This window comes from Triturus cristatus, chromosome 8, assembly GCF_964204655.1.
Source record: "Triturus cristatus chromosome 8, aTriCri1.1, whole genome shotgun sequence".
NCBI lineage: Eukaryota > Metazoa > Chordata > Amphibia > Caudata > Salamandridae > Triturus > Triturus cristatus.
Window position 1 is genome coordinate 1,133,476,001 of NC_140591.1, and position 1,153,433 is coordinate 1,134,629,433.

The 1,153,433-nt window shown below is 46.2% G+C and overlaps 2 protein-coding genes across 6 annotated transcripts in view; one reads left to right on the forward strand and one right to left on the reverse strand.

Moving 5' to 3' along the window:
* Positions 1–191,836: 191,836 nt before the first annotated feature.
* Positions 191,837–681,620, forward strand: REV1 (REV1 DNA directed polymerase). 4 transcript variants are annotated; one of them, XM_085622772.1, is made up of 23 exons: positions 191,837–191,970; positions 282,369–282,435; positions 293,920–294,055; positions 317,528–317,696; positions 341,037–341,189; positions 346,989–347,638; positions 379,886–379,999; positions 383,187–383,303; positions 385,034–385,157; positions 389,533–389,661; positions 391,045–391,199; positions 440,277–440,396; positions 503,964–504,184; positions 521,404–521,576; positions 545,012–545,114; positions 571,643–571,802; positions 590,832–590,953; positions 615,230–615,472; positions 623,333–623,450; positions 649,040–649,260; positions 653,693–653,849; positions 670,695–670,797; positions 681,193–681,620. In XM_085622772.1, the coding sequence occupies exons 2-23, from the start codon at positions 282,379–282,381 to the stop codon at positions 681,299–681,301; spliced, it is 3,654 nt and encodes a 1,217-aa protein (XP_085478898.1). In that variant the 5' UTR covers positions 191,837–191,970; positions 282,369–282,378; the 3' UTR covers positions 681,302–681,620. The 4 variants fall into 4 exon arrangements, with proteins under 4 accessions (XP_085478898.1, XP_085478900.1, XP_085478899.1 ...); XM_085622774.1 differs by having other exon boundaries at positions 385,037–385,157; XM_085622773.1 differs by having other exon boundaries at positions 191,847–191,970; positions 282,366–282,435.
* Positions 681,621–871,918: 190,298 nt separating this feature from the next.
* The window catches only part of EIF5B (eukaryotic translation initiation factor 5B), a 461,059-nt gene continuing 179,544 nt past the window's right edge, over positions 871,919–1,153,433 (reverse strand). For both annotated transcript variants that reach the window (XM_085622776.1, XM_085622777.1), the window contains exons 8-24: positions 1,152,292–1,152,393; positions 1,126,605–1,126,679; positions 1,091,762–1,092,054; positions 1,073,874–1,073,981; positions 1,025,512–1,025,622; positions 1,025,246–1,025,313; positions 997,456–997,597; positions 985,618–985,749; positions 961,045–961,227; positions 960,718–960,879; positions 949,247–949,378; positions 946,003–946,134; positions 945,833–945,909; positions 945,525–945,689; positions 930,860–930,998; positions 895,834–895,995; positions 871,919–872,680 (exon numbers count right to left, since the gene is read on the reverse strand). In XM_085622776.1, coding sequence (XP_085478902.1) covers positions 872,573–872,680; positions 895,834–895,995; positions 930,860–930,998; positions 945,525–945,689; positions 945,833–945,909; positions 946,003–946,134; positions 949,247–949,378; positions 960,718–960,879; positions 961,045–961,227; positions 985,618–985,749; positions 997,456–997,597; positions 1,025,246–1,025,313; positions 1,025,512–1,025,622; positions 1,073,874–1,073,981; positions 1,091,762–1,092,054; positions 1,126,605–1,126,679; positions 1,152,292–1,152,393 — 2,291 coding nt within the window. In that variant the 3' untranslated portion in view covers positions 871,919–872,572. The remainder of the gene's footprint in view (positions 872,681–895,833; positions 895,996–930,859; positions 930,999–945,524; positions 945,690–945,832; positions 945,910–946,002; positions 946,135–949,246; positions 949,379–960,717; positions 960,880–961,044; positions 961,228–985,617; positions 985,750–997,455; positions 997,598–1,025,245; positions 1,025,314–1,025,511; positions 1,025,623–1,073,873; positions 1,073,982–1,091,761; positions 1,092,055–1,126,604; positions 1,126,680–1,152,291; positions 1,152,394–1,153,433) is intronic.

The following is a 1,153,433-nucleotide window of genomic DNA, read 5'->3' on the forward strand; positions in this document are numbered from 1 at the left end:
ATAGTTAGGAATTAGCATTTAAAAAACCTTAGAAATTCACTGAAAAAACCATAGGTTTCAGCGACGTTATAGTTAGTTGGACATTTGACTCATATAAAACCAGAGAAATTTGCCTATTATAGTTAGTTGAGCTAACTATAACTCGCGCGCCCGCAATGCACTGCTGTTGATGTCACATATTGCATCACTCATGACATGGTCAGTGACATCACTGATGACATCTCAAATTACATCACTGATGACATCATCCATGTGACAATCTGATGCACATACTGATGCTCTAATATAAACTTTGATACACCCATTGTAAAATGCTGACTACTATTTTTGCAACCATACACAGAAGAATGCCATATACTACATAGCACTCACTATTTCCTAGGTCTACACACACATCCAGTCACTCATACATGTAGTTACACGTCAATCGAGGACTATAATATGCACTCATACATCTATACATGCAGTCACACACTGCCACTCATCCATAGAGTTACTCACACGCCTAGTCAGTAATACAAAGAATGAATCACATACCCATTAAATCATGTATCCGGTTATACACACCAACTTCATTATTTTTAGACATACCAATTCACTTATTTATACAGCCACTAACACATATTTACTGTCTTATACAATCACTGATAGAAGCAGACACTTATTTATACACCCACTCTTGAAATAACTTAGTCTCACGTATACTCATTTATATACTCCAACATTCACATATAGTGGCTTAAAACATATGTAGTTAGTCACAGATATACCACTGAGACATTTATTCACTCACCAACACACCCATAGACACTTTTTAATCCATACAACCACTGAATCACCCACTCAGACCTCTATGCACAGACTCATACACCCACCCACCCACACAGACACTCAGGGACCCATGCAGATACTCAGACAACAAATCAACAACCTATATAGACACTCATGTAGGTATTCAGCAACCCATGCAGTTGCTTACACACCAATGGAGAGACTAATACAGATTTTTACACAGTTTAGTCACTAACCCATGCATTCAGTAAGATACGTTCAATCACTCACTTATACAGTCAGTCACACACATACGAAATAATTCCTCTAGGCACTTGTAATTGCATTCATTCTTCAATACACCTTGGCATATATATATATATAAAACATATTTACATTTTATAGAAACACACATTCACTGGAGGATGTCATGAGTGATGTCATGAGTGATGTCATTTGAGATGTCATCAGTGATGTCATCAGTGATGTCACTGACCATGTCATGAGTGATGTAATATGTGACATCATCAGCAGTGCATTGCGGGCGCGCGAGTTATAGTTAGCTCAACTAACTATAACAGGCGAATTTCTCTGGTTTTATATGAGTCAAATGTCCAACTAACTATAACGTCCCTGAAACCTATGGTTTTTTCAGTGAATTTCTAAGGTTTTTTAAATGCTACTTCCTAACTATAACGTCTGTAAAACCTATGGTTTTTTCAGTGAATATATATATAAAATAAAAATAATATTTTATGTATGTATATATATATTTCTTTTACCAACCCCCACCCCTTACCCCAATCCCACCCTAAACCCTAAAAATGCCCTTACCATCCAAAACCCAAAACGCTAAAAATTCCCTTACCACCCCAAAACCCAAACTCACCCTAAATCATGAAATTCCCTTGCCACCCAAAACCCTAAAAATTCCCTTACCACCCTTAACTCTACAAATACCCTTACCACCCATAAACCTAAAACCAACCTTTCACAAATTCCTTTGCCACTCAAAAACCCTAAACCATAAAAATTCCATTGTCACCCAAAACACCAAACCCACCCTAAACCTTAAAAATTTGTTTAACCCAAACCCACCCTAAACCCTGAAAATCCCCTTACCAACTAAAAACCCAAACCCACCCTAAACCCTCAAAATGCCCTTACCACCCAAAACCCAAACCCACCCTAAACTCTCAAAATGTCCTTGTCATCCAAAAACCCATACCCACCAGAAACCCTAAAAATACCCTTGCCAACCAAAATTCCATACCCACCTTAAACCCTAAAAAAATCAGTTTCCATCCAAAACCCCAATCTCACCCTTAACCCTACAAATCCCCTTGCCACCCTAAAACCCATACCCACCCTGAAGCCTAAAAACACCCTCAAAATCCTATACCCACCATAAGCCCTAAAAATTCCCTTGCCACCCAAAATCCCATACCCAGCCTAAACCCTAAAAATACCATTGCCACCCAAAAAATCCATACCACCCTAAACCCTGAAAATACCCTTGTCACCCAAAAACCCACATCCACCCTAAACCCTAACAATACCCTTGTCACCCAAAAACCCACCCCCAACCTAAACACACACACATATGTTTTGGACTTATATGCGAAATACAATTTTCGTGGTAAAGGTGCGTGGTAAAGGCATATGCTTGGTAAAGGCATCTGTGTGGTAAAGATGTGCATGGTAACGCTTGCATTGTAATAACATGCATTGTTCCAGCCGCGTTATAAATGTTGTTTCCCGTATTTCGCATCCCCTTGTGGTACCCCAAGGCTGCCCAATGTCAGGACCAATGCCTAGCCAGGCGGGAAGGCTCCATTTGATCTCTTCCAGACATCTCTTGATGGCTTCTTTAAACTCTTAAATGCTGCACTTAGGATTGCACCTCTACCTTACCCTTTCTTTGTGTTTCAAAGGTGGGGGTACACCTATTGATATGTACTGAATAGTTGTTAAAGGCCGAAACTTGGATGGTACTAGTGGACATTGCCTGGAGTGAAGCTCTTTTCGGATGTTTAGGGGCGCTCTTGAACCTGATTCTTTTTACTGCTGGCATGCGGGTCCACTCAAATATTTTATGGTCCTCTACGATAGGGCACTTACTTATCTGTAAGCTGCACATGAAAGTGATTTCTCCCCTGCAAGACTTCTGTGCACATAGTGTGGCAGCTTTCCCTTGAGTGCTGTAGGCTTGTCCCTATCCTAATCGGATGGTCTATATAGACCCGCTCATGGGGCAAAGCAAGCCATTCCTGAACTATAAGCAGCCCCACTACCATAGATATCAATGCTGCACTCTTGATTGCTGCTCGCTCAAATAATCCACACCAACTGGAAGAAATAAGTCCCCATGTAAGCTCTCCTGCACAGGTGGTTGGGAAGAAAGGACCCTTGAAACATTAATGGCCTGCCCTTCTAAGTCAAACAATGGAATATCTACAAAGATGACACCATCCTATAATAAAATAGACATAATACACCAAGCCATCACAGATTTTAGAAATGCTCTGAAGTTTAAAATCAATTCAGTCACTGTAGATCTGGGCATATTAGGAGAAGAAACTTTCAGAGAGGGTAAAAAATAAGTAATACATGCTGCAAGAGCTCTAACAACTAACTATAGCCCTCAAACAACAGATGGCAGAATTGCTTTAGCAATACACTTCCTACTAGAGCTGAAGATGCAGTGGAACCATCCTGCCACAGCAACCTACAAATAGTGGGAATGCCCGGAGGAGTGAAGGGGAATGACTCGACCAGATTCAATGAAACTTGGCTACTTATAACAATAGCCCTGAACGCTTCATATTACTTTTTTAGTGAAAAGGGTGCATCATGTTCCTGCTAAGCATTCCCCGTAAGTGTGGAGCCTTACACCAATTGGGGCTAAAATCATCAACTTCTGTGACAAAGACCAAATACTGAAAGCCGTCCAGAAGGCAGGATACTATGCGGTGTAAGTAGGTAGAGCGCTGGTATTTCCTGACCGCACTCTGGCAGTGCAGCATCACTGCCCTTTATTCATGGTTGTGAAGCATAAGCCCAGAGACCTTGGCCTGAAATATGCCTTATTATTCCTAGCAAAGCTCACAAATATTGGATACCAACAGGTAAATAACACCCATCCCCACTACTGGCACCAGCTGAAAAAGTTTAAATATTGACACCAGTACTATTACACTCCAGAAAGCATTGCCAAATTTGGTGGGAACTGCTGTGGCATATGTGAAAGATGTGGAAGTATGCCAGCTGACATTTTACACATGGCATGGACATGTACTGCACTTACAGTATAGTGGCAAGGCGTTTTTACTACCACTGCTGAGATACTGGGGATCCCGCTCGACCCCCTCTCCTGAGATGGTCTCATTGGAGTACACTTCTGGCATACCTGCTGGACAGTGATGACTTGCCTCTTTCCTTCTCATACTGGCTAAAAGACAGGTCACCATGGTTTGGACACAGAGTTGTATGCCATTGATTATGCAATGCATTCAGGATGCAGCCTCCTGCCAAGAAATGTCCGAACAGCAGGCTGACAATATACCCCCCACAGCTCGCCCCACAGATGTCTGGTCTCCCTGCTGCACCTTCCTATGTCCCCACTGGCGGACGCTACCTATCTAAAGTGGTAAGGTGGCCACGGGGGTAGGGGGTTGGAGAGAAATAATATAAAAATAAAGACTTACCTGCTGCTCCGCTCCCGGCCACCTCGCTGCTCCTCTCATTGGCCAGAAGGGGATAGGGGCGCTAGGTGGCGCACTGGCAAGATGGTCGCCAGTGCGTGAGGCTCCTGCCGCTTGGTGCCATCATCCTGAGAATTCTCCTGACTGCAGTGCGAGCTGAAGTTGCTGACACCGCCAGCCGCAGTATAAACGCTTCCCGCGGCCCCACGGAGAAATTTGGGACCGGAGACAGCCCGCTGCTTCGGATATGGCCCGCTGTATCTGGAGCCAGTGAGGAGAGAGGAACAGGCTGTGGGCCGCGGCCGGCCGCGAGGGGCACTCCAGCCCGCGGCTTACCACGAGGCGACTAGGCCGCACGGGCCGCGACTCCCGCGGCGGAAGCGGGCTGGCGGCTAACTACTGCGACACGGAGGCCGGCAACAGTGAAGGCGAGGAGAGGCGGAGCCGGTGACCGGCCGGTCTGAGGCGCTGAACGGGTGAAGCACTGGGTACGCGGCTGGCACTGTGGTGATCGCTGTCTGCGGGAGGTGCTGCGGACCACGTGTCGGCGTGGCACTGCTGTGAAGAGAACCTGTGGCGACCTCCCCGGGGAGTGGCAGGATACTTTGGTCCGGATTGGCCCCCAGCGAGACCTGGTCAATTGCCCGTCGGAGCTGCCTGGGTGAGTCGTATGGGGCCGGCTCCCGACGCAATAGTGGGATTGAAAGACACAGCGGGGATGCCTGGGAAGAAAGGCGGGCCTCCTCGTGCGCTGCGGCGAAGCGGTGGGCCTGGCGGAGATCACTTCGTACTGCTGGAGTGTGACGGGCCGCCCCAGCGCTGTTGAGCGCGAACTTGTGACCCAGGAACTGTGCGCTTGGTGGCCGAGGGCCCGATGGACGGACATGGACACTGAGGCGGGCGGCCGCAGAGGAGAGGGGAACTGCCTTCGCCCCGCGGTGGGGAGAGCACCTGGAGTTGACGAGTGCCCCTGGGGTTCCGACTGGATGTGGTGCGGCTCCCGTCTCCATATACTTGGCACGAACCGGAGGAGGTGAGAGAACTGAGTGTTGGATGGTGGGAGCTGGCAGCGACAGGTCGGTGGGAGCTCCGTGCACAGGGGACGTCCCGACTGGTGGTGGCAGAGTGGTGGGCTGCAGACCCGGGAACTTCAAAGCGAGCACCGTCCTCGCTACGGAGATTCAGCTGATCCTTTTTCAGATCTTCTACTAATTGGCTGATTACGGTTGGCATTCCGCCGTCCGGCCCCCCGGTAATACTGGTCGGCGAGATTTATCGCGAACACTCCGCTTTCTTCCTTGACCGGGACGGTCCTATAAGCATATTGTCATTATTCCCAGATAATTCCGCTGTGCTGAGGACTCTTATCGCTCCCTCCCTTCTACCAGAACTGCACATTGCTTACGCACGCAATCACGTGCTACCTACAGTCCGGCTGGTTCTGACTATCGTATCTGAGCAGAGTGATTCTCGCTCATCTTCTCCCCTTCCTGCTGTCCAATTACAGCATACTTTCCTAGGCATTCCATCCATCGGTTAGTCCTGAAGAGATCCCACCACTTCCTTGGGGATCTAAACGTGGTCGACTCACATCTCTAATCTCTTGATGATACATTGTAATTATTATTTGAGTACGAGATGCTGATCAATTGTGACTTTCAATAATCTTTATTTCACAAACACAAGAAGTCACATTTTAAGTCACTTGCCTGCGGTTAGGAAATCGGCTGATTTCCTTTTTACAACTCACGGGCTGCTCACTTATTTCACCACGTATATATTTTTGTTTCGTAGTAATTGTATTATATCCAAATCATTTTTGAATTGAATAAAGCATATAATCCAATTCTTGATTGGAAAATTGTGATACTATACCTATCCTTAATTGAATGGGACCTTGTTTCTTATAAATAGGAGTGGTGGGCCCAGGCATAGCCGAGACTGTGGAGCCGCTCGGGCTGCGATGCGGTCGCTGCCAAGCTGGTGGTGACACCACTTGCTAGCAGCCCAGGAGCGGTGAGCGCCAGTAGCGGAGGTGGATCATTGTTGGACCTGGTTGATGCGAGGCACAAGTGTCAGGGCTGAGGAGAGACGCCTGGCGGGGGGCACTGACATATTGTGAGAACAATACGAGGCGGTTTGATGGCCTCGGGCGCCTGGAGGCATCGGACAGAAGACATTTGTTAGACGGTGGCCGCGGCAGCTATCGAGAGGATTCCGTGACCCCCTCCCTCCTCACTCCCCCTCCCCCACACCGGTGGTGGGAGGGTGGTGTTGACTCTCCTATACCCCGGCGAGACGGGGCCGGGGGTTGAGATTGCCTGACAAGTGCTTTGGGTGGTCAGCGAATGCCGTCAGCACAACAGTTGGCTATGGGTCGGTTGCGGAACAAGCCGAATGAGGGTCGGTCGCGGGCGGAGGGCCCCGGTTCTGCGCCGGGACGTCCTGGCGGAGGCATGGACTCACCGGCGACAACACTTGAGGCCAAAATGGACACCATGCTGGCGGCAGTGGACCGGCTGGGCACCACCTTGGAGCAGACTAGGGCTTCCTTGGAGTCTCGAATCGATAAAGTCACAGTTGATTTCACCCTCCTCCACGCGGACCACCGCAAGTTAGTGAACTCCATTGCTCAACAACGCCAAACGCTCCAGGACGACCAGCCTGTGGTGCGCAACCACACTATAACCTTACAGGACCTGATCGACCGTGTCCATACCCTGGAGGATCGGGCCGAGGACGCGGAAGGCTGCTCTCGGCGCCACAATGTTCGAGTGGTGGGCCTCCCGGAAGGCGAGGAGGGGCGGAAACCGGAACAGTTTGTCGAGGGATGGCTGCGGGACATTCTTCTTCGGGGGTGCTTTCCCCACAGTTCGTAGTGGAGCGGGCGCACAGGGTCCCGGCGCGGAGACCTATTCCCGGGGCTCGGCCGCGACCCTTCCTTTTCAGACTCCTCAATTATCGAGACAGGGACGTGGTGCTTCGTGAGGCCAGGAAGCTGGACGCCATCGCGGTGGGCGGTGGTCAAGTGATGTTTTTTCTGGACTACACGGCGACGGTCCAGAAGTGGAGGAGCAACTATCTGGCAGTGAAGCGCCAGCTGCGCGAGCTGAAGATTCCATATTCACTGCTGTTCCCGTCGCGCCTCAGGGTGGTCACAAAGGAGGGGACCCGATTCTTCGACGCCCCATCAGACGTTTGGGACTGGCTGGAGGAAACGAGGCTGCACAGAGGCCAGAGGCCCCCAGACCTGAGAGCTGGCGGACAGCAGGAGAGAAGGCCGCGGCGGCGGAGGGAGACCCGCAGGGATGTGGGGTTGGGCCCTGCTTTGGCACCCAGTCCGGAGAAGATGCGCCTGGAGCGTCAGCTGAACCCTGGAGGCGGTGGCAACCTTGGGGTCTGCGAGCAGCCAGGGGGACGTGGCAGTTCGTAAGTATAGTGAACCTGAGACTAGTAGATCGTCTTCCCCATCTACCATGCTCTCGGACGATCAAATACTGCCAGTGGTGACACCCCAAACTGCCGACCACATTGTGTGAGCTTAGTGTGTTGGGGTGGCGGCGCGTACTGGCGCGTGGGGTGACATGAGTGGGACTGTGTACCGTGGTGTCTGTTGGTCTTCTTATTCCTCTGTTTGACGTGGTGTAGTGCCGTGTGTTGGCATACACAAGCCAGTTGGGATGCCTCAGGTCAATGGGGTGGCGGGAAGCGCAGCTCACGGGGGGGGCTCACAAGTTACGCGAGGTCAGTGGCGAGCGGTGTAGGTAGGCACAGTTCAACCGCTCGCACATGCTCAGCACTATCCGCATCATAGAAGGCACATATGGCGAATGTAGGGGTAACGCAGTGAAACAGCAGTTTGCGTTAGTTACAGCCGCACCGCGCACCCGTTAGCCATCACCTGGTTTAGTTTTATTCCATAAGCGTTTGGCTTGTAGTTTGGACGAATGCCCATTTGGGGGTTTGCCCTGACAGTCACACAGTTCTTGATTTTTATTAGGTGCGCCCAGCAGCACACCAAAGTTATTTTGTTAGACTTTTCGTTGCAACATATCGGCATGACACTCAGAACCTGGGTCTTCCCCCTTGACCGATCCGACCCTGGCCCCGAGGCCCATACAGTCCTTGATTGCTCTAGATGGCTGATACTGACGTAATCACATGGAACATACGGGGTATGCACACGCCAGAGCGTCGGTATTCTGTTTTTGCCTATCTGCAGCGGCATAAGGCAGCCATCGCCCTCCTTCAAGAGACCCATATGACACAGCCTGAGCTCGATCGGATTCACACTCGTTGGAGGGGCCAGCTCTTTGGGACCATATACTCCGCACACGCCCGCGGCACACTGATTTGGGTGAGGGCGGGCACGCCGTTTACATGCACAGAAGTAGTGGTTGACCCCACGGGGCGATACACCTTGGTCCGTGGGAGGCTTAATGGCCAGCACATACTACTAGGCTCTCTGTACGCCCCAAACGTTGAGCAGCCGTCATTCTTGGATCATCTGTCCGCGGTACTGGCACCATATGCGGGCCTTCTCTGGCTACTGGGTGGGGACTTTAACTCAGTCCTTGATACACACCTAGATAGGTCCTTCCCGCCTCTCCGAAACACGCAGGCGGTTTCGAATGCGAGGAGCCTTACCGACTGGCTGTCGCGCTGGGCATTGTTTGATATGTGGCGCAGCGTGCATCCCGGTGACCGCATCTATTCGTACTATTCGGTGGTGCATGACCTTCACGTCCGTCTTGACAGGGTGGTGGGCTCCCACTCCCTGACTTCCCTGATAGACCAGGCAGAATATTTGGTCCGGACCCACTCGGATCATAATCCTCTTAGATTGCATCTTTGAAGGGACCCCGGTCGGCCCCCCGACCCTACGTGGCGACTTCAGTCGCCAGCCCTGGAGGATGCCGAATTTTGCGCTTCCCTAGGCACGGCGATCGAGCAGTTCTTTGAACTGAACGAGGGGTTGGCGAGTCGCGAGCTGACGGAGTGGGACGCGCATAAATCCACCATTAGGGGACACTGTTTGGGCGCGTCGTGGAATATCCGTAGGCGGCTTGCACTGTCGCTCACTGACCTGGAGTCTCGCCTCCACTCGTGCGAACGCCATGGCGAGGGTGGGGGCCGGGACTCGGTCCGGCTGGCGCGGCTCCGGTCACGCCATGCTGAGCTACTTGAACGCTTGCTATTTCACAATTATGTGGCTCATTCGGCCCGGGTTCATGCCACGTCCGACAGGGCAGGACGGTTACTGGCCTGGCTGCTTAGGCAGGAGACAGCGCATGCCCTGATAGACTCTATTCGTGGGCCCAACGGGGTGCTTGTGTACACGCAGTGGGAGGTACTGACGGCACACTATGCGGCTCTGTATTGTTCGACGGGGCGCCGGCAGGCGCAGGATCTGGATCGGTTTCTGGAGGCTGCCCTTCTACCCACAGTCCCAGCTGAGCACCAGGAGTCACTTGAATGCCCCCTCACAGTGGAGGAGATAGGAGACGCGGTGGCCTCTCTGGCTTCTGGAAAGGCGCCGGGGCCGGACGGGCTTCCGGCGGAGTACTATAAGGCCTATCGGGAGTCACTAGTGCCCAAGCTACATGCTCTCTATCTTGCGGCCCTTGAAGAGTGCACCTTGCCCGCTTCCATGCGAGAGGCCTACTTGGTTTCCCTGCTTAAGCCTGGACGAGACCCTACCAGTTTAGGGTCATACCGCCCCTTGCCCTGCTTAACGCGGACTATAAAATCCTGGCCAAGGTATTGGCGGAATGGCTGGCTCCAACGGTGTCGGTGTTGGTGCACGGAGACCAAAACGGTTTTGTACCTAAGCGTAGCACCTCTCTTAATTTGCGGCGGTTTTTCCGGGTGGCCACTGATGGTGTGCAGCACTGGCCTAGGGCGGGCTTTTTGGTCCTAGATCTTGAAAAGGCCTTTGACTGCCTAGAGTGGGGGTACCTGGTGGCGACGCTGTCACACTATGGGTTGGGCCTCAGGTTCCTTCAGATGGCGGCCCTCCTCTACAAGAATCCTGTGGTGAGGGTGAGAACCGGGCCATACATCTCCGACGCCATCCCGATCGGCCGTGGTACCAGGCAGGGGTGCCCACTCTCACCCCTCCTGTTTGTGCTTCCAATAGAGCCTCTTGCTGCCACGCTCTGCAGGGTACTGACGGATGGCATCCCCCTGGGTGATGCGACACACCGGGTATCGCTTTATGCGGACGACCTTCTGGTCTTTGTCAGAGATGTGACGCACATCCCGATAGAACTGGAGCGCACCTTGTCCGACTTTGCCGTTCTTTCAGGTCTCCGTGTGAATGCTGCTAAGTCTTGCCTCTATGCGTTCCGAGCCGAAACCCGTGACCCGCACTTCCATCTTGGGGGCGTGCCGGTCAAATGGCAGCCAGATACCTTCCGTTATCTGGGTATCCAGATATATCGGCAACCGGCGGATCTCGTGGAGGGCAATCTGGGCAAAACGGTGACAGCGGTCAGGACTCAGATGCGGTTTTGGGGCACCCTTCCCCTCACGGTCACGGGGCAAATCGCCTTAATCAAAATGGTGATCTTGCCCCGGCTTTTGTACTACTTCGCAAATTTGCCCATTTATATACCGGCATCCTTCTTCGCAGCCCTTGAGCGATCACTTCGGGACTTTATATGGGGCAATGTTGCGCTACCCAAGCTATACCTCCCTACTGACCAGCGGGGACTTGCGATGCTGTGCTTTGCACATTATTACCTAGCGGCGCAGTTGCAGTGGGTAGCCCGGTGGTTAGCGGATAGAGGGCGAGATGACACGGCGACTACAGCACCCCCCTCCCCCTTGGCTGACATCATCAAACTGTTCCACCCGGCCGCGAAGGTGACGAGGCCAGTACCCCTCCTCGTGATGGTGGCTTACAAATGCTATCGCCGTTCTCTCTATCTCACTCGGACCCAAACCCCTAATGCCCCGGCTATACCGATAGAGGGTTCTCCTAGCGGGGATAGGGGGCTATGTACCGCTGAACTTGCAGACTGGCGTACGGCAGATATCCACACACTGGGGGATCTTTACCGGGACAGTGTCCTCCTCCCATTCGCCTCCTTGGCGGAGGAGACAGGGTTACCACCCGGCCACTTTCTTCGTCACCGGTCACTGATAACGACGCTAACGAGTCGATGGGGTGATCTTAGAGAGGAACCGGAACAACATCTCACTATGCAATATTTCCATGTAATGGGACGCGGGAGACACATGATTCGGTGGTTCGCAGCCTCCCTACGTACACATGCAGCGATTAGTTTGGCCCCGCTGCATCGTAAGTGGGAAGCGGACTTGGCCCGGCCCATGACCGACAAGGAGTGGGACAGAGTACTGCAGGGCCCGGAATATGCGCTTTCGCCAAATACAATTCTTTATTCTACACAGAGCGTATCTCACGCCCGATTCCGTCAACACATATTTCCATCGTACGGATGCAGGCTGCCCCCGCTGTGGGGAGCTGGATGCCGGACTGGTCCACATGCTGTGGAGCTGTCCCGCACTGGGTTCGTACTGGCGAATGGTGCATAGGGTGCCAGATCCCGTTCGAATGGCCGGTCTATTTGTTACACCTCTTTCACAGAACTCCCTCCACGTAAGTCACCTCTCGGTTTATCGACCTGGGGCTAGTGGTGGCAAAGCGACTGCTCAATAAACGCTGGAAGGCAACTGATCTGCCCCACACGCGGGCATGGCGGGATTCACTGCTAGTGTGGGCAAAGGCGGAGGGCACGGCCCTCTTGAGGGAAGAAACACTAGGCCTTAGGAAGACGCCAATGGAGAGTCAGTGGGAGGCACTCTTACAGGCCATGGTGCGATTCGACGGGGATCCCGCAGTGATCTGTCGGGAGCGCAATGGGGGCACCCCCCGAGAGGGGCCAGACACCAGCCAGCCTAGGGGTGAGGCATGAAGTATTGTACTGAGGGCCTAGCTGTTCAGGTGGGACGCAAAGTAAAGGTGACAATGTTGATCAAACAGTCTGTATAAGGGACACCAGGGTGGGGGGTCGGAACAGGGGACAGAATCAGGGGTTACTAGATCATAAGCCGGACTTTGCTGTTGTTGTTTTACCTGGGAATTTGATGTTCTGCCCCATTATTCCATGGTTTGCTAACTGTTTATGGAAACACACTTGGGGTGAGTGGGTGGAATACTAGCGCCTTTCCACGGGGAGGCCTCTCAGTGACATAATATCGAAGGGGACTTTGTGGTCACAGTTTCAGTTGAAAGGCCCTCAATGCTGATAAGAGATTAGGTGATGTACCCGCTCCTATTAACTAATATACACCTGGCTAGATACATACCAATGATTCTATTACTTATGTAAGTTACTCTGGTCTCAAAGTGTACTGTGAATTTTGTTAAAATAAATGCCAATAAACAGATTTTATAAATAAATTGGGCCAGAAGGGGATAGGCCCTCAAGGCACAGGTTCCTCACTCAATCCAGATGCTGCTCTCATGCTATGAAAGCAGTACCAGGATTTTTCTGAGCTGCCTCGTTTGCCACTCAAGACAGTGCATTGGGGCCTGTGGCATTTCTCCAACCAGGCTGTGCAACACAGCCTTTGGTTTTGCGTGGAAACATAAGGGTGCATGTCTGTTGGGCCGATCTAAGACGGCTGGCCGAACCGACATGCGCACATAAGGGCACACTACACCTCCTCCCTGCCATGCCTGGCCCCACCCCGCTCAATTCATATAGTAAAGCTCAGACAGCATAAATAAAATGATAATGACATTGTGTTATTATCATTGTATTTATCATCTGCTGGCGCTGGGCTGTGAGACAATGCTCCTCCGCCGTTAAGGAGGAGCCGCCCCTGTTTGTCATACTGAAACTTCCACTCCACCCCTGTTGCAGCCATTGGTTTCTCCGACATTTGCCCATCAACCTTAGCATGTACCTGCAATGTCTAAGTTTTGCATTTGGTTGCTAGAATATATGCTGGTCTTGATAGTAATACCGGTCCCTGCTGCACAACATATTTGCTGTCTGATGTTATAATGTGAAACGTAATAAACAAATCTATATTAAAAAAAAAGCTTATTGCAAACCAACGCTCCTTTTTTTTCACTGACACCGAGGATGCCTGGCTTACCAAGTACTGCAAAGGCCGGACCTGACACCCTGCCCACCCATCACAATAATCTGGGTAGGGAGCATCAGTGCCCTGGGGTGCAGCAATCTGGGTCAGGTGCCGCCCTGTCACCGGGACAGTCACATGGACAGGAGAGCTGCACTGGCTGCTGCGTCATGTCTTTGTGCCCACCTCACGTCAGCTCTGCAGCAGATTGACTTAAGCTCATGAGATGGTGACACTGAAACCTCTTTAAAAAGTAAGGAGTCAGACCACCTGCCACACGTAACCCCCAAAATTGAGGATGATTTTGTGTAGTATTGCCATAAGTTTTTCATTATCAGTAAAGCTGTGTGACATACTTATGACACAGTCATAACAGTGGGTTGGAAGACCTCCAGCATGAACCCCATAATAAAATGCATGACAAGACTGATTTTTAATGAGTGAAATCTATACAGCACTTGAATAACATAAGGCAACCCTAAAACCATTGAGATTATTTTGTTATACAAATTGCTTTTAATTCTTACAGGTGTGATATATGCTTGCTTCATCAATACTGGTTACTGGTCGGGGGTTTCTTAATTCTGACTAGTTGTATAGTTCACAGCATTACTGACTTGCTGCACCTTGATGGGTAACCTCTTACAAACACATTCACCTGGGCTGTGAGTGATTGTTCTTGCAGGCTTCTTCGGCATTCCAGAGACTCCTAGATACACATGAGGTTTGACATAGAGCAATGCATGATTGTGAACTCCACCCACCACCCCCAACACTTAACTCCTGGTTACTGATTGTAGCCAGGGGGTGCATGACATTTATTAAGATAACAATTCAGTTAGAGCTTTTGGGTGTTGACATCTGGCACTGGGGAGGGGAGATGTGTAGTTTACAGAGTCAGACGCAGCTGCAAGTTAGAATTGTAAGCACAATACAGGGTCCCTGTAATATGGCTGAATACCATCATTCTGGTACCTACAAAGCAGTTCACTTGGATTCCATGGTACTCCCACTCACACTGGGATAGTTCCAACAAACAACATGGCCTGGAAAAGCCAGGGAATTGACACAATGTACAAAAGAATACACAGTATATATGCTTTTATTAGACTTTGAGGAGGTCACATTACATTTATAGGGTCAGAGGAGTCATGAGTACTAAAGAGATGGAGAGATCGTGCTTGTACACTCCACCTATGCCAGAGGTTTACACATCAGGGGGAGACCAGGTACCCCTTTCCAGCAAATTTCAACTGAAGGGGACAAGGCAGGGAGACTCATCCTAATATAGGGTTTCTTGTATGGCAAGTAAGAAATCCAGCCTGGAAAAAATATTCCTATTGCTCACCCTCACAAACTGCACATCATATTACATTGCATGCTAGTCTCTTCATAGAAGAAAGCTTTACCACCAACGTTGAAACAAATGCGGGTACTACAATCTCTTCTTTATTTGGATGGGAGGCATTTAAAACCGTAACAACAGGAAAATGTATACAGAATACCATGGGTGCCTGCAAATCACTAGGATTCTTTAACAGTGGGTCTTGGCATTCACCAGAATGCCTGTTATCACCTCTCTTTTTTGCCCTAGTTATAGAACCAGAAGCTGCAAAATATTGTATGATGGAAGGCACCTGAGGTATCCCTTCAGACGAAATGAACCATGTTGTTTCACTGTATTCAGAAATTGTGTGTTTGTAGGCCCAAAGGTCGTGCGTCATGACCTCTGTACAATCCTAGAACTCCTGAATAACATTAAGTCGGCATCGGGCCTAAGTCGCTCCTTTTCCCAATTCACCTTTATGGTACCAATCTCACCACTATCTAAGTTACTCTTCATTGGATTCCTTTCATTCGGGTGCACGCTGTCAATTGATTAGCTCATACATATAATTTTTACTGTCATTGATTTGAGCTCCATAGCCAAGTCGTGTGGGTACTGTCTGTGAACTACACAAAAATTATAATTATATATTTAGCAACCTTCATTCATGGGCACCATCATCTAATTTTGTATATGGTCTATTTTGTTTGATTATTGTACAGGTGTCCTAAGCCACCATGTCCTAATGAGATCTCATAATTGATGTAGAAGTTGAAAAACCATCAACAACATAACACTCAGACCTAGTTCTTTTAATAAATTAATTGTACGTAACTGTTGATTCAAAGTTTTTAGGTTGTTGCGGGGTGACAAAACTCCCAATACTGGAATAAAAACACAGACTCTTCTTGACAATGCAAAGGCAGTATTCACTAACTGTTGTGTCAGGGAGAAAAACACTACGGGATGCACTTCAGCCCTGCTCATGCTACCTCTGGGGTTTTTCTCAAATGCCCGTTCGTAGACAGGCATTTTATACAAATCAGTACAATACTTTATTACACATAGTAAATAATATTTTACTTGCAAGTTACAGATTTAAGATGATAAAAAAACACCCAAACACATGTGACCTTATAACCCTGAATTCCTGAACTAAAGAATTACAATCCAATCCAAACAGCTTTATTCGACAAAAGTCATAAAAGCGAGACAAAACAAGTACAGGTACAAAATACACAGATAATATTACAAGAAAACAATGTAAAAAGAATTACACATTCTCCATTATACTTCTGACAATGCTTACTGACAGAGCATTCTTTGGCCTATGAATGTGTGCGTCATGGTAGATGCAATTTACTTGAAGTGTGTGCTAGCAGCATTTTGTGCCTGAGACCTTCGTGTGCTCAGAGCTTAGATTCGTCCCTGCACTCATTGTTTAATCAAGCACCTGTTTGCTGTAGGCTAATTTGATTTTGAACCCATTGTCTAATCAGGTCACAATCAGTTTGAAGGCACGGTGTGTGCCGGGGGACTTGTGTGCTGATGTCCTAAATGCTTTCAAGTTTGATAAACATGAGTTTGCTTTTAACTGAGAGCCCTTTCAAGTTTCCTATTCCGCTACATTCTTAAGTAGACATTGCACCTTGCTTGGGTCAGTGTGGGAGTTGGGCCTAAACTGGTTGTTAACCACAAACAGCTGGGTGGTTTCTGCTTGGGCTTGATGTTGCGCAATATATTCATGTTTCATATTTTCTACAGCGTGTTCATTTTTTATTATTTCCTATAACATTCCTCCCCTCTAGTTGATATTTCAACTACTTCATTTAGATCTTGGTCTGTCCTCTGCACCAAATAATACATGTTGGCCTGGTAATCTACTGCTTGTGTTGGTGTCCTAACTGAAACCATCTCTCCCAACTTGGCTCCTATTCTCCTAACAAATCCTAGACTTACTTGCATCATACAGTAAATTAGTTGTAAGATCACAGTTGTGGGCAACAAGGTCCCCACATCCAAGATAGCAGCGATCCAAACCAACCACTGAATCAACTATCTGGGGCACCTCAGTCATCTATCATTTTAGTATGTAAATTATGCATGTATGTATCGCCTCTGACAAAGTTCCATTTTCTGCATCATTTGCTGGAATGAACATGCAGCACGCAGTTCTTATTTTCGTGCACACCCCTCCCTGCATGGCCATCATAAGGTCAAGTACATAACAGTGTTGTAGCACCATCATTCTTATGGCACGCAGTTATTCTTTTATCCCATTGAGCATCTAATTGTGTATATGGTCTATTTTGTTTCATTATTGTACAGGTGTCCTAAGCCACCATGTCCTAATGAGATCTCATAATTGATGTAGAAGTTGAAACACCATCAACAACATAACACTCAGACCTAGTTCTTTTAATAAATTAATTGTACTTAACTGTTGATTCAATGTTTTTAGGTTGTTGTGGGGTGACAAAACTCCCAATACTGGAATAAAAACACAGACTCTTCTTGACAATGCAAAGGCAGTATTCACTAACTGTTGTGTCAGGGAGAAAAACACTATGGGATGCACCTCAGCCCTGCTCAAGCTACCTCTGGGGTTTTTCTCAAATGCTCGTTCGTAGACAGGCCTTTTATACAAATCCATACACCCAAATACATGTGACCTCATAACCCTGAATTCCTGAACTAAAGAATTACACATTCTCCATTATACTTCTGACAATGCTTACTGACAGAGCATTCTTTGACCTATGAATGTGTGCATGTTTCATGGCAGATGCAATTTACTTGAAGTGTGTGCTGGCAGCATTTTGTGCCTGAGACCTTTGTGTGCTCAGAACTTAGATTCTTCCCTGCACTCGTTGTTTAATCAAGCACCTGTTTGCTGTGGGCTAATTTGATTTTGAACACATTGTCTAATCAGGTCACAATCAGTTTGTTTTCAAGTCTGATAAACATGAGTTTGCTTTTAACTGAGAGCCCTTTCAAGTTTCCTATTCCGCTACATTCTTAAGTAAACATTTCACCTTGCTTGTGTCAGTGTGGGAGTTGGGCCTAAACTGGTTGTTAACCACAAACAGCTGTGTGGTTTCTGCTTGGGCTTGATGTTGCGCAATATTTTCATGTTTCATATTTTCTACTTCATTTAGATCTTGGTCTGTCTTCAGCACCAGATAATACATGTTGGTCTGGTAATCTACTGCTTGTGTTGGTGTCCTAACTGAAACCATCTCTCCCGACTTGGCTCCTATTATCCTAGCACATCCTAGACTTACTTGTATCATACAGTAAATTAGTTGTAAGATCACAGTTGTGGGCAACAAGGTCCCTGTGGTAAATAAATCTATATTTACGCCAGGCAGAATTTCTATAATGATCAAATAATGAGTCGGGGAGTCCGTGGCGTTCGTGTTAAAACAAGGACTTTAATACAATAACTCGAGTCAAGGGAGAACAAACTCTATCACTGTGCAAGGTTCAGGAGTGGTCTGATTCTTTATTCACAGAGTACAATATATATACATTGTCTGCACAAACTCTGGGTGGGCCCCTCCTTTACAGAGTTAAAAAAAACACATAGCGTAGGATCCTTCGTTGCTGAAGAGACAAGATTAACAGCACATTCTTGCGCGAGGGCAGAAAGCAACCTTATCTACAACAAACATGTCTGGTTTCTGTTTCCTTGGCAGTTTCCTGAGCCGGAGCAAGGTCAGGGGACCCTTATCTGTATGCAACATGTCTGGAAATAGTTCCTGTCTCTTTAGCTCGAGTGTCTGTCTATTCACCTCCCAAGGCCTGGAGTTCTGATAATCTCGAGCTGTTGGACTCACCATGAGAAAGGAATTAATGTGTTAAGAACGTGGAAGTAGCTGACTAAACAAACTAGATGCAGCTTGAAGTCCGTGAACTGGCTAACCCTGGGCAAGCTGAAATGAATTCTAAAATGGATGCTGTATAGAAAAATGTCAGAAGAGGCAAGAGAAAAGAAATTGCAGGATGTAGGGGCCACGGTCCAAAAAGAACAACAAGACCGACACCAGAATGCTCTTATCACGGGAATTTATCCCGTGCTAACAGACTTACCCACGGAGAGGGATTTTACCAACACATCAAAGATGGCAGCAATCCAAACCAACCACTGAACTAACTATCTGGGGCACCTCAGTCATCTATCATTTTAGTATGTATATTATGAAATGTCTGTATTGCCTCTGACAAAGTTCCATTTTCTGCATCATTTGCTGGAATGAACATGCAGCACACACTTTTTATTTTCGTGCACACCCCTCCCTGCATGGCCATCATAAGGTCAAGTACATAACAGTGTTGTAGCACCATCATTCTTATGACACGCAGTACTTCTTTTATCACATTGAAGCCATCATTGATAGTGTTGATGACTTTGAGGAACTCCCACCTTTTAATCTGGAGCAAACGAGCTGTTGCTTTAGTTTGAACAAACGGTAAGATGCTACCAGAGAAAAGTTCAGCTTTGTTGAGCAGGCGATACTCCTGGGGAACTTTATTCCAAATGCTTGTGCCGTAATATTCTCCAGTTCCCTTCCTTCGGCTGTGGTGTAGCAAGGTCATTGGACAGCTCATGGGGTGTTTATGCAAATTGGATATGTTTATTCCAGGAATTACAAAGACTGGAGCATGCAGAGTCACAATGGAACAAATCACTCTCAGTTTGGTAGTAACTGGGCATACAGTAGGTCGCCACACTGCCAGAACAAATCCATGAGGCTGGAGGTGCCCCCCCCCCCGCATGTTGGTGTAGAATACTGTGATCCTTATAGCAAGTAGGGTCTGAGAAAATACCTCAGAGACCTATAGAGGGTGGAGAGATCCTTTCTAATTGAAAGGCGAGGGGATACGTACTCCCACTGAAATAATCCTAACTCAAAAAACATATCCTCTCTCCTGGGAGTTCACCCCTTCTACGCCCAGGACATAATGGTTACGTCCTCTGCTGCGGTGCTGCTGTGCCAAGGACAAAACCATGACGCCCTTGGCACAACAGTAAGAAATCCCTCTGCTGTGAACAGCAGAAGGATTTCTTTTTTTACTTTGGCCCACGGGAGCTGGGGAAGAGTTTCTCCAGCTGCCTGAGGATTTCTTTTTGTTTCAGTGTAGTGGCGATCGGCACGCATGGTGCGCCAATGTCATTACACTGAAACCGAAACTGAAATGTGACGATGGGTTCATTTCAGTTTAATTGCCTATGTGCTCAGGGGGCTGTCTCAGCCCCCCGAGCACGTAGACAAATGGGAGAGGTATCAGTGGAGAGGGTAGAATCTCCTAGTTTCTAGTGGATCCCTTGAGGATTGCCGCAGGACGGCGATCCCCAAGCAGAAACCACCCACTAGGCACCACGGAGTGGGGAGCGGCCATTTGGGCAAGGGTATTTGCTCCCCCCATTAACTTTTGGGAAAGATCAGTCTTTCTGCCCCCAAGGGGGACTGATGGGGGCAGAAGCCCCCAATCTGCCCCCACCGGATGGCCAGAAAGCACATTAGACATCAGGGATTGTTTTGTGTGCGCACATTTAGGGGTGGGGGCTGTCTTAAATGGGCATTACAATGCCTCCACCCCTCCAAAATATTGGCACAGTCTTCTTGCCCTCCCCGGGGCGCAGATAGGGGCAGTAGCTCCCAATCAGCCGCCCCCCCGGGGAGCAGAAAGCACACTAGACACGAGGGATTGTTTGTGCGCACATCTAGGGGTGCCCTAAATTGGCATTATGGTATTTATATTTTTGTAATTTCTGTCTGTATTTATCAATATTTATTTTTTGCTAATTTTACCTGTATTTATCCATATCTATTTTAGGTTTTGTGAAAAAATTAAGCTGAAACGTGTATATTTCTGCCTTTATTTAACTACTTAATGTGCACTCATGCCTGAATGCCTGATAGGTTTCAATTATATATATACACTCAGATGGTAAAATATACACTTGTAAGAAAAGATGTAAATTTTAGTATCAAGGTTGTGCAAATCTACTGCTGTTTGAAGCTCTTTACTAAAATCACATTGCCTGTCAATCTGCACAGCTATTGGCCGGTCTGTAATGATTGACAGCATTTAGAATCACTCAAAAACAACCCAATTTCGTTTTTTAAAAATAAATGGTTTTCTGTCTGTATTTACCTGTAAAAATAAGTGAAAACGGAAAACAGGAAGCCTTGATTATAATGCCCCCACCCTCTGAAATATTGGCACCTGTCTTTCGTCCCCCCCCTCCCCCCCGGGGGAGCAGAAAGCACACTAGACACCAGGGATTTTTAGTGTGCAAATTTAGGGGTGGGGCTGCCCTAAATGGGCACTATAATACCCCTGATCCCTACAAAATATTGGCACAGTCTTTCTGCCCCCCTGGGGTGCAGATGGGTGCAATGACCCCCAAAGCACACTAGACACCAGGGATTTGTTTTGTGTGCGCACACTTATGGGTGGGGGCTGCCCTAAATGGGCATTAGAATGCCCCCACACATCCGAAAATATTGGCACAGTCTTTGAGCCCCCCCTGGGGTGCAGATGGGGCAATAGCCCTAAATCTGCCCCCAGGTGTGGCAGAAAGCACACTTGACAGCAGGGATTTTTTTTTGTGCAAACTTAGGGTCTTTTTTTTTTTTTTTTTTTTTTTTGAAACCTTTATTCTTGAAAACATGGACACAGCTATTCAGCCGACATCCCGGAGGTTCGGCAGCTTTGAGAAAGCAGAACAAAGAAACGTCCACAGTGCATAGAGGAGAAGCAAAAAAGGTTCTATTTTAAATAAACACAAACTCACACAAAACCCCAGCAAGGCGAAGGACACTGAATACCACTGGTGATTGCCCCTCAGGGGAGAGCAGACCCCCCTCGTCTAACAGTCACAGCACTGTGTTAAGAGGAAAAAGGGGGAAAAGCAGAGGCCCAAAAAGTCAATTAACAATCAGATACATATACAAAAGCTGGAAAGAATGTTAAGGAGAGAGCTGTTCATCGGGGGATCCAAATCAGGGGCAAGACATATGCCCCCCCTATACTGGTTCCACCTCCCCCAAATGGCGTGCCACTTCCGGGGGCGCCCTCTAGCACAATATACTGTCTTTTCCCTTAGCATACTCCAGTCCATGTTTTCTTTCCACGCAGTCAATGTGGGGGGACCCGCAGAGCCCCACAGGCGCGCAATGTCTCGCTTAGCCACCATATTACCCAGGGTCACCCACTGGGTCTGTCCCTCATCGTGATCGGTAGGCCCCCAAACATTCAGGAGACAGCACCGCGCCTCCGGCTGCATAACAATGCCCGTCACCTCCCCCATCACCGTATGGACTCTCCTCCAGAATTCCATGATAACGCCACATTCCCAAATGATATGCATAAAGGTACCCACCATACCGCAGCCCCTCCCACATAAACCCTCCTCAGAGAATCCCATATGAACCAGCCTAGGCCCCGTAACATAGGTTCTGTGGAGTATTTTGAGCTGCACCAGCCTCAGACGTGATGGGATCGCGACCTCCTTAGGAGAGGAGACCGCAGACTGCCAATCCTCGTCATCCAGTTCGAGCCCGTCCCTAGTCCACTGGTCCCTCAGCCCCAACAGCAGGTCAGCCCGAACATTTATCAATTTCTTATATATGAGAGAAATCGTACTCTCTGGCATATGGCCGTCGAGGATCCGATCCTCCAAGGGAGAGGACTCAGGCACCTTCTCACCATCTACAAGAACTGATCTCAGGGCATGACGCACCTGAACATAGCGGAAGAACTCGGATTTCCCCAACTCATACTCCTGCTGCAGCTCTTCAAAGGACTTCACCCTCCCCTTAATCAGCAAATCTCCAACCCTGGAGATTCCAATCAAGTCCCATTTATCAAAACCTTTCGTATGCCAGAGCCTCCCCAATTTTTCAGATTCAAACAACGGGGTAGCTAGGGTGAGCCTATCCTTCCAGCCCAACGAGTCAGTCGCCAACCTCCACACGTGCACCGCCACCCCAGTGGGCCCCGTGAGGGACGAGTCCAGCGCCCGAGAGTACAACGCTCTATGATAATTACCGCCGCGCAGCAACCATCGGTCCATGGCATAGCCGGGGCTTAGAGCCGGACCATAGAAACCATGATTAATCGCGCTCAACTGGGTGGCCCAATAATAGCGTCGAATGTCCGGAAGCGCAATACCCCCGTCGTACCACGGAAGCGTCAACTTAACAATCGCTATGCGCGGCCTTCCATCCCACAACAACGATCGTTGGAGGCTTTCAACCTCCCGAAAGTAACTGGCCGGTACCCAATCAAGGGTATTCTGCAAGGCATAGAGGAACCGGGGGAGAGACATCATTTTAAACAAGGCGGCGCGCCCGACGAGGGAGAGCGGCAGCTTCCGCCAGCCCGCAACATCCCGCCGCAAGCGCGCCAGTGGGGGGAGCAGGTTTCTCTCATACCGCAGGGTGGAGTCAGTGGAGATAAAAATCCCCAGGTACACAAAGCCCTGCTGGGCGATCTGGATCGAACACGTTCGCGGGACAGGCGGAACCTCGCCGCTCAGAACATACAAATACGATTTACTCCAATTGATGACGAGACCCGAGTTCCTGCCAAAGGACGTCAGAACGTCACAAACCACTATAAGCGAATTCTTGGGCGAGGCGAGATATAACAGGATGTCATCGGCATAGAGCGATATACGGTCCTCGTGCTCGGGCGACCACCTAAGTCCACGTATATCCGGATGCCAGCGTATCCACGCCGCCAGCGGCTCGAGGGCAAGGGCGAACAACAAAGGCGACAAGGGGCACCCCTGCCGAGTTCCCCTCCCAAGCTGGAACGGAGTCGACGCCCGCCCGTTTACCACAACACTCGCAAGGGGACCCTCATAAAGCAACCTCACCCAGCTCAAAAAACCAGGGCCAAAGCCGAACTTGGCAAGCACTGCCCACAGATATGCCCATTCCACCGTATCAAAAGCCATCGTGGCATCAAGAGATGCCACAATAGCTGGTTCTCGGATCGTGCCCGCCCTGGCAATCACTCCATGGAGGCGCCGAAGGTTCAACGCAGTGTTACGGTGCGGGATAAAGCCGGATTGATCCGGATGGATCAAGTCTCCGAGCACCCTGACCAAGCGGCCTGCCAGAATTTTAGCCAGAATTTTCGGCTCAGCATTAAGAAGTGATATTGGCCGATAGGAGGAACACTTATCTCGGGGTTTACCCTCCTTGTGTATTCCAACAATCGTCGCCAGTCTCTGGTCCAACGGAAGGGACCCGCCCCCCCGCGCCTCCACAAACATGGCGCGCAGGTGAGGGGCAACCCTATCTGGGAACAGCTTATACAAGTCAATCGGCAAACCATTAGGGCCTGAGGCCTTACCCGAGTTCAGCGCACGGATGGCACCCGCCACCTCATCGACCGTTATGTCTCCATCGAGGTCATCCCTATCTACATCAGAAAGGCAGGGCAGATCGATGTCCCGCAGGAGGTCAAGCGAGTCCTCGATCGGCCTATCCGAAACTGAGGCATAAACCATACGGAAATAATCCGAAAAACACTGTACTATCCCCTCAGGGTCAACAACTACCTCTCCCCCCTCTCTCGTCAGTTCCGGCACCACTCTATTAACCCGCTCTTTTTTGTCCAGCCAAGCTAGGAGCTTCCCGGCCTTATCCCCAACATCATACAAGCGGCCCTGCTGTTCCCTACTGAGGGTCTTGGTGGCATTCGTCACCAGGTCCTTATATTCGGCTTGCTTCAGGCTCAGCTCATGCAGTGAGGCCTCTGTAACCTCCTCCTCCAGGGCCACCTCTAAAGCCGCGATCTCCTCCTAGACCTGCATAACCTCGCCATCTCTCCGCCGCTTGGCTGCCACTACCAAGGAGAGGGCCTCTCCCCTCAGCACGGTCCTAAATGCTTCCCACAACGACACGGCCGAGTCAACGGACCCCTGGTTGTCCTTAAAAAAGTGATCTACTGTCTTCAACAGCGCACTGCGCATCTTGGGGTCACGAAAGTACCAGGGGTTAATAGGAGCAACCCTGCCCCCTCCCTCGCGCCCGACATCCAGCCGGACCCACACTGGCGAATGATCCGATATGCCCCGCGCCATATGCCTGGCCTCAGATACCAATGAGGCATGCGCAGCCAGAGTGAGCAGGTAATCAATCCTAGAGAGGCTACCATGCGCCCTGGAGTGGAAGGTGTATTGGCTCTGTGTGGGGTGCCGGAGCCTCCAACAGTCTACCAGGCCGAGTGTGTCTAGAAAGTCTGGAAGCCACTTCTGAGCCCCCCCGGTGTCCCTGGGCGGGTACCTATCCAGCAGCCCAGAGCCAACAGCATTGAAATCACCCCCCACCACTAGCATACCCTCCGGGAGGTCCAACAAGGCCCTACCCAGATCTGTAAACGTGGAGGCCTGCAGGGCAGGAGGGACATAGACCGAAACCAAAACCAAAGTTCTTCCTTCCCACCTCCCCGCCACCGCCACAAACCTCCCCCTATCATCAACAATGGTGGAGTTGACCTCAAACGGTAGTGAAGCTCTAACTACGATGCCCACACCCCTGGATCCGGAGGAGAATCCCGAGTAAGCTATGAATTTGTAACCTTTCCTATTAAGAGCATGGCAAGTATTACCTATAAGGTGTGTCTCCTGCAGTAGGACGACATCCGGCAAAGGCCGTTTCAAGAACTGCAGGACTATCCCCCGCTTAATGCGATCCCCCAAACCATTAACATTCCAGCTAATAACATTTAAACCCCTACCCCCCATCCCCACACCACAAGAGACCCACCCCACACCCGAAGAGCCACCATGGAAAAATCCTGACAATGATTACTGCGCCTTGCAAAAACAAACCCCCCAACAACAAACCCAAAATCCCAACTATCCCCCCCACCCTGCACCCCTGCTGCAACTTACAAAGCCCCCCCAACTTGCAGTGTGCCTGTCGCCCTACCAAAACCCAAATCTACAAAAAGTACCCTGAGGGAGGAAAGAGCTCCCATCGTCCTCCCGCAACCCTCCGTATTGTACTGCAATCAGTTCAAGTCATCATCCGGAACCAAATCATAGTCAGTCCGGCTCCAAAGGCATCAACCCTGCCCATCCCGGCCACTGTCCCCGTCTGCGGCGGCATCCTCACCAGTCCGTCGTCGGGGCAAAGCGTCCAGCCATTCACCGGCCATAGCAGGCGACTCAAAGAAGAAAGTTCGGTCTTCATACACCACACGTAATCTGGCAGGGAAAAGCATGGCATACTTCAAGTCCCTCTCCCGAAGCCGTCTCTTCACCCCCAGGAAGCTCTGCCTTTGCCTTTGCACCAGCTGGGTGAAGTCAGGATAGAAACTCACCGACGCGTTCTGAAAAGGGATCGGGCCCGTCACCCGAGATGCTTGCAGGATAGCGTCCTGATCTCGGAAGTGAAAGAGCCTGGCGACAATCGGTCTCGGTGGGGCTCCCACCTTGGACCTCCCACCCGGCACTCTGTGAGCTCGCTCAACTGCGAAGAACTTCCCAAGGCCCTTAGGCTTCAGATGGTTAAGCACCAAGTCCTCCACGAGAAGGTCTACAGAAACCTCGTCCGAGGACTCCGGGACCCCGATAATGCGCACGTTGTTGCGCCTGGCCCGGCTCTCAAAGTCCTCGAGCCTACGGGCGGAGAGGTCACTCTCGGCCCGCAGCTTACGAACCTCAGTCTGAAGTTCCGAGACATCGTCAGCGAGGCCCGTGGTCTTGAAATCAAGGGTTTTTACCCGTTCATTAGTTTTGCCCAAGTCCGCGCGGATCAGGTTAACGTCCACCAAGATGGTATCCACTTTGTGCGCCAGGGCATCAAACTGTCTCCCAATCGAGGCCTGCATCCCTTCGAGCGCGCCCATGACGTCCTGCAACGAGAGCTCCGAGGCCGGGGGTGAGGCAGTCTTCTGTCCATCCAGCGACTGGCTCGATCCACCAGGCGACCCCTTCTGCTGGGCATACCGATCCATATTATTGGCTTGAGTATAGGCTCCCCGCCTGGTAGCCTTGGGTTTCAGCCGATCCACCTCTGCTTTACCCGACATGTCTGGCTCCAAGCAGTCCGGTGCAAAACGACGGCCCTCTCTCAGGTAGAGGGAGCAGGAGAAGTCAGAGCTGCAATAGCCAGCCAGGGTAGGGCGCAGAGCGTCCAGAGGATAATAAAGCAGCCGAAAGCACTCCCGGGCCAAGGCAGACAAAGGGCGAGAAAGTGAAAGTGAAAGGACGAGATCCTCCGTCCGACAGTTCACACCTCGCCTGGCCGCTGTTGTTCAATTAGAGGTCGGGCATCCTGCCAACGCCAGCCCCTGGCATCCCTCGGAGACAGGCCTCAATCTTCCGCCGTGCACAACTCCGGTTCCCGGTGGGCGATCCGAACTCGGGCGGCATCAATCGCCTCCATAACGAGTCATCTGCAAGATGCCGTGCATAGAAAACAGGATTGAAGACAGGATAGTCGACGGAGGGCGCGTGGGTCTCGGGAGCTCAAAGCTCACGCGGCCATCTTGGTCCGGCGCTAGGCTCCTCCCAGGGGTCTTTTTTTAATAATAGAGGGGTGGGGGTTCCCCAAAATGGGCATGCCAATTTCCCCAACACAAAAGGGACAGTCTTTCTGCCCCCCGAGGCAGATGGGAGTTATTACCCCTGATTTGCCCCATGGGGGGCAGAACCCCCACTAGACACCAGGGATTTTTTTCTATCTAATAGAGGGGTATGGGCTGCCCAGAATAGACATCCAAATGCCCCCAACCCCCAAACAAAAAAGGGACAGTCTTTCTGCCTGCCTTGAGGGAGCAGATGAGGGTTATTGCCCCCGATGTCCCACCGGGGGGGGGGCAGAAAGCACACTAGACACCATGGGATTTTTTTTAATAAAAGAGAGGTGTGGGCTGCCCATAATGGGTGATGCCAATGCCCCCTCGCTTAAAAAATAGCCCCAGTCTTTCTGCCATACAAGTGAGTTACAATTTTTATCTGGAGACCTGGAGGAACACTGAGCTGTAGGAAATGTTTGTCGGCCCAGTGATCCCAAAACTTTCCCAAATAGAAATGTGAGAAAAATGTAATTTTATTTAGTAAAATTGGAGGTTTGTAGGGGATTCTGGGTAAGAAAATGTTTGGGGATCCATGCAATCTACCCCTCCCTGGACTCCCCCGGGTGTCTAGTTTTCAGAAAGGTCAGGGTTTGGTAGGTTTCCCTAGATGGCCACCAAGCCCGGAACCAAAAGCGCAGGTGACTCTCTCGCAAAACCATGGGCCAGATGTTCGACCATTCCAAATTGCAACTCGCAATTTGTGCTCAATTGCAAGTCGCAAATTGCTAGTCACAATTTGGAATGTACATCAGTGTCAGAGACACTGATTGCGATTCCCAATAGGGTCGCAAAATGCGAGGCTCATAAATATTAATGAGCCACTCGCAATTTGCGTCCCCATTTGGAATGGCTGGCCCTCCTAGGGATGGTGGCCTGGTGGCCTCAGCAGACCTCCATGTCTAGGACTGCTTTCTCAATAAAGCATTTTTTTTTTACATGCAGCCGTATTCTTTAAAGGAAAACGGGATGCATTTAAAAACAAAAATGAAACATTTTCATTTCATTTTTTTAAGGGCAGGTAGTGGTCCCTCGGACCACTTCCGGCCCTTAAAAAATGTTTTTATAGCAAGTCACAAAGGGTAAGGGGTCCCCTGGGGACCCTTTCCCATTTGCGACCCCCCTTTCCACCCTCTTGAAGAGAACGGTAAATTGTGAGTGTTTTGCAACTGCAATTGCCGTCGCAAAACATTCATACATGACTACAGAGTCGCTATTAGGAAGGGAACGCCCCTTCCTAATAGAGAGTCGCAAAACATTATTTTGCAAGTCACAATTTTTTGCGACTCGCAAAATAGTGCTTGTACATGGCCAGGTATGTTTTTGCATGCGCAAACGGGTCGCAAACCAGTTTGCGCACACAAAAACTGGTTGTACATCCGGCCCCATGTCTTTTTGTGATCGATAATTTTGAAATCTCCACAGTACATTTTGGGGCATTTCTTGTTGTGGGCACTTGGCCCACCCATATAAGAGAGGTACCATTTTTATCAGGAGACCGGGGGAAATACTGAGTGGTAGGAAAATTGTGTCGACCCAGTGTGCCCACAACTTTCCTACAAAGAAATGTGAGGAAAATGTAAGACAATGTTGGGAGATCCACACAAGCCACACCTCCCTGGACTCCCCCAGGTGTCTAGTTTTCATAAATGTCTGGGTTTGGTAGGTTTCCCTAGATGGCGCCAAGCCTGGGACCAAAGGCGCAGGTGACTCCCTCACAAAACCATGTATTTTTGTGATCAATAATTTTAAAGTCGCCACAGTACATTTTTGGCCATTTCCTGTCGCAGGCACTTGGCCCACCCATACAAGTGAGGTACCATTTTTATTGGGAGACTTGGCGGAGTGCTGGGTTGTTGGAATTTTGTGGCTCCCCACAGTTTCCAGAAATTTCCATCACAGAAATATGATGAAAATGTTTTTTTACAAAGTTTGATGTTTGTAAGGGATTCTGGGTAACAGAACCTGGTGAGAGCCACACAAGTCACACCATCCTGGATTCCCCTGGGTGTCTAGCTTTTAAAAATGTACAGGTTTGCTAGGTTTCCTGCGTGTTGGCTGAGCTAGGGTCCAAAATCTGCAGCTAGGCACATTGTGAAAAATGGGTCCGTTTTCACTGGAAAAATTATGTGTCCACATTGTGCTTTGGGCCGTTTCCTGTCACAGACACTAGGCCTACCCACACAATTGATGAACCATTTTTATCTGAAAACATGGGGGAATGCTGGGTGGGAGGAGATTTGTGGGTTCCCACAGATTCTAGAACTTTTCATCACAGAAATGTGAGGAAAATGTTGTTTTTTTACAGTTTGAGGTTTGCAGGGGATTCTGGGTAACATAACCTGGTGACAGCCACACAAGTCACCCCATCCTGGATTCCCCTGGGTGTCTATTGCAAGGGATTCTGGGTAACAGAACCTGCTGAGAGCCATACAAGTCACCCCATCCTGGAGTCCCCTGAGTATCTAGTTTTAAAACATTTACAGGTTTGCTAGGTTTCCCTAGGTGCCACCTGAGCTAGGGCACAAAATCCACAGCTAAGCACATTGTAAAAAATGATCAGTTTTCTGTGGAAAAATGAGATTTGCACAAGTTGCGTTTTGGGCCATTTCCTGGGGCAGGCACTAGTCTACCCACACAAGTGAGGTACAATTTTTATTGAGCGACTTGAGGGAATGCTGGGTGAGTGGAAGTTTGTGGCTCCCAGCAGATTCCAGAACTTCCATCACAGATACTTTAGGAAAATATGGGCTGTTTTTACAAAATTTGATGTCTGCAAGGGATTCTGGTTAACAGAGCCAACTGAGAGCCATACAAGTCACCCCATCCTGGATTCCCCTGAGTATTTAGTTTTAAAAAGTGTTCAGGTTTGCTAGGTTTCCCTAGGTGCCGCCTGTCTAGGGCCCAAATCCCACAACTCAGCACATTGTAAAAAAGGGTCCGTTTTCTGTGGAAAAATGTGATGTGTCCATGTTGCATTTTGGGCTGTTTCCTGTCACAGGCACTAGGCCAACCCACACAAGTGAGGTAACATTTTTAACAGGAGACTTGGAGGAATGCTGGGTGGGTTGAAGTTTGTGGCTCCATGCAGATTCCAGAACTTTCCATCACAGAAATATGAGGAAAATTAGTTTTTTATTTACACATTTTGAGGTTTGCAAGAGATTTTGAGTAACAGACCCTGGTGAGAGCCACACAAGTCACCCTATACTGGATTCCCCTGAGTATCTAGTGTTAAAAAATATACAGGTTTGCTAGGTTTCTCTAGGTGCCGGCTGAGCCAGGTCTCAAAATACACAGCTAGGCACATTGCAAAAAAGGGTTTGCTTTTAGAGGAAAAATCTGTGGTGTCTATGTTGTGTTTTGACCCATATCCTGTCGCAGGCACTAGGCCTACCCACACAAGTGAGGTAGCGTTTTTATTGGGAGACTTAGGGGAGCACATAATAGTAGAACAAGTGTTATTACCAGTTGTCTTTCTATGTATTTCTGGCTTCCAAATGTAAAACAGTGTGCAAAAAAAAATACATTTTTGAAAAATGCCCCCTAATTCAGATGCTAGTATGGCTACCCACAAATTCAGAGATGTGCAAATACCCACTGCTTCTAAATGCCATGGGATATATTCACAAGAACATGTGATAACTACCGCAAGAGTAGCGTGACAACTTTCAATATCGCAGCCTATCGTGGGAAAATAACCCCGGGACAACGTGGGATTCACAACAAGGCGGTAGCATGCGATAGTCACCAGATAACGCGCCATATGTCCGCGTCAAAATCAACACAACGCTGCATAAATGCGATACGCAAACACAAAAAAACATGCGATGAGGCCAACCACGGTACAAAAAGTAGTGAAAACCAACCACAGGCCTGCAAATCCCACCCGTCTGGCATCATAGAGACGCAATTTTAAACCTAACAGTGACCGTAGAACGCTCTGCCGAGTGGCACAAGTACGGTGCTTTTTATTTTTGGTGTTGTTTTATGCTAATTTCCATGTGACTGACCAGCTTTTGGGATAATCTTAAAAAACACTGCGGTATTGTGTATTTCTTCTGTGCCCACTTACCCGCACTTTAAAAAAATTCCATGACTTCGCCATTTGCGAGATTCCTCCATTGTAGGGACATCCTCCGGGCTCTAGCGGCCAACAGTATTTAAATGAGGGAAACGCAAGTGCGCAGCGCGCGCGCGCATTGGGCGCGCCAATGGCGCGCCGGAGGCGTGCCAGAGGCAAGCCCGTCTGCGCCTGTCCGCGCTTTGGCCGTGCCTTGCGCCAGGAACGCTACCCCAAACTGTATAGACAGACTCTGTTATTCCAGAGACACTCTTTTGCAACTAGGTAATAGGCTGCAGGAGGAACAGCGCCAGGTCCTGACTTGTGGCTTGATTAACAGCAGGTCTCTTATTAAGCACCATCAAGACGTTTATAACCTGCTGGAAGATTTAGATCTTGACCTGCTGTTTATAACCGAGACTTGGGTAAACCCGAATTCCTCAGTCGAACTAGGACTGATTTGCCCCGCTGGCTACAAGATCCTCCAGAAGCCACGTTTCACGGGGAGAGGAGGTGGGGTAGGGCTAATCTTTAAGAAGCAGTGGGACTGTGCCTCACTGCCGATTAAAGACATAGCAGGATATGAGATCATGGGCTTTACCCTACAGGAGGTTAAAGGGAGAATGCTGACGGGTATGGTCTGTTACAGGCCTCCAGGTATGGGGCTAACCATCAGGCGCTATTGGACACCATCGTTGCCTTGGCTTCCACACACTCTAGATTGCTGCTTCTGGGAGATTTCAATCTCTGGGAGACAGGGAGTCTTGGGAATCATTTACAAGCCCTGAACCATACTTGTGAGAACTGTGGCCTCCACCAGCTTATCCAACAACCTACATATGAAGGAGGCCATACACTCGACTTAGTATTCGCTAAACCCTCTGAAACTGAGGTAATCAGCATCTCCCCATTAAACTGGACTGACCACTTTTTAATACAGTTCAGGATGAGTGTACAAGGTGATAAACCGGTTGGGAACAAACAAGCTAACTTCAGGTGGAGAAGGGACTGGGCTAAGCTTTCCAAGAGGGGCACAACCCCTCTTTTCTCAAGACTTAACTTGTTTGATACAGAAGAGGCTCCGGGAGAGAACTATATCAGATACAGTAACTCTATTTATCAAGTACTGGAGGGATACATACCAAATAAAAAGCTTAGAGTGCGCAGTACTCCATCAGCCCCCTGGTTCAGTGAGGAGCTCAAAGCGCTACGCTTAGCGCGTCGACAGGCCGAAAGAAGCTGGCGTAGGCGGTATTTAGAAGCAGACAGAAAAGCCCTAAAAATAATACAACACCAATATAAGGTAGCTATCAGGGAGGCCAAGTCGCAATTCTATGCCAGCTCCATTCTGCAGGCATCTAATGGAACCAGGGCTCTCTTTAACATCGTTAGAGACCTTGGTAACCCGGGATGCCTGGCCAGCACTGTTCAGCCATCACAAAATCTGTGCAATAAAATTGCCACGTTCTTCATTGACAAGGTCAATAATATCGTGGGTGGGTTTGATCAGAATGTTACCGAGATTCCCTCGACTATCGCAGACATCAGGAGAGATATCTCTCTTAGCTACTTCAAACCCCCTTCGGAGGACTCCTTTAATAGGATAGCGTGGGAGATTTCATCTGGGTCACCTCTTGACCCCTTTCCTCATAAGATCTGGAAGGAACTTGGCTCCGACCTATTTCCGGACTTGTGGCAAATCTGCTGTCAATCCCTGAATGAAGGTATTGTACCAAGTGGGTGGAAACAAGCGATAGTCACCCCACTATTGAAAAAACCTTCTCTTGATCCATCACAGCCAGCTAATTTCCGTCCAATATCCCTTCTACCATTTCCAGTCAAAATCTTGGAAAAACTGGTCAGCAAGTCCCTGTCTAATTTTCTGGAAGAACATCTGATCCTAGATAGGGACCAGTTTGGCTTTCGGCCTGGGCATGGGACGGAAACCGCGCTGATAACTGTCCTGGACAAACTCCGAATGCGAGCCGACAGTGGCAGCTCCTCAGTGTTGGTGCTGCTGGACATGTCGGCCGCTTTCGATACGGTCAGTCACTCGGTGCTGCTGGCAAAGCTAGAGGGTCTGGGGGTGACGGGCCACGCCTTGGAATGGCTACGGTCATATTTGACTGACCGTCAACAGGCAGTGACCTTGACGCCTTTTGTTTCCCCTTGGTCCCCGGTATCCCATGGAGTACCTCAGGGCTCAGCTATCAGCCCCATACTTTTTAATGTTTACTTAGGGCCCCTGATCCCTTTAATAAAATCTTATGGGATCGAGGTGGTCAACTATGCGGATGATATTCAGCTAATGTTCTCCATGGAAGGAGAGCATGCAGTTCCTCTGAGCTCTTTCCAGGCTTGTATGAGGAAAGTCTCCGACTGGCTGAGAGCCAACTCACTGCAGCTGAATACTGGGAAAACGGAGCTACTGCATTGCTGTGCAGCTAAAATGACTAAACATCTCCTGGGCGAGTTCCGGCTTTGGCCAGAGGATGCCCCAATAGCGGCAGCAAAAACAGTCCGTAACCTGGGGGTTATGATGGACGAAGACCTCCAGCTGTAATCTCAGGCGAATAAAACTATCGGTACCTGTATTGCTTTGCTGAGAGCTCTTCGTCAAATTCTCCCGCTTCTCCCTAATGAGGCAAGGCCCCTGGTGGTCCAGAGTGTGATCCTGAGTAGACTGGACTATTGTAATTCACTGTACCTGGGTGCTCCCCTCTATATTGTACAGGGATTGCAAAGAATACAGTCTACTGCAGCCAAACTGGCCCTCAGGAGACAGCGTGATTCATCTGTAACGTTGGCATTAAGGGACCTCCATTGGCTTCCTGTCAAAAAAAGGATTAAGTTTAAGTCATTGGTCACGGTTTATAAAGCCCTATATAACACTGGCCCGCTACCACAGCGTGAAAGATTTTCTTGGTATGAACCAAAAAGACCCCTCCGGTCCACCAGTCAAAGCCTGGCAGTTGTTGCCAGAGTAAAACTTACCAAGATGGGAGGCAGGGCTTTTGGCACGGCAGCAGCCCGCCTCTGGAATCAGATTCCCCAAGAGCTGCGTCAGGCTAAAACGCTGCTGAGCTTTAGGAAAGATCTCAAGACATGGCTTTTTGGCCTAGAATAGATGGCATCCATCTTGACCACCAGCTATTCGTTTTGTACTGTCCCATGTTATCATAGTCTCTCAGCGCCAGGATACCCGTAGGGTGGCAGACTGCTCTATACAAAAGATTATACAATACAATACAATACAACTATGCACTATAAAAACCAAGAAAAAATACACCAAAAACAATCCAAAGTGCGTAGCAACATGGATACACCCTGACACAGCGCAGGGGCCAACCTGAACCCCACAACCCCCACAGACTACCAGCAAGGAACAACGGTGCCGGGGAAGGCCAAGGAGAAGAGGGAGTGGAAGAGGGGGTGCAGACCACAGGAAAACATGACCAGCGTCACAGAGGTGACAGAACACTACCAGCAACTGAACCACAAGCAGACCACCTGGATTGCAGGCAGAGTGCCGAGGAGGCCAATCCAGGATGCCAATAGGCGCCGGCATTACTTGACTACCTAAACCAGGCACAAACCCGCTGCCAACAGGAAGGCAGAAACGGCGACAGGAGGTGGCAGTCCAGCGCCACCGGAGGGGCTGAAGGGAACCCAGGCCACAGTCATCAGTGTGAAGACGGTGCAAGGAGTAGGGAGTACAGACACAGCTCGAGAGGACCTGACACAACATCAACAGGGAGAGCAACAAACAGGGACTGGGGGATGGGGGAGTGGGCACAATGGCATACATGCACAACGAGGTGTACCACACTGCATACCCACAATCATACAGGTCCAGATCTCCTTGGCACACTGCAGCACACACACATAGCACGAACAGCACACCCACCTTGACGACAACGAGGAACAACGCGCATAGCTGACACTGCAGAACAGAGGACACAACTGGCTCCGTACATGCACAGAAACATGCCTACTACATCTGACGGAGCTGGAAACTGTGAAATGGAAATGTACGCGTACGACATCATATCCGTCATGTAGACCAAATGTACACTGTCCCGCAGAAGAATCCTGCAACCCCCAAACAGTCACAATGTACATTGCCATACAGTCTGCATGCAAACCTGCAAAATGGGCCAACATATGTGTCAACACAAAGTCAATAGGCACCTCCCCTTCACATCGCAGAGGGGCACACAACACATTCAGCAGAGCACAGAATACAACACATCAGTGATGCCTGAGAGGACCACCACACCGTCGACACCGTCGCCCTACAACAGCACATGGATATCCCACGCAACCCCCCACCAGGACCCGGACAGCCAAGATCCTCAGAGAACACCGAGCCTGCAACAGACCACAGAGCAGGAAGCACCCGCAAGGACAGCTGGCTCACAACACTTCACCCACCCACACATCACACGTAGGTGTCTATCACCCTTCAGGGCCCACCAACACCCTACTAAGGAGACCCACACTGTCATAGAGACACATGCAGATGCACATTCACAATACAGAACCACGGGCAGGGGCACTCAAATAGGAGTCACACACCCATGTTGGCTCTGAGTATGACGGCCCTGGACACTCCCCTTACGAATTGAGTGGGGTACGACAAAGCTACATGTTCAAGCTACAACCCGCTGCCTGCGGTGACACGTCTGCACCCGATGTACACAGCACAATGTAATGTCATAGGGCCCAGGGCCCTCATGCACACAACAAGACCACAGGGACACACGCGGATATCATGTTGAACTGGCTACGGGCACATGCGCTCTGCCCCTTTATTGGCGGGGCCACATGTACATTGACACCTGTGCTGGGACGTGTGTGGGATGAGTGTAAGCCAGCCCACACGGAATGCTTGGTGCTGGCAACAACTTGAACATTGGACACCAGTGCAACGGAAACAGCAAATACATGCATAACAGAGTCAACTGCACAGCAACATGGAGGAAGCCGGAGTAAGGACAGAGGTCACCCAAAATTCAGTCAGGAGGTTCCGTGAGTTGCAGTGCACTGAGGTAGGGGCACTAGAGATGAGCGCGCTCATGTGAAGTAAATGCTAGGATTGTGCCTCTTCATGTTAGTCCTGATGCAGATGCAGTGGGGTGTGTTACACCTGCATCAACTTCCTCATTAACGTCCTAGGTCTCCCACAATGTCTGATGTGACAGTTGCATGCAGAGTCCACAGCGCAATACCCAGGAATGGTTCCAGGTGTGTAGCTTGACTACCACCTCCAGTCTGCATTCCTGCCTTGGGGATGTTGCCCCCTGCCCTCCCATTGTCTGTGCCATCTCCCGTCCGCACACTTGACACATCTTCCTTATCATAGTCCCAGGTCTTCCAGACTGCATGAGGTGACATTGCTGCGCAACATCTCCACAGCACAAAAGTCAATCAGTAATGGACAATGGCTTGCGGTGCACTGAGTCACTGGCACCTGGAGTACTGAGCAGGGTATCAGGCCAATGATGGCATCCACGACAGGTCTGAGCAACTCCGTAAGTCTGTCAGGGCCATCGTGTCGACTGTGGCAGATGGCTGTTGAAGGTGGCCCTTGCGGTGGTGGCGTGTGCCTCCTGCGGTGATGCCACGTCCAGGCCGGTCAGGACTCGATTTGGTGTGAGAGCCCTGGTGGGACGCAGTTGGGGCCGGAGGCTGCGTACAGCACTGGGCCACAGAGACATGGCGTTGATGACCCCAAGGGCAACGCTGCAGTGGCCATCCTATTTCTCAGAAGGGGTCCCAGACCAGACCAGCACAGAGTTAGTGGCCCCGGATACACTGCGGCCGGCACAGGCACCCAGCCACGGGACGTTGACTTGCGGTGCAGTCAGTTGGGCCATGCAACCTGAGCAGGTCCTCATCAATGTCCCAGGTGTATGTTGCAGAGTGTTTTGGGGGACAGTGGAAGTTGTCCTCCAGGGCATGATGCGGAAGGTCTGATGTGATCGGGAAGCAGCAAATGGAGGAGTGGAAAGCGCAAACCCCATTCACACCAACAACTCGGTATCAGCTACAGGTGGATGAAAACTAGCCCCTAGTCCATAGACTCAAACGCCACAAATGTACGACCAGTGAGTGTCCATGAATGTCGGGGAACAGACTTAGTGGCACAGGTGCTGAGAGGGTGTGCAGACTGCGATGCTTACGGTACACTGATATGAACTACATCATTGCCAAATCAAGACTCTGTGACCTACTGGCCCGCAGTGTAGGCCGGAGCCAGCGCTCAGTAGTGGCCCACAGCCACAAGTTGTGGGCTCTCGAGGCACAGAGTTAGTGACACAAGAGCAGTTGTCGGTAGTGTTCGCTCACCTATGTAACGATGATCCTGTTCCCTTCGTACTGCAACGCGCGATCCTCTTACGCATCTCCGTGCGTACGATAAAATGCATTCTGCCTTGGACTGACCGATGTTCCGTACCAAATGTGTGACCTAGTTGGCCGTGTGTTCTGCTCGATTTTCCCGGCCTTCTTGTGAGGAAAAGATGATTAAATGTGACTTCAGTCTCTTACCATTCAAGTCTAAGGGTTAGAGTAGTGAATGGAGCCTATTTACTAGGCACTTCGACATGATTCTGTGCTCTTCCCCATAGATCAGGGCTTGCACACATAGCCTAGGGGATAGATTCGTTAGTATTAGGGATAACCTGTCCTGTAGTGAGGGTATTTCACGGAGCTGTGCTGAATTCAGGCCTGGTAGGCCTCAAACGGGAGAGACTCCATCTTTCTTTCTGCTCCGGCAGCTTGGGATGCTTCTAGGTCAAACGTAATGTTTTAGTTATGAGGTGTTATTCGCTTGGAGAGAACCGGTTCAGGCCGGCCCTTATCGAAGGATTGTATTTTTCTTCATGCCGAAGACACTACATCAGGCCGGCCGGCTGGGAACGTGTCCTTGGTACGGGGGGGTACAAGAATTTGGTGGGCGGCAGGTTACAGGCCGGAATTTTCCATGAGGAAACGCACCTTTATATTAGTGAAAGTCTGAGGCAGTTACATGTTCAGTCCGTAGGCGGCATCTAGCCGTTAGCAGTAAAGCTACTACTTATTCCAGGGAAGACAGACGCCATCTTGAAGGCGGAGAAGAACCGAGAGACAGATGCTTTCCTAGCAGAATAGCCAGAGAGGAGAGAGTAGCCGATAAGGAAGAGGTCCCAGTGACTCGGAGAAGGGTGATTCCAGGCGAGCCGAGGCACAGACGAGAAGGGAACCTAGATGACCACTGAGTGCAGGCTACATACTACTAAGGTGATGTCGACCCTTTCTTATTAGAGTGTACAACTTAATCTTTCACTTTTCTTTGCAGGTTATGTGTTATATCGTAATGTTATGTGATTGTGTATGTAATGAGTAATAAAGTATCCAGTTTGTAGTGAACCAACATGTGCTGCGTGTTCTTGTATAAGAGGGTAGCCTATTCTTCTAGTCAGCTGCGGCTACATGAACAGATGTTAACCCTGATCAGGTAAGTGGTAACTGAATAAGGGAAAGAGGAGCCCCTCGAACCTGAGAACAGGCTATGCTCGAACTGGCAATCCTTGTGTGATCTGATGAATAGTGAGACTGATTCCCTTTTTGTATGTTATGGTGATCATAGGATGAACTGTCGTATGAGACTGCCGTCTAGGTAGAGAGGTCTGGATTCAAATAGGATCGCGAGGCCGCCACTTGTGATACTGTCGTATGGGCAGAGAGGTCTGGATTCGTAGGGGATCGCGAGGCCGCCGATTGTGCTGAGACTGCCGTCTGGGTAGAGAGGTCTGGGTTCGTATGGGACCGCGAGGCCGCCACTTGTGATACTGTCATATGGGCAGAGAGGTCTGGATCCGGATGGGATCGCGAGGCCGCCACTTGTGATACTGTCGTATGGGCAGAGAGGTCTGGATTCGTAGGGGATCGCGAGGCCGCCGATTGTGCTGAGACTGCCGTCTGGGTAGAGAGGTCTGGGTTCGTATGGGACCGCGAGGCCGCCACTTGTGATACTGTCGTATGGGCAGAGAGGTCTGGATCCGTATGGGATCGCGAGGCCGCCGATTGTAAGAGGTCTTGGTATGTATAGTAGGAATCCCCTGTCCTTAGGTGGTAGATATATGTGGTTGCAGGATTGTACATAGGTTCTAGGGAGGGGGTAACGTTCTGGCTGGGTTAGTGAGGCTCTGATGAGCGGGTTCTATCTGATCCGAAAACCCAAGCAGAACATTTGGCGTCACGAACCGTTTACGAAACCTGTGTGCGTTGTGGTTGTATCGTGTTTGCCTTCGGCGCGTGCGTGGTTTTGTTTGTGTATTATTTGTATATACCTGCGTGTAGTTTTCTTTTCTCTTTCTTCTTTTTCTTTTTCTCTTTTTCTTTCTTTTCAAAGATGTTTTCTAGAAAGTCGAAATCTACTTTTAAGTTACCCGTTGATATTCCCGGCTGGGATTCGACGCCTTATGAAGCCTTAGCCCGTGAGTGGGCTGATTCTACTGGTTTGAGTGAGAATTGGAATTCTTTTTTGGAGCTGGCGGAGCCGGCTAATGTGATTACTTGTTTACAGAAGGCGCCGGTATCTAAGGGTGATGAGCTTCCCGTTTTGGGGCGCAGAGGTTGGATTGTTCTGTCTGCGTATAGAATTCTGCATGAGAGGTTGTTGAAGTTACAGAACTTGCATAAGGATTTGGAAGCGAACTTTGTTGAGATTCAGAATGCTCATACTTTGTTGCGGTGTCAAAATAAGTTGCTTGCTGACAAACTTGAGACGTACCAAACTATTGCCGAAAGGGCGGCTGTGCGAATTGCTCGTTATAAATACAAGAATCGGCGTGGTCGGGTTTCGACGCGAAAGGAGCGTCTGGTCGTGGCGAAAGCCGGACTGGATTGGAATCCTGATGAATGGGATGGTAATATCTGGAACTCGAGTGATTCTCCTTCCTCGGGTGAGGAGTCTGCCAAGCGCGAGTCCTCTCGCTCCGGCCGTGCTTGTAAATCTGCTTCTTGCGCCTCTGATGGTGCACCCCGTGATTGCGCTCGTCCTTCGAGTGGGGTCGATGCTTCTTCCACTGATTGTTCCTCTACGTGTACTGGTCGAGCTCCTTGTGATGCTCGTCCCGCGGTCTCGGTGCATCCAGTTTTTCGGCGGAAGGTGCAGCAGGCTCCCGGTGCTCCGAATGGTATTGCTTTAGACTCTTTGGAGGATTTTACTCAACAAGAAATTAGTGATATTTTGCAGCGCTTTCGGCAGCGAGCTGGTGAGACCTTACTCACATGGATGGTGCGCCTTTATGAACTGGGCGCTGCTGGCATTATGTTGGATGCTGGCGATTGTTTGAAGTTTTGTTCCTTGAGTTCGGATTCTACTGTACAGGATCATTTTCGTAACTTTAATGCTGGTGGTCAAATTTCTTTGCTTCAATTGGCGACTGAGGGTTGTAATCACAAATATCCTACTGAGTCTGACTGGCCTGTGAATGACAAACCGTGGTATACTTTGCGCGATGTTGCACAACGTCTCAAAGAGGAGGTGATGAAAACGGCGATTTTTCTAAATACTGCTGACAGGTTGCTTGATGGTTTCTTGACATCTTCTGTGCGGAATCGTATTATTCGTTCTTCCCCTGTTGCTTATAAGCAGGTCATGATGACTTTATTGATTAATCAGACTGGTAACATGTTATCTGTGGTGCTGGAATCGGTACGCCAACTCGGTGAGTTGGGTGAGTGGTTTAAACCTGAACGGCAGTCCCGGCCTGACACTCGTACTCCTGGTGACAATAAACTTACTAGACGTGATATGTTTTTTGGTCTTATGGCCGATGGTGTGCGGAAGGAGGACATTGATGGTGAGACTACTTCTCGTTTGTGGGAAATGTTTCGCAAACGTGGCTTGGATCGAAAGGAGGGTGCCCGGCGTGTTCGGACAACTGAGTGTGATCGTGGTTTTTCTGACGGTAGCGGTGATGACGAACGCCGTGGGCGCTCTGATCGTCGTGATGATCGACGTTATGTACGTGATTTGTCCCCCCGTCGTGAGAGAGACAGGGAGAGGGAGGGGGAAAGAGAGAGGGGGAGAGATGATTATGTTAACAGCAGACGTAGAGATGATAGGGATCAATCCCCTGAGTTGAGAAGGAGAGAGGATCGACACATATTGGCCGATCGAAACCCGCAGTACAATGCAGAGAACAGTAATCCATTTCGTAATGGAGATGGATATGAACAGGAGGTATCGATACCTAGGAAACGTGAGAGTCTTTATCCTGATTTATCTTGGTACACAGAACACAGTAAAAAGGACTAGGAAATAGGTCAAGCTCCAGTACACAGATGGGCTCACAGAGATAATAGACCCTATGTAGATATTGATATTTATTGGAGACATCGTAATATCCAAAGGGCCCGAGCATTGGTAGATACAGGAGCGGAGGCCACTCTTATTCATGGAAAATCAAAGAAGTTTAAAGGTCAGCCTTTTACAATTACCGGATTAGGTGGAAAGGAAACTCCCGCAGTTCAAACTTTACTTGAAATGAGAATAGGTAGAATTCCTAGAAAAGAATACTCTGTATTAGTGGTGCCACTCTTAGAATTCATAATTGGAATTGATATTTTGAAAGGAATGACTTTGCACTTAGATGATGGATGTTACCAATTTGGAACTAAACATTATATATCGTCCAGGCCTGTACGGGTTGGTCGTTTAAGAATGCCCCCCATAAAAGTTCCCCAGGCGACAAAAGTGGTTCGTCAGAAGCAGTATCGTATTCCAGGTGGTCATGAAGAGATTAGTACCACTATTCAGGAGTTGGTGGATGCAGGAGTTATAACCCCAGTTACTTCTGCTTGGAATAATCCTGTTTGGCCTGTACGTAAGAGTGATAATTCTTGGCGCATGACTGTTGATTATCGAGAATTGAATAGACACACACCCTCTTTGACTGTTGCAGTACCGGATGTTATTACCCTAATTGAAAGAATCCAAAAACATCCAGGTACATGATATGCGTCCATTGATATTGCTAATGCTTTCTTTTCGATTCCGATTGCCCCTGAGTGTCAGGAACAATTCAGTTTTACGTGGAACGGGCGTCAGATGACGTTTAGAAGTCTTCCCCAGGGCTATGTGCATAGTCCTACGATATGTCACCGGCTGGTGGCAGAGCATTTGGCCGAGGTACCGGTTCATCCGCAAATTCAGATATGTCATTATATTGATGATATTTTGATCCAAGGCGAATCACAAGAGGAAGTTCAGACCCAATTGGATAGAGTCATTGAGTGCTTGCGTGAGAAAGGTTGGGAAATCAACCCGGATAAATTACAAGGTCCGTCCCAGGCTGTGAAATTTTTGGGCATTAATTGGCATGAGGGGCACCGAGAAGTGATCCCTCAGGTTAAACAGAAAATTCTTGATTTTGCAGTTCCGAGGAATAGGAAAGAAGCCCAAAGCTTCATTGGTTTATTTGGCTTTTGGCGCCAGCATATTCCTCATTTGAGTCAAATATTGGCCCCTTTGTACCAGGTCACTCGTAAAAAGAATGCATTTGAATGGGGTAAACCACAGCAAGATGCGTTCAGTCTGGCAAAAGAAGCAATTCAGCATGCTCTGGATTTATGGCCTGTATGTGATGGTGATGTGGATTTGAATGTGTCTGTACAAGGCCTTTATGCGAATTGGAGTTTGTGGCAGAAACAAGGCAAGAGTAGAGTACCGTTAGGTTTCTGGACTAAAAAGTTACCTGATGCTGGTGAGCGTTATACACCTTTTGAGAAACAGTTACTTGCATGTTATTGGGCTCTGGTGGATACCGAGCAATTGACTTTGGGACATGATATAGTTTTGCGACCTGAGATTCCTATCATGCAGTGGGTTATGAGTTCGCCGAAAACTCACCGAATTGGACACGCTCAAGAGGCGAGTGTGATTAAATGGAAATGGTATATACAAGACAGGGCACGTGTGGGACAAAAAGGAGTTGCATCTTTGCATGAGCAGGTGGCACGGGCGCCATCAACTGAGACTGAGAGTGAATGTTCCGTACCTTTAGTACAGGAGTCTCCTGTTAAGTGGGGTAGACCTTTTGATGATTTGTCCGCAGAGGACAGAAACCATGTCTGGTTTACGGATGGTTCAGCAAGGTTCATAGGGACGAAACGACATTGGAAGGCAGTGTCCTATAATCCGATCACACAAAAATTGCTGAGTACAACTGGTGAGGGTAAGAGCAGTCAATTTGCTGAACTCTATGCTGTTTATCAAGTTCTGAAACAAGAGTTACCTGGCACATGTCATATTTTTACCGATTCTTGGTCTACTGCCAATGGACTGGCAGTTTGGTTACCGACTTGGCATTCCCATAGTTGGAGAATCCATTCAAAAGAACTGTGGGGAAAAGAATTATGGCAGGAGATTTGGGAAATGCTCCCACAGAGTACTGTTACAATCTTCCATGTGGATGCTCATACCCCGATAGACTCTCTTGACAAATTCTTTCATAAAATTGCAGATGAGAAATCTAAAATTGCTGAGGCAGTGGTGGACACGCAAGATTCTGATATTGCGGGATTGGCGAAATGGGCCCACCAGAAAGCAGGACACTTTGGAGAGAAAGCCACTAGCAGGTGGGCTGCTGATCGAGGAATTTATATTCCCCTAGATTTAATCAAAAATGTTATTCTACATTGTCCCATTTGTCAGCATATCAGGCAGCGCAAAGTGCCCCAAATTGTTAAAGGTCATTTACATCGCGGGAAATTGCCCGCTCAAATTTGGCAGATTGATTACATCGGTCCACTTCCTATGAGTAGGAATTGTCAATATGTTTGCACTATTGTTGATACATACAGTGGCCTGTTGGTGGCCCTTCCCTGTAAGCAAGCTACCCAATTGAATACTATTAAAACATTGGAATTGATTATGATGTATTATGGTGTGCCATTCCAAATTCAATCTGATAATGCATCCCATTTTCGTGGAAGATTGGTACAGGAATTCTGTGTGGAAAACAATATTGAATGGGTGTTTCATATACCATATTATCCACAGGCCTCGGGTCTTGTGGAGAGGTTGAATGGCCTGCTGAAAGACCAATTGCGCAAATTAACAGATGACAAGTATAAGAATTGGCGAGACTTTTTGCCTCAAGCGCTATTGATTTTGAATAACCGTCCTTTTCTAAATGCTGAATCCCCACTTATGCGTTTGTTTCCTCCGAATGTTGATGCTAAGCCCAATGAGATCAGAGAGACTGTGATGTACTGGGAGATTACTCCCGGAGCTTTGGCTCCATGTAGAGCGACCCCAGGGTCGGCAGGTTTAGACTTGCATGCCATGAATGACACCGTTATAAAAAGTAAGGATCGAGTCATCATTGAAACCGGTGTTGGTGTTCATATACCAACTGGAAATTTCGGATTAATCGCCCCTAGATCGGGGCTGGCTCTAAAAGGCATTCAGGTGCTTGGAGGAATCATTGATAGTGATTATCAGGGAGAGATTAAGGTGCTCCTGCTGAATAGCAGTGAGGTTGACTTACTGATACATCAAACTGACCGAGTGGCTCAATTGCTAATAATGCCTGTTTTCAGTGGTGAGATGATAAAAGGCACTGCCCCAACGTTGCTAACTGTACGAGGCCAGAAAGGTTTTGGCTCCACAGATAATCCTGGGGCCAGAGTTTGGGTGCAGTCGCCTAAGAATCCCCCTGAACAAGCAGAAGTCATTGCAACCGGTCAAGACAATACCATTTTAGTTATGAGACCAGGGAAAGATAGCTGGGAAGCAGTCCCGGCTGACAAATGTTACTTACGAGAATGAATAATGCCTGTATTTGATTCTCTTTCAGATCATTCTTTGGACTGTTGCTGTAGGATGTGTCGGCGTTGGACTCCTTTTGGGCTGGTACGACGAGAAAGGAGGGATCCCATCAACCCGGGCTGAGTTGAGAACCCGAGTGTCGCGTTCCTTCGCTGCGTGGGATTCGTCGCCGAACTTTTGGATTACATTGGCCAAGCAAGTGACTAAAGCCCCTCATTTCTGCTTGACACCGATGAGATCGGTGACGGACATTCTGGCAACTTGTTTAGTTGCTGTCCCTGCTTCATTGGAGACTTTGACTCATATTTTTAATATATCAAATGCTCGCCCCAATGTTCTTCTGGGCGATTTCGCTGCCCATGAGTATTGCCCCTTGTGTACTGTACTGTCAGACCCGATACCCCCCATCCAGTCCCAAATAGTTACCTATAATATCACACAGGGTGATTTATGTTTTTTCCTTACTTGTGATCCTAGTGCGATTTCTGAATGTATGCGTTTAAAATTGAAAGGTGCCACTTCATTCACCGCTCATGAACGGACTTTGTGCCTTCAAAGGACACCGAAAACATGTACTTCTGTTCAGAATAACATGACTTGCAAGAGTATGGTAGTTACCCCCAGATGGCCCCGGATGGCTTTTCTCATGTAGTAATACTTCCTGGCCATATATCCCCGCAAATATTTCTGGAGGCCCTTGTGCCATTACTAGACTGAGCTTACTAATGTTTTCGTCACATCCGAATGCCAACTCTCGTGTGATTCGAGATACAGTGAGGTTACAGGAGGATTGTGACTCATCTTTGCATCTATATTCCAAGTCTGAATACCTTAGCCTGGCTGTTTCAATTGTTGGTGTTCCTGCTTTGGCAGTTTATAATGCCAAATCTATTGGGAAAATGGCCTGCTGGATGGTAAAATCCATCAATCATACTTCTACAGTCCTGTCTGACATGCTATTAGACGCCCAGGGTGAACGTAGGGCTATCTTGCAAAATCGAGCGGCCATTGATTATCTTTTGCTTAAACATGGACACGATTGTTCTGATTTTGAGGGTCTTTGTTGTTTTAACTTGTCGGATCATAAAAAATCCATTCAAGCTCACATTGATAAACTACATGACTTGACAGAAGAAGTTAGAAAACACATTGACCAGGGCTGGTTTGACTGGCTCTTTAATTGGTTACCTGATTTCCATATGTTACGTCAAATATTAGGAGGTATTCTGATTACTATCGGCATTTTGATTTCTATCTGTTGCTTTATTCAGTGTATTCCTTCACTACTTCAATTCTGCACACCTGGTACTAGACATAGATCAGTTAGTCTTGTTTCATATTATTCTTCCACAGATATTAGTTCCGTTTAATGAATGTATAATAGACTGAAATCAAGGGTGAAATGTTCTGCTCGATTTTCCCGGCCTTCTTGTGAGGAAAAGATGATTAAATGTGACTTCAGTCTCTTACCATTCAAGTCTAAGGGTTAGAGTAGTGAATGGAGCCTATTTACTAGGCACTTCGACATGATTCTGTGCTCTTCCTCATAGATCAGGGCTTGCACACATAGCCTAGGGGATAGATTCGTTAGTATTAGGGATAACCTGTCCTGTAGTGAGGGTATTTCACGGAGCTGTGCTGAATTCAGGCCTGGTAGGCCTCAAACGGGAGAGACTCCATCTTTCTTTCTGCTCCGGCAGCTTGGGATGCTTCTAGGTCAAACGTAATGTTTTAGTTATGAGGTGTTATTCGCTTGGAGAGAACCGGTTCAGGCCGGCCCTTATCGAAGGATTGTATTTTTCTTCATGCCGAAGACACTACATCAGGCCAGCCGGCTGGGAACGTGTCCTTGGTACGGGGAGGTACAAGAATTTGGTGGGCGGCAGGTTACAGGCCGGAATTTTCCATGAGGAAACGCACCTTTATATTAGTGAAAGTCTGAGGCAGTTACATGTTCAGTCCGTAGGCAGCATCTAGCCGTTAGCAGTAAAGCTACTACTTATTCCAGGGAAGACAGATGCCATCTTGAAGGCGGAGAAGAACCGAGAGACAGATGCTTTCCTAGCAGAATAGCCAGAGAGGAGAGAGTAGCCGATAAGGAAGAGGTCCCAGTGACTCGGAGAAGGGTGATTCCAGGCGAGCCGAGGCACAGACGAGAAGGGAACCTAGATGACCACTGAGTGCAGGCTACATACTACTAAGGTGACGTCGACCCTTTCTTATTAGAGTGTACAACTTAATCTTTCACTTTTCTTTGCAGGTTATGTGTTATATCGTAATGTTATGTGATTGTGTATGTAATGATTAATAAAGTATCCAGTTTGTAGTGAACCAACATGTGCTGCGTGTTCTTGTATAAGAGGGTAGCCTATTCTTCTAGTCAGCTGCGGCTACATGAACAGATGTTAACCCTGATCAGGTAAGTGGTAACTGAATAAGGGAAAGAGGAGCCCCTCGAACCTGAGAACAGGCTATGCTCGAACTGGCAATCCTTGTGTGATCTGATGAATAGTGAGACTGATTCCCTTTTTGTATGTTATGGTGATCATAGGATGAACTGTCGTATGAGAGGTCTGGATTCGTATAGGATCGCGAGGCCGCCACTTGTGATACTGTCGTATGGGCAGAGAGGTCTGGATTCGTAGGGGATCGCGAGGCCGCCGATTGTGCTGAGACTGCCGTCTGGGTAGAGAGGTCTGGGTTCGTATGGGACCGCGAGGCCGCCACTTGTGATACTGTCGTATGGGCAGAGAGGTCTGGATCCGGATGGGATCGCGAGGCCGCCACTTGTGATACTGTCGTATGGGCAGAGAGGTCTGGATTCGTAGGGGATCGCGAGGCCGCCGATTGTGCTGAGACTGCCGTCTGGGTAGAGAGGTCTGGGTTCGTATGGGACCGCGAGGCCGCCACTTGTGATACTGTCGTATGGGCAGAGAGGTCTGGATCCGTATGAGATCGCGAGGCCGCCGACTGTGCTGAGACTGCCGTCTGGGTAGAGAGTTCTTGGTTCGTATGGGACCGCGAGGCCGCCACTTGTGATACTGTCGTATGGGCAGAGAGGTCTGGATCCGTATGGGATCGCGAGGCCGCCGATTGTAAGAGGTCTTGGTATGTATAGTAGGAATCCCCTGTCCTTAGGTGGTAGATATATGTGGTTGCAGGATTGTAAATAGGTTCTAGGGAGGGGGTAACGTTCTGGCTGGGTTAGTGAGGCTCTGATGAGCGGGTTCTATCTGATCCGAAAACCCAAGCAGAACACCGTGGCATCGGCCTGAGGCAGCGGTCAGCACAGGCCATTCACCGAGTGTCGCCGGGATAGGTCGGATGACCCCACCGGCCTACGTAGTTCAGGTTCAGTGGCACCACGTGTTCGGTCACCTCCATGACTGTGACCCGGCTTTCGTCTGGACTGAGCCACATCTTCCTCTTACTCCTCTCCGTGCGACCACTGGTGTGGACTCTGCCATTCATAATTTGCAACTAGGTGCTGGATGTGGGACCTACTGGTCCGCAAGGTATTCCTGGTCCCCCATCCACGTATTGCTGGCTGGCGTTGTACAGGGTTAGTGGCACCACGTATCGCTGGCTGGCGTTGAACTGGGTTAGTGGCACCACATGTCGCCGGCTGGCATTGAACAGGGTTAGGGGCATCCTGTGTTGCTAGATGCTCATATGGAAATATGCATCACTGATCGGGGTAGGTCTGGTGCTGTGGCCGCTGGCCCTGAATTGGGGTCACCGCCATTCATGAATCTGGACACATTTTCACACATGTGACCAACTGGGCCGAAGACTAGTCCGAAGGCGGCAGTAGAGTACGTCAACGAGAAAGGAGTAAAGCGGGCCTGTGTTGTGGAGGCCGTGATGGACTAAGGAGGCCGCCAAGGTCACGGCCCTCGGACTTGGAGCTTGCATCGGCACGTGGTGGGCCCTCCTTGACACACGCCAGTGTCTGCAGGTGATCAGTGTGGCCTAGCTGCTCAGGGGCGGGCCTGTCGGGTTTGTGGTCCAGCGTGACGGGGTCCGGCAGGCGCACAGCATCGCAGGCAACTCCGCTCTCAAGGACAGGGACGGTGTCGGCCTCGTGGCGGGGTGGGAGGTGCTGCCCTGGCAGAGATGTTGTGCTTTCCGGAAGAGGACCACGCCCAGGGCTACGTGCTTTTTATTCACACCCCTACACTGGCATGGTGTACGCCGGGCCATTCCACTCTGGTCACGCTTGGGGGGGCGTAACAGGCAACATTTCCACAAGGTCCCCCACTGGCTGGGGTGAAATGGTTGCGTCCACTGTCCACTGAACGCGATACATCAGAGGTGTGAGTCGCCATGGATATGGGTGTGTTCTGCATACTGTGGTCTGTCCAGCACATCTCCGGCACTCTTGGCATTGTGTACTTTCCCAATCATGGTTCTACTGCATCCTTCACACATGCCTGGTTGCCACCTCTTCCCACGTTCGGATGTTGTGTGGCTGAGGTGCCATGCCGTTGATGGGACATGTACAGGGCTTGCCCAGGTTAGCATTGTTAGTTGTTCTGTCGTGTCTGGTGGGCGGGCATGTTGTTGTGCATGTTAGTAGTGATTTTGTGACATGTGCATTGCCAGAGTTGTAAGTTGCTTGGTTGTGGAGTTGAGGTGAGTATGGTGTCCATTTGAAACTTGGCAAGGGGCTGTGCATTTCGACTGTTGCCATCCTGGATAGGCTGGTTGATGATGGACTGTCGGAGGGTGAAGGAATCATGCACACTGGCTGTGTTTTTGGAGGCGACATTGTTGGAGGTTCCACAGTGTTCTGATGTTGCCTGCACATTGATGTGAGACGTGTGCTTCCTGTTGCGGTGATTTTGTGCTATGTCACCAGAGGGCACAGTTGGGACATGTGTGCTGTGGATTGCCCCCAACACGTGCGTGCATCCTGCTATGGCGTATGGTCCTTGCTTGGTCTCCAGCGGATGCTACGCATTGTGTTGGACGTATGGTGACTGGGGTACCAGGGTGATGGTGATGTCCAGGACAGGTGTAGGGGACTTGGATGTGGCTGGCTGTGAGACTCCTCCGATTCTGGCAGGTGTTGTTTGGGGGGTGCCAGGGACCAACAGGTGCAGCCAATCCAGCAGCTTGGTGTGGGGTGGGATGTTGGTTGTCTGCTATGTTGGTGCCGTAGGCCTGTTAGGCGATGATGGTCAGGATGCGTAGGATGGTTGTCCCTTTCAGCCTGTAGTGGACGGTGACATTATCAGATGTTGGGTCTGTGAGGCTGGTGCGTTTCCTGGGGGTCCGCTATCTTTGTCTGCGCTGCCTCTGTGGTTGTCCGGGGGGGTTCTGGGTGTGGGGTGGGGTCCTGGGGTGGTGTCGGTTGGTGTTGTGGCCCTCTTGGGTGTCCGGGCCGCATGATGAGTGGCTCCTTGACATCTGTTGCACTTCTGATGTGGCCCTGGGCTGTGCTCCCTTTTGTGGTGCTGGCTGCCATCAGACTTAGCACCAGGTCAGAGCAGGTGTAGATTTCCTGGTGCTAACGCGCCTTATCGCCTGTTATGTGTTTTTATCGCCGATCTGTCTGGTCATTGAGAATGGTGAGGTGTGGTTTGGTCGCGGCTTTTGGCATGGGAACGCCCACTCTGCATCTCATTAGCTATAGTTGCGGGGGTCCTCTGTGGCGATGTTTTTTGCGGCTGCTATCGCGGGTAAACTCGTGCTGTGGGCTGTTAGCACCAGCTTGTGAATGGGGAGGTACATTTATCACGACTTTGGCTGCGATAAGGTGCAGTTAATTCGGCGATAGCTCCTTGTGAATATGGCTCCATATCTTTTTCTTATTTCAGAAATACATAGGTTTCCTTGATACCTATTTTTCACTCTTTATATTTTACCAAATTAATTGCTGTATGCTCGTTACACAATAAAAAACCATTGCAAGGTGCAGCACAGTTATAGGCTCCGGGTACCTCGGATTCTTCATGAACCTACAATCCCCACAGCCAGAAGGGTCCCACGGATGTAACTTATATTGCTTTAAAAAATCTAGCAAACTTAGAAGAAGTTCAATATTTTTGTATTTTTACTTTCTATAGGAAAACCTTGAAGGATCTACACAAATAACCCCTTGCTAGATTCTGATTTTTTTTCAGAAATGCATAGTTTTCCATGTTCCTTTATTGGTTTTACACCCATTTCTACCACTAACTGGACGGAGGTTGAAAGTACAAAAAAATAGGAAAAATAGGCTATGTCCCACTAAAATGTCAAAACTGTGTAGAACATTTTGGTTTTCTGACAAAAGTCTGCCTGTTCCTGAAACCTGAGAAGATGGTGATTTCAGCACCACAAAACCTTTGTTGATACCATTTGCAGGGAAAGGAACCAGATGCTGTCTTCTGCAGCACTTTTTCCCATTTTTCCCAAAAAAGCCAACATTTTGCTGTATTTCGCCTACTTTCATGATCCCCTCCAGGGAAATCCACAAACCCTGGGTACCTTTAGAATCCTCAGGATGTTATAAGAAAAGAACACAAATTTGGCATGCATACCTTATGTGGACAAAACATTATGGGGGCCTAGGTGCGAACTACCCCAAAGAGTCAAAAATAGGTGTGGCACCAGGGGGGGAAAGTATTGGCAGCAAAAGTGTTAATAACTAAGGGGAAAGAGGAAAGGAAAACATATACTTCCACCGCACTCAGAGGTGGGAAGAGAAGAAACCTATTTTTATATATAATCCTCACCCACTCCAATAGTGGCATGCTTCATCATCGGGTTCACCCTAACTCCTAAAGGTGGGTTCAATCATGTTCCAGGGAGCACTCTGGAGAAAACTAGATTTTAATGTTTGGAGGTTTTGTACATTTATTAAACATCTCTAAACTCACCCCCAGATATCCCTTTATTAGTGAGGTGAGCGGGGAAGGTTACAAACTAAGGGAAGGAGCAATAAGGATATTGTGGTCCTATGACCCTAAGGTAAAAACACCAACATGTTTCTGCCCTATTCTCTTTACCCATGTGGGTCCACGGCATTCATCAGGGCAGTACTAGAGAAGAGATCCCCCAGTAACATCACCTTGGCAATTGTTACAAATGTGAACGTGTGATGTCGAAGAATTACTTCAGCATGCAAGCAAAAATAAAAATAAAAGGAAGAACCTGCTGTGTTCGAGGAATTTCCCAGAGCTGTAAACAAGAAATACTTATCAGTGGGCGGTGGGGGTAGGCCCTGTAGTCACACTTGCTCCAAGGGTCCTAACCCACAGGCAAACCTGTAAGTCCATACCGCTCTCTCTGCTGGGCCTACCCTCACTGCCCCCTGATAGTATTTCTTGTTTACAGCTGGGGTAAATTCCTAAAACACAGCAAGTACTTCCTTTTAATTAAATTTTTGTTTGCATGCTGAAGTAATTCTTTTTTTTAGAGAATATCTTTATATTTTCATTTTCACTGTTGAATACATGCGAATTGCAATACTGACCAACATTTAAAAATGTGAACAAACTTCGTAGCCATTCCACCCCCACCCTCCCAGTACAGTTATTAATACAATGCTACCATTGTCTAAAGGTCTCCAGTAACACAGGTTATGTGCTGCATATAGTTAATATATCAGATTTCAACATCTTAAGTTCCGGGGTCTTCCCCAGCCGAAGTACATCTTTCCTCGTCAGATCCTGAGTCCCCCAATTTCCTGCCCTCCCACCGCTGCTTCAGACTCCACTATGACTTCTCTCTATGTCGGCAAATCTTCCTCTGCATGTTCATCTACTCTACACCCGCGTAGCCTAACCTCCTTTGCTTCTGTCCATTCTTTTGTGTCTCTACCCCATCTGTGCAGGATGGGTTTCCCTGTGCCCATCCATGTCATGACCACTTGCCTTTTCTACAGTAAGAGAGCCAGTTGTATAAATCTCCATTGCATTTTCCCCTCCTTGCGTTGTTTGAGTATCCTCAATAAACAGGTAGTGGGTTCTAGCCTCAGTGTCGCACCTCCCACATTCTGTAGCTTTTTGACCACCCGTTTTCTCAGGACATAGCCAAGTCAGGTGTAGAAATGTTGTCGGTGTGGTTCGACATTGGGGCATGTATTTGTTTTTTTGTGGGGACACTGCAGTGCAACAGCACTGGGATGACATATGTATGATGCAAAAAATTGAAATGGGCCAGCTTAAACCGTGAGTTACACAAGCCCCTTTTTACTAGTTAGAAGTCTTCTTTCCACTCTGTATCTGTCATTAGTGTTCCCAGATCCTCCTCCTAGGCTTTTGTCGCTTTTTGGATTGGTCTCAGCAGGTCCATAATCATAGCGTTAAATAAGTGGGAGATCAACCTCTAGCACCATCTTGAACAGGGCAGAGGATTCTGGGGCGACCGGGCACGTAGGCTAAATGACTCAGACTATATCAACAATGCTTGCGTAAATAAAAAACTGACCCTTTCCTACCCCAAAACTCTCCCGCACTGCCTCAAAGGAGATCGGTGTGTCATTGGGGAATAGGTCTGCTAATGTCAAGCATCCCCCTTCTTTCCAGCAACAACATCCAACTCCGACGCCAGATGGAGGAACGCCGGGAGGTCCTAGAACTTGAACTCCCTGGCAAAGGGGGCGCGTCTCAGTACCACCCTCACTGTTATTTCCCAGAGTGCCACTGTGTGTTTAATCAAGTAAGCGGCTGTACCCTGCCCCCTCCCACCTTCGTGCAATAGCTAGGGCAAGGTATTTTCCCGTGTGTCATCTGGCTTCCAATCGGTCTTCTCCGTCAGCCAGTGTGCTGCATGCTGGAGCTAGGACGCTAAATAATATAGTTCAATATTGGGGAGTGCCAACCCTCCCTCGTCCTGCAGTAGCTGCAGCATCTCTCCGCTCACCTTAGTTCAGCCATTTGCCCATTTGCCCACACTAGATGTAATAGCAGGGAGTGAACACTGACGGCGGAAGCGTGTCCAACGAGTGCTGAAGGGTATAAAGGCATAGCGGCCGGCAACCAATTTTGGTTACCGCCACTCGCCCCATGAAGGACAAGAGGAGCGCTTTCCAGAAGGTGACCGATCAGGCCAATCCCTCTATCACTCGGTCTATATTACATGTTTTCCGTCTCTGGGCCGTGTGTGCTACTGTAATGCCCAGATTTCAGAACTGGTCTGTTTCCCAACGTAAAAGGAGCGGGAGAAGCGTGGCAGGGTCCCAGTAGTGCAAGGCGCCAAGCGGAAAAATCCAGGACTTGGTCATATTTATACACAATCCGGAAACGTCCCCGAAGGCCTTAAAATGCTCCAGCAAACATGGCACCGAAACTGCTGGTGCCGTCAGATAAAATAAAGTTTTGTTAGTATATAAGGAGATCAGATGTTCTCTTGTCCCAATCCGTATCCCATAATGATCCATGTCCCTCCTAATTCTGATAGCTAGATGTTCCAGCGCCAATGCAAATAGTAGGGGCGACAGTGGGCACCCCTGCCTGGTACCTCCTTGGACCTCAAAGTTTCCCCAGCTTAACCCTGGTGGATGGCTCGGTATAGAGCAGGCGTACCCAGGACCGAAATCGGGGTCTAAACCACATTCTTAACAGAACCGCCTGGAGATCGTTCCAATTGACTGTGTCAAACACCTTGTCTATATCACTAGATGCCAAGGCAAGATCCTGGTCACTATCTTCAACTTCATGAATGACATACATGAGCCTCCTAATGGTCATCGTGGTATTTCCACCAGGTATGAACCCACATTGGTCTGGGTTGACTAGTCCGCCTAGGGCCTGCCCCAATCTCTGGGCCAACGTCCTTCACAAACTTTTCATATTTAAGTTTATCATTGTGATTGGGCGCTAGGAGGCCGGATCCGAGGGTTCTTCGCCCGGTTTTGGGATCACAGTTATAATGCCTTCTCTGAATGTAGGGGGAAGGACCATCCTGTCCAGGGCCTCTGCATAAACCTCATGGAGGAGCGGGGTCACATCCGCCGAGAACATCCAATAAAATTCTGCTGTAAACCCGTCCCTACCCGGCGCCTTCCTGGATGGGAGTGTATTAATGGCCATCTGTATCTCTTCTATCAATAGTGGTACATCCAGGTCTCTTCTGCCTTCCTACCTCAATTGTGGGAGCAAGAGATCTTCTAAATGCTCAGTTAATTGCTCTGGCTAAGGTTACCTGAGTTTGCGTAAGCCTGTTTGAGGTGACCCCTGAATACCTCCACTATTGCACGATGGGTGCATGCCTCAGTTCCTTTGGGATCTATCAGATTGAGCACCTCAACATAAGGTGCTTCTCGCTTAAGAATCCAGGCTAGGCATCTTCCTAATTTGTACCCCTGTCGATGTAACAACTGACGGTATGACTTTAGTGTATATCTTTCTAATCTGTCCCTTGCCTCGATAAGTTGTCTTAATAATTTTGTTTCAGTTTCCTGTCTTCCCTCTGCTTCCATCTCCCCCAGCAGGTATGGTAAGGTGCATTCCTTCTCAGTGAGGGTATCCTGAAGAATGTGTCACACACCACATGTGAGACTCACGCCACTACCCCTCAGGACAGTTTTTAGCGCTTCCCACTCTATTGCGCGGCCTCCTGACGTTGTCCAGTTTAGTTCAAGGTGGTTTTCCAAAGCTTTTGCAATTTCCTCTTTCCCTACCTGGTCTTGGAATATGTCTGAGCTGAACCTCCATCAGTATATGGTTCTGGTCCCCCTCCCCCACTGAAAACCATGTGTCACCGGTGCATGGTCAGACAAGTATCTTAGCAAGTACTTGACCTCCAGCAATTTATGAGCCGTCTGGCGAGGCGCCAAGACCCTATTGAGTCTACTGTAAGTTCCATGTGTGGCCGAGTAGCAGGTGTACTCCTGTCTCGTAGGGTGCATGTCCCATCAGACATCCCCAATCCCCATTTGCGACATCACTTCCGATAGACTCGCTGTCATTCTGGGTTTAGTAAGCTGTCGGGTTGGGCAGCATTCCAGTCTTCCGTCCAGCACACAATTGAAGTCCCCCACCCACAAGGAATCTATGCCCAATTGTCGTGTAGTTCCTATATTACCCATACAGGACCTGCACATTTGTATAACATAAACTGTAGGATTGGTGGCAGACTGACTCTGAGCACCCCCACCAAGAAAGTTAGCCTTCCTGTTTTAGCTAGCTCACAGTGCCACTAGAATCTTCTCTTATCGGGGAGAGAATAGTTTTTGGCAACCTAGGAACATGACAACCCTGATCCCCCAGGATCGTGGAAACAATATACTACTTTTCGCTCAGTCACTCATGATCACTTAGTCGGTCTCAGAGAGTTACACAGAAGAAACAGTTGGGCGTGTTACAATAAGAATTTATTGCACAGTGGTTCTTCTAGTGTTAAATAGATGTGCTGCAACAACCGTTATACAGTAGCAGATATATATGATTAGCAGTACAGTGAAAATAAAAGGATAGTACAGTTCTACCATCTTGCAATAATCATGAATACATACATGAATATAAAATGCATGATAAAATTGTGCATACTCCTACGATGCCTATCTAGATGTACCTAAGTGGAATGTATGACGTTACTACGCCATCTATTACCCCGCAGTAGGTTACAACGCGGTTGTTACAACGACCGCGTTGGTACCACGCATGGCTTTACATCGCAAATCGTTTCTACGACTTGCGCTAGATGGCGCACTGGACTTAAGAATTGTATAAATTACTATTCCTACTCCAGTTAGCGCAACAGCAGGGAATGTGTTGGATTTAAAATCCAACACATTCCCTGGTGTTGCACGCCACCTAGCGCAAGTCATAGAAACGACTTGCGTTGTAAAGTCACGCGTGGCAACAACGCGGCGTTGTAACAACTGTGTTGTTACCTACCTGCGTGGTAACAACAGCTTTGTAAATGCCTTTTCCCCCCTAAGTGTACCTAGCATGTGAGTAGGTGTGAAGCCAAGAATCCCTCTAGGATTTAGTCTAACCTCATTACCTGAAGTGAGAGAGTGCGGGACCCCGTCCTGGTCTCGAGTTGGACACCCCGCGAGAGATGTGTTAGACCACTGTCAGCTGGAGGGTCAGCCTGGAAGTCACGGTTCCCTCCACCAACCCTAGCAAGATGTGCTGTATTTATACAAAAAGTATCTAGGGTTTCTTTGTCCCTTGTTCCATGTATTAGCCATTGTTGTATTTGAGGATGACGTATTGAATGAACCTTGTACGTAGATATGGTGGGATAGGTGGTGTAGCTCCTGCCTGGTGTCCAAGAACCCTCATGAATATTCATTCATACGGTATGAGTCCATTGATGAAGTTATAGGACGCAATTGTTCAGGAAAAACCCTCCTTCTGCACCCAGGACTAAAACTAGGTAAAGGTTCAATCCTAAAGGCTCATTACTGTGTAGTATAAGGGAGATAATGTAGGTGAAGGTGTATGACATTACCTGGGCCAATATTAGGGTACCTATATGAAACATAACACCCACTCCTCTTCGGAACAGTCAATAATAATAAAAATGCTAGCGAAATACACTTTTACTAGGTAGCAGAGCAAAATATCAGTGAGCTTCTTAAAATATTGTTGCTAAAAACATTTAAAAACAGTTTATTTTTGAGAGTTAGTATTTAGAAATGTCACTCTAAGCCAAAGTCCTAGCCGAGTTTGTTTATAAAAGTCGAAACACTACAAGCGTCAGAAGGCCATGCTTTTCCAGCGAAAGTGTCAATTTTAGAGAAATGTTCCAAATTTAGTTGAGTTTTCGAAAAAAACGAATTCTTTCCTAGCACACAATGAGCCAATTGTAGATTAAGTGTCCTGGCTAGGAGACGCAACATCGCTGTTGCTTGGCGCTGCAGAGGACGGTCCCTGTAACACCTCGCAGAGTACATCAATGGAGCACAGATGATATTCAGAACTGGCAATAGCTGGTGTAGAGGCAACTGGCGCTGTAGTCGATACCTGAGTGCTTGTGGTGGAGCTGATGCTCAACCCAGTTGTAGTGAAAGGCACCTGCGGGTTCTCAAGGAATACAGTCATCAATATAGGAATACGCTGGGGAAACTGCCGAGCATGGGACCTCAAGGGCTCCAGCCTGGTATTGCAGTCCGCAGGCGTGTCCGATGCAAGTGTCAGACAGAAATCCAACACGCATTCTTCACCGCAAAACAGGCATCGAAGAACAGGTAAGATGCAGTCCATCCAGACTGGTTTAAATAATAGGAACCAAGAGGCGCTCAGTTCCCGTAGGCGAGGTGTGCCCAGATGCTGTACCATGCATTCACAGTATTTACGCTCCAGGAGAGCTTTTGACATCTCGTTGGTGATTGTCATTTTTCTGCTTCGCAATGGATGGCCCAATCAGGATTCCTGCTATAGAGAACAGGATCAGCAGAAGACCTCAGAAAATGAGGATTATCTGAAAGGTGCTTAGAAATCCTGACCCTATGGTCTTAAATAAGTGTACAATATCACTCGTATCAGACATATTAAAGATACGACCCACCATTTCTGCGAAATAAAAGGGACATTTTGCACGTGTAAGTGCCTGTATCTCAGTCGAGGTCCTTGCAATTTGAAGATCAAAGGTCTCTTCTGTGGAGGTTAAGGGTACGGTTTGCTGTAAAAGCCTGGCTTTACGTCTGCTCAAAGTATCAAACTGTATAAAGGAAACATTCAACGAAGGCCATAACGGCGCCTTCCTGACTGTAATTGTTGGGGTAAATAATACTTGCATACAGCAAGTAACCCTGGAGTCCACAGTGACCAGATAGGCAATGCCCGGAAGCATCCAACTGCAACCTTGATCGTTCAGCATCAAGTAACTCCCATTCGAGAGCAGCTCAAATACCGGTGTAATCACAGCTGTTGGAGTCCCATTCACGTGGCAGGACAAGTTTGCCACCGAACCATTACAAGCTCCATGCAGGGAAATATTCTGGCACATGAGAGAACTGCTTAAAGCGAACTTGCAGTTTGTACCGCTTAGAAACACTTCTCGATCCCCACTCCGGCATCGAAATCTGTATGGTAACTCCCAAGATTCCTTAATGTATTCCTTACCCATCTTTTCATATGTGCCTGCCTGCCTTTGCACGAGGCAATATTGAAACTGAAAAGTAGTGACCGGTAGAGTTATGTGGCCATGGATTAGCCATTCCGTTGATGGTGATTCTGCTACCGTAAATGGGAATCTATCCAGTTTTTCAATATGCAACATGGTGTATTTTGCTCCCCTTTGTGCCATTTCTACCTGTTTATCTGTTACATTGTATTTTGTAAACAGAGACGTACTGGTGATAAAACGCCAAGGCACTTAGCCTGCAGGCAAAGATTGCAGCGTCCAGTGTAATAACATAGTAGAACGTAACTGAATTTGCCCGTGATGTAATATGGCCAAATCTTGTTCCAGCATGTCTATCGCAGAAGATACAATGTTGCTTAAGGAATATATTCTGAAGGTCAAAGTTGGTAACCCATTGTCCACTACCGCGAATGCCTTTTCTAAGTTAATACGGTCTATTTCACGTATTCTCTCAGCGGCCTCTTGTTGGGATATTTTCCAAATTTCATTGTAGGCAGCATAAATGCGGTTTCCGGGGGCCTAGTAAGAAATGCCTAAGATCCATGTCTTGTGTGAGTAAGGATAAGTGTTGTTTCGCTTCTGTGAATGTTGAGGTTTCTAGCCAATCAAGGCACAACTTCCCAACACTGTAGGATGTCACTACCCCTCGGTGTTCTCTTTGTACATAGCGTGGATTTGGCCTATGTGGATACCGAACCCTTCGGTGGTACCCCAGAATCTTTGTTGACATCTGTTTGTGTCTATGGGCCAAACCAACCATCCTTTCCAATCAGGATCTGATCTGTTGTACTGTAAAATGTAATCTATTTCTACCCCTTCCTGTGAAGTGGAATTTTGCCCCCCTCCATCTGTGATGGTATTGGTAACCGAGGTGTGTTCATGTCCTTGTTCTTGAATAGTCCAAGACAGGATGTCTGTTGCACAGTGTCATTTAGAAATATCATCTGCTGTGGAATGAGGCATGCTCTAAATAGTGCTTCTGTTCCCTAGAACCCCAGACTGATTTTAAGTCTATTGTGTCCTTCCATAGGTCAAAACCCTGTTCAGACAATTGGGAAATAAAGAAAGCAGAGTAAATCTGTTTGGTGTTTGTCAGCATAATTTTCAGTGCCGATGTCGGTGTAACTTTGTAATAAAATGACGTCGGGTCAGAAGTGTTAACCCTGAAAAATATGAGAATTTCTGTGCAAATGTTTACGAACTACCTTTAGGTGGTGTAGGGCAATGTTCCCGCTGGTGGTACTCAAAAACATTTCTAGATGAGATAGATTTGTGCAAGAAATGATGACCATAATGTTGGTAACAGTACAAAGTGTCATAGTCTGAATTACCTTCTAACATTTCATTGTTCGGAAATGCAGCAGTATTCTTTAAATCAGACAACATGTTATTAACAGTTTCAGAGTCCCAATCATCAGAAAATATACTGGAGGTAATTATATCACTTAATGAAATTTTAAACACATGAGAAAGTTTTAAAAGTCCAGTCGGACCGAATATATCGAAATCAACCTTGTCCCAAACTATACCGTCCGGTATAGGAATTGCTGTGATGTTCACTGATGACAAGTCTCTTTGCTCATGATGAGACGATTGATGTGGTTTCAGAATCAAATTAACTTTTTGGGCTGTAGGTTTTTTTTAAGGTATCGTCCATTAATAAGCATGCTAAAGGTTATAACTAAGCCTAGCCAGAAAAGAAAGAACAGTATCCCAGTAATTACCCAGAGTTCTACCCAAGGAGATACCCGGTAAGTCTTTTTGAGAAAGTTCAGAAAGTTCTTGACTTGTTGCTTGCATGTTTGTTGGGCTGGCGTCATTTCTGGTTCACTTGGATCCAAGGAAAACGTATCAAAGTTTACGAAGTAGCCAGAAGCAGTTCGATCAATTGTAGGAATTGGATCGAGATTTGTTGAAATCGTAGATTGCTCTTGTCGAGGTATGTTGATGTAAACATCAGTATTTGGCCATATTGCCACTTGTGTGTTACTTTGAGTTTGATTTTGAAGTTGCACTTCTGGTTCAAGGGGAACGAGTTCCATAACATTGTTGCATAGTCCTTCATTCCGTACAGGAGGCTCTTCAAACGTGATGAGTCTTTCTGTTTAAACTTCTTGGATTGTAGCTAGAGGAGAACGTCTGCTATTGTGGAGTCCTTTGAGGCCTACTGTTCAGTATCAGCCACATAGTGTGGTTTGATTAAGTCAATTGAGACAAATCGTTTCTCCTTTTTTCCGGCCAGAGGCGGCAAAAGTACAGTTCTTGTTCCTTGAATTGCTAGGACAAGTACAGGCTTTATGTATGATGGTCCAAATTCTTTTTTATCCGCTATTTTCTCTCTGACCAGATTCCCGACTTTTGGGATCCAGACAGGTCTTGCCTTAACTGCCTTTATATCCCCAGTGGCAGTCTGTTTCAGGAGGACGTACTTTGTTATGTCCTGGATACATTTAGATCCTGTAAAACAGCCAAATGATTATGGATATCAAAAGGTTTCTCATCCGCCACTGTGCCTTCACAATCAAGATCAGGTACCCACATTCTCGTCCCAAATAGGACCTCATATGGAGTGACACCCCATAGAGAACTTCTTGGCTGGTTATTGAGTGCTCGCTGTACCCCGTATAGGTGATTGACCCAACTACCGCCCTTGCCTAATACCCTAGCTGTTAAAGATTGCTTTAGGTCCTGGTTGTTTCTCTCCACAACCGAATTTCCCTCAGGATGGTACGGAGAGGAGTACCGTAATGCTACGCCCATACTATCCATGGCCTCTTTGCAAGTCCGAGAGCAAAACGCCGGGTAACGGTCGGAATGTAACGTGCCGACTGTGTATATCCCTATAAAGACTCGTAAATCTTTGATAACATTTCGAGCGTCAGCTGAGCGCTGAGGCCAAATCCATAAGAATCTTGAGCATGAATCCACTGCAACCATGATATACTTGTAAGCCTCATCAGATTGTAAGGGGCCGCAGTGGTCCAGATATACACAAGCAAGAGGTTTGTCTAATTTTAATAACGGTGTCTGTGCCGGGAGTGTTATGGTGGAGCCTTTCATCTGCTGGCAGATGTCACATTTCAAGACATAGGGCCATATGTAGGTGGCATACACTTTACCGATTCTAAAATACCGAATCATACCGATTCGGTATTTAAGAATCGGTAAAGTGTATGTAGGTAATAATTCGGTAAATGTTACCGAATCGGAGTAAGTCGGTAATTACCGAATCGGTATTTACCGATTCGGTAATGAGGCATACCTTCCCATTGATTGAATCAATGGGAAGGTATGCCTCATTACCAAATCGGTAAATACCGATTCGGTAATGGGGGGAGCACATTCAAGGGTGGCAGGGTGTCACATTGACACCCTGTTGCACCCCTGATTCGTCCATGTGTGCACATGTGGCGCACATACATGCCCTAGGGGCATGTATGTCTGCCACATTGCACACCTCACAGTGCACAAAAATGCATTTTCACACATATTCGTCATTTACCACCAACTATTAGTTGGTGGTAAATAACGAATCCCCACACCCACCACACAGTCCCCCTACATCTAATTTCTGTATTCGGTATTTACCGAATCGGTAAAATTACCGATTCGGTAATTTTACCGATTCGGTAAATTACCGAATACAGAAATGATCCCCCTACGGGCCTCATGTAGGTAGCCCAATACCGGTCGGTAACGGCCGATTTTCGGTAAATATACCGTTACCGACCGGTATTTAGGCTTTAGAGATGTAGGGGGATCATTTCTGTATTCGGTAATTTACCGAATCGGTAAAATTACCGAATCGGTAATTTTACCCATTCGGTAAATACCGAATACAGAAATGAGATGTAGGGGGACTGTGTGGTGGGTGTGGGGATTCGTTATTTACCACCAACTAATAGTTGGTGGTAAATGACGAATATGTGTGAAAATCCATTTTTGTGCACTGTGAGGTGTGCAATGTGGCAGACATACATGCCCCTAGGGCATGTATGTGCGCCACATGTGCACACATGGACGAATCAGGGGTGCAACAGGGTGTCAATGTGACACCCTGCCACCCTTGAATGTGCTCCCCCCATTACCGAATCGGTATTTACCGATTCGGTAATGAGGCATACCTTCCCATTGATTCAATCAATGGGAAGGTATGCCTCATTACCGAATCGGTAAATACCGATTCGGTAATTACCGACTTACTCCGATTCGGTAACATTTACCGAATTATTACCTACATACACTTTACCGATTCTTAAATACCGAATCGGTATGATTCGGTATTTTAGAATCGGTAAAGTGTATGCCACCTACATATGGCCCTACATCTCTAAAGCCTAAATACCGGTCGGTAACGGTATATTTACCGAAAATCGGCCGTTACCGACCGGTATTGGGCTACCTACATGAGGCCCATAGTCTTTAGTTTGCTTTTTTAGACCTGGCCACCAGTAGCATTGTTTCAACAATGAAATAGTCGCTGTAACACCTGTGTGCGCAGAACCCAAACCCTTGTGTGCTGCAATACTCAAACCGTGCCTATGATCCATACTTGGTATTACTCTGTCCCCCACTCCAGGAATCTAAGCATATGGAATGTTGTTTGCATCTAACTGGTAGGAGTACTTGAGTGGGAACTTCGTTGGTACTGCTGAGCTGCCTTTGCGTGAAGCAATGACAGCAACCATTATCTCACTGTCTATCCTGGTTTTTGAATGAGTGATTGCAGCTACAGAAGCTGTGCATACAGCCCCCTTCGCGGCTTTATCAGCCAATGAATTCCCTTCAATGTGAACGCCATCGCGTTGATGACTCAGTGTGTATATCACGTGAGTCCTTGGTAGTTCATTTCTCAACTCAACTACCTGTTCCCATAGCATTTTATGCCTAATTGTGCCACCTTTTGCGTCTTTAAACTCGTTTTGTTCCCAATGGTGTAAATATTAATTGTATGACTACACAAAGTAAAAAGAATCACACACTATCAGTGTGGGGTATTTGTGATCCGTGTTTACCAGTGCCAGTATCAGTGCTTTCAACTCTGACAATTGTGCCCTGCAGTCTCCTAGAGAATGCGTTTTGGTGCAACTGGGATGGAATTTTCCATCCCGCATGCGATCTTTAACGATAGCACATGGCCAACTGAGCAGATCCGTCACTATAAATTATATATTCATACTGATCTAGAGGCAAGAGTTCATTTGGTAGAGGATATTCTTGTTCATATTGCAGAAATGCTTGTGTTTTTAGACTCGGATCAAATCTGTATTCAAAATCCGTTGCAGTAAGAGAATGAGCCCATTGTATCCGTTTCGGATGTAAGGCTTTTGCATTTGGAATGCTAGACTTTGTAACAGCTTCTAAAACTGCTACCGGTGTTATGACATTTATGAGTTTCCCCTGTGCGAGTGCTCTTTCTCTTGCTACAGCGGTCTGATTCTTTCTGTTGAAGTGAAACGCATTTCTGCGTTTGTGTACAGGTGTAATTTGTAAGCGATTGGTACTGTTTCGCCTTCATTGAAGGTTAAGTAAGTGTACCCACATTGACCCACTATTACACAGATCACTAAGTTGCGTATGTTTACTCTCGTCTGTAAGTGTTTTAAAGCTATCATGTCTTCTTGTAGTCAGCGTAGGATGTTAGTATGTTCCTGTGTCCAATCTCTAACTGAAAAGTCAGGTTTTATTAAGTGCAGAAAGGTTTTACTCTTTCTGCGTAATCCAAAATGTATGTTCTGCTGAAATTTAGGAATCCCAATATTGATTGTAAATGTTTTAATGATTATGGAGGTTGGAGCAGCGCACACTTTTCTAAAATGTTAGCTGCCAGACTTTTCCCTTCACTTGAAAGCACATGTCCTAAAAACAAGACATTGAGGTGGGTGATTATAGATTTTGTAAAGTAAAATTTGTAGCACTCAGAGGCGAATCCCATAATTATGGTGTTCACTCTGGTCAAGTGCCTCTTTAAGTCATCGTCCGTCAGATAAATATCATCCACATAGTACAATGCTTCCTCTTCAAAATTTTGGAGTAACTCAGTTACTCTTGCTGAAAATTCCCCCGGGCTGTTCTTATACCCCTGGGGGAGATGACAAAATTGTCGCTGAGACCCCAACGCTGAGAATGCAATCAAAGACCTGCTTTCAGGCGCCATATCTTGGCAGAAAATCCATTTAAGATATCAAGTGGTGTTTTTTTTTTCTGCGCAATGTTATTCATTTATGCGGCACTGTGTGCATTTGGACAGCCAATGTCTTTGTGCAAGTGTTTAAATGTCTGTAATCTAAAACTAGACAATATGTATTGTCAGGTTTCATGACAGGAAACAAAGGATTGTTCATTGGTGAGGTACATGTTTCAATGACCCCTTGATATTCAAGTTGATTTAAGATCTCCCTGTCCTGTTTTTTAGCTTCCTGCTTTATTGGATATTGTCTCCGTGCATTTGGTGAAACTTTTAACGGGATCACGTGGTGGGTTTAATTCTCATCCTATCCAGCATGATTTTTGTACAATGCTGGAGCTAGGGCAACTGCCCACTCCCGTGCATATGTGTGTTTAAGATGAATGGGAACGAGGTCGAAAAATGCTGGAAAAATGACCATTTCTCCCCTAGGGCACTTCATAACGAATGCTGGCGGCCAATCTTGTTCAGCTAATAGGATGTCATAACCAGATGACAGGCTCTCCCAAAAGAGACCTTCAACTTTCCTGGGCTTGTCTCCCTCCATTTGGAGTGTTATTTCATGTAACTTAAGTGGGACGCTCACCGTCGTATCTGGTGTTTCCACCGTGATGTAATCATTCAATTCCGCTGTCACCAGAAATTCCATCAGGTTCTGGCGAGCTATTGTTACTTCTGCCGCACTGTCTAGCATCATCTGAGCCTATTCCCTGTTCAGAAGATGTGTCCTCAGAATTCTGGGCATGGCTGATTTTCAGGCATGCAACTTTCTTCTTTTTAAACTGAGGTTTTGATTCTGGCTTTTCTTCTTTTTTGGAAGTATAGTCTTGAGCGTGCTGATTGTCTCTTGATTTTGTATGCTCTTCTTTGTGTTCTGACTGTAGGAGAGTAGGGTCTGCTATCCTATGGTCACCCCAAATTTTTGCTTTTTGCTTCACTGGTTTTTGACATATTGAGGCTGTGGGCCTGCCAATCAGACCCCCAGCCTGCTGTTCTCTCTACTAAATTAAAACTATGCACCCTAGGTGCATAACCAATTGGAAGTGGATCACCCTGTCAGCCCCTGTACCAGTGTACACTAGGTACCCAGGGCATTGGTGTACCCAAGGCCTGCCAAGGGCTGCAGCATGTATTATGCCACCCCAGGCTTGGCCTAACAATTTGACACAACTGGCTGATCACTCAGCTGGGGTAAGTTGGTGTAATCACCTCTTACTTAGGTGTAGTATACCTATACCTAACCTTAAATGGGACACCTGGTAACCTATAAGTCACTCCTATGGCAGGCCTTAACAATCCTGAAGGCAGAGTGCTTGGTTCCATGTGAGATGGTGCTCTGGCATGAGCTGAGCCTGTCTGCAGTGGTCGGAACAACTTCCTTCTACTGTTTCCAGATATCGTCATACCATATACTCTTAAGTGCATTATGAACCTCGCGGTTAAATGCTATCTTTGGTTTGGCTTTATCAAAACATGTCGAGTAAGGTGTCATACGAATTGGAATACTAACCCCTCGCCAATTCTGGCGACGGGGTTAGCATTCCACCCTTCTAGAGGGACACGACATGTACAGTACCTGAAACCCGGGTAAAATCAGACATAGCCTCAGCTCCACAAAATGGATGCTGCCACCACAGACACAAGTCTGCCCTCCTGCTGCTGGGAGTCCTTCCAGCTTGGGAGGTGTGGACAAAGGGTTTCCTGCCAGGGGAGGTGCGTGCACCACCCCAGACAGGATTTTGTGTATTGGTCAGGTAGGGCTTGAAAGAAACCAGACATGCCTGTGGCTCACAAGGAGCCTCGGTGCATATGCCAGTTCAAACCGGTCCTGGGGCACACCAGTCCCGGGCCTGGGGCGAGCTGGACAAAGGATTGGGGGTGTAACCACCCCCCTTCCTGGTCCCACCCATAGGGAGGGACCTAGCAGGTAGTCCGGCCCCTAGAATCCGCTTAAAGGTAGGAGCTGTGTCCTAAGACTTCAGACATCCTGGAATCAACTTAAAACTAAGAAGAAGACGGGAACTTCGACGCTCTGCTGCACAGAGGACTGAAGCCAATCTCCCCTGTGGTCAGGGAGTGACCACCTTGCTAACGCAAGCACCATCCAGCGAATCAACGTCTGCTTTGCCGCCGCCTCCCGCCGGAGCCCGAGCCCAGAGACTGACAAGACCTGGACCTCCAGACCTCTCACCGCCCGATCCACAGTCCCTGCAAAGAGGAGACCCGTGGAGGCACCGAGACACGTGGAGCCAGCCATCTTGAAACGACTACGACAAGCTGACCAGTGCAACAACCGAGGCTCCCTCCAAGTTGTGCTTTGGGTCCTGAGAAGCCCAACCCTCGAGCAGCATCTGCACCAAAGGTGAGCCCTCCAGCATCTCCACGATCTGCGTGGGGCCCTTCTGCATTTTGCCACTCGACGCGCCTAACCGGTTGCTGGCCGCTGGCTAGTGGCCATCTTGGCGACGAAATCTACGACAAACACCGCTGGTCTGGTTGCTCCAGACTGGCCCTTGCTCCCCTCCAAAGGAGCAGTTCCTCTGACCTTGCTGGTCAGAACCATCAGCTTAAACTCTTTGCCCACAACAATTGCTTTTGCCAAGGCTTGTTTGCTTCGATCAAGTCGCCGACACCGCCGACAGCGAGAGCCGGCGTGGGACAGCTCGTGACTCGACTCCTGGACGTCGTCGACCTTCAGGGACCACGTGGCTGCGGAGTCAAGCTACACCTTCCTTCCTGTTTGCACCCGACATTGCCTGGTACCCACCTGGTGCCACGCTGGTCACTGGCTAGTGACTGTGAACACTGTCCCCTCTGCTTACAGGTCTTCAACATCTCCGATCCACTCTTGGATCCACTGCATCTCTTCCCGACCGACCGCCTGCAGCACTTTTGTCTACAGGCCCCACGGAACCGATAGAAGAAACCCGACGCACTTCGAGGCCTATGCACCCGCTTCCTGTGGGTGAGGTAAAGCTGGCACTCCTGTGCCCAAGTGTAGTATTACATCTCTAGTGCCTGTGTTCCAAATCTTAAGTTCCTAGGTCATCCGGAAGATTCCTTTTGCAGTAACTTTGTACTTTTTACGCACCCATTGAAACCTATGGGAGCACGCGTGTGACTATTTGCTCTGCACACGCCACCCGTGGACCTCCTGGTCACTAACTAATGTTAGCTCCTTGTAGGCCCAGCGATTCTAGAGGCCCTAGGCCTTTTCCCTTTTCTGTTCGTGGTACTTATACCACTATTTTAGTATATGGTTCGAGTGGCCACCAGGGCCTATCCATATAAAGTGCAACTTCTGTGTATTCTGTGATAATCTTGTTTGACGATTTGTGCTCCTGTGCTCATAAAGAGACTAGGGGTTACTTTGAGAAATAAATACATATATATTTTGAATATATATCTGTGTGGTGTCCTTTCATTGGTATAAAAGGGGGTTACTATTGGTAAAACAGCTTGCTTAACATGCTTCACGAGTTTAGCCTCAAAGACTGCTTAGCCTACGCTACCACTAGGGCAGCTAGTCCAAAAAGGTTGACTTACAACCACACCATAAGGGTTGCTTGGCATGGTACAAGGTGGTCACTAGAACTAGTGAACAGCATATACCAGGCCAACTTCTCACATTGGTGAGCAGCGGTTGGATTTGAGCTTGCTGTGTTTTACCATTGTAATCTCTTGGTTACCAATTGAAAGATCACATAGGTACCTGTAGGTACATATAAAACAAGATTAGATATACTTAAGTTCTACTGAACTTAGTTGTTGTAGAGCAAAGGGAGTAGCACACCCTGACTACAACTACTAGATAGGTTTAGTAGGTAAACCCAAGTGTAGGTAGATTGCAACACATCCACCCACACTTAAGAGCAATGGCTGGGGCAGAGGGGTCCACTGTACCCATCTCTGTTGAGAGTGACCCCCCGAGGGCACCATCCATCTTTGCTACCCTTAATCAGAATGAGCTCAGGCAGTTGGCAACTCTTAGAGGCCTTAAACAGCCCAAGAACCCTACCTCTGCTGTGCTCAGAGCACTCTTGCAAGATGATGAGAATCAAAGAGAGCTCAAGAGAGCTTCCCAGTTAGCCCCCTTAGGGACAGGAACAGGAGGCCCCCCTTCTGAAGATGCCACTGAGGTACCCCTTTCCAATAGCCATCCCTTAGATGAAAACCATACTACAGAGGAGGAAAGTGAGGGGGATACAGACAGTGGTGAGGATGAAGGGAGAACTAGCCCAGTGCCAAGTGTTATACTTGGCCCAGCTAAACCAAGGCTATTGGGGACTGACAGTGGGTTCACCCCACTGGATCTCCCCAGTGGACTTAACACAGGGCTTGGAAGGCAAAGGAATCGCTCAGGTGACTCCAATGCTTCCCATGGCTCTAGAGGCTCTCAAGGTCACTCCAGGAGAAGGATGACCACCCCTCAGAGGAGGGAACATGAGGCCAAGATGCAAGAAGCCCAGCTGAGGATCAGGAAGCAGGAGCTAGAAGTAGCCCTGATGGAAGAGAAACTGAGCAAGGCTAGACAGCATAAAGAGAGTGGGTCTATACCCACTGGTGGCAGCATTGTCCCTAAGGACAAAGATAGGGTTTTCGATAATAGAAACCTGTCTAAGGTTGTGCCCCCCTACAAAAGTGGGGATGACATCCACAAGTGGATAACTGCTCTTGAGAGAGCCTGCAAGGTACAGCAGGTTCCTGAAGACCAGTGGGCAGCAATCCTCTGGCTCTCCTTTGAGGGAAGAGGCAGAGACAGACTCCTCACTGTTAGAGAAGAGGATGTCAGAAACTACAGAGTCCTGAAGAGTGTTCTAGTTGATGGGTTAGGCTTAACCACTGAACAGTACAGGTTAATGTTCAGAGACACCCAAAAGACACAGACTCAGGACTGGTCTGAATACATTGAATGTGCCACTAAGGCTTTGGAGGGTTGGTTGCTGGGAAGTAAGGTATCTGATTTTACAGGGTTGTATAATTTGATGATGAGAGAACAGATTTTAAATAACTGTCAAAACCAGCAACTGCATCAACACTTGGTTGACTCTGATCTGACCTCTCCCCAAGAATTGGGAAAGAAGGCAGACAAATGGGTCAGAACCAGGGTTAAGCAAAAGAACCAGAACCAGGGCCAAGGGGGTGATCAGAAGAAAACAGACCAAAAGGGTGGAGATCAGAAATCTAAAGACCAGAAGTCTTCAACAGGGCCCCAAACTACTGCTAAGGAGGGTGGGTCCCAACAACAGTCCAAAAAGAAGAAAGAAGGTCAAAAGAAACCCTGGTGCAATCATTGCAAAAATACAACTCACTGGACTAGTGATTGCAAAAAGGGTGGAGCCCCCAACACTGTTGCCCCTAAGGCACCTGCTCCCAGTACTACTGTTAGCAGTGTTGGTCCCCAGACAAAGGGTGTAGTGGGAATCACTATGGGAACTGAAGGAGATTCTGACTTAGACAGAACCCTGACACAGGCAGTCTTGATCTGTGATGGGGACATTGATTTGTCCCTGACTGTGAGCCCCAGTAACCTGGGCAAGTACAGACAGACTCCTTTAATTAATGACAAAGTGGCTCAAGCCTACAGGGACACATGTGCCAGTGTCACTATGGTGACACCAGGCTTTGTGGACCCTGGACAGTACATACCAGGTGAGAACTACCTGGTGACCAATGCCAGCAATGCCACTACTTCACATAGTGTGGCAGTTGTTAACTTCTCATGGGGAGGGGTAACTGGCCTCAAAAGGGTTGTGGTTAGTGCAGACCTCCCAGTAGAATGTTTGTTGGGCAATGACCTAGAGAGTTCTCTATGGTCAGAAGTGGAGTACAGGACTCATGCAGAGATGTTAGGTATATCATCACATGTCCTTGCTGTGACCAGGTCACAGGCCAAAAAGTGCCTCACTGAACCACAGGTCTTGGATCCTGGAACAATGGACCAAGCACCTACCAAGAAGAAGAACAGGAGGGTCAAGGCTGTGCCTTCTCCCCTGCCTCAGAGTGATGATCAGCCTTCCCAGGAAGCTGATCTAGAGGACCCTGAAGGAACTGTCCCTGAAGAGCTTGAACCTGACCAGGTTGAGTTTCTGGGGACAGGGGGACCTTCAAGGGCTGACTTGAGGCAGGCTCAGTTATCCTGTCCCTCTCTTGAACCCCTCAGACAGCTGGCTGCTGCTGAGGCTGCTGGGAATGCTCAAGGTACCCATAAAGTGTATTGGGATGAAGGGCTCCTTTATTCAGAGGCTAGAGACCCCAAGCCTGGTGCAACCAGGAGGTTGGTTATACCTCTGCAATTTAGGGGCTTCCTTCTTACCTTGGCCCATGATATTCCTTTAGCAGGACACCTAGGCCAGAACAAGACCTGGGACAGACTTGTCCCTCACTTTCACTGGCCTCATATGAATGAAGATACAAAGGAGTTTTGTCGCTCCTGTGTTACCTGCCAAGCCAGTGGCAAATCAGGTGGCACAACAAAGGCCCCCCTGATACCACTACCTGTGGTGGGGGTTCCCTTTGAAAGAGTGGGAATAGACATAGTGGGTCCCATGGATCCTCCCACTGCATCTGGGCACAGATTTATACTGGTGGTAGTGGATCATGCCACCAGGTATCCAGAGGCAATTCCCCTTAGGACCACTACAGCACCTGTTGTGGCCAGGGCCCTGCTGGGAGTATTCTCCAGAGTGGGGTTTCCTAAGGAGGTAGTATCTGACAGAGGTACCAACTTTATGTCAGGATACTTAACAGCTATGTGGAAGGAATGTGGTGTCAACTACAAGTTCACCACCCCTTATCACCCACAATGCAATGGGCTTGTTGAGAGATTCAACAAGACCCTAAAGGGTATGATCAAAGGATTACCTGAAAAGCTCAGGCGAAGATGGGACATCCTTCTACCCTGCCTTCTGTTTGCTTACAGAGAGGTCCCACAAAAAGGAGTTGGCTACAGCCCCTTTGAATTGTTGTTTGGGCACCCTGTGAGAGGCCCACTGTGTTTGGTGAAGGAAGGCTGGGAGTTACCTCTCAAAAAGCCTAAGCTAGACATAGTGGACTATGTACTTGGTCTCCGCTCCCGGATGGCTGAGTATATGGAGAAGGCATCCAAAAACCTTGAGGCAAGCCAGACCTTACAGAAAGCTTGGCATGACCAAAAGGCTGTCTTGGTTGAGTTTCAGCCAGGACAGAAGGTATGGGTGTTGGAGCCAGTGGCCCCAGCAGCACTCCAAGACAAATGGTCTGGACCCCATACAATCCTGGAAAAGAAGGGAGAGGTCACCTACTTGGTCGACCTAGGAACTCCCAGGAGTCCCCACAGGGTACTCCATGTTAACAGGCTTAAAGCATATGTTGACAGGGCAGACATGGGCTTGCTCATGGCTACAGATGAGGGACAGGAGGAAGGGAGTGACCCTCTCCCAGACCTGTTGTCTCAGAACCCTGAAGATGGCTCAGTTGAAGGAGTGACCCTTGGAGGCAACCTCACTGCCCATCAGCAGACTGAATGTAGACAGGTTCTACAATCATTTTCACATATGTTTTCCTTGATACCTAGTCAAACTGACTGGTGTACCCATGTGGTGGACACTGGTGACAGTCTGCCTGTAAAGAACAAACTTTACAGACAACCTGACCACGTCAGGGACTGTATAAAGGCTGAGGTACATAAAATGCTGGAATTAGGTGTCATTGAACCCTCAGAGAGCCCCTGGGCTAGCCCAGTGGTTCTGGTCCCCAAACCTCGCACCAAAGATGGCAAGAGAGAGATGAGGTTCTGTGTGGATTACAGAGGACTCAATGCTGTCACCAGGACAGATGCACACCCTATTCCAAGGGCAGATGAGCTCATAGACAAACTAGCTTCTGCAAAGTTTTTGAGCACATTTGACTTAACAGCTGGCTATTGGCAAATCAGATTAGCTGAGGAGTCTAAGGCCAAAACAGCATTCTCAACCCCAGGTGGGCACTACCAGTTTGTGGTGATGCCCTTTGGTCTGAAGAATGCACCTGCCACCTTCCAAAGGCTGGTGAACCAAGTCCTTACTGGGTTGGATGACTTTTGCGCAGCATATCTTGATGACATTGCTGTCTTTAGCTCCACCTGGGAGGATCACCTGATCCACCTGAAGAAGGCTCTTGAGGCTCTGCAAAGGGCAGGCCTCACTATCAAGGCTACACAGTGCCAGATAGGGCAGAGTAAGGTTGTATATTTGGGCCACCTTGTAGGTGGAGGCCAAGTTCAACCACTGGAGAGTAAGATACAATCCATCAAGGACTGGTCCCCTCCAACCACCCAGACTCAAGTTCGAGCTTTCTTGGGCTTGACTGGGTACTACAGGAAGTTTGTTAAGAACTATGGGTCCATTGTGACTCCTCTTAATGATCTGACATCCAAGAAGATGCCCAAAAAGGTTCAGTGGACAGTAAGCTGTCAAAAGGCATTTGATGACCTGAAGGAGGCCATGTGCTCTGCACCTATCCTGAAAAGTCCTGACTACTCCAAAGAGTTTATTGTCCAAACAGATGCTTCTGAGTTGGGTGTGGGAGCTGTGCTGTCACAACTTAATGTAGATGGTCAAGACCAACCCATTGCTTTTATTAGCAGAAGGTTGACCCCCAGAGAGAAGAATTGGTCAGCTATTGAGAGGGAGGCCTTTGCTGTGGTGTGGGCCCTGAAGAAGCTGAGGCCATACTTGTTTGGCACTCACTTCAAGATTCAGACCGACCATAAGCCCCTCTTGTGGCTAAATCAGATGAAGGGTGAAAATCCCAAACTGCTTAGGTGGTCCATTTCCCTACAGGGGATGGACTTTACAGTGGAGCACCGGCCAGGTACTGACCATGGGAATGCAGATGGTCTCTCCAGGTACTTCCACTTAGGACATGAAGACGAGACTGGTCAAGGCTAGTTTAATGTCCCAGCGTTTGGGGGGGGGTTGTGTAGGAGAGTAGGGTCTGCTATCCTATGGTCACCCCAAATTTTTGCTTTTTGCTTCACTGGTTTTTGACATATTGAGGCTGTGGGCCTGCCAATCAGACCCCCAGCCTGTTGTTCTCTCTACTAAATTAAAACTATGCACCCTAGGTGCATAACCAATTGGAAGTGGATCACCCTGTCAGCCCCTGTACCAGTGTACACTAGGTACCCAGGGCATTGGTGTACCCAAGGCCTGCCAAGGGCTGCAGCATGTATTATGCCACCCCAGGCTTGGCCTAACAATTTGACACAACTGGCTGATCACTCAGCTGGGGTAAGTTGGTGTAATCACCTCTTACTTAGGTGTAGTATACCTATACCTAACCTTAAATGGGACACCTGGTAACCTATAAGTCACTCCTATGGCAGGCCTTAACAATCCTGAAGGCAGAGTGCTTGGTTCCATGTGAGATGGTGCTCTGGCATGAGCTGAGCCTGTCTGCAGTGGTCGGAACAACTTCCTTCTACTGTTTCCAGATATCATCATACCATATACTCTTAAGTGCATTATGAACCTCGCGGTTAAATGCTATCTTTGGTTTGGCTTTATCAAAACATGTCGAGTAAGGTGTCATACGAATTGGAATACTAACCCCTCGCCAATTCTGGCGACGGGGTTAGCATTCCACCCTTCTAGAGGGACACGACATGTACAGTACCTGAAACCCGGGTAAAATCAGACATAGCCTCAGCTCCACAAAATGGATGCTGCCACCACAGACACAAGTCTGCCCTCCTGCTGCTGGGAGTCCTTCCAGCTTGGGAGGTGTGGACAAAGGGTTTCCTGCCAGGGGAGGTGCGTGCACCACCCCAGACAGGATTTTGTGTATTGGTCAGGTAGGGCTTGAAAGAAACCAGACATGCCTGTGGCTCACAAGGAGCCTCGGTGCATATGCCAGTTCAAACCGGTCCTGGGGCACACCAGTCCCGGGCCTGGGGCGAGCTGGACAAAGGATTGGGGGTGTAACCACCCCCCTTCCTGGTCCCACCCATAGGGAGGGACCTAGCAGGTAGTCCGGCCCCTAGAATCCGCTTAAAGGTAGGAGCTGTGTCCTAAGACTTCAGACATCCTGGAATCAACTTAAAACTAAGAAGAAGACGGGAACTTCGACGCTCTGCTGCACAGAGGACTGAAGCCAATCTCCCCTGTGGTCAGGGAGTGACCACCTTGCTAACGCAAGCACCATCCAGCGAATCAATGTCTGCTTTGCCGCCGCCTCCCGCCGGAGCCCGAGCCCAGAGACTGACAAGACCTGGACCTCCAGACCTCTCACCGCCCGATCCACAGTCCCTGCAAAGAGGAGACCCGTGGAGGCACCGAGACACGTGGAGCCAGCCATCTTGAAACGACTACGACAAGCTGACCAGTGCAACAACCGAGGCTCCCTCCAAGTTGTGCTTTGGGTCCTGAGAAGCCCAACCCTCGAGCAGCATCTGCACCAAAGGTGAGCCCTCCAGCATCTCCACGATCTGCGTGGGGCCCTTCTGCATTTTGCCACTCGACGCGCCTAACCGGTTGCTGGCCGCTGGCTAGTGGCCATCTTGGCGACGAAATCTACGACAAACACCGCTGGTCTGGTTGCTCCAGACTGGCCCTTGCTCCCCTCCAAAGGAGCAGTTCCTCTGACCTTGCTGGTCAGAACCATCAGCTTAAACTCCTTGCCCACAACAATTGCTTTTGCCAAGGCTTGTTTGCTTCGATCAAGTCGCCGACACCGCCGACAGCGAGAGCCGGCGTGGGACAGCTCGTGACTCGACTCCTGGACGTCGTCGACCTTCAGGGACCACGTGGCTGCGGAGTCAAGCTACACCTTCCTTCCTGTTTGCACCCGACATTGCCTGGTACCCACCTGGTGCCACGCTGGTCACTGGCTAGTGACTGTGAACACTGTCCCCTCTGCTTACAGGTCTTCAACATCTCCGATCCACTCTTGGATCCACTGCATCTCTTCCCGACCGACCGCCTGCAGCACTTTTGTCTACAGGCCCCACGGAACCGATAGAAGAAACCCGACGCACTTCGAGGCCTATGCACCCGCTTCCTGTGGGTGAGGTAAAGCTGGCACTCCTGTGCCCAAGTGTAGTATTACATCTCTAGTGCCTGTGTTCCAAATCTTAAGTTCCTAGGTCATCCGGAAGATTCCTTTTGCAGTAACTTTGTACTTTTTACGCACCCATTGAAACCTATGGGAGCACGCGTGTGACTATTTGCTCTGCACACGCCACCCGTGGACCTCCTGGTCACTAACTAACGTTAGCTCCTTGTAGGCCCAGCGATTCTAGAGGCCCTAGGCCTTTTCCCTTTTCTGTTCGTGGTACTTATACCACTATTTTAGTATATGGTTCGAGTGGCCACCAGGGCCTATCCATATAAAGTGCAACTTCTGTGTATTCTGTGATAATCTTGTTTGACGATTTGTGCTCCTGTGCTCATAAAGAGACTAGGGGTTACTTTGAGAAATAAATACATATATATTTTGAATATATATCTGTGTGGTGTCCTTTCATTGGTATAAAAGGGGGTTACTATTGGTAAAACAGCTTGCTTAACACGCTTCACGAGTTTAGCCTCAAAGACTGCTTAGCCTACGCTACCACTAGGGCAGCTAGTCCAAAAAGGTTGACTTACAACCACACCATAAGGGTTGCTTGGCATGGTACAAGGTGGTCACTAGAACTAGTGAACAGCATATACCAGGCCAACTTCTCACACTGACCATCCCTCTCTCTGAGTTTTTCGTCGAGCCCTGAAAGGAACAAGAGGAATGTGTATCAATATTCTAAGGTTGTACCTCTTTTCAGAGGGCTCCTGTAGAGGAGATCTACCTCAGGATTGAGATCTGTTTCCTTTACAGTTTTGTTATTTTTTATTATCCCACTTCTTTTTAGAAGAAGTGGGTGTCTGCTTAGAAGTGTCCTTTTCAGGACTTGCCATCAGTTGTGGTTTTAAAGCTGTCCCACCCAAACTCTCTCTGCCTAATTCTGCACACGCAGTTTCAATTACTTTGGGTAGTTCGTGTTGTTGATCTAACGGACTGATCTCCCTTAGGTGTTGGCGGATTGCCACTGAAGCTGCTACCCCTTTAATATTGGCTAGTATTATGGCTGATACCTGGTCATAGTTATTTAGTAACTTCATCTCTAAGTTCAGAGCAGGCTCTGCTCCGTACTTGTTCTGTATTTGTCTTAATACATCCGGTATCACCGCTAATGAAGGAATACCATGAGTCCTGGTATATATGGCAGCAAAGACTGTACCACAAGTGGTACAATCTTCTACTTGTGGTGTTATCCCCATGGGAAAGCAGAATGTTAGCATTCTGTGTTTTTCATACGGGGTAGTATTTGGGAATACTGCCTCGAGCTGAGTTATTTTTTGAGCTACCCAGAATGGCATTTGTTCACGTTTAGGCGGCACTTTGCCCATTACCGCATGTAACGTTTGTGGTGTGATTTTAGTTGCTGTACCCTGAGATTGAGTTCCATTTTTTGCAACTGTTGCTGGTTGGACTGTGAAAGTCCTCATGACGAATTGCGTCAGGTTTCTGTAAATTTTGATTAAATCTTTATGTTTTATGAGTAAGTCTGCCTGTGGCCTTGTTTCAATATCAGGATGTGGCGTGTAGGCCGCTAATATCGGCCATGTTGCCCCCTCTTCTCCAAGCGGGCCTAATCTTACTCTACTTCTTATGTGGGGTAGGGCGCCTTTAAACCAGAATAAGTGTTCCTGGTACGTGAGTGGAACCTGTATGTCCTCGAATGGACCATATTCCACTGGTGCATCTCCTTCTGTATAGTAGTGAAATGTCTGTGTTCTTGCATCTGCTGCTGGGAATGTAACCCACAAATAAAATACCACTGTTTTGTTTGATTCTTGTGCCTCAATCACAAAAGCTACAATGCCACCCCTAGCTTGTTAACCATTTTCGAATAGTTTTAGAGTGATTGTATGTCTGAATTTAGGTGCAATTTGAATTGCGTCTTCATCCTCTTCTTCTTTCGCCTACTCAGCTGCGGATTGTGCCCACCCACTACAGACGTCCCTGGTGTTTTGTGAGTAGGGGTCTCTGAGAATAGCACGACTAAACTACTAAGAATCTATAGTTAAATAAGTACCCAACCAACGTTGGTGGCGCCATGTCGTGTAGTTCCTATATTACCCATACAGGACCTGCACGTTTGGATAACATAAACTGTAGAATTGGTGGCAGACTGGCTCTGAGCACCCCCACCGAAAATTTTAGCCTTTCTGTTTTAGCTAGCTCACAGTGCCCCTAGACTCTCCTCTTATCAGGGAGAGAATAGTTTCTGGCAACCTCAGAACATGACAACCCTGATCCACCAGTATTGTGGAAACAATATACTACTTTTCGCTCAGTCACTCGTGCTCATTTATTCGGTCTCAGAGAGTTACACAGAAGAAACAGTTGGGCGTGTTACAATAAGAATGTATTGCACAGTGGTTCTTCTAGTGTAAAATAGATGTGCTGCAACAACCGTTAGACAGTAGCAGATATATATGAGTAACAGTACAGTGAAAATAAAGAATAGTACAGTTCTACCATCTTGCAATAATCATGAATACATACATCAATATAAAATGCATGATAAAAGTGTGAATACTCCTACGATGCCTATCTAGATGTACCTAAGTGTACCTAGCATGTGAGTAGGTGTGAAGCCAAGAATCCCTCTAGGATTTAGTCAAACCCCATTACCTGAAGTGAGAGAATGCAGAACCCGTCCTGGTCTCGAGTTGGACACCCCACAAGGGATGTGTTAGACCACTGTCAGCTGGAGCGTCTGCATGCAGGAGCCTCAGCATCTCTGGTCAGTGTGTCGGCCTGGAAGTCTCTGTTCCCTCTACCAACCCTAGCAAGATGTGCTGTATTTAAACAAAAAAGTATCTAGGGCTGCTTTGTCCCTTGTTCCATGTATTAGCCATTGTTGGATTTGAGGATGATGTATGGGATGAACCTTGTACATAGATATGGTGGGGTAGGTGGTGTAGCCCCTGCCTGGTTTCCAAGAACTCTCATGAATATTCATTCTTACTGTATGAGTCCATTGATGAAGTTATGGGATGCTATTGTTCAGGAAAAACCCTCCTTCTGCACCCAGGACTAGAACTAGGTAAAGGTTCAATCCTAAAGGCTTGTTGCTGTGTAGTGATGGAGCAATGACTCGCTCAAAAGAGACTTGTTCGGAAGCAATACTCTCATATAACTCCTAATGTCATACTAACCTTGTTTTGTAAATCTAATATGCACCACAAAATTCACATTTAGTAAGAAGAAGCTTGCCTATGTGTTTTACTAACAAATAACCCGAGTGGAACTTAAAATGGCTGCTAAACTCGGGAAATTGTATTGCGCATGCGTCAACTGCATCTACGTAGAATGACGCTCTTTTGCTTGGAGGGAAATTTCTGCACCTACGCAATCGCATCTGATATGGCCACTTGAAAGCTCACATGCTAAGCATCTGCTATGCTGAAACTAAACAAGCTATCTACTACGTGCTAATGCGTGGGGAGTTAAAATAAGTAAATGGGATTAGAGTAGAGATAGGTGAAATCATTTTAGTTTGATTTTAATATGTTTCTCTTTGACCTCTCTATTAGTTCGTATTTGGGCCTCCGACTGGAAATGGAGCCTGTACCCCACGTGACTTTCACGCAAGCGCAGTAATAACAAGCTAGAAGCCATGAGGCCGTTTCTTGAAATTCTTCCAAGGTCGTCTTCACAACATATCCTGGGAACCTGATGGACATCCGCACGTTGGACAGAGACAATTGACATATGTATACTTTTCCCCTTATAAAGATGTGAATGTGTGTGGGAAAATAAAGCATGGGAAAAGAATTAATGGGCGGGAACGTTAAACAAAAGAACTAAAGAGAATTATTAAAACTTAGTATGGTGTGATGATGATCCCCCCTTGCCCTGTCCAATCAAAATTAGGGGTTTCATAAAGTTGAAACATTTAGGGGTGGTACATGAGGATAGAAAGGTATAATTGAGGTAGTTTAGTTAGTCACACAGAGCTTGTGATGCTGAGATGCTGAGAGACTGGGTTGCTGTCCGAGAGCTGAGCGAATACTGAAGATGAATCGATTTGCAGACTTAGAATTTAAGCCAAATTAATTAGAAGAAGTTCGCGGAAGAATCAAGGAGGCACATAATTAGACGAAGACCGCAGAAGAATCGAGGAGGAAGATAGTGTCAGAGAGGGGTACGACGCGGGCGTCACATCTAGAAGAGGTCACCTATCCTGTCCTGAATCCTGTCCTGAACCTGTCTTGAAGTCTTTGTCACCTGAGCTGTCCCAGGGGGCCCTTCTAATTCCTTGGCCGAGGGGTTGGTTTCCACACCATTCTAGGTAAATATATTTCTGTGTAGTATGCCATTGTTCTGCTTTCTATATCCTCTCCTTTCCAAGGTACTGTCATGGTAAAACTTCCTTCTAAATAGGTGATTGTTTTTTTTTATTTTTCTTTCCTTGCAGAAAAAGAAAATAAGGCTATCTTTTGGTTTTAGTTAAACAGACAGAGTAGCGAATGTTTTAAGTTGTTATTAATGGAAAATTCCGCGAGGTAGCAGCCTGGTATATAGTGGAATTAGCACTGGGTCCCTTTCGTTCTAAGGCTCATGATGCCATTAGCTTCGAAACAGCAAATTGAAATTAAGGAAGTGCATTTTTGTAGCTTTTACAATCTGTCTATACATAACATTTAACCTGTTGATATCTGTCACACTATTCATGTGAGTAGGGTAGGGATCTGTGTACCCGTACTGAAGAAGAAGCAGCACGCTTTGAATCATGTTGACACACTCAGGAGGTCTTGTACATTAATACAACATACCTCCACCTCACACTTTTTAATAATACCGGCACCAAGGTATATTAAAAAATGTTCTACTCCTATGATGCTAGGTATTTTTTAACATTCACCTATCACTCACTCCTGACCCTACCTCTCTCACCCCCACTCACACTACACATAGTGATAACATCAGTGCTCCCACATATCCGCTGGTAGTAGCACGCCGCGTTCCGTAGAGGGATGCGAAGACCCCTATGATGAAGCATGACACCAAGGGCCCTTTTGGTGTGTGAGGGGTATTTAAAAAACATGATGTGCTTCCCACCAATGTAGAAATCACACTTGACCTATCATTAAAAACATCATCCATTGCAATCTCACTTGGGTGGATCCTTTTGTTTGTAAGTAATAAAGAAATACCACCAGGTGATCACTTTCTTGAAAGGAAAAATTCCCCCAAAAGAAACAGATTGGATAAAAATAGATAGAACAACCCAAGAAATAAATGAGTGTGTACATGGTTATTATGAACGCCTCTTACAGGTATTCAAGCAGTATAGCGGAATTGAGAACATCGGAGATAAAAGTATGGGTCATTTTGTGCATCGGTTTGTGTCCTGTTTAAGACCAGAAATTTCCCAAATGTTTCAGCAGCACATATTGTGCTGGCAGGGAAAACCTGTTGATGAAATTTTAAAATATGCTAAGTATTGTGGAGACGACATTGAGAATAGACGTAAAAAGTTGGAGGAAAAGGTGATGTGGGCACAAGTAAATTAGCAGAGCATCAAGAGCTTAAATGAAACAAACAGACTGATGATCAAGTGAAAGGACAGGGTCAGAATGATAATGGGGGAAAACCAAGAGGACCAATGAGTAGAGAGGAAGCAAAGAAGAAATTTCCTTGTCATGGGTGCAGAAAATTGGGACATTGGAAAAACGATTGTGAAAATATTCAGAATAATAATGGCCCAAATCAAAATTTAAATCCACAGACGCAGAATGAGGTGATAATGAGTCAACCGCAGCAGATTGTTAATCAGCAGAATCAGTTGCCACCTGCCCCTATGCCACATTTTGTGAAAAGAGCAAAGTACAGTGCGGACACCAGATTTCCAGGAGAGAGAGGTAAGAAAAATTCTGTAACTTCACAGTTTCTTTTGCTGAATCATTACACTCATGATGTTGATCAATGACGGTACTTGGGGGGGGAAGAAGAGGAGTGCGTACTTGGTGCATCCTTGCCGGTATATCAGTCAGGTCCATATATTGATGGAAAGGTAGAAGGAAAAGATATGACCTTTTTGCTGGACACTGGCGCTACCCGTTCTATTGTAAGAACAGCAGACATCCCAAACCTACCCCTCTCGGGAGAGGCCATCCAAGTAGTAGGCGTTTCTAATAAACAGATTAGAACACCAATTGCAGAACCCATGGAGGTACGAATTGGTAATTTCAGAGAGATACACAAATTTGTGGTGTGCGACTCGAGTCCCGTAAACTTGCTAGGAAGAGATTTATTGTGCAAGATGAATTGCACAATTTATTGCACACTGGATGGTGTTACGATACAGAACCCTGATGAAGATAGTGTCTGCAAAATTATGCTAGCAAAACAGGGCACTGAAGTAGATGAAATGTACTCAATAATGACCAAGGATGATTTACCAGATGAGTTAAAATTAACTGTAAATCCAGAGGTGTGGGATTTCACCGGAAAAGAAGTAGGTTTAATGACAAATGTAGATCCAGTAAAGGTGACTGTAAAGGAAGGTGATATCTACCCAAATACTAGGCAATACAAAATGAGTCCTGAAGTTAAAGCAGGTGTTGCATCAAAAATTAATCGAATGATTAAACAAGGCATTTTGAAAGAAATAATGAGCAGCTCTTCTAATTCACCTATAATTGGCATTAAGAAACTTAGCGGAAAATACCGGATAGTGCAAGATTTACGGAAAATTATTAAGATTGTTGTTCCTTGTTGTCCTATAGTACCGAATCCAGCAGTGATTCTGTATCAAATACCATGGAATGCAGGATGGTTCACTGTAATTTATTTATGCCAAGCATTTTTCTCCATTCCTTTACACCCAGATAGTCAGTATCTCTTTTCATTTAAGTTTGAGGACCGTATTTTAGTATGGAATTGAGTTCCTCAATGGTATACAGAAAGTCCTTCAATTTTCAACCCGATTTTGAAAAAGTGTCTAGAGACACTAGTGACGTCCAGAAATTCAGTTCCAGTCCAGTATATCGACGACTTGCTAATTGCATCAAAGTCACAAGATGATTGTGTTACTGATTCAATTGCTTTGTTGAATCATTTGGCTGATGGTGGACACAAAGTGTCTCCGGAAAAATTACAATTTTGTCAAACTGGAGTAAATTATTTGTGACACCAAATAGAAAGGGGAGTGAGGAAAGTGACCCCTGAGAGAATAAAGATAATAAAACAAATGCAGTTACCTCAAGCCCAGAGGGAAATCAGAATGTTTCTCGGTGTAGTGGGATATTGTAGGCAGTGAATTATAGGTTTCTCTATGTTAGCCAAACCAGTGATACAGATGACCCGGAAATGAGCAAAGGATCCCATAGTTTGGGATGATGAAAGCGTAGGAGCTTTAGTGAAATTGAGAAATTGTCTGTGTGAAGCTCCAGCTCTAGGAATGCCAGATTATACAAAGGAATTTGCACTTTTCTGTTGTGAGAGAGACAATGGTGCCCTTTTAGTGTTAACACAACGACATGGTTTGATGCGATGTCCAGTAGTGTACTTTTCTGCTACTTTGGACCCTGTAGCATCAGCATTACCTGGCTGTTTAAAATCAGTAGCTGCTACCTGTATGAGTCTTGAACAAAGTGAGTCCATTGTGATGGGACATCCTGTAAAAGTATTTGTTCCACATTAACTGGAAATTCTTTTGACTAGAACACAGTACCTTACTCCTAGTCGTATAACTAAGTGCGAGAGAATCATTTTAGGAGCAGAAAACGTGACAGTGGTCAGATGTACTGTGTTAAAACCTGCTACTTTATTGCCAGATGTACATGGGGAAGAAGTGAAAGATGAGATTGAGCATGACTGTTTGGATGTCACTGAATTGTATACTAAGCCTCGTCCAGACATACAAGATGAACCCCTGACAGAATCGGAACATGAGCTGTTTGTAGACGGCTCATGTATGCAACATGAGGAAGGAGGATTAAGTGCTGCTTATGCTGTGTGCGCATTGGCTGGAATAGTTGAAGCATCCTATTTACCAGGAGTCAAGTCTGCACAAGTAGCTGAATTGATAGTTTTGATTAAAGCGTGCAAAATTGAGAAAAATTGGAAAGTAACCATTTACACTGATAGCCAGTATGGTTACGAGGTTGTGCATGACTTGGGCCAGCTCTGGATGCAGAGGGATTTCATGACTTCTTCAGGATCCCCAATTAAAAATAGAAATTTTGTGAAAGAACTGTTGGAAGCAATTCAATTGGCAAAAGAAGTGGCAGTGGTCAAGTGTGCTGCACAGCAGTCAGGAAATGACTATGTAGTTGCTGGTAATAGATATGCTGACCAGGTTACACGCTATTGTGCCAAAAATAAAGTGAGTGGCAATAAACAAGAAAATTGAAACGAGTGGGCTCAGATGTCAACTTATGCTACTCAGCACTAGAAACATGGGATGAAGTGAGACAATTACAGGATGAGGCGGAAGTGAGTTAAAAGGAGGAATGGATAAAAACAGGGTGTCAAAGGAGAATAGAGGATGATGTGTGGATCTACCCAGATGGCAGACCAGTGATGCCAAATTGTTTGCTCTCTCAAATGGCCCGAATGTATCACGGAGACACACATGTAGGCAGGGACGCCATGATCAGGCTCTTTAGACAGGATTGGTACAATCTGAGGTTTAGGGTTGTCGCAGAAAGTCTTTGCCAGAGATGTTTAACTTGTCAACAAATAACTCAAGGCAAGAAAACTGTGGTCAGTTGGGGATGAATTGGAAAGGCAGAAGGACCATTTGTGAGATTGCACATAGATTTTATCCAGTTACCACCATTCAGGCGATTGAAGTACGTCCTTGTCATTGTTTGTTTACTTTCACGGTGGGTGGAGGTATACCCTACTACAAAAAATGACAGCATAACAGTTGCCAGGCTACTGTTGAGGGAGATAATTCCACGTTTTGGTTTTCCAGTAACTGTGGAATCAGATAGAGGATCTCACATTAATAATGAAATAATTTGGTTAATCTGGAGTGGTAGAACAATTGAATGGCACAATCAAGATGAGGTTGGCAAAGGTGTGTGACTCCACATCCCTGTGCTGGCCGGATGCATTGCCTCTTGTTCTGATGGGACTCAGAAATATTCCTGACGGAAACACAGGACTGAGATCCCATTAAATCATCATGGGAAGAGCAATGAGGCTAGCATTTATACCAGGACATAAACTGTTGAGTATAACTGATGATCTGGTACTAGATTATTGCAAAGGATTGGCTGACCTAGTGCGTTCTGTCTCTCACCAGGTTGGAGAAGACGCAGTTGCCAGGCAGCCGGATCAAGCGCATGATCTAAATCCCAGAGACTGGGTGTTAGTGAAGAATCAAACCCGAGAGTCGTGCCGAGCACCCAGGTGGGAAAAGCCACGACAAGTAATTCTAGTCACAACAACAGCAGTGAAATGTGCAGGTTTGCCTAACTGAATACATGCCAGTCACATCAAACGAGTACCAGCTCCTGAAGGGAGTGAACCTCAGATGACACAAGCAGTTGAGGGTGCTGAAGGTTATACAGCTGAGGAATCTAGAATAACAGATTCTGAAGTAGCTAATCTTGAACAACTGAGCAATAGTCAGGAAGACTGGATACCAGTGGTTGACATACCTGAAGTGACTATCAAAACGAGAAGCAGAACCAGATTAGATAGACAAGAACTCAGAGAGGACCAGACAGGTATAGAAGAACAAGCTCAGGAAAGGGTAGATAAAACTGTTGAAGACCCTGAGCAGGATCAGACAAGGAGAGAAAAATACACTCAGACAGAGGTGAACCAAAACATTCACGGATCTGAGGAGGGACAGATAGGTTTAGAAGAACACGTTCAGGCTGCAGACACCAAAAGTGCAATAAGACCTGAGCAGGACCAGCTAGGAGAAGAAGAACAAGTTCAGGAAGAAAAGGAGCAATTTGAAGTAACACCTAAACAGGATCAGATAAGGAAAGTGGAACATGTTCAGGCAGATGAAACTACTATAATAAGCCCTGAACAAGGACAGACAGAGAGGGACTTTGAAGACGAAGATAATCAAATTGTGCCACAATATAACAAAAATAAAAGAGTTCTCGAAAGAGACGAGGACAGCGAAAGTGAAGTACAAGCTAAAAAGGTCAGAAAAGGTGATAATTGGCCAGGTGGTATCAAAAGATTAAAATATCTTTAAAGACCATAAGTGAAGAACCTGAACAAGTAAATGTTATTTCTAGTCAGTCTGGGTAATCGTCTGAGAAGACTAGGCGAAGAAGTCAAAGACTGAGAATACTGAACTATAAGTTCAAAGGTCTCGAATGGACCTATGTGATTCTTGAAGAATTTGAGAATCTAGACTTGAATGAGGATAGTGACGAATAATTGATTGACAAACAGATTGACGAAGGAGAAGTGAGGTCTCCTTGAAGATCCAAAACATAGAATTTTCAAGGTAAAAGCCAGAAAAAAGAAGAGAAATCTTCTTAAGTTAAAATGGCTGATGATAGGGTTACTGGAAGACAAAAACAAAATTGTATAAGGAAGTGTTGTAGAATATGTATATGTAGTATATTTTTAGTACTCATAATTTGGTTATTACTAACCATAGCAATTCCTTACTTGATGGTGACAAAAAGGGAAAATAACACAGATACTAAAGAAAGAATGGCTAACCTAAAGGGAAGTAGAGTAGAATTAGAAGCACCAGATGAGTCATCACACAGTAAAAAATAATGACACTGCTTTAAATGTCTTCACAAAGTTATTGGTTCAGCACGTAGACACAATGGAGGTTAGTGATTGTTATGTATGTATGAAATTACCAGCATCAGTAGCAGAAGGTGTCACTTATCACCATTTACCATTAACATATGGTATCTCATGTGGTGTTTTGGCTAGTTTATTTTATAGAACAGGGAAATAACAATATTATTAATCAAATGTAGATGTTATATTCCCTGAAGTTCCTATGCGCAAGAGTATGAATCCAGTTCTTAGTACTAAAGATGCACAATTTATGGGTGAATATTTTCTAATCATGAAAACAATAGATATAGCAGAAGCACACAAACACAATTTAACATGTTTATTACACGAGGAAGAGAAAATATTTTTGAATTCAGTAGAAGAAAGGATACAGGACTTCCAAAGAAAGGCTTCTGAAAAGAAACTTCAGATTCCTGAATGGGCTAAAAAAGAGGAAATGTATACAGTTGGCAAAACTTATGCTGTGGTGGCCCTAGATTTTGAAAAGAAAGGGAAGATCTGCCTCCATAGATTAAAAACTGACTATAACAATGTATTTATTGGTTCAAGTGAATGTGAACACAATTTTCTGGCTATTGGAGGATGGGGCCTAAAAGGAGGAACAGATCCAGTATTTCCTGGAATTTATTATGTATGCGGGAATAAAGCTTATTTCAGGCTGCCTGCAAGATGGTACGGGAGTTGCTATTTTGGAATAGTATTCCCTAAAGTCTATAATGTGAAAAGAATCACTGGAAACAATGAAAACAATAATGGACTAACCCGTAGCAAAAGAGCTCGTTTTTCGGAGATAGTAGGTGATATATTTAGTGCATTGATACCTTCAGTGGGAGTCATTCTGAAATCACTGAAAATTTGTCAATTATCCACAGTAGTGATCGTCTATCGACTGATAATGCTGGAGGGTTCTTAATGATCAATACAGAAATGGTTGCAATTAGATCAATGGTTTTACAAAATCGACTTGCTCTTGATATATTATTGGCTAAAGAGGGCGGAGTCTGTAAAATGCTGAAAGCACAGCATTGTTGCACTTATATTCCTGATAAAAGTGTTGACATTGGAGGATATATTACAAATATTTTGAAACTTGAAGAAGACTTGAAACCACTGGAAGTTGACAGTGTATGGAAGAGACTAACAAATAGTATTACTTCAATAGGGACCTGGTTTGCTAATATATGCAAAGGTATTGTAGGCCAAATAATACTACCTATACTTGGAATAATAATATTAGTGTTAGCATTAATGGCATGGTACAAATGTTGTAGAAGGAGAAAGCGATATTAAGTAAATGGAAAGGGAAAGAAAAGAAAATATGAAGAAATCCTACTAGAAGAAATAAAAGGAGAATTATATAAAAAGATGAAAAATGTCAAAGATGAAAATGAAGAAGGAAATGAAAAGGATGAAAAGGGAATTGAGATATGCTAAAGTTGACATCTGGTCAGGTGATGGGTACATTTGTGATGGCACAAATGCCATCAGAGAGGGGATTGATGGAGCAAGGACTCGTTCAAAAGAGACTTGTTCGGAAGCAATACTCTCATATGACTCCTAATGTCATACTAACCTTGTTTTGTAAATCTAATATGCACCACAAAATTTACATTTAGTCAGAAGAAGCTTGCCTATGTGTTTTACTAACAAATAACCCGAGTGGAACTTAAAATGGCTGCTAAACGCGGAAAATGGTATTGCTCATGCGTCAACTGCATCTACGTAGAATGACGCTCTTTTGCTTGGAGGAACATTTCTACACCTGCGCAATCGCATCTAATATGGCCCATTGAAAGCTCACATGCTAAGCATCTGCTGTGCTGAAACTAAACAAGTTATTTACTAAGCGCTAATGCGAGGGAAATTAAAATAAGTAAATGTGATTAGAGTAGAGATAGGTGGTATACAGTGAAATCATTTTATTTTGATTTTAATATGTTTCTCTTTGACCTCTCTATTAGTTCGTATTTGTGCCTCCGAGTGGAAATGGAGCCTGTACCCCATGTGACTTTCACGCAAGCGCAGTAATAACAAGCTAGAAGCCGTGAGGTCATTACTTGAAATTCGTCCAAGGTCGTCTTCGCAACATATCCTGGGAACCTGATGGACATCCGCACGTTGGACAGAGACAATTGACATATGTATACTTTTCCCCTGATAAAAATGTGAATGCGGGTGGGAAAATAAAGCATGGGAAAAGAATTAATGGACGGGAACGTTAAACAAAAGAACTAAAGAGAATTATTAAAACTTAGTATGGTGTGATGATCATTCCCCCTTGCCCTGTCCAATCAGAATTAGGGGTTTCATAAAGTTGTAACATTTAGGGGTGGAACATGAGCATAGAAAGGTATAATTGAGGTAGTTTAGTTAGTCACACAGAGCCCGTGATGCTGAGATGCTGAGAGACTGGGATGCTGTCCAAGAGCTGAGCAAATACGGAAGAAGAATCTATTTGCAGACTTAGAATTTAAGCCAAATTAATTAGAAGAAGATCACAGAAGAATTGAGGAGGCACATAATTAGATGAAGACCGCTGAAGAATTGAGGAGGAAGATAGTGTAAGAGAGGGATACGACGCGGGCGTCGCATGTAGAAGAGGTCACCTATCCTGTCCTGAATCCTGCCCTCAACCTGTCTTGAAGTCTTTGTCACCTGAGCTGTCCCAGGGGCCCCTTCCAATTCCTTGGCCTAGGGGTTGGTTTCCACACCATTCTAGGTAAATATATTTCTGTGTAGTATGTCATTGTACTGCTCTCTCTATCCTCTCCTTTCCAGGGTACTGTCATGGTAAAACTTCATTCTAAATTGGTGATTGGTTATTTTGATTTTTCTTTCCTTGGTGAAACGGAGTTCATACTGTATTGGCTCACATGATTTCAACTAGATAAAACATTTAAATCTTTCCTGAGTCTGTGGTTATTTCAAGGGCAAGAAATATAAACTCATGTCATATCACCATAACTGCCACTAACAGGTTCATTGAAAGTTTGTCCCCCAGCGGTGTTTCCTAGCCTAAATTGAATGCGTGTTCATGGGCCCAGGTGAGTATTTGGTGCATGAGTGTCAAAGGTTGTTAACCCGCTGGATCAGTAATATAAGGGAGATAATGTAGGTGAAGCTGTATGATATTATCCGGGCCTATATTAGGGTACCTATATGAAACATAACACAATTTGTGGGTCATAAGTCCCTCATTGTGGGATAAAAAAAACACATTGTCTATATTCGGGCCATAGGAAATCAGGATGACTATCTCTTGTCCATCTGGTGTACCTTGGACTAGTATGTACCTGCCCCCCACATCAGCTTCCATGTATTTCAGTGCAAAAGGAACCCCCTAGAGAAGGATGAATAAGTGGCATGATAGGTCTGTCCTTTCCATTTCTTCACTAGTTTTTCTCCTTCAGCATCTGCCAAATGTGGCTCCTGGAGACACGCTATACTAGTTTTGTGTCTTTTAAGGAAGGACAGTACTCTATATTTCTTTCTGGCTGTCCAAAGCCCCCGTACATTCCACGTAGTTATCTTGTATTCCCTAGAGACCTCCATCATATTGAGTAGTGTGGTTTTTCGTCCCCGCACAATCCCATTAAGTAAAATGGCTACTTTCCTTCAAGAAGAACCCCTCAACCATGCAAATATAATCGTTTAACATTGAACTCCCTGTTCCTCTCCCTCCTACGGACAACCATAGTAACAGCCTCCGCCCACGGAAGCCCACCCCCTGTTACGTGAAGACAGTTGCAACTTCCCTGCTGACCCAACATGGACCGTCCAAAAACAAGGAAAAATCCCTCTAACCATGCTCTCCCCCCTCCCCCCGGGTCCCCCGTAGATCCCCCATACTAGCTTATTCTTTTGCACGGGAACCCCTGTTTGGGAAATCTGCCCCTATTCTACATAACACCAATGCCCGCTTTTTTATAGTCATTAATGTGTAAACATAGCAGGCATATCTGTCAACTGCATAGTGTCTCAACATTTAAAGTACCCCTCTACCTGGTTTATCAAATCTTCATCTGCATTGGTTTTTGTCCCCTTCTTACCCATCTTTACCCCCCTCCTCATTCATAACCGTATCTGGAATAATTTCCGCTGTAGGACTTGATGCCCTCGGCGTACGGTCCCCTCCAGACATTGCCATTGCGTCCGTCTCTGGTGATCCCGGTCCGGACAGCTGCATCGTCCCATCCTCCACAATATGAATCCATTCAGGAATTTCAAGGGACCCGCCCACCACCCTGGGGCCAATAGCCTTCTTCACAGGTGGTCTCAGAGAGCATCTGCCCCATGTTTCTCGGCCAGATGGGCCCCCGGCCAGGGCACCCCCAGGGTTTTGGATCTCCAGCCATTCCCACACCTCCTGCGGTTGTTCGAAGAAGTAGGCCGTATCCTTGTACAGTACCTTTAATTTAGCAGGGTATAGTAGCATATACTTGAGTCCCATTCGTCTGAGTTTTTGTTTAACTGGCAAAAAGGACTTTTGTTGCTCCAGGAACAATTTTGTTTAATCCAGGTAAATGCTGATACCGCAGTTCTTTAAACCATGGTATTTCCTGCTCAGTGCCGCTCTCAGGATACAGTCCCTATTTCTATAGTTAAGGAGTTTTGCACATATTGCTCTTGAGAGGGGCCCTGGTGGCAGCAGGGGAGGCAGGGCTCTGTGTGCTCTTTCAATGGTGAATACTAGGGAGAGTCCCTTTGTTTTCTAGACTTTCCGGATCCAATCTTCAAGAAACCGTTCGGCAGACACTTCTTCTGCCCGTTCTGGAAAACCCAACACCCTAATATTGCTGCAGCGAGAGCGGCTTTCCATGTCCTCTGCTCTCCTACCCAGCTCCACCACTGTGGTAGACATTGTAGCTACCTGTCGTTTCAGTGTGGTGACCTCTCCCTGCAGTGCCTCAATGTTAGATTCCGCAATCACTACCTTTTCGGTGACTTTACACAAGTCAGCTCTTAGGAGGTTCACTTCAATGGAGACTGTTTCTATCTGACGCTCCAGCACTGAACGGGATCCCTACATAGCTGCCAGGAGCTCAGCCCTGGACGGTTCCGAAGCTGGAGGCCACTCTGTGTCCCCCTACTCTGTCAGGCCTGCCTGCCTTGTCAGTCTATGTGGGGGCTGTTTGGGGGTGGTATACTGAGTAATAGTGTTGGTCACCCGGGACCAAGCTGCTCTGTCCTTGCCCATATTGGAACTGTTTGCGGTGTGCAGGGAGGTCGCCCAGGCAGCACAGTTGCGGAAGCCGTGCCTTTAATTGGCCCAACAGATTAAACCACCTGGCCACTTATGCCCACCCTCTGGGATTTCTCCAGGATGCACACAGTTGCCTGCCAGAGATACACTCCTGCTATACTCACTACGTGGTCTGTTTGTTTTGAACTTCTCACTGGCCAAGGGTCCTCACTGTTTGTCTTTTTTTTGTTCCCCCGGTTCCTGCCTACCTCCTTGTTATTTCGTATTCTGTATTTTTTTCCTTCTGTCTTTCCTTTTTTTGTGTGTGTTTCCCCACTTTTTCTTCAAATCCTTTGTGTTTTCCTTTTTTTAAAATTATTCTTTCTTTCTCTCTTTTCTTTTGTAGTATTTGTCCTTTTACCCCTTCCTGGGGTGGTTGCATCAGTTTCTTAACAGCCTCAATGCCGCCAGCCTCTATTTTTTTTTTTGCTCAGTTCCTCCGCCACCCGCAGATCTTCTCTCCAGACCAGCTTTGCTCACCAGCAGGGCAGCTGCCCTCCCCCTACACGCCCCACCGGCTGCATCTACCTCATGAACCCAGCCGACAATGAGGGTACTCACCAGGCCGCACTCGATCTTTCTTCTCCTCGATACTGCGATCCCGGGCTCGTGGGCAGGGCCACTCTCCTTCTCATTTCTGGCTCCCGTAGGCTACGGCAACTTCTCCGTGGGCCCTTTGACTCTGCTGGCACAGCCAATGTTCCACAGGAGCGATCCCCAGGTCAGTCATTCCGTCGCCTATCTGCTTTCCCGGCCAGGACTAGGCCATGTCCCCGGACTCCCCAAGCCGGGCTGTCGCTACCGGCCCACCCCACACGAGCAATGCAAGCCCACCCTTTTCCTGATGGTGTTGGCTCACCGGTGACTGCCCTCCATCATGTCCTCGATTCGGTCGGGCCTCCTACAAGTGCACGGCCCGGTATGCTCCAGTCCCTTGTTGGAGTGAGGCGCAGGTCCTCAGCAATGTAAGGCACCCAAAGAAGGCTGCAGGCCCCAAGTCTTCACAGTTCCAAAAAACACAAATACAGGACTCAAACAGGTCCCTTGCTACGTTGCATTATTGCCCCACTTTTGTATAACCTAGGATCACTCTCTGGGAAAGGATTTTACAGTATTGCGGGGCCCCCTGAGACCCGGTCAGGAGAGAGCTCGGTAGAGTGCTCGGCAGCTCATGTCTTCTCTGCCATGTTGCCAGGCCACGCCCCCACTGAAATAATTCTTTGGCACCACATGTTCCCATTTGTAACAATTGCAAGGTGACGTTACTTGGGGATCTCTTCTCAAGTACCACCCTAATGAATGCCCCGGACCCACATGGGCCAATAAAATAGGGCAGAAACATGTTGGCGTTTTTACCTTAGGGTCATAGGACCACAATATCCTATTGCCCCTTCCCATGGTTGTTGACCTTCCCCACTCACCCCACTGATAAAGGGATACCTGGGAGTGAGTTAGGGATTTTCATTACATGTAAAAAAAAAAAAAACAATAACATCACGTTTTCTCCAAAGTGCTTCCTGGAACATGGTTGAGCCCACCCTGACCTTTAGAAGTTGGGGTGAACCCAATGATGAAGCATGCCACTATTAGAGTGGGTGAGGGTTATATATAAAATGAGGTTTCTCCTCTTCCCACCTATGAGTGCTGTGGAAGTATATGTTTTACTTTCCTCTTTCCCCTTGATCAGTAACTCCCGGTAGAGAGGATACTTTTTTGGGAGTTAGAAATACAGTGATCCTACAACCAATATTCAGACAAACGCTGATGGTACCATTTCCTTTGAAACATAAGGAGGCAGAAGTTCGTTTCATGACAGTCTGGGGACTTACAGTATTATCTACCCAAGTGTAACGCAAGATATTTTTGTCCCAGGTAGGTGTACATTTCCTTATTGCATCCTGGCTGACATCAGTGACATTCCATAAAGACATGGCCCTATAGGAAAATGCAATATTGGGATGCCACTGATTGTGGCCAAAGACTGACCCTATTACTTTAGACCCTGGCCTTCAAACACAATAGTTGCTACACTCAGTTAGTGGGCATGTTACTCCTAGAATGCCTAGATCTAGGACCATCTGGGTCTAATCTACAGTGGTGGGGCGTCCTATCTTTCTCATACATGATAGTTCTTTTCTGATGTCCTGCCTATCTGTGAGAATGTATATTATTTCTGGTAAAGCGTCATATTTTGTGGCATTATCTAGGAAGTGTGCTACTTTGGCACGTGTTAACTACATTTGGGCCTTAATTCTATACAAGTACAGATGTAATAAATATTGAGCTATTTCTGGGGGTACCTATTTCGTGGAGTGCAGTCAATCTGAACCAGTAGCATGAGGAATTAGGGAGCACAAGAAGCACAACTCATTTGTGGTCTCTGCACTTATTTCTGACATGTGCTGATACCATGTTATCTGACAACTTAGCATGGGCATTATGGGTCACATTGTTACAAGAGAGCTCTCTCCAGACGTGGAAGACATTCAAATTTTAGGGTACTTTGCTAACAAAGAGAAGAAAGGATACAATTGAGAGACAAAAAAGAAGCATAAAAACAAAAATACATATCTTTTGCGCTGTCCTTTGAAAAAATAGTCCAAACGCATAGTTGTAGGGGGGTGCTTTCATTACAACAATCTTCGTCCTCCCTCTTGTTCCATTTGCATTGTTCATTATTTTTGGTAAGAAGCTGGGTTGAGACGCTCATGGCTGTGATGAATTCAGGATTTCCTGCCTTCCACTTTGAGAGCTGTTGGTGTGACCATGGTGACTGTATATGGGCCCTAAAAACTATTCTCCCTCCGTTTTCGGACCCAATTGCATACAAACACTTTATCTCCTACTTGCACTGCTCAGAGGTTGACCTTGGCATTGGTGCATTCTTCTTTTTCCTTGGTTACCTGTTTGGAGATGGACCTTGCACACTTCATCAGTTCACACAAACCCATATGTATTTTATCATTCAGTGATTGTGACAAACTTTCTCCCCGAATTTTACTTCTAGTGGCAAGGACCTGAACATTGATAGACCTTCCTGTCACTATTTAATGGGGTGTTAAATGATGGTCTGAACTTGGTGTATTCCTCAGGGAGATCAGTGCTATTGTCAAGCAGTAAAACCATTTTTCGTTTAAAGTAGCACATAAGTGGCTGATCTTGCTCTTCAAGAGGCCATTCATGCACTCAACAATATCAATACTTTGGGAATAGTACACGGAGGACAATTCAGGCCTCATTACAAGTTTGGCTGTGTGGGAGTGGGGCGGTACACCACAGCCTGCTTCCACAACACCAAACCTGATTACCACCTGCCCACCAGATTAAGAGTGAAATCGTGGTCTGGCAGGTGGGCTGCATGGCGGTCCAGCAGCAGTGTGGTTAAAAGACTCAAATGTGAACCTTAATGCTGCACTGCCGAGGGACCGCCACAGCGCATTCCGGCACGGCTTGGACTGTGAAGTCCATGCCATGCTGGAACTGGGGCGCATGCACACAGGGGTCACATATTGTGCTCCCCTGCATGCACCAACATGCATGGGGCAAAGGGGGCCCTGTAGGGTCTCCTTTGTTTACTGACCGCCAGCAGTTTCATGGAGTAAGAACCTTTATGAGACCGCTGGCGATCAGGAAACTCGTACTATGCATGGTAGTGATGCAGTGGCACCGCCAGCATATTGTGAGTCCCTGACCACCTTGCCACTGACAGGCGGCGGTTGCGGCGGTCCAGTAGTGGTCCGATCGCCAAAGTTGTAATACAGCGGACAAACCACCGGTGTGGCTGTAGCCGGACCACCACCACTGCGCCACCGTGAGTTTGGTGATCCATGGACCGACAAACTCATAAAAAGGTCCTTTGTTCTTTATCCCTAACAGTGTTGTAATATGTTCAAATATTGTATTGGAAAAATGAGTGCCATTGTCGGATCTTATCCCTTCTGGGATTCCCCATTGTGGAATGACTTCCTGAACTAGGAATGTGGCTGCCAACTTGGCATCACTATGGATGCATGGAACTGTTTCGCTCCATCAGGAAAATGGGCAGACCATCAAGATAAGGTGCCTGTAGTTACTGCACCTATCAATAATATCCACAGAGACCAGATGAAGGGCTTTAAAGGGACCTTGTGGTCAGGGAATGGTGAAATATATCACTTTTAGAGTGGATTAGACAAATCATACAGCTGTGCAGATACATGGTAATTATGTCATGCTAATTGGGGACAAACCAGTCTTGTTCTATTTGTGTTGCCAAATAGTCCCCGAAGGTGTGGGCTGGCAAATGGATCTGATCCAGGGCTATTGTGAGCAAAGCCTGTGGCATTACAGTGTATCAGAGAAACCGTGCTGTTGAGCCATGACTACTGCTGCGCCTGTGTGTCTAATTGCTGTCTCCTGGTCAATCGCGGAGGAACTGTCAACAAAGCAAACAATGCTACCGGGTATAGGGTCCACTGTGGCTTGAATGCATTCATTGGGACTATATGTTGCAGAGCTGTGCGCATTCTACTCAGCGTCTAATATTGAGTGGGCAAAGAATGTTGCAGGGTTCACCGTATGACAATTTGCAAGCTTCAAAGATGGTAGTGCCAGTATCACCTCGTATCCGGACACTCTCTGAGTAGTCAGATTGATTTTCCCCTTTTGAATTATCGCAAATACTGAATGTTCTGCATAGAGAGTCAAGGGTGCTCCCATGACTATGGGGGTGCTCTTCTGCACTGCGAAGGCTGCAGTTGCCAGAGCCTGCTCACATGGATGGTGTCCATTTATGACTGAGTCCAGCAGCCCACTGAAGTATGCGATCAGTTTGTGCCCTGGCGGATACTTCTGCGTGCGGACAGCTGTCATCACCTGACTGTTGCAATGGCAGAATAAATAAAACTCCTTGGTGTAATCCGGAGTTCCCAAGGCTGGAGTATTTGTTATTTCACTTTTCAGTTTCTGAAAAGTCTCTTTCATCTCTAGTGTCTATGTTATCTGTCCTCTCTGTCTCTTGCCTGTTTGCTAGAAGTTAACAAGGGGGCTATTAGAGTGCTATAGTCAAACACCCACTGTCTCACATAATTACAGAGACACAGAAACTTCTGCATTCCTTTGACAGTTTCTGGTTCTGTCATTTGGCGGATAAGGGGTGCGCCCTTTCAGGTGTTATACGCCTACCAGATGCTGAGAGCAGTTGTCCTAAATATCGGACTCCCTCCAGACAGAACTGAATCTTCTGTCTCTCTACCTTGTATCCTCTGTGGGCAAGAGTGGTTAGAAGTAGAAGAGATGTAGAGTCTCTTCTGCACTGTTGCTCAGCTGGAATACAAATGAATATGTCATAGACATATTGCAACAGAGTACTGTCACATTGAAAATAAGACACGTCATCGTTTATCACTCAGTTGAACATGCTGAGTGACTTGCAATACCTTTGGGGTAAACGAGATTACAAGTACTGAATCCCTCAATATGAGAACGCTGTCAGAAAGTGTGAGTGAAGAGGAATGCTGAAGCAGGCATTCTTTAAATCAATAGCTTGGCATCCTAGGAATATTTGTCAAGATGATGGAGGGGTCAGGGAAAATTGGGAATTCTGGTACCACTATGTTATTCAGAGGGCGCAGGTCTTGAATCATGCGCCAAGTATTACCCTTAGCTTTCTTGACTGGGTAATTCGTGGTGTTGAAAGGATACACTCCAGGGTAAATCACTTCCTGCTTCAGCAACACTTGTAGAGTAGGGGTGATGTGCTCATCTGCTTCCTTGAACAGGGTATATTGCTTCACTCTGGGTAAGAGGGCACCTTCCTTCAATGTAACCCAGAAAGGTGCAACAGTGTGGATGAGACCAACATCGTGAGGAACCTTAGTCCACAAGGTGTCTTGTATTTGGGACAGATCTGCTTCCTCTACTGAATCAAACATTCTGCTTAGTGACTTCTATCAGTGATCTCAGTGGTATGTCCTCTTGAAAAACCACAACTGTTTACTTGGGGTCATCATCAAACAGTTGTTCATCCAGTATCTACCTAACCTTTATTCCTGGCTCAAGGAAGATGGTCATATGCCCACAAAAAAATATTATAGTTGCTGGCCATTAGAGCGCCATAGGTTGGTGTTGATTCCAAAGTTTCTATCTGCAATATCAACTCAGCATTTGATGGCTCAGAGTTCTGTCCTCTTTGTTTTACAAGGTATTCTTTGAGCAATTGAACCTCCTTTCCCAGTAATTCTGGTGTCTCTGCTATGATGGTGTTTACCGCTGTAGTAAATGCCTCCATATCAGTGGATCATGCTCTAATTTTGTCTCTGGTGGAGGAATCTGCTGTTAGAGCCATGATTTTGGAAGGTGGGACTTCAGGTGTGGAACAAATCATGGTACCATCTGGTTCAAAATGAATGGTCATATTTTATTTGGCCATCAATTCTCTTCCTAACAAATTAGCTGGGGCAGCTGGAAAGAACAGTAGACAGTCATCAATGTGTCTCCCTCCTACTTCCATCTCCACTGGTTTGGTAAAAGGAGCACTTATAACTTCCACAGAGACTTCCTGTGTGTCCATTGATCTGTTGGAAATCGGAAGGCTTCCCTTGCTAATACTTGATTTGGTTGCTCCTGTATCTATGAGGAATGCAAACCTTTTGTCATTGACAGCTACCGTTACAGGGGTTCGTCATCTGGCCTGTGCATTACTGACAAGACTAGACACATAGAAATACTCTGCAGGGACCCTCCCACAGGATTTGCATGGGAAGGATATTCTCCACTCATATCTACACCTCCTTGTCTACTTTGGAGTGGAGTCCCTGTGGGGGGTGCTTGGTAGTTCTGCTGAGGCAGTCCCTGCTCCGCTTGAGGCATTGCTGGGGTGTGAACATTTTGCAAGGGTGTCTGGGGCACATATATTAATTGTTGATTTTGATGTGGCTGTACTGTCATTTTACCTGGTTTACTATAAATTACCATTCTTCGATTTTGCTGATCCCATCTTTGTGTTACTGTCTTTAATCAAATGCATGAATAAATACATGAATATAAAATGTAGGATAAAAGTGCTCGTACTCCTACAAAGCCTATCTAGATGTACCTAAGTGTACCTAGCATGTGAGTAGGTACGAAGCCAAGAATCCCTCTAGGATTTAGTTGAACCCCATTACCTTAAGTGTGAGAATGTAGGAGCCCGTGCTGGTCTCGAGTTGGACAGCCCTCTAGGGATGTTCAGACCACTGTCAGCTGGAGCGTCTGCATGCATTAGCCTCAGCGTCTCTGGTCAGTGTGTCGGCTGGAAGTCTCAGTTACCTCTGCCTAATTCTAGCAAAATGTGCTGTATTCATGCAGAAAGTATCTAGGGCTTCTTTGTCCCTTGTGTTAGCCATTGTTGGATGTGAGGATGACGTATGGGAGGAACCGTGTACGTAGATATGGTGGGGTAGGTGGTGTAGCCCCTGCCTGGTTTCCAAAAACCCTTATGAATATTCATTCCTACTGTGTGAGTCTATTGATGAAGTTATAGGACTCTATTGTTTAGGAGAAACAGACTTAGACCAATTCATTGTAAACCCAGAGTACCTGCGGAAGGTCACAAAGATATTCAGAATCCTGGCCAAGGAGGATCTGGGAGATGACACATATAGCAGGATACCATCTGGGTATAATGATCTCCTGTCTTCCCAGTCATTCATCCATCAGAAGTTTTCGAATCAATGGATCCCACCGAATCCATACTGCCAGAGGCTCCAATGTCAAGGCGATAATGAGGGAGACAGTGGGCATCCCTGACTTGTTCCCCGCTGCAGGGGGAAGACTCAAGACAGCTCTCCATTCACCGCCACTTGCGCTAGGGGCTCCGTATATAAGAGGCGAAGCTAGGCTACAAATCGCAGCCCACGCGTTTTAGCACCACAAAGAGATATGCCCACTCAATGGTGTCAAAAGCCATGCACGCATCTAAGGATAATAATTAATGCGTCTTCTTGAATCCTATGAGTTTTTCCTAGTATACCATGAAGGCATCTTAAATTCAGAGCTGTGCTATGCCCTGGCATAAAGCCAGATTGGTCTGGGTGGACAATGCCCAATATTATCGGGAGAAGGCGTAGAGCTAGTATTTTCTGTTCCACATTAAGTGACGAAATGGGCCGATAGGAAGTGCATTGTTCTACTGGCTTCCCATCTTTATGAATAAAACCTATGGCTGCAATAGTTGAAGTGCCATCAAGGGAATTGTAAGCTTGTAGAGTTCTACTGGGATACCATTGGGCCCCCATGCTTTGCCCGAGTTAAGAACTCTGACCACCTGGGTCACCTCATGTTCTGTGAGGTCACTCTCCAGTAGTTTTGTATCTTCTGGGGTCATGGACAGGAGTGGAATATCTGATGAGAATTCTCCTGAGTCCTGTTCCGAATATGTAGACTCTGAGGAGTAGATTTGGGTATAGTAATCTGTGAAGACCGCTGCTATTGTGTGGGGCTATTGAAGGAGGTCCCCCTCTCTTGAACATAAATTCACGACCCAAAGTTTTGCTTTTTCTCGTTGGTCGAGCCATGCAAGATGTTTCCCCGTTTTATCACCTCGCTCGTATACTCTGTGGAGCGTTGCTGTAGTAGCGGTTTGGGCCACCATTGTCAATAATTCATTATGTTCTCTTTGTCTCAGTTAATATATGTATGGTATTCTCATTGTCATTTGCATCTAATTGGATTTCCAGGTCTAATATCTCATGTTCAAGTCCCGCGACTTGTGCTTTCTTGTTCCTTCTGTGACCTGTTATTAAAGAGAGGGCCAGGGCCCTGACAACTGTTTTATATGCCTCCCAGAGAGATACGGATGATGTAACTGAGTGTATATTCTCTTGAAAGTAGTGTTTAGGTGCATCAACAAGTCCTTTTCTCATGGCTGGCACTTTAAGATTAAAGGGATTGCTAGAGATCAGTCCAGTGTATCGTGGGTTGCCCGCCCTATAGCGTGCCCAAAGTGGGGAGTGATCAGAGATACCTCTTGCCAGGTGTCTCAGCTCTGTATATTTTGGAAGAAGTTGCGCCAGAAATAGTATGGAGTCAATTCTTGAGGGACTTCCATGCGCTCCAGAGTGGAACGTGTACTCCTGTGAATTTGGATTTAGGGCTGTCCATCTATCTAGTAGGTCCAGCGCTGAGAGGAACTCTGCAAGATGGGTCTGGGAGGGACATGGGATCCTAGGGGGCCACCTATCCAGATGGTCACATAGTGCCATATTAAAATCCCCTCCCATCATTAGGCGGCTCATCAGGAGTGTAAGTACAAGGGTTCCTTGGTCGGCCAACGTTTAGTTTTTAAAGTCGGGGAACATAGACCAACATAATATTGATTATTTCTTCTACCCATGTCCCGGAAAGAGCTGCATATCTACCCAGTCTATCATTCCACACCTTTTCAACTATAAGGGGAAATCGTTTTCACATAAGGATCCTAGTGCCCCTTGAAGCTGATGCATTTACTGCTTGCACTCACATCTCATAGCCATAACTATCTAGAGCTTTGCATTTATTGTCCATTAAATGGGTTTCCTGCAGTAGTTCAATGTCAGGGGAGTATTTCTTTTGAAAGTGAAGAACTATTTTGCGTTTAATCTTGTCCCCCAACATGTTTACATTCCAGGTCATTATTCGGATCTCGGGGAGAGAGTGCCCAGTCATTGGGGGATAGAAGAGCACATGCTGCGATTTTTGGTATCAGTCATATAGGGCTCCACTCCCTATAGGTCCGTGTAATAAAAGCGATGAAGATCATGATGAGAGAGGTGTACGGGTGTGCGATTACTGCCTGAGTGTGAAAGCATAGAGAAAAACCTTTCAAATAAATAAATAACATTAGAAAGTAACCAACTTTGTCCCACCTTACACTTAATAAATCTATCCCCCACCCCGCATCCCTGCCTGACATACCCTCAACTGCCCGCCCCCAACTCAGCCGAATGCCTGTCGACCCCACCTAATTTAACAAACAAGGGGAGTGTAGCTTCCACTCAACTCTTCCTCCCTCCCTCCCTCCCTTTGAAAAAAGGGGGCCCAAACTTTTATTAATTATAAATTTGGTAAGCGACCTGAGTAGGGGTGAATCTTTAGGTCTATATTGACCTCAGCCTCCGATAATATGCTCTGTTTAAGAGAGTGTGTTAGTGTACACATTTTGCTGTGATGTGACAATGCCAGGGTCCATCCCAGAAAGGTTGTGGCACTCCGTCTCCAGGGTTTCTATAGCAAGTTCCAAGAAGGTGAGATGACCCTTTCCATCCTCTCCCATCAGTTTCAATAATAACATTTTAGAGATGGCGATGCAACCCATGGGCGAGAGAAGTAGCTCTGTCCAAAACAGTAGGGAGGATCTAGCTCTGGTCAGTGCCCTACCCAGGTTCCCGTCTAACAAATCTGTGGGCGAGTGGCACACCTGGACCCCTGAATACTTAAAAGAATCATAAGACCAGGGATGGAAAGCAACGTGACTGGGAGTACCCCTCTTTGGTCAGGAGTTAAGTATGTCATTGGGAACAGAAGCGACTTGTCCCAATTAACCTTCAGCCCTGATACCCTTCAAGATTGCTCCAAAAGCAACATCAGCTCTGGTAGGTCTGCTTCACTGCTGCATAGGTATATCTAATATACAATAGGGCAACCCAATAATCCCCTTGGGACTGGGTATAATCAATCACAAAATACAAATGTCCCTAGAGGAATCATTCAAGTATTATTTCTTATTTCAAAACATGTCACAAAAGTGAACATAATTTCTCACAGTCAGGGAATTTCTCAAAACACAATGTTATACAAATGGTTACTTTAATCCAGTTTTAAAAAAAAGATTTATATATAAAATTCAACATGTACGGTAACTACACTAAACCTACGGCGTGGAATACATTGTTAAAGTACAACAGCCATCATCCACGCAATTTGCAGTTTTTGCGTATTAAACACAGCTGTACCAAAAGGGAAGATTATTTTAAAGAAGCCAAAGTGTTGCAATCCAAGTTGGTGATGAGGAGTTATCCGTAGAGACTAGTGAAGCATGCAATGAAACGCGCATGGTATGATGACCGACAGGTGCTACTTTACAAAGATGATGAAAAAATACACCTAGACAATCAACATGACTTAATCACTTGTGTTACTACATTTGGAACCAAGTCGAATATAATCAAAAAGGTTATTTAAAATAACTGGCATCTTATTCAGAAAGTGGAACCACATTATAAACAACCACGTCTTGCTTTTAAAAGGGCCAGAAATTTGAGAGGTCATCTGGTTAGAGCTTACAATGAACCAACCCCAGCCACAATACAAATCATGTGGGGTTTAATGCCGGTAATGGGACATCACCCTTGCGGGAATTGTGCAGCTTGCGCAACCACAAGGGTGACAAAAACATGTATCTTAAATGGAAAGGAATGGAAACTACGACAACATTCAAATTGTTTAACAAAGAATGTCATTTATTGCATACAATGTCCGTGTTCTCTATTTTATATTGGAAAGACTACACAAGAGGTTAAGAAGCGCATTAGGCAGCATCAGTCAAGAATACGCTGTAATGGAACAACTGCACCATTGGTTGAGCATTATTTAAAAAAGTCACATACTCCATCTGATATGAAATGGTTTGTGCTAGAGACTGTAAAAAGTTCAAAGAGACGACATAACGTCAATCGGTTGCTCACACTCAAAGAGAACAGATGGATTTGGGCATATAAAACTGTCGAAAAGGGATTGAATTCTTTTATTGAATGGCACACACTAGAAACTTTGTAGTTTACTTTGGCATTACATGTCTATAGAATGAAACAGTACACAGGGACAGGATAGATGGTGGAGCATTATAACTCAAGTGTTTTATACGCTTTGGGTAGAATTACACTTTTGGTCTAATCTAGAATATTGGAGTTTCTTTTGTGACTTTTTTTTCCTAAGGGGCTAGAATGAGGACATACAGGTATTCCAAGCCCGTGCTACTTTGAATTCTATTATACACACATAAGATGGTCGACGCTAAGGGTGACTTTCTAACTTAGTGAAATAGGTCTTCTGGACTGGGGTTGAAACAGATATGAGATTCTTTAATGGAATGGAATATACATTTTGTGTGGTCCCTTTGTGATGGAATATATTATTTCACGAGAGCACCAAATTAGATCAGTTTTTGCAGATTCAATAACCCTTTTAGAGTTGGAGCATAGGCATTGGTGAATCCATATACATATATATAAATTTGGAGGATTGTTAATACATATGAAAAGAATATATAAAGAGTTTTTAATGATTGTTGATGTAAGACGTTATTCGTATTTTGATCGTTCAAAAACAGAAGAATACATTGCATTTTCATGAGGGTACTCATTTAATATGGCCACCATGGATACGACGTCTCAGACGTCATCTTAGCGCTAAGGGTTATAGGTCGTTCTGACGTTGCCACCGTACTCGGTCCTTTGAGTCGGGTAGAAAACTGAGCAACGCCAGTTTTAAACTAAGTAAGTCCATGCGATTTTGAAATAGAATTGTTCTTGTTTGTCTGCAAAGGTCTAATTAGGTCTGAACTGACGATGACTTTTTATTTTTAGGCCCCACTTGATTTATTCGTACGGCTTACTCGTGAGTATTATGCTTTGTGCCACAATAGTAGGTGGATTAAATATGGTGAGAACTGGGCTGATATTGATAGTGATGCATTTGTATTATCATTATTTTTCTTCAGATTCAGAGATTTACTGAAAGGTAAGAAGGAGTTTCCTGAGAAGTCTGTAAGTGTTTAGGTTAGTTTTAATTTGGTTGTGGGAACAGCGTTTACAAGTGTTCACTGATAGTGATGTTGTTTAGAAGGATTCCTTTCAATACCTGAATATCGATATGTGAATTTAGGTTTTGGTGGCACTGACGGGTGTGACACTTAGAACTAAATAGCATGCACATTGGTGTGCGGTGGCACTTTATTGATTCATCGAGTTATGGCACTTGCTATTGGTTTTAAGCACACACTATAGATGACCAGTCCTGGTGTTTTCTGAGTGTTGAGCAGACGATACCTTTGAACTCAGGGTTTCCTCCATACATGTGTTTTTTATTATTTTTCTATTACATTAGATTGATTGTGCAACTTTACCGTCCCGAAGATGGTCTCGGGGATCTTCTAGACCGTTAGAGAGACCGAAACGTCGACGCTCTTGCACCTTTTTGTTTGTATTTATGTTCTTAACAGGCATAATGAAAGCAATATGAAAGAATCTGTTTAACTCTGACATATGGTGTTTCTCATCCATATGCATATAAAAGCAAAAGGTGTTGGATTACTACTGTGAAACAAATAGATAATATCAGCAGTACTTTAGTTGCCGTACATGTTGAATTGAATATATATATATTTTTTTAAACTGGATTAAAGTAACCATTTGTATAACATTGTGTTTTGGAGATTCCCTAACTGTGAGAAATTATGTTCACATTTGTGACGCGTAGGTATATCAGCGCATTGTCTGCGTATAATGAGACTACATGCCATTGGTCGTATGCTCTTATTCCCAAGTCCAATGCTCACCAGCGTAACGCACATGCGAGTGGCTCCATTGCCAATGCAAATATGATTGGTAAGAGGGGGCCTACTTGATGGGTGCCCCCTCAATTTTAAACGGTTCGGATATGAAGGCACCAGCCCGTACTCTTTCAGTAGGAGCACTATAGAATAAGGTTTGATATGAATATAGCTGGGTCTGAACTGGGGTGGCAAAGTGAGCTGAAGAACGACGATGATGGATTCAACCCAGATCTGTGACTGGGGATGAGTGTCTGAAAAGTTTCACTCCTCCGTCCATCATCTCCTTGTGTTTGCTTTGTTTGCCCTAAGTTGGCAGGGTATGCCCAGACGTGAGTCCCTTGCTCATTTTGCCTCTGGATTCATGCTAGCCTGGCTGATATGGGGTGTTACCCCCAAAACTGATCCCAGGATGCTTATTTCTGGTCCAGGGCAGACCTGGCTTTGCTGTTCGGGCTAGACTATTGCCATAAGGAACAGTTTCAAGACTGATTTGCATATAGCTGGGTCTGAACTGGAGTGGCAAAGTGAGCTAAAGAACGATGATGGATTCAACCCAGATCTGTGATTGGAGCTGAATGTCTGAAAAGTTTCACTCCTCCGTCCATCATCTCCTTGTGTTTGCTTTGTTCATCCTAAGTTGGCAGGGAAATGCCCAGACGTGGGTCCCTTGCTCACTTTGCCACTGGATTCAAGCTAGCCTGGCTGATAAAGGGTGTTACCCCGAAACCGGTCCCCAGATGCTTGTTTCCGGTCCAGGGAAAACCTGGCTTGGCAGTTCGGGCTGGACTGTTCCCATAAGGAACAGGGTCAAGACTGATTTACATATAGCTGGGTCTGAACTGGGAACTGGGGTGGCGAAGTGAGATAAGGAACGATAATGGATTCAACCCAGATCTGTGACTGGGGATGAGTGTCTGAAAAGTTTCACTGCTCGTTCATCATCTCCTTGTGTTTGCTTTGTTCACCCTAAGTTGGCAGGGTATGCCCAGACGTAGGTCCCTTGCTCACTTTGCCACTGGATTCAAGCTAGCCTGGCTGATGAGTGGTGTTACCCCGAAACCGGTCCCAGGATGCTTGTTTCTGGTTGTGCAAGTGTCGAGGGCAAAGGGTCTGTGGCTTTCATCATATCTAGAGATACTATCCAACATTGTGCTTCACTTGTTTTTGCCCAATCCATCAGCATGACTAGCCTACGCAAATTCAAAAAAGGGTTCCTATTTGGTATGAAGCCATTTTGGTCAGAATGCACTAGCAATTGGGACATCTCTATTAGTCTATTTGCTAATATTTTCTCCAGGATCTTATAGTCAGCATTTAATAGGGATAAAGGACGATACAATCCAAGTAGTAATGGGTTTTTGCCCAGTTTAGGGAGCACCACCAATATTGCTTCTTGAAATGAGGTGGGCAGCGTCCCTACATTAGATGCACCTGTGTACACTCGGTGCAGCTGGGGTGCAAGTCTGGATCGGAAGGTCGCATAGAACTCAAGGGGCCAACCATCTACACCCGGAGTTTTACCTTCGCCATTTGTTGGATGGCATCCTCTACCTCAGTTACCGTAATAGGGGATTCCAGGTCTGTTAGCATTGCTGGTGGGATCTGAGAAAGTGTAATGTCCTCCAATAAGGAGTGCAAGTCAGAGGTGTTGTTAACCTGCAGGGCACTGTAAAAGGTGGCATAGTTTGTGTATAAAGCATTATTTTTCTCAAGCTGTGTGCTGACTATACGTCCAGCGCCATCTTTAATAGACATGATTGGACTTCTTGATGTGTTTGTGTGCAGCAACCATGCTAGCACCCTGCCAACTTTATCTCCTTCCGCCTGCCACCTGGCCATGTGTTGCCTATAGTCTATGACTCCCAGGCGGTCTAACACCTCCCTGTAGTTATTTTTGGTCTTTGCTAGAAGTGCTGCTGTTGATAGAGTATCAGGAGTCCCTTGCTCCAACCGTCTGTTCGATGACTCCAGCTGCTCTATTTCTTTGCGGAGGGTCATTTTAGTGCCATAACCTGCCTTGATCATATGTCCCCTTAATACAACCTTAAATGCATCCCACTTGATCCCTGCGTTTGAGGCAGTTCCTTCATTGTCTTGGAAACAGGAAACAATGCATTCGGAGAGAGAGGTACATAGCAATGTATCTTTAAGCGCTTCTACGGGGAACCGCCATGACGGAATTCTTGGTCTGCACGCTTCCCATGCCAATCGCAGATGAAGAGTACTGTGGGCCGATAACGTGCGACCCAAATACTCTCCATTGGTCACCCTGTAAGGGCCTCATGGGAACCATATATCATATCGATGTGGGTATGTAAATCATGTAACCAGAATAATGTGAGTGCTCCCTGGTATCGGAATGTAATCCCCTCCAGGCCTCAAATATCTGTAAATTAGTGGACCACTGCTGTAGGCCCTGTGCTAGCATTATCAATTGCGACCCAGGGTGTGGGGGACGTGAGCGATCCTTATTAAGTGAGTACAGTTAAAATCTCCTTCCCAATAAACCAGGGCTAATGTGTCTTGTAGAAATGTGGGTGTTAAGGAGTGTAAAAAAGAAGTCTGGTTAGCATTAGAAGCATAGAGTGACACCAATGATATTGGATGACCATCTAATCGCCCCCCAAAACCACATAGTAGCCCTCTGTGTCAATGCATGAGTACTGAATCTCCAGAGGGGTCCCAGGGGCAACCCAAATCAGACACCCCCTGGTGTAACTACAGTATATAGTTCGTATAAGGGTACCCTCCAACAACTATGCATGGCTTCCACTGTGTGAGATGTGAGATGAGTCCCCTGTAAGAGAGCTATATGAACTTTGCGTCTCAGGATATATTGGTATACTCTGTAACATTTAGCGTACCCAGCCAGCCCGCGGACATTCCAGCTCAATAACACTATTTCAGGATTCAAAGTACATGTCTGTGGCTGCATATCAGTATAAAAGCAAAACCAAAGGGGATGATGGACGGAGTGTTGAACATTGCAAGCACTCACCCCCAGTCAACTGATCTGAGTTTAATCCATCATCATTCTTTAGCTCACTCCGCCATCCCAGTTCAGACATGGCCATATGCAAATCAGTCTGACCCTGTGCCTCATGGGAACAGTCCAGCCCGAACTGCCAAGCCATGTCTTCCCTGGACCGGAAACAAGCATCCTGGGACCGGTTTCTGGCTAATCAGCCGTCATCAGCCAGGCTAGCTCGAATCCAGTGGCAAAGTGAGCAAGGGACCCACGTCTGGGCATACCTGCCAACTTAGGGCGAACAAAGCAAAACCCAAGGGGATGATGGACGGAGTGTTGAACATTGCAAGCACTCACCCCCAGTTAACTGATCTGGGTTTAATCCATCATCATTCTTTAGCTCACTCCGCCACCCCAGTTCAGACATGGCCATATGCAAATCAGTCTGACCCTGTGTCTCATGGGAACAGTCCAGCCCGAACTGCCAAGCCATGTCTTCCCTGGACCGGAAACAAGCATCCTGGGACCGATTTCTGGCTAATCAGCCGTCATCAGCCAGGCTAGCTCGAATCCAGTGGCAAAGTGAGCAAGGGACCCACGTCTGGGCATACCTGCCAACTTAGGGCGAACAAAGCAAAACCCAAGGGGATGATGGACGGAGTGTTGAACATTGCAAGCACTCACCCCCAGTTAACTGATCTGGGTTTAATCCATCATCATTCTTTAGCTCACTCCGCCACCCCAGTTCAGACATGGCCATATGCAAATCAGTCTGACCCTGTGCCTCATGGGAACAGTCCAGCCCGAACTGCCAAGCCATGTCTTCCCTGGACCGGAAACAAGCATCCTGGGACTGGTTTCTGGCTAATCAGCCGTCATCAGCCAGACTAGCTGGAATCCAGTGGCAAAGTGAGCAAGGTAACCATGTCTGGGCATACTCTGCCAACTTAGGGAAAACAAAGCAAGATTAGCCAGAAACCGGTCCCAGGATGCTTGTTTCCGGTCCCAGAAACTGAGTCAACTCTAGCTGCTATAATACCCATGGTAAAAGAATCAGACCAGCGTTTACAAGCCCTACAGACCGAAGTGAAACATCTAAGAAACAGACTTGATGATCAGGAAGGGCAGTCTTGACGTAATAATGTGCGCATAGTTGGCCTCTTAAAATGAGCGGAAGGCCCCAACACGGAGCTCTTTTTGGAGGCCTGGTTTGTAGGTACATTATTACACGGCAAGCAGTCAACCTTGTTTTCTGTGGAGAGAGCACACAGAGCCGCGGGAGGCCCACCATGCCCCGGCAACACACCAGGCACGGTAGTGACGCGCCTACTCAATTATAGGGACAGGGATCACATCGTCCAAGTGTTGAGGGCAAAGGGTCCGTGGACTGTCGTAACGAAACTTGAGGGGGCCCCCCTGCAAGGCACTTGGAGGGGGGCCCTGCTCCGTATTTAAACAGGAGCTCTCGGGCAGAGTACTGTGCTGAGGGGGCCCCCTAGAGCTCAGGCCCCCCACACACCGTGGGGGTCTGTGTTACGCCACTGGTCAACTGCATCAGAGTGGCCCAACTGGACTAGCAGTCACTCTGCCACTTTTACAAAATGACAGCAAATTAACTAGAAAGTTTCAATACACCGCCTCGGCGCTGTTTGCTGGAGAATCCTCAGAAGCACCCATTGTACAATGTTACTCTCTTCATTGCCCCTCAATGGGGTTTAGTACTGCCACTCTCGCTGCCAAATCCTGCCTGTGTCCCATGTTTCCCCCAATGTCCTGTTCTGCCTCTGACTGTGAAGCTCCTTGCTCTAAGCTTCTTCCCTCACCCCCTGCCTGTCTCCTGTTCTGCCCCCGCATGTCAGAGTCCAGCCTTCCTCTGATGTAGCTCAATTTTGTTTGTTGTACCTCATTTTGCCTCGCAAATGTCTACAGTTGTGGAGTTGTATGACCTCAACATGATCAAAATGCGGGAAAGCAGTTATTAATCTCAAGATACAACTATCAAATTCACAGTAAGAGATAGCAGTTGAAATGCAGTCTGGCTTCCTCTCTTTGAACCGTGCAGCGGATGAGCCTATCAGTATTCATCTATTAGTACTGCCAGCGCATTCCTGTCTTCCCCCCACCCTCAGAGGTTCCTGTTCAAGCATCCTCAGAACCGTTCACTGCAAAAAGTGCCCACAAAACTGCTTTGGGAGCAATGCATGGGGAGCACTAGTACATTTAATCTACACATAGTGCTCAAGCAGCTGGCACTCATAATCCACCTAAGAGAATACCTACGCCCACTGGTGTTAGGAAACTGGCACCCCTGTGGACCTCCCAAAAATCCGTAGTGTCACAAGCAATTACAAGAATTTTTGGTGGCCCATCAACTTCTGGAATCTGAAGATCTAACACTCAAATTGTCCATGATCCAGTGCAGAACATCGTCCTTGCCTAGAGCAACACCAGTTCGGTTACAGAGATCAGGCTCTTAAAGGGCCAACGCGTGTACTGGAAAAAACTGTTCTCTTTATCCAGTCATGCATGTCTACAAATAACCAACAATAGGCATTTCAGAATGAACTTTTGTTTAATGATGTCTGTTTGGGTATTTAGACCTATTGTGCCATCATTCACAGGATGGCCTCTAACATTCTGCCTCTTCAGCCACATTCTATTACCACACTTCAAGGACTGGGCAACTCAAACTACTGCGCCAACTCTCCAATTTATAAGATCGTTTGGAAGTGATTGAGAACAGCCAGTAAATCATGCCTAGATAAAGGTATAATTGTTCCAACCTTTAGTGAAACATTTGCTTGGACAATTAAGTTGTCCTTGAATCTTGACAGTCACAACATCTGAAACCCAAAAGTGAGACAGGGTCAGCAATCTCATTTGTGCAACCATTAACAAATATAGCACAGAAACAAATATTGTGCCATAAGCACTGTAAAACAAATACCATCAATAGCTTTGGGGTATACAGACATTTTGCTCACTATTTACTTAATACTTTGAATATAAACAGCTGACTGACTACAAGTGAAATGTAAAAGTAGTTCTATTCATGTAGTTTGCAAAGTCCGTGGATCAGAATGGGCGGAGGTTGTCACCTACATAGCAGTTGTGAAGATGACTTCTTGTGATTTCTTGGGGTGGCTGGTCCAAGTGGACATGAAGGTGCCACCTCTATATTATTTTTTAACAGGCACTTAGGGGGTCAGGTGTGGTTCTCACTCTACAGTACAGCCCCAGACATTCAGAATGACAGTGAAAAATATGTGTAGTGGTGTCTCCTCTTGGATCTGAGGGCACTAAACAAGTTCTAAAGAAGCAAGGCTTCGGAATGAGCTCTTGCCTAGACATTCTTCTGTCAATTGTTCGTCTGGAATATTTACATCACCAGATCTACAGGATGCTTATTTTCGCCTTGCCATACACGAATGGCATCAAAAGTACCTGCGATTTATGGTGGTTGGTCGGCACTACCTATTCAAAGTAGTTGCTTTGGCTGTGGACAGGAGCAGATACATGAGATGGGACTGCACGGTAAAATTCTCTAACAAGTTGTGAACATTTAACTGGCCCTATACGAGGTCTGTGAGTCAAGTATATAGAGACAGACTCTTGCATAAACGTGGTGAGCAGCATACAGAGAAGAGACCTTTGTGGACCAGTGTAAGAAGAAGCATTCATGAACGGGATTTGGGAGAGGGTTTTTCATGCGCCAATCATGGTTTTTTGATTTCATATTACACCAGGTCAAACTCTCAGATCAAAATGTGTCTGCCTGTGAATATAATAATAATAATATATTTGACAGTATATTAGAGAGAGGTTTTGGATGATGTAGGCAAAAGGAGGAGAGGAGAGTGCAGTGATCCTTGTGGTCCTGCACACCCTACATTCAGGGTAACAAGCTATAGTCAGTGCTTTAAATGCGCCGGTACTCACCAGTACTGAGTACTGGCCCTTTTCAATTTCCTTCCTTATTGTACAGGAACTTCTCCTTGGCCAAAGAGAGTACCGGTACCAATGATGTTTAAGCAAGGGCCGGGCCAGGTTCAAGTGACGGTGTGATGCTATTCTGATGATGAGGCTGTCACAGCCTGAGTGTCAGTGAGCAAGCCTGGGTCATTTCATATGGTGACAAGATGGGCCTTGCATCACACTGTGGTTAACAGCCCAGGGACCAATCAAACCCCACGGTGTTAATCACCCTATACAAGTGATGTAGGGTGTGCCATCTTCTTTGCTCCTGGGCACACAGGATATACTACAAAGGAATGTTAACTGGCCGAGAGCTTTTCTCTCTCTGTGCTGAATGCTGTGAGTGTGTGGGAGTGTGTGTCTGCCTGTGCGCATGTGGGAGTGCCAGTGTTGGTGTACAAGTGTTCAAGTGTGTTGTGCCTGATTTCCACCCCTGGTAATATTCTGAGAAAGGTTGAGTACATCGCAGCACTGAGTACCTTCCTCAGAATACAGAAGCACAGCATGCCAGAGTGCATACACTCACCAAGGTCTGTTGTTTGCATAAGGCCTTCATCTGCGGGATCTTGCCATTAATAGCCATCCATAGTGTTAAGGAGCAGGTTAAATATTCCAGGGCCTCCACTACTCATTAAACCACCATATGGAGGGGGCAGTGGAGGGGAGGGAGAGGGCAGTGGAGGGGAGGGAGAGGGGATGAACGTAGATAACAAAATTGCAGGGGTTTGAGAGTAGAAGCAGAACAGTCATTCCAAACCATCAGACAGTGCACTCCCTGGACAGATCAAGAAAAACAACTGCTCAGGCGCCCATCAGCATCCAAGCAGGCTTCATACACTGGACACATCAGCAGGAGCATCGAGCCAGGGGAGGGTGAAGTCTACCACTGACTCTGAGTGATCTAACAAAGGCTTCACAACCTCATGTATCCACCTCCTGACACTAGCTCTCTTACTCCTTGTGAGTGCCTGACTCAGCCACTGCCTCTAGGGGTTACTTGAGCAGTGCACATTCACTGCTGTGATTTAACTCCTAACTGAGTCACTTACTCTGGGTGACCTGAGGAAAGACAGCTCACTATCCTATCTCCAGCTCTTGGCTCTGACACTGAGACTGTGTTTACCTGTTGAAGATCATTCACCATCCTGAGTATCCAACTCTCGACTCAAACACTGACTCCCTGTGTGACCATACGATTACCTACTCACCACCAGCGTGCGCCTGACTCAGCCACTGACTCCTAACGGGTATTACACCCTACCGCTTTCAAAGATCACCAGGCGCTGTGGATGCACACCTAGAAAATCCCAATCCCACTCAATGCCATCATCTTGGCCATGCTCTAAGCCCTGCCCCCAAACCTTACCCGTGCGCTTCCCCCACATCTTACTCTGTGATGCCCTTGTGTGCTCACACCACTCCACATTGCCTTTTCACCCATATGCTGCTCTCCTTACCACTTTGTTGTGTTCTCTCTCATCCATGTGCTCCCACATGTTCCTCTTTCTCTCCATTTGCTTCCCCTACCATTGGTGCTCCTTCTCTACGCCCTCTGTGTTGCTTCACGCCACCAAGTTGCTTTGCACACCCCTTCCTGTTGCTCCCCCTCAGTGTTGCTCAGTCCTTGTTCCTCCCTGCATCCAGTTAATTCCCTTTCCCCTGTGTAGCTTCCCCTACCCATGCTACTTTTTTTTGTTTACAGATCCAACTCGGACCGGCAAACAAAAAAAAGCAAAAGGAACATTTTGTAGGTGTGTGCCTACAAAAAAACATGGCTGGGCTGGGTGTTGCTTTTTTCTCTTTTTAAAGATACATGCTGCATAGCTTCAGGTATTATGTACATCATGGCTAGAACCATCGATGAAGGTTCTCATAGGCACTACCTATTGGATTTGCCAATGTTTGTTTAGATATTGCCTTTACTGTGCTTCTTGCTGATCGCTCACTAATTTCTGCTCTAGGCAAACAAGTCCTGAATGGTCCAGGATGGCAAGATAGCCCTGGCAGGCTGGCTGAAGGCGCGGTTGGAGTGATGAGCAGGGAATAGTAACAATGATGGCATGGGAGTGGCACTGCTCTCCTAAAGCAACTTTCATAGTAGTATACCCAGTGTGAGACCCACTCATCTACATTCATCTGCACATCTGGGTGGGAATCTCTATACCTATGCCTGCTCAGTACCACAAACTTTAAACAACATATCTCAGAATGGACAATCACGTATAGTAACCAGCTAAGCGGACTATAATCATAACAAAATACAATAAAAGGACCTACAGAGCTGCCAGATTACTGAAAACCATAAACTGTGCGCCTCTGTCTCACAATTCTTCATCCATCACACTGTTAAGGGCTGCGTCCCATATCACGATAACTGTACCTCATGCACGACACTGAAACACTTCCTACATTGGATCAAAGCAAAGACAACATACTTCCAGCCACACACCCCACATGGTGTATCATGCTACTCTTCCAGACAAGTGCTTTAGCACCCAACATAAGGGTAGTAAGCGCTATATAAACATTGCAATACAATACTAAACTCTTCTGGGTGCGCTAATGCAAGTTTCTTCCTAAGGAGACTGAATTCAGGTTGCCTGCTGTCATTGGGCCACGCAGGAACCACCAACCACCTGCACCATAGGCAAACATTGACATAAGAAAATTCTGCATTCATGGAACAAGGTTTCTTTTTCTCAAGTCTGAAGACAAATCAGTAAAAGAGGTGAGAGCAGAGCGGCGAAGAGACTCGTATGCGCCACTGTGGCTATGACGTACCTAGCCTTGCCTACTAGGACCGGTAGATCTGCCGGGGATATAGCATTACCGCGCAGTAATATCCAGGGTGGGTTTATCAGCTGCCTCTGTTTTCTTTGTAAGAATGGGAAATAATATGCCGTTTCTGCCTTCCTGGCTGATAGAAGCACACAGTATGCCACTGTATGCTTTGCTTTTCTCAAACAAATTCCTCAGAGTGTTACCAGAGGAGCATTTTCGCAGGAACTCAAGCACAATCTCTCCTAACCTCAGAAAACAGAATCAAGTGCCACAAACACAGATTCTGCTCACCTTCAGCTTTGTTGCAGTACTTGGAATGAGACGGCTGGAGTGGGATGATTTTTAGTGGAAGACTTTAGACCTAGCTGTTATGATACATGTTGGCGTGAGTAAAAATGTAAAGTAAAATCAGTATTTTTTTTATTTATTTTTTTAAATAAAAAGGGTAGTAAATTAACGACCCACGTGCCGATGACGAATCGAGACATGGGCTGGAAAAGACCAAGACAGAAAGGTGCAGTTGCGGAAATAAACCTGTGGAATGTTAAACGAGAATTTTATGGCTTTTAAGCCTTCAAATATGTGCAAGTGTGTACTATATTAGGCACCACTTCATCTATCTGCCGCCTTTGACATGGTGCCTCATTCTAATAATCTTTCCACGCTTTAAACTTGGAGTTTGCAATTGTGTGCGTAAATGTCTCCGCTCCTGTCTTACATCTAGAACTTAATTGGTCTCTTTCCCCTCCTTTTCACTTGGGTTCTTCCACAATTAACTGCTAGGCCCTGGCCTGCGGCGCTCCTTCCAGAGCCCCAATGTATTCAGTGTCTGTCTGTCTTCACTCTAAATGCTGAAGTTGCCCACAATATATATGCATTACAGTCAAGCAGATATTGCAGATTTAAAAAGCACACGTTCAGCGCAGTGCTCCCACGGAGCCGAATCCCCACTTTATTGTAAGTCATGAACAGCGCTTTAATAATGAACTCTGAACTCAGTGAACTGACTTAATGTTTCTAAGAATAAACTTTCAACAAACTACACTGTTCGACAATAAACGCCTTCACACCCTGATAAAGTTGTCCTATTGCTTGTAACTTTCCCCTTCAGGAAGATGATTTTTTACTACAAGTGAAGGCGAGCTCCATCCTGTGCCTTTCTATTGTTTCTGTGGGGATAGCGGCTGATGGGCCCGGGGCGTAAGTTAAATGGCCTCCTTCTCTTTGCATAAAGACGCAACATCACAAATTTAATTCATTAAGAGTCCGGGCATGCCGTGCCCACTGCGCACCATTTTATTCATGATGAAGTGAGGGCTGCCCCTGGAACACGGGCCACCCCCCCCCCCCGCAACGCAGGGCCTGCGGGGGACCTGTGTTATGCCCCTGGCTCAGAGCCTGTGTTTTGTGGATGTTGACTTTGAATCCCGAGGCTCGACTGAACCACTCCAGTTCCACCATTAGGGGAGGTAATGAAGTTGCCCGCTGAGTTACAAACAAGACCACGTCATCCAAATAGAGTGAAATTTTATGCTCCCTATCACCCATTCTGATCCCTGAGATAGTCGGGATTTGGCGTACTCTCTCAGCGAACGGCTCCATATACAATGCAAAGAGCAGGGGCGATAATGGGCAGCCTGGTCACGTACCTCTTCGAATGCGAAATGGTCGGGAGGTCACTCTATTGACCCTAATCCGCGCCTGTGGGTCCGTATATATGCAGTCCACCTATCTCAAAGATCAGTCACCCGCTCCAAATCTACACAAGACCTTTTGCAAATATGGCCAGTGAACCCGGTCGAATGCCTTCTCGGCATCGATCGAAAGAAGCACCATGGGTCGCTGAGTACGTTGAGTTTTATCCAACAGATGACACACCCGACGAGCTCTATCGCTGCAATTGCGTTCCGGGATGAATCCCGACTGATGGGGGTCAATTAGAACTTGTATGTGTGGCACCAGATGGGCAGCCAGGAGGCTCGTAAAGATCTTAAGGTCGATATTTAATATAGAGATAGGGCGGTATGATGCACAGTCCAGTGGATCTTTAACCAGCTTAGGAATCACAACGACCTCAGCCATGGTCATAGTCGGGTTCAGCCTACCGGTGTCACTAAAATAATTAAATAAGGGGCTAATTCTTGGGCAAAGGACTTAAAAAAATGAATCAAAAATCCGTCCTCCCCAGGAGCCTTCCCTGACGTAAGGCCATCTATGGCCTTAAGGACCTCTTCTATATGGGCGTCCGCATCCAGATTTGTCGCCTCCAGTTGGGGGAGGGACACCACTGGTACCTCCCGCACATAATGCTTGGCCACTTCTGGGTCTAAATCGTCAGCCCTATAGAGCTCAGTATAAAAGGACTCAAACCTGCCCGCTATGTCGCAGTCCGTGCGCAAAACTTCGTCATGGTCGCTTCTAATTGCCCCAATACGCCGAGAGGTCGTATGTGCCCATAGTAAATTTGCAAGGAGTTTCCTGGCTTTGTTACCTCTAGCGTAATAACGCTGTTTGGTCCGCATGAGAGAATATTCAGCCCAATCATAGTCAACGGGTTTTCAGCTGCGTCTAGCAGCAGTAAGTTGTCTCCTAACCTGTACGGCTCCCGTCGGACGATGCACCACCTCTAATTCTTTCACTTGTGATTCGAGGTGTTCCTTTTATCCTTTCTATCTTTATTGACCACCTGCCGCTATCGCGATAAAAACGCCCTCGAATGACGGCTTTAAAAGCATCTCACAATAGGGCAACCGAGGACGCTCCGTCATCATTAATCTCAAAGTATGATTTCCTTAATATTAGTGTCATATGCGAGCAGTTTGTGATTAAGCCTCCACTGTTTGTGACCAGGGGAGTCCCCTTGGATGTACAGTTCCAGTCTGATTGGAGAGTGATCCGAAAGGGCAGCAGCCCCTATCGAGCTCCCCTTGTGGCTCTTGTGACTCTCGGGGAGGTTAAAAACCAGTCGATACCCGAGGAGGACCCATGAGTGGCATCCCTCCGATCCCTGACGTGTATCACCCCATGCTCTGTTGTTCGGCTGTAATATCACTTTGCTGGGATGAATGTTTTTGAATCTGCTGAATCATGTGCTGTATCTTGGAGAATGACCACTGTCTGCATAATGTTTGTATTATTGTTTTACCTGCATGTTCGGCAGGGATTGTTTATTATCATGGAAATGGTTATCGATACAACTATTATCTATATGCTCATACGTGTCATTGTAGGGCTTACGCCCATTATATCGCAAAATAACCAAATACATTCTGTTTAAGAAAAAAAAACAGTCGATGTGGGCATAAGTTTGGCAAGCCGCTGAAAAGCATGTGTACTCCTTAGCTGTTGGATACTTCATTCTCCTCACATCCGTCAACCCCAAATCTTTCAGGTTTTGCCGCATAGTGTCTGATAGTGCCCCTGTGTGTCCCTGTCTTTGTACAGATCGATCTAACTGAGTGTCGGGTACTATATTAAAATCCCCGCCTATGACGAGGTCTTCGTCTGGTGACTCCGGGATAGCATACAAGGTGTTATTGAGAAACACCTCCAGGCGTTCATTAGGACCAAATATGGATGCAATGGTGTAAGTGTGGTTCCCAACTAAAACCCTCACAGCCAAAGCTCTGCCCGGCACTTCTGTGTGTATACCTATCACCTTGCCCAGAAAATGTGGAGCAAACAGGACCACTACTCCAGCCTTCTTGTCCCCGGGTGAAGAGAAATATTGTGTATCAAACCATTTGGAATGAAGGCATTTCCAGTCTGATCTCAGTAAGTTGGTCTCCTGTAAGATGCAGACATCACATCCAGACTCTCTCAAGAGTGCCAATAGCGCCCGTCTCTTCAGTGGTGAGTTAAGGCCTCTGACATTGAAGCTTAAGACGCTTACTTTAGGTGTCGGCATAAGGACTATGGGTTGGCTCTAAGCCTGTGATGGGCCCGGGCATCAACTGTGGCCTCCAACCCTCCCGAATCTCTCCCACCCCCTCGCCCTGCCAGTCCCGTATCCCGCCCCCATCCCGAACAGCCCCCCAGCACACACTCTAGCCTGAGGTTTCACCTTACCCATTTGAAGGCCTACCTCTAACCCTACAAGGAAGAGCAACAGAAGGTCAGAAGAAGAGTATAGAAAAGAGAAGAAATATAGCAAAACAGTAAACCAAAAAGTCGAGAGCATAAAAGGTGCCCTCCAACAGGATCTAAGCACATCAGCGTGCATGGGTCCGTACGACTGATGATTGGTCTTCATGTCTCATAGGATGGGCTTCCAGCCGTGGCTGATTTCTATGAGATTGGGACCCTACCGGAGGTTAACAGAGTCTTAGCTGAATTATCCGTGGGGCGTGTTTTGGCCAATCGCTCTTGGGGTTGCCAGAGTCATTCCTGTTCTGTAGCTGGCGGAGCAAGGCCTCTCTCTCCTGCTGCCTTTCAAGCTCCATGGGTTTTGTGTGCTTCCCCCTCCTCCACCTCTGGCGTCTTCTCATATTGGTCTGCCTCAGGGACATTGCAGTCGAGTGTTGGCTACTTTCAAGCTCTTCCTCACTATTCGCAGCTCCTTTTCCCACGTGCTGGACAGGCTAAATGGGTGACCCCACCAATACCGTATTCCTTTTCCCCTCAAGAGAGAAGTGATTGGCTCAGGGCCCTTCGTCGCTGGAGAGTGAGAGGTGAGAGGTTCTGATACACGCCAACCTGGAGACCTTCAAAAGTGATGGTTGCCTTGTCCCAGGTTGCGTTCATGATGAGTTCCTTTTGTCTGTATGAGTGGAGACAGGTGAGGATGTCTTGCTGTTGACCCGGGCTTGCCGCCGGCCATCCCGCCCGATGCGTATGATCAAGGATAATTTCCCTATCTCCGAGCTCCGGGGCTACATGCTGGAAGATGCGCACCACCCACTCTTTCAGCTTCCCTCCGTCTTCCTGCAATGGCACCCCTTTGATGCATATGTTAGATCTCCGGGAACGGTTCTCCAGGTCTTCCAGGCGGAGATGTAGCTCTTTGTTACGATCTCTGAGCTCCAACAGCTCACGGACCTGTTCTGTAATCTCCTCGTCTCTGCAGTCTCCTGCTCACTCAATGGAGTCGACGCAACCACCAATCTCCTGGACGTCAGCCGTGAGCTGTTTGACGTCTGAGGCCATCTCCTAGCGGAGGGCCGCAAAGTGCTCTCTGAGGGAGCCAAAAAGTTGTTCCAAGAAGCCCCTTGTTATGGGTTTTGCTGCCGAATTGTGCCCGGACTCCATCTCCTTCTCCGAGTTAGGCTGTTCCAGCAGGTGCGACTCTGTCTTTTTGGAATTTGACTTTTGTAGGAGGTCTTTGATTGTGGAATCCATCTTTGATCTAAGGGAGGACATCTCGGAGGCTGAGCATGACGGAGGGCGATGCGCGAGGGCCAGGCCAGACTCCGCTCCCTACTTATGGCTAGTTCAGGTCAATGTCAATGCACCCCACTCCTCTCGCCTCCTGCCTTCTCTTATCCCTTAGACTGACTGATGTCCCAACATGTCACCTTGGCCACCTCCGCGTTTCGTGGTAGGCCGGTATCAAATGCTCAGCAGTCCTGTCAAGCAACAAATTCCCAGGTTCAAAAACCCCCTTTCGTTGCTGGGCAGCAGGCCTCGTTCACCCACCTCGATTCGGAGGGCACTCCAATGATACCCAGCAATCAACAGCGCTGTCCTTGTGTACTAGGCCTCCACACGCCGCTCGCTGGCACCTCCACCTTCAATGCTATGCCTGTGCCTTCTGGACCCGTCCTCTTTCCAAAGGCCCAGCGCGCTACTGGGTGAGGCCAGACTCCGCAGCTCATCACCGGGTCCTCGCCTGAGAGCCACTGAAACCTAACCAGACCGCCAATGGTGCCAGCCCACTCTGCTTAAGATAGCGCACCTGGGCTGCCGCCGGCTCCGCTTGTCACCCCACTATCAGCAGGCAAATGCACAGTGGGGGGGTCTGCTGCTTTACGCACTCACCTCACGCACCGGATACTGAGTCTGCTCTGCTGCAAGCGGCGTCTACTGTCCATTGATTTCAGGCCTCCTCAAGGGAGCAGGCTCACTGTGATCCACGTCAGGGGAGCCAATGCACCTCAACACTCTGCCGTTGCACCGCGCGGGCTGGGCCTGCAAATCCACCTCAACCAGGCAGGGCCTCAGCAGGGATTTCTCACTGTTGGGCACGGCAGCCTGGGAACACCGCCGCACCAGCGCTAGGAACTTCTCCCCGCTCCTTCGGCGTTGATCTCACTGGAGCAGGGGCAGTTGCATCCCGGCTGCGCCTCTTCACCACAGGCCAAAGCCCAGGCCCAGCACAGACCTCAGCGCTGCTCCGCCTCCGACGACCTCCTCCTGGACGCCGCGTCTCGATGGGCCTCTGCTACAGTGCCCCAGGGAGTCTCCGGGGTCCCAATCTCGAACGGAGCCATCACCGGAGCCCACGTGACTCTTCCCAAGCCTCCGGGGTCACCAACGAACGGTATAGACGCTATTTTCCGGCCACGGCAAGTGGAGTTCCTTAGGTTTGTTGTTGCTCCGCCGACATCTTGGTCACGCCCCCCCCCCCCGAAGTGTTTACGAAGAGTTTTTACAATTACCTGTGAGTATTTGTCAACATTTGGACATATAAAAATACTTTGAACTATCTAAAAACTACCATCAGATTCAGTACAAAAAAATGTGGTGTTCAATTTTGGGCTGGGGTATATCAGGCTGAAATGTGTTGATCACTGCTTCTTACAATGTAAACTATTGTGGTACATAATAATCAATCAGGGGGGGATGATTTGTGTACGTCACTGGTTATATGAAGGCTTCTAAAATAGTAAATAAAGTATTCCAAAGATGCTAAATTTCAAAGCTAATTCCAAAACACTCTGACTTAACATCCTCTCATACCCCATGCGTTTCTAAAGTGCCAAAGATCTTGTTCTTCATGGTGTCTTCTCACTACACAAGACTGGTATATCTCTAAGTCCAATTTCATGGAATCTGATATATATAACCAGCACCTGTGTTAAAGTGCAAAGACCTTAGTTCACTATCACATTTTGAAATTAATATCAGCAACCATCTATCAAATAGACAATTCCTGCATTCTCCAAAAGAAGAACCCCTATAACCAATCTTCTATCTCATACCGATTTGAAGAAGTCCACAAAAGTCATTGTGGTCAATAGATGAAGTGCAAGATGTTAAAATTGAATAAAGTGCAAGTTATTGTGATTGAATAAATATAGCTCAGATATACAATGCTTGTTTATTGAGAGACTAAAGGTAGAACACTTTCTTTGCGTACTTAGAATCACATAGGATGCTTGGAACTCAAAGGAAATTGTGTAGTTCTGCATCCATGTTGAGTCCTCATGGTATTTCTGTTCCCTTTGTTACGATCCATTTGGATTCTGTTTTTCTTAGTAACAGTTCACGATCTCTTCCTCCTATCTTCCATGGCACATGTTCGATACCATAAAACGATAGTTTGTTCAAATCTCCTTCATGATCCCTCCAAATATGTTTCGCCATAGCATATGTAAAGTCTTTATTGTTCGTTGCTCTTATCTGTTGGAGGATTCTCAACTTCAGTTTATTGATAGTACTGCCGATATATTTCTTTCCGCACTGGCATTCCAGGTGTGTTGTTTCAAAGACATTCATTCTCTGATTTTTCTTTTTCTTTTCTCCCCGGTAAAGTAGCTGTGTGTTATCAGGTCACCTAGAGAAATATAATGTGAATAACTTAGAAATGTGCTGTTGATTACCTAATGTGACATAATGAAAAGAATGCTTACATAGTGAATCAAAATGAATACGATTAAAATGTTTAGCTTAAAGATGATTAACAGTAAACGTGTTGCTGCATTTTATTCAACTACTTGAAATATAATCGTGAATAACAAAAGTGACACATATATTATTCTGCTCAGAAACTAAAACGTGAGAAGTGTTTTGTTTAGTAGTGCCTAATATTGACATGTAACGTTTGAAGAAAAAGAATAATGAGTGAATATACTAAGAAAACTGAATCATACATGTTAATGTGTGTTTTATATTAATCTTAGTGTGGTAATAATTTTAAAAAGTTTTTATGTAGGCCTCGAATGCTTCTTTTTCCTCGTTCAGAAAAGCAGAGTCTAGCTGAAGGTTTCATTACAGACGCTATGAGAACTTTTATGAGAATTTATTTTCTTGCTGAGGAACAATAGGTCCTTTTTTTGATTTAGCAACAGTTTTGATAAAAATGTATCTATACAATTGTAAACCCAGAGAGAGCATCTGGGAATGGACAGACAGTGAACAAAATGAATTTCCTTACTTCCGAGGAGAGGATCCAAATTATAAAATTGTTGAAATTGATGATTTGATGACAGGATTACTTAATGCTTCCGGATTATTTTAGTGAGGTGTTGATCACACCATGAGCAGCCTACTGTGGATAACCAATGGAAAAAATAACATACGACAGAACTGATACGTTGTAGGCGTAAACTGAGAAAGTATAATTGCCCCCCATGGAGGAGGAGTCGGGCTGGCTATCATTTTCAATTTCCCTGCCTGGCATGCTGTCGAATTGAACTATGATTTCTTATGCCTATCACATGTTGAACTGAACTTTCAAACTGACTCAACCTGTACTCTACCAGCTGGTAAAGTGTGCAGGTATAACTCTTCGGCTGGAGAGTTATTGACTCAAACCTGTGACTCCTTATGTTTCATCTCTGCATATTTGGTTGGTATAACCTAAATGCTAAATTTGATTTTGCTCTCTGTCTATCTTTCTTTTTTTATATGATCAACAAATGTTTGTTTGCCTATACTGTATGGTATTGTGTGACTATTTGTACTAAATGGTTCCTATAACCAAAAAGATTCCATATGATTTATGTTTCTTGACCATTCAAATTGAGGCTTAGATAAATGATATACATGAGCTATTTTATCGTGTTAAGTCATTCTTGGTGTGAAATACTTTGTCGATAATTTGCTTATGTGACTTATAGGAGATATCGATTGATGTCTGCATGCTTTTGGAATTTTCTTATTCCAGGTCCTCATAAGGATTTGGCCCATGTTCTCTTAATATCCAAGTCCCTGTTAGCTCACATAAAAGATTAATCGGAGGATCTATGGTTGTATGTAAAAATTTGATAATGGGGCCCGAGAGGAAATTATTTGAACACTATGAGATGATTGTAAGTACAGGTGTGTAATAATTTATTTGGCAGTGCTTCCCTTAAACAAGAGCTGCCAGTCTTGTTGCATTTACCCACTAATTAACTCTTCCATGGGTGTCAGGTCACTTATACACCAATGTTGGGGGTCAGCAGTATTGAGCATGTCCTTCCATTCTCTGCCTCGGCATCGGAGCGGTCTCCTGTGCCAATCCCTCCAAGGGCAGATAGCTAGCATGTGGCACCACTGTAAATATGTTTAATTGCCGGAGAGGGAAAGGAGCCGCACGCAACTCAGCGCAGCAGGTCCAGCCGGCGTGGTCTATATCACACCGCCCACATGACCGAGTCTACGCTTCAGGTCTCAATGCCACCTCACCCCCCTTCTCCTTCTGCCAAGGGGAAGTACTGTCTTCAGTTCTTCTGTGCTCCTGCTCCCTTTCTTGAGATATTGGCTGTTGTGTCCCATCTACAGTTCTATGCACATAGTCACTCCACCCTGCATTCCCTACGTCCCTCTGTGGGGTGGACACTTGTTCTCTAATTACTCTACCTGTAGTATCCCTTTTCTGAAACAACCTTGATGTTGCTGATGATATATGTCACTGGTCATCATTCTTCCCTGAACTCTGTTCTTTGCACTTATCCTGCTGGGCAAAGGCTGTATCTATATGCAGAACGAACTGCGCCTCTAATTACCCTGAAAATAGGGGGTCCCCTACACTAGTTTGCTGCCTAGAAATGCTTGCCCTCTATGGCTTTGGTATTTGTAGGGTTACCTTAGGGGTCGCTGTTGGAGAGTGTGGAGGAGTTCCAATTTCAGGGTTCTCAAACCCTACTGCGGCTTCCTGCAGCTGCACTAGTGCATAGATGCTAGGCACTGTGGGCGTGGTGCTCATAGGGTCATATGGGGGTGTGGAACAGACAGGGTATTAGGGGTATCTCCTTTTGAGCAATCATTTGACTTTTCACAAAATATTCTCCATAAGAATATGGTGACTTCCCTTTTCTTTAATTTGACTCCTGCATATTTACTTCAGAGGTATGTCACAACATGCTCAATTATCCTATCGTTGAATGTTCCACCAAGGATACATATGCTTTTTTGTGGCTTTAAACCACTCCAGGCTATATTTTTGTAATTTCGTCTTGTCACTGGGGAATACCTTGTGCATATGCTCTAAAGGGGTCGCTATGATTAGGGATATTTAATACGTTAACTTTTACCTATTTTCTTACCAGAATAAATAGTTTTAAAGTAGACTTGCACAAATCTTTATACTGGGAAAATGTTGTCTATTTTTCTACTTATTGTTTCACAATATACATTCAACTTTTAATTTGTTTTACTGATTCTATGGGGCACATTTCAATAATATATTTTTATTTCATGCAATGTATATTCAAAACAACCCTTTGCACATTAGACAATATCACACAACAACATCATATTGGGGCCGCATTTCATGGGGGCGTGGCCAAGATGGCCGCCACGACGGACGCGTCCTGCTAGAGCTCCGGGACCGGGCTTTACCCTCGCCCGTTCTCAGCAAGCCTGGGGGCGCCACATGACATCCTGAGGCTGTCCGGCGGAGCGGGGAAAACCGGCGCTGCAGACCCGGTAGCGAAGCGGCCCCCGGGCGCCGGACCCTTGATGCGGGAGCTGGCCGGGTGCGGAGGAGCCGGCCGCAAAATGGCGCCCGCCTGGTGCTGCCGCGGTCACTGACGATCGGCGGTCAGGGCATTGGCGTTGATTGATCCCGCTCCCCGGCTGCATCTCACGGGAGCAGAGTGCCGGGAGCGGAGGCGGGGCTGCAGAGAACTTCGGGCTCCGGAGCTACAGAGGTGCTGGTGGGCTGCCCGTGAGTCCCCCCCCCCCTCCCCCCCGAGTGGCAGACATTGCTGGCGACACGGAGCGCGGACGGCGCTGATGAGAGGAGTAATTCCCCGGGGGGTGCGGAGATTGTAGACGCCGACCAACGAGGACTGCCTTCGCTGTCACCCAGTGCGGCGGAGTGAAGACCAGAGAGGGACCGGTGGTGCCTGCCTGGCCTTAAGATGGCGGCCAGTGGCGCCCCGGCCTATTGACTTGGAGGGCAGATCGGCGAGGGAGGTGAGCGCCATCTGCTGAGGCCCGAGGGTGCTGCCCGGATCCCGCCCTGACGGCGGAGGAGATACCGAGAGGTGCCTGGACTGCCGGGCCCCACTGACCCGGCGGCGACATTTGGCCCGGGGACACGCAGCGCAGAGCACTGGCCGCAGGAGACAAGGGACTGGTTGCGACGCCGTGTAAGGGGGCCTCCACTGCCCGGGCGATTGATCTGCCCTCCGTGGCCCCGCTTGCCACACGAGTGACACGGCCCGAAGGAACTAATAGTTGGAGGTAGGCAGAAGCGGAGTGCCGGGGGGTCCGGTACCGGCCGCGGCCACATCTCGCTCAGACACTGCAATCGGCCTGCACCTGCAGCGGCCTTCCGGGTGGGCGCCATGGGCAAGTCCAGGACAGGGCAGTCGGCCCCGGGGACGGCGTCGGGGGTCCAGGCTGGCGCACGTGGAGGGGCCCCGGCAGCGGCCGGATCAAGCGGAGAGCCCTCTTTGTCGATCAAGCTGGATCAGGTCCTGATGGCGATTGAACAGTCACGACTCTCATTGGAGCAACAATTGGGCACCCTAACCACGGACGTCAGTCTCCTCCGAGATGACCACCGGAAGCTAGCCGATAGAGTTGCAGACAACGCCAAAGCAGTCACTGACATCCAACCTATGGTGGACGCACACCGGGACTCGATGCAAGCTTTGATGACTCGCATGTCCACCATGGAAGAACGCGTTGATGACTTGGAGGGGCGGTCTCGGCGCTGCAACATCCGAGTCCTTGGGCTGCCGGAAGGAATCGAACGGGCCGATGCGGTGGAGTACATCGAGACCTGGACGAAATCATTCACCCCTGATGACGACCGCACGGCCTACTTCTCGGTTGAGCGGGCGCATCGCCCCACCTCGCCCGATGCTGGCCAAGTTCCTCCATTTCAGGGACCGAGATGCGGTACTACGAGCGGCCAGACAGGCGGGCCCGCTACGCATCGAGAATAAAACAGTCATGATCTTTCCCGACTACTCCCGGGCGGTCCAACGCCAACGCGCATCCTTCCTGGAGGTGAAACGGCGCCTACGAGCTGAAAACGTACAGTACTCTCTCCTCTTCCCGGCCCGTCTGAAGATTATCCACGGCGGTGTCACACACTTCTTTACGGCGCCGGAGGAGGCGCACGACTGGGCAGACCAGAACTGCACCGGGGCCCAGAGGGCTGGGCGCCCTGTCGAACAACGAGCAGATGCGGGAGGACGCAGGAGGCAGCGCTCACGGAAGAGACACCGCCCTGGTACCCCCGGGGGGCCGGCACGCACTCTGGGGTCACCGGACTTGGAGCAGATCATCCAGGAACGGCGCCAGGCCCTCAAAGCGGCGGCGGGCCTCTGCCCGGCCTCCCCGGCAACGGACTTGGAGCGGGCTCCTCACGTCTTCACGTCAGAAGAAGAGGAGGACAGTGAGGCGACACAGTCCGGGGTGGACTCGGGAGCCCTGCCCTCAGTCACCCCGCGGACGGCGGACGACCTGATATGACTGGCTCCGTGCGGAGGGCCGCACGTCTGCGGCCCGAGGTGATGCTCCCCGCCCCATGCAATTGCAAGCCCGGCGCCTCTGGCGTTGTCCCTGCTGCCCGGGGCACTCTCTCCCCCCCTGAAGTGCTCACTTTTTCCCCCACTGGCTAGCCATAGATCCTGCGCATAGCCCGCTTGTAGAGCTCAGGACGGACGCCAGCCGACCCCCCCCCTTTCTTAATAGGTTCATGCTCCCCTGCAACATGGGAGTTAGTTTGGACGTGTCGCGCTTGACGATAGGTCCCGTGTGTTGGGGCACGTTATGTTCGCCTCACCCTTGTTTCCCTTTCCCCTTAAACACACCCCTTCTGCACTGTGTCCCTGCCCGCGCGCCGATGAAAGGTCATGCTGCTGCGCTGGATCCGTGGGGGTGGGATGGAGGGATTGGCACTGGGGGGGCCCTTGGGGGTCCCGGGGGACCAGTCCTGAGACGCACGCTAGGCACATGTCCTGATGGCGCAAGCTGGTAGAATAACATTCCTTACACTAAACGTGCGCGGCATGCACACAGCGCGCAAGCGGTACTCCGTCTACGCATATCTCAAACGTCACCAGGCACAGATTGCACTCCTGCAAGAGACACACCTAGCGGCGGGGGAGGTGACAAAGCTGCGCAGGCGTTGGCGGGGGACCCTTTATGCCACGACTTACTCTGCATTCGCGCGTGGTGCCCTCATATGGGTGCGCCCGGGAGTCCCCCTCCAGGAATTGTCCCACGTAATAGATCCGGAGGGTCGTTATGTATTGTTGCTTGGCCGGTTAGACGGCCAGACGATCTTGCTGGGCAGTATCTATGGGCCAAATGTCGACCAATCCAAATTCTGGGACGCGCTCTCCCATCCCTTAAGCGCATACACGCAGGCACCATGGCTCCTGGGGGGCGATTATAATTGCGTACAAGACGTGAACCTGGACAGATCTCATCCGCCCCTCCCCTCTTCCCCCGTTGTAACGCAGGCGAAACGGTTTACCACATGGATGCGTCATTGGTCCCTGGCGGATGCTTGGCGGCTTCGGAACCCCACCGCTAAACTTTACTCGTTCCACTCCAGGCCGCATGACCTTAGGGTGCGCCTGGATTGTTTCCTTGGTTCTCCCACCATCCTCCCTGCTGTTCTGGACGCGGATTACCTGGGCAGAACTATCTCCGACCATGACGCCCACACGATCACACTGCAATGGCGCCCGCCGCACCCCCCCGTCCCCGCCTGGCGCCTCCCCAGGGACAGTCTCGAGGACCCGGTCTTCCGGCAAACCTTGGCGGACCACATCAGTCACTATTTTAGGGAAAATACTGGCACTGCCAACACCCGAGCTTCAGAATGGGATGCTTTTAAGGTAGTAATGCGTGGCAATTGTATTCGTCATATTGCAGGGGTCCGGCGGGTTCTGGAGGGGGACATACAGCGGACGGAGGGGGCGCTGGCCGCACTCACCAAGGAGACGGACCCTGCGAGGGCCGCGCCGGCTGTGTTGGCTAATGCTGAGACCGCATACGCCACAGCGCTGGCAAGCATGCGTCGGTTTAACTTCGCGGCGTACGCGGTTAGGGCCCATACGGAGGGTGAGCGGGCGGGCGCTCTGCTGGCGTGGCTCATAAAGCGGGATTCATGCCTCCCGACCATCACGGCCATCCGGGACGTCCAGGGCACCCTGGTGTATTCGCAGGGGCAGATACTCAAGGCCTTCCAGGAGCACTACATGCGCCTGTACGCTAGCCCCCGCCCCTCGGGGTCGGATGCCGCCCCGGCGGCCTTCCTGGATCGTATTCAGCTTCCCCGCATAGACAGGGATACGCGGCTGGACCTCGACCGCCCTCTCAAAGCGGCAGAGATTCGGGGCGCCATGAAGGCGCTAGCCACCCACAAGGCCCCGGGTCTGGATGGCTTCCCCCTGGAGTTTTATCAGACGTTTGCGTCCCAGCTGGTTTCCCAGCTGGAATTGCAGTTCCAAGCGGCTCTGGACGTGGGAGTCCTGCCACACTCCATGCGCGAGTCCGTCATAGTATCCCTCCTCAAACCAGATAGAGACCCGCAGCAGCTAGGCTCTTACCGACCCATAACCCTATTGTCGGCGGATTATAAAATCTACGGGAAGGCCCTGGCGGACAGGTATGCCACGATCCTCCCGCGGCTTGTCCACCCCGATCAGAATGGATTTGTGCCTGGCAGGCACACATCTTCAAACATCCGACGGCTGTTCCACGTGCAGGACCGGGTGCGGGAGCGGTTCCCCCGGGCAGCGTGTCTGGTGCTGGACCTCGAAAAAGCATTCGACACGCTCTCTTGGGCTTACCTATTTCAGGTCTTGCTCCGAGTGGGCGTCGGACCCCAACTGCTGGCCTACACACGGCTCAGCTACACCTCGCCCAGTTCCAGGGTGCGTATAGGCCCTCTCATCTCGGACTCCTTCCCGATCCGGCGCGGTACTCGACAGGGGTGCCCCCTCTCCCCCCTCCTATTCGCGTTGGCAATGGAGCCGCTGGCGGCCATGCTGCGGGGTGCGGGCGAAGAGTGGGGCATCCCGATCGGCAATTATACCCACGCAGTATCACTGTATGCCGACGACGTACTCATATACGTCCGGGACATCACGACCGACCTGACCCCAATATCAAGCATCCTGCACGATTTCGCAGAGGCGACGGGCCTCAGGGTGAATTGGGCCAAGTCCACTGTTTATCCCTTGACACCCACCGTGCCCCAGGGTCCGATACGAATCGGAGGCATAGCAGTCTCGTGGAGCCCCCAGGCGGTTCGATATCTCGGCGTTAAACTATATCATACGCCGCAAGATATCTATGAGGGGAATTACCGCACGCTGATGGGTAGTATTCGATCCTTAGTCCATTTCTGGAAGGATCTCCACTTGGCTGTTCCGGGAAAGATAGCCGTTGCAAAGATGATTTTGGTGCCGCGCCTGCTCTATCTCTTCTCCAATCTCCCAGTGGTACCCCCGAGATCCCTGTTCCGGGAATTGGATACCCTGCTCGGGACCCTTATCTGGGGAAACGGCCGCCGGCGGATAGCCCTGGCAAAACTACAGCTACCCCTTGATCAGGGCGGGTTGGCGGCTCCCTCATTCGAGGCGTATTTCCTCGCTGCCCAACTACAATGGGTGTCGCGTTGGACGGCAGGCAGGGCACAAGAGGAGTTGTGCACGGAGACGGGGCGGATCCCGACCCCAGCGGTCCACCGTATGTTGCTGCCGGGTGCAGCGCCGCCGGCATCCCGGCCCCTCCAAGTCATGACGGCGCGTGCCTGCTTGGCGCGTGTTCATCGACTCAGCCGGGGTATTCCCCTGTACTCCCCGCTGTTACCGCTGGTGGGGCTACCTAGGGGTCGGGCGTACTACACGGAGCAAATGATGCGAGTGTGGACGGATTACGCGATCACAGAGGTGGGGATGTTGTTCTCTGGGGAGGGCCTGCAGCCCTTCGAGGCACTGGTCGAGGACTTCGAGCTCCCTGGGGGCCAATTCCTGCGACATAGGCAGCTTCTATTAGATTGCCGGAGGCAGTGGGGAGGGATTGAAGTGGAGCCCCCTACACACCCGGTCATCCATGCGATGCTGCAGATGGGGCCCGGTCGCCATCTAGTCACGTGGATATATAAAGCGGTGAGGGCCCTGCGGAGCCCTACGTTGGCGACCCTTAGAGAACACTGGGAAGATGACTTTCAACGGCCTCTGCACGATAGGGAGTGGACAAGGGCTTTGGAGTATACCAAGAAAGTGTCCCGTAACTACCGGTTTAAGAACATCCAGCTACATATCCTGCATAGGGCGTATCTAACCCCAGAAAAGTTGCAGAAATATTTCCCCGACGGGGTATTTGGATGCCCTAGATGCCTGGAGCCTGCTGCTTCGTTCAGGCACATGTTCTGGGACTGTCCGACACTCCACAGTTACTGGCACACGATTCACGCTACCCTAAAAACGGTCACAGGATTCCGGGACATGGACACATGGGAGGCGTGCGCGCTGGGAATTCATGACCGGCATAAGCAGCAGAAAGTGGAGAGAAGGTTTGCCTTCCTCATCTTGATCCTCGCTAAACGATGCATTGCTATGCATTGGAAGGCGCCGGGAGGGCCCCCTCTAGCGGCATGGGTGGGGGCTGTCAGGAAGAGGGGCAGAGCGGAGGAAACCACACTCAGAACGGAGGAAGTCCGTGGGATGCGCAAACACCCGATCTCAATGCCCTGGGCCATGTTAATGCACACATTCACGCAGGAGACGGAGGCCGCGGCGCACCCGAGACTGATAGACCCTCTGGGGGCACCCGCGACGCCGGAGTCCATCCCGGGTAGTGCGCAGGTGGGCCGGGCTCCTGGGGTCTCGCAGAGGTTGTCCCCCCGGGCCCCACGACCAGAGCCCTCATAGGCCATTTTGGATGCTCCCGCCCCCCCCCTGCCCCCCTCCTCACCTCCGCGTGCGCGACTACCCCGGTCCTTTCCCACACGATGGTCCAGCGTATGAGCGCGCAGCTCCCAGTACTCCCGAAAGGCGACACAGTGCACCCTCCCCTTTCCCCGGTTTCTCCGCCCCCAGTTAGTTCATGGTTACTTAATGGCTGCACTTCCATAGCCCCTGCGACGCCCCCCACAGGGGGGGCAGTCCCACTGCATGGCACCCCTGCGGCGAGGCGATTATGGCGTGCTCCAGTAGGGTGCACCCAGAGGCTGGCCCGGGCACACATCTGCAGCCCCACTCAGGACAGCGACGAATGGCTTGAAGGGCCAGAAGGCTGCACGATTGTATGGACTGTGCACGGGTGCACTTGAAATGTAAACCTATGTGATAATGCCGATATCGCCTGTGCCCGTGTGTTATACTATCTATAAATGCCAATAAAGAAAGTTTTCAAAAAAATTGGGGCCGCATTTCATGCAAACATGCACGTGCTCACCTTCAGTCACACAAAAAATTTAGGACAAAATTCTATTCTATGGTGATAATCACATCTCTAATCTACTCTCGGGTAAATGCATCTAGCAACCCCTGACCACCTTCCTCCACACCCGGGAGGAGATTCTTTTCAAACCATCCGTTTTAGAAACCATGGAGAGACTGCCGGACGTTAGGTCCAGGATTTGGAATTTGAGTGTTCAGATTTTAACTGGCGGTAAAGTTTAGCGACACCAGCCTTTTAGCTGTCCCTCGGTGTCAAATGGAACACATATTGGAACCTTCCAATTTCAGATTACCCACGTAGGCCATTTCCAACTCGTTGTTGGGAATCACAGTTTAGCTAGTTATGTAGGCGCCTTACTGATTGAGCAACACATGTACACAATTCATCAACACAAAAAGATGTTTGCGGCACCCTCCTGTCTCTTATAACCTTACATTTTATATTTACATCATATTTACATTACATCTGTGCTTAGTTTTGCCAAGGGCAACACGCTAATGCATAACCAAGGATCCACTTTGTCCTCACCTTAAAAAGACGGCAGTCCCCAGATCCTTCCCTACCCCCTTGCACAGGGAGAATTTTGGCTTAAACACGGCATCTGCTTACCTCCTCAAATAATACACACTGGTCTCTGCAGCAGGGGGAAAGCGGTGTTCCGGTGCCAGCCATCAGGTGGGGGACAAAAGGAATCTCCTATCGCTGGCTGTAATAAGCATGGATGTAGTCGATGTATGATGATTAAAGTAGGTTTATTAGATCTCTTGTTCAGGTTTACAGAAGAATCAGCTCTTAAGTATAATAATAATGAAAGCCCCACCAGGAGCAGCTCCCTTGCTGCTCAGCCCAATCTCCCAACTGACATCCATCCACAAGCATCCCCAACATTCTCACATTGCATCACACACACCAACATTCTATTATTCATCCACATTGGCTGAGCAGCAAGACAGGTAAGTGAGGAAGATACATAGCACCCAAACCAGGATACCACACACCTTCCCCCTTAAAGGAACGCAACAAATAAAAATACAAGGATAGAGCATGGTCATTATAAAATTGAAACATACAGTAAAACCATAAATCAATTCAATTCAAATAAACAAAGAATGTCGCATCACATGACCACCTCTTCCCCCTTTAAATATCATATTGACAATAAATAAATCTTGCGCCAGTATTTTTAAACAATAACAATAATTGATTTCTATGTCACCAACAGAACACACTAGTTGGCCAGACCAGTATGGTGATGGTAACAGAGAAACGAAAAAATGAAATTTAAAAGCACAAGAAATTACTCACATTAAAATCAATCCATAGGTAGTAAATAAATAGGTGTGAAGTCACTCACAGGTACCATGTGAAAGTGAAAAACACCTATAGAAAATTATAGCTAATAGCTACTACCACATACCAAACTTAATCACAATTCCCATGAAGGAACATGTGAACATACATGTTAGAAACATGTAGGTGACTAATCCACGAGCAGAATTTTAAGTAAAAGTGGAAAGTCACATGCAAAGTACTATATAAAAAAAATCACTTGTAGACAACAAGTGGGTGACGAATCCACAGGCACTAAATTAAAGAAAGGTGGAAGGTCACATGCAAAGTACTTATAGAAAAAATAATAATAATCACTTGTAGACCACAAGTGGGTGACGAATCCACAGGCACTAAATGAAAGAAAGGTGGAAGGTCACATGCAAAGTACTTATAGAAAAAAATAATCACTTGTATAAAACAAGTGGGTGACGAATCCACGGGCACTAAATTAAAGAAAGGTGGACGGTCACATGCTCATATGCACGCGCATAGCACTGTACATTAAATACATTTAATATCATGCGCTAAAGATCACATAGTCAGAAGACTATTAAAAAGTATTCTAAATCCATAACACTGTCCTTACTAAACTTGCGAAACCAAAATGCTGTAAGGAAATCCATTAAAACAGAATAGGTGACAAATCCACGTAAAGGTGGCATGTCACATAGCCATGAAGCTAATACAATCTAACCAATCCACGCACTAGAAATATGCATAAGTGCACAAGTGGAAACAATCAAATACATGTTACACCTGTAACTCTAAACAGAAACAGTGAATAAAATTCCACGTACAAATATTCACACGATGGTGCGAATGCAAACAATTAAATTACAACTGGGAATTCGCATGAACAAAATATGCATGTCGTTTTAGATCACCCATGTTTAACGAATAAACATTTAAAACAGTACCCGGATTGAAATACGAAGTTCAAATGAGGGATAGTGATTGCTAAATGAATAAAATCAGGCATTCCGGGGACCTTGCAGTACATCCACACTGCCGAATAATCACAGAAATTGATGAAGGGACATCCGAGGAGTGCGTGAGTGAGGCTTCTAACTGAAAAGCATGAAGGGTGAGAATATTTTCCGAAGCAAAGATGGCAGCACGCTTTCCACGTCGTGCGGGGAGGTTGAAGGCAAAGACGATGCATCCATAGCAACTGCGCATCTTTGATGACGTCGTAGAAGCGTCACAGCAAGCGATGAAACAACTCAGAAATGTCCTGTTCATGCAAGGCTGCACGCGCAAAAGGAACGTGCTGGCTGTAAGCACGAGACACATTTGAATGAACTGGTGGCGGTTCAACTGCCTCGATGGTAAGAAAAATATTAATATCATACCTAACATCCAAGTTGAATATAGCCAAGCAGGGTCAGCCAAGGTTGAAAGCCTCCAGCGCAAAGTTGAATAAATAAAGCAGAGAATCTAAAAAATACTGACTAAATGAAACTTGCTTCAGAGCAGCGAACCGGGAAATATGTGACAAGTTAGATAACCGCTGCAGGCGTGAAAACCTTTGCTTTTGAAGTGAATTTAAAATTAATAACGTTAAGGAATGAAAGTACTTTAATCATGACAACAAAATCGTAGACCTGTAGCAATTAAAACACTGCAGTCGAGGAAATCCATTGCTGCTGATAATTAAAGTTGTAGGGCTTAGCTACAGTTTTAGCTCACCGTGTTGGTAAATCCTCACGTCTGTAGCTGCTGGTAAACCATTGCAGCGCTGGGGAATCCTTTTCCCTGATGACCGTTATGAGAAAGTAAAACGAGAAAGTTAATTCCCTTGAACATAACTCCTCCATTAGGTGGCAGCACACAACTCTTACTCCGATTTCATCACTCTGATGCAGATCAGGACTCATTGACCCGGTAGGCATTTCTTGTCCTGGTTTTGATTTCCTTCGTCAGTTCTGTCTCTCTGACGGATGAAGGAAGGCAGCAAAACAGGATCAGTGGGCAGGAAATTTCAGTAGTCCCTGACGCTTTTCCACATTGAACAGGTAGTGGTCTCACTGGCAAGAAGAGACAGGCAGAAAGAAGCGTGACGCTGTGAACAGTCAGGGACAGGCACACTTAAATTGTATGCAGGCAGTAACTGGCACATCTACCGCTGAGGGCGACCGGTGGAAGGTCACTGGTGGGGCTTAGTCGGGGTGCCAGTAAGCTTGAGTTGCTTTTTAAAGAATTCTTTTATCTTGCTTGTAGATCTTGGAGTTTCATGAAGTTTCTTCAGGTGTAGGTTCAATCCAATCGTCGCCAAATGTAATAAGCATGGATGTAGTCGATGTATGATGATTAAAGTAGGTTTATTAGATCTCTTGTTCAGGTTTACAGAAGAATCAGCTCTTAAGTATAATAATAATGAAAGCCCCACCAGGAGCAGCTCCCTTGCTGCTCAGCCCAATCTCCCAACTGACATCCATCCACAAGCATCCCCAACATTCTCACATTGCATCACACACACCAACATTCTATTATTCATCCACATTGGCTGAGCAGCAAGACAGGTAAGTGAGGAAGATACATAGCACCCACACCAGGATACCACACTGGCTCACTAACTATTGCAGGGTGATAAAACTCCCAGTACCGGAATAAAAACACAAACTCTTCTTGGCAATGCAAAGATGGTATTTACTGTCACAACAGGGAGAAACACACTACGAACTGCACCTCTGCCCTGCCCAAGCTACCTCTGGGGTTTTTCTCAAATGTCGGTTCGCAGACAGGCCTTTTTAAACAAATCAATACAATACTTTATTACACATAGTAAATAATAGTTGACTTACAGATTTAAGATAGGAAAAACACTCAAAGATATGTGACCTCAAAACCCTGAATTCCTAAACTAAGCTATTACACATTTTTCATTATACTTCTGAGAATGCTTAATGACAGAGCATTCTTTGGTCTATGAATGCGCGTGTTTTATGGTAGACGCAATTTACTTGAACTGTGTGCTGGTAGCATTGTGTGTCTGAGACCTTTGTGTGCTCAGAACTTAGTTTCTTCCCTGCCCTCATTGTTTAATCAAGCACTTGTGTGCTTAGGTGGACTAATTCAATGATGAACCTATTGTCTAATCAGGCCACAATCTGTTTGAAGGCACAGTGTGTGCCAGGGGACTTGTGTTCTGATGTTGTAAATGCTTGGACATCAGTTAGCCTTTAACTGAAACCCCTTTCAAGTTTCCTATTCCACTAAATTCTTAAGTGAACTTTTCACCTTGCTTGTGTCAGTGTGGGAGTTGGTTTTAAATAGGTTTTTAACCATGACAGCTGTGTGGTTTCTGCTTGGGCTTGATGTTTCATGATATTTGTATGTTTTATATGCCGGGCATGCTCTAAGGTGATAGATAAAAGGAAGGAGTAGCCGTTTGAGGCCACTCTGATTACAGCAGCATACCTAATCTGTGTCTAGTCATTAGTGCCGCCATACCTGCGCCTAGCAGCCTGTTCGCCGCAGCGGGCACCATATTGGCGAATAGGATGGTCACACCCTGCTGGTGCTATCTTTGCAGCCCCATCCATGGCAGTTATAAGGCAGTTTGGGCCATCTGCAGTGCGGCACCCAGAGCGGAGTCATTGGCCCTCCAATCTTGCCGCCGCATCGGCCCTATGATCGGGCTTCTGCATTGGCCCTTGCTGCTGCTTCTGTGGGGCTCATTAGGAGGGCCTCCCACTGAAGTTTGCTGCCAGGTCCTAGTGGCACCCAACGCATTTCTGCGGCCCGTGAAGACAGGGCTCTTATGGGCCCCTGCACCGCCAAGAGGTGCACAGCAGCACCACCTGCTGATGCATGTGTGCACTGTGCTGCCTCTTTTGAATTTCAAGGTCAGCACATGTCCTGAGTGCGTGTTTAGAGACAGGCCAGCCGTGTGTGCTCCTGTGGTGGCAGAAGGTGGTTATCCCTTAGTGTGCAAGGTTGGGGAGGCGCGTCCTCAGTATCTTACCTGTATAAGATAGCGTATTGGTGACCGCCTGACCAGTGAACTGGAAAGCAGTGTTCTGGACGTCCCTCTTGCTGAGATGAAAGTGCCATCAGGGGAGACGCTGCTATCAACCCCAGCATAGCGATACTCTGCACAGTGGCCCAGGCCCCTGAGGCTTGGGGAGGCCTCCTGCCCATGGGGCAAAGTTTGCATGATGTCTGAGCAGCAGCAGAACCCTGCCCCACCCAGGCCGGACTGGAAACTGAAAGCAGCCCTGGCAAATCTTGCCAGACCAGCCCCCATCTGGCGCGTAGCGAGCGAGCCCGACTGCTACTAGGGGGTTCCCCCCAAGAAAATTTTGGAAAACAACAGACCAAAATGGTGAATTTTACAGCACATTTTTCCTTACATATTCAATTGTATCAACTTTCAAAGCACAGTAAATACTAGATGAGGACCTTAAAGAGCACCAGGTTACCAAGTGGGGGAAAAAAAGTAGGGGAACTGTGCGCGGAGAATCAGAGGGCGGGAATAACCCACGGATAGGATCAGTGGGCAGAGCCAGAGGTGTGGCAATTTTTAGTATTTGTTTGGCATTTCACTGCCCAGTTTAATCAACCAATGGATAGACATGATTATTTAAGGTTATAATGAGTTATTGACATTAAAATACATTCACAAAGTGGGATATGATTCTAATCACAGAATGTCCCAAATATGATAAAATGTGGAAGCACAAGCCATTTGTCGCCGAGCTATGGAGTTTCTGTCATCAGCACTTCTCCCTTTTTCCACAACAGCAGTTCAAACATGAATGGCAAAATATCCTAGTTTGCAAATGTTTTCTATATAATTATGGCTCTGCTGTATTTGCCTCATAATGCAAGATCTGCTGCATGATCTAACCGTTTAAACTAATAAATTGTTTATAGCTCAAACGTATCAAAAGTTAATAAAAAATGTGACTTGTGTTGCTGCGGAGTGGATGACTTATTGCAAAGGTTGACTGGTCACCTTTTTCACTGCTGCATTTGTATGTTCCACTGGTACTAATGAGGCAAAATCTTTCCAGAGACTGTTAGCATGTGTACAAATGTCAAAAATAATAAAATATCAGAAAACATACTGCATTACGCCGCAGCCTTTTTTTAATGCATAATTTAGTCAACACTGCGGCATCATTTTGTCATCCTTTGCTGCAAGATTCCAGTGGTCCCAAAGCAGGAGCACATGTTAAAGTGCTTTTGCATGAAGCAGAGAGACTGTGAAGTTTGCAAACTTAGTCTGGTGTGCGTGCAAATCCTGCATTGCCGATCCCTGATGAGTTGCAGTAACTACTTCTGAAACAAGGCCAATGGAGGTACCTATGGGTGAGGCAGACTGCCCTCAAGGGCAGGGCCGGCCTTAGCACTGGTGGTGCCCTGTGCATTAATGTTTGTTATTGCCCCCCAATGACCACCTCCGCCATTGATTCTCCCACTACCACCCTTTAGCAGTGCCCCTCAAGTCACCATAACCACACTCTCAGATGCATTTAATTTGATTTACAGTGCCACTCATAACAGTGTAGGGTGTCAGAGCACTTTACATCACACACATTACACAGAGACAATCCAACGTATAATACTTTATTACAGAATCAAGTTCATTGCACCTTAATAATGCATTTTATCGTCACTAGTGAAATGTGTTCCTTGTTACACAACTCTGCTTACAGTTGAACATGTGGAGATGCATTGCTTGTTAATGTAACAGACAAACCTAGTAGAAAAGAATTGCTGTACAACAATAGCTAATAATTTAAATAGTTTCAGTTTCTCAAAATCAAGAATCGAACATTAAATGATATGACCTTGCCTTTTACCCTCATATACAAATAAATTATCATACAAAGAATTTTAGCTTAATTTAAAATTAAATTGCACCTATAAAGGCATGGGATTATGTGTACCTTTTACAAAACCTGTTAAAATCAAGGGCTGCTACAAAGAATGAGGTATACTGAAGACTCCCTTTACTACGCGGCCTTCAGAGTAATGGCTTTTTCTATTGAGTTCTAGTTTTGCACACCACAGTGTTTTTGCTGGCAAAGCATTAGAAGTTCTCTTCCAGGAACCGTTTGTATGTACACTGTATACTGCATCAGCAAAAAATATAGATTTATATAAATATAACGAACCGCCTCGACCCCCACCCACCTCACCCCCAGCTGTTCCCGCTACACCTACACCCACCCCTGGCCCCACCAAACCATGAACGGTCTAGAATGGGAAGGTTCCTACAGCGGAACAGAAAGGAAAAACAAGCGTAGTGTTATTTTACATTACAGGTTTTGATCTATAGGCTTATTTATGCAGTAAATGCAAGGTCCATCAGTTTTGGTAGCAAATGGCATTCAATTCTTGAAGTCACAAAATACACAATTCTTATTCAGTGAGGCCAGCCCCACTTGGACTTGCTTTGCAACCCTCGGCTACCCAAGTCCAGAAACGCCTGACCTTTTCAAATGAATGGTTAGAAGTTATAAACAGGAGTAGGTGCAATACTGAAGGGACATTTAGGCTGCTCAGTGTAAAGCATTCTTCGTCACAAGCTCCTCACAGTGCAGACCTGACTGCATTAATATGCGCAGGAGATAAGTCAATGTTGTCTGTATTTGGTAGGGAAAAAGGCTCTCCTTTTTGTATCCAAAGTGCATAGTAAAAACCATTCAAAGCGCTCCTCCTCGGAGACAGTTCAGTAGTCCCATCTCGAGCATCCTTCGGAGAATGCAGAATGCTTTGAGGTCTTGCTTTCCTCCAGAAAAAGCCAGAAAATGATATTAAAAAATGTCACGCACGCTCAAAGTAGAAGCTTCAAGTGTAACACAAGAGGGAAACACATTATTAGGCGGCAAGATGGCGGCCAGCACCCTGGACGAGTGAGCTGGTACCAGCACTCTCTCCCTCCTGGATGACCTGCTAATCCCTTATCTCTCATAGCGCGGGGTAAAGCGCCAACATTGATTATATTATATAATGGAAAGGGAGATGCTTTGGTGGCTCGGCTGCTATCACCGTAACCTATTGCACCGGATTCTACTAGCGCGACTCTAACCGGTGGACGGCTTGTTGCCTGCACTTCGCTTCCAGCACTGTCGGTGTCGTTTCAGCTACAGCGGCGCTGTGATGCCTCCAACGGCCCAAACAAAGAATCTGCCTCGGGCCTCAGCGAAAGCCGCAACTCTGACCTCGGCATCGGCATCGGCGCCTTCGGCAGCCCAAAGGTCATCGCCATCAGCAGAGATCCCTAAACGGAGTCAGACAGAGAATAAGGCCGGTAAAATATCCAAGTTAGTCTCGGCCCCGGTGCCTGCAATGTTCGAAACTCGAGCGAGCGCTATCAACAACAAAAGCTTGCAGAGCCCTGTTGCCGGCGGATCCTCCTGCCCTGGTCAAAAAGGAAGATCATCCTGGAGCCATTCTGAAGTCATTCGATGACTTCAGCCAGGCTATTCCTGCAATTATCTGGGGACGTCATCCCAAACCATCCTGAAGTATGCCTATAGGGGGAAATATTTAAATGGGATGACTCTTACTGTAATCACAAAAACTACTCTAGGATGGTGTTCTGATGACTTCCACTGGCAGGGAGTGATTACCTTTTACAACTCCACGAATACTAATTGACAACTTTGGGATGAGTGTGAATTACTCCAGGATGGGTTCCAGACAATTTAAGGATGATTGTGGATTATTCCTGGATGATCCTATTACCGCTTTAGGATGGAAGTTGATTACTTTGAAATGATCCCATGATAATTTCAGGATGAGTGTGGATTACTCCAGGATGATTTAATGAGAACTCAAAAATTAGCATAGATTATTTAGGATTATATTAGGACAACTACAGAATGAGCGTGGATTACTAGACAATGACTACATAAGGTCTTTAAGATGGTTATGAAATACTCTTGCAGGATTTTATGCCAACGGCAGGCCAAGTGTAGATAGCTCTCAGGTGATTTAATGGATAAATCAGAGTGGCTGTGGATCACTAATAAATCATTACGGGCTGGATTACACCTTAAAATTTCCATGTTACAAGCACATTAGCTGACTGTCAGTATTTCCTTGCAGGGTCCCACTATTAGTTTAGGAATATGGATGTGCTGGTAGGGAAATATTTAGAGGATCACCTCCTCAATGAACCTTCCTGTCAAAAACAAGCCTCTTGAATGCAATATGCCTCCTTTATACAATACCATGAATTATTTGCAATTCCATAAGTTCTAAAGTAAGACCTAGATTTATAAAAGTGTCACTTAATGCAGCTCAACACCCAAATTTGCTGAGTTGCATCACAGGGTGAGAGCAGGAAAGTGCCATGTCTACCCCTCTCCCTTGCAACACTGCACCATTAGGCAGTCGAGCACCATGCACACACATTTGCACTATGGTGCAAAGGTGTCTGCGAGAGTCTAGCTTTGGTTTTGTACTGGAAGGGCCCCCTTGCAGTACAAAAAAATGCTATGCCTAGAAAAACCTGAAAATGTTTCCCATTGTGGATGAGTGTTGTAACAAATACCAATTTGCTCTGGTTTATAAATCCTGAAAATATTTTGCGTCAAGTCCGCATTATAAAACTTAATCAAACCAAAAAAAACTTCCATAAATCTGGTCCCAATAATAAGATGAATATTCTCCTACTCTGGAAAGATTACTTTTTAAACTCTGCCGTGAGATGCAGGCACTGTACAAAATAAATCTCAGAAACATTCCTTTTGGCTAGCTTTGTGCTGTAGAAATACCATATGCATACAAAAGTAGTGGCTTCAACAATGTTATACTTTGCATTCAGATAAGATTAACAACTTGTCCAGCTACTCCCATACTCCTGACTCACTGGGACTTGCCTTACTTTGAGGTACAGAGCATTATCTGGAGCTGTTTAATGTAGTGACCAGTGGCAAAAGACTGAAAAAAAGTAATAGTTAAATGAAAAAGCACCAAAGGGGATGCGTTAACATGTAATTTTATTGATCTAAAACACACCTTTGGCCCCATAGAAGACAGGATACTGAACAAGAGAACATAAAGAAAGTCCAGGACACTCTTTAAGATGGGAAAAAAAATGCCAGAATACTACAACAAGAACAAAAAGGCTTAATGAAAGCCAACAACTTCAATGTTTGTTTTTAGATTCAGAGTTTTCTTTAGTCCTCCTCCAGTATGGCAAATCTTTATAGCCAGCTTCCTTCTCATAGTTCTGTTGTCCAGTGATGGCCAGCCTTCATCCCTGCACATATACTTCATAGAGTCTGGAGGAAAAAGAAATTAACATACATCAGTATCATGTTAACACCATTATTTTAGGTTTTTAGTAGGACTGGGTTGCCTTTAAAATGTTCCAATCCTTTTATTTCATATAGTGTACCCGATGAGATATGGTTACAAGGGCTCATAAGTTTAACATTAAGGTTACTTGGTCAAAGGGGTAATGGTGAGAGCAAGGCATTGATGAAGAGGTGGGCAGGAGGTTAAGAAAGAAGACTCACCTGTCCAAGTGAAAAAACCGCCGCTGTTCACCAGACGCTGTCACGCTTCCTCTGCAAACAGAAAGCAATCAATACCAGATTTCATTTACAAAACCATCATGGAGGCAGCCATGTTGAGCCTGAACTCTACCTACAGTATTCTTATTTGGAAAACAGGCTAAAAAATTACCATACTGACCAGGGTTCAAACATTTTTGTCAAACTGAATCTCAATGCACAGCCACGGTTTCAGTGGCTTTCACATGGCCAAGTGTTGGTGCAGGTCAGAAACAGACGTCTAAGACATCCTGAGACAGGACAGAGATATCCTGTGTGTTCTTTTCCAGCTTGGGGAAGTGACAAGTTTGGCATTTAACAGTTGACTGATTCAATGTTGTCCCTTTACAGTTGCATGACTGTGGCACCAAGCCCCTTAACCACCCATTCAAACAAATATGCCTCTGGAAATACTATCAGGGCAGAGTGATAGCTTTCCAGGATACCAGTGATCTATCTGTTCCATAACTATCAAAGCATTTCAAATTCGTTGAACCAGGATCCATTCTCCATCCTCCTTTCAGCATCTAAAACAGGTAATACTGAAGATGGCCATAATCTATGACACAAAAGCTAGTTCACAAAAAACAAGGCCCTAAACACCCAGCATTAGACAGAACAAGGCTCAAGGAGAGCAAGGTGGGGGCATTCTCAGTCACGCTCGCTACTATTGCAGACAGGGAGCTGGGTGTAGTCAAGTGCGGATAAATTGGTCGGTCCGTGACAAGAACGTGGTTCGCGTTCAGTCACAGATCTGCCTAGCATTTCCTGCACTACCTTGGTGTTGTCAACTTACCTGCTCAGTTCCTGTTGTCCTGCAGTCGGGGATTTGTGGTACCTTGATTGGACGTCTCTGACATGTTACGGCTCCGACACGCGGGTCTTCCTCTTACAGGTCGTTGATCTCTTCTTCCGGGTACCTGTCCGCATCCATGTTCCCTCGCCGGAGGTACCTGCTTGTGTAGCTCTGTTTCTTCGCGCCGGAGTTTCTTCAGCCTCTCGTCCTGTACAGAATACAATTAGAGAAGAAAGATATATTTAACCAAAGAATCCTCTTCAATCAGGTATATGGTAGGATGATGATGTTATATATGGTTAGAAGGACATCGTTACTTATCTGATTTATCTGATCCACGGAGAGTGGAAAAACGGTTATTCTTTTGTTTCCCTTATTTAACACGGGCTGGATATAAAGAGAAAATAGATGCAAGTTAGTTTCCTGATTTCTTAAGGAGACGCCATATTCTTATCTGACCCAGCAACTTGTGTAGATTTTTCATATTACATCCCATCGAGGAAAATATGTGTTTTGCCTAGTATTATCTAGGATGTATATTTTTGGGGTCTAATTGAGTGCTACAGTGGCATTTGTTAAGGTTAGTCCCTCTCATTGTTTTTGGCAATTATACATATAACTTCTTTTACCATAAGGTGAATAACTAAGTTCACAAAAAAGGGCCACTGCCCACTCGGCAGAACCAGGCAAACAAAGATGTGGGCTCTCAGCCATGCTGCAAAAGCAGGGCCCTGGTCGAAGGTGCATAACATAGGCTCAAATACAATATACCAGTGCTTAGCTGCATAGAACACATTTAATTCATGCTACATACACTAGATGTGGAGCACTGATCTGTGCCAGACACAAGAGCTCACATTTATAAGGGGTCACTGGTCCGTGCTTCATACTCTGGATTCACCCACAGAACTAGCCTATGTTACACAGTAGCGTTTAGGGGGACAGTTGTAGAGTGAAGTGGTATATAGTAGAGTGGCGTAGAATACATTGGCATGGAGTCCAGGGGCCTAGAGTGGGGAGTTGAGGGGTGTTGAGAGCAGTAGTAGCAGAGTGGTGGTGTAATGGATTAGTGGTGTCCAGTGGTAAAACAGAGGAGTGGTGAAGTGAAGAGGACTGGCATAGAGTTGTAGAGCAAACTTAATCTACCCTCCTTCTGAGACTGGTACATGGAGAAATATGAAAGAGTGTAATAGTAACAAATGTAAGATATAGCGCTTAAAAGAAGGAAGTAAAGTGTAAAAAGTAATTTATACTTTGGTGATAGCAGACCTTTAATGTAAGAATGAAGAAAAATCACCATATGGTACCCTAACTTAACTGCAGAATCATTTGCAATGAGAACGGCGCCCGTGAAATAATAGGTCTCCTTGCCACCAAATGTGATTTAAATACAAGACAAGGAGCCTACCTGACTCATAGCTTTATTGTAAGTCTTGTATTTTATATACACACACATATACATATATATATATATATATATATATATATATATATTCACACACACGCGCATATATACACACACGCATATATACACACACACACTTAGATATATACAACTTTGGCACCGTTTAATAAATATTCGCAAACTTTTTCCAAAAAAGGTGTTTCAGTGATTCTTTGTTGCACATGGAAAGTTTCGGGGGATTTGTAAAGAGGGGGCTGAAAAAATGGGGTTGGATTATAGGGGGCGTTTGCAATGTTAAGTCCCATCGGAACCTGTCAATACTACTACAGCCCAAACTGAAAAGAATTACACCAAACTTGGTAGATGTTGTTATGCAAATTGTGCTTTTTTTTATTTGGTGCTACCAACCACCTGCTCGAGGCTCATTACAATAATATAGGGGGGCTATGAAGACCCCCCAGCCACCCATACAGGTACTCAGACAACCTATCAATCACTCATGTACCCACTCACACACACATACAACCACTTAGACACCAACTGATAGACTGATACAGACATTCACACAACCAGTCACTCACCCCTACATTCTTTGAGACAGCTAATCACTCACTTATACAGTCAATCACCCATCCACTGAATCATACAGACAGGCACTCATACACCCAGCGATTCACCAAAACACCTTGGAATATATATTTAACACTCAAACTCTATAAAACAGTCAGTCACTGGATGATGTCATGAGTGATGTCATTAGAGATGTCATGAGTGATGTAATATGTGAGGTCATAAGCAGTGCATTGCGGGGGGGCGTGAGTTATAGTGAGCTCAGCTAACTATAACTGCTGAATTTCACAAGTTTAATATTAGTGAAACCTTAGCCTAACTATAATGGCCCTGGAAACATTTGTTTTTTTCAGTCAATATATATATATATATATATATATATATATATATATATATATACACACACACACACATATATATATTACACACACACTTATCTATAGAGGCTTTCAGCCAACCCTCTCATCAGTTGGTCCATTATCGTGTCATTCTCATTTTTATCCATCCACTGCAGCGCGTACAGCTTTGGACAGGACAGTGAGCCAAGCTATTGGCTAACTTTACTGCGAGTGATGCCATTTTTTCCCTTCACAAGTAGTAAATCCATACACAAAGTAGTCCCCCTTAAGAGACAGGGACTACTATGGCAAAGTGTTCTTTTGAGATCAGAAATATAGTTGCTTTTAGACAATTTTTTTAAAAATATTGATGTGTGGCCGATAGGTTCCACATCAATAAAGTTTAGCAAAAACTGTGAGAAAACAAACCATAACAAAGCCAAAAGGCCTATTAGCTTTGCCATTGTTTGTTTCATATTCTAGAACATTCAAACCCAGTCAAGATCACGAAATGTACTCAAACAGCTAAATACATGTCAATTTTTCAAGAACAAAATGAGGGTGACGTCAGTATACAACTGGAAACATTATCAGCATGTCGCACAGTTGAGAGGGAGTCAGGCAGTGATGGTAGGTCTGGCAAGCTTTTATTTTTTTTGTAAAGTAAATTTCAAGAGATGGTGCCAGTGCAAGGCACACAAGATTCTGCCCAGCCTTTCACTTTGTGGCCTCACTGTGACCATTGCTGAGCAGTAGCGTCATCATAAGAGATTGATCCTACATTTTGTGGTCTATGCTGGCTGGGTGAGGAAGGCAAGATGAAATTGTTTTCAGTTACTGTGTTCACTGTCTGGAGAAGACGGTTTGCCAGGAGTGAGAGCTGGACTGGGCAGCTGAATCTTGAACAAACAGTACAGGGTGATACCAGTACTGCACACAAATTTTAAAGGTATCTCCACAGTGAATAAGCCATTGTTGTACTAGTGTACCAGATTACAGTATGCAAAAACTCTGTAAAATGGAGGTGCAGGGAACAGCAGAAACAGAAGTGGAAACCATGAAAGGTAGTCGCAAGATTGACAAGCATTTGCAATGTAATAGGTCTCACATTTACAACAGTTTGAGCTATTGGCATTATAAATGACAATGTCTTTATTTATGTGTTCAGAAAACCTGGAAAGCACAAAGTGCATAATAAAACAAAACACATAACTAAAAGGCAAGACGTATTGCATTGCAAATGCTTCTTTTGGAAGTTTCTCGATTTGTTTGCTTTCTTTGTAAACGGATGCCGTGACTTGGTACTCTTTACTTTTGGCAATCATTCTAACCCTGCACAGGCCCTCATACACCTATGTCAGGGAGAGTGCTGTACCCTACTGCTGCTGAGTCTGTCACAGAGGGTAGGACAGCAGAGAAACAGTGCAAATGAGAATAAGTAACAGGGAGAGACAGTGAGGGAGACATGATGGAGGAATAGGCGAGGGAGGCAGAGAAGAGGAGAAGTGCATCAGGTGGTAATGGGAAATGAGAGGTGGCATAAGGGAGAGAGGGGGCATAAACTGCAGAGTGTGAGAGAAAGGAAGGATGAGGTAGGCATGTGGGTGTAACAGTAAGAGATATGGGAAGGGGATACACATCTGGGAGGGTGGTGAAATTGGAAGAAAGAAAATAACATAGTGCAGGAGACTGAAAAAAGGCTGTATGGCTCTGCTTTTATATAGATGTCTAGAATTAAAATATGTAAAGTTCAGGGAGAACAGGCCTGTATCATTGATGGGTTCACCTAATGCATAGCTCTGCTGCCCAGACAAACAATAGTGATTCTTTCGAAGTGACAGGGTTTTCTGACATGAATATGTTTTGCTTTATTAGTTAATTGGCTCAGGGAAAACATATGAAAACCTCCACCAGAAAAGGCAAAATAGGCAGAGAGAATTATATTTGTTATCATAATTGTCTCTGCCTATTTTTCCTTTCCTGTTGATGTTTTTCATAAAATACAATAAAATCCAGATGAATGGCTGTGGAATGGGGGGGTTACAGGTAGATTAAGGCTCTTGACATGCTTTGCAAAGTTTTTATGTTGGGAGCCATTACCTACTTAAAGCCCAGAGGGCCCCGTGGAAAATAATTCTCTGAAGCCATCTGCTTCCTGTTATCAAACTTCAGTGACCTACGCGGTGACACTGCACGCATGTGGCAGGCAGCAAATTAAAAAAAAAACGTAGCCATGAACAATTAGGTTTTTACTAGGCTACTGAAACAGCTTATCATATCATCAGAACTTTTTTCCCCCGACCCGACCCTAAACCAAAATACACTACAAAAACACAACTACACTACTCTAAATCCAAATAGACTACCCCCTGCACGACCCTCCCCCATACCCTTAAATACTACACAGCCCCTCTTTGCCTCTCTCTCCTCTGTTCCTCTCTTCTCCTTCAGCCGTGGTTCCTTTTCTCTGGGCTTCCAGCGTCAGTGGTGCACGTCATTGTGGGGAAATGGAAGCACGTCCGTTTTCACACAACGATGTTGATAGCCTTTGCTTCGCAAGTGTTACAACGCATGCGATGTTACAACTTGCGTAGTAAAGGCTACGCGTTGTAACATCGCATGCGTTGCAACGCTTGCAAAGTAATGGTACGCCGACTAAAATCCGCCTACTAATGGCTGTTTACCATTACTCCCTCTTCAAGAGGGTGGTAATTGAGTCGCAAATGGGAAGGGATCCCCAGGGGACCCCTTACCCTTTGTGACTGGCCCCAAAAATATTTTTTACGAGCAGGCAGTGGTCACAGGGACCACTACCTGCCCTTAAAAAATGAAATGAAAATGTTTTTTTTTTTTAAAATACATCCCGTTTTCCTTTACGGCAAACTGGCTGTATTAAAAGAAACTGCTTTATTTCAACAAATCAGTCCCAGATATGGAGGTCTGCGGAGCCCAGCAGGCCACCATCCCTGGGAGTGCCTGCCATTCCCAAAGGGGTTGCAAATTGCGAGTGGTTCATGAATATTCATGAGCTTCTCAATTTGCAACGCCATTGAGAATCGCAAACAGTGTCTCATTGGCGGGTCGTACATCTGGCCGTGGGAATTTAAGAATTCTACATTTTCTCCACACAGATGATAATGGCCACAAAAAAAAAAAACGTGCAAATAACTGCTTCATGGGCCGTCCCTAAATAATCGAGCATTAGCAAAACCAATAGGTCTTGCCTATGAAAGAGCTATTGGCTTTGCCAATATGTTTTATCCATGTTGCACACCAACGTGACTACTGTTCAGCATGGTTAAAGGTTAGTGGGCTAAAGAGCGGCATGGAGTGGAGTGTCGTAAAGTGAAGTAGAATGGAGAGTCATGGAGTGGCGTGGAATGGCATGGAGGAAGTAGTGTTGTATAGTGGAAATGAGGTGAGTGGCGTAGAGTGTCAGAGAGGAGTGGAGTCATGTAGAGTGGAGTGACAGAGGGTGTTGTGTAGAGTGGTGTAGAGTAGATGGTTGTAGAGTGGAGAAGTGTAGGAGAGCGGAATGGCATAGAGTGGAGAAATGTGTCAGAGTGGAGCAAAGTGGGACAGAGGGAGTTGTGTAAAGAGTCGTGGAGTAGTTTTGTAGAGTGGCATTGAGTGGAGTAGGGTGTCAGAGTGGAGTAAAGTTTAACATAATAGACCGTCTTAGAGTGGAGTGTTGTAGAGTGGCCTAGAGTGAAGTGGCGTAAAGGACAGTGGTGCAGAGTAGACTGGTGGAGTGCATTGGGTTTGAGTGAAGTAGTGTAGAATCAATTAGCATAGAGTAGATTGTTTCAGAGTAGAGTGAAGTGGTGTAGAGTGGAGTGGTTCAGGGTAGAGTGGAGTGGTTCGGGGTAGAGTGGAGTGGCGTAGAGTGCAGTGGTGTGGAGTCAGTGGTACAGAATAGATTAGAGTGGCATGGAGTGATGCAGTGTAGTGGCGTAGAGTGCCATATATTTATGTGTTGCAGAGTAGAGTGCAGTGACAGTAGAGTGGTGCAGAGAGCAGTGTTATAGAGTAGAATAGAGTGGCATAGATTGCAGCGAAATAGAGCGCAATGGTGTGGAGTATAGAGGTGCAGATGAGGAATGAAAGAAGGCAAAAAAGGAAGAAGGAAGTGGCAGACTCAAAAAAAAGATTCAGAAAAGATCAGAGAAATAGCAAAAGGCATTTTATCTGAGAAACGTCACAAACAAAGCCCTCTAACTTCACTGCAGGATCATTTGCATTCATGAAAGCATCCTAGACTCAACTGGACTCCCTGCATATCACAATATGATCTCAGTATACTTAGGAGAGTCTCCATGACACATAGCTGTAGTTGTATGTGTAATAGACTTACTTGAAGAAGCTTTCCCTCATACCTCTACATCTATAGGTCTGTCCTTTTCAATAAATCCACTACAGCATGGAGCAGCACACTTCACACATTGGCTAACTTCGCTTTCAGTGACGGCAATCTTTCCTTTCACCAGAAACACATTCACACACAAAGTATTTTCCTTAAAGGCCAGAGGCTAATATGCCACGGTGTGCTTTTAAAGACACATTTTTGTTTTCAACCAATTGTTTTAGATTGATGTGGGCCTGACAGGTTTCCTAACCATGTTTCGCAACATAAATGATAAAACAAAAACTGACAAATCGAAAAGGCATGCTGTCAATGCCAGCCCTTTTAGCTTAGCCACTGCGTTTTCTATATTTTTGAACATTCAACCCCAGTCCTGTCACTTTGTTGCCTAACTGTGACCATTGCCAAGCAGTAGCATCATCGTAAGAGAGTGATTCTGAGTTTTTGGCCTATGCTGGCTGAGACCTGCAATTTAGTGATCAAGCAACCCCAGGAAAGAGGGCTGGGGAATGGGGCAATTTGGTACCTTTCAGTTCCTGTGTGCACTACACAGAGAAGAGTGCATGGTGCTGTTTGCGAAGAATCCAAGTAAAAATTGGGCTGGTCAGATGAGTCCTGAACAAGCAGTTCTGGTGATAGCAGTACTGCACAAAATGTAGCAGTTAACTGCACAGTGCATGAACTATCATTGTGCTAATGTACCAGGTCTGGATTGCGACGTGTAAACACTTTCTGAAGTGGGGGGTATGGAGGAAGAGTAGAGAAAAGGAAGCAGGCAGGTGGAAGTCATGAAAGAGATGTAAAATAAGGAAAATCATAAAAGGGAGAGTGAGGAAGGAGGAGAGATCGGAATGCAAAGGAAGACACATAATTTGAAGAGAACTGGGGAGAGCACAGATAGGAGTACAAGATTGGAGTGGAACATGAAGAGCGTGAAAAGGAGTAGACAAGAGCAAGAAGCAGCGGTAGAAGAGCAGTCCTAGAAGAGGGCGTGAAGGGAGAGAGTGATGGAAAGACGTGAAGCTGAACAACAAAAAGCAGTTAGCGAGAGGAGTACCGAGAGAAGGTGGAAACTCGAACATAGGGAAGAGCATGAGTGGGGAGAAAGAAAAAAGGTGAGAAGAGGAGGAAGAAAAGCTGATAGTGAAGGAGAGAAAAACAGTGTAGCTATTCATTATTAAACAGAAAGTAATGTAATATGTACGGCTGAGGGATTGGCAGGGCTGGAGTTTCCACGGCCTGCTTCAATAGTGGCTAGTTCTGCTGTCGAAGACATGCAATAAAAATTCTTTAACTGTGTTAAGGTCTGCTGATGTTAAAAGGAATTTCTGTAGCATCACCATTGGTACAAGTTAATAAGGTTTCAGTAATGCCATCAGGATCAAACTTTGGTGGAGATCGGGCTCTGTAGCTTCAAGGAGTTATATTACATGATCAGGCTGTAAGACACAAATCCTACTGCCACCTCTTTCAAAACGAAGTCAGACACACATTAGGACAGGCTTTCACGCGCACCTTTGACATAATTAAGCACTAAATTCAGCTGAGTCTGCTCCATGGTTGTTGTTGAGATGTGAGCATAACCCCTCCCCCTCCCCCACATACAACATATTTGCTCGGTGTCTCAAACAAAGCCCCAAGCACATTCATACAATCTAACTCATATGTGGTTCGATTCTCCCATTTTCAAGAGACAAAATAATTAAAGCTCAGAGGAGCGGACTCCTGCATTCACCACTTCTCCCATACAAAGCACTACATGTTAGCGCGGCATATTAAAGAGTGGCGGGTTCCCGCCTTAAAGCGCTGCGTTTCCCTACAAAAGTGCGAGTAGAGGCGGCAAAAATCAAACCCATCGCACTCTCTGCCTCTTTCCCCGAGCCAAAATACCAACGAAACGGAGCAAATCTCTCTTCTTTCCCCCTCTAGTAGTCTCCCCGAATCGGTACACTTTCGACGAAGAACTTTCTCTGCTTCCCAGCGGGTTCCCCTGCACCTCAACTTCCGCTTCCGTCCAATGCAGAGTAGGCACTACGGTGGGATTCAGGAAATAGAGGATGGACTAGAAAGACTTATCTAGTCATCAAGCACTGGTAATGACAACCAATGTCCTAACTTGCTAACATACAATGTAAAGGTAGCGGTGACCCTACAAACTAATTGCAAGACCTGAGCTCAGGCTGTAAAATGCTGGTTTATGATCAGAGTTTGAAAATATGTTGTATGTTAGCATGCAACATAGATCATGTTACAATAAAATAAGGTGTCTTTAAAGTTCAAGCAAGTGTATATCTTTATGCGCTGATGCCATTCGCCTTAGCAAATCATATTATGTGCTAACTTTTAAAAGTGAACGTTTTAAAATATAAACCCGAGAAACAATTCTGGCCCCGCTCTGATGACATTTCTGAACTAAGAGGCAGTCAGAGCATGCATATCCCTGTATTTCCACAAGGACATTTATGCAAACCCTCCCGATTCAGGTGGGAGACTACAGATTTCGAGCCTAATCTCCCGATTCATGATTGTAAACATCCGATTTTGAGACTGCTGCTGACAGGCGATTAGTTGTCAGCCTGGTTTCCTAAACCTGCCCTGACTGTTATTGATTTAAATGTAGGGCGTGGAGTGGGTCATGGGCAGGGACTGAAGAAAGGTATTCAGTGCAGCCAAGGTGCAGTCTGTGCCTCCGTTAAATGGCACTGCAGTGACAGGCAGTGAGTGGTCCGATGCCTTGAAGTGTGGTGCAAGTAACCTGCTGCTTAAGCCTACCAACTCCCTGCAGCACTCTAATGCGCCATGACAATCAAACATGTGTCCCTCTGAGCCACAGAGCTGTCTGTACTCTTGCCACAGTTAAGGTCAAACAAAGTATTGATCCGATAGGATAGTGGGTGCCAGTCCATAGTAACACACTGTATGTACTGCGGGGGGGGGGGTCGCTCAGTAGCAATATCAGCTTTTTCTAAGCCTGACGCACGCTCATAGTCATGAGCAATGCCAATAGCTCTAACTTTAACAATGCCGAGACCATTGCATTGTAAATGCTTGTTCTCCTTGTAATTTGCACCGTACCTCAATAGCACATGATTTTCACTTTTGCCTCTTGCAAGTGTGTTTGCTTTTGTAACTTGTTCATTGTTCATATCGCTCTGACACTTCGGGTAAAGTCCGCGTATATATAAAAACGCATAAATAAATAAATAAATAAATAAATAAATAAATAAGAAGTGGCAGCTGCTCTCCAGGACCTGGTTCGAGGCCCATCCAGCAAACTGATCTGAGAAAAACAAGCATGCAGGGGGAAAAAAAAGTTCAGACCTTTAACGCTGCATACATTTTGCTATTCATGCACAGCACCATTTCTGCCCTTTTTGTTTATTAAAAATTGCAAAGCAATTTTTCACCTTTGTATAAAAATGCACAACCACGCGATATAATCACCCCGCAAACTTTTACTCCTCATATGCCTTTACCACGCATGCCATGACAACGCAAAGGCGTGCACGGTGAATGCATAAACTTTGTAAAAGTGTTTATGGTAAATATATATATATATTTTAATATGATATGTATATATATATTTAATTTTAATAATTATTTTTTAAAAACTAAAAACCAAAAAAGTCCTTTTTTATCCCAATAACTAAACACCCCTAACATTGTTAAATTACCCATACCACCCCAATACCCATGCCCACTAAAATCTTAAATTACCCTTGGCACCCCAAATCCACCCTGAACCCTAAAACACACCCTGACCACTAACAATACCCCTACACCCCCAATCCCACCCTGAACCCTTAAACTACCCTAGCACCCCAAAACCTAAACTGAACCCTGTACACTAAAATTACCCTGAGCACCCCAAAAACAAAACACACCCTGATCCCTAAATTTTCTACTACACCCCAAACCTAAAGCCACCCTGAACACTAAAAATCCCCCAGCACCTCTAAACCCAAACACACCAGGAAACCTAAAAATTCCCCTACACCCCAAAACCCTAACCCACCATGCCACTTAAAAATACCCCAGCACCCCAAAAACTAAACCCACCCTGAACCCTAAAAATACCCCAGCACCCCAAAACCCAAACATACCCTTAACCCTAAAATTACCCATAACCACTAAAAATAAACCTGCACCCCAAAACTTAAAATGACCCTGAACCCTAAAAATACCCCTGCACCCCAAAACCTAAACCCACCCTGAACCCCAAAAATACCCTGGGCACCTCAAAACCCAAACATGTCCTTAACCCTAAAACTACCCCGGACCACTAAAAATAAACCTGCACCCCAAAACTTAAACCTTAAATATACCCCTGCACCCCAAAAACTAAACCCACCCTGAACCCTAAAAATACCCCAGCACCCAAAAACCCAAACATACCCTTAACCCTAAAATTAGCCATGACCACTAAAAATAAACCTGCACCCCAAAACCTAAAATGACCCTGAACCCTAAAAATACCCCTGCACCCCAAAACCTAAACCCACCCTGAACCCCAAAAATACCCTGGGCACCCCAAAACCCAAACATGTCCTTAACCCTAAAACTACCCCAGACTACTAAAAATAAACATGCACCCCAAAACCTAAACCTTAAAAATACCCCTGCACCCCAAAAACGAAACCCACCCTGAACCCTAAAAATACCCCAGCACCCCAAAACCCAAACATACCCTTAACCCTAAAATTAGCCATGACCACTAAAAATAAACCTGCACCCCAAAACCTACTACGACCCTGAACCCTAAAAATAACCCTGCACCCCAAAACCTAAACCCACCCTGAACCCCAAAAATACCCTGGGCACCCCAAAACCCAAACATGCCCTTAACCCTAAAACTACCCCTGACAACTACAAATAAACCTGCACCCCAAAACCTAAACCCTAAAAATACCCCTGCACCCTAAAACCTAAACCCACCCTGAACCCTAAAAATACCCCAGCATCCCAAAACCCAAACATGCCCTTAACCCTAAAATTACTCCTGACCACTAAAAATAAACCTGCACCCCAAAACCTAAACCCACCTTGAACCCTAAAAATACCCCTGCACCCCAAAATCTAAACCCACCCTGAACCCTAAAAATACCCAGACACCCCAAAACCTAAACCCACCCTGAACCCTATAAATACCCCAGCACCCCAAACGCCTTAACCCCAAAATTACCCCTGAACCCCAAAACATATAACCCTACACTCCAAAACCCAAACCCTATACATACCTTATACTTACATATAAATCACATATGCTTCTACCATTCATGCATTTACAACAAATTTCGATGTAAAAGCATGTGTGGTAAATGCATATGCATTGTAATGCCATGCGTTGTAATGGCTTTGCCGAGTACTGGTAGTTGCATTGTGATGGTATGCGGGGTGATGGTAGTAGTGGTAAAAGATTAGTTGTAATGGGTGTTTACCTCTTGCACTAGAAGTATAATCATTCTCAAAACATAAGGAGCAATTTCATCATGTTAAGAAGAAATGATGCTTGTGGAGATTTGGATGTTTATTTTCAAATCATCAAGCACAATTGAATCTTATGAAGTAATCACATACTCATTCTTAAATCCTCCTGAAGTCATCAGGAATAGTCACACCTTGTGAAGTCATCGCATACTCATTCTTAAGTCTTCCCGAAGTCATCAGGAATAGTCACACCTTGTGAAGTCATCGCATACTCATTCTTAAGTCTTCCCGAAGTCATCAGGAATTGTCACACCTTGTGAAGTCATCAGATGCTCATTTTCAAGTCATCCACAAGTCATCGAGCTCAAGTTTCTAAACTCTGCTGATGACTTCAAGAGCTTGATGATGTCTGATGATGTGAAAATGACTTCTAGAGTAGTTGGATGATCATCCAATGACTCTGGGATTGCTTCTAAAGTAATCCTGTTTGACCTGGGTGTCTCCTCCCCAGTCCTCACACGGATATTGCAGTCTCCATAATCGGTAAGGTAAATACCGCCTCTACAACAGCCTCCTCTGCAGTTTTGTCGGAAAGCACTGAGAGGGGCACTTCTGTAAGCTCAATGGCACAATCGGAGGTGGGGCTGTCTGTAGAGAGTACGATGAAGGTTGCTCAATGTACAGAATCCGCTCTGTTTCCAGGTGTACAATCTAGTGGAATGCTGGGAGATTTAGTTCCTTTAGACTTACCACTCAGTACACAATCAGTAGCAGCAGCCCATCTCTCCTCCACAAATTTATTGCAAGCTTCTTTACCTTTTGTTTGGTTAAACACTGATGGCGATACCGATGGAGACAACTTTTATTTGCTATCTGATCATATGGGGCCCTCTGTGGATGACGATGGGTTAGACAAGGATTGGTCCGATAACGAGAGAAGCGAGGTGGGCGATTGGCGCACCAACGATGCTTTGAACCCTACTGATTTCTCGAGTGGTCCTCCTACAGTTCGTAAGGTATCTCATGATCCTGGCATAAACTATGGCTCCCTAGCTTGGGACTATTCATTTTCCGCACAGCCTGGTCCGCAAGTCAATTGTAAAGATCCAGTTGCTAATGATCTTGACCCTAAGACAGGCCCCCCTACTGGCCGAATGACACTAGCAATAATATATCAAAGATAATGGCACACCGTGAGGAGACCCGACAGGAGAGTGCTCGAGCACAGGGGGCGTGTCGTAGGGTCCAAAATTCACTGCGAAGAGTAATCAAGACCTGTACAGACATTGCATCTAGGGTCGCTGAAGCTGAGACCCGGATCTCTACTTTGGAAAATGATTTAGTGACTCAAAAATCCACTATAGATGCAATTTAATCTCAGCGGGAGGATATCCAATGGAAGCTCGTGGACATGGAAAATCGGGCCCGAAGAAATAATTTAAGAATTTTGGGGGTTCCGAGGGCACCGAGGGATCCGATAACAGGCAATTTGTGGCCGATTTATTCACTGAAGCATTCCCAGAGGTTAAGGAATGGGACTGGCAGTTGGAAATCCAACGTGCCCACCGCTTTCCCTTTAAGCCCAAACATCGTCCGGGCCAAACAGTCAATAGACCCCGTGCTATTCTAATTTGTTTACATAACTTTTTAGCCAGAGAAAGGATCTATGATCTAGCCAGGCCTGACAGGCAAAGGTCGGGGAAGGGTTGTCAGTTTTTTGTTAGGCCGTACTTTTGTCCAGATACGGTTGAACGGAGGTGGCAGCTCCGTCAGCAAATTGCCCCTTTTCAGTCTAAAGGGGCACAGGTCTTCTTACTCTTCCCTGCCAAACTTAAAAGCTCAGACAAAAAATTTTGAGTCCGAAATTCTGGCTAAGACCTTTTTTGATTCAATTTAGCAAGCAGACTTAGTCTGGATCTAAGTTTTTAGCTTTTTCTGTCTTGTAAGATTGGTAGCTCCTCCACCCCAGCGCCTTGAGACCCTAGCGGGTGAGTAGCACGCTTTATAAATTGTTTGATTGATTTGATTGATTGATTGGTAGCGGGGACAATGCTCAATTGCGGGGATGATATTTTTCTTTGAGCATATTATGCTAAGGTTTTTTTTTTTAATCTCCTCGGGCATGTCCTACATTATACCCTTAAGTCAGCAGCGACTCCAGGGGGGTGGGTGGCTCGGCTTATACCAGCACCTCCATCACTCGGACTTCGGTCCTATTGCCTAGGTTGGGCGGTGGGGGTGTGAGGGGGATGTTGTGGGGTGGGTGGGCTGAGGGTCAGGGGTGTCAAGGGTGGGCGGCTCAATGGGGAGGGGGGTGGGGGTGGGGGTGGGCCAACGGTGCATTTAAAAATGAAAAAAAGCTTGAAAAATTGAACAGTTTTCATCATGGTATCGTTTTTATTATTATAGTCATTGCTCTGACTTTTAAAAGACTCAATGGCGTTGGGTAAAATTCGCATAGCATCATGGAATATTTGTGGCCTTAACAATGGGAAGAAGAGAGCTTTATTTTCGAGTGTTGTTCAGGCTCTACATTTAGAGGTATTATGCTTGCAGGAAACCCATGTGCCCTGGAACAACCACGATTATTTAAAAATCCCCGGATTTGATTTAATAGGTTGTTCCCGACAGTCCTCAATGATAAGAGGGGTGGCAATCTTAGCAAGGCGGGGGTTAGGTTCCTGTGTTAGAACCTGTCAAGATAATGGGGGGGCGGTGGGTTATCTCCAAGCTTTTGATTAATGGTAGATCATTGACTATTTGTACTGTATATAGCTCAAATGTCGATGACCCTGCAGTCTTACATTATTTAAATGTAGAATTAGCTTCATGGTCCCATCCCATCTGCCTCTGTGGTGACTTTAATATTAATCTTTCGGCTGATTTTAATCTTATAGGAGGGCAAAAATATGTGGGCAAGAAACCCAGAGTATTTAGAGCGTTACAAGCGCTGGTTCAGGAACATTCAATGACCGATCTTTGGTTTCATAATTTTAAGCACTTGGATGGCTATACATACTTTTCGGCCCCCCACAAAAAAATGGTACGCTTGGATTATGTTTTTTTGTCCGACCAGTTCGCAGACAATACATCAATTTCGATTTCACCTCGTATAATATCTGACCATAACCCGCTGGTTATCGGTTTTATTTTAAATTGTAATTTGAAGCCTCCTAGATCATGGACCTTTGAGAGAAAACTTTTATCAGAACAGCTTTATTTAGATCATATGAGGCCCTAGGTATCTGAATTTTTGAACTTCAATAGGGTATCAGCTCCCAGTAACATTGTTTGGGATGCATTCAAGGCAGCAATCCGGGGCGAAACAAAAAGCTTTTCACATTTTCTTCAGAAGCAAATCCAAGAGCAGACTAATGTGCGGGTTGACGCACTAAGGCGTGCAGAGGTTCTGCTCACTGACGCAATCAGGGAGGGCCGTGATATAACCCATAGTCAAATCCAGGTTGCGCGTATAAGGGCTTCTCTGCTTGAGTTTTTTGGACAGGACCTTGCAGCTAAATATCTTCAGTATCGTCTGATGATGTTTGAGTTTGGCGAACAATCCGGCAGGGTTCTAGCTAAACGACTTCAGTAGCGAGCCCAGGCCAACCGTATTGTTAAGATTCAAGATACTCAGGGGCACATTCATGATACTCCTGAAGGAGTCCTGACTGTTTTTTCTGAGTTCTATGGTTCTTTATACACGGAGGAAGCTAAGGATCTTAATATAGATTATGAGTTCGGTACTTTTGTAAATGATCTTAATACCTCAAAAGTAACAGATCAGCAGAATACTATCTTGGCGGCTCCTATAGAATGGGAAGAGGTGGAATTGGCATTGAATTCATTGGCTAAGGGTAAGGCGGCTGGTCCGGACTCTATTTCTTTGGAGTTTTATACCATATTTCGGTCTGAGATACGGGAGGATTTTCTAACAATTCTTAGAGATGCGCAATTAGGCCGTATTCCAGACTCTTGGCGCTTTACAACTATCATTCTTTTTAAAAAGAAGGATAAGCCGGAGCTGGACCTTGCATCATTCCGCCCGATATAAACTGATCAATACTGATAATAAGATTTTTGCAAAGATTTTGGCTACAAGGTTAGCGTCAGTAATATCGCCATTAGTTTCTATCCGCCAACATGGTTTTATCCCCGGCAGAGACACAGCGGATCATGTCCGCCGTGTTATAGCATTGGTGGACTGGGCTCAAGTCACGGGATCCCCCCTTGGTGCAATCCTGTTAGACGCCGAAAAGGCGTTTGACAGGGTTGCCTGGGGGTTCCTGTGGAAAGTTTTGCACTGGAAGGGGTTCTGCTTAGATTTCATCTATGCGCTGCAGTCACTGTATATTACACCTCATGCAACTTTATCCATATCAGGGTTGGCCTCAAGACCTTTTGACATCAGCAGAGGCATTAGGCAGGGTTGGCCCTGCTCGCCCCTGCTATTTGCATTGTATATAGATCCGTTTTTGTGTAAATTTGAGCTCTCCCTAAATATACCTCCGGTTAGGATTAATACATTTGAATTTAAAATCCTGGCATATGCCGATGATATTATAGTGTTAACCAGTGATGTGTCAACTTCATTTCCAGCAATTAAAAACCTAGCAGAACAGTATGGCCATTGCTCGGGCTATAAACTTAATGCTCAGAAAACTCAGGTGGTCCAATCTACTGAAATGGGCCCTTCTGATGCACCAGTGGTTCAAAGTGCAGTGCACCTAGGGATAATAATTACAGCTTTGGTTGATAAGTTAAGTATGAATATCCTACCTATCATAGATACAGTCAGCCTTACCCTACAAAGATTAGACAATTTACATCTATCCTTGTTTGGAAGAAGGAATGTGCTAAAGATGCTGATATTGCCGAAATTTCTTTATTTATTTAGAACCATTCCGTTAGAATTTGCTCAGTCAAGCCTTGCCCGTGCAGAGAGATGCTGTAGTAGGTTTTTATGGGGTTACCGCCAGCCCCGAAGGGCAGCGAAATGGATGCAGCTACCACTGGATAGGGGTGGGTGGTCTGTTCCTAATTTACTGCTATACAGCTGGACAGCTTTACTTCAGCATTTGGCTATTCCACTTTTTGGGGACAGAGCAATACTTCCTTTATTTCGTGCACCATCGATTTTTGAGATAGGTTTAGGAGAGGAGGCCAAGGGAATTTTAGTGTCAGTCCTTGTACCTAGTTACTATAAAAAAACTAAGTTTAAAGTAATCATGTCAATGTATTCAGTTTGGAGGAAGGTACGGCGTAGATGGTCCATCGCCAATATTAACTTTTACACCCCCCCTGTCAGCAGCTAGACTGCTACCTTCCATTTTTCAAGATCAAATTACAATTCGGTGGAGGCTGCACGGCATCACTACTTTGGGGGATTTAGCACATGAGGGGAGCATGGCTTCTTTTATTTTCTTAAAAAATAAGTTCAGCGTGGACAAGCACGAAGATTCCAAATATTTACAGCTTTGAAGCCATTTAGTTAAACTTTCACATAACACCCCTACTTTGTTTGTTAAGAATACCCTTATGGACTTGATTTTGAAGAACTTACGAATTGGGCTGCTCTATCAAAAATTATTGTCAGGCCTTCCTGATGATCTATCGCTTTACAATGCTAAATGGGAATCTAAGTTAGGTAAGGCGAGTATGGATATTACTCACGCATTAGAGCTATCTAGTACGGTGTTAATCTCAGGGAGCTTACGCTCCCAAAGCTATATGGCCCTATATGATCTTTACTATACTCCAGCCAAAATATCTAAATGGGGAGGTAGGGGTGGGCACAGCTGCCCGAGATGTGGCTCAGTAGCAGCTAATGACATTCATATGTTTTTCACCTGTTCCAAATTGGTTCAGTTCCTCCAAGATGTTCAAACATTCATTAATATAAGCCTTAAAAGCCCTGTGGCATTATCTCCGCAATTAGTAATGTTAGGCTGCGAGGCTGATGCTCTGTCAGTTAGAGCGAGTCATATTACAGCCCTAATATTTATTGCTGTGCCTTTAATACGAATATGTATTACATCAGAATGGATTAGTCCTACCCCCCCCCCCCCCCCCACTTTTGTGAACTGGAGAGCAAGGATTTTAGCTCTCCACAATTTGGAATCATCTGTGTTCATGAGGGGAGGTAGGAGGAGACGTGAAAGGGGGGTACAAATATGGGCACCATTCACACAATGGCTGAACAGCTGAAGGGTAACAACTAGTTTCGTTAATGGCTAATTGTATTTGCTTTGTGGGGATATAGGGGTTTGCCGCACTCTACCGGTATTTCTTTTTTGCTTTTTGTAAAGATGTCAGATGCTATATAGGAAATGTATAATTTATAATGATTTCCATGATGAACTCATATGGTATGAGCTATTGTATTATTTTCAAGCTGAATAAAAAAAATGTTTAAATAAAAAAATGTCACACAGTTCAGACATTTATCAGCCAGGTAAACAAACTTTGCCAGCAAACAGTAGTCCAACTATAGTAAAGAAAATGGATAAGACAAACAGTACGTATGACGAGCCAACTACTGTGTTATGAGGCAATTTATATGGCTGCCCGCCAACTTCATTGATGTAAAATCCTATCGGAAATATCAGGGCGGCCATACAGAACAGGATCACTGCAGACTCGCCGGTGTTGATCCAGTCGGGGTTGGCGATGCTCGCGATGGCGAAGATGTCGGCGGCTAAAAAGAGACATCCTGAGATGATGGTCAGTTTATCCATATCTCGCTCACCGCACCCTCAGCTCGCCCCGCCACCGCCGCCACTGGGCCTCAGAGCGGGGAGCAGGCAGCGCCGGAGGGGAGCGTCCCCTCCAAGGGCCGCGTACGGGAGCCAGCGGCAGAAAGGTGGCCGGAGAGCGCCGGGACGCCGTGCCGGAAGTACAAGTCTAGCTCCAGTACTTCCCGGAACTTAGTACAGAGACAATCAATATGTGTGTAAATCACTGTATAGAAAATGTTACATAAGACTAAGGACTACAAGGTGTCGGAGTCACATGAAAACTATACTAGTAGGCCGTATAGTTTAATAGTGATTGGTCTGGAGAAACACAAACTCAGAATTTAAAACGTAATACCATGGTTGGGGGTTCTCTTTAATAATCAGAATTGATTTTTATCCAAATTAACACTTTTTGCAACATTAGGATAATCAAAGACGGGGGGAAAAATAATGCTCTAATTTATACCTTGCAGTTTATATGCAGCTCTTACATGACAGCTAATAGCTCACTGTTCTATGTTAGGATTTTAACTTATTAACTGCAAGTAACAATAGGGTCTCTCTGACAAAAGCAGTAGCCCATTTACATTATGTGCACTTTGTGATCTGCATAGTACATGTTCTTTGCAGCAAGCACATTAACCCTCTGAGCTACCTTTCCATGAGTCAAAAAATCCACTAGACAAAATTCCGATTTCTCTCTAGGAAAAACATAAAACACCATAGTCATCAATACATTTTTAATGATGCCAAAAATTGCTGGAGGCCAGGAAGGAGGCAGAAAGCGCTTTTAAAACCTTAATATATTTGCAAACATAATGCATCCACCCAAAGTCAGCACCCGATGCCGTCACACCAGTTGCACTGCCCAAGAGCTGGCCCTTCTCAAGGGTCCTGTGACCTCAGTGACAGAGTCACTGTTGTTCTAGGGTGTGCTGCTTCATAGGCCTGCCCGCAAGACTGGAGGTGAACTTCAGTTTGGATTGTGGTGGACAAGCCTTGAAGGTTAAACCACACTTGCCACTGCTAGGGTCCACCTGCTGGTGCTAAGACACCAGGGCTTCTAAGGTCTTGCGAAGCCTTCAAAGATCTAGCATGGGATTGTGCTATCTCAGGAGAGTGGTCTGATGGACTGGTTATTAAGGCTGAACCTGGTTCCCCAGTTCCAAATTTAGCAGCTCTGGCCATAGTGCCACATCCTCTCCCCTACTGAACACCATACTGCCCCACTGAGAAAAACTCACACTGCCTTCAATTACAACTCAAATGTTGCCCGCTATAAACACCTGGATGCGGCTCAATTTAAATGATGCACTAGACAAGAGCAATATGTGGCCTACAAAAAAAAAAAGTAACAACATCCTGGAAAAAGCAAACACTCATAGTTAGTAAACCATGTGAAATGTAAGCAGGAACAACATGGTTAGCTTAGCGCTTTTACACTCACTATTCAGAAATCAGTGAGTGCTTTTGACCGAAAAGGTGAGGACATGACTACAGGGCCCTGAATGGACCCATTTTAATGTCCAATGCTTATATCCTTACAAAATGTAAGCAGTATGGTAAAAAAAGACCACATCCCTGGATGCAGAGGTGCAGTACACATTTTGTTTTCCAATCCACACATTGCAGTACCTCCAGGATTGGTGTACTAGTTGCAAGCCCAGGGAAAACAAAGACAAGAAAACAAAAATTGTGTTTCACTGGCAAACTCTGTAGAAGTGACGCTAATGTGTTTGGGTGTAAATAAAGTCAATCTGGCCAGTTTGCTACCACTCTGTCTAACTTTATTTAGTTATTTTATCATATTTTTAAGCTTTTATTCCCGATGCTGCACCTTGGAATTAAAATAACAGAAAAATACGACATTTCCAGCAAAAGTGTTTTTCTTTTTTGGATCCATTTCACAGGGGAGCAAATAAAAGAAAGGAGAAGAAAAAGACAGGGGACGCACATAGCACCGTGAAGTAGACTGTCTATCAGAGCTGCACAGTCAGTCCTGCGGCTTTCATTGTCAGGGCCGGGCTCCGCGTCGCGTGTCAGGCAGTAGGCAATAATCATAAACCCATGCTGCAGACAGTGCCAGGCTGAGCCTGAGGCCAGCCACCACCTCGCTCCCGGCTCACATTCAAATTAAGCAACAACAAACAAAAGCCAGTGCAGTGCCACTGCACTGCGGAACCGGTCCGGGGCCTAGTAGCCCCCTGGCCCCTTCCTTCCTTAGGCCCCTTTTGCTTTTAATTCTGGCCCGCCCAGCCCGGTCACGAGTCGAGCCCCCCCCCAGCCCCAGGCCCACCACGCCACCCATAAATCATCAGTTCAGGCAAGGAAGGTACAAATACCACTCACCTGTGGGGTGACCTGGTGCAGGCCACACGTGCAGGGCTCCGGACACAAAGGACCACAGGTACTCAGTATGCTGGTTTACCGGAAAGACCCCGAGCGGTCTTCCGTATCTTTATTTATACCCCCGAGGCGAGCCCGCCTCGAGGGGTGGGGGGATGTATGTACAGTGTGTACATTGTAGAGTAGAGGCCGAGTGGCTCTCTACATCCCTCCAACATTTTAGATGATGTCAACCTTGAAAATGTTCCTTTAAGGCGAAGGGCACATAAAGTCTCTGAGTCTTTGACTTGGAGCGGGATTACCTCGCAACCGGGAGCCTGCCCCTCTGCTGGAACCACCCCTGTCCTCCAGGCTCCGGGAAACGGGCTCTTCTCTTTGAGCACGGTTTTCCTGGTGGCTGCCTGCGGTTTTCTCTGGTCCTCTCTGTTGTATGCCTTCACTTCGCCTTGGGGATCCTCTTTCCGGAGCGGCCGACCAGTCTGGGAAGTCGTCATACTCCATTCCTACTACTTCACTGTCCTGTTCTCCTGCTAGTTCCCCATCAACCTTCTTGAAGTACGAGGCATTTCTCGTCCCTCTCACATCACCCCTTCTAGCCGTGATCATAGTCCCTTTTGTTGCCAGCACTGTCCACACCTCTGGTTCGAAAGGCGTACGGAACTTCCAGCCAGGGTGCCGATCTTTTACTACCACCCTGTCGTCAGCCACTAGGTGGTTCTCTCGGGCTCTTCGGTATTCGCTGGCCTTGTTGTTCGTCTTCTCCCTTCGACCTTGCACCGCTTCATCGTCATGTGCCGGTGGGCTTCAGGACGGATCGGTCGGTATCCCGTCTCACGGGGCTTCTTTGAAGAGGAGATGGGCTGGCGCACACTTTGTCGTGCAGTGAGGCGTGTGTCGATATGCGTCGAGGAACTTGGTCAAAGCTATCTCCACATCTTGTCCTTGTTCTACTGCAATGCGCAGGGCTCTGTTCAGAGTGTGCATCAGCCTCTCCACGTCCCCATTCGCCTGCGGCCACAGTGGGGTTATCCGCCTGTGTTTGATCGCTCGCCTCGCCAGGTATTCTCTGAATTCGTGGCCGTGGTAGGGCAGCCCATTGTCCGATCGGATCACCTTGGGGTTCCCTAGCAAGGCGAAAGTCTTTTCCAGAGCCATTCGTATGTGCTGGAACGACGTGGACTCCACCACCTCTACTACCGGGAATTTTGTGTAGGCATCCACAAGTACTAGCATCTGTCTTCTATCCGGAAAAATGGCGAAGTCTACACTCACGTTGGCCCACAGGTGATGAAATGGCTCCTCGGTGATGACCGGTGCCGTTGGTGGGTCACCTCCTGTGATCGTGCATGCTCGGCATCGCCGTACTAGCTCCTCTACCTTTGTGTCCATGGTTGGAAACCAGACCTTATTCCTGAGACGTGCCTTGGTTTTCGCCATGCCCTGATGGCCTTCGTGTGCCAGTTGCAGGAAACGCCCTTGCAGTGTTCTTGGGACAACCAGGAGATGACCTCTTAGAACTGCGCCACACTCCCCTATGCTCAGCTCATGACGAACTTGCCACAGCTGTTGCTGCGCGTGCTTTTCTTCTTCCGTGAGCGCCTGGTTACCTTCCAGGAACCTCTTCGAGTCGTGAGATGCCAGGGCCTTCTTGACTTTGGTCAGGGTCTCGTCAATGTTCGTGGCTTGGCCAACTTCTTCCAGGGTCACCACATCTGGACACACATCACAGCCTATCATGTGCACGTAGGCATCGGAATATTTCACGTCCATGGGGACGCATGCCAGGGGAAGGTCCTCCGGGTGTCGGGATAAGTAGTCCGCAGGTTTGTGTGCCCCCGGGCGAAAAAGTACCGTGAACCGGTATTGTTGTAGCTGCACTGCCCATCGTTCAATGCGGGGAGGCGCTAGCCGTGTGGTGCCTCCGAATAGTGGGACCAAAGGTTTGTGGTCCGTGATCACGTTGAAGTCTTGTCCAAACAAGTATAAGTGAAAATGTTGGCATGCCCACTTTATTGCTAAGGCTTCTCTTTCAATTTGTGTGTACCTCGTCTCCGTATCGGATAGCGCACGACTGGCATAGGCGACCGGTTTCCAGGTGCTTCTTTCGTGTTCCTGTAACAGCACGGCTCCAAGACCCACCGGACTTGCGCCCACAACGAGTTCAGTCAGCCTTCCGGGGCGGAAGTACGCCATGACAGTCTTATCTTGCAATACCGCCTTGATTTTTGCAAACGCTGCGTTAGCCTCCACCGTCCATATCCAGGGCTGGTCACTTCGCGTGAGGACGCGAAGGGGTTCAGACAGGGCAGCCAGGTTAGGGATGAACCTCCCACAGTACGTTGCCATCCCGAGGAAACTCCTCACTTCGGTGGGTGACTTGGGGATGCTTGCCGACCGTAGGGCCAGCGCCTTTTTCGGATCCACCTTAAGGCCTTCTCGCATGAACATGTAGCCGAAGAAATCGATTGATTCTTGATAGAACACGCACTTCTCCTTGTGTAGTGTTAGGCCATGGTCTCTGAGCCGTTGGAGTGTTGCTCTCAACTGGGCATGATGGTCTTCTAGTGTACACGAAAATACCAGGATATCGTCGCTTAGATTGATTACCCCTGTCAGGCCTGACAGGGTTTCCTTGATGGCGTTTTGAAATACCTCCGCCGCCGAAGATACTCCAAAACTGAGTCACTTATACCTTCTGAGACCCACATGTGTAGCGAAAGTCGTGATGTACCTGCTGTTTGGTTCTAGCTCCCGCTGGTGGTACCCTGCGTTGAGATCCAGTTTTGAAAACCATTTAGCCTCGTTTAGGTCTGCTACGATGTCATCCATGGTTGGTGTTACATGGCGCTCTCTCTTGACAGCAGCATTGGGTAGCCTCATATCGACGCACAGTCGAATCGCTCCCGGTTGTTTTGGCTAAGGAGCGACCACTAGTGGGGATACCCAGGGCGTGGGACCAGTGACTTTCTCGATTACGTCCAGCGCTTCGAGCTTAGCCAACTCCGCCTCGACCTGGGGCCTCAAGTTGTACGGTACCCGTCGGTGTTGCAGGGCTACCGTTTTGACTGTGAGATCTATGTGGAGCCGAAATTGTTTACCTTTCAGCTTTCCCAACCCTGTGAAAAGTTCGGGGAACTCCTTCATAATGTCTTCAGCGTGTGCTTCATGTACTTCGTTTGTGAAGAATACAAGCCCCAAGTCTTCAGCTGTGTGGCAGCTTAGGAGTGTGCCTTTCCTTCCTTCTGTCACATGGAATCTGGCCGTGGTGGTGAGAGGACCGCTGGTGACCGTTGTCTCAAAGGTGCCTCTCAAGGGAAGGGGGTCGACGCCTCCATATGCGTATATTCTCGCTTTGGTTGGTAGCAGAGGGGGTCGGTGCGCCAGTGCCTCGAACTGCTGGGAGTCCATGACGTTCACCGTTGCCCCAGTGTCTATGAGTGCCCGGAGGTCGGAACCAAATACCCTGACTGAGCACATGGGCGGCAGCCTGCGCCGGCTCCCTGATTGTCCTACAAAAGAGACATAGTATATCTCATCGTCCTCGTCTTCCAGGTCGAGATTCGGGTGGTGCGTTGCCCCCTTTTCCACTTCCTCCGGGTCAGCTACCGACAGTTGCCGGACTCTTTGTGTGAACCCTCTCGGTCTCCTTGGGGCGAACCGTGGTTGGCCACTGCGGCACACTTTGGCATAATGGTTCAATTTCCCGCAGCTGGAGCACTCTCACCCTTTTGCTCCGCACGTGGCCGTGGGAGGATGATCTTCTCCGCAATTCCCGCAGGTGCCTCTGGGTGGCGGTCTTGCCTTGACTGGTGCGGGCGCCGGTCGCCTGCGGATCACGTCGACGCGTTCCTCTTTGATCTGAGGAGGTCGCGTGGTGCTCTGTGCCGGGGGCGGTTTGTGGAGGGCTGCGGCCATCTCTTCCGCCCTGACGTCCGAGAGTTCATGTGACCTGGCTAGCACCAGGATCTGGTCCAGCGTGATGCCTGGCTGGCGCAGTATCAGCTTCCTGAGCAGTATTGACTTGCATCCCAGTATGATCTGGCTTCTTATCTCCTCCCTTTGGTCGGCAAACCCACATGTGGCCGCCAGCTTCCTCAGCCACGCATGAAACGTGTCCACGGACTCATCCTCCAACTGAAGGGAGCGCCCAAATTTGAATTTCTCAAAATCCGGGTTAAGTTGCGGATCAAAGTGTTGATTGAGCGCCGCGACCGCTGCGTTGTAGTCGTTTGCTTGGCCAGTGTTTGGGAGGGTCTCAAACAGATCATATATTTCTGGTCCCCCATAGAAGATTAGCAGGGAGCGCTTCACCATGTCGTCCGTTTCGCGGGTCCCCGTGAAATAATTGTTGAGCTGGCCGACCCACGCTCTCCATCGGGGGCTGCGGTGGCTGGATCCGCCATTTCACTGAAAGGTGGAAGTGGGTTGGCCGTTGCAAGATTGTGGCGCGGTTTGTTCGCCCTTCCCCCTCCTCCTTGGGCCGCCTGCTGGGCTGGTGGGGCGTTCAAGTCTGCTGGCGGGTCACGTCGGCGTGCCTGTCGCCGTGCACGGGAGGAGCAGCGGGGCCGGGGAAGGTGGGAGGCCTACGGCCGTGGTGCGAGCAGGGCGGTGCACTCACCCTACCGTAGAACAGTCTGAAGCCCCCTTCGCAGTCGGCTCCTGGCAGCAGGTGGGGCGAGGACGGCACAATCACACCCGGGCGGTGCAGTCCGTCCAACCAGATGGATCCCCCAGCAGCAGATGGGGGACTTGCCAATGCCAATGCTTGTTAGGATCAGTGGTGCTTGAGCCGTTGCCAATGCTTGTTAACTGCTTGTGTCATGCTGTTGCCAATGCTTGTTGATTGGGGGGAGACACACACTCCCTTCCCGGCGGAATTGGCAGCCAGCCAGGTAGTTGTTCCCCAGCGCTCTGGGACACTGTTTCCGCTCTGCTTACAATGAGGGCGGGGCGCCTAGGCATCCACGTGGAGGGGCCGACCCCTGCAGGCGAGGTTTTCCCAGGCACACCAACAGCAGCCATTGGCGCTGATTCAGCGCGCACAGCGCTCACCGTGCGGCCTTGGCCAGGACGCGCCCAGCCCCAGGAGCATGCCTCCGACGGAGAGGGAGACACGCGGGCAGGCGCGGAAGAGCCGGGCGGCTGGTGCGCTGCTGTCGGGAAGCACAGTCAGGCACCGGATGGTCGCCGGCAGCGAAGGGGCGTCGCGGGTGGGCTCCGCTGATGCCGCGGCAACAGCGGCCACTCGCTGAAGGCACGCAGCGGGACTTCCGGCCTCGTCGCCAGTGTGGTGACCTGGTGCAGACCACACGTGCAGGGCTCCGGACACAAAAGACCACAGGTACTCAGTATGCTGGTTAACCGGAAAAACCCAGAGCGGTCTTCTGTATCTTTATTTATACCCCTGAGGCGAGCCCGCCTCGAGGGGTGGGGGATGTATGTACAGTGTGTACATTGTAGAGTAGAGGCCGAGTGGCTCTCTACAACCTGCGGGCGGCACTGGCAGACAGGAGGAATTAAATTATGGGGTGCCGCTGAGCCGCTCTCTTTCCTCTGAGATGCCTCAGCCTGCCTCGACTTCGCCTAGGCTCAGAGTCAGTGGTCACGCGCACTTTTTCCCAATACGCATGAGCCCTGCCTCCTGATCATCACTACCAGGCAGCAGACCCTCACCCCACACTTAAATGGAGGCGCGCGGACGCGGAGGCGGTGACACCTGTGCTGCGTTAAATGAAAATCGGCAGACACGCGTCGGAGCACCAGCAATCATTTTTGTGCTCACAGTCACCAGGCCTCAGTCAGACAGCCAGGCGGCTTGATTTGAGCATAATGTAAGTCGATGGTGGTCACTGTGTTCTGTTGTTGGGGCCGATTTGGACCGACCGTGGTCCAAATCGGCCCCAACAACAGAATCGGCCCCCTGTCACAAAACCGGCCCCCACCCCATCCAGCCCACTGGTGGATTGCCCGGTGCCCGGAATGACCAGCCCGGCCCTGTGCCCCACCGTCGCCTGCTCCCTATGCCTACTCGTTGGTCAGTTTTACTGCTGTTCAGTGAGCTAGTGACCCTGGCGACAGCTGCACCAGGGTTGCGTTCCTAGGTTGGGCGGCTGTAACATTACTTTCGCACCACTTGCAAAGCGGATGGCACGGAGAAGAGGTCATTGTTGCTTCGCTTTGGAGGGGCAAAACTGTATGATCTCTTTGAAAACATACCCAAAACGGTGGTGATGCAGATTTTGATGCTGCTGTTGACCCAGCATTTCGACCCTCAGTGCCACCCAGACTATGAGCAGTTTAAGCTGTGAAAAGCTTGACAAACAGAGGAGGGGTCTGTAGACATGTTCTACGCATGCCTCAGGAAACTAGCGGAGATTGAAGCCACGTTTGGGAGGGCCCTGATAGACACTGGAGCCTAAGTCACTGTCATGGACACCCTCCAGCTCGACAGGATAACAGCACGCCTCAACTTTGCTCCCACCTAAGCCAGGATATACACTGATAGGGGCACAAAACTGTTCCCGCTGAAAGGTGTAGTCGAAGTGGTGGTGGTAAGTAAAGAAAGGTCAACACAGGCCTCTTCCATTTCACAAAAGTCGACACTGGCACGCTCCTACGCTGCCAAATGGCGCAAGACCTGGGGCTAATTTTCTTTGTGAGGCAAATCCATGAGTCCCAGTCCGCCACCATCATGCAGAAGTTTCCTCTGCACTTCGAAGGTCTAGGACGGCTTAAGAACACCTATGTGCAGCTGCACATCAATGATACCGTGAGGCCCACGGCTCTCCGACACTGGACGGTGGCCTTCCACCTGCGGCTGTTGGTGGAAAAGGAGCTGCGGAATCTTGAACAACAAGGTGTGATTGAGAAGGTCACTGGCCCCACACTCTGGGTCTTGCTCCTCGTAATTGCATCAAAGCCCAAGCAACCTGAGACCATTTGGTTCTGAGTGGACATGTGACTTCCAAATAAAGCCATTCTACACAAATGGCATATCACCCCTACATTGTGGCGGACCTGAATGAAGCAAAGTGGTTTTGTAAACTTGACCTCAATGTCAGCTACCACCAGCTTAAACTGGAACCAGCTAGTCGCTACATAAAGACATTTTCGACCCACATAGGCCTCCAGAGGTTAAATTCTGGCATATCCTATGCAGCAGAGAAGTTTCAAAACACCATCCGTGAAACACTCTCTGGCTGGTAGGAGTGTTGAACATCAGTGATGACATCCTGATATTCTCGGACACTCTTGAGGAACATCACATGAGGTTCAGGGCAACACTGAAGTGTTTGGCGGAGTGTGGATTGACGCTACACAAGCAGAAAAGTTTGTTCTATGAGGACTCAATCGAATTCTTTGGGTACATGTTCTCAAGAGAAGGGCTGCATGTGGACCCAAGAATAGTGGAAGCAATACATGCATCTACCCCTGAACTGCCACAGAGGTGAGGAGCTTCCTCGGGATAGCAACCTACTTTGGTGGTTTCATTCCAAATTTGGCCAGCCTATTGAACCCCTGAGAGCCATGACAAGGACCAACGCCTCATGAGAGTGTAATGCATGCACGCCACATGGGAGAGGAATGAATGCACTGACATAGTTTTGCCAAGTGAAAGACTGCCTGCTGGCAGAAGACACCATGGCCCACTACAATCCAAGACACAAGAAGAACTCATGGTGGATGATAGCCCCGTAGGGCTTGGGGCAGTTCTCTTGTAGTGGAAGGGTGAGGGGTGTGGGTCCCAGTCATATATGCCAGCAGAGCTTTGTCAGACATTGACGCTTGATACGCTCAGATAGAACAAGAGGTGCTGGCAATCAGATGGGCTTGCCGTGATTTCCTTCTCTATTTGTGCAGACAGCAATAAAGGCTTATCACGGATCACAAGCCACTCATCCCGCTCTTCGTGGGGATGTCTCGACTTGCCCCTCCCCACATCAAGCAGTGGGTGGTGCGACTACAGCCCTATCAGTTGATGTGGTATATTGCCCAGGAATTAACAATCCAGGGGATTATCTGTCTCGTCAGCACAGCCCAGCAATGGTGAGGGGGAGAAAGATGAAGGGGCTGAAGAATTTGTACCCATGGTGGTGCATGGAGCATGCCTCTGGGCCCTGTCAGTCGGGGAGGTGACTTGACACATACTAGCCTGTCCAAGGCCAAAGAGGCACTCCTCAGGAAGCAGTGGTGGAACTTCCTAGATGGTGCTAAGTTGCTACTGCTCATCGAACAAACAACAGTGACCCAGCACTGGAGGGTAAGCGATGAACTGAGCACCACTGCAGCTAAGAGGGAGATGCATCATGATACTCCAAGGTCTCTGAGCGAGAGTCATCAACCTGGCTCATCAAGGCCACCAAGGTGTGGTGAATAACAATGCAAGACAACAAGATAATGTCTGGTTCCCAGGAATGAGCACAATGGTGGATGAAAAGGTGCGTGGCTGCCACTCATGCATAATCACCAGCGGGGAACAATGATCTGCACCGGTACTCACAGAAGAGCCTTGTTTACAACCTTGGTCTGTGTCAGCATGGTCTTTGAGAGATTTCCAGATTCTTCAGTGGGTCCTGATGTCTTAGTTTTTGAGCAGCTGGTACATGAAGAGATCACTGCCCTTGAACAGAAAGAAAGACAAGGTACTTTTAACAATATGAGTTGTGACAACTGGCAGGTGATTGTGAGCCTACAAAATAACCAGGCAATAACTATAGAGTCTGCCGATAAGGGGGGAATGGTCATTGTAATGACTGCTTGCCCGTGATCCTGTGAATGAACTTCAGGAGATTATCAAAACAATGGTCGGACAGGCTAAAGAGAAAAAATGGATCACTGTCAAAGAGGCAGAGTTTTTAATAAATCTGAAACCCAGGACTCCGGCATTTTATATACTGCCGAAAATACACAAGGCCCAACGGCCACCACCAGGATGTCCAATAGTATCGGGAATACAATCTGTCCTGGAACCTTTATCTCAATTTTCAGTTTTTTTCTTAAGAGAGTCAGTGCTTAAACAACTTTCCTATGTCCAGGACACTATGGACATTTTAAACATCTTGGAACAGCTGGATTTTGACCCTGATCAAGAATTTCTTGTGACTATAGATATCGAGTCACTGTACACCTGCATACCCCAAGATGCCAAGCTGGTGGCAGCAGCGCGTGGTCTTGGGGAGCAGGAATGGTTTTACGACACTCCATAATCATTTGTGCTACAGTGTATTGAGTTGGCGTTAACACACAACTATTTTAGCTACAAGAATGATCTTTTTTACAAGGATCAGGGACTTCTATGGGCGCAAATTTTGCGCCCAGCCTGGCCTGCATTTATGTGGGCCAGGTTGAAGAGAATTAACTTAACCATCCATCTAACCTCTTCCAAATGAATATCTGCTTCTGGAATAGGTATATAGATGATACGCTGTGTATTTGGTCTGGAGTTGAGAGGAGGCTCATTGCATTCTTGAATCGGCTCAATGGGTTAGATACTAGCCTTAGGTTTACATGGACTTTCAGCAATCTTAAGGCAGTATATTTGGGCTTGGATATTGCGGTGGTTGATAAAAAACTATGTACCACTGTACACCAAAAGATCACTGACAAGTATTCATTGCTTCACTATCAATAATTCCACCCACGGGCTTTACGTGACAATCTGCCCGTGGGGCAGTTCTTGCGATATTGCAGGAACTGTTCCTCCACTGAATCCTTTATGCAGCAATCTGAAAATCTCAAAGACCAGCTGATACAGAGTGCCTATCCTAGAAGGATAGCTAATAATGCCAGGAAAAGAGCACTTAACACTCCACGGAGTGCCTTACTTGAAAAGGATGAGAGAAAGAACAATGATTGTCTGCCAGTTGTCATGACGTTTGATCCATTAGCAACTAAAATTTGCCAGTCCATTCTTAAACATTGGTCTTTACTGTCTTCAGCGGAATTTAAGATGCCCGAACCCAGGTTTGCTTTTAGACGAGCAGGCAATTTAAAGGACAAACTGGTTCATACCCGACCAGTAATACAGAATAGAGAGTCAACAATTCCATCTGACCATTATCCATGTGGGGGTTGTTCTGTCTGCAATTTGACTGGGAAAACCAAAAATATACAATTACTGAATGGTAAAACTTGGCATATGACAAAATTCAGCAATTGTAATATGGCCAACGATATTTATCGACTCACTTGCCAATGTGGGCTTCACTACATAGGCCTTACTTCACGTAAGGTGAAAATTCGCATTCAGGAACATCTTAGTACCATTAAGTCAGGGAAACTAACCACGAGGCTGGTACAACATTTCAAAGAACAGAATGATGATGTGAAAACACTTAAATGGCTTGTCTTGGAACGAGTAGTGGATGAGACGTGCAATATTGAGAGAATATTAACGAAAAAGAACCTCGTTGGATTTTTATGGAGAAGGCAGACCAGATTGGATTGAACGATTTCATTGAATGGAACAAGATCAGTGGATAATAGGTCGTAGTAAGTAACTGTCCCTGATCTGGTTCAAAGGGTGATACACGTTACTTTCACATGACTAAGGTTTAAGACGAATATTGGGCTCAATAGACATGTCTTACCTTCTTATATAATATTGGCAGACGTTTGTCTAACATCACGTTTTTTATGGGTGTGTATATGAGAGACACGAGTGGTATTCATTCTGTGTCGATTTAAATGGTTCAGTTCTCTGCTTGATATTAAGTGTTTTATTTGGATATGGAAGTTATGAATATTGAAAGGGAGAATGTTATCTTACATCCACGTGTTTATGGATATGTGCTGGATGTGAGTTAACGAATTTTGGCTTACACATGTATGCAGTTTTTCTGAGCAAAGGGTCCCAATTATAAACAACATCGATAACCGACACTTTTGTGTATTGGACTGTTTTTATGATCCAGGTTTTAAGTGGGGGTGACATTGCACTTTGCATTTCTAAGAATCATTCTATGTGAGGTTGCTGGAAAGGGGGATCTCTAGTGGGCAGTGGCTGGCGCCAATCTCCAAATAGGGACCCTTCTCCAATCTCCAAATAGGGACCCTTCTTCCTAAGTCAGAGTAAGGGGCTACACCCCTTGATAACCCTCGCTCAACCCTGTGGTAACGTCAGGGCCGGACTGGGAACTGAAACCAGCCCTGGAAAATTTTCCCAGACCAGCCCCCATCCGGCGCGTAGGGAACGAGTGCAACGTGCGGGGGGGGTGTTATTGCCGTATGTTATTTGAGATTTCAGTGAGGAGGCCAGGTGTTTCTAAATTCCTTTTTGTGAGGGTGCTTTCGCAAGATTTCCCTCTCCCCCCTTCCCCCCACCACAACTACCTGATAAATACAACAGTGAGCTCCTGCGATCATATTTCCTTATCTTGGAGCTAGTGAGCCCATAGCAGAAGCTGCTGCACCAAAAAACCCATCGTCCTCACAACACTTGACTGCAGTACTTCCGAAGTGGCTGCCGGCTGCAGGCCGCCTCTATATCTTTTGTTTTAATCCCGGCCCGGCCCACAGACTAGTGCCAATGCCATGATGAAAATTAAATTTGCAAAAATGCACTAACCTGCGGGCGGAGGGGCGGCGGCAGTCTGCAGACAGTTGGCAGCAGCAGCAAGGAGCAGAAAGGGACAGTGGGACACGCAAGCAGGGGCAGGGGCTACTACAAATAAATAAAATTATGGGGTGCGTGCAGCGTGCCTCTCAGTCTCTGGCTGGCTTAGTTGTTCTGGAATGCTCTGGCCTCACGGGTCACGCGCACTTTTTATTGCGCGAACACCAATACGCATGTCATGTCACCACCAATGCCGCGCGCCCCTCCCACACCCTACGGTGGGCGAACTGAGACAGCGTAGACGCGGCGGCGGAGACATCTGCGCCGCACGCGACCCACTCCCTATTTCCCTATTTTAAATAATGATCTCGATTGCATTTGCACAGCACTAGTACAGAAAAAGAAATCAGGAGATTTATTGATGGTGTGATTTTTTTTTTGCCCCCGCACGGATCAGCGAGGAGAGACGTAGACTACTACTAGCAGGTCTCTAGTCGGTCTGTACTACTTCTCTATTTATTGATTAATGCGGCACGCTGGACAAAAAACCGGCCCAACAACAAAACCGGCCCCCTGCTAAAAAACCGGCCCCCACCCCTGGCAGCCTACCGGGGGATTGCCCGGTGCCCGGCATTGCCAGTCCGGGCCTGGGTAACGTAGCACAAGCAGACAGGCCTATCTCAGAGGCAGTGTGTGAAGCATTTATGACCATACACAATAACGCAGTGAAGACACGACAAAGGGACACCACACAAGTAGTTATCGAAAAATAAGAATCTTTATATAGGCTTAAAAACGGTTCAAAAGCGACCAAGGAGCCACAATGCACTTAAATATGGAATCACTTAAAAAAAGCAATCACAGCAATCACAAGCAGGTAAAACAAACTTAGTTCGAGGCCGGGGTGTATGCGACCCGGTGATGCACAATGTACCTGAAGTTGAAAGGGCCGCGGCACGCAGCTTCGGGAGGAAGCCGCGATGATGACAGGTGGACTCGCAGCAGCCACAGCCCCCAGCTGCGGAGGTCTGCGGCGTGCACTCATGATGATCCTGAGGCGGGGATTAAAGGCGGGCACTCAGCGGCACAGCTCTTCAGCTGCAGCGGCCCACAATAGCGATAGCGATGATTCTCGAGGCACAGACAGATGCGGGCTCTCAGCGGCAACAGCTCCTCTGCTGCAGTGGCCCACAATAGTGATAGCGATGATTCTTGTAGCACAGACAGATGCAGGCTCTCAGCGGCAACAGCTCCTCAGCTGCAGAGGCCCACAATAGCGATAGCGATGATTCTCGTAGCACAGGCAAATGCGGGCTGATGGGTGAAGTCTAATGTCCCTGAGACTTCGGCAGGAGGCAAGCTCAAATCAGGCCCTTGGGTAGTTGCTTCAGCAAGATAGATAAAAGTTTCAAAGTCCTTTTCCTCTAGTTACACGGACAGAGGTTCGTCTTGACATCCCGAAGTAACACACTGTGTAGGAGTTTTAGCACAGATATTTATACCCCAAAAGTCTTTGTTCTCAAAAGTCACAAGTCGCTGAACCCAGCCAGAACCAGTTTGGGGTCGTCCTGGAGCACGTTGTTAATGAGGCGGCATCCTGCCTTTCAGGAAGAGGGGGTCTGCCATCAGATGCACAGTGGGAGGTGGAGCCATCATTCACCTTGCCAGGCACAGCCCTGCTCAGATCAAAGGGTCACCCCTCCCCATACCCCAACTGCAGATCTCTGTTCAATCCAGGTTGGGCTCAGCCTGCCCTGTCCCTCCAAAACCAGACAACCAATACACATAACAGCAGAGCACATGGGAAGATAGAGGCAAGAAAATACCAACTTCTCAAAAGTGGCACTCCCTCACACAGAATATAAAAATGATCCCCACCAAAAGACGCACTCAAATATTCTGAACTCAGGCATACAAAATTCGATTCTTCAAACATGTTCCCTGGGTCAGCAAGGGTTAGGGGAATACCAATTCAGACAGTCCTTTTACACTAGGGAGCATTTGCGCTGTGGCACTGAATGGCAGTGGCACAGCGCCCAGAGCATCTAACAACAGCAAACACAGAGGAGACAAAAGCGAAAGATGGAAGGGAGACCCACGCCAATGGTGTCAGGTCTAACAGAGGTGAATAACCAGTTTAAGATGGCACTGGTAGTTTCGAGAGAAACGCCCACTTATTATGAGAAAGTCTGTGCACTTCCGGGCTCCTGGACGTGCTCTTAAATAGAGTTTTGTGTCTGCGATAGTGCACCGGAATGCCGCTGCCCGCGTCCCACGCAGAGGGACATCAGCAGGGCAGCCTTCTAGTGGCCGCCCGTCGGAGCCTCCCCCCCCCCTGCTCCGCCTCGCTAGCGAGGCCGCGCCCCGGGGAGGGGAGGCCCCCAATGGGTTCGTCTTTGGGAGGCGTGCCAATAGGGTGGGCGAGGTTAGACCCCCCTTTTTAGGCACCTCACCCCCTCAGATCTTCCTCTGCTTCCTGCGCCGCTCCTCCTGGCCACGCGGATTTCTTCTCCACCAGCGACGTGCCATCCGGACCACGCGGTTGCGATCGGGCCCCCCCCTACGTCGTCGTGCGTTTCGTACTACAAGCAACGGTGAGTCTTGTTACCCCCCTCCCACCCCGGCCCTGTCCCTGGGCATGACCAGGTTGACGGGGCCCTGTGGCTCAGATGGCCACGGGTGGGGGGGGCACAAGTGGGGCCACGCGCCTCTGAGGGACTATGCGACGGGGTTATAGGCCATATTCGTGGTGCGACTTCGAGTGCTGCCAGGCCGCAGGGCGGCCATGAGTGCGGGATGGGCTGCCTGTTTAGGGGGAACATCGCCCGGCTGCGCCGGCCGCACAACCGTCCTTCCCGCCGAAACCCCGCAATAACCCCCCCGCTCGCGACCCACCCCCGCTGGCCATCATATGCCCCGGCTTGGTGACTTTTAGTGGCAATTTGTTTGAGCGATCACAGCTCCGTGATACCGTGAATGTCTCCGGTCTTACCAATGCACCCCACGTCAATCCCAGCCTCATGCTTATGCCGCGAATGCAACTCCAGGTCACTCGCCACAGCATCGTTAACAATGGCCTGGAGGTCAGCCGGGGGCATGGTAATCGAAGCGCGCGTTGGTCGCTTAGCTCAGCTGGTTAGAGCGTTGTGCTAATAATGGTTAGGTCGCGGGTTTGATCTCCGTACGGGCCAATGTTCCTACAGGACCTGAGTATCAGCCGCCGGGTACAACGTGGCTGGCTCCCGCAGGAAGAGGACAGATCTGGCACATAGGTGTCGGGATAGGTTGCAAGTTTCGGCGCTGGACGAGAATCGCCATGCAGCAGCGCGGGTATCAGCCAGCTCCCCCCCCCCCCCGTGCGGGTCGCCATGAAGCAGTGGCTGGGCTCGTGAGCGCGGCGCCCCCGACTGCATCGGGCAATGGTGTCACTGTATTTTCGGAGGCTTTGTTTGTTGCCGTATTCCTAGGACGAGCGGTGCACTGCCTACGGCATTAGGACGGCCTAAATGCTGTGAGATAATTTACTCTGCCAGGCATTCGTAAGATACAACATACCGTTCATGATGTACAAAGTTATATTTAAACTGTATCCGTCAAGGGGGCGAAACAACCTCGGAGCGGGTCGCGGCCACGGGTTTTATTAGCGTCGGGCCCGTAGGTGCGCCCCGGCTGGCTTGCACAGGAAGCCTGCGCGATAGCAACGGGCACCGGGGGCCTATGATCGAACGGGACAAGGGTTCGAGACCGCCAAGGGTCTCAGTCCACGCAGCCCCAAGACCCAAAACAATGTGCGCGTGAGATGTGGGAGCGAGCCCCAGCGCCGCTAGGCGTGTGCAGCGTACGGCGCTCTCATGCAGCGCCCCCCCCCCCGCCTCCTAGTCTAATTCGCGAGCAAGCCGCGGTAGGGCCAGGCCCCAATCCTTTGCTGTTGGTGCCAAAACGTGGAGCTCTCCAATAACCCTGGGCCGTATGCGCGCTATATACAACAGGGTGCACACGAAGCCCCCCTTCCTGGGTGTGCAGTTAGATGCCCCGCTACCTGCAAAAAACAATTTTAAAAAAGTGCGCGCGACTGCCCTGCAACGTGTGAAGCCCCCCCCCCCGGTCCGCGTTGCACGTTACAGGAGGCACGGACTACACGCGCTTCGTATTTCCCGGCCAGAATCTTGCCATGCGAACAGTCAGCATGTTGAGTGGGCTGTCCTGTGGGCCTTTCGCACTTGGCAGTGATTGCATTGCTCTCTTGCCTGCGGTGTAGGGTGGGTGCTGAGTTGCATGTAGAGGGCGTGTTTTCCGCATGTGGGCAGCCGGTTGCTACGTTTCATAGAGGCATGCCTTTGGTTATTTGCAAAGTTGATTTGAGGTCTTTGGCCAACAGCTGACAGATTAGAAGACAGAATATGTTGCAGAAGGGGTTTAATTTGGTTACCGACTATGTTGCCTTAGCTGATTCCACCGTGCTAACGCCGTTTCTCTCCCTCCCTACAGATCGGCCGGGGTCTGCCCGCAAACGATAGGAGCAAGGGACCGTGGGAAAAAGCGCAAAGGGGGAACAAGTGCAGCCGTGATCGCAAAGGTCGAGCACCGCACCATGGAGGATATCGGGACACCGGGTCCACTTTTCTCCCAGGAGACGTCGATCGATGAGACGCAGCCGAGCGCACCGCAAGACGGAATGTGGGCGGAATTTATGGCGATCGCTCGTGAAAAGGGCCCGGCGTGGGTTTAGGGTTTTATTGAGGCCCGCAGGCAGGACGACTCGGGCGTGGCTGTCGCATCCCCCCCAGCCGAGGGCACCCCCGGCCCTTCGGGGCGGAGCCCTGGAGGTCTACCCGGGTACGCAAGCCCACAACAAAAGACATGCCTGAGGCCCCGCCTGCAAAGAAACGGCAGGCGGCTGCTCCACGTAACACCGTGCCGGCTGTTGTAACACCGGTGGCGCATGACTCTGCCACAGGCATCACGGACATGGCGCAAATGGGCAAGGCCATGGACCAAATGCTCAGCCTCATGACTGTATTCCAGAGTCGTTTGGACGCTTTATCTGCCCCGCCACAGGTCACCCAGCGGTGGTGCCGCAGGTCACCCCAGCGGCGGTGCCCGCGGCAGCCCAAGCCCCCGTGCTCCAAGTTTGGGCAGGTCAGAACACAGCCGCGGAATCACGTAATGGTGAGCCTGGGGGGGCTCCGGTGCTGTCACTCACAGGGAATGCTAGTCCCATCGCAATTACTGCAGCGGTGGCACCCACGGTTGGTGCATTGGTTTCTCCCCCCCACCTGCAAATGGTCCGGACTCCACCAAGGTTCCCCCCGAGCCCTCGCCCGCGGTGCCCTCAGGTTCTGCTGTCCCATCAGGGGAGGGCGCAGGGCAGGTTCCCAGACCCCTTGTCACTCAGGCACCATTGGCATCTGGCCGCTGCTCCCTGGCGTGGATGGTACCGCAGGCCGCAAAAGAAGGGATATGGAGGCGGGAGTACATAGACACCCTGACACTACTTATGCACGGGTCGGCAGGGGTGGACACCAGAAAGATGGGGCGTAAGGAAGAGGAAAGAGTCAGATATCAGCGCTGGCCTGACAAGACAGTTGAGAACTGGACGTCAGCGTTTAACATATTGGCGGCAGTGGTGGCCCAGAAATTTCCAGAACAGAGTGAGGCCCTAATGCAGTATGCCAGCACGATTCAAGAAGAGGCGAGGCTCTCTGGGGGGTTGGGCTGGTTCTATTATGACCAAGACTTCCGGAAAAGAATGGCCATATGCCCGGACCTGGGGTGGGATCAGAAGGAGATCCAACTTTGGGTACAACACATGTGCCGGCCCACCCAGGATAGGAAGGATCAGGCGTATAAAGGGCAAGGGGAGTCAGACGACAGGAGGAAGGTACCCCCCATGAAATTTTGTGTGCAAATAAATATACAACTGCCTAAAAGCTGCTTCATCGTTTCATTTGGCAGGTCACCAGGTATGGTTGATGGGACACTCCTACATCACGAGGTTGGAACGCTGGGCAGTGCACAGGAATTGGCCGCAGAGTTTTGTTAACACGCATTTTGTGTGGTTGGGCTCCCCGGGGATGAAATGGAGTGAAGCACGGGGCTCAATTGAACAGCGTTTGGCGGCTGGGGGGGTACTGCCGTCGGTCATCATCTTGCACCTTGGGGGAAATGACCTTGTTTCCAGGGGAAGGAGGGCCCTGCTTCTGTCCATGCAAGCGGACCTGCCAGCCATCAGCCAGGCACTGGGTTCATGCGAACTGTGGTGGTCGGAGATCGTCCCCCGCAAGACTTGGAGGGGGGCCAGGACTCCGGCAGCAGTAGATCGATCACGCAGAAGGGTCAATAGGTCCATGCAAAAATTCATGGAACGCAGGGGCATGGGCTTCATCAGACATGCATTGATCCAAGAGAAGGTGGAGGGGTTCTATGAGCCGGATGGGGTACACCTGCCCAGGGTAGGGATGGACATGTTCTTGCTGGACGTGCAAGAGGCGCTAGCAAGGGCAGGGCATCAGTAGCAGCAATGGAGGGAAGGGGGGCTCTGGCAGCGACGGGAGCCTCCCCAGAGCTGTGGCGGAGTTACAGGGCGATCTGGAGGCAGAAGGGTACAGTAAGGGTACCTCTGCAACACGCGGTACAGTAAGGGTACCCCTGTCCGGCACAGTAAGGGTGCCCGAGCCAAGGTCCGAGAGCCGAAGGAGGTTCTGGGAAGACCGCGACGGCGCCCCGTTAGTCCTTCGGGCGGTTGGGGGGCCTGACCAACCGGGGGTGTGCCACAACACGCTCCGCCCCCGTGAAAAAGGGGCGGGAGTAGTAGACAGATCACGTGATCCAGTGGATGATCTGAAAATATGTGCCGCACTGCAGGGCATCAACCCACCGTGCGTGCTGGCTCGCCAGGCGGGCGGAGCAGCGAGGGGCTGCTTGCCCTGGATCGCCCGTAAGATAACCCACTTATCGTCATACTTATGTTGTATGAAATAAACCTGCAGCAGTTCTTCACCCACAATGAAAGTGTCAGTGTAATCCTTGGGTGACGTCTGTGCATGCGTGTTGAGTGGAGCGGATGACGGTGTGGTCACTATGCCGCTGCCCGCATCCCACGCAGAGGGACATCAGCAGGGCAGCCTTCTAGTGGCCGCCCGTCGGAGCCTCCCCCCCCCCCCGCTCCGCCTCGCTAGCGAGGCCGCGCCCCGGGGAGGGGAGGCCCCCAATGGGTTCGTCTTTGGGAGGCGTGCCAATAGGGTGGGCGAGGCTAGACCCCCCTTTTTAGGCGCCTCACCCCCTCAGATCTTCCTCTGATTCCTGTGCCGCTCCTCCTGGCCACGCGGATTCCCACCCTTCCGCTTACCCTGCGCGGCGGAGGTAGCGCGCTATTAGAATGTTTTAATGTTTTTTTTCTTGAGTTGCAGGCGGAGTTACAGGGCGATCTGGAGGCAGAAGGGTACAGTAAGGGTACCTCTGCGACAGGCGGTACAGTAAGGGTACCCCTGTCCGGCCCAGTAAGGGTGCCCGAGCCAAGGTCCGGGAGCCGAAGGAGGTTCTGGGAAGAGCGCGACGGCACCCCGTTAGTCCTTCGGGCGGTTGGGGGGCCTGACCAACCGGGGGTGTGCCACAACACGCTCCGCCCCCGTCAAAAGGGGCGGGAGTAGTAGACAGATCACGTGATCCAGTGGATGATCTGAAAATATGTGCCGCACTGCAGGGCATCGACCCACCGTGCGTGCTGGCTCGCCAGGCAGGCGGAGCAGCGAGGGGCTGCTTGCCCTGGATCGCCCGTAAGATAACCCACTTATCGTCATACTTATGTTGTATGAAATAAACCTGCAGCAGTTCTTCACCCACAATGAAAGTGTCAGTGTAATCCTTGGGTGACGTCTGTGCATGCGTGTTGAGTGGAGCGGATGACGGTGTGGTCACTATGAGGAAAAGCTTGCCCGTCTGGGGTGTGCAGTAAGCGTGAGAGTAGGTTACTGCGGCTGCGGGGTAAGTTAGTATGAGTGAGTGACGAACTGGAACACAACAGCACAGGAGTTCCTAGAGTCTCGTTTTGGCGTGGGGGTCCGTACGCACAAATGCCGGGTGGCGGCGGACGCTAATGAGGGCTAACTGTTGTAGTGGATGGCTGCGATGGTGAGACCATGGATACGGTGTTAAATGAAGGCCGTTTTCCGATGTAATTGTGAAACTTCAGCATTTTTAAGTTGCCGCTACAGAGAGAGTAATAACAGACTGTAGGACGGCGTGACCAGTGTACATACATATGACTGTTCAGCATGTACAGAATAAACAATTATGGTGTATGTTTTTCCAAACAGATTTTCGGCAACAAATGTGTCATTAACAGGGTGTTACATTCGAATGAATTGTCCTGTGGCAAGGTGATTAGCTGGTGCAAGAGGCCTCGGCTATCACCTGGTACATATCTGACACAGTGATTAAAAAAAACTTTTTGACTGTTTTATTTTTAAAAACAGCTTTTGTTTTGTGGTCAACTGGTTGGACGATTTTAATCTTTTTTCCTCTTTGTGTTTATTAGTCACGTAGAATACAAAATTGAAGCCTAGTAAGGTGATTGATGACCTCAAGCCCTGACGAAATTGCCGCTAAATCAACAGGCAAAGAAACATGATGGTTCATCCTGATTTGGTCTGCAACATGCAGTTGTTTTTTAATCTTGAGTAAACTCACGAGATTTGAATAAAAGCATCTTGTGGTATACGTGAGTTATAACTCAATTTTAATTATAGAAATATTTTCGATTTCATAGGGTCTTTCCTATTGTGACATATACACAAAACACTCTTTTCACCTTTACTGCTCATATTATACACTTTTTTTGTTTTCACAGTTCGAGATGGCCACCAATGATGAGAAACGTGGGCATAGCTGGTGAGGACCAACCAGTAAGCTCCTTTAGTGTTGCGCACATGAGGTGCCATCTCTTCTTCATACAATTTTTGAAAACATCTGATTATTTGGGGGTATATTTTGGGTGAAGTGACGGATAAACCCAAGAGTGAATTTTTTTTAAAATATTGAGAATAGGGCAATGAGGATTGATAAAATTGAACTTTTCGAAATGGGGACAATACGTTGTAGACCCATGTTCAATCCTTTACATTTAAAGTGAGTTTAGCCCTGATCGGTCTTGTTTTTGATTGTGAGCTTCCCAGATTGCCAGCTTACAGGGGTGATTGTGGAAAGCCATTCAAAGCATCTTGTAGTTGAGCGGGTGCAATCCATAATTTTCTCAAAAGTGAACTCAGTCTTGTAAAAAGTGTTCTCCCGGGAAGGGCTCCCAGACGAGGTAAAGATCGGCAATGGATCTGCATTCCAAGGGCAGGACTTACAAGAGTATCAGTTGTTGCTCAATATGAAACGCAGAAGAGTGACTCCACAACGGCCCCAAGCCAATGGGGAGGTGGTGCAATTTAAGTGCACATTGAACCGAGCCCTTCGCTTAGAGGTGGAGCAGGGTGAGGATGATGAGTACTGCCTCCACTGATTCCTGCGGGCATATCAGAAAACTACGCATAGCATCACAAGCTTTACACTCATCGACCTGCTGCTTCGGAGGCCTACCAGAGACAGCATCCCAGCTGGGCCCAACTGGTAGTCCATGAACCTTGATACTCAAGCAGCTCAGGAGAAACGGAGGAACATGAACAAACATGCTATCCAGGTCCAGCAAACAATGGCTCGGTGGATGGCCAGGTCATCATGCGGGATTGCCACCCTGGGTGGAAGATCCGTACACACTTTGAAAAGGAAATTTGGAATTTGTGGACATTCAGGGAACCATGGTTACTATCCAGTGGGGCCATGCTACAGAAGGCCAACATTTTTCCTGGTTCAAATGAGTAGCAGCCCTGCCCAAGGAGTACGGTGACAACCGGGAGGAACTGGAGGAGATGTTCCCTGGAGAGCCTGTGACATCCAACCCCCTCTGGGGTGGTGTCCAAGGTCGCCCCTGCAAACCCAGAGGCACGCCAATGACTGGTGGGCCTGCTCCCGCAGGAGGTCCTCGGCACCTAGACACCTCCAATGGGCCAGTCAAATCTGTTACCCCTCTGCCTGGTACGAGAGATATGGAGGCCAGAAGTATGGTCTTCACCCTAACCCAGCACCACGTCAGATGCTGTGGTTAATGTGTGCATGATGTAAATAAAAGTCGTTTTTCAGTTAATAAAAGTTGGAAGGGACGTAGAGTGCCACTGGGCAATACAATACATTGTAGCCGCAGCCCATACCGAGGGCCAGTCCGGTCAGATGGAATACATAAAGGGAGGAGTGGCTGCTCAAGGCCAAATAGATTACACCAGCATAATGACTCTGTGTCCATGCATTGCCAGTGCCATACCTGCAGCGTGCCCGCGCAGGAGCGGGCACCACAGGACCTGCCCAGCCAGTCATACCACAATGTTCGACATGCTGTCTGTCTATCACCATACAGCGACCCATCCTGAGACCCAGAATCATGGGCAACAGAAAGTAGGGTGGGTGTGTTGCCGCATAAGCATGGTAAAAAATGTATTATATAAATGTACTCTCCTTTACTACTCTAACCGTACTGGGCACGTTACGATTAGACAATCTGCAGCACATCCATTTACCACAGAGGCAATGATCCTCTGACAAATCTTGCTCCGCTGATAGGAGGGTTCAAAATTAGGGTAACCAAACACTATGTTAGCTGACCAATGAGGACCATTGTACCGTCACAACTATATGAGAGACACGGAGCTTGGTCGAAAATCGTCGTGGGATTCCCTGAGTGGGACCGCATCAACTAAGAACTGTTTACCCTCCGGTACAACCACGAATCCACGAAATATATATACCGCAAAGTAATTAATCAACGGTGTCGACATGGTGTGCATCTTTTAGGAATCCGCTCGGGTTATTGAATTCAGATGTATGGAGCATCTACCATGATCACACAGGAATGAGAAAAATTAGAAGTGATTAGTACCTAGTGGTCAAATCCAACAGTGCCGGCACTTTCCAGATTTCAGGCATATGATTACACCCTCTGTACCCCTTGGTTGGTTGAAATAAACCATTCAATTTGGCATGATCCTGAGGAATGTGGTTTGGCATCCGTTTCTAACCCACCGGATCGCGCGTCGACCTTCTGTCCAAACCCTGTTGTACCAGTTTATACGACAGGGCTGTGGAGACTAATCAGTTCTAAGTCTCCCCATGATCCAGATATGAATATTGTTTTTTTGGGGTGATGTATGAATGTGTTTGGTTGTGATTGAGTGAATTTATGAATTGACATAAAGAAAACTGTTTTGTATTATTGTTCTTAGGGGTCCGGAGTCACATGGTATATGTAGTTTACCATGGGTTGGTAGTGTGTAACTATGTATAAAAAAAGCTAAATATAAATGAAAATATATGTTTCTATTGACTTATATAAAAAAAATGAAAAAAATTAAATGTATTTTGATATAACTATCTTTGAATAATAAAACTATGATAAACAAATTATACTGTTAAAGTGTCAAATTGTATATACAACAATGTTTAGCCCATACTAGATGATTTCTAAAAAGTTCAAGAAATATAGGTTGTGAGGGAGCTTGTCTTATATAATTTCTTAACTGTGTTCCCCTCTTCTCCCTGACCTTAGCTTCCTTTAGAGGGGTCCCCTTTGCTAGTTGCTAGTAATAAAGACCATTAATTGACAGCCAATTCACAAACTGGAGATCAGAATTAGGTACACCACTCTTAAAACCATGCTGTAGAAATAAAGACTAGCAACAGGAAGGCCCAACCTGCTTAAGAATCTAAGTCGAGTTAGGATTATGCAGACAGAAATCTCTGCAACAGCAACGTAAAAAAGAAGAAGTAACATGTGATGTTCTATCAGAGCTCGTTGATTCTCCCTACAACACATTTAAATCATTCGTAAACAGCACAGTTTGAATGAAAAAACTAACAGGACTTAATAATAGACTCAGGCAGATATTTGATTAAACTGGTTATTGTATTAACGATTCAAAGCTCATTGCCAAGAGCAATTTCTTGAGAAGTTCAGTTAAAAATATCACAGCTTCTTTAACAGTGCTAAATATTTAAGCATGCTTTCTCGTATGGTTATAATCAGGATCAGCTACAGAGTTACAGAGTCCTGCCACCATTGAGGCAGAAAGATAGTTTGTTGTCTAACAGCTCAAATCCTACGAAGATAGGGGAAAGGGTTAAGATTTAAACTCCATTAAGGGTGAGTCCATTAGCATACACAATGAAATAAAGGAATGAAACACAGAAATGGTACGGCAAAGAAGTTCCAGTCCATCAGCTACCGACTGTATCTTCAGTAAGGCAGTCCAAAAATACGAGAAAAGTTCATCAAAAATAGGTCAGCGTAGCATCCTCTCATATGGGGAAAAGGAAAGTATGGCGTTGCCCCTCCTTTGGGGTTTCGTCTTTTAGTCTCCAGCAATTTCCAGTTGTGTAGCATCACACCACCATCGAAAGACTATCACGTGTCTATATTTGCATAATGTCACCTAGTACACTTGAAACAGTGAGATAGTTTTCCATGCTGGTCATAAGAATCTAAAGATTGAGAGTCTACATAGGCCTAATATCTGTAAACAAAAGATACAAAGTAATCATCTATAGCAATAGCTGAAATTCTGTTTCCATATGAATATTTCACTGTGAACGTTGAAGAAATATTCAGGAATGTCAGAGTGCATACATGCACAGCACAGATAAAGCAACATTTCACTAGTGAAAAATGAACCATTGTATTAAATCAGGGAAGAAGGTCAGTACTAGAAAAAACATTTTAAAAAAGGCCTTTAAGTTCGCATCACACGTTTAAATGAAATGAGCTCTTAACCAATGTCTAATATAATGTAATTAAATCAATTCAAAATAAAGAATATATAGAACTTTCACAAATCATTACATGAAAATAGCTAGCGTTAGTAATACCATAGTACCACCAATTTTCTCAACATTCATGTAATGTATCATTTTCTAAATTCACATCCCAAAATTTGTTTTGCATTTTTCATAAACTATAGAAGCTGTAGTATAACTATGCGACATTTCACAATCGAATCATGTTTGTACACGTTTTTGCGCCGACATTTCTAAATGGTGCATTCTCAACAGAAAGCTTTAGAAACCCTAGGCCTATTTAATCACATCGGTAAACATTAATAAACAACATTTTCACAAGAACTCTTATTAGTGCAACTCGTTAATATGTGTTAATATTGCCTTTTAATTATGTTTTCTTCTTCTTATATTAAAGCGCACTTTCACGGGGATTCTACTGCACTTGTCTAATTTTCAAGGGTCACTGTGTCTCACGTGTGAAAAAAAGTAATTTCAGCTTTTAGTGTCGTTGAGAATGTGTCCGTTTTGTGATTTTTATAAAACGAGCGACATCAGGTGTCAGATCCAACCATTACACACCTCAGATCACCCGGGGTTAGCCTTGCTCCTCCATTCAAGCAGCTACTTAACCTCGCCTAACTTTCCCGGAGACAGACATTGCTGTCTGGAGACCACTTCTACTCGAGGTAACCTCCAGACAAGTCCACTGCCCACTACTCACCAAAGTGGGCGGGACCAGCCGACTGTCGGCAGACAGCTAGGACAAAGACACACGGGCCCTCCAAAGCCAATCAGCACTTCGGAATTCTGTGTTGCGCACTACGATTGGCTGGGATGTTATCAATGCTCCAATCCTGGGTCACATTACACATTAGCTGTTCCTCTCGTACTCAGACATCTCTCAGAATATGTTTGTCGCTGGCTCGGTTGTTATGCGACCCGGAAGAGCTGAAATTATGGGGAAATGACATATGTTAAAAGATCAACAACGTACAACGAACATTAGGGTAAGTTCACGGATGATCTGTGTAAGCTGCGGACAGGTCACCTTCATGTTGTCTGCCTTTCTTTCAACTGTCTGTGGTGTTTGCTTTCTTCCCAGTTGTCTGCGGTGTCCCTACCCCAGCACACTGTCTACGGTGTCTGCCGCTTAGCACTCCCAATAGTCTGCTGTCTGTCTTTTCCCCACCCAGGTTAGTCTGCGGTGCCTGCATTTCCCCACCCTCAACTAACTGTGCTGTCTGCCTTTACTCATTTCTGACTGCCTGGTGTCTCGCTTTTGCCTCTTGATAGCCTGCAGTGTCTGCTACTTCACCCTTCCGCGACTGCCTGCTGAACTAGCCTTCCATCCTTCTTCTCCCTTAATATCTATGCTGCCCGCCACTTGCCTCCAAACTGTTTGCAGTGTCTGCCTCTACGTCATCCCTGATTGTCTCCCTCTGATGTCCCGACTGCCTGTGGTGTTTACCTCACCCCGGACTGTGATGTTTGCCTCTTGCCTCCCTGTGTGCTGTGTCTCCCTCATGACCGTCTGTGGTATCCTCTTCTCCCCCGGCTGACTATAGTCACTATACTATAGTATAGTGGCTGCCTCTCCCTCCCTGACTACAGTGTCTGCCTTCCCTGCCTCTCTCAGAGTCTGCTTCTCTCTCCCTGACTGCAGAGTCTGCTTCTCTCTCCCTGACTGCACCCTGACTGCAGAGTCTGCTTCTCTCTCCCTGACTGCAGAGTCTGCTTCTCTCTCCCTGACTGCAGAGTCTGCTTCTCTCTCCCTGACTGCAGAGTCTGCCTCTCTCTCTCTCCCTGACTGCAGAGTCTGCCTCTCTCTCTCTCCCTGACTGCAGAGTCTGCCTCTCTCTCTCTCCCTGACTGCAGAGTCTGCCTCTCTCTCTCTCCCTGACTGCAGAGTCTGCCTCTCTCTCTCTCCCTGACTGCAGAGTCTGCCTCTCTCTCTCTCTCCCTGACTGCAGAGTCTGCCTCTCTCTCTCTCCCTGACTGCAGAGTCTGCCTCTCTCTCTCTCCCTGACTGCAGAGTCTTCCTCTCTCTCCCTGACTGCAGAGTCTTCCTCTCTCTCCCTGACTGCAGAGTCTTCCTCTCTCTCCCTGACTGCAGAGTCTTCCTCTCTCTCCCTGACTGCAGAGTCTTCCTCTCTCTCCCTGACTGCAGAGTCTTCCTCTCTCTCCCTGACTGCAGAGTCTTCCTCTCTCTCCCTGACTGCAGAGTCTTCCTCTCTCTCCCTGACTGCCTCTCTCTCCCTGACTGCAGATTCTGCCTCACTCTCCCTAACTGTAGATTCTGCCTCTCTCTCCCTGACTGCAGATTCTCCCTCTCTCTCCCTGACTGCAGATTCTGCCTCTCTCTCCCTGACTGCAGATTCTGCCTCTCTCTCCCTGACTGCAGATTCTGCCTCTCTCTCCCTGACTGCAGATTCTGCCTCTCTCTCCCTGACTGCAGATTCTGCCTCTCTCTCCCTGAGTTTAGTGTCTGCCTTTTCCTCCTTGACTGTCTGCGGTGTCTGCCTTTTGCCAACCCTGAGTCTTTGCCTGTTCCCCTTCCTCTAAGGTGTCCGACTCTCATCCCTCAAGTGTTCCTGCAGTGCCTCCCTCACCCCACGTCTGTCTGCAGTGTCCACCTAGCCCCACGTCTGTCTGCAGTGTCCACCTAGCCCCACGTCTGTCTGCAGTGTCCACCTCGCCCCACGTCTGTCTGCAGTGTCTACCTCACCTCACGTCTGTCTGCAGTGTCTACCTCGCCCCATGTCTGTCTGCAGTGTCCACCTCGCCCCACGCCTGTTTGCATTGTCCACCACGCCCCACGTCTGTCTGCAGTGTCCACCTCGCCCCACGTCTGTCTGCAGTGTCCACCTCGCCCCGCGTCTGTCTGCAGTGTCCACCTCGCCCCACGTCTGTCTGCAGTGTCCACCTCGCCCCACGTCTGTCTGCAGTGTCCACCTCGCCCCACGTCTGTCTGCAGTGTCTACCTCGCCCCACGTCTGTCTGCAGTGTCTACCTCGCCCCACGTCTGTCTGCAGTGTCTTCCTCACGTCTGTCTGCAGTGTCTTCCTCACGTCTGTCTGCAGTGTCTACCTCACATCTATCTGCAGTGTCTACCTTGCCCCATGTCTGTCTGCAGTGTCTACCTCACCCGACGACTGTCTACAGTGTCTGTCTCTCCCCCCCTAACTGCACTGTCTGTCTTCTGCCCATCCTGTCTGCAGTGTTTGCCTTCCCCTGTTTGTGGTGTTTGCCTCTTGCTCCTGCCTGACTGTTTGTGTTGTCTGCCTTTTGTTCCTTCCCCAGTTGTCTACATTATCTGCTTCTTGCACCCTCAACTGTCTTTGGTGTCTTTCTCTTGCCCCACTCCAACTGACTGCGGTGTGTCTCACTGCTCCTCCGACTGACTGCGGTGTCTCTCACTGCTCCTTCGACTGACTGCGGTGTCCCTCACTGCTCCTCCGACTGACTACAGTGTCTCTCACCCCTCCTCCGACTGACTGCGGTGTCTCTCACCCCTCCTCCGACTGACTGCGGTGTCTCTCACCCCTCCTCCGACTGACTGCGGTGTCTCTCACCCCTCCTCCGACTGACTGCGGTGTCTCTCACCCCTCCTCCGACTGACTGCGGTGTCTCTCACCCCTCCTCCGACTGACTGCGGTGTCTCTCACCCCTCCTCCGGCTGACTGCGGTGTCTCTCACCCCTCCTCCGGCTGACTGCGGTGTCTCTCACCCCTCCTCCGGCTGACTGCGGTGTCTCTCACCCCTCCTCCGACTGACTGCGGTGTCTCTCACTCCTCCTCCGACTGACTGCGGTGTCTCTCACCCCTCCCCCGACTGCGCTGTCTGTCCCTCCCCTGATTGTCTGCGGTTTCTGCTGCTCGCCTTTTTCTGGACTGTCTGCGGTGTCTGCCTCTCGCCACTCCCTGCACTGCCTGCGGTGTCTGCCTCTCGCCCCTCCCCTTACTGTCTGCGGTGTCTGCCTCTCGCCTCGCCCCTCCCCTTACTGTCTGCGGTGTCTGCCTCTCGCCCCTCCCCTTACTGTCTGCGGTATCAGCCTCACGCCCCTCCCCTTACTGTCTGTGGTGTCTGCCTCTCGCCCCTCCTCGGACTGTCTGCGGTGTCTGCCTCTCGCCCCTCCTCGGACTGTCTGCGGTGTCTGCCTCTCGCCCCCTCCTCGGACTGTCTGCGGTGTCTGCCTCTCGCCCCCTCCTCGGACTGTCTGCGGTGTCTGCCTCTCGCCCCCTCCTCGGACTGTCTGCGGTGTCTGCCTCTCGCCCCCTCCTCGGACTGTCTGCGGTGTCTGCCTCTCGCCCCCTCCTCGGACTGTCTGCGGTGTCTGCCTCTCGCCCCCTCCTCGGACTGTCTGCGGTGTCTGCCTCTCGCCCCCTCCTCGGACTGTCTGCGGTGTCTGCCTCTCGCCCCCTCCTCGGACTGTCTGCGGTGTCTGCCTCTCGCCCCCTCCTCGGACTGTCTGCGGTGTCTGCCTCTCGCCCCCTCCTCGGACTGCCTGCGGTGTCTGCCTCTCGCCCCCTCCTCGGACTGCCTGCGGTGTCTGCCTCTCGCCCCCTCCTCGGAGTGTCTGCGGTATTTGCCTCTTGGCCCCTCCTCGGATTGTCTGCAGTATCTGCCTCTCAACCCTCCTATGACAGTTTGAAGTAGCTGCCTCTCGACCACTCCCCCGACTGTCTGCCACTTTTACTGCCCTGACTGCAGTGTCCGCCATTCTAACCCCCACAGTTGTGTTCCTTCCTTCATAATTGTCTGCGAAGTCTGACCTGCTTACCACTGACTCTCTCTCCGTGGAGTCTGTCTCCGCCATTTGTTTGTCATGCCCAACCTAATGTCTGGCATATGGCTCTTCACCGCTAGCCTCACTGTCTGCAGTGACTGCCTATTGCTATTCCCTGACTGCGGGTGATGTCCGCCGCTTGCTTTTCCCACAAATGTCTGCTTCTTGCCCCTACTGTCTGCAGTGTCTGCTTCTTGCCCCTACTGTCTGCAGTGTCTGCTTCTCGCCCCTACTGCTTTCAGTTTTTGCTTTTCACCCAGACTGCTTGCAGTGTTTGCTTCTCGTCCCCGACTGCCTGCAGTGTCTCCTTCTCGCCCGACTGCCTGCAGTATCTGTTTCTCGCCCGACTGTCTGTGTCTGCTTCTCGCCCCGACTGTTTGCTGTGTCTGCTTCTCGCCCTATTGTCTGCCGTGTCTGCTTCTCGCCTGTTTGCCGTGTCTGCTTCTCGCCTGTTTGCCGTGTCTGCTTCTCGCCCGACTGTCTGCCGTGTCTGCTTCTCGCCCGACTGTCTGCCGTGTCTGCTTCTCGCCCGACTGTCTGCCGTGTCTGCTTCTCGCCCGACTGTCTGCCGTGTCTGCTTCTCGCCCCGACTGCCTGCTATCTGCTTCTCGCCCCGACTGCCTGCTGTCTGCTTCTCGCCCCGACTGCCTGCTGTCTGCTTCTCGCCCAGACTGCCTGCTGTCTGCTTCTCGCCCAGACTGCCTGCTGTCTGCTTCTCGCCCAGACTGCCTGCTGTCTGCTTCTCGCCCAGACTGCCTGCTGTCTGCTTCTCGCCCAGACTGCCTGCTGTGTCTGCTTCTCGCCCAGACTGCCTGCTGTGTCTGCTTCTCGCCCAGACTTCCTGCTGTGTCTGCTTCTCGCCCAGACTGCCTGCCGTGTCTGCTTCTCGCCCAGACTGCCTGCCGTGTCTGCTTCTCGCCCGACTGCCTGCCGTGTCTGCTTCTCGCCCCGACTGCCTGCCGTGTCTGCTTCTCGCCCCGACTGCCTGCCGTGTCTGCTTCTCGCCCCGACTGCCTGCCGTGTCTGCTTCTCGCCCCGACTGCCTGCCGTGTCTGCTTCTCGCCCCGACTGCCTGCCGTGTCTGCTTCTCGCCCCGACTGCCTGCCGTGTCTGCTTCTCGCCCCGACTGCCTGCCGTGTCTGCTTCTCGCCTCCACGGTCTGCAGTGTCTGCTTCTCGCCCCGACTGTCTGCATTTTAAGCTTCTCGCCCCGACTGTCTTCAGTGTCTGCTTCTTGCCTGTGTGCATTGTCTGCTTCTCGACCCCTACTATTTGCAGTGTCTGTATCTCAGCCCTTCCCTGCATCTGTGGTGTCTGCCATTTGCTCTGTCCTGACTGAGGTGTCTGCCTCTTGCTCTTCCCCTGACTGTTTGCAGTGTCATCTTCACGCCCCCATTTGCACTATCTACTCCTCACACTAACTTCTTTCCTTGTCTTATTCTTGCCCCATTACATGTACTTGTGTGCCTCCGACAACTGTTGGTAGAGTCTGCCTTCTTGCTTTCCTCACCTCAGCATGTCTACCTTCCCCTGGCTGTTTTCTGAGTCCAACCCCCACCCCAGCACTGTCTAGCATATCTGTCTCCACCTTCTGCCCCAACTGTCTGTCACTCTCCCACTTCCCAGATGTATATGGTGTCAACACCCTACGATCCTCCTTTGGGGTCTTTCCCTTGCTGTCAATGTATTCCCTCCCGACAGAGTCTGTTCTCACACCTCATCTACTTGCACTCTTGCCCTCCTGTAGTGTGGTGTCTGCTGTCTCCTACTGCTTGTCTAACCTTCCCCGACCACAATCTCTGCTGCTGTTGTCTATGGTTTCCCCTGTCGCTTGTATCTGTTTCTCCACTCTCAGGTTGGTATCTGAGGTCACTTGCTGCTGGTGCCGCTTCCCCTCCTCCATTCCCTTCCTGCTGGGGTTTTTCCTCTGCTCCTTTTTGCTGTTGAGGTTTTCGGTCCCAGTTCCTAAATGTTGGTGTTTTTTGCTGCCAGGGCCTGCTGCTCATTTTGTGTTCAGATACTGTAGCTTGTGAGACACCTTAACAAAAACTTTAGAGTTTTCAATACAAACTACTTTGTAGATTGTTTTCTACTGGTACCATATTTATTGTGCCATTTGTTAAAGACCTTATCAAAACGTCGTTTCATTAAATAGGCCCGGCAAACTAAAACCCACTTTACGTTGCCCTAATGTATTTGGTGAGAAGACACTCCCTGGTAGAGGATTGGGCCAACTACACGTTTGAGGGTTAAAACGGTTTGTTTTAGAGTCCTTTCACCTTGTCTTAACTATAGTCTCTCACTTGATTAAATCAAAACCTCTCACTTGATTAAATCAAAACATCATAAAGTACTACATGTGTTATTTCATACATGCTCAGATCGTGTTCATCAACAATTGACTAGAAATAGCAAATGTTCTGTACTTTAAGGAGAAACCTCCTATTGCCTGTATGAACGTGATTTTTCAACAATAGTTTTATTTTGATGATAACAATGTTGGTTGTCAGTATTCAGCTTTTGGTCACAATTCTCTATTGCTCAGCCTACACAAGCAAGATTGTATCATCACAACTTATCAAAACGTTGCAGCATTCAGTATAACCTATTTACACATCACCTTTCCTGATGGTGAGATGCCTGTTAGTGAAGTTATGTAAAACGAAACATTGATCTTGCTCACTCTGTAACTTCCTGATCCCTGCTTGAATTTCAGGGAGTATATTGGTATTATCCATCAATGTATCTCTAACATGCATTGACAAGAGTATTGTGCTAGTATGTACCTTGGTGATGATGTTAAGTAGGGAAATTGTATGATAAGAACCCTGTGATACATCGTTAATGTTTTCTATATTAGAACAATCTTTCCAGTTGTTTGGAACTTACCCCAAATATCCACGAACACAAATAATGGACCACAAGCAACATGTTTATTTTTTTTATTTATAGTTTTTATCATTGGTTTATGTGTGTTTTTGTCCATTTGTGTTACCTATACAATAATGCAACAGTTGGAGTTTTTCAGATGCTGTTAGCTAAAGGAAAACATAGCGTATTAAGTTATTAATGAAGTAGGAGTGAATATTTACTTATTTTGCATCTTTATATAGCTCGTACTCTTTGGGGTATTAGTGCACTTTTCATGCAAAAGGATACATAATTAATAGCTTGATCAATCTAAGTAAAGGTGTAGGATGATAGTAGAGTTGGTTTCCATGGAAGACAGTTCTATAAAGGGGCAGTAGCTTCGTATACAGATTGAACAAACTCGGTCCTCATGAAACCATGTTCTAGAATTACAATGTATGGATTAATCCTCTAATAGTTTCGTCTATCAGAAAATGCGTAAATTCCTATTCTTGAAAGGGGTTAGGGCCGTGAATTCCTATTCTTGAAAGGGGTTAGGGCCATAGACTCTTTCTAGCCTATGTCAAAATTCCTAGAAGCATCGTGTACAGGGGCACAGATGCACCAGGTGGTAAAACCAGCTTGCAAATGTCTGCAACTTTTACAGTTGTACGTACCCCAGTTCCAGTTTGTGTCTTCTCTTTGTAGCGCAACAGATTGTAGTTGACCGTGTGTAAATATGTGTTGTATGTAATTTGAAGTCTCTACTTGGGATTTCTAATTCCAAGACTGTGTTTTGCTGTTCATTCACTAACTTTGTGATGAGTTGATGATGCCAGTGTCAACTTGTAATCCGCCTTTCCCTACTCTTGAATTTTAGCATACAATATTGCCACCAGTTCAGTGATGTCACATGCTTTAATTATCTCGATTTTCTCATCGTCTGCACAGGATAGAAGATCAGAAGTCCATTCTTCTGGTGACTTCACACACACAAGAAGGGGAGACCCTATACAACAGAAAATCAGTGTATTGAAAATATACACATAAGTTTCCCAGTCTTCAATTAAAGATACCTCAGCAGAGGAGTTTTGCTCGCACCAACTCATGATGTTAATCAGTCATGCCTTGCTACCTCAGAAACTTCTATTTTTCCTTTTTCTGCAGTAATGTGTCAAAATGCATGAGGAAGGTTTAGAAGTAATGTGTTAAAACGCTGTTGAGGTATTTTAATTAAAAATTGGGATTTTGTTAGCTTGCATCATGGAAATCTAGCTTTCATTCAAGACAAGGAGGCGGAATTAGAGGGCGTATCTCCTTTAATTGAACATCCGCAGCAATCAGACATCAACATTGGACATTATGATGTCATTCAAGGTATACGATAGGGCTGAAGTCATGAGCCTCACTTTTATGATTGCTGCTTCCAGACAGATAGATAAGCCTTATACTACCCATCTCTTGTACCTTTACTTCCCTTTTCTCTGTTTTCTAGCCTTCTCTGTTTCACGGCGCTCTTTCACCTCAGAAGGAGTCTCCATTTTTTCCATCTCTGAAAGGACCAAACCCCTTTCTTCAACCGTCCCTTAACCTTACTTTCTCAAACACCCTCCGCTTTGTGTCTGTAGTTGCCTTAAGAAGTACAAAAGGCGTACCAGTACTCTTTGGGCCACATCAACTGATAACTACATATTTCTTTGAGGAGTTCCTACCATGCGGTAAGCTCCCCCACTCTGCCAGGTGGGTGCCACATGTTTTCGTAATGTGCCAGTTTGAGTGACTTCCACTACCTTAAGAACATGACTTAAAGAGCATGTGTACTTGTTTTACTGAGGAAATTGGGGGCAGTGTCTTTGTGAAGAATGTATTTAGCCGTACTTTGATGTCGGGACTTAGTGACAGGAATCAAGTTTTGGGTCAAACTGATGTGCGTGGGTTTATGTACGTGTCTGATGTATTAATTCTGGAAATTGTCTGTAGCACTTGAGTCAGTCTAACTTTAAAGAAGGTATGCACGTTATACATAGAGGGACACACAATGGATGTTCATTGTTCTAAAGATTTTGATTTTTGTGTCGAAGGGTGATATTTTTATTGAAATTAAAGTGCAATTTTTTGTTTGTTTTTGTTTTGTCGCAAGAGAATTTAGTGCTTGGCGGATTTTTATGGTTGAGGGAAATGTTTCTTTTATGGCACATAGATGTGCTAATTTGCTTGAGATAAGTAGGGTGGGTCAATAGCAGTGAGCTGTATTGCACCGTCAGGGCATCTTGCTTAGGTCCACCTTGGAAGAAGAGGAGGTGGTTTACCCTGATCCTTGTTAATGAAACAACAGAGTAGAAGCCAGTTTGGGGAGAGGGCATTTTGCCATTTACACTGAAACAAAGGTGGCGTACTGCATTTGATCACCTGTCACAGATCGTGGATTTCAATGCTCTGTGTTTGAATGAGTTCATTTGATTTGGATGCTTTCGGCAGGAGTACTGGTATTAATTTGCTGTTTAGCCAGGATTTGCTGATTTCAGGAGAGTTTTGCTTGATTTCTGGTTAAGTACAAATGCTTCCTTTTACAGTCTGTCGACCAACAAGGAGATCAGCGTGGGGCAGTATCTGGAGTTCATGATTGCTAGTCTCAGGGCCTTACATCATGCGTTTGGAACATTTATGTGGGAAAGATAGGTGTGCATCAAAGTCCAGTTCTGCATCCATTGCGCTAGTTGTGGCTCTTTCAGATGGTTAGAGTTATGGTGAGTGTGTCAGAAACAGCCTTACTCTGAAGAGCTGGTGTACCTTGCTTCTGGTAATAATGTGAGGTTTGCTCAGATTTTTGTGTTTGAATAAGAGATTCACCTCACAGTTTCCTTAACTGGCTGACTGTTCTTCATTAGTACTCTCTACCTGTCATGGTTTGGGAATTGAAATCACCCAAACTGCACTATCCCCGTATTAGTCTAATTGTGGTTTTTGCCTATTTTGTATTGATCTCAGCTTTTGTGGTGCATGGCAACCAAGGCGGCGCAGAGGGTAATTACCCATGGTTTGTGGATGGCTGTTTATTTGAGGCTTATGTAAAATATTTATATTTTTTATTTACATTGCTGTTTAGGTCTGGACTTTTGAGGCTGCTTATGCTGAGCTATCAGATAAAAAAAAATCATACATAATCATTCATACACGTAGAGGCTCTTGGTCAGCAAGCTTCATCCATTGAGCTGTTAAATAGTTATTTACATTTTGCGTCCGCCGTCGGCCCACTTCGCGCATTGGCTCCCTACACTTTGAGGGATTGTGCAAAGCCTGTAAACACTGTTCACTTTTGCCTAAAAATAGTTATTTTCTTTTAAGTGGCAAAGCTGGTTCAAAGTTTGCTTCTTTTATATTAACTTTAAATACCAGCAATTTATCTTGTCTGTACTTCGGGTGCCCAACTAGATGGTAATTTTATTATCTGCCTCTTTTTTTTTAAGTGTTTAAGTGACAGTATAACTGCAATTCGAGTACTTGATTAAGCAATGAATTATTCTTAACTCCCTCTCAAAAAATTATATAAATACAATGCATGGATGAACTGAAACGCCTCTTATTTAAAAAAGGTGCCATCATGTGTTCTTTTATTTATTTTTGTTATTGTGACGTATGTTCGTGATAAAAAGTAAAAAACACAAAAAAGTAGTACCACCTTAGCGGGGCCAGAGCTGTTGGCCTTTGCCAATGCTTGTTTTAAGTCAATTCTTTTTTTTTTTTTATCACAACTGTTTATTTGTTTTCCATACAGAGCAATCAACTAAAACAGCTTGGCACCAAACATACTCGCAAAAACAAAACCCTGCAAGAGTAGAGCCACATTAATGTAACCTCGGCTGCGAGATTCATATTATGACCATATACTCTAAATATGACACAAATCAGGTGTCATTGTTCTTGAAATCCAAGGACCCCATATTTGCTGGTGCTTATTCGGATATCCCCTCCATTAATTAGATGTACTACTCTGCATTACTGCAGTGGCTCATGCCACGGGTTGAGGCTGCCAGCGTAAGAGGTTCCGGCCCCCTCCAGCACCTAGCAATATCTCACTTGGCAATAAATAAACTAAACGTCAGCTTCTTTGTTCAGAAGACGGTCTCAAGCGATCTTTCAGCTTTTGCCAGACCAGCAGTCTGCTGCCACTTTGGTAGATTAGAGAGAGTCCTTTACTTGCTTCAGCAAGATGCCAATTATGACACTTAGTGGAGAAAAGCCTAGATCTTTGTTCTTGAGTTAGTATTGATCTCTTATGATGTGGGAACTAGTCAATTATCCTCTGGCAATGTTGCTATATGAAAAGACCTGAAAAATTGAATGTTTTTCTCCATCATTTACCATAGTAAGTTATTGTGTTTTTTTATATGTTTATCCTGTGTAGGAAGGCTCCTGTTGCTGAGCATAACATTGCTTTATTTGTTCTTTTCCTGAGTTAGCTGAACACAAAACACCAATAATTTCTTTGCTAGTAGAGGAGAAAGTTAGATTTCCAAGGGTTTTGAATGCCAATGAATTGCGTTTAAAGATGCAAGTTTTCCTTCTCTAGTTTTCACATTCTGACTGACCCATTTTGGTCTGGCAATCTTTTCCACCTTCCTCTTCACAGGTAGTTACAGATATTTGTAAAAAATGCATTCTTTCACTCCACCCCACTGCAACTATTAAAGTAGGTTGCTGCTCTGGTGACTTGAAGGAAGTTTCTGTTGGGGAACTGACCCTAAGTGAAATGTGTCCTTGGGTACTGAATTTTATGCATCGCCTGTGTCAACATCTATGGCTAAGAGTGGCAATGCTCACATAATGCATCTTGGCGAAGGATGGGCTGCCAGACAATGTTTGACTTAATCTTCATCACATAATCCTATAGATGCCTGTCTTAAAATTTTAAGACAGACTGATATAGGATTATGTGATTCCCCATAGCAGTGGGTAATCTCTTAACCTCTGTAGTCATCTTGTACTGTTCTCAAAACAAATGTCCCCAACCATTGTATAGTTTAGCAAATTTGTTGGGGTGTGCATCATTTGGGACCTTCTCTTTCCTTGTCTATTTCCCAAACCTGATGTTGTCTAAATATAAAAACATCCTTTTGCCTTCTCCCTTCATTTCAGTCCCAATGACCACAGCCAGTGTTTCACTGTCATCAGTGGATAATGTTCTCTATGTTTTACATTACCTCTTCAGGCTCTCCTATTGTCCATTTCAGACACCCAATGTGTATTCTAGAAAATGATCATCTTTTTCATGGTGTACCCACCGATCATTCCCCTATCTGTCTTTGCTGCTTTTAAAACTCTGGGCACTTAACCCATGCTAACCAGTAGTAAATTGTCTGTAATCCAACTTTTAACATGTTTAAGCTGGCCTAACCCAAATCGGCACATCTACCTACCTTAAAGTCCCTAGTATATGATGTACCCCAAAGCCTTTAAGTTAAATGCCAGTAATGGACTGCAGCACCTATTGTCCCATCCACTACAGTGGCAGTGCAAACGTGGAGCAGTTTAAAAAACTGCAGTTCGGCCTGTCAAAAGAAATCCTTTTGACAGGTCTAAACTTTATTTTTCTTTATCAAGTCACCCCTAAGTAGGCCTAATAGACAATGAGGCAGGGTGTGTGGTCTTAAAAAGTAGGACCTGTAGAAAGTTACTTTTAAACATGTCTGAACAGTGACAAGCACCTGAAAGCATTTTGTGAGAAGCTGGCCTGGTATATGATGTCCACTTATGTAAGTGGGCACCCTGCACCAGTCCAGACTAACCGTATGGTGATTTAAGAGGTCTTGGACAACCTTAGAAAGCTCCCTAAGTGGTAGCTGTGGAGAGCAGCCTTCAGGCTTAGTCCAGAAGGAGTGTAAAGCAGCTTGTTTTACCAGAATGCAATCTTATATGTATAGATTAAGTGAAAAAGAACCACACAAGGTATTTATAAAAATATGTATTTATTATATAATACTCTCTAACACCTACAAATATCTCCTACCTGGAGATATACACAATGCACATAATACTTTACATAGAAATCAAGTAAATAACACGAAATATACAGTGGACCCCAGGGGAGGACCGAACCATATACTAAGAAAATGGTATAAGAACCACGACTCGGGTCAAGACAATGTCGAGAGTTCGTAAAAGTGCTGGGGACCCAAGGAACCACCCAAGGTGAGTGATTAGGAACCCCACGGAGAGCGTGTGCAGTGTGGGAACACTGCTGCGTGCTCCGTACAAATCAACATGTACTGGAGATGCTTGAGGTTGGGGGCTACTTGGAGCCTGAAGATCTTGGTGGAAGGAAGTCAACAAGCCTTTGCAACTGCAAGTCGATGCGGTGCACAGGGGTTTGGTTCCTGCGGGTCCCACGAGGGATACTGGTCTCAAACTTGGTGAGAAAGCATGCCAGGCCTCGAGAGCTGTGGAGAACCACCACTTGTGTTGCAGAAGCTATTGGAGTCCGTAGGGGCTCAAGATCAGCAGGCCAGTCAGCTTAGTTGCGGTGCCTGCGAATGCAGGGAAGTGACTCCTTCACTTCAAGGGAGATTCCTTCAGGTGTCTTGGATGCCCACAGGCTTTGGAAGGTTCCTGTACGGTGCACAGGCACAGATGATGCAGAAGACTGAAAGGGGTACGAAGTCGAACCCAAACGGAGTCCAGTTTAGTCCTGAGTGCCCAGACAGTAGAAGTAGAAGTGGTGTCTGATTTGAATCTTGTCCCAAGACGAATCTATTGACCTACACCCAGGTGAGCCCTTACATACCCTAAGGACAGGGCTGGGACAATTCAGGGGATCCTCCCAGGGGAGGGTCTAGACAGGGGGACGTTACTCCTATGTCCTTTGTCCAGTTTCACTCCAGAGCAGGAGTCAATAGCTCCCAGAGCTGGTTTGAACTGGACTATGCATGGGGACACCAAATGTGCCCCTCATGCAGACTGAGTGATGCTGGCAACCGCACCCACCCGGCCCAGGATGTCTATTGTTTTGCCTTACCCTGCTCAAGCTTGGCTCAGCAGCAGGAGGGCAGAATCGTGTCTCTGGTCGACAGCAAACATTTTGTGCTGTCCGGCTCTAGAAGACTGGCACCGGGAACACTAAGAGCCTAACGGAGGGCTCTTCCAGTGCTTGGAATCATACCTCCTACACAGTTAACGGTATAGGAGGTATGATGCCAACATGTTTGATAAAAAACATGATAGGATTCGTTGCAGCCGATTTCGGGATGGTCATCGCGTAATTGCACTCATGCAGGGGCACCCTCACACTTGGAACCAAGCAACCTGCCTTCAGGATTGCAAAGGCCTGCTATTGGGGTGACTGATAGTTTTTAAGTACAGTGACCCTAGGTATAGGAAACCTATATCTTCCGTAGGTGGTGTCAGCACCAGCTTACACAGGCTGCAATGGCCGGCCTGTAGTTACAGTTTGAATGGTCTCCCATTGGTGGCATAACACATGCTTCAGCCCATGGGGGACCTCTGGGGTACCTATGCCCTGGGTACCTTGGTACCATATACTAGGGACTGAGCAGGGTACCCCAGTATCCAATCTGGGATGTACCTAGGTACTGAACATCACAGTTTAAGGGAGAAAGTAGATAGACTGGGGTCATGATTAACAGGATCCCAGTCAGACTAGTCCATAACGGCTTAGCACCAAGCAAAAAGTGGGGGAACCATAAAAGCAGATCCTACTTTCCTACACATTTTTTAAAAATGTTCATTCCTTTTTATTAAGTTTCATTTTACATTGTGCTCTGCATCAAGGCTCGATAAAGACCACATCAAATGCACTCCGTGATGCAGAGATCATCATCACATATCAAACAAGAATTAAAAAACAATTCAAAACCAGAACAATAACCTTGTATGGTACAATCATCATGCAGCTCGTTCCCAACATCTATATCCCTAATGCATTGCAAGGAACACAGTCTCTTAACTATTTCCCAGTTCGTGTTCCTCAGTAGCTATTCCCCAACTCCCTCCATATCTCTGGAATAGTACAAAGGTGTTCATTGAAACATACATTCAAGAACCCTCAGCAGGTGATATATTTATTTCGCCTTCTTTAACTTCCTTCCCACGCCTCCACAGCCCCTGTTGCAACCTTACCTCCCAAATCCTGAGTGTTGCCTCTCTTCTGCTTCCCTTCCTCATTTACCCTTGTATGTTTCTAGTCAACATGGGCTCCGTTCCCTGAAATTGTACTTGAGTTTGGGCCTCCTGTTGCTGCTCCACCTCCCAGCCCATCTGTAAGTTCTCCATCAAGGTAGCCCAGGCCTCTAAGTCCTCTTGTAGCTTATAATCCCTATGTCAAAGCTTCATGTGCGCCTCCTCGGCTACAGCTCACTCCTCCACCTCCCTACACCAATACACTACTGAGGGGGCTCACGTACCCAACCATCCCATGGCTACCCGACATCTAGCCAACACCAGAGCTAATTGGAGAAATTTCAAGTGCATTTTTCCCCTCCTAGGTCGTGGTACAATACCAAGCAGGCACACCCTAGGTATTTCTTCAATCGCAAGTGTAGTCACCCTATTCAGGCACGCAACCACCGGGGTCCAATAAGCATGCACACCTGGGCACTACCATGACATGTGCAGAAACAAAGCCCCCTCTTCCACAACAAGGACATTCCCCCACTGTGCTGCATACATTCTGCGGAGCTTAACAGTGTCCGGTACGTGCGATGTACTTAATTAAAATGAGCCAATTTAAATTTTCCATTGCATGACACTCCGTACCAATTCACAAGTCACTTTCTATTCGGAGTCCGTCAAGGATGTCCCCAAATCCATTCACCATGCTCGTTGTGCCCCAGGTTCTGGCCAATCCCTATCCTTTTTGAGCACCATGTATACATGTGTCACCAAGTGCCGTGCCAAGCCCACCCTCAACAATAAATGTAGCGTAACTGTCTTTTTAGGAGCATCTGGGAAGTCATCCAGATACCCCACGCCATATTTGCCAGTTTAGCGTATTGTAGAAACTGGCCGCCTCCCACTATAAATGCCTCCCTTGCCTTGTCAAAATTAAGAAATTTCTCACCCAAGTACTGATCACCCAACGTCTCGGACCTCCATTCCCCCGACATGTCCTCCCACATACGAATAAAGGGAAGCAAAGGGCGGCCTCCAAAACACCCGGGTAACCACCCTCTCCCACATTTCTGCCCCATCTGATTAGATACTGGGTACCAGGCACCGCTCGCAAGCCACACATGAGTAATATCATCAGAGAGTGCGCACTGTAATTGTCCTCCAGAAGTCTTGTCTCCCAGTTGGATTCTTCAGCCTCCCAATGTGCAGCATGCTGCAGCTTAGACTCATAACAACAGAGTTCCAGGTCCGGGAGTCCCATACCCCCCTCCACCATGTCTCGCTTGAGTTGCAGCAGTGCCACTCTGCTCTGCTTACTGGCCTATACCAATGAGATTAATACACTGTCCAGGGTCTTAAAAAAGTATTCTGCAACACATCTAGACATTTAGGGAGGAAAAACATTTTCACATGTGCGACTCTTCCTGCCATTGTAAGGGGTAACGTATAACAAAAACAAACAAACTGTTCCCGGCCAACTGCCAACAGTTGCACACAGTAGCGTTTTAGGCCTTCCACTGTGGGTCACACATCACACCGAGATAGCGGAAGGAAGTAACCTCCCATCTCAGTGGGGCTAACATTGCCATCGGTAGTGCCTCCAGCGCCCTCAACAGGAACAGCAGTGACTTCTCCCTGTTAATACATAGGCCCGTCGCCACCCAAATGCATCTAGTCCTGCCAACAACTGTACAGACTCCGCTGGGCCCTGAAAGCTATTTTTACTGTCGCAAGGCTTACTGTTCCATAGAGAAACACTGGGCTGCACTATTAATTTTAATAATGCTATATTTGGCCAGGAAATGGCAAGAAACCTCATTCTTGGACTCTTTGAAATATATATTAAAAACCCCGTTTAATGGTGAAGTCAGATTTTTAATAAATAGTAAGGAAGAAGTACTTTTAGAAAATGACACTTTCCCTGCCTAATGCCTCTAGAGCTGTGGTACTCCTAGTACGGCCCGCGGGCTGCCAGCGGCCCAGCATGCCTTTCTTGGCGGCCCACCAACCTTGCAGGTAATATGCGCATGGCCCTCCAGCTTTTGTGGAGAGAGAGCGAGTGGAGAGAGAGTGAGAGTGAGAGAGAGTGGAGAGCGACTGACTGACCGAGAGACTGACTGACCGAGAGACTGACTGACCGAGAGCGACTGAGAGAGAGAGTCTGACTGACAGAGAGAGAGACTGACAGAGAGAGACTGACTTAGAGCGAGAGAGACTGACTGACTGACTGACAGAGAGACTGACTGACAGAGAGACTGACTGACAGAGAGACTGACTGAGAGAGCGAGAGTGAGACTGACTGACAGAGAGAGAGAGACAAACCAAGAGAGGAGACTGACTGGCAGAGAGAGCGACTGACTGACAGAGCGACTGACTGACAGAGCGACTGACTGACAGAGCGACTGACTGACAGAGCGACTGACTGACAGAGCGACTGACTGACAGAGCGACTGACTGACAGAGCGACTGACTGACAGAGCGACTGACTGACAGAGCGACTGACTGACAGAGCGACTGACTGACAGAGCGACTGACTGACCGAGCGACTGACTGACCGAGCGACTGACTGACCGAGCGACTGACTGACAACTGACTGACAGAGCGACTGGCTGACAGAGAGAGACTGACTGACTGACAGAAAGAGAGACAGAGACTGACAGAGAGACAGACTGACTCACAGAGATTCTGACTCACAGAGATTCTGACTCACAGAGATTCTGACTCACAGAGATTCTGACTCACAGAGATTCTGACTCACAGAGATTCTGACTCACAGGGAGACTGACTCACAGAGAGACTGACTCACAGAGAGACTGACTCACAGAGAGACTGACTCACAGAGAGACTGACTCACAGAGAGACTGACTCACAGAGAGACTGACTCACAGAGAGACTGACTCACAGAGAGACTGACTCACAGAGAGACTGACTCACAGAGAGACAGAGACTGACGCACAGAGAGACAGAGACTGACGCACAGAGAGACAGAGACTGACGCACAGAGAGACAGAGACTGACGCACAGAGAGACAGAGACTGACGCACAGAGAGACAGAGACTGACGCACAGAGAGACAGAGACTGACGCACAGAGAGACAGAGACTGACGCACAGAGAGACAGAGACTGACGCACAGAGAGACAGAGACTGACGCACAGAGAGACAGAGACTGACGCACAGAGAGACAGAGACTGACGCACAGAGAGACAGAGACTGACGCACAGAGAGACAGAGACTGACGCACAGAGAGACAGAGACTGACGCACAGAGAGACCGAGACTGACTCACAGAGAGACCGAGACTGACTCACAGAGAGACCGAGACTGACTCACAGAGAGACCGAGACTGACTCACAGAGAGACCGAGACTGACTCACAGAGAGACCGAGACTGACTCACAGAGAGACCGAGACTGACTCACAGAGAGACCGAGACTGACGCACAGAGAGACCGAGACTGACGCACAGAGAGACCGAGACTGACGCACAGAGAGACCGAGACTGACGCACAGAGAGACCGAGACTGACGCACAGAGAGACCGAGACTGACGCACAGAGAGACCGAGACTGACGCACAGAGAGACCGAGACTGACGCACAGAGAGACCGAGACTGACGCACAGAGAGACCGAGACTGACGCACAGAGAGACCGAGACTGACGCACAGAGAGACCGAGACTGACGCACAGAGAGACCGAGACTGACGCACAGAGAGACCGAGACTGACGCACAGAGAGACCGAGACTGACGCACAGAGAGACCGAGACTGACGCACAGAGAGACCGAGACTGACGCACAGACTGACCGAGACTGACGCACAGACTGACCGAGACTGACGCACAGACTGACCGAGACTGACGCACAGACTGACCGAGACTGACGCACAGACTGACCGAGACTGACGCACAGACTGACCGAGACTGACGCACAGACTGACCGAGACTGACGCACAGACTGACCGAGACTGACGCACAGACTGACCGAGACTGACGCACAGACTGACCGAGACTGACGCACAGACTGACCGAGACTGACGCACAGACTGACCGAGACTGACGCACAGACTGACCGAGACTGACGCACAGACTGACCGAGACTGACGCACAGACTGACCGAGACTGACGCACAGACTGACCGAGACTGACGCACAGACTGACCGAGACTGACGCACAGACTGACCGAGACTGACGCACAGACTGACCGAGACTGACGCACAGACTGACAGAGACTGACGCACAGACTGACCGAGACTGACGCACAGACTGACCGAGACTGACGCACAGACTGACAGAGACTGACGCACAGACTGACAGAGACTGACGCACAGACTGACAGAGACTGACGCACAGACTGACAGAGACTGACGCACAGACTGACAGAGACTGACGCACAGACTGACAGAGACTGACGCACAGACTGACAGAGACTGACTGACTGAGACTGACTGACTGAGACTGGCTGACTGACAGAGACTGACTGACAGAGACTGACTGACTGAGACTGACTGACTGAGACTGACTGACTGACTGAGACTGACTGACTGAGACTGACTGACTGAGACTGACTGACTGACTGACTGAGACTGACTGACTGACTGAGACTGACTGACTGACTGACTGACTGACTGAGACTGACTGACTGACTGACTGAGACTGACTGACTGACTGAGACTGACTGACTGACTGACTGAGACTGACTGACTGACTGAGACTGACTGACTGACTGACTGACTGACTGAGACTGACTGACTGACTGACTGAGACTGACTGACTGACTGAGACTGACTGACTGACTGAGACTGACTGAGAGAGACAGACTGAGTGACTGAGAGAGACTGAGTGACTGAGAGAGACTGACTGACTGAGACTGACTGACTGAGAGAGACTGACTGACTGAGAGAGACTGACTGACTGAGAGAGACTGACTGACTGACTGAGACTGACTGAGAGAGACTGACTGACTGAGAGAGACTGACTGACTGAGAGAGACTGACTGAGAGAGACTGACTGACTGACTGACAGAGACTGACTGACTGACTGAGACTGACTGACTGAGAGAGACTGACTGACTGAGAGAGACTGACTGACTGAGAGAGACTGACTGACTGACTGAGACTGACTGAGAGAGACTGACTGACTGAGAGAGACTGACTGACTGAGAGAGACTGACTGAGAGAGACTGACTGACTGACTGACAGAGACTGACTGACTGACTGAGACTGACTGACTGAGAGAGACTGACTGAGACTGACTGACTGACTGACTGAGACTGACTGACTGACTGAGACTGACTGACTGACTGACTGAGACTGACTGACTGACTGAGACTGACTGACTGAGACTGACTGACTGAGACTGACTGACTGAGACTGACTGACTGAGACTGACTGAGACTGACTGAGACTGACTGACTGAGACTGACTGACTAACTGACTGAGAGAGACTGAGTGACTGAGAGAGACTGACTGACTGAGAGAGACTGACTGACTGAGAGAGACTGACTGACTGAGAGAGACTGACTGACTGACTGAGACTGACTGAGAGAGACTGACTGACTGACTGACTGAGACTGACTGACTGAGAGAGACTGACTGACTGACTGACTGAGAGAGACTGACTGACTGACTGACTGACTGACTGAGACTGACTGACTGAGAGAGACTGACTGAGACTGACTGACTGACTGAGACTGACTGACTGACTGACTGAGACTGACTGACTGAGAGAGACTGACTGACTGAGAGAGACTGACTGACTGAGAGAGACTGACTGACTGAGAGAGACTGACTGACTGACTGAGACTGACTGAGAGAGACTGGCTGACTGACTGACTGACTGAGACTGACTGACTGAGAGAGACTGACTGACTGAGACTGACTGACTGAGAGAGACTGACTGACTGACTGACTGAGAGAGACTGACTGACTGACTGACTGAGACTGACTGACTGAGAGAGACTGACTGAGACTGACTGACTGACTGAGACTGACTGACTGACTGACTGAGACTGACTGACTGAGAGAGACTGACTGACTGAGAGAGACTGACTGACTGAGAGAGACTGACTGACTGACTGAGACTGACTGAGAGAGACTGACTGACTGACTGAGACTGACTGAGAGAGACTGACTGACTGAGACTGCCTGAGAGAGACTGACTGACTGACTGACTGACTGACTGAGAGAGACTGACTGACTGACTGAGAGAGACTGACTGACTGACTGAGACTGACTGAGAGAGACTGACTGACTGAGACTGCCTGAGAGAGACTGACTGACTGACTGACTGACTGAGAGAGACTGACTGACTGACTGAGAGAGACTGACTGACTGAGAGAGACTGACTGACTGACTGAGACTGACTGACTGAGAGAGACTGACTGACTGAGAGAGACTGACTGACTGAGAGAGACTGACTGACTGACTGAGACTGACTGACTGAGAGAGACTGACTGACTGACTGAGACTGACTGACTGACTGAGACTGACTGACTGACTGAGAGAGACTGACTGACTGACTGAGACTGACTGAGAGAGACTGACTGACTGACTGACTGAGAGAGACTGACTGACTGACTGACTGAGACTGACTGACTGAGAGAGACTGACTGAGACTGACTGACTGAGAGACACTGACTGACTGACTGAGACTGACTGACTGAGAGAGACTGACTGACTGAGAGAGACTGACTGACTGACTGACTGAGACTGACTGATTGAGAGAGACTGACTGACTGAGAGAGACTGACTGACTGAGAGAGACTGACTGACTGAGAGAGACTGACTGACTGAGAGAGACTGACTGACTGAGAGAGACTGACTGACTGAGAGAGACTGACTGAGAGAGACTGACTGACTGACTGACTGACTGACTGACTGACTGACTGACTGAGAGAGACTGACTGACTGAGACTGACTGACTGACTGAGAGAGACTGACTGACTGAGAGAGACTGACTGAGAGAGACTGACTGAGAGAGACTGACTGAGAGAGACTGACTGAGAGAGACTGACTGAGAGAGACTGACTGACTGACTGACTGACACTAACTGACTGAGAGAGACTGACTGACTGACTGAGACTGACTGACTGAGAGAGACTGACTGAGACTGACTGACTGAGAGAGACTGACACAGACTGACTGAGACTGACTGACTGACACCGACTGACTAACTGAGAGAGAGACTGACACAGACTGACTGACTGACTGAGAGAGACTGACACCGACTGACTGAGAGAGACTGACTGACTGAGACTGACTTACTGAGAGAGACTGACTGACTGAGACTGACTGACTGAGAGAGACTGACTGACTGACTGACTGACTGAGAGAGACTGACTGACTGACTGAGACTGACTGACTGAGACTGACTGAGAGAGACTGACTGAGACTGACTGACTGACTGAGACTGACTGAGACTGACTGACTGACTGAGACTGACTGAGACTGACTGACTGAGAGAGACTGACTGACTGAGAGAGACTGACTGACTGAGAGAGACTGACTGAGAGAGACTGACTGACTGAGAGAGACTGACTGACTGAGAGAGACTGACTGACTGAGACTGACTGAGAGAGACTGACTGACTGAGACTGACTGAGAGAGACTGACTGACTGAGACTGACTGACTGACTGAGAGAGACTGACTGACTGACTGAGAGAGACTGACTGACTGACTGACTGAGACTGACTGACTGAGAGAGACTGACTGACTGAGAGAGACTGACTGACTGAGAGAGACTGACTGACTGACTGAGACTGACTGACTGACTGAGAGAGACTGACTGACTGACTGAGACTGACTGACTGACTGAGAGAGACTGACTGACTGAGACTGACTGACTGACTGAGAGAGACTGACTGACTGACTGAGACTGACTGAGAGAGACTGACTGACTGACTGACTGAGAGAGACTGACTGACTGACTGAGAGAGACTGACTGACTGACTGAGAGAGACTGACTGACTGACTGAGAGAGACTGACTGACTGACTGAGAGAGACTGACTGAGACTGACTGACTGAGAGACACTGACTGACTGACTGACTGAGACGGACTGACTGAGAGAGACTGACTGACTGAGAGAGACTGACTGACTGAGAGAGACTGACTGACTGAGAGAGACTGACTGACTGACTGACTGACTGAGACTGACTGACTGAGAGAGACTGACTGAGACTGACTGACTGACTGAGACTGACTGACTGACTGACTGAGACTGACTGACTGAGAGAGACTGACTGAGAGAGACTGACTGAGAGAGACTGACTGAGAGAGACTGACTGAGAGAGACTGACTGAGAGAGACTGACTGAGAGAGACTGACTGAGAGAGACTGACTGAGAGAGACTGACTGAGAGAGACTGACTGAGAGAGACTGACTGAGAGAGACTGACTGAGAGAGACTGACTGAGAGAGACTGACTGAGAGAGACCGACTGACACAGACTGACACAGACTGACTGAGACTGACTGACTGACACAGACTGACTGACTGAGAGAGAGACTGACACAGACTGACAGAGAGAGAGACTGACACAGACTGACTGAGAGAGAGAGAGACTGACACAGACTGACTGAGAGACTGACACAGACTGACTGACAGAGAGAGAGACTGACACAGACTGACTGACTGAGAGAGACTGACACAGACTGACTGACTGAGAGAGAGACTGACACAGACTGACTGACTGAGAGAGACTGACTGACTGAGACTGACTGACTGACTGAGACTGACTGACTGAGAGACTGACACAGACTGACTGACTGAGAGAGAGACTGACACAGACTGACTGACTGAGAGAGACTGACATAGACTGACTGACTGAGAGAGACTGACACAGACTGACTGACTGAGAGAGAGACTGACACAGACTGACTGAGAGAGACTGACTGACTGACTGATTGAGACTGACTGAGAGAGACTGACTGACTGACTGAGACTGACTGACTGACTGAGACTGACTGACTGAGAGAGACTGACTGACTGAGAGAGACTGACTGACTGAGAGAGACTGACTGACTGAGACTGACTGACTGAGAGACTGACACAGACTGACTGACTGAGAGAGAGACTGACACAGACTGACTGACTGAGAGAGACTGACTGACTGACTGAGACTGACTGACTGACTGAGAGAGACTGACTGACTGAGACTGACTGACTGACTGAGAGAGACTGACTGACTGAGACTGACTGAGAGAGACTGACTGACTGACTGACTGAGAGAGACTGACTGACTGACTGAGAGAGACTGACTGACTGACTGAGAGAGACTGACTGACTGACTGAGAGAGACTGACTGACTGACTGAGAGAGACTGACTGAGACTGACTGACTGAGAGACACTGACTGACTGACTGACTGAGACGGACTGACTGAGAGAGACTGACTGACTGAGAGAGACTGACTGACTGAGAGAGACTGACTGACTGAGAGAGACTGACTGACTGAGAGAGACTGACTGACTGACTGACTGACTGAGACTGACTGACTGAGAGAGACTGACTGAGACTGACTGACTGACTGAGACTGACTGACTGACTGACTGAGACTGACTAACTGAGAGAGACTGACTGACTGACTGAGACGGACTGGCTGAGAGAGACTGACTGACTGAGAGAGACTGGCTGACTGACTGAGACGGACTGGCTGAGAGAGACTGACTGACTGAGAGAGAGACTGACACAGACTGACTGACTGAGAGAGACTGACTGACTGACTGATTGAGACTGACTGAGAGAGACTGACTGAGAGAGACTGACTGACTGACTGAGACTGACTGACTGAGAGAGACTGACTGACTGACTGAGACTGACTGAGAGCGACTGAGACTGACTGAGAGAGACTGACTGAGAGAGACTGACTGAGACTGACTGAGAGAGACTGACTGACTGACTGAGAGAGACTGACTGACTGAGACTGACTGACTGAGACTGACTGACTGAGAGAGACTGACTGACTGACTGAGAGCGACTGACTGAGACTGACTGAGAGAGACTGACTGACTGACTGAGACTGACTGACTGAGAGAGACTGACTGACTGACTGAGACTGACTAACTGAGAGAGACTGACTGACTGACTGAGACGGACTGGCTGAGAGAGACTGACTGACTGAGAGAGACTGGCTGACTGACTGAGAGAGACTGACTGACTGAGAGAGACTGGCTGACTGACTGAGACTGACTGAGAGAGACTGACTGACTGACTGAGACTGACTAACTGAGAGAGACTGACTGACTGACTGAGACGGACGGGCTGAGAGAGACTGACTGACTGAGAGAGACTGGCTGACTGACAGAGAGCGACTGACTGACTGACTGAGACTGACTGACTGAGACTGACTGACTGAGAGAGACTGACTGACTGAGAGAGACTGACTGACTGACTGAGACTGACTGACTGAGACTGACTGACTGACTGAGACTGACTGACTGAGACTGACTGACTGAGACTGACTGACTGAGACTGACTGACTGAGACTGACTGACTGAGACTGACTGACTGAGACTGACTGACTGACTGAGACTGACTGAGAGAGACTGACTGACTGACTGAGACTGACTGAGACTGACTGACTGAGAGAGACTGACTGAGACTGACTGACTGAGAGAGACTGACTGACAGAGAGACTGACTGACTGACTGACTGAGACTGACTGACTGAGAGAGACTGAGAGAGACTGACTGAGACTGACTGACTGACACCGACTGACTGACTGAGAGAGAGACTGACACAGACTGACTGACTGACTGAGAGAGACTGACTGACTGACTGAGACTGACTGACTGAGACTGACTGACTGAGACTGACTGACTGAGACTGACTGACTGAGACTGACTGACTGAGACTGACTGACTGAGACTGACTGACTGAGACTGACTGACTGAGAGAGACTGACTGACTGAGAGAGACTGACTGACTGAGAGAGACTGACTGACTGAGAGAGACTGACTGACTGAGAGAGACTGACTGACTGAGAGAGACTGACTGACTGACTGACTGACTGAGACTGACTGACTGAGACTGACTGACTGAGACTGACTGACTGAGAGAGACTGACTGAGAGAGACTGACTGACTGACTGAGAGAGACTGACTGAGACTGACTGACTGAGACTGACTGACTGAGAGAGACTGACTGAGAGAGACTGACTAAGAGAGACTGACTGACAGAGAGACTGACTGACTGACTGACTGAGACTGACTGACTGAGACTGACTGACTGAGAGAGACTGACTGAGACTGACTGAGAGAGACTGACTGAGACTGACTGAGAGAGACTGACTGACAGAGAGACTGACTGACTGAGACTGACTGACTGAGAGAGACTGACTGACTGACTGATTGAGAGAGACTGACTGACTGACTGAGAGAGACTGACTGACTGAGAGAGACTGACTGACTGAGAGAGACTGACTGACTGAGAGAGACTGACTGAGAGAGACTGACTGACTGAGAGAGACTGACTGACTGACTGACTGAGAGAGACTGACTGACTGACTGAGAGAGACTGACTGACTGAGAGAGACTGACTGACTGAGAGAGACTGACTGACTGAGAGAGACTGACTGACTGAGAGAGACTGACTGACTGAGAGAGACTGAGACTGACTGACTGACACAGACTGACTGACTGAGAGAGACTGACTGAGAGAGACTGACTGACTGACTGAGAGAGACTGACTGAGACTGACTGACTGAGACTGACTGACTGAGAGAGACTGACTGAGAGAGACTGACTAAGAGAGACTGACTGACAGAGAGACTGACTGACTGACTGACTGAGACTGACTGACTGAGACTGACTGACTGAGAGAGACTGACTGAGACTGACTGAGAGAGACTGACTGAGACTGACTGAGAGAGACTGACTGACAGAGAGACTGACTGACTGAGACTGACTGACTGAGAGAGACTGACTGACTGACTGATTGAGAGAGACTGACTGACTGACTGAGAGAGACTGACTGACTGAGAGAGACTGACTGACTGAGAGAGACTGACTGACTGAGAGAGACTGACTGAGAGAGACTGACTGACTGAGAGAGACTGACTGACTGACTGACTGAGAGAGACTGACTGACTGACTGAGAGAGACTGACTGACTGAGAGAGACTGACTGACTGAGAGAGACTGACTGACTGAGAGAGACTGACTGACTGAGAGAGACTGACTGACTGAGAGAGACTGAGACTGACTGACTGACACAGACTGACTGACTGACACAGACTGACTGACTGACACAGACTGACTGACTGAGAGAGAGACTGACAGACTGACTGAGAGAGAGACTGACAGACTGACTGAGAGAGAGACTGACACAGACTGACTGAGAGAGAGAGACTGACACATACTGACTGACTGAGAGAGAGACTGACACAGACTGACTGAGAGAGAGACTGACACAGACTGACTGAGAGAGACTGACACAGACTGACTGACTGAGAGAGAGACTGACACAGACTGACTGACTGAGAGAGACTGACTGACTGAGAGAGACTGACTGACTGACTGAGACTGACTGAGAGAGACTGACTGACTGAGACTGACTGAGAGAGACTGAGAGAGACTGACTGACTGACTGAGAGAGACTGACTGACTGAGAGAGACTGACTGACTGAGAGAGACTGACTGACTGACTGACTGAGACTGACTGACTGACTGAGACTGACTGACTGACTGAGACTGACTGACTGAGACTGACTGACTGAGACTGACTGACTGAGACTGACTGACTGAGACTGACTGAGACTGACTGACTGAGACTGACTGACTGAGACTGACTGACTGAGACTGACTGACTGAGACTGACTGACTGAGACTGACTGACTGAGACTGACTGACTGAGAGAGACTGACTGACTGAGAGAGACTGACTGACTGAGACTGACTGACTGAGAGAGACTGACTGACTGACTGACTGACTGACTGACTGAGACTGACTGACTGACTGACTGAGAGAGACTGACACAGACTGACTGAGGCTGACTGACACAGACTGACTGACTGAGAGAGAGACTGACACAGACTGACTGACTGAGAGAGAGACTGACACAGACTGACTGACTGAGAGAGAGACTGACACAGACTGACAGAGAAAGAGAGAGAGAGACTGACACAGACTGACTGACTGAGAGAGAGACTGACACAGACTGACTGACTGAGAGAGAGACTGACACAGACTGACTGACTGAGAGAGAGACTGACACAGACTGACTGACTGAGAGAGACTGACACAGACTGACTGACTGAGAGAGAGACTGACACAGACTGACTGACTGAGAGAGAGACTGACACAGACTGACTGAGAGAGAGACTGACACAGACTGACTGACTGAGAGAGAGACTGACACAGACTGACTGAGAGAGAGAGACTGACACATACTGACTGACTGAGAGAGAGACTGACACATACTGACTGACTGAGAGAGAGACTGACACAGACTGACTGAGAGAGAGACTGACACAGACTGACTGACTGAGAGAGACTGACACAGACTGACTGACTGAGAGAGAGACTGACACAGACTGACTGACTGAGAGAGACTGACTGACTGAGAGAGACTGACTGACTGACTGAGACTGACTGAGAGAGACTGACTGACTGACTGAGAGAGACTGAGAGAGACTGACTGACTGACTGAGAGAGACTGACTGACTGACTGAGACTGACTGAGAGAGACTGACTGACTGAGACTGACTGAGAGAGACTGAGAGAGACTGACTGACTGACTGAGAGAGACTGACTGACTGAGACTGACTGACTGACTGAGACTGACTGACTGACTGACTGAGACTGACTGACTGAGACTGACTGACTGAGACTGACTGAGACTGACTGACTGAGACTGACTGACTGAGACTGACTGACTGAGACTGACTGACTGAGACTGACTGACTGAGACTGACTGACTGAGACTGACTGACTGAGACTGACTGACTGAGAGAGACTGACTGAGAGAGACTGACTGACTGAGAGAGACTGACTGACTGACTGACTGACTGACTGACTGACTGAGAGAGACTGACACAGACTGACTGAGGCTGACTGACACAGACTGACTGACTGAGAGAGAGACTGACACAGACTGACTGACTGAGAGAGAGACTGACACAGACTGACTGACTGAGAGAGAGACTGACACAGACTGACAGAGAGAGAGAGAGAGAGACTGACACAGACTGACTGACTGAGAGAGAGACTGACACAGACTGACTGACTGAGAGAGAGACTGACACAGACTGACTGACTGAGAGAGAGACTGACACAGACTGACTGAGAGAGACTGACACAGACTGACTGACTGAGAGAGAGACTGACACAGACTGACTGACTGAGAGAGAGACTGACACAGACTGACTGACTGAGAGAGAGACTGACACAGACTGACTGACTGAGAGAGAGACTGACACAGACTGACTGAGAGAGAGAGACTGACACATACTGACTGACTGAGAGAGAGACTGACACAGACTGACTGACTGAGAGAGACTGACACAGACTGACTGACTGAGAGAGAGACTGACACAGACTGACTGACTGAGAGAGACTGACTGACTGAGAGAGACTGACTGACTGACTGAGACTGACTGAGAGAGACTGACTGACTGAGAGAGACTGAGAGAGACTGACTGACTGACTGAGAGAGACTGACTGACTGACTGAGACTGACTGAGAGAGACTGACTGACTGAGACTGACTGAGAGAGACTGAGAGAGACTGACTGACTGACTGAGAGAGACTGACTGACTGAGAGAGACTGACTGACTGACTGACTGAGACTGACTGACTGAGACTGACTGACTGACTGAGACTGACTGACTGACTGACTGAGACTGACTGACTGAGACTGACTGACTGAGACTGACTGACTGAGACTGACTGACTGAGACTGACTGAGACTGACTGACTGAGACTGACTGACTGAGACTGACTGACTGAGACTGACTGACTGAGACTGACTGACTGAGACTGACTGACTGAGACTGACTGACTGAGACTGACTGACTGAGACTGACTGACTGAGAGAGACTGACTGAGAGAGACTGACTGACTGAGAGAGACTGACTGACTGAGAGAGACTGACTGACTGACTGACTGACTGACTGACTGAGAGAGACTGACACAGACTGACTGAGGCTGACTGACACAGACTGACTGACTGAGAGAGAGACTGACACAGACTGACTGACTGAGAGAGAGACTGACACAGACTGACTGACTGAGAGAGAGACTGACACAGACTGACAGAGAGAGAGAGAGAGAGACTGACACAGACTGACTGACTGAGAGAGAGACTGACACAGACTGACTGACTGAGAGAGAGACTGACACAGACTGACTGACTGAGAGAGAGACTGACACAGACTGACTGAGAGAGACTGACACAGACTGACTGACTGAGAGAGAGACTGACACAGACTGACTGACTGAGAGAGAGACTGACACAGACTGACTGACTGAGAGAGAGACTGACACAGACTGACTGACTGAGAGAGAGACTGACACAGACTGACTGACTGAGAGAGAGACTGACACATACTGACTGACTGAGAGAGAGACTGACACAGACTGACTGACAGAGAGAGACTGACACAGACTGACTGACTGAGAGAGACTGACACAGACTGACTGACTGAGAGAGAGACTGACACAGACTGACTGACTGAGAGAGACTGACTGACTGAGAGAGACTGACTGACTGACTGAGACTGACTGAGAGAGACTGACTGACTGACTGAGAGAGACTGAGAGAGACTGACTGACTGACTGAGAGAGACTGACTGACTGAGAGAGACTGACTGACTGACTGAGACTGACTGACTGACTGAGACTGACTGACTGACTGAGAGAGACTGACTGACTGACTGAGACTGACTGACTGACTGAGACTGACTGACTGACTGAGACTGACTGAGACTGACTGACTGAGACTGACTGAGACTGACTGACTGAGACTGACTGACTGAGACTGACTGACTGAGACTGACTGACTGAGACTGACTGACTGAGACTGACTGACTGACTGAGACTGACTGACTGACTGAGACTGACTGACTGACTGAGACTGACTGACTGACTGAGACTGACTGACTGACTGACTGAGACTGACTGACTGACTGACTGACTGACTGAGACTGACTGACTGACTGAGAGAGACTGACACAGACTGACTGAGGCTGACTGACACAGACTGACTGACTGAGAGAGAGACTGACACAGACTGACTGAGAGAGAGACTGACACAGACTGACTGACTGAGAGAGAGACTGACACAGACTGACTGACTGAGAGAGAGACTGACACAGACTGACAGAGAGAGAGAGAGAGAGAGACTGACACAGACTGACTGACTGAGAGAGAGACTGACACAGACTGACTGACTGAGAGAGAGACTGACACAGACTGACTGACTGAGAGAGAGACTGACACAGACTGACTGAGAGAGACTGACACAGACTGACTGACTGAGAGAGAGACTGACACAGACTGACTGACTGAGAGAGACTGACTGACTGACTGACTGACTGACTGAGACTGACTGACTGACTGAGAGAGACTGACACAGACTGACTGAGGCTGACTGACACAGACTGACTGACTGAGAGAGAGACTGACACAGACTGACTGACTGAGAGAGAGACTGACACAGACTGACTGACTGAGAGAGAGACTGACACAGACTGACTGACTGAGAGAGAGACTGACAGAGAGAGAGAGAGAGACTGACACAGACTGACTGACTGAGAGAGAGACTGACACAGACTGACTGACTGAGAGAGAGACTGACACAGACTGACTGACTGAGAGAGAGACTGACACAGACTGACTGACTGAGAGAGAGACTGACACAGACTGACTGACTGAGAGAGACTGACACAGACTGACTGACTGAGAGAGAGACTGACACAGACTGACTGACTGAGAGAGAGACTGACACAGACTGACTGACTGAGAGAGAGACTGACACAGACTGACTGACTGAGAGAGAGACTGACACAGACTGACTGACTGACTGAGAGAGAGACTGACACAGACTGACTGACTGACTGAGAGAGAGACTGACACAGACTGACTGACCGAGAGAGAGACTGACAGAAAGAGACTGACTGACAGAGAGAGAGAGAGACTGACTGAGAGGGAGACAGACTGACAGACTGACTAACAGAGAGACAGACTGACTGACGGAGAGAGACGGACTGTTGTTAAGCACTGCTGTGTAGTCTGGTGTATTTTTTTTCTCGTTTGTATCTGTGAGCTCAGGGCTGTTAACTGCTTGCTATGCATCTCCAAACATTTTCTTCTCAAATTGGGTTTATTCACACACAACTTTCTTTAAGAAGTCACTCTTGCAGGGGTCAAAATTTAGTCAGTGCACATAGCTCTTTTAGTTCAGCAAATTGTTCTCTAGCTAGTTTGAGTTTTGCACAATTCCTTTGGAAATGTTGGTAGGTGCAGGAATTTAAGTAGGAGAGGATGTTGACTGGGAAGAAGAAGCAGTGATGTGCTTGAGAGTCTGGGACAGTGAGCTTGTGGGTCAGTGGTTTCCTGTATGAACATTTCCAGATAAAGCTTATCATACAGTTCTTGGAGGTTAGTGTCCAATCTGTTCTAATCTGGAATGGTCACCTCTGCAGCAGTTCTTTAGATAGGCACTGCTTTAGGAAATCTGAAATACTCGTACATTTCAACTGAAAGATGCTGACCTGAAATAAAAGGCCTATAGAAGTAATTGGACATTTTCTCTAAAATTCCCTCTGGTAGTGGGGACCTCTAAAGTAGTTCAGCAACAGTATCCTCTACTAGGCATTGGTATATGTAGTATCAGCCTACAGTTTTTTCAATTGGCTGATCTTGGCAGCTCTGCATTGATTTCTTGGTTGCTGCCTTTCTACTTTGATGTGTGATAAAGAAGTATGCACACCAGAAGTGCCTTTGTCAACATCAGTGCATAACCATCAGACCGCTCATGGCAATTTCGAAAATACCAGATGACTCCAAGCCATAATGGATGCAGAGATGGGATGCTGCTCCCCGTTAGCAGAGTCACTGCTTTCCAGACTACTGCTGTGTGCCCTACCCTCAAACCGCTGCACTGACGCACTCTGTCTTCAGAACTCTGATGGTGTATGGGAGCTGGAATTCGCGGCGTCTGAATTACCTCCCTAGTAGTTTGTCTTCCATGCTCTTTATGAGGCATCCTTTGTTGAATGACTGACTGGAGATTTCAGTGCTGCTGCCTCTCCAGCACAAGTCATTGCATCCCGAGAAGCTGGTTCTCTCTGGAGCAATGATTGGGGTTGAAGCTGGGCCTGCAATGCAGCTTAGCACTGGGTTGTTGCTGAACAGAGTCTAATATGAGAAGTGGCTGGGCCAGAAGTTGTGTCGGAGCAAATGAACAGTTCTTGGTAGTGTATGCTGGGAAATTTTACTAGTAATATCCCGCAGGGGGACATCCTGGAGAATAACCTGCAAATGAGTTGGTGAGTATGGAGGGTGGCTTATGCAGTGCTGGTGTGCTCACCAGCATTAGTGTTGCCTTCTAATTGTCTTTATCCTTCCATTCCAACTACTCCTACTCCCTCCTGTGTTAACCGCTGTCTGTTTTGTGACTCTGGAGCTATAATTTAGTGGTTACAGTTCCTAAGGTACATTAAGTCATTAGCTCCACTGAATCTTTGCAGCACCAGTCAATTGCCATATATACCTTCTAAGTCCTCTAAAGTGCTGAAGGTGGTCAGGCACCTAAGACTTGCTTAGAATTAAAGGAGCAAATTAAGTCTGCCATTATGACAGCCTAAATGCCTCTGCCATATCCACAAAGAGGAGAACGGTCATATCGCCCCTCAAACTGTTCCACAGGAAATCTTCCTGGCGGGTACCAATGCCTGTCACAAAAGCCAGGACTGGCTATGATACTTTTCAGAATAATACATGGCCAGCTAAAGATAAGGAGCAGGTGACAGGACCAGACCCCCCCACCCCGGCCTCCTGACCAGCGCCACCACTTCTATCCGTGCAGGTCAAGTTCCCTTGGACAATAGGAAATTATCCCCAGTATAAATATTAAACACCAGATGGGGGCAATATCCTCCCCCAATGCAGTTGCAAATAAATGGAGGTCTTACCTATGTTCTGCAGAAGCAAAATCTGAAATCCATCCATGAAACAGGCCCTCAATATAAGGCAGCCGCCGATGAACAAGTCAGGGTCTGTTACTGTCCTTAGCTCCTTGAATGATCAGTCCCATTTAGTCTAATTATCATCCATACCAGAACAGGAAAAATATGAGTAGAGCAATGGGGGATTGCTCTCCAACCAGTGTTTTTCTCAACCACAGACCTACACCAAAATGTCAACTCTGGTATAACACTTCTTTTGATGATCTATTAGAGGAGATGCAGGGAGAGATGGAATCAGTTAAGCAACAACAGTCATGTATAGCAAATGATATTAAAAATTTCTTGGATCGAGGCCCAAATGTCAAAATTAACCGATAGGATGGAGGAGATGGAATAATGAGTCTCTAGCTGCCAGGATAAGAAGGCTAATAAAGATATTTCAGCTGTGCACGATAAACATGAGCAAATTGAAAATCAATGTGGATGTTCCAATGTGAGAGTTATAAGAGTCTCTGATGGGTGGGCTCCATTTTATTACTTGAGTCATTAATCCAGACCCTAATCCTTCCAGATTACCCTCACAATTTAACCATAACACATGCTCAGTGTCCCCTAAAACATGCCACATGATGCTAAATATCAACGACGAATATTAACTAATTTTGTGGACTATTGAGTTAAGAAATTAGTTCTAACCAAAGCAATTATGAAAAAACCCTTCTCTACACAAAATAAATTTTTGTTCTGCATATTCTCCGACATGACTGGAGAGACTGCCAGCAGGCGCAAGGACTTCAAGATCATGATATCACACTTCTATGCAATGTGGGCTCAGGCAGGCTTAGTTCAGTTGTCTAAATTGAGAGTTCATTCCAGAGGTCATTTTCATGCATTTGAAAAATCAAGGATGCACACATTTTCTTGAATTATCTCAAAAAGATTTTACATGAGGGTTTATGGTGGGTTTTGTTTCTGTAAAACACAAGGGGGTAGCTGTTCCTAAAGGAATAGAACCATATGGCGGGGGCGGATTTTATCCAGGAAGGATGTTAGAGTAAGGGGTAGCTTCCTTATTAGGAAGTGTTGCCCTTACACACCCGTGAAGGTGTCATGCTTCATCATTGGGTGTTTTTGCTCCTCTTGGGGTCGGCGCTGCAATACCCCACGGGCCCCCCGAGAGGGTTCTTTGGTGGAGATCTTTTAAAGTAAAAAATGCCGAATGGTGAGTCGAAGTGTGTTGCACTGGTGGGTTAAAAATACGATGGTGGTACCCAAAAAAGGAAGATTTTATTCCTGGGTCCAACTGGTAAGGTTAAAAACAGCAGCCAAACTGTTATTTCCCAACAATGAGGAAACACAGTTTAGTCATAGGTGCAGGTGAAGTGCATTGGGTCGACATATTCACGCCCTATTGGTCCAGAGAGGATCCATGGCATTTCATCAGTACAGAGTATAGTGTAATAAAAGTAAAAAGTAAAATATATCCCTGCCCAGATTCAGGAGAGGGAAACTCGGGTACTGGGTATCAATAGATTACCCACCTGTGTCCTAGTCTGGGTATGACTAGTAAATTAGGTGCAAGGAAAAGTGTAGATGGTCAGTCACCTAAAAAATATATATCCAACCTTCTTTTTTGTAAAGGATATAGCCTCTTAGGTAAGAGCAGGCGCTCGCTGTATGAGATAGTTAACTCTTGTAGCGGTTAGTATTATCAGCTACCCCGATGTCTGTTCACCCGGAAGGGTTTTGTTTCTGATCTTTTGAACCAATAATTGACCCATTGATAATCAGCTAGAAAGGGAAGTCCAGGGCACTTCTAGGGTAACACTCAAGATCTGAACCATGATAATGGGCGATTAAGCTTGGGAGGTTTATCACATGATGTGGCAGGCCATGTGGCTATCACATCTGCAGGAACTAAAGAGCCTTTACATTTTGTCATGGTGCAGGTAGCCTTGTGGCAGTGGGTGAGAACTGAGAGAGGGTACTGGGCGGTCTTCATTATATTTGCACAAGGATGGAGTGGAGGGTGTAAATAAGGGGATTTTTTGGGGGGGAAATGAGGCATACTAGGGACAGAATACAAATGCAGGCATTGAAATTTGCAGTGCAGTACACATTATTGTCACTTTATTGTTATAGGTGTTTTAGACTATTGGGTGGAAAGCACTATAGGCAATTTAGAATTCTTCAAAACTACGGCACCTTATAGATTTTATAGACTTCCTTTTTACTCTGAATGTGGACATCATGTAATGTAATATAATATCATGTTTTAACCTCTGGTGTTTATAGAGATAAGATCAAGCTGTGTACTCTATTACCCTTATAATGTGCTAGGTTTTTAATGTAGTATTCAGAAATCTGGATGAAAAAATATTCGCTGCAGTTGTAACGTCATCTTAAGTATTCTTATGATTGAGAAATAAAAAATCTTTTCTTTTAATAAGAATGACTTAAATAATGCTAGAAAAGTACTGATGTTTGAATCATGGATATTGAGTCGCAACCCTTAGTGAATCTACAGGAAGCACACATCCCTACAACAAAATTAAATAATTGTAAAATGTTAAAACATGGGTGGGTTTTATGTAGATCATCAGCCATGATTGCACATGTAGGCATGGTGATTTTTATTGAAAATGGCGTCTCTACATAGATATACTTTCAACAACACTATAAAGAGGGCTAGCGGTGTTCAGTCATTTGCACTCTCTCTTATACCTGCCTCACCTTAAGGAGCTTGTATGACCCTGTGGAGGACAACCCAGACTAATTCCCTCCTCCCTCACTTTATTTGTATTCACTTAGCACAGGGGAGAATGTTTAGCTGTTTTAGATATGACATCTATTATACAGCTAACTGGTCCCATACCTTTTGTTAGTCCCCTAAATTAAATAACCTTAGGTGCTCCATTTTAATTATCTTGACAGATTATTTTTTATTGATATTCCTCGTAATGATATTACCCCCGTGCTAGGATATTATCCTCTTCAGGGCCCAACTAGGAAATTTCAGAAGCTCATTTGCATAGCAATGTTAGTAATTTGTCAAACGAGTCGGTCTAGATCACAATTTCTTAAGACATGGGCACAAGACAACGCTGAGCAATAGAACACTGTTCATGAAATTAGATGTCCATATTTTGCACCTGTACATTGCTGGGACCTATAATGATGCGAGAATGCTATATTATTGAGGGCAGGAGGGAAACCTGGACACCTTAGCACTTTATTAAGTGGCTCACTAAAGATTTACTGCATTTACATCTCCCGCACCGATGTCTCTGACTTTATAGCCTTTGAATTGTATAGAAACACTGTTATATTCCTGGGGGGAACTCAAGCACAATTGCACTATATCAAATTCTGCACATTAGACCTATAATGTCAACACTTGTCTTACCAATTGTTCAGCTTCTATTCATGGTTTTGTATGAATTGTTCGCTAATATACATTGTCCTGTGTTAATTGGTTTGGTGTACACCTCTGAAAGCAAAATAACTTTGAAAAATAAAGAAAACCATGTTCAAGACCTGGTCTTTCATTTAAAACTTATTGCATTGTGGGACATACACTGCAGTTTACCCTGAATTGACCCGCTTGGACTAAAACTGTACTTTACAGCAATTTGTAAAAAGAAGACCTGAAAATGCATTTGGTGTTTCGGTGTCATTAGGTAAAATTAGCTACAATCTGATGTAACCGGTTAAATTGAAAACTATAGAATGTACTTGCACTTTAAGTTGTGGAAGGCAAGTTCTCCTTTTTCTTTTCTTCTTTTTTATTATTCATAGCACCAGACTGGACGGGTTGTTTCAAGTCACCCAGACTGCATAAAGTCCACGTCCGCAGAAGTTATTTATATAGAGAACAGAAAAAAGTAAATTGTGGTTCAAGTTGTTGTGCAAGATACCATGGTGGGTTGCTGCTACAGCAAGTATTTGCAAAGCCAATAGGTCTCCCCTTTGTGACCTAATGACTTTGCCGCTGCAGCACAGCATCCCCAAGGTGTGCTGCATGGGTAAAGTATGTAGAAAAAAAATATAATAAGAAAAAAACTTTGATTCGCCCGGCTCCACCTGCAAAATGTTGCAGCTGTGTTTTTTGTGTGTGTGTGTTTTTTAATTTTTAGCTATCGATCTGAATTGTCTCACGCCTTTGGAGCAGGTGGAGGTGGGTGGGCAAAAGCAACACATGGGCTAGAGGGGAGTTGAAGCAACATGGTAGATGAATTGTAAAGTTAAATTGATACCGCACCAGTGGATGGTAACTGTAAGTTTAGAGGAGTGCTGCACTGGGAGATCAGTCATGGGCGAGAAAGAAGAAAGCAAAACGGAGTGCAGTGGAAAGGAAAAGAACTGAAAGATATAGGCTCTTTCGTAGAGAAACAGTAGTGCTTACAACATCAGAAATGGAAAGACTCAACAAGTAATGCGTCCATGCTACAGGAGACGGACAAACTCACGAGCAGAAAGTAAAGCCCACACGAGCCATCGAAAAAGAATCAAGAAAATAAGTGTAAAATAAGATAAACATCAGTAAGCTATGGGCGGCCTCTAATGCTGCAGTAGGATAACCACGTCTTACTAAAGTCTTAGGTGACACCTAAAAATGAATGACTTTCGGTTTTTGTATCCCAGTGCCTATACTTTGCCTTTCATCCTTTCCAGATCAGTGCAATAAGTAGCATTGAGTATCTAAAACTAGAGGAAAGGCCTCTAAGGAACACTGTTCGGAAATGATTGGCTATTCTAACTGGTGTGGCAGCATGATCTAGGGGTGCCATACATTCCATTTGATAGTTAGATTGGGTTTAATAGAAGCATAGGAGGTGAGAAACATCACGTGCATTTATGCAACATGTGTATTTGTAAAGTGCACATTTGTTGTGAAGGCAGTTGTTGTCTAAGCTTACATTTAAGTTTAGATGGAACAATTGGAGTTGGTCAATGTTCAGCCAGATAGCACTTGAAGTGGTGTGTGCGCGCTTCAGTTATGTCGGCCCGTTTCAGCAAGGTCTTTTTTTTTTTAATAAACTTTATTTTTAATTTTACAATAAGAAAAACATATCGTCAATGATACAGCATACAGGGTCATACCGTCTTTTTTGTTGTTGATACTTGGTACAGGTTGCAGCATTGGAGATAGAAAATCACAATAGAGGTACATAATCATCCTTGTATATAATACAGTGAGGAATAGGAGATGGGTTAAACCAAATACATATGGGCTGTACACTTATAGCATTAATTCTCCCGGCCTCCATTATCAAGTTGGTCTTCCCCATCCGACCCGCTCTCCCCGCGCTCTGGAGTGTTGTGAGCGGATTCGTCCCCCTCCGTGAACCCTAAATTACACAGCTCTCGCCATTCCATCAGATTAGCTTGTAGTTTTTCGTCCAGCGAGGTCTTTGAAATCAAATCAATCATTGTTGGCATCATGAACCGCCAAATCAACGCAGTTTCCTCAGACTTCTTCCACACGCTCCGACTGCTTCTAAAGACATTCAGAGGGATCCCCACATAATCCATAAGGATGGTCACTCACACACCAGCAGACTCGACTACGGCAACGTACTCTACTCTGGCGCAACCCAGAAACCGCTTAAGAAACAACAGAACGTTCAAAACACCGCCTAAGTGACCCTCAACATCCCCCGCTGCAGCCGCATCATGCAACACCCCGACTACTCCACTGGCTCCCAGTCAACAAAAGAGTCATCTTCAAGCTCCTCACTACAAGGCCCTACACAACGAAGGTCCAGCATACCTGAACCACTGCCTCACTTTCCACATACCCAACAGACAACTCCAATCCTCTCAGCTTGCCCTTGCCTCCATACCCAGGATCCAAAAGACCAGAACCGGAGGAAGATCGTTCTCCTACCTCGTCCCCAAGACTTGGAACACCCTGCACCTCGTACGATCCGCGTCACTGACCCAATTCAGGAAGGACCTCAAGACCTGGCTCTTAGAATGAGCTTCCACAGAGTCCATCTAGCAGCCCCCCCCCCCCTCCCTGCGCCTTGAGACCCTTATGGGTGAATAATTGCGCTTTACAAGCCCTCGATTGATTGGTTGACAGTAGATCGAATAGAGTAAACCATTGCGTTAGCTTGTGCACAGGTAACCAAAAGCCTCTCCCATTTATGACTACCACACACTACTTTTGTTTGACTACATTCTTTTGAGCACTCTTCCCCTATTTTTAAAGGGCTTTTTGAGCAGTAGCTAGGTTATGTGCTGACTGGTCAGGTGACAATTTATTCTAGACTCCTTAATAATAAAAATAATAATAACGATAAAATACATGCCACCACTGAAACTCTGGCTACTTTAAAACGTCGCTAGTAAAACGTTTGCATTGGTAAATGTTTTCTTGATGTACATGTTTTTATTGCAAGCATAAGGGGGTCACGTTTAGCTGAAGGCATATCTTATTTTTCCCCATTTTATTTGCGTGGCATATGCTTGCAATTTGTTTTAAATTCGCCATTGCAAGTTTGCGAAGTCCAGCTCTACTGGCTTTGACAGTGCTTGTTACTTATTTTGCAGTCCCAGCTGGTTTGCTAAGGATATGTACTCTATTTCTCGCTTTAGATTGTACAAAGAGCCATCTGTCTCCTAAACACAGGCTTAGCCTTTGCTCACTTGCTTTCCTTTTAGATAGTTGGCACTCTGTTTTATAGGTGGCACAAGAACTATAGTTGTTGGGTTTTGGCAGCTGCCTCAAGCTTAAATCACTAGGAAGCGGTTTGTATCTGCTGGTTATCTACTCCTGGCAATATTATTTCAGTTTCAAGCCCAGGTTTAAGTTTTGTACCCAACATATTATGTCCTTTGGTTCTTTCTAGATTCCGCTGCACCGATGGTGTGTCTTGCATCCCATTCTTTAAATAAAATCTTTTTGTTTTCATTGATTTTCAGTTTTCACCATATCTGCTTTTTCATGTGATTTGACTCCCCCCCCCCCCCCCCCCCCCTGCCCTCATTGGTATTCCTGTTCTATTTCGAACATCCTCTGATTGTGCTAACTCTATAAAGCCCTGCCTGATAGAAGTTGCTGAACATGACTCCTTGAAAGGGAAAGCACAGTGGCACTATTGACCTGGAATGTTTGTAAGGAAGTGAGTTGCTTTAGAAGTCTGCAGTAGTGGTTTAACAACGCTCCCTCTGTAGTTTGGTGGCCAGAACATTGCATCGGAAGCTGAAGGCACGGAATTAATGGGCTTGTGGAATTAATGCAAAAGTAATTATAAATGTTGTGTATGCTCTATGATTGCAGGTAGCCATAGGCTGCTCCCCCCTCTGCATATCATTTACCAATAGTGAAAGTTAATTTACATTAATAATACTTAATAGTTCCTATTATAACTCTTCTGTTTATTTATCCACAAATACACAGCGAAGTTATAGAGCCCATTGCAATGCTTCTTTCGATAGCCACAAAATTAGAAGTGTGGGGAAAGTCCCTTGCGATAATTTGTGGTCGACGTGCACCCATTCATGAAATTTACTGAAACGATTCCTTCTCAACCTGCGCCCCTCGAATCTGGAGCTCCCCCAGATGTGAAAGTAAAACCTTCACATAAGCTTTTCAAGGACATAAACGTCTTTTCCAATGGAATCCCTTCTACCTAACCCCTCGCACTGCGTTCCCGCTATTGTGGCTACCTGCCCTTGACGTAAATTTCTTTTATGTACCCGTGAGTACTACTGTGCACATTCTGCGCACCCTTTGTCTACCATATTGTTGTAAATTATTTTTGTGTCTTTGTCTTATTGGCCAGTACTCAGACTCCCTGGCACTGGTAAACTTTACATCTTCGAAAAGATAAATGATTGTTGTATATTACTGTTGTTTTGATTCCCGTGGGTAAGCTAGAATGAATTTCGTTTGCCCAATAAGTTGAAATGCTTACTGTTTTTGTCAAGACATGCTTACAAGTCTTTAGGTTCTTTCCCACTCAGGATAAGCTACCATATGTGTGTGGTTTTGCATGCGGGTGTTTTAGGAGAACATTTTCTCTAGCCAACCGGAAATTCAGATTTTGAGCACAAAGAATGTGGTTCTTGGCTATGCAAATATTTGTAGGTGTGTTTTAGTGTGAATCTTCCTCCAGCTGGATTACTTGGTAACAAAACCAAAAAAAAGCAAGCATTAATGCAACACTAATCTAATGTGATAAAATGTGGTTGACTGGGAATGCCCAAAACTATTCGATTCACTTTTTGCTTAAATCTGAAAGTTCAGACATACCTAGTAATCCTCTTGACTGGCACTCGCTCTTAAGTTTTGTTACATAAGTATGCAAAGTGAGTTGTGCTAGAAGATTTACAAATTGAAGCAGTCCTTAAGATTGAAAGTAAAGTATATTTAGGGGAAAAAAAGTGATCGAGTGATCGAGAGGCACACTCACTGAAATAAATAACAGAAAAGTAACATTCCCTTTATCATATATCCAGTACCAAAACTGTTGTTCACACCATGGAGTTGGAAACCCAGACTTATCAAATCTAATCTACTTTTAAAGAACTTATGACTAAATGTAAGGATCATTTATAAAAAATAAAATAAAAACAAGGGAGAGAGTTAGGACAGTATGTGGGCTGTCCTTGTCTCCGGGTTATTATGAATTAAACAACTTGGACGGTTCACATGGAAGTGGCTAGTCAACACTGTAGTGCCTGGCACCACAAGGATTTGTTAAAAGAACCCTCACACACCAACTTAGTTGGTGTCATGCTTCATCATCGGGTTCCCAGCTGAGTAGCCAAATGCTACTCAGCTGTGCTGCGACACCTGACTACAGCGGAGCTGTTTTTTGTGTGTTTTTGTGTGATAGTGATGAAGTGGTGTGGTTTAAAAATACCTCTCGGAAACCCACTAATAATTACTTTATTCCTAGTGGCCCAGGGTATATTAAAAATAACGAGTCCGAACATGGTGTTCATGATGTCTAATGCAACTCTTCTCAAACCCATGGTTCAGGACCTTAACACAGAAGGCTGGAATGAGGTTGCATGGTGGGTCAGTTAATTGAAAGTCATTCCCAACTCACACAAATCAAATAACAAAAGAAGCATTTTCTGTTCTGCAGAAATGTCTAATAAATCCCACATTTCCCAGGACTTTAGTAGAAATGGTCACTGCGTGAAAATAGGTGCTTTTGCCCACCCCCTCCCCCCTCTTTACTGGAGCGGGAAAAAGGTGCAGGGGTGGCTCCTGAAATGTCTAGTGGGTGGAACCTGCTTTCCAGCCGGAATACAAACAAATGGAGTAACAACTGTTCTGTGACAGAAGTGTACTGTTCTGTGTGTATATCCGTGTGTGTCTTTGTGCATGTACATGGCAAGCTTGATGGACGAGAGAGCTTCTCGTCATCTTCCTCTTCTCATTCTTCAAGTTTCTTGCAGCTTCCTAATGAAGGCGCCCAGTGCAGGAGGTGTGTGTAATGCATTTCAAGTACTTATCTGCAGGGGTTTAAGTGGGATGAAAAACTTGTGGTCTCTCAAAGGGGCGTGGCCGATGTAATTAGGGCGTGGCTTAAAACATGTAAGCTAAAGATCTGTGCTTAGCATAGTGTGCCACCTGACTGGTAATTTGCTGCTTCTGTCATTGCATTCAGATATATAATACAGCAAGTAACATCACACCTACAATAAGCCAGGAGTATTGGCTTTGCCAATGGTTATTAGTTGCATAAGATAAATAAGCAACAACTATGGCTTCGTTGTATAGAATAGTGAAAATGCTTCAAGTCTAAAATGTTGAGACTGTGAAAGAACTATTACGAGTCTCTTTTGAGTTACATCAACCGCAGAGAAGGGTGGTGCTGCCGCAGAGTAACGTTTTTTTTTTCTTCATCCTGAAGGTGAGGGCAGCAATGGAGAGCCCAATAGTCACCCGTCCCTGCACCAGCTTGTTAGAGCTGTTGGTACTGAGCACAGGCAAGACCCGGCCCACTTAAAGCCCTTCTTGTCCGCGAAGAGAGAAACCTTTCCGAAGAGACAGGTGCACTAGAAGAGAGAATTCGGTCTGGAGGTTTGATTTCTACCCGATTCTCATGCGTGTTGATATAGACAGACAGACAGACAGCCCTCCGGTCTTGGAAGGCAACCCTGGCTGTTGGCTATATTGAACCCAGCAGCCTCGTGTGGGCCGAGCGAGGCTCCAACCAGCCCTCGTGTTAGATCCTTGGCACCCACGGGCATCTCACAAGGGGCCATGTTTGTTCGGATCTAGAAGGGAACGCGGTGGCCGTCGTGTGTGGTTGGTTTCAGCGCAAGAGGGTGCGTAGATGCAGGGGGGGGCTTTTAAGGGTAGCTGATGTTTGCTGCTCCTGGCCTCGTGTTACTGCTTCTACTTTAGCACGTTTGTCTTATGACAGAGGTTTTAAAAGTTAATATAGCTTTAGGTCTAGCGGACTTTAATGCCTGTGTTGGTGCCATTAGACTTATTTAATTTTCTGCAGCCTTCAGGTTTCGAAAAAACCTAAAGTGACATGTTCTATGTGTCTGAAGTAGCGTGATGTCGCTTCCTGTTATGTTTTCAGGGAGCCAGAAACATGTGATGTCACTTCCTGTGATGTCATCACGATGCTACAGTTTCAATAGCATATTTTTGGTGTGTCTATTAGCAATTGAATAAAAGGTGGTAATCTCTTGCTAAAGATAACAAGCGGCAGTGAAAGCGATCACGAAAGCGATCACTATTGTAAAAAAAAAAAACACGCCCGCGAGTGGTGCGCGCGCGCCACACGAGCCATATGTTTTCAATGATCGCGCCCGTGTCTGGGCACGATATTTGAAACCACATGGCCTTTGGTGCGCGTAATAGACACCAATAGGCCAGGGGCGGAGCAATGCGCCCGCCTTTGGCCTATTGCGTGCTCTGTTGGGAAAAAACACGCACGCAAAGGCCAATAGCGGGTCACAAAAGGAAAAGCACACGCACGAGCGTGTGCGATTCCTGGCTCCGTTTTAGAACCCCGGCAAAAGGACTCTCGCTGCGCGAGCAGTGTTGCGCACTGCATCGCTAGGCGCGAGACCTAAAAAGAACATGGATAATAAGTTCTTCCAATATAATAACATCATTCCAAGTTTGTGTTCAATACCATGTTAGACCAACAATCTTTTAACAATTCTGCCAATACATCAGTAGGTAAACATTTCCACCAATTATTCAGCAGTAACACGCCAGTATCAATTGTAACTATGTTCATCCAGACCCCCGTAATCTTCTTCTGATGAAGGGAGGGTGACATTATAAATCAGTTTGGGAGGGATAGGCCTCTGTGTCCTTAATAGAATTTAAACATTTCACGATTTCATATTCTATGTCAAGACCGGATACTCAGATTATGCTAGTTTAAAGTTGGTTAGCAACCTGTGCAGCCATGCCAGTAATGGGCTTAAAGTAAGAGGTCTTAAATGTAGAATCTGAAGACTAATCTACTGCTTGAAGAAAATCTTCGAAATGGCCCTCCAGGGAAAATGCCTTCAAAGCCATAGCTCCCCTGGTGTCGTGAGCCCCAAAGGCTGTGTCCACACCAGCAATGTGTAACACACATCTCTCCCAGCGGGGGATGGTAGTTGCTGAGACCGGGTTGAAAGGTTTCTTGAGAGATATATTGATGAACAAATTCCTGCCCTAGAACTCCCTCGCCCAATAAGCACTCAAAGACTAGTCTGCCTCTCCTTTTTTACCTGTCTTTTTTTAAATTGTATTTGATTGGGGGATTTCATAGAGTTACCTCTGTATGCACTTTTCGTACTTACTTTATTAGATCCTACCAGCTCCTCCTCTGTGACTTTGTAATCTGCTTCGTTTGTTCTCGTTCCTTTATTCTCCAGGCCTGCTCTGCCTCATGTCTCTGACCATAGTATTTGCTTAGACTGTTTATGATTATGCCTGCTATGCCGGCATAGAGTTTTCTCCCCAGTACTTTTGACCAATCTGTTGTCTGATTTAAAGGTCTCCTCTCTATTGCTCAGCTGTAAAGCGCTCTGATACTCTCATGGGTGTTATTCGCGCTACATAAAACTGTTGAAATAAAATAAATATAAATAGTTGGTCTGTCCCCGGAGGATGATACTCTTCAGGCATGGTCTCATACGCTCTCAGGCAGTGTGCCACATACAATTTGGAGTAACCAGGAAAAGCCGGGTACTGAACTACCCTGGTATTGGACTTAGTGCATCTAGAAAAGATGAAGGATACGCCGTCCGGGGTAAACCTATGCCCTGTAATATCCAGTGCCTGAACATCAGACACCCTCCTACAAGAAATAAGGCATAACAGCATCGCTAACTTACCTGTTAGTTCATTAGAGGACGGGTATTGGTTATCCTGCTAGGACTGAAGCATTCGTAGCATTATGCTAATGTCCCATAGGGAGGAGTACTTCGGAACATGAGGAAAGACAAATGAATGCCCCAGACCAGAAGATGTTCCCCCACCGGAATGTCATTCAGAGGCACGTGTCCAGCTGACATCACTGACCTACATGCATTGATTGTGCGATATGCAAACCCTTTGCCAGCCAATTCTGACAAAAAGTTAGCAATATGCACTACCTCTGTCCCCACGGGATCAAGATCCCTTCGCAGATACCAGAGTGACCATTTGTGCCAGGCCGAGCCGTATCTCTTGTCTGTAGTTTTGTTACATACTCTTTTGATAAGAGAGGAAGCCTCTGCCGAAAAGCCTGGGACTTCCCAACGTCCCCTGTAATCCTCCAGACCATCAACCGGAGAGATTAGTCCTGAACCAGCTGGTGCAACTTGCCATGGGGATCTGTCAGCAGATGAAGAGTCTGGGGAAATGGCATTGGAAAATCCAGAGAAAGTTCCAGAGATCTCGATACAATACTTGCGATTTCCAAAGCAGCGTCACTAGGATCACTTCTGCTTTCTGACTAACGCCGTGAGCCTGTCGATCATCGAGAAAGAAGGGAACACATACCCCCGAATCTGACTCCAGTCTTGCAGGAAGGCGTCCGTGGCTTCTGCCATCTAACCCGGGTGGGCTTCACTGATCCATAATGCTCTGAAACATCAAGAGATCTAGTTTCCATGCACTGTAATCTTTCAGGGTGTGGACTGCCAGTCCGCAGCTTGATTGAGTTTCCCCGGTTGATACTCTGCTGTCACCGACAACTTGTTCTCCGGGCAGCGATCCCAAAAATCTCTGGCAAAAATTGCCAGAACCTTGAACCGAGTGTCCCCCTAGGCCGTTAATATACCGCATCGCTGACAGGTTGTCCTTCTTTAATAGAATGGACCAGGAGACTTTGTTGGCCGCTAACCTGCACTTCGTGAAGGATCCTGCGAGGAGTTTCAGACAGTCAATGTGGAGAACCTCCTCGTGTTCTCACTACAGTCCTCCTGTGGTAGTATCCCCACAGCATGCGCCCCGTCCTTACCAACTGGCATCAGTCTATTACTAGATCCGGAGCTGACCAGAGTATTGCCCTGCCATTTCATGCGTGCATATGGTCATGCAACCATCACAGTTCCTTCTGGGCCTCTGTAGAGAATGAGAGCCCTGGTGCATACGTCAGGCCCCTCATGAAATGTTGTGCCTTTAGACATTGAAGAGCACGGTAGTGCAGTGGGCCTGGAAAAAGCGCCTGGATAAATGTGGACAGCAGTCCTACTATCCTGACCAGATGGTGGAGTGAGAATGTTTCCTCCTTCAGCGTTTAGCACAGTTCCCGACTTATAAGAAGCATCTTCTCCTAGGGTAGTCAGAGCGACTGCCTCATCATATCGATTTCAAAGCCCAGGGAGGGCATTTGTTGGGCCGGGACAGACTCTGATTTCTGGACATTCACAATGAATCCCAGATCTTGAAGGATGGATCGGGTTGTGTGGAGTTGGGCGATTAGCGTGGATCTGTTCTAGTGCATCAGAAGGATGTCATCCAGGTATATTATTACTCTGACTCCCCATGCTCGCATCCCTTCCATTACTGGCCGTAGCACCTTGGTGAAACACCAGGGTGCGGAGAACAGACCAAACGGAAGGCGGGCGAATTCCGAATTTGTCCGCCCCATTCGAATTGGAGAAAATGCCTGTGGGGTGGAACGATCAGAACGGTAAGGTAGGCATCTTTCAGATCGAGACTCCACAACCAATCATTGGGTAACAAAATGTTCCTGAGGAGATGTACACCCTCCATTTTGAAATAGCGATACACCCTCCACTGATTAAAATCTTTCAGATGTATTACTGGTTGTAAGCCCTTGTCTTTCTTTTCCTCATGGAATATATTGCTCAGGAACCCCCTGGAAAGAAGAGAGGAATAGGTAATTGCCCCTTTCTCCAGGAGTTCTGACACCTCTCTGTTGGCAACCTGCATCCCTTCCTGAGAGAGTAACAAAGGTCTGGAATGAGAGTGTTGACGGGGGGGAGCCATAGAACTTTATGTGGAATCCCATCACTGTTAAGAGAACCCAAGCATCCCTTGTGACATCCACCTAGTTGTGCATAAACCAATGCAACCAGCCCCCCACCCCTTATAGGGTGGAAGGGATATTGCTTACCGGTGGTGCCACCTGGTGCAGTGCTGGCTCTGAGGAAGGCTCCTTTACTTCCCCGACCCCTGCCATGGCCTCGGGAGAGGCAGAACTCTCCAAACTTCTTCTGGTCTTGCCACTGGATGGATCGGTAAGTTTGGAGTGTATGGGGGTTTAAGGGGTACGTCCAGTCAGAGGAGCGCCCCCTACCTCTTCCGGCCCCTCTAAAAACCTGCTGGTTGAACACCTTAGAGATGGATTGAGCATTATCCTGCGACGAGTACGTATTCACAACGTGTTAGAGCTCTTTAATGAAGAGTTCCCCGAATTGACTGCCCGTTCTCCACCGGCTCATCTTCTGTGGTGGCCAACTCATCCTCTGTGGTGGCCAACTCATCCAGTCTGAGTTAAATTTTGATTAATAGCACAGGGCCTGTTGGGCCCACCATTAAAGGATAGTGGGGTCAATCATGTGGCCGGATTCTTTGGCATCTTTGGCCATATTGAGGATTTTAGTAAGTGGTCTCAGAATGTCCAATACTTTGTCCTGGTAGGACCGGCAGGAATGGTCAAGGCCCTTCTTAGGGTCCTTGATGAACTTGGTAATAAACATAGCCATTTTGGGTAGATATCAGGTTGCATGCCACATTACTGGCCTAGGAATTCGCCCTCAGATGCCCTCGTACTTCCTATTCCATGGGCTTCCTAATGCAGCTGGCCACATATCGCACTACCAGTTGCCACTGTCTGCTTTGATCTAGTTCATCACCCGAATTCCCTTCTGGGGTGTCTGAGCTGTCACCGGCATTGTCATCTGCTCCCTGATGGGAGCAGGAATCGTCCTTGGAGGGTATACCCAGGCTGGGAACCTTATTGCACACCTAGGGCATTGGAACGCCTCTTCACAAAGGCCTGGCCAAGCCTTTCAAAAGCATCAGAGGGAGGAGAGGTCACCCTAACTTTGGTGGCAGTTCTGGCTTTGCCCTTCAGAGCTTCATGTGTGTCAATAGGAGGCGCAAGCCTTCCCCATATGGGGTAACAGGCTGTATTGCACAGTTAACTCAATAATCCTGTCTCAGGGGAGCTGAAGAGAACGCCCACTGAACGGATACATTGATGGCATTCACCAATTCTTCGTGGATGGAAAGGAGCTTCTGCTCCTCCTCCGCAGACTCCCAAATGCACCTGCCATGGATGATCAGTTGATTAGATAGATGTAACTGGAGAAACAGTGGTGAGAAACACACTAACACCTGCAAAGGCAATATTTGCTTGGGCCAATGCTTGGTGGCTTGTCAGATTAGCAAGGCCTCGCCCTTCTAAGGATGACGGGCTGCATGTAATAAATGCTCTGCAGATGAAAGCACAGCTTATCTGGAGCAGAATTGTCTTTAGCTACTGCGACAGTCAAGGTAAATCTGCACACATGCACACTGAGGAACATCGTGCCTTGTCAACAGAAGGGGGAAGGCTGCGCCTCTGCCCCACATGCTGAGGAATTTCAGGAATGTAGAAGGGAGGGCTCATCTTCCGACGGCATGCCGCGCCCTCTAGCGACCACTCTGCGACTGCACTCGCTAGTGCGAGCGCGGTGAGAGGAATGTTTGGAATGCTGCTTGAAGCTCGGCAGCTTCGTCTGTGTGTAACGTGCCCTCTAGAGGGCCCGATGTGGATTTTTATGGCTAGCTGAGCCGCCGACAGGCAGCACGGTTTAGGTGACTTTTACCCGACGACCCTAGTGGCGTCCGCTTGCTGCCACAGTGCTCGGGGGGCAGGGAGCTTCCAGAAGAGCACTATCGTGCTCGTTCAACAGAGGGGGACTGACCTACAACACTTAATGTCAATACAACCCCCAAACAATTGCGATTACCACCAACATGAATTAATATGCACATAAGGCATCAAGAAATGCACTTATCTGGCTGCTGAGCAGTGAGGAAAGAGGAAGTGCTGTTCCTTGATGCTATTTATACGGTACCTCTATGGTTGTTGTGTTGACTTTCACGGCAAAGACTCATAGGATTTTTAGTCTTTGACTGCAGTGTTATTGTTTAGGCTGCTGAGTAATAAAATGAAAGAGATAAGCTAATCTGAGCCTCCAGTCCTGGCATAGAATTGATCTTAAATGTGCAGTGCAGAACAAAACAGCCAAAGTGCCACATATGGTGTAATGTGATATGGTTCTCAAGTCTGCAGTGTCATTCTGCCACTCTGGAATTTTCCCAGTGGGCTGCAGGCAGGCGGGCAACTAGAGCCAAATTTCGGGGGCGGCTGAAAAAGTTTCGGGGGGGGGGCTAAGTCTTCCAGCCATAGGCAGAGTGGCTGTAAGAAGGGGTGAAAACACAACAAAAGCCTCATTAACGAGTAAATGGTCTTTTAAAGACCCGTGAAGTACTCTGGTGCGGCTGCAATTAGACGGACGCCAGCCCGCGAGGCTGTCTCAGCCCGGCTGTCACACACAAGGGGGGGGGGAGACTGAAGCCCAGTGAGCCCAATGGGTGTTGCGCGCCTGGCTGCAGGCTGGGGGCTAGTTTCAGAACTGGATGGACTGCCAGTACCCAGCTATGAAAGCTGTTATATCCCATTGTAGATGGAACTCGTACTTCTAGGTTCAAATTTTAAATGTGGCTATATGGATGTTTTTGGTCGCACCGGTATTGGTTTCCCGCCCAAACCAAATGGCACAGGTTTGTGTCAAAACAGGCAGCTTGTACAATTGTCTCAAACTACTAATTACATGGCATCTTAAAGGGAAAACAGAAACAAAGTGTTCGGTCTGGTTCTGAATTCCATGCAGCTTGCAATAAATCAAGGTGCTACCTACTTGAAACTGGAAGTTTTCGGTGCTCCCTTCAGAGAAATCACCCAGTCTGAACTTATCCATGTTATCACAAAGCTCAAACTCGCCTCAATTTAAAAATATATTTGTATTTGTTTTTATTAAATCCATAGAACTTGTGAAATATCAAAACAAACATTTCTATTGGTCACAAAAGCATTTGTATCACAAACAGTGTCACAACCAGGTATTGTCATAGATATCTCCGTAAATATATGCCCAGTGTACCTGGCCAACCCCCTGATGTTGTCAATGCTACACCTCTCATTGATGCTTTATTATCGCTCAGCACCATCCATTATATGATAAAGATATTATTATTGGTACCCTCTCTAGTCTTTCCATGGCTTCCATATTATTTCAAACATTTTGGGGCATTCACATATTTTATATATTGTCTTCTCCACCTCCATTCACCATTCTTTATTTTCCTTCAGTTGTGTGATTTTGTTTGGGATCCGGGGTCTGGAACTCCATAACATTGCTGTATCTCTCTTTGCCACTATCCATCCCAGTTACCATAACAATTGTGTGTATTTTGGTGGCACATGGTTGAAAAGCATCCTTTCTGCAAGGTCATCCCCAAACCTTTTGCCTTCCTCCTCTCCTTTTTGCTGAATTAGTTTCTGTTGGCTTTATGACTCTGTTCACTTTGACACTTCTAATCAGTCCTAAACTACTTTTGCTCTCTTCTTAAAACATTGACTTATACCCAGTTGGCGTATTTAATTTACATGCAAGCCCCCAGTAAAGTGGTACTACAAGTGCCCAGGGCTGTAAATCAAATATTACTAGTGGGACTGCAGCACTGATTGTGCCACCCACTTAAGTAGCGCTTTAAACATGTCTCAGGCCTGCCATTGCAGAGCCTGTGAATGCGGTTTCAACCCGTCATGTCAACCTGGCAAAATAAACCTTTTTCCAGGCCCAAGCCTTTCTCTTTAACCCGTTCCCCGCTCATGACGGAACCACTCCGTCATGAGCCACGGGCGCCGTGTGCTCATGACGGAGTGGTTCCGTCATGCTGCGGGCGTTGGCGGCCGCTCCTCCCACGCGGCGCTAATTCCCCGCCTGTGCGGGCGATTAGCGCAGTGGGTGGAGTCATGACGGAACCACACCGTCATGAGCACAGCTCGCCCGTGACTCATGACGGCGTGGTTCCGTCATGAGCACAGCGGCGCCGTCAACCCCCCAAACCCCCCCAGCGCTGCGGCGGAATTCACGCCGCAGCGAAGGGGTTAATACACATAAGTCACCCCTGGGTAAGTCTTAGACACCTAGAGGACAGGATGCAGTATATTTAAAAAGTAGAACATGTACTTTTAAGTTTTACGTGCCCTGGTAGTGAAAAACTCTTACGTTCGTTTTTCACTACTGCAAGGCCTATCTCTCCCATAGGATAACATTGAAGTTGCCTTATTACATTTTATAAGTGTAATTGACAAATGGGAAGAGAAGACTGATTCATGTTTGGTGTCTCTGGAATCCTAATTTAAAATCCTAATTTATGGTGAAGTCAGATTTAAAATTATAATTCTGTAAATCCCAATTTGAGAAAGTTGGCATTTTCTTGCCTTAGCCATTTCGAGCCTGCAGCCTGTATCTAGTCACACGACTGGGGTATTTGGCAGTTGGACTTTGTGTATCTCTTCTGGACAGCCATACCCAGTGGGTTCTTAGGTATGACTGGATGGGCCATCACTGACAGGATGGGAGGTAGGAGCTGGGCCCAGCCTCACATACACTTGAAAAAGGCTGTTTCCTGTCTCCATACAAAGGGCTGCATACCCTCTGTAGTGAGTCTGGAGCCCTGGCAGGGACAGCAGGGTATCTGTGCACTACAAAGGCATGCCTCTAGAAGCTTCTCCACACTTCAAAGGCAACTACCACCACCACATTTCTTGACCTGTGGATACTCTGCCAGAAAGAAGGACTGCTGTGCTGCTACAAGGACTGCCACTCTGCTGGACTGCTACCCTGAAGGAGCTGCTGCCAAGCTGTGCTGACCTGCTGTCCTCTTGTCTAGGGAGGAAGAACTGGACCTGGAAACCATCTTGAACCCAGGACCCCAGAGTGACTCAAAGGACTAGACAGCTGGCCTCCTGATCTGAGCCTCAGTGACATAATAGGCTACCCACAGCTCTTGGACCTGTCTTAAGCAAGTTCATGACTCCCAAGAGGTTCCTCTCAGGCCCTGGACCCTTGGTATGGCTCTTGAGCTCTTAGATTCAAGCTTTTGGGCTCCTTGCGACTGCTTCTGAACTAGTTTGCACCGTAGCATCGCTGCTTGCACTGAAAATCAGCACGAGCCACCTCAAACTCGTCTCTTAGCCCAGCAACCATTGATTACCTGCAGATGGCCGCCAATGCAAGTAGCAACCCACGCGTCCGCAACACCATCCGCCAATTACGCATTTCTTGCACCCTGCAACTTTCTTGACGTAAACTGGTCCCTTGGCACAAAACTTGAGAAGGCAAACTGTGAGAAGTTGGCCTGGCTTATGCTGGTCACTAGTTATAGTGGCCACCTTGCACCATTCCAATTCGACTCTTATGGTAGATAGGTTTAAGACAGCCTTTTAAAGAAAGCTATCCTTTTGGTAACTGTGGAGAGCAGCCTTCAGGCTAAGTCTCAGAGGAATGTAAAGCAGCTTGTTTTACCTTATAATCTCTTGAATTACCAAATGAAAGGACACCGCACAGGTATATATATCAAATATATATGTATTTATTACTAGACACACTCTACTAATCTCTTTATGAGATTAGAAGTCAGGAACATATGCAAATATCAACGTTTCACAATAAGTTAAGCACAAATATGGCTGGGGCCCTAGGGGCGTACCAGACCATATACTAAAAAGGAGGTTTAGGAAAGTCAACTTGCAAGGGGACAAGGCCTAGGGCCTGTAGAATCGCTGGGGCTTCACTAATCCACCCAAGGCAGGTAAGTAAAAGACCCACGGGAGACGCGTGCAGAGTGAGAACACAGCCGCGGGTTCCCTATTGATTTCTATGGAGCAAGTCGCGGTTGGATTTTTAAAGTTCTAGGGTACTTCGAGGAAGTCTACAAGCAAGTCACTTATAAGGTAAGTACTTCGAGGGCCAACACACACTGGAGCACCGGAGTGCACGAGTTACCTCACCCAGGGAAGCCAGGTGCATAGGTGTCTTTTGGTGTCGGGTCGCATCGTTGTTTTCAATGGAGACCAAAGAAGATTTGCTGCTTGCGAAGACTGGAGAAGTGTGCAGTGGAATCCAAGGCTGGATTCAAGATGTAGAAGACCTGAAAGCAGAAGGGACAGTATTCACAGTCACTTGCCAGTGAACCGGGGCCAGGAAGATGGGTGCTCACGGAAGTCGGGTGATTTCAGGTGATCAAGGGTGTTTTGACTCTTCTGCCACGAGGACCAGGAGGTGCCGAGGACGACCAGGAGCTGGATTCGGAGTGTCCCACAAAGTCTGCAGCTTACTGAGGTGTCGGCAACCGGATTGGAGCCAACAAGCCTTGGCAACAGCAAGTCTTGTGGAAATCGAAGAAAGTCAGTGTTGCAGACCAGCAAGGTCTGAGGGACTCACCCAGCGAGGGTAAGTGAGAGCAGGCCTGGAGCAACCAGGGGAGCCCTTTGGTTCGATGAGAAAGTCTTCAGGGGACCCCCAAGCCAGCCGGCAAGGGATCGCGAAGACGCTTCGTGAGGATTCACCTAACAGGAGCCCACGGTCACTCGAGACGAGGTAGGCCTCTGATTTTTGGTGGAAATCCTGCTGGAGGCTTGGACCACACGTGGTCCAATGCACAAGTTCGTAGAACGTCGTGAAGGTATTGCACTCGACAATAGTGCACGGTATCCGGGTATTGCGGTTCCTCGTCACTCTGCTGGGGACTCACAATGGCCGTCGAGAAGTCAGGAAATCCACTTCCGGGGCTGCAGGGACGTCGGACTCCGGCGGGAGCGGGAAAGTTTGCGACCGTTGATTCAAGTTTTTGGTGCCTGCCAAGCAGGGGAGTCACTCCTTGACTCCAAGGGAGATGCTTCTGTCTTCAAAAGGTAGTGGAACGTCGAAGGGCCAGGATTCTTCTTGTAGAGCGTCATCCAGAGATATCTGATTCGCAATGGCAAGGTTTCCCTATCTTATACTAAAGGTAGGGGAGGGACTAGCTCTATGACCACTCCTATGGGAGGGTCAGGGTAGTGGGTGGTTACACCGACTTCCCTTTGTCCAGTTTCGCGCCAGAGCAGGGGCAGGTAGCCCCTGAACCGGTTTGAGCTGGCATATGCACAGAGGAGCCTACTGCTCCCCCAGTGCAGGACTTCAAAGCACTCTAGGAGTGCACCCACCCAGCCCCAATACACTAAATCCTGTCTGGAAGGTGGTGACACCTCCCTGTGACAGGATGCCTATTGTTGGGCCTCCTCCACTGCGAGTTTCAGTCAGCAGCAGGAGGGCAGCCCAGTGTCTGTGCTGGTGGCATCCATTTTGTGATGCCAGGGCTCTTTCAGATTTCTACCGTGTTTCCACAGTGGGTACATGTCGTCCCCTCAAGAAGGGTAGGATCATACTCCCACACCAGTTACTGGTGTGGGGGTATGATTCCAAGTTGTTTGACACCAAACACAACATGTTTTGATGCAGTCATTCCAAAGTTAGCATTTACCGGTAGGTTATAATGCACTTAAGAGTATATGGTTTAACCGCATCCACAAACAGCCACAGAGAATAGACTGCCAGCTGCAGAGGGGCCCTGCTCATGCAGAGGCACCCCCTCACATTGTAAACCAAGCACCCTGCCCTCAGGATTGATAGGGCCTGCCTTAGGGGTGACTAATAGGTTTATATGTGTGTGTATGGTGAGATATAGGGAACCTATACCTCAGTGAGGAGTGCTAACACTACCTCACCCAGGCTGCAGTAGCAGGTCTGTGGTGTCACATTTAGTCTGCTTCCCAGGGGTGGCATAATAAATGCTTCATCCCCTGGTAGGCCTGTGAAGTACCTATGCCCTAGGTACCTAAGGTACCATATACTAGGGGCTCATAAGGTACCACAGTATCCAATCACTAGTGCATCTAGTATGCACTCCAAGTTGTTTAGAGAGAACAGAGGGACTGGGGCCCTGATTAGCAGGGACCCAGCCACACTATAGCCAGAAACCAGTGTTAACATCAGAAATAAAGTGGGGGCAACATAAGTGCAGATCCTACACAAACCTTCAGCAGAACTGATCTGGGACTGTATCTGACCCGCGCTCAATCACATTTGCCTTGAACTTTTTGCCTTGACCCGGTCCAGCGCAACAGGTTGGCGTTTTGTGCTTTTAGGCCCTATATTGCAGTTTAGTCTTTAAATATTCATGTCTCCGGTTCTACTGATTGGAGTTTTGGTCTTGTTTTATTTATGAAATGTTGCTCTATTTGTTTAAGTTGGTGTGGGATCTTTTTGTGTGGTGTTTTTGCTAATATACTGTTTAAAGTGTTGCACAAATACTTTACACATTGCCTCTAAGTTAAACCTGACTTCTCTGTGCCAAACTACCAGGGGGTGAGTACAGGTTAATTTGGGGTTTGCTTGTGCCTTACCCTGATTAGGATGGTTGTTGCTGCTTGAGCAGGACTCACTCCCCAATCAGCCAGTAACCCAATATCTAAAACGCATCATCACCCCAAAGCCCTAAAATTGCTAGTTGTGCGGTTAGGTTAATATATATTAACTAAGCACTTCAGTAGGCATGTTGTCACTCTCTCCCAGAACATTGAGGGCATTCCAAGAGTATATGCATGACTGTCCCCCCTGTGACCACATCTTCTCAGGGTTATTACTGAAGAAGTATGGCCGAATTTTAACATGTGTTTTCTTGTGTAACAACTTCTACAAAGGATTCGCAACTGTATACTTTTTAAGCCTAATTTTATTGCCACTGCCCGTGGGTACTGAATGCCTCAGTCCACTCTTCATTTCCAATGCCCTCCAGATCTCCATCCAACTTGCTTTTGAGTTCATGGAGGGGGTCCATGAATTATTTATTCATTTTCGTATATAAGTGTAGTGGCTTTCTTGGGGAAGATGTTTGGCTAAAACTCTGCCAACTAATGGGCCGACTTCATCGATAGTAGTGGTTTGGGGGACATGAACAGGAAATGCATTTCTGAATCGGGGAATAAACATAATATTTCCACCCCAGCCCTTTGCTATTTTTGTTGCAGTTCATCAAATTACTTTAATCCAGCCTCCACCACACATCCCCTATTGTATTGATTCCGGTGAAGTCCCATCTTTTTCCTCACGTCCTTCAGTAAGTCCCAGTCCAGGGGGTGTGCCTTTTGTCAGTGACTTTTACCATCCCATGTTTTTATTTACAGTTCACCAAGCCTATATTGCCGCCAATGTATATATCGAATGTTTTTATTTTCAATTTTTTTTAACTTTATGTGTGGTTGATGGGTAATTCTTTGGTAATGGTAACATGTCCGTCTTATCGAACAAACGTCTCATCCTGCGGACAGAAGGCACAGTCGCTTATTACCTCCCAGCTGAGATACCCAATATTATTTACAGATATTTGAGGAGGACATGACCCCCTCCCCACCCTCCTTTGTATACCACTCAAGTTAGTTTACTTAGAGAATGTCTTGCTGGCCCACCATTCTATAGGAGGGGCATAACCAGGGCCTCTACTTCCTTAAAAACAAATCGGAAACTCTGCATGGTGCTGCACTGCTCACTCACAGCTTGGATAAGTCCCTTTTCAGGGCAAAGCCTAGCAGACTGTGAACGACTTCTTATGGGCATTTTGAAAGCTTGAATCTAAAAGTACAAAGGTATGCTGTTCCTAAAGAGGCAGTTAAAGATTGTGAAAAAGTATAAGTCAGGAGGAGGTTCCTCCTTCAGGAAAGAGACCCTCACACATCCGGCAAACTAGCTGTCATATATCGTCAGCAGGTGGCCCAGATGTCAAGTATCATCATCAGGTCTGCTCCGAATCGGGGCGGCGCTGCAATCCCCGATCGGCGACCTTAGAGGCGCCTTTTAGTGGAGATCTTTTTTCCATTCATTGCCGGTTGGTGAGTGCAAGTGGGGGCCCTATTGTGATGTGTGTGTGAGACTAAGTGTGTTAAAACTAAGTAGTGGAGATCCTAAATACCAAATTTTAATGAAAGAGGTCCCACTCTTAATTAAAAACAATAGCATGCGTAATCATACAGTGAGGGTGTCTGAGTTACGCTCTAGTGAAAGTGGTCAACATGTTTCTTGCGTTGGTCAAGTTGGCCGCAATTCTTCAGGACCAGAAAGTTCACACACTTATTGGTAGTGGTAGCAACTAATACTTACCACTGATACAGCACCCTAATAAGTGGTTACTTAAAGATATAAAATTGATACGCCTGTAAAAAAGAGAATAAGAGGGCAAAAGTACAAGTGAAAAAAAGCAGATATGCTGTAAACAATCTTGAATAAAAATCGCCTCATAAACTGCACCCCAAGGTATCATGCAGTATTGGTGAAGTGCAACTACATAACATGCTATATAGTGGCAGCCAAAGTTCTCAATGATTTAGGTGAAGCAATAGTCATATGTGAAAATTGTAACTGCGGAGATGGTGTGTTGAAAATGTCGTTTATTAAGAAAAAAACACACAAAACGAGGGGTTAACATTAGTCAAAACTAACCAATAAATACCACTCACCCTGGTATCCCGGGTCTCTGGTGTCAGCGAGCAGGCGCTGGGAAAACACTGAATAGTGCAGTGTTCTGTTGACATAACACACCCCCAAAGAAATAAAAGGAGTGTGGAGAATGAAGTCAGATATGTAAAACTTGAACTATCTCGTTGTCTATAGTGCTCTCAGGTATATTCACAAATCGCAAAGTTGTTAAAACTCATCTACAGGGGACAAGTCTCTCAAGCGATATCAACAAGGACATAAGATCACAATCAGGACAGAGGTGCTGTCTATTTTGAGATTGTCATAATGACAGGGTGTTAATCTAGACCCTGTACTGTAAAATAAAGAGCTAGGCCGGGTAGGGTAACAAACTCTCTGGTCCTGAAGAATTGCGGCCAACTTGACCAACGCAAGAAACATGTTGACCACTTTCACTAGAGCGTAACTCAGACACCCTCACTGTATGATTACGCATGCTATTGTTTTTAATTAAGAGTGGGACCTCTTTCATTAAAATTTGGTATTTAGGATCTCCACTACTTAGTTTTAACACACTTAGTCTCACACACACACCACAATAGGGCCCCCACTTGCACTCACCAACCGGCAATGAATGGAAAAAAGATCTCCACTAAAAGGCGCCTCTAAGGTCGCCGATCGGGGATTGCAGCGCCGCCCCGATTCGGAGCAGACCTGATGATGATACTTGACATCTGGGCCACCTGCTGACGATATATGACAGCTAGTTTGCCGGATGTGTGAGGGTCTCTTTCCTGAAGGAGGAACCTCCTCCTGACTTATACTTTTTCACAATCTTTAACTGCCTCTTTAGGAACAGCATACCTTTGTACTTTTAGATTCATGCTTGGGCTAAGTATGCTGGACCTGTCTTAAACAGCCCTCTGTTCCTCCTTGTTTCATATATATACTTAGCACGGGGTTCTCCCTCGTAGGAACTGATCAGGATACCAAGGACACTCAGACTCTTGAAGCCTTGGCCCATATTTATTGTCAGAGGACAGAAAGTTTTCTTGTCCCTGTTTTCATCTTTTCCTTTTTCACCCCTTGCTTCAACTTGACCATGGACGACTGCCAGGGTTTAAGTTTTGGCGATGACGCAGCTGCGGAAATTTTACGTACACCATCTTTACTGGGGCTAGATACCAGCTCTACCTCTGGAGCCCAATCTGACGATCTGACGACCTTGACTACCTTGAAACGAGAGTGGTTAAAAATCACATTGCATGGGGCGATGATGACGGAGTACCTTCGGGCCAATATCGCCCCCAATGGACTAATTGTAAAGAACTTTCCCCGCCTTTTTCTTGAAGACATGATCTTCAAGAAGGAGTGGTCCTTGGTGTCTTGGAAGTGCACCAGGGACTGGTTGATACTCATTATCAATACAGCAAAGAGACTAGCGGAGGCACTTCTAATCAGAATCCAGAATCTGGAGGGGATCGTAAAAGTCTCCCTGACTACTGTTGTCTTTAAAACTAAATTATCAGAAATTAACAATGAGATAGCAGAAAATAAAGAATTTCTGATGAAACAAAAAATAACTAAGTTACAAAAAGACATCAAAAGATTCGATAAAGAGAAGGTTTATCCATATCTTAAGGCAGACTACACATCCGTGTTAAACAACTACTCCTCAGATAAGGAATCCAATAGCTCTAGACGCAACTCAAACACAAGTAGTGATTCGAGCAGCGGAGGCTACTCGAACAATAGGAATAGGCAAGGGCAACAGAATTACCCCACATACCCGATGATCCCATTTCAGGGACAATATCAACCGCCTCCACCATTCTGGCATTTTCCCAGTTTCCAACAGGGTCCCCCTCCCCCCTTTTACCAACAAGGCCCCCCTTTTTTAGGCAGAGGCTGGGGCAGAGGAAGAGGGCGGAGAAGAGGAGAAGAGAAAAGGGTGCATTGGCAGGATCAACCCTCAACATCAATGGAAACCAGGAGCCAAGCAAAGAACAAGAGACGTTAATTGTTAACCTCTCACCTCGTATATTGAATGAGACTGAGAAAACAGTTCTCCAAAAAGGTTTGGGGTTTGTCCCGACACCTAGGATCGACTCGTTCAGAGATATGTGTGAAATACAGGCCTTTTTTCGAAAAATACGTCTGAAGGCGTATTTCCATGGAGAACCAGAGGTCTCCATTGAAGACTCTGGGCTACATAAACCTTCCGCTTTCACACCACACAGTGGGATGGTCCCCAATGAGGTCTTAACCTTTGAGCAGGCAGTCCTGAAGGACTGGAAACAAATAAAACCCGCTAAAGCCTTTCACAACATCACCACTGGGGAAGAATCAGCACTACGATCCCTGAGTGACGATCCTTCGATCACTATTAAACAAGCAGACAAGGGTGGAGCAACGGTCATTATGTCAACTGCTGATTACCGCATGGAATGTGAACGCCAACTCTGTGATAGGAAATATTACTTACCAATCACAGAGGACCCCACTACTCGACTCAAAACATTGATTAACACTATGGTTTTTCATGCTGAGACCCATGGGTGGATTACTATGAAGGAATCCATCTTTTTGGTCACTGCTGAGCCAAAAACCCCTTATTTCTACTGTCTTCCAAAAATACACAAGGGGATTAACCCGGTTCCTGGCAGACCTATCGTATCCGGAATCGGATCCCTTCTCGAACCACTCTCACAGTTTGTTGATCACTTTCTCAAACCTGTGGTCCAAAAAACTCCTTCTTTCCTTAGAGATACTACGGACATTCTCAGACTTCTAGAGGGTTCTCAACACCAGGGACAAGTGGATCTCCTCGTTTCCCTGGATGTTGAGGCCCTGTACACTAACATTCCCCAGAGGGCCACCCTTGAGGTGATAGAGGATGTCCTTAGTGAACTTGAGTGGTTTTCAGCTACACCGCGTCCCTTTATTCTTGAATGTGCTTCTCTAGCTCTCACGGAAAATTTCTTCGAATATGAGGGCCAATTATTCCATCAAATACAAGGCACCTCAATGGGGAGCACATTTGCCCTGAGTGTGGCCTGTATTTACATGGCAGCATTTGAAGAGAGAGCCATTTACCACAAATCGAATCCCTACAGGTCTAACATCTTACTGTGGAAAAGATTCATTGATGATATTCTGATTCTGTGGAAAGGTGACCGAGTCTGTTGTGATGAGTTTTGTAAATGGGTCAATACCTTAAACCCTTATCTACGGTTCACCCACACTATATCTGACAAACAAATCCCGTTTTTGGACCTCTTGATCCTACTCAAAGATCAGACGATGAGCACCACACTCCATCGTAAGTCCACCGACAGGAACAGTCTGCTACATTTTGACAGCTACCACCCTGTAGCTCTCAAGCAAAATCTCCCTTTTGGACAGTTCCTCCGTATTAGGAGGAACTGTAGTGCGCTACCTGACTTCATACAGGAATCTTCTATTCTGACCACTAATCTCCTTCAACGGGGTTATCGAAGTCATGACGTAAAGAAGTCATTTAAACGCGCCCGCAACAACAACAGGGAAGGGCTACTGGAACCAAGGGTACGTACCGGTGATGATTGCCTTACCTGTGTGTCTACTTATACACCTAATTCAACAAAACTGAGAAACATCATTAAAAAACATTGGAATATCCTTAACACCGGGATACTTTCATTGACGACACCACGGTTTGCTTTTAAACGCACTACCAATCTTAAGGATAGGCTTATACACACGAGACCCAGACCACATAACAACACCAAACAGGCCACTCTATGGAACCTCCCTCCCGTAACAGGCCATTATCCTTGTGGTATGTGTGTTGTATGCCCCCTTACCAAAGTCATGAAAAACATTGAATTCCCAGATGGGTTCACATGGCAATACAGAACCCACACAAATTGCAATACCCAAAATTGCATTTACCTGATCTCATGCCCTTGCAATCTCCCCTACATAGGGATGACTACAAGACCGGTAAAAACCAGAATCATTGAACATCGGAGTAATTTTAGGTGCAACAAAGTCAACACCAAAATGACAACACATTTCTTTGACAAAAAACATTCCCCTGACTCTCTACGGTGGACGGTCCTCCAATCCTTTAAGAACATTAGCAAAGCTAGGTTGTTCGCTGTTGAACAAAGGTGGGTCATGAGATTATCGTCCCACCAGATAGGATTAAATGAAGATATCCCTTGGTCGAGTCTGCTGAATACTTGATCTTGATGATGAACTACTTACTGGCACATACTAGGTTTACAGTCTGGGAATGATCACCCTGAACGTGCCTCACGTCAGAGAATATATATATATTTTTTCAAACTATGCGGGCCTGACATAGGGTATGCACGAATGCACATGTGCACAGGTACATGTTGGCTTGTGTCTCTATCTCTTCGGTACCTCTAGTACCCATCACCCAATCAGCATTAGGGTAGCCTTTGTTGAAGGCCCGCCCGTTTTCTGCTTCAAGAAGTGTATGATAGGCATTTGTTTGACTCACAATACACCATTACTAATATAACCCTTGAGTTACATGAGAATTACCGGGTTATATTTTGTGTTCCCGTCATCAACTTTTCTATGACACACATATTTCACGAGTATTATAAAACGACTCGAGAATATAATCGCGTTACCTTATAAGTGTTTTCACATTGACAACACGCGGGGGTCCCCCCCTTTTCAAATCTCTCGACTCGTAATAACCATTGTCTTCGAGTTGCGGAGTCAACCAGCTACCATGCTTCATTCTCAAGCCCAGTCACGACCACCTGGTGTTCAGATTATCGACATATCAGTCACAGCATCTGGTTGCTCAGCGACTGTTGTCATGGTTTAAGGTCTATTAACTTAACTCCCATTGGTTGACAGCCCGGCCCGTTGGCGCTGATTGGCTGCCGATAACCACCTGACCGGACACGAGAACCAATTACCACGGTTCTACCTCCCGCACACCTCTCAGCTTGGTAGTGTTCCGATGAGCCTAGACTTTTGATTGGCTCATAGTGCCTATGTATGTTCCACGCCAGTAATCAACATTGTCCACCGAGCTGGCGCGGACGGAGGTTAGGAACCAAGGCATTCGTAGTCGCGGACTGCCGTAAGTACAAACTACGGTCTTGGGGAGAGTTTGTTACCCTACCCGGCCTAGCTCTTTATTTTACAGTACAGGGTCTAGATTAACACCCTGTCATTATGACAATCTCAAAATAGACAGCACCTCTGTCCTGATTGTGATCTTATGTCCTTGTTGATATCGCTTGAGAGACTTGTCCCCTGTAGATGAGTTTTAACAACTTTGCGATTTGTGAATATATCTGAGAGCACTATAGACAACGAGATAGTTCAAGTTTTACATATCTGACTTCATTCTCCACACTCCTTTTATTTCTTTGGGGGTGTGTTATGTCAACAGAACACTGCACTATTCAGTGTTTTCCCAGCGCCTGCTCGCTGACACCAGAGACCCGGGATACCAGGGTGAGTGGTATTTATTGGTTAGTTTTGACTAATGTTCACCCCTCGTTTTGTGTGTTTTTTTCTTAATAAACGACATTTTCAACACACCATCTCCGCAGTTACAATTTTCACATATGACTATTGCTTCACCTAAATCATTGAGAACTTTGGCTGCCACTATATAGCATGTTATGTAGTTGCACTTCACCAATACTGCATGATACCTTGGGGTGCAGTTTATGAGGCGATTTTTATTCAAGATTGTTTACAGCATATCTGCTTTTTTTCACTTGTACTTTTGCCCTCTTATTCTCTTTTTTACAGGGGTATCAATTTTATATCTTTAAGTAACCACTTATTAGGGTGCTGTATCAGTGGTAAGTATTAGTTGCTACCACTACCAATAAGTGTGTGAACTTTCTGGTCCTGAAGAATTGCGGCCAACTTGACCAACGCAAGAAACATGTTGACCACTTTCACTAGAGCGTAACTCAGACACCCTCACTGTATGATTACGCATGCTATTGTTTTTAATTAAGAGTGGGACCTCTTTCATTAAAATTTGGTATTTAGGATCTCCACTACTTAGTTTTAACACACTTAGTCTCACACACACATCACAATAGGGCCCCCACTTGCACTCACCAAACGGCAATGAATGGAAAAAAGATCTCCACTAAAAGGCGCCTCTAAGGTCGCCGATCGGGGATTGCAGCGCCGCCCCGATTCGGAGCAGACCTGATGATGATACTTGACATCTGGGCCACCTGCTGACGATATATGACAGCTAGTTTGCCGGATGTGTGAGGGTCTCTTTCCTGAAGGAGGAACCTCCTCCTGACTTATACTTTTTCACAATCTTTAACTGCCTCTTTAGGAACAGCATACCTTTGTACTTTTAGATTCATGCTTGGGCTAAGTATGCTGGACCTGTCTTAAACAGCCCTCTGTTCCTCCTTGTTTCATATATACATTTTGAAAGCTTCCCTGGGAATGCATTTCGTCCATTGCTTACTATTGGCTTTGTAACTCAAATTTACTTGCTTTCTATTTGCTGTCTTTATTGGTTTTCTGCTGTCCAGCTTGAGTTTTCCCTCCTGTGAGAATTCAATTTTTACTGTATCCTTCCGACTACTCGCTTTCTATAAACAAGCCTTTAAATCTTGTTCGTATCTTGTCATATTTACTGTGCTTTCAAAGACCGAAGACAAATGTCAGGCTTTGTATTCCAGCGGAGCTTGGTGTTTACTTTTCTTTCGCTGACTTCAAAGTGAGAAAATTTAAGTGACAATCGTGTACCCATGTGAGAGGACAAGCTATAGGATTTTATTTTTCGTAGCACACAGCAGAAATTAACTGTGCTGATATTTCAGAGTACATCAGAATTAGGAAAGTAGAAACAAAGCACATGTTTTTTTGTAATTCTGAAGTGTGGTGGAAACAACTATTTTAATATGATCAAAACACATCAGTGCACTAGGTAAAGGCATTTCCACATATTATCTTTTGTGCGCAGTAAAACTGTATGTCTAAGCTAATGTAATGATGAGTTCAATTGGAAATGTGTTGTCTGTAATGGCACTGCACTACCACATCTTGCATGCTCCGCAATATGCCACTCCGCTTTACACTTCTCCTCTGTACTCTACAACGCTCTACTCCACTCTATGCCCTTCCAAACTACGCCATGCCAGCCTATTGTATGACAATCCACTACATTCTATGACATGCCACTCCATGCCCCTCCACTCTAAGGCACTCTATGACACACCGCTCCACTCTACGCCCCTCCACTCCACATCACTTAACCGACTCCACTCTACACCGCCCCACTCCAATCTACCTCACTCCAATCCAATCTACTCTAATCTATCCCTCGATTAGAGTCCACCCCAATCTACTCCACTCCAATCTACCCACTTTACCTAATCTACCCCACTCCGCTCTACCCTCTCTCCCCACTCCACTCTACCCCACTATTTACCCCACTCCACTCCAATTTACTTCATTCCACTCTAACCTATTCCACTTCAACCTACCCCATTCCACTCTACCCCAATCTACCCTACTTAACTTGAATCTATACTACCCACTGCATTCTACCCCACCATACTCTACCGCACTTCAATCCAATTTACACCACTTCATTCCAATCTACGCCCTTCCAAACTACCCCACTCCAATCTATCCCACTCCAATATACCCAAATCTAGTCCACTTAACTCCAATACACCTCACTCTGTTCCAATCTACCCTACTCTAATCAACTGTATTCCAATTTACCCCACTCCACCCCATTCTACTCCAGACTAATCTATCCCAATCCACTCCACTCTATCCTACTCCACACTATCCTACTCCACACCAATCTCCAGTCCACTCAATCTACCCCACTCCAATCCACCCAATCTACCCAACTCTAAATCACTCCAATCTACCCCACTCCACCTCAATCTACCACACTGCACTTTTCTCCAATCTACCCTACTCTAATCCAATCAATCTACCCCATTCCAGTCTACGCCACTACACTCTAATCTACCGCAGTCCACCACTCTCTTCCCCTGTCTACCATACTCCACTCCAATCTACCCAATACACCTCACACCACTCTACCCCAATCCACCCCAATCTGCCATATCCAGCTCCACTTCAATCTGCCCCTCTCCACTCATCTGCTTCACTCCAATCTACCCCACTCCACCCCACTCCACTCCATCCCAATTCAAACTGCCCCACTCCAATCTACCCTACTCCTGTCTTCCCTGCTCCAATCTACCCCACTCCACCGACCCCAATATACCCCCTCTGCTCACTACAGTCTAACCCAATCTACCGCACTCCAGAGTACCTCACTCGACCCCAATACAGTATACCCCATTCTACTCCACTCTACCTAAATCTATCCCACTCCAGACTACTTCAGTCTTCCCCATTTCACTCTACCCCACTCCAATGTACCCCACCCTCCACCACACCACTACCCTTTAGCCATACTGAACAGCTGCAACACTGGTGTACAACATGGCTAAAACACATTGTCAAAGCCAATAGCTTTGCAAGGGCGAGACCTATTTTCTTTGCCGGTGCTTGTTATTTTTAGGTCACGCCTGAGCCAGCGCATGCGCTGCTCTGCGAGACATTTAGTAAGCGGCATTTGAAAGTGCCACCACAGGCTTTTGGTGGCCCGAAGCTTGCGTGTACGCGAGCGTGCACACGCGCGGCCGCCATCTGTCTTTCCTCCGTCACACAACTTCCGCTTCTCCCCCTCCCCCACCATAGATCGCTTCCCGCGGCCGCTGCTTGCATCGCTCGCCGCGCTTGATCGCGATCACTTTCACTTTCGCGGCCGCGTCACATTCACGGCAGCGCGGCCAATGCTTGTTTATTTGTCTCTCCCCGGCAACACCCCCGGTGAGGCCTCCGACTCTGCATGACTTCTTGCCACCCGGCCACTTCTCTTCCCTTGTTGCGGTCACGGAGGCGGGGTAGGCTCCCGCCCTCCTTCAAGAAAAGCAGCGCCCCAGACCAGGCAACCTCTGCCTCACTTCCGGGCCGCGGTGGTTCCTTTCTCGGTGACGAAGTGCGGGGTGGGCTCCCGCTGTAAACCAAACACAATGAATAGCCACTTTGTAGTTTAACAATAAAGTAATAATTTATATTGAAATTGAAGCCCCAAAATCACATTTGTGTGTCATAGTTCCTGTTATGAAACGTAAGCGGTTCACTTTCAAAATGGCGATAAGATTTCAACCTCCTAAGGCCTTCCTTTGCTTTTATAGTCCTCTTTTCGTTCCTTCTTTCGGCATTACTTGCACGGTTAGCCTTGCAGCAACATGTTGCCGATCGCACTTAAGCATTGAAACTGAAACTTGTAAATTGTCTACTCTAGCGTCCAATAAATATGGTGGCTTTAAAGGTAAGTACCTGTCTGTTTTTAATTTAATGTGTCATCAAATAGCATGCTTCTTCCAGTGCAACGCCATTTCCTGTTCAATCCATTTGTTTTGATCTAGTAGTCTCAATATAACGGTAATTAAAGAAGCCGCGAAGTTGTGTGAACCGCTTATTTCCGTTGTTTAGAGGGTCTGTGAATCGAGAATTAAAGAGCCAACTGAAAACTCAGTATGTGGTATGCACTATTTCCCCTGACTCGCTGCTGCCGAATTCTGTATTGTTCACTTTGAGCTGGTGTTAAAGAAAGTGAAGCAACGCTAGGCAAAGTTGTTTTTTTTTCATTTCACTGATGCCTCTCATGGCAAGTGTGATTCAACTGAGAAGGATGAAAATTGTAAGGTTGTATTAAACTCTTTTTGTAACAAAAAGCCCCCATGGTGCACAAAACGTTCTGAGAAATTGGAAATGTAATACCTCTGATTGTGAAGCATCGATAAGTTTGTTTCTTTTTTGGTTCATATGAGTATGTTAATAGTGTGCATTTTAGTGCTCTTCTGTTATTCTTTGGACCTGTTCTTAGACTCTGAAATTGAGCATGTGGGTTATCTCCTGAAGCGGAGAATCAACTCACACAATGCTATGTACTGAAGCACATGGTCTGCTCTTTCAGCATACACTGGCACACCACTGTCTCCGGCACTGTACAATGACTCTCTACACCTAGCTGTGCACTGCCACATGTAGTCTGTTGCTTGCACCATATAGTTATTAGACACACACACTCAGTTTTTAATCGCAGCATATAGTTCGTCTTTGGTGCTATATAATAGCTTACCGCTGGCAGTGCTGTGTACTGAAGCATGGGATTTTTCTCTTCCACAGTGCAGTGTCTTAGCAGACACAGTGCTCTTTTCTGCTGTATGTATTCCGTCTCTTTCATTGTACGCTAAATCGCTACACACAGTGCTATGTCCTGCAGTAAATGAACAAAGGGAGGGGAACTGGAAACATAATGAGCATTTAAGTTTCAATCGATTTCCTATTATGCTGATTTTATGCATTGGCTGCTTTCCCTACAGCTTGCACAAGCTTAAGAAATCAAATGTTTCGTTGATCTGTGAGGTGGGATTTCATACAAATTAGAAACCTGGATTGGCATTCTACGCCTTTCTGTTCCATTTCATCCATCATGCTTTTTTCTGTTTCGCTCTGCTTTCATATTTTTTTTGCTTCTCCTGTTTGTATTTGTTTCTCTCTCTTTCCTGCTTTAATGTGTTTAATTTTTGGAAATTTTTTCAGTCTTCTATATATATATATGTATATAGAAAAACGCGTCGTTTTTCTGCTGCAAAATAAACCCGTAATACTTCAACTACAAAACCGGAGTGGCTCGTCTTTCCTGTTGGAACTGCAGGGATTCTCTTCGTATGTATATATATATATATATATAATGAAATCCGAGAAAAAAGATTTTATTAAGGCAAAACGAGAGGAGATCAAGGAACGGCTTAAAAAGCATGAAGATAAGATCACAGCAAGAAAAATACACAAATTTGCACGCGACCAGGCCGATTATGAACTAGGCCAAATTTACACGTTTGCCCGAAAATATGAAAAAGCGAAAAAATTGAAGTTCAGTGGCAAAGAAAAACCTAATGCTGTGAGCAGCGTGCAAGCAATATTAAGTAATGGCAACAGCTCCAACACAGATAATGAATCTCTAACAAGCGGATCAAGTATGGAAGAGTTGAATATGGAGAGCACAACTGGTAGCACAATCCTCAGCCTTGGAGAAGAAATTGATTTTTTAGTGGAGGAGCGGAGGCAAACATTGAGACCGAGGAACGAACGAAAGCCAATAGAAAAAGGCAGAACATCAACAGAAGAGCGCGGCGCCGTAGGTGTCGGCGCGAAGCCAAAAGAAAAGAAGAAGAGAAATCAATGGCGCAAGTAGGAACCGCTGAGAATGATGAAGAAGAAAAAACCATCATTAATCTATCCACTGTGACACTAACCAAAGCTGAGGAACAACTGCTTGCATTGGGTTTAAATTTCTGTCCAGAAAGCAATTTTAACTATGCGAACACTAGAGTGGATGTGTTCTGCTTTATACGAAAATTGAAACTCAAGAAATTCTTCACCATTAAATCAGGTTTAGAAAAAGCCAAATCAACCGCTTTATCAGAACCAAAGAATCCCACAAGATTGCAAGCATCTGATATTCAAACACTCTTAACCATACATGATCTAAGCAATGAACCGGTTATGGATACACAACAACAAGATTCTGTGGGTGATACACAACAGAGACTGCGTAAAATTGATTTACTACAGAAAGGAGCAGGTGAAAGCCCTTACAAGCCAAAATCGACGTTCCTCCCAATGATGCCTAAAGACGCAGTCGATATTTACCATGAACGCGTCATAGAAGATATTAAAAAGCTACACCACCAAGTGAACTACAAAAAAAGTAAACTACAATACAACAAAATTCAATATCAAAATCTGATGAAAAAACTAAGTGACAATGTGGAAATTGTGATCAAAAAATCTGACAAGGGCGGTAACATCGTTCTATGGCCCAGACAAGATTACATTTTGGAAGCAATGCGACAATTAAACAATGAACAATGTTATGAAAAATCTACCATGAGGGAATACAACAAAGCAAAAGATTCTTTAAAGAAGGAGCTACAATTTTGGAAGCGGGAAGGATTAATAACTTTAGAAGAATTTTTATATTTGCATAACGAATATCCAGTTCTTCCTTTTCTTTACCTACTACCTAAAGTCCACAAAAATATTATACCAATTCCAGGTCGCCCCATAATTTCGGCAATCAACAGCATGACTGAACATATGGGCGAATACGTGGATTTCTTTCTACAGGAGTTGGTAAAGGCTTTACCCTCATACGTAAAGGACACAGGTGATTTTTTAAAGAAAATTAATGACATTGTCTGGACAGATAATTCGGTGTTAATAACACTAGACATTGAATCACTGTATACCAGTATAGAGCATAAGTCCGGTGTGATCGCTTTGAATCATTTTCTGGAGTCAAGGTCTTGTGAATACTATCAACATAACAAAATGCTAGTAGCTTTCGTTACTTGGTGCTTGAATAATAATTATTTCTTGTTTGGCAAAGAAGTTTACAAACAGATACAGGGTGTTGCCATGGGGGCCTGCTTCTCTCCTAGCTACGCATGTTTACATGTGGGCTATTGGGAGGAGCAGGTCCTCAGGAAGCAGCATCTGGAGACCTATAAAAATAACATTGATCACTGGTTGCGTTACATCGACGATGTGTTTGTAGTATGGAATGGGAGCATTGACAGTGCCAATAGATTTATTGAAAAGATCAATACAAACTGTATGAACTTACACTTCACATCGCATATAAGTCATTGTAAAGTAGAATTTTTGGATGTGAATGTGTTCATTAAGGAAGGCAAAATTGTCACTACTGCCTATAGAAAACCAACTGCAGGGAACACAATCCTACACGCAACCAGTGCACATCCCAAGCACCTCATCAGCAGTATCCCGTACGGGGAACTGTTGAGGCTTAAACGTATTTGCAGTACCCCAGCAAATTATGACAAATGTAGAGAAGAAACTCTAAATCGATTAAGAAAAAGAGGCTACAATAACAAAACGTTAATGGAAGCCGTAAACAAAGCTGAGAGTCGAACTAGAGTATCACTGCTTCCACAAAATAATGAGAATGATATAACTCCGGCAGACACAGTCAATGACACACCCAGACTGATAATAGCATATAGCAGACAAGAGAGAAAAATAAGATCGATCATGAACAAAAATTGGCCCATTATTCTCACAGATAATGTCCTGAATTCAAGACTTCCAAATAAACCAGTAATTACTTTCAGGAAAACACAATCCATGGGGTCTAAGTTGTCTAAAAACAGCCCAGAACTGACCAGCAATGCATCTTGGTTAAAACCAAGACAGGGCTTTTTTAAATGCACATCATGCAGAGCATGCAAGTTTGGAGTGAACACAACCCAGTACAAATCTCCCTTTAGAGAAAATGAGATAAATATAAAGGGTAGCTATAACTGTCGTACTGAATTTGCTGTTTATGTTCTTACGTGCACTTGTGGGCTTAGGTACGTGGGAAGCACCAAGCTTCAGGTGCACGTAAGAATATTGCAGCATTTACGAGCAATCGTTAATAATGATCCGGCTTATCCGGTTGCTCGCCACTTCAAGGAAGCACATGACAACGATGTGAAATGCTTATCTTACTTTGTAATTGATTCAATCCCAGCACATCGCAGGGGAGGAAATCGAGAGAAGATGTTAAGACAACGTGAAACTAAAACCATCTTAGAACTCGATAGTAAATTCCCGAATGGATTGAATAATACAGAGGATTTACACACGTTTCTGTAATTTAACTCAATATACATATCTCCCAATAGCTTTCGCAGCAATGGATATTTATAGAAACAATGATGTAAGTAACTAGTTGACCCCTGATAATACTGAATTTAGTCACTGGATGGAAGTCTCTTTGAACAAACTCATTGACATTTACATTTTTCTTACTTTTTGTCATTTGATATCATGAATATTAAGCACTAGCACTTCTCGTTCACTCAAAAGGGATACCTACAAAAAGTAGCTTTTTTAACCACATTTTATATAAATTTTTATCACAATTCTGTGTTATTTATTTATTCATAAATTGTGAATGTTACGCATTAAGCACTTTATAAATTTGGTAAACCTATACCTAAAGAGCACATTTTGCACGAGACACTTTCTCTTATAAACTACAAATATGTACTGTGAAAAACAGCACTATGCTGGTATCATGCAGTTTGGAAAACAAAACGCATTGAAGCAGTTATATGTTTTTCCAATGGCAGACATTTGCACAGAATACTGTTGAAAATATTTTTTCGTCATGGTGAATTAATGTGTATATTTTAACTATTTATACATATTTATTTATTATTGAAAATGTAATGTTTCTTTGTATGTTTTATACATTTTAAATTATTTATGTATAATTCACACTATGACGATTGTTTTTATCACCGATATATGTGATTTACAATATAACAGAATCTGTTTTCCAATACCATGAATGTTTAAGTAAGCATTGGAGCACATAAACTAAAAAAAGAAAGTGTTTCTTCACTGTTTAGCACCATAGGGGTGTGTTCTTTCCCATTTAGTACATATATAAAGACGACGTACTATAAGCTCTGTATGTGATCAAGGGCACTTGATGCCCGAAACGCGTCATGAAATGAGGAATTGAAAATAAAAAGAAGAAAATTTTGCCACTAACTTGTCCTGGTGGTCCGTTTCTGTCAGTTCGCCGCAAAGGAAGTGCTGAGAGGTGTTTAAGTGTATATATATATATATATATATATATATATCTATTATCTACTGGCGGTCGCCAGTAGATAGTTATAGTTGGGACCGTGTTTCCATAGGAAATCCGCAACATTCTATTTGGAATAACTTTGGCGGCGATTGACGAATCCTCGCAAAATTTTCAAAATAGGTGGGGCGCTCCGCTCCGCTCCTACCCTGAAAGTCTCGGGGGGGGGGATTCGTCAAGCGGGGGCTGAGAAAAAAGGGGGGTCCCAAAACGCGTTTTCCCCATGCAATTTTCCATAGGGACCTTTAGTCCAAGGTACAGCCCGAACGGCTGAACAGAATGACTTGAAATTTGGCAGGGAGGTAGCCCTCAGCTCAGGGATGTGCCTTTTGCATATATGGAGTCAATCTGTTCAGTAGTTCCTGAGAAAATTGCAGTTAAAAGCACATACATATCTATAGCCGCGCACCGTGCGAGCACCATGCGCGCACCGTGCGAGCACCCTAACGTGCGCGAGCGTAATTCTGATTGGTGGTTACATGTTAGTCAACGTTCGAATCGGTCGAAATCAGGAAGTGTCGGCCGCCATTTTGTTTGTTTTCAGTGCGAGAGTGAAAAAGGAAGGTGGCAAACGTGAAAAGGGGGCAGGGTGGAGAGTTCCTGATGCCCTAGCCTTTGTCAGGGGTTCCTGAAGGACCCCGAAGGCAGAAAAAAATATTTTAATTTTTTTTAAATATGTAGTTTATTGTAAAATAAATATATAAAAAAATAATAATACATACATAACTTAGCATTTAAAAAACCGTACAAATTCACTGAAAAAGCCATAGGTTTCACACACGTTGTAGTTAGGAATTAGCATTTAAAAAACCTTTCAAATTCACTTAAAAAACCATAGGTTTCACACATGTTATGGTTAGGTGGATATTTCATTTGTAAAAAACCAATGGAATTCCCCCGTTCTAGTTAGTTCAGATAACTATAACTCGCGCGGCCGCCACTCTATCACAAGGATGATGTCATCAGTGATGTCATGAGTGATGCCACTGACCATGTCATGAGTGATGTAATATGTGACGTCATCAGCAGTGGATTGCGGTCGCGCGAGTTATAGTTATCTGAACTAACTATAACGGGGGAATTTCATTGGTTTTTTACGAGTGAAATATCCACCTAACTATAACATGTGTGAAACCTATGGTTTTTTAAGTGAAATATATATATATACATCATATTTTTTATCATTCTATCTATATTGTGCCATTTAAATTTTCCCCTATATTTTCTTTTCACCCCTTTCCTCAGATTCGTACCATCTCCATTTCATTTTCCTCCTTTCTCTAGCATCCCTTCTGTTTCCATTTTCTTTCCTCTTTCACTCCTTTAGTAGGTAAAAGACATTGTGCAATCCAAATACCTCTAATTCTCACAAATGCGAGACTGATTTGCATTGCAAATGCTTGTTACAATTTGTCCTTACTCCATGTTTCTCTTTGCCCCACTGCCCAATCTATTTTTCTCACTTGGGTATTTTACTAGTGCTCCTACCCACAGTCTTCAATCATCTTGTGAGGCATTTCATGCAAGGGCCACTCACTTTCGGTTCCCTACTGCTCCCCAGTGCACAACCTTTTGCTTGAATGCGCTACAGCTATTTCACTATGCGACCATCCCCACAGCGTTTCTCCTTTCCACAGACCCCGGCCGGTGGCATGAAGTTTCGCCAGGTCACTCCCCTTTTATGCTGCCATTGAGTATTCACAGGTCCCTGCGTTACTTGTGCTGATGCAGGGCGGCTCCTCAGCGCACGGTGCCCTGCTGTCCTCTCAATTACTACCCTCCAGTGTTTTTTTTTTTTCCGCGGGTCTCAATATGGCGGTGCATGGTTCCGACGGGCCGAGCCCTTCTCCTTTTGGTAAGTTTTTCTCGGCAGATCTTCCAAAATCAGGATACATTTGGCCTTCCTCAGTCTTTTTCGGTGCACAGCCAACACTTTTCCATTTAAAGTGTCTTTTTGAACAGGATTTCATCAGGTGCTACAAAGCGACACAAAGAGAGGGATGTCCCAGCTCTATGGAATTAAGTTTGGCTTTTAGAAAGAATAGTGGGGGTTGTAAGAAGATACTTAGATTCGGACTTGAGAGGATGGCACATGGTTACTGTGCCAGGAACTTTCAACCCTTCAAAAGGGGTAATTGTTTTCAACACAATGTGAATTTTTCTAAAATGTGGTGTTTTGCTGTGAGCCCGTATAAATATTCTATAACTTGGATGTTTAAAAAAAACACTTTTTTGGATTCTCCTACTGACTGTTTTAAGGGTTGGGACCATTTAGACGCTGTGGTGGTTGCTTTTGGTGTATTCTTGAATAGCTTGGCTTAGCTTTCCTGTCTTTTATATGAACTCCAAATTCAATCAGAATATATACAGTATACTCTTAATTTTCTTTTCAAACTTAAGTGGGGTTTGGCTCATTGGATAAGTAAAGTCGCTGAAAGTGCAAACGATTGTCTGCATGGGGAAAGGGTAAAGAAGTACCTTGTATCTTCCTCTATTACTGTTTTTATGTCAAAGTTCATTCCAAACCTTTAGATACATTTTTCCTTGGGAAAATTGACGTGTAGTGGTGGAATAACCCAATTTGCTTTTTAGTTGTACTTCGCTGATTTGGAGGGCTTGCAAAAGTGCTAGATCAAAGTTTAACCTTGTACCTGGAACTAGCTGCTACAAGGTTAAACTTGGATCCAGCACTTTTGCCATCCCTCTCAATCAGAAATGTACAACTAAAAAGCAAATTAAAGGCACAAGCCAGGAAGGCCCGAGGTATCTGGACTTAAACAAGGCAAGAAGCACCCGAGGCGTGGAGGAGTTTGCAACATCCGATGAAGCCTCTGTCTGCCAACGATACTTGAGAGCAGCACTTGGAAAGTACGCATTCAAGAACACTCTATCAGTTAGGCTGCTAACTACTCCCATCAGGGAGTACAGGGCACATTGGAACAACTGGGCCCTAGGGCAGGAGCAATGTAGGCTGTGTAAATACCACTTTAAATCAGTTGTCCATATTGTGTGTTGCTGCGCATGCTTATCACAACAGAGACAGAGGATTCTGAGGCCTATCTTTATGGAAAATGAGATAAGATCATGTAAGGAAGCACTATTACTCATATATACATCTGCTACTCTAAAAGCCCTTGCACAATTTGGCAAATTCTTTGCGGAACCGGGCAGACTACTGGATCAACAACTAGGCCCTCTTCTGATTACTTCACCATCTATTCCTAAATATTATTCCTCACTTTCAGCCCGTCATTTAAACCTAGAACTTCGTAAACCATGGAGAAGCTACCACAGTCTCTTGCGCAACTACCACATAGAGTGTGTGATTCATGTTACTTGTTTTGTCTGGTTCATCTTTAAGGGCAGCATGGCAATCATTATAAGTTGAAAAGATTAGTCGTGCAGGAGTGAAAAATATATCTTTCTTTCCACTAGTTGGTGATGTGTTTGTACATTAAAATGCTTTAATATGTTAACTATTCGATGATGTCCTATCTTTCCAGCTTTCAATTCAAGGAACATACCAAATAGGTATTGTATTTGCATGAAAATAGTATTTTTTTCATCATTAATTTTCTCTTCACTTTAATAAGTAAGAAGACCAATTAGGTTCTTTTTAGGAGTGGAACAAGGGATCATTGACTCTGGTCCTGACGAAAAGTCGTAGGGGATAGGCTCGAAACATGTAGACCAGGAGATAAATGCCCATCATAGTGTAAGTCTCCGCCTCCCAACTTTTTAATAGTACCAGCTACAGGGTTTAGTGACATTTAGACCCCACTTAGCCAGGTATTTTTTCATAAAACGTACTTGGTTGACCCTCCCACTCCCATATCACCAATCTCCTTATAGTCAACACACCACAAAGTGCTCCCACATCACTGTCGGTTGTAGCACGCCCCATCCCGCAGCAGGGCGGGAAGAACCCGATGATGAAGCATGCCACCATAGGACATTTTGGTGGGTGAGGGTTATTTTAAGAAAACTCATTGTTTTCCCAAAAACCATTATTAAGACCATCAATAGGACTGTTACTCCAATCACGAGTGGACTATTTTTGGTTACTCTCTTAACACATGCCAAGATCCATGAAGGTTTCCCAAACCTTCTCTTGGGTGTAGAGCTGTCTTTCCCTTTTGTTAATAGATTCTATTAGCTCATGTTTTGAATGTGGTACTCAGTCTCTAGCCCAAAGTAGCCCTCTACAACTCCTTCCCCTGTAGAAGCTCAAGATACAAACAATGGTGCAGGTACAGGAGGACAACTCCAGCATCTCTGATTTAATGTTTGAAAACCACTAGCTTACTGCAGTACCTTGTCCTGTGCCCTGAAGATGCACCTAGAGTGTTCACTAGCAAAGGCTGCAATCAATAATAATTCTCTTGGGGGGCCGGTATGTCCTTACTGGGTAATCCAAAAGCCCCACTAGAGAGTCAAGTATTTTATTTAGCACAGTTACTTAAAACCATTACTACAGAGTATCTCATAGCGTTTCATGTATAAATTACAATTTTTAAAAATAGTATAAAATAATTTACTAAAAATTAGTAAAATCATTTTGTTTAGCAGCATCCAACTCTTTTCTTTATGGCTGTAATGTTGTTCTGTCCAAAGTTGGCGGCCAGAGGTCGGCGTCTCAATTTTGTAGCATTCTCTTCTCTACTTGTCTCAAATATTTTACCAGGCGGCAGTTCAGCTGTGTGTCCTCTGGTGCGAAGCACGCCAGCACAGCCTGCCTCCGTGTGGATACCTCTTTGGATGAAAAGTGGCTTTAAAAGCTGTTTCCGTTCCTATGTTAGTCCTTTGCACGTACAGAGCAGGTGCAGCATATCTTCATGCGCTGCACCGCACAGGCCACAGATGGAACCGGATTGGTTTTTTAGCCAGTGTGGATAGTGCTTTATGCATGGTAGCAAGCCAAGTTGGTACCTTAGGAATTGTATTTTGATGAATTTGGCGAACCCTAGGGCTAGGTATTTTTGAACAGCGAAAGAGGAGTAGGAGCTCAGGATCATCCAGACGTGCGACCTGGATAGGGTTGCCTTGTCTTGGATCCAGGATTGACTCTTTACTGTTTTCTTTGTTACTTTTTTGAGAAGGCAGTGGCTTATAGATGTTTCCCAAAGCTCGATGAGACCCAGGGTGGCCAAACTTGCTAGTATGTATTTTGTCGCTGGTGATGTTTTTTTCTGTTGTAGTTCAAACCACTAATACCAATTTAGGGTTCCACGTTTAGATTTTCTTACTTTGTCCGAAAAGATGAGTGTCGCACCTTGTCTTGCAAGGGTCTGTTTTTGAACACCAAACTCGAGCCTAATCTGTGCTGGAGAGACTCTTGCTGGCAGACCAAGATTATTCTTTCCCAACCACACCATCCAAGATCTTGGAGGCCCTTCCCCTCTGTACCTCACTCCCATAGGTTATTGTAGGCAGGAGTTTTGCCTGTATTACTTCGACCAATGGGGCAAGTGAGGGGCTGCTCAGTTTAGAGTTAAGATTTCTCAACAAGACTGCTAGGGCTATTCCCTTTTTTTTGATTGTGTCACTTTGGGCTGCAAAATGGCCACCTTTGTCGATGATCACCCCCACGTATTTATTCTCTTTTGCTGAGTCTATGCGGGTCTTGCCCCTAATCAGGTGTTTTCTTAAAATTCTTTTTGATTGTCATAGTTTTGGTTTTCTCCAAGTTAATATTCAGATTATTTGCCTCAGAGTAGTCAAATGAAGTGTTAAGAAGATTCTGTAGACCCACCTTCGTTTGACTGATCAGAACTAAATCATCAGCGTACAGTAGACCTGGTAAAACTAGATTACCGACTTTTGGAGAGTGTGAATTGCTGGCGTTTAGGAGCGGGATAAGGTCTGCAAGAAACAGGGTAAAAAGGGTCGGGCCAGCACGCAGCCTTGCTTGAGAACTTTTGTTGTTGGTAACTTTCTTGATGAGGCTGACCCGTCCCCCAACTTTACTTGAATCCAGGTCCCAGTATGCAGATTAATTAGCAGGTTTAGTAAAGCCTGTGGTAGGCCCCAGCCGGCAATTTTGACCAAAGTCTGTTGCGATTTACATGATCAAAAGCGGCCCGGTAATCAATGAAGCACAGCTGTAGTGGCATTTTTGTAGTCTCTGCCTTGTCTATTAACAGAGCCATGGCAGTTATGTTTGTTACAGTTCCAACAGATTTGGAGAAGCCAGTTTGGTTTGAGGGAATAATCGAATTGTCTTCTGCCCAATTTTGCAATTCATCCAGCAGAGTGCCTGCAAAGAATTTTGCCTCATTATCCAAAAGGGCAACTAAGCGATAGTTCCTAGGTAGAGTCTTATCATCCGACTTAAAAATGGGTGAAATTATTGAAGCCCGCCAGGACGAAGGAAGTAGGCCTGTCTGCCTTATTTCCAAGAACAGTGGACTAAGTGCTTTTGCCCAATAATGTGCATCTTGTTTGTAAAGCACGGGTGGTATTCCATTTGTGCCCGGCGCCCCTTCTTGTCTTCCCTTCTTAATATAGCTTTTAATTGTTTTGAGGTGATCATTTGCGGTTATGACCAGTGTTCCCCCGAAGGTGCGCGCCTGTGCAAGCGCGCACCTTAGTGCCCCCGAGCGCGCAGTGCTGTGTGTGTGGCGCGCACACACATCCCGACAGCATTCGCGCCACCGCTGTAGCGCGAAAAATGGGCATTTCAAACTTGCCGAGGAAGAGGCATTTGGGAGCACTTGCTAAATTTCTTTTGTTTTCTAGAGTGCGGCTCTGGGGCTCATTGTGTGCTTTTGTTTGAGTATTCGTGTTAATTGCACAGCCCGTCACGAGCTGCAATTAACATGAATGCTTTAAAAAAAAAGCACACAATTTGCCCTGCAGCCACACTCTAAAAAACAAAAGAAATGCAGCACCAAACACAGCGTGTGTTTTTAGAATCACCTAAAAGCACACGCTGTGTTTGTAAGCTTGCTTCATTTCTTCTCTAAATACAGCTGGGCTGCGGGGTGATTGTGTGCCTTTTTGTAAAGTTTTCATGTTAATTGCAGGTCATGAAGGGCGCTGCCATTAACATGAAAATGTTAACAAAGGCGCACAATCACCCCGCAGCTGAGCTCTATTAAGGGAAGAAATACAGCAAGCCTACAAATGCGGCATTTGCTTCCAGGGAGCAGGTGACATATTCGCGGACCAACGGCCCGGGCAATGAGCATATTAACAGAAATAAAGTGATTATTGTGAAACGTGTGAGGAGGAGGGTGACGTTGCAACTCATGTTTTCAAACCACCGCCTCCGCCTCTTTAACCCCTTGCATGCCCGCCCCTTTCCCCGCCCAGTGCCGCGCTTTTTTATTAGCGGGCGGAGTTCATGACGAGCTGGACTCGTCATGGGCACAGCGCCACCGCAGCCCATGACGAGTCCAGCTCGTCATGGGCACTGAAGGGGTTAATGGACGTGTGACCATGGACTCTTTTCTTACCCATAATTTTACAAAATGAAAATTCATGGAAAAGTTGGTAACCCAGATCCACAATGTTATTTTATGAGTATAGAGGTGTTTGCGCGTTTGTCATTGGGAATGTCTTCAGCCTGTTTCTCTGTTTGAAAAAATCGACAAAACCTTTAAAAAATAGTTTAGCTTGAATGAGGACGGAGGGCCTGGGATTGGGATGGGAGGAAGCGCCACTCTTCGCATCAAGAAAAGTTGAAAATGACAGAGGCTCTGGAGATTGTTTGACTCCTGCCCAACCCTGTTTCCAAGGCATCAATAGTGGGGGAGGTATTCGCCCTTGTAGACACTTATACTGAGGAAGAACTGTGCCTAACGGCAAGAAGCATGACGGGAGAGGAATGGGCACACCATCAAGAACTCCATTCAAGAGAAAATGTGCACCGCTGTAAAATGCTAACACTGGGGAGAAAGGCACACCTCTAAATATATTTTACATACTGAGATAGACAATCATGAATACGATAGCAATACTGTACGAGAAATGGGCAGCTCTCTAGGACAGTACTAATGGGGAGAAATGCATATCTGTAGAACAGTAATAATGAGAGAAAATGTGCACCGCTGTCAAATTAATGCTGAGAAACATATCAACATCTGTAAGACTAGACATACTGGGAGAGAAATGGGCTCACTGGAAAGACAGATACTGTAGGACATTTGCAGATCTGTAAAACATTGGTATTATGGGGGAAATGTGCATAGCTGTGTAAAGTTAATGATTGCACACATTTGTGCACAACTATCGTCCACAAACAAGTGAGTGAAGTGATATGCCCTGGATAGTTAAAGCCTTGCTCCAAACTCCTGCAGCCCGACTGTTCCTTTGAGGGCCTACATAACAACACCCCTTCCCAACACACCACAGGAAGAGCACTTGACTGGAGTGGAGCTGCAACCTTGGGGCCTCTGTGTGCGTGCAGGGTGAATACAGAGTACTGTGACTGTATGAATGCAAGGTGAGTGAAGTGCCCGTGTGACTGCAAAGTAAGATATGTGACTGTACGAGTGCAGGGTGAGTGGTGTGCCATTGTGCCTGCAAAGTGAATTATGCAAGTCCACTGCGTGAGCGCAAGGCGAAGGATGTTCCTGTGTGAGTGAGTGTGTGGAGGTTCATTAGTGTGCGTCCGTAAGAGCTGGGGTGAGTGCTGGGGGTGCATGGTGAGCGATGTGTCTGTGTGAGCGTACAGTGAGTTGTGTGACTTTGAGTATACTGGATGAGGAGTGTGAATGCACTTAGTGAGTGGTGTGCACTAGTGAGAGCAGGGTGAAGGGTATGCTTATGTGAGTGTAGACTGAGCAAAGCGGTGTGCATCTGTGAACACAGGATGAGAGGAGCGATGTGTCTGCATGAGTATAGGGAGCGTGGTGAGTCTTTGTGAGGTCATTTGCATATTTTCAATAAATTATTGCAAGGTTTCTTGAAATGTGTGGTGAAAATGCACCATTTACACCTATTTTTTCTAAATTTTTCTTGTGAAATAGTACCAAACTAATGCTTAGTCTCATAGTAACCCCATCTCCATGGTTGATTCAAGCTCAATCTCTGCACTCTCTCGCCCTTTCTCGCACTTTAAATTCAACTCAAAGTTTTCTGCGCCGCCACTTTTTAAAAGCACCAGCCGCCACTGCATAAGCTTAAAAGTGGAAGCACAAACCATTTCTCTCCGAGCCATGGATTTTCTGTCATCAGCACTTGTCCTCCGTTTTTCAACAAGAGCAGTTCAAGCATGAATGCCAAAATATCCTAGTTTGCAAATGTTTTCTATATAATTCTGGTTCTGCAATATTTAGAGCATAATCCATCATCTGCTGCATAATTTGACGATTCTAACTAAAAAATTGTTTGCAGCTCAAACGGATCAAATGTGGCTAGTGTTTCCTCGAAGTGGACGGTCCTTTGCAAAGGTTGACTGATCACCTTGTCACTGCTGGATTAGTATGTCACCGGTGTAGGTACCACCCACCGGTGTGTCCAATCTTTGAAGCATGTTTGTGCTTCTGGTCACCAAAACGGTGGTGTGATTGTGGGAAAACAGCAGGCAAGACCTGCTCCATGGATCACCCACGTGATGGCTGGTACCCCCAGAGTAGACTCACAGGAAGGCTGGTGGTGGCACGGCTCATTGATCTGTTAAACTCTGGCCTGCCTGCTCAGCGCTGTTCATGAATATTCTATCTCTGACGCATAGCGTTTTAAATTTGATGGCGCAGTTGCATGCTCATATATGTTAGACAATTTTAGCATGCTGGTGCTGCTTCGTCAGTGTGCCTCAATTACAGTATTGTCAGAGGGGTGCCAGAATACGGGGCTAATGCATTTTAAGGCTATGATGCGGACACTAGCGTTAAAATGCGTTAGTCGAAAGCCTGATGCGGCCCTACCCTAACACAGCCCTGAAACTGCGAAAAATAAAAGTATAATAACAACGTTATTCTAACTTTATTTCTCCTGCTCAAAGAGAGCATTTGTTAACGTTTTTATGTTAATCGCAGCGCCCGTCATGAGCTGCAATTAACATGAAAACTTGAACAAATGCACCCAATCACCCCGCTGCCCAGCTCTATTAAGAAAAGATATGCAGCAACATAGCTGCCAAGGTTTCAAATTGATATGTGGGACGGTTTCAAACGTGCCTTAACACCATTCACGTGGATCTGTATGTGAGGAAATGCACCCTCTTTTCACTTTTTTAGCAAAGGTTTGGAGTGATATTTGGCGCTGCACCCACACATGCGAGGTCTGGTTACTGGCGCACATAGCCTTGGTTGCAGCGCACATAGACCTTACATTGCCGCACACAGAGGAAAGAAATTAGAGGGAACATTGGTTATGACTCCCGGCAGTTCTCCTTGGTTCCATTCCTGTGCAGATACATTTTCCTTATTGAGTTGATGCTTAATAGTGGTAGACCACTGTACTGTCTCTGAACTGGTTCCAATGTGTGATAAGATCTTTTCTTGTTGAAGGTGCTTTCCAAGGTAGGTAACCCAATCCTCCTCGGATATATTAGAAGACAGACCCTCATGTGTTGGGTGGGTAAATCTTTTTATGGTCTCCCAGAACTTTGCACTGTCTTTCTGCTTGGTAACTACATGTAGTTTCGCCCATAAATCATCCTCATTATCTCTCCTGGCCTCCCATATTGCTCGCTTCAGCTGTGTTTTCTGCTGTTGTAATGCTGCCAGTTTTAAGGTGTTGGTTGGAGACCGCCGCACCAGCCGTAACGTATAATTAATAGAATTTTATATAGATGTTATCTTACTCTTTTGGATCCTGGTTAAGTTGGAATTGCCTCTGCAGCTTTGCTGTATCCTTGATTTAATTGGGACGGCAAAGGATTTTGCCAAGGCACTCGTATAGTTTGTCTATTTCTCTGTCTCATTGCCCCCTTCACGAGATTCAAATAAAAATGTTGCTGCTTGCTGAAAGTTCTCTTGCGTCGCTTGCACAAATTTTATTTTCCTATAATTGGTTGTGGTGGTCGTACCCGGCTGGCCCTTCCATTTCATAAGTTTTAGCATATTTGTGCGAAGTGTGAGCTCCTGAGGCCGGTGATCACTGTCTGCTTTGTCACCCATACTGAATGAAAACATTTTGTGGAAAAGGGTAAGAGACAAAAACGTATAGTCCAGTGTCGAATTTTTGGTTAGTGAGTAATGAGGGAATGCCGGGGGAGTGTCGCCTGTGCTTCTGCCATTCACAGCTCTGAGGTTTAGATGTTCAAGATCCTCTATTAGGCGCTGACAGTTTTTTGTGGGTAATTCTGATGAATTATTACCCTGTGGCGGGATACTCCATTACTGATTCTGTACAGTTACTTCCTCTGCTATCGATTAGCCAAGTAGATGTAGATTAAAATCCCCTGTGAGTATTGTGTCTGGTGTATTGACCTCTCTCATACAAAGCTCTACAAAGTTGGCCAATTGTTTTGTATCCTTGATTTTCCTGTTAGTACACTTGCCTTCTAGGAAGCACACCCCCCGTTATGTTAAACTTGTATGCAATTATTATTATTATTTTTAGAATATAGCCATCACGTTTAAGTGGTTGCATGTTTATTATTATTATTTTTTTTTTTATGGCATATGCTTGCAACAAAAAGAAATATATATTTAACCATTGCATCAGTTTCTCAAGGCCAGACCTAGTGACTTTGCCAATGCTTTTAACCACTTTGTACTGCTACATCGATAGTACAAAAAGAAGTAGGCAACAAGACATTCTTTAATGCATTGCGATCCAGCACTGGAAAAGCAAAGTGTTGTGCAGCCTTTTCATGCATTGTCCCTTTCACCTAAAACATACATTTTGTTATTTTTTAAGTTTTAGTGTAGTGTGTGCTGAATGTTTTTTTTAGGTCGAGGACTACCGGTCTGCCGAAGGCAGAACCGGAAGTCGAGATTTAATGTTTCCTAGAGTGGCTCCTTAGCCCGCCTCTCTTTTTGCCTCTCCTCCATTGGCTGGCTTCCTAAACGGAGGCCAGCCATTGGAGGAGAGAGCCGTCCCTCCAAATAGGCTCCGTCTTTTTCAGATTCGGGGGCGTGTTCCTTGCTGTTCTTTCCACTTTTTAGCCACGCCCTTTTAGAACAGCAGGAACACGCCCTCAAAGCCGAAAAAGTTTTGGAGCTTCCATCCGTCCTTTTCGGATTCGGGGGCGTGTTTTTGTTTTTCTCTCCTCCAGCCAATGGCAAGAGGAGAGAAAAGAAAACACGCCCCCGAATCCGAAACCTCCACTGCGTTTCTCCGAGGCATTTCTGCTTCGCCTCGGAGAAAGGCAGTGTTCCGGCCTGTGCCCTCTGCACGTGTGTCCTGTCTTCCGCAGCGCGCTTATGCCTTCTTACCACCAGTTATGTCGAGCTCCATGTCCCGGGTTCTACGGCCTGCTCTTGGCCTGGCTATGCGACCACTGGAGCCTCTTCTGCCTCGCGTGTGTTTGGGAGCCGCCGCCCCTACGCGTCCTTTCACTCGTAGCCTTTGGCTACTGGGTTTTGCCTCCACCCCTTAGAGACCCGGTCTGCTGCATTCCCAGCGAGGCCTGCCATCCGTGTCATGCGGCTGCGGAGGACTGCACACAGAAGGTGAGAGCTGAATATAGGGAGGAACGCCAGGGTTGGGGAGAGGGATATCATTGCCAAGAAGCAGGGGGCGGTAACTGAATGAGCTTGTGCAGAGGCTAGTTATCAAGAGAGTTCGCCGGCGGCACGGCGTGGAGGAATACCGATAGACGCGCGATGAACAGCTCTTAGAATGTGCTCTGGGTAAGTAGCCTTTACTGTAAGGATTTACGGAGACCGGTGTTGCAGATTTTTACTAGTGTGTCTTAAGTCCGATGTCCTTGGAGTTAGGGTACTTGGAGAGTCCTGTGTATGTCCTCGAACTGATTAATGTTACCGGATCTTTCTTTTGTTAACTGTTCGTAGTGAAGCGTCCAGAGCTGGTCAGGTCTCCGCCCACTCCGAGCACTGTGTATTGACTGCTAGGGATTGTAAGGGATTTGTGTCCCACGTCTGTTTTTAGTCTCCCTGGAAACGGCCCTCCCTGGACTCCCTCCTTCGGGAGAGGAAGGCCAGGCTGCTCGAAGCTCGCCACTAATTATACCATTGGTCTGAGCCTGCCTGCACACATACACGTCTAGCCTCCCATTTCTTTACCTGTCATACTTCCTGTCTGCCTGCTCACTCCTCTATCAATTGCGTTATCTGTTTTGCTTGTCTCTACATCGTAGCTACTCTTTCTCGATCTCTAATCCCCACCCCACCCTCTCGTTTGGTTTAGCGCCGATTCTGAAGCCTCAGGGCCCTGCATTGGATTCGCCCAGGGCAGTAGCGGAAGCAGCGGCACTGTTACGAGGCAGCTTTAAACACGGAACCCCCAAAACATGGAGCAGAGATCACAAAGAAACGCACTGATACCCCCTACCCAGCACTTTTTCACTTTGACCACATCTGTTCCCCATCTGCCCCAGCTTATTCACCTATCCAGTCTTTCCACTGTAACCCTCCTCCCCCTTCTCCGTCCTCCTCGCTTTCTGTCCCCTCCCTTCCTCAAGAGCCCCCCTGCAGAAGGGGGAGGAACCAGGAAGCGAAGAGCAGATGTAAAGTGCTTCCCTGCCCCCTTTTTTCCCCAACCACGCCCCCGGCCTGCCACAGCTGCGTCTTTTGAGGTCACTGATGAAGTGTGGGGTGGGGGGGGTTCTCCCGCCCCCGCTAGTCTGCATTCAAACCTGTGACCTGCAGGTTACCCAAACAAATCTTAGCAGCCACCGCATCGATTCATTGAGCAAAAAAACGTAAGCATTGAAACCTGTGACCTGCGGGCCGTGCTGATCTGCAGGTGCATTAGCCATCCGAGCAGGCTCAAAGCCTGTGATTTACAGGTTAAAAATGGACATGTCCAGTGGACGTTCAGCCCAATCCGCGGTCTATGGCCTTGAAAGCCTATCTTACCCGGCTGAAAATGTATTTATTTAGAAAACTGTATATGCCGCCAAGGCAGGCGGCCTCCAAGGGGGTCAGAGCGCCTCACATTTATGCATGTTAAAGTACAGTATATACAGCAGTCCAGTCATGTAAGAAAGTATGGGGACTTTGAACCTGAGCACAGTGGGTACAGCGTCGGGGAGAGGTCAGTTTAATAAAAAAAAAAAAAAAAAAGCTTTATTGTTGGGCTTCCACTGAGAGTAACTTCATATACAATATAATGCACAGACCATATATGGAAATAGTTAAACTGATGTTTAAAGTGCAGGAGACCTACTTCTTTCCTTTCAACCTGAGGTAACAACATTAACCCTGCCGGAACAGTTATTATTTGACAAGAAGTATGGGAATATATAAACATTGAGTAAAACATTAACTTCAACTGTGTGGCTCTGTGTGTGTGTGGGGGGGGGCTCTGTGTGGGGTGGCTGTGTGTGTGTGAGGGTGTGGCTCTTTGTGTGTGTGTGGGTGGCTGTGTGTGTGGGGGAGGGTCTGTGTGTGTGTGCGTGGCTCTGTGTGTGTGGCTTTTTTTGTAGGTGGCTCTATGCGTGGTGGGTCTGTCTGTGGGTAACTGTGTGTGTGTAGGTGGCTCTGTGGGTGGCTCTAATTGTGTGTGGGTTGCTCTGTGTGGGTGCCTCTGTGTGTGGGTGCAAATGCAATAGGTCTCGCATTTGAGAGTGATTAAGCTATTGACATTGTAAATAATGCCGTTTCTTTAAATGTTTTTAAAACATAAACAAAAATAATGTCATGAGCAATGCCAATACCTTTAACCTTAACAATGCCGAGACCATTGCATTGAGAGAGAGAAGTTGTCTGCAGGGAAAAGTGGATATCTAAAGACAAGATGAGATATAGTAATATTCCATCAGTAATGTTTCTCAAAGGTTCCTTGCAACCAGTTGACACCTCGGTTTCCTTTGTAGGATCCGTATCTGCCTGAGCCATGACTTTATGACCTCCTCCAGGGACCTTTCCAGTGGGCCCAACCCCATCTCTCTCTCTATCTCACTACTTCACTCTCTCTCTGCTAATACAATAGGTATCACATATGCAAAAAAACGCTAATGCCAATAGAAATGACAATGCCATTTATTTAGGGGTACAAAAATGATTAAAAAAATAATGAGCAATACCAATAGCTCTACCTATAATATTGCCGAGACCATTGCATTGTAAATGCTTGTTTAATGTTTACATTTAGCAGTGGGTTTTTTCTCCGAACTTTGAGGTGAGTATTTCTACCTCTAAAATGTTAACATGGCAATTTAAGTTGTCAAGCCATTTAGTTTCTATTTTTCCTTTCTCCACCACACTAATTAGTATAAACAGTAATGCATTTTAGAAATGTCTTTATTCATTTCCATCAACGTCCTTTGCTTCCCTCCTAAGGAGCTTTGCCATTTACATGGAACATAATACTAATTAATGCATGCATCTTAATCTTTAAAAGCAAGAAATGGGTTATGTGGCATGACGTGTCTCCAGTCCAGAAATAGTGTAGCGTCTTAACATTTTTAGGTTGAGTCCTGTTGTCAACTTACCAAACTCTTACTGTGGCCTTAAAGCCTTTCCATTGCTTACCATGGTTGGCATTGTTTCGCTCATTTGCTTGTTTCGCATTTAATGGCTTACCTTGTACATCTTGTTTGCCCCTCTCCGGAGCATAGACTCCTTTAATGATGTCCTTCCAATGCTCACTTTTTGGGAGCTACGTTTTTCTTTTTGTTTAGGCTCCCCACAAGACTGTATGTGTTTTCCGTCTGTCTCCCTCTTGTGCTTCTCTCCTCCCTGCTCTCTCGCACGTGTGCTTCTGTGGTGTTTTCTCTCTCTTTTGCTTCTTCCCCGACCCCCCTTCTGCTACATTCGCCCTTGCTACACCCCTGCCTCAGCACCTGCAGACCTTTTTGTTCCCTGATTGGTGCTTTCGTTGTAAAAACACATTTATTTTTTATTTCCTGATCCAATTGGCACCCTCCATCTTGGATGGGAAACTAAAACAATTAAAGCAATGGTGCCTACGTCATTGACGTGTGCCTGTGCATCAGTAGAATGACGCGCCCGCCATTGTGCCTTTTTGTTTAACATTTTCTGTATTTTGACAATCCTTCACAGGGTCCCGATGCTATACGGCATTGCCAAAATTAATTGACCAACCCAGTAGGTTCCGAAGGCGAAACCTATTGGCTTTTTCAATGATTGTTCAGCAAGTGAATTGGGCAGCCGAAACTTGCAAGAAAGAATCCTTCACTGTGCAGTATTTTGCCTTTAAGTTAAGTATGCCAGGCACCTGAATTCCAGTGCATAGCAGTGGATCGCAAGGGTGCCATGCACTGGTGTAAGTAATGAAAATGGGGCCCATTGTTCACAGAAAGGGTGCCTAAATATAGCTATAATTGGGTTTCACTGTACGTCGGTGCCAGAAGACCTACATCTCTAGTGACAGCTATGCCCATGCTCAGTTGTTTCTTTTCTTTCTAACAGTTCTTTATGGCAGTTCTGTCTCCAAGAAGTTGCATGGCATTCATCTAGCTAATAAAACTGTAGTGCAAGATTTAATGCTCATTTTGGATGCTTTGGTATTTCCGACTGCAGATATTTGAGGCTTCATCAAAGGGCATTTTAATTTTGCGGAACTGGTCGGTAAACTTCTTTTTAGATGTTGTAAAGCTTTGGTAAATCTTTTTTGAAAGCGTGTTCTTCGCTGGTATCGTCGCAAACTAATGTGCCTGTTATTTCCCTCTTTCCCTGAAAGCAGAAACGTCAGAATGCGCCGAGGTGGATGGAGACAGCGAGCTAGCGAGCAAGATGGCTGGGAAGGACAGGTAAGTGATTAGAAAACCTATCTAGTATAATTTGTATAAAAATGAATTGCAGTGTCAGTTTTTTTCTATGGTTGTTTCGTTGTTGTTGTGGAAGCTCAATATTGTCTTTCCTATTCGGGCTTGACTATTCCAGCTGCTTCTGTCTAGCGTACCTTGAATAGTGGCAATGCTGTGAGTGACCCTACCGCTATTCTGGAAGCAATGTGCAACATGGCGGCAACATTTCTAATTCACATAAGTGAGTTAGTTACAGTGCGAATCGTGTTCCTTTTCTCTCTGACGTGCCTGGAAACAAAAATGTTGCATTGAAATACTCTCTCCATCAGAGGCACGACTACAGCCAAATTGCCAAATTTTATTGGGGGGGGGGGGGGGGGGGCTAAAAAAAATCGGGGGTGGGGGGCTAATTCTTCCAGCAATAGGCATGGTGGGGATGAGGGGGCTCTAAGAAGGGGTGAAAGCACAACAAAGCCTCCTTAACAAGTAAATGATCTTTTATAGATATGTGAAGTACTCGATGCGGCTTTGTGTGTGCCTGGGAAGCTGCCTCAGCCCGGGCTAACGCACACGACGGGGGGGCGAGGTCTGAAGCCCTTTGAGCCCAATGGGCGTTGTGCGCCTGCTCTCAATGCCATAAACCTTTTTTGTTTTCTATGTTCAGATCTAAGCTTTTCTTTTAGAAATCGTATATACCGATGTAAATGGTGGATTGTTGTGAAAATAGTAGATATGATTTATCATTTCGAACCGATCTCTTCCTTTTTAGGTCGAACCTAGCGTAGCGCGCATGCGCTACTCTAGGAGAGGGCCTCTTGGAATCACTCTGGACTTTTCACAAGCTCGTGCGTGTGGCTTTTTTTACTGCATTACTTCTATTGGGCTTTGCGTGCGTCTTTCTAAAAAGACAGCACGCAATTGGGTAAAGGCGGGTGCATGTCCCACCTTTCCTTGTAAATGTATCCGCCCACAGCCTTGCGGGAGCGAGCAGCGGCGCCATCTGTTTGGGATTATGTTTCCAATTCGCGCGTTCGCGGTCGCCGCGCTGCCACGCTTGTTTGGTATGTTTTACGCCCCCTTCCTCAGCATTTACCTCTTGTCTCTCTCTTGTTCTTAAATCCTCTCCCCCTAGAGGTGTTCGGTTTGTTTTTTGTCCACCACCCTCGTGGCTCTCCATGCTACCCCTCCCCCATCCACCCTACAGGGCTACTGCTCTGTCGCCCTTGCCCCACTTGTGTCTTATTTATATTCCACCCTCGGCCGACTGCTGCCTGGTTCAGCTCCCCCGCCACCGGTCCCGCCCTCCAAACCTTCGGGGTCTCGGCCACCTCCCCCCCCGCCCCGAAGTCTGCCTGCTGTGCTGAAGTTTCTCGGCCCCCACGCCCTGTGCTGAATGCTTTGTTTATCTTTGCATCTTTGTCGAAGGGGATGGCCTGGTCTCCCGCCGACAGGTTCTGCTCCGGGCCTCCCTCCTCTGGGTCCAGTGGCGCAGAGCAGACGGTTTCGTAGTCTGCGTAGAGATTATTGAAGGAACGCTCTTCCATTTTGGACTCGCCTCCGAACTGCTGCTTCAGCTTCTTGGACATGTTCTCTCCCATCAAACGGGGAGCCGACGAGGACAAAAAAAGAAACGCGCTGCCAGCACGGCGGGGAAGAATCAATGAGCCTCTTCGCGCAGGACCGATGTGATGGCTAGAGGACGCTGTAGTCTATCGAAATACTCTAAAAAAACAAATTTTCAAGGGCAGATTGTTTCAAAGCAATCTAGAAGGGGCTGAGCAGTAGACTGAAACCACTGCAGACTCTTGTTGACTTCCAACACCGACCGATATTAACCAAGTGCGACACAAAAACGGCACTGGAAATATCACAAATGCTAGCTATGTGTAAAATACTTAACGTGTCCCTTTCAGAGTACGTAACACAACTAGCGCATTGTGCTTTTTAAATACAAAATAGCGCTTTTTCTTGTTTACTTTGCCAACATTTAATCAGTGCCATACCCAGCGATTTATCCTTAAGCTTGGCAGCCGCTCATTTATTTTGTTCTGTGGCCGCCATGCTTAAAGACAAAGCGCGTTGTGCCTCGCTGATGAAATATTGGCAAAGTAAATACAAATGTTGCCAAACTTAATAAATAGAGGTGGGCGGGCCGCACCAGTGCAGAACGGTGATAAAATGTAGCTGAAGTAAAAATGTTTTGCCAAAGTTAATAAATTACCACTACGTACTGTGTCCAGGCAGCAGTGGTCCTTCCAGCCACTTCCCATCGTAAACATATCACACTCAGTTGTGTTAAAATGCGCCCCTTCACAACATATTCCATCATGGCGGCGGCATTTAGCAGAGTCCACTTTTAGTACCACATACTATGCCTCATTCAGGAAGCGCATCGTATATAACTAGTTAACATGCCCAGAATTACTGCCTTGCAAGGTGTTTTCAACTCTACTTTATGACACGCACTGGTTGCATCCTCTTCAGAATACAGCTACTCTGCATGCAGGTACGCAGCTAGTAGTCTCAATCTCAGTGGACTCTTTTGGATTGCCTCAAAGGCCTGCCACAGTTAAGGATGGTTCAGTACACTATAATGGCCTCATTGTGAGCGACCCCAGTGATATGAAAGAGGCCGATAATAGGAGTTAGTAACTGGTCCCGTCAGGATTGCAAGTTGTGGCCTTCCATATAGACATTACGACTGTTAAATCGGAATCTCTTTTTGAAACTGGCTGGCAGTGGGGCGTTCAACACGGCTACCGCCACTTCGTTTCCCCTAATCTTGGAAATCCTATTTTCCTCCCCAGAATTTGGGACCCCTGGTAACAGTAATACCAGGGGTGGGTAAATAACTGGGATTGTTCTGTGCGGCTGGTAATTGGGCCCTAAGGCAGCATTAATGGAGAGAGAGAGAGGGAGTGAAGTGTTCTGAATTTTTATTTGAGAGAACCTACTGCAGTTTTCATAACCACATCAGTTGTAAATATTTCGCAAAAAATAAACCTTGTGAGGATATTTTAGTGGCTGCCTACTGTTAAGTGACATACACCCGTGCATATTTTTTCATTTGAGTTTACTAATGTCTCTGATGTCAGGGGTTATTATAATAGTAAATAGCACATCAATTGCCCCATATGTGTTGGGATTCTAGAAGCATCCCAAATGTGATCCCTGTGGAGCGAGTTACTGCTAATGTAAATTGGGCAATTTTGATCTGCAGATGTTCAGAGACTTTAAAGTTGGGATGGAGAAATGTTTTGCGTTTCAGAGTTTAAAGCCCTCTGCAACATATTGCTTGCAACACACTTTCAGTGTGCACTGCTTTGTAATCAAAAGTGATGTAAAATGTTTCTACATGTATACAGTTTGTCTTTGAAGCAGCCGGTTCCAGCATTGGCTCATGGGTCATAGCCTTCTTGTACTACTAGGAGATAAGTGAGGTGAGCAGCCCAAACGTTTACTGTCAGAATCCTCTCAATTCTGGGTGTGCACTAAGGATTAACCAACAGCACAGATTTAAAGCAGTGCCATGTTACAAGTTTTTACCTTTTTTTTTTTATTGCATCACCTGGCATAGTGTGGCCTTTCCACTTAAGTCACTTTGCACTCCTCCCTGTCATTCCGCACAGATTGCAGTGTGTACCTCCATTCAGTAGACCATTTCACGCATGACATAGTGGAACCCTCCAGAGGTACACAAGACATTCTAATGCTTCCTTCCCGTGTTCTTTTCTCACAGACCTCAGGGAACCCCCTCTTCCTGCCATTTTACACAGGCCAAAGGGAACCATTCCCTGTGCCATTTCACACGAGCCTCAGTGGAAAGCTGGATTCCTTTCGTCATTTTGGAAAGTGGTACCATTTACATGGCATTTTGCGCTGGCCATAGTCAAATCACAATCTGGTGGGGTTTTCACAGGCAAGAGGTACCTTCTCTTCCCAGGTTACTGTCAGAGCATCCCCAGTGTAATTATCAAAGGCTGTCTCATTCTGACCACATTCTGTATTGGCAGGAGGGGGACAAAGGTATAATATTTATTGTACTTTGCTCTTCAACCTAACCATATGTAGGGCTAAAAAGAAGTGCATATTCATTACTTAGTAAATTAGACATTCATTTGAGTTCAGAATGTAGTTTGCTGAGTGAGTAGGAGTGGCCAACTGAGCCAGAGTTGACTGACAGAGTGACTGGATGTCTAAGTGAGTGTCTGCCTGCTAAAAAAACAGAGCGCAGCAGGGTTTAACTAGTTGGTTCAGAAGCAAAGTTTTAAGAGGGGTGCAGGTTATGATCAAAACATTACTGTGCGGGCAGTGTGCGCAGTAAATTAGTATCATAACATACCTTGTACGGAAGGAGAGACCTAGACGTATGTCTGCTACAAAAAATGGGCAACTGTTTTATTTTATTTATAAAGGGCATAGTTAATTGAAACCTTTACACTACCAATAAAATCCATCGATTACCAATAACTACAGCAATAACTACAGCATTTAAAAAAAAAAAATCTTGTCATAATGATTTCATATTTGTGGTCTTTAAAAAAGGCCTTAAGAGGGAAATAAAATATGAAGCATTCATAAAAAGAAAGATTCATCACACAGTTATACCAATGCCACATTCATTTTCAAGACAGGCTTAGAGGTCTTAAATTAGTAATAAGATTCCAAAGGTTAATAAAAGGTGATGTTCGCAATGTGATTGTGCAGATTCATTCTTAATTAAGTGAATAATGCTCTGGAGCGGCTGTCCTCCTCAGAGTGTCCCCTATTGCCCGACCCCATTAGTCTGTGTTGTGGCTGCTACCTCGTTCTTCAAGATGTCAAAGAATTGGGCTATGCAGATATTCAGCAGCATGAGGTTTCCTGGGCACAGGGATTCAAACAGCTTGCCTGCAACTCCGAATTCGCAGAACCCTTAGTTCTTTTCGTAGCAAGGCCCATCGGTGGTTCAATGCGGACAAATGCAAAAAACATGTATAAAAGTTTCATCAACTGAGTTGCATAGTCAGCAATACTCGTTTTGATCCACTTTGGGGTATAATCTAAGGTCGGAAAAGACCCTGGTCTCAAAGTCATGAACTTTTTCTTGGTGTGAATTGAGCAGCTTGCCCCCAAGTAATGTTGCTCCAGAATATGTGTTTAAGAATTTAGGCCCATTCACCCATGTGACCGCTTTGCAAGGTCGCTTTTATCCTCCAGTCGACTTATCATCTGGATTAATTTTTGTACTTTTTTTTTTTTTTAATACAGCCTGATTTGTTGACAATTGCTACAACTTTCCAAGACCCAGAATTTCAATATATTCCTCAAAGTAGTTCTTGAAATGTACCGCTCCTGTCTGCGAGTTTATTTCAGCCCAAACGTAGTAGTCCTTACTTAAGTTGGGGACGCTGCTCTTGGAAGATAGAAGACGAGCTTGTACGTTCTGATCTGAAGGGAATCCAGAAGTTTTGCATCGCGCCCAAGCATCAGTTCACTGCCGTATGCTAATGTTGGTACAAGTTTGGCTTTAATCATAGTTGGAAGTGGCATCAGAGAGTGGCCCCCCATTTTCTTTTTTAAAGGGCTATGAATGCAAAGTTCAAAGCTGTGGCTTTTACCTTGATCATATCTTTTTTGGGGGCAAAGGAGGCCTTTGAGTCTATTTTAACTCCTAGATATCTATAGAAGGTTACTTCTTCTGTCGGCTCGCCGTTAATCCTCCACCGGCCTTGTCTGATGATGCACTTCCTAATTGACATCACTTTTGTCTTTTTAAGATTGATTTCACGGTGGGTATTTATTGAGTCCCTGGAGAGATCGTTGGTTAGTCTTTGCAGCCCCACACGTGTTTTACTCACCAACAATAGGTCATCTGGATGGAGAATGTTCAAAATGAGTGACCTTCCAGACTGGGATGTACAAAGGCACTTTATGAAGGATACCTGAACGATCAGATATATACAGATTAACCAATTTGGAGGGCATGAACCCACCCCTGCTTCAATCCCATTGTTGTTGAGAAAGCCCTTGAAAGATGCCTTCCACCCCCCACTTTGATCTTCACCCACGTATTGGTGTAGAGCATTCTAATGGCTCTTAAAAGGTTTGGAGGAATTCACCAGGCAGATGGTTTGGCCCACAGCTTTCCACGGGTTACACGGTCGAAGACTGCCTTGAAGTCAACAAAACACATATATAGGGGCAGGCTGCGATCGCAAGCTCTCTCCATTAGCAGCCCCACTGCCATCAAATGTGTGAGAGTACCTTGTTTTTTTGTGAACCCTTTTGGTTTAAGGGAGTTTTCCTGACTTCATTGCACAATTGGAAAGGTTATGTAGCAGTAGAGATGAAAAATGTTTTAGTTCCACATCTAATAAGGCTGTGAGGTGGTATCTGCTCGGCGAGGATACAATACCTCCTTTGAAGATTGGGTGTATGATTGACCCTCGTCAGCATGTCCCCTGATGGCAGAATCTTGTTGAGCATTCTTGTTAAGTGCTTTTCCCAGGCCGCAGTAATATGCTTTAATATGGCTTGTGGGATGCTGTTGGGGCCTGGTGTACAGTCGGAGCGTGACACGTATATCATTTTAATGATTGCATTGATTGAGTAACTTTGTCCCTCGAGTTCAAGCAGAAGGTGAATTTCTGTAAGGATTTCCAGTTCCTCAGGTTCTGGTCTTGCCCCGCATACTGGGTGTGTTGAAACATGAGCTTTAAGGAACTCCACCCAGGCCACTTCATTGATATTGGCGGCCGCAAGCCTTTTTCTTGATCGTTGATTATCCTCCAGAACATGCTTGATTCTTTACTTTTCGGGGCACCTATAAGCTTAAACCAGAAGCTCTCACCACTGCTTCTTTTTAGGGGCCATATCACTTTTTTTTTTTTTAAGTCTTCTACGATCCTTCCTCATTCTTCTAATTAACAGGTTGTTTCAGGGGTGCATCCTTATTTGCCTCAGAGTTCGACTAATTCTCTACTTTACAAAGCTTATGTTTGTAGGTAGTCTGGTCTTTCTGCTGTCACTGATGACCATACTTGTCGGTGAGCTTTTGGATGGATATATCGCCACTATTTGGTCCGTGAATGACGCCCAAGCTCTTACTGGATCTGGTTTGTTCTTCAGAGAGGTTTCCAATACTTCTAGTGACCTAGGGGCTATCTCTTGGATGTTATCCTAGTCCCATCATTGCCACTTAAGGTTTTCGGTATTGGCTTGTTCGATCAGAACTCCTAGAGTCATGAGTCTAGAGTGCTTGGTTCCTATCTGTTAGACTTGGCACCATTGGCGTGAGTCTCCCTTCCACTTTTTGCTGTTGCCTCATCTGTTTTTGTTGGTCTAGATGCTTATGGGCACTTTGCCACTGCTGATCAGTGCCAAAGTGCACGTGCTCCCTATTGTAAAATGATGTAATGGATTAGTGATTCCATGATTGGTTATTTGATTTACTTGTCAGACCCTAGTACAGTGCACCATGCATGCCCAGGGCCTGTAAATCAAATGCTGCTGGTGGGCTTGCAGCACTGATTGTGCCACCCACAGAAGCAACTTGTAAAATATGGCTCAGGCCTGCCATTTCAGAGCCTGTGTGCAGTCTGGGACTGCCATGTCGACTTTGCAAGTGCACCCACTTGCCAGTCCCTAAACCTTCCCTTTTCTACATGCTAGTCACCCCTAAGGTAGGCCCAAGTGCAGGGTGCATTGTATGTAAAAGGTAGGACATGCCCTGGTGTGTGTGGCATGTCCTGATATTGAATTACAGCCAATTGCGTTTTTCACTATTGCAAGGCTACCTGTTCCCATAGGCCAGAATGGGCAGTTTGATTATAACATCTTATAATCCTAACTGACCAAGGGAACAAGGTAGAAATTAGAGTTTAGTATGCCTGAACTCAGAATGTTAAAATACATCTTTTAGTGTGGGTGATTTTTACATTCTGTGTTTGAAAATGCCACTTTTAGACAGTAGGTATTTTCTTGCCTAACCATCCAGCCTGCCAATGCTAGGTTTGTGTATTCCATGTCTGGGTTGTGAGTGACAGGAGGCTGGAGAGGGCCTTGGCTCCAGCAGTCTGATGGGTCAGGGCTGGGCTGGATAGGACCTGCATTGAATAGAGAGTAGGGGGCGGAGATTTCCTTTCACTGACCTGAGCCCTCATAGAATAGAGAGTAGGGGGAGGAGATTTCCTTTCAGCTCCCTGGGCCAGGTCTGCTCTCAAACAATGCTGTCTCCAACTCCTGCCAGGAAGCTGCACCCAGGAGGACAGAGCTGGTTTGGACTAGGTACAGACACTCTCTGCCTTCAGAGACAAAGGATTTGTGTCTATAAAAAGGGGGACTCTGACCCCAGAACTTTAGATCACTTCTGGGAAATCAAGAGGAACCTTTGCCAAGGAGAACAAACCAGAGAATCTGAAGTAGGGTTACTGCCCCTGTGCTGTTTGCTGTCTGGGGTTGGCCTGCAGTGGTTACTTGTTGCCAAGGAAAGGAGAAAAGGACTTTGCTGTTTGCTTTGTCATCTTGAGGAAGATCTCCATGGGCTTGAACTGAGCTTGCCTCCTGCCTGAAGTCTCAGGGACACAAAGACTTCACCACCAGCTCCCCCTGAATTTCCTTGCTGGGAATTCTAACCTACAGAGAGGTGCCTGCAGCTGTTTAGGACCTCTAGAGACTGTTTGTCGCTGGGAGCTGGAAGTGCGACGCAACGAGGAGAAGCTTGTCGCTGCCGCAGCAGTTGCTGTTGCATCACCGAAGAAGCGTGCCGCCGCAGCTGTTCGCCGTCTCATTGTAGACGAAGCGTGTCGCATCACCGGAGAAGCATGCCGCTGCCGCAGAGGTCGCCGTCGCATCACCGGAGAAGCGTGTCGCAGGGCCTGTCGTGGCTCCAAAGATCATCAATTTTGCCGCTCGGCCGTCGGGCATGCACGCATCGCATCCACGTTGTCGCATCGCATCAAAGACGCCATTTTGTTGCACCGGATTGTCGTATCGCATCGAGGCGCCATCTTGTTGCATCGGATCACAGTAAGAAACCAACGCATCCCCTCCTCTCCAGTAAGGAACCGACGCATCACCTCTCCTGCGCTGCAATAAGGAACCGACGCATCACCTCCCCCGAAGCAAGGAACCGATGCATCACCTTCCCTGCAACCCTTTTGTTTGTATTGCATGACGCATCCAAGGTACTTTGAGAGTAGAGTGTCGCTTTTACCATCTACATTGAACGAAGCAATTTCTACCATTTTAAAGTTATATTTTTATTACAGTATTGTGGATTTTTGTTGTTTGGTCTTGTGTTAAGTCTAGTAACGGCTACTTATTTTTCTAAACTGGTGTGGTGTCCATTTGTAGTGTTTTCACAGTATTACTGTATGTGTTCACAAATGCTTTACACACTGCCTCTGAGATAAACCTGTCTGCTCGTGCCAAGCTACCAAGGAGGTGAGCAGGGATTATTCAGGAGTGTATCCCCCTTTCCCTGACTAGAAGCAAGGGTCCCTATTTGGACAAAGGTACCTACCTCTGCCAACTAGAGACCCCCATTTCTAACACTATCAATACAATTTGGGGCTAGTTGTTGCTTTCAGAGCAATTCTTAACCCTGTTTTATATGTTGGGACTCACCATGGTGTAGTCTAAGATGCTGACTTGGTGGAGGCCCAGGCCTATGCTGGTGGAATGTCCCCCTGGAAAATCCCGTTCAGGATTGCCAGTCCTCCATGTTCACAGACTCTTAGCAATCTTCAACCTATTTTGTCTGGGCTTCTTGTCCCTGGATAGATTAGCTCTGGTAATATGCCAGTCATAGCACTTCTTGCCTCTTCTTCTGTAGATTCCTTGTGCTTTTAGAAGAGGTTCATGTGAAATCTCCAAGTACTAGAAAGTGTGATGTCACATACTCTCTTTTCAAGGTGATTAGTTGGTCAATCAGCCTCTCTACCAAGGTCTCCTTGCCTCTGTGGTTGATGTAAACGTTAACTAGCATCAAGAGGGATACAGTGTGACGGGACAACCCATCCAGAACCAGTGCTTGTATCCATGGATCTTGCTTAACCAAAGATTTTACATTTATGGATCTGCTTGAACGGATGTAGACCAATAAACCTCCTTTGGCCTTGCCATATTTGCTTGATTTCTCTGCGCAGACCTGATGCTCCACAAACCCGATAAGTGGAGTACTCGTCATGGTCCATGTCTACAGGAGAGCTATCATGTCAACATTTTTCTAGTACTGTATCGAGTCTCCCATTTTAGTAGCAAAGCCCTCCACATTCCAAGAACAGATCCGAAGATTGTCGATGGCATTTACTGGGTTGGCAGGCTTCATTTATCTTCAGTCCCCCCTTCGTGATGATGATGGGTCATAGGGAAGCCAGCTCCATTTCTGTGGCTGTATTTATTTTGTCTGAAAAGTGTTAAAGAAAGACTCAAACACAAGTGTATGCCTTTATTTTAACGGCTTTATTTTTTATATTTTTGGGACAATTATTATTCCTTGCCATGTATGTTTTTATAAGGAATATATTATATTATGGTTATTGACAACATATTGTGGTGCCTTTTTGACAAATCCAATAGGGATGTGCTGACTGATTCATGTTCAAAACATTTGTATCCCTTTTATAGTTTGGGGTTCTGCCCTTTTGACAAAGCCAGTGTGTTTGCCCTACTTAAAATGACATCAGTTTACATTGTTACTCTTTGTTAAAACCTCTGAAATTCATCTAAAAACCAAAGGTTAAAGTGACGTTATAGTTGGGTATGATAACACCTTACTTTACATTTAAAGAAATACTTAGAAATTCCCTGAAAGACCAAAGGGTAAAGTGAATTGATATCGAAGATGACCTCTGAAATTACATCTTTGATGATATCACTCTGCATGGGGAGGCGTGAGTTATAGTTACTTCAGTTAAGTATCACAATACAATTTCAGTGTTTTTTAAAAATCTTTTAGTTTAGATGGTATTTTAACTGACAATTTCAACAAACTATAATGTCACTTTAATCTTTGTTTTTTTCAGTCACTACACACACACACTTTAAATTGTGCTTCTCGATCTCTCTCTCTCTCTCTCTCTCTCTCTCTCTCTCTCTCTCTCTCTCTCTCTCTCTCTCTCTCTCTCTCTATCTATCTCATATATATATATATATATATATATATATATATATATATATATATATCATATATATATATATATATATATATATATATATATATATATATATATATATATATATATAATCACTCTCTATCTCTCTCTCTTCCCAAATCAAATTTGAATCAGTCTTGACTGTTACTGAAAAATAATGTCTATGGACCATGTCCTGAGCAATGAACAGGTTATTGCTGCATGTGCCAAGAGACTTTCTTCTTTTTGTGAAGGGATATTTATGGACATAACTATTTTTGTTCTCATAACTCTTTATTTTTGACCTAGCTGTGACATAAAGCAACAGAATAAAAGTATTCTTGCTGTGATATCCTTTTCTACTTTTTAGGGTGGATATATGGCTGCCAAGGTGCAGAAACTAGAAGAACAGTTTCGATCTGATGCACCAAAGCAGCAGCAGCAAACAGATGGAGCAGCATCTGCTCTCTTCAGTGGCGTAGCAATCTATGTGAATGGTTACACAGGTATGGGTTTATATTCCTTTTTAAATTACGTGGGCACTTATTTTGCTTGCAACATTTATTTTCACTCTGTTCTTGTAATTAAACGTTAACAGTGGTTTTAAAATAGACTCATGTTTGGTGCAGAATATTAATTAACACCTACTAAATTATAAAATGTCTGTGCAGTGAATAATGGTCCCCAATTCGAGCCTTTACTCGTCGTCTTTGTCATTTGTCTTCTGCACTGTGATGGGTGGAGGAAAAGACTTGGTAACTGTCACGGCAGTCTTAGAAGGTGTAACTACACTGCAGATGGGCCATTTTGTTTGGCTATTACATTTCTTTCATGCGCTGTAACATGCAACATTGTTAATCATATGGCCATTTCATACTGGTTCATCAACCAGGCAGGGTAGCTATTGTGTGTGATGAAGATAATTGGAGTTTTATGCTCTCTGGCTGGATTGCCTCCTTTGTCGGTGGGCTCTTAAGCATGAAATGTCTGCTGCCATTAGTGTTGAGTCCAAGATGTCGCTTATCATTTGACTGGGAGCACATTGCCCAGTAGAAGCGGTGGTACCTAAACCATCAATGTAGCAATTTAGCAGTCCTTTGGGATGGAGCAAATGTGAATTGCATGGCTTGATTTTTACCTAGTATCTGGTCCATACACTGTTTGAGATGAGACCTGTTTTTGCAGCAATCTTAGATCCAATCAAAATGAAAATATCGGTTTGATTTCCAGCTGCTTTTAGTAACCAAAGGCTTTTTTGGTATATCAGTTTATACGTTTTTTTCTTTGTAAATTTACTCATAAAATGTAATGTTTGTTAAAAAAACAATACATATAGAACTGTAATCGTTTACAGTGATGTATTTCTTTTTCTCTCTCTGTCACTGTCTCTCTTTATATCGGTCTCACTCTTTGGCACTCGGCCTCTTCTCTCTCATTCGCTTTCTCCCTCTTTCTTTATCGTGCTTTCTTTCTTTCTTGTCCGAAATGGACGAGAATGGACAAATCTTTCAATTCATTGTTCCTCGATCTGTAAAGTATTATGCTAATGGATTGGTCACAAAGACACTTGTTTCAGGCAGCTTAGCTCTGAAATCTTGAAATGCTAACTGTTTTCTGACAGTACACCACACTTAGTGGAAGGTGGCTACTGTGTTGATGCCAAAATTACAATGTGTAAGAAAGTGGCTCTGTATATACTGTACCAAGGTAAGGTACAGGGTGCACAGAGTCCACAGTCCCCAGAGGTCTGGCAGAGGTGAAAGTTAGATATAAACTTACTCTCTAAAGTGGTAGCTTGGTCGAGCAGTAAGGCAGTATCAGAGGACAGTATAAAACATTTGTTGTACGCACTCAGACAGCAAATGGTCACACACACTCAAGAACTGAACTCTAGGCCAATTGTTTTGTATATAAAAATATATAGTTGTTTTATTTTAGAACCACAAGTAGGTATCAAAATACTTTCTCAGAATGAGATGCTTTAGTTAAATACTTTCAATAAGCAATAGACTTTTAAATGCAATAGATACAGTTGTTGCAATAGGCAACACAAGTTAAACACAATTATAACATTGAGCTCAATGGTAATTTTAAAGTAAACGCAATATTAATTACTTTGCATAGGTTTTTCTTACTCAGGGCTGGATCCTTGATTCTGCCCTGGTGCATCTCCTGTAAACAGTTGAAAGAAATCGTTTTTGTTAAACAGTCGATTTTTAAGAAATATTTGTAGGTTTCATCGATTGACACTTAGAAGCAGTTCTGGCAAAAACCAGGCAATGTTATCCTATGGAGGAAAGTTTGGTTATCGGTAAATCGCAGTTGTAATTGCTTTGCAGGGTCAGTGCTGGACACAAAGACCCAGCACTGGGATCTCTCCTGATAACAGGTGAGTAATTTCGTTTTTGTTGATCGGTGATTTTTAGTGAATATTTTAAAGTTTAAAAACTCAACACTTTCCAAGTGAAAACCAGTCAATGTTACCCTATGGAGAAAAAGTGAGTTATCGGCTTTCAGGTAAGTACTCGACTGGCAGAGTTAAGGTTCCGGGGATAGACTCGGGGGTCTCCCAGGGTCAGGTAGGTACAGTTGTTACACCCTCAGCGGCACAGGCGCAGCCGTGTGCAGAGAGAGTAGGCCCAAATTTAGCCAATGGTGGGTAGGGGGCCTTTGGTTGGTGGCTGCTTGCAGGCAGGCCACGCGGCTGTGAGAGCTGAGCTTCTGTTCACTTATACACGGCAAGTGGGGAAGTAAAATAGAACAGATGCTGCACTTCCAGGGGCACTCGGGTGGCCGGGTGCAGGGTGCTTTTGAGCCGTCGGGTGCTCAATGTATTTCAATGGAGAAGCTGCAAGACGAACAAAGGCTGCAAGCTCGGGGACGAAGATTCTTCATGTGCGACCACCACTTCGAGAGGTATGTTGGGGAGCTGTAGGTTAGGTAGGCACCCAGAAGTTGGGCACAGAGGGCCGCAGGGCGCCGGGTGTAGGGGTGCCTTTTGGTGTTGGGAAATCTTACCCTCAGCTGGTCGCGGTTGGGGGGTTCCCTGGTTGTGAGTCTGCTGGCGTCGTCAGGAGCGTCGAGGAGGGTCCTTGGGTGCTGGATTCTTGGTCACAGTCGCCGGGGGGACGTCCTCGTGGTCGTTGTTCACTCAGGCACAGGCCGGTCTCGGCGGGTGCAGAGTGTGCTGGATTCGCGGTTCCTGGCTTGGCACCAGGGGTTGTTGCTTGTTTGAGCAGAACCACTGCTCATGGGAGTCCCAGTCTTTTAGAGGAGCAAGGCAGTCAGGTCCTCCAGGGTTTTCGAGGTTGCTGACCACTGGAGACGCCGGGGTTTAGCAGGAGCAGGTTCGAGGGTCGACAGGCCTGTAGGGCTGGGGCCAAGTCAGTTGGTGTCGTCCTCTTGTTAGCAGCTGCACGGCAGGTCTTCTTTCTTCTTGTTCTTCTTGGTAGTTTTGGAATCAGGATCTGAGAAAGGAAGGTTCAGGGTGCCCCTAAATACTAAATTTAGGGGCATTACAAGTAGGTGAAGGTCAGGGACCAGTGGGTCCCTTCCCTGGGGTGGGTACACTCCCTATCCTGCCACTCTCCAGTGGGAGAGGGGCAGGAGCCTAGTCCTGATTGGGCAGGGCTCCCCATCCTCAAGAAGTCGAGAGCCCGGAGTTGTGCTTCACCTCGCCTCCCCCACCTGAGGGGTGGGGTTGGCAGAGGCTGGCACTCCCCCTTTCCTCACTTGAGTTTTCCCGCCGATCTTTCCGCCAGAGTGGGTGTCAGAACAGGTGGGGTCCAGTTGCTGAGTACAGCAAGTGGCCTGGAGAAGCTCACAAAGGTGGCATGCCTTTGAAGCTTCCCCTGCCCATCCTGGGGGAGGAGACCAAGCACCTCACCCAGGATGTACATTGTTGCAGGCCCACAAGAGCGGATGGCTCTCTACCCAGGGGTCCAGCAACATGTCTGCTGGGTGGCAGCCTAGGCAGCCTCTCAGTCGGGACGCTGGTTGTTGGTTAATTTCAGGGGGCATCTCTAAGATGCCCTCGGTCGTGCATTTTACATTAAATCCCACACTGGCATCAGTGTGTGTTTAATGTGCTGAGAAGTTTGATATCTCAAGACCACCCATGAGAAGCGTCGAATGCAGGTCGCAAAAGCGTGTTGGCAAATCCTACCCTCGTCTGGAACATAAGACTCAGGATAGGATTGTAATTCAATATGTTTTAATGGAGTTTGAGATGGCAATATATTTCTCCAATAAATAGGCAAGTTGGCTAGTCAAGAAAATCCAAGGCAGGGTTGATTTTAAGAATCCAGGGCATAGGGGTGTAAGCCCTCAACTCTAGAGAGCTGCAGAACCCTCCCTCGGTTACAGTTAAAGGACCAATGTACCTTAAACAAACATTGTGAACAAACGGAACATTGACAGCACTGACTCTCCCCTTACCTGTCCGTCGATACCTCAGACTTGCCAACGAGCCGTCTGGGAGGTATCAGCAGGAAGGGGAGGGTTCCTTTTATGTCCACTTCAAACGGAATAATCATTGTTTTTTTTTTTTTTTTTTTTTTTTTTTGAAACCGTTTATTACAAAACTCAAAAAATATACAAAGATGGGCCTACAACCTTCCGGCCGGCCGCTAGTAGACAAAAGGAGCATATGATACACATTTTAGAGCGTGCGTTGCGGCTGAGGAAGATGCACAGGAGTTAGCAGCGTTGATAGCCACCCCATCCGGACCGCACTGTACGGTTTCATTTTAAACTGAAAAAACAACCAGAAAGAACAAACCCACAAGGCAATCCACAATCCGAAATAGCAGCATGTGCTCCCCTGAGAGGGGGACCCTACCAGTCCATAGGAGTATCAAGAAGGGGAAGAGATCAGAACTAGGGCTGGGTAAACTCAATGTCCGGAACAAGGAAGATGGGTCGGCTAAGGGGATGGGGCAGGCGACGGATCGGGCAATAACGGCGGAGCACAAATTCCCCCTCGGTAGGCGTTCCAGGGGCCCCATACTTTCACCCATGTCCCAGGCTTACCTCTCGCCACATACACCACCTTTTCCCGAAACATGCACCAATCCATATGTTCCTTCCAGGCCGAGACAGTCGGGGACCTCTGGGATCCCCACAGTTGAGCAATATCACGCTTGGCCACCATATACCCCAGGGTCACCCACCACGTCTGTGGCGCCGAGTAGTCGGCAGGTTCCCACACATTCAATAGGCATCTCCTCGCTTCGGGTAGCAGCACCACATGCGTAACCACACGGAGGACCTCATGCACACCACGCCAGAATCGCTCCACCTCCGGGCATTCCCACAGTATATGTAGAAAGGTCCCCAAAGCACCACACCCCCGCTTACACAACCCGTCCACAGCATAACCCATACGCAGGAGCCTTGGCCCCGTCATGTAGACTCTGTGGAGTATCTTGAGCTGGACGAAGCGAAGGCGGGCCGGTATGGCCACCTCTTTCGGGGAGGCCACCGCAGAGGTCCAGTCCTAGTCGTCCAGCTCCAGTCCATCGGCAACCCATGCCTCACGAAGGGCAGTCAGCAATCCCGAGCGGTCATTGATCAGTTTTTTGTAGATCAGTGAGATCGTGCTGTCCGGAACGTGTCCATCCAGCACTCTATCCTCCAGGGGGGAATACTCCGGGATGGATGCAACGTCCGGGAAGACGGAGCCCAGTGCATGACGGATCTGCAAATACCGAAAGTACTCCCTGTCATGCAACTGGAATTCCGTCTGCAGCATATCGAACATTTTAAATCCTCCCTTCGTCCAGAGATCCCCCACTTTGCTGATGCCTATCATGTCCCACTTCTCAAAGCCCTTCGAGGTCCACAGGGAGCCCAACTGCTCAGACGCGTCTAGTGGCGATGCCCGGGTCAAACGGTCCTTCCACCCCATCGCCACATTGGCCGCGTGCCACACTCGCACCATGACACGCGTGGGGCCGGTCAGCCGAGCGTCGGGCGCGCTGGAGTAGAGCGCTCGATTATAGTCCCCACCCGGGAGTAGCATCTTATCCATTGCGAATGCCGGGTTTAAGGCGGGCCCGTACAGGCCGTGATTAATCGCAGCCAGCTGGGAGGCCCAATAGTACCGTTTGATATCCGGGAGGGCGACCCCTCCGTTGTACCATGGGAGCGTCAGCTTCGCCAGCGCGATACGCGGCCTCCTGTCCCAGAACAGGCGGCGCAGCAAGCTCTCCACCTCACGGAAGTAGCGCGCTGGGACGAGGTCCATGGTGTTCTGCAAGGCGTACAGGAAACGCGGCAGAGACCTCATCTTAAACAATGCCGCCCGGCCGAGCGGCGAAAGCGGCAAGCGCCGCCAGCGCGCAACATCTTCCTTCAGGCACAGGAGGGGGGGAAGCAGGTTCCGATCATACCGGGCCTCCGGGTCCAGAGTAATGAAGACACCCAGGTACCGAAATCCCTGCGGGGCGATCTGGATCGGACAGCCCCGCGGGAGAATAGGAGCCTCCCCAGAGAGAACATAAACACACGATTTAGCCCAGTTGATGACAAGGCCGGAGTTACGACCAAATGAATGCAAGACATCAACCAGTACTATCAGTGATTTACGTGGGGAAGCTAGGTACAGAAGGATGTCATCAGCGTATAGGGATACGCGGTCCTCATACTCGGGGGTCCAACGGAGACCACGGATGGAAGGCTCCCACCGCAGCCACTCCGCCAGGGGCTCCAAGGCAAGCGCAAAAAGGAGTGGCGATAAGGGGCAACCCTGCCTCGTGCCCCGGCCCAGCTCGAACGGAGCCGATACTCTGCCGTTCACCACCACCTGCGCCAATGGGCCCGAATACAGCAATTTGACCCAACTAATGAACCCAGCGCCAAAGCCAAACTTCGCAAGCATCGCCCAGATGTATGGCCATTCAAGCGTGTCAAACGCCATGGTGGCGTCCAAGGACGCCAAAATGGCCGGCTCCCGGATGTACTGAACACGTGCGAGCACCCCATGCAGACGCCGCAAGTTAAGGGCCGTGCTACGATGGGGAATAAAGCCGGACTGATCCTGGTGAACCAGTTCGCCCACCACGCCGACCAGCCGATTGGCCAGGACCTTGGCGAGAATTTTGGGCTCCGCGTTCAGTAGCGAAATGGGCCGGTAGGATGTAACCCGGTCCCGAGGTCTCCCCTCCTTGTGGATAACCACGATTGTAGCCAGACGCTGGTCCAACGGGAGGGAGCCCACCGAATGAGCCTCCAGGAACATCGATCGGAGATGTGGAGCCAGCGTATCCGGTCGCAACTTGTACAACTCGATGGGGAGACCATTAGGACCCATGGCCTTGCCGGAAGCGACCGAACGTATGGCGAGGGCGATTTCGTCGGAGGTTGGAGCGGCGTCCAACGACACTCTGTCCTCCTCCGAAAGGGAAGGCAGCGCGATATCCCTGAGCAGGGCACGGGAATCCTCTTGAGAGCGGGAAGACACCGGGGTGTACACCCCACAGAAATAGTCCGCGAAGCAGGAGACAATTTCTTCCGGCTCAGTAACACACACACCATCTGTTTTCTCAATCAGCGGGACTACACGACTCGCTCTCTCCCTTTTGTCCAGCCATGCAATCAATTTACCAGCCTTATCACCCACATCATACAGTCTCCCCTGTTGCTCTCTGCTGAGGCCCCTGGCCGCCTCCGTGACGAGGGCCCTATAGGCCGCTTGCTTGAGTTGGAGGACATGTAATACGGCATCCGTCACCCCACATTCTAGGTTACCCTCCAACTCGGCTATCTCAGCTTCCACCCGGGTCACCTCCTCCCGCTCGCGCCTCCGGGTGTGGGAAATGAGGGACAGGGCCTCTCCTCGTAGTACTGTCTTGAATGCCTCCCACAGTGAGACAGCCGACGGCACGGACCCCACATTCTCGTCAAAATAGCGCTGGAGGGATTTAATCAATTCAGCGCGAATGGTGGGGTCGCGCAGGTACCAGGAATTTATCGGGACCACCCTACCCTCACCCCTCGGAAAAAGATCCAGGTGTAACAGGAGCGGGGAATGGTCCGAGATACCCCGTGCCAAATGACGCACCTCTCCCACCCTCCCAACATATGCCGCCGGGACCAGGACATAATCTAGTCGTGAGAGACTACCATGGGCCCCCGAATGGAAGGTATACTGTAACTGCGTGGGATGTTTTAAACGCCAGCAATCCACCAATCCCAAGGTGTCCAATAGACCAGATAGCCACGCTTGGGCCCGGGGGAGGTCCCTAGGGGGGTGACGATCCACAGTCCCGGAAACCACCGCATTGAAATCCCCCCCCCACCACCAGAATCCCCCCCGGAAGGTCAAGGAGGAGGCGCCCCAGGTCCGCAAAGGTAGTCGACTGCAGCCCCGGCGGGACGTATACTGACACAAAAACGACCACTTTTCCCTCCATCCTTCCCACCAAGACCGCATACCGTCCCCTGTCGTCATGAAGCACCTCATCAATCTCCAACGGGAGCGAGTTCTTAACCATGATGCCCACACCCCTTGAGCCAGACGTGAAGCCCGAATGGGTCACTAGGCGATAGCCACGCCGATTCATGGCGCAGAAGGAGTTGCCAATGAGGTGTGTCTCCTGCAGAAAAACTACATCGGGCGAGATTCGCTTCAAGAACTGCAGGACCACACCTCGTTTTATCCTGTCCCCCAGTCCATTCACGTTCCAGGACAACAAAGTTAGTTCCCTACCCCCCATCGTAGACAGAAGCCACCATTTGTCCCCCGGAGAGCACTATAGAGCTAGCACAATAATACTTTTGCCTTGTGGTAAAAACGAACAACACCCCCCCATCCCTGCCCACCCGCCCCAACAAAACTCCCCCCTCCCTGCACCCCTGCATGAGCCCGAACAGCCCCCCCAACGTGCAGTGTGCCTGTCGCCCCATATATATAGTAAAAAACTAGCTAAACCCCCTAGAGGAGGAAGGAGAACCCCCAGTAGACCCCACACAACCTCCATAGGAGGGGAAATTATACAGACAAACGCTTAATCGAGAGCGGCATCATTTTTGTCCAGAGTGAAGCAGGATATTACCCCCTCAGTCCCGATCTAGTGTGCCATCTCCCCCCGCCGCCCCCCCCCCCGCCTCCCAGATCACGATCCCCAGACAGAGTGTCCAGCCAGTCTCCGGCCGCTTCGGGACGGTCAAAAAAGTGCGTGCGACCCTCTACCTCCACTCGCAGCTTGGCTGGGAAGAGCATAGCGTATTTAAGGTTCAGGTCCCGAAGACGGCGCTTGACGCCTTGGAAGCTCAGTCTCTGCTTCTGGACCGCTGGGGTGAAATCAGGATAAAAGTTCACCTCCATATTGTCAAGCTTAACCGGCCCATGCAGTCTGGAGGCTTGCAGGATAGCGTCTCTGTCCCGAAAGTTGAAAATCCGGGCAATGAGAGGCCGCGGAGGGGCTCCGACCTTCGGCCTTCCCCCGGGAACCCTGTGGGCCCGCTCCACCGCGAAGAATTTACTGAGCCCCCGTGGCTGGAGATGGGTAGCGATCAGGTCCTCCACAAATAGGTCCGCCGCCGCTTCCTCCCGTCCCTCGGGCACCCCGATGATGCGAATGTTGTTCCTCCGGGCCCGACTCTCGGAGTCCTCCAGGCGCCGATCCATAAGGGCGCTCGCCTGACTAAGCCGGCGCACCTCCTTTTGTAGTGCCGCCACCTCAGTAGTAAGGCCCGATGCGGTGTGGGCCAAAGAATCAACTCGGTCGTTGGTCTTGGAAAGGTCGGCCCTCACCAGGCCAACATCCACGAGGACCGAGTCGATCTTCTGTGCCAGTGTGTCGAACCGCTGGCCCACCGAGGCCTTCATCTCGGCAATGGCGCCCATGACATCACGCAGAGTCAGATCCGTGGGCAGGTCCGGGGCATCAGGAGGGCCCTCAGGGGATTTGTGCGGTCCGCCAGGAGATCCCTTCTGGAGGGTATAGCGGTCCATACTGTTGGCCTGATGGGTGGTGCCACGCCGGGTCGATTTGGTCTTTGCCCGGTCTCATCTTGTTTCGTGGCCATGGCCACCAGTCCCCGGATCGCACCAGCCACGACGTGAAGAGCAGGCAATCAGGGCCACAAGCTCCGGGGGGGGCCACCTCAGATCGGCGGGGTGGGTCACAGCCGGCGGGCAGGCCGAGTCTCCCCGCGAGACAACACCAACACAAAGAACCCCGCAACCCAACCCTGCAAAGACAGCAAGGGGGTGCGAAAGTGAAAGCGAAAGTGCGGGGTACGCGACTCGCCAGGCCCAGCCCGCCGCTGTTGTTCACTTTGTCACTGGGTCACCCCTCAGCGCAAATCCGGGGTCTGGCGAGGAGAAGGCCGCAGATTTCAATCGGTGCTCACTCCGGTGTCCGAGGTCCGATTTGACAACGGGAAACGGGTGCCACCTCAGCTCAGGCTCACCAACACATTCCCCTCGTCCGAGACAGGATAAATTCAGGATAGTCGTAGGAGGTTGCGGAGGTCCTCGGGAGCCTCGCACCTACGCGGCCGTCTTGGTTGCGCGCTAGGCTCCTCCGTGGAATAATCATTGTTGATTACGATCAGGTGCAGGTCCGCCAAAGTTCGTCAGGCAGCCGCCGAACGAGAGACCATGCGCGTGACTGGAACGCATGCCATAGAGCATGCGCATTTGTGTAAGTCCTAGGGCGCAGATGCAAGCAAGCAGTGTCACTGAAAAGCGCATGCGTGTTGAAGAAGCTAACGCTTCGCAGCAGACGCTTTGTTGAAGTTTTATAATTGTATAAACACAGGCTGCAATCCTATACCACACGTCCGTGTAAGTGCACATGTAGAGAATAATGGGGGGGCGGCCCCGCATCAATCCCAAAACAAAAATGGCAAAGATATACATAACTCTATGACTGAGAGCCAATATTGTAGGTCCCTCTCTCAATTATGAATACGTGTTGAAAGGCGGGACGGAGATTTAAAGGGATTATTTATATCCTCATGTACCGCTAGGACGCGCCCACGAAAAATTGACAAAAACAGGGGAGGGGCCTGTTTAAAAAGACAGCTTACAAAGACATAGCCCGTGTTTAGCATATTGATAAATCAATCCCTGCTGATTATAAATACCATTCTTAGTTATAGAACTGCATATCAGGACATATAGGGTCTCCAAGAGGTATTTAGCAGAAAATAATGTTGCTGGAACGTGCCAAACGTAACAAAGATGACAAAATAAGCTTGCTTAAAAAGACAGCTTATCAAGCATAGCCCATGTATAGCCATGGTATACACATACGTAAAGGTAACATCGTCTACACGTGCCAAGAGGCACGATGAGTGAAAACATATATGTGTAGACTTATTTATACTCACGCTATGCTAGAGTATGCCTCTCTAGGGAATGTCTTATAAGATCAAATGACGGTGGCAAGGGTCAAATATCAAAAGTATTATATCTCAACATATCCCAAAGTAGGCAAAATCAATGTTCAGCCATAGGGCTTCAAAGAGAGGCCCATGGTATGTTATCATTCAAGCCCTGTGTGTCTGTCTTCAATTTGAAAATCCATTTTTGTTCTCTAGAGAATAAGAACTTGGGGATGTCTGTTATATGTTGAGGAATGAAAGGGCGTTCCAGCACGAGCCACCTGAGGTCATCGGCCTTGTGTTTCTTGGCTAGAAAATGATCAGTCAGACAGGTAGATTGTTTCATACAGCGAATGGTGCTATTGTGCTCGCTAATGCGGAGCTTGACTTTACGTGTGGTGTACCCTATATAGTGTAAAGCACAGGGGCACGTAATTCTGTAAATCACACATTCTGAATTACAACTCGTATGATTATGCAATATCCATGGGCGGCCTGTCCATATGTCCACTGATGTGGCCTTGATAGTCTGAGGACAAACACTGCATGAGCCGCAAGGAAAGTCGCCTCGGACTGGAGGTAATGACCACACGGTATTGGTCCTGCCTGTAGGATGTGACAAAGGTCGTGTATGGACTAAGCTGTCGCGTAAGCTTGGACCCTTTTTAAATGCGAAAAGAGGAGGCAAGATATTGTCAGATGTTATATTTAATATCTGCCAATGTTTTCGCACTGCTTTCTGTATACGGTTGGACAAAGTACAGAAGGTTGTAACAAAGGTGAGTCTCTCATTAGTAGTCCTGGACGTGTTGATGTCTAGTAGAGCGTCACGATTCTTGTTTGATGCTCGTTTCCATGCTCGTTGCATCAAACGCTTGGGGTACCGTCGTGACTGTAGTTGTATAGCTAGTTCTCTAGCATGCTTGTCAAAAAGCTGTCTCGTGGAACAATTCCTGCGAATCCGTAGGAACTGGCCAACCGGGAGATTTTCCCGGAGGGCCTTGTGATGATAACTGTTAAAAGACAAGAGAGAGTTTTTAGACATAGGTTTCTTGTATAGTTCCGAGTGTAATGAATTTTCATGCACAAAAATGGAAACGTCCAGAAACGCTAACCGGTGTTGGTTGAATTCGATGGCAAAATTCAAAAAAGCATTCTGTTGATTGAGCCAGGAGTGAAAAGAAAGAATCTCATGGCTCGTGCCCCGCCAAACCACCAGGATGTCGTCTATGTATCTCTTCCACAGCACCAAATGATGACGGTATGGATTGCTGTGGTTGAGTACATGATTTTGTTCGAATAGATGGACGTAGAGGTTTGCGAGGCTGGGCGCAAAAACACTGCCCATAGAGGTGCCAGACGTCTGTAGAAAGATCTGATCCTCAAATCTGAAGAAATTCTCGGTCATGGCCAGTCTGGCACACTCCATAATGAAAGTGACGGGGGTCATGCTGTCCAACATACGTGCTTCCAATAATCCTCTGATGGAATCGAGAGTCTCCAGTTGTGGAATACACGTATAAAGTGACTCCACGTCAAAGCTGGCCAAGAGATCAGTATCAGTGTTAAATTCAATCTCAGGCAAGATCCGCAAAACATCTGATGTATCTTTGAGATAGGTGGGCATCTCAGCGACCATAGGTCGCAAGAATACATCCACGAATTTGGACAAAGGCTCCAATAGCGAGCCGATCCCAGAGATGATTGGTCGTCCAGGGGGCGGTAGTTGCTGTTTGTGGATTTTTGGGAGGCAGTAGAAGTAGGGCATCACAGGGTTATTGGTTACCAAAAACCTAGCCTCATGTGGCGTGATCCATCCCTCTGCCTCCCCCTCCTCAACTAACTGTTTAATCTCTAGAGTAAGTCTAGAGGTGGGATCTAATTCCAAAACCCGGTAAGACTTAGCGTCTGACAGCTGTCTGAGGCATTCAGTCCGATAGACAACAGTATCTTGCAGCACCGTTGCCCCACCTTTGTCTGCCGGCTTGATAATGACCGACGTATCCTTGATCAAATTCTGGAGGGCAATTTTGTCCTTTTTGGAGAAATTGCAATAGTTCGTAGGCCGTGTGTCACATAGTGACATCAAGTCATAGGTCACTGCCTTCTCAAAGGTGGAAACTTGTGAAGGGACCTGATGGGGCAGTGGAGTGAAATTACTTTAGGGCGTAGCCCAGTGTTAATGTCATCCAAACAGGGGACATTGTCAACCTGCTCTTTATTTTTGAAAAAGAAGTGAAGCCGAATTTTCCTAAAGAATTTTTCGAGTTCACATCTTAAAGTGAAAGGATCGCCTGCATATGTGGGCACAAAGCCCAAACCTCTGTTGAGGACACTCTGTTCGTCTGTCGTGAGGATTTTGGAGCTAAGTTTGACCACCAGGTCATTCACTCGCTGGTCGAATTGGTTGGTGGTGGTTGATTGCCCCTCCTGCTCCGAGTGTTCGGGAACGTCTGGTCTGACTGCCAGTGGACCGTCGGAGTGCCTCTCCGTTTGCCTCTGTTGCGGCCCTGACCCTGCTCTAAAAAAGACTGATTTGGATAAAATTGCTGTTGTGGTGGGTAGGTTTGCATGTGTGGTGGAAAAGGAGGTGGTTGGTAGCCCCATGGAACCGGTGGCCACCATTGACCTTGGTTGGGGTAGAAACCTTGATTACCACGCCTTCTATTGTACCTACGGGACTGACCTCTCCCTCTCCCTCGGGGGGCTCCTGTTGTAGAAGAGTCAGAATCATCAGATCCGATTTCGGACCCAGACGATGAATAGTTAGACCCATAGCGTCTCCCTTTGTTGTTAAATGATGGGGCACATAGGTGTCACTCGTGTATGGATAGATTTTCTCCCAAGAAAAACGGGCCAGATCTTTTTGAATCTATCAATTTTATTAATCAAGATGTTGTCTCTATATTCTTTATTGTTTTTATTAGTCTCATCCATTTGTTTTTTAAAAAGGGCTGATGTAATAGTTGTTTTGATTTGCCCTTCTAAAGTTTGAATTTCAACAAGAATGGCATCTGCCTGGCGTTTCGCTGTGCTGATAATAAGAATTAACCAATCACGGGTACACCGCCAGGCAATAAGTGACCAATCCCGTATAAACTGTTTGTCTGTAAGAAACAATCTTGGTGCGTTAGTGACAATCAAACCCGTAGGGGCACATTTTCCTCGTAGATATTCAGCCATGACAAGGCCATGGACTGCTGTGCGTGATTGTGTTTTTCTAAGATTGAGTAAAGTAGCCCAGTCATCCTTGGGATTCCCCGTCATTTCTGGTAGGGAGTCAAGGATGCTAGGGTTGTCAGACAAGATATTGCTCAAGGTTTCGTCATCAAAAGCCAAACCTGCAAAGTCAGCCATCATGGAAGGGGGTGCTCAAAGTCAAAGACAATGGGGAGCGAGATAAGACTACTAGAAACTCCTAGAGTCTGAAAAAGACCCGCAGCCGTAGCTGCTCTAATCAACAAAAAACTCACTCTATAAAGGGGTCAAAACAGGGATACTTAGTTTAAGGACTAAAACACCTCCAATCCCATCAGAATACGACAAATAACCAACAGAAGGTGTGAAGTCCGCGGAGAACAGAATAGTCAACCAGTAACCGCTATAAAAAAGTGCATGAGATCCTACAGGTAGTCGGGACACCACCTAACAGGAGGTGAGAGTCCATCAGCCCACCCTTACTGGCGGAGCATCGTCATTTGGAACTCTAAGGAATCACGGTCTGTGCCCACACTCGCGGATCGCCAGGGGCTTCGCTAGGTGCACAGGTCAGTGATTGCTAAAAGAGAACACTCCTGCCAGTGTTTATACCTCAGACCTGGGGACTCAAGGAATGTGCAGTGCTCATGTGTAATGTGAGGTTAAAAATGAATACTTGGTCAAAAAATTTGTTTATTAGGCATTAACCAAGTTTCATATCTAAAAGAGCCTATAGTCTTTTCAGAAAGATATATAGACTAATCTCTGGCTCAGTTATGGTGTGGTCGACATGTTTCAGCCGTAGTGGTCAAATCGACCCGGCTTTCTTCAGGACCAAAAAATATATTCTAAGATGCTACTGCTCCAAAAACACGTGATTTGTGAAAACAAAATACATGCAAAAATGTGAACATTGAATAAGATAGTGGCAATAGCCACCCTACCAGACATACAGTCTCGTGTTTGAGCGCAAGAACAATGTCTCCTTTCCTAAAAAGAGTCAAAACAGGTCAAACATCAGGGATCAACACCATGCACAAGAAAAAAGCACCACTGGTTACCATTCGGCAAAGCTAATTCTGCACTGCCATTACTTTATAAAAACTCAAATGATGTTAACATCACAACAATATATAAATTATGATGAAAAAACTCACCCAGCCTTATGTGGGAGAACTGCCTCACCTCACCCGGCTGACTGCTCAGAGAAGGAGGCACCGCTCTGTTTAAATGTGGAGAGAAAACGGACACGTTGCACATGGATACCTGTCCGCTTCATACTCAACACATATACCTTTAAACAAAAACCCAAAAATTAAAAACTCAAAAGACCTCAAGACCTCAAGACCACCCATGAGAAGCGTCGAATGCAGGTCGCAAAAGCGTGTTGGCAAATCCTACCCTCGTCTGGAACATAAGACTCAGGATAGGATTGTAATTCAATATGTTTTAATGGAGTTTGAGATGGCAATATATTTCTCCAATAAATAGGCAAGTTGGCTAGTCAAGAAAATCCAAGGCAGGGTTGATTTTAAGAATCCAGGGCATAGGGGTGTAAGCCCTCAACTCTAGAGAGCTGCAGAACCCTCCCTCGGTTACAGTTAAAGGACCAATGTACCTTAAACAAACATTGTGAACAAACGGAACATTGACAGCACTGACTCTCCCCTTACCTGTCCGTCAATACCTCAGACTTGCCATATCTTTGCCATTTTTGTTTTGGGATTGATGCGGTGCCGCCCCCCCATTATTCTCTACATGTGCACTTACACTGACGTGTGGTATAGGATTGCAGCCTGTGTTTATACAATTATAAAACTTCAACAAAGCGTCTGCTGCGAAGCGTTAGCTTCTTCAACACGCATGCGCTTTTCAGTGACACTGCTTGCTTGCATCTGCGCCCTAGGACTTGCACAAATGCGCATGCTCTATGGCATGCGTTCCAGTCACGCGCATGGTCTCTCGTTCGGCGGCTGCCTGACGAACTTTGGCGGACCTGCACCTGATCGTAATCAACAATGATTATTCCGTTTGAAGTGGACATAAAAGGAACCCTCCCCTTCCTGCTGATACCTCCCAGACGGCTCGTTGGCAAGTCTGAGGTATCGACGGACAGGTAAGGGGAGAGTCAGTGCTGTCAATGTTCCGTTTGTTCACAATATTTGTTTAAGGTACATTGGTCCTTTAACTGTAACCGAGGGAGGGTTCTGCAGCTCTCTAGAGTTGAGGGCTTACACCCCTATGCCCTGGATTCTTAAAATCAACCCTGCCTTGGATTTTCTTGACTAGCCAACTTGCCTATTTATTGGAGAAATATATTGCCATCTCAAACTCCATTAAAACATATTGAATTACAATCCTATCCTGAGTCTTATGTTCCAGACGAGGGTAGGATTTGCCAACACGCTTTTGCGACCTGCATTCGACGCTTCTCATGGGTGGTCTTGAGGTCTTTTGACTTTTTAATTTTTGGGTTTTTGTTTAAAGGTATATGTGTTGAGTATGAAGCGGACAGGTATCCATGTGCAACGTGTCTGTTTTCTCTCCACATTTAAACAGAGCGGTGCCTCCTTCTCCGAGCAGTCAGCCGGGTGAGGTGAGGCAGTTCTCCCACATAAGGCTGGGTGAGTTTTTTCATCATAATTTATATATTGTTGTGATGTTCACATCATTTGAGTTTTTATAAAGTAATGGCAGTGCAGAATTAGCTTTGCCGAATGGTAACCAGTGGTGCTTTTTTCTTGTGCATGGTGTCGATCCCTGATGTTTGACCTGTTTTGACTCTTTTTAGGAAAGGAGACATTGTTCTTGCGCTCAAACACGAGACTGTATGTCTGGTAGGGTGGCTATTGCCACTATCTTATTCAATGTTCACATTTTTGCATGTATTTTGTTTTCACAAATCACGTGTTTTTGGAGCAGTAGCATCTTAGAATATATTTTTTGGTTCTGAAGAAAGCCGGGTCGATTTGACCACTACGGCTGAAACATGTCGACCACACCATAACTGAGCCAGAGATTAGTCTATATATCTTTCTGAATAGACTATAGGCTCTTTTAGATATGAAACTTGGTTAATGCCTAATAAACACATTTTTTGACCAAGTATTCATTTTTAACCTCACATTACACATGAGCACTGCACATTCCTTGAGTCCCCAGGTCTGAGGTATAAACCCTGGCAGGAGTGTTCTCTTTTAGCAATCACTGACCTGTGCACCTAGCGAAGCCCCTGGCGATCCGCGAGTGTGGGCACAGACCATGATTCCTTAGAGTTCCAAATGACGATGCTCCGCCAGTAAGGGTGGGCTGATGGACTCTCACCTCCTGTTAGGTGGTGTCCCGACTACCTGTAGGATCTCATGCACTTTTTTATAGCGGTTACTGGTTGACTATTCTGTTCTCCACGGACTTCACACCTTCTTTTGGTTATTTGTCGGAGAGAATCTATCAACTGACTTCTGTTTTCGAATGTATTCCATTAACAACGAATAGGAGCTTCTTCATAATATGGTGAACCACTTGTTTCTTCTATGGGGCAATCACTCCATAGAACTATTTTGTCTTGAGTACGAGCAAAAAATGCATTATAGTTTGCTGCCTAGAGTTTCCTAAGAAGAGATCACTAGGAGGTGCCCCAATGCTGCAGTGGCCATACCTCCTATATTATGCCTTTCCTCATATTCCTCTGTTTCAAAATGCGGTTCACAAAATCAGCTTTTACAGATTGCACAAGACGTTCCCAGGAGGTAAAAGTGCAGACTGTATACAGTGGGGGCTGTTGTCCGCTTTAGTGCCCATTTCCTAGGTATGTGTCAGTAATCTTCTGATTTGTTAATTCCTAGGTGTTTTCTTTACGTTTATATGCTAGTTTTCATTTGGATTTCCCTCCACAGTTGTGCTGCAATATAATATTTAAACAGGTCAGACACCGCAAGTCTACCCTTTATGAATTCCCCTATTGAGCATTCATGTCTATTCTAATTCTCTAATGCTTCATAAGCCAGATTTACAAGAAGTGACTTGTGTTTTGCAGAAGGCATGGCACACTGGCAAAAACATTAATGAATTTGTGTAAGACGATAATTTGGTTGAGAGCTAGCAAATGCAACATACACTGTAGGGATGCTACATTTCACCCATCTTTCCATCTTGTTTTTAAACTTTTCCGGAAGGTTTTGTCGATTGTGCGTTACCTGTACTTTATGTGAAAAAGAGGGCAGGGAATCCTGGGTAGTTCCCAAGTTTTAGGCGGAAAGCAGTTCCTTTACATGGAAACATCTAAAACCCCACCGACACTGCAAATCTGCTCGCCTTAAATGTCTGTTTTTCTACCAGAGTTATTAAGCATAGGATTAGCAGAGTGCTATCCACACTGAGCTAGCTGACAAAGCCTCTTGCCATTTTTACAAAAAAAGTCTTTAGGCACTGTCCCTCCTTTTACCAGGGTTGTGTTTCTTTTGTGCAGCAGCTGCAAGTTGTTTCTTTCAGACTGTAAATCCACCTGCAGAATTCCCAGTCTGAACAGATTCAGAGGCTTCAATGACTCCAGGGTCCAGGCAACAGTAGTTGGATTCTCAGGCCATGCATACCCTTTAATGAACAACAAACATGTCTTGAGCAAAAGGATGAGCTTCCTCTTTCTCCCTGACTACTAAGTAGTGTGCTTCTCCCACCTGACTCCCTTGTGTCTGCCCTGGTAGCCATTGTCGATGGTGGCATTGTATCGTCAACAATAGAAAATCGATCATTCAACTAGGGTACTAACATGAATCATTTGAAGGACCACTTTTGATCAGTATGTGCAAATGCACACAGGCTAGCAATTCCTGATACCTAAGGGGCAATACAATTGACATTGGAAACTAATTTAGGAGCATGGGTGAATGCTCCTGTAGGACTGAGATTAAACTATTTAGGCCAAACACCTCAGTTCAGATATGTATAATGTACAGCTGATGGCAGGGTACAGTGAGCTGTACTATTAAGGGTGTTATCGTTAGCAGTACCTTATTACATTGTCCTATCATAAACTGCAAAAAATATGAATATTTCATTTGATATTTTGATTTGAATACTCCATGGCAACAGAAACCCTTGCTTCTATTTTCCATTTATCAAGTGGTGATTATTTTTTCAGTATTTTCTAAGCATAACATTTCATGCATGTTTGAAAAAAAATAAGATCTGGTATACCTGGTGGTCGACAGATTGAGACAGTGACTCCTACTATCTGTTTCTGTGTTCATTATGCCCCCAATTTGTTCTGCACACCACTGTGCTTCTTCCTGGTATCTGTGCAGTGTGCTAGCTGTTTATTTCACAGCATTGTAGTTGTACTATTATGAAATTTATGAATGAATAAGGAATTATTGCAGGGATGATACTTTCCCATCGTGTCCTGTTGCCATCAGATGCAGCTACTGAAATTGCAGATATTTTGTCACTAGGCAACAGTTGGCAGGAATCGGCACATAAAATGTCTTTTGTCAAAACCTTGCCAGATTGTTATAGGAGCAGTATGCTTGTTTACGGTCCAGAGAGGACCTGGCTTGGCAGTTCAGGCTGAACTGTTCCCATGGGGAACAGGGTCACGTCTGATTTGCATATGGCTCTGTTCAAACTGGGGTGAGCAAAATAATGATGGATTAAACCCAGATCCTTGTGACTGGGGGTGAATGTTTGCATTGTTCAGCATTCCGTCCATCATTTGCTTCTTTTGGTTTTTTTTTTTGTTTGTTTTTACAATTTACACCAGGCATTCAGAAGAAATACATGAATATTTGCTGGTAGGGTCGAAGCACTCTTATCTGGCGGCTATTTTGGCTTGCAGCCTAATCACACCGCTGATAACCGCATGTGTGACGGATTGAAACAGCTTTTGTCCTCTCTAACCTATTTCATTCTCCTTGTTCATGCTATTTTTGTCTTATAATTTAGTTTTTACTTTGGCTATCATTTTGGTGGTGCCTGCCACAAAGAGAAAGGCCCTGTAGTGGAATATTGGGTCATCTGCGTATGCCTCAAACACATTTTCTAATCTTGGGGTTTGTCTCCTGCTGAGTTGAGCTGCATTTCATGATTCATTGATCTGCTTGCGTACAGTTTTGAGTGGGATGTTTTTGGTTAATTATTCTTCAATATGTTTCTGAGAAGTTCTGTTAGAGTGTATAATTTTTAATTTGAAAGTGTGCAGTTAATGTGTATTGTACTAAAAGGTCCATTGGAAACCTAAAAAATCAAACAACACGTGGTTGTATACATTTATTTGGGCCCAGAAGATCTTGAATATTCGATTGTGCAAAAACCTTTTTATGTTATAAGTAGCAAAAAAATAATTTCGTCCGATATGATTACCTTCTCATCCCTAAGTTTGCATGGCCAATGGAGAAAGTTATGCCAATTGAATCATTTGTCAGTGGGCTTCCTTGAAAGGTGTGAAGGGCAAAGAGAAAGATGCTTGTTCTAAAAACACCCATGTTGTTAACTGGCAACTGGTGGAGAAATGTGGGAACGGAAAGGGGGGTATGCGTGAAAGGGAAACATTCCTTTGATATTAATGATCCAGGAAAAATGCACTTCAAGTTGGGCCTTCACACAAAAGAGCCCCATATTGGGCTGCAAGGATGAAACCTAATTATGTAATTTTATTCTACCTGGTGATAGTAGTATTTGTTTTATTAGTGTTACAGTAAATGTGTTTGGAGCATAGCAAAATGAGACATAAGCCCATTTGCTGGGTGCTGTATTCCACAGAGTTATGTAGACCATTGTCAAAGTTTTAGAAATTGTTATAGAAAAGCAGCATTTTGATCACTTGCTTTTCACATGGCAATTGTGCTAAGTTTACAGAAAATTAATAAAATGTTAGATGTACCTGTGTGAGATTTAGAAGAATTTCAATATTATCTCTTGTTTTAGCATCTATGATATCATGACTATATATATTTTGTTTTTTAACTGAAGATGTCAGAGGAAAGGCTAGTTTTACAAGAACAGAAGTCAGTGGGGCAAGAAGAAGGCATCAGGTGGCTATTGTGAATGCCTTTTGAAAATATCTAACTTCTGTACCTTTTCAGACATAGATGATTATCTTTTTTCCACACTCTAGTGGGTAAAGCATTCCTGAAAGTGCTGCCTCAGGCAGCCATCTTTGTCCTCTAATAGTTAATATTTTGCAGCGAGGAATTTGACACCGGAATGCTGTTTGATGAATATATGAAGGATTAAGTATGCATTTTGGGAATAAATTCCTTGGGTAATTTATGGCATTCTTCCAAAGTGGTTTACTGCGAGATAGGAGATCCTGAATTTAATTTGTTGAATGCCTAGACTCTTGACCATTTGGTTGACATGACTGTGTTGTTAGATGTAGAAATTAGTCTGCCTGGCCCGCTTCAATCTTTTACTGAGTATCTTCTTTGGGCATGCTGAGGTGCAGGGTCAGACTGTCCTATAGAGCAGTCAGGCAGTGCCCAAGGGGCTGGTCTTATTGATCAGTGTGTGGCCTGTTTTAAAAAAAAAATATTTTGGGGCCGGTTTTATGGTATGGTGGGCCAGTTTTTACTGTTGATTTCCCTGATCTTACCCCAAAAGTTGTCTGTAGCAAGCCTAAATGCATGTCATCTCCCATACTTTGCAAAACACTTATACAACATGCCTTTTTAAGTTCAAAACTACCCTGTTTGCAAATGTGGCCCACTTTTCTAGCTATTTGATTCGCTAATGTGAGGCACTTTTATTTTGGTGCCAGGGCCTGCTTTCTGTCACAGTCCAACCCTGGCTAAGGGATCCTTCTTTTTTTTTTTTTTTTTTTTTGAGGCTGTTACATAGTTCAGGGTGGTAAGTGTGATGGTCTTGGCCATTTCAGGCAATGAATATACGATTCACAACCTCAAGTGTGAGGTTTATCTGACATTTTATAGTTAAAAACTATTCTCAAATTCTTGCTGAGATTTGTCTAGGGGATGGAGATCCATGGTGCTCTATCTCCTAGCAAAACACACAAGATGATGGACAGAATGTTGCACATTGGCAAAACATTCACCCCCAGTCACAGATCTGGGTTTAATCCAACGTTATTGTGCTCACCACGCCACCCCAGTTCAGACATGGCCATATGCAAATCAGATTTGACCCTGTGCCTCATGGGAACAGTCCAGCCCGAACTGCCAAGCCATGTCTTCCCTGGACCGGAATCAAGCATCCTAGGACCGGTTTCGGGGTTTCACCCCTCTTCAGCCAGGATAGCTTGACTCCAGTGGCGTAGTGAGCACGGGACCCACGTCTGGGCATACCCTTCCCACATAGGGCGAACAGCAAAACACACAAGATGATGGACAGAATGTTGCACATTGGCAAAACATTCACCCCCAGTCACAGATCTGGGTTTAATCCATCGTTATTTTGCTCACCACGCCACCCCAGTTCAGACATGGCCATATGCAAATCAGTCTTGACCCTGTGCCTCATGGGAACAGTCCAGCCCGAACTGCCAAGCCATGTCTTCCCTGGACCGGAATCAAGCATCCTAGGACCGAAATCGGGGTTTCACCCCTCTTTAGCCAGGATGGCTTGACTCCAGTGGCGTAGTGAGCACGGGACCCACGTCTGGGCATACCCTTCCCACATAGGGCGAACAGCAAAACACACAAGATGATGGACAGAATGTTGCACATTGGCAAAACATTCACCCCCAGTCACAGATCTGGATTTAATCCATCGTTATTTTGCTCACCACGCCACCCCAGTTCAGACATGGCCATATGCAAATCAGTCTTGACCTTGTGCTTCATGGGAACAGTCCAGCCCTAACTGCTCTATCTCCTAGCAACACAACCATTTGTCACGGCCCTTGAATGTGATGTGAGACCTCCAAACGTATACCCATTTTTAGGAGCATTAAAGGCTAGGCATTTGTTTTGCGCAACCCTGGATGGCCCTGACCCAGGCCAGTCATTTCCCCACGCAGTCATTCCTCAACATCCAGTTTTTATCTAGTCGCTCATTTAGCCAAATGTCATCCTGATTAAGGTGCTTGATCTTAGCCAGTGGTTGTGCTCCGATGTCAAATAAGATTGGCCATAAACCTGAGATCCACCACATTGCAACAAGTTTACTGGGAAATCTGGCAGACTCCTTCACACCCGTTTGCTCAGGAAAGACTGAGAAGTTAAGGCTGATTTGGACACACAGTGCAACTCTGCAGCTGGTCATGGACAATGTTGAAGACAGTCGCCTAGGTCAAGACGAATATAACATCTGGAATACCAATGCCCAACAGTCCCAGTGGGTGTTTCATATTGTTGAACCAAGCATACTTTGGTTATGTATCTGGAGTGACAGTTTCTAAATGTGTGTTGGGGTTGTGTGTACAGATGATGCAATAAAAATATATAATTAATTGTATAGCTGTATTGTTAAATCCTTCTCAACTCTTCTAGATCCTTCAGCTGATGAATTACGCCGGCTCATGATGTTGCATGGAGGCCAGTTCCATTTATATTATTCAACGTCCAAAACCACTCACATAATTGCTACAAATCTTCCAAATAGCAAAGTAAAAGATCTGAAAGGAAAAAAAGTGGTCCACCCAGATTGGATTGTAGAAAGGTAAGCCGATTTTATGATGAGGATGAAATAATCCTTAGCTCCCTACTTGCATCTAATATTTGATTTTTTTTATTGTCTAGTGGTACGGTCTCAATCCTGATTGTCTTGTCTAAACTGGTGGTTACCAACAGATTACATTTTAATGGTGGTTTAAACAACGCTAGGATTTTTCAGCAGGTTCATGACCGGATGTTGTTTCTCTGAATAGTTTACTAAAGCTATTTGCAGCTGCCAATGAAAAATGATGGTGGCATTCTACAAAAATCCTTCACTTGGGATAGTGTGCAGCTAGCACCCCTCCCCCCTCTTTTCAGTTAGGTGCCCACTGGAACCTGCTTCTGTTGCAGTCACCTTTTTCTGCTTTGTCAGTTTTCTGTTCAGTTTACCTTACCGGTCTTCCTCTTCACAGGGCTTTGACTCTTTAATGTGTATTGTTGAGCAAGTTGTTTGCTGCACCTGATCAGCATAGAGTCTGGCCTCTGAAATGGCCGTTAAGAGCTAGTTCTGCTCCTCGTGTGTGCACCATTGTTATAAGCTTTCTGAAAACTGCCTACTACTAATTTAGGGAGTACTGTCGTGCTCCATCCAACAGCATTGTTTTTCTTTTGTTTTGTTTTTATAACTGGCCTGCAGTAAGGTTGGAAGCAAAGAAACAGTTAATAAAAATCTATTGGTGCACCAAGGCATCCTGTCCGTGATCTTTTTATCTCCAGCATGGCTATTGATCATTCCTAGCAGCCTACGTGAGGAAAAGAGGTAAAGAGATTGAAATCATAGGCGAATGGCACAGCACATTTCTCTTAATTCTGCAGCGGAGCAAAATGTATGTTTTGTATTAAACCGAGCATAAAATCCATGAAAAAAATGAATGGGTGTTATATTTCCACCGCCTGATTGATAAACGCTGTGTGACTGAGGCATTTCATTTTGAGAAAGCTCCCTTAACATCTGCATGATCATTCCAAGTTCTAAATACATCCTAAGGAATTGTAAAAGATCCTCAAATACCTGAACCATATGTTGAGTAATGGGTGCCATGTTTTTTTATTCCCTAAAAAATGCAAACAACTATATTAGATTTTTTGAATAGCTGTGTGATTGAGCCCAGAATTTTATGTCTGGGGTAAAAATAGTAAAAATTTCAGTGACGTGGTCCGTATTCATTGCGCTGAAATGCAAAGTCACTCCTAATCGGCATAGCGCATGCCTCACCTGTCAAGTTGTAGTGCTGCTATTCTGACTGTGAAACTAGCTGGAGTGGCAGCATGACGTGGGAAGCTCGCTGCTCCAGCAGACTTCAGAGGGTAGCTGAGGATTACCTACCTGCTAACTGGCTACAATGTATCAATGGTAATTCTGTGGCGCAGCATTACCTTTTGCCTGAGTGATGTGTCTGGGGAGGCAGTGCCCAATGTCTACTACTGAGATATGATCAGCCGTCTCAGACTAGTGACACAGTGACTTTCAGTGGCGGCTGGTGACATTTGAAAGTGGTGAGGCGTAAAACAATTGTACTTCACTGCGGCGAGCGAGCGAGCCAGAACCACCTACAGGGAGTTCTCCCCACGAGAAAATTTTGAAAATAGAGTGGGCAAATGGTGCATTTTCAAGCAAACCAGAAAGTGTGAAGAACAGCTTAGTCAGTACTACTGTTTAGAGTTGTGGGAGTTAAGAAACCTTATAGAAGTTTGACACATAATGAGAATGCTCTGGGAATATGGAACTAAAATGAACAACAATTTACTGATCCAGCAGTAGCACAACTATTCTTAATCTTATTGGATAGAACCACAAGCTAACATGTACAATACCATGATTGACAGGGTGATGAATTTACTTGGACACTAGCGCTTAGGGAATGTAGCTCATCATTTTATCATACAATGACAATAGGGTGCATAGGGTGCTGTGTCTCTCTTTCCAGCATAGGGTGCAGGAATTCACCGTGGTGGATATATTTGGGTGGGATTATGCTTGCAGGGTATTTCTCGACTTCCCTGAAGGCTTGCTGTTAAGGCTGCAGAAATTACAGCATGCAGCGGCTCAGGTACTTATGCACTGGAGGGGGCAGCCACGTATCCCCAGCACTGGCGACCATTCAAGGACTCCCTGTCAAGAGACTGGTGAAATAGTGAGTGATCTGAAACCAATCAGGCTTTATAAAGATCCCATATTTATGAGTGACATGTTCAGGTGGTTACAAAGATCCTTGAACTCTCAAAATCGTTCCTTTGTGGAGTCTGTACTTTAAAAAACGTAATTCGACGTGGCCAGACTGTGTCAGTGCTGGCCTTGAAGGACTGGAATAGGCTGTCTCTTGCGTAAGGGCAAAAAGATCACCTCAAGTTCTATAAAGTGATCAAAAGCTGTCTCTTTCAAGCCACTTATTAACCTTCAGAACACACATGGGCTGGTCTTTCTTCATTAGGCAGTTAAGCACTTCAGAGCACCAAGAACGTGCTGTACAAATGTATTAGCGAACCACTGATGCTGTGTGCTACATTGCAGTGTAGTACAGTGTTATCTATTTAGTGGCCTCTTGCACAGAGGTGCTGTGGAGCTATTTAAACCCAGTAAAGAATCAGCACTGAGCTTGGTTGAGCTTTGTGCCACTACCCCTTGTCCATGCCACCCCAAGCAGATGGATGCCCAGCGCCTGCACTAGAGAGGGCAAAGAGGGAGGGTGCATTCACCAGTGCCAAGGCACCTTAACACAACTCTACAGATGATATGGGCATTTAAAACTGAAAACGTAAAAAAACAAATAACTTGAAGGAAAGAAAAGCAGGCGTGTGTAATCAATTTACAGCGGACTCTCCCCACTTGCTCTTCGCCCATCAGGGTCATGGCTTCTTCCCTATCAGTTCTCCCTCCCTTTCACGTTTCTTCTACTACTCCTTTGCCCACTATCGATCCATCACTCCCCATTTCTTCTCAACTCATCATTTTCTACTCACCTGGGCGTACCTGGATACAGAGGTGACTACCCAGTGTGTCCACTACAAATGAGGGGCAACGAAGCGCACATTACCGTTTCAAATGAGTGACTAACCTAAGTCATAGGTGTTTTGGTCAGGCACCGTGCAGATAAGGCTCAAAGTTTACACATATCCACGTACAAGTATCACTAGCCCCTGTAAGGAATCAAACTTCCCCTAGAAACATGCAAACTAAACACTGCCTGACTACAGGTTCGATACATTCTAATCTCTTACGAGGAACAGGCATGGCACATACAAATAACATTCCAGACACACATTTCGCATACATGGTATAGCAGACACATGCCAGGCTCACAACAGCGTCCTGTTTGCATGCACGATGCCTCTTGAAAGCCAGGGTGACCTTGGGAAGACATTGCTTTTGAAAGAGGAACGCCAGGCAGCGATAAAAGAAATCTGAGCTGGGAGGGGGTCTAACGGTGCTCACCGGGCCTATTTCATAACATGTTTCACTGCACACTCATTGGTGGAGGAACTGAACAGAGGAGCACCACTTTGCAAAAAGCGACCGATATAAAAACAATGAACCTTTTCTGTTCTCTTTCTACGTGAGAACAGGCGGTGTGAAAAACATGCACGCAAAGAACAGGAAAGCAAGCGGCACTGCATGGCACGGCATGAATTCATCTCTTAATATGGGTACCTCACCCCAACTAAGTCTATCTATGTCTTCCTGTTGGCCTATGCCTTTCCGTCGCTCTTTCTATCTATATTGTTCGCTCTCTCTTCTCTTTACCTCTCCTTTCTCTATTTACTTGTTTACATTTCACTCGCTCTGTCATTCTCGGTCGCTCACTAGTTATTGTTCTCTCTCTCTCTCCCTCCCATTATCCTCTCCCCTCTCTCTTCCTAACTCCCTCTTTGATCACTTACCGTGCCCTCTCTCTTTCTGCTCTGTGAATCTCGGTTGAACCTCTCTGTACTGATTGTGTCTACACAAACCTGCCTCCATTTTATTCATGAACTGACTCCCACGTTCCGGCTCTATCTGACCACATAGGGCTCTTTATCTATCTGTTTATGCAGCCTCTCGTGTTTTACCTGGCTATTTACTTGCAAATGATTAGAGCACATTATATTCCTATACCATTCCTAGAACATTCTATTCCGGGCCCTCTGTCTAATGCCCACTGTGAAGCCTCCACCTATCCTGTGCCCTTCTGAGATTCCTGTTTTTTAAAATAATTAAATCTACCAAGGCAACATTGAAATGCAAAGTATAACAAAGGGGGACTTGCAATACAAAAACAGCCGTTCAACATAGTATCTCAAAACAGGGATGATGGGATTCATTCCCCAGACTGGCACATATTTTGCAAGGAACTATTTTTAATAAGGAAAAGGTCCAATCGGAAACTGATAACGTGTTATGCTCCTGTTCCGAAATGGGTGCTCCTCGGGGTTCGAGCGACGTAACAAGATTTCCATCCCTAGATCTCCCCAAACTACCACAGTAATTGCACGGAGTGTTGGAACGATCAAGTGAGGGAAGGGTAGGAAGGGAACAGCGGGGAGGAGAACCTGTAATACAAAAATACACCGTTAACTTAAACGGAAGCATGCAACACTACTCTCAATGAATTCTCACTAGACCTTCTTCTATACCTGCTTCAGTGATGCAGCACAATTTCTGCGATCCTCCTCTAACCACAGGTATTACTTCATACCTGTCATGAGAAACAAGAAGAACACACCAGCATTCTCACATGCTCAACCATTCACTTTTCACAAAGACAGCACACCGGTTCCCCAGGTACACACCTGCGAAGAACCCCCCCGTGCTAAAACGTATCGATGCTCTCAGAACCTTCGGTTTCCACTTATAGCGGGGCATAGTGCTGTGAAACCCCTGCGTGTTGACAGACTTCTGTCTCGGTAGTTCTGAGATGCACCCCATGAACCAGTACTTTTACTACTTTCTGAAAGTGCAGTCTAAGCCATAGTTCCACATATTGACAACAAAAAGGGTCCTCCTCCAGTTTGCTATAGTTCCCCAGTAACTGTCGACATTAGGAGGACAAAACACACCCACGGGTCACTCCTCCCATAAAGCAGTTGTAGGGTGTCAATGGATGAAAAACGGTAACGGAAATCCTGATAAATAACACAATGATGGGCCCAAAGTTTAGCTCCCCGTTAGGAGTCTCGTGCTAACTGCTCGTTAGCGTGAGAGGCGCCGCCTCTCTTTCCCACAAGTCTATGGGTACCGGGTAAACGTTCCTGGCTTGCTGTCAGTTTTACTCACGGCGTAGGCGAGCTTCTGATGGTACCAGCGCGCTCTGGCGCTCACACACGGGGACTGTTTGGAATGGAGCAGTCCGACTCCCCAAGCAAGGCAACGAAGCTCTCGATCAGCGAACGACTATCTCCGGTCTTCTTCCTCCAGGATCCACAACGAAGAACAGGAAGCTGCCGGAATTACCCGCATACGTCTGCGCGCGTTGTTACTCTTTGTAGACGTGGCTCCGCCTTCTCTCCCACTGCCCTCTGGGGATTGTAGGCAGTGCAGGCGCTTCGTGACCCGCTTCGCGAGCAGATCATTACATAATGGGCCAGTTACGTACAGTTGAGATTGGGGAGTGAGGTGACACCGAGGACGCAAGATTTCCATTTTCTGTGATTAGCAAATTATGCAACTATATCATGCCTACCATGGCCTCAATAGGTGTTAATGCTTATGCCGTAGGAAAGTAGAAGTCGATTATGCACGCGGGACTGAGACCCAACTGATGCACCTGATATTGCTAAACGGTGCCTTATGGATATGTAGACTGTAACGTGGTTAGATTGAGGGAGGAATAAAAGCGTCATTTATTTTCACTAACCCGGTAGCCACTGAGCACGGCAGTACAAGGCCAATGCAGCAAAAGTGCAGTAGCCGCCTGGCTGTATTATTAATCATACATAATAGTTGTGTTGCCATTCCGCCCCCTTGCGTGGCGCCAGGGCGACGCATATGAATGGTAATTATGCCCCGAAATGGACACAAGTCCTATTGCTTCCAAGACCCTCTTGTAGGACAGGATTTCAGTCACTCAGCACTAAACCTTGGGCGCAGTTGGAAACTTCTTGAGGTTAATGATCCTTGACAAATCCCCAGATTCTGTTTACGCAGGTTTTTATCAACCTGCGGGCTTTAGGGGCGCTTTGCAACAGAGCCGGAGATCAGAGCACATTATTTTTTTGAAATTGAAAATCAATTCATCGAGTTTTAATATATGTAGTTACCCTCCTACTTCACCTGAATCTCTATTTCAGATATCCCAGCTTAACATCCGAAAAAAACGTGTTTTAAGGACTGAAACAAACAGCCCACTAGTTAATAAGATGTACTTTCAAAGAATGACTTCATTATGATAGACCAGTGTTGAAAAGAATCGTACTTATGATTATTCAGCGACGGCCGGAATGCTCGAGGGAAGGAGGGTGGGGGGGGGGGGGGGGGGAATTCACTGGAGTAGAAAACAATTAAAATAAAACGTACCTAAGTGCCGGGGTACCGCACCGCCTCCGCTCCAGACCAGTCACGCTGTTCTGGGGGTCCACGTGTTCCTGCTGCAGGAAGTAGGCAGCTTGAATTGAATTGAATTGAAAGGAATTTTATAGAGCGCGGCTGATGCCCAGGGGCGTCCAAGCGCTAGACATAGAAGAAGATGGTACCTCATAACACAGTAACACCGGGGGTGATTAGTCAACGAAAAAGGAATGTTTTAAGCTTTTTCCGGAAAGAAAGCAGATTCGGGTCGCATCTGAGCTGTACAGGGAGAGAGTTCCAAAGCTTGGCCGCGTTGTGAGAAAAGGACCTGCCTCCTGCTCTTGATCTCCTAATCCTGGGAGCTTCAGCTAGGAATGCCTTGGCAGAGCGGAGTTGTTTGCTAGGTTGATACGGGGCAAGAAGACAGTGGTTAATCTTTGGACCAGTACTCCAAAAAGCCTGATGAGAGATGCAGAGGGCTTTGAATTTGATTCTATCCCTCACAGGGAGCCAGTGAAGCTTCTTCAGTCCTGACTCCACTGATGCTTTACGAGGGAGCTGAAGCAGAAGGCGGGCAGCACAGTTCTGTATGCGCTGCAGTTTCTGCAAGACATATTGTGGGGACCCTAGATATAAGGCATTACTGAAATCTAATCTAGATTGAATTAAGCCCTGTATCGCAACCTGCTTGGCTTCAAATGGTAGAAGCGGAAGAATTTTCCTCAATATTCTGATTATTCCAAAGCAGGTTGCAGAGGTCTTAGTTGCTTGGGTGTTCAGAGTTAGAGAGTTGTCCAACCAAACTCCCAGACTTTTTATGTTGGTTTTTGGGATGGGCGCGGCACCCAGACTAGAGGGCCATAATAGGTCCAAGGTAGAGAGTGCTGGTGGTCCGAGCAACATAAGTTCGGTCTTATCACCGTTGAGTTTGAGGGACGAGGCTGTCATCCAGTTTTTGATTGCTTCCATGCAAGCAGTCAAATTGGCTTGAGCCGTGCCATAGTTCTCCTGTGCAAGGGAGACCACTAGCTGAGTGTCATCCGCATATGTAATGATCTTGATACCATATGGGTGAACAATCTCAGCCAGGGGTCTCATGTACACATTGAACAAGGCTGGGCTAAGTGACGAGCCCTGCGGAACCCCACAGGCCAGGGGTTTACTTGAGGATAGCAGTCTCCATCAAAAACCTGAAAGGTTCTTCCACACAAGAAGGATCTAAACCAGGCTAAAGCATTCCCTGAGACTCCCAGATCAAGGAGTCGGTCCAATAGGGTTTTGTGGCTAACTGTATCAAAGGCTGCACTTAGATCGAGGAGGATGACTGTCACTGATCCTCCCCGATCCAAGATCCGCCTAGTTTCCTCTGTTACGGCCAGCAGGGCCGTTTCTGTCCCATGTTTAGGACGGAACCCCGTCTGGGAGATATCCAGTAACTTGTTATTCTCGAGAAATGCAGTCAGATGGGAATTGATGTATTTTTCCAGAATTTTACTTGCCCAAGGTAGCAAGGAGATGGGACGGTAATTGCTATAGTCCGTAGGGTCAAGGGTAGGCTTTTTCAGCAGTGCCCTTACCATGGCTTGTTTCCATGTAGGTGGGACACTGCCGGTGGTTAAGGAGGTGTTAAGCAACTCTAACAGGGTGGGGAGAATGATTTGACTGACCGAAACCATAGTGCGAGGGGGGGCAGGGTCACGTGGGGAACCAGATTTCACTTGCTGTATAAGAGTCTCTAGTATGTCTCGTTTAATCAAAGGGAAATGATCCAAAGTTATACATGAAGATTGAGCCTCTTCCAAGATAGGAGACAGGTTCTTGGGAAGGGGTTCTCGGTCAGAGACGACAAACGAGGAGTAGATTTTGTTGACTTTCTGGTAGAAAAATTCCTCTAACTCATTACAGCGGGAAAGAGTATTGTCACTGGGGATCACAGGTGAAGGAAGTTTAGTGAGATTTTTGACGATGTGAAAAATCTCACTAGGTTTTGATCGAGCCTTCATAATTTTATCACTGTAATAGGAGGCTTGGCTAGATTTAATTTTTTATTTATAGGCTCTGATGGCCTCTCTGTAAGCGATTTTATCTATGATGGCGTAGCCCAACCGCCACTTCCTTTCGAACTTTCTGCAATGCCGTTTCAAGACTCTAAGCTCTTCCGTATACCATGGAGCTGTTTCTCGTACCCTCTTTAGACTAATTTCCTTCACAGGGAGCACCAAGTCAAGCGAGCCACATATCCAGTCATTGAATTCCCTATTATCCACTAAAACATTCTGTGAAAGAGGGGGTCTATTAGCTGTCAGATGATTGATCCATTGATCCAAGGGGAGTTTAGACCAATTTCTCGTCTTACGTGGCTTGGGAATGAAGGAGACAAATTTAGATACCGACCAAAGAAAGGGGATTAAAAAATGATCCGTCCATGGTAGGTGGATAAAGGGCTCTATCTTAAGTTCCGTATTGTTACTGAAGATCGGGTCCAACAGGTGTCCTTTGATATGTGTTGGGGTCGGAACTAATTGTACCAGCCGAACTGCAGCCAGACTTGCTATCAGTTCTGTAGCTACATTGTCTGACTTGTTATCAAAATGGATATTAAGATCCCCCAATAGAGTGAAATTGGAGGAAGACGTCAACACTTCAGCTACATAGGAAGGTAGTGTTATGTGAAATTGATTCAGGGGTCCTGGGGGACGGTAGATAAGAATCCCTGAAAAGCAATTGTTGGGAGAAAATTTAATTGAGAAAGACAAACTTTCACAATCTGGAATAGAGTCTGAAGTACATAGTGTTAGACCTGCCAGCCCTTTGGGTGGTCCCTCCTCATCATTATTTATTTTGTCCCACTTTTGCCTCAAACCCTGTTAGAATTTTTTCCTTTTTGGGAACCACCAGACTTTTTAGTGTTGATGCAGGGTCAGGGAGCCATTTTCCCTACCCCTGGAACTTCTGTCTGAGGGCCTGAGACACAAAATGGAGGCCACCTGTGGCATCATCAGAACCCACTGGAGATTTCTAGAACCTTCTGCAACATTCTACAACCCTGTGACAGAGGGAGGCAGTTTAGAATGTTGGGAGGCCATCTCAGAGTGGCAGTTGGCATCTGACTAGAGAGGAGAGAGGACCAGTTCAGAAGGAGGTCGGAGTAAGGCAGCAGGGGTGGAAACCAGTGCTTGGAGTGGGGTCCAGAAACCCACCCTTGATGCTAGTCCCTACTGACCAAGCCCAGCCTAGAGCCCTGTGTGGGACCAAGACCAGAAAAACCATCTTAAGGACCTAAATATTGTGTAGAGGCCTTAAAGAAGAAGACCAGCAAGCTCCTGACCTGTTTAGCGGTGTCCTCCTGGAGTCCTGACGTCAAGAAGCCTGGAGACCTGAGGCCTGAGGTGGAGAAGCGGCGCTGACAGAAAGCAGACGTCGTACCCGGAGCCGTCAGAGGTCGATAGAGGGCGCCGACGGAGGTCGTGGAGAGGCACCGGAGGTCGAGTAAGGAGTCACCTGAGGTCGAGGTGAAGGGCGCCGGAGGTCGGGAGTGGAGATCGCACTCCGGAGTCGCCGGAGATCGAGGTGAAGCGCGCCGGAGGTCAGGAGTGGAGATTGCACTCCGGAGACGCCGGAATCTGAGGTGAAGCGCGCCGGAGGTCGGGAGTGGAGGTCGCACTCCGGAGACACCCGGAAGCGGGGAGACCGGGACCCTGCGACGCCGGAAGGCGACATCGAGCCGGAGCAGCCCAGCGACATCGAGCCGAGGCCGCCCAGCGACATCGATCTGGAACAGCCCAGCGACATCAAGCCGAAGCCGCCCAGCGACACCGAGCCGAGGCCGCCCAGCGACATCGATCCGGAACCGCCCAGCGACACCGAACCGGAGCCGCCCAGCGACATCGAACCGGAGCCGCCTCACGACATCGACACGGCGCCGAGCGGAGCCGATCATCGTGAAAAGGGCAGTAAGTGGTAGAAAGGGCATCTGAGGCCCTGTGGAGCCCTAAAAGACCATTCTAGGGGCTAGAGGGGTGTTAGAACCAGCCGGGGAGTGCCAGGGGTGAACTGAGACTGGTGCAGTGACCTCTGTGAGGGGTTGTGTATTTTGGGAGAGCCAGATCCCTAGGTTACCCTTATTCTACCTCAGTACAGGCCAGCCTTGACCAATCTAGGTGGGACACCCCTCCCATGTCATCCACATGACCACAAGCTGTACTTGGGCATAGTAAAACCAAACTACCTCAGGAGAGTATGTGAACTGTAATGGTCATTAATTGTGTTATTTAAGTTATTGAAGGTGCTTTATTTATTGACTGTATTTATTGTCTGACCGTATTTATTCCTGCATTGTATTTATTGTCTGACATTATTTATTAGCCATTTGTATTTATTGCACCCCTATTTATTCCTTGCTTATTTATGACCTGATCCTATTTATTGAGACCCCACTGTGGTATTATTTATTTGACCTGCCCTTTTAAAGGAGAATCTTATTGTCTTGTATTTATTTTATGAACCCTGCAACTAAGAGAAAATAAGATAAAGACAAACTACTTTCTTTCATAATTTTTACGGTGTAGTGTCGTTTTTGGAACCGATGAACGCATGGTGATTGTGAGGGTGTGACGTACGCTTAACACGGTGCCTGTACCCCAACCGCTCGAGCCAAGCTACCGTTGTGCTGGGAACCTGGTGACTGCTGACCCGGTTGCCCGGTTTCCAACATAAAATTGGTGTTCAGTGGTGGGATAGAGCTGTGCTTGCGTCCACTCGACAATAACTGTGGGTAGTCCATAGGCCTACACCGGGAGTTTTCTCCAAGCGGACTTCCTAATTTTGAGTTTTGTTTTTTCCAAATTTACTTCTGGTGGTGGGAGGAGGTATTACAAAAGGTACCCCCCTGCATAGCTTCTGTAAGCAACTGTCTTCTATCCTGAGTGGGCAAAATGGAGTTTGTATTAGAGGATGTGGAAACTTACACTGTGGCCCAACTCAGAGAGTTTTGTGAGCGAGAGGGGGTGTTTTGTCCCCAAGGTGCAAAGAAGGGTGAGCTCCAGACCAGCTTAAGGGCTTGGGGGGAGGCACGACGAGAAAGTAAGGTTGAGAAGGAGGACAGGGATGGAGAGCCTGACAGCGAGGGGGTTGGTCTGTACCAACCTGAGGTGGGGAACCTAGTAGCGGGGACCAGAACACCTTCAAGGAAGGGCAGCAGTGTCTCTAGCCATGGCTTATTAGAAGCAGAATTCACTGACCGGAGGGAGAAAAGACAGCTCACATGGGATTTGGCGAAGCTGGAGAATGAAAAAGAGGAACGGAGGATGGCTCACGAGTTGAGGCTCAGGGAGATAGATCTCCAGATCCTACGGATCGGGGCACACCCTGTTCCTAGTGGTGGCAGCGAAGAAAGAGGAATCACCAGGGAATCCAAACCCTATTTGGCAAAAGACATAGTAGCTAGTTATAGTGCGGGTGATGATATCGCCAAGTGGCTAGCGGCCTATGAGATCTCATTAAGAGTCCATGGGGTTCCAGAGAAGTATTGGGGAGGGGGATTGTACAAATACATGCCTCCAGCTGGTAGGGATACATTATTGGCCCTGGAGCAGGATGAGCAGACCCACTACCCCACCATGAAAGTGGCGCTCGTAAGGAAGTTTGGACTAACACCCGAGAAGTATAGACAGAAGTTCCGGGGTAGCCACAAACTGGGCACACAGAATTGGGTGGATTTCCTGGACAATGCAAAGAAGGCATTAGAGGGTTGGATAAAAGGCAGTGAGGTGAGGGACTACGAGGGGTTGTTTGATTTGATGTTGAAGGAACACCTGCTCGAAAAATGTTTCCCTGAACTGCGTCAACACCTGGTGGATAGCAAGCTGACCAATCCCCGGAAGCTTGCTGAGGAGGCGGACATTTGGGCTAGTACCCGGGTGTCCACAAGGGGGACTGGAAGGGACTCTCAAAAGACCGGACAGGCCGCCCCCCAGAAGAAAGAGGGAGGGGAAAAGAAAACTGAGTTCTCTAAAGGCCCCCAAAATAGTTCCCAAGGGAAGGGAACAGGATTCACCCCTAGGGCTAACCCACCCAGAAACCCTAATCCTGGCCAGAGTCAGCAGCCAAGGGTTGTCCATTGGTACGAGTGCGGTGGTGTCGGACACTATAAGGGAGATGTGAAGTGCCCGAAAAGACCACCCCCTCCCATCGGAGGAAAGACCCCCGGAGTAGCTAGTGTAGTGCTCGGGGAGGAGATGCCTTTAGATAAGGGAAGGGAGTGGGCGGGTGTCACTTTAGGGTCCCTGGGAGAAAGGGAGATGGTTCCTAAGATCCAGGTGCCCGCAAATACCACAAAGTATGGGCAATGGGTCACCATCAATGGCCAAAGAGGGGAGGCTCTGAGAGACACAGGAGCCAGTATGACTATGGTACGTAGCCAACTGGTGTCTCCAGAGCAGGTGATTCCTCATGTACTCCACCCTGCCGCGATGGCTGACGGCAGAATGGGCCACTATCCGGTGGCCGAGGTTCCATTTGAATGGGAAGGGGTTGCAGGTTCACTTCGAGTTGCCGTAAGCCCTGCCGTGCCAGTCGATTGTCTGCTGGGGAATGACATGGAGCATAATGCTTGGAAGGAGGTGGAATACCGGACTCATGCTGAGATGCTGGGTACACCTGATTGGGCCTGTGTCAGCACAAGGTCTACGACTACCCGGAGGGGGAGTTCGTTTAGGCGGGAGCCTGGAACAAAGGCACCGCCGGCTGCCAATCAAGGGAAGAACCAAGGACAGGAGGAGCCTGCCTCGGCATCTGCGTCCCGTGTGACAGATAGGCCACCGGAGGTGGTGGACCAGGAGTCCGCGGAGGGGGATGTTACCAACCTGGAGAACCTACCCATCCCGGCCGAGTGGCACGTGGAGGGAGGGCCGACCAGGGAGGAATTCTGCAAGGGCCAGAAGGAGTGTCCTACCCTTGAGGGGCGGAGGCGACAGGCCGAAGCCCAGGCAGCAGGTAACGTTGAGGGGAACTACCACATTTACTGGGAGGATGGCCTCCTCTACAGTGAACCCAAGGCACCCATGCACGGATCGTCACGGGCCTTGGTTGTCCCTCAACGCTACCGAGCCTTCCTTCTGGAATTGGCTCATGAAATCCCCTTGGCAGGACACCTGGGGCAAGACAAGACCTTTGCCCGTCTTGTCCCACACTTTTATTGGCCTCAGATGAAAGTGTCGTCCGACACCTACTGCCGGACGTGTGTGTCTTGTCAAGCCAGTGGGAAAACAGGGGTGAAGCTGAAAGCTCCCCTGGAACCACTTCCTGTCGTTAGCACCCCCTTTGAAAGGGTGGGCATCGACATTGTGGGTCCATTCGATCCGCCTACTACAGCTGGTCACAGGTTTATCCTGGTTCTGGTGGATCATGCCACGCGGTACCCAGAGGCCATACCTCTGAGGACCATTACTGCACCTGTTGTGGCTAGGGCCCTGATGGGAATCTTTACCCGAGTGGGTTTTCCCAAGGAAGTTGTGTCCGACAGGGGGACCAACTTCATGTCAGCATACATGCGGGCGATGTGGAAGGAGTGTGGAGTGACCTACCGGTTCACCACTCCTTACCACCCCCAGACCAATGGTCTGGTAGAGAGGTTCAATAAGACCTTGAAAGGCATGATCAGAAGTCTGCCTGAAAGCCTGCGGAGGAAATGGGACGTCCTCCTACCCTGTCTATTGTTTTCCTACAGGGAAGTGCCACAGAAGGGAGTGGGCTTCAGCCCCTTCGAGCTTTTGTATGGGCACCCTGTGCGTGGACCTCTCAGCCTGGTGAGAGACGGATGGGAAAGAACTCCCAGAAAGCTTCCCCAGGACGTGGTGAGCTACATGCTGGCCTTCCGGAGCCAAATGGCTAAGTTGTGGAAGCAAGCTTCTGACAACTTGGAAGCCAGCCAAGCAGTGATGAAGGCGTGGTATGACCACAATGCTCACCCGGTGGAGTTGGAGCCTGGCCAGAAGGTGTGGGTGATCGAACCAGGAGAGCTTAGCGCCCTCCAGGATCGCTGGTCAGGACCCTTTGAGGTGTTGGAGAAGAAGGGTAAGGCTACCTACTTGGTGGACCTGAAGACCCCTCGTCAGCCCCTACGGGTGCTGCATGCCAACCGCCTCAAACCCCACCACGAGAGGCCCGAAGTCCTATTGTTAATGGTGACTGACGGAGCAGAGGACGTGGAAAGCGAGCCTCTCCCCGACTTATTTGCGTCTCAAGAAAAGGATGGGTTGGTGGAGGGAGTGATTCTCTCCCCGTCCCTAACTCCTGAACAGCAGGAGGACTGCCGCCAGGTCCTGGGGCAGTACTCTTCGTTGTTCTCCCTTGTTCCGGGTAGGACTCACCTGTGCGTCCATGACGTGGACACAGGAGACAGCCCACCTGTGAAGTCAAAGATCTACCGGATGACAGACAAGGTGAAGGCCAGCATTCACAGCGAAGTCACGAAGATGCTGGAGCTAGGAGTGATTGAACCTTCTAGCAGCCCCTGGTCCAGTCCGGTGGTACTAGTACCAAAAGCTGCACCACCGGGTGCCCAACCGGAACTGAGGTTCTGTGTGGACTACCGGGGACTGAACTCAGTAACCAAGACTGATGCTCATCCGATCCCGAGGGCGGATGAACTGATTGACCGGCTGGGAGCTGCCCAATATTTGAGTACCTTTGACCTTACATCCGGGTACTGGCAGATCTCTCTGACTGATGGAGCGAAGGAAAGGTCAGCCTTCTCCACGCCCAAGGGCCACTACCAGTTCTGCGTGATGCCCTTTGGGCTCAAAAACGCACCTGCCACGTTTCAGCGTCTGGTGAACCAGATCCTCACCGGAATGGAGAGTTTCTCTGCTGCTTATCTGGACGACATTGCCGTCTTCAGTAACAGCTGGGAGGATCACTTGCGTCACCTGCAAATTGTTCTCCAGGCCCTGAAACAAGCTGGGTTAACGATCAAGGCCAGTAAATGCCAGATCGGGCAGGGGTCGGTAGTGTACCTTGGACACTTGGTGGGTAGGGGAGCAGTGCAGCCCCTCCAGGCGAAAATCGAGGCTATTATGGCCTGGGAACCCCCCAAGACTCAGACTGAGGTCCGAGCTTTTCTGGGCCTCACAGGATACTACCGCCGCTTCGTGAAGGGGTATGGGACCATTGTGGCCCCCCTCACGGAGCTTACGTCCAAGAAACAACCTCGACGGGTAGTCTGGACGGAGGCTTGCCAGCAGGCCTTTGTGAAACTGAAGCAAGCCATGTGCGAGGCCCCAGTCTTAAGGGCCCCAGACTTTTCCAAGGAGTTCATTGTCCAGACGGATGCATCGGAACATGGCATTGGGGCAGTGTTATCGCAACTCAATGAAGAGGGTCTGGATCAACCCGTGGTCTTCCTATCCCGGAGACTACTTCCCAGGGAACAGAAGTGGAGTGCAATAGAGCGTGAAGCCTTTGCCGTGGTATGGGCTCTGAAGAAGTTGCGGCCATACCGGTTTGGCTCGCACTTCCTAGTTCAGACCGACCACAGACCCCTTCGGTGGCTGATGCAGATGAAGGGGGAGAATCTCAAGTTGCTAAGGTGGTCTATCTCCCTACAGGGAACGGACTTTCAGGTGGAACATCGGCCTGGAGTGGACCACGCCAATGCAGACGGTCTCTCAAGGTATTTCCGTCTTAGTGATGAGAACTCCCAAGGGGTTGGGTAGCTCTCCCCACTTTCAGCTGGGGGGGACGCGTGTTAGACCTGTCAGCCCTTTGGGTGGTCCCTCCTCATCATTATTTATTTTGTCCCACTTTGGCCTCAAACCCTGTTAGAATTTTTTCCTTTTTGGGAACCACCAGACTTTTTAGTGTTGATGCAGGGTCAGGGAGCCATTTTCCCTACCCCTGGAACTTCTGTCTGAGGGCCTGAGACACAAAATGGAGGCCACCTGTGACATCATCAGAACCCACTGGAGATTTCTAGAACCTTCTGCAACATTCTAGAACCCTGTGACAGAGGGAGGCAGTTTAGAATGTTGGGAGGCCATCTCAGAGTGGCAGTTGGCATCTGACTAGAGAGGAGAGAGGACCAGTTCAGAAGGAGGTCGGAGTAAGGCAACAGGGGTGGAAACCAGTGCTTGGAGTGGGGTCCAGAAACCCACCCTTGATGCTAGTCCCTACTGACCAAGCCCAGCCTAGAGCCCTGTGTGGGACCAAGACCAGAAAAACCATCTTAAGGACCTAAATATTGTGAAGAGGCCTTAAAGAAGAAGACCAGCAAGCTCCTGACCTGTTTAGCGGTGTCCTCCTGGAGTCCTGACGTCGAGAAGCCTGGAGACCTGAGGCCTGAGGTGGAGAAGCGGCGCTGACAGAAAGCAGACGTCGTACCCGGAGCCGTCAGAGGTCGATAGAGGGCGCCGACGGAGGTCGTGGAGAGGCACCGGAGGTCGAGTAAGGAGTCACCTGAGGTCGAGGTGAAGCGCGCCGGAGGTCGGGAGTGGAGATCGCACTCCGGAGTCGCCGGAGATCGAGGTGAAGCGCGCCGGAGGTCGGGAGTGGAGATCGCACTCCGGAGACGCCGGAATCTGAGGTGAAGCGCGCCGGAGGTCGGGAGTGGAGGTCGCACTCCGGAGACACCCGGAAGCGGGGAGACCGTGACCCTGCGACGCCGGAAGGCGACATCGAGCCGGAGCAGCCCAGCGACATCGAGCCGAGGCCGCCCAGCGACATCGATCCGGAACAGCCCAGCGACATCGAGCCGAAGCCGCCCAGCGACACCGAGCCGAGGCCGCCCAGCGACATCGATCCGGAACCGCCCAGCGACGCCGAACCGGAGCCGCCCAGCGACATCGAACCGGAGCCGCCTCACGACATCGACACGGCGCCGAGCGGAGCCGATCATCGTGAAAAGGGCAGTAAGTGGTAGAAAGGGCATCTGAGGCCCTGTGGAGCCCTAAAAGACCATTCTAGGGGCTAGAGGGGTGTTAGAACCAGCCTGGGAGTGCCAGGGGTGAACTGACCAAGATTTAGAGATTCTAAAAAACCTGCTCCCTTTATACTCTGCCTTTGATCCCATTTATCAGCTTGTTTCTCAAGATCGTCTTGTCGCAAACTGTTCAACTCACAGTAAATTCGGCTAATTGTACAGCCCTCTTCATCCCTTACTTTCTCCATAATAGCATCTTTAGTTATCCCCCGGCTTTCTTGGCTAGGAAACTCCGTATCTGCAAGTATTTAAAAAAATCCTTTTGATCCAACCCCATGGCTAGCTTGGATCTCCAAAAATGACTTAAGTCCCGCAGTATAAAAAAGGTCCCCAATCATCCTCACACCTAGATCCTATGAGCGTTTCATAACAGTATCATGAAAGATTTCTGGGAATGATGGGTTCGTGAACAGCAGAGTGTAATAATTCATTCTCCTGGCTCCTATCTTTCTCGACACCACCACCCACACCTGAAATGCAGCCAGATGGGTCTCAGACCTAACCATCTTATAATAACTTGGTTCGCTACATTTCAGAAGCAGATTTTTAGCCTCATCGCCTATCAGTAGTTCGTAGATGCCGGTACAATATCCTTTCAGTAGCTTGTAATTGTCTGGTACCCTATCTCGGCTCCAAGGATCCGAGGGGTTTCCCCCAACTAATGCACTCACATACTGGAGATCCGCTGCCAGATAATACATATTAAAATCGGGTGCAGCCCATCCTGCTCTTTCTCTAGGCAGAGTCATGTATTTCAGGGCCCACTTGGTCTTCTCGTACGCCTATATAAATCTGTTGACCATGTCCTCCAATTGCTTAAACTAGGCTTTACCAAATTCCAGAGGTATTGATCTAAAGAAAATTGAGGACTTTCGGCAGGAAAATCATTTTGACAATATTGCACCGGCCAACTATTTACAGATGTAAATTATTCATCCTGCCAAAGTCCTGCCTCCCTTTCTGTATAACTGGCATTAAGTTTAATTCAACAATTTGGTCTAATTCGGATGATATATCTACCTCCAGATAGGTTGCCGATTGCATCACCCGGGGATCAACTAGGTTCACCAGTTCATTTGCGATAATTTAAGTTTTATGCTGGTTGAGCGAGTACCTCGAGATCTTCCAAAATGACACAGCTTCTTTTCCAATTTCTTCCAAAGCCACTTGGGGGAGCGATGTGACTACAGCTAATTAACCCAAAATCTGAATATCGAACCCTTGAAAACAGACCGGTTTAATACCAGAGTTTGCCTCGGTTTTGCTTATCAATGGGTCAATATAACAGGCGAACAATAATGGAGAACAGGGGCGCCCCTGTCTAGTCCCTCTTTTGATCTTCAGCTGCTTCGTTTGCCCTCCCATCATTAGTAAGCAAGCTTTGGGTGCTGCGTACATTGCGCGCTCAGCATCTATAAAGCCCCTTCCCTCCGCGAGCCATTCAAGAGAGGCCCACAAATAATCCCAGGAGACCCTTTCGAATGCTTTTTCTGCATCTTTAAATATAAGTGCCATAGGGTCTCCTGCGATCGAAGCAAGGTCAAGTACAGTAATGACTCTTCTAACATGATCTGTGGTTCCACTACCAGGGATGAAACCATGCTGTCTAGGGGAAATCACTTTCTCTATAATAAAACTCAAACGATTTGCTAGTATTTTAGAATATATTTTAGTATCGCTGTTCCTAAGCGTAATTGGCCAATAGAATCCTAGATCAGTAGCCGGTTTCCCCTTTTTCAAAATAACTATGATACTGGCCCTGGCCCATGAGTCCGGTGGTGGGAGGGGCTCCCCCTTTTGTACCAGACAGAGGGTATTAATGAAGTTGGTCCTAAGAGATGTCAAAAAAACTTTATAGAAATTGAGTGGGATCCGATTGGGTCCCGCCGCCTTACTCGAGGGTGGCTCGCTAAGTGCCCTATATATTTCTTCCGACGTTAAAGGGAACATTTCTCTATATGGACAGAGCCCAGATATGCCCTAATTGCCCTTTCCTCGATGTCCCCCTCAGTGTTATATATATTTTTTCATAAAATCTACGGAATTCCTCCCGGATGCCCTCGGCGGTGGTTACCGAGCTCTGCATTTCGTTCTTGATCTCCAAAATCCCCCAGCTAACTGCTTTTTCTGCTTTATGCATACTGCCAACGTGTGCCCCACTCACACATTTTACTAGTAGCATTCTTGTCACCATGCCATGTACTTCTCTGTCACTTTTGCTGTTGTGACATCCCCAATTGCTGCTTTAGCCAGGGCGAGTTTGCCAATTATATATTCTGTACATACCCAGCAGCTATAGCACCAACAAGCTCCTCTTCTATTTCCCTCAGTTTTTTTGTAGGTTATTCTGCTGTTTGGTGCCTTTTTTTTTTTTTCCGGTGAAGTCTAAAGCTCAGTGTCTCCCCCTTACACCCGCCTTAAAGGCATCCCAGACCATACCCGTACCGGCGCTGTCTCTAATGCTCTCCATAAATACAGTATCCATTTATTAATATGGGTAATGTCTCCCTGATCGACCAACAGCCCCCTTTTAAATATCCAATTTTGCTATGTTCCTTCACCCCCCCATATGTGTAATTCCCAATACCAAAGGGTTGTGATTTTTCAATGCAGCAGTTCGATATTAAGTTTTGCAAAACCAAAAAAAAGTCCAAACGGGCAACTGTTTTGTGCGGAGACAGAAAGTATCTGCTCCCTAAGTCTGGTGCCTTTAGTTGCGGCCACACATCTATAAGACCATTATCCTGAATTAAATGGGCTTATGGCCTACATATATCCCTATGTTGTTGCCCCTAAGCCCGCCCATCCCGTTTATATTCAAGTCTCCACACAGTATAATTGGGATGGGCCAGGCAGCCAGCTCAGTATTTAGGAACTTGAATAACTCAGGATAATCTCCAGTTGATCCGTATACTGAACAGATGGTAAAGGTAAGTGCGGCATTGTATATAATTCCACAATAGCCCATCGTCCATATTTATCTGTCGATTTGCCTTTTACAATTCATTTCTTTCTTCCAAGCTAGGATGGGCCACCCTTGCCCTTGTTCCCTGCATAGTATCGGTAATGAGATTAAACCCAAGCTGCTCCAACAGCCTTTTATTTCCCCCTCAACATGGGTCTCCTGTAAACAAATAATATTGGCATATAGGATTTTTAGATCCTCTGCCACCTTACGCCGTTTACTATAATCATTTAGGCCACAAATGTTTACTGGGGCTGTTCGCAGATTAGTCATGGTTTACTTGTTGCTTCTTTCCGGGTGTAAGTTCCCCCTTCATTAGGCACTCTTAGTCCTCCTCCCCGGACCAAAACCTCCATTATGCCGTAGAATCTCATAAATCTCCAAACCCCATTATTTTCCTCATCTTTCCCCCTCCCACCCCTCCTGCCATCGAGCCCCCCCCGCCCCAACCCTTCCTGACTCCCCCCACTCACGCCCCACCCAAACCATGAGGCAAGCAGACCAGCTGAGATCTGAATGATGAAATCTGTGCCCCCCCTGCTGCGCAAAGCCCCCAAAACTACCAACCCAACTGTGCAACAGAACCACCACCCTTAAATATTGCCTTTGTTACGTCCCATATACCCCCTTGATTTACAAATCTAAGTCTTATTTCACTATTCAATCTTGCCCAGTCTCTATTTCCGAATTCCAACTATAAATTCCTTTGCCTTAATTTCTGATGTGAAGACTCTTACCTTGCTGTTATATATTATTTTTGGGCGGCCAGGATTGAGTAAATAGGCTTCAGCGCCAAGTGCTTGGCAATTTTGAAACAATTGCCTTGGCCTCCATCGTCTTTCCACTGTTACATGGCAGAAATATGGCAGAGTAAAGAAGGATTGACCCTCGTAAGACTACTTAGAATCAGGGCAGGCTTTAGTAAACACTGCTTCGCGGAGAAGAAAATTCCCAAAATAAACAATTGTGGCTATTGGCTGCTTCATTACACCTGGGCGCGCCTGTCCTGATATTTTTCAGTGTGAATGGATAGCGATGCACGCACGGAATGTCCGTGTCCCAGTTCTAATGTTGGAGCTCAGGGAAAGCCCACTTCATCAAATTCAGGTTGTAAGCTCGATTATCGACCTTTCCGCCCCTTCTTCAATACCTAAGATTCTCAACTCATTGCGTCATAGCCTATTTTCGTAATCTTCCAGTTTCCACTGCATGCCCATTATTTGTGATCCTAGAGCTTCTGTCTGGGTTTGGTTTCTAACAACGTCATTCTCCAGAACGACAGTCCGTTCTTCAACTACCGTTAGTCTCTCAGTGATTTCTGCAAAGGCTTTAGCCACCTTTCTAACTGCCCCTTGAAGCTTTTTTGTCGCCAGACACGTTTTTTTTTTTTACCATCCACCCATGTCTCTTCTTGGTGCTGTTTTATCGATTCATAGATCAACTTCAAAGATGGTTCTTCAGGGCCTTGTCCGCCTTTTGCCCCCTTAGCCACCATATTGGTATTCACATAGATTTTCTGCATGGCTGAATAGTCCCACTTTAAGGCAACACCAGATACGTGTTTTTTCAAACTGTCCATGGAGTGCCCTTGTGGAATGCCTTCTTTGTCTGAGGTGCTTTTTCCTTCTAATGATCGTAGCAGGACCTTTGTACTGGGTGCTTGGGCTGGAGCTGGAAGTCAACAAAATAATTTCACCCTCAGACTCGACAGCGCTTATATCGGAGCAGTTGGTCAAGGAAAAAAAAAGATACCCTAGAGCCTGAGAGTTTTCAAGGCTTCTAGGACCCACTGTCCCCTTTATTAGAGCCTTTGTTTGATTGACCTTGCAGGGGAGCGGGGTCCCGGTGTCACTTGCTTGCTATTTGCACTGTTTGCCGTCTGCCCCCCTTCCTCTGTTGAAATCGAAATATGCTCCAGTGAAAGCAGAGAGTCTACGTGCTTAAGAGCTTCCAGGAGCATCTTCCTAGGCGAATTATGCCCCTGGTTCACCCTCCTTGAGTATATCCGAGTTATTGGGAGGGCAATCCACTCCCGGACTTAAATGCTCTATTTCTCTAACCTGACCCGGCGCAGGTTGATCCCCACCTTTCTTCCTACCTCATCTGAGGGGGCCGGCTGTAACCCTCCTACCGCTACTGCCATGGGAGGGAAAAATTCAGTTATAGCCTTTTGTTGTTGAGGGTCCACCTTTTGTCCCAAAGCCTCTTGATCTCCACATGCGGCATCCTTGCATGCTACGGCCTCCTAGCTCTTCCCACTCTTCAAGGTGGTGTTGTTCACTTCGGTCGTCACCATCTTTAATGCCTGGGAGTGAGAGAAGCTAGCGGCAGCCAGCCCCAATTGTGCAGCCTCGGTGCTCTGTTTTCAGATCGTATGGGCGGCCTTGGGTTGCATCCTGACCCTGATGCAGATCGAGGCCGGGAGCCTCACGGACCTAACAGCATGCCCGCCCAGGAAGTGGGCAGTAGCAGAAAGTCCCAGCTTCGACCTTGCCGGCTAGCAAGATTCCTGCCCCCCCCAGCACCGCCCGTACCCCGATGAGCGCTCGAGCAACAAAACTAGTCCAGGATTGAAGGTGGGTATCTGACATCCCACGTTTTTCTGCTGCCCAGAAGGGGGCTGTTTGGAGAGGGGTTATGTTGCTTCACTCTAAATCAGACTCCGAGCAGCGGTGGAGCAGCCGCTGCGGCCTCTCACACATACGCCATCTTGCCCCTCACACAGGCACCTCATCACTGTTTTCCTAACGTAAATACGCAGCCTTTGCTACTGTAGTGAATCTGTGTTGGGGTGCTGGTCAACAAGAATGGATGGTGTGTGCTAAGTATGATATAAATAACTGTCATGCTCTGAAAGCTTTTCCAACTCTTGCATTTTCATTCAGAATATTAACTTTTTAAAATGTAAATATTTTCTTTCCAGCATTAAAGCTGGACGGCTTCTATCATACATCCCATACCTGCTCTACAACAAGCAGTCGAATGCTCAGAAAGTTCTCAACTTCAACACTGTATGCAAACCAGAGGAATCCTTGCCAGGTCCCAGCCATGTTGCCATCAAGCTTGACAGCAGAGTGTAAGTCTTTCCAGACTAAGATAGTGAACAGTTCATGTGGGTAAATCATAAATGCCAGTGTGGGTTCTATAATGTGCTATATGTGTAAAGAACTACATTTAACTTGAGTTTGGTTACACAGTTCACAAAGAAATGAGCCCTATTCTGCGCTCCGATGTCGAACCTTCATCTATTTATGGCAATTCTTTTTTTATTTCAAGTTTATTTGGTTTTGTATAAAACAGAACTCAAAGACTAACAAACAAAGCAGAAAATCTGAAGATAAAGAGATACTGGTGCGAGAACATAATATTCTTTTATTCTGCCTTTGAACAAATTACAATCTTTAAAGTATTTATTCTGTAGTTAGAGTTATCCCAAGAGTGTTGATGGGTTTTCACAATTAACATTTTTAACTGCATTCACTTCTATACACTTGTGCCATTGAGTTACTTGATCTCTTTTCAAATAATGACTTTTGAGTTGCTTTTTCCAGGCTTTTTAAAGTTTGGCAAAGGTAAGCACCAATTAAAATATGAGGAGCATTTTATTTTTAGATTTTATTTAGATTGAGTTTAAGATTTGCAAAAAAAATAATCTGTACGATAAAACATGTTTTGGGACAATAGAGAAATAACATGGTCAATGGGTGAAATGTTGAGTACTTTTGAATCCCATAGAAATATGTCTATCATTGTGCATGTTTACCTGAAAAAACACTTTTCACACAAAATACATGTAGAAATACATGTAGGTGCAACTCTATTGCTATGTTGACTTGCTGATCAAGGAGGGTGTAGATATACAGCTGAAACCACAAACCTAATTATGTCAAATGAGTGCATGAAATATTGTATCTGTAAATTTGCGTCCCACCGAGTACGTCATGTGGATGTAATAGTATACAGAGCGGTTGGGAATGTAAAAAGAAATGTTTATTGGTTTGTGTGTCACAGATAGAAAGTAAGACACACCGAAAGGGAGACCGCCTGACAGTCTGCTAAGCTGATGATCATAGTATGCTTTTTGTAAAATCTGTTAACATGAATTAACTGAGAGCCTTCTTCAGTCTGATCTATACTGTTGTACGGCCCTAGTTAATGTTTAAAAAATGTGAGTATGGCACTCAGTCAGAAGAAGGTGTCTTTTACGGTTCTTTGACCTGTTAAACCACATAGAGGCATTGCCTTTGTATAACAGTGAATTGTACAACCGGGTTGGGTACATGTTGGTAGATGAACACAGGCATACCTCCAAACTTGCACAGTGGCTCACCTGTACAGATCAGGTCCAGATACATAAACAATACCCATGAGATGTGTTTCCATGAATAAAGTGCTAGCAGGGCTAGTAAAGTAATGGAATGATGAAGACAAAATCATTGTGAACCTTACACTCTCCGTCTTACAAAAGGGCATCGATCTTTGGATATCCTTCTTTCATTAACCCAGGAACTTATTTGCAGTTTATCCTATAACTGTGTGGCCCCTCCATCTTATGGAGCCATTCACTTTGCTGCCTCCATTCAGTCTGGCTTTAATTATTCCAGTGCTTCCTTGTTTCAACTTTCAAATCATCTAGCTCAAAAGGCATTGGTTGACAGGGAGTCTTGTGTTTCACTTAAAAACGTGTCATGTATTTCTTGCCAGGGAAACCTGCTACTTACCAGGAAAGGAAAATATTACATTTAAAAAGTCTTTTTGGTTTTAAAGTGAAGGTTCAAGGATTTTGTGCTAGACCTCTCCTTTTGGCCGACAAACATCTGCTTCCTTTCTTGCCCCCTTAAAATCAACAATGTTTTGTAGTCCAATAGGCTTTAACCTGCAACATCTTCACAAATGAAATTCATTCCACTGTTTCTTTCTCTTCCTCTTAAATGGAACCTATATATTCCGACCAGTGCAAGTAGTTGTCAGTCCCAAGAAACTCATATGAACATGGTCAGACAGTCAGAACGTCCTTAAAATAATTTGTGCTACTTTCTGTAGTTAACTGCAAGATCCCATTTTGGCCTCTTTTAACTTAAGTCTGTGTTTCTGCTACTAGTTTTAAGGTGCCAAAGGTAAAGAATAATTGTTTCTTGCTGGTTGTTGAATTTGGCCCTCTCTGCAGGGTCACCCCTAAACATTTTGCATTTCTCCTCCTATTTATTTACTGAATTTGTTTTTGTTGGCCTTCGGATTCTGTCAATTTTACCACTGCTAACCAGTGCTTATGCTCTCCATAAAACATGGTAGATTGTCTTATACACAATTGGTTTACTTAATTTACTTGTAAATCCTCAGTAAGTTTACACTACGTCTGCCCAGGGCTTATAAATTAAATGCTACTAGTGGGCCTGCAGCACTTCAGTAGCCATTTAAACAGGTCTCAAGCCTCCCATTGCAGCCTGTATGTGTGCAGCTTTAAACTGCCATTTCAACCAAGCAAAATAAAACTTTTGTCAGGCCCATACCTTCCCTTTTAATATATATGTCACCCCTAGGGTATGCCCCGAACATCCCAGAGGTCAGAGAGCAACGTATTTGAAAAGCAGGACATGTAAATTTAAGATTTACATGTCCTAGAAGTGAAAAATCTTAAGTTCATTTTTCACTACTGCAAGGCCTACCTTTCCCATAGGATAACATTGGAGTTACCTTATTACATTTTATAAATGTAATTTCCAAACAGGAACAGATAACCAGTTCATGTTTGGTGTCTCTGAAATTGTGATTTAAAATCCTAACTTATTCTGAAGTCAGATTTTAAATTACAATTTTGAAAATGCCACATTTAGAAAGTTAGCATTTTCCTGCCATAACCATTTAGTGCCTGTGGCCTGTTCCTGGTCATGTGACTGGATGTAGCTGACAGTTGGTATTTGTGTGTTCCTCCTTGACAGACGCACACAATGTGTGACTGGATGGGCCGTCACTGGCAGGATGAATGAGAAGAGCTGAGCCCAACCCCACTTACATTTGAATAGGCTATGTCCTGCCAATACACAAAGGGCAGTATGTCCCCTGTAGTTACTCTGGAGCCAGGACAGATAAGGTAGAATGCCTGGGGACTTCAAAGGGAAACCTCTAGAAGCTTCTACGCCACATCAAAGCACAACTGGGTATAAATACTGGACCTCAGACACCAACTCTTCAATACACTTATAGACCTGTGGATACTCTGCCAGTAAGAAGGACTTTTCACTGTGTTACTGTTTAAGTGTTCCACAAATACTTTACACATTGCCTCGAAGTTAAGGCTGAAGGCTCTGTGCCAAGCTACGGGAGAGTTGAGCACAGGCTAATTTGGGGTTTGCTTGTGCCTTACCCAGATTGTGGTTGCTGTTTGACCAGGGTGCACACCCTAGTCAACCAATAACCCAATTTCTCACAGTGGTCATATAAAATATTGATGTCTTGCTTAGTTTAGGAGAGGGTTAAAGCATGAGATCCTCCACTGAAGAGAAATGTTTGCATCCTTACAGGAAAATAAATTACTGCATTAGTGTTTACATCATTATGAACATTGTAGTAGTAATATTTGAGTAAAATAGTGGCATGTCATACATGGTCTTTGTTAGAAATTGGGTTTCTGGTTGTCAGAGGTATGTACCCTGTTCAAGCAGGAACTACAATCCTAGTCAGGGTAAGTGACAAGCACACCCTAAATTAACCTGTGCTCAGCCCTGGCAGCTTGGCACAGAGCAGTCAGGCTTAACTTAAGAGGCACTGTGTAAAATACTTGTGCAACACCTCAAACAGTAAAACTATTAAAACACCACACAAATAGATACCACACCTGGTTAGAGCAATAAAGCTTAATTTAATGAACAAAATTAGACAACGACGACAACAATCCAATAAGTAGAACTGGAGTTATTAATTTATAAAAACAAATTAACTGAAATGTAGTGCATAAGAGCATAAAGCGCCAGTCGGGGCTATCTGGTCACACTAGACCTGATCAAATCCTAAAATTCAGGCTGACTGCGATGGAGCGCAGGTCAGATACAGGAATCATCCTTGGCCCACTGCAAAGTTCCTTGGTTGCGCCATCGTCGAAAAAGAGATGCAGGGTACAGGTGAAGCAGTGTATCGTTATCGGTCCACAAAGGAAGGCGAAGTGTCATTTCCGTACCGTGCAACGGCGATGATGTTTTGAGAATGGAGTCATGGGCTGCATAGTTGGCGATGTGTTGGAGTCGATCCATGCAACGGCGGCAATGTCTCCTCAGTGGAGGATATGCGCCGGTTCCGAGTCCTTACAACGATGCATGGATTCTGCTGGAGCAGCACTTCAAACTCACTTTCAAGGGTCCAGGACCGTGTTGGCACCACTTGGCAGGGCAGACTCACAGTTGGCAGAGTCCAGGTGCTGTAGCAGGTGAGTTGGAAGTCTTTAACGTCCCCTGAGACTTCAATCAGAAGGCATGCCAGCAAGCCCTTGGAGTCAGTCTAGTTCTGGATTTAAGAGATGTGGGTCCACTACTTCTCACCCACCCAAGGGTGACAGCAGATCAGCACAGCAAGAAAGCAGTTTTTCTTCCTGGCAGAGTCTTTACAGGTCCAGAAGTGTACTGAGTGGTTGGGTCATACACCCAGTGATGCCTTTGAAGTGGAGGAGACTTGAAAGAAGGGTTCTGAAATTCATTGAGGTCCTCCCTTCCTGCTCTGGCACCAGACTCACAACAGGGGGGTATTCAACAGTCCTTTCTGTGGGGATAGGACACAGCCTATTCAGGTGTAAGTGTGAGGCTGTTCCCAGATCTACCACCCTGCCCAGGACGGCCCATCAGGGTGTGGATGGCCCTTCAAGTCACACCTAAGCTTTCTTTGTGTATGGCTGTCTAGAGGTCATGCACAAAGCCCAGCTGTCACCCAGACGTATATTCGAAACAGGCTGCAGGCAAACCGGGCTAAGTGCAGAAAAATGCCTTCTTGTTAAAAGTGGCATTTTAAAAATTGAAATGATAAATTTGACTTTACCATTAAAGAGAATTTAAAATTACAGTTCCATAGGTACTAAATATGACAGCTGTACCTCCTTCCAATTGCAAATGGGGATACAGCTTTTTAAGGGTAATTAGTAATCCCCAATGTTAACCTATGGGAAGGGTAGGCCTCACAGTAATTTAAAAAACATTGGGGAGGTTTTCACTACCAGGACATGTAAAACGTAAGTGTTGTACCTTTTAATTACACAGCACCCTGCCCTCTGGGCTATCTAGGGCCTACCTGAGGGGTGACGTAGATGTAATAAAAAGAGAGATTAAGGCTTGGCAAAGGGTTTTATATGCCAAGTTGATGTTGCAGTGTAAACTGCACACACAGGCTCTGCAGGGTTCGGCTTGAGACAATATTGGAAGGGCTACTTGAATGGGTGGCACAATCAGTGCTGCAAGCACACTAGGAGCATTTAATTTACAGGCCCTGGGGCACATGTAGTGCACTTTACTAAGGGCTTATAGGTAAATTAAATTTGCCAATTGTTGCAAAGTCAATCAAACTATGTTTTAGTGAGAGAGCACATGCACTTTAGCACTGGTTAGCAGTGGTAAAATGCTCAGAGTCCTAAAGCCAACAAAAACAAATTCAGAAAAAGGGGAGGAGGAAGGTAAAGGGGAGGAGGAAGGTAAAATATTTGTGGTGACAAATTCCTGCAGCATTCTTTTTAAAATGTTTGTTTCTTTGCGGTGGAAATAAAGATAATGCAACAGTGCAATGATTCTCGAGCCTTCATATTTGATTAGAAAAAAATGATGGCTATGCAAATAAGTACATTCATTAAAGTCCCTTTTCTTGTATTAGAGTTGTAATTGAATATATTTTTTCTTCTTAGAAATCACACTGCAAAGGAGCAGAGAGACCCAGCAACTGAGACAATGAATGGAATGTTTGATTGGAGACAGAAAGAAGAAGAGGATGATGATGAAGATTTTGACTTCACAGACTTTGGTCAGACTTCTGTTGGGCGAAAACAAAATGGAGTTCACCGACCTCAAGACAACAGTGCCATTTGTAATGGACAGAATATTACTTCCCATGGTGCCTTCAAACCACAGGACTCTTTGTTAAAACCTTGTTCTGACCCTGTGCAGAATCTGGAGCTGAAAACGGCAGAGACGGACACTGTTGTCTCTAGAAACTCCCCTATGCAACAGTTGCAGCATAGCAACACACAGACAGATGTCTTGAGCACTCCACACAGAACTGACACTCGTTCCTCCTCACACAATAATACTAAACTTAATGGTGTTCACCATTCTGTTGTTCAGGGGCCTTCAAACATTAAAAGCACTTCCGTACCTTCACCTTCTAAGTTACTTCCTAGAACTACTGACCCCAATTTCATCTCTGACTTTTATTCCCACTCCCGACTGCATCACATTTCAACGTGGAAGTGTGAGTTCACAGAATTTGTCCGCAGTCTACAAAGACATGGTGATGGTATATTTTCTGGCAGGGAAAAGTTAAAAAAACTGAAGCCTGGTAAGTTTGTCGTAGGAAGCCTTCTTTCGTGTATATCAGATTTCTTTCACAAGCAGTGAACATAACTTCTTTTCATTTTATCATCAGCTGCTGAAAGATTTAAGGAGTATTTCCTTTAAGGTTGCACCCGAGTCTATACCTTCCTCAAAAACCATAGTGAGCTCAGGTGTCAGAACTTTTAAAGAAGCTGTGGCAGTCCTGCCTTTGTGTCTGTCTAATTTGTTTTTCATATGGTCACTTGAATGCCCTTTTAGTCGTGGTTCTTCCTTTTCGGTGATTAGGTTTTGTTGTTGTCATTGTTGTGGATTGTACCAGAACACATTCCAGAGGCTGATTCAGAGCACCATGTTTCAACTGCTATTGATGAGAGATGGTGACAGGATTGTCATATAAAGGGATCTTTTAGAATTCTGGCTCATAGGAAACCAAAGGTTCTTGTAAACAGGTTTGTATTGAAACTTTTGGTTTTTAAAAGGTTTGCCTTTCCTGCACCTCCTAAAGAAGTACATCTCAGAAGTTGATTTCAGATGGATACTTTTAACCACCCAGGTGCCAGACTGGATCCGGAAATGTTGCCAGCAGTGCTCCTGTGTACCTGTGGGTGTCAGTGTGCGGCTTAACATTCGGTTTGCTCTGTCCCTTATGTAACACAGTGGAGCTGCATATAAGCACCACCCCTGCATGTCAATTCCTTTCTTTTGGCGCTTTGGAATCGAGTGTGCAGGAGACCCAAGTCCCCACCTAAAACTACAGGGTTAAATCCATTGTGTGACTGTCAGAAACAAATATCAGTGACGGACGTTCACAAAGTTTCTTTGGTGCCTGGGCTTGTGACAGGACTCCAAGTTGTGAGATGATTGTGCGCTCATGCACCCTAAGGCGATCTGGGATCAAGATGCGCAGCTGTATGTTGCCAAAAATCAAAAGAATTCATGGACCTCATGTAAGTGTCCTTCCAGTTTAGGCGCACAGACCTTCTTCCAAGGCTGGTCCAGAGCCAGATCCTGTTCGGGGTCGCAGTCATCAGATAAGTTGAGGTTCAAGTCAAAACACAAAAAGACAAAGCAGATTCTCGACCCTATCCTGCCACTCTCTCTCAAAACAGAAGTAGCAAGTGTGTCAAGGTGCCGATTCCTGCCGGAGATGCAGATTGCGCAATTGATCCAGATCCGTCTTAAATTACCCAGTGATCAGCGACTCAGGAGCAAGCTATGCTGCATATTTTTGGCACCGTTCCAGCTTCCTCTGGCTAGCCTACGGGCCCGAGGATCTGCATGGACTTTCAGTTGGGTTACTGCCAGCAGATCCGTCATCTGTGCCATCTGAGCTCCTCCAGTTGCCTCTGGTCCCTCATAAACTCGGATGCCATATTAAATTCTGACTCCGACTCCTGCGCCAGTCTCTCATTGATGTGGATACCGATGTCACCAGTGCTGAAGGGGGAATCGTGTGTCAACCCCCAATGTCCGACCCTAAACTGAATCCATCTTGCACTGACTGAGGTTGTGCTACGAATCCACTCCAGCGCATGCGGCTTCTGTACAACCTGATTCTGATAGTATACAGCCACTTCCACAGAGCTGCCCTCAGAGCCTCCATCTCCTTTTTTTTTTTAACGACACTTTTTATTGGTCAAGAAGGCAAAGGCTGCAGGCCCCTGTATACCCAGGGGATCTGCCACATAATAGCTAGCAACCGCTCTTGACAGTTTATCAGACAAAGGAACAATGGAGAGCTATTCATACATCAACAATCAAGAAAACCCCCCTCCCTTCCCATCCCCAAACCCCCCCCCCCCCCCCCCCACCCCCGGACCTCCATCTCCTTTTTGATCATTTAAATCCACATTATGATGATAGCTTATATATGGACCTTGAGGAGATTAGTGGGCTTGACACTTGCCTGATATTAGGTTGTTATCCCTCATTGGGCCCCCAACAAAAGTGACTGCTTTTATGCTTTTTCCCATTGGCGATTCAACATGATGCGGAGGCCCTGGACCTACAACCGCCTTATGTTGAGGTTAAAATTAATGTCTTCTTAGTGGTCCTGCAGCCTGGGGCTTCTTCCTCTGAGCCCTTCTATTCCATAAAGCCCTAACTGATACTCTGCTGGGCATATGGTGTAAACCTTGCTCTTGCTCCCCGGTGAACAGACATGTGGCCACATGCTGCAGGTGTTGGCCCAGGCTTGCACGAGCAAGGTGAACCCAAATTCATTCCCTATAACCCTTCCATGGACAGGGAGACAAAGAAGATTAAGGCATTTCGATAAACAAATGCTCTCTTCATCCAGCTTGGCCTTGAGTTTGGTTAACACACACACACACCCTCTGGGACATGGCCAGCAAGATCTTGCCGGCAGTTTAGGAACAATTTAGACACTCCTCGGTTCTAGTCATTCAGGATGCAGCCGAATGAGTAATTCATGGTGGCCTGGAAACTACCGATTGCTTCGAGAGAGCAGTCGGCACCAGTGGGTGCTCAGCCCATGGGGTTTTCAGTAGATGTGCAGTCCTCCCTTTTGGATATGCCCTTTAACAGATCCTTCCTGTTCTGTGAAAAAGCTGAGACAGCCTCTAAACCTTTCATGGAGACTTGGGCCACAGCACATTCTTTAGGCCTCTCCGCCCTGCCAGATAATTTTTCCACGAGGTTCAACCTTTCTGAGGCTAATTAAGTAGATTGGCATACAAACAGCTTTAGGGCCCTCTCCCCTGTTGCAGTCAGCTCTCTTCTTTTGTGGCTGGAGACCAGGATCAAGCAGGCACCGTAAAAGTACCCAAGAGCACTGATCTTCCCTGTCCACCTACCCTGCAGCATCAACTGCCAATCTGGTTTAGTTTGTCCATAATGGTTAATACCCACCCCGTGGGAGGAAGGATCCATCAATTTCTCTCAGGATGACAATAAAACTGACAAATGGGTTCAGCAGGGCTATGCCCTTTAATTCCTTTGTAACCCACCACAGCTTTCTCCCACATAAGAGAAGGTTTCAGAGGAGCACCTTTCTACCTTGTTGCAAGAGACGTGTGCCCTACTTTCCAAAGGAGCCATCGAAAGGGTTCCAACCTCATAGAAATGGATGGGCTGTTACTACTGCAATTTCTTTTTGATGAAGAAGGATTGAGGCCTCCATCCTATTTTAGATATTTGCCCCATGTTATCCTTCCTGCGGAAGGTGAGATTAAATTTGCTCAACGCTGGCCCAGGTCCAGTCTACACTGGATCTGAGCAACTAGATGGTACTCTTGAACCTGTAGGATGTGTATTTTTATATACTGGTCCAGCAGTCCCACAGACCTTACCTGTGGTTCCAGGTAGCCCAGGAGCATTTTCAATTTGCCTTGCTCCCCTTTGGCGTCATCAGGTCCCCTCAGGTGTTCACAAAAGTGATGGTGATGGTTGTCGTCCATCTTTAGCAGCACTATCTTTCCTCTTACTTTGGTGACTGGCTGTTGAAGGCAGGCTCGCAACAGCCAGTTGGGGACAACCTCAAGATGATGACTAACCTATCATCTGACTCATTCGAAGAGGCACCCTTTCATTAAAGCTGTCTTCATTACTGTGCAGTTAAGTGCATTCCCTCGGTCACAGAGTCTAGGACATTTGAGCTATGATTTAGATGTTTCAACCGCAAGAGCGGTTCTAAGGCTTCTTGGCCTTTTGGCCTACTATATTCTGACTTAACTATGCCAAGTGGCATATGCTGGGTCTTTGGTGACATCTGAAGTCTATGTTGCACCATATCTAGGGAAGCTGTCTGATTCCGTTCAGGATTCAGATGATACTGCAAGAGCTCTGCAGTGGTGGCCGCTTGGCTGTAGTTGGAGTACAGTGGCAGACCCCTCTGTTGGGTTAAGGAGGTTATCTGGAGGAGGTGGATGTTGCAGGACTCTGGTCTTCAGTGTAAACCTGGCCCTTTATCAGTCTGTTGGATTTGTGGGCTATTTGCCTGGCATGGAAGGTCTTCTCCCGTGCATCAAAGGTAAGTTGTTGCAGGTTCTCACGGACAACCTCGGGGCCTTCTGAGATTGCAACAAGTAGGGTGGAGTGGGGCCATGTGCCAAGAGTCTCTGTGCCTCTGGAGTTAGCTGGGACATCAGGGCACCTCCCTGATTGTGAACCATCTGGCAAGATTTTTAAATGCCAGGGCAGGTGAGCTCATTCAGCGGTGTCTGGTCGATCACAAATAGAAGTTACACCCCACAGTGGCAATGGGCATCTTCCAACAGTGGGAAGAATCCTGCTGGATCTTTTCGCCATATTAGACAACTCGCAGTTTCAAAACTTTTGTGTATTGTCGCTCTCAAGGAAACTTTCTGGAAGTAGCATTCTGACTAGAATGGAGGAGCACAGGACTCATGTACATTTGTTTGCCTCTGCCGCTCCTACCCTGAGTTCTGAAGAAGGTCAGAACAATGGGGCCTAAGTTATCCTCGTGGCTCCAGATTGGGTCAGGAGAATGTGGTACCCGGAACGTCTAGTCCTGATCATCTGACCTATGATCGGACTACTGCTTCATGAGGATCTTCTGTCGTTGCAAGCTTTGAGACTGAGTGGCAATAGTTAGTTGCGTTCAGTCTAGCCCTAGAGGTTGGGGATGTCATCTTTGCTGCCAGTCATTCATCTACAAATCCATTTCCGACAGGCACTGGGAATAATTTGTTGCCTGGTGTGGAGTCCGCAAAACCCCTTCCAAGCCTAACTGTCTGGTGTTTTATTGTTTGTTTCGTCTTTGGCCCAACAAGCTCTTCAGCGGGCATGATTAAAAGTTATTAGTCGGCCCTTTTGACCTTTGTGCTTTTGCTGGACCAACCATCCTTTTATTTTATTTTTTTAATCACCTGTTATGATGCGGTTTATTGAAGCTTTAATTAATTGTAATTTTTTTAAAGCAATTTTTCTTAAGGTTTTTTTTGTGTAAAGGTTTTGGTTACATAGCGTCGGGTTCAAGAAAAAACATTTACCGACAGTCATGTTACAGCATTGAAAAGATAGGTAACAGAAAGATGTGTACACATGACAAGCGGTACAATGGATCATAAAACGTATAGCTGTGTGGTTTTGATCAGTGGAGCGTCAAAGCTTAGGCTTCTCAGGTGCTCTGTAAAAATTAATGTGACAGAAGAGAAAGAGATGAGCACAACCCCTATCAACAGTAGGGGGGATTCAAGTAGCTAGGAGGAAAAGCGAGGTAAGAGGAAACGAGGCGGGAGGGGCACAAGCAAGATCGGCAAGTGAGTACACAGGAGAGAAGCGGTAGACATTGGCTGGAGGTCACAAGGGACAGGAGGCGAATGAGGGGACGGCTGCATGAGTGGCTCAACCTCTGTATCACGGCAGCACAGGGGGATACTGACCCAATACAAGGAGGTTTGTGGAGTCTAGGATGACAGGAATCAAAAACTACAGTAAGCCACCAATATCCCAGGGGGTCAGGGAAGCGGGAGAAGGGGTGGTCTCCCCAATCAGTTCCCTGAACTTGGTAAGCATGGCATCCCAGGCTACTGTAATGGGGTGTCTGCGAAGCTGGCAAGCTTCCTCCCAGTGTAATGTGGTGGTTTCTACCTCTCCTCAATGGAGAAGCGCCTTGTGCCACTGGGGAGGTGTCAGGGGCTGGTGGGCTCTCCAGTCTATGATGGGAAGGTGCTTAGCCACTAGGTGGTCAAGATTAGCTAAGCGCACCCGCAGTTTATGATTATTTTTCCTCCTAGGGAAGATACCCAGTGCTGTTTCCTCCCAGGAATTCAAGGTTGTGAGTTCTGTGACGGTGGCCTGTAGTTTGTATTGCATGCCAATGGCCGGCTTTGTTGAGACATGACCAGAGCATATGTTGGAGTTTTGCTGTCTGACCTCTGCATCTGAGGCAGGTGAGATCGCCGCGTGGAACTGAAGCTGTAATACACAAGTTTTGCGCCCCAATGGCTCGTTAATTTGGTCCTGACATTCCTCATGTGTCCTCTTTCAAGCCAATGCTCAGTTGCTTGTTCAGTTTTCGGACTCTCAAAATGATCTTTCTCATTGCAATCAAGCATCTCTTCGCTTGAGTAAACTCCAGGCTCTTTTGGTACTGCTGCCCCACACTACGTTTGTTATGATCAAACTGGTGCGGAGGATCTAGGCTGCCTTCTTGCTGAAAGTTGTGACCCCTCTTCACAGTGGACAATCTATCACCCTCCTAACATTCTTTACCACGCTTTCCACACTTGAAAGAGAAGGAGATACTCCATTAGCTGGACACCAAAAGAGCTTTAAGTTTCCATATTGATGGCACCAAAGACCATCAGGTGGATGATCAGCTTTTGCATTAGGATCTGCCACACATTGGCCAAAAAGCATTATCCGGAAAGACTGAGGGTCCATTCCACTAGGACCAACAAAGCCACTACTGCCTGTCCAAGTCATCTGTCAGTCCTTGACGTGAGTATCAGTGCACATGTTCACACAGATTGCTTTGTGACATCCAGATGTGACGGGAAGGGCATTTTATCAGTTTGGTCCTGCAGACTTCATCTGATCCCACTCCACAGGCTCTCCACCTTGGGGGGTACTGCTTTGTTATCTATTCTAAAGGTGAAGAAGCTATGGTTAGACGCCTCTGTCAGAAGAACAAGTTACTGAACTTAAGTAACTCTCTTTGTGATAGATATTCTATCTAACCTCAGATCCCTTACTGGCCTCCCTACGTACCATTCTGTGGAGTGGTCTCCTTTTACCATCTAAAAAGGTCTCACATTTGATATTTGCATACTGATGCCGTGTTTATGCTTTGTGTCAGAAATCGTAGAATGAGTCAAACAAGGAATTGACATTGGCATGGAGGAGTGACACGTGTAACAGGCTCCATTCCATCACTTCTGGGGCAGAATGAAGTCCATGTAGAGCTGCATGGTGCCACCGAGCGGCGCATGGGTTCACTTCTGAGAAACGTTCCTGATCCTGTTCGATGCCCGGGATATTCTAAAGGTGAGAAATCTTTGGTTAGATAGAATATCCACCAGAACAAGTGTTACACAAGATAAGTAGTTTATTCTTCGAAACCATGGTGCAACTCCAGGTTTCACCCTCTTTACTCTAGGTGCTGCTAACAGGTGGAACATACTGAATCTTTACATATAGCGCACATTACTACGCAAAGTATTTCATGGGCACAGTTCAAGTAGGTCTTGTGGGCCTTTCTCTTGGAAACAATTAGAGCCACCTAGTGCACCTTGAAATACATACTGCAAGCTCCCATTAGCTAATACAGTTTCAATGACTGAGAAATGTTGATACCCTTTGTAGGTTAATGATTGCTTTGGTAGTGTTGTTTCATACGTGCTGTAGTCTACCCATTACTTATGAGGTGAAAAAATGAATCATGTTTATAGTGCACACTGCTACCCCAACAAGGGGTGCCCTTGCACTGAGGTAGGCAATTATACATGAAATTGTCCTGATCTAGGCCTGGTATGAGCACCATATTTCTGGGTTATCTGACTTTGGTCCAGGAGAATCTGCTCAATATACATAGAGGCTATGTAATATATTCCTATTATATGTATAACTATCAAATGTTCTGGTTATCCTGAAATCTGCATTGCGTGCGATGATTAGGTTCCCTAAGTACTAAATGGTATTGTATTGTAATTGCATTTGTACAGAGCTTACTACACCTGACGAGGCGTCCAAGCGCTTTTCGGCGAGTAGCACGCTACTCCGGGACCCATAGAGGATTAGTGTTGAATTAGTATAGTGAAACATGCAAGTAAATTTTAAGTGGGGGATATGTTAGTCAGTTATTTGGATTGGGAAGGATAGCAGAAGGATAGAAGAGGAAAAAAGGTTTGTATTTATAGAGCGCTTCTTACCCCTGATGGGGTGTTGAAGCGCTTTTTTTGGCAAGTAGCACGCTACTCTGGAACCCCATAAAGGATTAGTGGTGAATTAGTATGGTGGAATATGAAAGTAATTTGAGTGGTGGATATTATTCAGTTATTTGAAGTGAGAAGGATAGCGGAGTGATAGAAGGGAAGGAAAGGTTTGCATTCATATAGCGCCTGTTACCCCTGATGGAGTGTTGAAGCGCTTTTCTGGCGAGTAGCAGGCTACTTCGGAACCCATAAAGGATTATTATTGAAAATTAGTATAGTGAATATGAAGTAATTTGATAATAATAATAACCCACATTTGTAAAACGCGAACAATCACCCGTAAGGGTCTCTAGGCGCTGGGGGCCGGCGGGAAGATTAAGCAAGCTATTGCCCAGAATCACATGATGCTGGGCTAATCTGCCGCCGGCGCCGGGGATTGAACCGTGATCCCCAGATTCCGGAGTCAGTCGCCCTGGTCGTGGCGCCACACCTCTTTGGTGGATGTGTTAGTCAGTTATTTCGATTGAGAAGGGTTGAGGAGAGGTAAAAAAGGGAGAACGGTTTGCATTTATGTAGCGCTTGTAACCCTGATGAGGTTTTGAAACGCTTTGTTGGCGAGTAGCACGCTACTCTGGACCCCATAAAGGATTAGTGGTGAATTAGTATAGTGGAATATGGAATTAGAGAAGTGAACATGTTAGTCTGCTATTTTGATTGAAAAGGATAGTGGAGGGATAGAAGAGTGAAGGATTTCTTTTTTTTAGGTCATAGCAGTAGGAGGAGGCTTTTGGATGAGTAAAAAGGGTTTTTGGAGGGGAGGAGTCCGGGGGTAAGAGTTTTAAAAGGCTTGTTGTGGGGGATCGGTATAGTAAAAGAAGTGTCAGATGATGCAAGGAGGGGTAGAGTAGGAGAGAGTCAAGAAAGGTTTATTTTGGGGAACTTAGTAGTGGTATGGGGTTTGGGATAAATGAGTGGGTGTAGAGGATGTAATGATAGATGTATAGGGTGAGAGATAGGGTAGTGCATTGGAAAGAGTAGTAGAAATAAGTTTGAGATGAGTCAGAAAGTTGGGCTAGAAGATATATTGAGAGAAGTATAGGCTGAGAAATAGAATAGTGCATTGGAAATGCTAAATTAGAAGAAAGTGATACATATATAGATCCATAAGTACATTGAAAGTATATAGATGCATAAAGGAGGTAAGTATATGCAGATTAAAGATATTGATAGAGGTTCAGGATGAGAAATAGGGTAGTGCATTGGATATGCTTTTTTAGGAGAAAAGTAACAGACACACAGATCAAAGTACATGGAGGTACATAGATGCACAATAGAAGCAAGTACATGTAGACTAAAGATGATATTTCTTTTGTTTTTATAACAATTATTCTACATGTTTATACAAAGCAATACACAACGATAGGTACATATCTATAGTGAAATTAATGCTTATATACAGAGGGACACATACATAGTGTGGGTATTAATGAATGGGAAAATGGGCAGCATTTCTGGCCCAGGTCCCAACCAGTCTCGAACAGGCACTCACCCTTGTCCTCTCCACCCTTAACAGGCTCTCACCCTTGTCCTCGCCACCCTTAACAGGCTCAAAGAGGCACTTACCCTTGTCCTCTCCACCCTAAACAGGCACTCACCCTTGTCCTCTCCACCCTTAGCTGAGACACCCTAAGCTTTGGCCGTTTATAGCCCTAGTAGTCAGGTGACCCCTTCAGCCAATGGGGACCCTAGCCCTAACACAATTCAATCATAACACTAGTCCTAAAATCTAGAACCAATAGGAGACCAGGACCTTACAGCCAATCTTAGCCCTAGTCCAAGCACTCAATCACCTGATCTCTACGCCCAATAGAGGCCATAGCCCTACCATTAGTCCCAACCCTTGTGCAAACAACCAATAACGCAGGAAGCCCTAGTCCCCTACTTCCAATGGAAATCCTAACCCGAGCCCCAACCCTACATTGATTGAATCGCAGACCCAGAAACCAATCAGAACCCTCAAATACCCAACCAATGAGGACACTAATAGTAATCCAATAGAAACATCAGATACAACCACCAATCAGTGTACACATGTACCAAACAATATCAGCCTATTTAAGGTCCCAGCTACCGCAGACAAGGTTTGCTGGCCAGGGAGTTGGAAGCTGCTCCTCTATTCAGAAATCTTCTAGGAGACAGACAGGCTCAATCCACACTTTGGACTTCTGCAGGTAAGGCCCTGACAAACTTGTCCTCCAACAACACTATTTGTATAAAGCTTTACTCCCTCTCCTGGCCAAAAAACGAAGTGCACAGTCTCTATTAAACACAGTTTAAACAGCTTACAGCAGATTACTGCTGTCTCGGGGCGGAGGGAGGGGCTGGTTTCACTGACTTGTTAACACAAAATGGTCACTGGGGGTGCACTGCTTAACATACAGGTCTTAGCACAGAGCAAAGGAGACATTTGGAGGGAAAAACTGATAGTCACAGGGAATGAGAGGGGAAAAACTGCAGTGTTTGGACTGCAAATACCATAATTCAACAGGTTAAATGGAAGCAGTCACGGCCAGGAAAAACCACAAGTTTAAACAAAAAAAATTGATAAATTATGCAATCACTGGCAGGTTAAAACTACAATTTTAAACCGTAACAACCACAGGCAAAGACAGGTAAAGACATTAAAAAAGAAAAAAAATAAGATGAAGCAATCACAGGTAGGGAAAATCTTTTTTTTAGGAAAGAGACAACACTAGTCTTCCTCCTTACCACTTCCTGGACTCTGCTTACTGCAATATGGGCACATGTAGGCTGCAACTCACAAGATGGAGGAGAGTGATTTGGGGTGCACCCAGCAAAGCCTTAAGGGGCCTGGGCAGGTGTGAGAGGAGGGCTCAGATTTGCTTGGGGCTGGGGAAAACCAATAGCAGTCCTAGGTCTGCTGGCCTGGGGGTGGGGCTGGGACTGGGGAGCTGCTCTATTCGGAGAACTCCTAGGAGACAGACAGGCTCAATCCACACTATGGTTAAGGCCCTGACAAACTTGTCCTCCAACAACACTATTTGTATAAAGCTTTATTCCCTCTCCTGGCCCAAAAACGAGGTGCACAGTCCCTATTAAACACAATTTAAACAATTTACAGCAGATTACTGCTGTCTCGGGGAGGAAGGGGGGGGGGCTGGTTTCACTGATTTGTTAACACAAAATGGTCGCTGGGGGTGCACTGCTTAACCTACAGGTCTTTGCACAGAGCAAAGAAGACATTTGGAGGGAAAAATTGATAGTCACGGGGAATGAGAGGGAAAATCTACAGAGTTTGGTCTGCAAATCCCACAATTCAACAGGTTAAATGGAAGCAGTCACGGCCAGGAAAAACCACAAGTTTAAACACAAAGACATGGGATAAATTATGCAATCACTGGGAGGTTAAAACTACAATTTTAAACTGTAACACCCTCAGGCAAAGACAGGTAAAGAAATTTAAAAAGTAAAAATAAGATGATGCAATCACAGGTAGGGAAAATCGTTTTTTACAACTTTTTTAGGAAAGAAACCGCACTAGTCTGCCTCCTTACCACTTCCTGGACTCTGCTCACTGCCACCTGGGCACAGGTAGGCTGCAACTCACAAGCTGGAGGAAACAGGGTAATGATTATGGGCAGACAGAAGTGGAATTTTACTTTCTCCTTTATTTACCATGCAAGAGAAAGTTGAACTATACCATGGGTTTTTTCACAGCGAATGATTGATGCTGTTGTTGGCCCCTTTGTGGATCACTTTTGCTTTTGTCTAGTTTGAAGGTTTGCTTTGCTTTGCAACTTCCTAATGTAAATTTACACCAGCGTTCATGAATCCTTTTTAAAGAGGTTAATATTTGGTAATCTCAGGATTATTTTATTTTCAATCAGTCAAAAACTGCATTTGTTTAAACCTTAGTCCTTCAAACATGCATCATTAAGTGTAAATTCAATTTAAAATAAATATCCGTCCCCTTATTAAAATTTCAACACAATTGTTCCATTAAACATACAGCATTAAATAATCTACAATTTAAAAAGATGTTATTCAACTCATTAAAACCTAACAGAGATTTTACAATTTTTGGACGATACAAACCACACTATTGCACACAGCACAGTAAGGAACTGCATACAAAATAAACATTTCACGGCTACCCGTCTATTCAGCACACCATATTTCCTTAAAATTGTTTTAATATTTCTCCGTCTTTCCTTCATAAAATATAAGCAGTCCAATGAATATGGAAGTTTCATCTATAACCCACAATTACACACATCACCATTGTCATTTAAAAGCTTACCCATCTCTGCACTGGAGTAAAAGGGATTAAGACAAATTCTAAATCAAAAAATGTTCTGCCTCATTTTATGGTTAGCCGAATTAGATAAATGCGGTAATGGTAAATTATTATGCTATGAACCCATACCTGGGTTGTGGACTTTTTAGTTAGCATGTACATATAGTCCCTGTCTCTAAAGTTTTTTTCCATTCTTAAACGCAATTCATTTTTCGGGAGATTTACGGTTGGTGGGAGACTCCAAGAAGAAATGTTCTTCTGTATTTAGAACATACTTTCAGCCCATTTTCACTCACTTTTCACAGTCTAATCTCTACAGTATGATGCTATCTTATCTTCCCCTAAACCTAAAAGTCTGTTTCAAAATCTCAGAGTGACCTTCTTGGAGAGACAGAACCAGGATGTCAGACCAGTCTCCAACCTTATCTCTTAAACTATAATCGATCTAGGTAAATTCAATAACATTTGCAAACACTGCCCTTATATACTTTCTCAGACCCGCATGCCACTCAAAAATAATATTTCAGGTCCATAAAAGAACTTAGTCTGAACTATTGCTTTGACTGTAGTTAACACTGGGCCAATATCCTGCCCTGCATAATCCTTCCTGAATTTGCATAATCCCTTTATTGTTGGCAAGGAATTTATTTTTGAAATTTCAAAGTGTGTTTTCCAACATAGGCTGGCAGAGAAATGCATACCAAGTTATCTCTACATGTCCACTTCATCAATCATTGTCTCACCCAAGTACCACTCAAAGTCTTTCTTCTTGTGCCCAAACACTAGCAATTTTGTTTTCTCCATATTTATCACTAGTGTTTTGTCTGTAGAGTAAAAAGCAAATACATCACATTTTCTCAGAAGGCAAATTAGCATCCTGTCCATGATTACTAGATCATCAGCATAAAGCAGACCTAACATTAGTAAAAGAAAATTTAAGAAATTCCTTGTTTGAGGCCTGGCAGAGGTTTACATTACATAATCCGTGCAGGACATTGTGTTGCAAATTAAAGCACCCTTCTTTCACAAATGGGCAAGAACATTTTATTTAGTTGCGGGCTCTGAAAGTGTGCATCCAACATTCTTAGGTCTGCAGGAAAAAGGTTTTGGGTTTTGCTTTGTGTCTGTCTGCAAAAGGAAAAAAGGGGTGAGTTGTTTAACACAGTTGTCTCTATCAATGTAAGCCCTGAACTTGTGTTCAGCAAACATAAATGTTTGCTGACATTTCTTTGAAAACCGTTTTTAAAACTGGAATGCTTGGTCTCACAACTCTTTTTATTTTTGGCTGGGCCTGGTCAAGGCTTTGGGAAATACATTTGCTGACAGCTGGAGCAGTCCTGGTTTTTAAATGTCGGTTTATACTGGTTTGCAAAAGCATTGTGTTGCTAATTATGTGGTTTCTGTGTATTTCTGTGATTTGTAGTGTCTACTGGTCAAATTTGTGTGTGAACATGGAATAGGTGAACCATTTTGTTGTCCATTACACTGTTTTATCTTGTTCCTGATTACATACATCTCATTGTTGTAAAAAAAACTGTGCCTAGGGCATCTAAACAGTACTGTAGACAAAGTGACAACTACTGTTTGTTTCCGCTGTCCTTCTCATTTAATGTTGAAATCATTTAACTGTAGGCTCTTTGCAGTACTAACAGTCAACTTTGTTGTCCTGTTGAGATTCCAGGCTCTCCTAGGCATACATTGGAGCCTAAAGTTAATATGTTGGTTAAGGTTATCAATATTACCCTTCCAAACATTCTGGCTACAACCAATGTTATTCCAGTGGAAGATGTCAAAACTGTCAAGCCCACCAAAAATCAACACAGGAAAGAAGAGGGGAACTTTGTAGTTGCACACTCTGGACAGTAACAGGTACACATGACGTCTGGATGCTTCCCTCCCCTGTAACCCCCACTCAGGCTGCGTGGGTAATTAATGGGTAGGATTAGTGGGTAACAAACTTTAAAAAAAAAAGAAAAATTTAATTGTGTTCTGCGTACATAACTCATTGTATTTCATAGATGTTATCATCATGCGCATTGTAGCGAAGCATGCAGTACACATCTTTGCAGTCTGACATGACAGAACTAGTTATGACACCTTAAATATTTTCCCTCTCTGCATTCTAAGGATCTAATATGAAATTCAATTTACATCATCACATTCTTGAGTATTAGTCATGGACAGTAAATATGTGACAAAGGGATACCATACATCCTTCATGCATGAAGCCACAGATAATTCTTCCGCATAATAACGCTATCTGCTCTTTGCAGTATACCATGTCCTCCACCCAGTGTTGTAGTTTAGGAGCTCGCATGTTTCCCCATTTCATAGCCACTCTCCTCTTAGCGAGTAGTAGGGCTATCACTCTATTTCTACGATTGGACGGTTGTAGCGATATTACGAGACCCAGTAGGCAGAGTTGGGGGGTATTGGGAATAGCTTCTGATACCATGATCTCTAAAGCATTTGTTACCTCAGTCCAAAAATGATTTATGAATGGACAGGCCCAAACCATATGCAGGAAATCTGCCTTCATATGCCCACAACGTACACACTTGGCATCCCCTGCAACCCATACTTGTGTAATTTGTCAAGTGTGTAATACATTTGTTGAAGGAATTTAAAATGGATAATTCGTTGGTTACAGTTTGGGGTGAGCATACCCATAAGTGTGCAGCTGAGACCCTGTTCCTCAATGGATAAGGGTGTGTCCAGTACAGCGTTCCATCTATCCAGGGATTTATTTGCATCTCTGTAGTTTTCGGCTTGGGCAGCGGAATATAATTTGGTAACAAGGCTTCCTCATGTGGGGGCTGTGAGGAGTATTTGCAGAGCCTGAAGGGTGGAGCCTCCAGAGGAAAGGCTGAATAAATAGTTTTAATACCCATCTGCAGTCTCAAGTAATTAAAAATGAGCAGCGGGGTTTGAGGCATGTCAGGAAGCAAGTCTGCCAGGGTAATGAAAGTGTTCTCTTAGACCATATCACCCATTGTTTGCAGGCCACCATTTGCCAGCATAGCTCGGGCTTTTGGTTCTTGTGTAACTGATATATCAGGATGTTGTGCTAAAGGGAGGGCAGGAGCATAAAGTGGACTCATATGGGACTCGTAGTCGCAGTGTCTGCCACTCGGTAATCATGCATTGAATAGTGTTAAACTCAAAGTGAGAGACAGCGATATAAGGTTGGATAGCGGGATGGGATGCACATCACATGTTTCTATAGCAACATGACAGATACATTTGTGGGGGTGATACCAATAATATACAAAGTGTGTTTGGGCACATAGAACATATAGGTGCAGATCGGGAGCCCCAATACCTCTTTGAATAAGCAATAGATTTGTTGTGTTACCATTAATACGAATCCTTGTGACTGGCTCAGTGAAGAGGAGTTGGATCCTTTTGAGGAGGAAATGGGGCATCCCTATTTGTCGCAAAATAGTGAACCAGAGCTTCCACCCTATAGAGTCTAAGGCTTTAGCAGCATCCAACAGTGCCGCAGTTGCGTAGAGGTCAGGGTCGAGTTGGTGAAAGAGAACGAAGATAGTGCGCAGTTTGTGTCGTGGAATGAGTGGGGATAAAACCAGGTTGGTCTGGTAATATAAGAGGATGTAGTAGTGGTTGTATCCTGGCGGCAAGTATTTTTGCGATGATTTGGGCATCTGTATTGATCAGTGATAATGGTCTATAGGACTCTCAGTGTTCAGGCTGTTTACCTGGCTTAAGTAACGTGACTAACAATGGTTCACTTAGGGAGGGGGGAAGTGTACCACCATTGTAGGCCTCTGTGTACATCTCAAGGAGATGCAGAGCTAACAGGACTCCTAATTCTTTATAGAGTTCACCTGTAAAGCCATCTGTACCACGTGACTTGCCATTGGGTAGGGAGTGGATCGCGTAACAAATTTCCTATTCCGTCATGGGTTGTGCTAGATATTTTTGTTGACCTGGGGAGAGCCAGGCTAGGGTTATTTCATTTAAATATTCTTCTATTTCCTCATCTGATGTCGCTGTACACGTAGTGTACAACTGGGAGAAGTAGTCAACGAATGCTTGTGATATGGATGGTGTGTCATAGCAGACTTTTCCCTGTGCATCTACCAATTTTACTATTTGAGCTGATGCCAGCAATTTCTTTGATTTGCTAGCGAGTGTTCGGCCAGGCCGGCCTCCTTTGCCATATACTTGTGCCGTATGGCGACGCAATAGGTATTTAACCTCGCTGTCGGCCATCTCTTGATAACCAGATATTTTCTCCCTAATAGATGCTAGGAGTGCTGAATTTAACGTCTGTTCATGAGCTCTTTCCAGTTTCTGTATGTCTCGTTCTAACATATGTAGTTGTTGACGGATATCTTGCAGGATACCTGCTTGTTTGCTCATACCAACCCCGTATGGGGTTACTTTGAAAGCCTCCCACAGTGTATTTGCGCTCACCACTGACACTACATTATGCTCAAAGTATTCTACACTGGCCTGTCGTATCTGAGTAGGGCAGTGGCTGAAATATGCCACATAATTGCCTAGGTGTGTGCGAGGGCACAGACAGCGCTAGTTTAACAGGGGCATGGTCATACAGGGCCTATGGTAGGTGGTCAGTGGATTCCGCCCAGCCCCAGACCTCTCGGGTAACCAACCAGTAATTTAAACGTGACCAAGAATTAGCCGCAGAAGAAGAAAAAAAAACATAGTGGGGTTACGTAGTCTCCAAAGGTCCAACAGGTCGTATTTCTCCATCCCATATCGAAGAACCCTGGCTGCTTGCCTATCATCGGTCAGTAGAGGTCGATCTGTCCAATGCAGAGCCAAGACAGGTATTGAAATCCCCTCCATATATCACAGCTGATGGTTGCATAGCATGTAAGCGTGTCCATAATCGCCTATAAATATCTGGGTATCCGAATGGCACAACTAAAATTACCCTGTACAATAATGTAATGCCCTTGTGTATCTGTATCGTTATGCAAAACTGTAAAAGGAGTGCCCCGTTTTATCATTAAGAGCACTTCTCTGGCATTGGACGAATAAGTGGAGGCAAGTTGAGTAGGTGCCCAGCGAGCGCCTGTAGTACTTTGTCTCTCGGGTGAGGTGTGTCTCTAGAAACAGTGCTACTTGGACACCATGTCTGTCAAGATATGTGATGACCTGTCGCGTTTTCCAGGGATTATTTAATCATCTGATATTCCATGTAAGTAGAGAGAGTTGTGTTCTCCTCTGCGTTATGTTTTATCTGGATGAAAGATCCATAGGGTACAAGATATGTCAACTCAAGTCAAAGAGATTTATTGAGCGCACATATCACCCATGGGGCTCATGGCGCTAGCGTAAAACTCCTTTAAGGGCTGAAAGCCAACTGGAAAAGACAGGGCCATTATGGATGATCAAATAACCAGGTTTTTAATTCCCTGCAGAACAGCTTGTGGTCTGTGATAGTGCAGAGCTGTAATGAAAGTTCATTCCAAAAAGCAGGAGCCAGTTAGGAAAACGATCTACCGCCATGCCTGGCGGTGTGAATCCTGCGAGGGGTAAAGAGAAATTTGGTACTTAACCTAAGCATCCTGTTAGGTTGATACCAACTGAGTTTTTTGGCAAAGTAACTTGACCCATTCCCGTACATGTTCTTGTGTACCAGACAGAGGACTTTAAAATGTATTCGTTTCCTGATGGGGAGCCAGTGGAGAGTCTTCAAACTGGACACAGATGGACACCAAGATGGGAGGTTTAGTACCAGCCTAGCAGCAGTTTTCTGAAGGACTTGAAGTCTGGAATAGAGCTCCTCATTAATGGATACCAGTAGGGCATTTCCGTAGTTGAGCCGACCAGTGGCTTCCTTGATTCGATTGGAGTCCATTGAATGATTTTATGTAAGCTACGCATTAATTCGTAGCAGGTACCAGTTATATGACTTACGTGATTTTTCATGGATAACTGGTTGTCAATCTTTACTTCAAGGTTCCACACCACAGACTTAGGAGATGGACAGGGACCAAGGCTCTGGCGCCACCAGTTGTTCGACCAAAATTAGAGTGTCTTACCGAGGAGGATGACCTCTGTCTTACTAGCACTGAGTTGGAGATGGTTAATATGCATCCAATTATCAAGGGGTGTCATGCAATTTTTGAATCGGAGCCTCATGTCAGTAGGGTTGGGGTCAAGAGTGATCAGTAACTGGGTGTCGGCAGTATACGACACCACATCAAACCTTGATTACTTTGGCCAAAGGTGTCCCGTTAAGATTGAAAAGCATGAGACTTAGGATGGATCCCTTGTGGACTCCCATTTTTACCTGCCGACTACGGGAGACCAGGGTGCCCACTTTTATGGTAGAGGTTCGATCAGTAAAGTAATTTCTAAGCCAGTCTAGGACTGATCCCCTGACTCCCATCTTCTAGAGCTGCTGTTCTAAAATACTGTGGGAGATGGTGTCGAAAGCAGCCGACAGGTCCAACAGGACAAGCATTGCTGACTGTCCGTTGTCCTGGGCAAGTCTTATATTGTCAACAACCTCCACCAACAAGGTTTCAGCGCTATGGGCAGCCCTAAACCCTGATTGCGAAGGATCCAACAATCCATGGTAGTGAGCTGCTAGTGGACCAGGGACTCGAGTATCTTTCCAAAGTAAGGAAGCAGAGAAATTGGGCGATAGTTACTAGGTTCCTTAGTATCGGTAGAAGTGTTTTTCAGAATGGGCTTAACCCTTGCTGCTTTCCATCTGACAGGGGCTGTTGCTTGGGCTAAGGACATGTTAAATAGATCGGTGAGGTTCTTGAGGAGTAAGGGGGCCAGGATTGAAAAGAAACGAGGTGAGACCGGGTCTACTGGGGAACCCAACTTCGTTTTAAACAGGGCAGTTGAAATTTCATATGAGGTACATGCTCTGAACTCTTCCAAAAGAGGAATGGTAGGTTTAAGATTGATGTTAGGATCATTGTCAAGATTTTTAATATCATGATGCGGGAAAGAACTATGAATAATATTGATCTTTTCCTCAAAAAAAAGTGGACATCGTGTCTACCCATTCTTGTGAAGATGGATTACTGGGCTGACCGGGGGAAGGATTGGTAAATTCCTTTAGTATTTTGTAGAGCTCCTTGTTAGAGTTGGCAGCTTTATCGATCCTATTAATAAAATATAGTTTTTTGGCTAACTTAATATTTGCTAGGTAACCTCAGTGGATACGTTTATACATTTGTCGATCTTCAGTGCTTTTGGTTTTTCTCCATTTGCGTTCATGTTTCTCAGTTTTTAGTAATTCAGTAAACCAGGGCGATACCTTTGGCTTAAACTTGACCGTAGACAAACGTACAGTGGTATTCAACGTCAGTGTGATTGCTGCCCCAAAGGCCGTTGCTGCATTATCGATATTCTCAGTGCTTGGTAGGGGCGGGAGGGTAAAATGGCACAAAAAGGAGGCAGGAGTGACTTTCCGCCAAGGCCTGCTCCATCTGTGTTCATTGTTAAAATCATTTTTGATGGTGACTATTTGTAGGGAAAATGCCAATAAGCTGTGGTCAGACCAGAGCAGAGGGATGAGGGACTCCACTATGACACTGGCAGTGTTGGTGAACAAAAGATCAAGGTTGTGACCTGCCAAGTGGGTAGGTCCCGTCACCATTTGAACTAGTCCCAGTGTATTCAAATTAGAGATCAGTTGACTCATGTCAGTGTCTAAAGGAAGTTCCGCGTGGTAGTTAAAATCCCCAATGAGAGGAAAGTTGTTGGCTGCTAGTACATGGGGGGCAATTGTCTCAGTGTTGTGTGTGTTAAGATACTCTCAGTATTACTTCAGTACATAACATTGAAAAACAGTTCATATCCCTCCAAAAAGCCTCTCCCCATCCACTTCAGCATCACAATCATGCCAAAGACAATCCCAGCTAGCAAATTACCCCCTCTTTTAAACCCGAACCCTCTGAAACCCCAAAACAAAAAAACCCACATGAGAATAACTGAAAACATAAAGATATAGAATTCTACTCCACACACTGCATATCATGTACCTCACAAATCTAATAGAATAGCCTGTCCAACCCACACCTGGAGCCCCTTATGTAGTTAAATGTAATAGCAATTGTCCCACACACGGCAAAAACATAGATAGAAATTTAATCAACCAGGTTCATCTAAAGTCGAGGAGATCCCTGGCTCACTAGCCTCGACTCTGGGGGATCTCCGCTTACCACCTGCTCATTCCAGCTGCTTGAGGAATTTTTGCAAACTTTTTGGATGGTTACATTTTTTCATCTTGCTGTCGACAGTTACCTTCAAGTGAGCTGGATAAAGCATAGTATAGTCAATATTCATTTCTTGCAGTTTCCTTTTAACAGGAAGGAATTGTTTCTGCTCCTCTTGAACTTGCAATGTAAAATCCGGTAAGATCAATAGTTCTGAGCCTTTATAGCATATGGTGTGCAATTCTATGGAGCGGTGCAGTGCTGCATCCCGATCTTTGTTATTAAGCAGTAGAGCTATTATCGGGCGAGGATGGGCCCCCGGCACCGGATCCAGTGAACGATGTACCCTTACCACTACAAACAGCTCGGAGAATGAGTTTCGACCAATTCGGTCTATAAGGAGCTTTTTGACAAACGTTTCCATATTACTCACACGCGTAGACTCCGCAACGTCAAGTATATGAAGATTGTGGCGCCTGGAGCGTGCTTCCAGGTCTTCAGTTTTGGCGTGCAGCATCAAGACTGTCTTCGCCAGTCGTTTCAGGGTTTCCATGGCTATACTCTGCGGTGCTCCACTGCGTCCAGATGCTCTGCATGCTTGTCGATCCTCTCCGAAATTCAATTCATACGATAGGTGAGAACGTCGATCTTCCCATCAATTCTCGTGAGGCTTACTTGCATAGCCGATAGTATTTGCCTCAGGTCACCGTCCAGTTCAGGTTCTACAGTCTCCGTGCAGGCTCAACTGGCTGTCACCCAATCTGCGCATTGTCTACGGGTCTTACGCGGTTCAAAATGCAACTTTGGTTGAGACTTGTCTGTTTTCCTCATATCGACGTGCCCGTTCAGAAACTATATGAGAGGCATAGCAAAAAAGGAAAGGGTATCTAAGATCACTGTTGCAGAGATCGCGCTCTATGCTGTTATTGCAGCTACACTCCAATTTGTATCTGAATGATCCCACAGCTTGTCATGCCCAGGTTTGTCTAGAAACCCACAATATTTCTATCTCAAAGGTCGCTGCCTGAGCAAAGAATTCTCAATGCAGGGAGAGTGTAGGCGCAGTCAGGCCGCAGCATAGGGTTTCACAGCAGTCTCAGATTATCAGTGCTCCCAGATCTCCAGTAATTCACCAGGCCCACTCTGTCCAGTCTTCACCCTGTTATGGCCTTGCTGCACAAGTATGCCTCTCTCCAAGCAGCTATTGTTATGCTGTATAGGGGCTTTCTACAGTAGTTCGCGCTCAGGAGGGACATCACACCATAGTAGGTGCTCCTCCTTGGCAAGGATGCTCTTCTTGGGCCTAGGGGCAGACAGGCAGGCCCAAACAAAGGGCACCATCCCTGAGCTTGCAAGGCCCGACAGCAGTGGTCACCCCCGCGTCTCCATTTGTCAGAACCTCTTCGCCGGTCCAAGCTCTCAGGCAATGCTAGGGCAGTCTCCACTCACCCCTCTGCGTTGATATATCGCCCCGCTCACTGTAGCTCAGCACCCACGGCTGTGTCAGGATCGGGTCAGCAAAAGTGGCGCGACACCCGCGGTGGTCACCGCCGACATCCACAGGCCTCAGTCCATCAGTTTGCCTTCTTCACATCAGTAGCCTACCTCCACCCCTGAGAAGGAAGTGACCGCCCCGCTCGCAGGCGGAACTCCGCAGGCCGTGCCACCAGCGCAGTCCAGGCCTCACTGGGCCCACCGCGCCAAAGCAGCAATCTGGGGCTGATCCCTGGGCTACATACAGGTGCATATGTCTGGGTCCAAAGTGGAATGGCATGGTGAGCAAAAAAACGATGGATTGTGGCCCATATCTCTGTACTGGGGTGAATGTATGACATTGTTCTTCATTCTGTCCATCAATTGTTATTTTTGCAGGATTATTAGGCACACATGCCTGCACTACAGAGCGCCCTGCATTCGCAGATTTGACGCAGTATAGTGTAGGATTGTTGTAGTGGCCGAAAGAGCTTGCCTAAATGGCGGCCATCTTCAAGCCAGGCAAGTTTCCCCCATCCCCCCAGGGTAAGAACCTGAAGCAGGATTCTACTCAAGTTTCTTCTTTGTGTGGAAGAAAGCCAGAGAATTGACAGCTGTCCTGAGAAAAAAACATGTTTATACGTAATCAGTCCTTTTGGATGGTCTTCCTGAAAGCAATCCTTCTGTTTCTGCAGGAATGGGAGGTCCTCACTGAATCTATACAGCATCTAGTTTCTTATTTCACTGGGTAACCTATTTAAATCCATTTCTTTTGGCCTGAAATCCCCTCCTACTGCATGTTCACTTAGGACCTCATTACGAGTGACCCCCTAATTCTAATTCTGATGGGGCTGGTAACAGCAGGTACTGGCTCCATTGAAATGATGTGATCCACAGGAACACTGCAGATCTCTGAACTTCCACCCAGAGATTTTGGTTTCTTAATCTCCAGGTGAACATCAGGCCCGTAATGAGTAATTCCTCTGGAAAACTCACCTGGAATTACAAATTCCATCTGTAATTTCCTATTTGTTAGTGGACCCTAAGGGTGCAACTTGTAATTGGATGGATTTTCCCCCACCTTGAATTTACTGGTTCCCCTGGTATCAGTAAACTAGTTATGTGGAAAATCCAGCTAATTTACTGGGCCATTCATAAGGAGGGCCCCAAGTGTCTTCCCCCATTAGCAGTCTTCCGTCGACAGTGGGGGTCACAGGTCCGCACGACTGGCTATGGAAAACCATATCAGCAGAGGAGGCTCAGGCCTTTATATATGCATGCATTAATCTTTTTAACAGCTGAACCCGACCCTTATTGTTAAAAAAACTATCTATATAACCAACCACAATTTCAAGCTGCGTTCTTGGTCTATTTGCTGCAAGCAGAGGATTTCTGTCACAATGTACTAAACTAATGCCACCCTGCAAAGGACTCATTCTACTTTGCCAGCTGTGGATGAGGCTAATAAAACAGGAACTGGCCATTCAGTGGTAGAAGTAACAAGATTGTCTGGTCACACAGACCCCCAACCATTAAGAAAGAGAATTAAACACTATTCTGTTCCACAATCTCAATTTGTCAAAAACCAAAGGGTGGAGTATTTGAGGTCTTCTCCCTGACTTTCTCCAAGTGGCAATAGTTGCAGCCCATCTCCATGAACTGAAATAATTCATCCATCCATATCTGGGCTATTGACTAGTAAAGGCCCATGGTTCACAGAAGGTGATGCAAGACTTGAAGATAAAAATCTTGCTCTTGTACTTTAAAGGTAAGCATACAGAAATATCCAGACTGCTGTGGCAACCCTCAAACCGGGTCTGTCTACAAGAGAGCAACATGAGACTCCACACAAGGGGAAAGTGTTTCCTTCAGAGGCAAAAGTATTATCACCCTGATATAAGTGTCAGCATGGCTCAGTCCAACAGCATGTCCACTCTTCAATCGGTAGTCATGGATGTGTCCTTGTCACGCTGAGTTGCCCACCTTGACGATCTCTCTGTACAGTATCAGTGGTCAAAACGAGAGTCACTGGCACATACGCTTTACTCAGAAAAGTCCATCTAACTCCAAAGGCTTTCCCACAATATCCAACAATCCTCATTCAGATGGCAACTTTATGACTATGCATTACGTGAACTAACCAGGAGGAACAAGATTAAAACCCCTGCCCCAGAAGCTCAGCGGTTTGGGTCGAGACCCTGGCCTGAGGTCAGACAGTAAAAGCAATTTGCTTACCAGCAGAGCAAAATGACCACACAGATTATATGAAGAAAGCCTCGAGTGGGTTTTAAACAAGACAGGTCTTCAAAAAATCTTTACATAAAGGGTTCATCCAACAGTCGGGTTTCTTCACTATATCTCTCAACAAACACTGCCAAAGCCTTTTATCCTTCACATGGGAACACTGTTCTTTTGGAAATGCCCTTTTGATACATTGTTCAAGGGCGTAACACCTTTCCACCAATCCCACTGATCCCAAAGCCATCTTAAAACCTCTAAATTGCCAAGTAAAAATTATCCAGGCTACCTCGAGTGCCCAGTGCAATGGGGGTTACCAGATCTGCTAGAGATGTTGTTAAAACCACACAGAAGACTAATACAAACCAAACTTCCTGACCAAATTGCAGTCATGTATGTACATGTTAAAATAGATAATGTATTTTATGATGGTTCTTTAAAAACCAATAAACTTGATTATCAAAAAAAAAATAGGCTAACCCCTCATCCACAAGTTCCTCTTATTTCTTCAGATAGAAAAGATTGTTTTATGGTTCTAACAGCAAGATCACAACCCTATCACGTTTCAAGAAGAAGGAATTATACTCCGCTTGATACATTTGTCTCCGATCAAGTTACAATTCTTCCCAATCAAAGTCCAACTGGCAACCTAGAGAAATACCCTCCTTGATTTCTTTTTTTTTATTGAGTTTTTCTTTGCAGGTAACATTTACCACATTCAATATGAGCAAACCATTTCGGGATTCTTGTGATTAAACACTTTTATAGAAGATCTAAAAAAAAACGTCTTCCAATGAGAGTGCCTTTACTTCCTAGGAAGCTCAATTTGGTTTCGTTGAAACTAATCGAACCTCCATATTTACAATGCTTCATTTCAGCATCTTTTCTGGAAGGCAGCCTTTTTAGTTGCTATTACTTCAACAGCATGGTTATTGAGATTCAGCCCCTTTCAGCAAGTGTACCCCATATACGTTTTCAAACTAATAGGGTAGTCATGAGGACCCATCCATCTTTTCTTCCAAAGGTGGTTTCAGGATTTCATATTATCCAGTCGCTTAGTCTCCTGTTTTTCTTTAACAATCTTTACGCTGACTGTATGTCATAAGGGAGTTACATTTGTACATTGACAAGACCAAAGTATTGCTTAATTCTAATCAGTTGTTTGTGAACTATAAACCTAAACGCAAAAAGACCTGCCTTCTCAAAGCAACCCATATATCATTGGATTAGTCCTTGCATTTCTACATGTTATCATTTAGCATTTATAATGAGCCAGAAAAACCCACGGCTTATTCTAGCAAAGGAAAAGTGGATATATAACCTGGTTGAGAAACATTCCTTAAGCAGATATCTGTAGAACAGCCTCTTGGGAGGTCATCTACACTTTCATAAGACACAACTTTGTTGATTCTGACCCAAGAAATTACATAGTATGAGCAATCTTTTTTGGTAACACTGTTTAGAGGTATTTATAGGCTAAAGCTGTTGGAGACTTTTTATTCCTTGTGACCAACTAGTGAGAATATGTTTTTTGCTTGCAACTCTATTCTTATATTTATGACTATTGGCTATTAATGGAGATCTAACAATGCAGCTGAAATGGTTCTTTCTTACAGTGCTACTTCTTCATCATAGGCATCTACATTGTGGTCTTTCTCATACACATAAATAATTTGAGAAGTATCCTACATTAATCTACAAGTACCCGTCGAAAAGATCTGACTGTGAAACAACTGCCAGTACAAGGGATCATAGCAATTGAAAGCCCCTGGATTTATTTAGGGTCAAGGTGCATTTTTCTTCTTTTCTTTTCCTATTGTAAGCTTGAGAGGCTGCTTTTTTCCTTCATTGTTTAGCTGGAGCAGGTTATGAGATAGTTGCTGCAGTATAGTTTGAGAAGATGTTTTTTAATAAACAGTCTAAAATTAGAAATATTACTAAATAGGTGTTTCTCTCCGTTTTGTACTGCTTGACTCTACACTGGTACATTTATGCATACTGAATTTAAAGTGTTCTAGGGTCACCTCATGCCGCTTAGAATTATTAAAACATTTGTGACTTCAATGAGGATGCCTATGATTCAGTACCAGGGCCACAAGTAACCATTTCTTCTCACTGAAAGGATGAGTTCTGAAGTCAATTATGTCTGAGACAAGGCTCCTTTGTGGTGAAATGCTTTCCAGATCCAAAGGACGTGGCTTTTCTTATAGTGTTCCGATTGTTTGCATTTCCTGATTTGTAATGTGTCATAGCTTTGTGTGCTGCCTTAACCACAAGAGGTATAGTGTATTTTTCCAGACTATTTGCTTTATTGTCTTTTGATCTTGAAGAGCCTTGCAAAATCTCCATGGCAGGGTTGGCTGCACTTCAGGGGAAATTCTGGATGAGAGTGATCTACTTACACATAAACTCTTTGAGTAGTGCTGAATTGTGTGTAATGAATGTGGCTGTGTAGTGTAGTTCCTATTTCCCTACTAGGCTCTGTGCTTTGGAATAAAATACACTATAGTTTTGGCATAGGACTGAGGTCAGTATGCCCCTATCGAGTATATTAAACTTAATTACTTTGTGTGCCAGCTAACTCAGAGGCCACTAGAAACTCCTTGTAAAACAAGAAGGGAGTAGTTTCTGGCAACCGCATAAACATGACATCTTTGTTTCCCTTTAGAATCGGAACACTCTCAGAATCGTGGAAACAATAGATAACAGTTTCACTCAGCTAATCGTGCATGCTTAGTTTCTGCAGAGCTTACACAGAAAGAGTAGACTGGCGTTTCAATAAAAGGATTTATTGAACAGTCTTATTTCTCTTGTAAGACAGTATGCAAGATATATTATGTACAGTGTAAACAGTAGAAAGAAATAATACTGCGCTAGCATTATCTTTTAGCTATGACACATATATTTATATACACAAATAACATACGCTAAAAATGCGAGTACTCATACGATGCGTTCTCGAACTAGTTCTACCCCAGTGTATCTAAGTGTAGGACAAGGTAAGAAGTAGGTGCTGTATTCTATAGTATGGTATGCTATAGTTTGGTATAGTATGCCAAGAGTCCCTCTCGGTTCTAGTCCGCTCCATACCTTAAGAATGAGAGAGGTTGGACTCTCTATCCGGTTCTCGAACTCTAACACCCCGCGAAGGGAGTCAGAACACTGGAAGCTGGATTCTCTGCGAGCAGGGATGACAGCGTCTTGTCAGTGCGTCAGGCTGGGATACGGGCTCCTCTATGTCGCGGTCTCCTCCTTGCTTGCCACCGTGGTGAGCAGTATCAAGTCCTGCAGCCGAGCCGTGGCTTGCCATGGTAAGGGAAGGTATATTTATACCTGAAAGGTGCTTAGGAATGTTTGCATTGATGTAAAGTTGGGCAGAGGAAGAAGTCATGAATGAACCCTTAGGGTATAGCGGTTCTTGCATAATAAATGAGTTCTTGGAGAAATCTATAATCCTGAGCTAGGGAAACTCCCAACAGCGTAAGGGTCTGTTTTCTAAGAACTCGTTGTGACGTTGGGGTGGACAGATGTAGGTGACCATGCCTGTATTTGGATAGCATGGCTAATGCCTAAATAAGGACTGGGATCCTATGCCTATATAAGGGCAATGCAAATTGTGCCTATATAAGGACATGTATCAGTTAAACCTATATACGGACACCTAAAGCGAAATAAAACAGCTGCTCACCATCAAGCCACACCCCAAACCCCAACACTCCCTTAAGACAGAGGTAAGACACAGCACTCACTTAAGGCAAGGTAAATAAACCAATCCAAATGTATTGAATATAACACACAAGTTTATTAATGCAAGGTTCAAAACGGTAGGCCAAATATATCAGTAAATGCAGATTCTAAGATGTCAAATAAATGGTTAAATGAACAATTGAAATAGAATGCAATATATACAGATAGCAAAGAGTAGAAAATATATACAAGAGAGAGAGAGAAAGAGAGGGGTTAGGAACACCTCACCAACTGATTCTGCAATATCCTTGCCCGCTCTTTAGCTGGGGAAGCCCTTTCAACAGCCCAGGTAGGAGTGTCAGTCAGGACTCAAGTTCCAGCACCAATCCACAGCAATACGTCTATTCTGTGGTGAACTTCCACCTGACCTACGAAAGCTTCCAGCTTAAATATCATTATTCAACGTGAGGCGAAGTTTCTAGCAAACCCTGCCCCTTTCTCATTCGAAAAAACAAGCAGGCTGTTCCAGTCTGCGTCAAGGCCAAGACAGTGGCTGGCCAAGCCTCTGTATTTTGACTCTGAGACAGAGTTTGTACATTCCACAGAAAATATCCAGTTCACTCTGGTCAGTGAGGTGCGAAAACAAGTGAGGAGCAGAAAAGACCTTGAATATGGATCACAAGCACTGCTATGTAGGCAGGACAAGGCAAAGTCAGACATGAGGCCATGTCAAAACCAATGGTAAGAACTCATAATTCTGTGCACGTAGCAGCAAGGCAAAGTCAAAAAGCAAGATGACATGAGACCATGTCAAAGCCAATAATCAAAGTCAGGAAACAAGATGAGATGAAGCCATTCCAAAGGCAATAGTCAGAACTTATAAATGTACTGTTACTAAATGACAGGAAGATTATAAGACAGAAGAGTAGCAGGCATATGCAGGACCGTCCTACATTAAGGCTAGGGTAGAATAACACACTAAAGTCAGTTAAAATGATGGTAGTGGGGGTCATCATAGGGTGCCAAATCACAAGAGCGCCTCTTTTATTACAATTGTGTTGTGCAGAATGCTCTTTGTTGAAGCCACTGAATAGTTGGCTATTGCACAGAAGTTACCACCATCTAAGTAGAACATAGGTCTTGGATGATTGCTCTACATGCTGCTTTAGCAGGGAGAATATTTTGTTCTGCACTGATATGATGGCTTTTACTAGCATGATTGGTTGGCAATGCCACAGTCTATAATAAATCCCAATGATTATGGGCTTGTGGCGAGTTAGGATCTCAGGTGACCCAAATTAAAGTTTAAGAGTATTTGATCTGGGCTTGTTTGGTATTGTCTATGAGGGTGAATATGATCTTTATTTTGTTACGTCAAGGAAGTCAGTCAGCGTTGACATTTGTAAGTGGAAATCTGTAAGTAAGTCAACGCCCTTCCTTGTAAAGATTGTCAGGCAGAGTTGTGGGCTGAAAGTGTATAGAATGAAAATTGCCTCCATAGTTACCTGTGGGGTTTCTGAGAGATTTAAATATAGGCTGAAGACCAATGGAGGAAGGATGGACCCTGTCAGTGCTCTGCAGATTACTGGAATCCATTAAGCTCTGTAAGTACTCCGCTACATTAGCTCATGTCCTCTGAAGAGTCTTATCAAATCATGTATGAATAGGCAGAATGTTAATGTCTAATTGTTTTGTACTTTTTCTTTTATACAGATAGCTTGTTGACAGGCGGTGAATTCTTGTGTTTCGAGATGTTCAGTAATTTCATTAGGAATTTGATGGTAACTGTGGGGAGTGTTGCCGATAGGTGGCAACATCTTCCATGAGGGTGCCGTTGAGGGTGGGCTTTGAAGAAGCAGATTATAAGATATGCATTGATTTCCCATGGTGGCTCGTGCAGGGAAATGAACAGGCTAGCTGTGTGGTCGAACCAATTCAGCTTCTTATGGAAGTAACTTTCAAGTGGATTGCATGAGATTTATCATTTTGATGTTGAAGAACTCTTTCATTGGTTTAGTGATGATGGCTTTGGTTAAAGTGCCCCCAAGTCAATGCAAGCAGGTAAGGGCAGTAATCCTATCCCAAAATTAGGTGGTTTTTTTCGGGGGGGATGGAAAATTCATAAAGCTGTTATTTAGAGCTGGGGTACATAGGCAAAGTCAAAATAAAGCCATTCACATTGTTCAATGCAAAAGCTCTCTATATTTATTCTACATATAGCAGGAAAATTTGGTGGAAGGTCAATAAACGAACTTGGTTTGTGAAGACTATAAAGGCTGCTGAGATATGTTTAATACATTGCACACTGAATATCCTTAGTGTTCGTGTAGCAGCATCACTGGGAAGAAAAAGACTGCTCCACACAATACTTTAAACGTCAGATGGTCCTTAAAAAAGAAATGGAATAGTCCCCATGCCCTTAAAGACTTGAGTTAGTGATTTTGGTATGAGCAGGGAGAGATGTGCCTCAGCAGGACAATGTGAAAAGACACATAAGTGGTACCTCACTTTATCAGAGTGCAATACACTAGCCTTGTATTACTTACCTGAATGCCTCCAATGTGGTCCTGTGTGTAGAAGCAGGTAATCCTCATCCAGGAACAGAGTTCCTTAAAGAATTATTGGACGATGTCTGGGATGAGAGAAAGATAGGGGAAGAAACTGTCACAGGTTCCCTCCAGTGTATTATAAGTTCTAATAACTTTATAATGTTTCATTGCAATGACTATGTAATGAGAAGAACCCAATGATGTATAGCAGGAGATGGAAGGAGGGAACTCTTCAGGAAGACACATTCTAGATTGAAACTTCCTATGTGAAGTGATCTGAAACTTGGACAGATCTTTAACCAGTAAACTTTAAAATACTTTTCACAAATGTTGGTGCCACACCCACATAGATCAACCATTTGTGTGACTAGAACATTCAACATGCCATAGAGACAGGTGAACATGTATGTATATGATACTATTATAGCATGAACTTAGCCAAAAGGCTGCGAAGCGCTATACATGGTCAAAGGAAAGCTTAAAGTCATTGAGTAATAGGAGAGGAAGCTGGTTTGTGGACGGTTAATGCATTGTGATGTAGTATTCTTTAAAGAGGCGAGTCTTCAATTCTTTCCTAAATTGGAGCAGCTTTGGCGAAGTCCTAGTGGATACAAGATGTTGTTCTAGCCCTTGGGTGCATAGATAGAAAAGGCCTGTTGTCTTATTTTGTCTATTTTATACTTCCTAGTCTTCAGTGGCTACCCTGGCTACGGCTGTGCGGAGAAGCACCATAGATGGTGAGCTTGTCTGTAAGAAGTAATAAGGGGTGTGATGGCTTTGTAAAAGATGCAGCTCCTTTTGAAGGATGTGGGGGGTGTTGTCATATTCTTCAGGCCCTGGATGAGAAATACTACGGGCTTGTTGGATGTCCCTAAGGGGGGCCATTATGGAGTCTAGGAAGCAATGGAAAAGAGCATTACCACCCTCCAGATGCGAAAGTGCAGGGCATGAACAGCAGTCCTGAAGTCGCTTTCTGAAAGAAACGGTTTGACTTTCTATAGAAGTGAGAGCTGGGACCAGACAGTCTGTTTTTTGGGCAATGTGTTACTTGAGGGAGAGGTTGGTGTCCCAGGCGAATCCAAGTGATTTGACATTTGAATAGAGTTTAGGTTCAACACTTTCAAGGTTCATGTCATAGAGCCAGGTTTGTACTACATCTTGTTGTTTTTGACAAATAATAGGCATTCTTACTTGGTTACTTGAGCTTCAAGTAAGCAGTGGATATCCATGTCCAGAAGATATGCAAGCAGTGTTTGAGGCGTTGGATATCTGGGGCAGAGGAGACCTATACGTAGTGTATCGTCAGTGTTCTGGTGAATCTTGGTGCTGTTTTCTGTGAGCTAAGCACCAAGCGGCTTCATGTAAAGTTTGAAGATGACAGGAGACAGTTTGGAATGGTATGGTTCTCTGTAGGGGTCATTTGTGACCTTAAGATGCCCATGTAGGCAAAACATGAACAATCCCAGTGCTTCTCCCAGTTATCCATTCATGAAACAGTAGGAAAAAAAATTATTGCTCTCCTTGGTCCCATCAATGTCCTTGAGCAACATTGATATTCGCCCATGAGCAAGTGCTAGCTCTGTTCTGGCAGCTCACCTACTTTAGAGAAGTTTAGGGGAGGGGGGGGGCAGAGAAGGGATCAACTAATTAACACAATTAAAACCTTGCCATGACTTTAACGCTCTTGCTTGAGGGTTCCAGGCCTTGGCCTTTGCATTAGTTGACATACCTATGAAGTGACTTTTTTTTCTTAAATACTTAAATCGATAAAACGTACAACAAAATGTAATAGTTGAGATTAACATGGTAAACAGTCATTATTTTTTCCTTATCCACTGCTCTGACTAGAATATGCTAATGTCTGCGGCTATTTGTGTCGAAATCAATAAAAAGAATGATAAAAATGTTGTCCTTCAATTTGTAAATCCCCTTCTTGTTTGTTTTTCATAGCATGTGATGCTACTATTTCAAGCAACTTATCTAGGTGTTTGACCAGCATCATCCATGTGGATATGGACTGCTTCTTTGTGTCTGTGGGCATCCGGAACAGGCCAGATCTGAAAGGTAACCTTTTTCCTACATTGTCAAATACTGTTCTACTCTCTGGTGACTTGAGTTTTCTTCATTTCTTTACCTGCATTACCTGGATGATCCTTACAAAAAGTCCCTTCATGTCATGTTTAAGAAATTAAATATATTTCACACAGAAGTGACTTCCACCTGGAGTCCCCTATCCTTCAGGCAAGCCCTCACTTGATGACCAGTGACTGGAAACTTGACCGTATGAACTCTGTTGTGATAACTTCACTCGTTCCGTCCCACCAGCCCATATTAAATTCAAATCATCTAAAGCAATCAACTCAACAAAACAAGAGTACCCCAAAAACAGGGCTCTGATAGTAGGTCATCTCCACACCACGTGACACATCTGCCTCTCAAGACTTGAGATCCAGAATACCAAGAAGGAACAGACACAAGTAGGAAGACTTTTTTTAATCTGTGAACAGAGAATGATGAATGAACTCCATTTAGCCATGCTTTATCTGTAAATCAGTAAGAACTCCAAACCTACCTATTTACTATGTTTGTGCAGTTGGCAAAGTAACTACACCAGCCAATGCCTGCTATCCGTCCTCTGTCCTTACACAAAGAAACCAGTCCATGCCAGTAGCGGCTCTTTGATTCGCTCACATTATGTAGTACGGTAATCGTGTACTGTCACAGGCTGCATAGCGGTCCTTAAGGATAGACGCGTGGGGTGAATTTGACCTATCAAGGCCTAAATAGTCTCCCTGACGCTTGCCAGAATGACATCCCTCCCTATTTGGAGCTTTAAGCCTAATGATGTTTGAGGAATATATATCTATATATAGATATATAAAAAAAATTCTGTGACAGGACATTTGGCAAAAGTAAGCTTATGCCGATAATTCCCTCTGTTGTGCTATTTTCTTCCAAGAGTGGTGTTATTTATTTTTAGTCATTTATTTTTTTAATTTGTACAGCACATCATTACAGGTACATGCAGTAGGAATCCAAAAAGGACCAAGGAGCGACAAAAAGGCTATTGCAAAAAAAAAAACAGGTCTTGAGAAGCTTGCTAAAAGGGAAATGGCTAGATGTGGCCCAAAGATGGAAGGAGAATTTCATTTTTTGTGCCAGAAAGTACGGGGAGTTGCTAAAGCTTGTCCAGCTGTTACTACTGCATGTTTCAACAATGCTGGTTTCCTTCACTTGAGGAGAGATGTATTTAGAAAATCTGTTTAAAGCAAATAGATTTCTCATGGTCAGCCCAAAAGAGGACTAAACCCGCTGAACTTTGGTATAATGCTGTCATGTCTAAAGTGAAATAGGGGCTGAGACTACTACCAAGCCAGATTAGAACTAAAGCAGACTTTCTTGAATTATAAAAGGTTAGTGGTCTCAGCAAAAGCAGAATACTTTTCTAATAAAATCATGGCTGCAGAAAATTCTTCAAAGGAAATCTTCTCTATAGTTATGTATTTAACTTCTCCTAAATGTGCTACTTCAGACATTACACATTGTCAAGATCTTGCTGATACGCTCTCTAACTACTGTGACAAAACAAATTACACCATCTGCAATTCACCAGGTCTCTCGACATGCACTGAGGCTTGTTTGGGAAGCTGCCCAGAATTTCCTGTTTTGTAACTTGACACTTAAATCACCAGGACTCAGTTTGGGACTAACGGGCATCGTGGATTTGGTCTCCACTGTTACCCGTCTAGATCAATTTGATTATCTGACCTTGGAATAGCTTACATCTGTTACTGGCTCAATTAGGTTGGGCCCCCGATTAGATCCTGTTCAACCTAAATTTTGGAATATGGCCAAATCGGTACTCTCACAACCTCTGTTAGAGGTTTGCAATGGCTCTCTCACCAATGCTTGGATACTTGTTTAGTGGAAAAGGGCACTCATTGTTCCTCTGTTAAAAAACCAAAGTGCAGATCAAGTTATTCAAACTATTGGCAGGGGCGGCTCCTCCATTGGAGCAGAGGGGCGTTGCCCCACTTAAAATCCCCCAAAACCCCATGAAAAATAAAATGATAATTCATGATTCATGGTTGTGTGCCCTTTAGTGATGCTCTTGACACCAAAAAGGCATTTGGGGACCCCTTTCCATTTGCTAATGGGTAAATTGTGAATGTTTTGCGACAGCATTTTGGTCGCAAAAAAATGTGTACATACCATTCCAACTCTGTATTAGGGGGACACCCTCAACACGCCCCTTCCTTACACCGAGTCTCAAAACCTAAATTATGATTCTGTAACAAGTTACTGAATCACAATTTGGGCTTTGTACATCCCAAAAAGCGTTTTTGCAATCACGACCGGCCCAATTCTGGGAATTGGGCTCTTTGCGACCTCAAAGATCCCTTGCACATGTAGCCCTTACTTCCTTCTTTCATATGCTCTGAGGGTGTACTGTGATCACTTGGTTCTAGAACAGGGTGTACACTGAACCGATTACTTTTAGCTGTACTGGGTATGCAGGGCAATGTTAACTTTCTCCGACACAAAATGACTCTGTATACGTTGGGCTTGATGCTGACCCATAGGAGCATTGCTTGTTAAGGGGAAGGAAAGCTCCGGTGCCCCAGAGGTGAATGAATTGCCTAGGTGAATGGACTTGTGCATCACAGCTGAAAGGGCTGTTTATGATGAGTGTGTATTTCCAAAAAGATTGAAAAATTGTCACTTTGTGAAAAGCTATCTAGATGTTGATAAGTGTAAAGTGAAATGGATGTAGTATTGTAATTCACATGACACTTTCTTGGTGGTTTTCAGTGAGTTTCCTTTTCATTTCAATGAGGTTAATTTTAATATACGTGGATCTTATTCAGGTTTGGTGGGCGTGAATTGATTTCATCTGTTGTCATGTATGTACTAGCCCAAGTAATGTTTGTTTGATGTCTTTTACATTATTTTCAGTGATTAGAAAGCTCTAATTTTACACATGCGTTTTTACGTTTTTAATTGTTTTTAGACAAATAACCTAACAAGTCTTGGCAGTTCTTGCTTTTAATTGTGTTTTTAAATCTACTGTTCCAGACTTTTCTCTGCAATTTTGCTAGTGGTTTTTATCTGCAGTTTTGCAAGTATGTTCTTCTTAGTGTCACAGTATCCTGAGACCTTATGGGCAACTGTGTGTCTTAGAGATAGAGTAATAAAGTTTTACACCATATGCAGTCCTTTAGAATGTAATTGGTTCACTTCATTTCTACAGGGCAACCAGTGGCTGTAACAAGCAACAGAGGTGCAACGAAGATAACACAGCGTCCAGGGGCTAACCCCCAGCTAGAATGGCAGTATTACCATAACAAGACTGATAAAGGCAAAGCAGGTATTATGAATGCGTCTGTTAAATCTATTTGACATTTTGAGAGTGGTGTTATTTTTAATGTTGTATGTATCTGCAGAAGACTACTTGTTTACAAAGCTAAAGTCATACATGAAGCAGAATGTGATGTAACAATGTAACTGGCACTCATGATGATTGAACATATGGTCATGTTGAGTACTTTTTAGGTAAAGAACCTAAGACTAATATAGTTTTTTAGGAGTATGAATGTTTGTTGCTTTTGGTGTGTGGCGTTTTTAGGTCAAGCCAGGGCAGCGCATGCGCTGCTCTGCGAGGCATCCTGTATTCAGGTATGGACTTGAAGCTCTGCTCACTCTCCGCCCATAATGTTCATTGGCTTGTGTCATTGTCCTTTATAAACTGTGTCTTCTTATTGGTCTATAAGCTTAGTAGTCCCTCCTTAATACTACCTTTTCTCATCTTGTAACCTTGTATAAGGACTGGTCCTATTACTTGTGGTGTTACTTGTTAGGCTTTGATTACAGCCTTCGAGCACTAAGTGCCCTCCCCTAATGCTTTATTGCTGTTTTTTTAATAGCACAGCATGCCACAGTGGCGGCTGCACCTCTGTTGTATGTGCGGCGCCTAACATAGCCGCATGTTTTTTCCCATTTTTTTATTTTGTTCTTCAGACAAGCTGCTTCTAAAGAAAGGGCCACGTTAGCTATTAAAGTGAAACCATGGCATGGAGCACTTTAAAAAAAATATTTGTTTGTCAACTTGCCAAACAAATGCTTTTTTTTGTAATAGCATCCCATACCGCGCTTTTACTTTAATGGCGGCTGCAGACCTTTCTTTAGTCCGAGATGGGCGCTTTTTGCCAAAATAGGTCTCGCGTTTGCGAGAGCTTAAACTATTGTCATTTACAATGCCAATAGCTCAAACTCTCGTAAATGCAAGACCTATTGCATTGCAAATGTTTGGTCTAGATTAGTGTTGAGTCACTTAGTGGTGACAGTGGAGCGAGCCCTTCTTTTTAATATTTACTTCGTTCGCGGTGTGGATACATTCACAGATCTGCTTCCTGAGTTTGTTTATCATGGAGAGGCATGGCAACTGCAGAACAGAAGCTGCAGAGTCCTGTCTGACAGCAGTACAAGCGCCTTAGGGGGAATTCGGTGTGGAGACATACCCCCATCCTCTGTCATCAATCTATCATACTGTTGTCGTCTTCATCTGTTTTGAAGCTACCAATCCAGATGATGAGGCCAGTGTCCCCTCTGGGAAATGGTTTCTACGCAGAAGAAATCCCTTGAAGTTTAATCTTACTTATGCACTCCTCTTTGGCTGGAGCCAGTTAATCCTGCTTATGATTTTATGCCAGTTATAAAAGTGCAAGATAACGTTGATGTTATTTTCTGGAGCTGTGCCACTGTTGGATAAAAGGAGAATTCACTAACCCTTGGAGCAGACCCTCCTTTAATAGTGCCCTATGTGCAATTATTGGAATTCCATCCATATAGAACCCCCATAAAACAATTCTATCAGCATGGCGGTGATTCCTTTAACCACAAAAGTGGAATTGGATACAATTCATTAGGTTTGTTTTAGCTTTAAAATCCAGCCATCATTCCTTGTTAAGACCCTTGTACTCCATAATGTTTTTTTACAGGAAGGTTGTGTTGGATCATAATTCTTCAATGATTTGGCTTCAATTTACAAGACATTTTGTGCAGACATGGTTGCTGCCCAACACTGTGTTTTTTTTACAGCAGTTCTTAATAATCAGGGCCAGTCGACACTGCAGAGTCTTGATTCAGCACCACCTAATGGAGAGGACTGCGATGTCTCGTCCTTGTCTATGGCTGAAATTGCATCTTGCAGTTATGAAGCTAGGTAAGTGAAATGCACTGCTCTTGCTAACCCTTGCTTACATGGCTTTCTTAGGCAACAGTCATTTTTGGCATTAAAATTTAGTTAGTCAGGAGTATAATGTGCTGTATATCCGCGACGAACATAATGTGTTGTGGCAAGATGTTCCTGCTCTAAATGATTTGAAAACTGCGGTGAAACCATACTATAACACTGATCCACTTATGCAGTGTCAAACAAGCGTCTAGATCACAGAGGACCATTTCATATGTGTAGTTTAGGATGACCCACAACTCCATAGAAATGTCTATTTTTGCACCCGTAAGAACTTTGGTCGTTCATAACCAATTTGACACAAACCTGGGTGAAATTACATTCAAAAGGAAACCTTTCAGTGTGTTAAATTTGGTGGAGATTACTCAAAGAAATCAAAAGCTATAACTAAAGAGATCCCAAATCCAGCTACTTTCACAAATAACTTGGGATTCACCAGAGGGCAAAAAAAAGTACTAAATGAAAACCCATTAAATGTTGCTGACATACAGCCCTTTGCAATATTCGGTGCACTTTGTTGGTTTGTTCAATCTTTTTATCAAAAGCCTGGGGCCCCATTATATGTACAAAGTGCCAAAGGGGCTTAACAGGTCTGAACCATCACTTTCTGTACCACCCCTCTGCCTCGGGCACTTTGGTATTACAAAGGGACAGCAGATGCTTGTACTTTTCCTTCTATAATACAGATCACACTGGTGTTACATGTTCGCCAGCACAACCTCCAGTAGGTGCTCCCTCCTTTGCATGGTGATATGGCCCCATACAAAATAGGGAACATTTTGTGCTTGTACCTGCACCGTAATGTAGATGCAGACATCGAGGAAGAGGCACTGTCGGGTGCACTGCACTGCCTGTGAGCCGGAAAGAGGCGGTACAATAATGTGATGTCTCCAGTGCAGATGTGAGCTATAGTTGCCCTGTATTATCTGTCCCACCCAGTTTAACGTGTGTCATGACACAGGTCAGGGGAGTATGCCCTATACATGAAACTGCTCCGAGGGTCCATATGTTAGTGTTTTAAGTGTGCGTAATTGTTTGTTATCAAAGTAAAATCCTTTGTGAACATCAGAAGTGTAGGTTGTGCCTGCATCTTTTCATATCTATTACAGATGTTTGCAAGCATCACTGTTAGCAAATGTAATGAAAGCTATGATGAAACTCTGCATGGTATAGCCTATGCCCTCAAGTGCCCAAATGTCACTGCTACCACTTACATAATTATGCCAGTGTTTTCCTGGGTTCAGACATTAGGCATACCCCAATTGTTGCAAACATGAAACGTAGCCCATCTGCAAATTTGGCATGGTCAAAGCTCTCGACTTGGGTGTCCAACTGCCATACTTGAAAAACAAACAAAAAAAATCACACAAACACTCAAGTCTCAAACGAAGACCTCAACAATCTCTGTACGGGCAAAGTCCTCACCCTTGCTTTCCCAACTATCACAAAAAACACGTGCAGGCTACCAAAGTCACGTTCCATTCTAATATCATACTACTACAATCTTCACAAACATTGAGCAATATTTAATTAGGTTGGTGTGATAACATTAAAATGGATCTATGTATGAGTCAAATAACTGTCACAGTATGCATACATTTAAAATTTCCAAGGCCATCTACCACCTTTTTGTAACCCATATCTCAAACAACTGAATGAAGGAGAACAAACAAAAAATGGCCCTATTATGAGCAAAGTTCGATCATCATGCTAAACCTAATACAATTCCAATCTGTTTTAGGTCTGGCTTGACAGCGCACCTGCTGCCAGACTTTCACACTAGAAAAGGGCTTTAAGAAGCAATACCTAGATATGAGCTTAGACTCCACCCACATGTTGCTCTTCCTCTCTTCAAGCTTTTTGATTGGCCAGATGGTGTGTGCTTCTACTGAGAAAAAGGGCCCGTATTACAATCGTTGCCTTGTGGGAAAGCTTGTGCTTAATGCAAAATTCTTAAGTGGTTATGATGACAAGATACTGATTAAGTTTGATCTGTTTATTATGAAATGTTAAGACAAAGGAGGTAGGACTGACTTATTTATTATGTAAAGCATTTATAAATGATAATCGGTTTTAGGGATGGATTATTATCACACTTGGTAAAACCCATGCGTAGGTATTTCGTTACATAGAATCCTATAGATGACCGTACTAGACAAAGGGTTTTGATGTTGGCGGATGTTGAACATTTCAGTAACACTCACACACATATTGAAAGTAGTATGACATCTGATGGGATTTTATTTTATCTTTCTGGTGCTGAAATATTTATAAGGAATTTACTGATATGTGAGCAGTGATGGGATTATATCCTTGAATGGTATTGAAAACTGGTTCTCTTGAGTGCAGTTTAGAACACGTACAATGGTTCCATGGTATCTTTTGTCATTAGGTTTGTTGAATCTATCTGAACTATCAATGTACATTTAGTGGATAAGGTGATCTTCACAAAAAATGCACATATTAGCCAGTCTTCCTGCCATAAAAAAAATATTATTACATCATCTAAATACCATGAATAATGTACACTATAGCCAACAATGAAGTGTAGTAAGGTGAGAAGTGTGTGATTACTTATATACATCAAAAGATAACCGGGATGTCGGTTCAGTATAGTATCAACAAAGTTCAATCCACAGTTTTTTGGATCTTTGTTCTCAAAAGTTCATGAATGACATCTCAGTAATTGCATCAATGTTGTATTATAGTCTAGGGCATGTTTAAAATTTCCTGGGAATATTACAAATCCTCAGTAGCCAGCATAGTTTAGATTGTGTACTCTCCTTTTTAATTACAGATTGTTAGCGAGACGGCTCTGTTGTGATGAGACCCGCTGCGACTTAAAGGGTCGAAATGTCAACTCAATATGAGGGATGTCATTTTTGGGCTCAAATTTGCAGTTTTTATGCAGATCAAATTATCCACTAAAAGCACATTGGCTTGATTGGTCTTAGATATAGATTTATGTCCGTCACGGTAAGTTGCAGATGTTATCTTGGCTGTCAGGAAACCTGCTTCAAAGTCTATCTATGCAGGGTATTTGAAATATATTTGGTCAGTGATGCTTGTCAGAAGGATTAGCTCCTTTTAACACTCACCTTTTGGATGCCCTCTGAATCATGATGTCCTTGCATGGTGGGATGACAGAGGCTACAATTAAATGTTATTTGGCTGTCCTGTCTGCCTGCATTTGTCTTATCTATTCAATAATTTGTTGCAAAATAGATTGCGTCCTACATGAGGCTCTGCTATGATGAGTTAATCAACCTTAATCTTATAAACCAAGCGCATATTCTACTATAGACTATACATTCGCTGCAGCCCACATTCGTAACATTCCTTTTGGTCAGTTATGCTAGGCTGAGAGCTGGAAATCTGTTCAAATGTTTTGCACGCATTAGTACCTTTGTTTGAAGTACTAATAGATACTGACTAACTAGATTAGCGATGCAGGCTTTGTGATAAATTAAGCACCTTTGATGCAGGTAACCCAACCAATTATTTATGGTTCCACAGTACTACCACAATACTGCAGGAATCAGCACTAACAAATACGAAGTTAAAATAATTTATTATCCAAGTGGCGGCAAGTTGCACATATATTTCTATCCTTAATGAGCTCCAGTGGCTAAGCCAGATTTCTACTGGGAAGTACTGTTCTCTGGTCTTTTGTATGTATTGTCTGAGGGCAGCCATTCTAATGGGTGTATCTATATACTTTTTTTTGCCATCGTGGTATTCACTCTCATCACAGACACTATTTCCAGTTTGGGCTTTTTATGTGCAAATCTAATGCAGTCAGGCTAGGTAGCTGTAATGTGCTTCTATTGAACAATGAAACCAGCACATCTGGTAGCAATGATTTATAGTTAAAGCCCAGGAGTGGAAATAGGTTTCTTGATGACAAGGAGTGAGGTGGCTACCCTAGTGCCCATACTACTAGTTCAGTATCGTGGATTTCTGTATTATGTTGTTTACTGTACAATCCATCCTGTTTACTGTGTTAAAATGATTCTTTTCCTTCACTGATGTCCAGATGAAATGAAAATGGCTTTCCTACGGCAGTGCATTTATCTTGGATGTTAAAAAGAAAAAGGTTCTTGTACACAATAGAGTGTGTGTTTAAAAGTATTAAAAATATTGTATTTTTTGCCAGTGCCAAAAATCTTTATGAAGGGTTTACTTGAGTTTATCAGACTTTATAATATTCTAAAGGTTATTAACATGATCAAAATGATCCATGTTGAAGAGTTACGATTGTAGGTAAGTAAGAAAAAGGTTTAGATGAGATGCTTTGTATACTATCCTAATTTAACATCTCTGCTCATATTGTTTCCATTTTTAGACAAGCCGGTGTAAGGAATGGAATGTTTTTTGGTCAAGCAAAACAGCTATGTCCAAATCTTATAGCAGTACCGTATGACTTTGACTCCTACAAAGAAGTCGCACGAGCCCTCTATGAAACACTAGCAAGGTAAAGAAGGTTTCACTTGAGTTGTTCTGTACAAAATCACAGGTTGTATCTTTACAGTCTCCGAATTGTAACTTACTTTAAAGAAAGTGTTCGTTGTACTGTATTTTACCCACCTAGTGTAACAGATTGTTTATGCTCTAGAAATATCAGTTTTTGAAACTCAGGTTTGAGCGCAAACCTTTCAATATTCAAATAAGTCTGTATTACATAAAATTTGCTCCAGCAGATCAGCACAGAATGAACGATGTAGACAGAGTCAACTACGCGTTGTTAACCTTAGTAATTACCATAGGACATTTATTCTACATGAGGCTAGATTTTGGCTGTATGCATGTGAATCAGACCTGTCCACCCGAGGAAAAGTTCTCCAGTTACAATTTATAACCATTATTAACAGCTGATAAGGTCAAAGTTCAGCCTCATTTTTGGTAACAATTAAGACCACAAATTTCACATTCTGTTATGTATGTGCAAACCCTAAAGTAAACTGACTACTCATGTTCGGTTCCGTTTGTGACACAACTGACATTTGATAAGCAGGTAAGTGATTACATTGGCAAGAGTGGCTTCAAAAAGGAATACACATCATAAGCCAAGTAATAAACAATAGTTCTTTCACACCATTACTTGTTTTACAGAAAGCTTATTATCTCATGCCCCAAAACTATTGGAAAGTGTTGCTGAATGTGCTTGATTGTAAATCACAAGGTTGAGCTAGATCCTTCAGGGATGATCTTTAATAACCTCTGCATTTCTCCATCTGACACCATTTCAAAAGAATGGCTTGCACAAGCAGTTAAGGCAGCACAGTTTTTACTACTCAAAGGTTGGAAGCCCATCTTAACGGTCTTGTCTGAGGTTTGGTTGGTAGAAATGAGAAATATCATTGCTCTATTTTTAAGAAACTCCACTAGTGCATTCTGGAATTAATAGGATTGTGCGATTAAAATATGGGATCCATGTCCAAAGATGTGTGAATCATACATGGCTAAATTTTATACTGTTAGTGTATCCTTATTCAATAATTTAATTTGTTCTAAATTTGAATGTCTAATGAGCTCCTTTTGGTTTAAGCCTAAATGTTGTACTATGTAATTTAGGATGAAAGGAGTGTAATACATGTTTTTCTGTTTTAATAAAACATAAGTGGTATCAATGCTGATCTTAAGAAAGCTGTCATTGTATATTTTTATGTTTAACTTTACAGTCAAACTGAAGCTCCATTTTTTCCACAAAACTTTCAATCTTCTTGCTTTCTGGTCGTTTCTGTTCCTTGATAATTTTAAGTTGTCACTTGCCAAGAATAATGAAAATGTGAATTTGTGTAGTCCCACCGTGACGGACACTTCTTCTGCTTAGGTATTTTTGTTTTTATCTTAATAGTTATACGCATGATATTGAAGCCGTCAGTTGTGATGAGGCCCTTGTAGACATAACTGAAATCCTTGCTGAATCTAGGCTAACTCCTGATGATATTGCAAGTGCCATTCGTACGGAGATCAGGGACAAAACCAAGTGTGCTGCCTCTGTGGGTCTCGGTAAGTTACCCACCAGATTTTCCTTTAAGAAAAAAAAGCCAGAGCTTTTACAAAAAGCATTTTACATAATTATTTTGACACCAGTTACTTTGCAATGTATGTCTCACTTTATTGCTAACCATTTTCTGCAACTATTGGGTGAAGCTGCCATCACAATAGCTTTGTGATGTGGCATCGCAGTATTTGCTCTAGAAGCTTGCGCTGGAACAGCATTGCTTTATCAAAGCCTTCGACTGTGAGAAAACGCCCATAGTTATAATGTAGTGGACATAGTATCTTATATATATGACAACAATGAAAACAAATGTATGAAAGGTGCACATTTTTTGTTGTTGGAAGACCACTCTAGGCACATCTTCCTCTAAATGCCTAAAAAGTTCAATTCTGTACTCTTCCTTTTTCTGAAGGTGCTATCTAGAGTAGGTTGAATAGAAGAACTGCAAGATGTCATCATAGTAATCTACATTTTGTCACTGGTGATGGAATCTATTTGAGCATGTTGCGAAGAGAGTGACTTTCATCTAACCAAGTGAAAATTGTATGGGTAAAATAGCCCAGCAGAGGGATTGAGTATGAATCAAATCCTCAAATCTGAAAGAGACATGTTAGTGATAGATTCCTTACCTTAGAATATCCCCAGGCATCAGACTGGATCCGGAAAGTTTTGCTAGCAGTACCCCTGTGCGTCAGTAGGTGGTGTTGTGCAGCTCCGCGTCCGTCGCTGGCGTCGTAAGCGCCGAGATGACGTCACAGAGACTACTTAGGCGCCACCCATGCGCGCTGACGTCAGTTCTTTCTTTTTCCACGCCAGCAAGCGCAGATCCGGTTAGAGCACGTACCTTAGTCACTTTTTGACTACACTTTTGAGACTTTTGTCTCCCCCTTTTTAGGTCTCGCCTGAGCCAGCGCATGCGCTGCTCTGGCGAGACATTTAGGAGTGGAGTTTTAAAAGTCCGACCACAACTTTGTGTGGCATACAGTGTGCGGTTACGCGCACAGGCACGAGCAGAGGCGCCATCTGGCTTTCCTCTCACTCGGCCAAGCATGCGCGCCTCGCTTCAATGCCCCTCCCCCACCACAGAGCGTGTCTTTACTTTTTGATACGAACATATTTAATTTTACTGAAACCAATGGCATGTTTTATAATCACGTGTGATGACTTTTGAAACGGCGTCCTCCTCGGCCTTGTCTAGCTGCTTGCCCCAACCGTTTGGTAAAGCTCTAAACCTTTGCTTTCACCCTCCTTGCCTAGTTAGTTGTGCTGGCTCACTGCAGGTTCTGCATGCCTGTCTACCAGGCTGTGGGGGCCCTCGCACTCTCAACTTGCAGTGACTATCCGCCTACACCGTGGGCCACCCAGCTTCGCTTCACCACCTCCAGACGGCCTCGAGGTTCAAGTGCTGTCCTCGGGGCCCGTCTCTCGTTCTTCCTATCGGCGGCCCCCAGGCCCTGCCTCCACTGTGAGCGCCTTCAAGGTGACCCTTCAACACCTCGAAGGGTCACCCGTCTTCACCGCTGCCATCGCACGTGGAGTCCATCATGTGCTCTCACCCCCACAGTGCGTGCGTATGACGAAACGTGTCACGCGCCAGCCAGCCTCTGTCTCAAATCCCGGCATCCCGCTTCCATCTACCCTGAGCACTTCTGCACTGTTTGATGTGAAGCCATGTGACATCTGTAGTAGTTCCTTTGGAGCTGCAAAGAAAAAAATACATACACACGCCAGGTATGATCTCACGTAAGCATTGAAGTTAATAGCAGCAGCGATTGCAAAGGTTCCTGTTGGGTTATTTTAAATCCACATTTTAATGTCTTTTGAAATCTGTCCTTAGTCTCTACGCCACACATGTACACTTATATCTGTAGATTGCCTTGTTATCAAAGGCATTTGCACAATAACATTTCGCGCCTTCTCAAAGGGATGAGTAGTTTCAGATGACCCCTATCCTTGACCTCTCTCATTTTACCAGCACCACTCGTGCTTTGAAGCTTGTTTTTCATGTGTACTGCTGCCCAGAGTAGCTGACAGGCGGGCGTGTTTCACGTGCTCTGCTGCCCAGAGTAGCTTACAGGCAGGTGTTTTTCACTTCCATTGATGTCCAGAGCACCTCACGGGCGGGTGTTTTTCACGAGCACTGCGCCCCAGAGCAGGTCAAGGTGGGGAGGGGGTCACGTGCACTGCTGGCCTGAGCACTTCACAGGCGGGTCTTTTTCACATGCACTGCTGCCCAGAGCACCTCACAGGCAGGTCTTTTTCACGTGCACTGTTGCCTAGAGCAGCTGACTGGCGGGTGACATCAGCTCTCTCCTATCGCATCCTCAGCTGACTTCCAAACACCTGCAGCTTTCAGAGAACCCCGCCAAGCCCCTGACCTCTGGACTGCTTGCCTACTTCCCACACAGCACTGCTTTTGTACTCAACCTCCCCACCTTCCGGTAATTCATTCTATGACCTCTGGAAAGTGCTTCACCTCCCGAAGTGAGTGACTGGTAAAGCAATCCAGGCAAACAATAGCAACGTAAGTAGCAAGCAGTCGCACTACAGAAAATGAAGAAAAGATCTGATATTTTGATCTATGGAGTAGCGTAGGATGAGATCTGATCACCCCTGTGTAGCCTAGCAAAAGCCAACATAACGGCACATCCTCGGCTCCTCTGCGAGGCTTGGGATCGGATACATCCGTCGGGCAGGAAGCCCTGTGACACTTTGAGAAAACTCCAAAGTACCCTCGTCGAAGGGAGGCCACCTCCGACGGGACCTCTCAGGTGTAAACACTGCTCGTTTTGTGTGTGATCCCTAACCATGATGAGATGGAGTGTCCGGCGCACACACAGCACAGGCATTCTGGGCAGACATCAGTGAACATTCACTCAAAGCCTAACACAAACTTACTCAGGGCCCAAAGTAGACTATTTACTACAAAGCATGGCAAAGGTATGTTAAAATCACAAATCATGCTGGTGTGTAACACCGGTCATTATACTGTGTGAATGAAATTTCCAAGAAAAGCATTGTGATGGCAGAGCAGCTGAAGATGCTGTATAACCTTAGCTGCATTCATTGACCCCTCCTGCCTCACCTGCCTCCAGCCTCAATAAGAGCTCTCAAGGTTAGCACCAAGTGCTTTGCCACCCACAGCTCCATTACTGCACTGAGCATGTTTTTCGTTCCCCCTCCCACAAACAATCACCGCAGCCAGTTTACAGCACAACAATTTTGTAGAAGCGCGGGGCACGGTGACAGCTCAGATTGTTACAGAGTTGGCTGCCCTGGAGGGCCCTGTCTGCATCCGAATTGCTGAAAATGTGTCTTTCCTCTTCCCCCTCCGAGTGCCCCCTCCATTGCCCTAACCTCCATCCTGCCCCTCCCTCCGCTGCAATACTTTCATCTACTTCTTTTTGTTACAGTCGGAGCCACCGGAATTATGCGGATTTTTGGCCGCCGTGTTTTCTGCATCATTATGGATTCGTGGGAATGTTTCAACATAATTAGTCATCTGCTAGACAATCTACAGATTTTAACAACAACAAAAATGTTTCCAACTCAAACGGAACAAACGTGAATAAAATCACTGTGATCTATTTGCCCTGCAGTTGAAGGCCCTCTGGTATGGTTGACTGGTCATCTTTCAGATGCTTATGACTGCATTTGGATGTTAAACTGGTCATGAGGTGAGACCTTTGCCCAGACAGTGATAACATGTGGAACAAGCATTGGCATAGCCAATAGGTCTCGCCTTTGGGACCTTATAAGTGCTTAGCCATGCAACAGTTGATGTTGTTACACAAAGGATATTGTGCTGCATAACTAAATACTTATAAGGTCCCAAAAGCGAGACCTATTGGCTATGCCATTGCTTGTTCTCCTTGGTGCACGTAGGGATGCCTGGATTTAAGTCTTGTGGGGCCTGCCATCGCAATATGTCGGTGGCGGACCCCCACGATGTTTGCCTGTACTGCCTGGAGACAGGTCACGACTCCTGGTCCTGTCGGGCCATGGCCCCGAAGGCCTTGAGGGAGCGACGCCGGACTCATTGTCAGTGAAATTGCTCTCCCTCCCTCGCAGCTCCACCATTAAGTGAGGCCTGCCCCTGCACTATCAAGTGTTGGTTTGAGGCCCTCCTCCACCCGCAGTCTTTCCTGCGCCTCTTCACTGGTCGTCCAGTGGACCTCTGTCTCAATCCTCTTGCTCTGCTTTTTCTCTCCTCTTTCACTCCTTTTTTCCCTCACTTCTATCTCCCCCTTCACTCTCCTTCTGGGTCTTTCCTCCATTTTCTGTCGTTTTTCCCTCATTTCAAGCTCCCCCCTTCACTCTCCTTCTGTGTCTTCCCTCTGTTTTTCACTCGTTCTTTACCATCATCTCAATCTCCCCCTTTGACTCTCCTGCGTCCTGTGTCTTTCCTCCACTATTTCTTGCACTTTTTCTGTCGTTTTCCCCCCATTTCAAGCTCCCCCCTTCACTCTCCTTCTGTCTTTCCTCCGTTTTCACTCGTTTTTTACCCTCATCTGAATCTCCCCCTTTCACTCTCCTGTGTCCTCTGTATCTTTCCTCCACTCTTTCTTGCACTTTTGCTGCCTTATTTGCACTTTTCTCTCTCTTTTTCCCTTTTTCCTTTTTCAGCCCGTTTTTCCCCCTCCGCTGCTGCCCCCGCGGGCCCTCCCCCCCCCCGCACGACCAGTGTGACCGGCCAAATCCAGCTCCCCTCCCAGCTGTCCAGCCCTCCCCGACCCTTACTTAATGGCGGCCCCTGCATCACCAGCCGACACTCACGGACCCTTCAGCTGTCACCGCTGACGGCACACCTGCAGCACTGCCAAGACCACTGACCCAACGCAATCCGCCCGCAAGAACACAACCAAACCGACGACCCTGCAATGCATTCTCCTCAACGTCCGATCCATCCACAAACACGCCACCGAAATCTGGGACCTCCTCGACAGCACTACCCCGGACATAGCATTCTTTACCGAAACCTGGACCAACACCACCTCAGGACCGGACATCGCCCTCGCCATTCCCCAAGGATACAAGATCTCCAGGAAGGACCGCCCCACCCGCCTGGGAGGAGGAATCGCCATTGTCCACAAATCCACCCTCCACCTGAGCACACTCCCCGACGAGCCCACAGACCTGATGGAACACCTTCACTTCAAGATACTGGCCAGCCCTACCTCCACCCTTCGAGGAACCCTCATCTACCGAACCCCTGGACCCCGCTGACTTTTCGCCAACTCCATCACGGACATCATCTCCCCACATGCCATCATGTCCACCAACTACACCCTACTGGGAGACCTCAACTTCCACATCGACAACCAACTGGACCCCAGCACCACATCCCTCCTGGACAACCTCCATAACATTGGACTCCTCCAGATCGTGACCAAACCCACGCACTCAGCAGTACACACCCACAACCCCCTCTTCACAACAGGAAACTCCATCACCTTCATCCACACCACCAACTCCCATGGACTGACCATCGATGCGTCCACTTCACCTTCAGAACACCCACCATCCACAGACACCAGCACCTGCTCCCACGAAGAAACTGGACCAGAATCACTGACGACCAGCTAACCTCATCACTCAACAACTCCACACCAACCATCGCGGAAAACGACGGCGCCAACACCGCAGCCCGAACCCTGCACAGATGGCTCTCCGACAGAGCCAACACCATAGCCCCCCTCAAGAAAAACAACAACACCCACGCCAAGAAAGCTAGATGGTTCACCACCGAACTTCGAGAGTCCAGACGCACTTGCCACCGCGTCGAAAAGTCCTGGAGGAACACCAAATCCACAGAAGCCCACAACAACTTCAGAGCCACCACCAACGCCCACCACCAACTCATCAGAAAAACGAGGGAAAAAAGCGATTGAAGACAGAATCTCCACTCATGCACACAACAGCAAAGAACTCTTCAACATCATCAAGGAGTTTGCCCAACCCACTAGCGAGTCCACCGACATCCCTCCCTCACAAGACCTCTGCGACAAACTCAGCACCTTTTTTCACCACAAAATCAAGAGCATCTACGACAACTTCGACGAAGACAACCAACACACTGAACCCTCACCAACCACCCCGGACACCCTGAAGCCAGCAATCGACAACTGGACAGCCCTCACCACCGAAGACACACTGAAGACGATGAAGTCAATCCACTCCGGGACCCCCACGGACCCCTGCCCCCACCACATTGTCAACAGAGCCGCCGACACCATCGCACCCATGCTCTGCCACACCATCAATCGCTCCCTGGCAGCCGCCTCGTTCCCTGATGACTGGAAACATGCTGAGATCAACCCCCTCCTGAAGAAACCCTCGGCGGACCCCACCGACCTCAAAAACTACAGACCCATCTCCCTGCTCCCGTTCCAGTGAAAGTCATCAAGAAAGCCATCAACAGCCAACTCACCACATTCATCGAAGAGCACAACATCCTCGACTCCTCCCAATCCGGATCCAGAAAAAACGACCGTACGGAAACCGCCCTCCTCGCCACAACAGACCACATCCGTACCTTACTGGACAAAAGAGAAAAAGCAGCCCTCATCCTCCTCGACCTCTCAGCGGCGTTCGACTGAGTCTCTCACCGCACCATAACACGCAGACTCCACGACGCAGGGATCCAAGACAAGGCCCTCAACTGGATCCGCTCCTTCCTCTCCGGCAGAACGCAGCGGGTCAGACTGCCCCCCCCCCCCCCTTTCCTCTCAGACCCTACACCTACCACCTGCGGAGTGCAAGACTTTCTTGCCACCATGGACCGCCTTTTTAGGCCTCGGGCTCTCGCCGGTGCGCCTTCGGCGCCACAGGATCCTGCGCCGTTGGCTCCGGTCCCGGCGCCACGAGGTCCAGCGCTGCCGGCCACAGCGCCACCCTTGGCTCTGCAGTGGGTGCCGTTTGTTCCGCCCTTTCCCCGGTTCCAGGACCATTTCGATCCTACCTGGGTTTCCGACGCCGTATGTTCCTCTGCCGCCGCTGTCTGTTCCCCCTGCAACAGAGGTAGAGGATGACTGGGCAGCTGAGGTCCTCAACCTCGATCTTCCTACGGTGGCCCTCAAGACTAATCTCCTCACTGAGGTGCTCCAGACGGCGTCCACTTCGTCGGAGCCCCTGCTTCCCTTCAACAACTCCTTCACTGACGTCTTGTTGGGCACTTGATCGAGGCCGGCCACAGCGGCTCCTGTGGATAAGAATGTCGCCCGGCAGCACCGCCCGATGCCTGGTGACCCCGCGTTTCTGACCACTCATCCTACGCCTGAGAGTCTGGTCATCCAAGCTTCGACGTCGCAGAGTGCCTTTCCCACGGCTCCGCCGGATAAGGACTGTAAGAAGCTGGAACAGTTCGGAAAGCGGTTGTTCTCTTCGGCCAGCTTGGGGCTGCGGTCGGTGAATACCGCCTGCTTATTGGGCCGTTATTCCCACGCGGTGTGGGATACGGTTGCTCGGGTGTTTCCTCAGTGTCCTGAGGAGGTCTACGCTGTGCTGTCCCAAGCAGTTGCTGAGGGTAAGGATGCGGCTAAGTTCGCCATTCGGTGTGGTTTGGACATCGCTGAGTCACTCGGCAGGGCGATTTCTAAGACGGTGGCACTTCGTCGCCACGCCTGGCTGAGATCCACCGGGTTCTCGCCTGATGTTCAGAGCTCGCTCATGGACATGCCCTTTGATGGCACTCGCCTGTTTGGCGATAAGGCCGACAGTTCACTGGAGCGTTTTAAGGACTCGCGGGCCACGGCCAAGTCCTTGTGTCTTTCCGCAAAAAGCCCAGCCACTCCTTGGTTTCGTTCCTTTCGTAGCCATGGCAGAGGCACCCAGGCACGTTCCTTCAGCAAGCCTGTGCGGAACCAGCCTCAGCGCGGACGCGGCTTCCACAGGGGCGGGTCTGGGAATCAGCGTGGGGGTCAGTCCACCTCCTCTGCTTCTACCTCCAAACCTTCCTAATCCAAGCTTTGTGGAGCACCCCATGCCGGTGGGTGGCAGGATCCACCACCACCTCCCCCACTGGCACGATATCACATCGGACAAGTGGGTGTTGCAGATCATCCGCAGGGGTTACTCTCTTCCCTTTCATTCCTCCCCTCCAGCCATGCCTCCTCGGTGCCACCGGATGTCGGGGGATCACTTGATACTTCTCCAGCAGGAGGTCACGGCCTTCTTGGCCAAGGGAGCCATTGAGTGAATTCCTGGGCCGGAAGTAGGGAGTAGTTGTTATTCCCACTACTTTCTGGTCTCCAAGAAGGACAAAGGGGGCCTGCGCCCCATCTTGGACCTCCGGACGGTAATTTGCTTCCTCCGGAAGGAGAAGTTCAAAATGCTGACTCTGGCTCAGGTCCTGGCTGCCCTCAACCCTGGAGACTGGATGGTAGCGTTGGACTTGCAGGACGCATATTTTCACATCCCTGTCCTGCTGGCCCACCGGCGTTACCTGCGGTTCACGGTAGGCCAGGAGCATTTTCATTTTGCCGTGCTCCCCTTCGGCCTTACCAGCACCCCTCGGGTGCTCACCAAAGTGATGGCGTTGGTCGCAGCTCATCTGCGCTGGTCAGGGGTGTCAGTCTTCCCCCTACCTCGACTACTGGTTGTTGAAGGCGGGCTCGCCCCAGACAGTCGTCACCCACCTTCAGACTACGGCCGACCTCCTGCATTTGCTGGGGTTCTCCATCAACGTGCCGAAGTCGCACCTGAGTCCCTCTCAGAAGCTCCCCTTCATCGGAGCGGTTCTGGATTCGACGTGGTTCTGGATTCAGCGCTGTTTCGGGTTTATCCTCCTGAGCAGCGAGTCCGGGATATTCAGGCTATGATTCCGATCTTTCAGCCTCTATCCCGGGTTTCCGTCAGGATGACCCTCCGGCTCCTGGGCCTGATGGCCTCCTCCATCCTGCTAGTGCAACATGCCAGATGCGGGCTCTGCAGTGGGACCTGAAGTTCCAATTGGCGCAGCATCAGGGCAACCTGTCCGATCATGTTCAGTTCTCGGAGGGCACTGCACGACAATTGCAGTGGTGGCTCACGAACCGCGATTGGGTCAATGGCAGATCCCTCTCCCTTCCCCAACCGGAGCACACAGTGGTGACGGATGCGTCCCTCCTGGGATGGGGAGGCCACTTGGGAGAGGCGGAGATCAGAGGCCTCTGGTCTCCGGCGGAGGCCCAGCTCCATATCAACCTTTTGGCGCTTCGGGCGATCCGTCTTGCACTGAAGGCATTCCTTCCCTCTGTCCAGGGAAGTGTGGTGCAGGCGTTCACGGACAACACCCCCGCCATGTGGTATTGCAACAAACAGGGAGGGGTGGGGTCCTGGACCCTATGTCAGGAGGCTCTGCGCCTCTGGACATGGCTGGAACATCAAAGCATTACTTTGGTGGTTCAACACCTGACAGGTTCTCTGAACGCCAGAGCGGACAAACTCAGTCTCCGGTGCTTGATGGATCACAAATGGCGCCTGAACTCGGATGTGGCGCAAGGTCTCTTTCAGCAGTGGGGAGAGCCTTGGTTAGATCTATTCGCCACCGAAGAGAACGTGCAATGTCATCAGTTCTGCGCGTTGGATTTTCCAAGGCGGCACTCGCTAGGCGACGCTTTTCGGTGCGAGTGGAGTTGCGGTCTGTTGTACGCCTTTCCGCCTATACCACTTCTACCCAGAGTGCTGAAGAAGATTCGGCGCGACCTGGCCCAAGTCATCCTTGTGGCTCCGGATTGGGCACGAAGATACTGGTATCCCGAGCTACTCAGCATGGCAATCGATCCCCCCGATCCGTCTGCCTCTTCGGGAGGATCTTCTGTCGCAGCAGCAGGGGACGGTCCTCCACCCGAACCTGTCTAGCCTCCACCTCCATGCGTGGAAATTGAGCGGCGACAGTTGACAGCTTTTGATCTTTCTCCTGAAGTCTGTGATGTCATTCTGGCAGCCAGGCGTCCCTCCATTAAAACGGTATACACCTGCAGATGGAACAAGTTTGTGGCATGGTGCACAGCTAAGACTGTGGATCCCCTTTCTGCCCCTCCTTCTGAAGTCCTTCTTTTCCTTCTTTCTTTGGCCCAGCAGGGCTCTGCTCTTGCAACTATCTACGGTTACCTTTCGTCCATCTCCACCTTTTTACGGCTTCCAGATCAGCCTTCTCTTTTTAAGTCACCAGTTGTTAACCGTTTCCTGAAAGGCATTACGCACACGTTTCCTCCTGTGCCATTCATAATGCCTCAATGGGACTTAAACCTTGTCCTGACATATCTGATGTGCGCTCCCTTCGAGCCCCTTCATACCTTTGCGTCTTCTCACTCTCAAGACGGCTTTCCTGGTAGCTATCACCTCTGCCAGAAGAGTGAGTGAGCTCCAGGCTCTTTCTTCCAAACCTCCTTTCCTTTCTGTTCATCCTGACAAGGTGGTTTTAAGGACCCGTCCTTCTTTCTTGCCAAAGGCTGTCACGCCCTTCCACATCGGGCAGACCATCACTTTGTCTACCTTCTTTCCGCCTCCGCATCCTTCTAAAGAGGAAGAGAGGCTCCACCGTCTGGACCCAAAACGTGCGCTCTCATTCTACCTGAAGCACACGCAACAGTTCCGGGTGAATGACCAGCTCTTGGTTGGTTACGTGGGTGCCAAAAGAGGTAGGGCTGTGCACAAATGGACCGTATCTCGGTGGGTCGTTCTCTGCATCAAGGCCTGTTACTCGTTGGCTAAGAAGGAGCCTCCTGTGGGGCTGCGTGCCCATTCTACCAGGGCAACGGCAGCCACTACTGCCTTGGGTCGCAACGTCCCCTTGCAGGACATTTGTCAGGCAGCTACGTGGGACTTGCTGCACACGTTTACCAAGCATTACTGCCTTGACAGTCAGGTCCGGAGAGACGGCTTCTTTGGCTGTTCTGTTCTCCGTGACTTTCTGGTGTAATCTATTCGAAGACACACCACCGGGGTTGGTATTGCTGGGGTATCTATTCTAAGGTAAGGAATCTATCACTAACGTGTCTCTTTCAGATGCACAAGTTACTACTTGTGTAACAATATAACTGTAAGAGACATTAGTTAGTGATCGATTCCTTACCGCCCCACCCATCCTCCCCGTTCTGCGAACTGATTCCTTGGATTAAGGTCATCCCCTTCAGGGCCCTAGTTTCATGTCACCAGTGGTCAATTTCTTGCATGGCTCTGCGTTCCTGGCGCGGAAAGTCATGTACAGAACTGACGTCCGCACGCATGGGCGGCGCCTAAGTAGTCTCTGTGACGTCATCTCGGCGCTTACGACACCAGCGATGGACGCGGAGCCGCACGACGCCACCTACTGACACGCAGGGGTACTGCTAGCAAAACTTTCCGGATCCAGTCTGACGCCTAGGGATATTCTAAGGTAAGGAATCTATCACTAACTAATGTCTCTTACAGATATATCTTTACACAAGTAGTAACTTTTGCCTCTAGCCAAATAACTAAGCGTATGTTGTACTAGGTGCAGAGAATGCACAGTGTACCCTACAAGCATAGCATATAGTTTTCTCTGAAGAGTGGATGTTCTTTAGCCTAAACAATTTTCCTTATGTGGTTAGGCAGAGTCCTGTTTGTGTCTTCCAAATTTCCCTTCTTCATCAAACTAGCAGCAGTAAACTTGTAATGATTTGAAGTTTCTCCCAGAGCCTGATGAATCTATTTGGCTTAACCAGCTACACCTATTGAACTAGCATTGAGAAAGCTAAAAGGCCTTGCCTAAGAAAGAGCTATTGGCTTTTCCAATATGTTTTAGCAGTGTCGTGCACCAGAATGGCTGCTGTTCATCATGGCTAAAGGTTAGTGGCTTGGAGTGTTATGGAGTGGCGTACAGTACAGTAGAGTAGAGTGAAAGGGTGTAGAGTTGAGTGGCTTAGAGTGAAGTACAGTGTCAGAGTTGAGTAGATTGTCATAGAGTGGAGTGGCATAGAGTATCATGGAGTGGTGTAGAGTGGAGTAGAGTGAAGTAGATTGTCATAGAGTGAAGTGTCTTGCAGTACTCAGTCATAGATTAGAGTGGAGTAAAGTGGCATAGAGGGAGTTGCGGAGAGAGTTGTAGAGTAGAGTAGTGTCATAGAATGGTAAAAAGTGTTGTAGATGAGTGGCATAGAGTGGAGTACAGTGTCAGTGGTGCACAGTTTAATTGAGTGGAGTATTGTGGAGTGGAAAGTCTAGAGTGAAGTGTAGAAGAGTGGCCTAGAGTGAAGTGGCGTAAAGTACAGCGGTGTAGAGTAAATTGGCATAGTGTGCTTTTTTTTTTTGTGAAGTGGTGTAGAGTGCATTGGCGTAGAGTGCAGTGACGTTGAGTAGCATAGAGTGGAGTGGCATAGTAGAGCAGTGCAGTGGCATAGTAGAGCAGTGCAGAGTAGATTGCAGTGGTGTAAAGTGCAATGGTGTAGAGTGGATTAGAGTGGTGTAGCGCAAAATGGCTTGGAGTGGTGGAGGGTAGAGTGGAGTCATGCAGTGTAGAGGTGTAGAGTGGCGTAGAGTGCTATGGCATAAAGTGCAATAGAGTTTTGCAGAGTTGAGTGATGTAGAGTGGAGTGGCATAGAGTGCAGTCATGCAGAATAATGTCAGAGTCGTAGAGTGGTATAGAGTAGAGCTGTGCAGAGAGCAGTGACAAAGAGTACAGTGGGGCAGAGCAGAATAGAGTGACGTAGAGTGCAATGGTGTAGAGCAGGGTTCTCCAAAGTCGGTCCTGGAGGGCTGGATCTATGACAGATTTTTAAGATAACTACATGTTCGAGGCATGTGTGCTGTAGATACACATGCTCTGCATACTTCTACCATCTAGTGTTGGGTCCGGATGTTTGCAAGTTGTTTTTCTTTGAATAAGTATTTTCCAGTCACGAGGTAAGGTGATGCCTCCTTTCGGTGATAGTGCGAATGGGCATCAACTCCATTCTTAGATTGTTTTCTTTCCACCATCAGGTTTGGACGTGGTTTGCGGCGCTCCGGTTCGAAACCATTCTCCGGGATCCCCTCGGTGCGCAATCCACTGAACCCTCGTCGGTATTGTTTTGTACTCATTCATCATCCTCCGTCTAGCAAAAAAAATCAAAAAACTCTCTAGCTTCGATCGAGAAGACATCACTGGCGACCTGCGGACCTAGCCGTGTCGGTTTACTTCCACTCCATTTCACATCGAGTCTTCTGCCGATAGAACGGACTCCGTTCCAATTCTGTCCTTGGTGCCACTCTAAATATCCACGGAACAACCTGCATAAAGTCTGCAACTTGTGCCTCTCACCAGAGCACAAGGTAGAACATTGCGACAATTGTCGGTCGTTCAGATCGAAAAAGACTGCGCAGGATCATCTGGCTCAACGAAGGGACATGCAGCGGCAGAACATTGAACACACCCCGGATACCTTCGGAGAAGATACCCAGCAGGAGGAGATGGAAGCGTCAGCAGCAGAAGAGGAGCAGGCACTCTCCATCCAAGAATCGGATTCCGAACTAGAAATCGAGCAGGAGTCCGAAGACGTTCCAGCCGGACTGGGTGCTGTGAGTAACAAAGCCCCTTTGCCCACTAAACTTGCTTCCATCAAACAAAAGCCTTCTGGGCCACCATTGCCTTCTGGCCATGGTCTGCACATAGATACTGCTTCTAACGTTATGTCTTCTGGCTCAGCACCAAAATAACACACCAAGCCTTCTGGCTCAGGCTTGAGCTGAGACCAAACATCTTTGGCACCGAAACCTTCGGAACCAAAGGATGCTCTTCAAAGCCCTCCAGAACCAATCTTAGAGACTAAGCAAAAGAATATGTCCAGACAATGGACATATATTGGCAAAATCATTAACATCTTCCAAAAGGAAGATTCCTTCAGAGGAAATAATCTACAAACTCCTTCTGAAAAAGAAGGACACTGCTACAAGCCCTTTCTACCCTATCCCTCACTCCCCACCACCATCTTCACCTTTACTGTGCTCAAACCTGTTAGACATTACACCACAGGGTTTGCCGCATTTACAGCCTGATAAAAAAGATGGAATGACAATAGTCCGCCACTAATATATCCATGGAATGATTACAATATTGATCCACCTATAGATATTGATCCTGACTTATACCATGCAAAACCATCAACTCCTGATGACAACACATCATACCAGGAGTTAATTTCCAGGGCAGCTTCATACCATAGTTACATTACACAAGGAATCTTTAGAGCAGGACTTTTTATTTGAAACTTTTGGAAATACACATATAACATCACAATCTTTACCCATGTTAAAAGGCATGATGCGCCATGCTCTCAAAGTTTTTAAGGACCCTGTATGGGTACGTATATCAACAACCAGGGTTGACAAAAATACGAACCTCCTCCGTCTGAGCCGATTTTTATTAGGGGGCAGGTACCTTTAGATTCCTTAGTTGTATCCAATGCTTGAAAAAGAGCAAACTCACAGACTTCAGCAGATGCACCACCTCCAGACAAAGAGTCTAAATGTATAGATTCATCAGGAAAAAGAATGGCTGCACAATCCGCCAACATCGGCGTATAGCCAACTCACAAGGCCTATTAGCTAGGTATGACAGGGCCCACTGGGACGAAATGGAGTAATTGCCCCAGTACCTCCCAGACGAACATTAGAAAAAAGGACAAGAATTAGTGCAAGAGGGAACACTTATCTCTAATTCATCTATTAGATGTTCACTAGATGCTGCTGATACTGCAGCAAGGAGAATTAATACCAGCATTCTTCTTAGGAGATATGCGTGGCTCATTCTCAATGCTCCTTTTGATAAACAACATTTTTTTGGACCTCAAGTAATGAGTCACTTGATAAAATGAAGAAGGATACAGAAGTGGCAAAGTCAATGGGAGCACTACAGTCACCATCCAATAGAGACTCCTTTCAATGCGCATTCTATAGAGGAGGATCTAAAAGTAATTCCTCAGATCCTAATATGTCCTCATACAAATCAAACACACAACCCTCTCCGTCTAGAGGCTTCTATAGAGGCGTATATAGAGGGAACAATTTTAAAGGTAGAGGTAAAGGAACACCAACATGTACCTCTCTATCTCCCGAAAAAATGACTTCCCGATCATTCCCTCTCACCATCTTACACCTGTACGGGGAAGACTTCCATATTTTCCCCATTTGGCAATCAATAACGCCAGACAAATGGGTATTAGACATTATTACAGATCCCCAGCACACGTGATATATAAATTACATTAGTTGCAATTGTTATTCACATAAGATTTACAAAAATAATCAATCCAAGTTATTTCTTTGCTCTTTTATTCTTTCTTCGAGCTTTTCTTTGTGAATAGATTCCAAGCCAACACATGTTTCGTCGCCTCAGTATGGTTGTACATGCGACTTTTTCAAGGCTTCAATATTTACTTTTAAGAAGTATTAAGTGTGGTGATAATTCCAACCCATACTGAGGCGACGAAACACGAATTGGAATCTATTCACAAAGAAAAGCTTGAAGAAAGAATAAAAGAGCAAAGAAATAACTTGGATTGATTATTTTTGTAAATAACAATTACAACTGATGTCATTTATATATCACGTGTGCTGGGGATCTGTAATTATGATGTTTGTTGCTCAGGCCACAATTTTCTTTTTAGAGAGGTTGGTGGTTCTCTCTACCTTACAGCATCGTAACAACTGTTGAAATAATTATAATATTAAGTGGATTTACCCTTTTAGGCGCCTATTTCCTATCAATTATACCGCCATTCCTGTAAATAGGATATTGGACATTATCCAACATGGTTATGCCTGAAGCTTACCAGCATCGCTCCCAATATTCCACCTTGCGATCATAAACTTTCATTACAACACCAAAAGCTCCTCGAACAAGAAGTACAATCTCTTCTAACAAAAGGAGCTATAGAACCAGTGGCAATACAACATCAAGGGTTAAGCGTTTACTCACTTTACTTCCTGATTCCCAAAAAGGACAGTTCTCTACGACCAATATTATATAGACCACTAAACCTACATACTATCAGAACACTTCCATATGGGCATGCTTCAGCAAGTGCTTCCACTTTTACAACAAGGTGACTTTGTCAACACTGGACTTAAAGGACACATACTTCCACATTCCTGTTCACCCAGCACATCCCAGCACATCGCAAATATCTCACATTTGTGATAGCAAGTAATCACTATCAGTTCAAAGTACTCCCAATCGGGGTTACTACTGACCCCAGAGTGTTCACAAAATGTCTAGCAGTAGTAGCAGCTCATCTAAGAAGATAACAAATTCATGTCTTCCCATATCTGGACGATTGGCTCATCAAAGCCAACACACAGCAAAAGTGTTTACAACACACTCAAACTACCACAGACCTTCTCCATCAATTGGGATTTACAATCAATGCACAAAAGTCCTATCTTCAACCTTCACAACTGAAACCATATCTAGGAGTGACACTAAACACTCACACAGCTCTAACCTCTCCCATTGCAGCCAGAATTAAAAATGTTCACATATTATAACTACAGTTTCAAAACAAACAGTACCTAACAATTAAAACTTTCATGCAACTATTAGGGATGATGGAATAATGCATTGCAATTGGGCCTCACGCAAGATTACACGCATCCTCTACAGGAATGCTTAGCACGTCAGTGGAATCAATCACAGGGTCAATTAACAGATCTAGTGTTAGACAGCCGCACTTATCGCTCTCTGCAGTGGTAGAACACACAAAACCTATCACGAGAGCGTCCCTTCATCGACCCGATTCCACAAACTCAAACTGTTATACACCAGTCTTGCAGTCCTATAGGCACTTGTTCCACTTAGTTGTGGAAAAAGGGACACTTTTAGTCAACCATCCTACCCTTCATCCTCTCCTCAGCACCTCTGGAATTTATCAAGATAATTGATGTGCTTGCAGCCCATCAACAACTACCTTTTGAAGACTGTCTCATCGCAATCAGTCTTAGACCACCTGCGGATGACCATTTTACTACTGTCTTCCCTGGGGAATCTCAAGTTGAAATCCCATCTTTGGCATCTGTAGACGATTTCGTTCATAGTGTTGGCTCTGTATGTGGTGGTGTTCAAGGCTTTTTCACCAGTGCAGTGAGTCCGGAACATTCAGGGTATGATCCTGATGTTTTGGGTTCAACCATTTGTTCCGTCCTGGATGGTTTAGAGATTTGTTTGACTCCTTGCCTTGGGCATCCTGCTGCCACCTCATACCTGTTGGCACCGGCGTGTTGTGCAGTGTAACATCTACTTTCGATGGGCTAACCACAGGGTTGCCTCTTAGACAATATTTGTGTGTTGGACAAGGCAGCCTTCGACATTCAGTGGAGGATGCTGGATAGCTATTTGACTTGCAGCCGACTGTCTCCCTACCTCCTCTATAGCTCACGGTGATGATGGATGAATCGGATCTGGACTTTGAACGCCACCTAGACAAGGTGGAGATCAGAGGACTCTAGTCTTCCTTGGAGCAGATGCACATCAATCTGCTAATCGGTTGCATTGGGCAGCTTTCAAGGAGTTTCTGCCTTCTATCTGCCTCAGCTCTGTGCATGTTCTGACTGAACGACAAGAAGACCGCCATATGGTACTGTAGCAAACAGAAAAATGGGTTGAAATGCTACCTCAGGTGATTACCAGTAGTTTAGACAAACTGCACGCATTCCGTCTCCTTTTGTTTATTTGATGTACTGCCCTTAGTAATAAGTGTATGCCTAGCTGTAGGTCCTGTGCCATTGGCACCAAGCTACGCCCGACTGAAGAGCCCCAATAAGGGCCAAACCGGTCTTGGGTTGCTTGTGTTGCGGTTTAGGGGGGACCTCACCTGGCAGGTTGGGCTGTACCGTTTCTATTGGAGCAGGGTCAAGACTGATTTGCGTGTGGCATGGTGGGCAAGAGAACAATGAGTTACAATGGTATCGGAGTGATTGTCAGTAGTTAGACAAATTGCAGCTATTCTTCCAATCAACGTTTGTGTGTTTTATGTTATAATAATGGAAAGCTCTTCATACTACACTTCTTCCATTTTCAGCACTGTAAATAGCAGGTGTAAAAAATACAATGAATAACAGGTGTTGAAAAATGTGTGCTACAAAGGCGCATCTCCTTTACTGAAAACAGTAAACATTTATTGACTTATCATTCGAGTCTACACAAAGGATGCAGCGGTGAAACTAGAATCTTGAAAATCCTTGACAACAGTTAATGTTTAGTCTACAATAGTGATAACTGTCTCCCATCCTAAACGTCTCCGCTACCTTTGTTCCAATTTAGCACTAGAAACTGATTTTCGTCCTGGAAACACACATGGCTTTCAAGGAATGCTTCTTAGCTGGGTTGCCTTTTCTATCCAACTACATGAAGCTTGTTAGAATGGACAACTTCTCTAACCTTGACCTAGTCGCTTATGGCAATTCACAGGTTTCCTTCTCACCTTAACTTGTAAGTGGAGCTCCTGAGACTCTTGGCGGAGGAATTTGGCATTTTCATACACCAATGCCAATATAAATGTTGTTTTCACATTTTATTAAAATTATCCTCAATTAAAGAAGTACTTAAATTGAGAATCTGGATGTAGTTGAACTTTCTTAGACTCAACTCTGAAAGATAGAATTTATGCTGTTATCTTGACATTGCAAACTCAATTCCAACAAATCTTGTCTCTCAGACTTTATCATCAGCGAATTTACCCCAAATCTCTCCCCTAAGATCAATCTGTTTTAATATCTATAAACATAGTTCAATGAACGCTTACATTGAATATATACTAAAGTGGCTGAAAAAGTAATAAAACTGTACCCAGATCCGAAAGACTTTATTGGTAAGTGCTTTTACTAATTAAATGCTGCCCTAATTTGGCTTCCAGAAATCTCATTATCACTTCTCAAAGCTGTTCTATATGTGTCCGCCAGACTAATGTTGCATGATGTCCTTGCCACACCAATGAACATACTGCCTTTGTCATTAAATAATGTATCTGTTGATAGGGGTTTACCCGGGGCCACCCATATGGCGATCCCTCTGGCCATAGAGCTCAATGCAGCTTACCCTACATTCCCCCATTTAGATATTTGCTCCTCATGCTTATTAGATGTGAATTGTGCCTCCTACAGCATTTCTATTTGTGCCTGTATACAGCAGAGGTATGAAAATATGTGTTGTTCATACTCACACCATTTATATCTGAATATCCCAGTAGATAACTATATTATCTCTTCCCCGCATGGTCAGTTACTCAATAGTCTTTATTCAGTCAAAGTACATGGCCTTCAAAGCACAACATAAAATACATTTATAAATATTCAAAGGCAGAGCCTAAAATGTATATGCAGCCAGAACAGAATAAAAAATGATTTAAAAAACAGCAGGCTATCTTGATCTACACATTTAAAAACATACGATTTCCATTATAGAGCATATTTATTTCTACATTTTATAGCACAGAAAATATAATTAAGCACCACAAAACAGGTTGTGGGGGTGGCTAAACATTGGAAAAAGAGCAGTCCTTCTTGATGTAAAGTAAAATGCATATGCAATAAAATTGGACATAAAAAGTGGAACCTTAATGTGCGGTGGAGAGTGCAAAAAAGCATAAAGTGCACAGTGGATTGGGAAGAGACGGTATCACATGGACGACATGGGAGGGGAAGAACCAAGTACCTGTCAGAGGGAATGACACAAAAACATGAACCATATTTAATCTTAATCTTGATAAATAAAATTTATATTCAGGATTTATATCCCATTACAAGTAAGATTCCATCCGTAAAGTGGTAGAGATTGGCATATATCTGAGAACAGAGGGCAAATCAAGTGATTTTACTATTCTGGCCTCCCCTCTGCAAGATAAATATCTTTGTTTGACCAGGTCCTTAGTATGAGGACCTATACATTATGGAGTTTCAAAGAGAGAACTCAGACCCAGGTTATTAAAGGTTTTCTTGACATATGCCAGCTAAGGGATGGCCATCATAGTGTTAAATTTAAGCAGTCCTCTAACAGCTTCCTAGAAAACCCAGTCCCAGGGTTGCCCCATAATTTCAGCCACAACAGTAACAGGGTCATTCTGACTTTGTCTTCCAAGAAGCTCGTACCCAATTCTAAATGTGAGATGAAGCTTGGGGTGGTTTTGGGGATAGATAACACACATTTGTTTTCTGCTGCCTGCTGTCTCCCACGTGCTGTGTATCCCCAAATCCCTGCTCCATATGCTTCAACTGAAAGGCACTTACTCTTGTATAACGGACTCATCTCCCTAGGTGGCTAATGGCCTAACGTTTTTAGCAAAACTGTAAATGGATTTGCAGGATGCCCCCATTTTCTGTATTCTATGATTAATTAACCTGTCCCACGTCAGGTTAGCTTCAAACGAGATACCTACATTGTCATGTTTATTTAGACACTGGATAGGGAGGCAACAGACCATGAGCATTTGTCTGTACATGCTCCATATGGAGTCCCTGTGTGTTAACGTTTCGCCCTCCCGTGCGGCTTGCTGCAACTTTTCCTACACAATTCTTATACTTACCCTTACCCTGTCTGAACAGTCTGATCCCAGAACAAATAACAGTAACAGCTGTTGTTGTGGTTTTACACTCTGGTTGAACTCCGGCTCCTCTCCAGTCCGGGACCAGATGGTATCTTGCTGGGTTGTGCTTGTACACTCTGGTTGAACCCCAGCTCCTCTCGAGACCGGTTCCAGATGGTATCTTGTTGGCTCATTTCTTATCCACGCTGCCATGGATGCATATTTTATGTTTTGTAATCAAAGGAACCCCTCTTTATGTTCTATTTTTCAAGTTAGTTGTGTGTGGGAAGCAACTCGGGGGTTGTACTTGACAGGGTGCCAGGTCCCAGTTCCTCCAAAAAATCTATTGCAATTTGCGGTTGCTCAAAGATGTGTCTCTTTACTTTAACATTGATTCTCAGTTGATCTGGCGATGCCCTCATCATATCTGTATCTTGGTGTAGCAATGTGACATTTATGGTGGGGTTATCTGGCTTTTCAGCAATGGCTTTGTTGCCATCCGTGATGAGCTGCTTGAGTTCATAGCTGGATGTCATCAGCAGCGACCGATTGTCTTGGCACTGTTGTATCCTAGTTCCAGATGATTTCGCCATCTTGACCAGCCTGTCTTCAATCTTGTTTCTTTTTCTAGTGGTCAGGCCCCCCCCCCCTCTCTTCGTTTTTGCAGGCATGAGCAGGTTTCTCCTATGCATTCCGAGCTATTAGTGTGGTAAAATATCTTTCATGTACTCGGATCTGTTTGGACAGGGTATCTGATCTACAAAATGTATTTATTTAAGAGTTTTATATAGCGCTGGCCAGACCCGAAGGTATCAGAGCGCTTTACAACATTTGTCATGTAACAATCGAGTACAAAGAATAACAGTAGTAAACACATTAATTTGTGACGAGTTTTGTTCGAGGAGGGACAAAGGCGTGAGTCGAGAGGAAGATGCTGTAAGAAGTTATTCCTATCACAGTGACTGGATGCTCAGATGGGCACGAATCTGCCTTGTGCGTAAACTATCACTTTGTAAGAGTTTGATTGAGGAAGAGGACTTTGAGCTGGCTTTTGAATTTTTTGAAGGAAGGGTTAGTTCTGATATGGACTGGTATGGCGTTCCAAATTTTGGGCGCATTTCCAGAGAAGGAGCGTGATAATGTTTTTCGTTTGCGAGATTTCGGCGGGATGAGAAGTAGTGTTGGTGCTCCTGAGATTTCCTGTCTGCCCAGCTTTGTTGATTTTGGAGGCCAGATAGACAGGTTTGCCGGTGTGCATAGCTTTGTGAGTGAGACAAGCAGTTCTGAAGTTGGCACGCATTTCGATTGGGAGCCAGTTTAGCTCTCTGAGAGCGGGGGAGATGTGTTCGTATTTCTTTACTCCAGTCACCATTCCGGCTGCTGCATTTAGAGTTGATCTGAGAGGAGCAAGGTGAGATTTAGCCGTGCCTTTGAGGGTGGCGTTCCCGTAATCCAATCTGGATAGTACCTGGGATTGCGTGGCTTGCTTAAGGTCTTTTGGAGGGATGAAGGATTTATTTTGTTGAGTAGTTTTATATTGAAGAAAGCACTCTTTGCGGTGTTCTTGATGTGTTTGACCATGTCTAGGTTAGGGTCCAGAGTGATTCTCAGTGATTTCACGGAGTCGGCCGGGATGAGAGTGCAGTTGAGAGCATCAATAGTTTTTAGCCATTCTGTGATTAGGGGGGTCTGCTCTTTGTTGGCTATGAGGAGGATTTCAGTTTTATCCTGGTTGAGTTTCAGGTGGTTGTGGGATAGCCATTGTTGGACTTCTGTTAAAGTGTCATTAAGTCTTTGCATGTCAGCCATGGAGGAAGTTTCTAGGTAGATCTGGGTGTCGTCAGCATAGAGATGGAAGGGTATGTTGGCTTTTTTGAGTTTGGTGGTGAGGGGCTCCATGTAGATGTTGAATAGTGCGGGTGAGAGAACTGATCCTTGGAGGACACCCCTGCTTATGTGGCATAGGTAGACGTGAAGTTTCTGATTTTTATCCTTTGGGAGCGGTTCTGCAGAAAGAAGGTGAACCACTGTAGGATCACTTTTTCTGCTCCTACCCTTTCACGAAGAACCTTGATTAGCAATTTGTGGTCAACCGTGTCTAAGGCCGCAGACAGGTCCGGGAGTACGAGGAGACAGCAATGGCCCTTGTCGTGTGATTTGTAGACGTCATCAATGACATTCAGGATAGCTGTCTCTCTGCTGCAACCTTTTCTGAAACCCGATTGGTAAGGGTCTAGAAGTTTGTTGTTGTCCATGTGATGGGTAAGTTGATGGAGAACACATTTTTTCTAGTATTTTGGCTAAGAATGGGAGATTGGAGACAGGCCTGAAGTTATTGAGATCGTTTGGGTTAGAGCCTGTTTTTTTCAGTACTGGTGTGACTTTACCGATTGTGAGGCATTTTGGCATGATTCCTGTTTCCAGGGAGTATTTATAATCTTTCACCAGAGCGGGGCTAGGGAGAGTTTGAGCTTTTTGGCCAGTTGGGCAGGGAGGGGGTCTTCAATGTGTGACGAGGGCTTGGTTCTCTTCCAGGGGTTCCTCATCAATAGTCATAAGCACTAGAATATTCCCGCCCATGCGCGGGACCCCGTAAACATACTCATATATGTGATAAACATATATGCATCTCCACATATATATACATATATATATAAATAATAAAAAAGTAAATGCAGCCTTTCATAACCAGAGCTGAATAATGCTGTAAGGACTCCCCTGTATATTATAAATAATATATCTAATATAAACAATATATCCTAAAAACAGGGAAAAACAACAGCAAAGCATGTTTGAAAACTGTTTTAATGCTTAGCATTTAGCCCAAAACCTCAGATAGGACTGAAAGCATTGACAGCTCACAGGCTGCATTGTAGAAAACTACAGCCTAGAAAGGCTAGAAAGCTAACTCATAGCAACATAGAAAAACTGGCACCATGCCTTTAAGGCAGCCATGACCCCTGGCTTTCCCATCATGCCTCGGGGTGACAGTTAGGTCAGTTGTTCTTTCTGGCTCCTTCAGTCAGGACCCTGGTTACACAGCTCCACTCTTTTCTGGTTTTATTCAGAAATTATCTACTTTTTTCAGGAAAATGTTATCTTACTTTGACGTTTTACATCTAGTCAAGTAAGGTGTTTACTTTTTCTGACTAATTTTGGCATTTTTGTCCACTCAAAATGCCATCCCTTTTTGATCCCTGCCCTTCTTGTGGAAAAAAGAAGGCCATGTCAGACTCTCACTCAGTCTGTATTCTTTGCCTGCCTAAAGATCATGTTCCCAAGACTTGTCCTCATTGCCAGTCTCTCTCTAAAAGAACTTTGAAAGACAGGGAGCGTATACGTCTTTATGGGCTGGCAGAAAAGGCTTCCAGAGGCAGGTCTCCGGTAAGAAAAGGCTCGAAGAGGCCCAGATCCTCTTCTAGACCATCAGCCACCGGAGGGACATACATCTAAGAAACGATCGTCGACGGCGGGCTCGCCGTCGAGAGAACGCAGGCATGAAGGTATGTCACTACATTCAACGTCGACGTCGAGAATTCGGGAGCCTCCGCCGTCGTCAACCCGGCGACGATCGGCATCGAGGAGTTCCAGTCCACCGCCGACGTCAACTCGGCGACGATTGGTGTCGAAGAGCCAAAGTCCTCCGCCATCGTCAACCCAGCGACGATCGGCGTCGAGAATCAGCAGACCTCCGTCGACGTCGGTTAGACGTTCGACGACGGTTAGACGTTCGACGTCGAGAGCTGGCAACCCTCCGTCGCCGTCAAACAGACGACGTTCGACGTAGAGGGTAGAGAGTTCTCCGCCGTCGCAAACCAGGCGGCGATCGGCGTCGAGAACGAAAAGCCCTCCGCCGTCATCCCGGCGACGATCGGCGTCGAGGACCAGAAACCCTCCGCCGACGTCAGTCCAGCGATGATCGGCGTCGAGAACTAGCAGCCCTCCGCCGTCGTCATCCCACCAACAATCGGCGTCAAGGAGAGGAAGTCCTTCGGCGCCATCGATCCCACAACGCTCGACATCGAGACGAAGAAGTGTATTGCCGTCATCGATGCGCCATTCGCCGTCGAGACATTAGACGTCGAAACAAGCGGAGTCAGCGCCGAGACCGCTGCCAGAACCTGGTCGAGCTTCGACGGCTAGAAGAAGATCTAGATCGACATCGAGGAGGGCTCCGTCGGAGCGGGCTATACGCTCGACGTCGAGACCCACATCCCATAGATCTGAAGAGGGTTCAGTGGTTTTAGTGACTGAATCAGGCTCGAGACACTCATCTTCTCATTCCTCGAGACGTCCGTCGACGCATTCTCCAACTCCGTCCCCAGAACATCATTCGAGGAGATCACGACAGAGGTCCCTGTCACATCAGAGGAGGACCTCTCCTTCTATACATCTATCTCCAAGATGGCTTTTACCAGTCAATCACTGGAGTAAGACTCCGGGGGGAGCATCGAGAAGGGAGGAAGAATACACAAGCCCTATCCACAGATCCCCTCTACAAAGATTGGTACAGGAGGTGGATAGATCGCCTTCGCCAGTACGTCAGCACCGTGCAGGAAGATCTAAGGAACGCAGGCCTTCTACGTCTCATCACCGAAGGAGGTGTCCTTCATGGTCGTCTTCCTCCACCCACTCCTCTAAGAGGGACTGTTCGCCTACTCTATCGGACAGCCCTCAGTCGAGAGTGTCTCCGATAGATGACATTAACACATATCATGATGTGCTGCAGAGAGGGGCACAGAAACTGAACATTGAAATGTCCACCCCTCAGGTCGCAACGACAGTGATCTTCGAGATGCTGCACCAAAGATCTGCTTCGCGCCCGCTGCTTCCTCTGGTTCCTGGACTTCTAGAACCAGTAATGGACATTTTTCTGCCACCCTCAGCGATTAAGGCTGCACCGGCCAGAATTCAAAAGAAATACAAGCCTGCTGATGCAGACCCGGTGTTCTTGAAAACGGATCCGCCTGCGGATTCAGTGATCATCGCAGCGGCACGTAAAACGCACGCAGTCTCTGCTCATGCGTTGGTCCCTCCGGATAAAGAGAGTAAGTCCCAGGATTCTTGGGGACGAAAGGTTTGTGGTTCTGCAGCGTCTTCGCTTAAAGTCTCTAGTGCAGCAGCCTTATTAGGTCGGTACGACAGATCCTTATGGGACTCTTTGGATCGTTTCAAAGAGAAGCTACCAAAGGAGGATCAGAGGGACTTTGAGGAAGTCATTACAGAGGGGTCCCTGGTAGCTAATCAAATGATTAGCACTGCAGCGGATGGTGCCACACTATCGGCGCATTCGTATGCGCATGGCATTTGCGCAAGGAGGTCTACCTGGTTAAGGCTTACAGCTCTTAAACCGAATGCTCAGCAGTGGATCCTTAACCTGCCTGTTTCTGGTTCTTCATTGTTTGGCTCCCACACAGATGAAGAGATGGCTCGAATGAAAGCCGAACTAGACACTTTGTAGGCGGTGGGGTTAGAAAAGAAAAAGGAATTCAGACGAAGATACAGACCCAAACAGCGCAAGGGATACCAACAGAGGGTTCAAACCCCTCAGTGGTCCCAAACCAAGAACCAGGGAAGATCGCAGTTTCATGGTAGAAAGTCGAACAGAGGTAGAGGAGGTAATCAACAGCAATCCTCCTCCACAACTCGAACAGCAGGAAAGCAATGAACCAGAGCTTCCTCTGACGCCGTTGCCCACTCCAGTGGGAGGATGTGTTTCACGTCATCTGAAAGAGTGGTGCAACATAACAAAAGATAGTTGGGTGCTCAGTATACTGCGCAATGGATACGCACTACGTTTCCGTGTGTCTCCAAAGGACATTCCTCCAAAAAGATCTCGTCCTCACCAGCTAAAGTTACTACGACAAGAAGTGGTGGCTCTTCTGCAAAAAAAGGCCATATAGAAGGTTCCCCTCTCTCAGCGAGGAAAGGGAGTGTGCTCCAGGTACTTCCTTGTACCAAAAAGAGATCAGGAGCACAAGTTCAGCCCTATCCTGGACCTTCGGTCGCTGAACAAGGTCATCTTGAAAGAGAAATTTCGCATGCTGGCACTTCATCAAATATGTCCACATCTGCAGGCAGGAGATTTGATGTGTTCAGTGGATCTCTAGGATGCGTATTTCCACATTCCTGTAATTCCCCGTCATCGCAAATTTCTGCGATTCGTGGTCGGCAGCAGTCACTACCAGTTCAGGGTGTTGCCCTTCGGACTAAAATCTGCCCCACGAGTCTTTACCAACTGCATGGCGGTGGTAGCGGTGGCTCTACACAGAAGAGGACTGTTCGTATATCCGTACTTGGACGATTGGCTCTTGAAAGGGCCATCTCCTCGGCAGGTAAAGAGCGACTTCCAAGTGTCTGTCTCTGCTCCGCAGGCTAGGCCTGCACGTGAATATGGAGAAGTCAGTTCACCAGCCTACACAGGTGATCCATTACCTGGGCTTCATTCTACATACAAACCTAGGGAGAGCGTTTCCTTCGGAACAGAGACTTTTATCAATTCGACAGAAGTGCGAAGTTCTTCTCCAGACAAATCGCCCAACGGTCTGGCAAGTGGCGTCCCTATTGGGATCAATGGCTTCTTGCATATTCCTCATTCCCAACGCCAGGCTGCGAATGAGGCCTTTACAACAGGACCTGGAGGACAAGTGGAACCAGGCAACAGGTCTCTGGGAAGACCGGATTGTGCTTTCACAAGCAGCAAAATCATCTGTTCTATGTTGGACTCGTCCACAGAACCTCTTAATGTGAGTCCCCTTCCATCAACCTGTTCCTACCCAGTCCTTGGTAACAGATGCATCTCTGCAGGGATGGGGAGCACACATGGGTTGCCTACAGATGCAAGGGCGGTGGCCGTCAAGTAGCAATCCTACCACATAAACATGTTAGAGCTGCGAGCAGTCCATCTAGCTCTCAAAGCTTTTCATCCCTCGATCGTGTCCAACTCAGTCCTCATCCAAACGGACAACACGACCACCATGTATTACCTCAACAAACAGGGTGGTACGCGTTCTCGCCCTCTCTCCCAGGAAGCTCAAAAGACATGGCATTGGCTTCTAGCCCGAGGCCTCTCCGTCACAGCGGTGCACCTCCCAGGGGAACGAAACGTGTGAGCCGACGCGCTCAGCCGGCGCTTCGAAGATCAGCCAGACTGGGTGCTAAACGACGAAGTAGTGGCAGAAATTTTCCATCAGTGGGGGCAGCCTTCCATAGATCTGTTTGCAGATGATCTAAACAAAAAATGCCACGCCTTCGCCTCCAGGTTCCACCGTCCAGGGACGAAGGAGAATGCTCTTTTGATGGATTGGTCCAGAATATTTGCATACGCCTTTCCTCCCCTGCCTCTGATTCCGAAGGTGGTAACCAAGCTACTCCGGTCCAGCATGTCAATGATCCTGATAGCCCCAGACTGGCCTTGGCAGTGGTGGTACCCAGACCTATTACAGCTGTCTGTGCACCCCCACAGGAGGCTTCCTTGCAGATCGGACCTACTGACCAAGATGGACAGGAAGATCCTACATCCCAACCTTCCATCACTGAGCTTGGCAGCATGGCACCTGATGTCCTGCAATATGGACATTTGAACTTACCACAGGACTGTATGCATATACTAAAGGAGGCAAAGAGACCTTCCACAAGGGCTTCGTACTCCTTTAAGTGGAAACGGTTCTACTTGTGGTGCACTCGTAATCATTTTAATCCAACCCCAGGGCAGGAGGAGGTTATTCTTCCTTACCTCCTTTACTTGGCTAAATCAGGGTTGAAGTATTCATCGATCAGAGTACATTTAGCGGCCATTACGGCCTACAGAAAGTCTCCAAACCAGCCTTCCTTTTTTCAACTACAGGTGGTCAAGGATTTCCTACAGAGGTTGTAAAAAGTGTACCCCCCTGTTCGGCCTCCTTCTCCTTGGGAGTTGAATCTAGTCCTCTCTAGATTGATTGGCCCTCCTTTTGAGCCCATCCATAAAGCCACTCTGCAGCATTTGATATGGAATACCGCTTTCTTAGTCGCAATTACATCAGCGCGTAGAGTAAGCGAAATCCAAACGCTGTCTTCCAAAGAGCCATATACTATCTTTCACCACAACAGAGTAGTATTAAGGACTCACCCTGCTTTTCTGCCGAAAGTTGTATCTGATTTCATGTTAATCAGTCAATTTCTTTGCCGTACTTTTTTCCCAATCCTGCAACTCCTGCGGAAAGGTCACTTCATTCCTCAGACCTTAAGAGAGTGCTTAAATTCTATCCAGAGGGAACAAAGGTCATAAGAAAATCAGAGCAATTGTTTTTAAATTATGGTTGCATGAGGACAGGTTTTCCAGCTACCAAAAGATCCATTTCCAGATGGATAGTGTCCTGTATAAAATTGGCCTACCAGCTGGCAAATAAACCCCTATCGTTGTCACATAAAGCACACTCCACTAGGGGGAAAGCAGCTACAGTAGCTTTCTTGCATGACGTTCCGATGGCAGAAATTTGCAAGGCAGCAACCTGGAGATCTGTGCATACTTTCACAAGGCATTATTGTCTTGAATCCGACTCCGGGGCGGATACTCAAGTAGGCCAGGCCTCCTTGAGGAATCTTTTCAGATAAGAGAAATGTCTGAATTGTCAAGTTTAGTTGTCTGAGCTTGATTGTTAATTATTATTTTCCTTTGCCCGCAGTGGATGAGGTGAGGCTCGCTATTCTATTCTAGTGCTTATGACTATTGATGAGGATCCCCTGGAAGAGAAGGATTAGTTACTTATCTGTAATCCTAGTTCTCTTCCATGGGTATCCTCATCAAAGTCATAAGCAACCCTCCCGCCTCCCCTGGCTAAGGATCCTTATTCTTAAGGAATTGTCAACTCTTTGTGTCATGGCTTTGTGTCACCGCAAAGAACAACTGACCTAACTGTCACCCCTGAGAGCCAGGGGGTCATGGCTGCCTTAAAGGCACGGTGGCAGTTTTTCTATGTTGCTATGAGTTAGCTTTCTAGCCTTTCTAGGCTGTAGTTTTCTACAATGCAGCCTGTGAGCTGTCAATGCTTCCAGTCCTATCTGAGGTTTTGGGCTAAATGCTAAGCATTAAAACAGTTTTCAAACATGCTTTGCTGTTGTTTCTTCCCTGTTTTTATGATATATTGTTATACTAGATATATTATTCATAATATACAGGGGAGTCCTTACAGCATTATTCAGCTCTGGTTATGAAATGCTGCATTTACTTTTTATATACATATACATATACATATATACTAGTGCTTATGACTTTGATGAGGATACCCCTGGAAGAGTACTAGGATTAAAGGTAAGTAACTAATCCTAGTCATTTCAATGATTTCTGTTTTGGAGATGGGTTTGAATGATTTCCAGTTGTTAGGAGGTTGCCTGGGTGGGATATTGACTTCTTTGTATGGAGGCGGGCTTTCGTTGTGTGGGCAGAAGTGGTCCTCCAGTGAGAGCTCAATCATGGAGATTTTTTCGTTAAAGAAATTGGCAAAGTTGTCACATAGTTCTTTGGAGGCCAGTATTGCGGAAGGGGGATGTTTGCTGTCTAATGAGGTTAAAGAGTTCTTTGGGGCGATTTTTGGCATTGTTCAGTGCACCACAGAAAAAGGAGGTTTTTTCATTTTTGATGTGCTTTTTATATTTCCTGCGTTCCGTTTTGAGTTGTTTAAGGTGGATTGTCGAAGGGTTGTTGCGCCAGAGTCTTTCTGCAGCTCTTAGTTGTCTTCTTTCCGAGTTTAGGTCTGTGTTGAACCACGATCTTGATGGAATGTTCTTGACTTTTTTTTGTTTCAGGGGAGCTATTTGGTCAAGTGCCCAATAGTCATTAGTATCTTCTTATCGAACAGGCCAGGGTCAAAATACTAAACAAGCATTGGCATAGCCAATAGGTCTCGCCTTTGAGTCCTTATAAGTGTTTGACCATGCAGCACATTATGCTGGGTGGTTCAGTTATACTGTAATTTCTGAATATGTGTAAGGTTCTATCAAGCTGAAATTGGAACGTGTAGAAGCTCAGCAAATTGGGCAAAGTGTTGGGTAACTTGTAGTGGCATAGGGGCAGCCAAGGGAAGCTTGCAGATGTGTGAAACCTGTGGAAGCTTGCGGCATTGGGAGCAGTGTCGGGTAGCTTGCAGTGGTGTAGAGGCAGCTAAGGGAAGCTTGCAGTAGTGTGTCCCTGTAAGCAAAAATACAAAATCAAATCATTCCCAAAAAGAAAATGAAAAATAAAAATCCCGGGTAGAGTCCGCGGCACCGTCCCCTTTGTGTTCCTCTGAGTGAGTGTTTTCCTCCGCTCCTGTTTCCAAGACAAAGGTGGGCGCAAAAGAGCTGCCTTATTTTATCAGAGGGCTCAATTGACCACTCATTGAGATTAGACCACTTGCAGGCAAGCCTCTTCTCCTGCTATTGATCCCTGGCAGCACATGAAGGAGAACAAAAGCAGCAGCCGGTGCCTGCATTTCACTTCAGGCCCCGCCACGCTGAAGCAGCAGAGCGAAGAAAGGAGGGAGGGAGTGAGCACCAGGGGAAGGCAGCCTCGGAGTGCTCTGAGAACAGCCCCTGAAGAGCCACGCAGAAAAAAGTGGTTTTTTTTTGGTTTTGGGCTGTCCAGACATTCAGCTGGGGAACGTTGTAATCAGCACGTCTGTGTAAGAAGACCACTCCCAGTCATCCAACTTGAATTTCGTTATGTGGGAGTTGAGGAGAAAGGGGTGGTTGAGTGAATCATTTTTTTAAATTCTATTTCCAAAAAACAGCCCCTCAAAAAACTGCATGTGTAACAAATGCCCCTCCATCACTTCATGTAGCGAACGAAAGCAGTTCCCCAATTTTTTTGCTTTCACTTGCACTGAGTTGACTACACGGTTGGGTCGCTCAGGGATACAAAAGGGAGGAAGGGGTTAAGGTTGGATGCATGGAGGGAGGGTAACTAAATGAGGTAAACGGACTGCCATAAACAGTGCATCCGGTGCAGTGGCACTGGTGACGTGATTTAAACAGCACCGTTGGCCCCTAGAATGGTTGTCTTTAGCACCCAAAGTGAATACGGGTGGGGCACATTTTGTTTACTTGCATCAGAGAACATGAACCATTGCTACACTGCTGTTCTAAGTAAACATTAAAGTGCTTGCATAGCGTTTGTGCTGACAGCCGTGTGCCATTATTGCACAGCACAATAAATGCCCTGTGCAAATATTGTCTGATACAATATTACGCTCTATGGACTTCAGAAACATGGAGGACACAGGCCGCTGCTCCCGGATTCTAACTTTAGTATACAGTTTTATACCCTGTCCGCCTACATAAGGCACTGCCATTTTATTGAAATCTCATGATTTATTGCGCTCATTTTCAAAACATGCCTTTGACGAATGGTGCCTCCACTTGAATTTCACTTGGAATTTCTGTATGGCTCCCATATCATGAGCCGGTAAGGCCTCTCAGTGGTGACTACATGTTACATTTTCAGCGGTCCACTCACCTTTAACCTTTTGTAGGTTGATAAACGGCGCACCACTGAATAGAGATAACATTAATACCTGCTGCTGGTAGGGCTATAAAGCATCAAGCCTATGACCGCACTACATAGATATTTTTTCATGTTAAGATTGCAGCTAGAATTAATTTGGGTGGTTTGGAGTAAGTTATGCAGCCCGGGACTATGTGATACGGAGGGAAAAGATTATTGTGCAAATCATATATTCATGTTAACATTAAAACGGTGGCTCGTTATTTCGCCACAGGTTCTCCACATTTTGTATAGATTATTATATAGCCATATTTGACAAGGAAAACAAAGTAGACCAATCACTGTAGATTATGCTGGCACAACGAAGTGTCGACGTTTCGACCCCGAATTGATGTAGGTTCATTAACACCTTACGTAGGGGTCTTCCTCAGGACTGTGATACGGGGGAGTGGGCACCTGGGGAGTAAGTGTAGATATTAGCAATATCCTCAAAGGAAGGGGGCATTTTAAAAGAATAATCATAATAAAGGGGCTACTGGTCCCCAAAATTACCATATAAAGCCCTGCAATGCGGGCCGGTCTTGCGACAGCTTGGGCGCGTAGGCTCCAGATGAACGAGAGCGGGGTAACTGCACCTGCAATAGTAAGGTGTAGTTTGTTAAGGCCACCTCACAAACTCAAGGGGCTTGGGAGGTTTTATTCAAACGAGGGATGCAAGGGAAAATAGCCACTTACGCACAACGGATCAATATCCGACATGTCCCATCCAAATTAAAGAAATGATCCAGCCCATATTACTTGGCTTGGATCCCACAGTGTAAAAATCTGAAACGGAGAGGACAAAAAACCTTCGCTATCAAGGACCTCGAGATGTGCAAAAAAGTAGGTTCTTCACCACCACCTACCACGAAGGCATACACAAAATTACCTGCTTATTCCTTCAATTTCCGTTGCTTCGAAGGGCACGAAATCTAAAGATCAAAGAAGACGGGAGAGGGACGATTATTTAAAAAAGGGCCCTGCAGCGTATTGAGAAGCTCGTAGACAAAAAGCCAAAAGGCTCCTGTCATGTAAAACCACTCACCGCTCCTCGGGGGTTCGGTATTGACTCCAGCGGTGCGAAGTCTGCCATCAAAGAGAGACTACACCAAACGATTCAAGGGTCGGAAAAAAGAAAAGTTATAGCTTTATAAATGTTCGAGTCCCCAGAGGGGTACATTCAGAGAAGTGTTCATCCGAACAGCTTACCGCTACATGCAGGGAGATGCTTTCATCAGACAGGAGGGAACCATGTGCGTGACGTAAAGCCCGCAGACGCTGGATGCTGATCATGACGTATCAGTGCACCCCGTCTATTGCAATGCAAATGGACAATAGACTTGTAGAAGTTCTGTCAAGGCACTGCTACGTGTGCACCCCAAGTCTAAAAAAAAGGTCATGTTATGATCACAGCGCTTAATTTCGACATTCATAAAAAGATCATTACAGATGAGGCATAATGTTTATCACATAGACGGAATTTGTTCATGTATACTGTTCCCCAGTGTGGTGACATTGGCATCATAGAAACAAGTGGGGTTTCCCTACATTGTGCCTGGGGAGATTCTTGCTTAGTATTGCAAAATAGGGGTGCAATATGCTTCCTCGCACAGTGGAACTGAATTAGACTAATCAGGATTAATACAGATGGACCCAGTGTATCAGACCTACCCTCATTCAGATGTAGGACAGGTTAATTGGGCATGGCTAGAGTCTAATTAGACGTGTCATTCATTTACACTGTCTTGTGTTAAGGATTAACACATCTTATTCTGCTGCAATGTTGTAGTATGCAAGCTTTGATTTTTTGCTGTGTGTGGCCCACATAGATTAGCCCACAGGGACAGGCAATTCCATAGATTACGTTAGTGGTGTTACAGTTGGTAAAGCACTTAAGATCAATCGTGTGATGTTTGTACGTGAACCTTTTAGTTTGAATAGTTATCTGCCTTACATTGGCCGCATTTAAAATGTCCCAATGTAACAGGTAGGTTCCAAAGGGATTGTAGTGATCGTGCCTCCGGAGTTTTGAATGAATGCATAGGTAAATTAGGTTGTTCAATGTCATCCGACACCAAGGCCCAATGTTTGTTGATTGCCTTCTTAATAGCATTGCTCTGTGTGAAGAACATGGTTGAACCACTGAACTTTTCCCCAAAAAAAACCCTTTCTTTTCCCACTTTCTGGGCACTTGTCTTTTGTACAGTATTTTATGATATCGCCAATCTATATTAATAGTGTTTGTACGGTGTGATTAAATAACACGGTCTCATCACTCATTCAACGTGGTCCTTTTCAATTTGTCTTTCTCCTAATGTATATTTATCTTGTGTGTTGTTGAAATATTGCATACTGGGACCACTTTATATTGTACTGTTCATTACCCAGGTCCCAGTACCTTTGGGTTTACCCCTATATATAACGCAACCCAACGCTAGGCTCAACCTAAAAATGCCATGGAGGGAAGCAGGCTGCCCACCACAGAAACTGTATGTTCTTCCCAGTTAATGATAGTCAATATTCAGTTAGGACCACCCAGGCCCACTCACCGTCCACAAACTCACAGTTCTGTGTGCCATCCAATGTGCAGGGCTGGTTGTCAGTTCCAGTGGTGTGGGTGCCTAAAGATATCTGGTGTTTGTATTGAAAAGTGCAGTAAAGCCTATCTTATGGGTAGAGCAACAGTGTGAAATAAATAAAGTCCCTTAAATGAGACAAAGGTTAAGTAAAACATATTACATGAGCATACTTCAGAACTGGAAATGCTCATTTCAGAATAATAAAATTATGTGGATAAAAACATAAAAAGTTACACTTCCTGCTTCATAGTTAAAAAAGCAGAAACATACATTCAAAATAACATGGTTACCAATCTTTTAATTGGTTTTGGATGTGTAACTCCTAACACATTATAAAATCTAGAGAAAAACGAAGTGTTCGCTAGTCTCGAGTTTGAATATTTACAGTTTTGCAGGAAATCATCACCATAAGATGATCTGGTAAATATCAGAGGTCAATAGGGGCATCCAAGAGTGGTCAGCAAAATTCCGGAGTACGAATTGTATTCCCGTATTGAATGTGGCTCTTAATCCATTGACAGCTGAGGGGAATATGTGATTTTACAGGCATCTTATTCACACCTTGACCTCTCCTTTACTGCAATATTTAGAGACCGGAAAGATTTTTTTGACCTACGACGTGTCCCCTTTTGTGATTGGCTCAGGAGACGGAAATATGATACTCTGCCTTAGACTGCTAAGTTTTAAGCCAGGTCCTTGGGATTTGCAGCAACTTCTCGCCCCATGCAGTCTGCCTTTCGTGGCCACGGAAGGGGTGCCCCACCCCCTTCCACCCAGAGCCACAGGGCTGCACAAGCTGGGGATGTGGGACCCAGCATCGTGGGTCCGGGGGCCAGAGGGCGGGTCAGTCCACCAATGCCCCCCTGCAGATGCCTCTAAACCTTCCTAGTCTGACTTTTCAGCGCCACCAGTTGCCAGTGGGCGGCAGGACACACCATCACCTCCCCCACTGACACAGCATCATGTCGGACTGGTGGGTTTTGCAGATAGTCCGAAGGGGCTACTCCCTCCCCTTCGCGACTACCCCTCCTTCCATGCCACCAACACTCCATCGCATTTCGGAGGACCACTTGGCCCTTCTTCGTCAGGAAGTTACGGCTCTCTTGGCCAAGGGCGCTATCGAGCGAGTCCCTGTGCCACAAGTAGGTTTTGATTGTTATTCCCACTGCTTCCTGGTACCCAAGAAAGACATAGGTCTGCGTCCTATCTTGGATCTCAGGGACATCAAACACTTCCTCTGGAAGGAGAAGTTCGAAATGTTCACATTGGCTCAGGTCCTGTCTGCCCTCGACCCTGGAAACTGGATGGTAGCATTGGACTTTCAGGACGCTTATTTATTTATTCAATCTGATAGAGACTACTAGCCGCAGATTCCTTAACGTAGAATTATCCCCAGGCGTGAGACTGAACCCGGAAAACTTTCTTGCCCAGCATCTCTGCGCGCTGGGGGTCGGCACCTCGCGACTCTGCCCGACGTCCTCCGCGGGCGTGACATCAGCGAGGTCACATAAGCCCCCCCCCCCCCCCCCCCCCCCCCCCCAGCGCGCTGATGTCAGTTTTCTTCTTTTCCGCGTGCAACGCGGATCCGGATCGTGTTCCTGGCCTGTTTTCAGGCCTTCTTTCTACGCTTTGCGTTTTCTTGAGAACAGTGTGCGAATGCCTTTGGGATTCAAGATGTGCTTATCTTGCGCGCACCAGATGTCGGCGACGGCCCCTCACCCCATTTGTATGTGGTGTTTGGGGGAGCACCACGACTCCACGGACTGCGAGGTATGTCAGCAGAAGAAGCCGAAGTCCCGGGGGAAGCGCCAGATGAAACTCCTCTCGGCCCGCATGTCCAGGTCGGCGTCGTCGCCACGTCCGTTCTCCACGGAAGGGTTCAAGAACTGCTGCTTCCGTCTCTGACATCGTCCCTCTCCAAGGCCGCAAGGGCATCGCTCACCTGTTGGTAAGTGTCGCAGTTTGTCCCCGAGGCCCGGTCCCCGGCCTGTGGGGGGTGCGGGTTCTCCGGCCCCGCACGTTGCCACCCTACCCGCCGTTCACTGGCGCGGGGTCGACCACAGCCCAAATGGAGGCCTAGGCGGCAGCCTTGCAGGCCTCTTTGGCTCTTCCTTCTTCTCCTCATCTTCCTGGGACGTCTGAGGATCCATTGCCATGTGCGGGACCGGCGGCTCCGGCGCCGACCGGTTCGGCTCCAGGTTCCGGGGATGTGGTGTCGTCGGGGTGTGGCCCCATGGGGTCCCTCCTTCGGACCATGGCACGTCTGCCTCGCCGCAAACCCCCGCAGGGCTCCCTGTGGTGTCGCGGGAGGTTGCCGGGGCTTGGGGCACGTCCTCGAGTCCCCTTCGGTCCTCTGGGCAGGCGGCTGCCTTGTCCGATGCCGAGCTAATGCTGCTTAGGCGCCGGCGGCTGCTGGCCCTGGCGGTGCCTCAGGGGCCGGCTAGGGGCCGGGGTGTGTCCCCAGGCCCCCCTCATTTCTCCACGCAGGCGGCTGCCTCGTCGGAGGTCGAGCTGACGCCTTTTCGGCGCCATTTTTAGCCGCCCCGTCTCCGCCCCGTTCTTCCGTGGCGTGAGTCGTGGCAGAGGTCGTCTCGGCGTCCCCTTCAGCACTGGTCGACGTTGTGCTGACGCCGGTGGCAGACTACACGGCACCGGGTCATTGATTCGTCTTCGGACGCCCCCTCTTCTCCAGAGGTTTGGCAACTGTTTGTTTCTTCGTCGTGTCCTTTTCTCCGGTGTCTTCCAAGGACGGCTCTTTACCGTTCACACGCCCGCAGTCTTCCCCTGCGGCTCCTCAAGTTCCCCACTCATCGGGCAACCTTCCCCTGTTCCGGGCTTGGCCTGTCCTTCCTCTGGTTGGGCTGGGGGATGGCAGGCTTAGCTTACAGCCGTCGCCCACAGAGGAATTGCTCTCCCCACCGCATTGCCCTACGGAGGCGAGTGCTGTCTTCGCCCAGGCTGTCTCCACGGCTGCAGGGATTTTGAGCATGGGCGACCCGGCTGCCCATTTCCCCACGGATCATTTGCTGGAGGTTCTCCATCAGGGCTCTGGTGGACGGGAGCTGCTTCTTCCCTTCGAGGCTTCGCTCCATAATTCTCTCTTGGGGGCGTCCTGCCACGGGGGACCCGGTGCCCCAGCCGCTTCTGCACCGCCACCGTCCTGCTCCATGTGATCCTGTCTGCCTTTCCTTCCACCCTTCTACCAGGGGCCCTCTTTTACAGGCTGCCTTTCCCTACTTGCCATTGGTGTTGTCTCCCCCGTCACGGGAGGCCCCGTGGTTAGGTTCCTGGGGGCGCAACATCTTCGCCTCCTCCAGTGCTGCCTTGCAGGCGCTTAACATGCTTTGTGTGTTGGCCAGAGCCCCTTCCTGCTTGTGGGATTCGGCGGAGTCCCTTCTGTCTTCCGCTTCTCAGGAGGGTGCCTGCGCTGATCTGCGGCACCATGTGTTGGCCGGGAGCTGGAGGCGTTTGTTTTTCGCTCGGCTCTGGACGTTTCTGAGGTGCTTGGTCGCACCATGGCTTCTTCAGTGGCCCTTCGTCGCCATGCTTGGCTGAGGGATATCATTTTCCCTGAGAACGTTAGAGAACAGCTGGTTGACCTTCCCTTCGATGGCACTCTTTTGTTCCACGCCCCTGCGGATTCTGCCATTCAGAGGTTCCTTGTGGGGCTTCGTCGTCCTCCTCAGTGACCTCGATGTTGGTCTGTGTTCTGGGAGGTGTTCTCCCGTTGTTTTCTGGGGCCTAGTAACGAGTAGCTCCAGTTGTGTGTTCTATGTGGTTGGTGTGCCTTTAGGGTCCTTTCGTTGGCCCTTTGGTGCTGTTGGCTGCTGGTCCGGCCCTTTTTTGACTTGTGATTTTGGCTGTTGGTAAGCCCATGTAGGTCCTGAGATTAGGCCTTCTGTGTCTTCTTTATTGGCTGATTGGCAAGCCGTCTGCGGTTTTCTCTGCATGTCTTTCTGTTTGTCCTCTGCTGCGGAATTTTTTTTTCCTAAGAGGTGTTCCCATGTTTCTTGGAACGTTACATACCCTATGTGGGGTAATTGTAGCTATTACATACCTCTGTAATGTGCTGGGGAGGTGTGGTCGCCCTTTTCGGACTCCTTGCTCTCCGTGGTGTCACAGTATGTCGTAGGTGCGATCTGCTTGCCGGTTGTCTTGCAGCAGCTTGCGTTGCGCCAGGTCCGTCCTTCTCCTTGTTCACTACGTCGCTAGGCCAGTCTGGCCTGCTGTCTGTGGCATCGTGTTGTGGCGGTTCCGCACTTCTGTCCGGTGTTTCAGCTTGGTCCTCTGTCTGCTGTTCCGGAGGGACTGGTTTTCCTTGGCTTCTGTGTTCGGTGGACGGCTTGGTCCGTCACTCACTCACTCACTCACTCTCTCTCTCTCTCTCTCTCTCTCTCTCTCTCTCTCTCTCTCTCTCTCTCTCTCTCTCTCTCTCCTCTCCCCTCTCTCCCTCTCCCTCTCCCTCTCCCTCTCCCTCTCCCTCTCCCTCTCCCTCTCCCTCTCCCTCTCCCTCTCCCTCTCCCTCTCCCTCTCCCTCTCTCTCTCCTCTCTCCTCTCTCTCCTCTCTCTCCTCTCTCTCCTCTCTCTCCTCTCTCTCCTCTCTCCCCTCTCCTCTCCTCTCTCTCTCTCCCCCCTCTCTCTCCCTCTCTCCCCTCTCTCTCCCTCTCTCCCCTCTCTCTCCCTCTCTCCCCTCTCTCTCCCTCTCTTCCCTCTCTCCCTCTCTCTCTCTCTCCCTCTCTCCCTCTCTCCTCTCTCCCCTCTCTCTCTCTCTCTCCCCTCTCTCTCTCCCTCTCTCTCTCTCTCTCCCCTCTCTCTCTCTCTCTCCCCTCTCTCTCCTCTCCCCTCTCTCTCCTCTCTCCTCTCTCTCCTCTCTCTCCTCTCTCTCCTCTCTCTCCTCTCTCTCTCTCTCCCCTCTCTCCCTCTCTCTCCCTCTCTCTCTCTCTCTCCCTCTCTCTCTCTCTCCCTCTCTCTCTCTCTCCCTCTCTCCCTCTCTCCTCTCTCTCCTCTCTCCCCTCTCCCCTCTCTCTCTCTCTCCCCTCTCTCTCTCTCTCCCCTCTCTCTCTCTCTCTCCCCTCTCTCTCTCTCTCTCCCCTCTCTCTCTCTCCCCTCTCTCTCTCTCCCCTCTCTCTCTCCCCCCCTTCTTTTCTTCCTGGTTCCACTTCTTCGTGGGTCAGTGTGTGTGTGTTTCTGGACCGGCACCTCTATTGGGGTGTGTCCTGGCGTCTGGCTTGTCCTGGGTGCGCCATTCCGTGGTGTTGCCTGCTGCTGGGTGCGCCATTCCGTGCAGGTCTGTTTGTTCTAATCCACCGTTGTGGCCCTTGATGTATTCCCTTGTGCCCCTGCCTCTGGTTCCGCTGGGGCTTTACGCAACTGTGCCTTTCGTTCCGTCTGTGCTTGGCGGTGGAGCCGTTCCTGCCTTGTCCGCTGCTTGCTGCCAAGGGTGTTCAGCTTTTTCTGTCACTGTGTCTGTGTTTCTTACAATGGGCCCTGCCTCCGGTTCTTCCTCTTCTCCCTACGGTTTGAGGTGGTCCTTGTGTTCCTTGGGGCTTTCGGGCGCTGTCTGCCCCTGCGGGGTGTTGCGTAGTTGGGCTTAGGTTATCCTGGCCTTTCCCTTCTTGTCCCTGTGACATGTCCCCTGCTGGGGCTCTGTGTCTCTCCTGGTGGGGAGGCTCTCTTGCAGGCCCTCCTCCCTTCTGGGTATGGCTAGGGTATCTATTCTACGTTAAGGAATCTGCGGCTAGTAGTCTCTATCAGATGTACAAGTTACTTACCTTCGGTAACGATGTATCTGGCAGAGACGGTTCTAGCCGCATATTCCTTCATGACCTGCCCTTCCTCCCCGTTCTGCGAGGACCCTCTGCTTGGGTTTCTGCAGTCGCCTCCCTCTGGGTGGTTTGTCTTCTGTGGGTGTCCTCTTCGTTTTCTTCCGGTCAGGCATCCCTCCAGCTGGTTTCTCTCCAGCGTGAGGGCCTACTTTTGCTCTTTCCCTCTGTTAAGAGTTTCTGATCCCCACCCGGTCTTCTTCGTTCTGGTTTCTTTTCCCTGTCCTTTGACCTCCCTACTCCTTTCAGGGGTTATGGCCCTCCTTGGCAGTGTAGTCTGCGGATGGTTTACCTGTCCTTTGACCTCCTACTCCTTTCAGGAGGTATGGCCACCGTTGGCAGTGTAATCTGGGAATGGATTGCTGTTGCTCCTCTGTTCCGTGCTTGTGGCCCTTGCCTTTGTGGTTGCAGACTCTCTTTCTCTCTCTCTCTCTCTTTCTGTCGCGGCGCTTTCACATGCTTGTGCCTCCAGGATAGCTCTCTCCTCGGCTTGCAAGGTGGTTCCACGGAGTGGTGCTTTGCGCTTTTCTTGCTATGGCTTCGCTGCTCTGGCCTTCTGGTGCTTTACTGCCACCTGGTGCTTTCGCCTTGATTTGCACAGTTGTTCCTCAGAGTGGTGCTCTGCTCCTTTCCTGCTCTGGCCTACTGTTGTCGCCTTCTGGTGCCTTGGTGCCACCTGGTGATGTTTTCTTACCTTTTGTTTCTCTAGTTTTTTCGCACACTGTTCCCATGCTCTCCTCAGTTTTGTTGTGATGGCTCCACGTTGTGGCATGGGAAAAGTTCTCCGAAGCAAACTGACGTCCGCGCGCTGAGGTGGGGCTTATGTGACCTCGCTGACATCACGCCCGCCGAGGACGTCGGGCGGAGTCGCATGGTGCCGCCCCCCGGTGCTCAGAGATGGTGGGCAAGAAAGTTTTCCGGGTCCAGTCTCGCTCCTGGGGATAATTCTACGTTAAGGAATCTGTGGCTAGAATCGTCTCTACCAGATACATTGTTACCGAAGGTAAGTATCTTGTACTTTAATGCGTTTTATATAGCGCTGGCTAGACCCGTAGGTATCAGAGCGCTTTACATAAGGTTCAACAATGTTACAACAATGATAATAATTACACGTTACATACACATTAAAGAGCGAGAAGGGGAGACAAATAGAGCAGATAGGGGGAGAGGGGGAGTGAGAAGGTAGAGGAAGAGGGGGTAGACGGTATGAGAGACGAAGGGAACGTCTGCCCAATGATCGACTGGGTAGGTGATGGCCGAGGAGGGAATCCACAGCCAGTCTCCCCTTTAGCTCTCAAGGTAGCTCCATCGGGCATCGGTCAGATAGCTAGGTCTCAACAGACGAGGGAGAAATTACAGAAGAATGTCCAGATGTGAAACAGGATGGGAACTCAGAACTAATTGGGTGAGGGCAAAGGCCAGGAAAGGAGATAAGTAGAGTGGAAAGGGGTAGGGGTAGTATGAGTGGGGAGGAGGGAGATAAGGTCAGGAGAGACGCAGGAGTGTCGGCCCAAAGACCGGCTGGGTAGGAGACTGCCAAAGAGGGAATCCACAGCCCATCTCCCCAAAAGCTATCAGGGTAGCTCCACCGGGCATCAGTCAGAATAGCTAGGTCTCAACAGTCGAGGGAGGGTACCTAGAGTAAATGTCCTGGTGGGAGTGCAAGAACAGGCTAGGGTGATGACTGAGATAGAACACCAAGGAGGGTCCCACTGTGGTGGCCATCATGAGGTCAGGTAAAGGGGGGATGAGTTCTTGAAGTTCGAATTCCAATGGTCACCAAAAATCTCTATAACCCAGAGGGCAGGGGGTGTAAGTTAAGCAGTGGCTCAGCATGAGGATAGAGCCAAGGACCGCCAGTCTTCAATGGTGAGCGTGTGATGAAAAGAAATAACCGCCAGCGGGAGAGACAGACGCCATTGGTGAGTCGGGCAGGGCGCCTCTGGCTCCCTCAAGGTCAGAACAGTAGTTGCGGATCCAGCTCAATGTTGTGGCCTTTACGCTGTAGCTGGAAACGGCGGGGGACACCCTAGGGAGTTGTTTTGGCCCCTCCCGACGATTGAAATGCTGGCGCCATTTTGGAGTCGGGCGCGATACACAAGAGGCGTCTCACTCGAGTAAATACATTTTGTCCAAAATGTCTTAGAGAGGACATGGACAGGCACCCCAGCCTCCCGGGCTCACAGTCTGGATTCCAATGCTCCCGGTGATGTTTTTGATGCCCCAGCAGACCGTCTTCCCTCTCGAGGTGGGTGAAACAAAATGGCGGGCGGGATCGTCAGGGGATCGGTGTGAACTTCACTCCACGTTGTGAGCGTCCCCCAACATACAGGAAGGATTCCCAGAGTGCCCTCCATTCTGTAGATACTATGTGAGCCGCAGCTCACTTAAAAGCGAAGGTGCTGCGCTCCGTTGCTCGGATAACTCGGGACACCGAGTCCAGGAGAAGTCAAGCTATCTCCGTGATGGTAGATCGGAGAAGGACAGCGTTCATTTCTGGGGGATCAGCCTGCTTTCCGGGTACTGAATCGATGTTTGTTAACAGAGTGAGTGGCGGAGCGCTCTTCTGGAGGATAAAAATAGGGTTCACTGCGGAGCAACAGCCCTCAGCTGCGATGATGGTTTGGAGGCTTCTGTTGATCCCCTTAGTTTATTTTCACATCTACGTCTTGCCTGCCCACCGGCTCTACCTGCGGTTCACAATAGCCCACGAGCATTTTCATTTTACCGTGCTCCACTTTGGCCTTACCAGTGCCCCTCTGGCGTTCACGAAAGTGGTGGTGGTGGTCGCAGCTCATTTGCAAAGATCAGGGGTTCCAGTCTTCCCTATCTCGATGACTGGCTGTTGAAGGCGGGCTCGGCCCAGACTGTCCTCTCCCACCTCCAGACTACGGCTGACCTCCTGCATTCGCCGGGGTTCACACTCAACCTGCCGAAGTCACACCTGACTCCCTCTCAAAAACTCCTTTTCATCGGAGCGGTTCTGGACACAGCACAGTTTCGGGCCTATCCTCCCAAGCAGCGTGTCCGAATTTTGGTGTGAATGACCCTGAGGCTGCTGGGCCTCATGGCCTCCTGCATCCTGCTGGTGGATCATGCCAGGTGACATATGTGGGCTGTGCAATGGGACCTGAAGTTCCAGTCGGCTGATTGCGTCCAGATCTCGGAGGGCACTGCACACCAGTTGCATTGGTGGCAAACAGACCAGGATTGGGTCAACGGCAGATCCCTCTCCCTTCTCTAAGTAGAATTCACAGTGGTAACAGATGCGTCACTACTGGGATGGGGCGGCCACATGGGAGATGTGGAGATCAGAGGCCTCTGGTCTTCGGCGGAGTCCGGGCTCCACATCAACCTTCTGGAGCTCCGGGCGATTCGTCTTGCACTGAAGGCATTCCTTCCTTCTGTCATAGGAAGAGTAGTGCAGATGTTCACAGACAACACCACCACCATGTGGTCCTGCAACAAACAGGACCGTGTGGGGTCATGGACCCTATGTTAGGAGGCTCCCCATCTTTGGACATGGCTGGAACATCGGGGCATGTCCCTGGTGGTTCAACACCCGGCAGGTTCCCTGAACGCCTGGGCGGACGAATTCAGCCACCGGTGCATCATGGATCACGAATGGCGTCTTCACTCAGAGGTTGTGCAAGGTCTCTTTCAGCAGTGGGAAGAACCTTGGTTAGATCTGTTCGCCACCAAAGAGAATGTGCAATGTCAGCAGTTCTGCGCGTTGGCATTTCCATGGCGGCACTCGCTTGACGTCGCTTTTCGTCACGAGTGTAATTGCGGTCTTCTATACGCCTCTCCGCCTTTACCACTTCTGCCCAGAGAGCTGAACAAGATCAAGCGCGACCGGGCCGAAGTCATTCTTGTGGCTCCGGACTGGGCACGAAGTGTCTGGTATCCCGAGCTCTTAAACATGGCCATCGATCCTCCGATCAGACTTCTGTCACAGCAGCAGGGGACGGTCCTACACCCAAACCTGTCCAGCCTCCACCTCCTTGCGTGGAGATTGAACGGCAACAGTTGACGGCTTTCGACCTCCTCCCCGAATGTTATCTTGGCAGCCAGGCGTCCCTCAACTAAAACAGTATACGCCTGTAGATGGAACAAAGTTGTGGCATGGTGCGCAGCAAAGGCTGTGGATCCCCTTTCTGAGGTTCGCCTCTTCACACTTTCTTTTGCGCAACAGGGCTCTGCTCTGGGCACCCTAAAAGGCTATCTTTCGGCCTTTCTTTGCCTTCCCGATCAGCCTTCTCTTTTCAAGCCCCCTATTGTAAATAGGTTTCTTATCTGCATTATCTCACCTCTTTCCTCGTATTCCTTTGATAATGCCCCAGTGGCACTTGAATCTTGTCTTAACTTACCTTATGTGCGCTTGTTTCGAGCAACCACATAATTGTCCTCTCAGACTCTTGACTTTAAAAACTGTTTTTCTGGTTGCCATCACCTCTGCTCACAGGGGGTGTGAGCTTCAGGCACTATCTTCTAAACCTCCATTCCTTTCTGTCCATCCGGACAAGGTTATCCTTCGAACTAGGCCTTCTTTTCTGCCCAAAGTGGTTACCTCTTTCCACATAGGACAGACCATCACTTTGCCCACATTCTTCCTGCCCCTGCTTCCTTCCAAGGAGGAGATAAGACTCCACCGTCTGGATCCAAAACGTGCATTATCCTTTTATCTAGATCGCACAAAATAATTCCGGGTGGACGATCAACTCTTTGTTGGCTGTGTGGGTGCCAAGAAAGGTCGGGTCATGCAAAAACGGACCATCTCCTGGTGCGTCGTCCTTGTCATTAAGTTTTGTTATTCCTTGGTTAAAAAGGAACCTCCGGTAGGACTGCGCGCCTATTCCACCAATGTGACGGCATGCCACCACTGCTTTGGGACGTGGAGTCCCCCTCCATGACATCTGCCAGGCAGCCACGTGGGCATCACTGCACATGTTCACTAAACATTAGTGCCTAGTCAAGTCCGGAGAGACGGCTTCTTTGGCCGTTCAGTTCTCCAGGACTTTCTGGTGTGAACTTAGTTTGCAGACCCACCTCCGGGGTTGGTCTTGCTGGGGTATCTATTCTAAGGTAAGGGATCTATAGCTAATAGTCTCTTTCAGAACAAGTTACTTACCTTTGGTGACGATATATCTGTAAGAGACATAAGTTCGTTTTAGATTCCTTATTGCCCCACCCATCCTCCCCGCTCTGCAAACTTACTTCTAGAGTAAGGGACTCCCTTTCAGGTCCCTAGTTTTGTGCACCAGTGATCAGTGTCTTGCATGGCTCTGCGCTTCTGGCTTGGAATGTCATGTAAAAGTAATGACATCTGCGCTCAGGGGTGGCATCTAAGTAGATACCGCGACATCACCCCGGTGATCACAACAACCAACGTGGAGTCAACCGAAGCCATCTAGCGACGCGCAGGGGTACTGCTGAGAAAGAATTCTCCAGATCCAGTCTGACGCCTGGGGGTAATTCTAAGATTAGGAATCTATAACTAATATATGTCTCTTAAAGATATACCATTACCGAGATAAGTAACTTGTTCTTTACTACAATGATCTCCCAAATACCACTTTCTAGAGTCTTCCTTCCTCTAACCCTCCACTCCAACTCACATGTCCACCGCTCGAATAACAGCTTAGATTCCCCTATCTTAATCTATCACTAATCCACTTTGGGTTCCGGAGTAGCGTGCTACTCCCCGAAAAGTGGTTCAACAACTAGTCGATGGTAGAAAGTGTTATATACAATTACAAAGTTCAGAGCCATCTGCTGATAAATATGCCTTTGGATGGACTGGGTTAAATCAAGAAAACCATGTTCTTGATGTTGAATCTGTACTATGATTGAATATCCACTGATACTGCTTTTTAGGTCTTGCCTGGCGAACGCAGCGCGAAGCGCTGTCGCCAGCGAGATCTATTGTTGCTGACTTGCCTCGGAAGTGGGACAGGAGATGGGCACGCGCATGGTCTCGGCGGATTTGAGTTGGTGTACGCGCCTACAGCCACGTGGCGTGCACATCTCCTGTCTCCCTTCCCTCAGCAAGCCAGTATTCAGTTTCACTTTCGTCCTCACCAGCCTCCCTGTTTTTGGCCTGTTACCTATTAAAGTACTTTGCTTTTAGAATAAGCTCCTGCAAACATTTTAAAATGTAACCCTTTTGCTCAACACAATTCAAAGCGATCTTGCGTGCTCCCACTTTTAACACGTCTCTATCTAATACTGCGAGTGACGCATTAATGAAACTGAAGATGTGCTGAACTCCTCTCGCCTCCGGGGCCCAGGCTCGCCACTTGTGAACGATTTCATCACAAGACACTTGTTTCAATTTCCCATGGCTCAACACACAACTTCTCGCCTCCACGCGGGCTGCACCGAGCTCTGCCCCCTTGGCTGCAGCCGGGGCCACTGCGTCTCAAGCCTCGACCCCGGCCGCCACCAGCGCCGGATCATGGTCTCTGGCGCGCGCGCGCCCTCCTTCTCCTCACCCGCAGGGGCCCTCGCGCTACCTCCGCACACCCGCTGCCGCTTGACGGGGGGGCGCGCGCGCTCACCTGTGCCCTCCTGAGCTCGCGCTGGGTGCTCTCGCGCCCCTCTGGCCGGGCGCCGGGGCTGTCTGTGGCGCACTTTCGTCCTCAACGTCTGTCTTCTTCCCATCCAGCAAAAGCCCCGTCCCTTCTAACTTCCCCTTTTCAGCCCGTCGGCGAGTTTTCAGCGGCTCACAAAGAACGACCTAGTCTCCCCGGTGAAGTAAGAACGAGAAGGACAACAACACCTCTCAGACCTTCGGCGACGAGGGGGTTTCAACGACGAGAATTTCTCTTTTTTTTCACGGTCCTCTTTTACTTTAGCTTTTGGTCCAGGGGCTTCGGCGATAAGAATGTGCCCGGCTTCCTTTTTGCTGGACCCGCCTTTTTCTTCTTAAAGGGTCCGCCGCGCGTTTTGTTCGCATCCCTTTATTGTCGCCTCCAGGGGTGTCACGATGTAACCCCGGCGCCCTTCGTCACATGCTTTATGAATGGAAAGTGCAAATTACAAGACAGTGCCAACAGACACGTGATGCGTCCTGCTGTCTAACCAGATAAGGATCTGTGCACAATAAAACATCTTCTAAATACAACTCAAAGTGTTCGTGATGTGCAAGAACGTGTATCGAAACTTCCAATATGGCTTGCAGAGTTTAGTAAGTTTTTATTGGTACCTACTTTTGTTTATAAACCATGCACCATTCGCCAAATGAATCTATTTAAAAACGATGGACTCTTCATCTACTGACAAGAGGTAACATGTTCCAAAACATGAGTATTCGCAAACATTTTCCCAGGGGTCAAAAAGTTTGGTCTATGACCTGACCGAGGGCCACATTGAAGCCAACAGGGTGGCTGTCGAGGGGGCAGGGAGAGATAAGGTGGGTGTATGTGAGGCGAAGCATGTATTTCTAGTGGCTGAATTGCACAATGTTAAACCAGAAAATCTGTATCAATCCCAGTTTCCCCACCTGATTAAACAGTGTGATCCTAGGCAATTTTTTATATTTAATTTTCCCTCCTTTTACTTTATTATCACATATAAAAGGACCTCCAAATACTAGACCTCAGGACTTGTTCTGTGCAAAACATTCTGTGTTTGATTTACTAAACCATAATGTTGTTTCTGTATAATAGCAACCCAGACTGCCCAAAAGGCGCACATAACCGACTTGCCTCTTAGTTCACGACTGGCATTGCTGTCAGGGTGGGTGGAACCATGAATGTTTCTAAAGTCATGTTTGTAATTTATCACTTTTCAAAAATACTTCTCAATGCACTGATATAATCTGATGTACTAAGGTGACAGAAAAAGAAACAAGCATTTGCAATGCATTAGGTCTCGCATTTACGCGAGTTTGAGCTATTGACATTGCAAATAACAATGCCTATTGGCATTGTCATTTACAATGCCAATAGCTTTAACTCGTGTAACTGCGAGACCTATTGCATTGCAAATGCTTGTTTATACAGCTGTTGGTGAGGTCAGAAAGAAACTCTTGAAAGTTTTGCCACCAACTTAATTTGCCTGAGTCCTGTGAGTAGTCTTCTTGCTTATGAGCAACCAACTTTATGATCCAGTATTTTGGGTGTATCCCTCCTTACCCCATGTTCATGTGCTCCCTTTTGTTCTGAGCCTTACATTTCATTTCAGTTTATTGTTACTAACCAACCAGAAATTTATGATGCAGTCCAGACTTTCTATACTGAAATATTCCCTCTGGAATTCTTTCCCACAGAATCTTTGACTCATCTCATAGCCATAGTTTTAGCTGAAACATTTGAATTCTCATATTTTCCCACATAATTACTTGTTTTACTTCTCTTGGCACTTCACAATTGTGAAATGCTGCAAGTCGTATATTTCAGATGTTAATGCAATTTATTTAATAACTGTCAGTGTGCTGTATTGGATGTCCAGACTAATATTTATTGTGTAATAAGTAGAATAATGTTTGGCAGTTGTGTGATTTTATTCTATTTGTTTGTGCCTAGTAATGTTTTATGCAGTTTAATTGTGAATGTAAATGAAACATTTGAAATGCAGTATGAATCATAATATAACTGTTATAAGCATGATCCGTCTGTGGTGCTCTCGCAAAAAGTGATCGTGTTATATCTTATGGGAAAAAAATGTACTTTGTTGTTCTAGGCTCCAATATTTTACTGGCCAGAATGGCAACCCGCAAAGCAAAACCAGATGGACAGTATCACCTAAAACCAGAGGAAGTAGATGACTTCATAAGAGAACAGCTAGTTACCACCCTTCCAGGTACTGTTTCTCTTGTTGTCATTGAAAGGGTGCCTGAAAATGTGAATTGCGTTTTTTTCAGTGTTTTGTTAGTGTTGCAGCAAAACACATTCAAATGAAACCCTAATCTCTGATGAGAAATTAGGAAATTGTCATTTTTCTCACACCATTAAATTATTTTCGCGATAAATGAGCAGTTTCTTCATGTTCTGCTGGGTTATTTGGAAAATGAATCATGGTGACGTGCAGTATAATAAAAAACCAGTGTCTGTCTTTTTTTGACTTTATATGTTGGGGCAGGGGGGTGGGTGGGCAACACAGGCTAAAAAAGAATTTAGAGCTCCAAAAAGTTTAATAGCAGAGACTATTGCACAGCTGTCGCTTACCATAATTGTTTTTAAAATAGTATTTCCTTAAAATCTCCTGAAAATACTAACCACATTGCAGCTTTAGCAAAAGGCTCTCTTAATTTAATCCCCATTTGATGTATTTAGAATTGACTTCAAGTCCCCTCGCTTTGGTCCCCAAAGGGCACACTGGCAGTTGGTATCAAACTTGCGTCAGGGCACTAAGTCTGTCTTTAGCATTGCCTCATACAGCTCTCTTATTGCTATGGGTGTAGTAGTACTTTAAGTCAATTAACTTAGTTGGATTGTGTCAGTTCAGCATGTCAGTAAGCCTCACCCGATTCTCCTTTCTCACTGTAAAGTGAAGGTGCTGTAAAAGAAGATTGGAAAGATTAAAATATTTTCACTTTCCACATTAAAGGTTGAACCCCACCCCAACAGTTTCTAGGCTGTAAAATGCAGAATTGTGTTGTTCTGTAAATAGAGCACCACTTTGTGTCACAATTGTACTGGTTCATGCAAAAATACAATTTCAGACAAAATAACGTGAGAGGCTGTTACTCCTGGTGGATCATAATGGTGTGTGCTAATGGCATAACTATCATTCAGCTTTTCTCAGATACCCAAAATAAACTATTCACTGGAGTAATATGTAGATCTTGATAACTACAATCTTTGCTCAGTCCTCCTTTTTATAGTTCCAGCTCATGCACTGCTCAAATCGCACCCTTTCTTTAACGCCACCCCTGGCACATCTTGTGTGATCTTCATATGAAGTCCACCAAAATGGACTTCAATTTCTTCAAAAGGCAGTGCAGGATCCTTATTGGTAAGTTAACAAAGAGGTGCAATACTCTTGGAAGCATCACCATTTTAGGAAAGGCTAGTCTGGCTTTTTTGGAAAAGGGTAGTGACTTCCATAACATTATGCATTGTTCTTCCCATGTTCCGTGCGAGTGACTCATCATCCGAGTGGTATATGCATATGCCGAAATAAATAAAGGTGTAAGATTGATGCAACAGGGATACAACATGTGCTCCCTGCTATTTGATGCCTAGGGGTTCTGTCACCAGTATACATAGCATCGAGTGCAGAGGTCATCCTTATCTGGCACTGCATAATACTTTTTTATGTGGATTTTATAGTACTAGTTTGGCCTTTGGACCGGTGTTTAACAGGGTAACCGGTTTTATGAAATCTGCTCTCAGTCCCATATTGCGCAGTACGGCAAATTGGTAGGTTGATCTTGGTGTGTTGTACGTAAAACACCAGGGCATCATGAAGGTCATGTGGTGTCTACTACAGTACCCTGAAGAGGTATTAGATTTTCAGCAACATACTGCTCCCCAAAATAAACATGTTTTGATCTTTGGGTACTAATGTAGTGAGAAATTGAAAGAATCTGTTGGCCAGTATCTTGGTAAGTATTTTGAAGTCTGAGTTTAGGAGTGACAGTGGTCTTTAGGACTTGGTGCGGTGTAGGTAGAGAGAGCTTCTCTGATTGTGTCTGGAAGTCGGCCTGATTCCCATGCATTAGAACTTAAATGCAGGATTTTCAACACAAGGTGAATAAAACTCTTATTGGCAAACCATATGATCCTTGTATTTCCCTTATGCCATATTTTTATTTCATCTTCTTCTGCTGCTGCTGCTGAGGATGATGATGATGAAGTATATAAAGCTTGGTTCTTATCCTATAAGTGTGTCCTGGTGCTAACTAGCAAGAAATAATGTAACCCATTACTCTTACCACTCCACAAGGCATTTTACATTTTTAGGCATCTGGCCCAAGTGGTTTGCACACTCAAATTCGAAAGAAAAATAACAAACATAGAAGTATAAATTGACAGTTCACAATCCGCCCATTTTGAGGTCTAATTGTCATGGCTGTGGCACGAGAAAAAGATAAAGAATCATCTGCATGTACAAAAATAAAACATCTCTTAACTTGCCAATATTCCCTTTGCGCAGCCTACAGACTTCAACCCTTTTTTCACATAGCCAGATATAAGGTGTAAAATATAAAGCCTTATGCCACCAAGGAACCATGAGACAACAATTACGCAGGGATACGGAATTCCTATTGCCCGAAGCCCAGAACATATTGTTTGGGGTCAAGGGCAACACGTTTTCATGTATATTTTGTCCTAGGGGCAAGTAGGTCGAACCCCCTACAGCACAAACCCTTTGGCTGCCAGTTTACAGTACCACATTACAGATTAAGGAAAGGCATTGCCTACAGTTAAGGTAAGATTTGTGTCCATGTTGTAATGCTGTTCAAACTTGTATATAGGGTTCATTTATGTGAAGCCTTTATTATTAGGCTGAGCGCTCTAAGTAAATAATGTAAGCTCAGACTGCTCTACTGACAGTGGTTCCGGTAAAAAAATGTGTACACACATTTTAATGTTTAGCAATATGAGGCTATGTATACTGCTCCCACAATGCTCTCTGATTAGATGCAAATACTTGCAGAAGCTTGAAAGCAAGATGGATGATTCTTTGCTTTCAAAATAAAATCTTCACAAAAAAATGCAAAAACATTTCGCTAAACTACTGTATTCATGTCATTCCTTTTTCAATTTATTAATTGATTTAATGTTTATTGAAATGGATCTTTGGCAGTTCAAATGAAGCCCAACTGTGTCTCCTAAACTTCATAATTAGTAATAGTGGCATTCCATATTCAATTCATTCCTTATTTTTTATGTTTATCGATATAAACATTTAAGTAATTCCAAATTTCTTGTAGCTAATTGCGCCCTGAATGGGCAATGTATCACCTCTCTATGTAATTCGGGAGCATTCTCCCAGGGTCTCTACTCCATCCTATGTGTACCCACATCTCTTCATCGCTGTTTAATCCTTTTGGTGCTAGGGTCTGCATTGCTATTATGTACTTTGATGCCAGCTGTATGTACTTTGATTCCAGCTGGCATAATTTCCGAGCTCTGTCTCCTCCTCTTTCATTCAAAGTGATCTGGTCTAAACAGAAGTAGCATAAAATATCTCTGTTCCCCTAATGTACTGGCTGAAAATGTCAAGCGACAGGATATGTAATGTCTGCATTCGCTATAGCGCGCATGTGCTCCAACACCCTGTTTTTGGCCACATGCACTGTGCTTCCAATATATTTAAGTCCACATGGACAGACCAGGCAGTAGACCACAAAGCTGGAGTTGCAATTAAGCAGTTTTGTTATCATTTTCTTTTTCTCTCCTGGGACCTTATATTCCTCAACTTTTGTGCTGTATTTGCATGCCTTACATTTTAAACCGGGGTAGAAGCCTGTGATCTTAGGTTTTTCAAATTGTTTCAATGAAAAATGGCTATTCACCAGCATGTCCTTAAGGGAGGTACCTCTCCTGTACGTGACTACAGATCTAGAAGGTAGAGGGGTGCCTAAAACAGGGTCTGCTTTGAGAATTTTCCAATTATTTTTCAAAATATTGTAAACGTGTGTTGAGTCGGTAGAATAACCTATGATTAATCTCATCACACTATTCCCTGTGTTTTCACCCCCGTCTTTCTTCTTTAAAAGTTTTTTTTCTCTCCAGTTTACCCACCCTGTATTCTGCTGTTTGTAATGTCTTCATCGGATACCCTCTAGATCTGAATCTGCATAAGGCCTCCTCTTTGGCTTTCATATAGGTTTCAGATACTGAACAATTGTGTTTGATACGCAGCAGTTCTCCAAATAGTATGCTGTCTATCAAGCTTCTTGGGTGTTGACACCTTGCATGGAGCACTGTATTCCCTGATGTTGGCTTTCTATACAATGTAGTTTGCAATTTACCATCCTGTACATCCATATATATGCATGTGTGTGTGTGTGTGTATATGTATGTGTGTATATATATATATATATATTACCTACTGGCGGTCGCCAGTAGGTAGTTATAGTTAGGACCCTGTTTCCATAGGAAATCCGCAACATTCTATTTGGAATAACTTTGGCGCCGGTCGACGAATCCTTGCGAAATTTTCAAAATAGGTGGGGCGCTACGCTCCGCTCCTACCCTGAAAGTCTCGGGGGGATTCGTCAAGCAGGGGCCGAGAAAAAAGGGGGGTCCCAAAACGCCTTTTCCCCATGCATTTTTCCATAGGACCTTTAGACACAGCTACAGCCCGAACGGCTGAACAGAATTACTTGAAATTTGGCAGAGAGGTAGCCATAAGGTCAAGGAAGTGCCTTTTGCAGGTCTGGTGTAAATCTGTTCAGTATTTCCTGAGAAAATAGCATTTAAAAGCATATATATATGTGGGCGGAGCCTAACCACACATCTCATCCTGAGATCTGATTGGCTGTCAGCACTTCATCCAAGAAGTGTTGGCAGCCATCTTGGGACCAATATACATGATAGCACCTCATTAAAAAGCATTGCAGTTAATAGAAGGTTTTAATACTTTAGTTACATTATAAATCATTTGTTGATGGTACCATACTCATTTTAGGAATTGTGGTATGTTCTAAGGTGATTTCACCATGTGAAAAAGCCTTCTGCTGGGATATCATGATTGAGAGAAAAATGTTTTCTCATGCTTTTACCACAGAGGTTTGGAAGGTGATCTATAGGCTAAACTGAGAGCTTATTTTCTGTAAATTCACATTATCTTTCTCAGTCATGTGAGAATGAAGTCTGACATTCTCAGTAAAACATGTACATCCAACAAGGGCAGAGACTGTCAGTTGATTCCTTTGTGTTCTACTGCAGCTTCCCAGAGTGTTCCAAAGAACTACTAGAGCGCTAACAGTCCTACTTATGATAAACGTATGGCACACCTGAAGCCATCTTGCTTGGATTAAAGTGGTAACTCTTAAAACATTTAATTTAAAAAGGAACAAAATGAGGGGGTTCATTTTCCCATAAAAAGTATGATTAGTGCTGCAGAAAGAAAAATTAGGGCACATTTTGAGTGACTTCTCAAATCCTCTTCTATTTCATTAAAAAATTCTGACATGCAGACTGAAACATGCACTTTCAATACCAGCAGCAGTTTTCCCTGGTGAGCAGTAGCTTTACTACAGTGATCTAATGAGCAAAAAGAGTGCTAACATTCTGAATTTATGGCAAATGTGTGACACATCTGAATGCCTTCTTGATGGAATCAAAGTAAAAAACTGAAAGTATTTCCTACTGAGGAGACTGCAGTAAATGAGGAAATTAGGAAACTTCATAACAAATAAGTCTCCCAAGATGGCCACCAGAGACAAAAGAGCCCAAATGTAGCCCAAATATCACCCAGATGTAGCCCAAGTATAGCCCAATGACAGAATGTCCCAGAATGTTCTTAAAAACAACTAGAGCGCTTACTGTCTTCATTATGACAAAAGTATGGCACACCTGAAGCCATCTTGATTGGAATAAACTGGTAACACTTAAAACATTTAATTTAAAAATGAACACAATGAGGAGGTTCATTTTGCCATAGAAATTATGATTAATGCTGAAGAAAGAAAATGAGGGCACATTTTGAGTGACTTCTCAAATCCTCTTCTATTTCATTAAAAAATTCTGACATGCAGACTGAAACATGCACTTTTAATACCAGGAGCAGACTTCCATGGTGCAGTAGTTTTACTACAGTGATCTAATGAGCAAATAGAGTGCTAACATTCAGAATTTATGGCAAATGTGTGACATATCTGAATACCTTCATGATGGAATCAAAGTAAAAAACTGAAAGCATTTCCTACTGAGGAGACTGCAGTACATGAGGAAATTAGGAAACTTCATAACAAATAAATCTCCCAAGATGGCCACCGGAGACAAAAGAGCCCAAATGTAGCCCAAAATCACCCAGATGTAGCCCAAATATAGCCCAATGACAGAAGTGTGCAAAACACTTATTATTTTGTGTTTTTGCAGTGTTATATAGTGCAGACTTGTCAGGTATTGGAGTGCTTTACATGAGCATTGGTTACATCACACAAGAACAAATTCATTTTGGTTGTAGACATGGGGAGACTAAGTGATTTGACCAGAATCACAGAATGTCGAGCTGAAGCAGAAACTTCAACCTGGTTCCCCAGTTGCAAAGTCTGCAGTTCTGGAAGTAACACCACATCCTCTCCCCTAAGTGCAACATTTAATCAAGTGGTCAACTGGATAAAAAAACATAAAGATAACAAATAATTTAAAAGTGCTTTGTCGCTATTTGAAAACTCAGAAAATATGTCCTTATTTTAGTCTTTTAGAGCACTGACCATAATTTTGATGCCAATAAGACCCTCTCATATATGTAATTTCTAAAGGAAATGCTCTAGGTATTACAGTTTTGATTACATCAAGATGATGTCAGGCATTCCACACTTTTGTAATAAATATAGAATGTTAGCAATCTAGTTGTTCATTAGGATACTGTTGAGAGGCAGAGGCCAGGGGCACGGACTCTGAAAATTGAAGGCAGGTAGGAGGGTGCAAAGGCAACAATTTAACCACACTGAGCAGGCAGGAAGGGCCGTGGAAGCACAACAGACTATGGAGGGCAGTGGAAAGGGGGGCAGGGGCAACAAACCAACAATACAGGACTTGCAAGAGAGGCTGTTGGAGGGAAGATCTATTACGGGTCAAGGAAGCTAGGGGCGGTCCCCAGATCCCCGGGAGCCACCACAGAACTGAGCAGGAGAGTGAGTCAGGGACAAAAGGGGCACCTTAATTTGAGCCGGGGTGCCTAGGAACGCTTGCTCCAAAAATGAAGAAAACAGACATATGAGACATGGAATTGGAGGCAGAATACAATGGCAGTTTAATGAGAAGATGCAACTTCAAAGAAACCGCAGAATAGAGACATAAAGTACAAAATACAGAATCCAGATAATCATACAGCTGTCATGATATTCTCTGTATCTCAATTAATGTACTGACAGAGAGAGAGAGAAAACACATCTATAAATGCATCATGGGAAACAAGTTACACCAAGGAAAATGTTACCTTGGAACACTCACGTTTACTCTTAGAGCAGGCATTCCTGCAATTACAATACAAAATCTTTTAAATGCAAAAGTAAAGAGAACAATGGTTAAACATAACATGACATTTCATATAGGTAAAATAGAATAAGATACTTCAAGCAAAGCAGAGCAAGACATTTTAAGCAAAGGAAGACAAGAGCTCCCAGCTCTTGGGGAAAACCTGCACTGCCTGTTAACCTACATACAGACGGCGAGGTAGTCCGTCGATATCTGTGGGTGCTCCCTTTTTATATCATTTTGTGGGCTCCTTTGCACGCTACATCTACCTACGTATGCTACCCAAAAGCTTCGTCTGCAGATTTTACCAGACATTTCGTCATTTACCCACTTAATGCTGACAATGGACTGGGTGAAAAGGTCAGTCTCTCAGGCCAATCGCTTATCGTAAGTTCCATAGAGCAAGCAGAAAATAATGGGTATTGTACGGGAATTCAATATATTCATGTATAAAATCTCCTCAGTTCTCCTAACTTGACGCTCTGCGGTTGCCACTTCCTTAAAAGCGGGAAACCTGCCCAGGAAGCAAGTACCAGTCCAGGATGCAGCCTACTGTATGTCGACAGCTTCAGGGGGATGTTGAACTTTGATACCGAGCACGGAGCACTCGGGTAGGGTGGGGGCTACTAGTTTGGATCAGAAGGCCTCGCAGACCTGCCTTCAGACTGCTATACACTAAAATTGCAGAGCTATGGTCAATTTAACAAAGAGGCCTACATATTGAACAGAAGGGCCTACACAGGGGTTTTATGCTGGCTGAGTGGTAAGGATGTCTCAGGATAATTATATAGCAACACAGGACCCGCTGGTCAATTTAATATGGCCTACAAATGCAGCTGGCAGGGCAAGGACAAGGGTCTCATACTTCAGGTGTGGACAGAACGGGCCAGGGGCCCCCTGTGATACAAAATCTACCCTCCTTCAAGGCTGTGGCAATGTAATAGACCATTGTGGGCAGAAGGAAGAGGCAATGGTAGTACAACCATACATGCCAACAGACCCGATTCAGCCAGGAAACGTCCAATGTTTTTAAGCTCAAATGGGCTTTATTTGATCTGTCTCCTGTCTACAATATCCTCTTTTTCAATGTAACTCAAAGGGGAAAATCAATACCCCAGTTTTTTTTCAAAATCTCCCTCTTACCAAGTTCAAAATGTTCGCAAGTATGGTACATTGGATCATGGAAGGAAATGGGATAGGGACATGGACTTGGATAACAGAGGACAGGAGGGACATGGAGAGGTGCACCAAACTGACCCTGCAGGGCAGGCATCAGGGTTTGCAGCAGCACAATACACCACACAGGGCATGCAGGACGGGAGTGCAGCACAACAATCCATAGAAAGCAAGAGGGAGGGGACAGGACCATGCACATGGACAACAGAGAACAGAGGGGCAAGAGGCAATGGTAGCTAGCTGACCATAATGGACAGACAGGAGAGAAAGCTGCAGCATAACAGACCATAAAGGGCAGGAGGGACGGATCAGGGGCATTACAATGGAACAGACAAGCCAGGAGGGAGGGAGTAGGGCTGGGGGCAAGGGGGCAGGGCAGGAGCAGCAAGATAGCCATGGAGGTAAGGCAGGATGGGCACTAGAAGCAAGACACACCATGAAGAGCAACAGTGAGACTGTGATGGCATACACACAGACCATGGAGGGAAGGTGGGAGGGGGTCAGGGGCAGCTAACTGACCACACAGGGAAGGTGGGAGGGGCCATGGCAGCACAGAAGACCATGCATGGCAAGTGGGAGGGTTAGTGGCAGCACAATGGCTATGATGGGCAAGAAGGAGGATGGAGGGGCATGCACAAAGGACGATGGAGGATAGAAGGGAGGGTCAGGACCTGTGCACAGACAAGAAAGTTCAGGGGAAGGGACCTCACAACAGACCACACAGGGCAGGCAGGAGGAGCAGTTGCAGCACAACAGACCAGGGAGGGCAGAAGGGTGTGGCAGTACAATGGACCATGTAGGACAGGAGGAAGAGGATAGGGGCATGGCATGTGGACAGGCAGGGTGGAGGTGGCAGGGACAGGTTACAGTCATCTGACAATGCTAGGCAGGTGGGAGGGGAGTGGCAGCTCAACAGAACACTCAGAGTAGATAGGAGTGGCAGGTCCATGGGACATGGTGGGCAAAAAGGATGGAGCAGGGGCATGCACAAAGACATCGGAGGGCAGGGGGAAGGAGAATAGGGGCAGCAAGCTAAGCACAAAGTTTAAGCAGGAGGTCAATGATGGGGCATAGAATTGGGCAATGGAGGGCAGGAGGAGTGGACTGGTACATCATACTAAATTGAGGGCAGTGGCAGCACATCAGACCATGCATGGCAGGAGGGAGGAGGCTAGTCCATGGATTCACACAACAGAGGATAGGGAGGAAGGGGATGGGGCAGCAAGCTAACTGTTCAGAGAAGGCGGGTATTAGGAACTTTATTGTTTTTAAAACATTGTGTCTGTGCGAACTACTTAAAATATGAACAAGTATGCAGCATAATCTCACTTTTATTCAGGAAGAAGAGGACGTTTGTGACTGTGACTCCGGGCTCACTTGGCAGAAACACCCCCTGACCCTCCACCCCCTATCGCAAAATGTAATGCCCGTGAAAAGGGTAGGTGAACACAGTGTTATATAGAACATAGTCCTGAGAGCACGATTGAAAATGAAAACTAGATATAGTGTATGGTATAAACTATGCACCAAAAAGTGTGATATAAGATGAACCGGGCGTGAAATATAATATGCAATACATTGTGCGCAATGACAGATTCATTGGAGAGCGCGAGATAGCACAGGCACTAGCGCGTGCTATGCGATATGCGCCTTGGAGTGTAATATGCACAGGGCAGTGTTGTGTAACCTAACTAGTCTCTAAAGTTGTAATATAAAATATGTGCTGGGGAGTGTAACGTTGCATATGCACTGTGACAAAGATATGGATCCCAGATTGTAATATGTATGGCATAGCACTGTGCGTTATAACATAGGCATCGAGAAAGGCACGTTAGATGGGGCAATATAACCCGTGCGAAGACAAGTGTGGCATGACATATTCACGGGGTGGTGTTACAGTGCACATGGGCTAGAGAGTGTCATAGCATATGCACTAGCTAGTGGAATACAACACAGAGGTGTGTGGCACTCGGCAGGCAATGGTGGGTGTAACACAGCATTGGGCTCTGTCAGGAGCACGCTGTGACTCTCAAGTGATGTTCGTCCCCTTTCCAGAGAGTAAAATAAAAAGTATTACACATCCGGCAGTGGATGTGTGTTTTATTAACCGTGAGGGGGGTTTCTTGCATAGTTTTGGTCGAATTTTTGTCGAATCCCCTTTGAATGGCTTGGTGTGCATGTGTATTAAATGTGCCCGTCAATAGCTACCCATGTTTGTATAAATAAACGACAAGGGTGTCTACCAGGATTAGGCACGGTAGGGCATCAGACATGTCAGAGCTTCACTAGTGGTGTAAATACATTCCACGTGGATTCATTGCATGCATAGTCGCCTTTTAATGAATATCACGCAAATCGTCATGGTGATAGGTACGTACGGTTTGTCCAGCATGTCCTAGGTGTGTCTATAAATATATATTTTTTAAAAATAATAAAAAACAGTGGCCGGCCCTGGGGATTGGGGTCAAAAAAATATAATTAGGAGACTGGCCCTGGGGGATGGGGTCATCAGGGCCAATAAATTAGAATAAGAAGGGGAACCAAACCGCCCCCCTTCTTAAAAAACTAAAATAAATAAAAGACTGGCATCGTGGCGGAGGCCATGCCCCCTCCGTGCAGCACTCTGCAAACGCGCCCCCAACAGGCATCTCCAGTATGCGCCAGGGAGCTGCGCTGCAGCCAGGTGTTCTGAGGCCAAGCTCCTTTTTACACCTCTCTGCAACGCAGCTCTGTGGCGCTTACTGGAGGTACCTAGTGGTCTAGTTTGACCCTAGGGACCCTTAGGATTCAAGGGGACTTAATCTCTCAACTTAGAACAGCCACAGGGCACGTTTACACAGTGGTGAAGGGAGGGGACGGGGCCTGAGGTGACGTGTGCAAACACGCACTATGGCACGTTTTAAATTGGGGATATAATTTCCCTTCAATACTGAGGGCCCCTGGGGGCTAACTAGCCCACCAAGTGCTTCCAGTAAGCGCCACTGAGCTGCATTGCAGAGAGGTGGTCCAGGCCGTGCCACTTTTTACACCTCTCTGCAACGCAGCTCTGTGGCACTTACTGGAGGTACCTAGTGGGCTAGTTGGACCCTAGGGACCCTCAGGATTCAAATGAACTTAATCTCCCAACTAAAAATGGACACAGGGCGTGTTTACACAGTGGTGAATGGAGGGGACGGGGCCTGAGTTAACGTGTGCAAAAACGCCCTGTGGCCTGTTTTAAGAGGTAGTTTTAATCTCCATGCCCTATTATATACTAGGGGCTTACAGAGGAGGTCATGCTAATCACAGGGGGACCCCAACGCATAATGTTCCCTAGTGTATGTAGGTGTTTTCACTGTATGCTAAGTGTCTTTTAACATAGCACTGGCTCTAGGACTGGTTAGTCAGACTCAGTTACCACCAGTATCCGTCTGAAAAAGTTGAGGGTACAGGATGATTTTGCAACAAGGCTTCTTTCTGCTCTTCTTTTTGTTCTTTCTGCACGTTATCCTTCTTCCTGCACTTATCTTCGTATTTGAGGACTTCTGTTGCTTCTTTCTGCACTTCTTTTGTTTCTTTCTGTGCATTTTTTCTTCTTTCTTCACATGTCCTATCTCTGTAGGCATAGTTAGAAATTAGCATTTAAAAAACCTTTGAAATTCACAGAAAAAACCATAGGTTTCAGGCACGTTATAGTTAGGAATTAGCATTTAAAAAACCTCAGAAATTCACTGAAAAAACCATAGGTTTCAGGGGTGTTATAGTTAGCTGGACTTTTCACTTGTAAAAAACCATTGAAATTCCCCCGTTATAGTTAGTTCAGCTAACTATAACTCGCGCGCCCGCAATGCACTGCTGATGACGTCACATATTACATCACTCATGACATGGTCAGTGACATCACTCATGACATCACTGATGACATCTCAAATGACATCACTGATGACATCACTGATGACATCATCCTTGTGATAGAGTGGCAGACCTCCTCTCACCCTAATATAACCTTTGATACACACATTCAAAAATAGAGACTAAAATTTTCAAAACAATGGACATACCAATACCAGTTACAACAACCTCTTCAGTAATTCTAAGATCCACATACACATCCACATCCACTCATTCACCAACAGTCCTATACAGTCACTCATACATGTACTCACTCATCATATGTACTCATACACCTATACATCCTGTTACACAATGCCACTCATCCATAGAGTTACTCACACACATAGTCACTCATGCTAATAAAGAATCAAACATACATTTACTTGCATATACAGTTATACACACACCACCATACTTACTTCTACGGAAACTTACACATACTTAGTCTTTTAAACAATCACTTATAGAAACACATACTTATTCATACAGGAACTCTTTCAATCTCTCACTCTCACATATACTCACATATATACACCAATAGTCACATATACTAGTTTAAAACATATGTAGTTACTCATAAAGACACTATTGAGACAGTCATTCACTCACTAACACACCCATACACACACTCATCCACCCATACAGTCCTGCACACATGCTGTGTTCAACACATACAAACAGTGAGTCACTCATTCATGCACCTATGCACTACGTAATACCCCCCACCGAACCATGCAGACACTCAGACTGATACTCAAAAAACCAACTAATAACCTATATAGACACCCATGTAGCTACTCACCAACCCATGCAGCCACTTATACACAAAGTGAGAGACTGATACAGATATTTACATATTTAAACATTACTCACTAAGCCATGTATTCACTATGATACACTTAATCAGTCAGTTACACAATCAATTTTTCAAAAACAAATCATCCATTTAGACACTTATATACCCATTTATTCTTCCATCGACCTTGAGATATACATATATAAAACATATTTAATTTTCAGAAAAACACACATTCACTGGATGATGTCATCAGTGATGTCATCAGTGATGTCATTTGAGATGTCATCAGTGATGTCATGAGTGATGTCACTGACCATGTCATGAGTGATGTAATATGTGACGTCATCAGCAGTGCATTGCGGGCGCGCGAGTTATAGTTAGCTGAACTAACTATAACGGGGGAATTTCAATGGTTTTTTACAAGTGAAAAGTCCAGCTAACTATAACACCCCTGAAACCTATGGTTTTTTCAGTGAATATATATATATTCACTGCCAAAACCATAGGTTTAAGGCACGTTGTAGTTAGGAATTAGTATTTAAAAAACCTTAGAAATTCACTGAAAAAACCATAGGTTTCAGGGGCGTCATTGACCATGTCTTGAGTGATGTAATATGTGACGTCATCAGCAGTGCATTGCGGGCGCGCGAGTTATAGTTAGCTGAACTAACTATAACGGGGGAATTTCTATGGATTTGTACAAGTGAAATGTCCAGCTAACTATAACGCCCCTGAAACCCATGGTTTTTTCAGTGAATTTCTAAGGTTTTTTAAATGCTAATTCCTAACTATAACGTGCCTGAAACCTATGTTTTTTTCAGTGAATTTCAAAGGTTTTTTAAATACTAATTTCTAACTTTAACTTAACTGAAACCTATGGTTTTTTAAGTGAATTTCAAAGCTTTTTTAAATGCTAGTTTCTAACTATGCCTACAAAGGCAGGACATGTGAAGAAAGAAGAAAAAACACAGAAAGAAGAAAAAGAAATGCAGAAAGAAGCAACAGAAGTCCTCAAAGACGAAGAAAAGTGCAGGAAGAAGGATAACGTGCAGAAAGAACAAACAGAAGAGCAGAAAGAGGCCTTTGTTGCAAAATCATCCTGTACCCTCAACTTTTTCAGATGGGTACTGGTGGTAACTGACTCTGACTAACCAGTCCTAGAGTCAGTGCTAAGCTAAAAGACACTTAGAATACAGTTAAAACACCTACATACACTAGGGAGCACTATGTGTTGGGGTACCCCTGTTATTAGCATGACCTCCTCTGTAAACCCCTAGTATATAATGGGGCAGTGGGATTAAAACTACCTCTTAAAACGCGCCACAGGGCGCGTTTGCACACTGGTGAAGGGAGGGGGGAAGCTGAGCTGATGTGTGCATCAACGCGCTGTGGCCGTTTTAATTTGGAGGATAAAGTCCCCTTGAATCCTGAGTGTCCCTTGGGTATAACTAGCCCATCAGGTATCTCTAGTTAGCACCACAGAGCTGCGTTGCAGAAAAAATGGGCACGGCCTGGACCACCTCTCTGCAACGCAGCGCAGTAGCCCTTACTGGAAGCACCTGGTGGACTAGTTGGCCCCCATGGGCCCTCAGTATTGAATGGGAATTATTTCCCCAACTTAAAATGCGCCATAGGGCGTGTTTGCACACGTCACCTCAGACCCCGTCCCCTCCCTTCACCACTGTGCAAACGCAACCCGTGGCGCTAAATTGGGGAATTAACTCCCCTTGAATCCTGAGGGTCCCTGGGGTGGAACTAGCCCACCATCTACCTCCAGTAAGCGCCACAGATCTGCGTTGCAGAGCGGTGTAAAAAAGGGCATGGCCTCAGAACACCTCTCTGCAACGCAGCCCCCTGGCGCATACAGGAGGCTCCTGGTGGGCTTGTTGGCCCCCAGGGACCCCCAGTATTCAAGCGGAATTCTTTCCCCATCTGCAAACGTGCCAGGGGGCGCGTTTGCAGAGTCCTCAAAGGAGGGGGCGTGGCCTCCGTCGCGATGCCGGTCCTTTTTTTATTTATTTTTTTAAGAAGGGGGGCTGTGTGGCCCCCCTTCTTTCCCTAATATTCTTGGCCCTGGGGACCCCATCCCCCAGGGCATGCCCCCAAATGTATTAATTTTTTTTTTTAAATGGGAAGGGGGGCCGTGTGGCCCCCCTCCGAGGCCTTAATCGGCCCCGGAGACCCCATCCCCCGGGCATGTCCATTTTAAAAAAAAATATATAAATTCTTTTGGAGGGGGGCTGTGTTGCCCTCCTCCTCAGACCACTTAAGGCCCCGGGGACCCCATCCCCCGGGGCCAGCCTTTGTTTTAAAAAAAATATATATATATTCTTTTGGAGGGGGGCTGCGTTGCCCCCCTCCTCAGACCACTTAAGGCCCCGGGGACCCCATCCCCCGGGGCCGGCCTTTGTTTTTTAAATTTTTTAAAAATTATTTACATTTTTGGAAGGTGGGCCGCATGGCCCTCCTCCCGGGCCACTTGTAGCCCCGGGGACCCCATTCCCCGCGGCTGGCCCTCTCCGTTGGGGACCCGTCTGCTTAGTTGACCGCCAGAGGTACCAACTGAGAGAGCGGTGCCTCCTTTTTCCCTGAGCCGCAGCCAGTTGAGGTGAGGTATTCTCCTCATGCATTTCGGATGCCGTTGACATTATGGGATTTGCAGAGGAAGGGTTGTACATTCCTGATTACAGGTGATTCGGTTGTATCTGTTGCAACCGTTTCGTGTGTACTTGTATTTATCACAATTTATTATATTATTATTTGTGGCACATTTGCAGTAGCAACACAATAGTGGTCCTGAAGAAGGCATTGGAAGAAAAGTTATCCTTATATGCTGAAACATGTTGACCTTTATTCAAAGAACAGATAGTTATTTGTTATAAACTGTCGTTTGCACTAGTTTGGTCTGTGAGAGATAATAATAAAGGTTGGTTCTCTCACAGGTCAATTTTAACTCACTTATCACCGTATCATAGTGCACTGCATTTTTTTTCCCATCTGGTAGTTCAGTTAGGAGTTTAGTTTCTCACTGATAATTCTTAAGAATACATCCTCGGGCTCCCCTTTTCCTCTGAAAGGGTTGTAGCCCTTAGTGCCACTAGTGTGACAGCAAGAGGAGACCCAGATGATGAAGCATGTCACCATTCGTGAGTGATGGGAATCCGTCCTCTTAAATAGGACTCTTCTTCTTTTTAGCGGCCTTAGTTAAGGAAGTTGGCGCATACATATTTTTTGTTCAAGCTGCTAGTTTCAGACCCTTGGACATCTTTGCTGTATAAGTGTCATGTATTGGGGTAACTTATCCATGTCAGGTCTTTAAAAATTGCCTCCGACCCTATCTATATTTGAGTGTTTATATATATATATATTCACTGAAAAAACCAAAGGTTTCAGGGGCGTTATAGTTAGGAATTGGCATTTAAAAAACCTTTGAAATTCACTGAAAAAACCATAGGTTTCATGCATGTTATAGTTAGGAATTGGCTTTTAAAAAACCTTAGAAATTAACTGAAAAAACCATAGGTTTCAGGGGCGTTATAGTTAGCTGGACATTTCCCTCGTACAAAACCCTAGAAATTCCCCTGTTATAGTTAGTTCAGCTAACTATAACTCGCGCCCCCGCAATGCACTGCTGATGATGTCACATATTACATCACTCATGACATGGTCAGTGACATCACTGATGACATCTCAAATGACATTACTGATGACATCACTCATGACATCATCCAGTGAATGTGTGTTTTTCTGAAAAGTTTAAATATGTTTTATATATTTATAGTGAAAGGCCTATGGAAGAATGAGTGGGTGTACAAGTGTGTGAATGGATGATTTTCTAGGTGCGTAACTAACTCTATAAGTGAGTCATTAAATGTATCTTACTGCAGACTAGTGACTAAACTGTGTGAATGTCTGTATGTTTCTGTCTGTTGGTGTATAAGTGGCTGTATGGTTTTGTGAATAGCTATATGAGTGTCTATATGGGTAATCGATTGGTTGTCTAAGTATCTGTATGGGTGCCTGAGTGTTTGTGTGGGTAGGCTGTGTGTGACTCTGTGCATAGATGTGTGAGTGGGTGATTCTATGGGTGCATAGTTTTAAGAGTGCATGATGGACTGTATGGTTGGGTGAGTGTTTGTATGGGTGTGTTAGTGATTGAATGTATATCTCAGTTGTACATGTGTTAGTAAATACATATGTGAAACGCAGTGTATATGTGTGTAAGAGTATATAACTATCTATATGTGAGAGTGTGTGATTTTGGGAGTTGCTGTATGCGCCATAGTGCAAGGATATCTGTGTCATGTGCTGTTTGTTTTTCTGCAGGAAGACACAGAATTTGTTAGTATTTTTATGAGTAAGTGAACTTGAGTGTGTTTAACTCTATAGGTGAGTCAATTGGACTGTGTTTAATTATTTGCACAACTGACTAGGTGTGTCAGTACCTCAATGGATGATTGGCAGTGTGTGAGTGTCTATATAAGTGTACTAATTTATCACATAGATGTCATCAGTGATGTCATCAGTGATGTCACTGACCATGTCATGAGTGATGTAATATGTGACGTCATCAGCAGTGCATTGCGTGGGCGCAAGTTATAGTTAGCTGGACTAACTATAACAGGGGAATTTCTAGGGTTTTGTACGAGGGAAATGTCCAGCTAACTATAACGCCCCTGAAACCTATGGTTTTTTCAGTGAATTTCTAAGGTTTTTTAAATGCCAATTCCTAACTATAACATGCATGAAACCTATGGTTTTTTCAGTGAATTTCAAAGGTTTTTTAAATGCCAATTCCTAACTATAACGCCCCTGAAACCTTTGGTTTTTTCAGTGAATTTCAAAGGTTTTTTAAATGGCAATTCCTAACTATAATGTGCATGAAACCTATGGTTTTTTCAGTGAATTTCAAAGGTTTTTTAAATGCTAATTCCTATCTATAACTTATCTCTAAAGATATCATGTTTAATGATTTTCATTGGATTTCTATATTTTTCAAATACAGTGTGTCAATTTCATTCTTTTTTTTTTTAAATACTTTTTTCTCACCATTTTTTAAACATATTTTTCTAATTAATTCTTTTAAAAATTAAAAAATAATTATTTGAACTTAATGGGTTTTTCAAACCTATTCTTTTATATTTTTCAAAATATTTTTTTGACTATATGTACAAAACTTTATTTTAGATATATATTTTTTCAATGTTTTTGGATCCGCGCACCCTAAGCGCACCGTTCACGATCCGTACGAGATAGCCTCCGCGCATGGTATGCGTTGGGTACGTGTTTAGTGCGCGATCGCTATGCGACCGGTAGGCAACTCCCAGCCTATACGCGACACGTTCAATGTACGTAACGCGACGTTTAAAAGCTTCCGCGATGCGTCATCTGCGTCTATGAAGCGGTAGGTGCGCGGATCCTGCAAAGTATTTAACATTTAAAAAAACATATCTATGTATTGCATGTGAATATTAATTGAAGACAAACTCTAAACTAGTCTTAAAACTAATATGTTTTTACATCTAATCCTATATTCCTTTTAAATTCAATTTCGCGGATGCACGCTGGGTGCGTGCTGCGTAAGCGCACGGTGCGCGGATCCCATATGACCTGCAAAAAAAGAGATTTGATTGGTTCATTACACTTCCTGTTCTAACTACTGAAAGACCCCACCCATTTCAATCATTCTTCTTTGAGCTTCTTTGGAGAACCATCTCTTTGGAGAGAAGAAGATTTTTTTAGACTAAGTATACACTTAGCTCTAACTTTTTCCAACCAAAAATGGCTTCAGGGCAGCAGGCATCACCTCAAACCTCTGAGGATGAATTTTTGCCGGAGGAACCACACAAAAAACGTTTTGCTTCAGTGGTGTGGACATTTTTTACTTTTCCCGAAGGACAGTATAAGACCAATGCCACCTTGGTCACATGTAAGATTTGCAAAAGAGTCTTATCGAGAGGGGATCCTAACAAGAAATACTCTTGTGGCACGGCAAGTATGATGAAGCACATGAGGAGCCTTCATCCAAACAATCTTGCACGTGAAGAGTGCCAACGGATGAGAGACGCTCCTGCGCCGTCCACCTCATCGCAGCCGAGCACATCAAGAGTGCATCCATCAGACCAAACCTTGGACATCCGTCCTCAATTTCAAGTTTTTAAAAGTGCTCTGCACTAAGTGCAATAAGACTTTGTGCTATGGCGAGCAGTCGATCGATCTGATCTGCCGCTGGCAGGAAAGTCATATTTGCTAGTTGTTGTTTTTTTTGTTTGTTTTTTACTGTTCTCTGAAGTTCATTGTTTGGTTTCTCCTGTTTTTTTTTTTGGTTTTTTTTTCCAGAAAAACCAAAAAAATCACAAAATTGTTCAGAAAACCCCCAAAAAATTATGAAAGAAGAAAAAAACCCAGTTCTTGTAAGAACTAACTTTCCTGGTTTAATAAAAGAGCTAAATTTCTTTGTTAGTGTGTGAAATTTTCGATGAATGTATGTGTAGTACGTAATTGACTGAATGAATGCATTAGTAGCGTATGGTGAATGTATAAGTGCAGAACTATAAGGAAGTGCTGCAGCATCACACAGTAACCTCTTTAATTGTAGTGTGCTGTTGTACTTCCGAAGCAGAGGGATGCAACATATGTACATAAATATGTTGCAAATCTATGCTTCTCTCTGCACGGCTGCTTAAACTGCAGCCATGTGGTGACACAGGCACCCTTACACAATAGTGCAAGGATATCTGTGTCATGTGCTGTTTGTTTTTCTACAGGAAGACACACCTTCCTGTACAAAAACAATGAGAAAATGCATTTTTCTCCTTCAATGTATGCTGAATATTTCAGCATGCATTGAAGATATAAAAATGTGGAGAAATTAAAACCATTCTCTTTGTTGTGCTTTCCTACACCAATTGTAGAATGGTGCACCATTCACACACACATCGAAATTTACGATTTCTAATAAATCTAGACATGTGTCTTGTTCTGTGAGTATTAAGTGCAATCATGCACAACAACACTTATAGAACACCCTTTCAACCGAAAGTGGTCTGCATGATGAGGTTATATTTTCATGGAGTATAAAAAGTGCACAAAGTGCCTTTTCCTCTCTTAGAAAATATGAAAGAGTATCTTACACAATAACTATGTTACAAAAAGTGACATATTTCCGTTTTTAAATTTCCTTGCGAATGATAGAAGGTAAGCACAGAATTTTGACTGCAAAGATGTTCAAAGAAGAATGATTGAAATGATTGCGGTCCTTCAACAGCTAAAAAGATGAAATATTATGAACCCCTCAAATCTCTTTTTTTGCAGGTCACTTGATATCTGATTATGATCAGATTTCAAAACTGCTTCAACAAAGTGTTTGTAGAAACATGTTTCAGCTTTGTAGATTCTTGCAGGCCTCTTCATTCTGCATATTGAGACTTAGTTAAACTTGCCTTCACAGTAATAGGAATAAAAAATGTTATTCATTTTTGCCTATTTTTCATTCCAATCTAAATTCTTAAAAATTGCTCATTTTAAAATTTGGATCTGTGAAAGAAAATAAAATAAAAATATAACATATAATAATACATTTTTTACAACACAACATAATTTCCACAAAGTAATTTGTTTGCCTTTTTTGCTGTTCTCAGAATATATTGAATTTCACTCAAAATAGTGATTTCAATGGTACTCATCACTTAACAGATGACAAAAAAAACAATCAGAAAGATTGTTAAAAAAAAACAACATACTATTCTCAGTAAAATACCAGAAAATACAAATCATACATATATGAAATGCTTACAGATTACAAAATTTTATAACTTTAACTTATAAAAACTGTAAATGTTGCCACATTAAAATAATCACCGAATAAATGACCACCAAAAAGTCCATAATTCAAAAATATACCTTTCCTTGAGGCTAAATGGTATTTTTGCACTTCTTCTTTATGTAAACTGTCCAATGGTAGTTCTATTAAATTATAATAATACATTCCTCAGAGAGTGAATTAGCTTCCTAAAACTTTGGCTTCAAAAATATTAGGTAGGAATTTTGTAATTCCCTAGGCAAACGTTGTTTGAAAACCAACTGGGCATCATTACAAAATGTCCAGCCTTTGTCACATTTTAGATAGGCAATGTAATGTCCAGATGTGGTGGAAGGACCATCATGGAAAATTATTGCAATTGCTACAAAAGTCCTTCCTGATATTGATATTTGTGCTGCTACAAATTGTTTTATTAAAGTATCCAATTTTATTCCATCAGCTGTACAACGTTGCATCATTAAAATTATGTATTTCCCATATTTTGTTAACAATAATGTGATAACATTTCTGATTTACATTGGCTACACTCCATGTTTTGAATTGCACCTTTCACTAATTTATTGAAAGCCACTGATTTACAGTCTGGTAATGTTAAATACAGAAATCTCTCAGTGTCTACATTGGTGCTACATGTATACATGCAATTTTCACAATAATGTTCCCATTTGTAAGAAAGGCCAAAAATATTTTCTATTTCTACACCTTCATTTTCAAAAATTGTAAGCATATACATTAAAAATTCCTGAGCATCTTGTTGGATATTTTGTGTAAATTGTGTAGAACCAGAACACACATCCAAAAGATTACGAACATCTGAAACAGATTGCATTTTACTTCTATCTGTTGTCAATTTTTCATAAACAGAATGCAACAGAGAACAAAATGTTTTTTGCCGATTCTGCATAATTTGTGCTTGCAAACCTTCCAGATAAAAAACAACATTGACCACTACATTAGCATAGCAGTTGACACCAGAACTATTTTCAAAATGATAACCAACAATCTCTTCAACAGTGTCCAATTTCTTTTTACCTGCAATCACAACATTATCTTGTTCTTTTCTTTTCTTGATACCTTCAGAACAGATATTCTCTAACCTTCTTTTTCGACCAACCACACGCTTTTCAAATACAGGATATTGACCTAAATTTGGAGCATACACCCTTCTTAACCTATTATACTCTTTTAGACAGTTTGCATCTGCAGTAACCTCTGTCTCATCAAAATCAATCAAAAACAAACCAGATAATGTTCTGACTCGCGACAAAGCAACATATGCCATACCCTCTTTAAATACAGTAGATCCAATGTTCACCAATGCACTGTCTACACTTAATCCTTGAGATTTATGAATAGTCACTGCATATGCCAGAGAAAATGGAAATTGTTTCCTACGGACATATAAATCTTTAACAAGCAAAAAACGAACTGAACAACGACCAATTTCTTTAACTTCATCAATCTGATCAAATTTAATTTTTAAAAATTCAATTCCTTCTTTTTTCTGATAATTCACAAAATCCACCACTTTGCCCATTGCACCATTAACTAAACCTTTCTCTACATCCAAATTATGCCTTAAAATTACCCGACAGTTTACACACACATAGTGTCTTTTCCAAACCAGCAGTTTTAGATATTTTTTTTTCTAAACAATCTAGTTTTCATCTCAACTTACCCGTTAAAATAATAGTGATTCCTTCATGTAGTATTTTATCGATGGCTTTCATTTTGACAATTTCTTCATTTTCCAATTTTAATAATTCTTCGTTGAATATTGAACACTCACGCAGTGTCGGCATTAAGCAAATCACGGACTTATTTTTAGCAATTTCCACGTACACTTTTGCAGCAACTGCATTTTCATTTGGAAAGACATTGCAAAGCTTCTTTCCCTTTTTTTGAAAGAATTCCAATTCTTATATCTTGAAGAATACTTCCATATTCAGCATCATTTGCCTGTTGCATATTTGTTGTCAGTTCTTTGTATTCAAAATTAGTCCAAATGTTCACATTACCAACACTGCCAAGAGACTTTCTAGTATCTTCATGGGCAAGTGTTTTAAATACCGGTTGTCCTTTTACCGGTGTCAGTTGCAGTAGATCTCCAAAAACTGACGTGTTTTCCTCCAAATAACACATCATACTCTGTTTTAAGAATTTGCTGCATTCTTAAATGCACAAAGACAAGCATCAAGTTTGAAACCATGCTCACCTCATCAATAATGAGAAGTTTCATTTTCTTCAGCACTCTTGAAACTTCACAACAAGCTTCTCCAGATAGCTTGTGGTATTCCAATTTGTTCTCATGCTCTACTGGCAGCATTAGTAAACGATGTAAAGTAATTCCTTTAATGTTATGTGCTGCCAACCCAGTTGGAGCAGTGACAACACAAGACAAATGCGACTCAGTTGTTTTTTGCAGATAACTTGTAATTACTTTAATTAAGAAACTCTTTCCTGTTCCAGCTTGACCACTCACATACATTCGGATAGGTTGAAATGATGTACATGAGCACACTCTCTTTTCATGAAGTAATCCATGGTCAATCTGCTCTTTCACTTGCTGATATATTTGTTTCTGTTCAACATTTAGTTGTTCTTCCAAGTTTCCTAACTGTATTGCATCTTCTTGTGCTTGATACATTGCTGTTTCCACCTCATTCATGGCAATCGCTGCTTCATTTTCAACAATTGGTTGTCCTAGTGGATCTTGACTCGGTGCAGCAGAACTTTGACTGTCTTGAGAACTGTCTCTAGCAATCTCAGCTGCAATTGTAGCTTCTTGATCAATTTCGTCATTCAACATTTTCACATAATTTGCGAAAGCACTGCATTGTATGCTATCTTTATAAGCATTAAATGAATCTTCATAGCTGGGAAAATCTCCAAGTAATTCCAGTTCAGAACGCCAAGGTTTGAACATTTGCAAAAGGGCTAAATAGTAAAATTCCCTTTTGTCAGCAGTGTCGCAACTCAGTTTTCTGTGATTAATTAAATTTCCTTTCCTTTGTTTCACCAGACATCCTTCAGAACCAATAACTCCATATTTTCCTTCGTTGATGTTCTCTGTAATATTCCGTTTAAAAGTGTAGTTTTGCAACACTTCATAGAGACACATGTTCTCAAGATGATGACTTCTCTTTGGATAGTATGTGTCCAACATTTTGGTTTTCAAAATATCTGTACTTTCAGGGTCATTTTCTGCTAAATATACAATTTCTTGAACAGATTTCAGTACCCGATTTTGCATTCCTGCAAGACCTAGACTCACCCAAATGATTCTTCTACTTTTGGAATATAGACTTGCAGATGATAACCGATCTGAACATTCATATGCTCCAATTTCACGATGCGATAACATTTTCAAACTGAAACTGTATAATTTCTTACTTAGAGTCTTCTCGTCAGAAATCTCTTCCCACATTTCTTTCAATTCAGTCTTTTCTGATTTAGTAATGTAAGACGTTACATATCGAGCAACAGCAATAGAATTGTCTGCAACATACTGAATATCCATGTTCGCATTCCACATGGATAAAATAACTGAGTTGTAGTTATTTATGTATTTTGATTCTTCGCTTCTTCTTAAGTTGTAGGTGTTTTTCGGAGACTTTCTTGTGATGGTATGTCGTACAGCTGACATGAAACTGTTCACTCTTCCTTTCGCTAATACAGGACGTGGAACTCCAAAACGACATTTGGTATAGAACTTATCCTTTGACTTGTACTTTCGTCGACAGTATTTTCCACACCTATGGATTTGAAATCGTAAGACTTGTTCTTTTAAGTTTTTGTCTTCTCTGCTATTTGGTACAGCACATGTAGCATAATCTTCAATGAAAGACAAAACACTTTCATCTGAATCTGTTCCAAAACATATGTATGTGAGGAGCCCCTCTTGCTTGATACTCCTTTCTCCAAAAGAAATCCACAACTTCTCCAAGAGGAGGATTCTTTTTATTGCTGATGAAAGACATCATAGCTTCAAATCTATGATTGAAATATCTGCATACATTGACAGGATCCAAAGAGCACAATTCTCAAGGTGTCTTGAATTCAATAATATTTAGATTGGAATTTGCCTCTCGAAGAAATTCAAGTAAATCATCCCAAGCGTACTCAGCACAGCTTAGGGTAAGAAACCACGTAGGAGTTCCCAAGTTCCGTAGCATACATTTCAGTTCTCCATGTCGACGGTACCAATATTCATTAGTCCCACGCTGACATGCCATCAGATTCATCAACTGAGATTCTAAATGATCATCTCTCTGATGCACTTTATCCATAAAATCCTTTGCAGTTACATTTTGCAGATGCATTCCAGTTTTTAAAATGTGATTTACTGCATATGAAAGTCCAGACAAGTCACTTTCAAACAGAAGATGAAACATATAAGGGATACATTGTCGAAATCTTGGATCTTCTGCATATAATCTTGTTGTCCGATATTCAGATGCAGGAATCTGCACAGGACGTTCATCATATCGTCCACCTTTTCCTGTTGGAAACAACTGCGGGAAACTACGAGCTTCCAAGCTCTCTTCCCATACACTCATGGGACTTCCTGTTGCTTTTTTCATTTGAAACAACTCAATTGTATTCCCCATCACCTCTTTGGAATGAAGTGGATGTACACTGTAATGTTCATAGATCTCTTCACATCTGGACATGTCCACTTTTTCAATTTGTCCACTTAATGTTTCACTATCTTCTGCTAAATCTATTTCTTCTTCTTCAACAAACACATTTCTATAGTACTCATTATTTTTTATCAGATACAATGATGCCTTTTGCACTTTTCTAACATCCACTAACTCTTGCCAGATTTTCTTGTTCCTAGTAGGAAAACCATTAACTAGAATGACTAGTGGCTCATTTTCTGCATGATCTACACCAATAGTTTCAACGTTTTTCCTTAAATCTAATGGTAAATACACAACTCTTCCTTTCAATCCTCTTTGCAACTCTGATGGAGGTAATTTACTTGTTTTGGGCTCCATACGAACAATAGCCTGAAATGGGTGAACACATTGTATCAGAATAGACTCATACATATTTAAATCTATCCGCTCTGGAGGAATAGCAACCAAATCTAGATTATTATGAACAGCTCTAGCAGGCATTTTATTCTCATCTAATTTATTATAACAATATTTGCAAATATGCTGCTCACATCCCAAATCAAAACAATCCTCTACCAACAAATAAGTTACAAATTCCATCCACTTATCATTATCTTCTATTTCACTTTTTAAATACAGATTGACACCCCTAGTCTGATTTTTATAGTGACTTCGCCGACAACAAATACAAGAAACATTTAGTCTTTCACCTGAAATTACCTTAAACTTTGTGATTTCATCCTCAAAGTTTTCTGTAATTACAGGTTCTACATTGTCTTCAACAGACCTGCTTCACATCTGAAACTGAACCACGCAAAAGAGCACTGTTCAACTCACATAACTTTAGTGCTGGACTTTTTGCATAGTAGAACCTTCTCACTAACTTCCGCATTTGAGTATGATGTACTGCCAGCATTCTGAAATGGTGAAAAATACTTTCACAAACTTTCCTAGAAAGACAAGCCAGAGAATGACCTTGCAAACCAGTATGTTTTCTCACTCTGCAAGGGTCTAGTCCTTGCAACAGCTTAATCTTTTGTTTTACACTTTTTTTGGTATAGACTCGTAAAAAACTACATAATTTTTCAATAGATTCCTGTCGTACTCTACAAACACTACTGCAATCCCAAGTGTACACAGGGTTTTTTAGCACGTCTCCCTAAAACTTCATCAGCTATCACTTCTTCTGCATTTCTTTCAACCATTTTCTCTTTCTCCATTGGACAACCATCACTAACCTCATAACCTCTACCACTGGTGTCAACTGCATACAATAAGTTTTTCACTTAGTGAATAACTCTCTTCATTAAAAAAAGGCTCTGAACTAGAACTGTGTTTCCATTCTCCCAAAAAAACATCACCACATTTTTTTTATTAATAACTCTTTTCCTCCTACTTTTGGCCTTCATTACATGGATTGGTTTATCTAGTGATCGAATTCTGTTTAACACTAAAATAAAAAGTTTCATTTTTACTTCAAAAGCCTTTTCCACAATGCTTTCAATATGCTTCTTCTTTTTATAAAATAAAGCTCTCTATTTTATATTTCTTCACATCTTTCAGCAAATTATGCACTACTCTCTTGTAAAATATTTTTTTGCGTAATTCCTTATACTGATTTTGTCTTCTTTTACCATACTTTATCTCCTTTGACTGAACATTTGCTTTTTTACTTTTCCTCTTAGTTTGATTTTTTTCCTTCCTTAAAAAATTATTTGAAGTTGCAGCATTCTCTACATTCTGTTTGCTCCTACAAACATTTTTAATAAATTGGTTCGTGATCTTACCAGAAGATTTTCTCCTTTTAGCCACATTATCTTTTTCATTCAATACTTGTGGTTCATGTTTCTTCAAATAATCCTCCTGTCTCTGTTCTTTTCTTTTTCTTTTTCTTTCTGGCATACTTTCTCGATTTTAACGTTGAAAAACAGTATCTGCAAAAAAGAGTCACAAATACATGTATATTAATAACTTTCAAATGTACAATATTCCATTACTGTTCAAACACATTTTATATAAAAACAGACTAAAAAACTATAGCCCTGAACCACAAGTGTGACGATGATTAAAACACTACATACATAATGCATACTACTTTGAAGCAGTTCATGCCCTAAAGCCTACCTCACTAAAAGACTACATGCTAACTAACTGAATGATTACAGTACTAAAAAGAGACACACTGGGTGAGTAACAGGGTGTTTGCTAGAAGTGTATGAATACTAACTGGGGAATTGAAGCTGCGAAAGACAACTGTGTAGCTGATTAGAGAACTGAATGCATAGTGGATAGGCATTTAAAGCAGTCCATGTGCTAAGGCCCGGCTCACTGCATGAGTACTTGCGTACTGACTGAATGATTAGACTACAGCAAGGAGTCTGCCTGGATGAATTTATAACTGGTAGACTTTTCGCACAGGGAATGAATTAGTACTTGGTACTAAAAAGGTCACTAAAAGACTGCAAAGGGAGTGACAAGATGTTTGCTGGACTATATGGATATTGACTAGGGAATTGAACGCATAAAAGACAAATCTCTAGGTGGTTAAAAGACTGCATGTATAGTGCATAGGGGTTTGAAGCAGTCCATGTGCTAAGTCCTGGCTCAGTGCATGAAATGAATACTTAGACAGTAACTGAATCATTAGAGTACTAGAAAGAGAGTGTCTTGGTGAATTTATAAATGTTTGGGTTTTGGCACAGTGAATGAATTACTACATGGTTCTGAATAGGTCACTAGAAGACTAGAAAGAGAGTGACAGGGTGTTTCCTGGAAGTGTATGGATACTGTCTAGAGAATTGAAGGTGTGAAAAACAACTGTGTAGGTGGTTAGAGAACTACATGCATACTGCATAGACATTTCAAGCAGTCTATTTGGTAATGACTGGTTCACAACATAAGTACTTAGAAACTGACTAAATCATCAGACTACTTTTAGGACAGCGCATGGGTAAAAATTTTAAATTTTCAGTTCTGGGGCAGTAAAGACAATACTACATGGTACTGTACTTTGGTTTCAATGCCTGACTCATTTAATCAACACAGGCTGCCTTCTAATGCTACTAAAACTTGACAACATAACAGGTTTTAAAACCGTTATCTGTCAGCAAATACAAGATGTTACCAAACGCTTCTCTCACAGTGGTTGCCAAATGCACACAGACTCAGTGTGATTCTAGACAAGCAACACTATCCCTAGGAGTTAACCAAAACTCATTCACTACACTGGAAGTGATAAGGGAACTGCACACAATCTACATATTTCACGACTGCTCTTTAGTGTCAATGCCTGACTCATTTAATCAACACATAAGCAAAGACTGGCTTCTAATGCTACTAAAACTTGACAACATGACAGGTTTCAAAACAGTTTTCTGTCAGCAAGTGCACGATGTTACCAAACGCTTCTCTGACAGTGGTCCCCAAATGCACACAGACTCACAGTGTGATTCTAGACAAGCACCACTATCCCTAGGAGTTTACCAAAACTCATTCACTACACTGGAACTGCTAAAGGAACTGCACACAATCTACATATTTCACGACTACACTTTAATGTCAATGCCTGACTCATTTAATCAACACATAAGCAAAGACTGCCTTCTAACTCTACTAAAACTTGACAACATGACAAGTTTTAAAACAGTTTTCTGTCAGTAAATACACGATGTTACCAAACGCTTCTTTCACAGTGGTTCCCAAATGCACACAGACTCAGTGTGATTCTAGACAAGCAACACTATCCCTAGGAGTTTACCAAAACTCATTCACTACACTGGAAGTGATAAGGGAACTGCACACAATTAATATATTTCACGACTGCTCTTTAGTGTCAATGCCTGACTCATTTAATCAACACATAAGCAAAGACTGGCTTCTAATGCTACTAAAACTTGACAACATGACAGGTTTCAAAACAGTTTTCTGTCAGCAAATGCACGATGTTACCAAACGCTTCTCTGACAGTGGTTCCCAAATGCACACAGACTCACAGTGTGATTCTAGACAAGCACCAGTATCCCTAGGAGTTTACCAAAACTCATTCACTACACTGGAAGTGGTAAGGGAACTGCACACAATCTACATATTTCACGACTACACTTTACTGTCAATACCTAACTCATTTAATGAAAGCATAAGCCATAACGGTCTTCTAATGCTACTAAAACTTGATAACATGACAGGTTTCAAAACAGTTATCTGTCAGCAAATGCACAATGTTACCAAACGCTTCTCCACAGTGGTTCCCAAATGCACACAGGCTCTCTGTGTGATTCTAGACAAACAACACTATCCCTTGTACTATACCAAAACACATTTCTTCATCTACAAGGAGTACTACATTTTACTGCAGAAACATAACTCATTTCACAAATTCATAAACAATAAGTGGTTTCTAAATCTACCAAAATATAAGAACTGCATAGTTATCTGTCTACAAACACATGAAAAAACACAAATCCTTATCACAAAATGGTTTCCACATGCACACACACTGTCAATAAGATTGTAGAGAAAAATAAATACTCCCTACACTTTAGCAGAAAAAATACATTAGTCTGATTAAAATAAAAATAGTCTACATACATCCCCTCACAATTAAATAGCTCACCTTTCAAGATGTTTTGTAGATTAAGAAGTATATCAGTCACACACCAGATATCAGTCACACACCAGATTTTCTTATACAGAATCTCTGCACTGTGCACCTGTCAGCAGAACCAAAGAATGGCAAAGTTTCCCTCTCATTTTCCACACATATACATGTAAACATCAAATCACATTCCTTCCCACATAAATTCAAAAGCAAACACACATTTCTATTGGTTAAACATTTCAACCCTTTCCAAATGACATAAACTTCCACCCTTCCCCCAATCTGCCTCCTGCCCGTTACCATAGAAACAGGTCATGGAACACTGTACTGAGCACACAGGTCACAAGTTCAGCACACACAATGTTGCTAATCAAAACAGCAAGTGTGCTTGACTTCTCAACATATCAGCTTATCATATATAATGTTCCTTTCACGCACTTTTTGTTAACCAATAAGAATCATGCGTTTAAAAAACAGAAATATGCACCCTACCTTTCAATGTAGAAGGTTGTCAAACAACCAATGATTTCTTGTCTTTTTTCAAAATTGCATCTTAGCCACCATTTTAGAAACCTCTTACTTTCCAAACTGCCATTTCATTTACAGAGACCATCTGAGTGCATCCAGACCTCCTTACAAGATGCTTACAGTGTGGATTGTGGGACACAGCTACATTTTCTGGAGGCCAAAGGTATGCAGAAAACAAAGGCTATCACAAAGATCTAGGTTTGCCAAATGTAGACATTAAATGGATTGGACAGAGAGGGTTAAAGTGGCACCAACTGATGCCATTGGTGAAATCCTTCATGCAAATCCAACACCCTGACCTCATAATAGTGCACTGTGGTGGCAATGACCTAGGCACTTTGACTGGGGTAGGTCTGGAAATGCTTATGAAGGACACCTTTGCACAACTGATTTCACTTTTCCCTAAAACTGCCTTTGTGTATTCTAACATATGCCAAAGGCAGAAATGGAACTGGTCTGATCAGTTTTGTCCACAGATTGAGAAAGCTAGGAAACATGTGAATAAATCTGTTTCTGCTTTTCTCCGAGACTACAGAATGGGGTCCATTTACAATAACAATCTGCGCTTTCATATGCAAGAGATGTATAGGAGAGATGGAGTACACTTTACTGATGAAGGAAACAGAGTCTTCCTCAACAACTTTAGACTCTGTATAGGTACTTACTTATAAGTACCAAAAACTCTCAATGAACACAACGGCTCTTTTTAGAGCCACTCAAGAACAAAACACTTAAGCTTAATCTTTATCTCCCAACAATTTCATTTTTTCTTTGGATCCGCGAACCCACTGCGAGAGAATCCGTGCATCCAACGCGATAGAATGCGCGCACCGTGCGCGCATTTCGCCGCTTTTTTTTTTTTTTTTAAAAAGGGGGGCCACAGGGGGGTCCTTCTGGGACCCCCTAAGCAGATCTAGAGGGTCAGAGTATTTCCACTCTGCCCCCTTTATATCTTTTACACACTTATTCCCCATCCATCTTCAGCCTCGCTTCTACCGAGGCAGAAAATGGCCGCCAACAGTTCCTGGTTTCGAATGTAGAGAGACGTTCGACAGCCAATTAGCATTCAGCGTGCGATCGGGAGGGTGTGCGCTCCGTTCGGGGAGGGTGCGCTTACGGTGCGGGTACGGTCTGCGGATCCTCCGCGGCCATAGATATCACTAACTTTTTTACCCTAATTTTCTCAGGAACTACTGAACAGATTCACACCAAATATGCAAAAGGCACGAGTCCGAACTGAGGACTACCTCTTTGCCAAATTTGGTGTCCTTCCGTTCAGCGGTTCGGGCTGTAGCTGCGACAACAGATCCTATGGGAAATTGCATGGGGAAAACACGTTTTGGGACCCCCCTTTTTTCTCGGCCCCCGCTTCACGGATCACCGTAGGGTAGGAGCGGAGCGGAGCTGGCCAAAAGTTTGGAAAATTTAGCGAAGATTCGTCAATCGGCGCCAAAGATATTCCCAATAGAATGTTGCGGATTTCCTATGGAAAATAGGTCCTAATATATATATATATATATATATATATATATATATATATATATATTACTGCTCCCTTCGCACCTCGTTTTCCGAGTCACTCACGGTCGGGTGCTGTAAATGCGGCGGTGCCAGCCGCATAACATTGTCGCTCCAAAATTCTCTAGTCGTAAAGAATTAAGCACTCACGGGTAGCGTGTCAACGAGATTTATTCCCAGAACAGACGCGTTTCGGCGATCTGCCTTCCTCGGTGTTCACAGCACACCGTAAAGCGCCATTATTTAAATCTTTCAATGCATCATGGATTTTGACATAGAAAGAGGACAGCGTAAAGTGCACAGATAATACAGCGCCATTTTGAAATGTGTTCAAAATCAAGTATATGAATAAATAAACATATACACATGCATACTGGGTACATGCAAATTAATCCAAATTGCAGAATCGTCAAAATTATCAAACATAATAAGGGCATATTGTCTCAAATACCAGCACATCAATATTTTGAACATATTAATTCATAAAGCCGTGTATCGGCTTACGCTTTCTGGCATCTGCTCTACTGCACAAAATCAAGCCGTGTATCGGCATTGCCATCGATCAAACCGGGAATCGGCTTTACTGCCCAACTAATTTTCTACAAAAGCAGAAAAAATAACTAAAAAAGGCAACGTCAATAGCTCACCATAGTGGTCATTGCCCCACCATATCCCACACACTTACGATGATGTTACTGTTACCATAATCAACCCTTTACTAGGATCCCAGGTGTACCGATAGTTCCTCATTACTGTTCAAGCCACGAGGGAATTTGGTTTGTAAGTCTATAATATAGCGTGATTCTAACCTGCGTAGCTTTTTAAGACGATCCCCTCCTCTGATGTTATCTGGAATATAGTCAAGGCCAAAAAACTGTAAAAAGTTTCTACTGTTGGGGTGTTTGTCATCATAATGCCTTGCTACTGGATATGAGGCGTCACTCTTCAATATTGCTCTCCTGTGCTCTAAAATACGAATCTTTAATGCATGAATGGTACTGCCTATGTACAGCAGTCCACACGGACAGACAAGGCAATAAACTGCATAGGATGTGCTACAGGTTAGAAACTTGAGGATAGGTTTTTTAAGATTCACATCAGGCACTGTGTATGTCAAAACCCTCTTGCTATTTGAGCAGGCCTTGCACTTACCGCAGGGAAAGAAACCCTGCATGTCTTTCAGAGTGCCCTGTATAGTAGGTTGTTTCACTAGATGACTACTGACTAGCCTATCCTTAAGTGATCTCGCCTTTTTGAAAGTTATCATAGGGTAATCTGGAATATCTTCCCCCATGATATTGTCACTTTTGAGAATATGCCAATTTTTCTTTAACATTCGTTTCAAAAAATTGGCTTCTGCAGAGTATGTGGTGATAATTCTGAACTTGGTTTCTGGGGAGTCAACTGACCTTACTTTTTTGCTGGTTCCACTCTTTTCCTCCAGTAACTGCTGTCTAGGGATCCCCCTGACCTTGGCTAATGTCTTTTCCAAATGTGTCTTATCATAGCCCCTTATACAAAATCTGGATATACAGTCTTTTGCAGCAGCCTCGAAATCACAGGGTCTGGAGCTATTCCGTTTTAATCTCAAGAGCTCTCCATATGGTATGATCCAGAGCATACCATATGGAGAGCTCTTGAGATTAAAACGGAATAGCTCCAGACCCTGTGATTTCGAGGCTGCTGCAAAAGACTGTATATCCAGATTTTGTATAAGGGGCTATGATAAGACACATTTGGAAAAGACATTAGCCAAGGTCAGGGGGATCCCTAGACAGCAGTTACTGGAGGAAAAGAGTGGAACCAGCAAAAAAGTAAGGTCAGTTGACTCCCCAGAAACCAAGTTCAGAATTATCACCACATACTCTGCAGAAGCCAATTTTTTGAAACGAATGTTAAAGAAAAATTGGCATATTCTCAAAAGTGACAATATCATGGGGGAAGATATTCCAGATTACCCTATGATAACTTTCAAAAAGGCGAGATCACTTAAGGATAGGCTAGTCAGTAGTCATCTAGTGAAACAACCTACTATACAGGGCACTCTGAAAGACATGCAGGGTTTCTTTCCCTGCGGTAAGTGCAAGGCCTGCTCAAATAGCAAGAGGGTTTTGACATACACAGTGCCTGATGTGAATCTTAAAAAACCTATCCTCAAGTTTCTAACCTGTAGCACATCCTATGCAGTTTATTGCCTTGTCTGTCCGTGTGGACTGCTGTACATAGGCAGTACCATTCATGCATTAAAGATTCGTATTTTAGAGCACAGGAGAGCAATATTGAAGAGTGACGCCTCATATCCAGTAGCAAGGCATTATGATGACAAACACCCCAACAGTAGAAACTTTTTACAGTTTTTTGGCCTTGACTATATTCCAGATAACATCAGAGGAGGGGATCGTCTTAAAAAGCTACGCAGGTTAGAATCACGCTATATTATAGACTTACAAACCAAATTCCCTCGTGGCTTGAACAGTAATGAGGAACTATCGGTACACCTGGGATCCTAGTAAAGGGTTGATTATGGTAACAGTAACATCATCGTAAGTGTGTGGGATATGGTGGGGCAATGACCACTATGGTGAGCTATTGACGTTGCCTTTTTTAGTTATTTTTTCTGCTTTTGTAGAAAATTAGTTGGGCAGTAAAGCCGATTCCCGGTTTGATCGATGGCAATGCCGATACACGGCTTGATTTTGTGCAGTAGAGCAGATGCCAGAAAGCGTAAGCCGATACACGGCTTTATGAATTAATATGTTCAAAATATTGATGTGCTGGTATTTGAGACAATATGCCCTTATTATGTTTGATAATTTTGACGATTCTGCAATTTGGATTAATTTGCATGTACCCAGTATGCATGTGTATATGTTTATTTATTCATATACTTGATTTTGAACACATTTCAAAATGGCGCTGTATTATCTGTGCACTTTACGCTGTCCTCTTTCTATGTCAAAATCCATGATGCATTGAAAGATTTAAATAATGGCGCTTTACGGTGTGCTGTGAACACCGAGGAAGGCAGATCGCCGAAACGCGTCTGTTCTGGGAATAAATCTCGTTGACACGCTACCCGTGAGTGCTTAATTCTTTACGACTAGAGAATTTTGGAGCGACAATATATATATATATATATATATATATATATATATATATATACACAGAAAAAAGAAGCAGAGAACTCTGGGTAGGTCTCAAGTTTAGGTGGAAAGCAGCTCCTGTATAGAGCACTCTCAACACCAGCGACTCTCTAGATCTGCTCACCTCAAATGTCTGTTTTTCTATCAAAGTCTTTATGCATTGGATTAGCACAGTGCTATCCACGCCGAGATAGAAATGGACAAAGTCTTTTGCCAATTCTACTGCAAAGTCTTTAAGCATAGAACTAGCCCAGTGCTGTCCTTGCCGAGCTGTAAAATGACAAAAGCCATTTTCCACTCCAGGCACAGTATTACAGCTTTGAATTGGTAAAATACCAACCAAGCCAACCTGAAATGAGTAAAAGAAACCCCTGACACAGTGCTTCGATCTAATTAGAGCTCTTCAGAGAGGTATAGCTTTGTCCAGGCATAAGGAAGCACCCAGTATAAGTAAAAAAAATACCCTTTCAGGCATAGAGTAATGAATAAATTATGCAAAAAAGAAGCAGAGAACTCTGGGTAGTTCTCAAGTTTATGTAGAAAGCAGCTCCTGTATAGAGCACTCTCAACACCAGTGACATTCTAGATCTGCTCACCTCAAATGTCTGCTTTTCTATCAAAGTCTTTAAGTATTGGATTAGCACAGTGCTATCCACGCCGAGATAGAAATGGACAAAGTCTTTTACCAATTCTACAGCAAAGTTTTAAGCATAGAACTAGCACAGTGCTGTCCTTGCCGAGCTGTAAAATGACAAAAGCCATTTACCACTCCAGGCACAGTATTACAGCTTTGAATTGGTAAAATACCAACCAAGCCAACCTGAAATGAGTAAAAGCAACCCCTGACACAAATATATCCAATTACCACTCCTAAGTGCATTCATGCACGGTAAGAGAAACGGACAACTTGATGTGCTAAATTGCCAATACAGCCTTTATTTTTAGTTAATGGTGCAGTCAATCATGACGCGTTTCGGCCAACGCAGTGGCCTTGGTCACATGATCGCGTTACGTGACGGTGCAAATGTTATTGGATAACCTGATACCATGTGACAGATTCAGCAACTAGTATAGACATAGAACGAATACTGACATTAATGCCTGGACGAAAAGCCATTGTTAAAAAGCAACTGTTCAACATAGTTATAACGAGGAAATAATGACATATAAAAAATGTGGCATAATCTTCATTGATTTAGAAAATAATAAGTACAGTCTCATCTTGGTGAATATTTCAAATTGAATGTGCAAACAACGCAAATATTCAAATTGCAGCTATAAAACCATTAAAAAAATGTCACCTCGCATAAAAACTATAAACATGCTTCTAATGGCTAAAAACATCCTATAAGACATAAGAATGAATATTACTTAATAAGAGCGAGTTCAGTGTGCAAATACTGCTTTGTAAACATGAAGTTCATAATCCATATTCATAATTATAATGAATGGATAAGGCTCTATTTCATCCTCAATGTCATCTCTAGTGCAGAACTGTTTCTAAAGTGCATATATAAAGTGCCTAAGTGCAAGATGTGCAAAAACATGAATACAGACGTGCAAACAAAAATGTAAACATAGAAATAAGCAGCTGTGATAAAAAGCTCATAATTAGAACATTATACAGATATCCAAAAATTCTTAAATAATCACCTATATCAAGAAGGGCGCCTGGCGGCCCCCAGGTCTAGCCCATGGATGTTTTGGGGACAGTAACTGCAAAGGTGTAGTACATGTTAACATCTCTGAAACCCTAATTAGATTGATCGCTAATGTAATGGAATGGGTGCAGAGTAGCATGTTAAGGACAGTCAAATCTTGTGCAAAATTAGGCCGTTAGGGATCCTCATACACTGTGATCTCACAGGTAGTTATGCAGATCTTCGCATCAATTCAAACCTTGTGGTGCTTTTGTGTCGAGTTCAACTATATATGGTGATTCTAGGTGTCTCAACTTTTTTCTCGATTTCCCCCTCGTTTATTAGGGGGCACACTATGACATAGTATTGCAGAACATTCAAGTTGTTGTGTTCTGCTTTAATATGTCTTGCGACAGGGTATGAGGGATCCGAATTGACAGTGGTGCATAAGTGTTGTAAAATACGCGCGTAGGCCTGTAACTTAGTACTACCAACATAGCGTAAACCGCATTTACACTGCAATACATATACAGCATATTCGGTACGGCATGTAAAGAGGCCTCTGAGTTTGATAGGAGCATCAGAAAAGGCAGTGGAGTAATGTGGGAGGGTGGGTTTGATAAAAAGGCGAGGAGGCTGAATATATTTCCCAAAAACACGTTGTTTATTATCAGAAAGTGGTTTTTGAATTTGTGCAGAGTATATTTCTTCCTGTTCTTCTCCATATTCACTCTGGGTTGAGCTGGACGGGATTTCTGAGGTAGATGTTCTGGGCTCCTCCTCGGTCTTGATGGTGTGTACCCGGAGGCTCATAGAATAGGAGAGAAAAGGGAGCCGTCAGGTACTCTGTTTAATCAGGGTTTTCAGTCTCTACCAGTCACCACACCGGGGAGTGATTAGAGGTCGGTTGAGAGGGTGTGCCCAGGGACAACCTTAAGCTATGGTGATTTTGAAAGAGGGGGAAAAAAACGTGTCTTAAGGTTCTGAGGATGGACACATGCCAAAGAATGAAAAGGGGGATGAAATTATATTGCTCTCTGCCGGTATTGGTCCATAGAAGTGCCACGTTTAAAGAGAAAAACAAAAACAACTGTTTCACCGCACAAGAACTTCTATAACGAGAAGTCTGTCAATGCGCTACCCGTGTCATTCACCAGATACACCTCCCTCCTCCCGCTCACCCTCCCCCTTGTCCCCTGAGACGTTAAGACTCACCGGCTCCGCCGCAACTCTCCTGAGTTGCGGCCGCTCTCCAGCCTCCTCCGGTGGGCACCACCACTCCTCAGTCCACTGTTCGTTGGGATCCTCGTCTCCTTCCCAGTCGTCCTCAGCCTCCGCGTCTTCCTGGGTCTCCGCGTCGTCCTCGCCGGGTCTTCTGAAGTCTCTGCTCTCCTTCACTCGTGCTGCTTCACCGCCATTGGTCCAAGAGATCTCCTTCCTGCTTCGTCCTCCTTTCATTGGGACGGGAGAATCCCTTCCGGGTTCATCTCCGCCCCCTTCCGGTTTCCTATCGTAGTCTCTCTGTGAAGAGACAGCATATGGGATCGTTTATTGTTGTCGGCTCTATTCGTCCTTCCAGTCCCAGGATGCATTCTGTTGACACAGGACGCCGGAGTGTTCTTTCCAGAGTGACCCGAAGGTAAGCCCTGCGTCCTCCTCCTCACATCCCCTTTCCCTTGCTGTCTTTCTACTGGGGTTCTGAATTTGGGGAAACCTAGACAGGTAATCTACGTTTCCCTGTTCGCTGCCCTTCCGATGTTTAGTTTGGAATCGATAGGGTTGAAGGGACAAAAACCATCTCAGTACTCTCTCATTATTGCGTTTATTCCTAGCTAGCCATTCTAGAGGGGCAGGAACCGTGTATAAGGTAAATTCCCGACCCTCAAGATAATATCGCAGTGTGTCTATGGCCCACTTGATGGATAAAGCTTCTTTCTCTATGGTAGCATAGTTTTTCTCTCTTGGGAAAAGCTTACGGCTTATGTATAGGATAATTCTTTCACGCTGGGGAGTTTCTTGTGATAAGACAGCTCCTATTCCTTGATCTGATGCGTCGGTTTGGAGGACAAAGGGTAAAGAATAGTCAGGACTAACTAAAACAGTTTCAGATGTGAGAGACGCTTTCAAAGAGTCAAAGGCCTGTACTATTTCCCTAGTAGGGTGTCTTAGTATTTCCTCTGTCTTGACGGTTTTCTGGAGTAAGTTAGTCAAAGGGGCTGCAATTTGGGAGAACCTTGGAATAAACCGACGATAGTACCCGAGTAATCCCAGGAAAGCCCGGAGATCTTTTTTGGTTTGGGGTAACGGTATCTGTGAAATTGCAGCTAGTTTAGAGGTTTGGGGTCTTATCACTCCCTCTCCTAACAGATATCCGAGATATCAAATGGTTTGGGCTGCTAGATGGCTCTTAGCAGGATTAATTTTGAGGCCATATCGCCCTAAGGTTTGTATGACCTTGAAGAGATGTACCAAATGTTGTTCCCAGGTATCACTATAAATGATTATTTCATCAATATATGCCCCAGCATATCTCTCATGAGGTTGTAGTATTACATTCATAGCTCTCTGAAATGTGGCTGAAGCCCAGTGTAATCCAAAGGGTAGTACTTTGAACTGGTATAGTCCATCAGGAGTAGAGAAGGCTGTCTTCTCTCTGTCTTGTTCTCTGAGGGGTATCTGCCAATACCCTTTACACAGATCCAAGGTACTGATATACTTAGCCTTCCCTATTCTCTCATCCATTTCGTCCACTCTGGGAAGGGGGTATGTGTCGAATTCAGAGATCTTGTTGACTTCTCTGAAGTCAATACAAAAACGTACCGAGCCATCTGGCTTCGGTACAAAGACAATGGGTGAGTTCCATTCACTTATAGATGGCTTGATTATGTCCATCTGCAACATCTTTTGTATTTCATCTTTAATGGTTTGGCGACGAGCCTCAGGGATACGGTAGGGCCTAAGGCGTACCCGTTTCCCAGGGGGTGTTTTTATAGCATGTCCCAAGAGAGCGGTCCTACCAGGGGATGAAGAAAACGTATCCTGTATCGGACTTAGTACTTTTACCAGATTATCTAAAAGATCAGGTGGATGTTTGGTATCTATACACTGGTGAAATAAGGGAATGGGTGCTTCCGCCGTGTTTACATTCGCAGGTATGGGGCCCTCCCATTTCTTTAGCAAATTCACATGATAAATCTGAGAGACCTGTCTCGTTGGATCGGTCTCAACCCGGTAGGTCACAGGAGTGACTTTTTCAGTGATAGTATTCGGACCTTGCCATTGCCCCAATAATTTAGGATCTGAGGAAGCCATCATTAGTAACACTGAACCTCCTATTTCAAAAGTCCTGACCTTCGCCCCCTTGTTATATTGTCCTTTCTGTGTCATCTGGGCTTCCTCTAAGTTATTCCTTACAATCGTCCTTATTTGACCTAGGTGGGTACGTAAATTAGAAACATATTCTGTCAGTGGCTTTGATCATTTGGTTCTGTTTCCCATCTCTCTTGGGCCATCTCTAGAAATGTATGTGGTTTATGCCCATATAGTAGTTCAAAGGGGGAGTACCCTGTGCTCTTTTGTTCTTTACACCTGATGGCGAATAAGGCTAGAGGCAACATGTCCTCCCATTTTCTGGACTCTAGGGCTAGGAGTTTCTTGAGGGTGGCTTTAATAGTGGCATTATACCTTTCAACTAACCCATCCGTTTGAAGATGATAGGCAGCCGTCCTAATTTTCTTCACCCCTAACAGCACACAGACTTGTTTCATTAAGCGAGACACAAAGGGAGTCCCTTGGTCAGTCAGAATCTCTTTTGGGAAACCCTCCCTGGAAATCACCGTTATCATGGCTTTAGCTATGTTAGAGGCATCAGGTCTACGTAAAGGTATGGCTTCTGGAAACCTGGTAACGTAATCTACCATAACCAGAACATAGCGGCATCCACTGCGGGATGGTAACAAAGGGCCTATTATGTCCATACCTATCCTACTGAAAGGTTCACTTGTAATGGGTAGGGGTTGAAGGGGCGCTCTGGGAGGATGGTATCTGTTGTTTCTTTGGCACACTGGGCATTCTCTGCAATATTTCTTTACATGCTGATATATGCCGGGCCAATAAAACCGTTCCATAATCTGTTTTTCGGTTTTCTCCACCCCAAAATGTCCTCCCAATAAGTGACTGTGGGCTAGATACAACACTTTATCCCTGAATGGACTTGGGATTAATAACTGGGGATTCTGAGTGGGGCTCCCTTTCCTATACAATAGTCCCTTCTTCTTAAAAAAATATGGATCTACGTGGTGGGGGTCTTCGTCCTCTAGGGCCTTGTTCCAGGCCTCTTGTAGCACTGGATCTTCTCGCTGTGCCGCATGGAAATTTCTGTCGGTTTCCCATGGGTTCCCATCTTGTATGATTGGCAGAACCAACGGGCTCTTGCCTTTCTCTGCCCTCCTTTGTTTCCTGCTCTTCTTGATTTTTGACGGTGGCCAGTCCTTATCTGTATCCTGCGAAAAAATGTGCTGTGGCCCACCATTCTTCTTCTTCTTCAGGTTTGTTGCCATATAACAACTGAGATAACTTTAGATAATCGTTCCCCAGTATAGCTTGCTCGGGTAATCGTGGTATAAGTCCCACGGTTAAAGTGGTTCCTGGATCATGGGTGTGTTGTATCTGTACCTGTGCGGTAGGATATGGTTTGGTATCACCATGAACACACCGTATGGCTACGGTTCCATCAATTGGGCTGAGGCACGACCCCAGGTCTTAAGGTCGAACCACACTGTGGAGGCAACCTGTATCTGCCAGGGCTGTCACGGACTGTCCATTCACGGATACGGTACAACGATAGGGTGGGGGTTTTCTTTCTGAGGACCCATAGGAGGTGGTTTGATTACCAGAGCCCCCGGAATTATGGTAACTGGTTCGGGCTTCTTCACTAAAGGTGGACGGGGCTGACGATGCACTCCCGGGCCTCCCGTCTTTCCTGTGGTCTCCTCTCGCCCTTTTTGAATTTCCTGGGCCCTGTTGTAGGCACTGGCGATTTCTACTGCGGTTTCAAGGGTTAAATTAGCTTGTTGTCGCACCCACCTCTGAATGGGTGGATGAAGTGAGGACAGATATTGCTCCAAATAGATTTTGGCCATGATTCCATCTTTATCCGTAGTGGCGGGTTTTAACCAGCAATCCGCCATATCTTTTACCCTAAAATACAAGGCTCTAGGGGTCTCTTGGGGTCCTTCCTTCATCTGTCGTAGCTTTAGTTGGTAGGTCTCGTTGTCTACCCCCAACCTTTCCATAATGCACCTCTTTATTTCTGCATATGGTACCACCCCCTGAACTGTGGCTGCCTGGTATGCAGCCTGCAAGTCCCCAGACAGAAGAGGTCCCAAATATTGCCCCATTTATCAGGTGGCCATGATGCGGCCGTGGCCATCCTCTCGAAATTGACAAAATGATCAGGGTCTTCTCCACTCACGTATCGTTGTAGGACTACAGAAGGAAGGGTGGTGCGTCCTCTCTGATGTCCAAGAGCCTCGGTAATCTTATCCATAGCTGCTCCATGGGTCTGGCTCTGTCCTGTGAGTACTTGTTGCAGCTTCCCCCGATCTTCTTCGACTACTGTTGGGAAGCGTTCCATCACCTTCCCCAGGTGTTCCTGGTTTTCCGCCATTTTAGCTAATGCAGTCTCCATGTTGCCTTTCAATCCCACTTCTGACACCACTTGTGGGAGGGCGGGTTTGATAAACAGGCGAGGAGGCTGAATATATTTCCCAAAAACACGTTGTTTATTATCAGAAAGTGTTTTTTGAATTTGTGCAGAGTATATTTCTTCCTGTTCTTCTCCAGATACACTCTGGGTTGAGCTGGACGGGATTTCCGAGGTAGATGTTTTGGGCTCCTCCTCGGTCTTGATGGTGTGTCCCCGGAGGCTCATAGAATACGAGAGAAAAGGGAGTCGTCAGGTACTCTGTTTAAACAGGGTTTTCAATCTCTACCAGTCACCACACGGGGGAGTGATTAGAGGTCGGTTGAGAGGGTGTGCCCAGGGACAACCTTAAGCTATGGTGATTTTGAAAGAGGGAGAAAAAAATGTGTCTTAAGGTTCTGAGGATGGACACATGCCAAACAATGAAAAGGGGGATGAAATTATATTGCTCTCTGCCGGTATCGGTCCATAGAAGTGCCACATTTAAAGAGAAAAACAAAAACAACTGTTACACCACACAAGAACTTCTATAACGAGAAGCCTGTCAATGCACTACCCGTGTCCTTCACCAGATACACCTCCCTCCTCCCGCTCACCCTCCCCCTTGTCCCCTGAGACGTTAGGACTCACTGGCTCCGCCGCAACTCTCCTAAGTTGCGGCCGCTCTCCAGACTCCTCCGGTGGGCACCACCACTCCTCAGTCCACTGTTCGTTGGGATCCTCGTCTCCTTCCCAGTCGTCCTCAGCCTCCGCGTCTTCCTGGGTCTCCGCGTCGTCCTCGCCGGGTCTTCTGAAGTCTCTGCTCTCCTTCACTCGTGCTGCTTCACTGCCATTGGTCCAAGAGATCTCCTGCCTGCTTCGTCCTCCTTTCATTGGGACGGGAGAATCCCTTCCGGGTTCATCTCCGCCCCCTTCCGGTTTCCTCTCGTAGTCTCTCTGTGAAGAGACAGCATATGGGATCGTTGATTGTTGTCGGCTCGATTCGTCCTTCCAGTCCCAGGATGCATTCTGTTGACCCAGGATGCCGGAGTGTTCTTTCCAGGGTGACCCGAAGGTAAGCCCTGCGTCCTCCTCCTCACAAGTAAGAAGTAGTATTGACACCATATTTACAAGCACGGCATGTGCTGCACTTGTAAAAACCTTTCTTAGGCGATAACCAGCTGCTTTAGCTATTGCATTCTGGACTGGTTCTCACCAAGTCATTATGCATAGAATAAGCCTTGCGGTAGGTGAGGTTGGGTTTAGGGGGTAGTATTTGTTTGAGGGTGACATCTGTTAGTACTATTGGCCATTGTGCATTGATAATCCCTTTGATAGCATTGGCCTGTTTACTGTAGGTGGTAATAAGCCTACAGGGTGCTGCTATCATAGTGTTAACTGGGGTACTATCAGTTGCATCTTGATTAACTACAGGGTCTGTATCAATACGAATGAGCAGGACCTGTCTGTCTTTATTGTTAGCTTTCTTGATGGCCAAATCCAATTTGTGGGAATTATACCCTCTCTCCATGAACCTCTGTTTATCGGAATTTTGGTGAAATGTCAGTTGTTCATTGGTATTCTACAGGCCCTACGGATCTTCAGGAATTCACCATACGGAATGCTGGTGATGGTGTGCCGAGGATGAAAACTAGAGGCGTGTAGGAAGGTATTGCCTGCCGTAGGTCTACTATAAAGGCAAGTTTCAATGTTGCCGTTTTCAATATATACAGTGATGTCTAAACAATTGGCGGTGTTCTTATCAATATGTGCCGTAAAGTTTAGATTCATGGAATTGCAAATAATACTTTCAACAAACTTCCCAGCCTGTGCTTTGGAACCCTTCCAAATGATAAAAATATCATCAATGTATCTCCACATTTTAACAACATGATTATCATACTCAGTTTGAAAATGGACTGATAGGACATGCTCCTCCCACCAGCCAACGTGAAGACACCTGTAGTTGGGGGAGAAGCATGCCCCCATCGCCACACCCTGCATTTGCTGAAAGATGTTACCATCAAATGTAAAGACATTATTGCATAGACACCAACGTATCATCTTTAACAACATGATATTATGTTGATACATACAAATGGGTCTCTTTTTTAAATAAAAGTCCACCGCATTTAATCTGTCCTCGTGCCTAATGCTGGTATACAGGGTGTTTATATCTAAGGTTAAAAAAAGATAATCATCAGCCCACGTTTGTGTACACAGTTTGGATAGAAAGTCATTTGAATCACGTATAAAAGTGGGGAGTTTGCTGACATGTTCTTGCAAATTAAAATCCACATAGCTTGACGTACACTCGAAGATACTATTTTTGGCAGAAATAATAGGCCTCCCCGGGATGGGGCTGATACCTTTGTGAACTTTAGGGATGAAATAAATAGTTGGCATCACTGGGAAATCATTATTAAGATAGTTGAATTCATTCTTGGATATTAGGCCCTCTCTTTTCCAGGCTGTCAGTTCATCTTTATAGCTTATTTTAATCTTGTTTACTTCTGCAGATGAATTTTTTTTGTAACATTCAGAATTGTCAAGGTGCCGGTACGCCTCTGCCTTGTAGTCCTCTTTATTCCAAAGCACTATATTTCTGCGCTTGTCGGATTTATTGATAACCACATTGTGATTGTTTTTCAGCTTCGACATTAGTTGAAAATATTGTGTGGTGTGGCGGTTTGTAGCTTTAGCGTTAGATTTTGATTTACAATATAGGATCTTCAATTCCTCAATGACCCTATCATGAAAAATGTCTACTGCATCACGTGGCATAACTGGTACGAATGTGGGAGGTGCTTTGAATGGGCTGTGTCCGGGTGCCGAGATGTAGATGCTCTCATCCCGTGCTACACTCTGGGTGCTGTTACTTATTGAGGTATTCTCAGAAGTTTCTTCTCTTAATGCATGTAACGTTTTAAGTAAAGACATTTCCCCGGCTAAGAGACCAACATCAGACACCTTTTTTGGCTTCAATTTCCGGATGAATTTAAAGACATCAATGCGGGTTTCTACGTAATTAAAGTTACTCTCCGGGAAGTAACTAAGTCCTAAAGCTAAAAGTTGTTTTTCCGCTTCATTAAGTTGGATATTGGTCAGGTTGATAATAGTTTTATCCGTCGATGATATAATGTCTACCAGGTTTTCTTCTTCTTCCCCGTCCTCTTATATATATATTTTCACTGAAAAAACCATAGGTTTCAGGGACGTTATAGTTCGCTGGACATTTCACTCTTACTAAACCTTAGAATTTCGGACGTTATAGTTAGTTCAGCGAACTATAACTTGCGCACCCGCAAAGCACTACTCATGACGTCACATATTACATCATTCATGACATGGTCAGTGACATCACTGATAACATTACTGATGACATCTCAAATGACATCACTGATGACATCATCCAGTGACTGTGTGTTTCTGTAAAGTTTAAATATCTTTTTATATATTCCAAGGTGTATTGAAGAATGAGTGGGTGTATAATTGTCTGGATGGAGGATTTAGTAGGTGCGTGACTGACTGTATAAGTGAGTGATCAAATGTGTCTTACTGAATGCATGGGTTAGTGACTAAACTGTGTGAATCTTTATCAGTCTGTCTGTTGTTGTGCAAGCTGCTGCATGGGTTGGTCAGTAGTTACAGGAGTGTCTATATAGGTTTTTGATTGGTTATCTGAGTATTTTTTGGGGACATTGAGTGTGTGTGTGCGTGGGTGGGTGGGTGGGAGGTGTGTAACTGTGCGTAGATGTGTGAGTGGTTGATTCACTGCGTGTATGGGTTCAAGAGTACATGTGGAAACAGCTGTATGGGTGCGTGAGTGTGTGTATGGGTGTGTTGGTGAGTGAGTGGATGTCTCAGTGGTACATGTCCAAGTAACTACATATGTAAAAGGCAGTGTATGTGAGAGTTGAAGTATATAAATGACTACATGATAGTCGGTGATTGTGAGACTGGCTGTATGGATGAGTGTGTACTTGTATCACTGATTATTTAAGAGAGTAAGTATGCATTAGTATCTGTATGAATAAGTGAGGTGGTGTGTGTATAATTGTATAGGTGAGTAAATGGGAGTGTGATTGATTATTAGCATGACTGACTAGGTGTGTGAGTAACTGCATGGATGAGTGGTGTGTGAGTGTCTGTAGAAGTGTATGAGTGCATATGATAGTGTTGTATTGATGAGTGACTGCATGTATGAGTGATTGTATGGATGAATGAGTGGATGTGTGTGTAGACCTAGGAATCAGCGAGTGCGTATGTTGTAACTGGTATTGGTGTGTCAATGATTTAGAAAATGGTAGTCTGTATTTTACAGTGGGTGTATCAAAGGTTATATTAGAGTGTGAGAAGGTGCATCAGATTTTCACATGGATGATGTCATCAGTGATGTCATCAGTGATGTAATTTGAGATGTCATCAGTGATGTCACTGACCACGTCATGAATGATGTAATATGTGACGTCATGAGCAGTGCATTGCAGGTGCGTGAGGTATAGTTAGCTGAACTAACTATAACGGCCGAATTTCCATGGTTTTGTAAGAGGGAAATGTCCAGCTAAATATAACGTTCCTGAAACCTATGGTTTTTTGAGTGAATTTTTAAGATTGTTTAAATGCTAATTTCTAACTATAACGTACCTGAAACCTATGTTTTTTTCCAGTGAATTTTAATGGTTTTTTTAAATGCTAATTTCTAACTATGACATCCCTATTAAGTCCCCTTGAATCCTGAAGGTCCCTGGTGGCCAAGTAGCCCACCAGGTACATCCAGTAAGCGCCACAGACCTGCGTTTCAGAGAGGTGATCTGAGGCCACGCCCCTTTTTACACCACGCTGCGAACGCGGCTTCTGGCGCACTGCTGCTCAGAGGATGAAGTTCACTTGTGTCTTGAGGTCCTCATGACACAAGAGGACCTCATTGCCCCACCAGCAGTGCACCAGAAGCCACGTTTGCAGAGTGGTGTAAAAAGGGGCATGGCCTCTGAGCACCTCTCTGCAACACAGCCCTGTGGCATTTACAAGAGGTACCTGGTGGACTAGTTGGCCCCTAGGGACTCTCAGTATTGAAGAGGAATTAATCCCCCAACTAAAAATGCGCCACAGGATGCATTTGCACTGTGGTGCAGGGAGGGGGGTGGGGCCTGATGTGACAAGTGTGCAAACGCGCCTTTAAGTTGGGTGATTAGGTCTCCTTGAATCCTGAGGTTCTCTGAGGGCTAACTAGCCCACCAGAAACCTCCAGTAAGCGACACAGAGCTGCGTTGCAGAGTGGTATAAAAAGGGGGCGTGGCCTTGGACCACCACTCTGCAACGCAGCTTCCTGGCGCTTACTGGAGGTACTTGGTGGGCTAGTTGTAAATTGGGGGATTAAATCCCCTTGAGTCCTGAGGGTCCCTGGGGTCCAACTGGCCCACCAGGTACCTCCACTAAGCGCCACAGAGCTGCGTTGCAGAGAGGTGTAAAAAGGGGCATGGCCTCGGACCACCTCTATGCAAGGCAGCCCTGTGGCACATACTGGAGGTACCTGGTGGGCTAGTTGGTCCCGGGGACCCCCAGTATTGAAGGGGAATTAATTCCCCAACTTAAAACGCGCCACAGGGCATGTTTGCAGAGTGTTGCTAGGAGGGGGCGGGGCCTCAGGCACAATGCCGGTCTTTTAAAAAAAAACAATTTTAGAAGGGGGGCTGTGTCCCCCCGTCCCCCCCCCTTTTTTTTCCCTTTTTTAGGCCCTGGGGACCCCATCCCCCAGGGCTTGACCCCTTTAAAAAAAAAAAATAATAATAAATCTGAACGGGAAGGGGACCGCATGGGCCCCCCCTCCTGTGGCCAATTCCGGCCCGAGAACCCCATCCCCCGGGGCATGGCCACATATATTTATATTTTTTACGAGGGGGCTACGTGGCCCCCCCTCCTGAAGCCTCTATTAGCGCCGGAGACCCCATCCCCCGGGGCCAGCCCTTATTTATTTTTTATTATTTGGGGGAGTGTGGCCCCCCTCCCGGGCCCACCCGGGGGACTCAAATGAAGCGCAGGAGCCCGCGCTTCATTTTTTAAATAAAAATTAATCGAGATTCGTGACACCAGCGTGAATTTCTCCTATTTTTTTTTTTTTTAAACTGCGTTTTTTGGCCCTGGAGATCCTCGTGGGACCCCCTGAGCAGGCCTAGGGGGTCAGGGTGTTTCTACCCTGCCCCCTTTTCTTTTTTTTCCGCCTTTGTTTTACTGTTTTCTTGTGACTCGGTTCTACCGAGTCACAAGATATCTGCCAATACTTCCTGGTTTGGAGTGTTGGCAGCCAATCACAGTGAAGCTCGTGCTCGGGAGGGGTCGTGACTCCACCGCGTCCCTAGATATCGAAACTTTTTCTTTTTCAAACTTCTTAGGAACTACTGAACGGATTTACACCATTTAACAAAAAGGGCTCTTTCTGAAACAAGACCTACCTTTTTACCAAATTTGGTGTATTTCCGTTCAGCAGTTTGGACTGTAGCTGTGTCTAAAGTTTCCTATGGAAAATTACATGGGGGAAACACATTTTGGGACCCCCCCTTTTTTCTCAGCCCCCGCTTGTCGAATCACCCCGAAACTTTCAAGACAGGAGCTGACCGGAGCAAAGATACTGAGAAAACAAAAAACTGTTTTCCTATGGAAACTAGGTCCTAACTATAACTGCCTACTGGCGACCGGCAGTAGGTAATGTGTGTGTGTGTGTGTGTGTATATATATATATATATATATATATATATATGTGTGTGTGTGTGTGTGTGTGTGTGTGTGTATATATATATATTACCTACTGGCGGTCGCCAGTAGGTAGTTATAGTTAGGACCCCTTTTCCATAGGAAATCCGCAACATTCTATTTTGAATAACTTTGGCGCCGGTCGACGAATCCTCGCGAATTTTTCAAAATAGGTGGGGCGCTACGCTCCGCTCCTACCTTGAAAGTCTCGGGGGGATTCGTCAAGCGGGGGCTGAGATAAAAGGGGGGTCCCAAAACGCGTTTTTCCCATGCATTTTTCCATAGGACCTTTAGACACAGCTACAGCCCGAACGGCTGAACAGAATTACTTGAAATTGGGCAGAGAGGTAGTCCTCAGCTCAGGGAAGTGCCTTTTGTAGGTTTGGTGTAAATCTGTTCAGTAGATTCTGAGAAAATAGCATTTAAATCAATATATATATCTGTGGCAGCTTACCGTGCGCTTACGGTGCGCTTACGGTAAGCTTACCTTACGCATACGGTGCCGTGCGCGAGCGCGATTCTGATTGGCTGTTAGATCATAGTAAACATTCGAATCGGTCGAAACCAGGAAGCGGCGGCCGCCATTTTCTCACTCGCACTGTCAGGGGGGTGAATAAAAAAGGTGGATAATGTGAAAAGGGGGCAGGCTCGACAGTTCCTGACCCCCTAGCCTTGGTCAGGGGGTCCCAGAAGGACCCTCAAGGGCAAAAATGAATTTTTTTTTTTTTTCGAAAAATCGCCGTATGCGCGTAGCGTACGCGCACGGTGTAATCTGCGAAATTCCGCGAAATTCGCGGAATTACGCGTACCGTGCGCGCACGGCAAAAAAAAATTTGCAAAAAGGAAAGCTTAAAAAAAAATAAAAAAAATTGTGAGGTAAGGTTGGCTCTTATAAGAGCCGTTGGGTTCATACAGGGATGGAGGAAAGAAAGAATGGGAGTATTATGAGCGTCTACAAACATGCTGGTCTATCTTATTGTTAATAAGGGGAAGACTGACCTCCCCAAAAACAATAAGACCACCACATTTTGTACACCTCATTTCAACACTCCCAAATCGAGGGTTGATGTCCAAAGGAAAAGAAGAAGGTGATGCTCCAACAACAGAGGAAGGGCTCAGCTGAGCTGCCGATGATGTACTCGGCTGAGCATCTGAGGCTGGGCTCTGGTGACTTACTGAAGAGTTTTCTCCAGTATGTCGAGCAAAGGTCCTTGGGTGTCTGTCCTGGAGGTGTCTCTTCATAGAGTGATTTCCAAAGGAATATTTCCTCCTTGGATTTCCTCTTGATAAAACACGACCACAAAGTGTGCAAGTGACCAATTGAGCATTCACCTTTTTCTCCCCCTCTGGAAAAGTGAAATACTCCCATACAAAAGAAGTCTTTTGTTTCCTCCTTCTCTGGATCATGGTGGTGCTGCTGGCCTCACTCTCAGAAGAGGTCTGCTGTTCTGCCATTGTATCCCAATGTCAATCCAGCTCCTGCTCCTAGAGAATCACAAGCAGAAATGAGGGGAATGGGTGTGGTGTGGGAAGAATCTGGAACTGAAAGTAGTTTCAACCAATGAAAAGTGTTCTTTCAAGCAGTAATGAGGGGAATGGGTGTGGTGTGGGAAGTTTCTGGAAGTGAAAGTAATTTCAACCAATAAAAAGTGATCTTTGTAAGTCACATGACCTGCCGTGCGCGCACGTGACGCTTACGGTGCGCTTACGCAGCGCTTACGTCACTTTCGCGCATGCGCATTACACGCCCCTGCGTAACCGCGACGTTGCTTCCGGGTATACGCGTACGGCACGCACGTATCACGTATCGCGCATGCGCATTACACGCCCCTGCGTAACCGCGACGTTGCTTCCGGGTATACGCGTACGGCACGCACGTATCACGTATGGCGCATGCGCATTACACGCCCCAGCGTAACCGCGACGTTGCTTCCGGGTATACGCGTACGGCACGCACGTATCGCGTAGGCGCGCTGCACTAATGACGTCCAGAGCGCGTAGCGTCAGCTTACCGTACGCGTATCCTACAAGCGCGTAGCGTCAGCTTACCGTACGCGCACGGAAAAAAATGCATTAAAAAAAAAAACCTTTCCATAATGCAGGATATAGTACATATATTATTATATAAAAAGGCTTACAAAAAATGACATAAAAAAAATTTGCATTTAAAAAACCATACAAATTCACTGAATTTGGGAATCACACACATTATAGTTAGAAATTTAAAAATCTTGCAAAGACACTGGAAAAACCATAGGTATCAAACATATTATAGTTAGGAATTAGCATTTAAAAAACCTTGCAAATTCACTGAAAAAACCATAGGTTTCACACACGTTATAGTTAGGAATTAGCATTTAAAAAACCTTGCAAATTCACTGAAAAAACCATAGGTTTCACACATGTTATAGTTAGCGGAAATTTTACTGATAAAAAAACCAGTGAAATTGCCCCGTTATAGTTAGTGCTGGCAACTATAACTCACGCGACCGCAATCCTCTGCTGATGACATATGTGTCTTTATGAAAAAAAAATATTTGTAATATATGTATAGCTAAAAATGTATGGAAGAAGACATGGGCAAATAAGTGTCTAAATACAGTATTAGCATCAGCAGAGGATTGCGGTCGCGTGAGTTATAGTTGCCAGCACTAACTATAACAGGGCAATTTCACTGGTTTTTTATCAGTAAAATTTCCGCTAACTATAACATGTGTGAAACCTATGGTTTTTTCAGTGAATATATATATATATATATATATATATATATATATATATATATATATATATATATATATAAAACCAACGCTTGTTCCCTGAAGAAAAGCATGACACACTCCGGAATCCTTTGAGGGCTTTATTTTTGATCAAATATCGCAGTGCTGGCAGTCCATGAGATACAGGCATAACAACGTGCTGGCAGTCCGTGAAACAATGGCATACGCGTTTCAGCGGTAAGTCGCCTTCATCAGTGCCGGTTTCACAAAGGTCATCGGGTGTCAGTACACAGGACAGCTGCTGTAACTGCTGTTCCTGTTTAAATGTTCTACATGCCCCTCCTCCACATCATGTGCACTTTGCAACGCGCTGACACTCCCACAGGCAGTGGCATGCTGGTACCTGAAGTCCGGGAGGGCGGCTGATAAGTTTCAGAGGCGCTCCAAACATCATGTGATGCTCCCAAATTAATGAGCACGGGCCACACACCAGCTCGAGTGCCCGCAGGGGTGTAAAACGAAGTCCTCAACGATTCCTTACTCAGGCACACCATGTTACCTCCTCTCTCCCCCTCGCAGCCCATACAGCCAAATGGCGATATAACTGCTGGCGGGGCGCCTTATTTTGCCACCAATGCAAGTATACCACAATGCTGGTCTCCTAAGGTGCTCCAAATCGAGAGGGTGTGCCATTTGTCAGCAACCAGCTCGCTGACTAGACACAAAACCAACGCTTGTTCCCTGAAGAAAAGCACGACTCACTCCGGAATCCTTTGAGGGCTTTATTTTTGATCAAATATCGCAGTGCTGGCAGTACATGAGATACAGGCATAACAATGTGCTGGCAGTCCGTGAAACAATGGCATACGCGTTTCAGCGGTAAGTCGCCTTCATCAGTGCCGGTTTCACAAAGTTCATTGGGTGTCAGTACACAGGACAGCTGCTGTAACTGCTGTCCCTGTTTAAATGTTCTACATGCCCCTCCTCCACATCATGTGCACTTTGCAACGCGCTGACACTCCCACAGGCAGTGGCATGCTGGTACCTGAAGTCCGGGTGGGCGGCTGATAAGTTTCAGAAGCGCTCCAAACATCATGTGATGCTCCCAAATTAATGAGCACAGGCCACACACCAGCTGGAGTGCCCGCGGGGGTGTAAAACGAAGTCCTCAATGATTCCTTACTCAGGCACACCATGTTACCTCCTCTCTCCCCATCGCAGCCCATACAGCCAAATGGCGATATAACTGCTGGGGGGGGGGGCGCCTTATTTTGCCACCAATGCAAGTATACCACAATGCTGGTCTCCTAAGGTGCTCCAAATCGAGAGGGTATGCCGTTTGTCAGCAACCAGCTCGCTGACTAGACACAAAACCAACGCTTGTTCCCTGAAGAAAAGCACGACACACTCCGGAATCCTTTGAGGGCTTTATTTTTGATCAAATATCGCAGTGCTGGCAGTCCATGAGATACAGGCATAACAACGTGCTGGCAGTCCGTGAAACAATGGCATACGCGTTTCAGCGGTAAGTCGCCTTCATCAGTGCCGGTTTCTCAAAGTTCATCGGGTGTCAGTACACAGGACAGCTGCTGTAACTGCTGTTCCTGTTTAAATGTTCTACATGCCCCTCCTCCACATCATGTGCACTTTGCAACGCGCTGACACTCCCACAGGCAGTGGCATGCTGGTACCTGAAGTCCGGGTGGGCGGCTGATAAGTTTCAGAAGCGCTCCAAACATCATGTGATGCTCCCAAATTAATGAGCACGGGCCACACACCAGCTCAAGTGCCCGCGGGGGTGTAAAACGAAGTCCTCAACGATTCCTTACTCAGGCACACCATGTTACCTCCTCTCTCCCCATCGTAGCCCATACAGCCAAATGGCGATATAACTGCTGGGGGGGGCGCCTTATTTTGCCACCAATGCAAGTATAACACAATGCTGGTCTCCTAAGGTGCTCCAAATCGATATATGCACACATACATATATATGTGTGTGTGTATATATATATATGTTTGTGTGTGTATATATATATATATATCTGTGTGTATATATATATATGTGTGTCTGTGTGTGTATATATATATTATCTACTGGCGGTCGCCAGTAGATAGTTATAGTTACAACCTAGTTTCCATAGGAAATCTCAAAATTCTATTTTGAATAACTTTGGCGCCGGTTGACGAATCCACGCAAAATTTTCAAAACTAATGGGGCGCTTCGTTCAGCTCCTACCCTGAAAGTCTCGGGGTGATTCGTCAAGCGGGGGCCGAGAAAAAGGGGGGGTCCCAAAACGCGTTTTCCCCATGCATTTTTCCATAGGACCTTTAGTCGCAGCTACAGCCCGAACGGCTAAACAGAATTACGTGAAATTTGGCAGAGAGGTAGCCATAAGGTCAAGGAAGTGCCTTTTGCAGGTCTGGTGTAAATCTGTTCAGTATATCCTGAGAAAATAGCATTTAAAAGCATATCAATATCTATACGCGCGCACCGTGCGCGCACTGTGCGCGCACCCTGCCGTGCGCGAGCGCAATTCTGATTGGTTGTTAGATGTCGGTAAACATTCGAATCGGTCGAAACCAGGAAGTGTCGGCCGCCATTTTGTCTCTCGCAGTCTGAGGGGGTTAAAGTAAAAGGTGGAGAACTTGAAAAGGGGGCAGAGTGGACAGTTCCTGACCCCCTAGCCTTGGTCAGGGTGTCACAGAAGGACCCCCAAGGGCGAAAAAAACTTTTTTTTTTTTTTTTAAATCGCGAGGTGCGCGCACGCTGCGCGCACGCCGATCCGTGGGTGCTCGGTGCGCGCACGGTGAAAAACCTGAAAAAAAATAAAATAATTAAATACATAACTTAGCATTTAAAAAACCGTACAAATTCACTGAAAAAACCATAGGTTTCACACACGTTATAGTTACGAATTAGCATTTAAAAAACCTTGCAAATTCACTTAAAAAACCATAGGTTTCACACATGTTATAGTTAGCTGGACATTTCACTTGTAAAAAACCAATGAAATTCTCCCGTTATAGTTAGTGCAGGCAACTATAACTCACGCGACCGCAATCCTCTGCTGAAGACGTCAGATATTACATCACTGATGACATATGTGTCTTTATGAAAAATAAATATTTGTAATATATGTATAGCTAAAGATTAATGGAAGAAGACATGGGTAAATAAGTGTCTAAATACAGTGATGTAATATCTGACGTCATCAGCAGAGGATTGCGGTTGCGTGAGTTATAGTTGCCTGCACTAACTATAACGGGGGAATTTCATTGGTTTTTTACGAGTGAAATGTCCAGCTAACTATAACATGTGTGAAACCTATGGTTTTTTAAGTGAATATATATATGTGTATATATAGTGATACGGACCAACCTGACAAAGGCATCAGAGGGAGTTAATAGTCATGTGTTTTGGGGTTGGTGGAGGACCCCTTCTTCTGCTGCGGTGAAGATAGAGTTTGAAGATGCCCCCCTTCCTCTTTTTCACCTAGAACCTGATGGTCCCGGAAACACCTAGATTGACTGCTATCTTTTCCACTCTATCTGGATATGATCACAGCAGCCACGTTGATAGTGCATAACCTTTTGCAGGAATTGGTTCATATTTGTGTCTTTAATTTAAGCCTATGTAACTATGTAAAATGTTTTTGTCTACCCAAACGTTTGTAACAGGCCATTTGTAAACTTCCTGTGTACAGTAGTAACTGCTCTTGCATAAAATGCTCAGATACCCTGATCGGTCTTGTTCGCACTGTATAAAATCAAAATAAATACTGGCACATTCAGAAAACACTTCTGTGCACATTCCTTACACTGTGTCCCAGAATTAATTAGTGTCAGGGTGATATATTTCTTACCACACCACTAGAGAGGTTGGAAAAGGCCACCAAGCGTAACCATACACTTCGCTGCACAGTCACGTTTAGCATTGTCAAGTATCGCCCCTTTCAGTAAAATAAGGATGTATTTTGGGTCAGTAACAGTATTAATTCTACCTTGGCAGTTAACCTTGCTCCCTGGCTCGATCTGCTGAACACGGCCGACTCGGAACAAGCCTTACATTTAAAAATCCTGTGCTTACAGGTGGATGTTGAAGTTCTGCATGGTGCCTGGCTTCATTGGTGTCAGTGTGAGATTTATCAAACAGATCTTGGTTGATCTAGTGTGACATCTAGTTGCTCACTTTGGTCTGTGATTGTTGCCTGTAGTTTGTAGCCTATTACATAAACATAGGAGAAAACTCCTTTTTCCAAGGTGGAGTGGTGACTAGAAGGGCAGCCATTGTTATGGTGCCATTCGAAATCAAGTCCTTTTTAGGTTGAGCCTAGACAGCGATTGCTTTGTCTGCAAGATATGTTGTATTGTATTCTATGTGTATTAAAAAATTAACTTCTTTCTATTGGCGGCTGTTGGCTGTGCCATTAAAAAAATGTAGCCTTTCTATCGGTGTTGGGTTGTAAAAGTCCCACCCTTCCCTCCTTCGGGCGATTTCACTTAGTGAGTATTTAGTTTGGCCATCACACTGTGTAGCCTGTGATGGCCCCTGTTTACAGAGACATGCATCTGCTAGCAATTATCCATATCTTAACTGCAGTTTCACTTCAATTCCAACCTAAAAAAGCCCTGTGCCTTTGTTTATGTTTTAACATGCATCTGTAATTAATTATCCTGATGGTAACTGCAGTATGACTTCCAATCCAACAGTCAAACTTAAAAATATTTAAAAACCACGGAGCATTTTATTTTACTGCTATTAAACATTGCGTGTTATTAATTAAATAATACAGTAGAGTGTTTTTAGTTTCCTTTTCTGTTGACGTTGTCGGGGTTTGTTTTCCGTTTTGTCAGCGGACATGGGCAGAGATGCTGGAGTCATGTAAGGTGTGGCTGGAAGTAAATCGCAGTGCATATGCACTTTTTAATCGAACGATGGTGAGCACCGGCAGGACCCGAGCCAGTCAATCAATCAATCAAGCATTTGTATAGCGCGCTACTCACCCGGAGGGTCTCAAGGCGCTTGGGGGAGGGGGGTCCGCTACTGCTCGAACAGCCAGGTCTTGAGTTGCTTCCTGAAGGAGAGGTGGTCTTGGGTCAGGCGGAGGTGGATGGGGAGGGAGTTCCACGTCTTGGCAGCCAGGTAGGAGAAGGATCTTCCTCCTGTTGTGGCTCTTCGGATGCGGGGGACGGCGGCGAGGGCGTGGCTGGTTGATCGAAGCTGGCGGGTGGGAGTGTAGAAGGTCAAGCGGTCGTTGAGGTATCTTGGGCCTTGGTTGTGGAGAGCTTTGTGTGCGTGGGTGAGGAGTCGGAACGTGATTCTCTTGCTGACGGGGAGCCAGTGCAGGTTTCTCAGGTGTACGGAGATGTGGCTGTGTCGGGGAATGTCCAGGATGAGGCGTGCTGAGGCGTTCTGGATGCGCTGGAGTCGTTTCTGGAGTTTGGCTGTGGTTCCGGCGTAGAGGGAGTTGCCGTAGTCCAGTCGGCTGGTGACGAGGGCCTGGGTGACTGTCTTCCTGGTTTCGGTGGGGATCCACCGGAAGATCTTGCGTAGCATGCGTAGGATGTTGATGCATGATGCGGAGACGGCGTTGACTTGTCTGGTCATGGAGAGGGAGGAGTCCAGGACGAAGCCCAGGTTGCGTGCGTGGTCTGTTGGTTTGGGTGCGCTGCCAAGGGCAGGGGGCCACCAGGAGTCGTCCCAGGCGGAGGGTGATGATCCCAGGATGAGGACTTCCGTCTTATCTGAGTTCAGTTTCAGGCGGCTGTTCGTCATCCACTCGGCTACGTCTTTCATCCCTTCGTGTAGGTTGGTTCTGGCGGTGGCGGGGTCGTTGGTGAGGGAGAGGATCAGCTGGGTGTCGTCGGCGTAGGAGATAATGTTGAGGTTGTGTTGGCGTGCGATGGCTGCGAGGGGGCTCATGTAGACATTGAAGAGGGTGGGGCTGAGTGATGATCCTTGTGGTACGCCGCAGATGACTTCGGTGGCCTCGGATCTGAACGGGGGTAGGCGGACTCTCTGTGTTCTTCCTGCGAGGAAGGAGATGATCCATTCCAGTGCCTTCTCCTGGATACCGATGTTGTTGAGGCGCTGCACTAGGGTGCGGTGGCAGACCGTGTCGAACGCCGCGGAGAGGTCCAGGAGGATGAGGGCCGTTGTTTCCCCGTTGTCGAGCCGGACTGCGAGTGGTCGAGGGATCCGTTCGTCTCGAGGAAGGCGGCCAGTTGTCTGTTGACGGTTTTCTCGATGACTTTGGCCGGAAAAGGAAGGAGCGAGATGGGGCGGTAGTTTTTGAGGTCGGTGGGGTCCGCTGATGGTTTCTTCAGTAGGGCGCTGAGTTCAGCGTGCTTCCAGCTTTCTGGGAAGGTGGCGGTGTCGAAGGAGGCGTTGATGATGTCCCGCAAGTGGGGTGCGATGACGGAGTCGGCCTTGTTGAAGACGTGGTGAGGGCAGGGGTTGGTTGGAGATCCTGAGTGGATGGAGTTCATCGTGCGGATGGTGTCTTCGGTGTTGACTGGGGTCCAGGCGCGGAGGGTGGTGGTGGGGGGCGTTGTTCCGGTCATAGGGTGCGTTGGCTGTGTGCTGAAACTGTTGTGTATGTCTGCGATCTTGCTGTGGAAGAACGAGGCGAGCGAGTTGCAGAGGTCTTGCGAGGGCGTGATGTCGTTGTTTCCGGCGCTGGGGTTCGAGAGCTCTTTGACGATGTTGAAGAGTTCCTTGCTGTTGCGGGCGTTGTTGTCCAGTCGTTCCTTGAATGCGGATTTCTTGGTGGCGTGGATCAGCTGGTGATGTCTTCGAGTGGCGAGCTTGAGGGTGGTCATGTTGTCTGTAGTTGGGTCTCTGCGCCAGGCTTTCTCGAGGGCCCGGCAGTTCTTCTTGGAGCTCTTGAGTTCGTCGGTAAACCAAGATGCTTTCTTGGTGCCGGGTCTGGCGGGGGGGGTCTTCAGTGGAGCAAGGACGTCTGCGCAGTTGCTGATCCATTTCGTGAGGTTGTTGGCGGCTTGGTTGAGGTTCGCTGATCTGGTGGGGGGGTTCTGGCTCAGGGATGTGGTGAGCTGGTCGGCAGTGATCTTGTTCCAGCTTCTGCGGGGGACCAGTTGCGGGTGGTGGTGAGTCGTGGTCCTTCTGAAGCTGAAGTGGACGCAGCTGTGGTCTGTCCAGTGGAGTCCGGTGGCGTGGCTGAAGGTGATGTCCATGCTGGAGGAGAAGACGGGGTCGAGCGTGTGGCCGGCGTAGTGGGTGGGGGTGGTCACCAGTTGCTTGAGTCCGAGGTTGGCGAGGTTGTCCAGCAGGGTGGTGGTGTTGCGGTCGTTGTTGTTCTCCAGGTGGAAGTTGAGGTCCCCGAGGAGGATGTAGTCAGCGGAAGGGAGGGCGTGCGGGCTGATGAAGTCGGCGATGTCTTCGCTGAATTGTGTGCGAGGTCCCGGGGGTCTGTAGATGAGGGTGCCTCTAAGGGTGGTCTTAGGGTCGGTGTGGATCTGGAAGTGCAGGTGTTCGGCGGCTGTGAGGGTGTCTTCGGAGTTGGTCGTGATGCGGATGGTGTTCTTGTGGACGATGGCGATGCCTCCTCCATTCTGGTTGGCGCGGTCCCTCCGGGTGATCTTGTATCCGTCCGCGATGGCGATGTCGGGTGCTGAGGAGGCGTTCATCCAGGTTTCCGTGAGGAAGGCGACGTCTGGGCATGTGGTGTCGAGCAGGTTCCAGAGTTCCTCTGCGTGCCTGGGGACGGAGCGGGTGTTGAGCAGGATGCACTTCAGGTGCTTCAGGTGGTTGCTGTTGGTGCTTGGCTTGGCGGGTGCGGTACGGGTCCTGATGCAGGAGAACTTGCAGGATTGGCAGGTGAAGGGTCCGTGGGTGCGTCTTGGGGTGGCTCTGCAGCAGCCGGGGCTCCGGCCGGTGTTGAGTGCGATGAGAGTGGCGGCGTTGTAGGTCTTGCGGGTGGGCTGGCATCTGCAGGGGCCAGGGGGTCTGGCGCTGGGCGCGGGCCAGGCGCGGACGGGCGCAGACGGGCTTGCCTTAGGCGCGCCTGCGGCGCGCCCGCTGCGCGGCCTCCATATGAGTGGGAGAGGGAGGGAGGAGCAGCTGGGAGGTGGGAGCGGGGCGGCCAATAGGGTGCGAGGGGGGCGGAGCTATGGGACGCGGCAGCCAATAGGGTGCGAGGGGGGCGGAGCTACGGGACGCGGCGGCGGGAAACGGGCGGCGAGGGGGAGACGCGGGGAATGACAGAAGAAAAAAGGGACACAATCTGGGCACCAAAGGAGAGTGGGACAATCAAGGCAGCAAAATACACAGGTACAGTGGGGGAGAATCACTCACTCGTGGGTACAGAAGAGAAGGAGGGCACAGTCACTCTAACGCAGGCAGACACAATGCAGCAGCGGTCAGTGGTCACAAAGGGGGCTGCGTGGCGGTGAGGGGAGCGACCTGCCTGGTAAACAGGGTCAGAGGTCGCTCTCTCTACCGCTGCGTGGCCTCCATATGAGTGGGAGAGGGAGGGAGGAGCAGTTGGGAGGTGGGAGCGGGGCGGCCAATAGGGTGCGAGGGGGGCGGAGCTATGGGACGCGGCGGCCAATAGGGTAGGAGGGGGGCGGAGCTACGGGACGCGGCAGCGGGAAACGGGCGGCGAGGGGGAGACTCGGGGAATGACAGAAGAAAAAAGGGACACAATCTGGGCACCAAAGGAGAGAGGGACAATCAAGGCAGAAAAATACACAGGTACAGTGGGGGAGAATCACTCACTCGTGGGTACAGAAGAGAAGGAGGGCACAGTCACTCTAACGCAGGCAGACACAATGCAGCAGCGGTCAGTGGTCACACAGGGGGCTGCGTGGCGGTGAGGGGAGCGACCTGCCTGGTAAACAGGGTCAGAGGTCGCTCCCCTCAGCTGGTGTTATTAAAAAATACGGTAGAGCATTTTTTGTTTCCTTCTCTGTGGACATTGTCGGGCTTTGTTTTCCTTTTTGCCAGCGGACATGGGCAGAGATGCTGGAGTCATGTAAGGTGTGGCTGGAAGTAAATTGCAGTGCATATGCACTTGTTTCGGCACCAGCTTTTTAGAGCTAACAATGGTGAGCCCCGGCAGGACCCGGGCCAATTTAAGCTGGTTCTCTTGGGATCATTAATACAACTATATCAAATAGACAAACCTAAAAAATGATATTAAAAAACCACGGAGCATTTTATTTTAGTAATATGAAGCATTGCGTGTTATTAAAAAATACTGTAGATGATTTTTTTTCCTTTTCTGTTCACGTTGTCGGGGTTTGTTTTCCGTTTTGCCAGCGGACATGGGCAGAGATGCCGGAGTCCTGCAAGGTGTGGCTGGAAGTAAATCACAGTGCATATGCAGTTGTTTCGGCACCAGCTTTTTAGAGCTAACAATTGCGAGCACCGGCAGGACCCGGCACATTTAAAGCTGTGTCTGTTGGTGTGATTAACACAACTATACCAAACAGTCAAACTTAAAAATAATATTAAAAACCACGGAGAATATTTTTTTTACTAATATTAAGCATTGTGTGTTGTTAAAAAATATGGTCGATCATTTATTTTTTCCTTTTCTGTTGACGTTGTCGGGGTTTGTTTTCCTTTTTGCTACCACTGCTCTTTAATACTTTCACTGCTCTTTAATACTTTTTATATACTTAACTCCAATATACGGCGAGATCTGTTGGCACTGCCAATGCTTGTTTTATTATTTATTTCTAACCGCCTTTATTCTCCATGCTAATGTCATAACCATTTTGTAGTAGGCCAGAGGATGCCAAAGAGTCCCAAATATTTCGCATTTTGCACAAGACTACCATATTGTAAAGCAGAACCCCTGTCTTTGCCATCCTCCAACAAACATGGAGAAATATTGTGCTTAGTGAGTACATTATATGGTTGTAATAATTTATTAAAACAAACCATCCAGATAGCCAACCTTTTTCAATGATATGTCTGGAAGGTATGTTCTGCCATCTGCTAATATAGAGCCACCATTAATTGACACAAGAGTGTTATGTGTTTAGACTTTGTATGTGTTTTTGCAGTCCTTTTAAATGGATGTGAATTTTCAGTGCCACTGCTCTGTTAAGTGGTTGTATAACCAAATGTCTCCTCTCTTAATAAGTAATCCTTTCCAGTATTGTCTTCCATAGGAGCCTCCCATAATCTAATGGTGTAACCTGTGTCTCTTTTTAAACAATGTTCCTCGATACTGAGATTCCACCTGCTGCCTGAATGCCCTAATTTGTATTGCTGGTGTAAAAGCTAGCTTGATGATGGTAGGGGTAACCAGAATGGATGATGTTTAATTCAGTTTATTTGTGCGCTATTTGTGCATTCGAAATCTTACTTAATGTTTGTGGGCTTGCATGTGCCTGAGTTTCCTGGGTATGGCTTTTATTCCTATATATCAATATCAAATGCCAGAGCAGCAATGTCCATGTTGGGTTGGGCAAATTTATTGTGTCATTCCCTTGCGGGCCATCAATGTATAGGTATCTGCTGGGCTATTGTATAATACTTAGAAACATCTTAGTCCTCCAAGGGTTTAGATTTCTTCAGGATCCTAGGCACCGCTCTTGAATCACTCCATAGTCCTTCTTGCCCGTCTCCGCAGCCTGGCTAGCATATATTTATCTTTATCGTTTCTATCTAACCCAACCAGAAAATGTATAGGTTTTGCCATATCTCCCCTCAAAAGCATGTGTATTTTGTGATGGTTGGTCCACACTAGTTTAACATGACCAAATATGCTTGACTTACAAGTTTCTCCTCCATTTCTTATCTCCTTTATGTTGTGTTTATCATTGTTTCTGGATGAAAATGGAAATATGTACCAGAAACAAAGTAATGGTGATAAGAAACAACCCTGCCTAGTGTCCCCGAGGTTGAGTTTGCCAGCTTTTTCCCGTTCATTAAGTCTTAGGCCATTTTTTCTAACCAAATAGATGAATGAGGTATGACATGGCTGAATATGCTCATTTTACCTCTAGTTTACAGTGCATCTGTTCCTAAACTAGGGCCTTCAATGCTAGTTTTCAGTGAAATTTGTGCCGAGGCACAAACCGCTTTTAACATTCAAATCTGGATTAAGAAATGTGAGTTGATTTAATGCACATTTTGATTTTTACCCATTCAAATTGTGCCAACTTGTATGTAATAAAATGTGCATGGAGTAAATAAGTCAGAAAGAGGAAATATGTTCAGAATGTAATTGCTGTTAATCTAATTCTCCATATTATCCTTCAGTCCGGTGGTGACATTTGTATGGGGGAAACTGCCGTCTAGTAATTCCTAGAACCTGTACTCAAACTTGTGTTTGTTTAAATCACTTTGTTTATTAACTGGCAACAATGATTCATGTTATAGCCCTCAAATAAATATCCTGTGTTCTGATTTTTGTAGGTGTTGGTAGGTCTATGGAACATAAATTGGCCTCTTTGAATGTTAAGACATGTGGTGACTTGCAGAACATTACTATGGCAAAGCTCCAAAAAGAATTTGGTCCAAAGACAGGCCAGACGCTTTATCGATTTTGTCGTGGATTGGATGATAGGCCTATTCAAGCAGAAAAAGAAAGAAAATCAGTTTCCGCAGAGATTAACTATGGCATACGGTTTACTGAGGTAAGATGGAATTGCCATTGTCTTTTTGTCTTTTTTTTATTTATTTTTTATTGTTTGGTGTATGCAGGTTAGTGTGATAACTAACAATGATTCCTAACAATATTGTGTCGGTTTAAATACATGTACAACATCTGCTGCATTTGAAATCAGGTTCTCCTCCTCTAAAAAGAAGCAGCTCACTAGTGAGGGTGAAATGCAAAAGACAGACCGTGAAGCTACTTTAAGAATATTCATAAAACAATTCATGAGGACTTAGGCAATGTTCCTATGATTCCCTTTAACCAGTACATTAAGAGGGTTGTCTCGGCACGGTGGACTTATGGACTGAATATTACATTTTGTTATGTTATGTTATGTTAACCTATTTTTATAGCGCGCACAGCTACTAGAAAGTGTCCCGACGCGGAAGCCAGCAGAAAGAGAGGAAGGGAAGCTGGAAATAACAGAGACCCAACAGGCAATTACTTAAAAAGCAGAGTTTTTAATTGTTTTTTGAATTGCCTAAGGCTCTCCATGTTCCGTAATTCCAAGGGCAGGGTATTCCAGGCCCTGGCCGCTTTCACCGAAAGAGAGCAGCCACCTAACCTAATCAAACGAAATCTGGGAACCACCGCAAGGTATTGACCCAACGAACGAAGCTGACGCGATGGCTCATAAAACGAGAAACGCCTTCTAAGGTATTGAGGCCCGGTCTTATAGAGAGCACCATGGGCTAATACCAAGGCCTTAAACCGTACTCGCTGCTCAACCGGGAGCCAATGTAACTCTCGAAGATTCTGGCTAGCACTGGATCTACCTGGCATGTCGAGTAAAGTTCTAGCTGTCACGTTCTGTACAATCTGTAGCTTTTTTAGCTGGTAGGCCGTAAGTCCGATGTACAAGGCGTTGGCATAGTCTAACCTGGACAAAATAAGCGCCCGGGTTACCATTTCCTTAGCCTTTTTAGGAAGCAACGGCAAAAACTTCTTAAGGCGTTTAAGCATGCCGAAACACACACCCGCTAGTTTACTAATCTGGGTGAGAAATCTCAAGTCCTCACCAAACCAGACACCCAGGTGTTTTTGCTGGGCATCCGGAAGAACTCGGCAAAGGATAGCCCACCGGCCAAACCTCTTCTCTAAAGTTAGGGGGGAAGGCACCATAAAGGAGCACTTCCGATTTCTCCTCATTACACTTTATTTGGGCCTTTACTAACCATTTAAAGACCTCTGCAAGACAAGTCTTGGCAATGGTCGGGGAGAAGTCCGTTTGACTCCATGTGAAGAGGAGCTGGGTATTGTCGGCATACACTATGATCCTAGTACCCAGCTCCTCTGCTAAATAAACCAGGGGAGTCATATAAACATTAAAAAGAAGAGGGCTTAATGTAGAGCCCTGGGGGACGCCCGTATTCAAACTTCGCGGGGTAGAGGAAAAAGGCGGCAGCCACACTTGCTGCGATCTATTAGCAAGGAAGGATTCAATCCATTTCCATACCTGCCCAGTGATGCCAATGTGAGACAACCGTGCCAAAAGTTGTTGATGTGGCACGGTGTTGAACGCGGCCGAGAGATCTAGAAGCACTAATGCTGCTCTGCCGCCGGCATCCATACAGTCTCTAATAACCTCAGCCACCTCGACCAAAGCTGTCTCGGTACTACGAGAAGCCCTAAAGCCCGACTGGGCAGAGTGGAGAGCACCAGAGATCTCAACAAACTCAGAGAGTTGTTTATGGGCAGCTTTCTCACAGACCTTGGCCACAGCCGGAAGGAGATAAATAGGACGATAACTGGCTGGAATTGCAGGATCAAGAGAAGGTTTCTTCAGTAATGGAAGAAGTTTCGCTTGCTTCCACTCGAATGGGATCATGGCGGTCTGAAGGGACATACTCACCATATTGTTGACTTCCGGGTTAACTATGTTCGCAACCGCCGCCAAAAGCCTAGCTCGGCAAGGATCGATAGGGGAACCTGATTTAAGCGATTTAAGTATCGTCAAGGTGTCGGACAGGGGAATGATCGAAAATGTAGTCAAAGACGGGCCGACCATGCCCGTCTTTGCCCCAATGGAGTGAAGCTGTAACACCAAGGACTGGCTAGCAGGCCCCAAACTATCCTGAATGGATTTAATTTTATCGGAAAAAAAGACTGAAAGCTGTTCGCACCAATCATTGGAACCAGGAGAAAGCCTTTGTTCAGCCCTGGGATCCAAAAAACTCTCAACAATTGAAAAGATTTCTTTAGAATTGTTTTTAGATTGGGCAATACGCTCAGCAAAATAATCCCCCTTGGCAGCCTTCACCATAGAATAATATACCTGCTGAGCATTTCTGAGGGCTCATTTTGCTGGGGGGCTGTAAGCCTTTCTCCAAGTCCGTTCGAGCTTTTTACAGGCAGATTTTTGTATCTTAAGTTCATTAGAGAACCAAGGTGGACCCATTAAATTCTCCACTGCTCCAGCCAGCCATAACTTAAATCCATCCACAGCTTCTGATAGATTCCCTGGCGTACCAGGATGGGTATCAGCTAGGATCCTCCCAAATACTGCAGGTTCAATACGCAGGGGAGGTCTACCTGCTGGTACATTCAAAGAGAGAGTGGGCGGTTGAATAGACGAAGAAAAATAAATAAAAAAATGATCCGACCAAGTGACTGGAAGAGGGTCAGAAACCATTACCGGGAAATTAGAACAAATCCAGTCAATAATGTCGTTGTCTGTAGTTTGAAGGATCCTAGAAGGTTCTAGCCTGTAGGGGAAGTACTCCTACAGTTACTTTGGGGCTTTTACCTGCTGAACTTAGTAAACTGCTTGCTAAAGCGACTGTCCAGAGCAGCTGTTCTTGGTGGGAATTTGAAGGAGTCTTGAGACTTTTAAATTAAAGCAGTCCTTGACCTCTGAGTTGCTTAATTTGGTGGGGTGGAGGGGGTATCTTGGGGGAAGGGGATGATAGAGGCTCTGAAAGTCGAACTGTTTGACAATTGTGAATTTGTCAATTTCCAGTGATGCGTTGAACAATTGAAGTGCAACAAGCAGTCCGATGGCAATAACCTTGAAGACATGAAGCACACTGCCTCATCCAAAAACTCCTGGACTACTAAGGACTTTCTTTTTGGGCATCACTTGGGAGTATTGTAGTATGGGTATATCCGTTTATAGAACACCCTGCAACAAATTGGCATAAGGAATGTAATGGAGGAGGGGCAAGATGGCGGCCGTGGCGTCGGCCGAGTGAGCTGGCTAAACTACTCCTTCCCGGCTAGCTCTCTTCCGTTTCTGACCGAAATAATGTAGCGAGGAAGAAAAGCTACTGTTTTGGACATCTGTTATGATCTGGCGGTCATGGTTCTGGCTTTGGGAGTTTCCTTTGCTTTCGAGATTGACATGTGGGAGGACTTCCTTTCCCACAATGATTCCCGCTCCGCTTACCTGCTCAATAATAACAATGCCGCCGAAAGCGTCCACCAGAGGCTCCAAGACTTGCAGGCCGCTTACAGGCTCTGGAAGTCCTGGGAAGCCTACTCCGTACGGAGATGGAGTGGCCTCATATGCTGGGGGGCGCCGCTTCCCTATGGGAACATTGACTGGATTACCAGTAGCGGGGGATCAAACCGGCAAAGGTGGTGCTTCCGTCCGTGGATGACAGATGGTCCCTGCGCTCTTTAAAGCACAGAGTGGGAAGAGCAAGATAATGCAAGATCCGGCGGCAGGAACAAAGGCACCCCTCAAAACCGGAATGCTTCTGACTATACCAGAGCCAGCCTTTATGCCTCAGGAGGACGTAACTCAAGGTATTGCACTTTCTCTTTCCAAAATAGCAGTGAAAGAACTGAGTGGTCGAGGGGATGAGCGTGAATTTGAGGGTGAAGATTGTACTGCCGGTGCCACTGGGCAGGTTGACAATCAAGAAGCCCTGAATAATACTGATAGCCTTCTGGAGGTAGTGGATGGAATAGTGGCTTAACAGCAAGGAAGCTGCATTATGGGATCTGGAGTTCAGACAGGCATATGTCAGGAAAAAGCGGAAGGGGATCAGAATAATACCAACAAGGGGGTTGACAGTTTGGAAGCTGATCTGCAGGTACCTCAAGAAGAGGGTTTAGCCTCAGGATTTATAAAAGAGGTGAACTCGGGGGATACATTTTACTCTATGTCGGACCATTTCAACTCCTCAGGGGATGATAGTCTTGGTAAAGACTGGGCTGACGAAGAGAGTGATGTTAGTAGCCTGTGATGTGAAGAAGATGGAGATAAGACTCCGCACATAAAAAAGATCAAGCTATTTTGTTAGAGAAGATTTTAGGCTCAGCTTGTTCAATGATATGGGACTACTCTTTCTCGCCTAAACTGAATGGGAAGGAAGCATTGGATGGAGGGGCACCTTTAGAAACTATAAGAGTAAATCCAAGTGAACCTGAAGAAATCACACTCTCTACTACATACCAGAACATCATGGCTCATCGTGAGGAGACCCGGTTGGAGAGTTCTCGTACTCAAGGTGCGTGTCGCAAATTGCAATACTCCATACGCAGGGTCGCAAAGACTTGCTCTGATTTTGCAGTTAGAATTGGTGAAGCGGAAGCCAGAATCTCCATGCTTGAAGACGAGTTGGCCGCACAAAAAACTTTGACTGAGTCTATGAAAACCCTGAAAGAGGACACACTTTGGAAATTGACCGACCTTGAAAATCGCTCAGGGAGGAATAATTTGCGGATTCTGATCATTCCTGAGGGCAAGGAGGGTGCGGACACTCGGCAGTTTGTTATAGAACTTTTCGGGGAACTATATACACGTGCATGCCTCTGAGCCCATAAATCACAGTATTGCCTTAGCTTTCAGTCCTTTTTATTGACTGAAAGTATCAATATTATTTTTCTATTTTACACTTAATTTGAAAAGTGTAAACGCTTCATCAATAGACTTTTTTCTTATCTCTTACATAAAACACACAATTATCTTGTACAATTATTTACACATTTTGACAAAAACATAAACATAAAACAAATGATGTGTCGATTGTGCAAATCAAATCTCCAACACGGAATGTGTTTCCTATACAATACAGTACATAAATGTCCAACTGTTTACACCTTTGGGACCTTAACTTGGTTGGTCCTCAATTTTCTCAGTCTTTTTTGGTCCTTAGCAGGGTCAGAAGCGATTATTTAGATATTTTTATGAGGGAACATTAGATTTATTATATTTCCTATTCAGGGGGAACATGGACACTTTAGTGCTTTTCCCGGTATGTTCTGGGTCTCTGCTTGTATATTGCCGACGCGTTACGACCTGCAATGTGTGGACCTGCGACTTCTTGGTGAGGTCTTCTTCAGGGCTTATTATATTTCTGAAAGGACATCTTTCGCCGTGTTTTCTATTGTGCTGGTTTTCCCAGACTGGCAGCTTCCTTTGTCCCAGTCTTATTCGTAAGGAGATAGAACGCTTGTCCGATTTCGTAATAGCTTCCGCTCTGTACGTTCATGTGGTGGGGATCTTCTACTTTCCTTTTCTTTCCGCTCGTTCTCTCCGCGTCCTCGCCGTTTTGGAGCTCCAAAACGGCGAGGGGTACACAATTGTCGTTTTACATGTATTGTCATGGCATTTATCTCAACGTTAAAAATGAAAGCATATAACAGTATTTCTTATAAAGTTTATTTGAACTGTCTGCATTATTTTGTGAGTCCTGGTAAAGAGTCTGCATCTCTTAAGGATGATGGATAGAAAGGGCAAAATTCAAACCTGTTCTTTAAATATTTGTGGTCTTAATGACAGAAAAAAGAGGCTTATTGGCCAAGCTCATATGATACATGCAGATAGATGTTTTATGTCTGCAAGAAACCCACATACCCTGGAGTAAACGGGGTTGGTTGAAGGACTTGGGCCTTGACTTATTGGCAAGTACTCGTCAAGGCACTACAACACGGGGTTTGCTATCTTAGCAAAGCGTGGAGCTATAATATGTAAACGCACAAAGGAGTATAAATTGGGTCGATGGGTGATTCTAGAGGCTGTAATCAATGGAACTCTATTCTCAATCTGTTCATTGTACGGGTTGAATCTGGATGACCCAGTAGCCTTGAATTACTTAAGCATAGAATTGGCCTTATGGCCATATCCGCTAAGCCTTTGCGGTGATTTTAAAATTCATTTAGATAGTAGCTTTAATCTTCTTAGTAATCCCATGTATAAGGGAAGAAAGGTTAGGACCTTCAAGGCTTTACAAGGACTAGTCAGGGAACATGGACTGGCTAATGTCTGGCATAGGCAGGGGGATCCAGGATTCACCTTCTATTCGGCTCCCCATAACAAATTAGTCCGTCTGGACTCTTTTTTATGTCACATCAAACTGCTGAGAAAGTTAGTATCGAGCGCCCCTCTAGGATAATTTCAGACCACAATCCGTAAGTAGTGGAATTTCCGTTAAGTGGCTTTCCAAGACCCCAGAGGACATGGACTTTCGAAAGGAAACTGCTATGTTATCAGGCATGTTGTGTGCATATGGCTAAATTGATTATGTAATTCTTTAATATAAATAGCGGCACCGCCTCTGAAATTTTAGTGTGGGACGCGTTTAATGCGGCTGTACGGGGCGAGACCCTTAGCTTTTCTGTACATCGACAGAGGATGGTACAGGAAAAGATCAGAGGGTGGGTTGAATAGCTCCGGCAAGCTGAGGTTGAGCTCATAAGGAAAATAGGGGAGGCTCAAAAAACAATTGAGTGTCTACAGCTCATTGCGGTTACGAAAGCTAGGCTACATCAACATTTTGGGGAAGAACTTGCTATTAAATATGTACAGCACAGGGCTGATACATATGAACTTGGAAAAAATACGGGGAGGGTTTTGGCTAAGCCTACACAACAGAGGGGAGAGTCAAATAGAATCTGTAGGATTAAAGATCAATTCGATCAGATCCAGGATTCTCCGGCAGGAGTTTTGGACGTATTCCAGAACTTTTACCGGCAACTATATACTGTGGAAGTTGATGTGACCGTGGCATCTCTAGAGGAATTTTTCAGTGATCAGGAAACGACGATCGTTACATCTGAACAAAATGAGATTCTCGCAGCCCCGATCACATAGGAAGAGATAAAAAATGCTATAATCTCATTAGCTGCCGGTAAGGCTGTGGGCCCAGACGGGATACCTTTAGAATTCTTTAGGACATTCCGACAAGCACTTCGGACTGAGCTTGTGTCTTTATTTCAACTAGCCCAAAAGGGTCAGGCGCCTGAGTCGTGGCGGAAGACTACCATTGTAGTATTTTAAAAAAAACACAAACCTGAACTTAACCCATCATCATATAGACCTATTTCGCTTATTAGTGCTGACAGCAAGATCTACTAAAAAAGTATTGCCTCTAGGCTGGGTAAGATCATTACTCCTTTGGATTCTATTCGCCAACATGGGTTTATCCCTGGTCGGGATACAACGGATCATGTTGGGCGTGTTATCGCGCTCTTGACTGGGCTCAGGCTACAAAGTCACCACTCAGGATGATCCTGTTGGAAGCAGAGAAAGCGTGCGACAGGGTCTCCTGGATGTTTCTGTGGTTTGTCCTGCAATGGAAGGGACTGTGCACTGAATTTGTTCAAGCAGTACAGGCACTTTATATATTACCTGAAGCTCGAATTCGTATATCAGGACAAAAATCAAAATCAATTGGTATAAGCTGAGGCACTAGGCAGGGGTGCCCCTGTTCTCCGTTGCTATTCTCGTTATACATCGATCTTTTCCTTAATAAATTAGATGCGAACATGAATATTAAATCAGTGAAGGTCAACAATACTGAATATAAGTCATTGGCGTATGCCGACAACATTGCGATACTTACTAGTGATAGGAGATGAGCTATCCCAGTAGTGAAGGACTTGGCAGAACAATTTGGTATTGTCTCAAGGTACAAATTAAATACTGACAAGACCCAGGTTTTGCATTCGGATACCCTGTTCCCGGTATATATGCCAACTGTTTCAGAAGCAACCTATCTGTGGGTTAAGATCACAGCAGCAGTTGATCGTATACCGGAATTAAATATTCTGCTGGTGATCGATACGGTCAATAAGACACTGGAGAGCTTATATTATTTACATCTTTCATTGCATGGACGAAGCACTGTCATTAAAACGTTGACCTTTCCAAAATTGTTATATTTGTTCCGGACTATACCTCTGTAATTTTCTGCATTTTGCATCGAAAAAGCAGAAAGGTTATGTTTTAGATTTTTATGGGGGTATCACAGATCTAGAAGGGCAGTCAAATGAATGATTCTACCAAGATTGAGGGGGGGATGGGGGGTACTCAGTCTTCTCTTGTATCACTGGGCAGCACTCCTGCAACATATAGGGATACTTGTGGTAGGGGCTAAGGCGGAAATTTCGGTAGCAGCTAAACCAACCATATATGAAATAGCACTCTGGGACGATGCCAGCCAACGATTAGTTAAGATATTAGAACCCAGTTACTACAAAAAGACCAAATTTAAAATAATTCAGTCAGCCTATTCGATTTGGAAACCGATAAGACGTAGACTTAAGATTTCAAACATAAATGCATATACCCCATTCTCAGCTTGTGGCCTTCTACCATCAATTTTTCAAGACCAAATCATCTTTAGATGGGGAAATGCAGGAATTAATGCTCTGGGGGATGTATGTAGCAAAGGTCAAATAGTCTCATTTACGCTTTTACAAGAGAAGTTTGGGTTCTCTAGAAGAGATTTTTTAAAGTTTTTGCAGATTCTGAGCTTTCTGGGTAAAACCATGCAAGGGTTTAATGCAAATCTGGAGAAAATCGCTCTGGTGGAAACTATACGAAACAGATCAGGAAAATTTACCAAATACTATTGGAAGCTCTTCCCAATGATATAAGAATCCAGAATGCTAAGTGGGAGAGAAAGTTCGGGAAGGAAGGGGTAAATGTAGAGGGCTCACTGGAATTAGGTAATCAGATTTTAATAACAGGAAGTCTGAGGACCCAACATTATATGTCTGTTTTTGATTTGTACTATACTACTGCAAAGGTATCTAATGGGGTAGCTCATGTAGCAGATGTGGGACATGGGCTGCTGATTCCATACACATGTTCTATGCTTGCCCTAGTTTAGCTAAATTCTTACAGGACATCAAATCCTTTCTGAACTCGATCTTAGTCATTCCGGTAACAATGACATCAGATCTAATCATTTTGGGCATAGAATGTAATATGGAGGGAAATGCTCGGACAAGGTTTGAGATCAGATTTGTATTTATAGCCATGGCTATTGTGCGATTATGTATAACTTCCCAATGGATCAGCCCTGATTCTCCCACGTTCATCAATTGGCGGTCCGGGATATTAGCTATATATAATATTGAATCTTCAGTATATCGGTTGAGAGGGTGTAGGAGATGAGAATTGGGCCCAAAAATATGGGCTCCTATTACTAGATGGATAGAGTAAAATAGGGTAAGACAACTTTGAGTAGAAGCTGGGAAAAGTTTATTTATCGTCTTCTCTTCTATTTTTCTTTTTTCATTCTGTCTCTTTTTACAGCTCTTTTTTCTTTAGGCCTTGCTGTTTTCCGGAATTGTATTATGTAATCATATGGCACTCCTTTTTCTCTTTTGTTGTTTCTCTGATAATATGTTACGATATTATAAAAGCTTGAATGTATTATTTGATGATGAATTTGCCATGACATGCTGACACAATCAATAAAAGTTTATATTTAAAAAAAAAATGTAATGGAAGGTGAAACTGGTACAGTTTATAAGTAAGCACATATCTTATTCTTGAGTTTCTGTCTGAACTTACAATGGTCAGATTTAAGGTTGGGTAAATTCTTTTTTCTCTTTCTCAGAGAGGGTCTGCATTAAAAAAACATCTGCCCACTGGATGGCATTTTGGAAATGTAAGAAGACTGCAAGATTCAGAGCAGAGAGGTCTTTTGGCATGGTAGCATGCCAATTTCTCTGTCAAAATGTGGGAGTTTGGTGCAACACAAAGCACATAGAACCTCACCCTGGGTACAACGGGCAGTCATTAAAGTACTTTCAGTAGTAGAGAGGCATTGTCAAATTTGCTGGTACAGCTTGATAGTGACCAAGGTATTTTGAGCCACTAGCAAACTTCCAAGAAGATACCAGACACAGGCTGCTGTATTGCAGTTGGCAGACAATGACTGCTTTCCAGCCCTACTTTGTCAGGCCTGGCATAATTTAACATAGTACTTCAAGATTAAAAAATAAACACAGGTAACCACATTAATCTAAGTGTTAGGGGTCTATGTCAGGCTCCCAAGTTGAAGGCTTAAACATAAGAGAGGTCCTCTTGCAATCTTACAACCCTGATCTCAGATTTTATCAGTATTCTGTTTGAGCCACTTATTGCCTATTAAGGAATGGGTTGGTATTCTGTTTTATTAAATTGCTCTGACAGCCAGGTCCGCCATCATATTAATGAGAATCTGGGCAGGGTACATGTAAAAAATAATTTACTGAATTAAATGCTCTGAAGTTGCCAGATAGATATTAACTAAGAGGTTACACAGTCGACATTAAAACAATGATTGTGTCCTGCGATTGAGTTGCTGTTGGTCAGAACAATTGTTAAACCAACATTCAGTGATGTCTGGCATGTTTGTGTGGTCATTGATTAAATAAGCCTACTTAACCAAAACTTGCGGCCTCTTTTTTGACAAAGTCACAAGCTTAGAGTTGTTTCCGCCTACTGGCTGATTCCTGGAAGAACAAAGAAAATTCACTCTTAGGCTGGTATATAAAATTACTTTGCTTGGGCCGTTATACATTTTCTGAGAACTGTAGGCCTTTATATTTCTCAAATTCTTGTTACCAGTGTTTATTTTAATGTTATTAGATCAGGATCTTTGAACACTGGTATATAGTTTTAATCTTATCAAGGGTATTTTTCCACAAATGCTTCTACTCCATCTTGTGTCTTTTTTAAGTTGGTCTTTTTGACTACTTCTTACCTCTGGTAAGAAACCAGAGGCCTGTGGACAGACAGTTTCATTTAGGAAATCAGCACCTTCAAGACCGATGTGCTTTGAGATGAAAAATGTCAAATGAGGATTACTGTTCTTGACACCAGTATACTGTGACCTTGATTCATGAGGAAATTGCTGAAATTCACCCCAGAACCCTTCGGGAAAGCCATCATAAGTTTCTGCTTAACATTGTAGGAAGTGCAGATCCCTAACACCTGCTCATTCCAGGCCTCCTACGGCTGATTCAAGGCAAAAAAGATACCATCCCCCAAAAGAGAGTCTAGGACACATTGTGTTCTGACTTTTGCAATTTCAAGTGTGTCTTGCACACCTCTTAGTCAAGTCTCCACTACTACCTGTACTCGTCCTTTCTTACATTTGCTTTTACAAATGTGTCATTTTCACTACATTATGCACAAGCCACATGGACACTAAGGAGGCTCTTAGGGGTGGTGTGGAGCAATATACTACTATTCTGGCATTGAAACATTGGCTGAAGAGAAGTTTGTTGAAAATGCTGCAAATTTCTAGTATGTTGAGAATTATAATATGGAATATCCCCTTCCTGTAGAATGTCCTGACACTAATGATCACGCTGACCAGTGGGATTTTAATAGTTCATATTTAGATATAGATATAACCGAAGTGGTGATTTTCGGCCTTCACACCGCCCCCTGGAATGGCACCTGGTGGCCATCAAAACTTGGACCCACACCGAAAGAAAACGCCTGCAGCCTCGGCATCATCCTGGGCAGCAAACTCTCCATAAAAGACAGGTCAATGCCATCTCCTCAGCCTGCTTCCACACACTCTGCATGCTCCTTCTACACCAGCCTCCTGGATTGTGGCAATCCACTCTATGCTTCACTGCCAGTAAACTCATGAGAAGACTCCAGACGATTTAGAACGCAGCAGCTAGACTGATCCTCATCCTGCCAAAAGAACCCACATTACCCAGCACCTGAGAGACCTCCACTGGTTCCCCATCCAGGAAAGATGCCAGTTCAAACTACTGACCCACTCCTACAAAGCACTCCACCACCAAAGACCAGCATACCTGAACCATCGCATGAACGTCCACAAAACATCCAGAAACCTCCACTCCGCCCACCTCACCCTTGCACAGACTCCACATATCTGCCACTGCCACTACGGAGGACTCCCCTTCGCCCACCTCACCATGTCCTGTAATGCCCCCTACTCTTCCTCCCCCGCCCCACCTCCTCCGAACATCACCCTTGCTGACAGACTTGAGGAAGAAACTGAAAACCTGGCTCTTTTACTGAAACCCACAGTCCAGCGACTGGATAATCTCACGGGGTGATACGCCACGCTTTACAAGTATCATTTGATTGATTGAATGAAGAAGATTGCTATTACTATGCAACAGGCTGTCCTCTAGGCATCGTTTTTATTTGACTTTTTGGTATTACATTTGCAACGTATTGTACTACACCATCTGTAGTGTGGTTTATGGATCAGGCTGTTTGACTGGGTTGACACACCTATTGTTTGCCCAGTAGTTTGTTTTTATTTAGTATTGTGCTTAAGGAAAAGCTAATGATAAAACTTAAGAACTTCCTGTGAAAAAAAAGAAGGCAGACAGAATAAAAAAAACTAAAAGGAGACGGTCCTGAACTATTATGTTCTGCTGTACAGGTAAATGAAAATAAGGGGCAAGGTATTAAGAACGGCAGAGAAAACAGAAGTATCAGATATGTTGTTTCACAGCCTGCAATACCACTTTGGACAAGCCACATGGACACTGAGGAGATTCTTGGATGTGGTGTGGAGCAATATACTACTATTCTGGCATTGAAACATTGGATGAAGAGAAGTTTGTTGAAAATGCTGCAAATTTCCAGTATGTTGAGAGTTATGATATGGAATATCCCCTTCCTCTAAATGTCCTGACACTAATGACCACGCTGACCAGTGGGATTTTAATGGTTCATATTTAGATATAGATATAATCGAAACCGAAGTGCTGATTTTCGGCCTTCACACCTCCCCCTGGAACGACACCTGGTGGCCATTGGAACTCGGACCCACAATGAAAGAACACTTCTGCAGCCTCGGCATCATCCTGGGCAGCAAACTCTCCATGAAACGACAGGTCAATGCCATCTACCCAGCCTGCTTCCACACACTCTGCATGCTCCACAGAATCTTCAAATAGCTCCCCATCAGCACCAGGAAAACAGTGACGCAGACCTTCTTCACCTGCCGCCTGGATTGCTGCAATGCATTCTATGCTTCAACGCCAGTAAACTCATGAGAAGACTTCGGACGATTTAGAACGCAGCAGCTAGACTGATCCTCAACCTGCCCAAAAGAACCCACATTACCCAGCACCTGAGAGACCTTCACTGGTTCCCTATCCAGGCAAGATGCCATTTCAAACTACTGACCCACTCCTACAAAGCACTCCACCACTAAGGACTGGCATACCTGAACCATCGCCTGAACTTCCACAAAACATCCAGAAACCTCAACTCTGCCCACCTCACCCTCGCACAGACACCACATGTCTGCCACTGCCGCAACAGAGGACTCTCCTTCGCCACCTCGCCATGTCCTGTAATGGCCCCTACCCTTGAAAACCTGGCTCTTTTACTGTAACCCGCAGTCAAGCGCCTGGATAACCTCAAGGGGGGATATGCCGCGCGTTAACAAGTACCATTTGATTGATTGAATGAAGAAGATTGCTATTACTATGCAACAGGCTCTCCTCTAGCCATCGTTTTTATCTGACTTTTTGGGTTCTATTTGCAACTTATTGTACTCAACCATCTGTAGTATGGTTTGTGAATCAGGCTGTTTGGCTGGGTTGACACCCCTATTGTTTGCCCAGTAGTTTGTTTTTATTCATTGTTGTGCTTAAGGAAAAGCTAGGGATAAAACTTAAGAATTTCCTGTGCAAGAAAAGATGGCAGAAAGAATAAAAAAAAAAAAAAGGAGGCGGTCCTGAACTATGTGTTCTGCTGTACAGGGAAATGAAAATAAGGGGCAAGGTATTAAGAGTGGCAGAGAAAACAGAAGTATCAGATATGTTGTTTCACAGTCTGCAATACCACTTTGCGTTTAGAATGGATCGTTTCTTTGCTTGATTCCAGGACACCAGAGTTCAGGAGTTCTGCAAATTATAGATGAGAGAATTGTTCAAGAGTTACAGAGCAATTGGCAATCCTTTCTTTTCTAATATGTTTTCTGTGCAGTCAGTTGGATTGGCTACTTAGATCTTGACAGGTGAACTTGTTTCTATTTTCTTCCTGTTGAGACTGCGCCCCTCTAGTCCGCACCACTCCACACAATGTCACTCTATGGCACTTCATGCCTCTCAATTCTACTCTATGCTACTCCACTGTATGCCACTCCACTGTATGCCAATGCACTCTGCCCTGTAGCACGCCACGACACTCAGTGCCACTCTTCTCTACACCACTCCAATTTACACTGAATTCTATGCTCCTACACTCTACCCCACTCTACTTTGCAGCAATCTACTCCACTGCACGCCACAGCACTCTACTTTGCACCACTCCACTCTATGCCACTGCACTCTTCCCCTCTCTAATGTGCTTTGCACCATTCTACCCCACTGCACTCTATGCCACTCTGCTCTTCACCACTCAACAACACTGCACTTTATGCCTTCTACACCATTGCACTCAACGGCATTGTACTCTGTCACTCTATACCACTCTACTCTGTGCCCCCGTACTCTGTTACTGCACTCTAGGCCGCTCAACTCTAAGCCATTGCACTCTACTCAATGCCACTTCACACAACACTGTGTCTCTCCACTCCATGCCACCTCACTCCACACAGTGTTCACTCTATGCTACCCTACCTCACAAAATGCCACTTCCCTCTATGCCCACTTCAAGTCACTCCACTTTGTGCCACTCTACTCTACACCCCTCTACCTTGCTCCAATCTGCACCATGCCACTCCACTCCACTCTTCTCCATTCTACACCACTCTACTCTATGCAAATTTACTCTAAGCCCCTCCACTCAACTCTATGCTGCCCCTCTCCACTGTGCGCCACTTTATGCAGCTCCACTCTGCAACATTTTACACCACTTCACTCTGTGGCACTTTACTCCACTCTACACAACTCCAGTCTGTGACACTTTACTGCACTCTACTCTATGTAGTCCCCTCCACTCTGAGGCCTCATTGTATTCTAGGACACTTTACTCCACTCTGTGACACTTTACTCCACTCTGTGCTGTGCCACTCTGCATCACTCTAATCTGACCCTGTGTCACTCCACTCTGACACTCTACACCACTTTACTCTACTCTACCCGACTTTACTCTGCGCACTCTACTCTATGCCCCTCCACTCTATTCCTCTCCACTCTGACATCATAATGAGCCCCACCCTCTTCAACGTCTACATGAGCCCCCTCGCGGCCATCGCACGCCAACACAACCTCAACATAATCTCCTACGCCGACGACACCCAGCTGATCCTCTCCCTGACCAACGACCCCGCCGCCGCCAGAGCCAACCTGCACGAAGGGATGAAAGAGGTAGCCGAGTGGATGACGACCAGCCGCCTGAAACTGAACTCGGACAAGACGGAGGTCCTCATCCTGGGCTCCTCACCCTCCGCCTGGGACGACTCCTGGTGGCATCCCGCCCTGGGCACCGCACCCAAACCGACAGACCATGCACGCAACCTGGGCTTCATCCTGGACTCCTCCCTCTCCATGACCAGGCAAGTCAACAACGTCTCCTCGGCGTGCTTCAACATCCTACGCATGCTACGGAAGATCTTCTGGTGGATCCCCACCGAGACCAGGAAGAACGTCACCCAGGCCCTCGTCACCAGCCGACTGGACTACGGCAACGCCCTCTACGCCGGTACAACCGCCAAGCTCCAGAAGAGACTCCAGCGGATCCAGAACGCCTCAGCCAGACTCATCCTCGACATCCCACGAACCAGCCACATCTCCGGACATCTGAGAGACCTGCACTGGCTCCCCGTCAACAAAAGAATCACCTTCCGCCTCCTCACCCACGCACACAAAGCCCTACATGACCTAGGCCCGAGCTACCTCAACAGCCGAATCAACTTCTACGCTCCCAATCGCCACCTCCGATCAGCCAACCACGCCCTCGCCGCCGTCCCCCGCATCCGAAGAGCGACTACAGGAGGAAGGTCCTTCTCCTACCCGGCCGCCAAGACCTGGAACTCCCTCCCGACCGACCTACGCCTGACCCAAGACCACCTCTCCTTCAGGAAGAAGCTGAAGACCTGGCTGTTCGAGCAGTAGCGGCACCCCCCCCCCCCCCCCCCCCCCCCCCACCCCCAGCGCCTTGAGACCCTACGGGTATGTAGTGCGCTCTATAAATGTCTTTGATTGATTGATTGATTGATAATTTACTCTAGTCTATGCCACTCTACGCTACAACACTCTATTCTACAACACTCTTCGTCATTCTGACCCACTCCACTACACTGCTCTACTCTATGCCATTCTACGCCACTCTACTCTGACACTCTACCCTCCTCCACTCTGCGCCATGCTAGGTCACTCCATACCACTCTACATCACTCCACTCTGTGCAACTACATCACTCTTATCTGCGCCACTCTACATCACTCCAGTCTATACTACTCTGACAGTCCACGTGATTCTATGGCACTCTTCTCTACACCACAAACCTTTAGCCATGCTGAACAGTAGCCACACCCATGCACAACATGGCTAAAATACATGGTTTTATATTTGATGATAATTGGCAATAACCAATGAGCTGTCTAAAGGGCATTTTAGGAGTTGGTTGAAGATTGCTAGTGTTGGAGAATTGGGCATGGTCCCTGTACGAAGCAAGTGCTAACAAGGTTTGAAATCTCAAGTGGGCAGAGTGGATTGCTTTTAAAAATAAATGTATTGTGTTGTGGAATACGCCCCAATGAAGGCAAATCCAGTGGTATAAAGATAGTAAATGTTACCTATCTGCAGAAGACAGGCTGGTAGATGCAACTCGGATGCCATGCATGTGCTTGTAAATCATCACAAAAACAAAACTGTTCTTGCCCATAAGTAATTTGTAAATGTCATATCTGCTCAATCAAGAGGACATCATCCGTTTGCCTTGAAGCATTTAATAGAATTCACACAATAGTGCATAGAACGAAAGGTCTTCATGTTCACTTGTCATCCAGTATTTGATATTGACCTTCTATACAGAAGTTATACTAGAATGAAAGTGAATTCCATTTATCCTTCTCTCAGCCTAAAGAAGCCGAATCTTTCCTATTGAACCTTTCGGAAGAGATCCAGAGACGTCTTGTAGCAGCTGGAATGAAAGGCCAAAAATTAACTCTAAAAATCATGGTCCGGAAGCCTGGAGCACCAATAGAACCTGCGAAGTTTGGAGGCCATGGAATCTGCAACAACATTGCTAGGTAAAATACAATGTTAAATTATATACTATTAACATAAATAAAAGAAGTCCTTTACAATTCGCACACTTGACATGTTTGTTGAAGTAAGTGATTGGGATAGCTTCTTTTAACTGCTTCTTTTTTTCCGCAGCATTAATTTTTGTTTTATTTTAATTTACGATCTAAAGCCTCTCAGAAAAGGCACCGGAAAAAGTGAATTTCAGATGCGTATCTCAAAAAGGTCAAACACAAGGATCCCGCTATGATACTTGGCAGTTTTGTGTGAATCATTAGTCCAAAGGTTGCCAGTTATGTTCTGCTGCCTCAAAAGGAGGAATCCAGAAGACCGTGTGTTAGGATGGAAAAGTCCTCTACATGGCTAAAGACGAATACCCATGTTCTGAGTGCCCAACTTTACTGTTTGTATCGCTAATGATATTTTTTTTGTCATAGGCGAACACGGATCATGCGTGTGCACCATGACATAGGCCTGTTTCACAGATTGCGGTCTTGGTGGACTGAGAGGAGCGCTTAAGGTGCTACCCTCATAGTAATGGAAGGCTACTACCTTCAACAAGAGTTAATCAGCACAAGTTTGGTGGTTGCAGCTTACTGTGTAGTGATCAGCAGTAGTGAACAGGACCTTTTCAGGCCTGGTGTTAGCCAAGACCTTTTGATTTTACTCAAATAATATGTATAATATGATTACTTTATGGGGCTTTCATCTACCTCTCTTCACCTATTCTCATATTGCTCCCGCCCACTACAGCATGGTGCATTGGGTCTAGTTAAGGTCACCTTAAGTGACTGCATTTCGCTCTTTCACAAGGTGCACATCTGTACACAAGGAGTTGCCTTCAGTCCCAGTGTTGCCTGATGTGATAGCAGGGTGCATTTGAAGTGAACACCGAGCACATTCCATTTTTATCAGTTCCTGTCTCCGTCCAATGTTGTTATAAATTCCTTTTGCAGTGGACTGCTATGTCACAGCATACCACACTGTGTTCCTGGACTAGGTTTCACCAAATATTGTTTGATAAATTTTGCCCAGGAAGAAAACCAAACTTTATGGTGCATGATTTGCAGTAAACTTGTAACAGTTTTATTTAAACATAGTTGGGGTGTAATTTGTGGTTTAGTATCCAATATTTTATACAGTGAACCCGCTTTACTTCCTTCCTTCCTTTGTTTTTTCTTTACTCATTCCCTTTTTTCATTTTTCTTTCATTCTTCCCTTTCTCCTTAGTTCTTTTTTATCTTTTATTTTTTCTTTTTTTTTTTTGCCTCCTTTCCTTTTTCCTTTCATTGTTTCCTTCTTTTTTCATTGTCTTCCTTTTTTCCTATCTTCTTTCTTTTTCCTTCTTTCATTCTTTCCTTCTTTTTGTGCCTTTATTAGCTTTTTCTTTCATTTCCACTTTTGCACCTTTATTTCTTGCCTTCTTTCCTTTTCCCATTTCTTTCCTTCCTTTCTCTTATTACCTTTGTTCCTTCTTTCTTTTTTGCATTTCTTCCTTCTTTCGTTTGCTTTCTTTCTTGTGTTCTTTTTTTCCTTGTTTCCTTATTCTTCTCTTTCCTTCTGTTTTGCCTTCTTTCATTCTTAATTTTTTATTTTCCTTCTTCCTTTTTGCTTCTTTTGCTTTTTTCTTTCTTTACTCTTACCGTGATTCTTTTTACTTTCCTTCTTCCCTCCTATCTTACTTTTTGCCTTAATCATTCCCTTTTTGCCTCCTTCACTTCCTTCCCTCATTTTTGCCTTCCTTTCTTTTTTTGTCTGCCTTTCTTTTTTTGTCTGCCTTCCTTCCTTTTTCCTTCCTTCCTTTTTTCCTGCCTTCCTTTCTTCCTTCCTTTCTTTCCTTCTTTCTCAAAAACAAGGCTAGCAGCCAATGCCAGGCGGTGGCTTTTGTAGGTCTGTGTTATCCAAGATCTTTAGATTTTACTAAAAGAATGTAAACATAGTTACTACAGAGGTTTTCAGCCTGATTTCCTCCATTAGTCTGTGATTGAGTCATTCATGTTTTTCTTCCACCCACTCCAGCACCCATCAAATGACAATATTAGCCCGCTTCAACCATTGACTGTCTTTGAGATACAGCTTGGTGCCTTTTCCCAAGGAGCACACCAACACACTAGGTAGTTTCCTTCAGCGCCGGCGTACCATGCAAATGTGTACTTTTTTGATAACAGAAAAACACTTTTGACTTTAGCCCTTTTTTTTTTTTAGATTTAATAAGGGCCTCACAGCTTTATGAACAATAATGTTTTGCAAAAACCATGACAAAACAAGAACTGCCAAAAGACTAGTGGCCAGCGCAAGACCTATTGGCTTTGCCAATGCTTGTTGCCCAGTCTCACTGTAGTGAGGCCTACAGGCTTACTCGCCTCTTTAAAAGTTCCACTGCTGTGTGCTTTGCTCACCCTTGGCCTACAGCAGGTAAATGTGAAGTGCTACGCAAAGCAAGATTAGTGACTGGCTGGATGTAGATGGGAAGTGTACAGTACAGGGATAGAGCAGTGCTATGCAGTATATGTGTGGTTATTACATGTACTGAGTGTATGTATGCCTGCTGGGAATACATTACATGAGCAACGTAATGCTGTGCAGTGTGTGCACACTGCAAGCATGTGCGGGGTGTACACTGAGTGTGACTGCATTGGTACATTGTAAGGAGCACCCTGCTTTCCATTCTGGAAAGCACAGGCCTGCCTGGTGAGACAAGAGGAGTAGAGGAATCCCTCTGATGGGTTTTTGTATTGCTACATTCATGTGAGCTGGATTGGAAACACCGTAGGATGGGAGGAATGGACCCCTCTCCCTTTACAATTTAAAAGGGTGCTCTTTGATTCAGAGATTAATCACAAGGAAGAGGCGTGGACATATCTGCGGAAAGGAGATGAGTCTCCTAAGGGAATCATAAAGAGTAGAGCTGGAATGCTGATTTTAACCTTTTGATGCACATATCACAGTGGCTGACATCCAGGTGTGAACTCTGGTCACTCCCATAAATCGCGTTGTGGGTCAATCACCTTCAGAGTCATGCCTGCTTTTCATGCAGAAAGAATACAAACGGAAGTGGACACTTCAAAAGAAGCAGAACCCCAACATAAAACTTCACAGACTCGGACCCTAGATCACATTTTGGTGTCTGGAAATAGACTATAACGAGGGGATGTTGAGACCCCAAACTTTGCCATCTGCCAAGCTGCCGGACGGGCTGTGCGAGAAGGGGAAGCTCTGAAAAACTTCTGCCTGTGACCAAGACTGGGGGCACAAGGCCTGCTAGTATTCCTGCTGGGTAAACGGACATAACCCATGGAATACAAAGATCACCTGCCCTGGAACCTGGAGCACCAGCATCTGCATGATTGCTAAGATCATTGTGCCCTGTGAGGTAGAGGAGATTGTTGGAGAGAGCAAGGTCCAGTAGTGAGCCCTACAGAGAGGACTCCCTGAGCAAGGTGTGAGAGAAACAGCTGAACACCGATCTGGTTGTTGCCCATGTGCAGGAACAGTTAGACGACCCACGTATGGCAGAAAAGGGCTGCTGTTATCTAAGCTGTAGTAGAAGCGCCATGTGGGAAGCACCAGGCCTGCACGATCATGACCCTGTGTGCCAGAGGAGGGGGGTCACTGATGAACTTATTTGGGCCAGGAGCATGAGACTTGTGTCCACCGAGATCGACAATCCTGTATGTCAGGAAGGGCCACTAAGGTGAGGGCAATTGCACTGAAAGAGTCTGCACCCGATTGTAAATGGGCAACCCCATATGCCAAGAGGGGCTGCCAATACCACTGTGGGCAAGTGTTTGTGTCTTTGCCCAGACAAGACAATTACTGCCATGACTAGTGGGTCCAGCCCGCTAACTGCACCTGACCTATTCACTGAGGACTGCAAGGATGCAGCTGAAGACGCCGTACCCTTGCTAGATCTCCAGTTGGGAGCCAGAGAATCCCTCCACGCAGTCCCTCCCTCCCCCGCTAGGAGAAGAGTGACTTACCCCGTGTTGGCTTAGCGTGAGTAGGTCGGATCACTGAACGTGCCGGCAGAGGTATTTGGAGGAGAGAGACTGCACCTTCCGGGTGCTGTTGCGAAAACTGCCTGCGACCAGTCTTTGCAAAACAGGATCTGGGCTCTGGAGCGCCCAGGGAGAGGGCACTCACTGCACCGTTGAGCACTTCCATACTAACGGAGCAGGTAAGACGAGAAATGGGTTTGTGTGACCCCAGGAGGACTCGCTATTAACTGTGCTGCTTCACCATAGATTCTTTTGACTAATAACCAATGAGTTAAAGGGGAAGTTTTGAATAAGACATACTATGTGCTGCCACCAGTGATTGGGGAATAACCTCAAACACATTACAAGGAAGAGGGTGGTACTGGGATTTTACTGACAACTACTAGAACCCCAACCTCAAGGGTAGTGTGTTATTTCATCAGTGTCGGTATTCCTTTGCATGTGTGGAGATAGGAATAAAGTTCTTCTCTTTCTGATAAAATTAAGTATGGGACATCAGGAATAAAGGGCCTCAACCACCATGGTTGAGCCCAGTAGCCTTGTGTCCCCCGTGGCCCTCTGAAAGGGGTTCTGCCACCTTGTATTGTACAAATCAAAATGTATATACTTATATTAATGATTTTGTCTTTTGGCATTGGTCTGCTGGAGTAGAAAGTGTTAGATATTGCCGAATTCATATTACTCTAGATACCTTGTCAATGACGCACAATACCATCAAGAATTTCAGCCTTAAAAGGCAAATGATGAATCCTCATTCTAAAAATACCTTTTCTAAGCTTTCCAACATTTGGTTACATGACGTTTTGTTAGGTGCACTTTTTCTACAGATGCGGTTCATGGCGACAACTGAAGGAAACTGAGACTGAGCTGGTTTTCGGTACAGCATTTCAGGGTTTGCCAAGTAATTACAGAAAATGTCTCCTATCTACTACAGACACTTTTGAAGACAAAAGCTAATTACTACATCTAAAATGAGCAGCCTTCATATAGCAGGATAAAAGGGGATGGGTAAAAATATTCCTTGTTCACAATACGGAGGGTTTGAATTTGTATTTTTACTGTTACAGAAATACAGTGGAGTTTGGTAAGCGTGATATACATATTTTTTCTGAGTTTTATATTGCGCAAACTTGACCCGAAGGTATCGGGTATCAGAGCGCCTTACATGAGCACGAGTTGCATTACATAAGCACACATTCATTTTTATTAGGCACGGGGAGATTACGTTATTTGCCCAGAATCACAGGATGCTGAGCGTCGTTTACGAGACTCGAACCCGGTTCCCCAGATTTGAGGCTGACCACACTAGCTGTTAGGCTACATCCTCTCCATTTGCCCACCACTTGATGTGCTCGGAGCCTTCCCCGTATATAGGCCTTATTGAAGTCGAGGGTTGGATGTAGAAGTGATTATTGCATTTCAAGCATCAAGGATGTATGCCACTATGGATCAATAAAATGCTCTTCAGATGACTGTGCGGAATGTGCAATTACAGGACAATAGTAATCAATCAATCAATCATTTGTAGAGCGCACTAATCACCCGTCAGGGTCTCAAGGCGCTGAGGAGGGGAGGGGGTGAGCAGCTACTGCTCGAACAGGCAGGTTTTGAAGAGTTTCCTGAAGGTCAGCAGGTCCTGGGTCTGACGCAGCTGTGTGGGTAGGGTGTTCCATGTCTTGGCGGCGAGGTAGGAGAAGGATCTGCCGCCGGTGGAGGTCCTGTGGATGCATGGGAAGGCGGCAAGGTCGACGGAACGAAGCTGGCGGTTCGGGGTGTAGAAGGTGAGACATTTGTTGAGGTATGCTGGTCCGGCGTTGTGGACAACTTTGTGAGCGTGGGTGAGGAGCTTTAAGGTGATCCTTTTGTTGACTGGGAGCCAGTGCAGGTCTTTCAGGTGGGCGGTGATGTGGGTGTGGCGGGGTATGTAGAGGATGAGGCGTGCAGAGGCATTCTGTATGAGTCTTTTCTGGAGTTTGGTCGTGGTTCCTGTGTAGAGGGCGTTGCCATAGTCCAGTCTGCTGCTGACTAGGGCCCGGGTGACCGTCCTTCTCGTTCCGGTGGGAATCCACCTGTAGATCTTGCGGAGCATTCGAAGGGTGTTGAAGCAGGAGGAGGAGACGGCGTTGACTCGCTGGGTCATTGAGAGCGATGAGTCCAGGATGAACCCCAGGTTGTGTGCGTGGTTGGTGGGTGTGGGTGCAGCTCCCATGGCAGCTGGCCACCAGGAGTCGTCCCAGGCAGAGGGGGTGGCGTTCAGGATGAGGACCTCTGTCTTGTCTCAGTTAAATTTCAGGTGGCTGTTCTGCATCCAGTAGGCAACGGCCTTCATTCCTTCGTGGAGGTTGGTTTTGGCAGTGGCGGGGTTCTTGGTGAGAGAGAGGATCAGCTGAGTGTTGTCGTCGTAGGAGACAACGTTGAAGTTGTGCGAGCGGTGCCATGTAAACGTTGAAAAGGGTGGGGCTGAGGGATGGTCCTTGGGGCACGCCCCAGATGATCTTGGTGGCTTCAGAACGGAAAGGGGGAGGCAAACCCTCTGGGTTCTGTCGGTGAGGAAGGAGGTGGTCCAGTCCAGAGCTTTGTTGCGTATTCCTGCGTCCTGTAGGCGCGTGCGTAGGGTGTGGTGGCAGACGGTGTCCAAGGCGGCCGAGTGGTGTAGGAGGATGAGGGGCGCGGTTTCGCCGTTGTCCAGTAGGGTCCTGATGTAGTCTGTGGCAGCGATGAGGGCGGTTTCGTTGCTGTGATTGCTGCGGAATCCAGATTGGGACGGGTCCAGGATGTTGTTCTCTTCGAGGAAGTGAGTCAGTTGCTTGTTGACGATCTTTTCGATGACTTTCGCCGGGAACGAAAGCAGGGAGATGGGCTGGAAATTCTTGAGGTCCTTTGGATCCGCTGTTGTGTTTTTTTAGTAGGGCGTTGATCTCTGCGTGCTTCCAGCCTTCCGGGAAGGTGGCGGTCTCGAAGGAGCTGTTGATGATCTTCCGGAGTTGGGGTGCGATGATGCGGGTTGCTTTGTAGAAGATGTGGTGAGGGCAGGGGTCGGATGGTGAGCCGGAGTGGATGGTGTTCATGGTGTTGATTGTGTCGTCGTCGTTGATGTGGGTCCAGGAGAGCAGGCGGTTGGTGAGGCTGGGGGGTGGTGAGTCTGCGGTGTCGGCGGCTGTAGGGAGGGTCTGGGGGTTCAAGCTGTCGTGGATGTCGGCAATCTTGTGGTGAAAGAAGGTGAAAAAGGAGTCGCAAAGGTCTTGCGATGGCTGGATGTCGTTGGAGCTGGAGCTAGGGTTGGAGAGTTCCTTCACGATGTTGAAGAGCTCTTTGCTGTTGTGTGTGTTGTTGTCTATGCGTTCCTTTTGGTGGCTCAAATGAGTTGGTGGTATTTGCGGTTGGCGTCCTTTAGGGCAGCGTGGTTGTCCGGGGTCCGTTCGTGGCGCCACTTCTTCTTGAGTTTTCGGCAGGTCCGCTTGGATTCCTGGAGGTCGGTGGTGAACCAGCTGGCCTTTCTGTCGGTGCATCTGTTTGAGGGCTTTTTGATTGGGGCGAGGGTGTTGGCGCAGTCATCGATCCATTGCCTGAGGTTGCGAGCAGCTGTGTCGGTGTCGGTTTTGTCTGTTGGTGGGTCTCGGGTGAGGGTGGTGATGAGCTGGGCTTCGGTGATCTTGTTCCAGTTGCGGTAGGGGATCTGTTGCGGTGCAGAGAGGATGAGGTCGAGCTTTTGTCCGGCGGTGTGTGTGGGGGTCGTGACGAGCTGTTTGAGTCCGAGGTTGGCGAGATTATCGAGCAGAGCAACGGATTTGCTGTCATCGGCATTCTTGAGGTGGAAATTCAGGTCTCAGAGGAGGATGTCTGCGTAAGCCAGAGCGTGCGTGATGACGATGTCGGCGATGAACTGTGGCTGGGGTCCAGGGGGGGTCTGTAGACGACTGTTCCTCTGAGGGTGGTGTTGAGGTCCGTGTGGACCTGGAAGTGCAGGTGTTCAGTGGTGCTGGAGGTGTCTGCTGTGCAGGTGGAGACTCTGAGGGTATTTCTGTAGATGATGGCGATTCCTCCTCCTGGTCTGTAGGTGCGGTCCCTTCTGGTGATCTTGTAGCCGTCTGGGAGGGCTATGGCGATGTCGGGTGCCGAGGAGGGGTTCATCCAGGTCTCTGTTAGGAAGGCGTCGTCCGGGGAGGCTGAGCCGAGTAGGTCCCAGAGTTCGGTGGCGTGCTTGTGGACGGAGCGGGTGTTGAGTAGTATGCATCTGAGGTGGTTGCGTTCTGCTCTGACGGGTGGGGTAGGACGTGTAGGTGTTCGGCGGCTGGTGAAGCTGCAGCTTCGGCAGGTGAAGGGTCCATGGGTGGTCTGTAAGCAGTTGGATGATCGTCCAGTGTTGAGTTCGTGGAGGAGGTTGGCGTCGGGTGTCGTGGCTTTCGCGGGGGCCAGGGGGTCTGGGGCTGGGCGCGGACGGACGCAGACGGGCTTGCCTTAGGCGCGCCTTTGGTGCACCAGCAGTGTACCCGCTGTGCGCGTCGCGCAGCGGTCGCCATATGAAGGGGAGGAGGGCGGGAGCAGAGGCAGGGAGGCGGGAGCGGCTGGGACGGGGATGGGGCAGCAGCGGCGGGAACAGGGGAGAAGTAGAGCAACAGCAAGGGCACAATAAGCAGGCAGAAATAGAAATGAAGAAGGAATAGTAAAACGAATCACAGTGGGCAAGCGGCTATCAGGGGCAGAGCAACACTAGGGGCATATCAAGCGGACAGTACAGTAAATGTAACGAAAAAGAATACCAGTAGGCAAGCGGAGATTGGGGGGGAAACCGGGAGAGCCTTCACCGAGCCTGCGGCACAGGGGCGGGCTGCTGGCTCGAACCCTGCACAGGTGGAGGGCTTGTCTGTTGGCGCTGTCGTCAACCAGGCGGAGCTGCTGAGGAGAGTGCTGGCCTTGGCCCGGAGGTCAAGGCCTGCACTGACCCAACTCAAAATGTAGAGAACAAATGTGGGTTAGAAGTGGGGAAGGAGTAGAAATGCCAAATATTTCTAGGGGAAGCATTATATAATTTCAGGGATCTGAATTTGTTAATGGTTGGTACCACGGTTTCAAGCACAATTAATTTTGACTACTCATCCTCTTCTAGTACTCAAGATCCAGTAAACCAAAGACTGTTTTTAAATATTAGCCAGTTACCACTGAGGTTTGCATGGAAATCTGTGTCTCATCACAAAGAGTCAAAGGAGGATGGTTATTCAATGTTGGGCCTACTCAGTGGGACGTGCACAAAAGATGGCAAAATCTCCCTAATCGCACTAATGCTTAAAGGAGAGGGTTATGATATTCACTGAAATCTTTGTGCACATGATGCTGTATTAATGCACCACCAAGCGGGTCAGTCTGGCATTGATGCCTCCTGGCCAGTTAGATGCGACTATAAGATTTAAAAAATGAAGCAATATAAAATAAAAAAATTACGTTTATTTAATTTTCATTTTCAACCATTATAGCACAATACAAAATGTGACATTGTATAGTATTAAAATAAAAAAAATTACGTTTAATTTTCTTTTTCAACCATTATAGCACAATACAAACAATGTGACATTGTATAGTATTAATTGCAAACTCAATAGTATCTTGAGATGTATTGCTTCAAATTCAGCACCTTTAACATTCATAAACAGGCCTTTCTCCTGCTGTCTTCCAACACTTCTGAGCTTCTTTTGAAGCCCAAGTTGTTCATTTATAATCAGATTGCCCTCCTCGTGTTTTAGTCACTAAATATTGTTTTAAAGGTTACCATATATTTTTTACTGAGGTGTTGTTGCAGTACATTAAATATCAGATTCAGTCTTTCGTCTTCAGGAGTGGTGTCCGGCTCCAGTGCATTCCTATTCGACACTTATCTAACAGTGGTGCAAAGAAAGTGAGAATCCTAAAAGTAGCGGTAGTATCCTTACTGTGTCCTAGTAATGCGAGCATTGGGGTGAGATCTAATCTTTTTTTTTTTTTTTTTTTGCCAATTTTAGTAAATTTTTCTCTATAGTATATTTTCCCAGGCCTCTCCCATGTAATATGATTCATGTGTGCCCCTCGATATTGACATCCCTTACATGCAGAGTTTGGGAGAAGCCAAAAGGTCTGGAAGAAATAAACTTCTAAAAGCAAAATCTTAGTGTTTAGTTTTGGGGTGGGGGATCTCAGCCTTCCTATTTTTATCAGTGCCTCATAACTCTTATTTATCTTCTGTGCTCCACACCTTTCCCCGTTTCATCCATTTATCTTGCCACATGGCATCATTTAACTCTTCTTTAATATGGTTTACCCACTGATTAGTTTTTTTTTTTTAAATTGGATTGTCATCTTGTGAAAGTCAGAGCTTAAGGTTATTACTTCAGAAATAAGACAGTTAGACTCTCACTTTACCCAGACCATATTATAACTAATCATCTGAGCTCCCATTGATTTCTGAGTGCAAATTAGCTTTCAATATTTAATTGCATGGATAATAAACTTCTAAGAGCATTGCCATTGCCTGATCTATTTATGCTCTACCCAACAAACCATCCTCCCAACCAATAAATGTACTACTTTCTCTAGGCTGGATGTTTAATGCTCCACTGTCCAGTACAGGAAGCAATTCAAATAGCACTGTGTTTAATTATTCCCACTCTTTTATTGCAGCAGTAACAAACTGTGAAGAAAATATTCCAATTAAGATTTCAACCCTCCCCATACAATTTCAATTTTGCATGGACTTCATTATTTTGGTAGGATAATTTCTCAATTCAACTTAATTTTCCTGAGGCCAAATGTTTACCTCCTGGGGTGTATTCAGAGTACTCTTCTCTGTATGGGGATACAAGATGGTGCCCAACGATCTCAATATCATTTTTCTTACATATATAATGCCAGCATGATATACTAGGTAATTTTCCATCAAGAGACATTTGCAAATATGACCGGATGAGTGGAAGTAAATTGAGCATGAACAGAGAGCAAGAAGAAACTAGACAAGCACTGTGACACATGCATAAAGGCAAGGGAAAGTTGAGAGGAAGAAATTTGGATAACTGACACTGAAGGAAAGGAAATTGGACACATGCTTGGTACACATTCAAGTCCAGCATGTGAAAGGAGCAAAGGATAGTAGCATATTGTTTTCACATCTTTTTTTAGGAGTGGGGGAATTTTGCAGAATAAATGGTTGGGATGCTCATGAGCTTGTTGATCAAATTCTCCTCTGTTTATGACACCTTAAAGAAGTAAACGGAAGGAAGAAAATGCATTAGTCAACTTGTAAATAGATAATCTAATGTTTCAGTAGGTGGATTTCCACATTAGCAAATCTCTATTACTGATCCCAATCTTTTCTTCCCTTCAGTCTCTGATCTGCCAATATAAATGCCCACCAGAGTCCCAGATTGATTCACTTACATCAGATGCCAGATACCATACTCATTTTTCTTTCCCAGGTAAACCACTTGTTGTTCAGAATAAGCTTTCTCTCAAGAGGTACTTTCATCCAGTTAGAGAGTAGTGTCTTTGGTTTCCACTGCAAAGTTGCTAAGGATTTCATTGTACCTTGTGACTCTGGATACACAATTTTACTCCAGGTGTTTTTATTTATTCTTTTGACAGCATATTTTAGAATATATTTCTAGCCTGCATCTCTGCATTAGTATATGACAGTCGAATTTTAGGATTACAGTGGTCCTCGGGTAAATGTATTAAAATGTCCTGTGCCTTCCTCTGCATTTGTCTGGCAACATGCATTCCGCCCCCACAGCTCTTCCCCATACATTTTAATGAGTTAGCCTTGGCTTTCCTTATGGAGTCATTGCAACCTTAATGCTTTTCTTGCCATCTTTGCTGACCAGTATTTGACTTATCTAGCATTATAACTCTACTGGAGGGGGAGAAAGTCCTAAAATTCCTTCACCTATCTCAAACTGAATCTTGCTATCAGGCTCACTATTTAGGATTATTTCAGAATAGCGGCTTGCCTCTGGGTCAGCAAACTGCAGAGTTTTTAAAAGGTACCCACTTTTCTGAAATTAAAACCTATATAGTCACTGCCTGATTTCAAGACCATGATCCTAGAATTGTGTTTGCCAAATCGTTGCGATAATAACATTAGCAACTAGACTACAGAGGCAATCCGATAGACATCTAGCCGCAGATTCCTTAACTTAGAATATCCCCAGGCGTCAGACTGGATCCAGAGATGTTTTTGCAGCAGCACCTCTGCGCGCCGGGGTACGGCGGGGGATGGTGCCACACGACCCCGCCCTGATGTCGTCCACGTACGTGACATCAGCGAGGTCATATAAGTTCCTCCCTGGCGCACTGACGTCAGTTTCCTTGTTTTCCACGTGCAACACGGATACGGAGTGAGCGGTTCCTCTGGCCTGTTTTCTGGCCTCCTTGTCGACGATGCCTTCGGGCTTTAAAACTTGTAATTCTATTTCGCGGCAGATGTCCGCGACGGACCCGCATCTTATTTGTATGTGGTGTCTGGGCGAGCACCATGACTCCATGGACTGCGAAGCCTACCAACACCTGAAGCCGAAGTCTCGGCGGGAGCGCTGTATGAGGCTTCTCTCGGCACGGCTATCCCGGTCGAAGTCGTCTCGCCTCCTGGCCTCTTCATCAACGGCAGGTCCCTCTACTGTCCGGTTCCGCCGTCATTTGCCGTCCGGGGCCGTCGTTCGCCACTTGGTAAGTCAAGGCGCTTGTCGCCGAGGTCTTCGACCTCCCCTTCCTCTGTTGTCAGGGGCACTGGTTCCGGGAACATTCTGGACATGCGCTCCCGACAGTCGCCCCCCCCCTCCGTCCACCCTTTCTGTGTGTGGGGGCAGCTCGGGACCCAGATGGAGGCATATGCCGCGGCTCTGCAGGCCTCCCTTGGGTCTTCTCCCATTCCTGGGGCGTACTTGGGGCCTCCGCTTCTTGTGGGATCTCCGACAGACTCGCTGGCGGGTTAGCCTCCGGCGCCAATTGAGCCTTTGTCCGCCAGGAACGTCGGAGATGTGGTGTCGTTAGGGCGCGGCCTGGTTGGGTCCCCCACTGCGGTCCACGTGGAGTCGTTGGGGCGCGGCCCACCTGGGTCCCCCTCTACGACCCACGGCGCCTCTGCAGCGCCGCATAGCCCCGCTGGGCTCCCTGTGGCGCCGCAGGTGGTTGCCAGTGCTCATAGCCCTGCCTTGAGCACATCCCAGACTTCCAGGCAGGCGGTCACCTGTCCGGAGCTGGGGGCGGCTCTGCCTCCACTTCTTTCTCCGGAGTCGGAGCCTGTCATGCATGCGGTGGAGTCGGCGCCTGAGCAGCGCCGAAAGCTTACCTCGCTGGCGTCTTCTCCTTCTTCGGAAGGGGAGCTTGTCAAAGTTTCGGCACCGTGTCGGCTCCGAGTTGTGGACTCTTCTCTAAAGGCCTCTGTAGACAGTTTGGCGCCGCCCTCTCGCCCGGCGTCGCCGGAGGTATTGTTGCCAGTGCCCCCCTTGGAATTTGTGGAGCCTCCTCAGGAGCTCCCAGATGCGGTAGGCTCTTCGCCTCCCCAGGAGCCCCATCAGGATCCTCATTCTTCAATGGGGCTCCCTTACGTGGGGCATTGGTCGCACCCTCAGTGTATTGGGGAGGGTCAGCTTACAACCCTCCCCTACTGATGACTTGTTTTCCCCTCCACCGAGGGCTACCGAGGCTGGTGCGGCTTTTTTGAGAGTGGTATCATTGGCCACCCGCATTTTAAACATGCAACTCCTTCTGCCCCCTTGTCTGTGGACTCCTTGCTTGAGGTCCTTCACCGTGTGTCCGGGAATATGGAGCCGCTTCTGCCCTATGAGGCTTCCCTTTATGATACTCTTTTGGGTACCTGGGTCCGGCCTGCTTCAGGTGACCCAGTGGCTCGTTCAGTTTTGCACCGCCACCGTCCAGCTCCGCATGATCCTGTTTGTCTTTTTGTGCACTCTGATGTGCAGGGGTTTGTGTTGCAGACTGCCTTTCCGTCCCTGCCCCCTCTAACGCTTCCTCCCTCTCTGGAGTCCAGATGGCTTGAGTCATGGGGTAGGAACATCTTTGCATCCACTAGTGCGGCCCTACGGTCCTTAAATACAGTGTGTGTTTTGGCTCGGGCTACCTCTGCCCTGTGGGACTTTGCAGAGTATTTGCTTTCTGCCACCTCTGAAGGTGCTCGCGTTGATCTCCTTCGTCTCCTCGGGATGGCCGCAACCTTGCCGAATTCACAATCTGCTCAGCCTTAGATACTGCGGATTCTTTGGGCCGAGCTATGGTGGGCTCTTTTGCCTTAAGGCGTCACGCTTGGTTGCGAGATAGCGTATTCCCTGAAAATATCCGAGAGCGACTGGTTGACTTACCCTTTGATGGGGTTTTGCTGTTTGATTCTCACGCCGAGTCGGCGGTTCACCGGCTTCCTGCGGGCTTTCGTCCTCCCACTTAGGTCTTCTTAGGCCTATCTTCCGTGGTGGTACCTTTTCATTTCGCATCCTTTAGATACGCTCTGTGTTTAACATGGGCGGTGAGCCTTATGTCTTCTTTTTCTGTGGTCAAGGGTGATTACCTATTTATTGGCATCACTTGGATACGTTTTGCTTTGAGCTGCCTGTTGGCCTGCTGTTCCCGTGTTCCACATGTTGCTGTGTCTGGTCCTCTGACTGGTATTGAACCGGTGGCTCAGCTCGGTAATGTCATACGGCTCGGAACTCATGTTCACGGGTTCAGTTCGTTACTGCACTCTTTTAGCTTGGCTTATTGCCCTAAGAGGTGTTCCCCGTTGTTTGGAGTATGCATACTCCATGTGGGGTACTTGTATGCTGTTATATAGCTTTGCTTATCTCACCTGGGCCTGGAGAGCCTGTGGACTCCATGTGTCACCTGGTGGTCCGTTGTTCGGTGTTCTATGTTTTTTCCTGGGGCCATCTGCTTACGCCATGGTCATCCACCTCCTTGGGAGGTTTCATGGTCTCCTCTTCAACAACAGCTCCTACCTGTCCTTACTGTGCTAGGTATGATCTGGTATGGACATGTTCTTGCTCCTGGCTAGCTCTGTCTCTACATAATTATTTGTTTATACATTCTGTATACATGCCGGTTGCCTTGGTATTCCTCTTCCTACGTCGCCACCTCTTTCGAGGCTGCAAGGTCCGGACCAATGTGGGGGGGAGCTTTTCTAAGTTGTTGTAAGTTGCCCATAGGTTCTTCCTTGTGTCTACTTACTGGGGTAATTTCTCAATTTGACATATGTGTTTTTTGGCCACTTCCTTCAGATATGCCTTTTTTTCCACGTTTTCACTTACTAGTTTTAAAGCTACGCCTGCGGGGCAGCTCTAGTTTGGGTTGTTTCACACTTTGGCTTCATATTGCCTGGTCGGGCACTCTTATGCTTCTTGTGTAAGCCACTTTAAGGTATCTATGGCTGTTTGCCTGCTGCATATTTGTACCTGCTTCGGCAGGCCTAGAATTGTTGCTAATTGCCACTAATTACCCTTTTTGGGGATTGTGTGGGCACTTGGCATGTTTCCTGTCCCACCGGCTATTCCCAACACATTGCTCAGGTTCTAGCTCTTGCCTTTGGGCTCTCGACACCGGCTCCTTCGACTTCCTTCTATAGGCTAGTCTGTTAGGCTGGTTGCATCTCTTCAAGTTAATTTCGAGCTTGGATCGGTGTACTCATCGGGTGCCATTAAGCGGAGAGTGGTCCTTCTTACTCTCTCTCTCTCTCGCTCCCCCTTTTCTTTGCTCTGGTATAGCGCTTATGCCGTTCTACCTGTCATTTTCATACGGGTATGGTGTGGCGCCATTCTGGCCTTTTTAGCATATCTTCTATCCTGTTTTTTTCTGCTCTTTCGTGCTGCTTGGGTTGCTGTCTGGCCATTCCGCCACAGCTTTTCCCCCTTTATCCGTCACTCTGTTGCCGGATTGGAAGCTTGGCTCTGGGTGCCCGCACAGCGTCCCTGGCGCGGGATAGGGAGGAGCACTCCAGACTGCTGGAAAGACTCTGCCATTTACAGTACGCGGCACATTCGGCACGTACCCACCATATGGGGGACAAACCTGGCAAACTGCTCTCGTGGGTGATCCGACAGGATGCAGTCACCACGCCCGTGACGTCTATTAGGACCACGAGAGGCTTCATTGTACATACACAGCATGATATACACGACGCCTTTGTGGAACACTATTCCGAAATGTACAAGACCTATTTGCAAGCTACAGACGTGGACATTCAGGACTTACTCTCCGCCCTAACACTGCCACAACTAGCGCCGAGCCAACAAGAGGAACTAGATGCCCCTAATCTATCGGAAGAAATTAGGGATAGTATTTTCTCCATTTCCAACAGCAAATCTCCAGGCCCGGATGGGCTGCCGGTCAAGTTTTATAAAGCATATTCAGACATACTAATACCGGAATTGCTGCGGGTATACACAGCGGCGTCGGATGACCCAGCACTCACGCCTATGCAAAATGAGGCGCTGCTGATTTCCCTATTAAAACCGGGTAGGGACCTTGGCCTCCTAGGCTCCTATCGTCCGCTGGCTCTGTTAAACACAGACTATAAGATTTTCGCCTCCATCCTCGCGAAGCAACTAGCCCCCTTTGTACAGACTCTAATACATCATGATCAAAACGGATTTGTTCCAACTAGAAATACCTCTTTCAACATACGTAGACTGTTCAGGATCCAGAAATATGCATCAGGACGCTGCCCACGTTCAGGTTGTTTAGTACTGGATTTGGAAAAGGCTTTCGACTCCTTGGAGGGGTACTGCGCAAATATGAGCTGGGAGAAGGATATTTGCAACTGGTGCGGCTACAGTATCAGCGCCGTACGGTGCGGGTTCGCACTGGTAAGCTCATTTCTGATACAATACGTGTTCGGAGGGGAACAAGACAGGGGTGCCCACTATCCTGCTGCTTTTTTCCCTCGCTATGGAGCCACTGGCTGCTATACTCCGGGAGAGCGGCACGGAATGGGGCATTCCTCTAGATGATGGGCTCCACGCAGTGTTCCTTTATGCAGACGATCTGCTGTTATATATCAAAGACTTGTATGCCATACCCCCAGCTATATCCACGCTGTTTTGTACATTTGAATCAGTATCGGGACTCAGGGTAAACTGGGCAAAATCGGGTGTCTACTCCAAAAGGACGTGCCAGAGACCGAAGTAATCATTAACAGAACTGTACTCACCTGGTATCCGACCACATTCAGATACCTAGGCGTCTACATTTATAGGTCCCCAGCAGACATACTGGATGGCAACCTGGTGCGCGCCATCGCCTCTGTTAAGGCACAGATACAGTTCTGGAAGACCCTCCCACTACCTGTAATGAGTCATATTACCCTAGTCAAAATGATAGTACTGCCACGGCTCTTGTATTATTTTGCGAACCTTCCTGTATATGATCCAGTACGTTTATTTCGGGAACTGGAAGGCTTGATCCGCGGCCTAATATGGAATGCGGGAAGGCCCTACAGAAATTATATGCGCCACCTGGACATGGAGGCTTAGCATTCCCCCATTTGGAACTGTATTATTTATCCGCCCAGCTGCAGTGGGTCACGAAATGGCTGAGCGGCAAGAATCTGACCGATACAGCAACTGAGTCACTTACGTGGACACAGGCCCAAATCTATAGCCTGTTTCACCCACTGGCGAAACTTCCCCGCCCGGAGCAGATACATTTTGAGCTGGCTCACAGATGTTTCCGGAGCCCCGATACTCCCCCTCCTTGGGACGCCCAGAGGCAGACACATTGTGACAGATGCGGCACTGGCATCCTGGCATGAGGCAGGAGTAGAAACCATGGGAGACCTGTACGTAGATGGTACCCTCATACCCTTTGCAACCCTGGCAGCAGACAGTGGTATACCAGTGGGACAGTTCCTCCTTCACACGACCATTATACGGACACTGACGCCGGCATGGGGGGTTCTGACGGTTGAGCCGCCGACTCACCAGTTTATACAATACTTACATGTCATGGGGGAGGGGTCACATGTGATCCACTGGCTAGTGTAGGCCTTTCTTATCCACGTGCTGAAACCACCACAGGGTCTCCGAACACGCTGGACTGAGGATAGAGGCAGACCCTGGACTTACAAGGAATGGGAACGTGTCTTGGCCAGTGCCACACACATACCACGTAACTCCCGATTTAAACTTGTACAAAAGGATATATTACATAGAGCGTACCCCTCACCGGACAGAATAAACAAATACTTTAACATTACCACTTCTGATTTTCCGAGATGTCGGCTTGTAGACGCCCACTTCCTGCATATGTTGTGGTCCTGTCCCCTGCTCCTACCCTACTGGCGCACAATTATTAAGACACTCACACACTGCACCAGCACCCAGATACCTGCCACGTGGGAGGTCTGTATCCTGAGACTTTACACTCGCAATAAGGCCAATAGGGTAAGCCAATACGGCTGATCACTAAAAGATGGAAACATAAGGATCCACCCGAGGCACTCAGTTGGAAAAAATGCCTAGAGATATGGGCGCAGGCGGAAAGCAGTGTCCTTCACAGGGAAGAAACAGCGGGGCTGCGCAAATACCCCATAGCGCAATCCTGGGATGATATTCTCAAAGCCCTTACACATCTACATCCTCATGCTCCACCACAAGCACCTCCTGTGCAGCAAGCGGGTAATACTGCCTGAACTTTTGAACAATGAGTCCATCATACCGTGAACGGAGGAGCCTTCTACAGCGGCTGCTGGGCCGAGACATGACCTTACATACCTTGGGGATATTCCATGGGAACCAACTTAGTCACACGTTGTCCTGGCATCCACATGACTGCGCATAGAACGGAAAACGCAGCCCGCACTCACTACAAACAATTTAGCCTAGTTGCCGCTTAACCCGGATGGCACTTTCTATGATGACCTCACACCTCATTTGGTTCTTGATGTCTCTTTTCTTTTTTCTTTTTTCATTTCTCCGTTCCTTTTCTTTCACTTTTTCCAATTTTGTTGTAGTTCATATTTTTCAAATCTGAAAAAGTTGATATCAAGTAATCCTCACTGATATGTACACAGATCACCCACAAGACAATGCGAATTGAGTCTCAAGATGTGTTAGGAATGCAATCAGTATCTCTCAGTTACTTGCAATATTTGCACACATTCAACTTCTGGTTGGGTAATGCACACATGAGATACACGGGTCAATATGCCAATAGAGATGACAGTACACATATACAGTTGATGCCAATGATCCTTCATGTACATATACCACTCTGCGTGCTACAGATACATATCTTGCTGAGCTTACATGATGGTAGTACCCAGATTTATGTATACGGGCTCATGGCAACAGTTATTTTATTACAAGATTATTGTATGCAATGATGTGTTACAATTGTATAAGAAAAGACAAAATGCAATAAAGATATTTAAAAAAAAAAATCAGATGTACGAGTTACTTACCTTCGGTAACTATGTATCTGGTAGAGACGTTGTCTAGCTGCAGATTCCTTTACGCCCACCCAGCCTCCCCGTTCTGCGAGGACCTTGTTGACTGGTGTTCTCCACTGGCCTCTTCAGTTGCCATTGGGTTATCTCTCAAGGGGTTTCAGATTGTTGCACTCCCCTGAGTGTTTTCATATACAGTTAACCTCTGCTGAGGGGCTTCTTTCCTGTGATATGGTGCCTTTTGATTTACGAGAAGATTCGTTTTCCTCTCCAGTTACCTTCCCTTCCTTTCATCTTCACTATTAACTCGAGGTCCTGGTTCTCCCTTGGTCATCCTCTTTGACGGTCGGTGTTCTTATAGGGAAAAGGCCAGCCTTTTCATACCTTCCAACAGTGGAATGTTGATCTGTCTGTGTTCCATTATTACTAGACGGCACAGTTCTACATGGCACTATCAGTCTATTTCTGTCTGTTGAGATGTTCTTCCCTGGTTGCACTCGGGGAGGGGTCTTCGCTTAGCTTGGGGGGCTCTTTCTCACAGCTTCCACTTGTATGTAGGCAGTGTCTAATTCTGTCTTTTACGATGGTGTCTTCCACCATCTTCCTTCTTATTTATGGATTTTCATCCCTCACACACTGTTCCCATACTTTCAGTTTTTTGGCTCCGCGTTGTGCCGCGGAAACGTTTCTCCAAAGAAAACTGACGTCAGCGCACCGGGAGGGACTTGTATGACCTCGCTGACCTCACGTATGTGGTCGATGTCAGGGTGGGGTCGTGTGGCGCCATCCCCCAGAGGTCTCTACCAGATACATCGTTACCGAAGGTAAGTAACTCGTACTTCATTTTCTGTTCCCAATTGACGGAAACTTGATCCTCAAGACATACTACCCAATCCCCTACAGTAAATAGGTCTCTGAGTGCTCACAGCTGAAATTCAAATGCTGCCACATGTTGTTCATGAAACAAATACTACTCCTGAACAAATGCACGGTTATGCTATGCGTGGGTCTGATCCACTCACTTTTGCAACCAGTTTGAAATGTACGTGTCACAGACTCATCTAGATTAGTTCTTGATTTAAAAAAATATAAACATTTGATCACAAACATCAGCATTTTAACTATTGTAAAAACATAATAAATATATTTTTGTGGGCCATGGCCACACAGCAGGAGTGTGATGTAACTCACTGTGATAGCTAAGCATTTTATTTCAAAATCCTCATGATATCCAGCAAACCTATATCAGCTAAACAAAAAACAAAACGGAGAATGTTATTCTTTTAACAATATTAACCCACAACTCCCATTTGTAAGCCTGCACATGGCTGTTCGGCAGTATGACACTACTGCGTTCCTTTCTTTGGCTTTCCTGTTATAGCCCGTAATAATGATGTGCTGGTCAAATGTGTTCAATTGAAATAAACCAGTAATGCATCTCTCAGAATGAACTGAACATTGTAATGAAATGGCATGACTGAAAACAATGCATCCTCCTGACGTACTGAAAATTGGTTTTGGCAAAACTTGTTTAAGCAGTGTTTTTAGGGTCCCGATATTGAACATAGGCACAAGTGAAGCAAAGTAGGCATAATTGGATAATGGAAAACGCAACATTGGAAGAGTGGTAATTCCTGATATGAAAAAATAAAAGCAAAGGGGTAGTTGGAATCTAAAAATGGCACATGGATAATAGAAACTATAAGTGTAAGAAGGTGGGTAAATGAAACAGGTTATTTTCCTCCCTGAAGAGCCTGGTCAACCAATGCCAAGTTGACCATAACCTATCAAAGATTCTTTCTTAAACAAAAAATGCTGTGCTCTAACATCAATAGGCCAGACTCTGTCATAATATCAAGACTTGAGGGAGCTTGTGTTTATTTCAGTGACCACAGCTCAACTAATAATCAAGCTGCATGAAGCTTTTAGAAAGCACTCTCAAGCCATCTCAGTTCTGCAAAATAGAAGAAAGCTGCACAGTGTCGTCCAACAGAAGAAACCGTGTGAGACATTGACCAAAAATGTACTTTTTAGCTCCTATTAGACGGCACTATTCCCCACTGCCTTCCCCCACATCAACTCAAGTGCCATCGCTGAGCATAGTGAAGAGATGAAAGTGGGAGGAAAGACAATAAATTAAGGAGGCAAGACAAGCTAAGGTTACGGAAGAATATGATAGAAATTGTACTGTGTTTATAAGATAGGCATGGGAGTGACAGAGTGTGTGGTGTAATTTGAAGTTGAGGATTTTTGTATGAGGCAACATTTTTCTGTTAATTGTCTCATGAATGGTGCTATACCTAGAAAGGGAAGATCACTATATCTTCCACAACAAAAAACGAGGTGATGGAAGGAGTAATTGAATTCATTTTGACCATTGGTGGTCACGTGTGACCCATTCCAGCCCATTGTTTTTCACCCAGTACACAGCCCTACAGAGAGATCTGCCATATGCAAATCAGTCCCAATAGGAGCAGTCAAGTCTGAACTTCTAGATCAGGCCTGTTCCAGACTGAAACACAAGCAACCCGAGACCGGTGTCAACCTTGCCTATGAGGTATAGTTTAAATCCTGTGCCACAGTGAGCACGGGGCCCGCATCTGGGCATATCCATCGCACTTAAGGAATCATCTGCAGCAAACAAGGTGAAGTATTGAATGTTTGAATTAATCTCAGTCTCTGGTGATCACTTGGGACACATTCCAATCCTTTGTTATTTGTCCACATCGCAACTCATGACATTTTGTTTCAGATTTTCTCTCTATATCTTCCATGCAGTTCTGGAAAGCAAGTTGTTGGTCCGAAGTTCTATACAGTCACCCTGCCAAAGTTGTCACTTACACGCTGTCTTTTGGTGCACCCAACTAGATTGGAATCGTACATCCCATTAGCAAAAAGAATGCTCTTTCTCCAACATAAGTGCTAACTCTTCGAATGAACGTATGCATTAGATTTCAGGAATTACAGAAACATGAAGCAGTTGCTTAACCTGTCAGCTTTTGATTCACAGTAAGGGGCCTCCTGACCTCTGAGGTAAGCCCTGCAGGACATTACAAGAGTGGCTCTAGTTTGACTTCTTCCACCCAATCATGTGCAGCCTGCAGAGTCCATTTCAGAGGTGGGGGTATAGAAACAATAACTGATTGGTTGCTGCTACACTACCGGGGAATTTGTAGGTGAACACTGGCCTGCTTTGGGCAGTGGTGGAGGAGGCCATAATACTATGGCACACGCTTTCAGTTAAAATAGTAACCTATTTGTATGGGGCGACACATCCACGCCCATAAGGACATGGTCACAATTTAGTGTGCAGGTGAAAAATGTGATACTGCACAGTAGGTATTAAACAAGGAGCCATACAGGCCTTTTGGTATGTTTTGCACCTTGAAAGATACCCTGGAGCACAAAAAACAGATAGAAAGGCCTGCTGCACTCCCAGCTTGCTTCAACAGTATATCCCCTGGTCTCAGAGGCACATTAGTTTAAATAACCAGAAGGTCTTTTGAAATGAGTGAGGGGCTCAGAAGTCATTGATGAGTACAGTACCATCGCAATACACTTTTATTTTATTTATAGTTGATTTTATAAATGTGGGATGATCCTGATATGTTACTGTTTGTTCTAATTACGTAATTCCTGTTTTTCTGTGTGTTTCGGGTGTCTGAGTTCATTATAATATATTTAGTCACGTGTGTTTTTTGACAATTGCCTACAGAGCTCTTGTAATTCTTGCAATTGTTAGTTGGCCACAAGTGAATTTCACAATTCTCACTCCATCTCCTGTCCCCACTCCACTACTTTGACTTTCTTACCAAGGTAACTCTAATAAATTCCACAGTCTGTGCACACATGATATTTTTTCTCCATGGAAATTGTGCAGATGTCTTTTGGATGAAGATTAAATTTAAGAACGTCCGATAAATTGAACTGACCAGAAATAATTCATGAATTTGACAGGTTTTGTTTTTTAAATGTGCTCTACATTAATTAATATCACTATCCTATTTTAGAGCATTTTCTTTGATGTTTACAGAACTGTAATGCTTGAACATGCCACTGACAATGCAAGTATAATTGGGAAAGAAACATTTAACATGTTTCACTCCATGAAATTGAATGTAGAAGATATGAGAGGGGTAAGTGCAATGTTATGTTATTTAACAACTTTAAATAAGCTGATTATTCAGTGTTGTTCTCAAACGCAGACATTATAAATGATTAAATTCAAGTGAATTGTATTGCAGAACAAATGCCACTTTTCCTTACACTACTAACAGTCAACATTTTCCAAAGCATGATTATGAGCTTATAATACATTTTACGTATGAAAAATATACTGCAAGTAAAACTGAAAATTTACATCATCCTTTTTGCAATCCTCTCTTTCACATTGAGAGACTAAATTAGATTTACTGATTAGTAGGTGCCATTTTAAATGACGGACTAATAGGACCAAGACACAGCCATTCCGACTCCCACCTTACAACGTACTCTCTTGCTCCCTTCACGTTTAGTGTCTGGCATGGCTGCTGCATCTATGGAACTATACAGTTCGCTAACTGTAGCAACCAACCAACCAAGATGTACAATGAAACATAAGCCTTGTCTGGTAGCAGTTGATCAAATTAGTCTTCGAGGTGCACCTTAATCGGAGAGCTGTCCAAGTCTCTCATGGATAAAGTGCCACTATACCCGTCTGCCAAAATATGACTGTAGTTATTCACTTTCCTTACATGCAATGTAATTGCACACAAACCTCAACCTAGCTTTAACTCTCCAGTATCTGAAAGAGACATGTTAGTGATAGATTCCTTACCTTAGAACTACCCCCAGCCGTCAGACGGGATCCGGAAAGTTTTCGTCAGCAGTACCCCTGCGGGTCGGAAGGTGGCGTCGGGTGGCTCCACGTCCGTCGTAGGCATTCATGATCGCCGGGATGACGTCGCGGCAGCTACTTAGACGCCGTCCGCGCGCGCTGACGTCAGTTCTTTCTTTTTCCACGCCAGCAAACACAGATCCGGAGAGAGCGGTACCCCCAGTCAATTTTTGACTGAGTTTTGGGGACTTTTGTCTCTGTCTGTTTTTGAGTCTTTGACTCCTGGTGTATAGGGATGCCCGGTTTCAAGTCTTGCAAGCTTTGTCCCCGCATGATGTCGGTGACGGACACGCACCGCGAATGGCTCTACTGCCTGGGGCGCGACTGCAAGGCCATGGCTCCAAAAACTTTGCGGTCCCAAAAATTGCTTGAGGCCCGGGAGTCGGCTCCATGCCGTTCAAGGTCCCGTTCCTGTGGGAGGTCAAAGGACCGGTCGCAAAGCTGCCACCATCATTCGGCGAAGTCTTCGCACTCACGGGTCAGGTAAGACGAAGCACAAGAAGTCAAAGAAGCGCCATCGCTCTTCGCCTAGCCTGTCGCGCAACACAGCTGAGGGTGTGGGTGGTGCCACCCCTGCGGCTCCAGCGGAGCCTACGCAGTTGCCGACGGCCTAACCGCGTTTCCCGGGTCCGTCAGCGACTCCGGCCCAGCTGCAGGAACCATAGGCCGTCTCTTTGGCCCGTCGGGAAGCGCCTTCGGGCCCCGCGGGTCTGACTGGGGGTCTTCGCCCTTCTTCGTCAATGGCTCTGGCCTGACGCCGTCAACGGCTCCGGTGCCATGAGACCGCCATGGAACCATGCATGGATCACGGCTGATATTGGTTGACCTCTTACGACCTCCACTGACATCGACGTCTACGGCACCGCCACTGGCGTCGGCCAGCTCCCTGGTCGTTGTCGTCCCCGGCTTCCACCCCGACATGGAGACGGTGCCAAACCGGTGTCGATCGACACCGATGGGGAATTTTTATCCCTTTCTCCATCCTCCTCCTTCTTTCCCACCTACCCAGCAGGTTACGGAGGACAGGGAGGGGTCTGAAGACCCTCCCGCAGCGCAATGCAAGTTAGACCTGGACTGAGCAGAGGATTTGGAGGACGCCGGTGATCTGGATTTCCCACCAGACCCTGGCGCACTGTCTTCTTCTAACATGGCTACGGAGGAGGGTGGTACTTATTCAGTGGTGTTGCGCAGGGCAGCAGAGGCTCTCCACCTTGAGCTTCCTACAGTGGCCGTTAGGACTAACCTCCTGACAGAAGTGCTTTGGCCGGCGGCTTCCTCTGCGGAGCCGCTGCTGCCCTTTAATGATGCACTTTCAGATGTTCTTTTGGGCACCTGGTCCAGGCCCAACACATGGGCTCTTGTGGATAGGAACGTGACCTGACGCCATCGCCCGGCCCCAGGTGACCCCATTTTCCTCTCCCAGCACCCTACCCCTGAGAGCCTGGTTGTCCAAGCCTCTGCGTCTCCGAACGCATTCCCTTCCGCACCTCCGGACAGGGAATCCAAGAGACTGGAGCAGTTTGGGTTGAAGATTTTCTCTTCCGCCAGTTCAGGGTTGCGGTCTGTGAACGCCGCATGCCTCTTGTGCTGTTATTGGGATACGGTGGCACAGTTGCTGCCTCAGTGGCCGGAGGAGGCCCGGACAGTGCTCTTCCAAGCTATTGCTGAGGGGAGAGATGCATCCAAGTTCACGATTCATTGTGGCCTGACACCGGCAACTCGCTGGGCAGATCGATTTCCACGACAGTGGTGCTACGCCGTCACGCCTGGCTGAGGACGACTGGCTTTTTGGGGGATGTCCAGAACATTCTGATGGCCATGCCTTTTGATGGCACTTGCCTTTTTGGAGACAAGGCAGACAGTGCGTTGGAGCGTTTTAAGGACTCGTGGGCTACAGCCAAGTCCTTGGGCCTTTTGGCCACACGCACTCCTTCAGCTTCTGCTTTTCGCACCTTTCATGGCCAAGGAAGGGGCGCCCAAACACGTTAGTTTCCAAGCCACAGGCCTGCGCAGCAACAATCTCGGCACAGCCGCGGACGTGGGATTCGCCGAGGTGGGTCACGGGGCCAGCAGGCGGCTCAGTCTGCCACTGCCTCTAAACCTTCCTAGTCCGGTGTTTCAGGCCCACCAAACGCCAGTGGGCGGCAGGATTTGCCATCACCTCCCCCACTGGCACACCATCACTTTGGACAGGTGGGTTTCACAGATAGTACGAAGGGGCTACTCCCTCCCCTTCGAGACCACCCCTCCAGCCATGCCACCTCAGTACCACCGCATGTCGGGGGATCACTTGGCACTTCTCCAGCAGGAAGTTGCGGCCCTCTTGACCAAGGGGGCCATCAAGCGTATTCCGACACCAGAAGTAGGTTGTGGTCGTTACTCCCACTACTTCCTGGTTCCAAAGAAGGACAAGGGCCTGCGTCCTATCTTAGACCTCGGGCCATCAATCGCTTCCTCCGGAAGGAGAAGTTCAAGATGCTCACACTTGCTCAGGTCTTGTCTGCCCTTGACCCGCAAGACTGGATTATAGCGTTGGACTTGCAGGACGCTTACTTTCACATTTCCGTCCTGCCGGCCCACTGGCATTTTCACGGTAGGTCACGAGCACTTTCAGTTCACCGTGCTCCCTTTTGGCCTTACCAGCGCCCCTCGGGTGTTCACAAAAGTGATGGCGGTGGTCGCAGCTCATCTGCGCAGATCAGGGGTTTGTCTTTCCCTATCTCGACGACTGGTTGTTGAAGGCATGCTCGCCCCAGGCAGTCGTCTCCTACTTCGACTACGGCCGACCTCCTGCATTTGCTGGGGTTCTCCATCAACGTGCCGATGTCACACCTGATTCCCTCTCAGAATCTCCTCTTTATCAGAGCGGTTCTGAACACGGCGCAGTTTTGGGTCTATCCTCCTAAACCGCGAGTCTGGGACATTCGGGCTATGATTCCGATCTTTCCTGTGGTTTCGATCAGGATGACCTTGAGGCTGCTGGGCCGCATGGCCTCCTGCATTCTGCTGACCAATCATGCCAGATGGCATATGCGTGCTCTGCAGTGGGACCTGAAGTTCCAGTGGGTGCAGCATCAGGGGAACTTGTCAGAGTACGTCCAGATCTCAGAGGGCACTGCACGGCAATTGCAGTGGTGGCTCACGAACCAGCATTGAGTCAACGCCAGATCACTCTCCCTTCCCCAACCGGAGCACACAGTGGTGATGGGATACGTCCCTCCTGGGATGGGGCGACCACATGGGAGAGGCGGAAATCAGAGGCCTCTGGTCTCCGGTGGAGGCCAGGCTCCATATCGATCTTCTGCAGCTCCGGGCGAGTAGTGCAGTTGTTTACAGACAACACCACCGCCATGTGGTACTGCAACAAGAAAGGCGGGTAGGGTTGTTGACCCTATGTCAGGAGGCTCTGCATCTCTGGACATGGCTGGAACATCAAGGCATTTCCTTGGTGGTTCAACACTTGACAGGTTCTTTGAACGCCAGGGCGGACGAACTCAGCCGCAGGTGCATGATGGATCACGAATGGCGTCTTCACTCGGAGGTGGCGCGAGGTCTCTTTCAACAGTGAGGAGAGCCTTGGTTAGATCTATTCACCAACGAAGAGAACGGGCAATGTCGACAGTTCTGCGTGTTGGAATTTCCACTTGCTCGGCGATGCTTTTCGTCGCAAGTGGAGTTGCGGTCTATTGTACGCCTTTCCGCCTATACCACTTCTACCCAGAGTGCTAAAGAAGATCAGGCGTGACCGGGCCCAAGTCATACTTGTGGCCCCGGACTGGGCTCGAAGAGTTTGGTATCCCGAGCTACTCAGCATGAGCGTGGAACCCCCAATCCGACTGCCTCTTCGGGAGGATCTCCTGTCGCAGCAGCAGGGGACGGTCCTCCACCCGAACTTGTCCAGCCTTCACCTCCTTGCGTGGAGATTGAGCGGCGACAGTTGATTCCATTTGACTTGCCTCCTCAAGTCAGTGATATAATTCTGGCAGCCAGGCGTCCCTCCACTAAATCGGTATACACCTGCAGGTGGAACAAATTTGTGGCATGGTGCGCAGCAAAGGCTGTAGATCCCCTTTCTCTCCCTCTTTCAGAATTCCTTTTGTTCCTTCTTTCCTTGGCCCGGCAGGGCTCTTCTCTGGGCACTATTAAGGGCTACCTTTCAGCAATTTCGGCCTTTCTCAGGCTCCCTAATCAGCCCTCTCGTTTTAAGTCCCCTGTCGTAGGTAGATTTCTGAAAGGCATTACTCACCTTTTCCCTCCTGTTCCTTTTGTGATGCCGCACTGGGAATTGAGTCTGGTTCTTACCTATTTGATGTGCGCTCCCTTTGAGCCGCTTCACAACTGTCCTCTTCGTTTATTGACTTTTAAAACTGCTTTCTTGGTTGCCATCACCTCCGCTAGGCACGTGAGTGAGCTCTAGACGTTTTCCTGTAAACCTCCTTTTCTGTCTGTTCATTCGGACAAAGTTGTGCTCCGCACTCGTCCTTCCTTTTTGCCAAAGGTTGTTACTGCCTTCCATATCGGGCAAACTATCACCTTACCTACTTTCTTTCCGCCTCCACACCCTTCCAGAGAGGAAGAGAAGCTCCACCGTCTGGACCCAAAATGTGCGCTCTGGTTTTACCTGAATCGCACACAACAGTTCTGGGTGTATGACCAGCTCTTTGTTTGCTACGTAGGTGCCAAGAACGGCTGGGCTGTCCACAAGAGGACTATCTCCCCCTGGGTCGTCTTTTGTATAAAAGCCTGTTATTCTCTGGCTAAAAAGGAGCCTCCGGTGGGGCTGCGCCCATTCCACCAGGGTGACAGCAGCTACTACCGCATTGGGACGTGGTGTCCCCCTGCAAGACATCTGTCAGGCAGCCACGTGGGCCTCCCTGCACGCTTTTAATAAGCATTACTGCCTTGACAGTCAATTCTGGAGAGACGGCTTCTTTGGCCAGTCTGTTCTCCCTGACTTTCTGGTGTGATGTTGGTTTGCAGACCCACCGCCGGAGTTGGTATTGCTGGGGTATCTATTCTAAGGTAAGGAATCTATCACTAACGTGTCTCTTTCAATGCACAAGTTACTTACCTTTGGCAACGATATATCTGATAGAGACGTCTAGCCGCAGATTCCTTAACTTCGAATATCCCCAGGCGTCAGACTGGATCCGGAAAACTTTTCCTGCAGCAGCACCTCTGTGTGCCGGGGACATGACGTCAGTGGAGCTATATATGCCCCTCCCGGCGCACTGACGTCAGTTTTTCTTCTTTTCCACGTTCAAACGTGGATCCTGGGAAACAAGCAGTTCCTTGGCCTGGTTTTTGGGCCACCTCGACACCATGTGTGTCGGGGGGTGGAACAGTGTGCAATGCCTTCCGGCTTTAAGGCTTGTGGAGCCTGTGCACGTCAGATGTCGGGCACTGACCCGCACCTCATATGTATGTGGTGCATAGGCATGCAAAAACCAAAGGAAATGATGGACGGAGTGTTGAACATTGCAAGCACTCACCCCCAGTCAACTGATCTGGGTTTAATCCATCACTTTTCTTTAGCCCACTCTGCCACCCCAGTTCAGACATGGCCATATGCAAATCAGTCTGACCCTGTGCCTCATGGGAACAGTCCAGCCCGAACTGCCAAGCCATGTCTTCCCTGGACCGGAAACAAGCTTCCTAGGACCGGTTTCTGGCATTTCAGCCGTCTTCAGCCAGGCTTGCTTGATTCCAGTGGCAAAGTGACTCCAAGGACTGTGACGCAAGCCAACGAATGAAGCCGAAGTCCTGAGGGAGCGGCGCATGAAATTGCTAGCCGCACGGTTGTCCGGTCCAGCTCCCTCCCATCGCTGCTCTTCTTCTCGGGATCGGGCTCGTTCCCGAGGCCGCTCCCCCGACCGCCGTGTGACACCAGGTAAGCGTAAGCACAGGCGTCTCTTACGGAGATCTTCCACCCGTGACGCTACCTACCATTCCTCTCGTAGTGAGCCGGAGTTAAAGGCATACGGCGTCCTCCAGATCCACCCTTTCTGGGTGTTGGGGCAACACCTGCCCAAATGGAGGCCTATTCTAAGGCACTCCAGGCTTGTTTTTAGTCGCCCCTTCTACCTGGTGCGTCTTCAGACCCCACAGAGGTAGCAGGCACTGAGGCCGGGTCATCGTCTGCGGACATTTTCCCAGCGCCGGCTGTGTGCGTCGCCTCCGATTCTGGAGCCGACGCGATGCCGAAAAACCAGGTCCCGAGCACGGCCCTTCCCGTCGTTCAGCGCATAGCCCTGTAGGGCTCACTGCGCCGACGCCGGCCTCGGCGACGCCAGCCTCGACACCGACGGCGCGTGGCTCGGCGACGCCGAACTCAGCGCCAGGTACTACCACAGTCTCGCCGCCGGCACCTTGTACTCTCTCTAGGGAGGTTTTCGGCGTACTGACGACTCCACGACGGCGCCGTTCGATGTCAGTTCCAGCGTCAAGCCGGCTTCCCTTGGTGGATGATCCCCCTCCCCTGACTCCTCGGGGGGCTGTACATCTCCCGCGCGGCATCCGTTCATGCCGGTGCTCCCATCTACGCCTCCTCCTGTGGATCCTGGGGCTTCTCTGGACTCCCCTGCTCGAGGGGCCAGGGTGCACGTTAATTCTATAGCCTGGCCGTCCGGTCAGTCTCCGCCTTCGCCACTCCTCCTGTCCAGTGGTAGACTTAGCCTTCACCCATCTCCTACTGACCATTTGTTATCGCCTACGCCGGCACCAGGTGATCCTCTTAGTCTGTATCTTCACCCGCCTGCTCAAGGTCTAGTTGTTCAGGCAGTTTTTGATTCGCACTCTTCACACTCTTTACGATTGTTATCTCCCACAAGAGAGTCTCGGTGGCTGGAGGATTGTGGCCGCAGGCTTTTCACCTCCGCTAGCGCAGGCCTCTGGCCTTTTTAATACAGCCTGTGTGTTTGCGGGCGTATCTGCCGCTCTTTGGGACTCAGTTGCTCACCTTCTCTCCTCTATTCCAGAAGGGTCATGTACGGAATTGCTCTGCCTTGCTCTGCATGGAAGATGCATGGCGCAATTTTCCCTTAGGTCTTCCCTGGATGCAACGGATTCTATGGGACGGGTCCTAGCTCACGCTGTGGCTTTATGTCGCCATGCTTGGCTGCGCGACAGTCGCTTCCCTGATCACATTCGTGATGCCCTTAGGGATCTTCTGTTCAATGGAGTGGATCTTTTTGACCGACGTGCAGATTCGGCGGTCTCCCGTATTTTATCCGGCCTGCGATATCTCTGGTTGCCGTGTTCTCGGCGTTATTTTCCAGGACCCGCCCTGATGCACAGGTTGGGTTTCGGGGCTTGTTACTGTTCACGGCTGGATAGCCATTTCTCAGTTTGTTCGGCGCAGCTGGTTGGCTTCTTCATTTCTTTTCAGTCCTCTGACTGTCTGCTTAGCTCAAGAGGACACCCATACTGGTTTGCCTTACCCTATGTGGGGTATTTGATGGCATTCGGTTCTACCGTTGTCTTGGTACGCTCCTATGGAGTCTCTGAGCAGAGATCCTGCTCGAAGTCCCTTGTCCCTTCCTACAGGATTCCTCATATGATTTGCCTTATTGCAAGTTGGGTTGGTCTGTCTGTATGGCATCAGGATCTGGCGTGGGTCCTGTGCCGTGCACTGTCCATCTCGCACGTCTGGTCTACCGCCTGGTTGTGGCGGTTCTTTTGCAAACTGCACCCTGTTTACCGCTATGCAGCCTGTTTCTTATTGCCGCTATGCGGCCTGCTTATTGTTGTTCCTTCTTGGTGCACCTTCAACTTCTGGTCCTCCAAGCTACTGGGTTAGCAGAGGTTGTCGGCCATACGTGGGTCTGCTTATCCTATAACAGTGTCCTTAATCCCTGGTTTTGGTGGCCGTTTATCCTATAGCAGTGTCCTTACTCCCTGCTTTTGGTGGCCGCTTATCATATAGCAGTCTCCTTAATCCCTGCTTTTTCCGTATGGGGATTTCCAACCTTTGCTTGGGGTTCATGCTATACACTCTACGAGGGGTTTCTTTTCCTCCTTCAATGCGGGGATCTTTACCTCTGGCCTCACTTTTGCCAGGGTTGTGCCTTGTTTTTTCTCCCACTCTGGCTTGCGGGGGACTCTTGTTGGATCACGTTTTCAATGTTCAATGTTTCCCCTCCTGCTCTCGCTCCCCTCGGTGCTCGTACTCGACGGGTTCCTGCAGGCTCTCTCCCTCATACAGTGTCCATGGGTCCTGCCCCCATCTACTGCTTCCGCCATTTCCTAAAGTGTCCGGTTCCCTGGTGCCCTTTTTTAGGCTGCTGCCCTCTTGCAGTTTGGTGCCTCTGGGCTACTCTGCTACCCAACTCGAAGTCCTTGCGTCTTTCGTATAGCTCCAGAGTCAACACAACGTGCTTGGGTTCCTTCCTGTCTTCGCTCTAGTTGGTGAAGCCCCACTGCTGGTCCTCTACCGTCACATACTATGGCACCATCGCCTGGTCATGGCATGTCTTCTACCTTCAGTGCTACCAGCATCTTGCGCCAGCAATAGCCATTTTGCCACTTATGTCGCTCCTATCTTACTGGTGCAGGTTTCCACAGTGCTCCTTTCGCTGTTGTGCTCTTTAGGCTGGTATATGAGGTCGCTGTCGTGCCGGCTGCTGTATCTCACGGCTTGGCTGCCATCTGCATATACAAAACTCACCATATCTGGGATATGGTTTCTTATCCATGCGGGTGCTTTCTGGGTGAGGGGCAACCTATTGCCTCTGCTGTCCCACGTGCAGTTGCGGGCACAAGTTCCTCAGTGTTCTTTCACACTGTTTTCTTGGACGACCTGTACTTGTTTAGGCTTTTGTCGCCGCTTCAGGTCCTGGAGATCTTTCCCACTCTGGGTGGGTTTGTCTCCCTCTTTCGAGTCCTTAACTTTCACTTTGCCTCAACCCACTTTGCATAACTGGGTTCTTTCCTGCTGTTCTAACAGCTTCTATTGCCTTTGCCTCCCACTGCTTCTGCTCCCTTTAGAGCGTCATGCTCGGGTGGTTACCTGCACTCTGTCCTCCTTATGGTGTTAAGTCACCTTTTGGACCCCTACGTTCTTTCTATAACTTCATGGGATTCAGTCGCAGACCCGCCTCCTCTGTGGGTATGGCTTTGGTATCTATTCTAAGTTAAGGAATCTGCGGCTAGACGTCTCTATCAGATGTACGAGTTACTTACCTTCAGTAACGATGTATCTGGTAGAGACATAGTCTAGCCGCAGATTGCTTAACGCCCGCTCGTCCTGCCAGCTCTGCGAGGGCCTTTTCAGGCAGAGGCTTTTCTATACTCGCCTCCCTTGTGGAGGCTTGCCCTTTTGCAAGGTGATATACTCTCACTCCAACACAGACTGATTCGTTCTGTTCCTAGATCATATGTTCCTTCCAGTCCTTGGCCTGGATTGTAGGGTGTGAAATACATTCACGCTTTTTCCCACCATCCCGCTTTCCCCTTCTGCATTGCCTTGTGGTCTTTGCCACCTCGGCGGGCTTTCCTTCCGGTCTATTGGCTATATACATTGTGGATCTTTGATTGGGATTGCGACGTTCCTTTCTGGTGACGTCTTGGGGTGAATTCTCTTTAATCTAGTGTTCTGGACCTGTTTTCCTTCACGGTTTTACTTTCAGGGTGTGAACTTTCTGTCCTCTGCCAGGCTGTTTTTCCACATCCTTGTCCCACTTTAACATTGCGTGAGCCTTCGCTCATCTGGGGTGGCCCTTCAGAGTACTTCTCCGTCTCACTTGCCAATTTCTTCTATTTTTTCATCATTTTTGCACACTGTTCCCATACTTTCACCGTTTTTTGGTGATGGCTCCACGTTCTTCTTCGGAAAAGTTTCTCCAACGAAAACTGACATCAGCGCGCCAGGAGGGGCATATACAGCTCCACTGACATCATGTCCAGGGACGACGTCAGGGCGGAGCCGGACGGCGCCGCCCCTCAGCGCGCAGAGGTGCAGCTGCAGGAAAAGTTTTCCTAATCCAGTCTGACGCCTGGGAAATACTAAGTTAAGGAATCTGCGGCTAGACTATTTCTCTACCAGATACATCGTTACCGAAGGTAAGTAACTCGTACATCTGTAAGAGACATTAGTTAGTGATAGATTCCTTGCCGTCCCACCCATCCTCCCCGTTCTGCTAACTGATTTCTAGGGTTAAGGTCATCCCTTTCAGGGCCCTAGTTTCAATGCACAAGTTGTCAGTTGCTTGCTTGGCTCTGCGTTCCTGCCGCGGAAAGTCGTGTACAGAACTTACGTCAGCACGCGAGGGCGGCTCTAAGTAGCTGCCGCAACGTCATCCCAGCGATCACCTAGGACTGACGGGGAGCCGCTCTACGCCACCTCCCGACGCGCAGGGGTACTGCTGATGAAAACATTCCGGATCCAGTCTGACGCCTGGGGGTAATTTTAAGGTAAGGAATCCATCACTAGCCAATGTCTCTTACAGATATATCGTTACCGAAGGTAAGTAACTTGTGCGTATGGTAGCTAGTATTTTGGGGGCAGTGAGTTGCTTTATCCAGTTCCACAATTCAATTTCCAGCCCCCTAATAAAACTCTTCAGTATTGAACTCCAATGAATTTAGATGCTGAGTAGCACAGTCTTCTGCTTGCTACTCGTATGGATGCTCGACCAATCACAACTGTTGCAAACCCTTCTATTTGAAACCAAGAGGATCTAAGCAGTATTTATTTGGGCACTTCTTAGCACTGGTAGTCCACAGAGATGGGTTAGGGCTTTATATGTCACGTTGACTACCTTATACATGAAACAGAACCTTGTTGGTTACCCGTAGAGAGAGTGATTGTTCTATGCTTCAAGTTGTTGACAATAATAAGGCAGAGTCAGAGCTCTGATAGATTAGTGCCTTTTCAATATTTCACTTTGTTCATAAAGCAAGAAGTCTTGTATAGCACATGCTGCTTCACCAGAAGACATGAATGGCTCCTTCTGGCCTGGGAGACAGGATAAAATGTTGTGAACCCTAGGAGTTTCTGAACTGCCAAGTTTGGAATAAGTTTGTTTTTTAATGGGTATACAGGTAAAATGAGATAATGATTCTGGCAGCTGTCATCAATATAGGAGGCATACAACACAGAAGAGCTGAGCCTCAGAAGGCCTGTCCATGTTTGTGTTAGGCTTCTTAAAGAACGTGTCTGGAGGACCTGCAATTGTAGATGGAAGATCATCATTAGAAACCCCTTCTTTAGGGATTTTACCTTCATCCCAGCAATGATTTACAGCCTTTTTAGAACTTCAAGTGGAAGAACTCATCGCCTGAAGATGGAACAACTGTAGTAGAAGCCTTGTTCTGAAGCTACCACCTTCAGTCATCCATCTTTGTCATTTAATGTTTTTCCAGAAATTTTGCTGTCACCTTGTTCTTAGAGTGCAGGCAATACATTCAGTCCTTGCAAGCATCGTAAAAAAAGGCTTTTCTTTATGTAGGAATTACAGGCTCTCAACAGAGCTTTCTTAAGAGAATGCCATTTCTTCAAGAAATTCACTTTCTACTGGTCTAAAGTCTAAATGTGGGGAATCTCAAAAAGAGTGTTCCAAAAGAGATGTAAAAGAAAATAAAGAAAAGGAGCAAAGAAATTAATACAAAATCTCCAAAAAAGATTGCACATGATGTGCTACAAAATTGAGCGAGATATGGGGACTTCTAAGAGGGAGTTTGGTACAGAGTGCTGTTTTCTGATTGGCCGAAGTTGAGTATTTTTTTTCAGGTCGATATGTTACTAAAATGACAGTGTTTCCAGAACCAGATGTATGGGTAGGAGTTGGACAGGGATTCCCCCTACACACAAAGACTGGAATCTTGTATAAATATTGGAGCTCCAGAGCTACTCTTGAGTACACTCATGGATCTGTGGAGGTTACAGAAGGATTGCCCCAGTACCAGAGGACTGCCTTACTGCTTGAAGGACTGCCTGGCTGTCTGAGAAGGAAGACAAAACCTGCTTACCTTTATCCCTGGCTAGCCCATAGTGACTCAGAGGGTTGATCTCCTGTGAGCTACAGGGTCACCACAGGCTACAGAGGCCTCCCTACAACTGACCAGTTGCACTTGTCCTGCCCGAGCCCTGCGGGTTTTCTCTGCCAGGAGTGAGTTCTGATTCCCAAGAGGTGTCGCCCATGTCCTGGACCCTTGGCTGGCACCAGAGTGTACTACTGTTGTCCTGACGGTCATCAGTATGTAGGTTCAATTCACCTATTAAGAAGTGTTAGCAGGCCGCAAGCTAGCCCAACCAGCTTCTTCTATTATTGTGAGCTAGTATTCAAATCTGGCTGACAGTGTGTGAGCATAGCAGCAGGCAGGTGTCTACTGATAGTTGACACCGACATGCTTAGCATGCTCAGATAACTTTCATCCCAAGTTGACCGTGACTTGCTTAGCAGGCCCAGATAAATTTCATCCTAGGAAAGTTTGTAAATCTAGAGCAGATGATCTTTAAAAGTTTTCTCTTTTGTCCTCTCCTTTGTGAATAGTGTCTAGTTTGGTAAATAGCCTTATAAGATTTGGGTGGAGCAACATTTAATTTAATTTGGGATCTGATAGGTCATTTAGTCAGGTCTCGTTAAGAATAACAGATTCCAATTGCGGTTGGCAAGTCAAGTAAAAAACGTCCCCCTACATGCTGAAAGCGACCTCGTGTTCTGAACTGCACATGCTAATGTGTTGTACTTAGGGCAGGGTACATTAGCCTTGCCTGCTTCTGTAGAACAAGAACATGTAGAAAAGTGTTAAATGGAGAAGGAGTTGACATTTGCACATACAGCTTTCCTTCTTATTCTACTGCAGAAATTGATGGGTCACTGGCAATTGAGTGCAGGAATTTCAGTTTATCAGCAGTATAGCAGACTTAGAGAGCATCTTGTGCAGATTCCCACCACACATACGAACTGCTACTAGCTGGCACAAACAACCTTGCCTTTATTGCGCCTCTGGTGTGGCTGTGCAGTGGGCTCACTTATGACCCCTCCTGTTTCCATGCACATGACTCACAATTGAAAGACTGGAGCACTCATCTGCTACTACCCAGTTTGTGGCTGCTGCCAAATGACTCCCTTTCCCAGGTTCAGAGTCACATTTCTGTTTGGGATTTTAATGTTGTGGTGTCTGTTTGCTTATAAACCGTTTGAAGCACTGGCTTTACTATTACTTGAAATGTATAGCATGGAAGAGGGCCTTAGTTCATGTACTTAGATATCCAGAATGTTCTCTATCATCTGGCAAGCTTTATACTGTGTTCCATTGGCACAAGAGGGTAATCGGAGCTAGGCTGTTTTATTTACCAAAACTGTTCTCAAGCATTCACATGAACTAAGAGACCTTAGTTACAGTCTTCTTTCGAAACTCTTCTTTGAAATTGAAAGCACCATCTGTAATTTTAATTTGGAGAGGACTTTCAAATGTTACTTGGACTGTACGAAATCCTTTAGTTAATGGGATAGACTCTTTTTGTTTGTCAGCCAAACCAATTTAAACGCAGTTCTAAAGCCTCCAGTTCTCATTTGGAAGTCTTGTATATCTTAGATGCTACACTGTTGAGTGAGTCCCTCCTCTGCAAAACAGCCACACCAAGACATCTATTTTGGTGTTAGAACGTAGCACAACTTGCTGTGGGGTGTGACCTACAAAGCAGACACTTGTCCTGCTTACTATACAGTTTGTAAACACTATGTATTGGACTTCAGCTCTAAATCAGTTTGGCCTGTTTTTTTTCAAAAAGTATTTGTGACTATTCCTATAAAGTTACTATGACTGCTGCCTTCCCCATCATTAATTGCATTGAAAACTTCCTAGACCTCTGGAGGAGTGGAACTGAGACCTACAGAAAGTGCTTCCCATTGTAACACGTGTATTCTTAGCTCTGCATCCCCACTCTCCCAGGTGACCAGCTTACCATCCTCACCATTTATAATTTGCTACGTATTGAGAAAATCGATCTTAGGAATTAAAATTGTCAGTTAAGCTAATGCTAAAGTACTCTTGACAAAATAAGAAGTGCTTATGTTCTCATACTTTACATGTTAACACATGCTAGCCAATGTAGTAGTACCTTCTGGCCACCTCCCCTTCCTTTTGGACCTCTCAAGCTGTGGAGAAAGGTCGTTTCTGATTGATACTTCTAATTGCAGATTCCCCACCTTTTAAATTTCCGCAGGCTCCAGACTGAATCCAGAAACTCTTCGCAATAGGGCCTTGTGTGCCAGCATCGGCATCTTCAATGACTGTCTGACCTCCAGACATGCAACCCAGAGCTTGCGTACAAGTGCCACACCTGCACACTGACTTTGGTTCCTCTTTTTCTGTGCCCTTCAATATGATCCAGAGATGCGCTTCTGCTGTTTTTGGTCCCTTTTATCAAAGTATTTCAAATCTATTGCCAAATGTTCAGGGATCGCAATACCCAAGACAATAGGGTTTAAACTTTCCCACTACCTTTTTGCAAACAAATGTCTGTCACAGACCCACTTGACATATGCTTTAGGAGTCTCTGCACCAATCACAATTCCAAATCCTCTGACAGATGCTCCCTGATGCACCGGAAAGTCATCAGGAAGAGGAAATACAGCATTAACATAGCTGAACATAAGAAACGAGGTAGGTCCTGACTGCAGTCACAATATCCTTCCCATTCAATGCAAACATCTTCAGGTAAGTCTAGAATGAGGTCAAAAGACAAGTCTAAAAGAAAATATACCTCAAATTCCCCAGACCATCATCAACAGTATTCATCGGTGTCATGCTGTAACTCTTTAAGATCGTTCTGGATACCTCTAGCTTGTATTTGGTCCAAAATGATGTGTGGGGCCTCCGATTTGACGTCCACTGCAGGACCCTTCCCTGACTGACTCCATTCGAGCATAGCCCATTCCACCTCCGGCGGCGCACTATGCCTCAGCCTCCTTGCTATGAGCTGCCCTGGTTGCTCCCATATCCGCATCGGCACCAGCTGCAGACGTGCCACTTGCTTATTCCACTCTGATTGATTGCAGAGCAGAGTTTAGCTAGGACAAATCAAAAGTCACACTATGCAATCATCATCGCACAGCCTCTGGTTAGGGATGCCTCTCCTCTTGTTACCTTGCCTGAGAGGCAGTATTTCAGGAGGATGGAGCCGGGCCAGTAAGACCCCTATATATGAGCCTGTGCTTCCACTGCGGTTTCACCCCACCATATCAGTCGCACAGTAAGACTCAGCGATGAGACTGCTTGATCGTGCTGGGCTAAAAAACCATGGGCAATGCCTACCCTAATGGCAATTTTGTAGCCGTCAACGATTTCTCACACAGCGGCACACCCTGTTACTGACATTCACATACTATCACAGTATAGCTTCCCTTCGTGAGTTATATTCCCAATTCCCAGGGGAGCCCCCTACTCTTTGTGCGCTACAAACCCTGCTGACTAGTACAGCCCGCAGGAGTTTGATCACTCAACTATATGTTACGACGTAAACAGATAGATCATCGACCCCAGATAAAGTGCTGGAGAAATGGAATGAAGTCCTTGATAGGCCAATGGGATTGGTGGATTGAGAATTTTGCTGCATGCTGCTGAGCATGCTCACATCCAATGGCAACTTGCGCATCATACAGTTTAAGTATTTACAACAAATTTACTATATACCTGTTTAGTTATGCAAATATGGTCTTAGGGGAGATGTGAACTGTGTGTGATGTGGAGTGCAAGATGCAGAATTCCTGCATCTGACCTGGCTGTGCGCTTCTGTCAAGAGATTCTGGACTCAAATTTCAGATGCTCTAGCAGCTATGGTGTTGGAGCCCGTGGACTATAATCCTGTGATGTGTTGGTTTGGTCAGGGGCTTGCAACCGGCCAATCGTAAGTTTGTGGTAGTGGCTCTGAAGCTGGCAAAGCTCTCCACTGGGGCAAATGAGCAGTAACCAAATGGCAATGTGTCTCAGATCTGGTCGCCTGCAGGGACCAACTGGAACTTTATGCAGAAGAGCTACCACGTCCGTTGAGAAACAAAAGATTTTGCGGCCCCGTCACTGCATATCTGTTGTCAGTCTCAGAGGAGTATTAGAGGATTTTGTATCATGGAAGATGGGATTACCTGAAACTAAGACTAATGTTTTTAATCAACATTATGCAGCCTGAGCCATCAACTTCAAAGTCCCTGCTGCCATTTAATTAAGCCCTGACTTAGTTCTTTGTGGTGGTCTGGTCCAAGCCTTGTCGAACCCGCCCATGAGTCGCCTACTGCTCAGTGACAGACCCGCGCTGGATGATCCTGTCTTCCTGTCACAGCATTCTTTTCCTGAAAGCCTTCCTTTTAAAGGCTCTGGAAGCAAAGGTAATTCAAACTTTTTTCTAATTGTACTAGCAGAAAGAGAATCAAAGATGATAGACGTTATGGGTAAGAGAGTCGCCTCTTCGACTAGCCTTGAGCTTTACTCAACAAATGCAGTGTTCTTTTGTGTTGCTACACCCATACCCTCTGGGACATGGCAAGTAAGATTTTACCTGCTCTGTCAGCCTATTTTTTTAACTCCTTCACCCAGACCGTACAGTATGGCTATGATACAGCAAAGTATATTTTGTGGTCTAAGCTGGTATTATGGATTGCATTGCCCAGGCTATGGGCACCAGTCCTGCCACTCAGCATCATGCTTAGTTGTGTGCTACTGGGTTTTGTCAGGCACATTCATGTTTCACGAAAGGACATGCTGTTTGATGGAGTCTCGTATTTCCTAGATAGAGACGGTGGCCCTAGTGGCGCTTTTGAGCTGATGATTAGCGCTTCACCATTTCCTGATACTTCCGTGCCAATCCCTGTGGCAGGATTGGGACAGTCGAGGGTTTTTGAATCTCCAAATCACAGCCGACAGGAAGGCCTGATTAGGATCCAATCTGCATAATACTCAGTTCTTTTCAATACCAACTCATTTGTTGATGTGCAAGTCTCAACTTGAACATAGTTTTCTATTTTCAAACTGACAAGTCTGCAGTAGTAGCAGATGGCTTGGTCCTTCCATGAAACTCCCACAGTCCTGATGATGACCCAGTAATTGCTCTGGGTTGAAAAGTCGTTGACTTATATGACAATCTCAGCTAGTCTTGGATTTAATCGCCTAGTGACTTTTTGGATGCTGTATTATCTGCACCACTTATGACAAAGAGTTGTGTCTCCATTGTACTGTTGCTTTCAAACAAACCCTACCTGTTGTTCTATGTATCACCATGTGAGCATCTAAGAGTACCGGGCACTTTAGTTCGAAGCCGTAAATGTTTTGTACTTTTGCAAATGGTTATGTTTTTTATCAACTGGTTCTCAGTGATTCCGATTTATTGCAAATTATAGAATTTTTGTGATATAGCTTACCCTCCAACAGCTGTTTGTGCCAGTATGGATCAGGATTCAGCACGGCCTTCCAAGCTGGCATGTAATTATTTCTGATTGATGAGTCCTTCAGATAGGTCAGTTGGGTTGCTTCCTATTTTTCAGACCTACTCTTGCATTCATGGACAGATCATGCAAATATTTCCTAATAAGTGCTGTCCTTATACAATGGCACAGCTGAGGAAGGGCTCCCCAAGAATGATGGTAGATTTAGACCTTAGGCTATTGAACGCCTTTTACAGGCAGAAAAAGGCCAAAATGTTGGCCCATGTCTAGGTCCTGTTAGCCTTGTTTTCCGATGTTTGTTTGCATGGTGTCTTATGATTTGCAGAATGTGTACATCCTTGTGCCGATCCTGCTGTTCCACAGGGTGTACCTCTGCTTTCTGGTGGGGTCAGAAATGTTTTCAAATCACTGGCATGGCTAGTGGCCTTACCTTTAGGTATTCACAATGGTCATGTCCGTAGAAGTGGCTCATCTTTGCTGGTCGGTGATGCATGTATTCTGTGATCCTGATGTTTCAGACTAAAGTGTTTGTTGTGGAACTGATGGTTCTGAGGCTTCTGCCATGTGCATCATGCTGGTGCTTCATGCCCATTCGCACATGCAAGCCCTTCAGTGGAACTTTTAACTTCAATGGACCCAGAACTGGGGATGCCTTTTGGACAGCATCTGCATATAGGATGAAGCGGCTCAGGACCTTCACTGTTGGATGTCAGAAACCACAGGCAGCAGACCGTTTTCCTTGCCCCATCCAGAGATTACAGTGGTGATGGACACATCATCTGTGAGTTGGGAAGGTCACCTGTACGATGTGGAGGTTCAGGGGACTCTGGCTTCTATGCAACAGCATCATAACATCAGTTTTTTGGACCTGAACATCATCTGTCTGGCCCTTAAGGATGTTCTGCCTTCCATCAAGGGCAGATAGATCCAGGTTCTAATGAACACTAGCACCATGTGGTGCAGCAGCAAGCAGGGCATGTGTGGTCCTGTGCCCTCTGTCTGGGAGCAATGAGGGTGTGGCGGTGGTTGGATGTTCACAAGATCTCTCTGACATAGTCACCTTGCAGGGTCTCCCATCATCAGGGTTGACTATATCAGCAGGCCATTAGTGACACTTCCATGCAGAGGTGGTACATATGTACTTTCACTCAATGGGGCATGTTCTCAGTAGAGCTGTTGGCTACCTGTGCAAATACTTTTTTGTTCTAGAGTTTTCATCTCAAGGGTCTCTAGGAGATGCCTACATTAGGATTCCAGCTTCCTCCATGCATTTCTGCCCCTGCCACTGATCCTGCTGGTCCTAAAGAAAATCAGTCTGACCAACTGTGTCTTTTTTCGGGTAGTCGCTTCTGAGCCTCATGCCATCAAGCCGCAGTCCTTGTCAGTCAATGTACACTACCTTCCAGTCCAGTCACTATACACTACTTTCTTCAATGTCAAGCTGGTATTTATGACTTGTGCATTCTTTCTTCTGAATGTGGTGCCTTTTATGTGTGTCAATCCATCACTCATTCCACCCATGTTCTTCTCTCTGCTGCATCCCTCTAAATAGAAGGAGAGGTTGTTCTGGTTTGATCAGCAGTGAGCTCTTAGCTTCTACTTCAGTAGGACTAAGAAATAGCTAGTTGTCGATCAACTTTTCATTGGATCTGCTGGTGCAAGAAAGAAGGCGCATTAGAAACAGACTGTTCGAGGCATATGAGCTGCAGATTATATACTGTGCATAGATCGCCATCTGGTGTTGGGCCCGGATGTTTGCAGTTTGTTTTTCCTCTTGGAAAGTCTTTGGGAGTCACGAGGTCGGTGACTCCTCCTCTGGTTAGTATTGCGCATGGGGTTCGGCTCCATCCTCAGATTGTTTTTTTCCGCCATCGGGCTCGGATGTAAACTTCGCGCTCCGGTTCCGAACTCCCCAGTTCACCGATCGACGCACAAATCCTCGCTCATCGAGCTTCTTCAAAGACATAAATCATCTTATTCATCTTCTCTTCGGCACTTCTTCGATTCCGGTGGTCGACGGCGGCCTTCGGGCCTATTCCGGCTCCGGTCTCGGCTGATGGAAAGAAGTGCCCTCGATGTGGGTCCAAGTTTCCCCACACCGATCTCCATGAGGTGTGCAACCTCTGCCTCTCCCCAGAACACGAGGCCCGAGACTGTCCCGCCTGCAATTCTTTTCGCTCAAAAAGACCATTCGAGATCGACGGGCTAGACGCAACATGGTGCACTCCTCGACCTCCGATCCAGTCGACATCTTCGGGGACGACGTCGAAGCTCCGGGACAGCAGGACATCGAACAGGAGGACGACGACCTCGTCAGCGCTTCCGAGGCCGACGACTCAGATGTGGAGGACATCACCCCGGCGCAGCGGGTCGTGAGTACAATTCCCCCTCCCACGCCGATCCCGAAAAAGGCTTCGGTCACACCTTCGCCTAGGCAAGACCAAGGACACTGCTTCTCACACCCCACCTTCGGACCCGGTGAAGAAGCCTTCTAAGCCTTCCGGCAGCTCGGGCTCGAGCCAACCGGCCACCGGTGCCGACAAACACCCTTCGGCACCGAAGAAAAAATCGGCCTCCACCTCCACACCGAACCCGGCACCGAAGTCTTCGGTGCCGAAACCTGCTCCGGCGCCGACCACACATCACAAGACCCTCGGCAACGACACTCCCGTGCCGAGACCCCCTTCGGCACCGACCAAAAAACCGGAGGTTCCCAGGAAGCACGGCTTCGACAAACCTAAGAAGCCGTCGGCCCCGAAACCTTCGGCGCCGACCGAACAACCAGTGTCACAGGAGCTCTTCACGCCGGATCCTTTGCAGAAAACCCTCACCAAGGATCCACAGACCGGACACTTGACATTGTCTTCAAAAAAGAGACACTTGGACAAGCCGGCTCCGCCTCCACCTCCAAAGAGAAAGGACATTGCTACCTCTCCTTTCAGGGTGCCTTCCCCACCTCCTTTACCTCCTCCACCCTCTCCACCTCCACCCCCTCCACCTCATCGTTCCCCCACCTTGTCTCCTGTCCCAGACGATTTGGGGGACCCTTACTATGATCCAGCAGATGTGCCACAAGATCCCACCCCTACTGGATCCCCAGACCCATGGGATGATTATAACAATCCGGACATCCCAGATGTTCCACAGGATGACCTTTATCCATCTAGGCCATCCCCTCCTGAAGATTCCTTGGGTTTTCACCACTTGTTACAACGGGCGGCACACTACCACGGGGTGGAGTTACATACCGACCCAGTAGCGGAGGACTTCCTCCTAGACACCTTTGATGATACACATAGGTCCACTGCCATTCTACCTATATTAAAGGGCGTAATTAAACATGCCCCTGAGGTTTTTAAAGACCCAGTCAGGGCGGGTCCTAAACCCTCGGATAGAAAAGAAGTACAAAGCCGCCCCTACAGACCCTTCTTACATTAAGGGCCCTGCACCATTAGATTCCCTAGTGGTATCTACAGCCAGGAAGCGCTCAAATTCTCAGGCGTCAGGCGAGGCGCCCCCACCTGACAAAGAGTCCAAGCTCTTAGATGCGTCAGGGAAGCGCACTGCATCACAAGCGGCCAATATATGGCGTATTGCCAATACGCAAGCACTGTTGGCCCGATACGACAGGGCGCACTATGATGAGCTAGAGACCATCATGCACCATCTCCCTGAAAAGTACAAGACTAGGGCTAATGAACTTATTCAAGAGGGAAAAAAAATAACCAATACCTCGATACGATGTGCCCTAGATGCGGCAGATACAGCCTCCAGGGCCATAAACACCAGTGTCCTTCTCCGTCGCCATGCCTGGCTCAGGGTTTCAGGGTTTAAACCAGAGGTTCAAGCCTCTATATTAAATCACCCATTCGACCAAGATCATCTATTTGGCCCTAAAGTAGATGAAGCCCTGGAAAAAATGAAAAAAGATACAGACACGGCGAAATCTATGGGAGCCCTACAAACACAGACTTCCAGGCGCTCCTTTCGCCATTCTTCCTTTCGGGGCATGGGCAGAGGCTATTCATCGAACAGTGCATCCACGTCCTATAAATCCCCTCCTCAGTCTACCTTCACAAAGGGTTATCAAAGAGGCGGATACAGAGGCAATAATAATAAGGCCAGAGGCAAAACAAATACCGCCCGCTCTGCCACACCTCCTGCCCAATGACTTTTCCCCGCTCCCTCCAGACTATTCCACTCCGGTCGGAGGCAGACTACGACATTTCCTTCACGTCTGGGAGACAATCACCTCAGACAGATGGGTGACACAAATCATTCAGTCAGGATATTGCCTGGAATTAACACCTACACCCCCCAACATTCCACCCAGGCATCGCCCTATGTCGCAAGAACATACTGCGCTACTGACACAAGAGGTGATCTCCCTCCTGCAAAAAGGAGCAATAGAGCAGGTCCCCATAAATCAACGAAATTTAGGGGTCTACTCCCTGTACTTTCTAATTCCAAAGACAGACGAGACCCTACGACCTATCTTAGATCTCAGACCTCTAAACACTTACATTAATTCGGACCATTTTCACATGGTAACCCTCCAACAGGTTCTTCCACTTCTCTCCCAGAACGACTTTCTCACCTCTCTGGACTTGAAAGACGCGTACTTTCACATCCCAGTACACCAATCTCACAGAAAGTACCTCAGGTTTGTGGTAGACGGACAACACTACAAGTTCAAGGTGCTCCCTTTCGGGGTAACAACAGCACCAAGGGTGTTCACCAAGTGCCTGGCAGTAGTGGCTGCACACCTCAGAAGACAGCACATTCACGTCTTCCCCTATCTGGACGATTGGCTGATAAAAGCCACGTCCTACCAACAGTGTGTGCGACATACCGCCGCTACTGTCCAACTACTTCACCAGCTAGGCTTCACGGTGAACCATCAAAAATCCCACCTGGTACCATCACACACAAAACAATATCTCGGCGCCACCATAGACACTTCAAAGGCCATAGCCTATCCCAACCCTGCCAGGATTGCAAAAATACAGGCGCTGCGTCAAAAATTCCTATCCCAACACTCTCTCCCAGCAAGAGTGTTTATGCAGCTTATAGGGATGATGGCCTCTTGCATCTTTATAGTGCCACATGCAAGACTCCAAATGCGCCCACTCCAAAAGTGTTTGGCGCGCCAGTGGAACCAGGCCCAGGGGCAACTGACAGGTCTGGTGTTGGTAGACGGTCGCACCCATCGCTCTCTGCAGTGGTGGAACACCACAAACCTTTCCAGAGGTCGACCGTTCCTGGACCCGGTCCCACAAATAATCCTAACGGCAGATGCATCGCTCTCCGGCTGGGGAGCTCATCTGTTACATCTCACAGCACAGGGCACATGGACGCCGCAACAGAAGTTACTCCACATAAACCATCTGGAGTTACTGGCGATCTTCCTCGCCCTAAAATCCTTCCAGGCGCAGATTTCAGGCAAGGCAGTCCTCATTCGCACAGACAACATGACTGCCATGTACTACATTCAAAAACAGGGGGGCACACACTCTCCACAGCTCTCTCAGTTAGCACAGAGCATATGGAGATGGGCAATTCCACAAAATATTTTTCTCCTAGCCCAACACGTCCCTGGAGTACAAAACACCGTGGCAGATCTGCTGAGCAGACAGACACAGCAGATCCACGAGTGGGAACTTCACCCACAGGTTCTTCACCCGTTCTTTCAGAAGTGGGGGCATCCACACATAGACCTATTCGCCACCCACGAAAACAAAAAATGCCCAAGCTTCGCCGCCAGATATCCACACCCATTGTCCAAAGGCAATGCGATATGGATGAACTGGTCAAACAAATTTGCATACGCTTTTCCACCTCTCCCACTTATTCCATTAGTGGTGCGAAAGCAACAGCAGCATTCCCTGACTCTGATCCTAGTAGCTCCAACATGGGCCAGACAACCGTGGTACACCACACTGCTGGAACTCTCAGTAGTACCACACCAAAAGCTACACCTCTCACCATGCCTCCTAACCCAGAACCATGGAGAGATCAGGCACCCGGACCCAGCTCAACTCAACCTTGCGATCTGGCTCCTGTGGTCCTAGAATTTGGATACCTTAACCTTCCCCCTGATTGCATGAACATTATCAGGGAAGCTAGACGCCCTACTACTAAGGCGTGCTATGCAGCAAAGTGGAAAAGATTTGTTGTTTACTACCACAACAACACAATAAATCCCTTAAATGTATCCATACAACACATTATATGTTATTTACTCCATTTATAAAGGTGTAACCTAGCATATACCTCCATTCGGTTACACCTTGCTGCAATTGCTGCCTATTTACAAAACAGGCAGCACCTCTCACTTTTCAAAGTGCCTGCCATCAAAGCCTTTATGGAAGGCCTCAAAAGAGTAATTCCACCCAGAGTGCCACCCTCACCTGTTTGGAACTTGAATATAGTCCTCACACGGTTAATGGGACCCCCTTTCGAACCATTACATAAGTGCGAGCTGCAATTCCTCACATGGAAAACAGCTTTTCTAGTGGCCATCACTTCCCTCAGAAGAGTTAGTGAAATACAAGCACTCACTATACAGGAACCTTTTCTTCAGATGCATCACAACAAGGTTGTACTGCGCACCAATCCCAAGTTTCTACCCAAAGTCATTTCTCCATTCCATCTAAACCAGTCGGTAGAATTACCAGTCTTTTTCTCGCAACCCCAAACAGTTGCGGAAAGAGCCTTACACACACTGGATGTTAAAAGGGCTTTACTTTACTACATCCAGAGAACACAACCTTTCAGGACAACCAAACAGCTATTTGTTTCCTTCTCCCCACCACATAAAGGCAACCCTATTTCTAAATCAGGGATAGCTAGGTGGATTGTAAAATGCATACAGATTTGCTACCACAAAGCAAAACGAACGCTATCGGTTCCCCCTAAAGCCCACTCTACAAGGAAGATAGGGGCTTCTATGGCTTTCCTAGGGAACATACCACTAGATGACATCTGCAAAGCAGCAACATGGTCAACACCAAACACCTTCACAAAACATTATTGTGTAGATGTGCAAACCAAGCAACAAGCTAGTGTGGGCCAAGCTGTACTAAAAACACTGTTTCAGACAACTGCAACGGATACCGGTGGTCGCCGCTAGGGTTGGGTACTGCTATATAATCTATGCACAGTGTATAATCTGCAGCTCATATGCCTCGAACGGAATATGCTACTTACCAGTATGCATCTGTTCTTGGCATGTAGAGCTGCAGATCTATACACGCCCACCCGCCTCCCCGGCTACCTGTATCCGTTCCAGTCTTATCTTATTTAGATACAATACACATGGGTTTCATTACTGTTACTACTACGCTCCATCTTTCCCTGCTGGCGAAAAACAATCTGAGGATGGAGCCGAAGCCCATGCGCAATACTAACCAGAGGAGGAGTCACCGACCTCGTGACTCCCAAAGACTTTCCAAGAGGAAAAACAAACTGCAAACATCCGGGCCCAACACCAGATGGCGATCTATGCACAGTGTATAGATCTGCAGCTCTACATGCCAAGAACAGATGCATACTGGTAAGTTGCATATTCCTTATCACAATGGATTGTCCTTTGCATCCAACTGTGTTATGCCTTGGCCAAAAAAATCCTACCTGAAGGCCTTGGGGATCATTGTACCAGGGCACAGACCATGAGTACCTGGGGTTTCCCTATTTTGGATTCCTGGCAGGCAGCCACGTGGTCATCTATCCATAATTTCACAATACACTGCTACTTCGATTTTCAAATCCGCAGGGAGGGTAATTTTGCCCACTTGGTCTAGCAGAACTTTGTGGTGTACCATGCTCTTCAGACCCACCTCCTTGGGGTGCACTGTTTTGGTGTTAATTCACAAGGGGAGGAATTCGCGGTTAGAAGTATCCATCAGAATAATAAGTTAACATTAGTAATTCTCTTCTTGGTGTATCTAACCACATATTCCATACTGTCTTTCTTCCTTCTTACTCTGTAGAGTGAACTTTTCAAAGTTAATTATAATCCATGTTAGATTTTGTACACTGTCCATGGTCTCAATTTGCTGGTCACTCTTCTGAGGGAGTGGTACTGTATGTGATTCCATTCTATCGTTCTGAAGTGGGGGACAGCATTACAGCGGAGGCTGACGGTGCCACGTGTTGGCCTGCTTTAATAATTACATGAGTTTTAAGGTGCAGTTTTGTGCCAAGGGAACTTCACAAGGTGAGGGATGCATGTCCACCAGAAAGAGTGTTATCGAATTAATATAATTTATTATTTTGAACTTTGATTACAAGGTGCCAAGGTGAACTTTTACTTCCATTCTTGTGAAAATCTAAATAATGCCAAGTCATAAATAGCAATTGTCTAACCAATACATTGTAGAAATAATTATGCATATGTTGTTGTCAGGTTGGAATTCAGATGCACCAACTAGTTCCAATCCATATGCCACCTTCTGCTGGGTCTTCAACTAAACACCCTGGCCTTCTCCCCATTGGAACACGCTCAGTCATTGATCTACTCCAAATTCAAAAATCAAAGAAACACCCAAACGATGAAAATAAAAAAGGTGAGTGCTGCATTTTTTGTAAGTGAACAGTGCGCAAAGGATGAACAGTAGCAATTTGCATCTTAAGGCAGAAAACTATGTTCAAGTAACTTGTTATTTTTTCATCACCCCACTACGCACATTAGCTACAAATTACATATGTTTAGCTTGCATTTACTGCATTAGACGTTTGGTAGAATTTGGTTTCCAGTTATCGTACTGAAACCATTACATTTTTAAAAGTTTTATATAGAGACTTGGCCGGCTGGTCCCCTTTTTGTAGTCTTCATCCATAAGAAGTGAACCCATCCTTGCTTTTTAAAAACTATCTACATTATTTCCCATCTAATTCACACATTACACAATACTGATGAAGCTAATGAATTAGAAAATAATCAATAGGAAAAGTGGACATCAACGCTCAAACTTTTTAACATAACTTATGCATAAAACAAACTGTATGTTAATATATCAATTTACATCAACATTTTAAAATATCATTCATGCAAATCCCTTATTTCTTTCGCTTTGGTCATAAAGAAAAATGGTTCTCCTTATGGTTGGCTTTATACCTTCCATCTCTCACTTGTTCATTATTAGGTCTGCTTTTTTCTAATATTGTGTTAACAGTACGTGAAGAACAGAAGCATGAAATATAAAGCTCTTACATAGATGTACTCGGATACATATGAATATTCTTTGGGAAGGCCTTAGCCTTATCTGAGGAGAGTGCTATCAGTGTTTCTTCGCCATAATGCAAAATGTAATAAGTACTTAAATGGTCTCTCATTTAATGTAATTATGTATTGATACATACCAACATTCAGGCATTATTGCATGCTTTTAGCAGTTTACCATGTGAGTTTCCTTATAGTGTATTGAAGGCTCAGTAGACTATGCCCGTGCCATGCTCGCTCTTTGATTACCTTAATTGCAGTGCCTCAAACCTGCCCCATACTGTTTCAAATCTTGTGGTGAATGCTTGAGTTGATTCTCTTACATAGCATCTGGGTATGTAAACATTTTAGATAGGGGGTGAAAGAGGTCACCATTGTACATAACAATGAACTACCACAGAATCAAACATTTGGGCTGTCTGATAATAATGGGTGGTATCAAAGCTGATTTTCTGGTATTTTATTGAAAGAGATTGAGCAGGGCGCTTTTCTTCATGCAGTACATCAATGTGGTTTCTAAATATGGGCTGGTCCAGATGTGCCCTTTTGGCCTGGTCCTGACCTCCCCTGCTGAAACTTGGTTTTGGTCCGGGTCTCATCTTGAGTAACCAAGTCCTAATCACTTCCCAATACTTCCCAAGTGTCCAGAGAGCCTTTGTTTCTGGATCCCACATCAGAGTATCCACCTTCCTATAAGGTATCTCGTAGAACTGCTGTTGATTATATTGTACATTAATACAGGTATTCCTTAAATGACTTATACTGGTTCTAGAGATCAAGGCGTCCAGAAACCTAGCCTGTATTCACAGTCTTGTATGGAACTACATCACATAATCCTGGTTGTCTCTGATTATATGGAGGATATAAAGCAGTGCCATCTGCCTCCCCTGTGCCTTTCCAATGAGATGCACTGGGGAAGGGGTTAAAGAGCATGAGACCTGCAATGGTCTTTGCGTGAAAATGAAAAGGGGAGGGCTGACCCTATTTTAAGGTGAGATTTCATTCATAAGGAGAACATGCTAGTACAACTAGGCTAGCTAAGCTCATACTTTGACTTGCTTGTTGGGCAAGACCACCTCTGCCACCAAAAGTATGGTTTTAATACAGTGCCAGATGTTTACTGCTTCATGACTGGCATTATCCAGAGTGTGGCACCTTGCCACATTTTATGACCTGGTAGCAGCTGTAGCACCTCTTGTGTTCGCAGACATCTGGCTTGTGAGGCTGTCATGTGTTCTTACACTGGAAGAGAAGGTGAAGACATCATTAAAGAGGGTATTTTCTGGTGTCAGCCTTACCTCGTGGGCTGGGGACTACAACACTTTAGAAAAAGAGGCTGACTTCTTCTCTAATGTGAGGTGATGACTTCTCCAGCAATGTGGGATATGGCGCTAGTAGCGTGGAGACATAGAACTCCTAAGGTCCTTGACGATGGTGCCCAGTAAAGCTGTGTGTGGATGCCTTCTGAATCTGAGACCCTTTGAGTCAAAAGCATGCCCACACCTTTTTAAGATCAGCATTATTATTTTTTGTAAATACAGCTCGATACACTGTGTACCACCTTTGCACTTAGGATGGTTCCAGAGGGTGTTGACGTAAATTAGAGCCTCCATGTTATTACCAGCAACTGCCCTATGTCCCCAATCCTGACTAAGATCTGGCAAGTCTGTTGCAGCTCTTTGTCTGAAAATCTAAAAAGGTAAAATCCCTGACTTCTGTGTCCTGGAGAAGAAGCACTTTATTGAATGTACATTGCTGCAATTCAAATGTCATCTCCACCAGCTGCCCTCCAAACACATCAAGAGTGTAGCTCTGATGTAAGGTATCTCACGATCTCTGTTATTTCCCTACCAGAAGGAATTGTGTGACTACCATTCATAAGAATGAAGGGAGTAAGCAAGTTTAGGCAGACACAGTTGTCACTTCGAGGACCAGCAGGACTGGGTTCTAAACGACCAAGTTATAGAAAGCATTTTCCAAGAATGGGGTCGGCCAAGCATCGACCTGTTCGCAGACGACACAAACAAAAAATGCCGAGACTTCACATCGAGATACTACCGACCAGGGTCGAAAGGGAATGCCCTTTTGATCAGCTGTTCAGGGGCATTTGTATACGCCTTTCCTCCCCTTCCACTCATACCGAAGGTCGTGACCAAGCTCTCCCACTCAGAAACAAGGATGATTTGAATTGCTCTGGACTGGCCGAGGCAGTGGTTGTAGCAGGACCTTCTACACCTGTTATAATGTCCACACAGGAGGCAGCCATAAAGACCGGACCTGCTGTCCAAGATGAACGGGAGCATTCATCACCCCAACGTTCCATCACTGAACTTGGCAGCATGGCTCTTGAGGTCCTCCAGTATGGTCATTTAGGCCTTCCACAAGACTGCATGACCATCTTAAAAGAGGCTAAAAGACCCTCTACAAGACACTCATACGCTTGTAAATGGAAACGTTTTTATTTATGGTGTGTGCAAAACAATTGTGATCCTACCAAGGGACAGAAGGAGGTGGTGTTGCCCTACCTGCTTCATTTAGCTAAGGCTGGCTTACAATTCTCTTCCATTAAGGTACACTTTGCTGCCTTTACGGCATATAGGCGTTCCCCTTCTTAGCCTTCCTTTTTTCAACTGTTGGTAGTAAAGGAATTCTTGCAAGGCTTAAAGAAGGTCTATCCTCCGGTTCGGCCTCCTTCTCCTCCCCGGGATGTGGTAAATAATGTAATTACCGGGACTTAATTTGATGCGGAAAATCTATAATAATAGCTCAGTAAAATAAGAGGCAGAATCCGTGGTATTAGAGGTTCGGAACGGGCTTTATTCCAAAATCAATTCGAATCGATGGACTCCATGTTCCATCACCACGAAGGTTCAGGAAGTGAAGAACAAACTTTATTGACAAGTAATCATTTTTATACAATAGGCGTTATAGTGAAACAGATGCAGGAGGCGTAACAGTTAATTACAAAGATAAGAACATACATGCGTAACAAGAATGGGTGTAACTGGGCGTAACTTAAAGAACGTCATTGGATACGATGTCATAAATGGGTGGTTCTACGGAAGAATTTCGCAACGTCAGCAGAAATACTTGGCAGAGATGCGCGCGCAGCAGCATGACGTGTGATTGACGTGCAACTAGGGGGTGAAGGGGACTTGACATTTAGCTCTACATGTGGAGACAGAAGTCTGGGGTTATGTCAACCTAATCCCAAATCATATCTAACATCCTATGTTTAAAGAACTGTGTTATCCAAAAAGAAAGGTCTCTTAGGATAGAATCTTATTCTATACTGACTATACTGACTGTTAGTGCGTGTACAAGCGTCTAAGTGTCTACACTAGATGCGAGGGCAGAAATCTTCCATAGTAACAGGGCTATGAATTACTTGCATAAAGACAGAGAAGCCGGGCCTTTTGCTCGGTAGCTGAAAGAATGTTTACTTAAACTACTAGACAGGAATGCATTGGATGAGGAGCGGAGCAGAGCAGATAATCTTGAAGGTGAAATACAGTTTTTGGCAGGCAGTCAGACAGGCCGAGTCAGGCACCGTTAGCCGCACAGGGAGTAGGACAAAGTTCATGGATACAGATGCGAGTTCAGACTGGAGCTTTCAGAGGCAGAAGACAGAAAAGGCTTAATGGCAGAATCAGGGCCTACTCGCCTGGACTGTAAAATAGGATAAATGAACCATATAAAGCCGGTGGCCTTTCATACTTAGGAATAGAATATCCGGCCCATTCATGGCGGATCTGAAAGAGGACATGTTGACGGTGGACGCACATGTGTTTGCGTCTTCATAACTGGAACTGGAGGAAACATACATGTACTTATGATTTATACATGAAACCGTTGGGGTCCAAGATAGGGGACATAACTGATCATAAGAATCCATATTTCCACATTCCCTCCTTGTCCCCTACTTGCCCTTAAGAGATATCAATCTTCATCAATCCGTTGATTTGTTCATATAACATCATTTGTTCTTCTTTCTTCTTCCGGAATCTTGAATGAAAACTTGGATGTGGGATACACGAGGTGGCACATAGACCACAAATCGCTGGCCCACATTGTAGGCATAAGCAGCAACTGAATAGTATGAGAAAGCCAATACCTAGGAAGGATAGGACCCTCCATCCAAAGGTAGATAATACACTCCAGAACCAACCGGACCAAGTCCAGGTGCCTGGATTCTGGTGTATCTGGCTTACAATCTTATGAAGGCGGGTTATGGCTTTATATACTGACGGCGAATTTTCTGGTATGAAAATGCAACAACTTGATCCGATGACCCTACAAGCTCCGCCCCTATCGGCCAGGATGACGTCAAGGACAAGACGATTTTGAAGCACAACAATCCGCATAGCAGACTGCTCTTCTGTTAAATTGCCTAAGGCGGAAATAGTTTCGTTTACTACTGCTTCAAGGGTTCTGGTTAATCTACGTATCAGCTTACTATTAGTGACTGTACCTATATAAGGAAAGAAACCTTTATTGAAATCTGTGTATTTCTCCCATGCTGTTTCAGTGTAATCGACTATTGGGAGATCTCTCTGCTGTCTATTGTGTACTAAATGAGTATTTCTATGATAATCAGGAGGAGCTAGGAAAACAGGTGGTAGAAGGAATGCTATGTAACAGGTACCATCCCAATCTAAAGGTAGGTGTATATATGCTGTCTGTCCACATATAAAATAGGAATGACGAGAAGCTCTAAATGTAGACTTGCCTTGATCACTGAATTTTATCACAGTGGTGCATTTACTATGGCCCATGTGTATGGAGCCATTCTTTCTTATGCATAGTTCCCCTTTAACTGGGAATACGGACATGGCAGGCAAAATTGGTGTAGCTTCAGATTCAACGTTCAGGATCATGAGGTTAAGTGTAAAATTACCTAATCCATATACTTCATTTTCTAGATCAGTTCCTGTTCTTTTGAGAAGTCCCTCCTTGTTAGGGTAGCAGACTTTAATCAAAGCTAAGTTCAGGTTTCCCCAAACCCAGTTGTCTTGATAAACTGCGGAATTCGAATCTAGGGAATTAATTAAACTAAACCATGCTCCACAGGAGCCATTGTGTGTGAACGGATATGGAAAGAGAGGCAGAATTCCCTTATAGTTCTGATAGGGAGGGAGTCGGCCACATATCCAACAATTTGTAGCATTGCTAGTCTGATGGGAATGATGTAACATACTAATAAAAGTGTTATTGCGCAGCGCAAATCTATATGACAACTCATGCGGGGGAAATTCACTAAAAGAATGTTCAGCAGTAACATTGTAAACATGTTTAGAAATAGGATAATATATGTGCAACAATATACTTGCAGCCATTATTAAAAGACATAAGAAAAATAAAATTAATAACGTCACTGTGCAATGACTACGCAGTGATTTACAGTACGCATGTTTCTTCAACTGGATTTGATTACTTCTTTCTCTATTCCGGTCCAGAGGATACATGTCAGAGACAAATTCAACCGATTCACCTTGGAGAGGACTTAAACAATCAAATTGTCTGACTTATTGGACCGTAGTTTTAGTCTATACAGTTCTGAGTTTGTTTTTTCAACCAAAGGAAGCTTTGAGTCTGTCTTTGAGGAAATACAGGGTTTAGTCTCTATATCGGATGGTAGTCCATGAAATTTCTTGATATGACTTGAATGTATCCAGCCTTTTCGACCTTCGATCTTCACGGCTGTCCTCGTGGTTAACAGTACGAGTTGAGGCGATTTCCACCTAGGATCCAGCTGAGACTTCCGGTCAAAGTTCCGTACTAACACCAAATCCCCCGGAACTACGTCGTGGGGTTTCACCTCGGTGTTGTCGGGAAAGGCTGCAGCTACCTGTGAACGACAAGATTGTAGTGCAGACATCAAGGAAGCCAGGTAATCTGTCAGCATATTACAGTCAATGTCAGTTATTTTACGAGGTATAGGCGTCCCCCACATATTTGGTGGTCTACCGAAGATCACCTCATACGGGGATAGCCCTGTTCGAGAGTGTGCTACCATTCTCATGTAAAAGAGTGCAACTGGTAAGGCTACTACCCAGTCGACACCTTTTTCTCTACATATTTTGGACAATCTTATTTTCAGAGTTTGATTATGTCGTTCCACGAGACCTGCTGCCTCGGGGTGTCGGACACAGTGAAATCTCCATTGATAACCTAACAAAAGTGAAACGTGTTTCATTAGTTCGGATGAGAACGGCTGGCCGTTATCTGAGTAGACAGCACGTGGTAAACCGTACCGTGGGAAGAATTCTCGAACCAACTGTTTGGCAGTAGTCGGGGCAGTGTAATCTGAAACCGGGTATGCCTCTGTCCAACGGGAAAGAGCACAAACAACTACAAGAACATATTTGAATCCTCGACATCGTTCCATCTGGATATAATCCATCTGGAGGACTTCAAAAGGGTGATCAGGAGGCTGAAATCCACCTTGTTCTACGGGAATGCTTTTACCTGGGTTAAACTGACAACAGATCATACAGGTACGAACTTTTTGTTTAGCTGCTGCTCGTAAATGTTTGTTGAACCAAATGTGTTGAATGCTGTCTAGCATAGCTTTTTCTCCTAGGTGCGCTGGACTATGTATTGTATTAATGATAACTTGGACCATTGAGTCGGGAAGAAACCATATAGATTTTTCTTTCGTCATCCATCCCTGATCGGTTTGGATCCCTCCTAATTCAGTCCATTTCTTTATTTCTTCTGGTGTAGCATGTGTCTGTATGTCAATTACGTCAAGAGCGGGATCCTTAACCGTCATACAATGTGTTGGTGTCGGAACTATTGTCTTTGTCATGTCAGATTTGTGAGTTTGAGCAGTCTGTTTAGCTGTTCTGTCAGCTAGATCATTGCCTTGGGAAATGATATCAGTAACTTTCGTATGAGCTTTACATTTCATAATTGATATTGCAGTGGGTAGATGTATTGCATCTAATAAGGCATGGATGAGGGGTCCGTGCTGAATGTGGGCACCGTGAGAAGTTAAATAACCTCTCTCTCGCCACAGCACGCCGAAGTCATGGACGACTCCGAATGCATAACGTGAATCTGTGTATATGTTGACTTTCTTATTTGTGGCTTGAATACAGGCTTGTGTCAGAGCGATGAGCTCTGCTGCTTGAGCTGACAAGGTATTAATACGATTTGTTTCAATGACTTCAGTGTCTGTTGTGACTGCATACGCGGCCACTAGCTCTCCTGTACTTGTTCTCATACATGAACCATCTACATACAACGTCAGGTCTGGATCTGTCAATGGGACGTCTGTCAAGTCTTGTCTGGGTTTCGTCGTGATAGTAATAACTTCAATACAATCATGTGCTAGTGGGTCTGTTCCGTTTACTGGCAAAAGTGTGGCAGGATTCAATGTACTACAACGTCTGATTTCTATGTGTGGCTGAAACAATGTTAGTTCGTAACCGGTGAGTCTTGCTATAGTCAAGTGTTGTGTCTGTGTGCGGTTCAAGAGAACCTCTACTGCGTGTGGTACTTGTACTGTCAATTGATGTCCTAACACTATGGCATCGCTTTGTCTGATTGCTAAAGCTGTCGCTGCCACTGATTTCAGGCACGCAGGCAGAGCCTGAGCTACGGGATCTAATGTACTAGAAAAATAAGCACATGGTTTGTGTGATCCTGCTTGTTCCTGTGAGAGTACTGACAAGGCAGTACCTTCGCGTTCTGTAACAAAGAGTGTAAACTGTTTACTGTAACATGGTGTTGCTAGAACAGGTGCTTGGCATAAAGCTTTCTTTAAACTTTCAAAGGCGTGTGTATGTTCTTGAGTCCAAGGGAGGACAGTCGATGTGGCCGCCTCCTGTGTTGTCAACTGAATAAGTGGTTTTGCTAGAAATGCATACTGAGGGATCCACTGCCTACAATATGAAGTGAGGCCTATAAAAGCCCGCACCTCCTTTTGTGTCTTGGGTACTGACATGTTATCAATTAACTGTATGCGGTCGGGTGTAAGCTGCCTTCCCTCCTTGGACAGCGAGTGACCAAGGTAAACAACTCGCTGGACACAGAATTGCAGCTTAGAAGGGGACACCTTGTGCCCTTTTTCGGCCAAAAATTGTAAAACCGTCAGTGAAGCTTTTTCACATTCAGGTTCGCTTCTAGCGGTGATCAGCAGATCATCGACATATTGAAGCAGGGCAGTGTTGACTGGCATGTGGATACTGTCAAGTTCTCGTTTCAGTGCTTGGCTATAGATGCTGGGGCTTTCTGTGAATCCTTGAGGTGCGCGCGTGAATTTAAAGCTTCGTCCATTTAAACTAAATCCGAACAAGTATTGGCTTTCCGGATCTATTGGGACGCTGAAAAAGGCATTCTTGAGATCAATTACAGTAAAGAATGTTGCTTCGGAATCAATGGTTGTCAGTAATGAAGAAATGTCTGGAACTACGGGGTATTGTGGTACAATACATTTATTTAATTCGCGCAGATCAATAACCAATCGATATACTGGCGAGGCTTTTGGATCAGTTCGTTTAAGGATCGGAATTATCGGGGAATTACATACATTGGAGTCGGTTTCCACAACCACACCTTGGGTAATAAGCTCGTCAATGATTTGCAGTAAAGCCACTACAGCATCTGGGGGTAACTTGTATTGTCGCATTCGTGGTAGTACCACTCCTGTCTTTAGTGTGACTCGATATGGTGTAATGTTCATGCAACCAACATCTGTAGGGCCTTGTGCCCATAAATGTGTGGGTAAAGTCTGCAGTCGGTGATCCATATCTCGGGACACATAGTGCCCCTTGAAATCACGTAAAAACAATCTTACTCCTTCCGGAGAACAACATATTATAGCTCCTAGAGCTTTCAATGTTTTTATACCTAACAGGTTTTCTGGACATGATTTAGTAAGCAATAAATCTGTAGTTCGTGTCAAAGGACCAATCGTAAGTGGAAGAGGCTGTGATACCTCATTAATTATAGGTTTTCCTGAAAAACCAAGGGAAATATTCTGTGAGCCTGAGAGGGGTGCCCCTGGAACTTCACTACGTTTTATTGTTGTTCGGCTTGCCCCTGTATCAAGTAAAAATTTCCTATCCTGGCCTAACAGTTCACTGTGTACATAAGGTCCTTCTTGATCTACAGGGACCTCGATAAGGGGTAAGCCAACTTCCCTCTCTAGGCTGTTTCATGAGTATCGTTGATAATCAGGGTAGTCATACTGTGCAGTCTGGTACATCTGTCGTGTCGTTGTTGGTGTAGCAGCAATAGGCTGCTGTGGTGGAGCTGGCATAGACTGTTGCGGAGCTGGCATGGCCTGTGCATGCTGCGGAGCTCCTGGTTGGTTCTGATCCTGTCTAAGTGGTCGTGGTCTTTCTTTTGTATTACCTATGGTGATATTATGTTTTAAAACTGGACAATCGTGTACATAATGACCTGGCTGTTTACAATAGTTGCATGTCCCTTTTACAGAACCTGCTGAAACACTAGACTGTGTCATACCCTTTTTATGACCGTCAGCTGGAACTGTCTGGGAAACTAGCATTTTCATTTTCGTGTCTTTCATGCGTCTTTGTTCATGTTCTTGTTCCTCTCTAATTCTATTGTGATGGTACTGTAGCATTTGTAACATTTGTGACGGAGTGTTACCTTGCCAGGTACTCTCGAATTTCAATACTCTATTCTTAACTTGGGGCAGGGCATTTTCAACTAATTTTGTCACAAACAGATGTGGATAAGATTCGCTACTTGCTTTTATTCCACTATTTATACCAAAACATTTTTCGAATCGGGCATAGAAATCACTAGTGTCTTCATCTTGCTTTTGTTTACAGGCTGAGATTGCACCCCAGTCTTCCTTTTTCGTAGTTAATAAACGTGGCAGTACCTGTACTAGTAAACCTGGTAGTGTTTTGGTCTTTTCCCCAAGCCCTGAACCTGGACCTCGAGCTTTTTCTTCGTTTTCTAATGCTGTCCAATCTATCTTCTGGTCTCCCACCTCCCAGTCCTTTTCCTTGAGTTTTTCGTAAATGCCCGCAGGCATTAATACCTTCAATATTGTCATAATGTCGGGATAGGTATATTCTCCCATGAGCAACATGTCTTTAATTTCACGGTGGAAACCCGCTGGGTCTTTGTCATGACTGGGTACCACTTTCTTCATTTCTAATAGTTCTATTTTAGATATGGGTGTGTATACAAACACACGTTTAAACTGATTGTCATCACCTTTTATCGGGTGCACTTCGCGTAAGGGATTCTGTCTATCCATATAATACGTCGTTCTTTCCTTGATGGGCAGTGAGACATGTTCGGGGCATACAAAAAGAATATACTGCTTTCTGGATTCCAGTATTTCTCTAATTAACTCAGTACCTGAACCTCTCCATTTATTCGTGAGTAATTCAGTTAACATATCAGGTAAGGGACCAGGATCGGAGTGTTGGCTTTTATATAATACGAGGAGTTGTTGAATCATGTAGATACCAGCTAAACGCTGTTCATCGGGGTTGAGGTTCAAAAACGTGTGTGCTAGTGTATCATCACTATATTTTCCGGGACTGTCAACCCAGTGAACGGCTGACCTGGCTAATTCTTGTTCGTCCATAGAATCGAGTATGTGATAACCCCTTCGTGCTCGGAGCAATTTGTCAGCGGCTTGGAACGAATGTTCGGGGGACCTTATATTTATTATTGGGTTTTGGAAATTTCTGTTATTATCTGAACGTATCGGACGTATCGGATCAGTAAAGCATCTAGTATTATTGCAAGATCTTCCTCTACCTACATAGGCCATAGTTTCTAACTGTCCTGTGGGCAGTTCTATTTCTTCCCCCTCTTCGGTTTGTTCAGGCTCGTCTATTGCTAATCTTTCTTCGTGTATTCGTTCTATTTCTTTGCGGATCTTGCGGCACATAGCTACTATACATGATCGTTTATCATGTCTCCCTTCTGATATATTCCGACTCCAGGTGGTAAGAATTTGCATTTCTTCCGGATTTACTCCTGGTCGGTCTTGATTTCTGACCACACAATTTATGAGGAAACGTAACAGTTCCCCCTGTATCTCCACTTTCTGGTACTCCAAGGCTCTATTAATACTTTCGGAATCTCGTCCTGACTGGACAAAATGATATATATTTTCTAAATGTGCAGTCATTCCTGGTAGCCTCCCTAAATATATTGCAGCTCGTCGGATACGTAATGATGCCAGCAGCATTTCATCCTTTTTGCCGGGCACAGGATCATATCTACAATCCATTAGAAGTTCTTTAAGCGTGTCGGGAGTTACTAGTTTGGGCGTACGTTGGTGGGTTGATTCTTGAAAGGAAAGTTTATTTACTCTGGGTGGCGTGGAAAAAATGTTTGTTGTACCTCCCGTAGCACCACCTGGGGTGCTGGATGTGAAAGGATTCGTTGAACGTGATATGGCAACCATAGTGGTGGGTGCAGCTGTAGAAACAGATGTGCTTGCCGGGACTTGTGTCGGAATTTGTTGTTGCGGAGGTACAGACGGAGGAGGGTCTTGGCGTTGAACCCCCTCGGCAGGCGGTCTATGTGGCGCAGCATTAGCATACTCGGGAGCTGCGTCGTCTAAATAAGAAGAAAGAAAAACATCTTCTGCGGTTCTGGGATGCCCTTTGGGATGTACTTTTATCGGAAACAATGGGGGTGGCAAGTCTTTGGGTATCTCCAGAGTAGCCTTAGGTAACCCTTCGGCCAGAAGAGGATACATACCATTCATAAGGGCATTTCTTTGTCTGTCTACTTGTTCTGCTTTTACTCGAGTACCTTCTTCAATTAATAAATTTTCTCGAACTTTATCTGAATTCTCCTTACTCTTCTCTTCCTGTCTACGTGCTTTTTCTGTACGTCTATACGATTCTTTACGCCATAATTCAATGGCATCTTTCTGTGATTGTCTAGCTTTCTTTTTCCATAATTCTTCCTCTACTTTCACGATACAATCTGCATCCCAGGTCCCAGCTGCGGGCCACCTCTGACTTTCTGGTAATTCCTTGGTGTAGTCTACCCATAAATCAAGAAATAATATGGCGTCTAGGCCATGTTTATGATACATGAAGTACCCTGGAGTGTCCCTAGGAGGAATGGGAACAGCTTCTTCGAGTACTCCTTTTCTAGTTTTGATCTGTCTTAATTTCGAAAAGAGCGGCATATTGAGAACTGATCTGATCTGATACCTAATTCTGAACACGTTTAATACAACAAAACACAATAATGAACAGTCATTCACACCACAATATGCAGAACATATTTAAAACATTTAACATTTAATATTTAATGAACAACAATGATGGCCATTTAGGGAACTAGTCACTAAACATGATACTCGGCATTAACTAGGTAATTCTGAATTATATACTAGACATACTTGATATACGGCTAAACAGTACAGATACACTGCTGAAACAGTGCAGACCGGATTTGTGTACCCAAACCCGTCTTGACCGGCACAACCTATGTGCACGTCAGAATGCCTCCCCGATAATGGTACTCACCGGGTAGCTCGGAACGGAAGGCCTCGGAACTGAACTGAACTGGACTCGGACTCGGACCGGACTGGACTCGACTCGAAACTTCGGAACTTCGGAACCTGGTGGGCCTCTGTATACCTCGGATCTTGCTCTCTCAGCTAAGCTCTGGTCGGGATACTTCGCACTTCTCACCGCCTCGTCTGGGTGTTGATCGCAGCCTCAGTTACCCCCGCTCGGCAGGAGGGAGATACAGGAAATCCTGTGGGTACGCGTTGTTGTCCGTCCAGCTGTGACAGGAGACCGGGCCTGCAACGCACCTCCGGCGCGTGAGATGAGAAAGTGTCCCTATTCGGGCGCCATTTATGTGGTAAATAATTTAATTACCGGGACTTAATTTGATGCGGAAAATCTATAATAATAGCTCAGTAAAATAAGAGGCAGAATCCGTGGTATTAGAGGTTCGGAACGGGCTTTATTCCAAAATCAATTCGAATCGATGGACTCCATGTTCCATCACCACGAAGGTTCAGGAAGTGAAGAACAAACTTTATTGACAAGTAATCATTTTTATACAATAGGCGTTATAGTGAAACAGATGCAGGAGGCGTAACAGTTAATTACAAAGATAAGAACATACATGCGTAACAAGAATGGGTGTAACTGGGCGTAACTTAAAGAACGTCATTGGATACGATGTCATAAATGGGTGGTTCTACGGAAGAATTTCGCAACGTCAGCAGAAATACTTGGCAGAGATGCGCGCGCAGCAGCATGACGTGTGATTGACGTGCAACTAGGGGGTGAAGGGGACTTGACATTTAGCTCTACATGTGGAGACAGAAGTCTGGGGTTATGTCAACCTAATCCCAAATCATATCTAACATCCTATGTTTAAAGAACTGTGTTATCCAAAAAGAAAGGTCTCTTAGGATAGAATCTTATTCTATACTGACTATACTGACTGTTAGTGCGTGTACAAGCGTCTAAGTGTCTACACTAGATGCGAGGGCAGAAATCTTCCATAGTAACAGGGCTATGAATTACTTGCATAAAGACAGAGAAGCCGGGCCTTTTGCTCGGTAGCTGAAAGAATGTTTACTTAAACTACTAGACAGGAATGCATTGGATGAGGAGCGGAGCAGAGCAGATAATCTTGAAGGTGAAATACAGTTTTTGGCAGGCAGTCAGACAGGCCGAGTCAGGCACCGTTAGCCGCACAGGGAGTAGGACAAAGTTCATGGATACAGATGCGAGTTCAGACTGGAGCTTTCAGAGGCAGAAGGCAGAAAAGGCTTAATGGCAGAATCAGGGCCTACTCGCCTGGACTGTAAAATAGGATAAATGAACCATATAAAGCCGGTGGCCTTTCATACTTAGGAATAGAATATCCGGCCCATTCATGGCGGATCTGAAAGAGGACATGTTGACGGTGGACGCACATGTGTTTGCGTCTTCATAACTGGAACTGGAGGAAACATACATGTACTTATGATTTATACATGAAACCGTTGGGGTCCAAGATAGGGGACATAACTGATCATAAGAATCCATATTTCCACAGGGAGCTGAACTTAGTGCTATCTAAATTGATGGGTCCCCCTATCCACAAAGCAACCTTACATCACCTTACGTGGAAGGTAGCTTTCCTAGTGGCGATTATTTCGGCTCACAGGGTGAGCAAGATACAAGCTCTCTGCTCAAAAGAGCCATACACAGTGTTCCATCTAAATAGGGTTGTCTAGAAAACTCACCCCCCCCTTCCTTCCGCAGGTGGTGTCAGACTTCCATGTAAACCAAACCATTTCACTTCCAACCTTTTTTCCTAATCCCTCTACCCCAGCTGAGAGGGCACTCCACTCCCTAGACCTTAAAAGGGTTTTAAAGTTCTACTTGGACAGGTCAAAATTGATTAGAACATCTGATCAATTATTCATTAATTATGGTTCGATCAGAACAGGTTTTCCAGTTTCCAAACGTTCCATCTCCAGGTGGATAGTCTCATGCATCAAAATGGCTTAGCAGTAAGCGCAAAAGCCACTTTGGTCTAGACCCAAGGCTCATTCTACAAGAGGAAAAGCTGCTACAGCTGCTTTCCTCAACAATGTACCGATTTCCGAGATCTGTAAAGCAGCCACTTGAAGATCTATACATACATTGACAAGACACTAATGTCTTGATTCGGATACCAGAACAGACACCCAAGTAGGCCAGGTCTCCTTGAGGAATCTGTTCCAACACTGATTAATGCTGTTTATTTGTTTGGTCATTCCTTCTCATTTGCCCTCAGGTGGAGGATGGGCTCCGTGCTTATGTCGATTGATGAGGATCCCCTGGAAGAGAAGGATAAGTTACTTACCTGTAATCCTAGTTCTCTTCTAGGGGTATCCTCATCAAAGTCATAAGCAACCCACCGGCCTCTCCAGGCAAATGAGACTGTTGTATTGTTAAGCTATATCTTTGTGTCCTGACATTCGGGTCGCCGCAAAGAACAATGTACCTAACTGTCACCCCTGAGGCATGATGGGAAGCTAGGGGTCATGGTTGGGGGTGTGTGTGTGTGTGTGTGTGTGTGTGTATATATATATTTGTAAAAAGTAATTTTTTTAATATGGCATTGTTTAGCCTCCTATATGGGGGATGCATTTGGATGAGGAAAAAATGATATATGTGTATATATATATATATATATATATCTGTATATATATGTTTTCATATATAATTTTTTATTATTTCCGGGGTCCCCACACATGGGCGGGAATATTCAGTGCTTATGACTTTGATGAGGATACCCCTGGAAGAGAACTAAGATTACAGGTAAGTAACTTATCCTTCTGTGCGATGAGGGAACTGGAAACTAATAATGACAAAACAAAATTCATGGTTTTCTATCCCTGTTCTTCCTCGCACCCCATTCATTCTCTAGATGGTGTCCCCCCTGGAGCAGGTTTGCTTCTTTGAGTATTTGGGGATTACTCTAGACGAGAAACTAGACTGGTCATCACATGTTGCAAAAAGACAACTAAAACTAGAGCAGCAAAGTGGGGGTCTGCTGAAGTTGTATAAAAGGTCTTTTTGTAAATTCGTAGCACCAGTAGCTCAACTATATTCATACCAGGCACTGGCACTATGGTGAAGTGCTCTGAGACCATAAAAATAGTAAACCCCTAGAAATGGTAAAAAATAGATTCATTAGGCAAATCCTATGTCTACCGGTCAGTACTTCAATAGTACCTCTGAGGCTTGATTTGGGACTCAGGCAAATTACCGATAAGGTCGAACTTTGTCCCTTAATTTTCTGGAGACACATTTGGGCCACCCCTGAACTTCTGCCCTATCGAAATGGGCTGGGGGAAATTATTAGATATCTAAATGCTGCTAATCTACCTTGAATTAAATTTGTGAAAGACTCCTTAATTGGGGTGGGTTTGGGTGATCTGTGGAGTGATCCAGCTGGCTGTTGCACTCTCATTACTGTGAAACAGTTAAAAAAAAAACCAATTCCATACTCATAAGCACAATATCCTTTTAAAGCGGGCACAAGGCACTTTACCTTGTTTTTAATGATAAACGACAATTACAATTGCAAACACTTTTTCGATGATATTGAACCTAACTTAGCAAAAAAACTGTACATCCAGTTCCGTCATTGAAACTTGCCTCTTAATTGTCATACTTCAAAATGGTAAAGCCCTGCGAGTAAGTTACACCAGGGGTGTAGCTTATATGGCTATAAGAAGGATTTACCACATCTGCTTTTTTCTGCCCATTGTACAAAGAACCGCGTGCAAAAGGGTTGATCCCAATTTGCCGAAAGCTGGGTGTTAGTAGGTACAAGGAAGCTTATAGGATTCTCCAAGCTCATACAACTTTTTACCTGGTTGTTGAAGTGTCCAGATATTTGTTCCATGCTTGCTTAGTAAAAACTAAGAAACAGAAAATTGTTCATTTTATAATTCACATTTTTATGAATATATAGCCCTGAGTATTTATTCCAGTTTGTGTTTTTGTAATGGTCTTGTGTATATTCATATCTGAAATCTAAAAACGTAGGGCTATGTTTATCATCTTTTAACATGTTAATGATATTTTTAAGATCTGCTTTATAACCCCTTTTTATATTGAATCTCTTTTGTGGTATGCTGCCGAAATAAAGAGTATTCAAACAAACCAATTATTTTTCTGGAAGCTTCTTTAACAAATAGAAAGGTCCTAAGTAGGATCTGGCACATTGTCCCAACCAGGTGTTCCACACTCTGTATCTGAAGGCGTGGAGGAGAAAGTGGAAAAAACTGATATAAGCATGCAGATGAGGTGCTTATTTCCTGCTTCACTCAGTGACTTCCGGGGCAGATGAAATAACTGTGGAGCCGCACAACACAATGTAGGAGCACACAGAAGCATGGCTACAAACATCTCTAGATCCTTTCTGGCACCTGCATATATTCCTAAAGGTGAGTAATCTGCAGTGAGCTAGAGTATCATCGGAAAAAGCTTTACAGAAGGTAAGTAATTTTGTCTTTGGCCAGTCAGCAGGGCACTATGTGTAGCATGGACTCAACCTGGTTTTGTTCTCTCTCCCTTACAAGCTCCAGGTAAGTACTTTGTCCTCAACCAGTCAAGAGGGCACTATGTGTAGTATGGATTTTCCTCCTGATTTTTGTCTTTTTGCAAGATCTACATTACAAGCTCCTTCTGGGGCCTTGACTCCAGTCTCTTATTTATTAATCAAATGGTCTGACCTTCCTTTGGAATTATGAGGGCAAGTAAAAACAGTAAGGGTTGAATTCACAATAGCAAAGCTAAGGAAGGAAATGTACACATAGTTACATTTACATCTATCAGTAGGCATAAATCTTCGCCCAGATACAATTGAGCAACTCTAGGCAGACATTTACACCTAATAAGAGGCATATAAGCCCCACCTCCTTACAGGTGGGGATGGGGACACGTAAAACCCAAAATATGTCCATAAAGTTACTACTGGTCACCTTACGAGTAACTTTAGGGTCTTATTTTAGGTGTAAATCCTCCAAATATAGCCCAGCATAGCATAGGCATAGATCTCTACCTTCATTATGTGAGCTATAAATTGAAAAGAACAGGGAAATGGGCATCACTCAAGGAAAGTAACACACTTAAGTACCTGGGAGCACATAAATAGAGCCCACACTTTGGACTTTGCCATCTTCCCATTGATCTCTGAGTCGTTGTGGGCACCAGCCATCTGCTACAATTGTGTTATTTGTCACTGTGTATGTGTGCATATTTGTGTTTGGGACCTGAAATGTGTTATGATGTCTTTGCATGTGTACGGAGCAGTGTTAGATGACCCATTTTTATAATTCTTTAACAACATGCATATTTTTTTCAGTTTTTTAACTATGTACATCTGTTATGTTTACGTTATTGAATATAATTTGAATGGGTGTCTGCAATCTTTTTTCTTTTTTTTATGTTTGATTGTTTTGCATTCATTTTTTTAAACATTTTTACAACATGATTTGCATGGGTGTCTGCCTTTTCAAAAGTACTGTAGCTTTTATTTTTTTATATTTTATTATAGGTTTTTGCAGGGTTTTTTTCAAAAATCTTTATAATTTTTATTCAGACAGACAACAAAAATATCAATGGCGCAGTTCGTCAGTCTCATGCCATGCATCGTTTGAAGCATAGTTCATAGTTCAGGGGAGTAAAATAATTCACCCTTATTGCATCATGGTCTTACCTTATCCCTAGGGTTGCTACCTACTGTATGATTTTAATTGCCTCAATTGGATTTTAATTGCCTCAACTGGAAATTGTGACGGCTGTGCTCTTTACTTTTGATTTCTACACTTGCTTGTAGCTGCTATGGATTGTGTGAGATCTGTGTTTTCTAATTACATATTTTTCCACATCTCTAGGGTCTGGTCTCAGCCCACCTGCCTCCAAAATAGACTCCTCAGCCAAGCTCAATGCTCTTCGCACCCCCATTAATGCGAAGTCCAGACTTAATTTCAGTATCGAAGTTCCATCCCCATCCCAGGTAATAGACAGTTGAAGAAATCGTTTCTCAGTTTCATGTAGTCAAATGCTGTTTTTCTTTCGCTCAGGGTAGGAAAGCAACATACTTTTTACTAGGATAGCAACAGTCCCCCAGATTTTATAGAAAAAATTTACCAGACATGTATGTTTCATGCATGATTGTTTCAAGGGATTTTGATTCCCCGTAATGAGTTTCACATTAGGCTTGTGAAAATATATAATTTTAAAAGTGTACAGTTGTTTTTTTTAATCAATATTTAAACTGCTGGAGTGAATCTTGCTAAAAATTGCAGTGTGAATCAATAAAGTTTACAGTCTGTTAGTTTGTTCAGAACTCCAAAGGAATACAAATTGTACGTGTTTTGTCTGATTGCTATTGTATCCTTTAATACTTTTAACATTTTAATTTACCTATGCATCCTTTTTCCCTTATTTTTAGGTTTTGATAATATATGCTAGAGGGATACTCTGAAGGTTGCTCATCTTTTGAAGTAAAATCAATTGTCAGGGACGTTAGCCATAACTTTTTTTCCTTGCCATTGTCTATGTTTTTTACAGTGACAATAACAAAATAATCATGGAAAACCTAGCGAGCATAGCCGTCGTCTGCTTCTGCAATTGCAATTTTTTTTTATTTCAAGCATATACAACAAAAAGAAAACAAACATGTCGCCACCTAACTATGACCACCATGTGCTAGCAATAACATTTATACATTTTTAAAAGATTCACTTGTGGCTGTTCTACTAGTGATTTGTAAGAAAAAAACAAGCAGTTAACTTATGCCATTTTTTAAATTATTATTTTTGTGATGGTGACGAAAAGAAATACCCACCCAACCAAAGACTCAAATTAAAGGGGGCTGTGACATAATAATGTCACTTCAACCCTTATTAACACCAACTTCAGCAAGCATTGGCAATGTCTTTAGGTCTGTCTGTAAAGGAATGTTGTATGGTAATGTGAAGCATTACAAGTAAAAAGCATGGGAATGGATATGAGGTCGTTTAGAATAAAGAACTGTACAATAATGTTGTGTAAGTTAAAAGGTCAGGTGACAGTTGTACTGTCAAGCCAAACCTAAAAATCCATATAGGTTAATGACTGCCGCCCTCCCATCTCTGCTGCTGCCAGAAAAATACAACATGAATTATCTAGTTATCTGAGACACTTTTACAGGATTTGAATGTCATGTGTGTGCCCCTGAAAGTTCAAGCTTAGGCAACTGGATAAATAAACAAAATGCTTACAAATGTGCAGACGCATAGCTCTTTTTTTGTGGATGCACTCAACTTCTGCCCATTCAAAACATGTCCTTCTGGCTCCCAAGATGTGGGTGGAATCAAAGCCCCTCTCTAGTAATGCTCACATAATTGTCCAGCGACAGCTGCACTGTCAAGCCAGACCTTAAAAAGGAAATGAGAAATAAATCACCATCTAATTGGGCACCCGAAGTGCAGGCAAAACAAATCGCAATTATTTAAAGATAATATAAAAAAGTAAATAACATTTTAAAAGCACACTTTAAGTCAGCTTTGCAAATGAAGAGAGAGAATGTGAACAATGTGCACAAGCTTTGTGCTGTCACTCAAAGGGAAGGGAGCTAATGGGTTAAGATGGCTGACCCACTGCCTCATGTTTGCTGTAGTGGACAGAAGCAAAAAGTGAATAACAATTTAACAGACCAATAAATGAAGCTTGCTAACCAAAAAACACCATGTGTATGTATATTACGTATGAATGTTTTGGAAAAACAAGTCTTGTGAGACAGTTGAAGCTGACTCACAGGCCAGACCTAAAAAGTGTGGCAGGGGGATGCAGATGTACAGTCATTTTCTGTTCCCATTTCTGAGCCACATTCATTAGAACTCCTGAAAACAGCAGATATTTTAGTTGTGGTGTTTAATGCTGGTATTTTGAAACTAAATTTGTGTGTTGGGAGGTGTGGTTTCTGAGACTCTGTGACTGATTTAGAGGGGGCAGTAAATTGGCACCTTTTATCGTATCACGTCATTTCTGGTTGGTGTTCCCAATGGCAGAGACGCAGTCTGCTCTACCATTGAGAAAACTCCTGCGGCAGCCTGAAAACACTGGTGTAAATGGCATCACAAAGCTCACCTTATTTAGGATTGGCACTCCTTTGTCAGGTTTACTGGCTTTTCTGCTGTTTGGGACTGCCATGCACAAAGTGTTGTTCCTGCACAACAAAAGTGCAAAAATGTTACTTGTTTTAAGTACATACCCCAGGTTTGGGGTTCTGTCTTCGGGAAATAATAAACATGCTAGCCAGTCCACCATACCACATGGCATGGTAGACCAGTGCAATATTTATTTTTGCTGTTGCAGGAACCTCTTCTGCATTCGCTGTTGCCTTCATGGCAATGCGTCTCTAGAGTGGTGCGCTCTCTCATGGCCCAGCGGTATGGCAGTCGTTCTGCAGTGGATAAAGTCACTCTTTGTCATGATCAGGAAGGTGCCCTCAGGCTTTTGAAGTATTCTAGTAATCCTGGAAGAGAAATGTAAAATAGAAGCCTGGTATGTGGCGACTAGGAAAACTTTTTTTTCCTGTTTGTTTTAAAGAGTTCGGTATTTCAGAGGACCAAGGCATATACATTGATACTTAAGAAGAGAAACGCCAAATAAGACCTTGTTCCATTCTAGTGTGTTCAAGCAGCCTCTGCTAGACATTTGGGAATATCCATCTTCGGCATCTACTGTATTTTAGACTCCACTCAGAAAGTACAGTAGATGCTACCTTTTGGTAGCTAGCTTACTTGTGATCCAGGCAGCAGATGCAAAAGTCAGGACATGTATGTTTGACCAACACGTACAGAGGCTTGCTGCTAACCCTGAACGTGGTTTATTCAGTCAGTTATCTGACCAGGTATTAGCATGCACTATGGAAGTGAATGAAAATACACTGGATCATCTTCCAGCAGAGCAAGCATCTGCCCTTAAAAACTGGTCGAAAACATGTTTGTTTTCAGAAGACTTTATTATCCAGTCGTTATATTTCGGACTTTGTGGCTATGTTAATTGGCACTCTTTTTTCACTACACTGCCGTGCTTTGTTTAGATTGTGTGGATGGTGTATCAACGTATAGTAAACAAATATTTGATATGCCTTTCCACTGAATCTCACTTTTTTATGTAACAGTTGATATGGAGCAATAAAGATACTTATAGACACTCTTGTAATAACAGTTTTATAAAAGCTTTCAGCGGTAGGGTAAGGCACAGTGATGAGTGAACTGCTTCCCTACCTTCCCCACTCATCGTTTAATCTAATGGTTTATGTAACCGACAAAACTGCATATTTATTGTGTGTATAGTGGCTTCTTTTGTGTAACACTTTCTGTCCTAAATGCTCCTGCCTGTTTGTAAACCTAAGAAATACAATAGTATGGTTGCAGAAATGCCGGAGAAACAGTGTTGTGCAACATTCCACACAGTGACGGGTGAGATTGAGGAACAGTTTAGTAAAATATTTAACATTGAGTTAGAGCCCTTTCATTGAAACAGTTTGGGTTAGAGTGGTAAGTTTAAAGGGAATCTCTCTTTTCTTATGAAGCTTTGTGCCTATTCAAGGGAAGGTTCCTAGACTATCTTCCTCAGACGGTGGATCCTGTTCTCAAGAAATTGTGTACTTTGTATTGTAGTAGCCTCTGGTGGTGGCCCAAAGTGCATTAACAGACTGGTAGCACTCTTCTTCATGAAGGAGTGCTTGACTTGGACGTATGTTGAACTGCAGTGTGGTCTTGTCATGCATAGATACAAGAGTGCACTCTTGTCCTGTCTTAGTTCACTGCACCTAGGGGTGTAATGACAATGACAGGAAGAGGAGTGAGAGACCGGCTGCATGCACTCTACATTCATTTGCTTTCTCCTGAAACTTTGAGAAACCCTCATAAGCATGTTCATCCTGAAATTGATTATTAATAACACCTAATCCGTGCCTTAAAGGAAGGGAATGCTATTTCCTAAAGAAACTAGCAAAACGTCAGAGATAAAACTGGAAGGGGGTGATACAAAACTGTAGGTCAGAAGGAATGCAATTATGGAAGTAAATTACATACATAGGGTGATAACTAGGGTCTTGAAGAAGCCCTATCATAAATATGGTGCAATGAAAATACGAATAATACTGTTGTAAAGTAACTTGTCAGCAGTGATGATATTCCCAGAACACTGAGTATACGCCAAAGAGACATTCCTTCACTATATGTGTATTGTGCTTAAGAAACATCCATATAAGAAAAGCGTTTTCACTTCAGGAAAATATCTTTCCACCTCCTTTCTAGCACACATTTGCCTAGCTTTAGTATATCAATGTTTTAATAAGGTACCACATATCACCCCGTATGCACACAACTGCTCCCTTCCTGTGGCACCTCTGCCGATCTTCAGCACATCCCAAGCTGCATTTTTTAATTATCCCTTTTGCACCATTAATGACCTATTGTGTTTTATGCCGAAACACAAGGGGGTGCTTGGCAGGTGGCACCAGCAAAGTTTTGTTAACCAAGTGCCCATAGGAACATCAGCTGCTCTGCCAGTTCACTGATACCCGTGGATATCTTGTCAAGCCACAGCCATGCAATAACCAGCCTGCTGTTAACCTACTGTGTCTCCAGTCATTGATCAGAGTGCCGCTCAGCCAAGCAAATTTTTTTTATATAAACAGTGGTCCCGCACAGGAAGGATAAGGGAAAAGCAATAAATATAGAAATACCATGAGCTCTATATTACGCTGCCCAGCCGGACACAAATACTTTTAATATTTGACAATAAAGTGGAAACACAAACTCTGTGACAATAAAAAATAAGAAAACGGACAAGGGCTCAGGTATTTCTTAGTGCTTGGAAAAAGAATCATTAAATTGTAAAGCATAAATAAAGGCAAACACCATAGCACAATTCAGTGATACATATGGTAGTGTCAAGGAGTCGACGCCTTTTCGATCCCGTACATGGAATACCGGGATCATCATCAGGACATAGAGTTACATGCCTGAGATTGATGCCACCTGCTGGGAAAGCATCAGTCCCGCAGTGGCCTCGGAGAAACTAGGAGGCAAGAATCTGCTTACCACAAACGCGGTCCAATCTACTAAATATGAAGTGTGAGTAATTTATCAAGGATGAAAAAAATCGATATTTGAAAAATTGTGCAAAAGGAATCCCACCTCGGTACAGAACACTTTGGAAACAATGTGATGGTCCCGCCGCCTGTATTCAACAAAAAATGACAAAGATCTCCATGTGCTTGGTGCTTTTACATCTGGCGTTTTTTCCATTGAGCAAATGCTAAAAGTTGGCATGCGTCAGTGCCGCAAAACTACCTGCCTCAGAGGTCTGCTTCATCAAAATGGTCCCAAGTCTGAGAATGCTCAAGATTTGACCTTACAGGCTCTCTAGGTTGAAAGCTCTTGTACTATAAATGGAACTCCACCAATTCTCAGGACCAGAGCTGTTTTTACATCCACCATGAAAGGATCCTTAGCTATAGGATGCTGTTATCCAAGTTTGGAGATCCAAAAATGCTCCTATTTTTCAAGCTTCACCTTTAAGACAGGATTGGGATAGCACTGTTGTGTGTGTTTGTGTGTGTGTGCGCACACAATTCTATAATCAGATATTTAACATTGAGTTAGAGCCCTTTCATTGAGACAGTTTTGGGTAGAGTGGTAAGTTTAAAACAAACCTCTCTTTTCCTATGCAGCTTTGTGCATAATCAAGGGAAGGTTCCTAGACCCTCTTCCTCAGACGGTGGTTCCTGTTCTTAAGTAATCGTGTGTAACTCAGGCTCTTCTTCACACTGAAATCATATGTTTATGGAAAATACTGCCCTGATTCTCTGTCATGGTAATGTCAGTATATTCATTCTCATTCTTTCATCTTTATTTCGGTCTCTTGGACCATAAAAGAATTACAGAATAATTTTTTTTTCACAAGTAATAAAACAAATCAGTTGCAAAACAATTGACCAGAATATAAAACAAATTCATTCAGTTAGTGTTAACTTAATACATTGATTGCGACTGAACCACATTGCTGTTAAAAATTTTGCAACTGCAAATACAATTGGGGCCGACAGATCTTTTTTTAAAATCCTAAATGCTGGAAGATACCGTCTGAAGCCCAGGTTTTTGAGGAGTGGAACAAGCCAGTAATTCCTTGCTCTTCTATAAACTGGGCAGAAGAATATAATATGCAAGTCAGTCTCACTTGGATAAGCACAAGCTGGACATTGTGATGTAGACTCAGGACTTGTCCAGCGAGCAGTGTGCACTTTGAGAGGAAGGGTACCATACCGCCATTGCATAAAAAGCTTCCTTGTTAGCGGGGGGCCTATGTTATCAAATGCAAGCTCTAGATGGTATGAGTCTTTGGACCCCAAAATATTTTCCGTTAAGGACCTCTCTTGAACATTCTTGGTTAAAACGCATAGATGGTGCTCATGATAGATCTTAGAGAGGGACTTGCGTGAGATTCTGGGACAAGTATTTTCAGGGTCGGACCAAAGGTCCGGTCTACCTAATGACTCGCATGTTTGTTTGATGTATCTAAGCCAAGGAATTTGTACAGCATTGGCAAGTGGCATGATCTCCTGGAGCTCAACTCTGTAGTTTAACAATTCTGGCGTGGACCAAAGTTTACGCCAATAAGTTAGGGGTTTGAGGCCCAACTCCTCTGTAATAGGTCTAAGACCTAGATCAAGTCTAAGAGGAAGGAGAGGGGTACTGGTCAGAAGACCTGTCAATTGCCTTAGAAAATTATTCTCCGTGACCTGCATTCTCTGGATGGCGGTGTGCCCCCATAATTCGCCTCCATAGGTCCCTGCCCCTTTTGCCTGAATTCTGTAGATTTGGAGGCAAGGGGAGAACGGCCGATAGGTCAATCCTCGTGTCATCCTTAATATACCACCTATCATTTGGGTCCGTTTTAAATTTGCCTTGGTTCGGTGTGAGTCCCAGGTCATAGACTGGTTAATTGTTACCCCCAGATATTCAAATGTGTAGACCCTCTCTAACCTAGAGGGCCCTAGAACAGGATTAGCGCGTGTTGACGAAGGTGGATTGAAGATCATATACTTGGTTTTGGAAGCGTTAATCTCCAATCCACGAGTTACACAAAAATTTGCGAATCCGTCCAAAATCCGTTGTATACCCATGGGGGATTTAGAAAGCAGCAGGGTATCGTCCGCAAACAAAATAGCGGGAACCCTGTCAGTATAACTTTTAGAAACATTTTATTCGTTTTTCTCTGATCATCATCGAGATACCGTAGCTTTACATACGGTATTTTAACACAACAGTGGTCAGGCCATCATGCAACAGTTCCTACAGATGACTAGGTTCCATCTAATCTTTTAAAATACATTTTCTGTTGCTGAAACCCTCCTTTTGTAGGTGAGCCAGTATACACATGTCCTTTCCTCCAAATATCTTTATTCAGGGCCTGCGACGGAGATGGGGGTTACAGAACAATGGGGGAACCCGAAAATCCACTGGACCTGGGTCATAAGCAGTACAGGAAAAGGTGGTCACAGTAGAAACATTCAACATCGCCTGTAGAAATTCAATTTTTCGAATGTATTTGCATTACAGCAAGATATTCATTCATATTCAGGTTTAGCACAAATATCTACAAACTTTGTGGTAAGGTGCTCCAGGGGAAGGAAAGGAGTGCTCAAGGTTGTGTAGTGGCGAAGGAGGAAAAAGGGAAGGCAGCGTGTGATAATTTCAACAACAAACGATAATGATCTTTCCAGCCACATTTATGGCTAAATATAAATGAAATAACATAGTATCCCAATGACACAGTAAATAGATTGCTGTCGTCAGTACGTGAAAACAAATGAGACCGTCAACGTTTTGACCCCAATATTGTGTGTAGGGTATTTAGTTCCTTAAAGTAGGACCTTCAACAGGACATGTGGAGACACCCAGGGACGGTTTTAAAAATATTGGCCATTATTAAAACAGGTGGCGGAGAACATGGTTATAATTACTTGGTCAAGAAATTCAATGTATGTTACCCTTTTTGCCCACCCAAAAAAATCTGGTTTGGAAGTTCAACATTGTGGGCCTCTAGGCTCCTGAGTCGAAGAGGAGATCGTTTGTTGTTGCCTTGTGGCTGTATGATTCCTGTAAATAAATATGGAAATGTGGCAGCAACTCTAAACTCATGGGCATGGAAAATATTATTATATTGACATCCCAATCATTAAACTTACTCATAGTTTAATCATCAAATCGAATGATGGAAATAAAGTAGAATGAATCGAAGACTTCAGTTGGGAACCAATCCCGCAATAACCTAATGGGGAGAAACCCGTAAAGGTGCTAAGCTTTGGATAATTTTAAGTTATAGCTGACCTTGCTGGCCTAGCGTGGTGGAATGCTGCGTCAGCAATGACGTAAATCTCGTACGTTGTGACAAAATCAATCAAAGCCCACTGTGTTGGGGGGGGGGGGGGGGGGGATTAGAAGGATGTCATAGAAGGATGTCACAGAAGGAGATTATGAGTGCAATCGTCTCATATCGAACGCATTGTTACGGATTGGTGGTTTAAGAGAAAGGTCTTGAATTATCTAAACATATCTTGGATATTGTGATGTTGTAAAGGAAGGTAACAATACATCCATGACAGAACTTGGACATTATAATGTTGTTAAAAAAGCAACAATGCAATCATCACAGAAAAGAGTTCTTAAGTCAAAGCGCCGGGGATTGGCTATGATGATAAGTAGTGGTCGTCAGTTACACATTACATCAGGATCCATATACAATTGCTACGTGAAGGCGAGCCATTCTGGTTAATACAAGACAGAACTTGGGTCCAAAGAGAGAAATTATGGGTATTACTAATGGAGATGGGTGCTCCCCCTTATCTCTGCCATTTATTTAAACGTATGCATGAAGGTACTTATGCAAGGGTGAGATACGGGAGATGTGGGCAAATTTCGTGCCCATTTCCGGTTGAAAAGGGCGTGAGGCAGGGATGTGTTCTGGCTCCAACACTATTTTCCCTCTTTATTAACGGGGTGATTGAGTACTTATTGTATGCTAATAGTCTGGATTCCCCAATATTAGCGGGGCGTAAAATACCTGCCCTAATGTTCGCGGATGGCACGCTTTTACTGTCAAAATCATTTATGGGCATCCAGCGTTCCTTAGAGGCATTTTACTCCTTTTGTAATATCAGGGGTCTGGAATTGAATTTATCTAAAACTAAATTCATGGTTTTCAGCGCTAGCCCAGCCAATTGTCCTCACCCCCAGATGGATGGTACAGAGTTGGATCGTGTATCCACATTTGATTATCTGGGGGTCACTCTTAATGATAAAATGAAATCGGGGTCTCATATGGTGAAGGCCAATTTGAAGTTAGCACAAACTGTGGGGGGTATTTTGAAGGTTTTTAATAATACCTCATCCAAACCCCTGGGCCCTCCTATGTAAAATTATAAATCTCAAGCTAGAGGGGGTGCGCTTTATGGCACAGAGCTATGGGGACATTGCAGCATCGCCCCTTTAACTTCAATTGAGAACTCTTTCATTAGGCGACTCCTGAAATTACCTATGAGTACCCCCTTAATCCCCCTAAGATGGGATTTGGGTTTAGTTCCCATTGAAGAGATTGCCCTGATCCGCCCACTCCTGTATTGGAGACGACTCTGGTCTACACCCGAGCTTGTGAGTTATAGGCAGGATCTTGGTGATATTTTGTCAAGAGGGAATCTGGGGAAAATCTCATGGCTGATGCATGTTAAGAACCTTTGCTACCTTATAGGAAAGGGGGCTTTGTGGTCGGCTCCTGAAGAGTCTTGCTGTATGTTAACTAAGAAATCATTGATTGTGGCCTTACAGCAGTATCGAAAGGAAACCCTATTACACTCTTCCTTGGGTAGGCTTACCAACACCTTCTTGGACATTAAGACTAGTCCCCATTTTGAAGCATTTTTGGACATTATTCAGCCCCCATTGGCCAAGAAACTTTTTTTTTCTGTTTAGACACGGCTCACTACCACTAAGGGCTTTCACCCATAGATGGTCTAATGCGCCTTGTCTCATGAGCTCTTGTCCAGAATGTATTGATACTTGTGAGTCAGAGTTGCATGTTGTCCTTTTTTGCCCTCTCTACGCCACGGCAAGAAAAAAATTGATTATTCAATTCTGTAAGTCCAGGGGCCTTAGGGACTATCAGGAGGTGTTTAGAATCCTCAAATATGACACCACCCCTATGATAGTTTTTGCAACGGCTAGATTCCTCCTTTCCATGTGGCTCTCTAGGTGTAAACAATTACTAAATGTGAGGTATTAATTTGTCTGCAATGATGATCTTCTTGGGATGTAGCGAAAGCATGTTTAGATATGTGACTATTTAAGGATTGAATATTGTTCTATTTCGTCCTTACTAATAATGCTTGCAATTGTGTTTTAATGGGATTTTAATTCTAAAATAAGGTGTTTGTGATGGATTATATCTAATGCAATTGATTTGAATCATTTTTATTGTAAATAGTTATTTATGTCTTTTTATGGTATTATACCGAAATAAAAGCTTTTTGACTGACTGACTGGATATTATAATGTTGTTAAACAAGAAACAATGCCACCATCACAGTAAAGAGTTCTTCAGTCAACACGCCAATATTTTTAAAACCGTCCCTAGGTGTCACCACATGTCCTGATGAAGACCCTACTTCAAGGAACTAAATTCCCTACACACAATATTGGGGGTCGAAATGTCGACGGTCTCATTTGTTTTCACGTAGTGACAACAGCAATCTATTTACTGTGTCATTGGGATACTATGTTTTTTCATGTATATTTAGCCATAAATGTGACTTGATAGGTCATTATCGTTTGTTGATGCAAATATCGCACGCTGCCTTCCCTTTGTTCTCCTTCACCCTTACAAAACCTTGAGCACTCCTTCTCTCCCCCTGGAGCACCTTATCACAAAGTTTGTAGATGTTTGTGCTAAACCTGAATATGAATGATTATCTTGTTGTAATACAAATACATTTGACTAATGGAATTTCTTCAGGTGATGTTAAATTTGAATATGTTTCCACTGTGACCACCTTTTTATGTACTTCTACGAAGGAGATGAGCAGTTCCTCTTACTATCATCCTGACAGATAACCTACGGGGCTAAACAACAAATCAAATGAACAAACTATTTTTGAGTGGTTTTGAACATATAGTACCTTATTTGTCCATGAGGTAATTAAAATAGATTATTATTCCAAAATACATATTACTCACAAATTATTTCAGTCTCTGATGTCCAGCTTTCATTGAAGTTAATGTTCCTATACCTAGAATTAGAGGCAGGGGTAAAGGGCATTATAAAAGGAATGTCCTATAATTCATGAACAATCTTGGTGAGTTGCCTTCATGCCAGTCAGCCTCTGAGGGGGAGAAGGGTAAGAATTATGCAGATTAAGGAGAGTCCGTTTAATCTTAGTGTGGTCACAATTGTCTCCCATTCTCTAGCCATAACCATTTTGTCCCTTTCCATCCCATAGCTGCACACCTTCACATTCCACCCATTTAAGTAACTAATTTTCCATCAAGCAATTTTAGGTCCTCCAACCTTTTTCCATCTCATTTTTATTTGGCTTTTAACCAACACTTAGCTAGATCTATAAACATACTTGTCACTTTATTTTACTTAGGAAAGGGGAACATTCTAGTACACATCTATCTGGTTAAAGTGGGGCTTGTCTTTCGGTGACTCTCGCGACACACCATGTTACTTCCTATCAGTATGGTATCAGGTTGGGGCAGGACCAAAGCATATGGAACAACTTTGCTCCCTTCTCATTGCATCGAGGGCACTGCATCTGTGCACCAGGGAAGTATCTGTTGATTTTCTAAGGGGTAATGTAAGCTATGTGTATGTGACACAAATTAATTAATTAGAGGGAGGTACTTCAAGGGCCGTTTCTAAGGATGCGAATGCACTGCTCCCCCACTAATCTGCATACTCAGATCTTCCACCCATCTCTCTCTGTCCATCCATTCAAATTTTGGCTTCACTCCCTATTACTTTGTATAGCTGAGTGATTGTTTTGTGTATACCGTAGATGACATGCCTCAGTTTTATACCATGGTGAGTGATTAGTTCATTATTCGCCCACCTCCATATCTGTTTCATAGTCGCCACTAATGGACTGTTCCATCAACTCATGAAACTCCAATAGTGTGCCCCCCCCCCCCCTATAGGTCTCTTACTGTCTGTGTGCCTTAATCCTACAATGTTCCTAATCCTTTCCAACACTGTCTATTTAGTAAGGCCCAGAGGCACTCAATTGGAAGATCTGGGGAATAGTAGGGTACATGTGTACCTGTCGTTTTATGAAAATTTGTTGCCCAGCAATGTTTCAGCACCTTCATATATCCTGCTGCTGTCCCAGCTCCTTGTCTGGGCCTCAGAAGAACGGTAGTTAATTCCGACACAGTGGGCTCATGGCTCAGTACCCGTCATGTTCCTGCAATCTTTCTCACCATGCATCTCAGGATCCATTGTAATTGAGCATCTAGATAATAAGCCTGCTATCCGGGGCTGCCATGTCACCCCTCTATTTAGTGTAATTCGAACTTGAGAGAAAAGTATTCATTCCTCTTGTGTTTATTAGTCTTCAAGAGATTTGGTAATGAACTGCTTAGGGCTAGATGTACAAAAAGTGTCACTAAATACTGGTTGCAAATTGCGACCATTATTTATGTGACTGTTAAAGAATTTTACGAGCCCTCCTAAGTACAAATAGGTTGGTTTATGAAATGCGGAATCAAAATGGGTCGTAATCCCAACCTACCTCATGAACATTAATCGGGTATGTGGCAGATTGAGATTTGCTATGATTGGAGTCCATCACAAGTATGGTGGCCTGCTAGGGCCAGCAGACCACCATGTCTGTTTTTTAAATGCACACTGTCTTTCTTAAAGGAAATAGGGCTGCATTTTTTAAAAAAGGTTATTTTTCTGTAGTTTGTTTGAGAACTAGTAATGGGCCAGTGGACCACTGGTGTCAAACTTTAATTTTTTCATTTATGAAGGGAAAGGGATCCCAAATGGATTCATTCCATTTACAAAAGTATTACCACCCCCAACTTGGAAGTCAGTAATTTTTCAGTGTTTTAAATCAGATTTCAGTCTCAAAAGATTGATACATTTCATATGGATTCAGTATTTGGAAGGAACGTTTACAATACGCCCCTTCCAAATGCAGATTTTGAGTGCAGTGGCAGTCTCATTTTAGGTGTCAGTGAAAATGTCTCTCTCTGAAGGGTCACCCAAACCTTTTGCCTTCCTCCTCTTCTTTTTCTGACCTTGTTTTTATTGGCTTTGGGACTCTGAGCCCTTTTCCACTGCTAACCAGTGCTTAGGTGCATGTGCTCTATTCTCTAAACATGATTTAATTGACTTATCCACAAGTTGGATATTTAATTTATCTAAGGGCCTGATTACAATCTTGGAGATGGGATACGCCATCATAAAAGTGACGGATATCCTGTCCGCCGTATTACAATTTCAATATATCCTATGGAACTTGTAATACAGTGGACAGGATATCCGTCAAGGTTGTGACGGAGTATCCCATCCGCCAAGATTGTAATCAGGCCCTAAGTCCTTAGTAGAGTGCACTACCTGTGCCCAGGGACTGTAAATTGAATACTACTAGTTTGCCTGCAGCACTGATTGTGCCACTGACACAAGTATCCCTATCACGACACACAGACTGACACTCTGCTGGACTTCTGATCTACTTTTCTGCTGTGCTGTCCTGCTGCTCTTTGACCCTGCTGAGCGAGAGCTGGACTCTGCCTTGCAACTGAATGATGTCCAAGGGCTTGTTGGCTTGCCTCCTGTTGCTTGAGTCTCAGGTCTATCAAAGTCTCTACACCTGCTCCTGTGCCTGGTTCTCTGGAAGTGGACCCAGATACTTGCACCAGAGAATTTGACGTCTCTCCAGTCTGCGTGTAGCAGAACCGATGCATAAGTAGAATTGCCGCATTTGCGCCCAGAACCAACGCATCGCTTTGAGATTCTGACACATCGGATCCGTGCACCGCCACTGCAGCAGTGTGGAGAGAGAGACGCATTCCCTCCACTGCACAAGAAGCCAGGTGCATCCCACTTCGGAACCAACGCATTACGCAGCTTCATCTACGGAACCGACACATCGCCACCACTGCATGGAAAAAATAGATACGGCACCTCGACTGCGGGCTTGGCATCGACACATCGCTCGTCTGCACACTGCATCTCTCTGTTGTGACCAGGATAAAGGTACTCTTTTCCTTTCTTGCGCTCCATCACAGTCGGCCTGAACTGTTGACTTTTTCAAGGTCCGGTGCGACCAGATAACCCCATTGGCGCTTATGGCTTCTAAGCGCTAGAACTCTTTCTATTCTCTAAAGATTCATAACTTGACTTGTACTTCTTGGGTTTTTGTTTTTTTTAATCTTTTTTTTATTTATTATTGTCTGTTTTTCTAAACCAGTGTGGAGTCTTTTTGTGGTGTTTTCATTGTATACACATTGCTTCTTTAGATAAGCCTGACTGCTCTGTGCCTAGCTGCCACAGGGTGAGCACAGGTTATCTGTTAACTTCACCAATTAATTTAATTCTGAATAAATAGGATTTATCAAGGAATACAATTGCAATATAATTACCTTAATTTAAGATGGATCATAATTCCTCAAGAACAAGTGCTGTCTCAGTGCCTGTACCTGGGTATGAGCTTAGTTGCCACAGGTAGTTGGATTCCTCTAAGTAAGGGGCCAATTACGATGTCGGTCGGAAAGGCTCCGAACGGGATTCGAATTCTCCGAATCCAATTCAGAACCTATACTTCCGAGCGAATCGGATACATTTCCGACCGACCGATTTCGATGCAGGTAACCGTTCGGGCTGTACGATTCAGTTCCGACAGCCCAAGTCGTTAGGAGCCGAATCGTACAGCTCTATGGACACGGTCTCCATCCAAGCAATTACGATGGACGATTCTGACAACTATTCCGAATCGATCTGCCTGACATGAAACGGCTGTCAGAATCTGACTTTGGTGACCTGTAGCAGACCCTCCTTCATCCGTAGGCCTCTGGTTGGGGCCCGTGAGGGTACCCATAGGCCCCTCTTTCCAGCCATACACAGTGTGACAGGCACCAGGAGGTGCCCGCCACAGGGTACAAGGTTTTCCCAAACCACCTCATTTTTCAATAAGAGCCTGTTTTCTCGATCGGAACACAGGCTCCCATCGAAGTCAAGGCGAATCTGACCGAACGATGTTGGGAAGCATCAAAATCAGGCCGTCGGACTCGCAGAACCTGATTCGGTTGGAAACCATTCCCAAACCGATTCTCCAACGTCATAATCGGCCCCATAGTGTACCAGTTGTTTAGCAACAATACATTCTATAGGATTTCCCAAGGCTGGAAGTAATGTGATAGATCTGTAGTTTTACACATATTGCATTTATATTTTTTAAGAAAGGGCGTAATTACTCCTTTCTTTTAATGTGGGGGTATTGTGCCAATGGAAAAAAGATAAATTATTATTACTTAAAACCGGAACAACTGTCCGAGTACAAGATTTTGAAATGGTTACTTGACAGATGTCAGGAGAGACAGATATTATCCTTGTTACTTCTGCAACCACTCCTTCATAATTAGGAGAGGAGACGTTGATCCAACCCTTTAAGGGAACAGCACTTTCAAAAGTAACTGAAGTGCTGGGACTGAGGGTGTCCAAGTAGGTTTTCTGATCTTTAGATAAAAATTTGTCACAAATCAAACAGTATAAGAAGAGAAACAGTGGGGTGAAATAAAGGACTTTAGGGTCTTAAATAGGCCTCTTGTTGAGTTGGTGTACCCACAATATGAGAAGATGGGTGTGCTGATTTGGCTAGAAAAAAATATATTTTGTCGACTTTCAGTTTGTTTTCATACAAGCATTCTGCTCAGAGTAGGAAGCCCTTCCACGTGTTCCAGCTCTCTCAAGCTTCAACAGTAGCTTTTTAGGGCTTCTGGAAAAAAAGTTATTCTGAGGGTTGTAAGAAAACTTTAAATGATTTGAGAGGATCTTTATCGTCAATAATTGGAATGTACTGCTAAAGCATTTGGTAGAAAGTTATATGCAATTAAATATGTTTACCTGGCTGTCTATTTAAAGTTTTTGCCATCTTTTCTGGGTACGGTTCCCCTTATTGCAAAGTAACTGTTTATGAACCTCTACCCATCAAGCCCTTTTGTTCAGACATAATGGGATTTGTATTGATTGCTGACTTTACTAGAGGGTTTCCTTTCAAATATCTTCTTTCATACCTCTTAAAGTACTGATTTTTAAGATGGTTCTTCCTAGATGTGTGGAAGAGATTTGAGCACTTTCTGAATCTTCTGTCGCATCTTTCTAACCAGGCAAAGCTGTGTTGGTGGTCTTTTCTGCCTGGAGTCATGATTGATTTCTGTTGGATCAGCAATTACTCACTGGTCTTTTTTTCTTACAAGAAGGAGGTTGGCCTTGAGTACACTAGACTAGGAGTGAGCCTTTAGTTACTGTATTTCTCATTCTAAAGAGCTCACAATGGAGAAGATATATGGTTAGGTTATTTTGGTGCAGAAAGCATTGTGCAGCAGGGTCTAATAAGACGCTATTGTGCTATTCTTGACATTATACTATGAACATGCAAAATAAGAATACATTCAATGAAAGAAAAGACAACATCTGTGACAGTTGAGGAACATGCTAATTCAAGGTTTTACAGTCTGAATGCTTTACACAGGATGATCGTAGGATTAGTGATGCTATTCTCCAGAAGTTGTCATTGTAGAGGTTGCCCGTTTTTACTCCATCATGTCTGTGACTTTCCTGTATTGGCTTCCATACCACATTTTCTCATGATATTCTGTCTTTATGTGGATCACGTATCCTCCTCTTCTTTTTACTGTTTTGTTATAGTTTGGATAAGTTATTTTTATTGCTCAGTATTTTTCCTTTGTATTGAGGCGAATTAGAAGGAATACACATCATGCACCACAGATGCACCTTTAGGGGCAATATTTACCACTTTTGGGGAAGACACACATGCCACTTATTTCCTGAAGTTGCTGTGCTGTGCAGACTTGAGCTATATAAATTGTCCCAGGTGCAGTCTTGTGACAAGATGTTTTTTGATTTCTTATGTGCAAAAAGACACACCATATTTACTTAATTGTCAGCAAACAAAATTCAGCATGGGTTGATGATCAGCAAAGGCTCCCTCTGTTTTTAGGACCAGATAATGTATGATAGTTTTAGACTGATGTCATAAAAGTACAGCATTGTTCCAAAGATTAAACCCCAAAACATTTCTTGTCAAACTGTGTTGATAATGTTTTTGTAATGGCTTTCTGGAGCTTTCCGGAGTGGGCGGAACACTCGGACTTGTTGAATCTCTGGAGGCACAGCCCTAAATTGGCAAGGGAATTCTCATTTTATGCATGACTTGCAAGTCAGATTGGACAAATTACTGGTCTCTCCAGCAGTGGCAGGGATGTCCTACCAGATTGAATACTCAGCTCATACCTTATCTGACCACATACCACTCCTGATGCAACTAGGTTGGGGAAGAAGATTAACTCTGGTCCTCACATGGAGACTTCGCCCCGAACTGTCACATGACCCAGCATTTCAAGATTCCATGGGGGAAGCCATTAGAGAGTATTTTCACCACCACAAATTCAATACACACACCTTCATAGTTCGAGAAGCCTGTAAAGTAGTGGTTAGAGGGAACTGTCTGAGTAAACAGGTTGGAGTCTGCAAATCGCTGGGGGCAGAGCTCATCCGATTGGAGGCTACCCTGAGTGATCTGGAGACCCGGGTGCTGCTGGATCAGGCCCAGCGATTGGAATTGCTGGAAGCACAGAAACAGCATGCAGCAACATTACTGCCGTTAAGGGGCCTACTCTTACAAAAAAATACATGGCTGGGACTCACGGAGGGAGGCAGGGCGGGGCGACTCTTAGCATGGCTCATCAACAAGACCTGCGGAGCTGGCATAGTAGAGGTGCTCTGTGACAGAGAGGGCACGCTGAAACACACAGATAGCCATACGTGACATATCTGTACAACATTACAAAGACATATATAGTGGGTCGGGTCTTGCAGGATGATATCGAACTGTTGCTGGACAGAGCGACTTTACCCACGCTCCCAGATGACGCCGAACAACCACTGGGGCAGCAGATCACGCAACAAGAAATTAGAGGAGCCATTAAAGAGGTAGCCACCGGGAAGACCCCTGGCATAGATCAACTTCCAGCTGAGTTCTATCAGATATACACATCTTTCCTTGCGCCCCATCTGACGGAGCTGTACAAGGAAACCTGGGAGGCGGGTAGCCTGCCCCAATTTGCTGATATCCTTACGTAAGCAGAGAAAGGACCTCCTCCTATTGGTGTCTGTCGATGTTGAACATCGACTGTAAGATACTCCTTAAAATCCGTCTGCTGCCCCATTTACACCTATTGATACACTTAAACCAAATTGGGTTTAGCCCATATCCGAACACTTCCTTAATTATCAGGCGCATCTACCCAGTGCTAGACGAAACCGCCCTGGAGACCTTCCCAGACGCCGTTGTTCTCTCAGTCAAATTTTGAAAGGTCTTTGATACATTACAATGGCACTATAAGCGTGCAGTGATGCGTCGCATCAGTTTAGGCCCTGAATGGGATAAAACGATAATGCTATTGTGCAACAGAGCACAAGTTAGGGTGAAAATGGGGCAAAATATTTCGGCACCCCATGTTATATGAACGGGCACCAGGCAAGGATGCCCTTTGTTCTGCCTGTTGTTTAAGGGGCCATTGAACCTTTCGCTAGTATTATTATGGCGGAGCACCTGGTTAGGGGCATACCACTTCATGACAGGGAACAAAACATCTCCGTCTACATGAATGATATTCTGCTATTCCTACACGATTTAGGGTCTGGTCTACCCTAGTGTGCCTCCATGCTGTGCCCTACAGGAGAGTTAACGGACCTAAACACATCTTCACGATGTGTAGAGACAATAGTAATAATCCGCAAGTGCTATGAGCCCATGCTAACCCAAGGAAATCCCAGGTGCTCCAATATCTTAGGGGAAAAATTCACCAATGGATTGTAGATGGCAGAGAAAGTAACCTTAGTGGAATGCGTCATTCGTTGTGAAATAGTGTCACATTTTGGCATACATTGAAACTTCCCATAAAGGCGAGAATATCGCTTACAAAGATGATCATATTGCATATAGCACTATACTTTTTTGTGAACCTCCCACTTCGGATACCCAGATCCTCATTCTTGACTTTAGACACCATGGTGCAAGAGTTCATGTGGGACGGAGGCAGGTGTAGAACCTCTGTACACATCCTTCAACGCCTAGCGGGAGAGGGTGGTCCTGTAGTTCCAAACTTTGAATTGTATTCCACTTTTTTGGTCTAGATGGGTGGCAGGACTGTACCGGGAAGAGCTAGGTTGTTACGGTACACTGCAAAGTGATAGGGTGTTGATATCTCTCTTAATGTGGAAATGTCTCTCCCTGGGTCCACTCCCTAAACTACTACGTATAGCACAGCGAAGCTGGAGGAAATTTACTAAGCTCGCAGGGCGTTCCCAATCTTACGCCCTGCCAGTCCCCATGGTCGGCCTTCCATTCTCTCAAGGTGGGTTCCTCACGAGTAGTAGGCTAACAACGTGGACCGCTGCAGACATGCTTGTTGTGGCGATTGATTGGAACAGGGCAGACTGCGATCTCTGGACATGCTAATGGCAGACACCGATCTACCCACCTCAATTCCGGACACATGCAACAATAATCTGTGGCAGGTGGGACAGACCTAATCGCTGAAACACAAAGTGTTGCAGATTGTCCTCACTTTAGGGAGCTGCTGGAAGCTGGTCGCCTCACTTTACAAGTCGGCTTTGCTTCAGAGTCAGACTGATCTGGTGATGACTGATTTGGTGTCACTATAGCAGACATGGGAGCCTGTGTTGTATACGGACCTCACTGACTAAGGCTGGACCAGGGCATTAGAACACGTTCATACGGTATTACGCAACACCAGATTCTACTATATGCACTTTAACTACCTACTTGTGATATACCTAACCTCAAACAGACTTAACACAATGCAGGGAATGGCAGATAACAAGTGTCCTAGATGCAATAAAGTAGACATTGACTGTATACATATGACTTTGTTCTGTCTCAACATAACCTGTTTCTGGCAGGAACTGATTACATGGAACACGCAATGGCCTGGTTGGAACTCCTAAAGCTGGAGGTGTGCCTTCTGGGACTGTCCCCTACATTGAAAGCAAAGAGACCAGGGGCTAGAGTTTTGGGATTAGCCATAGTTCTTGCTAGGCAGACCCTTGCTATGCACTGATCACCTGAAGGGCCCCTTATTGTAGATGGAAGAGGGAGGTCGAGTATTGGGTACTAGCAGAAGATTCTGCGCAGAAGGATGAGGTAAGACTAAGTCTTCGGCATCAACACCCTTGTAGACGACTAGGTGACCATCCTAGCAGCTTTTGAGGGTGTAGTAGCGAGATGAAAGAAAGGCCTGTAGCTCACTGCCCAGGGACATGGCTGGTCTGGAGACAGACACTAGTGGCCTTACAACCATGATCTGAGTTTATGCATTTGACAGCCTTTGAATATATACTAAAGGTTGAATTAATGTTTTGGTTGACTTGTTACAGTATGACACTATATTGACTTCTAGTCGTATTTGATTGAAATGCCTATAATGTTTGGTATGCTTGCAGTCTTCTACCTGAGCTGCAGTGGCAGAGATACAAATGCCAATAAAACACTGTTAAATGAAAGATAATGTCTTTGTGGTGCAGAAGCTCATACATGTCCACTGTTAGTCCAGAATGGACATATAACCTATAACATATAATATAGGAAACAGCTGGGGACTGTAGAACAGTGTATTAATCTTGAGCTTCTATTAGGGAAATATACTCGGGCCAAATCAGGAACTCTATATTGTTGCTTCACAGATTTGAATAGTGCCTTTGATCTGGTAGACCATAATTTATTATGGGCAACGCTGATCTCTATAGGTTCACCAAGACCCATTGTGGGGTTTCTCTCACGTCTTTATGAGAAATTATCTTGTCAAGTTTGGTTTAGTCCACAAGGGGAATGCATGCCGAAAGTTAAAGTAGGGTGTGGCATCCGACAGGGCAGCGTCTTGGCACCACTGCTGTTTTCACTATTTATTCACAAGTTGAAAATCCATTTACAGTTAGTGCAGGCCGAGAGCCCTGAGGCGCTGAGCATCCAATACCTTTGCTGCTTTATGCAGTTGATGCAGTACTCCTAGCCAGAACGCCACTGGGTTTGCAGAAACTGATGAACGCTTTTGGGGAATACATAGCATCCAAAAAAAAGATTATAAATAAAACCAAAACTTTTACCATGATCTGTGGCCAAAAGGCAAAACCCTGTTAGAACTTCTCCCTTTTATATTGATAATACACCAATCGCTTCAGTCAATTCTTTTTCCTGCCACTGCATCTCATTTGCAGGCAATGTCTCTTGGAAACAATATGTGCTAAATACCAAGCCAAAATTAGCCGGGTCTCTCAGGGCATCTTTAAATTTGCCTCTACATTGGGTCGCAGACCCATTTGAGATATGGTAGCCATTTACAAAGCTAAAGGCGAGATAACTGCAGCGTACAGGGTGGGCCTTTGGGGCCATGTTAATGGCCATTTACAACATAGTGAGGAAAATACATTTTTTAAATGACTTTATGTTTGCCACCCTGCACATCTATTATGATAGTCCATAATGAGGCAGGCCTGCAGTTCCTTGAAGACCCATCTTTTGGTGAAACCCCTCTTGTTATGGATATCAATTTGGGCAAGGGGAGAGACCAGCTTTACCAAAAACATTATCCTTGATTACCTGGCTATGGCTAAGGCCTTAAATATACCCTGATTATCATACATAAACTCCTGCCTTGGCAAACTGTTTAAATTGTCAATTTGGTCTGACCCTATTCGCTTCACATCATTATCTAAGAACAGGACAAAAAGCCTATTTATTCAAAATAGGCAAGATAAACGCGAGTCAGGCGATGATCTTAAATCATCAGTCACATTTTATAAGTCCCTGGATAAGGAAGAGGGAGATAACAACTACCTGTTTTTTGTAGCCATTATGTTGCCTTCCCCCTCATCAGATCCTGCCACTCCAATATATATTCTTGTCCTTGTGATGGACAGAGTTAACAGAGCACTTTGCACTTTTAATTGTTCTGCAAACTGTACCAGAATCTCAGGGTATTGTATCTGAAACCTTTGTTTGTCACCCAGAATATCAGATCTTCTAAAGTGGCGATGAAGTATCTGGTGACATTGGGTGATCCCTTTCTGTGCTATAACATTGCACTTTTTATACTGAATGCAATGAAAATTAGAAAAGCTTATTGTATTGAATAAGGAACTGATATCTGTTTCTACCTTTTAACTAGATTTATTTATTTTGATGGATGCCAAAATACTAATGATCATTGTATTTATGAATTATAGCTGATGATTGACTACCTTTTATTTACGGTGTTCTTCCTGCACTAAAATGACTTGGAATTTTTGATATGACTGGATTTATATCGGCTCTATTTTATATTGGTATGAGTCTTTAATCAATGTACTTATGTGGTTGTTTTATTTTCAACCGAATAAAGATTATTAATCAAATCGGACATATAACCATGCCAGCTACACAGGCTACCCACGGATTATGATAACAGATTCATTTATGTTCCATGGTAACTATACTATCGTCTTCGTCAGCACACTTTCTGTGAACAAGCTTTTAGACGACGAGTGACTTATCTTGGCTGTCACCAGAGTTGATGAAAACACCTTTTTTCTTTAATAGATTATCGATCATGAGCGAATTAGCTCATCCAGAAGTATTTTTAGTATGCTTTTTGGGTCCTGAAATGTCCCGACTCCAGGGCTTTCCATCCTTCTGCTTATGATCTAATGTCGCTGGCCAACCCGATGAGTGGGCCGTAGTAGCAGACTCAGAAGATTGCTCTTTTGATGTTCAATGCTTTCCTAGTTATATCAGCTGCAACAACAGCAAGGGGATAAATGGAATGCTTGAATTAATCTCAGCCACTGGCCGTCGTTCTGGGCCGCATCCCCATCCACCGTTTTGACCCTGCTCTAATGGGAACAGTCCATCCAGAACTGTCAAGCCAGGTCCTCCCTGAACCAGAATACAAGGAACCTTGGACTGGTTTGGCCTTATTATGGTCTCTTCAGCCAGGTATAGATTGAGTCCAGTGATACAGTAAGTACCTTATTGTTGCAGATGGCGCCCTAAGTGCGACGGGTATGCAGAGGTTACTTTTTTCTGCCATTCTGGCAGTAATCTGAATTTAAGACTCTAATATTAGTGTGCACTATATCTCTGAAAGAAATTCAATTACAATATGTAAAATTAGGTTAAAGATGTTATAAATGTTGACTATTGTTTCAAGGGTTTCAAACGTCTGGCAGTTGAACACTCAGGAGATGGCGTTGGTCTCAGGAACGTCACCTCATTGGGCGCATTTTTGTGAGATAGTGAGGTGGATTGACTGTATATAATATCTGTTTGTGTAATGCTAGTTGATACAATAAAATCATTACTGTTTTATTCTAGTATACAGAAGGTTCCTAGTCTGAAACAGAAAATATTCAAGCATGTTAATCTATGAATGTTACTAGTTCTTGAGAACTGTAGTTACAGACAAGTAAATTGTTTCTTATGTATCTATGTTAGCCATCTTTCAATTGCAGTAGGCTCCTATGCATTTTCCCCAGAGTTGAGGCCAGAAGCGTTTATGTACTTTAATGCACTTTTCTAGAATCTCCAAATATAAGGTACACAGACTAAAGAAATTAGGGTCTAAAGTTCTACAGGCATTCCATTGTCCTATTCCAGTCATTAGTCAGAATTTTTACTCTGGCAGTGCTCCTGACCATATCTTTGTTTTTATCTGTCATTCTTACTTCCAAATTTGAAAGCTAAATCCTTGAATAACAAGGTCTCTACTTTGAGCTCCTAATACACCATTGTTTTTAATTTGATATTGAAACTGATAGAATGTGTGCTGATTACAATGATTTTTCCTGTCTAATGTCTAAAAACCTTTAAGAATGTTTTCAATATAATTCAAATAAATTGTAGACAATTTACATTTCCTTTTTGCAGTTGGATCCATCTGTTCTAGAGGCACTACCTCCTGATATCCGCGAACAAGTGGAGCAAACATATTCCATTCAGCGTGGAACAGTGCATAACGATAGCAAGAAAGAACAAATAAATGGCTGTAGCACGTCCCTTATGTCTCAGCCGGTAGCAACTGTCCTCTTGCAAATACCAGAGCTACAAGAAGCAGGAGAAGCTGGAAGTGAAACAGGGATAAGTGTCATTGCCTTACCTGCATTTTCACAGGTGAGCATTCAGTCACAAGCCTATCTTAAGCGATGCTTTTATGCAAACATGTTTATGGCATGTAATATTGAAGTCATGCACAGGTTAATAGAAGAAATTTTAAAAAACTTATTTGTGGAGGGTTCACAACAACCCAACTCCTCCTGGCCTCACTGGGGCGAATGTGCAGTATACTGGGCTATTGCAGTTCAAGTAAACTTTGCAGGTAAATCTGACTCACGATCAGCTGATGTATACATTGGTATTCTCCAGCAGTTATCCTATTTTATTTGAAGTGTAAAATAATTTTCCAGCATTGGGTCTTTCATGCCTTCACATGCTTTGAATATATCATTTTCATTTTGGGAAATTCTCTATACATTAATGACACAGCACTGCTAAACGTAACGTTACAAACTAATTTATAAATGTAGCCCATCAACTTCATTTTGACTTATGACCTCTTAGTCTGTGAGTGAATACACCTCTGGAGGCCATATTAGCATCCTTTTTTCACAGCCTCAGCTGCTTCAGTAGGGAAGTGCAGAAAGAACAATTGATGGACAGAATGCTGAACAATGTCAAACATTCACCCCAGTAGAGAGATCTGGGCCAAAATCCATAGTTTTTGTTGCTCCGCATGCCATTCCAGTTTAAACCCAGCCATATGCAAATCATTCTTTACCCTGCTCCCCATGGGAGCAGTCCAGCCTGAACAGCCGGGCTAGGTCTTCCCTGGACCGGAAACAAGCATCATGGGACCGGTTTCTGGTTATCACCCCTCATCAGCCAGGCTAGCTTGACTCCAGTGGCATGGAGACCACGGGACCCACGTCTCGGTATACTTGTCCCACTTGGGCTGACAAATGCAAAAAACAATTGATGGACAGAATGCTGAACAATGTCAAACATTCACCCCAGTACAGAGATCTGAGCCTAAATCCATTGTTATTTTTGCTTCCCATGCCATTCCAGTTTAAACCCAGCGGGTATGCCCAGACGTAAGTCCTGGGCTCACTGTGCCACTGGATTCAAGCTAGCTTGGCTGATGAGGGGTGACACCCTGAAAGCAGGAGGACCTGGCATGGGGGCTCGGGCTGGACTGTTCCCATGAGGAGCAGAGTCAAGACAGATTTGCATATGGCTGGGTCTAAATTGGGGTGGTATGGTGAGCAAAAGAACAATGAACTTAACCCAGTTCTCTAGGCTGGGGGTGAGTCTTTAAATGGTTCCTTATTCAGTCCATCATTTGTGTCTCTTTTGCCTCCAATAGGGAAGGCCAGCCTGAACTCCTACTCCATGTCCCCTCTGAATGGGAACACGTGTAATTCTGTAGCAGTTTCTGCCTTCTTGGGTATGATTGTTTGATTCATAAAATGTATGGAGAGGGTCTTTTTCCTATGCTTATAAAGAATGTGACTTTTATTTCTTTGCTTCTCTTGTTTCTTATTGTTTGCCTTCCTTAATTTCTTCTACCTATTCTATTTTATGTACCTTTTCCTTGGATGGCTCTTGCCAGTAACTTTTTATTATTTCCCTCCCCTCCCCATCCCTTGAATTTCCTCTTCCAAATAACTTCGTTTCTTCCCTCACCTCCCTTGCAGTCTATTTCCCAGCACTCAAGCTCCTCTTTCCAGCAGACCACTCCTACCCCATAAGCAGGATGTGCATGGATGGAGAGCCAACCCGTTATGATTTCATTGTAGCAGATAAAATGTTAATGTGCTATTAAAGTCTGATCTTGGCATATTCCTGCTCTACAAAATCTCAGGGGAGAAGTCTGGCAAAGAATTAATATGCACTGTTAGCTGCATGGTTTACAACAAAATGTGCTGCTGTGTGAAGAAGCAGTTGAGGGAGCAAAGAAACCCATGACCTGGTGGATGCCTTAGCTTTTATTTTATTTTACTTTGTTGAGCCATGCCTATGGGATTTTGAGTATGTGGTTCTTTTTTTTTTTTTTAAATACCAGCTCAAGGACTGCTAAGAATTGATTTTTACCCAGAATGTGAGCCTTTATTTGAAAGCAGTGCTGGGCTGTGTTCCTTCCAGGCATATGTGAGAGTTGCCTAAGGCACTTTGCATTTATATTCTATTCTGGTCTACTAGATCTTCTGTTTTGGGAGAAAGAATGAACATAGCTCAATATTCTTCCATGGAGGCAATAGGAATGAAAAATTAATTTGGAGATCCTGGGCTGCATCATGAATAGGTTCTGCTTCAGTATGTAGGCCGAGAACCAATCCGAGCTCCTGTTTTTGATTAAATTTTTCTGTCACATTTGATCAGGCAAGAGACAGCCTAAGAGCCAAAAACAGACAAACTCCTACAAAGCACTCTTGAGCAGAGGCCATCTTGTTTTTGTTTCTTGCGACCTACATTTCCAAGCAATGTACAAGTACCTATGGCAACATGTAATAACATTTGTTTTAAAGGTAAAGAAATAGTAGAAACTCCATAGCGTTTTACTCAGTGTTCGTGTTTGGAGACCGAACATATAAGAATTAGAAAGAAGCGCAGTGCTAAAAGTATTGATGATCACAAGTAAGTAATATGGCCTTTTCTTTTGTTCACTTCTTTGAACCCATAATTTGGTTAGTTAAGCCATGTACACTGGACATTTACAGTGGTCAAAGTATTTACTTACTGTTGAGACTGAAAAACCCCTCGAATGGTGACTGACGAGTACCCCCTGCCCTGACTGCCCCAGTTACAACGATGTCTGGATCCTTGTTGCTTGTTTTTGTTGCCATGAGCAAACATGGATCATGCGTGTGCGCCATGATGGAGGCTTTTCTCATGGATTGCTGTCTTTTTGGACAGAGAGGAGTGCCCCAAAGCACTGCCCTCATAGTGGTGAAATGCTACTGCCTTTGCCAGGAGTTATTTGACAACAAATGATGGATGGAATGCTGAATCAAACAAAGATTCACCCCCCAGTCGAGAGATCTGGTTAAAATCCATCTTTTGCTCACTGTGCCACCCCAGTTTGGACCCAGCCATATGCAAATCAGTCTCTTGACCCTGCTCCTCATGGGAACAGTTCAGTCCATAATGCCAAGCCAGGGGTTAAGCAGTAAAAGAGGGGTGGCCTCATACAGTTTAGTGATTAGTAGACGTGAACAGGCCGTTTTACCTGTTTCACTGTTGTGAGACCTGCAGGCTCCCTCATGTAAAGTTCCTCTGGTGTGTGCTTAACTCACTCTTGGTCAACATCAAGGTAGTATGTAGCTCTGTGCAGTGCGGTTGTGATGTATTTATGCACTGGGTGTATGTGCGCCTCTGGATGGTATAGTACATGGAATATTTCGGGTTCCACTTTGGGAGGCCAAGGGCTGACTGGAGGAACATGAGGAGGTAGAGGCATTCCCCTGTCCAGATTTGTGAATTGCTGCATTCCTGTGAGTTGGGAGGGACACACATTGGAGGAAGAAGAAACAAGCTCTCCAGCACACTTCAAAGGAGGCTTTTAGATTCAGGGAGAGGTCACTGGAAAGAGGCCTGGGCGCATCTCAGGAAGGAGATGTGGGTGATAAGGGAATCATAAAGAGCAGGGCTGAGGCCATTGGGTAACCTTTTGATACAAATATCACTGTGGCTGACATCTAGGTGTGAACCTCTGGTCTCTCATTGGGCCTGTGTTGTGGAGCTATCAGATTTGGAGTAACTCCTGCTGTGACAGCCTGCTTTCTCGAGGCAGGGCAGAGGAGAGGGCACTTCAAAGGGGAGCAGACTCCCCAACATAAACTTCAAAGACTCAGACCCTAAATCACATTTGATGTCTGGAAACGGACTATAAGAAGGGGAGCTGAAAGCCCCCCAAATATGCTTCAATTTTCAAGCAGCCAGTTGGGCTGAGCGAGGAGGGAAAACTCTTAAAAAGACCTAGGCTGTGACCAGGGATGTAGAGTAAGGCCTGCCAGTTTCCGAGCTGGTTGAGGAGTCATCCCCCAGGGATATTGTGAGAAGTTGGCCTGGTATATGCTGTTCACTAGTTAAAGTGGACACCTTGCACCAGTACAATTCGACTCTTATGGTAGTAGGTTTAAGACAACCTTTTAAAGAAAGCTATCCTAGTGGTAGCTGTGGAGAGCAGCCTTCAGGCTAAGTCTTTAGAGGAATGTAAAGCAGCTTGTTTTACCTTATAATCTCTTGAATTACTAAATGAAAGGACACCACACAGGTATATATATATAAAATATATATTTATTTATTACTAGACACACACTACTAATCTCTTTATGAGATTAGAAGTCAAGGACATATGCACAAATCAACATTTCACAACAAGTTAAGCACAAATATGACTGGGGCCCTAGGGGCGTACCAGACCATATACTAAAAAAGGGACTTGGAGATAACGACTTGCAAGGGGACAAGGCCTAGGGCCTTCAGAAGTGCTGGGGCCTCACTAATCCACCCAAGGCAGGTAAGTAAAGGACCCACGGGAGACGCATGCAGTGTGAGAACACAGCTGCAGATCCCAATTGACTTCAATGGAGCAAGTCGCGATTGGAAATTTAGAGTTTTTTTATACTTCGGGAGAGTCTACAAGCAAGTCACTCACAGGGTAAGTAGTTCTAGAGCCAACACCCACAGGAGCACCATAGTGCTGGAGTTACCTCACCCAGGGAAGCCGGGTGCATAGGTGTCTTTTGGTCTCGGGTCCCGGCGTCGTTTTCAATGGGAGAAAAAGAAGACCTGCTGCTTGTGAAGACAGGAGAAGTATCCGGTGGAATCCAAGGCTGGATTCAGAAGAAGGAAGACCTGAAAGCAGAGGGGACAGTGTTCAAAGTCACTTGGCAGTGACCCGGGGCAAGGAAGATGGATGCCCACAGTCGTCGGGTGATTTCAGGTGATCCACGGGTGTCTTGACTCTTCAGCCACAAGGTCCAGGAGGCGTCGACGAAGACCAGGAGCTGGATTCGGCGTGTCCCACGAAGTCTGCAGCTTACTGCGGTGTCGACGACCCAGATTTGAGCCAACAAGCCTTGGCAACAGCAAGTCTCGTGGAAAGTGTAAAAAGTCAGCGGTGCAGACCAGCAAGGTCTGAGGGACTCACCCAGCGAGGGTAAGTCAGGGCAGGACTGGAGCAACCAGGGGAGCCCTTTGGAATTGTAGAAAAGTCTTCTGGGGACCCACAAGCCAACCGGCAACGGATCGCAAAGACGCCTCGGGAGGATTCACTCAACAGGGGCCCACGGTCACTCGGGCACGGGGTAGGCCTCCGATCTTCGGTGGAAATCCTGCTGGATGCTTGGACCACACGTGGTCCAAAGCACAAGTTCGTAGAACGTCGAGAAGAGGTTGCCCTCGAAAATAGTGCACGGTACCCAGGAATTGCGGTTCCTCGTCACTCGTGGGGTCCACTTGCCTCAGCGTCGCTGGGGACTCACAATGGCCTTGATGAAGTCAGGAAATCCTCTTCCTGGGCTGCAGGGACTTCGGACTCTGGCGGGAGCAGGAAAGTTTGCGACCGTTGATTGCAAAGATTGGTGCCTGCCAAGCAGGGAAGTCACTCCTTGACTCCAAGGGAGATTCTTCAGTCTTCCAGAGGTAGTGGAACGTCGAAGGTCCAGGATTCTTCTTCAGAGCGTCGTCCAGGGATATCTAGTTTGCCATGGCAAGGGTTCCCTAACTTGTACTGAAAGGAAGGGAGGGACTAGCTCTATGACCCCCACCTATGGGAGGGTCAGGGGAGTGGGTGGCTACACCCACTTCCCTTTGTCCAGTTTCGCGTCCGAGCAGGGGCAGGTAGCCCCTGAGCCGGTTTGAACTGGTGTATGCACAGAGGAGCCTACTGCTCCCCCAGTGCAGGACTTCAAAGCACTCTAGGAGTGCACCCACCTAGCCCCAATACACTAAACCCTGTCTGGGAGGTGATCACACCTCCCTGTGACAGGATGCCTATTGTTGGGCCTCCTCCACTGCGAGTTTCGGTCATCAGCGGGAGGGCAGCCCAGTAACTGTGACTGGTGGCATCCATTTTGTGATGCCAGGGCTCTTCAGGATTCTACAGTGTTTCCACAGTGGGTACATGTCTATCCTTCTAGAAGGGTGGGATCATACTCCCACACCAATTACTGGTGTGGGGGTATGATGCTAAAGCGTTTGATACCAAACACAACATGTTTTGATGCAGCCATCCCAGAGTTAGCATTTACCGCAAGGTTATAATGCACTTAAGAATGTATGGTTTGACCGCATTCACAAACAGCCCCAGAGAATAGACTCTGAGAGCTGCAGAGGGGCCCTGCTCAGGCAGAGGCACCCCCCTCACATGGAAACCAAGCACCCTGCCCTCAGGATTGATAGGGCCTGCCTTAGGGGTGACTGATAGGTTTAAATGTGTGTGCAGGTGAGATATAGTGAACCTATATCTCAGTGAGGAGTGCTAACACTACCTCACCCAGGCTGCAGTAGCAGGCCTGTGGTGTCAGATTTAGTCTGCTTCCCAGGGGTGGCATAATACATGCTTCAGCCCCTGGTAGACCTGTGAAGTACCTATGCCCTTGGTACCTAAGGTACCATATACTAGGAGCTCATAAGGTACCACAGTATCCAATCACTAGTGCACCTAATATGCACTCCAAGTTGTTTAGAAAGAACAGAGTGGCTGGGGCCCTGATTAGCAGGGTCCCAGCCAGACTATAGCCAGAAACCAGTGTAAACATCAAAAAAAAGTGGGGGCAACATAAGGTGCAGATCCTACTCTCCTACAGATATCCAAGACCACATGCCTGAAGCACTAATGTCTGCTAAGACCAGTGAGTCCTGTGAGGAAGAGGAGAGATGGAGGGAGGAAGTACCAATGGGTCATCCTAGCAAGTGGATCCCTGTAGTGAGGTATGAGAAGATGGCTACTGCACCTACCAGTTCATTGCCCTTATGCAGGATTACCTGTGCGGGCCCGAGCCCTGACTAAGGATTGAAATCATGAACTGTATTTTTCCCTCCCCCAGAGTAGACCAAAAGAAACTTACTGTTGCATCGGAGGAACGCTGAGGACAAACTGCAGCAACCTCTGCAGAGCCGCATGTGTGATACTTGAGATTGCCGCTGCAGCCACCATGCCCACAAGAGAGGCCCTCTTGAAGAATTCAGTTGGACGATCCCTGCTGGCACGTGAAAGACTCAGCTACGACCTGCACTGCCCTGGGGGAACTTGTCTGTCTGTTACTGCTTCAGCACTGGGACAATTTTGACTTTTCTACCAGAGTTCGAGTGGGACTGCTGAAACTGAGACCATTAGTCGCGCTTAGCCTAAATGTCACCTTTAGTGAATGAGAAATAACCCCTACTGGTATTAACAGGGAAGTTGGACTCAGTGGACTGTCATTAAACACTAGAGCCCTGACCTCTGGGGGGGCTGTGTTTGTGTATGCTGTATTTATCTTTGTGCTCGTATATTAATACTGGACAGTTTTTTATTGCTGCTACTGAACCTATTTTGATTTCTGAGCCTGTGTTTACCCCCTGTGTCTTCTCTACCTCCCCCAGCACCCAATCCCCCCTCCCCACAAGCTCCTGTTTGCCCCGTGGCCCTCTGAAAGGGGTTCTGACACTTGCTAGTTAAAAAGAAAAAAAAAGGATTTTATGAAATTAAAGAAACTTCTTCAAGTTAGATGCGCAAAGCATCAACAAAATCGCAGCTCTCCTATTTCTTGCTAAAGCGTCTGATATAATCAAAATGCCATTTTATTCATTTCTGGAGCGGTCCTATGTGCTTGGTGCTATCTTGTTAGGATGAGAATAAGTACCTAAAAAATCATTTTTGTGCTTCTTTCAGGTTGCATGATCTAGTGACCATAGATGACGTGATATGTGGCACTTGACACCTAAGAAAATGTGATATGTTTATTTTTATTTTTTGTAATTCAGGTGGACCCAGAGGTTTTTGCTGCACTCCCTCCAGAGCTTCAAGAGGAACTCAAAACAGCTTACGGTCAGCGGACAAAACAATCCGAGAACAATGTTGTGCAACCAACTTGTACATTCGGTATGATCAAAGTGTGTCATGCTTTTGTTGTGTATGGTGTTCTTTTAAGTATTGAAGAACAAAGGCATATTCAGTTTATGTTATCTTGTTTAACTATAAAGTTTGTCTTATTCTATCATTGGCCGTTTGTGGTGAATAGGCATTGAAAGTTAGCATGTTTGTGCAACACTGAAGTCTAAATAATTGACCCCAAAATTGTAAACAAGTTGCAGGCAGGATGGTTAACGTGTTGCTTCAAGACATGTATGGTTGAACATGAAACTGAGCTGAATTACAAAAGTCAGGACAGTCTATGTATTATTTATGCACATATTGTTTTAAAGTTTTGGGTGTCGGGCCCTTGGTTGATCTAGTCTAATGGATTGTAGACCACAGGGATACCAATCATTTTGGAGGGGCAGATGGATTAAGTAGGCTTTATCGCCCCTTGATTCACAGTAGGTAGCCATGTACATAGGGGGCTGTTCCTAAGGCAAGCTAAATAGAAAATTGAAGAAAGTATTATAAGGTGAGGGAGAGCTAGAAAATTGAAATGTGATTGACTAATGGCTAATGTGAAGTCAGCATGGGAAACAGTTGAGATAGATAATAATTTTAGGTGTGGCGAGAAGTAGACTCAAAATAGTAACTAGTTTGGTGAGTAAGGTGGCTTACCAAACAGGGAAATGCTCTATGGTAAGGCATGAGGGCAAGCCAAGTTGATTTCAATTTAAAAGTTCATGGATTCAGGGCAAACAGGCTACCTTTACTAACCAGTACAGAGCTAAGACGAACTGAACGGAAAAATAAAATACAATAACATCTGACATTTTCATCTCATGAGTTTCAAAACAAAGCAGCAGAGCCAACGAAATTATGGTCTTGTTGATTTTAGCATGTTGTTTAGACGTTTTATTTTCACCACCCTATCACTTTTCAGCTGTTTCAAAGAGCCAAACTTGCTGTTCCCCTCCCTAATTTAGAATTGGAGAAGCGCCAGGTTTCCGGTATCAGCACTTCAGCTGACTCCCCCTTCAGAAAACGTTTACCAGTCACGACCACTGTAATCTATTTAGGGTGGGTGTCCTAATATACAGTGTTCCTGTTCGTATCCTCAGGAAAAGCCTGACACTCTTGGATGTTTAAACTTCAAAATAACCTGAATGCTCTGGATGGAATCTTCTAGCGCATCAAGGAGATATATATAATCTCCCATCTGACATCTCAAGGTGGGCAGAAAGCATACTAGACATCAGGGATTATATTTTTATTACTAAAGACAGAATGAGGTGTGGGCTGGCACATCCTAAAATCGGGACGCTTTCCCAATCTCAAGACTCATACATGAAATGTCTTTATTTTGGCTGTCTACCTCCTGAAATGGCCTCCTTTTCAATAAGTCAGTGGGAAAAATGCATTCTCCCGAATATTAAAAAAAAAATCTCCCCCTTACCTCTTCTAAAATATTTGCATGTATGAAGATCCCACATAGTTAGGTGTGGCCTAGACAGCGCTTGCGCTGTCTCTTCGAGACATGTCATGTATACTTTGTAAACTTGCAGCCCGTTGCTTTTCATTTGTTTATTTCAGTGGCCTTTAAAAATTCTTGCTTCCAAGTGGTTAATCTTTACTATTAGTTCCTCCTTTTCGTTGGTTGTTCACTCCCACGCAGCAGTGCCTCATTACATGTAGCCTTCCACTTGCCCTGTTTGACTGGCGCAGGAACTATTACTTTTAATGTGAAATAGCACTTTATACAAGCGTTCGCGTTTCGTTTCCCTTGAGCAGTGCAGAGCCTGTTTCACGGCCGCCGCGCTTCATCTTTAAGCATGGGGGCTGCTTCGGGAGGCCGCGTGACTTTCTTTTTTTCTGCATGGTGCCCACTTGTTTTAAATTGTACGTTAAAGCCGAAAAATATCCATGTTTCTATTGGCTATTGTTCCGTTCTACTGGTTTTGATATCTTTCATCCATCCAGTGTATATTTTTTAACAACTCTTTTGCTTTATGTGGTATTGATTTTGTTTTGGGCTTCTTTTGGCAAAAAGGGAGCATGTCTCAGGCTTGTTTTCAAGGGACATAGCATGTGCAGTGTGTTGTTGCAGCCTGTACCCACTTCCTTTCATTTGGCTAATAGTCGTTTTTTTAAGTATTACAAATATGTCCAGTATGTTTTTGCTGCTTAAGTGAGTTATCCAATTCCCCTCTCTCGTTTTCTGTATTCTCCAGATAATTGCCTGCATGTTCCTTCAACACAAATTTTACACTTTCATAATTATCTCATTCCCCATGTAGCTGCCTCTGTTTACATTCCTTTAAAGATACATTAAATATATTTAACTCACTTTCTTTATCTGTTTCCCCAAATGTGTAATGTATAACTGGCAAGAGCCAGTTTATAATTCAGTTCAGAGCTGCGAAGATTAGGCAAACCGAAACTATCGACTACAGAGGAGGGTGTATTTGTGTGCTGCAGCATGTGCATTTTTATATTACAACTGACCGATGGGTGCACGCAATGTCAGAGCCAAACACAGCTTTCCACCCACCTTCGGCTGGCTTCCTTGTCCTCTGCTCACTGCTTCCCTTCATCCTGAGCCTGGTCGAGCTCTTGTCTTCCAATGAAGGCCATGGAGGGGGTGCCTCCCGAGGCCCTGAAGGGCTGAGCTACAGACATGGAGTATTGCGTGCCGGGGTCTTCCACCTGGCTGTACCCCCGGGGAAGGAGAGAAGGGCGTTGCAGGGTTGTGGATTGTGCTGGTGGCCCGAGGGAGCAGCACTGAAATGGTCTTCAGCGCCCTCTGCAGGAACGCTGCTGCTGTGATCATATACAGTGAGCTCAAGGCGGGCACTGCCACTGTGTCAATGTCTCACATAGGTAAGAGTCCTCCGTTGCCCCCTCAAACACACAAACCCCCCAAACCCAACCCCATTCCGTACCCATGACCTTCATCACTAAGTGGCACTTGTCACCTTGTTCCACATCTGTAAGAGGCTAACTACCGACATAGGAAAGATGTCTCGTCAGGTAGGAGTGCTCCCACCCCATCTCTAAACCACCTCCATAGCCCCAGGTACCACCCTATTCCTCATATAGAAAAGGCTCCCTACCAACGTAAGAATGGGTACCTCGCGAACTAGGTGGGCACCATAGTCTCTCCACCTCCACACACAGCCCCCGATACCACTGGTTTGTAACTTTGTACCGCTGTAAGAGGCCTCCTCATAATCATAGATACCTCAACAACAAGAAGTACAACCCCTTAAATCTTGTCTCCGGACCACCTTCACACACAGCTCCTGGTACCACTGTGTTGTACCTCTGTAAGAGACTCCCTTCCAACTGGAATATAGACATGACTCCAATGAGGAGCGGTCCAACATTTACACATTCTATCAAGATCACCTATAGCACGCAGCCCTCCCCAAGTGTTCCTTACACCAATAGTCTACTGAACCACCCACCCTTTCAGACAAACCATCTCCTTAGAGAAGCCACTCCACTGAACTGATGTGTCTCAGCACTAGTGTAGGCACACACACACAGCTTTACACACCAAGCTACCCAAAATGACCCACACATGCAGACCATCTCCCTCCACTCCCCACCATCGCCCCCTTCGACACTACTTGCTGTGTTATAATAAAAAGCTCTAACACCAGCTCAGGCCGCTTTGTGTTTAGTACCATACTGTAAACACGCTTGTGTTGTTTCCACTCTGACATCAGAAGGTATGCAAGACTCAAAGATTCATGTGTCGTAGGGAAAAAACAAGGTTTTTATACTTCATTCTGGGGGAACAAGGGGTTTAAAATCTCTAGCAACATTTGAGACCTCTTGAGAGCACAAACGTGGGGCCAAGACTGTTGGATATGGTTCATATGGTGCTGGAGATAATTTTCATGTTGTTGCAACACTTTCATTTTTCGGTCAAAGCCTACCACACAGCACTGCTGTCTGGTTTGCTAACAGCATCTTGGGGACATTGGGAAGGTTCCATGGGAAAGCATTCATTCCACCCATTGCTTACGATTGGCTTTGTGGTTTGTAACTCACATTTGCTTGCTTTCTGTTTGCTGGCTTTATTTGTTTTAGGCTGTCTTACTTGGGTTTTTCCCTTCAGTTGCCAAAACCCTATTTACTATATGCTTCCACCAGTACTGGATTTCTGTAAACATGTCTTTAAATCTTGTTCTTGTCACATTTGCTTTGTATTCATAGGCAAAGGTCACATGTCCGGCTCTGTTTTCCAGAGAGCTTGGTGCTTATTTCTTTTTCTCTAACTTGAATGGGGGAGGATTTATGTTACAATCATGCTGGCTCCTGGGGGTCTGCTTGAGGAAGGTTGTATGATGTTATTTTTTTTCTAGCACACAGAAATGTTTAAATGTCGGTGTCGGTAAATGAACAGATATTTCTGAATATTTCAGAATTAGTTAAGCACAAATGGGCAGAAAAAATTGTCTATATGAATAGAGGGTGCCCCCGGAAATGTGGAAAAGTGTGGGACAAATGGAATAAATATAGAGGGAATCCGTGCACTGCACCCATGGGGGTAACGCTATACTCTCTAATACATGAAGAGGAGGGCCAGACGGAGCCCCGGAGGGAGTGAGCGTGGGGTTGTCCCTTACTAAACTCAAGATGTTTGACATTGTGCAATGCTGTGTTGTCATATCTTATTGTCATACTGTATACAACAGTGGTGTAATGTTCTTTTTCACTGCTTCAAGTTAATAAAGAGGTATTTAAGAAAAAAAAGAAAGAAAAGCGCAAACAAAGCAAATTTTGTGGGAATTCCGATGTGTGGTGGAAACAAATATATTGATACGATCAAAACAAATCAGTACCCTAGATAATGACACTTCCACACATTATTGTTTGCGCTTTGTATTCTTTTTATCAGTACAACTGTATGTATAGGCAAATGTATTGGTCATTTCAATTGAAGATGTGCTGTCTGTAATGGCAGTACGCTACCACACCATGCATACTTCACTTTACCCCACCCCACTCTACCCTGTACCACGCAACACCACTGGATTCTAGTCTGCACCACTCCACACCGCACTCCACTCTGCGCCACGCTACACTGCAACACTGCATTCTACGCCAGTGCACTCTACTCTGTACCACTCCACACCAGTGCGCTCCATGCCAATCCGCTCTACTCCATTCTAATATACTCTGCACTCTATGCTACTCTACCGTGCACCACTCCACTCTGCGCCACTGAACTCTACTCTGCATCACTGCACTGTACGCGAATGCACTCTACACCGCTTCACTCAAAACCAATACAATCTACGCCACAAGTTTCTACTCTGCAACACGTTATGCCACTGCACTATACGCAATTGCACCTTATGCCATTTTATTCTATGTCACTGCACTCTACGTCGCTCTACTCTGCATCAGTGCACTCTATGCCAATGCACTGTATGCCTCTGTAGGATACACCAGTGAACTCTACAGCAGTCTATTCTGCAGACTGCACTCTCTGCCACTGAACTGTTCTCCACTGTACGCCACGCCAATGCACTCTACGACACATCACTGTACTCTGTACCACTCTACTCTATACCACTGAACGCCACTACACTCTGCATCACTCCACTCTATCCCACTTATGTATGCCACTCTACTCTGCAAAACTGCACTCTCTGCCTCTGAACTGTACCCTGCTGAACTTAACGGCAATGCATTGTACTCCACTCTCCTCTGCATTGCTCCACTCTATGCCAATCCACTCTGTGCTGCTCTCACCACTGCCCTCTATGACACTGAACTCTATACGCCACTACATTCTACTTTAAAACGCCACTCTATTCCACTCTCCGCCATTCCACTCTGCTTCACAGCAATCTGCCCTGCGACATCCCACTCCACTCTATTCTACGCCACTGCAATCTGCACCACTTTACTCAATGCCAATGCACTCTACACCGCTTTACTCACAACCATACACTCTGAGTCACTGCACTCTATGCCACTCTATTCTGCACCACTGCACTGCACCACTATACTCTACTCTGCAACACTGAACTCTACACCACTGAACTCTACACCACTCTACTCTGCAACAATGCATTCTCTGCCACTGAACTTTGCGCCACTGCCCTCTATGCCACTGCACTCTACTCTGCAGCACTCTACGCCAATGTGCCCTATGCACTCTACACCACTTTAATCTACTCTACACCACTGAACTCTATGCCACTTCACCATATACCGCTCTACTGTGCACAACTCTATGCCAGTGAACTCTACCCCACTGTACTGTGCACCACTGCAATCTTCACCACTGCATTCTAAACCTCTCTAGTCTATGCCTCTACACTTTACACCACTGCACTCTGCGCCACTCTACTCTGCAACACTGCACTCTATGCCCGTGCACTCGAAACTGCACTACTCCACACCACTTCAATATACTCTGAAACAATGTACTCAGCGCCACTGCACTCTACTCCAGTCTCTCCGCTCTGCACCGCTCCACGATACTGCACTCTATAGCACTTTACTCTGCATCACCCTTCTGTATCCGTCTGTGCTCTATTCTACTTCTCTATCCCACTCCACTCTGCACCACTCCTCTATACGCCACTTCACTCTACTCTGAAACAATCTACTCTATGCTGCTCCACTCTACGCCACTCAACTCAACTCTGCGTCATTATATTCTATTCCACTGTCCTCTACGTTGCTCTACTCTGAACCTCTACACTCTACACCAATGTACTCAAAACCACTGCACTCTATGCCACTTTACTCTACAACACACTATGCCACCCTATACCATTATGCGCTATGTCACTGCACTTTATGCCACTCTACTCTGCACCACTGTACTCTAGGCCACTGCTTTCTGCACCACTCTACTCTGTGCCACTGCACTCTCAATCCCTGCACCCAATGCCTCTCTACTCTACAAGATTGCACTCTCTGCCACTGAACTCAGTGCTACTCTACTCTGCACCACTGCATCCTATGCCAATGCACGCTACGCCATTTTACACCAATTCGCTGTACATCACTGCACTCTACACCACTCTATTCTACTGTGCACAACTGTACTCTACGCCACTCTACCTCTATGCGGCTGCACACTACTCTGCACCCCTCCACTCCATGCCACTCTACAGTGCTCTCTGTCAATGCACTACACTCTGCATTACTCCAAGCCACTCTAATCTATTCTGCACCACTGTACTCTACGTGACTGTACACCACAGCCCTGTACTCTACCCCGCATCACTCCGCTCTACCCTGCACCACTCCGCTCCACCCTGCACCACTCCCCTCTATGCCACTTCACTCTACTCTGAAAGAATCTTCTCTGCACCACTCTACTCTATGCAACTGCACTCTACCCCACTCTGTCACTGGACGCTATGCCAATGCACTCTGCACCACTTTACTCAAAACCAATGCATTTTACGCCCCTGCACTCTACGACACTACACTCTACAATACTCAACTCTATGATGCTCTACGCCATTAAACTCTACTAACACTCTATGCCACTCCACTCTACAACACTCTTCTCCACTCTTGACCACTCTCTCACACTACTCCTTTCTACAGCACTTCTATGTCACTCCATGCCACTTTACTCCGCTCTATTATACACCATTCCTCTCTACTCTGTGCCACTCCACTCTTCAACAATCTACTCCGTTCTACGCCACTCTACTCTATAGCAGCTCCATGCTACTCTCCTGTACCCCACTAACCTTTAGCCACGCTGAACAAAAGCCACACTGGTGTACAGCATGGCTAACACATTTTGGCAAAGCCAATAGCTCTTGCATAGGCGAGATCTATTGGCTTTGCCAGCGCTTGTCAATCTGCCTAAGGTGCAGTTTGGGAGGTTTACCCCATGGTTGCCATCCCCAGGGGGGCAGAAATTACACTCCCAAGACCAGCTTATGGTTTAATAATGATTGCCACAAAGCCCAATGCTCCTTAGAGCCATCAAACCTAGACACACAATTCGAATCCCCTTAACCAGGAAGGCCTATAAAACAACCATCACTCTAGCCAAACAGAATTGAGATGACCAGAGATGGACTGCCCTAATAATCTTGTGTAGCCAGAGACTTTACTCTATTCTGGCAGTTAATATCTCGTAATTGTGCCACGGTTACAATTGAACCTGCAAATAATGTTGCCCCTTGTATGTGTGCTGAGTATTTTAGCAACCTATACTCAGTCACTCCAGCAAGTACTTCCATTGATATCACTTCAGGTTTCTTAGGCTCATCCTCGTCACACCATTGTTTGACACCCAGGATGTGGTGGTCCAATCTCTTTTATCCACCACAATGGGTAGGGCCGCAGGGCTGGACAGTGTGCGGGCCAATGTCTTCTTGCATGATTTTGAGACTTGGGCCTGCAGCATCTTATCCATTGCCCAACACCGTTGCTGCTGGGACCCCTATTCCCGAGGCTTGGAAAGTTGCCACGGTAATACCTATGTACAGAAAAGGCAACCGGTCTCACCCTAGCAACTATAGACCAATAAGACTAACCTACTTATTTATTTTTTTAAATCTCCCGCTGTGTGCTTGCCAAAATCCAGAATTGGATGCTCGAGATGGATATTTTGAGCCCATTTTAAGCAGGTTTTTTGGACTAAAATATCTACCATTGATATGTCTTTTCTTTTTCTCCTGATTTATTGGCGTACCGTTATCGACAAAGGCAAACTTTTTTTTGGGGGGGGTTTTAAAACATAGTTTATTGGTTTTCGGAATATTACAACTTCCGCTGACTTTAATATACATCAGAACAGATCACTATCGATAAATTCGGCGAAGAAGCACAGAAATAATAAACATTGAGACAAATAACTGTGAGTTACCAGTGGCCTAATCCAGAACAACAATGTCCAAGTTCATTGCCGTGGAATGTCCATTATCTTCAACATTTTCTGCCGGTGTCTCATTAGATATGCAGTAACAACTCCAAATGTAGAAAATTCCCCCTCCCACCTCCCATCTCCTCCCCCAACCCAACGTCCCCTCTTCATGCCCTCCCCCCCTCTGCCGGGTCAACGTAACTCATGGTCCATGCATCGATATACTCATGCAGGGCCGCCTTCTGTCTCCCTCCCCTGTCCTGGGGTCCCCCCCTCCCGAAAGACGTCACAGCTACACTGGATATAGTGACTTGGGAGGCCTGTCCCGCTATCTCTTGCATCATCGCTCCCCATGCCAGTAGCACCTCAGGCAGTTTGGCATCCTTCCTGGTACTCCGTATATGCCCCTCCTCAGCTAGGGCCCACTCTCGTAAATCGGACCTCCACTTTGCCAATGGCGGTCCCTGCTGCGTTAACCAGTGGATGGCTATGCGCCTCTTGGCAATAACTAGCCCCAGGATCAGGAACCGCCTGCTTATCTTACGTTTCGGGTCCCGCGGAATCAAGCCTAGGAGACATGTGCGGGGATCCAATGCAATAGTCCATCCGGTTATCCGGGTCAGATCACCAAGAACCGACCCCCAATACGTCTGGATTGATGGACACGTCCAAACCATCTGCACAAAATCTGCTGGATCATAGCGACATCTGGGGCAATGGGGTCCCTGGAGCCATCAATGGCGTGCAACCTTCTAGGGGAGAGGTAGGTCATATGTATTATGTTGTACTGGATTTGCTTAAAACGATTGCTCACTGACACCTTCCGCACACTCTCATGTATCCTTTCCCAGTCTCGTGTCGTGACCTCCTGAGGACACACCTGCTGCCATTTTTTCGTCTACTTTTAGGGGTCCGTTCTTTTTATCGTCCCGTAACGCCCTATAGAGGTGAGTGACACATTTTCACCCTCCCGCCATGGCGATCATAGTGACCAGAGTCCGGGTGTGCCTCGGGGCCTCCGGAAACTTAGGCCATAATTGTCGTGCCGTTGCCGCTATTTTTGCATATTGCAGAAACTGCCCTGCCCCCAACTCAAAGGCAGTCACAGCCTCCTGATAAGTGATACATTTTCCGTCCGGATAAAGGTCTGACAACATCAGGCAGCCCCCCGTCTGCCATGCCTCTGTCGACATCACCTGGTCAATCTGTGAAAAGGGCGGCAGCTGCCATAGGTCCGCCTCCGGGGCAAAAGGTCTGTCCTGAATGATTTTACGAACCACTCGGTTCCAAATTGCAGCCCCAAGCCGCACCAGAGGTGGAGACAAAGGCAAACTTTATATTGCCTTTGTCGACCTCAGATCTGCTTTTGATTGGGTCCCACGTACTACCTTCTGGCAGGTCTTTGCTGCAATGAAAATGCTCCAGAGTCTCTCGTCTTTGATGATACATCTCCATGAGAGCAATTTCGCTCGCATCAGATGGGGGAAACAGGATGAACTGAACGATAAGACTCCATTCTTCAGAGGTGTATGCCAGGGCTGTGTGTTGGCCCCCACTCTCTTTTCTCTATTTATCAATGATATCATCCCATTCTTGACACAGGTCGAAGCAGATGCCCCTGTGCTGGCTCGAACCAAAACCCCAAATCTCTTATTTGCCCACGATACACTCCTGATCTCCAAGACTCCAAGTGGATTACAGAAACTCCTTCCTCGCTTTGAGAAGTTTTGCCTTGCTTGGGGACTGGAAATCAGTATCACTAAAACAAAGTTGATGTCACTTAATCCAGACAAGTCGTCTAGGAAGAATATTGTTTTAGGGTGGGTACCATTTCAGACGGGGGACTGCTTTAGTTATTTGGGCATTATGGTCGGTGGGCGTTTGTCTTAGCAATCTCATATTGTCCAGTATTGTATCTTTTATAGATTCACATGCTTTAATCTTCCCCATCGTCATGGTGGGAGTCCCACGGTAACAGTAAAATAGCAGTATAACAGCTCAAAGGATAATCTCCCTTGAAAATCAGTAGTATTTAGTAACCAGTTAACCTCATTAAAGAATATCCCAACTCCAGCCAATCACATCACAGACCCAGAGTATCCTTCCCCTGCAGGGCCACCATACCTCAGATTTCTTACCGCACGTCGTGTTAGGGAATCTCCCTGAGCTCTGCTCAGTCAGTGTTTCTACCTTGAACTTTTAAACTTTGAGCTAGCAGTTCCTTTTCTTCAACCTTCTCTTTAACTGAGGTGCTGCTAGAAAGTGAGTTTATCCTTTTCTTTCTGTATTTGCTGCAGAATGTCAGTCTAAAAAAAGGGCTGATTAGGCCCTGCAAGACTTGTGGAAAGGCCAGGCTCTTCTCTGAAGATCCTCATAAAGAGTGGTTATACTGCCTTCATCCAGATCACAAGCCTAGAGACTGTAAGCACTGCCAGACTTTTTCATCAAAAACCCTCAAGGATCGTGAGGGAAGGCTTCTCCTCTGGCTTTAAAAGAGAAAATCTGTAAAAGATTCTGACTCCTAGAGTGAGGAGAGGCCTCATACCGCCTCTAAGTAAAGGATGGAAGAAGATCCTCTTTCTGTCCAGAGAGATCCAAAAATGTCAAGATCTGAGCAAGGAGCCTTCTGTGAAAAAAAGGGCAAAAAAGGAGTAATCTGGCTCATCTCGGGTCCAAAAAATATCAGGTTCTGCTTCTCCTCCTGCGCCACATACTCCCTCTCAGGAAATCTGCCCGTCTACGGGCTTGTTGACAAGGCATTCTCCACCTGTGACTGTTGAAGCAAGGGCTCCGTTGACGGTTTCTTCAGTGACATCTACGACATCGACGGTCAAGACTGCGACGGCTGTGGCATCGACGAAAACTGAAGTGGTGATGTCGGCAGCGGCTCCTGTGAGGAGTTCAACATCCTCGAAAGCTTAGCCGTCGGCGGTTCAGTCGACGAGCGTCTCCGTCCCGTCGACGGGCGTCTCTGCCTCGTCGACGGAAAATGGACATGCCAGTCTCTAAAACAATTCCTTCATTGTTGCAGGACTTTTCTACAATTTCTCCTCTGCCTCCTTCTCGCCTCCTGGATTTCCAGGAATCGGAGGATGAAGGTCCTTTTGGCCCTGCTTACAGCCCCATTCAACTTAGAGTAAAGTGCCAGGAATCAGAGGAAGAAGACCAACCAGATGACCCTTCTGCGTACTTGGACGGTGAATATTCCTTCTCAGACAGATGCTCAGGCATGCAGCGCATGGACACTTTTCAAGAGCATTACCCCTATTATGAGCAGGAAGAGGAGGAGGACCGTCAACAGGAACTCTCCATTAACGTACCGATGTCACTGGTCACGGACTTGCGTATGATGCTCAGTGCCTACTATAAACGTTTCCCTGATGCTAATGTAGCTGAAACGCCAGTTCCTCGACAGGAGGATCCTGTAGTTGTACTCCACCTGCTCCACGAAAACAGAAGTCCTTTCCTCCCCTGAAGATTCCTGCTCAAGCATCAGACAGTGGTGACCAACAATTGGAAGAAGGAGAGGTACAAGTGGATTCTGATGTCCATGATGAATGGATGGACTATGTGGCACACACACCGCCTTCTCCAACGCCCCCAGTGACTGATTCTCCTCCAGCAGATATCGGCCGATTCCATGACCTTTTCAAAAGAGCGTCAAAACGCTTTGACCTCCCCATGCAGGTCAAGCAAGCGGAATGCTTCTTATATGATTTTAAGGCTGCCACACAGCGTTCTGTTAGGGAAATCCCTATTGTTGACTTCTTGTGGCAAGATGGCATTAAGTTGATGAAAAATCCAGCTTCTGTGCCAGCAGTTATTTCAAAATTAGACAAGAAGTACCGGGCGCCTGAGGACTCTCCTGCATGTCTCATTGGCCATCCAAAGCCTGATTCTGTAATAATGCAGGCTGCTCAGAGGCGATCTAAGATCCCTGCTTCACCGTGTACCGCTCCACCAGACAAGGAAGGGCGCAGGTTAGACAATATTGGGAAGAGATTTCCGCGCTGGCGGCAACGGCCATCAGAGCCTCCAATGCCTTGGCCATCCTTGGGAGTTACGATAGACAGATGTGGTCAGACATTGCTCCTTATGTGGAATTTCTGCCTGAGGACAAGAGGAAGGAGGCGAAAGAAATACTCTCGGAGGGAGAGCGCGCCTCATCGGAGGTCATCGATGTTGCACTGGACATCTCTTCTACCGCCTTTAGGCAGATGGCAGGCGCTGCCGTGTTGCGCAGACAGGGTTGGCTGAAGGCGACATTTCGCTCGGAAGTCCAAGATAAGGTACTTGACATGCCATTGGACGGGGAGTATCTTTTCGGTAAACATGTGGATGAGGCGCTTCAAGCTATCAAATCTGACACGGATATGGCGAAATCTTTAGCCAATCTGCAACAGAAGAAGTTCTCTTTTTTTCGAGGAAGGGGACAATTTACATCTCGGCCCTATCTCCAACAGCGTTTTCAGCCCTACTACCAACAGGGTTTCCGGGCTCAGTATTCTGCACAGTCCTTTCGTCAGACACCGCACCAGCTTACACGAGGGCTCCGGCACGAAGGCGCCCCGCATCTGGAGGAAAATCCCATGATACAGGCAGAACGCAATGAGAATTTTCAGAGACCCGTCACCCAGTCCCACTCCAATTGGCTCACAATTGCTCCAAATTCTTTGTTTAATGGAACTTCATTTCGTCTGACAGATGGGTGTTAGACATCTTCAACCATGGTCACACCCTGGAATTTATACAACCACCTCCGAATTTCCCTCCAAGAAAGACTGCTCACCGTCATCTGGTGCTTCTCAAAAGGGAGATAAAGCTCCTTCTCTACAAACAGGCAATGGAAGCAGTTCCACACAGTCCGCGCAACCTTGGCTTCTACTCTCAATTTTTTCTGATGAAGAAAAAGACTGGAAAATGGAGGCTGGTTATGGACCTCAGGTTGTTGAACAAGTTCATCAAAGTCAGCCGCTCAGGATGTTGTTTCTCCAGGAGATTCTCCTTCTCTTGGATAAAGGAGATTACATGACCCCCCTGGATCATTTGGATGCGTACCTCCATATTACCATTCATCCAAAGCACCGTCATTTCCTCAGGTTCAAGGTGGCAGGGTGCAACTACCAATTCAAGGTGCTAGCTTTCGGGCTAAAGTCAGCGCCCAAGGTTTTCACCAAGTGTTTGGCACCAGTGGCGGCCTATCTCTGGCGTTCCGGCCACCAGGTTTTTCCCTACCTGTACGACTGGTTGCTCAAGGCCCCAACCTTTCAGGGTACAAGGGAGTCCACAAGCGCCTGTCTTCGCCTTTTTCACTCCCTGGGTCTCAATTTCAACAGAGAAAAGTTGTTTATCCTCCCCTCCAAGTCTCTCGTGTTTCTGGGAGCAATGTTAGATACCAGCCGCTCAATGGCTTTTCCCACAGAGGAAGGAATTTCTCGTCTTCAAAGGATGGTTCAGTCCCTTTCCTCAAGAAGCTGCGTTTCTGTGAGGATTTACAAATCAATGTTGGGGATGATGTCATCCTGCATCCCGTTAATTCCTCGCTGTCGATTGCGGATGAGACCTCTTCAGGAGCAGCTCGACTCCCAATGGATCCAAGCTCGAGGCTCCTTCGAAAACACTGTGTCAATCACGCCAGAGATAATCATGGGGGATGTCCTGGTGGACATTAAGAAGCAATCTCTCACAAGGCCTATCCTTCCTTCCAGCAAAACCTTTGATGATAATGACAACGGATGCTTCCATGGAAGGATGGGGAGCTCACCACAAGGTACTTCAGGTCCAAGGGAGGTGGTCGGACCAGGAGTCTCTATGCCACATAAACGTGTTGGAGCTGAAAGCAGTCTTCCTAGGGCTCCGTTCCTTCCTACCAAGGATAAAGGGTTCGTCGATTCTCGTCCGCACGGACACCACAACCACCATGTTCTATCTGCAGAAACAAGAGGGGACGAGATCTCCAGCCCTCTCAGGTCTGTGGCAGTGAATTTGTAATTGGCTGATTCACCTCAATATTTTGTTACAAGTCACAACACGTTCCAGGGGTGTTAAACGAATGGGCCAATGCGCCCAGCAGACACCAAGCAGTGTCACGAATGGGAGGTGGATGCCATTGAGCTGGGAAAAATATTTCAGTTTTGGGGATTTCCAACCCTGGATCTCTTCGCTACATCACTCAACAAAAAAATCAGAATTCTACGCCAGCAGATTTCCTCAGCCAGGTTCTCTGTGGAACGCCTTCCACTTGTCCTGGGAAGGGGCATTTGCTTACGCGTTCCCTCCGCTCCCACTGATACAGAGAGTTCTACAAAAGATTAAACAGGAGCCTTGCCACATCATTCTCATTGCCCTGGCGTGGGCAAGGCAATTCTTGTTCACAGAACTGTTTCGCCTATCAGAGGCTCCTCCAATACGTCTTCATCCTTCGCAACGCCTGCTTTCCTTGAACCAGGGCAAAAAGGTTCATCCACAGATTCATTCTCTTCACTTGTCGGCCTGGCTCTTCACCATGCGTAGTTTGGTGACTTGGCTATCTCTGAGGAGTGCTGTTCCATACTTAACAAGGCCCGTGCTCCCTCCACTGTCAAGTGTTACTTGGCCAAATGGAAAAGATACTGCTCCTGGAGTGCAAAACACTCTTGCCATCCACTCTCTTCTCCGGAGGACGTTTTGCCGTATCTCTTATCTCTGGCCAAGGCTGGCCTTTCCCACTCTTCGATTAAAGTTCATTTGGCTGCAATTTCAAGGTATAGGAGACGTTCAAATCAGTTGTCCCTGTGGTCCTGCAGTCCAGTAAACAAATTTATGAAAGGTCTTTTTAGAGCCTACCCGCCAGTTCAACCTCCTCCAGTGCTCTGACAATTGAACATTGTTTTGTCTCATCTCATGAAATCACCTTTGAACCAATTCACAAGTGTGATTTGAAATACCTCTCTTGGAAAGTGACTTTTCTCTTAGCCATCACGTCTGCTAGACGTATTAGCGAAATTCAGGCTTTTACGGCAACGTGGATTTACCTACAATTTCAGCAGGACAGAGTGGTGCTACGCACTAATCCTTCGTTCATCCCGAAGGTACCTACAACATTCCACCTGAATGAACCTGTAGTCCTGCCTTAATTTTTTCCTGCTCCGTCTCCACTGGTGGAGAGAGCTCTCCATTCTTTGGACATCAAATGATGCTTGAAGTTTTACCTTCAAAGGACAAGACCTTTTCATAAATCTACGCAACTCCTCATCACCATCTCTGCCCCTAGGAAGAGTCAGGCTTTGACTAGAGCTTCTATTGCATGTTGGGTTTCTTCTGCTATAGTGTACTGTCATAAAAGAGTGGGACGTCCGCTAACATCTAAAGTAACTGCCCATTCAACTCGGAAGATGGCAACGTCTTCGGCCATGTTTGCCGGAGTGTCTCTACCCGACATCTGCAGGGCGGCAACATGGACGAAAGTCCATACCTTCACAAGGCACTACTGCCAGGATACCTTGCGGAAGACGGATATTGCTGTTGGTCAAGCGGCCCTACGTTGTCTGTTCGCTCAAGGTAGGTCTCATTTTATTGAGGTTCATTAAGAGTTTTTTTTTATACCACTATTCAGAGTTTGTTCATCTCTTGAGGTTTTGACAGATGATAGATATATATATACACACACACACATACATACATAATATGGTCACATGATGGGACGGTTCATCTGTTTTCCCCACCTCCTTTATCCGTCATGTACTGCTTACTAGTCTGATTCAAGCATGTGAATCAATAAAAGATACAATACTGAAGAAAAAACAAGTTACTTACCTATGCACTGTGGTTCTCCAGTATTGATATCTTTTATAGATTCACATGCAGCCCTCCGTCCTCCCCTTACAGATGCACCATCCATACCTCTATTATTTTACTAACTACACTTGTGCTCGAGATCTGAGGTATGGTGGCCCAGCAGGGAATGGACACTCTGGGTCTGTGATATAATTGGCTGGAGTCTGGATGTTCTTTAATTAGGTTAACTGGTTGCTATATGCTATTCATTTTCAAGGGAGGTTATCCTTCAAGCTGTTATACTGATACTTTACTGTTATACTGATACTTTACTGTTACCGTGGGACTCCCACCATGACGACGGGGAAGATTCAAGCATGTGAATCTATAAAAGATATCAATACTGGAGAACCATAGTGTACAGGTGAGTAACTTGTTTTTTAACAAAGCCGCCTTAAAGCTCAAACAGCTCACGGGGAATTAAACAAAAAATACTGTGTGTCTTATTCGAAACCCATTTCACCTGCGCTTTGCATTTTTTAGACTAAGGTCTTGGGTTCGATCCCTATGGGGCGTAAATTCTTACGCAACCTTGCTTTCCTTCCCACAAATGTCCCTGTATCTGCTTTTACAGGTCATGTGAGTAAGAAACGCTGCTTGCAAGGCCAGAACTTGTTCACTATGCAACAGCCCTCCAAGATGTAATAGCCACCGGTCAATTCCATAAAGTTCCCTGGCTTGTGAACATTAAAGAGGCGTTACAGCTCCTTGGGCTTTGCACACCTTTGGGAGCATCTTGCTGTTACTAGCTTTCCGTATGCAAACTTACTGAAGATGTCGTATTAGGCAGCCGTAGCAGCTAATGACTCTAGAAAAGCTGCGTCTTCCAAGCTGGTCCATGACTTACTTGATTTTAAACCTTGGAGAGTGTATGAGATTTACTGGGATCAGGTGACTGTCTTTATAGACCAGAAACTGCATTTCCAGTTTGGAGTGGGCACCCTTCCGTTTATAACATTTACAACTAAGTGGTCCAGTGGGATGACTGATGTATGCCCTGTCTACACTTCCACAGCAGAGAGTGAAGCACATATATTTTTTGCCTGCCCGCATATGCCCACCCCTGTAAATCCTGGCTAGCTCCTATATGTAGACGCCTAGGTGTCCATAGCCACTCTGCTTCACTTCGGATCCTGCGGTCGGACTGCAGCCTTACGTTTTGCCATTCCAGTAGCCAGGTTTCTGGGTACCATGTGAATACTCCACAGCAAGGTATTACCCACTCCTGTTATATTACGTTGATTAGTTTGTTTTATATAACTGTAATGTCATTGGACCCCGTACTAAAATGTCCTTTGTATAGGCTATTGATATTTTATCTTTTACTCAAACTACATGAATCGCGAATTTGTTATGCTGTAAATGTACTGTTTTATCTATTTATTATGTATTTTATCTGCACTTGCACTTTTATTGCCCTGGCGGTCGAAATACAGTTATTTTGACTGACTGACACTAACAACAGGGATTTAATATATTTATTACTAAACAAAGAATGAGAGGGAAGTCAACCCGTCTTGGCATCAAGGCACATCCCCTACACACAGACCACAATTTTTCTACTTACCTGCGCAGGGCGGCAGGCTAAGGGTGTTTACCACCAATTGGTAGGGGGGTTAGGGAAAGCACTTTAGACACCAGAGACCATATTACAGAAGGTGATCCAGAGGAGCAGTGTGTATTTGCACCTGCTTCTTGTTCTCCACCCCCCCCCTTCCAGGTGTTATATAATGGACTACAGAGTCTTGTGCACTTGTGAACTGCAGCTGTGTACTGTCCATTCTACACCACGTATACCTAATTATTGTTGCACCACAACGCAAATTGAGACAGTACGCCTGATGTGTTAGTCGGGGCCCAGGTACTTTTGGGATTTTTTTTTTTAGTATTTTGGGACGGCTGACCCTTACTGGTGCTGGATACCCTTCCCATTCCCCCTACAACCAATTATTTGCGCCCCAGACAGGTTTTTTTCACCTTTCAGAGTGTGGATCGGGTATTAACCAATAAGGTGCTCCCCACAGGGGGTCAAGAATCCCACCAGAGAAACAGGGAATAAGATGAGAAATGTAATGGGAAAGTATTTCTGCTCCCAGAGTGAGGTAAAATTGGAGGTGGGGAGGGGTTTATCCCCCCTTTGTCTGTCCATATGTCAAAACAGCGCCCCCAAAAAATCCCTGTTTCCATTCACTTCCAAAGCTGGTGGCTGCCGTATTTGGGCTCAGGGCCAGCCCGCTCCATGAAACCATGGCAACAGTTGATTTTTCTGGATAGTGGGGGCCCAGTGGAATCTGGGGTGGCGTAGCTTGCTTTGCTCCCAGCATGTTTACTTGCCCAGAATGCCCTGCAAACATCAGAGTACTAGTCAAAATACATTGTTTTCCCATATTTATATGGCAGAATTTGCGGGCACTTCCAGCAAATGTCTTATCAACCTGTCTTCCCACACTACTCCCAATAGAAATGCTACCCCTGAAGAAGGCTGTACATTCTTAAAGTATTGGTGCCCAGATGTGCAGTCAAAAGCAAACGCTAGATTGGAAATTGTTTCCTGTCATCCAGTGATGTGCATTGATCAAGAATTTAATTTGAATAATGGCACTGTATGATAATCATACCTATTGCTCATCAATTATTGCTGCCTAGATGTACAGGGAAGAGAGAAAGAACTTGAAAAATGTCCCATTGTGGTGAGCCGCTTACCCGCACTCCTAATGATATGCATTGATAAAGAATCTAATTCAAAGTGTACCTGAGCGTTCCTAATAAGTGTTTCTGTGCATTTTCAATATGCGTTTCTTGCATGCAGATCACATCGGCCTTTAATAAACACAGTCCAGTTGCCGTTTTCGGTCTTTTTTTTAAGTCATTGAGTTCACAGATATGGATTGTAGCTATACGAAGCTTACTCATCTATATTTAAATGAAAAACGGTATCTAAAGAAGAACGAGGAACTGTAAACCTTCCTCCCATTGAGCCAACCTCTTCGCCCCATTAAACCCCCCGCTCCCTTCCCCTCCACCCTCCCACCACTTATAACTGAGGTTACCTGGCACGACCCGAGCCAGGATAATGGCATCTGAGCAATCAAAGCCCCACATCTCCCACTGGTCTTCCCCCACACGTTTGTGACACCCTTGGTGAATATAGTAAAGCACGCATGATACAAGAAGCAGGTAACAATAAACGAGAAACAATAAAGATGTTCTACAATTTCTAACTCAAGATTTTGCCAGTCATTAATAAAATCCGGAATTGACCAATTCGACTTACCAAGAGGCTCTTATGCTGGCATATGCCTTAAAGGGAATGAAAGGAGAATGAAAGAGAGAGAAAGAAAAAAGAAAGAAATAATATATATGATATTAGCATTATGAGACTACATAGGAGCGTAAAGGCATAATTTTGAGGATCTTGACCACTACGATTTGCCCCCATTTCGATCAGTAATCTCTTGTAGATAGGCTTGGGCCTGTATTTCGTAGATAAAGCTGCGCATAGTCCCCTTGTATACAATTTTTAAGCGAGCCGGATTCTGTAGAAACACTTCGCCCCCAAGTTGAAAGGGGGTAAAAAGCTGTCTCAGCCTCCATCTACGCTCAACTGTGGCATGAGCGAAGTCGCGCCTAGTGAAGAAAGTGATTCCTTTAAATTCCCTCTTGGTTGTTGGTCTGGCCAAATCATAAAGTGCTTGGCGCAGGAGAAAGTTACCGAAGTATAGGAGCATAGCACAAGGATGCTGAGGAGTAGATGAATGACGTTTTGAAGGTGTTAAAGGAAATCTGTGTGCCCGCTAGATCTTTGTCCCATTCCCAGGTATGTAGTTCCGGGAAGACCCCCTTGAGTAGCGTGATCACGAAGTTCCTTGTATCCTTCCCTTCTGCCACTTTTGGAATGCCTAGAATGCAGAGTTTATTGCGCTGTTGTCTATTCTCCTGTTCCTCCATTTTCCACGGGCCACGACTCAAAATTCCGGACGCGCAGCATTGCAATTCTAACATCCAATCGTTCTTTACAATTCAACTGCACATTAGTGGACTAGTTCGGGAGGTGGGTAATCACTGAATGCCGCAGGAGTAACAGAGCTCCAATCACGATATGCTCCATTTATGGCAGCACCTTAGACGATCCAACAGTGTTTCATCATATTAATAATGAATTAGCTGCCTGGCCACTCCTGATAATAATCTGCGGGGACTACAACATAAATTTGCCTGCCAACAAGAATTTAAGTTTAGAATCAGGCTTGATATATAGTGGCCGCAAACCAAAAGTGTTCGGGCATTAAGGGCACTCTGTCTGGAACATGCGCTTATCGATCTCTGGACCTGGTGGAATCCTACAGACCCTAGGTTTACTTACTTTTCACACCCACACAACAAACATGCAATAATAGACTTTATTTTTGTGTCTCACACTCTACTGCATGACTGCTCAATTGAGAACCCCCCACCCCCCCAGATATTGGCTGATCATAACCCTCTAATTGTAGAGATCAAGAGGAGAGGGTTTAAGGGGGGTAGTGCTTTCACATGAAGTTTTGAATGTGTCCTTTTTAATGAAGAATACTGTGATTATATGAGGGAGTGGATACCTCAATTTCTTAAGGAGAATATAGGGAGCGCTGGAGTCAAAGTCGTTTGGGTACGCTTAAAGCAGGCATACGGAGGGAAACACTCCGATTTTCACTATCCCTGAATTAAAAAAAGCGATTTGCGATAAATGACTCTCAAGGCAGATTAGCTGCTGCAGAAGACGAATTGATCACAGCATTGCAAACTGGGGGTGATCATACCGAAGCGCAGGCAAAAGTCATGGTTGCTAAGACAGCAACAATGGAGATAATAGCTAAAGGTGCTGCAGACACACTTGCCATTTGGCGAGAGGAAGCATACGAGTGTAGCGAGCAAGTAAGTCATCATCTTGCTATCAGAGCCAGACAAAAAGCAACTCGAAATATAACTGTAGAAATTAAAGACCCCGAGAAGGGGATGATCTCAGACCCCGCAGGAATTTGAAAAGTATTCTACTCGTACTACCAAAAGCTTTACTGTGAGGACACATCAGGTAATTCAGAGGATGTGGCTGCATATCTTAATTGGATTCCTACAGAACAATTCTCACAGGTAGACCAGCTACAGCTGGAAGAGCTCCCGCAATGGATAGAGATATTATTGTGTATCAACAGTCTCCCTTGCGGCAAAGCCACTGGCTTAGATAGCATACCCCTCGAGTTCTACAAAAGACTTGCAACACAACTGAAAGAGTGCAGGACGCAGCTATTAACACATGTATTTATGGGTGGCAGACCGCCAGAATCCTGGTCAAAGGCCAAAATTGTAGTTTTTCTTAAAAAACATAAAACACTGTCAGAGCGCGGGTCTTACTGCCCCATAACATTAATTAATAGCAATAGCAAAATTTACTCAAAAATCATTGCTACACGTTTGGCCTCTGTAATACATAAGGGTATTTCCATTCGACAACATGGGTTCCTACCTGGGCGGGGGACGACGGATCATATCAGAAGGGTCATTTCTTCTTGATGCGGCAAACCTTTGTAGGGACCCTAGCGCACTAATTTTGTTAGATGCAGAAAAGGCCTTCGACAGGGTCTCCTGGCCTTTTTTATGGGAAACTCTGTCAAGGGTCGGAATAGGACTTCTTTTTGGTTTTTTTTTTAACAGTTTTATTGAAAAAAGATTGGCACTGAAATACACAGCCACATGCCTACAACCCTGGGGCCGGCAGCTTATACATAGAAGGCACCATACACAGCTTTGTAGCCTACATCCCAGAGGAAAGGCGGCGTCTCGTATTCAGGGTTACCGCGCCTATTACTCTGCAGTGCGTGTCTTTAGCGTATCAGTAGTCATAAACATTGCCCAAAATTCGAAACAAACAAAGAGATGTCAACATAGCTTGCTACTGTCAGGAGATCCTACCTCTTGCTTCAATTTGTAGCCACTAAGCCCATAATCAGCTGCCACTCAGCGCCTTTTCCCTCCTGCTAGGTCTCTCCAGCGCCATCAGGTTTCCCACCCCTGCCAACTACGCCGTTAATGTGTCGTTCATGGGTCTGGGCTCTGCTATATGCCCTAAGGTGTATGTGCGTCCGAGTTCGTGCAACGGAACTTTCCTCTCTAGAGTGGGGGTGTTGGTGCTCACTCCGTGCTCTGTTGGTGTCTCACTAGCAGGGCCATCCCCTTTATTAAGCAAATATGTCGTGTATAGCCCCCAAAAATTCTTCGGTCTGCTCCGAGGGGGAAGAAGTTCGCTAAAGTTTTCCGATTGCGTGCAACAATAAAGCACATCTTGTGACTACTGTTTTAACGTAGGTAGAGGGCCCCTCATCCAGCACATTGCTACTCTATTCTTTGCCATTAGTAACCCCATGTACACTAGTCTGCGCAACGCCTTAGGTAGTGGTTTAGAATATCCCAACCGTGCCACAGCTGGGTCGGGAGCAATTTTCAAGCCTACTATGGTGCTCAGTTAATCGGAAATTGACTTTTACAGGCCTTCAAAATGCTTTACTTTCACCCCACCCCACCGGAGAACTCACAGACACTTTCGAAATAACGAGGGGTACCCGGCAGGGTTGCCAAGCTCGCCGCTACTATTCGCAATATACATGGATCCCTTTTTACGCCAACTGGAACACAACAGGGCTATTATGCCTATTGTAACCTATGGTTGGGAACCAAAGTATTGGCATACGCCGATGATATTGCTCTAGTGACTCCCAATCCAGATGTGGCTATAGAAGAAATCGAAGTAGAGGCGGCGAGATTTGAGACACTCTCAGGGTTCTCCCTCAATCGAAGCAAAACACAAATCATCTGTAATGAGAATAGAACAACTAATGATGCTCGAGTAGTAAAAAAAATGCAATATATCTTGGTGTTGATATCTCTGCAAACATCGATGGCATAGTAAAAGATAATATCGAGCCACTAATTGCTAAAACGAAACCAGACCTGGTGAGATTGCATAATCTACACTTATCCTTTATTGGTAGGTGTAATATTATCAAAATGTTGTATTTTCCCTGGTTTTTGTACCTGTTGCGGGCAATCCCGCTCAAATTTGACACTAAATGTCTCAAAGGAATCGAGGAACTATTCTCTCGATTCATTTAGGGATATGCTAAACCTAAAAGGGCATATAAATATCTCTCTTTACCTAAGGAAAGGGGAGGATTGGCCCTACCAGATATTAGACTCCATTATTGGGCTACTACGATACTATCCAATCTAGTGCTTATGCAGGAAAAGCCGAAAGATATCGAGACAGAAGAAATTCCGACCCTGCTCGAACTCGTAATGGGTGCAGAAGCATGGGGGTGGCTCTGGAGATATCTAAACGACAAGCATTATAAGAAAGTTTGCTTTAAAACGCTACAAGGGGGATTTAGAATTATGAAATCTGTCCGGAAACTAATTGGTTTCAGTTGTTTGAACTCCTACACACCACTTTGTAATAATTTCAACTTGCCGGAGAATTTTAAAGGCTCAATTATAAAAAGATGGAGCAAGGCGGGTCTGACTAAGCTTGGAGCCTTTTTCTCTCCAACAGGGCTTGTCTCTCAAAAACCTCAGCGAATGGTATGGGCTAGATAGAAGAGACTTTTACAAATACCTACAAATCCAGGATTTTCTAAATAAGAAAGGGGGGGGGGTCCAATAGGGTTTGCTAATAATGATGTTATTGATAAATTAAGAAAGAATAGAGTTCTATCTATTGGAGTTGTGTACAACTTTTTTAATTCACTAATGTTAGATGACATGGAAGATTGGGCGCTAAAGTGGAAAGCAGAGATGGTAATCCCAGAAAGTCTATTTTTTCACTCAGTTAAACTAGCACAGAATATTTTAATTCCAGCCCGGCTCCAGGCTTAATATTGTAAATCATGCTTTTCGCTTTATTATACCCCGAAAAGGATTGCTAAATGGGGGTCGGGGAGAGGAACTCTTTGTCCTCGGTGCACTTTATATTAGGTTGACCTTAGCCATATCTTTGCATCCTGCGATGCACTGAGGAAACTAAAACAAGAAATTACCAGCTTCTTTAAGGAGGCGCTGGGTATTGTCTGCTCTCTCTCTCCAACGTTGATTGGACTTGGGGTTGCCCAGGACATGCAGGGGAAGTCCGGAGAAGAACTAGTGTTTATTGGTATGGCGATTCTGCGCCTATGTCTAGCATGCGCCTGGCTGCACCCTAACCCCCCAGGGTTCCAGCAATGACTCTCTCGGCTACTAGCAAATTATAATTTGGAAAACTCTATATATGCAAAAAGGGGACAACGTTCCCGAACAAAAGGCCGGGAAATCTGGGCACCATTGGCTAGATGGATTGAGAAGAATGGGTGAATTATAAGGTATAAAGTAACTTATACCTGAAGTAAAGATAACCGTTGCTCTTCTTTTAGTTCTTTGTAATTTGCTTTTCTTTCACAATAAATTGTAATTGTTGAGTATATTATCATTTATGCATTAATAATTTTATTTGTTTTTTTTGTTTTTAAGAATCTAATCCAAAGAATGTGATTCTGTGAATGATGTCTTTAATGCTGTCATATTAAATATACCAGTAGGTGAGGAATAATGTGTATAATGTACACCTTTGAACAATGTCAAACCTGGAGAGCTAAAGTTACAGATAAGTAACTTATGACATTTCATTATAGTTGCGCATGGTTTGCTGCTTAGGACATAAATATTCATTTATACCTCACGCAATAGTGTGGCTGAGGAGCTCTTAAGGCTCTGGGCACCTCAGATCTCTGAAAACCTCTGACCTCTTTCTGATAGAGACACAAGTGTACATGTAGTAATAAAAGGTTGAATACATGCAAAAATGTCTATTAAAGATGCTATCTTTCTTTCTACAACCAGACACAGTTGATATGAAAGTTTCCTTATTTTCCAGCATCGAAGAATCATCTGCTGCACATAAAGAAAGCTGCAGTTAAAAGCAAAAAGAGGAACAGAAAAAAGATCCAAGTCAGTCCGGTTAAAACAATCCAAAATATTTTGAAAAAGAAACTCGTTGGAAGTCCAGCCAAAAGTGCTTTGATTACTTCTGGAAGTCCACAGAAGCTAATAGATGGATTCCTAAAACATGAAAACACTGCGTCTTGTAAGCCCCAGGTAAGCGTAGTTCCTATACACACTTGAGTAAATACTTATTTTCCCTCTAGGAGTAATGACCATGACCACATTAATGTCTGGCAGCATTTGAAATGTCGATGCAACATTTTCCATCTAGCCATGATTACAGAAATCACTGCCACTGGGAGAGGGGTGGTATTACCTCCAACCAGTGGATGGCTGGAGACATTCAGACACGCTATTCAAGGGACTATCATGTATGCCCAAACCTTACTTTAGGAAGAACATTTCTCTTACCTGGAAACTCAAAACATGTCCAGGACTCTTCCACAACTGTGCCTGAATGTGATCATTCCAGCCTCACTACAGGCATTTACCGGATGAAATGTGTGAGTCCGCCAGTGGTTTGGAAAGATCCACAGCAATTAGCAGTAGACTTCTCCAATGCTCGTTTTCTTTCAGGTTGTAGGCCAGTATGAGATTGTGAGAGCCGCATGTAGAGAACCAAGAAGCATACCAGCAAAAGGTTGGCACAGGCAGCAGATTTCACGGTGTGTGTAAGTGTTCCATTGCCTTGTATTCTCTCTATCCTCTCCCACTGATGGAGAAGAAGCTAGGGGATTGTTGAAGAAAAATTTGGAATTTTATGGTAGGTCGGCCTCTAAAAAATCCTGGTTGTATATACACACTGGAATTTATGGAGTAATTAGTGTGCTGGTCTAAAGAGCTAATCACTATGCCAATTATCATACATCTATGAGCAGGTGTTACTTTGTGATTAACTGAGTGTTTCCATAATTATAGGGCAACAGTAAATAGGAAATTTTGAATTCTTCATTACCTATATAAGGTTAGACATCCCCATGAATGCCTCATATGGAATTAGTCAACTATCTTTGGAGATAAATACACAATCCTATCTTCCTGCCTGACGTGAATTGTATATTGTGTAGCATCTTCATTAGGAGCACTACGGTCAAACGTATTGCTTGTGTAATTGGTCCAGTTGTAGCCAGAGAGCACTGTGGAACGCAGTGGAAAGTGCAGTCGATATTAAACTAATTAGACGCCACGGATATCCATTAAGTCAAAGCAGTGGATGATCCTTGCTTAGTTCACGATGGTAGGAATGTTTATCTCAGTTAACCACCAGCGCTGTGTATCAATTAACAAGTATGTGCACCGGGGAAAAGTAAACAAAGGTCTCCGTTTTAATTAGTAGTATGGAAGCAGTGGTCTGCCCATGATAGTGTTTGATTTCTATTTCCATGTTTGGCTACATAGTTGGAGAGCCAAAGTTTAAATGGGGGCTTTGTACATAACAGAAATTTACAATCTGGGCTTCTAAACTGGCATAGTAACGTTCAGCATTCAATAATGGCATAAGTCTTCAAAGCAAGAAGCAGCGTTAATTTGCTGCCAAGTTAAAGGATAAGAGTAGCACTCCTGTAGTGAAAATCTGAGTTAAGAAAAACCAAAAAAGCTAAAGTAAACTGCAATCACCGAAAACCGCAAATCACAATTTATTTTTAAACTTATTGGAGTGAATTTGCCATTCATAGTTGATGTTCGTTTAAAAAACACCAACTGAATGACATCAGTGAGCCTGCACTGAATGGTTTATATGCAAATAAGGAGGGTGCCTGCAAGGAGGAGGAGGGTAATAAAAAGTGACTAGGGTGCTGAATTCATATTAATCTAAATTGATGCCCTCATAAATATCACAGTTCTTTGCATCACTGGAACGAAGTCATATGGTAAACAGCACATAAGGGGTGTAGTAGTGTTCAGCATATTGAATTCCTTAAAAATGGTAACGTTTGAGGTGAGTTGCGGAGTCCCCCAAAGTTAGGTCATGCGGATAGGATGTACTTTTCACAGTGGCATTGTGGAATGGGGAGTTAGTCCCTTCAAAATAGCACTTCTATGGGGAAAAGAGTAGAGATCTAAAACTGTAGTCCCCAGGCAGTGATTTGTTCTAGAATGAACCATGCCCAGGGGTAGTGATTTGTTCTGGAAGGTGCATGGTCATTGGAGGTAGGACATCTGTCAGCCGATGGGATTTGGAGAGAAAGGGCAGGGCTACTTGACACTTTCTTCTAGCCATCTCCGCTTCATTCAGTCAGAACAAAGTTTCAGGAAATCCTTGAAAACCTGGAGTTTTGGAGCCCCAGACTCCTTATGTCTCTCACTTATGTGATTTTTGCAGTTTACTCTGAGCTTTATAGACATGGTCCCACTCAGCGCCAGGATGCTCCTCGGAGTGGTAGGTGCGCTCTATTAATATTAGACATACATACATACTTACGATCAAACATTGTGTTTGTAGCATGTGTAACTTTAGATGCACATACTCCGCATACCTCCTGCCATTTAGTGTTGGGCTCGGACGTTACAACTTGTTCTTGTTCAAAGATATCAGAGTCAAAAGATCTGTTGTGACTGCACCCACAGTCCACAAGGACACAGACTCCACCTCAGATTGTTTTCTTCCACCATGGAGTTCCAACATTTTGGGTATGAGCTTTGAGATCACTACATTTGTTTTGCCTTTTCAGGCCCAGCTATTCAACCTAGATAACTGGTGAACCTTCTGTACACAGCTGGCTCCTCTGCAACTCACATTTAATGACTCACATCACCCACAATCTGTTCTCCTGCACTGAATGCCACCTGATACTGATGCACATGTTGTATTGTTAGAAAATGCCTGGGGAGGATATCCTTCCAAGTCTGGTCTAGGTGCAACACCAAAATAACTGTGGTTTGATCAGCACAGTGTCTGCAACTTCTGCCTCTTACCCGACTATGACAACACCGCCTGTGACTTCTGTCCTACCTTCTGCTGAAAGAAATCCCTAATGTACTGGAGGGGGAAATTCTGGGTGCATCATAAAATGCAGCAGCAACACTTACACTAGACCCATGCATCTTCAGGGAACAAGACCCGCCCTAGGCCAAAGAAAAAGAAACTGGCATCTTTGGCCTTCCTGTGGTGCAGGGCACACCCAGCCTGAAGCCTGCCTCCACAAATGCATCTGATAATGAGTGCATAAATGCTGAGGCTCTGGCTCTGAAGCCTTCTGGCCCACTCACTAGAAAAATGTCCAGGTCTGTAGCTTTGATTGCGATAGCCAAACACCAGTTAATAAAGCCTCAACCCCAAAAGTATGCAGAGAAATAGCACCTCTCCTGCAGGAGCGGGGAGTTGAGCGTCGAGCCATAAATGGCAACGAGCTTCAGATCCATCTCTAATGCCCATGCCGGTTGAACCCCGAACCAGGCCTCAATGCCTACCAAGCAACCCCACAAAAGCATCAGGTCACATTGGTAGGCAACTCTGCCTCCTGTTACGTTGGAGGGAAGAGGATAAGAGAAGAGTGGGAGCCAGTACAAAGTATTGCCAAAGAAGGCTGGGATCTCCAGCAGTATTTTCCTGTTTATCCTGGTAGTTTGTTTTAAGCTTCTTGTAGGCATGTAATGCCTCCAGGAAGCTGGAAGGTGTGTCATGACACTCTGAGTTGGACAGAGAAAGAGATCACCTCTCGCATACCCACCCTCCATTTACTGACTAAGTAAAGCAGCACAGTCTCAATAAAAAACAGTTTAAGTAAAATTCCAAGGTTTTTGGGGTTTGTTTGGGCCAGGGCTTTTGACAAAAGAAAAAAACGTGCTTGAATTTTATAGAAAAACCCATTTTGTGATTTGCATGGTCTTTCTAAACTAGTTCGCGATAGAGCCACCTGGCTCAATTGAGTCACATATTTGAGTGCCAAGGCCCCAATCCTTCTAGCTCTCTCTGAGGTTCCCAATGCCAGAGGACATCCACCCAGACACCAGCAAGATCTCACCAAGGCGCCTTCAGGCAAGGCTCAACATGTGCTTTCTTGCATCCCCAAGAAACATAGGCTCACCTTTAAGGACAAGCTGGGTTTTGAGGCAACTAAACCTCTTCACCCCAAGAAGCAAATGTACAGGGACACAAGCCCACCACCCCAGCCACCTACTCCATGGCATTCTCCTCCACCACACCCACAGCCTCCCACGCCCTCTCCACCACCATCTCCTAACTACCCAGACAGGTCATTCTATACTTTTTCCAGTCCAAAGATCCCTATGCGTCACATGCTTCTTTCTCCCCCACCCGCTAAGTATGCATGGTGTGCTCCCCTACAAAATGACGCAACAGGTGTTTTTCAATTTATCCATGCTGTACAACGTGAGTAAAAACCCTTGACAATGCCAAAAGGACCCAAAAGCGAGACCTGTTAGATTTGGCAGTGCTTGTTTCTTGTCATTGCTGCTAGTAAATGCTTTGAAGCTGATACTTGTATATAATAAAATATTTTTGTATTTATATTTTGAGTACCATTTTCAGTCACATGTTCATGTATATTTAACTGGTGCACTCTGTTAAAAGACTAATACAAAAGTAGATACTAGATACCTATGCATGTCTTTATTTTTACAGGCTGAACCATGTCCAACAACCTCAAAAGCTTCAGGGTCACCAGCTATGCAGACAGAAACATCTGTTCCATTTAAACCACAAACTCCTAATCTGGCTGGGGCCATTGAATATAATGATGTTAAGACGTTACTCAAAGAATGGATTACAACAATTGCAGGTGATTCCTATGTTGCCCATTATCCAATCGTATTTTGCATTGTTCCATGTTTTTAAGGTCTGTACAAATTAATTAAATTGCTGAGTGTTCCAGTAATAGCTTCTATCTGGAACCTGTGACAGTCAGCAGTCACTGGGCAATATCCACAGTGTGCCCTATCATTTAATACTCCTGTTTATAGGCCACAGATACTACTGCTCTCCAACTGGATGACCCAGTAACCTCCTCTCTACAGTAGGTAGGTTGAGTAGTGAAAGCTTTCTCCAGGAGCTGGTAGTGCTTTTTGAACGTGGATACAGTATAAACTATCCCTAATCAGTCCAAGTACAAGATCTTGAAGTGCATGTGTTTTAATTTACATATAGGAAATGTAGGGTATTTAAAACCATGAACAGCAGAATGAGCCAGGAGGTCTTAGCAAGTTCTTACAGAGACCCAGAAAAGGTTTTACAGTGCAAACACTGTAATCCATCATATTCAAATTACCTAGGTTTAAGGAGTTGTCTGATGTTCTAGGAAACTTCAGATTCCACTCCTTTTACTGTGGATTTAAGTCACAGTCAAGAAGACTAGAGGTGCTAGACTGAATATTACAGTTTATCGACTGAGCTATGGTGCATATTGTCTTTGTGCTGTGTTTTTTCCAGCTCTGGTATTGGGCAGCTGAGAATCCGCTAAGCAAATACATATTTTTTGACTCCATACGCCCACATTCCCAAGTGTACTGTGAATCCCACCCCAACAAAAAATGGTCCAAATGCCAGATTCAGTCTCCAGTAAATGGGACCTCCAGGCTCTAGTAGTTACTGTAATTTTTTTTAGAAGACTAATATTGCACACCTACCCAATGTATGGGTAAAATACCCAACTGATACAAGTTTGTCAGTTTCTTAGTTAGATCATATAAACCTATTACAATGTCAAAAAAGATGAAAACAGTTGCTTTCAATCATTAATCAGTCACAAATTCAATCCAGGACCCTTGGATTAGTGGTTGTTTTTTTCATCCTTTCTTTATTGACACATGTTCAGTCAATTCCAAAATACACGGACCAGCCGACACGTGTTTCGTCTTACAAAAGACTTTTTCAAGGCTGGAAAAAGTAAATATAAGAGCTGAATACAACCATTTCTTATATAACATCTTAAAAGAAAAGTGAAAGTTTCATTTTTCACAATGCCATAACTAAGTGTTCACCTTAATAGGTGATAAGAAAGAAAGAAGACGTGGGTAAGAAGAAGAACCAAACTTCCCAAAATAAATTGTTTAGTAAGGTGATCAAATTGCAGAATGAAACAAGGATCATAAAGCATAGGAACCCTGTCCACGGAATCCAAAGTCTGAAAAAACAGTGAGGTAATGTTGAAAAAATATATAATAAGGGCGTATAAATGAAATAAAAGTGTTAGACAAGTGTCTTGAACTAGAGAGCAGTAAAGACTCGAGGATGCAAGAACAATAAAATAGTCCACCCACCAACAAATTCAACGAAGCAGTTGGTAGAATATCCAGTCATGTGGTTCGTAAACACGAATTCCCATATAAAATCGTCCAATGTCACACCATCTAGAGGACGGACACAATAAAGGAAAACAAAAACTGACTGTTCGCAGTAAAAGATAATAGTATAACTCAATAGTGTAAGCGCATACTGAAGTCCCAACTTGACCAGACAAGGTCCACAAAGACAATAATTGTAATGTATGACCGAGTGTCCCTGATGGATACTTGGCAAGTGAGATCACGCGCAAACTGGAAAGGCTAGTTAAAGTATCAATGGTGGATAGTACCTTTGGAAATGGCAATATATATACAGAAACCTTAGCGGAACATTCCCATCTCCAGCTAAATATTGTAGCGCTCAAAGACATGTATTATCTCTCATTTAAAAGCCAAGTACATCATCCACTATACATGGGTCCTGTAAAAGTGTTTGCGTAAATACTATTGCAAGGTTAAGGACAATCTCACAGCCTAAAACAAGCTAAAAACGTGAACACGTCGTATCGTTTCTAAAAATAATAATGAGCATACTTAATCTTAGTGTATGCGCTTCTTGCGTCTCCAATATTCAAACAGATGTAAATGCGTGCATCAAAAAGTATCCTCTAAGTGACGTGCTAGCTCCGTGATACGAGCGCACTCACTTCCTGGAATCAAACGTGGGAGAACAATGTAAACAAAAGCCACAAACATCATGTATTTGTAGCATCCATAGTGAAGTGAGACCATTCTATACAGTCATAGTCAAAAACGTCTTACTAGTTGCTGCCGGTCAAGTGGTATCACCGTCTCCCGTCCTGTTCATTAACCGAGTGCACGTCGCGAAGTCCATCCTTAAAACGGTTGAATTACTAAAGTCACGTGACGTATCACATGTAGTAACGTATCACGAACCCGTTAGAAAGGTGGGGCGGATTGAAGGAAATAGTCGCCGCCATGATGGAGTGGAGCTGTGAATAGCGCGTAGCATGATACAAGCTTAAAAATAAGTCCACATCTCAAGTCTCCATTAAATATAGGCGCCGAAATAAGACGCAAATATATGTAAATCGTAGGAGTTTAGTATCCGAGTTAATATAATGAATAAAAATGGATAAAAAACGAACACAATGGTAGTCTACCACATAGTGGCGTAATAGAACAAGCCAATGTAACAAGATCACATGAAAAGAACGTATTATGCTGCCGTTTACATAAGGCAAAATATATAGAGGGAAGAAAGAGCAAAGGTGGAGATGCCCATGCTAAACATAGTAGTGGTTAATTTGAGTGCTCATAATTTGACAATTACATATATTAACTTACAACCACAGTGAAGATATCATTTCTGTTAATGATGTATATTTTTGCATTTTGTACCACAAGGCAAAAATATACATCACGGCAGCATAATACGTTCTTTTCATGTGATCTTGTTACATTGGCTTGTTCTATTACGCCACTATGTGGTAGACTACCATTGTGTTCGTTTTTTATCCATTTTTATTCATTATATTAACTCGGATACTAAACTCCTACGATTTACATATATTTGCGTCTTATTTCGGCGCCTATATTTAATGGAGACTTGAGATGTGGACTTATTTTTAAGCTTGTATCATGCTACGCGCTATTCACAGCTCCACTCCATCATGGCGGCGACTATTTCCTTCAATCCGCCCCACCTTTCTAACGGGTTCGTGATACGTTACTACATGTGATACGTCACGTGACTTTAGTAATTCAACCGTTTTAAGGATGGACTTCGCGACGTGCACTCGGTTAATGAACAGGACGGGAGACGGTGATACCACTTGACCGGCAGCAACTAGTAAGACGTTTTTGACTATGACTGTATAGAATGGTCTCACTTCACTATGGATGCTACAAATACATGATGTTTGTGGCTTTTGTTTACATTGTTCTCCCACGTTTGATTCCAGGAAGTGAGTGCGCTCGTATCACGGAGCTAGCACGTCACTTAGAGGATACTTTTTGATGCACGCATTTACATCTGTTTGAATATTGGAGACGCAAGAAGCGCATACACTAAGATTAAGTATGCTCATTATTATTTTTAGAAACGATACGACGTGTTCACGTTTTTAGCTTGTTTTAGGCTGTGAGATTGTCCTTAACCTTGCAATAGTATTTACGCAAACACTTTTACAGGACCCATGTATAGTGGATGATGTACTTGGCTTTTAAATGAGAGATAATACATGTCTTTGAGCGCTACAATATTTAGCTGGAGATGGGAATGTTCCGCTAAGGTTTCTGTATATATATTGCCATTTCCAAAGGTACTATCCACCATTGATACTTTAACTAGCCTTTCCAGTTTGCGCGTGATCTCACTTGCCAAGTATCCATCAGGGACACTCGGTCATACATTACAATTATTGTCTTTGTGGACCTTGTCTGGTCAAGTTGGGACTTCAGTATGCGCTTACACTATTGAGTTATACTATTATCTTTTACTGCGAACAGTCAGTTTTTGTTTTCCTTTATTGTGTCCGTCCTCTAGATGGTGTGACATTGGACGATTTTATATGGGAATTCGTGTTTACGAACCACATGACTGGATATTCTACCAACTGCTTCGTTGAATTTGTTGGTGGGTGGACTATTTTATTGTTCTTGCATCCTCGAGTCTTTACTGCTCTCTAGTTCAAGACACTTGTCTAACACTTTTATTTCATTTATACGCCCTTATTATATATTTTTTCAACATTACCTCACTGTTTTTTCAGACTTTGGATTCCGTGGACAGGGTTCCTATGCTTTATGATCCTTGTTTCATTCTGCAATTTGATCACCTTACTAAACAATTTATTTTGGGAAGTTTGGTTCTTCTTCTTACCCACGTCTTCTTTCTTTCTTATCACCTATTAAGGTGAACACTTAGTTATGGCATTGTGAAAAATGAAACTTTCACTTTTCTTTTAAGATGTTATATAAGAAATGGTTGTATTCAGCTCTTATATTTACTTTTTCCAGCCTTGAAAAAGTCTTTTGTAAGACGAAACACGTGTCGGCTGGTCCGTGTATTTTGGAATTGACTGAACATGTGTCAATAAAGAAAGGATGAAAAAAACAACCACTAATCCAAGGGTCCTGGATTGAATTTGTGACTGATTAATGATTGAAAGCAACTGTTTTCATCTTTTTTGACATTGTAATAGGTTTATATGATCTAACTAAGAAACTGACAAACTTGTATCAGTTGGGTATTTTACCCATACATTGGGTAGGTGTGCAATATTAGTCTTCTAAAAAAAATTACAGTAACCCTTGTTGATATGTCTTGTACATATGGATGGTGTCCGTAGGTAGTGGACATCAATTGAAGCCTTCAGCACCCTACAGCTTTTTACTTGTACTTACATATTGTTGACGCCTGAATCTCATTGATTATATTACTTTGCATTTTTGGTGTGCCGTCTTTCTCTGTTCCCAGGGACACTACTACCTATTTTTCTCATTGCAGGCTCTAGTAGTTGATGACGGATATAACTGGATGCAGTTAAAGTGCTTACTAAATAATACTACATCTGTTTTCCTTAGTCAGTCACAGGAGTGGGGATTTACTCGTACTGTAAATGGACTTGCAAGCACAGTAAGTGTCCTGGAGAAACAATATTTATGGGCTTGAATCTAAGGAATAGCTGGTTCTGATTGAAAACGGTGATAGTGTCGGCCACAGGGCCGAAGGGCACTCACTGAACCCAAGAGTTCCCACTAGGAGCCCAAAAACCTTGTTTTTAGGGTTTGTAGGCATTTGGCCAGTAGTTACAGAACTGTAAAAATTCAAGGGATGGTTCAAATGAATTTGGATTCAGCCTCAGCTAACTGAACACTACTCTGACATCTCTGCTGAAAGAAATCAAACTTGTCACGGTTGGGCAGCAAATGGGGTGAGCAGCTCCTCGTGCCAGCTTGCCCTGTGATAGTTATGCATTCCAACTTGACCGCAATCTGTTATCCTTTGATGCCTACCTGCTGCCCTCTGTTTGTGCCTCCTCGAATAATTTCTTGCTCTGTTTTGGTTTTCTGCCCTCTGTTTTGCCGTTTCTGCTAGTTTTTCTGCCCTCTGTTTTGCCTTTCCTTCTCATTTTTCAGCCATCCGTTTTGCGTTTTCTGGCCTCTGTTTTGCCCTCTTCCGCTCTTTTTTTTACTTTTCTGCTTGTTTTTCTGCCCTCTGTTTTGCCTTTTCTGCTCTGTTTTGCCATGTCTGCCCTCTTTTTTGCCTTTGCTGCTAATTTTTCTGGCCTCTGTTTTGCATTCTTCTGCTCTGTTTTGCCCTCCTCTGCTTGTTTTTCTGCCCTCTATGTTCACCTTTTCTGCTCGGTTTTCTGCCCTCTGTGTTGCCCTCTTCTGCTCTGTTTTGTCTTTCCTGCTCATTTTTCTGCCCTCTGTTTTGCCTTCTTATGCTTGTTTCTTCCCGCCTTTTCCCTCCTCCCACCATTTCCCTCTTCCCACCATTTCCCTGCTCCTGCCACCCAGAGCCCTCCCCTCCCCCCAGGAAGTACTTAATGGAGGCCACAGCTCAACCCAATGGAGCAGGTCAGTTTTTGCCCTTTCTGCTCTTTGTCCTGCCCTCTGTTTTGCCCTCTCTGCTCTGTTTTGACTTTCCTGCTCGTTTTTCTGCCCTCTGTTTTGCCTTTTCTGCTGTTTTGCCTTTTCTGCGCTCTGTTTTGACTTTTCTGCTCAATTTTCTGCGCTCTGTTTGCCTCTTCTGCTCTGGTTTGCCCTTTTGTGCTCTGTTTTGCCCTCGTCTGCTCTGTTTTTCCCTCATCTGCTCTGCCATCGTCTGCTCTGTTTTGCCCTCTTAAGTTTGTTTCTCTGCCCTCTATTTTACCTGTTTTGCGTGCTTTTCTGCCCTGTTTTGCCCTCTTCTCTTCTGCTCTGGTTTGCCTTTCTGCTCGTTTTTCTGCCCTCTGTTTTGCATTTTTCTGCTTCTTTCTTCCCCTCCTTTTACCTCCTCCCACCATTTCCCTGCCACCCAGCGCCCTGCCCTGCCCCCAGGCCACAGCTCAATCCAATGGAGCAGGTCTGTTTATGCCCTTTCTGCTCTTTGTCCTGCCCTCTGTTTTGCCCTCATCTGCTCTGTTGTGCTTTTGCTAGTTTTTCTGCCTTCTGTTTTGCTGTTGTCTGCTCTGTTTTCCTTTTCTGCTAGTTTTTCTGTCCTCTGTTTTGCCTTTTCTGCTAGTTTCTTCTCTCTTTCAGCCATTACTTCCAGACCTGGCTTTTTGCCAGAGATCTTGTACCCCAGCGCCCAGATACCCCCAGGGGTGACTGTGCTGCGCTCTACAAATACTGATTGATTGACTCATAAGGGCTTCCCCATAGTGAACTGTGGCATGGGAATCATCAAGATGGTGCAGGCTTTTTAAGCTTGCAGTGCAGATCTCTGATTTGCTTGTGATATAGATGCCTTAGGCTAGGGTCAGGCCCACTGAGCTGAAAGGGGTCTTCATGACTCCTCCTAGATAACCTTCATGCAGGTTTCAGTCTGATGACCTTTCGTTTTGTCCTCTTGTTCAGAGCACTGTTACTTTTGATGCTTGTCCTGGGCCTCAGTGTTTCTCAAGAGGTCCAGGTAAATACAATCTACTAGCTCAGATGGGTCTGTATATATCTAAAGGTTGGAGCCTGTCAGAATGCCAGATCCAGTCAAATTGGAGTTCCTGGTTCACAAAGTAAAACCTCAGCCAACCAAAGTGTAAAGGTGTCTTTTTGGATTGTCCTACCAGGTGTTCAGAAATAAGGGTTATATCTGGCAGCAGTTGGTTATAGCAATGTGGATTCTCTGTTAAGTCATTCAGAATCCATGAGTGGGGGTTTTGTGGTTTCTAAACACTCCTCGCAGAATCTGGGGAAGCAACAGATATCTTCAACATTTGAACTGGACTCCACAAATGTTCTACACCTTGAGTTGGGTTTAGTTCTCAAATCAAATGTACAATCATACCTGTCAACAGATTTGTCCATGTGGTCTAAGAGTGTTGACTCTTTTTCTAGGGTACTCGTAAAAGACCTGTTTGATGGGATCTCAGCAGCCAACAACCACCACATTAACCATACCGTGGTGTTGGGCAGGAGCTACCTTCTTCTATGAGTAGGGGGCACTTGGATGTATTCAAAGTCCGGGACATGGAGACTCCGGTACCAGCGGACTAAGAATAGCCCTGCCCTCCAGTCACTCCCTTGATTACATCAATAGAACATACTGAAACTAAACCCATTTCAGCAATACCTGGCGGGCCAGACCTTTGTGACACATTTGTCTCTGGAAGGATGTGGTGCTCACATGAATGAGGCAACCTCCCTAGAAAAGTGGTCAATCAGGGAGCAGCAATATCAGTGTTCTGGTAATAAGGCTCCGTAGACACCAGATGGAACAATATTAGTGCACGTGGAACAATGAGATTTTGTTGCAACAGCTTTTCAACTTGTGTATATCCAGATTATGGACTGTTCATCAAAGAAAAAAATTCAAAGTGCTCAGAATTTGCATGCAGATTTCAAGTGCCCTAATCTAAGGAGAATTCCCTTTGATTTACTGGTAAAGAAAATTAATGCATACTTTTTCTTTAAATTCCACTGATTCCAAAAATGATTACCGAGTTAAATCTGTGCACACGTAATTTCACACGTTTTGCAATAATTTCATGTATGACGGTAGATACAGGTAGACATATCCTCACACACCTGAGGTATTTTATAGGCAATGCTCAAGGCTTACACAAGGTCAAATAGCTTTAAATAAATGATGGAGCTGTTCCTACTACCTTAGTTACCTTGATATAGCCCAAGGCTTGGTGTGGAATTGACCGCTTTATAACCTGCGACCCGAAACAACTGACATCCTGTTATCAGGTAAACCGTGGGATCTCCATCTAAAGAAGTCAAATCAATTCTGCTCTTTTCAGTAATGTATCAGTTCCATATACTTGCAGGACCACCACTGCTGAACCGCTTATATCCTTTCCTATGCATTCCTAAATACTCTGTCTTTAGATCAGATGCCCTCGTGGGTCTGTTTGCATCATTTCCTCATAACACTGTTGGTTTATAAACATTCCTGAGACCTCCATGGTGAAAAAAAGAAGTTACTTTCTGCTAGTTTTCCATCGTGGATATTCTCTGTGAATTTATAAACTTCCCAGTCAACTTCACTGAGAACAAGGAACATTGTTTTTGAAATAGGATGTTGGATGGATCCTTCCTCTAATTGATCTACAAAAATGTGAACCGCCTGAATGACACTGCTATGCATTAAAAGATATTACAGCTTCCAAAACTTTAAAGTGGCAGTGCCATTCTTAATTCAAAAACGTTATTTCGGTTAATCATTACCATAAAAGTACACCTAAAAGAATATAAACATTGTATAAATATTAACAGTTCATAAAAATACAAATAACAATGACAGTTTACTAGATTAATATGATATCCTCAGCATACTGAATTAAATAGCTGAAAAACCAAAGCGAGAAAATCTTCAGCAGATATACTAAACAAGGCTTATAGCAGTCAGCAAAAACCTCAAAAGGGTTTGCTATGCTCACTGGAAGGCAATGATAAGCTCTCTGCATGGCTGGTGCAATTTACAATGTGCTAATTAGTTAGGCTATAAATCTAGCCCAACTCAATTTGCTAATAACCATTTTGCATTTATATAATTGTATTATTTAAAAACTCTACCAAAAAAGCCTATTTGTATAAGTTTAGCACCATATTGCGCCAAGATTCGCTGTTAAAATAAACATATCAAAATTCTTTAGAATAAATAATTCATTAGAACAAATTAGTACTATGCTTATGGGGTATGTCCAAGATTCACAATGTAACATCCTCCTTCGCTCTAATACGCGAAATTGATTGCAAATATTTTAAAAGCGAGAAAACAATGCAACTTTTATTTTCTGTCTTGCATACTATCAGTGCATTTTGTCGGTCTCTGATTCCCAGTGCACGAAAGAGGGATCATCCACCGTGCACGTTGTTTTGCATAAGCGCAACAGAAAAATAACAAGTGCTCTCCATTCTCTTCTACCTGACAGCCCTTCTTTGGCCCGTGAACAAATAAAAGTAGCACGTTTGAGAATCTTTCATCTAAATTTAATAAACAAAGCCCTGGTAAATTGCAATTCTCACTTAACGACGAAGAGAGATCAGAAAGGCTGCCTCTCGGAGTGACAGTGAACTTGGTACTTAGTACAGTGTTCCAGTAACTTGATTTCGCAGTTTCTCAAGCGCCTGCTAGTATTGAGTAGGGATGTAGCCAATACTTACTCAGCCGTAACCTCCCCAACCATGTTTTTATATGACCTAACCAAGGGATCATGTGGGACAAAGCATTACCTAGTATATCCTTGAGACATTCTCTGTAAGGCACGATTGGCAAACATAGCGATTACCAAAGCTCGATGCTTCAAAATTAGTGAGCTTTTCCCAATCTGGGCATTGTAGTAATGAAAATCAGTGAGTCTCACCCCTAAGTAGTCAAATTCAGGAGCCCTCTCTAGCACCTTTCCTTCCAGGACTATACTTCAGTTTGCTTTTTTCTCCAAGAATTGAACACCATATATTTGGTTTTGGTTCCATTTATGTCCAAGCCATAACTCTTACAAAAAAGATTACATCTCTCCAAAAGAATGCATAAACCCTTGGGGGTTTTGGAATGTAGAAGGGTGTCATCAGCAAATAATAGTCCTCGGACTTTTGAGCCAGCCAATTTTGGTGAATTGTTTTCACAATCCAGAAAGTATGTAATGCAGTCATTGACGAACAGCAAGAAGAGGGTGGATGCCAGATCACAGCCCTGGCGAACTCCTATTGTAATTGGAATATCCTCTGTAGTTTACCCACTGGGACTCCACCTGACCTTGGCAAAATTGTTGTATATCGCTATTGAATCAAGAGCAGAAGACCAGGGAGACCTACATCCTATTCAATACCTCCCAGAGTTTCACACTCTGGACTGGATCAAATGCAGTCATCATGTCTATAAGTGAGACATACAGGGTGCCTCGATCTATGTCTACTGTGTTCCATTTTATGGTCAGGATTCATAAAAACTGGTCTATTGTGCTGGTATTTGCTCTAAACTTAGCTTGAAAGTGAGTAAGCACCTTATTAGCAGATATCCACTCCCAAAGTTGTGTGAGAAATTGCTTACTATAAACCTTTTGGATGTTATCAATAAGGCTTTTGGGCTATAATTGGAGGGAATATTTCTAGCACCCAACTTAAAGATTGGTATCATTTCTGCTCCCTTCCTAGAGTTAGGAATTGGGGCTCCTGCAGCCATGGCCCTGGACAATTTATTTATATACGACCCCTATATTAATGGTTCAGAATGATATAAATCTGAGGAGATCTTGTCCAGGCCACACGCTTTTCCAGTTTCTTGGGCCTTTATCCCGGTAATTGTGTCTTTCAACATAAATTCCACTAACTCTCTCTTGCTCCCTTTGTTTTCTCTAGGTAACATAGGCCACAGATCTACGCTAGGAACTGATTCAGAGTAGAAGGATGAGAAATATTCTACCTACTCCTCTGATGCTATGTGGGTTTCCGGGCAAGAGTGATCCCTGCGCCCTCCATTTGTCACTAAGTGCCAAAACCCACTCCTATTTTTAACTTGCCATCTTCTAGTAGGTCCTACCAATTTGTTTTCCCATTTGGTCTTTCGAGGATTTGACAATATTTGTATACTTCTGCCTGCATTCAGTTATATTGCTTCTATCGTTGTTTTTTATAGCCTCAACAAGTTCAGTTTTTACCACTCTACAGTTATGATTAAACCATTTGTGCATTTTAGGGAGGTATTTATGGTTTTTAATATAGGTCTGGAAAGGTTCTTAAAATTTTAAAAACAATTTGTCATTAACAACCATAGTTTGAAAAATTGCACAAGCCTGACCCATTAATGAGGCTAATACTAACGTTGATAATTTGTAAATCTCTTGCATAGAATTCACAGTGTTGTATATGTCCATCTATCTAACATTTTGTCTGTTGTTAGTTAACACTATTGTTTAGAGGGCAAGGCATTAGGACATGTCATGTCTCTGATTTGGGACCCTTCTAGTTCTAACAGGAGAGGATCGTGATCACTTCCAGTTCATTCAGTGACCTTCATATTGGCCATTTCATGCCAAATTCTTACATCAATCAATATATAATCAATATTACTTTTATTTTCACCTCTCCTAAAAGTCGGTTAAGCACATAGATCCGAAGGAGAATGACCGTTGGAGGCTCTTAGGCCATGAGACACTACTAAGTCTACTACTTGTAGAGCAGCGGCGCTCACCCTCGCCTTTCTCCTAGATTGAGATAAGGGTGGAAATCCCCAATTCTCATCCTAGTCTTTAATCAGATCTAACATGGGATCATAGGGCCCAGAACATGTATTAAAATCTTCCATAATAACCTCATAGTGCCTTTCACAATAAGTGTTTAAAATTGTGTCCACCGTTTTCAGGGTCAGGGATTCCTTATTTTGTGGGGTAGTATTGGTGTAAATGTTTATTAAAAGATAAGGGATCCCTCATTTTGGTATCCGTCTAAGTACTAATAGGTCCGGGGTGGCTATTTCAACTTTCTTAATTGTGCAGTCAAGTGCTGTTTTTATCCGTATGATTAGCCCTCCAGATGGTTTGCCCATGTTGGATACTTGGGCCTCAATGCTATGGGTTATAGCCTGATCAATATATTTGACTAGTGGCCCAAGTCTCATTGAATAGCCATAAGTGGTGTTCATCAATACATTTTCCCCAGTTATCTTCAGCTAATTTAGATTCAATTCCTGCACTGTTCCAGTTCAGTAGCTGTATATGGGACACTGAACATGATTTATTCTCATATTTGATCCTTGAACCATTCCTAAAACGACGTGCATTTTCAAAGGCCAATTTATTCCCTATGGGCACTTTGGGTTTGTATAAGGTTCCTTGCGCGTGTGTTAAAATAGTTTTATCATTTCCCTGGCTAATCCAGTAGATGCCTTGATTATTATCTATAGGGTCATTATTTTCCTTTGAAGCACAGTGTACTAATGGGAGTAAATCTAGTGCTGTTATGTCCGTTCTCATGGATGGAGCTACGGTCCTCATGGCTTCGCAGCTCTTGTCAATATTGCACCCTGTTCCCTCTTGAACATCACTTGGAAGTTCCAATTTAAATTTGATTTCGGATCTCTCTGGAGGGGAAGTGCGTTGATGTAGCATTATCAAGCCTTCAGCTAACTCTGTATCAATCAATTTCAAGACAGTTGAATCCGATTGACCCCCATGCACAACGTAAACAGTATCTGAATAAACAATTGAATAATTATGTCGGACATTCCGAATCCAATGAGCAACTTTATTCTTTAAAGAGTGTCTGCTTTCGATAGCACCAAGTGGTAGTTTGGGGACTTTCGACATGTACACCGTTTGAACCAGTTGAACTTGTGAGCCGTGAACATAAAAACTATTGTTAGGGACTACTTTAGGAAACGAGCAGAGGGGTTCACAGAAATTAAACAAGGGACCTTAGGATTGCGTGGAACCAAGGATAAATCTCCACCTTGATTATTGCATTTGAAATTGTTCCTTCCTATATAAGCAGTCGGCACTGTCAGAATTTCCATCCCCTATAGTAGAGCCTGTATCATATTTCCTTGGAGGATCTTGCATTTGGGGCTTGGCTTTGAACTAATTGGGTACTTTTTATTTTGTATTAGGTCCTCCAGGAGGCATAGCAGGAGTGTGCTCAAGATTTGAGCTGAATGGCAACTAATAATGCTTGTAGGACCCCCAAGTTAATTTGGCCAGAGTATCCACAAGCCTGAGGAGTTCGCGCTTTAGATCAATTCTCTCCCCTCTCAGAGCATTAATGAGACTAACTGCCTTTGCAAGTGTTGCTGGTCCAGCATCATTACTTGGTTCATCAGCTCTGTATTTATTAGGAGTCATTGGGTGCTTTGGGGGTTGATTAATGAAATGAATTCAGGCTGCAGGGCGTCATATCTATTTGTGCTCTGTACATTAGGAGGTATTTTTCCATATTCCCCACACTGCAAATGATTGAGTATTCATTCGAGTTAGAAAGGGTTGGTTTTCAAGCAAGTGGTTGTGCATCTGGGTGGTCAATTTTCCTAGATGCCTTAGACTTTTTCTTGAAACTTTCAGCGACCTTTTCCCCTTTAATTAAACCCTCCTTGCGCGGAACATTTGTCTTCAATATGCTTTCTACTTCCTTAATTAGTTTATCTATATCTCTAACCACACAGTTCTCTGTCACGTGTTTTGGTTGTTTGTTCTATGAGGTAGCACTTGGGGGGCTGGTAGTCTGTTTTCTGTACCCCATTAGATTTGAAATTAGTGGCAGATGGAGGTAGAAAGCAAGGTAGGCTAATAAAGAGTTGGAGCGGGGAGGTATCATCTGCAACACCTTCACCCTCCTAGTTTCAGCATCAAGGCAAACAATAGTGAGTAAGACAATCACTGTACCTTTGTTCCTTGCAAAGTAGATAGCTGCCTATGACCTTGTGGTGCAGAGCTAAGGGGGGTTGTCCTGCCCTGCCTTATCCTGGTTTTGATGGCCATAGACGGCCTGCAGCGATGGTGCATCATAGTACTTCGGGGAAGGGTTCCCGCCCTGCTTAGCTGCTCCTCCCCACCCCTCCCTCGCAGTGATTTTGGGACAGGTAGTCCCTGTCAGTTTTTGTGACCCCCCACACAGCAGGGCAGCGAGGGCGCTTTATAGTGCTTCAGAGAAGGGCTCCTGCCTAGCTCGGCTGCGCCTCCTCATCTGTGCAGAGATGCTGGGATAGTCACTGTAAGATTGTGTGAGCCACGCACAGAGGGGCACCAATGCTACTTTATAGCCCTTCAGGAAAGGGCTCTTGCCCTGCTTGACTGCACCTCTTCCGTGCAGGAATGCTGGGGTAGGTAGCCCCTGTCAGTTTTTGTGGGCCCATTTGTATTTTAGATTGCATCCTGCTACATGGGAACGCGATTTCCTGATTAGTTTTTCTAAAACTGTGTGTAGAGGGGTAGAGTGGCGTTTCAGTCACTCATTATCCTGATGGATTTGATTTAAAGTACTATGACGTCCGAGACTCTGCAACAGGAGATAAACACAGAAGAGTAGCCAGCTTTGCTGATAACTGTTTCCGATAGAGGTATTTATTTGATGGCCAAGACTTAAAAAGGTTGAGAACTCTGTTCACGTCCCACAGACGGGAATACTTGGTTACGGAGGAACCGACAACCTCACTCCCGGCAGGAGTTTCCACACCAGAGGGTGCTCACCAACTGGGAGACCATCGACTGGCATATGACCTGCACAGATTGCAGTCCTAAAGGTATTGATGGATCTATAAGCCAAGCCTGAGGAGGCCAAATCTGCTAAAACATTCAAGATACATACAACTTCGCTCCCACGGGATCCAGAGGTCCTCCCTCGGCTCGAGGGGTCAGAGGCAATGCGCCTGTAATTCCTCAGTACGCTTCTCTAGGGGAGCCCCCATGTGAGACACTGCCCCGAATATAGAGACCTCCATTATCTGGCAAAAGCTGTCTCCAATGGGCAGGTAAGCCACCTCCTCCCCTTCCTCATAATATTCATCATATTGCTCCACTGGGCTGATTTATGGGAAATTGTATAGTATTTACCAAGGGAAAATTTAAGCAGGTGAATAACCAAGCTTTGACACTGCAAGCAGAGGCTATCAATCATGTAAGGGACCTGCAATACCAAGATCCAAAGCGGGAGCTGATACACTCTCCCACCTGTGCTGCCCCTTAAAGCACTGTCTCTCCCACCTGTGCTGCCCCTTAAAGCACTGTCTCTCCCACCTGTGCTGCCCCTTAAAGCACTGTCGTGCACCAATAAATCTTACCAGCAATGCGGGTGTTGAGCTCAAGGCGGGGGCTCTCAAAATAATGCCCAGTTTGTTATTTAGCAAAATCTCACAACCTCCAATACCGCCTGGGCTGCCGCTCGTCGCTGAATCCTTCCAGCGAAGACACGCAGCCTCTCGGGAGCTACATGCGCTGAGCGCTCGGAGCTGTTGAACGCGCTCCCCCTAGTGGCCGGGAGACCGCGTCGTGGGTGCCACTGACAAGCGGATGCGAAGGAGCGAAAATCGTTCCTGCGGGCTTGTAAATACTGGGCAAAACGAAGTGCAGGCCCTCGTGCGAGCGTTAACGTGGGCCGGGACAGCTGTAAACAAGGAAATCTGTGTTAAAACAGAACATCAGCACAATAACACAGTGACACGAAAGGATACTCATCTGCAGGCTGTTGGAGCAGAAAAGAAAGAGGAGTACAGAGCGTCTACTCTAAAGGAGAGACGTGAACCTGATAGGACACTCATTGACTGATTCCTTTCCCAATGTTTGATGGGAAATGTAGTTTGTTAAAGTTTTACGTTCTTTTAAGGTTGCTGTGAGAAATAAAGCGAAAAAGATGAGTCTAATCCTTGATTCCAGTCCTGACATAGAATTGATAGAAAATATCCATACTGGAAACTTAGAAGTGCAAGTCATTAACTTGTTATTACTATACACTTACACACATATAAATAGGGAGTCCATGCATACAATGAGTGCCTCTAGCAAAGTGGGGTTGCAGGGATCTGTACCCCACTCTCCATCTGGGATTCTAGTCAACATGCAATCTTGCATGCACATGCGTAGTGTGAGTTGGGGGAGCTATCCCAGTGTGTTCCTGTATGTCTATCTCCATGTGCCGCACACTGATCGTGCATTGTCTCATGCCTTTCACCATAACCTGTATACTTTAAAAAAAAAAAAAAAACTGATGTAAACATTTGTTCTCCACTGGGCATGAGGCAGGCCTGTTCACCTGCACAGAGCTCTGTGAGTGAAGGGAACTCAATTATAGAAGTGCCTGAAACCAATGTGGCCACTAAAGGGATATTGTCAATAAATGCCAAGGCTGGTAGGCATTGGAAACCAGTAAGAATTGGATGAGTTAACTCAAAGAAATAGGCAAACAATTGAGAACCCCATATTTGGATTCCTTTTCTTCAAACTTTATACTTTGGTTTCCATCTAGAAAACCCAGTGGTGGTGGTTATTTTTTCAGGAGAGGGATCTAAATACATTTGTACTCGCTTCACACTTTTGATGCAAAAGTGATTCCATTAAGGGCCAGTGGTGTGCCATAAGTCTACAGCATAATAGCTGATGGCTCAGTCTTCTTCTCAGTTTCTATGTAACTCTCCACTGGAGCCACTTTAAAAAAGCCATTTAAATATTTGATAATTTTGGAGAGCGTCAATTAAAAGTTAATAACTATTCATACTTATGTTTCTGTTATTTGGTTTTTCCTAGATCCAATGGAGGAAGATATCCTACAAGTTGTGAAATACTGCACAGATCTGATAGAAGAGAAGGATTTGGAAACTCTGGATCTTGTTATAAAGTACATGAAAAGGTAACCCCAAACTTGGATCAACAGTTTCTTTTAAGATTGGAATGTAATATTTATTGGATGGTTCTTTTCTGCACATGACTCATTATGCTAGGGTACAGATTGTATGACTCTGTACTGGTCTCTCCCCTGAGGCGGAAGCCGGGGGCTTTACTTAGTTGTATGCAATTCTAATGCCTTGTTTTTAAACATTGTTTTAAATATTGCTTTCTAAACCTTTTTAAAACCACATACTGCTGCTACCTACCTGCACGCATTCTTGCCCTCAATCCTTCCGCGTTCTGCTACATCCTCGCGTTTTGGAGGAAGGGTCCGGCCATCTTGGGTGAGGGAGGGGTAGCGCTGCAGCTGCTCGACGCCTCACGCCCTCCTCACGCGGATATAAGGGAATGAACATCCGTCCGCGCAGCGGGCGCGCCAAAGGCAAGCCCGTCTGCGCCCGTCCGCGCCTGGCCCGCGCCCAGGGCCATGACCCCTGATCCATCTTCCTCACAACTTAAGCAAACCTATTCACGTTCGACTCTGATGAGGCTTCAACCCACTCACTCCCCTCAAATACGATTTTCTACAGCTAACTAAGGCTGCCAACCTGATCTGCCCACACTGCAACACCATGATTCGGATTAACAACTCTAAGGTGCTCCTTAATTTGCAAAATGATGCCAATGAAGTGGTCATCCTTATGGCCCTTATTAATGCGCGCTCTCTGGGCAAACATAGCCAAGAAATAGCGGACCTAATCACCGACAACAACTTACATGTCCTGTACATCACGGAAACTTGGACAGATGACTCTTCGGGCCCCGACCTAGCAGTGGCAGTCCCTCCTGGTTACAAAGCCTATCGACAGGATAGGGTTGGTAAAAAGGGAGGGGGCTTAGCTATCATAATTAGAGAGCGGTTCGAGGTTCGAACAGCACTTATTCCTGCCACTTCATGTGAAGCCATGCACTTTAATATAAAGTTTACAGCCCTCTTTAACTTTAAGGGAGTGCTTCTATATCGTCCCCCTGGGACTAAAGCAGGCTTCCTCACTGACCTTAGTGCAATTACTGAATCCATAGCCACCGAAGAGTCCGCCACAATGATGGGTGATGTGAACTTTCATTTAGAACAAGTGAATGACAGGGATACCGTTGCCCTCATGACAGACCTAGAAATAATGGGTCTCAGACAATTGGTCACTGCATCCACTCACAAGACAGGACATACGCTGGATGGAATTTTCTCCAACGTAGAGGGCCTGCATATATTAAATATTTTGCCCATGCCTTGGACAGATCATTTTGCCATACTCAGCGGCCTCACAATCAAGGAACCACTGAGGAATAAGGTTATACCCACTAAGCCACACCCCTTCAAAGTATGGAAGAGTCTAGACCAAAATAAATTTAAAACTCTACTGGACAAATCTTGCCCAATCTTATCGGATGATCCCATTATCGCCACCAGTCAATTTCATAATTGGATTGGCGAGGCCTCAAATCTCTTGGTACCCACCAAGCGTTATTCCAGGAATAGAAGTACACCTACTGCTCCATGGTTTACCGAAGAACTAAGAGCTCAAAAACAAATAAGCAGGAATAGAGAAAGGCAATGGCGCAGAAGCTACGACGCCAAAAGTAAGACCATATATAAAGAATCACTGGCCACTTATAAATCCATGATTGTCGCAACCAAAAAAATATATTTTTCGGAGCAAATTGAAACTGCTAAAAATTCCAGTAGACAACTATTCATCATAACTAAAACATTGACTGGCAATGCGCCAGACCTAAATCCCCCCCCATCCCAATTACTCTGTGACGCGTTGTCTGAATTTTTTTACTCTAAGGTTAATGACATCTACCAAGCTTTTTCCTCTAAAAACAACATCAGCAAAGTCTCCCCTGCCTATACCGTCCCCAGTAATACTTTGACCAGCTTCAGAGCTCTTTCTACTGACCAAATAATAACTATTATCAAATCTATTAAATCGGGTTCGGCTCTGGACCCTTGCCCTTCTTCAGTATTCTCTATGGTAATGGACACTATTGTCCCTGTCATCACACATGTCTGTAATACCATATTGACTTCCGGGAGTTACCCTGATTGTCTCAAAAATACGCTGGTTAAACCCTTGCTAAAGAAACCTAGCTTAGACAAGGAAGAGCTTAAGAACTACAGGCCCATAGCTAGTCTTCCTTTCCTAGCTAAAGTGGCAGAAAAAACGATGAACCAGCAGCTTTCAGAGCATTTCGAGACACATCAGCTCCTGGACGATACACAGTATGGCTTCCGCAGATACCACAGCACGGAAACCGCCCTCCTCAAGGCAGCGGATGAAATAAGAATCATTCGTGATCAGGGCGGGACAGCGTTGCTTGATCTCTCGGCAGCATTCGACACGGTCGACCACAAGATCTTGGTGGACCGTGTCGGGAGGATGGGCATTGACCATACGGCGAGAGATTTACTCTCCTCCTTCCTGGCCGACAGAACACAGGTGGTCACTTTGGGGCCATATCAATCAGCCAAGCTGTCACTCCCGTGTGGGGTTCCTCAAGGCTCGTCCCTGAGTCCGACACTATTTAATATCTATGTGTCGGACCTTGCAGGTTTAATCAAAGCATTTGGGATGAGCCTAACCTCATACGCAGATGACACGCAATTGGTGCTGGCCATCAAGGGTGAAGGGACGGAAGTGGCAGAGCGCTTCCAAAATGCCATGAGCGTGATAGGAGAGTGGATGGCAGGTAACTGCCTAAAGCTTAACTCCGATAAAACGGAGGTGGTCATCTTTGGATCCCTCTCACCGACCTGGCCCGCTCCTTGGTGGCCCCCAGCCTTCGGCACTCCACCCAGCCCGACTTCCAAGGTCTGGAATCTGGGAGTTATCTTTGATGACCATCTCAACTTCATGGCTCATGCTAATAAAGTAGCAGCCACAGCCCACTACAAATTGAAAATGATAAGAAAAATCATCCCATTCCTCCCTGATGCTGCTGTCAAAACACTGGTCAGCTCCATGGTCCTATCATCCCTGGACTATTGTAATGCACTTTTTTTAAATACCCAAACCAGAGTTATAAAAAAAACTACAAAATATACAGAATGCGGCAGCCCGTCTCCTATCCAGAACACCCAAGTTTGTACCCATCTCTGATACCATCAGGACATTCCACTGGTTAACGATCAAAAACAGGATCAAGTTCAAATCCCTCTGCATAGTCTATAAGGTACTCCATGATCAAGGTCCACGCCCTCTTAAGGACCAGCTCAAACTCTATCGACCGACTAGACAACTTAGATCCACGACTCTCAATCAACTAGTGGTTCCACGTTCTAAAACAGTTTCCTGGGGTGATCGCCGCTTTGCGGTAGCAGCACCCAAGATCTGGAATACGCTGCCACAACAAATCAGATCCAGTAAATCAGTCCTTCAGTTTCGCAAGAACCTGAAAACCTGGCTGTTTAACCAGTAAATCTTTCTGGTCCCTCCAACGTTGGGGAGAGTCAGCCGCCCAGTCAAGCGCCGAGACGCCCACGGGTATTCGTTCGCGCTCTATAAATGTCAGAAATAAATAAATAAATTTAAATGTGCAAGCCAAAGTCATAGTTTATGTAATTATGAAGGTGGTGTTTGTATAGCACATACCTCGCCAAAAGGCAGTAGAGGGATATAGTCTCAAAGTTCCTTTTCGATGAGTTATTGGGGGTGTTCAGGTTCTGGGAGAGAGTGTTTGCTTGTGGCATTTGTATGGCACACACCTGGATGGCAAGCAATGGATCTCTGTGTCATTGTCATTTTGAAAATAATGAGGTTGCAGAAATACAACATATTGAGCACGAGATGTGCTTTTTAGGTGGGTAATTTCAAAATGTCTTATATACAAGTGGCTCCTTCTTTTGTTTTAGTGGTTATGTTCCAAGCCATGAGTTGCTATTTTTTTTCACAGCTTCAAAGAGAATTTCTCTTGACACTCAAGTTGCTATAATTCACAATATTTTGGATACTGCTTGCTACTGGTTACATTTGTATTCATTTTTCTTTTGTCATGTATTGCATATACTGTCTCAGAAGTGTATGACAATGTGCAGTTTACTACCATTTTTTCTTCCTATAGAAAGGATTTCTTAGTGCAGTACTAATCTGCGAAAATGCTGGCTTTTAACAAATGTTGCAAGCATATATCTAATCACACTTCCAACAGTGATTCTGGCAGCTGTAATAACTGAAAGATCTTCTAGCCAGTGGCGGATGGTGAATTTATAAAGTGGTAGGGCGTAAAAAATATTTCGATTGAGCAAGACAGCAAAGAGGACGAGCTACATTTCCTGTCCAAATATAGGGAGCACATTACAACAGACTTCTTTCAGTTCAGTAATTGCACTTTCATCAGTTAGGGGCTTGTATATTTCTAACTTGGAGGCAGTATGCACCATCAGGACACAATTTTGAATCCTGGTGAATACCCTTGTGCCGAAAACAGTAACGCAATCTGGGTTACAAAATGAGCTTTTCTTCTTTGCTCAATGCTCAGTCTTCTTATAGGAACTGTATTGACCCCAACAACTTCAAGATGTATGCCGCATCTTATTTTCCACTCGGATAGCAGGCACTACTTAACAATTATGTTTATTGCCTGCTCTGAGGTCGTTGCACAGGTGTTTCTTCTGTGGGTTTATAAAAGTGCAGCCATAATGGGGGGGGCCCAGTGAAAATAATGAGTCATGAGACCAGGGCAGGTCAAACCTCGGTGACAAGGTCATGTATCTCCACTCTCTTGCTTGTTCTCAGACCTGCTCGATGCCCAAGACGCCGATTTAAAAGTATTTTTTTTATAATTTGTTTGTTTTGAATATATCTTCTTTGCTGATAACATTCTGAAAAAACACATGCATACAAACACTCATACAGCCTCACATACAATAAATGCTTATTCGCGCGCACACAAACACACACACACGCGCGCACACACATAAACAACATACAGCAGCGGCCGGCATGCTCGAGATAGGGAGGGGGGGGTCGCGGGGGGGGGGGGGGGGGGGGAATAAACTAACAATTGAAATCAAACATTAAACCTACCTGAGTGAGTGCCGGGGTACCGCACCGCCTCCGCTCTAGGCCGGTCACTGGTGAGTCCTTGTGTTCCTGCTGCAGGCAGCAGGCAGCTTCCTGCTTCCCTTCCCTACGTTGCGTACGCACACCAATCTAAGCGCTGGTAGGCGCAGCAGGCGAGCGCCCCGGCCGGGACATTTTCTCTGCATAGAGAAACACGGAGAGTGGCCGGTCCTGCTCGAGGGCAGTGGCTTACCCACTATTGTGGGTATTGACTGTTTGGTCGGCTCAGGGCCGACCAAACAGTCAGTACCCACAACTGTGGGTAAGCCACTCCCCCCCCCCCCCCTGCCCTCGAGCAGGACCGTTCACCCTCCCGCCCCCAACCAAGCACAGAGGCACTTCTGCTTTCTCGCAATGCGAGAAGGCAGGAACATAAATGGTCGTTTTTACCGTTTATGTTTCTGCCTTCTCGCACCGCGAGAAAGCAGTGGGGCGACGCCCCCACGCCCCAATGGGGGAGCCGCCACTGCTTCTAGCTCAAAATTCTTCAAGTTTAGAGAAATAGAGGTCAGGTAATCAATAGATTACACAGAACTTGCTTTCATTCACTCCTTAGAACAGAAAGAGAGATGTTTCCACAGATTTCTCTTCATTACCTTCCCTGTAAGTTTCTGCACATTGTTGAAGACAATCGGGTAAATTCAAATGCTCTGTACCAATGGTAAGTGCATTCTTTTTACTAAAGCCTATGTCCCTGTAAATAGGTAGAGTCCACATTTGTGGCATAAAGTGCAGATCTCTTGCTTCTCTGAAGATTTGGGATATTTTAGGTATTTCCCACAGAGTTTGGACATTTTAAAATGTTAATGTAGATCTCTGCCTAAAAATCATTGCAAGCCGAAAGCCTTCCAAACTATCAGAAAGGTAGAGGAATGGCAGGACCAATGAGATGGGAATAATGGTAGCTGTCTCAATTGTTCAGCTCCCCACCAGGCTGAAGTACTTACTTACTGTAATGGCACCTCGGATGAGGTACATCCTTGACTAAGTAGAGGGCGATGGCTTATTCTTTGCAGGAAAACCAATGAACCATTGAAACTCAGTCACCTAGTGGAGGTTCTCCTAACCCCCATGAAGAGAATGTGGCTATTAAGTGTGTGCTCATGGGGACATAAACATGCAAAGTGTGCGTACTGAGTTGAGGTGTGTGAGAGAGAAGAGAACCTGGCTCCAGGACAAAGAGGAGATAAAAAGGAAAGTGTGTGAGAGGGACAAAACGTTTGACATTCTTGCATACAAATAGGAACTGTGGACATGAGCGGGCAGTAAATCAGCACTTAGGTCGACCCGTGCCTAGGGATTGCTCCAAGTCGTGAGGCTTACTGATTCCTTTCCATTTTGAAGATTGTGTTTTAGCCTAGCTGTCATGGAGGGAATCCTTCAGAAATTCCAAATGCCCTCAAAACTGTGACTCTGGGATTCTTCAGAAAGGAGCCCCTATTCGGGGCTATGATGATATGTGGGAAGAGCAAAGAACCTGCTCCACCTTTGTAAAGGATTACATGCCCTTACCCTCTGATAACATTGCTGATTTTTCTGTGTTCTAAACAGATGAGGAACTTTTAATTCATCTGGATAGTCAATGCCAGAATGGTTTTTGGTAGTCTGAAACTTACGAGTTCTTTTTTCTATTCCGTTTTTACTTTATTTATGGACCAAGGCATGGCAAATCTGTTGACTGCAATACTTTTCTGTAAAGTCACCCCTGTCAAGGAATGTCTAGTTTGTGTTTCATTCAAGCTCCCTCTTCTACTCATTCATTCATTGTGTCTAGTGCTGGAAAGAAAAGCACAAAACATACATGTCATAGCATGTGTTCCTGACACGGGAAGCCAGAAAATATCCCTTTGGGAGGAAAGTTGCTTCAGTTTCCTTAACCATTTGGCAGGTTGTACAGTGGCAACTTTGGCTTGAAAGTATGTAAATTGCAACATGTTTGACGCCATAAGGTAGTTGTTACTACAGGGCAAAACCAGACCAGGATCAACCAGGATGTAGTAAAACCTACAGCCAATGAGATGTATAAAAGCAGCAAATGATCTTGTTGTATCTGGCTTTAGACAATTTGCTTTTGCAATTGATTTGAAGAGTTAGCAGCAGTGAAGCTTACTTATGTCTACAAATTGACATTCCAGGCATTACTAGTTTCACCAACCCCTCTTTCATATTAACACCCTTTCTCCAGTATTATTTTTTTTATATATATAAATGTACATAGGAGAAATACAATCATCATAACCATAACAACGGTCACGTTCATGACAGGCATGAGAAACACAGGTGCAGCAGACTTAATGATTTTACACACAAGCAGGATTACACATGAATAGTACAAAACCCCTGCCCCTCAGCGTGGTAATATATATATCCTTCATTATTGCATTTCCGCCCTTTGGCAGCATGTTTGGGGATAAACAATTATTCCATCCTGACTCCCTCATCAGGAGGTTGTGAGGAGTCGGCCAGGGAGTCTAGGCCATAGTAGTTCAACCAGCTCCCCCATACCTTTGGGAATTTCTGTGGGCATCCCCTACTTTTATATGCAACTCTTTCGGTGGCCATGTACAGGTCCATCCCCCGCCCCCATTCCTGGAGTGTAGGAGCTTTTGCCGCTCCCATGTGTCTGGCCACATCTCTCTTGGCCACCACTAGGCCCAATACGCTGAAGATTAGCTGGGGTCTGGTGATGTCTACATCGCTAGGAATGCCCAGGAGGACAACCCTGGGGTCTGTCGGGATAGGTACCCCCTGTAGTTTGCTCAGTTCTTCGTCAGTTATTGCATGCCAGTATAGCTGTATGACTGGGCAGGCCCAATGTATGTATACAATCCCCCACCTTAGTCTGGCAGCGAAGACAATCTGGTTTTTCTGCCCGCCTCATTTTATGTAATCGTGTCCTGTCATAGTATGTTTGGTGTAGAATCTTGAATTGGATGAGGCGAAGATGGGCTTTGATCTCTACCTCTTTTGTGCATTAGGGCCACCTCCCAGTCCACATTTTCCATTGTGCCCACCTTCATTCTCTCACTGATCTCTGAGCTTACCAAAATTGTCAGGCATATTATTAGGCGTCTTATATGTACCCTTTCTCTCCAGTATTGGATCTTTCATAGATTCACTTGCTTGAATCATTTCCCATTGTTGAGCTGGGAGTCCCACTGTAATATTTTCATAGCAATACAAAAGAAAATCCTTTAGAACAACATGAAAACCATGCTGTTTAGTAGCACCTCTCACAGTTCTGCTTAGAGAATATTTTCCTTTGCTGGATACTTATTAAATGTATTGAAATGTTTGCCCTAGAGCCTTAGTTTCACCTTTCCCAGTAATTTCAACCATTGTCTAACATGAAAACAGCTATTGTGGTAAGAAATGGCTGTTTGTGGGGGACTCAAAAGTGGACTGCGTTTACTTCTTTTTCGTTCCCACAACATTTGCCAGAGAATTTCAGTTTCGATAGTGTTATCAGTGCTCTCTGGTAGGCTGGATAACAGTTGAGGATTGAAGTTGGCACATCTGATTGTTCCTGGCTTCCTTTTGTTTGGACTTTGTGAGAAAGCTCTGCAGCACCTGCTAAAAGAAGACAGGAAGGGATATCACATTTCCGTTAGCTTCAAGGCTATATCTACATCTACATGAAAGAACAAGGTTGAAAATGTTTGGAAATGAGGAGCTAGACTCTCCTGTGAGGAGTGGAGCTGGCTTGACCAAACAGTAGCTCTATGGACTTAAAACTGGTGTGTAGACCTTATTCAAAGACCGAGCCTGTCCATGAACAGTTAGCATTAGCATCCCAGTTGAACTGGACTGAACCAGAAGAGGACATGTCTATCAGCCGAGGCCTGCAACTGCTGATGCGTCTTTAATGCTCTCTCAACCTAGCCTCGATGTACTAGCCTTGCTTCCAGGTTTGGTGCTCCAAGATCTATGATGCAGTGCTCATCCGATGTGTCGACTTGAGATGCCACTGAAGTCCCTTTAAATGTTTAGGGTCGAAAGGAGAGTTAGGGTATCTCCCTTGTAGTGTGTCCACCATCTGGCTGCTTTGCACCTGCAGTTATAAAGTTACTGTGTCTACATGTTTTGAAGTCACTCAAACCGTCAAATAGGCTTTCCTGCCCTCAGTCGGAGCTCCTTCAATTCCCCGAGTTCCACTGCTACTAAAAATCTTTACTATGCCTGGCTGGTTTTTGGAGAAACAAACCTCTAACATCTGTGATCACCATTGGGTGCCAAAATATCATTTTTAACCCTATCTTCCAGCAGCAATTGCCTCCCTAAAACACAGCTGGGGACTGTTTTGAGTCACCACTCGTTTTCTTGAACTGAGTACAACACTGGAACAAGGAGGCCATGTTATACTCATCTACTCACTTAATATTTTGTCAAATTCCATCTGCCAATGGGTCCATCCCTTCCCTTCTTTAATTGATTTTATGCTCCATTACAATTTTGGGTTATGCAGACCCCCTGTGGATTTGGCACATAGACATTTTAATTTATTGGCGAAGTACAAACCATTAACTAAAGTACGGGAACCTGGACATGCAGTAAGTAGGTAGACATTCAGAGATGGCAAAAGTCTTCGTAATCTGTTACCATAAGATAACTTGTACCACAGACTCTAATGTAATGGTTATAGTGCATCACTGTGTATCAGGTGGGAAAGGTGGGACACCAGTGTCATGTAGTATGTCCATTAGATGTAGATCTGCAAAACTTAAAGCAGAATTGTCCAGGAGATTTCAGTGTAATCAGGATAACCATAAGGGATGGAACCTTTCTGTACGAAACTTTCACATTCGGTCCACTGTTAGTGACTAGTTTACTTATCGGTACCGTACGTGACCTTCTTACAGGTTACACATTTGTCCAAGGCCCAGCTACATACAGAATCACTTAGATGTTGGAGAAAAAGTTGCCAAATTAAGATTTGGGATTTACAAGATGATCTAACATCTGGTACTATACATGATTTTTCAACATAGGTAACCCATTTACTCTACAGCAACCACTCTTTCAAGGTAAGTACATTTTTCTTTTCTTACAGGCTCTCTTGTTATCCTGTTTAGTCAAGTATTCCTGGCTTGGTGTTGTCATTGGGGCACCTTGTTCAACTAAACTGTACTGTGTAGCAAAATGTGGATGGTTTACGGACCATGTCTGCTTAAAATGCAAATATAGTTTTAATCTCTGAAATGGTAAAAAAAAATGTATTTTGCCTCTTCTGTAAATGCATTTCATATATCACTAATCCATGTGTATGTTGATTATTTTTTACCCCAAACCAGGCTAATGCAGCAGTCTGTGGAATCAGTTTGGAACATGGCTTTCGAATTCATTCTTGATAATGTTCAAGTGGTTTTACAGCAGGCTTATGGAAGCACACTGAAAGTTTAAACATGCAGGCTTGTGGAGACCCTGGGGCTTTCATAACTGTGCCAGAATTGGTTGTAATATATGTGCAAATTGCATGAAAATAATGGTACTAATTTCTGCGATAACTTTCAATTTGTTTTTACACAAAAAACAGTGTTTTTTACATTTTTCTTTTTTTTTTTTAAAGTGCCAAACTTATCAGTATTGCATGTAAATAATATTATTAAAATTATTTTATTGTAGTATAGCTTCATTTTACAACATGTCTGTTTATAAAATTTTATGGATTTTTACAGTGAAGTGTTTATAATTGGTTATTAAAAAAACTGTATATACGTTTTTTCTTGGTCCTTGTAATTTTTGCCACAATCAGAAAAATTGCCTGCCATCTCTCTGTATAAAGAGAAAAAACACAGAGTTTCCATTGTAAAATTTAATTTGTTTGCTGGTTATATCACCGTTTTTTATAAGGTAGATTTAGAAGTTTAGAATTAATCCATTTGAGAATGTACATATCCTCGGGGTATACAAAGGAAAGGATCAGAATTTATTTTTTTACCTTGACTAGACAGATACAATATGTACATTACCATCTAGACATTTGCTCTTAAATCCAGCTGGGTCCATTCTTGAAGCATAAGGATAGGTCATCATTACAAATAATGCACCAAAGTTGTATGTGGCTAGATCAGATATGATGTGCATCCTTACCATGTTCCTGCTATGCAGATCTTCACCATAGCTCATGATGTGTTGCACTTTTTGTAGGTTTTGTTATGTTTCACACTTTCAACAAAATGCATTTATACTTTTATTATTTTTAATTTCAGAACTTTGTAAAACCTCTGGCTACATAAGACATTAGAAAAGCACCAGTTTAGGTTGAGGCACTGCAATCCATCCCATTGTGGTCTCAAAAAGAGAAAAATTAAACTAGAAATATGTAGGCGAACTGAAGGAAAATCAGCATGGTGATGATGGAGAACTGACCATAAACTTAGGCAATATTCTTTTTACATTCTAGAAGAGTAAGAGAGAGACAGGCACGGTCCATAGTGAAGAGAATCGGTGCACTATCCACTGGCACGTCTTTTGCTTTATGAGTTCAAAACCTACAAGGTGCTGCAGTTTTTGGATGTGCTCACTGTTGGCCTATGGTAAACGTATGATAGTCATTTGGTGCCCAATGCAAGCGCAAATCTGTGGCTATAGGGGTTACCCCAGATCATTTGGAGTTCGGCCGAAGGACTGCAGCCTCTTCAGGCTGTGGATGTTTGTGAGGGGTTCGACACTAGAGATGCATTGTGACACTGTGGCTGGCAGCTCTTGATGCTTAACGTGGACAGTAGTATGCTAAACTGCTTCTTGTTTGTAATGTTCTACCAACTTAATGTGGCTGCATCATGCAAGATCTGTTTGGTGAACATTTTGATTTGGGAGTCAAGTAACACATTGTACATTCTCTCACACATCCCCACTGGAAGCAGCAAATCTTCTTCTTCTGCTTCTCCTCTCTGGCCTTCATGTTTGCGTCCAATTTGGATTGGTAGTGAAGAATGCAGAAATGTCTTATGCGTAGGGGCGTCTCCTCCATTAGAGCGGAGGAGCATTGCCACACTAACTTAAATGCCCCGGAGATGAAAAGTAAAATGGTAATAAAGTTAATATATTACCATTTTATTTTTCATCAACCCATCTCGAACCGAGTGTCAGGACGGGGCGGGACCCGCTGAGTGGCAGCAGCAGGGAGGAGTGGTGGGCTGCCTGGGTACTAGTTTAAAGTGTGCATGTCTTTTTGGCCGGCTCTCTTGCAACGGCCAACCAGACATGCACCCTTTAAATCTCTCAGTCCAGCTGTCTTAGACAGCTGGGTTGAGAGCAAGCACAGGCCTCCAGTGCGCTGGGGAGCATCGAGAGAGGCTACTTCCTCCAATCCTGGTACTTCTCTCATGCTGGTCAACTTCATGAGAGCAGCACCAGGATTGGTTAAGGGGGTTGGCAGGTGGCTGCGCTGGAGTCGCGACGAGAGAAGAGGACCGCAGCGAGGAGGGAGGATGTGTTGTCTCCTGCATTGAGGTAAGTGGCTTAATATTTTATTATATACTATGCATGATTGCACCCATCCACCACCCATTTGCCTGCTCCGCCACTCTTGGGGGTTGCCAGCCGCCACTGCTTATGCGTTTGCCCACAAATGATTTAAGTTATCAGCCATTTCAGATTGGGGTTGAAGAGGTGAAGACATGAGTTATCTCACAAATATTGGTGCTGTAGGCAATGGACTGCAGCAGTATTGGCACTTTCACTGTGGTAGCTTGGAAAGCCTCCAGCTGTTTCTTATTAACTTTGCTGCTTAGGCTTCAGAGGTGGACTCCTTTGTGTTTTGATTCTGTCACCCTCCAATACGTAATCGGTCATAAAGCAGCAGAATGTCTCACACGCAAGAAAAAGAATGGCTATCCTGTGGGTTGATCCAAAATGTGACAAACTCTGGCAGGAAAGTCAGTTGCTGAAGAGAGCTGAACGATGGGCCCACCCATATATGTGCTAACTGTAGCCTGATCCAACAAAGCAGTGACTGAAGGGTGTTCAAGCAAAGTCTTTTTTCCTGATGGTGATATTGTAAAAGTTTACTGTTTTTTTGAGTTATTGCAAGAGACTTGCAGAGAGATAAGTGCTCTCTAGGCCAAACGTAAAAAGTGAATATCTCAGCAAGATGCAACCATTCAACATACATGTTGTAGAAAGCTGACTCTTTATATGATCTGTCAAAATGAGATGTATCATGGAAAGAGTCCAGGGGTTCCCTTATAAGTGCACGAGGGCTTGCTACAGCAATCCCAAGCTGCTCTGCTAGGGATTAGTATGGTCGAGTGCAAGACGTTACAAATACACACAATAGTGAATAAATGAGACAACCAACTCAATAAGGAGATCCACACCAATTTAGAAAATGAATACATATCTTTATATATGTTTAGGCACCAGAACCAAATCGTTCAGGTTAGTGTGTTTTTAAATAGAAGTCTTTTCAGTTTAAAAAGTCGGTACTTAGTGCAAATTTTTTAGATCTTGAATGTTAACCTATGGGAGGGATATTATATGCGGTTTACCAGTTCTTGTCAGCGACTTACGGGACTAGTGTCTTGGGTCAAAGGTGAGTACAGGGCAAGGTCCAAGGCAGCACCGACTGGTCACCTCCAGCTGCACTAGGGCGACTGGGTGCAGTGGTACTAACAGTGTGGAGTGCCCAATGCAAACCAATGGGGATCGGTCCAGTCACAGCACAGGCTGGACTGACAGGTCAATCCGGTGAAACCCATGAGTGGCTTGATTCTTGCGATGTTGGGGTACGTGGGGACACCTTTGGTCCTCTTCTCATCAGGGCGGGGAGTCCGAGTGCAGAGGGTCTTTGGGGTGTGGGGTTTCTCCGTGCCTCAACACTCGCGGTTGAGGGGGCCTGCTCTCAGAGGATGCAGGCGATGTCAGGGAGTTCATGAGGAGGCACTTGACAGTGGACACAGTACCTGGAGGGCTTGGGGCTCTGATACCATTGGCCCACTTCAACAAGAGGTGGGGGCTCGGGTGCGAGATGCTTGGCGGTGTCAGGTTTTGGCGGTTCCAGAGGCCTCGCAGTTCTTCTTTTGCTGTCTGCAAGATGCAGGGGACAGTTCTGCTGTCCCTCGGAAGGTGTTGGTTTTTGGGCAAAGTGCTGGCAGATCTCCCGGGCTTTGGGGACTGCAATTGGTGAAGTCAACAGGCATGCCAGCTGGGTTGGTGCCAAGTCAGTTGCTGGGTGTTCTATTCTTGCTGTGTGAATCTTCATGTCAGTCTTTTTTCTTCTGGCCAGCAGGATCCAATTTTCCGGTGCCCGGAGCTCCCCTACATTTTGAATTTAGGGGCGTCTGCCGAGTGTATGGTGGTAGCCAATGGGCTACCCACATCAGGTTAGGCCACTTTAGGGTTGCTACTAGCCTATGGGCGGGCACGCCTACCTGACTAGATAATTTTCCGCCTGTCCAGGTGCCAAAGGCCCTGGACAAGTTGGGGCGGTGGGGGGGGGGGGGGGGGAAGTCAGCCTCCTCTCCTGTGAGGGGAGCCAGATTCACATTTCAAAGGTAGGAGATTCTTTGAAGCTCACCGCCCTATGAGTGCTTATCAGTAGCTCACCCTGGGGGAGGGGGATGTGAACACCCTCTTACTGTGCAGGCTTTGTTTGTGACCCGGAGGCAAAAGCCATCAAACTGAGAGGTAAGAAATCTGTCTCGCGTGGCAGGCTGGCAGAGACCAGTCAGCCAACACACCGGAGACCTTCAGGGGGCACCTCTAAGGTACCCCCTCTGTGTCATGTATTCACAAACCCACCTGGGTGGGTTTGTATTGAGAGATGTTTGATGCCAAACATCCCTATTTTCAGTGAAGCCATCATGTAGCTGGGGAACTCGTTTTCACCAGTGTCCAGCACATGTTCTCAAATAGCTCCCCTGTTAACTTGCACTGGCAGTAATGGAATTGACCAGCACAGAGGCATATCTGCTCATGCCGGTATGCCCTCACATATAATATTAAGCACCCTGGCTTAGGGCTGTAAGGCCTGCTCTAGGGGTGACTTACAAATACTACATGCAGTGTTAGGGGACATGGTGCTCAGGTATATCTCAGGTTGGTGATGTTTTCACTTTTGTCTGCACCAAAACAAGCAGCCTGTGATGGCAGCCCTGCATTAGTTTAGTGAGGGTTCACTTAGAGTGGCACAATTCGTGCTGAAGCCCTTGGGGGACCCCCCTTAGTATCTCAGGCCCTAGGTACCAGGGGTACCATTTACTAGGGACTTATAGAGGGTGCTAATGGTATTGCCAATTGGGTGAACAATTGTACAGTTTTGGCAAAGAGATCTGGCACTGGAGACCTGGTTAGCATGAACCCAGAGTACTCCCAGTCGAAAACAAATCATGCACCAGGCAAAAAAATGGGGGTGACCATGTCAAAGAGTGCCACTTTCCTACACATGTGTGTATTGTATTGGTATTAATACCGTGCCTTCATACCCATTGTGAGGCTGGATTGTCTCAGACTTGGGTATAATGCAGGTATTTACCATCTTTAGGCTAGCTGTGTCACATGTAGAAACGGCTGTTGATGAGTCTCAGTAGTGTCCATAAGGTACTCATCTACTTTCCCACCATAGAGAACATGCAAGTACTATTTACCCCCCTCATATCCCTGTCCAAGCGAAAAGCAGGATCCTCTACCTGCGCATACGCCCAGCTATTGACCCCACCTATCTGTGCCACCTTGTAGTAGCGCATAACATTAGGTAGTGCCTCGTACGTGGAATGCTGAAGAGTGGATAGTGCTATCCTCGGGTAGCCCCATCCCCGCCGCAAAGACTTTCTCAGCAGTGCAATCGCTTGCCTTGAACTCTTTGAGAATGCGAAACAGGCTATTCTGTAGTATATATGTAAAGCAAAGCAAGGCCATCATTTTAAACAGCGCTGCTCTACTCATCAGGGAAAAAGGTAGTGCTCCCCAGTGCCCAACATCTGCCTCCAATCTCCAAAGCAGTAGTGAGAGAATATCAACATAGTGGGAGTCCTTGTCTCTCAATATCCATAAATCTTAATATTTAAAATGCCCCCTTTCAATCCAGAGTGGCATGTAAAGGCTGCGCCCCACTCTCCACATACCCATTGGGAAGTTCAAGGATTTCCCCCAGTTAATTTTCAGCCCTAAATACTTCCGACAAAAAGCTAATATTTTGCCCACCCTTCCCAGAGTCCTGTCAGGGTCGGGCAGGTAAAGTAATACATCGTCTGCATAGGGTGTGATCCAATCCTCCCATGGGGGTTCCACATCCAACATTCAATCTGCGTCGTACCTCGCACCCACTCAGCTAGTAGTTCCAGCACCAACAGCATTGTTGAAAGAGGGCAGTCTTACCATGTCCCCCTCCCAATCAAGAAATCCGGAGAGAGGACCCCATTCACCTTTAGCTGCACTCTAGGCTTTGTGTATAGTAAACGGACCCAGGCCAGAAATTTTGTCCCGAACCCTATCTTTTCCAAAACTGCAAACTGATAGGGCTTCTACACCGAGTTGAATGCTTTATGGGTGTCGAGGGAGGTGACTGCCATTGGCATCCCTACCTCTTTTGCTGCTGCACTATTATTCTAAAGTCTCCGAAGGTTCAGTCTGGTAGATATCTGATGAAAAAAATCCCATATGTAGTCTGCGATGACCCCCACTATGTTGTCACTACCATGACCCCCTTTGGCCCACTGACTAACTAATGTGCAACGTATTAGTTTCTAGCTATGCCAAGACCCTGCCTGCCTGCCTTGTCGCCTACTTCATATTTCCGTCTCTGCACACCTTTCTCACCTCATTGGTCACCACGACCCAATATTCCTCCAATTTCTGTAGCAACTGTAGACTAAGCACTTCCGTTTGGGTCTGAGCATGCCTGCCCTCTAAGAATCTGATATCTCGCTCCATTTCATCGCACTCCCTTTTCTATTTGTCCCCCATTTCTCCTGAGATTATTTCCCTCCTTACTGTAACCTTATAGGCCTTCCACAGGGAGGCCACACTGCTTCCTTCCTCCCTGTTTTCTGTAAAGTATAAGTCTGTGGCCCTATTAAGTCTCGACACCTCTGCAAGAGAAGTCAGCTGCCAGGCCGCCATCCACCACTCTCCCGACCCTCTCGAGCGTGGGGTCATCAAAGTAATTTCCAGTGGGGAATGACCCAATATTCCACCTGCCTTAAAGGCCGCCTTTGTCAGTTCAGGGAGAGTCAAGGTGGGGGCGAAGAAATAGTCAATTTGGTAATGTGTATTATGAGCTCCTGAGTAATAGGAGTACCCCCTATCGTGATAATTAAGGTATCTCCAATCATCCTCCATGCCCAATGCCCTAACAAATTCCTTCAGTTTCCCCCAGTGGGCTTGCTGTATCAATTGAATGTGCTTCGGTCTAGCTGTGGGTTCATGATCATATTAAAATTGCCCCCCAGCAAGGTTTTGGCCTGCAGGACATCTGCTTTAACGCGGCTCAGTACTTGGAGCGTTTCCACCTGGAACCCAGGAGGTACATACACATTCATGAATGCTAGCATTTCACCCTCCCAATCCCCCAGGATCACAACACAGTGGCCCAGGGTTTCCATCCACACTTTAATCACAATAACCAAAAGAGATTTTTTTAAATAAGGTTGCCACCCCTCTGGACCCTGTGGTGAACCCTGCATGCCTCACTACCTTATATTCCCTTCACCTTAGAACTTGCGCATGATACCCCCTCATGAGTCTCCTGCAGGAAGTATTGTGTGAGCGCCTTTGCCTCCAACACATGCTTAATTTTATGGCCCAATCTATTGACATTCCAAGTCAACAAAGTAAGATTGCGTGCACCCATTCCTGCTGGTATTGTTCAAGCAGTTTCCTCGTGCCAACCATCTTAAAGCTCGGTGACCTCCCCATCTGTACCCCAGTAACATAAAAAATGACAATTTTGAAGGTTCCCCCCACTCCCGCAACACCCTATCTTACCGTGCCGCAGTTGTACACCTGGCCGCCACCCTAATTCATGGTTCGTTGTTTGCCCCATCAACGCAAAACCTGTTTTAATATTCATTGTCCGCCAACGTTCTGAAGTCCATGGCAACGAGGCAGGGTCTGTGAGGTATAGTAAAGATCCTTTCTGACTTCGACTTTTACCCACCTCTCCGTTGTCTTATCCAGGCGCGGGTAGCGTCAATCTCTTCTTCAATCTCCAGAGCCATCAAGGGCCCTGACTTAACCCAAATGATTTCCCCCCAAAGTCACTGGTGTTACCACTGGTGGCTGGAACCCCCCTGCTGAGGCTCTAGTCTCAGACGTCTCCTCACCAGTGTCCTCCGCGCTGCCGTGTAGGGCATCCCACCTGGTGCCAAAGTTCTTGCTCTGTTGCCGGTGTAGTGCCTCCACCACTTTTGATCTCTCAGACTCTTTCTTATCCCTGGTTGGTCTCAGGGACAGTTTCCCCCATGAGCTGCGGCGTCACTTAGCTTCTCTCCATTCCGATGCTGATGGGTCTTCCTCCTCTCCCACCCCCCTTTGGGGGGGGTGAGTAGCCATGGTGTTTCAGACACACTGCTGTCGTCGAAAAAAGTACATTTCACCGTACAAGGTAACGTGGAGCCTTGCAGGGAAAAACAAAGTAAATTTTATATCCAAGGTTTGAGATTTCACTCAACAGCCATGAATGTCTCTTTGCTTCTGGAACATTGTGGTGTAGTCCGGATAAATATTAACCATGGCACCCCGCAACTGCCAGGGCCCATGTGCTTTAGCCCTCTGCAAGACTGCGTCTCTATTTCTATAGTACAGAAGTCTTGCCACCACTGCCCTAGAAGGGCCCTCAGGCAGCAGCGGCTTTCCTGGCACCCGGTGAGCCTGTTCCACTGTGAACCATTTGGAGGGTTTCCCCTCCAAAATCACCCTTGCGAGCCAATCCTCCAAAACAATTCCATTGATGGACCTTCCACTCTCTCTGGAAGGCCCACCACTCAAACATTGTTCCTTCAGGAGTGGCCCTCCGTATTATCAATCTTCACCCGCAGCAATGACACTTCTTTTTCTAGCTGTGAAATGCGAGTGTCATGATCCATCATTGTCGGACAAGTTTGGGCCAGTGTCGATTCTGTGCCCGCTACACTATCAGTTTCCTGTGGTCTTCCCTAAGGAGGTTCACATCATGGGCCACCTTTTACATTTTTCATTCCAGCCCTTTCTTTACTGAGGGTTGCGGCTGCTGGTGTGGTGCAGCCAGTGCACCCAATGATTCTTAACCATTCAGTGGCTGAGCAGCTTTCATTGCACCCTCTCTTCTTCAGCGGCAGGGTATGGAATTCACTGCCCCCTTCCAATCTGGGGGCACTGTCAGGCAAGGCCTTCTGAGTGTACAGCCTGGCCTAATCTTTGCAACAGTGAAGGCGTTCTCAGGACTGCCTCCGATGAGGCTGCGGTCTCTCTGCACGGCTGTGGCCTGCTGTTGCTTCCCCAGCCACTGCTCCCAGGGCAAGTGCACTCCTAGCCTGCCATCACCTTCCTTTTGGCCAGCCTCTGGTATTCACAGTGCTCCATTGTACCCTGTGCTCCAACCTGGGCCGTCTGCCTCTCTCTTTGTACCCAGTGCCAGATAAGTCCCAGAGGGTTGCTCCTGGCAAGTACTTAATTAGGAAGTAGTGAGGTGGGGAACCTCTTCCACCCACTGCGTTTCTGGTGTTGTCTCCTGTTTTTCTTCTCCGGGGCTCCTCACAGCCCCAATTTCAGGTCTCATATCTGGGTTGGGGGGGAAATCCCACTCCAGCACCAAATAAATGGGCCCCAGGTGGGGCAGCCTGCTGAGCAGGGTCTCTCCTCATTGGGCTTCCTCCCCACCAGCCGGTCCCTTAATGTTGGTGTGGCCCTGCCCCTGATGGGCCTGGTGGTGCAGTCTCAAGCCCCTTGCATACAGGGGCATGCCATACAGGATGTTCCCTTGAGGTGTCTGGGGGGGGGATGGGGGGGGGGGGTGAATATCCATCAATGTAGAAGATAGAAAGGCCTCCCTCCTCCTCACCCATTTGAGGCCTGATGTCCCGTCTCTGTTAAATTCCCGGGGGCCTTTTAAGAGCCCGTTTCACTGCAGTTCATGTCGGCGTGTGGTGTGTTATGGTGGGGACCAGCTCCCTATGGGGTGGTACTTGCTGGACTTTTCTCCCAACCCCTGCTCCTCCTCAACCTGGGACCCGGTCTGGTTTTTGCTCTGCACCCTTGCTACAGCCAGGTCACGTTTATCACCTGTGCCATTTTGTCCTCAGTGCCACATCGGTAGAGCTTTGCTCGCCAGTGCCTGCTGCAGCTCCCTCTGTTGTTGTAGGTCATGTGCAGTTACCCCCAGCTTGGGTCTCCAGCACCTACTCGCTGGACCTAGGGGGAACAGGATAAGTTGCCTCACTTAGGCCTTCTGCGCCAGAGCTCAGCAGTAACATAGCTGCCTCCATGCCTCCTACCAAAGAAACTCTTAGGCCAAAAAACAGCACTAGGTGGAGTCCATCAATGATCAATGGTGCCGAAACCTAATGTGGAACTGTGAATCCACCAGACTATAGTGTAGTCAGATGGTGAAAAGCCTAACCCTGCTGAAAATAGGTATCCATTATGCAGATCTGGATTTTGAGACAGTTAAGCCTTCTTTAAGGGAATATTCAAGGCTTTATGCTTTTCCTGAATTCTGGGTATTTGCTGATTATTCATAATTACTTGGGTGTGTTCTGTACCATGTAGTATTGTACAGAGATTAAAGTAACCCCGATCCATGTTCTTCTGTAGGGAAGGATAATCCTGTGTAATACCGTCTGTGATCTAAGATCTTTCCTTTGGGTTTAGATTATACGTTTGGAGCATAGAAAGATTAGGCAATTTAATTACTACGAATTGCACTGTGGGCAATAATAAGTGCTTCTCTTATAGAGACTTCTAGCCGCAGATTCCTTACCTTAGAATCATCCTCTGGTGTCAGATTGAATCCAGAGATTTTTTCATGAGCAGTACCCTGCGTTCTGGTAGGTGGCATTGTTGGGCTCTGCCTGGTATCATCCATGCAAAAGTGATGTGCATGAAGCCTATATAGGCACCACCTCAGCGCGCTGACATTGGTTCTATCCGCGTCAGCGCAGATCCAGAGAGAGCTACCCCCAGTCATTTTTTGACTGTCTCTTTTTTTACTTTTTGTCTAAGTCTTTCTTTTTTATTATCTCCTGGTGTGGCAGGTATGTCAGCTAGGAAGACAGGCTTAATGCTTGTGGTGCCGGTCACTGACAGATGTCTGTGATGGACCCCCATCTTTAGAGTGACCATAACGGGAAGACCTGTGTCGGTTGCTACGCCATGCACTCCAAGGCCTTGAGGGAGCGCTCCCTCCAGCTCCTTGCCCCTCAACGTGAGACAAAGCGATGATACCGAATGAGAGGCAGGTCACTGAGCCGTAGATCCTAGTTGCACTCTAAGCCGTCTTCCGGTAAGTTCCACAAGAAGAGCAAGAAGTCGAAGTAGTCTTTGACTTCACCACATCCGTCTAAGTCATCCAACGAGACACAGGAGCGTCATCATTCGAGGCCTTGCTCTGTGGTAGTCTGCACGTGGGCCGGCTCCACATGTCCCCACATTTCTGGGAGGCAGACAGACCCCTGCCCACCTTCGTGAGTTTTATAAGGCCATGCGCCTCATATTTGGGCAGCATACTGTGTTCTTTTAGTATGCCTGCGAACGTATCTTGTCCGCTTATCGCCGCTCAACCAATATTGTTTATTCTAGACATTTGTCAAACTGTGTTTCTTGGTGCATCGGTGAGGATGTGGATCTCCTCAGTTCAACAATTTCTGATGTTTTGCAGTTTGCTCTGGTCCTGGTCTGGAAAGGCCCTAATAAGATGTATTTGTCCGTTCTGATGATATTTCTTTGTCGGGTGAGCCATCTACTATTGTTATGTATTTCTTTTTTTTAAGGGAGTGACCAATTTGGTTCACTAGTCACAATTTGTCATCCCATAATGGGACCTTAATCTGGTGCACACTTTCCTGAGGGGTTCACTTTTCAAGCCCATGGACAGTTGCTGCCTGAGGCTGCTTACTCAGAAGATTATTTCTGAACTCTATTACCTCCTAACAGCATTTTAGTAAGCTGCAGGGTTTGTCTGTCCACCATTCTTTCACTTACTTTTGTTTTTTACAGGCAAGCTGGTCCTGCTGACTAAGGCTTCTTTGATTCCTAAGATGGTTTCTCCATCTCCTGGTGGACCAAAACATCAACGTGCTGACATGGTATCCATTTGTTCATCCCACAAAAGGAGTAGAAGCTACTCAATCTGGATCCTCGCAGATCTCTTAATTTCTACATTCACAGGACTTGTGATTTTTCCGGTTGATTGACAAGCAGTGATTGATCAATGCATGAAAATCTGCTACGCCGTTGTCAAAAAGGATTCATCTCCACAAAGAGTATCGGGACTCATTCCACCAGGGCACTTCTTTGTCGTGGTATCAGGGTGTTACCATTTTGAACATTTGCCAACTGGCAACTTGGGCTTTGGCCCACACCTTCATCAGACAATAATGTCATTTCTGAAACCCTCATGGGTTGCTATTTTATGAGTTGTGTGTTGTAGAAGTTCCTGGACTGAACATTTAATCAAACCCTCTGCCTTGGAAGTAACGCTCAGGTATTAATTCAAGATATGAGGAATCAACAGGTAGGTATTTCTATCAGAAGAACAAGTTACTTACCTTTAATGACAATCTTTCTGGTGGATACTCCATTTACCTGTTCATTCCCCGCCACCTCACTATTTTGAGTAGTGGTCTTGGAATTATTAATAAGATCCCAAGTTAGTTCTTAAACACTACTGAACATATTTACTAATCTTTCAGACAAAGTAGTGCAGCAAGCAAAGTAGCTGCATTGCGTGAAAGGGAGGGAGCAGAAATGCCCCATATTTAAAAGGATACAGAGCATTTCTGCTCTCTCCTTGCACTGAAGCCTTAGCCTTGCCCTTGTTTCGCCTTATGCAACGCAAGGGCTTGATAAATTCTGGGCTACATTTATTGGCATCCCTGTAAGCCTCGTCTCCTTCTCTGATCTTGTGGGGGGGGGGGAGGAATCTGATGTCAGAATGCCAGGGTGGCACCATGTATGCCTTCGTGAAATCCTATCCTGGAATGATCAAGAGGTCAAGTCGCAGCCTTGGCACCACCTGGCAGCGCAGGAGAGTTATTTTAACTTTTCCTAGATCCAGCCTGGCACCTGGAGGAAGTTAAAAAGGGGAGAAATGTCTAAGTGTATTATCTACCAGAAAGATTGTTACTGAAGGTAAATTAATTTGTTCTTCAGGAGAAGATAAAACAGTAGAATGTAGAGGCTCGATTCTGAATGATGTTTTCTATATGTCTATGCTAGATATCGTATATCTTCAAGCATTATTTGGTATTACAAACAATCCTGCTCATGCTTCAAACTATTTTCCAGCATTAAAGTTTTTTCAAAGAAAACTGACCAATGCACAGGGAAGAAATTTACTTTGCACCATGAAGTACCAACTCCCAGTTGGTTAAAGCAAAGGGGGCTTGTTAGGGGCAGACCAGCGCAAACATTTCTAGGTTTTGTCATCAAGCAAGATCAATTCAAGAAGCATGACATAGCTTTGTGGCAAATCCTCATACAAGCAAACTATGTGCAAGCAGTGGAGCAAGTGGGTACATCACTAATTTTCGTAGGCATTATATGCATCTTACACACCAGACCCCTGTGCGGCATTCCCTCCCCTGAGATTATGTACTGGTCTGGGTGTCTGTAGTAAACATTATATGCTAGACATTGGTGGTTCGCATTTGATCCCCAGTACAAAGCCAAGCGTCACATAAAACTACCATTTTCAGAGCGAGCAGTGGGAATGACATCAGGTGCGCCTCCAAAGACAGAGACCAGGAGCTCTGTTTGTACTGATTACGGGTTTGACAGACTTCTCAAATGCTTACAAACGTTGGCAGTGCGCAGTGACGTCAGCCCCAAAGACATCTGGCTTCAAACTGTGCTGTGTGTTGGAGGCACGTGTTTGACAGGCCAGCATGACGTCGGTGGTGTCCTGGGACCAAGCATGACTCCAAGACTTGTAAAGTGTTCCTTGATGCAGCTGAAGACCAGCAGGGGCAGAAGCCAAGCTCCAGCTCGTAGAACCCAAGTGGTGGGCGTCTGACTCTCAACTGTCAGGTAGGTCTAACCTAAAGTTGATGAACAAGTGGAGGAAGATCACAATGCGGCTCCTTGGCTGGGGGGTGATTTTGCGCTCGGCGGATGCATGCCTGACTCTGGGGTCAGACTGTGACCTAACACTGAATTTGGAGATGTGCCCCGAGTTTCAGGGGCCATTGTCTACTCTGCAGCAGGTTGCGGTCTTCGAAGAGGCCAAACTGCAGATTTTCATGTGTTTTCCAGCTCCTCCTTTTGTTCTTTCCAAGAACATGAGCCAATCGTGCCTCTGCTTCTCTAACTTCGGATTGCCATACTGTTCTGCTAGCTGCGCCAGGAAGTGACTCCAATCCACTTCCGCAGTCGTGCTGTTTGACCCCCCTTCAGCACTGGCTGTGAGTCTGGTGGCGCCAGCTCCAGATTAGGTGCCATCTTCAGCCAGACCCTGCCCTCTGAGGCAAGTCAAGTGTACTATACATGTGGCATAGGTTATTATTACATGGAGCGAATTTATAGTCTGGCAGGAGAAATCTTTGTACAGTGCACATCCTGAACATTGCAATGTGGTCTCTGCTGGTTCCTCCAGTTCTTTAATGGAGGACTTCGGACAAGAGTCGACCTCGTGCCTCCCTCCTTATCCTGGATCCATGGCGACTATGACCCAGATGCAGGCATACGATCATGCTCTGCATGCCTTTTTTGGGTCCATGCCTCCCCTAGAGCGCCTTCGGGTCCCAAGGAGGTAGGGGGTACTCTGACTGGAAACACACCAGCGGGTTCGCCCTCGGTCGAAGACCTTGACTCTGTGCCTGGAGTCATCACAGCGTTGGTGCTCAGCCCTGTGCGGCTTCCAGTTGTGACACCGTCGGAGTTGGATGAGGATGTACAGGAGACGGATACGATGACACCCGACGTCTGTCGGCGCCGGAGTCGCCGCTCATGGTGCATAACGATATGACGCTTCCCTGATGTCAATCATCACCACTGCGACTCCTGTGTCTCCTTGCATTCCGAGGACGAAGCTGGCTCTGTTGCTATTTCTCTAGCATTGCAAGGTGGCTCAGGTGACGTAGACTGCTTGGTTGGTCTTGTTTAGCCGCTTGTGGGAGGTTCTTGGGCTGCATTGGGTGAGGATGGTAGTCTACAACCCTCTCCTAATTCTGATCTGCTTTCTCTGCCACAAATGGCGACGGAGGCTAGTGGAGCTTTTGCTGAAGTTATAAAGAGAGCTGCTGATGTCTTGAAAGTGCAGCTTCCTTCGGTGACTTAGTCATCTGATCCCTTATTGGATCTGCTTCCCCAAGGTGGGACAGGTGTTGAACCCTTACTGCCCTATGGAGAGTCTCTGTATGATATTCTTCTGGGAACTTGGATGATTCCAATGACCGGAGTCTCTGTTGATCATGCCATTTGCCATCGTCCTGCTCTGGATGACCCCGTCTGTCTTTCTCAACACTCTATTGCTAGGGGGTTTGTCGTACAAGCTGCTACGACTTAGCCGAATCCAGATGTTTCTCCTTTACTTCCACCAGGTAGAGAGTCTAGGTGGCTGGATCTGTGTGGTCGGAAAATCTTTGCTTCGGCTAGTTCGTCCTTGAGATCTTTAAACACGTCTTCTGTCTTAGGCAGGGCTTCATATGCTGTATGGGATTCTGTCACCCATCTGCTTCCTTCCCTTCCAGAAGGGGTCAGGGCTGAACTCTTTCAAATTGCGCAAGATGGCTGTGAGATTGCGAAGTTTAATATTGTCAGCCATGGACCCCACCGATTCTATTGGCAGTGCCACAGTCATGGATCTTTAGGTTTAAGGATTTAAATCCTGCCTCTGCTGTTGTTGCACTTTGTGGTGTTGAAGTATTAAGTCCCACTTCTTTCTTACTGCGAAAGTGCTTGACTCCAGATTTGACTTTTTTAATCTCCGGATAGTCTTTGTAGCTGTTTTACTCTGATGAGGAGCTTAGTCTTAAGAGTTCATACCCTTTTTTGGGTATACGTCTTACTCTTCGTGGAGTATTGGGTTGCAATTGTATAGCTTTTTAGGTGTACTACTTACGTAGTCTATTTGTTTGCTATTAAATAGTTTTCTCTGAGTACCCTGTCTTGTGTGGGTATCTCTTGGCTATACAGCTTAGTCCTTCTTGGACCCCTTCATGAGTGATGTAATATGTGATGTCATCAGCAGTGCATTGCGGGGGCGCGAGTTATAGTTAGCTGAACTAACTATAACGGGGGAATTTCAATGGTTTGTACGAGGGAAATGTCCAGCTAACTATAACGCCCCTGAAACCTATGGTTTTTTCAGTGAATTTCTAAGGTTTTTTAAATGCTAATTCCTAACTATAACATACCTGAAACCTATGGCTTTTTAAGTGAATTTCAAAGGTTTTTTAAATGCTAATTCCTATCTATAACTTATCTTAAAACCTATGATTTTTAATGATTTTCATAGGATTTCTAAATCTTTATTTTTCAATTTATCAATTACTTTAATTTTTTTTATATTGTTTTTCACCATTTTTTAAAGTATTTTTTTTACACTTATTTCTTTTAAAAATTACAAAATATTTGTTTTTAATGATTTTTAAAATAAATATATTTGTACATTTTTGAAACCTATTTTTTATATTTTTTAAACTATATTTTTAATAATTTATTATTTATGGGGGATTCGCGCACCCTATGCGCACCTTTCTCGATCCCTGCGCGGAACATAGTTGCCATTTTACGATTGTAGTGTAGGATCCGCGTATGGTATGCGTTGGGTACATATTTTCGTGCGCGAATGCTATGCGACCGGTACGCAAATCCAAGCCCATACGTGACACATAAGGAAGTACGTTACGCGACGCTCGCACGCTTCTGCAAAACGTCATATGCGTGTTTGACGCGGTGGGTGCGCGAATCCCACGAAATATTTTAAATGTCAAAAAACATATATATATGTATTTCATGTAAATATTAAATGAAGACATAATCTAAGCTACTCATAAAATTAATATATTTTTACTTCTAATCCTATATTGCTTTTAAATGCAATTTCGTGGATTCGCGCTCGGTGCGTGCTGCCTATGCGCACGGTGCACGGATCCCATGTGACCTGAAAAAAAGAGATTTGATTGGTTCATTACACTTCCTATTCTAACTATTGAAAGACCCCACCCATTTCAATCATTCTTCTTTGACCTTCTTTGGAGGAGCATCTCTCTGCTGAGAAGTACTTTTTTTTTACTAACTTTACACGTAGATCAAACTTTTTTTTCAAAACAATGGCTTCAGGGCAGCAGGCATCTCCAGCATCTGCTCTTTCATCTGAGGATAAATTTTTGGAAGAAGCACCACGCCCACAGAGATACTCATCTGTGGTATGGACATTTTTCACTTTTCCTGAGGGGCAAACCAAAACTAATGCCACCTTAGTGACATGTAAGATCTGTCAGCGAGTGCTCTCCCGTGGGGATCCCACCAAAAAATATTAATGTGGAACAGTCAGCATGATGAAGCATCTGAAGACCATGCATCCAATCAACCTGGCTCGTGAGGAATGCAGAAGAATGCGAGTTCTTTCAGGTCCATCAGACGCATCACAGCCGAGTACTTCGAGGGTGGATCCATCTGTCCAAAACTTGGACATCCGTCCACAGTTTGCAACATTAAAAGTGCTCTGCATAAAATGCAACGCTGTCCTTTGTTATGGAGAGCAGTCCATTGACCTCATTTGTCAAAAGCAAGAAAATCATCATTGCTAGTTTTTTTTTCTCCCCTGAAGGTCATTGTTTTGTTCCTCCAGTTCTGTTTTTACATTTTTTTCCCAGACAAACCCCCAAAAATTAAAAATTGTTCAAAAAAACCAAGAAAAAAATATAAAAGAAGAAAAAAAAAAGTTCCTCGAAGAACCAACTTTCCTGGTTTAAAAAAAGAGCTAGATTTGTTTTAGTGTGTGAAAGTTTAGATGAATGTATGTGTAGTGCATAATTGACTGTTAATGAATGCATTAGTAGCGTATGGTGAATGTATAAGTGCAGAACTATGAGGAAGTGCTGCAGCATCACACAGTAACCTCTTTAACTGCAGTGTGCTGTAGTAATTCCGAAGCACAGGGATGCAACATATGTACATAAATATGTTGCAAATCTATGCTCCCCAAACTGCAGCCATATGGTGACACAGGCACCCTTGCACCATGGTGCAAGGATATCTGTGTCATGTGGTGTTTGTTTTTGTGCGGGAAGACACACCTTCCTGCACAAAAACAATCAGTAAAGGCATTTTTCTCCTTCAATGTATGCTGAACATTTTAGCATGCATTGAAGGTTAAAAAATGAGGAGAAATGAAAACAATTCTCCTTGTGCTTTGCTACACCAATTGGAGAATGGTGCAGCATTCAAACACATGTCCAGATTTATTATTTTTGATAAATTTGGAGATGTCTTCTTCTATGAGTATTCTGTGCATTCACGCACAACAACACTTATAAAACACCCTTTAAACGCAAAGTGGTGTGTATGATGAGGTCGTATTTACATTGAGAAAAAAAAGGTACACAGAGTGCCTTTTCCTGTATTTGTAAATATAAAACAGTATCTTGCGCTATAACTATGTTACAAAAAGTAAATTATTTCTGTTTGGAAAATTACTTGTGAATGATAGGAGGTAAGCACCGATGTTTGTCTGCAAAGATGCTCAAAGAAGAATGATTGAAATGATTGCAGTCCTTCAATACGTAGAATGGGAAATATTATGAACCACTCAAATCTCTTTTTTTGGAGGTCATATGATATCCTGTGACAGAGAGATTCCAAAACTACATAGGTATAAACAGGGTGTTTTGAAAAACGTATTAAAACTTTATAACTTCTTGCCGATGTGCCCATTGTCCATATTAATACTTAGTTAAACTTACCTTCACAGTATTAGAAATAAAATATGGTACACATTTTTTTCAGTTGTTTTTTGTAATGTAAATTGTGGTAAATTGCTTATTTTAGAATTAGGATCTGTGAAATAAAAGAAAAATAGTTATAACATGTAACAATACATTTTTAACAACACAGCATAATTTAAACAAAATAATTTGTTTGCCTTTTTTGCTGTTCTCAGAATATATTGAATTTCACTAGAAATAGTGATTTCAATCGTACTCATCACATAACAGCGGGCAAAAAAAAACAATCAAAAAGATTGTTTAAAAAATACCATCATGCTATTCTCAGTAAAATGTATAAACAAAGAGAATGCAGTTCCTAACAAAAGAGAGCAAAGACAAATACTAACTGTAAAGAAAAGAAAACACCAGTGAAATACAGGAGTGATCTCCTTGTTGGAATAAGGCCCTCACACACCTGACAAGAAGGTGTCTTGCTTCATCATCGGGCCTGCTCCTACTCGGGCCGGCGCTGCAATGCCCGATCAGGCGCCCGTGATGGGGCCTACTTAGCGGAGATCTTTTTTCCGAGGCCGATAGGTGAGGTGCAAGTGAGGGTCTTGGTGTAGGTGAATGTGAAAGTTTGTAACGAATTTAAAATAGGGAAAAATGTTCCAATCAAGATAATTTTATTGAATATGGTTCTTCCCCTAATTAAAAATGAAAAGAATCGCGTATGGACACCCAATGTTGTACTATTATACGCTGAATTATGACCTCACCCGCACCCGGCACCGATGGGTGGCAATTTCATCTTCCGCCCGGCTCCGATCATTCCACCTGTATACCAGGAATTGGATGACGGTGATGACTGGGAGGGGTCTGAGGACCCTCTGGCCCGGCAGGGCCAGTTATCTCAGGACTGGGCAGACGAGCTGGGGGATGCCAGTGGTCTTGACACCTCCCCTGACACTGGCTTCATCTCTCCTCCGACTGTGGCTTCAGAGGAGGGTGCTGCATTTTCTGTGGTGCTGCGCAAGGCGGCTGAAGCCCTTGGGCTCGAACTGCCTGCTGTGGCCGTGAGGACGAACCTCCTCACCGAAGTGCTTCAACCGTCAGCAAGCTCCTTGGAACCTCTGCTGCAGTTCAATGAGGCACTCATTGACGTTCTGAAGGGCACCTGGTCCAAGCCCTCCACAGTTCCTCCTGTGGACTGGACCGTGGCCCGGCACCACCGCCCTGCACCGGGTGACCCCAGTTTTCTGTCCCAACACTCCACGCCCGAGAGCCTGGTTATCCAGGTCTCTGCCTCCCAGACCTCCTTCCCGTCCGCTCCCCCGGATCGGGAATCCAAAAGACTAGAACAGTTTGGGAAGAAGCGGTTCTCCTCTCTTAGTTTGGGGTTGCGGTCTATGAACACCGCGTGTCTTTTGGACAGTTACTCCCACTCCCTGTGGGATACGGTGGAGGACGTGCTGCCCCAGTGTCCGGAGGAGGCCCAGACATGACTCGCCCAGGCTCTTGCCGAGGCGCGGGATGCGGCACGGCATGCAATCCGATGTGGACTGGACACAACGGACTCGCTGGGCAAGGCAATGTCGACCACGGTGGCGCTTCGTCGACACGCCTGGCTGCGGTCCACGAGTTTTTCCGGGGATGTCCAGAGCACCCTCATGGACATGCCCTTCGATGGCAGTCGGCTTTTTGGTGACAAAGCGGATAAGGACTCCAGGGCTATGGCCTTTCGGCCCTGCGCCCACAAACCTCCGCTTTTTGGCCCTTTCGTGGCCAAGGAAGGGGCGCCCCCTCACGTCCAACTAGCCACAGGCCGCAGAATCAACCTCCACGCGGACGTGGATTCCGCCGAGGCGGTACAGGGGGACAACGTGCCGGTCCACCCACATCTACCCCAGCAGCATCCGCCTCAAAGCCCTCCTAGTCCAAGCTTTCAGGCCCATTCCACGCCAGTGGGAGGCAGAGTTCGCCATCACCTGCTCCACTGGCGCACCATCACATCGGACAGGTGGGTGCTGCAAATCGTCCGAAGGTGCTACTCCCTCCCCTTCGAGGCGACCCCTCCAGCCATGCCACTGCAGTGCCACCGAATTTCAGGGGATCACTTGCAACTTCTGCAGGAGGAAGTTACGGCCCTCTTGGCCAAGGGGGCCATCGAGCACGTTCCTGGTCCAGAAGTAGGTTCCCACTACTTTCTGGTTCCCAAGAAGGGCAAAGGGGGCCTATGCCCTATCTTGGACCTCAGGAGCATCAACACCTTCCTCCGGAAGGAGAAGTTCAAGATGCTCACTGTAGCTCAGGTTCTGGCTGCCCTAGACCCTGGAGACTGGATGGTAGCGTTGGACTTGCAGGACGCTTATTTCCACATCCCCGTCCTGCCGGCCCACTGGCGTTACCTGCGGTTCACGGTGGGCCAGGAGCATTTTCAGTTTACCGTGCTCCCCTTCGGCCTCACCAGTGCCCCTCGGATGTTCACGAAAGTGATGGCGGTGGTCGCAGCTCATCTGCGCATATTGGGGGTTCCAGTCCTCCCCTATCTGGACGACTGGTTGTTGAAGGCGGGCTCGCCCCAGGCGGTCGTCTCCCACCTCCAGACTACGGCCGACCTCTTGCATTTGCTGGCTTTCTCCATCCGTGTGCTGAAGTCGCATCTGAGTCCCTCCCAGCAGCTCCTCTTCATCGGAGCAGTTCCAGCCCTATCCTCTGGAACAGCGGGTCCGGGATATTCAGGCTCTGATTCCCATCTTTCGGCCTCTATCCCGGGTTTCGGTCAGGTTGGTGCTGCGGCTTCTGGGACTGATGGCCTCCTGCATCCAGTTGGTGCATCACACCAGATGGGGAATGCGGGATCTGCAGTGGGATCTGAAGTTTCAGTGGGCCCAGCATCGGGGCAATCTGTCCGACCACGTCCTGATCTCAGAGGGCACTGCGAGACAGTTGCTGTGCTGGCTCACGGACCGCGATTGAGTCAGTGGCAGATCCCTCTCCCTACCCCAACCGAAGCACGTACTGGTGACGGATGCGTCCCTCCTGGGATGGGGGGGCCACATGGGAGAGGCGGAGATCAGAGTCCTCTGATCTCTGGCGGAGTCCCAGCTCCATATCAACCTTCTGGAGCTGAGGGCGATCCGACTTGCACTGAAGGCATTCCTTCCCTCTGTCCGGGGAAGTGTAGTGCAGGTGTTCACGGACAACACCACCGCCATGTGTTATTGCAACAAACAAGGCAGGGTGGGGTCGTGGACCCTTTGTCAGGAGGCTCTGTGCCTCTGGACTTGGCTGGAACATCAGGGCATCACCCTGGTGGTTCAACATCTGGCGGGCTCTCTGAACGCCAGAGCAGATGAACTCAGCCGCCGGTGCATGATGGATCACGAATGGCGTCTAAACTCAGACGTGGCGCATGGCCTCTTTCGGCAGTGGAGAGAGCCATAGTTAGATCTATTCACCACCGAAGAGAACGCGCAATGTCAGCCGTTCTGCACGTTGGAGTTTCTGAGGCGGCGCACACTCGGGAACGCCTTTCGTCGCGAGTGGAGTTGCGGTCTATTGTACGCCTTTCTGCCTATACCACTTCTGCCCAGAGTACTGAAGAAGATCAGGCGCGACCGGGCCCAAGTCATCTTGGTGGCTCCGGATTGGGCACGAAGGTACTGGTATCCCGAGCTACTCAGTCTGTCGATCGATCCCCCGATACGACTGCCTCTTCAGGAGGACCTTCTGTCGCAGCAGCAGGGGACGGTCCTCCACCCGAACCTGTCCAGCCTCCACCTCTATGCATGGAGATTGAGCAGCGGCAGTTGATGCCATTTGACTTGCCTCCTGAAGTCTGTAATATTATTCTGGCAGCCAGGCGTCCCTCCACAAAATCGGTATACGCCTGCAGGTGGAACAAATCTGTGGCATAGTGCACAGCAAAGGCTGTGGATCCCCTTTCCGCTCCTCTTTCTGAGGTTCTCCTCTTTCTTCTTTCACTGGCCCAGCAGGGCTCTGCTCTGGGCACCCTCAAGGGATACCTTTCAGCTATTTCTGCTTTCTTACGGCTTTCTGATCAGCCTTCTCTTTTCAAATCTCCTGTTGTTTCTCGATTCTTTAAGGGCATTACTCACATGTTTCCTCCTGTCCCTTTTGTAATGCCTCAGTGGGATTTGAACCTTGTTTTGACCTTTCTGATGTGCGCTCCTTTTGAGCCACTTCATAATTGTTCCCTCCCTTCGTCTTCTCACTCTTAAGACTGCTTTCCTGGTTGCCATCACCTCTGCTAGAAGGGTGATTGAGCTCCAGGCTCTCTCTTCTAAGCCTCCTTTCCTTTCTGTCCATCCGGACAAAGTTGTTCTCAGGACTCGTCCTTCCTTTCTCCCTAAGGTGGTAACTGCCTTTCACATCGGCCGGTCTGTTACACTGCCCACCTTCTTTCTGCCTCCGCATCCCTCGAAAGAGGAAGAGAGGCTCCACCGTCTGGACCCAAAACGGGCGCTGTTCTTCTATCTGGACCGCACCAAACAGTTCCGGGTGGACGACCAACACTTTGTTGGCTTCGTAGGTGCTAAGAAGGGGCGGGCGGTGCACAAGTGAACCATCTCTCGGTGGGTCGTTTTGTGTATCAAGGCCTGTTATTCCTTAGCTAAAAAGGAACCTCCTGTAGGGCTGAGGGCCCATTCCACTCGGGCCACAGCGGCGACCACTGCCCTGGGCCGGGGAGTCTCCTTACAGGACATCTGTCAGGCTGCACAAGTTTGCCAAACACTATTGCCTGGACAGCCAAGTCCGGAGAGACCGCTTCTTTGGCCGTTCTGTTCTCCAGGACTTTCTGGTGTGATCTTGGTTCTCAGACTCACCACCAGGGTTGGTATTGCTGGGGTATCTATTCTAAGGTAAGGAATCTAACTAACGTGTTTCTTTCAGATGAACAAGTTACTTACCTTCGGTAATGATATATCTGTAAGAAACATTAGTTAGTTAGATTCCTCACCGCCCCACCCATCCTCCCCGTCGAACCAATATCTAGGGTAGAGGTCATCCCTTTCAAGGCCCTAGACTTTTTTGGCACCAGTGTCGTTCTCTTGCATGGCTCTGCGTTCCTGGCGCGGAAAGCTATGTACAAGAACTAACGTCAGCACACGAGGGCGGCGTCTAAGTACTTCGACGTCATACCGGCGATCACGACGCCGACGACGGACGCAGAGCCGCAGACGACGCCTAGCGACGCGCGAGGGAATTGCTGACAAAAAATGTTTCCGGATCCAGCCTGACGCCTGGGGATATTCTAAGGTGAGGAATCTAACTAACTAATGTTTCTTACAGATATATCGTTACCGAAGGTAAGTAACTTGTTCTTCACAATGATGTTCCCATTTGTAACAAAGGCCAAAAATATTTTCTATTTCTGCACCTTCATTTTCAAAAATGGTAAGCATATACATTAAAAATTCCTAAGCACCTTGTTGGATATTTTGCGTCAATTGTGTAGAACCAGAACACACATCCAAAAGATTACGAACATCTGAAACAGTTTGTATTTTACTTGTATCTGTTGTCAATTTTTCATAAACAGAATGCAACAAGGAACAAAATCTTTTTTGCTGATTCTGCATAATTTGTTCTTGCAAACCTTCAAGATAAAAAACAACATTGACCACTACATTAGCATAGCAGTTGACACCTGAACTATTTTCAAACTGATAACCAACAATCTCTTCAATAGTGTCCTTTTTCTTTTTACTTGCTATCACAACATTATCTTGTTCTTTTCCCTTCTCTACACCTTCAGTACAGATATTCTCAAACCTTCTTTTTCGACCAACCACACGCTTTTCAAATACAGGATATAGACCTAAATTGGGAGCATACACCCTTCTTAACCTACTATACACAGTTTGCATCTGAAGTAACCTTTGTGTCATCAAAATCAATCAAAAACAAACCAGATAATGTTCTGACTTGCGACAAAGCAACATATGCCATACCCTCTTTAAACACAGTAGATCCAATGTTCACCAGTGCACTGTCTACACTTAATCCTTGAGATTTATGAATAGTCACTGCGTATGCCAGAGAAAATGGAAATTGTTTCCTACGGACATATAAATCTTTAACAAGCAAAAAACGAACTGAACAACGACCAATTTCTTTAACTTCTTCAATCTGATCAAATTTAATTTTTAAAAATTCTATTCCTTCTTTTTTCTGATAATTAACAAAATCCACCACTTTACCCATTGCTCCATTAACTAAACCTTTTTCTACATCCAAATTACACCTTAAAATTACCCGACAGTTTACACATGCATATAGAGTCTTTTCTAAACCAGCCGTTTTCGATATCTTTTTTTCTAACGAATACAGTTTTGTTTTCAATTTTCCCGTCAAAATAATAGTGATTCTTTCATGCTGTATTTTATCAATGGCTTCCATTTTTATAATTTCTTCATTTTCCAGTTTCAATAGTTCTTCATTGAATATAGAACACTCGCGCAGTGTTGGCATTAAGCAGATCACTGATTTATTTTCTGCAATTTTCATGTACACTTTCTCAGGAACAACATTTTCATTTGGAAACAAATTGGAAAGTAATCGACTCTGCAAAGCTTGTTTGCCATGTTCTGTCAGAAGTCCAATTCTTATATCTTGAAGAATACTTCCATATTCAGCATCATTTGCCTGTCGCATATTTTTCGTCAGTTCTTTGTATTCAAAATATGTCCAAATGTTCATGTTTCCAACACTACCAAGAGACTTTCTGGTATCTTCATGCGCAAGTGTTTTAAATACCGATTGTCCTTTTACCGGAGTCAGTTGCAATAGATCTCCAAAAACTATGACGTGTTTTCCTCCAAATAACACATCATACTCTGTTTTAAGAATTTGCTGCATTCTTAAATGCACAAAGGCAAGCATCATGTTTGAGACCATGCTTACCTCATCAATAATGAGAAGTTTCATTTTCTTCAGGACTCTTGAAACTTCACAACAAGCTTCTCCAGATAGCTTGTGGTATTCCGATTTGTTCTCATGCTCTACTGGTAGCATTATTAAACGATGTAAAGTAATTCCTTTAATGTTATGTGCTGCCAACCCAGTTGGAGCAGTGACAACACAAGACAAATGCGACTCATTTGTTCTCTGCAGATAACTTGTGATTACTTTAATTAAGAAACGTTTTCCTGTTCCAGCTTGACCACTCACATACATTCCGATAGGTTGAAATGATGTACATGAGCACCCTTTCTTTTCATGAAGTAATCCATGTTCAATCTGTTCTTTCACTTGCTGATATATCTGTTTCTTTCAACATTTAGTTGTTCTTCCAAGTTTCCTAACTGCATTACATCTTCTTGAGCTTGATGCATTGCTGTTTCCACCTCATTCATGGCGATTGCTGCTTCATTTTCAACAATTGGTTGTCCTAGTGGATCTTGACTCAGTGCAGCAGAACTTTGACTGTCTTGAGAACTGTCTCTAGCAATCTCAGCTGCAATTGTAGCTTCTTGGTCAATTTCATCATTCAACATTTTCACAAAATTTGCAAAAGCACTGCATTGTATGCTATCTTTACAAGCATTAAATGAATCTTCATAGCTCTGAAAATCTCCAAGTAATTCCAGTTCTGAACGCCATGGTTTGAACATTTGCAAAAGGGCTAATTAGTAAAATTCCCTTTTATCAGCAGTGTCGCAACTCCGTTTCCTGTGATTAATTACATTTCCTTTCCTTTGTTTCACCAAACATCCTTCGGAACCAATCACTGCATATTTTCCATCATTGATGTTCTCTTTAGTATTACATTTGAAAGTGTAGTTTTGCAGCACTTCATAGAGACGCATGTTCTCAAGATGATGACTTCTGTTTGGGTAATATGTGTCCAACATATTCGTTTTCAAAATATCTGTACTTTCTGGTTCTTTTTCTGCTAAATATTCAATTTCTTGAACAGATTTCAGTACCCGATTTCGCATTGCTGCAAGACCTAAGCTCACCCAAATGATTCTTCTACTTTTGGAGTATAGACTTGCAGATGATAACCGATCTGAGCATTCATATGCTCCAATTTCACGATGCGATAACATCTTCAAACTGAAACTGTATAATTTCTTACTTAGTCTTCTCGTGAGAAATCTCTTCCCACATTTCTTTCAATTCCGTCTTTTCTGATTTAGTAATGTAGGACGTTACATATCGAGCAACAGCGATGGAATTGTCCGCAACATACTGAATATCCATGTTAGCGTTCCACATGGATAAAATAACTGGATTGTCGTCATTTATGTATTTTGACTCTTCGCTTCTTCTTAAGTTGTAGGTATTTTTCGGAAACTTTCTTGTAATGGCATGTCGCTTAGCTGACATAAAACTGTTCACTCTTCCTTTGGATAATACAGGACGTGGAAATCCAAAACGACATTTGGTATAGAACTTATCCGTTGACCTGTACTTTCGTCGGCAGTATTTTCCACACCTATGGCTTTGGAATCGTAAGACTTGTTGTTTTAAGTTTTTGTCTTCTCTGCTATTGGGTACAGCACATGTGGCATAATCTTTAATGAAAGGCAAAACAGTATCATCTGAATCTGTTCCAAATTTGGGGGCGTTCTTGATCCATAACAACATATGTATATGAGGAGCACCTCTTGCTTGATACTCCTTTCTCCAAAAGAAATCCACAACTTCTCCAAGAGGAGGATTCTTTTTATTGCAGATGAAAGACATCATAGCTTCAAATCTATGATTGAAATATCTGCATACATTAACAGGATCCAAAGAGCACAATTCTCCAGGTGTCTTGTATTCAATATTTTTTATATTGGAATTTGCCTCTCGAAGAAATTCAAGTAAATCATCCCAAGCATACTCAGCACAGCTTAGTGTAATGAACCATGTAGGAGTTCCTAAGTTCCGTAGCGTACATTTCAGTTCTGCATGACGACGGTACCAGTATTCATTAGTCCCACGCTGACATGCCATCAGATTAATCAACTGAGATTCTAAATGATCATCTCTCTGATGCACTTTCTCCATAAAATCCTTTGCAATTACATTTTGCAGATGCATTCCAGTTTTTAAAATGTGATTTACTGCATATGAAAATCCAGACAAGTCACTTTCAAACAGAAGATGAAACATTTAGGGGATACATTGTCGAAATCTTGGATCTTCTGCATATAATCTTGTTGTCCGATATTCAGATGCAGTAATCTGCACAGGACGTTCATCATATCGTCCACCTTTTCCTGTTGGAAACAACTGCGGGAAACAACGAGCTTCCAAGCTCTCTTCCCATACACTCATGGGACTTCCTCTTGCTTTTTTCATTTGGAACAACTCAATCGTATTCCCCATCACCTCTTTGGAATGAAGTGGATGTACACTGTAATGTTCATAGATTTCTTCACATCTGGACATGTCCACTTTTTCAATTTGTCCACTTAATGTTTCAGTATCTTCTGCTAAATCTATTTCTTCTTCTCCTACAAACACATTTCTATAGTACTCATTATTTTTTATCAGATACTATGATGCTGTAGGACCTGGGGTCTCCAGGCCCTATGGGGCGGTAACGTGACACGAGCGGTCGGGCCACCAAAGGTCTGTGTGTAAAGCAACCATACAACACGCACCTCACATGGGACCAGGAACACACACAATAAGTGACGCCACACGGTAGGAGTTAAGTAAATACTCAAGTTTATCCAAGCAGATCATGTTAGATGCAGTTCATGAGGTAGCAGTACATTTCATAAGCTGGTAATACCACAAATGACATTCATTATATTTCAGTACTGCCTGAGGTACAATTACCCTTCACCTAGAGGTACACGCGCGCTTCACTTTCCTGTAGCGCCTTAGGGAGGTGACGATGGCGCTGGGCGCGCTAACTGGTGACGACCTCAGAACGGGGCATCTAGCATAGGGCTACTCGTAATAGATGTCATTTAGCATTTTATTATGGAACATGAATAACAGCGCGCTACTCGTAATCAATAGCACGTAGCACTTCAACATGGGCGTAAATAACAGCACGCTACTCGTAATCAATAGCACGTGGTACTTCAATATGGAACATGAATAACAGAGCGCTACTCGTAATCACCAACACGTAGCACTTCAATATGGCACATGAATAACAGAGCGCTACTCGTAATCACCCACACGTAGCACTTCAATATGGCACATGAATAACAGAGCGCTACTCGTAATCACCAGCATGTAGCACTTCGATATGGCACCTGAATAACAGAGCGCTACTCATAATCACTAGCATGTAGCTCTTCGATATGGCACCTGAATAACAGAGCGCTACTTGTAATTATGGATATTGAGCACTTCAATCCGGCACAGGAATATCAGAGCGCTACTTGTAATTGTGGGCGCTGAGTACTTCAATGTGGGGTAGGACAGTCAATGCGCCTCACGGAGCTTTTAGTGGGAAGCGCCCGGGACGGGAGGAGCGAGTCTCTCGGCTCCGGTGCAGTTCGTAGGGCACCTCGCTTCAGAGCAGTCACGGGGGCACAAGGAGAGGATCCCTCGGCGGGGTCTCTCCGTCGCGCTAGCAGGGGGGGAACTCCCACGGAGAGGGGAACCGGGCTGAGGGTGCGGTGCGGTTCCCGACCAGTAGGGGTCGCACCAGGGGCAATCCCAGCCTCCGGGCTTACCTCGTTCTCGGCGTCAGCCGGCGTCCGCTCCAGCGACGATGGGGGAAACTCGGCCCCAGGCCTCGCGCACCTTCTCTCACAGCTGCGACGGCAGCGGCGGGGCCCCGGGCTTCTCACGGGCCTCGCCACTCTGCAGGGCACTTCTTCCGGCCTCCGGGCCGCGGCGGTGAGCCCGCTGGCTTCCACGTCACAGGGGGGGGCTCAAGTTAAGGTTGGGGACTCCGCGCTCAGCGGAGCACGCTACCGGGGGTCCCAGGCCAGGTCAGGGAGCGCAGGGGTCACAGCGCTAATACCTGGTCGATCCCCGGTGGCTCTTCAATCTGCTTTGCATACGGCTTCAGGGGTCAGTCTGGACACGCAGTCTCAGTGCTTGGCATATAAGTTTAAGAGTTCAATCTGGCCACGCAGTCTCAGTGCTTGGCATATAAGTTTGAGAGTTCAATCTGGACACGCAGTCTCAGTGCTTGGCATATAAGTTTGAGAGTTCAATCTGGACACGCAGTCTCAGTGCTTGGTATATAAGTTCTGTTCTCAGATGTTAGATAAAGGCTTGTTGGCGCAGATGTATCTGGCGCCCTTACAGGGGTTCTGTTACAGGGGGGTAGGGATGGAGAGGGCGACTAGATCCTTCCTAGTCAGGCTGGGCAGAGAGTCTCTGGGTCCTCCTACTGCTGGGCAAGATCAGTGGGTTTCACAGGGTCCCTCACTCACTTAAGAGGCAGCACCTAAATCCTGTCACTCTCAGAGGCATAAGTCCCTGGCTAGGCCCTACCGCCTACACTCCTGGTGGATTCTTCCAGCTCTGCTTCACCCCACTGGCCAACTCACCACAAAAAGTACCCTCCCTCACTTAAGTAGCCCTAGGTCAGGTGACCTCTGGCCAAGGCGGCAAAAGAAAAACCACACCTCCCTTCTAGAAGGTTCCAGCACATTCCAGGAGCTTCCCCACTCTACCTATGGGACAAAAAGGCGGGCTGGAGTTGCAACATTGTTGTGGGGTTCCAGCCAGCTCCTGGCAGCTAGGGTGCTACTAGAACAGGCCACTCTGCAGTAGCAGGGGCCTGTGGCAGCCATCTTGGGAGAAGGGAGCACCTGCACCTTAACACTACAAAAACGAAAAAATTCAGGGAAAAAGGGCCAAGTCCAACAGATGCCTTTTGCACTTTTCTAACATCCACTAACTCTTGCCAGATTTTCTTATTCTTAGTAGGAACACCATTAACTAGAATGACTAGTGGTTCATTTTCTGCATGGTCTACACAAATAGTTTCAATGTTTTTCTTTAAATCTAATGGTAAATACACAACTCTTCCTTTCAATCCTCTTTGTAACTCTGATGGAGGCAATTTACCTGTTTTAGGCTCCATACGAACAATAGCCTGAAACGGGTGCACACATTGATAGAGAATAGACTCATAGGTATTTAAATCTATCAGCTCTGGAGGAATAGCAACCAACTCTAGATTATTATGAACAGCTCTAGCAGGCATTTTATTCTCATCTAATTTGTTATAACAATATTTGCAAATACGCTGCTCAGATCCCAAATCAAAACAATCCTCTAACAACAAATAAGTTGCAAATGCATTCCACTTATCATTATTTTCTGTTTCACTTTTTAAATACAGATTGACACTCCTAGTCTGATTTTTATAGTGAGTTCGCCGACAACAAATACAAGAAACATTTGGTCTTTCACCTGAAGTTACCTTAAACTTGGTGATTTGATCTTCAACATTTTTTGTAATCATGGGTTCTACATGGTCTTCAACATTTTGTTCTACTAATGTGTCAGTTTCTGCACTCTCTTGCTGAGGACCAAAGTAACAAAACTCAATATCATCACAAACCTTCTTCACATCTGATACTGACCCACGCAAAAGAGCACTGTTCAACTCATTTAACTTTAGTGCTGGACTAACTTCCGCATTTGAGTATGATGTACTGCCAACATCCTGAAATGGTGAAAAACCCTTTGACAAACTTTCCTAGAAAGACAAGCCAGAGAATGACCTTGCAAACCAGTCTTTTTTCTCACTCTGCAAGGGTCTAGTCCTTGCAACACCTTAATCTTTTGTTTAACACTTTTTTTTACTATATGCTCGTAAGAAACTACATAATTTATCAATAGATTCTTGTCGTACACTACAAATACTACTGCAATCCCAAGTGTACACAGGGTGTTTAGGACGTCTCCCTAGAACTTCATCAGCTATCACTTCTTCTGCATTTCTTTCAACCATTTTCTCTTTGTCAATTGGACAACCATTTTTAACCTCATAACCTCGACCACTTGTGCCAAATGCATGCATAAATGATTGCTCTGTAAATAACTCTCTTCATTAAAGAAAGCCTCTGAACTTGAACTGTGTTTCCATTCTCCCCAAAAAATATCACAAAAATGTGTTCTGTTAATTACTCTTTTCCTCCTACTTTTGGCCTTCTTTAAATGGATTGGTTTATCTAGTGATCGAATTCTGTTTAATACTAAAATGAATAGTTTTATTTTTACTTCAAAAGCCTTTTCAACAACGGTTTCAATATGCTTCTTCTTTTTATAAAATAGAGCTCTCTTTTTATATTTCTTCACATCTCTCAGCAAATTATGCACTACTCTCTTGTAAAATATTTTTTTGCGTATTTCCTTATACTGATTTTGCCTTCTTTTACCATACTTCGTCTCCTTTGACTGTCCATTTGCTGTTTTGCTTTTCCTATTATTTTGAATATTTTTTCTAGTTGAAGCATTCTCAGAGGTTTCAGCATTCTGTACATTCTATCTGGTCCTACAAACATTTTTAATAAATTGCTTTGTGATCTTACCAGAAGATTTTTTCTTTTTAGCCACATTATGTTGTTCATTCAATACTTGTGGATGATTTTTCTTCAAGTAACTGTCCTTTTTCTGTTCTTTTCCTTACTTTTTCCGGCATGATTTCTGTATTTTAATGGTGATAAACAATATCTCTAAAAAATAATCACAAATAAATGTATATTAATATCTTTATAATTTATACTTTTCTATTACTATACAAACACATATTATATATATACTGACTAAGAAATTATAGCCCTGAAGCAGAAGTGTGACAATGGTTAAACCACTACATGCATAGTGCATACTACTTTGAAGCAGTTCATGCCCTAAAGCCTGCCTCACTGAAAGACTACATGCTAACTGACTGAATGATTACAGTACTATAAGGAGAGACACTGGGTGAATTCACAGTTGTTTGAATTTTACTTCATTGAATAGATGACTACATGCTACTAAAAGACTCACTATGGGTTTGCAACAGCCGTCTCAGTGTGTTTGCTGAAGTGTATGCATAGCGACTGTGGAAAAGTAGGCCTGATGCACAACTGTAAAACTGGTTAGACCACTACATACATAGTGGATAGTTACTTCAAACAGTCCTTGTGAAAAGGCATGCTTCACTGCATGAGTACCTGAATACTCACTGAAACATTAGAGTAATGAAAGGATAGTACCTGAATGAATCTTTTAAGGGTGTGGGTTTTTGTGCAGTAAAGATTAGTACATGATGCCAGATGAGTCACTAGAGGAGAGCAAGGGGATTGACAGGGTGTCTGCTGGAAGTGTATGGATACTGAGTGGCGAATTGAAGGTGTGAAAGACAATTGTGTACGTGGTTAGAGGCCTGCATGCATAGTGGAAAGGCGTTTGAATCAATGCATGTGCTAAGACCTGCCTCACTCCATTAGTACTTGGGTACTGACTGAATATTTAGATTATTGAAAGGAGAGTGCCTGCATGAATTTATAAGTGTTTGTTTTTGGCACAGTTAATGGATTACTTCATGTTACTGAATAAATCACTGGAGAAGTGCAAACGGAGTGACAGGGTGTTTGCAAGAACTGTATGGATACTGTCTGGGGTATTGAAGGTGTGAAAGACAAGTGTGTAGGTGGTTAGAGTCTTCCATGCATAGTGGATACGCATTTGAATCAATCCATGTGCTAAGGCCTGCCTCACGCCATTAGTACTTGGATACTAACTGAATATTTACAGTATTGCAAGAAGAGTTCCTGGGTGAATTTATAAGTGTTTGGTTTTTGGCGCAGTAAATGGATTACTACATGGTGCTGAATGAGTCACTAAAAGAGTGTATGGGGAGTGACAGGGTGTTTGCAGGAACTCTATGAATACTGTCTGGGGGTATTGAAGGTGTGAAAGACAAGTGTGTAGGTGATTAGAGACCTGCATGCATAGTGGATACGCGTTTGAATCAATCCATGTGCTAAGGCCTGCTTCACTCCATTACTACTTGGATATTAACTGAATGTTTACAGTATTGTAAGGAGAGTGCAAGAGTGAATTTATAAGTGTTTGGATATGGCGCAGTGAATGGATTACTACATGGTGCTAAATAAGTCACTGGAAGAGTGCAAGGGGAGTGACAGGGTGTTTGCTGGAAGTACATGGATACTGACTGGGGAATTCAAGCTGTTAAAGACACGTGTATAGTAGGTTAGAAGCCTGAATGCATACTGGATAGACATTTGAAGCAGTCCATGTGGTAATGCATGGTTCACTGCATGAGTACCTGGGTACTGACTGAATCATTAGACTACTGCTAGGAGAGTGCCTGGGTGAAACATTTAAGTTTTTCGGTTTTGGTGCAGTGAATAGATTAGTACATGGTACTGGATCAGTCACCGGAGCTGTGCACGATGAGTGACAGGGTGTTTATTGAAGTATATAGATACTGACTAGTTAATTGAAGAAGTGAAAGGCAAGTGTGTAGGTGGTTAGAGGCCTGCATGCATAGTGGATAGACGTTTAAACGGTCCATGAGCTAAGGCCTCGGTCACTGCATGATTACCTGGGTACTGACTGAATCATTACAGTACTGCAAGGAGAGTGCCTGGGTTAATCTTTTTAAGCTTTTGGGTTTTGGCGCAGTGAATAGATTAGTACATAGTGCCAGATGAGTCACTAGAGGTGTGCAAGTGGACTGAAAGAGTGTTTACTGGAGTTTACAGATACTGCCTGGGAAATTGAAGGTCTGAAAGACAATTGTGTAGGTGGTTAGGGGCCTCCATGCATAGTGGATGCGCATTTGAATCAATCCATGTGCTAAGGCCTGCCTAACTCCATTACTACTTGGATATTACCTGAATGTTTACAGTATTGCAAGGAGAGTTCCTGGGTGAATTTATAAGAGTTTAGGTTTTGGCGCAGTAAATGGATTACTACATGATGCTGAATGAGTCACTGAAGGAGTGTAAGAGGAGTGACAGGGTGTTTGTAGGGACTGTATGAATACTGTCTGGGGTATTGAAGATGTGAAAGACAAATGTGTAGGTGGTTAGAAGACTACATGCATAGTGGATTGGCGTTTGAATCAATCAATGTGCTAAAGCCTGCCTCACTCCATTACTACTTGGATATTAACTGAATGTGATTCTAGACAAGCAACACTATCCCTTGGACTTTACCAAAACACATTCACTACTCTGGAAGGAGTAAGGGGACTGCACACAATCAACATACTTCAGTACTGTACTTTAGTGTCAAAGCCTGACTCATTTTATCAATGCATAAGCAAAGACTGGCTTCTAATGCTACTAATACTTGACATCATGACAGGTTTTAAAACCGTTATCTGTCAGCAAATACACGATGTTACCAAATGCTTCTCTCACAATGGTTACCCAAATGCACAGAGACTCAGTGTGATTCTAGACAAGCAACACTATCCCTTGAAGTTTACGAAAACTCATTCACTACTCTGGAAGGGGTAAGAGGACTGCACACAATCTACATATTTCAGGACTGCACTTTAGTGTCAAAGCCTGACTCATTTTCTGAATGCATAAGCAATAACTGGCTTCTAATACTACTAAAACTTGACAACATGACAGGTTTTTAAGCCATTATCTATCAGGAAATACATGATGTAACCAAATGCTTCTCTCACAATGGTTGCCCAAATGCACACAGACTCACAGTGTGATTCTAGACAAGCAACACTGTCCCTTGGACTTTACATTCACTACTCTGGAAGGAGTAAGTGGACGGCACACAATCAACATACTTCAGTACTGTACTTTAGTGTCAAAGCTTGACTCATTTTATCAATGCATAAGCAAAGACTGGCTTCTAATGCTACTAAAACTTCACAACAAGACAGGTTTTAAAACAGTTATCTGTCAGCAAATACACGATGTTACCAAATGCTTCTCTCACAATGGTTACCCAAATGCACACAGACTCACAGTGTGATTCTAGACACGCAACACTATCCCTTGGAGTTTACGAAAACTCATTCACTACTCTGGAAGGGGTAAGGGGACTGCACACAATCTACATATTTCAGTACTGCACTTTAGTGTCAAAGCCTGACTCATTTTGTGAATGCATAGGCAATGACTGGCTTCTAATTCTACCAAAACTTGAGAACAGGAAAGGTTTTAAAGCAGTTATGTGTATGCAAAGATAGGAAGTACCCAAATGCTTCTCTCACAGTGGTTCCCAAATGCACACAGACTCTCAGTGTGATTCTAGACAAGCAACACTCTTCCTTGTACTTTACCAAGATACAATCACTAGTCTAGAAGGGGTAAGGTAACTGCACACATTCTACATATTTCAATACTGCACACTACTGTGAAAGCCTGACTTATTTTGCAATTGCATAAGCAATGACTGGCCTCTAATGCTACTCAAACTTGACAACAAAACAGGTTTTAAAGCAGTTTTCTGCCAGAATATACATGATGTTACCAAATGCTTTTCTCATAATAATTGCCCAAATGCACACAGACTCACCGTGTGATTGTAGACAGCCAACTATCCCTTCTACAAAATACATTTACTAGTCTGCAAGATGTAAGGTGACTGCACACATTGCAGAAAATCTTCTACTACACATTGGTACCAAAATGTTTCTCTGAAAATGATTCCTAAATGCACACAGACTCACTGTGTGATTCTAGAGAAACAACACTATCCCTTGCACTGTACCTAAACACATTTCTTAATCTAGAAGGAGTACTACATTTTAGTGTAGAAACGTGACTCATTTTGCAAATACATAAACAATGACTGGTTTCTAATTCTTCCAAAACATAAAAACAGCACAGTTATCTGTATGCAAACACATGAAAAACACAAATACTTATCACAGAATGGTTTCTACATGCAAACACACTGACAATAAGGTTGTAGACAAAAAAAAAAGTACTCCATGCACTTTAGCAGGAGAAATACATTAGTCTGATTAAAATCAAAATAGACCACATACATCCCCTCACAATTAAATAACTCACCTTTCAAGTTGTTTTGTAGATAAAGAAGTAGGTCAGTCACACACCAGATTTTCTTATACAGAATCTCTGCACTGTGCACCTGTCAGCAAAACCAAAGAATGGCAAAGATTCCCTCTCATTTTGCACACATATACATCAAATCACATTCCTTCCCACATTAATTCAAAAGCTAACACACATTTCTATTGGTTAAACAATTCAACCCTTTCCAAATTACATAAATTTGAACCCTACCCCCAATCTGCCTGTTACCATAGAATCAGTTCATGGAACACTGAACTGAGCACACAGGTCACAAGTTCAGCACACAATGTTGCTAATCAAAACAGCAAGTGTGCTTGACTTTTCAACATCTCAGCTTATCATGTATAATGTTCCTTTCAATCAGTTTTTGTTAACCAATAAGAATCATGCGTTTAAAAAACAAAAATATGCACCCTAGTTTTCAGTGTAGAAGGTTGTCAAACAACCAATCATTTCTTTTCTTTTTTCAAAACTGCATCTTATCCACCATTTTAGAAAAAGCTTACTTTTCAAACTGCCATTTAATTTACAGAGGCCATCTGAGTGAATCCAGACCTCCCTTCAAGATGCTTAGAGTGTGGATTGTGGGAAACATCTATATTTTCTGGAGCCAAAGGTACGCAGAAAACAAAGGCATTCACAAAGACCCAGGTTCGCTAAATGTAGACATTAAATGGATTGGACAGAGAGGGTTAAAGTGGCACCAATTGATGCCATTGGTAAAATCCTTTATTCATCTCGAACACCCTGACCTCATAATAGTGCACTGTGGTGGCAATGACCTAGGCACTTTGACTGGGGTAGGTCTGGAAATGCTTATGAAGGACACCTTTGCAGAATTGATTTCACTTTTTCCCAAAACTGCCTTTGTGTATTCTAACATATGCCAAAGGCAGAAATGGAACTGGTCCAATCATTTTTGTCCACAGATTGAGAAAGCTAGGAAACATGTGAATAAATCTGTTTCTGCTTTTCTCCGAGACTATAGAATGGTGTCCATTTACAATAACAATCTGCGTTTTCATATGCAAGAGATGTATAGGAGAGATTGAGTACACTTTACTGATGAAGGAAACAGAGTCTTCCTCAACAACTTTTGACTCTGTATAGGTACTTACTTATAAGTACCAAAAACTCTCAATGAACACAACGGCTCTTTTTAGAGCCACTCAAGAACGAAACGCTTAAGCTTGCTGTTTATCTCCCAAAAATGTCAGTTTTTTTTGCTCGGCTTCGCTCACCCAACGCGCTAGGAACCGCGCACCCTACGTGAGAGAAATCGTGCACCCAACGCGTTAGGATGCGCGACTCCTAATTTTACCGTAAAAAAAAATAGCCCCTATCACTAATTTTTATTATCCCCGGGGACCCCATCCCCCGGGGCTTATAAAAAACCGCGGGGGAGCCCCAACGCCCCCATGGTCCCAGCCGGCTGCCCGCGTCCTTCGGAGCCGGCATTGCATGGGGAGCTGCTGACATGCTCTCGCTCTTTCCCTGCTCTCTCTTTCAAAATCCAAACGAAGTTTGCTATGAGAGGGCGGGAGACACCCACCCTCTCATAGCAAACAACAGTCTCCTGGGGGTGGGCACCCCAGGACACTATAGGAGCCGGCCCTGGGGAGTGGCAGTCCCCAGGGCCCTCGAGTGCTCCAGGAGGGGGGCCACGCAGCCCCCCTCCCTCAATCAATAAAGCCCCGGGGGTGGTGGTCCCCGGGGCTTGGGGGGGCCGTTCAACCCCCCGCCCTATTTATTTTGTAGCCCCAGGGGGTAGCGGTCCCCGGGGGCCCCACATTATTTTTTACGCATTTTGCCCCCGGGATTTGCCACCCCCGGGGGCTAATTATTAAGGAAGCGCGGAAGCCCGCACTTCCTCTTCTTCTTTTTTTTTTTTTTTTTTTAAGGGCTGGATCCACGCACCCTGCGCGCATTTTGCCGTTTAAAAAAAAAATAAAAAGGGGCCCTGGGAGTCCTTCTGGGACCCCCTAAGCAACTCTAGATGGTCAGAGTATTTCTACCCTGCCCCCTTTATATCTTTCACACACTTATTTCCCTTACTTCTTCCTCCTCGCTTCTACCGAGGCACAAAATGGCTGCCAACAGTTCCTGGTTTCGAATGTTCACAGACACTTGACAGCCAATTAGCATTCAGCGTGTGATCAGGAGGGTGCGCGCACGGTGCGCAGAGGGTGCACTTAGGGTGCGCATAGGGTGCGCGGATCCTCCGAGGCCATAAATATATATGTACTTTTAACTCCAATTTTCCCCGGAACTACTGAACGGATTTACACCATTTAAGCCAAAGGCACGAGTCTGAACTGAGGACTACCATTTTGCCAAATTTGGTGTAATTCCGTTCAGCAGTTCGGGCTGTAGCTGCGGCTAAAGGTCCTATGGAAAAATGCATGGGGAAAATGCGTTTTTGGACCCCCCTTTTTTCTTGGCCCCCGCTTGACGAATCACCCTGAAACTTTCAGGATAGGAGCGGACCGGAGCTGGCCAAAAGTTTGGAAAATTTCGTCAACCGGCGCCAGACTTATTGGGAATAGAATGTTGCGGATTTCCTATGGAAAATAGGTCCGAACTATAACTACCTACTGGCGACCGCCAGTAGGTAATATATATATATAAATCCTTGTTGGACTTGCAATCAAATTTAAATATGTATCACAAGTGTGGTCGAATGTGCTTTTGGCGGGCAAGGATTCATTTTTTATGTATGGTTCTATTTTTCTTTGATATATTTTGGTACTGCACGAATAGGTGCGCTTCCTTTTTCAATAATATTGTGAAGTGATTTTGGACTTGTAGGAAAGTAGGATCTGCTTTCATGGTTACCCCCACTTTTTGCTGGTGTCATTTTTTTTGTCATGTTTTCTGACAAGTCTGATTGGGATCCTGCTAATCAGGACCCCAGTCACTGTGCTCTCTCCCTAAATTGAACTATTGTAAGCACTTTGGTACCTTCCTAATTGGTTACTGGTGTATGAATGAAAAAGATTTATAAAGCGCAACAAATGCCAAAAGGCATCAAGGCACTATTAGCAAGATAGTCTCCAGAAGAAGAGCAGTAGAAGAAGCTAACTAGTAGCTGTTAACAAGTGAACAACCAGGTCTTTAAAGCCTTTCCAAATAAGGTATGATATTGAAGACTAGAAATTGATTGGGGAAGAGAGTTCCACAATGTGAATGCCGCCACTGAGAAAGCTCTGCCTCCCCATCTTGATCTCTTGTAGCTAGGTGTCTTTAGAAGATATTTTCCTGAAGACCGAAGCTGTCTTAGGGGTATAGTGGTGAAATAGTTGAGGGCCTCTATTGTCGAGGGCATTGTGGACCAAGCAAAGAGCCTTAAAGGTAATTCGCTTGGTAACATGAAGTCAATTGAGTTTACGAATCACTGCAGAGGCAGACTGAAATTCAGGGACATCAAGAATCAGTCTGGAAGCTGCATTCTGTGCAGTTTCGCATGGACTGTTCTGTTAATAATGTCCAGATAAAGAGCGTTACCATAATCCAGTCTGGACATAAGTGCCAAAGTCACCTGTTTTCGTGCCTGAATAGGAAAAAAGGTAAATACTTTTCTCAGTGATTTAATTATCTAAGAACAAGTCAAAACTGTCCTGTTTACCTGTAAGTTAAAGGATAATTATGTGTCAATCAGTACTCCAAGGTTTTTTGCCGAGCCCGTTGGGGTGGGTAAGGTCCATAACTAGTCTGGCCACCACAGATTGGACCATACAGAGGGTTGCTGGCCAAAAATCAGGAACTCTGTCTTGTTCCCATTCAGACGTAGGTAATTTCTCTCCATCCAAGTGGCAACTGCCTGCATACAGATTTTTAAATTAGAGGCAGTTGCATTGAGATCCTTTGGGATGGAAACGATGATTTGGGTGTCATCAACATAGGACAACGCTTGGAGGCCAAAAGGTCTAATGAGTTGTGCTAGTGGTGAGACATACAAATTGAAAAGGGTAGGGCTCCAGGAAAAGCCCTGCGGCACCCCACAAGGCAGCATTTTGGAGTACAAGCAGTACTGTTCCACCATTGCCATCTGAGACCTATCTTTGAGAAAAGATGACAGACGTTAGAGTGCAGTATCTGTAACTCCTAGCTGCTGGAGCAGCTCTTCAAGCAGGGTGGGGGAGATGGCATCGAAAGCTGCAGATAGATCCAGAAGGCACAACACTGCAACCTCCCCCGCATCCACCATGGTACGGATGTTATTGACAGCCGATACTAATGCTGTCTCTGTCCCATGGTTACTCCTAAATCCTAATTAGGAGGCGTCAAGGAGTTGAAATTGATCGAGATATTTCATGATTTGAGATGTTTCTCAAGAATTTTGGTGGGCACAGGTAACAAGGAGATGGGGCATTTTGGGTTCTCTGGGATCCAAATTGGCTTTTTTAAGCAATTGCTTAACTACCTCCTTTTTCCATACTGATGGAAAATATCATTTACTTTATTTTGATAGTTTCCGTAAGGCGGGGGACGATAATCTTGGCTCCTAGTTTTAAGATATTGGAGGGACAGGGCTCTAGTGGGGAGCATGATTTGATATTAAGCAGATAGCACTCTGTCTGATGTTGTGTAAGCAGAGTAAACTGAAAGACTTACTGAGGAGTTATCTAAAATGGGCTGGTTACATTGCAAGACAAAGGTATCTGGGCCTCTGTATTTGAAATATTTGAGAAATTGGAGTTATTGAACTCCAGACCTTTATATATGTCCACCATTTTGGAATGGAAAAATGTAGCCGTACTGACACAAAATTCTTGGGAATTTTCTATGCGCGGTGGAATTGTAGGGACAGTTAGATGGCTAATTAACTTGTAAAGATTTTTGGATGATTTAGCTGAGGAAAGTTTATTTGTGCAGAAACACAATTTTTCCTCCTTGATGACCGATTTGTGTTTGGCCAACATAGCCTTATAGGCCATTTTTTCACTAAGAAGGTAGGATCCTTTTAAGTCCCTAGTATATGGTACTGAGGTACCCAGGGCATAGGTACTCCAGGGATCTCCCATGGGCTGCAGCATGTATTATGCCACCCATGAGAGACCACTCAAACTGTGACTACAGGGCTGCCATTGCTGCCTGTGTGAGCTGGTACTAGCACGACTCACAACAGATCTAGGTTTCCTTATATCTGAGGACACTACACTTAAAACCTATAAGTCACCCCCAAGGTAGGCCTTTCAATCCGGATGGCAGGGTGCTTGGCTATAAGTGTGAGGGTGCCCTGCATGAGCAGGACACCCCTACAAGCCCAGGAGTCAATTCTCCAGGCTTTGTAAGTGCAGTCAGCCATTTTATACATATAGTGGACATCAAGTCTAACTATATATTGGCTACATTGACACCAGTCATGTTTGGTATCAAACTTGTTGGAATCCTACCCCAACACCGATTCCAGTGTTGGGTGTAGGATCCCATGTACTGAGTGGCTCCCTAGGTAGCCCATTGTATTCCCAGTACCAGCCATTCAGGGTCTAACAGCAAGCTAGCGCTGCTACCGACCACAGACACAATTCTGCCCTCCTGCTGCTGAGCCAGGCTCGAGCAGGGGAAGGTAGAACAATAGGTTTCCTGTCACAGGGAAGTGTGACCACCTCCCAGACAGGTCTTAGTGCATTAGGCTAGGGTGAGGGTCCTGCTAGCGCCACCAGACTGCTTTGAAGGGCACATTTGGTGCCCACCTTGCATACTCCAGTTGGAACCAGTTCAAGGAGCCGTTGGCTCCCCCTCTGGCGCGAAACTGGACATGGGAGTATCCTCCCCCCTGTCCAGCCCCTGCTCTGGGAGGGTCCCCTGGATTGTCCCAACCCTTTTCTTTGGGTGCTTAATGGAGGAAAGTGGCTCTGTATATACTGTTCCCAAATAGGTACAGTGTGTACAGAGTCCACAGTCCCCAGAGGTTTGGCAGAGGCTAAAGTTCGATATAACCTTACTCTCTAAAATGGTAGCTTGGTCGAGCAGTAAGGCAGTATCAGAGGACTGTGTAAAGCATTTGTTGTACACACTTAGTCAGCAAATGGTCTCACACACTCAAGAACTGAACTCTAGGCCAATGGTTTGTATATAAAAATATATGGTTGTTTTATTTTAGAACCAACAATAGGTATCAAAATATACTTTCTCAGAATGAGATGCTTTAGTTAAATACTTTTCAATAGGCAATAGTCTTTTGAATGCAATAGGTACAGTTTGTTGCAACTGGCAACACAATTCAAACACAATTATACATTGAGCTCAATGGGAAATTCTAAGTAAATGCAATTGATTACTTTTAGGATTACTTTTCTAACTCCAGGACTGGATCCTTGATTCAGTCCTGGGACAGTTCCTTGAAACAGGTGAGTAAATACGGTTTAGTTACTGTTTAAGCAATATTTTTGTATTTTAAAAGTTGACACTTAGAAACATTTTCTAATGAAATCACCAATACTATCCTATGGGAGGAAATTCACTTAGCAGGTAAGTGGGGTTATTGTTACTTTTTCTAGCTCAGTGTTGGAGCCTGGATCCAGCACTAGTATACCACCTGTAAGCAGCTGAGAGAATGTGTTTAGGTTATACAGGCGATTTTTTACGAATATTTGTAAGTTTGGAAAATCGATACTTAGAAACTTTTTCAGCAAAAAACAGGCAATGTTATCCTATATAAGGAAATTCAAGTTGCAGGTAAAGTATGTTCTCGTTACTTTTGTAATCCAGGCTGGGCTCCTAGGCTCAGTACTGGGACATCTATCTAAAACAGATAAGTAATTACGCTTTCACAGTTGATACGTTTTTTAAAGAATATTTGTAGTCTGCAAAAATCGGCAATGGTTTCCTATGGAAGAAAATTGAGTTAGCGGTAAGTATGGTTGTAATTACTTTTCAGGGTCAGTGCTGGGCACCAAGATCCAGCACTGGGATCTCTCCAAACAGCAGGTGAGTATTTTCAATTTCGTTACTCGGTTGATTTTAGGTGAATATTTTAAAGTGCAGAAACTCCACACTTTGAAGAATTTTCAAGTGAAACCAGTCAATGTTACCCTATGAAAGAAAAGTGAGTTATCGGCTTTTGGGTAAGTACTCAACTGGCAGAGTTAAGGTTCTGGGCATAGACTCAGGGGTCTCCCAGGGTCAGATAAGTACAGTTGTTACACCCTCAGCGGCACAGAGGCAGCCGGGTGCAGAGTGAGGTATTCCCAATGTTATCCTACGGGAGGCAGGGGGCCCGTGGTTGGCTGCTGCTGGCTAACAGGCCACGCGGCTGTGGGAGCTGGGCTCCTGGTCACTTGCTCAGGGCAAATGGGTAAGTAAGTTAGAGTAGAAGTTGCACTGCCAGAGCCACTCGGGTGGCTGGGTGCAGGGTGCTTTTGAGCTGTCGGGCGCTCAATGGATTGCAATGGAGAAGCTAAAGAACGAACAAAGGCTGCAAGCTCGGGGACGAAGATTCTTCAGGTGCGACCACCACTTCGAGAGGTAAGTTAGGTAGTTGGAGGATAGATAGGTACCAAGGAGTTGGGCACAGGGCGCCGGGTGCAGGGGTGCCGTTTGGTGTCGGGAAATCTTACCCTCTGTTGATCGCGGTTGGGGGGGGTCTGAGGCTGCAGGCGGCGTCAGGAGTGTCGAGGTGGGTCCTTGGGTGCTGGATTCGGGGTCACAGTTACCGGGGGGACGTCCTTGTGGCTTTGTCCACTCCAGCAAAGGCCAGGCTTGGCGGGTGCAGAGTGTGCAGGGTTCGCGGTTCCTGGCTGATGCCAGGGGGCAGTTACTTGCTTTGAGCAGTACCACTGCCTGTGGGAGTCCAAGATGCTTAGAGTCACAAGGTAACCAGGTACTCCAGGGTTTGTGAGGTTGCTGGCCACGGGAGATAATGGGATTTAGCAGGAGCAGGTTCGAGGGTCGACAGGCCGCTAGGGCTGGGGGCAAAGCAGTTGGTGTCTTCCTCTTGTTAGCAGCTGTACGCGAGGTCTTCTTGATCTTCTTTGCTGTTTCGGAATCTGGATCTAAGGAAGGAAGGTTCAGGGTGCCCCTAAATACTAAGTTTAAGGGCGTTACAGGTAGGTAAAGGGCAGGGACCACTGGGTCCCTGCCCTGGGGTGGGTACACCCCCTATCCTGCCAATCTCCTGTGGGAGGGAGGCAGTGGCCTAGTCCTGATTGGGCAGGGCTCCCCCTCTTCAAGATGGTGAGAGCCCGGAGATGTGCTTCACCTCGCCTCCCCCACCTGAGGGGTGGGGTTGGCAGAGGCTGGCACACCCCCTGTCCTTCCTTGGGGTTTCCGGTCAGGCTTCCTGCCAGAGTGGAGGTTTAGAACCGGTAGGGGCCAGTTGCTGAGTACAGCAAGTGGCATGGAGAAGCTCACAAAGGCCGCATGCCTTTGAAGCTTCCCCTGCCCATCCTGGGGGAGGAGACCTAGCACCTCGCCCAGGATGTGCATTGTTGCAGGCCCAGGAGAGCGGATCCCTCTCTACCCAGGGTCCAGCAACATGTCTGCTGTGTGGCAGCCTAGGTAGTCCCTCAGACAAGACATGGATTGTAGGTTAGGTTCAGGAGGTATCTCTAAGATGCCCTCTGCCGTGCATTGTACATTAAATTCTGCACTGGCATCAATGCGGGTTTAATGTGCTGAGAAGTTTGATACCAAACTTCTCAGTCTTCAGTGGAGCCATCATGGGGCTGTGAAGTTCGTGTTGACGATCTCCCAGCACCATATACTCTTAAATGGCAGCACTGCACTTAGTGCCCAGGAAAGGACCTGGGTACTGTAGGGGCACAGGGCTCATGCTCCTGTACCCACACCACTGACATAGGGCACCCAGCTAGAGGGGTGCCTGATGTATGCAAGGGCAGTGTGTGTTGTGGGCATGGCACACAGGGATGTGTGCCATGTCGGCTCTCTGTTTTGTTCGATACCCAGACACTCAGCCTGCAAGGGCAGTGTGTTTGTGTCAGGGTACAGGGCCTCTAAGGGTGGCACAATAAGTGCTGCAGCCCTTAGGGGCCTTCACTGGTCACAAGGCCCTGGGCACCTAGTGTACCATTCACCAGGGGCTGACATGTGGCCAGGGTTTTTCAATTTGGGTTTTAGGTTTCAGGACAGTTTTTAGGGAAGGAACATAGGCCCTGGGCACCTGATTGGCAGGAGCCCAGGGCACATTCAGTCATAGTACATTCAGCAATTCAGCATAAAGTGGGAGCATACCATGCAAGAAAGATGGCACTTTCTCACACTTAAGGGCTTACCTGTGGGTGGCTCTTCAGATTCGTTGTGGGACAAGATTCAGATCGGAAACCACTTCTACTTCAACCATCTGGGCACTTTGGACTTTGCTTTGGGAACCAAGACTGCCTCTGGAAGACTCCTTCTGCTCCTGGTCTTGTCGTCCTGCCAGTCTTCTGCATCACCTGTGCTCCATCCAGGTTCTTCTCCAGGCCTGTGGGCATCAGACACCCGAAGGAATCTCCCTTGGAGTGAAGGAGTCACTCCCCATCATCTGCAGGCACCGCATATAAGCTGACCGGTCTGCTTCTCCTGACGTCCTCTAAACTTCGCAAGGCCCTGCAACACAGGTGCGGGCTCTGCAGCTCCCTCGTGGCCTGTCCTGTCTTTACACAGAGTTTGAGGCCAGTATCCCTTGTCTGAACCGCTTGAACAGCCCCCCTGTGCACCATTTCGACTTGTAGTTGCCAAGGCTGTTGACTTCTTCCTCAGGCTGCAAGAAGCTCCAGCATCTCTTGCTACCAAGATCTTCGTCCTCACCGCATCCTCTTTACTGTGGACCAGCATCATTGGTGAGCTGCTCAAGACTTCTTGTGACTCCTGTGCCTTCAGCCTGTGAATCCTCTGGAGGGTCTTCTTTGGCTCCAGTGGGCTCACCAGCTTGCTCGGGCCTGCTCTGACTCTCCTGAACTTTGTGAGTCCCCTGGACCCTGCTGGTCCCGACACTGCACCTTCTTAGCTTTCCTCGCCTGTTGCTACTGCCAAGGCTTGTTGGTGCTCCCTCCGGACATCAAGCTCCTGGTTCTCTTCTTCCGACATGGGACAGCTCATGAATGCCTCCTGGTCTTCTTCAGCATTGCCTGGTCTTCACAGCTGCAGCTACAAGGTCACCGTCAACTCTCCTGCATCTTCAGTCATCGGTGGTCATTGATCTGCCGTGCCTCCTGGTCACTCCCGAGTGGCAAAGACTCTGTCCCCTCTGCTTGCAGGTACTCCTCTTCAAGAAAGCAACCTTGGATTCCACCAGACTCTTTCAACTTCTTTGCCAGTGGCATCTTCACTGGAGTCCTCCGTTGTGGTCTATGGCAGTTTCCGACATCACTTCGCACCTATGCACCCGACTTCCCTGGTGTAGGCATCCTGGGGTATCCATGGGTGGGGTGACTCTCCAACCTTCCATCTTCCACTGGGTTTCTTCGGGTTCCTCTTGCAAGGGTCCTTCTTCAAAACTGCAACCATGACTTCCCCATTGACTTGCATTGTGTACCCAGCTGTGTTTCCACCCTGCACATGGCCTCCAAGGGGTTCCTGGGTACCTTGGGTCCCCAGCTCTTCTAAGTCTTTTGGGTCCAGTCTCGACTTTGGTTGCAGTTCGCATTCCACTTTATTAGTATATGGTTTGGTCTCCCCCAGAGATCACTGTGTATTTGTGCTACGTACCTGTTCTCCTTTTGAAATATTGTGTGTATTGTGTTTATATCTCCGGGTAGGAGATATACCAATGTGTTAGTGAGTGTGTATAATAAATATTACTATTTTTATAACTACACTGTGTGGTTCTTTTTTGTTTAACCTAAATAGGATTAGCACTGGTAAAACAAGTTGCTTTATACTCCTTCTGGATTAAGCCTGAAGGCTGCTCTTCACAGCTACCACCAGGAGAGCTTTCTAAGGTTGTCTAAGACCACTAAAAGCACCATAAGGGTTGTCTGGATTGGTACAGGGTGCTTCACTTAAATAAGTGTGCACCATAGACTAAGCCAGCATCCTACAGGACTGATTTCTCAGTTCTGTTTAGCTATTATGTATACAGAGTATACATGGCAGTGTGCAACACATATTTGGTCTTCAATATTTAAATAAAAAATAAAAAAACAGAAAGAGGTTTTAATGTGAGACGTGGTTGGTTCTGTTTTTCTCTTTTGCCTTGGTGCCTCCAGCGTGTCCACAACTCGAAGTCATGTTCAGACTGTTGGACCATGGCACTGAAGGCCAACGGGGCCAAGCTTTGTAGATCCTTGCGGCCCGGCAGTAGACATTGGCCATTGAAATTCCTGAGTTGTTGGCCATTCAGGGTCTCTGGTGATACATATATATATATATATATCATAATTGATGAATACCTATACGAGAATCAGATCTGTTTGGTGTCATTTTAACTTCTTTACAGTCCATTATATAATCTTCGAGTGGTCATTTTGTTCAAACAGAATTCTTTATACCAGGAAGGTATTATTGTTGTTCATCTTTCTTGGTGTAAGGATTATATCTCTAGTTTTTGCGTTGATGTTCATTCATCTTGGTATAATGGGAATGAGTTCTGAGAGCCCTTCTTTTTGGATTTTATCAGGGCAGTTTTTTCTCTAATATTTCTTTATTGTCGTGAAGAATGCGGATTACCTGGCTTTTGTCTTGCACTTGGCCCTTTTGGTCAATAAGTTCTCTTTCCCCTTGGGGGATAGAGAATAATGTCTGATAACTGTCAGATGGAAACCTTTTTCCCTCAAGGCACGATTTATTTGGGCCTGTAGGGTTGTTTATTATTTATATGTTCCGTGACAATGATCATGGATTCTATTAAGAGTCAAGCTCTTGTTCTGCTCTTCCTGCATGTATTTGGTCGGTTGTTAGTTATGATCAGCTGGTTCTCTTTGAGAACTTTTGTAGGGTTAGTTCGCAGACCCTCCTTCAGGGGGGTATAGATATGGTATTTCATTCAAAAGTTAACGAATCTGCGGCTAGATGTCTCTATCCGATGTACAAGTTACTTATCTTCGGTACCGTAATATCTTCTGGCGACACAGTCTAGCCTCAGATTCCTTAACGCCCTGCCCATCCTCCCGCTCTGCGAAAAACCTGTGAGACAAGGGTTATACCTTGTTTGAATATTGGTTTATACACCAGTGGTCACTATCTCACATAATGGTGGCTCAACATTGCCTCATGAGTCTTGTCTTGGTATTCTCATACCTTTTACTTCCATTAGGAGTGATGTGTAGAGTGGGGGGTGTTTTCCTTTGCAAGGCTTGTTATGCATTAGGGTGCAGGGTTACATATAGCCTAAGCTTCTTTGGTTACTGTGGGGTTTTTACCTTAAACTCGTTAGATGGTATTAGCATACCATTTCTTGTTTATTCGTGATTAGTGTTTCAAAGTTTTTGATCTTTTTTGGGCACACTGTTTCCACAGGCAGTTTCTAAGGTGGTCCCGCGTTCTGGCGCAGAGGTTTTCACAGAAGAAACTGAGGTCCACACACCAGAGGGGACTTATATGGCACCGCTGACATCACATCTGGAGAGAGCTATATGGCACAGTCCCCTGGCGGGCAGAGGTGCTGCTGAAAACTTTCCAGATCCTTTCTGACACCTGGGGAGAACTCAAAAGTTATGGCATCTACAGCTAGACTGTGTCTCTACCAGATATTACGTTACCGAAGGTAAGTAACTTGTACGTAGAGCTTACTAGCATTATGTGGGGCTTTGAAACACTTATCTACAGGGGCCGCAAGCTCTTCCATGTAGGGTGTGTGGTTGGAAAGGTGTTGTCTTTATTTTATGATCCTATGTGGGCAGTGTTTCCATGTTGTTCGTGATGACCTCAGAGGTGCGGTTACTGAGTTATGGAATGTAGTAGTGTGGTGGATGAGAAGGTGTGCAAGAGAGAAGAGCAGGTTATGGTTTTCAGTACACTGGCAGTTTTGACCAGCTCCGCAGGTCCTTATGATTGTAGTCTTCTTAGCTGGTTCCTGCAGAGCTGCAGTGTGTTGATGAGGGAAGCTGCACTAACACCAGACTCTGATTTCATATTGTGCATTGCAGACACTCTTTATCCCTAATCAGGATTTCATTATGAAAATATGTATCAAGTAAAACTATTTGATTTCTTAGAATGCATCATATATGCGTGACAGACTTATCACAGCACATGCTAGTTAATCTTATAAAGATAAAATAACTTGCTTATGTTTTCTGAGGATGCAAAGTGAGCAGACTCGACCAGACTTACCAACATATCATGGGACGCAGGGCAGTAGCCAAAAATGCTGCGCTGCGTGAGAAGAAGAGAGCAGGAGAGCAGCAGATCTACAAAGATATGGCACTTTCCTCCCCTCTCCCTAGTGCCGGTACAGAATTTTGCTGCCATGCGCCACGCACACACTTTTGTGCCATACTGGAAGGGTGTTGGCGTGAGTCTAGCATAGGTTTTGTACTGGATGGGGTCCCTTTTCAGTACAAAATACTATGCCTAGACAAGATTTAGGGGCAGATTTACAAGCCCCCTCCGCCACCAGTACGTCACTTTTTGTGACGTACTGGTGGCGCAGGAGGCTCCTCCATATTTACAAGGACAGAAAAAGCCACCCTGCGTGACTTTTTCTCTCCTTGTAAATACAGCCCCTTCACACGCAGCACTTTGCGTTGAAGGGTCGTTCCATGGGTGTTGCTGTGGGTGGTCCCACGCACACCCATGGAACAAGACACATCTCCAGATTTACGAGAAATTGTAAATCTGGAGATGCGTCTGAATGCTACGCCACCCCAGAGGTGGCATAGCAAGGTGCAACAAGGAGAAATGTTTTAATTTCTCCTCGTTTTTTCCTCTTTTAATGCAGGCTGCATTCTTCAGCACGCATTGAAAGAGGAAAATGCCTGTAGCGATTGTTTTTGTGCAGGAAGGTGCCCCTTCCTGCACAAAAACGATCTCCCCACAACTATGCACTTTGTGCGCCAGCGCAGGGGTAAGCACAGAGATGCGACATATTCTTGTAAATATGTCACATCCCTATGCTTTGGAAGAGCCGCAGCATGGCTCAACCAAAGGGCTTGCGATGCCACGCTGCGGCACTTCCTTGTAGATCTGCCCCTAAATACTTTTCCTACTTTGTATGTGTGCTGTACAGTGCAGCATACATGCAAAGTTGGAAAAGAAAGGAGAAATGAAAATATTTCTCCTTTAAATGCCTGCTTTCAAATGGTGTTAATGTTTGACAGAAAGATTTTTAGTAGATAGGGTATCTGATAGAGACATCTAGCCGCAGATTCCTTACCTTTGAACTTCCAAGCATTAGGCTGGATACGGAAGATTTTTGATAGCAGAACCCTTGTGCACCGGTTGATGGCGTAGGTCGACTCTGCGTGATGTCGTCGGCGTGACGTCCACTTTGTCAATATAACCGCCACTCCGGCGTGCTGACATCAGTGCTTTTCTTTACGCATCAGCCGGTGCAGATCTGTTGAAGAGAACTTACCCCCTGACATTTTCTGACAGACTTTTTTCGATCTTTTGTCGACTTCTTTTGGTGCGCTAGAGATGTCTAGCAAGAAGACCTTGGGGTTCAAGCCTTGCAGCGCCTGTCACCGGGCCATGTCGGTCTTGGACCCCCACCTTGTGTCTCTGTGGAGCGCAACCAAGACATGAAGTCGTGCTCTGATTGCCTGGCCATGGCGCAGAAGGCTTTGCGGAAGCGGTCCCTAAAGCTTATTGTGGCCCGGTGCCACGGAGGTTACCTCGTCTATTTCATTCCCAGTGGAAAGAAAGGTCCGCTCCGGAGGATTGAAGTCCTCTTCCTTGAAGTCATCGTGGTCCAGTAAGAGGCACCACAAAAAGCATAAGAAGTCGAAGCGTGCTTCAACTTTGCCCCTTCTGTCACGCGATGAGACGGAGGAACCTCGTCGCTCAATGTACTGCTCCGCAGAGCGGGTGCCTGGGTCGTCTTCACGTTTCCCTCCCTTTCCGGGTCTGGGAGCGACCCCTGACCAACGCAAGGAATTTTATGATGCCATGGTGACATATTTGGGCAGGCTGACCCTGCTGGCGCACCCTATGGCCCCGCAGGGTCAGATGGAGTTCACATGGGTTCCGCACCTTCGGCTCTGGCCTCGGTGACACAGCCTCCTACTGGGACTATTCCCGGGTCTGGACCGGCGCCGGTCATGCCTCAGCGACCTTCCATGGCACTGAGGTCCTTGGCGCCTCCCCAATCTTCATTCCAGACACGGAGCTGGTCGGGTGTCCACCGAGACCAGTGCCGACGGAGCCGTATGGCTCCATGCCATTCAACCTTCCCTATTCTGAAGAGTTAGGAATGGATGAAGAGGATTGTGAGGGGGAGCATGATCCCTTAGAAATCCCGCAACCTCAGGATATGGACAGGAATGAGGAACTAGGTGATACAAAAGGCCTGGACACCTTTTCAGATACTGGCATGCTGTCTCCCCTTAACCAACCTGGCTATGGAGGAGGGGCACCATTTGCAATGGTAGTGCGTAGGGCTGCTTAGGTCTTGGACCTACAGCTTCCTACGGTGGCAGTCAAGACTAATGTCTTGACAGAGGTCCTGCAGCCTGGTGTCTCCACCTCGGAACCCTTGCTGCCTTTCAATGAGGCCTTTTACAGACGTTCTTCTGGGCACCTGGTCCAAGGGCTCCTGTGAACAGAACGATTTGCCCGCCGCCATCGCCCTGCACCGGGCGACTGGCATTGCTCACCACTCTCCCCACAAAGCTTCCACTTCCCGTGGTGAATTCCCTTCCGCTCCCCCGGACAGGGAATCCAAAAGTTGGGAAAGCTTTGGGAAGAAAATTTTATCTTCTGCCAGTCTAGCATTTCCGTCAGGGAACACCACATGCCGTTTGGGCCGTTATTCCCATTTGATATGGGATATGGTTGCGCAGGTGCTGCCCAGAGTCTCAGAGGAAGACTGGGTTCTGCTCTCCCAAGCAATTTAAGACAGGAGAGATGCAGCGAAGTTCGCCATACTCTGTGGCTTGGACACGACAGATTCGCTAGATAATATGATTTCCTTGACAGTGGTCATACGAGGCCATGCCTGGCTGAGCATGCCTGGATTTTCAGGGCATGTCCAGGCTCATCTTACGGACATGCCATCTGATGGCTTCCATCTCTTCAGAGACTAAGCAGATACAGCGCTTGAGCGTTTTAAGGACTCACAGGCTACGGCCAAGTCCTTAGGCCTCACCACAACATCTCGGCCTGTGTCTGCTTTTTTGCTCCTGCCGTGGCTTCTAAAGGGGTTTCCAACCGGACTAACCTTACTCCATTCAGAGAGACCCGCAAGTTCAGCAAACTTTGTGGGGCCGTGAACGCTGTGCACCCCGACCTCTAGGTACGGACGGCCAGAAGTAATTATAATTGCATTTATAGAGCGCTTACTACGCCTGACGAGGTGTCGAAGCATTTTTTCGGCAAGTAGCACACTACTCCAGAACCCCAAAATGATTAGTGGTGAATTAGTATAGGGAAATAAGAAATTAATTTGAGCGGTGGAAATGTTAGTCTGTTATTTGGATTGAAAAGGATAGTGCAGGGATAGAAGAGGGAAGGGTTTGCATTTATATAGAGCTTGCTACCCCTGATGGGGTGTTGAAGCGCTTTTCGACGGGTAGCACGCTATTCCGGAACCCAAGCAGGATTAGTGGGGAAATTAGTATAGGAGAATATGAAATTAAATTATGTGATGGACATGCAAGTTTGTTATTTGTATTGAAAAAGGATAGTGGAGGGATGGAAGAGGGAAGGTTTTGCATTTTAATTTATATAGCGCTTGCTACGCCTAATGAGCTGCCTTTCAATGAGGCCTTTTACAGACGTTCTTCTGGGCACCTGGTCCAAGGGCTCCTGTGAACAGAACGATTTGCCCGCCGCCATCGCCCTGCACCGGGCGACCGGCTTTGCTCACCACTCTCCCCACAAAGCTTCCACTTCCCGTGGCGAATTCCCTTCTGCACCCCCGGACAGGGAATCCAAAAGTTGGGAAAGCTTTGGGAAGAAAATGTTGTCTTCTGCCAGTCTAGCATTTCCGTCAGGGAACACCACATGCCTTTTGGGCCGTTATTCCCATTTGATATGGGATATGGTTGCGCAGGTGCTGCCCAGAGTCTCAGAGGAAGACTGGGTTCTGCTCTCCCAAGCAATTTAAGACAGGAGAGATGCAGCGAAGTTCACCATACTCTGTGGCTTGGACACGACAGATTTGCTAGATAATATGATTTCCTTGACAGTGGTCATACGAGGCCATGCCTGGCTGAGCATGCCTGGATTTTCAGGGCATGTCCAGGCTCATCTTACGGACATGCCATCTGATGGCTTCCATCTCTTCAGAGACTAAGCAGATACAGCGCTTGAGCGTTTTAAGGACTCACAGGCTACGGCCAAGTCCTTAGGCCTCACCACAACATCTCGGCCTGTGTCTGCTTTTTTGCTCCTGCCGTGGCTCCTAAAGGGGTTTCCAACCGGACTAACCTTACTCCATCCAGAGAGACCCGCAAGTTCAGCAAACTCTGTGGGGCGTGAACGCTGTGCACCCCGACCTCTAGGTACGGACGGCCAGAAGTAATTATAATTGCATTTATAGAGCGCTTACTACGCCTGACGAGGTGTCGAAGCATTTTTTCGGCAAGTAGCACACTACTCCAGAACCCCAAAATGATTAGTGGTGAATTAGTATAGGGAAATAAGAAATTAATTTGAGCGGTGGAAATGTTAGTCTGTTATTTGGATTGAAAAGGATAGTGCAGGGATAGAAGAGGGAAGGGTTTGCATTTATATAGAGCTTGCTACCCCTGATGGGGTGTTGAAGCGCTTTTCGACGGGTAGCACGCTATTCCGGAACCCAAGCAGGATTAGGGGGGAAATTAGTATAGGAGAATATGAAATTAAATTATGTGATGGACATGCAAGTTTGTTATTTGTATTGAAAAAGGATAGTGGAGGGATGGAAGAGGGAAGGTTTTGCATTTTAATTTATATAGCGCTTGCTACGCCTAATGAGCTGCCTTTCAATTAGGCCTTTTACAGACGTTCTTCTGGGCACCTGGTCCAAGGGCTCCTGTGAACAGAACGATTTGCCCGCCGCCATCGCCCTGCACCGGGCGACCGGCTTTGCTCACCACTCTCCCCACAAAGCTTCCACTTCCCGTGGCGAATTCCCTTCTGCACCCCCGGACAGGGAATCCAAAAGTTGGGGAAGCTTTGGGAAGAAAATGTTGTCTTCTGCCAGTCTAGCATTTCCGTCAGGGAACACCACATGCCTTTTGGGCCGTTATTCCCATTTGATATGGGATATGGTTGCGCAGGTGCTGCCCAGAGTCTCAGAGGAAGACTGGGTTCTGCTCTCCCAAGCAATTTAAGACAGGAGAGATGCAGCGAAGTTCGCCATTCGCTGTGGCTTGGACACGACAGACTCGCTAGATAGAATGATTTCCTTGACAGTGGTCATACGAGGTCACGCCTGGCTGAGCATGCCTGGATTTTCAGGGCATGTCCAGGCTCATCTTACGGACATGCCATCTGATGGCTTCCATATCTTCAGAGACTAAGCAGATACAGCGCCTGAGCGTTTTAAGGACTCACAGGCTACGGCCAAGTCCTTAGGCCTCACCACAACATCTCGGCCTGTGTCTGCTTTTTTGCTCCTGTCGTGGCTTCTAAAGGGGTTTGCAACCGCACTAACCTTACTCCATCCAGAGAGACCCGCAAGTTCAGCAAACTCTGTGGGGCCGTGAACGCTGTGCACCCCGACCTCTACGTTCGGACGGCCATAAGTAATTATAATTGCATTTATAGAGCGCTTACTACGCCTGACGAGGTGTCGAAGCATTTTTTCGGCAAGTAGCACACTACTCCAGAATCCCAAATTGATTAGTGGTGAATTAGTATAGGGAAATAAGAAATTAATTTGAGCGGTGGAATTGTTAGTCTGTTATTTGGATTGAAAAGGATAGTGCAGGGATAGAAGAGGGAAGGGTTTATATTTATATAGAGCTTGCTTCCCCTGATGGGGTGTTGAAGCACTTTTCGGCGGGTAGCACGCTATTCCGGAACCCAAGCAGGATTAGTGGGGAAATTAGTATAGGAGAATATGAAATTAAATTAAGTGATGGACATGCAAGTTTGTTATTTGTATTGAAAAAGGATAGTGGAGGGATGGAAGAGGGAAGGTTTTGCATTTTAATTTATATAGCGCTTGCTACGCCTAATGAGGTGTCAAAGTGCTTTTTGGCGGGTAGCATGCTATTCCGGAATTCCAAACAGGATTAGTGGGGAAATAGTATAGGGAAATATATAATTAATTTGAGTGGTGGACATGTTAGTCTGTTATTGAGTACAGCCAAGCCACAATTCCGTCCTCCACTGCAAAACGTTCCTAGTCCGATCCCACCCGATCATATACTTCCAGTTGGTGGCAGGATATGCCATCACCTCCACCACTGGGGGGACATCACCTCGAACAGGTGGGTGCTGCAAATAGTCTGACAGGGCTACTCCCTCCCCTTTGAAACTACCCCTCCATCTATGCCTCCGGAGTACAATCGGCTGACAGAGGATCATCTTATCCTATACCACGAGGAAGTGAAGATTCTGTTGGCCAAGGGAGCTATAGAGAGGGTTCCTGGGCCAGAAATAGGCTGTGGTTGTTATTCCCACAATTTTCTTTTTCCAAACAAGTATGGATGCCATCGTCCTATCCTCCACCTCAGAGCCCTCAACTACTTCCTCAAGAAGGAGAAGTTGAAGATGCTCACCCTGGCTCAGGTCCTGTCTGCTCTGGACCCGGGAGACTAGATGGTAGCGTTGGACTTACAGGACGCCTATTTCCATATTCCTGTCCTGCCTGCCCATAGTCGCTACCTGTAATTTACGGTGGACCGCGAGCACTTTCAGTTTGCAGTGATCCCCTTTGGCCTCACCAGTGCCCCTCATGTGGCGGTGGTTGCAGCCCATCTGCGAAGAACAAGGGTTCCATTCTTCCCCTATCTTGACGACTGGTTGCTGAAGGCAGGGTCATCCCAATCAGTCGTCTCCCACCTCTAGACTACGGCAAACCTCCTGCACTTGCTGGGGTTTACTATCAACGTGCCGAAGTCACACCGAACTCCCTCTCAGATGGTGAGTCCACGATATTCAGACTATGATACTGATGTTTCAGCCTCTATCCTGGATTTCTGTGAGAATAACTGAGGCCGTTTGGCCTCATAGCCTCCTGATTGTGGGCCATGTCAGATGGCACATGCGGGCTCTGCAGTGGGACCTGAAGTTCCAATGGACACAGCATCAGGGAAATCTCGCTGACCTGGTTCAGATATTTGGGGCACTGCGAAAAACCTGCAGGGGTGGCTGACAAACCACGATTTGGTCAGAGGCAGACCCCTCTCCCTTTCTTATCCAGATCTCACTGTAGTGACGGATGGCTCTCTTCCGGGATGGGGCGGTCATCTGGGATAGGTGGAGATCAGAGGACTCTGGTCTCTGGCGGAAGCCAGGCTCCATATCAACCTGTTGGAGTTCGGGCGATCCGATTCGCACTGAAAGCCTTTTTACCGTCATCAAGGGAAGGCTAGTTCAGGTGTTCACGGACACTATGGCCATGTGGTACTGCAACAAACAAGGCGATGTGGGGTCATGAATCCTCTGTTAAGAGGCCCTGCATCTCTGGACTTTGCTGGAACAGGTCATTTCCCTGGTGGTTCAACATCTGGCATGTTCTCTGAACGCCAGGGTGGACTAACTCAGCCGTCTGTTCCTTGTGGATCACAAGAGGCGTCTCCATCCATAGGTGGTGCAAGGACTCTTTCAGCAATGGGGAGAGCCTTGGTTAGATCTCTTTGCCTCCAAAAAAGAATGCGCAATGTCAGCAGGTTTGCACGTTGGAGTTTCCAATGCGGCTCTCGCTCGGCGACGCTTTTCATTGCGAGTGGAGCTCAGGCCTCCTGATCGCATTTCTGCCAGTACAACACCTGCCCAGAGTGCTCATGAAGATCAGGAGCGACCGGGCACAATTCGTTCTTGTGCCTCCGGACTGGGCAGGGAGAGTCTGGTATCCCGAGCTTCTGGCAATGAGCATTGATCCTCGATCAGGCTGCCCCTCGGGGAGGATCTTCTTTCACAGCAGCAGGGGAAGGTTCTCCACCTGAACCTGTCAACTCTCCGCCTCCTTGCGTAGATATTGAGGGACAACAGTTGACAGCTTTTGACCTTGCTGCCGAAGTCTGCGAACTTATCCTGGCAGCCAGGCATCCCTCCACAGAGTCGGTATACACCTGTAAATGGAACACATTTTGTAACTATTGAACAGAAAGGTCTATTGACCCCTTATCTGCCGCCTTGTCAGATGTTCTCCTGTTTATTCTTTCCTTGGCCAAGCAGGGCTCTGCTCTGGGCACTTTGAAGGGCTACCTTTCGGCCCTATCTGCTTTTCTCCGGCTGCCAGATCAGCCTTTACTTTTAAAATCCCTTCTTGTGCAGAGATTTTTGAAGAGGTTAACCCACTTGTTTTTCCCTTCCCCTTTTATTATCCCACAGCGGGGCCTTAATTTGGTCCTTACCTTTTCAATGTGTGCACCGTTTGAGCTGTAGCAAGTATGGCTGCTCACTATTAAAACAGCCTTTTTGGTGGCAATCACCTCTTCCAGGAGGGTGAGTGAACTGCAGGCACTGTCATCAAAGCCTCCTTACTTAACTGTCTTTCTGGACAAAGTAGTACTCTGGACTAGGGCATCTTTTCTGCCTAAGGTGGTAACACTCTTCCATCTGGGACAGTCTGTTACTCTGCCCACTTTCTATGCACCTCTGCATCCTTCTAAGGAAGAGGAGCCTCTCCACCATTTGGGCCCAAAAAGAGTGTTATCATTCTACCTTGATCATAGCAAAGAGTTCCGGGTGGATGACCAACTCTTTATAGGGTTCGAGGGAGCAAAGAAGGGGCGTGCCTTTCAGAAGAGGACCATATCATGCTGGGTTATCCTCTCTATTAAAATATGTTATGCCTTAGCAAAGAAACAGCCTCCAGAAGGCATTAGGGCCCATTCCACCAGGGCGAAAGCTGCCACCACAGCCCTCCAGCGTGGTGTTCCAATTACTGATATCTGCCACACGGCCGTCTCTGCACACGTTAAAGCTTTTCCACAGTCCCACCTCCGGGAAAGATATTGCATGGGTATCTGTTCAAAGGTAAGTAATATGCGGGTAGATGTCTCAATCAGATGGACAAGTTACTTTCCTTCTGTAACACCTTATCTGGTAGAGACCTAGTCTAGCTGCAGATTTCTTACTGCACCCACCTATCCTCCCCACACTGTGGAATTGTTTTCAGTGTCTGGGCTGTTTCCCCTTCAGGGCCCTAGTTGTTTTGTTTTTTAAACACACCATGGTCAGTCACTTCATGGTTCCGCGCTTCTGGCGTGGAAAGTCGTTAAAAGAACAGATGTCACCGTGCCGGAGTGGCAGTTATATTGATAACGCGGACGTCACAACGACGACCAAAACTACGCCGACAATGTCACGCGGAGTCGACAGACACCATCTACAGGCATGCAAGGGTACTGCTATCAAAAATCATCTGGATCCAGCCTGACGCCTGGAAGTTGAAAGGTAAGGAATCAGTGGCTAGACTATGCCTCTACCAGATAAGGCATTACCGAAGGTAAGTAACTTGTCCTTTCCATCAAAATGTATGGGTGGTTGCATGAGAAGGTCCTGTTGATGCTAAGTTGTGCAATACAGCGCTTTGCGCTACTTTGCATTACTTTAGGCTAGAAAGTATATAATAAAAAAAGAACAGTTTGTGCTAGTTTGTGTCACTGTTGTGATGCGAAATGTTAGTAAATCTGCCCTTTCCTGTTTTGATTTGTGTCTTAAATTTATCTTAATTCCTTTATCTTTTATCATGGTCAATTTACTCTATACATGTTTCACAAATCAAGATGCAATAAATTAAATATCCCCCCCAAAATAGAAATCAGACCTTTTGATATGTCCATACAGTGACTGACTAGCCTTGTCCACCGTCTACCACAGTGCAAATGGCGTGCCATATGGCAGGAAGGATTGCATTAATAGTCTGTCCTAGCAGAGCACTTTTCTTTCTATTCCATATCCAGAGGGACAGAAAAAGGCATTGACTTGAGCTTGTCAGAAGAAGCCTGGACCACCGAGCTCAGTTAAAGAAAATAAAATGAGGTAAACCGGATCTATTGCCTTCAGTTTTTATGGCCACCTGACTGTTTATAGTGGGGGTGGCTAAATGACAACTGTCCCATGCACCATAGATTGTGTCCTGTAACTCCTCACTAATAGATATATATATCCATCCAACAAAAAAGTGCCTTGATGCGGGAAGACGCCTCACAAAGGATTTGACATAAGCCATTTATTAAGGAAAAACCAGCGTTGCAGTCCAGGAAATAATAACTTCCTTACGGGTTTCAGAGCGCACTAAGCTCCTTCGTCAGAGGAAAGACGACAGTTCATCAGCTCACAGCTTTTAACAGGTACGTAATAGCATGCAGCTTTTCTAATTCCACAAACGTGGACATTCCTCTTAGCATACTGGTACTTGTAGAAAGTGCAATGTTCAAGCATGTATTACCCAAGTGGGCGCGGTGAAAATGAGCAAATCTACCTCTAAGTTGGATCCATACCCAATATGTTTTACAAGTCCAACTGTAATCCGGTTTTCGAATGTTCTTAGGGGAAGAATTCTAGCTCATAGTCATGACTTGGGAGGCAACCTTTAGGAAACTGGAGAGTGTCAGAATCTGATCTGAAAAGCTGGCAAAGAATATGGACCAAATTTATTATCAATATGTGCTGGGTTTGCTTCCCAAAAGTTAATGGTATTTTGCTTATTTGGAATTTGAATATAAACTTGTGTGTTTATATACCAACTTAAAAGTTACCCAGAAGAGGGAATACAGTTACTAAACAAACGTTAACAAGCATTGGCATCGCCAATAGGTCTCGCTTTTGGGACCTTATATGTATTTAGTTATGCAGCACAATATCCTTGCAGCAACAACATCAACCGTTGCATGGCTAAACACTTATAAGTTCCCAAAGGCGAGACCTATTGGCTATGCCAATGCTTGTTTTTTGTTGTTGTTAGGCACGGGGGATTAAGGGATTTGCCCAGAATCACAGGATGTTCTGCGTCATTGCTGAGACTCAAACCCAGTTCCCCTGATTCGAGGTTGACCGCCCTAGCCGTTAAGCCAACTCCTCTCCCAATCTATCAATGGTGAAAGTCAACAGAGTGGACTGGCCTTGAGGAACCGGGGCGTTTCTCCTTTGTGTGACTGACTCTTCACCACCCCTACCAGTCTTTCAAGCACTGGCCAGCATGCCCTTAAAGAGAGTACTGTGAAGCCAAGGGTGTGTTTTTTTTTTTTTTTACCAAGCTCGTGAATATAATAGCCTGATCAGTAAAATCCTGAGAGTAAAACTGGAGACCATGGAGGGTCATTGGGGAAAGAATGTGTGGCTGTCCCTCCACCCAGCGGCCTGGAAAGCAGCTCTGGAAGAGATAGCACAGAGGAGATGCGCGTGCATGAAGGATAGCATTCCACAGTGCAGCAAAGGAAACTTCACGGTACATATCTCGCCATTTTCTAGAAACATCCTCAGCGTCTCAGCTGTGAACTGGAATTGTCAGCTTCAAAGACTACTCTTCTTATTCGCTTTATAAAATTAAAATAAATTAAAAATACTGAAAAAAAGAGGGAGGGGCGGGGTACATGCACTTGTGTTGCCAGATATGGGACAGAAAGAGCACTTGGCCGATAACTCAAAAATGTTGGCATTTGGGAGTAGTGGGGGGGGGAGGGAGAGGACATGACAAGGAAGGATGACAAATCTTAGTGAGGAGTGAGATCTGAAAGTAACAGATCCCGAGTTACCTAGTCCCTGAAGTGAGGAGGCACATAAGGTCCAGCGTTTTTAAGCTGCATGATGGGATTTGTAGGCCTGTGTAACCCATTATATAATAGGGACAATTCCCATAATCAAAATAAAGCTCCTAGACTGCATGTCCCGCTGTCGCATCTATCTGATAAACTTGAATGCTCTAGAGTATATATATTGTGGAGAAAAATAAGCATTTTTAAAAAGACAATAAAAAAACACATGATTGCGAATCATAAAAAAAAAAATCTGAAATACCCTCACAAGCAGGCACGCGCTTTAAGATGAAGTGTCAGGGTTGCCATTGCACCTGAAAATCAGGATGCAACGCAGGACCTGCCTTGACCCCTCTGCTCCTCTACATGAACCCGAAGAGGACTATTTCCATCTGATCAATGTCCATCTCGCAACTGACAACAATGACGGACGAGTCCGACCTGTGTACCAAGAAGCCGGCAGTGCGTACCTGTCTGCGGGCTTGGACAGAGGGCTCTGGAAAGGTAATCATCTTACAGAGAAAGAGACAACGTGATGTGCGGAACCACAAACACAGAAAGAAATGCAAAGTATCATTGCAAGAGACACAAAGTTAATTAAAAGATGGTGAAGGAGTAAGGCACACCGTCAGAAGTGAACATTCGACGAAATGCAGCGCGCACTGAAATAGGAGGCAGCAAAAAGGTGCAGGTTTGATGGTAACCCGCACACACAAATGCATCACAGACACTAATGAAGGAAACACACAAAACGCACCCACTACAGAGGGAGCAACGTTACAAAACAAACAGAGGGTGCTATCAACAGCTAACAAGCTTGGCACTCACCTTCATGTGTGCGCGAGCGAAAGTGAAAGCAGCGCGACGCTGCAGGGGAGGGGCGAGGAGCGTTGAGAAAGCAGTCAAGTGAGAGGAAAGCCAGATGGCGCCTGATCGGGCGCTGAAAGCTGGCGGTTGCGCGCGTGTGAACGCAAGCGCTAGGCCAGCCAAAGCAGCTTGTGGTAGCACTTTTTAAAGCCCCTACTAAATGTCTCGCTGAGCAGCACATGCACTAGCTCAGGCGAGACCTAAAAAGGGTCAAAGAACCAGGGCAGCCCTACATTACTTCACTCTCCTACGTTGTCCGATAATCGGCAAATAGGTTAATTTTAATAAATTGGTACCTTGCAATCAAGGAAGACTAAAATCAGGCAATTGTATATGGGGAGTCAGTGGGCACCATGGTGATCATTTCCAACAGGATTTGGAGGGCCAAGGTAAGAGGCAGACAATATCTCTTTGCTTCATTTACTTATTTCAAGATTTGTTTAGAAGTGTGATTGGAAACCCTTTTGAATGGGTAAGAGATGGGAGCCCAAATTTACTATGAATAAGAATTAGGATTGCGACCCTTTTGGGGCACAGCCCTGACAAAATCAAGGTTGGGATTTACAAAGCCACACAAATCAATATTTGCATGGGATTTATCACAAAAGTAAAACAAGGCATTGCACTGTGCTGCCTTGTAATTTCTGCGTTGGAGAGGCTTTACAAGGGTGGTAGGTACACTCTGGTCCACCACTGGAAGGCTTTTCATTGGTGGGGTAAAAATCTTGACTTCCAACCTTCCTTCCAATGTACATTTGGCGAACAGCTCATTGATAAGCCTCTGGGCACATGCTACAAAGTTGCTTTCCTTTGGTAATGCTCTTTCTGGTGGATACTCAAACCACAGTTTCCTGGCCTTGTGATTTTCCCAGGTTCAAACTGGCTCCAGAAACCCTTGTTACAAATCCTGCGCACTGACAGATTGCGCCATCAGCCATAACTATACACAGCCTCCAGACATGACACAGAGCCTGATAAAGGCACCATCACTACTCATTGATATCAGTTCAATTATTAGACAATCCCACGTCCAAAGACGCAGAGAATTCATTTTCTCTGGCAGTATGCAAAAGCTAGCTTGGGACCTTATTAATTACAAAGAATACATTCCACAGAACCGGGATCTGCAGAGTGTTCACCTGAAGTTACTTACCTTCAGTAACGATATATCTGTAAGAAACATAGGTTAGTTATAGATTCCTTACCTTAGAATTACGCCCAGGCGTCAGACTGGATCCGGAAAGTTTTTCGTCAGCAGTACCCCTGGGCGTCGAAAGGTGGCGTCGGTCGACTCCGCATTCGTCGTTGGCGTCGTGGTCACCCGGATGACGTCACGGTAACTACTTAGATGCCACCCTCACACCCTGATGTCAGTTCTGTGCATGACTTTCCACGCCAGAAGCGCAGAGCCATGCAAGACAATGACCACTGGTGCACAAAACTAGGGCCCTGAAAGGATGTCCTTAACCCTAGAAGTCAGTTCGCAGAACGGGTACGATGGGTGGGGAGGTAAGGAGTCTATAACTAACCTATGTTTCGAACAGATATATCGTTACAGAAGGTAAGTAACTTTGTTCACCTGAAAGAAACAGTTAGTTATAGATTCCTTACCTTAGAATAGATACCTCAGCAATACCAACCCCGGTGGTGGGTCTGCGAACTAAGTTCACACCAGGAAGTCCTTGAGAACATTATGGCCAAATAAGCCATCTCTCCGGACTTAGCTGTCCAGGAAGTAGTGCTTGGTGAACGTGTGCAGGAATGCCCACGTAGCTGCCTGACAGATGTCATGTAGGGGGACTCCCCGTCCCAAAGCAGGAGTAGCTGTTGTCACCCTGGTGGAATGGGCGCGCAGCTCCACTGGAGGCTCCTTCTTTGTCCAAGAATAGCAGGCCTTGATGCACTGAAAGACCCACCTGGAGATGGTCCGTTTGTGCACGTCCTGACCTTTCTTAGCGCCCACATAACCAACAAAGAGCTGGTCGTCCACCCCGAATTGTTTGGTGCTATCCAAGTAGAAGGAGAGCGCATGTTTAGGATCCAGACGGTGGAGCACCTCTTCCTATTTTGAAGGATGTGGCAAGAAGGTGGGCAAAGTGATGGTTTGGCCAATATGAAAAGAAGTGACCACCTTTGGAAGTAAGGAAGGTCGAGTTCTGAGGGCAACCTTGTCCGGATGACCAGCCAGAAAAGGAGGCTTGGACGACAGAGCCTGTCGCTCACTCACCCTGCACACAGAGATGATGGCCACCAGAAAAACAGTTTTCAGAGTGAGGAGTCTGAGAGGACAGTTATGTAGCAGCTCAAAGGGAGTGCACATCAGATAAGTAAGAACCAAATTCAACTCCCACTGAGGCATTACGAAGGGAACAGGAGGAAAAAGATGAGTATGCCTTTGAGAAATCTATTTACAACAGGGGACTTGAAAAGAGAAGGCTGATCAGGAAGCCTAAGGAAGGCTGAAATGGCCGAGAGGTAGCCCTTAAGAGTGCCTCGGCAATAGCACAGCAGATTACGGCACGGTCCTCCTGCAGACACTGAGGCAGCACTTGCGCCACCGTATCCCACACGGAGTGCGAATAATGGCCCAACAGGCAAGCGGTGTTTACCGACCGCAGCCCTAAGCTGGAGGAAGAAAACAACTTCTTCCCAAGCTGATCCAGCTTCTTGGATTCCCTGTCCGGTGGGGCGTTAGGAAATGCGCTTTCGGACGTTGAAGCTTGGACCACCAAGCTCTCGGGGGAGGGATGTTGAGAGAGGAAAGTGGGGTCGCCCGGGGCCGGGCGGTGGCATCGGGCAACCATCCTATCCACAGGAGCCCCTGTGTTGGGCCTGGACTAGGTGCCCAAAAGGATGTCCGTGAGGGCTTCATTAAACGGCAGCAGGGGCTCCGAAGAGCTCGCTGCCGGCTGAAGCACCTCTGTCAGGAGGTTAGTCCTGACTACCACAGTAGGTAGCTCGAGGTTTAGGGCCTTGGCCTGCATACGCAACACCACTGCGTAAGACGCTCTCTCCCTCATAGCCACAGTTGGAAGCGACAACATGCCAAGGTCTGGTAAGGTGTCCAGACCACTGGCATCCCCCAGTTCCTCTCTCCAGTCCTGGTCATACTCCAACTCGTCAGTTAAAGTGTCACCAGACCCCTCCCAGTCTTCCTCGCCCCCCTCTGGCTGCCAAACTGGCTGGAAATGGGCAGGGTGGAATGGAGGCACAAAAGTACCCATCGGCACCAGATCCGGCATCGTCCGGCTCCGTAGCCACATCGGGGTGGAAGCCGGGGTCGACGCTGGCTGGACCTCCAGCCGGCGTCGGCTGCGGACCTGGTGCTGGTGGAATCGGCGCTGGTGGAGGTGTAATAAGGTCAACCGGCTCTGATCTGGATCCAGGCCTGGATCCAAGGGGGCCCTGCGGTGCAGAGACCGGAGCTGCCGGCATCGAAAGCCTAGGGCCCCCAGCCGACTACGCGGGTCCCAAAGGCACGCCGGCGGAGTCGGGCTGCCCAAAGATGGCGTACATCGCTTCGTAAAAGTAACAAAGCTGGGCAGGTGTCTTCTCCCAGTCCCGGGAAGGCCGGAGTCGACCCTGAAGGCTCCGCAATCTGAGACGCAGGGGGAGCACCACCCGCACCCTTCGATGCGTCAGCCGACGGACGAGGCGAAGTCAAAGAGCGATGATGCTTCTTTGACTTCTTCTTGTGCTTCGACTTACCTGAACCCGAGTGCGAAGACTTAGACGAGGAGTGATGATGGCTCCGCGATCGCTCCCTCGACCTCCCATGCGACTGGGACCTTGAACGATGCAGAGCTGACTGCCGGACCTCGAGTAGCTTTCGGGACCACTCCCGCAAAGACTTTGGGCCATGGTTCGGCAGTCGGAGCACGACTTGGGGTCATGGTCGCGCTCCAGGCAGTAGAGGCACACGCGGTGTGGATCCGTCACGGACATCAGTCGGGTACAGGAACCGCAGGCCTTGAAACTGGGCATTCCTCGTGCACCAGGAGTCGATGTTAGACTCAAAAACGAAATCAAATCGACAAATGTCGCAAAAAAGTCAGTCAAAAACCGCTCTCTCCTGGATCTTTGCTTGCTGGCGCGGTAAAAGAAAGAACTGACGTCGGCGCGCAAAGGCGGCGTCTAAGTAGCTATCGCGGCATCATCCCGGCGACCACGAAACCAACGACGAACGCGTAGTCGACCGACGCTACCTTTCAACATGCAGGGGTACTGCTGACGAAAAACTTTCCTGATCCAGTCTGATGCCTGGGGGTAATTCTAAGGTAAGGAATCTATAACTAACTGTTTCTTTCAGAAAGAGTGTTTCCGAAGGTAAGCAGCTTATTCTTTTGATGTATACTTCTAACCATATATTCCTTGTGAATCAGTACCAAAGCAATGCTCCTCCAAGAAGGTGGGGCTAAGGAATAGATGTTACACCAAGCCCTGCTGAACTAACCGGGCAAAACATCCCTCCCTGCGAAGATGTGAAACGATACAGTAATACTAGTGAATGAATGGACAAATACACAAGCGGCTGCCTGACAATTGGAACACTCCCTATTCATCAGCAATAGCAGCAGCCTTTGTTACGGTGGCCTTTTGAAGCCTCTTTACTTCCAGGGCATAACATAATTTGATGCAGAGAATAATACATCAGTATATGATCTGTTTCCAAGCCACCTTTCCTTTCTTTTCCCTGGAAAACCTAAAAGCAGCTGATCATCCACCCAGCAGTCCTTTGTTCCACCAGTGCAGAAATTAAGGGCACATTGTGGATCCAACCACTGGAGTGTCTCCTCCTTGCTGGAAGGATGCAGTGGAGAAAAAGAATGCAGGAGCATGATGGACTCCCCTTTGTTTCGAAAAACAAAATGGATGCCGGAGCCTTTTCAGGCAGAAAGGTAGTACAAGGAGGATAAACTGACAAGGCCCGCTAATAAATGCTATGCAGAAGCGACTGCAATGAGAAATACAGTTTTTGGGGTGAATAGCCTCAGAGTACATCTTAAAAGGAGCATATATCGTAAAATTTAGGAGCAAGTTAAGATCCCACTGTGGCATAATTCTTTTTTTTTTTTAACATATTTTATTTATTTTATTGATATTCCAACTTCCTTCTTCACAGATATACATCGTGTTGAGTCCACATTGATATTTCACACAATAGAACAGCATAATAAGGAACAGCAATGTCAATAACTGTCAATTACCAGCAATACTATCTGAGAAACTTAGCAATTATACTTTCAATGTAGTTTTATGTCCATCGAAATGTCTTTGGTACATACATTTGGTGCAATATTAAAATTATACTAAACTAAACAACCCATCTCCCCCCCACCCCAAAGCAAACCATCTATAACCCACCCTTCACCTAAGCGACAGACCCAGCACTTTGTTTCAATGTATGTTTGACAGTCAGCATAGCATTTCGTACATTTCCAAGCATTTCCACAGATTTAGCAAATACTTCCTATAGCATAGTATAGTATAAGCCTACAACATCCGGGATTCTTCCTATCCAGCGATGTATTGGCAACAGTTAGGTTCTCGCTTTACCCGATCTGTAATGCTTGTACGTCTATTGCTATAAATTCCTCTAGAATCATATTCCACTCCATCGAGATAGGTTTCTTCCTCAAGCCCCCATGTTCTTCCCGCTGCAACTCCGCACTTTCTGCTTTACCCCACCTAATCACTTCATTGTACCAGTCCAGCAGTGATGGTGCTTTTGCAACCTTCCATCTCATGGTGATTGTCAATGCCAAATATGCAATCCTGCGTTTAGGGCTTCCCTTCTTTTTCAGAGGACTTATTCTCAGAATTCAATATTCTAGCGGGTTTCCTCCTCCCCCCAGCGCCACTCCATTCAGTATTGTTTGCATCGTTGACCAATAATGTGCCAGCCTTGGACAAATCCATAACATGTGTAGTAAATTGGCGTCTGAGGCGTGGCATCAAGGACATACTACTGCCGTATCTGGGAATATCAAGCTAAGTTTGTGGGGGGTCAAATAACCACGATGCACTATCATAAGCTGTATGAATTTAAATTTAGGGATTCGAGACACTTTCTTCAGGTATTCCAATATCGTCCCCCATTCTGTGTCCGTTATCTCACGACCTATGTCGGCAGTCCACTTGTCATGGAGTGTCTGTATCGATACTGCCGCATGCGTTCGTATCCCTCGATATAACCATCTAGTCAAATGAGCACCATAACCCATCAGGTACTGCATGTGTACTAACTCGTGCGTCGGCGGTTCCTTCCCATCTGGGGCCCATGTATTACGAACATATCGTGCAATATTTGCATGTAAAAGAAAAAGTGTGTTAGGTACTCCCTGTTCCCTCCCAAAAGTGTTGTGATTCATTAATGTGTTGTCCGTAAATAGCATCCCCACCGTGCTTACTCCTACGTCCACCCAGCCCGCTATACGCTGAAGTTTGACCAGTCCTAGTGGTAGAGGAATTCCTAGCAAAGGTAGGTTAGGGGCAAATGGAGTTAGTACCTTCGTATAACGTAGTGCTTTTTTCCATCACAGCAATGCAACTTTCAACAGCAGAGACACTGTTGGTGGAATTCTACTATTTGGCAACAGAAGCGTGTGAAGTACCCCCGTTTCCCATTCACGTCGATTCATAGCTATTTCTTGCAAATAGCGTCCTGCAATCCAGTATGCCAGCCATTGTAGTTGGCCTGCACAACAGGTGGTTTTTAGGTCTGGAACTCCCAGCCCCCCATGCTTTGTGTCTTATTGAAATTTTGACAGTCCGATTCGTCTACATCCTGCCCCCCAGATTAATTCCACTAATAAGGTATCTAACGTTTTGATCCCACTGTGGCATAATGACAGGGGAAATGCCCTAAAAGACCTTTTAGCTAATGTACTGAGGAAAATAAAATACCTTTGTAATTTAGTATCTAGACCAGGGGTCCCCAGACTTTTTATGTAGTGAGAGCTACTTGTGATCAGTGAAAATCTTCATGAGCTGCTGAAGGCTAAGCAACTCACACTTTGTACCCAGACACTCTCAGGCCCAGATCCATTGACTTTAAGCCTAATATCCATAGAACCATATACTATGGTTTAAGCAAAATACTTTGACTAGGGACACTATGACAGAACTGCCATGTGTGTCAGTGAGAGTGTGGTCTTGAGGGATAAATGAACATGTGGTATAAATTGGATAAATGTGTATGGGTGACCTTTAGTGATATGTGGTATCATTACATGTATAACACAAACATTGAACCATTTTTCTAAATGGGAGAAATTGAAAGTCTAGAAAACGTTCTGCAAAAGTGTTAATCATATGGAACATTTTTCTGCACTTTAAATCTATCCCGCTTATAATAATGGCTGCATTTTGCAGTTATAAATATGGCACAGTGTCTTACCAGCCACTGAGAGCAAGATACCTACTGTGTGTAAAGGCAACATTTTGAAATGGGAGAAAATGCAACTGAAGAGCTAACTTTATGTTTATATGGAGTCCATAAAACTGATCATTTAAATGTAATCCCATTTACAAACACCAGGCATCTTTCTCCCAGTGGCTTGCAGACAAGGTGCCATATTTATAACAAAAACAATACAGCCATTTGTTTAAATGGGAAGAATTTAAAGTGAAGAAACATGCTTCATAAAACATTAAGATGTAATTGGCTTAATTGAAAGTGGAGAAAACCATTAAGACAATGTTTCATAGAAATATTTGTCTTCAACAATAGAGAGGTTGGGCGTGCGCAGGTGATGAGGTCCAAGAAGTCAATATTTCGTTTTCAAATGAGTCTTTATTTTCAATCAGTTCGTTCTCATAGAATTGGTGATTTGGCGGTCAGCCAACGCGTTTTGTTCTCATGACGAGAACTTCGTCAGGGTTGAAAGTGACATAAACATACATTTAAAAAGTAAAATTTCTCATAACACAGAAGGGAAAAGGCTTGATGGACCCAGTCTTCACACACGGACAAAACCGCAGTATCCAAGAATATTTTACCCACAACACGGGGACCGCATCCTCCATCCTGGTTGAATGGGATGGCTTTAAGGTGGTGGCCAGGGGGGAGTGTATTCAACAGAGGGCCGGGGTGAGGCGAGCCTTGGAACAGGCACTTGACACAAGGGAAAAGCAGCTCGCGCTCGTCACTAAGGCCGCCGACCAATCAGTGGCAGCGGCGACACAAGTAGCCCATGCCAAATCGGAGTACCAGGCGGCTTGCACGGACCTCCGGCGTCACAACTTTCGGGCCTATGCGGCCCGCATGCATAAGGACCGCGACAAAGCGGGCACACTGTTAGCGTGGCTAGCTAAACGGGTCACGGAGGTGCAACCCGTCACCGCAATAATCAACCCCCACGGCACCCTGGTACAATCTCAGGATGAGATCCTTCAGGCGTTCCATCAGCACTATTCGGCGGTCTACAGTGACCCCCGGTCATCGGGTCCAGAGGCGGTAGACCATTTCCTGGACCCTCTCCCCCTTCCCCGGATATCGGACGCAGATAAGTCGGACCTAGATGCAAAGATACGATCTTCGGAGATCACACACGCCATACAAGCCTTGGCCCGCAACAAGGCCCCCGGCTTGGATGGGTTCCCACTCGAGTACTACGCCACCTTTGCCCTCCAGCTGACCCCTCGCTTCTTGACAGTGCTGGACACAGCACTACAGATCGGAGAACTGCCCAGATCCATGAGAGAATCAGTGATCGTGACGTTCCCGAAACTCGACCGTGACCCCCACCTTTTAGCCTCTTATCGGCCCATAACGCTCCTCACAGCCGATTGTAAAATCCTGGGGAAGGTCCTGGCGGACAGATACTCCCAAATCGTGCGCCCGCTGGTGCATCCGGACCAGTGTGGATTCGTCCCGGGCAGGAATACCTCTCAGAATATACGCCGTCTTTTTCATATCCAGGATCAGATCGGCGATCGCTTTCCCGGGCTGCGTGCCTGGTCTTGGGCCTTGAGAAGGCTTTCGATACCCTAACATGGCAGTACCTGTTCCCGGTTCGACGTGCTGGACTCGGCCCCAGGCTTATAGCCTATACCCGCCTACTATATACTAAGCTCACCTCCCGGGTCCGCATTGGACGCAACATCTCCCCGGAATTCGCCATATATAGGGGTACACGGCAGGGTTGCCCCCTCTCCCCCTTACTATTCGCGCTAGCCGTAGAACCTTTAGCCATTCGTCTTCGCCGAGAGGGGCAGGGTTGGGGTATCCCGCTCGCGAATGCCACCCATTGTGTATCGCTATACGCCGACGACCTTCTCCTTTATATACGGGACATTACAACCGATCTCACCCTACTTGGGACTGCCTTGACCGAGTTCGCCGCCGCATCGGGCCTGAGAGTGAACTGGGATAAATCCACGGTGTACCCCCTATGCCCAAACGCGGCCCCCCAGGAAGTCTGGATAGGTGACCAGAAAATAAGCTGGACCGCGGAGGCCCCCCGTTATCTGGGGATCCGCCTATACCATTCCCCCGCCGACATCTTCTTGGGTAACCACCGGAGAGTACTGGCCGGTATACGGTCCACCATCGGGTTCTGGCGGAACCTCCCACTGGCCCCAATCGACCGTGTTGCTCTCGCAAAAATGATCCTGGTCCCATGACTACTCTATTACTTTACCAACCTCCCGGTGATCCCTCCCAGATCCTTCTTTAAGGAGCTGGACTCGCTCCTCGGCTCCCTAATATGGGGTAAGGGACGACACAGGATCGCACTGGCAAAATTGAAACTACCCACGACACAAGGGGGACTCGGTGCCCCATCCTTCGAGGCCTATTTTCTGGCGGCACAGCTTCAATGGCTTTCCTATTGGACAGCTGATAGATACACGTCCGAAACATACACAGAAACGGGCCGGGTGACGATGCCGGAGCTGCGGCGTCTGCTCCTACCGGGAGCACGACCCATCAGGACTTACCCCCTCCAGATGGAGGTAGCCCGGAAATGTATCCAACACATACACCGCATGACCCCAGACAGACCTCCTTACACACCGCTATTGCCACTGGTGGGCTGGCCCAGTTCTTTACCCCTGCCATGCTTCAGGACTGGACGTCCAGAGATGCCACCGAAGCAGAAACATTATTCGAGGAGGGACAACTTAGACCATTTCAACAACTTGTTGATGACTACGACCTCCCCGCGGGTCAACTCCTACGGCACCGTCAGCTCATCAGTCATTACCGACAATACTATGACCTCACACAAGGGGAGCCCCCCACACATCCGGTCCTACACACGATACTACGAATGGAAGCGGGACGGCATCTCACCACATGGTTATACAAATCAATCAGGGAGTTGACACCACCACTACTAGGGCGCCTGTGGGCCCTGTGGGAGGAGGAGGCTGGACGGGCATTTCACGATAACGAATGGGAGAGGGCACTCGAATTCCCCAAGAAAGTATCCAGGAATGCACGCTTTAAGAACATACAATACCACATACTACATAGGGCCTACTTAACACCAGCACACCTACAGCGTTTCTATCCTGATACAACGTTTCTTTGCCCCCGCTGTCAGGCGCCAGACGCAGACTTTCATCATATGTTCTGGGCCTGTCTGGGTATCCACGCCTTCTGGGAGTCTGTCCACACGACACTCCGAGATCTCACCGGCCTCACCCACCTAACCACATGGGAGGGTTGCGCGCTTGGCATAGTCGGTCGAAGGAAACGGTATAAAGTGCCCATACGCTTTGTCTCCCTGGCTCACCTATTGGCTAAGCGCTGCATAGCCATGCATTGGCGCTCCCCTTCTGGCCCCCCGATTGCGGCATGGGTGGGGGCGGTGCTCAAATGGGCTGCAGCTGAAGAGGATGCAATACGAGAGGAGGAAGCGAAAGGCATCCGAAAAACCCCAATTTCCCTGGAATGGGCGCTGTTGCTACACCAAGTCAAACAGTCCCAGGCCCCTGCTGCATCGACCACGAACGTGACAACCCATGACGACCCACAGCTATCCACTGCGCGGGCCCACACAACTGGAGATCCCCCCCCTGAGGAGTAACGCCCTCCCTAGGGCTTGCTAGTATTCTGCCCTTCCCGCTAACCCGACCCACTCACCTATGCAGCGTGTCCGCCCACGAATCCCCATCCTCCATAGTGAGATACAACTGCGCCAACACTCAGAAACCAGAGGGACCACGTGTGCCCTAGACTGGCAGTACCACCTATAGTTCCATGACGGCCCCCTTAGTTTGATTTCCCCCCCCTTCCCCGGTTTATTACTTGGCAAACACCTGCTGTAGCATATACAGCACCCACAGGAACTCGACGTCATCACACAGATTATTACTGATACTAGCTGATTGGCTGTATTTGTACCTTGATACTGTGGGAAAATATATATCTGTAACAATTGTACTAATAAATGCCAATAAAAAGAAGTTGAAAAAAACACAGAAGGGAAAAGAAGAAAAAAGAAAAACAGTAAAGAAAGACGTGAGTTCCCCCATGTCCAAGAAGAAGAGAATATACTTGCGTCACAATTTAAAAAACTCAAAACTTTCGTGTGGAATTCGAATGAGCGATCCCTCAACCGAGTTGGTGTTACAGGCAATTACTCTGGAAGCACTTAGGATATCGCAGGGCCTAAGTCGGCCTAAGTAACACTAGAACCTTGCATACTGCGTAAATTGAATCATTTGGGTGCAGGGCTGACCGAGGGGTGGTAGCCCAATTTTTAACTACTCTTCTCCCAAACCGTGTAGTGAAAACCGTGTAGTGATTTTCTGTTTCCCAGTGGTCCCACTTTCGTTTTCTTTGACATTAGTCACCTTACAAATTATTAGAATCCTTCCCCCAAGTGGTATAAACTGGTAGCACCAGGTTAGTTTAATTTGACAACGCGAATGTGACAATGTAAATTCCCGAAGGTAGCTTTACTAACTGGTGCTACCAGTTTATACCACTTGGGGGCACAATTTGTCTTCAAATAAACACAACGCCAACAGGCGAAACCATCCCGTTCATGCCAATTTATTGGGGCATCTCTGGGGGAAACTTTCCCTTTTTAGGTCTCGCCTGAGCCAGCGCATGCGCTGATCGCTCTGGCGAGACATTTAGTGAGTGGGCTTTAAAAAGCCCTACCACAGCTTTTTGTATGGCATACTGTGTGCGGTTACGTGCACAGGCACAAGCAGAGGCGCCATCTGGCTTCCCTCTCTCGTTATGCCTCATTAAGCGCGCGCTCACCATTTGCGTGTTGTTCCTGTTTCTTTCACTTTTAGCGCGAGGTGCACACACGCACCACTCGCCTGTTGTTTTGTCCTGTTTCTTTCACTTTTAGCGAGTCTGCCGTGTCTCTGTGAATGTTTGCTGCCTATTGCACGCTTCCCGCGCGCGTTTATCATACAGTGGGAACGGGGCAAACTAACTTCCACCCGCGGTGCCATCTCAGATCTGTGCAACTAGTCAGACGACACCGGGAAATAAAGAGCAGGTGCAACCCTTTTCAGTAGGGTGAGTTTATTTGTATGCTTGCACAGGGATGAAATCCGTTCGCCCCTTTACTCTTAACCTAATTTCCAACCACTTTTTTTAATCCCTGAATGCTGATGGACAGCCAGCCCTGTGCCAAACCGGTCCCAGGGATAACATTTGAAAGCAGATTTTTTTTTTTTTTATCTATTTTAATATTTCGATTTTCACGATATAAATCGTTTTACAGAGGATTTAAAAACGGTTCATGCTGAGCATTAAAGGTCAAACATCGAATGAATATATGGTGGTGTTAGTTGGGGTTCGTGTTTGAGAGTCGCCTACCCAGGCACCACCAACACCAACCTTAACTGCCGTGAAGTGCACCTGTAGAAGCGCCCCGAGAAGTATTGCAACGTGCAGGTGTGTCTGTCTAGTGAAATAGAGGTTTATTCCCAAATTCATCCTGGGGCAGGAGGGTAACTGCACACAGCCGAGCACACACAACACCCTTCCCCCCTCTGCGCTGTAATTGGCAGGCCTTGTTTGTTACATGATGCTCTCTGAAGATGGCAGACACGCATTTCATTTTAAATATGAACTATCATCTGCACAGAAAATCGGAAATGTAATTAAGGCTGGCACATTGCAATTGTTCGCACCACACTGTTAAAGAACACGCAGTTTTCTAAAGACCTGGTGGACTGTTATAGTAAGTGGGGGGGGGGGGGGGAGTAAAGTCTATGGCTAAGCCTACCACCTGTGGATTCGCTGTAGGCCGTGAGAGACATTTGGAGAAGTCTCTAACGTTCCGTCTGGTTGTAGAAAGAATGAATTGACGGACCTGCGTTTAAATTTTCGCGTCCTTCCCTTTCTGTTTTTGTTACCAGCGTGTTTCATATAGCACTAGCTGCCACACTTTTACCATTTAATGTTCGCACCCAACTCGTGGATACTTTATTGTCCTCAAAAGGGATGTCACGCGGAGTCGGCCCTACCATCGTTCAAACCAGTAACAAAATCCTGACCCTGACAATTCTCGTCCTCTGATGTTCCCGATCGGTAGCAAATTTGATGCAGGGAGAGCCAAGCGGGCCCAGCTACCACCGCCCCATCAGTGTGGGGTCCATGCCGCGCTCCTACGAGCTCTCAGACACTTGACAGGACTCCCTGCTCTAATGCATTCACTCACCGCACATCTGAGAGGAAAGGGCGGGCAAGCTGTATTTAGAGTCGATCCGTTCGTAAAATAACCAGAAGTAGTGTTTCTACTTCAGCATTGCGAAAGCGGATTGTGAGGTGTCACTCATCCCACCTACCCCCTCCCCACACGCTTCCTGAGCCCGATAATTCTTTTAATCAACTTACATTTTTGGGGTGTTAATTGTAACCCGGTACATAATTTTACTCCAAGGTATATTTATTATTCGCCGTTTTGTCGAATTAAGCAACATCAATTACTCCAAACGTGTCCCTGTGAAAGCAAACACCTTTACAATATGCATTCCTTAAATCGAATGTAAGAGGGGGTTGAAGGCAGAGGTTGGTGGGGTGGCAGTAAAGCAGAGGCAGTTCACTGAGATATTGTGTCATATGTGCGGAAGTGACGCATGGAGTTGCTCAATTGCTGACATCTTTGCGGTTGGAAACCTGGGGTAATTCCAGCCTAAATACTTGATTCTGAGCTTATCACTTTTCCGGTGTATTGAAGTGTAAATCTATGAAAGTTAAAACCGTCAGTACAGCGTTCTGTTTAGTTCGACCCAATCCAATTGCTTGTGGTTACAATAATCTAGTCTCAACAGCTCCTCTGTGTACAGCATCGTATGTTCACGGTGCTCCTTTCGCGATATAACCCGTCTGTTAGGCGCGTGGGCTGGTTTCGCCCTCCGGCGCTGTCTGTGCTATTTCAAACCACCCTAATTAAGTTTGTGTCTACATATAAACACACATGCCAACAGCATAGTCGTTGTGTATGCCCACCGTCTGACCATGGCTCATCTCATCGACCTCGGAAGGATGAAATGCAGAGTCGACCACTCTATAATTCAAAAGCTGATGTTTGCTTATTTTTATTTGTTTTTGCCTGCCATATTAGGGCGTGAACGTAATATTTCTTCTAATTGCATAATTATATAAAGTGGTGCCGATGCAATGACTCCAACAAACAGATGCTAAATATACTCACATGTTTTAACATAGATTGAAACGCATTTTGATATTGAAATAGTTATCTATTGTGAACTTTAGGATTTAGTTACTGCTATTATCCTATTGGCATATGTTAGGTATTTTATTTAATTAATATTATGTTTGAGCAATTTTGTATCAATGAGATCTGTATACATTCCTACCCCGCCTTTCACACATAAGGTGGACACGCAATACACGTACCTAAACTCTCCAAACTCCGCTTCCTCCCATGAAACTATAAAAAATAAGTCATTCATATGATGTAGTTATCGTGTCTTAAAACTTACGTTTTACTAACCATGTCTGAGAGTGCTTACCTTTTTTGCATGTTCTGTCTGTATCTGACACGCACACCCTCGATCAAATGCTGTTATAAGTGACCCAGACTACACTTGTTATGAATGAGCATTTTTTAAATGCAAAATGCGATTATTTTTTCTTTTGGAATCTGATTTTAGCCACCCCATTACACCTTATGCGTGCATTTCATTCTGTACACACTTTATGCACTTTGGAGTAATTGCTCACTACAGTGAACGCTAAAGTATGGTTATTATTGGTCACACACAGTGACGACTCAGCGACATTCACAGCTGGTCATTTTGTTCTACAGAGGCTAGTGCGAGAGCCGAAAATTCAGACCAAAGTTCCTCTAAATAATGAAAAACGTGTTGTTGGTAAGGACACACAATGTTCACATGTCCAGATACAGCAGCATTTCAAGTGCTAGTCACAGCCGCCATTTGTTGACCAGCAACCCCGTCAAGCTTCTGGCATTTCTCAGAATGTATACTATGTAAATTTCTCTCACGAGTTGTAATCTTGTTAACCAATAAGAGTCCACTATGAGCAAACGCTAGTGTTTAGGGGAGAGAAGCATCCGATCACATATCTGGCCACTTCTTTAGAGCTCGCTCAGTTTTTGCCTGTAGCTCATTTCCTCCCTATGAGTTGCCTCTATAGGACAGTGATCTATGTCTTTGCACTGCAACATATGTTTATTTTGAACATGCTTATACGGTCTAGCAGAAAGGAGAGTATTAGATGTAATGGTTATATGCAGGCTGGGCTAGAAATCCCTCAATACTACACTTTAAACAAACCCCTGACAACTTCACAACCCCACTACAGCTCCATGTCATGAAGTAGGCTTAGAATGTGTCCCCTCAATGGCACATTCATATCAAGTTATAGCCAATGCTTTCCCTACTTCAACAGTAGCAGCAGGCACAGAGCCCAATACCTGCATGTGCACAGCACAGTTCCAAGTCACACAGCTGGCTGAGGGTTGGCGCTTCAACAGCACATTCATATCAAGTTATAGTCATACTTGGCCCTACACGATCAATACGCATTAAACCGCACTGAGCAAGGGAGTTAGTAGAAGGGGTCATTATACAGTTTTTAGAATTGTTGAAAACGTATTTTAATAATTGTATAAAATTCATGAAATTTGCACAGAGGGCGTTCGCCTGAATTGTACTTAGCTGCACTCGCACTTTACCGCACATTCTCTTGGAGACACAAGGATGACGGTGTGATGCCGGGCGACGGCTTACTCAATACTGCTGCTGCTTTGTGTCGGGTGTGGGATTAGCGATCCTTAAGCCTGGCACGGCGTCTGTGGAACCTCATGCTATCATCACTGGTGGCTGCTTGAGATCCCTCTAATTGTTCCTTGGCCTGACACTAAACACTGGTCTGCGGTAAGGTCTGTCCCCAGCTGGGAACAAGCATTGGCATAGCCAATAGGTCTCGCCTTTGGGACCTTATAAGGGTTTAGCCATGCAACAGTTGATGTTGTTGCACCAAGGATATTGTGCTGCATTACTAAATACTTATAAGGTATGCCAATGCTTGTTTTAGTATGAAATAACGCCAACCTAGCAACGATAACAGGACCGACTTAGTCACCCCGCAATTTCTTTCATTTGTACAAATTACCAAAATAGCTAGAGCGCTTTTTCATTGTGACTGATTATTCCGTATTAATTGATTTTAGATCTACTACTTAGGCCAACTGAGGCCCTGCGATATCCTAAGTGCTTCCAGAGTAATTGCCAGGAACACCGTCTTGGTTGTGGGATCGCTCATTTGAATTTCACAGGAAAGGTGGGGTCAATCAGTCCAGACTGCATCTATATTACTCACCTCATTTACAAACTGCTGTGATACTATATACTGCCTTTTAGATTTACGGTTTATGCTTTACAGGTCGCGTTGGAGCTAGGCCACATTGCATCTAGTATACCTGTGAAGTGCGGAATTCAAAATATATACTTTTTACTTCAATGATAAGAACCACGATCACTGAGGTGAGACCAAACTGCTAATCTGTCTTTTTAATAATCTTCATTGACACCCCTCTCAGACCTATAGGAGAGGTGCACGGCCCCCTTGTTTCACTGTACTTGAGCCAGCTGTTCTCTTGCTTTCTATATATATTAATTACTTGACAATCTCATCTGACACCCATCTTAGACGATTAGGTAAGGTGCACGGCTGACTTGCCTTACTCTCCTTGAGCCCACTGCTCTCTCTCCTTTTTGTTAGGTCTCGCCTGACCCAGCGCATGCACTGGTCTGGCGAGACTTATTGAGAGGGCTCCAAAAAGTGTTTCCAGGCCAGCCTGGAGCTACAGTGCATGTGAGCGGGCGCGCGCGCCGCGCTTTACCACGATTACTTTCACTTTTGCGGCCGCTTTGATGTTTGATCGTGATCGCGATCACTTTCACTTTCGCGGCCGCACGACCGCTTTGCATAGCCAATAGGTCTCGCTTTTGGGACCTTATAAGTATTTAGTTATGCAACTGTTGCATGGCTAAACACTTATAAGGTCCCAAAGGCGAGACCTATTGGCTATGCCAATGCTTGTATATATTTATTATTCAGTGATTAAACATGTTCTCTGTCACATATTAGATATGTGTGTTTTTATCTGTTAAAATTTCTTGTTTACACGTTGCTAACCACCCTAGTTTGTAAACGTCCGTACTTAATGAGGTTCCAAAATGTACAACATCTCACTATTGATGCAACTATGTAAATACACAGCAAGAATTTGCACAGGATGTTGGGATACTCTATTCCTTCGTTTTTAACTAACTAAATCTCTAAACACTTTGTCACAAATATGTTTTTCATTTGCACCATCCATGTAACACTCCAGTATACAGCATAGAGTGTACTTAAATTACCTAGTAAATGCGTGGCGATCGTAGCGTGTGGTGGACTCCCCCATCTGGCAACAGAAGCTGATACATAAATAAATGTGTGCTTCTCTGGATACACATATTAAAAATTATATAAAGGAAGTTTTTTCACTGGATGCCAAACCTGTCCGTAATCAGGGACACAAAGTTAGAAAATAGAAATCGCAGAATAATACCTTGCTCCAGCATATTTACAACTCAGTATATTTTTTAGCTTCGACTATCAGGCAAGAAATGCCTCACAGCCATTCACATCTAAAAGGATCGCTGAAATCGCTAGATTGATAGATACAAGAAACCAGCTCTAATCCATTGTGGCCCATTTTCCTGACGAAGGCACAGCCCCGTGCCGAAACGCACGTTGAACGCAAGAGATCACTACTTGTGTGCCACACTGTTTTCTCTTCATTAATATTGAAATTGTTATTACATTTATCTGAAATGTAGAACAGTCACAATTTTTAATGTACACTAGTTTCTTTGAAGTATGAATGAAGATGAATGATTGAGTTTGGATGGGACCTTGTCTTTTTAAAGAAATGCATTTTCTTACATTATTATCAATAAAAATTATATCTAATTTGTAAAATATACACAGATCTAGTTGGTTCTCCTTTCATCCAGACTGGTTTGTTTTTAATTGCTGAAATTTCAGTCATGTCTATAATTTTGTTGCCAGAAGTCTGTACACTAGATTGATTAGTCCCTGCCTTAAGGAACAGTACCCTTCCAGCAGGGGGCCTCTCTCTTTGCAATATATTACTCTCCTTGAGCTCACTGCTCTCGCTCCTTTTTTAGGTCTTGCTGACCCAGAGCATGCGTGGTCTGGCAAGACTTTTTGTGAGGGCTCAAAAAATGCTACCATGGCCAACCTAGAGCTTCAGTGCATGTGCGCGGGCACGCGCTTAGCAGCAGAGGCTGTCAAACCTCGTCATGCTCATTAAGCGTCCGCGATCACTTTCGCGGCACCCCTTTGATGTTCTCATTCAAAGAACATCAAAGAACATGTTGTTGTGTTAATGCTTTGCTGCACCCGTTTGACTTACAATGTGCTTTCTCTTTCCACAAATTCGATGTTTGTGTTCCTTTATTTTGAGATGCTTTTAGTATTACTGTTTTGTGACTTAAACAACATTAAGGAAATGTTACTGTGAAACTGGACATTCACAGTGTTTATTTCTGATCGCAGCGGCTGCTTCATGTCCGTTGCACCATTCAGGGAGTCCTTTCGTTGGTGCTTTCATGAGGACATGATGAGGAAGCTGGAAATTTTTGGCACATTCTCTTTAAAAGCACAGCATGTTGCCGACTGGTTAATCGATTAGACCTATGTAGCGCTTTAGATCTCAAAGCGCTATGGTGGGTGCAGCGGTTACAACTCATGAAATATGGGGTACAACCCACAAGGAGGGGGCAGGTATGAGTGCACATTGGCTGCAATCGAACTCTTAAGATGATGGGCTGTGTGTATCCATTATCAGCACTCAGTCTTCACTAAGTGATCTTGTTTGTTTTGTTGTGTTAATGCTTTGCTGCGCCCGTTTGACTTACAACGTGCTTTCTCTTTCCACAAACTCGATGTTTGTGTTCCTTTATCTTGAGATGCTTTTAGTATTACTGTCACACACACCACACACACACACAACCCCACACACGACCCCACAACCACACACACAACCACACAAACAACCACACACAACCACACCCACACACACAACCACACCCACAACCACACACACACAACCACACACACAACCACAACCACACACACAACCACACACAACACACACAACCAACACACACAACCACAAACACAACCATACACACAACCACACACACACAACCACACACACAACCACACACACAAAACCACACCCAACCGCGCACACACAACCACACACACAACACCCACAACCACACACACAACACCCACAACCACACAACCACAACTGCACAAACACACACACACACACACACACACACAACCACATCAAGCATTGGCATAGCCAATAGGTCTCGCCTTTGGGACCTTATAAGTGTTTAGCCACGCAACAGTTGATGTGGTTGCACCAAGGATATTGTGCTGCATAACTAAATACTTAGAAGGTCCCAAAAGCGAGACCTATTGGCTATGCCAATGCTTGTGTATATATTTATTATTCAGTGATTAAACATGTTCTCTGTCACATATCAGATATGTGTGTTTTTATCTGTTAAAATTTCTTGTTTACACCTTGGTAACCACCCTAGTTTGTAAACGTCTGGACTTAGTGAGGTTCCAAAATGTACAACATCTCACTATTGATACAACTATGTAAATACACGGCAAGAATTTGCATAGGATGTTGGAATACTCTATTCCTTCGTTTTTAACTAACTAAATCTCTAAACGCTGTTTGTCACAAATACGTTTTTTCATTTGCACCATCCATGTAACACTCCAGTATACAGCATAGAGTGTACTTAATTACCTAGTAAATGCGTCTCTTTCCTCATGTTGGAGCTTTTTAAATTGTGATGTAATTATGTGTTATGTCTTTCTTTGCTCTTGCTCCATCTCTGTAACACTCCATTATAGAGCATAGAGTGCACTTAAAATACCGATTGATTGCTCTTCTGTCTTTAGGTTGGAGTTTTTTAAAATTGCGACGTGACTATATTTCTCTTCTTCTTGGACATGGGGGAACTCATGTCTTTCTTTACTGTTTTTTCTTCTCTTCCCTTCTGTGTTGTGAGAAATGTAACTTTTTAAATGTATGTTTATGTCACTTTCAACCCTGACGAAGTTCTTGTCATGAGAACGAAACGCGTTGGCTGATGGCAAAATCTCCAATTATGTGAGAACTAACTGATTGAAAATAAAGACTCATTTGAAAAACTAAATATTGACTTCTTGCACTTCATCACCTGCGCACGCCCAACCCCTCTATTGCTTAGGATCTGATTCACAGAGGCATCACCCGACGGCTGGTGCTAGGGCTTGTTGCGCAAGGAACCTGATTTAATTGAAACTAGTGCGAGGTGCAGAAACAGCAGTCTGCCGTCAAAGTATCTTTGTTAAATATTCGTCTTCACTTTAAACTTATCTCATTTTAAAAAAAAGAGGACAGAATTTCTAAGTAATAAATATGGCAGTGTGTCCTGAGGTTTTTCCCTACCTCGCAACTTCTAGTGGGGTTGGACAAAGCGAGCATTTACACTAGCCTCCCTCAGGATGTCACATTGAAAGTTCTCCACAATATGCTGATGGAGAACCCCTGAGAATATACCACCCCCAGAGAGTTCATCCTACAATGTGCCACCCTAGGTCTGAAGGAGAACTACTTCGAAGGGGAGTTCTACCTTCAGACTAATGGCACATCAGTGGGCAGTATTTTTGCTCCAAGTGTGGCTGGACTTTGTGTATCATTTCGAGAAAATGCACATACTGCCAACCTCTAATCCCCACACCAACAACATCAGGTTATGGCGTTGTTACATTGACAACATCCTCAGGATCTGGTCTGGCTCTCAAGAATCACTGACCATTTTTCTAACGTGGCTTAATGAACGTGACCCATACTTGCGGTTCACCAGCACTGCCAGTGCACAAAACATAGCCTTCTTGGACCTTACCATTGAAGCAGAGGCATGAACTCTTAAAACAACTACATACTTCAAACCGACGGCTAGGACAGCTTCCACCCTCGACCTCTCAGGGAGAACCTCCCATTCGGCCAATTCCTCCGCATACGGAGGAACTGTAGCCTGACTTCGGACTACCAGAGACAATCTGCAGGTTTGGCCTTGAAATTACAAGAACGAGGATACCCCCAAAAAATTGTCCAAACCTCCAGGAAACGTGCTTGTAACCAGAACAGAGATGCTCTCCTAGAGGACAACATACGGAGGGATACCACCGCTCCGCTTACATGTGTCACAACTTACAATGAGGCCACAAACAGAGTAGCAAAAATAATACGGCAAAACTGGCGTATCGTGATCTCCAGAACAAGAAACTGGGACCAACCCTTATTTGCATACAAGAAGGCAAGCAGCCTCAAAGATCGACTAGTATCTACCCGCCCTAGGACACACCAGAGCACTACTACCAATTCAGTCCTTAATGCCTGGGGTTTACCCAATATGGTCGGGCATTACCCTTGCAGTGACTGTAGTGTCTTTTACCTGACACAGTCAACCAGGACACTAGACCTGGAACCAGGCAAAATATGGCGACAACTAAAACACACCAATTGCAACTCGACAAGCATAGTTTATCTCATCGAATGTCCTTGTAGACTGCGCTACGTGGGCATGACGACGCGCATGGTGAGAACCAGGATAGTGGAACACCGTAGAACCATCCGGTGCAAAAAGAATCTCAGTAAACTGACGGATCACTACTTACAAAAAGGCCACACATGAAGTACCGGGTTTTTAGAACCCAGCGGTGCAGGGGAACACACCCTAAGACTTCGGGTTCTTCCTGTTTCAGACCTACAGAAACACAGAGTCTTCTAGATGAAATCAAAGATCGTATTTATTGGCTGCAGACCAATCACAGGTATCCGAGAAGTACAACACGATGTATGTTCTCAGGAGACTGCTCCCGAGCCAAAAACCAGTCTTTACTTATATACACAAAATTATGCTTTGGGCAACACCGCCCCTATTTTACAAGTGGTCGTTCACATATTTTAGTTTCAAAGAGACAGCAGAGCCATAATGACAATCCCACATTTCAGTTCATTAAGCATACAGTCATTTTTCCCAGCAAGGCTCAGAACCCTCATCAGATAACAGCGGACCCCAATAAAACGGGCACCTCCTGCTCGTAAAACAAGCCATAAAGTTGGAAACAGAGTCAGGTGTGAAATAGCTTAGTCGGAGATCGTGTGCGAACAAGGACTTTATGATGGGTCGAGCCCTGATGCTAATCACATTAGGCCGCGAGAAAAGGACTGGCCTCGGGCAGCGCAGTCAGTTTGCACAGGTCAGAGAGAAGTCACAGAAGGTGTACGTGTCCTTTAGGCCTAAACATGGCCTTAGTGTGCAGCTTATGTGAGGGCAACCACAAAATGGCTACTGTTCTAAAATGGAACCCATGGGTTCAATATGTGGTATCGTATGCACGGTGAATTCATCAGTGAAACATGACGGAAACACTCATACATACCGCATTTGACATTTGCGGTTCGCTGATACTGAAGTCGGCATGGTAGGGCCATGCTTTCAACATGGTTCCGAAATTTACAGTACCACAGACCCTCCTTTTGCCCTTACATAGGCAATAACTATACTAATCTGAGTCCAGGTCTATGTTCATGAAGTCATGGAGATGTTGCTGTAGCATCATCTTATTGCTTAGCTCGTCCCTTGATACAGGTCTCCTTACACATGATGTAACACAGAGGCTACATATTACAGGGGCACACTGCATACATAGACAGAATAGGAAAAGAATGGCTAAGATTGTTCCAATGACTATTAGAATCTTCCATCCCCAAGCTGATACCAGTTCCCAGAACCACCCCATTACCGACCAATCTCCTTTATCCACGTGGATAGATTCGGAAATTTTATGCAGTTTGGAGATGGCCTGATAGATTGTCGGAGCGTTATCTGGTATGAAAATACAACAGCTTGATTGGATAACAGTACATACCCCACCACGATCTGCAAGTATGACATCTAGAACCATACGGTTTTGCAACGTCATGAGGCGGTCCGCTTGGAGCTCAGCTGTCAAGTTACCAAGGGCACCGGCCGTTACATTAACAGTGGATTCAACTACACGAGTCAGTTGTCTCAGGTTCCTACTATTGACCATTGGTCCCCAAAACGGCAGGAAACCCAAGAAAAAGTCTCCTGCTTCCTGACCGGCAGTATCCTCCTTACTAACAACGCCTCTCACAACTCTGGTCTTGTGATAATCAGAGGCGGCAGTAAATGTCGGTGGTAGCAAATTTGCAACATAACACGTGCCCGAGAAATCAGGGGGCAACCATGTATATGCTCAATCATTGCAAACAAAGTATGTACCCCTGGCAGCCAAAAACGCAGGGGAAAACTGTGATGGAAAAGTGTACGTTTCCGTACAGTCACTCTTCCCCAGTTGAGCTCTTGGATTTTGTCCATTGCCTTGTAAACAAATGCGACCCATGTGTGGTACAACCCAAATTGGGGATGAACTTTTGCGCTGTTTTTCGCCCAAACTAATGCTATACCCCGTCGCGTTCCAACCTACATAAGATCGCAACTCATCCTTGGGAATAGATGTGTATGCATCGATATCTCTACTCATATCTGCAACTCCTCTCATCAAGGCTTTATTGTTCGAGTTAAGTCTAGTGGAACGCGGTGGTCGCGGGGAGTAGGTTTCAAGCGCAAAAAGAAACATAGTCTGGAATGCCCATGATGAACCATTATAGCTAAACAGCAGCACTAGATATTGGATACCTTTATCAATGGTATGCGGCATCAAACCACACACCCAGCATTTTGTTGTGTTCATAACTAGTTGGTGCTGGTGCAGGAGTTGAACAAATGAATTGTTTACAAATTCAGAACGTCTAGCTTGTTCGTGTTCAGGCAGAGGGTGAAAAGAATGTGGAAAAATAGTAGGAGGAGGTGTGGGCTGTACAGTGGGTACAAATGGTACTTGGAAAGACAATAATACACAACCTACAGAAAACATCATTATGTTGGATAGTACAAACAGACATAATACTACAAAACATTTGCTATTCATTATTTTACATATTCTGCTCTTAAAACTTATTTCCTCAGCGGGTCTCTTCATCTCAAGAAACTCCATCCTCTAATCGTGCTGTTCGCGGCGGATGAGTATCTTCTGCTAAGGAGTACACCTGTCAGTTCAGGGAACGCCCTAGACCAACCGGAACCGTTGACCTAACGTCTCCGGCTTGTACCCCAAAGTCTTGACGCCGCGACCCTACAGCTAAACCCGGATGGTGGTTCAAAAAATAAAAATAGAAAAGTTTCTCAGATGAGAGAGCTGCGCTATCCAAAAATATCAAAGGAAATGAATTTTTATTTGTCCATAGTCCTTGGCCTCAAATTATACCTGTTTTTCCCAGGTACTGTCTGGTCTTGAAACAAGAGTTCAGGCTCTGTGGTGTCCAATCGAATTGATGGCGATATAGCTTCTTGCAGAATGTTGTCACTTTCTTGCTCTGAAATTGTTCCCTTTACACGTGCATCGCTAAAAGGCACAAAACGAGGCACAGTCTCAGCCTCAGAGTCAGCGATCCCCTCGTGGACCCACCGATCATACGGTAGGGGCAAAGGGATCCTTTTGCAATGTATGCCGTGTATCCAATTCTTTTTCCCTTTCACTCGAACCGCTGATCTTGTCGATAGAAGGACGAGGTGGGGGCCGATCCAACGGGGCTCATCATTTTTCGTACGTTGAAAATTTTTTATCAGCACCCACGAGCCAGGATTAATAGGGTGTCCTGGAGCTTCAGAGGCCTGGGGCAGAGTATCGTGAACCTGTTGGTGTAAGACACGCAATTTAGCCGTCAATTCATACAGATAATCAAGCAGTACTGGATGTTCGATTTCACTGAATTTTGTTGGTCTTGGCACACCCCATACATTGGCCGGGCGGCCAAATATAATTTCGTAGGGACTAAGTCCCACTCGCGAATGCACAGTCATTCTTGTTGATAGGAGTGCTAAGGGCAGAGCGTCAGGCCATTTAAGACCGGAGCTCGCCTGAATTTTGGCCAACTTAAGTTTCAAAGTGCCATTGTAGCACTCTACTAATCCAGCTGATTGGGGGTGATTTGCGGCGTGGAACTTCTGCTTAATGCCTAGCCCCTCACACACATTCTTCATCACTCGACCTACAAATTCACTCCCGTTATCGCTCCATACCATCCTTGGCATTCCGAACCTAGGGAAAAATTATTTGACAAGGGCTTTAGCTGTTGATAAGGCCGTGTTGTCTTTTAGGGGATATGCTTCTATCCATCTTAAAAAAGCGCAAACAACAACCAGTACATATTTCAAATTGTTGCACCTTTCCATGTGGATGAAATCTAGTTGCAGAACCTCAAATGGATATGATGGGGGCGCAAAATGACCAGCTGGAGTTGGGGTTCCCCTACCAGGATTGTATTGCAAACATACCATGCAATTTTTGACCACATTCTCCGCACACTTGGGAATTCCAGCATTCTGCCATACTGGAGCCAACAACTTACAAATCCCTTTCACACTGATATGTGCCATTCCATGTGCCATCGTAACCACTGGAAGCACATATGCATCAGGTAACAACCATCGCCGGTGTTCTGACAAATCAACCCAACAACCATTTTCATCCAATTTACCCTTACTTTCTTTCCACATACTCAATTCTTTCTCTGTGGCTTCAGCTTGAAGGGACTTCACACTCTCTATCGTGTCTTCACACATTCCAACATCACCAACCCATCTTGCAGGGCCTGCAACATACATTCGAGTTGTCACATCTTTTGCTGTTTCTTTCGCGATTTCGTCAGAAAATGCATTACCACGCCCAACATCATCGGTAACCTTCTTGTGTGCGCTGCATTTCACAATCGCGACTTGTAATGGCAAGGTCAGTGCCTCAAGGAGATCATTCACTAACTGACCATTCTGAATCTTAGCTCCATGCGAGGTCAGGAACCCACGTTCTTTCCACAAACGCCCAAAACTATGGGCCATGCCAAAGGCATACTGACTCTCAGTATATATGTTCACTTTCATTCCTTTCGACAACACGCATGCTCTTGTAAGTGCAATCAATTCTGCTGCTTGGGCTGAACCATGTGGTACACGTGCAGTTTCAACAATCGTGTGCAAAGTCGTGACAGCATATTCAGCAGTCGTATCACCATTCGGAAGCTTGAAGCACGAACCATCCACCCATAAGGTACCATCATATTCAACCAGGGGAGTATCTTTAAGATCCACTCTCCCTTTTGTTTCTTCTTCTGTTCTGAACAGACAATCATGCTGTTCAACCTCATCTGTGTCTGCTAAGATTGCCAATAACGTAGCTGGATTCAGCGTGTTGCACCTTTTTATGTGCACATGGTTTGCTAACAGTGTCAATTCATACCCTGACAATCGAGCACTAGTTAAGTGCTGTGTCTTGGTCCTGTTTAACAATGTCTCCACTGCATGGGGAACCATTACGATCAATGTGTTATTCATCACTAATCCAGCAGACTGTCGAATCGACACAGCTGCTGCCGCTGTGGCTCTTAAACAACTTGGCAATGCCCTCGCTACCGGATCCAAAGTCGCCGAAAAATACGCGCATGGACGCGGTCTGTCTCCAAAAAGCTGTGTTAACACTGACAATGCGCAACCGTCCTTTTCATAAACATACAATGTAAAAGGCTTACTATAGTCGGGGGTACCCAACACAGGAGCTGAACATAATGCCTTGCGTAATTCCCAAAAACTTTTCTGACACTCTTCAGACCATGGGACAAGATTCGGTGTATCTTTACATGTTAATGCTATCAACGGTTTTGCCAGCAAAGAAAAACTCGGGATCCAGTGCCTACAGTATGAAGTAATGCCCAAGAAAGCACGCACTTCTCTCTGTGTCCTTGGCGCGCTTAATTGCGCAATGGCCTGAATTCTCTCTGGGGTCAGTTTCCTTCCCTCCTTCGATAAGAGATGACCTAAATAGGTCACTTCTTGTCGACAATATTGCAGTTTAGAGAGAGACACTTTGTGATGAAAGGCAGACAAGTGACGCAACAATGACGATGTAGCTCCTTTACAAATCTCCTCAGTATCTGCGGCTATTAATAAGTCGTCAACATACTGAATAAGGGTAGCACCACGAGGTAAAACAAGTGCGCCAAGCTGCACCTTTAAAGCCTGACTGTATATTGATGGACTTTCACAGTAGCCCTGTGGAGCGCGTTTAAAACGGAAGCTTCGACCTCCTAAACAAAAGCCAAAAATATCCCTGCTCTTCTCTGCAATCGGGATACTAAAAAAAACATTCTTTAAATCGATCACTGAGAACCATGCAGCGGAAGCTGGGATCATAGTTAACAAGGCAGTGATATCAGGGACGACTGGAAACTGTGGCACAACTACCTTATTAACCTCTCTAAGATCTATCACAAACCTGTAAACAGGTGGCTGAGAAGGGTCAGTACGTTTTAAAACAGGCAGAACCGGACTATTGCAAACGTTGCCTCTTGTCTCTTCAATTACATCCTTCTCAATTAAATCATAGATAATTGCTAACAACGCTTTTTTACCTTCATTAGAGATCTTGTACTGGGGAATGCGTGGCAATTTAACATTGGCTTTCAAAGTGACAACATACGGCGGTATTTCCAAAAGGCCCACATCATTAGGGCCAGTGGCCCAAAGGGCATCAGGAAGAGACGACAATTCAGCTGGCAGTTTATTCTTTGACAAATACATGGGAGAAATCACTTCCCTACCCAGTGTAAGTTGTACTCCCGAGGGGGAGCAATATAATGTCGCATGTAATCTCTTTAACAAATCCAATCCTAACAGGTTTTCACTACATCCTGTCGTTAGGATAAGGGGTGCTTTCAGCTCACAAGGTCCAACAGAAAGGGCCATAGGACTTGAGATCGGGTTCCCAACCGGGGCGCCAGAAAAACCTACTGAAACATCCATATCGCCAGACAAAGGCGCGCCAGGGAGTTTTGAGCGCATAATAGAACTCTTTGCAGCACCAGTATCCAGCAGAAAGGGCTCTGTTACACCCGCCGTAGTCACCTTAACATACGGTCCGCTCTGATCCACTGGCACTGAAACAACTCCCTCTCTCTGTCTATGGCTGTCCTAGTAATCATTACCTTCCGTATTATCGTCTTCTACATAGTAGTCATTGTTATAGTACTGCGCTGTCTTGCCAGTTGCATTGGCTTGCTGATCAAAACTATTTATCCTATTTTGAGGCGGAAGAGGACGCGCGTTCTGGGGAACATTTCCACGCCCTCTACCTCTTGGAGCTTGCTGGCCACCTCTACCTTTTGCGCCATAAGCATTATTCGTGCGCTGCAACAATCTAAGACAATTATTTTTAAAATGACCTTCCTCCTTGCAATATGAACACTGATTGGGACCTATAGGGACACGTGGTTGATAATACCCATACATTTGCTGATTTTTCTGAAATTGTTGGGGTTGCTGATAGATACCCTGGGTTTGCCTATAATTATTCTGACCTCCACGTGGCGGATAAGCCTGCTGTAAAAGAACCTTCGTTTTCAATTCTTTCGTTTTCTTGTCTGTTCTATCATTCCCATCTTGATCCCTATTTTCGTAATACTGTGCAGTAGCCAGTATTTGCGCTGAAGAGGAAACGGCCCAAGAACTCTCCGAATCTTTTCATTTTTTACACAACTCTGGAAGCAAATTATGCACAAATTTATCAACAAATAACCGTTGGCCACCTTCTGTACTCATGTCTTGACCACTGTGGTCGATAAATGTTTCTTCAAACCTGGTGAAGAAATCGGACACTGTTTCATCTTTCTTCTGCTTGCATGCGGATAATTTATCCCAATTTACACGTATTGCGGGCATTAAAGTTTTCATATAGTTAATTATCCTACCTGGGAGTTCTGCTACCGCGGGTTCAGGCTTGGCACCACCAACCTGTCTATTGTCTGCATTAATGATATTAGCCCATGTGTTACCTAGTTCTGCAACATGATCTGTATTACGAATTAATCCCCACAAAGGCTGTGGAACAACATTCCCGAACAACATATCTATGTCAGCTAGATTCATGACACATGATTCTGCAGTCTGTGATAACTCCTTATAATATCCTGCGGGGTTCTTACGGGGGACAGGCAATGTCTGCTTAAGCGCTAAAACTTCAGATCGCTTCCAGGGAACATGTACCCAAACACGCTGAAAATGAGCTGGCATAGCAGCAATACCATTAGCGGCATCAGCCGCAACAGCTTCCTTCCATACCGGAGGGACTTCTCTCATAGGGTACTGTTGCACCTTTTTACCGGAGGAGTCAAGCCCAAACAGTGACTGAGAAGGATCCTCAATCCTAAAAGATAGCAATGTCGCAACTGCTTTCCTAACATCGGGACCCACAATCGTACCTTTTCCAAATTCAAATCGCACTTGACACAACTCCTGCGGGCTTGGGTCTAAACCATTATCTTCCAATTCCTCACATAGGAATTCACACATTTTCTCAAAAACGTATCTCTGTTTTGGTGCTTCCCACTGATGAAAAACGTTCACAACAGATTCTACATCATATCTTGAAGGATAAATAATCCACCTCTGTGCCATGTGGTCCAATACTTCTTTCTCTCCAGAACCAGGCAGCTGGCTACGCAACTGCTTATGTTGTGAACCAGGGGTCGTACTAGATTGCCCAAAGAGGGGTTATATAAGACTAGTTACTGCACTAGCTATTCGTTGTCGTGTAGAAGGAGAAGTTGAGGCAAGAACCGGGGGAAAAACAGAGGGAAGAAAAACGGGTGTAGATACAGATACAGAAGTAGTAGCAGGTAGGGCACCAAGGGAGGCAGCTGATGTGCTAGGTAAAGTCGTAGGGAGCGCAGAAGAGGTAGGTAGCAAAATCGGCGTCCCTTGGGAAGGCTGCGCTGCAGGGATAGGAGCCGGCTGAGGAAGAGCTGGCGGCTGCGGGAAAGCTTGCGGTGCATTAGCTGGAGGCTGTATATTTAAGGGTTGCGGAGATGCTGTAGCATTTTGCGCATACGGAGGTGGCGAGCTTAGTAAATGCGACATTAGGGGGTCTTTCTCCTTTTCTTCTAACGCAGCTTGCTGAAGGGGCGGCAAAACTGGGTAACATTTGTCAATGACTAGTTTGCGTTGCCTGTGCAACTGCTCATTCATTTGGTCCTCTTCATTATCTTTAAACTGCAAAGCTGCTTGCATTATCGACATACCTCTCTCTTTTTTATTTTTCTTTGCTAATTTAATTTCTTTTTGTTTGGCTTCTTTTTGCAATAGGCGGAAACAATCAAACATCGCCGGCCGGGCTTTCTTCTTAAATAATTTAACTTCTAGGTTATCTAGGATTTCTTTGTCGAAACTACCATTTTGGGGCCATTTTAAAACACCATCCTTCCTGGTGTATCGGATCCATACTTCATTATACGTAATGGGGCCCACGCCATGTTTCACATAAAGCTCATAAGTTGGAGTTCCAATTGGAGGAACCGGACACGAATCCTCTAATCGGGAATCCCTTTTACAACCAAAACAAAACAAATTTCCAAATACACTAGAACCAGGCATCTTCGCTCACTAGTCTAGTTTCAAACTTCAAAGGATTATCGAATATGATAGTCTCGTGAATACACGAGTCCTCTGGCTTTGGTACTTGCAAGTCCCAAATCAAAGCGATCCCGAAGGATACCAAAATCCCGAAGGATACCAAACAAACTGGGAGACGCTCCACTTATACTTAACTGAGGTATCGATGACTTCACCAGAAGACTCTCTCAATTGTTTCACTCTACCAAATCGTCAAGGGTCCAAAACAGGGCGATAGTCAGGGCAGTAGTCCTTCGTAGCCGTCGGGACGCGGAGAACCTCGCAGAAAAGACTTTCGGACCACGTCGACATGCAGGGGTCGATGAAGTGGCGGCCTTCCTCCAGAATTTCCACACGAAGCTCCCCACGAACCTCTGGCTTGGACCAGTACCGCTGAAATCGCCCCGAGTTGGGCGCCAACTGAAGTACCGGGTTTTTAGAACCCAGCGGTGCAGGGGAACACACCCTAAGACTTCGGGTTCTTCCTGTTTCAGACCTACAGAAACACAGAGTCTTCTAGATGAAATCAAAGATCGTATTTATTGGCTGCAGACCAATCACAGGTATCCGAGAAGTACAACACGATGTATGTTCTCAGGAGACTGCTCCCGAGCCAAAAACCAGTCTTTACTTATATACACGAAATTATGCTTTGGGCAACACCGCCCCTATTTTACAAGTGGTCGTTCACATATTTTAGTTTCAAAGAGACAGCAGAGCCATAATGACAATCCCACATTTCAGTTCATTAAGCATACAGTCATTTTACCCAGCAAGGCTCAGAACCCTCATCAGATAACAGCGGACCCCAATAAAACGGGCACCTCCTGCTCGTAAAACAAGCCATAAAGTAGGAAACAGAGTCAGGTGTGAAATAGCTTAGTCAGAGATCGTGTGCGAACAAGGACTTTATGATGGGTCGAGCCCTGATGCTAATCACATTAGGCCGCGAGAAAAGGAACTGGCCGGACAGGATTGACCTCGGGCAGCGGAGTCAGTTTACACAGGTCAGAGAGAAGTCACAGAAGGTGTACGTGTCCTTTAGGCCTAAACATGGCCTTAGTGTGCAGCCTATGTGAGGGCAACCACAAAATGGCTACTGTTCTAAAATGGAACCCATGGGTTCAATATATGGTATTGTATGCACGGTGAATTCATCAGTGAAACATGACGGAAACACTCATACATACCGCATTTGACATTTGCGGTTCGCTGATACTGAAGTCGGCATGGTAGGGCCATGCTTTCAACATGGTTCCGAAATTTACAGTACCACACACACCCAATGATATGTCGTGTACAGAAGAACATATTGAATTTCACGATACCAATAATGACAAATTCCTTCTCGCCAAGGAACAACGCTGGATAGATCGTCTCTCTACTCACCTACAAGGATTAAACAATAATATCCCATGGAACAGCCTGAACACCTGACATCCCTTCTAAAACCCTATAGCTCTAGGTACTCTAAGCATGTATACACTGTACTCTGGTCATCATAACCATAGTACATTGATCACGACATACCTTCGGCATTTCACCCTTGTTTTTGTCCCATCTAGACAAAGTGTGACGTAATCCTGGTGTTACGTAATTACCAGAATGAGCAAATTTGAACCTTGTCATACTGTCAGGGTAATCATACGAATCATAATGATCTCGATTCGGTGCCACCTGATTACCTCTGACATCACACCACTATCGTACACAAAGCGCTTTCCCACACTTCTTCTCAGGTTAACAAACTGCATATAACAAAAAACTGCAATTCTTCAGTCTTTTCACTCTTTTTAGCAAACTTCATAAGAATATTAGGGGACCTGAATCTTTATTTCACTTTGCGATACATGCCGCCTAAATATGTTTTTTTCCTCCCCCATACTGTTAAGGTAAAATTCTACGATGGACCTATTAGTCATGTGTAAATGTATTCCTCCAAATCGATAAAGAGAGGGACCATCCCACACCGCATTGAGCATCAACCCTCCCCTACATGCACAATGCGTTGTGTCTGTCTTTTGTTTCAATTGTATCCCTTACAGACGCTACTCGCACTGGACAGGAGATAACTGTCACCTGTGATACACAGAAGGTATTTAAACTCCACCGAGACCGGGCGCCAACATCGACACAGTTCTGATGCAGGCCAAGTAGGTTATTGCACCAGTGAGCTTTGACGAAGTAAGTGGGGTTGATGGGGATCCTGCATTCTCTAACCATTCTGGGGTGGGGTTACCCTCTAATAATTATACTACTGCATAAGTTATGTATGTTTCCTTTACGCTGCCAGTGTGTGACTAAAAACCGGACCCCCTCCTGGAATTTAAGAGGTTTTTCTCTGATAATACCAGACTAAGATTTCTTCGCTATTGAATTCTGGACACAGTAGCGCTTACGATTCCATCCGACAATTATGCATCACAGTGCTGTCACGTACCATACCACACCGTCGTTATTTACTCGGTTAGTGCACGAGCACGATGGTGCAGGACCACATAATTTGAATATGAGTTAACCAAAGCTAATTTTCATATATGTGTGTTTGTTTGTCTTATCTATGTGTTTTTTACCCACTAAAGGTACAATACCATTAGAGGAAATCCTTCTCCTACCCATATCGCACATTAGCGAGTGTGTCACATAGCTGGTCGCATATACTCTATAGACCACTTTTTAATCACTTCTTTTCACATAGAGGTCCTGATGAAAGCCAGATTAATATGAGGCCTCGCTGAAACAGGTTGACCACACTGGATCCGGGAGACCATAGTCACCTCCACTCACATCCGCCGCCTTGCTTTTAATACTGCCAAGGGCCTAATAATAAAATAATGCTTGTGGATAGTGGGACCCTAGGACAGTTTTTTAACCTATACTAACACACCATCACTGCACACTCACTAATCAATACCCGCTCCGCTGTAAACAGGCGTCGCAGCACACCCGGGGCACACTTGGTGCCACTGGGTGGGGTCCGACGATAAAGCATACCACCAACTAAGTTGGTGGGTGAGGGCTTTCATAAAAATCAAATGTTTTTTTCCTTACTCCATAAACACACATCACGAGCTTCCAATTAATAGCTAGTTCTTCTTGATTCTTCATATTTATATTAGGGGAAGAGAGCTAGCCTCTCTGTTCCTCTCTCTCCCATTGATAACAATTAGTTCCTTTATTTCACCAGGTTAGAACACAAATCCAGAGCACACACCCACAACTTTTCTAGTCTTTTGACACGTTTTCTCAAAAATGTTTTCTTCCACAGTGTGAAAGGGAACATGTTCCCTCTGAATACTACATGGTTTACACCTTGTAGTGACCAGCACAAAGAGATGTTTCCTAAAGCTCCCACCAGCTAGGTCTCTGGTGCCCTGGGTCCTTGCACAACTCCAAGTCTTGCAGGGACTGCACCAGGAGGAATTCTAATGTGATCTGGTACTTTCTGTAGAAGGGAATATTATCAAGGATGGCGTTAAAAATTATCGCCGGTTTAGTGGCAGAAAACTGCAACTAGCGATAATGGGCTTGATAAAATGCCCTTCAGAACTCCAATAGAAGCCCATGTTCTGGTGTAAACATGGGCTTCTATTGGAATTCTTCAGGGCATATTATCAAGCCCATTATAGCCGGTTTAGCGGCAGATTTCTGCCGCTAAACCGGCGATAATTTTAACGCCGTCCTTGATAATATGCCCCGAAGCTCTTGTACGAAGCACCAGTTTGTCTGGGTAGATGTTCAAATAGGGAGGCATGGATGATAGCCTGAAGTTCACTGTCCCTCCAGGCCGATGTTATAGCCACAGAAAGGCCGTCTTGATGGTAAAGAGCCTGAGTGGATAATTATGTAAAGGCTCAGAAGGGGAGCAGATTAGGAAAGTGAGGACAAGATGGAGCTCCCACTGGGGCATAATGAAAGGAGAAGGTGGAAAGAAATATTGCAAACCGTTCAGAAATCTATGTACAATAGGGAATTTGAAACGGGATGGCTGGTCAGGTAGCCACAGACAAGCTGAAATATCAGAAAGATAGCCCTTGAGAGTGCCCAGAGCAGAGCCCTGCTGGGCAAGACAAAGTATGAAGAGAAGAACCTGAGAAGGGGGTCGATCTGTCTTACTGTACATCATGCCACAAATTTTCCCCAATGGCAGCCATATACCGTCTTGATGGAGAAATGCCTGGCTGTCAAGATAAGGGTACAGACGTCCGAGTGGGCAGTTGAAACTGTCAACTGTCACCGATCAATCTCCACACAGAAAGGCGAATTGTTGACCGGTTCGGGTGGGGGACCCTTCCCGGATTCAACAGAAAATCCTCCTGAAGGGGCAGCCTGATTGAAGGACCAGCATGATTGAAGGACCGATGGTCATGCTCAACAGCTCAGGATACCAGACTCTCTGTCCCTAGCCTGGAGCCACAAGGATGACTAGGGCCCGGTAGTTTCTGATTTTCTTGCAAACTCTGGGCAGGAGTTGTATGGGTGGAAAGGTGTACAGGAGGCCTAAGCACCACTTGAGATAAAAAGAGTCTCCGAACAAGAGCCACCTTGGAAAATCCAGCACGCAGAACTGCTGACATTTCGCGTTCTCGGCAGTGGCAAACAGATCTAGCCAAGGCTCTCTCTACTGCTGAAAGAGGCCTTGCACCACCTCCGGATGGAGAAGCCTTTCATGATCTGCTAGGCATCGTCGGCTGAGTTCATCCATCCTCAAGGTGTTGAGCAACATAAGATATGCCCTGATGTTCCAGCCGTTTCCTGAGACGCAGGGCTGCTCTGGATTCCCAGTTTGACCCTGCTTGGGGTTGTGGTAGCACAAGCTACTCGACCTGGCTCCCTTGGCCCCCCACCCTAATTATCATAACAGGACACGCTATGATTGGCACAACAATCCCCACTCCAAACCTGTGTTACTCTCCCACCAGTGCTATTCAAGGCACAACGTGACAGGAACCCGCAGCTTGAATCACTGATTCCTGCATAAGGATCATGGAGGGGGAGCAGAAACAAGGAAGTGATTTTGCTTGATCCAACTGACATTGGGAAACACCAGTACACTTAGAGTGCTGCAGCACTACCCCGGCCCAATCCTGCAGCTGCGAGCATCTGCCACAGAGAGTACAAGTTCAACCGACAGGCCACACCAGACGATGGGACAGGGCTCTCGGTGTCAGGGCCAAGATACGATGAAATAACTCACATTGTCCTGCTTGCCAACGGTCCACCAGGTCACGACCAGAGAGACCACCCCCACCCACACACAACACCATCTATTGATCGACTTCAAACTCACCCTAGATAGCCACTACTAGCTAACACTTCACCCACAGACCCCGAGAGGGGTCACCCTGTCTTGTGAAGGTACTAGGAACGCCCCCCCATTCACCCAAGAACAAACATTCACATTGTCTGGTACATACACCATGAGTCATAATCAGGTACCTCAGCATAAATCCCGCCTGGACAAGGGCTTACCCCTTGGTACAGACAGCTATGGGACGTTTGAATGCCATACCAATACAACCTGACCCCCCCCCCCCTCGCACCTCCTCCCCATCCACTATACCAAATATTCCTCAACACAAAATGCCAGGAAACTGCCCTCACCCCCTACAAGACAAACTGGCCCAGATGCTAGCAGCCACTGAAAACTTCCGAAAATCCATGGAAACTGCCCTAGTCACGGAACTCCGCTTCCTCAGACACAACTATCAAAAACTCACAGATCGAGTGTCTGAAGGAGAGAAACCCCTGACAGCACTGCAACTTCAAACAACTGACAACCAACATGCTATCCACAGGACCGAGTTTACACACTAGAAGAACGGGCAGATGATGCAGAAGGCCGCTCCCGCAGAAGAAACGTCCACATCCTGGGCATTCCGGAAGGTCTGTAAGGTAAAGATCCCTTGGTATTTCTGGATACCTGGTTTCGATCATTCGTCCCTGCCTCGGATCTTACTGCTTTCTTCTCAAGGGGAGCGACCTTTGACCCTGCCACCAGGTAGGTCGCTCCCCTCACCGCCACACACCCCCCGTGTGTCCTGCATCTCGCCGCCTCTGCCGCTAAGTACTGTTTCCTGATTGTTGCTTCTCTGCCTGTGCCACCTTTTGCACCCCTGTGCCCGTTTTCTTCCTCATTGTACCCTTTTTCTCTTTCTGTCCCCGCTGCCTGTGCCACCTTTTGCCTTTTGTACCCCTGAGCCCGTTTACTTCCTCATTGTACCCTTTTTCTCTTTCTGTCCCCGCTGCCTGTGCCACCTTTTGCCTTTTGTACCCCTGAGCCCGTTTACTTCCTCATTGTACCCTTTTTCTCTTTCTGTCCCCGCTGATTGTGCCACCTTTTGCCTTTTGTACCCCTGAGCCCGTTTACTTCCTCATTGTACCCTTTTTCTCTTTCTGTCCCCGCTGCCTGTGCCACCTTTTGCCTTCTGTACCCCTGTGCCTGTTTATTTCCTTTTGGACCCCTTTTCCTTTCGCTCCCGTTGCCTCCGTGTCCCCCGCCGTTCCTTTCCCGCCGCTGCGTCCCTGCGGCCCCGCCCCCTTGATTCCCATTGGCCGCCCCGCTCCCACCTCCCAGCTGCTCCTACCTCCCCCTCCCTCTTATATGGAGGCCGCGCAGCGGGCGCGTCGCTGGTGCGCCGAAGGCACGCCTAAGGCAAGCCCGTCTGCGCCCGTCCGCGCCTGGACCGCACCCAGCGCCAGGACCCCTGGCCCCCGTCGATGCCAGCCCACACGACGGAATTACGACACCGCCACCCTCAACGCACTCAAACCCGGCCGGAACCCCGCCTGCTACCAAGCCACCCCGAAATGCACCCACGGACCCTTCACCTGCCAAGCCTGCAACTTCACCTGCCTCTGGACCTGCACCGCACCTAAAAGGCCAGGTACCAGCAACAACCACCTCAAGTGCATCCTGCTCAACACCCGCTCCGTCCACAGACACGCCGTCGATCTCTGGAACCTGCTCGACACAACATCACCAGACGTCGCCTTCCTCACGGAAACCTGGATGAACACCTCCTCAGCCCCCGACATCGCCACAGCCATCCCGGACGGATACAAGATCACCCGGAGGGATCGCGTCAACCAGACCGGAGGAGGCATCGCCATCGTCCACAGGAACACCATCCGCATCACGACCAACTCCGATGACACCCTCACCGCCGCCGAGCACCTTCACTTCCAGATACACACCGACCCCAAGACCACCCTCAGAGGCACTCTCATCTACAGACCCCCGGGACCACGCACACAATTCAGCAAAGCCATCGCAGACTTCATCAGCCCGCACGCCCTCACCTCCTCTGACTACATCCTCCTAGGAGACCTCAACTCCACTTGGAGAACAACGATGACAGCAACACCAACACCCTGCTGGACAACCTCGCCAACCTCGGACTCAAGCAACTGGTGAACACCCCCACCCACTACGCCGGCCACACGCTCGACCCCGTCTTCTCCTCCAGCAAGCACATCTCCTTCAGCCACTCCACCAGACTTCATTGGATTGATCACAGCTGCGTCCACTTCAACTTCAGAAGAACCACGACCCACCACCACCCGCAACAGGTTCCCCGCAGGAGCTGGAACAAGATCACCGCCGACCAGCTCACCACCTCCCTCAGCCAGAACCCTCCCGCCAGTGCAACGGACCCCAACGAAGCAGCCCGCAACTTCACACAGTGGCTCACCAACTGCGCCGACGACCTCGCACCTCTGAAGAACCCACCCAGCAGACCCAGCAGCAAGAAAGCCTTGTGGTTCACCAACGAACTCAAAACATCCAAGAAAAACTGCCGCACCCTCGAAAGAACCTGGCGCCACGAACATACTACAGAAAACATGACAGCCCTCAAGAACGCCACCCGCATACACCACCAGCTGATCCGCACCACCAAAAGAACAACATTCAAAGAACGACTGGACAACAACACCCACAACAGCAAGGAATTCTTCAGCATTGTCAAAGAGCTCTCCAACCCCAGCGCCGGAAACTACGACATCACACCCTCGCAGGACCTCTGCGACTCACTCGCCTCATTCTTCCACTGCAAGATCGCTGACATACACAACAGCTTCGGCGCACAGACCACACACCCAACCACCGAACCAACGCCCCCCACCACCACCCTCTGCAACTGGACCCCGGTCAGCACCGAAGACACCAGCCGCACGATGAACACCATCCACTCCGGATCCCCTACCGACCCCTGCCCCCACCACGTCTTCAACAAGGCCGACTCCATCATCGCACCCCAACTCCGGGACATCATCAACATCTCCTTCACCACCGCCACCTTCCCGGAGAGCTGGAAGCTTGCCGAGCTCAGCGCCCTCCTGAAGAAACCAACAGCGGACCCCACCGACCTCAAGAACTTCCGCCCCATCTCGCTCCTCCCTTTTCCTGCCAAAGTCATCGAGAAGACCGTCAACAAACAGCTCGCCGCCTTCCTCGAGACGAACGGATCCCTCGACCCCTCACAGTCCGGTTTCCGAGCCAACCACAGCACCGAGACCGCCCTCATCACAGCCACCGACGACATCAGATCCCTGCTCGTCAACGGGGAAACAGCTGCCCTCATCCTCCTGGACCTCTCTGCAGCGTTCGACACAGTTTGCCACCGCACACTAATACAGCGCCTCAGCAACACCGGAATCCAAGAGAAGGCACTGGAGTGGATCATCTCGTTCCTCGCCGGATGAACCCAGAGAGTCCGCCTCCCCCGTTCCGTTCCGCGGCCACCGAAGTCACCTGCGGCGTACCCCAAGGATCCTCGCTCAGCCCCACCCTCTTCAACGTCTACATGAGCCCCTTCGCGGCCATCGCACGCCAACACAACCTTAACATCATTTCCTACGCCGACAACACCCAGCTGATCCTCTCCCTCACCAATGACCACGCCAACTGAGGTTCTGTAGCGATCCGAACCCGTGAATTCGGTATCATAGTACTGACACGATTTTGGTATCAATGAACCGCAAATGATCCATTATATACATGACAGTGTTTTCGCTGCGCAACTAGCATGAATTCACTAGAAAATAGGGCATTCTGTCAGTAAAGTCATGGCACCCATTTTAGTTACGGCATCCATTTTGTTTCTTGCCCTCACATAGCCAATGAACGGACGATGACCCCGGCAGGATCACCTTGTTAAGGACACGTAAGCTCGAGCCCCGAGAAAGGCTGACGCTGCATGACTAGGCAGAATCAAGCTGCCTCCCTTGCCTGAGGCCAGTCCTGCTATACTGGTTCTCGTGTCCGTTGTCCTGACTGAAGGCCGAAGACGATTGCCCTGCCCGTTTATGATCCATAAACACCTCTTATCCTACATTTCAATCCTTTGCACCTGGCTCTGCTCCTTTCTTTCTGGGCTTTTACAATGGGGAGGTTACGATTTTTATGATGGGGAGGATCAAGTAGAGAATAAAGAACTGACAAGAGAGCCTGATCGAATACCGAAAACCTACAACTAATCATTGTTTGATATTTATTTATTATCTGTTTTGGGATACTGGGTTGGGCATGGGAAATATTCGTGTAATGTTGCCCCAAGACATTTTTCTTGTATTTAAGAAACAACCCACTTAATGCAATTCGAACAGTCTCCTAGATTCTGCCTCTGTGTGGTTCCTATGATTTCTGTGTCCCTGCAGTAAATAAACCTTGGTCTTTGACGCCGCCATCGAGAAGCCCGTGTCTCTGTTTGTTTGTGCACCGGGACAGGGGGAACTCAGGGGTCTTCGGGTGTTGTTTCCCTGACACCTCTGGACTCTTAAAAGTCCAGAACCTCAAATTGGCGCCCAACGTGGGGCGACGTCATCCGGTACCGGTCCAAAGCCTGAAAAGTTCGAGAGGTTTCGTGTGAAGATTCCGGAGGGAGGTACCCCGCTTCATCGATCCCTGCATGTCGTAAAAGTGGCCCGACGATCTCTTCCACGAGGGTTCCCGTTCCCAGACGGCTACAGAGGACCGCTGCCTTGACTGTCGCCCTGTCTTGGACCCGAGGTGCAGACCTTAGTACGGCGAGACGAAGACGGGTTCTCCTTGGTGACGTCTTCCACATTTCAGTTAAGTATTAAGTGGGTTGTGCTCAGTTTGGTTATTTGGATACGTTTGTTTTGGATTTGTAGATTATCATTGGTTGCTCTTGTTAAGATAATCTTTGTATTTGGTATTGGTTCATTTTGGTAGGCCTAAGTTCTCTGCGCATTTTGGTTGGAATTTGTCTTTGTAGTCATGACTAAGGGTAACAATTGTTTTTTGTCCTGGTTACGTTGCAACGGGGATTCACGGTTGGAGGACTCGTGTTTGGTTCCTCCGATTGGGACTCCTACATATGAGCTCTATTGTAAACATGGTGTGGGTCCTGTTACGTATAATGAAGTATGGGTCCGTTATACCAAGAAAGATGGTGTCCTTAGTTGGCCACCGCATGGTAGTTTCGAAACGGAAATTCTAGATAATTTAGAAATGAAGTTGTTTAAGAGAAAAGCCCGGCCGGCGATGTTTCATTCTTTTCGCGTATGGCGCAAAGAAGCCAAACAGAGAGAAATTAGGAAAACAAAGAAAGAACAGAAAGAGAAAGGGTTGACTTTAATGGAGTCTGCTAGGCAGCTGCATGTCAACGAGACCGAGAAAGCAATGGAGATGGCGAGTAGAAAACATAATTTGGCAATTGATAAATGTTACCCTGTATTGCCATCTTGTCCTACTAAGCCGATAGAGGACCCTGAAAAGGATCCCCTGTTGTCTTACCTGTTGAGTTCACCTCCACCGTATGCACAGGGTATTACAGTACCACAGTTACTACCTGTTGTACAGCCAGCTGTTGGTCAGCCTGGGATAGGTGCTCCACTTCCTTTGAATCCAGCTCCTGTCTTTCCCGTGGTCAATGATCCTACGGCACCCCCTCTTCCTGGGTCGCCTATTCCGCCTTTGCCTATCGTTTCGCAAACTGCTTTACCTACTACTCCTACCCTTACTATTTCATCTGCTTCAGCTGCCCTGTCCCCAAGCCCTGTCATTCTGACTCCGCTCTCCGTTCGTCGGAAAATAACCGACTCTGTAACTAATATCTTAACCCCTCTTTACAGGTTCTTAATTGGGACCCCCGTTTCTGACTCTATACAGAGACGTAGCCAGCTTCCTGGTCCCGAGGAACGAGAGACGTTAGATTCGACAGCTCTTAGGTGGATGTCGAAAGCTGCGAAGTATGATGCACGAAGAGTATTAGACACATTTATGCAGTGGAATGAACCAACTCAACGTTATGTTTTTGACGTGATGTGTTCTCTTGTGCGTGAGGAATGGGAAGATGATGACTTAGATTCTGTCCCTTCTGATTTAATAAATATTCAGCAGAAATTTGCCGCAGGAATGGTGATAGGTTCAGAAGTAGGGAGAGCGATAGAATTAATTTTTGCTTATAGGGATGAGTCCCCTTTTCGGGCGACAAGAGACCCTGATGGTACACCGATAACTAGGAAAAGACGAGGTCAGTATCCGATGAGAGAAGTTCCGCCCATATGGCGCGAAGCAGTTGCCGCTGATGGGAACTTGGGTATTGCAGCTGCTCCAGCACAATTCCAGAGAGTGTGGATACACATTCCTTGGAAACGGGCTGAAGTATTAGCAGTAAAACCAGCATTACCAGACCCTCGTAAAAATCCTGCTGGTTATTACAAAGAATTAACACAGACAGTCCAAGCGTGTATCATGAATTTGGCAGACATTGAAATGCTATTTGGTAATGTAGTGCCACAGCCTATATGGGCCAAGATTCGGCAAGAGAACCACCCAGTCGCCTTAGGAGGTGATTGGCCAGCTATCGTAGCGGCAGACGCACAGCAGGTTGGTGGAGCTAAACCTGAACCTCTGATTGCTGACTTACCTGGCAGAATAATTAACCTGATGAAAACGCTGATGCCAGCGTTACGAGTAAATTGGGATAAACTATCAGCATGCAAGCAAAAGAAGGACGAAAGCGTCTCTGACTTCTTCACTAGATTTGAAGAGACCTTCGTAGATCACAGTGGGCAAGATATGAGTACCGAGGGAGGTCATAGATTGTTTGTTGATAAGTTCGTGTTTAATTTACTACCTGAGCTTAGTAACAAGTTAAAGGATTCTGAAAGTGCATGGGCAGTGTCGACGACAGCACAGATACTTGCAACCACTGTTCCCACCAAGGTGCGCGCGTGGGCGCGCGCGCACAATGATCACCCAGAGCGCGCAGAGTCGTCGATTTAGCGCGCACACTGCGAGACATCCCTTCGAGACCGTTCGCGCCGCCGCTTTTTAAACGCGAGTGGCGCGAATTCCATGCGGGATGCAGAGATGGTGTAGCAGGCACGCAAAGCCCATTGTGCTCACAGGGCTTCAGCTTCAGCCCCGCCCCCTCCTCCCGTCCTGTGGGGACCCCCGGGCTGAGACAGCTTCGCGGTCATAGAACAGCCGCACCCGAGTACTTCACGGGTCTTTAAGACCATTTGCAAGTTAATGAGCCTTGTCGTTTTCACACCCCTTCTTAGAGCCCCTGCATCTCCACACTTCATACTGATGGAGGAATTAGCCGCCACCCCGCCTCCCCCTGTCTCAATGCTTGTTTGGTCGGCCTTTCAAAAAACATGCTCTGCTGGCAACATTAGGAACATTGCTGAGAGAGGGTGAGGAGGTAAAGTTTGCTGGCACTCCGCACGTAACTCCAGCGGGTCATTTCATTGGGGCAAAAACATTGTTTTTCCTGTATTGAGCATTGAGATAGGGAAAAGCTACAAGCATAGCGGGAGGAAGGGAACCTGTAAGGAATGGAGAGGGATGGGAGGGGAGAGGGAACTCTCCCCTCCCATCCCTCTCCATTCCTTACAGGTTCCCTTCCTCCCGCTATGCTTGTAGCTTTTCCCTATCTCAATGCTTGTTTTGTTCAGCCTTTCTGGAAACACGCTCTGCTGGCAGCATTAGGAACAAAGGTGAGCGGTGGGGGACGGGTGGGGAGGCTAAGTTTGCTGATGATCCTGCACGTAACTTCTCTTTTTTCCACAGGAATAATTAGGGGACTAGAAGTAACAATGTCAAGAAATAAAAACACCACATCCTAATTTTTGAGAAAATGTTCAATAGATTCCTAAATTCGAATTTTCCAAGCTCCAAAGTCTTCTTTTTAACTATTTTGTGGTCTCCCCTGTCCTTTAATATCTTCACATATTTATAACATTTATATATTGCTTAAAAATATTAATAATAAATTAAACAAGCATTTGCAATGTGTGGAAATGTGGATTTCCCTGATCAGTTATGTCCCCTATCTTGGACCCCAACGGTTCTATGTGCATGTTACAAATACATGTATGTTCCCTTCAGTTCCAGTTTCGAAGACGCAAACACATGTGCGTCCACCGTTAACATGTCCTCTGTCAGATCCGCCATGAATGGGCTGGATATTCGATTCCTAAGTATGAAAGGCCACCGACTTTATATGGCTAAGTTACTCCATTTTTACAGTTCAGGCAAGTAGGCCCGATTCTGTCCTCAAAGCCTTTCCCTGCTCTCTGCCTCTGACAGCTTCAGCTTGAGCTTGCATCTGTGACCATGAACTTTGTCTCATTCTCTGCGCGGCCCACGAAGCCTGACATCAGCCTATTCTCTGCCAAGAGCTGTATTTCACCTTCGAATTATCTGCTTCCCCCTCAGCCGATGCATTCCTGCCTAGTAGCTTAAGTAAACATTCCTCCAGTTACCAAGCAAAAGGCCCGGTTTCTCTGCCCTCATGCAAGTAATTCATAGCCCTGTCACCATGGAATATTCCCATCCCCTCGCATTCAGTGTAGACACTTAGACGCTTGTACACGCACACACAGTCAGTATAGAATAGATTCTGTCCGAGAGCCCTTCCCTTGTGGATAACATAGTTCTTTAAACATAGGATATTAGATATGATTTGGGATTAGGTTGACATAACCCCAGACTTTTGTCTCCACATGTAGAGCTAAATGTCAAGTCCCCTTCACCCCCTAGTTGCACGTCAATTACACGTCATGCTGCTGAGCGCGCATCTCTGCCAAGTATTTCTGCTGACATTGCGAAATCATCTCCAGGTATCCACCCACACATGACAATTTACCCCTTATCATCAAGTGGACGCCTACATGGACGCCCACCTTCACGCCTACTTACACGCCCACATGCTCTTATCTCATTCTCTCTTGCTCTCTTGCTTACGTACAATTGAGAAATGTATATATACTGTACTCTGTGAATAATGTTTTGAGAATATTGAGAATACTTTTCAGCCCCGTCCAGATCCTTTTTGGTGATGGAGATATTCTCCCTTTGACTCGAGTTATTGGAATAAAGCCCTTTATGAATCTGATACCACAGACTCAGCCTCTTGCTTTATGCATGATCTTATTTATATACTTAAAAGTCTGAGAGCGTAATATTTTATTTACCACAGAATGGCGCCCGAACAGTTTAATCTCTTTCCCCACACGCCGGAGATGAAGGTCCTGTTTTGCCCCCTTCCATAGCCGTGATGGACTTCAAGCGTGCACGTCGCGGGTTTTTCCCGCCAACTCCCTCAGGCCACCGAAGGGGACAGACTGCGACAAGGCATCCATACGAGGCGGTGAGGAACGCAGATTGTCTACCCAGAGCCCACCTGCGAGAGAGCTGCGTCTGAGGTATACAGAGGCCCACCAGGTTTTCAAAGTCCCGATGTCCAGAGGGTCCGATGTCCGCAGTCGTCGAGTCCAGTCCATTCTCTGAGGCCTTCCGTTTCAAGGAGCTACTCGGTGAGTACCATCGCCGGGGAGGCGTGTTGACGCGCACATAGGTTGTGCCGGTCAAGACGGATTTGGGTACACAAATCCGGTCTGCACTGTTTAGCAGTGTATATGTACTGTTTAGCAGTATATCAAGTATTCCGAAGTATTCAGTTATTGTCAAGAATTCAGCGTGGTGATTAGTTAGGCAGACTGTCATCATTGTCGGTCGTTGTTAAAATGTTTAATGTTTAAAGTGTTCAAATATTGTGGTATGAATGATTGTTCATTGTTCACTGTTCATTATTGTGTTTTTTTCGTATTAAGTGAGTTCAAGAGTAAGTATCAGATCAGTTGTCAATATGCCGCTCTTCTCGAAGTTAAGACAGATTACTACCAGAAAAGGGGTGCTTGAAGAAGCAGTTCCTATTCCTCCTAGGGACACTACAGGACATTTTATTTTTCACAAGCATGGCTTAGACGCCATATTATTCCTTGATCTATGGGTGGACTACACCAAAGAGTTACCAGAAAGTCAGAGATGGCCCGTAGCTGGGACCTGGGATGCCGAATGTATCATGAAAGTCGAAGAAGAGTTGTGGAAGAGGAAAGCTAGACAGTCACAGAAAGACGCTGTTGAATTATGGCGTAAAGAATAGCATAGACGCACAGAGTAAGCGCTCAGAAAAGAAGAGAAAAGTAGGGAGGATTCAGACAAAGCCCGAGAAAACGTGTTAGTTGAGGAAGGTATACGAGTAAAAGATGGACAACGAAACACTCTTATGAAAGAGAAAATGTAGACCAGCTTGGAAGGATGCCATTGAGTTTTTGGCGCAAGGAGTGACATAGAAGGACAGAGTAAGTGTTTCACGAAGCAGAGAGAAGTGGACTGGTGTCTGGAAAAGCCAAGGATGAGATGTTACAGGAGGAATTTGAGCTGGTAAAATGAGCGTAGGCTGACAGAAAAAGAAATACTGACGTTGCTGGTATTTATCCCGTCCTTTCAGAGGACCCAGCAAGAGTGGCCCCAGTAAAAAGACCAGTTATAATACATATATTAATTACATAGTAGCCCAAAGGTTCTTGAGCCCCCACCAAATGAACAGCGCATAGCTGGTGTTTACATGGTCCAACATTTGACTACATTGTTAATAGGAAATTGAGAGGGGTGCAGCTAGAGAAGGAGCAACTCCTGTGATTTGATGACACCCCTAATGTACAAAGTGTTAACGAAAAATAATTAGTGACAAGTTTAGCTTGGTAAAAGAATTGTGGGTATTTCGAATTTGAAAATTTTTCATGAATACAGGTTTGTGTTCTTGATGGTCCAGTGAGCCAATGTGCTGGGTCAAGTCGGTAAGATTATGACCCCCTGAGTGCAAATTGTATGTAAAAATAATTTTTCAATTGAGCGAATTATTGCAGTTTTTATGGAATTGAGTAGTCTTTTTGTCTTTGACAGCTTCAGAGTGAGGAGAAGGTGGGGGCTGTGTAGAGCAGAATGTGATACAGAAATCGGAGACGGATTCTGACCTTGTAGCCAGTGTAGGTGGGGGCCGATGAGAGGAGCAGAACAGGGCACTGCTTAGAAGGCTTCTCTGACATCGCATCTGTGTAATGCCTGCAGCTGGAGAGCCTTGGGGCCAGGAGTAGGAAAAACAAAAAAAAGATGGCTGGCAGCCCAGGCTCAGGCCGCGCTGAGGGGCTATTTTTAACTTCTCTGATAAGACAGGGCAGCTGAGAAATGTAAGTCGAGAAAGATTCCCTTGTTCTATTCTGTGCAAAACAAGTGCCCCGAGGAAATGTCTATGGAGAAGATTTGTTTTATTTTTTAGCAATTGTTATATTGCTTCTGGTCAGAAAGTAAAATGTTGCTCTTGCTTGGAATTTTAAGGGCTATGTGCCTATATAAAAACGATTTTCAAATTCAGACATTTTTGAATTGTGGCCACAAGCTGCCACCAGTTGCATTGGATAAATGATCCAGTGGTTACGGGTCTGTGAGGAAAGATGTGAGATGCATCTTCGACTAGGACATGAGGGTACATTGTGTACAAAGAAGCATAGCACATTTTTATAAAAAAAAAAAAAAAAAAAAAAAAAAAAAAAGAGACAGGTTCGTGTGTTCGTCATTTTTTGATTATTGTTGCTGATCCTGTGTGTCAGACTTGACGCGGTCATCATTGGGATGACCCACTGCCAGATGGTGTTGTATAGGGCAGGTAAATAAGTTATTGATTATAAGCCTGACAAATTAAGCAGGCCAGAATGTTCGCATCTGAGCTGTAGGTACTGTAATTACGCATCGCTGCTCATTTATATATGTTAGTGTAATTATCTATGCTTTCTGTGCCCGGTATACTGATGGCTTGGCACAATTACTAAATTTCACAGACATGATATTACCATTATCATGCTGTCAAAATAGCAGACAACACGTTATCAGTGTATGTCTAATTGGTGTTGGAGATGAATGAAACAAAAGAAAAAGGCTATGCAAGACTAAAATATTTTTCACATAACTGCCTTTCTCTTATAGACAGGCAGCCTCGGTCATATGTTTCCAGATTGGACATTAAGGAACAATTATGATCTGTGCACTCGCATTTTAACTCTTGAAAGGTTTTTTTTTAAATAAGGACTGCCACCACAGAGTGACATATGAGGCCCGGTATTTAGGGTAATGAGAAAATATCTGACAGGATTTCCTTTTTAAAGTTTGCTTTAGTAAGCTCATTCTTGTGAGTGGTGGCCCCAATAGTTGACTTGTTTTTGAATTAGGCTATTTATTGTATAGGTGGAAATTATTGCAAAATGACTAATTTCTTTAGCAGATAAATTATTAATTATCAACATTAACAACTGTTCTTAAACTTGGTTTTCCGAATATTTAGGTAATTTAGCATTCCTATTAGGGCCTCCTAGCATTAATATTGACTTCAGGTTGGTGTAGGTTCATGTAATAGGGACATTTGCATATGAGATGTCATTTGGCTAGCTTATGAGCTAACACAATGAGGTTTGTACATTAATTTGAAGGATTTCTCGCCGTTTCACATACGCTGTGTATCTCCTATAATTTTGCTTACGCCCAGTAGCTACACACAGGGATTAATAGTATTGTCAAGACACAGGGTGGCCCCTGAGGAGGTTCGCTTCCCGCTAGCCCCTTAAGAAATTAAGCCCCTTAGAAATTAGCCCCCTTAGAAATTAAGCCAAGGAAATAGGTATGGTGTTTTCCCCTTTTTCTCATGTTTTATTGTGATCTTTCAGGGGAATTAGTCCAAGCCCCTAATACAGCTTCTACTAAAGTCCTCTCTTGGACACAAGAACACACTGTGGCATTTGAAGAATTAAAGAGAGCTTTATGTCAAGCACCAGTTTTAGCAAACCCTGATTACAACAAATCGTTTATGCTTTTTGTGACAGAGCGGGATGGAACAGCACTATCTGTCCTAACACAAGATCATGCAGGAAAACACGAGCCCTGTGCTTATCTTTCTAGTACATTAGACCCAGTAGCACAGGCTTTGCCTGCGTGCCTAAAATCAGTTGCAGCAACGGCCTTAGCCATAAGACAAAGTGACTCGATAGTGCTGGGCCACCCTCTGACAGTACAAGTACCACACGCAGTAGAGGTTCTCTTGAACCGGACACAAACACAACACCTGACTGTAGCTAGACTGACGGATTATGAGCTGACGTTATTTCAACCACACATAGAGATCAGACGATGCAACATACTGAATCCCGCTACCCTTTTGCCCTCCAGTACAGAAAGCGTTTCACCACACAACTGTGTTGAAGTAATACATACCGTGACTAAACCAAGACAAGACTTGACAGATGTTGCACTCCCAGACCCCGAGCTAACACTATATGTTGACGGCTCATGCATGAGGACAGGGGCGGGAGAATTAGTGGCAGCATATGCAGTGACTGCTGATACTGTAATAATAGAGACTAAAAGAATAGACATATTGTCAGCACAAGCAGCAGAGCTCATCGCCCTGACACAAGCGTGCATAAGAGCTAAGCACCTGAGAGTAAACATTTACACCGATTTTCTGGCGAGAAAGAGGTTTCTTGACCTCTCATGGGGCCAAGATACAGCATGGCCCCCTTATTCAAGCCCTACTGGAAGCAATACATTTACCAACAGCCATAGCTATCCTAAAATGTAAAGCACATACTAGAGCCACAGATACCATTTCCCAAGGCAATGATCTGGCAGACCGAACTGCTAAACAGACAGCTCAGACCCCACTAGACATGACAAAATCACAGATACTATCACTGTCCAAAGCCATGACAGTTAGGGATCCTTCCAGGGATGTACAAGACATTCAGACACATGCTACTGTAGACGAATTAAAGAAATGATCGGAACAAGGAGGGGTACTGACTGATCAAGGTTGGATGACAAAGGGCAAATCCACATGGTTTCTTCCTGATACCATGGTACAAGTGATTATAAATACCGCACATAGTCCTGCACACTTAGGAGAGAAAGCAATGATAGATAGCTTACAGAATATATGGTTCAACAAGCACCTGCGTGCAGCAGCGAAACAAAAGGTCAGAACATGTATGATCTGTTGCCAATTCAATGCAGGTAAAGGCATTCCGATGGAACAAGGTGGATTCCATCCACCTGACCACCCTTTTGAAGTGCTCCAAATGGATTATATCCAAATAAACAGATGTAGAGGTTACAAATATGTCCTGGTACTAATGAAGCAGGTGTCCCTTCTGTTAGGGTATACCTGGAAATTCCATTGTGTGCGACATCCTGAAGCAGCAGGCCTTGTAGAAAGACATAATCAGACATTAAAAATTTGCGCAGACAAAGGTATAGACTGGATGGTAACCCTGCCGGTTGCCCTCTTTTACATGCGAATTGTAGCTCATTCTAGAACAGGCTTATCTCCCTATGAAGTGGTCTTTGGTAGACCACCAAAATATGTGGGCACTACAATGCCTAAAAGATTACTTATGTTGACAGTAACATGCTGACAGATTACCTGGCTTCCTTGATGTCTGCACTACTCTCTTGTTGTTCGCAGGTTGCTGCCGCCTTCCCTGACAACACCCAGGTCAAAGAATACTCCATCGCTCCTGGATGAAGTGCTCTGGACCACGGGGACGACCACGGGGACGGCCGTTAAAGTCAAAGTGCACCTTCACCACTCTTTTACAAAGGAAAAAAAAAACTTTGAACTTGGATTTTGAACAACATTTTCTAGAGGAGAATGCCCAGAAGTTTCCACAAAGCTAAACCTTGATTCAAAAAGTCAGAACCCGTTTGATCAATTAAGTCCACTAGGTGGTGAAGCGGTTGAACATGTATTCTGGCTCGCATAAGATCTTGGACAATAACATAAAGCAGAAATAAGAGAGTTAGATAAGAAGCAAATAGATGTATAGTGACTGTAATTTTTCAATATCTTAAGAGCATCACGATAATATGTATCAGCTTAATACTACATGCTATTTTTCCTCCTATTGCCTCACTCTTATACTCCTCCACTAATGATACCATAAAGCACACATTTAGTGATCTGCCATCCTATGAGCTAGCATATCGACTTGCCTTACGCAACAATACCTTTATTCAGATGCTGCACCATTCACATCAGACTAGCAATGCTACAGACTGCTGGGTCTGTGGCCGACTCCCCCCCCTATCAGAACTATAAGGGAGTTTTGCCCCTTTATTCTCTATCCGTTCACACACAATGGCTCCTGTGGAGCATGGTTTAGTTTGATTAATTCCCTAGATTCGAATTCCGCAGTTTATCAAGACAACTGGGTATGGGGAAACCTGAATTTAGTTTTTGCTTAAAGTCTGCTACCCTAACAAGGAGGGACTTCCCAAAAGAACAGGAACTGATCTAAGAAATGAAGTATATGGATTAGGTAATTTTACACTTAACCTCATGATCCTGAACGTTGAATCTGAAGCTACACCAATCTTGCCCGCCATGTCCGTATTCCCAGTAAAAGAGGAATTATGTATAAGAAAGAATGGCTCCATACACATGGGCAAGAGTAAATGCACCACTGTAATAAAATTCAGTGATCAAGGCAAGTCTACATTTAGAGCTTCTCGTCATTCCTACTTTATATGTGGCCAGACCGCATATATACGCTTACCTCTAGATTGGGATGGTACCTGTTACATAGCATTCCTCCTACCACCTGTTTTCCTAACTCCTCCTGATTCTCATAGAAATACTCATTTAGTACACAATATACAGCAGAGAGATCTCCCAATTGTCAATTACACTGAAACAGCATGGGAAAAAATACACAGATTTCAATAAAGGTTTCTTTCCCTATATAGGTACAGTTACCAATAGTAAGCTGATACGTAGATTAACCAGAACCCTTGAAGCAGTAGTGAACAAAACTATTTCCGCCTTAGGCAATTTAACAGAAGAGCAGTCTGCTATGCGGATTGTTGTGCTTCAAAATAGTCTTGTCCTTGACGTTATCCTGGCCGATAGGGGCGGAGCTTGTAGGGTCATCGGATCAAGCTATTGCATTTTTCATACCAGAAAATTCGCCATCTGTATATAAAGCCATAACTCGTCTTCATAAGATTGTAAGCCAGATACACCAGAATCCAGGCACCTGGACTTGGTCCGGTTGGTTTTGGAGTGTATTATCCACCTTTGGATGGAGGGTCCTATCCTTCCTAGGTATTGGCCTTCTCATACTATTCAGTTGCTGTCTATGCCTGCAATGTGGACCAGCGATTTGTGGTCTGTGTGCCACATCGTGTATTCCACATCAAGGTTTTCGCTCAAGATCCCGGAAGAAGAAAGAAGAAGAAATGATGCTCCATGAGCAAATCGATGGATTAATGAAGATTGATGTTTCTTGACGGGCAAGTAGGGGACAAGGAGGGAATGTGGAAATGTGGATTTCCCTGATCAGTTATGTCCCCTATCTTGGACCCCAACGGTTCTATGTGCATGTTACAAATACATGTATGTTCCCTTCAGTTCCAGTTTCGAAGACGCAAACACATGTGCGTCCACCGTTAACATGTCCTCTGTCAGATCCGCCATGAATGGGCTGGATATTCGATTCCTAAGTATGAAAGGCCACCGACTTTATATGGCTAAGTTACTCCATTTTTACAGTTCAGGCAAGTAGGCCCGATTCTGTCCTCAAAGCCTTTCCCTGCTCTCTGCCTCTGACAGCTTCAGCTTGAGCTTGCATCTGTGACCATGAACTTTGTCTCATTCTCTGCGCGGCCCACGAAGCCTGACATCAGCCTATTCTCTGCCAAGAGCTGTATTTCACCTTCGAATTATCTGCTTCCCCCTCAGCCGATGCATTCCTGCCTAGTAGCTTAAGTAAACATTCCTCCAGTTACCAAGCAAAAGGCCCGGTTTCTCTGCCCTCATGCAAGTAATTCATAGCCCTGTCACCATGGAATATTCCCATCCCCTCGCATTCAGTGTAGACACTTAGACGCTTGTACACGCACACACAGTCAGTATAGAATAGATTCTGTCCGAGAGCCCTTCCCTTGTGGATAACATAGTTCTTTAAACATAGGATATTAGATATGATTTGGGATTAGGTTGACATAACCCCAGACTTTTGTCTCCACATGTAGAGCTAAATGTCAAGTCCCCTTCACCCCCTAGTTGCACGTCAATTACACGTCATGCTGCTGAGCGCGCATCTCTGCCAAGTATTTCTGCTGACATTGCGAAATCATCTCCAGGTATCCACCCACACATGACAATTTACCCCTTATCATCAAGTGGACGCCCACATGGACGCCCACCTTCACGCCTACTTACACGCCCACATGCTCTTATCTCATTCTCTCTTGCTCTCTTGCTTACGTACAATTGAGAAATGTATATATACTGTACTCTGTGAATAATGTTTTGAGAATATTGAGAATACTTTTCAGCCCCGTCCAGATCCTTTTTGGTGATGGAGATATTCTCCCTTTGACTCGAGTTATTGGAATAAAGCCCTTTATGAATCTGATACCACAGACTCAGCCTCTTGCTTTATGCATGATCTTATTTATATACTTAAAAGTCTGAGAGCGTAATATTTTATTTACCACAAATGCATCGGTCTCGCCTTGGGGACCTTATATGCATTTAGCTATGCAGCACATTAGTCTGGGTGCTGAAACATCTACTGTCCTTTAACATGGAGGGAAAGTAACAAACTGCGTGACACGGCGGGTATGGGAACACATGTAGAGAAATATTGCCTTTCAGAGGGAAATGTGATAGTCCAAAGCTCTGTTTTTAATATAAAAGCAGGGCCTTCCGTGGTCTTATCACTGAAAATACAAGACTTGGAAAAAAAGAGATGGCAGCAGTGGGAAGCAGGGGTCTTACGACACAGACTAAAAGAGGGTTCTTGGAGGGGAATCTTAGCAGAAAACGCAGCAAATCAGGGCAGAAACAAAAGAAGACAGCTAGGTGGAAAGCATTGAAGGTGAGGCCCTGCAGAACGGATGCACTGAACAGGACAGAAACTGCAGTAAAAGAGGGTGTACAGTGATGATTCAGTAGTGGACAGAGACCGGAGTAAACTAGGATGGGGAACGGAAGTGTAGACGAGGAGGGCCCGGGGCTTCCTCACCACGCCGGGCTGCTGGAATATGCGCGCTGCTCATGGCTCCGGAGTCTGTGGCTGACACGGTTTGCTTAATAATTAGAGGCTTGTACACATTTCTGCGGGGCAGACGGGTACAGCGCGGGCGGTGTTTATTTAATAAAGAGCCGGTGAAGTAACTGCCGTTTCATTGTCAGTTTACTGATGTTTGCAGCCCTGATGTTTGGGCTGTGAGAGGCGCTATGTGGGCCAGTTCTCTCGGATCCCCTCCCGGGGAGCACCGCACCGGCTCCTAGTAATGACTGCAGCGCCTTCTGTTTATCGAAGGACCTGAGGGGCTCTCCTTCCCCCACTCTTCCTCCCGCACTCCTTGCCCTGAACCCAGGTTTTCAAAAGCATCCCTGCGAAAACAGGAAGAGGGGAAAAGCACAGGTCAACTCTGAAAACACAACGGAAAATGCCTAGAATGGGGCCTGTGGTAGCCGCGTGCACCTCCTAGTCTTTTGGAATGAAAAGAAGGACTGAAAATAAAAAACAAGCATTGGAAAACAGACTACCATGTGATCACGCACCATTTAGGCTTATCGAGGGCTTAAATACCAGACAGCAGTACTTTAGCGACAGCGTCTCTACCCGCACCAAAGAAGCTGTGTTCAGGACCTTTTAATGGCCAGTGGAATTTCATTTATTCGCACAAAGAAAAAACACAGCGGTTATGTGTTATTAAAAGAACCTATTCAATAGGCGTTACATGTTATATTCATCAGAAATATATCTAAAACTCCAAGTATGTTGACTTGGAATCGCCCGGACCCATGAGCTCTTGAAACAGAAGCTCTTCTGCTTTGCATTCACGTTTTATGAAGCTGGAAGTGTAAACAAATTGCTACCTACAAAAGCAGTTTCCCTAGATTCAGCTGTCCTTCACATTTTATCCCTCGCCCATTCCTTGTGTGACCCTCACGGTACTGCGGTGGCACTGGAAACAGTCTGCCCAGTATCCTGCATTCCTAACGGAAAGTAGAATTACAATGCCCGAAGGCTTTATCAATTGTATGCCACTGCTTTGTCCTTCGTGGTGTTGCCTGTCACCATTGTACTTGAGTAGGTTAAAGGGGTGCTCAATGACGGCGCTCACCTCGAGGTTCACCAGCCATTTAAGAGAGGATGTGGTCTGACGGCTAGATTCTGACTTTGGTGCAGGAAACCAAGGTTCGAGCCTCTGGGTCCCGTCCACATCCTGTGAATAAGGACAAATCACTTAATCTCCCTGTGCCTGAATGTGTCCTTGTGTAACGTAACCGGTGCTCATGTATAGTGCTCCAATACCTTCGGGTCGAGTTTGCGCTATATAAATCTGCATTAAAAACAAAACCCCAAAAAACATGGCCTGTACTGCCTCGGTGAAGGCAATTGCAAGTGAAGTTCGGAACTCAAAAATCCTGAAAAGGGGCTGCGGTAGGGTGGATGCTAGTGTAGCCATACTGAGTTGAGCGTGACCTCGTTGAGACGGCCCCACAAGGTTTGTGAGCTCAGTGCTTGCTCCCCAATGACACACCAAACATACCAAAACATTTAAGCCTCCTGTTATTGTTAAGATTGCAATACAGGCTTGACTAATCAAGGGAACCAAGATGTCTACAGGAAAAATGAAATCCGGTAAGATCGGATAACAGGCTGTGCAGAAATGATTGAATCAAAAAAAGCTCGCATGGAAACCCCAGACAGACATTGTGCCAGTTAACACGACTAAAGCAAGTGAAAGCCATGGCAATCCATTGAGACCGCCAATACAGACATTTGGGAAAATTAACCGTTGCTGTAAATTTATGTTTTTAAAAGAATCATCAGCAGTCATTTATTCAACAACAGAAAATATTGCAGAACTGCCAATCCACTCATTCCTCAAAAGTCAAATTCACTATTGAATCCAGATCAACGGTCCAGCATAAGTCCATCTATGAATTTAAAGGCAACAGCACCTGGAAACAGTGAAATGTCAGTGGATGAAGTTATCATGATACAGGCCCAGGTTCACGCACCAAGCTATTCTTATTCAATGCCAAGACCTCACCCAAACAAGCACTATCCGCATACAAACAACTCCATAATTGACTCTGTAGAGGAAGCGGAGAACTCCTGGTTTCGCTCAATTTTACTAGCAAACCATATAGATCTAGTACAGGCAACGGAAAGGTAAGATCATCAATCTGGTTGATGATCCTGTAGGGCATGAGCAATCTGCTACTTAAATCTCAGATTCATCTGAGCAATTAACCCAAGAAGAGCTCATTAATGAACATAAGTCTGCATTTAGCGACCAAGTAACATTAACTCTGCCACAGCCAGAAGACATCAATGGAAATACATTTGATGGCCCTTTGTTGAACGCAATTAGGAAAATAAAGACCCCACATACTGTTGTCTTTACTAATAAGAATGTATTTCTACCCAAACCAACCCTTTTTACCATCATTAGTATAGTGAAAGATAAGGGAAAAAAACATAACTCTTTCACCCATACCATGCAGTTTGCAAGTAGCTCTTTGACACTTCATAGTTTACTGTCCTATATCATAATTGTAATTTATGAACTGCACATAACAAAAGGTTCTCTACAACAAAAGCAGTAACCTACTGAGCTATCAACAGAACTGTATTTTATGTGATGTGTATGGTACACATTTTTTGATACAGGCATACTGTACTACTTTTATGATGAGTCAAAACGGCAACCAGACAAACATCTCTCTCCAGCAGAAATATTAATCACAGGAAACCTCCTTTACCTCGCAGTATCAACAACGACTAGCCTTTGCAAAGCATTCGCTTTACCACAAGTTACTTTAACCCAGAAGTTGTTACGACGACTTGCTGTAGGGGACTCGTTTTTGGACTGGTGACAAACTATCTATGACGGGATATCCAAACATTACTCCGTAGCTTGCACGTCTATTTATAAATATGTTAAGTAATTGTGTATATATGTGATCTTGTATAGGCTCCCAACATTCCCCACCCTATGAACAGTCCTTGAGTTTAGGTACTTCAGTAAAATCTTATTTTGATATCACCATTGGAGTCCTGTGCTTTTCTAAACCCAAAGTGTACTTCCCTGTGTAACCAATTCATGTCATTTCGTGTACATCTGAATTGAAAACCTGCCTTAAGACACTTCATGTGGCGCTACATGTGTGGAAATGCACTCTTTTCACTTTTTTAAGCAAAGGTTTGGAGTGATATTTGGCGCTGCACCCATATATGCGGTCTGGTTCCCGGCGCACATAGCCTTAGTTGCAGCGCACAGAGACCTTATACTGCCGCACACAGAGGAAAAAAATTAGAGGGAACATTGCTTGCAACTGCTCAGTATTACGAGAATAGAGAGAAAGAAGAGAAGGAAAAGTCAGAAAAGAAAACGAACGATTTAAAAACCAAAGTTCTTTTGCAACAGGCATATCCGCCTCGTTCGAATCAGTCAGATTCACAGCAGCGACCCCAGTTTCAGCAGCAGCCACAATTCCAGCAAGGGACGGCCCAGAGATTTAATTATAGTTTTCCCCGACAACAGTTAGCATGGAATCAGTGTGCCTATTGTAAAAAGGAGGGTCATTATAAGAATGAGTGTCCAGTACTACACCCACAAACTAGTGGTGTCCCAGCTCAGAGAGGTAATGTTGGATTTATGCAAGCTCCTAGAGGTAGAGGGCGTGGTACGATGACACCACAGGCTGATCGCCAATCGAATTATTTCGACCAGCGAAATGTACAACCTACGCAGCCAGGTAGATCTCCACAGTATCATGTTGAAGATTACTATGATCATAATGAAGAGATTCAAAGAAACGAACAATAGGACAGCCGCAGGCAGAGAGAGGGAGTAGTATCAGTTCCAGTTGATCAGAGTGGACCTTATGTCACAGTAGTTACCTCAGGCGTGGTCGAACCGTTTCTGTTGGATACTGGTGCGGCAAAAAGTTCAATCATGCGTGCGAAACTCCCTGGCGCACCTTTGTCCGGCTTAACGAACACTTCAGTAGGTTTCTCAGGCGCCCCTGTTCACAATCCTGTGTCCAGTCCTTTATCTATCACTGTTGGGCCATGCGAGCTAGAAGCACCCCTCATTTTAACAACCGGTTGTAATGAGAATCTGCTTGGTGTAGACCTGTTGAAACGCCTGCATGCGACGTTGTACTGTTCTCCTTCGGGAGTACAGCTCACATTAGGTAAAGGACTCATCTCCCCGATGTACATGTCGATGGACAAGCTCCCACCGGAGCTGCGTTCTCTCCCTGATACTCTTTGGGCAACTGGTCCCAACGATGTAGGCCTCTTGGAAATTCCCCCTTACGTGGTAAGTCTAAAAGCGAATGTTAAATTTCCACGAATCCCACAGTATCGGATTTCAAACGAAGGTGAACAAGCACTCTTACTGATTGTAAAAGACTTGATACAGAAAGATGTGATAGAGGAAACTAGAGGAAACGTCTGCAATAGTCCTGTTCTGCCGATTCTGCAACGTACTGACCCTTCTAAACCTCCAATTGACAGATTTGTGATTGACCTCAGAGAAGTTAACAAAATAGTGATTCCACAGTTTCCTGTAGTCCCAGATATCACTGCATTATTGACGTTGATTCCTGCATCGGCATCATGGTTTACGGTGATCGACTTGAAAAATGCATTTTTCAGCATTCCCATAGCAGAAGAAAGTAGAGACATTTTTGGTTTCTCATTAGGAGGACGCAGTTTCAGATTCAAACGCGCTCCACAAGGTTATTGTGAAAGCCCTTCAATTTATAGCCAAGCATTAAAAAGTCAATTAGACGCTCTTGTACTTCCTCATGGTGTTGCTCTGATCCAATACGTAGACGATCTTTTATTAGCCGCTGACGACAAGGAAACTTGCAAAGCAGCTACAATTTCTTTATTGCGTCATTTGTCAGACTTACATCACAAGGTGTCACCTTCTAAACTGCAATATTGTTGCCAAGAAGTGACCTACTTAGGTCATCTTTTGTCAAAGGAGGGAAGAAGGTTGACCCCAGAGAGAATCAAAGCAATTTCACAGATGACTGTACCAAGCACACAAAGAGAAGTGCGTGCGTTTTTGGGTATTACGTCATACTGTAGGCAATGGATCCCAAATTTTTCTCTCATGGCGAAACCATTGGTAGCCCTGACTGGAAAAGGTGTTCCGAGCCCTTTGCCATGGTCTGATGAATGTCAACAGAGCTTCTCTGACTTACGTGATGCGCTGTGTTCAGCTCCTGTGTTGGGTACTCCTGACTACAGTAAGCCGTTTACTCTATATGTCCATGAAAGAGAAGGTTGTGCATTGAGTGTATTAACGCAACAATTTGGTGACAAACAGCGGCCTTGTGCATATTTCTCATCCACATTAGATCCGGTAGCCCGAGCATTGCCAAGTTGTTTGAGAGCCACAGCAGCAGCTGCAGTGTCTATCCGACAGTCTGCTGGACTAGTCATGAACAACATGTTAGTAGTCATGGTTCCACATGCTGTGGATACACTCATGAATCGAACGAAAACTCAGCACCTCACCAGTGCTAGATTATCAGGCTATGAGCTGACGCTTTTGGCAAGTCACATTCAGATCAAGCGATGTAACATATTGAATCCAGCAACACTGTTGCCGACTACTCAGGAGTCGAGTGATTCAGAGCCCCATGATTGTTGTTTCAGAACTGAGGAAGAGACAAAAGGTAGAATTGATTTGAAAGATACTCCGTTATCAGACCCAGACGGCACGTTATATGTCGATGGGTCCTGTTTTAAACTACAGAATGGTGATGTGACGGCCGCGTATGCAGTTACGACTTTGAGTACGATTGTTGAGACTGCAAGAGTGAGTCAGAATTCTGCCCAAGCAGCAGAATTAATTGCATTGACAAGAGCGTGTGTTTTAGCTGAGGGAAAGAGAGTGAATGTGTTTACTGATAGCCAGTACGCCTTTGGCGTCGCACACAATTTTGGCCGTCTCTGGAGAGAAAGAGGTTTTCTCACGTCCCATGGAACTAAGATCCAACATGGACAGTTAGTCAACGATCTATTAGAATCCCTGACCCTACCGAATGAAGTTGCGATTGTGAAGTGCAGTGCACATCGAAAGATTACGGATGATGTTGGCCGAGGGAATGCGTTTGCTGATGAGGTCGCTAAAGAAACGGCCAAGAACATGACGAGCCGAATGTATGTTGCAACGTCTGCAAGATGGATTGCTGAATCAGGAATGTGTGAGAATACGATTGACAGTGTGAAAGCAATCCAAAATGAGGCAACTGAAAATGAGAAGAATGAATGGAAGGAGAAAACGGGTAAAATGGATCCAAGTGGATGTTGGATTGATCTGTCTGAGCAGCAACGTTGGATGTTACCTGATGCGTATGTACTTGCGGTAGTCACGATGGCGCATGGAGCGGCGCACATCAGTTCGAAAGGGATCTGTAAAATGTTAGCTCCAGTATGGAAGAATGATGGAATTACTAAGTGTGCGGAAAGAGTGGTGAAAAACTGCATGGTATGCCTGATGCATAATCCTGGCAAGGGAACCCCAACCCCAACTGGTCATTTTGCTCCCCCTTCTTGTCCCTTTGAAGTGATTCAATTGGATTATATCCACATGGACAGGTGTAACAATCTTAAGTATGTCCTAGTGGTAGTATGTGCCTTTTCAAGATGGATTGAGGCATACCCATTAAAGGATAACACTGCCATGTCCACTGCCAAAATCCTCCTCAAAGAATACTTCCCTAGGTATGGTATGCCACGGATTGTTTGGTCGGACAACGGAAGTGAGTTTGTAGGGAAAGTTATGAAGAGTGTGTGTGCAGGTCTAGGAATTGTACAAAAATTCCACAGTGCGAATCATCCACAGTCAGCAGGTTTGGTGGAAGGGTACAATGGCACCCTGAAGCTGAAGCTTGCGAAAATTCAAGCTTCCACTGGTCTCTCTTGGCCAGACGCACTGCCTCTAGCTTTACTGTCCACCAGAGCGACTGTACATTCTCGAGTAGGGCTTAGCCCATATGAGATTGTGTTCGGCCACCCTGCTAATGTTTGGGGAGTCCCTAGGCCAAAGGAATTCAAACAGATAGAATACCCAATGTTGATTGATTACCTTCATGATCTGACTGCTAAACTGAGCCTTATTCATCAACAGGTATTCGAATCCTTGCCTAAACTGCCGGAGAGTCCAGGTCATACGTTGAAACCCGGCGACCAGGTTGTAGTGCGGAACTTTGAACGCACTCGAAACCTTCAGCCAAGATTCGTGGGCCCGTTCCAGGTCCTCCTCGTAACCAGAACTGCAGTACGCCTAGCTGGCAGGAAAAATTGGGTGCACGCCAGCCACACGAAGCGTGTCCCTCTCCCACTCCCCTATGACAACTGGGTTAGACAGGGAATTGGTGTATCCGAGACAGAACCTGTTCCTAGGCACATCCCTTTCAGCGATGCAGAGTACCTAACGGACCATCCACGAACTAAAACGCAGAACTTTGGCACCTCAGCAGAAACCGCTCCTTTGAATCCTGAACCGAGCATTGTACAAAGTGAACACTTGTCGCCTGTGGAATCGAACATTTCTGCACCTGTGGACCAGCTATTTCAAGACCAAACAAGACCTGGAAAATACAGATATAATCTACGTTCTCATGTGATGAACTGACGACATTGCATTATTACATTTCCGTTTGATAACTGTAAAACTGTTTTGATCGTATTTGCATCCCGTACAGTCAGGAAGTTTGCTTTTATTTTTGCTATCCTCTTGCCTTGCCGTCTGGGTTACCGTAGGGTCGTAACGTGTGCCTTGTTTTAATTTACAGGCAAGCAGACATTAGGTCGGTTTCTTCTGTTTGTCTTGGGAACTCCCAGGATAAACAGAGGTAAGTTTTTAACAGGTACAAAAAAAACCGTTGCGAACGGTTGTAGAAGATGGAGCTTCCTGAATTACGACGGGTTAAAGTCATAAATGTGCACAAGACAAAATTATATGACATATTGTATAGTAAATGTTTCCTAATGCAATGTGCCCTGACACTTCTGATTGTTTTTATAACTCTGATAGGCGGAATTATTTTTGGTATTCAATTGATCTTTGCACCTGTTACGTCTACAGTATCTCCCCATATTTCTGTTTCCCCGACTATTGGTTCTATTCATTCTTTTCATCCTTTTCCTGCCCACGAGCAAGCTCGACGCTCTGAGTTTATAAATAACACTTTCATTCAGCTCTTGCACCAACATCAACTAGTGGTTAACACAACAAACTGCTGGGTATGTGGCCTGATACCACATACATACCATGGACAAGGGCATCCCTTATTTGGTTCTGCCTTTCAGTTATAATGGATCATTCTGGGCATTTCAGACCATGTTCGCCTATGCTCTAGAGACCTACCCTCCACGACCTCCGCGTTCCACCCGGTATAACTCTGCTAATAGAGCCTTGGTAAAAGGAATCACTGATATGGTGAGAGATGTCACTAATACTCCGTACATTCCCAAGGATGAGTTGCGAGTTTACATGGGGTGGAACATTACAGAATATGGCATCACTCTGGGTGAGAACAAACGTAAGAGCTCAACTCCGATCTGGGTCGTACCCCACCAAGGTCAGGTCTGTTTGCAAGGAAATGGGAGGAATCCTAAAGCTCGACTAGGGAAGAGTGACTGTATTGAAACGTACGTGTTCCCGTCACAATCCTCCCCTGCATTCTTAGCCGCTAAGGGTACCTATTTTGTTTGTCAAGACAGAGCATATACATGGCTGCCCGCTGACTTCTCAGGCTCATGTTATATCGCTCAACTGTTACCTCCGACATACACTGCTGCACCGGATTATCACAAAACGAGAGTTGTGAGAGGTGTATTCAGTAAAGAGGATACTGCTGGCCAAGAAGCATGAGACTTTTTCAAAGGTTTCCTCCCGTTCTGGGGGCCTATGGTCAACAGTAGAAACCTGCGTCAACTAACACGAGTAGTTGAATCCACCATTATCGAAACTACAGGTGCCCTTAGTAACCTGACAGCTGAGCTTCAAGCGGATCGCCTCATGACGTTACAGAACCGTATGGTTCTTGACGTGTTACTTGCAGATCGAGGTGGGGTATGCAAAATGATCCAATCAAGTTGCTGCGTTTTTATCCCAGAGAATGCGCCAACAGTATACAAGGCCATCTCTAAGTTACACAAAATCTCCGACTCCATTCACGTAGAGGAAGGTGACTGGTCACTAATGGGATGGTTCTGGAATCTGTTATCTGCATGGGGGTGGAAGGTTCTAATGGTCATCGGTGTTACGTTAGTATTTTTATTTTCGTGCTGTCTCATTATTCAGTGTGGCCCTGCCTTCTGTAGCGTTTGTGTTTCATCGTGCGTAAGGGGACCACCTGTTTTCGGAGATGCATCACGAGATAAAGTAATGCTACAACAACATATCAGTGACCTAATGAACATAGAAATGGACTCTGACATAGAGTGAGTTATTGCCTATGTAAGGGCAAAAGGACGGTCTGAGGTTCTGTAGCGATCCGAACCCGTGAATTCGGTATCATAGTACTGACACGATTTTGGTATCAATGAACCGCAAATGATCCATTATATACATGACAGTGTTTTTGCTGCGCAACTAGCATGAATTCACTAGAAAATAGGGCATTCTGTCAGTAAAGTCATGGCACCCATTTTAGTTACGGCATCCATTTTGTTTCTTGCCCTCACATAGCCAATGAACGGACGATGACCCCGGCAGGATCACCTTGTTAAGGACACGTAAGCTCGAGCCCCGAGAAAGGCCGACGCTGCATGACTAGGCAGAATCAAGCTGCCTCCCTTGCCTGAGGCCAGTTCTGCTATACTGGTTCTCGTGTCCGTTGTCCTGACTGAAGGCCGAAGACGATTGCCCTGCCCGTTTATGATCCATAAACACCTCTTATCCTACATTTCAATCCTTTGCACCTGGCTCTGCTCCTTTCTTTCTGGGCTTTTACAATGGGGAGGTTACGATTTTTATGATGGGGAGGATCAAGTAGAGAATAAAGAACTGACAAGAGAGCCTGATCGAATACCGAAAACCTACAACTAATCATTGTTTGATATTTATTTATTATCTGTTTTGGGATACTGGGTTGGGCATGGGAAATATTCGTGTAATGTTGCCCCAAGACATTTTTCTTGTATTTAAGAAACAACCCACTTAATGCAATTCGAACAGTCTCCTAGATTCTGCCTCTGTGTGGTTCCTATGATTTCTGTGTCCCTGCAGTAAATAAACCTTGGTCTTTGACGCCGCCATCGAGAAGCCCGTGTCTCTGTTTGTTTGTGCACCGGGACAGGGGGAACTCAGGGGTCTTCGGGTGTTGTTTCCCTGACACCTCTGGACTCTTAAAAGTCCAGAACCTCACAACGCCAGAGCCAACCTACACGAAGGAATGAAAACCGTCGCCGAGTGGATGAAGAACAGCCGCCTGAAACTGAACTCAGACAAGACGGAAGTCCTCGTCCTGGGATCATCCCCCTCCGCCTGGGACGACTCCTGGTGGTCCCCTGCCCTGGGCACCACCCCCAAGCCAACGGACCACGCACAAAACCTGGGCTTCATCCTGGACTCCTCCCTCTCGATGACCAAACAAGTCAACGCCATCTCGTCATCCTGCTTCAACACCCTGCGCATGCTCCGAAAGATCTTTCGATGGATCCCCACCGAAACCAGGAAAACGGTCACCCAGGCACTCGTCACCAGCCGACTGCACTACGGGAACACCCTCTACGCGGGAACCACAGCCAAACTACAGAAAAGACTCCAGCGCATACAGAACGCCTCCGCACGACTCGTCCTGGACATCCCCCGCCACAACCACATCTCCGCCCACCTGAGAGACCTGCACTGGCTCCCTGTCAGCAAGAGGATCACGTTCAGACTCCTCACCCACGCACACAAGGCTCTCCACGACCTGGGCCCCAAGTACCTCAACAACCGCCTCACTTTCTACACGCCCACCCGCCAGCTGCGATCGACCAGCCTCACCCTCGCCACCGTTCCACGCATTCGCAGAGCCACCGCCGGAGGAAGATCCTTCTCCTACCTGGCAGCCAAGACATGGAACTCCCTCCCCATCCACCTACAGCTGACCCAGGACCATCTCTCCTTCAGGAAGCAACTCAAGACCTGGCTTTTCGAGCAGTAACGGACCCCCCCCCCCCCCCCAGCGCCTTGAGACCCTTGCGGGTGAGCAGCGCGCTATATAAATTGATTGATTGATTGATTGATTGAATAGAGAGAGCACAGTGTACCAGCGCTCTGTCCTTCACCAGGAGCCCCACTACGTCCCGTGCTGGCCAAGCTTTTGCACTTTCGAGACCGACACGCCATCCTGCAGGGGCACGGCTTGTGGGTCCCCTGCACCTGGAAGACAAACACATTATGCTCTTTCCGGACGAAATTCTGACCGTTCAACACCAGCGCACTACTTTCCTCGAGGGCAAGAGGCGCCTCTGACAAATGGGGATCCACTACTTATTGTTTCCAGCACGTCTCAAACTGCTGGATAAAAGGTGAATCACACTTCTTTACAGACCCCAAAGAAGTCTGGGACTGGATAGACAAACAACGGAACAATTCCTTGCCTAGGGAACCCAGCGGAGTAACCCAGCCTCCCAGTATAGGCCAAAAACGACAAAGCCGTTCACAGATGGGCCCAACCCCGAGGTTCTCACCGTTTAAAAAAAGACTTGACCCATCGAATTTAGACAGTGGTCTGCACATCTCCTCGGATGGTGACTCTGACTACTCGCCTGCTTCCACACAAACAACACCCCCCCTTCCACAGGTGACACCTCAGACCGCAGAGACTATAATATGAGCACATGATTTATACCCAAAACTATTATAGCGTTTGTACTATCGTTCAGATATTCACTAGTTGTTGAATACTTGCGCCTCACCTTGATTCGGTCGACGACCTGGGCTTTATGACTCCTAGCATCTCTACATACATGCAGCCGGGCCCCAGCCACTCCCATTTTTGATATTATAGGGTGGACCGCTTCCGCACCCACCCATTCCTCAACTCGGCCACCCCCACCACACCTTCCAGATGGTTTTTTACATCGACCAGTTTGGGCGTACCGCCTGCTGCGGTAGGCTCTATGAGTGATTGTTATCATACCCATTCACCACTTATACCCCTACACAGCCCACGGAGGCATATTTACACAAGCCAACTCAGGCAGCAGAGTGTAAGACATGGCTATAGTAGCGCTCACTACCACTTCCTTCCCACCGAGGGTGCATTTCCCCCGACTGACATGTAATGACACCACAGACTACCACTAGCTTCCTCACACTCAATGTTAGGGGAATGCATATAGCACAGAAGCGCTACTCCATATACTCGTACTTCAAAAGACTACATGCCCAAATCATCTTTCTCCAAGAAACCCACACTACCACAGTTGAATTGGCACGCCTCCAAAAACTATGGTGTGGAATAATATGTGCTACCACTTAATACGCCTGTACAAAGGTCCGCATGATCTGGATGTGTCCAGGAGTTCCCTTTAAGATCTCTGACACAATCATCGACAAGGAGGGACGTTATGTACTGCTAGAAAGTCGACTTGGTGGCCTTCCTGTACTCTTGGGCAGCACTTATGCCTGAATGCTGGCTACGACACAGATGTCACCCACTGACGTCAGGGCCGGACTGGGAACTGAAAGCAGCCCTGGCAAATTTTGCCAGACCAGCCCCCGTCCGGCGCGTCGCGAGCGCGCCCGACCGCCACTAGGGGGGGGTTGGGGGGGGGGGGGGCATGGTCTCCAAGAAAATTTGGGAAAACGACAGACCAAAATGGTGAATTTTACAGCACATTTTTCATTACATATTCAAATTGTATCAACTTTCAAAGCACAGTAAATAGTAGATGATGACCTTAAAGAACATCAGGACGAGGGAGGGAGGGAGAGAGAGGGGGCGGGAGAGAGGGGGCGAGAGTGACAGAGCGATAGGGGGACAGGTATAGAGAGAGAGATTGAGAGGGATAAATAGAGAGCGCGTGATGGAGCCAGAGAGAGCGCGAGAGAGAGAGGGCGCGAGAGCGATCACACTGTTCCCTTTTTTGTCCGCATTTGTCTTTTCTTCTTACTTTCATCTCTCTTCCACCTTGATTTTCGCTTTTTGTTTCACTCTCGGTCCCTTCTCTTTGTCTCTGACCCTTTTGTACTTGCCTTTTTGTGGTTTCTTCCCCTGAATGTAGATGAAACTTGCAATCAAAATAAACCGATGAGATCTTTTCATGCTGTCCAGGGACAGTGCTACGAAATATAAGAGGTGTGCCTTCCAAAACATAGTTCTTTTTTGTGTTTTAGGTTTTCAATATTCCAGGAACGCCGGCATTAAAAATGCATTCATATGACAAGGAAATATAAAGCTGCTATAAAAACGAATAAGGCGCTCTAGACCATACAGATGTTTTATACACTGGAATCGGCACAACCGTGGGCTCACAAACTCCAGCTAGTGCGTTATTGTGCGATGGGTGTATCCGGTGGAGCCACCTTTTATAAGATATGTAATGCACCTGAGATAATAGGAAATTGAGGTCACGTCTGCATCACTGAGAAGTCCTGGTTGAACACAACGGCGAGCACACGCGCCAAGCCCAGATCTTGCGTTACTACTCTTGCGAGAGGCGTTTTGGAGATTAATTAGTGGCAATGTGGTAATAGCGGGAACCCCCCTCCTTTTTAAGGAGATTTGCTTGTACCTGCTGGGTTTACAGTCAGGCAGCCACTCTCTAAAAAGGTACATTTAAAAGGAGGGCTGCTCACAATGCAAGAAAAAAAATACAAGCCATTTATTTTATTTTGTCAGAATTGCCAAAGCGATCACAGTTTGACTTGTGTGCCTCGTGGGATCAGAGTGAATTGGCAAAAACAGGCTCACCCCTGCTGTAAGGACAGGGCACGCTGGGGTGTTCGTTATATGCACGAGGTTCCATCAGATATGCGGTGGGGAGAGAGTGCCCCCCCTCCTCCCATGCCACAATTACAGACATCGAAAGGTGGATGGGTCAGTCAGATCTTGCGCAGGCTGGAGGTGCGGTATTTCAAGCCATCTTCTGTAGTGAGCAGAGTCCCTGGCACGGGGATTTGTACTGGCAGGCGCGAGAGTGCTTGTGTACAGTTTACACCTTTGAATGTGTCCGCAGTACCGTGTGCCCAACAGATGCGCGTGACAGCAGACCTTCCAGCCTGCAGCAGGGCATGGCCCCTGCGTTTCTATAGATGTAGAAGGCAGTGCGAATGAGCTCCCCCTCCACCCACTCCCCCAGTGTGCTCTTTCACCAGGAGTTTGGTTGGGCGGCGTTCTCAGCAAAAAACGCACTTGCAGCAGGTAGAAGTTAGAATGTGTAGGCGCTAGAATTGCTGGGAAGGCAGTTCTCTCTCCCATATGCCTGCCAGACCATTTTGTGGTTTCTCTGATAGAAACGGGTACCCACAGCAAACAAGACATGTCACAAAGACTATACATGGGCAATCACATGCATGGCCACTCTGTTATGGCATAGTTGTTCTAGAAGGAAGGATAAGTACATATGTTCAGCTGCTTTGAAGTGACAACTCATGACTGCATGTTTGGGGGCATGTCTGGCTGTTAAACGTTTTCATATCAAAATAGTGAACACTGCATGCAGTCTCATGGAGTGCACCATGTTAGTAAACATTCTCTGGTCGCTTTCACTCCTGCAGTGTGTGCATTGTCTAGTGGCACGACCTCCCAGGAAGACCCACACACATACACTTCACATTTGGGGACTGTGGCTGTCGAAGCGTTTCATGTAACCGTGTGTAACTATAAAAACACTGCTTGTAGGTTCATGTGCTGCACTATTTTAAGGGTATGGGCACACTTTTCAATACCACTTTAGGCAGAATGTGGAAGGTGACATAAGGGTATTTACAGAGGTAAACTAACCCCCTAGTCAAAGAACGAAAAAAAATCAATTCGTATTTCTCTCTGTTTCTCCCTCTCACACACAGTCTCCCCTTAATCTTCTCTCTCACACCCACACTCTCGCTTGCACGCACACACCCCCATTGTGTATGCGTGTTTCTGCTTCCCACTCAAACATACGAACAGAAACAATATGGCTTTTGCACACATGTAAATACATACATACTTTGTCTCGCTGTCACACACAAACACAGATTTGCACCTCTGTCTCGCTCTCACACACTAACAAAAACACATTACCTCCCAATCTCTCATTCCCCACCCCTTCTACGCAGTGAAACACCTGTATGTCTAAGCCTGGCCTGCCATTATTACAGCCACCGTACGGTATCTGGTCGCACAAGCATCTTTCTTCCCCACCAGCTGAACTACTGAGGCAAATCACGTTTATGTGGCTTCTGAGTTTAATTTGCGACCACAACACAGCAGCCATTTCTGCATTTTTAATACAACCATTCCGATTTTGAGAGGAGTAATCTAAACATCTAAACATTTTTTAATTGGGCCTGTGATTTACTTTCGGTGGCCCCGGCTGCCCCCCCCCCCCCCCATCCCCCTGCAGTCCCGAGAGGCTGAGGCAGCAATCACAGTAGCCTTCTCATTCTCTGCATGATCGGCTCTCCAAACGAAGTCACTGCTACCCACACTCAAGTAGGCTCTCCACCCCGACTGGCTCCACTTCAGCCACCTATGGGGCAACATGCATGCTAGACAGAGCACGTCCCAATATTGACAGCAGGCAACACTTAACCGAAAAGGTCCATAGTCATAGAGACGTTTAAAGGTTATTGACATGAGATAAATGCACATCCACCGAGTCTGAAATGAAACGCATTACACAGTCTGTGCTTATCCCAACACCAGCCAAGGATCCAGCCTTCCTGGACCAAACTTGGACCCCTCCGAGTCAGCATTTCAAAACTTGTTGTAAACTGCAGCAGATCCAAAGTAACAGACAACTTTTTTTACATCACATTTGTCAGCCTCACTTTCCTTTGCTCCTCAAAGTGCAAAACAAATGTGTGATCATACGATTACCTCCGGTTTTTAGTCAAAAATAAGTAGATTTCACTGTTAGGAGTTATCACTAAGGCCCATGATTGATATGGCAATTTCAATGGACACCATGGGGTCAGGTTTACAGGATGCACCGCTGGGTACAGTTGTACTACAATGATGGCCTAGGGTCAAGAAACCCTGCCGACTGGTCATCATGACCTGTGTTTTAAATGGGCCGGTACTCGTCGTTATGGAATTCCAGCATTTATCAGTTTTCTCTCCTGGAGGACTGGAGCTTCTCCTTAGACAGGGAGAATACCGGTGCGCACAGGGGACCAGCAGCAGTGCAAGCGCTCCTCCTGGGCCTTGATTATACAGTAGGTCACTTGTTTGGCAAACCGAGAGCAAGCTCTGGTGCGCGATCACACGCTGCCAACCTTACCAATCAGTTAATTTATTGTGTGCGGCCAGCGGGTTCCCTGTTCAATTGTAAACGAGATAGGGAAATGTATGACTTGACATACCGCTCAAAAGGGGGAGAGAAGACATTGCAAAAGTATTGTGATGGCACAGAAACACGATTTTATTCATTGTATTCGTGTAAAAACAGAAACAAATAGCTACGAAATTCCGAGCCACCAGTCGCCAATGAGATGGAAGGAAGGTACAGTGATGCAGAAGCAGGAGGCAGTGAGAGGTAAAGATGGGGAAAAGAGACGAAAGAACCCCTATAAATTCAAGAGGAAGAGAATTAAGAAAAGCAACTGAGCGGAGGTAGAGAGAGGAAAAAAAGGGGGAAGAGACTGAATAGGGGAGAGTAAGACAGACTTGGCAAAGGAGAGAAAGGGAGACGAAAATATGAAGAGATACAAACAGGTGTAAGTTTTGAGGGACAGAAAGGAGGAGTTGACATGGGAAAGGTTTAGACATGGGGTATGGATCAAAGGAAAGCAGTGAGATTAAATGCCCAGGAAAAAGGTTTCATGCATAGCTCTGCCAGTGATTTACCACATTAAAGTGTGTCTGCATCTCACTGAATAGTTTCTCAAACTAAGATCAAAAATAGCTCGGTGCAGCCTACAGATTTCATGCCCAATCCCTTAAAGTTACAGCAACTGCTGATCACTAATATTAATCAAACCCATACCTAGGCCGTGATTAAAGTAGGAGAACGAAAAAAGCAGCCAGCCAGCCTGTTGCATTAGCTTAGTTAAATTCTCCTACTTTAATCGCGGCCTGCCCGCCCGCACCATGCGCGCCACCAAATCAAAAATTGTAATCATGATGATGATTGATTCATCATCATAATTACACATTTTGATTTATTGCCTGCACCCGCGAAGGTCCCGTGAGAAGCTGAGCGCACAACTCAGGCTGAGCTGGAATGGGTAGCTCAGTGAAGGTTAAACAAGGCGCTAGCAGGCGAGAGGCCTCAGCATGTACACAGAGGACAGAGCTGTGCATACACGGTAATGGAATCTCGAGACCACCACCCGTCACCACCACTGCACGAGGCGCGACGCCCGCCAACTGTTTGTGCCACCCACCATGATGAATCAATGTCATATTAATTAATTTGGTGCCAGAAAAACGTTACGTACTCACCTGCTGTTGGTGGCAGTCTGTAGACACAGGGGGGCTACGTCGGCGGGCTAGCCTAGGATAAAATAATTAAATTATGGCCGCCAAAGATCAAGAAGTGCGGACCTCTGCTCGTCGTCACTCCCGATGCTGCAGGCAGGCGCGCAGTTTAAATCGCGCGAGGCCCAATGCGCATGCGGGGATGACATCAGCCGCACCCTAGAGAGGCGCGCAGACGCGGCGGAGGAGGAGTCAGTGCATCATTCTGCGCGCTGCGCAGAGGCACCTCCTCCTCCTGAAAGTTCGGTTCCACTTGCACACTGCACGGGTCAATCAGGCTTGCTGCTGTTTTCCCTGCAGCTGCACTCAGAGAGCGGACTCGGTCGGAGTAGTAGTCTTGCTTTTGCTGGGAACTTGAAAGTCTGACTGACTTCAGTCTGTCGGACTGAGAGTCAGACAGTCTCACGGTCCCACGACGGTCGGACTGAAAATCGGCCCCCCAGCCACAAAACCGGCCCCCTATTGGAAAACCAGCCCCCACCCCATCCAGCCTACCGGGGGATTGCCCGGTGCCCGAAAGCACCAGTCCGGGCCTGACTGACGTATTGGCCCATAAAGACTGATGCTGATTGTGTTCGCTGCCACTACAGTTAAGCAGCAAAACACACAAGATGATGGACGGAATGTTGCACATTTGCAAAACATTCACCCCCAGTCACAGATCTGGGTTTAATCCATAGTTATTTTGCTCACCACGCCACCCCAGTTCAGACATGGCCATATGCAAATCAGTCTTGACCGTGTGCCTCATGGGAACAGTCCAGCCCGAACTGCCAAGCCATGTCTTCCCTGGACCGGAATCAAGCATCCTAGGACTGGTTTCGGGGTTTCACCCCTCTTCAGCCAGGATAGCTTGACTCCAGTGGCGTAGTGAGCACGGGACCCATGACTGGGCATACCCTTCCCACATAGGGCGAACAGCAAAACACACAAGATGATGGTCGGAATGTTGCACATAGGCAAAACATTCACCCCCAGTCACAGATCTGGGTTTAATCCATCTTTATTTTGCTCACCATGCCACTGGAATCAAGCTATCCTGGCTGAAGAGGGGTGAAACCCCGAAACCGGTCCTAGGATGCTTGTTTCCAGTCCAGGGTGGACCTGGCTTGGCAGTTCAGGCTGGACTGTTCCCATGAGGCACAGGGTCAAGACTGATTTGCATATGGCCGAGTTCAAACTGGAACGGCATGGTGAGCAAAAAAATGATGAATTTAGGCTCAGATCTCTGTACTGGGGTGAATGTATGACATTGTTCTACATTCTGTCCATCAACTGTTGTTTTTGCATTTGTCACCCCGAGTGGGAAGGGTATGCCCAGACATGGGTCCCTTGCTCTCCATGCCACTGAAATCAAGCTATCCTGGCTGAAGAGGGGTGAAACCCCGAAACCGGTCCTAGGATGATTGTTTCCAGTCCAGGGAGGACCTGGCTTGGCAGTTCAGGCTGGACTGTTCCCATGAGACACAGGGTCAAGACTGATTTGCATATGGCTGGGTTCTAACTGGAACGGCATGCTGAGCAAAAAAATGATGGATTTAGGCCCAGATCTCTGTACTGGGGTGAATGTATGACATTGTTCTGCATTCTGTCCATCAACTGTTGTTTTTACTACAGTTAAGCAGACACTACGTACATCTTTTTTAATAGCCCCAAAATACAGACAGATTGTCAAGAAACTTTCATAGAATGAAACTCTTGTGAATTAATATCCATCACTCCTTGATGATGCTACTTCTTGGGTCAACTAGAGATAGTCCATCAAAATGTGTGGGTATTATTTTAACAGGATTACAGAAGGTAAACAATGGCTGAATCATACCTCTCCACCCCGCAACGAAAAGAGATTGGTGGAATAAATGTAATCATTTATGTGCATTAGAGAGGACTGTCATATTAAGTGTATACTGTTCTAATCTAATGTCTATCTGTCAATCTACCATTTCGTTCATGCATTAACTTATATAATGAAACCCTTACATCATGTGATAATTGTCATTTATTGAATGCATTACCATTATTTGATGCTTGCCTAAGTTTCTATATTACTTTTCTGTCTTTTTCTGGGTTTTTTTTATACACATAATCAATTGATAATGATTGTATTTGTATTGTCTTTAATCAATATTAATACATCTTCCTCAATAATAATAAAAAATGAAATGATCTGTATTTCAGACCATGTATGTTTAAGGTTAGGTCAGGCATTCGACATATTGAATGTATAAATCTTAACTATGTATTGTTAACACTGACATTTGGCCCAATCTGGAAAATTTGAATACATTTAAGACCGAGATAAAAAACTATTTTCATGATAATTACTCACACAAGGTAAACCCATTTATCCTATGGTACAAAATGAAACCTGCTATTTGATGCAGAACGAAACAGACTCAGGAAAGATATGGCTACAGAAATATAACGATATAACCTACTCTTGGAAAAGAAAAAACAATAGCAGACTTACAGTTGATAAACTTAAAACACTAAAATATGAATATAGCACAATCCTAAGCAGTGAAGCAGCCCAATGGGTGGATATGCAAAAGGCTAGGGGTTTTATGAGGTCAAAACGAAACAGTGAGAATGCGGATCAATTCTCTTAAATTGAAAAATCCATTTATTTCAACGCTGCAAAAACCTTAACTAAAATAAATTCCATTGTTGTTTTGGTCACTGAAATTTATGCAATGGTGCTGCAGGATTAAGGCCACAAATATGATTGTTGCTGCCACTGAAAAAGTTACTTATCTTCAATAGCCATCTTTCTGGTGAATTCTTGATCTACCTGCAGATTACAAACAATTAGAACGGCTAGTGATGGTACTTTGATTGCACTGCCCTTGTCATGTGCCACTGTATTAGTAATCAGAACTGTACAGAAAAACCTTTTCAATGTGGTGCTATATGGTACGAATGCATCCTACTACCCTGAATACATAATACACTTTTGCCAAAGACCTCTGTGTTAATATGAGAAACAAGTACCACAGCACTCCCTACAACAATCAACATGAAGTGCTTCCACTTCTCTTAGTAATTTATAGATCCAACAGTTATACGACAAGAGCCAAGTATTTTTTCATTGAAGGTTGTATTTTTAGTCAGGAAAAACAACTGACACGTGTTTCGTCACGCAGGTGGCTGTTTCAAGGCTGTAATTACACATACACAGATATCAGTCAACAATGCACAATATATTAATCTGTTTGAGATATTCTTTATCAAATTTATGTTGTAAATTACATCCGTATATATATATATATTTTTTTATAACATACTTTATTGATTTTCTCAATGCATAGCATCTCATCCATTTTTGATACACCGGGTACACAATTAACCCAGCAGGGTGCCAAGTAACAAACATCTCCAATCATATAGGTTACAAGCTGGATAGGAGCTGCAAGCCTATCTGAGATTTGGATATTCTAGTACGAACTCGGTACCATGTGTCTATTGCAAGCAAGTGGCTAATTAACTCAGTGAAAACATTAAACAACCCCATTCCCCGCCTCCCCCATCTGGCTCACCCACAGCTAGTCCCGTACAAGCCAAGAACACAGCTCTGTCTGCATTGTATCTTCCTATTAAGTCTCTTGGAAAGCATACGATTCCCTACGGCGAGCTGTGCAGGTGCCGGAGCACCTTACACCGCTGCAAGCTGAGGGGGGCTCGTGCCATAGTGTGGGTTATAGTGCTGAGTGGTCAATGACTTTAAGGGTTTCCAGCATCAGATCCCATTCCATGGCGATTGGCGTTTTCCACATACCCCTGTATTCCTCCCAACGGATAACTGTACTCTCTGCACTTCCCCACCTAATCACCTCTTCATGCCAGTTGTGTACTGTTGGAGGGAAGGCGGATTTCAACCTCATAGTCATAGAGTGCTTCACAATAATTAAAGCTATGTCTGCAAACCTAAGCTGTACTTTCTGTGTTTTAGAGCGCCGACATAGCCCCTGTATGCACCGTTCAGCAGTGTCCCTGTTAGAGATCCCTGTCATGGTTCCTACTATATGTGTGACCTTGGTGCAAAAAACGAGGAGTGGGCACGTACACTTCATGTGTAGTAGGTCAGCGTCGTCTGCATGGCATCGTGGGCAGTGTTCCTGTGCCGTTGGATAGATACAGGTTAAGCGATGCGGAGTAAGGTAGGCCCTGTGGAGGATCATGTATTGTATAAACTTAAAGTTGCATTACGGGACACCTTCTTAGGGTATTCTAGGAGAGAGACCCAATCCTTGTCTGCTAGGTCCTTGACCAGATCTCTAGCCCACTTTTCTCCAAGTGTCGTAGGGGGGATCGCTGCATTTTTGTGTATGCCTCTGTACAGCCACCTAATCAGGTGGCGACCGTCACCCATAAGGTATACAGCATGGACCAGCTTGTGAGTCGGAGGCTCCACGCCCTCCGGCACCCAAAGCCTCCTCACATATTTAACTATAGCTGCATGTAGGATAAAAAGGGAGCGCGGGACTGCCTGCTCCTGAGCAAAGTTCTCGTGGTCCATCACCACCCCCTCCGCGCACAATGCCCCCACTGTGGATACACCTTCCCTTGTCCAGATGTGTATTCTCCGCTTAGTGATCAACCCTGTGGGTGTGGGGATCCCAAGCAGCGGGGTGTTAGAAACATAGGTGAGCCGCTGGTTTGTATATTGTAGTGCTCTTCTGAAGTAGGTGAGTGCTATTTGTAGCAGTAAGGGGGACCCGGGCTGAATCCTACTCTGAGGTAACAGTAAGGCGTGGAGAGCGCCTCTGGCCAGGGATAGTGCTGTATAGCCCAATTCACTCAGGTTACGCCCCGCCAGCCAATATGAAAGCCATTGCAGTTGGCTTGCAAAGCAGTACGCGCAGAAGTCCGGTGCCCCCTCTGTCCGTCCCTAGCTGCAGCTTGGCTAGACCCACCCTTCTGCGGCCCTTCCCCCTAATCCGATCCGACAAGAGTGTGTCTAGAGTTTTGAAAATAGAGTTAGGGATCAGTACTGGAAGATCTGTAAAAAAAAAAAAACAATACAGCAGGCGCAGGAGCATGACCATCTTGGAGATGGCTATTCTACCTGCCACAGAGAGGGGCAGTGATACCCAGAAAGATATTTGGGTGCGGAGTGCCTTGGTTGCCATCCAGTAAATCTTGTGGGTTTCTATATATTTGGATGCCCAGGTATTTGAAGGTGGTTGGCGCTACCGGAAGTGAAAGAAACCCAAATCGAATGGCCTCCGGGTGCTCAACTGGGCAGAAAAAGAGCTTGTGGATCTTAGTCTTGTTTATGGTAAGTCCTGAGATGTTTTCAAATTGATTAAAAATGCACGGGACAATCCAGGTTACCTTCTAGGTTGTGGACATATAGGATGAGATCATCAGCATATGCTGATAACACATGCGCAGTGTTTCCGACCCAGATCCCATTAAATGCAGCCTCCTTCCGGAGCTTGATAGCGAGGGGTTCAAGCGCCAGCACAAATAGCAATGGCGACAGAGGGCAGGCCTGCTGTGTGCCTCTGTACACTGGGTGCGGCTGCGAGATATACACTCCTGTACGGGCTTGTGTTGTGTAAAGTAACTTGACCCAACGCAGAAACGCAGGGGGGATGCCAAATTTACCAAGGACAACTAGCATGTATTCCCAGCTAAGTGTGTCGAAGGCCTGACGGAGATCGAGGGAAATGCATCCGGCACTCTGAATGTCCTTATGGGAGGCCTCCAGGACATGATAAAAATGCCTAATATTCAGAGAGGTGCTACGAACCAGGACAAAGCTACTTTGATGCATGTGGATAAGTTGTGGGAGATAAGGGAGCAGCCGGTGGGCCAACATTTTGCTTAGGATTCTCTATTCGGTATTTAACAGCGACGGCGGTCGGTAACCCGACATGTCCAAGGGATCCCTGCCAGGCTTAGGAAGGGACGTAACCAGAGACTACATTGTGGTAGGAGGGAGGCTCCCAGTATCTAGGGCTGATTGATATAGATGCTTTAAGTGAGGGACTACTTTGTCAGAGAAAGTGTCATATACATTTGCCTGTAGGCCATCTAACCCAGGTGTTTTGTTGCATGGGAGTTCCTGGATGGCCTCCTTAATTTCAGTTTTAGTGATAGGACAAGCCAATTCCCTTTGGTCTGCCCGAGGCAGTTGGGGACAGCGGAGGTCATGCAGGAAAGATTCTATTGATTCCACACCAACCCCCTCTAGGGCCTTTTAGAGTGCCTCATAGTGTTTGCAAAAGGCCGAATTGATATCTTGTTGCGAGTTTACTGTTGTGCTGCTTGGTAAGACTATCTCATGCATAGTGATGGGGGGCGGTGCATTGCGCAGCAGCCGTGCAAGAAGCATGCCTGATTTATCTGCCTCTGCATGTTTGAGCTGGGTATAGGACTGATGACCTATTATACGGAGGCGCTCCAATAACTCTGTGTGCTGTGTACGTGCCTCCGGTAATGGCCCAGATTTTGTGGGATTGGTAACAGTGTCCTACTCTAGTTTATTCAGTGTGTCTTCTACCGTCTTAAGGTGTTTATGAATCTCTTGTCGGGCCCCTACAGTGGCACTGATAGCCGTACCCCTCACAACTGTCTTTAAAGCTTCCCATTCTATGAGGTGCAAGGACGCCGAGTTGGCATTCGCAACAAAAAAATTAATGATGGCTGTGGCCATGGTGTCCCGGAAGACAGCATCCTCCAACATTTGCGGCCATAGCTTCCAAGTGGGGACTGGTGTAAACTGAGTTGTGATGGAAAGGGAACAGAGTATCCTGTCTAGCCTCGTGTGGAGAAAGTGGAGAGGTAAGTAGAATGAGTATTCATGACTGCTTGGGTTTATGAGACGCCAGACGTCACCCAGTGACCAACCTTCAGCCCATCCACAGAGGGCGTCTGCCTGTCTGCTGGAGACTGCACCCTGACGTGGGGGATGAGTGCGATCTAAGTGCACATTCATGACAGCATTATAGTCACCCCCTAGTAGGCATGGGTACTCCACCTAGTCTGCCAGCGCTGCATTGAGGTTTGTTAAGAAGTTATCCTGATCATAGTTCAGGGCGTATATACTACCTATGACTATGTGTGTGCCATCTAGTGTACCATGGATTAGGACATACCTGCCATTTACATCTATGCGCTGTTCCAAGGGGTTCCATTTCTGACCCAGACAGCTGCTCCCCTCGCGAATGCGGAGTATGATGTGTTATACACTTGGCCTTTCCATTTCTTACGGAGATTAGCGGCTTCGGAATCGGTGAGGTTCGTCTCCTGCGGCAAAGGGAACTGCACCCTCACCTGTTTAACTGGGCATGTATTCTGTGCCGTTTAGGCACAGAGCCCAACCCTCTAACATTCCAACTGACTATTGTGTACTTCCCTGATGTGGCCATAGGTGTGTTTACACTGCTCTGAGCCCTGCTGCTTTGAGGGAGTAGTGTTCTGCACGCTTTGTGATGGGGGTGGGCCAGAAGAACAAGAACCCATATTACCACCCAATACTAGCTCCAACCCTAGAACAATGCTGGACTAAACAAGAAACAACTCTGTAAACATACCTCTGGATTTGATTTGCATACGCTTCGGGGATGCGGATCCTGCGCCCTGCGGAGCACTCGTGATTGTGTGCTACGGTATTGGTGATCGGACCATGATCGCTTACAAAAGTTATAAAGAAGTGGGGGGGGGGTGAGGGGGCTTCTACGGACTGTGGTTCATATACCATTAGGCAATGCCAGGCCTCTCGGGTGGGGCAATAACCCAGGTAATCATTCACAGTTTGTGGAAAGATGTAAGGAAACAGAGCAAGGCTGGTCTCTGAATCCGATTGCATGTTAGTGTCCTCCAATGAATCCGCTGAGTAGAGGGGGTCTCGTTCCCTGAAGGTAGCTGCAGTGAGAAGTGCCGCCTCCTGGCCATCCAAGACCCGCTCTGGGGATGGGCTTTTGGCATTGGGCTTGCAATTTGATTTAGTGCTGCGCGTTCTCATACTTGTCGCTACTTGTGATCCCAGGTTTGTGCTTTGCGTTGACTTCTCAGACCAATGTAAGGGGAATGTCACTTCTAACCAATCCCCTACTGCTTCCGGGCTGTCGATTTTTTCTCATGCATGATCTTCAAGCCGGCAGGAAACAGAAAATACTTAAGGTTCAGGGCCCCGAGTTTCTTTTTTGCTGCTTGGTAGGAGGCCCTTTGGCGCTGCACCAGGATTGTGAAGTCCGGATACAATAGGATCTGATGGTTTTCGTGCAGGATAGGGGATTTTTCCCTGGCAATGCGGTGCAACGTGTCCCAGTCCTTATAGTTAAGTATCCGGGCAATCATTGGATGAGGAGCACAGACAGCCGGCTTTCTCGTGGGGAGCCTGTGTGCTCTTTCAACGAAAAGAGATCGGACAGGGCTTCCGGGGTACCTGCTCCCGCAGCTATTGTTCCACAAAGTGAGTGGCGTTGGACCCCTCACATTGTTCCGGCAGACCAACTGTGCGAACATTATTTCTTCGTGCCCGGCCATCCGCGTCTTCAACTTTGTCCCGTAGGCTGGACACCTGGCGCTGTAGTTGCGCTATCGGACCTGCGTGGACCTTGTGCTGCGGGAGCATTTCTGCAATTAGTAATTTGTTGCTTTTCACTGTGGTGGCCAGCTTGTCATGGTCTGTCTTAAGTAGCATAAAGCCAGTCGTTAAGGAGCCTATTTGCTGCTCTATTGCCCTCTGCGACTCCCGAACCTCTTGCAATATTAGGTCCAGTTTGTCCGGGGCGGCCTTCATGTTTGTTGGTGGGACACATCGCTTAAGGGACAGCCGAGTGGTACTCTCCGTGTCCTCCTGCTGCGTTACGCCAGTGGAGACTGACTCTGGCTGTTTCACTTTCATGCGCCCCATAGTGTGCCGCTGAGTAGAGCCGGCCACCGCTGTAGCACCCTGGAGCCAAGGGCCGGCAGGACCCCCGCCTGTAGGTGTACTGGCAGAAACACGCAGTCACAGTTCAGGGCGTCCCCAGGGTCCACCTCCGCCTCCCGGTGCCACTCCAGGTATGCAGGGCAAGGCTAGGTGCCCAGATGTCGGAGCACCAGCTGGTCACCGTGCAGGACCAGGTCCGGGATCAAGCCGCCTCCTCGTGTACAGACAGGGTCATGGGCCCCCCCCCCCCCCCCCCCGCGCACTGCTTTTCCCCACTCACCCAGCTAGCACCGCACTCCTAGAGAACCCAGCGTAATGGCACCACAGACTCAAGCCAGAAGGACAGGCTGCCTAAGCCGGACAGGACCGCTCACAGCCCTCCATGTCTCAGACAGCAGTTATCACAGCCTGTGGCTTATGCCCTCGGCGGCAGCAGTCCCTCCGGCACCCGGCCACACAGTGCCCCCGGACACAGAATCTTAGAGCTAGCCTTACACAGTCAGGAAGGAGCAATAATCAATAAAGGTTGCCGGCGGGCACAGTTTCAGCAGCCAGGGCCAGGAGGAGAAGGGAAGCTGAAGCTAGGCCACACTGCCGATCGCATCCATCGCGGGTGAGGAACCGCATCATCGCTGGGAAAGCCTCCGCTCATCAAGTCCGCAGCAGCGCCACGTGCGCCCAAACTGTTCACTACACGATCCCTACGTGTAGCGGGGCCAGGGTGCAGCCTCGGATGTTCCCCCAACCTTGCCTACAACTGCCGGATTGTTCCGCTAAAGAACTGTCTTCATGTTCGGCGGTTAGCCACGCTCCCATAAATTACATCCATATATTGACGCACGAGTCGGAGATTTAGCAAGTATATATAAAATAAAAAGAATAGTGCCTTAGCCAAGAAGATGTGAATTTGTGAAAATAGTGAGACCAGAAGTTGAATGTCATATGACTGAGACTGACCTAAAAAAGGCAGTTCAGTAAAGCTGGTCCTGTACGAAGGCCAATGAAAGGCCTCGATATATCATAGGCTAATGTAAAGAAAGAAAACACACGGTTAATAAATGTCAAAAGACAACCGGGAGAGAAGGCAAGATGTCTATCCCGTGTACTACCTATGTTAGGACTTACATAAAGTCGTATATTCTGATATGCCCTCTGCTGTGCGGATAGCTGTCCAGCTGTTCCGAATTTATGTCCCGAGTATGAGGGAGCAACTTCAATATCGTGTCTTATACAAACAAGCGGGTAGTCCTCAAGAGAAGTCATAGTGTTAAAAGAGATCCGTAGGTCAGACTATATGTCAGTTCCTAGACAAGAACAGATGTAAATGTAAAACGCACCTTTAAAGGGAATCCAATTATGAGGGGGGAGGAGAGACGGGCCATGAGAAGCCCCCTGCATATAAGAACAATCGTAATGCAGTGACGATGAATTAAGAGAGTAAAAAATCGTATTTGAAAACACCCTCAATTTCGTCAAAAAGCCTTCGCACATAACATACTATACTGCAATGATTAAATGCAACCACAAACATGTTAAAGTGCGCCCCAATAATCAATTTCAGACAAATTAGAAAGCCAAATTATATTCTATGAACATAAACGGTACTAATTCCAATGTATGTCTGACCCCAGTACTAGTAAGCTGATCCACAAGAGGAGATATCGTGGAACCCTGTAGCCGAATCACTCCGAAGGCCAATCTCCATCTGTGACCGTCCTACATAATTGTACCTGTCATAATAAGAGGCATCTAAAATATTGGTAGATGCTCCAACCATATCATTGCAGATTACTCCCCTTTTGAATATCACAGGCATCAGATTGAATTCTGAATAGCTCTCCACACCAGTAGAACGCTCTGCCTCCACTTAGGCATTCCTATAACATAATTGGAGTCAAAGTACAACCGCCGGCACGCTGACGTCCGTCTCCCATAAATTTTTTGCGTTTTGGTAGAGTGTCTTCGAGCACATAAAACGACACCCACTACTTCAGGAGGTAAAGATAAATGAATTCAGGTTACCCTGCTCAATCTCCAGACCTGAAGGTGGAGGCTCTGAAGGTTGGGGTGCAGAACCTGCCCCAGCGTTTGCAAGATCAGGTCTACTCTGTGAGGGAGACGGAGCACAGTACACAGCGAGAGGCATATCAAGTCTGCATACGACACTCTTCCTGAGATGACTCGGAGTTTTAAGGATGACTTGGGCCCAGTCAAGGCGAATCTTGCACAAAACCCGAAAAATCAAGTGAATGGGAGGAAATGCGTAGTGAAGTATAAAGTTCCACTGGAAGCTTAACACATCCCTTAATGCTCCCTGCTACAGATACTGGAGGGCATTAATTGTTCTCATGAGTGATTAAGAGATCAACCAGAAGCGGCACCTAGAGACTGACAATATGTGGACTAACTCCAGACGTATGCGCCACTCAAGATCAGCAAGATGATGGCAACTAGGACTGTCTACTCGCACACTGGTTAGGCTGTTGGCTACCAGACAAATCTGATGGTGCTGAGCATCAGAATAGAATTGTAGAGCTTCTCTGCAGAGAAGGTACAAATCTATGCTTTCCTGTTTGTTGATGTACCACATCACAGTTGTATTGTCTTTCAAGATCTGGACAGATTGGCCGGAAAGGAAGCAAGACTTTGAAAGCTGGCGGGATCGCCAGTAATTCCATCAGATTGATAGGAACATCTGCTCTTCTCCAGAGATCTCTGCTCTCCAACTTCCCCAGATGATCTACCAACCCTAGAATGGAAGCACATGTGATAAGCGTGATCACTATTTGGGGGTTGGAATGGCCTCCCTTGAGACACCACTGCAAGTCTGCTGTAGTGTCTCTAAAGATCATGATAGAGGTATGAAGATCTCCATTGTGTTGGGACCACTGGCTGCAGAGACACAACTGGAGGGCCCCTCAAGCGCCGGCATATATGTGTTTGACCAACTAAATGCAGAAAGCTAGTAGACCTAGCAGGCACAAGACCATTAAGACTGGCTTGCATGATCCCCTATCTCACATCAGAATAATTGACAGAATGTCTTGACCCTCTGTGGAGGGGGAAAAGGCTTGATTCGATGTGGTGCCCAGTACTTCTCCAATGAACAAGATGTTTGAGAGGGCACCAGGTTGGATTTGGGCCTATTTATTGAAAAGCCCCGATGAACAAGTAGCTTGCCTTTGGTAATGCCTTATGTGGTAGAGCCTCCAACTAGCTACATATTCCTTACCTTCTAATATTTCCCAGGCGTCAGACTTGATCTGGAAATTTTTTGCGAGCAGTACCCCTGCATGCAAGTAGGTGGCTTAGTTCAACTTCATGTGGCATCGTTGGTGCTGTGATGTTTGCAGAGCCTCTATAGATGCCACCCCAGCTTGCTGACGTTAGTTTATTTTCACAACTTATACGTCAGAAGCGCGGAGCTTTGAAGAACACTGACTGATCGTGTGTCAAACTAGGGCCCTTGAAAAGGGAGCAGCCCCTTACACTGTATCTGTTTGCAGAGCGGAGAGGATGGGTGGGTCGGAAAGGAATCTGTGGCTAGACAGTCTCTAACAGATAAGGCATTACCAAAGGTAACCTATTCATCTGATAGAGAGGGTTAGCCGTAGATTCCTCACCTTAGAATAGGTGCTCACGCGATACCTCCCCAGAGGTGGTAGTAGCCTTCACTCTGGTAAAATGAGCTTGAAAGCCATTCAGTAGGTTGCTTTTTGACCAATGTGAGGCAGATTTTGATGCAGAACACTATCCATCGTGAGGTGGTATGTTTCTGCACCGCCTTTCATTTTTTGGCTCGGACGTACCTCACAAAGAGTTGATCGTACGCCCAGAACTCTTTTGTGTAGTCAACGTAGAACAAGACTCTTTTTGGGTAAAGGCGAGACTCAGACTCTTTCGGTAAAGGCGATGGAGTCTCTCCTCTTTACAGGGGTGAGGTGGAGCGTAAAAGGTGGGCAGGGTGATGGACTGGCCTATATGAAAGGGAGTGACAACCTTCGGCAGGAAGGAGGCTCGCATTCGAAGAACCAGCTTGTCTGGGTAGATGGTAAGGAGACAGAAATGATCAAGATTTAGCTCACAGACCCTCTGGGTAAATGTTATCGCCACAAGAACGGCCGTTTTTAGGTCGAGTGTGAGACAGCGCTCAAGCGCTCCTCTGCAAGAGCTGGGGTAGCTCGGTACTGAGGGAAGCCCCGTCCACTCCCTGGCCTTTATTTTCCATTGGCTTGTGTGTTTCTCCCTTGTAAATGCGGTCTTCTGATTCATTATGAGGCTCGTTAGTCCCTCCTTAGTAGGGCCATGTCATCATTTGTAACCTCCCATGGTTACTGGCCCCTTTACTTCAGTTCTTACATGGTACAGTTCTTTTTGGTGTTGTAAGCACTATTTTCTTTATTGAGTTTGTTCTACTTCGGGCAGGACAATGTGCTTTGTTTATATTCAGCGCCCTGTGCGCGCTTTCACTTTCGAACCTGCCAGGATCTCGAAAGTTTGTTGTTTTTATTCCTTGTTTAAGTAGTGCAACTCGTTTTATCTTTCTCCCACCCCTGCCCTTCCGACATGCCGTTTATTTATTTTTAATTTAAAGTGCATCCAGATTTGCTATAGATTACAGTTGCTGAGCCTACGACAAGTCTCGAACACTGGTCCCCAGCTCCGAGTCGTCAGCGCTGACCGCTGAACCAGAACCTCTCCCTGTAAGAGCAGCATACAGTTCTCTCTCGATGCTTGTTTATTAGGTCTCACCTAGCGAACGCAGCGCATGCGCTGCTTCGCCTTGGTGAGACTATTTTCGGTTTAATGCGTGAAGGGAGACAAACCATGTGCGCGCACGGACAGGCGAGGTGCACGGGCCTGGCGGCCCCTCTGCCTCACACGCACCCACCACGCGCTCACACGCACCCACTGCGCGCTCACACACTCCCACCGCGCGCTTGATTACGGAGGGTATGATAAACAAATTCCTTCATTCTAGCTGTCCTAAAATAATTTTTAACAAGAGCATTCCAAAGCAAAACACTAAAAGACTATTTTCAGAGTAGCAAAAATTCAGAGCACCTCATCGATGCAACTTTGAAGAGAATCACAGGTGCAGAAGTTTAGGAAACTTTCAAAACTTGTTTTTGAAGAAAGTAGTTACTTCCCTTTCGATGTCTCTGCACAGGGTACATACTGAGCCCAAATGTACAGCGCCAAGAAATTGCGGTATACAATCTTTTTTCTAGCACAACTGTCACGTTTTATCCCGATTTGGTACCAAATATTGGGTGCTTACAATGGTACCCTGGGGCTCGTGGTGCGGGGAGTTGGAGTTAAACACACTGCCAAAAAGCCAAACTATGGAAACAATTGTGTTTTTAAGTGACTTTAATTTGTAGGAAAATGGCGAGTGGCCTTTATCCCTGAAAGCTAAATGGCAGTCATAAGATGTGTATCTTTTAAGCTTTCGAAACCATGTGAAAAATTCGGGAAACAACGTATTTTTCTTGAGTATTATGAGCACTTTCGTAATAATAAGTGTCTTATGTGTTGATCCACCTGCACGTTTACATTTACTTAGGTCAAAATAAAAAAAAAAGATGGAATACACACACACACACCCTACCTTGAGCAGTCGACCTCAGAGCTGGGGAACCGGTTTAGAGTCTGAGCAATGACGCTCAGCATCCTGTGATTCTGGGCAAATCACTTAATCTCCCCATGCCTAACAACAAGCTTTGAAAATGCAATCGGTCTCGCCTTTAATTAAGTTAAAGCCATTTGCTTTGCTAATGGTATTGTATAGCAAAGCAAATGGCTTTAACTTAATAAAAGACGAGACCTATTGCATTTTTAATGCTTGTTTTTGTTGGCAATCGCGCGCTGCCTCCTATCACAGCACGCGATGGCCCCACCTCCCTTCTATTTGTTGTAGGCATGGGGAGATAAAGTGATTTGCCCAGAATCACAGGACGCCAATACTCGTTGGAACAGGAGCGCATCTGCTGTTTGAGAAGTAAAGGCGTCTCCCCTCTAACCAACATCTTGGCTTCCGATGATTGTTCTTGACTGACTCTTTTCCCCAATTGGGGCCTTGAAACAGTTGCTTTTTCTGGGGCCCTGGCCTCTCCTTCGCCCTTCACCTGTGGCTCTAGGTATCAAAGCCAAGAAAAAATAAACAATATCTACTTAATGCAATGTCTAGGGCTTATCGAACGCTATTATTGTCTGATTCGTTTGAGAAGTCTGTCAGGGCAGAGTCGTAAAGCATCCTTCACATTGTGTCGGAAGCGGAATCTACCATGGGGGTCTGGGTGGTAATTAAAGTGAAGTGCATTTTGTGTACATAAGCGTATGCGTGCGTGCCCGAGCAGCATTTAGATTTGTGTACGCTGTTTGTATCCGTATATGCACTGTTCTTTTGTGGTGTGTGCCTGTGTTGTTGATGTTTGTGTGTACGTTTAAGAACCAGCAAGGCACCCATGGTTGAAAGTAAAAACTGTTCGAAAGCCCCACACAAGTGAGGTGGACCCTGCAGTGTGTTTGTATCGAGGAGCATGAAGCGAGGAGTTGTTGGGGACAGGCACTGGATGATGCAGACTGCGAGGTATGAGGGGTCCGAGAGGTGGAGGAGACTGAAGACAGGCAGGCTCAAAGTGGCTCTGTGTCCGGATGCATTACCCAATGGTAGTGTGCACACGGAAATAATACATTGCGTACTATAAAATACTGCTTTGCGTCACGTGTTTGAGCTGACATATCCCTGGCCTCCGGGAAATTGAGACCATGTTTTTGGAAGAGGCCGAGGGAAGATCGACGGATGCAAAAATAATCAATGAGGATTTATATTGCTATGTAAAGTCTGTTGGGAAAACAATATTCATGCTTTGGAATCCGTAATGGATTTGATGAAGGACAAAGTTTAGTCATAAGCACAATGTAGAGTTTCCTTTGCCTACACACATATACGCCCATAACTGTCTTATCCTCACATATTGATGTCTTCGTCCACCCACCCGTCTATTATTTAATGGCTCTTTTCTGCACTTTACAATCTAGCTCACATGTTAGTTTCCCTGAAGCGTGTCTTAACTCCATTCCTCTCTTCCTGGTTCTCATTTATTTTTCATCCTCTCTTTTTCTCCCTTATTCTCCTGCCTCCATGCACACTGCACACGCCTCATCATCACCTTCCAACCTGCTCTTCTCCATGCACCCCATGTACTGGGAGGTCAGCAGTCCTTCGTGATATATTAGAGTCAGTAAATAGAAGATCGATATCATACCAATAAAACCATTATGTTTGGGCTTGTATTTAACACACTATTGGGAATGAAAGTGAAAGCATGAAATTACTGACAATGTACTGACACAAATTGCGCTGATTGCCAAAAAAGTTAAAATGACAAACATACACCATGTATGCCAACAGTTTAGAACAGGAAAGTGGGAGATTTAAAAAATAAAATTGGGAATGTATTTTCCCCACTGTCTTCTATTCAAGCAGAATCAATTTTCGCAGCAAACAGATCAAAAAAAGCAATTTTTGGTTTTAAAAAACTGGGAGTCTCCTGTCCGAATCAGATCTGATCACATGTATGTCGAGTAGGCATCAGTTGCACAAACTCATCACCCTAATGAGCCATGTCAGGCAAGTTCTCCAGGAACTCAGAGGCACTGGGCAAGCTGTGTGACAAGTGTTGCTTACTACTAGACCCCTAGACTCTGGGTGCTGCTAGGCAGGTGTCTGCAAAGCAGTGCTTAATTTCTAAAAGAATGTGATTGACTATGGAAGGCGCTTTGGTGTGACGGGTGTGAGCTCATAGAAACTGTTTACATGGCTGCAGCGCTTTAAAACTATTCAACCCTCCCCCAAGCCTCCCTGTTTAGGTTGCAGCACACAGGATAATGTGCTGCATGGAAAAATACTTCTACGGTCCCAAAGGCGAGACCGATTGCATTGCTAATGCTTGTTATAGTAAGGAGCCTGATAGGGCAGGTTTGTAACAGCTTAAAAGTGGTGCACATCAGAAACGTTAGGACTAAATTGATGTGCCACTGAGGCATGATGGAGGAGATGGGTATATGTATTGGAGACATTTAACAAACAAAAAAAAAGTATGTACTTTAGGGTGCATGAACAGGGATGGCTGATCCTGCAACTGCAGAAATGCTGAGATGGCAGAGAGATAGCATTTAAAAGTGCCCAAGGGAGAACCCTTTTGAGCTAAGGTAAGACAACCAAAAGAACCTGGGAAAGGGGTGCAGATAGGGGGGTCACCTTGTTTATCTGTACACCATGCCATAAACTTGCTCCAACAGCAGGCATAGACCGTCTTGGTGGAGGAACGCCTGGCTGCCAAAATAACATTGCAGACATCCGGCGGAAAGTCAAAAGCTGCCAACTGGGGGCGTGGCCAAGATGGCGAGTGGGTTGGACACAGCCCACTCTTCTCCCGACCCCGTCTGCTGGCCTGGGCGCTTGCCAGCACCGTTCATGTGCTGCGGACCCCTGGAGGTGCAGAGAACAGCGGCCGGAACACAGGGGCAAGCTCTTTCACCGAATTCTGACGCCATGCACCTACGAAACGCATCTTAGCGCACCGAGCACACGGTCTAAAGATGGCGGCCCGGATCTAGCTACAGGTCCGGAGAGATGGCTGATGCGCTGAAGGTGCTTTCAGGGGAGGCCTGAGGAGTCTGGAAGCCTGCCAGTGCCTTGATTTCCCTGGAACAGTTCGGCGGACAACCTCTCGTGGCCGGGGGAGTGAGGCGTGACCAGTGGTGGCGAAGTGGACAAGTTGGTGTCCCGGGGGGCGGCCTGCCCGGTGTCATCAGGGGGAGCCTTGGGCTGCGTAGCCGCTGATACAGCAAACGGAGGCTGCGGCCAGGGGACTCTAGGTGAGCGAACTGGCGATTACCGCGTACCTCTTCTGTCAGTGGGAGCTTGTGTCCCTTCCGGGCGCATTCACGCATCACCTCCTTCAGGGAGAGCCAGGTCTCTTTGCCGCTGGACCGTGTGGGGTTGTCCCTGCTCGATTGGCCTGGGACTCCCGGGGGCGCAGCTGGAGGGCCCCTACACTGACTTTGGCTACACGCAAGAGCAGGAGCAGGAGAAACAGGGCTCATCGGAGGGAGCAGGTGTAGGCCGGATCTTGGCCTACCACAAAGTTGACTGCTGCTTGGTGCTATGCAGAGCAGGGAGAGGTACGGCACTAACGCCTCGGTCTCTGGGGGACCCACGGCATCATACCAGAGGGGGATCACTCCAACAGGCCCCGGCGGAGCCAATGCTCAGCCTAGCATCAGTCCGGCTCGGGCCGCTCTGGGTCGGGCCTTGATGTCAAAGGAGCTCACCAGGTGGCAAGGTCTGCCATGTGGGAGGCGCCATTGAAGCTGGAAGATTTCAGTGGGTGGGCGAGCTGAGAGCCCATTCCTCAGACCAGGCGCCCTCATACCAGAGGCTCCCCGGCCACCGACCAACGAGACACGCTTCGCCTCGCCCTCTCTTGGTGGCAGGGGGTGACGTCCCCAGACCCCCCCCCGCCCTGGTGTAACCCCGCAGCACAACCAACTCATGGGTGGTGCAGATACTGGGAGTTTGATAGACGATCAGGTGATGATTCCCACACCGCGAGTGGCGGACGCGTGCCTTAGGCCCCTTTCGCCTTGTCCAAGGGGAGATCCCTGCATATGCATATAGACGCCTACTTTGCCGCTGCAGCCCAGGCATGTCCACCACGCGGGGAAGGAAGGAGAAAGCAAAGGGAAAGGACGATAGGACTGTGAAGGACCTGTTCGCTAAAATGTCGGGTGCGACCGGAGGAGTTGGCCACACCTCTCCAGCTCACTCCGGGGGGCAAGAGACGGAGAACGCAGACGAGCCAGTCACAAGGGCCTTCTTGTCCCCAGCTATTCTCAGCCCTGAGAGATGACCTCCATGCCCTTAAAAAAGACTTCGCCAATGAGATGAAGGAAGTGCGCAGGTACCTGGACGCAGGGGGCGAAAGGGTGGCAGACTATGGAGGATCACAAACAATCTCGCGGCGAGGAAGTTGAACAGATGCAGCAAGAAGTGATTTGCCTGCAGGCACAACAAATCGATCTCCAGGCCCCCGCGGAGGACTTGGAAAACCGCTCCAGTAGAAACAACATATGGGTGAGGGGGGGTCCCTTCCAACGAAGAAGACAAGGATATCACTGGGTACCTCCGGAGATCTGTTTCGCCATGTGCTGCAAGAATCTCCAGACTTTGCTATCAAAATTGACAGGGCAAACAGAGTTGGCTGGCAGCGGAGGACCCCGGCGCCTCCTCCTGATATCCTGGCCTTCCTGCCGGGCTTCCAGCTTAAAGAGCTCATTTTGCACAGAGTACGAGACGTACAACCCCTGGTTTTCAGGGGGCACACTATAGCCTTATATCAGGACTTGGCGGCCACCACCCTCCAGAAACGGAGGGACTTTCGACAGGTAACGACCCACCTTCGCAACCAGGGTGTCTCCTACTCGTGGGGACACCCTTTCCGCATTATTTTCAAATGGGATGGCAAACTACGACAAATCCGTTCTTTGCAGGAGGTGTGCCAGGTCCTGGACATCGAACAGCCCTTGTCGGAAGAGGCCCCGAGCCAAGATAGGAAAAACCAGCGAGAGAGGTGGCAAAGAGTAGGTGGCAGGAGGCGGTCGGGGACCCACTCGAAACCGAATCCAGAGACGATGGTGCAGGGGCGCCGAGCTGTGCTGGTCTCCCTGACTGCAGAATCCGGCCTTGGGGCTGGCGTTTGAACTGCACCGGGGTCAGATGAGTGAACTATAGCAAAGCTAGGAGGCGGTGGGCGGGTGGGCACCATCGGCCACGGACGCGCCCTACAGACTGTTTCACCGAGAGGACGCGGTAGAGTACTGCGACTTCTGGACATTTTGTGAGATTTTTATTGTTGGGGTGGGGGGGGGGGAACGAGGTCCGATATCCATGAACCACAGTTGCATGATCCGATGGTGTGCCCTGACGTTACCAAGATAGTGTTCCCATACCACCTCTGGCGATACCCCTCTGTACAACGCCAACCCATTAGACTGGGAGCTATGCCCACACCTGCGGGTCCCGCTCAGACTGTACCGTTTACCTCTCTTTTCACTATGACTGTGAAAATCCTCACGATTAATGTAAAGGAGCTTAACAACCCGGTGAAGAGGCGCGCAATCCTGTCGTATCTGGAGAACGCAGATGTGTGTCTCCTACAAGAGACGCACCTCCTCCCCAACGATACCCACCGCATGCAATCACGGACCTTTCCTCTCTAATACTTTTCTTCATTGGGGGAGAAAAATGCTGGGGTAGCCATCTAAACGCTTTAAGGGGGAGGTGAAGGAGAAAGTGGCAGAACTCAAGGGGAGGTTATTGGCTTATACACTTCAATTTGGTAACCAACTCCTAGTGGTCGGCTCAATTTACGCCCCTAATTCAGGCCAGGAGACTTTCCTCCAAGCTGCCGTGGCGGATGTACTGGCGCCGCAGACGCGCATGACACTTGGGGGGGGGGGGGGGTACCTCAACATAGTAATGGACTCTAACATGGACAGGTCACACGCGTCCTATTTCCAGGGAGGGGAGCTCTTGAGGGGTGGGAAGGAATAGCTGAGGGAGATGGGCCTATAGATATATGGAGCAAAAGAAACACAATTGATGGACGGAATGCAGAACAAATCAAAACATTCACCCCCAGTCAAGAGATCTGGGTTAAATCCATCATTCTTTTGCTCACCATGCCACCCCAGTTTAGACCTGGCTATATGCAAATCAGTCTCACCCTGTGCCTCATGGGAACAGTCCAGCCCGAACTGCCAAGCCAGGTCCTCCCTGGACCGGAAACAAGCATCCTAGGACTGATTTTGGGGTTTCACCCCTCTTCAGCCATGATAGCTTGATTCCAGTGGCACAGTGAGCCCAGGACTCACGTCTGAGCATACCTGGCGCACTTAGGGCGAGAAAGCAAAAGAAACACAATTGATGGATGGAATGCAGAACAAATCAAAACATTCACCCCCAATCAAGAGATCTGGGAATGGCATGGTGAGCAAAAAAACGATGGATTTAGGCCCAGATCTCTAGATCTCTGTACTGGGGTGAATGTATGACATTGTTCTGCATTCTGTCCATCAACTGTTGTTTTTGCATTTGTCACCCCGAGTGGGACGGGTATGCTCAGACGTGAGTCCTGTGCCCTCCATGCCACTGGAATCAAGCTATCCTGGCTGAAGAGGGGTGAAACCCCGAAACCGGTCCTAGGATGCTTGTTTCCAGTCCAGGGAGGACCTGGCTTGGCAGTTCGGGCTGGACTGTTCCCATGAGGCACAGGGTCAAGACTGATTTGCATATGGCTGGGTTCAAAATGGAATGGCATGGTGAGCAAAAAAACGATGGATTTAGGCCCAGATCTCTGTACTGGGGTGAATGTATAACATTGTTCTGCATTCTGTCCATCAACTGTTGTTTTTGTATAGATATATGGAGGGCAGCCCACCCCACCTTGAAACAATACACATTGTACTCCCATGCCCTTAAGTCTTATGCCCGGCTTGACCACTTTCTGGGGACTGGGAGGTAAACGCTGTCGTGAGGTAAACATGCAATGAAACCATGGCTTTGTCAGATCATGATGCATTGACAGTACAGGTTTTGCTGACTCCACGCATCCACAGGTAGTTGGAGACTTAAAGAACATATGCTTCACAACAAGGAGGTGGAACAGCAACTTCTTCACTGCATTAAGGAAGACCTCGCAATAAATGACACTCCGGACACTGGAGTTATGACACTGTGGGAGACACTGAAAGCGGTGGTACGGAGGGAGCTTATTGGGATCACAGCGGCCCATAATAGAGAGCGTAAAGAGGTGAGGTTCAACTTGTCAGTACAGGTACAGGAGCTTGAACGGGTGCATAGCAGGACCGGGGCCCCTAGGGTCTGGAGGCAATTGAAGGCAGCCAGGGCGCAGCTTGTCGCCCTCGATTTGGATAGAGAGGAATATGCGGCAGTCCGCCTAAAGCATCTTATTATGTCGGGAGGATCGCACAGGCCGGCTCCTAGCGAACCGGCTACGGGCCCAGAGACAGCGAACACAGGTCTCCTCGCTACAGAGGGAAGGTGGGGGAGAAATTAGTGGGGATGCAGAAATAGCTCCGTTCCGCGACTTCTAGCAGAAGCTTTACACAGCGGACACCCAGCCCGGTTGTGATACCGCAGCTTACCTACAATCCGTCACTATGTCCGTATTGTCTCAAACTAAAGCGGCATCTTTGGACACCCCTATTCGCATAGAGGAGGTCATTACAGCGATCCCCCTGCCTGAAACTGCTTAAATCACCGGGCCCAGATGAGTTTCCTTCCCTCTTCTACAAGATATTCTGCTCCATCCTAGCACCAATCTTAACTAGGCTCTTTAACACCTTTGGAGGCCCTACCCAGATCCCAGACACCATGCTTGCGGCAGCAATAGTGGTCTTGCCCAAACCAGGGAAGGATAAGCAACAATGCAGCTCATATCGCCCGATCTCTCTACTTAATGTAGATTTTAAGATCTTTACGGGAATCCGTGTGGCACGTTTGAGCCCTTATATGCTAAATTTGATAGAATCCGATCAAGCGGGGTTTATCCAGTCTCGACAATGCAGCGATAACACAAAGAGAATACTCCATCTCATGGATAAAGCTCACCAAACGCAAATGGATGCCCTCCTGCTGACGATTGACGCTGAAAAACCATTTGATCGGGTGGACGGGGGGTTCCTGGGGCACACAATGGCGAAATTTGACTTGGGCGAGAGGTTCCGAGAATGGGTGGGCTGCTGCTATGCCAAACCCATGGCTTGCATCAGAGTCAACGGCATCTCCTCCGAACCTTTTGCTATTCAAAGAGGGACCAGGCAGGGGTCCCCGCTGTCCCCGTTATTGTTCGCTCTTTACATAGAACCGTTGGCGCAATAGGTTAGGGATAACCCTAGAATCAGGGGGATCCCTTTTGCGAGCTAAAACACACCCCATCAGCCTCTACGCAGATGATGTACTAGCGGCTTTGATGGAACCTAGGCTCTCCCTTTCCGCCTTCCTCGAGGTGTTGGATGCATTCAGCCAGGTATCTGGCTTTCGGGTCAATGTGGGTAAATCCCTGGCACTGAATCTTGGCCCGGCAAAGCCTTCATCACCGCCTTCATCGACATCCACGGGCGACTGGTTGGCCGGTATAAAGGTTGCAGACACTTTGCTTACCTAGGTCTAGATTTAGCTGCAACGGTTCAACGTACGGCTCAGCTGAATTACGCTAGGCTGTCGCAACAAGTTGTGAAAGATTTGGGAGCTTGGAGCAAGCACCACTTATCTCTCCTAGGGCGGGTAGCGGCGGTCAAAATGTGCCTACTTCCTAGAGCGTTCTACCTGTTTCAGGCCTTGCCGGTTCAGCCCCCCGCTGGAGTGCTTGCATCGCTGCAGCACAGCATCAATCAGTTTGTATGGGCAATGACAAGACCGAGGATGAGTAAGGTTGTAGGGTACATGCGCCCCGAAAATGGGGGCCTTGGGATACCGGACCTCCTTAGCTACTATGAAACGGCCCAGTTGCGGTACTTGGTGGAATGGGCAAGACCGGAGTCTGAAAAGCGGTGGCTTTTTCAGGACAGAGCGCTGGCGGGCATTCCGTTAGGAAGGTCCCCTTTCTACGGAGGTCACAATGGCCGCGGGCCTGATGGGCTCTCCGGTCACCAAGTCAGTAATGGTGGTCTGGGACAGGGTAGCGACAACCATGAAACTCACGACATTTCCCTCTCCGCTGACCCCCACTGTTTGGCAATAGCGAATTTACCCCAGGCATGTCTGACAAATCCTTTAAGAAGTGGCGTGACACCTCGTGCCGTTCGGTGGGTCACCTATTTGATCTTTCGGGGGTATTCTCACTTCCCCAGCTGAAGTTAGAGTATGGGATCCCTGAGTCCGAGAGATTGAGGTATTTGCAGCTACGACATTGGGTCCTCCAGCCCGGGAACAGGGGGGTCGCAAACTGACCAAATATGAAAAAGGGCCAATCACCAGCTTACTGACAAAGGGTTGATATCTGAAATGTATGACATGCTCCGAGATGGCTCACGCCCACAAGCAACCCTGAGTCAGAAGTGATGGGGATAGAACTGGGAGGGGACCTCTCTGGGAATAACTGGGAGGGCATTTATTACAGAGCAAAGCACACAGGCCGAAATGTAGCCAGTATCGAAACCACTATGAAAATTGCAACATATTGGTATCTAACACACACACACACACACACTTCTCCCCAGGGGCAATCCACACAGGAGCCCCACCTGCTGGCAGGGCTGTGACAATGAGGGCACCCTGCTTCATATACTGTGGGAGTGCCCGATGCTGTCTTCCTATTGGTCCAAAATCATAGACGAGATAGATGAACTCTTCGACACTGAAATTCAGCGACTCCCGGTGTATGTGGTCCTGGGCCCTCTTAACCCCATTACATTTCCCCCGAAGAGCATGAGAGGGCGTCAGATGGTGTTAGCACTGGGTGCAGCTTTACAGAATATCTTGATGCACTGGGGGACAAATACTTCTCCTACATAGGACGGGTTGCTCCATCGAATATATGGCACATCATTGGGATGGAACGCACTTCTGCCACACTGAGCGGCTCGGAGGCCGCATTCCATAAAGTATGGAGTCCGTTTTTTAAACCGCTCCTAGCAGAATTCAATGAAATCACAGACAAGATTTGGACAGTCAGGGGCCAAGGGATATCGGACGGGGTGGGGGGGATGTTTCAGTTTTTTGTTTCACATAAAAGGTGGGATCCTTCACAATGCAATGTCCTCCTTGCCTTGACAGTGACACAAATGTACAATATTATCTGTGAGCAATAGGCCTTTTTTACATTGCATAAATGTACGTATGACACATTCTCTTGCATCTCACTGCCGACGTTGTTGGAATGTTTTCTGTTTTTGAAAATGCTAATAAAAACATTTAAACATAAAAGCTGCCAACTGTCCCCGCTCAACCTCCCCGCAAGACGGCAAAGCATTGTCAGGATCAGTTGCAGAACCCTGCCTTGTTGCTGGGACAGACTATCCTCTCCGAGGGGCAGCCTGAACAGAAGACCCATGCTCATGCAGCTCAGGATACCAGACTCTCAGTGCCCAATCTGGTGCCATCAGAATGACTTGGGCCCACTCGTTCTTGATCTTCTTGAGAACTTTGGGCAAGAGTGGTATCGGCGGAAAGGCGTACAGAAGGCCTGAGCTCCACCCAAGATGAAAAGCACCTTTGAGTAAGAGCCACCATGGAAACAGCAGCGCGCAAAACTGCCGACACTGTGCGTTCGACTGAGGCGAACAGATCCAACTAAGGCTCTCACCATTCTTGGAAGAGACCTTGAATCACCTCTGGATGAAGACACCATTTGTGATCCGCAAAGTATCGACAGCTGCATTCGTCCACTCTGGCATTCAGGGGGTTCTGCCGGTTTTGAACCACTAGGGATATGCCCTCGTGAACCAGCAATGTCCAGAGGCGCAGAGCCTCTTGACAAAGGCTGCATGACCCCACGCCACCCTGTTTGTTGCAATATCACATGGCGGTGGTTTTGTCCGTGAACACCTGAACCAGCCTTCCCTGATTGAAAGAGGGAAAGCCTTTAATGCTGACCAGATTACCCGGAGCTCCAGCAGTTTGATGTGGAGCCCACAGTCTTTGATCTCCACTTCGCCCAGATAGCTGTCCCAGCCCAGAAATGATGCATCTTTCACCACAGTCAGCTCTGGGTGTGGAAGGGAGAAGGGACTGCCACTGACCCAATTGTGGTTCAATAGCCACCACTGCAGGTCTTTTGCGGTTCCCTCCGAGATCTAGATCATTTTGGAGAGATTCCCCTGATGCTGTGCCCATTGGAACTTCAGGTCCCACTGCATAGCCTATATATGCCTGCGGGCATGTATCACAAGGAGGATGCAGGAGGCCATGAGGCCCAACAGCCTCGGAGTCAGTCTCACCAAAATCAAGGATAGAGGCTGAAACATCAGCATCATAGCATGAATATCTTGCTGCTCAGGAGGATAGGCCCGAAACTGCATTGTGTCCAGAATAGATCAGATGAAAGAAAGCCTCTGAGTGGGAGTCAGGTGTGACTTTGGCATGCTGACAGTGAACCACAGCGAGTGCAGATGGTTTGCTGTAGTCTGGAGGTGGGAGAAGAATGCCGGGGGATAGGCTGCTGTCAACAGCCAGTCGTCGAGGTAGGGCGTAGGCTGTAACCCCTAACCTCCACAGATGTGTCACAACCACCTCTATCACCTTGGTGCACACCTGAGGGGCACAGGTGAGGTCACAAGGGACCACAGTGAACTTAAAATGCTTGTGGCCCACCATGAACACAGGTAACATCTGTCGACAGGAAGGACGAAGATGTGGAAGTAGGCGTCCTGCTAGTCCAGTGCCGCCATCCAGTCTCCACGATCTAGGGTAGATAGAACCTGAGCTAATGTGAGCACCTCAAATTTCTCCTTCAGGATGAAGTTGAGAGGGCTCAGGTCTAAAATGGGCAGAGGCCTCTGTCCTTCTTGGCCACCAGAAGTAGCGGAAATAGTAACCCCAGCCTACTTCTGACGCTAGCACCCTTTCAACACTCCTTTGACCAAAAAAGCCTGTACTTCCTTACGGAGCAGGAAGAGGTGGTTCTCAGTCAGCCGGTTTGGAAATGGTGGCATGGGTTTCTAAAAAACAGGGATGGAGTAACCCCGCTGAACGATTTGAAGTACCCACTTGTCCAATGTTATGGACTGCCAGCAGGGCAGCTGATGTCTGATTCCACTAGCTGCTGACAGCCTGTGATGTTAAGAGGACAAACTAAAGAGGTTTTGAGATTAGAGCCACCGGGGGGATGGAGAACCGGGTAAACCTCTGGCTGTGTGTCCCACAAGGCTTGTGGGAGCTGTGTCTGCAGCCATTAAAGGATTGTGGAATCTGTAGATGGGCAGGAATGGACACGGCTGGTAGCCCCTACCACAGCCATGAAAGGGGCAAAAGGTAGAATGGTGTTGATATGGGGCACAGAATTTGCCATATCGCTGAAGAGGCAGGTGCCATCAAAGGGTATTTCCATAAGGGATGCCTGAACATCCCCAGAGAAGCCATTAGATCTCAGTCATGTCTGAGTGCCACGGACTACGCAATTGCTCTGTCGGTTGTATCCAGTCTGTAGCTAATAGTACACTTTGCTGCGTCATTGTCGTCGGCAAATGCCTAGGTCAGTATTGCTCGAGCATCCTCCAAGACAATGGGCAGCACCTGCACAAGTGAATCCCAAAATGTGTGGGTGTATCAGCCCAAGAGGCACGCAGTGTTTACAGACTGCATTGCTATACTGGTGGAAGAGAACATACTTTTATCTAAGCTATCCAGCCTCTTGGATTCCCTATCCCGTGGTATGGTAGGAAACACGCCAGGGTTGACTTCAGGCATGGAGGCCTGGATGACTAGGCTCTTCGGGTTGGGGTGCTGGGGGAGGAAAGCTAGGTCCCCAGGAGCAGGGTGATAGTGGCGGGCAATGGTCCTCTGCACAGGAGCCCCGTGCAGGGCTTGGCCCATGCCATGAACACATCTGTGAGGGCTTCATTAAAAGGGAGGAGAGGTTCTGTGGGTGCGACTCTCGGCTGAAGCACCTCTGCCAAGACGTTTGTCTTGAATGCCCACTGAGGGCAGCGCAAGGTCCAGGACCTCTGCCACCCTCCTCACCACCAGGCAAAGGAAGCTCCTTTCTCCATAACCACGCTAGGAGGAGAGACTAAGCCAGTGTCAAGAGATGTGCCCAGACCACTGGCATCTGCAAGTTCCTCGTACCAATTGTCCTGTGGCTCTTCTAGAGGGTAGTGGTGTCCATAAGGATCTTCAGATCCTACCCAATCATACTCCTCTCCAGGCCTGTTGAATAAAACAGGTATTGGCTTCGACTTAGAAGTTTTGAAATCTGGCTGGGTATGATAATGGGGTTGGCGCCGCTTGGGGTGTTGGTGGCACCGGGAACAATGTGGAGGGAACGGGCTCCAGGGAAATTCAGGGGCTCTCAAAGAAGTCGTTCCGGATCCATGGGGCCTACTAGCTCCGAAGGTGGACCCACCGGCGGAAATCAAGTGGGAGCTCCCACTGAACCCCTGAGGCCCGAAGGTACTCCAGAAAGGTCGACCCACCCAATGATTGGGTGCATGGCTTAAAAATTTGCAAAGTTGGGCGGGGGTCTCTCCAGATCCAGGAAACTCAGGGAGGCCCAGAGTGGCCCAGAGGCACGCTCTGCATGCAAGCGTGGTCTAGATTGATGTAATTCCCGTGCCTCGTCCAAAGACTTGGAGCGGCATGATGAAGTCAAAGAGCGCTACGATTTCTTAGACTTCTTGTGGGACTTACCTGACCACAACCTGGAACGCCGAAGAGCAGGCTGGCATCGGGCAACCAAGAGCTACAAGGAACGATCCAGCAGGACCTTTTGATACATGGAGCTGCAGCCCTCACAGGCCTTGGAGTCCTGAACCAGATGGGGATCTGTCACCGACATCTGTCTATGACAGGAACCACAGGGTGTAAAACCCACCATTTTTGGGGGGACATTCCTATTCACACTGGGAGACAAAGTCTAGGAAAAAGGCTTGACAGAACATTGAAAAAAGTCAAAAAAGTGACCAGAAGTAACTCTTTCCGGATTGCCACTTAGTGGCACAGAAAGAAAAGAACTTCTATCAGTGCACTAGGGTGGTGCCTACATAGGCACCACGCACATAGCTTTCAGCACGGACACCGCAGAGCCAATCAATGCCTCCTACTGGAATACAAAGGTAATGCTTGAAAAGATTCTGGGTCCAGTCTGACGCCCGGGAAATATTCTAAGGTAAGGAATCTGAGGCTAAAAGTCTATCAGATACTTCCTGTGTGACCTCAAGAAAGGAATGTGGAAATAGGTATCCTGTAGGCCGACAGAGACCATCCAATTATCCGCTTCCAGCACAAGCAGAACCTGACCTGGGGACATTTTGAACTTTTCCTTTTTGAGAAACCAGTACAGAACAGAACCCAGGACTCGGTGGGGTGGAGGGAGTGCAGACACGGAAGGGGTGGGGGAACCTGTTGAAAGGGTATGGCGTACCATACCCCCTTTGCAGAATCTGTAAGACCCATAGGTCTGAAGTAATTACCTTCCTGGCTTATGGAAAAGAGGACACATCCCCCAAATAGGCTGCTTGTGGTTTAACAAAGATGAACTAAGCTTGGGAGAATGAGGAAGAAGAAATGGGAAGGAGTCTTAGACCCCTGTTCTTCCTGTGCACCAGCCGGTATATGGTCTGTACAGCAGGTTCAATGGCTGTTGTTGCTGACGAACAAGTTACTTACCTTTGGTAAAGCATTTTCTGGAAGAGACTATCTAGCTGCAGATTCCCTACCTTTGAATTTCTCAGGCATCAGGCTGGATCCGGAAACTTTTGCTGAGTAATACCCCTTGCACACGACGTCGGGTGGCTCCATTCGGCTCCGCGTGACATTGTCAGAAGTGTCGGTTATTACGTCGCGGTGCCTATATAGGCACCACCCAGGCGTGCGGAAGTCAATACTTTTCACGCCAGAAGCGCAGAGCCACGAAGTAACTGACGTAATCGTGTGCAAAACTAGGGCCCTGAAAAGGGGAACAACCCTAGCCCTACAATATCAGTCCACAAAGCGGGGAGGCATGGGTGGGGCTGTAAGGAATCTGCAGCTAGATAGAGTCTCTACCAGATAATGCGCTACCGAAGGTAAGTAACTTGTTCATCTGATAGAGACCTCTAGCTGCAGATTCCTTACCTTTGAATCAGATACCAGAGCCATACCATCCCGGCGGCGGGTTGCGGACTCACATTCCGGACTAAAAAGTCTTGCAGGACTGAATGGGCAAAATGTCTGTCCCTGCGTACTTGCCCATCAAGGCAGTAATGTTTTGCGAACGTGAGCAAAGATGCCCATGTCGCTGCCTAACAGATGTCTTGGACTGGAACACCCTGAGCCAAGGCCTGTAGTTGCAGCCTTTCCCCTGGTGGAATGGGCTCTTACTACTTTAGGGGGCTACTTGTTTGCTAAGTAGTAACAAATCTTGATGCAGAGAATGACCCAGCGAGAGATGGTCCTTTTCTGCACTGCACTTCCCTTCTTTTTTCCCACGTACCCCACAAAGAGTTGGTCATCCACCCGGAACTCTTTTGTGCGGTCAAGGTATAACGACCGCTCTTTTTGGGTCCAGTCGGTGGAGACACTCCTCTACCTTAGAGGGATGCAGAGGAGCAAAGGTGGGCAACGTGATGGATTGACCCAGATGGAATGGGGTTACAAGCTTTGGTAAAACGGATGCCCTGGTGCGAAGCACCAACTTATCTGGAAAGGACATAAGTTAAGGAGGCGAGCTGGATAACGCCTGCAACTCACTCAGTAAGAAGGCTGTTTTGATCGTCAACAGCCGGAGCGGGCAAATGTGCAAAGGCTCAAAGGGAGCACAGATCAGGTAAGCGAGGACCAAGTTAAGGTCCCACTACGGCATAACAAAGGGTGTGGTTGGAAACAAGTGAGCCAGCCTTTTTAGAAATCTATTTACAATAGGAGAATTGAAGAGAGAGGGCTGGTCTGGCAGCCGCAAAAAAGCAGACAGAGCAGAAAGGTAACCCTTGAGAGTTCCCAAGGCAGAGCCCTGCTGGGCAAGGGTTAGAATGAACAAAAGGACAGTAGAAAGAAAAGCAGAAATAGTATCAATGGACCTTTCTGTACACTATAATACAAATTTCTGCCAACGGCAGGCGTATAGAATCTTATATATATAAAACCTGGCCGCCAGAATAACGTCACAGACTTCGGGGGAAGGTCAAAGGCTATCAACTGTTTCTGCTCACACGCATGGAGGCGCAGAGGTGACAGGTTAGGGTGGAGAACCCTCCCCTGCTGCTGCGACAGAAGATCCTCCCGAAGGGGCAGCCTGATCAAAGGATCAACATTCATTCTCAGAAGCTCTGGATACCAGACTCTCCTTGCCCAGTTCGGAGCCACAAGAATGGGTAGGAGAGGTATGGGCGGAGAAAAGTACAGCAGGCCTGAGCTCCACTCCAACGAAAGACATCGCCGAGCGATAGCCAACTTGGAAACTCCAGCACGCTGTACTGCTGATACTGCGCGTTCTCTTAGGAGGCGAACATATCTAACCAAGGTTCTCCCCACTGCTGAAAGAGACCTTGCACCACCTCCGAATGGAGACGCCACTCGTGATCCGCTAGGCATCCACGGCTGAGTTTGTCCGCCCTGGCGTTTAGAGAAGCTGCCAGGTGTTGAACCACCAGGGTTATGCCCTGCTGTTCCAGCCATGTCCAGAGACGCAGGACCTTTCGACAAAGGGTCCAGGACCCACCCCACCCTGCTTGTTTCAGTACCACATGGTGGTGGTGGTGTCTGTGAACACCTGCAGTAGCTTCAACTTGACAGAGCAAGAAATGCTTTCAATGCCAACCGAATCGCTCGAAGCTCCAACAAACTTATGTGGAGCTCCGACTCGGCCGGAGACCAGTGACCCCTGATCTCCACCTCTTCCAGATGGCCACCCCATCCCAGAAGTGACGCATCTGTCACGACTGTGAGATCTGGTTGGGGAAAGGAGAGGGGCTGCCGTTGACCGAATCACAGTTCGTTAACAACCACCGCAGATCTTTTGCAGTTCCTTCTGAGATCTGAACCATGTCAGTGAGATTTCCCCAATGCTGTGCACACTGGAACTTCAAGTCCCACTGCAGAGCCCGCATCCGCCACCTTGCGTCTTACCAACAGGATGCAGGCGGGCATAAGGCCCAACAGCTTCAAAGTCAGTCCCACCGAAATACAAGATAAAGGCTGAAATATAGGAATCCTAGCCTGAATATTCTGGACTTGCTGCTTGGCAGGATAAGTCCGAAACTGCACTGTGTCCAGAATAGCTCCGATAAAAGGGAGCGTCTGAGAGGGAGTCAGGTGTGACTTCGGCACGTTTATTGAGAACCCCAGCGAATGCAGGAGGTTCACCGTAGTCTGAAGGGGAGAGAAGACTGCCTGGGACAAGGACGCATTCAACAGCCAGTTGTCGAGGTAGGGGAAGACCGACACCCCTAACTTGCACAGATGAGCTGCGACCACTGCCATCACCTTGGTGAACACCTGAGGGGCACTGGTAAGGCCAAAGGGGAGCACGGTAAACTGAAAGTGCTCGTGGCCTACCTTGAACCGCAGGTAACGCCTGTGGCCCGGCAGGATGGGGATGTGAAAATACGCATCCGGCAGGTCCAACGCTACCATCCAGTCATCCTAGTCTAGGGCAGAGAAGACCTGAGCCAGAGTGAGTATTTAGAATTTCTCCTTTTTGAGGAAGAGATTGACGGTCAGAAGATCAAAAATGGGCCGTAGTTCCTTGCTCTTTAGAATCAGAAAGTAGCCACTGCCTACTTCTAAAATTGAGACCCTTTCTATAGCTCCCTTGGCCAAAAGAACCGTAACTTCCTCTTGGAGCAACTTTAAATGATCCTCCGATAGCCGTTCCTAACCTGGCAGAATAGTAGGAGGAAAAGAAAGGTAAGGTAGAGAATAGCCCTCCCGGACAATCTGCCTAGGAGTGCTTGGAGGCTGTGGCTGCTGGTGGAAGTGGTAGATTACTTATTTTTATTTAGAAATCTGTTTATTGAGTTTGCAGTTAGAATCACACAGTACATCTCAGTTTAGCAGAGAGCATGGTTACATCAATCATATGGTAAAGTCTCAGTACACATCGCATGCAATCTGGATGTGTTACACTAAATGAGTGGCATGCAGCATTGTCCAAAGGTACAACCTGTGAGCCCATGAGTAAATCTATCACCATGCGTGATGCTGCGACCTCAGTCCTTGTGGAGAGCATCAGATCGCCGTCTCTGTCGCCAAATGCGTGCTGTTCCGGTCCCCCGTGCATCCCCAAACAGATATACAAACAGTGCTAAACTCCCCATTCTGTAACTGGGTAGCTGTCCCTTCTACAGCGTAGCAACTAACACAACCTCCAACAGCAGCTCGCAATTTCTAGTCCAGAGGCCCCTCCCCTCATACCCCTCTCCCGTCGGGTTCCATCCCCCCGACCCCTGCCGCCAGGAATGTTTCATGCACTAGTATCCGAGTCGCGGCATGCACTGTCATCGTTGTCAAGGCAGTCATACCCAGCGGCGTGACACCTCGGCAGGGCAGACAGCACCCCATCGTCTAGCGTAGCTCCTGCAGCGCACCACTGTCCCCCTCTAGGACCACCCCCTCCGATTGTAGCAGGGCCTGCAGCATCTCCCCCCATTGGGATGCAATTGGCGTCACCCTCAGGCCCAGTGTCTCCTCCCGCCGAAGTGCCGCCTCCTCCGCCTTTGCCCAGACCAGAAAAGAGCCGCGCCATGCCCGCACATGCGGCGCAGCGTCCGCCTTCCAGTGCTTCGTGATAAGTCGCTTCGCCACTATGATCCCCAGATCTATAAAACGAGAGGCAACCTTAGCCGGGGGCGGCCTATGAAAGAGATGCAACAAGTAAGTGGTCCACTCAGACGGAATCTCCCGCCCCGTGCACCTGCGGAGCGCCCCATGGATCGCCTGCCAGTATGCCTGCAGTTCCGGGCAGCCCCACAGCATGTGTAGCAGGTCAGCATCAACCTGCGCACAACGGGGGCAGCATGCGTCCACGCGATGGAAATACCTGTTAATGGCAGCCGGCGTAAGGTAGGCCCTGTGCAGGAAGAAAAACTGTATTTGGCGGAATCTCATATTTCTAGGTACCCTCCTCGGCCCCTGCAGCACCCTCTCCCATTCTTTATCTACCATAGGGCGGGCAAGGTCCCCCTCCCATTTCTCGCGTAATGCCCCTAGGCTCGGCGCCGCATGCGTCCGCAAGGCCGCGGCGAACCATTTGATCAGGTGTCCCCCTCGACCCATGACATGAAGGTATTGCATCACTAAGTGCTGCTCCGGTTCTTCCCGCAAGTCACCCCAGTGACCTACCAGCGTCTCTATCAGTACCCGATGGCGGAGAAACTGGCCCTGCGCCAGCCCCGTCTCCTCCGCAAGGGTCGCGAACGGCAGAAGGCCCCCTTCATGATATAGGTCCTCCAGAGTGTGGATATCAGCCGCATGCCAATCTCTCAATTCTGCAGCCCCAAGCGTGCCTCGCCCGCAAGGGGAGCCCTCCAGAGGGATAGCCGGAGCGTACGGGAGCCTGGCCCTGGTAAGCCGGAGACTTCTACGGTAGCATTTACACGCTACCACTAACAGCAGCGGCTTGGGCCGTAGCGCACCCGCCGTCGGATGAAAGATTCTAAGGAGCTCAGCCAACGCCAGCGGAGGGTTCTCCGCCGTCGCAGTGTCCTCGCGGCATCTGTCCGCCAGCCACCGGGCCACACATTGCAGCTGCGCTGCCAGATAGTAATGTTCAAAACATGGCATCCCGAGCCCGCCCTGGCATACGGGGAGACACAGTTTGGGCAGCGCGACCCTGTGGCGCGCCGCTCCCCATATAAACTCGCGGAGGGAGCGCGTAAAGGGCGTGAAGAAAGACGCCGGTATGTACACCGGCAGGTTGGCAAAGTAGTACAACAGACGGGGCAGCACTACCATTTTGACAAGCGCTATTCGGCCGGTTACCGAGAGGGCAAGTGTGCTCCAGAATGCCATCTGAGTCCGGTTCGCCGTCACGGTTCGTTCCAGGTTACCCTCCACCAAATCCGCCGGTCGGCGATAGATCTGGACACCCATATAGCGAAAGGTGTCCGGATGCCATTGTACCCGCACCCCGCCGAGGCGGTAGTCTGGGTCGCGGGCGTCGTCTCTGAAGGCGTACAGGCAGGATTTGGCTGCATTCACTCGGAGTCCTGAGAGCTGTTCAAAGGTGGACAGGATGTGTTCCAGCCCCGCAGGGATAGAAGACACGTCCCTAACAAAGACTAGGAGGTCATCCGCATAAAGGGACACCTGATGTGTCGCATCCCCCAGCGGGATGCCGTCCGCGAGATCCCTACGGAGCGTCGCCGCCAACGGCTCCATTGCAAGCGCAAACAGGAGGGGCGACAACGGACATCCCTGCCTAGTGCCACGGCCGATTTTGATGGGGTCCGAGACATACGGACCAGTGCGCACTCGCACGGTAGGACCTTTGTACAAAAGAGCTGCAAGCTGAAGAAAGCCAAGCCCCAATCCGAAGCGCGACAGCGTCGTCACCAGGTATCCCCATTCCAGGCAGTCAAAGGCTTTCTCCAGGTCCAAGACCAGGCAGCCTGCCCTGGGCCAGTGTCGGGTACTCTCCTCCATTACACGAAAAAACCGCCGCAGATTAAGAGAGGTGCTGCGTTTGGGCACAAAGCCATTTTGATCGCTGTGCACCAGTGTGGGCACCACCGGCGCCAGTCTCTTCGCTAGTATCTTCGCCAAGATTTTATAGTCCATATTGAGCAGGGCGAGCGGGCGATAGGACCCCAGCTGAGTGGCGTCTCGTCCTGGTTTAAGCAGGGAAATCAGGTAGGCCTCCTTCAGCAACGCTGGTAGCGTGCCGTCCTCTAGGGCAGTCAAGTAAAGACTGTAGAGCTTTGGGATCAGTGACTCTCGGTAAGATTTGTAATATTCCGCCGGAAGCCCATCCGGCCCCGGCGCCTTCCCCGAAGCCAGAGAGGAGATGGCATCCCCTATCTCTTCTACTGTGGGGGGGCACTCCAGGGTCGCATGATGCTCTTCCGGGACCACGGGCAATTCCACCGCTGCCAAGAACTCGTCGACCGGTACAGAGAGGCGCAATGTGCCGTGAACGCCTGGTGAATTTCCCACTGCGTGTGGACCAGCGTACCATCAGGACCAGCAATGGCACCTATTGGAGCACGAGCCGTCTCCTGCCTAATCAGCCAGGCCAGGAGTCGTCCGGCCCTATCTGACGTAGCGTGCACCCGGGCCGAGTGAGCCGCATAGTTAAGGCAACGGAGCCGGTCGAGGAGTTCGGCATGGCGCGCCCGGAGCTCCAGTGAGCGACTCTAGTCCGTGCCCCCCCTTCTCCACGTAATTCGCACGAGAGGAGGCGGGACTCCAAGGCGGCAAGAGCACCCGCCAGCTGCTTTCGAATATTCCATGTCGCGCCCAGGCAGTGCCCCCTAATATACACTTTATGAGCGTCCCATTCTATCAGCTCACTGTCAGTGGAGCCCTCATTAAGGTCAAAATACTGTTCAATCGCAGTGCCCAAGGAGGCCCGGAACTCCGAATCATCCAAAGCCGCTGTCCGAAGGTGCCATGTCGGTACCAGAGGTCTATCAGGCTGCCACCGAAGCCCCAATATGAGGGGGTTGTGGTCCGAATGCGTCCGGCCCATGTATTCCGCACGGATCACCCACGGAAGAACCGAATTGGTGCCCACCACCCTGTCCAACCGGACATGGAGGCTGTGAACCGCGGAGTAGTGTGGTAGATTGCTTATACCCTCCATTCCGAGATTGCAATGTACTGCGTCCACATCCCAGCACGGCTTGGGCAGTCTGTGCGGGACGGTGGCAGGAGTAGGGCGGACGCAGCTGGAAACCCCTTCCGTTGCCACGAAAGGGGCGAAATGAAGACTGGCCACAAGGAGTAGAGGAAAGGCACAAGTCTGCCTTTTCCCCAAAAAGGAAGGTTCCATCAAAGGGCATGTCCATCAAATTAGCTTGGACGGCGCCCGAAAAGCCAGTGGCACGAAGCCAGACGTGGCGTCTCAGGGCCACAGTCCTTGAAATTGATCTGCCCAGTGAATCGGTTGTATCTAACCCACACCGTAGGGCGAATTTTGCAGCATCCTTTCCATCCATCCATCTTTGATAGCTTTGGAAAGAACAGCTCGGGCCTCCTCCAGGACTTGTGGCAGCACTTGCGCAACCATCTCCAGAAGCGAATAGGAGAAACGGCCCAATAAGCATGCAGTATTCACCGACCGCAATGCAAGCTGGAGGAAGAAAACATCTTCTTCCCAAATGAATCCAACCTCTTGGATTTCATATCCGAAGGGAGAGGAAGGAAATGCTCCTTGGGAGGTAGAGGCCTGCACCACCAAACTCTCTGGGGTGGGGGGTTGGCTGATGAACTTTGGGATGCCCGGCGCTGGGCGATGGGCGGCGTGCAGTCGGCCTATTCACATGAGCCCCTGTGCTAGGCTTGGACCAAGTTCCTAGAAGGACGTCTGTAAGTGCCTCATTAAAGGGCAACAGGGGTTCATAAGTGGAAGCCCCAGGTTGAAGCACCTCAGTCAGGAGAGTAGTCCTGACTTGCACGGAGGGCAGCTCCAGTCCAAGGACCTCAGCTGCCCTGTTTACCACCATGGCATGGGACACTCCCTCCTCCGTATCCACCGTAGGAGGTGAGAACATGCCAGTATCTGGGGATGTATCCAGACCACTGGCCTCCTCAAGTTCCCCATACGGTCAAAATTCTCCTCCGAGACATCCTGGTTCTCAAGAGGGTCCCCAGACCCCTCTCATTCCTCTCCTGAGCCTAGCACATCTTCAAAGTGCTGAGGCGACAATATAGAACCTCTGGATTCTGTCAACATAGGAATCTGCGTCGATCTACGCCGTTCCGGCTCAGTGTTGTCGTGGATTAGGATGGAGCTGGGCCACCTACGGGCATCAGCGACATCGCAGGCACCAACTTAGAGTTTAACACCGGGGAGGGTCGCGTTGGCACTACCGGCATCAAACCGGATCCGGGTTTGGATCAATGAGGCTCCACCACCGTCTTGGAAAGAGCCAACACCGTCTAACCCAATGGGGTCCCTTCCAACCCCACAGGGCCCGAAGGCTCTCCAGCTGGGTCGTTCCGCTCAAATACGCGGCACATGGCCTTGAAAAATTATTTTATTTGAGGGGGGAGTCCCTCCGGCTCCGTGGAACTGTGCCTAGGGAGTCGGTGCTCCTTACCACTCTCCACGACGGACGCCAGTTGAGGTGAAGACGAAGTCCGCTTGGACTTCTTCTTGTGCCTCTTTCGTCGAGTTTCCCACAGACCTCGAATGAGAGGAAGAGGACTTAGGACTCCGGGAGCGATCCCACAACCTCCTCTTCTTCGAACGGGACCATGACCTCCTCGGAGTCTCGCTTGACGGTGTTGACTGCCGGGCCGCGAGTAACTTCATCGCTCGCTCCTTCAGGGTCTTTGGAGCCAAATCCCGACAGTCCGAACACGACTTCATGTCATGCTCAAGACAACAAAGACATATGCGGTGGGGATCGGTAACCGACATCATGCAGGAACAAGTCCTGCATGGTTTGAAACCGGTCTTCCTCAAAGATATCCCTCGTACACGAAGTAGATTCCAAAAATGTTGACAAAAGTCAAGAAAAAGCCTGCCAAAAAGCAGCAGAGGGGTAGCTCTTCCCGGATTGGCGCTTAACTGGTACGGAAAGAAAAAAACTGGACGTCCGTGTGCCTGAGTGGTGCCTATATAGGCACCCCGACAACGTCATGCGGAGCCGAATGGAGCCATCCAACATTGCGCGCAAGGAGTATTGCTCAGCAAAAGTTTCTGGATCCAGCCTAACGCCTGGGAAATTCAAAGTTAAGGAATCTGCAGCTAGAAGTTTCTATCCGATGCAAGCATTGCTGCTGATGGTGTTGAATGGGGAAAAAACCTTGAAAATTCACAAAATTGTTTAAACTGGCAGTAATCGCTCAGGGACTCACCTTGCTTGAACCTTTCTTGAACCATAGGTATTTGACCCAAAGAAGTGGGAACCATCAAAAGCTGTGTCCAGAAGGGTTTTCTGGAGATCTTGATAGAAACTGGAATTCTTCAGCCATGCATGGCAACGCAAATAAATAGACGTCCTTATAGGTTGGGCAACAAAGTCTGCAGTGTCTAGGCCAGACTGGATCACTTGTTTTGCTGCAGCTTGTCCATCTCCTATTAGCTCCAAAAAGTGGGGTTGTAAAGTATCCAGAATATTAGGCAGAACCGTCTGTGCCATGTCCTGGAGAGTGTGCACATAATTTCTGAACAGACAGGTGGTGTTTAGAGTCTTGAGGACCAAGCTGCCCGCTGAAAAGGTCTTCTTCGAATACTGTTCTGTTTCTGGGAGATTTCATCTGATGGAATAGACGATGAAAGCACCTGGTGATAGGTTTAAAGAACAAGATGCTTGAACAATCATGTTTCCCAGTGATGGGTGAGAAGAAAGAAAAGACGAGTCTCCAGGTGCCAACCCATAGAGTCTTACATTCATTCTATGGAGTGCTGTGGAAGACGTAGGCTTTTCCCAAATAGCATGGATGGGTTCTGTTAATACCTCATTAAAGAGGAGCAAAGGCTTTGTGTTATGTAATGTACTTTGCAAGACCTCTGTAAGAAAGTTGGCTTTGGCTAACAGGCTCGGGAGCTGGAGTTGCAACATACTGGCCGCTTCCTTTGACATCAAATAAGTGGTGACGTCAGGTGATGGTAATCCAATAGGGGCATACAACTAACTCCCATTCCGGTGATTTAGCCAACCCACTTAAGTCCTTTCACCCTGCAAAGTTAAGGTGTAAAGTGATGGACTGTCTTTCCCTATTACCCATGATTTGGTTGGGGCCTTCGTAGGGATCCGAATCGCCAAAAAAGAACCTCCCTTTTATGACCCCAACCACTACAAACCAATTTCGTGAGGGTCTGTGACTGACATCAGTACTTCATAATCGCCACACGGTTTGAAACCTGAGCTTTTCGGGGTGACCTGTTTAGAGAGGAGTAAAAAAAAAAAGTACAGCTTTTGAAAAAAGATAGAAATTGAGTCCTCAATCTCCTGAGGAGATCTGAGCATCGGATTTGCACAGATGGGATGGAAAAATGAGCACCTTCATGGCTTTAGTGATGTCACAGGGATGCCACTTCAGCGTCAGAAGTTGTAGAGTAGAGGCAGCACCACTGCCTGCGTGGAGTGCTATTGTAAAGCTCCAGATTCATTTTCACTCATGGGATATTCAAAAGGTGAAGAATCTGCAGGTAGAAAGGGTGTTTGAGATTGCCAATCTTTCAAGATTACCAGTCTGTTTTCTTTGCTAGCAAAGGTTTGCAGTCGTATCATAACATAATAGGGCTGGAGGCTATTCTAGTGCAGCAGTCAATAGAAAAAAAGTAATATACCAGATTCCACTGACATTAATGGTTAAATCAAAGATTGATTATTTTCCTATAATTTTGGATACACCTATAGACCTAAATTCTCTCGATAAGGCTCTCTTGGTATTACTCATGGCGGTCCTTGATATGTTAAGCCCAAAACTGTGACAGCTTATGAAAAGAGCAATCTCATTTTAACAACTTGCAACACTCAAGATTCAGGCCAAAAATAGAATGTACATGCAATTGTAAAACCACATTAAATAAGTGAAATGTTTGTTCCTTATAAGAAAATAACAATTATACTTACCACATTCCCATCTAAAATAAATTGCATGTGCACTTATCCAATGGACTAGAATGAATGTAACTTATCATAGATAATGCTCCTACTTATCTCTTAATCTTATTTATTTCTTTCTCTCAGTTTTTCTCCTCTTTAGCTGTTTTGGTATACTATTTGGGATACTATTAGCGATGACTTTTAAAGGGAGTTTCGATTGAGACACACATAGCATAGACATGACTGATGACCAGTTTGACAGTTCTGTCATGTTTGATTACACTGAGATTGTTTATTACCATGTTTATCTCTTTATGCAAGTAAGAGTGATTAAAGATCTTGCATACAAAAATAGTTTTTGGTGTAGGAGAAAGCAGCAATTTATTTAAAGTTTTAATAGGAATTTCAACTTCTGCATCCTCCGTACCTCTTGATCCCAAACCCTAATCTGCACATAATATTAAGGATTGATTTAAAAAACAGAAGAACTAGGTTTGCAAACTCAATGGCAGATTAGTTAAAAAAAGGCCAATGTGACTAGACAGTTTAAAAAATGCTCTAACTTGGGCTATGTATCTCAACTACCACTACAGAATCATTGTTACACAGTCTATAACTCCAAAGAAAACTGCCTTTATTCTAGCTTTCTTTCAGCATTTCTTTCATGCTCTGGTAAAAGCCAGTTGTGATTGCCAACACACCACAAGACCCATGCCGTCCAGAATATTCAAGAAAGTAGCTGTATGAAGGAATATGCTACTTACCAGTATGCATCTGTTCTTGGCATGTAGAGCTGCAGAGTTGTACACTTAGCATAGGTCGCCATCTGGTGTTGGGCCCGGATGTTTGCAGTTTGTTATTCTTCTTGGACAGTCTTTGGAAGTCACGAGTTTGGTGACTCCTCCTTCGGTCCGTACTGCGCATGGGCTTCGGCTCCATCCTCAGATTGTTTTTCGCCAACAGGGAAATGATGGAGCGTAGTAATAACAGTGAGAAACCCATGTGTTGTTTCTAAATAAGATGTACTGGAACGGATACAGGTAGCCGGGGAGGCGGGTGGGCGTGTACAACTCTGCAGCTCTACATGCCAAGAACAGATGCATACTGGTAAGTAGCATATTCCGTTCGAGGCATATGAGCTGCAGATTGTACACTTAGCATAGATTATATAGCAGTACCCAACCTTAGCGGCGACCACCGGTATCCGTTGCAGCTGTTTGAAAAAGTGTCTTTAGTACAGCCTGGCCCACCCTAGCTTGCTGCTTGGAATGCACATCTACACAGTAGTGTTTTGTGAAGGTGTGCGGTGTAGACCATGTGGCTGCCTTGCAGATGTCATCTAAGGGTATATTCCCTAGAAAAGCCATAGAAGCCCCTAACTTTCTTGTAGAGTGGGCTTTAGGGGGAACAGATAATGTTCTCTTTGCCTTTTGATAGCAAATTTGTATGCATTTTACAATCCACCTAGCTATCCCTGATTTTGAAATGGGGTTGCCTTTATGTGGTGGAGAGAAGGAAACGAACAATTGTTTAGTCTTCCTGAAGGGTTGCGTTCTTTGTATGTAGTATAGTAACGCCCTTTTTACATCAAGTGTGTGTAAGGCCCTTTCTGCAACAGATTGGGGTTGCGAGAAGAAGACAGGTAATTCCACTGATTGATTGAGGTGGAAGGGGGAAATGACTTTGGGCAGAAACTTCGGATTTGTGCGAAGTATGACCTTGCTGTGATGCATTTGTATGTAGGGTTCCTGTATGGTGAACGCTTGTATTTCACCAACCCTTCTAAGGGAAGTGATAGCTACAAGGAAAGCTGTTTTCCAGGTGAGAAACTGTAGCTCACATTTGTGCATTGGTTCGAAGGGCGGACCCATTAGTCGTGTAAGAACTAAATTTAGATTCCATACAGGGGAAGGTGGTGCCCTGGGAGGAATTACTCGTTTAAGGCCTTCCATGAAGGCTTTAATAGCGGGCACTCTGAAGAGTGATAAATGCTGCCTGTTTTGTAGATAAGCAGCTATCGCTGCTAGGTGTAGGCGTATGGATGAATATGCCAGGTTACACCTGTGAAGATGGAGCAGATAGCATATGATGTGCTGTATGGATGCATCTAGAGGGTTGATTGTATTGTTACGGCAGTGAATTACAAATCTTTTCCACTTTGCGGCATAGCATGCTCTAGTGGTAGGACGTCTGGCTTCCATGATGATGTTCATACAATCAGGGGGAAGGTTAAGGTATCCGAATTCTAGGATTTCAGGAGCCAGATCGCCAGGTTGAGCTGAGCTGGGTCCGGGTGCCTGATTTCTCCATGGTTCTGGGTTAGGAGGCATGGGGATAGATGCAGTTTTTGATGTGGTACCACTGACAGTTGTAGTAGCGTGGTGTACCACGGCTGCCTGGCCCACGTCGGAGCTACCAGAATGAGTGTGAGGGAGTGCTGTTGTAGCTTCCTGACCACTAATGGAATTAGTGGGAGAGGTGGAAAGGCGTATGCAAATCTGCCTGACCAGTTCATCCATATCGCATTGCCCTTGGACAATGGGTGTGGGTATCTGGCGGCGAAGCTTGGGCATTTTTTGTTTTCGTGGGTGGCGAAGAGGTCTATCTGAGGATGCCCCCACTGTTGGAAGAATGGGTGAAGAACTTGTGGATGCAGTTCCCATTCATGTATTTGTTGCGTTTGTCTGCTGAGCAGATCTGCCATGGTGTTTTGTACGCCTGGAACGTGCTGTGCCAGGAGAAAGATGTTTTGAGGAATTGCCCATCTCCATATGCTCTGGGCTAAGCGGGAGAGCTGGGGAGAGTGTCCCCCCCCCTGTTTTTGGATATAATACATTGCAGTCATATTGTCTGTGCGAATGAGGACTGCTTTGCCCGAAATCTGTTTTTGGAAAGATTTTAGGGCTAGAAAGATCGCCAAGAGCTCCAGATGGTTGATGTGGAGCGATTTTTGCTGTGGCGTCCATAGACCTTGCATGGTGAGGTGTAGAAGGTGCGCTCCCCAGCCGGAGAGCGATGCGTCCGCTGTTAGAGTCACTTGAGGAACCGGGTCCAGGAACGGCCGCCCTTTGGAAAGGTTTGTGGTGTTCCACCACTGCAGAGAGTGATGTGTGCGGCCGTCCACCAACACCAGATCCGTCAGCTGACCCTGGGCCTGGTTCCACTGTTGTGCTAGGCCCTCCTGAAGTGGACGCATGTGGAGTCTTGCATGGGGCACTATGAAAATGCAAGACGCCATCATTCCTATGAGCTTCATAAACACTCTTGCTGGAAGAGAGTGCTGAGGAAGGAATGTTTTGCGTAAGGCTTGAATGCTTGTGATTCTGGCTGAGTTTGGATAGGCAATACCCTTGGAGGTGTCTATAGTGGCCCCGAGGTATTGCTTTGTGTGAGATGGTATGAGGTGGGACTTTTGGTAGTTCACCGTGAAGCCTAGCTGGTGGAGCAGTTGGATGGTGCTGTTTGTATGCTGCACTGTTGGAAACAGCCCACTCCCACTCCGCAGGGTGGTGGTGGACCTTCCCGACACACTGTGGTAGCTTGGCTCGAGTGGTCAGGAAACAGGCGCAGTGCTAAGCATACAATATACCCATACAATAACCATGCGTGCATCCGTTCCAAAAACGACTCTACACCGTAAAAATTATGAAAATATGCTTTCTTTATCTTTTTCTCTTAGTTGCTGATTGGGAAAATAAATAACAATCACAATATACAAATTCTTAAATAGAGCAGGTCAAATAAATATTGGCTGTTTGCTGAAATAAATAGGGGTGATCATAAATAACAGGGCATAAATACAAGTGCAATATATACAGACAATTAAATACTTTGAGGTAATAAATACTGTACCAATAAATACTGTACCAATAAATACTGTACACCAACAAGTCCTGTGGACCTATAAATTCAGTGCAGCAATAAATAGATAAGAACTTAATAAATACAGTATCCCCAATAAATAATTAGAAGTATACAGTACACTTCGTGAATCAGATAACACTTCAATTCGTAAGGGCTGATTTGGCCCAGGCACAGCTTGTAGGGTTGTGGAAGGCTTGGGGGGGGTTCTACTCCCTGGCTGAGGCAAAGGCTGAGGCCTAAACTGAGGTAGATCAAAAAGGGGGGGATTCCAATGCCCTGGCTTCCCTTCTCCACACAACCTCTCTAGGTTAGTCCCAGTTCACCCCAGGCACAGTCAGGTGGGTTTCAGCACCTCCCTAGCCCCTTAGAGTAGTCTCTCAGGCCTCCACAGGGCCTTAGGCGCCCTCTACTCCACTTACTGCCCTTTTCTGATGTTCCGACGCCGCTGGAGTCGTGTCGACGCCGTGAGGCGGTTCCGGTTCGGTCTCGGCGGCCTCGGCACAATGTCAGTTCTTTGACGACGCCGGCAGGCGGTTCCGGTCCGATGTCGGTGGCCTCGGTTCGATCTCGACCTCCGAATCGACGGCGTCGGGCAGTCTCTTCACGATGTCGACTTCGGGCGGCTCCGGTCCGATGGCGCTCTCGGCTCCGATGACGTCGGCCGGCCTGGCCTCGCTGTCGACTTCCGGCGACTCCGGGGTGCGATCCTCACCCCCGACCTCCGGTGTTCCTCCTCACAGGTTCCGGGCGACTCCGGAGTGCGATCCTCACTCCCGACCTCCGGTGCTCCTCTACCTCGGTCTCCGACGACTCCGGAGGGCGGACTTCACCCTTCCGATGACGCCGCTCGCTCGACCTCGGTTCACCTCCTTCTCGACCCTTGGTATTCCTCTCGACCTCCGTCGGCGCCCTCTTACGACCTCAGGCGGCTCCGGGTACGACGTCTGCCACCTCAGTCAGCGCCGCTTCTCCACCTCGGGCTCCAGGTCTTCGGCTACTCGACGCCAGGCTCCAGGGAAACCAGTTCTCAGGTCAGAATCTTGCTGTCTTCTTGGTTCTAAGGCCTGTTCCTGCTGTCCAGGTCCTTAGGATGGTTTTCTTCTGACTTCTTCCCACACAGGGCTATAGGCTGGGATCCATCAGTAGGGACAAGTATCAAGGGTGGGTTTATGGACCCCACTCCAGGCACAAGTTTCCACCCCTGCTGCTTCACTCCTTCCTCCTTCACTGTTGTGCTCCTCTCTCTTCACCAGTCAGGTGCCAACTGCCAGCTCCAACTGCCAACACTCTGTCTTAACCTCCCAACATTCTAAACGGTTTCCAACTGTCACACAGTTCTGGAATCTCCTGGAAGGTTCTGGAAGGTGCTGGTAGGTTCCAGTGGATGCTGGTGATGTCACAGGAGGCCACCATTTTGTGCTTCAGGCCCTCAGACAGAAGTTTTCAGGGGTAATTAAAATGGCTCCCTGAATCTGCATCAATATGAAAAATGAAAACAACTGAGGGAAAAAGGGCCAAGTCCTACACAACCCCCTTCCAGCCAAAAGCCAGGGTAGACCGATCAATGCCTTGATGGTCTTCCCTGCTTGGGGCGAGAAAAGGTGGACGCAGGCCCGCAACGGCAGGAGCACCCGCAAGTTCTCCTCCGCTCTGGAACCCAATGGCTCCCTAACAAACCTCCCTGGACCAACAAAACCACCCCACGGGGGCTCCCTAGCTAGTTGTGGCCAGGACCGGCCCCTGGGCCATCCAGATGTCTCTGGCCCGGGTGATCTCGCGGAGTGGGGGGCAGTAGCCCCAGGCCTGTAGTGCCCGTTGACCACTCCGGTCCTCCTCCTTGCAGTCCTAAACTGCCTCTGGTCCTTCTTCCTGGGGTTCACACCCTTAGGCTGACCAGCCTTCCGGGGCGAGGCTCTCCTCCCCCTAACTCTCCTTCTGGGATTCCTCACCCTACCCTGCGAGGCACCCTCAGACCAACACTTCCTCCTCAGTCTAGGGCCTTGACCCCTCAACTGATCCTTCAACCTAGGGTCTAAACCCTTAGGCTGAGTCGGTGCCCGAGGCGAGACCTTCCTCCCTCTGCACCCCCTTCCAGATTTCAGCACCCTCCTACCGGGAAAAGTACCCCTGGAAGTCAATTTCGGGGGGACCCGGTTAACCGAGGCCCCACCCGCCAGGTCAGGCAACCCCTGAGCCTGGCATCCCAGCCCAGGACCTAAACCCTGAAACTGAGCCAACCCCAGAACCTCAGGCGCGCTGGTTACAGTCGCCCTGGGTCCTCCTGACACTAGGGGCTCCCCTGCACTGGGTGGCACTTCGGGACAGCCTAGGCTCCCAACCTGGGGCTCCCTTGCGGAACTCTCCAGGCCCTGAGACTTCGGTTGGGGCACCTCGGGACACCTCCCCGTCTCACGCCTTCCTACAGATAGGTCGTGAGGCCCTACAACCCTCTCTCCCTGGGACCTAGCTGGGCTATCTGCCACTTCTCTCACCTCGCTGGGTTGGAAGATCCCTGCACTACCCCCTTCAGGTTCACACCCCAATGCCTCCTCAGACACCCTGGTGATGTCTTCCAGGGGTAAATATACTTCTAGCTCCTGTGAAGCTTCTGGTATGCTGCCACCAGTGTCCTCGCTGGACACACTCATCTGGAGGGCACGCAGCCTCATCTCCTTCATCCAAAGCTCGTGCGCCATCCTTTTCTCCTCCATCTCTTTCTCCAGCCTTGCTAAGTCCCATGTGAGCTGTCTTTCCTCCCTCCGGTCTGTTAACTTCCTGACTTGGGCCACAGTGTACGTTTTTAAATCTTCTAGTTCAAACTCCATCTTGCCCACTCAGGTTAGAGGACAGGTTTTTGTGCAGTAACAATGCAGGGGGGTACCTTTAATAATACCTCCTCCCACCACCAGAGTAAATTTGGAAAAAACAAAAACCCACAATTAGGAAGGCCGCTTTTGAGAAAACTCCCGGTGTAGGCCTATGGACTACCCACAGTTATTGCTGAGTATGCGTAGGCACAGCTCTATCCCACCACTGAACACCAATTTATGTTGGAAACAGCCCACTCCCACTCCGCAGGGTGGTGGTGGACCTTCCCGACACACTGTGGTAGCTTGGCTCGAGTGGTCAGGAAACAGGCGCAGTGCTAAGCATACAATATACCCATACAATAACCATGCGTGCATCCGTTCCAAAAACGACTCTACACCGTAAAAATTATGAAAATATGCTTTCTTTATCTTTTTCTCTTAGTTGCTGATTGGGAAAATAAATAACAATCACAATATACAAATTCTTAAATAGAGCAGGTCAAATAAATATTGGCTGTTTGCTGAAATAAATAGGGGTGATCATAAATAACAGGGCATAAATACAAGTGCAATATATACAGACAATTAAATACTTTGAGGTAATAAATACTGTACCAATAAATACTGTACCAATAAATACTGTACACCAACAAGTCCTGTGGACCTATAAATTCAGTGCAGCAATAAATAGATAAGAACTTAATAAATACAGTATCCCCAATAAATAATTAGAAGTATACAGTACACTTCGTGAATCAGATAACACTTCAATTCTTAAGGGCTGATTTGGCCCAGGCACAGCTTGTAGGGTTGTGGAAGGCTTGGGGGGGGTTCTACTCCCTGGCTGAGGCAAAGGCTGAGGCCTAAACTGAGGTAGATCAAAAAGGGGGGGATTCCAATGCCCTGGCTTCCCTTCTCCACACAACCTCTCTAGGTTAGTCCCAGTTCACCCCAGGCACAGTCAGGTGGGTTTCAGCACCTCCCTAGCCCCTTAGAGTAGTCTCTCAGGCCTCCACAGGGCCTTAGGCGCCCTCTACTCCACTTACTGCCCTTTTCTGATGTTCCGACGCCGCTGGAGTCGTGTCGACGCCGTGAGGCGGTTCCGGTTCGGTCTCGGCGGCCTCGGCACAATGTCAGTTCTTTGACGACGCCGGCAGGCGGTTCCGGTCCGATGTCGGTGGCCTCGGTTCGATCTCGACCTCCGAATCGACGGCGTCGGGCAGTCTCTTCACGATGTCGACTTCGGGCGGCTCCGGTCCGATGGCGCTCTCGGCTCCGATGACGTCGGCCGGCCTGGCCTCGCTGTCGACTTCCGGCGACTCCGGGGTGCGATCCTCACCCCCGACCTCCGGTGTTCCTCCTCACAGGTTCCGGGCGACTCCGGAGTGCGATCCTCACTCCCGACCTCCGGTGCTCCTCTACCTCGGTCTCCGACGACTCCGGAGGGCGGACTTCACCCTTCCGATGACGCCGCTCGCTCGACCTCGGTTCACCTCCTTCTCGACCCTTGGTATTCCTCTCGACCTCCGTCGGCGCCCTCTTACGACCTCAGGCGGCTCCGGGTACGACGTCTGCCACCTCAGTCAGCGCCGCTTCTCCACCTCGGGCTCCAGGTCTTCGGCTACTCGACGCCAGGCTCCAGAGAAACCAGTTCTCAGGTCAGAATCTTGCTGTCTTCTTGGTTCTAAGGCCTGTTCCTGCTGTCCAGGTCCTTAGGATGGTTTTCTTCTGACTTCTTCCCACACAGGGCTATAGGCTGGGATCCATCAGTAGGGACAAGTATCAAGGGTGGGTTTATGGACCCCACTCCAGGCACAAGTTTCCACCCCTGCTGCTTCACTCCTTCCTCCTTCACTGTTGTGCTCCTCTCTCTTCACCAGTCAGGTGCCAACTGCCAGCTCCAACTGCCAACACTCTGTCTTAACCTCCCAACATTCTAAACGGTTTCCAACTGTCACACAGTTCTGGAATCTCCTGGAAGGTTCTGGAAGGTGCTGGTAGGTTCCAGTGGATGCTGGTGATGTCACATGAGGCCACCATTTTGTGCTTCAGGCCCTCAGACAGAAGTTTTCAGGGGTAATTAAAATGGCTCCCTGAATCTGCATCAATATGAAAAATGAAAACAACTGAGGGAAAAAGGGCCAAGTCCTACATGCACACATTGGTGGTAGGACGCGGCTTTTATCAGCCAGTCGTCTAGGTAAGGGAAGACGTGAATATGTTGACGTCTGAGGTGTGCTGCTACTACTGCTAGGCATTTGGTAAACACCCGTGGTGCGGTGGTGACCCCGAAGGGGAGAACCGTGAATTGGTAATGTTGCCCGTCCACCACGAACCTGAGGTATTTCCTGTGAGAGGGGTGTATTGGAATGAGAAAGTATGCGTCTTTCAGATCCAAGGTTGTGAGAAAGTCTCCCTGGCAGAGGAGTGGGAGGACTTGTTGTAGAGTGACCATGTGAAAATGGTCTGAGTGTATGTAGGCATTTAGAGGCCGGAGGTCCAGAATGGGTCTGAGGGTCTCGTCTCTCTTTGGTATTAAGAAATATAGAGAGTAGACCCCTAGATTTCGTTGGTTGACGGGGACCTGCTCTATAGCATGTTTTTGCAGGAGTGAAAGTACCTCTTGTTTGAGCAGTGTGGAATGTTCTTGAGACATTGGACGGTGCCTTGGTGGGATATTGGGTGGGGTAGATGTTAGCTCTAGACAGTACCCTGACCGAATAATTTGGGTCACCCATTTGTCCGATGTTATGGACTCCCATACGTGGATAAAGTTTTGTAGTCTGCCCCCGACCAGAGTGGAATGGTCTGGGGGGAGCGGAGGGGAGTCATTGTGCGGGGGGGGTGGCAGAACGGGTGTTGTTGGTTTTGCCCCTGCCCTTATTGTTGTTACCCCTGTAACCACCTCTGTGATTGCCCTTTGAAAAGGTATTTTGAGGAGGGGACTTGTAGGAGGTAGAGGCGTTATCGGTGGAGGAGCCTCTACCTGTGCCACGAAAGGACGAGCGTCGAAAGGAACGTTTGGAGGCTTGTGTTTGGAGTGCCCCCATAGACTTTGCTGTGTCTGTGTCTTTCTTCATCTTTTCGAGCGCTTCGTCTACCTTTGGCCCAAAGAGTGTTTCCTGGTCAAAGGGGTGATTGAGTATGGATGCCTGGACTTCAGGTTTGAACCCTGAGATCCTGAGCCAGGCGTGGCGACGAAGCAGGACACTGGTATTTATGGCCCTAGAAGCAGTGTCGGCTGCATCGAGGGCACACTTAATGGAGGTGTTTGTGATTAGTTTACCCTCCTGTATGAGGTCATGAGCCTTGTGCTTGTATTTTTCTGGAAGGTGCTGCATAAGAGCCTCTAGTTCGTCATAGTGTGCTCTATCATATCGCGCAAGCAGTGCTTGTGTGTTTGCAATGCGCCACATGTTTGCAGCTTGGGAGGCGGTGCGTTTACCAGACGCGTCCAGAAGTTTAGATTCTTTGTCTGGCGGTGGGGCATCTCCTGAGGATTGGGAGTTAGCCCGCTTTCTAGCTGTGGAGACAACTAGGGAATCTAGGGGAGCAGGGCCCTTGATGTAAGCAGGGTCTGTGGGTGCCGCCTTGTACTTCTTCTCTATTCTAGGGTTCAGTACTCTGGCTCTAACAGGGTCTTTGAACACCTCTGTAGCGTGCTTGGTGACACCCTTAAGCATGGGTAAAATGGAAGTAGATTTGTCTTGTATGTCAAATGTATCCAGTAGGAAGTCTTCTTCTACTGGTTCACTGTGCATGTCCACCCCATGGTAGTGTGCTGCTCTCTGCACTAAATGATGAAACCCTAAGGAGTCCTCTGGAGGAGACGGCCTTGATGGGTATAGGTCGTCCTGAGGTACATTGGGTATATCAGGGTTATTGTAATCCTCCCATGGATCTGGGGTCCCTGGTGGAGTGGGATCCATTGGGGGGTCCGCCGGGTAATTGTCCGGATCCCCATCATCTGGATCTGGGGATGGGGCCGGATCGTAGTGAGGTAAAGGTGGCGGAGATCTGTGAGGTGGAGGCGGTGGAGGAGGTGTGGGTAGGGGAGGCGGTGGTGGGGAGGGCACTCTGAGGGGAGAAGTAGCAGAGTCCTTCCTTTTGGGTGGAGGAGGAGGAGCCGGAGCATCAAGGCGTCTTTTCTTGGTAGTTAAAGTCAAAAGCCCAGTCTTTGGATCTTTGGACAAAGTCTTTTGTAAAGGGTCTGGTGTAAACAGAGCCAACGGTGTCGAGTCGTCTGTCGGCACCGGTGATTTCGGAACCGGGGGTTTCGATGGTCTGTGTGCGCCATGCTTTTTTGAGGTCTCCGGGTGTTTCGGCGTCGAATGATGTTTCGGCGCCGGAGCGTCGGTGCCGACAGATTTGTGTTTGTGTTTGGTCGGCACCGAGTGTCCAGGCTTCGGCACCGGTGGTTTCGGAGTCGAGCTGGATTTTGCAGTCTTCGGTGCCGGATGCTGTTTTTCGGCACCGGGTGTCGGCTGGCTCGATCCCGAGCTGCCATGAGACTTTGGGTGCTTCGACACCGGGCCCGAAGGTGGGGTGATCGAAGTTTTGGTTTTGGTTTTGCCCAGGCCGGCAGGCGAGGGAGTAACCTGAGTCTCTTTGGTTTTCGGCGCGGGGGTGGGAGGGGGCATAGTACTCACGGCCCGCTGCGCTGGTGTAACGTCCTCCACGTCGGAGTCGTCGGCCTCGGAAGCGCTGACGACGTCTTCCTCCTGCTCGGTGTGTGTTTGCCCCGAAGCTTCGGCGTCGTCTCCGAAGATGTCCGGTGGAGCTGCCGAGGATGAGTGCGCCATGGTGCGTCGAGCTCTTCGATCTCGGATGGTCTTCTTCGATCGAAAAGACTTGCAGGCGGGGCAGTCTCTAGCCTCGTGTTCCGGAGAGAGGCAAAGGTTACACACCTGATGGAGGTCGGTGTGGGGAAATTTAGACCCACATTTTGGGCACTTTTTGAACGGAGTCCTTTCCATCGGCCGGGACCGGAGTCGCGGAGGGCCCGAAGGCCGGTGTCGATGTACGGGATGGAGAAAAGTGCCGCTTCGAGAGATGAAGATGATGAAGGAACTCGAAGAATCGAGGATTTTCCGTCGAGGCTGGAACCGTAGAAGTTCGAAGCCGGAGCACGAAGTATCACATCCGAGCCCGATGGCGGAAAAAAACAATCTGAGGATGGAGCCGAAGCCCATGCGCAGTACGGACCGAAGGAGGAGTCACCAAACTCGTGACTTCCAAAGACTGTCCAAGAAGAAAAACAAACTGCAAACATCCGGGCCCAACACCAGATGGCGACCTATGCTAAGTGTACAATCTGCAGCTCATATGCCTCGAACCCTCAGTTGCAATTCCAGCAATGAATATTATCAACAACTTTTTAAGCATACGTAGGTTTCTAGCTTAGCAAAAAATGTCATATATACCATCACTTGTCAAGAAAAGTAACCTGAGCAGAGCAGATGCCAACAACTAATACCAATATCAAATTGTCAGTTCCCCAGAAAAAGAACTGAAAGAGCAGTGTTCTCCTAAACTTTAAACTTAAGAGATTCCGTCCAGGCATTGGTACTAAATCCTTCCCGATATGCATCTGGGATGAGATTAAAACAGTGGGTAGAAACTGGGGAGCAGCACTAAAATGCATGGACTCATCAGAAGCCCTCAATTCTGTACTTCATGAAACCCTACTGCATAGCCTAAAATAAATTGCCAATTGAAAAACATATCTCCACTTACCTATTGGACAGATCAAGCATCATATCAGTATTTCTGTTTAGCTCACTACCATTTAGTATCAAGACAGAGATACATAAAGGGTAAGTCATTTCACAACTCCTATTCAATGTTTATTTCAGACCACTCCCTGAACACATCAAATCATTACAGCTCACTTGCAATATCTATGAAGAGGATACCTGGATATTTGAAAAAACCTAATGATACTGAAGTTTCAAAACTCACTGACTGCCTCATTCCTACTGACCAATGGGTGATAGCAAACCACATTAAACTAAACACATCAAAAACTGACATCTGGGAAATGGAACACCTATGATCCACTGACAATCTGGGCTGAAGAGCTAGAAGCACCACCAACAACTACAACAGAAGCTAGGAAACCTAGAAATCATCATGGATTCAGCCCTTTGAAACCTTAAGTTAACCAAGTAGCAAAATCTCCATTTAAAACTACGCTGACTCTGCCGTATTGTCAATCATCTGGTATTTCCGAAAAAGAAAAAAAAAAAAGGCATATCAAGACATGAATATGCCAATGGCTTGTACCAACTTCAATTACGAAATTCCTTTAGACAACCAAGATTGCAGCTACAAGAAATATCGTTATGGAACGCTAGGAGACAACATCTCTGTTCTGAAGGCCCTTCATTAGGCTGCAGGGGCTAGAACATATCCTTTCAAAATGTTCTATGTACCCAAATGGCAATAAACAAAGATACCAGTTTTCCTGCAGATGAATCGTAAGAGATCTATTCAAACAAGTACACTGCAATCCTGGTTAGCACACCAAATAACCCAATTTTTCTTATAAGATGAAAAACATCACGTGCACATCTTTGTGTAAGCCACTAAGTTATGGAATTCACTCCCAGATAGGATCTGAGCAATACATCACCTGAAATTCTGAAGGAGAGTGAAAATGTGTTTTTATTCCTACTTCAATCGACGGGTGGCAAGTGATCAGCATCAAATCTGCTACCAACCAACAAGATAGGAACTACAAAAGCCCATTTAGAAAAAGCAAAAAACACCCAATGCTCACAGTTCAGCACAACTGATATCCTGCCCTAATCAAACAGATAAGTCGTAAGAAGACGTTAAGTGTCTCAATTTCAACAGCCACATGTACAAGGCAATAAAGGGATATGCTTTCATAAGTCAGTGCAGGCTTTAGAATTCCAATTAAAGAAAAAACAAGTCATTTCAATAATTGTCAATTAATATTGCATAATTTACACCCTGCATTATCTTGCATATGAATGAACTACAAAATATGCATCTACAGGTCTTTGTAAATCCCAGAAAAGTGATACCCAAAAACAAAAGATCTATATTAGATCTTTAAACATCCTAACTCACTTTACTAAGACACGATGTGTTATTCTATATAACAGAATCCATCCCACAAAACATTTAGTAAAATAATATGTACAAACGACATAAGAACTAGACTACAAACAGCATGACAACTAAGGGACCTATCACGATGTAGGTCGGTAAGCCTCTGACTGCTCGTCGGGAGGCTTACCAACCGACATGATAGGTTGACAATCCGACTGCCAAATTACAATGTTGGCGGTCGGAGTGTAAACCGGCCGCTCAATCTGAATGGCTTCCAACGGGCTCAAGGAGCCCATTGACCAGTCAGAAACCTCCACATAATCCCTTATGGACCGCATTTCCGTCATCGAGATTATGATGTTGATTTCTGACAGTCTATCAATGTCAGCCTTTCCAACATGGAAAGGCTGTCAGTGAGAGACTTTGGGAGCCCAGAGCAAGACCCCCATCTCCCCTGGCCCTCCGGCTGTGGGTCTGAGGGGCACCTATGGTGCCCGCCTGTAAATCCCTGCACCATGCGGCACATGGTGCAGGTATTAACAGAATCTCCCATTTCTCTATGGAAGCTTGTGCTGCAGCCGGTTTCCGACCACCGCACAAGCTCCCATAGAGAAATGGCAGTTTGTGAACGCACTATGGGCGGTTGCATTGTAATTGCGGGGTCGGGACCACCAACCGGAGGTCAGTCAGTTACGATCCGCAGAGATGTCTGTCGGAGGCAACTTCGACCAACATCATAATGAGGCCCTGAGAGTCTTATGCATGACAATATCAGGAGAAGTGTAAAGCACCCTATTAACTCTAGTACATTAAACATATGAACTCCTAATAACATTGTAATAATAGCCATAAGAATAATATCACATTAAGTATGGAAATGAGTTAAAACAGCATGATTAACTACAACCCCTATGTTTAAGCTGACCAGATCCCCAACACTGGGCTCGCAAGAATTGCTTTCCATCTGAAAAGTGCCACAGGGCCTTGTCAGGGGTAGTATGCATTATATAGACACCCATACCATTTAATCTTCCATGCCAAGTCAAACAAAACTACCTTTAAATGGCTGTAGACACCTCCTCCCCGCGTAATATTGCGATCTGCTGAAACCTCATCCTGAATAAGGAAATACTAGTCTTCAATGAATCCAGACCTTTTTACATAACTGAGGTCATGCTGAGAAGTAGACCTAAGGTTGTTGCAGGAGGAGGTGGAGATGACTGTAACCTTGCAGTATCAACTAGATTACATCTTGCCCTATTCAAATATTCCCACAGAATTTATTCCACACCCAAACGTCTGTGGCAAATGGTTGATAATTCATCCCCAAATGTTTTTAGGTGCAAACACATGTAGGTCCCTTTTTGCCTGTGGTAGGGCTACCTGCAGTCTATCAGGAGTTTTGGACGACTGTCTGGTATTTCATTCCCAGCACTGGGATGGCCATAGGATTATCTCCTAAAATGTCCCTTTTAGTTTTCATGGAGTATCTGGGGCACACCTCGGGTGCTAGATAGTTGATGGAGACAGGTTTTTTTTTTGCCACAAAGAATATAGCTAGACAGTGAAGATTCGACAAAGGCCTTGCCAAAACCTGCATGGTTAAGAGAAATGTATAGGTGCTCAGCCCTTGAGTAAAGATTTATACTGCTAGAAGTTGCCCGTAGAAACTGAACTATTTGGGGTCCTTGGTCGTTCCATTTCCAAACTTCTGCAAGATGTGTGTTGATTCAGTCTACCTAGTTGTTACAGCACTCTCCATCTACTTATGGGGTTGATTGCGCCCTCAAGAATGTTTGTGCCGTGTGATGACTGAAAGTTGTATTTTGCCTACGTACCTTTTTTCTGTTGTTTCATACATTGCAGTACATTTTCACATAAAAAATTTAAAAAACACATTTCTAGTTGTATGAAACTAGCTGAAGAAATAAAATGATGGATCTCTACTGAGAAAACAAGACAAATAATATGACTGTCCATTTCTTTTAATTCTGGCTCTGCATTGTGATGATTACAAGCTGGACTCCATGAACTGTACAAGCAATACAAGGTTGCCAAATACATTTTACGTCATTGTTTTACACAAAGCGAATACAGAAATAGCCTATCACCTAATTTGTCTAGTTTTTAAAAAAATCCTATAGGCACAAAGCAGAAGGTTGGAAATTTATCAAGGAAATGTGGAGAGAGGTATGTGGAGAGAGGTATGCATAAATAATTAATTATTTCTTACATCAAAAACGTCCCAAGAATTATACTCTGCAGAGGCTTAGATACTCAAATACTGCAGTACTGATTTGATCAGTAAAAAAAAAGATTAAATATCTTTCAATGTGTAATAAAATCTGGGGACAATTTTTAAAACAGCAGCCAGTTCGAGGGGGGGGGGGGATAAGATCAAGTGGGTAAATGGGTACGTGAACAGGCACATCGGAACTGTGGGGACATGAAAAATTGACCACTGTCAAACCAGTGTAAATTGCTTGGTTTCTCATGGAAAACATTTTAAACAACAAGTTTATCTTCCCAACCATGTGTTCAGTCTTTCCTCATATTTCTGTTCCTTATTTCGTTTTTTGAAACAGCAATAGAGATTGCACCATCCTGTAGCCGCTGCTAAAGATCAGATTATTTCAAAAACTTTCTTTAGCTCTACAATTAGTTGCCAATCTGTCTTCTGCATTTCGTCTCTGAACCAGTTCTTCAGCGCATCAATAGACTGCCGATTAATCTGTAAATCAAACCAAATAAAGTACTTCAGTGAGAATACATTTAATTTACAGTTTAAAATATAAGAAAGAGTAAAAATACAATGTGTGTTCTGGCAGTACCACATAACATTCAGGGGAGGGACATAATGATCTTTGAGAGTCACATGTAATAAAAATTAACACTTGCATTTTTTTTTTCTTGCATTACTTACCTAAAAATACGTTAATTGGACAAACGTTGGGGGGGGCGTGGCTAGCCGAGCAGCGAGATGGCCGCTCTCTGAGTGAGCTCCGCCGGCTACTCTGATTAATCCTTCAGTAATCCTGCTCCTGGAGACTGCGGAGCCCCGCACCTCCCGGATTCTGCTGCTAACAGATTGGTGATCCTGCGACCCGAATTGGGGGCACGGAGACGGTTTCCCCTCGCAGCGGAGGCGATCGTATTACTTGCCGGCTGGTGGGACGGTCCTGACCTGCGCCGGAAGTGTATCCTGCGGGGAGCCGCGAGTCACAAGAGGCCGAAGCTGCAGAGGCCTAAGCGGACCGCGCGGAACTTTCTGTGGGGGCTTCGCTGCTGTGCCACCATCGCAGCCGACGGTGAGCTCCCCAAGCGGACGGCTGCGAGGAGACAGAGGAGCCCGGGGCGCCTTGGTGGGACAGCCGAGCTGCGATACGAAGATCCTGCGGCCGCGGAGGGCGGCGCTGACTGTTGCTGAGCCCGGGTGAGATCGTGCAGGCAGGCCTGCGCCGGCGGCGTCAAAGCGACGGCTGAGGAGGGGGTGAGAGGGCGCCCTGAAGGGACGAGGGGCATAGTAGATCCTGACACGTTGCAACGACACCGGGACCTCCCGCTACTCTTCGGCTGGGCGGGCCACACGCCTGGACAGCCGGAGCGGTCCTTTGTGGCCCTGGGTCCCCTGAGCCCCGGCGCGGCGCTATCCTAGTGAAGTGGGACGATGGCTCATTGTGCCCCGGGAAGGCCCTAGCTGACCGCTGACGCTTGCAGAGCTGCCTGGGCGCCTACAGTGTTCTAAACCGTGTCTTGCCACACTTGCTGTGAGTTCAGGGTCACGCTTGGCGCGCACTGGTGCCGACTGGACAGTCGCACACCTACAGGACGCTTGCTGGCGGTCGCGCAGTGAGGTGCCGCCCTACTGATAGGCCGGTGGATCTCTCTTGCCTGCAGTGATGGGGAAAACGGACGCCAAACAACCGAAGCTGACATTTGACGGTAAGAAGACTCCGAAGGGCGCGACAATGGAACCTGATGTGAGCACATCGCCGTCGCGGGGGGCGACCCCGGATATAGACTTTGGGGCCCTCATCATGGAGGTGAGGACGAGCCTGAAGAGCATAGATGCAAAGCTGGATACCATGGCGGCGCAACTCGAATCCGTGCAGAGAAAGGTGGACACACACGAGAAGAGACTGGACAGTCTCGAACATGGGCAAACTGAGTGTTGTGAATTCCAACAACAGGCTAAGCGGCACATTACGACGCTGGAGCGCGAACTCGACAATTTACGCGCCAAGTCAGACGATTTGGAAGCACGCTCCCGAAGATCCAATATTCGCATTACGGGGGTTCCAGAGACCACAAACACGGGAAAGATGGAATCGTTTGTGTCGTCCCTCCTGCATGAACTGTTCGACCCGGACTTGTCCCCGGTGTTCACGGTGGAAAGGGCACACAGATCACTGGGGAAGAAACCTCCGGTGGGGGCCCCACCACGTCCGATCCTGGCCAAACTACTCAACTACCAAGATAGGGACATCATTCTTCGATTGGCGAGAGAGAAGGGTAAGATCATGCATCAGGGTAATCACGTATCCTTCTACCCAGATTTTACCCCGCTGGTGCAGGCGGCCCGGAAGGAATTTTTACCAGCTAAGAAAGTTCTATTGCAAGCCGGCGTGCCCTACTCTCTCCTCTACCCGGCAAAGCTAAAGGTCCTGCACGAAAACACCTCACACTTCTTCACTGACGCCAAGGCAGCCCTTAAATTTGCCAAACACATCTGTGCTGGGGCCAGGAGAAAATCGCCACGACTTGAGGAGGCTTCAGGGCACCTGAGTGACAATGACTGAGGACCCTGGCACGCTCAGCCTGCGGGGCTGCGGGTTTCCTCTTTGAGAAACTGTTGACAGCCGGACTGAACTCTCGCACAGGATTGCTCTTCCCGAACTGCCTACTTGGGGGCGGTTGCTGGGACGCCATTGTATGCTGACTTGGGCTGCCATCTCCGAGCTCCCACTGAGACACAGGTTGGCTGCGGATCTTGGGGTTTGTAGGGTGGGGGTGCTGCCAGACCCAGGACCATTTAAGTTTGACAGTAGCCACCCCGCATGCGTGGGGGTGTCAGCCGAGCGCGCCACGCCTCATGGGGTGCCTCCCTTTGTTGCTGTTGTTGGGGAATTTTGACACACAGAGTACATGTTATTGGGATATGTCACGACCTAATTGGGGGGTTGCTGAGGGAAGGGGGTGGAGGGGCGGTTTTGAAATGTTGCAAGTTTTGGTTCATATTAGGTGCATTGTACTACAACACGTGCTTAGCTCTCAAGGTGCTGGGTCCGTAGATAGGAGGTCCGGGTGCCAGGTGGACTTCCGGGGGCGGGGTTGTATGTCAGGGGTTTGGGTCTGTCAACTGCTTTAATGGGAGACATCAAAATCTGGACTTGGAACATTAGAGGCCTTGGGGACTTCCAAAAAGCCCGCTTGCTACATGGCATGTTGTCGAGGCATAACGTAGATATATGCTTCCTACAGGAAACACATCTGAATGTCACCCCCTCAGCTAGATTGAAGAATTCAAGATGGGCACATGTTTATTCCTCCATTTACTCAAATTATGCGAGGGGCGTAGCAATACTCATTAGAAGGGGGCTGGATTGGCGGGAGTACTCTCATGTGAAGGATGCGGAGGGTAGGTATGTTCTGCTTCATGGGGCTCTGCAGGGTCGACCCATTGTCCTGGCTGCCATATATGGCCCGAATGTGGACGATCCTGACTTCTTCAGAACTGTTTGGGCGAAAATTATGCTGCTGGATTGTCGGGCGGTGGTGTTGGGGGGAGATTTTAATGTGGTGTTAGATGATGACTCGGATCGCAAGGGTGTGAGCAGACCGCAGCACACTAGGGCGCGCCAGGCAATTTCTGATATCATGAGGGAGGGTCTGCTTTCCGATGTGTGGCGAGTTAGAAATCCGGGTGTTAAAGTGGGGACCTGCTACACCTCTCACAAGGCTGCTTGGTCGCGACTGGATTTCTGGCTGGTGTCTCCTGAGGTTGCGACATGGGTGTCAGATGTGGATATTATGGCTAGATCGCTATCAGACCATGCTCCATGTATGTTGGTATTGCGCCCCCCCGACGCTGCACGCAGGGCGTTCCAGTGGCGCCTCCCCCCACATGCGCTTGCTGACCCTGTGTTTGTGGAGGAGATAAGAGTGGATATCATTAATTATTTTACTGAGAATGAGGGGTCAGCCACTTCTGATGCCATTGTGTGGGATGCATTTAAAGCTGTCGTAAGGGGCCAATGCATTGCGAGACAAGCAGGGGTCCTTCGTACCATAAGGGCCACGTTAGCTACACTTGAAGGGGAACTGAAGGCCCTCGATGTTGCTTTTAGCTCCGACCCAACGTTGGCGCTTGCTGGCGCTCTGAAAACTAAACTGTTGGCATTCAAGGAGGAGGCGGAGCGGGAGGTGCGATTCCTGGGGCGGCAGGCAGAGGCGCGCAGGTACGGGGAGGGAGATAGACCAAGCAGGACTCTAGCCAGACTGATTGCTCCTCGCACACAGTCGAACTACATACACGCAATCTATGATAACACTGGCCGTCTAGTGGTAGGCCAAGAGGCGGTGCTGGGCGCCTTCGCAGACTTCTATGCTGCTCTGTACACCTCGAAACAGCCCACGACACCGGCGTCACTACGGGACTTCCTTGACTCCATAGCCCTCGTGTGGTTCAACAACAATCACAGACAGTACATGGACCTCACCGTTACAGTGCAAGATATCGCCCAAGTGATTAAAAGCATGCCGGCCAATAAAGCTCCTGGCCCGGATGGCCTGACCACCTCCTTTTATAAAACCTATGTGGCTGAACTAGCGCCGAGACTGCACTCTGTGTTTGTTGAGGCTCTCGAGTCGCAATCCCTCCCAGACTCCATGCGTGAGGCTCTCATTGTCACGCTCCTCAAGCCAGACAAGGATGACCAACAGCTGGACTCTTACAGACCCCTGTCCCTTATAAACGTAGATGCCAAAATCTACGCAAAAGTAATTGCGGATAGATTGCAACCGTTGTTGCCGATTATAGCGCTCCCTGATCAATCGGGATTCATCCCTGGCCGTGCAACATCACACAACCTCAGGACTATCTTTTCGGTCCTTCACTATTTACACCCGTCAGTACAGGCAGCGGTGGTGTTTTTGGATGCCACCAAAGCCTTTGACTCCCTGGAGTGGCCCTACCTCTTCGAAGTGTTGAGGCGGATGGGATTCAGTCAAAACTTCATGACCCTAATTAAGCTCCTATACACGTCACCCAGAGCCCGGGTGAGCGTTAATGGTCTTGTCTCCAAGCCGTTCGCTGTCTCGAGGGGAACTAGGCAGGGTTGCCCGCTATCCCCGCTCCTCTTTGCGATTGCTATGGAGCCACTAGCAGCTCGAATTCGGCAGCACCACACTGCCAGAGGCATCGGATTCAGTGCTAGAAGCTTATTGATCTCGCTATACGCGGACGATGTCACATTGTACGTTCAGAACCCCAGAGACAACCTGAGCCCACTGCTGCGCGAGTTTGTAAGATTTGAGGGTCTGGCAGGGATATCCATTAATTGGTCGAAGTCAGTGGCATTCCCTCTGACGGAGAGCACTGTTAGACCTGCCCCTGACTACCCCCTAAGATGGGAGACGGAAGCTGTCAAGTATTTGGGCGTCTGGATTAGCCGAGATGTACAGGAGCTGTGGTCGCTGAATTTTGGTAGGGCGGTGGACTGGCTGGAAGGGAAAGTCGAAGTCTGGAATAAATTGCCGCTGTCTCTGGTGGCTAGAATTGCGTTGGCCAAAATGGTGGTCCTCCCCAAATTCTTGTACTTGTTTGTCAATGTACCACTACCTATGACGACGCACTTCCACGCACGGGTCCGCTCACTATTGCTGAAACTGGTGTGGGCCGGTGGTCAGGCAAGAGTATCCTGGGACCTACTCACGCTTCCGCTCCGGCAAGGAGGACTGGGGGCCCCGGACTTGAAGCTCTATTCGCTCTGTGCACAAGCTCAATTCCTTCATTTCTGGGCCTACCCAGCCCCCTACCAGCCGCATGTGGCGGTGGAGCTTGCAGTGGTCGCCCCCTCGCCATTACGAGTGGCATTATACGGAGCGGTTACGTGCCCGTCGCGTGAGGTGGACACGGTAGAAATGATCCGCTGGTCCTGGCGTGAGCTTCGGAAGCGAGCTGGTCTCTCCCTGCTCTATGCGCCGGCGGTTCCTCTCCGGGGCAACCCGATGCTGCCTTGTTTGACGGCAAGAGGTGACGTCCTCACTATCCGTGGGAATAGGCTACTCACTTTCGCGGACATATATCCAGATGGCTCATTTTTCGAGATGTCTGCGGATGGGGATGACCAACCTTGCACGTTTGCGGACAAATTACTATATCATTCCCTTAGGGAATCCTGCAAGAAAATGGGACAGGGCTTCCCGGACGAGCCTTGTGCACTAGCCGCCCTGCAAGACTTGCTCTCAAGACCTTCTCCTAAAAAGCTGGTGTCCAGATTATATAACTGCATGCAGGAACAAGCCCCAGTGACAGTAGCCACGGCCGAGTCCGCCTGGGCTGTAGACCTGGGGGATCAGCTGCCGGATGATGCATGGGGGTATTGCTGCGCTCAACTCACAGCTCTATCACCGAGTTACCGATTGCGGCTCATACACTTCAAATTCCTACACAGATATTACCGCACTCCGACACTACTATGCCGCATGGGTATCCGCGAGAATGCTGCATGCTGGAAATGTGGGGGTGACGATGCCACCTTTCTACATGTAGCTTGGAGCTGCCCAAAGCTGGAGGCATACTGGTCAGGGGTCTTCAACGCCATAAATCAAATCGTACAGAGGAGCGACTCCCCGTCTCCACTGTTGGGTTTGCTGGGATATGTTAAGCGCACCGAGCCCTGTGACAGGAAACTTCATGCACTACTCCTGTTATACGCCAAACGGCAGATAGCTGTACACTGGGGCAGACCGGCCCTCCCCACGCTCGAAAGCTGGATCAGGGATGTGACTTACGGCCAGACTCAACTAGCGAACTACGGGGAGACAATGCCCACCGCTTCCAGACCCACTGACATCTGGGGCCCGTTTGTACAGTGGACTACAGGACGCGCGGCCCCTGACTCCGCCGACACTTCACGCGCTACCAGCGTTTCCGACGACATGGGCTGAGGGAGCGCGCTGCGTAAATTAGAGTTAGAGGTCCCGCTGCCCCGCACTTGTGCTATCGGGCACTGCTCAGACGCAAGCTTTGGCGTTTACTGACTCCACTGACCGGGCTTGAGTCCACTGCCCCCCCCCCCCCCCCTCCGCCCTACTGGTCCCACTGTGGATACTTTACCGCCCCTCTCCCCCTCCCCGCCCTTCCCTCGCTAAGTCGCACACAGCTATGACACCTTCCCGCACCCGCTCTCCACATAGCTGTTTCCAAGTACTTGCACCTATGTTTGATGTTTTTGGTTTAGTTGTTGGGGGGTCCTGTTGGGGGAAACAAGGTGCTGACCGACACATCCTTTTTACAGTCTGCTGAAGCGGGTGGCTGACAGCTGCTTATTTGTGGGCGGATTTGTTGATTTTCGCTACCTTTCAACTGTCAGCGGCACTGGGTCAAAAGTAAGACCGTTTACTCGCTAAAAGATGTGCAATACGAACTGTGGACTTTTAATATATCTTAAGTTCACCTCTGCCGGTACCATTGGCCGGATGAGGGCCTCAGAGATATTTCTATATCATCTTTGTATAATTTACCCTATAGCGGCCTGCCTCCGGGTTGTTGGCGTGACGCAGTGTATGTCATCTGTTTCATTTGTTCATAATAAATGTCTTACGACCAAAAAAAAAAAAAAAAAAAAAATTGGACAAACGTTACAGCATACTGCTTCAATATTTGTTTAAAAATCTGACAGGCGCTTAATTTACGTAGAGATATTAAAACATCCAGTAGTCCTAACTCATAAAAATAGTTACTCTTATTCTCTCAGGCACTCTTTTATTCATAGAAATGGGACGTGCAATTTTCTGGATTGAAAGCATAAAATGGATGCCGGGGGCGTGGTTAAGTCATGCATAGAGTGAGACGTGTTTGCCTAGGTGTTTGCTCCATGGCGCTTGACTAAAGCTGCCTACACCGACCGCCTGGGGTATTGTTTGGCGCCTCTGGCCCCACATTGTTGCTGGAGGAACGAGGCTGCTACCGGACGCCCATGGGGGCCCCTACCTGGCTAGACGGCCCGGCATCCCAAGCCGATTGCTTGCTGGAGATTGGCTGCCGCCATCTTGGGTGAGCCACCTCAAAGTGCGGACCCCGCTGGGCAACGGGTCTCGGCCCAGGGATCACAGCGTCTGGAGCGGCAGTGGGGGAAGCCCCGATCGAGGTGCCCTGACCAGTGTGAGAACTCCGGAACAGTTGGGCGCACAGTGGAGTCCTGAAGACCTGCGGACCTCCGGTTACGCTGTGCCTTGCACCGGCTGCGCTATGAGGACTGGAAAAACCTCGGACAACGCGAGGAAGGTGAGGTGGGTCCCAGGGTGAGCCTGATATAAGAGATCTGCTAAGTCGGGAGTGGGGACCCCCCGGAGGTAAACAATCGACGGCTTTGGGGCCTGATCTACTGGCGGTTCTGCCGGCGCCATCTTGGGGAGCAGCACCACGCCATATCTCCTCAGCTCTGAGCAGACTACCTGTGGGCTTTTGACCGGGGGCCCTTGAGCGACACTTTTGCCTTGCTGCGGGCCCCACATCGAAGGCAACTAAGATTCGATCTACTCTCACTGTCGGATGAGCCCTGGTGGAGGTTCTGGTGGCCTCGGATTCTGTGCCACCCTAGAGATTGGTGGCCATGAGTAGTGAGGAAAGCTTGGGACTCCTGCGGCTAGGGGCAGTCCGCGAACAGAACATCCTCCCGGCGGAGTAGACTCTGTTGCCTCTTTGTCCCCTGGGTTTGTGCTCTGGGGGTTCGGGTGGGACCCGGCAAACTCCCATCCTAGCACTCTCTGGGCACTGTGTTAGTACTTTGACCTGAACTGAGTCCTGAATCGGTCAGAGGACAATTACAACAGTTCACAGTCAGAGCGCTTGCCACTACTAGAGGCTTTGGGGCTTACCTTGAGGATTGATGGACATTTGACGCTACAACAGTTGTGAGCGTTATGGGATCTGCAGATTGATCTGTGCAGTGGGTGCTTACCCCTCTCGAGGCCCCAGAACAGAGACTTTGCTAGGGGCGGAAAGGGTTTGCTGACGCTTCTCTGGAGTCATCCTTCTGTCATTTACACCCCACACCAGGTCCTTGTGGGTACAGGGACAGTGTGAAATACCTGCGGTCACAGTGGTGTTCCGGAGAGACTCCCTTATTCTACCTTTTGGGCTCCGAGGCAGAATACACCATCTGATGGTACTGAAAAAAGGGGGATCTCCCTTGGGTGAAGCTTGAGGTAGCGGGGCTCCCCTCATATCCTCCCTACTGACTCCCTATCTCTGGCGGGGTCGGACCTGTTGTATTTGCCCCGCACTCTTTGGGAACACTCTGTTCAAATAGTTGCTACATTAATATACCCCATACGCCAGCCATGCCCCACAAGAATAAAGCCAACAAGGACCCGGACTCGGCTTCGTCCAGAGACAACCTGGTACCCTTCTCTATGGCCCCTTCTCTATGGCCTAAAACAAGCACGCAGTCACAGGACGCCCCTACACCTTCAGCATCTGCTTCAGACCAAGCAGGACAGGGTGTGCCGATCACAGAGGTTTTCCAGGCGTCCTTCCTCCAGGAGATCAAAGATTAAATTGGCTTCCTCAGATAGGATTTTAAAGCTGGCCTTCAAGACATCCAGAGGGAGGTCACAGAGATAGGCGAAAGGGTGGACGACCTTGAACGCACAATGGATGCTAGATCCGACTACCACGAGAGCTTGTGGAAAAGAATGGCGGAGCTCGAGGACCAAAACATCAGCCTGCAGTTGAAGCAAGAGGACTTAGGAAAACGCAGTAGGCGAAATAACCTACGTATTAGGGATGTCCCACTGGGAGTGGAGGGCAAAGTCATTATGGCCTATACGGCTGACCTCATGCAGGTGATCCGAGAGGGAGAAGAGGCGTCTTCCCCCTATGCTGGACAGAGCTCATGGTGTGTAAGGTCCTCGCAATAGACCTGATTTCATTCAAGACATCCTCACAAGGGGACACTTCTTTGCAGACAAGGAGACGATCTTGAGAAAGACTCAGGTGGCCAAGGACATCTCCCACAATGGCCTATGAATTCAGATCTTCCAAGACTTGGCCCTGGCTCCTCTGAGAAGGCGAAAAGAATTTAAATTAGTCACAGACAAGCTCCAAAATCTTAATATAAAGTATCAATGGGGCCACCCCTTTGCCTTGTTAGTCACCTGGGAAGGAAAGCGACAAGCTCTCCCATCGCTGACGGAAGCGAAACAGCTCTTACAACTCCTGATTGAACCAGAAGATGCAGACCTCCCTACCCCCCGGAGGCGCACCGGAGGACACTTAAACCCAGATTGGTACACGGTCAGGTCACCTAAATACAGAAGACATCTTCAGGAGCGAGACTCTTCTCAGGCCAAACAGGAAATTATTAGCCACATTAGGGCCTTGAGTGACTCCTCTCCGCCGTCTCGCTCGCAGGCCCACACGGAATAGTGTGGTCGTACTTCACTTAATGTCTCGCTGCCAATTGTGATATCAGGACTTTGGTCACTCTGATTGGATCTTCTTTCCAAATTGACTATGATCAGCTGGTATCTGGACGAGGGATGCCACGCGATGGTACTACCAGTCCATCTCCAGAAATGCACTTACTACTGGGAAGGTCCACTGGACAATGACACTCCTTGAGCCATCACTGGCCGAATCGACGGCACCCAGTGGCAGGAGGTTTTAATGCTGATCTAACACTACTACAGGCGGTTGGATTCGGAGACCCACGAGATACCATGCGCTTGCCACCCCCCCCTTCTTTTACAGGGTTCTTTCGGAAAGTGACTTTTCCAGAAGGGCCTGTCCTTTGGACTATGGGCTGCTCCTTATGGACCCTGACTATGTTTGGGCCAGTTGGCCCTGTATTTAGGTGTTTTTTTTTCTTTCTTATTCTATTCTTTCTTTCTCGCTGCTAATGGGGGGATGGGGACTGGCTTGTGGTACGCTTGAGCCTTTGGGGTACCCTGAGAGTATCTAGCAAATATGGGGGTCTTGGAGCAGTTCTGGAGTATACCGCTGCGCTATGGAGCAAGTATAGGGAAGCTACTGGCCCCGCCATGCTGGCCTAGACATCGCTATGGGGGAACGGACCGTTTAGAATGGATCTGACTGATCCTGTGAAGTTTCTCTTTTTGAATGTAAAGGGGCTCAACTCGCCCAATAAAAGGCGCCAAGTATCGCGATATCTCCTTCAGCAGGATCCCAACATCATATTTTTTCAAGAGACCCATCTCCTCTCCTCCGACACTCGCCTCATGACTCACCCCAAATATCCCCGGCAATTCTGGGCCTGTGCTCCTTCTAAAACGGTCGGTGTGGCTATTTTCCTTAAAGCCGGATGGGGTGATTAAAGTGCTAGGGCTACGAAAGACAAGCGTGGGAGGTTTTTAAAAATCCAAATACCCTTGGGTAGGGGTCCCCTGACCCTCATGAACATTTATGCTCCTAATCAGGACCAGGATACATACTTACGCTCCCACCATCATGATCTCCTTCACTCAGTCACAACACCGATTATTCTTGGGGGGGTCTTTAACTTGGTGTTAAACCCGGAATGGGATCGCACGGCACCAGCCCCCTACAATACTGGAGCAATCTCGGCCACTCTAAGAAATGTTATCACGGACCAGGGATTAATAGACACATGGAGGTACTTACACCCAGACTCTAAAGACTACTACTTTTTCTCCCACGTGCATCGTTCATACTCCCGTATCGACTATTCCTTACTTTCTTTACCATTACTGCATACGCTAGCCAACGCTGAGATATCTGATATTTCTCGGTCAGATCATATGCATTTATCGATATCTCTACATTGCCCTAGGCCCCATGCAGAGGCCATCCCCAGGTGGAAGCTCCGACCCCAGGTTCTACGAGATCCTGTTGATATAGCTGACATCTGTAAGGAGATGGAGGCCTTTTTTTATGGTGAATGACCTCACAGACACCTCTGAAGCTACTAGGTGGGATGCTTTTAAGGCTATCATCTGTGGGGTTCTCTCTACTATATAAATTGTGAGAACCCGTGAATCCTGTCTTATAGAGAATACACTAGCCGCGAACATTAGAACGATGGGACCACCTTCAACCATCCCTTCGCAACAGACGTCTACTTGCAGAGGCACGGGGTCAACTACGTTTACATCGCACTAATAAGGCAGAGAGACTACTGCTTGCCCTTAAACAGAAATTTTATGTGGGTGGGGACAAGGTGAGGACATGACTCGTGCGGCGTCTCCGGGCTAGGAATACCAGGGTTCATATAGCCAAACTCAAACGCCCGGATGGTACATGGGTTATCTCAGAGCTCGATAAGTCTACGGTTCTCTCGGATTTTTATGGGGCACTACACGCAGATGCTCCCTGCCCTCTTTAGGCAGTCGGAGAATTTTTGGACTCTTGCCCTTAATACTATCAGTGCCCACCATAAGGCTCTGATGGAGGCACCCATCTCGCAGTAGGTAATAGCGAAAGCTCTAAAACAGTTCCCAGTGGGGAAAACTCCGGGACCCGATGGCCTATTTGAAGCCTTCTTTCGGGTCTTTTATCCACAACTGCGAGAACATTTATTACACCTTTTTAACAATTTTACGGAGGCTTCAGGCCTTACTCCGACCATGGCGGAAGCAGGGATCGTTCTTGTTCCAAAACCGGGAAAAGACCACTCTTTCCCTCACTTGTATCACCCTATAGCTCTCTTAAACACAAACGCTAAGATCTATACTAAAATCTTGACAAACCGGCTGGAACTCTACCTTCTGGGTCTGATCGACCTTGATCAGGTCGGGTTTATCCACCAACGCCAGGGAGCGGACAACATTCGCCGAATCGCCCATATAGTGGAAAAGGTACAGATCAGGTATATACCGCTTGTCTGGTGTCCCTCGATGCTGAGAAAGCATTTGATAGGATTGACTGGCGCTTTCTTCGGGAGGTTCTGTGGAGGGTGGGCTTGGGCCCGATGATGATCTCTAGGTTGATGGCCGCTTACACGGATCCTACTACCCGCATCTGTTTAAATGGACGTCTCACCGCTCCCATCCCGATTCATCACGGTACCAGACAGGGATGCCCTCTGTCCCCTCTGTTATTTGCCCTCGTGGTGGAACCTCTTGGTATCGCTTTTCGACGTAATCCTGAAATCAGGGGTATTCCTTTTGGGAGATATGATCACAAGGTTTCCCTCTTTGCAGACGATCTTCTGCTTTCTCTTTCCTCCCTGTCCTTCTCTCTTCCAGCTTTAGCCACGCTTTTGCGGTCTTTCGAGATAGCTTCGGGATTCTGGATTAATCTTGCTAAATCTCTTGCCCTCAACCTCACCCTACTGGCCTCGGAGGTTCCGGACCTAGAAGGTTTACTCCCTCTCCAGTAGACAGACAAGTCGATCAGATACCTGGGATTAGACTTGACCCCCTTGCTTTCCTCCTGGACATCAACTAACTGGCCTAGATACAGGGGGGCGATACGAGAGGAATTATGTAGGTGGAAAGGTCTCCCCCTTGCATGGCTAGGACGTATTAATACTATAAAAATGTCACTTCTTCTGAAGATTTTAGATTTATTCCAATCCCTTTCCACCCCGATACCATAGGCTGACATCCTTTCACTCCAACGTGACTTCACCTCTTTCATATGGGGGGGGGGGTGTTCTTGTGGAGCTCAACCCTGTAGTGCCTACATTGCAACCCCTACTAAAACTGTTCTGGAGGTTTGGGATAAATTGGCAGTTTCTCATGGTCTGACTACTTTTCCCTCCCCGAACACACCAATTGCTTTTGTTATATTATTTTGTATCATAAAGTTATTATGAATCCATATGGTAATTAAAAAACATTTTATTCCCTAGAGTCAACTGGACCAATCACCAGAAACTTATAAAGGATGCTCCACTAGTCCAACATGATACAGAATTTTGATGGTGAGCTTATTGCAAATTTTCGTTGCAGCTTGTCATGGGACTTGGCAGAGGACAACTTTCTCAAGCACCAGTACGGACTCTCAGGAGGTTCACCATTGGTAACTGCACAAAGCCTTTTTAGGACAATGGCAACAAGTCCAAAGCTCCAACTATCTTGCTCTGTGACTTGTCTTTAGTCATGAATCAGCTGAAGAGGTCTGTAAACAAAGATGTCCAATCCTGGTATCTCTTCCAGGTGAATAACGCTGATCCTTCACGTGTTGCAAAATCATGAAACATAAACAACCATTTTTTGGAAGCACCTCAAGATCATATGTATACCTTAATTTCTTCCTCTAAACAAAGCACATCAGCTCTCTGTCAAATGAAATTAGAATGAATTATAATTCACATTCACTGCTCCCCACTAGTAATATTGTATGTAAACTGTGAAATTAGTGGCTACTTCTGATTGACACCCTGATGCAGCCTCGAAATTGCTAGTCAGGAATTGTAGTAGAAAGAAAACAAGTTACCTCGCCTTGGGCAATAAGAAAAGAATGGCCTACTTCCCAGGGTATACTTCCTTGATAACTCTGAACCAGTTTTCTACTGAGGGTCCCACCTTACTGCACCTGTTTTTCACGCCAAGCACAAATGTGCCTTAAAGTCACTTGACTCATATTGCTTATTTTGTCTGATTAATTGATTACTGCTTCTTCACAACACTATGCAAACGGATTTCCTTTTTCATAGAATCTCTACCTTTATTGTACCTGTGTACCGCGCTAGATGATACATTGTACTTGGTCCGAGCACTGTATTCCCAGGTCCATTGTGATAGCATATAAGAAAACAAGTTACTTACCTGTAACTACAGTTATCCAGTATTGGTATCTTTCATAGATTCACATGCCTGAATCATTCCCCGTCGCCGAGGCGGGAGTCCCCGGTAAATAAAGAAGTAGTGCCAAAATATTAGTAGTAGTAGTAAGCCCAAAGAAAAGGCCTAAAGCCTATATCTTAGCAGCCTATCTACTTCATTATGCAAAAGAACCAAGAATTTTGGTAACAACCAATCAGACACCAGCACCCTTCTAGAACTCTCTCAGCAGAGCCAGTTCTCCTCAGATTTTCCTAGCACAAGTGGGAAGTAAACATCCCAAAATATAGAGAACTGACTACGGGGAGGAGGGTGGGTGCATGTGAATCTATGAAAGATACTAATACTGGATAACTGTAGTTACAGATAAGTAACTTGTTTTCTTATCCAGTATTGGGGTATCTTTCATATATTCACATGCCTGAATCAGAATAGCGAGCAGTATACCAAGTATACAGTCGTTTGCGGATGGTGGGAGACTAGTGCTGATACTCCCCAATTGCATCCACAACTCGTTGACAAGAAGTATAAGAAAACCATTTTAAAAATCGAAACATGCAAGCTACAAAGAGAAAACAGCATGTAATGCAATAACCTTGAAAAAATGCAACAATTCATCAAACATTGCATTGTCATACTAAAAGATATCAACATATTACATGTGAAAAGTATGAAAAAGGTACCTGAAATTATCTCAAAGGAAAAGAAGTCGCAGGACAGTTTGTCCGACTGCTGCATCGTCTTGATGCGTAGATTGGAGGCAGTAATGTCTCGTAAAAGTGTGGCCATTTTTCCATGTCGCAGCACGGCAGATATTCTCCAGAGTCACTCCAGCAAACAATGCGGTAGACGCTGCTACTGTTCTCGTGGAATGGACCTTGGGTTTCCGTACCAACGGCCTGTGAGCTTTGTCATGGCAGAAAAGGATTGTTGCTGCTATCCATCTGGCAATGGTGGATTTTGTCACTGCCTTTCCCAGGGTAGATTGACCATAAGCCACGAACAATTGGTCGGACTTTCTAAGGTTCTTTGTTTTTTGAAGATCGAATTTAAGACATCTCTAGATATCGAGAGAATGTAAGGCTCGCTCCACTGGAGAAGATGGATTAGGAAAGAAAGTTTTTAACTTCACCGGTTCATTAAGATGAAACTGTGACGGCACCTTAGGGATAAAAGTCGGATAAGTTCGGAGGTGCACGTAGTCTTGAGTGAAGTGTAGAAAAGGTTCCTTTACAGTGAACGCCTGAATTTCACTCACTCGTCTAGCCGATGTTAAGGCCAGAAGTAAGGCGACTTTAAAGGTAAGGAATTTGAGATCAGCCTTGTGGATAGGTTCGAATGGATGCTTCATTAATTGCATTAAGACTGTGTTGAGTTCCCACTCCGGTGGCGGAAGTCTGATCGGAGGAAACTCCCAGAAAAGCCCTTTCATAAACTGCTTAATTAAAGAGGATGAACACAGAGAAGGGCCATGAGCACCCTTTCTGAATCTGGAAAGTGCAGCTAAATGGACTTTGACTGAAGAGAAAGAAAGCCCAGATCTTGCCAGATGTAACAAATAAGGGAGGATCTGTTCTGCAGGAGCTTCCACCGGGTGAACGTGGTTTGTTTCACACCAACAGCAAAACCGTTTCCATTTTAGACGGTAAGTTTTTATCGTGCTGTGAGCTCGTGATTTTGTTAATATATCCCTACAGTCTTGAGGGATATCCAGGTCCTTAAATTCTAAGAAGTCAGGAGCCATGCGTGTAAATGTAGGGACGGAGGGTCTGGGTGGAGAACCTGACCTCTGTTCCTTGACAGCACTGTGGGCGTCGGGAGAAGACGGATCGGCTGGTCCTGGGATAATAATTGATGCTCCTGAAACCAGTACTGGCGTGGCCATCTGGGTGCAATCAAGATGAGTCGACAGCCCTCCAACTTCATCTTGCGTATGACTCTCGGTATTAGAGGTATCGGGGGAAAAACGTAAGCACAAATCCCTGACCATCGCATGGACAGGGCACTCCCCCTTGACCCCTGTTGAGGGTATCTGCTGGCATAAAAGCGACATTTCTTGTTTTCTTTTGTGGTGAACAAATCCAGTGTTGGTGTGCCCCAAGCTCTGAATACTCCGAGCACTTGAGCTTGCTCTAGCTCCCATTCGTGGCAATCCGATTGGGATCTGCTGAGCGTGTCCGCTAATGTATTGCAGAGACCCCGGACATGTTCTGCTCTGATGGTTATGTTGTGGAGTGTGACCCATTCCCACAACTCCTGAGCCTCTGTGGATAGAGTTGCTGATCTTTTCCCTCCTTGCTTGTTCACGTAAAACATGCTGGTGGTGTTGTCGATCCGAACCAGAACCGAAGAACCTGCAATCCTTGGAAGGAAAGCTTGCAGAGACAGGAAAATTGCTCGCAATTCTAGACTGTTGCTGTGCTTGTTCTTGTACTCTGGAGACCATTTCCCCTGTATCTGTAAGTCTTGGAGATGACCTCCCCATCCTTCCATGGAAGCATCCGTAGTGAGGACAAAGTCTGGAACCTTCTGTATGAAAGTGAGCCCTTCTGCTAAGTTGGGTATGTGGGACCACCAACCTAGAGCGCTCTTCATGCCTGGAGTGACTCTGAGGATGTCGTCGAAGGAACCCAGAGCCTGCTGCCACTGAAAGTGTAACTCCTCCTGCAAGGGTCGCATCCGAGGCCGTGCCAGAGGGACGAGGTGTATTGCAGAGGAGCACATCCCTAGGAGCGACGCGAACATCCGGACAGAAACTGACCTTCTTTTGGAAATCAGGATTGCTAATTTTTGAAGACGAACCTGCAGTTCGTGAGATAAGAATGCCTTGCAGCGGACGGTATCTAGCAGAGCTCCCAGAAAAGGAAGGACCTGCCTTGGGTGTAACTGAGATTTGCTCCTGTTCACAGTAAGCCCCAGAGAGTGGAACAGACGAAGAGATGTTGTCACGGCAGTCTTGACTGAGTTTTCCGAAGGACCTTTTAGTAACCAGTCGTCCAAATACGGAAAGACTTGGATTCCTTGGGATCGTAACGCTGCTGCCACAGGAACTAGGCACTTCGTAAATATCCTTGGGGCAGATGATTTTAGCCCAAACGGGAGCACTTTGAACTGATAATGGGCGCCAGCCACTGTGAAGCGAAGATACTTGCGATGCTTCGAATGTATTGGGATGTGAAAGGAAGCGTCTTCCATATCCAAAGAAGCTAGAAAATCTCCCTCGTTGAGACAACCTAGAATTTCTCCCAGAGTGACCATGCGAAATCCCTGCTTCTTGAGGAATCTGTTCAGATTGCGAAGGTCTAAGATTGGACGCCACTCCCCTGATTTCTTCTTGATGAGAAAAAAGCGGGAATAGAAACCCGTCCCCTTTTGAAGTGCGGGAACCTTCTCGATTGCATTCTTGAGGAGCATCGTTAAAGCTTCTTTGACTAGTAAGTGAAGACAAGGGGGAGGGGGTCCCTTGGGTGGTGTGTTGGGTGGCTTGGTGACAAACTCTAAGGTATGACCGTTGCGAACCAGGTCCAGAACCCACTGGTCCGACGTAATTTCTTGCCACTTGTTCACAAAAGTTGAAATTTGAGCACCCACAGAGAGGGGAAAAGGAGTGGAAGGCGCCCTGCAGAAATCATTGCTTCCTTGTGGAGTCTCTTCCTTGATTCTGCGACCTTTTTCGTCCGCCTTGACGAGAGAAACCAGACGTGTTGGTTTGTCTGTACGAAGACTGATAAGATTGTCGATATTGAGGCTGGTACCTATTCTGTTGGGTGTGATACCCTCCTCTGGACGAAAAACCACGGCCTCTTGCTCCTCTAAAGGTACCGCGTTAGTATTGCAAGGAGCCCAAGGATCTTGCGGTATCGGTCTTTATTGCTTGGAGTGCGTCATCTATATGTGTTCCAAACAACGATTCGCCATCATAGGCAATATCCAATATTTTCGTTTGGACTTCTGGTCTGAAGGTGGTGGCCTTAAGCCAACCCTGGCGTCTGAGAACAGCTGCCCCAGCCAACTGGCGAAAATTAGTAATTACAATATAGTCTCGGCTGCTGCACGCTCACCCTCCAACAAAACCTTTAGAGCGTCTTGTCTGTTGTCCTCTGGAATGAGGTCAATAAAGCTTGCCATTTCTGACCACATCTGGCGGTCATAACGCCCTATTATCGCTAACGAGTTGGCTGCCCTGATGGATGCAGCTGCCATCGTAGAAAATTTCTTGCCAATTAAATCCAGGCGTTGCCTCTCTCTATCCGGCGGTGTAGTAATAGGTGCTGACGGATTTTTATATTTTTGTTGGGCTGCCTGTGAGATAACCGAATCTGGCCGAGGATGGCCAATGAGACAGGAAGGACTATTGGCCGGAGCACGGTATTTTTTGTCTATCCGTGGAAGCACCGCTGGCACTGATGCAGGGTTTTTCATAATTTTGACTCCTTCCTTCCAAATGTAGTCAATGATTGGGATAGCTCTTGTGATCTTCCTGGACTCCTCCTTAAAATCATGAAGAAAACAGTCGGACTGTTCAATGGTAACCGGCAAGTGGAACCTAGTCGCAGCCCGCTGCATAAGGTTATGAAATCCCCCTATATCCTCTGGGGGCGAATCAGATGGTAGAGCGGTAGGTGGCGAAGGCATAGGGATTATATATGAATCCCAAGGATCTGCTGGATCTGGTAGTTCACCCTCTTCGAATTCTTCGTCAGAGGATTGAATCTTGAGCCTGATGCGGGTCCTGTGGAGGATCAGGCAGTTGAGGTGCTGGGACTGGATCCTCAGTCAAGGGCAATGGGTCCGGTTGTGGCGCAGTTAGCGGAACCTGTGGAATGACTGGCTGTGGTGGAAAACGCTGTTTATAATCTGCAAGCATAGCTTGCAGGTCTTGAATCAGAGTCGGAGGCAGATGTGACATCTCACTTTGACGAGGTTGTTTGTAGTAAGGTCTATGATGCGGGACGACAATGTTTTCCTGATAGTAATGCTCCTGATAATTGTCCTCCTCCTCATCATCTTCGTCCTCTTGACACTTCATGTGCAGTTCAGAAGTATGGCGAGCAACTCCAAAGGGCCCCTCGTCCTAGTCATCCTCATAGTCATCATCCTCACCCTGCACATATGTTTCTAGGAGATGTGAGGGAGTAAGCGGCGAAATATCGCTACAATCATGCCTTTGAAAAGTCTTCAGTTGAAAACTCCTGGTGGAAATAGGAGTGGAATGAGCAGGCGCCATTGTAAATGTCGAAGACTGAACAGGTAAATCTCCTGGCATCGTAGTAGATGTGGATACTTTTGATGTTAATAAGCTTTTAGTGTCCATCGTCGACGAGGTCACCGTCGACGTGGCTAGTCGATGGGATCATCGTTGACGGGGCCTTCGTCGACGGGGTCTTCGACGACGAGATCTTCGTCGCCACTTCTCACTTCGACGACAAAAGCTTCGTCGACGGCGTCGTCGTCGATATGGTTTTCGATGCTGGCTTCGTCGACTAGGACTCTGTCGGCGATACCTCGACGACGGGCTTTTTTGACAGGATAGTAATCCTCGTCTACAGAATAGGAGAGGTAATAGCCGTCGTCGAGATGGTTTCCGTCAATGAAGGAGCAGAAGAGGTGACAGAAATCGTAGACGGAGAGAAAGCCAGAGATTTTGAAAGGCTTTTACTCACAGTTTGCGTCCTAGAGTCCTTGACAGCAGAATCCTGAGGAGAGTGCGCTGATTCAGAGGAAATGATGGGACTCCTCTGAACAGAATCAGAAGTAGAATGGGAAGATTTAAGGCGTTTCTTCCCTTCACTGGAAGAGCTGTCATGCGATCTAGCTTTCTTGCTAGAAGTAGAGGCTCTGTCATCCTCCTCAGCCGAAGAGGATTTAAGCCACAACAGCACTCTCGCCTCCCTATCCCTAAGAGTCATGGTAGGGAAGGTGCGGCAAATCTTGCAATCTTTTGCCTCATGTTTGGCGTAGAGGCAGTCCAAATGTTGATCATCAACATGGACTCTCTTCCTGGCGCAGGTTCTGCAGGACTTAAACAAGGCCTTCTTATCAGACATGCTGAAGAAAGTTGAAAACTGAGTGGCACTCAGGGAGACTCCCTTCCACACGATGTGCGGTGAAAATCTGAGGAGAACTGGCTCTGCTGAGAGGGTTCTAGAAGGGTGCTGGTGTCTGATTGGTTGTTACCAAAATTCTTGGTTCTTTTGCATAATGAGGTAGATAGGCTGCTAAGATATAGGCTTTAGGCCTTTTCTTTGGGCCTACTACTACTACTAACATTTTGGCACTACTTCTTTATTTACCGGGGACTCCCGCCTCGGCGACGGGGAATGATTCAGGCATGTGAATCTATGAAAGATACCCCAATACTGGATAAACAGATGACCTTTTGTATATAATCTTCATTTGCATTGTACGTCTGCTGCACGGCACGTTGCACAGTGCTGGGGAAATGTATATATATATTTGCACACACTATGTAGTGCTTTAAAATGATAAATAACTGTTTCACAAGAAAAAGGAACCAAGAGCACGAGCTGTAGAAGGGAGGACATGAAATTTACTTGTTAAATTGCTCACCTGAAACTAGGAGACCAGACTACTAATTCAACTTTAGACATTTCTCTACGAAGTCAAGTAATTTTAGGCAAATAACTTTGTGCCTGAAATTGTAAATATGCTAAAAAAAAAAATATTCTGCAGCATGCTATTGTCCCAATGTACTGTACTACATGCAGCATCTCAATTTTAGTGATATATCTGCTAAAACAAATTGTCTGTAAAAAGTTCTCCTGTTCCTTTCGGGAAAGGTCGGTGCTATGATATCAAATGCTTTAAATAATAATAATCATCATAACAAAGAGTTGCCAGTACTGATAATCCATCAACCAGTTACTTCATTAGTGCATAGAAAAAACCTTATATGTTTGTGGACTAAAACAACCGGTGGTCATAATTTGTGGCTTTTTTGTGCACTCTAAATTGTATTCATATTTCAAAAAAGGTTTTGTTATGGCTTGATAGTGCATTGATAAGGACTATTGTTTCAAATAAGTAGTGGTTGTTTGGTCACTATCCCTGGCTTCATAAATTGATGTAATTAGGTCTGATTCGCCAGGTTGAGCATTTATGTATGTTTGATGTGTAGTGTGGGTTATAAATGTTTGATGAATGTAGTTTGTGAGTAGACAGTTGGAATAATTGGAATGAATGTGTGTTTTTTATTCAATGGCTGGGTATTTAAAATGTTTTTATGTGTCTCTTTTCTGACAAATTTATGTGGCATATTGATTAAAATAATAACTTTGAATTGAAAAGTAAAAAATTGGTTAAATAAATCTAAAATAAGCAAAATAAGGCTTGATGGTGTGATAGATCTTTTCTATGCACTAATGAAGTAACTGGTTGATGGAGTATCAGTACTGGCAACTCTTTGTTATGATGGTATATTTTGGCTCAGCCTTACTGATTGGAGCCAGGACCCTTGGTTTTGTTTTTTGATTTAAATAATAATAAAGCAATTGTCTACAGAAGTAATGGACTGTAGAAATCACAACTAAAAAACATACACAGAAGGAAAAGAAACAATCTCCACAGTCTGACTCCGATGGTGCGAAAAGGTTAAAGAAAAATTGAAAGTTGGTAGACGCTCTCAAAGATATGTGAGGAGGAGGGGACATTGGTGCACTGATTACATAAACTGATGTTGCTAAATGTGGTAGTTAACTGAGAATCGAGTTAGGAGAACTTTAACATTCTTAAGGCTTTCATTACTCACAATCCGTGGCAGCCAGTTAGAACACACCAATGCCATTGGTTCAGGTCTGTCAGTTTAGATATTCTCAAATGGTAAATGAGGAACCACAACAAGATACAAATGCAGGTGGAGTCAGAGAGATAAGGCCAGAAAGACAACTACGACTACATGCCATTAAATGTTTCCGCACAAATGGTGTGAAAAAATTATTTTTCGTGATACACCTTCTGTACAAAAAGTAGGCATGGGCAGAGATCGGAACATGTGGCCTTAATTTTTAAACTGGTCTTGAAATATTTTTTGTGGAATACAAACACTTGCAAGAGATTAACAGAATGCACACGATCCTATATGAACCCCAGAAATTTAATTAAGTGGGCCCACAACAGATGTTTTGCAACTCCATTCAATCCTTTACTTCTTGGAAAATACAGGACTGTAATTTTCTACATGACCTGATTGTTGTTTCACAGTCTATATGAATATAAAAACATCGATGTCTCAGCCACATGTGATGACGTGGTGTCAGATGTACAGAAAGTAAACCTAACGTCTTTAGTGGATATGTCCTGAAAGTGGAAAGATGCATACAGTGGCCACAAAAGTGCAGAACCTCCAATGATGATATCCCAAGATAGGTGACTTCACATGACCTCACACACAACTTCTTGCAAGTTTCCCTATCACTTAAGCATTTTTTCTTTCAAGTGGAGTGTGAAATATAGGATCGCACTATTTTTAAAGCATGTTTCCTCACAAAAATAAACAAATATATTTTTTAAATTAACTTAATAGATGGGATGTAAAACTATACTTTGCAACAGGTTTTTCACTAATATAAAGACCGCCAAATCCGTAACTGCTCCAGAAATTCTCCTGGAGATGCGTATGCAAGTTGGCTTATGTGTGTGTGATGCTTGTACCTCTAAGTGGAGGTTTTTTGCTGGCGGTGGGAGGTCTGTAGGTTTAAATAAGAGGACAGAAAACAACCACACATTAAAAATACAGTCTTTGCTTCTATCAAAACTTGCTATAATTAGGACGCCTGAGAAAATGATCAGATAATATCTAAACAACTGGAAAATCAGATTTTAACAGAGAAATGGTCATTGCAAACACCTGCTTGTAGGAAACAAATGTACCTTGCTAACAAGGAAGTCTGTAGCTTCAAAGTGCCGTCCAAACATCTTGGGGGAGTCTCCCGGAATAGGTTCTATTTTAATACAGACTTCCTGGCCTTTTTTTGCCACATCCACTTGCTTGTGGTTCACTTCAATACTGGTTACTATTCCAATATCAACGAACTAGAGAAAAAAGAAAAATATTTGTCAACATGATCGACTTGTGTGTTTATTTGGTTTTACCTTGGACATATGAAATGACACACTTTTACTTGGTTTAATGCAATGAAACTGTATCCCAGCAGTAATCTTTGCTTGCTCATGCTAGCACTGCGCCAAGTCTCTGATGCAAAAATGTTCGGTCTTTTGCACCCGGGACGAAGTTTGCAAATTAGCTCACTCGCTCAAACAAAATGGTTTATATGTTGTTACTCGACTAATATCCACCACTCTAATTACTTTCATATTTCACTATACTAATTAACCACCAATCCTTTATAGGTCTCCAGAGAAGCGTGCTACTCGCCCCACAAAAAAAGCGATTCAACACCCCATCAGGGGTAACAAGCGCTATATAAATACAAACTTTTTTTCCCTCTTCTATCCTTCCGCTATCCTTCTGAATCCAAATAATTGACTAACCTATCCACCACTTAAATCACCTTCATATTTGACTATACTAAAACAACACTAATCCTTTATGGGTTCCGGAGTAGCGCGCTACTCGCCAAAAAAGCACTTTGACACCTCGTCTGGAGTAGTAAGCGCTATATTGTTGTTGTATAAGCTTTATTTCAACAGCTCTCGTCATAAAAGCTATACAACCATTTTAGATAAAAATAAATAATATATATATATATATATATATATATATATATATATATATATATATATATATATATATATATATATATATATATATATGGAATATGCTACTTACCAGTATGCATCTGTTCTTGGCAGATCTACACACTGTGCATAGATCGCCATCTGGTGTTGGGCCCGGATGTTTGCAGTTGTTTTTCCTCTTGGAAAGTCTTTGGAAGTCACGAGGTATGTGACTCCTGTGGGAAAGTGGCTCTGTATATACTGTTCCCAAATAGGTACAGGGTGTACAGAGTCCACAGTCCCCAGAGGCTAAAGTTAAATATAACCTTACTCTCTAAAGTGGTAGCTTGGTCGAGCAGTAAGGCAGTATCAGAGGACAGTGTAAAGCATTTGTTGTACACACTCAGTCAGCAAATGGTCTCACACACTCAATAACTGAACTCTAGGCCAATGGTTTATATATAAAAAATATATGCTTGTTTATTTTAGAACCAACAATTGGAATTAAAATATACTTTCTCAGGATGAGATGCTTTATATAAATATTTTTGCAATATGCAATTGACTTTTGTAAACAGTTACAAGTGGTTGCAATAGGCAACACTATTTTAAACACAATAATGCATTGAGTTCAATGGAAGTTTCATGTTATTTGCCACGGATTACTTTTACGATTACTTTTGGAATTCCAGGACTGGATCCTAGATTCAGTCCTGGGTCAGTACTTAGAATCAAGTGATGAAAGTCGACTTAATTACTGTGATGATTCTTAAACAATATTTAGCTATTTTAAAAGTTGACACTTAGAAAATATTTCAAAGAAAACTGTCAATGATTCCCTATGGAAGAAAACTCAAGTTGCAGGTACAGTATGTTCTCGTTACTTTTGTAATCCAGTACTGGGTGCCTAGACTCAGTACTGGGACCTTTATCCAAAACAGGTAAGTTATTACGTTTTCAGATATTATACGATTTTTAAAGAATATTTAAAGATTGCAGAAATTGACACTTAGAAGAAATTTCACAGAAAAACAGTCAATGATTTCCTATGGGAGAAAATTGGGTTACTGGTAAGTACAGTTGTAAGTATTTTTCAGAGTCAGTGCTGGGCACCGAGATCCTGCACTGGGAGCTCACCTAAGAGCAGGTGAGTGTTTTCGTTTTCGTTACTCGGCTGATTTTTGGTTAAAATATTTTAAGATTTGAAAAGTCCACACTTAGAAGAAATTTCAGGAAAAAGCCAGTCAATGTTACCCTATGAAGAAAATAGAGTTATCGGTTTAAAGGTAAGTACTCGACTAGCAGAGTTGAGGTTCTGGGCATAGACTCAGGGGTCCCCCAGGGTCAGGTCGGTACAGTTGGTTCACCCTCAGCGACTCTAGGGCGGCCGGGTGCAGAGAGAGTTAGGCCCAATGTTATCCTATGAGGGATAGGGGGGCCTTGGTTGGTGGCTGCTGACTAGCAAGCCACGCGGCTGTGGGAGCTGGGCTCCTGGTCACTTACTCAGGGCAAGTGGGGAAGTAGGTAGGTGTAGAGGTTCCACTGCCAGGGCCACTCGGGCGGCTGGGTGCAGGGTGCTTTTGCGCCTTCGGGCGCTCAATTGGTTTCAATGGGAAATCTCCGGTTTAGAAAAAGACTGCAAGCTCGGGGACGAGGATTCTTCAGGTGCCACCACCACTTCGAGAGGTAAGTTGGTTAGTTGGAGGATAGGTAAGTACCCTGGGATTGGGCACATCGGGGCGCGCGTGCAGGGGTGCCTTTTGGTGTCGGTATATCTTACCCTCTGTTGACCGCGGTGGGGGGGCACCTTGTTCTGAGGCTGCAGGCTTCTTCAGGAGTGTCGAGGGAGGTCCTTGGGTGCCGGACTCGGGGTCACAGTCGCCGTGGGGTCGTCCTCGTGGTCTTTGTTCACTCTGGTACTGGCCAGGCTTGGCTGGTGCAGAGTGTGCTGGGTGCTGCTGCCAGGGATTAGAAGTAGGTTTTGAGTAGAGCCTCTACTCATGGGAGTCCCAGGGGCTAAGAGCCAAAAGGTAGCCAGGTCCTCCGGGGTTTGTGAGATTGCTGGCCACAAGAGATGCCGGGTTGGAGCAGGAGCAGGTTCGAGGGTCGACAGGCCGGTAGGGCTGGGGCCAAAGCAGTTGGTGTCTTCCTCTTCTTAGCAGCTGCAGCGCAGGTCTTCTTTCTTCTTGCTCTTCTTTGTATGTTGGAATCTGGAATCTGGGAAAGGAAGGTTCAGGGTGCCCCTAAATACTAGATTTAGGGGCGTTACAGGTAGGTGAAGGGCAGGGGCCAATGGGTCCCTGTCCTGGGGTGGGTACACCCCCTATCCTGCCTCTCTCCTGTGGGAGGGGGGCAGGAGCCTAGTCCTGATTGGGCAGGGCTTCCCATCTTCAAGATGGCGAGAGCCTGGAGATGTGCTTCACCTCGCCTCCCCCACCTGAGGGGTGGGGTTGGCAGGCTGGCACATCCCCTGTCCTTATTTGGGGTTTCCGGCCAAGCTTCCCGCCAGAGTGGGGGGTTGCAGTGGCCTGGGGAAGCTCACAGAGGCGGCATGCCTTTGAAGCTTCCCCCTGCCCATCCTGGGGGAGGAGATTTAGCACCTCGCCCAGGATGTGCATTGTTGCAGACACAGGAGAGCAGGGGCTCTCCTACCCAGGGGTCAAGCACCATGTCTGCTGTGTGGCAGCCGAGGCAGCCTCAGAACAGACGTGGATTGTAGGTTTAGGTTTCAGGGGGCCTCTCTAATATGCCCTCTGTGGTGCTTGGTACATTAAATCCCACACTGGCATCAGTGTGGATTTAATGTGCTGAGCAGTTTGATACCAAACTTCTCAGTCTTCAGTGCTGCCATTATGGTGCTGTGGAGTTCGTGTTTGACAAGCTCCCAGCACCATATACTCTTAGATGGCAGCACTGCACTTACAGGACCCAGGAATGGACCTGGGTACTGTAGGGGCACAGGGCTCCTGCCTCTGTGCCCACACCACTGGCATAGGGCACCCAGCTAGAGGGGTGGCTGATGTATGCCAGGGCAGTGTAGGTTGTGGGCATGGCACACAGGGATGTGTGCCATGTCGACTCTCTGTTTTGTCTTGTATCCAGACACTCAGCCTGCAAGAGCAGTGTGTGTGTGTTAGGGTACAGGGCCTCTAAGGGTGGCACAATGAGTGCTGCAGCCCTTAGAGGCCTTCCCTGGTCACAAGGCCCTGGGTACCCAGGGTACCATTTACCAGGGGCTGACATGTGGCCAGGGTTTGCCAATTTGGGTTTTGGCTGTTAGGCAGTTTTTAGGGAAGGAACACAGGCCCTGGGCACCTGAATGGCAGGAGCCCAGGGTACAACAAGGAAAAGTGCATCAGCTATTAGGCAAAAAAGGGGGGGTTACTGCAACAGAAACCCACTTTCTTACAACTCCTCCTTTGGATCATACTGCGCATGGGCTTCGGCTCTATCCTCAGATTGTTTTTCGCCAGCAGGGAAATGATGGAGCGTAGTAATAAGCAGTGAAGATGCCCATGTGTGCTGTATCTAAATAAGATAAACTGGAACAGATAAAGGTAGCCGGGGAGGCGGGTGGGCGTGTGTAGATCTGGAGCTCTACATGCCAAGAACAGATGCATACTGGTAAGTAGCATATTCCGTTCGAGGCATATGAGCTGCAGATTACACACTGTGCATAGATTACATAGCAGTACTCGCTCCTTTGCGGCAACCACCAGTATCTGTTGCAGTAGTTTGAAACAGTGTTTTTAGGACAGCCTGGCCCACACTAGCTTGTTGTTTAGTTTGCACATCTACACAATAGTGTTTAGTGAAAGTGTGTGGTGTAGACCATGTAGCTGCTTTGCAGATATCATCTAAGGGGATGTTCCCTAAGAATGCCATGAAAGCCCCTATTTGACGTGTAGAGTGGGCTTTAGGTGGAACAGATAGTGTGTGTTTTGCTTTGTGGTAGCAAATCTGTATGCATTTAACAATCCACCTCGCTATCCCAGATTTGGAGATGGGGTTGCCTTTGTGTGGTGGTGAGAAAGACACGAACAGTTGGTTGTGTCCTCTCGATGTAGTAGAGTAAGGCTCGTTTGACATCTAGTGTGTGTAGAGCGCTTTCTGCAATGGTCTGTGGCTGTGAGAAGAATACGGGCAGTTCCACAGATTGGTTTAGGTGAAAGGGAGAAATGACTTTAGGGAGGAATTTTGGATTAGTGCGGAGAACAACCTTGTTATGGTGCATTTGCAGTAAGGGTTCTTGAATGGTGAGTGCTCGTAGCTCACTGACCCTTCTGAGGGAAGTAATGGCTACAAGAAATGCAGTTTTCCATGTTAGGAATTGAAGTTCTCATTTGTGTAGAGGTTCAAAGGGAGGCCCCATTAGTCTGGTGAGAACGATGTTTAGGTTCCAGACAGGTGAGGGTGGCACTCTGGGGGGAATTATCCTTTTGAGGCCTTCCATGAAGGCTTTTATGGCAGGTACTCGAAAGAGTGAGAGATGTTGCCTGTTTTGTAGATAAGCTTCTATGGCAGCAAAGTGCAGTCTAATAGACGTGTAGGCTAAGTTGCATCTTTGTAGGTGTAATAAATAGCCTATGATGTGTTGAATGGACACATCTAAGGGATTGATATTATTGTTGTGACAATAGATCACAAAACGTTTCCACTTGGCTGCGTAACAAGCTCTAGTGGTAGGCCGTCTAGCTTCTCTAATGACGTTCATACAGTCAGGGGGAAGATTAAGATAACCGAATTCTAGGATTTCAGGAGCCAGATCGCAAGGTTGAGCTGAGCTGGGTCCGGGTGTCTGATCTCTCCATGGTTCTGGATTAAAAGGCATGGAGAGAGGTGTAACTTTTGGTGCGGTACTACAGATAGTTCCAGCAGTGTGGTGTACCACGGTTGTCTGGCCCAAGTTGGAGCTACTAGAATGAGAGTGAGGGAGTGTTGCTGTAGTTTGCGCACCACTAATGGAATGAGTGGGAGAGGCGGAAAAGCGTACGCAAATCTGCCTGACCAGTTCATCCATATCGCATTGCCTTCGGAAAATGGGTGTGGATACCTGGCGGCCAAGCTTGGGCATTTGGAGTTTTCGTGGGTGGCGAAGAGGTCTATTTGTGGTTGGCCCCACATTTGAAAGTACGAGTGAAGAACTTGTGGATGGAGTTCCTACTCGTGGATCTGTTATGTTTGTCTACTCAGCAGATCGGCCATAGTGTTTTGGACTCCTGGGACATGTTGGGCTAGGAGAAAGATTTTTTGGGGTATGGCCCATCTCCATATGCTCTGTGCTAACTGAGAGGGCTGTGGAGAGTGTGTGCCGCCTTGTTTTTGGATATAGTACATGGCCGTCATGTTGTCCGTGCGGACTAGGACGGCCTTGCCTGAGACGTGGGTCTGAAAGGCTTTTAGGGCTAAGAATATGGCTAGTAACTCCAGATGGTTGATGTGGAGTAACTTCTGTTGAGGTGTCCACCTGCCCTGCACGGTGTGATGTAGGAGGTGAGCTCCCCAGTCGGAGTGCGATGCATCCGCTGTCAGTACTATCTGAGGAACCGGGTCCAGGAACGGTCGCCCTTTGAAAAGGTTTTTGGTTGTCCACCACTGCAGAGAGCGATGGGCACGACCGTGTACCAACACCAGATCTGTCAATTGACCCTGGGCCTGGTTCCATTGGCGCGCTAAGCACTCTTGGAGAGGACGCATCTGGAATCTTGCGTGTGGTACTATGAATATGCAAGAGGCCATCATTCCTAAAAGTTGCATGAACACTCGAGCTGGAAGAGAGTATTCTGGGTGAAATTTGGTGCGTAGAGCCTGAATGTTTGCTATCCTGACAGGACTGGGATAGGCTAGCGCTTGTGAGGTGTCTATGGTGGCACCGAGGTATTGTTTTACGTGGGACGGTTGCAGATGGGACTTTGTATAGTTTACTGTGAAGCCTAGTTGGTGAAGTAGTTGGATAGTGGCGTGAGTGTTTTGTACACACTGGTTGTATGAGTTGGCTTTTATGAGCCAGTCGTCTAGGTATGGGAAGACGTGGATTTGTTGTCTTCGCAAGTGTGCTGCCACTACCGCTAGGCACTTGGTAAACACCCGTGGTGCTGTGGTGACTCCGAATGGGAGCACTTTGAACTGATAGTGTTGACCGTCCACTACAAATCTGAGAAACTTCCTGTGAGCCTTGTGAACAGGAATGTGGAAATAGGCGTCCTTGAGGTCTAGGGTGGCAAGGAAGTCGTTTTTGGAGAGCAGGGGAAGTACCTGCTGGAGTGTGACGATGTGGAAATGGTCTGAGTGTATATAGTGATTTAGGGGTCTGAGGTCTAGGATGGGCCTTAGAGTGTCGTCCCTTTTTAGTATGAGAAAATACAGGGAGTAAACTCCCATATTTTGTTGGTGGGCAGGATCTAGTTCTAACGCACTCTTTTGTAGGAGGGAGATTACCTCCTGCTTTAGAAGTGACAAACGTTCCTGTGACATTGGGCGTTGTTTGGGTGGAATGTTTGGGGGGGGGGGGGTTAGATGTTAGTTCGAGGCAGTAGCCTGGCCGAATTATTTGTGTTACCCATTTGTCTGAGGTGATAGTAGTCCAGACAGGGAGGACAGTTTGGAGTCTGCCCCTAACCGGAGTGGGATGGTCTGGGGGAAGTGGGGGGAAGTCACTGGGCAGGGGTGAAGGCAGAGTGGGAGGTGTTAGTTTTGCCTCTGCCTTTCTTGTTGTTACCCCTGTAGCCGCCTCTCTGGCAGCTCCTAGTGAAGGTGGATTGGGTAGGGGCTTTATAGGAAGTGGAAGCGCTGTCGGTGGATTAGCCTCCGGAGGTGCTTTGAAAGGAAGAGTTGCGAAAGGAGCACCAGGGAGGGTGCGACTGTAAGGCTCCCATAGGCTTCGCCGTATCTGTCTTTTTTCATTTTTTCCAGGGCAACGTCAACATTTGGGCCAAACAGATGTTCCTGGTCAAAGGGGTGGTTCAGGATGGAAGCCTGCACCTCGGGTTTGAAACCTGAATTTCGTAGCCAGGCATGCCTACGGAGGAGGACGCTGGTGTTAATTGCCCTAGAGGCGGTGTCAGCTACATCGAGGGCGCAGCGAATGGAGGTGTTGGTAATGGTTTTACCCTCCTGGATTAGCTCGTTGGCTCTATTCTTGTATTTGTCAGGGAGGTGTTGCATTATGGCTTCCAGTTTATCATAATGTGCCCTCGGTCTTGAAGGGTAAAGGTCGTCCTGCGGGACGTCTGGAATGTTGTAGTCGTCCCATGGGTCTGGGGAGCCTGTAGGAGTGGGGTCCCCTGTGGGCTGGTCATTGGGCCCGTCCCCTGTGTCTTTGTAGACATCTTCATCATCCGGAGAGGGGCAGAGTAGGAGGCGGCGGAGGAGGAGGAGGAGGTGAAGGTATTCGCAAAGGGGAGGTAGCAAAGTCTTTTCTCTTTGGAGGTGGTGCTGGGGTAGGCTTGTCCAGCGGTCTCTTTTTGATGCTGAGCATCAAATGTCCAGTTTTAGGATCTTTGACAAGTGTTTTTTGTAGTGGATCGGGCCGAAATAAATCCTCTGTGAGGGGCCGATCCGTCGGCGCCGAAGGTGTCAGAGCCGTAGGTTTTTTAATCTTGGATTCGGCATCGGTTCGTTGTTTTCAACTGTGTGGTTTAGAAAGGTCTGGTTTTTTCCTCGGCTCTGAGATGACTTTCGGCTTCAAGGTGTGGGTGTCGAGGGCTTTGGATTTTTTGCTCGGCTCCGGGGAAGGTGTCGGTACCGAGGAGCTAGTGCTGGTTTTCGGCACAGAGTGCTTCGGTGTGGAGCTCGGCGCGGAGGAGGAGGACATCTTTTTCGGCGCCGGTGCGGAGGCGTGTTTCTCGGCACCGACGACAGGCTGGCTCTAGCACGAGCCACCGGAAGGCTTGATGGGCTTCTTAACCAGGCCCGAAAGCGAGGTTTGGGAAGCAGTGTCTTTGGTTGTGCCTAGGCCAGAGGGTGAAGGCGTGACCGAAGCCTTTTTCGATGCCGTCAAGGGTGGGGGTCGATGTTAGTACTCACGCCCCTCTGTGCCGGAGTGATATCCTCGACATCTGAATTGTCGGCTTCAGAGGCGCTGACGAGGCCCTCTTCGGTGTGCTGCTCTACTGGAACATAGACGCCTTCTCCGAAGATGTCATCGGGAATCGCAGTCGACCAGTGTGCCATGGTTCTCCCCGCCCTTCGGTCCCGAATGGTCTTCTTCGACCGGAAGGATTTGCACGCCGGACAGTCTCGAGCCTCGTGTTCTGGGGAGAGGCAGAGGTTGCACACCTAATGGAGAGCGATGTGGGGAAACATGGACCCACATCGAGGACATTTGTTAAATGGAGTCCTTTCCATCAGCCAGTACCGGAGCTCAGGTAGGCCCGAAGGCCTTCGTTTGCGACCGGAATCGAAGACTTCGAACGATGAGAGTCGCGTTGAGTGTGGAGATCGCGATCGATACAATACCGCGGAAAGGGAAGGATTGCGCGCCGATCAGAAGAACTGAAAACGGTTCGGAACCGGAGCGCGAAGAACACATCCGAGCCCGATGGCGGAACAAAACAATCTGAGGATGGAGCCGAAGCCCATGCGCAGTATGATCCAAAGGAGGAGTCACATACCTCGTGACTTCCAAAGACTTTCCAAGAGGAAAAACAACTGCAAACATTTGGGCCCAACACCAGATGGCGATCTATGCGCAGCGTGTAATCTGCAGCTCATATGCCTCGAACACACGCACACACACACATATATATATATATAATTAGTCAGTTCATACAAAAACATGTTACAACAAATATGTACAACGAGTCCATTCTAATACCCTGCTATGCGCAGGGTACATTGTGGTAATCAACAAGACAATAGTAGAGCTATCGATAAGACAACACAATGGATTAAAAGAATATACATAGATTAGATTCTAGAAAAGTAGGGAAGGGCACTGGGATGCTTCCTATTATCCTACAGTTCCAGTTAGGCCCGAATTGCAAATCCCCCTCAAGGAAGCATCATCAGGAGTCTAAAAACAGTAAAGTGCACGTGCAAGGTATACAAGTATGCAAACCCCCCCTCAAAGAAACATTATCAGGGGACTAAAAACAGGAAATGCACATGCAAGGTGTATAAATAAGCCATTAATTACCATCTTAAGAGCCCTACAACAGCTACATGTGGATCTCATGCTGCTGGGGTTAGCGCTATATACATGCAATTACAATACAATACTCGGTTACTCATGCAGGCCATCCATTGATTCTCAACAACTAAGGCAGCTGCTTATTCTAAGTGAGAGTTTAGCTCTGCGATTGATAATAGAAACCCGCGCACTGTAGGGTCTAAATGTGCCTCTTGCCTTCGCCCTGGGAGCTTGTCTCCACTGCAGACTAGTGGATCTTGGTGGATCTCTCTGTGATCCACAGACAATCAAGTTTTATTTTACAATCAACACTTTACCTACTCAACCAGCATTTTAGTCAGTTTTCGTTTTTTGACAGATATTTTAATTGGGTTTGATGGTTTTAACCAGCATTTCACAGGAAACACATCTGAAACGTAAGTAGAAACTGTCGAGTCAAATTACAATGAGCACAAATAGCCAAAATGTTGCTTGAAACTCAACATGTGAAGCAATCGTGGCTATTAGCAAGGTGGGACTCACAGTAGTCCAATGTGTGCCGAATATTTCTTTTCCTTCAACATAAACGTCACAACAAGCATGGGAAAAGTCCAGAGGTCCAGCTTTAATGTGCTAACAATTTAAAAACAGACCTGCACACAAGTGCTCAGACTGCCTATATCGTATGTATGCGTTCACTGTCTCTTTCTGTGACTTCTATGTCTGCACCCAGCTTTTTATTCCCAAGCACAGATATAGGAGGCACATCAAGAGTGAGGTTGACAGAGACAGTCTATGTACATTTGTGCATGCCTGTGTTTGTGCAGACCAATTGTTTTTGCCAATACCTGTTGGATTTATCACTGCTACGACCTAAAAGTCAGTCTACATCATAACTGAGGTTTCTCTCATAAGGCTCACATGAGTGAATGTTGCAAGTACACTAGTGTTCAAGTGGCTTCCATTTCTGTTCTGCCAACAACACTGGACTGGGATCTCCTATATGATCATTCTAGATCTGCTCACATTTGTGGATTAGAGCTAGACCTGCACAATGCTGATTGTCCTCTGTTCGTCACAAAATACTTCTACAACTTCCCTCAACAAACAGATGCCAGTGACAACCCTTCAATGGTTCATTTGCATCCTCATTTAACACCTATACGATAACCCTCCTCAAGACAGTCTATCAGTGAGATATGGATTTACATTTGTGCATCAACAACACACAGTTCGAAATCAAATTATCCAACAAACCAGAGCAGATTGCCAGGCTGTCTTGCGCTACCAAAGTGATGCATGGTTCAAAGCACAAGCCATACGAACAGATAGGATGAGGGCATTCAAATACTTAAACTCTAAATAATACAGCACACTTATTTGCAACAGAAGTATGCCCAGAGCTAAATGTAACAATAAGAAGATAGGCGTAAAGGCAAAAATAAGACAACAAAATATAATCTTAGAATGACTGGATAATATTACTTACCCTGTAAGCGTCTGTTTGTAGCGTGCAGTGCTGCAGATTCACATACTCCCTGCCATCTAATGCTGGGCTCGGACGTTTGAAAGTTGTTTTTCTTTTAAGAAGTCTTTCAGGTCACAAAGCATTGGGTGACTCCTCCCTTAGTTAGCAATCCGCATGGGCATTAACACGGTATGGTGCACATGTGTATTGCAAAAAGGTGAGAGAGGAGAGAGGAATGTGTGATCAGAGCCACACACTTCCAAGAATGAGAGGGGGTGCTTGTGACTCTACAGCACTACACACTATGAACAGATGCTTACAGGGTAAGCAACATTTTCCATTTGTAGCATGTGTTACTGTAGATACACATGCTCTGCAAAGCCATAAGCATGTTTAAGCAGATGTCTGAAATAAGATCCTTAGGACCGCCTGGCCAACCATAACCTGTTGTCTGGCTAGGATATCCACACAATAGTGTTCAAGTGAATATGCGTGGGGTTGACCAGTAGCTGTTTTTCATATGGTAGCTAGGGGGATATTTACCAGGAAGGCCATCGTTTTTTTAAAATTGATTTTACAGCACAGATCAAAACAGTGCACAGTAGTTGTACAGTGAAATCAAAGTGTGACACCAGACAGAAAAAGTAGTAGAGGCTCGCATGTCAATTATCATTAAGGCTGTAAAAGTCTCACCACCATCCCCAGATCTCACAACGCCAAAACCCACCAGCACATGCTCGCCCCTGGGTCCCCCTGACATCCTACAGAATTCCCCGCAAGGCAGCTCGAGGTGAGCAGTCAACAGGTCTCCCCAGAACCTCATATAGGGTCATAAAGATGGAGGACCAGTATTTAGCAATGACTGGACAGGCCCACACCATATGGAAGAAACCGCCTTCCTTGAAGCCAGGCAGACGTAGGGAGAGCACCCATCCTTCATAACTGTTTCGGGGTATAATATACAGAGTGGAGGAATTTGACTGGATGAGGCGTAAGTGAGAGAGGATGACCAGTTTCCTTAGGGCCATCCTAGCATCCCGCCAGTCGCCATCATTTAGGTCACCAATCCATCATCATCACTTGTCCCTTAAGGCCACAAACTGTTTGAGGGAGTTCACAATCAGAGCAGTATATCAGCGAAATGTTCCCCAGGCTCAGCGGGGAGGAGAATATTTGGGCCTCCAGAGGACTACACTCTGGCAGGTCCCGCAACAGCGAATGGTATGCTGCCAGTGCGTAGAGAAGATGCAGCCACCTGCAGAATTAGGTCTTATCGATACTGTATTCCTCCTGGAGATCTCAGAAGGACTTCATATGGGAGCCCCTCCAAATCTACTTAAGGTGAGAGATGCCAATGAGATCCCAGCGAGTGAACCCCTGCAAGGTGGAGACCCAAGACATCCAGCAGCCTAGCAATAAGGGGGTCACCTGCGTCAACTGTTGGTCCACACCCAATCTGACACAGGTCCCGTCGCCAACACAGATGAGTGGTCCTCGTGGTCTCAAGCAAAGAGCAAGAAGGTGGGGTACCATTTAAGTATTGTAGGATATGTTGTTGGTCCAGAAGCAAGATTTCCAGGCAAAATGCAGGGTCTTCTGGATCTGCCAACATCAAATCATTGACTGTGCGGCCCAGTAGTATAGCCAAACATTGAACATCCCCATGCCACTGTCATAGGGCGACTGAATACAAATCGAGAGCACTATTCGCTGAGTCTTATTTGTCCACAGAAAGGAGCATATCGTTCCAGATATAAAAGTAAACCAGGATTGGGGGATGAAGAGGGGAAAGTTTTGCAGGGTGTATAGTAACTATGGGAGCACAATCATTTTGAAAAGCGCCACTCTTCCCAGGACATTAAGATGAAGGGCAGCCCATTTAGCCTAGTCCTGACGGGTCAGACGCAGCAGGGGTGTCAAGTTCAAGCTCCAAGAGAGCTCGGGCTCCAGAGCAATGGCCACTCCTGAATAAGGAGAGCTTAATTTACAAACATGAATGCAGTCTTGCCAAACAACTACCTTCTGACCCCCTTGAACAGGAATAAGGAGTGAATTACCCCAAAAAAACACCAGTCCTGAGACATGATTGTAGGTACCACGCATCTGGAAGAGCAGGGGTCTGGTAATGTGAGGCTGAAAGAGGAAGAGCAGAACACCGTCAGCGTCCAATGCAATGTGGTCTTCAGGGCAGTCGAGCCACTGGAATCCTCAGATTGCAGTATCGCAGCAAACTCAGACTGCCAGCATCCCAATAGCCAGAGCAAATAATAATGGGGAGAGCGGGCAGCCCTGACTGGTGCCACTGCGAATCTTGAAGGGAGAGGATAAGACACTGTTAACCCTGACTTCACCCAGGGAGCAGAATAGAGCAATGTGACACCTCACAGGCAAGTAGTTCAACAAGTAAATGTATGCAAAATTCAATTTAAAGACAGTTAGCGATATTCCACTCCATTCGTGGTGACCTCATGCTTTAAAGTTTTGCCTGACTGGGGACACGACGACCATAATACGGCATTTTGCGCCGGCAATAGGGGGGCATATCACAGCCCTCGTCGCTACACATAAATTCCAAGACTTTTATATGAACCCTTTTATCTTGCAAGCCTACGCCAACTACATGAAGTAGGATATACATATATTGTAGCGACAGAGCATAGAATTATTGGAAGGATAATTGCTGGAAATTCCCTTCGCTAGCTATTTTCTATCGACTATTCAATTCACTGGAAATTGACACAAAACGCATGGTCCCTCAACACCTCTGCGTAAATAACTGCTGCTTTTTTCATATATGGAAGTATTCTCAATTATTTGGACCAACGATTTTGGAAATATAAGCCTTGAAGAAGTTACAATAGTAACGAAACACGTGTCGGCTGTTTCCATCGTTGCCAACAGTGAAGTTATATGAATAGGACATCCGTGGGGCAATGAGCGAAAAAAACACTTGTAGTACTTTATTCTGTGTATTTGGATTGCACTTTAAAGCATGAGGTCACCAAAACTGAAATGGAATATTGCTAAATGTCATTAAATTGAATTTTGCATAAATGTACTTGTTGGACTACTTGCCTGTGAGCGGTCACATTGCTTTATCACAAATTAGCTACACTATTTAATAATAGTGACACAAAAACTTGAAGAGTGCCGAGGTAAATCTGTTGTGTTAAGATCTAGCATGGGAGTTCTCTGACACTTGTGTGGTGACATCCGTGGAAGTGGGGTGTTGTGTGTTACCTTGAGTGGCACCAACACTGGTACTTGGCTACAGAATAGTTTAGGAAATGCACTGTTTGATAATTGATGTGCTACCCTGTATACCACCGCTACCATTTTCTGTGCTTAGCAGTATAGAGCACCCGAATGAAGAATTAGAAATGTGGTCCATATCCTGCAATGGAGAAATTCTGGGACAGAAAATCTCAATCAGGGTGTCGAATGCTTTCGAAAAAATTCAGAAGCATAAGAGCTCCTGGATTGTTGAAACGTCACTGGTGCAGCAAAGCGGTGTGTACCCAATGGATGCAATGTCTAGTGCCTCAGTGAGACATGAAGCCGCACTGATCAGGGTGGATAAGGGAGGGTAGCAATGGCAGGAGGCGATTGGAAAGAATTTTGGCAAAGATTTTAATTTATTTATTGATGAGAGAGATGGGGCGTTATGACAAACATATGTCGGGGGATTTGCCCAGTTTTTGGAGAATCAAAATAGTAGCTAGGTCAATATCCTTGGAGAAGTGGCCCTTCTCCACAACCTCTAAGTAGAAATTGAGAAGGTGGAGGGGATAGAAGCAGAAGAAATTTCTTGTAGGCATTCAAGCGGGAAGCCGACCGGGGATCTTGCCCGAGCTGAGGCCACTGATCGCATTGGCCATCTCCTCCACAGTCACAACTTGTTCAAGGGGCAGTCTGGTCTACTTTTGTCAAGATGGCCAGCAGCAGATCTGCTATCAGTGGACTATGGTCCTCCCCGGCTAGGGTAGGGGGTGACTTTTGTATAAGTAGCTATAGTAAGTGGTGAACTCTGAGGCAATGTCCACCTATGAGGTAAGCCAAGCACCCGAAGCAGTACAGACCTTCGTGATCAGTCTGGAGGCGGCATCACTGGTCGTCCTGCCCCACATTATCGCCTGACATGCCATCCACACAGTGCCCTTAGCTTAGTGGTCACGGAGTCCTTGTTAAGATCAAAATAGGCGCCAAGTTCATGGGCGAGGTGGTCGGTACACAGTTCATCAACCATGCACCAGGCATTAAGACACCAGATAGGCCTAAGGTTCACCGTGGGCCAGCTATATTGCACCATCACCAGAGCATAATCAGAGATGCCACAGGGCAAGTGTATGCAGGCTAAACATTGGATATCTTCGTAGCTGGGACGATGAAATAGTGAATTCTGGATAGGCTGCCATGAGCCTTAGATAGGTGTGTGTGCATTCAGTCCATTTTGGGTGCCATGTTCTCCAGGCATCCCAGAGGCCCAGGGCCGTCGCCCAGCCAGTCAGTGGAGTGGAGGGTTGAGGATTTGTCACCCTCGCTCTTGTTGCGTCAAGGCTGGGATTTATCACATCATTAAAATCATTGCCAACGACAGTGGGGCCCTGGGTAAGGTCTAGCACAATGTTGTGGATGCTGGATAAGGATACCCAGAGGCGATGGGCGGGATACACACGCACAATAAATTGAAGTGTCTACCCTCCAACAGACTATCCGCATGCACATACAACCCCTTTACGTCTGAAACTGAGCGAGTAACTGAAAGAGGGAAGGACATATGTAAAAGGACAGCAACACACTGGGACCCTGCGTGTGACCACTGTGATGTACTCGATCGTAAATAAACTGGCTGAGGGCCAGACAGCGAGTTCCAAAAAGAGGAGTCTCCTGTTGAAACAGCACAGCTGGGGAGAATGGTACTTAACAAAACTGAGGACAACGGTGTGCATAATGTGGTAACTGAGACCATTAACATTCCAAGCCATAATCTTAAATGAGACCAGGGCGCTATGGCGGTCACGTTTAAGTTAGAATAAGGCGATTAGGAGGCCACATTGAATCAGGCAAGGGTCGCAAAGGTGATCAATAAAAAAATGGAAACTAAGAAAAACATGTTTCCTAGAAAAGCCATAGAAGCCCCTATCTTCCTTGTAGATTGGGCTTTAGGGGGAACAGATAGCGTTCGTTTTGCTTTGTGGTAGCAAATCTGTATACATTTTACAATCCACCTAGCTATCCCTGATTTAGAAATAGGGTTGCCTTTATGTGGTGGAGAGAAAGAGACAAATAGCTGTTTGGTTTTTCTGAAAGGTTGTGTTCTTTGGGTGTAGTAAAGTAAGGCCCTTTTAACATCCAGTGTGTGTAAAGCCCTTTCCGCAACGGTTTGAGGTTGCGAGAAAAAGACTGGTAATTCTACCGACTGGTTTAGATGGAATGGAGAAATGACTTTGGGTAGAAATTTTGGGTTGGTGTGGAGTACAACCTTGTTCTGATGCATTTGGAGAAAAGGTTCCTGTATAGTGAGTGCTTGTATTTCACTAACCCATCTAAGGGAAGTGATGGTCACTAGAAATGCTGTTTTCCATGTGAGAAATTGCAGCTCACATTTATGTAATGGTTCGAAAGGGGGTCCCATTAGCCTTGTGAGAACTATATTCAAGTTACAGACAGGTGAGGGTGGCACTCTGGGTGGAATTACTCTTTTTAGGCCTTCCATAAAGGCCTTGATGGCAGGCACCCTGAAAAGTGATAGGTGCTGCCTGTTCTGTAAGTAAGCAGCAATTGCTGCGAGGTGTATCCAAATGGATGTATATGCTAGGTTACACCTTTGTAGATGGAGCAAGTAACATATGATGTGCTGTATGGACACATTTAGAGGGTTGATTGTGTTGTTGTGGCAGTAAACAACAAATCTTTTCCACTTTGCAGCATAGCATGCCCTAGTAGTAGGGCGCCTAGCTTCCCTGATAATATTCATGCAATCAGGGGGAAGGTTAAGGTATCCGAATTCTAGGACCTCAGGAGCCAGATCGCAAGGTTGAGCTGAGCTGGGTCCGGGTGCCTGATCTCTCCATGGTTCTGGGTTAGGAGGCTTGGTGAGAGGTGCAGTTGTTGGTGTGGTACTACCGAGAGTTCCAGCAGTGTGGTGTACCACGGTTGTCTGGCCCATGTTGGAGCTACTAGGATCAGTGTTAGGGAATGCTGTTGTAGCTTTCGCACCACTAATGGAATTAGTGGGAGAGGTGGAAAAGCGTATGCAAATTTGTTTGACCAGTTCATCCATATCGCATTGCCTTTGGACAATGGGTGTGGATATCTGGCGGCGAAGCTTGGGCATTTTTTGTTGTCGTGGGTGGCGAATAGGTCTATGTGTGGATGCCCCCACTTCTGAAAGAACGGGTGAAGAACCTGTGGGTGAAGTTCCCATTCGTGAATCTGTTGCGTTTGTCTGCTGAGCAGATCTGCCACGGTGTTTTGGACGCCTGGGACGTGTTGGGCCAGGAGAAATATTTTCTGTGGAATTGCCCATCTCCATATGCTCTGTGCTAATTGAGAGAGCTGTGGAGAGTGTGTGCCCCCCTGTTTTTGAATGTAGTACATGGCAGTCATGTTGTCTGTGCGAATGAGGACTACCTTGCCTGAAATCTGCGTCTGGAAGGATTTTAGGGCTAGGAAGATTGCCAGTAACTCCAGATGGTTGATATGGAGTAACTTTTGTTGTGGCGTCCACGTGCCCTGTACTGTGAGATGTAACAGATGAGCTCCCCAGCCGGAGAGCGATGCGTCTGTTAGGATTATTTGTCGAACCGGGTCCAGGAACGGTCGACCTTTGGAAAGGTTTGTGGTGTTCCACCACTGCAGAGAGCGATGGGTGCGATCGTCTACCAACACCAGATCTGTCAGTTGCCCCTGGGCCTGGTTCCACTGGCGCGCTAAACACTCTTGGAGTGGACGCATCTGGAGTCTTGCATGGGGCACTATGAAAATGCAAGAGGCCATCGTCCCTATCAGTTGCATAAACACCCTTGCTGGGAGAGAGTGTTGACATATGAATTTTTTACGCAGAGCCTGTATATTTGCAATCCTGGCAGGATTGGGATAGGCTATGGCTTTTGAGGTGTCTAAGGTGGCACCGAGGTATTGTTTTGTGTGTGATGGTACCAGGTGGGACTTTTGGTGTTTCACCGTGAAACCTAGCTGGTGAAGTAGTTGGATTGTAGCGGCGGTGTGTTGCACACATTGTTCGTAGGACGTGGCTTTTATTAGCCAGTCGTCCAAATACGGGAAGACGTGAATGTGCTGTCTTCTGAGGTGTGCCGCCACTACTGCTAGGCACTTGGTGAATACCCTTGTTGCTGTTGTTACCCCGAACGGGAGCACCTTGAACTGGTAGTGTTGCCCGTCCACTACAAATCTGAGGTACTTTCTGTGAGCATGGTGTATTGGGATGTGAAAGTATGCGTCTTTCAAGTCCAGAGTGGTGAGAAAGTCGTTCTGGGAGAGGAGTGGAAGAACCTTTTGAAGGGTTACCATGTGAAAATGGTCTGAATGTATGTAAGTATTTAGAGGTCTGAGATCTAGGATAGGTTGTAGAGTCTCGTCTCTCTTTGGAATCAGAAAGTACAGGGAGTAGACCCCTAAATTTTGTTGATGGATGGGGACCTGCTCTATGACTTGTTTTTGCAGGAGGGAGATTACCTCCTGTTTTAGTAACGTGGCATGTTCTTGAGACATTGGGCGTTGCCTGGGTGGAATGTTTGGGGGGGTAGATGTTAATTCTAGGCAATACCCTGAATGAATAATTTGGGTCACCCATCTGTCTGAGGTGATTGTCTCCCAGACGTGAAGGAAATGTTGTATTTTGCCCACGACCGGAGTGGAATGGTCTGGAGGGAGCGGGGGAAAGTCATTGGGTAGGCGGTGTGGCAGAGCGGGCGGTATTTGTCTTGCCTCTGCCTTTATTATTATTACCTCTGTATCCACCTCTTTGATAACCCTTTGTGAAGGTAGATTGAGGAGGGGATTTGTAGGACGTGGATGCACTATCCGAGGAGTAGCCCCTGCCCGTGCCCCGAAAGGAAGAGCGGCGAAAAGAGCGCCTAGGAGTGTGTGACTGTAGGGCTCCCATGGATTTTGCGGTATCAGTATCTTTCTTCATCTTTTCGAGGGCTTCATCAACTTTTGGGCCAAATAAATGGTGTTGGTCGAATGGGTGGTTCAATATGGAGGCTTGTACCTCAGGTTTAAAACCTGAAACTCTTAGCCAGGCGTGGCGACGGAGAAGTACACTGGTGTTTATGGCCCTGGAGGCTGTATCTGCCGCATCTAGGGCACAGCGTATAGAGGTATTAGTTATTGTTTTTCCCTCTTGGATCAATTCATTAGCCCTATTTCTGTATTTTTCAGGGAGATGGTGCATGATGGTCTCTAACTCATCATAATGCGCCCTGTCGTATCTGGCCAATAGCGCTTGCGTGTTGGCGATACGCCATATATTGGCGGCTTGTGACGCAGTGCACTTCCCTGATGCGTCTAGGAGCATGGACTCTTGGTCAGGTGGTGGTGCCTCGCCTAACGCCTGAGAATTTGAACGCTTCCTAGCTGTAGATACCACTAAGGAATCCAGTGGTGCAGGGCCTTTAATGTATGAAGGATCTGTGGGGGCGGCTTTGTATTTTTTCTCTATACGGGGGTTTAGGACCCTGGCCCTGACTGGGTCTTTAAAAACCTCCGGTGCATGTTTGATTACTCCTTTTAACATAGGTAGAATGGCAGTAGACCTATGTGCATTATCGAAGGTGTATAGGAGAAAATCTTCCTCCACTGGGTCAGTATGTAACTCCACCCCGTGATAATGTGCCGCCCTCTGTAGTAGGTGGTGAAAACCTAACGAATCTTCTGGTGGGGATGGCCTGGATGGGTAAAGGTCATCCTGTGGGACATCTGGGATGTCCGGATTGTTATAGTCATTCCATGGGTCTGGAGATCCAGTAGGGGTGGGGTCTTGTGGCACATCTGCTGGATCATAGTAAGGGTCCCCATGATCATCTTGGTCTGGAGACAGGGTTGGAGAGCGATGAGGCAGGGGTGGTGGAGGTGGGGAGGGTGGAGGAGGTGGGGAAGGCACTCTGAAAGGGGAGGTAGCAGTGTCCTTCCTCTTTGGAGGTGGAGGTGGAGCTGGTTTGTCCAAGTGTCTCTTTTTTGAAGACAGTGTCAAATGTCCAGTTTTTGGATCCTTGGTAAGTGCCTTTTGCAGAGGATCCGGTGTGAAAAGTTCTTGCGACACTGGTTGTTCGGTCGGCACCGAGGTTTTCGGGGCCGACGGCTTTATAGGCTTGTCTAAGTCGTGCTTCTTCAGGACCTCAGATTTTTTGTTCGGTGCCGAAAGAGGCTTCGGCACGGGAGTGTCGGAGCCGAGGGCCTTATGATGTTTGGTCGGCACCGAGAGGGCAGGTTTCGACACCGAGGGCTTTGCTGCTGGGCTCGGTGTGGAGGTGGAGGCCGATTTTTTCTTCGGTGCCGAAGGATGTCTTTCGGTACCGCTGGTAGGCTGGCTCGAGCCCGAGCTGCCGGAAGGCTTAACAGGCTTCTTTACCGGGCCCGAAGGTGGGGTGTGAGAAGCAGTATCCTTGGTCTTGCCTAGGCTCGAAGGCGAAGGCGTGACCGAAGTCTTTTTGGTTATCGGTGTGGGAGGGGGTATAGTACTCACGACCCTCTGCGCCGGGGTGATGTCCTCCACATCTGAGTCGTCGGCCTCGGAAGCACTGACGAGGTCGTCGTCCTCCTCTTCGATGTTCAGCTGTCCCGGAGCTTCGACGTCGTCCCCGAAGATGTTGACTGGAGCGGAGGTCAAGGAGTGCGCCATGTTGCGTCTGGCCCTTCGATCTCGAATAGTCTTTTTAGATCTAAAAGACTTGCAGGCGGGACAGTCTCGGGCCTCGTGTTCAGGGGAGAGGCAGAGGTTGCACACCTCATGAAGATCGGTGTGGGGGAATTTAGACCCACATCGAGGGCACTTCTTGAAGGGAGTTCTTTCCATCACCGAGACCGGAGCCGGAATAGGCCCGAAGGCCGCCGTCGACGACCGGAATCGAAGAAGTGCCGAAGAGAAGGTGATTAAGATGATTTATTATCTGAAGGATCTTGATGAGCGAGTATTTTGCGTCGATCGCTGAACTGGAAAAGTTCAGAACCGGAGCGCGAAGTATTACATCCGAGCCCGATGGCGGAAAAAAACAATCTGAGGATGGAGCCGAAGCCCATGCGCAATACGAACCAAGGGAGGAGTCACCGACCTCGTGACTTCCAAAGACTTTCCAAGAGGAAAAACAAACTGCAAACATCCGGGCCCAACATCAGATGGCGATCTATGCGCAGTGTATAATCTGCAGCTCATATGCCTCGAACACATATATACAGTACTTTTATGCCTGCATATATACACAATGGGTATGTCTTATCATGTATGTGAACGTCTTAGCACAATGGTGGAAATGTTTATTCTTTTCACTGTTCTTGTAATGCTAATTATGCTAATCTGTTTCATTCTATTCATAATTGCAGTGCACGTTTTTTATGCAAGAAGCACAATGCTACGATAAATATTGTAAAGCCTTTCTGAATATTTCTTGTGTACTTCTTTGGGTATTCATGATAATCCAAACAAGGGTTCTGGATCTGTTACCGCGATTTCCTTAGGCAATCAGGGTGGTCTTGTTCTAGGGTTGCAAACATATTTGTTGCCCTGTAAGGTTGGGGGAATAGATGCAGCACTGTGGCTAGCAGGGACATAGGCCAACATATCCTGAGGGTGTCCACGGAATCAGCCTGGCACAATCCTGACGTTTATGTTGTCCAATAAACACACAGTTTTATTAAAGGCGGTACACACCATACGACAGAACCAGTGAAGGGGAGGCAACCTCGGGCTCTGGCCCCAGCACACTGTATATGACTCAGCGCAGGCCCGCTTACCCAGGTTAGGCATGAGGGAATTTGGAGGGGGAGTCTGGAGCCTAGCGGGATGCAGCGCGCACCCCTAGGCCCGCAGAGAAGCCACAGTGACGCCCGGTCAGCCCTCCAGAGCCAGGGCCGACTGCTTGAGGCCCGAGGCCAGGCCGCATCTTCACAGGATCCAGGGATCTGGTGTTGCAGCGCATGGCCAAAATGTGGTAGTAGGGCTCCACGAAGGCATGGGGGAGGCCTGGTTCCACCACAGGTGAGACAGCCAGCAGCAGGATGACACAAAGCATCGGCCATCTTGGATGGTCAGGCCACGCCCCCTTGATTTTATCTGAATAAGGTGGAAAGACAACACCACCTCAGGGAGGAACTTAGGGTTAGTTTTTAGTATTACCCTGTCCTCCTTCCTGGTGGCTGGGCACTGGCTCTGTGATGCCTTTTTGAAAGAGTGCTTTGAACTGTTCTTCCAGGCTGAGATGTCCCCTGTTGAGAATGTGCCATGGTGGAAAACTGCTAAAAAACCCATTTGTCTGATTTGATTTCCTGTCAGAGAGGGAGGAAATATTACAGCCTGCCTCAAAAGGTGTTATATGATCGGGAGCAAGGTGAGGGTGAGTCACGGTTTGAGGTGGAGGCCCCTTTACCGAAACTTCCCTGGCCCTGACCCTGTTGCTCTTGCCTCTGTAGGCATACCTGGTGAACCTATGTGGTGACTGCTGTTGGCAGGTCTGCTGCTGCCTCTGGTAGGAAGGATTAGTGTCTGTGGGGTGGCCTTGGAACTGGTCCTATGCTGGTGCCTTTGAAAGAAGCCCTTAGGGGTTGAGGTCTAAAGGCTACCCCTGGTTTGCTGGTGTCCTTCATCTTTTAAAGCATCTGGTTGTGCTGCGGGCCAAAGATTTGCCATCCAAGGACAAGCTGAGCAGATGCTGTTAAACACTGGGTCTAAAAACCCAAGATACAGAGCCACTAATGGCGTCTAACCAGGATACCAGTTAACCCATCGTGCGAGGTGTCAGCAGCGTCTAGGGCATCGCGGATGGTGGCGTTGGAGATGGGCTTTCCTTCCGCCAGCAACACCTCCCCCCTTTTCATAGGTGCTTAATGAGCTCCTACATTTCATACCAATGTGTTCTGTCATGTCAGGAGAGCAGGCCAACTGAGTTGTAATCCACTAGTGGAATGCATACCTAATGAATAAGTTACTTTACTTTGCTAACGCCTTATCTGTTAGAGACCGGCTCTAGCCGCAAATTCCTTATCTTCAAATTATCCCCAGGCACCAGACTGGAGCCGGAAATTTTATACAGCAGTACCTCTACACGCCGGTAGAAGGCATCGAGCAACTCCATAGTGATGTCAACGGAGACAATACAAGCACTTACCTGGCGCGCTTCTTCTGTGACTATTTTCCAAGCCAACAATGCGGAACCACTATAGAAACTGCCTATGGAAACAGTGTGCCAAAAAAGAGACAGCTTTGTGTCAGACAATTAAAAAGTCCTAAATAAGGGCATCAGAATGCCAGGACAGGGATCTTGTAGGTAACAGGACTTACAGTTCACAGAGTGGGGAGGATGGGTGGGTCATTAAGGAATCTGCAGCCAAAACCTGTCTCTACCAGATAAGGCATTACTGAAGATAAGTAACATATTCATCTGATAGAGACATCTAGCCGTAGATTCCTCATCTTAGAATTAGATACCCAAGCAACACCATCCTTGGAGGAGGGTCTGCAAACTGAACTGAGACAAAAGATCCCTGAATCGGACTAGCCGGTCCACAAAGAAATAGAGTATCCCGGCTGTCCCAAGAGTTATGGGAGAAGCAGAGGAACTGCTCCACTAGAATGAATGTGGAAGTTCACATGAGAAACAAATGGACAACATTACCCAAAGAGAAGGGATAAGGAAGAGTTGGGGGGAAACCACTTCATAGAAACAATAACACTATGTAGCCCTATCAAAGAAAATCAACCCATTACTGGACAAGGGTAAAGGACCAATAACATAAGCCCTTACCACTGAATTAAAGCACCAGCTCATTGTCGTGAAAACAATGCATGGAAGAAGCAAAGACACAAGTAGTAGTGAGAGATCACAGTGCAGAACTGGTAGAGCCGAAAATGTGCCTGCCACATGTATGAAACTTTTCAATATTATGGGCAGCCAAGGCAGCCTGACTAAAAAACTATGATGAGTTGGATATCTAAGGAGACCCATTGGATCTCCAGAGGCCGGCTGGTGTCTGTGAGAAACGGAGCAAACCACAGGGGTCCCTGTTTCTGACTTAGCCCAAGCCTCCAACAGAACATCAAAAAGAGCCTCACTATAAGAGAGCACCGACTCTACCCCCGATTGGCCTTGGTACAGGATGCCAATCAACGGATCTGTTGTCATTTCTACGGAGGGAAACGTCATTCCCAAAACGGCAGAAAATCGCCCGAGCATGTCTGCAAGAGAGAAGCTCACCTCTGTAGCTAAACCAGGAGGTAAAAAGAGGCCAGAGGCTGGGGAAGACTCCAAGCTACTGACTTCCCCGAACTCAACCAACAAGCTAGACTCCATAGGAGGTTGAACTGTGTCCTGTAAGGGATCGAAAAACTCCAAACCCTCTCCATCAACTCCATCATTATGTTCCTCATAAGGAACAACAGGAGGGATGCCTTCTGAGACGGGCAGCTCCCCTGAAGGGCTGTACACCAGGCGGCAAAACTGTTTTGGAATCCGGCAGTCGGACTGATGTTGAGAGCGAACCCACTGGCATGGACAGTCACAGCCTTTTGCACCTCCTTGGGGACAGAGGGCACCCCAGGAGAAGATGAAGACTCAAAGATAGTATGCAGAGATTTGTAATATTCTCGCATCTGGGTCAGGTGGTTCCCCAGCTCTAGGGAAGGTTGGGAGGTGCGGGGTAGACTCATGTACTCGGCCGAAGACTGGTGGCAGGCTTCATGTGTCGAAGTCGGTTGACGCAGTGACTTCAACCGCCTGCGTAGAGACTTACCTTTGGAAGTTGAAGGAGAGTGACGTCCACGAGAACAGTTCCTGGATCAGACCTGTGGCCAGTCCTTGGAGCAAGAAGGGGACCAAGACCAATTGGATGTCTTGGAAGAATAGACATCTGTGCCACTAGAAGATTTATTCGACGTTCCTTCAGCGCCTTCGGTCTAAGTCGTTGACATGAGTCGCACTCCTCGGACTCATCGTGCTCACCTAAGCACCACATACAAATAGAGTGAGTGTCCTTGGGTGACATTTGTCATCCACAGGACCCACAAGATTTGAACCCCGAGAGCCTATGAAAGGTACACTCTTCTGTTCGACGAAATAGTAGAGGTAGGCCAAAAAACAGCTCGAGGAACTGTTGATCAGATCGGCATTGTAAGCGCGGAAAAGGAGAAACATCAGTGCGTCAGGGGAGGGCTTATATGGACTCCATCTACATCACATCCAGAGGATGAAGTCACTACGGAGTCGCTCAATGCCTTCTACCGATGCGCAGAGGTACAGCTGAACAAAAATTCCCAGATCCACAATGGCGCCTAAGATAAGGAATCTGCGGATAGATGTCTCATTCAGATGCTAACCTCTTCCCAGTGGCATCTAGCTTCTTGCTCTCATTGTAGGGCAGCAAAGCAGAGCAGGTGTCCCTGGGCAATGCTTCCCGTGGCCTTAGCACTGGTGTGCCTCCATATGGTAAGGACCACAAGGCAATCAGGAGGCACCTGACTCTCTGATGTAAAGAGTGGGGGGTGATATTTTTTGCCCATCCGGGGAGATACCACTTTTGTTTTAACTGGTTCCTTGAAGGCATACTTTAGCATACTGTTCAACATGGGAAGGAAATGGACTGTTCTTTGGGACTCAGCTGTGTCTCCACCATGAAGTCATCTTGCTCCCGGTAGACATAATGACACAAAGTCCCTAAAGCCAGACTCCATTCCGGTCATGCAATGACGGTCTTGGTTACTTTCGGAATTTAGAGCACCTGATAAAGCCTGTCCTCGAAGAGAGCGACTACAGCAGCTTGTGTTTGCGTTTTGCAGGGAACACTTCCTCCACAGCTCGTCCAATAACAGCTCAAGCATGCAAAAAGGTATGTAGTGTGTCACTTACCCTCAAGAAACTCTAGTTCACAAGTTTCTCTACTATATGTTTTCCTAGCGTAGTGCATAGAAGTAGGTTTTGGGTGCTAAGCTTTTCTATGACATTTTAACCATGTTAGAAATTTTCATTTTATTCTCCTTGTTTGTAATGTTAGTTCTTGCTGTTTTTATGATATACTGTGTGATTATTTTAGATGTACTAAGAAACAGGTTCAGCCTGTTGTAATAAAAACTTTTGGTCAAAAGTGTCTGTTCTTCTTACTACTGTGTGTATGCAAAACGGTTTACCATTACCACCATGACTGATTCCTTTCGGAAATTGTTAGTACCAAAACACAATAATTTCACTTCAACTATGTATTGAGTGGAGTTTTGCATAACTACAATAACCAGTCTTTTATAGTCAGCACATGTGCATCAAACTAAGTTTACTTAGGTCAACTGTGGGTGGGAGAGCAAACCTTGTAGAGCTATGTCCAGAGATGTCCACATTGTGGAATGTGGCTGCGCTCTCGATCACATGTGATACACCGAGGTATTGTCTGGAGTGATGCCGTAAGCAGGTAGTTATCCAGGCCAGGATCTCCCATGGGATAGACATCATTGTCGCCACGGATCAAAAGACGAGTCATTGGGGTCAGTAGGGTGAAAAGGGCTGCCTTTCCTGTAAGAGTAGTGAGGGGAGGCATCTGGTGTGTATGGAAGTGGTGATGTACGGGCGGTGGTGGAGGATGGGGTGGAGGAGGTGCTGGTGGAGGAGGAGGGGCACATGGGAAGGGGCTGGTGCCCGGTCTTTGCGTCTCTTGTGCTTAGGAGCTGTCGGAAGATCCAAAGCCAGTTCTTCAAAAGTAAATTTCCTCTTCCAAGGCAATGTCCATGTGGGCCTGGGAGGCAACTTTGTGGAGAACGTCTGAGGGTGTATAAACAGAATTCTCTATATTGCATCCAGATCTTCCTGAAAGCTTTGTAGAAAGGGCTGTTTCGAATTGTCTGAACCTGCGGTGGAAAGCATCTGCGTGCCATGAGTGCTTTCGTGGCCGACAGTGTGCCTTCATATTAGATGGGGTCTTTGGCACCTGAGTTAGTTTCGGTGCTGGCATCAAAGGAGCGCTCTGCTACGAAGCAGTCTTCGGAGTATTAAGCATATTTGGGCTTGATTGACAAGAAGAGTCCGCTTCCATGAGTGGGAGCATTAACGTATTCAGCTTTGAAGCCTTAGGTCAGTGTCAACAAGAGCTCACAGGCAGTGGGGTCCACAAGGCTGAGTCTTTGTAGAAGAGCTTGAAGCGCAAAACCCTTGGTGGGCGGTGCTTTGCCTTCACTTGAGCGGCCTGGTGAGTGTTTCGATGCAGGCCATACTCATGGTTCCAGTTGAGGTCTTTGTTCGTGGCACCGAGGAGGTGGCAGCCTCTTATCCCTCTTCTTCGGGTTAGAAGAGAAAGTCGCCTCTGGTCTGGTCGATGGCAGGTGAGGCGGAATACCTGAAGGGGCGAGTTCATCTTCCTCGACGTCAGGCGAGTGATGTTCCCTAAATATATCAGGTGTGTCATTGGCGGCTTGCATCGGGATCCTCTGGTGTGCCCAACGTCTCTCCTGTTGGTACCGAAGGGTCTTCTTCAAGTAGACGGTAAGGTGGGGTTCTGACGTGGTCAGTCCAATGGAATTTTCAGTGGTTCTGAGGGCAATATTGGAAAGATGTCCTTTCGATCACTCCTCAAATTGTCCATGTAGAAGTTCTCGATGAGAGGGACAACAGCGCCGAGGGCCTGAGGAAATGCCGGTCTGGCTTTGATGATAGGTCAGTGTTCGAGAAGTGATGTCTGGAAAACGTAGGCAAGTATAGTTTCTTTTACTGACAACAAAATCAAAACAACCAGTTGAGATCAAACAAAAAGCAAGATAATTTGACAAACTCTGAGCCCAATTAAAACTCGATGGCATAAAAAAAAAAAAAGAATCCAACATGGAGACAATGCCCTTGCCCATTGCTAACTATGGGAAAGTCATCCTAATCCTCGCGATTCTCAAGACCTTCGAAGTAAAACTTGCGAACTTCCGAGTCCAAAAGTAGATGGCAGAAGTTTGCAGAGCATGTGGACAAAGGTTGAGTCCTTGGAGCATGTTGTATGCCTTTGTCCAGCATTGCTCTCTTTCCGCAGAATAAAACTGAGGCCAGAGTGAAATAGATTGGGAGTCCGATCTAGTAGGCAATCTATAATTGCGACATTGAATCCCGAGAACACTGCTCTAAATATAAGCCTCACACTTTTTATCCACATTGCATACCGCAAGCTTAACCAACAAATTCTAGGCCCTGTGTCAAAACCAGGGAACGAGCATAGGTGGCTAAAATAAAAGTACATCCGTGAAGCAGCTCCCTAGTAAAACCAGAGTATTCTGCCCCAGCCACAATACGGAACTCGAACCTAGGGACCTGTTATTGACTACTGACTGCCGCCACTCTGAACTGTATATTAACTTTGGGGTGCTCTTTTATACGTTGGTGTTTTATCTGCAGCTTTTAAAAGTAACTTCTATATTCTATTAACCATTTTTAATTGATACCTTGCTGCCATGTGGTGTCACTTAAGTGATTGTCACCTTGTACTAGAAGAATTTTATATTAACAATTTTATCGCTTCATTTTTTATTGGGAGTGAGGGGTGGAGCCTAGTTAAAAAGTCCTTTTAATGTTTTTCTAAATTTTGATTTTTTTCTTTTTCTTTTATATACAATACCTTCAGGAGGGTCCTTCTTGGCCAAGGCGTAGCAGATCTTAATGTACAAGATAATCCACCTGAAAAGTGTCCGCTTGTGCACAGCTCTGCCTTTCATTCGTCCAATGTAGCCAACAAAGAGCTGATCGTCCAGTCTCAGGTCTTTTGTTCTGTCCAAATAAAAGCTGACAGCTCTCTAAGGGTCCAAATACTCTCCTCCTCCTTTGAAGGGTGAGGGGGAGGATAGAAGGTAGGTAAAGTAATGGACTGTCCCATATGGAAAGGAGTAACCACCTTTGGAAGGAAAGCTGCCCTGGTCCTTAGAACCAATTTATCTGCATGAATGGTCAAAAATGGAGGGTTCGAACTAAGAGCCTGAAGCTCACTTACCCTCCTAGCCAAGGTAATGGCAATCAAGAAAACTGTTTTAAAAGAGAGACGCCCCAAAGGACAACTATGAAGCGGCTCAAATGGAGAACCCATTAAAAAGGTAAGATCTGGATTCAAATCCCACTGAGGCATAATGAAAGGAGTGGGAGGAAATGTATTCGTAAGGCCCTTAATAAACCTCATGACAATGGGGAACTTAAACAAAGACGGCTGGTCCGGCAAACATAGAAAAGCCGACAAAGCAGACAAATAGCCCTTAACAGTGGCCACAGCACAAACCTGCTGGGCCAAGAAAAGCAAACACTGAAGAACATCCGACAAGTGGGCCTTTAAAGGATCAATGGATCTCTCTCAACACCATTTAACAAATCTAAACCATCTGGAAGAGTAAACAGACTTGGTGGAGTGTCGCCTGGATGATAAAATAACTTCCACCACATCCGGCGGGAGAGAGAAGGAACTCAGGTTGCCCCGTTCAATCTCCAGGCATGAAGGTGCAGGCTATGGAGGTGGGGGTGTACAACCTGCCCCTGCGACTGCGAGAGGAGGTCTGCCCTGAGAGGGAGACGGAGCAGAGGGTGCTATGAGAGGGGAAGTAGATCTGTGTACCACACCCTTCTTAGCCAATCCGGGGGCGATCAATATAACTTAGGCCTGGTATGGGAGAAAACGCATAAAGGAGTTGCGAGCTCCAATCCAATTGAAACACATCCCCCAGCGCTCCCTGCATCGGAAACTGGAGACTGCAGAACATCGGGCAGTGCGCGTTCTCGTGGGTGGCAAACAGGTCCAACCGAGGAGACCCCCCACATCTGGAAGATGCGATGGACCATCTCCGGATTAAGCCGCCACTCGCGATCGGCCGAGTAATGCCGACTGAGACTGTCCGCACGAACATTCAGCACACCGGCTAGACGATTTGCAAACACACAAATCTGATGGCCCTGAGCCCAGGATCAGAGTTGCAGAGCCTCTCGGCAGAGACGATACGACCCTACACCTCCCTGTTTGTTGATGTACCATATCGCGGTAGTGTTGTCCGTCAGGACCTGAGCTGACTGACCGCGAAGGAAAGGAAGGAAAGCCTTTAGTGCCAAGCGTATCACCCGCAATTCCAGAAGGTTGATGTGAAGCAACCTTTCCTCTGGAGACCAAAGACCGTTGACCTCAAGATCCCCCAGATGAGCACCCCACCCAAGAGTGGAGGCATCCGTGATCCAGGAACAGGAAAAGGAGGATATGGATCCGTATCTTCCTGAACAGGAACCACCTGAGGCTGACTCGGAGCATGCGGAACCGGAGAAGACTGCTCCTGTGCAGGGGAAGCCACATGAACTGGAGGCGACTCCCTGGGCATCGGAGACATACCAGGACCCGGAGAACATTCAGGCGATGATGGGCCCTTCGACGCCGCCGACCTCGGAGCCGGAGATTGAACTGGCGTCGCCATGGAGATGGAGTTGGAGAAGGAGAAACAAAGTCCTGCCTTCGAAGCCGCTTAAGTTGGAGAAGAACTGCATCGAAAGCCATGTCTCTTCTTCGACTTCTTGTGTCTTCTTGACTTCGAAGTGTGAGAAGACGACGGCTTCGCACGTTTTCTCCTTTTTGGCCCTGGCTATAAATAGTTTAGCCTCAAGTTCCTTAATGGCCTTCGGATTCATCTTCCTGCAGCTTTGGAACTCATCGACGTCGTGATCCGAAGACGAGCACCAAAGGCAATCATCATGGGGATCAGTGATCGACATGTGAACGCCACACTCTCTGCAGGGCTTAAATCCGGACTTCCTAGAAGTAGCCATTAGAAATCCTCAAAGAAACAAAGTTAACACTTTAGAAAATGGAGAGTCCCTAGAAAAACCGCTACACGTCGACGGCGTGGAAAAAGGGAACTGACATCAGCACGCCGACAAGGTCCTCTTATGGCTCTGATGACGTCATGTGGTGTCGCAAGCAGAGCCGTGCTATTATGACGTCCTCGTCGAAGTGGGAGAGCTAGGAAAGAATTTCTGCGGAATGCTGGTGCAGGGGGTATTCAAAAGGTGAGGAATCCATAGGCAGAAGTATCCATCAGAAAGAAATGTTGCACAGCCCGCCCAGAATGGGGTGCTGGATGTGGAATCAAATGTATTCCATGACTGACTTTTGGAAAGGGCATCTTTCTCCCAGTAATAGTCTACTGCGTTTTAGTAGAAACTTTTATGCATAAGAAGCCATACTACGGAAAGTGCCCTGGAATGCAATGGAAATAGCACTCATTTGTATCACTTCTTGGGCACCTGTAATACCTTTTACGGGGGGTGCAAATTTAGCAGCTGCTCAGCAATATTTCCTCATTTGCTTGGGGGCACGTCTAATGATGCACTGTACATAAGAAAATGTCTGATTATGCACTTAAGCATCTACTCATCAGTTATGGCATGGAGGCAAAACACACCCTTGAGAGAGGCACCAGCTGGGCACTATCTGGGACCGTCCTACTGCCAAGAAGGAAAGTCAGAGTTGCCCCTGAAGAACTACTGACAATATGACCGATGCCTCACTGTCACCGTCTCTTAACAAAGGCATCCTAGCCATTGAGCAAAGGGGTCCTAAAGGCATTCATTTCCTTAAAAAATGGTATGAATGGGGTCAGAAGACTGCACACACCCTTGCCTTCAGGGTCACTTGCATCTAAACAATAGCCAACTGGTAATCTACTGATCAGTTGGTCTATGCTGCACTGCCACTCTCAGATTTTGAATACTGCCAATGCTTACAGACAAAAAGGCATGTTTCTTGATGATGGGCTTTAGTAAATTTAGTACTGCTGTTGTTATATAGTTATAAATTCTGTGTTTCAGCGAACTTTGATACAATTAAGTTGGAATTTAATTTGTTTGATATTTTATTCTATTTACGATGGCAATGAACTGAGTTCGTATTTTAATGTGTAATTATATAATAATTGTATGTATTTTTAAGTGGACCTCATTGGAAATCCAAATTCTTTAAAAAAAAAAAATGAATTGAATACAGACAAAAGGGTCAATCCTCAAACCTGTCAAAATGAGACAGAACCATCTTAGTTACATTATTCGGCTAAGTTTATTTCATGGTTTCCTTCCATTAATGTTTATCTGGAAGACATTTTATTTCTGAAATGAAAATTATCTCATGAAGGAACTGCCTTTTCTGTTCTTATTTTTCACTAAGCAATAAAAGAATCTTCAGGGTATTAAAGTCAATCCTTGTTTAAGGAGGAATTCTACCATATAGGAACAAAATGCAGCCCTTTCCAAACTGTTTGGACATCTACTTGAACGGCTGCTGTAATCTCATCTTCAATAACAGACAACAAGGTGATGGATGGGTTGCTTCACTTCATCTCAGCACTGACAATTGCTTGAGGCAGCATTCTAGTCCATCATTTTTCATCCACCATGCCACTCTAGACAGAGGCTTGCCTTATGCAAATCAGCACTGACCATGCTCCTGATGAGAACAGTTCATTCCAAACTGCTAGGCGAGGCAGACTACAGAAGGGAACACAAGCGACCCTACTGGTGTGAGCCTATTCGGGCCTCTTCAGTAGGGTGCAGCTTGAGTTACATGTCACAGTGAGCAGAAGGCCAACATCTTGGTATACTCGTTTCATTTGGGACATCAACAAAAAAACCAACAAGGTGAGGGATGGAAAGCTTTAATTACCTCAGCCACAGGTAAATGCACTCAGCGATCACAAGGGAACACGAGCAACCCTAGATCAGCTTTGCTACTGACAAGGCCCAAAGAGGCTAAACTGGTCAGGGGATGATTGAGATTTGGTCAGAGGGAGCTGACCAGGCATGGGATGCAGCCTGAGTAATTAAGATTGGCTGAGATGAACAAGGCCTGAATCATCTGGTTCAGCCAATGTGTTTTTCTGTTCTTGGGGGTGAGATGTTTGATAGTTTGCTCTTTGAAATTATTGCATCTCTCTTGTGTATACGGCGGAGCATTTTATTGTTCTCGTTATCGGTCCCAGGATGCTTGTTTCCGGTCCAAGGAAGACCTGGCTTGGCAGTTTGGGCTAGACTGTTCCCATGAGGAACAGGGTAAAGACTGATTTACATGTAGCTGGGTCTGAACTGGGGTGGAAAAGTGAGCTAAAGAACTATGATGGATTCAACCCAGTTCTAATAGTGACTGGGAGTGAGTGTCTGAAAAGTTTCAGCGCTCCGTCCATCATCTCAATGTGTTTGCCTTGCTTATCTTTTGCCATCCTGAAGGATGACTTGAAATACTTCCTCCCACTAGAGTGACAGGGGAGAGGAAGCCTATGACTGCATAGAATGGTAATTGTTCCAGAGTCTTACAGTGATCTGTTGTACAATGTTATCAAAGTCATGGTACTCGCAGCTCTTAAAGAAGTAGGAAAGGTACTATAAACTTCTTGCCAGATAAATGCATATACCTTCTTTCCTTTTGGGGATGGCGTGCAAAGAAGCAGCAGCACATGAAAATTAACTAACAGCCCATGCCAAGGAAATGTCTATCACTAAAGGGTAAACTTAATTTTCCCTGGCCAGTGTCTATTGCAGTTCTAACCACACCATAGAACAGTCTGGAACTGGCATACAAATGCTATAGTAAAGATAGCGGGTCAAACATTTTCATTACATGAGGTATCTCTATGGTAGTATTTCACAGGGAAAAAGCAAATAAAAAATTTAACAGAATAAACAATTTTCAGAAGGTAGAAAAAAGGACTGAACTGCTAGCTCTAGGTAAATTAGTGCTGAACACAAAATGCAGTAAAAGGCTCAATACTTCTTAACAGGCAGGAAAACATTAAATGGATGGGAGGAATACGCATAGGATTTACAAAGGGAAGTACTATATACTAGAATCAATGTTTCATGGTTCAACAGTCTGCAATTTAGCAACTACATAATATAGGTGTATCGCAGCATTCTGCATCAATTTTATGTTTGCAAGCAATGTATTGTCCCCCTTGGCGCTCCATCATTCCACACTGAATGAAGATCACAAGAGACCAAAAGCAGAAGAAACAAATTTCAATCATTCAGAGAGGTAATATTGCATAAAAAAAACAGTGGTCGCTGAATAGATCAAAACATAGAAACTCTTTATTTGCAAGTAGAGTAGTCGGATTGTGATTGCATAAGTATGGGGTAGAACACCCTGTAGTAGGTAGCGATCCATTTTAGCTGCATGAGAAAATAAGTAAATTGATGGAAATCCTACGCTACAGATAGGAATACCTGAAGAAGTGATGTTCAATGTGTTCTATCATTGCTGCTACTATTGTTACACCATTCTGTACTTATTTCATTGATCAAATAAAGGTTATCACTACCTACTACATGCAAGCTGAAAGTTAGCCCCATTTTAAAGCTATCTACAAAAAAGCTTTTAAACAGTTTGACAAATACATTCCTTATTACGTTCAAACAAGGAAGGGGAAATTAAGTGAACATGGTACTTACACTTTTACTAGGTACACAAAGAGGGGTTCCTTGCTTCACCTGGCCTGCTTCGATAATCACTCCCATCACTATAGGATCTCGAGAGTTAAAAATAAACTGAGGGAGTATTCGAATCTTGCATGGAAATACTGCTATGTGCCTAAAGAGAGGAAGAAAAGTATTAAATGCACAATCGGTCTTAAAACTCACAGCTACATTCGCACACTATAATTCTAGTTTAGTAGTCAAATATCTATATATTTCTAGGTTGTGTTGCCTTCGTATTAGTGGAGATATTCTTTCTTTCTATATGCACTTTATCGCAGAGGTTTTCATTGTATGGATTGTGATTTTTCCTGAATTGAATGGTAGCAGCAAGTTTTATTTACTAGTTTTTCATGTATTTTATTTTCATATGATGAACTGTACAGTGTTCTTTTATAATTTTACATGCAAAATCGAATAAAGATATGTGACTACTATATTTTTAAGGGGATCAAACGTTCTCCAGGAAGATCATTTTCCTTAGGCACAGTGACCAATCTAGACTAATCTTTCCAAGAGAACCATTGTCAATCCTGTGGATAGTTCAGCACACATTGGCTAAAGTGTTCATCCTTTTCTGAACAGTCTAGAGGGTGGGTGGTCACTTTGTCCTTTTGGAAAGGTGTATGCCAAATCTTTCTTTGCTTGTAGATAGAACAAAAAGTCCTAAAGAAAATGACACCAGTTTTCAAAATGCACTTAGATGACATTGGCGTATAAGTGATTAGCAAATTTTCATGTCATTTCTATTAGCTTCATTGTAATTCAGAGACAATAACTATACATTTATAACATAAGTTCGTAGAGGACTTCAATATTTATGGAGCTAAGTGAAAAAAACACGTGTTAATTAGCCATTTTTTCTGTTACTAGATCTTTCAAGAAAATATATGGATCTAGTGCTAAAATAAAGTAATCAAGCACTGGCAAACCCAACAGATCTGACTTTAATAAGTCAAAGCATGTACACATGTAGTCTACATATGATCACATTTTTATTTATTTGATGTTTGAAGAACCTTTATTAAGGGTAAAAAAGTGTGAATCACAGCGTACTGCCTACATCCCCTGTAGGGCCGGCATTGCAATGCGTCAAGTGTGAAGAGAATATAAGTAAGAGGCGGGGGAATACACAGCAAACCGCCTACAACCACATCGGGCAGGCCGCGTTAGTTGGAGCAATGAGCTTTAAGGGCAGTTGGATATCTGTATTCATATAACGACGAACATTAACTGTGAAGGAGAAAGAGATTGACATTTCCACTAATACACTGTATTTCGAGGTATGTATATCTGAGGTGATGACGCACTCTGCACCAGGGGGTAGAGGGTGGTGTCCCGTGTTCTCCAGTAAATAGTGTGTGTGGACGAGGGTGTGCGTTCCCTTTGTATCATGTCATATTTCTACTGGGGTGTCGTAGATTCTGTGTCAGTAGTGTGCTCCAATAGATACGTTTGTAAGGAGGCCCAAATGTCCTTTGGGCGGGATGAAGGGGGTTGGAGATCCGCGTAAGTATGTTGTTGCTCTTGACAGTAGATAAGGTCTTGGAGCCAGTCCTTAAATTTTGGCGTCCTCCCTCTTCCCCACCTACAGGCGATCCGTCTCTTAGCAAGAAGGAGCCTAAGAGAAGTGTATTTCCGCACTTTGGCAGCAATGGGTTTAGTGTATCCCAATAGTGCGGTCAGGGGGTCTTACGCTCACATTTTTAAGCCAGGCCTATCTGTTTTGCCAGTGTTTCTTATCTGCTTTGGAAAAGGGCAAAGTAGAAGAAGCTTGATTCCCAGATTGCTTAAGCAGACACCATTAAAACACTCCCAGTCTTCTTTGGTAGTCCCTCAAAGTTGTTACTTTTTAATGAACCAAGAAAATGTTTGTTTCTTACGTGTAAGGATAGATCACCTGTTTAAGTTTAAAAAAACAGTTAAAAATGTGGTGTGACTATATGCTCTATATAAATTGTCAACAATGTTAGTGTAATAACTTGCACCAGTATACACATATATGGCATTTCTATTGTGCAAACCTATCCAAAAGTGGCACAGTGCTGCACATGGTCAAAGACCAGAATTACGTCTAGTGCTTAATTTGTAAAGGAGGCCACTGCAGCTTACACAATACATTGCCCCTGCTATGCTGCTAGAGATAGTAACAACACAACTACTACCCATCACACTCTCCTACAAGTGTGTCAATTCAGACTATTTCAGGCTCCAAAGACCTGCAAGAATGGCTTGGGTGGTAGGTAATAGTAATTTCCAATGTATATTGAATCAACTGTTGTTGTGGTCATATCTAAATTAGCCAGACAGAGCAACCTTGTGGCAGACTGTCAGAAGCACTTGTATTGACAATTAAGTGCAGATACTGAGCACTGGAAACCACCGGCTCAAATTAAGCAGTGAGTAAGTCAAAGAATTAGAGGAGAGGAAGCAGGGTTGTGGATGGTTAATGCACTGTGATGTACTCTTCATTAAAGAGGTGAGTCTTTAACTTTTTCCTAAATTGGAGCACCATTAAGGATGTCCTGATGGATACATAGATATTGCTGAATATCCTGGGTGCACAGATGGAAAAGGGCTGCTATGTTGTTTCCTTTTTTACTTCTTGGTCTGTAGTCTGATGGTGTCCTGGCTGCAGGTGTTTCCAGATACGCCAGAGATAGTGAGCTTGCCTCAAGATAAGCAAGGGTGCTAGTCATGACAGCTTTGTAAATGTTGCTGCTGGCTTCGAAGATGGTGCTGGCCGGCAAAGGGAGCCAATGGTATTCCAATCGTATTTGTTCACACTCTAGAGGAGGCATTCAGTGAAAATTGCAGTTTGAAAGTGTCATGTCATTAGGCCAGGTTTGTATTGCATTTTGTTTATTATTCTCCGCAAATAACAGAATTATGTGTTGGTTGGGTTGTGCTTCTCTGAAGCATTGGACATACAGGTCTGGATGATGTGCAAGGAGTGTTTGAGGGTACAGGATGTCTGAAGCAGAAAAGACTTTCAAGAAGAGTTGTGTATCATCGGCATATATATTAATTCCCTGCACATAACATACCGTACCTTGCCATTCTGAGATGACAAGATTCCTTAACGAGGTTACATTGAGAGTGTCTGTGACAAGTTCACACCAAGTGGTCCATAAATGGGAACTTGCCATGTGCTCAACAAAGAGGAATACACTTGCCTAAGAGCACATGCTGGATCTTCAGGGGGACCTGTGATCAGACTTCAAAACCATCTGGATAGCAGTGGATTTTCAACGATAGATGTGCAATACAGCCTTCTGGAAAATCAGCCTACTATCCCAATAAATAAAAAACACCCCAGCAAGCTTTACTTGCACATGGTCTGACAGTGGATAAATGCACAGTTTTCTGGTCTACACAAGCATTACTCTTGCATTGGATTTTCTCAGTGGCTATGACCCCCCTCTAACACCAAAAGTAGTCAAGCTGCTGAAAACGATCGAGAACATTTTGACATTGAGTCTTACTGACGATAAATGTCATTTGAAAATTACATCCAACTATGAAAAGATGATGAAAATTAAGTCACTGAACTGGTAATTAAAAGAAAAACTAGCAGAGGTTTTAATTTAATGTATTTCAGTAATGACTAAGTAATTTGAGGCGGGGGTGGCTAGCGCCCAAGGAAGATGGTGGCGTTTCCGTGACAATCTCACAGGCTGCACAGAGACTGAGGGACTTTGCGGCGCGTTTCATGTCAGCAAACCGCTGATCATGGACTCGCTGTTGTCGGAACCCTAAAGGAAGGTGGAGGAGTAAGGAAAATGCTATTTACCAGTATGCATCTGTTCTTGGCATGTAGAGCTGTAGATCCACACACTGTGCATAGATCGCCATCTGGTGTTGGGCCCGGATGTTTGCACTTTGTTGTTGTCCTGGAAAGTCTTTGGAAGTCACGGGATAGGTGGCTCCTCATTTGGACAATAGTGCGCATGGGCATTGACTCCATGGTCAGATTGTTTTTTCGCCAACAAGGGAAATGATGGAGTTTTGTAAGAAATAGATGTCCATGTATGTTGTATCTAAATAAGATAATACTGGAACAGATAAAGGTAGCCGGGGAGGTGGGTGGGTGTATGTGGATCTACAGCTCTACATGCCAAGAACAGATGCACACTGGTAAGTAGCATTTTCCGTTCGAGGCATATGAGCTGTAGATCACACACTGTGCATAGATTGCATAGCAGTACTCCTCCTTAGAGGCGACCACCAGTATCTGTTGCAGTAGTTTGAAATCGTGTTTTCAGTACAGCTTGGCCCACACTAGCTTGTTGTTTTGCCTGCACATCTACACAATAGTGTTTTGTGAATGTGTGCGGTGTAGACCATGTAGCTGCTTTGCAGATGTCATCTAGGGGAATGTTCCCTAAAATTACCATTGAAGTCCCTATCTTTCGGGTAGAGTGGGCTTTAGGGGGAATAGATAGTGTACGTTTTGCTTTGTGATAGCAAATTTGTATACATTTGACAATCCACCTTGCAATGCCAGATTTTGATATGGGATTGCCTTTATGTGGTGGTGAGAAGGATACAAAAAGTTGTTTTGTTCTACGAAAGGGTTTTGTTCTGTCTATATAGTAAAGGAGTGCTCTCTTTACAACCAGTGTATGAAGAGCTCTTTCTGCTACTGTTTGTGGTTGCAAAAATAACACTGGCAACTCAACAGATTGGTTCAGATGGAAGGGAGAAATAACTTTAGGAAGGAATTTGGGATTTGTTCGGAGAACCACTTTGTTATGATGGAGTTGTAAAAATGGTTCTTGAATGGTTAGTGCCTGTAGCTCACTGACTCTTCTAAGAGATGTAATGGCCACAAGGAAAGCGACTTTGCATGTGAGGAATTGTAGCTCACATTTATGCAGAGGTTCGAATGGAGGACCCATTAATCTTGTGAGGACGACATTTAGATTCCACACTGGGGAAGGAGGTACCCTGGGAGGAATTATTCTTTTGAGGCCTTCCATGAATGCCTTAATGGCAGGCACCCTTAACAGTGACAGGTGCGGTCTATTTTGTAGGTAAGCTGCAATGGCAACGAGATGTAACCTAATTTATGTGTATGCTAGATTACATCTCTGAAGATGCAGTAGATAACATATGATGTGCTGAGTGGAGGCATCTAGAGGGTTGATGTTGTTATTGTTACAGTATATGACAAATCTTTTCCACTTGGCTGCATAGCAGGCTCTAGTGGTGGGACGCCTAGCCTCCTTAATAACGTTCATGCAATCAGGGAGAAGATTGAGATAACCAAACTCTATGACTTCAGGAGCCAGATCGCTAGGTTGAGCTGTGCTGGATCTGGGTGTCTGCTCTCTCCATGGTTCTGTGTTAAGAGCTGTAGGGAGAAGCGTAGTTTTTGTGCGGGACTACTGATAGCACCAGCAATGTTGTGTACCAGGGTTGTCTGGCCCACGTTGGAGCAACTAGGATCAGTGTGAGCGACTGTTGTTGCAGCTTGCGCACTACTAATGGAATGAGTGGGAGAGGCGGAAAAGCGTACGCAAATCTGCCAGACCAATTCATCCATATCACATTGCCTTTGGACAATGGGTGTGGATATCTGGCGGCGAAGCTTGGGCATTTTGTGTTGTAATGTGTAGCGAAGAGATCCATCTCTGGCTGCCCCCACATTTGGAAGAACAGTTGGAGAACCTGTAGATGAAGTTCCCACTCGTGAATCTGTTGCGTCTGTTGACTTAACAGATCTGCCATGTGATTATGAATTCCTGGGAGATGTTGAGCTAACAGGAAAATGTTCTGAGGAATGGCCCATCTCTATATGCTCTGTGCTAATTGAGAGAGCTGGAGAGACTGCGTCCCCCCTTGTTTTTGTAAACAGTACATTGCTGTCATATTGTCTGTGCGGACTAAGACAGCTTCGCCTATTATGTGTTTCTGGAATGATTTTAGTGCCAGAAAGATTGCTAGCAACTCCAAGTGGTTGATGTGGAGTAGCCTTTGCTGAGGTGTCCATGTGTCCTGTATGGTGTGATGAAGTAGATGAGCTCCCCAGCCAGTGAGCGATGAGTCTGCTGTTAGCACAGTCTGTGGAACCGGCTCTATGAACGGTCGCCCTTAGGAAAGGTTTTGGGTGTTCCACCACTGCAGAGAGCGATGTGTGCGGCCGTCCACCAACACCAGATCTGTCAGCTGACCTTAAGTTTGGTTCTACTGACGTGCTACGTATTCCTGTAAAGAGCGCATCTGGAGTCTTGCATGAGGTACTATGAATATGCAAGAGGCCATCATCCCTATTAGTTGCATGAACACTCGAGCTGGAAGTGAGTGTTGCGGTTGGAATCTTGCTATAAGAGCCTGCATGCTTGCTATCCTGGCTGGACTGCGATATGCAAGGCTTTTTGAGGTGTCTATTGTGCCACCCAGATATTGTTGGATGTGGGATGGTTGGAGGTGAGACTTCGCGAGGTTTATGGTAAACCCCAAGTCGTGAAGTAGTTGTATTGTGTCGTGTGTGTGTGATTTACACACTGGATATGTGACTTGGCTTTTATGAGCCAGTCGTCCAAATATGGGAAGACGTGAATCTGTTGTCTTCTTAAGTGGGCTGCCACCACTGCCAGACATTTTGTGAAGACCCTGGGTGCTGTGGTGACTCCGAACGGGAGGACCTTGAACTGGTAATGGTGTCAGTCTACCACAAACCAAAGGTATTTCCTGAGGCAGGGTGAATGGGAATGTGGAAGTAGGCGTCCTTGAGATCTAATGTGGCAAGGAAGTTGCCCTGTTTGAGTAACGGGAGGACCTGCTGAAGAGTGACCATATGGAAATGGTCTGATTGTATGTAGAGGTTTATTGGTCTGAGGTCCAAGATGGGTCTTAGGGTTCCGTCCTTCTTTGGAATGAGGAAATACAAGCAGTAAACCTCTGTGTTTTGGTGATGAAGGGCAACTGGTACTATGGGATGTTTTTGTAGGAGGGAAAGTACCTCCTGTTTTAGAAGCGTTAAGTGTTCTGCCGACAATGGACGCTGTCTGGGTAGAATGTGTGGGGGAGTTGAAGTGAGCTCCAGGCAATAACCGGATTGGATGATTTGTCTCACCCACCTGTCTGTGGTAATGTTGTTCCAGACAGGTAGGAACTGTAGCAATCTTCCCCCAACCGGAGTGGAGTTGTCCGGGGGGAGTGGAGGGAAGTCATTGTTTAGGGGTGGAGGCAGTACGAGTGTTGGTAGTTTTGCCTCTACCCTTATTGTTATTGCCCCTGTAGCCTCCTCTGTAATAGCCTCTGTTAAATGAGGTCTGTAATGGACTCTTGTACGAAGTGGAGGGGTTTTCGGAGGAAAAACCTCTAGAGGCGCCTCTGTTAAGAGTGTAAGGCTCCCATTGATTTGGCAGTGTCGGTGTCCTTTTTCATCTTTTCTACAGATGAATCTACATTGGGTCCAAACCGGTGTTCTTGATCAAATGGTTGGTTTAATATAGTGGTTTGGACCTCCGGTTTGAAGCCCGGAAATGCGTAGCCATGCATGTCTGCGTAAAAGGACGCTGGTATTAATAGCCCGGGATGCTGTGTCTGCAGCATCGAGAGCACAACGAATGGAGGTATTTGTTATGACCTTGCCTTCCTTGGTGAGATCATTAGCTCGTGTCTTGTATTGATCTGGAAGGTGTTGTAGTAGGGTCTCTAGCTCGTCGTAGTGTGCTCTATCGTATTTTGCAAACAAAGCCTGTGTGTTGGCAATCCTGCACATTAGCTGCTTGGGACGCTGTTCTTTTACCAGACACGTCCAGCAGTTTTTATTCTTTATCAGGAGGTGGGGCATCTCCTGTGGTTTGTGAATTGGCCTTTTTCCTGGCGTTGGAGACCACTAAAGAATCTAAGGGTATTTTGCCCTTTAATATAAACGGGGTCAGATGGGGCAGCTTTGAACTTTTTTTCTACCTTGTGGTTAATGACTCTGGCCCTTACAGGATCCTTAAACACTTCAGGAGCGTGTTTGATTACCCCTTTTAACATGGGGAGAATGGCACTGGACCTTTGGGATGGTTCGAAAGTGTCCATGAGGAAATCCTCTTCTATAGGGTCTGTATGTAGGTTTACCCCGTGCTATTCTGCTGCCCTGTGTATAAGTTGCGTGAACCCTATAGTGTCCTCAGGAGGGGATGGCCTAGATGGGTAGATGTTGTCCTGAGGTGTGTCTGGGACATCTGGTGTGTCATTATCCTCCCATGGATCTTTTGGGGCACCAGGAGGACTGGGTTCCCCTAAAGGGTGATCATCCCCCATGTCGTTAGAGGTGTCACCATCATCTGGAGGTGGAGAAGATGGTGAGGGAGGTGAATATGGGATAGGAGAGTGGTGTGGAGGGGGAGGATGAGAAGGAATCCTTAAGGGAGAAGTAGCAATGTCTCTTTTTCACAGGAAGTGGAGCTGGTATAGGTTTGTCCATTTTCTGTTTCTTTGAAGGGCAAAGTATGAGTTGACCTGTTTTAGGGTCTTTTTGAAGTGTTTTTTGGTCGGATCTGGTCGAAAAAGCTCCTCCACTGATGTGTGTTCTTTCGGTGCCGACTTTTTGGGGACCGATTGTGTGCGTGTCAGGGGTTTTGGAGTAGTTTTGTGCTCTTTAGGCCGGGAATCGGGAATTTTCTATGATTCCGATAGTGGTTTTGATACAGACTGTTTTTTTCGTTTCCGGTGGTCTTTTCGGATCCATAGGCCTGTGCTCCGAAAGCTAAGAATCCAAGGTTTTTGGAGCCGGGTGTTTGCTCGGTTCCGAAGATTTTTTTGGAGCCGGGGCGTCCGTGCCAGTGGATTTCGCCACCGAAAGTGTTGATGCGGAGGTAGGCGTTGGCGCGGAGGAAGGCATTGGTTTCTTTTTCGGTGCCGGGGATGGAGTTTCGGTACCGACGGCAGGCTGGCTTGATCCTGAGTGGGCTGAAGGCTTTTGTATTAACTTCTCACGCCCCGCCTTTGGGCTCGGCAAAGAAGACTTGTCCCGGTGTGCACCTAGGCCCGAAGGTGAAGGTGTGACTGAAGACTTTTTGGGAAGGGGGAGTGGGGAGGGGTCGACGTCAGTACTTATGACCCGCTGCCCCGGAGTGATGTCTTCGACGTCGGATTCGGAGGAGCTGATGACGCTGTGTTGGATCTGCTCCTGCTCCGGTACATTGATGCCTTCCTGGAAGATGTCGTTGGGAATGGATGTCGAAGATCGAGCCATTGTTCTTCGAGCTCGACAGTCCCGGATCGTCTTCTTGGAGCGGAAGGAGGCACAACCTGGACAGTCTTTGGCCTCGTGCTTGGTGAAAGGCAGAGGTTACACACCTCATGAAGATCTGCGTGTGGAAACTTGGATCCACATTTAGGACACTTTTTAAAGGGAGTCCTTTCCATGAGCCGAAGGCCCAATGGTGCAGGTAGGCCCGAAGGCCTGCGTCGACGACCGGAATCGAAGATTTGAAGGTCTGGAGAGATGCGCGTTGAAGGGGAACGCGATCGAAACAATACTGAAGTATGGGTGAGGATTTCGCGTTGAAAAGATGATTGGTAAAGACACCGAACTGGAGTGCGATGATCACATCCGAGCCCGATGGCGGAAAAAAACAATCTGACAAAGGAGTCGATGCCCATGCGCACTATTGTCCAAAGAGGAGCCACCTATCCCGTGACTTCCAAAGACTTTCCAGGACAACAACAAAGTGCAAACATCCGGGCCCAACACCAGATGGCGATCTATGCACACTGTGTGATCTACAGCTCATATGCCTCGAACGTTTTGTTACGCGTGGAGCACTGCTCATCATACGCTCTTATTTCTCTCACGAGCGGCTCTACCGGCATGACGTTTGCCATTTTGATAGCAGACGCGGCTTAAGAGGAGCCAGTTTCCTGCGTGTTTCTTCTTCAGCGACCTCCATAGCCTGCAATGCTTTCACAGGCAGCCTGAACAAGAGCAACATATCAACTGAGTATTTTCAATGATTCTGTGCTGTTAAATACCTGACCCAGGGCTCCTCATTTTCTGAAACTGTTCCTGATGCGGAGGTAACAATTCCTTGCAACGTACACAAAATATATACAAATTTAATTTGAACTTTCTATTTTACAGATTTGAGTTGGAGTACGTTAGTATATTACATTGTGCTTTCTTAACTTGCACATTTCCATTTGAGGCTGCGGTGATGCGTACTGTGTACCTTGAGGGAACCTACGGACTAAACAAGAGCAACATATCAACTGAGTTTTTAAATGATTCTGTGTTGTTAAATACCTGACCCAGGGCTCCTCATTTTCTGAAACTGTTAACAATCCTGATGCTGAGGTAACAATTCCTTGCAACTAACACAACATATATATGTATTTTATCTGAACTTTCTATTTTACAGTATTGAGCTGGAGTATGTTAGTGTATTACATTGTGCTTTCTAACTTGCACACTTTCAATTGAGGCTGTGGTGTTGTACAACAACCAATTATAATGGGACTGTTCATTTACGGGATACCTTGAGGTAACTTAGGACCCACAATTTGCACATTTATACTCCGTTCAAACCACCACGCCAATCCTGTCTCAATGGAGGATTCTTTGAATTTGCCACCCAAAAGTGTTTCTTCATCTAACATCAATGCTTATTCTACAGTTAAAGTGTCAATCAAACGGTTGAAAAAAGATCCTCCTTCTCAGCCAAAGCAAATCTAGTCTGTCTCGATGGACCTTCTTTATAGGAGATTCGCGCTCTATGTCCATTCGTAGAAGAGACAAATTCCAAACTACAAGTCTTAACAGATGGTTGGGCAAAGATGGAAGAAAGAATTACCAAGGTTGAACATGGCATGGAGTCTCTAGGTTCAAAGTAGAAGTTCTCCAATCCCAAATCACATCTATGCAGAAGCAGATTGAAAATCTTGAAAACAGGAACAGGCGGAATAATCTTCGCATATATGGCTTACCGGAAGGCTCTGAAGGTTCTGATCCTATCACTTTCTTCAAAACGTTTCTACCAAGTGTTGAATCTACCAGAGGGTACTATTCTAAACATTCAGCACGCTCATAGATTAGGCCCTCCACATCCAGCGGCTTCCAACATGAGAAAACCGAGAGGAGTTATACTGTACTTTCTTGAATACTGATCTTCTCAAGGTGTTATCAGCAGTTAGATCCGCAAAACATCATCAGGTAATCATATCTTCCTCTCACAAGACTACACAAAGTTTAAAACGGACAGACGCAAAGAATTCCTCGCTATGAGACCAGCACGTCCCTGTAACTTTCAATAATAATACTACTACTTATGAGGATCCAGCCAGGCTAAAAAGCTTCCTCAACTCGCATTGTACGGACATTATGGACACTTCCAATACACGTACCAAATAATCTGTTTTGTCTTATTGAAGACTTCAAACTCTCTACACTGAGTATGATGAACTACTCGTAAGGATATAGAATGTGTACCAGTTTAGCTAAATGCTTTGCTCGCTTTAACTAAGTTTTCTCTTTCAGGTTGCTTTTCCATATTGTTCGGTTTAAGGTTACAGAAAATGTTCTAATTTAACAAAATGCTTTGATGGCTTTAACCAATTTGTTTCTTTTTTCAGGTTCCATCTTCATATTGTTTGATTTATTCATCTTGCATGTCGTCAGTCCTGAAGTCTCGCCCGCCTCACCTCATGGAGTCTGGACATATCATCGTTCCATGTGGCCTCATACCCCCTCATCCCTTCTGCGTTTTGAATTTTATGTAGGTACAGCCTTTTTTCTTCTAGTATTTCTAACAGTAATTTTTCTTTTTTCTATGGCTGTCTTGTCTTCTTTCCTTAATTTAATTACCTATATTTCTTTTTATCAATTTTCCTTCTGTTCTTTCTTCATCTTTTCATCTATTGTTTTTCATAGATCTTACCTTCATACTTATTGCAAAATTTATATTTGACATTATGCATAATATTACTGATTCAATCAATTACCCACTGTGTATGCTCAATTTATGTTTTTAAAAATTGTCACTTGGAATGTCAGAGGCTTAAATTACCCCATTAAGAGACAAGTTTTATCATACTTATCTAAATTGGATGTTAATATAGCCTTATTACAAGAGTTACATCTTACGGAGATTGAGTCATTAAAACTTATAAAGAATTAGTTGGGTGAAATTTTCTTCTCACAGGGTGATGTTGAAAGGAATGGTGTTATAACATTATGTCATGAAGCATTAAATACTAAGCTTTTCTCTCAAAAGTTAGACAGTGAAGGTAGGTGGCTATTCACTAATTTAATGATAGGGACAACTTCCGTATCTTTGCTTAATATATATGCCCCTACAAATGGGGATGCTTTTTTTTAGTCCCGAATCTCTCAACTACTTTTTTTTTTTTATTTAAATTTTTTAAGTTTTATATATCGCAAACTAGACCCGAGACATCGGGTATCAGAGCGCTATACATGAGCACCAGTTTTGTTACAGAAGAACACATTCATTTTTGTTAGGCACAGGGAGATTAGGTGATTTGCGAAGAATCACATTATGTTGAGCGTCGTTGCTGAGACTCGAACCTGGTTCCCCAGCTTCGAGGTCAACTGCTCTAGCCGTATGGCTACATCCTCTCCCCAACTACTTGTAAAGTATCCCTCAGAGAATTTTATTTTTGCAGGTGATTTTAATCAAGTGGTTGATCCCTTTATAGACCGAAACTCTAAGACTTTTTTTTCTCCAAACAAAACACAAAGCTTTTTTACAAACTATAAAACAGAGGAACCTACTGGACGCCTGGAGACTCTGTAACCCCTCCTCGAGGGAATATACTTTTTTCTCTCCACCTCACCAAACGCAATCCAGATATGACCATATTTTCATTTCACACAATTTTTACCAATCTTTACGTTCAGCTGACATAGGTCGGACCCATACTTATTTCTGACCATTCTCCTGTTTGGATTCAATTGGATATCTCCAATTTCAATGCTGCTTTTGTTTCCTTTTTCATGAATACTTTTGAATTAATCAAACGGATAACGTTCCCTTCCATACAATTTGGGATACTTTTAAAGCCACTTCCCATGATTTTATTATCAGATATGTATCCAACATATGTACATTTCCCGAACACTGAACAGCGAACTTCTTACTAAGATTAAAAGGGTGGAACACTCCTTCTACACCTTTAAGTCAAAGGACTGTCTTTCAGATCTTATAAATGCAAATATTGCTTTCAATAGGACCGCTACTGAAAACGCCTTCTTATATTTACTGAAAACCAATGCAACGCTTTACCGTGGCCAAAACAAAATCAGGCAAATTATTCGCTAATTACCTCAAGATCAAGCAAAATAGTGTCCAAATCGAATCCATTATTGATGAAAACCAAACACCAAAACTCAAAGATTCCGAAATTCTTCAAGTATTTGTACAGTTTTATAAATCTTTATACACACACCAGAGAATATGCCTTTAGATACAGATACTACTCAGTATCTTTCTACAATTCAGAAACGCACCAATTCGCCCAACAAATTTAGACCTTTTAGAAACTGATATTACGCAGATGGAAATGCTAAATGCGTTGAAGACTCTTCAAAAAGATAAATCTCCAGGCCTTGATGGTTTTACGGCTAACTTTTATTTACACTTTGCCCAAATACTTCTTCCACACTTCTACACCTTATTTCCTCCTTCATCACATCAAGTAACTCCTTGGGTTCCTTCTTAGAAGACTTAATATGCCTCATTCCGAAAGATAAGGATCTATGATATTGCAAAAACTATAGGCCCATATCCCTAGTTAATGTGGATTACAACATTTTCTCTACAACATTAGCCCTTCAATTAGAATCTCGTGTCCCTCTGCTGCTCGGTAAAGAACAATCAGGTTGTGTTAAAGGACGTATTATTACTGATAATACACGCTTGTTTTTTTATATTCTATCCAAAACATCACATTATTCAGACCCTCTAGCAGCGATTGCCTTAGATGGGGAAAAGGCCTTTGATAGAGTTTCCAGGCCGTTTCTTTTTCATACCCTTGAATGGTTTGGATTTGGCCCAAAAATTGTTTCCCTAATCATTTTACCTTACTCCGAACCCAAAGCTATTTTTACTAATGGTCTTGTAGCCCCTTATTTCACTCTAAATAGAGGAGTGCGTCAAGGATGCCCTTTATCTCCTCTTCTTTTTAATTTCGTATTAGAACTTTTTTTTATCTAAAATCCATAAATATCACTCCATAATAGGGTTCATATTGAATACTCAACGGATCAAACTAGCAGCATAAGCAGATTACATATTAATGTTCCTAGGTTTACTTTGGGTACATAAGCTATTTGAACAGGGCTCATTTCATAAATTCGGTAACATTTATGTGATTGCATATTTTAAGTATATTACGTTTTTCTTCTCATTTCTTATTGTATTAAAACTTCCAAGAAGCAGATCTTTATATTTCTTCATGTATTTTCCTCACCGCTTTCAAATAGAATATGTAATATTATTTTTTCTTTTTTATCTATGTAATATTTGATGATTAACTGTACGAAGCATTGTTATTTAGTTTTCTTCAATAAACCTATTTTTGAAACTTAAAAAAAGTAATTTGAGGCAGATTTTTAACGCACATCTTCAATTTTCAACAAAATCATTCTTTATATCTTAAAAAAAATCTTACTTACTTGAACTCCTCTTGTTTCTGCTTCTTGTAGTCTTGTCGGTACTTCGTAAAGGCATCAAACAAGTGGTAAATAATTTCGGCACTGAAAATGCGAACTCCTAAACTATCAGCCATTTCCTGAGCATCTCGTTCAATCCTCACATCAAAGGCCAAAATGACCGCATACCTGAGAGAGAGAGAGAGAGAGAGAGAGAGATTATATTGTACTCATGTATATCAGAACACTGCAGAAAGCAGCATTTAAGCAAGGTAATCTGTGGAAAAAATTTACATGCTTTTTGCTGTTTCAATTTTTAATTTACTACTTACTGAAGGTCATGCTCCAACATAACTGATGCCTTCATTACATCTTTTCTGTGAACTGGGCCTATATTGATTCCAGCATACTATGAGACAAAGAAAACAGGTATGTGATACGTGCAAAGATCCAGAAGGTTTATATGCTAAAGGGCAAATTATAATGACCATCAAGCACTTACTGGCACTTCAGAGGTTTTAAGGAATTCAAGTAACGCCTCCAGTGATCCTAGCGTTGATGCCTGTACATAAACTCCTTTCTCTTCTAGCTTGATGGCACTCAGTGTCTGCTTCAACTCGTGTATTAATTCATCCTTTACAAAGGCGACGGAAAACTCACATTAGAGAGATACATGTTTTACTGCAAAAACTTAATTCACACAAACAATATGCAATATGTTACAAGAGCGTAGCAAATCTTTGGAAATCCCAGCAGGCAGCTGTTAGCTGAGTAACCAAGTCAGAAACTAACTTCAGTTGGTGGCGCAATCTGTATGTGCATTTCCAAAGTAGTGACATTCTGCGGGACATCATTCGATCATCAGTGTGAGTACACTGTCTGATGATTGGGTCTTGGTATGTGAATCTTTTTTTAACTTTATTTATGGTAGAACAAGGGCCATATAAAACAATGGGATGTAATACGCAAGGCACAATCATCAACATTGCCTACTGTGACATCCCTTGCCGCCCCACTATTAGTCTGAAACAATACTGAGTACATGGAGCCTCTTTATCAGTTCCATCACTTTGAGACCCATGGTCCTTGTCTAGTTAGCCTATCCATCTGTCTAACCTTTCAGACCAGTCTAGCAGATCCTCAGCCAATTTATCGTCAGTGCAGACCATTCTCAATCATATTGAATCCGTTGCTAACCACTTTTAAACACCCTTTTTCCATACTTTCAACTCTGGGGCCTATGAGTGGGTCCAACAGAATGCAATTCAGCATTTTACCCACACCAATTCCAAAGAAGCAAATCTGCACTGCAATCCCGTCTTCCAGGACCGAGTTATAAGGTCCAATAAGCAAGCTATATACTTTGCTCCAGCTGAAGCCGAAATATGAGTCGAAGCGTATCTAACACAACTTGCCAATGTTCAGAGCAGCACAGGTCCACGTCATATAGAGCAAATCAGCTACCCCTCCCAGCATCTAGGGTACTCCGATGTTCTAGCTAGAGATATTTTATGCAGTCATAATGGGGCCAAGTTTAACCAATGCACTATGTGGAAATGCACTAACTTGAACCTAGCATTAGTAAATCTAGATTGAACCTGGCTGCAGGTCGATTTCCCCGGTCTGTGAGTTTGGCCTCTAAATGAGTTCCATGCCCTAACGGGCCGTTTGATTCTATCCTTTTTCAGTGCACTGGAAAGTTCTGCTACAGCATGTGCAGAATGTCCCAATTGTAGTAGTGTTTCTAGTACTGTGGTTGCCTGAGGTGTGCTAGGGAGGTCTGCCCACATTTCCCTGACCGCGTTTGCTATTTTGGAATTAAGAAATATTTTTGATGTGCCAACACCTAGAGAAGGAAATTTTTTTTTTTACCTGTACCTACAGTTCAAGTATCTTTCCTAAGGTATTTTCTTTCGCTTATTCTCCATTATCAAACAAGCAAACATCTGTGCCAAAATAACCACAATATTTAGGAATTGTATTCATGCCTTTGAATTGGATAGGTTTAATCCCTGCCCGATGGACATCTAGCACAATGTGGGCCAAAAATACCTCAAAGGCCAGTAAGGAGTGTTGCATGTAAATCTATGAAAGATTGAATTCCTGGATAACCAAATTTACGGGCAAGTTTTTTTCCTCCAACATAGGATTAACTGCCCTTCCAATTATAAAAACAAACAATATGAACAACTCGGAAGGTGATTAGGAGGCTCATATTACTGAAACCAGGTTTCGAGCACTGCCTGTCACAGTCTCATCCCTCTGCTGGATAGCCAGACAAAAGTGGCTAGTGAAGCTATGCATGTTAATCATGTATACGCTTTATAAATGCCTAGCATTTTTACACCGGCAAGATCATAAGTGGTGCCCTCCACTCTTTTGCTGCATCTTTTCCTCAGCTTTAACCAGGCACATAAAAATACACACTATCCATCAGAGGGTGCTCAACATTTAGCTCTATCTCTTAAAAGAAATGATCAGCAATTCTAACATGCTGAAAGTCATTTGTTATACTAGGAAAATATTGTGACTCTCTAGATTACAAAGATTTTTTCACCTGCCATGAAGAAAACTGAAATAACTTGTCAAGAACCCAAATGGTTCAAACATTGGTCTCCAACCCCTACTTGTTATTTTGCTAAATTAGTATCACAAGTACACTTCTTGAATTCTTTAGCTTCTCGGTACTTTCAAAAGTGCGGTTACAAAGTTGTGTTCTCAAAGCTATCTGAAACCTCTTTCCAGCCTATATTTTTGGGTGACTGATTGTGTGCTTTTCATAAATTCCACTATATGCCCTTTTATCCAATCCAATCATGATTTATATAGCGATGCTAATCACCCAATAGGGTATCCAGGCGCTGGCAGGTCCTGAGAGGCTCATTTGAACAGCCAGGTCTTGAGGGCCCTTCGGAATTCTGGAAGTGGAGGTGTTGGTCATGAGCTACATGGGGAGGTTGTTCCAAATCTTTGCTGGGATGTAGAAGAAGAAGCGTCCTCCACTTCTGCTTTGGTAAATGCGAAGAGTCTGGGCAAGTGATAGGGAGGCAGAGCGATATCCACTCGAAGGCTGGTGGAATTTAAGGGGGTGGTTAATGTGGACAGGCCCTTGGTTGTGTGGAGCCTTGTGTGAATGGGTCAGCAGGTTGAATTGGCATCCCTTCTGTACGGGTAGCCAGTGGAGTTGCCTGAGGTTGGTTGTGATGTAGGTGGTTTGGGGGAGGTTGGAGGCGAGTCTGGCTGCGGCGTTCTGTATGGTTTGAAGTCTCTGTAGGTGGTGTGCGTCGATTCCCACGTAGAGCATTGTAATAGTCAAGACGGCCTGTGATGAGGGCCTCTGTCACAGTTTGTCTGTTGTACAAGGGTAACCACTTGAAGATCTTACAGAGCATGTGGAGAGTGAGGAAGCAGGCGGAGAAGGTGGAATACTTAGACTTTCACCAGTGCTTGAACATAATGGTCGATTATTACCCCCGCCTGTGTAAGAGGGGCTGTATCTGATGGGGGTGAAAAGGTTAGGAAGACCTTCAATTCATGCCTGGTTTAAAGTCTAGACTTTAAGCTGGCCGGAAACCAGTATTACTGTGTTTGCTTTGGCAAACTGTTCTTTATGCTAGTATCTGGTGTACATTATGTGTTATTTGAATGCTTGATGCCACATAAATCTAAAAGTGGATGCCATTGTAGGTTGTCAATCAACTCTTTCACATATAAAATTACATTTACTCAAACTTGATTTTTCTTACTCTAAGCACTGCAATTTCATCCTCTCTGTGGGCCACCAGCAGCGGTAAACCAGCCAGTGTCTTCTCCAAATCTTTCCCAAGAATCTTTACACCCTGGGCAGCCACAACCTCCTTGTGCTTCTCGTACTGATTCTGAAGGCACACAAAAATGCAAAGAATTAGTAAAGGACAGGAGGCTCCGCAGAAATACCACCCTGAAAGATCAAAGTGATGCTAAAAAACAATCCTAAAATTATCTATAGGACAATTAACTGCACCAACATCCCTATTTTCACCAGAATAGCTATTTTATTTTTTTCTCTGGGGTCCAATGATGAGAACTATCTTTAGAAATGTCTTCATAGATCATTGTAAACGCCACAATCTGCCCAATGCACATGTTACTTACCTTCGGTAACGATATATCTGTAAGAAACATTAGTTAGTTATAGATTCCTTACCTTAGAATTACCTCCAGGTGTCAGACTGGATCTGGAAAGTTTCTTCGTCAGCAGTACCTGTGCGCCGGAAGGTGGCGTCGGTCGGCTCCGCGTTAGTCGCCGTGGTCGCCGGGATTATGTCGCGCCAGCTACTTAGACGCCGCCCTCGCACGCTGACGTCAGTTTTGTACATGACTTTCCACGCCAGAAACGCAGAGCCATGCAAGACACTGACCATTGGTGCACAAAACTAGGGTCCTGAAAGGATGTCCTTAACCCTAGAAATCAGTTCGCAGAATGGGGAGGATGGGTGGGGCAGTAAAGTATCTATAACTAATTAATGTTTCTTACAGATATATCTTTACCGAAGGTAAGTAACTTATGCATCTGGAAGAAACACGTTAGTTATAGATTCCTTACCTTAGAATAGATACCCCAGCAATATCAACCCCGGTGGTGGGTCTGCGAACCAAGATCTCACCAGAAAGTCCTGGAGAACAGAACGGCCAAAGAAGCTGTCTCTCCGGACTTGGCTGTCCAGGCAGTAGTGTTTGGTGAACGTGTGCAGTGATGCCCACATGGCCGCCTGACAGATGTCAGAGGCACTCCTCTTCCTAAGGCAGTAGTGGCTGCCGTCACCTTGGTGGAGTGAGCGCGTAGCCCCACTGGAGGCTCCTTTTTAGCTAGAGAGTAACAAGCCTTTATACACAACACGGCCCATCGAGAAATGGTTTGTGTATGGCCTTACCCTTCTTTGCAACCACGTAGCCAAAATAAAGTTGATCATCCACCCGGAACTGTTTCGTGCGATCCAGATAGAAGGAGAGCGCCCATTTTGGGTCCAGACGGTGGAGCCTCTCTTCTTCCTTGGAAGGATGCGGAAAAAGGTGGGCAAGGTAATGGTCTGCCCGATGTGAAAGGCAGTGACCACCTTAGGAAGGAATGATTGACAGGTCGGAGAACCACCTTGCCCGGATGAACAGACAGGAAAGGAGGTTTTGAGGAAAGATCCTGGAGCTCACTCACCCTTCTAGCAGAAGTGATGGCTACCAGGAAAGCAGTCTTAAGAGTTAAGAGACGTAAAGGACAGTTATGAAGCGGCTCAAAGGAAGTGCACATTAGGTAAGTCAGTACAAGATTCAAGTCCCACTGAGGCATAACGAAAGGAATTGTAGGAAAGAGGTGCGTTAAGCCTTTCAAGAAACGATTAACTACAGGGACTTGAAAAGAGAAGGCTGATCTGGCAGCCGAGGGAAGGCAGAGATGGCTGAAAGGTAGCCCTTGATAGTGTCCAGAGAAGAGCCCTGCTGGGCTAAAGAGAGAAGGAACAAGATTACTTCAGAGAGAGAGAGGGGTAGAAAGGGGATCCACAGCCTTTGCTGTGCACCATGCCACAAATGTGTTCCACCTTTAGGCATATACCATCTTAGTGGAGGGACGCCTGGCTGGCAAGATTACGTCACAGACTTCGGGAGGCAGGTCGAAAAACATCAACTGCCACCGCTCAATCTCCACGCAAGGAGGTGGAGACTGGACAGGTCCGGTGGAGGACCGTCCCCTGCTGCTGCGACAGAAGATCCTCCCGAAGAGGTAGTCTGATCGGAGGATCGATGGCCATGTTGAGCAGCTCGGGATACCAGACTCTTCGTGCCCAATCCGGAGCCACAAGAATGACTTGGGCACGGTCGCGCCTGATCTTCAGCACTCTGGGCAGAAGTGGTATAGGCGGAAAGGCGTACCACAGACCGCAACTCCACTAGTGATGAAAATCGTCGCTGAGCGAGTGCCGCCTTGGAAATTCCAACACGCAGAATTGCTGACATTCCGCATTCTCTTCGGTGGCGAATAGATCTAACCAAGGCTCTCCCCACTGCTGAAGGAGACCTTGCACCACCTCCGAGTGAAGACGCCATTCGTGATCCATCATGCACCTCCGGCTGAGTTTGTCCGCCCTCGCATTCAGAGCCCCTGCCAGGTGTTGAACCACCTAGGAAATGCCTTGATGTTCCAGCCATGTCCAGAGGCAAAGGACATCCAGACATAGGGTCCACGACCCCACCCCGCCCTGTTTGTTGCAATACCACATGGCGGCGGTGGTGTCCGTGAACACCTGCACCACTCTTCCCCGGACAGAGGGCAGGAATGCCATCAGTGCAGGACGAATCGCCCGGAGCTCCAGGAGGTTGATATGAAGTCCGGACTCCACCGGAGACCAGAGGCCTCTGATCTCTGCCTCTTCCATGTGGCCGCCCCATCCCAGAAGGGAGGCATCCGTCACCACAGTGTGGTCGCGTTGGGGAAGGGAGAGGGACCGGCCACTGACCCCATCCTGGTTCGTGAGCCACCACTGCAGTTGTTGAGCAGTGCCCTCCGAGATCTGGACGTAGTCGGACAGATTCCCCCGATGCTGCGCCCACTGGAACTTGAGGTCCCACTGCAGAGCCCGCATATGCCACCTGGCATGATTGGTCAGCATGATATAGGAGGCCATGAGGCCCAGCAGCCTCAGGGTCATTCTGACCGAAACCCAGGACAAGGGCTGAAAGATCGGAATCATAGCCTGAATGTCCCGGACTCGCTGTTCGGGAGGATAGACCCGAAACTGCGCCGTGTCCAGAACCGCTCCAATGAAGAGGAGCTTCTGAGAGAGAATCAGGTGCGACTTAGGCACATTGAAGGAGAACCCCAGCAAATGCAGGTGGTCAGCCGTAATCTGGAGGTGGGAGACGACTGCCTGGGGCGAGCCCGCCTTCAACAGCCAGGCGTCGAGATAGGGGAAGACTGAAAACCTTGATCTGCACAGATGAGCTGCGACCACCGCCATGACTTTCGTGGACACCCGAGGGGCGCTGGTAAGGCCAAAGGGGAGCACAGTAAACTGAAAATGCTCGTGGTCTACGGTGAACCGCAGGTAACGCCGGTGGGCCGGCAGGACGGGGATGTGGAAATAAGCGTCCTGCAAGTCCAACGCTACCATCCAGTCTTGCTGGTCGAGGGCAGACAAGACCTGAGCAAGCGTCAACATTTTGAACTTCTCCTTCCGGAGGAAGCGATTGATGTCCCTGAGATTCAAAATAGGACGCAGGCCCTTGTCCTTCTTGGGAACCAGAACATAGTGGGAGTTGCAACCACAAGCTACTTCTGGGACAGGAACGCGCTTGATGGCTCCCTTGGTCAAGAGAGCCGTAACTTCCTGCTGGAGAAGTGCCTGATGATCCTCCGACATGCGGTGGTAACGAGGTGGCATGGCTGGAGGGGTAGTCTCGAAGGGGAGGGAGTAGCCCTTTCGGACTATCTGCAAAACCCACCTGTCCGAAGTGATGGTGCGCCAGTAGGGGAGGTGATGGCGAATCCTGCCGTCTTTTGGCCTTTGATGGGCCTGAAAGGTCGGACTAGGACGGTTTGGAGGCTGCTGCAGAGGGGGGGGAGGGGGGGGGGGGGGGGGGTTGGTGGACTTGCCCGCGCGCTATCCCCCTGAACCACGATGCTGGTTCCCACGTCCCCGGCCGCGCACAGGTTGGGTAACTTGCTATGGCCTGTGGCCCTGGGTGGGATGTAGCGAGGCATCCCTTCCGGAACCACAAAAGGGGTGAAAAGCAGATTGCGCCGGATGGGAGGAGAGGCCCAAGGACTTGGCCATAGCCCGTGAGTCATTGAAGCACTCTAGGGCGTGGTCTGCTTTGTCACCAAAAAGGCGACGGCCATCAAAGGGCATGTCCATCAAGGTGTTCTGGACATCCCCTAAAAAGCCAGTGGACCTCATCCAGGCGTAGCGACGAAGCGCTACCGACGCTGAAATAGTCCTGCCCAGAGAGTCGGCGGTGTCCAGTCCACAAAGAATCGTAAACTTAGCTGCATCTCTCCCGGAAGCGACAGCCTGGGAGAGCACTGCCCGGGACTCCTCCAGACACTTAGGCAGCACTTGCGCCACCATATCCCACACTGAGTGCGAATAACGGCCCAAGAGACATGCGGTATTTACGGACCGCAGTCCTAAGCTGGCTGAAGAGAAACTTTTCTTCCCAAGATGGTCCAGCTTCTTGGATTCCCTTTCTGGTGGAGTGTTAGGGAAGGCGCTTTTGGAGGTGGAGGCTTGGACCACCAAGCTCTCCGGGGTGGGGTGTTGGGAGAGGAAAGTGGGGTCGCCCGGAGCCGGGCAGTGGCGTTGGGTGATCATCCTGTCCACGGGAGCCATCATGTTGGACCTGGACCAGGTGCCCAAAAGAACGTTGGTGAAGGCCTCATTAAACGGAAGAAGTGGCTCCAAAGAGCTTGCCGCCGGTTGAAGCACCTCAGTCAGGAGGTTATTCCTGACTGCCACCGTAGGAAGCTAGAGGTTGAGAGCCTCGGCCGCCCTACGCAACACCACAGCGTACGACGCCCCCTCCTCCATAGCCACGGTAGGAGACAACATGCCAAGGTTGGGTGAAGTGTCAAGACCACTGGCCTTCCCCAGTTCCTCTCTCCAGTCCTGTTCAGACCCAAGCTGGTCAGTTAAAGGGTCACCTGACCCCTCCCAGTCCTCCTAATCTTCCTCTGGTTACCACTGTGGTTGGAAAGGGGCCCCAGAAGTGAACAGGGGCATGAAAACCCCACTCGGCGTCGGATTCGGTGTCGGTCGACTCCGGTCCGGCGCCGTATCCATGTCAGGAAGGAGGCTGGGGCCGACCGGCATGGGGCACGATAGTGGTACTGTTGGAAGCGGCGCCGGTGGTGGAGTAATAAGGTCAACCGGAGCCGATCTGGATCCAGGCCTGGATCCAAGGGGGACCTGCTGCGCCGGGGCCTGAGCCGCCAGCAGCGAAGACCTAGGCCCCCCCAACCGAGTCCGCAGGGCCCGAAGGCACGACGGCGGCGTCGATCCACCCAAAGATGGCATGCATCGCCTGGTAGAACGTACGAAGCTGGGCGAGGGTCGCTCCGGGTCCCGGAAAGGGAGGGAAGCTCGGAGCCGACCCTTTAGGCTCCGCGCGCAGATCCGCGGGAGTGGCACCGCCCGCGTGCCTCGTCGAGTCGGCCGACCGAAAAGGCGAAGAGCAACAATGCTTCTTCAACTTCTTCTTATGCTTCGACTTACCCGACCCGAGTGCGAAGACTTCGATGACTTCGAGCCGGACTGGTGTGGATCCGCGACCAGTCCCTCGAACGACGCGGAGCCGACTGCCGTCGTTCAAGCAGCTTTCGGGACCGCCCCCGCAAAGCCTTCTGCATCAACAACTGACAGTCTGAGCACGACTTGGGGTTGTGGTTGCGCTCCAGGCAAAAGAGGCACACGGGGTGCGGATCGTCACCGACATCAATCGGGTACAGGAACCGCAGGCCTTAGAACTGGGCATCCCTCGTGCACCTGTTCGGAGTCGGAGACTCGAAACAAGACGTTGCCAAAATTCGAGAAACACTTGGTCAAAAAATGACTGAGGTACCGCTCTTCCTGGATCTGCGCTGACTGGCGCGAAAAAAGTAAGAACGGACGTCAGCGCGCGAGGGCGGCGTCTAAGTAGCTGCCGCAACGTCATCCCGGCGACCATGACGCCGACGACAAATGCGGAGACGACCGACACCACCTTCTGACGCGCAGAGGTACTGCTGACGAAAAAACTTTCCGGATCGAGTCTGACGCCTGGGGGTAATTCTAAGGTAAGGAATCTAGAACTAGTGGATTTCTTTCAGATACAATACCTTTTTAGAGAATATAATTTCCAGCTTTCATACATCTGGCTCTTCGGGGACATCTCTGTTTTTTTCCCTTAGGAGATAGTGGGTTCATCTATCAGTGCCTTCTCCCAATATGCTTTTGGTACTTGCAGAGCGATCCTGGGGAAACTTAACTCCTAAAAGCATTTATAACTTAAATATATCGTCACCAATACTCTAGCAAAAATATTATCCGTAAAGCCACAGGAATGCCACCATTAATATTTGTGAATTGAGAGACACACATTCTTCTGAAACACTAATGCCAATTGTGGATCCTTGGCTATTAATGAAACAACTGCAAAAACCTTAGGCAGGTGGAAATAGATTACATGTGGAGGAACCCTAGTACAAAAAGGAACTTGAGAGACAATGGCAGGATCTCGTGTAAGGCAAGAGGCATTTCCACAAACAAGGCACAGCTACAATGAGAACCGACTCACCCAAGGATCAAATTGTGAGAACTGGGCTCAAAGAGGAATAGTTTAAACATTGGTGTTCAGGTTTTACGTGAATGTAAGAAGCACCCTGTAAATGATATAGGCCATTTTAAAGAGGCCTCTCTGGCATGACCCCAGAATAAATACTTGAACCATGAATTGATGTAATCCCAAAACTCATTAAATATTTGAATCCCTTGCTGTGAACTTTGCTTTAAGTGTATATCTAGATTGGGCATAAATAATATGCTGTAGCAGTAATCCAGCTTGAATAGGAGTTATACCCAACTTTTTTACCAGTAAAGAACATAAATGGTTCCACACAAGTCTAGGTAAGTCACCCAAGAAAATCTATATTCACAGGTTTATCATCTAATCAGTTAGAAGAAAGCAAGAACAACAGTCACACAACAAGGTAACTGAAAATTTAACTGAACAGTCTCTCAGTGTTAAGGTGCACAATTTGCCATCACGTATTGAGAAAATAGATGTTTCACCCTCTCAGGTCTATTCACCCCCCCCCCATGAACATTCTATCCATTCCATAACGCTATAAACCGTAGAAACTAGCTATGTCTCATTAAGCACAACGAGGAAAACATCGAGAACAGTTTCACTATAGTCAACTTCCCAAAGGTCTTACCTGACCACTCAATATAAACCTGTAAGCCAATCGAGAAGACCAAGTATTTCCACTACAACTCATGATCCATGTCAAACAGTGATGAAAGCTAAAATAAATAGGGGATCGTGAAATAGCCAAAAAAACACTATCTTCAACATTCTCTTAAAATGATAGCCCCTCAATTACTTTTTATCATTCCTGTTTAAGCACAGTCAGTTTTGTTTTTATGGTTTACATGCACAGATATCGCCTTTCTCACACTTCCGGGTGGTTACAGAAAAGGGGCAAGCAAGATTGCCACATTCTTCTTCAATAAAGATAAAAATAAGGTACTGATGAGAATTTCCATACCACCTACTCTCACCTGCAAACGGACAACCAAAACAACATTTTCAGACCTACTGACAACTCCAAGTCAAAAGCACAGTATCAGGCATTTTTCCATCATTCCTTAAATGACAGAACCATGATTTTCTTATCCGCTCTGTAGAACACAGACTTTATCGAAGCTGCTTATCAAAGTGGCTCCTTTGGAAAGATTTTAGCGATAATGATGAATGGTTTTTCTGAATAGCCATTGGAAATGTACAAGTGTCAAAAGCAGTTAATCTTACAGTAGTCACACCTAGTTTTAAGAATCAAGAAATAATGAACGTAAACGCCAGGATGATGCCTAGGCTGTATTAAGGCCTGGCACCTAAAAGAATAAAATGCTGAGAGCTTCTATTTAAAAAGTAAAAAATAAAATGGTGCCATGGGTGATGGACAATGATGTGAAATGCTACAGGCTGACATATGGAGTTCAAATATTGTGTATTAACTATTCTTCAGAAATGTGTTTAATGAGAAAATGTAGGATTGTTTCAACTTTGTGCAATAGATGTTATCTTAATCTGATTGACTCATACTTTTTCTATAATTCAGGTATACTTACAAGAAACCACCTATAAAGAACCTAATTCTTGTCAACCTAGGAAGGCATTTCGGCTTGCTTGTGCAACGACTTAGAAGTGATCACTTGTATATCACAGACCACATTAAAAGTTGGTATTTTTTAACTGGACCGATTTTTATGTGATGCTTCCAAAAACCTATGAACACCTACGAACAGAGTTAAAAAATGTACCCAAACTACACTTGAAGAGTTTGCCTGGGCACATTTCTTAATAAGATTTGGTGTTTAGTATAATAGAAACAAGATTCCTATAAAGAGCCTCAAATATATATTTTAGGTTTAATAGACAAATCCATAATTATTCGTAAATATTTAAATGGATGTAAGTTGAGAAAGGGTCAAACAGTCACCCATCATACTATAATACCTAAAGGCAGCAGGATTTTCTTCCTTCCCAAAAATATGAGCATCTAGTGATTTTCTTTTTATCACCTTGCTCACCTTTTGTGCGTTTTACTGATGATTAGCATCTCCAATTTAACACTGTAGGAAGCTGGCTCTGTAGTTACTATAGCAAAATGAGGTAAAGTGTGCACAGAGTTCAGTGGAACCCTAAAGGTAGGCAGAGGTAAAAGTAGATAGCTTCTTACTCCCTATTTGTGGTAGTGTGGGTGAGCAGTAAGGCTTTATCAGAGGGTAGCGTTAAGCATTTGTTGTACACACTCAATCGGCAAACGATGGCACACACTCAAACACTGAACTCAGACCAATTTGATTTGTATAAAAATATTTAGTTTAATTTATTTCCTAGAACCAAGCAAGCCTGGCACAGGTAAGTGTATATGATAATTTTCAAGGCAGGTTGAATACAAGCAATCTGAATGAAAAGGACTTTGTTACAGGTTTGTAAATGCTTTCAATACAGTGAAAATTACTATTGGATTGCTTTACAGATTACTTTCTGGATTACTTTTTCTACTGTGATATACCTAGATATCACACTGGGACATTTCCTGGAGAAAAGGTAACTAAGCAGTTTAGTTATTTGCAGTTTGTTAAAGTTCCATAAAAAACCCAACTCCACACAAGTTTTTTTGGGGGGAAAAACAGTCAATGTATTCCTATGGAGAAAAATGAAGTTAACGGTTTGCAGGTTAGATACAAGTTTTTCGGGAGTTGGTATTCTGGGGTTAGAACCAATGTTATCCAGTGGGGGATTGGGGGCATCCGGTTGGTGGCTGCTCACAAGCAAGCCACAAGGTTGTGGGAGCAAAGCTCCTGGGGTTTAGCTCAGGGCAAAGGGGGATCTGTTTTAGCACCCAAAATACACCCACAGCAGCGCAGGGGCGGCAGGGTGCAGGGTGCTGGTTTGGTGTCGGGTGCCCTGTTAATTTCAAAGGGGATTCTATGGTTTCAACATAGACTGCAGGCTCGGGGATGAAGATCTTCTGGAGGTGACCACCAGTTGGAGAGGTAAGTTGGGATGCCTGAGAATGCTGGGACACCATCGGTTGGGCCAAAGGCCGTGGGACTTCAGGTGCAGGGGTGTCTTTAGGAGTCAGGTTTTCCTTACCAGCTCTGGTCATGGTCGAGGGGATCCTCCAGAAAGAGGCAGCAGACTTCGCTGGGAGATTCAAGGCAGGTCAGAGATCATGAGATTTCAGGTCAGGATTGCTGGGGAGACCTCCTCTTGGTGTTGGGTCACTCTAACTTGGGCCGTGGGTGTCGGGTGCAGACTTACAGATTTGGCCAGAGCAAGAGTCTGTGTGTGAGCAAATCCGGTGCTCAAGCGAGACAGAGTTTTTTCTGTGGAAGGCAGGGCAGGTCCTCAGGGTTCTTGAGGTTGCTGGCTGCAGGACATACTGGGATTTAGCTTCTGCAGGTTCAAGGTGGAGATCAGCCGGTAGTGCTGGGACAAAGCCAGTGGATGTCGTCCTCCTCTTAGCTTTAGCACGGCTTCTTCAGTCCTTCTTTTCTTCTTAGTCGGTTCTTGTCCCAGGAGGCACGGTTCAGGGTTGCCCCTAAATACTACATTTACGGTTGTTACAGGTAGGTAAAGGTTGGGAGCAATGGGTCCCTTCCTTGGGGTGGGTACTCCCCCTATTATGCCACCCTCCAGTGGTTGGCTGAGTCCCCCCATCTGCAAGATAGCGAGGACAGAGTTGTTCTTCACCTTGCCTCCCCCCTGAGGGGTGGGGTTGGCAAAGGTGGGCACACCACACTTGGTTTTCCCGCTGATTGTCTCGCTGAAAGCGGGGGTCAGGACAAGGTAAGAGCCAGTTGCTGGAAGCAGCAAAAGGCCTGGGAAAGCTCTCAAAGGTGGCAAGACTTTGAAGCTTCCCCTTCATGGACCCTGCCTATCCTGGGGGAGGAGGCTTGGCAACTCGTCCCACAATGTGCATTGTTTCAGACCCTCAAGAGCAGCAGGCTCTCAACCCATGAGTCCAGAAACATGTCTAGTGGTGGCAGCTGGCGAGCAGCCACACAGCCTGGACACTTGTGTTAGGTCGTTTTTCAGGGGACATCTCTAAGATGCCCTCTGTGTGCATTTTTCATTAAATCCCACACTGGTATCAGTGTGGGTTTAATGTGCTGAGAAGTTTAATACCAAACTTCCCAGTAAAGCCATTATGGTGCTGTGGAGTTCATAATGACAAACTCCCAGTATCATACACTCTTAATGGCATTACTGCACTTACAATGTCTAAGAATTGGATTAGACACTGTAGGGGTAGAGGGCTCATGCACCTGTACCCTCACCACTGGTATAGTGCACCCAGCTAGAGGGGTGGCTGGCCTATGCCAGGGCAGTGGGTTGCAGGCATGGCACACAGGGATGTGTACCATGACGAAGAGAGAAAGAGAAAGAGAGAGAAAGAGAGAGAAAGAGAGAGAGAGAATATATATATGTGTGTGTGTGTGTGTGTGTGTGTGTGTGTGTGTGTGTTTGTGTACAAGACCTCTAAAGGTGACTCAATAAGTGCTGCAGCCCTTCGAGACCTTCCCTGGCCACAGTGCCCTTGGAACAATTTACAAGGGACTGACCTGTGGCCAAAGAGTGCCAGTTGGGTGTTGTTTTCAATGCAGTTTAGGGTAAGAACATAGGCCCTGGATACCTTGTTGGTAGGAACCCAGGGCACACTCAGTCAAAGCACATCAGCAGTTTAGCAAAAAGTGGGAGCAACCATGAAAAAAGAGGGCACTTTCTTACACACACATTTCCACAATATGCGAGGATAATTATATTACTATGCAACAAACCCTCCTTGAAGTAAGCACATACGTTTTATGAAAAGCAATGTAAATGCCACAGCTGAAGTTACATCTCGATCCAATACTGAACATTTGTACAGTAGACCATGTTTGTAAATGTATGGAGAACGTCACAAAATACATACCTTTACTCTCAATTCTTTCATCGGAGGAGGCAAGAGAAGACCTCTGATTTGTGTTACTATGGGACCTTCCACACCAGGAACAATAATTGTATCACCTTCTCGTAATCTGCCATTGATCAAAATCACATCTATTGTTGTACCCATGCCTGGAAGTGATTTCACCTAAAGATAACACAAGTAAACCGATTAACATAAAAGGGTTCATTTACTCTGTAAGACGTTTTCTACTTAAGTCCTAAAGCACTCTGTTTCGCCATCACAAAAAATAATAAAATATCATAAAGTACCCAAAAGAAGATTTTCCCAGAAAAGTAAATGCTGTCTTACCTCCATGACCTGTGCTCTCAATTCTTCAGAGTGTGCCAACCTTTTCGTTAACATGGTTTGCGTCAAGTCAACCAGCAGTGCTATCAGACTACCCATGCCATCTCCGGAGTGTGCAGAAGTAGGTACCAAAGAAACAAAAGTGCGAGGGTCCTTATTCTCATGGAACAAAGCAGCATTAAGACCCTAGAGAAATAAACATTAGTCAAACAGAGACAGGCACATTATAATTGGTGATAATAGTACCTAAAGTATGATGGATAAATATTTCTGGTAAGCCAACAGAAAAAAAAAATATATATAAAAGTTTCAGTTCAACAACGACGTGGTGATAAAAGAGACGAGGTTGCAATTCCTATTAGATAGCGTCTCACTGCAAATATTGGTCAACAATGGAAATCGAGGGGTAATTGCCTTATGTCATTTCAAATGTGTGTAATCTGAGAAGACCACTATAGATACAGGGAGACAAACTAGTCTTGGTCAGAGACAGAGCTCATTGATCCTCTAGAGGCTATTGATGGATAAAAAAAGTTATTTACCCTTCACTAGTTCCCATGAGTGTCCGGTATCCTCAATAGTTTACTCTCTTTCCCAAAAAATTATTACATTACTTCCATAATTAACCGGTGTGGTGCCGCACTGCTCATCTTCGATGAAAAAGAAAATAAATTCCAACGCTAGAAGAAAAACTGCCAAGAAAGGTAGCTCCAAGTAATTCAAAAAAAGCACCAAGAAATAAAAATGAATTGAGAAGATATGGACCTGAGAGGAGCATAAATGTATCAAAATTAAATTGTTCAGGACAGTGCGTACAAGGAAGTGATTACTGAATGTTATGCAATAGAAATGTAAGCAAATGGATAATGCAGAACTAAACCCTTCATCAATTAAGCCTCAGGAACTTGGATCCCAACCATCATACCCAGCTAAAGTGAGGAACCTGTGGTGGTCCAACTCTTACTTGTGCCACAAATATTTTAGGAGGTCAAACAAAGCCCTTACACATTTTCCCTTACTTCTGTTTACCTCAAAACGTTCTTGCTATCATCCACTACCTTACTACACTCCCATGTTGATTATATCAAGGGACTATATATGCCCTGAAGCACTGCTGCTGATAATTCAGAAAGTAAGAGAATACAGTTAACAGACAGCTTCTCAATCAAATGGCATAATGCTCAATTAACAGCAGTAGATAAGACACACTAGTTCCTCAAGAAGATCTTCAAATGACTCCCTACCAAACACTCGCAGAACCTTCACCCAAGACATCATCACCAATTGGACTACAGTAACGCAGTCTTATGCCGAATCAAAGCTCAACTGACCAGATGATTCCAGACCATAAACAACTCAGCAGGCAGGCTTATCCTCAACCTCCCACCCTATACTCACATTATTCCGCACCTCAAAGAGCTCCACTGGCTCCCAATCCATAAACGAGCACTTTTCAAACTACACTCAAACTACACTCAAACTACACTCAAACTACACTCAAACTACACTCAAACTACACTCAAACTACACACACACACACACACACACACACACACACACACACACACACACACACACACACACACACACACACACACATTCACTGAAAAAACCATAGGTTTCAGACACGTTATAGTTCGAAATTAGCATTTAAAAAACCTTAGAAATTCACTGAAAAAAACATAGGTTTCAGGGGCGTTCTAGTTAGTTGGACATTTCACTCGTACAAAACCATTGAAATTCCCCCGTTATAGTTAGTTCAGCCAACTATAACTCGCACACACGCAATGCAGTGCTGATGACATCACATATTACATCACTCATGACATGATCAGTGACATCACTCATGACATCACTGGTGACATCTCAAATGACATCACCGGGTAGAGCAAGGCATAGTCCGCACCCAATTCTCAGTTGTCTCTTCATCAGAGCAAATAGTCGCCGAGGCTCCTGGACCTTAGCCGTGAAATCTGGAAAACAGAGAGATCGTGGACCCCTCGTGGTTGTTTCTCTCTGACCATCTTAGTGTGCGACATCCTAATCGCAGTAGGTAAGTAGCTTGGCAATGATCGGCCTAGGAGCCACCCCTGGGAGAGGCATCTGGCCCAGAAAGTGGTGCGCCCTCTTCACCACAAACATGTCTGAGAAGGAAGACTCACCTTTTCAGCAAACGTTCAATGAATAGTTCCATGTTTCCAGTTGGTGTATTTTCTGGAAGGCCCGATATGCGCCGGTTACATCATCTAGAACGTGCCTCCAAGTCTTCCGTCTTGTCTTGCAGGAGCTTCAGAACCCTGCCAAGCTGCTTGTGCTCAGTATCCAAGGCAGTCTGCGCTTCTTCCGTGTCGGAGCGCCGCCTCACTGACATGTTAAGTCGTTCTGCGCGTTTGTCCAGCCGCTCCGCCATACGGTCCATTCTATAGGACAGCGCGTCCATCTTAGAGCAAAGAGACGTGATGCCCCCCTGCAGATTCTTTTCCATGGTCAGCAGTAGTCCTCGCATGTCTTGTCTATGGTCTGCATCTGACTACTCACAGTCTCTGGTTCCATCCTCGGTGGCAGCATCAGAGGACTTGGATCTCTTCTCTTCGAAGGACAACTTTGGCTGTGCCCTGTCCACCCTGCCCATTCTGACCTTTGCACCCACCACCGTGCCCCACGTGTCCGTAACTTCGCGAAGGGAATCCGCCTCAACTGCAGGCAGTGGCCCCACTGGTAGAGCACACTCTACACTCTGGCTTTCCAGGGTCCCCAGGTCAGCCCCGCCAATGCCAATGATAAGGCCAGTTCGCAAACTCTACCGCCGCAGTATTGAGGGGGTGCTAAATCGTGGCCTAGTGGCACGTCAGCTTCCAGAGGGGTCCGGGTAAATTCTGAAACTGGGCCTCAAGTAAGCCTCGCAGACGCTAAAAGACTATCCAGGCCGCCGTCCCTAAAATCCTTGGCGCGGGCAAATCTCCCCCAGGGCGGCGTAGCTACAGTCTAGCAAACCATAGCAATCAGCTACCAGTGGGATGGGGGGGGGGGGGGTGGCCAAGTCGCACCAGCCGCAGCCCAGCAGTTGATTTCCAGAGACCGGGTGTACCGGCGCCGTTGCTTCTGCCCCCAACGCCCCCGCCAGCTCAGGGATTATCCTGCCACGATCGCGTGTCCCACAGTGTTCAGAGGCGGGAGGGCTTGAAAGGGCGCTCCCGTAGTTACAGCCGATGGGCCGATCTCAGCCCAGCCTGCATTCGCGGTTAAATGAAGAACAAGAGAGGGGGCTCACCCCCAGCGTGAGTCTTTAGGCAACCCTCTGTGCTTTCTCAACAATGCCGCAGCGTCTGCAAAGCCCGCGTCTTCAGATCTCCCGCGTCGTGGGTCTCTCACCAGCTCGGCCGCTCAGTACGGCCGCCGTAGCCCTCCGTAATACTCTTCAGCGCCACCGAAGAGAGGGCGCCCGCTGCAGGGCCTCCCCGCTGTATTGCGCTTCGGGGAAGACTCAAATACAGCACACACACGCTCTTGGACGCACACCACTCCGCCCTCAGCCGCTGTCGGACTAGTCGCACACCGCCTTCAACTCGAGCCCGGGGTCTCAGGCCCAGTCTGGCCGCCCCAAGCCACACGCCAGAACTACAGGCCCAGAGTGCCACAGAGCAGTCGGAGGCACCGCAAAATGTTCCTGCGGGGTTCAGGAGCTCGATTACCACCAGAGTTAGGCGCTAACACAGCGCAGCTGCAGGATAGTTGAAGGATCATGCGACGGTCTCAGGGAGCTCACGGCCCAAGCAGCCATCTTGGTCGCGAGCAAGCTCCGCCCCCTCAAAACTTATGTTTTTTTCAGTGAATTTCTAAGGTTTTTTAAATGCTAATTTCTAACTATAACGTGCCTGAAACCTATGGTTTTTTCAGTTAATTTCAAAGTTTTTTTTAATGCTAGTTTCTAACTATGCCTACAGAGGTAGGACATGTAAAGAAAGAAGAAAAAACACACAGAAAGAAGAAAAATAAATGCAGAAACAAGCAACAGAAGTCCTCAAAGACGAAGAAAAGTGCAGGAAGAAGGAAGACGTGCAGAAAGAAGAAACAGAGGAGCAGAAAGAGGCCTTGTTGAAAAATCATCCTGTACCCTCAACTCTTTCAGATGGGTACTGGTGGTAACTGACAAGGACTAACCAGTCCTAGAGCCAGTGCAATGCTAAAAGACACTTAGAATACAGTTAAAACACCTACATACACTAGGGAACACTATGCGTTGGGGTACCCCTGTGATTACCATGGCCTCCTCTGTAAGACCCTAGTACATGATAGGGCAGGGGGATAAAACTACCTCTTAAAACGCGCCACAGGGCGCGTTTGCACACTGGTGTGGGGGGGTGTGCAAACATGCCCTGTGGCCGTTTTCATTTGTGGGAGAAAGTCCCCTTGAATCCTAAGTGTCCCTTGGGTCCAACTAGCCCACTATGTACCTCCAGTAAGCACCACAGAGCGGTGTAAAAAGGGGCATGGCCTGGACCACCTCTCTGCAACGCAGCGTAGTGGCGCTTACTGGAAGCACCTGGTGGGCTAGTGAGGCCCCCAGGGGCCCTCAGGATTGAAGGGGAATTATTTCCCCAACTGAAAACGCGCCATAAGGCGTGTTTGCACACGTCACCTCAGGCCCCGGCCCCGTCCCCTCCCTTCCCCACTGTGTAAACACGCCCTGTGGCCATTTTAAATTGGAAGATTAAGTCCCCTTGAATCCTGAGGGTCCCTAGGGTCAAACTAGCCCACTAGGTACCTCCAGTAAGCACCACAGAGCTGCGTAGCAGAGAGGTGTAAAAGGGGGCGTGGCCTATGAACACATCTCTGCAACGCAGCTCCCTGGTGCATACTGGAGGTACCTGGTGGGCTAGTTGGCCCCCAGGGACCCTCAGTATTGAGGGGGAATTAATTCCCCAACTTACAACTCGCCAGGGGGTGCGATTGCACAGTGGTGAACGAAGGGGGCGGTGCCTGAGGTGACATGTGTGCAAACACACCCTGTGGTGCGTTTTAAGTTGGGGAATTAATTCCTCTTCAATCCTGAGGGTCCCTGGGGGCCAACTAGCCCACCAGGTACCTCCAGTATGCGCCAGGGAGCTGTGTTGCAGAGAGGTGTTCAGAGGCCACGCCCCTTTTTACAACACTCTGCAACGCAACTCTTTGGCACTTATTCCGTAGACAAAAAGGCAGCTTATCCTGCACTCTCCTAATGTATCTAGGACTGGGCTCGCAATAGCACTTGGCAGAGGCCGAGCTACGAAGCAACATTTATAAAAGTTTCTTTTAGATCAAAATCAGGATTTCATATAAAAGAAACGGGAGGGGTCTCAGAGTATTTTGCAGCAATATTAATGAGCTGCTGCGGTCTTCAATATTGAGTTGGGTCTGGTGGCTTAGGGGACTAATGTGTCCACTATAGGGGCCTGTGTTTGACCTCATGGTCGCAGGTTCAAATTCCGGTGGGTTCATTCAGCCTTTTATCCTTCTGATTTTAATAAAATGAGTACCATTGAGTTGGGTAACAATAAACATCTGTTATTCAGCGCCAAGATGCCCTCTGGTGAACGTGAGCTTTGCAAATACATGTTATATGAAATGGTGGCAAAACTCCCTAAGATGGATATTCAGGGGTTTAGTTGAGGGCTCTGGTAACATGTTTGCATCAGAGTTCCAACCAGTGGCAGACTTCCTAAGATCAACAACAATGCCAACCAACTTCCAAAAGCGGTCAACTGAAAACAGAAGGAGTCATATGTTCACATGTTTCAATGCAGGAATACTTAGAAACTCTACAGAAAGCAACTTAATTAACACAGATAATACTGTGCGTAAAAGGTATTGTTCTACACCACAGTGCCTCACTGTCTGTTTTCAATGTTTTTTCAGATTTGGCGCTGTCAGTGTATGCACTTTGTGTCCCTTGCTGGTTGTGGTTTTCTGAACCTGGTCTCCCTGCTTTATTTTGAACAATCCAGTAGTCCTCTGTTTATTGCCCTCGTTCATTGTCGCAGTGATGGCACCGCAGAAAGCCGCGCGCCTCCTGCCAGTTTTGCATTTCCGGCCTGTTGGTGCACATGCCCCGGTGACTCTCGTAAACACAGCTGTTATCAATTTAGCCGGAAAACCCAAGCGTATTGTCAGTTGTGTTGCCTCATTAACCGGTGTCAGTTTCAAGATGCTGGGCATATTAAGGAAAAGCAACAACAAAGTATTGATTGCGTCACTGAACTGCCTTGTGCAGCGGCATTACAACATTGTGCAGTAGGGTAAAAAATGCTAGGCCCGAGCATATTTTGCTAAATTATTCTCTCAGTGAACGCTCTGCGTGCAAAGAGCTGCAATTTTTAGTTGTTCAAAGCAGGTGCTTAGCAACGCTATGCTGAGCAGCAGACACCAATGAAAGGTAACAACATGGAAAGTAAAGGGTCAGCCAGGTTGTTGGCAAAATAATGAAGGGAGGATCATGTGAGTAGCTGCAAATTCCCCTTCGTCTAGCTTCAGGGACAAACCATCTGCAGTACAGGAAGAGATGGCGAGGGACACCTGTCTGGCATACAGTTACGTCGGTCTTGGTCTTCTGCCCATCATGGGCAGATGCAAGAGGCCTTTAGATTCAGGGGCACTACTCATCAGTGCTGATAGGGCATATGCCCTCTGTATGAATTGTGACAGTGATTGGTTTTGCCATGAGTGGCATATGGGATTTACGGGCAAACCCTAGAAAAGTGCAGTGTGTGTGCCAGGGCCTGAAAAGCAAATGCTACTAGTGGGATTACAGCTGGTTTTGCCACCCACATAAGTAGGCCGGTAAATGTGTCACAGACTTACCACCGCTGGGTTGTTTCGGCATGTGATTTCTATCCGTTTACCAAATGCTAAGAGCACTAATCATCTGTGTTTATTTATTTATGGAATGGATTCAGAGTGATAACGGGGAGGGACCACATCACGAGGACGGCAAGATGCTTGCAAAAATTGGACCGGAGGATCTGGAACAGGCATGGTGTAGGGCCGAAGGATCTCACAGGTCAGGAGTCCAGCTCCTGCTATGCTGTCATACTGCAATGAGGTGGCAGAGTGGTTACATACTGCATTTAACAGAGTTTAGTGGCAAATGTTAAACACTGTTTTTTCTACTGCTAAGCTGTCGGGTTGTCCTGTAGTGGCAAAGGTGCACATATTGCTTTTAAACAAGATTTAGGGGCAATTGTTCAAACGCTGTTTTAACTAAGTTTGTCAATAGCAGAAGGGATTTAACAGTTGTCTGTGAATCAGGGTGAATGTCTTGCCTTTCATGACCAAACTGGGGAGGCGGCGTACATCTGCAGCATCCCAGCGGCCAGTTGAACGGGTATCTGCCAGAGGGCAATATTCTACTGCACGTATGCATGTAGGGGCGATTAGCAGTTCTCCGCAATCCGGGGGATAGGTCTGGCCAGCATGCCTTAACTCAGGCGGCCGCCTACAGAGGCAGCACATTGGCAGCTTATTGAACGGGAAATAGTTGTGACTGAATGGTTAAGCCGATGGACGACAAATCCATTGGAGTCTACCCACGCAGGTTCGATCCTGTTGAATTTGGGTTCAGTTAGATCAGTAGGCTGAAAGGGTGCGGGGGCCTGGGAATCACTCTTCCAGCAGGCTAGGCGGCCACCCTCGCATGTGAGGCGGTAGTTTACTGCACTCATGCACGGAGGCGCCATCCAGCAGTCCGCTGCAAACCAAGGACCAGGTCTGGCCAGCGAGCCCAAACTCTGCAGTGCTTACAGAGCAGCATTTTATAAATTCAGCCATTTGAACCGGGCTGGGGTTTTCCTGCGTGAATCATTCCAACAGGAGGATGGGCTCCCAGCAGCCTATAAAGGGAAGTTTGAAAGAAAAAGCCAGAAGGTTTTCCCATATAAACCATTACAGGGAAACCGAGAAACAGTCAGCAGGGTTAAGATTCTGTTGCACCCCCACTATCTCTAAATCTCCACAAAGCATGCACACTAAAGAACAAGTTACTTACCTTCGGAAACGATGTATCTGTAAGAAACATTAGTTAGTTAGATTCCTCACCTTAGAATATCCCCAGGCGTCAGACTGGATCCGGATGATTTTTCGTCAGCAATACCCCTTGCGCGTCGCTAGGCGTCGTCTGCGGCTCCGCGTCCGTCGTCGGCGTCGTGCGCCGGGATGACGTCGTCGGAGTACTTAGACGCCGCCCTCGCGCGCTGACGTCAGTTCTTGTACATAGCCTTCCGCGCCAGGAACGCAGAGCCATGCAAAGACCGACACTGGTGCCAAAAATAAAATCTAGGGGCCTGAAAAGGATAACCTTAACCCTAGATGTCAGTTCGCAGAACGGGGAGGATGGGTGGGTCGGTGAGGAATCTAACTAACTAATGTTTCTTACAGATACATCGTTACGGAAGGTAAGTAACTTGTTCATCTGAAAGAAACACGTTAGTTAGATTCCTCACCTTAGAATAGATACCCAAGCAATACCATCCCCGGTGGTGGGTCTGCGAACCAAGATCACACCAGAAAGTCCTGGAGGACAGAACGGCCAAAGAAGCCATCCCTCCGGACTTGGCTGTCAAGGCAATAATGCCTGGCAAACGTGTGTAGCGAAGCCCACGTCGCCGCCTGACAGATGTCCTGCAAAGGGACTCCCCGTCCCAAGGCAGTAGTAGCCGCAGTGGCCCGAGTAGAATGGGCGCGCAGCCCAACAGGAGGGTCCTTTTTAGCCAAGGAATAGCAAAGTTTTATACACAAAACGACCCACCGAGAGATGGTCCGTTTGTGCACAGCTTTCCCCTTCTTAGCGCCCACGTACCCAACAAAAAGCCGGTCGTCCACCCGGAACTGTTTTGTGCGGTCCAGATAAAAGGAGAGCGCACGTTTTGGGTCCAGACGGTGGAGCCTCTCTTCCTCTTTGGAAGGATGCGGAGGCGGAAAGAAGGTGGGCAAGGTGACAGACTGCCCAAGGTGAAAGGGAGTCACCACTTTAGGAAGAAAGGAGGGACGAGGCCGAAGGACAACCTTGTCCGGATGAACAGATAGAAAAGGAGGCTTTGAAGATAAAGCCTGGAGCTCACTCACCCGTCTAGCCGAGGTGATGGCTACCAGAAAAGCAGTCTTAAGAGTCAGAAGACGAAGAGGGCAATTGTGAAGAGGCTCGAAGGGAGCGCACATCAGGAATGTCAAGACCAGATTCAAGTCCCACTGAGGCATTACAAAAGGGACAGGAGGGAACGTATGTGTAATGCCTTTGAGAAAGCGTGTAACCACAGGGGACTTGAAAAGAGAAGGCTGATCAGGAAGCCGCAAGAAGGCGGAGATGGCAGCAAGATAACCTTTCAGGGTGCCCAGGGCAGAGCCCTGCTGGGCCAGAGAAAGAAGGAAGAGGAGAACCTCAGAAAGAGGGGCGGAAAGGGGATCCACAGCCTTTGCTGTGCACCATGCCACAAATTTGTTCCACCGGCAGGCGTATACCGACTTTGTGGAGGGACGCCTGGCTGCCAGAATGATATCACAGACTTCAGGAGGCAAGTCAAATGGCATCAACTGCCGCCGCTCAATCTCCACGCATGGAGGTGGAGGCTGGACAGGTTCGGGTGGAGGACCGTCCCCTGCTGCTGCGACAGAAGATCCTCCCGAAGGGGCAGACGTATCGGGGGATCGGTCAACAGACTGAGTAGCTCGGGATACCAGTATCTTCGTGCCCAATCCGGAGCCACCAAGATGACTTGGGCCCGGTCGTGCCTGATCTTCTTCAGCACTCTGGGCAGAAGTGGTATAGGCGGAAAGGCGTACAAAAGCGTCGCCGAGCGAGTGCCGCCTTGGAAATTCCAACGCGCAGAACTGCTGACATTGCGCGTTCTCTTCGGTGGCGAATAGATCTAACCAAGGCTCTCCCCACTGCTGAAAGAGGCCTTGCGCCACTTCGGAGTTCAGACGCCATTCGTGATCCATCATGCACCGGCGGCTGAGTTCGTCTGCTCTGGCGTTCAGAGAGCCCGCCAGATGTTGAACCACCAGGGTGACGCCCTGGTGTTCCAGCCATGTCCAGAGGCGCAGAGCCTCCTGACAAAGGGTCCACGACCCCACCCCGCCCTGTTTGTTGCAGTACCACATGGCGGTGGTGTTGTCCGTGAACACCTGCACGACACTTCCCCTGACAGAGGGAAGGAAGGCTTTCAGTGCAAGCCGGATCGCTCTCAACTCCAACAGGTTGATGTGGAGACGAGACTCCGCCGGAGACCAGAGGCCTCTGATCTCCGCCTCTCCCATATGGCCACCCCATCCCAGGAGGGACGCATCCGTCACTACGACATGCTCTGGTTGGGGAAGGGAGAGGCTCTTGCCCTGGACCCACTCGCGGTCCGTGAGCCACCACTGCAACTGCTGTGCAGTGCCCTCCGAGATCAAGACATGGTCGGACAGGTTGCCGTGATGCTGGGCCCACTGAAACTTCAGGTCCCACTGCAGAGCCCGCATGCGCCGCCTGGCGTGATGCACTAGTAGGATGCAGGAGGCCATCAGCCCCAGAAGCCGCAACACTAGCCTGACCGAAACCCAGGATAGAGGCCGAAAGATGGGAATCAGGGCCTGAATATCCCGGACCCGCTGTTCCGGTGGATGGACCCGGAACTGCGCCGAATCGAGAACCGCTCCGATGAAGAGGAGCTTCTGAGCGGGACTCAAGTGTGACTTCGGCACGTTGATGGAAAACCCCAGCAAATGCAGGAGATCCGCCGTAGTCTGGAGGTGGGAGACGACTGCCTGGGGCGAGCCCGCCTTCAACAACCAGTCGTCGAGATAGGGGAAGACTGGAACCCCTGATCTGCGCAGATGAGCTGCGACCACCGCCATCACTTTCGTGAACACCCGAGGGGCACTGGTGAGGCCGAAGGGGAGCACGGTAAACTGAAAGTGCTCTTGGCCCACCGTGAACCGCAGGTAACGCCGGTGGGCCGGCAGGACGGGGATATGGAAATATGCGTCCTGCAAGTCCAACGCTACCATCCAGTCTCCAGGGTCTAGGGCAGCTAAAACCTGAGCCAACGTGAGCATCTTGAACCTTTCCTTTCGGAGGAAGGCATTGACGTTCCGGAGGTCCAAGATAGGGCGTAGGCCCCCTTTGCCCTTCTTGGGAACCAGAAAGTAGTGGGAATAACAACCACGACCTACTTCTGGACTCGAAACGCGCTCGACGGCCCCCTTGGCCAAGAGAGCCGAAACTTCCTCGCGGAGAAGATGCAAATGATCCCCCGAGATACGGTGGTGCTGCGGTGGCATGGCTGGAGGGGTCGTCTCGAAGGGGAGGGAGTAGCCCCTTCGGACGATTTGCAGCACCCACCTGTCCGATGTTATGGACCGCCAGTGGTGCAGGTGATGGCGAACTCTGCCGCCCACTGGCGTGGCATGGGCCTGAAAGCTCGGACTAGGAGGGCTTTGAGGCGGATGCTGCAGGGGTTGAAGTGGGCTGACCACGTCGGCCTCCATTTCCGCCACGGCGGAAGCCACGTCCGCGACCGCGCGCAGGTTGGTTCTGCGGCTGGTGGCTTTGCGGACGTGAGGAGGCGCCCCTTCCTTGGCCACGAAAGGGGCGAAAAGCGGAGGTGTGCGCCCGCGGAGCCGAGAGGCCCAAGGACTTGGCCGTAGCCCGGGAGTCCTTAAAGCGGTTCAGCGCACTGTCCGCCTTCTCACCAAACAGGCGAGTGCCATCAAAAGGCATGTCCATGAGGGTGGTCTGGACATCCCCGGAAAATGACGTGGACCGCATCCAGGCGTGGCGGCGGAGCGCCACCGTGGTCGAAATCGCCCGACCCAGCGAGTCCGTGGTGTCAAGCCCACATCGTATGGCGTGCCGTGCTGCATCCCTCCCATCGGCCAAAGCCTGGGTAAGACGCGTCCGGACCTCCTCCGGACACAGGGGCAGCACGTCCTCCACCGCATCCCACAGGGAATGGGAATAACGGTCCAAGAGACAGGCGGTATTTAAGGACCGCAGGCCCAAACTAAGGGACGAAAACAGTTTCTTGCCAAACTGCTCGAGTCTCTTGGAATCCCGATCCGGCGGAGTGGTCGGGAAGGAGGATTGGGAGGTAGAGGCCTGGATAACCAGACTCTCGGGGGTGGGGTGTTGGGACAGGAAACTGGGGTCGCCCGGAGCAGGGCGGTGGCGCCTGGCAACGTTCCTATCCACAGGAGGAACTGTGGAGGGCTTGGACCAGGTGCCCTGCAGAACGTCAGTGAGGGCCTCGTTGAACGGCAGCAGAGGCTCAGTGGAGCTTGCTGAGGTTTGAAGCACCTCAGTGAGGATGTTAGTCCTCACAGCCACGGCAGGCAACTCGAGCCCAAGGGCCTCGGCCGCCTTGCGTAGCACCACAGAAAATGCTGCACCCTCCTCAGAAGCCACGGTCGGAGGAGAAGTGAATCAGTGTCTGGCGAGGTGTCCAGCCCACTGGCCTCCCCCAGTTCATCTGCCCAGTCCTGAGAAAGCTGTGACTGAACAGCCAGAGGGTCCTCGAACCCCTCCCAGTCGCCCCCTTCTTCCGATTCCTGATAAACAGGAGGAATGATCGGAACCGGACTGTAGAGATGGTAGGACTCAAGCGGCGTCGGATGCGGCGTCGGCGGACGCCGTGCCGGTGTCGGGTCCGGATGAGGGCTAAACTGGGGTGTCGGCGTCACAGGCGTCGGCGGCGCCGGTGACGGCGTCGGTGGTTCAGGCGTCGGCGCCGGTGGAGGAGTGACTAGGTCAACCGGCGTCGACTGGGGCCCAGGCAAGGGCCCCGCGGGGACCTGCGGCGTCGAGACCGGAGTCGTCGACGGCGCCGGGGCCGGAGCCGCCGGCACGCGAGGTCGCCCAGTCGAGTCCGCGGGGCCCGAAGGCGCGCCAGCGGGCGTCGACGGCGGGGCCAGGCTCCTCATGGCCGAGAGGAAGGCACTGATCTCCGCCGGCGCCGCGTCAGCCCCAGGGACCGGAAGGTATGGGGGCGGACGCGGCACCTGCGGCTCCGCCGGAGCCGCGGGGGTGGAACCACCCTGACCCTCGGCCGAGTCGCACGACCGGCGAGGGGAGTCCGAAGAGCGATGTCGCCTCTTGGACTTCTTTGAGCGTTTGGACTTACCCGACGACTTGGAGCCGGACGAGCGATGGCGTCGGCTAGGGCTCCGCGAGCGATCCTTGGACCTCCTCCTGGACCGGGATCGCGCACGACGCGGAGCCGAGTGGCGAAGCTCGAGAAGCTTGCGGGACCGCTCCCGCCTAGCCTTCGAAGTCAGGGCCTGACAGTCGTTGCACGACTCCGCGTCGTGGTCGGGGCCTAAGCAGTAGAGGCACCGGCGGTGGTGATCGGTCACCGACATCAGTCGATGACAATCATCGCAAGCCTTGAACCCAGGCATCCTACCGGCACCAGATGTCGACAGACAAGGATCAAAAATGATCAAAAAAGATTTAGTCAAAAAAGACTAAAAGGGGTAGCTCTCCCGGATCTGCGCTTACTGGCGCGGAAAAAAGAAGAACTGACGTCAGCGCGCGAGGGCGGCGTCTAAGTACTCCGACGACGTCATCCCGGCGCACGACGCCGACGACGGACGCGGAGCCGCAGACGACGCCTAGCGACGCGCAAGGGGTATTGCTGACGAAAAATCTTCCGGATCCAGTCTGACGCCTGGGGATATTCTAAGGTGAGGAATCTAACTAACGTGTTTCTTTCAGATAAGGCATGCACCATCAAAAGGCATATCGAACAAAGTGGCCCGAAGCACGCAACCAGGCACGACGACAAAGTGCTACTGAAGAGGCCATTGCCGACCTACAGAATCAGTTGTGCCCATACCAAAACGAATAATCAGTTCAGCTGCTTGCTTGCCATTCCGTACCAACGGGACAAGAACGTTTCGTCTCTCCTCCAGAAGGGAGAGCAGCAGGCACTCTGGATCGCATAATGCGTGGGACAAACATCCAAGGACACGAGGTATTGAGATAACGCAGTGTTGAACTAGTGGGGGCGAAAATAAGCCTGCCATAGCTATCCATTTCCCAGGCTCCATTTCTGGGGGGACGTCAGGGAACGTGTCAATATTTAATGCGGCCAAGGCAGCATGCACCACAAAACTATGATGAGTCGGGTGCCTAAGGAGACACGTTGGATCTCCAGGGGCCAGCCGGGGTCTGTGAGAAGGTAAAAGGAAGCACCAGCTTTAACAAATGGTTCTCAACTAAGACTCTTTAATGGATCTGTTCTCAAATCAACAGAGAAAAGCGATACCTATAAAATGGTAGAAACCTGTCTGAGTATATCTGCGAGAGGAGCCCACTTCTGTACCCACACTAGGAGGTGATAGAAGGCCAGAGAAGATTCCTACCGCTAGCTTCCCCTAAATCAATCAACCAACTAGACTCTATAGGAAGGTGAAATGTATCAGAAACCAGCTGGAAAAACTCTCCATTACCCCCAACATTATGTTCCCCTGCAGGGAAAGCAGAAGGAAGGACGGACAGCTCCACCAACACAGCACCCGGCACCGCATCGGACGGTGTCCGGCGCTGAAGAGGCGACGCCTCAGCATCAGAATGGAAAAGTGGAGTGTCGAGCGGCGCCAGTGGCGCCATCATCAAAGTCACCAGGTTGGACCTTGACGCTGTTGCCGGAGTCAGATGACCAGACCCTGAAGAGCTGTGCACTGGCGTTGGACCGGATTTTGAATCCAGTATCAGGACAGACACCAAGGGCAAACCTGCCAGCGTGGACACAGTGACTGTGTCGTGCACTTCCTTGGGGCCACAAGGGTGCTCCAGGGGAAGATGAAAACCCAAAGAAACTATTGAAAGAGATATATTATTCTCTCATCTAAATCAGAGTTGCCCAAGCTCCAGGGTAGGTTGGGAGGCGCAAGGTAAACTCATGCACGGAGTCTCCAGGCGAAGACCGGTGGTAGGCCTCATGTGACTAAGCTGATCGATGTGGTGACATCGATCGCCTGTGTAGAGACTCACCTTTAGACGTCGAGGGAGAGTGACGTCCATGGGAATAGGTCCTGGATCGGACCCGCGGTCAGTCCTTGGAGCTCGAAAAGGACCAAGGTCGATGGGACATCTTCGAAGACTGCGACAACCACGCCGTAAGAAGCTTCATCAGACATTCCTTTGGCGCCTTTGGTTGAAGCAGTTTACATGAGTCGCTCTTCTCGGAGTAATGGTGCTCTCCTAAGCACCACATAAAAATAGAATGGGGGTCCATGACCGACATTTGCTGTCCACAGGACCCACAGGGGTAAAACCCCGAGGACATAGAAAAGAAACACTGTTCCTTTCAACAAAATCATCAAGGTAGGCCAAAAAACTCCCAGAGGTGCCGCTGATCGGATCCGTGTTGTAAGCACGGAAAAGAAGAAACTTACATCAGTGCATCAGAGGAAGACTTACATGGACTCTGTTGAAGTCACATCCGGAGGACGACATCACCACGGAGTCGCTTGACACCCACTACCGACGCACAGAGATACTGCTGTACAAAAATGTACAGATCCAGTCTTGCGCCTGGGGATAATGCTAAGAATAAGTAATCTGAGTTTAGATGTCTCCATCATATCTAATGTTCACTTTTATTTTCTTAGCTTGAACCCACAACATGAATAGGTTTACATAAGCAGAGGAAAGCCACCACATCATGCATGTAAAGTTCAGTAACAATCCGATTGTTTTGCTTCGAATTCTTGCCAAAGGAATGGCCAGTCATAATTCCATAGTCAGTTTGTACGCTTGAGGAATTTGCCACATGTTTATTAATGCACGGCATGGAAGCTTTGCTATCTCTGTGGAACAGCATAAGTTCCGTCGCAATGCAGGGAATCTGACTTTAGGGCTAGAAATAGCACCTTTGGTTTGAGAATGTTGTTGTAGGGTACTAGGACCCATGGTCGAGTATTTGCAGACAGCGCAAAGAAAGGCCAAACAGATGGGTTTGCTAACCTCAAATGGCGAAATAAGAAGAGACTTCAGATTGTTCACAATCACCACTATAATACCATGCAAGTTAGAGGAAAGAATATGGGTGAATTGAGGTTCTGTCTTCAGAAAAAAGAGGCATTTGCAACTATTTGAATCTGGGACCTCCATACTCGCATTGCTAGACTGACTAATAAAAAAATGCACACTAGCCCCAAACTGCATCGAGCAATGGGAAATGACTTATCACCCCACTTGCCCCCACCACTGCCCCCAAAAAATCCACTTTTCCTCTATGCCTTTGGATTGTTGGCAATAAAGGGAGGAGCAGCGGCTGCTGGAGACTTCTGAATGCTTAATAAGTGGGGTCACAGCCGAACTCTTCGCTAAGCTTTCTGCTTCTGTTCATGCAAGGAGCTCATTTAGATGAGAGTTAAAGCAGGTAGATCACTTCATACTCCATGTTCAGGCTGGAGAGCAGCGGCTACAATTCTATACTTTCAACACTAATAAAACCCCCATGAGCCCTGCTCTTTTGCCCACCTTTTCCACCACCCTTTCCATCAGACTTGTAGGACATCACAAACTAATCAACAATCCCATGGCCTTTAGGAAAATTCCAAGTTGTCCAGCTTGCCATTTCAGCCATGCACATTTAGCTAGAGAGACAGTCGAAGAATTCCCCACACCTGTCTAAAGCACAAGTTACTTACCTTCGGTAACGATATATCTGTAAGAAACATTAGTAGTGAGATTCCTTACCTTAGAATTACCCCCAGGCGTCAGAATGGATCTGGAAAGTTTGTCAACAGTACCCCTGCGCGTCGGTAGGCGTCGTTGTGCAGCTCCGCGTGTGTCGTTGGCGCCGAGATGACATCGCTGGAGCTACTGAGACGCGCCCACGCGTGCTGATGTCAGTTCTGTACACGACATTCCGCGCCAGGAACGCAGAGCCATGCAAGAAACTGACCACTGGTGCCATGAAACTAGGGCCCTGAAAGGGATGACCTTAAGCCTAGAAATCAGTTCGCAGAACGGGGAGGATGGGTGGGGCGGTAAGGAATCTATCACTACTAATGTTTCTTACAGATATATTGTTACCGAAGGCAAGTAACTTGTGCATCTGAAAGAAACGCATAGTGATAGATTCCTTACCTTAGAATAGATACCCCAGCAATACCAATCCCGGTGGTGGGACTGCGAACCAAGATCACACCAGAAAATCCTGAAGAACAGAACGGCCAAAGAAGCCGTCTCTCCGGACTTGGCTGTCCAGGCAATAATGCTTAGTAAACGTGTGCAGCGAGGCCCACGTAGCTGCTTGACAGATGTATTGCAAGGGAACTCCCAGTCCTAAAGCAGTAGTAGCTGCCGTCGCCCTGGTAGAATGAGCGTGCAGCCCCACCGGAGGCTCATTTTTAGCCAAAGAATAACAAGCCTTTATGCACAGAACGACCCACCGAGAGATGGTCCGCTTGTGCATGGCCCGACCTTTCTTGGCGCCCACGTAGCCAACAGAGAGCTGGTCATCCACCCATAACTGTTGTGCGCGGTTCAGGTAGAATGAGAGCGCACGTTTTGGGTACAGACGGTGGAGCCTCTCTTCCTCTTTTGAATGATGCGGAGGCGGAAAGAAGGTGGACAAAGTGATGGTCTGCCCGATATGAAAGGGGGTGACAACCTCTGGCAGAAAAGATGGACGAGTCCTTAGAACCACTTGGTCCGGATGGACAGAGAGAAAAGGAGGTTTAGAAGAAAGAGCCTGGAGCTCACTCACTCTTCTGGCAGAGGTGATGGCCACCAGGAAAGCTGTCTTTAAAGTGAGAAGACTAAGAGGACAGTTGTGAAGTGGCTCAAAGGGGGCACACATCAGATATGCAAGAAACAGGCTCAAGTCCCACTGAGGCATTATGAAAGGCACAGGAGGGAAAAGAGGAGTAATGCCTTTTAAGGATCTATTTACAACCGGGGACTTGAAAAGGGAAGGCTGATCTGGAAGCCGTAAAAAGGCTGAAATGGCCAAGAGATAGCCCTTGATAGTGCCCAGAGCAGAGCCCTGCTGGGCCAAAGAAAGGAGGAATAAAAGGACCTCTGAAAGAGGGGCAGAAAGGGTATCCGGCCTTTGCTGTGCACCATGCCACAAACTTGTTCCACCGGCAGGCGTATACCGTCTTAATGGAGGGTCGCCTGGCTGCCAAGATTACATCACAAACTTTGGGAGGCAGGTCAAAAGATGTCAACTGCCACCGCTCAATCTCCGCGCAAGGAGGTGGAGACTGGACAGGTTCGGGGGGAGGACCGCCCCCTGTTGCTGCGACAGAAGATCCCCCCGAAGAGGCAGTCAGATCGGGGGATCAATAGACATGCTGAGTAGCTTGGGACACCATACTCTTCAAGCCCAGTCCGGAGCCACAAGAATGACTTGGGCCTGGTCGCGCTTGATCTTCTTCAACACTCTGGGTAGAAGTGGTATAGGCGGAAAGGTGTATAGTAGATGGCAACTCCACTCGCGGCAAAAAGCGTAGCATAGTGAGTGCCGCCTTGGAAATTCCAACTCGCAGAACTGATGACATTGCGCGTTCTCTTTGGTGGCGCATAGATCTAACCAAAGCTCTCCCCACTTTTGAAGGAGACCTTGCGCCACGCCCGAGTGCAGATGCCATTCGTGATCCATCATGCACCGGCGGCTGAGTTCGTAAGCCCTGGCATTCAGTGAACCTGCCAGGTGTTGAACCACCACGGAAATGCCATGATGTTCTGTGGAAATGTGCCTTTCAATGGGCACACCGTTGCAGGGGTCACCCCTCTCTGTCCACGGGTCTGTAGACCAACAAAATAGAGATTGTCACTGAAGCTGGAATTCAAATAACAAGTTTATTAATCACTCATGAGTGGGACTACTTCCACACAGCACTCTCAAGTGCTGCCAGAGGTAGTACATTGAATACACAGACCATGGTGCTTGTATACAGAGTGTGTTGCTGAGTAAGCATGTAGTTACAAATAGAAGGTACAAGCCTACACAGGAATAGTTACAAGTCAGACATGGGCAGATGGGTAATCACTTAGTCAGCAAAGTGGGAGGGAGAACAAAACTGTTTACAACAGCACAAATGATTGACGGTTCCATCTTTAACCAGGTGCATTTTAGCAGCTACAGGCCTTTTCTCAGCATATACATTGCTCTGGCTCAGTACAGAAGGAGTTAACTAAAGCAGATGACAAGCAGAACAGAAAAGCAAGCAACAGTGAAAACGGAAGAATTACATAGCTAACAAAATGGATGCCACAACCAAGATGGCTTCAGCTTATGCTAACGGAAATGATTTCAGATTTCCACAGTTCCAGCCATGTCCAGAGAAGCAGAGCCTCCTGACATAGGGCCCACGACCCCACCCCGCCCTGTATGTTGCAGTACCACATGGCAGTGGTGTTGTCTGTGAACACCTGCACTACTCTCCCCTTGACAGAGGGAAGGAATGCCTTCAGTGCAAGTCGGATCGCCCGAAACTCTAGAAGGTTGACATGAAGCCGGGACTCCGCCAGAGACCAGAGTCCTCTGATCTCCGCCTCTCCCATGTGGCCGCCCCATCCCAGAAGGGACGCGTCCGTCACCACTGTGTGTTCCGGTTGGGGAAGGGAGAGGAAGCTGCCATTGACCCAATCTCGATTCGTGAGCCACCACTGCAATTGTTGTGCAGTGCCCTCCAAGATCTGGACGTAATCGGACAGGTTGCCCTAATGCTGTGCCCACTGGAACTTCAGGTCCCACTGCAGAGCCCACATATGCCATCTGGCACGATCCACCAACAGGATGCAGGAGGCCATCAGGCCCAGTAGCCGGACGGTCATCCTGAAAGAAACCCGGGATAGAGGCTGAAAGATCGGAATCATAGCCCGAATATCCCGGACTCACTGCTCGGAAGGATAAACCCAAAACTGCGCCGAATCCAGAACCGCTCCGATGAAGAGGAGCTTCTGAGAGGGAATCAGGTGCGACTTCGGCACGGTGATGGAGAACTGCAGCAAATGCAGGAGATCGGCCGTAGTCTGGAGTCAGGAGCTGCCCAGACCGGATCATAATCACACTGTGGTGTGAGAGGGTCCTCAGACCCCTCCCAGTCCCCCCCCTTCCTCCGCAGTCTGCAAAACAGGCTGAAAATAAGGAGGATGGACATAGGGGAAAAAGGGACCCGAGCGACGCCGATCCGGCACCGTGTCCGGTTCAGGGCTGAAACTGCAGACGACGTCGTCCCGAGGAGCAGGCGACGTCGGAGGTGGTGCCGACGTCAGTGGAGGTGTTATAAGGTCAACCGGCGTCGACCGGGGTCCGATCCCGGGAGGTCCTGCGGCGCCGGAGTCGTCGGCGACACTGGGGCCGGAGCCGCCGGCGAAGGAAGGATAGGACCTCCAGTTGGGCCCGTAGGCGCACCGGCAGGGCCAGACGGCCCTAAGAGTAGGGCCATGGCAGCAAGAAACTCTTGCACCTGAGCAGGCATCGCTGACGGACCCGGAAAGGGCGGGTAGGCCGGCGGTGACGTCGCAGGCTCCGCCGGAGCCGCGGGGGTGGCACCGCCCGCACGCTCAGCCGCGACAGGAGAGGGAAGTCGAGGAGTGACGACGCTTCTTGGACTTCTTTTTGGAATGCTTCGACTTACCTGACCCCAAGTGCAAAGACTCTGCGACCGGTCCCTCGACCTCCCACGGGACTGGGACCTTGAGCGGCACGGAGCCGACTGCTGGACTTCCAGCAACTTTCGGGACCGCTTCCGCAAAGTCTTCGGCGCCATGGCCCGGCAGTCGGGGCACGACGGAGTCGTGGTCGCGCCCCAGGCAGTAGAGACACACGCGGTGTGGGTCTGTCACCGACATCATGCGATGACAGTCCCCACAGTTCTTAAAGCCAGGCATCCCTATGACACAGGAGTCGATCGACTCAAAGAAAATGAGACAAAAGGCCTCAAAAAAACTCAGCCAAAAAGTGACTGGGGGTACTTGCTCCTCCCGGATCTGCGCTTGCTGGCGCGGAAAAAGAAAGAACTGACGTCAGCGTGTGTGGGCGTGTCTAAGTAGCCCAAGCGACGTCATCTCCACGCCGACACACACGCAGCCGCACGACGACGCCTACTGACGCGCAGGGGTACTGTTGACGAAAACTTTCCGGATCCAGTCTGACGCCTGGGGGTAATTCTAAGGTAAGGAATCTATCACTACGTGTTTCTTTCAGATACTGTATGAAGATCACTATGCCAGTATCTAGTGAAGTCCTCTGGAGTGTTGTTCATGAGGTCATGTGGTGTGAAGGAGAGTAAAACATGGCCACTCTATGGCAGTATTACACAACCTTGTCTTTGCAAACTCCTTATATTCGCTTTACAGGTTTTTTATTTTCAATAAACATTACCATTCCTGATAAAAAAGTCAAGGGTTTATGGTAGCAATAAAGTAACCTTATGGTAGACAAAAGTGGCCATTTCAAGTGATACTGCCATGAACATTAGTCTCCTTTGTGCTTCTGTCTGCCCTAAGAGCCTACGTGACCTCTGCAGAAATACAAAGACATTTGTTCATCCAGGTGAAAGAAAGCTGGTGCTCACTGACCTTAGAAAGTTGAAGTGCATTCTTACATCACAATTTGCTCCCCCAAATAGAATGCTTGCGACAGACGCAGCCCACTGGTCCACATTACCCATTTCCCTAATGGTAAGAAGCCATTCTTTTCAAAATTATGACCCTCCAAAGCATGCTCTACGTGACCCAAAACCCTCTGTACAAGGTCCCTGTAAACTACTTTAATGAAGTCAACAATACATTGAGGGTACTGCTGTGGGACGGGGAGCGGCGTGCATGTCACTAGTAAAACTAGAGCGGGGAGTCTTTGACGGAGGTCTGGCGGTACCGGACCTCCGAGCTTACTACTGGGCGGCCCTACTGGTAGTGGTGAATGACTGGGTGTTTGGTGGGAGGGACAACCTGGCCTACAGGGCCATGGGTAGGGAGGGTTACCTGTCACTTCTCCATGGAGGGTCAAAGAATGGTACCCTTCAGTTTCACAAGCAAGCAGTACTAAAGTCATGGAAAGCAGCCAACCGTCACCTGGGATGGAATAACAAGCTTACAGCAGAAACCCCGTTATGCGATAGTGACAGTCTGGGAAAAGCGAAGAAGCTGTGCAGCCATGTGTGGTGGCACTTAATCGGCATAGATAAGCTGGGGGACGTCTGGAGAGGGGGCTCACTACTATCCTTTGGAAAATTAAAATCGCAGTATGACCTAAACCATGGGGAGGTATTTCGATATCTGCAGCTAAAGCACGCACTGCAACTTACCTGAAGGCGAACAACTACCGGACTGTGTCCCTATGGAAGACCGATTGCTTCTTGACCCTATGCTCACCAAGGCAGTCTTTTTAATATACAAAAAAATTATAAACAAGTCACCAGACCCCCTCACCCAATTGAGAAAGGCATGGTTGGAAAATGTGGGCCCATTAGACGACGAGGAATGGGGGGAGGCTATTCAGAGTCCTAGAAAAATAGCCACTCGAGCTGCGTTTCGCCTGGTGCAGCCCCGGGTGCTACATAGATCGTATCTCTCCAGGTCCAGGATACACAGGATGGGCTGTTCTGTATTGGCAGAGTGTGCTAGGGGATGTGGCGAGATAGGCACCTTCTACCACATGCTCTGGGAGTGTCCCTCAATTCAATGTTTCTGGAGCAGGGTTATAGAGGTAATGAAGAAAGTTGCAGGGCTAGCAATCCCACTGGAAGCGAAATGGCTTCTTCTAGGCATTACAGGGGACGAGAAATGGCCCAAACACCCCAGCAAATGGCTGTTTACCGCGGCAGGGTTGGTGAAACGTGACTTGGCCAGATTAGGGGGGGGGGGGGGGGGCAACTAGTTCCCCGATGGATAAAGAGTGAAAAGACGACCTGCACTGGTGTCAGTTAGTAGAGCGAGAAACATACTGGGCCCGAGGTTGCCCCTGTAAATACGAAAAGATTTGGGTGCCATGGATGCGGCCATGGATTCAACGTGGTAGGTTGAACAGGGAGATAGGGAGGGGAAAGGTAATTAAAACCAGCAGGGAAGCAGCCGTCCATTCACCCCCCCACTCCCCAAGAGGATAGCAGGCACCTCACGAGACGGGGCGGAAGGGGAGGCAAAGGGTAATTGCCGATGTACGGCTCCCTGCATGTGGCCAGTACTGCCTTTACTGTATGTTGTATATGATTTGTTGATTATGAACAACTGCTTAATAAACAGAATTTATTTTTTAAAAATAAAGTATAGTGCATTAAACAGACCACTCACTCTCCAAAAAGATTAGACTAAATTTGGGGTTTTATCTTCAGTCAACTGAGGTGGTTCAAAAAGATAAAAATAAGACTGGTTCTAAAATAACATGTACTTTGTCAATGGCTGGTAAGAGGGCAATTCTCAAAGGCTGCAAAGCTGCCACCAGTAGGCACCATTATAAAGTCATAACAATTATTAAAATACGGCAACGTTCGTGGCCTAAACAACAAGGGTTGTTCGGAGAAAGAAATATCAAAATACCATCTAAGAAATTAAGTGGAGCTTAACTCTGTACAGAATGTTAAAGTGGCACCAAATCACATCACTCCTAGACCGTGTCTATTAGTGTTGGTGCACAATGTATATAACACCAGGGCCAAACCAAAAAGGAAAGGCAGAATGCACTGACTGAAACAAACAGAAAAAACAATGGATGGAATGCTTGAATTAATCCAAACCACTACCAATCACTTGGGCCACACTCAGGACCATTGCTTTCACCCATCAAGACACGCTAGGTGGCCTGCCTCATGCACAATGAGTACTGACCCTGCTCATCATAGTAACAGTCCATCCCAAACTGCCAGACAAGGCCCCTTCCAGAAGCCAACACAAGCAATTCCAGCACTCTTTCATCCTATTGGGTCCTCGTCAGTAGCGTGCAGTTTGAGTCCTGTGACACATTAAGGATAGGACCAATGTGTGGACATAGCTCTAACACTTAAGGGATCAATTGCAACAAACAGCAAGGTAATGGACGGAATGTTTGAATTAATCTCAACCATTCGTGACAAAATACTGTGCGATGGAATGCCAGTGGATTACTTACAAGCATTGCTTCAATCAACTTTTGTGTGTTTGATGTAATGCTCTAAGTGAAAAAGGGTTTCACCAGGCATGGATCCCTTGCTCGCTTTGCCACAAGATCCAAGGTAGATTTTACTGACCTTGTGTTCCCATCTGAAGGGCTCCTCTCCTGGAAGGTTCAGATGGCCTGTTTCCATGGAGACGTGGGTTAGTGCTCATCTGCACAGGGTGTGTCTCGGTCTAGAATGGATAGTGGGTTGGAATGCTACTGAGAAAGATTGCCAGTGGTTTAGACTATTTGCAAGCATGTTGGCAATCACCTTTTGCGTGTTTGGTGTTTTCACTAACACTTTAGTGAGATGTTTTAGCTCCAGCAAGTCATGCTACGGGCAATGCTTACAATCACATCTGGAACTGTTGAATAACCACATTACTTAAACTAATCTATTACATCATTAAAGTTATTTAAATATGCATCCCATGTGCCTAATACTTTAATACAAATTACGTACCTGTTGTGCAAATTCTACAATAATCGCTTTTGTGCGTTCCTCAAATTCATCCTTTGTGTTCTTCTTTTGCTTTTTTAATGCAGCTACCACATCTGTTTCGGGACTCTTCTTCCAGTCATATAACCTATCAATCTAAAGAACAAAGATGATAAGATGGTTAGTCCTTTGACAATGAAAACAGATTAATTACAGTTATGCATTTCAAAGGAGAAACGCCAGGGCTTCAGTTACACCACAACTTCAATAACTCTCGTTCGTACAAAACAAAGTTCCCTTTATTTCTGAAAATACTTATTTTTTTCAATACTGTGGGATAGCCTAAATCCAGGCTAATTTTAGACCACTGGTGTTTACCAACTAGCCACCACATTTTATGGCTGCTCCATGTTTGGTATTCAGAGCTTAATAGATAAAGTTGATTAGAAATAAATTCCCATATCTTGCAAATGATCAGGGGAGTGAGCAAAAAAATAAAATACACAACCCCTTTCAAAAGATTATTTTCTGTCTTCCAGACACCCTTGAAATATACCTTCGAACACCCCTTCCTTTGATTAACAGTGACATTGGAAAAGTACAAGCGGTCCTTAAAGCCAAATAAGTAGAGCTTTAAACTGTTAAGTTCCTTTCAAGGGTCGGGTAAAACAGGACGCTCTACATCTACAGGATGCTCTACATAATCCACTTTGACAGTCACGGGAAAGGTAATATCAGGAAGGAATTTAATGTAATTTTTGTGTTACTTTGCCTTTATACAGACATCTTGAACAAAGACATTGGCAAACCCAAGAACAGCCTTTCGTTAACACTCTTCCTTATCCCAAAAATAATAACTTGCATGTTACAAGTAACCTGGAGCTAACTTTGCATCATCCATTTCGTACATTGGGTTCAGGCATGCCAATGAAGTGTAAAGTTCTTCTTCCTCCCTCTCAAAATTTATAGAACATCATTGTACAAATTTAATAGTAGGTCATGCTTCTGAAGAGCTAGATCAATGGCCTTCTGCATATTAAAAATATAGGGGTATAGGAGAGCCCTGCAGTACCTCAAATTATATCACATGGGATACAAGTAGACTGACTCTATTTTGACTCGTTTATTCTGCTAGCTAAGGAGGATGAAAACCAACCAAGTGTGGTATCACTGACACCAACAGTATTTTAGAAGTACTGGATTTACAAACTGAATGTAGAAAAAACTTTTTCAGAATCCCTAGCAATAATCTGATCTAAAGATACAGCCTAGGAACCACCACACTATCCACCGTTCTATTAAGGAGGAGTTAATAATCACTGTAAAGGAGGACGCGAAATAGGTAGGACAAGTATAGTAGAGTAAATTTGGAACAGTGTTAAAATAAAGCCTGTCCCTTAATAGGGCACACACATCTTCTGAGATGGTCCTGAAACTAAAATCTGTAGGAAGAGATCTCAGACAAAGAAGTTTTGGAGAGGAGGGCCAAAAATTAGAAAGAGAAATGGAGACCGACGAGGTGGGGCATACTGGGAAGGGTAACAGGCTTAACAACACCTTAATATCACGCCTTACATTGTTCATATTTTTTTGAAAAGAAAAAGAAAAGTTTTTTAATACAAATCTTTGTATGGTCACATAACATTTTAATTTGGCATACTGATTGACCCATCGAACCCTACTGAAAGCCATTGTTTATACTGTAATATCAAAGAGAGGGATGATCCAGTCTGCTGTCCATCGCCCAGTTGGGTCAAAGAGGAGTACAATAGGTAGTATTTAGTTCCTGGTAAAAACCCACTTTGGTCTAGTTTTCAGTATTTTCATTCAAGTGTACAATAATGAAATACATCAATAAAGGTTGCACAGCATTAAAATAAAGGAAGTAAAACTTTTTAAAATGTAACTGATGGCAGCACTCTATGGTGAACTGACTCTAGGCTCTGGGTATCTGGTTTGAGAAACTGAGGCATGACCACTGCATATAGATCTTTAAGTTATACGATATATTTATCTCTTATAAGTTAAGCTTGAGACAAAAGAAGGGCGTGTGTGGCTATGCTTGAATCGTTTTTTGAGAGAGAAACAAATTGTTTCCTAGCCTCTCTATTTCTGAACGGGTGTAGATTCGACAGCTGATGACATCTTGAGTTTAGTCTGCAGTCGACTGAGCATTCCTGGCTATGGGGATTATGAATTAAAGGGATGGTATCCTGTATATGCCAAGAGACAGGTCATAGTGTGGATTGTGACAATGGCGCAGGACTAGATAGCCTCACTTGGCGAGCAGCCTGGTCAGCACAAACCTGAAGAGCACCTTTTTGGAAAATGCTGGGCATCCAAAACACTAACTGGACTCATCGCGTCTCATTGTTTACCAATGTTTTACTGTGTGTACAACTGCCATACTATGTGTTCGATTTTCTTCACTACAAATGTTGTAAAGCGCACCGATATCTCCGGGTCTGGCCAGTGCTATATAAAACTCTTAAATAAATAAATACTACCACATTTCTTCCAATGATCACTTTCTTGGACAACAAAGAATGAGTGCCAAACTACATTCACCTCCCGGTCCAGCGCATATTCACCCATACTTTACCATTCATCAAGCAGAGTCACAAGGTAAGCAAAACTGCATGAGTGGATGCGATCATGTGGAATACAAGGTCTTCAAACGTATTAAGAATTATGAAAAATTGTTCAACAGAGGTCAGGAAGGGGGCAAGGTGTGCAGTCAGTGTCATTTAGAATGTTTTGAGCCTTCACTGCCCTTCACCTAATACTGAACTTAGGATCTTGCTAAGTCCCCTGCCTGATTCTGTTACACTAGCTACTGAAGAAATGCTCAAACAGAAAGGCTCCCCATCCCCTTAGAATTATTAACTCAATTCTTCTTGTCAAGTGGCCAGAAATTATGACAATAACAATATTAACCTTTCACTTGTGCTTGGCCCATTTTTCTACGCAGGGACAGCAGGTCACACTATAAATGCTGCCAGGCAATAGAAGCCACTTGTTACTATGGGTAAAATATGGCTTTACTCTAGACCACATATTGGTCTCAAATGGATCACCAGTCATACAGAATGAGGTACTCAAAAAAATGAATGAAGTCGCTTGGATCGAGCACTAATGAAAGCCAGAGGAAAGATGAAGATAGATTTGATCAGGGGACAACAGTGAGGTGAAGTGCAGACGCGTAGGATACAATTCAACTTGCTTAGGAGCGGAATCCACTTAAGGTAGATTTAAATGACAAGTCAACTCCCAGATATGCATCTTATGAATAAACATTATAACAGTAAAATAACGAATGTTAGAGTCACTAGATAAAATAAGTGGTCAAGTGCATGAGAAAATTGTCTCAATCCCAGCATAAAAAAATAAATCATAAAGTACTCTTTGAAGACTCTGGAAAAATCACACTACATGAAATAACAATAGAGTTTATTGAGTTACGCTAGGACCAAGATATTAAAAAGGTCTTGCAAACCTTTGCTATAAGGTTACTTAAAGAGAATATTTCCAAAGTGGAGTCTCTAAACTTTGTTTGGCTCGGGGTGGGGGGAGGGGGGGGTCGAGGGTCAAGGGGAACAAAAAACTATTTAAAAGGGTGTTTGCAAAGTTACAAATTTGTAGACAATATTTTATTGTCTTTTTTTACAGAGACAGAAAGGTTACTTGCAGATATTTCATCTACCACTCACCCTTTGTGAAAGAAACTACTAATTAGTGGCAAGGCAATATTCAAGTTCATAGTTGGCAGGAGGTGCAGAGCAACATTGGTACTACGTTGGCAGGATTCAAGGTTATACCATATAAAAAAGACACCAACAGTGGGAATAAAGCTTGATTACGATATTTAGTGATGGCAAACGATCTGAATATGTTAAATGGTAATAGACTTCAATATAACGGACAGAAAAGAAAGACTATCCTTCAAGCACTACAGAATCTAGACCAGTTTTTATTCTTTTACAAAAAACACGATACTCCTCTAAATAATTCATAGGTCTTAAAAACAGTGGGCAACTGTAGCAATTGTATCGAAACACGAAAGTACAATTTGAGGGATAGCAATGCTAATCAGGAAATCAATTTGAATATCAATCCTTTAAACTGGCACAGTAGATGGATAACTGATAATTTATCAATTGGTTTGCTGTAATTTAATGTACAAGTACTTATGGTCTAGAGCACAGACGATTATCCTAACCTAGATGGTACAATCGATTCAGAGAGAACAAGCTAATAAGAGCCCTCTTATTACGCTGTAGGTTGGGGGAGGGTGTGACAGCAACCTGGGTTGACTATTATATGAACTTACCTTCGGTAACGCTCTTTCTGGTGGATACTGTTTAACGGCAGATTTCTCACCTTAAGAATATCCCCAGGCACCAGACTAGACCACCAAGATATAAAAGGCGATGTACAGCTCAGCAATTACTAAATTCCATCCCAGAAATGACAATTGAGCCGAATACAAGCGCCACCACATCAGTTTCTTTCTTGATTCTGTCTGCACCCTCGGATAGGAAACCCAACAAAAATCAGCAGTAAGAGTGTTCAGTTCTCTAGTTTGGGACCATTTCAGATGGAAAGAGGCCATTCCACAAAAAGGGGAGGTGGAAAAGTGGTGTGGAATCTGGGGTAGATTATCCACTAGAAAGAACATTACAGAGGGAAAATAAATAGTTCTTTATATGGCTACTTATAACCACAGATTTCTCACCTTTAGACTAGATACCAAAGCAGTAGCTCTCTAGGTGGTGGGTCTGTGGAATGTCTCAGACCCCAAAGTTCTGCCTGACTTAACAGGAGAAAAACTCTCCCTATTGGACACGGATATCAAAGCAATAGTACTTTGTGAGCACACATGCGTACACTCGTGTCGCGGTCTGATAGATGTCCAGTGCAGGAATTCCGCCTGCCAGTGCAGTGTAAGCAGCCTTGGTCCTGGTGGAATGGGCCCAGAATCCTTCTAGAGTGTATTTCTTGTCCAGTGCATAGCAGATCTTGATGTAGAGGACTATTCACTTTTCTGCACTGCCTTACCTTCAGTCGCCCCAGAGAACCCCACAAAGAGCTGGACATCCACCCAATGGTTTTTGGTGTGCTCGATATAAAAGCTATTTGGGGATCCTGTCAATAAAGTCTCTTGTCCTCTTTTGAAGGGTGAAGCAGAACAAGGAACTTTGGAACAGTGATAGATTGCTCAATGTGGAAAACAGTCATAAGCTTTGGCAAAAAGGCTGCCCTAGTCTTCAACACCACTTCCTCTGGGGAAAAGGTGGTGTAAGGCAGCTGCACCCAGAGAGCTTGGAGTTTGCTCATGCGATGGGCTGAAGTTACTGTGACCAAGAACACAGTCTTCAGAGTCAGAAGACACAGGGAACAGCTGTGCAACAATTCAAAGGGGAAGACACATGAGGAAAGTGAGGACCAAACTGAGATCCCACTGTGGCATCACTAAAGGATTGGGAGAAAACATAGGAGTCAAACCCCATAACAGGTGATTTTAACAAAGACGGCGGGTCCGACCAACGTAAAATGGCTGAAACAGCCGACAAATAGCCTTCAACTGTGCCCACAGCAAGCCTTTCCTGGGCCAGAGACAAACGGAAAAACAAACAACAAAACATCCGATTGCATCCGTCGGATCCCAAGGGTCGTATTTTGGGTACCGTAGGAAGTTGTCTCTTTATATTGTATACCAAAAAGAGGTATGCAGTGTAAAAAGTCCCGCTTTCACTTATGAGTGGACAGGTGCTTGCTCTAGCAACCACAAGGTGCTCTTACAAGGGTAGTGTGGTCAAGAAACTTTAGGCCTATCAGAGAGGAGTGTTAGACATTTGTTGCACACACACAGGCAATAAATGATGCACATACTCAAAAAGGAGATCCACACAAATTACTTATTTTTCATATATATGTTGGACCCAAGAACTTCGTTATCAGGCAAGTACTTTTCTGTAATAGACTTTTTACAGTTTTAACACAGTTAACCAACATTGTCTTTTTATGCATAAAGCTTTCCTATGGGAGAAAGAACATTTACTGCATACATAGACTCTGCCCTTGCACATCCTCCTCAAGTAATATATTGTTCGGAGGACAGATGATCATGCCTGGAAGTTCTGGGTACCACAATTTCCTTGTGTAATCCGAAGCCACTAGGATGACTTGGGCCTTATCATTCCTGATCTTCTTCAGAACTCGGGGCAGGACAGGCAGAGGGGAAAAGCGTACAGGATGGTCATGCGTCACTCTATTCAGGATTCACATCTGAGAGAGTCTTCTTTGGAATGTCAGCATTGAAATGTTTTGACACTGCACGTTCTCGGCAGTGGCAAGAAGATCTAGCCAGGGTTCTCACCATTGCTGGGAAATGCAACCTAAGACTGAAACTGCCATTTGTAAGCCCGTAATTGCCACATGCCGATTTTGTCCTTCAGGGTGCTCAAAGAACCTGCCAGGCAGTTTATTGCCAGGCAGTTTATAACCAGGAAAATGCCCAGACCCATCAGCAAGCTCCAGAGACTAATCACCTTTTGGCACAGACTTCAGGAACTCACTCTGCCGGCTTGTTTCAATACCATATGGCAGTGGTGTTTTCTATGAGCACCTGAACCAGCCTCCCTTTGATGGACAGTAGGAAGGATTTCAGCACCAGTTAAATGGCTCGCGACACCAAAAGGCTGATGTGGGCCTTCACCTCTCCCAGATGACCCACTCATTGCAGTAATGATGCATCCATTACCTGGGTTGGGTATGGAGAGTGATCTGCTACTGGTCCAATAGTGGTCATGCAGCCACCACTGCAGACCTTCTGCAGTCTGCTCTAAAACTTGGATGGAATCTGGCAGGTTCCCCACGCACTGGGCGCAATGAAACTTCAGGTTCAAATGCAGAGTATGTTTATATCACCTGGCATAGTTGACGAACAAGATACTGGAGGCCAAGAAGGCCATAAGCCTATCTACTCTTACCAAAACCCAGGACTGAGGCTCAAACTTCAGGATTATAGCCCAAATGTCCTGGACTCATTGTGAATGAAAAAAGGCTTGAAACTGCACTGTATCTAGGATAGGTCCAATAAAAGGGAGTCTATGCAAAGATGTCAAGTGAGACTGTGACTCACTGACAGTGAACCCCCAATGATGTCAGGAGGTTCACCACCATCTGGAGGTGGTCTGCAACAGACTGTGGCGAGCTTGCCTTCAACAGCCAGTTGTGGCGGTTAGGTAAAGCTGGTATCCCCGACCTCCGAATATATGCTGCGACCAGAGCCATTACTTTCATGAAAATCCGAGGGGCACTGGTGAGGCTGAAGGGGAGCACAGCATACTAAAAATGCTCTTGGCCTACCAACTCCAAGTACCACTTCTGGGACTGCATAGCAAGAACATGAAGGAAGGTGCCCTGCAGGGCAAAAGCCACCCTCCAATCGCCAGGATCCAGAGCAGACAGAACCTGGACCAACATGTACAATCTTCAACTTGCCCCTCCTCAAGAAGGCATTCAGAAGGTGGAGATCTTAAACAGATAGAAGGCCTCCTTCCATCTTTGGGGCTGGAACCTGCTCTACGGCTCCCCTGTCCAAAAGAGCCTGCACTTCTGGAAGCAAGATGGATAGGTGCTTCTCTGAAAGATGCCCTGATGTGGGTGGAAGCTATGCCGGGTCGGAAAGGAATGCCAGGGCATAGCCTTATTGAACGATATGAAGGACCTGTAAGAAGGTATATTTTGCAAACTATGCCGTACCACAACACCTATTTGAAGAAACCCTTAAATTTCTGGAGGATACACTAATTTTGGCTGCCATTTGAATTAAAAGGAGGTGCTGTTGGCCCAACCCTCACATGAGTGGATAGTTCTCCTCCTTAATTGAAGTCAAAGACTAATACGGGTATTAATTGGCAGGCCACGAGTGTGTCTGAACAGAACCTACAACTGCAAATTTGACCTGACAAAATAATTATTTTGACAGGTTTAATACTTTCTTTTAAATATTTAATTAAAAGTCAAACCGGAAGTATGAGTGGATGGTATTTAAAAGTAGGACATGTAAGCATTTAATGTTAAACATGTCCTTACAGTGAAAATGCTCTCAAAGCTATTTTCAGTGTAGCAGCATTGACTTTTTGATGGAAAAGCACTGGGATACAAAATTAAGTTTAACAAATGCTATTTCCACCTAGGAAACGGTTACAAATTTCTGCTGCGGTTTTTCATATGATATCTTGGGTGCACTTCAAAGGAGGGATGCAGAATGCCAAGTATCCACTGTCTGGCAGCTAAAAGCATAGCTTTGTCCTACAAGACTTCTGTCTTTGAGTTTGTTGTGGATACAGAGACTGTCCAAAACTGACTTAGTGCTAGATGTGGGAGGAAACCAGAATGACCAAAGTACACTCCCTACCAAGTCTACACACACTCGAGCCCTCCAAACTCAAATTTAGTGAGGCAGAATACTTTGACCATCTTGAAATTAAACAAATTGGGTAGAGTTAGCCCCGGGAACCTTTACCCCCATTAGTTAAGGCATCCTCAAGGTCATTCCAACCTACTAGGATTAAATGCAGCATCTCCAGACACCGTCTTCAGAACACTCCTAGACCTGTTGAAGATGAGATCAGCACAGAACCTGCTGTATGAGCACTAAGAGGAACCTAGAAGACCGGACCTGCTCTCCCTCTTGTACCCACAAAAAATAAGTGGACTCCAAGTGTCATAAGGCTGACCTCCTGTTAATGTTACAGGGATACAACAAACTATAAGCAATTTTACTTAAGAACCCCTCGCTTTTAGGTGTAAAGGAAAACCTGAAACTACCCAGCTGACCAGTGGCAAATGGACCTGGGCTTGACCCTGCTTTAGCCTCTGTGTGACACACTGTCTCCAAGTGCCTCCTCTTAGGTCCTTGGAACCTTAAGAAGTGTATTTCTGTGGTGGATTGATTGGAACTTAAAGGACTAAAGTCAGAAGTTAAATCTTTGACCAGGACAAACCTGTTTGGTGTATTCGACCAGAGCTCCATCGCAATTGGCGCCAAATTTTTCCTTGGTCCTGGACTACTGAGGTCATTGACTATCAGCGGCATTTTGTCTTTTTTGGCACTAGTTCTACTTGAAACTTTAAAAATTAATATCTCTGGGTCACTTTATTGGTTTTTTGTCATTTTGGTACCTATTGTTAATTAAATGTTACTTTCTTCTCTCAATTCATTTTGGGATTTTTATTGTTTAGCATATCAACTTTATAATAGTTGGTGGACTGCATAAATACTTTACACATTGTCTCTCAGTTAAGGTCATGTGCTCTGTACCATAGCTTCCAGGGTGGTGAACTCAGGTTATTCAGTGACTTTACTGGTTCACCCTGACAAGGGTTGTGATTATTACTTGATGTGAGTACTTACCCCCTCAACTAATAACCCAATTTCTTAACACAAGTAATTGTAATGAGCTTTGTATCTCCTTATAGTAACAGGAAATCAACTCTCTGGACAGCAAAGTTGCATTTCCGCAAATCAATCTAGAAGTTGAAGTACAGAAACCCATGCACCCATTTTGTTCTTACACTGCACTATACATTTTACCCTATAGAAAAATGAACCACAACTTCCACATAGAACACCCTTAGAGATGTAATGCGGCTAGTGCAAATCAAGTGCACATTTTCACTCTGCACATGCATGAGCCTATATGGGAAAGAAATTCGCATTTTCGGTAGGAAGACTGAAACAGCTGATATAGCTGGACAGTAGAGCAGTAAAGTTCAGATTCAGTCAACATTATCCTATCTGTCTATGACTACGCAATACTTAGTGACCTTATCTACCATTGTCTTAAAGATAATAGAAGCTTGACAAGTAAAACTACCACTCCAGTCCTTTTGGAATGCCATTAAAGGGTCAAGTCACATTACTTTATCGGAAGAGACTAGAGCAAAGGATGCGCTGAATCTCATAGGCCAAGATGTGGGACAGTATCTAGGATAGCTTATCACTTGAGGAACAGAAACCAGAAAGATTACTGTTGTCTTGCAAGAGTATACCAAATTCTATCTTTTTACGTTACTGCTTCCCTGTCATTCCTTTCATCTTTTAAGGGTTACAATTTGCAAAATTTACAATTAAGGACTTTGGCAAAGAGGATTCACATTCTACTATTTCTAACACCTTTTAGCTGCCGGTGGATTTGGAAACTTTCTGGGAATATCTATCTTCACCAACAGCTTTATATGTCTGTTGCAGACAGCATTGCATACTATACTTACATACTTGAAGTTGGTTTAGGGTCAGCCCCTTGCTCATGATTAGATGGCTTTCTTGTCCAATTTATTTGCTTGCCCCTGATCAGGTGGCTTTCCTCCCTACTGTTTGTCCCACATATGGAGTAAAGCTGTTTTAAATTGATATTTAATTTGATGACCTGTATCCTTGCAAACAGAAGAGAATTATTTTGTCCTTTTGCATTTTCTAAGGCTTCTGACGTTTAGCACGTACGTTAACAGCCCTACCGCCTTTCCACTGTCACATCTGGTTGCAATGTGGTGACATCTTGATATTCCATAATAAAAATTGAATCAGAAGATGACCACTATATTGCCTCTACAGGTAACATTATAAAACAAGGCAGCCATCATTAATTCTATTTGTCTACCGTTTACTATAGTTATACCATTAAAAGATGGCCATCATGTTGAGTCTACACACAAAGTGATGCATCACAAAGGCCATCTTAGAACAGTATAACTATAATAAACTAAACAAAAACAGACTGCCAAGATAGCTGCCAGACTGTACTGGCTTTGTCAATGTTTATTCCACACAAGTATTGGAAAAGCCCAAACCGGCATAGGTAAAGCAAGACTCACTTTTTTCCAATTCTTCTTTCTATTGAAATCCAAATATAATGACATTTCCTCAAGGCTAGCTACATGGCAGAAATCAGGGCTATGCTTTCCACAACATCAGCCTCATAGCCGATCCACGACACAGTCTGGTAGCAGATATGAAGATTACGCAATAAAAACATCAACCTTTGGGGGAGTGGCCCGAATCAGCTGGGGAGAAATAAGAGAAGCGACCCAAGGAAAGTGCAGTAATGAAGGCCTAATAAGGTTGTGCCACAGGGCATAAATGAGGAACTAGGAATACAGAGGTTGGTCTTCACTCTGCTTGCAAACGCTTGTTAACAACACATCCGCTCTTCACGCGGTCTCTTAGTGGGCTCTAAAAACGTATTCTTGTTTCAAATGTACTCTGTTAGTCGCTCATTTATGAAGAACCATGTAGGCCTGGGCGTTGAACTCCGTTCGCGGAGCTTTCCGCACTTCGCGGAGCTCACGGAGTGCAAGAAAACCCTGCTTCGGGTAGTGCAGCAGAGTTTTTTTTCTCCGCTCGGTAAGTTCGCACTACACTCCGCCACTTGCGGAACTTCGCAGAGATTTTTTGTAACTTCGCGAAGTTCCACGTAGCGAAACTCCGGGAACTATGCTCAGGCTTAGTACCATGATCCAATTTCCTAGGGTCAACTGTATGCTCCAAAAATTAGTCAGCTACTAAATGCACATTGTGAGGACCAGGTTTCTAAGATTAATAAATACGTATGTGAAATTAATCTTTCACTATATAGTGAGTGGCAAAGATAGTCAGCAGTCCTAATATTAAATCTAGGGTATCTTTAGCTCACGTAGAAAAAATTAATTGTGCATGAAAACCACAATCATTTTACAGTCAAGAAGAAGCGGCAGCCAAATTTCGAACAGCTTAAGAAAAAAAATTAAATAAAACAATTTTACTTAAGAACCTCTCATTTTTAAGCGTAAAGGAAAGCCTGAAAATAAGCTTACCTTATTCAATGCGACAATAAAAGGGCACTTCTTAGTTTTCAATAGGTTTATAGATTCTATTGTCTGAGGTTCTAAACCGTGCATGATGTCCACTACGAGAATGGCAATATCACAGAGAGAGCTTCCGCGGTTCCTCAAGTTACTTTAGTGAGGAGGTGGGGTTTGCAAGGATAGATGGTAGAAAAGAAAAGAAAAGAAAAGGGATAAAAATACAAAACATTTGTAAGATAATGTCATTGTACAAGTGTTTAATTCAATATGGAAACATACGGATGCAAAAGACATTTGAGCATCAAATACATAGAGTAGTTAAATCACTAATGTTTAATTATCAATGTCGCAATTGTAGAAAAAGGTATGGCACAGAATTTTAGTTATTGCATTATAGTAAGTATATCATTTGCATTTCAACTTATGCTAGACTTTCTCTTGTATGGCATTCTATCCAAGAAGAAGCACTCTATTGAGAATAAGAACCATGTTTAATCTACCATGAAGCGAATTAAAATATGGCACACTTTGTTGTAGTTACTTCGTACCCTTATCTTTAAGCATCCTGCATCCAATACACATGGAAATGCTGCCTACTGGTGGATGGTAAAAGAATCAGTGCAAAATAGAATAGGAAGCCCTCCCAGATGCTTCCAAAGCCACTCTATTCAAAGTACCCAGTGTGCCTCAGACATCAATTCCATAGGCAACAGTTCTCTTCAGATGTAACCTCAAATGGGAAGGAGTTTCAGTGGGGACTCTATGGTGCTGAAGAATAAACAAAAGTTTACTAAAAATGCACTCTTCAGTTGAAAGAAGGGAGCTGGGAACATGGTAATGAACCAACACAATGGACGAGTACTGGTAGGATAAACATTTAGAAGCATGCATAAGTGCATAAATCCTTCTTGCAGATTCCTCATTATTTGAGGAGCTGAGACAGAAATCATTCAATCAAAAATTGTTACAAGACTGCACAGCCAAGCCTTGTCTCTTCCATCAACTCAGCATACATTTCATTTACCTACAAATGGAAGCCGATGTAGCTCCATTACAGATATGTAAAACGGATCCCTCTAAAAACAATGCAACCCTGCTTCTTCTGGCATGAGCTAGAAACTGATACCTCCAGATGTTCAAATAACAACAAATCTAAAACTGTTAATCTGTCATACATATAATCGTGGAAGCTCAAAAAATATAATTTTTAAAGACATCTTGGGGTACACATCTATAGAATCTCGCTTGCATCCTGGACAGTTAAGTTGGAGAAAATGATGCAGACATTTTGCATGTATGGCTTAAGTGAAATTGTGATGACACCAGTGCTGGGAATGGGGAAAGTTAATTACTCTGGGAACCTGCAAACGCTGGGCAGAAAAGAGGGTATTGAAGAGCTTTCAGTGACAGTTATCTGATGCATTATGTTTTAGCCACAAAGAAATTGGCAACATGGAAAGAGTTTGTAAATCTATTCTCTCTTACCTAATTGGACACATATAGGCTGCATTTTAAGATGACTTATGTAGTTAATGCCACAGAAATCTATGTTACACGTGAATACTGGTAACAATTTTTGCGAAAGTAAAAAAATCAGGTGGTCAATGCACTGGGTGTGTATATGTACTCTCCAGTCATAGATTTGATAGTTCAGATAATATGCAAAACAGCTCAGTGGGTTAATGCTTTTTTGCAGAAGGTTTATTTATACTATATAGTTACAATCTAGTAAAGGGTTTCGCCGGAAAGAGGGGATTTAGAAAAGAGCTGGATTACAGAAGTATTCTAAGAGTTCAGTAGGCATTTGTGCCTTGCTATTTGTGCTTCCAGGGTATTTATGTATTGGAGTGGGGCAGCAAAAGCTTGCACAGGCTCTTCTGATAGAAGATTTGTGCATTTCACATGCACCCGTGAGGTATGTCTTGAGCCTACATTATATTAGAAATGCAAGCTCTTGAGGACACAACACCTAGGATTAGCAGTCATTGCATCACAAAGACTGCTCTTTGGGAAAAAGGCCAGAGATTCCAAGGCACCAAAAGCCGACAAACACAGAGCAGCAATTTGAACTGCCATGCCATATTTCACTGCTCCACTCAGTAATAGCATGTGCTGTTCAGAGCACATTTGTGTATTCTGGTACAAGGGGCCATCATATTCAGGTTCTCCAAAGAAGCTGAACAGTGATGCAAACCAGAACTATGCTCTTGTTACACCATGTGGCATCCAGTATTTGTAACGTTTGTGCATTGAAGGGGTCAGTTAGTGCACACGATAAATCGGTAGTCTTCTGTATGAAAGTGGGAGTTTAGTGAGGGTAGGTGGGATGAAAGAGGTGAGGTGGGCTGTGATGATGGAGGGACGGGTGAACAATGTGGCCAATAAGTAGCTGCAACGGCGTGGCTCAGACTGTGGAGATTTGGATGGATCAATAAAAAGGTACAGCTTGCAGTGGAGATAGCTTAAAGGGCTGTAGTGGTGTACTGGTGGAGCTGGGGTCAGGAAGAAGAGGGGACAGTGATAGAATACAGCTTATGGTCCAGGCCGGGCATTGAGCACGGAGCAGTTGGAACATTTCTCTTTAGCTTTTCTACCTTTTCCTTCAATATATCTTTTTTTTTTTACTCATAGGTGAAGAGGAACCACACCTTAATCACCCTCTCCAGATGTCCTCTCCTTCTTCCTTAGTCCTTTTGTTTACAGCATCCTATTCCATTCTCTGAGTAAGCTACCCTCTTCCCACCACCAATTTATTTTTAGCCCCGGTGCCTCTCTCTTCCTTCCTCTACAGCTCCAAGTTAAAATTTTATTTTTGGTTTGATTCTTGCTCAAACCTTTTTTTGCCTGACCAGTCTTCAAGCACCTTCCTCATCCGCATCACAGTAGTTCGCCATTGTCTAGGAATTCAACAACAGCAACCTAAACCATTACCCCTACACTCTGCAATAACCTCTCAGACTTCTTCAACAAAAATATCACCAAGATCTACAGCAACTTCGAACCCATCGACCTTCCCAGCTTGATAACACTCATCAACCAGACTATCAACTGACAGCATGGAACCCTCCATCCATCGAGGACACTCCATCAATAATGAAGACAGTCCACTCATGGGCTCCCACAGACCCCAGACCCCATCATATCTACAACTTGGAAAGAGCCACGATCAGTGCTGCACTCACTCCCATCAACTCCTCTCTCAAAACAGCCACTTCCCCAGATAACTGGAAACACGCCAAAATCACTGCCCTCCTAAAAAAAAAAAAAACTCACTTAACCCCCAAGTACTCAGAAACAACCAATCTATCTCGCTGCCCCCTTTCCAGACAAATTTATTGAGAAGGCCATCAACAGACAACACTCGGGCCACCTAGAACACCACAAACTACTGGACGACTCGTAATCAGAATTAAGAAACAACCACAGCACTCAAACAGCCTTCATCACTGCCACAGACAAACGCACCATACTAGACTGTGGACAGATCCCCGCCCTCATCCGCCTAAACCTCTCTGAGACTTTCAATGCAGTCTTCCACCACATACTCATCACCACACTCCACACAGCAGGAATACAAAGACGAGCAATCAATTGGATAGCTTCCTTCCTGCCTGGACGAACACAACGAGTCAGGCTCCCGCTGTACACATCAGAACCAAAAGGACCTTATCTGCTGAGTCTCATAGGGACCATCACTCAGCACCACACAGTTCAACATATACGTGACTCCTCTGGCAAACATCATCGGATCCAATGGAATCAACATCTCCTACACCAACGACACCCATCTCATTTATTCCCTCTCAGACGGCACTGTCACCACCAAGACAAACTTCAAACAATGCATGACGTGGCCAAATTGATGAAAGAAAACTGCCTCAAGCTCAACACTGACAAAACTGAAGTGCTGATCTTCGGAAATAAGAATTCACCTTAGGATTCAACCTGGTGGCCCACTGATCTTGGACCCACCCGACCAAGCTAAGAACCTAGGCCTCATTCTGGACACCAACCTTACCATGAAATCCCAGGCCAACGCCGTCACCTCCTCAGGCCTCCACATCCTCTGCATGTTACATAAAATCTTTAAGTGGCTCCCACTGGAAACCAGAAGTACTATCATGCAGGCCCTAATCACGAGCAGACTGGACTACTGCAACACACTCTATGCCGGCATCCAAACCCATCTCCTTCGCAGACTTCAAACCATCCAAAACACTGCCGGCAGACTCATTTTCGACCTCCTGTGCTGAACCTACACCACACACCACTCCTCAAGGAGCTCCATTGGCTCCCTATCCAAAAGAACTGCCACTTCAAACTTCTCAGACACGCATTCAAATTACTAAACAACACAGGATCCGCATACCTCAATCACCAGCTTCACTTCCATCAACCAACCAGACAAGTTGGCTCAGCATCACTCAGAAGCAGAATGGGAGGTTGATCATTCTCCTATCAAGACGCCAAATCCTGGAACGACCTCCACAACACATCAGGACCTCCTCACTTCTTGAATCCCACAAGATCTAATTAGTCTTCTTGCGGGAACAACAAGAGTGCTTGTATTCAGGCCCAGCATCAATAGGCATCTAAACATACCTACTCAGCGCCTCTAATACCCTCATGGGTGACAAGCAGTGCTCTACAAATTCACCTAAAATACTTACATTACATTGAGAAAAAACGACTGGTACCCATATTTGCTTTAATCATTATACATTTGTCAATACTTTACTGTCTGATGTTATCATTTAATCCCTGGACTGTCATCTCCCTGCTAGATGACAGAAGGGCCTCAGCAGCAAGGCATATCAAAGCTACAGCAGGTTCATGGGATGTTCCTTTCTCTACCACAACTGAAGACAGCTAATAAAGGTCCTTAAATTTAGCTCCTTACTGACCAATGACCACGAGTGACGGCAGCTGATGAAGGTCCTTCTATTTAGCCCCTTACTGATCAATGATACCTCCATGTCCAGTATGGAGGATTATACTTTAAAAATATTTTTCTATGCCAATGTGCAAGAGTCAAACATTTGCCATGCAACAGATTGCAGTGAGTCTGGACATAGGGCATATTCTCCTAAGAAGGTTCACGAAGATGGCCACCTTGCTTCTGATCAAAAACAGAAAAGCCACTTCATTGATGCACACAATCTTCTACTTTGGAAAAAAATTACATCAGTTAAAACAAAACTTATAATCTGAAAATATTGTGGTGGGACTAGGGACGGCTTTGACATGTTAAAAAATAAATCCAAAGCTTTGAAGGTGTGTGCAGGATGATTATAGGCATACCTCTGCTATGCACACATAGCTTGCGTCGATCATTGAGTCATCAAGGTATCACAAGTTTTCTAAACCCTGAATTCTGCCAGAAAGTGGCACTACTGCCAAACATTTTGGGAGAAACTATGAGCTGTTGTTCGGTAAAACAGTAGGCCCACTCCAACTTATATGAACTGCAGGACAAATCGATGTCTCTTAGAAATGGGGCCAGAGTAGTCTACAACCTGCAAGTTTATAGTCTTCCAGTCTTCCATGACATGTCAAAAGAAACTGCTATTACCTTGAACTGCCCTTTTTTGATTACCTTATTCTCGAACCCTGGAAGATGGGGTGTTCCTTCTTTTTACATAACATCCTTTCTATGCATCCTTTCTTTACTAATGAGGCAGCTTCTTAAATTAAGATGACTGAACAGAGGCAACATGAAAAGGTAAGGACAGGATGTAGATTGCTGGGGGTAAAAAGAGGAGTACCAGGACTCACAAATTTGAAACAGAAACTTGTGCGAATTCACCTTCTGTCAAAAAGACTACGTACAATAAACTGAAGCCCAATGAACAAGGTTGAAGTAGAGAGAATTCATCTAAGAGATGTCCTATTACGGAGCGCAGCAGGTATTAAAACGCTTCCTTTCATGTGTCATCCTTTACCTGTGAAGTTCAGAAAGCATTGTTGTTGCAGTTATAGGAAACTTCTCATTTTATAATGGATTTTACTTCTGGATTTTCTCTACGTTGTGTTCTGAAGAATAAAATGTGATGCAGCAAATTTCTGAGAACATAGTGGTGACCATATTATCGTAGATTTTTCATAAAGTGATTTTATGTTTAAAACAACATACTTTGTGTGTACATAAATGGAAAATGCACAGAGAAGCCATAAATGTAAATATGTTAAGTTCGGCTTAGTAAAGGTTTTCTAACTGGGACAGCACCGCAGATGTGGGAGGGAAAGCAGAGTGCAGATCCTAAGTCATCCAAAATCAGGAGTATTTCATGATCAGAACAGCACAGTCTCAGATCCAGTGCCAGGTAAGACATCCTAGAGTCACAGTTCTGAGCCAGACCTGGACAGATGTTTTTAGGAACACAAGGATTTGTGTATGCAAAAGATTTATTTTCATCCTAAACAAGGAGTCATGTCTCAACTCCTCTAGCCTTCTCAAAGGAGAATGGTGGAGCTGGAATCAGGTGCTACGGATACAGCAAAGGCTCAACGCAGGCATCCAGCCTTTCGGCAGCTTGCAGGGTTTAAATTGTTGGGTCTGATTACAATGGAATCAGAAAAAGGGAAATTTGGAGAAGAAAAGGAAAGCAAAAATATGTTTGCTAAGTTTGCGTATCCTATTGCAAGTGGAGTACAATGACAAGTAGTGGTGATGAAGCAGTCTAGGCACCCTAAATAGCTTTTGTAACTGCCTTGGCATCAGTAACCAGAGAATGGTATACAGGAGGTATTAACAGACTTAGGTGTTAGATCTGCAAATTTCCAACAGACATACTGTTGCATTGTTAGACTTCCATTTTGCAGAAGAAGTCATGTAATGACCTTTGAGAATGATTAAACAATTGGTAATACTTAAAGATAGTAAGAAGCCATCCGGGGATTCCTCACTTGGAGGCCATTTACAGGAATTAGCTTAGATCAGGTTAGAAGAATTTCTAAAAGCCATTAAAGTTACATATGTATGTCATTCTGATTGAAGGTATTTGAAAACTCAAGTGAAGAAAGGCCCACTTAAAATTTAGTTCAACTGGCTGTACCATGCAAGAATGCAGGGTAGGAAACGCAATGACTGAAAATAAATCTCGCTTTAGTATAAAGCACAATTGAAAATGGTTAGCAAGTAAACTGAGTGTCTACAGCAAGAATGTATTTTACCTGAAGATCACATCCCAATAGAAGTGTGAACAATAAATTGTTGAATAGAGGGCTCTATGAGACTCCTAAGTACTATATAAAATTGGTCATTATTATGCATGTTGAACTCTGTAAATGGCTAATCAACTGAGTATAGAACTCAGACTAACAGGCTGATGTCCAAGCAATTATAAAAGCTATCATAGACATAACACATTTAATATTTCACCAGATCAACGGTTAAAAGGAGAGCTGCATTAATTTGTCCAACATTACATTAAGTTGCCAAAGTACAGTGACAAAACAAACATCAGAAGCTTACATACGAAACCATGCAGAATCATAACAAATCGTACTTTGGAAAATGATCACCGCCTACTTGTATGTGATATGAATTATTGGCAAGAGTAAATTAAATAAAGAAGTATGCTACTGAGACAAAACTATATGCAACAAATGTAGGGCAAACGCCTCCACTTAATATTTATATTCACTAAACAGAATGAATGAATCAAAGGTCTTCTGGACTTCAAAAAATCTTCATGCATTCCTGGGCACAGTATGGTGACTAATCTAAAATGCAAGGGAGGAGGCTGACAAATCTGCAACATTTTGACTGGGAGCAAAATTAGGCTACAGGTTATCTTAAATGATCTTCTGCCAGACAAGTATTTGAGATAAAACAAGCTATTGTGAACGAGCAAATGCACTCCTCATCTGCTTACTTGTAGCCTAAGCTTGGAACTTCCCTGCAATAAAAAGCACCATTTCCATAAAATAAATCTTGGAAGGTCAGCATGTAGCTCCTTCTCTACCAAGTGGTTCTTGAATCTAAGGAGGTGCTCTGTCATATCTGACTAGTCCAGAACCACAACCACTGATACTCACTTAAATACAGTAATATGTGCCTGTATTTGACAATTTACCAAATGGCAGTCATGTCTGTATGCGCCAGGCCATAACCTGAGCAAGAACGGCCAGAAGCAAGCCCAGATGGATTATATGAAGAAGCATTTAAGAAAATCATACCCTAACCCAGTGGTTCTTAACCTTTTGACTTCTATGGACACCCCCCCCCCCCACCACACACAATCATAACTGGGACCCGCATTGAACCGTAATTGAATTGAATTGAAAGGGCATTTATAAAGCGCATGGCTACCCTAGAGCATCCCAGCGCTATAGCAACTCCCAGAGCAAGTACAAGAATTACGAAAACAGAAAAGTCTTTAAACCTTTACGAAACAAAATATAGTTGGATTCAGATCGAATGGTCAGTGGTAGCCGGCTATTCCAGAGCTTCGCAGCATTGTAGCCAAAGCAGCGTCCTCCACTACGCATCCGTTTTATGGCGGGGACTAGGACAAGATGTTTATTTTCTGATCTCAAAGATATAGCCGGACGATGAGGCTGAATAAGAGATCTAACAACAGGATGGCCCTTGTTAAAAAGAACCTTGTCAGCAATACATAAGGCTTTAAAATGAATCCTTTGGAGAACCGGCAGCCAGTGAAGTAGTGCAAGAGAAGGTTTGGCAGACATCCACCTAGCAGAATTGGTGAGAAGTCGTGCTGCACAGTTCTGGATGACCTGGAGTCTATTACTGGCCGCCAGAGGGGCTCCCAGATACAGAACGTTTGCATAGTCCAGGTGCGACAAAATAAGTGCCCGGACTACTGTTCTTCTAACAGTGAGTGGGAGTAAATGAAGAATCTTCCTTAGTATTCTGAGCAATCCAAAGCAGCCAGCGGCCACCTTACTCGCTTGCTTCTTAAATTTCAAATCAGGGTCTATCCAGACTCCCAAACTCTTAATTTCTGTTTTTGGAATCGGAGGGGGGCCAAAACAGTTAGGCCAGAAGGGAGCTATGGTGGATGGGGAGCAATTTCCCAGAAACATAAGTTCCGTCTTGTCCCCGTTGAGTTTTAGGTAAGAGGCATCCATCCATCTTGATACTTCTTGCAGACACAGCGCAAGACTAGGAGCAGACATTTTCTTGACTGAATGATACTACTAACTGGGTATCGTCTGCGTATGTAACGATCCGAATGCCATGAGGGATTACCAATTCAGCTAGGGGACTCATGTACACATTAAAAAGAGTGGGGCTCAGGGACGAACCCTGAGGAACCCCACAGCTAAGAGGCAGTGGCTCCGAAGAAACATTTCCATCAAAGACCATAAATGAGCGGTCCTCAAGATAGGACTGTAGCCACTTTATTGCCATCCCAGTCATTCCAAGGCCATTGAGCCTTTGAATTAGAAGCTGATGGTTCACGGTATCAAAGGCTGCGCTGAGATCGAGCAGAATCAATGCTGCACAGCCTCCATTATCCGTGATTCTTCTTAAACTTTCCGTCACAACTAACAGAGCTGTTTCCGTACTTTGTTGAGCTCTAAAGCCCGTCTGAGTTTGGTGGAGGCAGTTGTTATTTTCCAAGAAGGATGAAATCGTGGTGTTAACATATTTCTCTGCCAGTTTGCCAATGCCCGGCAATAGTCAAATGGGACGATAGTTCGACAATGTCTCAGGATCCAGGTTGGGTTTCTTTAATAAGGCTCTGACCATAGCTTGTTTCCACAAAAGGGGCACAGAGCCTGATTCTAAGGAGGTATTAATTACTTTAAGAACAATCGGAGCAACGGTTTCAAAAACTCGGTTTAGGATAGTATGGGGGGCAGCATCTGAAGGTGCCCCAGATTTAACTTGATTAAAAATATTCTGAAGAATAGTTAAGATTTATAGGGGGAATAGTCTCTAGTTGATTAATAGCAGACCGTACAGGGGGCTTTACCTGCGATTCTGAGACCACAGGGAACGCTTGATAAATAGCTTGGATTTTTTCGTTAAAAAGTGTAGCAATTAGATTACAGCGTTGGAGAATGTCCTTATCAATGCTAGGGGAGTGGGGAGCATTTCACGGGGGCGATTTTCAGCTAAAAGAATTTCTCTTTCATAAAAAGCGGATTTAGCTTGCAACATTGTCAAAAAGATGTTTACAAAAATTGCCTGCCGGGCCAGGAGGGCGGTAAACTAAAATGCCTGACAACGTATTAGTCTGTGATAAGCTGATCGTAAAAAAGATGCTTCAACAGTTGAGTAATGGACTAGATGTGGTGCGACATTTAAAGCTGTCCTTATAAATAATGGCTAAGCCCTCACCTCTGCCTGTGGTCCTGTCAAGCCTCGATATAGTATAGCCTGAAGGCAATGCTTAATTAATCCCCGGACCCCCCTCTTCATTCAGCCAGGTTTCTGTCAAGAAAAGCAATTCAGGCGTTTCTTCATCCAACAGTAGACAGATTTCCTCTGCATGTTTGGCCAGAGAGCGACAATTCAAAAGCAACATTTTAACATTACTAGTGCCAATATGTCCCTCCGAGACGTTAAGAGTCAAACGTAGTTTATAGTTGCATAAAGAGCACTCGTTAATATATTTATCAGGTTCCATTGTGTGAGCACACTGATTAAGCGTTTTAGGTCTATAGGTCTTGCGCTCCTCGTTGGTATATTTAAGAGGGTTTCTGGCCGGTACCCCAGGGATCCTGGCCCCTGGGCCCAACCAGGCGTGGACGGGCGCAGACGGGCTTGCCTTAGGCGCGCCCGCGTCATCGGCACTGATATAGCCGAGAGGACGTGACCTGCGCGTTGGAGGCAGCGAAGCTAGAACGCTGCCCTTGCTATAGTGCGCGTTTAAAGTGGCGAGTGCTAGGTGCAAATGAGCAACGTAAACTTTTTTTAAAATGAATAAAACCCCCCAAGGAGCATTGAACACAGCTCCTGCGCCCCACAAAGTAACACAATAAAATACAATTGCTTGCTTTTATCAAAATACCGGCTCTAAAGAGTGCTGAATGGGAATTCGGGGCCCCCCACTGAGTCAAAGTGGAAGCCGGGGACGACCCATTGTGTCATTAGTGAAAGCCAAGTTCTCCGACCTATACATTTTTGATGACTTGAACTGCAAAACAATACACTAAAAATACAGAAACAAGCATTCATCAAATACACAAATGATGAAATATTTTATTTCATTCACAAATATAAACAAAATCAAAAGTTTTTATTACAGGTCTGAAGATTTTCTAAATCCAAGGCTACTGATCGTCCATACTATATTCTGTTGGATGCACTTGCACTGCTCCCAAGAATCAATTGGAGGATACCAACTTTATTTTTAGCCTCTAGTTTCAAATTCCTTTGCATCTACAGAATGTTTTAGAAATTGCAATTTTACATTTTGATTCTTTATTTAATGCACTTTTTTTTTTTTTTAAATAACTCTTTTTATTGAAAAGAAGGAATGTTATATAGGTAAGGCAATAGTAAGCAAATTATCATTGTAGGTTACACCGTGAATGGTTCCCCAGATTGTACACATCGTGCAGTGCCAAATCCAATCAGTGATAACTTCTCTGACACTCGGTGGCTCACAAATCTCCCCCCTGTAAACGCTCCACTGCCCCCATATTTGCGTCCACTTTTTTGGGCACCCCCTGGCTTCATAAATGGATTTTTCTGTTACCATACACCAATCCATATCATTGGCCCAGTCTACTATCTTCGGTGGGCTCTGAGCCCTCCACAACCGTGCAATATTCCTTTTAGCAATCATAAGCCCCAATGTGGCCCATATATGCTGCCTGGAGTTCAAGTCTGTAGGGTCCTAGATGTTTAGTAATGCCAACTTATTACGGTGGATCTGTTGCCCCAGCGCTCCCTCCATTTGGCGCACCACCCTTTCCAAGGACCTCTGGATCACTGCGCAATCCCAGAGATTGTAGATGAAGGTGCCCTCCTGCCCACAGTGTCGTACACCGCCACCATCCAGGGTATAACCCATGCTAACCAGCAGAGGCCCTGACAAGTAGGATCTATGGAGAAGCTTTAACAGGACCAGGCGTAGCCGAGAGGAGATGGCCACCTCACGAGGGGAGGCCACCGCCGCCCGCTACTCCTCATCATCTAGACTCGCAACATTGTGGTCCCATTTGGCTCTCAAGCGGATCAGGGGATCCGCCATATTGTTGATTAGCTTTTTGTAGATAAGGGGTACGGCTTTTTCCGGTACGTCGCCGTCCAGGATCCTGTCCTCAAGAGGGGAGGACTCAGGGAGAGCACCACCCCTGGGGAGAACTGCGAGCAGGGCATGCCTCATTTGAAGGCATCTAAAATATTCGGACTGGGCTAGTTCGTACTCCTGCTGCAATCGAGGGAAAGGGAACCACCTCATGTGACTTCCATAGATCACCCACCTTGGAAATACCTATCAGGTCCCATCTATCAAAGCCCTTCGAACAGATCAGTCTACCCAATTGTTCACAGTGCCAAAGAGGTGTGGCCTGTGTGAGTTTACCCTTCCAGCCCAGACTCCTATTAGCCACCCTCCATACATGCACTGCGTGCCCAGTTGGGCCGGTCAAGACAGGCCTCAAAGATCATGCGTATAATGCACCCTTGATACCGCCCCCCGGGAGGAGCCACCTGTCGATCCGAAAGGCCAGGTCTTTCTGCGGTCTATACATGCATTGGTTAATTGCTGCGAGTTGCAAGGCCCAATAGTACCTCCTAATATTCGGGAGCCTAATGCCCCCATCAAACCATCCTAGCATAAGTTTGTGTGTTGCGATACGGGGTGGTTTGCCCTCCCAGAGTAGATCTCGAACAATGCCGTCGCGTTCTTTGAAGTACGAGGCGACGACTGGGAGTGGGGTGTTCTGCAGTGCATATAAAAGTCTAGGAAGGGACATCATCTTGAATAGGGCCGCGCACCCCAAAAGAGTCAACGGGAGCGACTTCCAGTGTTGGATGTTCGATTTAAGACGCACAAGAGGCGGCAGGAGATTATTGTCGTGAAATCTAGATGGATCTTTAGAAACCCAGATCCCCAGGTATTTGAAGCCTTCAACAGCCTCTGCTAATTGGCAACTCCGGGGGAGCGAGGGCCGTTTGCCGTAAAGGACATAGAGCACTGACTTAGACCAGTTTATCGTATACCTCCCGAACCTACCAAACACTCGAAATATGTCCAGGACCACATTGAGAGATGCTGCCGGGGGGGGGGGGCCCACGTAAAGCAAAATGTCATCCGTATATAGCGAAAGGCGGTCCTCCCAACCCAATGTCCACCTAAGGCCCTTGATGGCAGAGTCTTGCCGGACCCACGTCGCTAAAGGCTCCACGGCCAGAGCAAAGAGAAGCCGTGACAAGGGGCATCCCCGTCTGGTGCCCCTGCCGAGAACAAAAACGGGGGATTTCCTGTTGTTGACGATTACTTGTGCAAGTGGGTGGTGGTACAGAAGCCACACCCAGTTGATAAATTTGGGCGCGAAACCCAATTTGCGGAGCACGGCGAACATGTAGGGCCATTCAATGGTGTTGAATGCTGATGCAGCATCCAGGGATACCACGACAGCAGCTTCCCGGATTGTGTCCACCCGGCACAACACTCCATGGAGCCTGCGCAGGTTGAGGGAGGTAATTGTCGCAGGCATAAACGCAGATTGGTCCGGATGGACCAGGCGGGTTAGGACCCTGAGCAAGCGAGTGGCAAGAATTTACGCCAGAATTTTCGCTTCCCAGTTGAGCAATGATATGGGCCCATAGGACGGACACTTGTTGGCTGGCTTGCCCGCTTTATGAATGACAACAATGTTGGCCAGTCTTTGATCCTCAGGAAGGATACCCCCTTTTTAACTTTCTCAGTACATTTCGGTGAGAAAGGGCGCTGTCTTACTCGCCGTGAGCTTGAACAATTTTATGGGATACCGTTGGTCGTGTATGGCTTTTTTGACTTCCGCCACTGTACTATTAGATCGGAGCACTCCTCCTCAGTAAGGAATGGCATCAAGATATCGCGTAGGAGAGAGGAAGCCTCCTCCTCCGTATGCGTCATGTGGGACGTGTAAAGCGACTGGTAGTACTGGTCAAATGCATTAGCTATATCTTGTGGTGCAGTGAGGCGGGTTTGTGAGTCTGTTTCAATCTCAACCACAACGCGCTGAGCCCTGTCCTGGCGATCTAACCAGGCCAGTAGCTTGCCCACCTTATCGCCTACGTCGTAGATTCTGCTGAGCGTGGCCCTATAGTGTGTCACGGCGGCCTCCGTAGCTAGATCAGAGAATTCCTTAATTTTTATGGGCAGCTTCTGGCCCACTTCCACCGAGTCCTGTAACCGGACTGCGTTTTCTAAATTTAAGATTTCTCCCTCCAAACGCGCCATATCAGCTCCCCTCTCCTTATGCTGTCCGACGATCTGGGCCAGGACCACTCCCCGAATAACAGACTTATAGGCCTCCCAGAGTACATTCGTCGAGTCAACTGACCCTTCGTTTTCCTGAAAGTAAAGATCCGACCCGCTCAAGACCTTGTCTCTGATGGAGGGAGTTGTGAGATACCAAGAATTGATCCGTGCCACCCGGCCAGCCGTGGGCTCGCCCACCTCTAAACGACACTGAATGGTCAGAGATCCACTCTGATGTTGTATGTCTTTGACGGTGTGAAGTTGGTGCGCTAACGTCAGGACGCAGTCTATGCGGGACATACTACGATGAGGCCCAAAAAGATAGGTGTACTGGAGCTCGGTCGGATGCAAGTTCCTCCAAATATCCACCAGGCCCATTACACCTAGAAAGTTATGGATTCGCTTGCGGAAAGGCGGCAAGTCCCTCTGGGGCCACCGATCTAGGGAGTCAGAGACAATGGAATTAAAGTCGCCCCCGATCAACAATCTTACGTCTGGTAAGTGGAGAAGGAGATCTCCGAGATCAGCGAAGGCCTGAGTGTGCAAACCTGGTGGTATATACACCGAAACGAGATTGCGTGTGCGCCCCTCCCAGAAACCAGAGATGTCAACAAATCGACCCAGGGCGTCAGTGCGGACTGAATCAACAGTTAGGGGGAACGATTTCCGGACCAGTATGCCCACTCCCCGGGAACCAGAGCTGAAAGCATAGTGGGCTGCTAGCTGGAAACCCCATCATGACAAGGCCTTGCATGCATTCCCAAGCAGGTGGGTCTCTTGAAGGAGAACAACATCAGGAGAGTGTCGCTTCAAAAATTGAAGAACCACACCCCTCTTAAACTTGTCACCCAACCCGTTAACATTCCAAGATAGTAACTTAAGCTCCTGCCTAGTCGTCGAGCCCATTACTCTGTCTCAGAGGTACATGTAATTTCGGAGATGAACCACCCAGAAAGGCTCCCGGGGGGGGGGCTTCCTGCTTGGCGGTGTCAAAACCTCCCGCCCACCCAAACTAGCAGAGTGCCTATCGCCCACCCCTCAAAAACTTGTGGGTACGTACAACCAACCGGGCACCCGTCACTGGAAAATAGGCAACTGGTAATCACACCTTACAAACTAAGATAGTCCGGGAGCAGAAATCCAATCCCATAAAATACTTTGTAACCATTACAGAGGGATCTGGGAATCATGGAAAGTCACAGTAAGTCTACTTTGAAAGAGTCCCCTAAGAAAACATGTCACATATCAGTTGTAAGGTCCGTAACTCCGAGGGGGGGCGATACCCCGACCTATCCCTCAGTTACTGTATAAGCCCACCACCCATGAGAAATTAAGCATACAGACCAATCATTCGTACCCTCCCTTCGCTGCCTCCTGTTCCTCAGGCGGGGTGTCTGTCGGAGCCTCCGGCGCCCTCTTCCATTCTTGCTCTCCGGGTGTGGTTGTTTTTCCGGCCTGCCGTGCGCCATCCGTCCAACCAGTCCCAGGCCTCCTCGGGGGTGGTAAAAAACCAAGCCTTCCCCTCCGATTCCACCCTCAGCTTGGCTGGCTAAGAGCATGGCATATTTCAACTCCTTCTCGCGAAGCGCCTTGTTCACATCCAGGAAGCTGCGTCGTTGTCGCTGCACCTTGAGGGTGAAGTCCGGGAAGAAGGTGATACAGCTGTTTTGATATTCCACCAGTGGCCCCGACCGGACACTTTGCAAATTGACATCTCTGTCCCGGAAGTTAAAAATCCAAGCCAGCATGGGCCACTGGGGGAGGGGTTGGGGGTCCCGGGCTTCAGCCGGCCACCCGGCACTCGGTGCACCCTTTCAACAGAGAAGAAGTTGGAGAGCCCTTTCGGTTTGAGATGGGTAGTAATCAAATCCTCCACAAACAGGTCCGCTGATGGCCCCTCCGCCCGTTCCGGCACTCCCAATATGCGGACGTTGTTGCGCCTAGAGCGCCCCTCGTAGTCGTCCAATTGCGCTTCCAGTTTTGCGGTATGTGTCTGCATGTCATCCATCCTGCGCTGCAGTTCCGAAGTGTCTTCGACCAGAGAACTCGTTTTGATCTCAACATCTTTTAAGAGCGAGTTCATAGAGCGCATATCCGCTCGGATAAGGGATACCTCCGAGGACAGAGTCAATGCGCGATTCCAACGGCGTGCGCACAATTGTAATGGCATCAAGAATGTCCTGCAATGTCCGTTCTTTCTCACCAGACTGTGGCTTTTCCTGCGTAGCGGATCTTCCCTTTGGACTCGCGCCGGGGCCTCCGTCCCACGCAAATTTGGTCAGTTTGGCTTGGACTGCTGCTTTGGAGCTGCAACCCCCTGCCATGGCGTAGCCAGTTCTGTCAGCGTGAACTTCAGGGGAGAAAGGGCAAAGTTGACCTGCACAGGTGGGCGCTGTTGAAGTCGCCACTCGAGCCGTGTCGGCCAGGGCCCGGTGCAGCACCGCAGGCCAGAAGACGCAATCGCACTGGCTCCAGTAGCAGATCAGGCAGCGTCTCCCAGGGGGACGGGTGTCACTCCCTCCGCTAGTCCACGAATAAATCCGGGCGTACCTCTAAAGTAGCCGGGTGCTCCATTGGTCCACAGAATCGACAGGGCCCAGCACCCCTTTGCAGGGTCTCACCGCAGTCTGTATGGAGTCCAAGATGGCCGCAACGTTATCAACGTCTCACCCCGATCCCTCAAGGAGAGGCAAAACACCCCGCCACTCCTCGCATATGGCCGTGGCCTTCTCGAAGTCCTCAAACCGTCCCTGGACTGGGCTGGAGCTGGCGGGGAGAAAGGGGTGGGGGCTATGGGGGGGGGGGGGGGGCCCAAGGATTAGGGAGCTCAGAGGAGGGAGTCGCATCACTCCGGCGCTTCTTTCCACCAGCGCCGGGTGGTGCCCTGATCAAATCAGCTCACCGTAGTTCAAACAAAACCGCTGACCCGCTTCAAGACAGTGGGCGGCGTACGGATTCCCCCACCAACCTCGCAGGGTAGACTGCAGCCCTCTCCAGCTAGCACCTGATGGTAGGCGCAACCAAGGTTCCCCAGCGGCCGCAGGCAGGCGATCCGGGGCATCTCCAGGCTCTCGTCGCAACGGAGCATCGTCACATTCAGCCCCCAGCAGAGAGCGCCAAGTCCAGATCAATCCACCCGGGTCCCTGGTTAGTTGTCGGCCTAATGTTGCATCCCTGGGAGACAGACGTCATAGGTCTGCCCGGTCAGAAACGCGGGCAGCAGCTCGTTACAATCCGAGCTTCGTGGTAGGCGGCCTCTCCACGCTCGAAGAGCGTCAGCGGTCCGATCACCTTAGCCGCTGGTCGGATTCAGCCGGGACTCAGCTCTTTCAACCCCCGGTGTGCTCCTGCGTATCCGGTATGCAATTATACCAGCTACCGGATCATTTTATGGCGGATATGCTCATGAACGGGCGCGCTCGGACAGAGCCGCCTTAGGAAGCGGCCATTTCACTCGGCTGTTGGCCATTTAATACACTTTATTAATCAGTTAATATTTCATTTTCTCAGCAGTGGCAGGCCCCGTAAGTAGGCTTTGCAGACCCCATGTGTCCCCTGGTAACAGGTTAAGAACCACTGCTCTAACCCATTAAACAACCATTCTATGCCTCCTATTCTTGCACAAGACTCAGTGACAATACTGTCTGGAAGTTCTGGAAGGAGTAGAAGCACCATTACCAGGTTCTAGTTATAAACCTCTGGAGGCAGTCTGCAGCTCCATTTAAGATAGGACTGTGTAATTTAGTGTATATCTGCATAGTGCTCTTCGGGAAGGCACATCATAAACTGAAGTATGGAGAAGCAAGCCACCATCAACGAGAACAGGGCTATAAAAGTCAAACCCACATGAAACCCTGACTGAGTAAAATAGCCTGTGAAGTTAGGGGTACAGCTTACTGATATGTCTTGAGTAACAGCAAAGGTGAATGAACAGCTTCAACTACTATGCAACTTGGTTTCGAGAACACAGACGTTCAAGGAATGCAAAAGATGATGAATCCTTAAAATGGAATAGAAAGGCAGCACATGGGGTTATATGGAGGATGAAGTATTTTAGCATCAGAGTTTGTGAAAAATGACATTGTTCATCGGGGCAAACGACAAGGATTTGCAATGGTAACCATGATATTCTTTTTTAAATCGTGAAAAGTTGTATTTTGTTTTCATGGATACTCAAAAGGGAGCATAGTTCAATTTAAAGACGATAAGCAACTTTCAAACTGAATGGAGGGGATAGTATTTTGAGAAGTCACCACCCTAAACATCTGGATGGGCAAAACTGACAAACTGGACTGACAAAGAGCTGATCATCCACCCGGAACTGTTGTGTGCGATTCAGGTAAAATGAGAGCGCACGTTTTGGGTCCAGATGGTGGGGCCTCTGTTCCTCTCTGGAAGGCTGCGGAAAGAAAGTGGGCCAGGTGATAAGAGTGCCCGATATGGAAGGCAGTAACAACCTTTGGAAAGGACAGAGCACAACTTTGTCTGGATGAACAGACAGAAAAAGAGGTTTACAGGAAAGAGCCAGGAGCTCACTCACGCGCCTAGCAGAGGTGATAGCAGCCAGGAAAGCAGTCTTCAAAGTCAATAAACTAAGAGGATAGTTGTGCAGCGGCTCAAATGGAGCGCACATCAAATAGGTAAGAACATGATTCAAGTCCCACTGCGGTATCACAAAAGGAATAGGAGGGAAAAGGTGAGTAATGCCTTTGAGGAATCTATTTATAACAGGGGACTTGAAAAGAGAGGGCTGATCAGGGAGCCTGAGAAAGGCTGAAATTGCAGAAAGGTAGCCCTTAATAGTGCCCAGAGCAGAGCCCTGTCAGACTAAAGAAAGAAGGAACAAAAGGACTTCTGATAGAGGGGCAGAAATGGGATCCACAGCCATTTTAGTGGAAGGAAGCCTGGCTGCCAGAATGATATCACAGATTCAGGAGGCAAGTCAAAGGAAATCAACTGTCACCGCTCAATCTCCACGCAAGGAGGTGGAGGCTGGACAGGTTCGGGTGGAGGACCGTCTCCTGCTGCTGCAATAGAAGATCCTCCCGAAGAGGCAGTCAGATCGGGGGATCCACGCTTATACTGAGTAGCTCGGGATACCAAACTCTTCGAGCCCAGTCCGGGGCCACAAGAATGACTTGGGCCTGGTCGCCCCTGATCTTCTTCAATACTCTGGGTAGAAGTAGTATAGGCGGAAAGGCGTACAATAGACCACTACTCCACTCGTGACTAAAAGCGTCGCCGAGCGAGTGCTGCCTTGGAAATTCCAACGCGCAGAACTGCTGACATTGCGCATTCTCTTCGGTGGCGAATAGATCTAACCAAGGCTCTAACCACTGTTGAAAGAGACCTTGCGCCACCTCCGAGTTGCGGCTGAGTTCGTCGGCCCTGGCGTTCAAAGAACCTGCCAAGTGTTGAACCACCAAGGAAATGCCTTGATGTTCCAGCCATGGCCAGAGACGCAGAGCCTCCTGACATAAGGTCCACGACCCCACCCCGCCTTGCTTGTTGCAGTACCATATGGCGGTGGTGTTGTCTGTGAACACCTGCACTACTCTCCCCTTGACAGAAGGAAGGAATGCTTTCAGTGCAAGTAGGATCGCCCTGAGCCCCAGAAGGTTGATATGGAGCCTGGACTCCGCTGGAGACCAGAGGCTTATGATCTCCACCTCTCCCATGTGGCCGCCCCATCCCAGGAGGGACGCATCCATCACCACTGTGTGCTTTGGTTGTGGAAGGGAGAGTGATCTGCCGCTGACCCACTGCTGGTTCATGAGCCACCACTGCAATTGTCGTGCAATGCCCTCTGAGATCTGGACGTACTCGGACAGGTTCCCCTGATGCTGAGCCCACTGGAACTGCACCCACTGCAGAGCCCGCATATGCCATCTGGCATGATTGGTCAGCAGGATGCAGGAGGCCATGAGGCCCAGCAGCCTCAAGGTCATCCTGACCGAAACCCAGGACAAGGGCTGAAAGATCGGAATCATAGCTGAATGTTCCGGACTCACTGTTCGGGAGGATAAACCCGAAACCACGCCATGCCCAGAAGCACTCCAATGAAGAGGAGCTTCTGAGAGGGAATCAGGTGCGACTTCGGCATGTTGATGGAGAACCCCAGCAAATGCAGGAGGTCGGCCGTAGTCTGGAGGTGGGAGACTGCTGCCTGGGGCGAGCCCGCCTTCAACAACCAGTCGTCGAGATAGGGGAAGACTGAAACCCCTGATCTGCACAGATGAGCTGCGACTACCGCCATCACTTTCGTGAACACCCGAGGTGCGCTGGTAAGGCCAAAAGGGAGCATGGAGAACTGAAAGTGCTCGTGGCCTACTGTGAACCGCAGGTAACACCGGTGGGCCGGCAGGACGGGGATATGAAAGTTAGCGTCCTGCAGGTCCAACGCTACCATCCAGTCTTGCGTGTCTAGGGCAGACAAGCCTTGAGCAAGTGTAAGCATCTTGAACTTCTCCTTCTGGAGGAAGCGATTGACGTTCCAAAGGTTCAAGATAGGACGTAGGCCCTTGTCCTTCTTTGGAAACAGGAAGTTGTGGGAATAACAACCACGAACCACTTCTGGCGACGGAACGCGTTTGATGGCCCCCTTGGCCAAGAGAGACGCAACTTCCTGCTGGAGAAGTGTTAAGTGATCTCCCGACATGGGGTTGAATTGAGGTGGCATGGCTGGAGGGGTAGACTCGAAGGGGAGGGAGTAGCCCCTTCGGACTATCTGTAAAACCCACCTGTCAGAAGGGATGGTGTGCCAGTGGGGGAGGTGATGGTGAATCCTGCAGCCCACTGGCGTTTGATGGGCCTGAAACACCGGACTAGGAAGGTTTGGTGGCAGTGGTGGTGGTGGACTGACCCACCCGCTGGCCCCGTGACCCACCTCGGAGGGTCCCACGTCCGCAGCTGCGCTGAGACTGTTGCTGCGAAGGCCTGAAACAAACTTGTTTGGGCGCCCCTACCTTGGCCACAAAAGGAGCAAAAAGCAGAAGCCGAAGGAGTGCCAGTGGCCGAAAGGCCCAGGGACTTGACAGAGTCCGCGGGTCCTTAAAGCACTCCAACGCACAGCCTTGTCCCCAAAAAGGAGAGTGCCATCAAATGTCATGTCCATCAGAGTGTTCTGGACATCCCCTGAAAAGCCAGTTGTCCTCAGCCAGGCATGACGGCGTAGTGCCACTGTTGTGGAAATCGCTCTGTCACAACGAATCGTGAACTTGCTGCATCTCTCCCTTCAGCAATAGCTTGGGAGAGCACAGTCCGGGCCTCCTCCGGACACTGAGGCAGCACCTGCGCCACCGTATCCCACACAGAGTGGGAATAACTGCCCAAGAGGCATGCAGTGTTCACAGACCGCAACCCTGAGCTGGCAGAAGAGAAAATCTTCTACACAAACTGCTCCAGTTTCTTGGATTCCCTGCCCGGAGGTGCAGAAGGTAATGTGCTCGGGGATGCAGAGACTTGGACAACCAAGCTCTCAGGGGTAGGGTGTTGGGAGAGGAAAATGGGGTTGCCCGTGGCCGGGCGTTGGCGTCGGGCCACGATCCTATACACAGGAGCCCCTATGTTGGGCCTGGACCAGGTGCCCAAAAGAACGTCTGAAAGTGCATCATTTAAGGGCAGCAGCGGCTCCACAGAGGAAGCCGCCGGCCGAAGCACTTCTGTCAGGAGGTTAGTCCTGACGGCCACTGTAGGGAGCTTGAGGTGGAGAGCCTCGGCTACCCTACGCAACACCACTGAATAAGTACCACCCTCCTTCGTAGCCATGGTAGAAGGAGACCGTGCAACAGGTTCTGGAGAAAAATCCAGTCCACCTGCGTCCTTCAAATCCTCTGCGCAGTCCGGGTCTAACTCGCATTGGGCTGCAAGAGGGTCTTCAGACCCCTCCCAGTCCTCCCCGTCCTCTGTAACCTGCTGGGCATGAGCAATAGAAGGAGGAGGATGGAGAAAGGGATAGAAATTCCCCATCGGAATTGGCGTCGATCGACACTGGTCCAGCACCGTCTCCATTTCGGGGACAACATTATCTGGATGACAGGCCGGCGGCAGTGCGTAGACGTCGTTGGAGGTCAACCGACATCGGCTGTGATCCATGCATGGATGCATGCGGGTCTCGCTGCGCCGAGGCTGGAGCCGTCGACGACGTCAGGGTCGAAGCCAACGATGAAGAAGGGCGATGATTCCCAGTCAAACCCGTGGGGCCCGAAGGCACGCTGGCGGGGCCCGAAGGCACGCTGGCAGGGCCTGACAGGCCAAAGAGGCGAGCCATGGCTGACAGGAAGTCCTGCAGCTGGGCTGGAGTCGCAGACGGACCCGGGAAAGGCAGGTAGACCGTCGGCAACTGTGCAGACTCTGCGGGGCGGCACCACCCGCACCCTCAGCCATGTCACGCAACAGGTTAGGGGAAGGCGAAGAGCAACGTCGCTTCTTCGACTTCTTGTGCTTCGTCTTACCTGACCCGAGTGCAAAAACTTAGCCGAACGATGATGGCGACTCCCGGGCCTCAAGCAACTTTCGGGACTGCTCCCGCAAAGTTTTCGGAGCCATGGCCCGGCATTCGGGGAATGACGTGGGGGTCATGGTCGCACCCCAGGCAGAAGAGACCCTCGCTGTACGGGTCTGTCACCGACATCATGCGGGGAAAAACTTTGCAAGATTTGAAACCGGGCATCCCTACAGCACCAGGAGTCGATAGACTAAAAAACAGACAGAGACAAAAGTCCCAAAAACTCAGTCAAAAAATAACTGGGGGTACCGCTCTCTCCGGATCTGCGCTTGCTGGCGCAGAAAAAGAAAGAACTGACGTCAGCGCGCAAGGGTGGCATCTAAGTAGCTGCCGCAACGTCATCCCGGCGATCACGATGCCTACGACGGATGCTGAGCCGCACAACGCCACCTTCCAACGAGCAGGGGTACTGCCGACGAATATTTTCCGGATCCAGTCGGACGCCTGGGGGTAATTCTAAGGTAAGGAATCCATAACTAACGTGTCTCTTTCAGATGTAACAAGTAATAAACTAGTTGCTGTACAGTTAGAGAAGATGGATTAATGTTTTGTGACGCACAATAGTAAACAAAATGTTTCCATTTAGCAGCATAGCATGCTCTTGTGGTTGGTCTTTTGGCCTCTTAAAATCGGTAAGCATTCTGGAGATAGATTTTAGTATCCAAACTCTATGGACTTCAGGAGCCACATTGCAAGATTGAGCTGTTGTGTGTTGGGATTTCTCACCTGGACCCCGCAGAGTGAGGTGGTTTGGATAGTTTGGATAGCTGGGTATCGTCAAGTGAGGTAAAAGGGATAGCTCTAGTAAAGTCATGTACCATGGCTGTCTAGCCCATGTGGGAGGAATGAGTTTCAATTTAATGAAGTCTGTCGAGTTTCCCGACCATGTATGGAATGAGTGGGAGAGACAGAAAAGCATATGTAATATCCCCGACTAGTTCATCCATAGTGCATTCCCCTTGGATTGAGGGTGTGGGTGTCTGGATGCGAAGCATTTTGAGTTTTCAACAAAAGGCAAACAGATGTATTGTTGGGGTTCTCCACTGTTGGAAGTATAGTTGTAGTAATTGAGCATGTTTTTCCCACTGGTGAACTTGTTGCTGTGCCCTGCTTAGCAGGTCCGCAAAGGAGTTGTCCTGTACTGGTATGTAAAGTACTAGGAGGTGAACTTTGTGACTGCCCATTTGCATATGGTCTGTGCTAGGTGTGAGAGTGGAATGGGTCCCTCCCTGTTTCTGAATGTAATACATTGCTTTCATATTATGTTTGTCGAAGGAACTTTTTTCCCATTATGTTTGGTAGGAATGCTTTGAAAGCCATATAAACGGCTTATAGTTCCAACATGTTGATGTATAGTGTCTAATGTTGTGTGGTCCATTGTCCCTGAACTACAATGTCCTCCTTATGAGCACCCCAACCCAAGACTGATGCATTGGTTGCGATTGTCACTTGCAGGATTGGGTCCTTGAAAGCTCTTACTTTCAGTATGTTTGGGTGTTCCACTGTTGTAGTGCCTGATGGACCTTGGGTGAAACCAACACTAGATCGTCCATGTTGCCTCCCCCCCTCCTCCCCCCCCTGCTTGTGACCATTGGGATGCTAAACACTCTTGGAGGGCTCTCATGTGTGGTCTTGAATAAGGCACTATTGCTTTGCATGAAGACGTCATATCTAGAAGTTGCATCACTATTTTGACTTGTAGGCAATGATGTGACTGAAAATTTTCCAGTTGGTTTTGGAGATTGAGAATCCTTCGTGGATTGAGGTATGTTTTCCCCGATACTGAATTGAGTATCGCTCCAAGATAGGGTTATGTTTGGAGCGGTTGGAGATGGGATTTTGTTGCAATGATTGTGAAGCCCAATTTGTGTAAGAGGTTACGCAGCATGATATAGGTACTGATGCTCCTTGCAGGTATGTCCACCCTGTCTAGTGCACATTTGATTGTGGCGTTAGATATTTGTCTGCCCTTGTTTACTAAGTCTTCTCCTTGCTTTTTATAGTTGTCTGGGAGATGCTGAAACAGTTCCTGCATCTCATCCCAGGCTACTCCGTTATAGTGGAAGAGTAGTCCCACTGAGTTGGCAATCTTCCAATGGTTGGCATGTCTAGTCGCCACCCGTTTGCTTACAGCATCTATCCTCTTGCTTTCTTTATCCGGAGGAGGCATTTCTCCAGTCCCCTGTGCTGCAGCCCTTTTCATGGCAATTGTGATGACTAGGGAGTCTGCAGGGGGAGGTGGGGGGGGGGGGGTTGGCAGGCCCCTGATGTATGTATATAGGCTCAGTTGGTGACGGTCTGTATTTCCTTTCAATGAGAGATGTTAAGACCCTGGATTTGACTGGGTCCCTGAAGATGTTTTTGGATACATTCAGTACGTATCCTGTCATGAGTGGGTACTGCACAGTGCACTCAGTGCGCGACAGTGTCTGAACAAAGAAATCTGTTTGCTCCTCGTTGGTGTGCATTGGGAGCTTGTGGTACTTTGACACTCTTTCAATGACACTGTGATATAAGGAGGAGTCATCTGGGGGTGATGCCGTTGATTGTACTGAAGGCTCCATGTCTTGGTCAGGGAGAACAACGTCAGTCATTCCACGGGCTCGTGGTGTGGTGGGTGTCCTGTGTCCCCTCTGAATCTGTGTCTGGGATCTCCCTATCTTCCTCTTCATGGGGAGAGGTGGTTGTGTTTGTGGGGATCTAGGTGGGCTAAAAGGCATTAGGCTTGTGGCCCTGTGCTCTAGTGCCACCTTTTTTGGTGAAAGCAGTGGCAGATCCTGCTCTTGTGTCTATGTTTTGGCAGTCTCTTTACATATTTAGTGCATACATTGTTGCAGTCCCTCAAAAACTATGCCCTGTTCCTCTGTTGGCTTATGAGATGGTGTCTTCTGTTTCTTTGGAGCCAGTGGAGGCCCCTCAGAAACTGTGTGTGGCTTTGTAACCCAGATGTATGGCTCGTCTTCTGTCCCGAAGTGTAGGCATGGTGTTTGTCTGTCCTCGGAGCAGAGGGCTGTTTCGATTCCAAAATGCTCGATCCTGAGCGTTCCTTCGGATCTGATGCTTTATGTGGGGTTAAAGTCTGTTTGGTAGCATTAGGTGTGGCTGTCGGTGCAGACTTATGCTTCTGTGCTAAAATGGTGCTGGAACAGTCCCTGTGAGGTAGCCTTATTGCCCAAATGGGATTAAGAATGTTATTTAACCTTCTTTGCTCTGTGGTATGCTCGCAGTGTTGACCTGAGCCTGTGGGCTGTTGAACACCGTGGCATGGTGGGGGAGGTGTGTGCAAGCTTGTCTTGACACTGGTGGGTCAACAGTATTCGCAGTATGTGGTGCTGCCTTACTCCTCGGTCCCGATAAGGAATCAGCGACAGTGATGTGTGGCCCCTCAACATGTACATTGCTCATCACCAGAGAATGAATCGGAGGTGGCATAGTGGGGGCTGGCGATGACTTCCCCACCCTGTTGGTGCACCAGCCTCAATTTCTTTCTTCCTCACTATCATGCGATAACTCCGCCTCAGCCGCTAGCTTCAAAGTGCGTGCCAGGTAACGATACCGTCAGGTCCGAAACCTCTTTTTGTTTTGTCTTAAAACAATGTGCAAGCTGCACACTCGCCTTCTTAGTGCTCCGGGGATAAGCAAAAATTACACACTTTGTGAGTTTGGAGTGTGCGTACTTGGCCCTGCACTGAGCACACTGTCGGAAAAGCTTTTTCTTTGTCTCCATCACCCGGAGACGGACATTCTCGGATGGCGAGTGTGCGTCACTCATTGGTACTCGCTTCCTGGCGTCTCGGATCCATTGGATGTAGTTCACTGGATCTCCGGCTGAGGTTTCTTTACTGTAGGCCATGTAGACGTAGAATCTTCAAGAGCTCCAACGCAATCCATCCAAGCATGATGGCAGAAAAAAACTTTCTAACAAAGGAGCCTTTGAACATGTGCAATACCTCGAGGGGGAGGAGAGATGACGCACAACGCCAATAACAAAACTTCCACGAGGAAAAACAACTTGCAGAGTCCGGGCCTAACACTAGATGGCAGGAGTATGCATAGCAGGTGAATCTGCAGCATGTTATGCTATGAATAGATGCTTATGAGGGTAAGTAACACACTCCTTTTGAAAACTCCTTACTTAATGCGCTTGGTACCCCAACTTGAATTTAAAAGCAATTATTTGAAAACTTTATTTTAATTTTTATTCAAGTCAGCAAAAAAGAATACAGATTTACACAGCATAGATACCAATAATACACAATTTTCATATTACACTGACATTTCACGTATTGACATGTACATCCTACTCTGTTGTCTATTTGTACACTTTAAAGCTATTCAAGCTATGCATCTTTGTGAACCATATCATCTAGCTGCAAAACCAAGATTAAATTAGGATTGCTCATTGTCAATCTGAAACACATTTTCAAGTTCACAATTTCAGTAAGCATAGCATGTGTATCTGCAGCCAACACATGCTACGAATAAGGTATTAAGTGACTGTTGTGGCCGGCACATGTTACTAGTCACCACAGCACCACATCATCGAAAATGACTATTATAGGAGACAGAATGCAGGCAGAGAATCAGACCACTACAGTATTTCCATTGTGTTACTTGGAGAGGTCAGGTTAATGGTCTTAAGATTTTAATAGCTTTGGTGATGGATTTACATTCAGAATGATCGATTCTACTCCTTGGCATACAACACAATAATTTGAGGGGGTGGGGTAATCTACTTAAATGCCTTATAGGGTGGTACTATCTGGAAACAGTAATGCATTTTGTCATATAATGGGTATTGTTAGTTATGTTGTACTGCACAGATGCACTGACCTTTTTCACACTATCAAAGTCTAAACACTGAGCTTGAATATTCCACATGTGTAAGTAAGTTTACCTGAATGACTCGTGGCCAGGGGTGTCAATAATCAGCATTCCTGGTATCTTTACTTTTTCCCTGTCAAACTAATACATATTAACAATCGGTTATTACCATGTTGTTTTTTAATCCAAGAAGCAACACACCATTTCTAGCCAGAAAAGAATACATGTAATAAATATTTAATGTCCAAACATGACGTTTAAACCAAAGGCATATTTTATTGACTCACTAACATGAATGGCTCCAAATACATCTTAAACACTTGAAAAAACCTCACTTACCGTCTTCACCATCTTTGCCTGCTCAAAAATAGCATCCAGTGGTACATTCGTGGCCCCAATTTGTTGAGTTATTCCACCAGCTTCACCGTCTTGTACATGAGTATGGCGGAGCTATATGAAAGATCAGACAGAACAAAATATAACACAAAGCGCAAACAGAAGCCACCAACAAAAGGAATACAACAAAAACAAACTCCTTCAGTTCTATTTGTACTTGACTAATAGAAAGTAGTTAGTGGCAAAGAGTTCAAATACGTTTGCAATCTGAAATATTTCCGGAGAACCTGCTGAATGTAGTGCAATATGCCACATGTTTTTGACTGAAGTCATTTTGCTTAAAATTACAAGGGGAGAAATACATTCTCTCTAACCTTGCTGCCATCTGACAGAATCTTGTTCCAATGCACATGGACGTCCTACAGGACACATCCTCCTTTCAAGCCCCGTTTACCTCGCACCTCTTTCTTCTTTTTCAAGCCTCTGCAATAGGCCATCCTTTAGCCTATCTCCTCTTATCACTGCTCTTGGCTTCTCATAAAAGCCTCAGAGCAATCTCAGGGACTATGCCTGCCTCTTTTTTAGCAAATAAATGTGCTTCATAGGTACACCCAGTAGGACCACTGCTGGATCTACAGAATTTGTGTAGGTTGAGACCAGACCCCTATGCAACCAGTTAAACATATCACAGAACAGCTAGATGTGGAGAAAATGGTAGTAATACCTACAAACGTCTGCCAGCATACCTCAGACTGCAGTGATCAAAATTGGATTATTCAACCAGGGATTCCACCCCAAATTTTGCAGGATGCCTACTCTGCACTTCTAGCGGCATAGGCGGCTCAAGCATAAATGAGTCAAATTATCTCGAACAGTTGTTCCATCTGTTTACATATGCTCAGAGAAGAATATAGCCCTCCTTATCTAGTCTTATCCATTGTTCACTGAGATTCATTTAGTTTGAAAGCAAGTTAACATAGGCACCAATATCCAATAGTCTTTCTTTCGACTCTTTTTTTGATACTTCAATTTCAGGTAAGTGCGATAGTGTGACAGTTTAGACCTCCATTACATCTGGCTTTCATGAATATAGTTCTCTGGACTCTGGGTAAGCATTGGAATGCCTTTACAACCCAGCAACTTCATATTTGGGCTTTGGGTGCTTTTAAGTTGTATGTGAAATCAAGACTAGGATTGAATGCAAAAGTGTGGCAATCTGGGGAGAGTATTTATTTTTACTGTAGTCAGTTCGATTAACTATAGGAATAAGATGGTCCAGTGCTTTATTAAGCATTTCGTGTTGGTGGGTCAGTGTAGTTTCTACGCATTTTACTGAAAATCATGCTCATTAATGTAATAAACATACTTTTACTGCTTTCATATCTTCCTGTTATGTTATGTGAATTTGTAGAACGCAGCTAATCACCCGTGAGGGCACCCAGGAGTTGAGTTGGGCAGGCCTGGGGGGGGGGGGGAAGGTCCCAGGTTGGTTAGATTTAAATTTCTTCACTGGACAAGCTAATTATAAAACCAATCACTTTTTAATGATGTTAAACGTCTGACACCAAGGGGCAGGGCATTGCTCAGTACAAGTGAGAGGCACTTCCCCTCAGCTCCACTCAAGCCCTAGGAATCCTCGGCTCTGTGCCGTCAGAGGTGCTACCTGATTTCGGGATGGGCACTGAGTGAAGCGTGAACAAACACTGAACAGTGTGCTGCTGATGGCATGAGGAAACGACTACTAGGACAACTGATACGAGCCACTGAAGAAGAGGCCCCTTTCATGGATGAAGTGGTCTCAAGATGGGCACTGCGCGGCATTGAGGAGAAGACTGACTCCTGTCTAAAGGAGAATCCAGCAGGGTACAGTACTCCTGCTCTGCACACTCTCTCCTCTAACATGATACTTGCAGACAAATTGATGTAGAGGTACAGTGGTGAAGGAGCTTCTAGAAATGAAAGAGGTGATAGGAACTCCTTCCAGAGACAGCGCAAGTGAATGCACTCCAAAAAATCTGAATATATGCTCAAGAGGAGGATATGGGTAGGGAGACCTCTACTGAGGGAACTCACCAGGGACACTGGCACATCAGACTTTGCAACTCATACCCTTTCGAAACCCTTTGCAGTTCTCAACAAGCAGAGTTCCACTATGACAGAGAAATATTTGAAGTAACATGGTACCGTTGACAATGGTATTGCTGGAGGACAACAGTGATCTTGGGAGTGATCAATGTTAAAATCCCGACCTGAAGGTTGACTGTGGCCCACTTACAACATAAGAAAGGAGATGTCTCTATTCCACAAAAATCATGCTAGACTGAAAACCCAACAAAAAGGTTACAATTTGGTCATCAAACTCCTTACTGTTCAATTCGCCATTGAGGCAGATCAGATAAGGCTCTCATGCCTCTGAAAAAATACACTCACCAGGATCTACTAGGGATTTTTGCAGCCAGTTTGATGCCCACATAAAAGGAACATCTGGGATTTTTTGCAATCACTTTGATGCAGAGTAACCCCATCCCTGGAGCTCTCCCTCTCAGCAGACAGCCATGACACTCGTGAAGATTGAACTGATGGAAGGCCTTTGCCAATTTTAAGAAAGGGTTCAGAAAAATCTTAAAAGGAGATTCAATTAAAGACTTACAAGAACCTAGAGAAGGCCCAGGATCTAAATTAGAAACCCTTAGAAAGAATGCTGACTTTGTGGTTGTCTTCATGATGGACCTGGAATCTATGCTCGACCAAAACAAAGCAGTCGGGACTGCACAGTACCAGAAATTTGTGAACACATCAAGCGAAAGAGGAAACAGCTTCCCGAAAAAGCAGCTTGAGAAACGCTCCAGACAATAGAACATTTTAAACTGAGGCCTAATGGAGAGACTATGGGAGCTTGACCTTAAAGCTTTTGTAGTAGACATGTTCTCTTTTCCCATGGGTGAAGAACAAACCACAATAAGATTATACAGGATCCATAAAGAGGGCTGGAGAAGGCCAGCCCACAATCAACAGAGACCCAATGAAGCACATTTTGAGGTAGTAAAACTGCATCATGTGGTCATTTTGTCACATGTAAACATTGCTTGGACAATGGTTTCACCTTATTAGTACTGGTTTAACATCCAAATACAGTAATAAGCAACAGTCACCGTATGCATAGAGCTTTCCACTGGGCGGCAAACCAGGTCACTGCAATTTTAGTAATGTTTGATCCGTTTGATGTTGAAACAAATATTGTTTTTTATTAAACTCTACAAATTATGCAGCAGATTATGGATTATGTGGCAAAAGCTGCAACCCAATAATTATGCAAAAACACCATGGCCACATAATCACATTATTCCAGTGACCCTGCAAACACCGTGGTGTACCTGCTGTAGTTCACTCATTAAATGCGTGCTGCTCTGACCAGTGATCACCCCAACAAATGTGGTATTTGGAATAGATCACCTTGCTTCGCAGTGGGGCTCTATCAATAGGTCATTACTTGCTTTTTTCTTTTGTTTGTAAGTGGGCTATGGGCAGAAGGGATATGCAATGAATCTTGCTCTAGTCCCTCCATACTGCTCACAGAAGGTGTGTCTGGTCTAGGTCCTTGATGACACGAGAAGGGGAAATATTGGAATCATAACCGGAATATCGTAGACTCGCTGCTTGGGAGGATAAGTCCGAAACTACACTGTGTCCAGAACAGCTCAGATGAAAGGGAGCGTCTGAGGAGTCAGGTGGGACTTCGGCACGTTTATAGAGAACCCCAGCGAATGCAGAAGGTATGTCGTAGCCTGAAGGTGGGAGATGACTAACTGGGGCTAGGACGCCTTCAACAGCCAGTCGTCGAGGTAGGGGAAGACTGAAACCCCTAACTTGCGCAGATGAGCTGCAACCACCGCCATCACCTTGGTGAACACTCAATGGGCACTGGTAAGGCCGGAGGGGAGCACAGTAAACTGAAAGTGCTCGTGGCCTACCTTGAACCGTAGGTTATGCCTGTGGCCCAGCAGGATGCAAATGTGAAAAAAAGCATCCTGCAGGTCCAACGTCACCTTCCAGTCTCCTTGGACTAAGGCAGACAAGACCTGAGCCAACGTGAGCATTTTGAATTTCTCCTTTATGAGGAAGAGATCGACGGTCCGAAGATCCAAAATGGGCCGAAGCCCCTTGTTCTTCAGAATCAGAAAGTAGCGGCAATAACAGTCACTGCCTACTTCTGAAACTGGTACCCTTTCTATATACCCTTTGGTCAAAAGAGCTGTAATTTCCTCTTGGAGCAGCTTTAAGTGATCCTCCGCCATCTGTTCCTGACCCGGCAGAATAGTAGGAGGAAAAGAAGGGAAAGGAAGAGAATAGCCTTCCTGGAGGATCTGCAAGACCCACTTGTCTGTTATAGATCTCGAGCGGGGAGATGATGACGAATTCTCCCACTCACTGGAGTAGTGTGGTCCTGTAGAATCAGCCTAGGATTGCTTGGAGGCTGCGGCTGCCAAGGGCGGTGTGGAAGACTACTTCTGGCCTCCATTCAGAGGATGGAATGTACCACGTCCACGCACAGCTTAGGCAGTCTGTGCCGGACGGTGGCTAGGATATGGCTGACGCGGCTGGAAACTTTCAGTTGCCACGAAAGGAAGACTGGCCATGAGGAGTGGCGGAAAGGCCCTAGGATCTGACCGTAGCTAGAGAGTCCTTGACATGACCAGGGCCGAGTCTGCCTTTTCACTAAAAAGGTGGGTTCCATCAAAAGGCATGTTCATCAAATTGGCTTGGACATTCCCCGAGAAGCCAGTTGTGCGAAGCCAGGCGTGGCGCCTCAAGGCCACCGTCGCTGAAATAGACATGCCCAGCGAATCGGTCGTATCCAAACCACACCGTATGGTGAATTTTGCTGCATCTCTCCCGTCCTTGACAGCTTGGGAGAGCACATCCCGGGCCTCCTACGGGACTTGTGGCAGCACCTGTGCAACCTTCTCCTAAAGAGTGGGAGAAATGGGCCAAAAAGCATGCGGTATTCACAGACCGCAAGGCCAGACTGGAGGAAGAAAACATCTTCCCAAATGAGTCCAGTCTCTTGGATTCCCTATCCATAGGGGCCGAAGGGAATACGCCCTGTGAAGTAGAGGTCTGCACTACCAAACGTTTTGGAGTGGGGTGTTGGCTGAGGAACTTTGGATCGCCCGGTACTGGGCGATGGCGGCGTGCAATCGTCCTGTTCACAGGAGCCCCTGTGCTAGGTTTGGACCAAATTCCTAGTAGGACGTCCGTAAGTGCCTCATTAAAGGGCAGAAGGGGCTTCAGAGGTGGAAGTCCCAGGCACTTCAGTCAGAAGATTAGTCCTGACCTGCACTGAGGGCAGTTCCAGTCCAAGGACCTCAGCTGCCCTCTTAACCACCATAGCATATGACGCCCCCTCCTCCGTAGCCACTGTAGGTGGAGAGAGCATGCCCGAGTCTGGAGAAGTATCCATACCACTGGCTTCCCCAAGTTCCCCATACCAGTCCATTGTCTCCTCAGAGACATCCTGGTTCTCTAGAGGGTCTCCAGACTCCTCCCATTCCTCTCCTGAGCTTAGCACGTCCACAAAGTGCTCAGGCGACAACATAGAACCCCTGGGTTCTATCGACGTTGGAATCGGCGTCGTACAACGCTGTTCCGACTCAGTGTCGTCGAGGATGAAGATGGGGCTTGCGCCTCCGACAGTCGCCTGCGACACCGCTGGCACCGACTTCGGGTTCAACACCGGGGAAGGTCATGTTGGTATGACTGGCGTTGAACTGGATCCGAGATCAGATGCCTGAGGCCCCACCGGCGCCGTGGCCGACGGCGTCGAACCCGATGTGGCCCCTACCGACCCTGCGGCCCGAGGGCTCACTAACGGAGTCGTGACACTCAAATATGCGGCGCATGGACTCGTAAAAATCCTTAATTTGAATGGGAGTCGCTCCGGCTCCCGGAAATGGAGGGAGGTGCGAAGTAGACTCTGGCGAATCGTGGCTAGAGCGTCGCTGCTCCTTACCTCTTCGACGACGGATGCCAGGTGAGGTGAAGTCGAAGTCCGCTTGGACTACTTCTTCTTGTGCCTCTTCCGAGTGTCCAGATGACCTCAAATGGGAGGAAGAGGACTTAGGGCTCCGTGAGCGATCCCATGACCTCCTTTTCTTTGAACAGGATCCTGACCTCCTCGGAATCTGACTCAACGGTGTCGACTGCCGGGCCGCAAGCAACTTCAACGGCCGCTCCCTCAAGGTCTTCAGAGCCACCGCATAGCAGTCTGAAGACGACTTCAAATTGTGGTCGCGTTCAAGACACCATAGACATAAGCGGTGGGGATCGGTAACCCACATTGTGCAGGAACAAGTCCCGCACGGTTGAAAACATGTCTTCCTACCCGACATCCCTTGCACACAAAGTCATCAAAAATATCGACAAAAGTTGAGAAAAAAGCCTGCCAAAAAGCGGCAGAGGAGTAGCTCTTCCCAAAGCGGCGCTTAACTGGTGCGGAAAGAAAATAACTGACGTCCGTGCGGCTGGGTGGCGCCTATGTAGGCACCGTGATGTCATAAACAACGCTACCAACGCCATCGACATCACACGGAGCCGAATGGAGCCACCCGACATCGCATGCAAGGGGTATTTGCTCAGTTAAAGTTTCCGGATACAGCCTGACACCTGGGAAATTCAAAGGTAAGGATTCTGCAGCTAGAAGCCTCTATCAGATATTTATTGTACACACAAAGGCAGTAAGTGTATTTGACACCAATTTATAAAAATACCACATACTTTAATATGAATTTAGATACCAAGAACAATGCAATCCGGTAAGTACTTTTCGAGTTATGAATTTTTACAGCTTTGAAAAATGGACAGTGCAATTTCTGAAGCGGTAATGTTATCCAATGGAGGAAAGACAGACTGTGTTGGAAAACCACTCCCACACTAGAAGGGGTGGTGGTGGTCTTCCGGACACACTGTGGTAGCTTGGCTCGAGTGGTCAGGAAACAGGCGCAGTGCTAAGCATACAATATACCCATACAATAACCATGCGTGCATCCGTTCCAAAAACGACTCTACACCGTAAAAATTATGAAAATATTCTTTCTTTATCTTTTTCTTAGTTGCTGATTGGAAAAATAAATAGGTCAATCACAATATACAAGTTTCAATTAGTGCAGGTCAAATAAATATTGGCTGTTTGATGAAATAAATAGGGGTGATCATAAATAACAGGGCATAAATACAAGTGCAATATATACAGACAATTAAATACTTTGAGGCAATAAATACTGTACCAATAAATATTGTACACCATCAAGTCCTGTGGACCTATAAATATAGTGCAGCAATAAATAGGTAAAAATTCAATAAATACAGTACCCCCAATAAATAATTAAAAGTATACAGCAACACTCATGTAATCAGATGACACTTCAATTCTTAAGGGCTGATTTGGCCCAGGCACAGCTTGTAGGGTTGTGGAAGGCTTGAGGGGGGCTACTCCCTGGCTGGGACAAGGCTGAGGCCTAAGCTGAGGTAGATCAAAGGGGGGAATACCAGTGCCCTGGCTTTCTCTCTCCACACAACCTCTCTAGGTTAGTCCCAGTTCACCCCAGGCACAGTCAGGTTGGTTTCAGCACCTCCCTAGCCCCTTAGAGCAGTCTCTCAGGTCTCCACAGGGCCTTAGGCGCCCTCTACTCCACTTACTGCCCTTTTTCTGATGTTCCGACGCCGCTGGAGTCGTGTCGACGCCGTGAGGCGGTTCCGGTTCGGTCTCGGCGGCCTCGGCACAATGTCAGTTCTTTGACGACGCCGGCAGGCGGTTCCGGTCCGATGTCGGTGGCCTCGGTTCGATCTCGACCTCCGATTCGACGGCGTCGGGCAGTCTCTTCACGATGTCGACTTCGGGCGGCTCCGGTCCGATGGCGCTCTCGGCTCCGATGACGTCGGCCGGCCTGGCCTCGATGTCGACTTCCGGCGACTCCGGGGTGCGATCCTCACCCCCGACCTCCGGTGCTCCTCCACACAGGTTCCGGGCGTCTCCGGAGTGCGATCCTCACTCCCGACCTCCGGTGCTCCTCTACCTCGGTCTCCGACGACTCCGGAGGGCGGACTTCACTCCTCCGATGACGCCGCTCGCTCGACCTCGGTTCACTTCCTCCTCGACCTCTGGTATTCCTCACGACCTCCGTCGGCGCCCTCTCACGACCTCAGGCGGCTCCGGGTACGACGTCTGCTACTTCAGTCAGCGCCGCTTCTCCACCTCGGGCTCCAGGTCTTCAGGCTACTCGACGCCCGACTCCAGGGAAACCAGTTCTCAGGTCAGAATCTTGCTGTTTTCTTGGTTCTAAGGCCTGTTCCTGCTGTCCAGGTCCTTAGGATAAGTTTCTTCTGTCTTCTTCCCACACAGGGCTATAGGCTGGGATCCATCAGTAGGGACAAGTATCAAGGGTGGGTTTATGGACCCCACTCCAGGCACAAGTTTCCACCCCTGCTGCTTCACTCCTTCCTCCTTCACTGTTGTGCTCCTCTCTCTTCACCAGTCAGGTGCCAACTGCCAGCTCCAACTGCCAACTCTCTGACTTAACCTCCCAACATTCTAAACCGCCTCCAACGGTCACAGGGTTCTGGAATCTCCTGGAATGTTCTGGAAGGTGCTGGTAGGTTCCAGTGGATGCTGGTGATGTCACAGGTGGCCACCATTTTGTGCTTCAGGCCCTCAGACAGAAGTTTCAGGGGTAGCTAAAATGGTTCCCTGAATCTGTAGCAACACGAAATAGTCTGGTGGTTCCCAAAAAGGAAAAATTCAAACAGGGTTTGAGGCAAAAGTGGGACAAAATAAATAATGATGAGGAGGGACCACCCAAAGGGCTGACAGGTCTAACACGCGTCCCCCCCAGCTGAAAGTGGGGAGAGCTACCCAACCCCTTGGGAGTTCTCATCACTAAGGCGGAAATACCTTGAGAGACCGTCTGCATTGGCGTGGTCCACTCCAGGCCGATGTTCCACCTGAAAGTCCATCCCCTGTAGGGAAATAGACCACCTCAACAACTTGGGATTCTCCCCCTTCATTTGCATCAGCCAACGAAGGGGTCTGTGGTCGGTCTGAACCAGGAAGTGCGAGCCAAACAGGTATGGCCGCAACTTCTTCAGAGCCCATACCACTGCAAAGGCTTCACGCTCTATTGCACTCCACTTCTGTTCCCTGGGAAGTAGTCTCCTGGATAGGAAGACCACGGGTTGATCCAGACCCTCTTCGTTGAGTTGCGATAACACTGCCCCAATGCCATGTTCTGATGCATCTGTCTGGACAATGAACTTCTTGGAAAAGTCTGGGGCCCTTAAGACCGGGGCCTCGCACATGGCTTTCTTCAATTTCTCAAAGGCTTGCTGACAAGCCTCCGTCCAGACTACCCGTCGAGGTTGTTTCTTGGACGTGAGCTCCGTGAGAGGGGCTACGATGGTACCGTACCCCTTCACGAAGCGGCGATAGTATCCCGTGAGGCCCAAAAATGCTCGGACCTCAGTCTGTGTCTTGGGGGGTTCCCAGGCCATGATGGCCTCGATCTTCGCCTGGAGGGGTTGCACCGTTCCCCTACCCACCAAGTGTCCAAGGTACACTACTGACCCCTGCCCGATCTGGCACTTGCTGGCCTTGATCGTCAATCCAGCTTGTCTCAGGGCCTGGAGAACAGCTTGCAGGTGACGCAAGTGATCCTCCCAGCTGTTACTGAAGACGGCTATGTCATCCAGATAAGCAGCAGAGAAACTCTCCATCCCGGTGAGGATCTGGTTTACCAGGCGCTGAAACGTGGCAGGTGCGTTCTTGAGCCCAAAGGGCATCACACAGAACTGGTAGTGGCCATTGGGCGTGGAGAAGGCTGACCTTTCCCTTGCTCCATCAGTCAAAGAGATCTGCCAGTACCCAGAGGTAAGGTCAAAGGTACTTAGATATTGGGCAGCTCCCAGCCGGTCAATTAATTCATCCGCCCTAGGGATCGGATGTGCATCAGTCTTTGTCACTGAATTCAGTCCCCGGTAGTCCACACAGAACCTCAGTTCTGGTTGGGCACCCGGTGGTGCAGCTTTCGGTACTAACACCACCGGACTGGACCAGGGGCTGCTAGAAGGTTCAATCACTCCTAGCTCCAGCATCTTAGTGACTTCACTATGAATGCTGGCCTTCACCTTGTCTGACATCCGGTAGATCTTGGACTTCACAGGTGGGCTGTCTCCTGTGTCCACGTCATGGACGCACAGGTGAGTCCTACCCGGGACAAGGGAGAACAACGCAGAGTACTGCCCCAGGGCCTGGCGACAGTCCTCCTGCTGTTCAGGAGTTAGAGATGGGGAGAGAATCACTCCCTCCACCGACCCATCCTTTTCCTGAGACGCAAACAGATCAGGGAGAGGCTCGCTTTCCACGTCCTCTCCTCCGTCAGTCACCATCATCAAGATGACTTCGGGCCTCTCGTGGTGGGGTTTGAGGCGGTTGGCATGCAGCACCCGCAGGGGCTGACGAGGGGTCTTCAGGTCCACCAAGTAGGTAGCCTTACCCTTCTTCTCCAACACCTCAAAGGGTCCTGACCAGCGATCCTGGAGGGCACTAAGCTCTCCTGGTTCGATCACCCACACCTTCTGGCCAGGCTCCAACTCCACCGGGTGAGCGTTGTGGTCATACCACGCCTTCATTACTGCTTGGCTGGCTTCCAAGTTGTCAGAAGCTTGCTTCCACAACTTAGCCATTTGGCTCCGGAAGGCCAGCATGTAGCTCACCACATCCTGGGGGAGCTTTCTGGGAGTTCTTTCCCATCCGTCTCTCACCAGGTTAAGAGGTCCACGTACAGGGTGCCCATACAGAAGCTCGAAGGGGCTGAAGCCCACTCCCTTCTGTGGCACTTCCCTGTAGGAAAAAAGTAAACAGGGTAGGAGGACGTCCCATTTCCTCCGCAGGCTTTCAGGCAGACTTCTGATCATGCCTTTTAAGGTTTTGTTAAACCTTTCCACCAGACCATTGGTCTGGGGGTGGTAAGGAGTCGTGAACCGGTAGGTCACTCCACACTCCTTCCACATTGCCCGCATATACGCTGACATGAAGTTGGTCCCCCTGTCGGACACAACTTCCTTGGGAAAACCCACTCGGGTAAAGATTCCCATCAGGGCCCTAGCCACAACAGGTGCTGTTATGGTCCTCAGAGGTATTGCCTCTGGGTACCGTGTGGCATGATCCACCAGAACCAGGATAAACCTGTGACCAGCTGTAGTCGGTGGATCTAATGGACCCACAATGTCGATGCCCACCCTTTCAAAGGGGGTGCTAACGACAGGAAGTGGTTCCAGGGGAGCTTTCAGCTTCACCCCTGTTTTCCCACTGGCTTGGCAAGACACACATGTCCGGCAGTAGGTATCGGACGACACTTTCATCTGAGGCCAATAAAAGTGTGGGACAAGACGGGCGAAGGTCTTGTCTTGCCCCAGGTGTCCTGCCAATGGTATCTCGTGAGCCAACTCCAAAAGGAAGGCTCGATAACGTTGAGGAACTACCAAGGCTCGTGACGATCCATGTAGGGGTGCCTTGGGTTCACTGTAGAGGAGGCCATCCTCCCAGTAAACACTGTAGTTCCCTTCAACGTTCCCTGCTGCCTGGGCTTCGGCCTGTCGCCTCAGCCCCTCAAGGGTAGGGCACTCCCTCTGGCCCTGGCAGAATTCCTCCCTGGACGGGCCTCCCTCCACGTGCCACTCGGCCGGGATGGGTAAGTCCTCCAGGTTGGTAACGTCCCCCTCCGCAGACTCCTGGCCCACCACCTCCGGTGGCCTATCCGTCCTACGGGGTGGAGACGCCGAGGCAGGCTCCTCCTGTTCTCGGTTCTTCCCTTGACTGGCAGCTGGCTGGGCCTTTGTTCCAGGCTCCAGCCGGAATGAACTCCCTCTTCGGGTAGTCTCGGACCTTGTGCTAACACAGGCCCAGTCAGGTGTACCCAGCATCTCGGTGTGAGTCCGGTATTCCACCTCCTTCCAAGCGTTGTGCTCCATGTCATTGCCCAGCAGACAATCGACTGGCACGGCAGGGCTTACGGCAACTCGAAGTGAACCTGCAACCCCCCCCCATTCAAAGGGAACCTCGGCCACGGGATAGTGACCTGTTCTGCCGTCAGCCATCGCGGCTGGGTGGAGTACATCGGGAATTACCTGCTCTGGTGACACCAGCTGGCTACGCACCATAGTCATACTGGCTCCTGTGTCTCTCAGAGCCTCCCCTCTTTGGCCGTTGATGGTGATCCACTGCCCATACTTTGCGGTATTTGCGGGCACCTGGATCTTAGGAACCATCTCCCGTTCTCCCAGGGACACTAAAGTGACACCCGCCCACTCCCTTCCCTTAGTTAAGGGCATCTCCTCCCCGAGCACTGCACTAGCTACTCCAGGGGTCTTTCCTCCAGTGGGAGGGGGTGATCGTTTCTGACACTTCGGATCTCCTTTATAGTGTCCAACGCCACCGCACTCGTAGCAATGGACAACCCTTGGCTGCTGACTCTGGCCAGGATTAGGGTTTCTGGGTGGGTTAGCCTTAGAGGTGAATCCTGTTCCCTTCCCTTGGAAGTTATTTTGGGGGCCTTTGGAGAACTCCTTTTTCTTTTCCCCTCCCTCTTTCTTCTGGGGGGCGCCCTGTCCGGCCTTTTGAGTATCCCCTCCAGTCCCCCTTGTGGACACCCGGGTACTAGCCCAAATGTCCGCCTCCTCAGCAAGCTTCCGGGGACTGGTCAGCTTGCTATCCACCAGGTGTTGCCGCAGTTCAGGGAAACATTTCTCGAGTAGGTGTTCCTTCAGTACTAGGTCAAACAGCTCCTCGTAGTTCCTTACTTCACTGCCCTGAATCCAACCTTCCAGTGCCTTCTTTGCATAGTCCAGGAAGTCCACCCAATTCTGTGTGCCCAGCTTGTGACTACCCCTGAACTTCTGTCTGTACTTTTCAGGTGTTAGTCCAAACTTTCTGATGAGCGCCAGTTTCATGGTGGGGTAGTGGGTCTGCTCATCCTCTTCGAGGGCCAATAAAGCATCCCTACCAGCTGGAGGCATGTACTTATACAATCCCCCTCCCCAGTACTTCACTGGAACCCCATGGGCCCTCAACGAGACCTCATAGGCTGCTAGCCACTTGGCGATGTCGTCACCCGCCCCATAGCTAGCTACTATGTCCTTTGGCAGGTAAGGTTTGGGTTCCCTGGTGGACTCTTGGATTTGGCTGCCACCATTAGGAACAGTTGGTGCTCCAATTCTTAGGATCTGAAGCTCTATCTCTTTCAGTCTTATCTCATGAGCCATCCTCTCTTTCTCCGTCTCATGAGGCAACCTCTGTTCTTCCTTCTCCTTCTCCAGCTTTGCTAAATCCCATGTGAGCTGTCTTTTCTCTCTCCGATCTGCTAACTCCACGCTGGATAAGCCCCCGCTAGAGACAGTGCTGCCCTTCCTAGAAAGTGTCCTGGGCCCTGCTGACAGGTTCCCCACCTCAGGTTGGTACATCTCAGCCCCCTCGGGGTCAGGCTCTCCATCCCTGTCTTCCTCCTCAGCCTTGCTTTCTCGGCGTGCCTCCCCCCAAGCCCTTAAGCTGGTTTGGAGTGCACCCTTCTTTGCTCCTGGGGGACAGTACACCCCCTCCCGCTGGCAAAACTCCCTGAGTTGGGCCACAGTGTACGTTTCTAGATTCTCTAGTACAAACTCCATCTTGCCCACTCAGGTTAGAGGACAGGTTTTGTGCAGTAACAATGCAGGGGGGTACCTTTAATAATACCTCCTCCCACCACCAGAGTAAATTTGGAAAAAACAAAAACCCACAATTAGGAAGGCCGCTTTGAGAAAACTCCCGGTGTAGGCCTATGGACTACCCACAGTTATTGTTGAGTATACGTAGGCACAGCTCTATCCCATCGCTGCCACCAATTTATGTTGGAAAACCACTCCCACACTAGAAGGGGTGGTGGTGGTCTTCCGGACACACTGTGGTAGCTTGGCTCGAGTGGTCAGGAAACAGGCGCAGTGCTAAGCATACAATATACCCATACAATAACCATGCGTGCATCCGTTCCAAAAACGACTCTACACCGTAAAAATTATGAAAATATTCTTTCTTTATCTTTTTCTTAGTTGCTGATTGGAAAAATAAATAGGTCAATCACAATATACAAGTTTCAATTAGTGCAGGTCAAATAAATATTGGCTGTTTGATGAAATAAATAGGGGTGATCATAAATAACAGGGCATAAATACAAGTGCAATATATACAGACAATTAAATACTTTGAGGCAATAAATACTGTACCAATAAATATTGTACACCATCAAGTCCTGTGGACCTATAAATATAGTGCAGCAATAAATAGGTAAAAATTCAATAAATACAGTACCCCCAATAAATAATTAAAAGTATACAGCAACACTCATGTAATCAGATGACACTTCAATTCTTAAGGGCTGATTTGGCCCAGGCACAGCTTGTAGGGTTGTGGAAGGCTTGAGGGGGGCTACTCCCTGGCTGGGACAAGGCTGAGGCCTAAGCTGAGGTAGATCAAAGGGGGGAATACCAGTGCCCTGGCTTTCTCTCTCCACACAACCTCTCTAGGTTAGTCCCAGTTCACCCCAGGCACAGTCAGGTTGGTTTCAGCACCTCCCTAGCCCCTTAGAGCAGTCTCTCAGGTCTCCACAGGGCCTTAGGCGCCCTCTACTCCACTTACTGCCCTTTTTCTGATGTTCCGACGCCGCTGGAGTCGTGTCGACGCCGTGAGGCGGTTCCGGTTCGGTCTCGGCGGCCTCGGCACAATGTCAGTTCTTTGACGACGCCGGCAGGCGGTTCCGGTCCGATGTCGGTGGCCTCGGTTCGATCTCGACCTCCGATTCGACGGCGTCGGGCAGTCTCTTCACGATGTCGACTTCGGGCGGCTCCGGTCCGATGGCGCTCTCGGCTCCGATGACGTCGGCCGGCCTGGCCTCGATGTCGACTTCCGGCGACTCCGGGGTGCGATCCTCACCCCCGACCTCCGGTGCTCCTCCACACAGGTTCCGGGCGTCTCCGGAGTGCGATCCTCACTCCCGACCTCCGGTGCTCCTCTACCTCGGTCTCCGACGACTCCGGAGGGCGGACTTCACTCCTCCGATGACGCCGCTCGCTCGACCTCGGTTCACTTCCTCCTCGACCTCTGGTATTCCTCACGACCTCCGTCGGCGCCCTCTCACGACCTCAGGCGGCTCCGGGTACGACGTCTGCTACTTCAGTCAGCGCCGCTTCTCCACCTCGGGCTCCAGGTCTTCAGGCTACTCGACGCCCGACTCCAGGGAAACCAGTTCTCAGGTCAGAATCTTGCTGTTTTCTTGGTTCTAAGGCCTGTTCCTGCTGTCCAGGTCCTTAGGATAAGTTTCTTCTGTCTTCTTCCCACACAGGGCTATAGGCTGGGATCCATCAGTAGGGACAAGTATCAAGGGTGGGTTTATGGACCCCACTCCAGGCACAAGTTTCCACCCCTGCTGCTTCACTCCTTCCTCCTTCACTGTTGTGCTCCTCTCTCTTCACCAGTCAGGTGCCAACTGCCAGCTCCAACTGCCAACTCTCTGACTTAACCTCCCAACATTCTAAACCGCCTCCAACGGTCACAGGGTTCTGGAATCTCCTGGAATGTTCTGGAAGGTGCTGGTAGGTTCCAGTGGATGCTGGTGATGTCACAGGTGGCCACCATTTTGTGCTTCAGGCCCTCAGACAGAAGTTTCAGGGGTAGCTAAAATGGTTCCCTGAATCTGTAGCAACACGAAATAGTCTGGTGGTTCCCAAAAAGGAAAAATTCAAACAGGGTTTGAGGCAAAAGTGGGACAAAATAAATAATGATGAGGAGGGACCACCCAAAGGGCTGACAGGTCTAACACGCGTCCCCCCCAGCTGAAAGTGGGGAGAGCTACCCAACCCCTTGGGAGTTCTCATCACTAAGGCGGAAATACCTTGAGAGACCGTCTGCATTGGCGTGGTCCACTCCAGGCCGATGTTCCACCTGAAAGTCCATCCCCTGTAGGGAAATAGACCACCTCAACAACTTGGGATTCTCCCCCTTCATTTGCATCAGCCAACGAAGGGGTCTGTGGTCGGTCTGAACCAGGAAGTGCGAGCCAAACAGGTATGGCCGCAACTTCTTCAGAGCCCATACCACTGCAAAGGCTTCACGCTCTATTGCACTCCACTTCTGTTCCCTGGGAAGTAGTCTCCTGGATAGGAAGACCACGGGTTGATCCAGACCCTCTTCGTTGAGTTGCGATAACACTGCCCCAATGCCATGTTCTGATGCATCTGTCTGGACAATGAACTTCTTGGAAAAGTCTGGGGCCCTTAAGACCGGGGCCTCGCACATGGCTTTCTTCAATTTCTCAAAGGCTTGCTGACAAGCCTCCGTCCAGACTACCCGTCGAGGTTGTTTCTTGGACGTGAGCTCCGTGAGAGGGGCTACGATGGTACCGTACCCCTTCACGAAGCGGCGATAGTATCCCGTGAGGCCCAAAAATGCTCGGACCTCAGTCTGTGTCTTGGGGGGTTCCCAGGCCATGATGGCCTCGATCTTCGCCTGGAGGGGTTGCACCGTTCCCCTACCCACCAAGTGTCCAAGGTACACTACTGACCCCTGCCCGATCTGGCACTTGCTGGCCTTGATCGTCAATCCAGCTTGTCTCAGGGCCTGGAGAACAGCTTGCAGGTGACGCAAGTGATCCTCCCAGCTGTTACTGAAGACGGCTATGTCATCCAGATAAGCAGCAGAGAAACTCTCCATCCCGGTGAGGATCTGGTTTACCAGGCGCTGAAACGTGGCAGGTGCGTTCTTGAGCCCAAAGGGCATCACACAGAACTGGTAGTGGCCATTGGGCGTGGAGAAGGCTGACCTTTCCCTTGCTCCATCAGTCAAAGAGATCTGCCAGTACCCAGAGGTAAGGTCAAAGGTACTTAGATATTGGGCAGCTCCCAGCCGGTCAATTAATTCATCCGCCCTAGGGATCGGATGTGCATCAGTCTTTGTCACTGAATTCAGTCCCCGGTAGTCCACACAGAACCTCAGTTCTGGTTGGGCACCCGGTGGTGCAGCTTTCGGTACTAACACCACCGGACTGGACCAGGGGCTGCTAGAAGGTTCAATCACTCCTAGCTCCAGCATCTTAGTGACTTCACTATGAATGCTGGCCTTCACCTTGTCTGACATCCGGTAGATCTTGGACTTCACAGGTGGGCTGTCTCCTGTGTCCACGTCATGGACGCACAGGTGAGTCCTACCCGGGACAAGGGAGAACAACGCAGAGTACTGCCCCAGGGCCTGGCGACAGTCCTCCTGCTGTTCAGGAGTTAGAGATGGGGAGAGAATCACTCCCTCCACCGACCCATCCTTTTCCTGAGACGCAAACAGATCAGGGAGAGGCTCGCTTTCCACGTCCTCTCCTCCGTCAGTCACCATCATCAAGATGACTTCGGGCCTCTCGTGGTGGGGTTTGAGGCGGTTGGCATGCAGCACCCGCAGGGGCTGACGAGGGGTCTTCAGGTCCACCAAGTAGGTAGCCTTACCCTTCTTCTCCAACACCTCAAAGGGTCCTGACCAGCGATCCTGGAGGGCACTAAGCTCTCCTGGTTCGATCACCCACACCTTCTGGCCAGGCTCCAACTCCACCGGGTGAGCGTTGTGGTCATACCACGCCTTCATTACTGCTTGGCTGGCTTCCAAGTTGTCAGAAGCTTGCTTCCACAACTTAGCCATTTGGCTCCGGAAGGCCAGCATGTAGCTCACCACATCCTGGGGGAGCTTTCTGGGAGTTCTTTCCCATCCGTCTCTCACCAGGTTAAGAGGTCCACGTACAGGGTGCCCATACAGAAGCTCGAAGGGGCTGAAGCCCACTCCCTTCTGTGGCACTTCCCTGTAGGAAAAAAGTAAACAGGGTAGGAGGACGTCCCATTTCCTCCGCAGGCTTTCAGGCAGACTTCTGATCATGCCTTTTAAGGTTTTGTTAAACCTTTCCACCAGACCATTGGTCTGGGGGTGGTAAGGAGTCGTGAACCGGTAGGTCACTCCACACTCCTTCCACATTGCCCGCATATACGCTGACATGAAGTTGGTCCCCCTGTCGGACACAACTTCCTTGGGAAAACCCACTCGGGTAAAGATTCCCATCAGGGCCCTAGCCACAACAGGTGCTGTTATGGTCCTCAGAGGTATTGCCTCTGGGTACCGTGTGGCATGATCCACCAGAACCAGGATAAACCTGTGACCAGCTGTAGTCGGTGGATCTAATGGACCCACAATGTCGATGCCCACCCTTTCAAAGGGGGTGCTAACGACAGGAAGTGGTTCCAGGGGAGCTTTCAGCTTCACCCCTGTTTTCCCACTGGCTTGGCAAGACACACATGTCCGGCAGTAGGTATCGGACGACACTTTCATCTGAGGCCAATAAAAGTGTGGGACAAGACGGGCGAAGGTCTTGTCTTGCCCCAGGTGTCCTGCCAATGGTATCTCGTGAGCCAACTCCAAAAGGAAGGCTCGATAACGTTGAGGAACTACCAAGGCTCGTGACGATCCATGTAGGGGTGCCTTGGGTTCACTGTAGAGGAGGCCATCCTCCCAGTAAACACTGTAGTTCCCTTCAACGTTCCCTGCTGCCTGGGCTTCGGCCTGTCGCCTCAGCCCCTCAAGGGTAGGGCACTCCCTCTGGCCCTGGCAGAATTCCTCCCTGGACGGGCCTCCCTCCACGTGCCACTCGGCCGGGATGGGTAAGTCCTCCAGGTTGGTAACGTCCCCCTCCGCAGACTCCTGGCCCACCACCTCCGGTGGCCTATCCGTCCTACGGGGTGGAGACGCCGAGGCAGGCTCCTCCTGTCCTCGGTTCTTCCCTTGACTGGCAGCTGGCTGGGCCTTTGTTCCAGGCTCCAGCCGGAATGAACTCCCTCTTCGGGTAGTCTCGGACCTTGTGCTAACACAGGCCCAGTCAGGTGTACCCAGCATCTCGGTGTGAGTCCGGTATTCCACCTCCTTCCAAGCGTTGTGCTCCATGTCATTGCCCAGCAGACAATCGACTGGCACGGCAGGGCTTACGGCAACTCGAAGTGAACCTGCAACCCCCCCCCATTCAAAGGGAACCTCGGCCACGGGATAGTGACCTGTTCTGCCGTCAGCCATCGCGGCTGGGTGGAGTACATCGGGAATTACCTGCTCTGGAGACACCAGCTGGCTACGCACCATAGTCATACTGGCTCCTGTGTCTCTCAGAGCCTCCCCTCTTTGGCCGTTGATGGTGATCCACTGCCCATACTTTGCGGTATTTGCGGGCACCTGGATCTTAGGAACCATCTCCCGTTCTCCCAGGGACACTAAAGTGACACCCGCCCACTCCCTTCCCTTAGTTAAGGGCATCTCCTCCCCGAGCACTGCACTAGCTACTCCGGGGGTCTTTCCTCCAGTGGGAGGGGGTGATCGTTTCTGACACTTCGGATCTCCTTTATAGTGTCCAACGCCACCGCACTCGTAGCAATGGACAACCCTTGGCTGCTGACTCTGGCCAGGATTAGGGTTTCTGGGTGGGTTAGCCTTAGAGGTGAATCCTGTTCCCTTCCCTTGGAAGTTATTTTGGGGGCCTTTGGAGAACTCCTTTTTCTTTTCCCCTCCCTCTTTCTTCTGGGGGGCGCCCTGTCCGGCCTTTTGAGTATCCCCTCCAGTCCCCCTTGTGGACACCCGGGTACTAGCCCAAATGTCCGCCTCCTCAGCAAGCTTCCGGGGACTGGTCAGCTTGCTATCCACCAGGTGTTGCCGCAGTTCAGGGAAACATTTCTCGAGTAGGTGTTCCTTCAGTACTAGGTCAAACAGCTCCTCGTAGTTCCTTACTTCACTGCCCTGAATCCAACCTTCCAGTGCCTTCTTTGCATAGTCCAGGAAGTCCACCCAATTCTGTGTGCCCAGCTTGTGACTACCCCTGAACTTCTGTCTGTACTTTTCAGGTGTTAGTCCAAACTTTCTGATGAGCGCCAGTTTCATGGTGGGGTAGTGGGTCTGCTCATCCTCTTCGAGGGCCAATAAAGCATCCCTACCAGCTGGAGGCATGTACTTATACAATCCCCCTCCCCAGTACTTCACTGGAACCCCATGGGCCCTCAACGAGACCTCATAGGCTGCTAGCCACTTGGCGATGTCGTCACCCGCCCCATAGCTAGCTACTATGTCCTTTGGCAGGTAAGGTTTGGGTTCCCTGGTGGACTCTTGGATTTGGCTGCCACCATTAGGAACAGTTGGTGCTCCAATTCTTAGGATCTGAAGCTCTATCTCTTTCAGTCTTATCTCATGAGCCATCCTCTCTTTCTCCGTCTCATGAGCCAACCTCTGTTCCTCCTTCTCCTTCTCCAGCTTTGCTAAATCCCATGTGAGCTGTCTTTTCTCTCTCCGATCTGCTAACTCCACGCTGGATAAGCCCCCGCTAGAGACAGTGCTGCCCTTCCTAGAAAGTGTCCTGGGCCCTGCTGACAGGTTCCCCACCTCAGGTTGGTACATCTCAGCCCCCTCGGGGTCAGGCTCTCCATCCCTGTCTTCCTCCTCAGCCTTGCTTTCTCGGCGTGCCTCCCCCCAAGCCCTTAAGCTGGTTTGGAGTGCACCCTTCTTTGCTCCTGGGGGACAGTACACCCCCTCCCGCTGGCAAAACTCCCTGAGTTGGGCCACAGTGTACGTTTCTAGATTCTCTAGTACAAACTCCATCTTGCCCACTCAGGTTAGAGGACAGGTTTTGTGCAGTAACAATGCAGGGGGGTACCTTTAATAATACCTCCTCCCACCACCAGAGTAAATTTGGAAAAAACAAAAACCCACAATTAGGAAGGCCGCTTTGAGAAAACTCCCGGTGTAGGCCTATGGACTACCCACAGTTATTGTTGAGTATACGTAGGCACAGCTCTATCCCATCGCTGCCACCAATTTATGTTGGAAAACCACTCCCACACTAGAAGGGGTGGTGGTGGTCTTCCGGACACACTGTGGTAGCTTGGCTCGAGTGGTCAGGAAACAGGCGCAGTGCTAAGCATACAATATACCCATACAATAACCATGCGTGCATCCGTTCCAAAAACGACTCTACACCGTAAAAATTATGAAAATATTCTTTCTTTATCTTTTTCTTAGTTGCTGATTGGAAAAATAAATAGGTCAATCACAATATACAAGTTTCAATTAGTGCAGGTCAAATAAATATTGGCTGTTTGATGAAATAAATAGGGGTGATCATAAATAACAGGGCATAAATACAAGTGCAATATATACAGACAATTAAATACTTTGAGGCAATAAATACTGTACCAATAAATATTGTACACCATCAAGTCCTGTGGACCTATAAATATAGTGCAGCAATAAATAGGTAAAAATTCAATAAATACAGTACCCCCAATAAATAATTAAAAGTATACAGCAACACTCATGTAATCAGATGACACTTCAATTCTTAAGGGCTGATTTGGCCCAGGCACAGCTTGTAGGGTTGTGGAAGGCTTGAGGGGGGCTACTCCCTGGCTGGGACAAGGCTGAGGCCTAAGCTGAGGTAGATCAAAGGGGGGAATACCAGTGCCCTGGCTTTCTCTCTCCACACAACCTCTCTAGGTTAGTCCCAGTTCACCCCAGGCACAGTCAGGTTGGTTTCAGCACCTCCCTAGCCCCTTAGAGCAGTCTCTCAGGTCTCCACAGGGCCTTAGGCGCCCTCTACTCCACTTACTGCCCTTTTTCTGATGTTCCGACGCCGCTGGAGTCGTGTAGACGCCGTGAGGCGGTTCCGGTTCGGTCTCGGCGGCCTCGGCACAATGTCAGTTCTTTGACGACGCCGGCAGGCGGTTCCGGTCCGATGTCGGTGGCCTCGGTTCGATCTCGACCTCCGATTCGACGGCGTCGGGCAGTCTCTTCACGATGTCGACTTCGGGCGGCTCCGGTCCGATGGCGCTCTCGGCTCCGATGACGTCGGCCGGCCTGGCCTCGATGTCGACTTCCGGCGACTCCGGGGTGCGATCCTCACCCCCGACCTCCGGTGCTCCTCCACACAGGTTCCGGGCGTCTCCGGAGTGCGATCCTCACTCCCGACCTCCGGTGCTCCTCTACCTCGGTCTCCGACGACTCCGGAGGGCGGACTTCACTCCTCCGATGACGCCGCTCGCTCGACCTCGGTTCACTTCCTCCTCGACCTCTGGTATTCCTCACGACCTCCGTCGGCGCCCTCTCACGACCTCAGGCGGCTCCGGGTACGACGTCTGCTACTTCAGTCAGCGCCGCTTCTCCACCTCGGGCTCCAGGTCTTCAGGCTACTCGACGCCCGACTCCAGGGAAACCAGTTCTCAGGTCAGAATCTTGCTGTTTTCTTGGTTCTAAGGCCTGTTCCTGCTGTCCAGGTCCTTAGGATAAGTTTCTTCTGTCTTCTTCCCACACAGGGCTATAGGCTGGGATCCATCAGTAGGGACAAGTATCAAGGGTGGGTTTATGGACCCCACTCCAGGCACAAGTTTCCACCCCTGCTGCTTCACTCCTTCCTCCTTCACTGTTGTGCTCCTCTCTCTTCACCAGTCAGGTGCCAACTGCCAGCTCCAACTGCCAACTCTCTGACTTAACCTCCCAACATTCTAAACCGCCTCCAACGGTCACAGGGTTCTGGAATCTCCTGGAATGTTCTGGAAGGTGCTGGTAGGTTCCAGTGGATGCTGGTGATGTCACAGGTGGCCACCATTTTGTGCTTCAGGCCCTCAGACAGAAGTTTCAGGGGTAGCTAAAATGGTTCCCTGAATCTGTAGCAACACGAAATAGTCTGGTGGTTCCCAAAAAGGAAAAATTCAAACAGGGTTTGAGGCAAAAGTGGGACAAAATAAATAATGATGAGGAGGGACCACCCAAAGGGCTGACAGGTCTAACAGACTGCATATAGGTACTTCACTGAGACTTTCAAAAACAATCTCCTGGACTTAAGATAATTATGGGGCAAGGTCTAAGGCAGCATCAACAGGTCACCTCGGGCAGCACTGGGGCAGCTGTGTGCAGGGGTGCTTTTCAGCATCGGGTGCCCACTGTTATCCTATGGAGGGAAAACGTGTACTGCATTCGGGCACTTCACAGTGACTTATTGGACCAATCTCCTGGACTTAACGGGGGTATGGAGTAAGGTCCAAGGAGGTCACCTCAGGAGGCTCTGGCATGTTCAGGTACAGAGGTGTGTAACGGCGTCAAGCGTCCCATTCATTTTAACGGGGAACAGTCAGGTTGCAAAGAGGCTTGTAGCTGGGACTGGGAGACCAGTCAGGCTGAACCAACAAGGGGGCTCAGGTCTCACGATGCTCGGGCAGTGGGGACACCTTTGGTCCTCTTCTCCTTGGACCAGGCGGCCTGGTTCAGATGTGTTCTGAGGTGTCGGGTTTTCGTCACTAGAGACACTCACGGTAAAGGGGACCTGCACAAAGAGGCCGCGGGGAGTCCACTGTGGGCAAACCCAAGGTGGACTTCGTCTCTGGAGAGTTGGGGTAACATGCTGGCAGTGCTGGCCCTCTTCAACTGGGGCTAGGGGGCACAGGTGCAGTGGTGCTTTCTAGTGTCAGGTTTGCGGTGGTCTGGAGTCCTCACAGTTCTTTTGGAGTGCATGCAGGATGCAGGGAAGCAGCTCAGCTACTCCACAGATGTTCCTGGGTCTTTGTTAAAGGCACGCAGTCCTGCCAAGCTTTTGGAGGCACAGCAAGTGCAAGACAACTTTAGTGCAATTTGATGGGACCAGCAGGCAGGCCCAGCAGTATTGACACAAAGTCAGTCGCTTCTCCAAAGTCCTTGCTTCTCACGGCTCTTTGGTGTCCTCCTTCTTAGGTCAGCAGAAATCTGATTTCCTGGTGCCAGGGGCTCCCCTAAATACTAGATTTAGGGGCTTTAGGAGAGTGTAGGGTAGTAGCCAATAGGATACTTAACCCTGGGGTCAATACGTCCCCTATATGACAACTTCCTGTGGGAAGTGGGCATAACCTTGTCCCAGAGTTCCTAATTCTGCCTTCATTAAGATGGCTGGCAGACCATTACATTCCGTATCCACCTCAAGTAGCTCACCTTAGGTGGACAAGCCTCTCTGACAGCTAATTTCCGCGCCTGTCCTGGCGCCAAGTGGGCCCATATCAGGGGAGTTGGCATTCCCCCCACCTCTGAGGGAAGCCAGATTTGCATACTAAAGGCGGTTGGGGGGGCGGAGCTTAGCTCGCAGCGAAGATGGCTGCTTGAGCCCGGAGCTCCGGCGAGCATATATACCGATCCTGCAATTATCCGGCCCGGAATGCCTAAAAGACTACTTTGCCAGTGAGACAGTGGTGCTGAAACGGACGCGCACCCACCCGGCGGAATCCAGCGATTAAAGCGAACTGCAGACCGGCAGCGGGACTCAGCGACGGTGGTAGGCCGAAGATCCCCGGCCTTGCGTGAAGGCTCGGACGGCAGCGCGTCAGCGTGCGTGCCGCCGGCGGCGAGAGGTGGTGCCGCCCTGAAGCCGACGGCCGTTAACCACAGCGTGGAGGGCAGGTGACCCGAGGCGGGCGCTGTGAGGGGCAATACCGGAGCGAGTGCGGCATTGGAGAGGCTCGCTGCCGCGCAGTGACGCGGTGACCCCCTTGGGGGCCCCTGGGCTTTTTGCTCGGAGAATCGGGTGGAGCGGACCCACCGAAGTGCAGCCTCACTCCAGTGGTGGGGCAGCAGAGCGATGCAATGGAGGCGAGGTGGGTTGCCTGGAACACTCTGGTGGCGTGGAGTGGCTGCTCCCTATTAATTACCCCAGACTTGGCCTATGTGTGTGACACCCGGAGCGCCATATTGACTGAGAGGCAAAGATAACCTAAAGGCTAATAAGCAACCGGTGGAAGAAGACAGGGGGAAAAAAAAAAAAAAAAAAAAAAAAAAGTCCCTTGCTTTTGAGCATTTACGGCGAATGACATGGCAGAGTGCTGTACAACTGAGGAGGTGTGGAGGACTCACGCGGTGTGAGCCGGCGGCTGGTGTGGCGACTGCCCAGCTGTGGTTCCTGCAGGTGGCGACGCCTGGGAAAGTGCGGGACTGGGCGCGGTGGCGTCTCCTGGCATGAGCCCCGGGACAGACCCTTGGGCAACAATACAGTGCGGCAGCAGACCGGTGTAGGCCTCAGTGGAGCAGCGAAGCGGGGTGAGTCGCGAATCAGCAGCAAGGGCTCACGCTTAAGCGGAGGGACCTGCAGTCGGGGCTCACACCGCGCAGGCAGGTGCCGGCGGCCGGGAGTGCACGAGCGGCGATCGTGGAGTGGGACTCGGCTGACCAGCGAGCAGCGCGGAGGTGTATCCTGAGGGACTGATTCGCACGGCCGTTTGGTGCTGCGACCCAAGATGGGTAAGACCGATAAATCCCAGCCCAAGTTGACCTTCGAGCAGAGGCAGCCCAGACGCCGCTGGAGGGGGCGACAGGGGGTGCGACTGCCCCCCCGGAGGAAGAACAGGACATTCTGGGGCTGTTGCTGTCGATGGAGAAGGGGCTGCAGAGCGGCATTACCACCCTGGGTGCCAAGATAGAGGCCCAATCGTACAGGATGGATCGTATAGGCGAACGTATAGACAAGCATGCGGAGCGCCTGAACCAGTCTGATAGACGTCTGTCGGAGGTAGAGGGGGCACAGACGTCCCTTACCGTGGACCAGCGGAAACTTGAACGCCAGCTGCAGGTGCTACAAGACAAAACGGAGGATCTAGAGGCGCGTACGCGACGGTGGAATCTGCGCATTCCGGGCCTACCGGAGACGACTTCGACGGGCCGCATGGAGTGCTTCGTTGAGACGCTGCTGATAGAGTTGCTAGGAAAGGAGGTGTTTTCAGGGATGTTCGTAGTAGAGAGGGCGCACAGGTCCCTGGGCCCCAGGCCCCCACCGGGAGCGCAGCCTCGACCGATCATTGCGAAACTGTTGAACTATAGAGACAGAGATGCGGCCCTGAGGGTGGCCCGAGAAAAGAAAACTCTGCCATACGAGGGGTCGACCATATCACTTTTCCCGGACTTCACAGCCAGAGTGCAGGAAGCTAGACGCCAGTTCGCCCCAGCCAAAAAACAGCTCCGGGACTTGTGCTTGGATTATGCGATGCTGTATCCGGCTAAATTGCGTGTCAATAGACAGGGCAAATCCCATATTTTCCTGGACCCTAAAGCGTTGCAGAAGGCGCTGAAAGTCTGGACCAAGGAACAGAAACGGAGCCCAGTGAGGCAACTACAGGAGAGCACAAGAGATGGGGGACTGGACGAGCAGGACTGATTCTGGAGAGCTGGCGCGACGAGGATGCATCTCTTGGCCGGAGAGCAGAGCTGAGGTGGGGTTGGTGTTGGTAAGACTGAGTCAATAGGTGGGACAGTGTATGTATTTTCACACCGGTGGAGTAGCCACGGATGAGTGCACAACGGAGGGGTTGGTCTCGCTGGGCCCGAGCACAGCGCTTATTACCTGAGGGGGTTCAGTATTCTGTTTATCTGTGGTGGGTTGGGTGAGGGAGCTCCCGAGTTCTTTAGACCCGAGTAATGCTACGGCGCTGCGGTCATCTATGACAGAGATATGGTAGACGGGCAAATATTGGCTCGCCGGACCAGGTGGTTGCTGTTAGGCACTAAGTGCTTCCACACTAGAGTGTGAGCCTGAGCGACCTCCGCCCGCGAGTGCGTTCCACAACTTTGAGTGGGTCAAAAGTTGGGGGTAGGGAGGCGGGAGGTTTAGGGCGCCCTGTTATGGGGAACTGCAAGGCCAAGTTGGGGTGGGTCTGCTGTGGGTGGTGGGAGGGGAGGGGGTTACATTTGCAAGGTTTTGAGGTTTATCTGTCAGTATGCACCGAATTGTATATTTTTGAGCACCTGCTTTTGGCGATATAGAGCCATGGGCGAGTTGATCACAGTCAAGAAAGATACCCATGCAAGGCTCGGGCACGTCTGAACACCTTAATACTCTCAGAATACTGACTTGGAATATCAGGGGCCTGAATGATCACCGCAAGGTCCGTAAAGTTATGCATTACCTCAAGCGACAGACATAGCTTTCCTTCAGGAAACGCATCTCCCTAACAATAGCCCTATGCTGCGCTCCAGGGGGCTCTGTGACGCTGTGCATGCGGCGGGGTTCACGACACACTCTAGAGGGGTATTGACTTGGGTTAACCCAAGGGCGGACTATAAAACGCAGTTAGTGGCTAAGGACAATGCAGTCAGATTTGTGCTAACACGATTTCAGGGCAGAGGTTTGGATTTATTGTTGGTCAATTGCTATGGGCCTAACTATGATTGCCCAGCATTCTACACTGAGTTGGCGGGCAGGATTGGGGACCTCGGGATGGGTAGGGTGCTGTGGGGAGGGGACTTTAATGTGGTGCTGCATCCGGAGTTGGACAGATCGGGCGGCCCGGTAAGGACGCAGACGGCAGCTGCAAAGGCGATATTGCGAGAAACGCTTTGTTTAGACCTGGAGGATGTTTGAAGAACTCTCAACCCGGAGCGGGGGGGGCTTCACGCACTACTCGGCGTACCACAACTTGCATACGCGAAAAGATTACTGGCTGGCATCCTCGACGCTCCTTTCGCGGGTGCGAACGTGTCGGGTGTTGCCGCGCACGCTTTCTGACCACTCCCAGAAAGTCTATTCCGCCATTTTTGTGGCGATTTCCCCCATACTCGCTGCTGGACCCCCTATTTAAGGAGGAACTAGCGGAGGCCATAGGGCAGTTCTTTGATACTAATCTAGGATCCGTAGATAGCTTCCAAACTATCTGGGAGACCTTTAAGGTCTATATCCGGGGAGTGGCAATGGCTAAACACTCGGGGGTGTTGCGGGACATTAGGCGGCGGCTGGCGACGCTGGAGAGCAGGCTTGGAGACCTGGAGGCCAAACAGCGCGTAGTGGAGGTAAAGAGCGTGACTGAGGAGATGAAGGTCCTCCTGGTGGAATTTCATGAGGCCGCGTACGCGGAAGTATTGCACTTGGGGAAGTACGCTACCGCCAGGGTGTACGGGGAGGGTGACAGGCCCGGATCGATATTAGCTAATCTACTTAAAGCACGTAGACGCAGAGCCGTCATCACCCAGGTCCGGTCGGAGGAAGGATCGCTCTTAACGGAAGAGGAGGATATAGTTGCACGCTTTCAGTCGTACTACACTCAGCTGTACGCCTCTCAACAGACCGGTATGGAGGATAGCATAGGGGACTACCTGGACTACATTAAGCTGCCGTTTCTCTCGAACGAACACAGAGAATTTCTGGCCCTGCCTATTGAAAGGGACGAAATTCTCGAGGCATTGACAAGTATGAGGGCGCACAGCGCCCCGGGAGTGGACGACCTCACTGTTGCCTTCTACCGTGCCTTTATAGACCAGCTCCTCCCACATATATCGACGTTGTTCGATGACATGTGCGTGAAAGGGCACATGCCGCCCTCGATGCGGGAAGCGCTCTTGGTAGCGATCCCAAAACCGGGTAAACCGCCGGAGGAATGCAGTTCTTATAGGCCATTATCGCTGTTAAACGTTGATGCTAAATTATACGCGATGGTGTTGGCCACTCGACTGGCTCTGCTCACTCTGGAACTTGTCGCCCCGGAACAGGCGGGGTTTGTGCCTGGCAGAAATCTTACGTACAATCTGTGGACGGTGTTTGGAACCATGCAACATGTGCGCCCAGATACGCGTGCGTTAGCAGTCTTTCTCAATATGGAAAAGGCTTTCGACTCGGTGGAATGGCCTTTTATGCGACGGGTCCTGACACGAATGGGGCTGGGCCCGGTCTTCCTGCAGATGGTCAGGGTGCTGTACAGTGGACCCGTTGCGAGACTGCGGCTGGGAGACCGGGTTACGGACGCGATGCCTATTTCGAGAGGAATGAGACAGGGCTGCCCCCTGTCGCCTATCTTGTATGCGCTGGTGGCGGAGCCATTGGCGTGTGCCCTACGGGAATATCACAGTTTGAGGGGAATCAACTTCCCCACTTATAAGATAGTGGTCTCCACATATGCGGATGATACTTTACTATACGTCCGGGACCCAGAGAATAATCTGGCCCCTGTGCTGCGGGAGGTGGTTCATTATGGGGCACTCTCAGGCCTTAAGGTGAACTGGGCTAAATCTATAGTGTTCCCGCTGACGCCGGTCACGGCCCCCTTCGAGATGGAATATCCACTGCAGTGGTCAGATGATGCGGTCCGCTACTTGGGAATCCAGCTGCACATGGACTCGGAGGTGGTGCTGACTGAGAATTATGGCAGGGCTATCAGCAAACTCGAGGATGATGTGGAGGCTTGGATTAAGTTGCCTCTTTCACTGCTGGGACGTATATCCATCATGAAGATGGTGGTGCTCCCCAGGTTTTTATTCTTGTTTGTTAACATCCCCAAGGTGCTCTCGCGCGCCTTCTTCGTTAGGCTTAAGAGGTCCCTGTTGAGATTGGCGTGGGCAAGCACAAGTCAGCTGGCGGATCTTGACGTTGCCCTACCATTTGGGCGGTCTGGGAGCACCGGATCTCGAACTGTATTACAGGGTGGCGCAGGGGGCTCAGGCGCACAGCTGGATGCATGGAGACGGAACCGTCCCGTATCTCAAATTGGAGACACTATTCGCGGCCCCACTCCCGCTCCCTGCTGTCATTTTCGAGCCGTCGGACCGCAGAACGGGGTTCCTAGACTCGCTAAACTCCACCCGACATGCTTGGCATACTATTTTACAGCGCACGTCGGGAGCGCTCCTATATTTACCGGCGATGCCACTTGAATGGGCGGTTTGGCTAACCCCCTGCAAGGAAGTGGGGGTGGTGCGGTCACTCAAGGCGCTGGGCGTGCACACACTGGGTGACATGTTCGTGGACGGCGTGGTTAAGACGTGGGAGGAGGCGACCGCGTCGGCGGGGGATGTCACGCAGTTGCAACGTTTCCAATACCACAGAGTTAGACACGCTTGGAGACAGCTACTGGGGGAAGACATGGCGGAACCGCGGGAGGTCCCGGAGTTGTCCCTTATTATTAAGAACAAGAGTCCACATAAGATAATCTCTAAGTTATATCGCACGGCAATGTCGCAGAGGGCGACGGAGTACACTCAGGCCCGATTGGCCTGGCAGAGAGATCTCGACATCGCGATCGACGATGCCATGTGGGCATACTGCTGCACGGGGATACGACGTATATCTTTGCACGGTAGACACAGGTTAATTCACTTTAAATTTATCAATATGATTTACTATACCCCGGAGCGACTGCACCGTTACGGCCTGCGAGAGGAGTCGGCGTGTGAACGATGCAGGCACCCACTGGCAGACTTTATTCACCTGGCGTGGCTCTGCCTGGGTATACACAGCTTTTGGGAGGCGGTCTATCGACAGGTGGCTGAAGTTGCAGAAGTGGAACTTGCTCCCGACCCGGCGGTGGCCCTGCTGGGACACTCCAGGGTGGCGCGGCGATTGGTGGAGATGGGGCTGCTCATTGCGAAACGCCAGGTGGCGCTATGCTGGATGCGAGGCCCTTTGCCTACAGTAGCACAGTGGAAACGTGATGTACTCTACTGTTGTACTCAGACAGAGAGGTTCAGTGAGTTGCTGCCACCGCGCAGTCGGCCCAAAAACTTTGGGGGGCTATATGCCGAATATATTGGTAGAGGTGGCATGGGAGCGGAAAATGGACCAGGGAGGGCCAGCTCGGTGGATGTTGGGGTGGGGCTTCTGGGGAGGGCGCTGGTGGGGGGGGGAGGGGGGGGGGGAGGCGTGAGATCCTCACGGGAGCGACCGGATTAAAGGTTTGGAAGAAGATCAGAGACGATGCATGGTGTCAGGACGCGGGTGGGCAATGTGTGCTATACTACTTACGAGGTGGTAACTGGCAGGTGACCTTCATGTTTGGATTGGGTGGGAGGGGTGGGGGGGTTTGTTGAGATCCAGGGGCGGGGATGGGGGAATAGAGTTTATTTGCAAGGGTACGGCATAAGGGCATACAGGAGATGGGGGGGGGGGGGGGGAAATATGCTCTACATGCGCCACTGTCGGGGATTACTATTAAGACAATGTCTTCCTGCACAAGCGACTCGGAATACTACAGGAACTGCACCGGCTGCACATGGTGATGCCCGGCCCCTGGGATGTGGGATAACCTGTGCGGTTGGGTTAATATATGTCATATGGTGGCCGGCCCCCGGGTTGTACGCGCAGTGCTGTGTATGTTGATGTGCCTTTTGTATTCAATAAAAATTTTTTTTTTTAAAAAGCGGTTGGCTCTTTCTGGAGGAGGTATAACACACCTCCCTGCAGAGCAGGCATAGTTCCTGACCTACTGACAGCATGGACTTTCACCCCTAGGTGTCAGAAACTCAACTCGTCTGTGGTCGCAGGCTGGACTGGACCAGTAAGCCATCACACTAGAGGGCTGGTAGGTTTCAGGGGATACCTCAAAGGCACCCTCTGGGTGCATGTATTAATAAATCCATAACTGGAATCAGTGTGGGTTTATTAATAAGAGGGGTTTGATACCAAACACCATAGGTTTCAGTGAAGTTATTATGTAGGTGGGGAAATCGTTTTGACCAGTGCCCAGAACATACCTTTAGATAGCTTCCCTGCTCACTTGTAGTGTCTAGTAACAGAACTAAAGGACACACAAATGATGGAGGGAATGCAGAGCAAATGAAACATTTACACACAGTCAACAAGTCTGGGTTAAATCCATCGTTCTTTTGCTCACCATGCCAACCCAGTTTAGACTCATCCATGTACAAATCAGTCTTGGCCCTGTTCCTCATGGGAACAGTCCAGCCTGAGCTGCCAAGCCAAGTCCTCCCTGGACCAGAAACAAGCATCCTGGGACTGGTTCTGGGGTATTACCCCATATCAGCCAGGCTAGCTTGAACCCAGTGACACAGTGAGCCCTGGGCCCACATCTGGACATCCCCGGCGCACTCAGGGCGAGAAAGCAAAAGACACACAAATGATGGAAGGAATGCAAAGCAAATCAAACATTTACTTCCAGTCAACAGATCTGACTGTAATGTACCTAAATAAGGGTTGCAATAACGAGCCATGCAGCTATTCACGATTGCTATCTTTTATAGATTCACATGCTTGAATCATTCCCCGTCGTCGAAGTGGGAGTCCCACAGGAATATAAACAAAGCAGTAATTATAAAACGTCCATAGGCTATCATGGAGGCAATCGTGCATTTAATAGCCTACCTCATTTTCCAAAAAAGGACCTAAATCAGTAACCAGCTGAATCCCTCAGATTTTCCAACACAAGTGTGGATAGTAATACTGTAGTGTAAGGGGAGCCTATCTGGGGAGAAGGGCGAGTCGCACGTGAATCTATGTAAGATACCAATACTGGATAACTGCAGTTACATGTAAGTAAGTTTTTTAGGTCTCGCCTGGCATTGGAACGCGCATGCGCCCCTCGCCCTGCGAGGGCTATAGTAAACACTCTAAGAAGGGGAACTTTAGTCCACGCCCCTGTGTCTCGACCGTTTCCAATTGGCTTAGGTCTTGATTAAGGTTTTTTTCGTGCTTTTGGTTTGCTGGCTGTCACTTTTGATGACGCCCTTGCAGTTTTGTGATGCCGCCCATTGTGACAAGCACATTTGTTTTCACTCAACCCAGATGCAAATACAAGCGGCTGAATAAAGACAGATGGTGAGCGTTTTTTTTTTCTCTGTGTGCAAACACAAGTCCAAGTCTTTGACCTGTTATCTTTCTCTCTTTGGCAGGGTGTGTGTCTGTGTAGAGAATACTTGTTATGGTGCGCAGAAGCCTGGACGCCCCACTGCCGCAAACATTCAATCTCAGATAAGGGCGCACTGGTTAGCGCACGGCCTTCGCGTTGCTTGGCTTGTTTCTAATTATGTATTGGACCACTGCCAGCTCTTTATTGTGCTGTTAAAGGCCTGCTTTATCAGGCAAGGACACGTTTGTTTTTAAAGAAACATGTTGCTTTAGTGATTTGCCCAAAATCACAGGATGTTCTGCAGACGCCGAAACTCGAACACGGTTTCCAGCCCCATCATAGCTGGCAGCTCTGGCCTTAATGCCAGGAAGAAGGTGCCAAGCGGTCAGAGGCTGGGGTCGTGGCAGAAGAGAACCAGGATTGCAGTATCCATTTGGTAATGGAGAGGAGCTGTGGTTTAACGGCAAGAAGTGCTACCTTTGGAACTAGTGAACCGGTCCCGGCGTCTGCTCATCAACATTCTGTGATTCTGCTCAAATCAATCTCCCCCGGCCTAACACACAAGAAATGAATTTAACCTTGCGTAATGTAATCTCACTTAAAGTGCTACAGTGCCCTTGGCCAAGTTCGCACCATACAGAACAGAAAAAAGTAAACACATTTTTCAGGAATGAACACTGAGAAGTAAAATGGCCCCAACTGGCATACATTCTGTGTGAAATCCGTTTGCTTGGCCCGGTTATTATGCTTGGTCACCATGGCAACATGATTTACAGGCACTGAACCAATCTTTTTTTTTTTTTTTTTTTTTTTAAACCGTTTATTGCAATCTCAAATATATACAGGTACGGGCCTACAACCTTCCGGCCGGCCGCTAAAATGACAGGAATAAATGACATATATACAATAAGGCACTTGGTGTTACAGAGACGCTAAAGCAGGAGGTATCAGCAACGTGGGCCACATGACTCTGAGCCCACAATACGGTTTCGTTTTATACAACACAACAACATAAAACCACACCCGCAAGGCAACCCGAGAGCGAAAATGACAACATACGCTCCTCGAATGGGGGGACCCCAACCATACACTAAAATCGAAGGAGGGGAAGGGGAATAGGTCTGGGACTGGGAAAACTCTGTGCCCGGGATTGAGGGAGGGGGTCATCTAGGGGGACGGAGCTGGTGAAGCGGGAGGCAACAATGGCGGCTCGCAAATACCCCCGCGGTAGGCGTTCCAGGGGCCCCACACCTTCAGCCACGCCCCAGGCTTACCCCGCGCCACATACACCACCTTCTCCCGGAACATACACCAATCCATGTGTTCTTTCCAGGCCGACACTGCCGGGGGCCTCTGGGATCCCCACAGTTGAGCGATGTCACGTTTAGCAATCATATAACCCAGCGTCACCCATCGCGTCTCACTGAACCAATCTTGAAGTTGTCCGCTCCCAACACATCTAGTTTTTAATTTTAGCGCCCTGTCAAGTAAACAGCAGCCCAGTGCTGCTGTTCAAAGTGGGGCCGCATATTAACATCAGTAGGGCTAAAAGTGACCCCCGGGCCATACTTTGAGAATCCAAGTTCTAGAACACGCATTCTCAAAAAATGCATAGCTGAGTCCACCTGAAGTACAGACTGCTTTCCTTTATTTCCTGGCCATTGATTGTCTGAGAAGAGCTAAACCTATTTGTGTGGCAGCCATCTTGTTCTAAAATGGTGTGTAGGGATGACCAATGAATCCCACTAGATGACCTGTACGCATATGCCAGACATCATATAGTGTATTCTTCTAGCAGTCGGGTAAAGTGCTTTGTGCAGGCTGTGGGTCACCCGGGCTCCAGGTGTATGTATGTCTGTACTGGAGTCTCGGTGTGCTCGGGAGTTAGCAGTCTGTTCGCGCCTCTCTGAGTACACGTGTGTCTGAAGTCAAGGTCTGTGTGTGCCCCCGTCTCTGTGAAGTCAAGGTGTGCCTGTGTCCCTGTCTCTAGGTGAAGTGGAGGTCTGCGTGGGTCCCTGTCTCTATGTGTACCTTTCCTGATCGATCTCGCAGTTCTCTGAGTAAGCTTGGCTTGTAACCTAGTCATGTTAAAGTGTGATTAACTTGGGATGGTAGGGGTTCGCGTCCAGGTGTCTTGACAAATTCAGTCTGTGGGCAAGTATTCACGACCGGGCACAATTGCAATATCTGAAGCTGAGGCCCAAGGCACCATGGTTTCTCACAGTGGGCCATAAGGTGTGAAGACTACATGCACATTCAATCCTCTGCAGAGCGATGCTCGTATATGTGCTAGTGTTAATTGTGTGACGGAGGTACACAGCTGTCAAAATCTGGAAGCAGCATAGGAAACGACAATGCAGTGGGGGAGTTGTATGCGTGGGGGTAGGGCTTTAAGTGGGCCGGGTCTCACCGGTGCTGAGCACTGGCAGTAACTTTATCCTATTAGCAAAACAAATACATTATATTTATTTTGCTTAACAAAACTCACATTGACACAAGCCATTAACATTTACAAAGCCAATAGCTCGCACTCATATAAATGCAATTAATAACTTTTCCATTTACAAATTTTGACACTATTTCCATTTTACATTACAATCATTTTAATACATTTTTACAAAACAAACAATATAAAAAACAATGTCATTTACAAGGCCATTTACTCCAAACAATGTCACTGCAAGACCTATTGCATTGTAAATGCTTGTTCTTATCCAGTATTGGGGTAGCTTTCAAAGATTCACATGCTTGAATCAAATAACAAGCAGTAATGTAAAACAAATATGCACCCTTAGTGGATGGCGGGTAGTGCCAATAATATTTCAAACTGCATTCACAAAAGGAGTCTCTTGTGAAATTGCAGGTGAAAAAGTAAATGCATATAAAGGCATTGGCATGTGAAGTAAACATCTCTTATAGAAAAAGGTTTATGCTGTTCCTCTGAAGTAAGAGTCAAGTAAAGGAAATAAGGACCAACCTGACCAGAGTGGTTCAAAGTTGGGAATCCATTTTATTGGATTATAATGCCCTCACACACCCTGTCGGGTGTCATGCTTAATCATCGGGCTGCTCCTCGTCCGGTCGGCGTGTAATACCCAACGGGCTCCCTATAGTAGGGGCACTTTAGCAGAGATCCTTTTCCAACAGCCGTTTGGTGAAGTGGGGGTGAAGGGGTCTAGTGTGTGTAGATGAATGTGTGTTTAGAGTGTGTATTCAAGTGATTCTAAAATAGGGTTTGGAGTACCTACGACAACAACTTTAATCAAGGGGTCTCCTACCCCAAGTAAAAATAAGGATATAAGGCGCTAGGCTGAGGTTATGTCTCATGTTGTGGCGCTCTTATATGTGATCGGTCAACATGTTTCTCGCCAAATGAATAATCTTCGGGCGATTCGTCAGGACCAAAGAGGTGAAATCCTATCTACAACTAATAACTCAAATGGTGTTGTGGCTGCACACTCACATCAACCATACGACTAACTAGTCATGTACCTGGTAGTACTGGAAATACCTGTGAAGAGAGAACACATCACATTGGTAAGTATATTACGGTCATGGGTCTGTGCATTTTCCCCTTATCCTGTGCCTACTGACTCTTAGAATTATGTGGTCAGCATGAACCAAATAAAAACAATTAAAAACCAATAAAAAAAGAGGGTGCCACACGGTGAGTGCACAAGGTAAGCTAACGTGAACTTCAGCCCTTGTGGCACATAATAATACAATAGCAGAAAGCGCATGAGGACTCACCCACAACTGTGGACTAACCAGGCTTCACAGTACCCGTTAGGTTGAAAACACGAGGAGTTCCTCATGTACTAGGAGGAGAAGTGGGAGAAACCGAGCGAACCCAACGTAGGACGTGTAACTCCTGCTCCCATACCATATCCGGTCGGTAGAATTATGATATAAAGAGACACGTCCTCATACTCATAATACAATTCTGGGTCATAAGTGGGTTATGGTTTTCTATGTGGTCAAGTAACCGCTGTTGCACAAGTCGTTTAAGATTGACTTAACACTTTATGGGAGATATGACAAGCTGGTTGGATTGGCCCCAACGGGTTTTAACCGCGTAGCTTGCATACTAATGTGGCATCGCGTAAATGGTGCCGGTAGAACGGGGTTAAGCATGCTTGCAGAGCGGTAGCGTGCTTGATAATAAATCAAGAGAAATGCTCCGTTTAAACATAAAACGTTACAGGCATGAAGGTTAAACCCATTGCATGCACCACTCAAGAATTCCATCACACAAAGTATCGTCATGTGTACCATTCATACTGTACTCACTTGTGTGCCTGTTGCACATAGCTTTGTGACGAACCCGCTTCGTGACGCGTCTTTTCGTCCAGAAGTGCAATCAAAGATACTGGACATGGTGTACGATGGAAGCATGCCTAATCCCGTTCTACCAGCACCATTTACTCGATACCACACTAGTGTGCAAGCTACGCGGTTATACCCCGTTGTGGCCAATCCAACCAGCTTGTCATATCTCTCATAAAGTGTTAAGTCAATCTTAAACGACTTGTGCAACAGCGGTTACTTGACCATATAGAAAACCATAACCCACTTATAACCCAGAATTGTGTTAGGAGTGTGAGTACGTGTCTCTTTATATCACAATTCTACCGACCGGATATGGTATGGGAGCAGGAGTTACACACCTGACGTTGGGTTCTGATGCCAAAAGCTATTAATATTATTTTCCCTCGTTTTCTTCCCACTTCTCCTCCTAGAACACCAGGAACTCCTTGTGTTTTCAATCTACCAAGTCCAAGACCCATCCGTCCATTGTAATTTTGCTCCATTGATGGATATGACTGGAAATGTTCGCATTGGTTGGATGGAGAAAAGTAGTAGCTGGTACCCTGACGTAGTCACTGCTTGCGACCTGAGTCACATGTTTGCGATGTTTGTTTCCTGCGTGAGCCTTGCCTGGAGAAACAAGCTGTTGTAGGCTGTTGATAGGTTTGCTGCTGGTAACCCTGGCAGTACTGCAGTTGAAAGGACCGATAGTTTTGGGTGCGCTGGAAAGTAACTCTAAAGCCTGAAAATCCTCGTGCTACCCGAAAGGGCACTTTACGATACTGTAGGGTACCCAATGCTATGGCTGTGTCTGTATCAGTTTTGATGGCTAGTAGAGCTTTGTATACATGTTTTCCAAATAAACTGCCTCCATCGTACACCATGTCCAGTATCTTTGATTGCACTTCTGGACGAAAACGAAGCCATCCCATGCGTCTTAAAACAGCCGCACCAGCTAGTTGTCGAAAACATGTCATTGCTATGTCCATGGCACAGTCTATAATTTCGAACCATGTGCGCTATCCCTCAGCCAGGAATTTGCGAAATTCCTGTTTATTTTCCTCAGGTATAAACTCCAGCATGGCCTCGATATCGGGCCACATTTGCCGTTCGTAGCAGCTCAGAATGGCTAGTGCATTTGAAGCCCTGACAGATTGCGGACATGGAGGAGAATCTCTTTTCAATGGAATCCAAATGGCGTCTTTCCTTGTCCGGTGGAGACGTGATGGGAGTGGAAGGATTTTTTACCTCCTCTGAGCTGCATGGGGAATAACCAAGTCCAATTTGGGATGACCTGTAAGGCATGCAAGGGAATCCTCAGGCGCCCTGTATTTTTTGTCTAATCTTGGCAGTACCGGCACTACAATGGCTGGTGATTTCATTACTTTAAGGCAATCCTGCCAGATATGGTCTAAAGTCGGTATAAATCTTACAAACTTTCTTGATTGCTCTTTGAAGTCATAAAGGAAACCATGCGATTGCTTGACTATTGTGGGAAGATGAAATCTGGACATAGCCCTGTCCATCAGATTATGAAAACCTCCAATGTCCTCTGGAGGGGAGTCTGAAGGAAGACAAGGAAGAAGGGATGGTGTGAGTATGATATAGTTATCCCATTCATCAGTGGGTGGAGGAGGATTGTGCATTTCTCCCTCTTCAGGCTCTTCTTCCAAAGAGGATGGATCTGCTCTAGGAGAAACGGGGATGATGGGACGTGGCGTCATCCTAGGAGTAACAGGACGAGGCAGTATTGGTGTAAGCAGCGCCACAGGTGGCGAGGGTGGAGGCGACGGCACAGTGATGTGTTCCTCTTGGGGCGGGTACCTTTTTCTGTAGTCCGTGAGCATTGCTTGTAAATCTTGCATTAAGTAAGAAGGTACTTGAGCAGGTTCTTGCCTTGGTGGATCAACATAATATCTAAAATGCTGATATTGTTTAGGAGGAGTTGGATAGTAGTGTTGGTAGTACTGCTCCTCATCATAATAGTTCTCATCCTCTTTCTGACACTTGACAATGAGTTCAGAATGACTATGAGCATTCCCAAAGGGACCATCATCATCGGTTTACTCTCGGTCTAGAAGGTGGCTTGGGAGTAAAAGCGAAATCTTGCCTGGCGATTGGAAATCAGGCAGCAGCGATTTTTTGGACAATCTGGAAGGCGTGGACTGGATTTGCAGTGACTTCGTCGATGGGAGCAGCGTCAATTGAACTGTCGACGAACCTGATTTTCGCATCAGCGGTAAATCCGTTGTCGATATGTATGCCGTCAACGGTGGAGTGCTCGTCGACGGAGGAGCCGCCGTCGATGGTGTCGTCATCGCTGCAGGCGTCGACAGTGGCAACCTCGTCACTGAGGTCTTCGTAGATGGTAAATATAGCGTCAACGGTATTGGGCGCTGTCGTTGTCGTAGGCGCCATCGACTGTCTCGACGACGAGCGAATAGTCGTTGTTGTTGAAGAAGCAGGCTTCGACGGTGAAACTGATGCAGAGAGGGATCGGTGGCTGGATTTATGCCTGGAAGACTGTGAAGAGGTGGCAGATTCCAGTTTAGCGTTAAAAGTTCCAGAATGATGTGGCAAGACTAGCTCTGAGGATACTTTAGGTTATTTCTCCTTTTTTCTAGCTTCTTTGGTCTGATGAGAGGTTTTAAGGTGTTTCTTGACATCCTCAGACTGACCCTGAGGCGACCTGGGCCTCTCATGGGATGTCGCTCTCCTCATCAGAAGACGCTCCCTGTGTCTTCTTCAGCCACAACAAAAGTCCGCCCTCTCTATCTCGAAGAGTCTTAGATGAAAAAGTGCGTCAGATTTTGCATTATTTTGCCTAATGAGGAGGTTAGAGGCAATAGATGCAATCCTTATGGGCATCATCAATATGAACCCTCTTCTTCCCACAGGATTTACAAGGGCGAAATTGTCCTTTCCTGTCAGACATTATAATATCCAGATGAAAATGAGACTTATCTGTGAGAAATTTTGAAGAACTGAGCAGAACTCAGGGAGACTCCCCTCACACATGACGTGCGGTGAAAATCCAAGGGCTCTAGAGGGTGCTGGTTACAGATTGGTTGTAGTAAGGTTTCCTTTTTTTTTTTTTAGAAAAGGAGCTAGATAGGCTATTAAATGCATAGTTGCTTCCATGATAGCCTATGGAAGTTTTTATAATTACTGCTTTATCCATATTACCGTGGGACTCCCACTTCGACAACGGGGAATGATTCAAGCATGTGAATATATGAAAGATACCCCATATGTAATCTGTTATATTTACAGTCTAATAATTGTGGACCTGTAACACTGTGTGTACCAAACAGGGGATGTTAAGTCTTTTTTTTGTATAAGAGCAGGTGTTCTACGCAGTTTTCGGATGTCTTATACTGTAAATGAGATCGGTGCTCAATGTTGTTCTACATAAAGAAAGAAGTAAAAAAACATTTTTTTTTTTAAAGGGCAGGTCTGCTTTTAGAACTAGGAAGTAGATAGTGTGCAACCCTTGTTCTCTTGGACAGTCGCTTTTTTCTATAGCCATTTTTTATAGCAGTTCAGTGACTTATTTTTCCAAGTGTATGGTGTCCCTGCATGCTTTGGCCTCCCAAGCGCTTGGTTTCATGTTGGGTGGTGGTTTTAAGAGTTCTATACAATATCCGTGTCTGATTAGGTAAGTATCCATTTGTCAGAGGTGATCTTGTGCTATTCCTTAAGGAATCTTCAGATTTTGCCCCCTGCTGGTGTGAAGGACAGAGGTGGATGTTCTGTGGATTCACTTGCCAGTGTGGCTACGTCTCCTGTTGCTATGCCTCTTCTGCATGCCCTACCTCAAAAGGGCTGACTCTGCTGCCTGGTGTATTGCCATTGTGTTGAGGTTTAGTTGTTGCACAGTAAAGGACATGAGGAGGTTGGGGTTTGTGAACCCCCTTGTGAAGTAATTCTCCTTCGTGAAGCGATTGCTTCCCTGAATTGTCCTCAGAATTACAGTGCACAGGGGGACTTCGCTGTTTCACTGTCCTCCTTCTTTCTCTGAAGGGACTTGCCCAATGCAATTCCCGTGAGGGACTCCCCAATGAAGGTCATATTCAACACAGATGCTTGCACTTCCTGCTTGAACCCAAAACACCCTTAGCCAAGTGTGCCTCCAGAGCGTGGCCCAATCCAGTTGCCTGCTGGCAGTATCTGCAGCGTCAAGGGTTAATTTCATGCAGATAGTCTTTCCTTCATGTATAAGCATTTTCCTCTCTTTTGATATTGCTCTTGGAATCGCTGCAGGAGATTCTCCATTTCCTCCCAATGCTCGTGGACATACAGATGGTAGCCCCATTGATGCCGGTGAACTGGCTCACTTGTGTGCTATGAAGACAATGATCGAATCAGCAGCCACTGATCCTCTGAGGTAGAGGGATCTTGTGTAGTGTCTGTAGTCCTTCTCTACATGTGGAGTGACAGCTTTCTACGTAACTGATTCCTTGAAGGCTTCCCTTCAATGGTCCAGCACACTGGGAAGCAGTGGAAGACACAGATTCTTTCTCTGTGATGGCAATAAGGTTTCAAGCAGGAAACATTACTTCCCACGTTCCTACTCAAGCTTGATGCTGCAGGTGCCTGCCGCCAGTTTCACAACTGCGCTGTACCACGATATGTCATCAATTGGCAGACAACTTAAGGGTTGTGTGTCCAGACACTCCTCCGGTGAGTCAGCATCGACATCCTGCCAGTCATCTTAAGTGTCCGTTGCGAACATTCACTGCTAGTAGGAGCTTTTACCAAAGTCCTCTTCAAATTCGAAGGAAGCCTCCTGCTCCTCTGCCGGCTTGGGTGTTGGCAGTAGTTCTACCTCCAGTTCTTCCGCTTCACCTTCAACCAGTCTTTCCTTTGAGGGCCTGGGTGGGATGTAGTATCCCTTGAAGGAGTCGTCAAACTTCTTCTTTCTTTTGACTAAGGTCTCCATTTTGTCGAGGGTGCGAGTTATAGTTACATGAAATAATTAACTACAACTGCTGAATCTCTATGGTTTTGTGCGAGTAAATTCAGAACCTAACTAGAACGCCGCTGTAACCTTTGCTTCTTTAGGTGAACTTCTATAGTTTTAAAAAAATTCTCTCTCTTAATTATAACGTCCCTGTAACCTTTAGTTTTATTATGGGCCCCATTTACCCCTGGGCCCCGGGGACCACCACTTCCATGGGGCTACATTAAATACATATAAGTTGGTGCCACGCGGAACCACACCCCCGCCAAAACGGACTCCGGAGATCATCAACTCCCTGGGGCAACATTAAGGGGGGGGGGCGGGGGGGGGGGGGGATTACGTGGATCGCCCCAAGATCCCCACCTCCCCGGGGCCAAATAATTACTTTTAAATGGGAGAGGGGGCTCATTGCCCCCTTCCCGGGGCCGAACCCCATCCCCCAGGGCTGAACTTATAATGTTTTTATTTTAATAGGGGCAGGGTCCACACTGCCCGGGCCGCTTTTGGCCTTGGGGACACCACTCCCCAGGGCCCAGCCATGTTTTCTGGTTGTCCCGGGGCCTACCCAGGGCACCTAGTGTGCAATGGGATCTCAGGGAGAGCCTCCAACCCCCGGAGTCCCAGCCCGCTCCCTACTCCCGAGGGAGCCGGAATTGCTCCTGCAGGTAGGGAGCTGCTTTAAATAGCATCTCCCTGCTTGCAGTAGCAAGGTTTTCATCTGTTTCCCTACACACATATTTGCCTGCAGGGAAACAGATGAAACCTCCGCTTTCTGCAAGCGAAAGCTGTTTATCAGTTCCCACTTGCAGAAAGTAGAGTTATGTCTGCTTTTGCTTTGTGGGAGCCGTCAGCTGTCCCCGCGGCTGCGAGGGCGGGAGGAATGCGGCCTGCAGCTCTTCACGTTATTTGCCCCACGGAGGTGGCAGTCTCTGGTGGGTCCGCGGAGCTTATCGAAAGCCTAGGAGGGGGTCCCCATGAGCCCCCTCCTTAATTTTAATAACACATATGCCCCAGGGATTTGGCCCACCTGGGAGCTTCGTTAAAAAGACGCACGGGATCCCGCTCATTTTATTTCAATTTTGCTGCCGATCCACCAGTGAATTTTATTTTAAGGGTTTTATATAGCGCTGGCCAGGCCCGGAGGTATCGGAGCGCTTTACAACCTTTTGTCATGCAGCAATCGAGTCCAAAGTAAAACAATATAAACACAATAGTAAACACATTGATTGCGGCAAAATTGCAACAACAAAAAATAACTCTTTTTAATGCCCAGTGGGGATAATGTGGGGACCCCCCCCCCCATATCTTGGGGGACAGGGTATTCCTACCCTACCCCCTTTTCTTTATTTTTTGAATTTTTGTGGGACTCTGCTTCAAGCAGAGTCCCAAGATGGCTGCCAACACTTCCTGGTTGAAGTGTTGGCAGCCAATCAAATGTCAGCACGGAGACTGTGGATCTGTGAGTCCACTGCAAAGAGCCGCGTCCCTAAATATCGATATTTTTTTAACCTTGAATATCTCAAACTACTGAACGGATTTCCACCAAATCATAAAAAAAGCACACCTTCTGGACCAACATCTAGCTTTCTGGCAAATTCGGCATAATTCCGTTCAGCAGTTCAGGCTGTAGTCATGTTCAAAATCCCTATAAGAAAAAATGTTTTGGGACCTGCCTTTTTTCTCGGCCCCCCTACTTGACCAATCACCCCGAAACTTTCAACACAGCAGCTAAAGTGACTGAAGCATAAATTTTGAAAATTTCATGAAGAGTCATCAAGCTTCACCTAAGTTATTGGCAAAACAAAAAATGTTCTTCCTATGGAAACTAGGTCCAAACTATAACTGCCAACAGGAGATATATATATATATATATATCCAAACCAAAATGCTTCTTCCGGGAACCGGAGACCCGTGGTGCACTGACCGGTGGAGCTGGTTTATGGAGCAATAAATCCCCTTTGTGCTATACCATCGTCGCTATAATATATATATATATATTACCTACTGGCGGTCGCCAGTAGGTAGTTATAGTTGGGACCACGTTTCCATAGGAAATCCGCAACATTCTATTTTGAATAACTTTGGCACCGGTTCACGAATCCTCGCGAATTTTTCAAAATAGGTGGGGCGCTACGCTCCGCTCCTACCCTGAAAGTCTCGGGGGGATTCGTCAAGCGGGGGCTGAGATAAAAGGGGGGTCCCAAAACGCGTTTTTCCCATGCATTTTTCCATAGGACCTTTAGACACAGCTACAGCCCGAACGGCTGAACAGAATTACTTGAAATTTGGCAGAGAGGTAGTCCTCAGGTCAAGGAAGTGCCTTTTGTAGGTTTGGTGTAAATATGTTCAGTAGATTCTGAGAAAATAGCCTTTAAATCAATATATATATCTGAGCCAGCTTACGGTGCGCTTACGGTGCGCTTACCGTACGCGTACGGTGGCGTGCGCGAGCGCGATTCTGATTGGCCCTTAGATCTTAGTAAACATTCGAATCGGTCGAAACCAGGAAGCGGCGGCCGCCATTTTCTCTCTCGCACTCTGACAGGGGGTTGAAAAACCAAGTGCAAAAACATGTAAAGGGGCTGTTTACACAGCTCCCAAGCACCTAGCCATGTCGAGGGAGTCCCCAACGATCCCCCAAGTGAAAAAAGGCAATTTTAATTTTTTCGAAAATTTCGCAGATTACGCTTACCGTACGCGTACGGTAAGAAATAATAAAAAAAAAAAATATATCCACATTCTCCCCACCCCGTGTGCAAAAGGTGCCCGAAGGGGACCTTTTGTGCATGGCTTATTAGAGCTAAACAAAACATATATTTTACCTGTCACAACGATGCTCATCATATGTCCTCCATGTGCGCACGGTGCGCGAAGCGCATCGTGCGTTCATGGCCCATCTAGCGTAACGTGGGCACGCGGTGCGCGAAGCGCACCGTGCGCGCACGGAACGAACTGCGTTAAGTGGGCGCGCACGCCACAAATGGCGTAAAGTAACTTAGCATTTAAAAAACCGTACAAATTCACTGAAAAAAACATAGGTTTCACACACGTTATAGTTAGGAATTAGCATTTAAAAAACCTTGCAAATTCACTGAAAAAACCATAGGTTTCACACATGTTATAGTTAGCTGGACATTTTACTGATAAAAAACCAATGAAATTCCCCCGTTATAGTTACTGTAGGCAACTATAACTCACGCGACCGTAATCCTCTGCTGATGACATATGTGTCTTTATGAAAAAAAAATATTTGTAATATATGTATAGCTAAAATTTAATGGAAGACGACATGGGCAAATAAGTGTCTAAATACAGTATTAGCATCAGCAGAGGATTACGGTCACGTGAGTTATAGTTGCCTACAGTAACTATAACGGGGGAATTTCATTCGTTTTTTATCAGTAAAATGTCCAGCTAACTATAACATGTGTGAAACCTATGTTTTTTTCAGTGAATATATATATATATATATATATATATATATATATATATATATATATATATATATATATATATGACGGAGAATTCACCTGGAGTACTCCTGCTCATCAACAAGGAAAGCAGGAACAGACGAGAGCCGACCCAAATTGCGAGTGAGTAAATTGTTTTATTTTGTTCACCTCACTGCCTGCATGACGCGTTTCAGCCTCCCAGAGGCCTTGATCACATATATATATATTCCATTATGCTGGGCTTTTTAGCTTCTCTCCCTCTTGTCTTGCGACTAAATGTCTTTTTCTGCGCCTGTGCCATCGCGTAGTGCCCCCACCTCTGTGGGTTTTAAGAAAAACAAGGGTACCCCAATACGTGAACCTGGGGTGAAATATGTGGTAAAAAAATCAATGGTTTGGGTGTGGCCAAAAGGTCCAATAATAAAGTGATCCTAAGGAGAGCACTCCTGGTTAGAGAGTTGAAGATTAATTATTTTAAATGAGCGAAAAAAATAATAATGTACATAGGGACATAAGTCAGTTCATGTAAAACATTTATTTCCACAACAATAGAATTCAGGTGCTCACACAATAAGTGAAAGAGGTGTGACGCGCAGAGTGATGGTGAAGTTTAAAATAACGGCATCGCATTGACAACAATAGTGTAAAACTCCTCAAGCAACTTTATAGAATAGGAAGAGTTTTGTTGTAAAGGGTCAACGGTGTTTCAATCTCAAGTGTTCGAGATCATCATCAGGACATATAACGGGTGAGCAAGCTGAATTGATGCAATTATTCGTATCGCAAGGAAGAGCAATTGAGGGCTTCAGAAAACAGCTGAGGGTAGACGAGTTCACCCAGATTAATTTGCTGAAGGTACGAGCGTGAGAATATCACATGTGTGTAAACTTGAAAGGCAGGGTCAGCTGTATAAGTTGCGCTTAACGATTTGCTGCCAATAAGTTTAGTTAAAGTCACTCCCAGTTCATATTTGGAAAGTCTTGGGAGAGGAGCTCAGCACTTCATGATGCTTGGGCTGTTCACGTTTAGGGCGCTGCAGCCTTCCAGCGTAGGGTATTGGGGCAGACACAAGTTGAAGACTTGATTACTACCCTTCTGCGCAAACGTCTGGTGACATCTAGGCAGAACCTGAATGGCGTGTTTCATGCACTGTTTGGCCACACTGTTGAGGACTTTCTAGACTGCTAGGGTTGAAAAACCTTTGAGATCTTCAGTGTGGAATGGTGATCTTCTTTGGTGTCCTTTGTGGGGGTTTTTCAGTTCCCTCTGGTTCTCTCTCAATATTAAAAGAAAGAAGCTTCTTTTGATTGTCATGGGAGCTACCTCCAATGCATCCAGACCCAAAGGCAGGAGAAAGAATCTGAAGATGGTGACCATCCAATGGAGCTTCCAGAATGTACGCCGGACAGCATAGAGAAGGGACGTAATACCAAAGGTCAACAACATTTACCCAAAAACATAGGAAATATAAATTAATAAAAAGAGAAGAAAACAGACAATTCCGGATCAACCTCTATCAGAATAATCCACAGCATGTGAATCCAGAAAGATTCATGCTGTAATACTATTTACTGGTACATCCTACCAATCAGCCACACCACAACAAATGCATCAAACTGTTTACATCATCTAGGGATATAACCCTAATGATTAAAGTTATTAGAGCGTCTTTCTTTTAGGTAAAAACCCTCACCCACATTCTGTTGCATGATTCATCATAACGTCAGTACCTCATCCTAGGTATTTGCTTCTAGGATGGGCTCGACCATGGCTGGTAGTGCTTAATAAAATATACTGGGTTTGAAACAGGGTAAAATAGCTTTTAGGATATCTCCACTATTTTTATTAGGATACATTCAACAAGATAAAAAGTGTACATGTAGTACGGTCACAATTATTCTCCCATCTACACCGTCAAAATGTTACAGCCACATTTGAAATGCCTCTCTGGGTGAGTGGCTTTCTTCAGGAGGAGTAGTTTTTTTTACCCATCCAAAACTCACTATCTACTGGGGTTAAATTGCAAATGAAAGAATAGGACAATGACAAACATTTAATATGCAAAAAAATACTTATTTTTTTAGATATCCTCGGCTTGTCCCGTAGAAACAAAGAAAGGGAAAACAGTAGAAAAATGTAAAATCAACTCATTACCATAAAAGGGTTCAACATGAATTACTTATTTCAATGTGTTTCCAAAGAAAGCACCAACATTGGTATCCACACTGCAAAACAACACTCATGAAGGTATACATCAATCAGTGAATCCGAACACACCAGAGAAACCTAGCTTACCCTAGATCAGTGGTTGTTAACCTGTAGGCCAGGGACTCCTGGGGCATTTTCGATGCCTAGGAGATCCGAGACTGTTCAGAAAATTAAACAATATTAGCAGATGAATAAGGTGTATATAAAGAAGCAAAAGTTAAAATGTAAAAATGTTCTGTAAACGTGAAGGAATTTGAAATTGGAGGCTACAATTTAAGTTATCCTCATGATTCGTGGGAGCAGTGTAAGTGCATCAAACAGAAAATATTTGGACGAAGGGTGACCTCAATTGAAATTAGAAAAGCTCCAAACTTCACATTAAATTTGATTTTTTTTATATTTGTTTGAGAATTAAAATATTTCATAATTTGTTTGATGAATGCTTGTTTCTGTGTTTATTTTGTGGTTCAAATCTTTGCAATTGTGTCACCCGGGATTCCCAGGGGTATAATGCTTATTAATTAATTGTGATTTGCTTCTAGTTTCAGACCACAGGGCAAGTCTTCCCCTTCGACACATGAGGCTCTCTTCCCTATAATCTAGGGAAGTGGGCCTTAACATTTTGACTCCTGTGGCCCTACTCTCAACCCTTATTGGAATTCGGGCACCCCACTGAGCCATTATTGGAATAATGAGGAAAAAAAATCATTCAATTAAGAGGAGTTGCACCTTACCTTATCTAGAATCTTTGTCTTCCCCGTGTCTACATGTCCAAGCACACAAATTACTGGAGCCCTTAGCAAATCTGTATTTATATTTTTAACATTTTCAATTCGCCGTCGCTGAAAAAAAAACCACAAGAAATAATACATATTGCTTGAATTGTATCCTAAGCTTTAGATAGGTGTTGACATTTCCTTATTGTAAATCTCTTTAGATGGTGTTTTAAACTATCAATATTTGAACATTAGATAAAAAACGAGATCTAAAGTGAGACATAAAATATTTACCAATGAGTCAGACAAACATCAGTTAAGGTACCCTGACTGGCTATTAAGCACATTTACAGGGGACTGTAGAGTTAAAACTGCATCACTCAATATACTGCAATCTTTGGGTACATGGCTGCAGTAGATACCTTTGCTGCTGCAACTGCTACTAAAGAAAATGGGTCATAAACAGCTAGTTTATTGAAATATAGTACTTTCAACATAACTTCTTTGCAAAATGGGGTGTAGGAAATCCTGAATGTTGGCAGTTTGTGCAGATATGTAAACTAGTTTGCAGTAGAAGTTGAGTAAATCTGGAGATGAAGATGCTGTAAGGATACAAGTCCTAACCAACTGTACATATGCTAGTCCTGTGTATTCCCTACATGTACCTTTTTTAACCAGTTGTCGGGCCTCTGATCCAAAGCGCCCCTCAAAATGCTGACCTCAAGCCCCTTTATGACATACTTGGTGTAACCTAAGAATGGGAACACTTACCACTGACTCCCCACCCTGCAGTCGTGAGTGAGTAGTCTTCTGTTATGGCTGGGGGAGCCACAATATAAAATAGTTTGGGATGTGGTAGCTGCATCCAGAGGACATACATACTTGCATCAGTTTATCATTAAGTGCAGGGCAGTGTGGCTACCTTTCATGCTTAGTTTTTAAATCAAAGTGGATGTCCAGAAAAATGATGTGCTAGGTGTCTGCTTTGAAGATTACCAACATGGTAACCGCATACTGAATCTGCTCAGAGAACTGCAAGAACAGGCTCCTCCCAAAAAATGGTTCCTCTCCTATTTCTCTCAATGACTAAAATCAGGGGAATACCCATGGGCTACTGACGGAGTACCTTGGAGGTACTACATGTCCAGTTCTACAAAGGCAGAGGTCACCACAGCAAAACACATTTGAGAAGAGGGCAAAGGTTACCTGTCCCAGAAAACACCTGGTAAGGAAAAACAGGAAATCAGTTTTATCTAAATACGAAAAAGATATTGATGGACTGTAACATGATGCCTACTCACACAAATAAATGTATGCATAAAATCGGAAAAGAAAAAGTACTGCAACACATGGAACGGAAAAAACACCTGGCAATATGGTGGTGGTACTTAAGATGACATAATGAGAATTAGGACAAGATCTGAAGAAGTATGACAGCTTGGTGACTATCTGAATTCTTGTCATAGCACTGTTAACAGTAGACAAAATAGTGATCAAGCAGATATAACCTTTTTCGCTAGGAACATAAAAATCATGAACTGGAAGTTCATCACAGAATTGCATGTAAAAACAAAAACAACAAAAACTGACAATAACAGCATCCTGCAAGCCGCAAGTTTTCACCTAAATCAGTGATGAAAACCTGCCTTACTTCCAGGTATTAAGTAAGAAATAGGTGCCATGTGAAAAGGAAATGTGTGAAAAAATTAAACAGAACGAGCTATTAATTATAAAAAAAAATGCTGTGGAAAACGCTATGCTTAAAATCATGAGCAATGACAGAAGGTAGGCACAGAAAAGCAAATATCACAATAAAGAAGAAAGAATGACAACAATTTTACTGTTTTCAAGACAAAGAAATAAGACCACTCACTTTGTACATAAAAATTGAAACATTGTAGAAAAGGATGATTCTTTGAAAATTGGTCAATAGTAGACCTATGTTTGTGTTCACTCGCAAAAGGCATCTATACCAAATGCCAATAAGAACCGACTTATCGAAAACCATGAAAGTTATTTACCATTCAGAATAAAAGGAATATTTGTTTACAATGTTGGCAATACAAAAATGTAATCAAAGGGGATGATAGACAATATCCCACTACGGTTAAAACAAAATCTTCCTTAAACATTAGGAAACCTGTGAAACATGTAATGTGGTGAATTTGCTAATATGTTCTTGTGGGAAAATGCATGTAGGACAAACTAAATTAACACAAATCAAATATTAGGACAAAAATTGTAACATAAGGTGTAGCCACGCATTTAACGGAGATGAAACTATGGCAAATCATAATCCAGAAATGTGAATTCCTACTGAAAAACAGATATGTTGAACTAGAAGACTCTTACAAAAAAAGTTATATTGAATCTAACTGTTGGAGATGTATTACCAGAACAGCATACTGTTGCGGACGTATTACCAGAACATCATGCATAAAACCACCTTGTTGAATTGTTCTTTAATAAACCTAATTACTACTTGCATATGTGTGAAAGTCAAGAGACAGTAGTATGGCATTTTATACAAGAGTAATCAGAAATAGATACAATCACAAAAGTTTCCTCGAGGTAAACTATTTCAGAACTACAATGCACATAAAAGAAAGAAGAGATTATGAGACCTGGGAAATGGGGAAACGGCCATTACAACGCGGCTGTTTCACTGCAAAGCATTTAGCATGCATGAGTTACAACGCATGCATTGTTACCACGCATAGCCTTTACCATGAATTACGTTGTAAAGGTATGTATGGCAAAGGTATATGTGGTGCAGCATGTATGCTTAAAGCGCATGAAACAGGGAATGTCTGTGTCGCAATAATCTTTCCATGTCGTTGCCACTGTATGATGAATTCATGTCATGACTTGGCAAGTAATACTAAAAAGCTTTAACCTTTGAATGGAATTCCAATCCCACATCTTTGTAGTTGTTCGCCTCTTGTGTTCTGGTACAACTTTTTCACCATCTGTGGACTGGGAACAACAAGTACAGCATTGAAAACCTTACAGTTAAAGTAGGTTTGCGGTTCTGAAGGCTATCGGCGTCATTCGAAGAAACCCTTCCGCTTCCTCTTTACGACGTGCGCCGCGCCTCAGAAGAGCAGGAGAGGAGGCGAACTCACGGAGAGGTAAGGGGGATTGGGCCAGGGGCTACGGATTTACATTTTCGAGATGGGGAGGAGAAGTTTTTGGAAGGGCTGGGGTCATCTCGCAGGGTCCCGCTTTTAGAGCATAGGGCAGGGGGAGAGGTAGATTTTAAAAGGGCTGTGGGCGGGTCGCACAGAGGTCCTCTGTTAGGGTTCAGGGGAGCGGAGGGGTATTTAAAAAAAAAAATAAGAATGTGGGGGGGGGGGGGGAGCACAGCACAAAGGACTTGTTTAAAGGCACAGGGCAGGGAAAACCTTTACTAAGAAAATGCCTAGAACATTCATGCTTTTACAACGAAAATTGTTGTAAAGGCATGTGTGGTAAAGGCATGTGTGGTAAAGGCATGTGTGGTAAAGGCATGTTCGTGATAAAGGTTATGTGGGGTAATGGCATTCGTGTCGTAACTCATGTGTAGTAAAGGCATGCGTTGCAACTGAATGTGTTACAACGTCATACAACCGGGAAATGCTATGGAGACTTGTCTCAAATACATATGTATTCACTAGTTGTAATTTAAAATGACTATTTAACCCGATTACTTATTGCATGATTTATCATGTTTGTAAGTTGTCAAAGTTAGCAAGGCAGTATCATGTGACCTAGACGTGTAACAAATTCAGGGTGCTCAGCAGCCATATTGATTCATCCATGCAATTGAATAAAGTGGCACGTTTTTCCAGTCCACAAACTTGTCCCAACAACAGGCATATACAGTCTTAGATTAGGGATGCCTGGATGACAAAATTGCGACAGGAGATCCTCCCGAACGGACGGCCTGATTGAAGGACCGCTGCTCATGCTCAGGAGTTCTGAATACCATACTCTCAGTGCCCAATCTAGAGCCACAAGAATGACTTGGGCCTGATCGTTTCTCATCTTTAGAACTCTGAATCGAAGTGGTATCGGAGGAAAAGCGTACACAGGAGGCCTGAAGTCTATTTGAGCCAAAATGCTTTTCCGAGCGAGAGCCACCTCAGAAACTCCAGCGAGTAGAATTGCTAGCATTACACATTCTCAGCGGTAGAGAATAGAGTTACCCAAGTTCTCCCTAGTCACGTATGAGACCCTGCACCACCTCCATGTGGAGACACCATTTGTAATCCACGAGCCATTGAGGGCGGAGTCCGTCCTGGTTTTCAGAGATTCCACCAGACCAGGAATATGTCCTGACGTTACAGCCATGCCCATAGACATATTGGCCACTAGACACAGGGTCCCCGACCTCCCCCGCCCTGCCAGTTGCAATATTACAAGGCAGTGGTGTTGTCCATGAACACTTGAAACAGCATTCAGTTGATGGAAGGAATTAAGGCTTTCAATGTCAGGGGAATCGCTCTCAACTCTAACAGGTTAATTTGGAGCTGAGGCTCTGCCCGAAACCAGCCAGAGGCCTCTGACCTCCACCTCTGCTAGGTGGCCGGCCCAACACATAAGTGAGGCATCTGTCTCCACTGTGGAGAACAGAGAGGGGTATGCCGCTGACCCAATCTCGGTTCATCAGCCACCAATGCAGATCATTCGCAGTTCCCTTCCAACATCTGGACCACGTTGGGGAGATTCTTTTGATGTTGTGCCCAGTGGGACGTCAGGTTCCACTGCAAAGCGTGCATTTGACAATGAGCTTGTGTTACCAGGTGGATGCAGGAGGTCATGAGCCGCTACAGCCCCAGTCAGTCTCACCGAAATCCAGGTTACAGGTTGAAACATCAGAATCATAGCCTAGATATCCTAGACTCGCCACTCGGGAGGATAGGCCAGAAACTGCCCGGTGTTCAAAAAGGCTCAGATGAATGCGAGCGTCTGAGAGGCAGTCAGGTGTGACTTCGGCACATAGATAGTGAACCCCAGTAAATTAAGGTTTGCCATAGTCTAGAGGTGAAAAGGATACCCTGGGGTGAGCCTGCCTTCAACAGCTAATCGTTGAAGAGCTGGGAAGACTGGAGCTCCTGACCTTCGCAGTTGGGCTGCAACCACTGACAACACCTTTATGAACACCCAAGGGGCACTGGTAAAACCAAACTGTAGCACAGCAAATTGAAAGTGCTTGTAGCCCAATGAAAATATAAAATATGAAAATAAGCGTCCTGCAAGTCCAATGCTACCATCCAGTCTCCTGGGCAGCCAGGATCTGAGCTAGCGTTAACATCTTGAATATCTCCTTCAGGAAGAAATTGAGACAACACAGGTCTAAGATAGGGCGGAGGCCTCTGTCCATTTTGGTCATCAGAAAGCAGCTGGAATGGCAATCACTAACCTACTACTGATTCAGGCATCCTCTGGCCAAAAGAGCCTGCCTCTCCAGACGCAGCAGGGAGAGGTGGTCCTCCAGCCAGTCTTAGGATTGTGGCATGGACACCGGAGTGTTGGAGAATGTAAAAGCATAACCCATTGCACAATTTGAAGCACCCATTTGTCCAATGCTATGGACTGCCAGCAGGGCGGGTGATACTTGATCCTACGGAAGACAAGTTGTCCGTGATGGTGAGAGGGCATTTTAAAAGGGTTTGCAGCTGTGGCTGCTGGGGGTTGACGGACTGGGGAGACTTCTGGACTTGGGTCCCATGGGGCTTATGGGAGCTGCGCCTGCGACCAAGAAAGATCTGGGGCCCCTGTTTGCTGTGGTGTCTGGGCGAAATTGGACACAGCTGGTAGATCCTACCTGAGCCACGAAAGGGGTGAAAGGCAGAGTGGGGCTGACGCAAGGCAGTGGAGAATCTCAACGACAGGTCAGTGGTCCTGCTGTCCTTTAAGCGATTGAGCGCCGAATATGCCTTGTCACCAAAAAAGCAGGTGCCATTGAAGAGCATGTCCATAAGGGATGCCTGGGCATTCCCTGAAAGGCCAGTAGCTCTCAGCCAGACGTGGCGACACTGCTACTGACAAAGCAATTGCTCTGCCTAGTGATTCATTTGTATCCAGCCTTAAACGTATGGTGAACTTTGCTGCGTCCATGCCGATAAGCCTGGTTCGATTGCTCTGGCCTCCTCATAGATAATGGGTCCAACTTGCACAACCTAATACCAAAGTGTGTAACAATACCGGCCCAAGAGCATGGACGGCAGTGCAAGGCTGTGGAACAAAACGGTCTCTTGCTGAAGGTGGCGTGGTAGGGAACGCGTCAGGGCTGGCAATGGCGGAAGGCAATCGTCCTGTGTACAGGGCTTGGCTAATCCGCCGAGCAGGATTTTGTAATAATTTAGTCCAGACGTGTAGAGAATCTTTAGATGTTTATTTGTAGATAGTTACAAGTCATCCAGTTAAATCCAATACAAGACCCCACCAGGAGCAGCCAGCATGCTGCTCAGCCCTTCTCAACTGACTCTCTGGCTCCCAACATTCTGAAACACATCATCCAATGAACATTCCACCGGCAGAGCAAGGAATTGCATGAATAACATCAAAGCCAGGATAGAACATATCCCCTTTTCTTCCTTGTAAAAACAATAATGAATGAAAACAGAAAGAAAACTAATTCAGAGGAAAGACAGGGTAAATCAGAAACATCGCAAACCAATCAGAAAGAAGAGCAACCAAAAGAAGATGCGAAAATACAAGTGAAGAAAACAGAGAAGAAAGACAAAAGGTGAGAATGCCATCCTCCCTTCAACCTCAACAACAGAAACGAAAAGAGAAAACACCAACGACTACTTCAACATATACTTGCTGGCCAGGCATGTATAAAAAGAGACAAGTCATACCAGACGCTGACAAAAAGAAGAAGAAGAAAACCTCCAAAGAACAAAAGAACACAACAGTAAGAGAAAAAACTGAGAAGAACATAGAAAAAAGAAACCAGAATCCACAGATGACACCAATAAGAGATATCACAAGGAAAACTGGGCCGTAACAGGAAATAGTGAGACAATTAAAATAAATCACTCATACTTCCCATTAACTTAAAATCTGAATATAATAAATGAGGACGTTGAATACCAATTGAAAGCTGTAAACAAAACACATTAAAGTTGAGAAAAACACCAACTGGTATTCAGAACAAATACCCTGTGTGAAGGTAATATTGTAATAAACACGTGGTGAACGGATGCACACTGTGCACTGAATAGATGAGATCAAACCCATCAAGCACACCATGTAAAAGAATATTGTGCACTGTTGTGAAGGGGCAAAACCCATATGACACACCCTAAGTAGGGTAAAAACATAAAATTGTTGTGCACTGTTGAGAAAGAAATACCCTGGAGGTCATTTCCTGTGCACTGAACAGATGGGACTGTAGCCCATGTTGTGCACCGTAGAGAATGAGGACAACCCATGTGAGACATCTCCTGAGAGACAAAAATAATTGTTGTGCACCGTAGAGGATGGGAATGTAACCCATGTGAGACACCTCATGTAGAGGTCAGTTTTGTGCACTAGTAGTAGATGGGACTGTGACCCATGTGAGACACCTCATGGAGAGGCAAACAAGCTGTGCACCGTAGAGATGGGACTGTTACCCATGTGAGACATCTCATGAGAGACAAAAAAATTAGTTGTACCCTGTAGAAGATAGGAATGTAACCTAAAACAAACATTTTGTATAGAGGCAAAATGTAGTGCATCATAGAGGTGGGACTGAAACCCTAAAACCTACATGTAAATGCAAAAGGGGCTGACACCCTTGCATAGTTCCCCGAAGGAAAAGAGACTAGAGGTGAGGACAAAATTGGAGAAAACCCCATAGACCCCCTATATAGGGTAAAAAGATGCCCTTGAAACAGACACACCAATATCAAGTAATACACAGTGCGTAAAATATCATGTGTGGCAACATAATAAAATGTGTTGTTAAGGTTAATTATCCTCAAAGACACTGCATAAATTAACATAAAATAACCTAACCGGTCTTGTAGCTGTGAATCTATCAACACTTTAGGTAAACCAACCAAGATACAAAAGAAATGCAGGTGAAAAACGTACTGAAACCGAATTGATAACGACAGTACATGGCGTTAAAGAATCGTCGCTCCGACAAACCTCACAATGGTGTACAGTCAGTTTCAAGAATGTTCACCTCAAGCACACTGTAAATCATTGGTTGAGAAAACGTGTGAACTCCATGCGGCCATGTAGAAACAAAGTTGTAAATCCCTTGTAGTCGCTTCACCACCCGAGAATGCCTAAAAGAAATCAGCGTAGTGACTGGCATCCAACAGTGGTTGCTAAAACCTTAATTTTAACAGAGATGACGTGACGTGATTGGCAAAGAATCACAATTAAAAGTTGTGGTTGGCAGGCAAACACAAATGGTAAATACAAAATGGCAGCACGCAAACTCACGGCGGGCCAGGTGGCTCTGGGCACGTCTTTGCAGCAGAGCATCTGTAAGCAGCAGCCATGAACAAAGAAGAAAGGACGTCATGGCGAGAGCACTGAGGGACAGGGGAACCAGGTGAGTAGCACGCGCTGTGTGTGAGCATGCAGAACGCAGCTCGTGCAAGGTTTGAACGAGGCATGGCAGTTTAAAAGCTAGTGGCAGTTGAACTCCCGATAGGGAAAGGCGGAGTGAGGAAAAGAAAACAAAATGTAAAATTACTCACAGTTTATCACCTTAAGCGCGGCCAAACACATGTCCTCCCCATTACAAACACGGACATAAAATAAAAGGGTGACATCAAGGGGCACGGTGAAAAAAAAAATAGGTCAACTCTGAAGACGTTGGAGGCTCTTCACACACGTTGTAGACTAACCCTCCTGATCACGCAATATGATATTCCTGACCGCGGAAAGAGCGAAGTGATGCAAAGGCAGTTCACAGCAGGATAGATGAGAAACTGAAACACTGGTTATTGACAGTGTAGACACGTCCCGTGCCTCAAAAGCCAAGCCGAGTACTGATAAGCCTGTGTATAATCAACAGCAGCTGAGTCAGGCAGGAACTGCCAAGTACTGGATAGGCAGCAATAAAGTCTTTGGAAGAATCCAAATAGTGACAGAACACTTCAGGTGAAGTTTGGCAGAGACACAAGACGGTGTCCATGCATCCAAATGAGGGCACAGTGAAACAGTCATTCAGATCAACAACTGGTGGACAGGTACAATGGTACACATCTTCACCACTCTCACAGCAGAAGAAGTAAGAACTGACAGGTACCTGAGCACACACACCTCTTCACCAGACAGTGTACAGACGTAGGCTTACCCTCACAGAAAGCTCCGCATCACTAGAAGTAGGCTTTGTCTGAAACTAGAGATGCACTCATGAGAGTAGACAGCTTTTGGAAGATGAACATCTCTTTAAGTTGAACAGACTGTGTAACCCAAAACTTAGTCCAGACGTGTAGAGGATCTTTAGCTGTTTATTTGTAGATAGTTACAAGTCATCCAGTTAAATCCAATACAAGACCTCACCAGGAGCAGCCAGCATGCTGCTCAGCCCTTCTCAACTGACTCTCTGGCTCCCCACATTCTGAAACACATCATCCAATGAACATTCCACCGGCAGAGCAAGGAATTGCATGAATAACATCAAAGCCAGGATAGAACATATCCCCTTTTCTTCCTTGTAAAAACAATAATGAATGAAAACAGAAAGAAAACTAATTCAGAGGAAAGACAGGGTAAATCAGAAACATCGCAAACCAATCAGAAAGAAGAGCAACCAAAAGAAGATGCGAAAATACAAGTGAAGAAAACAGAGAAGAAAGACAAAAGGTGAGAATGCCATCCTCCCTTCAACCTCAACAACAGAAACGAAAAGAGAAAACACCAACGACTACTTCAACATATACTTGCTGGCCAGGCATGTATAAAAAGAGACAAGTCATACCAGACGCTGACAAAAAGAAGAAGAAGAAAACCTCCAAAGAACAAAAGAACACAACAGTAAGAGAAAAAACTGAGAAGAACATAGAAAAAAGAAACCAGAATCCACAGATGACACCAATAAGAGATATCACAAGGAAAACTGGGCCGTAACAGGAAATAGTGAGACAATTAAAATAAATCACTCATACTTCCCATTAACTTAAAATCTGAATATAATAAATGAGGACGTTGAATACCAATTGAAAGCTGTAAACAAAACACATTAAAGTTGAGAAAAACACCAACTGGTATTCAGAACAAATACCCTGTGTGAAGGTAATATTGTAATAAACACGTGGTGAACGGTTGCACACTGGGCACTGAATAGATGAGATCAAACCCATCAAGCACACCATGTAAAAGAATATTGTGCACTGTTGTGAAGGGGCAAAACCCATATGACACACCCTAAGTAGGGTAAAAACATAAAATTGTTGTGCACTGTTGAGAAAGAAATACCCTGGAGGTCATTTCCTGTGCACTGAACAGATGGGACTGTAACCCATGTTGTGCACCGTAGAGAATGAGGACAACCCATGTGAGACATCTCCTGAGAGACAAAAATAATTGTTGTGCACCGTAGAGGATGGGAATGTAACCCATGTGAGACACCTCATGTAGAGGTCAGTTTTGTGCACTAGTAGTAGATGGGACTGTGACCCATGTGAGACACTTCATGGAGAGGTCAGTGTTGTGCACTAGTAAAAGATGGGACTGTGACCCATGTGAGACACCTCATGGAGAGGCAAACAAGCTGTGCACCGTAGAGATGGGACTGTTACCCATGTGAGACATCTCCTGAGAGACAAAAAAATTAGTTGTACCCTGTAGAAGATGGGAATGTAACCTAAAACAAACATTTTGTATAGAGGCAAAATGTAGTGCATCATAGAGGTGGGACTGAAACCCTAAAACCTACATGTAAATGCAAAAGGGGCTGACACCCTTGCATAGTTCCCCGAAGGAAAAGAGACTAGAGGTGAGGACAAAATTGGAGAAAACCCCATAGACCCCCTATATAGGGTAAAAAGATGCCCTTGAAACAGACACACCAATATCAAGTAATACACAGTGCGTAAAATATCATGTGTGGCAACATAATAAAATGTGTTGTTAAGGTTAATTATCCTCAAAGACACTGCATAAATTAACATAAAATAACCTAACCGGTCTTGTAGCTGTGAATCTATCAACACTTTAGGTAAACCAACCAAGATACAAAAGAAATGCAGGTGAAAAACGTACTGAAACCGAATTGATAACGACAGTACATGGCGTTAAAGAATCGTCGCTCCGACAAACCTCACAATGGTGTACAGTCAGTTTCAAGAATGTTCACCTCAAGCACACTGTAAATCATTGGTTGAGAAAACGTGTGAACTCCATGCGGCCATGTAGAAACAAAGTTGTAAATCCCTTGTAGTCGCTTCACCACCCGAGAATGCCTAAAAGAAATCAGCGTAGTGACTGGCATCCAACAGTGGTTGCTAAAACCTTAATTTTAACAGAGATGACGTGACGTGATTGGCAAAGAATCACAATTAAAAGTTGTGGTTGGCAGGCAAACACAAATGGTAAATACAAAATGGCAGCACGCAAACTCACGGCGGGCCAGGTGGCTCTGGGCACATCTTTGCAGCAGAGCATCTGTAAGCAGCAGCCATGAACAAAGAAGAAAGGACGTCATGGCGAGAGCACTGAGGGACAGGGGAACCAGGTGAGTAGCACGCGCTGTGTGTGAGCATGCAGAACGCAGCTCGTGCAAGGTTTGAACGAGGCATGGCAGTTTAAAAGCTAGTGGCAGTTGAACTCCCGATAGGGAAAGGCGGAGTGAGGAAAAGAAAACAAAATGTAAAATTACTCACAGTTTATCACCTTAAGCGCGGCCAAACACATGTCCTCCCCATTACAAACACGGACATAAAATAAAAGGGTGACATCAGGGGGCACGGTGAAAAAAAAAATAGGTCAACTCTGAAGACGTTGGAGGCTCTTCACACACGTTGTAGACTAACCCTCCTGATCACGCAATATGATATTCCTGACCGCGGAAAGAGCGAAGTGATGCAAAGGCAGTTCACAGCAGGATAGATGAGAAACTGAAACACTGGTTATTGACAGTGTAGACACGTCCCGTGCCTCAAAAGCCAAGCCGAGTACTGATAAGCCTGTGTATAATCAACAGCAGCTGAGTCAGGCAGGAACTGCCAAGTACTGGATAGGCAGCAATAAAGTCTTTGGAAGAATCCAAATAGTGACAGAACACTTCAGGTGAAGTTTGGCAGAGACACAAGACGGTGTCCATGCATCCAAATGAGGGCACAGTGAAACAGTCATTCAGATCAACAACTGGTGGACAGGTACAATGGTACACATCTTCACCACTCTCACAGCAGAAGAAGTAAGAACTGACAGGTACCTGAGCACACACACCTCTTCACCAGACAGTGTACAGACGTAGGCTTACCCTCACAGAAAGCTCCGCATCACTAAAAGTAGGCTTTGTCTGAAACTAGAGATGCACTCATGAGAGTAGACAGCTTTTGGAAGATGAACATCTCTTTAAGTTGAACAGACTGTGTAACCCAAAACTTAGTCCAGACGTGTAGAGGATCTTAAGCTGTTTATTTGTAGATAGTTACAAGTCATCCAGTTAAATCCAATACAAGACCTCACCAGGAGCAGCCAGCATGCTGCTCAGCCCTTCTCAACTGACTGTCTGGCTCCCAACATTCTGAAACACACCATCCAATGAACATTCCACTGGCAGAGCAAGAGATTGCATGAATAACATTAAAGCCAGGATATAACAGACTTATGTGAGGGCTTTGTTGAAAGAGGGCAGAGGCTCAGTCGGAGCATCTCCCCGTTGAAGCACCTCTGTCTAGATGTTCATCTTGACTGCTTCAGAAGGCAGTGAAAGGTCCAGAACCTCAGCTGCCCTACTCACCACTATGTCAAATGAAGCCCCATCCTCCATAGTCACAATAGGAGGAGAGAAAAGGTCAGTGTCTGTGGAGGTGTACAGACTTCAGGCATCTGCTAGTTCCTCATAACAGTTCTCTTTGGGCTCTTCCATGGGTTTGGTGCAAACATAAGCAACCTCCGATCTTTTCCAATTGTATGCCCCACAGGGTCTATCGACAAAGGTAGGCTCTGTCTCCAACTTGGAAGGTCGTGTTCCTGTCCGGCTCCGTATCAAAGTTGGGTAGAACGATATCACTGGATTGGGCTTCAGGAAAGGATGGGGTCTCGCAACTGCAGCGGATCCAGGATCGGATCCAAGGGGCTCTACTGGCACAGAGGGCAAAGCCGCCGGTGAGAATCTAGTGGGAGCACCTGCTGAACACTTGGGGTCCAGAAGCGCTTTTGAGAGCTACGCCACCCAAATATGAGGTGCATGGCTTCATAACACTCTTAACTGGGCTGCGGTCGCGCCTGTTTCAGGAAACTCTGGGAGGAGTGGAGTGAACCCAGACTCAGGTTACTTGGCTGACATGTGGGAGCTGGGCCTAGATCTGTGGTGTCGTTCCGGTGCCTCATATGAAGACTTGGACCAGCACGAAGACGTCGAAGAGAACTTCAACATTTTTATGTGACTTACCCAATTACTTCTAGCGCGATGATAAGCACTGGGAACAGCAGCAGGCACCAGATAGGGGTCTATAACAGACACCTGTCTGACAAGAACCCCAGGGTTTAAAGCCCATAGGTATTTTATTTTTTTAGGCGACATCCCTAATTGCACACTGGGAGCAAAGTTCAAAAAAGTTCATTAAAACGTTAAAAATAAGACCAAAAAATTGAATGTGGTAGCTCTCTCCCGATCGGCGCTGATGGCGCAGAAAGAAAAGAACTCATGTCAGCGCACTTGGGTGGCACCTATATAGGCACCGTGCATGTCACTTCCGGTGCAGACAACACCCACAATCTGATCAAAGCCACCGACCGGCACACAGAATTGCTGCTCAATATTTTCTTGATCCAGTCTAACGCCTGGGAAAATTCTATGGTAAAGAATCTGCAGCTAGAAGTCTCTATCAGATATAGAGAGATATGCAGAATAAACTCCATGTCGTCACCACAGACCCCGTAGGAAGAATAGATACAGACTGGTACATACATGACCTCAAGACCCGATTGCTCAGGAGCCAGTACTTTGCAATAGAGCACCAACTTCATACCATTTTCCCTATGGGTTGTGCAACATGTGCCTTTTCATAAAATCCAGAAAAAACTCTTTAAGGGACAATAAGATCTTATCACAAAGAGGGAATGCAACTGCAATACAAGCTGGTTTCCAGCCTAATGTGCCCATGCAGACTAACATATACAGGCATGGCAACAAGAAAGATAACTCATCAGTAAGAGCAGTAAGAGCATAGACGTACCGGGAACAATAAAAGCCGACACTGCGCTGGTAACGATAACACAGCTGGTTTTAAATGTACCAATCTGGAACATGCATCTCAAAATACAAATAATACAGAACTAATACTGTTAAAGAAAGTTACTGGACTTATTCCCAACACCACTTACTTTCCAGCAATGGGAGAAACAACAGAGTACATGAGATAAAATGCCTATGCAGAACAGAAACATTTACTACAGGCATACAATAGTTAAGCAATGCACTGTCATTTTTTGCCTAGATTATTGATTTAACAGTTTTCAATCTGAGCCACTGTACAAGTACATTTGCTATTGGGTTGAAGCCCAATACCTGTTGGTGTCTGCAATATGTTTAACTTGTGAACAGAGGGCTACATAACTTACACAAGTTGCTCTGATGAGTAGTTGCTCTAAAACAAAGATAGGTAAAATAAGGATCTAACACCAAGTGTTTACACTTGTGGCCTTACCTTGTATTATACTGAAAGCATTTGAGGTTTGATTACAATGGAAATGCTGACCCATACTTTTGTGTGAATTGCATCACTGTATGGTGTATGTTACATAGCTGCACTGATCATTTTCATTTCCTATTTACAAATGGTTAGAGGTTACCTGATCTCTATGGAATGGCAACCGTTTTACGTGTTTGTATCTATTCTTAGGGACTTTATATGTGTCATTGAGATGCCACTTGCTGAATAGTTTAACATTATGAAAGAGATGAAAAAAGGAGTGAAGTAAATGAATGATGCATGGTAAGCGAATGAGATGGACAATCTTGACAACAAAGCAAGTAATCATAGAGAAAAGCTGTGAATTAAATTGGAGAAATCTTTTCCATGTTTATGTTACTTTTTTCTGATTTTAGTTTACACTCTGGGCGACAACAGAAGAGAAGGCTGCATCATGTCTAGTTTATGTCAGGACTCCTCTAACTTCATATGCCAGACACTTAGCTCTGTTATCGCAAAAGAAAAGTCAAAGACACACAATACTTGTATTCCAAAAGACTCACTTAGATGCAAGTGGCTACACAAAATGTGAAAATCCTTAATACCCACAAATCGTTGCTTGTTGAGAAAGGTGATGAACACAAATTTGGTAGTTTTGTTCTTGCAGGATGCAAACATGCAACAAATCCAAATTTTCCCTTAGGAGATAGAAAGGTTAAAGAATCTTTTCTATGCCCCTTTGCTTCAACCAGTCTATGATTTCTGGGTCTCTGTAAGGCCACTATACTTACGGATGAGTGGCGTGCCCCTGAAGAGTATGAAATGTAGCACTGGTGTGGTAGTCGTACATTCCTGCAGCCGCAGAAGTTGTTCCTGGCCTAAAAGTATCAATGTAGTAACAAGGGTCTGTGGAGAAAATGGAGAGCTGGGAGTGGCACTGTCTTTGAGACCACGCTTTGATGAGAAAGGTACGAAGTGGCTAACAAAGCCTCAGCCAATGAATGGTTTAAAGGCTCACACAACAGTGCTGCAATGGGATCCGCTGCCTCCTGGAGCAACACTGAAGACGGGCGTGGCCTGGAAAGGACACACCCAAGGTGTACTGTTTCCCTGAAGATGGTAAGTGTTGTTTACTGAATAGCAAAGGCTCTAGCTAGGGTGCTAGAGGTGTCCTTGCCTCACCTACTTCCACTGTTCTCACCTAGACAGTCCAGAGTATATGCCTCAGAAAAAATGTCGGGTAGAAGAGAAGGAAGGGCTTTTTGTGCCTCAAGAAACTGCCCCAAGACCTAAAGTTTGTCTTGATCACCCGCATTTCCATCTGAAAGCTTGTATCAGAGACCCCTGCCCCATCATTTGTCCCATTGTGCTTCGATCTATGGTGCCTAGCAGCTGCTGACCTTTGCTATGACCCTAAGGAACGAGGTTGGCTTAGTATAGGGCCCCAGTGCTTTTTTCCTTTGGAATAGTTTTAAATTCCAAAATCTCTTTCAAGCTGGAGACGAGACAGACTCCATTTCATCAGTGTTAGCATCCAACCTTACACAGAAATGGTCCCACATACCTAGACAACCTCAAACTTCCACAAACCTACCAGACACCTCCGCTCAACCACACTGCTGCTCGCGCACACCCTGCATATGCAGAGCCAGGTTCTGAAGTTGTGCCTTCTCCTACCTCACTATTAAAGCCTGGATCACCACCTGACCCTGCACATCACAAACCTCCTCCTCAGTACTTGAATCCCGCATAAAACTGAAGACCTGGCTCTTCACTTGGCCCCGATCCTGGCTTGGCCCATAGAGCTCCTGCTTCAGTGCTATGTTTACCCTCGAGGGCAAGTTGTGCTCTATGCAAATACACATAACAGTGGACTCTAAGCTATCAAGTGCATACATGCCAATACACTCAATTCAGACGGAAGACTCCCAATTTGTGAAGTAAAAAATTGCCTTATTTTGGCAGTCTCCCATCTGAAATTGCCTCTACTTAAATAGAAGTCAATGAGGAAAATACATTCTGCCGATTATTTTCTACATTTATGCCACCTTCCTCTTTGAAAATGTTGGCCAGTATACCAACTACTCCAGATCTTTCCTCTTATGCTGATTGTGAAAATTAACATTTTCAGATTTTTTGTCACAACCTGTATGACTTAGAGAGGACTCCTACATCCTGGGTGCTGTAGCTCCTTCCAGCTATTAAACAGCAGAACCCAGCTTAAGTAAGTGATTTAGTAATAAACAAGCTTGCTGCGATTTAAAACCCAACTTCTATGCAAATGAACCATTATATATATATATATATATATATACGTTGGAATCCTACACCCAGGGAGAGGTCAACTTTGTAAACAAAAGGATGGCTGGTCTGTGACCCCCTCTTTTTTTGATGGATTTCTTATGGCAACAAGCATAAGAATGCCCTCAAAAGTGCAATGTTTGGAACTACAAAAAAAGAGGTTGTGTGTGTTTTGGCGACGAAAATTATCATTGTGCATTTATCACAAACCTGTGGATAAGCAGAGCCATTCAGCAATTAGTGTATACTGCAGAAATGAACGGTTAGAGAAACTGCACTATCTCGTACAACCTTGACTCTGATTGTAGTTACATGGCAAGATAAAAGCAAAACATTAAAAAACACACGCACAACTACGTTTACAGTCTTCTTTAGATAGCAGCAAACTGAAGGGAACGGCACATTGAGGATGTAGAATAGTTAAGGCGCACCTGGCAAGAATTTTGATTTCTCAGGAGTCAGACTGTGTAACAAAAGCAAGAAGTTGAGGATCTGAAGAAACTGAACAAATGGTAACAACATTTCTGGAGCTTTAATGAATTGCGAAAGACACAAAATGAGGTGTTTGAGAAAATACACCCATTCTACGAAGGCTAAGACAGACATTACCAATAGCAGAAAATGGATCTGTGCTCACTGTACAAGGAACAATGTTAGCGGAGTAAAGGGCAAAGGAAGGGTGCGAGCAACAGACACCAGGACAGTATAAAACCAAACTTCATATTGAGTAATTATTCTATAAGCAGTACCCGGAAGCAAAAGTATGTGTCTAAGGTCAAAAACCATAGATGGGCTTGTTACCTCAATTCTTTGTTTTGCCTTGTCATATGCACGCTCTTCCTTTGTGCGATCGTCTTCTGAATCAGATTCAGACTCAGACGTAAAATCTTTGCTGCCCTTTTTGACAGTGGCTTTCTTTCCATCCACGCGAGTCTCTGCCTCCTTATCCGATGCCTTTTCATCATCTTCATCTTCACTGCCATCACTCTCATCATCTTCCTCATCGTCTTCACTCTCTCCGTCCTCGTCTTCCTCCTCATCTTCCTCCTCTTCAGCATTATTCTCCTTCACTTCAATGTGAACTTTTTTGCTTTCTGTGGGAAGATAATGTCATAGAAAAAAACAAAATCAGAGAAAGTGCTCAGATAACTTTAGAAGGGTTAAGTCAGTTGTACAGAGCAAAGCAGATCATTTACTACAGTTCCTCCATCCACTAGTGAAATTGTTAACTGTATCCCAGAAGGGTAGATTTCTGTTTGATGAAGATCTGAAGTTTACACAGGCCTCATCATGATTCACTTAGGTACATTATATGTTTTTTTTATCATTCTTTTTATTTCAAAAACAACAAGTCCGTTACAATCACCACAATTGCAAAATAATAGCTTTTCACTTCTCTTGGTTACATTTTGACATTCTTAGCGACCAGGTAGTCCCCATTTGCGAGATGATTCAAGCGTACTAGCTAAAGTCCTAGCAAATAGACTATCAGGGGTAATAGCGTCCATGGTACACCCGACCAATCCGGCTTCATGCGGAAACGTAGCACCCACCTGAAACTGAGACGGCTACATGGGGTACTCCATTCGACAGGCTTTTCGCGTAGACGAGGCGGCAGTCCTCTCCCTCGATGCCCGTATGGCTTTTGTTAGTGTGGAGTGGAAACACATTTCTGCAGTGTTGCCTTAGCTGGGCTTTGGCCCAAACTTCTGCTCCTGGGTTTGGCTACTCTATTAGGCGCCGCAGGCCAGGGTGCAGGTAAAATGGTTACACCTCCTGTGTCTTCGATTTGCGAAGGGGCACAAGACAAGGATGTCCGCTATCCCCTATGATTTTTGCCATAGCCCTGGAGCCCTTAACAGCCTGGGTCCATGGAGACCAGTTAATCCCAGTGGAGGACAATTGGGAGGAGAAGATATCTCTCTACGTGGACGATATCTTGTTATATGTGACAAAACCCCACATCTCGATACCGAGAATTCCACACATCTTTGACCTTTTGGGGATAGACACCGGCTGGCTACCAAATCAACTGGGACAAGTCCCTCATCTTCCCACTTTCCTCCGATAACCTGATCCTGCCACTCCGGTGTCCAGCCCCGATGGCAAAGGATGGGTTCACCTATCTAGGGATCTACATAACTAGAGACGAGAAAACATTCCTGGCCCATGACCAACTCACCCCGATCGACCGCTTTGAGCCCACACAAAACACTGGAGCACACTACCCCTCTCATTAAGGGGACAGGCAGCCCTTTTTAAAAATTATGACCCTCCCACGCATGCTCTACCCCCTTCAGAACATACTTTTCAGAATAACCGACTCCTGCTTCCGTAGAATTATTAGCTTTCCGAGATCCTTGCTATGGGGGACGGGGAAGCCCGAATCTCACTGGGGAAATTGTAGCGGGGTGTCTATGATAGTGGTCTGGTGATTCCCGACTTGCAAGCTTATTATTGGGCCTCTCAACTGGTGGTGGTGAATGACTGGGTACTTGGGTATCGGTCTGAACCACCATATAGGGTGGACCATTTAGTCATGGGAAGCAGGGGCTACCCGGAACTCTTATATGGCAAAGCCAGGAGGGACTCGCTCCCACCCCATACACAGGCGGTACTGCAGGCATGGAAAGTTTCTGACTAATGTCTGGGATGGGACAATAGACTGACTGCAGAGAACCCTTTCTGGGACAGCGACAGCTGGGGAGGGGGGGGGGGGGGGGGGGGGGGAGAGGAAGGTTTAAAAAGCTGCGCGCCCACACACGCTGGTACAATATAGGGATAGAAAAACTAGGTGGTGATGTCTGGAGAGCGGGCACACTAGTAACATTCGGGGTGCTGCAATCAGAATACGAGCTGGCGCAGGGTGAGATTTTTGGGAATCGGCAGATGCAGCATGCCCTAAAACGCCGTCTACCGGAGGGGGAGCTCATCCCAGACTACTCATGGAGGATCGATTGATACTAGACCCGATGCCCACCAAGGCATTCTCCCCAACATATAGAAAGATAATGAACAACATGCCGGACTGTCTAGCCTCACTTAGAGAGGCATTGGTGGTCGATCTGGGTCCCCTAGAGGACGAAGAGTGGATCGAGGCCTTGCAGTACCCCAGAGAAATTGCTATACGAGCAAGGTTCCGCCTGGTGCAGCTTTGTATATTGCATAGATTCTACCTCTCTAGATCAAGGGCGTTCAAAATGGGCTGCAGCGACTCAGCCGAATGCCCGCAGGGGTTGTGGAAATGTGGGCACGTTCTACCACACACTTTGGACTTGTCCGCTGATCCAAACCTTCTGAGCAGGAATAATAGAAACAATGAGGGAAGTAACAAGCTTACCTGTCCCGCTCCAGGCCAGATGGCTGCTGCTGCTGGGTGTGTCGGTGGGAGAGAAAGGGCCCAGCCACATATGTACTTGGCTAAACATGGCGGCAGGGGTGTCAAAGCGTAACCTAGCCAGACTATGAGGTGCAGGCAGGTGCCCAACGATTAGGAAATGGGAAGAGGACCTGGACTGGTGCCAACTAGCGGAACACACAACATACCGCTCCTGAGGCTGCCCCCGTAAATTTCGAAAAGATCTGGGGTCCACGGAAACACCACAGGGGCTCCAACGGCTAGGCTAGCGAGGGAAAAGGGGAGGTCTCTACCATATAAAAGGCCTGGGCGGATGGACTGAGACACTCCCTAATTGGGTAGGGTATGCTCCCTGAGAACAGAGCTGGATCAAGTATTTGCATTGTTGTGGAGAAGGCCCCCTGTGAGCGGCCCTTGAATGTTTAACTCAATGCCTTTAACTGATTTGTGCTCTTAATCAACTGCTTAATAAAAAGATGTTTAAAAAAAATGGTATTGTGTTACTTTGCTGTTCTGAGGCTTTATTTCGTTGTTTGTTACTGTTAAATGCTTTACAATAAGTTCCTTTGCGCAAGCCTTGCTTCCCGAAGCCATAGCTACCCTAGGTTGAGCTTACAGTTGTTCAATCGAGCCTGACATGACAAAAGACGAATGTGTATTCTACAGTAAGGCTGCACAGGCACACCGTATAAAACGCCCAAATCCTCACTCTAAGGAGTAACAGAATAGAACTGCTACAAAACAGATTAAGGATGATTATGTTAAAGTGTCCACTGAGCCAGCAGCAATCCTTGAGCAGTTCCATCAGGGACTATTAAAATGAACAAATAAGTACAAGGAGGGATAGTAGTGAACTGATAGTACCCACACAAGCCTTATCCATTGGTTCATCTTTTTTTTAACACCCCATTCACTGAGGATGAGGTTAGACTGCAATAGAAAAACCTGACAAATGATAAAGCGGCAGGTAAAAATTCCATACCATCGGAATTCCATAAAATATTTATAGATAGCATCCTTCCACTAAATATTATCTACTGGATAGTATACATGATGGTAGTTTAAATTCCAGAAACCTGTGAGCATATCCTAAAAAGTATAGCCAGGGGTATGTGAATCATATCGGCCCATCTCCTTGGTAAACATGAATGCTAAAACTCACACTCAAATTTTGAGTTGTAGGCTTTCAATGATATCACAGCTAGTTTTGAATGAACAACATTTTCCCAGCGAAAGATACCACTGAACAAATATACACGCCTATAACTATGTTGATGTCCCCAGTGGGCTGGGGAGGTGGGCCAGTAAGATCCCACTTGATGTCGAGAAGGCATTTAACAGAGCAGAGTGGACGGGGGTGTTTGTGGGAGGTGATAAGTCACATTGTTTTAGGACAGCAATTTGTGAAATTAGTACAAAAATTATATCAGAATCAGATGTATAGTGGTGATGGGTCACGATTCCACTACTATCGAAATTATGAGAGGCATGTAGCATACAAGTGCACTTAATACAAATCAGTTTAAATTGTGAAAGGTCAGTCAAGAGGAGAGCAGGGGGCAATTGTTTCCCACAGTAAGCATCTCAAGCAGTCTGTATCACACTGAGCGAGTCGCTCACTGTGATACAGGCTGCTCACTGGGATAGAGACCACATGAGACGCTCACCACAGCCCACAATTTCCCCTGCTCTAACATTCTTGCCTGGGGATAGGTAATTACAAGAACTATTAACCTTGTGATAGGTATTCTTGCCTTCAATCAAATGACCACTCTCAATTCTAAGCCTTCGTGTTCCTACAATCTGATTTGTGCTTCTTCCTAGCCTTGAAAAAGCCCTAGGCTTACTTGCCACTATAGGGTGAAACACACATTTGCTGAACTTCCGCAATTACAAATGATTGTATAAAGTAGTGTATTCAACAATACAAGGAAATAATGTACAGCCCTCCACCGCCGGAACCGCCGTGTAATCGTTTCCAAACCTGCCCTGCAATTGAGGACGCACTCCCTGCGAGGATTGCTGGGTGTTTCAAGTGCCTTTGAGGAACGAGAAAGAATGCTCTGAAACGCGTCAGGCAAGAGGATGAAAAGATCGGACTGAAATGCCAGTTTCAAATGAATAAATGTTTGTGAAACCGGACTTTGAATATGAGGCCCACTGGAGGGCTGTACATTATTTCCTTGTATTGTTGAATACACTCAAAACCCACTGGAGGGTAAAAATTAAGCGCAAAATGAACCACAAGTTCCGAGATGCTTTGTAAATAATCCATTGTGAAGGCACAACTGAGGCCTAATTAATTTCAAAAGCAGGGAACTGTGGCTGCGAGGTTTGCTGGGTGTTTCAAGTGCCTTTGAGGAAGGAGCATGAATGCTCTGAAACGCGTCAGGCAAGAGGATGAAAAGATCGGACAGAAATGCCAGTTTCAAATGAATAAATGTTTGTGAAAACTACCGGCTGGGGAGTGCATCCTCAATTGCAGGGCAGGTTTGGAAATAAATAAATTTAAAAAAAAAAAATATATATATATATATATATATATATATATATATATATATATTATATATATATATAAAATTTTCTAGGAAACAGCGTTAATTACTAAGTCATACCATTTGTGATGTATCTGCATCTCATCTGTGCTTAGCAAGTAGTTTTCTAGGATTTTGGGCTTTAACCTAGGCAGATGCATCTACAACCAATGGATTAATAACCTGAGAGGGTATTACTGGACAGAGGGAACAACCAGACAATTTCTCTAAGCTTTCTTAATTTTTATTTGGTTATATTATTATATATTTTGTTTGGAGCTATTAAATGGTCAACTGGACAGCTATATTTCTTAAAATCTCTCCAGAAGTAGGTGGGTGGTCACAGCCTGATTTCCAGTTTTACTATTGGGCTTCCATTGGAAAGGGATTTACAAGCTTGCTTTCTCTTTTGGGAAAGGATAAAGACATTAGTATAAACTCGATGCGCTTAGGTACGAACGCCAAGGGAGGCTATTCTGCCATTTTCATTCCAACTATTACTAACATGTAAAGCTCAAGATAGTCCGGGATGCAAGAAGTGTATGGCAACAATGGGTCAAAATCCTGAATATTCTATTACTCAATCAGTATACGTCCATTGGGGTAGAAACACTTACCAGAAATTGTCTATGATTATATGGCACACAAATGGGGAGAAAGGGTAATTGTTCAATTAAGCTATCTGTACAGGCACCAGTACATACATTCCTATAAGTATCTTACTCACAAATATCGTCCTAAAAGAGGATTTTTTTAAAAATATCTTAAACTGAATTGTGGAAATACTGACAGATCAGGGGATATCCAAATACATTTTTTTTATATACAACTGCTTGAGAAAGTAGTTGTCTAATTGTAATCATCAGCTAGCAGAGAATTGGACTGTGGCATTGTATTTCCCCCATAACAACTGAAATTATTCTGCAAAGCTTTAGTCAAATTTATAAATCTCTATGTGCAGCCAACTTACTAATGCTACAATACAAGACAACATATTGCTTAGACCTTGCCTCAAATAGCCTGCATTCCTGGAACAAGAATATTAGCTCTAGGTGCCCTAGATGCAATATGGAAGAAGTGGGAGAGAAGTGGGTGAGATCCACATGTTCACTACCTGTCAAGTATCTGCTAAGACCTGTAGGGCTTGGTAGATAGTAGGCTAACTTAAATTGGAGGCACAAGGATTAACTTTAGCGCATCATTTATTATATTAGGAGCAAACACAGGCCAGTTTATGCCATCTGCTAGTGTTACCTTATGCTTTGTTGCAATCATAATACCTAAATTAATAATCGAAAAATACTGGAAAAGTTATGATTCACCTGAATATGTGCATTGGTGGGAGAAAGCGTCTATTATTATGAAATCTAATCTGCACTCTACCGAAGCAAAAGTCAGAGTGGGCAGAAAATTAGCTCTGGAAATACGAGTTCAAACTGTAATATTAATCCGGATGTAGTTTGTATATTTACTATCTTTCCTAATTACTATGATCTCTCTCTCTCTCTATATCTATATATGGGAAGAAGGCAGTGAGACTGCCGAAACTTGTTCCTGTGGTTTTTTGTGTTTAATGTAACCATGCAATAAACGGAAGAATACCTGTGATCACGACTGCCGGGTCTTCAATCATAGAAGATTGGGGACTTGTTTGTTCCATATTTCTAGCGCTTGCGGAAGCGCTACTTTTTGTGCACCACCAGCGATCAGGCAGCACGCCAGCAAAACCGCAATTTTTTCTATATATATTTTCCTCCTCTGTTGCAAACTCAAATGCCAAACAAACACCTCAACCAGCATCCTCAGTATCGGACCTCAGCTCATTACCTGACAGTGAGTCTGATACAGAGCCAAGTAGAAATGCAACGCATTTGGGGTTTACCAGGTTTTCCCTAGCACAAGAGGTGGACTGCTTGCGACAAGACCGACGCGAAACCTTAAGACCGAGGAGGCAAAATCCCAGCAATGCAAAAGAACCAATCAAAAGCGCAGATTACGCCGACAAGCAGGCCTCAAACGCCAAGCCAAAAAGAAGAAACAACAAAAGATGGAACAAGTAGTCAACTTGCTGCATGAGGACATTGAGCATATTGGATCCTCATCAGTCTTAAATCTTACCAATATTCAGTTAAGTCAAGCAGAGACTAAAATTCTCCATCTTGGTCTCACGTTCAGTCCACCTAGCAATTTCAATTATTCAAGAACGCGGATTGATCTTTACAAATGTATCCGCAAATTGAAGCTTCAGAAGTATTTTTTGCTTAACCATACTGCTCTGAGACCTAATCCCACACCTATTGTGGGCATGCAACAAGGATTAAGTGTCAATGATCTTGAACTATTGCAGGATCTTCAGCAACTACATAATGAAGTCTCCAGCTCTGGCAGCACAGAAGAACACCTGGTTTTAAATATGCCTGGCTATACTAATATCAAACCTAAATCAACTTTCACTCCTTTAATGCTGCATGATAATATTGATATTTTTCATGAATTGTCCATCTCAGGGATCAAGAAATTATATTCATCTACCTTACGTGAAAAATTCAAATACACAGCGTAGAACAGCTGCTACATTCAGCTTGTTAAAAAATTGCAGGCCAACGACAACATCATTGTCCGCCAATCAGATAAGGGCGGAAATGTAGTGCTGTGGCCCAGGGAACTCTACCTGGAGGAAGCTTACAATCAGCTCAATGATTCCCAGTGCTACAAGCGTTGTGATGCAGCTATAGTGAAAACAGCACAATCTGAATTTTATTCCCATCTTGTTGCCTGGAGGAGTACAGGATTACTGAGTCAAGACGAACTAAAATTTCTTAAGAATGACTTTCCAGTAATTCCTGTAATCTATTTTATTCCTAAAATTCATAAGAACATTGAAAAGCCTCCAGGCAGGCCTATTATATCGGCACGCAATGGGTTGTTTGAAAATACGTCTGTGTATATTGATGCCTTTTTACAGGAGCATGTTAAGGCTTTACCGTCTTATGTGCAAGACACAGGCGATTTCCTCGGGAAAATAGCCGGGTTAACTTGGGACCCTTCGTATTGGCTAATAACGCTGGATGTGACATCTCTTTATACCAGCATTCACCATCCTGATGGTTTGAAAGCAGTCAAGCACTATCTGGGCACCAGGCAAATTCATATGTTTAACCCAACAAAATGTTGCTTGCCATGATCTCCTTTTGCCTGCACAACAACTTCATGCCTGCTATGCCTGTCTCCATATGGGCTGCTGGGAGGAGCGGGTCCTCTTGGTCAGCACCAAGACATATTTACCAAACATGTGATTCATTGGTATCGCTATATAGACAATATTTTTATGATATGGCAAGGTACTAAACAACAAGCTCTTGACTTCATTGATGTGATCAATTTCAACACACTAAACCTCAATTTCACCTCCGATATAAGTCAGGACAAAGTGTTCTTTTTGGATGTTGAAATTATTGTCAGCTATGGTAAACTCATGACACGACTTTTTAGGAAACCCACTGCAGGCAACACTGTGCTGCATGCCACAAGCCATCATCCAGTGCACCTCATACGCAGCATTCCCTATGGCGAAATGCTGCGTATCAGGCGCATTTGCAGCACAGAGTTGGATTGTCTCAGGGCACAGGAAACTAGCAAATTGCGATTTTTAGCCAGGGGCTACACAACCTCCACAATTGACAGTGCAATTCACAAGGCTAACTGCTTGTCTAGAAATGATGTCTTGATGAACAAAGCATCCACAGCAACAGTGGTCGAAACCAAAGAGCCAGTCAGATTGATTTTGACGTATAATCGCCAACACCAAGCTCTCCGCAAAATCTTAGGAAAAATTGGAGCTTGGTTTGCAATGACCCTGTCATTGGGGATCTAATGGTAGCGAGTCCGAAAATTACATTCAGGAAAGCACGTTCTATGAGCGATGCTTTAGTCAAATCTAGTCCTGAAATAGGCTCTAGTAAAACATGGTTACAGGCAAGCAAGGGTTTTAAGAGATGCACTAGCTGCAAAGCTTGCAGACATGGTGTCAGCAGAACGGAGTTTCAAATTCCGTTCTGTGACACTCCTCGACCTATCACCAAACTACTTACTTGCAAGACTGATTTTGCTGTCTATGTGCTGGAGTGTCCATGTGGCCTGCAATATGTTGGTAGCACCAAGTTGCAGGTTCACAAGCGCATACTCCAGCACATTCGGGCAATCAATGGGAGTGATGCTTCCTATCCGGTTGCACGCCATTTCAAAGAACGACACGACAACAAAAGTGAACTTCTCAAGTTCTTTGTCATTGATTCGGTACTCCCCTTAAGACGGGGAGGCAATAGAGAATCTTTGTTGCGTGCACTTGAAACCAGATATATCTTAGAATTAGACACTAAGACGCCACAGGGCCTCAATTCTAGCGAAGATTTTTACACTTGTCTTTAAGTTGGTTCAGTTCATGACTCCCAGTATTCTTTCTTAATTTGTGTATTGGTCACGCCTCCTGTATTACCTATTGATTTTAATATTTTTATGACACTTTTTTATCACGTTCTGCACTTTGCACAATATATTGTACGAATTTTTTGCACTGAGACATAGCTAGGTTGATGTCCAATTTTGGACTGATGATTCAGATACATGTTAGTTGGTCAGCAACACCCATAGGCATTTTTACACCATTTGTGGGGTAGGCTTCTTAAATGTATTTACATTGTTTATAGTTGAAGTCGTTACCTGTTTTTTGGCCATGTGTGTTATCGGCATTGTGGGTCCAGCTTACATTGTTGCACTTTACCCACTTGGGTAATATTTTAAATTGCCAATTTTGCACAATATTGCCTACTTTGCACATATAGGAGAGTAATTTTAAATTCAAATGTATTTTTAAAATTTTCCCCTTTAGTTTTACCTTCAAATTATGATGATTACACATATTATGCGTATGTAATTTGTTTACAAGGATTTTAACTAATTACTATGCGTGCAATCATGGTGTTGCCTATTACCGTTGGTGATTACTATTATATTTTTTTGCAGCATGTATTTTCTCTATGTCTAACGTGCAAAGTTTGAAGTAGCCAATTGTGTCAATGTTTCAATTAGCACTAAGCATTTTAAAAAGCGAGATCACAACTCCCATGGCGTCATGTGATCAAGGCCTCTGGAAGGCTGAAACGCGTCATGCAGGCATTGCTGTGAATGAAATAAATTAATTACTCACTTGCAGTCTGGGTCAGTTCTCGTCTGTTCCTGTTTCCTTGAAGATCGTGGGTGTTCAGGAGCTCTTCAGGCGAAATTATATATCTCCATATATATATCCATATATATATCCAAGAATCTCCGACTTAGAAGCCACCAACCCTTCAGGGCGGCCTCGGAGACAGGGACGGAGCGCCCTGTTAGTTTGCAGCAGCAAGAACACAAAGAAGGTTCCGAGGCCCAGTGTCTGGCATAATCTGGCGTTTTATTTCAAAGTGCTCAGTGGCAGCACCCAGGATTTCCTGACGCGTTTCAGCTCCATTGCGAGCCTTGTTCACAGGTGAATAACATTTGCCTCGTGAAAACACTGCATTTAAATACAGACTGTCATGTGACATAATTAGTTCAATGTCCTACAATTCCCAAGATGCACTGTAATGTTAACAGACATATCAAATGGGTGCAGTGCAAAATTCCTTTCAGCATGATTGCGTTAATTTCAGCACTGCTAACTCGTACTGCACCATCCTCTTTACAGGACATTTGACTGTTACCGTGGACCGTAGTAAGTAAATAGAATCATTGAACAGTCTGTCTTGCAAATTGAAAGTTCCGCATGTAAGCGCATTGTCAATGTTAAATCTTTGCAACGTTTTGAGGTCTATTAATCCACATAATGCTGTCACAATTCGATATAATATCCAAACGCTGGTGTCAGACAAAGTCGGGACGAGGTGTCACCTCTCCCGTATCCCTTGCTCACCTCCATGTAAAGAACTGCTCGGAAATTCCTTTTCTAGCATGGTAGGCTGCGGGTCATGCTCCCAATTTTAATAACACACCAAGAATCTCCGACTTAGAAGCCACCAACCCTTCCTGGCGGCCTCGGAGACAGTGACGGAGTGCCCTGTTAGTTTGCAGCAGCAAGAACACAAAGAAGGTTCTGAGGCCCAGTGTCTGGCATAATCTGGCGTTTTATTTCAAAGTGCTCAGTGGCAGCACTATATTAGGAGCAAACACGACAATTTATGCCATCTGCTGGTGTAACGTTATGCTTTGTTGCAATCATAATACCTAAATGAATAATCGAAAAATACTGGAAAAGTTATGATTCACCTGAATATGTGTATTGGTGGGAGAAAGCGTCTATTATTATGAAATCTAATCTGCACTCTACCGAAGCAAAAGTCAGAGTGGGCAGAAAATTTGCTCTGGAAATACGAGTTCAAACTGTAATATTAATCCGGATGTAGTTTGTATATGTACTATCTTTCCTAAATACTATGATCTCTCTCTCTCTCCATATGTGTGTGTATATATATATATATATATAGTAACATTTGTTTAGCAAACTCTTCTCTATGTAATAAAACCTCTCTCTATATATATATATATATATATATATATATATATATATATATATATATATTCACTTAAAAAACCATAGGTTTCACACATGTTATAGTTGGCTGGGCATTTTCCTCATGAAAAACCAATGAAATTCCCCCGTTATAGTTAGTGCAGGCAACTATAACTCACGCGACCGTAATCCGCTGCTGATGACGTCAGATATTACATCACTGTATTTACACATTTATATACCCATGTCTTCTTCCTTTTTTTTTAGCTATACATATATTTATTTATCTTTTTTCAGAAAGACACATATGTCATCAGTGATGTAATATCTGACGTCATCAGCAGCGGATTACGGTCGCGTGAGTTATAGTTGCCTGCACTAACTATAACGGGGGAATTTCATTGGTTTTTCATGAGGAAAATGCCCAGCTAACTATAACATGTGTGAAACCTATGGTTTTTTAAGTGAATTTGCAAGGTTTTTTAAATGCTAATTCCTAACTATAACGTGTGTGAAACCTATGGTTTTTTCAGTGAATTTGTATGGTTTTTTAAATGCTAAGTTACTTTACGCCGTTCGTGCCGTGCGCGCACGGTGCGCTTTGCGCACCGCGCGCCCACTTCACGCAGTTCGTTCCGTGCGCGCACGGTGAGCACGCGGTGCGCTTTGCGCACCTCGCGCCCACTTTACGCAGTTAGTGCCGTGCATGCACGGTGCACTTTGCGCACCGTGCACGCATGGTGGGCACGCAGTGCGCTACGCGCACCGCGCGCCCACGTTACGCTTAATGGGCCATGTACGCACGGTGCACTTCGCGCTCCGTCCGCACAAGGAGGACACATGATACGCTTTGTTGTTAAGGGTTGTGTTATACTTTGCAACTTGTTACATAATCCATGCACACATGCTGTGCACAGCATGTGCACACGGGGGGGTTGATATTGACATTTTTTTTTAAAGCATATATACCGTGCGCGTACGCTGCACGAACCTTGCGGAATTTTATTCATTTCGATAGTGCGCGCACGCTTCGCGCACTCTGCGATTTTCCGAAAAAAATTATTTTTTTTTAATTGCCCTAGGGGGACCTCCTGGGACACCTTGACCCCTGCTAGGGGGTCAGGAACTGTTCAGCTTGCCCCCGATCGGGTTGGTTAGCGGTTAGGGGGCTAACCAAGCGGACCCGATCGGTTGAACATAGGTAGAACGGTTCCATCCCCCTGGTCAAAACGGACCAGAGGGGACGTTACTTACCGATCGGATACCAGAGGCATAACGACCTCATTTTCTCAGTACTCCCAACAAAGGTTTTGGTGAGTAATGATCGCTAACCACCACACTCACAGCACACTTTAGGGTGTGTGCTGATATTTCACATCACATGTGGCCTCTCCTATTTTTAGGCCACTCACTAATTTTTTGGTCCTGAAGAAAGCCTCAAGAACCATCTGAAGGCTGAAACTAGTAGACCTCATTTATAAGGGATACCAAGGCAAATAACAAACCTTAGTAGAGATCCCGATTATATTTTTACTCATGTCCTGGGACCCTTGTAATAAATAATTGTTTTCAAAAGGGCATTCTCAGAGACATTTTTAACACATAGTTGCACGTCACATATTAAGTCACTTTCTTTTCACCTAACAACCTGCTCCGCTGTAAATCAGGCGTTGTAGCACAGCTGGGTTGCACTAGGCAATCCAGTTGGGCCCCGATGATGAAGCATGCCACCTACCAGGTAGGTGGGTGAGGGGTTTCTTATAATAGTTGTTTATTCTCCTTCAACAGGTGACGGCGAAAAACCTTTGCTACAAGTTACCTTCCCTATGTACTTGTCCATCTTGTTTCTGAAAATTCATTGGGGAAAAGGACAAGTTACCTTGTTTTCCTCGCTCTCTTTTTGTTTACATTTGTTTTATTTTAGAACCAACACTTTGATTTAAAATATACTTTCTCAGAATTAGATGTTTCATATAAATACTTTTGCAATATGCAATTGACTTTTGTAAACAGTTACAAGTGGTTGCAATAGGCAACTCTATTTTAAACACAAAACTGCATTGAGCTCAATGGAAAATTCAAGTTATTTGCAACAGATTACTTGTTAGATTACTTTTGGAATTCCAGGACTGGATCCTAGATTCAGTCCTTGGTCAGTACTCAGAATCAAGTGATGAAAGTCGACTTAATTACTGTAATTATTTATAAACAATATTTAGCTATTTTAAAAGTTGACACTTTGAAAATATTTCAAAGAAAACTGTCAATGATTCCCTATGGAAGAAAATTCAAGTTGCAGGTACAGTATGTTCTCGTTACTTTTGTAATCCAGTACTGGGTGCCTAGACTCAGTACTGGGACCTTTATCCAAAACAGGTTAAGTAATTACGTTTTCAGATATTATACGATTTTTGAAGAATATTTAAAGATTGCAGAAATCGACACTTAGAAGAAATTACACAGAAATACAGTCAATGGTTTCCTATGGAAGAAAATTGGGTCAGTGCTGGGCACCAAGATCCAGCACTGGGAGCTCACCTAAGAGCAGGTGAGTAATTTCGTTTTCGTTACTCGGCTTATTTTTGGTGAATATTTTAAGATTTGAAAAGTCCACACTTAGAAGAAATTTCAGGAAAAAGCCAGTCAATGGTAGCCTATGAGGAAAATAGAGTTAGCGGTTTAAGAGTAAGTACTCGACTGGCAGAGTTGAGGTTCTTGGCATAGACTCAGGGGTCCCCCAGGGTCAGGTAGGTACAGTTGGTTCACCCTCAGCGACTCTAGGGCGGCCGGGTGCAGAGTGAGTTAGGCCCAATGTTATCCTACGAGGGATAGGGGGGCCTTGGTTGGTGGCTGCTAACTGGCATGCCACGCGGCTGTGGGAGCTGGGCTCCTGGTCACTTACTCAGGGCAAGTGGGGAAGTAGGTAGGTGTAGAGGTTTCACTGCCAGGGCCACTCGGGCGACTGAGTGCAGGCTGCTTTTGAGCCATCGGGCGCTCAATTGATTTCAATGGGAAATCTCCGGTTTAGAAAAAGGCTGCAAGCTCGGGGACGAGGACTCTTCAGGTGCCACCACCACTTTGAGAGGTAAGTTGGGTAGTTGGAGGTTAGGTAGGTACCCCGGGATTGGGCACATGGGGCCGCAGGGCGCCGCGTGCAGGGGTGCCTTTTGGTGTCGGGAAATCTTACCCTATGTTGATCGCGGTAGGGGGGGCACCTTGTTCTGAGGCTACAGGCATCTTCAGGAGTGTCGAGGGAGGTCCTTGGGTGCCGGACTTGGGGTCACAGTCGCCATGGGGTCGTCCTCGGGGTCTTTGTTCACTCCGGCACTGGCCAGGCTTGGCTGGTGCAGAGTGTGCTGGGTTCGCGGTTCCGGGCTGCTGCCAGGGATTAGAGGTAGGTTTTGAGTAGAGCCTCTACTCATGGGAGTCCCAGGGGCTTAGAGCCAAAAGGTAGCCAGGTCCTCCGGGGTTGGTGAGGTTGCTGGCCACAAGAGATGCCGGGTTGGAGCAGGAGCAGGTTCGAGGGTCGACAGGCCGGTAGGGCTGGGGCCAAAGCAGTTGGTGTCTTCCTCTTTTTAGCAGCTGCAGGGCAGGTCTTCTTTCTTCTTGCTCTTCTTTGTAGTTTTGAATCTGGAATCTGGGGAAGGAAGGTTCAGGGTGCCCCTAAATACTAGATTTAGGGGCATTACAGGTAGGTGAAGGGCAGGGACCAATGGGTCCCTGTCCTGGGGTGGGTACACCCCCTATCCTGCCTCTCTCCTGTGGGAGGGGGGCAGTAGCCTAGTCCTGATAGGGTAGGGCTCCCCATCTTCAAGATGGCGAGAGCCCGGAGATGTGCTTCACCTCGCCTCCCCCACCTGAGGGGTGGGGTTGGCAGGCTGGCTCATCCCCTGTCTTTATTTGGGGTTTCCGGCCAAAGCTTCCCGCCAGAATGGGGGGTTGCAGGGGCCTGGGGAAGCTCACAGAGGCGGCATGCCTTTGAAGCTTCCCCCTGCCCATCCTGGGGGAGGATATTTAGCACTTCGCCCAGGATGTGCATTGTTGCAGGCCCAGGATAGCAGGGGCTCTCCTACCCAGGGGTCCAGAAACATGTCTGCTGGGTGGCAGCCTAGGCAGCCTCAGAGCAGACGTGGATTGTAGGTTAGGTTTAAGGGGACACCTCTAAGATGCCCTCTGGGGTGCTGGGTACATTAAATCCCACACTGGCATCAGTGTGGGTTTAATGTGCTGAGAAGTTTGATACCATCATCATCATCATTAGTCTTTATTCGAATTAAAAGAATAATTCATACAAGACACAACAATATCACTATTATAAAAAATCACAATCACTAAATTTCATAAAATCTTTCCAATAAATAGATAACAAATTTTGGATAAGAAAGCATTAAACATTGAAACAGACAAATGATGTACCTTACACATGAGTTATAAAAACAATAGTTATGACAAGGATGACAGCAGTTAATGAGGGAATTTTAAAACCTACCTAGAAACATTCTCAATGCAACGAAGGGCTTTTAATCTAAGTGACCATGCCCACCCCAAGTATTTAGCTAAGCCTATTGAGTAAACTGGTAAGGTGCTCGTGTGTAAAATTCTAATAGCCACAACAGAACTCCTTGTGCCCAGCAATTTACATAGAGGAGAGAGCTAGTAACGTCTGGGAGCGGCGTATACAGGGCAAACAAACAAGAAATGGCCAGTGGTTTCTTTTTTGGATCCACAAACAGGGCAGGTACATGTGCTTCCATCAAACCACCCACAAGTTAAGGCCCTAAGTGGGAGGGAACCTACTCTAAGTTGGAAATAGAGTTTCCTGTCCTTTGGTGATGTAATCAAGTCCCAGAAAGGTTCTACCAAACTTCTCAGTCTTTAGTGTTGCCATTATGGTGCTGTGGAGCTCGCGTTTGACGAGCTCTCAGCACCATGTACTCTTAAATGGCAGCACTGCACTTACAGTGCTCAGGAATGGACCTGGGCACTGTAGGGGCACAGGGCTCCTGCTCCTTTGCCCACACCATTGGCATAAGGCACCCAGCTAGAGGGGTGACTGATGTATGCCATGGCAGTGTAGGTGATGGGCATGGCACACAGGGATGTGTGTCATGTCGACTTTGGTTTTGTCTTGCACCCAAACACTCAGCCTGCAAAGGCATTGTGTGTGTGTAAGGGTACAGGGCCTCTAAGGGTGGCACAAGGAGTGCTGCAGCCCTTAGAGGCCTTCCCTTACCAGGGGCTGACATGTGGACAGGGTTTGCCAATTTGGGTTTGGTTTGTTTTAGGGAAGGAACATAGGCCCTGGGCACCTGATTGGCAGGAGTCCAGGGCACACTCAGTCAAAGTACATTCAGCAAAAAGTGGGGGCATACCATGCAAGAAAGATGGCACTTTCACACAATATATATATATATATATATATATATATATATATATATATATATATATATATCCTACTGGCGCTCACCAGTAGGTAGTTATAGTTAGGACCGTGTTTCCATAGGAAATCCGCAACATTCTATTTTGAATAACTTTGGCGCAGATTGACGAATCCTGGCGAAATTTTCAAAATAGGTGGGGGGCTCCACTCCGCTCCTACCCTGAAAGTCTCGGGGGGATTCGTCAAGCGGGGGCCGAGAAAAAGGGGGGGTCCCAAAACGTGTTTTCCCCATGCATTTTTCCATAGGACCTTTAGTCCAAGCTACAGCCCGAACGGCTGAACAGAATTACTTGAAATTTGGCAAAGAGGTAGTCCTCAGGTCAGGGATGTGCCTTTTGTAGGTCTGGTGTAAATGTGTTCAGTATTTGCTGAGAAAATAGCATTTAAATCAATATATATATCTATAGGCGCGCTCCGAGCGCATACCGTAAGCTTACCGTACGCGCACGCTGCCATGCGCGAGGTCAATTCTGATTGGTGGTTACATAACTGTAAACATTCGAATCGGTCGAAATCAGGAAGTGTCGGCCTCCATTTTGTGTGTCTCACACTGATAAAAAAAAGGAGGAGAACGTGGAAAGGGGGCAACGAAGAGAGTTGCAGACCCCCTAGCGTTTGTCAGGGGGTCCAAGAAGGCCATAAAAGTATGAAAAATACATTTAATTTTTTTTTTTTTTTTTTTAAATCGCGGTGTGCGCGTACGGTAAGCTTACCGTACGCGTACGGTAGAAAATAAAAAACAATAAAATAAAAAATAAAAAATGTAAGTGGTAAGATATTAGGGGGCTCTAAAAAGAGCTGTTGTGTTCATTGAGTGTTTTTTGGTACCTACAAGTAAGTACCGATGCAGAGTCTAAAGTTCAAGAGGAAGACTCTGTTCCCTTCATCATTGAAATGTACACCGTCTCCTCTATAAATGTCTTGCATGTTGTAACGCAAGTTGTTGTGGTATATAGAACCCATACCATAGTCTCTGAGGAAAGCAGAAACAGATTTGTTGACGTGCTTTCTTGCTTTGTCAATCTGCGGACAAAATTGGTTGGACCAGTTCCACTTTTGCCTTTGGCATATGTTAGAATATACAAAGGCAGATTGAGGAAAAAGCGACATTAATTGCACAAAGGTGTCTTTAATAAGCATTTCCAGACCTACACCAGTTAAAGTGCCTAGGTCATTTCCACCACAGTGCACAATAATAAGGTTAGGCTGTGGGAGATGTTGAAAGGTTTTCACCAAAGGCAGTAATTGGTGCCACTTTAACCCTCTCTGACCAATCCACTTAATGTCTACATTTGGCAAAGCAAGGTCTCTCACCATACCTCTTTTTTCTGCATACTTTTCACTCCAGAAGACATAGCTGTGACCTACAATCCACACTGTGAACATCTTTCAAGGAGATCTGGATGCACTCTGAAGGTGTCTTTCAGTAGAATGGCAATATGAAATGAAAGACAGTTTGAAAATGGAGGCATACATATTTTTTAAAAATAAAAAGAACTCATTGGCTGTTTCACACCATTCTACACTAAAAACTAGGCTGTATGTGTACATTCTTAGAAGCATGTTTTGTATTGGTTCAGAAAATTGTGTTCCCACAGAAGAATAGTTTGGATTTGCTGTTAGGTTGGACAGGTGAAGCACTCTTGGTCTTTCGATTTGAAACATTGTGTGGTGAACTTCTGACCTCTCGCCTCAGCAGTGTTCCATGAGCTGTTGCTATGGTAGCAGGCAGAAGTCAAGTTGGGGGAAGGGTACATTTGGAAAAGTGTTGAAGTTTTCAACCAATAGAAATGTATGATTTCATTTGAAAAAAAGTTGGAAGCACAGAGATTTGTAATTAACATGTATATGTGTGAAAAAAGAGAGGGAAACATTGCCATTAATTGGTTCTGCTCAGAGGAGAGAGGTGTACAGCTCTGATATTCTGACTCTGATAGTCTGCTGTTTGAGTGCCACATTTCTTTCTCAACTAACTAATTTTAAAGGTGAGTTATGAGTTTGAGAGGGGATGTATGTGGTGATTTTTGCATGAGTCTGTGAGCACAGAGGAATTGCTGTCAGAGATGTATTTCGTGTCTCTCTGGTTCTTTTTGGATGTAACCATGCATATGTCTCTTGCAACTGAAAATACACAGTCTGCATAAGTAGACTGTTGGCACACACCCAGCTGTTTATCCTGTAGAAACATGCTTAGTATTCACAAGTGAGTGGTGTTTCAGGTAGCAGTGAGTAACACTAATACATTCAACATCACTAAGGCTGATTTCTTTTGCTGGAGTGTAGTCAGTCATCAAGGTCACACATGTCCATGGTCTGAAAAAGCTGTTTGCACATGTGCTGTTTTCTGTATCTGAAAACTGTAATGAAAATGTATGCGATAGTTAGAGTACTTAACACTTGGAGGAAAAAACAGTAGTAAGTGTGCTTTGAAATTGGCAAGCAAATTTCATTTTCTGCCTAAAATCACAGAAAACAGTAGTAAGTGTGCTTTGAAATTGGCAAGCAAATTTCATTTTCTGCGTAAAATCACAGCATGAGTCTGAGAGCACAGAGGAATTGCTGTCAGAGATGTATTTCGTGTCTCTCTGGTTCTTTTTGGATGTAGATAAGACACGCTCACAAAGTGAGCAGGTGACTAAAGGAGCATTTACCTTTTTCTGCCCCTCTGGATAGGTCAAATATTCCCATACAAAAGAAGTCTTTTGTTTCCTCCTTCTCTCTCTGATGATGCTGCTACCAGGCTCACTCTCAGAAGAGGACTGCTGTTCTGCCATTGTATCACAAAGACAACTCAGCTCCTTCTCCTAAGGGATCACAAGCAGAAATGAGGGGAATGGGTGTGGTGTAGGAAGGTTCTAGAACTGAAAGTTTAAACCAATCAAAAGTGTTGTTTCTTGATCACATGACCAACCGTGCGCGTACGTTACGCTTACGGAGCGCTTACGGTAAAAGTACGCATGCGCGTACGAAAGGCACGCGCGCATAACAGGCACGCTCGAACACTTCCGCGTAACGTGCGCGTGTAAAGTATGCGCTTACGCGTCGCGTAGGAAGTACGGACGTCTACGCAAATTGCGTAACCATACGCAAACAGCGTAGAAATATTACGTACATAAAGCAAAACGTGCGCTTACGGTAAGCTTACCGTACGCGCACGGAAAAAAAAAATATGGAAAAAAGATTCACTATGTTATACTACTATATCTTACCTGTTTTTTAAAAAAAAAGGTGAAAATGTATATATTGCAGAATGCATTAAATTTTACCATAGTGTTTAAAGGGAATCAAAAGTAAAAAAAAAAAAAGATGTAAAAAACCTTGCAAAGATAAAAAAATAAAAATGTTTCACACACGTTAAATATAAGAATTAGCATTTAAAAAACTATACAAATTCACTGAAAAAACCATGGGTTTCACACACGTTATAGTTAGGAATTAGCATTTAAAAAACCTTGCAAATTCAGTGAAAAAACCATAGGTTTCACAGACGTATAGTTAGCTGGACATTTCACTCGTAAAAAACCAATGAAATTCCCCCGTTATAGTTAGTTAAGCTAACTATAACTCGCGCACCCGCAATCCACTGCTGATGACGTCACATATAACATCACTCATGACATGGTCACTGACATCACTGATGACATCACTGATGACATCATCCTTGTGATAGAGTGGCAGTCCTCCTCTCACCGTAATATAACAATTAATAAACACATTCAAAAATAGAGACTAAAAATTAAAAAAATATTGGAAATTCCAATACCAGTTTCAACAATCTCTTCTGTAATTCTAAGATCCACATACACATCCACTCATTCACCAACAGTCCTATACAGTCACTCATACATGTACTCACTCATATGTACTTATACACATATACATCCTTCTACACAATGCCACTCATCCATAGAGTTACTCACACACATAGTCACTCATGCTAATAAAGAATCAAACATACATTTACTTGCATATACAGTTATACACACACCACCACACTTACTTCTACGGAAACTTAATCATACTTAGTCTTTTAAAAAATCACTTATAGAAACACATACTTATTCATACAGAAACTCTTCCAATCTCTCACTCTCACATATACTCACTTATATACACCAATAGTCACATATACTAGTTTAAAACATAAGTAGTTACTCATAGAGACACTATTGAGACAGTCATTCACTCACTAACACACCCATACACACACTCATCCACCCATACAGTCCTGCAAACATGCTGTCTTTAACACATACAAAGAGTGAGTCACTCATTCATGCACCTATGCACTACGTAATACCCCCCACCGAACCATGCAGACACTCAGACTGATACTCAAAAAAACAACTAATAACCTATATAGACACCCATGTACCTACTCACCAACCCATGCAGCCACTTATACACAAAGTGAGAGACTGATACAGATATTTACTTATTAAAACATTACTCACTAAGCCATGTATTCACTTTGATACACTTTATCAATCAGTTACACAATAAATTATTTAAAAAAAAATCATCCATTTAGACACTTATATACCCATTTATTCTTCCATCGACCTTCAGATATACATATATAAAACATATGTAATTTTCAGAAAAACACACATTCACTGGATGATGTCATCAGTGATGTCATCAGTGATGTCATTTGAGATGTCATTTGAGATGTCATCAGTGATGTCAGTGACCATGTCATGAGTGATGTTATATGTGACGTCATCAGCAGTGAATTGCGGGTGCGCGAGTAATAGTTAGCTTAACTAACTATAACGGGGGAATTTCATTGGTTTTTTACGAGTGAAATGTCCAGCTAACTATAACGTCTGTGAAACCTATGGTTTTTTCACTGAATTTGCAAGGTTTTTTAAATGCTAATTCCTAACTATAACGTGTGTGAAACCCATGGTTTTTTCAGTGAATATATATATATATATATATATATATATATATATATATATATATATATATATATATATATATATATATATTCACTGAAAAAACCATAGGTTTCAGGGGTGTTATAGTTAGCTGGACTTTTCACTTGTACAAAACCATTGAAATTCCCCCGTTATAGTTAGTTCAGCTAACTATAACTCGGGCGCCCGCAATGCACTGCTGATGACGTCACATATTACATCACTCATGACATGGTCAGTGACATCACTCATGACATCACTGATGACATCTCAAATGACATCACTGATGACATCACTGATGACATCATCCAGTGAATGTGTGTTTTTCTGAAAATTAAATATGTTTTATATATGTATATCTCAAGGTCGATGGAAGAATAAATGGGTATATAAGTGTCTAAATGAATGATTTGTTTTTGAAAAATTGATTGTGTAACTGACTGATTAAGTGTATCATAGTGAATACATGGCTTAGTGAGTAATGTTTAAATATGTAAATATCTGTATCAGTCTCTCACTTTGTGTATAAGTGGCTGCATGGGTTGGTGAGTAGCTACATGGGTGTCTATATAGGTTATTAGTTGGTTTTTTGAGTATCAGTCTGAGTGTCTGCATGGTTCGGTGGGGGGTATTACGTAGTGCATAGGTGCATGAATGAGTGACTCACTGTTTGTATGTGTTGAACACAGCATGTGTGCAGGACTGTATGGGTGGATGAGTGTGTGTATGGGTGTGTTAGTGAGTGAATGACTGTCTCAGTAGTGTCTTTATGAGTAACTACATATGTTTTAAACTAGTATATGTGACTATTGGTGTATATATGTGAGTATATGTGAGAGTGAGAGATTGAAAGAGTTCCTGTATGAATAAGTATGTGTTTCTATAAGTGATTGTTTAAAAGACTAAGTATGTGTAAGTTTCCGTAGAAGTAAGTATGGTGGTGTGTGTATAACTGTATATGCAAGTAAATGTATGTTTGATTCTTTATTAGCATGAGTGACTATGTGTGTGAGTAACTCTATGGATGAGTGGCATTGTGTAACAGGATGTATAGGTGTATGAGTACATATGATGAGTGAGTACATGTATGAGTGACTGTATAGGACTGTTGGTGAATGAGTGGATGTGTATGTGGATCTTAGAATTACTGAAGAGGTTGTTGTAACTGGTATTGGTATGTCCATTGTTTTGAACATTTTAGTCTCTATTTTTGAATGTGTGTATCAAAGGTTATATTAGGGTGAGAGGAGGTCTGCCACTCTATCACAAGGATGATGTCATCAGTGATGTCATCAGTGATGTCATTTGAGATGTCATCAGTGATGTCATGAGTGATGTCACTGACCATGTCATGAGTGATGTAATATGTGACGTCATCAGCAGTGCATTGCGGGCGCCCGAGTTATAGTTAGCTGAACTAACTATAACGGGGGAATTTCAATGGTTTTGTACAAGTGAAAAGTCCAGCTAACTATAACACCCCTGAAACCTATGGTTTTTTCAGTGAATTTCTGAGGTTTTTTAAATGCTAATTCCTAACTATAACGTGCCTGAAACCTATGGTTTTTTCTGTGAATTTCAAAGGTTTTTTAAATGCTAATTTCTAACTATGCCTACAGAGATAGGACATGTGAAGAAAGAAGAAAAAATGCACAGAAAGAAACAAAAGAAGTGCAGAAAGAAGCAACAGAAGTCCTCCAATACGAAGATAAGTGCAGGAAGAAGGATAACGTGCAGAAAGAACAAAAAGAAGAGCAGAAAGAAGCCTTGTTGCAAAATCATCCTGTACCCTCAACTTTTTCAGACGGATACTGGTGGTAACTGAGCCTGACTAACCAGTCCTAGAGCCAGTGCTATGTTAAAAGACACTTAGAATACAGTGAAAACACCTACATACACTAGGGAACATTATGCGTTGGGGTCCCCCTGTGATTAGCATGACCTCCTCTGTAAGCCCCTAGTATATAATAGGGCAGGGGGATTAAAACTATCTCTTAAAACAGGCCACAGGGCGTTTTTGCACACGTTAACTCAGGCCCCGTCCCCTCCCTTCACCACTGTGTAAACACGCCCTGTGTCCATTTTTAGTTGGGAGATTAAGTTCATTTGAATCCTGAGTGTCCCTGGGGTCCAACTAGCCCACTAGGTACCTCCAGTAAGTGCCACAGAGCTGCGTTGCAGAGAGGTGTAAAAAGTGGCACGGCCTGGACCACCTCTCTGCAATGCAGCTCAGTGGCGCTTACTGGAAGCACTTGGTGGGCTAGTTAGCCCCCAGGGGCCCTCAGTATTGAAGGGAAATTATATCCCCAATTTAAAACGTGCCATAGTGCGTGTTTGCACACGTCACCTCAGGCCCCGTCCCCTCCCTTCACCACTGTGTAAACGCGCCCTGTGGCTGTTCTAAGTTGAGAGATTAAGTCCCCTTGAATCCTAAGGGTCCCTAGGGTCAAACTAGACCACTAGGTACCTCCAGTAAGCGCCACAGAGCTGCGTTGCAGAGAGGTGTAAAAAGGGGCTTGGCCTCAGAACACCTGGCTGCAGCGCAGCTCCCTGGCGCATACTGGAGATACCTGTTGGGGGCGCGTTTGCAGAGTGCTGCACGGAGGGGGCATGGCCTCCTGCACGATGCCAGTCTTTTATTTATTTTAGTTTTTTAAGAAGGGGGGCTGTTTGGTTCCCCTTCTTATTCTAATTTATTGGCCCTGATGACCCCATCCCCCAGGGCCAGTCTCCTAATTAAATTTTTTTGACCCCAATCCCCAGGGCCGGCCACTGTTTTTTATTATTTTTAAAAAATATATATTTATAGACACACCTAGGACATGCTGGCCAAACCGTACGTACCTATCACCATGACGATTTGCGTGATATTCATTAAAAGGCGACTATGCATGCAATGAATCCACGTGGAATGTATTTACACCACTAGTGAAGCTCTGACATGTCTGATGCCCTACCGTGCCTAATCCCGGTAGACACCCTTGTCGTTTATTTATACAAACTTGGGTAGCTATTGACGGGCACATTTAATACACATGCACACCAAGCCATTCAAAGGGGATTCGACAAAAATTCGACCAAAACTATGCAAGAAACCCCCCTCACGGTTAATAAAACACACATCCACTGCCGGATGTGTAATACTTTTTATTTTACTCTCTGGAAAGGGGACGAACATCACTTGAGAGTCACAGCGCGCTCCTGACAGAGCCCAATGCTGTGTTACACCCACCATTGCCTGCCGTGTGCCACACACCTCTGTGTTGTATTCCACTAGCTAGTGCATATGCTATGACACTCTCTAGCCCATGTGCACTGTAACACCACCCCGTGAATATGTCATGCCACACTTGTCTTCGCACGGGTTATATTGCCCCATCTAACGTGCCTTTCTCGATGCCTATGTTATAACGCACAGTGCTATGCCATACATATTACAATCTGGGATCCATATCTTTGTCACAGTGCATATGCAACCTTACGCTCCCCAGCACATATTTTATATTACAACTTTAGGGACTAGTTAGGTTACACAACACTGCCCTGTGCATATTACACTCCAAGGCGCATATCGCATAGCACGCGCTAGTGCCTGTGCTATCTCGCGCTCTCCAATGAATCTGTCATTGCGCACAATGTATTGCATATTATATTTCACGCCTGGTTCATCTTATATCACACTTTTTGGTGCATAGTTTATACCATACACTATATCTAGTTTTCATTTTCAATCGTGCTCTCAGGACTATGTTCTATATAACACTGTGTTCACCTACCCTTTTCACGGGCATTACATTTTGCGATAGGGGGTGGAGGGTCAGGGGGTGTTTCTGCCAAGTGAGCCCGGAGTCACAGTCATAAACGTCCTCTTCTTCCTGAATAAAAGTGAGATTATGCTGCATACTTGTTCATATTTTAAGTAGTTCGCACAGACACAATGTTTTAAAAACAATAAAGTTCCTAATACCCGCCTTCTCTGAACAGTTAGCTTGCTGCCCCATCCCCTTCCTCCCTATCCTCTGTTGTGTGAATCCATGGACTAGCCTCCTCCCTCCTGCCATGCATGGTCTGATGTGCTGCCACTGCCCTCAGTATGATGCACCAGTCCACTCCTCCTGCCCTCCATTGCCCAATTCTATGCCCCATCATTGACCTCCTGCTTAAACTCTGTGCTTAGCTTGCTGCCCCTATTCTCCTTCCCCCTGCCTTCCGATGTCTTTGTGCATGCCCCTGCTCCATCCTTTTTGCCCACCATGTCCCATGGACCTGCCACTCCTATCTACTCTGAGTGTTCTGTTGAGCTGCCACTCCCCTCCCACCTGCCTAGCATTGTCAGATGACTGTAACCTGTCCCTGTCACCTCCACCCTGCCTGTCCACATGCCATGCCCCTATCCTCTTCCTCCTGTCCTACATGGTCCATTGTACTGCCACACCCTTCTGCCCTCCCTGGTCTGTTGTGCTGCAGCTGCTCCTCCTGCCTGCCCCGTGTGGTCTGTTGTGAGGTCCCTTCCCCTGAACTTTCTTGTCTGTGCACAGGTCCTGACCCTCCCTTCTATCCTCCATCGTCCTTTGTGCATGCCCCTCCACCCTCCTTCTTGCCCATCATAGCCATTGTGCTGCCACTAACCCTCCCACTTGCCATGCATGGTCTTCTGTGCTGCCATGGCCCCTCCCACCTTCCCTGTGTGGTCAGTTAGCTGCCCCTGACCCCCTCCCACCTTCCCTCCATGGTCTGTGTGTATGCCATCACAGTCTCACTGTTGCTCTTCATGGTGTGTCTTGCTTCTAGTGCCCATCCTGCCTGACCTCCATGGCTATCTTGCTGCTCCTGCCCTGCCCCCTTGCCCCCAGCCCTACTCCCTCCCTCCTGGCTTGTCTGTTCCATTGTAATGCCCCTGATCCGTCCCTCCTGCCCTTTATGGTCTGTTATGCTGCAGCTTTCTCTCCTGTCTGTCCATTATGGTCAGCTAGCAACCATTGCCTCTTGCCCCTCTGTTCTCTGTTGTCCATGTGCATGGTCCTGTCCCCTCCCTCTTGCTTTCTATGGATTGTTGTGCTGCACTCCCGTGTGGTGTATTGTGCTGCTGCAAACCCTGATGCCTGCCCTGCAGGGTCAGTTTGGTGCACCTCTCCATGTCCCTCCTGTCCTCTGTTATCCAAGTCCATGTCCCTATCCCATTTCCTTCCATGATCCAATGTACCATACTTGCGAACATTTTGAACTTGGTAAGAGGGAGATTTTGAAAAAAAACTGGGGTATTGATTTTCCCCTTTGAGTTACATTGAAAAAGAGGATATTGTAGACAGGAGACAGATCAAATAAAGCCCATTTGAGCTTAAAAACATTGGACGTTTCCTGGCTGAATCGGGTCTGTTGGCATGTATGGTTGTACTAACATTGCCTCTTCCTTCTGCCCACAATGGTCTATTACATTGCCACAGGCTTGAAGGAGGGTAGATTTTGTATCACAGGGGGCCCCTGGCCCGTTCTGTCCACACCTGAAGTATGAGACCCTTGTCCTTGCCCTGCCAGCTGCATTTGTAGGCCGTATTAAATTGACCAGCGGGTCCTGTGTTGCTATATAATTATCCTGAGACATCCTTACCACTCAGCCAGTATAAAACCCCTGTGTAGGCCCTTCTGTTCAATATGTAGGCCTCTTTGTTAAATTGACCATAGCTCTGCAATTTTAGTGTATAGCAGTCTGAAGGCAGGTCTGCGAGGCCTTCTGCTCCAAACCAGTAGCCCCCACCCTACCCGAGTGCTCCGTGCTCGGTATCAAAGTTCAACATCCCCCTGAAGCTGTCGACATACAGTAGGCTGCATCCTGGACTGGTACTTGCTTCCTGGGCAGGTTTCCCGCTTTTAAGGAAGTGGCAACCGCAGAGCGTCAAGTTAGGAGAACTGAGGAGATTTTATACATGAATATATTGAATTCCCGTACAATACCCATTATTTTCTGCTTGCTCTATGGAACTTACGATAAGCGATTGGCCTGAGAGACTGACCTTTTCACCCAGTCCATTGTCAGCATTAAGTGGGTAAATGACGAAATGTCTGGTAAAATCTGCAGACGAAGCTTTTGGGTAGCATACGTAGGTAGATGTAGCGTGCAAAGGAGCCCACAAAATGATATAAAAAGGGAGCACCCACAGATATCGACGGACTACCTCGCCGTCTGTATGTAGGTTAACAGGCAGTGCAGGTTTTCCCCAAGAGCTGGGAGCTCTTGTCTTCCTTTGCTTAAAATGTCTTGCTCTGCTTTGCTTGAAGTATCTTATTCTATTTTACCTATATGAAATGTCATGTTATGTTTAACCATTGTTCTCTTTACTTTTGCATTTAAAAGATTTTGTATTGTAATTGCAGGAATGCTTGCTCTAAGAGTAAACGTGAGTATTCCTAGGTAACATTTTCCTTGGTGTAACTTGTTTCTCATGATGCATTTATAGATGTGTTTTCTCTCTCTCTCTGTCAGTACATTAATTGAGATACAGAGAATATCATGACAGCTGTATGATTATCTGGATTCTGTATTTTGTACTTTATGTCTCTATTCTGCGGTTTCTTTGAAGTTGCATCTTCTCATTAAACTGCCATTGTATTCTGCCTCCAATTCCATGTCTCATATGTCTGTTTTCTTCATTTTTGGAGCAAGCGTTCCTAGGCACCCCGGCTCAAATTAAGGTGCCCCTTTTGTCCCTGACTCACTCTCCTGCTCAGTTCTGTGGTGGCTCCCGGGGATCTGGGGACCGCCCCTAGCTTCCTTGACCCGTAATAGATCTTGCCTCCAACAGCCTCTCTTGCAAGTCCTGTATTGTTGGTTTGTTGCCCCTGCCCCCCTTTCCACTGCCCTCCATAGTCTGTTGTGCTTCCACGGCCCTTCCTGCCTGCTCAGTGTGGTTAAATTGTTGCCTTTGCACCCTCCTACCTGCCTTCAATTTTCAGAGTCCGTGCCCCTGGCCTCTGCCTCTCAACAGTATCCTAATGAACAACTAGATTGCTAACATTCTATATTTATTACAAAAGTGTGGAACGCCTGACATCATCTTGATGTAATCAAAACTGTAATACCTAGAGCATTTCCTTTAGAAATTACATATATGAGAGGGTCTTATTGGCATCAAAATTATGGTTAGTGCTCTAAAAGGCTAAAATAAGGACATATTTTCTGAGTTTTCAAATAGCGACAAAGCACTTTTAAATTATTTGTTATCTTTATGTTTTTTTATCCAGTTGACCACTTGATTAAATGTTGCACTTAGGGGAGATGATGTGGTGTTACTTCCAGAACTGCAGACTTTGCAACTGGGGAACCAGGTTGAAGTTTCTGCTTCAGCTCGACATTCTGTGATTCTGGTCAAATCACTTAGTCTCCCCATGTCTACAACCAAAATGAATGTGTTCTTGTGTGATGTAACCAATGCTCATGTAAAGCACTCCAATACCTGACAAGTCTGCACTATATAACACTGCAAAAACACAAAATAATAAGTGTTTTGCACACTTCTGTCATTGGGCTATATTTGGGCTACATCTGGGTGATTTTGGGCTACATTTGGGCTCTTATGTCTCCGGTGGCCATCTTGGGAGATTTATTTGTTATGAAGTTTCCTAATTTCCTCATGTACTGCAGTCTCCTCAGTAGGAAATGCTTTCAGTTTTTTACTTTGATTCCATCATGAAGGTATTCAGATATGTCACACATTTGCCATAAATTCTGAATGTTAGCACTCTAGTTGCTCATTAGATCACTGTAGTAAAACTACTGCACCATTGAAGTCTGCTCCTGGTATTAAAAGTGCATGTTTCAGTCTGCATGTCAGAATTTTTTAATGAAATAGAAGAGGATTTGAGAAGTCACTCAAAATGTGCCCTCATTTTCTTTCTTCAGCATTAATCATAATTTCTATGGCAAAATGAACCTCCTCATTGTGTTCCTTTTTAAATTAAATGTTTTAAGTGTTACCAGTTTATTCCACTCAAGATGGCTTCAGGTGTGCCATACTTTTGTCATAATGAAGACAGTAAGCGCTCTAGTTGTTTTTAAGAACATTCTGGGACATTCTGTCATTGGGCTATACTTGGGCTACATCTGGGTGATATTTGGGCTACATTTGGGCTCTTTTGTCTCTGGTGGCCATCTTGGGAGACTTATTTGTTATGAAGTTTCCTAATTTCCTCATTTACTGCAGTCTCCTCAGTAGGAAATACTTTCAGTTTTTTACTTTGATTCCATCAAGAAGGCATTCAGATGTGTCACACATTTGCCATAAATTCAGAATGTTAGCACTCTTTTTGCTCATTAGATCACTGTAGTAAAGCTACTGCTCACCAGGGAAAACTGCTGCTGGTATTGAAAGTGCATGTTTCAGTCTGCATGTCAGAATTTTTTAATGAAATAGAAGAGGATTTGAGAAGTCACTCAAAATGTGCCCTAATTTTTCTTTCTGCAGCACTAATCATACTTTTTATTGAAAAATGAACCCCCTCATTTTGTTCCTTTTTAAATTAAATGTTTTAAGAGTTACCACTTTAATCCAAGCAAGATGGCTTCAGGTGTGCCATACGTTTATCATAAGTAGGACTGTTAGCGCTCTAGTAGTTCTTTGGAACACTCTGGGAAGCTGCAGTAGAACACAAAGGAATCAACTGACAGTCTCTGCCCTTGTTGGATGTACATGTTTTACTGAGAATGTCAGACTTCATTCTCACATGACTGAGAAAGATAATGTGAATTTACAGAAAATAAGCTCTCAGTTTAGCCTATAGATCACCTTCCAAACCTCTGTGGTAAAAGCATGAGAAAATATTTTTCTCTCAATCATGATATCCCAGCAGAAGGCTTTTTCACATGGTGAAATCACCTTAGAACATACCACAATTCCTAAAATGAGTATGGTACCATCAACAAATGATTTATAATGTAACTAAAGTCTTAAAACCTTCTATTAACTGCAATGCTTTTTAATGAGGTGCTATCATGTATATTGGTCCCAAGATGGCTGCCAACACTTCTTGGATGAAGTGCTGACAGCCAATCAGATCTCAGGATGAGATGTGTGGTTAGGCTCCGCCCACATATATATATGCTTTTAAATGCTATTTTCTCAGGATCTACTGAACAGATTTACACCAAACCTACAAAAGGCACTTCCTTGACCTGAGGACTACCTCTCTGCCAAATTTCAAGTAATTCTGTTCAGCCGTTCGGGCTGTAGCTGTGTCTAAAGGTCCTATGGAAAAATGCATGGGAAAAACGCGTTTTGGGACCCCCCTTTTATCTCAGCCCCCGCTTGACGAATCCCCCCGAGACTTTCAGGGTAGGAGCGGAGCGTAGCGCCCCACCTATTTTGAAAAATTCGCGAGGATTCGTCAATCGGCGCCAAAGTTATTCAAAATAGAATGTTGCGGATTTCCTATGGAAACGTGGTCCTAACTATAACTATCTACTGGCGACCGCCAGTAGATAATATATATATATATATATATATATATAATCTACTGGCGGTCGCCAGTAGATAGTTATAGTTAGGACCGTGTTTCCATAGGAAATCTCAAAATTCTATTTTGAATAACTTTGGCGCCGGTTGACGAATCTTCGCAAAATTTTCAAAACTAATGGGGCGCTCCGCTCAGCTCCTACCCTGAAAGTCTTGGGGTGATTCGTCAAGCGGGGGCCGAGAAAAAAGGGGGGTCCCAAAACGCGTTTTCCCCATGCATTTTTCCATAGGACCTTTAGTCGAAGGTACAGCCCGAACGGCTGAACAGAATTACTTGAAATTTGGCAGAGAGGTAGTCCTCAGGTCAGGGAAGTGCCTTTTGCAGGTGTGGTGTCAATCTGTTCAGTATTTCCTGAGAAAATAGCATTTAAAAGCATATACACATCTACCTTTGTCAGGGGGTCACAGAAGGACCCCCATGGGTTAAATAAACATTTTTTTATTTTTTTTCATAAAAATTGCGAGGTGCGCGCACGTTTCATGCTCGGTGCACGGTGTGCCCAAAGCGCGCGCACGGTGCGCACACGGTGAAAAACCTTAAAAAACAAATATATATTAATAAATACATAACTTAGCCTTTAAAAAACCTTGCAAATTCACTTAAAAAACCATAGGTTTCACACAGGTTATAGTTAGGTGGACATTTCACTCATATAAAACCAATGAAATTCCCCCGTTATAGTTAGTTCAGATAACTATAACTCGCGCGACCGCCACCCTATCACAAGGATGATGTCATGAGTGATGCCACTGACCATGTCATGAGTGATGTAATATGTGACGTCATGAGCAGTGGATTGCGGGCGCGCGAGTTATAGTTATCTGAACTAACTATAACGGGGGAATTTCATTGTTTTTTTACGAGTGAAATGTCCACCTAACTATAACGTGTGTGAAACCTATGGTTTTTTAAGTGAATATATATATATATATATATATATATATATATATATATATATATATATTCACTTAAAAAACCATAGGTTTCACACATGTTATAGTTAGCTGTACATTTCACTCGTAAAAAACCAATGAAATTCCACGTTATAGTTAGATCAGGTAACTATAACTCGCGCGCCCGCAATGCACTGCTGATGACGTCACATATTACATCACTCATGACATGGTCAGTGACATCACTCATGACATCAATGATGACATCTGAAATTACACATTGTGGATTGCGGTCGCGCAAGTTATAGTTACCTGATCTAACTATAACGTGGAATTTCATTGGTTTTTTACAAGTGAAATGTACAGCTAACTATAACATGTGTGAAACCTATGGTTTTTTCAGTGAATTTGTATGGTTTTTTAAATGCTAAGTTATGTATTTTTTTATTTATTTTTTCTGGTTTTTCACTGTGTGCACACCCTGCGCGCACGGTGCGCTTCGCGCACAGAGAGCCCACGTTGCGCAGTCCATGCCGTGCGCGCCTCGCCTTTTTTTACACAGTAACATTTGTTTTTTTCTCCCTTGTGGGTCCTTTAATTTATTTAATAAATGTGATTGTTACTTCTTTATTTATTTATTTATTTTTTCCCGTGCGCGTACGGTAAGTTTACCGTACGCGCACGGCGCGATTTTTTTTAAAAATTATTAAATGTATTTTTCGTACTTTTGGGTCCTTCTTGGCCCCCCTGACAAACACTAGGGGGTCTGCAACTCTCTTCGTTGCCCCCTTTTCACGTTCCCCACCTTTGTTTCTCAGTGCGAGAGACAGAAAATGGCGGCCGACACTTCCTGATTTCGACCGATTCGAATGTTTACAGTCATGTAACCACCAATCAGAATTGAGCTCGCGCACGGCACCGTACGCGTACGGTAAGCTTACGGTAAGCGCACGGAGCGCGCTTACAGATATATATATTGATTTAAATGCTATTTTCTCAGGACCTACTGAACAGATTTACACCAGACCTACAAAAGGCACATCCTTGACCTGAGGACTACCTCTCTGCCAAATTTCAAGTAATTCTGTTCAGCCGTTCGGGCTGTAGCTCGGACTAAAGGTCCTATGGGAAAATGCATGGGGAAAACGCGTTTTGGGACCCCCCTTTTTTCTCAGCCCCCGCTTGATGAATCCCCCCGAGACTTTCAGGGTAGGAGCGGAGCATAGCGCCCCATTAGTTTTGAAAATTTCGCGAGGATTCGTCGACCGGCGCCAAAGTTATTCCAAATAGAATGTTGCGGATTTCCTATGGAAACACGGTCCTAACTATAACTATCTACTGGCGACCGCCAGTAGATTATATATATATATATATATATATATATATACACACACACACATACATACATTTGTTTCGCAAAACAGATAATCATCAGATCCCGACTATGGTAGGCAATGATGCCTTTCGGAACTTGAGGGACAAATCTATAAAGTGGGACTATGTAGAATGTAAACTCTCAACAAGAGATAATTTTATGTGGTTTTGGGGAATTTAGTAATTTCTTGTGGCATGAAACCTTTATGTAGTCATGTTTAAGTGCCAGCAGAATTTTAGTCACACTTCCCACAAATGTTTCTGTTGTAAATCAGTGAAATCTCAGGATCAACAAGGCAAATACTCATTACATTACTTACACCGGGCCTCCAGGAGGTAGTTTGTGTCAGAGCGCAACACACCACAAGGGCCAAGTCAACCAACACCCCCACTTCTGACTAAATAACTCAGTGCTGCACAACAGTCTCTCATGGTCTTCTTACAGTTTATAACATTTTTTCACTAATTTCATACAAATTTCTTCAGCCATCATCCACTCTTTGCCATCCTTTTTCCATAACTGAAGATAGAGACTCGCTTGCTGCAACAAGTATATCATTATACACTGCTGCATAAGTAGAAGCAAGAAGGTTACAAATTAATGCTGAATGATGCCATTCATTATCTATTCACCTAGGTATTAAGTTTATCCATACATACATGGCTCCACCTACTCATTTGTTTCAACCGTTGGATTCCAGATTTCCTTTATCTATTATTATTTCCAATGGTAGACCCAGTGGGCAATGCTTTAATGTGTGTAAGACTATAAAGCAAGCTATTCTTCAACAGATCGATCACCTATTTCCAAAATCTCTCTACTATGGTACTTGTCAACAGCATATGTAGTAGGTTGGCGTCTTTGTGTCAATATCCCAGGCACTACCCTGATATGGTCTGGTACATAAATCTTACCATTAGTGAGTAACATATGTTCTGTGTAGCATCCTATATGGAGTCACTGAGAATCTGGAATTGTGTCTAGTTTATGTAAGGATATTTGCATTATTGTAAAAGCATCAACTGAACAGAAAACAACAAACAAGCCATAACCATTACCACAAGGACTTACCTTTTTCCCGTTCATCATCACTGACTATAGCTTCCCAGTCATCAACACCAGTCTCTTCCTCTTCTGGTTCATCATCTGGCAAAAAAATATATAAATAAAACAATGCATAAGGAAACTAGGGAGCATATAGATGAAATTGCAGAAAAACAACTATTGCCACTTCAGTTGGTGCTTTAAATATTTACTTACTCCTACCCTCATATCTTTTTCTCCTGCTCTCTTGCCATTGATCCTCCAGCCCTGCATTCTCTACTATTCTCCTGTGTTCCAAATCTTTTAACTTATATTCCCAAGTTCCTTGCTTCCTTCCAACATCTTGAAGCATCCATAGGTGGATGTCCAAAACAAAGGCTAAAGTTACATTTATGGTGATTCCCCTACCCTTAATGAGTACGCTCTTTGGAATATCAACATGAGGCTAACCTGCCATTTTGCAGCAGAACTGAAACTACTCCAAAACTGTTAAGAGCTTTGTGAACCAGCGATATATTTGTAACATTTTTTATAACCCTAAAATCATTATCACAGGTAAAACTGAAAGCTCTACAGGATAATGCCCTTAAACGTCCATGTTAATGCGGTTATATACCTTACAAAGTGGTATAGAACTATTTGATTATAATTCAGCTTCACAAGGTTCTTGAAGCTTCTGGTATCCTTTGCTTACACCAATAAAAGGCACAACATTTTGAAAAGTAACAGCTCTGATGGGGCACTCAATGTTGAGAGTGATATTGTACCTGCCAGACTATATCAGAGTTCTACATCTTTTTTGGGACTCAGCTGTGTCTGCTCTACCCAGCTATCACTGGAAAGTAAATTGTACAAAGGGAGTAAATGAGTTACAGCGCAATATCGGTTGCAGGCACAAGAATGGTGGCAAGTGACAGTACCCACCTCGCATATTGCCCATTATTGACAGTGCCCTGAGATACAGAGAAAATACCTCAGGACCATCCATTCACTGATTATCTACCATCTAGTCATCCATTTATTCATCCTTCAGTCAACAGGTCCATCCATACTCAAATATTCATCGTTATGTTCTATATTTCATTTGTCTAAAATTATTTCAATGGCAGCCATTAGAAATGCGGTTTGGTACACTGCTCAACTAGACAGAGAAAGGTATGTAATGGATAGTTCTAAAGTTCTCAAGCAGCAACTTTAAGTATATGGTTTATAGCCTATAGTCTCTGCATCACAACTTGCCCTTTGCTAAACCGTTTCCTTTGAGTACCAACATTAAGGCAGCTCATAAACTGAAAGGAGGTTTACTGCTTAGCAGAGGCAGTTGCAATAATAAAAAATAATGTTATGTGGTTTGGAACCGGTGGTCCCAGACCCCATGTTTTAGGTACCTGTGAATACCTTGTATGCAACTTTGTACACTTCAGATATGATCACCAGACTTGGAAACAATACTTCAAAGATGCCACTAGACTGACCTACAATGTGTCATAGATAACCTCTAAAAGTAGTGGCAACATCCAGATGTTCCCTCTGGTACTGGATGTGACACAAGAGAAGTTCCTCCTAAAGGTAGAATAGAGAGTCCATTTTGAGGAACTGTGGATTGGAAGGAAAATGCTACTTACCAGTATGCATCTGTTCTTGGCATGTAGAACTGCAGAATATCATACTTTTACATAGATCGCCATCTGGTGTTGGGCTCAGATGCTTGCACCTTGTTGTTGTCTTGGAAGAAGTCTTTTGTGGTCACGAGATAGGTGACTCCTCCCCTGGATGATAGTGCGCATGGGCATCGACTCCATCCTCAGATTGTTTTTCGCCATGATGGGAATTGATGGAGTTTGTAAGAAAATAGAAAAGATATCCATGTGAGTGTATCTAAGTAAAATAACACTGGATCAGATACAGGTTCCGGGGAGGCGGGTGGGCGTATGATATTCTTCTGCTCTACATGCCAAGAACAGATGCATACTGGTAAGTTGCCTTTTTTCTGTTTGAGGCATATGAGCTGCAGAATTCATACTTTTGCATAGACTGTACAGCAGTGTCTCCAATAGCGGTGGTCACCTGTATCTGTTGCAGTAGTTTGGAAAAGCATCTTAAGAACAGCCTGGCCTACGGTAGCCTGTTGCTTCGCCAGCACGTCTACACAATAGTGGTTGATGAAGGTGTGTGTGGTAGACCATGTCGCTGCCTTACAAATGTCTTCTAGGGGAATGTTCCCTAACAATGCCATGGAAGCCCCTAGTTTGCATGTTGAGTGCGCTCTAGAAGGAATTGTTAATGTGCGTTTTGCCTTCTGGTAGCATATTTGAATGCATTTGACTATACACCTGGCAATTCCAGCTTTGGAGATGGGGTTTCCTTTATGCGGCGGCGGAAAAGCTACAAACAGTTGGTTTGTTTTTTTAAAATGCTTAGTCCTATCAATGTAATAAAGAATAGCTCTTTTGACGTCTAGTGTGTGAAGAGCTCTCTCTGCCACGGAATCTGGGTTTTGGAAAAACACTGGTAACTCTACAGATTGATTAAGATGAAAAGCAGAGATGACTTTTGGAAGGAATTTTGTATTCGTTCTAAGAACCACCTTGTTACAATGTATTTGTAAGAATGGTTCTTGTATGGTTAAAGCCTGGATCTCACTTACTCTCCTGGGAGAGGTGATTGCGACAAGGAAAGCTACTTTCCATGTAAGGAACTGTAGTTCGCATTTGTGTAGAGGTTCAAATGGAGGACCCATAAGCCTAGTAAGGACTATGTTTAGATTCCACACGGGAGAGGGTGGCAGTGTGGGAGGAATTATCCTTTTAAGGCCTTCCATAAAGACTTTGATAGCAGGTACTCTAAACAACGAAAAATGTTGTCTGATTTGCCGGTAGGCGGCCTGCGCAGCCAGATTGTAATCTTATGGATGAGTATGCTAGATTACATCGTTGTAGATGCAGTAAATAGCAAATTATATTTTGTATTGAAGCATCTAGTGGGTCAGTTTTGTTGTGATTTCAGTAAATGATGAATCGTTTCCATTTGGCTGCATAGCAAGCTCTATTAGTAGGGTGTCTGGCTTCTTTGATAATGTTCATACAGTCTGGTGGGAGGTTATGGTAACCAAACTCTAGGACTTCAGGAGCCAGATTGTCAGATTCAGTTGTGCTGGATCTTGGTGCCTTATCTCTCCATGGTTCTGCGTCAGCAGTTTTGGGGAGACGCATAGTTTTTGGTGTGGCACTGCTGAGAGTTCGAGGAGTGTTGTGAACCATGGTTGCCATGCCCATGTGGGAGCAACTAGGATCATCTTGAGACTGTTGCTTGAACTTGCGTACTACTAATGGACTGAGTGGGAGTGGCAGAAAAGCATACCCAAATCTGCCTGACCAGTTCATACATATCGCATTGCCCTTGGACAACAGGTGTGGAAACCTGGCGGAGAAGGATGGGCATTTTGCGTTTGCGGCGAACAGATCAATGTCTGGGTGGCCCCACATTTGGAAAAATGATTGAAGAACTTGTGGATTAAGTTTCCATTCGTGTATCTGCTGCTTCTGATTACTTAGCAGATCAGCAATCTGATTGTGCACTCCTGGAAGATGTTCTGCCAGAAGATGTACGTTTTGCGGAATGGCCCATCTCCATATGCTTTGCGCTAGATTGCAAAGAGTGTGTTTCTCCTTGTTTCTGTATGTAATACATTGCTGTCGTATTGTCCGTGCGGACCAGGACAGTCTTGTTGAGATGTATTTGGAATTACTTTATAGCTAGAAATTCTAGGTGATTGATGTGGAGCACTTTTTGTTGAGTGGTCCACCTGCCCTGAACTGTGTGGTTTAAGAGATGGGCTCCCCAGCCGGTGAGTGATGCATCTGCTGTTAGCACTATGTGTGGAACTGGTTCCAGGAACGGCCGCCCTCTGGAAAGGTTTGTGTGTTCCACCACTGCAGAGAGCGATGTGTGCAGCTGTCCACCAACACCAGATCTGTAAGTTGACCGTGAGCCTGATTCCACTGACGTGCTAAGCATTCTTGCAAGGGGTGCATTTGAAGTCTTGCATGAGGTACTATGAAAATGCAAGAGGCCATCATTCTTATGAGCTGCATAAACACTCGAGCTGGAAGGGAGTGTTGGGGTTGAAATTTTGTGATGAGGGTTTGCATACTGGCTATCTTGGCTGGATTGGGGTATGCTAGAGCTTTGGAAGTGTCTATCATGGCCCCTAGAAACCGATGTAGGTAGGAAGGCTGGAGATGTGACTTGGCGTGGTTTATTGTGAACCCCAAATGGTGCAGCAGTAGAATTGTTTGGTGAGTGTGATGAACACACTGACTGTGTGACTTGGCTTTATCAGCCAGTCGTCCAAGTATGGAAATACATGAATCTGCTGTCTTCGCAAGTGTGCGGCTACTACTGCAAGACACTTTGTGAAGACCCTGGGTGCTGTGGTTACTGCAAATGGGAGAACCTTGAACTGATAGTGTTGGCTGTCCACTGTGAATCTTAGATATTTCCTGTGAGTAGGGTGTATGGGAATATGGAAGTAGGCATCCTTGAGATCTGGCAAGGAAGTTGCCTTGTTGAAGCAGTGGAAGGACTTGTTTAAGAGTGATTATGTGAAAGTGATCTGACTGTATGTAGACACTGAGAGGTCTGAGGTTCAGCATGGGCCTTAGAATATCGTCCTTTATGGGGATTAGAAAAAAATAAGGAGTAAACCCCTGTCCCTTGATGCTCTAGGAGAACTGGTTCTATTGCATGCCTTTGAAGCAGTGAGAGAAATTCCTGTTTGAGGAGCGTTAAATGTTCTGTGGACATGGGATGATGTTTGGGCGGTATGTTGGGGGGAGTTGCAGTAAGTTCCAGGCAGTAACAATACTGGATAATTTGTCTTACCCATCTGTCTGTAGTGATGGAATTCCAGACAGGTAGGAACAGTGAGTCTCCCTCCGACTGGGGTGGAATGGCCTGGAGGTAGTCGAGGGAAGTCACTGTTTGTTATTGGGGGAGGTGCGAGTGTGGTTACCTCGGCCTCTCCCTTTGTTGTTTTTCCCCCTGTACCCACCTCTGAAATATCCCTTGTTGGGGGATGTCTGTGTGGGACTTTTGTATGAAGAGAAGGCAGTGTCTGTGCTGATGTTCTTGGATGCGCCCCTATAAAACGAGCGATGAAAGGAGCCCCGTGTAGATGGAGACTGTAATGCTCCCATAGATTTTGCAGTCTGTGTCTCATTTTCTCCAAGGCTATGTCTACAGCTGGGCCAAAAAGTTGTTCCTGATTGAACGGCTGATTGAGGATAGTAGTCTGCACTTCTTGCTTGAACCCAGAAATGCACAACCATCCGTGCATTCGTAGTAACACACAAGTGTTGATTGATCTAGATGCAGTGTCTGCTGCATCGAGGGCACATTTAATGGATGCATTTGTTATTAATTTGCCCTCCTGAATCAAATTATTGGCTTTGGCCTTGTATTGGTCAGGCAAATGCTGCATTAGGCCCTCAAGCTCATCGTAGTGAGCCCTATCGTATCGGTCAAGTAATGCTTGTGCATTAGCTATCCTCCAGTGATTAGCTGCCTGGGAGGAAACTCGTTTGCCTGAAGCTTCCAGCAATTTAGACTCAGTCTGGAGGTGGAGCATCACCGGAGGTCTGAGAGTTGGCACACTTCCTAGCATTGTTCACTACCAGGGAATCTAAGGGGAGTTTGCCCTTAATGTAGATGGGATTATTAAGTGCGGGTTTATATTTTTTATCAATCCGAGGATTGAGCATCCTCCTGACAGGGTCTTTGAAGACATCTGTAGCATGTTTAATGACACCTTTCAGGGTGGGTAATGTTTGTACTGTCTTTTGTGACTGTGCAAAAGTATCTAACAGGAAGTCTTCCTCTGTGGGGTCTGAATACATTTGAACGCCATGATATTGGGTAGCCCTATCAATGAGCTGACTAAAGCCAATGTTGTCATCTGGGGGAGATGGCCTTGTTGGGTATGCATCTGGATCAGGAAGGTCTGGAGGATCTACAGGGTCATTGTAGTCGTCCCATGTGTCTTGTGGTATGTCAGTGTCATCATCAGGATGAGTGAAAGGGTCATTATTTCCACCCCCACTCCCTAGGTCATCATTATTCTGTGGTGGTGGTGAGTATGGGGGAAGTATTGGAGACTTTGGAGGAGAGAAAGGCTTAGTAGGAAGAACAGGAGAAGAGGGTCTTAATGGTGAAGTTGAACAGTCCTTTTTCTTCATAGGCACCTCAGAAATGTGTGGGGTGTCCAATTTTCTCTTATACTTGGAAATACTGACAATATGGCCTGTTTTAGTGTCCACATGCAGTGTTTTGTGTTTTGGATCGATAGGATCTGGTAGAAACAGTTCTTCCTCTTTGGCGTGTGCTTTCGGCACAGATTTTTTCGGTTCCGAACGCAGTTTAATTTCTGTTCTGGAACCTTAGAAGGGGTTTTTGGGTCCTTTGGCTTAGGTGTGGAGTCCGAAATATTTTTCGGAGCCTAAAGTTTGAGGAGTCTTCGGATACGAGGTCTTTTGTTCTTTCGATGCCGAAGTGCTTGGTGTCGAGGACTTTTTGGAGACAGCGGGAGTAGGGTGTGTTCCCGCTTTCCGCACCAACGGTGTTTTTGGGGCACAGACGTGCGGCTTGCTGGGTCCCGAGGCGCCGGAAGGCTCCTCCGGGGGCGGGGCTTCAGAAGTCTTCTTTTGGTCACGACTAAGGACTTCAGGCAAAGTCTTGACCGGAGCCTTCTTTTTTCCGGGTGGGGTTGGGGCAGGGGCAGTTGTACTCACTCGTTGACCTGGAGTGATGTGGTCATCTGAGTCGGAGTCATCTGCTTCGGATACGATGTCAAGATCCTCCGGATCCTCTGCCTCTGAAACGTTGGGGCCTTCATCGAAGATGTCTTCTGGCACCGGTGCAGCCTGTTGCGCCAAACTTGTCGTCGAGCCCGGCGATCACGAATAGTCTTCTTGGACCGCAAGGAGGCGCAGGTTTGGCAATTTTTCTCTTCGTGCTCGGGCGAGAGACAAAGGTTGCAGACCTTGTGGTGGTCGCTGTGTGGAAATTTAGCTTCACACTAGGGGCATTTTTTGAATGGAGTCCTTTCCATTAGCCACAGGCCCGAATGGCGTCGTTAGGCCCAGCGGCCCGCGTCAACGACCGGAATCGAAATTTGAGTTAGCTCGTTGAAAGGCACACGAATGAGAACAATACCGTCGAGTTTGCAATGATTTGCGCGTCAAAATGGTTTGGAAAACACAGTGCCGAACCGGAGCGCGAAAGTTACATCCGAACCCGATGGCGGTAAAAAACAATTTAAGGATGGAGTCTATGTCCTTGCACACTATCGTCCAGAGGAGGAGTCCCTTATCTCCTGACCACAAAAGACTTCTTCCAAAACAACAACAAGGTGCAAGCATCCGAGCCCAACACTAGATGGCGATCTATGCAAAAGTATGAATTCTGCAGCTCATATGCCATTTTTCTGCCCCTCCAGTATTGCCATAGAGAGGGTGGGGGAGTTGAGTTTGAGTGAGTGTGTACTGCTGTCTATAGGACCTCTTCTGCATGTCAGGAAAACCTCCACTATTGCTCGGTTAGTGAGGTTTGGTAAAATCTTCCCCACATTCATGTCGAAGGAGGCTAGTATCTTCCACCAGGTTCAGGAAGGGATATGGTCATTAGGTATGGTGTATTCACCATGTTATGTTATGTGGATTTGTGTAGTACGGATAATCACCTGTGAGGGTATCCAGGTGCTGAGTACGGCTAGCCTTAGGGGGGAGGATGAGATCCTGCCTGTTTCGTCTGGAAGAGCCAAGTCTTGTTCCTTCAGATGTCCACAAGGGAGGGAGAGGGACTGAGGTTTTTCGGGAGGTTGTTCCAGGTCTTGGCTGCGAGGTATGAGAAGGAGCGTCCTCTGCTTCTGGTCTACTTGATGCGAGGGAGGTGTGCTGTTGCTTGGGATGCAGATCGAAGGTATCGGGCAGGTTGGTAGAAATTGAGGCAGTGGTTGAGGTAAGCTGGACTGGTGTTGTGGAGATCTTTGTAGGCGTGGGTGAGCAGCTTGAACTTGAATCTTTCCTGGACTGGGAGCCAGTGGAGATTGTTGAGGTGTGGAGATGTGGTTATTTTGCTGGATGTTCAGGATGAGTCTAGGGATGGCATTCTCGGTGATTCGGAGTCTGCGTAGGAAATTGGCTGGGATTCCGAAGAAGAGAGCGTTTCTGTAATCAAGTCTACTTGTGATTAGAGCCTGGGTGACCGTTCATCTAGTGTTCAGTGGGATCCACTTGAAAATCTTGCGTAGCTTTTGCAGGATGTGGAAACATGGTGAGGAGACGTCGTTGATCTGTCTGCTCATGGAGAGGTCTGCGTCCAGGATGATCCCGAGGTCTTGCCAATGGTCCACAGGGGTGGGTGGGGGTCCGGGATTGGAAAGCCACTAAGAGGTGCTCCAGTGGAGTGGTTGTTGCTGAAGATTAGGACTTTGGTTTTGTCTGTGTTGAGCTGGAGGGAGTTGTTTTTGATCCAAGCAGCAATAGTGCTCATGCAGTTGGCTAAGTTTGAATGGGCAGTGCTGGTTGAGTCAGTAAGAGAGAGGATAAGCTGTGTACCATCGGCACAGGACACTATGTTGATGCAGTGAGCTCAGACGAGGTCCACAAGGGAAGTCATGTAGACGTTAATGACTGTTGGGCTGAGCGACAATCCTTCAGGGAAACCGCAGATGAGTTTCTTGGGTTCTGAGGTGTAAGAAGAGGGGAAGTCTAACTCGTTGAGTTCTGTCTGTGAGGAAGGAGGATATCCACTTGAAGGCCGGTCTGCAGATACCAAAGTGCTGAAGCTTTATAAATTATTATTTTTTTAAATCTGTTTTTATTAAAAAAGAAAAGTTCAAGAATACATGAGCTGTGCAGTTGTTCAAACTATGGCTTTTCGTAGTTGCTCATTACATAGAAGTGCTGGCGAACGTCTCGACATTATGCACAAATTTAACAGGTTTATCATCAATTTGCCAGTAAATTTGCAATCCCAGTTTGCATCGTTCAATGTCATTTACAGTTGATAAACTACCGCCCAGGTTATTGGTTAACGCAATCCTTATGAGGTTATTGAGGCGTGGGTTGTACATTTGGGTTTTGATTGCATAATGCTCAGTATATCAATAACTGTGGAGGCGGGTTATAATTAGGGCTCCCGGTTTTATGGTATTTATTTTTTTGCCATTTCCGTCTGTATTTATCCATATTTATTTTTTGGGCATTTTTTCTGTATTTATCCACATTTATTTTTGCCACAAGCAAAAGACGACACTACAGCTAGTATTTTTCCACATTTATTTAAATTGACAATGCACACAAATGCCCTCGGTTGTTATTGGCCAACACAATACATTCATCTGAAAACTTTGTCATTGATTTACAAGCAAATGCGCATTTCAACAGACTTTGAGGACAGTGAGGCTCTTTCTGGTTTATGAAATGTCACATGTAGGGTTGCAGGAGGCTGGATAGATGCACAGCTTCTGGGGCAGCTCTCAGGACAGCCCAGGACAGAGGGTATATCTGCTAGGTGCTAATCTAAATTGGGGTGGGGTGCCAGCAAGAACGCAAGCTGCCACCCCTTCTTTAGAATGAAGACAATGTAATCAATGTGCGATCTGGTAATGGAAGGTGTTTGAGCAGTGGTGTAATGCAACTTGAGGGGGCTCCCCCGCAAGGTACAAGAAGGGCCCCGCTCCGGATTTAATCCGAAACTCCCAGGCCAGAGTACTGTGCTGAGGGGGCCCTTGCAGCTCGGGACCCCGCCATTGTTACACCACTGAACACTGTCTTCAATCAGGAGTAAATTGTGTTTTTTCTTCATTATGTGGGTGGTGCCTTTAACGGTGCTGCTTGTCACCTGAGGTGCTTGCTACAGACTTCTCTTCTGAAACCTAACAAAGGAACACATTTGCTGGTAAATTGTAATGGAGATTTACTTTTATCTAGTGGCTTTCACTTTGATACTGTGAGAATAAGATCAGATTCCAAAGGTGAATGTTTATATGTGTATTGATCAAGCTGGAATCTTTAAGCATTTTTACGTGTTTGTAATAACGCTAAATTGAGCTTATCTAGAGCCAGGCAGGCGGAACAATTTCAGTGACTAGAGACAACACTCTGTGTCTATCGAAGCTTGTCCAGAGCAGTCAGCAGAGAGCACATTCAGTGTCTAAGACGGCTTCCCGGGCACGCACACAGCCGCACCCAAGTACTTCACAGGTCTTTAAAAGACCCTTTGCTTGTTAATGGGCTTTGTTGTATTTTCACCCCTTCTTAGAGCTCCTGTTCCCCACTCTGCCTACTGCTGGGGGAATTAGCCCACCTGAAATGTTGCGCCTCTGTGCTGTTATTGTCCTATATGTATACCAAACATTCATGGCACGTAAATAATCCAATTTAATATGCGCCCTTGGTCGATGAAGGTGTTCCGGGGCAGGGCTTTTTATTTTATTTCCATACGCTGCGCCTATGAACTCACCCTGTTGCAGGAGAGGGCGGGCGAAGAACCGGAGCTCTGCGAGAGATGGAGAGGACATTAACATTGGTTCCGATAAACAAGTTATTGAAACTTGTGCTCAAACAGGTTCCAAATACTACGACATATGGCAAAGCCTTTCTACTTCAAAAGGAGGCTGGGCGGAGGCCCAGCCGTCCGTGGGCACGTTAGAATGTATCTAAATCCACTGTTTGATATATCACACAAAGAGATTCCCGTAGGGATTTTTTTTAAAGTCTGGTTGTACTGTTTGTTCATCTTTAAGGAGGTCAGCTGTGTAATAGATTACATTTCTGAGACTCTGCACATCAACACCCACCTGTTTGCAGTCAGGAAAATGGCAGACATTGAACTGCACTGAGCTTGCAGCAGTAACAGAATTTTTTTCACTAGCTGCTTGTCATGACGTATTTCAAGGGAGAGAGTGTGGTGTAATGGCCAGAGCAGCCGACTACGTTACTGAGAATCTAAGTTCGAGTCGCAGCGTCCGCTGAGTAATAAATAATATTAATTCTTTATTTCGAGTTTTTTACATTTTAATTAGACAGTTTAGTAGGAATGTTGGAGCCAAGGTGACCGCCGGATACTGTGTGTGCCTGCTATGATGCACCAAGCAGTGAATCCCGATCCTTTCTCCACTTTGTGCCATGGTTTTATAGCTTTTATTTTTTTTTAAGAAGGTTAATTTATTAACAATTCAGACAAATTGTACATTACAAAGTCCTGTCTCTCCTTAGCCCCCCCCCCCCCCCCCCCAAAATGGACTCTGTGCTGTTATTGTCCTATATGTATACCGAACATTCATGGCATGTAAATAATCTAATTTAATATGCGCCCTTGGTCGATGAACAATTATGCGCTGCAACTACACACAACACCTCGTGCTCCATCCTTGGCTTGTGCACACAAGCTGGGTAAGGACACCCTCCCAACATTCGCCACACAAGCACGCTATAAAAACACATGTGCAACTGCACAAACTCCGCCAGTGTTTCTACACGGACCTGTAAAGTTGCATCGAGGGACCTGTAAAGAGCCGAGGGAATGACTAAACTGGCAACTTAAAAACACCGATCCCAAAGTGGAAAGATTCGAGCATGGCAGCACTGCATAATTTGCTAGTATTTTGCCGATTTTACATATAAATACAGACAAAGGAAAAATAGATTTCCGTCTGTATTTATATGTAAAAATCCGTTTAAACGGAAAACCGGGAGCCCTAGTAATAATGTAACGGCGACAAAGTAACACATAATAGGGTATGAATCTGAACAATGAAGCCAACTCCAGGTCACCCCAGTCGGCACTTCCCTGGGATTGGCACAGCTGACTGGTATTTTGGCAGTGGTTTCTGGACATCTATGGAGTGGGAGTGTGCATTCGTTTTGTTCGCTATCTCCTTAGCGTGGCTTTCTCTGCGTTGCTTGCTTTTTGTAGTATGTGCGTTTAAGGCACAGCAGCTACTGGGGGCAGTGTGGTCGTTATGGATAAGGGTTAAAGCAGCCAGAATCGTGTTCCAGCTAGTGGCAAGAGGGACCTTGCAGATACCTAAAGTGTCCTCTCGATGGAGTCCAACGCTTTCCGCTTTGGCCCTGGTGAACATCAAGCGTCTCCACATGATTATGCGAGGGGGATCAGGGGCTTGCCACCTTGGTGATCAGTCTTTTTGCTACTGCCATCACCAAATCTTTTTTTTTTTTTTTTAAATAATTTTTATTAGGCAATTTCATTACGGACAATATATACAAAACAAGATTAGAATAAGAAAATATACAATGCTAGAGATAATAGTCCAAATTTTAAGTACCTCCAAAAGATAATAGTGAGAGAAAGAAGATACAAAAGAATGCAATTCGAATAGTCTGATCAACAACAGAAATAACCCAAAATAGTCGATACCAAACTAAACTAAAACCTGTTTTTCCAAGAAATAATTGGCATCCAAATCTGAGCACCCCGTTGTCTAGCCTTTTTGCCTTTAACTGTGTAAATTGCCATTTCTTGATTTGCTATGCCCAAAAAGCGAGTTATCCAGACTTGGAAATTAGGAGGATCTATGTCTTTCCATCTAGTAGCTAATATTAGTCTATATACTGCCATACCCAGGAATAGACACATCTCTTCCTCCTTGGTATGATTCAAAGTATTGTCATACCCAATCACAAATAAAGTAGGAGACATCTGAACTTTGTGGGAAAAAACCTCTTCCCAAAAATCTGAAATTTTAGTTTTAAGCACTGTCAATTTACTACACTCAGAAAACATATGTATTAAATCTGCCGGGCCCATCCCACATCGCGGGCATTTATCGTCTGTTCGTTTGCCCCATGTGAACAGTTTAGCAGGTGTAAAATATAAATTATATACAGTCTTATAAGATTGTGCTTTAAGCGTTGCTGTGAGAAGAATCTTATCGGCAAGGGAAAGAATCTTATCTAAATCTAAATTTGGATTGTTCAATTTGGAAGCCCAGCATGTTTCAGTTCTTTCCATGTCATCTTGGCTTTGTTCCATCAGTAGCCTATATATTATGCTTATACTGGGATTTTTTCCCCCTCTGTCAATATTTTCGAGGAGAGGAACAATCTTCAGTGAAATTTGTGTAGCCTTTGCCGTAAGAATAGAGTTTATTTGGATATATTTAAAAAGATCAGATATCGGGATATTAAATTTACGTTGTAAATTGGAGAATCTCGAGCTAGATGAATCATCCAGGAAATCCCCCACTGATAGTAACCCAAGAGCCGCCCATCTTTTAGCAATATCATCATTGATTTGTGGGGAGAAGAGGGAAGAGTGCCATAAGGGTGTGTATCTATTTATTTTTGTTATATCACAATGTTTACAAATTTTTCTCCAAGCAATCGATGCGCTATCTATAATTTTAAATTTCACCTACTTAAAGTAAGATGGTTCAATTTGTCGTAATAGTAAGCCTTTTGCGTTCTTGCCAACAGCCAACTCATATATAGATGGGATAAATATAGTTGCTGTGCTATAGGGCCAAGGGCTGGCATTGAGTAGCGGGAACATCCCTTGTAGAAGGCAGGTCCAGGAATATAAGGTTATATTAGGGAGTCCAAGGCCCCCTCTTTGCTGTGGGAGAGATAGAAATTTCGAGGACCTTCTGATCTTGCCGTATCCCCAGATAAATTTAGAAATTAGGGTTTAGAAGATTTTAGTGATTTTGTCCTCAGCTAAGATGGGTATCGCACGAAATAAGTACAAGATCTTTGGGAAAATATTCATTTTGACAAAGTTAGTTCTGCCTATAATTGAGAGGTTAAGACTGTTAACCCTCAGTAACTCCTTTTTAATATTTGCTAGCAGGGAGTCATAATTGAGTTTGTTGATATTCTCCACCTGAGGGGATATACAAACACCCAAATATATAGCACTAGATGTCTTTCGGGGGTCATTAAAAAAGGTGTTTTTAGTGCATATAACAGCAGTTTTCCCAGTATTCAGAGAGTATCCAGACATATCTCCAAATGACCGAGTTATTTTTTCGATTTCTTCTAATGCCTCATAAGGATCAGGTGTCACAATCGCCACATCATCGGCATAGGCCAGTACCTTAGTTTCATAGATGCCTGTTTTGATTGGTGTTATAGCCGCATTTGCCAATAATTTCTCGATCAAGGGATTTATGTATAGGGCAAATAGTATTGGGGAACATGGACATCCCTGTCTTGTGCTCCGTTGAATTTTAAATTGTCTCGACTCTAAGCCCATCGTTAGAACTTTTGCTACCGGATCTTGATACATGGCTTGTATTGCTTTGATAAACCCTGGCCCAAAGTTATTAGAGTCCATTATTGCCCAAAGATATCTCCAGGAAACTCGATCAAAAGCCTTCTCGGCGTCAAGGAGGATCATGGACATCTGGCCCCCCGTCACCGTCATGATGTCGAATAGTGAAATCACCCTGCGGGTATGATCCGTGGTTCCCTTATGGGGGATAAACCCATGTTGCCACGGGGAAACCAGATGTTCAACCACCCCCCTGAGCCGATTGGCCAAGACTTTTGCATACATTTTTGTATCTGAATTTATTAGCGAGATAGGACGATATGATGTAGGGTATATTGGCGCCTTGCCCTTCTTAAGAAATATCAATATATTAGTCTCTCTCCAAGACTCCGGGGTGGTTCCATTCGTCTGTATCCCTATACAGAGATCTAAAATATAGGGTAAGATTGTTGATCCCAAGCTTTTATACAGATCTATAGGAATCTTATCGGGGCCGGCTGCCTTGCCAGGTGCAAGATCTTTTATCGCCCTTTGTACCTCCTCTTGGGTAATATTCTTTTCTAACTCTGCTCTACTATTTGCGTCGAGAATGTTGCTCGGACCCCAGTCACATAGTCCCCCTTGTAATTTGTCCATCTCAAGAGAATCTTCATTTTTATAAAGCTCTCCATAATAACTCTTAAAGACATCTAGTATTTTATCGGATTCTGTATAAGACGTATCGTTTGCGTGAATAGTGTTAATTTTGTTGAATTAATGATTTTGGCGGGTGCGAAGGGCCAGTTGCTTTCCAACCCTTTCCCCGTCTTCATATAGTTTGTTCCGATTAGATTGAAAAATTTCCGCGGCTTTCTGATTAAGCTTACTATTAATCTCTGTTTTTAAAATTAATAGCTTGCGTAGTGAATCTTGGCTATTGTCTCCATTATTTATAGTATCTATATGTTCCTGCTCTGCCTTGGCTAAATCCGTCATCAGTTGCTGATTAACCAGGGCTGCCTTTCTCCTCAATTTGGTGACGTAGCTCATAGTTTCCCCCCTGAGACAGGCCTTAAAGCCATCCCACACCATATTCCTTGTTGTGCTGTATCGGTTGCAATCAAAATAGCCCTGTACCCAAATCTTAATATGTTCAATATATTCTTCGCTTAACAAAAGTTTTCTATCAAAGGTCCATCCCCAAATCTAAGAATCTGGAAGTGACTTTGTTGTTACGGTTTCTCCGGTACAGGTGTAGAATGTATGTGTACCATTTGGGCGAGAGGGCTTATTCTGTGTATTGCGACAGAGTGTCTGTTACCACTTTCCAGTAGTCAAGTAGGACAGGGCATCCCTAAAGCATGTGTAGTAGGTCCACATAAACGAGTGAGCATCTGGGGCATGCAGCATCCTGGCGCCTAAAGTATTGGTTGATCTTTGCGGGTGTGAGATATGCTCTGTGGGTGACGTAGAATTGGATTTGGCGTAGGCATGCGTTCCTGGGAACTTGTATTGGGCTCGTCAGTACCGAAGACCTTTTTAGAGTTTGTGAGTTGGCGGCCTAAGTCATCTTCCCAGTGCTGTCGGAGTGGTGATAGGTTGGTCGCTGTGTGGTGTCTAAGCGAGGCAGCGAGCCATTTGGTTAGGTGTCCCTCCTGTCATGTACATGTATGTATTGTATAGTAAGGTGTGTCGCTGGTTCAGTGGTTAAATAGCCTCATTTAGCGGTGAGCGTTGCTAGGAGAGAGTGGTGGAGTAGAAACTGGCCAAGGGGCAATTCATTCTCCTCCACCAATGTCGTGTATGGGAACAGGTCTCCTATATCTCGCACCCCTGCTTCTCGCCAGCTTTGTAGCTCTGTCGCTTTGGTGATTGTGGTACCTCTGGGTGTTCCTTCCAGTGGCAAGGCTGGTGCGTACGGGGGGACTGTGCGGGTGATATATAGCGCTCTAAGGTAGCATCTGTGCGCTACTTTGAGTAACAGCGAGTCTGGAGGCTTGGTTTTTGAACAGGGGTGGAATAGTCCTGAAAGTTCTGAGAGGTGTAGGGGCAGCTGTGTCATTGCAGTATCTCCTCTGTGGCGGCCCGATAGCCATCTGACCACCCACTGCAGTTGTGCGGCCAGGTAGTATTGCTCTAGGTTCGGGCAGCGAGGCCTCTCTGGCCTGTGGGCAGGTAGAGCTTGTTTATCGCTAACGGAGTCTGGAGTTTCCCCATATAAAGTCTTTGACCAGTTTTTCCCAGCGGGTAGAAGAAAGAAGGTGGGACATACAGCGGGAGATTTGTAAAGTAATACAAGAATCGGGGCAGACTCACAATTTTTGTGAGGACTACCCTTCTCGTCACTGACAACAGGAGCGTGCTCCAGAATGTCATCTGGGATCAGACAGCGGTCAGGGCTATGCCTAGGTTACTATCCAACAAAACCGCTGGGTTCTACTATATGCAAATTCCGAGATATCGGACCTGTACCCCGTTGAGGGCGTAGCCCGGATCCCTGTATTGTTCGCTAAAGGAGTATAGGCAGGATTTGGGATGTTCACCCTCGGCCCCGATATGGAGGGAAAGCTTTCCAGCGTGAGTGCTAGTTGTTGTGGAATTTGATCGATGTCTTTTATATACAGCAGGAGATCGTCTGCATAGAGAGATATTGTGTGTGTATGTGTGCCATCCCCTAGTGCAACACCGTCACTCATCTCAGAACGGAGTGCCTCGGTCAGTGGCTCGATAGCCAGTGAGAATAGCAGGGGGACAGGGGACATCACTGTCTAGTCGCCCTCCGCACACTCACCGGGCTCGATATCTACGGGCCTGTTTTGACTCGCACCGTTGGGGCGTTATAAAGTAAGCTTACCATGCTTAGGAAGGTATCCCCTAGTTTGTATCTCTCCAGTGCAGCGAATAGGAACCCCAGTTCCAAGGAGTCAAAAGCTTTATCAAGATCTAGTATCAGGCAACCTGCGCACGGCCAGCGGGTTTTCTAGTAAGTTGCGATTCAGAAGAATCGCCTCCGATTTAATGACGTGCTCCTGGAGGGACTAAACCCGTTCTGGTGTGTTTTTGCCAGAGTGGGGTCCACCTGCGTGAGAATATCAGTTAATAGCTTTGCTAATATCTTATAATTGACATTGAGAAGAGCTAGTGGCCTGCATGATTTCTCCTGGTAAGAAAAACTCAAAGCCTAAGCACACCTCTGCACCCATCGCCCCTGGGCAGTGAAGAAAAGGGCCAATGGTGCCCCTAAGACCCCAAGCATCATGAGGCCTGAGGCCCCCTGTTGGTTTAGCCCGAATGCCCTCCCAATCAAAGCCTGCAGCCTCTTTTTACTGTGACCACTCTCCATGGAATAACATTGGGCACACAACGCTGTTTAGCACCTCTGCACCTGACCGCTTTAGTGCTGCTGGTGCTGCCTTGGACCTTGCCCACTACTCACCTTAAGTCCTCGAGAAGGGTCCTGTAAGTCGCTGTAATATAACCAAACACCGCATTGACTTTTCCTCCCATAGAATAACATTGCAGCTTCCAGAAATTGCAGTAAGTGTCGACTTTTTGAACTCTAAAATATTTCTATTAAAAAAGGCACTTACCTGAACTAATTGTTTCTGGTGCAAAAGCAGATATAAAGATAATGGTTATTTTCCTAAATTTATGTGGATCTCCTTGGAGGTTGTACCGGACACGAGGGCTTCGTCGCCAGGACGCCCACCGAACAATGACGCCAATGAGGACTCTGATGCCTGAAATTGCCCCTTGCCTGGGACATGTGCTACGATTTGTGACGGACACTTCTGATCCGTAAGATCGACCTAATGTGGGGGGTTCGAGGTGTAATGCAGGGGGAATACACTGATGCACGGACTTTTTTCCCTACGCAATGCTTTTTAAGATGGGGACTTTGCTACCCCCCCCTGCCCCCCCCCCCCCCCAAGTGTCTGGTACCAGCCGATGGAGTTAGAGGTTTGGCCTCACACCTCGGCGGTCAGCAACTCACTTCTATGGAGTGGGGTGGGATGGCCAGGAACTCACATGACTGTGCTGCAGTTACTATAGAAGTATTATTTTGAATTTGCAGAGTTCACTAAAGGGAAATGGGGCATTGTCTACATGCCCTCACTGAGCGTGGGTTTGCAGAGGAGGGAAAAGTGATGATGCCCAAGGGGTGGGGGGTTGTTGGGGTCGTTCTTTGTTGGGATTGGGCCTTCCTTCATGTGAAGTACTGTTTAAACTGCCAGAGGTTGCATGACCTGGGGACACTGCGTATTGACTTGCGAGATGGGCGGATTTCTTCCGGGAGCAGTGTTGAGGGGGGAATGCTATGGCGTCCACCATGACTAAATTACTTACCTGGAATGTACGCGGTATCGCTACATTTGATAAACGTAGACAAATATTTGCTTACCTGAAGAGATACAAGGTGTTGGTGGCATGTTGTCAAAAAACCCATGTCTGGGTGATTAAATAAAATGTCTGAAGAAAAGGTGGCGAGGGCAGATTTATGCCACCTCTTATTCCGGGTTTGCAAGCGGTGCACTCACATGGGTAGCACCAGGAGTCCAGTTCCAACACTTACATCACGTGGTTGATGTGGATGGCCGGTATCTTATATTACATGGGAGGCTTGATGGCTCAGAAATTTGCATTGTAAATGTGTATGCCCCGAACGATGGCAGCTCCTCCTCCATATCTTGGAGCTCCAATACTGTTCACTGGATACTTTAACTGTGTGCTGGATGGTGCGCTGGATAGAGGACCCCCCCCCCTCCCCCCCCCCCTCCCCCCCCCCCCCCCCCCAAATGCACACAAAACCAAAAATGACACTGGCGCTCCATCGCATACTGCAGGGCTTACAACTCCGAGATGTATAGCGAGAATGCTTCCCCCTAACAAGACAGTTCTCCTGCAATACTCCTGCTATGGGCACTTCCAGTAGATTAGACTATTGGTTTTATTAATAATGGCCTCTTCAGTCCCCCGATAGGTACCCCTATATAATGCAACATGTGGCAACTGTACGGGAGCAGGCGTTACGTAGAATAGACCGACATGCTCTGTATGCACCAGACATGCCTTTATGGGCGGTCCGTCCATCTGCGGCAACAGCGGATTCTATTTTGGTTAGCCGCTGGAGGGAAGGAGGCTGTCTACTGATGGGGGACCTGCTGTATACGATCGGCCGCTTCATGACCCGTGAGGAGGCATAAACTAACTTTGATCTAGGTCCGGCCCAGTTTTTACAATATGCAAAAATATCGAGAGTCGTGCGAGAGCTATGGCAGACTTTTCCGGATGAGCCACCCGTTACTAGTATGCTTAAAACTATGCTAGAAATGGTGGTGGTGGTGGGGGGGGGAAGGGGGGGGGGGGGGGGGGCACTGATATAGTTTTTAAGTTTGAATCCTGAAATCAGACTTATTTGCCATACGTGGGGACACATCTTATCAAGGAAATTGGAAGGGATACGGTTGACCCTTATTGTGGGGTTGTTCTCCTGAGTTGCTACATATGATTGCATAATTCTTCACCTGATAATTAAAGCCCTGATGAAGTTCCTCCATAGGAACGAAACGCTTTGGCTAATAGCCATTTTGAAATATTTACACCAATAAAGAAAACTGATGGACTAACTTGGATGACTTTGACTCCATTCCTGGTGCACCTTCCTTCTCCAACAGAATTTGCTTTACCTGGATCCCAGTGGAGCTTAACTGCGGCGAGCTCCGGAAGTGAATGCACAGGACTCTCATTATTTATACATGGGGATTGATGTGCTGAACCTTAGGTCAGCTGCTGCTGGGAGTGTTTTTTGTTTCGGATATTGTTTTTATATAGAGACTTAAGAGATAATCTTCCGAAAGAGTCGCTGCGCTTTCAGCAGAAATGGGAAGATGCACTGGAAGAGTTCCTGACGGAGGCAGAATGGCGGAAGCGCTCGTTTTAAATTACTCCACTACAATGTTATACACCAGGTATATCTAACCCCACGTTCACTACATGTAATATACTCCGCTCTGGAGGACTGTTGCCCTAGATGTCACACACAGGGGTGGAAATTATCCATATGATCTGGACTTGTCCCACATTGCAGTTTTACTGGGAGGAAGTACTGGGAAGACCGGGAAGGGCCACGGGCTGAACTATTACACAGGATATTAGGACGGTGTTACTCGGCCTACTGCCAACTCCCAAAAATAAAAAATTAAGCAGGCGATTTGTAAACGTGGGCCTAGTGTTGGCCAAGAGGCGGGTGGTAATTGCCTGGATGCAACCAAGACCCCAGAAGCATTCAGACTGGGTTCGAGATATAAATGAGTGGGCAACGGCAGAGTTGGTCTGGATGTGTTTTAAAGTAAGGAGCGATGAAAAGGCAGAGGAAGATCGATTAGCATGGTGTAAGAAAGTGGCTCTGTATATACTGTTCCCAAATAGGTACAGTATGCACAGAGTCCCCAGAGGTTTGGCAGAGGCTACAGTTCGATATAACCTTACTCTCTAAAGTGGTAGCTTGGTCGAGCAGTAAGGCAGTATCAGAGGACAGTGTAAAGCATTTGTTGTTACACACTCAGCCAGCAAATGGACTCACACACTCAAGAACTGAACTCTAGGCCAATGGTTTTTGTATCAAATTGTATTGTTGTTTTATTTTAGAACCAACAATAGATATCAAAATATACTTTCTTCAGAATGAGATGCTTTAGATAAATACTTTCAATAGGCAATAGACTTTGGATGCAGTAGATACAGTTGCTGCAATAGGCAACACAATTTCAAACACAATTATACATTGAGCTCAATGGGAATTTCTAGTTAAATGCAATAGATTACTTTTTGGATTACTTTATTACCACAGGACTGGATCCTAGATTCAGTCCTGGGACATATCCTGTAAACAGTTGAGTAAAAGCGTTTTGGTTACAGTAGAGATTTTTAAGGAATATTATTGTATTTTAAAAGTTGAGAGAAACTTTTTCACATAGAATCAAAAATGATATCCTATGGGAGGAAATTCACATAGCAGGTAAGTGGGGTTATAGTTACTTTTTCTAACTCAGTGTTGGATCCTGGATCCTGCACTGGGACATCTCCTGTAAACAGTTGAAAGAATGTGTTTTTGTTATACAGGCGATTTATAAAGAATATTTGTAAGGTTGCAAAATCGACACTTGGAAACTTTTTCAGCAAAAATCAGGCAATGTTATCCTAAGGAAGGAAATTCAAGGTACCGGTAAGTACAGTCAGGGTCAGTGCTGGGCACCAATATCCAGCACTGGGATCTCTTCTGAGAACAGGTGAGTAAATTTGTTTTAGTAATTTGGCTGATTTTAGATGAATATTTTAAAGTTTCAACACTCAACACTTAGAAGAATTTCCAAGTGAAACCAGTCAAGGTTACCCTATGGAAGAAAAGAGAGTCATCAGCTTTTGGGTAAGTACTCGACTGGCAGAGTTAAGGTTCTGGGCATAGACTCAGGGGTCTCCCAGGGTCAGGTAAGTACAGTTGTTACACCCTCAGCGGCACTGGGGCAGCCGGGTGCAGAGTGAGTTAGGCCCAATGTTATCCTATGGGAGGCAGGGGGCCCTTGGTTGGTGGCTGCTGGCTAGCAGGCCACGCGGCTGTGGGAGTTGGGCTCCTGGGCACTTGCTCAGGGCAAATGAGGAAGTAGGTTAGAGTAGAAGTTGCACTGCCAGAGCCACTCGGGCGGCTGGGTGCAGGGTGCTTTTGAGCTGTCGGGCACTCAATGGATTGCAATGGAGAAGCTCAAGAACGAACAAAGGCTGCAAGCTTGGGGACTAAGATTCTTCAGGTGCGACCACCACTTCGAGCGGTAAGTTGGGTAGTTGGAGGATAGGTAGGCACCCAGGAGTTGGGCACAGGGGGCCGCAGGGCGCCGGGTGCAGGGGTGCCTTTTGGTGTTGGGAAATCTTACCCTCTGCTGGTCGCAGTTGGAGGGGTCCCTGGTTCTGAGGCTGCAGGCGTCATCAGGAGTGTCGCGGTGGGTCCTTGGGTGCTGGATTCGGGGTCACAGTCGCCGGGGGGGGGGGGGGACATCCTCGATGTCCTTGTCCACTCCGGCACAGGCCAGGCTTGGCGGGTGCAGAGTGTGCAGGGTTCGCGGTTCCTGGCTGATGCCAGGGGTCAGTTACTTGCTTTGAGCAGTACCACTGCTCGTGGGAGTCCCAGTTGCTTAGAGTCACAAGGTAGACCGGTCCTCCGGGGTTTGTGAGGTTGCTGACCACTGGAGATGCCAGCGTTTAGCAGGAGCAGGTTCGAGGGTCGACAGGCCGGTAGGGCTGGGGCCAAAGCAGTTGGTGTCTTCCTCATGTTAGCAGCTGCACGGTGGGTTTTCTTGTTTCTTAATCTTCTTTGCTGTTTCGGAATTTGGATCTAAGGAAGGAAGGTTCAGTGTGCCCCTAAATACTAAACTTAGGGGCGTTACAGGTAGGTAAAGGGCAGGGACCAAAGGGTCCCTGCCCTGGGGTGGGTACACTCCCTATCCTGCCACTCTTCTGTGGGAGGGGGGCAGTAGCCTAGTAATGATTGAGCAGGGCTTCCCATCTTCAAGATGGTGAGAGCCCGGAGATGTGCTTCACCTCGCCTCCTCCACCTAAGGGGTGGGGTTGGCAGAGGCTGGCAAACCCCATTTCCTTCCTTGGGGTTTCCGGACAGTCTTCCCGCCAGAATGGGGGTCAGAACCGGTAGGGGCCAGTTGCTGAGTACAGCAAGTGGCCTGGAGAAGCTCACAAAGGCAGCATGCCTTTGAAGCTTCCCCTGCCCATCCTGGGGGAGGAGACCTAGCACAGCGCACAGGATGTGATTGTTGCAGGCCTAGGAGAGTGGATGGCTCTCTACCCAAGGGTCCAGCAACATGTCTGCTGTGTGGCAGCCTAGGCAGCCCCTCAGACAAGACGTGGATTGTAGGTTAGGTTCAGGGGACAACTCTAAGTTGCCCTCTGTCGTGCATCTTACAGTAAATCCCACACTGGCATCAGTGTGGGTTTACTGTGCTGAGAAGTTTGATACCAAACTTCTCAGTCTTCAGTGTAGCCATCATGGTGCTGTGGAGTTCGTGTTGATGACCTCCCAGCACCATATGCTCTTAATGGCAGCACTGCACTTACAGTGCCCAGGAATGGAACTGGGTACTGTAGGGGCACAGGGCTCATGCACCTGTGCCCACACCACTGGCATAGGACACCCAGCTAGAGGGGTGACTGAGGTATGCCAGGGTAGTGTATGTTGTGGGCAGGGCACACAGGGATGTGTGCCATATCGACTCTGTTTAGTTCTGCACCAAGACACTCAGCCTGCAAAGGCAGTGTGTGTGTGTCAAGGTACAGTGCCTCTAAGGTTGGCACAATAAGTGCTGCAGCCCTTAGGGGCCTTCTCTGGTCACAAGGCCCTGGGTACCTGACATGTGGCCAGAGATGCCAATTGGGTTTTGGCTGTTAGGCAGTTTTTAGGGAAGGAACACAGGCCCTGGGCACCTGATTGGCAGGAGCCCAGGCCACACCAAGTCAAAGAGCATCAGTAGTCTGGCAACACAAAATTAAAAGGGGGGGTTACTGCAACAAAAACCCACTTTCTCACACATGGGCATCCATGATTTCCGAATTACAGGAAGATCAGAGTCACCCCACACACTGCGCTCAAGACAGGGATGATACTCAGGAGGGTAACTCTAGTGGGAACTCGGACAGACGCACCCCGACACCTGAATAACGGATATATCATATTGGACGAATGGTAGTCACAGACAAGACTGAAATGATATGGATCAATAGGAAGGTGGGGGGAGGCGTTACTGGGTATTTAGTTTTTGTTAAAGTTCATTTGGCCGTTATGTTTTGTAATCTTGTAGACACTACCGTTAGGAATGCACATCGTCGGGGATATCAGTGGAACCACACTTATAGTCCGACACGCGCTTTTGTATAAATGCGGATTCCAAAAATGTGTCTTATGCCACGCAATGTACGTATTGTGCAGACTGTACTGTGTTTACGGTTGAAAATGCTAATAAAAATATATTAAAAAAATAAATAAAACTTGATGTGGATCTCCTTCTTGACTATTGTGTACATTTTCAGATGTCTTGCACTCTTCTGTGATAAGCCTAAGGCTGTTCGACCACATTACCCCCAAGAAGAGTGCACATTGGGTTTGCCATAGAAAACCCCTGTCCACTCAAAGAAAATCCTCGACCCTTTACACGATATATCTCATTTTGAAATATCACATAAAAATCCAGCTTCCCACAGGATGATGATGTTGCTGGCAGCTACAAGACTGGAGAACTCCCTGACGAAGGTGGAGAGTTCTTTGCCATTGTTGGAGCAGGCTTCGAGTCTGGGAGTTAGTGCTTTTATCTGTGCGTCTCTTAGTTGTTGGTGGAAGAGTTTTAGGGTGGCTTTGTATGTGAATCTTGCAGTGGTGTTTGTGTCCAGTCTCCATTTTCTCTCAAGTTGTTTGCAGTGCGCTTGGACTCCCTGAAGTCATTTGTGTACCAGCTGGGTCGCTTGTTGTTTTTGTAGTTCTTGTTTCTGGTGGGAGTCATGTGGTTGGAACAGTCAGTGAGACATTTATTGAAGTGCTTGGTGTCTACATCCTTGTGTCAGAAGCCATAGTGGTGCAAAAGAGCACTAGGAGGTTCTTCCTCCTTGCATAACCTTTTCCTGCCAAACAGACTGGGTCCAAAGCCTCTGGGAAAAATTGAGGTATAGTGTCAGGAGCTATTTGACACCAATCAGTGATTGGCGATATCAAAGCCATAATACTGCTTTGCTCTCACCAACCTCTGCATTTCTTGATGGTACCATCTGACAGCATTTTTACCCTGAGGGCCCCAGATCCTCCTGTTCAGCAACAACCTGAAATGTAAAAGTATGAGCCATACCGAATGTTGGAAAAACCTCTAAAGAAAGGTACAGCTGACATAAAGCCTTCTGGAAAACCACAAATGTTACATTTAGCATAATAGGAAAAGAATGCCCTTTAGTGCAGAATTTTATTAGGAAAGATTGTGCAAGGAGATGAGGTCAGTCTCTGGTTTAGTTGTGTGCTTTACTCCCTCTCAATCCATGTAAAAAAAGAGGAGTGTGCCACCCTGCCATGAGGAAGCAGAAAAAATATCTTTGTGTCACTGGTAGGTAGACAGAAGAACGATATCGGCCACAGAAGTCAGGGACGAAATATACATTGTAAAGAACAGAGATTCCAATCAGCTAAGGATGTAGATTGAGACAATGTGGAGAGAGAGACACTCAGCATAGCGGGATGATAACTATGCACTGGAAATGAAGTATGATAAACATAAACATAAGACAAATCTGTTCCAAATAGTATTTACTCATCTTACCACTGTGAAGAACAAAAAAACATAGTGTCGCATTACTATCTTGAAATAATTTTGAACTTTTTAATTTCACCAAAGTCACTTACTAGATGGTTCCACTGAGAGGGGCATCTCCTCTTCCTTTTCTGGAACTGGTGATTCTGGAACCACTTCCATTGGAGAAGCTATATCAGGTACTGCTTCTGAAACTGAGGTAAAAATATATTCCCACTTTGAATGCATGCTATAAGCAACACAAATATTTCACCTCTCTTTACTGTATGTGGAGAAATTACTTACAAACTACCATTTTATATTACTCACAGATTATTTTTCGAATTACACCTGTGCTTATCAAACCTTTTTTAAATTAACACCGACCAAGTACAGATTAACATCAAAGAATCAGTGTGGTAAACCTTAATGGAAGTTATTTATCAAATGACCAAATCAAAATATGAGATAAATGTGTCAATGTTCTATATATCAATATGGATTATGTTACTTACCCTGTAAGGTTCTGTTCATGGTGGTCAGTGCTATAGATTCACCCACTCTGCATACTCCTGCCATCTAGTGTTGGGTCTGTGAATCTAAAGCATTACATGCCACGAACAGATGCTTACAGGATACGTAACAATCCGTTCTATGGCATGTGTGGCTGTAGATACACATGCTCTGCATAGACTGTAAAGCAGCACCTCCTTAGAAGCGGTGGCTAGCGTGTGGGAGTTGCAGTAGTTTGAAAAAGGGTACGTAGCACTGCCTGACCTACAATGACTTGTTAGCGTGCTAACATGTCTACACAGTAGTGTTTAGTAAACGTATGTGGTGTAGACCATTTAGCAGCTTTACAAATTTCAGCTATGGGGCTATTTACTAAAAAGACCATAGTTGCTCCCTTTTTATGAGTAGCGTGTGCTCTGGAAGTTGCAGGTGTAAAGGGCTTTTGGCTTTAATTTAAAAGTTTGAATGCTTTTTACTATTCATCTGGCTATGCCAGACTTGGATATAGGGTTGCATTTATGAGGTGCTTTGTTTTTCTGAAAGTTTTAATTCTATCTATATAGCACATGAGTGCTCTCTTTACGTCTAAGGTATGGAGAGCTCTTTCTGCTATTGAATCAGGGTTAGGGAAAAAGACGGGTAACTCAATGGACTGATTGTGATGTAACAACCTTTGGTAGGAATTTAGGAGTACCAATTTGTTCCAAGGTTAGTGCTTGGAGCTCACTAACATGCAGCCAGA

Excerpts from the sequence above, each read along its gene's own strand:
- REV1 (XM_085622772.1), top strand. The coding sequence starts at position 282,379 with ATGCGCCGAGGTGGATGGAGACAGCGAGCTAGCGAGCAAGATGGCTGG. Across the intron at positions 294,056-317,527 it reads CTATGTGAATGGTTACACAG|ATCCTTCAGCTGATGAATTA; the intron begins GTATGGGTTTAT and ends CAACTCTTCTAG. Across the intron at positions 649,261-653,692 it reads CTGCGTCTTGTAAGCCCCAG|GCTGAACCATGTCCAACAAC; the intron begins GTAAGCGTAGTT and ends TTATTTTTACAG.